We start from the raw sequence: 1,153,433 nt of genomic DNA on the forward strand, positions 1-1,153,433 counted from the left end.
TGAATTTAAGATTATTTGAAAATAAAAAGCAATTTTATTACTTTTCAAGAACACTAACAATGTGAACTAGCTGTTAACCAAGTGTTTTCATGAAGAGGTCCTGCTGGGATTTCTTTTAATTTGGCAATTAGCAGTACCATTTACATACAAATAAAAAAATATGCTGAAGCTCTTAAACAGTCCATCCCCACCCCTAATTAAGGTCAATATCCAAAAGAAATCTTATTGCTTCTATAATTTGTGGAACACATATTTTCTAAATATGTGATATGATAGCCTTATAACATGCTCAAGAAGGATAATCACAGATTTAAAATTAGAAAACTTGGAATCAACACATCTAAATATTGTATCAAAATTGGTAATCTTTCCCATACCCATTGTGATCTCTGATTTTCCAGGTTTCAAACATTTTAGATTCAGCTGTTAGTTTCCATGACCTTATGAAATTAAGTTAAAATGGGGGGTTAAAATAATCTGTTCCAATTCCCTCATTTTCCAGATAAAGAATTAAGGAGATGAGTTGGTGATATGACTTTGGGCAAGGTTACAGCATATGTTAGCAGCTGCACTGGACAGGAACTCTTCTTTCCTGACTCCCGGTTCCGTTTTCTGTCCAATACATTGTATTGAGTTCTATTTCTGGTTACACCACACCACAACCCATTTCCATTCTATCTTCAGCTCCGTGGGTCATAAACTCCTCTAGAGAGCTAATTTACTCCTGTGGTTCAGCTGTGACCAGTCACCATTGGTCTTGCTCACTTTTGGCAGTCCTCATTTAACTAGGTGCTGCATTTATAGCATTTCCCCAACAGAAGCAGAGTGAGACAGTCGGTGCTGCTTAGGTGATAGGATTTGAGTGGCAAATCAAAGTCCCCTTCACTCCTAATTATTAGCTCTGTTAAGCCTTCTACAGCATTACTGTCCCCCCTGTGGCCTATAATTCCCACTATTACAGCCATACCTTCAGGTTAAACCTTGCTATTGCAGATGCCTATAAAACCCAAGGAGGTGAAAACAGGTCAAGATAGTACCTGTCTGTTCTATAGGGAGCGGTTACTACTCAGCTCCAGCTAAGGTCTGCCAGCTTTTGTTGAAAAGAAGTGGTAAGTCCAGGGTGCTATGCGGTCTCCCAATTAGTAAATGCTGGAAGATAATTCCTAATTTTTTAAACACTGCGTAGTCCTAGCAATTTGTCAATATAGCTTATGAGTCTATCAGTTTGTGACTTGTTCTTTACATCTTTAGGTTCATTATTTCATTCACATATATATATATATATATAAATATATATATATATATACATACATATATATATATATATATATATAAAATGTATACACTTTTTGAGAAAGGAAGACACTGTATTAATTGTAATACTCAATACATACCAATAATAAAAGATGAATACAAGTCACATTTGACTTCTGCAATTCCAAGAGGTGCTCAAGTGTCCAGACACTTCTGATTATGGTGAACTACTGCTTGAACATAGATAACATCTCTTAAAATACGTATGCATATCTTGGCACTCCCGCTATATGTTCTTCCTGGTGTCCATCTGGCACTGTGCTACATACTTTTATTCTAGAGCCAATGCAAAGCTGATGATAAACATGCTGACTTCCCCAGTGTAATGAACTTCTTTGCATCCCTCTTCTCCCTGAAGCTGGGAGTTACGGGAAGTCTCCACCGCCCTCCCCTCTTCTAACCTCACAGAAGTTCCGCCCTGCTCCAGACTCCGGAGCACACTTTGTCTTTGGTTGGATTAAAATGAAGCATTCCTGTGACCTTGCATCAACACAGCCACCTCTGGTCCTGCTGACCATGTGCCCGTGCTTACCAATGAATTTCCTAACTTGCTCTTCAGCTCAACCTTTTTTCCTCTTTCTTCTTTACCCTGGCACTCAATCAGAGAGGCATTCCTTGCAGCTCTCTCTTTCAAATCCCTGGAGCCCCTCATCCTGTCTTCATTTCCCTCCCACGTAGTCTAGTGCAGATTGTATTATTCGCCCCCAGAGAACTACACTAGTTCTCTCATCTTCAAAGGTGCCAGCCACCATCTCCCCAATTTATCCTCGCAGTCTACCCATATGATCTCTCTAAGACACACTACCACAGATATTTTTGAAAAAAAATTTGGGAGTGGGATGTGAGTGTTTGAATTTTGTGTTAACTAACTTCGCCTTTTCCTGATACTGAGACTTACTGAAATGTTTCTGAACCCAGACCAAGAAGTAAATATAGCAGGAACAGAATTAATTTGTGTAGAATAACTCTGCTATTAGTGACCCAATGCAGAGATTCTTGGATGATGCAACAATTCTAAGAAATGATACATTTCAGATGCCCTGATCCTGGTATTAATTCATGCATTTGCTGACTTGGAGATTTCAAATTCGATGCAGCCTTCTGTTCCCTGCCCAACATTGCTTCTTTCCTTCTAGGTCTCAGCAGACAGTTTTAGCTGGTGGTACGTACCCCTTGGGTCAGGAGTTGAAATTGAATCTCTAGTTCTATGCTATCTATGATCCTATGAGCTAAAGCAAGTTAATTTCACTAAGGTGCCATTTCCTCATGTAAAATGAGACACCACACCTTCCTCATTACAGGAAAACGTTTTATTAAAAAAAAAAATCTGTGCCAAATATTAAGAACTAGGCTCTAGAGTTCAACAACCTAGGTTTATCCTGGTTTTGCCATTGCAATCTGTGAAAGCCTGGGAAATAAAGATGCATGTGGTTAAATGGAATAGTTGCTAAGTGCTTAACACATGCCTGGCACATAGGACTCTGCATCAGGGGAGATGATGCTGATGATGTTGGCAATATTGGGTTTTTGCTGCTGACTGTATCCTTCATTTGCAGGGAACAGATTATAATGGAAGCTAAGTTGTACTGAGCGCTAACACTTCTCTAGGTGTTGTGCCAAGCATTGTGAAATCATTCAATCCTTACAACAAGCTTATGCTGTAGGTATTTATAGGAGGTATTCACTATCCCCATTTCCCAGATCAGGAAACTGAGTTTGATAGAAGTATCTTGTTCAAAGTCACATACAGCTTGGGAGGGCCAGGATATACAAACAAGGTGTCCTCCTCTCAGTTTACTAATTTGACCACCACATTAGGCTGTCTCTTGGATGGTGCAAAGATGTACAGAAGGTGGTTCAAAAGTGAGTCTGAAATACCGAGCCTTCCAGTCAGAATGGAAAGACTAAATGCTCATTGTTACAGCTGACTGCTTACAGATTTGCTGAGAATCTCCTCCTGAAAGGGAGTGTGGAGGAGGGTGTCTCAGGGTATAAAACCCACAGGGTCTCCATGGTCAACTTGGCACGGGATAATGAAATCCTGGGACCACTGGAGAAGACTAAAATGTATCAGAAAAATAATTGAGTAATTAGAAATAAAAAATTTAACTGACAAAGAGTCTATACTTTTTCTTTGTTCTTGGATTCTTTATATCCTGCCGACTTCCAAAATGATGACTTGTGGCAGGTTACAACAAAAGACACACAAACAATAGAAACGTTCAGACAAGGGTAAAAGGTCAAGAGGCTGGGTACTTGAGCTATTCATTCAGCACAGTATTTTCCCAAATGGGAAATCTACTGCAAAACTGAACTAAGATCAGAAGGGTGCTTCATAAATATATAGGTTAATTCTAGCAATATATTTGAAGTGCTAAGATAGCAAACCTCTCCCTATTTCACTATAATGGCCCAGCTTAATTTGTCATCTTTTTTTTTTTTCCATCCTTTTAAAGCATTGCTGAGACTTTAAGATACTCATTGTGAATTAATTTGGGATTTGGCATAATAACATTAATCATGCTAAAAGAATTCATTTGACAGTAATGCAGTATAATTAGTGATGTACTAAATCCATTGAGATCTACCAATAATTATAGAATCGTTATTTTAAAACCTTATATAGGCATTCCTTTTTTCTTTTTTTTTTTCTTTTTTGAATCTGTAGCCTGTAGAGGCAAAGTCTCAGCTCTGACAATTTGCTTTTTGAAATATTGGGCAAAGGTACCAAAATTAAACCCTAGTAGACTTAGCACTAACCTTGAGGTCTTTTGCTTAGGGCGAGGTGTAAGAATTGATTTAAGGACCATTTAATTCTGAAGAAAGCTAGCCAAATTATGTGGAATTATTAGGATGGCTTCAGTAAATAAATGGGACTGAACAGACTTAGAGTTTAATAGCTAAGAAGCTTAAAGATCAGCAGAGGGTGAGGGAATACCTAGAAATTCCTGTTCCTAGATTGTGGTGAATATTTAATTTTTCTTAAAAGTACTAACAGTCAGTTTGGAATGGAAATAGGTGGGTAGGGTGGTTTCTGTGGTTGTATATTTGCAAAAAATTTAGCAGAATAAGATTTTACAAATCAACAGGTCAAATTGTACATTTTGCATAATAACTGAAGCCCACTGAGGTTGTGTGGCTTGTTCGAGTACAAAATCGGGTGACTCAGCTAAGTCTGTACTCCAACTGTCTGTACTCCAGTAGTTATAGTCTTCTAGTGATAAGCATTCCATTTCTGGAGGGGTTTAGAATCAGCCCTTCTCAAGAGGAGGTACTAGGGGGACATAAGCCCCAATGTCCTAAGGCGCCTCTTGCATCTCAACTGGTGGTAACCAGGTACCATCTTTGAGGAAATTATGAAAACAGTCATTCGCATGAATGTCTGCATTCTTTGACTCAGCTGAGGAACCGTGATTGAGGGAGCCTTAGACTCCAGGACAGGACAATCTACTAGAAATTTCTGGATAATGGAAATGTTTTATATCTGCACTGTCTAATGCACTAGCCACTGGCCATACATGGCTAATGAACACTCGAAATGTGGCCAGTGTGACTAAGGAAGTGCACTTTTTGTTTAAATTAATTTTTATTTGAGATATATGTGACTCGTGGCTACCATATTAGGCAGCACAGCTCTAAATATTTTTGCTCAGTCAATTTATAATGCAGCATAGATGTGTGCTGTGAAGAATATTATGCTATTGCCTTTATTTATTTATTTATTTATTTATTTATTTATTTATTTATTTATTTTTTACTATTGCCTTTAAATATGTCATTTTATAAAACCTGTATTTTGCGAGGAGCATAGCATTGTGCTTTATAGGACATGATCTTCAGGGTCTGGGTTCAAAACCTGGTGTTAGCAGCTGGGTGTGATTTAAGCCAGCATCTTAACTTCTTTCAGAGTAATATTCTTACCCTATAGGAATGAAGTGAAGAATAAAGGAGTTAATAGCTGTCAACTACATAGGATAGTGCCTGGCACATGCAAAATGCTGATGATGGTAAACACTACTTGTGGAAATACCTGATGGCAAACATTACTCCTTAATTTCTGTGACTCAGATACGGCTTTCTAAGCCTTAAAAAAATAAATTGTGGCATTTAATTGAATAGACTAATGATGTACTAAAGTGAGGGGATAGTGGCAACATTTGGCCTCACTGAAATTGTTAAAAATTGCTGAAGCACAGACCTAAGAGAAAGCAGGCATACTTTTATTCAGTATATTTTAAAATCATTTTTAAATGCTCTACAGACAATGAAACCCCTTATCACCAGTTCCTGGATTGAACACTGCCACTGTCCCCCATTCCCCTCTCCCAATATCCTCTTGGCACGAATGAGTACATAGCAACCAAAGTCTAATCTTGTCATTCTCACCTTTCTTTCCCTAGCTCTCCAATATGTATTAATTAGTGAAACAAAAAGTATATCTCTACAACCTTACACTCTACGTGGCATACACAAAGGCTGCAAATATTTACCAAATGTAAGAATATGTCATTCTCACTTAATCATTTCTAATTCATTTTTAATTGTAAAATACTAGTAACCATATAAAAACATAGAAAACATGACAAACTCCACTTGCCCATAACAAGGTTGATAGATTGTTAACATTTTGCCACACTTGTTTTAGATATCTCCTTTTAAAAGAAATTTCATCAGAGGGTAAGGGGGTGGGGGGAGGGAGATGAGGGTAAGGGGGATCAAATATATGGTGATGGAAGGAGAACTGACTCTGGGTGGTGAACACACAGTGGGATTTATAGATGACGTAATACAGAATTGTACACCTGAAATCTATTTAATTTCACTAACAATTGTTACCCTAATAAATTTAAAAAAAAATTCATGATGTTACGTAGTTTTGAAAGCCTCCTTCACTCTTTTGGGAATGCAGCAGATTACCAAGATGTATGTCTTGGCATTTTCATGTACTATGGGATCCCAGTAATGTTGAGTCTTTGAACAAAGAGAATGAAGCAAAAGCAGGACATTCATCTATTAGAAATTAGGCAGAATATGGTGTCAGATGGGTACTAGACTTATTGTGTTAAGCACTTTGTAAGTTATATAAATGGCTAGTTACTATGTTATACACCTGAAACTAGCACATATTGTATGCCAACTGTAAATGAAAAATAAATTTAAAAAATAAATTAGACAGAAAGGGGGATAGTAACATTGAGCCAGATTGCAGTGAAGAGTATATGAAATTGAAGTCTATTTTTGGAGTATAGTTTACCCTAAATGGTGGGAATCAAAGTGTTGTTTCACAACTAATTGATTCTCTGCTACTTGCTAATTCTGTGGTGCTTTGAATACAAATGACAAAGTTCTTGCCCTCAAATACAGGTTTAACTAGAGAGATAATACCGATACACAAATATATGTGAATCGAGAAGTGGAACAATTATGTGTGGATGGTGCTAAATATCACTGGAAATGTGAGCAATTCACCAAGACTTGGTGACTTAAGATACAGCTATTAAACAAGAAAGATGAGTTTGTGATGGCTTCAAAGTATTTGAGCCTGATTGAGAATATGGGGTTGCCAAGGAAAGAGAGGAAGGTTAAGAGCTAATTTTGTGGTCAGATTGAGGAGTTTGATTTTTAAATACATCAGGATGGAGAAGACAACAGGGCAAGCATAAGTAAGTATATAGTGTGCTCTTGAAAAACCAAAGCCCCTGGGTGCTTTTTCAAGGATGCTATAAAAACAAATTATAGTGTTTAAATAGTTGTATCGTTAGATCTGAATAAATTTCCCAAATGAGGCTTAATATGATGCTCCTATCACTATGGTATTCTCAAACCAAATGTACTTAAGAAATTAAGTAAAAAGGCCAGTCTGGATGTGTGTGTGCCATAATTTAGCAGAACTTCCAAACAAGAGTCATCAAAGGTTGATTTCATTCATTTACAGAGTAAACACATAACTCCTTTTAAAGATGAGAAGAATGAATTCTGTTCATGTTCTTATTACTACCTCAGCAGGGCGGATTGATCTAGCAAGGTTGTTACTCTACCCAGTCACCCTCAAGTCACTTTTCTGGCAGAATCATTTTTATCCTCATAGTACCAAATAAATGCGTCATCCAATGTCTATGATATTTAACTAAGACTCTTGGATATGTATAGAAAAAAATAAATGAAACCTGGGAATTTTCTTGAAGGAGCTTGCTTATCATTAAATTTATTTATCATTATATAGGGATTACTTGTTCTGAGTTCCTCAGTTCTTTGTCCCTGAGTAAGTATGTACTCCATTATCCCTGGATAATGGATAATAAACAAGAATAATAAAATATTTAAAAAATGCATACAGCAGACCTGTCTTTATATGAGGCTATCCCGCAGCCCACATGGCTTCTACATGCCAATGGGAGGCAATGATCTTAATCTTTGTCTTTACTGAGGGATGTATTGGGTTGAAAGCTCTATGGAACATCTGCTTTTCTATCAGATCTTAAATACCTGAGTGTCTGCCATAGTTCTGATAATTGCTGAAGATGTATGGCCAGAGCACAGAAACATGAAAAGAAACCCGTGGCTTTGAAAGTATCTGTACTGAAGAACCATTGAATCCGTGAACACATGTTAACAAATACTCTTACCCTTAATTGATTTGTGTATCATGATATAGACTCACCAATATACTTTTTCCGCCTCAGCATTCTAATCTTATTAAAATTTATTTTTTAAAGCTATTTCCCTTACGCTTATTTTAGTATGCATTCAAATGAGTTGGTGTGAGTCAGACCTAGAAATTTTGCATGTTTTTAATACACACCAATGCGAGCCTACAGAGAATAAGATGCAATGTACTGTGCTCTGCAGCAGAAGTGACAGACACATCTGAGGGTTACTTTGTTTGCTGTAGTACAGATGCATTCCTAAACCAGATCCTCACCAATTTTGTACAAAATGATTGCTTTATTGCTGGGTCTAATAGGGAAAGGAGAGGCCTGAGGGGCTATAAATGTTTTTGAACAGAGCACTTTAAGTCAAAGTTCATCTTTATTGAGAATAGAAAAACGATTTTTAAAAGCAAAACTCACCTCATGGTTTTGAGGTTGAAGTGCCTTTATGCTAATTGGACGTCAGTGGATGAAGAAGAGTCATTGTCAATGGTCATTGTCAATATTTCCATTGTGTATATGGTGTCATAAATGAAGGGGTTAACTTACTCCTTACATTATCCCCGGTCTTTGTGGACAGGATTTGAAAGATCAAATGCTTTTTGTACCAAAAGAATGACCCATCCATTACATACCAAAAGTGCAATCCACACTCATACCAACACATGACCCATCTATGAAGTAACTACGCCTTAACAACTTTCAGTGCATCATCAGATATAAAGATGAAAAGACCTGAGGCCCACTGATAGTCCCTAACTCTTGAAATCTTTTTGTCCTTAAAGATTTTTTTTCAATTTTAAAGAATTTTCCTTTTAGCTAAGTGACTGTTTCCTTCTGTAGTCTTAACCATCTTTAATTTAAACTCAGTTTCTGGAAGTTCTTTTTTTGTGGTTCTGGTTTTTCAGAGCCAAGTTTCTTTCTCAGCAAAATGAGTTATCTCACTGTCGGCTTAGGTTTTTCAAGGTCTTTTAGACAGCCAAGTGAGGTCTACCTGTCCCTCCATAGATAGATACTTGGAAGGCTGAGTATGTGAATTAACCACAAGTTCTCACTCAGATTCTGTCCAATTGTAGGAACATTGTATTTTTTTCTTTAGAGATTGTCTTCTTTGGTTTTGTACACTACATGTAGGGATTCTGAATAATCTGGTATCACAAATCATCCTAATTTTGTATTAGTAACTCCTAGAAATTGGGTTGGTTTTAAAAAAACAGCTATGTACTCAGATACAGTGAACATATAACAGAAAAAAAGAATCTTACCACCCAGAAATGATCACTATTAGTATATTGATCATGTTTACTTTATCATATACATTGAAATGCCTGTTTTGTTTAGTAAAAGGGCTTTAGAAAAGACACGATATAAATGCAGTATGAATATTTTCCAACTACTATACTGCCCAATTTACAATATCCTTTGAAAATAAAAACTTAGTTAGCAAACATTTATAAATAGAAAGTATTTTCAACTATTTCAAGGGAAAATAGAGTGAAGACAATAGGTTACTAATGGACTCCTCTAAGAGATGAACCCAGGTATTAGCCTTACTTAATATTTTAATAAATGATTTGGAAGTTAGAGTGCATAGTGAAATCTCTGCGTTTGCACATTACACTAGCTATTCTTATGGATAAATTATAGGAAGATCTCACCATGCTCTGAGAGTAAGCAGAAATGTGACAGATGATCTTCAGTAAAAATGCATTTTAGGGGGAAGAATGTCCTGAGCTGTAGTTTATAATATGATGGTTTGGAACTATCACTTACGAAAGAGCAAAGGAGAGCAGTTTTATTCAGATGTTGAAAATATGACTTTAGACAAAAAAGCAGCAAAATGCTGGTCATTATTCATTGATTAAATAAATAATTGTTAAATCTTGCATAATTATAAATACCATGCTAGATTCTGAAGATGTAGGATTAAAAAAAAAACACCCCAGTAATCATGGCTCATTTCTAACAGCTACATTTCTAAACTCTTATTCCCCTTTCTCCTTTTTATGCCATGTCTAAGGCTTGCTTTTTAGCACTTCTAGAGGAAACCACTTCCAAAGTCTATCTGATGCCAATATCCATGTTGTTAATAAGGCCCACATATAATGCCTGGGCAGTGCTGCTAATGGAGCAATGCTGCTTTTTTGTATTGATTCCTTAAGAAACAGTTTCTTAGTAATGATGAAAGAGGACAATTGTGAAGAAGTAACAGTGAAGAATGCTTTTTAATTATGAAGAACAATATATATCTCATTCAACTTATTTTAATATGGTGCTCTCAAGCCTTTTTTTTTTTTTTCATTTCTCATTGTTAATAATCTGGCCTAGAGTATGATAGCTCAATAAGTTACAAGTTTAGATATGTTTACAAAACAAAACAAAAAAAGAATAATTACAGCATTCTGGAATCTATTTTGATACAGAATATTTTAATTTTTAAGGAAAAGATCAATAAGGAGGTTTGTTTTTATTTTTTATGGGTCATACTGTCAAAGAATATTGTAACGCATTGAAAACAGAAACTAGTCAATTAAAAGAGAATTAGTGACAAGAGGACGTGTAAAGTAAAATTATAACACAGCAGCTGTCTGAATTTAGGTGGAGTGCAGAGAGCTCTCCTGTGGGGCCACGTGCTTAGGGTCTTACTCTTTTCTGATTCTGAATGAAAGAGGGATGGGTAAGAGGTGGGATGCATCTGGGGTGAAAGTTTTACTACCGTTAGCTTTGTGTCTATGAGTACAGCTAGAATTGGAAATTATGGTTGTATTTTCGGTTTTCAAATTCTCAACAAAATTCTCCAAACCAAAGTAATTTTAATTTGCAATCATTAAAGAAAACGAAAAGCCATCCGATAAGCTGTTGAAGATTTCTTTGATGCAAATTCTGTCAGAGCAGGTGGTTCCTTGTCTTTTTTATCCTTACATACTAATGCATGGTACATGGTAGTTTAGTTAATATCGTTTATCTACCAAACATGTACATAGTGCCTATCAGTGCCACACAGTGCCAGACGTTGTCCTAAATGTCTTTCAAATATTAACTACTTAATCCTTATGGCAACCCTAGGAGATACGCATGCCCATAAAGGTGAGAAAACTTAAATACCAAAAAAGCTAAGTAATTTGCTCAAGATCACACAATTTGTGGAGCTGGGATTTGAAACCAGGCAGTCTGGCTCCACAATCCATGCTTTTAACTACTTGGCTATGCCTCACTGAATTGAATATGATTTGAGGGGATTCGTATGAAGAATGCCTCCATTCTCCATGCATATATTTTTAAGCATATACCCAATTATTTCTCTCTCCTGCTGGAAAATTGCCCCACTTCCAACCACATAAGGAAAAGCTTATAGTTCTTGGTGTGTCATTTAAGACTTTTCTTAATTTGACCTTGTTTATTTTCCACCTTATTTTTCTGCTCTTATTCTATGTCTAGAGTACAAGAGGCATAAACTATCCCAATGGGCTTGAGTAGTCTGTTTGGTTTTATACCTCAATGATCTTAACTTCCTTTTGCCAAACACCAGTTCTACAGATATGTCAAGACCAAATTAAATGTCACCGATTCTATGAAGTTTGCAGGGAGTTGTCTAATTTGTATATGACCTAGAGTCTAACATTGTTTCTGGTACAAAGGGATTGATGGGTACAATCTAAAAGTGCACTGAACAGCTTCTGTAGACTTCACACTTGTCATTGTAAGTTTCTTCACACACACCTTGACACCAACCTGTCTATGGCCTTCCCACAGTCTATGATTTGGGCAGTGCAGATTGGCACAGCAGTCAGGGTCAACACTGCTGGTAGAACGTAAGAGCTTAATAAGGTTGTATTAAATGAGTTGGGCACTTATTTGCTATCACAAGGGAGTGTCCAGTCTGGCTCTGTCTTTCTATTATTAATTGTTACTTGGAATTGACCATGCAGTCAGTTTCTAGACATGTTTCTAAACTTATGTTTCTAAACATTTATCTCTTTGCACAAAATTTTATTTAGCGGTAAAATTGAGGTGATCCCAACTAAATGCCAACCTATATCTTTTTTTGGATACCTTTGATTTCCACAATAAACAGAAATTCCTAAATTTTGGAGTCTGCTTGAAAGAAAGGTCTTTTCACCTATTCCAAGCACCATATGCTCTGATGAGAGAGAAGTGATGGGCCTCAGAGTTTGGTCCTCTCATCCAAGATGACTGAAATCACTTCCTTGATTGACATGACAAACAGAGAAAAAGAGAAGGACGGCAGTAACTCTCAGCAGTGTCTCAAAGTCACAGTTCTAACACTGGACTCAGCCTCTTTCCCACTTTTAAACCTCCATCACCAGAATGAGGGGCAAAGAAAGATCTGTCACTGATAGGTCAATAGCTCTTCTTTGTGTAGTGACTAATACCTGCCAGAATCATTAAAGTTTCTAATATATATGTTATCTTTCATCACTTTAATTGACATAAAGTTCATATTCAATAGCAACTCTAAAGAGCTCACTAGGTTATATTTTTAATGTGTTCCAAGTATGTGCATATGCACACATTTATATGTATACACAGATACATTAATATACGGAATAGTTCTGTTGTAATTTTTCTGACCTCAAAGTCTTCCATATATTTGTCATGAGCAAAGTTGATCAGATTTATCTAATTTGATATTTGTAGTAATTAAAAAAATTAGGACAAATTGTATTGTATTCAGCAAGTTGTTGAGAGAGACTACGTTAATAGAGGTTTTGATATGGGGCCAGGAAAATGTTATTTATTAATTGATCAAGAAACATGCAGTAGGATTAAATCATAATTAAATGCTACTTCAGTTGAGAAAACTACCACTGACTGACAGAATTCATGAAGATGCTAATCTCTCTTCTATTCTTATTTCTCTCCCTGTTCAGAGAAAGTAATTAATTGTTATGAGAGAGAGGAAACCTATATAATATTCTTTTACCAATAAAATATTCTTAAATGGAGTAACTTGCAGATTCATTTAAGTATCAGAAAAAATCTATCTTCTTTTAGAAAATATATATATAAAATATGATTCAGATTTGCGACATTTCAATGTGTGGCTATAATGTCATAAATAAGAGAGAAATGATTCCCTAGGAAGAAGGGAGACGAGTAATTGAATTTAAGGTTATTTCCCTGTATATACATCTATTTTTTTAAAAAGCAATGATAAAATATAAAAATACTGTGAAACAATTCTTTCAAATAATTTTCTGTATCTTTTCAGTCTCTTAAAAGAAAATTGTTGATTTTTGAAGAAAAAGACCAATAATAATAGTATTTCATTATATATTTTCTTTATAAATCTTCATGAAAATAATGTTTAAAACATGAAACTCTATTAGGGAAAGAATATTTTACATCTCTTACATTGTTTTTCTAAGCCTATTTTAAAAATCTCCCTAAATGTAGATTTTGAATACTGATAAGGCATTTTTCAAGAAGCCAGTTCAAATGAGATTGAGTTTTCAGACTTGGTAGTTTTGTTAGTTTCTTTAGTGACTCTTGCTTTTCATGGTCTTGACACTGAGGAGGGTTTTATCTGTTCAAAACAAGACCTCTTCCAGCCAGGAGAGGTAGTGTGGTCTGGTGCTTAGTGTGAATTGGGACTCTACACCTGGCACATGCCTCCACAGCTGACCTCATTACTAGCAAAAATGACTAGAGCATTCAGAGAAACAAATGCTCTAAAGGCCAGAAACCTTATTCTTTATAAAATAGCCACTTTAAGCATTTAAAAGCAATTTACGTGAGAAATAAAATGATATAAATAAATACGTTTTTTTGGATCACTTTTCCATAATCCCTTTACTTTTGTGTCATGTGTGATAAGATGTAATGTAGTAAGAAAGCATCAGACAAATACTAAGAAATAAAAAATATTAACATTATAAACTCACGTTTACATTATAAATATATACATATACATATATACATTTATACTACCTTGTATTTTCCAATAAGATAATGAACTGCATACATTCTAATACAACAATAGAAACGTTTCTTAGTATCCTTGGAACCTTTTGAGAATGACGTTTTTGTTTTGTTTTGTTAAGCAGACTTCCCAGCTTCTCAATGAAGTTCCCTTTGAAGAGCATGATGATAAATAATGGAGCGATTTCAATTGTTATTTTGCCAAAAGGTATTGTCTGAGTTTTTGTGTTCATCATGACTTGTGAAATTCAGCTGTGTTCTTGGTCCTTGCTAGCCAGAGGAGGGAAAATGCAAAGCCATTCCATTGTGGCTCTCTCTATAGTGAAAAATCAGATGCCATGCTTTAATGGTTGTTAGTCTGATAACTGCTTGCCTTCCATTCTGGCTGAGGGGTGGAAAAGTTACTGGCATATCTCAGCGTGAATTAATGTAACCCAGAGATAATCTGGCATATCTTTCTCGTAAGAATAGCTCTTTTTAATGTATTGTTTGTATGACTTTGAAGATTTAAATTGCTTTTGTCTTTCTTATGCGTCTGCTGATACTATATGCTATGAATTTCTTACTTTTGTTGAGTTGGATTTGGTCTTGGTTTATAAACTGTATATAAATAAGCCAGAAGTCTCCATTGACAGAAACTTCTGTCCTTTTGTAGTCTAATGCATGAAACTAATAATTTCACACCTCTTCTGTTACAGCTATACTTAGTTTTAGTAAGTGTTTTGGTTGCTTTCATAATCAAAATATGAATAATTTTTCCTGTCAAATAATTATATAAATTTAATGTCAAAGAAGAAAATGCCTGGCTGTATTTCTATATTGTTAGGACCAAATACCGTTTCATTTCCAAGTTTTATATTGATGAATTTGCTGTACTGGAAAAAGTTTTTGAGTGAGCTATCATAAAACATAAAATGAAGTTAGAGCCTATGAATGATGAATAAGATTTATCAAGCAGCAAAAAGCAAATTGGTACATTTAAAAGTTAATGGTATTTTGGAGTACCAAATTACAGTGGGAAGATGACAGAAATATTTTGCAATTCCGAAAAGCACCCTAAAGACTTGAAGTGTTTAACGAACCATATCATGTGGTATTATAATATTGGTTTACATTCCTTTTAGACTATGATTGCATTAGCTTACGTTTTCCAGAGGTGGGTTTTTTGAAAGGCAGCTGTTTATTAATGTTTTGTCATTTTCTTCATAAAGCTCAGTAATGGGCTATAGCTGGCTAATTTAATCCATAAGACACTTTCATAGACTGTTGCAGGTTTTAAACAGAAGTCAAATTACTTTGTTACATTTAGGTATAGAACAAAAGCATTATGTCATTCTATATGTATACATCCCACCAAGCTCCAATAGGTAGAAAAAAAAAAAAAGAAAATAGTTACTTAATTCCTTTCCGTCTCTGGTAAGCAATAGGTATACAACCTCCAAAGCCAACAAACAAAAATTGTCATGCCTTTAAAAAATAAAACAAGCAGAAAGCAAAAGCCATGGCAGTATATGAAAGTCTGGTAACCCATCCTACTCATACTGTTACTTTCTCCCTCGGGCTTTTTTTTTTGTTTAAATCACTTCGGCCCATGCTCATATTGTATGTAGTAGTCTGCTCTGGTTTCACAGAAGTGAAATTAATGTTAAAAATCTGTTGCTAATGTTCTGAAACATTCACACTCCTAATTCTATAGGCAGATATGGGAGAACTAAGTTTGTGCTGATTTTTCACAATCCTCGGGATGTGGAATATGCTGCCATATGTTAGGTTAAGGCAGCTTATGATGGGAAATCGGTGGAGTGTTTTCAAGCAGGCCTGGCAGGATGAGGGAATCTTGTTTAGATTCAAAAATTGGATTGTTTGTTTTTACTTTCTTACATGATTACTCTAATACGGCATAATCATAACTGAATTGCAGCAACATGGCAGTCTGTTGGCTTATTTTTATTACAGGCCCGTTGGCAGAAAGCTCTGTCTGATTGTTCATTGCTTCTACTCATTTTTAATGTTTCTTTGATTTCACTACTGATGAATTGGCACGGAATAGGTGCATTTTGTTTCATAATATTTTAGGAGAATATATAAATTGGAAAATCAATTTGAGGGAACCTGGATGTCTTCTGGAACTTAACTGTTTGGAAACAGTGTAGTTGCTGAAGAGCCAAATCATACCTTTAAAATAAATCGTCTCATGATCTCAAAATTACATTCTAGAGACACCCCTCTAAATTAGTTCTCGTAATGTAAATGGTATCACCCTGTGCATATTTGTATGGAATATGGCATCGATACAAATGTTCGCAGATAGCATCAAAATTTTCAAATGTGTGATAGTGAAAGGGGTATGGACTTTTTCCTGAGATTCCATTTGTTTTACACATTAACATATCGAGAAAAGAAGTTTTCTGAATTTTAGGTATTGGGACCTCAGGTCACACAATAAAATTAAAATATTCCAAGACTATAATTTGCAACATAATTTTATGCCTTCTCAGGATATCCAACTTCAGAATCTCTTAGTTAAAAAGTCACTAAGCAATATAGGGGATTGAAATCCAGAAAGGAGTTTTCACATCAGCTTAACCAAGAGTTTTAACCGAAGCAGCTAACAATCAGTCCAAATGACTAATTTGATTTTCTACTTCTTTTCCTTTCCCTAATCAGAATTCTGATAGAGGGATTAATTAGCAATAAAGCAACATGAGGAAGAAGGAAAGAAAATGAGGGCATAGATAATCCACAAACTCTATTTATAATCATTCCTGTGTAATCAAAAGTTAACTGTCATTAACATGACATTTGCTTTTAAAACCAGGCAGAAAATTATGATTTTTGGCACTAACCTAATCTTTAATTATAGCACAGTACCATTTTTTCCTTGTGTTAGTTCAGATAGCTATAAATTATATTAGTCTAGGGCTTTTGTGTCATTTCCTTTCCTTTTCCATGATTTATATAGTCAGAACACTGACCTATAATTAAGTGCACTTGAGAATGGTCTCCAGTTAATTAAATGCTGTGGAGTGTATAGGGTGTACTTTGCCAAAATTCCAAAGGAAAAGGCCATCCCTGGGTTAAATATCTGTGAGGAGCCTGGATAAGTCTTTAGTGCTAGTCTGCTCTGTCTGTTGAAGCTGTCATGAGAAGTAAAAGTGAATCTTTCTTGACTATTGTCTATAAAAGAATGTAAGATTCATCTTTTTATAATTTAAGGCTATCACTTCAAAAAGTAATTGTCTCATTTTAGGCATGCCTCAGGCTCTTCTTTTGTCATAGAAAATATTTATTGAGTCAGAGAAAAGACAAATTCTTCCTAGTAGTCTAATCCAAAAGAGTTTCATCAGGGTCAAATTTTGATCAACACTATTGTTTTTCTTTTTCAAGATCATAGGCAGCACTTTTTGGTTTCAGATTAACTATTCTGATAATGATTTGTAAAATTTAAATCCCTCTATGAAAACCATCACAGTCGATGAGCCTGTTCCTTGTAAAACGAACACAGTTAATTCCTCTGAGCTTCCATTTTTCTAATACTGGAAGTTAACTTGTTAGCATATTATAACACATACTACACCCATGCCTTTATGTAATCATACGTGAGCACATATGTTTTGAGAATGATACTCAAATACTTGTGCACACACATACTGAGGAATAATTTACACACAAATAATAGCTTAAGTCAATGCTTTTCCTTATAAGCAAACGTCACTCATTTTAAATAAATTTTATGATTCTCATCAAAATAAATTTTATTTAAGCACGCTTTAATTTTATTATGTAAATGAGCTCTGGGGATGGCTGTGTAGCTCTGAAACCCTTCACTGTTGACTTCAGAAGGAAAGAAATATTGTTGGCAGTAATCTCTAAACGTCTCCTTTAAAATGGTGGCGGTGGTCTGTAACCAAAGGTGTGGCACATCTTGTCAGCTTTTCATAGTACAAAAGGAGATTCATTTGATAATTTCATACCAAATAGTCCTTTTTATTCAGCCATGGAAGTGGGTGGGAATTTCTTCATTGGCTCAAAAATCTCAAAACTCAGATACAGGTTTGTGATGTTGACAGTGTGGAGAGGAGATTCAATGTGGAAAAGGAAGAGCTATGTCTTTTGTTTAATAATCTAAATTAATTCCATTTCCTCGTACTTTTTATGCTAGGATAAGGGGATAGGAAGGACTTCATACCATTTTAGTTTTCAAAATAGTTATTCAAGTGAAATACCTGACTAAGCAACAACTCAGATTTCCTCTCTATCTAATTCATTTCCTATGATTTTCCTTGTCTTGCATCTCTATGGCAGTATCCCACAGGGCACTCTCTTTTAGCTGGACCAAATAGAGTTCCTGTCCATGTATGTTCTCAGCATAACCAGCCACTCTAACTTACAACACGGTAGGCGGAATGTGTGGACTATAGGATTTCATTCTGCCACGCGACAGTGATGGGATATAGGAGAAAGCATGGACTCTGGAGTTACAAGGCTATGGTTTTCGGATCTGATTATGTTTCTTACTGTCTTTGTCAACTTGAGTAAGTCAGTTGACTTCTTGGAGTGTTAAATTTCCTCATCCAATTTGTTCTTTATGAGAAATACTGTATAGAAATTTAGGGAGAAAAATGAGTATTGGGATCCAGGGAGAAAAGAAGGTCAATAAGGAATTATCCAAGATGGAATTGACCAAGGTACTTTTCAGAGCAAGTCCACACAACATTAAATTTTAAGTTGTTTAAATCTTATACTGTAGTGGAATCCCCCTTCTACTACTAATAGCTTGTAGGAAAAAAAACCCATATTGCCAATACTTTAGAATGGGGCTGAGTTAAAGGGGATTCCACTTCTGAATTAATAGAGGCTGCAGAGGGAAAAGAACAGTCATGAGTGAAGAGTTTAGAGTGGATGGTGAAAATCATCAGAAACAGAAAGCTAAAGTAGGTGATTATTAGGAAAAATAGAGCCTTCCTGAATATTCTTGGAGATATTGGACTAACTTTGGATTACCAATTTTTCACTATGTCAAAGGATATTTTCAGAAACATATTTCTTTAAAGAAAGGCTATTTTAATGCAAAAATAGGAAATAAACAACCATCGAGTAAAACAGAGTCTTTTAAACTGAAAAAAAATATAGCTTTATGAAATATACGGTATTGTCCTCTTTGCCTCATTTTGCTGTGGACTATTGAACACTTCATTCCTGGACTAGCATTTGAGAATCTTGAATCTAGATTCTAATTCCTTCTTTTAAAGCTAAGAAGATTTATGTTTACATAAGTGGCCTGCCCAATTTACATGGTTGAGAGGCCCAAAAGTAGTGGAGTGTTCCAGGTGTTAGATTTGTGGTTTACTGTCTCATCAGACTTTCCTATGAGAGGAAAGTATGACTAATAAGGATGCCAGGCTTAAGTACAAAGATTTCACAGCATAGGACCATTTGGCCACATTTATGTGTAAGCTTTTTAAGATTTTTTTGGTCTTGGCTCCTCATTTTATGGAAGTTTTCATTTAAGATCAGGAAACTTAAGCGATCTGCTCAAGGTCTCACAGCCATTTTGTGGTAAAAAATGAGATTGAGATTGTGAAACCCAGTTCATCTAGAAATTCATCCATTTTAATACCACCTAGGTGCACTGGATGCTGAGAAATAAAAAAGCAAAAACCAAAAAACAAACAAAATATTTTTTCCTGTAACTATGTTTATAGATGTTGGGATTTGGAAGATAACATCCAGAAAGCAATAGTTATAAACGTATCAAACCTTAAATTTGCAATAGACCTTAGAATTTATTTACTGTAATTCACATTTGAGATAGTAAGTCTAATGTAATACCTTAGGATGAACAGACAGAAGTGAATAATTTTGGTGTTAAGAGCTAACAAGACTTGATGGCTAATTAACCATGAAGACTGAAAGATAGGGAAGTCAAAGATACACAAACAGAGAATTAAAAACTTGGGAGCAGCATAGCATAGTAATTGAAAATGTAGACTTTGGAGTTGTCTGACACTATTACTATGTGAGGGGCCTTAGTCAGATCATGGGACCTCAATTTATTCATCTGTGAAATCAAGATAATCTCAACTTTAAGGGTTTTGTAAGGTCAAGTGCTATTATATTTGTTAAATCTGCATTACATTGTCTGGCACATAGTTAAGTACACAGTATTACTACCAAGAGCATTAGTGGTATTCATTTTTTAAAAATGATAAAAATGAGGTGTGTTGATTTAAGAGACTTCTTTCTCCATTAACTTATGGATTCAGTTTTGGATTTGTGAAGCCTCTAGAACTTGGATCTTGCATGAGCATTTGTATTTCTTGTATCCTCCATCTATATCAAACTTTTTTTTTTTTAATTAAGAAAAGTTTAAACAAGCGAGGCTAGATTTGGGCTACCAAGTTTTGGAAAGGCCAATATATGGAATGATAATTCAATAAAAGATGAGTTAGGAATTATCTAATGCAATCCAGGGAAAGAGTGTTCACTGTAGATTCTACAGTGTTGACTATAAACTTAGTGAATGATGCCAAGAGGGTTTCTTCACTTAGATGCCTAAGGCAGACATGCGAGGGAGAAATCTGTTGGAGTAATCTAAATGGTTAGCACTGGTTTGTAAAATACTTCTGAGTTTACTGGGAGAAATAGTAACCAAAAGCCTCAAGTAAAACAAATTTCTATTTCCTTTTATTGTACTTGGTGAAGGTTATTAAGAATGTAATTCTTTCTGCTTGCTATGTGATTAGCAGCCAAACCTTTTGGGGGTAAATTTCCATTGCTATGCTCTTGTTATCGCAAATGGAATTTGCATGCCTAATTCTCTTCCCTCCATATTGAATCCATACCCTTTTAGGTCTAACGGCATGCTAAAAATGATTCCAAATCTCCAATGTTGATCGTGGGCCATATGTTAGCACTAATTATATAAATGAGACTTGGTGGAAATGTGACATGCTGAGCATTCAGAGCTTAAGGAATTATCTAAATGAATTCTAGTTTGAGTTAGTGCTAGACGAGGCAAGGAAATGAGGGTGCAGGTTTTGAGCAGATGTTAACAGGTCTGCATGGCTCTTCATTGTCTTTATTTGTCTAACTATAAGGACTGCTGATGGAACATTGTGTCAGAATATTTTAAGGTGCCATTTTCCTAAAAATTGCATTTTACACTTACAGATGGATCCATTTTCTGAATAAGCAGAAGGGAATGACAGAATATCAAAGATTAGAATTTGCAGTCTTGCTGTGAGTTTGAAAACTTAGCATTCATGGGGTCAATTGCCATTGTCATTATGGCATGGAGGGTGGAGATTTTAGAAGGATATTTTATTTCAATATCAAACACTCTTAAATTTTAACTTGCAAAATGAAAATGAGAGAAGAAAAAGAAAAATGGTTCTGATTCAAAACAAATGTAAATAACAATATTGTGAATGTCTAACATTTTCTGTGTATAACAATTAAGGAAGATCGTGCCGTGGTATGTACATTAATTGACATGGTCAGGGGAGCTTGGGGACCCTAAATCGTGTCAAGATGGCACTCCAGATCACCTTCTTTAGAAATCATGAAGTCTTAGACATGTCAATTATTGGCTGTTTCACAGCCTGTGGTAAACCTAACTTATATCCTTGTTTGTCTCCTTTAGAGACTTCTTGAGATTGGATTGCACTGTTGCTTAAAAGTAACAAGAAACCGGCTGATCGACAACCAATCCCCAATCAACAACCATATTTTCAGCATCTCGTCTAGCATTTCACTTATATACCACTGTCTTATTTTCTCATATATTTCCCACAGACTTTGATCTACTTGAGGATGCTGAAATCATAAAAATAGCTAATATTTGTAGAGGACTTACTATGCTTTAAATATTTGACTATCGTATATTTGATCCATACTGATATGTTCTTAGATGGGTGCTACTCTTGTTTTGCAAATGAGGAAACTGAGGCTAAGGGAAATTAAACAGCTTGCCTAAAATCACACAAGTGAAAGTGATAGACATAGAATTTGAACCTTGGAATGTCTGACCCTGTTACTAAGTCTGTAGGGTATGGATTCTGTCTTTTCGATACCTCTGTGCTGAGTTAAGTGTCCTCAAATCTGAGTTCCTGGTTATATTTCTGAGGTTTGGTGGGTTTCTTTGGGTGAGGTGTTCTGTACTCTGTTTTTATTGCATTGGTCATCTAAGTAGAATGGATCTGAGCGCAGTTTTGATTATCTGGTTGACTCCATTGTGCTGCTGTTTACTATTATGTTAGTGCCAACTAGTATTACTTTAATTGTAGAACGTGATTCAGGGAGTAAAAGAAGCAGAATAAATATGGAGATAATAATGTGTCTGTGCCAATGAAGGTTCAGTCACATTAAGGGTTTTGGAGTGGTTTAAGTAGAGAACTGAAGTGGAAAAAAATAATTTCCACAGAGCACCATGCAATGGTAATGTGACAACACCATAAGAAATGGGCCATTCCAGTCAGGCCACATTCACATGGGGAGCAGTGACATAGTTTCAATAAACTAATATTATCCATTAGGTTGAAGATATGTAATTTATTTCCTTTTTTTCATAATTGTATGTGTTGGATTTTCTTTAACTTCTTTTGGTTTTATGGCCGTAGAACACCTGAAACGTAAGGACTTAACTATTTCATGTTTTTGCATATTTATGCAATTAACTGAATCTTTCAAGAATTAGGAAGGAGCCAAATTAATGTAATGTTTTGTGTTAACTGTATTTAAAAAAATAATAAAAAAGGATGGGAAGGGAGCCATAATTTTCTTTTTTCCTTTTAAAGGGATCTGTATACTCTTTGAGGTGAGAGTACCTACATCAGTCTTTGGGTATTGTATATTACCCAAGGATTGAACTTAAACTAGATCAGGATAACAGGAGTATGTGTGTACATGCATGCACATATGCATACATGTGTAATTGCTAACATTTCTGAAACACAAGTGGTAACAGTGGAAGTTTGAAGGGAATAGTTGACTAAGATCTCCTGGGGCCCAACTATTTTAGGTCTTGATACAAGGAACAATTCATGAAGCTGCTTGCGTCTTCCATATCGTTCTTTCTCTGGGTGTCTTGTTTATTCAATTCCTATTTTTCTAAATAAAGATGGCTTCTTTTAACCAGTATATTTCCAGAACCTTACTCTTGGTAACCTTCCCTTGCCAAGAAATAAAAAGGGATTCCCTTAGTATACTTGGTCACTGCGATAACTTTATATGCTGGCCTCCAGCCACTAGACAACAAACTTGAACAAAGATGTATTTCTTGTTCTCCTTGACACCCTCTGCAATTCCCTGCAGTATTCTCTCTGAAATCAGTGAGGCGCCCATGGGGCTTAGGGATGGTGAACAATGAGACCAGTACACAGTAGTTAATATTCTGCTTTCAAACTGACACTAATTTATCCTTGGAATTTTATCTGCCACTGTTCTCTTTGGAACTCACAGACTCTAATGTGTCAAGGCATCCTGAGAACCCCATAATATATTACTCAAGCATGGTTGTAATTCAAGTAATTGTATAGTTAGTGGACAATATTTTTTCCAGAGTTGAACATTATTTTTACTAAAACTCAGCCAGTTCAGAGTCATAATTACATAACCAAATTGATTGCCTTTAGAAACTGAGGGGGTGAGGGGATAGTCAGTACATAGTAAAGAGCACTATGCTTTATTTGCAGAATGTTGTTGCAAATAAGGTTACCAGGCTAACTCTTAATGCAGGTGTTTTTGCTATCATACAATATATGCAATCTTGGAAAAACCTGGAGTTCTGAAAAATGACACATTAATAATAGCAAGGTCTCATGGGAAAATAGTGTTAGAACAGACTTTTCAAAAGAGATGCAATTCTATAATCTCAGCATGAATAAGCCTAATTAAAAATGACTAGTGCTTAATTTCTCATAAAGAAGTGTTTGATGTATGCGGAACTTTACCTTTTAAAAAAAAGGTAAAAATAACTTGGAATAGTTGAGACCACTGAGTTCTGGAGCTCAGAGTAAATGGTGAGAGCCATATGATTAGCCTTTCCAAGACATGGGGCCAAATTGAGCCAAAAGGAGGAACATGAGTGAATTGTATATAGTACAACATTCTTCCTCAGCTTTCTATACCAGAACATCTTGTGTTCAACTGCTATTATTGACTAAAACATATTAACCTACAAGGAAAAGTGATATGCGAACCTATATAATTTCTACCTTAAGATGACATAATTTCTCTATTTACCAATACCCTAGTGCTAATTCATGTTACAGATGCACATTTTGTAGCAAAACAGAATGTGAGTTCATTGGGATATTGGAAGTATAATTCATGTGATTGAATCTTGGACGTTTTATGTTTGAAGAAGAGTGTTGCTTTATTTTGAGAAAGAGAACATGGGTAAATCATCAAGTCAGGCTAAAGGGAGCGTCAGGCTATAAGCTGACATCTCCTCTACTACATGGCAACATGTATATCTTTATTTATGGTATGTTTTTTTGACTACAACGAAGGCTCATCTATACAGATAACCTTCAGTGATGGTGGCTTGTGGCAAAGATTCGCCATCTAGTCTAGTAGGATTAGAGTAACATGGTTGGTTTCATTACCCTAATGAATCATGGTCTATAAGCATCGCAACAAAGTTACGTATTATTTTTTCTAAAGGCAACTATGTAAGTAACACATGTAAGACTCCTTAGTGCTACTCTTTGCTCCATGTAGAATGACAAGTACCCAACTGATGATGTCTTTGCCACAGTCTATATAAAACCCATGTGCGTCTTTCAGATCATGACTCAAGGCTCATCTCTTCGGCCAGCTGGACTGAGGTCTTATGCCTGATTACTGAACATAATTGAAAGGTTCCTTGAGAAGGAAATGCTGGCACTCTGCAGGACTTACTCTCTGTGTGCCCACTGTAGTAGCAACAGGTATAGAAGCAGACTTCGCTGCCCACAGTGATGGGAAGACCAGGCAGAGTAGACATAGATATGATCAAAATTCTCCATTCAAATCCTAGCTCCTCTTTCTCTAGCTTGGTGACATTGCTTTCTTCATTTGCAAGATATGGAAAGTCGACCACACTGCTGTCAAATAGAAGCAGAAAAGATGTTTGTTTATGCCCATCCTTTCCTTTATTTCAGGCTAGGAAACCTCTAGGGCTTCTTCTTTTATTTGCTTAATCAAGGCTGAGAGGAAATTTAAGAGGAAAAAATAATCTCATGGTAATTCCATGTTACTTAATGTCCCATCCATGTAACCCCTATAATATAACCTCATCCATAGATCCTTATCTCTCCTACCTGTTCCTGGTGGGAAAACAGTCTTGGTTGTCATGTCTTTGTAGAGCAAGGTCAAAGGATACACACGGATTCTGCTGAACGAGTGGGGCCTTCCCAGCCCTGGTTAACTCGGCCTGTGTCATCAATTGCCTACCAACTTGGGAAACCTCCCATCCTTCTCCTTGTCTCTTAGAACCGTCCTTTTCCAATGTCAAAGCAACAGAGTAATTCCCACTGTAGCAGGGGAATGGAGCTATTCCCTGCTGGTGACCTCAGGCAGCAGAGGATTAGCTCCCTGACAGGGGACAGCCATAATTCTTTCAAAGTTATGTTGCAGATGGTGCCAGTGCATAGAAAAGTGTCACAGAATACATGGTCATGGCTGATGTGGCCAGCCAAGAACCTCCTCTAAGATATGTAAAAAATATAATCCTCCTTTCACCCCAGAACAGATTGTGCAAATAGGTAGACCCCCAATTCAACTCACTAGAAAAGTTTACACCGTGAAATTCAGGATCAAATTAGATGAAAGGCAAATTGTCAAAATAAGTAACATTATGGTAATTTACAGTTTGTAAAGTGATTTTATATATTTTTTTTGCTCTCCATAAGGACACAAGTTACCTTAAAAATTAAAAACAAAATGTCACTATAAGATTTTGAAATGAGAATATATACTTCTTCAATCTTTCGATTTGATCTAAAATATATTTCAAGCTTTGATTGTATAAGTGTTCTTGGGATTTCCCTTGGTATGGGACATTACACTAGAGTCCCTGAGTTAGAATAAAGTACTCTTCAGTTCCAAAAGCTAGTTTATAAATTGGATGTTTTCTGAATGGACACCGGATGAATTTGATTTGTTCCTTTAATTTTTCCTCCAGTATCCAGCAACTAGATTGAAAATACTAGCCTAGGTTGGCACAGATATAAAAAACTGATACAAGCACCAGCCAACAGTATTTTCATACCTTTGGAATGCGCCCAAGATCAGAGGGATGAGTGAAGGGGCAGAATGCTGCAGTTGCAACAGTGTGTAACAAAAATATTGTGCCATTGAAATGCTACGTGGGTGAAACGTGGGTGAGCATCACATTGTAAAATTCACATTGTTGGAAGACAAGCCTAACCACTTGAATCACACAGACTAATTTTTATGGGAGACCTCTTATTTTATTCTTTGGGTATTTCATTTTCATCCTGTGTTTTCTTTGGAATTAATAGAGCCTCTTAAAAATGGCTGTCTATAAATTTTCTCTCCTATGTATGTCTCGAAACAGTTTCATTTCTTCATTTAAAACATTACAGCCATTTCAAAATGCCCTATTTTGTATTTAATTTCACCATTTCATATAAAATACATGTTCTTCACATAATTATGTAAAAATGGGTTTGCGAATGCCCTAGAGATCCATAAGATAGCACATTATAGGAGTCTAAGTAATAATCATCTCATGTTTACATGAGACCTGATTTTCATGCCAGTTTTTATACTTGAATATATCCAGAACACGGCTTTGCTCAAATATGCTCATTTATTTTGGTCCATGAAATGCATTTGAAATATCACAGATTAGTTTGCCCTGTAGAATGTTCAGCTACATCTGATATTTGAGAGGTGAACAGAATGGAGCCAGGCATGGGGCCATTGTCGTCCCATGGGCTATGAGCAGAGCTAAACAAATCCCAGGATGATTACTGGAAGACTTAAGGCATAGGCAGAAGAGGAAGAAGCAGAAAAGGGAAATAAAAAAGAGAGACAGAGAAAAAAGTAAGGGATTAGGCAAAAGGAAGCAAAAGAAAAGGGATTATATCATATACACAAGAGTTGGAGGATCCCATTGACAATACAAAGAGAGCATCAATGTAGAGCAGAGGTTTTCTAGTGTGTTCCCTGGATCATCAGCGGTATCAGTATCACCTGGACACTTGTTAGAAATGCAAGTGACTCAGGGGCCATACCTCCATCCCCATACTGAATTAGAAATAATGGGGATGAGCCCTGGAATCCGTTTTAACAAAGGCCTGCAGAAGATTCTGATGTACACTTGTTTAAAAACTACCAGTCTACCGGAGCGTTCCGACTATGTCAATCCAGTGTGCAGACTGCTTGAGATGCTGTGCATGTGTGTAGGAGGTCCCTGCCAAACCCATTGGCAGCAGGGGGAGAGTCCATGACCTAAAGGACATGTAGATGAAGAACAGGGCCTTGCCAGTGGAGATATATGGGAATAGTCATTCCTCCTGGAGGAGGTGTTTTGAAAGCAGCTCCTTTACAGTGACTTCCAAGGTAACAGATGTCATAACAGAGTTATGACAGTTAAAGGAATCATGTGAAAAGCATGGAGAGAATCTTTTCCAAGGCTGGGGTTACGTGCTCACTCTCACCACTCATTTATGGCCATTCCTGTCTCCTGCTGACTCATTGCCCAGGCTCAAGTTCATAGTGTAGGCCAAACCTTTAGAAGGGGTAACAGAGGATCTAGGCAGAACACGCAACCCATGCAGAGGGGAAAAAACATGGCATTCTGGGGGACTGGGTGGGAGTCAGTACATGTAAAACATAAAAAGGTGAAGGGGCCGTGACTAGAGACCAGGATGCATATGCAAGGCTTAAGACTCATTGGGTACCCCAAGGAAGAGAATAATGTGATTTGGGTCTTGTGAGAATTAAATGAGTGAAATAAAATGATGGGGGAAGTTTTGTAGATGAGTGTTCCTAGAGATGAAATTCTGGGTCCCATGGTCAACAGGAACAATAATTTTGTACAATCCCCTACTAGGTACCTGTCATGGACCTATGGAGCTCATCTCTGGTCCACTCTCTCTGGAACACCCAACTTTGCCCCAGTCCAAAAAGGCTTGTCTATAGATACCTGAGGGAATGAAAATCATCTAGCCAACAACCCCCAAATGAAATAGACGATGCTGGAGGAGAGATGCAGCTCCTTAGGGAATTCCGTCCTCCTTTGCACATTCATGAATATATTCAGTATAGGAAATGTATCAATTAACCTTAAAGGTAAAACAAAGGGGGTTTGACTCATACTTGTTTTCTTGTGGGGAATGCATAATTTCTGCAACTTTGGGAACGAAAAACGTGGTAACACACTTTTGCTGTATACAGTGCTTTGTGATTAACTCTATGTTTAGGAGCTATTACCAAAATATTTTACTATCTGTTTAGCTAGACAGAAACAACTAATTCAGCCTTGTTCTTTTCAAAAGTAACATTTGCTTCTCTCAGTAGTTTAAATTTAAACAATGATTATGAAAACATATAGTAAATAATATTTTTATTATATATCAATGGAATGAGTTTTTCCCCAACTTTACAGAATTGTACAAGCCCACATTTCCTGAGATTTTAAATTTGTCTTTGATCCTCTCCAGAATTCTTTTCTTGGGTTTCCTTTTTTAAAATGCCTGATCACCACTTCACCCTTTAAGTTTAGATGACATCCAGAAGTGCAAGATTGTATAGATTGGGCCAACCTTCAGCCTCCCAGCTTCTAGCATGGTGCGTGGCACTATTGGTGCTCAATGAACATTCATTAAACCAATTAATTCATATGGAAGACTGCTCTGTGTACCTGCTTTTTGAAGTTGTTCTCTCTCCCTTTATCTCTTCTTTCCCTCTTCCCCACCCCTCCCTGATGAACTCATTACAAAGTCATTAAATACAGTACTCAATTTCTCTAAATTGTTTATGCACCTCATTGAATTATGTGAAAAGGTAACAAAGCCCCACAGTGAAACTAATTTTTTTTTGCATCAGAAGCTGTGTAATTTAGGGATATCATGCACATTAATTATGAAAAGATGTATAGTGTATCCCATTGAAGCTATTCATTGTGGCAAAAACAAACAACTGTTTTTTGATTATTTAATGTCAAATGAACTCCGTTTAGTTCTAGCCCCTTCTAGGAAGAGGCTAATAGGAAGCATGAGCTGGAGTTTGGGGGTATATAGATGCATGAACATAAAAGAGTTCATGGGCAGGTTTTCATGAAATTTGAATGTGAAGTGGTATTATGCATCTCTTTCATTTAAATAACCTAAAATGAGTAATTCACTCCCTGGAACATTTGATAAAAATCCTTGGCAGTTTGCCAGTAGGCACGGTGGGGGAAAGAAATGCATATTCAAAAGTAGATGAGGGGGAGAAAAAGAGAAAATTAGGAAGCACAAATCTGAAAAAGCAATCCATACCTGATTTATTTTCCAAAATAAATGGAAACATCTTGGTTACAATTGTTTTAAAGGGCCAGGGCTTCACTTTTCCTGCTAAGGAAAGCAGTCTTCTGAAAACAATACCCTTGAAACACCAGTGTATTTAAGAAAGGACCCAAGAACACTTTCTTTGCATTGTGTTCACCTCAGGCGACAGATCCCATGAACTGGAAGCTTGGTTCCAGAGTGTCAAAACACCTACATTCAATGGGGATCGTTGCCATAGAGATAACTGGATGATAGATAGCTAGATGATAGATAGACGCTGAATAGATAGTAGATAAATGATTTCATGTGTCAGAAGAGGCTTTTGTGCCTAGAAAATTACAGATTTTTTTTTCAAAAACAATTCTTCTGTCAAAATCAAAAATAGAACTCTCTTTGCTTTACTCCCACTCTGTATGCATTCCCGTACTCTTCCAAAGCTTTTTTTCTTATTATCACATTTATGATGTGTTACGCCCATTCTATTCCTACTTGACTTCTTGTCTAGGAGATTAACTTTCTTCAGAGTGTTGAGTGCACTTCCAGTGCTAAAGAGTGACGGGGGAGACAACTAAGCACTAAGGTTTCTTTATTTTGCAAGAAATAAGGGCTTAATTTGTTCTTATTTTGCCTTTTATGTACTCAGACCAGTTTTCCCCCTTTTTCTACTTAATTAGTTTTACTTATTTCTTTCTCCCTTTTTCTTTCTTTATCCTTATTTCCAGTCTCTCTTCCCCCTCTGGTTCCCATTTCAGTGTCCTCCTGACTTGCCTGCCTGGCTGTTTTCTGTCTGTGCCCTTTTATGGGTACCTCTGTGTATTTTTCCAATTCCAGATGTTCTAACACATTGACTCCACTTGGTTCTTAAAATGACAATAGACAATTATAGCAGTTCTACACATTTTATAAAATGGTAGTGAGATATATAGAACCTTAGAAAGCTCATTTAAAAATTTGGCATCTGCCTACTGGTCTGAAACCAAGAAAGGACTTTGTGGAATAAATAGGTAAGAATGTGGGCTCAGTCCTATTATTTTCCATGCAGTGTAACCTCTGACAACCTGAAAAATCAGATCCCATTTTATGGGCTGTTAAACAGCAACTGAGTCCTGAATTGTGCTAGGAGCCATGGGCAATCATGAAGAAATCAGAAGTCAAGGTGTGCTCCTTGGGAAAGAAAATCATATAACAAATCTGACTCCTTCATTTTACAAATGAAAAAAAAAAAATTGGGGTGCAGAGAGCTTGTGATTTGCTCAAAGTTTTATAACCGATAATTCCAAGAATCTATAACCTGGGGACTCTGACATGTGATTAAGTGACTTTTTCAATCCACCTCCATATAGAAAGAGAATAGAGGAGAATGAAACATTACTGCTGACATAGTAGAATTCGGGGCCCTCCTCCAAGTGAAGGAAAGTGGAGAAAGGAAATATTTTTAAGATAGGAGATATGTTCATGTATTCCAAGGAGGATGAGGGAAGAAGGGAGGCAATGAAGATAATAATTAGAAACATCTCTATATCTAAGTTTTCTCATGTGTCAAATGCACGTAACTTTTTCATTGTAAATCTGTTGTCCTGATCAGAGAAAAATTTTAAAGGTTTAATATATAGAAGGCACACAACAAATAGTAACTATTGTTTTGGATTAGTGACTAAACTTTCTTTTTAATTACCCTCCTATGAAGAATAGTTAACATTCATGTCTTAATGGTCTGGAAGCACTGATGCTGGTTTTCATCATGTTGAAGGTTATTAAAGGTCAAATTAATTCTATTTAGCTCTGAAACCATAGTCTGAAACCTGGCCCCAAGGTTTTTACTTCCTGGTATTGTAATCCCAACCATAATCAGTGGCTTGCGACTGTACCCAGGGAAGGTAACATACAAATAAGGCGATTATTTGTCAAAAATGATTAACAGATGCCACATGCATGGAAATGTCCATAACTTGGTCTTAATTCTGATGAAAGGTGATACATTAGATCTTCTTAATATTGTAGTGACTGATTATGATCATAGGTCAGACAAAGGTTTGCAAAGTGGATTTAGTCTTCTTCCCCAGGAAACAACAGACTATCAGGTAGATATTTGCACCCCAAATGATTATTGGAAACTTCCCTTGGCATCTATATTTGTAAGAGAATGAGGAAAATTTGTCAGGTGGGAGGAGGAATTCAATACAGTTGCAACAGCTCGTATGGTTCTCAGCCTTGACGAGTTAATGGGATTCGGATGGTTCTTTCGAATTATCCAGAATTGAGACAAAAGGGCTGTATCTTTGTACTCCATACCAAACAGCTGTTAGATGCTGGCTGCCCCTGTAGAGGAAGAGTGACAATGAATAAGGTGTCTCTCTTCTGCTGAGAGATATTGCCAAGAAGGGCGTCAGCCAAGAGCCAACAGCAGCCAACATTGCAGGCAGCAGGGGTGATGCGTGCTTCCCTTCTGAAGTGTGTGTGATCTGAACAGAACATTGCAGAACCCAATACAGAAGTCCAAGCTCTCTTGGGAGCAGCTTAGAGAGTGTTGACTTGCTGTTCTCAGGGTACTGTGAGTTCTTGGGCAAGGACTCAGGGACCTTGGAACCCAAAGGAAAATGTTATTCTTCCTTAAGTATTTCCCTTAATATTTTCTTTTAAAACCAGACTTCTTTCACATTTTAAAAAGTCATTATTTTGTAAATATCATTGAGGGGACTAATTGGGACCTTTGGCTGAAAGTAGTCCCATCCGAGTTGTCAGTCTGTGGAACTGGAGAGAACACACCAAATGTTTTCCCATTTTGCTTCAGGATTCTATTGGGAGAGTAACAAAATGGCAAAGAGAAAAAAGTCCTGTGTACACAACCAGAATTGTGAAGAAGAAGGAAAAAGACTGGTTCTGAGTAAAACTATGATTACTCATGGCATTGAAGAAAACAAAGTTGTTATCCGCATACTGGGAGACTTAAAACAAATCTCTTCACCTTGATTATTTGGAGGTTTCAAACAAGTTGTTTGTTAATTGTTACAAATTTCCAGACAATTTGTTTAAATTTGGTCTCATTTTATATGTATAAGTTTAAGACCATAGCTCTAGTATTCTAGCTGTAAACTAAGCCACATTCTTCTCACATATTCACCAAGAGTTTACATTCTCCTAAGAGTGCTTTGTGTTAAATTCAGTCTCCACTTTGTTGTGTAGCAATTTCCACATCAGTTTTAAGGAGTTAGCCCAGTTCATTCACCCATTGCATAAACAAAGTGAAACTAACACAAAGCCTTTGGTAAGCATGAATAACTAATGTATTGATCTCCAAAGAATTTGGATAATTCAACCTCAACCCTGCTCTTGAGACCAAATATTTTTACCAGAAATATTATTAATCATCAACATTTTCCCAAGGGTAATTGATTTGCCTAATAGCCACACTTTTAGAAAACTAAACTGAACATGGCTTAAACAGCTCAGTCCCTCCCCTTTTTCTTCCCTGTCTGTTGATCTGCTTCTGCCTGTGCCTAGCAATAAATACGTGCTGAGCTGAAACCATGAATAAATTCCATTTGTCAGAATATAGTACCATCTTTGACTCAGTTGCCAAAAGCAGAAATGTGAGAATCCTATTAAACTTGTTCTTCTCTTGTATCTTGTATATTTAATGGCACCAAATACTGCTCGTTGGTCTTCTAAATACCTCATCTGTGTCTGCCTCATAATTTCCACTTCCTCCGTCTTACTCTGGGTCCAACTGTCTTTTACCTAGTTACAATAATAGAGAAACCCTTATGCCTGGCCTGGCCTCCTCCACCATCATAAGAATCACCTCAAACAAATCTTTTCATTGTTTCCCTTTTAACACTCCTGGATAAATTTTAGATCCCTGTGAATGTCAAAGAAGGCTCTACAAGATCTGACCCTCATCTGCTTCACTAGATTTCCCTACTCTCATGGACTCCTGCTCCATTCAGCCCAAACTGTTTTCCCTATCATCCCATGACATTTTCCACAGTGAGGCATGCCCTTTGTCCCTGGGCCAACAACTGCTCACTGCCCAAACCTCAGCTTACACATCACCTTCTCCATGGCATGTTTCTTTGATGTCACCCAGTCCCTTCCCTGCCAGATTGCTTGCCCATTTGTGCTTTCATATATCAGTCAAGACATTCAAATTGTTTAAGAAATATGGTGGTCTATATATACATCTTTATCTCCAATAGGAAGGGAAATAACTGAAAGGGCAGAATTATCCATTCCTCTGTATTTACAGTGTCTAGAATAGGTTTGAAGTGTTCAGAAAGTGTAATTAGCTTCACCTTTTAGTGAATGAGAATGTTATACATAGCATTTTCCTTAAAGACAGATAAATTTGACTTTTAATTATAAAACAATACTAATCTCTTAGTCAAATGAAACAAGATAAAATTATTTTCTGATCAGATTAATTAACTGCTTGAAGTTCTCAGAGCTATGGCTGCAAGTTGCTTTCTTCTTCCTTTTTTTTTTTTTTTTTCATCTATGCCTTGAAGAAAAAAATAATTCCCTGCTTGGTTCATTCTAGAATTTAATATAATTTTTTAAAAAATACTTCCTGGATGATTTTATTAGATCTGTTTTCCCAAAAATATTTTTCAATCACTGCTTCAATTTGTATCTTGTTGTATGAAAAGGAAAGCCACTCAAGGTATCTCAATAAATGATGTCTAATTGCAGGAGTACATGTGGGGAATTGGGGTAGGCAAAGCCCCCAGAATAAGAGACACTGTACATTGCAAACTCAGGGAGTGTGAAGCCTAGGACAGTTCGGAACTCAAGGCAGCTCTGGTACTCCTCAACCTATGTCATTAGCATGACTCAGGTCAATGGCAAGTAGTGGCTCTTGGGTAAGGTGTCTGTCTGAAGTCCAATCAGCTATCTGGGGGAGGGTCCAGTCACAGATAAACAGAATGTAGCTGCTTAGGCAATTCATGATGTGGGCAGAGTAGATACCCTTAGTGAAGAGTAGATAAGTGGGCAAAAAATAATTCATGTCTCCAGCATAATCACAGGTGTCCTTATTTCATCATACATGTTCACACCATATGGATAAAATAGACAAGACAATAGTGCAACGTAACAAAAAGATTAGCCAATGAATTTTGAGAAATTATTACCTTTGTCTTAATATAATTTGATTATAGGTTTATATAATGTAATTTTTATTGATGCTTGTGTTTAACATGAACAACCTGCTGACCAAAATCTCTGAAAGGTTAACACCTGGCTGTCATGCGCTAGGAGAAGCTGGCTTCAGCACACGACCTGCTAGTCTGGGGAGCTCTAATTCAATAGCTTTTGATGGATTTTTTGAACTCTAATATTCACAGTGAAGGGTATGGAGTGTTGGATGTGTTAAAAACACCGCAGAATGTGAGGAGTATTTGTGCCTTCCCCAGCCAGTTAGATGGTTTCCTCAGCCATCAGGAAGCACTCAGTCAATTTGAGAATTAATAGTTTACTCAAAACTCATTCTCCTTATATGCCCCCTAATAAAGGCAAAGGGAAAACTGCTCTTTCTGTTCTTAATTAGTCATTTGGTTCCCAGATGTCTGCCAAGGCAACCATAAAGGCAATTTAATTAAACAAAAAACAAAGAGCCATTAAAATTCTCTCACTCCCTGATTTTCAGAAATGCATGTTGCTCCCTTTAGGTTTTCTTTTTTTCTTTTTCATGGGTTGGAAGTTTCCTTGTGGTTCCTTCTAGAATGACCACAGACAGGGCTAGTTGCATTACATTATGAAGGGTAAACATCTGTTAGAATCAAAGACACCAAACATGTTAATTTAAGAGAATTTATAGAGTCCTGGAGTTCATAAAATTAAGATTTGTTAATAAGAGGTTTCTTGATGTGTGGTGGCATAAGGTCTTTTGGCCATGAATATTTTGTTCATGAATGACAATATTGTCACTCTCTTGGACTTACACTAGAATTTGCACTTGGAATATTCTGGGAGTCTTTTAAGTCAAAGTGGGGGCTGGAATTAACAAAAAATAATAATAATTTTTAACAGTGAGTTCTTTCATTTATGTTCATCAAAAAAAAAAAAAGAGAGAGAGAAAGGTTAGAGGCAAAGAACAAGGGGAATGAGGCAGAGAGGAGGCTGCACCTTCTATGTTCCCAGCCCTTTAATTGTATTCATCTTATTTCATCCCCATCAGAACCTTATAACATCACCATTAGTATTTTATCTTTTACATTTGAAAAAAAAAAAAAGGTGCTCAGAGAAGGCAGGCATTATAGCCTCCTATTTTGAGGGGGGAAAAAACTCATCTAATATTTGAATTGGAGTTTTTAGTGCATGGATCTTTGGTTAACAGAAGATTGCATTTAAAATGTTACTTAGATGGCATCATATGAAATTGATATATTCTAGGAATATATCAGTAGTACGATCTGCTAAAGTAGATTATACATCACAATGGCTTTTATAAATATTGAGATGTGTTCCTGGGGAAAATAGTTTTACTTCCAGAAGAAAAATTTCTTACAGAAAATGTTTTTTCCCAATCTATGACGAGTTCCATTCTTTTCAAGTGACCAATTATACTGTCAGTTTGAATGCATGTGTGTATGTGAACCCACGTGATTTTTATATGTATACTTGCGCTCAGGGGCAGAGCATGGCAGACAAGGTAGATGGTGTTGGCAAGAGACAATATGGGAAATGGAAAATTGTGACAGCCTTCTGGGTATACTAAATTTGAATATGCAACCTATTGCTCCTGATTAAAACAACTCCAAGTAAAATGCTATGGATGAAATAATATAATTTCTGACAGTATAACTACAACCTTAGCATGTATAAAAAAATAGAAAATTGCAACTTTCAGTAGAGAATTATGCCTTTGGATATTTTTTTTTTTTCACTTAGGCGTGTCGTATAATACTCATTTCTACATATCTGGGGTTAATAGTATAAAATTCTTATTCTATTTTACTTTTTAAAATAAAACTTGGAATAAAATATATAGTTATATGGAGAGCATCTTTTGACATAAATATAAAATGTGTTTGGTGGTATCGGGGAAAATGACTAGGAAGGGCAGAATGGAAAGGAGCAGACTATGAAATCTTGACAGTCACTAGTGGGAGGACCTGAGAGAGGGGCAGAATGGAAGAAGGGTTTCACTTCTTTCAAGTCTATTTCCTTATTTGTCAAATTTAGTTAATACAATCTGTCTTGATAAAACTATTAAATGAGAGGAGAAATGAGAAAGCATTTTTGAAACTGGCAAAGCACTATCTCTGTAAGCTACTTGGCTATTATAAATATTAATGATCAATAGGCACCTACTGTCTGCTATTCAATAAATAAATCTTTATTGAGCATCTACTGTGCTAGGCACCCTGGTAAGGTAGTTATACAATAGCTCTGATTTTCCCCTCTTTTTCCAGACCAAAAAACAAATACTGTGCCATGAATAACTGGAAATGACATATTCTTGCTCTTATTGAAATTTTCTTAACAGAGTAATGGCTTCATCACTCAGCTTTGTGGGTATTAACTGATGATGAAATTGATAAATCACATTACAATTGGCCATTTTCTGTATCTGAGAGAGTTTCTAAAGGTGGAATTAATTTTTTTAGATCCAGCAGTCTGCTACTAATAAAGGTAATAACTCATGATTTCTACGGGATGAATCATCTGAGACTCTACAGGTCATTTGGAGAGATGAATTGAGTGAAGCTCACCACACTGTGAAAACGAAGGCGGGGCAGGAGTTCTGATGATGATCAGGGTGCCTGAGAATGTTGGAAATAAAGGACCAACTCAAAACACGGGATGACTTGGGTGGTCAGGAAACTGGGGCTTTAGAGAGCTATTTGGTCACCAGCAAAGCATCTGACAACATTGGGTTGCATTATCTAGGATTGAGAGCACCATGTATGTAATGGCTACAAAAAGAAAGCATTTTGGTTTCCCAAGTGCATGCTGTGTGTGTGTGTGTGTGTGAGAGAGAGAGAGAGAGAGAGAGAGAGAGAGAGAGAGAGAGAGAGAGAGAGAGAGAGAGAGAGAGAGAGATACCTATAACAGATGGCTCTGGGTTTCATTTAGAGTGTCTTTTAAAGTATGTCCTTAGATCAGGGATTCCTGACTTTGGTACTGTTGACATTTTGGGTCAGATAATTGTTTAATGTCAGGGGCTATCCTGTGCATTTTAGGATATTTGACAACACTCCTGGCTTCTACCCACTAGATGCCAGTAGCAACCCCAGTCATGACAATCAAAAAATGTTTTTAAATATTGCCAAATATTGCTTGGGGACAAAAATCACCCCTGGTTAAAAACCACTGCCTTGGATGGTACATTAAATGATATAAATGATTACTATCACGTGTCAGGCATCTTCTAAACCCTTTATATGTGTTAACTCATTAATTATCATAGCTACTTTATAAAGTCAATTCCATTTATGATTCACATTTACAGATGAGGAACTGATACACAGAAAGGTTAAGTAACTTGCAGCGATCACCCAGTTATAACTTCATCCCTTCCTTCTGGCTATAGAATTCTACTAGCTGAACCATTTATTCTTTTTTGTTCTACACAAGGGATTTGTGCCTACTAATGAACCATACATTTTAATATCCTGTGAATGTCTTTTCTAGATACTATAGATTTTGTTTGTGATGTTCCTATTATTTTAAACAAAGGGAAGTTGTCTTGTTCCACAGGGCATGCTGGATCTCTCTTTGGCCCCTTGGCTGTTTGAAATGGGGTAAGCTCTGGGCAAGTTCCTTTGCAACATCAAGCAACGAACTATGCTAACATAAATGCCAGTGAATTAATTAAAGAGGCTCTTACAGGGGCAAACGCGGGGAACTCATCTATTTTCATCCTTGGTCAGCTGTGCTGTATCTGAAGCATTAGCGCCTAATGGCTTCCCGTCCTTGTTGTCACGCTCCTGGTTTCTTGATCTAGTTTGCTTTCTCGTGCTTGAGTTGGCCTTACTTCAGCCTCCTCTGAGAATGAGATTATTTTCCATTAGATTATGACTATTATTTGCTTAATGAACTGAATTCAGGAAGCAGAATAACTTTTAGAACCCTCGAAATCCTGAAAAACATAGTGGCCTTCGAATTCAAGAAACCTGGCTAAAGTTAACCAGTCACGCAAACAAGAACCATTTCCTAAGCACTAAGAGGAGCGGAACTAGTCAGTGTGGGTAGAGGCTCTCCACCAGAGTACCATTCATGTTCTCAGTCATCCAAATGCCCCCACGAAAAAATAGCTAACAAAATAAGGAAACTAGAATAAATGACTCTCTTCTCCTCAGAAAACAACATATTTTTGTTCCGTCATTATTTAAGCTTTAAGAGAAATTTCAGGGACAAATCTAACTCAGATTTTTTGGGGAGGGAATTTCTACTTCCTCTTTAAAAGTATTTTCCAGAATTTTACTGAAGTGCCTTTTATTCAGTCTTGACCAGTAGAGGGCTTCCATACCTGACAAATGATGCCTGAACAGAACAAAAGGGACTGAGAAAATGTCTTAATATTTTAACGTTGTTTTTCTTTTTCCTTTTTGTTTTTTCTTTTCCTGTTTTATCACCACAGTCCTTTCAGGTTGAGTTTTTACTAAACAACATTGAAACATTTTTTTCCTGCTTATCTTGTGTATGATACAATCAGGCCTCCTTTTGTAAGAAGTCAGGTTAGAATTGTAGGAATGTTTTCTGCTTATTTGGTTAGAAAAAGTCTGCCTAGATGGATTGATTTTATAGGTATTTACAAATCAAATAGTTTCAAGAGAATCTGGTCATTGCTAACGCTCACTAAGGCAAATATCCTGTTTTTTTGTTTGTTTGTTTGTTTGTTTTTTGCATGCAGCACATGAAGCTTTGGAATACTGCTAGTATTTGTCTCTGGTAACTGTTCTTGAATCTTCCTTTTGGTACCTGGCTGCTAAAGAGAACTTATTTTATCAGACCACTGCTCTCGGCTCTCTGTTTTATATTTAATCCTTTTTAACATTCAGAAAACTTCAGATTCTGAAAACACACCCAAGACTGGTAAGGGCTGGTTTATGATTATTCTGAACATGAAAGGGGAGTAGGTTTAGATGGAGCGTGTGTATGTTGATGCTCATGGATGCCCTGTCCACAAGTTGGTGCCCAAAAGCTGGTAAAATTAAAAGTAACCAGTAGCTAATCTGATGAATTCTTCAGTGCAAATGTAGAGACATGTACAGAGAAGATTGCTAGAGGAGCACCCTAGCAATCCTCTCTTTGCCAGGCATCGTGTATACTGTCATTGAAGTCCTCTAAAGGTAATGCCTCCATTGGTGTTCTCTTTCAAGGCAATTCTCTAATAGCAGGTGCTTTGTGTACCTTTAACCTGGTACAGAAGCTATTGGTGGACAGGTTCCTTAGTTAACATCACACGGGCAGGTACTCATTTGTACTGGTCTTACTTAAGAGCTGTTCATAGTGATAGGAAATATAGCTAATTAAAGATAATGTGAAGGTAAGTTACTTTGATTCTGAAGACAGAACTTGAACTAAATTCTGGATTTACAGAAACTATGTTTTATGCAATGAATTGTCCTTTTTTTTTTTTTTTTTTCATGTTGGTTGTTAGACCTTTCAAAGCCATATTTACTGGACTCATCTCCCGTAAGGATATAGGGTCTCATGACATTAACATGTGTGTTCTCTTTTATCCACTTTTTTGTGTTAAATGTTTTTTTTCCTCAGGCATTTTATATCCTTTTGAATGCCCAGGAGAGTATAAAAATAAATGCAGAAATCCTAAATTCTGGACTAGAATGGTCATACTAAAGGATAATAACAACATCAAAAAAATCAAAATATTTGAAACCAAAAATAATTTTATTGGAGTCATTTGAGGGAGGCCAATGACTTACCCTCTTTTAATCAATGGAGACAGTAGTCAGATTTGTCTTTTAGATTTAGGAGTGAAACAATTGCTGCAGAATTAAAACAGCGGATTTAGAATCAGGAAGCCAGAGTTTGTGTCATGGAGAGGCAATAGTTTTTGGCTATGAAGAGCATGGGCTCTGGGCCAGTTGGTTAATTTGAAATTCAGCATCACCCCCAGAGGTCACTGGAAAACCTTGATCAAGTTATTTCTCTGTATGTCAATTTTGTAAAATATAGGAAAGTTTAGTACCTACCTCATTGGGTTGTAGGGATTAATTGAAATAATACATGTAAAGCTCTTAGAAAGGTGCCTGCTAAATAGTAAAACCTCAATAAGTTCTTTTTGTTACTCTGACAATTATCTGGTTCTGTCATTTTATTGGAGTTGTCATAATAGCTGAGTCCCGGTTTCCTTATTTCCCCCTCCCAAGTAATAATAATAATAATAATAACAAATAATAATAATACAACTTTATAATCTTTTTTGTGGAGATTAAGGGAAATTATTGTGAAAGTTACATCTAGTTGCAGAACACCGAAGAAAAGTAATGTGGTATTAATATTGCCTTTTATGTATACGTCTTAGTTTTGTACTAGAATGAATTTGCAGCTTAATACCGAAAGACATTTAGGCCTGGTTAGCTTCATTGCACTAGATGAGTTGGGAAACTTAAATAAAGCTGAAGTGACACCTTTATCTTTGAATACTTTCTTTGTTATTTTAGATTGTTATTAAATTATTTCTCTTTAACAGTGACCTTTGGCATAGTTAATACTTAATTGCAGAGGCAATATAAAGGAGAGAGACATGTATCTATGATTGAATTTGGAGAATTGGGAGGAGAGAGACAGACAGAGACAGAGAGAGACACACTGTTAGGTCAGCCAGGAGTAAGGTTGAAGATGACAGAGGTGGGGAGTTGGGAGAGAGTAGTACCTAATCACTTAGGAGAAACAGTTTTGGAAAATGAAAGGAGAGGGTGGGTGTTGGTTTAAGACTTGGGAATTTCTATTCATATCTGTCGTTATTATCACGTGTGCGGTATCAGCAGGTGGCTTGCATTTCTAACCAACTCGCTCTCTCATTTCCTTAGTGATATTTTATGGTTTCCACACCTCAGCGTGTGTTTTTCTTAGCACACTCCTTGGTCTGATTAAGTACAGGAATGTCAAGGGTCCCTTTACCATTATCTGTGTCTGACCTCGGTTTACACTCATCTCTCCTCTCTCTGAAGTCACTAACAAGAAGCAGAGCAGTGAAGATATTGGGCAGATGTTTAACAGACCAGGGACGTCTAAAGTAATGGCTAACTCACTTTAAAGAGCAACAGCAACAAAATTCAGACTCAGCTTTTACCTTTTTGATTATAAATGCTTAAAATATTCCATAGATAACCTTAATATAGTTCAGATGGTCATTACATACATTAATTAATAGCACTGCACCCTCCAGCTGCACTGACCCACACTCTTCCCTGAATTCCCTATACGTTCTTTCCTCCATGCTTTGCTCTTTCCAGAATTCTTCCTGTCATGGAAGTCACAAACCAGCTGTCTAGATTCAAAAGTAAATCCATTGATATGGTTCTTTTGCTTGTTTTTCTTTTTTTTTAATAGTTGCAGACACTTCAGAAGTACATGATTTCACATATAGTTATAGATTCCCTTATTATCCTGAAAAATCAGAAGGTCTGGAAACTCTGGGCCTCTGATCCTCCATAGCATTGGTCAGGACGACATGGTAGCTGTCATCTTTGACAGGGTACAAGCTCTCTAGTTGGTCTTGGTTGCCACCACTCCCGTTTTCTTTTCTTCCTTTTGGCCAGATTCAGTCCCTGAAAGTATCTGTCTCATTCTTGTAAGGTTCGGACTTATGACCTTGAAGTAGAAGGAAGATCATCCTCCAGTACTTCCTGGGTTTGCTCAAACCTCTATGTTGCCCTTAGCAAGTTGATAGAGTAGCACTTGATTTCTTTCTTTCTTAGATTTATGAAGAGTCGCTTTGTAAATTTGTCTCATCAATTCACATGGCCATCTTTTCAGGGCAGAATCCAGTCTCTTCCCACTTTATCTCTGATAGCACTAAGTTGTAGTGTTTCTCCCACATAAATGTGTATTTCAGCATATTTTCCTAGCTACAGAATGAACTGGTTGAACGATAGTAAGAGCCTAGGAATGAGTTATTGCCCTATCACTGGCCTTTATGAGTTCCTCTGCAGTCATGTAATTAAGAAGGCATTCACAGTTTGCTTTATAGCATCATCAAAGTTTCCAAAATGAATAAAATAGCCTCATCATTAATAATTTGGATTCGTCATCTTTGACCCAAAGGCATCCCACACTAGAGACTGCAAATATTATTTTAAGCAGTTTAATGGATTACCAGGAGAGTAACTAATGGATTAACAGGTCAAATAAATTAATGGGTAAATTGATGTGAACATGTGGTTGAATGACTTTCCAATTGCAATTGTAACTGTAAAAGGCAGACACCCTGAGGAGGGATTAAGCAGTAGCAACATACACTATTATCATTAGAGTTGCCGGAAGCAAGCATAACAGACAGGATGTTTTCTAATGAAACTGTAAAACAATTAAAATAGCCCTTTGGAGATTTGGTCTCTTTTTGTTTGTTTGGTTTGGTTTTTTCCTAGTGTATCCAAAGGAAGAAGCTGTTTTTAGAGTGCCAGCCAGTTAAAGTATCACACTTATTATAAATAACCATCTATTCAAGGGGCAAAAGATGGACAGCAAAGTAGGCAATTAAACATGTGCTCCATAAATATGCATAAATCCAATACCATCTGCCACATTGTCCAACTTAACTAGTTGTCTTTATATACCTACCACATAAATCAGTTTAAAAGAGTTCCCCTAAAGCAATGTGTCCTATAATGACTGGGTAAAAGATCTTCATTCTTTTGCTAAGGCTATATAGTTCTCATGTTTCCCATGACAAAAATAACATACTTTTTTGGGGGGTAGAGAATCAGTTGACTTTGCCATGTAATAAACTGATTTGTAATTCTGGTACAATAATCATTTTGAATGATTTACAAAACATATAAATGATGTCTTTTAAAGTTGTATAAATCTAGGTATGTAAAAAAGAATACCATCAAAGTGCCATTCCCATAGAGCTGTTGTGAAAACTAAATTAAAAGCTTAACCTAGTTCCCAACACATAGTAAGCACTCTCTAAATGTTACCAGTGAGGGGCAATATGTAACAGCAATGATGCCTGACTCTGCTGCTGTTATTATTGTTAAATAATAGTAATAATGTCAGTTGCAGCATCTTTCCAAGTGAGATTGTGATCATACAAAAGCCACACATCTTCTAGACCAGCGATGGTTTTTCTATAATGTGTCTGCCTTTCAGATGGGAGACTCAGTCTTGGCATAATTGTGTGTAAGCTTTCCCTGGCTCTCATTTATTTATGTACCATTTCATTTCACCATTCCAGAGCATAGCTACTCATTATGTCTGTCTGAATACATCAACTTTCCAACTAATTTTGTTTTAAGAAGAGAGAGATAGAAAGTGGGTTAAATTTCAATTACTGTTTCCTCTGTGTAATTCTCAATGACTGTGATGAGGCACGAAGTTCTGCTTCAGAGCTTTGGATAATAGGAGATGTGGAGAAGATGTTTCCTCAGAGAGTGGCATGTCCATTTAGAGCATTACAGTTTCATTGTTAAATATAGTTTTAGTTATGCATTTCCTTCCCAACCAAACCTTACATGTAGCTGAAGAGCTCTATCTACTACACAATGCTCAAAACTTTCAGTAAATCTTTTTATTGGACAGGACGTTATATACCATGACCTCATTTGAGAGGAAAAAATAAAACTATCACCCACAACAGGAGTCAGCAAACTTTTTCTGCAAAAGGCCAGATAGTAAATATTCTAGGCTTTGTAGGCTATCGGGTCTCTGTTGCAACTACTCAAATCTACTTTGGTAGCAAAAGCAACCACAGACAATAGGAAAATGGGGGTAGCTATATTCCAATAAAACTTTATTTATCAAAACAACAGTGAGCCAGATTGGGCCTGTGGCCATGGTTAACCTACACTTGCCTTAGAAGGAATTCTATATATTTTAAGCAAGGAACAAAGAAAAGAGCATCTATTCTCTAAGGGAGTTTCAGATCTAGGTACAATTGTTTGTGGTGGTGAGAACTACCAGCAAAGCCTCTGCTCCTTTGTGAGTGTGGTGTCATCTATAAACATTTAAGATAACTAAATAGGAAAATGACGCTTTTTTCTTTGATTATTGCATTTGGAGAGGTCGTCTCTATGTATCTTTTGCATTTGGAGATGGATATTGATAATGGACTATTTAACTGGGCTTCTGAATTTCCCAGACCAGCAAATTTAAATTAAAAAAAAAAAAAAGTTAAACCAACACAGCTTCTGATTAAAATAAATTGTAGTTAAGTGATTTAAACACACACACACACACCCTCTTTGCCAGCATCTAGTCTAACTCCTATAAAAAAGGCATTTCATTTTACTACTTAGAAGTAGAGGACTTAAAGGATAGTCCTTTGATTTGGAAAAAATGGAGTGTTGTGTATAATGCTGTCCATATTTTCCCCATTGCTTATAAATACTTTCTCATGGAGCAATTCTGGTTCATAAGCTTGCATTTTAGACTATTTGATCACGGCTACTGTTTCACCTACTCTATTTCCAAGTCAGCATAGGAAGACTTTTCAAGAGCTTTTTGACTTTAATGTCCGCTGAATAACTTTCCACCAGATGCCCAAACCATTTTCTCTAATGAGGCACTGCCTTGCTTATAGGCATGCATAAGTATTGTCTTTTCAACTAACTGCTGGTTGCTCTCTTGAGGAGTCTGATTGGATCTTCTTAAAAATCCTGTGAGCTAGGCATTCATTAAACTAATTGATACATGAGGAAACTGAGGCTCAGAGCATCTAAGCGATTTTCCTAGTTTCATGAAACTCATCAGTCTAAGCCAGGGCTTGAATCGACACCTCTGACGCCAAGTGCATTTTTTTGGCCACGGCTGCTTCTGTTCCACAGCTGGGATGTGACCCTCAGTACTGTGATTTAGCTCAGAGCTGGACAGTTTCTGCTGCTCACCAGTTTTTCACCTTGGGCACTATCAGTATCATTGTTCTAATGCTCCTCCATATTCTATTACCTGGTGGTACCCACTGCAGGAGACCTGGATATCACTTCAAAGATGGCAATAATACTCAGGACCTCACAGATGAGATCATATGAATGACATCACATCTATTGAAGGCTTACGATGTGCTAGGTACCAGGCCAGCTGTCTTCATGCATTATGTCATTTAGTTTTCACAACAAATCTCTGAAATGGATACAATTATTATTCTTATTTAACAGGTGAGAAAACTGAAGTTAGAAATTTAGTAGTTTAATCTATTTTTTCCTTTGGGCTTATTGTTTGGACTTCAGCTTACCATTATTAGGAAAAAAAAGTATGAGAAGTCCAATCTTGGACAGAAATAGTGTTTTGGATGGTAATTGTCCTTAGTTTTGAACACATTTATAACTCTAGTAATAGATTTAAAATAAATTCGTGTTTTAAATCAGAAATATAGCAATTCTAGTAATTTCTTATGCATCAAATATTGTGGACTATTTCTCGAAAATGATATTCCTAGGTAATTACAGCTTACTCTTTAGGTGCCAAAATTGAAATTTAAAAAAAAAAATAAAGTGCTGTTTTAGGAAGCTGTCTTACTAATATAGGTAACGCATACCTATTTAAGGAAGTATCAGATCAGGGCAGTGGATTCAACATGTGGGAAAGTAAGCATATTAATCTTCTGATGTTTAATGAACTTTTAAAAATATCATGGTATGGTTTGGCTTGGCTATTTAGTGTACACAGTACATGACCCTATAAACCTTCTATATTCAGAGGATAAAAAAATTAAGTGATTTCATGTCAAGCATCAAAGTATTTTCAATATCATGAATAAATATGAATGGTTTAGAAGTCCTGCCTTTGAAAGGAAGCCCACATGGAGAGTAAGAGTTTAGCACATTAGCTATTCCATTCATTGTTTTCTACTCCTCCTTGGTCCCTATTTTATGGACATTGCAATACATGATAGAATGGCCTGACCTGACTCCATAGGCTTCTGAAGGAGAGAAGAGAATCTCCTGATTTTATTCACAATCACTTCAGTCATCCCTGATAAATAATGGTGTTTCCTTCCGTAAGCTGTCTAGAGTCATTCACCTCCTGATAGAGGCAAGTTAATCAATATACTTATAAAGAGATGTACAGTATCTCTAAGTCTTAATACAGAAAAAAATATGTAAAAGAGTCCAAATGGGTAACGGCAAATATAAAACGTATCAGCAAATATAAAACATAAAGCTTTTTCTCAGCCACTGTTTCACCAAAAGCAACACTCTCCCTCAACCATCAATATTTTGAAGAGGAGGAAAGCTTTGGAGAAGTCTTCAGAGATGGCTAAAAGCTGTGTTTACACTCTAGTCAGCACTAATAGAATTTTTTATAATGATGGAAATGTTCCATAATGTGTGCTTAGTTTCTAGGGCTACACTGCCCCATCTGGGAGCCACAAGTACATGTGGCCGTTGAATGGCCGCTAACATGTGGCTAGTGTGATTGAGGAAGTGACTTTTAAATTTCATTTAATTTTGACTAATTGACTGAAGTGAAAGGAATTTCTGAAATGAATCAAGGAGCAGTTGTACTCCGTTCATAGTGAATAGCACAAGGATTTGGGGTTAGAATCTGATGAATATCAGTTGAACTGTTGAAGTTAAAACATGGCTTTCATGGTGAGAGGTAGCATGGGTTGATAATTCCAATTTCATATCCTTAATGTTAGTTGCTCAATAAATGGTAGTTGCTATTGTTATAATTTTTGGTGCTGCTATTACTAAAATTAATATTATTTATTCAATGAATTTTTTTGAGTACCTACTACACGCCAGGCGCTGTTCTTGGTGTTAGTGATGCAACACACAAGAAATCAGGTAAAATGCCTGGCTTCATGGAATTTATATTCTAGTGAATTAAATTCTAATTAGATGCTTTAGTGAGATGGGAATTTACTCGCGCTACATTGATATGTGCAAAGCAAATGTATGCATTTAATTTTTCTATCATTTGCTTGTATGTCCCCTCATCCTATGGGATATGGGAAAGGAAATATTTAAATGCTTAATTTGTTCTATCCAGCAATTTTGTGGCGTTCAATGCAATAATTTAAAAATTTGAGGGTGTTTTTAAGGGGGCGAGGTAACTTAAGCTGAGCTTCTTTAGGTAAAAAAGTTGGGAGCCTCGTATTTCTGTCCTTTTGCTCCTAAATTCTTTGAGATGGTGTCCAAGTGTCTGGGTGAGTAGTTTGGTCAGTGTGACCTTCAGGCAGTGGGGAGAGGTAGGGAATCTTGGCTGTGCCTTCAGCATCACTGTGCTATTCTCTGGGCCTAGCAGACCTCTGTTGCCGTGGTGTCTCCTGTCTGCCTAGTCACGGCATGCCCTGCTGGCATGTATGGTCAGATGACATCTGCAGCTGGTGGGACGGGTGGCCTGGGCTCTCTCAGCTTTGTCAGGGCCCAGCTGCTCTTTTTGCTGATTTGGCTCCACCCCTGCTTTCCCTGGTTCTATAACCTCTCTGAGATCAGCTGTGACTCTGTCCCAGGTGGGCTACCTTGCTGCTCTCTGCACGAGGCCATTGTATCCTCCCTTTAAACTAAGCCTTATCCAGAATCTTGGCAAATTTCTACAAATGTCCCTCTCAGGGTGTGTGAAAGTTTCAGGATCCCTTCCAAATTACAAAGGAACCACAGAGGGGCTGTTTGAAGAAAAGGGGGTCTCTTTTTGCCTACCCGCTCTAAGCTCTGTTTGAAGAAAAGGGGGTCTCTTTTTGCCTACCTGCTCTAAGCTCCTCAGTTAGCTTTGATGCAGTCATTCTCCAAGTAGGCTTGGGATGGAGCAGTCTGAGAGGCCATCTCCTTTCACAGCCCTGAGTCTACTGGTTTCTTCTATCTTTGGCTTTCCTTTCACTTTATGTAATACTTCTCCTCTGGACAGAAAAGAATATGTCACATCAGAGCACAAATGTCTGAACCCTTTCATTTTTCTTTTCTTCACATAATTTTCTGAAGTTGTTGGGTGTTTTTTTTTTGTGTGTGTGTGTGTGTGTGTGTGTGTGTGTGTGTGTGTGTTTAACTCACCCTTCTGCCCGGCTCCAACTTCTCCATCAGTGGTTCTTAATAGTTACACCACCCCCAGGGGAGATTTTAGAAATGTGTGGGGGTATTTTGTGGTTGGGGTATCATTATGATTGTGGGACTCTATGGGCATTTGAGGGATATCCCTCAAAGCATTAGAGTCCCATCCAGCAACCCATATATCCTGTGTCTGCATGACCTTCAAATGTCCTTCTGGAAATTGGCATAAATCGGAAGCCTGTTTAAAATTATCTGAGGCTATCTTATAACTCCTTCTTACACATAAATACACATGTGTGTATTAATACCATATTGAATTTTCCAAGAATGTAACAACCAAATAAATGGAAAGAGAATCTTTCTTTTGTTTGTAAATTTGCACACATCCCTGATAGCAATGCCACTCCTGGTATTTGAGTTGCTAATAAAACACACATGTGCTAGTCAGCACTTGTAGCTGTCATATTCCTGATGATATTGCGTGTAGGTTTACACATCTGCCAACCTCATTATGTCTTCTACCGGAATTGTACCTGAGCACTTCCATACAAAAGTATGTATTACATCTTTATCATTTACTTTTTGTTTATCATTTATCTGACTGTTAGAGAACTATTATTGATTTTTAAAATTATGTTTGTAGGTAGGTTATATTTTCTATGAATCTCATTTCAGGATATTTTATAATTTTTTTTTTTAAAAGGATACCTTCAGTCTGTCTTGCTTCTCCATGACCTCAGGCACACATACTGTGTGGAAGAAAATGATAAGCTTATGAAATATGGGGTAAGGGGAGAGGTCTTTACCTAAGTCTTAAAATAAGATACTAAAGAACATGAAATATAATTCAAAACAAGGTAAATGCAATTACGACAAAAAGACATATAGAAATAGACAATGCAATAATAAAATAAACCAAATGAAAAGCATAGGCAATTTCCAATTAATTTCTATTTAGTTTTCGTTTTTCATGATTCTCACTAATTCCAATTTAGGTTGTGATGGAACCGTTCTGCCACTACTCTGTTAGTATCATTATACATTAATAAAATCATTTGGCTATAAAATCCAGAGTCATTATCATGTGCATTGCTATTGATTTGGTAATTCTTTCTGAAAATTGAAGCTAAGCCAAGCAAAAGGGAAGAAATAAACGAAACAAATGAAGGTGTTCACTGCAGTGTAAAAGTAACCTAACTAGCAAAGAACTGGTGGAAATGTTAATAAATATGAAGTAATAACAACATGGAAGCAAGCATAAAAGAATATAGAAACTATAGAAATGTGTTTGTGACTATTTACTCATTTGTTCCTTTAGTCATTCAACTAATAGTAGTTATTTAGTACATACTAGTGTTAGGTTCTGGGGTTATTAGAAGGGAAGGATAGGAGAAAGCAAAAAAAATATGTGTGGGAAGGCGATTTTGTTTGTTTGTTTGTTTGTTCTTTTTAATTTATGTAACATCCTTAGCTCAGTAAAATGTAAGTTCAAAAGAAATAAATTATAACCTGTTCCTGATTTGAACTCTACTGTGAACAACCTGAATATTCCTGAGCAAGTCACCTCTCCCTACTAATGCTCAGTTTTCTCATCTGTAAAACGGGGAGTTTGACTTCCAGAATTCAAAGGGATCATCTCACTCACTGATTCTTCAAATGCCTTACATAAATATTTGATTCATTCTTCTCCTTCATATCTTAGTAAACTGTCATATCCAGTTAATCACCAATACCATTCATGTGGAAATGTTCTTTTCAAAATAATAGCAGTTAATACATCTTTCAGTTCATAGACTTTTACTTGTTTACATTCTAACTTAGTAGTTACCGCATATCGCATGTTGTAACAGATCATAAGAATTTCTTCTCCTCACTATGAAATTTAATGGGGCATTGAGATTGCATATGAAAGTCTCGAAACCTTAAAAGCCACAACTGAACTTACGATCTTTTCATCATTGCCATGACATTTTGCTTGTGGTTATCTTTGATGAAAATATTTCCCCACTGAACAATATTGTCTTTGGGTTAAGCTAAGGAGACAGTTTATGTGACTTCTCTGCTAAACCTGAAGCGGATAAACAAACAAACAACAGAAAACCTTTGGTACAATAGCTTAGTTAATGGGTAATTTTACACAAAGCAATTTTACCTTACAAATTTTCCTTATGGAAAAAATTTAAACAAGGATCATGATTCTAAATACTAAATACATGTCAAGTGCCCTTTGCTTTGAAACTCTAGATTAGCAAAATATAAAGAATTAATGTTTGCTTTTTGGAGAAAGGGACGATGTGGGTCTTTTGTTTCCAGAAATTTTGTTCATTTTTTCCGTTTTACGAGCCATGCCTTTTCCAGAGCAGTTCCGCTCTTTTGTATTTCACACAGTAGCTACAACAGCTGTGTTAATTAAATAGATATGTCACAGCGCTGAGGCCGGTGCCTGCTGCCACGTTGGCAGCCAGGAGCCTCCATGCATGGCAGTATCCTGCTGCAGTCACGGTTACAAACTCGCAGAAAGGACAAGCAGACTGCAAAGAGAAAAATAATAAACTAAGAACAGAGACTTCACGCTCATCTGTGTCCATATTAAGTACACCATAAAATATTTATGGGATTAAATATGAGCACACTTTTCTCCCTGGCCTGGGAATATTTGAATATAATTCTAAGAACCGTGGGTAAGATCACCTAGAGTGGTGACAAGCTGGTTTTAAGGGCTAAACTATAAATTGATTCTGAACACTATGCAGTATAGTTCATTGACTCAGGAAATATTTCTTGAATGTCTGTGTGTCCCTGCCCTGTGTTGAGACAGCAAATACAGAGATGAATAAGATAGGACTTTAAAATTACACAGAACGTGTTCAATTCTAATAAATATTTTCAGTGTGGTAAAAATGCTAAATATATTGTGCACATGTGTAATTATTCAATATTACTAACCATATGCCCACTTTTTATCTCTTCGACTTACTTCAAGAGGAAATCTTTATCATGCAGATAAAGATCCAAGATCCAGAATAGGAAATTATTTCAGAAATATATATATATATATGTATGTATATATATATATATATATATATATATATATATATATATATATATCCCCATTCTGCAGTTAATTCTTGCCAGAGTTTTACTTTTCCAAAATTAGTCTTGGCTGTTTGTTGATTACTTTGGGATTAATGTCCAAATGGGTTTTGTGGTTTTAGTTAAAGAAATATTAATAGTAGTTAATGTTGTGTTGCTGAAATTTAATCTGTCTTCTCTGGATTCTGCTTGCATAATGCTATTTTTTGTTCTAATTGATTCATAAAGATCATTAAACAAGAGAATAAAAACAATTTGTAGTTAATTTCTGGGAGATTGCAGCGTGTGTGTTTTATGGTTCAAATAACAGATGTTATTTCGGAGAAGCTAAGCAGTACTGTAACTTCACTGGAAATCAGCCTGGTGATCCCCATGGCAGCCCTCCACTCTTATCTCCTGATAGCTGTGCGGTAACCTCCTGCCCCTTTGCCGAAACAGTGGAAAAGCAAACCTCAACAGTTTTACCTCTCTGTGGGACTTTATACTTTAGCTTGGCTGAAGAATCCAAAAGTAGCCTATCAAAACCTCATGACTTACGAACATGCAGAAGTCAACTTTGGCCATTTTTCCATTTTCAGAAATCTGATACCCTTTTTAGAAACATACAGGTTTGAAAATGCAGTGTCTCTCTCCCAAGAAAAGTTGAATCTAACCACCCAGATTTTAGTGCTGTAACTGTTATTAGTCTTCAGGAAGTTACTTGACTAAATCTTTGGGCAATGAGTAGAACACATATTCACAGCACAACACGTAGAAGAGCATTCTTACCAAGGAAAATAAACCTTTAGTGATTCGATATTTCTGTTTTCTGCAACCTGTATCTCAAAATCAACATCTGTTCTTTTAGTTCCCCCATCTCATTTTTTATTAAAACATTTCAAGTTAGAGATGCATACCAGCTAAGGCATAAGAAGGGTCAACAAGAAGGACGTCTGACTGGAAAATCCTTTAGTGTCTGTGAAAAAGAGACCAGCAAAGAAGAAAGGCCACAAGAAAGAAAAAGGATGCCGTGTGATAAATGATGACTCCAGAGGGGCAGACGGAATTTTTATCTTAAATACACACTGCAAGGGGGTGAGAGAAAGGAGGAGAGGGTTCCTCTGATGCGAAACTGCTATACTATTAACTTGCCTTGGGGCAACATAAGAAATATATTCCATTTTTAAGACAAGAGACTTATATCTCTCCTAAGGGAATGTAGTGCACAGCGAAAGGCCAGGTTTTACAGAAAAATATATGTAGAGATTATTTAGGTTTAAATATTGCTGGAAGATGGAAAAAAAATTCCAAATTTGACTCCACATACTTTTAAATGGGTAAGTTAAAAATAAGGTGATGGATTTGAGGTTTGGCCACATAGCTCTCTTCTGGCCCCCTATTTGAGCCCTCCAGCCCCCAAAATGGATATAGACACAATTGTCTCAGACACACACATGCACACACATATGCAAACAAAACCAAAACAAAATATAACGCCCACAAAAAATAATTTCCTAGCTTCTCTCCTTTTAACGTTAATTGTAAGAACTTTTGCTCCATTTTTTTAGTAAATATTAGAGAACTTGAAAAATTATCTTTACTTTGGAAAGCACATGGTTGAAATGACAGATGTAAATGTTCCATACTAAACCCTTAAGCAAGGTGTTTTAATGTGGTCCTAATCTCTGGATCTCTCGTATCATGGTATCTTCCATGGGTACCATATATTATCTGCAAGTTGCTGTATTTTAACATTATGATTAATACAATTCTATTTGTTTACCATTTGGGATGATTGAATTTAAAGTCAAAGCCATTCTTTGAGCTAAGGAGGTGTGAACGTATAGACCCTGAAATGGATCACTCTCTTTCTATCAAGGTGAAAATGCATGTGTACCATGTTTTTTAAATTATAAAATCTCTCAAATACATGAGAAAACATCAAGAAAATTAACATCATGTTCCTTTCTATCAGAACAAACTAAAAAAAAAATCCCAAATAAATGAAAAGATTTACTATGATACGGATTCAATAGAGAAGAATCCTAAGGAATTTATATCTAGTTCAATATCCCTTACATTTCTACAGTCATCTGGAGAGGACCACTATAGCATTATATTTCTTCTCTATTTCTGTCTTCTAGGGGGTTTTCTTTTATACTTCTTAGAAACACAACCAGTTTACACATGTATGCTTTAACTTGTTTAAAGTGCTAACACTCTTTCAAAACATCCAGATTCCTTCACATATTGTCATAACATTTCTAAAAACTTGATATCCCATATTATTTTTTATATTAGTTTCAGGTGTACAAAACAATGTAACAGTTAGACATTTATACCCCTCACAAAGTGATAATCCCCCTCCCCCAATCTACTACCCCTCTGACATCGCACACAGCTGTTACATTTCCACTGTCTCTCTCTCTCTCTCTCTCTCTCTCTCTCTCTCTATATATATATATATATATATATATATATATATGTATATATATATATATATATATACACATATATATACATTAAATTATAGTTGACATTCATTATTATTCAGCTTCAGCTTCAGGTGTACACTGCAGTGGTTAGGAAATATCCCATATGCTTGAAAAGTAGTATTTATACACACCTACTACATGCTGGATATCCTGCTAGGAACCTCCACATGTTCGAGTCTACTGTATTGTAGAGGTCATCTGTGAAGTATTATCCTTAACCTACAAGTGAGAAAAGTTGGACTCAAAGAGATTAAACAATGTGTTCATCACCCCAGAGCCCTAACTATCCCGGCAGGAACAGAATCTTTGTCAGTCAGACTCAAGTGTGTGATACACTTTGCTGCATGGCATCAAGCTTTTTTAGATCTTCTTTTTTCTGTTATATTGATAAACAGACTACTTTTATTCTGAATGATATATTAGAGCTATAAATCTGATGTATTTGCTAAATGTTCATGTCCATCCTGTGCTGCAAAATTAGCAATGTCTTGCATTAGTAGTGTAGTGTAGCCTGTACTATACAGCCAGCCACATTATAAAAATATACCTCATGTAATATGCATAAATGTCTCCAAAAGCCTTTTCTGCCCTATGCTTTTGTATAAAAGTGATTTATTTATTCCTACGAGGCATCAGATTCTGCTAGTGCCAAATGTGAAGAGAATGCCTCATCTGACCTTTGCAACAGCCATGAAGGCAGCTTCTCATTGCTTATAGCCTATGTCCCATGGACATTGGGCTCTGAGACAGATCCAGTTAAGGAATCAAAGCCTACAGATGTGTACTTCTGTATATGTCTATTTAAAGTTGCTCAAAGACAGTAGTTCATGACATCAAATTGACCAACACAGGCGTAGGAGAAAGAAACATAGGTGTCTCTTGGACTTCAGTGTGCAAATTAAGGACCAAGAAGAAAATGACAAAATGAGGATTCTAGTATCCAGAACTCTTCTCGTTGTATTCATTAGTAATACAATTTAGACTTCCTTAAGCACAAAAGATTCTGTTAGCTCCTGTAGTTGACCTCTCAAAAGGATAAATTGGACTTTAGTCATAGAAATATGCCTCTCTCTCACTCCATCTCTTACCTGTCTTGTGTGAATTTTAGTTTCAGGGACATTCTCCTCACATGTAGCAAAGATGGACCTAGAAACTTCCAGAATCATTTCTTTGTAGCCTTTAATGCAAGAAAGTGACAGAGGGAGAGACAGGGAATCAGACTCACCTTTCCCCCCAATAGCCATGTTAATCTAAGAAAATATTTTGACTAGCTCTGCTTGAATCTTGAACTCACTCCTGAGATCTGTAACTATGGGGAAAGGGTCACACCCCCAGTTCAGTGGCAATGGAGATCATGCTTCAAACACTGGAATGACAGATGGACAATTTACACAAGGGAAAAAAACGGTTTTATATTTCCAGAAAGGCGACAGGATACTGAGAAGTCAAAACAACAGATGTCAACTACAGAATTTCTACTTTCACATCAGCGCAATGATTTAGGGAATCTGGTAGCTGCAGAAATTTAAAGTATTGGTGCTTTACTTATTTCTAGAATATACATTTTAGACTGGCCCCAGCTAATATTAATACAAAATAATAGGAGTATTTCATAGACCTTGCAAATTCCAGAAGTTAAAAAAAAAAAGAAAAAAAAAGGAAAGAGGCAGGTGCAATAATACCCTGGTCACTATCCAGATACCTTTATGTACTTAATTAATTATGGATCACAGTTATTTTGGCTCATTTACTTATTTAAAGAGAGACATCCTCTTTTGGGGGTTTCTTTGAACTGGTTTCTAGGTTTTTCCCTCATGGAAATAGTAAGTACTCCCTTGACCTGCAAGGTTGATTTTTAAAAATAAAATTACCCCTAGCTCAAAAGCAATATTTTTTGGTTTTGTTTTTTAAGTGGTGAATGTCATTATTCTATTAAATTACACCTGGATTTCATTAAAATAAAAATGTCTGCTTTGTGAAAGGCAATGTTAAGAGAATGAGAAAACAAGCCGCAGACTGGGGGAATACATTTGCAAAAGACACATCTGATAAAGAACAATTACTCAAAAATATAAAGAACACTTAAAACGCCACAATAAGAAAACAAACAACTCAATTAAAAAATAGGTTAAAGACCTTAACAGACATCTTGCCAATGAAGATATACAGGTGGCAAATAAGCATATGAAAAAATGCTGCACATTCTTTGACATCAGGAAATGCAAATTAAAACAATAATAAGATATATATAATAAGATATCTAATATATACCTATTAGAATGGCTGAAATCTAGAACACTGATGACACCAAATGCTGGCAAAAGTGTGGAGCAATAGGAACTCTTATTGATTGCTGGTGGCAATGCAAAATAGTACCGTAACTTTGGAAGACAGTTTGGCATTTTTTTACAAAACTAAATATATTCTTACCACACAATCCAGTGATTGTGCTCCTTGTTATTTACCCAACGGAGTTGAAAATATGTCCACACAAGAACCTGTACATAGACATTTATAGCAGCTTTATTCATAATTGCCAAAATTTGGAAGCAACCAAGATGTCTTTTGGTAGGTGAATGGATTAATAGATTGTGGCATATCCAGACAATGGAATATTATTCAGCACTTTAAAAAGTGAGCTATCAAGCATAAGAAGAGAGGGAAAAACCCTAAATGAATATCACTAAGGAGCCAGTCTGGAAGTGCTACAAACATAAAAACTATATGACGTTCTGAAAAAGGCAAAACTGTGGAGACATTAGTGGTTGCTGGGAGTTGGGAGTGGGACAGGGATGAACACTGGGGATTTTTAGGGCAATGAAAATACTCTGATGCAATAATGATGAATAATTTTAATTATAGATCTAAAACCATAGAATGCAAAACACCAAGTATGAACCTGAAGGTAAACTGTAGGCTCTGTGTGATTATGACATCTCAATGTAGGTTCATCAGTTGTAACCAGTGTACCACTCTGGTGGGGAATTCTGATAATGGGGGCTGCTATGCAAGTATAGGGGCAGGAGGTATATGGAAAATCACTGTATGTTTTTCTCAATTTTTATGTGAATCTAAAACTGCTCAGAAAGAAATCTTTCTTAAAAAGGTATGAGACGGAAACAATTATAAAAAGTATTTAGTGTTTGATACCTTCTGGTTTAACCAAGGCCTGTTACAAAAGGCCTTGGTACATTAATCTCAGGCAATGCGGTAAAAAAAAATTATGGGTTTTGAACGTGGATTTTCATTCCTCCCCATGTTCCTCTAGCTGAGACAACTCTGACTCTAGAGGCAGACATTACACCTTGAAGTTCTGTTTTGAGTTTTGCTGTTTGAAATACTTATTTGATTTATAAATTCACCAAACAGTGAGAATGTTTTCCTAACAAAACGAAATGTTTTTATGTCCTAGAACTCCTTATGTGGAAGGGGAAGGTTAGTGATTTAATGTCCTCCAATGTAATATCTAGTAATAATCCATAGCATTTATACTCTTTTTGATTTTCCATGTCTTCTGAATAAGAATGAATATGAATATTGCAAAGAATCCTGAAAGGAACCGTGACTTTCAACCCAGAGTTTGATTTATACTTTAAACTTTTAGCATCTGCTAACCTCAAAAGATGTAACATAAATGCAATGATGTTTAAGAAACCTGGAATAAACTAAAAGGGCATGGGACCTGAATCTTTTGATTACTCCAAATAGAAAGGCAAAGGAAATTGCAGCAGTTGCCCTTTGATCTTACCCAAGTCAATGGAAGTCACTGAGAGGTACCTAATTAATAAAGAATGCTATTCTAACCGTGGGACTCAATGCTCATTACCAAAACCACCCTGGTGTTTCTCTGAACATAGTTCATGTGTTTGTGAAAAAAAACAAACGTAAGGAGGAAAAAAGAAGGAAACTTTAAAAAGTTCCAATAAGTGCTGGTTTAGTAAACCTTAATTGCCCACTGCATAAAAAAATGTGGTTCTCCAAAGTAACGTTTTCTCTTTGGTTTAGTGCTCAAAGATGCTTGATCTTCATTTCTGGTTCTAACACTTTAACAAAAGAGATGCTCTGTAATCTGAGCTGTATCTTTGTGGTAGAGAGTGGTCTGGACTTGGAGCTAGATGATCTTAGTTCACTTCCATGTCCTGCCATACTCCCAGGTGTTACCTAGGGCCTAGTACAGAACCTGAGCAGTTATAGCACGCTGACCATTCTATGCCTAACTCACAAGGTTTCATGGGTTTGTTAAAATAAGAAAATATATGTGAGGTCTTCACACCGTTTTTGGCATATAAGATGCTCTGTATTCTCATTTAAGTTGAATCTTGAAACATCGGTCATAGAAACTTGTATTTGTAGCTTTGGGAATAGGTAATCTATACACAGGTACCTTGGCTCCCAGCCTGAAATATAAGTTCCTAAAAGTCTTTTGTTTGGCTAATATGGGTTTTTAAGCAATGTGAATCTGAATACCTTTGGTCGGTCCATGCACGCATGCCTTAGCGGCTTGCCCCAAACCTCCCTTATAATTTTACTTTTGGGTAGAAGCCCACTGTGGGGACAGAGCCCCAGAAAGCAGTTTCCAGGCTCTCGGCCTCATGTGGAGAGGTGCTGGCTCAGATAGTGGCTGGCCGTCAGCTGTGGCTGGTTGGCCATCAGCTGTAGCCATTAAGCCATTGGTCACTGATATAACTGCCGCGGCTACGGAGGGGAGCCGAGGAGAGTGAAGGAGGAGACCGAAGGAGAGAGAAGGAGAGTCAAGGAGAGTTAGTCGGTTGGCAGCAAAGCGGACAGCAGGTCGCACGTCGTGTAAACCCAGCCTCCAGTGAGACCATAGTGGTATGACTCCCCTACCTATGGCTCCATGGGTGTTCCTTTTTGGCCTCACCATGTCCTGCGTTCTTATGTGGGGAGCTGGAACAGAGACCCCGCAGGCCGCCCCGCCGGACACCCCGCAGGACACATGGCGTAGTCGGCAGGATACGGTGCTGGCCAAAGCTTTCCGAAGGGCAGTGGAGCAGTTTGTGCGTCTGAAAGCTCAGTCTGAGGAAGACCAGGAGGAGCAGCTGCCGGAGAGCTCGATCCCCGTGGAGGGGTGGAAAGACCTGGATGGTTCCCCAACCAGCAGAGGCCGGAGAAAGCGGAGAAAGCGAAGGTTGTTGCCGCCCTGTGGGCTGAGAAGTGCTTGCTGAGGCAGCCCGGATGCGGGACTTGTCCGAGGAGGAAATGCTTGCTGAGTCCTCCGTGGGAGATGAGAATGAGGTCAAGGTCATCCCTCACCCCCAGGATAGCCCTGGTAAATGATTATGGACTATGGAGAATTGCCTTCTATCCCTGATTTAATGGACGCTTGACTTTTTGGGAATATACCACCATGTAGTGGGACTGGCGGACGTTTGCTTTTGTGTCTTGACTGGCCACCATTGATAATATGTAAGCACCTTGATGTGAGCCACTGTTGTTCCAGCACAGTACCCTGAGAGGCCCAGAGAGAGAGTGGCAGTGCCCTGAGAGGCCCTGGCTGTGTCCAGGAAGTCTGGCTGTGCCCAGAGAGAGTGGCAATGCCCTGAGAGACCGTGGCTGTGTCCAGGAAGTCTGGCTGTGCCCAGAGAGAGTGGCAGTGCCCTGAGAGCCCTGGCTGTATCCAGGAAGTCTGGCTGAGCCCAGAGAGAGTGGCAGTGCCCTGAGATACTCTGGCTGTGCCCGGGGAGACTGGTGGTACCCTAAGAAGCCCAGGAAGTCTGGCTGTGCCCAGAAGTACTGGTGGTGCCCTGAGAAACCCTGGCTGTGCTCAGAGAGACTGGCTGTGTCCAGGATATTGCATTCACCTCCAGGGTCCTCGCACAGGGACCCTCGCGGAAGACACTTGTCACATAGATTGTGAGGCGAGACCCTGTAGGGGTGGAGTGTGGGGACAAAGCCCCCAAAAAAACAGTTTCCAGGCTCTCGGCCTCACATAGAAAAGTGCTGGCTCGGGTAGTAAATGGCCATCAACTGTGATCAGATGGTCAGCAGCTGTAACCCATAAGCCATTGGCCAGTAATATAACTGCTGTGGCTACGCTAGCAGAGAGAAGATGGGAACTAGCAAGAGCGGATTGCAGAGAGGCAGATGCCGCCGGTGAGAATATAGTGATATGACTCCCCTACTTATGGCTCTGTGGGTGTTCCTTTTTGGCCTCACCATGTCCTGCGTTCTTATGTAGGGAGCAGGACCAGAGACCCCGCCGGACGCCCTGCACGACAAATGGCGCAGCGAGCAGGGTCCCCTGCACGACACCCACCTTGTGCCTCTCTGACCCGAGTTGTATCACCATAGGTTTGTTTTGTTCCTGCTTTGCTATAGGAGTTTGGACTCTCAAGTCCTAACTGTCTTAGCAGCTCTGACTCCTGCATCAATCTTGTGAATGGTGAAAGCTCTCCTCAGGTGGTGTCTCTGAGTAGCTGCCTTCTTCCCATTTTCAGCTCCTCAAGAGTATTTGAGGGGGGAGAGACTGAAAAAAATGGCGGCGTGAGGTGAGCCTCTGTAACGCTCCCCTGGAATTTACAACGAATCGGACAACAATAACTCCACAAAGGACTCCTTGCACAGCAGACAGGCAAGACGAAGAGGCCGACTACTGAATTCACCTCCAGGTGGGTGAATCGCGCGAGCGGGGGAGGAGGGAGAGGAGAAGTGCGGAGACGGAGCCGCGCGGGCGCAGGACACAGACCTAGCTCAGTGCTCAGAGCCCGATCTTCCGCAGCTGCGGGAGAGGGAAGGACTCGGACTGCTAGGGCTCCGCTTACGGCCCACAGGGCTGAGGGGGCAGCATACAAAACCGCTGAACACAACGCTCGCTCACGGCAGACCTCGGAGCAAAGACTGAGGGAAGAGGGCTGAAATCGGTGGTTTAAGCCCTCACTGCCGAGCGGAGAACGGAAGCCTTAGGCACGGAGACTAGCCGCCCCCTCCCTACCCTCCCAGAGCTCGCCCCGCCCCCACCTGTCCCGTGCTAGAAGCGATAAAGTAGCAGTGTCGGATCAAAGGACAGAATATTTGCTGCTCTGAGAACTGTGGACCGCAGACACAGATTCGCAGCTCAACTAGTTCTGGCAAAGGGGAGGGAGCTGTGGAAGCAGGACTGGCTGTGGTGGTGGTCGCCGCCATTGCTCTGGGCCACCTCTCACAACTCAGCCCGCCCCTGGCCCCACCTATCTGGGCGGATCCCTGCAGGAGTAAACAGAACTGCTGAAACAAACGGGCTCTGAATCTGGTGCAGAAAGAGCTTTGGAACTCCAAAAGCTCTTCGCATACCTATCAACCTGTTGCAGAAGACACTCCTGTAGATGTCTAGGAAGAGAAATAGTAAATCAGTGATTGCCATGAATAACCAAGGCAACAAGATAGCTCAGAAAGAAAGTGAAAAGTCTCCAGAAAAGGAACTTAGAGATATGGACCTTTGTGATTTAAATGACAGAGAATTCAAGATCGCAATTCTGAAAAAACTGAACGAGATGCAAGAAAACACAGAAAGGCAGTTTAATGAACTCAGAAACACAATCAAAGAACACCATGAGCATTTTACAAAAGAGATTGAAATCTTGAAAAAGAACCAAATAGAATTTCTGGAGATTAAGAACTCAATAGAAGAAATTAACAATAAAATATCCAGCTTAGGTAGTAGAGTTGACCAGATGGAGGAAAGAATCAGTGACATCGAAGATAGGAACCTGGAATTTACACAGAGGGAAGAAGAAAGAGACTTGAGACTTAAAAGAAATGAAACAACTCTACAAGAACTTTCTGACTCCATCAGAAAGAGCAATATAAGAATAATGGGCATACCAGAAGGAGAAGAAAGAGGGAAGGGAACAGAGAATATATTCAAACAAATCGTCGATGAGAACTTCCCAAACTTGTGGACAGAACTGGATCCTCGAATCCAAGAAGCAAATAGAACACCTAATTACCTCAATCCCAACAGGCCTTCACCAAGGCACATTGTATTGAAGCTGTCTAAAATCAATGATAAAGAAAGAATCCTCAAGGCAGCCAGGGAAAAGAAGACGGTAACTTACAAAGGAAAGCCCATTAGATTATCATCAGATTTTTCAGCAGAAACTCTACAAGCTAGGAGGGAATGGAACCAAATATTCAAACTATTGAAAGAGAGAAATCATGAGCCAAGAATAATATATCCAGCAAAGATCTCCTTTAGATATGAAGGAGGAATAAAGACCTTTCCAGACATCCAGAAGCTGAGGGAATTTTCTAATACACGACCTGCACTACAAGAAATACTAAAGGAGGCTATTAGACCACCATCAACAGGGACAACTTGTGGCAACCGAAACATAAAAAGGGGGAGCATAAAGGCCTGAACTGGAATATGGGAATAGAGAAAGTAAGCGGACTGAAGAAACTGGAATACTCTAAATATCAAACTTTCTTTTACATAAACTCAAGGGTAACCACTCAAAAAACATCCAAATCTGAAATATATACTGTAATAAAAGAAGAAACAGAGGAAAACATCATAGAATACTACCACACAGAAATAACAGACAACAACAAAAAGGCAAAGAAACAATGGAGACACAGCCTTACCAGAAAACTAAAGACAGAATGACAGGAAATCCTCACATATCAATAATCACCCTAAATGTAAATGGACTGAACTCACCAATAAAGAGACACAGAGTAGCAGATTGGATCAAAAAACTAAACCCAACCATATGCTGCCTACAAGAGACACATCTCAGCTACAAGGACAAGCATAGACTCAAAGTGAAAGGGTGGAAATTGACACTTCAAGCAAATGGTACCCAGAAAAAATCAGGTGTAGCCATAATGATTTCCGATGAAACAGACTTCAGGGTGAAAAAGATAACAAGAGACAAAGATGGACATTTCATAATGGTAAAGGGGACTATACAACAAGAAGACATAACAGTCATCAATATTTATGCCCCCAATCAGGGAGCACCGAAATATACCAAGCAACTACTAACAGAACTAAAGGGAGAAATTGACCAAAACACAATTATACTAGGGGACTTAAATACATCATTGACAGCTATGGATAGATCATCCAAACAGAAGATAAATAACGAAATCGCAGCCCTAAATGACACATTAGATGAATTGGACATAATTGACATATATAGAGCACTTCATCCTAAAACATCAGACTATACATTCTTTTCTAGTGTACATGGAACATTCTCAAGGATAGACCATATATTGGGACACAAAATCAGCCTCAGCAAATTTAAGAAGATTGAAATCATACCAAGCATATTCTCTGATCACAAAGCTTTGAAATTGGATATCAACTGCAAAAAGAAAGCAGGAAAAAACACAAATACATGGAGATTAAACAACATACTTTTAAAGAACGACTGGGTCAAAGAAGAAATTAGAGGAGAGCTCAAAAGATACATAGAAACAAATGACAATGAAAATACATCCTACCAAAATTTTTGGGATGCCGCGAAAGCAGTTTTAAGAGGGAAATTTATATCATTACAGGCCTATCTCAAGAAACAAGAAAAATCCCAAATAAATAACCTCATGTTACACCTTAAAAAACTAGAAAAAGAAGAACAAGCGAAACCCAAGGTCAGCAGAAGAAAGGAAATAACAAAAATCAGAGCAGAACTAAATGAAATAGAGAACAAAAAGACAATAGAAAAAATTAATGTGACAAAAAGCTGGTTCTTTGAAAAGATTAACAAAATCGACAAACCCTTGGCTAGACTCACTAAGATAAAAAGAGAGAAGACACTAATTAACAAAATCAGAAATGAAAAAGGGGAAGTTATCACGGACACCACAGAAATACAAAGGATTATCCAAGAATACTATGAAGGACTATATGCCACCAAATTTAATAACTTAGAAGAAATGGACAAGTTCTTAGAAACATATAGCCTTCCAAGGCTGAACCAAGAAGAAGTGGAAAATCTAAACAGGCCGATCACCAGTAACGAAATTGAATCAGTCATCAAAAACCTTCCCAAAAGCAAAACTCCTGGACCAGATGGCTTCACCAGTGAATTCTACCAAACCTTCAAAGAGGATCTAATACCAATCCTGCTCAAACTCTTCCAAAAAATTGAAGAAGAGTCAGTACTCCCTAACTCATTTTATGAGGCCAACATTACCCTGATACCAAAACCTGGTAAGGACAACACAAAAAAAGAAAACTACAGACCTATATCTCTGATGAATACAGATGCTAAAATCCTAAACAAAATTCTAGCAAATCGAATACAACAATGCATTAAAAAGATTATTCATCACGACCAAGTGGGGTTCATCCCCGGGGCACAAGGATGGTTCAACATTCGCAAATCCATCAATGTGATACATCACATAAACAAAATAAAGGACAAAAACCATATGATTCTATCAATTGATGCAGAAAAAGCATTTGATAAGATACAACATCCATTTATGATTAAAACACTTACTAAAATTGGTATAGAAGGAAAATACCTCAACATAATAAAGGCCATATACGACAAGCCCTCAGCTAACCTCATAATTAATGGTGAAAAGCTGAAGCCCTTTGCTCTACGTTCAGGAACACGACAAGGTTGTCCCCTATCACCTCTGCTTTTCAACATAGTGTTGGAAGTCCTCGCCAGAGCTATCAGGCAAGAGAAAGAAATAAAAGGCATCCAAATTGGGAATGAAGAAGTTAAATTGTCACTCTTTGCAGATGACATGATGCTATACATAGAAAACCCTAAAGACTCCACCAAAAAGCTATTAGAAACAATCAATGAATATAGTAAAGTTGCTGGCTACAAAATCAACGTACAAAAGTCCATTGCTTTCCTATATACCAACAATGAAATCTCAGAAAAAGAGATAGAAAAAACAATTCCTTTTGCAATTGCAGCAAAAAGAATAAAATACCTAGGAATAAACTTAACCAAGGATGTGAAGGATTTATATGCTGAAAACTATAAGACATTTTTGAAAGAAATTGAAGAAGACACAAAGAAATGGAAAGACATTCCGTGCTCATGGATTGGAAGAATCAACATCGTTAAAATGGCCATATTACCCAAAGCCATATACAGATTTAATGCAATCCCCATTAAAATCCCAATGGCATTTTTTAAAGAAATAGAACAAAAAATCATCAGATTTGTTTGGAACCACAAAAGACCCCGAATAGCCAAAGCAATATTAAAAAAAAAGAACAATACTGGAGGTATCACACTCCCTGATTTTTCCTTGTACTACAGGGCTACAATAATCAAAACAGCTTGGTATTGGCGGAAAAACAGACTCATAGACCAATGGAATAGAATTGAGAACCCAGAAATAAAACCACATAAATATGGACAGATAATTTTTGACAAAGAAGCTAAAAACATACAATGGAGAAAAGACAGCCTCTTCAATAAATGGTGCTGGCAGAATTGGATAGCCACGTGCAAAAGAATGAAACTGGACTGCTATCTGTCACCATGTACCAAAATTAATTCAAAATGGATCAAAGACTTAAGCATAAGACCTGACACAATAAACTGCATTGAAGAAAACATAGGTACTAAACTTATGGACCTTGGGTTCAAAGAGCATTTTATGAATTTGACTCCAAAGGCAATGGAAGTAAAAACTAAAATAAACAAATGGGATTATATGAAACTGAAAAGCTTCTGCACAGCAAAAGAAACTATTGACAAAATAATGAGGCAACCAACTGAATGGGAGAAGATTTTCGCAAACAGTTCCTCTGATAAGGGGCTAATATCCAAAATATACAAGGAACTCATGAAACTCAACAACAAAAAAACAAACAACCCAATTGAAAAATGGACAGAGGACCTGAAGAGACATTTCTCCAAAGAGGATATACAAATGGCAAATAGACATATGAAAAAATGCTCAACATCCCTAATCATCAGAGAAATGCAAATGAAAACCACAATGAGATATCACCTCACCCCAGTCAGAATGGCTTTCATCAACAAAACAAATAGTAACAAGTGTTGGAGAGGCTGTGGAGAAAAAGGAACTCTCATACACTGTTGGTGGGAATGCAGACTGGTGCAGCCGCTATGGAAGGCAGTGTGGAGGTTCCTCAAGAAATTACGAATAGAATTACCATATGACCCAGCAATCGCTCTCCTGGGTATCTACCCCAAAAATATAAAAGCATTTCTCTACAGAGACACGTGTACTCCAATGTTCATTGCAGCTTTGTTTACGGTGGCCAAGACATGGAAACAACCAAAATGTCCTTCGATGGATGAATGGATAAAGAAGTTGTGGTACATATACACAATGGAATACTATTCGGCGTTAAGGAAAGATGATATAGGAGCATTTGTGACAACATGGATGGATCTCGAGAGAATAATGCTAAGTGAAATAAGTCAGACAGAAAAAGCAGAGAACCCTATGATTTCACTGATATGTGGTATATAAACCAAAAAGAACAAGACAAACAAATGAGAAACAAAAACTCATAGACACAGACAATAATTTAGTGGTTACCAGAGGGTAAGGGGGTGGGGGGTGGGTGATGAGGGTAAAGGAGATCAAATATATGGTGATGGAAGGAGAACTGACTCTGGGTGGTGAACACACAATGGGATTTATAGACGATGTAATACAGAATTGTACACCTGAAATCTATGTAAATTTACTAACAATTGTCACCCCAATAAAATTAATTAAAAAAAAAAAAAAAAGAGTATTTGAGGGGGAAATTGGTATAGGTTTGCCTCAGTGAGGTTCCTTCTTGGAGGAAGTTCCTTCCTCGAGTCCTGGCCACCTGGGTACTTCTCTAATGTCTTGGAACAAGATCAACATCATCCTCATCCTCCTCATCACTATTTTGAGATCTTGGCAACAAAACTTTGGTCTTCTGTAAGTAAGTCAACCATTTCCAGAAACAGCCCTCTTTATCTCTTCAACCTTGTCTGATTCATACATCTGTCAAAGCCTGCCTCTCCAGGCATTGGATATGGGCACTCGCAATTTAATGTAGCCAGTGGGAAATAGTTTGGTCATGTGAGTCCTGGCCTTCCTCCCTTGTATGCTTTCCAAATTCTTACTTATCAATTCCAGGGTTTCATTACATGGAACTTATGCTCGTAAAAAATAATATTTAGAGTCAAATCCTAATTATAGCAAGTAGTATCTTCTTCATTGGTTTTCAAAAGAACTGATATTTTGGGCAATCTTGAATTTACTTTGGAGTTAAAAGTAATGAAATGAAATCTACCTGCCCAAAGACAGGTAGACCTGTTAATATGTTCCTGATAATAGGGATCAGGAAATCAGATAAAGGCTTTGCCACAATCTGGTATCCTTGAGCAAATAACTTAACTCTGGGTGTATTTGGCTAATTACAAAATAGTATCTCTAAAATTCTATGACTCTAAGAAGGGAAAGACCATGAGTGTGTGGGTGAGGGATAGAATAATTGACAGAAGATAACTTATCTACTTGGGTCCATAATTTTGTGACTGAGCAATTCTCTCTTTTAGACTAATTATATATTTAATTTTTTCACACTGAAAATATTCCAATAACTTACCACATCCACAATTGTACTTAAAATAATCATAACCTTCAGTCTCTCTTTCTCTTACCCTGCAATCATTCTCACAAATAAAAATACGTAATTATTATCAACACAAAAATTCAAATATTGTGTCTCTAGTTAGCAGCTCTAACTTCAGAGAGGTTTTAAGATCTTTAGTTTCAGGTTATCTCATTAGGAATAGCAGTCTTTTGATTGGCAGGAGGGAAGTCCTCATTCACACTTTCTGTGGGTTCACTGCTGGCAACACCCTAGAAGTTTTAGGCATTCCACAGCTTGAATCTCGAAGAGATCCCCACACAACCCTACCACAGCTGACCTTTCTTCACCAGCTCTCTCTTGCCAGCTTCTGGGATTGTGAGTTGGGATAAGCTTTGTTCCAGAAGGCTTAGAAGGGGGATGGGAAATATGCTTGTTTGCTTTCTTCTGTCTGGTAAAGGTCAGAGTGGAATGGCTGTGGTGTCGGGGTTAGGGGAAGCAGTGGAAAAGAGACAAGCAGGAAGGAAGGGATAATTTAACTGAACCCAATTTGAACCTTTAAGCAGTTCAGTTCAGGGACAGCACTGACGTCAGAGCTGTGTCTTAGTTTATAAAAGCCAGGCTGTTTGATTCTAGTAGCCCCTCTTACCTTCTGCCAGTCTAAAGTGCTGGGTCATGACCTTTGGTGAATTGTTGTTTATGACCTTAGTTCAGGTAAAGGTTTTTCCTCACCCCTTTTTCCCTCTTGTAAAATAAGGTTCCAATACTGAGGGCCAAAGGACAGAGGAACTAAAGAAAACCTTAAGAATCACATCTGATAAGTTTTACTTCCATATTCCATCAGATTCTATTGTGTATCTTAAATAACAGCCTCCCCTACAGTGATTCCATGCCTTCCCCAAACTTAAGCATTCTTTTCTCTTCTCTGTTTAAACGAGCACAAATAAGAATTTTTTAAGTTAATTAAATCAGATATTAAAGAATTGCTATGACAGTCAGTTTTATTACTATGCACGCACAAGATTTAAAAAGACTATTTGCATAAGTATAATATACAATTCACCTGATACGTAAGTATGTCAGGCTTGAAATTTATGGTCTTTTTTTGCACATAGACTTTTAACTATATAATGTAATATTTATTGCTACCACTTTAAATCTATGTCCACCATTATATTTGACACTCTTGTTTTCAGAGTAACAAATTACTGTAGAGATTCAGGTTCAACTAACATTGAAGAATCTTCCACTGGTTGCACTGAGGTGGGCATTTTCATTCAACTCTCAGAGTATCTATGTGAGGGAAGTTTATTATGTCCTGTTCTAGAAGAACAAAATTATACTCAGGGAAGTTTTGTGATTTGCAGAGAGTCACAATTCTTCTAGGGCCTACTCCTGTGACCCTTCCCTAGTCCTTCTCTGCTTAGAATTAAATCACCCCTTCCTTTCAATTCATACAATACTGCTTGTGGAGCTGCTTGATATTTATGCAACGCTGCCTTTTATTATTGTCTTTCTAATTATATCTATTTCTCCTCCAGACTTCTCTTTTTCTTAATGTGTGGCTACCAAGATCAAGGCTTTCTATCATTTTTACATTCTTCCCAGTTCTAAGCATGAGTTGCACCCACTTAAAATAGTGGTTTTGTTTCTTTCTTGAATTGAATCAAGTTAACATATCGATTTCGTTCCTTTTTGTTGATTCCCTCAGTCAACAAATATTTAATGAATACTTACAATGTACCTGGCTAGGTGCTAGGAATAAAGAAGTAAATAAACAAGACAAAAATCCCTGCCTTCACAGAACTTACATTCTAGTGAAGGGAAAAGCAGTAAGCAGAATAAACAAGTAAATGATATAATATCAGATGGTGATAGTGCCATGGAGAAAAATAAAGGTGAGGAGAAGGTAGGGGAGAGGTTGCACTTTTAAATGGAGTATTCAGAGAAGATACCAATGAGAGGGTAACATTTGAAAACCTGAGGGAGGTGAGGGAATGAGCTGTGTATATATCATTGACAATTTTTTTATTAGTGTGTATTTAAAACTTTTTTTAACAGTAAAGCCAAACATTATGGGATTTCTCCTTCCAATTTCAGCTATATTTGCTTAATATTAGATTAGAAAGGACCTTAAGAATTCTCTTCTTTTTCCATTTTATAGGTGAGGAAACTGAGGCTCAAAGAGGTCAGGTGCACAATTTTCTTTACTTGGTCTTAGATTGACTAATGAAATGTTAGCAGTTTACAGAAAATCCAACTGAACATTAAAATCCAGGTCACTCTTCCATCCATCTATTCATCTGCATACTTACTAACAATCTCTTATACCTGTTCTGGAAATTAGTGCTTCAAACATGAAAACAATGTCAAAGAAACTGGTGTGTCCTTGGTGGACTGTATAACCTACATAGAAAACCAGCCCCAAACCTAGGAATCAAGTCTATCGAAGGCAAAATATAAGCAACCGTATGACTTCAAGATATGAGTGTAATAAGTAAGGCATGGTGGAGTCGGTCAGAGCATTGACTCATGATCCAGTACCTAGAGAAAAGAGGCAGCATTTTAGGGAGAATGAGTGCCATTCATTCCAAGTAAAGGACACAGGAGGCTCCAATGCTAATTGGACAAGGAAGACTGACATCACCCCAGCTGGATTGGAAATCCTACACTGAGAAGCAGTGACAAATATTTCCAAGATAACACGCAAATTTAATGTCAGTGGAGAAAATAATAATTAAGCTTCATTTAGTTTCCGACTTGGACAGAGTAAATGTCTGCACGTCTCCATGTCTCTGGATTAAATCCTCCAAGCTAAATTCTGAACAGGAAATCAAAGGCACTTCAAAAGTGTCTTAATGCATATGTTTAATATTCCAAGCTTGTATTAATATCCTAAAATATTACCAATATGTAGGAAATCCACTTTGCTTTCAAAGCAGTTTGTTTCTAATTGATAAGAAAGTGGTTCACAAATCTAGCTGACAAGCTGAATCACCTAGGAAGCATTCAAAAAGGCTATTCCTTGGTCCCACACCCAGATGTTTTGATTCAGAAGGTCTAGTGTAGGGCAATAAAGGGAGCTTTTTTAACAAGCTCTGCATGAATTCAGATATTCAGCCAGGTTCTGAAATGCCCTATAACGAAGGGCTCTGCGTTGTACAGGACTGTTAGCTCCTCACATCTACATGTTAGAAACGTGAATGATACACTTATTTCAATTTTAACTGTCTTATTACACATAAAAGTTCTGAAAAGGAAAATGTCCTGTATCATTGCTTCTGCAGGTTGGTATATTTTGACTTTCTAATGAATGAGCTTTTAAATGTAAGAGGTGATTTAGAGTTCTTTCTCTTTAGGTAGGAGGAAAAATGAGACACTTTATCTCATATCCAGGGAAAAAGTAATCTACACCAATAGTGATGTAGAAAGTCTGTGGTCATAACGTGGAATAATTTGATTATTTGGGGACTCTATTGTGCATAAACAAAATGATGGGTACACCTGGAAAGTGAGAATAATGATGAGGTCAATTCCATAGATCAAACAAGAGATTGAATGTAAGGTACCTGGTACAGTTTCTGGTACATAATTAGGATTCATAAATAAAAATAATACCTGCTATTAAGAATCCCCTTGATGTCTTCCTCAGGTTGAGACCTAATTGGACCAGACAAATAAAATAATTGGTGTACGGGGATGTAAGGGGTCTCAGCAAACTGTTTGATATGGCACAGACCATTTACTGTTGCAGATCTGATTGATGAGTTTTGCTCAAGTCCCAGTACACTGGAATCAACATAGACTTACGCAGCACATTGTAAACAGTATTGTCTTGAGGAAATGACCAGGTGGTTACATAAGATCTGGAGTCAAGTCAGAGTGTAAGAAAAACTTTGCCATGAAGACCAGAGTTTAATTTGCTTAAGAGTCTCAGAACTATCTTAGATCCTTAGGTCAACCTGGAAACTACTTTTGTCTCCCTAAAATGGCCAAGATGAAAGATGCATTTGGTCCTATGTGGTTCCTTTAACCTAGCTGGCATGTGCCTAGGCCGTGTCTGTTCCCATCACATGAGTTTCTAGGACCTGTTTTTGGGTTCACTGCGTTGATGCTGAACCCATTGTACTAATGTGCTATGTTCTCCTCATTATTCCTGACCATCTCGTCTTCTGACTTTGTGATTAATTTTCCTGTTTCGATAATTGCTCTGCCATGAAGACCTTCATGCTTGGGTCTGCTTCATGCGCCTAGTCCTCTGACTTGGGCCCTTAATTACAATTTGCCCTCATCTCATCAACAATATCAGAGTCAACCATTTTAGGTAAATAGTCATCCAGTTCTAGGCTAGGATAAGCAAGCACAGTACAACCTATAGCCTGAAGACACTTGCTAAATGGTGCTTCATGGAGAAGGGCTGGAGAAAAGGAAAACCAAATGCTGTCAAACAGTTTTCTCTTATTCAAGGCTCCAGGGTTCAGGTGGGGAGGTGGTACAGGGAACTGAGTTAGTTCCTCTTCTCTGGTGACAGAGCCTGTCTGTGTTATTCAGGATTGTTTTGATTAGAGGTAACAAGAACACAACTAAAACTGGCTTAAACGTAAATTGGAATACTTTGATTCAAAACATTGAAAAGTCCAGGATAGTAGTAGATTCAGGAATGGTATATTCAAGTGCTTAAATAATATTTTCAGGACTTTGTCAAACGTTGCCTCTCAGCCCTGAGTTGACTCCATTCTGAGGCAGATTCTCAACTCGTGACAAGATGGCAGCCAGTAATTCGAGACTTACATTTTGTCTCCTAGCAACTCAAGCAGAAACAGAGCACATATTTCCTGGTTATTGTGTAACTTAGATCTTTATATGGCATATTTTCTCCCAAAGATGGCTTCCTATTCCACATATACTTTGTAATAGAACCTTGTCTCTTTTTCCATCTAGAGATGGAGTCTGTTTCCCCACCCCTGGAAAGAGCACTGGTCTTTTACTTGTTTGGACAAATAGAATGTGCCAGAATTGTGTGATACCAATTCTGGGCCCAGTTCTCATGAGTCTTTCTTGGAAGCTTCTGCTTTCATTCTTTTTCTCCCTTGAACCTTCATGTAAGGAAATTAAGGCTCTCCGTGTGGAAAGAGAGGCCACCTGGACAGAGGCCACCTGGAGGATAAGAGAATGTGAACAGAATGGGAATAGCACTTAGCTCCCCAACTGACAGCCAGTACTAATTCCCCAGGTATGTAAGGGTCTCTTTTCAATCTTTCAATTGAGCCCAGATGCCAAGATTCAGCTAAGTGAGTGGAGATGGTCTAACGCCCCTGAGCCCTGCCCAAATTTCTGACCCACAGACTTGTGAGCAATAAAACAGTTACTATTTTAAGCCACTAAACTGTGGGATAGTTCGTTATTCACTAATTCACTCTTTTTTTTTTCTGTATTTATGGTTTTATCACGATACAATTGACATACAAAATTATATTAGTTTTCGGTGTTTAACATAATGATTCAACATTTATATACACTATGAAATGGTCACCACAGTAAGTCTAGTTGATATCCATCACCATACATAGTTACACTTTTTTTCTTGTGATGAGAACTTTTAAGATTTACGCTTTTAGTAACTTTTAAATATGCAGTGCAGGTATTATTACCTGTAGTGAACATGCTGTATGTAACATCTGCATGACTCATTTATTTTATACCTGGAAGTTTGTACCTTTTAACCCCTTTCGCTCATTTGTCCCATCCTCTCTACCCCTATTTCCTCTAGCAACCACCAATGTCTTCTCTATGTTTATGAGCTTTGCTTTTTTGATTGTTTGGTTTGATTTGTTTTCTTGTTTATTATTCCACATATAAAGGAAATCAAATATTATTTGCCTTTCTCGGTCAGGCTTATTTCACTTAGCTTAATACCCTCAAGGTTCATTCCATGTTCTTACAAATGGCAATATTCCATTCTTTTTTGTGGCTGAGTAATATTCATTGTATATGTATACCACACCTTCTTATATATTCATCCAGCAATGGGAGCTTAGGCTGTATTCATACATTGACTAGTGTAAATAATGCTGTAAAGAAAATTCAGGTGTATATATCTTTCCAAGTTAGTGTTTTTGTTTTCTTTGGATAAATACCCAGAAGTGGAATTGCTGGATCATAAGGTAGTTCTATTTGTAAATTTTTGAGGAAACTCTCTACTGGTTTCCATAGTGGCTGCATCAATTTACAATCCTAGCAGCAGCGTATAAGGCTTCCCTTTTCTCTATATCTTCACTAACACTTGTTATTTATTGTCTTTTTTGATGATAGCCATTCTAACAGGTGTGACATGATATCTCGTGGCTTTGATTGACATTTCCCTGATTAATAGTGATGTTGAGCATTTTTTCATGTGCCTGTTGGCCATCAATCTGTGTATTGTCTTTGGAAAAATGCTTATTCAAGTCCTATCCCATTAAATTTTTTTTCTATTGAGTTGCATGAGTTCTTTATATTTTTGGATATTAATTACTTGTCAGATATATTATTTTCAAAGATTGTCTTTTGTTCAGTAGGTTGCTTTTTTGTCTTTTTGATGATTTTCTTTGTTTTGCAGAAGCTTTTTAAATTTTATGTAGTCTGTCTTCTTTATTATTGCTTTTGCCTTTTCTTTAGCAGTCAGATCCAAAAAATTATGCCAACATTGATGACAAGGAGCTTACCACCTATGTTTTCTGCTAGGAATTTTATGATATCATGTCTTACCTTCAAGTTTTTAATCAATTTTGAGTTAAATTAGATTTTATTAGGTTTGCTTTATTTTTTAATTAGATATTATTATAGGAATAGTTATGCAAACAAAACCGTCACTTCCCCATCTACTTTGGTTATATTTCCCTAACTTTTTCTATACTACTGTTTTCTATTTGACTTTATGGAGTTTCTAAAAGATAAGAGCATCTCTACTTCTTTTTTACATTTCTCTGTGAGTGTGACATATTCAGGGAAAGAGCCTTGTTTATATATAAACAGATTTAAAGTCAGGACCTTTCCACATTTTGTATTCTGTTGTCTTAAAAAATCCAGCTTGAAAGTGTGTGTATAAGAAAATGGCTTCTTCTACAAAGCATGCTGAAGAATTGAATTTCTGAAAGGAAAAGAAAAATGCATATGATGATGTGACTTTGCCTCAAAAATGTCCTTTAATACTGACCACAGTAGCTTACACAAAGAATTTAACATTCATGGGCTTTTGTTTGTTTGTTTGTTTTGTTTTATTTGTTTGTCTTTGGCTCATTCTAAATTTCTTATCATTACAGTGTGATTCATGGAGAGGTGTGATACTTTGCACTTTCCAGAAACAATCCTTCACAGGGAGAGTGTATCTTTATAACTTGTTAAAAAAACTGTGAAATAAATTAAATAAACTAAATCGTTTAGTTTTCAGAGTGGAAGGGCTGGTTGACACCCTCCCTCATTTATTGTGTAAAACATTATTTTCCCCCTGAACCAGGCATAATGGGAAATTCCTTAATAGGATCTGTTGATAATCCCAAATTGGTATGAAGAATTCATCTACTGTAATGTTTAGACATTGCAGATAAAATGAGCCTAGTTTCCATAGCCTCCCTCTTGATGCAATCTAAAATTGCTAAAAGCCATTTATTCCTCTATATGCTGTTAGTTATTCCAAGAAGAGGGAGATATTTTTTTTTTCTGCTCATAGATGAAATAGATTTAGTACTTTTAGACTAAATGCACATGAATATAAACTGCAAGCCATTTCAAGAAGTCAGTGGACCAGCACATAGAGTGAAAACAAACAGCAGCATGAAAATATTATCAATTTTGACCAGCCCAAGGCGCTTTGACTCTCCATAAGTAAATCCAGCTATATCATTTTGACTCCTCCCACCATAGCTTAAGTGACCCCAATGGATTATTCATTCTGATTTTGCTTTCGCTCTGTTTATAGAAAAGCATTTTACATAAATGTGGAATTTTTACTATTACTAATTTGTTTTACTAATTTTTTTTTACTAATTTTTTTTACTAATTTTTACTAAAAATACTAATTTTTTCAATGATCTCACCATACGGTCTTTACATCTTTGGTAGAAAAATAGTTTCATGCTATTTGTTGATTCAGTGAATAAGTAGAGAAGTGTTTTGAGTTGAGCAAGGGAAAATTCAGTCTCGGTATGACAGGAGTCACCTACCTGTAGTTTTTAACAACTTTTGGAAGTGCTAGTATCGTTTGGTAATATGTACTTACAAATTTAAATATGAAAGAAATGAAGCAGAGAAAAAAAGAAATGAAGCAGGAATCTGGGATTAATATATTTTTATTTATAAACATATGTCTTTCTTGCACTAACTCATAGCTTTCCATCCAAGGAAAGCTATTGTGGGTCATTAAAGTTACAACTGTGTTTCTCAGCCTCAGTGGTATTAACATTTTAGAGTGGATAATTCTTTACTATGGATGGCTGCCTGTGGATTGTACGAGGTTTAGCAGCATTTTTGTCTGACCTTTTACACCCTAAATGCCAGTAGCACCCTCTTTCCCCAATTTTGACAACTAATAATGTCTTTGAACATTGACCAATTTCTGTTGGGAAAAGATAGGAGAGGGAAATCATCTCAGGTTTACTATAGTTTTGGAACATTCATGGTACTATATTTGTGGTTTGCAATCACATGTTATGAAATACTCTGTAATTAGAACATCAATAAAAATCATCACTTCTACATCACTTCTAAAAATCATCATCTATCTCACTTCTACTACAAGGCTGGGCTCAGAAGAAAATTAGTGCAGTGGGTACAATCATCTGACCACAGACTTAGGTGTTCCATACACATAATTTTATTTGGGGAAATTTTTACTTAATTTTTATTGTGATACCACTTTCAAGCCCATTCCACTAGGATAGGAGAAATTTAATTATGGTCAATATAGTAATTTTTTTTTTTTCCGGAGTATGCCAAGTCTCAGGGAAATAGTGCCCAGGAATCAGGGGTAGGGTTCCAACATCATTTGCCTATACTGGTAACCTTTGAGATGTCCATCATTCTTTCGACCTCAGTCATTGGTCCATGTTGGTCAGTTCTAAATTATTCCTCTCTCCTGTGCTCTAGTCTCTTCAAGATTCAGTTGCTCTCTTTGCTACTTCTGTGCTGTTCTTTGATACAGGAAAGTCTTTGTGATGCTCCTACCCATTCTGAGAAGTGGGAAATTCCACAAGCTGTCTACACAGTTGGGAAGGATGAAATAAAGTTGAATGTTATCAAGATGGTCACAATTAAGGGCCATTTTCATCTTCCTAGAACCTTTTTGTTAAATGTGGATTATGTGATTTTTTTTTTGATTTTTTATTTTGTGTGTCAATGTTGGGTTATAAGTTGTTTTCACTTTGTAATCAATTTCCACAGCAAGTATCTTCAGTAAGTTACCACCTCTACTTTCTCTTGACTGGTACCTAGTTTAGTTATCCTTAAATGTGGTCTATACGAATTCTTGTGCTCGATTATTTCCTCATCTTCCTACTCCTTTCCTCCCCAACTTCTCCTCTTTCTCTTCCCTCCCCTTCTTCTTCCCTCCCCTCTCTCTTTTCTCACCTCCTTCTTCCCTTTTCCCTCCCTCCTTCCTATTCTCCCTACTCTCTCTCTGCCTCCTTCTAGTCCTCCCTTTCCCTTTCCCCATTCCTCCCTCCTTTTTGACATTTTGTCTGTATCTTAAACTACCTCTCTTAGACCTCTTCTATGCCACCCCCAGTCTTATTGATAGCATTTATAAGTGATAAACATTTATAATGGCTAGCCAGACACTAGTATTTTATTTACATTATCTCATTAGATACTTTAATATCTCTGGGTTCTGAGAAAGAGCATCCATTTCAGAAGACCAAGGCAGAAGTTGCAAGGATTCTCTGATCTAGCCTTAGAAGCCACACAGCATCATTTTAACTGCATTTGATTGGTTACAAGTGAGCCACTAAAGCCAACTCAGACTCAAAAAGAGGAGAGTTAGACTCCAAGTCGTGCTAGGGGTGGCGGGGTCCCCTTACAGAAGAGCACATTGGATGAGAGAGATTGTTGCTGCCGTCTATTCCTTCCCGAAGTTTAAACAAGTCATTCACCATGTTAAAAAAAAAAAAAAGACCAGAAAAGAAAAATTCTGCCAGTTTGATGAATCTACCATCAACATTATTTCAAATATAAAATTTAAAAGGAAACTGAAGGTCAGAGTTCCCTTAGAGCATTGACTTATCTGGAGCATTTTTTGTATAATGTTCTAAGAAAGCAGTGCACCTAATACCTGTCTTGACTTCAGCTATTTTATCATCTTGACTTCAGCTATTTGATTGAGCAAATACCTTTGTGTTTAAAGATGAGTACATATATGACAGGAGATAAGATAGAAACAGGAAGACAGCTTGTTAATACTGTGTCAATTGTAATTCTTTATCTTTTAAGGTAGATAAAAGACACTTTTAATAAGTACTGCTAAACTTACTATCTTTGCATCAGAGCCAATCACTTCCTTTTTAAATGGAATATCACAAAAAATAGTCTCAACCCTTAACATGTAGGTAGATTAGAAGTATTAGAAGACCTGTTTTCCAATGTTTAACTGGATGGATGGCGTAATGACAATAAGCACAGATAATTGCAGTAGAAAAAACATATTGAGCACAGAGCATAACAAATATAGTCAAATCATATTTCCTGCAACTGTAAGCCATTACAGGTAGGTAAGTGCATTGTTATAAAAAGTAGGAAGTATAATTCTTCCCATCTTAGTCTCTCAAAAACTGGAATCACTGTTTTTGAACTGGTTATCATAGGCTAGAATCAAATATGGCAATGAATAGGAAGAAAGGCAAGTCAGTTTAGAAAGACCAGTTTAGGAAATTGTCAAGAATTTTAATATCTTGATAATATGCCTCAAAGTCTTAGTAATTGAAGAATATCTCCTTTATCACAACTGTTTCTCTCTTTGAAGATAATCACTAATAACAGGCAAGCATTAAAAGACATTGATTCCTGTATCTTGAAACCTAGGACATATGAGCAAGTCACTTTCATTTAAAAGTTAAAATGATGCTATTCCATGTAATTAGAAAAATCATTGTATGTGAAGGCAGAAAATGTGAAAAGTCTGGCTTAAATCTGTGACTCTCCCACCTTGGGTAAGCACCTATCCTGCCCAGGTTTAAGTTTGCTAATATGTAAAACTCAATAATTCATCACTTGAGGTTTTATCCCCCCATTAAATTGTCCTAAAACAGCAAGTTTTCTTGGTAATTGATGTTATAAGGGATTTTACCAGCACTAGCACAGGGAACACATATTTTAACTCATTTCAAAACTCATGTCAGTCACTTAATGATTTTCTCCTGACCATCCTAGCTCAAAAGTTGATGCTACAAACCCATTTAACAAACCTAAACACCTCAAATTACACATGTTCACATTTATGGTTGGCATGAAAGTACAGGCCGTGTAAACCAGGAGTAGAAGGAAACACACAACTTGTTCTAATACTAAGCTAGTTTTAAAGTTAAATGGCTTCAGTTGAGAGAGGACTCATGGGAAATCACCTTTTCACGATAGCCATGGAGTTCCCATGTCATACCTCATTTGAACATTTCTCTGTTGTATCCACTGAGCTGTACTGGTCAGAGATAATTTTATGTCTAGTATTGTTGAATGATTGTTATTTTTTAAAATGCCCTAAAATTGTTGAATCAAATTTAGAACTATTAATATATTTTAGTATAATAGAAATTCAAGAAATAAAAATAAGGCCAAAATTAAAGCCAAGCATGATTATTAGAGAAGCCCAAGAGAAAGACAGAAAACAGAGTATGGTGTAGTATAGGAAGGAAAGCATAGAGAGAAATAAGCCATGAAATTATGGATGGGGCTGGATAGGGATTGGCTAGGAAATCTCTTTTGTATATATGAGGTGCCAGTGAGGCCAGATTCCCTTCACTTTTTGTTCTTCATAGGTTTATAATCTTCTAAAAATAAGTCTTTGTAGCTCAGGGTTCAGAAAGCTTAATTTGCATTAATACATAATGTGTGGTGAATGTGAATATCAGAGCTTTTTATCTGCACCTCTGAGAGGAAGCATAGACAATAACCAAACCTTGTAACTAGCTCAAAAGACAGGCAGGTAAGGCATTCATTTCTATTCCCTTTTGCTGCAGGGGGAGTGTGGAGGACTTGAGGCATGATTATCCCCTGTTCCTTAGAAAGATACCCGGCAAGGTACTCAAAGAGAATGACAGGGTATTTGGGAAAGCAGTGTTATCCAGCTCAGGCTGACCCATGTTGAAGTGTTTGCCTTGACTCCAAGTTGTGGTGTCTTCCATGGGGAACCTTGTTTCACAGGCAGCAGGGTAGAACTCAAAATTAGGATAAATTAGAGATTCAAGAGACTCCAGGTCACTGTAGGTTCTCTAAAAAAGCTACCTCCGAGAAGCGATCCACCCATCTTTCAGTCCAACTGTCACACTAAACCCTGGGGAACAGATTGCATTGTTGTTTATCTGTATCATGGTGACCTCTTCCAACCTCCACAGAGCGTGCAAGCTTATATACATGACTGAATATAAATTGGAGATTTTACCCAAAATATGCCCTCAGAATAGGAAGTACAGCTATATTCTCAAGTCTTTAGAAAGCATCTCATGTATGGAACATTCTCACAGTCATTTTATATTGAATAACCAAGAATCCTGTTTGGAGAAAACAGATTAGCTAAATACATCCTCCATTAATGCCGGTTTTGAATACCTGTAGGAGCCATGTGAAAAGAATCACTCTTTCAAAAAGAGACAAATTTAACATGGTGTTGGATTTCACTGTCTAAAAGGCCTTTGAAAAGATCGCTTTCAAAACCAACAGAGCAAGTGCCTGTGTTGTGGAGATTACAAACACTGACAGGATGAATAAATAAGTAATGAATCATAAGGTTTTACAAATGAGTGCTTAAGGCTTGACTTAAGTTTTCCAGTGGCATCATTTTACATGGACTAAAAAAGTCAGCATCTCAAATGGAAATAAAATGATACTCTGGAAAATTCTTAGATAATGAAAGTATGGTTCTCTTGGTGGTGGAAACATTTAAAAAATGCATGTTGAGTTTTAATAATATTATTTGAAATGGAGAAGAGTATTATTTCTGAAAGTAGTATATTGCAAGTGTAATATAATTTTACATCCTAAAAAAATATTCTAAATCTACATTTAATCATTTAATCTTCATTCCTAAAAGATTCTATATTCAAATCGGTTTAGATGTGTAGTTTTTTTATAGTGTTACCTGACTGGGAAAGTAGAAAATAGAAGATAAATTTATTTTCAGTTTTGTCATTTGAAAGCCATAGTTTATTACCTTTTATTTCAATTAAACCAAAAGTGTCCTCAGGTATCTCCTTGTAAATGAGCTAAGAACCTACTGTACAAGCTGTAAACTCAGTGCTAACAACCAGATGCTAAAGAGGTCTGGGCCCAAGAGGTAATAAGCAATAGAAGTGGAGTCTGGCAGGGTTGTGCTCTTAAGACTTTAGGGATGGGCCTTTATGCTTGGGTTATTGAAACCAGAATGGGGGGAGTAAAATGGATGGATTCATTTTGGTGTTTTTATTCACTTGAGGATATTGTACACTGGAAATAGATTTAATCCAACTTAATGTGCATTCAGTTTTTCATTCATTCAATAAAAATAAGCACAAAAAGTTGAGGGCCTGTAATGTTCCAGATATTATACTCAATGCCAGAGAAATAGTGGTCAACCAGAAAAGCACAAGTCATTCATTCCCTCAGCTGAATATGTGCTGGTTTTACAAGGTCCTTGGCTTCCCAGTTTCACATTTTGGATTACCAAAGCATGATTGTATATGCAAATAACCAGAGATTTACACCTAGCTGTGAAAATGTGCATTCCTGCATTTATTTTTAATTTATCAAATATTTGATAAGTAATGAATTAAGTACTAGAGAGTAATTATTATTAAAAACTGAAATTTCTGACCTTATGGAGCTTCAGTCAAGTCTCTACAGGGCAACAGAGACATTGATCAAGCAATGACAGAAATCAAGTAAAAATCTAAGGGACAAGGTGCTATAAAATATAAGTATTTATTATCTCCAGAACCTAAACAGTGTTTTTGAAATTTTTTATCAAAGTATAATATACACATAGAAAAGTGGACAGATCATAAATATACAGCTTGATAAATTTTCATAAGAAAAAACATGAGAAGCATCTCAGAAGACTGACTTGTGCCACATTTGTCAATAGTTACCCCAACCCATATTGTGACTTCTAAAGTCATTGCCTATTTCTATTTTGTGAACTTTATATAAAAGAAATCACATTGCTCATATTTTTTGTATAAATTTTTTTTGCTCAACATGACTTGTGTGAGACCCATCTAGGTCACCATGTATGAGTTGTATAGTATTCCATCCTATGTGTATACTTCAATTTATCCCTTTTGCTATTAATGGACAATGGGGGTACTTTCTAATTTTTGTCTATTATAACTAGTGCTCCTATGAACAGTCTAGTCCACATTTTTAATGAAAGTAAGTCCACATTTTTGGTGAGTGTATGGAATTGGCAGGAATGTAATTACTGGATCAAAGTGTGTGTGAGTTTATCACTAGTAGATATTGCCAAATTATTTTCCAAAGTCGCTGTACCATTTGCATTTTCTAATAGCAATGTACAAGAGTTTCAGAAGTTCCTCCATATCCTTCCTAGCTTTTGGTATTGTCAGCCTTCTTCATTTTAACCATTCCATTGAGTACATACCGTGTTTCCCCCAAAATAAGACCTAACTAGAAAGTAAGCCCTAGCATGATTTTTCAGGATGGCATCCCCCAAACATAAGCCCAAATGCATCTTTTGGAGCAAAAATTAATATAAGACCTGGTCTTATTTTCGGAGAAACACGGTAGTGGTATCACATTGTAATTTTAATTGCATTTCTAAAGAGGGAAGGAAGAAATGGCTCCCTTAAAGAACTGAAAATTGAGTTGAGGCTTGGCATAATAAGCTATAGTTAACTAGGAGAGGAGAGGAACAAAGAACATTCCATGGGTAGGGAATAGCATGGTGCAAAGATCTGGTGGCAAGGGGGCAGCATGGGGAAGAGCTGGGGAAGAGCTGGCGAAGGGAGCAGGCATGGCTGGAGCAGAAGGAGAAGGCAATTGGATGAGATGAGGCCAGATATGTGCAAGGAGTAGCCTAATAAAGCAGAAGCTTGGAGGTTTATCTTTACATTCAGGGCAACAGAAAATCATCATAAGACTCTAAGCAGAGGATATGAGGTGGTCAAATTTGCTCTGATCACTCTAGTTGCTTCATGGAATACAAACTAGAGGGGCAAATGGGTAGAAAGGAAGGGAGATGAATTTGGAGAGGAGGCTGCTATAGTGGCCCAGGAAGATTACTCTAGGTCTTGAGAAAAGAGGCTTCTTTCTGTGGCTGCATGGCTTGCCCAGGTCTAGGAGTCCGTAGTAGGCCTAATTTTACAGCCTCGTATCATCACAACCTTAGGACAAAGGCAGTGTATTCTCAACCAAAACTAAAGTCTGGGTCTGGGTCCAGGCTCTGAGTCAATATTATTAGGGACTTGGGATGAATTTTGCCACTGTGATTAGTCATGAGAGCATGAAAAATATAAATGTGTTACACTGATGTTTATAGACAATACAACAATGGAAGGATAGGGTGGAAGCTCTTTATGCGAGCTTATCTAGTGAAACCTCAGTAGATTAGAATAGCCATTTAAACAGTCATTAACATGACACCTAATGATCTTAAGAAATTAATTTAGACTAAATTAAAAAGTAATATACAGAAATCTGTCTAGATGTGGATGTTTGGGGATAGACAGAGGCTATATGTGAGCGTGACTCTATGTGTGTATGCATGTGTGTGTGTGTGTGTGTGTGTGTGTGTGTGTGTGTGTGTGTGGTTGCCATGGACTGAAGTTTACCATTAACTCTGTGTTGTTGAACTATTCACGGCAACTCTCCAGACATTGGTTTCTACGTCTGTTAAATTAAGGAATTGGCCTTAGAGCTTGATAGTCCTTAAGGATTTTCTCTAATGTCTGAGCCTTCCATTATTAATCAGTGATAATAACATGCTCTCCAATGAGCCTTCCATAACAGCCTAATCCCTTACTCTCGAATTAGAAAATTAAGATAATTAAAATGTGCAGAAATGCATACGATCTTTGTAAATTTTTCTTTGCGTCCCTGAGAAAACCAGGATTGTTCTATTTTTTCTCATTAGTTTTTGAAATGATTAGTTAGTTTTTTAGAAACAGCCAAAAGGCAATGATTTGGTTGATCTTATTTATTGAATGTTAGTCAATGAAACTATCAGAGAATACTTTGGAAATATTTCTGAGTGTGTTTTGCCCTAACTTTGAGATTGTGGAGATACATTATGTTGTACTTTTTAATCCATATAAGCTGACATGATAAAAAGTAATAATATTTGAGAGTAATTACAGAGACTGTCATAAACATTAATTAAGCAACAAATTGTGCCTTTGAGATCAATCTGTATTTATCTTCTTTGCAGATAAGAAAATAGGCCTAAGAGAAGTTTTTCATCAGTAAGGCAACCTGATACCATCCCTAAATATTAGGAGAAATAACCTAACAGGCTAGAAAGCCATTAGACAGTGATTTCAGCTGCAGCAAGATAAGAAATTAAATGAGATCTTCAAATTTAAAAAAAAGAAAAATTTGTTGAGAAGCCCATATCTGCCAATAAAAGTTCTAAGCCGTCATATGAGTAAAGACTTGATGTTTCTCCTTTGATGTTGTCCTTCTGAAATATAGTAATTATGACATTTTTATCTACATAGCACTTCCAAGATGAACTTTAAGTGTCATTTAATTGTATTCAGATGATAGCAAATGCTCATGGGAGTTGCAAGCAAATTATTTCATTAATAACTTTGAGACCAGATGGTTTTGGGTCTCAGAGCCTTTCTCCTTTTGACTTGTCTGCAGATATGAAGTAAAGTTTGTATCATGTCAGACTTAACTTTATAGGATTGTGCTAAATCCTGGATAACCTACCTTTCCTGTCAGTCTTCACGTCCAATAGATTCTCTCTTTATAATGTCAGAGGGAAGTTGTCCTACTTTTCCATTCCTAATGACAGAATTCTGCTTAAGAGCTACATGACCCAGTGGTGTGATGGAACTGGTTTGTAGAGTCTCTTGAGAACCCATTGTTAAATTTTCAGGATTTTTGTTAGGTGATTGTTAAACACAGTCATTAATAAAACTTAAATGATAAAAACTTGCAAAAAAATGATAATAATAACAAAGATAAAAAAGACTGAACTTTCATCTCTTCCTCATTATTTTGCTCCATTTTACTATTATCTCGACCTTAGGTGATTCATTGTTTTATTTTGTATACGTCTGGCTGGTGGATGAGATGCAAGACAGGCAAGATAGTAGAAAGTTAAAGTTAAACTATGTGTTTCAGCCTTAGCAGCACAGATATGCCTAAGGCCAAGCAGGATTTACAAATGAGCAGCATGGCCTGCATACAGGACAGGGACAATCTGCAGAGTGCTCCACATTTAGGGACCAGCTGCCATGAGGAACATGGGCACAATGTTGCCTGATCTCCCATGTTTCAAGGAAACTGGGAATTTCAAAGTCCTTAGAGTATTTACTCAATCTTTAAATGGTGGCAGGCTAATTAAAATGGCAAATAAACATGTTGGAGAACAAATAATATTTGTCTGTGGATCATTTGACTCTCATTCATAATCTTCAGTTTGCTAAAAGCATTTTAAGAATACAAAATATGAAGGAAAACCCAAGCTACATAGTCAAATTGTATTAAATTGAACCATAAGACATTGCCATTTTTATAGCTCAAAAATGGTCAAATGGCAACAATTTCCTATGATTCAACCTAATAGTTTGCAATTTCAAAATATTGAGACTGATCACCTGTGCTGTCAGAACCAGTGTGCATGTTAAGTGAAATAGGAGAATAGCATCAAGTGAGTTTTAACTTCTTATGGGTGACAACCCCCACTCCTCTTTTCTTGATAAATGTGTTTAAAACTTTGCATCTTCCTAGGTACCTGTACTTGTATATAAAATTATGAGATATGAGGAAAAAGGAGTTGTAAAATCTAGAAATCAAAGATTTCAAGTTAAGGACTATGTATGAGCAGGTCCTAATACAGTGGTATATTACGTTGCCAGGTCTGCCATTACAAAATACTACAGACTGGATGGCTTACACAACAGAAATTTATTTTCTCACAATTTTGGAGGCTACAAGTCCAAGATCGAGGTATTGGCAAATTTGGTTTTTTCTGAATCCACTCTCCTTAGCTTGCAGATAGCTGCCTCTTTACTGTCTTCATAACCTTTCTCCTGTGTTTGCATGCCCCTGGTGTCCTATGTGTCCAAATTTCCTCCTCTTACAAGGGTACCAGTCAGATTGGATTAGAACCCACAGATATGACTTCTTTTCACCTTAGTTACCTCTTTAAAGATTCTGTCTCCAATATAGTCACACCCTGAGGTACTGGGAATGAAAATTTCAATATGTGAATTTGGGAAGTGGGGGGGGCGGGGAGGGGAATAGAATTTGGCCCATAAGAAGTGGCGCACTGGTAAATTGTCAACAAACAGCTCTCTAGAGAGAAAAATCTTTACTTCTAGCCTTTTCCAATTACTGTGGAATCCCATCATGGCTGATTCCAGGTTCACGGTATCGCTGAACATGGACTTGGGAGGATGTGTGCAGCAGCAAACATAGCATAGCAATTCCACCATCCACACACAGTAGACATAAATAACCTCAAGACCATAGATAATAGTAAAATGGAGCAAAATAATTAGGAAGAGATGAAATTTCAGTCTTTTTTAATCTTTGTTATTAATATCATTGGTTTCTTTTTTTGCAAGTTTATATCATTTAAGTTTTACCAATGAAACTGTTTGTTTAACGATCAACTAACAAAAATCCTGAAAATTTAACAATGGGTTCTCAAGAGACTCTACAAACCAGTTCCATCACACCACTGGGTCATGTAGCTCTTAAGCAGAATTCTGTCATTAGGAATGGAAAAGTAGGACAACTTCCCTCTGACATTATAAAGAGAGAATCTATTGGACGTGAAGACTGACAGGATATGGGTGAAAATCAACAGTAGGAATCCAAACTGAATGAATGAGAATAGAAAAAGAATTTGGCACAGGGAACTAGTTTAGATAGGGCGGTAGATTAGTGGGGTATGATTGGAAAAGCCAGCCTGGGGGTCTGGTGACCTGAATTCCTATCCTAGTGTTACCCAAGAAGCTGAGTGATTTGGGCAAGAACAGCCTCTCTGAACCTCAGTTTCCCACTCTCTAAAATACATCCTCTGTATGATTTCTCAGCAGCCTCTCATCTCTCAAATTCTGTCATCCTATCACTTACTGTATAATTGCCAAGTTCTTTTCATTTCTGTCTCTACAAGCCAGTTTTCAAAAACAATTCGAAGGTCAAGTGTGTGTGTCTGTCCCTTGCATATTTTATAGTCACCCCAAAAGATACATTAGTGGAAAAAAATACACAAGTCTGTTGTCTCTAATATTGGCAAGATTTTTATCAAAAAGAGATTATTTTTTTCCCCAGAATACGTGTTTCCCCTTAAAACCCTCGGAAGCAATTGCAAGTAACCCATTTAAACGTGCATCTGGCTTAGAAGAACAGGTATGTGAACTATATTAGAAATGCAAGCAACCCCAGAGGACTTCTACTTTCAGTTCAGTAGTTAAAACTCAGTGTATGCTTTATGTTTTGACTGCATCACAGCAGGGAGCCTCATTGCTGCACTCTTGAAAGGTTGTTTTAAAAGAAAAATGAGAGTTTTGTGCACGTAAGACACTCTCTGAAAAACCAGAGGTCTTCATTGGCTTCTGGACTCTTCAGACTCTTTGCAAATAAGCCTTGCTAACCATTTAAAAATTGTGTTGGAAGTAACTACATGTTAACTAAAAATGAAAATAATCAGGTGGCAAAATGTTGATTACCTCACCTACTTTATTTTGTGATATATGATCCTTACCCCAGTGCTTTTCAAAATGTATTCCATGGACCAGCAGAGTCAGTATCACCTGGCAGTTTGTTATAAATGCAAATTGGCCCTTCCTCAGACCTGATCAGTGAAATCTCTGAGAATGGAGCCCAGCATTTGTGTTTTAATAAGCCCTCGGAGTGACTCTGATGCATGTTTATTGATGGCATGCTCTCCTATAGAAAACTGCAGAAAGTCAGGCTTTCTCTCATTTGTTCATCACATTTTTCATCTTTTTAGGCCAATGGTTCTTATAGTGAGGTTCCTGAACTAGCACTGCCAGCATCACTGGAGAACTTACTAGAAATACAAATTCCTGGACCTCACTCAGATTTATTCCATTAAGAATTTGGGAGATAACGGGGTTCAGCAAGAGGGAGAGCTATGGCCAAAATGTAATTTAAAATAATGGACTCGGGTAGGTGCATGCCATTGGGCAGAGAAAAACATGAACCTGCTAAAAAATACATCAGCTTGGAGACTGAGTAGATTTAGAAGAGGAAGGAAGAGCAGTGAGAAAGAATGATTCTGTGGTTTCAAGTATATTAGGATAAAGGGTAGCTGGGAGAGAGGAAAGCTGGTTTAAAAGGAGTGCCATTTATGTGCAAGTAAAGGTTTGACTGTCCCATCTCTTCCTGACCTTACCATCCCCCACTCCACCCTGCTCTTACTCTTTTCCTCTTCCAGTTCTAGCCCATTGCGTGTCACTTGCACAAGAGAGCCACCATAATAGGATCCATGTTATTTCTCATTGTCCAAAGGAAAGCACAGAAAGAACGACACACTCTTGGATGGATCTCCTTGCAAAATCCTAACTGTCATGCAGCGTAGTCTAACTTCAACTTCATTTTAGGATCTTTTTTAATCGGATGAAGCTGGTTTGGACACTGACGGTTTCTATACTTACAAAGAAGGCATTTTATAGAACAGGAAAGTATCTTGGGAAAGACCTGTTCACAATCTGAAAGCTACATCTAAAACGCAACCCTTCTGTCCTCCAGGACTTTTCCCACTAATATCCTTCTGATTCTCATAAAACTATAGGTCAGTGAGGAAGAACCCAAGAGTCCTATGACTGATATGTTTCCTCTTCTTAGAAAGCAAAAGCCCCTAGCAAGGAATAAATAAATTAAATCAACTCCAAAGATAAGAAATAAATTCAATGGTTTGGTCTTGAGTTTGGACCAATTAATTTGCATAACTGCTTCAAAACTAGTGACCTGGGAATGAATTCCAAATGGAAAGTATTTCCAAGTTCTATTTATGGATAAATGGCCCATGGGAGCCTTTGCCTTGGTCTTCACTGATGAGTCTTCTTAGCTTTTTGAAATGTGTGGCCAGTGGGGAGTTTCCTTTTCTCCATGTGATTCTGACCCATTTCTCAACCACTTCACCGACACCCTGAAGCACCATTTAGCACTCCAGGAGACCTTGTGTATTAAAGATAATCCTTTGAGAAATTGGGGTCCATAAACCAGTGAATAAGTCACGTGTGGCACAGCAGTGTTGCTTTTAATCTCAGGAATGGGCAATAAGGGTCATGCTACTATTTCATCCAAATGGGAAAAGGAAATTAACATGGGACACAGTAGAAGGCAGAAATCCTTCAGTTGCATTTAGCTGCCATAGAACACACTAGGGCTAAGAAACCATACCAGAGTGAAAATATCTGCTTGGTGATGTATGAGGCAGGGATACTGAATTTAGGAATTCATGGAATATGTTGTCAAGCGAGACAAATCACATCCTTCAGTTATAGTACAGTTGAAAAGCCCTTTATTCCTCTGAGAGACAGATATCTCATGCCATCAAATTGAGCTTTCAGTGCTAAGAATGGAGTCCTGCAGGGTGATCAAGTAGATTGTATTGCTGGTCAATACCTTTTCTATTATTATGTTACTGGAAAATAATTATTATCTTCTGCTCGAGCCTTATGAGATTGAGAAAGATCAGGGAGAGGAAAAATGCTGCATTGTTCAGCTTGCATTTTATATTCAGCCCCTACACATGTTAAAGCCAGCAATGCTAGATGGAGATTACTTTGTATTATTTTAAAAATCATTGCCCTCGAGTAATTTCTTCTGCCTTTTTCTGTTATTCAGCTAGGTTGGGAATGTGATTCTGAAACATATAATCAAAGAAAGAGTACTTAAAATATCAATATTTAATTCCATATTTTTCCACAGATTTGGCTTTGTTGAAAAACTTGGTATCTATGGGCTTTTAATCACAAACATGTCGAAGATGTTTAACAAAGTTTTGAGCTAGGAAAACAGTCTTGAGGTTTAATTTAGTAAAATTATAATTTGTATTATAGTAGCATATGCCCCTTCGCAACTATCAAAATAACTATCAAAATAACTATCAAAATAAATCAACTGGGGCCTAGCAAAGTTCCACTTTTTTGCACTTGGAGTGCCAAAAAGGAACATTCAATGTTTTGTCACACTGAGGAAGGCCTGCAGCTTTCTGGAAAAGCTGTGGAGAATATCAGATCCCGCAGAAGAGCTGGTTTTCACTTGTGCCATGTTCTGGAGCTCTCTTGAATTTACCACATGTGTCTGTCTGGTTTCTATAACCCTAAATGTAAGTTATTCAACAGTTAGGGACTTGGAGTATTTTTTCTAGTTTTTCTTCAGTACATTTTAGATATTAAAATATATGTTGGTTAACTTTAAAACAAACAAAAAAAATCCTCTTTCCCCCTTCAATAGGGGTATACAGCAGAAAATCAGTCTCTGAATATTCTTATCCCAAGATTTTTATTCTGGAAGCTTCTTCCCAGTCACCTTCTATCATAGGAATATTAAACCTTTGTCTTGATGGGATATGGTAGAATTTTTTGACATTTTTGACATTTTGGCATGATAATTCTGTTGTGAGGGCTGTCCTGTGTATTGTAGGATGTTTAACAGCAATCCTGACCTCTACTACTGAATTTCCCCGAAAATAAGGCCTAGCCAGACAATCAGCTCTAATGCGTCTTTTGGAGCAAAAATTAATATAAGACCCAGTTTTTTATATTATATCATATCATATCATATCATATCAATCATATAATATCATATTATATTATATTAGGACCTGGTCTTATATTATAGTAAAATAAGACTGGGTCTTATATTAATTTTTGCTCCAAAAGACGCATTAGAGCTGATTGTCTGGCTAGGTCTTATTTTTGGGGAAACAGGGTAGGTGTCAGTAGCATCCCCTCCCACCAAGTTGGGACAACCAAAGTGTGCCCAAACATTGCCAAATGTTCCCTGGGGGCCAAAATGCTTCTCCTGCCCCGCCCCCACCATAACTCACATTGAGAACCACTGGATTAGCACAATGCTACTTAACACACACAGGTCAATTCTCACATTATGAAACTGTTAGGAGACAGAGATAGATGGGGCAGGGCTTGAGCTAGTTTTGTCGTCCTCTTCCTAGCCTGTAAGCTTTTCCTATGAATTTCCAAGTAAAGAGAGCCGATTGTTTGAATGAAGAGATATGTCATAAGCACCCCCCACCTTGAGAATAAAGACATCTTGCTGATACCTGAAGTAGGGAATTTGGGGAGGAGAGTAAGGAGGTGCAGGGAGAACATACAACGGCAAAGAGAATGCAGTAGAGACTAAATAGGTTTCCGTCCCCTCTTTAGCTCTAGCTTTCTCTTATCTCATGGACACTGTACTACCTGCCCTCACTATATAGCAAGCACTTGGGGTAGTGCCTTGGAAGGGAACTGTCGCTGTGTATATTTGTTTTTATTAGTCACACCTGAGAATAGTAACCTTTTTGTTTTACTCATGTATGAATTAAGAACAACTAAAAAGGACAGTTGTAAATAATTCCATGTCTTTATATACTTATTCTAAGCTCTTATTCCAGTGTTAGGGGATTAATATCAGGGCTAAAAAACTAAAAATAAACCAAGAAACTGAAGGCTGGCCTGAATAGAATCCACATCAGGAAAAATACAAGGAGAAAAATTAATAAATTTGACTTTGCTTAACATTCTATTGTTATAGTTAATAATTTATTATTCCTGGGAGATTTTGTCCTGATTAAAGCCATTAGAAGGATTCTTTTTCCCCCAAAGATCCACACCCATTTACTAACCCGGTAATCAAGGCAGAGTGTCAATTAAACTAAAATTTGTTTCTTTCCCACCAAAAACTATGACTGCAGCCATAACTCACAAATTTGCTAATTGTTTTTCTCTGCTACTAACACTAGCCAATGTTGGTGACAATAGCCACCATTGAGATTGCGTTGTAAAAGACATGCGATCAGTGAACTGTCCTATTTATCTTTATTAACCCATAGTCTGCATAATGGAGTTAGCCTTTCCACACCTTCCACTTACCAGAAGAATGGGAAAACAAAGACAGTAAAAGCTAATGTCCCTATGGGCTATGATAATTAACAGCAACACTTTCTTTTTTTTTTTTCTCAAAGCCAGTTCCAGTCATTAGTTGAAGTGCTACATAAATGCTAAGTATTCCTTGTTGGTTTATAAAGTTAATGCCATCCCAGGATGAGACTGGTTTATTGATTGATTATGTGGATCTGAAGTGAAGCAGAGGTGAGAGCTCAGGCACTACTGAGTATTCAAAAGCAATGTTCACTTTACACAACATTGATATGCCATTGATCCCCTATCAGATTGGCAGAGGTAGAAAAGTTTGATCATATACAGCAGTGGTCAGGATGTGAGGGAAACAGGTACTTTTATACACTGCTGGTGAAAGTATAAATTGGTAGAGCGTAGGTGGAGGGTGCTTCAGCAGGAGGCAGGGAGATGGGGTATCAAAGACAGGAATTAAAAATGAATCCACCCTTTGTTCTAGCATTCAAATTCTGAGAATTTATCCTACAGATCTTCTCACAAAAGTTCACAAAGATGAAAGTGCTAGATTATGTTGTAATTGCATTGTTACAATCATATGAAAGAAAACAATTTAGTCATAAAATATATTACCTCATGCCATGAATACAATATTTTGCAACCAAAGACACTCAAAGAAACCTGTTAAGTTAAATTGAAAAGTTATTCATCACACATCAGCTTAAGTCGTTCTATCAACTCATGTACTCAGTATTATTGCGGCTAATAAAATTTGTGCTTTTGTTTTTATAATAGAGAGATGGTTTAATGGTACAGATCATAGTGATGTTTCTATTTTTTTTATTTGATCAATAATTATTGAGTAGATACTATTATGAGGCCGTGGAGCCTTAAGAAGGAACAAGGGAGCACTGCATCCACCCCAGCCTACTCCACCCCCCATGAACTGGTAGGCAGTGGGGTAGAGGCAAAGTAGCAATCACTATTATAAAAGAGAACTGTATCAATCAGGGCCCAGTTAGGGAAGCAGAGCCCACTCTCAGTCTTGGGATAAGGAATTCATCACAGGAATTGGATCTTACTCCATTGTGGGAGGAGCTGGGAAGTAAAAGTCTGAAAGGGAGAGATGGTGAATCAGAGAAAATATCAATCAATAAATCTAAGACGCAAACATATGCAGTCCCCAAAATGGGTCTGCAAAGAAAGTGTATAGGAGGGCAAAGGGAAGCTGTGTCTACGCAGCCTGTGGGTCCACTGACAAGCATCAGCAAGGAGCCTGAGGACACTGTTTAACAACCAGGTCAGTAGTCAGGAAGAAGAGCTAGACGTGGAGGAGAGGAAAGGCCAAGCCAGAACCATGTCTAAACACAAAGACTTCATAAAGTAATGGTTGCTGCTTCATTTCTATCTTCCAGAGATCAGGCAAATTATTCTTGACCAATTATGACTTGAACCCATAAGAGAAGGGGTTTCTGGGAGCAAATTTCAGCTTAGCCAAGTTGATCAGTACAAAATTCCACAATAGGTAGTTGTTTGCTTAAGCTTTCTATCTCACATTACTGAAAAACTTATGTTCAGAAAAAGTACATGAAGGCCTCTCGCAGACCTCATCACATGAGAAAGTGAAGAGTAGACAATTTAAACTTTGCTAAATCTATGTCTCTAGATTACTGATTTTTACAATCTTCATATTGTGCTGCAGCTGTTGTGTTGCTCTGAGCGTGTGTTTGAGCCTCTCCTCCCTTGCTCACCATGGCACCCAAGGATGGGTGGCTTGGATATAGCTCAGATCCTTTGGGTGTATGTCCAGGGGACCAAAGCACTGTGGTTTGGAAGGTATTTTGCAACATAACTTAAAAATGCAGTGTCTTTCACAGAGTAGGTGCAAAATAAATGCTTGAATGGGTATGGGTAAATGAAAAGGTGTATGGACAGTGGTTTCTCTAGGCAGAGGAAGATGGATGCAAGTTTTTGTTCAATAGCACAAAAATAGATATGCAAAGAGAAAATCTTCACCAAAATAGTTTATTTTATGACTGTAAAAAGGTATTCTAGGTCACTCCAACACAAATATTTGCCATGTTCCATGCCAGGTACAAAAAGTCCTTCCACTTTCCTCCTTCCATTTTTTTTTTTTTTTTTTTTACCCAGCTAAACATCAATAGTGAAAACAAGAACAAGACTACAAGTATTGTTTTTGGCTCAGAGGGTTATTTTAAACATTTAAAATCAGTTCCCAGCATTTAAAAATAGGAGATTTTGCATAAGTATCCAAATCTCCAGTGTTTCTTGAAATTCCATACTATCTGGCAACAGAGGTCTCACATTTCCACGTGACACCTATGGCTAGGCCTCATTGGTGGTTGCCACCTTTAGACCAAGTACTCTCCTGAATGTCCTGGCCCCCACCACTCTGAACTGTCCCTTGACGTACAGTTGCACACACTTTGCCATTTATAATTCCACATACGATATGTCTTATAAGTAAAGAAATATTGATAGTTGATAATAATAATGCTGCTACAATTTATTTAACCTTTATCATGTACCAGGCACTATGCTAAGTATTTTAACAATTTTTTTTAATCTAATACTCTCAGTCTTACAAGGTAGCTATTATTTCCATTTTATGGATGAAAAACTGAGATTAAGGGAGTTAAGGACCCTTCCTGAGCTGAATCAAAGGAAGCAATGCCGCCAGCGGTTGGTACAGGAAAATAGAATCTAACTCAAGATTTTTTCTGTAAAGGGCCAAATAGTACATAATTTAATTTTTGCTTCGTGCGCCCTACAGTTTCTGTTGCAAAGACTTAGCTCTGCCCTTGTAGTGTGAAGGTAGCCACACACAATATGTAAGGGAATGAGTGTGGCTCCATTCCAATAAAATTTTGTTTACCAAACCAGGCAGTGGCTGCATTTGGCCAATAAGCTGTAGTTTGTGAATCACTGGGCCACCCCCACAGACCCTCAGTGATGCAACACCCAAGGGTGGTTTATACATTCAGTAACTGAATGGTGCACTGCCACAGAGGGCAGCAGAAGTTGTAACATGGTCCTTCACATGATCCTCATAGTGCGTGAAACCATATGAAATTGCTGTTTGCAAATATTGGAAAATTTATAGAGTTCAACCTAAGTGCTACGTCAATCTCTGGATGGAAATTGACTCGTGTTTGCTTTTTAAATTCTTGATTATTTCTGGTTCCAAATTTGAGTTGTTTCTGGCTGCTTTTGTTTTTCAAACACTTACCATGCCAGTCATGGGGGCAAAAAAGAAAGGAATTAACACCAAAGGCTACTGCTATGAAAAAAGAACAGCGTTGTTGTAGCTGTTGCATGAGATAGACATTATTAGTTCCCTGAATTGTGGAGAGAACTGAGGTTCAAAAACATTATGAAACATGTACAAAGTCACACCACTCATCAGTCCACAAAGGTAGAATTTAAGGTGCGTGTCTATAGCCCCAAAGCCCAAGCTGTCTCTATTTTACTGTGTAAATATCTGGAGTTTCTATTCTGATTTCACCTACATCCCCCGAAAAGAAACAACTCAACCCATAGATTTTCTTATCCTTTAAATATACATTCCTTCAACATTATGTATTAGGGGCCTGCTGTGTGCCATGCACTGTGAATGTGATGCCAAATAAGACAGAAACACAAATTAGAAGGTTACATTTTAGTGGAGAGAGACAGCAAACACTAACTGACAAAACCCAACATTCAGCCTCCTGGACCTCAGGCTCTGAGGTGATTGAGTGTGGTGCCAACAGCATGAACGGTCTTTGTGTGCAGACTGCTTTGGACAGCCCTGGGATTGCTAGGAAGTCAAAAAGGCATCACTGTAAGTCACACAGCCAACTGATTCCCAAGTGTTTGTCTCTGTTCAGGGTGAGGCTTGGGGGATCTGGCCAGATTCTTTGGGCTTCTTTGGTATCTTGTCCAAGAGCTGCATTCTTCTGCCTTATAAAAATGAGAATTGTCTTCAAACCTGTGGTACTTTCCAGGTCATGTATGAGAGGTGTCAGGTATTCTCTGTGAAAATGGGGATTTACAAACGTTTATGTGTGTCATGATTTTATTTCCCCCTTTCAAAATGACTGCTGGCTCTAAAAGAGTCAAGAACTCCAATTTGCATGAACTCTTCAACACCTCTCCAAATTCAACAAAACTGACATTTATAGCTTCGTTGAAGCGGAGACATGGCATTTGGCTTCAGATTGTTTGGACTGTAGAGTGTCAGTATAAATAGCTTTGATTGACTTTTGTATCGTGCACATCTGGAAGCAATTTATGGCATTCCAGCTAGATTAAAGCGCATTTTAAAGGAATTTCACCAGCTCTTTTTTTCCCCCCTTCTTTCCTGTTGGCCATGGTGAATAAAGTTTCAAAGAAGGTTTAGCTGCTGTTCTTGATGTAGACGGTGGTGAAGTCAAATTCAGGGCAAATGCAGGGTGGGGGGAGAAGGGAGGAGGGAAGTTTGTTTTGCCAAAAGAGCTAAGCACAGAAGTGAGTTTTCCTCGATTGTTTTGTTCACACTGAAATGAGAGAGAACACAGCAGACACCAGGAAGCAAGCGGCTATCACTACACAGAAACCACGAACGAAGTCATTTTTGAAGAGAGGAGTGAATTGACCTAGGAGAGGTGAAACAAGCTAAATCTGTGTCACTTGGTTCAACAAGCAGAAGGGCTGAGAAGAATCAAAAACACTGACTTTCATTTCCTGAATATGTACGTACCATGGTGGTCATGGAGCAAGTATGTATGGAGCACCTACTCTGGTCTAGGAGAGAGAGACCATATGAGAACAAGCACAAAGAGGCAGGCTGGCTGCCTTCGTGGAGCTTAGACTGTAGTGAAGCAGAAAGGCATTGCATCGTCAATTCCAGCCTCCCATGAATTAATTACCTTTGTGATTAAATTATAGTGGAGAAGTACACAGTGTCCTGAGTGCCTGTGGACCTAACTTAGTTGGAAGATCACGGAACGCGTTCTGAAAAGATATGAAATTTCACATACGACAGGAAAGGGTAATACTTACCTGGGAAAGCCATTTGAGGGAGAAAAAAAGAATAACATTACAGACTGTGGGGAAGAGGGGGCTAGGAATTTTATTTTCAAACCCCAAGAGATAGGAACAACGCCACAAGGTAGATATTTTCCCATTTCGACATGGGAAAAATGAGGTTCAAGTTGGTTACAAACCTCTCCAGTTTTACTCAGCTATTAACTGTCCTCCCCACTTTAAAGTGTAATCTACCTTAATCCTCTAACACTGATGGTCTGTATAGGTGAAGACAAGTCACATGAGATCTCTGGGCCTCAATTTTCCCATTTTTGTGATAAGGACATTTGATAGATGCTCTATGAGTTGAATCCTCTGGAAAATTAAGACATCTATATAAAAGTGAAGTTGTGCATAACATGTAAATCGTAATATACTATAACAAATAAAATGGGAACACTGCCATTCACATTTATACATGAAAATTCTCTGATGGACAAACTGGAAGGTGCAGTAACATCCTTGGGGGAAATGAGAATGTACCCTCAAGTTTCTCTTAGATAAGAAAATAAGATATCCATTATTAAATTAGATTCATACACTTGAAGCGACCAACCCCCACACATTGTTAAGCTATAATTTATAGGTCATTGTGGCCCCTTTTTTTTCTTTTTGTTGCTGAAGTAAAGTGATGAAGTGGTGCCAAGAAAGTGGCAAATTGCCCTAAAAATCACATAAAAGTGCAATTTAGCTCACATAGTTCTGCTGCAGAAAACCACCTTTGTTTCATTATTAGCTTCCCAGGGATTTCTTTCCTTGGTTGGCATTTAAGTGTGGAAACTTGTCCTTTTTTTCTTAACATAATGAGACAGTTCTTATGTTTTAAGAACAATAGAAAAAAGCATGAAGAGTGGTCGATACATTACTGGAGATTTATTAACTACCAACTGGAGCCTTATTGCCAACCTCAGGGTATGATTTGGAAAGACAAGGAGGCATAAACCTCTGTTGTTTTAAGCAGAAATAGAAAGAAATCTAATCTCTGAGACCATAGGATGAAAAATGTTCTATTAGGGATTGTCTTTGCCTTTTCCCCCCTAATTCAGGTTCAGGCTTTGACCTGTAGACAAAAGAGCAGCTACTTTGCTTAAAAGGTTTAGAACTAATAGGAAGGTAAACTGAAGTTATTTGTTGACATAATTTCTGACAGTGTTTTCCCAGCTTCTGTTTCAGTTCTCTTTCTACTTGTCTGTACAGGCTTGACAAAAATACATCAAAATAAAGCTGTGCTAATGTGATCATATATCATATTTCATGCGCTCTCTACTTGATTAGAGGGATACATATGAGACAAAGCAGGGTGAGGCAGGGAAGAAGTCAGAAACCAAGACTGTTGAGTCCTGTGTTAGTAGCAGAAAATGGTTGGGTGGGGGGTCAAATCTCAATGGAAAATGAGCTATGAATTAAAGACAGTGATGGGGCAAATCAGAAAGGCTTTTTATCCTGTTGATGAAAAATATATTGTTCTGTGTAAACTTGGAAAGAGGGAGTTTAGGGTTCAAATGGTGCATTTTCTAATTTGTTAATTATTTTAGTTCAACAAATTCTTATTAAGGGCTTCCAATGTGGCAAGAATTATACCAGGGAATGGGGACACAGTCTTGAGACAGATATGATTTTGCAGCTCACATTCTAGGTGAATGTGGGCATTAACAAAGCATACAGTGGATATTATTGTTATCATTGTTTTATGCATTATTAAAAGCTATGGAAACCTAAGAAACCATTTGAGGGTGAAAGTGGAGACCTGTTTTCTTTGCTTCTTTCATTATGGTTAATTTGCAGGTAGAAGTTTGTGCACTATAGACAATTTTGTCTTCCTGAGTATTCTCCCCATTAGAGAAGTTCCCCAGTCTAAAGAATCGTCACGTATGGATGTACAGATGTCTTAGGGAAAAAAAGTAGGGGAAGTGGAGAATCATTGCAGATTTTTTGCAGAAAATTAGACGTGGCCTCTGGGCAAGTTAATTATACATCATTTTTAGCTGGATGGAAGGCAAAACCATCTTGTAGATTGGAATAGAAAGTGGAGAGGCAATTTCTCACAGAAGGGTTTTACTTGGCTCATAACAGAAATAGATGTTAACTGGAGAAAGTCAACTTAATGATGACATCGTCTGGGTGTCCTGAAGGTAAGCCCTAGAGGCCAGACCAGGGGCATTTATGGTAATGTGAGTTGCATGTACATTTTTATTTTCTGGTCTGAAATGTTGTGGAAGCAGTGGGAAAAAAAAATCTGTCAACAAAGACAAAATGAAGTGGAAAAAATTGGAGCTCTTTGGGGAGCAAATTATTCAGTTTGGATATTTCTGTGGTGATGGAATTGAGACGTGATATTCAGGTCTCTGCCAGTCTTTTTTTCCATAGTCAGCGGAGTTACCATTCTTCCAACAGACTTGCATCAAGTTTGGGTTAAGGTGAAGCCAATGGAAATTTTTGTGGCTCACAGGAGGATGGATTCCATTACTATGGTTTCTTTTACATCACGACTGGCCAAAAGAGCTGAATCTGTCATTGACATGTGAGAATTTGCAACAAAAGTTTGTAGAACCCTTTGATGTTACAAAGCATTTTTCCTGACTGTTGTCTCATAAGATAGTTATAATAGTCCCAGTAAGTAAATGGGCTGTGGGTCTAAAATCCATCAAGTATCCTGTATGCGTGGATTCAGTTCAAAAACAGCTCATCATTGGACTATGAGGGCAGGAATGTTTTGCTGTTTCGTTCATGCTGTATCATCAGCACCCAGAACAGTGCCGGGCATAGAGGAGGAACTCAGTAAATATCTGTTTAATTTATTAAATAATTAAAATTTTACCATGAATTTTGTTTGACCATTAGAAGTTTAAAAACGGTGGGGTGGTGAGCAGTGGGATTATTGGGTTGTCTATAAGGTTATTCGATTTTTTAAAACAAGCAAAAATATCTGGAGATGCTTAAATCTGAGCTTGAGTTCTGGTTATTACTAATTGTCTCTAAAGCCTGAGAAGTATCACTTACTCACTCCTAAATTACCCACCTGTAAAATATGAAGTGTCTCTTTAAGCTATAACATTCTATGCTGGATTAATTTTTCTACTGATGCATTTTCTGCATAAGTTTTTTTAAATTAAATTTAATTTTTTCCTGATTGCCTTTTAGCATTTAAACATTTAAATTTCTCGATACCATCATCAAGTGCTTGCATTTCAAAACTATGTAGAGCCACATCCGTGGGTCTGGCTCTCAGATGTATATTCTATTCTTTGCACCTAGCTTAAATAATTTGCCTCACATCTTTAATGGGTCGGGGGGAAGAGAAGATATGAGCGGGAGGACATGACAAAAGAAAAGATCTCGCCCTTGTCCCTCCTACAAAATGTAAAGATCAAAATTTATGGTCTGACCCACAGCTGTCCAGCTAAGAATATCTTAAGTCTCTGCTACTCTCCTCAACTTTAGGTTTCTCTTTGAGATTGTGGAGTTCTTGAGGACAGAGATTGTGCCTCATTCATCTATTTGCCCACCCCTAACTCCCAATTAGTATAAAATATTAGGTTAATATCTATTGAATAAATAAATGTATAAATAGTTGAGGGTGTGGTTGGACTGCTGCACAAATGTGTGGATTAATGAATAAAGATGTTAAGTAAAGTAGACGTAATAGTACAGCATCAATGGAACAAAGGAAGGCAAAAAACTGAGAAGTCTGAACTGTCGGAACTAGTGATGCAATTAACGCTTGATGTTTACAAAGCAGCTGCCTCCAAATGCAGAGCATGTAAAGTCAGTGAGTAACATGCACCTCCCCCACCCGCTAGGTGTAGTAACATCAGGAGTGAAAGAGAGTACGGGAAAGTGGATGGCACACCCCCATCTTAAAGGGGAGCTGAATGCCACTGTGTACCTGCCAATTGATGCTAATATGGGAATATTGCCAGGCCTTCCCATTTAAAAAAAAAAGAAAAGGCTGTATATGTAGCTGTTTATGTAAAAATCTGATGTTTAAGCTTTGACTGTGATTTATAACACTTTTTAAAGACTTCATGACCAAAGTAACCCTCCCTGGCCCTACTTGTTTACCAACAGATCTACTAATTAAATAGAGATGATACTGCAATATTTAGTGAAGGCAGTGGGATTGTAGATTAAGGACTAAACCTGTGTTCAGACCAAGCTCCAGACTAAGCTCCATAGTCCTTGGCTTTGCAGGATGCCATAGTGTCTGCTCTTGACCAGTTGATCTGAGCCCTTCCTTATCATTTGTGGATGTTACTTCATGCTCAGTCTAGAGAAATGACATTAAATTAATGTCCAGTCTTCTGTTAGATTAGACAGCTTAATATAGAAATGTCACTTTGAGGAACTCTGGTTTGTGTCACTTCATAGATACCAAATAATATTTAAAGCAGTTATAAAAATATAATCTACTATATGATTAGTCATTAAATGCCCATGCCCCACACCCTCAGCATGTGAGCTCCGAGAATATCTATCTTCTTAACTACCATGTTCCCATTACCTGATACCATTTGCTTAATTCTGATGTCAAGTTTTGTTGCTTGTATAGCCACAGTTTCAGATGTCCAACATCCAATACCTGTCTTCACAGATGAAAATATTGAAAATGTACGGGCAGTTTTATGAATTGGATGAGCTTTCACAAGATAACAACGTGATGATAGGGGAGTGGCTATCAGAAGCCACTGGGTAAGAGGTTCTTATGATAAACTTCCACATTTCTCTTCCTAGAGCCTGATCATTTTCTTTTGTCCTTTTTTTATGGCCTTAAGTCACCAAAACCATGTCTTGACAAATACTCATTCTAACATTACTCGAAACCATTTCTTTCTTTAATGTTGAATTCACAAGCTGTACTTGTATGACATAATTATTTAGCAGTCACATAAAATGTGTATCTGGTCATTCTTAACAGGCTCATTTATACATGGGCCACATAAAATTTGCATTCTTACACCAGCGACTCATTTATTAATGGTAATAAATACACCCGGCAACAGGCCAAGCACGCTTCAGAGGCTTGTAACTTGAGAATAGTCACAGTAGATATAAAAGTAATGTGTTTTTTAAATAACATTTAAAAAAGTGCTTTCCACGGGACTTGGAAGTGAATCAGAAATAAGGAGAGAGACAAGAAGGAGAGAGAGAGGGTAGGGGAGAAAAGGGAGAGAGAGAGAGAGAGAGAGAGAACATTTGGAGTCATGTATTAATAAATTCAAAAATGATGTCTTTCTTTACAAAGAAAGAATATTTGTACCATGGAGTTCAGAGAGAAGGAAGGAAAAGTAGCTGTTATAGATCTTTCCTTTCTAAAAGAGACTATTTATAATTACCTCAAGATGATTTTTATCTGAATGGCATATTAGGCTTTATAACTGAAGGCAGCCTTGAATGTTTTTATGACCACTCAGGATGCTCCCTAAGACGCAAAGAGTTTCACCCACGGGTCAGAAAGTATAGGAAACCTCAAGACCATGGTAGGAGGTTAGACATATGCAATAAAAGACAGTCATTTCATGAATATTGGTGAGAATTAATAGCACTTTATTTTGTGGCTCACTGAGGAAATGTGTGGTTGATGCTGTTCAGAAGTACTTCTCAATGGTTTTAATAGAAACCATGTGCGTGTGTAAGGAGTTGGAGCGCAGGCCATCCTGGCTGGGGAGATGATGATCTACAGACCTCCCAGGCTCTCCCATTTCTTTTCTTTTGTTTTTTGTTTTTGTTTGTTTGTTTGTTTGTTTTGTTTTTAGTTAGAATTGCAACCCAATGAAATCCTCTAAAGTAAATGAAAATGAATCAACAGAAGGTAAACAAGTTCAGAGAAGACTTTTTCAATAACAGAACCCTTTCAGTGAATTCTGAATAAACTCTTCATATGTATTTTTGACCCAAAATCTTCTGAGAGGGCCTCACAGCCCTCTCTACCTTATCTTTAAGGACTAATCACAGTTATGATCTCGCTTATATGTGGAATTTATACAGTTGAACTAGTAGAACAGTGTTTGCCAGGAGCTGGGGGTAGGGTTGGGGTGTGGGGAAGCAGGACTGGAGAGATATTGGTGAAAGGGTCCAAATTTTCTCTTATGAGTAAGTTATTGGGATATAACATACAGCATGGTGAGTATAATGAATAATACTGTATTTTATACTATGAAATTTGCTAAGAGAATAGATCTTAAATGTTCTCGCCATGCATACACACATGTAACTATGTGAAGTGATGGAATAACTTGATTGTGATCATCATGTCACAATGTATATGTATATTAGATCATTACATTATTCACTTTTAAAAATCACATTATACAACCTAAATATATGTAATTTTTATTTGTCCATTAAACTGCAATAAAACTGGGGGCAGGGGTTAGATATACCAAGGACAAATGACAGCTGCAATTTTAGATGCTAGCGTGATTCACACATTAGTATCTTCTCTCCCAGTTGGGCAAAACATGAGAAATTGAACTTGTGTCAACTTGTCTAAGTGTCAGACAGGAATCATGCCTGAGTCTCCACAATGTTGTCTCCTCAGTGCCCAGGGCCCCACCAAACATATATAGACCCTTCATTGACGTATATTAGAATGATGGATGGATAGAAGGAAGGAAGGAAGGAAGGAAGGAAGGAAGGAAAGAAGGTAGGAAGGAAGGAAAGAAAGAAGGTTATTTTTACAGGTTCTAAAGCTCTAAATAATCTTTGACTTCTCTCTTATTAGGCCCTTCTATAGTAATCAGAGCCTAGAATTAGTGTGTGAAGGTTCCACATACTACTACCATGTTGTGTGGCCACCTCATGACTGGCTTATAGTGAATACTCGAAATATATTTGTAGAAGTGAGTGAATTGTATATCTCTAGTTCCCCATAAAGAGTGTCTGGGAAATAGTAGCTACTCAACATTTTGTAGACTGAATGAATAGTAAATTAAAGTATCTTTCCAATGTTGCTTAAATATTCTACAACTACCTAAAGCTTCTTCCTAGTAACAATAGGATTGGTAAGAAGCAACAGTCAACTGACTATACAAGGCTAGTCCTGGAATCTTTGAAACTCTCTTTCCCTCATACAGCAGTCCAGTCTCTCTTTATTCATCTCCATTACTCTCAGTGAATTCCCTGTTTGCATCTGACAGTTTCCAGCTTAAAGGGGGAGTCATCAGTCTTATAATCAAAGTCCTTTCAACATTTTTGTTCTAATTGGAGGAATGGACTATAATCAATGACTTCTGAAAGATAAAGTTCAAAAATCTGTAAAGTCTAGTTTATTGGTAGCAAGAGGTCTGAGAAAAGAAGAGAGATGTTAGGTCTGTTTCTAGGAAATCATTGGTCTAAATGTTGGGATAAGCCTGGGTAGGGTGCCTCCTTGCAAAAGCAACTTGCTCAACTGTAAGATGGAGAAAGGAGAGTCTTAAACTCCCAAGCTATGAAGAGAGTGCGATGCTGAACATTTATACATATATCAGTAAGCTTCCTGGCTTCCCTCTCCTTTTCTTCTCTCCCCTAATTATAATAACAGAGTTAAAAAAGATTGGGGGTCTAAGTCTGGGCAGGAGGATGTTGATCAGGAGACCCTTCCAAGAGAGAAAGCAAGGTAACTGTTGGTATCTGAGAGGTTTAAGTTAATGGACAGTCTTTTGGCTCCCTTCCAGCCATTCAAAGACAGAGCTGCCTTCCTCCAGGGGAGTGTACTGTTTCTGTGTGTTCATTGTTTGGGGCCTCTGTTTGTGTTCAACTGTCAAAACGACTCAGTGTTGCTACTTCTACTACTAATGTGTGATTTGGTTTATGCACCAGAAGAGTAAGACTTGACTGAACAGTTTTTCAGATTAATTTTTTATTAAACCTATGAAACTTTCTAAAAATTTGAGCTGTGAACCTCTGGAATATAAAATCATGGACTTGAATCAATAATTACTTCAGTAAATTACAAGTATATTCTTAAGTTCAGCTGTACTTGTGAATCTTCAGAAGTTCTTTAGGTTCAGTATTTTCATTCATCCTAAAATAAAATTTAATGTAGCCTCTTTCTTTAAATGTTTTAATGAATATGAACTACAAAGGACAGTTCTAAATACAGTTGAATTTATGAACATGACTTAGTATTTTATTATACATTGGAAAATGGCTTGATCAGATTTAATATCGATTAGATCTAGCTATTCAATAGCTTGGATAAATATGCGTTTCTTTTTATTAGAAATCCATCATTCCCAGGGCATAGACCAACATGTTGGCTTTGTAAATCATGCAGTCTGCCCAACACTTTAGACTCTAGGCCAGAAAGAGGTTTTCATACACCCACCATTCCTGGGGCTGCTTGGGAAATTAGGAGAAGAGGGAAGTCAGGTAAGACATGGAGAGAAGACTGTTGTGCCTGCTGCTTTCTGAGCATCCCCTAGAATATGTCCTGAGGTAAACTGATGTGTTCACAGGCTTGTATGACTTTCCTGCATATCCTTTTAAAAAAGAAAGAGAAGTCTCAAAATAGGTAGTGTCCTAATCTATTCCCCAAGTGAATAGACACTGAGCAACTACAGGTCAATCATAAACCTATTTTAGAACACGTTGGAGAGTCTGGTATTCTGGAAAGCAATATTCTCCAAAACAGGGTACACTAGACTTCCATTGGAATATGGAAAAATATTATGATTTCTATTAGCATTTGGGTTTATGAATTAAGCTTTGCTAATAGTTAATATATGGGTTAACCTAAGTCGATGCACATAATTTATAAATAAAGAAAGAAAGAAATACATATCTGGGATGCTTGTTTTTTTTTTTTTTAACTAATGAAATGTGCACTCAACCACTTCTGTTCTGGCTCAAGAACACATTTCCTAGGACCCAGCTGGGAGACTCTGCCTCATTAACTTATCTTGTGCTCTGAGTCTATCAATGTTTCTCCAAATTTATTTGTGGTATATCTTTGGACCACCCTTGTCACCAAGACCTCCAGTGTCTCTCATGTGGCGGATGATAATATTATTCTAAGTCCTCCTGTATTTTCAAAGACTTCTGGAGGAATTCCAGCCTTGCGCTTTACAGATTACTTACTGAAAAGAGCCCGGGAGTTATTGCTATCCATTGGGTAATTAGGTAGTTCCAAGGAAAATAATAAAACTATTTTGTGCCTGGGAGATTAGAATGGCACACGGTGACTCATATTAGTCAGCTGAGTAATTATGTAATTACAAAAGAAGGGGAAGAAAACCCTTCAGATTGTTTTTCCTAAGAGGCCCTTTTGGAAGTGTTCCAGCCCATCAAGTACTTATGTAATTAGGTCGGGGGCTCAATCCATAAGGAAAGGCTGGGGGGGGGGGTTCATTTAAAAAAATGTTTATGTAAAAGAACCTGGTGAAAGAAGAAAAAGGAGTTTTTAAAAGATTCACCTAGTCTCCACACGGACTATGGAAGATACAGTAGCAAACATTAAGGAACGTTGCGTTCCGTGATAACTTGGGGCTGTGTATACAAGGATAAAATACAGTGAAGGTGGGGTGGGGGGTGGGTGATGAGGGTAAAGGGGATCAAATATATGGTGATGGAAGGAGAACTGACTCTGGGTGGTGAACACGCAATGGGATTTATAGACGATGTAATACAGAATTGTACACCTGAAATTTATGTAAATTTACTAACAATTGTCACCCCAATAAAATTAATTAAAAAAAAATACAGTGAAGGACTGTGATATGTTTTGGACTAATCACCACTATTTATGAAGCTATGCTAGGTGTTGTCTTTCAAATGCTCAATATAGTGCTTCTTGTGTTTTTCCTATTTCTGAAGATAAATAATCTGAGAGGCTAAAAGAACGTGAAACCCTAAGTCTTTGGGTTCCAACACCCTTGCCTACTAGCATTTATGGACTAACTTATGCAGGTTTTCCTGCTTGTAGAGATTAGCAGGATCACTATTCATTTCATGCCTTCACGTTCTACAAATATTGTCTATACAGTGAAAAACACAAGGCTGAAAAATAGTTCAGTTGGTGATTTGGGCCATTTAAATTATTTGTGTGGATTTCCTGCATAATTGAACTTAATAGCTATATCTTCCAGAATACTTCGTACAAAATAGCTCCAAGTCCCCCTACCCAATGTATAATATCCCACTTAAATGCATTCAACTTTCCCATGTTAATACATCAGTAAAAGCAGAATGTTGATATTTTAAAGGAATGTATTGTTGTGATGTCAAAGGGCTTATCTCATTGAACAAAATTCCCTTATAATATTCACTCAAGTTATTTTTAAATGTTTATAATTGTGTCTACATTTCTGAGACATTCTGTGTGTATTGATTAATCTTTGTGGTGGCAGAAAACTTGTGAATTAACTGGCTAAAGACACTCACTCTCAGATTTCTTTACTCTTTGTGTGATAGTTGTGTTTCATCCAGCCATGCTTATTAATTTCAAGGGTGAAAAAGATACATCTTTAGAGATAGAAATTAAGGCCATTTCTTCTCTCTTTAGTTCAGTAATGATATGACTTCAGGTTTGGGAATACAACCAGGCATAGTTTTCAGCTGACTTGGAGAAGTCTTGTGAGTCAGGCCAGGTTGAAGCAGGTGAGAACAAGCAGTGGGGCTTCTTAGAGGCGACTGTGGAAGAACTGAGATGCTAGGAACTGGGAGAAAAGAAATAGGTTTGGAAGGGCAGGCTAAGGCTCATCAGGAGACATGTCCATCTGCCAATTCTAGACAATTGTGTCTTCTTCTACCACAGACTAGCATTCATGTGATTTCACTCAGAATTGTCAAAGTTCCACCAAATATTGAGTTAGAGTTTCAATAATTTCAACATTGTATTTAGTGGAATATGTATGATTTGGACTGGCAATTCTTCTTTGCTTCTTTCCACCCTCTGACCCTTCTTTTTCCAATTGAAATACTTGTCATTAGAAAGTTGGGAGACTCTGGGACAGGTTGAGACATTCATAAAGGCAAGAGAGCATACTTGTTTTAGTTCTGTAGATGCATTTATCTGTGAAATATGCCTCTTATGTAGTGTTAAGAATTAAAGCATATTATTTTAGCTCAGCATCTTTACATTGGTTGGAAGTTTAGATAATAAGCGGATGGTGGGCTATGGGTGATTTCCTGTAAAATTAAGGCACATATCAGGTATTTGATAGATGCCTAATTTCCTGAATCTATTTATTCATTTGATAAATATTTTTGACACTGTGAATAGAAAGTTGGTAAGATACAGTTCCCTCTCTCAAAGACCTCCAAGTCTAATAAAGGAGAAAGTATGCAGAGAGGTAATTTGTTGTGATTGGTGTCATGAGTATTATAATTAAGCAAATGGGAAGAGGACACCATTTACTATTTGAGGAGAGAAAGCTTTGTAGAAGAAGAAGCACTTACTCCAGATTTTAAAAACTGAGTAAGAGTTTCCCAGGTAAGTGAGGAACAGCATTTCAGAGAGATGGAAAACAGCATTTAAGCAAGTATGGCAAGTTTCTAGACTCACAGAGTTTCTCATTACATTTAGATGGTGTGTTGGGATGACTATGAAAGAACCAAGCCTTGAGAGCTCTGCCCACACCCATTCCCAGACTGTGGCTGTGGAAACGGGTCTAGAAGGAAGCAAGTTCACTATCAGAGGGTGAGCCTTCTTTGAGCACATGAGACACGTTTTATTACCTTGCAACCAAAAGCATCATAAAATGGTCAAAATTTTATACAAGATTTAATCCTGAGGATGAGACCCCCGAATCCATACTTCCTAAATAATTCTTTACTTCTCAAAAGGCTCATGATTTCAGAAATACTAAAAGCATGTTCTGTTATACTTGAGTAAAGTGGTTTCATTTTAGAGGAAGAGTATTACATGTATTCAGTTTGGGAAGTCAAGTGATTCTATGAGACATAACAAAACACAGGAAATCTATACTCTGCCATTTCCAGCAGTTATTCCTGCTCCCATGAAGCAATCATTTTCAACTTTTCAGCAGATTTCTTTTATTCTAGTCTAATGTTTCTAATTTACTTGTTCATACATCTATTTATTTATTTATTCATTTATTCATTTATATATTTTTCTTGTTCAATTGTAGAAATCATTTACTGGTGTCCACTTATAGAAGATAAAAATTTAACTCTTTCATGTTACATTCATGTGCTCAGTTCCCAACACCCGATTTCCAATATAGTTAAACTACAATTTTAGTTTAATTAATGTTCAATATTACACATATGGTGGTGCAAATATTGCTTATAGATGAAGATGCCATATAGTATGATTGCATTTCCTTTTGTCATATCATTTGGCTTGGTTTTTGTTGACCACCTACTCCTCTTTGATGAAACCCACAATTTAATGCTTTAATTCTCTCTGATCTGCTAAGTTTTCCATATGCTTTCCAGCTACTAAAATTTTGTTGAAAAAAAAATTGTTGATATCTTTCATCTGCTGTTGTCTTCTCTCCCATGTTCTTTAATCTTGTGGATTTATGCCTTTTGGGAGGACATAGAGATAGATGTGTATCTTTGATATGCCATGTTTAACAAAAGTAGAATAGGGTTTTGTATGTGGGGCTGCAGAAAAAGAAGGAGTCAACTTTTAAGTGAAAATGTTTCATCATCTCAAAGGGAAAGCAGGTGATGAGACAGAGCAGAGTTGAAGCTACTTGTCAGAGATAGTAAGAAACACAAGTATAAGTCTGGGGGAGGAATAGAAAGGTGTAATTGTCATCGTGAACATTCTTTTTTTCTATTTGTAAATGTAGAAGAGGAGGAGTGTTTGCGGCAATACAACAGGTCTTGGCCTGAGGGTTATAAAGGAAGAAAAAAGGAAGCTTGCAAATACTTTCAAAGAACTATCTAAAGATGCCATGCCTAAAAACCAAAGTTGAGTCCAGCCTCTTTGAATCCTAAGTGCACAGAAATGTGAGAAGCATGAAAGGAGGATAACAGTATTTGCAAAAATCAACTTGTAAATCTTTGCAATAGGATACTAGGGTAGAGCTACCCTTTAAGAAGATGAATCAGGGAAGTATAGGTAAAACATATTTAGAACAGGATGGGAATAGCGGAAGATTGAGAAGGTGAGTAGCTGTGATAGCAAGAGTAGAAACAAAGAGGAAGGAAAAAATCTAAACCAGCTTATTGACAGTGGGTGTGGAAAGATAGGGCAAATGTGAGGACAGGGATAGAGAAACACACTCTACAAATTGCCAGTTATAAAAACAGTCACAAGGATGAAAAATACAGCTTCGAAAATATAGTCAATAATATTGTAATAACTATGTATTGTGTCACATGGGTATGAGATTATCAGGGTGATCACTTCATAAGTTATATAAACTTCTAATCACTATGTTGTACACAGGAAACTAATATAATGTATGTTAACTGTAATTGAAAAGTAAAAACCAAAAACACTCTAGAACATTTGGAAGGGGAAGCAGGAGGACTCAAAGTTCAGCCATTCAAATTTGGATACCTACATTAATGATCATTCCATTCACAGAAATGGAGAAGTTATTAGAAGCAGAAACTAGAGAGGAAATGAGTTGTTTGTGGACACAATAAATCTGAGTTACCAAACCATAGGAAAATATCCAAGAGAATATTGAAAATGTGGGTTTAATTTAAGAAAGAACATCAGGGTTAAAATAGAAATGTTCTGCAATGAAAGTAAGGAGCATCAGTAAATCACTAGGCTCCCTATTTAATTCAACTGACAACCCCCCCCAAAAAAAATAGAAATTAAAACTATATCAATGGAAGAAGTGATGTGTCGATTTATATTGTGGCTGATGCTCCTTTTCTCATCATCAGTTATCCCTTTTAATAGCTCTCATACCATTACCAAACCTTTATAATGCAATTAATTGAGATAAGCCACTTAATTTGCTGTCCCCTCATGGATAAAATGGGCATAGTAATAGCCCATTGTTTTAGTCCTGTATTAGTGTTGTTGAATTAGATGAGTTAATATTTATAAAGTGTTTAGAACTGTGTCTGGCGTGTGCTTACATCCAGAAAAGGTGTTATGGCTCTTACTGTGATTTAGCTTCGCTTTTGTCATTTGATGAGGTGATATATCTTTCTGACTTTGTATTTGTCATAGTACTATCAATGCTGGCATGCAACAAATACTTGTTAAATGCTCACTACAGTAAATCTTAGGTTGACAGAAAATCATCAACACCATTTTCCTACTGATGCTTACACCCATGGAGAAATTTGCCAGACATCACAAAGCGAATAAATAGAAAGTTAAGATTTAAGTGTAGGTCTTGTGATTTCAAATTCAATGCCATTGCCCACAAAAGCTAGGTTATCCTACAAATTTCTCTAATTTAGACTCCCCAAATGTATTTGTCATTCATGCTACCTACTCATTGTAAGATACCGTGCTTGTTGTAGATATTCAGGATCCAAAGTAATGAAAGCTCCACCTCAGTGGATGCCTCTATGATCACTATGAGACAGAAAAGAGGAGGGGCTTCCATACCCATTTCCTCGGCTAATTGGCTACACCTAACTTAAACTGGACAGAGGAAATGGGTTTGTACCTTACATCCTGAGGAGAGGGATGCCAGAATATTTGTAAAAAACCCTAATTATTATCACAATATGGAACAAGCACAGGATGAAAAGTATTTTATATGATTCCAGAAGCTGCCCTCTTGACCATCATACTAAACTTCCTCCTAAATTTGTTGTAAGCTAATTAAAACTCAATTTTGAGATACAAAGAAATACAGATTTAGCAAATAAAAGCAGAACACCAAGGTAAATTTGAATTTCAGATAAATGCTTTTTTTTAGTCTATTCCATGCAATCTTTGGGATATACTTATGCCCAGTTACTTGTTATTTATCTGGAATTCAAATTTAACTGAATGCTCTTTCCTACAGAAGAGCCGTACAGATCTAAAAGAGGATAGGACATATCTTAACTCTTTTGGATGGACAACCGTACAATAATAGAGAGAAGTTGGTTAGATTATGATTGCAAGTATTTTCCTGAAGGTTAGCAGGAAGTTCCTTTAGGGAAACATAATGAAGATGATTGAAACGTAACAATTACATTCTCTCTTACTTATACCCTAAAGCATCCTCCCGTCACATCAAAGGTAGTTTGATGCTCTACATATAGAAAACAATAGAAATCAGTAGCTTCTTGGGCATGACAAGGAAAGAGAAGCTAGGAGTCGTGCAGCAGGGGGTCACAAGTAAGATGTGAAATAGTTTGTTTATTTGTTTGTTTGTTTCTTTGTTTGTTTTTTAAGAAAAGATTGTAGTACTAGGCAATGCTGAGGGAGAAACTGGGCAGAAGCAATGAGATTGCCCTCCCTCTAGGTTGCCTGAGGTCATCTTTTATTCTCTTGTTTATTATTTGTATTTTGGGAGCATTCCTACTTGATTAGACTGTGAGTTCAAAGTAGAACATCAAAATTAATTAAAATTGGGAAGCATCTGTTGTAAGGAAAAGAAAAAAGAACTGAAGTAGACCAAAGAGGGATATTACAGTTTTTAAGCAAATGAAGGTACATATAACCTAGTAGACACCAACAGCCCTGGGCCACATGGGAGTGTTATTTATGACAGGATATGACGGTGATAAACCTATTGGGTAAACATTATGACTCACACACACACACACACACACACACACACACACACACACGTACACATACACAGTTAAAAATATGAGGACCAGGTCAGCGAACATATTTTGGGGCAGGGTTTCTGGACATTCCATTGGTTACAGGGAAAGAGACCAGACACCTATCAAAATTCTTTCCAACTCTTTGAATGTACGATGGATTATTAAATTAAACTCAATCCCTTTGCACTATTAAATAGATCATCATGTTCTTCAGAAAAACTGCTACAACTTCCTTTGTTTCAAGCATAGTTACTTATCTGTCCTTCCCCCAATAAGATTATAAGCTTTCTGACGGTAAGGATGGAGCTTAATTTATATTTACCTTTTTTCCTGATGCAAATTCAGCTTCCTTTGCTTAGCAGGTCCACAGTAAATGCTGTGTGAATTGAGTTGAATCCTTGGCAGTAGTCCCTAAGATCCAGCACCAGAGCATTTTGCTGGCATTCAGCTGGGATCCAGCTTAAGAAAACTCAGGTGTTCTTTCCTATAGCATCCTGTGATCTATACAGGGAAACAATGACAAAACTCTTGAAAATGACATATGAACAGATGAAATCCACTGCCAATAAATACAGCCCATGTGCTCCATCAATGTTGATGGAGTGCTGATAAGTGAGTCTGGAAGTCACTTTGCTTTGGATGTTAGGTCACAACTTTAAAGCTTTTGTAGAGTACCTAAATCAGGTAGGCACTTGTGCAAACTTAGGGGCTGAGGGGAAGGCTAGTATGGCTCTCCCTCACTGCCCTTACAAGGTAGTTCCCTAACACAGTGGTCCATGGAGCATTCTGCCCGTAATCATCTTTTGAAATGTGCACTTTGGAAAGGAAAACTGAAGAAATCACAGGTGTCTTAACCCCTTTCACTCCACAGAAATGGCTTGAACTCCTACTCTGGGCCTGGCACATACCATTTTCCTTGTCCTTGGGGTGTTCTCAGTCTAGTGGGGGCTGGGGAGGGGTCCACATGGACACAGTGCCAGTACCACTTGATCAGGGCTCGAATCTATGGATAAAACAAAGGCTCCCAGGTGAGGTAGTGAAACTTGTGTTGGAGGAACTAAAGTAATTTCATGTGGCTAAAACGTAGACAAGCCTCTCTTAACCCTAATGCTCACTCATGAATGTATCCATTGATTTATTTATTTATGCAGACTTTTTTGGCAAGAAATACAGCTAAGCATTACATGAAATGTGTGGATGAATGGTTTGCTATCTGTAACCTTTAGAAGTTGATTGTCTAGTAGCAGAGACAGCCATGTGAATACTTCTAAATCAGTGGAAGGAGATGAAGGAGCATGGGAGAGGGATCCAGGTGTATTTGGATATGTAGGGAGGCTACTTCAGACAGGGGCCCAGGATGAGCAAAGATAAGGGAGGCTAGAAACCTCAGGTGTGTGAATAACTCACTTGCGCTGAGGAGAGAAGGGGCCAGAGGGACTATGGATTATGAAGAGGCCATGGCAAAGGGCTGGGCGCAGGAAGAGCAAACGGTGTCTACTTAGCCATTTGCCAAAGGCCAGCTCTGCTTAGGAATCTGAAAAGAAAACTGAGATTATTTATGTGCTACCACCAGCAGCATATCGGAGGCCGAGAGGAACTGAGAGTTATTGAGCTAGTTCAAAGCAATCTCGATTATTGAAAATGAATGAAATTGAATTCCACTTCCTACAGAGTCATTTATTGAGAGACAAAAGCAATTAATATGGAAAATAAAATAATCGTGAACTTCTGAACTAAATTACCATGCAAATATAATGTACTGTCTCATCAGTCTTTAAATACTTCATGTATTAGAAAATTGTAACACCACTCTCTGAATCAGGGTGCTCTACATCATTAGCATTTATTCATTCTGCTTTTGCCAGAAGGGGATTCTCAAGAGTAACAAATTAAAAGCCAAAGTTTCAAAAATATTATTCAAAATTTAAAATTAACAACCATGTTGAAGTTTGGGATTTCAGTTTGTAAATTAATCCTGTCATTTGATAAAATTAAAAAAAGAAAAAAGCTGAACTTATATCTCATAATGCATTGATACCGGGAGCAGCAGGGATTTTTGCATATTATTGCAAATTTGACATTGTCATGGAGTACCTGTTGCCAAGTGCCATGCATGCATTTGATGAACAATTCTGCTGTTGACCTCAAGCATCCTTGTGTAAGTGATTTCTGTTCTGAAGGCCCTTAAGAATGGAAGGTACAATATATGTACACAGATGGAACATTAATTGTAACTCACACAAGTCCCAACATGAGTCACTTTGTTTTATGGGAACACTGCGGGGTCTCTGGAAGACTTGGTCATACATTATCCTTATTTCTTTCCACTTTGGGAAATGACCTGTCTTTAAATAGGCTTCCCCCCTGCAGAGCTTATTATAATAAGGATTGGGGTGAAAGTAATTAGGAAGAGTTGCGGAGGGCTTGGTGTCCTCCTTATACCTCCAACATCTAATGATCCAGCCATGAAGAGTCACGGGTGGGGCTATTGGGAGTGAAAGCACATTGGGAGCTGGTATGTGGGAAGATGGGAAAGAGTTCAGGGGATGTGGGCAGTGCCCTGCCACAGCAGCACTCCATACATTCCATAATTATCATTAAATGTTGTGGGAAGAGAGTTTAGTCTTACCAGTCTGTGGCAACACTAAAGAATTCACTATGATCATCCTGGGAAACATACCCAACTCTTGACAGTCTTCTTGATTCATAGCTTGACATGCAGAGAGACGTTTCAAAGGGGCCAAGAGATCAATTTTCTTCTGGTAACAGGCTGGTGGCAAAGGATTGACACATGCTTGGCACTCTATTAAGTTAGGAAAACAGACCAGGAGAGATGAGGTAGATAGCATCATTGTGAGAAAGCTTCCAAATAGCTGGGTAGAAGGCAGCAGGGAAGAGGAGAGCCTGTGAAAAGCCAGAGATACACTCACCTAAAAGCACTGAAATTCAGTCTGAAAGAGTAGTAGCTCAAAAATATACTCGAGTACACAATTTGACCAGTAACTCACCAGTTTGCAACATTGAATGTCCAAAGTAAATGACCTTAATATGTGCATAAATATTGCTTGGACATTGATCAAAAGTGTTCCAGAATATAGAAAGGAGGTATCAAGGCAGAAGATTGTTTAACCCACTAGGTTTTTGCCACTTACTTAAAAGTTGAAATTCTGTCTCACAGTAATGGATGTGCTTAGTAGAAGATTCTATTGAAAGACGTCTTCAGTATAGAACCAATGTCTGTTGATTTGTTTAATACTTGTATGTATCTCAGGGAAGATAAATTAAACCCTAATTTTGGCTGAGAGTTTTGCCGTTAACATTTTGAGAGAATAGACTCCTTTTAACCATTAAACAAAATATAATGTTGTTTGTCTTTAAATATGGAATAAAATACCTCACTAAATACCCCACTAAAGTCCATGTAAATTGACTGAATGTAGCATTAATTACTAAGCCTTGAAGTAAACCTTACTGTTAGCATATGAGCCTTAGTTGTCAGATCTTCATTAAGTTGTATTTTATAGTGTCACTCTCCAGTACTATTTATCCCAGGTCCTTGGACATCTTTGGGGTTTCCACAGTGGTTCACCATTGATGACCAGGCAGGTCGTTGAAATGTTAGCTTCTAACCTTCAAGCTTATGGACTGAGTCTGAATGATTCCACTGCTACATTTAAGTATTATTATAAATGTTTCTGTCAGAAACTTCCATGCTTTTTGCATTCAACATGCAAAGCAGATCCTGTTGGCAGTTATAAACCAGTAGGGAAGAGACATTTTAGGAATATTTTGTAATAAGCACTCTTGTGTACAGATTATGACTTAAGATGTTCCCTTGTCAAGTGACTAATGGTTATCGCCATAATTTTTCAAATTATATTTGAGAATGGGAGTTGGATTTTGATATCCTACTTATTTTTCCTTCCTTAAAGTTTAAAGCAAAAATACTTACCTAGAGACTGAATTTTAAATACTCAATCTCTTAGAAAAATCATAAGCAAAAAATAGATACTAAAATAAAACTTCAATTATTCTAGGTTGGCTTGCCTCACTGACAGAATTTGCCAGATAATTGAGTAACTTTCCACTTCAATTTTTGCTTTGAAGACTTGGCATCGGAAGGGCTTACTCATTCATAGACCCTATGGGATGAGAGCAACTTCAAAGGAAAACAATGAGGACTTCTTTTGTGTCAGTTTCTTGACCTTAGAATTTTATTTGTGTTTGCTTTTGTTTTAAGAACATGATGAACGTTTGTTCATTCAAGCTCATTGGAGGAAGACTATTCCAAATGATGGAGAAAGCTAAACTATCAATTATTTTTAAAGAAATAGAATAGTTTTATTACGAACAATATTTTATTACAGAAGATATTTTTGCTACAGAGCTTGACCAATAAAGTCCTTTTAGAAGAGCTCTTAGAGATATTGAATGCTTACTCAGATAAGAATGATTTATAGGGAGTTGTTTAAAGACATTTTTCTTACATTATTAATTTGCTTTGGAAGCCTATCTTTATAGGTGATAGAAAGATACACTTCTGAACAGTTAGCGTTATATATATATTTCTCTGAATTAAACTATGCCTTTTTTTGACAACTGTCTGAACCAAATGTTTAATTATGCATTTCCACTTCGCTCAGGTTGTAAAAAATGTCTTTACATCATGAACTTCTTGCCCATTAACATTCACCTAAATGGCACTGGGGTGCCATTTGGTTAATTATCTTTGGAGTTCAAAATTTTGATTATGGCTGATTAATCAGATGTAATCTTTTAAAGACATAAAATTAAATAATGGGCAGTACAGGTAAAGAAGATTAACTTTCTCTAAATCATCAAGATTGATTGTCTTGTTTTTCATAAACGTCCTAGAGGTTGACATAGTACAGTTTGCTTTTGTGTTGGTTAAGTTACATAAACTCCAAATGGCTAGATTCAGGGAATGTTTTACCAACTTTGGGTCATTATAGGTTACAAGAATAAACTGACTAATCTACTGACTTTTGGTTTTAAGATGTTATAAAACTTAAGTAGTTTTTTTTTTCTTTTATCTAGTCTGTTGAGCTATATAATGTGCCCTATACTAAATGAAGCAAAAAGATAAAACTTCTTCCCTGATGGAGCTTGCCGTGGAGTGGGTAGGCATATCAAAACCAAGCAAATAAATAAAACTATTACAATTTATTTTTTTTAAATGCTTGGAAATTAAAGACCTATTATCCTAACACGGAATGAGGGGATGTGAAAGGATAGGTGATCTTATTCTCTTATTTTCTTTATTGGTCATTATCACAATTTTAATTTTCTTTAGTACAAATAAGATATCAGCAATTGATTATGGAATAGATCAAAATTATTCACTTAAATTCAATTAAAGTGATCTACTAACTGAATCACTGAAAGTTTTGATTCCATAAGGTCTGATTATACTGGTAGAAATAATGTAGACACTTAAGCTATTTTTAGAAATATAATTTATTGCTCCTAAATAATTCTTATGATAATATTATATGTGATAAATGCAGAAAACGTGAAAATTAGCAAAAGATCCACCTATAATTCTTTTACCAAGAGGTAACCAGTATTAATATTTTGGCAGGTATCCTCCCAATCATTTTCTGACATATGTATAAATGTTTATAAATATGCATGTGACAAGAAATAGAATCCTATTATACACATTATTATACAGCCATTTTCTACCTTTTAGAACGAACATTTCTCCATGACCTTTTACATTGTTTTAAATTATAATATTAATGGCTGCATAGTACTTAATTACATTGTTGCATCTCAATTATGTTAACTAAGCCACTGTTTGTATACATTTCAGTTGTTTCCAATCTTTCACTTTTATCAATAATGGGATGCCTATGCTTGTCCTTATTTTAATTATTTTCTCAGGGCATACTTCTAAAAGTAGAACTGCTTGGTTAATATCCTGAGGTTTTGAATATAGAGTTAATAATATGCCTCCAAAAGACCATACTGTTATATACTTCCACTAGTTGGAAACATGTCCTTTATCTCCAATGTCACTTTTTTAGGTTCTTGTTTTGATTTTTAACTTTTATCATTTCACCAGACACAAAATGAGTACAAAAAGTGTTCTACATTTTTTTTATTTTACAAGGAATTTGGATATATATTTAATAATGTTTTTAGATTTATAATGTTGCATTTAAAATAAAACTAGAAACAAAATCAAATTTAGAGGAAATGGGACCATCTAGCATATGAGCATTCTAAAGACAAAGTTCAAAGTGATGTTCTTTATAAAAGTAAGTCAAGTTACAAATGAGAACATCAGTAATAGATTGGGAACCAAAAAGAAGTCCTGTTTAGAGAAAACAAACAAACTTGAATTCAGAGTAAAGAATCTTTTTCCCCAAGAATGAGAATTTGCGGTTATCTCTAATGAGAAATTGATTTTTATGTTGAGTTATGGAAATATGGCAGTGTGTTGGAATTCTTGTGACTATTATCTTGAAAAGACTATAGTGAAACAATCTTAGAAAAGTGAATTGTCTATGAAGACTACATTCTATTAATAATAGAAATGGTTAATGGAAAAATTAAAATGGTAGGTTTCTCTGCAAACATTTTTCCCAATTATTGGTAGTTATCAAACTTAAATAATACTAAGAAAATTGAGTGGCTAAGTTAAATACAATGACAAAATGTTAGAATGAAAGGAATCTGAAAGATTGTCTAACCCAATTCCTCATTTTACAGGTATACAGAGATGAAGTGATTTGCGCAAGGACCCATACCTGGTGAGTAAAGAAAGAAGAAACTAGAACAATAAACATAATGAATATCCTGAGTACACATAGGAAAAAACTGGGTTTGAATGTCCATTATTAGCTGTGGGGACAAATGCAGAATTTTTGTACTTGCATAGATGATGCATTTGGGCGAGAAAAAATTGACAAAATTTACTGTAGTCTCAACAAGACAAAGATTTATGTAGATCCCCTGAAAAGTCATGTATTCAAACTGTTGGCAAAGATTAGACTTGACTGTATACCAAAATGGTCCTGAAATTCCCTGAGAAAAGATTAACGTGCTTGGCATGGAAGTTTTGCAATAAAGGAAGCACAATAGTTTAATTCATAGTGATTTAAGAAGATGGAAGAGTTTTGAGATGGGAAATCTAATTATAGTGAAAATAAAATTTCATTTACCCATCATTTCCTCCATTATTCATTATTTTTTTTATTGGGAAAATATGTACAAAGAATAGCAATGATGAACATATTAAAGTGTACTGGGGAAAAATAAGGAATTAATGTAATGCTACTTAAATATAATTTCTCGTATTATAATCATATTTTAATTTAATTTTCAAGTGAACCTATTGGGTAAGTTCAATTGGTTATTTTAAAACAGAATTCCTATAGTAGTTCCAAATAACTTTATTGCTTTTTTTCTAATTCATTTGGAATTTAATGGATTTTTTAATGACTTGATAACTTTATTTTCTTCTCTACTTGGTGTAGTTACATAATCAGTTGAATACTTTAAGATTTGAAATCACTTCCTTCTGTTTTGTTTTGTTCCTTTTTCTTAATTGGAAGCTAGTGTCTTTCATCCAAATTTAAATGTAAACTGAAATAATTTATTTTTATAGTTTAACTCCAATATATTGAACCCTTTAATTTTACATTCCAAAGAGCAGAGCATTTTATACTAATTAAATATTATTAATAATGACTATGGCATACAATTTAAATAAAAAAGTTGAATGATTCAAGTTGATTCAATATTCATTTGTGAGAATAAGTATATGCATATAGCCAAGACATTTTTTGAAAATGAAGAACTTGTCCAATATGATATGGTAGTATATATTTTAAGAAAGCTTAAGCAATTAAAACATTTTGGCACTGACCGAGGAAAAGACAGATCAGTGGAACAGAATAGAGGCTAGAAAGAAGCCTAAATACAGGGATTTAATATAGGATAAAAGTGACATTTCAATGTAATAGGAAAATAATGGCAGTCAAGAAATGGTGAAGAGAAAAAAGAACATCATAAACATATTATGGCAAAAGACAAAGTTAAGGCATTTATGTCAACAAATATTGACAAAACACATACATGTAGACACATCCATAAGAATAATAAAAATAATTTAGTGGAAAAATAGACAAATTATATGAATTGGATAGTCTCTAAAGAAATATCAATGGCCAGTAAATAAAATGAAAAAAAGTATTCACACGTACTAATACTTAAATACATATAAAACGTGTATTTTGTGTTTTAGACTGGCAAAATGTATACTGGATAACGTTGAGCAATGATGAGACCATAGGGACATTTGCACCCTCTTTCATTATAGGTGGCAATGCAAAGTAAAATAATTTTTTTAAATGAAATTAGCCAATATTTGTTAAAATTCCAATTATAGGTATCATATGACCTAACCATCTAACTTTTCAGATAATATTCTATGAGATTATTTAAGTTTATAAGATATATGTTCAACATGTTAATTGTGCTTGGTTTGTAATAGAAAAAAATATAGAAGACTGGTTAAATAAATCATGGTACCTCAATATAATAAAATCTAGTTTTTATTAAAATGCAGCAAATCAATGTCAGATGACAGAAATATGTCAACGATAATTGACAAATGTAAGTTATATGTGCAGTATAATTTTGTTTTGTTAAAAATAATACTACAGTTTAAAAATACTTGTCTTTGGGTATGGAATTGGAGGAATGGGTATGTTACCTATTTTGTCCTCTATTATTTTTAACACGTGTTCTGATTATAAGTGCTTTTAACTTTTTTATGTTTTTCAAATGAAACATAATTAGTATATAAACATAGAAGATAACAAAAGAGTGAAAGTAGAACAATAAATATAATTTAAGACACAGGATCTCTTTTATTCTTGTGCAACCTGATTGCAAAATTATGTTTTGATATATCACTTTAAAATGAAGTATTCATAAAAATGTACATTTTCAAGAAATTCCACTCTTTGGTATATACTCAAAATGAAAAATGAAAATATATGACTGCAAAGAACTTGCAGACACATATTCATAGCAGCCTTATTGATAATTGCCAAAATGTAGAAACAACCCAAATTGCTACCAATTGGTAAATGGATAAATAAAATATGGTATATCCATATAAGGAAATATTAGGATAATAAAAAGAAATGAAGTACCAATGAACATTATAACCTGGTTAAACGTTGAAAACACTATGCTAAATGAAAGAAGCCAGTCACAAAAGAACACATGTGATTCCATTTATGTGAAATATTTAAGATATGTAAAATAGAGACAGAAAGTGGGTTACTAATTGTCTAGGACGGGGTCTGGAAAGAGTAAGATAAGGAGTTACTGCTAATGGGTATGGGATTTCTTTTTGGAAGGTGAAAATGTTCAAAAATTATATCATGGTGATGGTTGCACAACTCTGTCAATATACTAGAACCATTGAATTGTACACTTTAAATAGGCGAACTTTATGTATATGAATTATATCTCAATAAAGATTTTTTTAAAATGTATACTTTCAAAACCAGAAATGAGGAGACAGGATATGCAACTCGTAGAGTCCATGGAACTTTCCTTTGGCTTATTTGACAACAACAAGGCAAAAGCTGTATAAATTAGAACAATTTCTGAGACTGCTTCTTAGAGGTAAGGCGTAATAAAGATTATCAGTACTTCAGTAGTCTGGAGTTGAGTCTGAAAATGTAACACACCCTTTTCATAGTCAGAAAAGTTTTCCCAGCAAATGGTATCCATACAAGTGGTGATGCCAGCAGAGATTAAAATCTTATTAAATTCTATAGGGAGAAAATTATTTTATTCCCCTTTCATTTGTCCTCCAAAACTTTGGATTCTCTTGGTAAGAGAAGCTATTTGATGGTATTCCATCTTCTATAGCTGTTTATTTTTAACATAGAGAGACCAGTCCTGAGATTCAGAGCTATCCTTAGGCCACGCCATCTAGTCAGGACTTAATTACCTGGTTTTGTTTCCATCCTTTTTATTTTTATAATTTATCATCTATTTCAGTGAAGCTGATTTATCACTTTTAGAGAGTTGTAACTTGTCCATTTTAAACACATGTATTCAAATAAAACACACAAAAAAGTGTAGACCTAAATAAAAATAATAAGACTGAAACTCTGCCTTGTTAGGCAAAACTCATGCATGCTGGTGGAATCTGAATAACTGAAGTTTAAAGACTATAGCAGTCATAAAGTCTTGGCACTAAAGGATCTGTAGATCATTTGGTTGAAGATATTTGTTTTGCAAATGAGCTAACATATGACCTGGAAGGTTGGGGCCTTGCACAGAGTCACATTTTCAAACTCAGCTTTAAGATCCGAGAAGCATTGGGAATTATTTTTATCCCACATCACTAACAAGAAGTCTCAGAAGGTGTGGGTTAAGCAACAACTAGAATTAACAACTCCTCTGTGATTTAGCGAGACTGAAGTAGGAAAGACTGTGATTACCAAACGCCAAATGACGATCTCCCCATTTTTGGTTGCAGGGAGTGTTCTTGAACTTTCATTGTCAGAGGCAGCCATAGACTAGAGAGGTGGGATTATGAAAAGGCAGAAGAGGGGAGGAAGAGTAGCTCTATCTTGCCTTTTTGTAAAATGCCAGAGCTAATTTCAATGATTGCTTTAGCGATATAACGATAACCAAGATTAAAGCAAGCAGGCATCCACTTTAGGATATGAGAGCTGGAATTTTATATTTCATTATAAGATTGCCATTTCAACAAAATAGTAATATAATGGCAATGGATTTCCATTTTTTCTCCATTTCTGTTGAAATATTCTCATAAATATACCTAGACACAAAAGAGATCTCTCAATTTCGCGAGAGCTTGAGAGCTATTTTATTCTTATGCTGACTTATCTCCAAAATATATTTTTGATGTACAGCTTCAATATTCTTTCCAATGTCCAGACATCAGCAATCAAAAATGGCATTATTTTTAGGGTTTTTTTTTTACATATACTTGCAGGTTATCAAAAAAAGGGGGGGCTCTGCTTACTGCTCCCTGAAACATCCTTACCATGTTATCAAGGGATGTTTATGGCTCCTGTAGTTAATTGTTCCAACAGGGGAAAAAGATGGTATCACAATAGAAGGCAACTTTACCCAGTGCTGTTCTAAAATATATGTAAGGCACGTAGGAAAGAAACTAACACCTGTATATGTTAATATTTCTTATACTAGAAGAAAGTGTTTTCCCAAATTATATTTTGGGAAACTGAGGTTTTGAGACCACATGCCTAGAAAGTGACAGAGTTCTGCATCTCTGTACCCCACTACACTCCCAGGTCCACAAATTGAACGCCAGACCATTTTCATGTGGGTCAGCCTTCTCAGGCCTCAGAAGTGAAATACTTCACCCACTGAGGCAGTTAGCTACAAAAGTAGCGATCCAATGTCATGGTCAATGAGGTTCATTTAGTTGAAGAACATAAGGAAAGCATAAATTGGCCAAGTACATTGGATTTTAAATACAATTCAAAAAAAAATTTTTTTTTTGCTGGAGTTACTCCTACATTACTGTAAAGTCTCTTTTATTATTTTAGTTATTCAAACCCCTTGCAAAGAATCTGAGAGTTACCTAGTTTGCATTCAATTTCTTTCTACATCAAACAGTGCTTTAGTTAACTTTAGTTCTCTGAAATATTGGCATTAAAGGAGTAGTTAGTGCGTTCATAACTATGCTTTTCCTCTAAATACTCTATTTGAAAAGAAAGCTGAATATATTTTGATATTCAGAGAATGATGTTAAACTACTGTAATAAAATAAATGAATCTCTGAAGCACACAAACAACACTAGCTATAAATAGTGTTGATAGTGTTATATTGATTCAGACATCATAGAAGTATTTTCACTAGATGTGCCACATATTCTAATAAAGTTTTCTGTTGCCATCCTCATGATCATTTAACAACCATGACCAAGATATAAACATAAATATGATTGTTCCACCCAAAGCATGACCAGAATTCATGGCTACTTTCCTATCACAGTGGGCAGAGACTAACAATCCCTTAAATAAATGTGTAGCTAGAGATATTTGATACCATATCTGAGAATCTAGGACATAACCCAGCCAAACATATGAAGACTAGTGTCCATGTGCTGCCTCATGGATGAAAGCCATTACGGCCATTGGCTCTGACTCTGGAGGAGGACGAAGCCACTATCACCTGGCACACCTCATTGTTTTAACACTTTGATTGCCTGGAGAGTGCTCTGTAGAATCACTCTCTTTTACCAGTAAAGGAAGAATTTTTCAAGGGGAAAATTTGGTATTGTTTTCCGCTATAGTCCAGCAATTGGTTCAGAAATAGAAATGTGCCCTCTCCTCCACCCCCACCAGAATGCAAGAGAGAGGAAATCGGACAGTGCCTGCACATAGAATAGACAGCTTTTCTTCTGAGCGATCCATGGTTCCCTGATTACTGTGATGTCTAAATAAGCTCCTGCCTTTTCATTTTAATGTGAGAGATGTAATTTTCTTGTTGTTTTCTGAGGCTGTCATATAATAGATAAATTGCCTTTGATAGAACATGCTTTCAATTGCTCCAATGTAATATTCAATTTTCATTTTCATAAGGAGTTGTTTATTTTAATGGCTTGAATTGGTTGACTAGGATGTCAGTGTCTAGTACTCATCAGTAAAGAGTGTAGCCTGAGTTATAATTCAGAAGAGCATATGTTCCTATACATTTATTATCTGCAAATACTTTTCTGTGCTTAATTCTTGACAATCAGGAGTGACAGGTCATTTGAGTAAATAATTTTTCTTTGCCCTGTTCTTCCCTAAAAGTCAGTTGGAAACAAAGGCAATTTGGGCAACTGTTTATTCAAGAATTTGAGCAGTACTCTTTATTGAAGAAAACTGTTCTAACTTCTGGAATTCCAACTCCTAGAATTCCTGCTAGTAGTTCATATTTCTTTTTCGTTTTACTATCCTGACTCTGTGTGTGCATGTGTGTGTGTGTGTGTGTGTGTATTTTCTCTCACCCTATCAATACATAAAACAAACCTCAAAATAATTTTTAAAATCCCCAATTATAACAGTAGTATGTATACAATGTAGAAAATTCTGATAGTACAAAAAAAGTTTTTTTTAAATCATCAATGTTAAATCCCATGTATGCTTCTTTTTTCCTCATCTTATTTAAACCTCTCATAATTAAGAGATTATCATCTATTCAGCACCCCACTATGTGCAATGATGCTGTGCATCCTCCCCCCAAGCCCTGGTCCAATTCCAGTCAACAGCTGAGCAAACGGTGGACTACTACTATATGCCAGATACCATGTTAAATACTAAAGACACATACCTGAATAATGTACAGGTCCTAACTGGCCAGTATAGACAGAAATATACTCATTGAGTAAGTGCTCCAGCAAGGGTGTCGTTAACCCTGAATAGGGCACCTAGGAGAGGCAGCGTTCCACATGAGTTATAGAGGAAGAAGTCTGTCTGGAGGAAAAAAAAAAAAAGAAATGAATGTGCTTGGGATAGTAAAGATAGTTGAAGCCAGACGTTGAATGACATTGCCAAGAAAGTTTGGAGAAGGGAAGTAAACACACGAACAAACCTTTGAGAAATCATAACTTTTAGTGACTGGCAAGAAGAGATGAGCTTGCAAGGGAGATTGGAAAGAAACAACTGGAAAAGTTGTTGGAAAACCAGCATATGTGGTATGTAGCAGGCTGAAAAAGAGAACGTTTCAAGATGGCGGAGTTGTCCGCTGAGTCGAATGCTATTCATTAGTAATACGGTCTGAAAGATACTCATTGGGTTTAACACCATAAATGTTATTAATGACTCTGATTACAGCTGTTTTAGGAAACCAGACAGAAGTGGATGCAGAGGTATTTGGCAAGGTTTCTAAATGCCTTATATCATATTTTAACATGTAAAGTAATTATTGGATGTACAGCTCTGATGTTTCCCTTATTTCAAATGAGGTGCATTGGCTGTCTCACCTCCGACAACCCTCGTCATAGTACCATACCTATTCTATAAAAAGTGTTCAATAAATATTTGAATGATAAATAAGTCTTCCTTTACAAACCTACTTCCATGGCCATTTCCTTCTGGTCTTTGATTTCTTCCTTCCTCTTGGCTTCCTGCATTTGATAAGCTGTCAGGTGATACCAATTCTTCTGCAATATCTCTCTGTGTTAAAATTTTTGGCTAGGAACAAATTAACTCTTTTTTTTTCTCTACAGGAAATTAAATCTATGGTTAAGAATTGCAATTTAACATTCATAAAAGCCTTCCTACTTCCCTCCCCTCTCACTCTGTGTGTGTGTGCCCTCTCTTCTTTTCTACCCACTCCTTCTCTCTTAACTCTACCTCCTTCCTCTCCATCTCTGCCTTTTTCTAAGAATCTTTGTGCTATTTTGACCCAGAAGATACAAGTTGCAGAACTAGAGAAAAATTACTAATCACTACACTTGTCCCATGAAGATATATTTGAAAGATAGCGTGAGGAGGAAAACTAAGAACACATATTAAAGAGGTAAAATCTGAGAAATACTTAAGATTAATTAAATAAAAAGGCTCAGATTAATGAATGATGAAGATTCTATGAGTCTGCCAACTTCTCTTTTGGTTAATGACATCAAGAGAAAATGAACAGAAGTTAGGAAATGGAGTATTCGCCTTTATTGCTCTCTTCATTTTTGTCCATGATGATGTTTTAATCCTTATATGCTCATTAACTAAAAGAACTCCACTAAGTTTATATGTCCTGTAGTGCCATCCCTCAGCACAGAGCACTGCCTGGGCTGCTGAACGATGAATCTGATTGAGGCAAGAAATGCCATCTATAATGGAGGCCTCATCTATAATGGTGGTGTGCCTTTACTTCCTGTAATGCTCAGGGGAGGAGCGGCTTATCTTCAGGATGGCCAATTCTTTATGGTTAGTATCAGAAATGAGCCTATCAATCAGCCACATGAGACTTTTAAAGGGGCATCAGGGCCATAAACTTTATGAAAAAGGCTACAGATTGCATTCAGCCCTCAAGCAGATACACAATTACCCTAAACTCGGTTCAGGGCAGGAAGACTAAATCTTCTTTTTAAAAAAAGTGAAGACTTCCACACTCATCATGGATTTTAGAAGCTAAGAGGTAAGGGATAGCAGTTGTCAGATGCATCTTTCCTCCTATAGCTATGCAAAGAAATGAATAGTAAGAAGGAAAGAAATGGTAGAAAAAGAAAGGAAAACAAGCAATTAGGCTGGAATGGAGAGGGGGAAAAAAGACTGGAGAAAGATTTTCTTGGAGTCTGTAAATACTTGCCTGCTATGAGATAAACTCATTGATATTGAGGGGACTTGAGAAATCCCATTGATTTATTCACTGTAGGCAGAAGTTAGAGAAAATCTCATTTTCATGAGCTTTCCTTCCTATCACTCAGTTCCCTGGTGACACAGAAAGTAAACCTTTTCTAAAGGCTTTCCCAGACAGTTTGACATTTTGTTGAATTAACTGGCATATATGGTACCAAATTTATCTGCTGCATCTTTCTGTCCAAGCAAGGAATGATTTTATATTGAATATAGTTCTTAAGGCAGAGAGAACTCTGGAAACAGCTCAGAGTGATCTGGCTTCTGAAGTCTGCCTGTCTGCCTCAAAACCCCTATCTCACTGCCTACCTGCCTGGTTATAACATGGTTAGGGTATTCTAAATCTAATGAGAATGTTCTGTGACACCCTAGATCTGTCCCCTGAGGCTCCCTGTGTATACACTGTCATGATGTTTTATCTGGCAGATTTCAAGAACATCTAAACTATTTGGAAAAAGGTGTAAGAAGGGAAAGTTAGATGAATGATGAAGCGTCATTTTGCTGAGACAACTGTTTTGATCCTGTAGGGGCAATATTCCATATATAAATGTTGAGTCACAAAATGAGTGGAACGTTTTGTGGTGTGGCTTCCATTTAGGAAGCCCATGCCATGCAACTACTGATATGACTCAGTGAGGCAGAATTATGACCATAAATTCCTAGGGATGCTGGAACAAAGTGGGTGGCTTGAAACAACAGAAATTTATCATCTCACAGTTCTGAAGGCTGGAGTTCTGAAATCAAGTTGTCAGTAGGGCCATGCAGAGACATGTAGAGACAAATGCTTCCTTCCCTCTTCCTAACTTCTGATTGCTGGCAATCTTTGGCCTTCATTGGTTTGCAGCCACATAACCCAATCTCTGCCTTGAACACCACACAGTGTTCTTGTTTGTGTTTCTCTGTTTTCCCATGGCTGTCTTCTTATAAGATACCAGTCATATTATGTTTGGGGCCCACCCTACTTTTCTATGATGTCAACTTAATTAATTGCATCTGCAATAAACTTAGTTCCAAATAAGGTCACATTTGGGAATTAGGACTTCAAGACATATTTTTTGAAGGGTGGGGAAACTATTTAACCCATAATTTCACAGTGACTGCAAGAGATATTGGTCTGAAGTCTTAAATGAATAGTCCAAAAGAAATATTTCTAATTTAACACAATACACACTTAACTAGAAATCATTGGTATCAAAGACTGCACTAGGTGCTGTTTGATTTATATGAGATGATTATATTAAAACCACTACCCAAAATAAAACCCTCCAGTTACCTTCAGATACCTCAATAAAGTAATATCCTATGATTAAAGATTTTTCAGAGATATAATTATATAAAAAATTTAACACAAAATATACAAGAGACAGAGGATACAGTAGTGATTAATGATAAAAGTAGCTAATACTTATATAACACAAAAATATTTGCCAGGCACACTTCTAATTGATTTACATTCATTTAACCATCACAACAGTCCTATATGGTAAGTATAAGGCAGCTCAAGCCCTTTTCTTATAGAACTTACATCCTCGGGGTGTACATTTTAATCTCTATGGGCTTGAGTCATTTCATCTGTAGAATGAGATGAAATGAACTCCATGTTGTTTCCTAAGCTAATATGTCCATATACTAGTACTGTTGTCTCTGTTGCTCTGTTGCTGTAGTTTTGGGAAAATGCAGACATTGGAGAGTTTTAGCATTTAAAACATAGATGGAATGGATTTCACTAAAGATCTTCTTTTGCCCTGGGCTGCTGAGTTGACATTTACCAGACTGAGTCCACCATGTTTGTTAGAAATCTTGAGTGCCACTGACAAAAAGAGTGCAAAATGGAGTCACTGAAATGTAAGTATTATGACCATTCAAAAGTAAGCTCCCACCAGCTAGAATTTGTATCTGCTGATTGCTATTTCTTAGTTAACTAAAAGAGTATCCAGCCCATTAGGAGGTAATAAATATTTGTAGAATGAATGGATTACAGTAATTAGCAGGCAATTCCAATCCAAAGCTTGAATCATGCCAGGGAAAACAGAAGGTGTTACTAGCTTTTTGTAGTTACAGTTCATTTTGGCTATGGAATTAAAAATCTGTACCATGCTACTTTGCATATACTGATTTGAGACTTTGCTGAAGCAAAACCACACTAGAAAGTCAAGGAATGTGCCTTTCCTTCCACATCCTAACCAACACTTACTAATCCACACGCCTTGTCTGGCCTGAGTGGTTGATTTGTGTGTGCAGCATTCCTACTTTCAACTTCTTCATGCCAAAGGAGGAAAACCAAAACAGGAAGCTTCTTTGTAACCTTACTTATTTCACTTCCTTTCAGACCATGAAGTTACATCATTTTTGGTAATAATGTAATCCGTTAGCTTAGAGGGATAATAATAATTATTATGAAATGCTAATGTCTGACATGATTTAAGAAGGTCAAAGTTTCAAATTGGAAAATAATAAGAGAAGAAACTGATCTTATAGTATCAGGAGAGGCATTGCTGAAATTCACTTTTTAGTCAAAAATTATGAAGAAGAAAGTAAATGGTGGGACATTGTGGTAAAAAGCAAAAACAAAAATTTTCTAAAAATGCTGGGGGGCCATCAACACGATGTCTCAAATGCTCTTGGAATCTACTGTTTTTAAGGCAAATCATGCTATGAATAATATACATTATTTGAAGAATACAAGTTGAGCACAAACAGAACAAACCATCTTTCTGTTAACTTTGCCCTGTGGATCCTCTTGAAAAAATCTTGTTTCTGTGTTGACCTTTCCTGGTAGAAGGCTGTATGATGGTTATGTGCCAAATGTCCCTTGTGGTTTTCTGGTCTTTCCCAATGATCCTATTGCCTCAAGAATTTGCAAACTAAAATATGTTTAATTATAAAATTTAGAAAAGTTATTTTTAGTATCTAAGACATATTTTTTTGTCTCACCACTGGGCAGTTTAACATATCACCTCACAAGAATAAGCATATTATTTTTGAAAAAGGGGACATAGGACCCATTCTGGAGAGACAAAGCACTTTTTTATGGAGGCAATCTGATGTGAAGACCCAGTGCTATTTGCTGGTAAATTACCATGTTTCCCCCAAAATAAGACCTAACCGAAAAATAAGTCCTAGCATAATTTTTCAGGATGGCATCCCCTGAACATAAGCAAAAATTAATATAAGACCTGATCTTATTTTCGGGGAAACACGTTATAGAGCTGTGTCTGGAGCCTTGTGGACCATCTGATCAGCCTGATGTTGGACTGTGAGCCTAAAAAGATCTGAAATATGAAATAGGGGCTGATTCTTTAGAAGTAAGGATCCATTTCTGGGGAGCACACTTGAACCACTTCATAGTGATAATGTTTTATAACATCCCCAAATTCCCATATTATTTTAAGAGGTTTATGGATTTGTAAATGCAAAGAATGGGACAAATACCTTTTGGAGGCCAAGATGCTAATATATGCAACTTACTGTTTCTTTGCAGTTTGGCAGGTACAGGCATTACTTCCAGTAGCTAAAAATAGGGTTTTATTCCCCCATTATCTGTGGTTTTGCTTTCCATGGTTTCAGTTTCCCATAGTCAACCATAGTCCTAAAATAGTAAATGGAAAATTCCAGGATTGAACAATTTTTGTTTTAAATTGAGTATCATTTTGAGTAGCATAATGAAATCTCTCGTTGTTTTTGCTTCTTCCTGCCTGGGGATTTGAACCATTCCTTTGTCCAGTATATTCATGCCATGTATACCACCAGCCCATTAGACACTTAGCAGTCCTCTCTGTTATCAGACACTGTTATCACACTGCCTATGTTCAAGTGACTCTTATTTAACAATGGCCCCCAAAGCATAGTCTTGCTAACAATTCAGATATGCCAAAGAGAAGCCATAAGTTTCTTCCTTTAATTGAAAAGGTAACAGTTCTCGACTTAATAAGGAAAAAAAAATTGTGTTCTGAAGTTGTCAAGATCTACAATAAGAATGAATCTTCTATTCTTGAAATTTTGAAGAAGAAAAAAGAAATTCATGCTAGCTTTGATCCTCCTTTTAACATATCGTCAGAAGGTCACTAGTACCCTAACGCTATACCACAATGCCTACATCATTCGCCTCATGTCATCTCATCACGCAGGCATTGCATCATTTCACAAGAAGGGGGAGTACGGAACAATAAGATATTTTGAGAGAAAGAGACCACATTCACATAACTTTCATTATAGTATATTGTTATAATTGTCCTATTTTATTATCAGCTATTATTCTTAATCTCATACTGTGCCTAATATATAAATTAAACTTTATCATGAGTATGTATGTATAGGAAAAATACACATGTGAGGTTCAGTACTATCTGCAGTTTAGGGATCCACTGGGGGTCTGAGAATGTATCCCACATGGATAAGGGGGACTACTGTACAGACCTTCTTTTTTCCTGCCACTTGAATACTGGCATTCCTTTCTCCTAAAAGAATAATAGGGACAACTGAATAATTAAGATGCTCCAGGATAAGAATTCCAAAGTTAGATATCTACAGGAACCAGGCAAATGATATACATACCTGAAATGATCTTGGAGTAGTATGAAGGGAATGCCAGAGCTATAATGAAGCAAAGAAAGTATGTGCATTATAAGGGGGTAACTGGAGTGATGCTAGGTGAGAATGCAAGGCCCAGTGTTGCCAGAATGTGCTGACATTTCTCTCCCCCCTCTCTCTCTCTCAATGTGTGTGATCACTCAAATTTAATTCGGCTCATCAGTTTTTAATCTTTAGCTTAGGATGTTGTTCCAAGGTTGCAGCTCAAAACACTAGTTCTGAAAGACAGTAAAAACCATTCGAAATAGGCAAGGTGGTCATAAAGGTTTGAGAACCAGTGACTTAAACAGATGTAATTGGATTTCTTTACTGCAGAGCTTCTCAGAACCTTAAATGTGTTACTTACAAAGTAAACCTCCAAGAGTAAGCTCAGCGTACGAGGCATTTCCCAAACTCATCTGACCCTTGGACCCCCTTTCTGTGGATACTTTATCAAAGTACTTTGGAAGACCATGCAGTAATTCACTTTACAGTAAATAATGTGAGTGTAATTCCTGTAAGTGAAAATCCAAGGGGAACAGTAGATGTTGAAAACAGTAGCCTGGCTAAAATAAGAACGCCTGTAAGTGACCTTGACAGTTTAGAAGCCATGATTTCTGTGTGTGGAGTAGAAGTGAAAAACAATTGTAATTTGTATTTTTCTGTCAACTACCTTGTAAATTAGATTTCTTATCATTCATGGAGTGTTTGGATTTTCGAGTTTTAAATTGAGTGTGAGACTAGAGATGACACAAGAAGCCTATTCTATAAAATCGTTTATTCCTCAGCACGTGACAGAATCTTGACTTCTGATCTTCACTCAACAAATATTGTTCACTCACCTACTATGTGCTAGGCAATATGGCAGGCACTGAATAGAGTCTGGAGTTAAGTTACTGGTGTAGCTAATGTCAGTTTTAACCTAAACCCAGGGATAAATTAAAATGTGTGTTTTCAGTTTATAATTTATCACCACGGAAAACTGCTAACAACAACAATAAAAATGTAATCGTGTTTTCTTTCCTGTTTTTCTGACATTTTGAAAAAGAATAGCTTAGTCCACAATCACTTACCATAATATGACCTGACTTGGTTTGTTGTTACACAGGTAGTTACAGAAAGAGCATTTGCTTCCTTATCAAATGCTGAAAATCAGAATGATAGGAGTGTGTTCCTTTTAGCCTGGATAATTGCTACTGAGAATTAAGAATACCACTACTATTTCCTGTTAATCCTTAGGAATTCTCCACGTTTCTGTTCATATTTTTCTTTGTTCTTCCTCAGTGTCATTCTGAACGTCCAAATGCTTATAGATGTTGAAGCCCAAATCATATGCCACATCTCCATAAAGTCATCTTTGACCTTTCCAACCAGAAGTAAATGTTTCACCCTTTAAAGCCCACCATTCATATCTGTAACTTCCTTATGGCTACTACTATTTTGTCCTTTATATAAAATAATGAATTCAATAGTTTATTCAGTAAATCTATATTGACAACTGGAGATGAACGAGACACCAAGGTAAATATGATGCTTGCCAGATTAACACTTGTAACCTAGGATATATTTTATGCTTTCCCTCTGCTTAATTTAAGCTATAGGATTGTTGAGTCCAGGATCTCATCTCATATATATGGAGTGCAGTGGCTAAGACGTATTTTCCAAATAGTTTACTAAATATGGGTTTAATTTTCCCCACAGTCCTCAGTCTTAGTTTCAATCCTATAGTCTGATAAGGCTTCAGCAAACAAGGTTCATTTTCCTGAAAATCGTATGGCCGTTTCATTTGAAACACTGTTGACTTACTCCCTTTATTGTTCTAATTTCAATTATATTTACAGGTAAAAACCCCTTCTGTTCTTAACCATCAGGCACAAAAGAATGCACACCACAGTCTAAGATGTGGGGTTCTTCCAAGAATTCATCAAGTTCCTGCACTTAACAACTCCATTAGAATGTGTCTACTCATATTTTGTCCTCAAGTTTGCTGAGCTTCTTTTCTCATGCAGATCCATCTCTCCTCTCCTATACCACATCTTTCTCTGTTAATGAAAATTGTCTTTAATTTCTGTTCATCCTGCAGCCAACAAACTAGTTTCAGTGGCAGCATTATGATTACAGCCCACAGAACCCTTTTCTGTGCAGTAATTTAGCTGTCAGTCTAGAAGTGGCAAAGCAGGAGAAAGATGGATGCTGAGCCTGGGGCATGCCTGAGCATGTACCCTGTGTGTCCCTACTTAGATGTGCACTTATTAAAGTAGGTACCGTAGGAAAAAATGTTTGCCTCAATTTCTCTTGGTCATTACTGCATTACAGGTAGGGAAAAATATTTTTACTGAAACTCTGCTATTTGCTAAGAACCCTCTTATTTATTATTCATCTAGAGGATGGGGATAAAGGGTGAAGACCATTTAGTGATAGAATTGTCCTCAACAACTAGAAAAGCAAATAACTATGACATCTGTTGCAGAATCCCCTGATATGATATTATTTCAACACATTGGTTTGGAATTATTTGGCAGGAGAGAGAAAGTTTGAACTTGGGAACTTCCTATAGAAGAACTGATATGCAAAATAATAATAATTCATGTCCATCCACTGACTGATGACCAGGAGCAGTCAAATTGATAAATTACCTCTCTTGACATTACCTCTGTAGATGAATGAGTTGTTTATTTGATTGGGCCCTTGGATATCTGAAAGAGGATGCTGGAAAACCCACAGTCAGCATCTAGTCATCAAAGCAAATTTTAAAAAAATTAATTCAAATATAGTTGAATATAGTTGATTGCTTTGTATTCTCAACAAACTTTATTAGAATAAATCAATACTGTAGTCAAGAATTTAAGCTCTCAATTAAATTAACAAGCCCATAAATTGAACACAGTAATATCCATAGAAGCTGTTAATTAAATTTTGGAGCATTGTATATGTCTTATACATATAATCCCAATTACTAGAGTTCTGTATCTATTTTAGACCTGAATTTGCCCACATTTAGTCTTCTTCCCTTGAGGTCTCATGTGGACAGCAAACTTTATTCTGTCTTAAAATGTCTGAAGAGTGTTTTTTATGGAACTCCTCATTACTGAGATTTTTAGTGAATAAATGACTCTACACTCACATAGGTTTGAAAAGATTTCTCAATACATTTCCATTTTTGAGGAGTCTTTCAATAAATTAAATATTTTAAAGTTTATTGTTATTGTTATTATTTTATTATTATTATTAAACAAAGTGTTCCCAAAGCCTACTTAGCCACTGAAGTCTTTATTTAAATCAAACCCATTAACATGTAGGAGAACAAGGAACCCTCAATCTACCTTCTGAAACATGGAATTTCCTTATGAACCGCAATGCTTTTCATGAGGCAGAGGCACTGAGGGTGGAATTTTCAAGACAAATCTGGTCCAGTACGTTGGGAGCTATCGCTGGACATCTTGCTAACCAACGGCATCAGATCTCTTCTTTGCTTTTCTCATTCTTTTAGATCTTTGCGTGGAAAAAGAGAAATTTCTGTTAGTCATTTACTGTGTGTCATCTACAGGGAGCCAACTCTACATGCAAGTAGATACAATGTATTTCTTCCTTCTCAATTTGGATCCCAAATTTATTTATTTCCTTGTCTAATTGCTCTGGTTAGGACATCCAGTATTATGTTGGATGAAAATGTTGAAAGTGGGCAGCTTTGTCTTGTTCCTCATCTTAGAGGAAAAGCTTTCAATTTTTCACTGTTGAATATTATGTTAGCTGTGGGTTTGTCACATATGGCCTTTATTATATTAAGGTACATTCCCTTTAAACTCACTTTGTTGAGCGTTTTTATCACAAATGAATGTTGCATTTTGTCAAATTCTTTTTCTGTATATGTTGAGATTATTATATAATTTCATACTAATTTTGTTAATGTGGCATACCACAGTGATTGATTTGTGAATGTCGAACCATCCTTGCATCCTTGGAATAAACCCCATTTTATCAAAATAAATTTTCTTAAAGTCTACTTTGTCTTATATAAGTATAACTATTCAAGCTTTCTTTGGATTTCCATTTGCATGGAATATCTTTTTCCATCCCTTCATTTTCAGTCCTGTGTCTCCTAAAAGCTGAAGTGAGTCTCCTGTAGGCAGTGTCTAGTTCAGTCTTGATTTTTATCCATTCAGCCACTCTTTTTGGAGAAGAATGTGTGCCCTTTTAATGTATTGTTGAATTTGGTTTGCTAATATTTTGTTGAAGATTTTCTACATCTATGTTCACTAGAAACATTGGCCTTTAATTTTCCTGTGATGTTCTTGTCTGGTGTTAGTGTCAGGGTGAAGCTAGCCTTGTAAAATGAGTTTGGAAGAATTTGCTTCTATTTTTTTAGAATAGTTTGAGAATTATTGGTATAAATTCTTCTTTAAATATTTGGTAGAATTCTCCAGTGAAACCATTGAGTCCTGGACTTTCCTTTGTTGGGAAAAATCTTATTACTGATTCAATCTTTAACAGTAATTGATCTACTCAGATTTTCTGTTTCTTCTTGAAGAAATTGGTAGGTTAAATGTTTCTACAAATTTATCCATTTCTTCTAGGTTTTCCAATTTGTTGACATATGATTCTTCCTGGAAGTCTCTTATGATTTTTTATATTTCTTTGCTTATCAGTTATAACATTTCCTCTTTCATTTCTGATTTAATTTTTTTGAGACTTCTCTTTTATTTTCTTGGTGAATCTATCTAAAGATTTGTCTGCTTTGTTTATCTTTTCAGTACAGGAGTTCTTAGTTTCATTGACCTTTTCTAGTATTATCTTAATTTATATTTCATTTATTTCCACTCTGATATTTATTTTCTTTTTTTGTACTAACTTCTCTTTTCTTAATGTAGGTGTTTATTGATATGAACTTCCCTCTTAAACTGCTTTTCTGAGTTCCATAAGTTTTAGTATGTTGTCATTCCATTTTCATTTGTCTCACAATATTTTTTTTTTCTTTTGATTTCTTCAACCCATTGATTGTTCAGTAGCATGTTGTTTAATCTACTGGTTTTTCCAGTTTACTCCTTATAATTGGTTTCTAGTTTCATACCATGTGTCATAAAAGTGCTTAATATGATTTCAATCTTCTTACATTTATTAAGGCTTGTCTTGTGGCCTAACATATAATCTATCCTGGAGAATGTTCCATGTATCCTACAGAAAAATGTGTATTTTGTTGCTTTTGAATGAAATGTTCTGTAAATGTCTGTTAAGTTCTCCTGAACTAACATGCCATTTAAGTACAATGTTTCATTATTGATTTTCTGTCTGAATGATCTATCCATTGTTGAAAGTTGGGTATTGAAGTGAACTACTATTATTGTATAGCTGTCTATTTCTCCCTTTAGATCTGTTAATATTTGCTTTGTATAATTAGGTGTTTCTATATTGGATGTATAAATATTTACAAATGTTATATCCTCTTGTTGTATTGACTCCTTTATTATTATATAGTAACCTTCTTTCTTTCATATTACTGTCTTTTCTTAAAGTCTATTTTGTCTTATATAAGTTTAGCTATCCCAGCTTTCTTTTGGTTTCCATTTTCATGGAATATCTTTTTCTATCCTTTCATTTTCAATCTCTGTGTCCTTAAAATTGAAGTGAGTCTCCTGTAGACAATGTATAGTAAGATCTTGATATTTATCCATTTAGTCACTCTGTCTTTTGGGGAATTTATTCCATTTGCATGTAATTATTATTAGCTATGGACTTACAGCCATTTTGTTTATTTTTGGGTTTTTTTGTTTATTTGTTGTTTTTTTGTTTGTTTTGTTTTGTTTTTGTCTGTTTTGCTCCTTTCTTCTTCTCTTGCTTTCTTCCTTTGCAATTTAATGACTTTCTTTAGTGGTGTGCTTAAATTCCTTTATCTTTTGTGTATCTACTATCAGTTTTTCCTTACGATTACTATGAGGCTTACATGATACATTCTGTTTTTAGCAGTCTGTTTTAAGTAGATAAAAACTTAAGTTCAAACATATTCTAAAGTTCTACATTTTTACTTTACCCACCCATGCTTTGTTTTTGATGTCACAATTTATCTTTTTATATTGTGTATCTGTTAAAATATTATGGTACTTACAGTTTTTATTTTTGCTACTCTTGTCTTTTAACATTCATACTAGATTTATAAGTGATTAACCTGCTGCCATTAGAATATTAGAGTATTCCAAATTGATTTGCATATTTGTCTTTAACAGTAAGGTTTATACTTTCATGTGTTTTCCTGTTACTAATTAACACCCTTTTATTTCAGCTTAAAGTTTCTCTAACATTTCTTGCAAGGCTGGTCTAGTGGTGCTGAATTTCTTGATTTATTTATTAGGAAAAGTCTCTCCTTCAATTCTGAAGGACAACTTTGCTAAGTAGACTGTCCTTGACTGGCAGTTTTTTCTTCTATTGTTTTGAATGTATGGTATCACTCCTTTCTGGCCTGTACAGTTTCTGCTGGAAAAAAAAAAAATCTGCTTATACTTTTAGTGGGGTTTCCTTGTAAAAAACAAGTCATTTTTTTTCCTCCTGCTGCTTTTAATATTCTCTCTGTACCTTTAACTTATGCCAATTTAATTATAATGTGTCTTTGTGTGGGTCTCTTTGGATTCATTTAGTTTGGAATTCTATGGGATTCTTGAATGTGGATGTCTGTTTCTTTTACCAGCGTAGGTAAGTTTCCAACCATTATTTCTTTGTATAAGTTTTCTTCCTCTTTCTCCTTTGGGATTTCTATAATATGCATATTGATCTGCTTGGTGTCATCCCATAATTCTCTTAAGCTATCACCATTGTTTTTTTCTTTTTCTTTTTTTTCTCTTTTTTGGATGAATTCCACTGCCCTGTCTTAAAGTTGGCTGATCCTTTCTTTTGTTTCATCTAATCTGCTATTGAACCCTTCTTATTGCATATTTCAGTTCAATTATTGTATTGTTAAGATCTGTGATTTCTGTTTGGTACTTTCTTATATTTTCTGTCTCTTCATTGAAATTCTGACTTTGTTCATGCATTGTTTTCCGGACCTTGTTGAACACCTTAATGACTATTATGTTCAACTCTTTATCAGGTAAATCACTTATCTCCATTTCACTAAAGTCTTCTTCTGAGGTTTTTATCTTGTTCTTTTGTTTGGAACATATTCCTCTGTTTCTTCATTTTTCTTGACTTTCTGGGTTGGCTTTCATGCAATAAATAAAACAGTCACCTCTCCAAGTCTTGAAGAAGCAGTATTATGTAGGAGATGAAACTTGTAGTTCAACCCTGCCCTAATTCTTGGTTGTGTCTCAAACCTTTGTGATTGTCCAAGTAGCTTTCTTTGTTTTTAGTGGCTCCCAGTGGTTGAGGGTGTGCCAAGACCTGTCAGTATCCCAAAGGAGATGATCTCAGTCAACATCTAGATTCAGCCTGATTAGAAGCTGGACCCTCAGGTAGCAGCTTTCATAGTATGCACGTATACTGGAATACTTGGAGATGGGCATTTCTGTCTGTTTTCTCTGTACTGAGCTCTGGGAAGATAGTCAGTTAAGCAGTCTCTGTGGCATTAATTATAACGCACATCCCTTGGTGCTGAATCTAGAAACCTTTGTTAATCTGAAAGTGTTTTTGTATCACCTTTGTTTTAAAGAATATTTCTGTTGACTATAGAATTCTATCTTAAAGTGCATCTAGTGTTTTTGTTTTGTTTTGTTATACTTTAAAGGTGTTGTTCCTGCATTGTTTGTGATAATCACAGCTGTTTTTCATATCACTATTTCTCTGTATGTAATATATATTTTCCTCTCTGGCTGCTTTTAATACTTTTCTCTTTATCTTCTCTTTTCAGCATTTTTAATATGCTGTGCTTAAGTTTTGGTTTTTGTTATAATTATTCTGTTTTATTCATTTAGCTCCTGGAATCTTAATAGTTAAAAAGTATTTTGGAATAATAATATGGAATGTGGTTGACCATTTTTGTCTAAATATGTTTCTTCTGCACCAATCTGTCTTTTCTCTCTTTTGGTGACTCTAGTTACATGTATGATAAACCACGTTATGTTGTATCATAGAAAGCCAGGGTTCTATTCACTTATTTTTCTTTTAATCTTCTCTATGCTTTGCTTTTAGACAGTTTCTATTTATCTTTCTTCAAATTCACTGTTGTTGTTGTTGCTGTTGTTGTTGTTGTTTTCTTTTGCCATTTTCAATCTGCTATGGATCTCATCCAGTGAGTTTTTCCTTTCAGACACTGTATTTTTAAATTCTGGAATTTCCATTTGGTTCTTTTATAGATTGCATTTCTCTGTTGGGATTTGCACTTGTTTGCTCATTATGTTCATCATTTATTTCAATCATTGAAAATATTTGTAATAACTTAGAGTCCTTATTTGCTAATTCTAACATCTGTGTCATGTCTGTGTTTCCATATTCTGTTGTATCTTTCATGGTCATTTTCTCCTCCTTTTATTACCTATTAATTACTGAATGTATGCTGCTAGACATGGTGAATGCTATGTTATTGGGTGTCTGGGTTGTATTATCATCCTTTAAAGATGGTTGAATTTCGTTCTAGTAGGGTGTTAAGTAGCTGAAGTTTCAGATTGGTTTTAGGCTTTCTTGGGACAGAGTTGCCATACTTCTAAGGCATGACCTTTATAAAGTTTCACCTGGATGATCTGGATACTCAAAAAAGTCTATCTACTTTGAACAAAATTGAAATTTTCTATAGTACCATGTGACCTTTGAAGTCTTTATTCATCTCCCCACTTCCAGTAGATATTCTCTGCCAGCCTTCAGTGAGTTTCAACCTTTGAATTAAAATAGTATTTGGCTAGTGATGAAATGATTAATGTTTCTATATATAACAAACTATTTTCCGATTTTTTTATGACTAGAAAATTATTGGCATTTATGGAGGAGCTTATAAAATACTATCTAAAAGGGGATATGTAGGCTGTTCTTTTAGAATTCATCAGAAAATGAGAAGGCATACACTTGCTATTATTTTTCTGACTTTAATTATATCGTTGTTGTATTTTTCCCCTTTTCATATTTCTTCTGTGTGGAGTTTTGAAAATTTGTTTCCATATCTTTGGATTGTATTTATATTTTTAATATGTCTATTTATTTTATCTAAATTTTAATTATATTTTAAAGTCAATTTATTTTTAGTACTTTTTTAAAAGAGCATTTTCCAACTTGTATAGACCCTACCATAAATCAATTTAATTTCCTAAATACAGTATTTTTGCCACCACTTCCCTGAATGCTACATTTTTATGTAAGAATTATGACAAACAAGAAATAATTTGTGTACTATCCTCTCATTATAAAATTATAAGGTAGAGTTTGCAACCCTTTCTATTGAATAAGCTACAGATTAATAGGTTCCATTATTTTGAAGATGGCATAAAGCCTCATTTAAAATTAGACTACAACAGGCAATGACTATAGTTGTGCCACCCAAAGTTCAAAACTACTGGATTATTTTATCAATTGGGATTTATTCTTTGGCAAGCAACAGTGTCATCTATTTGAAGTATGAAAATAAAGCAGAATTTCTTTAACAAGTGTAGTAAAAGTCATAGAAAACTGATTAGGCATCTTATCAAGAAAGAAGAGGTACTCGTTCTCTGGTTAACTTGTTTTCAAGTTTTCTTTTTTTTTTTTTTTTTTTCAAATAATGAATCTACCGTTATCTGTTATATCATGGGATAGAAAAAAAATTGAATAAATTGTTCTTGAAGGTCTTTACAGATTTTTGTAAGAACTGCACTTGAGGGGATTATTGCTTTAATTTTGCTTAATCACTCTCATATTTTCATCTTCTCTTCTTCCTTCTGTTTTTCTTATAGATTTTCCTTGTTCTAGCCTCTTATCCAGCCAAATTTTTACACCTTTACCCGTTTAATTGATTTCCTTCATTATTTCCAGAACTCAAAGCTGAAGATAACACTGCCAATTAAAAAAACAAAAATCTAATTCCTTAGCCTTGATTACAATCTACTTCCTCCCAAATGATGAAATTAGAAACTCTTGGCTTCATCATCTTCTTTCTATCTTCCCTTGTCCCAGCCCGTATATCATTATTCATATTTGTTCCAATTTCATTCCCATTATCTTCATTCTGACTAATGAAATAATGTAAACGTAAAGTGTAGCTGAAATTCATTTACATTGTTATTGCATCAATCAGAGTAGGCTAAACTGCTATAACAAAATATATAATGCTTAAACCTGATGGAAGTTTATTTCTTGATTGTATAACAACCCATTGATGGGTGTTTATGTTGGACATGGCGCTCCTCTATGTAATGATTCAGGAACTCTGGCTCCTTCCATCTTGTGGCTTTGCCATCCCCTACACCTTTGATGAGTGTAGCAGCATTTTTGAGATGGGTTTACAGCATCCGGGTCCGTTGGTAGAAGAGAAAAAAGAACATAACATGGTCATTCATCTCGTAATGGTTTGTGGCCAGAAATGGTCCACATCATACCCATTCACATTTTACTCTGGCTGTGAGAGTGATGAATTCTAATTAGGACGGAATCATATGCCCACCTCTTCTCCAGTTCCTACCAGAAGAACATGGAATGGTCTATCCACAGGAAAGAGCACCTCTGTTATTAAGACAAAGGAAGCAATAGTGGGCAAGATAACTGCAGAGGTTCCATATGTCTTAAGTGATTTTCCTTTCATATTTTTATACTATATCATTTAATTTGATCCTTATAACTTGCTAAGGTAAGATAAGTAGGGCAACTATTGACATATTTTCTTGGGAAAATTTTTTACCTTATAAAGACTTTGAATCAATTTTGGGTGATTTAAGAAAGATGATTTTATAGATAGATAGATAGATAGATAGATAGATAGATAGATAGATAGATAGATAGATAGATAGATGTAATATATAGAATATGTAGAATATATATTATATTATATATATATATATATATATATATATATATATACACACACACATACATATATAAAATATAATTTTTATCCCAAATGTGAGGTTGAGTGTAGTGGTTAAGATCATACACTCAACAAACAAGTCATACTTCCAGTTCAAAGCCAAGATCCACCATGTCTTACTTGTGTAACTTCTTAACGATGCAAATTCAGGCAAGTTAGCTTCTTTATGCATCAGTTTCTTCTACTATAAAATGGAGATGATAACAGTAAAAATTTCATAGGTTTGTTATGATAAATAATACACATAAAGTGCTTTGAAGAATACCCGGCACATAGTAAATGCGCAATAAAAGTTGTAATAGTAATGACAATCGTTGTTAGAATTATTATTCATTCGCATGCCTAAGTATACACATGTTTTACAGGTGTAAGCAATTTCTGGCTCTAAAAGAGAAAGCTCTTGACAAATCTTGGATCTTCAAGGATAAAAATAACACCTAGAAAACTATAACATTATTTATTTAATTTCATGCCTTCTGTGCTTGCTTTGCCTCCTCGTGATATTTCTATTTGTTTTCACAAAAGTCAATATTTTTCTGTTTCTCCTTTTGAAATAGATTTTTATGTGGGACATGTAAAGAGTATCTGAAACAGGTGAAATTAAATTCTCCCAAGTGTAAGGTCAAAATATAAAGGAAGGTAGGAGCCTGAAACCGTGGTTCCCAAGAAGGTTATAAAAGCCAGCAATTTTGCTAGCAAAGAAACCACACTTAAGTACATAGGAAGGGACAGAGTATGTTTGATAATTAGAGATTTCACAGTAGGGATCTGAAGCAAAGGTCAAATTCATACAGATAAAAACATGATTGGGCTAAACTTTTTGTGATCAAGGCAGAGCTTTATTTGGTTTTATATTAGCTTATTCACACTTCTCCTTGCTATTTTCTGAATCAGTCCTGCAGTGACTTGATACACCATATCTAATTCCTCATAAATCAGCTAAACTTTAGAGTGATATTGACAGTGGCTTTGCCGACGCCATTGTTTTCTGTCAAGAGTTTTATTCGGTTTCAAAACAATTTGCTGTGAACGCCCTTGTTTGCTTGCCACACTGGTCTTTGTTTCGGCTGAAAACTTTGATTTATAACTGTATATAATTGATGGCTGTGGGGTAAGGGAACTATAGCTCATGCTCCTCCTCTTTTAATCTAGCTTTGCCTAGAAATCCATGTAGTGGAGCATTCTCAAGGGAACAGGGCTGGGAAATTTTCCATATACCCAATGGGAGGCCATTAATCATGGTGAGGAGCGTGTTTGTGAAAGTAAAGAAAACAAAAGTCAGACCACCTCAAGATGGCTTATCAAAAGAATAGATGTTAAAGCTAATGTATTCATTGTGGTGCATTTATTAAGAAAAACTAAGCTATTTGGTGAACCCGATATACTTGATACTCCAAAAGCAAAATTTGACGTTAGTACTTCATATTATTAATACTGAAAAGCCATTCCAGAGTTTCTGACAAGTTGCTCAGTTGTTGACTGGGGTGCAGTTGAAAGTTCTTTTTAAATGGCACAAGTCCTCTTTTTCTAATAATGAAAAACAAAGAAAATACAGAAGTCTTTTTTTTTTTTTTGTCAGCTTCATTACAATGTAGCTTACAGTACCTGCCACTCTACTTAGTATTTGCTGAATTTAAAGCCATGTTCTCTCCTCTTCCTGCCCCCTTTAGGTGTCACTAGTTCAGAAAGAGTCTGAAAATTTCTCAGCTGCACATTTCTTTAGGATGCAAAGACTGATACTAAGTTTCTGAAAGTAATTAGAGATTCTTCTCAAGAATGGGAAAGGTTAGTGTGAGCCGATTATTTTTTCTTTAATATTCATTGTGAAGATATCAGACTTTATAATTTATATTTGGTTTATTTTGGTTTTTCTCCATAAAAATTACCATGCCAGCTAAAGATATTTTATGATATTTCAATAGCCTATTCAGAAAAATAATTAAATATGTATATTTGCAAATAAATTATAATGCCAACTTAGAATAATACATCACCAGATAGATTTTAGGTGGTTTATTTACACAAAGTATTTTAGTGATTTGGAATGTTGATCCAGCAGGGATAAATAAAGGAAGTAACAAAGAAAATCAAAGGGAGTTGTAAGCACTGATGGGGACTGGATCATATCCCACAAAAATATCTCAAATTGACAAGAGCTATGTTGAAATACTGCTTAATATCAGTTAACTCTATTTACTATGTAAACAGCTCTTACCATTGAAGTGGCACTTAAAGTGGTCTGAGGCAAGCATGCTGTAGTTCATTTTTTCATGTACATATTGATATAGGCATTATTTAAAGTTATTTGTTTTATTTTGCATTGTTTTATCTCAGCGAGATTCAGCAATAACAAGCCTCTCCTTGGAAGAGAAGCCAAGAACATTTTCAATTCATTTCCTCCTCTTTAAAGACGTTTTAAGTGATAAACAGTTCCCATGTGAATGATGCTAAAGTCAGAATGGAAAGAGTGTTTTTCATAGATTGTATTCCTAGTTAAATCAGAATCTTTTGATATTAAGAAAAAGACAGTTCCCAGATGTTGGTACATTAGCACTCAGAGTCCTACTTAATAACACAAGAATCAATGAACCTTGGAGAACAATCCCTAAGCATTGACCTAATGTGGGATATACTTCAATCTAGGTCTACTGATGTGATTTATCAGAAAAATATTCATTAACCAAATGACAGAAAGCAGTAATTAAAATCCATAGTTAATCTAAATGAGAGCACAAAATAACACAGACATAGGACAACTTTGAAGAATTAAAAATCCATTTCCTTGAAATGGGTGAGAGACAAACTCTCAGCTATTATAGCTTTTCATCAGAAAAAACTTGGCATCTTTTCATGTCATCAGAAAGAACTTCATTCAAAATAAACCTCCTACAGAGATGAGAAGCATACACATTACTGGTTTTTAATTCTTTCTTCAGAAAAATAAGTATTGGAGGAAAGATTCTAATATGTATAAGATATTCTTAAGCTTCTCTAACCTTCTGATATTTATTCTTAGTTCAACAGCTTTGCATTTCAAAATCAATATTTAACTTTTACACAAGTGTTCTAATCTTAAGAACTATTTCACTACCTACATTCAATGTGTAATTTCCCTCCCTTAAAAAAAAATCTTGTCAGTTTACTCACAATCCTCTGTGCTCTTAAGAAGTTAAAGAAAGCTTCAGAACAAAATATCATTCTAGATGTTTTCCATTGAACCACCTTCCTATTGTCTGATAATAGGAAGCTGTCATATAAATGTGGATGTTTTGCCTTGGGGGACAAGATTTTTTATTAGACTTTTGGGATATAACCCTTTAATATAGAGTCAATAAATCTCTCACTTCCTGTATCAACAATTCAGATTAGGCAAAAATAAAATATTCATGGTACTAAGGAGACAAAAATGCACCCCCTTCCCAAGTAAAGTGTAACGTTTTAATCATAAGCAGAGACAAATTTCAGAAACAGCCAATATGTACTTAAATGAATAATTGCCGTGTGGTGTATCATAACAAGCATCTTTTGTTCATGTTCACACTCCATTTTTCATGTGGGGGTGGGGGGAGATGGTTTCCTTCAAGAACTGTTTAAAATAATCCATGATCTCAAAAGTACTACATACATATTATTAAAATAAAATATGAAGCCTATTGGCTATGTTCCAGAAAAGCTGAACTAGGTTAAAGGACATCATGAACCATCGTAGCTTTGCGTGCAATTATTTAATTGGGGAATAGATTTTTCTATCACTGTCTCTGGCAGTAGCAGCCATTTGATCCCGAGGCTTGGATTAAATGTTTCATCGGTAGTGCCTATTTAAGGATCTTACCGGAACAACAAGTCAGTCCCCTGGGAAAGTCCATGTCAACTACAATAAAGAGATTCGCCAAAGTGAAGGAAAGGTATGATTTTTGCAAGATGTACAGAGAATTGAACGTGTGCACTGTGTTATCTGGATTGCTTTCTGAGGTTTGAGGGTCCACTGTCTCCTGATGGCAAAGGTTGGAAGCTGAACTCAGCCTGTCCGTGGGAATTTTGTGGTTTCTTTAAGAAAATAAATGCTCAAGCTAAGCACAGGTGAGTCCTTGGCGAACAGAAAAAGTACACAGAAACTGTCACTTGTCTTTCTTTTCTAGGAAAGGGCTGCTTCCAAACCAAATCTTAAACTGGACAGCTCATTGCTTTATGCGTTTGACAAAAATCTACCATCTGTTTCACATGGGGTAGATGCAAATTTTATAGACTTCGCAATTGTCTTTTACATTGGTTTTAGTTTGGTTAGGGTGTTTTCCCCCACTTACTCTCTGAGTGGTTATGGACATAAATGTATGCAGCTAAGTATGACGGGAATATTTGTGGAGTGGGCACTAAAAGGCATTTGTTACGTTAAAACAGTTGGATACATTTAAAAGCATTCTGGAAATTGAAGTCTGAACATCTGTATAAAATAGCAAAAAACAATATCTGTTATTGCTACTATCAATAGCCATGTAAAAAGGTTTAATTTGGGGTTTACTTTTCCCTCTGTGATGCTGTGATCATATTGTTGTGGTCTGCATAATTTGCAAGTTATCTCAAAATTGATAAAAATGTGTCCTGCAACGTGGTTCAATCAGAAGATGTGTGGAGATTTATTTTCGGGATCCGGGGATGTGTTTGGGCATGCTGTTTCACTCAAATTAAGAAACCAATTGCAGCACAGTGTTCTTTTATAGGCTTCTAGTATTTGAATAATTGAATGGCTATGCTCTGCCTCACTATAGCTTAAGAGGCATCTTTCAGAGATTGGGGAAAAGTAGAAACAAGTGCTTTTACAGCCAGGCTCCAGGAATCTGCTGACAAGGCACTTAGGAGAGAAGAGGCGGTCCTGTCAGTTGCTTAGAAAAGTTCACAAAATCTTTCCCATCTGTTAAGTGACAGGGGGGAAAAGTATCCAACCAAAAAGGCTACAAATTATTGTGCTGTTTGAACTCTTTTGAGAACAAGATGGCAAAGCAAATACTCCTCCAAATGCCTTTTTCTCTTAGTTTTCATTTAGGACTTTTTGTTTGTTCATTAGTTTGCCCAAGATCTTTAAAAAAAAAAAAAAAATGAGGCTCCGTTCCTGAATAAAGTGTCTCTCTATTCTGCTAATTTCAAGGCAGGCAATTCTCCAGAATTTAGAGAAAAATTGAAGTAAAAATGAGTTGTTTCTCACTTTTACATTTGCTGTTGTTTCTAATACCACCTTTCCCAGAGTGATGAGAAGGGATGCTATCTGTGCCTTTCAAATCCAGCCCCGTCCCCATGCCACCGAAAGCAGCCTGATACCTGGAAATTGTAATCTTTCACTCAAATTACATGCTTGCTCCTTTTTTTTTCCAGAAAAGAATGTAAGACAACATTTACAATCATGCAGAAGTTTTATGAGTACCTTATTTAGGATCAAATATGTCTCTGAGAAGTATGTTGTCTTGCTTGCTATCTAATTGCTGTTGGTTACGGGGACATTTTTCCACTGAATGGATTCCCAAACAATAATATCACCTGAACCTAAGTTCAAGGTGTGGGGGTGGATGATTGATGCAAAGGTCATTTTTCCTTGTACTCTTATTCAGTCTGTAATGTTAATTTAGGAGGTAGGAAGAGAGAACTGCGCCTATAGCTCAGAACAGCTATGTGACATTCTTTATAGCATCACAAAGAGGTAGGAGAAGAGGGATTTTAAATTACAATATTCCAATTGCCATGTTCAACTACATGGCATTCCATCCTCGCTTAGAGTACATGTGGTACTCATGATGGTATTTACTCTGCATCCATCTCATGTCACGGTCAGCCCTTGCTCTGAAACAGGTGGTAAATTAGAATCCCCTTACTCGTAGTGGATATGCTATTCTTTATGACATTTTTGCTACTTTCTCCACTGGAAGATTAGGTTTTAGTTGTTTCAGTTTTAGTCCTAATTCATCTCTACTGAAAGCTCTGATTTTTCTCCTTTTATACAGGTATCTTGGCTAGGATAGATTGTTTTGTTTTTACTTTAATTTTTATCAATGAAAGTGACACTTCTCAGGCCCTCTGTGTGCATGGAGGTTGTGAATCATTGCCACAGTGTAATACAAACCAAAATATAGAACTCTTCCTATGACCAGGATGGTGCTGGGATTGAAATATCTTTAAATCATCTTCCTCTTTCTTGCTAATACACAACGAATCATCCATACTCTCCTTCATTTATCAAAATGCCTACTGTGTGTTTCTGGTGGGTGTACAGAGATGTTTAGGACAACTTTTCTCAAGCTCTAATGTGCATTCTTGGTCTTGTTGAAGTGCAGATTCTGGTGCAGGAAGTCTGGCGGGGAGGGGTAGAGGTTCCTCAGTTCTGAAAAGCTCCCAAGCTTTTCAGTCTGTGCTCTTGCTCTATGGGTGGCAAGGGCAGAGGACACCCACTATGAACTTACAGCATATCAGGTTATATGTGAACCTGCACAAATAACAGAGGATAAACTGTGAGGCAGGAGACATTTAGCTAACATTGGTCATGTATTATGTGCAAGTCACATGCTGTGCTAAATAATTATGGGATGGTCCCTGATCTTTATGATACCTTTGAGCTGGGTTGAAAGATGGGCATAGCAACCATTAATTGCATTGGAGAGTGACACAGAAAGCTCTCCACCAAGATGGCAGTGGTACCAAGGGGATGGAGCAACTTTGCATGTGTATATCAAGGAGGCACCACAAAAGTGACCTTGTTCATCTGGGTCTTGAAGGGCAAGAGGTTTCCAACCTGATGAGGTAGGAAAGTGCCTGCTCAAAGGTAAAGAGACTCAATGTAGCATAGGTTGTTTGAGGGAGTTCACAATTCCTGCAATAGGGTCTGCAGATGTGAGAAAATCAGGAATGCAGTTCACATCTATATGACAGGCATTTCAGATTTATTAGTTCTAATCTTACAATAAACTGGAAAGGAGCTAGTATTTTTTCCTATATTATAGATAAATAAACTGAGATTCAAGGAGATTATAGAACTGGTTGGCAGGTACAGAGCTTGTCAGAGGCTGGGCTGGATTTCAAGCCCAAATCATGGTGACTCCCTCTGCCAATATTGGAGAAGTCAGCAGGAGCCAGATCACTAGGAGCCTTATAAACTGCTCTAAGGAGGTGAAACTGGGGCCTATGAGTAGTGTGAAACCCTGGAAGATTTTTAAGGAGAGGGGGCATTTGGATTTTTCAAAAATTATTCTGGAAGTTGTGTGGAGGGTAAATTAAAAGAGGGCATTGTAAGCATAGCTGAGAAATTAATATCTATCAAATACCCAGAATTGTCAGTACATGGGTACACTAGGAAAGCATAAACCTTGTGGAATTAAAAGAGTTTACAGTCTAGTCCAGGAGAAAACATGAAAGAAAATATCAGGTACAAGACCTGAAGCTACCCCTGAGTTCAAACTAATCGCCAGGACATACAGTAACTGAGGAGCAAACCAGCTTATAAATGGGTATTGTCCAGATGCAGGAGGAAAGAGAGTTGAAACTGTAATTTTAAGGACCTTGGTGCCTTCAAACTAAGCCATTGAGTGAATGAAACCAAGCTGAATCTTCAGTGACCCACAGTTGTCTATTGTCTGCTTATGGAAGGTCCAGTTCATGCTATTTTCCACCTTTTCCATTGTGAACTTCACTAACCTCTGAAATATTTCCCAAAGGATTGCCTTCTCCATAAGAAGGGATGATTACATGTGTACCACATACACCCATCAAATATGCCATCAGTCATTTCTTGAGCACCCACTATATCCTGGGGAAACAGTAAAATTGCTCTGGAGGAACTCCATGAGGGAGGTAACATGATTCTCTTTTTACAAAGGAGGAACCATAAAGCAGAGCAGTTAAGTTGCTCAGGTGATGGAGCTAGTCAGAATCAGCGTGTTGATCCAGGTCTTCTGATGTCAAAGCCTTTACATCTTACCCTTGGCATTCCCTAGGCATGCCATACATGTCTGGGCTGCTTCCTAATTTTCAAAACCATTTTAATTATTTGATGTAATTTTCTTGCTACTGACTTTTGAGAGGAAAATAAAACAATAGTCATCTTGTTTGACCGGTGAAAACGAGAGATTCGGGAAATAGAAGGATTGTCCCAAGGTTACGATAAGAGTTGCTCGTCCTCCTTCTTCTCGCCTCTGGTCTAATGCTCTTTCCCTTTGTCTCTATGTCTCATACCAAGGTTCAATGGTTCCCAAACTCAGATGCATCTTGCAATCACCTGGAGATCTTCAGAAAGTACTGATGCCTGGCTTTGAAAAATATGATGCCTATGTAGACATTTTGATTTACTTGGTGTAAAATGCATTGGAATTTTTAAAGATCTCCAGGTGACTCAGAGATGCAGCAGAGTTTGGGAACCACTGCCATAGCTTTTGAGATAGGAGATTTGGGATTTGGTTGAGATCAGTGGTTTTTAAAGTATATCCCAGGACCAGCAACATCAGTACCACTTGTGAATATGATAGACATGCACATTTTGGATTCCATACCAGGCCTATATATCAGAAACTCTGGTGGTGGAGTCCAGAAATCTATTTTAACAAGCTTTCCAAGTGATTCTGATGCAAGCCAACACCCTCGGCCATACTTCCTCCCAACAGGTTTATGGTGGGGAACATGGTGACCAGCTGTCTGCTATTTTTACTGAGGCCAGAGCTCAGAGAACTATATATTTAAACCCAAATGACAGTACAAGGCATTCAGATTTGTATTAAAGATGGATTTCCTGGTAGTGTAGGTTGCCAACTGCAGGAATAAAAATACTGAGGGAGGATTTTGGAATCTTTCTGGGGGTGGCCAGAGTACTGCACCATCAACAAGCAAAAAAGCCAAAGGAAGAAATCGACCTCTGGAAAAAAAATAAAAGCAATAAGTATTGTCATCTGACTTCACTTTAGTCGTTTACGGTCCTTCCTTCCTGTACTTTGAAGTTAACGGTGATGTCTTCTTAAATAACTGCCAACTTTTGTTTTCTCCTGTAAATCTCAATGCTGTTGAAATCTACATCTTCCAAATAGTTCCATGCTTATGGCAGAAAGCAGGAGTTCACTGCCTGAACAGTGAAGGGCTGGGTTATGGATGACAAAGTGACTTCTCCCCTGCCCCTTTCTTATTACTGGGCTACCTGATTGGCATCATTTCCCTGCTACCACAATTATTTTTTTCAACATTATAATTTTAGGTAAATCAGTATATTTGCCAATTTCCCTAATGCCTTTTGTTGCATATTCATTCAACATGGCTGGCTTTTGTCATAATTTTCAAGTATTCCCTACTGAACTTAGGTCATTAGATGCTTAAGTTAGGATTCTTAGTTTTTTTGACCATAGGTTTTGAAAGAGTTAAGAATCAGCACATTGGGGTGAGAGAAGCATTAATGGGATATAATTGTTTAAACTGTGAACTTACATGAATTTCCAGGAGTGGGGAGAGGGAAGTGAGATATTTATACAAGGCTGGATACCATTGGAAAGATCGTGGGAAGACTTGGGAGAAATTGTATCTAAATTTATTGTACAAATTTTAAAAATTCATCTGTTTGACATTAGTCATTAGTCACTAATTTTAATATGCTTTATAATATATGCAAAATATTCCCTTATAATTTAATAAATGATTTATTATTTTCAGTTGTTCCATTTTTCAAGCAATTACTGACTTTGAGTTTTGAGTTTGACAGCATTTGACTTTTTTTGTTTCCATCATGTGGTGAGGAATCTATGTTTAAAAATGTAGTGAAAATGCTGAGGAAAGGTGGCAAGAAAGAGTGGAGAGAAGGGCAGCTTAACTGTTTTTACCTGGGACAGGTGGGTGTTTTACCTCCTAGTATCTCAAGATGATTAATCTGGGGGTGGACCCTGCATATTAATCATCTGTCAGCTGAGGCTCCTGGGAAAACTAATCTATTCATAGACGAAATGTTGTCAAAAGAAATAGGCCCTTTGGTAGGAAAATGGCTTGGTAACTACTTCATCAGCTAAGCACTGCTATGGAATGTGAAATGATGTTTCATTTCAAGATACCTGAAACCTCTTGGGTGAAAGCTTCCCTAGCCCGTGGAATTGAGTAGGGAGGACAGACAAGTTTTTATTACCAGCAGCAGAGAATACAAGAGGTATCTCTCAGCCCATCTTAGTTACTTTTCTTAATGATTTGTTTCTTCTAGTTCTTTGTAGTGGTTTGGCTAAAAGGATGCCAGTGATTTGAAAGGTAGAGAAAGAGAAAACAATTAGTGACAATTCAGTAAAGATTCTGCCTTCAAAGATTCATTAATATGTGACTCCATAGACAATGCATTGAGACTCTTCATGGAGATAAACTAAAGACAATTTGGTGACTGCATCCAACAATTTAAAGCAGAGAGACAGACAGAGAAGCTAAAAATGAAAGAACAAGAAGCATAGGTTAAAATAGAAATCAAGCCAAAGCATATTGCCAGGTACTAAAATAGTGATATGAAAATATTTAGGGTGTTACTTGAATGTTTTTATAAGATAGTAATGTGGCTTCACCAAGGGAGGAGAGGGAAATTGATTTCACAAAAATTGCATATGAAAATACCTGCAATCAATAGTTTGCAATTCTGTAATGAAAAAACAAGTTACTTCACTGGAGGGCAGTGCCACCAATCAAGTGACAGTAGACTCCGAAGCATTCCGCCACCAAAGTCCCAACTCCAGTCATGCTCACCTTCTCACAGCACTCACCTATTTATGCTCAGTTTCCATATCTCAGGTCACAGATGATTCCCCTTGTAGGGAATGATTTTTTTTTACCTCCCTTTATGCTCAATCTTACCTGTGCTCCTGAATTCAACTCATGAATTCAGAACATATACTAGAAGCCAACATTGGCAATGCAGATGAAGGCGAGGTAAAACAACGATCCCTATCTTTGAGTTACTTGCAGTCCTTGGAGATTCAGACATGAGAATAACCACTCCACAGTGCCATGTGATAAGTACTGTCAACTTTTATTTGTTGGTTTTAGTTTTAATGAAATACGTGCAGAAAGGTTAAATATAATGCTGTGAGCTTTCACCATGTGCGATGGGAGTGTTACAGAGGGAGGCTTTAAATGTGCCTGAGGACACTGGGGAGATTTCTCAGAGGAAGTGAAGCTGGAGATTCTCTTAATCACAACTAGTTACCAAACTTATGACACTTAACTTAGAAGTCAGAGACCCTTAACATATGGCATCTCACAGGCTTGTTTTTCTCCATATTTTTTTTTATTCACCAGCTAGAAGAAATTAGGGATGCAGGATGAGTTAGAGCAATTCCTACCTGTGAACCTTGGGTAAATGATTCTGCATAGTATAAGTTTAGTTTCTTCATCGTAAAGGATTGCTGGGAACAGATGAACCTAGCTTAGGATTGGCAAACTATGCATGTGAGCCAAATCTAGTCTGCCAACTATTTTCCTGAATAAAGTTGTATGGGAACACAGCCATGATCATGTATTTCCACATTGTCTATGGCTAATTTTGTGCCACAGTAGATAAATTGAGTAGTTACCGTAGAGACTACTGGTATCTGGCCCACAAAGCCTAAAATAGTTACCATTTTGTCCTTTACAAAAAATGTTTGCTGACCACTGACCCATATGTTTAGCACGTATTTATTATTGTTATTGTTGTTATTCCTGGATAAATCTAATTTTTATGGCCTTTTAAAAAAATCTTTAATTTTAATCCTTTTCTACAACACTAATATCCAATACCTGCATCCAACTGAAATTATAACTACTCTTCATTTTACTGGGCTTATTGTTTAAGGAATTTAAAAAAAAAGTGTTTTCCTTTAGGATATTTAAGATATGACAACCCTGTGGCATGTCTCGTTTGAGTGGCTAGAATGTCAGCCCCCTGAAAGCTGGTCCATTCATTGCTGCAACCTCATTGCTTGGCTTGTTTCTACCACAGAGGATGCAAGCAAGAATGACTCTATGGGGGAGAAGTGATTAAGTAATCATGACTGTACCTGGTGAGCATAAAGATCGTAGAATAGGATGGCACTCCTCAAAGCCCTCAGCTTTAAAGAAAGCAGTTCAGGGACCCCAAGGAAACTTGCCCCTACCCTGCTCACCTTTTTTTGTGCTCTTGACCAAAGTCCAAGGTTTCCTGTTCATCCTTGTTTCAGGGGAGACATGGACCTATTTCAGACAGTAGGTTTTCTTATGTGGCATTGAGTAAAGGGAGGGCTAAATTGCTGGGACAAACTTTCAGAGAGAAAATATTAATGTAACAGAATATGAATGTGCTGAGTGAAGCATTTCATTTATAACATTTTAGGAAAAGAAAAACTTACCGAGGGAAAAAGTTCATCTGAAAAATACCAAGATTAAGATGCGTATGTATCATTGAATCAAATTATCTTCTTCAATATTATTATACTATTAACATTTTCCATTACTGTCAATTTCCCTCTAACTTTCTCATGAGTGTTTTCAGAATTTGAAAATAAAAAAGGTTTTTACTGTGCAGTAGATAATGCCTAAACATTTGTGTAAAGGTTTTATTGATGCAAGCCTGTTCAATGGAAGGCCATTGGAGTCCTCCATTTTGGCCTTTATTGTCTTTTAATTCTCAGTGCTCAGTAATCATGGACAAATCTTAACACAGTGCATCTCAGAAGTACTTCTAGAGAGCTTAATATATCTGTACCTTACACTGAATTTCCTCCATTAATGAGTTCAGTCCCCTAACTCATTTATGCAAGAAAGCTCTGGGAAGACAGTAGAGGCTGTTAGTAATTTTTTTTCCCGATGGACCACCTTGGCTCCTTGGCCTTCAGTCTTCATTCAGTTTAAAATATATTTCCCTGGTTTCATTTGGCCTTTTTTCTACTACACAAAAGCATATCTGCTTTGCTTTTGTCACCATCAAACATTCAGTTACCCTTCTAGGGAATGAGAGATGACAGAAGGTGTTCATTCATTCACTCATTCTACCATCAAATGGTAACAGCTTACCACATGCCAGAGAATATACTGACAATCAAAGCAGACATTTCTGTTTTTACAATATTTACATTCTGAAGAGTGGGGAATAAGCCAACAATATTTGAATAAATAGCAAGTAAAGGAAATAAATGACGATAAGTCATATACAAAGAATTTAAATGTGATAGATATTGATTGGAGGAACAAATCTAGGTGCTATTTAAGCTGTGATCTAGATAACAAAGAGGAGCCAGCCTTGCAAGGGAGAAGAGTATTCTACATACAAGACTTAGCTGAAAGATGGGATGTACTTAGATGAGTTTTTAAATATTTGGAAATGAATGGGATAGGAAAAGCAGAGAAGACTATTTAAACTCAAAACAATAAAGCCTGAAAGGTAATCAGGCATCTGATTCTTAAGAATACATGCATCCTCCAGTAGCTTGACCAACCGAATTATTTTCTTTTGTATGATTCTACTGGACAGAAAGAGTAATATTAAACATAATATGTATGGTCTGGCACTGAAAGGTGACTCTGCCCTTTATTATTGTCTTTCTAATCCAATTTCAATACAGATAAGTTTACAGCAAAGTTTAATTTTTGAAATGTATTTGAAGGGGTCCGTAGAAATTCTCATCCTGTAATTACTTACCCAATTAAACTATGAGATTCTGGCCATCACTCAGGAAGTGTTGGAGAGGACAATGCACAGGTCATTCTATGCCACTCTTACATGCTGGATAAGGCATGGAAGTAAAAAGTGGAATAACGTGGATCATTACACTCAAGTTGAGATTCAATTCAATTCATTGATCACAGACTCCTGTTGGCTGTTAGTACCACACCCAGAGCTAAAGCATAGACCATGCAATTGGATTAGAAAGGCAAAAACATAATTAACATGACTCATGTAAGATACAGTTAAGGAGAAGTTGGACATGATAATTGGATTTATTGGCAGAACATGATCCCTGGAATTCCATGATGTCATTAGGGAGTTTCTTGTTACTGTAGTTCTTGAGTCTATATTCAAGAGTCAGTGGAGGTCAAGTTTAACCAGAAGGTGATAGGGTCTTTGGTGGCTGGATTCTTCCCTTCATGGCACTTCGAGTCTCAGGAAATATGCTTGGTGACATGTATGATATCTGAGCCAGTAAGAATTCCACAAGCTTTCTGGGAACCGATTATAAGAGCAGAACATGTACATGGTAAAGAAAAAAGTTAAATACATGTACAATGAAAGGTGAAATCTTCCTTCCCTTGTCATCGCCAACCATCAATACCTGTCATCCATAAGAATATGTGTAAGAAAAAAATATCTAGAATATAAACATATCCTTAGAAATTATAAAAATCATATATAATATTATGTACTAATGTCTTTTATAAATTATATATGTTCTGCAAATTGCTTGTTTCACTTAGAGATTTATCTTGGAGACCTTTCCCTATCATTACGTAAGTGTCCACCTCATTTTCATTTTTTAGGCGGCATTGTAATATTTTATGTAGTTATACCAAAATTTATTTAACCAGTCTTTTATTGATAAAGTTTTTTTTTTCTATTACATTCAGTATTGCATATCCTGGATGTACTCTTTTGATTCTTCCCAAGGGGTACTTTGCACTAGGATTTCTGGATCAAAGTACATATGTATTTTAAGTTCTCAAAGAAAATAGCCTCTCAAGAAGTTTGCACCAATATATATCCCCACCAATAATGTATGAGAATCTCTCTTTTCCCAGATCCTCTTCCACCCGGGGTACTTTCAAATTTTTATGTTTTGGCAGCTCTGTTAGGTGAAAGCCTGTACCTTTTTGTTTTGACTTTCATCTCTTTAAAATAATTCAGATTAAATGGTAAACACTCATAGGACATTAAGTTTGAGGGCGAGGTCTGTTGTAAGCCTGGTACAGTTCTAGAATTCTTTACCCAAAACTCTGGGGGCCAGAGTTGTTTCAAAATTCAATACTTTACAGATTTTGAAAGATAATGTGAATAGATGCCATGACTTAGTACCACTCCCAACCCAATCTGGGCCAGCCCTCCCTTAGTAAGCACACCCATACTTCTGCAGCAAAAGCTATAAATATCCTCACAAGGTGGGCTAAGTAAAGATGATAAATATACTCACATTAGTTCAGGAAAGGTATGTACCCTAAAATAAGTTTGTATCAGATAAGATCTTGTCTCCAAATGAATGATGAAAAAAAATTTTGGGGATTCAGAGCCATTTAGATTTCAGAATTGCAATTAAGATATTGTGAGCTTGTGTAAAGGAAGGAAGGCTCTTCTAAAATGAGTAGACAGCACAGAGGTAGAATCCTCTATCTGCCTATGAGGGTAGGCTGAGAGTATTACAACCAGCTGAAAGGAACTACCAAGAGAGGCTGATTGTTTCCTCTTGGTTTTGTAGTTTTCTTTGGGCAGGAGTACCTTTGTGCCATCGGCCAATGGTTGACTGCATTAGTCATGAGACGACAGTCTGAAAATGTCTGCTGAAGAGAGGGTGAGTAAATAAGTACTTCACCAAAATATCAGAAGTGATGTGCACCATTCTAAGTGTCAGGGGAAAATATTTTCTCCTTCCTCTAATTCCATCAGTGAGTCCTCCTTCCTCCTTGTTCCTGGTTATAGATGATGATTTAAATGACCCAAAAGTAATTGTTTTGCTTTAGACAAAAAATGGGAAAGACCTTATTCTCTTGGTGACTAATAGTCATTGCCTAAACTCCTGTCATCTTTAGTAGGCTTTCAGGAACCATGCTAATTAAAGAACAAAGATTCACAGAAATCATGAAAGATTTGTCCCCAGGAAACAGAAAACTGTCCTTGAGCAAGGGAAAGGACAACAGAACTGAAAACAATACAAATCTTTTTTCTTCTTTTTAGTTAATCCTTACAATAATGCTTCCTAGAGATGAAATAACTTGTCAGTGTCACTCAGTTCAATGGATTGAACATTACTGCTATAAAGTAAGTCATACTTACTTGATTAAAGTCAGTGTTTTTTCTTCCATGGTGAATGGCAGATCTGAAATTTAAACTCAGAGCAGTCTACCTTAGCCCATTCCACTCTTACTACCTTTCTGCTTTTGATAAATGTCATCTGGTCAATGAGATTCCTCTTGTGAGTTTATTGGTTTGCTTGGAAATGACTACGTAATGAATTGTATTGGGAAGAAATCTGAAGCTGAATCCAGGCCCATTGATCAATTAGCAGTGTATTCCAAAGGCACAGGCAAAGGTGTGGGGTTTCGTGGGAGCAAATGTGCCATACACTTGCTATCCCTGGACTGGGTCATCTTTGAGATCCTTTACTTTCTCAAGATTCTGTAAAACATTTATTAGAAAATATATCAAAAAGTCTCATTGTGTTTAACATTATTAGTCAATAGGGAAATGCAAATTAAAATCATAGTGTGATTATACCATACATGTAACTGAATGGCTAAAGTGAAAAACACAGATAGTACCAAGTTTCAGTGAGGATATGGAGCAACCAGAACTCCCATGCATTGCTGGTGGGAGTATAACTAGTACAACCACTTTGGAAAACTGTCAGTATCTACTGAACATGCTCATATCTTATGACCCGTTGTTTCTCTCACTAGATATAAACCTAAAAAAAAACACTAGCATATGTTTACAAAAACACATGTACAACAAGTTTATGTTAATACTATTCCTAATAGCTCAAAACTGGAAAATACTCAATGGCCTAGCAATATTAGAATGGATAAATAAACTGGGTATATCCCCTACAATGGAATATCATAAAACAATGAGAATGAACAAAGTGCAACTACATACAACAATATGAATGAAGCTCACATATATAATAGTACATGCCATTTGATTCCAGTGTATAGATACACATATGCAAAACTAATCTCCAGTGTTAGAAGTTAACGGAGTATTTCCCTGGAAGAGTGGAGGTAAGGACAGTAAGGGGAGTTTCTATTTGTTGGTCATGTTCTATTTTTTAATCTGAATGGTGGTCAAATGAGTGTTTGGGGAAAATTCATTGAGCTGTACACTTAGAATTTGTGAATTTTTCCATAAGTTTATATAGTTTAATAAAAAGTTAGTGTTTTTAAAATTCTTAATGATGAAGAAAAAGTCATTCCAATTCAAGCCTTTTGTACTCTAAAGGTAAAATTTTGTCATAATTATATTATTTTCGGTGGTAGAGAATTTTTATTTGGCTCTCTGTAGTTTACACCACATACAAAAATCCGGGCCCCACAGAGAATCTACTCAGGGCTGAACGTTATTCCTCTTCTATCTAATGAGCTTTAGGATGTGCATTCAGGCCTCTCTGAGACCTACTGTAAAAGGAGGGGGAAAAAGAAAAAGAAAAAGACAGTAAAACAACTGCTTTGATAGCACTTTTAAAAAATTCATAACAGGCATAAAAACAAGTGACAGCTGTTTAGTGTATACATGTACAAAAACACAACAAAAAATGATTTGTGGTGCCATAAAGGGCATCAGTCATACTACTTCTGATATAATAGTCTTAGTTTTTTTCCTTGCCTTTTTCTTGTGAATAATGGATTTGGCTGTTTATAGGCCTCAGTGCATTTGGAGGGTAGGATTGGGAGAATATGATCACCAAATTTGCACTCTCCTGAAATTTCCCTAGTATCTAGAGGAACACAACTTCTATTATCTGCCTTGCAGTTGGGGTTGTTTCCCATTCCAGGTGATTTTACCTATCAGTCTCTTGTTTCCATAGGCTGGGTGGCCTAAATCATCAATGGACATTTGGTTGTACAGCATTGCTATTATAAAGCAAATCATACCTACTTTATAAAGTCAGTATCATGAACAGAAATTTTCTTTTTCATGCATTATCAATTTTAACATAAGAGAAAATTTAAAGCGTACATTCCCCAAGTATAGAAATCAAATGTAATCTAAATGCAACCCGCAGGCCGATTGCATAATATTTGGTAGTATGGCTATTACTAACCCCAGCAGGCAAGCAGCACAGATCAGTTACACAGTTTACAGTACATACCCCATACTGACAACAGTGGAAAGATAACCAACAAATGCAGAATGCGAGCTTAGGCAGCAACTTTTGAGGATGAGCTCTTGTGATTCACATCAGCAGAAGAGGTTGTTTGTATTCCAGTAAATAGGAATACATTAAAAAATGGAGACTGTTCCTGATATCCTGCATTTTATCAAATCTAACCCCATCTGAGTGTCCTACAGGATTTATTGTTGTGAAGCTTCAAAGGATGATTTCTCAGATAAATAAATGCACAGTAATGTACCAACATTTAGAAATTTGCCATTCCAAATAAGTACATTTTCTAGCTAACAAAAGCACATCCCTTAGGCAGCAGGATTTTGTTTTTAATGTTGACCATGTCAGTTGGAAAATATTCATAGGCATATTGTAGCATTTAACTGCTTTCTTAAACAGAGCTTAGGGAAGATGACTTAACTTTTTGATAACATAGTCATCATTATAAACATCAACTATTGAAAGGAGCAATTATACTACGATTTCCTCAATGGCTTTAAGAGTTGGTATGGCTCTGTATCAAATGGCCCCAGATTGCGTTTTTTCTTATTGGTTTATATGTTCCTTCTGCCTTTCCCTGTGCCATCAAGCTATCAGTTTTTAGTTCTTGTATCTATATCAGTGATCTTATTTACAGATAAATCTTTCTCTTTGTTTTCTAGTTTTCTTGCTCTAGTCTAATTTGAACTGTAAGAACATCAAACTAGGCTCATTTATGCTACGTGCAGCATATAGAAAGGTTCTAAGTTAAGGCCTAGTAACATCATTCGTAAATAAATACATGTGCTATGCTGAGACCACTTCCTAACACTAGGAAGATCTTAATAAATATTAGCTAATTTTAATAGTAGTATTGTTATTAATGTAATTATTGAAAGTCATGTATATGTTAGTTAAGGATAAATTAAGCAGTAGAAACAAATACACTCAAACAAGAAATGGCTCAGTCATAATAGAAGTCTATTTCTCACATATAGAAAAGCCCAGGGTGGAAGTCACCAGGTAGTTACCTTCCACGAGATGAATCTTCTATCCACACATCCTCTGACTAGAGTTTCTTCCATCTCCTAGAATCTTGATGTCATCTGTATCCAACCAAAGAGAGAGGAAAGATGAAGGCATGATGGTGGGAGGTCTTATGGGCCAGATCAGGAAGTATCACACATTACTTACAATCCTATTGACTAGTACTCAGTCATGTGGCCACACCTAACTGCAAGGGAGCCTGAGTAATGTAGTCTAATTCAGTGCCCAGGAAGTGGGGAGGAATGGATTTCGATGGCTAGATATTAGTCTCTGCTACTGTATATACATATATATGTACATATATATGCAGTATATATATATGTATATATATATATATATATATACACAAATATATACACACACACATACACACACACACAGTTAACTGCAAGGGATATATATATATATATATATATATATATATATATATATATATACACACACACACATATATATGAATATATATAGGGATATATATATATTCCCCCATATATATATATATGTCATGTTTCCTCAAAAATAAGACCTAGCCAGACAATCAATTCTAATGTGTCTTTTGGAGCAAAAATGAATATAAGACCCACTATATTATATTATATTATATTATATTATATTATATTATATTAGACCTGGTCTTATATTATAGTAAAATAAGACCGGGTCTTATATTAATTTTTGCTCCAAAAGACGCATTAGAGCTGATTGTCCAGCTAGGTCTTATTTTCGGGAAAACACAGTTTGTATATTTATATGTGTGTGTGTGTGTGTGTGTGTGTGTGTGTGTATACTGTGTGTATATATATGTGTGTGTATATATATATATATATATATATATATATATATAGAGAGAGAGAGAGAGAGAGAGAGAGAGAGAGAAAATGTATATACATTTTAAGAAAGAAAAAAAACTATTAAAATTGTAATATTCAATTACATATTATCTTTTGTATTATCTTTTGATAACAAAAGATAATGATAATTTGAAATGTAAGAACATCAAACTAGGCTCATGGTTCTCATCAGCACATGCTTATCATCAGCATCCAGACTCTTCTAATTATGGTGAACTACTGCTTGAGCAACGTTGACCAAAGTGTTCACTTGTATGCCTTTTTTTTGGCACCCTAGTATATAGTATGTATTGATTTTGTCACATTTATTTCGATAATTCAGGAGCCATTTTTTGTTCTCTGCAGTTTTCACTATGTTCAAATTGTACATGGTTTTAAAATTAAGACTATGTATGAACACTAAAATAATTTTACCAAAAAAAACCCATAAAACTAACGTAACATTCTATAGTTTTTAAAGGGCATTGATATGTATTATATTCTTTAATCCTTGCTTCATGTCTCTGAGGAACTTTACAAATGAGGAAACTCAACTTTTGAGATGTTTGAAATCACTGATTAGTAAGCGGAAGAACCAACAGCTCAAAGTCAGATATTTTAATTCAGTGCTTTTTCCTCCACGCTAACGCTACCTTCTAGAAATGTTTTAAAAATACCAATTGCTTCATTTAGGGCAAATTTTGTTTTAAATATTAAGACTTACAATGAGAAAATGAAATGCCAGTTGACATGGTAAAGAGGAAAGATAATCCAATAAATGGGCTTAGTTTAATAATATAGCTAGAGCTTCAGAAGGCTATAATTATGTCTTATTCTGGAAGAGAGATTATTTTTGGCTTTTCTCATTTTAAAAGATATTACATTTCAAAATCTCAGGAAGAAGGACTATTTGTATATTGTAGTAGTTTAAGCTGATCAAGCATTAGTAGTAAGAATCTGTTCTTAATTACCCATCTCAAATTGAAAAATCTCAACATTGCCCCAGGTATCAAAATATCTCATCCTGTTGCTCAGGGAAACAATGAGCTGCATTATGTGAAAGACACAAAAGCTCCAAATTTAAGTTTACTTTGACATAAATAGAGTGTACTCTTACAAATGTGTATGGATTATGTACTTTTTTATGAGTTTGACAGAAAGAGGAACAGTGGGACTGGGGAGATATTTCCAACATCTTGGCTGTCTTTCCAGCCTCTTGAGTGTTTCTAAAGCTTGGCAAGATTATTTTCATACCAGTTAAACACTTGTATGGCCATGGCAGCAAGGAAGTCTAGATTTCATAACAAATCCATCTTGTTTTTTCAGATGCAAGTCATCAATCCTAATACTATTTTGATTTCATTACTGAGAGATATATTTTTATAAAGCTTTTGGAGAAAAAGTTAGTGGCATAATTTTAGGAAGTGCTTCAATTATATTTGAAAGTCAAAACTGTATTTAATTTTACTTGTTAATTACTCTTAGGTTCTTTACCACTTTTTTAAAAATAAAAATTGTATATATTTAAGGTGTACAACATGATGATTTAATATACATATACATGATAAAATGATTACTAGAGTCAAGCTAATTAACACCATCTCACTTAGTTTTGTGTGTGTGTGTGTATGTTGAGAGCACCTGAAATCGACTTTTATCAAATTTCCAATATTAAATACAGTATTATTAACTGTAACCATCATGTAGTACATTAGATCTTTAGATTGATTCATCCTACTTAATTATAACTTTGCACCCTTTGATCAACATCTCTCCATTTCCCCCATTGATAATCATCCTTCCCATATCACCCTTGATAATCACCATTCCACTCTCTGCCTCTATGTATGTGACATTTTTAGGTACCATATATGGGTGCTATTGTGCAATTTTTTTCTTTCTGTGCCTGGCTTATTTCACTTAGCATAATGTCCTCCACGTTCATCCATGTTGTTGCAAATGGCAGGATCTCCTTTTTTAAGGCTGAATAATATTCCACCACTGTTAGTATGTGTACACACACACACACACACACACACACACACATATTTCTTTTATTCATTCATCCATCAATGGACACTTAAGTTGTTTCTTTATCTTAGCTATTATGAATAATGTCAACGAAGATGGAGTGCAGATACCTGCTTGAGGTACTGATTTCATTTCCTTTGAAAATATACTCAAAAGAAGGATTTCTATAACATATGGTAGTTCTATTTTTAGCTTTTTGGGGCATCCTTTATACTGTTTTCTATAGTGCCTATAACAATTTACATTCCCATCAGCTGCATATAAGGGTTCCCTTTTCTCCACATCCTTGGCAACACTTATCTTTTATATTTTAGATAATAGCCATCCTAACAGGTATGAGGTGATGTCTCGTGGTTTTGATTTGCATTTCCCAGACCACTATTAGTATCTGTTTTAACCACCAAGAATGCTGTTGAACACCTGCGCCCATATTTCTTATTGCGCGTGTGGAAATGCTCTCTTCCCTGCAGCCTAGTAAACTGCTTCTTTTTATCATTTCTCACGTCATGCCCTCCTATAGGAATTATCAAACAACAACAACAACAACAACAAACTGACAGCTCTATAACATAGATACATTACAGTTTAAGTTTCCTAAACTAAATCAACTCAATTTCTATCAAATTTTATCTTCATTTTTCTCTTAATCTGAAAATAAATTAAGCCTGTGATTTAGATGTGATTTGAAGGCATGAATTCACTTTGGAATTGCTATTCTTCTTTGGAATGTTACATGCATGCCAACACCAATGTTTTTGTGTTAATTTATAAACTTCTAGGAGGCAGCAGTCTGTATTTCTATTTATAGCCTAACCTGCCATTCCACAGATATTAGGCAGCTGTTCAGTATTTTGATTATGATAATGATTTTAAATAAAAGAAAGAGCTCTTACTGAAATTAACAGTTATTTGGATATAGGTGATCTGAAACTGAAATACATAATTGAGACAAGACATGGTTCTGAGCTACAAGTTGATCATCCTTTTGGTTCATATATCACTAGTGAAAGACCCCAAAACTAGAGGCCACATCATGGGCCTTGCTACTAAAGTCATGGTCCACAGCACAGCAGCCTTACTATCACCCAGAAGCTTGTTAAAAATGCAGATTTCCAGGCCTTGGTTTAGACCTACTGAATGAGACCCTGCATTTGCATAATTCCCCGGTGATTTGTATATACTGAAAAATTTAAGAAGCATTGATATAGAAGACATATTGGCCTAGAAGTATTTTGATGATATTTATCATTGTCTAATAATAGCAAAAAGTAGCTTTCCTATGTTAAAACATAATCTACATTTTTAAATCCTAAAAAATTAAAAAATATAGCATAATTCACTTGACTATTATACTACAGGACTAACAACATTTCTCAAAATCTTATAATTTAAATATTCATTTAAAATTTTGATATGAAAAATCTTTTCTTGTGTTATATACTAGTTTTCCTAATTATATCAGGAAATATTAAAAATAACATTTTTATAAAGAACAGCAAATGAAGCACAGAGTGAGTGAAAGGAAGGAAATAATAATGATCACAGTGTAAATAAAAGAGTCTAAAAAAAATACAGGTGATCAATGAAACCAAGAGTTGATTCCTTGAAAAGATAAATGAAATTGATAAATCTTTAGCCAGAGTCATCAAGAAAAGGAGAGGACTTGAATAAATAAAATCAGAAATGAAAGAAGAGAAGTGACAACTGACATCACAGCAATACAAAGCATTATGAGAAAATACTATAATCATATGTCAACAAATTTGACAATCTGGAAGAAATGAATAAATTTCTAGAAATAATGTTCTAAGACTGAATCAAGAATAAACAGAAAATCTGAACAGATCGATTACTACTATTGAAATCAAATCAGTAATCAAAAAGCTACCCACAAGCAAAAGTCCTGGACCAGATGGCTTCACATGTGCATTTTACCAAATATTTAAAGAAGAATTAACACCTATCCTCTCAAGCTTTTCAAAAGAAATGCAAGACAATGGAAGACTCACAACCTCGTTTTATGAGGCCACCATTACCCTGATTCCAAAGCCAAAGACTTTACAAAAAAAATAAAATTATAGGCCGATATCCCTGATGAACATTGATGCAAAAATCCTCAACAAAATATTAGCAAATCAAATTCAGCAATACATTAAAAATACCATATACCTTGATCAAGAGGGATTTATTCCTGGGATGCAAGGTTGGCTCAACATCTGCATATCAATTAACATGATAGACCACATAAACAAAATGAAGGATAGAAATTATATGATCATATCAATATATGCAGAAAAAGTGTTTGACAAAATCTGGTATCCACTTATGATAAAAACTTTCAGTAAAGTGGGAAGAAAGGAAATATACCTTAACATAATAAAGGCCATATATGACAAACTCACAGCTAACATCATATTCAATGGTGAAAAGCTAAAAGTGTTTTTCTTAAGCTAAAAGTGTTTTTCTTGAGACAAGGATGTGTACTTTCACCACTTTTATTCAATATGGTATTGCATGTCCTAGCCACAGCAATCCAACAAGAAAAATAAATAAAAGCCATCCAAATTAGAAAGTAAGAAGTAAAGCTGTTATTTGCAGATGACATGATACTATTTATAGACAATCCTAAATAGTCCACCAAAATCTATTAGAACTGATACAGGAATTCAGTAATGTAGCAGGATATAAAACTAATATTCAGAAACTGGTTGCATTTCTATACACCAATAACATATTATCAAAAAGAGAAATTAAAAAAATAATCCCATTTACAATTGTATCAAAAAAATAAAATACCAATAAATGAATTTCACCAAAGTAGAAAAAGTCTTGTACTCAGAAAATTATAAGACATTGAAGAAAGAAATTGAAGAAGAAACAGAAGGAAGCATATACCATGCTCATGAATAGAAAGAATTAACATCGTTAAAATGTCCATACTACACAAAACAATCTAAAGATCCAACATAACTCCTCTCAAAATACCAATGACATTTTCCACAGAACTCAAACAAATAATCCAAAAATTTATATGGAGTCATAAAAGACCCTGAACAGCCACAGCAATCCAGAGAAAGAAGAACAAAGCTGGAGGTATCACAATACCTGATATCAAACTGTACAAGGCTATAGTAATCAAGCCAGCATGATACTGGCATAAAAGCAGACATAGATCAATGGAACAGAATAGAGAGTCCAGAAATACACCCATGTCTGTATGGTCAATTACCTTATAACAAAGGAGGCAAGAATATACAATGGAGTAAAGACAGTCTGTTCAATAAATGGAGTTGGGAAAACTGGCCAGATAAGTAAAAAGAAGTGAAACTAGACCATCTCCTTATACCATATACAAGAATAAACTCAAAATAGATTAAAAACTTAAATATAAGACCAGAAATCATAAAACTCCTAGAAGAAAACATAGGAAGTAACTCTCTGGCATTTCTTTTAGTAATATTTTTTCTGAAATGTCACCTCAGGCAAGAGAAACATAAGAAAAAATAAACAAATGGGACTACATCAAACGAAAACATTTTTGCACAGCAAAGGAAACTATCAACAAAACAGAAAGACAACTTACTAAATGGGAGAAGATATTTGCCAATGATATATCCAATAAAGGGTTAATATACAAAATTTATAAAGAACTCACGCAACTTAACACCAAAAAAACTAACAATTCAATTAAAAAATGGATAGAGGACCTGAATATACATTTCTCCAAAGAGGACATACAGATGGCCAATAGACATATGATAAGATGTTCAAAGTAACTAATCATCAGAGGAGTGCAAATTAAAACCACAATGAGGTTTCACCTCACACCTGTCAGAATGGCTATCATCAATAGCTCAGCAAACAACAAATGTGGTTGAGGATGTGGAAAAAAGGGAACTTTTGTGCACTGTTGGTGGGATTGCAAATTGGTGCAGCCATTCTGGAAAACAGTATGGAGGTTCCTCAAAAAATAAAAAATAAAAATACCCAGCAATTCCACTTCTGGGTATTTATTTGAAGAAATCCAAAACACTAATTGGAAAAGATACATGCACCCCTTTGTTCATTGCAGCATTATTTACAATAGCCAAGATATGGAAGAAACCTAAGTGCCTATCAATAGGAAACTGAATAAACAAGATGCAATACATATATACAATGGACTATTACTCAGCCATAAAAAAGAATGAAATCTTATCATTTGCAACAACATGGATGAAACTGGAAGGTGTTATGCTAAGTAAAATAAGTCAGACAAAGGAAAATACCATATGATCTCACATATATGTATAACATAAAGACCAAAATAAACAAACACAACAGAAACAAACTCATAGATGCAGGAAACAAGCCGATGATTGCCAGATGGGAGGGGTTTGGAGAGCGGGGTGGAAAAGGTGAAAAGCTTAAGAAGCACAAATTGGTAGTTATGAAATAATCATGGGGCTGTAAAGTAAAACATAGGCAATATAGTCAATAATATGTAGAGTGCCTGGTGGGTACTAGACTAGCCAGGGGGAACACTTCTTAAATTATATAAATGTCCTAACCACTATGCTGTACACCTGAAACTAATATAAAATAATATTGGATGTCAACTATAATTGAAAAATATAAGAAGGGGGAAAGGTGAAAGGAAATGAGAGGTTCAGTTTCCAGGTGTAAAACAAATAAGTCATGGGGACGTAATGTACAGCATAGGAAATATAGTCAATAATATTGGGATAGCATTGTACAATGTCAGATGGTTGCTAGACTTATGGTGATCACTTCTCTAGGTTGAATATGAATGTTGAATAACTATGGTGTACCCCTGAAACTAATATATAATATTATATGTTAGACATATTTTAATAAAAATACTTTAAAATGTAAAAAGATAACATTTTTTATAAGAGTTAATGTTTTTTTCTAACTCTGGTATACAGGAAATTGATACTCGATATATTGTTTTTTATGCAGTCATGTCAGCCTGACTGTATAAATTTACAGGGACTTTAAAGTCATCCATGTTTTTTCTCAGATTCTAAATATTAGGGTATTTTTGTTTCTATCTAGTAAATATCTATTTTTTGTGATGTTCTTGATAGATATTTAGCATCATTGAGAACAGTTTTTTTTCATGTGGTTTTGTCCTGATTTGCCATTTATTTTAAAACACATTACATTATAAGGTGATTTGTCATTTCATTTATTTTTGTTCTGACCTTTTTCTTCTTGTTCCCATTTTTCACTGAGAATTTCCTTGCTTTTGCCCTTTTGTATTTTTATTATCTGAACTGTTGTGGTCTGGTACCAATTGTTACAATTAGCAGTGAGCTTCTTTTCTGCATTCCCTTCAGAATTTCTTCTTGGACTTGAGCACATTATGTTCCCAGTTTCTCTTGGAAGAGATCTATAAGGAAATTAAATCACTGCTGGGTACATTTCAGCATCAATATAAATATCCTAAGAGTCTAAATTTTCATATCCCGTTTATTTTGACAACCCTACAACCAAGCCTTCCTTAATTTAGCAATAAATGTACAATGGAAATATTTTGGGATATTTGTTTTCTTATTTGAAGAATCAAGTCATCTTCCAAATATAAGAGCTAATTGATTTATTTAAAAGATACTTTTTTAAAAAAATCAGATAATTTATTTAAAAGATAATTGCTTTATTTAGTAGAAAGAGAATACCTTGCATTATTTTCTTTTCTATACAACTTCCTGCTAGTAATTGAGCTACCACTTAATTCTCCCATGCATTCACTTTGGCAAATCCAGCTAATCTCCACCAAGTGCTACTTTCAAGTCCTTGTAAACTTCTCAGACTGATGCTAACCCAGGGTTTCACAGTCCTGCCACCCAGCTGGAATGTAGATTAAGGAAAGAATCTTGAATTAAAAGGTGATATGTGGAACCCTGGCCAAAAAGTCCCCAACAACAAGCTGTGGCCAGTGAGCCAGGAAGAAAGGACACTGAGTGGAGAACAGGAAAGTTTGGATGTGTTGGCAACACCCTTTCTCCCCAGGAAGCCAGGGGTCAAGACCTGGGGTGTAAGGGAGCTGCTGTGACAGAAATGTCTGTCCTGTTTCCCTAGAATTTATTAGTATTATTCCTAGATTTTGTGTTTGAGGGAGCTTATAAATTAACACAAAATTTGAGAAATTTAAAGGTAGTGTATGAAAAGTATTTTGTCAACTTGTATAATTACTAAACTAGTTTGTTTCTTGGATGTTTCAAATGAATGCAACTTGCATCAACTTCATTATTTGTAAGGAAGTGGGATGAGGTAGGGCAATGATTGTTTAAACCAGTTGAGTTTCATGTCTATTCTATTTTATCCACTCCATCTCTTTGTAGCTGGTAGAAGTGGAAAATATCACACTTCATGAAATGTCTGCCTCCTTTGGATCAGGACAGCTTGTGGTGAAATTCCTTTTACTAAAGAAGAACCAAGGTGGCTGGTTAGCTCAGTTGGTTAGAGCATGATGCTGGTAGCACCAAGGTTGCCAGTTTGATCCCCACATGGGCCACTGTGAGCTGTGCCTTCCTTGAAAAAAAAAGAAGAAGAAGAAGAACCATATGCCCAAAGCAGTCAGTTGGAATAGATGTCATTTTGGGTTGATTATTCTACCACTAAGCTACTCTACTTACAAGCAAGTGAGAGAATTTAACTAGTTTGGGAATGCTGTAAAAGTATCCTTGAGTTAAAATAGTTCTTTTTGAAGAAGAAAAATGATCAAGACCATCTTACAGAAATTTTACTTTGTATTGTGGGGTGAGTCTCTAACAATGCATTTCATTGATTCTAAAATACACTTCCTCCCACCCACACACACATTCTAGTATCTCTAAAATCAGGTACAGATTACAGTTTATGGCATCTCATAATTGTGGTTGGCAGCAGCCGTGACATAACTGCCGTTCTTTGCATGCATGAACATGGTTGTTATTTCTAGTTGCATGACTAGACAACCATAGCTTCTTGACATTTAAGACAGCCATTTAAGGACCATTTGAGGAAAGAAGATTAGGTTATTGTCTGTCCACATTCTGTTGACACCTTCTGGTAAGATCCAGAAAACTCTAGTGTGAAAACTTGCCAAGTGACAGTTGACAGCTTAAAGATAATGGTGGAACACTCTTTTAAGAAATGCTTGTCTTTTAAGAAACGCATAGTTATCAAAGATTGAATTGAAAAGTGATTTGAAAAGGTTGGACTTTGAATATAAAGATTTTTTCCCCAGTACCTTATGTATTTAGCTCAGATCTCTCTTTCTATATACGACAATAATAAGTGCTAAAAATTTGCCTACCTAAACCTAAAAGAGCCATTACAAAAAGTATAAAATTAAAAAAATAATAAGTGGCAAGAAAGCCTCGTATAACCATTTAACTGGCAATTTTGTTTGTTTGTTTCTTAGCAGTACATAAAAAAAGTGTGCTTTACTGATAATAGCATTTTAAGTCTATAAAAGTCAGTAGTTAGAAAGGGTCAGATAATACCTTGGTGAGTGTTTGTGCATGTGTACGTGTGAAAGATGATTACTTAATTGGCCTGAACTTATATGCAGAAGAAGTCAGCATTTCTAATTATGCTTAGTATTCTTCAGTTTTCCATTTTTGAAAATAATTTTCATTTCTGTTTAAGGAGCACCCTGATTCTCTCCCATATAGATGATTTCAAGAACAGATTCTCTTTACTTTCTCTGTGACAGCCTGTATTTCATACCACCCATGTGTCTGATACCTTATTGGCTGAGTTTACTTGCGCTACTAGTTCAGATTCTCTTGGTTGCAAGTAACAGAAGTCACTATAGAAGAGCACAGAGCAACTTCTGTACAGCCTGAGATGCAGGTGACTCTGAGAAACTGAGATCTGTAGCAACCTGGGAGTCTAATCTCCATTTGCAAATAACTAAGAGTTTTAACTAGTTTGGAAATGCTCTATAGGTAAAACTGAGTTAAAATGTTATGTTGGAACAAGTAAGAGTAATCATTTGTCTGAATTTTATGAGACTCAAAACTACATTATTTTCTTATGCATCAAATAAGAAAATCTCATTAGAATTTGTGAATGAGCAAGAATCAAGAACGTAGAAAATGAAGTAAAGCCAAAAGTACCTATTGGTCCATCCTAGGTCTACTTACATACTTTCAGCCCAAGAATAAAAGTCTATGATATTGTCTTGCCTTTTAGTATGTACACAAAAGGTAAAAGCATAACTTACTTTAGTGAAAAGGTAGAAACTATTGATATCATGCCTCACAAGGGGACTCGGGGGCTTCCAGTGATGTTGGCAAGCAAATGGTGTCTCTGAATTACTAGGTAGTTTTCTCTCTTTTCTGTTTACTCTCGTACTGACAGCTAAACCTACCTTTAAGTCTAAATAGCAGAATATCCCTTGATAAGTGGAAAAATCTCTGAAGATTAACTTTGTCTTTTATTATTGCATTACCCTCTGTGATTTATTACAGTTGCATAAGGAATAAACCTATGAATTATATGCTTGTGTGAATTCTCCTACTTTAAGGTGAAAATATTAGAAAACAGACAAGGAATAAGCAAATATAATGACTTTTTTTTAACGTAAAAATAAGAGCAACTTTGCATTTTGTTTCATTAAATTTGTGAGTCCACTAAAGATATACTAGCCAGGAATCTTATACTGGCCTTTCCTCTTTATTGGTGCTTTAATGGGATTTATCTCATTCATTCAATCATTCAACCAATATTTATTAAGTGCTTATAATGCCTATAATATTTATTAAGTGCCTAAAAGTTCCAGGTACTGGGGCTGTACCACTGAACAGAAATGTGTCCCTTTGCTATAGTACAGTAGGGAAGACAGACTAACCAATCAGTAACTGCAATCAAATACAATAATCTGTACTTCCCAAATAACTGCTCCTGGGGGCATGTAACGGGAATGCACAACCAAATCTAAGATGCCAAGAAAGCCTGCCTAAAAAAGGGAACATTTAAACTGATAAGTGAGTAAAAGTGAGCCAGGAGTATGGAATAGGAGTATTCCAGGCACAGGGAACAGCATGTGCAAATATCCAAAAGATGGAAAAGCATTGTACTTTTGAGGAAGTAAGAGCTGTTCCATAGGTTAGATTTTTAAAAGTGATCATTCCAGCTTTTCCAGGGATGTGGCAGTTCTTCTAGGAAGTTTGAACCCTATCCTAAGATCAAAGGGAAGTCAGTATAGGGTTTCCAGAATGGCGGAAGCTCAGAGAATAGGTTGGGTAGGGGAACCAATTAGACAGGAGGGAGTAAGACCAGTTAAGTTATTGCTGTGGCCCAGGGAAGACATGCTGTTGGCTTGGACCAAGGCAGTGGCAGTGGAGTTTTAAGTGGATTAATCTAAAGCAGAATCAACTGTGGAAATAAGGGGTGTCAGTATGACTTTTAGGATTTTAGTGGTTGCCACTGATTCATTAATGGAAACAGTCACTGGACGGAAAAATACTAAAGAAAATAATTGCTTATTCCTATCCTCCTGTGTTCAGAAAATCTTGTTAAAATGTATTACTACAATCTGTTCAGTATAACAAAATAAGTGGTTGAAGAGTCGCGGCTGCGCTGGCTTGCGTGCAGAGGTGCCCCTTGAGGTGTTTCTCCAGCCACGGTGGTTTTTACTACAAGGCCAGGACCAGTCCGGTTCAGGTTCCACCGCAGAGATCTCTCTTATCTCCCTCTGGAAGAAGTGACTGAGTCCGCGGTGGAGAAAACTTTAGAAACTGTTTCTTTGGAGAGGGACAAGAGAGAAAAGGGTTCCATAAACTCTTTATTGGTGGCTTGAGGTTTGAAACCCCAGAAGAAAGTACGAGGAATTACTACAAGCAGTGGGGGAAATTTACACACTGTGTGGTAATGAGAGATCCTGCACGCAAAAGATCAAGAAGATTTAGTTTTGTAACTTTTTCATCATGGCTGAGGTTGGTGGTGTCCTGGCTGCAAGACCTCATCCATTTGATGGGAGAGTGGTTGAGCCAAAATGTGCTGTTGTAAGAGAGGAATCTGGAAAGCCAGGGGCTCAGGTAACTGTGAAGAAGCTGTTTGTTGGTGGGATTAAAGAAGATACTGAGGAACAGCATCTTAGAGATTACTTTGAAGAATATGGAAAAAATGATACCGTTGAGATCATTACTGATAGGCAGTCTGGAAAGAAAAGAGGCTTTGGATTTGTTACTTTTGATGACCACGATCCTGTGGATAAGATTGTGTTGCAGAAACACCATACTATCAATGGCCATAATGCAAAAGGAAGAAAGGCTTTGTCTAGACAAGAAATACAGGAAGTTCAAAGTTCTAGAAGTAGAAGAGGAGGCAACTTTGGTTTTGGAGAGTTTCGCGGCGGTGGTGGAAATTTGGGGCCAGGACCGGGATATAACTTTAGAGGAGGATCAGACGGCTATGGAAGTGGTCGTGGATTTGGGAATGGCTATCATCGGTATGGAGGAGGACCTGAAGGTGGCAATTTTAGAGGTAGCCCTGGTTACAGAAGAGGAAGAGGAGGCTATGGTGGTGGGGGACCCAGCTATGGCAACCAGGGTGGGGGCTATGGAGGTGGTTATGACAACTATGGAGGAGGAAATTATGGAAGTGGAAATAACAATGATTTTGGAAATTAGAACCAGCAACCTTCTAACTATGGTCCAACGAAGAGTGGAAATTTTGGTGGTAGCAGGAACATGGGGGGACCATATGGTGGAGCAAATTATGGTGCTGGAAAAAGTGGAGGAAGTTGGGGTTATGGAAAAGGCAATAATGAGTTTCTTCCTATTTTCCATGGGCTTCACTGTATAAAAAGAGAGGATGAGAGCCCAGACGTAACAGAACAGCTTAGGTTATCGAAATAACAATGTTGAAACTCTTATCTCAATCATGCATAACTATGCAGTGATATGGCGGAAGACACCAGAACAGATGCAGAGAGCCATTTTGTGAATGGATTGAATTATTTAATAACATTACCTTATTGTGGAGGAAGGATTGTAGGGGGAAAAATGCCTTTGAAACAGTTTCTTAGCTTTTTAATTCTTATTTGTTTCTAGTGGTCTTTGTAATAGTGTAGAAGCGTTCCTTCTTTGATAATGTTAAATTTGTAAATTTCAGGTGACATGTGAAACCTGTTTTAAGATTTTTCTCAAAGTTTTGAAAAGCTATTAGCCAGGATCAGGGTGTCATAAGACATAACGTTTTTCTTTTAAAAAACTTAAGTGTGGATGGAGTTAAGAAGCCATTATACATTTATGATTTAATAAAATAATTTTAAAGGAAAGAAAAATAAATAGATGAAGGAAAGAGATGATGATTGAAGGTTGTGATAGTCAGGAACAGGACCAGCACATCACTTAAGTCTGACCTTCTTTGTGGAGAAGGGCCACACATTGGATGCTGAGCATTTCAGCAGCCCAAGAGACGAGGCACACATGATTCATAGTGTTCATAAGTGAAATGAAGCCAGTTACTGGGAGAAGCCCCATCATGCCTGATATTGAAACCAAAGAGAAATTTCTCCAATAAGTCTTTCAGAAAGACACCATATAATGTCACGAATGACATCCTCATCAGAAACAAACACAGTAATAACCTTTATCGGTGCTTTCCTATACAGTTTCTCAATATGGACCAGTGCATCTGCCCTGGCAAAATTAATTGAAAATCAATTCTGTGAAAGAAGGGAGTGTTTCCATCAGATTCGACCTTACATGGTCCAGATTTTCACTTTCTGATGGTCTGCCATCAAGCCCCCGATGGAATGTGGAGTATCCTTTTCTTACCTTGTGTCTGTGAGGTGCCTGAACTTTTTATAAAGAAAAGTGGGTAGATGTACAATCTATGTATTTTTGGGGGGTGATGTAAAAATAGGAAAGAACTTAATTTCTTCACTGTTTCTGAGAAATAGATGTAGCTTTAGGGGAATCCTTCAAAGTATTTTAAAGAGATTTTTAAGTTTTTAAAAGAGATTGATGGATCAATAATGAATTTTAGGCTATATTCTTTGAGAAGTACATGGAGGACAGCTGCCCTGTTTTTCCAGGAAGTGCGAAGTCAGGTGCTTTTTCAGCCAAGCTAGGGGGAGAATTAATACCCTTTTGTAGAAGTTGAGGTGTTTAACTATGAGATATGCCTCAGTAGAAGTAATTTTGTGTAGCAATGAGCCATAGGAGTAGTCCCAGGTAACCCAAGATCCTCCCCAGAAAGTCGTTTTGAGTCCGTTATAACACAGACAGATGGGAAATAGAGGTCCCAGAGTTCCCTGTTTTAAGGTACAACTTTAATCTTTATCTCAGAAAAATTTTAAAGCAGCTGTAACTAAATGCCCACTTTGGTCATAAAAAATAAAAATCTCAGCAAATAGAGTATCCAGAGAACAACAAGCTTTGAGTAGTGTCATTCTGTGTAGGCTGAAAAAAATATAGTGTAATTTTATTAAGTTTCCATTAAAATTTTAGCAATATCTTGGGTTCTTTAAGCCTAAGATAGTAAATATGTATTGAGTTTTTCATTACTAAACAAAAATATGGGTAGTTCTGGAATACAGTATTATTCATTAGATTTCAGTGTGATAGCTGAATTAATAGATTGCTAGCAATACCTTGTATTTGAACATGTTTGGACAAGAGGCTTTGTTCTGCTATATGGTCATCTAATAAGAGTCAGGGAGGAGTCTGTGGGGGTCATCAGTCAGGAGAATATACTTTGATATTATATTTCCTGCGTTGAAATCCATGCTCCTCCATTTGACCTTGGGAAATTACCTAACTTTTTGTGTCACGGATATATCAAACACATAATAGTATATTCTTCATGAGTATCTGTGAGAATTAAATAAAATATAATATTGTATGGAAATGATCTTAAGATAGTCTTGGGCACAGAAATGCTCAATAAACATTGGCTGCTATTACTGATCTTAGTTGAACTATATGCACTGACCCAATCCATCCATATCACAAATGCAGAACAGGTGAATAGGTATAACTCAGGGCAACTCCACTAGTGAGGCAGCCATCACTAGGACATATGCTCTTCTGCCAAGAGTAAGAGAGTTATCTTTATCTCAGGTACAGCAAGTAACTACTATAAACATTCAGATGGACTTCCTACTAGAGCTTAAGCTGCTTAGTAGCTGGTTCCTATAATTTATCAAGAAAAAGTAAATCAGCATTTGCTTTTTTTTTAAAAGAAGAATCTAAGTAGCTAAATTAAGTAAGATAACTTGGGAGACTGAACATTCGGAAGACAGAACCAGGGCTGGAGGAAAGAAAAAGTGATTGTTTCGTTTGTATAGAATAGATAGAGAATTTCAGGCCCTTCCCTTCCAGCTTCAATGTATGCAGTTGTAAACTGATTCACCACAAAAATTAGTATTCCTACCTTAAATGTGCAGGAAAGGAATAAAACATGGGTGGGTACAAGGAAAATGAAGGACTTGTGGTCTGAAATCTCCCAGGAATTGTTAATACCTATATTAGGGGTTGTAAACTCAAAAGAGAAGAGAAACCAGACAAGTAATGCAAAAAAAAAAAAAAAAAAAAAAAAAAAGAAGAAGAAGTTGGGTAGATGTAAGGGAAATGGCAGCCAACACTCACACTCAATGTTGGAGAGTAGTGGTCACTATGGAAAACTGGAGATTACATGCTTGTTTTAAAAGGGAGCTACTATTCAGACCCAACTAACTGTCACCACAAGTGAAGGTAGCCAGAATATGGCTATGTCTTCCAAGTTGTTAGGAAAAATAAGAAATAGTCTTTTTAAATTTTTAAGATTTTTATTTTAAAATATTACCAATCAATTGAAATATAAGACACTGTATGGGTCAACATAATAGATCAAAGAAAACACATCTGTGTGCCCAATTGAGTATGATTTCTTGAACGTATAGTTTACTCACTTCATATTGATGTGAGCTATATTTTTGTTAACTAAAGACCTTTTCAAAATTTTTCAGTAAAAAATGAATCCTATTGTTTAGGAATCCCCACAGAATTTTGGGAAATGGCTAAAAAGGACCCAACATATTTCATGAAGATAATTGATCTGACTAGGAAACTTCATAAGCAATATGGGGCTTCATGTCTTCAAAATTTGGATCAGACATCATCAAACTATTGCCCTTTAGCCAAATCTGGCCTACAGTCTAAGTTTTACTGAAACAAACCACACCCATTTGTATATATATTGTCTCTGGTTGCTTTCCCATGGCAATGGCAGAATTGAGTAGCTGCAAAAGAGACCCTTTGCCCCACAAAGCCTAAAATGTTTATTATCAGACCCTTTACCTAAAAATTGACCAACCCCTGATCCCAATAAATATATCAAACAAAAATGATTGTATAACTTAAAAAGTAGTCTAACAGAAGTGTGTATATATGAATTCATGTGCTTGTGTATAAAGTGCTGGGAGAACCTAAAGGATGGAGGGATCATTAATTCTGGGAAGTGGTGTGAAAAAGACTACACTGAAAAGATCATATATGATTTAAGCTTGAAGGGCAGGGCAGAGTTCCCCAAGTGCAAAGGGACAATTTTCAGGTATAACATGCTGGGATCATAGCTAATAATTTTAGCACGTGGAAGACACAAGGCAAAAGAGGGCTTAAAACTACCAGGAGTAAGTCAGAGAAGCAAGAACTTTGCTCATCTTCCTTTCAGCTCTCAGAATCTCTAGATCCATATTTAAGTTTATTTAAAAAATAGCTCCTTTGATTCAACTTTAATCATTGAAAAATAACAAAACATATTACTGCTAATCAATGTGTGAACTACCCAGTAAAGATGGGCAATGAATATAGTCCATAAGAAAAATGCCTGAGCATGCCAATCTAATATTTTTTCTCAGGGATTGATGTTGAAAACACTAGACATTTGATTTTTGACTTAGCGGGGTTTTAGAATTCAATCTGTCACAGGAATGTGGATTTGTTTTTCCTATGAACAGTTTGCAAAGAATATGTTCCATGTGTTATAGTACTGTGTATTTTATGTTTATTTTAAAATTCAGTAGTAATGTGTACATAGTAAGTACTTAGTAAATATTTATTGAGTTAATAGATGAGCTATTCAAAATAATTTACTCAATTCCTATTCATTCTTCAAGGTTTATCTATTGAACATTCCAGAATTATCATTTGATAAGAGGACCAGGGATGGTAGCACTAGAAGTATTTGGAGACCATTTGGAGGTTCATAGTACTTTTTGAAGGGTTACATTCAAGAGAATGCTTGCACGTTCTTCCATGTTCATTCTCGTACATTATAGTTCAGTCCTAAGCAAGGCAATAGTGTGCCAGATAAACCCATGCCTCATTCTAATTCAGCATGATGTTTTCTTGTGTTTCTTTGAAGGCTAGCCAAGAATTTAGTTAATATATTAGTTAGGATAATGCAAATTGAACATTAGCAACAAAGAAACCCAAAATGCAAATTAGATCAGTTTCAATATTGGATCTCACACTACATTGTTTTCTATGACGTCGTGTCTTGGTGAAGCTTGCTTTTCAGAAAAAGTTGTGATTTTTAAAAGTAAGTATTGTGTAAAACTCAACATTGAATAGGAAATGAGGTTGGTGGTATGTGAGAACTTATACAAAGCTCAACAGATTCATAAATCTCATTAGTAAATAGCCATGGTTATATAAGAATAAGAATATTTCTCTCTCAACTTTTTTCAAGTGCCTGCTAGATAATTAAGACTTGCGTATTTAAGTTCCTTGAACCTAACTACTTGGAAATGAAATCATTAGATACTTCTTTTGGCCTAGGAGCACTGTGAAAAGATTGCTTAGACTTAAGGGTGCTGTGAACTGAGAAAGTTTGGGAACCTCTGCCCTGGGGCATTCTTGCATGTAAAATACATGGTATAAGCTAGCTTGAAGGTGCATCCATGCTCAAGCTTATTGCAAGAGAAAGGAGAGTATGAGAGAGGCAAGTCTACTCTCCTGGAGGTTTCCTGGTACTCTAATATCACTTTCCTCATATTCTATTAGTGAGATCTTAGTTAAATGGTCATAAGTAATGGCTACTGTGGCTGGGAAATGTAACATAACTAGCTGATCATGGTCTAGACAGCTAGGAAGAAAAGAGAATGAATTTGGTGGAGAGTTAAATCTCTGTATAGTCTACCCTCTGGCTAATTAAAGAACACTGTCCACTTCCCCAAGGGAAGAATCCAGTGTCCCCAACCACTTATTTCATCAACCTCAAATCCAGGATCTCTGGTGATGCTCAGTTATTTGCATCACATCCGGCCTAGAGTTAGCTCCTCCTGGAGTGGGCAGCTACATAATAAAAAGCAAGTCATGTACACCATCAGCACCCCGCCATACACACACACACACACACACACACACACACACCCCACACACAAGTACAAACAGAATGGCAACTCAAGGATAAGTGTAACTACATTAAAAACAAACAAACAAAAAAACTGCCATTTAAATAAAAGAAGAATTTTTCCACAGCAATAGTGGAATTCTCCTTCGTGGACATTGGGAATACACTCTGACCTCGAGTGGGGGGATTGGCAGGAGTTTCTTGATTAGCCTGCTTCTGCTTTCTGGCTAAAACTTTCTTGCCCACTATTTTCTGTGGCCTCTGCCTTCATCCACTGACAGGTCCTTATCTTCCATTGTTTTATTGAAGGTAGACATTAGGGCAGCTGTTACACAACCAAGTTTCTGCTGGTGTCACTTTGAGGGACTGAGAGTCCACTTAAAGCTTAAATACTCACAGCCATTGCAGGAAAGCCATTGTGGGTTTTTTTGGCACTATTAAGTTCCTCCAAATCGTAGTAGGCTTCTCATCTACTTATGTCCACTTTCTTGTGCCAATAAACTACACTCAGTGTTCTTTGCTAGACATATTTCCTCTACTTTTTTTAGTTTCCTTGTTCTAACCATGTCTCTCGTTCACAGTAATGGTGACTCTATTGAAGCCACTTGAGACATCAGAATTTGAAGGGAAAGAAATATCTGTATTACCTTTTGCAATCATGTAAGTCTAGCACCCAGCTGCTGGATTGCCTTCTTTCTCTCATGTTTCTGCTTCACACCAGGAACTTCTTATCTGAACCCATTTCTTTCTCATAACATCTTGTAAAGGGCCGCTGACACCCACTAATAGTCTGGCTCTTTATAACCACTGTTCTTACAGCTACAGGTTTAGCGTTTGTAGATCCAGCTATTCATCCATGTCGTCTAGATTTCCTTTTTTCCATCTCTCCCATTTATTATCTGTAGTGTTGATTTAGTTTTAAGGTTGATTCTTCGTATGGCTATGAGAGAGGCTCCCTTCCTGTGACTCTCTCTAACTTTCCAAGAAAAAGCCAATAGCAAACATCTTCTCATATCTTACTGGCCTGAATATTGCAGTCTTGAACCAATGAGTATGAAGGATAACTTTTGAATAATCCCATACACCCCTTTAGTAGAGTAAATTCTTCAAGCTATGTAGGTCAATCAGGAAGGACCATGATTAATGCTAAGCACCTAAGTCCACTGCAAATGAGACTTGACAGAGCTGAAAGAGTCCTAGCACTGTCAATTTTAAGGGCTAACTGTCATTTCAAAGTCTTTCCTAGCCCCAGACCTCCGATTATTCAGCCATGAAGTCTTAGGAAAGCTAGAGAATATAAATAACTGAAATTAAGCTTTCTTTTTTAATCTTAAATGCATTTGGTACGCCCTTTTTTAAAATCAATGCCCTAAGTTCCTTATAGTAATCATGGCAGGCAAGTATGTTAAACTGATGAGTAGAAGACAAATTTTATTTAGTTTTTACCATTATAAGTTAATCAGTGACCTCTGGTGATTTTAGCAATGGTCCTTTGATGTCCTTTATTTCTCTAGTTCCCCAATTTTCTTTAATATTTATCACTGTATAATGAAAATGTACACTTAGAACATTAATAGATATTTAATCCTTTACTGGGAATTTTATGAAATGTACACGGCAGTCTCTCTTCACAACCTTTACAAGCATAATAGATCCAGGAATTCAAATCAACCGTTACAGAATGTTTTCTCCCTTTGAAGCAAAATTGACTATTTCAGACATTTTTCGGAATGTATCTCCTAACTTCTCTGTCTTGTTCCTTATGAACCTGTTAAACATATTCACTGAAGTGCAGCTTTGAAGCTTTGACCTGGAGATAAACGTAGATTGAGGTATTCGCCTTCTCTTTCCCTTTGATTGATGTTCCTTACTTGTGGACCACCGGTTTTTTTACCCTCCTAGTCGTTGTTAGACCAGCTGCAGCTGTCCTGTAGGCCACGTACAAACTGGGATCATTCCATTAGGTCACCTCTAAGTTCCTTATGTATTTTCTAAATGGATTAGTCGTTTCTGATTTTTTTTCTTTGAAGTATACCATTCATGTGGCTAATATAGAAAAGACAGATGATTTTCATGGGAATTTTAGTACTAATTACTTACATGTTGAACTTCATTGTTTAGCTTTTAGTAACTGATGAAAATCTTCGGTGAAGATCATCTAGTTTACTACCGAGTTCCAACAAAGAGATTTAAATGAGGAACATCAGACATTAAATAAAGCCGTTAAAAGTTTCTAATAGTTCATGATTCTTGAATGATGAGGACAGCTGAGATTTAGGGTTAGAGGGCTCTCTTTTAGACAAAGGTGCTTTATCCAGACATATGTAGTGTCCTTAAGTAAATAATAAGAAACTTAAAGAAAGATCAGTTTTAATCAGGGCATCTGAAATGAGTAGGAGGTAATCAATGGAACAGAAAAGAGATTTTGACAGTCGAACACTTTCATGTATTCATTCAACAAATACTTATTGTTTGCTTGAAAGGGTACTCCACTAGGCAGCATGTCTTCATTGAAAAGCAAATCAGACCGGCCCCTGTTCTCATGAGAAGTGGTCTAATGGGAAGACAGAATGAAAGCAAAGAGAGACACACAAAATAAAATTAGAGCATGTATTAATTGCTGTGAAAGGAAAGAACTAGTTTATATGAGACAGAGTAGCAAGAGCAAAATCGATGTTCGGTTGGGTGGGCAGGAATGATCTCTCTGAGAAAGGGACTTTCAACAGTATTGCTAGATTCAGATATTTAAGAACGAAGGAGAAAGAAGACAGTAAATTTAGTACTCTAAAAGTAGGATTAAATCTTTATAGTTGTGAACGTGTTAAGTTTTAAAGAAAGTTCACTCTTTTTGTCTTTGAAATTGTCAATGTGAAAACTTCTCAATCAGCAACTTTCAGTAGCTCTATATGCACATAATTCAAAGAAGCCTGTTCTAGGCGTTCAATAAATATTTGTTGACTTGAATTGAACTTTGATTCTCTCCAAGCTTTGATTAATAACCTTTGCGCAAGCCAATACAGAGGTATCAGCACCATTGCTCTGGAAAACATCTTGATTTTGTTTTTAAACACATGGCTTTTGTGTACAGTTTTTAGTGACTTCTCCAAGGAGGATTTTGAGGGAAGTGCGTTTCTCGGTGAGGTTCCCCTGAACTCAAGTGAGAAATGAGCTATATATAAATGGATCCGTTCTCAGTAGGTTCACTGCCTGTTGAAATTGTAGTTAAGTACATAGATTCTTATTATAATTTTTTGCTGCTCTGGTGTGTGTGATATATTGAAGTGTTAGCTCCTTTGCCTTTTTTTCATTAAAAACATCATAAAACATTTAGGGGTCTGTGCAGAAATTGCTATGACCTCTATTTATAATTGAAGAAAGCAATGTTTCCTTTAAAATATTACCAGAGAGCAGTATTCCTGATTACAAGACTCTGAAGTCTGCTAACCAGATTTGTGCAGATTTCCATTCTCTTGTGTACAATTACTAAAATGATTGGAAAGTAAGACCATCAGAAAGGGAAAGAAATCTGGTAAGTCAGGAGACTTGAAGCAAGCTTGTAGGAGCTAGGTTTAATGTTTTGTTTTGTTGTTGTTCCAGTAAAAGTAACCTCTATTTTGTGAGATTGCTAAATAAGCCTGGTACCTCTGTATTTTTCCTAAACTATGAGGCCTCCAATTAGCTAGAACCTTTCTTTGCCACAGCATCTCTAAGCTTGTGTGTATAGGAATCCCCTGGGATTCCTTTATTCCAAAGCGGATTCTGATTAAGAGGGTCTGGAGTGGGAATGGAGACTGCAATTTCAGCGCTGCTGTCCCCAGACCACAGGTTAAATAGCAAGGCTCTAAGTGATGACTGTCATCTCCTGAAAGGTAAACTGGATCATTCACCATTGGAACACTAGCTTTGTATTTACAGTCTAACTAGTTTTCTCCATTCCCCGAGGCACTGTTTTTTGGATGACTTGCCAGAATTGCTCAGGTAAGTTATTCAGTAGTTGCTTCTTTCATCTGAGAATTAGTCCTCAAGGCAACAAAAATGATCTTTGATCATTTCTTCTCCTTCACACACCACATTCAATGCATCAGCAAGTCCTGTCAGCTGTACCTTCATAATACACCCCACATCCATCCTGTTCTCTACATCTCCACCATACCATTCCAGTCAGATCCATCAACATCTTTCACCTGGGCTCTAAAAGGTCCACTAACTCAAGGCCCTGCTTCTGCTCTTGCCTTATAGCAGCTAGGTGATCTCTGAAGGGTATAAATCAAACTATGTCACTCCCTGCTTAAAATCCCTCAGAAAAAAACCCAAACCCATGACTATGACATAAAAGCTCTACCTTTTCTGACCCTACAAATCTCTCTCACCTTGTCCCAGGCCCCACTGAGCCTCACTCGTGGAACACAACACACCAATTTCCTTCCTACCTCTGAGCTTTGCCCTGGCACTTCTCTCTGCCTAAAAGGCTCTTCCTACAGTGTTGGTGCCTTCTGATCCTTCAGGTCTCTTCCTCCAAGTGGCAGTCCCTCAAGGCCCTTTTAAAAGTCACTGTACCCCATTTCTCTACATTTTGACTGCCTGCTTTATTTCATTTTTAGCCCTTATCACTGACTGAAAGTATCTTTTTGTGTATCTGTTTGTTTTCTGGCTCCCACCATCACACTAGAATGTATATAAGCTCCTTGAGGACCTGTCATTTGGTAGGTGATGGGGGTGATATTGAGGGGGAGGGAGGGAGGGAGGAAAGGAGGGATGGAGGGAGAGAGGAAGGAAGGAAAGAAGGAAAGAAAGGAGGGAGGGAGGGAGGTGAACAGACCAACACCTTGGTTCAAAATATTCCCCATTTTTCAATTTGATATTGAGTACTCTTGTTCTGGGAAAGAGAGACAGAAATTACCATGTATAGTTTAAAGGTTTAAAAAATATTTTATTATAAAGAGTAGTGCATTTCTGTGTTGAGTTTTAATAACATCATTAACTTTTATTTCCAGAAACTCAAATGAGTTGATACAAAAGCGCCATTGGGGAAATTTACAGAAGAATGGCGCTCCTAATAAAGTCTCTCCACGATGGATAATGCATTTGTGCTGACAGAGCTCTAGGCCTGCTGTGTGGGGATATAGAGAAAGCAATTGCTAAATGGTCAACTAAGGCTAGCATGGTCTGTGGTCACGGGCAGAATGGAGTGCTCCAGTTCACTTTTGTGTTAACTTGCTGCCCTTGTCCTCAGCAGCAGGATGTTCTAATTTGCTGACAACCCAACACCCAGAAAGCAAGAATTACCTACCTTGGAATAATTGATTCCATATCAGGTGGTACAAAGAATGTACACTTCGGAGTTTCCCATGTCAGCATTTAAATCTTGGCTCGTTGCTTCTTAGTCACATGACTTTGAGAAGGTCCCTGAACCTCTCTAGACCTCCTTATTCTCACCTATAACATAGTGAGGTTTTAAAGTCATTTATGTAAAGTACCTAGACATATTTCTGGGGACACTGGGGACTATGAAATGCTAGGAGGCAGACTTTATTTTGCAATCCAAGTAAATGGCATCATCATTTATATTTTATTTATGTAAATAGTTTTCAGGAGCACCAATTCAGACATATACTTTTACGTAGAATGTGATATAAATGGTAGTCCTGGAGTTATACAGAGAGGCAGGCCCTGGTGAACTAGACAAGCATCCAGAACAGTCTTTTCATTGAAAGCAACTAAATATGCAGGTGAGTTCTAAGTCAACTATGGAGAAAAGAATAAGGGACTCGAAGAAATGATAAAAAAGAGATATAGAAAACAATATATCAAATGAAAAATTATAATAATTAAAAACATCAACTCAGGGTGCTCAGCAGATTAGAACCTGCTGAAAGGAGAGTTAGTTGAGGAGAAGCTAGAGATAAAGAAATTACATAATTACCTGAGGAAGACAAAATGATGGAATATATAAAACAGAAATTAACACACATAGACGATAGGATGAGAAGGTTCAACATAGGTCTAATGAGGAGTCGTCAATATTTGAAGAAAAAAAAAAGAATAGTGTTAAACCCATCATATAAATCTAGTGAATTAGAATTTGATGTTTTCATAAATATTTTTTTCTCCTTTTAATATTGCACTCCATATGTTTCATGCTGTTTTACTCGATATAGGGGATAAACTATTAAAGCAGCAGATAAGTTTAGTGAGGAAAGGATTATATCAATTATTCCCCACTTTTAATCAATTTTTTCTGTGTTTAACTATTAGAATCATGATTTCTGTTTTTGAGTTTTCATATGAACATGGACTTATGTTTTATCGTCCTCAATATATATTTTAAAGTATCAATAGAGTGTGTCTCTTTGTAAAGAAATGGTTTCAGGTTTCCTGAGCTTCCATTTGTTTAAAACAAAGACTGGAGTATAAATATATTTAGCCAGCACTTTTAGAATTACATTATGTAAGTTCTATTTGCATTAAAATAACTAATCTCAAGACCCAAATGAAGTAGGTTTAATAGTCCTACTCTTTGCATTTAAACTTGCTCACTTTAACCCTTCAATTTGTCTAGATGATAGGCCAGAAAATATTTAATTATAAATAAAAAATCAGAGCAATGAGTAATTCTTGGCATATAGTTAGTATTATAAGTATTTGTTGAATGACTGAAATAATGACTACTATAAATTAACTTCAAGCTTTAGGGAGATTGAGTAAAAGAAAAAAATTATGTCAAAGCATAGTTTTACATTTGGTTGGATTTGCTAACTTCCTATGTGTTTGAGTGATCATTTTTTGGTGTGAATTACCTACTCTTTTGGCACAGAATAATAGAGGAAGAAAGTGGTTAGAAATCGTTTAGCAATATTTCCTGCCTATTTATTAAAAATTGATTTTTACATGATTTCATTTCAGGAGCTCTCCTTAATATGGCCTTTCCTTCACTGAACCCCCATAATTGAATCTTAGAATTTGAAAACTCAGCTTGGAACATCTGCAGTCAGACCTCTATTAACGGCCTTGTTGTGACTTTATCACCCGAGTATGGGAAACTGTAAGCAAAATGTTCTTCCCACCCAGGATGTGGCCATGACAAGGACAAACAGGCACATGATACGAGTATTGTGTATCTGGTCCATTTTGTTCTTTTCCAGGTGTGGAAACAAAGCAACTGGGCCTTTAGTAGCACCAGTCATTGCTGAGTGCTTTTAAGGTCTTGGAATGCCATCCCCACAGGAGAATCTACCAAAACCCTACTAACCTTTGAAAGCTCAGCTAAAATGCCACATTCCCCTCAGATTAGCTTTCCCTTCTTATTCTCAGCTCTAGTATGATTAGAATTGTATGCCATTAGGTGGATGACACCTTCAGCGACTAACTTTGACAATTAGAGGTTAAAGGAATGTTGTAAGGTGCTGTGTTCCTGCCCAACTTTTCCAGCAAGACTGAACATGTTATAGGTTGTTTTCTCCTTTTTTTTTTTTTAAATAAAATTGTGACTAGATTAGTAATACCCCACCTTGTATTTATTCTCCTTCCTTCCAGCCTTGCTGCATTTTTTCTCTCTCATTCTTGCTGTTGGGATTATATTTCCCATTAAATCTTATTATGAATAATAATAATAATAATAATAATAATAATAATAATAATAATAGGGGCATTTGCTTTTCCTGCTACAAATCAACAAGGAACATTGTCACCTATTACAGTTACTGTTAGAAATGTCTTAACTTTCCTGCAGTAATTCTGGGGCCAGAGTCCTGTCTCACTCGTCTTATCTCCTGCTGTCCCATCTTTGCATATAGAAACTGCCTGATCTGGATATTCTGAGTGAACAAATTCTTTATCCCTGTTTCCACTCCGTATAACATATCAATATGTCCAAACATACTTGGAAAGGTTTGAATTCTTCCAAACCTTTCTTTTTCTGTGAAATCAACTTTTGTCTTCATAAAAGCAAGCCTAAAGGAAAAGTCAGTTGAGACCTGTGGACAGGCACAGAAATTAAAACCAAAAGCTATGCAAGGTGAGGTGTGTACAGAATAAGCCAAGTTCTGAGAAAAGTTTATAAGCTGAGATCCAAGGACAAGAAGAGCCAGTTAAGACCCATGTCTTCCCCTGAGCTCCTAATCATTTTGTGTTTAGCTTGAGTTCTTTACTCTTAAACATCAAGCTCTTCAGTGACTTGGCTCCTTCCACAGATATTGCACTAAAAATAATGGACTTTGGAAAATAATCTTGGCACAGCCTTGTTTCTTTTTAAACATTTTTGATCAGATGTAGGGTTTTATAGTCATATTGTTTGTGAAATGACTTTTCTGTACATTTTTATCACGGCGGTGTTTATGTTGCATGTCTAATTAGCTTCAACATACCAGATGAATTATTTAAACCCGTCTGGCATGCTGTAATTTTTCAAAGTTCCTCATCTGCTAAGAAAAATATATTTGTAAAGGTTTTAGATTTCAAGAATCAAAAGTCTATGATAGGAAATATTTCAAGGGGGGTTAGAGGGTAGAACCATTTGCCAGGCTAGCCAGTGGGAGAGAAGACAAGACCCAAAACACCTTTACAATTCTAATTTGAGAATGAGTGCCAAAATCAACACTTGTTCTCCTTCCCACTCCTCACCCTTGCCCCAAATTAAGGGAAACCAAATACTGAACTGAGAAGTTACCATTTTCAGCCTTGGATACATTTGGGACAGAGAAGACCAGAGGAAATTGTAGGCTCAATTGGGATTGAGGGGTACAATGGGAAACGGGATCAGAGGTACAAAAGATGGTGATGTTGAGGAATAGGATGGATTGAAGAAAATAAAGAAAAAGCAAGGTTCTGAAACTTGTGGCTCCATCAATAGTCAAGTATTTGCCTGCTACACTTTCAGTCTTGACGCATTACATTATCTCAACACCTTAAACCTTATTGATACTCAATTTCAAAAAATCTTACAAGTGGAGGGATCTTAGAGATGATCTACTCTCAGTTCCTCCTCTTACACCCCCCAGAAAAGGTTTCAATCTCTTCCTTCTTTCAACCTTTGCTTGAATCCAGGTTGTAAATCCTTTCTGTACCAAGGTGCCCATAATCATGGGAGAGGGGAATCTTTGTTTTTAATAGCACTAATTGCTACTATAATTACAAACGATAGTAGTATATTTGTTATAGCAGTTTACCATTTTGTGCTTGCATAAGTATCATTGTGTTTGAATATCACCATAGCCCTATCAGATGAGACAAGAAATTTTAGACTCAACTTGACAAGAAAACTCAGCAGCCAAGAATTTTGTGACTTGCCCATATTAATGCATATAATAATAGCAGGAGCTAACATTTATAGACTCATTTTGTTCTCGGCATTAAGCTAAGATGCTTATCCTTCATCACTCCATTTAATCCTCTCAAAAATATTGTGATAGGTACTTTTATGTCCTCATATAAAAGATAATAAATTAAAAATCAAGGATGTGAAGTAATTCATCAAAGGACTCAGGTAAGAAGAAGCAGGTCAAGGACTTATCTCAGCTTCCCCTGACTAATATGCTGAGCTACTGTGTTAGGGTATTTTATCAAATCTAAGATGGTATCACTGTAAGACACAACATTATTTTATGTATCAGTAATGAACAGAAATTACTGGCAATTAAACCATGGTGCTATGCTGTAACATTTTTATTTTTAATTTATTTTTATTTTATGGAAAGTGTTCTTTTAGACTTAATTTAGAATTTTTAGAATTTTTTATTTTTAATTTATTGAAAGAGTTCTTTTAGACTTAATTTAGACATAGATTCTTATCTATCACTCATAACTATATATAAAAGGGAAAGTATCAGTGAAATAAATTGGTTAAGAGATGTTCCTAAATTTCTCAATATTTAGAGATTGACTTTTCTCAATTATTTTTCAACTCAGAATCACCAATTGTCTCCTCAAAAGTATCATATTTTGTGTCATCAAGAACATTGGTGATATAGCATGTCTTAAAAGAGTGCTTCACTACTTTTTTCAGAATTTTTGCCAAGACTCTGGTACCTACTATGCAAGTTTTGAGATTCACACATAGCCAATGACAGTTACATCACAACAGCACCCTTGAGGACAGGAATTGTCAGCAGAAATATTAAAAAGGAAACAATTATGTTGTTTACAATCAATCAGGTGGTTTACTGCCGCTTTGATTTAAGGCAGAACTGAGGATAAATTCCTAGTGTCTATTATGTCTCTTAAGTTATCTAGAACATTCACTCTAATCATAAAAGTCAGCCTTTCTTTTATAACTTATACCTTTTTTATTGTTTTCTATAATTGCACGTAAGCCACATAGTTTTTAATTTTTCCTACACAGCAGCCATTTAAGGATTCAAAGAGACACATCATGAAGATATGATAAAGAGAGTTTTTGGCAAAGATGGGTACACACACACACACACACACACACACACACACACACACACTTCCAGATAGAAAAGTTGATTAGCACTGATTAAAAAAAAAAAAGTGTGTATGTGTGAAGTTGGGGAAAGGACAGGGAAAAATCAGTAGAAAGATCATTCCCACTGAAACATTTAAGAAAAATGAGTACAAAATGTCATCAATATGTTGATCCAGGTGTGAAGTTAATTAAATATTACAGTCCAGGTTGAACAAAAACAAAAACTGAGATTTCCTGGGGAGTACTGTTTTTGTTTTTGTTTTTAAGCCATTTTGCCATTATTTAAAAGAGCATTCCTGTCAATCCTGCTTTTCAGTCTTTATATTTCTGTCTACTTGCAGAGATACAGGAGTAAGCCAGTTGCCTAACATTTTGTTAACCAAACTTCTTTGGTCATCAATACTTTACCAATCATTAATTTAGTGATAACTGTTGCTTATAATGAAAATCAGGAGATCTGGTAATATTTGAACTGTTTTCTGAGCCAATGGAGAAATAGTGAATGGTACTTAGTAGAATTTTGGAACTGTATTATGCAATCTTTTAGCTGGTCAAAAATTCAAAAGTTTATCAGTGATACATAGGTTATCATAGATTGAAATGGTGAAGACACAGGTTTTAGAGTTACCCTGCCTGGGTTTTAGTCTAGGTTTTGCTGCTTATTAGCTGTCACCTGGATTACTTCCTTTTTTCTGTGTTTCTGTTCTTCAGGGATATTCCAGGTACCCTCCTAACAGGTTTGCTCTAAGAATTAAATGTGCTAACACATGTAAAAGTGCTGGTACATACTAATCAAAGTTATTAGCTAGTACGATAATGTGATAATATATGTGGATTCCCAGTGTCAACTAAAATATTTTATTTCCCTGAAAACTAGATTCTACATTCTACCCAACAAGAAGATAATGTACTTTAGGGGGGAAAAAAAGAAATCTATGATATCCACATTGAATTAGAATTGAGTGTTTTGTTTTGTTTTTTAAGTAGATTTATGCTTTTTTCCAGTCACGTATCCAACATAGAAGAATCAGAATGTAGCTAGGGATGGATTGAGTCTTAACTCTCACTGCCTCTCACTGAGTCTGAATCATAAAATCAGCAACACATCCGAAGGTTTCTTGCTGTTCCACAGACTTTTTCCCCATAAATGGATTTTTCATTCTGTGAACTTTAAAGTTACTATATAAAGATTAAACTCTATGTTGCTTAAAACTAAGATAGTGAGAATTTAGGATGGTCATAAGAAAAGTCTTTTGGAACCCATCATCCTTTCTTTTTAATGGTCTAAATTTAATACACCTAGAAGCATGTTCTCCCTAATCCTCCAAAGCAGCACTATCGAGCAAAACTTTCTGTGATGGTACACATGTTTTTTGTATGACCTGATATACTAGCCATTAGCCACATGTGGCTATTGAGCACTGGAAATTTAGCTAGAGCCACTGGGGAACTGAATTTTTCATTTTAATTAATTTTAATTGAAATAGATACATGTGGCTAGTGAGTACCATATTGGACATTACAATTCTAAACAGTCTTCTTCATATTGTTTCTATTTTCTTGGGAATCATAGAAGCAATCCTTCTTACCCAGACATCTAATTTTTAGGAAATGTATATATTTATTCATTAGTTGAAAAAAAAAACAGAAGTAAGAAAAATCTAGAATGACAAGTATTAGCCTATACTACAAATGATTCTTGTTGATGTCAAAATGTTGTACTCAACATTTTGAGGGTAGGTTGAGCAGCACCGGGACACTCACCTACACAACTGGGCATAAAATAAGACAGCCAGTAAAGCCAGAAATCCATTGATTTCAGTGAGAAGATGAAGCTAAATGGTAGAAAAAGAGAGAGCAAAGACTTTTTAAAAGCCAGTGCTGTATTAAGCCATTTTTTTTTTTGAGACAGGCAGTGTATGAAGTACAAATAATAAAGGAAATAAAACAGAAAAAGCAGACAATAGAATATAAGGACATACCAATCTGGAGCCATTTACCAAGGGGAAAAACTCCATTTAAGGCAAACTCCAGAGACTATCACAGTATCGTGGATAGCATTCATAATGTTGAAACTAATTCATCAAGAAAAAGCTTAGGTTATCTTTGAAAAATTCCTTTTGTGAAAACAGTAAAGTATAATATTTGTAATGTTTTATTTAAAATGTTTAAGAAAAGTCTTGGCATTTGAAAGGATAAGCAACATTCATATGTGGAAACAGTCCTTTGTGACCCATCCCTCTTGGATTCAGCAATCTTCATTTCTGATTCCTCTTAGCCTATGAGTAATGTGTAGTCTGAAACCCCAGAATATTAAGTATGTTGGACCTACTGACTGCTCAGCATGCCAGAAGAACAGTCTGAACCCTTGACTGGCATATGTCATGACAGGAAACTTTATCCCAAGGGCTTATTGAAGACTCTATTGAAATTGGTAGGTGCTGCTTGAACTGCATGGTTTATACTTAGCAAAGCTAAGGCCAGGACACCTGTGGTTGAGCTGGTTTCTTTATTTATGCTTTTATTGAAAAAGAAAGGAAAAAAGAAAAGAAATTCCCTTAGTGTCAAATTAAGAGATGATTGTATAAAAATTCATATGTGGTCCCCTTTGAATGGGTTTATGGCTTATTGTGAAAACCACATTTTTTCAACCTTAATAAGGGTATCTATTTTGTATTTTAGTAAACATAACCCATAGAATATGTTGGATTGATTTGTTTCAGAAACAGCTAGATTTCTAGATTATTAGATTACTACATGAAAATATAATGCAAGATTAATTAAATGACAATGATTAAAATGGCCAAAGAAGACTGTAATAGAAAAAGCAGCACAAAACTGACTATAGTACTGTGCCTCATATCTCTGGTTAATAGTACATATAATGGGCAGTGTGCTAAAATAAGAAGAGAAGATTGTTTAATATATGCGGTGAGACTGGATTTCAGTACTAAAGGGTGAGGAGAACTTGGGATGAAGAGAAAGGGCCTTGGAAGAACCACATTGGCTTAAAAGTTGGATTCAGGGAATGTTGTGGGAGGGATTGGTGGTGTTCTTATCAGATAGCTCAATGGGGAAGTAGAGTTATATAGTCAAAGAGTTATGTCGGGATGAGATGTTAATGGCATTGACTACCAAGTAGATTTACTGAGAGCACAAAGGAGTGAAAGATTTCATTGCCCCTAAATTGTTGGAAAAGAAAGGGGGGGGTGGTTAAGGAAGGAGCAGCAGACAGATTTTCAAACTGTGTAATTGTTGAGGTGCTCAAACATTGCTTTCAGATGAAGGTGCATTAGTCTCAGGGTTTTTCATGTAGACCAAAGCCCTATTATTTTCTTCCAACACTGAATATTTCTACCATTTTAAAAGACTGTTCATGGTAAGTGAGTAGTATTTAAAAGAATTAGCTTAGATAGCCAAAGAAAATAAGCTTTAAGAACTTAAAATTCAAGTATTTTGAATGTAGTTGGAATGCTTACAATTTCTCATTTCTCACATAGGATATAGCTTGATATTGTAAGATATGTTTTCTGTTTACATAGTGAAATGAATAAAGAATCTGATTTCTGTCTCTTCCTTACCTTTAAAAAGCTTGGTAATGTTGAAATTCAGGAATACTTGGTCATGTATACAGTGGGATTTGGTTTTGTTTGTTTGTGTATTAATATTTTGTAGTGATTTACAGGGAATAAAAGGAAATCAGTTTGGTCAGATATGAGGAAGCAAAAAGTTTTGTTTTCAGTAGACAATTTTATTTTCTATGTGGATGTTGAAGTTTGAAAAGCTTTATAAATTGTAAACACATTTTTGTTGAATTTGTGATTCTGTATTTGCAGCAGAAATTAATACAATAGAGCAAGATCGACCAGAACTGTGAGAGCCTCGAAGCTGCAGATTTCTTTATAGCCATTTAGAAGACTGCATAATAAAAAGCTATATACTTACGTTAAGTTCCCACTGACATTTTTTAAAGAATGTTGGCCAAAGATTTCTTCCTTCTAATGCCCAGTTATCCCTGTCTTCTCAGCCTTCAGGCATGACTGAGAAGTGGAACCATTTTGTAAGACCAAAAGGCAAGTGCTGGTTGAGTTTAAAAGAAGTTTTTGCTTTTGAAAGACTAGTGCTCTCTGAAATAGCCATTGTCTACACAGGAGTAAAGGTACTCAAAACATTCTTTTCACCTAAGATCAAACTTGAGATCTCATTCAGAGGAGGAGGCATGGTCAGGCAACCGAAGAGATAAAAGACTCTAGCAGAACAACTCAAGGAGGCTTTGTTTTGACTTCAGATGATATACCTTAGGGTTATAGGGAATTCCAGTCTTCGGGGAGCTACATGCCTGTCTTTCAAGCTATTTCCCAACATCTGGCGTGGTCAAAAGTCAGGAGGTGATGGGAGACTGTTGGGGAATGCTCAGATTACAGTTGTGCATAGATGAAAGCAGTCATATCCGTGAAGAAATTACTAAAAGTTAGCTGTTTATATCTGGCCCCCACGCTACGATCCTACTTCCTTTAAGAAGCAGCACCATAATTTGAGATATTAAAAAAATAGAGAGTCTTCCAGTTTCTAATTTGAATATTGATTCAAATATGACCTCTTATTCAGTTCCTGCCCTATGTTTGTTATACCGAGTTGTACAGGATAATACAAAAGTTAAATATTTTACTTGCATTACTTCTTAGTGTTTCTATTTAAGCTTTAAGCCCAGTGTTCAAATTTGCAATGAGAGTCCTTCTTCTTGATAGAGGTGAACATGAGGGACTCTTAAAAACAATATTAGTTTCTAAGAAAAGAAAATCAAGGTGACTGTTCAAGATTGTTTTATGTTATTACAGTTATTAATTATATGGAGGAACTGTCAACATAGATACTATTTCTACATAAATCACCACAGTATTTTTAACTGAGGACATATATAAGCCAAAAAAAAAAAATCCAATAGTTTCAAACTTAACTAAATTAGTATTAAAATTACTAATGAATGAGTTCTACATTCAAAAAATTTGTCTATCATATGATCCTTATAAGATACGGGTCTTTAAGAAAAGGTTGAAAAGCGCTGTGGACTGAAACCCATCGTACCAGGCAGAAAACTGATAAATGTTCTCAAACATATTTGCCTTTCCCTGGATAACTATTGACACTGACAAATATACATTCTGCCAGTATCTGAATTTAATATACTAGATGTGTAAAGATGGTACAAATAGAATCGTTCTAGATTCCTTTGGCTTGTTTTTAGCTTAACTTGTATCTCTAGTGGTTTTTAAAGAAGCACCCACCCTATTTGTTCTGACCCAGTTCATGTACTTCCCAAGTGGCCACCGTAGGGAGAATGATCTGCCAATTACAGAGACTCATCCATTGAAATCCTGCTTCCCATCATCTGGGAGTAGCTAAAAGCCTTAGGACTGTGACAGATTTAGGAATTCATATAGAATTCATATAGAGAGTCAAAGGGCTGTCATTTTTATCTTGTGTTAACTTCTTTTCCACCGTATCCCAATTTAGATATTTACCAATTTTAAACATGAGTGGTTACTTATACTTTTATATTCAAAGTAGAACTTTTTAAAAAAGAAATCATTATTTTCCTAGTAAGGGAGCTTTCTACTTCTAGGAACCCTAAAGTCAGTTATTTTTGAAGAGTTTTTAATCAGTTGGATAAATCCAGATTTTTCTAAAATGAAGCTTTTATAATACATGAAGTGTCTCCCTCATCTTCTCAGGCAGCCCTAGTAGTGGGGTATGAAAATCAGGTGAGTGGGGCATCGCTATATAACAAAGTTGTGGGTTGTAAGATTGGGCCTTGTAAATACTAATACTTCTGATGATGTCCGCGTGTAGAATTCTCTTAGCTTTGCCACTCCAAGTGTAGTCTGAGGACAAACAGCATTGGCCTCACCTGGGAGCTTGTTAGAAATGCAGAATCTCCGGCCCCAGAACTCCTGGATCAGAATCTGCATTTTAGCAAGATCTCCATGTGGCTGGAATGCACGGTAAAGTTTAAGAAGTCCTGCCCTACAGCTTTATAAACTATACCCAACACCAGCTCGTTTATCCCTCACAATAATATTACGAGGCAATTGTATGACTATTGTACCCTCCCCTCTCTCACTAGAATCCTCTTCCAATGCAGGAAATCACTGCCAGTATGTTTTTTTTTCAATTGCCCATCCATGGCATGTCTGAGTACATGGCCATTTGCAGTCATCATTAGCTTTAGGGAAAGGTAACTTTGGGTTACCAGGCAGATGGTGTTTCTGCCTTCTGAAGAGGGATTGCTGCCTATGAGACACAGAAACCAAGAGCAGAGCATGACGGTCATTGAAAAGGCTGCAATGTATAGCTGGCTGGTTTGTGCCTTTTCTCATGACCTGTGGTCAAGATGAGGGAGTAGATGGGGCCACCGAGGAATGGTAGCTGCTTAGTGGACAAAATCAGGCTATCTCCGTGTCTAGGCCTTTGCAGCATGTGTGGACCCAACCTCAAAGGTAACAAAATGTACATGAAATATATATGATTTTTTTAAAAATGTCATACCAGTGATATGAATCTTCTGGACTGTTTCTGAAAGAGGAATTCAATGCTGGGGCAAGCAGATAAGTTGTGCTTTTAGCTGAAGGGCATTTATTCTGAGTAGAAGTTAGCCTGGAGTATCCACTGACATGAGGTAAATTGTGAATTCTCTGCTCACGTTGCCATTCTGGAATCTGTACTTACACGTGCTCTCCCAACCCACCTAGCAGTCTGTTAGAGGTTATAATTTAGCTAGCAGCTGCTAACACATTGAGGCAAATTGAAAGAGGCAGCTACTAAGCTGCTCTGACAGTGAGGGATGATGAGGGAAGGGGAGTTGCTGAGGCATTTTTAAAAATTGTGTTTCCTAGGTAAATCCCAACTAGATTTACTATTCGTATGCTCTTTTTTTCTTCAATATTTCAACAACCCCTCTAGTACACAACTTAGCCAACTTGTGTAATTTAGTTTGGCCTAGTAATCTAGTATTTAGATTAAAGTCAAGGCCACCTGACCTGATCCAATCCATAATAATGCAGTCTCCATGAGGAAGCTCCCAAAGGTGTGTGTTGTTAGGTGACCTGGGCAACCTAACCAGGGCACTGTACTTTGGCCTTCCTCCTTGTCCACAGAATGCCTTGTTAGCCTCTGTGTAGGTCTTTCCTTTCCCTCTGTTATAACATTGAACCTGAATGACCTGGAACTGCCCCACCTTCATACCTAGGAGCAGTGTAAGTCAGTGAATGAGTATGCATTCTTTGGAATTGGACCCTCTAGGTTTAGATGCTGACCTGGCCCTTGGAAGTATATCAGTTTTACATCTTCGGGTCCTCAATTTTCTAATCTGTCAGCATGGACTGTTGTGTGGTTTGAGCTAATGCATAAGAGGTGCCTGGCACACAGCCTGGTATTACGGGAGCGGGGGGAACACAGTGCCTAAAGCTCAGCTGTCAATCTAAAAATGTTCATTTTCTTTTCCTCCAGCTCTGAATGAGAGAAATCACACTTGCTTAGCTTCTATAAATGATACTCACAACTTTATAGCAGCCAACAGTTCCAGAACAGAAATTGTTATTGTACTGTGTTTCCCCGAAAATAAGACCGGGTCTTATATTAATTTTTGTTCCAAAAGATGCATTAGGGCTTATGTTCAAGGGATGTCATCCTGAAAAATCATGCTAGGGCTTATTTTCCTGTTAGGTCTTATTTTCTGGGAAACACGGTAGGAACCATAGGTAGAGTCACCGGTGACTGACAACCTTCAGTTCATACACTTCAGCAAAATTTATTGAGCAACTACTTGAATAATGTTTCTAGTCTCAGGGATCAGAATACTTACAGAGGTGATTTAACATGAGTATCTGGAAAGCTATTACAAAGCAAAATCTGGCAGGGGACTTAAAAATGATACAGACCCAATACAGTATGGATTCAGATTCAGCAAAAGAGCCTTCTCAGAGAAAGTGGTATTTGAACTGGGAATTGAATGGTGTATTAGGATTTCACCCAGCAGAAATTGGGAAGGTGTTTCAAATGAAAGAAATGGCAGAGGTAGTTGGCAAGAAGGAAAGGGGAGCTGTTTGGAAAGCATCGAGTGAGTAGCCTAGTTTGATTTCCCCATTTGACTGGGAAAGGAAGTCTGCCAAATATTGTGCAAGATTTAACTGACTCCTTGGAAGAGGGGACATCCTCTACTTTGCTTCTTTGCCTTTCTGGGGCTTTGTGGTACTTGAGAAACTGAAGCCTTGGGAGATCTCTCTCTCTTTCTCTCCAGCCTCCATAGTTATCCAATTCTGGATACTCTACGTTGTAACATCAGCACTAAAGTCTTAGGTCCTTGGTTATTATCTGCACTTGTGACCTCACTTGGAAACCATTCAGATGAGTAATGGCTTCTCTCTTAGAATGTAGAGGAGGGGTTGCCACCCTCTGGGTGAAGAGAGACCAACAGTCCTTTCCTGGAATCCTGAGAGAGAAGCATTGTGGAAGAGGTTCTGGGGTGGGATGGATGGGTAATACAAAGAAAACTGTTTCCAAAGTGTAGAGTGGTTAGACGTAGAGAAGAGAGTCAGCAATACATCAGAGACCAGAGTTCTCTGGTTAAAGTATTCAGATCAAATCTGCATTAAGCATTTAAAGGAAAAAGCAGCAATGTAATGTAGCAAGACCAAAAAAAAAGTTTCATTGACTAAATGAAACATAGTGCCAGATGTTGAATAGGCTGGTCTTAACTGATAGAAACATTAGGTAGACCTAGTTCAGCTTCCTGTTGGGAAGTAACATCATAGGCAACCTTACCAATGGCCTGGCCTTGCATTTTAAGATTCGGTACGCACTAGTAACAAATAAAACTAGAATGTGGTTTCTGGTCAACTTGAGCATGTGAAGGCTACACATGTCAATGAACAATAAATTAAACCAATGGAGGGATTTTTGATGGGGTGGTATGACTCAGGACTCTGCTCACCCTTCGTTTACCTTATCTGATTAGCACTTTGGCATATAGCGTGCCTAATTTTAGGGATATACAATTTTAGAATACAAATCGATTAGAGAAACACGCAGACCTTTTGTGGCTTTTGTCCTTGCACCTACAATAATGCTATTAATGGCAGATGCTCCAGAAGCTATTCCCAAGGCCCTTTTGTGAGCTGGATTATCTCCACGTATAGTTTATATATTTCAATTGCTTTACTGGCTCCCTGTAAAGCAAAATATTGACACTAAAACTGCTATTTTTGTCTTACCAGCCACTGCATGGTCTTTGTTCTTCTATGTTCTCTTCCCACTGCTTTTCTGTTCCCTTGACAAACAGCCACAGCAAACAAGGATTCCAGAATAATGTCTAATCTTTACCAGTAAACTGTCTATCCTGCTGACCCTGTGGAAAACTAGGAGCATATTGAATATATCACGGAGCAAATTAAGGGTGTGAGGCTTAATACAGCCAAGGAAGTTATCGTAATGCCATATGTCTAGGAGGCTTGAGTGATTCTTAGGGCTCTAGCTTACAGAGTTACTCATATTGAACATTGTAAATTTTAAAAAGGAAAAGAAATTGTACAGTTCAGCACTCACCATTTTTTAAGCTTGATAAAAGAAGGAATTGTTTTCAGTCTGACTGCTCCAGTGGGTGCTAAGCACAGGGAAAAAGACAAGTGGTGTCTGTCCTCTAGACGCATCATTGTTCTTCTCACACCCTGTCGCAGGAGTCATGCCTAAGAGACACACTAATTAAATTAAAAAGGGACATACTGAGATCTGGAATCAAACAGCCTGCGTTCAAGTTCTGGCCTTGTCTCTTGCTGCTAGGTCTGTGACCTTAGATGAGTTTCTCAACCTCTCAGATCTTCTATTTCCTTGTTAGTGAAAGGAGGATTAAAGAATTAATAGATGCAGAGCACTTAGAACCATGTCTTCTTTATAACCAGAGCTTGTTGTCATTATTGTAATTTGTTAATTACTTTTGTTCCAGATGTTCAGTGAGTTCAGGGGTTGATAAGCTTTTTCTATAAAGAGCCAGCTAGTAAATGTGTCGGGCTTTGTGGGCCATATATGACATCCGTTGCAGCTGTTCAGCTTTGCTGTAGTAAGGCAGACAGCAGCAATAGAAAATATGTAAAGAAATGGGCATGGCTATACTCTAATAAAACTTTATTTATGAAACAGGCAGAACATAGGATTGGACATAGTTGAACTCCCAAATTTATTCCTTTGGCTGCCTCAACTCTTTCTCTAAGCTGTTGTATTTATGCAGGGCTTCTATGCCAGAGCCCCAGCATTTGTCAGAATTACACATAGAATTGCCAGAGATTTTTTTTTAAAAAATGCTAATGCTAAGCTGTATGCTCTGATATTTTGGTTAAGGGTGCAGCGTCTGTCATTGGTGTCTTCTCCCGTATTAGCTTCTACCAAAGAGGCTAGAAAAGCTACACACTTGCCCAACCTCCCCTGCAGCCTGGCCTGGTTATATGATTAGTTCTGGCCATTGAGACTTAGGCAGAAGTCTGTTGAATCCTTTTGGGAAAGTTTTGGTTGTCCTGGTAAAAGAGATACATGCCTTTTCATGCTCTCTCGCACTTCCTGCATTGACTGTAGAGACCATGTGTTTCCATGGGGCAGAAAGCCAACATGTTAAAGAAGGTAGAAAAAAGATCAGGGAATCTAGGGCGATAGATCATTTCATTGAACTACACTCCTTTTCTGGTTTGCCTTGTCACCAGACCGCTGTTAATGTGACACGCTCAAACACTTTTTTACTGCTTAAACCACTCAGAAAATCTTTTACATGCAGCTAAAAGAATTCCTAACTTGACTATGGAAGCTGCATTTTTCTCTCTTATAGAGGGTGCAATCATTAAGGGACATTCACACCCTGATGTTGATGTAAGCCTTCTGAATGGGCCAGCCAGAAAACCCCTTTGCTGGCAAGTTTCAAAAAGCACAAACTGTTCTAGCCAGTGGCCAGAGGCAGTATTACTTTCATTCATCATGGACAGAAATTTTTAAAACAAAATGTAATTGTCAAATATCATGGCAGCTACTTTACAAATATAGTTGTTAAATGCTCTTGCAAATGGCAGAGAACCTGGATGTTTTACAAAATCGTTGGTTCAGTAGATTTCATGGAATCAGTGAGGTTGGATCCGTGAGAGATGGCTCTTCCAAAGGTTTTTATGGCTCTCTGTACTGGGTTTTCTTTCAGTTTGACTTGTAAAAGCCATTCCTATAATATTTACTAAGATGATCAGTAGAGAACTGTGGCTGTTTTTTTAATGAAAGCAACTGGTGTAATGAAAAACGCAGGTACATACCCTGCTTAAAAACTTTCTATCTTTGTGAACTTGAGCATGTCATCTAATTTCTCTGTGCTTCAGTTTTCTCATGCGTAAAGGATAATAATTCATTGGCTCTATTGGCTCTTAGTATTATTACTGAAAGGTTTGAGCCAAATGATTATATGTAAAAATGCCAATCACAAAGCCTTTTACCTACTAAGCAGTTGCCAAATATTTCCTTTGCCTTTTTAAAGCCACAGCTTAGTATTGTCTCACCTCTACCCTTGCACATCTTAGCCTCTGAAAGTAAAAGGTGATGAGCTGCTTCCTCTGCTTTCTTTTCCATTTTATCTCCATCATCTTAGCTCACTTCAAACATCTCTCTGTGTCTCTGATCTATCTTCACAGCCTCTGAGCAGAAGAAAGACACCAGACAGAAGTAAAGAATTTGTTCCATTTCAAAATGCTATGGAGATGGACTGAAAACCATCTAATGACATGATCATCTTGTTATCTTTCTCTGAACTTTGTCCAGAAGTACACACCCTTGAGCAGGGAAGAAAAACTAATTACCACCCATATTCATTTGGGAGAGAGAAGGGAAATGAGGGGTGGAGAGCACAGAGAGGACGATTTAGTTTGTAGCAAATATATGTAGTGGCATTATGGTGAATCTCCCACAGGCATAGGTTATAAAATCCAAGAAAAATGCCTCTATTGACAATTGAGTATTGTCAAAATTACTCTAAAATCAAATCACTCATAAAGAGGACAATGCATGTGTGTGCTCTGGCATCTAAAATCCTTTGCGGTGATGCATGTGTAAAAATGTATAACCTGTAGAATAATACATAGCATATAATAAAGAGCACATATGCTGTCCACAGTTTGACCAAAAAATGTGATTGTGGACAAGTGACTTCTCTGAGCCACTTCCACTATCTGCTAAGTGGGTTGACGCTCATACACCACACCATGAGGGCTGCCTGGGAAAATAGGCCACCTGAAGACAATTGTATCAACAGTCCCCCATTTCATGCTGGGGCTGAAAAACAAACTCTAAAAGAAGTAAGACCATCACTATCTATTTAAATTAATTATTTCTCTCTCCCACTTACCTTCCACATCCACAGTTTATGTAGTTTAACTGTACATGAATCAATGCATGTACAATTCTCTCTCTCTCTCTCTCTCTCTCTCTCTCTCTCTCTCTCTCTCTCTCTCTCTCTCTCTCCCCCTACCCCCGTGAAGAAAGTTTAAATTTATATGTGTCATTCTTTGCCAATGATTCTATTATATGCCTCAAAACAGTAAGTCAGCACAAGAATGCTGTTTATAAATTTAATGAAATTTTAACAACCTTGACCATATTCATGAGCATCAGAAAATCATGAGCATCAGAATCTTAAACTATAGACCTGAACAATGAAGTACATAGCAACATAAAACAGTAAGTGCCCAACAAAAAGGCTGGTTCACGTGACAGGTGGAAGTGCCGGTCTGGAGCTGGTTTCAGGAAAAACGGGGCTCGCAGGGGAAGAATCACCTGTGTTTCAGCATCTGCTTTCTATTCATAGCACCACCTCCCAGAGTCCCAAGACTGGAGCTGGCACCACTCAGACTGTTCTCGGGATGCTTGAGGTCATCAGAATGGCCACTTTTTTGGTTTCTCATGGTTCAGATGTTTTAGGTAGGGAAGGGATGGTTAGGTAGGAGTCTGAATGCCCAGACTCTTAGACATTCAGAAAGACAGTTTCAAAGAAATCATGTCTATTTGGACATGTGTTAAATTCCAAACAAGTAAGAACTTTCCTCCTTTACCCTCCTAAGAACTCCAGCCCAGTTTTCTTACATATACACAGAGTAAAATCACTTGAGAGAATAGTCGCGGGTTATATATTAGTGTACTGGTTGTGTGGTCAAAATGATCTTTTTAAACACGATGACACAAGACCAGGAAAGAAGTTCTCTTTCAAGGGAGTAGAACAGGACATTGTAAAAATAATAAGAAATGCTTCAAGATTCAAGCCTTCTAGTAGTTTAAGAGTAACATGAGAGGCAGGATCTCAGTGATGGCTTTAGGAAAGATGCCTAGACAGCTGTTTACAGGTGAACAAGTAATGTCCAAATTGAACATCCTCTACCCACGAGGAACTTTCTTATTTTTTTAAAGGCAGGTATATAGTTATGTGTTGGGTGGGGATGGGGATTGATCTACATAATATTTTTCCATTTGCAGACAGTGGGTAATTGGCTCAAGGACTCAATGTATACACTCAGATATCTTCTGACTGGATTGGCCTGGAAAAACCATTTTGTGTTTTCTTTTTTATGGAGATACAGCTGGTCACATCACCCGTTTTGCCCGTGGCTTCCAATTTGGCAGACACAAAATGCAGGTGCTACATCTCTGAATTGAAGTGCTGCATTTAGTTGGAGGGGGGAGGATGGCACCTCCTGAAAATGTTTAGAGTTACAGTTTGAGGGAGTATTTTTGTCCTGCATAATTACTTTTTACTGACTTCCTTTACATATTCCTAAGGCAAATGACAAGAATAACTTTAATACCTAGCCAGCGTTGGAAAAAAAAATTTTTTTTTTAACTTTTCTTTAATCACTCACAATGGAGAAAGCCCCCTTATGCCAGGCAGGAAAAGAAAGACATTAAGTTTCACTTTACCAGAAAGAGATCCTCCAACATCTTGTAACACTTTTCCTTTAAGAGCCTCATTTCTTTTTCTCCAGCTGCTTTCATCTCTTTGATACATAAGAGTACACTAAGTTGAATCTATAAACAGAACCCACTAATTAAGAGTAATTGCTTCGGAGATTGGTCCAGACGATTCAGCATTATATGCGTGTTCTTCTCAGATATCCATTAGCTGCTAATAAGATACTACAGATGTGCCAGTCTGTTTCCTGTTTCCGTCTATTGTACCTTTATTGCCATATATGGACCAATCGGATGGGCGGAACAATAAGTGGATGTCCTTTTGCTCCCTGAACATGTCTCAAAGGAATGTTTGTTATTAGATTGCTTTTTCTGTTTAGTTTCACATCAGTATGTTAATAAAGAAAACAACACGGAGAAAGTTTTTTGTTGCTTTTCTTCACTTTTGCAACGTAACTGGTTTATTGTTTAATTAATCCCTCTGTATGGATTTTTTAAAGTATGTAATGCAAATATGTTTGGGCAAGGTGGGTAGAGGGAAAATGACATTCCTTCTACCTCTCTCTTAAAAAGAAAGTTTCCATCTAAATGTTTTAAGTACTTAGAAATTCAGCATGAATATCATGTTGCTATATTTGACTGATTTACACTTGAGACTTAGTAAAAAGCCTATGAATTATTCATTCCCAAGTGATTCTATCAGCCAGAACACCAGAAATCACATCTCTGGCTGAAGTTTATAAAGTGAAATAGCTTAAATACTCTTTAGACATGTAGATGTCTATAGAGTTGGTTTTCCCTCTGATTTCGAATTGCTGTGTTTTCCACTTACTTCTTTTTATTAAATTGGTACAAAGGTAATTGTGGTTTTCACAATTATTTTTAACCTTTTAAACTGCAATTACTTTTGCACCAACCTAATATTTTAGGATAACTTATCTAAAGTTCTTACCCTTTTCTACAGCAAACCTGGTTCATATATTTTTAAGTTAGTGTAAAGTATTATATTATAAAGTAGATTAGTAATTGGTACTTTTTGTTCCTTTTAGGTCCAAAGGAACTTTATTTGGTTATAAGAGTAAAACAACTAAGGGGGAAATAATCATTGATTTTTTTCTTTTATTTATATGGAACTAAAGTTGAGAATAAGTAAACTACAATGTATTAGGTAAAATTAAACATTACACCTAGGGAGGAAATAAATACATAATTCAATGAAAACTATGTATAGTGTGTGTATACGTAACATATATGCATACATACATATATACATACATACCAGTCTGGTACATTAAAACTGCTTGTAATATTAAAAGGGTCTACATAGTCCCTATATTCTGGAGTCCACAAATGTGAGTCTTGGCAGGTAACTTTTTTTGAGAATACATTCAAATAATTTAAAATGCTACTTAAAGCATTAATGCTTTAACTTGTGTACTCATCAGAATTCATAAACTAAAAATTTATGTGGGGCCACTAGCTGGATGACACTTCCCAAGAATATTCAAAGCGTCTAAAAATATGTGGGCTGCAGTCATCGATAGGAGTTTTCTCTACATATCATTTCGAGTGGAACCATGACAAACATTTGAGGGGAGAGGAGGACTGAAATTCCTCAGGGGAAAAGTATGGAAGAGTTTTGAATCTATTGATGAGTGCCATTAATTACTACTTTCATGGAATTCTTCATTTCTTGCCCAACGTTCGTAATCTAAACCATCCAAGTAATGGACATGAGGTTAGTGTGTGTGTGAGTTTTCAGTAGAGGAGAGATGTCCTGAATTTTCCTTCACCACTAGAAAATGTGTACAGTAATTATACACACACAAAGGCACATAGCAATATTTTGTTTTGTGCATATTCATTCCCAGACTCTTAATGAGATTTTCAAAATCAGGTTAGTCATCAAACTATCACAAATAAAGTATCTGTCTGCCAAAATGTGGCTCAAAATTTTATTCGCTACTAAGAACATTCAGAGATAATTTCTTCTTTTGAGTTATCAGTATGAAGTACCCTGGCTCAAGTCCGTGTGAAATTTTTTCGCTGTCAGGAAAGGACTGATCAGAAGGTGACAGTTCAATGAAGTTAAGGTTGGGAAGTCATGCCTTGAATTTTTATGGGCATCAGGCTGATGTAAAACAGTAATAAGAATATATAGCTATAATTGAACAACATCAATGTGTTCTAAATTGTTCTGATAAATGGTCAGTACTGTAGTTGTTAAGGGTCTTCTATTTTCAACACTCAGGCAAGTGTATGTTAAGGACCACCATGATCTAGGAACAGGCCTCGGCACTGAGGATGCAGCAGAGTGTCTGTTGGGAAGAATTTCTTTCTCCAGGGAGCTTAGCTTCTAGTGGAGGCGTCGGCAGACTCCAGTTTTCTTTGTCTGCTCAAAGTATTTTTGTTGAGTTCCGAGAGGCATAGACCTGTTAGGGGATAGAGGGAAAAAATAGTCTTAATAGAACTCAAAATATATAGTACATATGTTAAATTGGAAATTACCCTTAGAAGAAGTAAAATGTAAAATCTGAGCTAATGAATAATATCATTTTTCTCCTGGTAATTCATTGTAGAGGATTTGCCCAAAAGGAAAGCTCTAATTGTTGTTATTGGGTAAATTGTTTTGAGGAGGCAACTCTGTTCATGAAAAAGATGAAGAATAATTCAGAATAATTTGGCTTTGATGACCCTGGGTTGTTTGTCTGCCTAGTGTGAATTATGGATGATTTTTCCTGAGCCAGGATTGGGATGAAGCAAGTAGGGTGTTCACCTCAGGTACACAATATAAGGGGGTCACCAAAAATTTCAGCAATCAAGCTACTGTATTTTGCCATGTATAATGCATACGTTTTTGCCCAAATTTGTGAGAGAAAAATGAGGATGTGCATTATACATGGGTACTACTCATTCTGTATTTATATAAATGTTTTTAATTCTTTTATTTATGCTTATGAGTTAAAAATGTGACTAGAAATTGATAATGATATCCGTATGCAAAATAATATCCTGGAATACAATCATCAGTTTTGTTGCACTTACGACAACTCGCAACGAAAGTAATTTCTGCCAACGATTCAATAAAATGAAATGAAGAGCAACATATTGTTGTCCACAGATAGTTTCCTCTACACATGTGACTCTAACTTGATAAGAGAGGTGACACCGACTTTATTACCACAGCATGAACAGCACGACATTTCTCTTTGTACACTTTAGGCGGGAGCTAGCAATCTAGCTGGTATTTTTACAAAAAATATTGGAAAATCCCTTGGAAAATTAAAATGGGAGATTTTTTTCTCTGAAAGTTTGGGCCAAAAATGTAGGTGAGCATTATACACGGCAAAATAGGGTAATATTTTAATGTAATTAAAAAAATAATGCAAAAACTCCGTGATGACATAAATACCAAAAATTGAGTAAGGAACAGCTCAGTATTGTCACCCAATTTTCACTTTTACTTTGTCTTGTCCACACCTTGCTCTATACTCCCACAGCACTTTGTTCATTCCACGTCTCCAAGCAGATTTCATTGTGTGTTACCGTCATTTACATTCATGTCCTCTCAACTGCATGGATAACATCTTGCTGTTCGAAACAAGGCCATGTCTGTTTTGATATTCCTCACTGTACCCAGGATTGTACATTGTACATAACAGCTACTCACTAAGTGCTTATTAAATCAAAGTGCTGTGCTAATTAGAGTTCAGACCCTGTTGACATTTACTGAGCCTTCTGAAAACCATTATCTCTAGAGAAATACATAAAAGAATGTAGAGACTCCGCAAGCATTTTGGATTTGAGGCTTTATCTTTATATGCTATTTGCTTTTATTACATTCATTCTAAATTATTTTGTTCTCTGATCATGCTGATTTTTAAGGAGCCAGCTATGTTGGGGTACATAATTAGAGATACCTTGTTTTTCATTCTTCTATAAAATTTTGACTTATTTTAACATCAGTTTGTGCTAATGCATATCTCTGCCAGGGTGCTCCACAGGCACTTCAAATTCACTCATACAAAAATGCATTCATCCTTGAAACCTGTTGCTCATTCTCAGTTCCCTATCTTGATGAAATGCACCATCATTTGCTGAGGTTCTAAAACCATAATTCTGGAGTGAGCCTCAATTCTTTACTCTCCTTTAATGCCCTGTGTCCAATCCATGTCTTATTCTATTTGTGCTACCCCATTAATATCTTTTGACTTCATCACAGCTGTGGACCAGAGTTTCAGGCCCACTCAACAGGACCAGTCTCTGGTCTTGTTTTCCAGCCTCCAGCCGTTGCCACCAATTCATTTTCTGCATAGTTGCCTACTTGGCCTTTGTAAAATGCAAATCTGATAACATCACTCTCTTACTTCAAATCCACTCTTTATAACGATGCATTCTGGGTCCTTTTCCATTTAGTTCCTTCCTTGCCAGTCTCATCTCACATCATTCCCTGGTTTACACCCTACATTTTCTCTATTCTATGTAGAAGGTCCTTCCCCCAGTTCAGTTGTCACCCTTCCCCCACCAGCTCTTGGTTGGTTTAGTTGCCCACCCTCTGTGCTCTCATAATATTGGTCACATAAGTTCATCAGAGCATGGAGCAACCCTAATGGGTTATCTTTACCACACTAGGCTTTAGCTACTTCGGGGAGTGGGGTTGGCATGAGTAATTTTTTTTATTTTTGTATCCCAGAATCTTGTAGAACCTAACACATAGCAATTGTGCATTCATGAAACTTGCCCAATTCATTCAATCACCTGTTCAGTTCATTATATTATTCTCATATCCATTCCCCTCCTATCCATTCTCATTACCATCATCTAGTTTAGATTTATATCACTGCATTCTCTATATATGTTTTATATTCTGTCTCAACTGGACTGTTCTAACTCCCAAAATATTTCTGTAATCCATCATGTCTATCTGGTGAATTCCTTTTTGTAACTTTCAGTATTCATCTTTCATGCCCTCTACTCCAAGTCTTTCCTGCTTTCCTACACATGAAAGTAATCTCTCCCTTTGAACAGTTCTCTCTCCTCTTACCATACCCCCCAAAACACATACACTTTATTTATATTAGATTGCTATAATTCATGAATGGTCACCATTCCTTTATTAAACTGTGGGCACGGATCATTCCTCCCTCTCTCTGTTCTCCCACGGGTCTTGCTCAGTTCTTTGGTCATAGAAGGGGCTCAGAATTGAATTGGAACTGAACTGAATTGAATAAACTATCCATTTATGAAATAATTTGCTTTAGAGTTGCCAGAATTAAATGGCTGCTCCAGTGGCAATATTACTCTAACTCACTAATATCATTTGATCCACTGAGGAGCTAGTTAATTAAGTAGGTGGATTAAAAATATAATCTGCTAGAGGAAGAGTGTTTTGGCAGGCACCCATACTTTTTTTTCTTTTCTGGAAAGCATTATGATCTCTCAGCTATAATTCCTCTTGCTTTCCACCCAAAAGAGCAATAGGACTCTTTGCACATGACTGTTGATGGCTGGTTTAGGAATACAGGCCATACACCTGTGTGCCAGATGTGCTCTGCAAACTGTGTGCTACCCCAGTCCATCTGCAAAGCATACCCCCTGCTGGCTTCTTTCTATAGGACAGGGGGCATTGGTCCCCAGCCTTTTTACAAGATAGGTTCCCTGGTGCTTGCCTGTTTTCCTTAACTTAAAACCCCCTTCATTGAATTTCAATGGCTTGCCTGACCTTTGCCAGCACAGGAGGCCCTAGTCCATTTGCTTATCAGTGAGTCTGCTTTTTCTCTGCCTGTTTGATTTTTGCCTGGTGCTTTTTTGACTTGTATCACCACTTGTGAGAGTGCTGTTTGGTCTTCTATAGCCAAAGCAGCCACATCAGCATCAGTGGTAGTTAATAGCTGATCAGGTCCTCAGGATTTCCAGGTGGTGACTAGAGAATGTCATCTGATATTGAATATAGCTTTAGCTGGAATGAATGGGATTCGATAACGAATGAGGTCTGCATTGATGGGCACTGGAGACAGGATAGCTTTGTGATCTTCTTTGTTTCTGTAAGAATGCCTCTGCAACTGAATCCGACCCATTTCTATGCCAATGTGCTAATAGTTGTGGAATCTCATTCATCTCAACAGAGGCCAGTTAGCCCTGGAATCCCATCTGTTTGAGTGAATGCAGTAAAATGTCATGGAAATGTGGCCATTCATTCACATCACCAGTGAGAGCTTTCTTGCTGTTAATTTCCCTGCATTTTAAGTGACTCTGAGATCGCACAGATTCTTGCACCAATTAAAACAACAACAACAACAAAAAGGGTCATTTGGGGTTTTCACTTAATTTTTTATTTTTAAGTGCTTGTCCACAAGGAAAAAAATTAAACAGTTATAAAAATATGCACAGAATCTAAACGGAGACGCTCTCCTCCTTACAACAGATTTTTTAAAAAATGCTTCAACCGGATTTTTTGAGTCCCTCTTAGCATAAGATGCCCAAGGCTGTGTTTTGGCCCAGAGGAATTTTTAGGCTGATTTTTTTTTTTTTCCTCCTGAAAATACAGTTTAAGCAATAGAGAAACAGGATGTGTCTTAACGAGAACAGGGGTAAAAGAGGTGCTGTCTCCCACAGATTGCTAGAGTGACACAATAGTTCAGAATGCAGTAGGCCTTCCAGCGAAACTCTTGACTAGGTGGCCAGCAGAAAAGCTGGAGTCAGTCTGGCTAGAGAGTATGGCAGGTGCTTGTAAAGTCAGAAGGCAATAATGACCATTTTCATACGTTGGTCATTTTCTTAAGAAATTTCCTAAATTGATTTTTAAGTCAAGAATTTTGACTTTTAAAAAACATATGATGTATTTGTGTGTACTTAACCATCTGATATAAATAGATGGATGGATAAATAACATAGGAGACAATCGGTTATTTGCTGGAAAGAAATATGAGGGAAACGTGTTTTGTTCTGTTTCAAGCTATGAACTAGCTTACTCAATAAATCAACCATGCTTCAAGTTAGCAGGCATTTTCATGGGATCAACAATATTAATAATAATTAGTATTTCCTAGGTGCCAGCTGCAGTTCTAAGTACTTTACGTACATGAACTCATTTGATCCCTATTACAAACTTGTGAGCTAAGTGCTGTTGTTATCCCTGTTTTATAAATCAGGAAACTGAGATTCAGTGAAAAGAAGACTTCACCCTTGCCTCTAACCTTAGCTTTAATAAAATCACTTGATTCCTAGAATAAGAGCCACCTCTTTATTTGCCAAGTGTGAATTCACAAAACAACATGCCTACCAGTTTTAATCAAACATGCCAGAACTTAATGCAGCAGACTAGTGTTTATCCAGACTGTCTATACTTTGATACAGTCTTAATTAATAAGTTTTCCCACATGCGGATATGTTAACTTTGAAAGAATGCAACAGTTGATAAATGGCATTTTATCCCATAATGTGATATTTGCTCAATTGAAGTTAAATGCTTTAAACTTTCTGCCCAAACACATATATAAATAAGACACTTTAGAGCTCATGCATTCCCAGCCAAACTATGTTGATAGTTTGGCTGGTAATTTTCTTATGAAATTTCATCCTCCTATTTTTTCTGGGAACTAGATTACCATAATTTTACCCAGTGATCACATCATCACTTTACACCAAAATTAAAAACAAACCACGCCTTAATTATTAAAATGCTGTGATTATTAAAATGGTAATTATTTAAAAGTATTGTTTATAATAATCACATGGCTTGAATTCTTACTATGTTACAATCTCTTATAAACTTTCTTATGTATTCAAATGAGTGTCAGTGATTTTAAAGATGATCCTTGGAGAAACTATAGACCTATTTCAATGGTGCTATTAATGATCAAATTTTCTTCAGAATTATCTTTCTTTTTAATTGCCTTTGTAGCATTAATTTATTTAGGAACGTGGTCATTCTTCATACTTGGTATAGATTTACTTTAAAAATGAAATTTCAGATGAAAGTCTAGTCAATAGGGACAGGGAAGAGTTGGGAATGAAAAATGGAAGTTCAAATATAAAGTCGTGAATTGATTATTTTTATGTAATCAATGGCTTTGTTAGTCAGTCTAGCTATAACATATATTTACAAATTTCAGTGCCTTAATTCAATACCAATTTATTTCTCACTAATGTCACAATCTAATGCAGGTCAATAGGTCTGCTCCACACAGTCATTTAGGGACCTAGGCTCCTTCTGTATGGTGGCTTTGTTATTGCCTAAGTCATCAGAATTCGGTATTCGACCCTGTGCATCCAGCCAGCAATTGTAAGGGAAGAGAGCATGAAGGATTCCACAAGAGGTCTGAGGAACACAGAGATGGAGCCCAGAGGTGGCATACATGATATCCACCCACATTTCTCTGGCCAGAGCCCAAACGTGTCCCCACCTAATTGCAGGGGAAGTGGGAAATATTGTCTGGCTGTGTCACTGAAAGCAAAAGGAAATGGGATTTGGCGAGTACATAGCAATATCTCTGTTACATTACCTCTAGTGTTGTTCTCTTCCAAAAATGTGTTCTAAAAATATCTTGAGTAATAACAGCATAATCTGCTTAAATTGTCGAGCCATTTACTATCACTGCCTTGAAGGAAAAGTGCCACTTGGTAGGTTTCTTATATTGGTTTTACATTTTATCCATGTTGTTTCCATTCAGATGAGGTGAGCAAAGCAGTTTTGAGATTGGACCTCTTGCTTAGCCAACCATCTTTTAGGGGTCTCACTGACAAACAGATGAAGAGGCAGAAAGAGCGTCCTCTGTTGGGATCGCGGCCACACAAAACTGCCAGTCTTAGGGAAAAAAAGCTTTTGGATAACTTGTAAAGGAAATAACCCATTCCCTAATGTCGGGGACTAAATTTTTGTGTTCAAGTATGGTTAAGTGTTTCGTTTTCCTTCTAGGTACTATCTTTATATTTTCTCCCAAACAGAATAAGATAAGTTATTTCAGGCAGGTCTTTATTTGCAGGAAAGAAGTTGCCACCTTTTCTTTCTTCTACTCCAAAGCCTCTTGAGAACCATAGGTACGATCATTTTAAGACACTTAAGTAAATTTTTCAATAAAAAAGTAAAAAACAAACAAAAACATGAGATTTGCTATTTTTGTTCCAGACTTTCTCTACAAACACATGCAAGCACAAATCCTCTCATTTTTTCCTTTAACTGCCTCCTTCATATTCATTTCAAGTTAAACAGCTCTATCACATGTGTCCAGACTCTGGCAATTTCCACAGAAGCTCTGAGGCTGCAGATAAATAAATGATCTTGTACAGTTTTCCCATGACATAGCAGAAAGGCAAAATTGTCAAATACACATTTTACACACTTATTCAGGAATGGTTGTACATCCCCAAAATATCACACTCTTGCCTCTTCTTCTGACACGACACTGACCCCTGGACTCTTCTAAAACCCACATCTCTAAAACTGACATCACTGGCTTCATCTCTGTTTCAGTTTCGAAGGGAATTTTAATAGACCAGTAGTGAGCATCTTCAAGTTTCTCTCCCTGACCAACACCGCACATTGGGTTTTTCCTCCAGAGGGGATGAAATTCTGTTTTACCCCAACTGGCTGTTGGGGCCAGGATAAGTAATATGCCAGTGTTTGTGGTGCATGTTCTTCACCAGATCCTTTGAGACTCCTAGTGGGCTGGTATATTAGTTTCCTAGTGCTGCTGTAACAAATGACCACAAACTTAGTGGTTTAAAACCACATACGTTTATTCTCTTACAGCTCTGGAGGTCAGAAGTCCAAAATCAGTTGCACTGGACTAAAGTCAAGATGTCAGCAAAATTGGTTCCTTCTGGTTCTGAGGAGAGAATCTGTTTCCTTGCCATTTCAACTTCTAGTGACGGACTCTATTCTTTGTCTCTTGGTCTCTTCCACTACCTCTAAAGCATATTACTCCGAATTCTGCTTCCTTCATCACATCACCTTCTTCGCTTCTATAATCAAATTTCCCTTTGCCTTCCCTTTACAAAGACCCCTGCAATGATATTGGGCTACCTGGAGAATCCAGGATAATCTCCCCATTTCAATATCCTTAACTTTAATCACACATGTAAAGTCCCTTTTGCCATATAAGGTAATATTCTCTGGTTCCAGGAATTAGGATATGGACACTTTGGGGGGTATTTATTCCATTTACCACAGCTGGTTTAGGGCAGCTGTTCCACCGAGATCTAACTTCATGTATGCCATGGTCTGGTTGGCTGTGTGTTCCTTCCACCAAATTTATATGTTGAAATCCTAACCCCCAAGATGATGGTATTAGGAGATGAGGCCTTTACTCGGTGGTTAGGTAGGTTATGAGGGCAAAGCCCTCATTATGGGGATTAGGGCTCTTATAAAAGAGACCCCGGAGAACTAGCTTGTCTGTCTCACTATGTGAGGATACAACAAAAAGGTACCAGCTATGAGCCAAGCAGTGGTACTTCACCAGAATGTGATGCTGCTAGACCTTGATCTTGAATGCTCCTGACTCCAGAATGGTGAGAAATTGATTTCTGCTGTTTGTAAGCTACCCAGTCTGTGGTCTTTTGTTATAGTAGCCTTAATGGACTAAGATAATGTCATATGCACGTTAATGTAGGGCTGTAGGTCCGCAACACTCTGTTCCTCCTGACTTTCTTCATGGTCCCCACTGGCTCAAAAATGTGTAATTCTCATCATTCTTTTTTGTCCTTTCATCTCCCCAGTTTTCTTAGTACCTATTCTTGTACATACCTCTTTGCAGAGCTAGTTTTATGTGTATAAATACCTTGGTCAATTCTTTTTTTGGAAAACGTTGAATATATTTTAAGTAACAGATGAAGTTCATTGACAAAATCCCATTCAGGCAAAATGAAAGTAGATAAGAACATTGAAAATACTGAATTTAAGAATTTAAGAAAATGTATAAGAAGCAAGAAGAAAGTTCCTTGAAGATGAGCAGAGAACAGGAGTCCATGGGACCTGTGAGTAGTGAGGACTCAGACCTGACCCTGACAGAGCTCTCTGGAGGTGTGTCCTTCCAAAGGGAAATGGTTACATGGTACCCTGGGGAAGCTAGAACCTGTACCCAGGGCACAGAGACCAACAAAGCTGGATGAACAGGTCGATCTAGGCTCAGACCTTGGTCATATATCAGTAGAACCTGTGTGGACCGAGGCCTCTATTGGTGGGTAGGTTGATTGATTTTCATACTTATTTCTCTTTTTTAATCATCAAGATATCATTTATATAATGTAAAATTCACCCTTTTAAGATGTATAATTTAGTAGTTCTTGTTATAGTAACAAAGTTATTCCATTACATCACTATCTAATTCCAGAATATTTTTATCATGTTATAAAAAAGAAAGTTCCATCCCCTTTAAGAGTCTCTCCTGACTCCTTCCTATCCTCTATCCCCTCGCAACCACTAATATACTTTCTGACTAGGGCTTTGCTTATTCTGGACATTTCATATAAATGGAATCACATAATATGTAGCCTTTTGTGTCTGGCTTCTTTTACTTAGCATAATGTTTTCAAAGTCCATCCATGTTGGAGCATGTATCATTAACATATACTCATTTCTTTTTATGGTCAAATAATACTCCATTATATGGATAGACCACATTTGTTTATCCATTAGTTGGTAAACACTTAGGTTGTTTACACTTCTTGGCTACTATGAATAATTCTGCTATGAATAGTCATGTTTTTACATGGACATATGTTTTCAATTTTCTTTTGTATATTACCCAGGAGTGGAATTCCTGGGTCATATGGTAGCTCTATGTTTAATATTTTGAGGAACTATCAAACTGTTTTTCAAAGCAGCTGCACCATTTTATATTCTCACCAGCTGTTTTGAAGAGTTCTGATTTCTATGCAACCTCTCGACTGCTTGTTATTGTCTGACATTTTTCTCATAGCCCACCCCCAATGTTTTGGTTGCCTGAGACCCCAGCTCCTTTGCATAACCATGGAAGATGGGGAAAGCCCTAAAAACAACAAACTGAATTCCCCACTATCTGGCAAAATAGGGATTTAGAGTTCAATCAAACTAGTTTAAAGAAATTATGAATTTTTCCACACCTGAAAAATGTGTATTTGTTTATTTGATCTTGCCTTCCCTCTGTAGTGTTATAATTTTAATGTGATACTTTCCAATTTTCCTTCACATTATGCTACACACAGAACAATAATATTTGCCTGGGTCATGATAGTAACCACAGGAGTCTGCTAATGGATAAATGCATTGAATCAAGTGTTCTGTCCCACCTCTTCCACCCTCAGGCCCTGCCCAGCCATTGGAGACTGAGGGATCAAAGATCCAGACGTATTTCTAACCCATTTTTAGAAAGCCACTGAATACTAGTTTGTTTGTTTTTTCTACCTCAGAAGGTAAAAATGACTTGAATGAAAAGAACATGGGACAGATCTGAGCTATAGTAATTTATCTGGCCATAGACCTTGTTCTTAAGGGTATGATACAGAGTATGACATAGAATGATACACAGTGTACAAAATGGGTACAGATCCCTCTCTGAGAGGGCCCAGTATAAATGGAGTATGAGCCAAGCTTGAATATTGAAGACAAAGGTGGTAATCGGAAGAAAATTAGGGCTGTGTGGTGTTAGTTGCAGATTGCTTGCCTCTCCACTTTGACATAAACAAAAAGCTAGCATCTGGAAGCATAGGGATAAGATCCAGCCATTAGGGAGAAAGCAACTGGCAAGATCTAGGTAGAGTAGCTTGACCTTAGCTAGAAGGTGCTGGGGGTTAGAGTTCGTTAAGTGACAGGGATTCTGTCCCACTGAGAAATTGATGTAAATGAGAGTGTCCAAGTACCACATATAGTCCAATGGATATGAGGCAGCAAGATAATTCAAGACCCTGCTTGTCATCAAAGAAGCTCCCTAATGTACCCTTAATCCAGTTCATATAAGTGAGGAGACCAAATGTTAGTGCAAGAACCTGCATAGACCTAGAGTGGACATGGGCAACCTATGTATAAGGTGTCCAGGTGTTCTGTGGCAGCTGTGACAGTCCCAATTCTTTATTAAGGTGAAAACCATGTGACTATTTCATTTATTGACCAACCCAAATACCCCAAATGTGCTTTGAAAATTCTTGTTCTTTTGTTGTATTGATTTTATAAAGGCAAGTGTATAAATTTGTCAAAAGTACATTTATAGCTAGACCTCAATTTCTAGACTAGGTATTTGCCCAAAAGTTATAAGCATGTTATAATATTTAAATATTAATATTAAATACTTATTTTTTAAATTCACTGCTTTGGGGACCCCATTAGTACTTCTATTATATGAATTTGCCTTTTATGAAATGAATAAAGGAGTATGCTGTGAATTTATTTTCAAATAACAATGGATATGCATACATACTGAGTTTGACTATAGCAAGGTATAATAACTCTATTTTTATAATCTCCACGTTTAATGATGAACTGCAAGGATCCCAGGATCTCAAATGTGTTTCTTTCTTTAGCTCTTTCCCAGCACTGTGCCATTTATGAATGGACACTTACAAATCGCACTTGATAATATTATAGAAATCTTAATCTCAACATGGAAATTGACATTTCCCTAGTGATGTTATCTCAGTCAACTGAAAACTGGTCACTTTATCTTTCCAAAAAGGGCAGATTTAATTAAGTACTAGGCTAATCAGGTTCTTCTGGGATCTGAGGCCTAGAGATACATTTTGCAAGTTTGTTGTATGGTAAAGAAAAGTAAGGAAAAAGTAAGGAAAAATACAAAATAGTTAAATAGTTGAAGGCATAGGCCTCCAAAAATTCAGAATGCTGTTTTTGACAATAAAGCCAACCTTAGAAGCACTATTGCATGTATTGTGACTCTTTTCATCTATTTTTATCAATAACTTGGTTCTGTGCTCTTCTCTATGTCATGTCTCGTATTCACTCATGGTTTCTCTAGCCTCATGGCTTCTGCCAATGGCTCTGTGTATCTTCCTATTTGTATGCCAGTCTTCTCTCTGTCTTTCTTAGGGCACTGAGCGTTCTAAAACCAATCAATAGTAAGACGCTGATAGGATAGATGGGTAACCATCCAATATAGAGATTCCCATTGGCAAGAGTACTTTTCTAGGCTATATCATAGACCACTATCCAGACTATAGATGGCTGACTTTCTCTTGAAAAACCAAACTCTAGTCCAGTCATTTTGCTTGGCTTGGTACCATGATACAAAACATGGTAACCATTGTACAAGGCATTACCTGTGGATACTTTTCTCAAAAACATGGAGTGGTACTGGCAGATATTTTGTCCAACACACACTCTATACCTTGTCTCAGAATCTATATGAAAGACCTTAGGTATAAGGTCTTCAGGAATTGTGTGTCATACTAGTATTATAGTAACTTTGGATTGAGTATTGACTCCCTAAAAACCCATATTTACATTACTGCTCTCATAATTTATGAAATTAAAATCTTAGAGTTTTATATATTCTACTGTATGTCTATTTCTGTTTGTTATGTTCCGAAAGTCATATGTTCACTTTGTGTGTCTTTAGCAGATGGAATCTTATAAAAATGGCATAAAAGGAATACAGGAACCTTTTGTATATGCTTTTAAAAATAGCTCTTTAATGTGCCAAATGACCTCCTCCTGATGCAGAGGAGTGATTCAGATTTCACTCTATGCTCATTTGGTGGTCTAAGTGACTCTTTTGACTACATTATTTCCTCTAAATGACTCTCTTCTATCTCTTTCATTCCCAAATTCAATTAAAAGAAGGTAAGAAATATCTCTTTTTGGTCAAGTTTAAGTTACTCATTGTGGTTTCTCTTTGGTTTAAGTTGAACATAATTTTATCAGTAATATTTATGATGAAGATGATGGATATAAGAAAGGCTGCAAAACTACCAGGCATGCAAAACTGACACCTTTAGAGCCATGTTTCTTTTCTATCAAGAATAGCAGTGAAAGCAACTGACAAGATTTGTGCTGAGTTTGGCATTTTTGCTGAAAACAGGTATTTGGCTGAATGCATTTGAAAAATTTTAAGTGGCATTACCTGGAACCAATGCCTTAAATAAATAGGAAGGTCTGAGCTAAAATAAACTGGAAAAATAAGACTATGCATGTAGGGTCTATTGAAGCAAAGATTTCCCCACAACAAATTCTAAGTCAGCTAAAGAAATTCAGGAGAGTTTTCTATGCTCCAATACAAAAAAAAAAAAAAAAAGTTTAAATCTGTCTTTTGTACACTTCTGCCTTTTTTTAATGTTAACCACACAGCCATGGTGTCATTACATTTTAGTAAGAGGAAATGGATACAGTGTTTTCTCCAAAACTTTTGCGTATTTTGTTGCTTTGATTATACTTGAAGCCAGTACAGTGTAAAATTAACACTTCTTGTCATATTAAAGTGTTTTGTTCCTGGGTCTCAAGACAACCTCTAACAAGAGTCCTCTCTCCAACTTAGAGTCTTCAAGAAAGCACATATCAAGTCATCAATGCATTAAATAGCATTTCTAATTATCCAATATGCCTGTTAATGTAGGTCAAATCTCTCTCTCTCTCTCTCTCTCTCTCTCTCTCTCTCTCTCTCTCTCTCTCTTTCTTTTAGTAGAAGGCATTTGAAAACGTCCCATGGCATGTTCATGACGGCAAACAAAATATCACTTTTTTGTTCAATTTCAGATTGGGGCCATTAGTGTCTTTCTCTTGCCATATAGGGTTAACAATTTAAATGTCGATTGAATTAACCTTATCTCTGCTGGGTTCTTGAGTGAACCCTTAGTTCTTAGATTATTTTTTAAGTCCCTTTTCAAAGAAGCAATTTAGAGCTGGAAAAGATAAGGAGTCATCCAATCTAGGTTTCCCAAACTTGTTCGACCACTAGTTACTTTTTAAAAATTTAATGAATTTCTAGTGAAATATAATAGATTAATAACATGCATTTTCCCTCCCAAATGTTTACTAAAATGATAATAAGTATATGTAAAGAGTACAAACCATTAAAGTTAAAAAGATCATGAGTGGTGCTAATTGCAGATGAGAAATGGCAGCAACATTTTTTGAAGATGGAAAGTACATGGTCAGTAATGAATTAAATAGCGAAGTGCAGAAAGCAGAATCTTAAGTGCCTAAAAGAGGAGATGCAAAGGAGAAGCAAGGAGTTGCAAGCTGTAGGATTTTGGACAGTCCAGAGAGGTACCAGATATCCTGAAAGCTGGCGGTGATAATTGATATAGGAAGATTGGTTACATTCTGAAAAAGGAGCAGTTAAAGTCACTCCTCCACCTGTTACATCGTGATGATTGCTGCAACCCAACCCTTGTAGAAAAGGTAAGTCTATTCTTTGAAGATATTGAACTAGAAAGGTTACTGAGTTCTGGACACCAAGTATAAATGTCAAGTGGGGAGGTAGTGTTAAACTGAAAACAGGAGGAAAAAGTAAAAGGCTACATACTTAATAGTAAGCCCACAGTCAGCTCTAGCACTATTCCTCCATTCAACTACCACAAGTCTTTTCAATAAGCTTTTTGCTTTCCTCCCCATTCCAGGCAGAATGTTAGAGGATTTCTCAGTGAAGTTACCAAAAAACCTGTAGGGAAGGAAAAATATTTTCCCCTCTACTATTCTCAGTTCTTGGCCAAAACATCTATAATAAAAGACAGATTAACAAGAGAAAAATAACAAAAGTTTATTAAAATGTATACCTCATGTTTACATGGAAGATGCCAAGAGGAAAAATGAATAACTCCCAAGGTGGCTTAGAATTCAGGATTCTTAATAGGGAAGGTGGTGGAGGTATGGAGCTTCTTAGTGGGAAGTAAATGATTTTTTAAAAAAGATGAATGAGCCCTTAGCCGAATAAGTGGGAGGTATGATAGTTTGCGACAAAGTGTCTTGGTATGATGTTGACTAGGTTCTCCTCTCTGGTGATAAGAGTCAATCTTCACTGGTTGATGACACTCTGATAATTGAGTTCCTTTTGGAGGATCGGTCCTTACGTAGATTATGAGAGTTCAAAGAAAGTCTCTCCCTGCTTTTGCTGTATTTTTAAGTGCTTGCAGTTCAAAACAATCAATATACCAAAGGAACATATTTTGGGGTGGCATTTACTGAACGCCTACTGTCATATTGCAAGGTGGCATATTCTGATGCCTTTCAAACCCCCAAATAAAAAATCTGAAACTAACATTTGGGAAGTCCCACAAAGAGAAGTCCCAGTTAGATCAATTTTTCATGACACTTACCTCATGACAAGATTTGCTCATGAAAACAGAGCTTGCAATAAGTTTTGCATTTTTGATATAAATGGACATTTCTAGAATTGGGCAGACAATACAACTGAGAGATGCATATAATATTAAAGGTAATAAAACAATAGAAAAAAGTGAAAAGAAACAGTCAATGTAGAGAGCAGTTAAAAAAATTATTCTTAATATCCTAGAAGATATTCAGAATAGATGAAGCATCCATGAAAAAAAGTATACATAAAGGAAAAAGAAACTCTTAAATGTTAAAAATATGATAGCATAAATATAAAATTCAATAGACTAATTGGAAGTTAAAGGTGAAGATACATTGCAGAAAGTAAAATAAATGGATGAAGAAGTATAATATGAGAGAAAATATAATAAAATTAGAGAATCAATTCAGGAAGTCCACTACTAATAAGATTTCCAAAAGGCAAGGACAAAATATGTCTTATCAAAAAAAAGCATAAATTTTTTCCTAGCAGAAGAACATGAGTCATGAGATTAAAGACCTCTACCAAGTGTGTGGCACAATGTAGGAGAAAATCCATAAGGGATAAACAGAAGATTATAAAGGCTTCCAGAAAAAGAAAAATGTCACACACAAAGGAGCTGAAGAAAACGATAGTATTAGAAATTCCCAAAGCAACGTAGAAAGCTTTAAAAGTGGTGCAACATACTTTAAAATTTTAATTTAAAAAGTTATTTCCAATCCACAATTTTATACCTAGCCAAATTATCAAACAGATGGGAAGTGTAGCATAAAAAACATTTTAATACATGCGAAGCCACAAAAAATTTACCTCCCATGCACTATTTCTCAGAAAGCTCCTAGGAAAAAAGCCACCAAGATGACAAAGTAAACCAAGAAAAAGGAAGACAAGAAAAAGGAAGACATGAACTCCCTAGGAAAGGGAGTTCAAAAAAAAAAAAGAAAGAAAGAAAGAACCTATAATAGAAAATCCTAATTTGACATCTATGTATGAGACTAGGAAAGCAGCCAGTCAGTCCTAGTACAGGAGGAATGTCCCCAATTGTGGTATTCATATATCATATGACATATGTTGCAAAATTGTCAGAGAGTTGGGAAAGAATTATTAATAGATCCCCAAAAATCAAATTAAACAAAGCAATTATTAACTCAAGGGAAAACCAAAAGTTTTATAAAAAAAGAATTGTAAACATAGTACATCATGTCACTCAGCTATAACAATATGTAGTCATAATAATGTAAACCTAATAATGTAAATGATTAAATAATTTTTATTTTTTAAATTGTGATGAAATATGTTGGGAGTAAGAAAGGAAGGATAGTTTCGTATTTGTAGGCAATAGCCTAAGAGAACTAAATCATATTTACAGTAGTAATCAATAGATATTATTAAAGAAAAGTTTACAAAATTATAAAAAAAAAATAGTTTAAGTATGTTACATAGAAACATAAGTAACAGAAAAAAAGCCCAGCTAAAATTAGATGTAGTTGCTTGTAGGGAGGAGAGCTTAAGGATGGGGAAGGTAGGCTTCTGTTTTTCTTTATTAATCTAAAGAAGGGGTCAGCAAACCATGGTTCATGGGCCAAATTCGGTAGGTTGCAGGTTTTGTAAATAATGTTTTATTGCAATACAGCCATGGCCACTTGTTTATGGATTGTCTGTGGCTGCTTTTATGCCCTAAGAGGTTGCTACAAAAGAGAGTTGAGTGGTTGTGACAGAGACCATATAGCCAGCAATCTAAAATATTTACTTTCTTTGCAGAAGAAATTTTCCAATCTCATATCTAGAGCAGTGGTTCTCAAATTTTAGCTGCATCAGAATTATCTGGAGGGCTTATTAGAAGACGGTTTACTGGGCCCACTGAGAATTTCTGCTTCCGTAGATCTCTGGTGGGGCCTACAGAAACTGCATTTCTAGTAAGTTTCCAGGTGATGCTGATGCTGCTGGTTCAGGGTTTCTGCTTTGAGAACCACTGTTCCAAAGGAACTATTTGGCTTTTTAAAAACTGAAGTGTTAAGTATCATGTTTATAAAATAAATTTTAAGTATGTGTTTAGAAGTATAAGCTTGGAAGCTGGCCGGAAAATTTAAGCTAAAATAAATACAAAACCAACCTCCAGCAATTAAATGTAACAAGAAATAGGGAAAATGTAATTTTTTAAAACTTATATTGGAACAAAAACATTAACAAATTAAACTGGAGAAAATACACTGTTTTATTGATAATGTTATCTCACAGATACAAGAATAGATGTTAATTTCTGTGACCTATGCCACTGCATGGTCATGTTATGAGCTAAGTAGTTAGTGGGTAGGTTACCTCCTGTCATTCCACTATTCATTAAAGGCAGACTACTACATAAAAACATCAACTATGCAAACAGTTATTTGAAAATCTTTTTTATTTTTTCTTCTAAAATGTTATTTTCAGCATTTTTTCATATAGTATCTTTTTCTAAAATACTTGTTTTCTGAACAGCACAGTTGAAGAAACTTATTTAAAACCTACTCCACTTCTCTTGACCCCTTTCACAGATGATGAAACTGATACCTAGGGAACTCTTACGGGTTGTAGATCCAAGACCTCCTGACCCAGTCCCCACTTCCATCCCCTCTTCCACCCCAGCTCCTGTTTGCTTTCCCTCAGGTGGTGAAGGAAAGAACTCTGAATGAGCCCAAACTCAAATCAGGCTTAAAGAAAAAAAAAAAAAGCACTGCTAATACGAGTGACCATCTTTTTTTCCCCTAAAACCCTGAAACAAAGGAAATTCTCTGCTTCCAGGAATAGCCTTAATCAGTCACATATGTGAACACAGACCCAGTGACTGTTCAGTTTTCCACCAACATAACAGGATTTTCCAACACATTGATTTTTTTTTTCTTTTGCCTATTATCAGTATCAGTATTTTTTTTTTTTTTTTTTTTAAAGATCCTAGACATGATCCCAGACCTTTCAACCAGGCAGGCAGGATGCGGAAAATCTGCAGTGTTTGAAAGCAAAGAGAAATAAAGGATATTGAGGGTAGAAAGAATCCCTGGTTGGTAAAAACAAACAAACAGCTTTAAAAATCTAAGAATTGTGCCCTGAGGGGGTGGGTTTGCTGAACTGTCAGCTCTACCAGTTAATGAGGTAGTTTGTCTAATGGAAATAGAAAAGACCATTTATAACAATGCTGGGCTTTGTGTGTGTGATTTAAAAATCAAATTGAGTGGAAATGCAGCAAACACTAAATGACATTGTTTATTTTCTAATTAATTTGGTACAAACTACAAAATACAAGTGTTATATATATTAGATGGTATGTGATTTTTAGAAGAGAAAGCACTGGAAGGATTCACCTCTCATAGTCCATTTACTTTCTTTTCATCAGAGAAACAAATTGTGCTTTGAAAGCTTGAAAAGGACATTGATATTATGGATGGGACATCACTTTTGGAGTTAAGTGTGTTACAAAAGCGACCCAGGAATGTAGTCTCCTTTGTAAGTTTCCGTGGAGTTCTAGGGAGTCTGAGACCATATGGTCTGACTGTTGATGATGTTCATTTTTAATATTAATAAACCAAGTATTCAATGCCCTGGGGAGGGTGTCAGCTAAGTGAGGACAGCCGCTCACATCACAACTGCTCATGGACTTTTTCCTCTGTGGGGTACAAGTAGGACAACAAGGGACTCGGTATAAATATATGCACAACATCGTAGAAGGGAAAGAGCAGGGATGGTAGAACCAGGCAGATATAGGTGCAAATCCTGGCTTAGCCACAGACTGACTGTAATACTGGGGCAAGTCATTTCAACTCACTGAGACTTAGTTTTCCCATCTAGAAAATAAAGATGATAATAACTGCCTTTTGGGACTATTCTAAGAGCTACAGCTTTAAGCTCATAAGTGAAGTGCATGACACGTGGTAAAGACATAAATGGACGTTGCTATTTATTAGAACATTTTAGGGTTTTAATAACCAAACTGGCAACTTCACAAACTGAGAAATCAGTAAGCTTTCATGAGTCTTTGTTCTCAAATTTATCTAGATCCTACTATCTCTTCTTTTCTTCCATGACAAAAGTTTTAGTTCTCATATCCTTTTCCTAGGAATACTGTGATGTGTTCTCCTCCCCGCCCTTACCCCAAAGCCACTTGTCCATTCCAGAAAGCTTTGTGCTCAGAAGCATATCATTTGATGGGCTGATACATGTGTTTACAACAAATAGTGTTTACTGTTTACCTAGCGTTTACTCTGCACCAGGTACTGTTCTTCTTTTAGTATTACCTCGTTTAATCCTTACAACACCCCTCTGAAGTAACACCCCTCTGAAGTATTATTATCCCAATTTTATAATAAAAAGTGATATATTGAAAGGTAAGGTAGTTGTCCAAGGAACAGAGCCAAGATTTGACCTAGGCGGTGTGGTTCTAGAATTAGGCTCTTAACAACTACTTTATGCTTGCCTTGAGATATTGTTCTTGCTTTGTGCCACATGGGTTTATATTTGAGGCTTCCCATTCAGTGAGCTCCAGAATTGGGGACTTTTACTGAATATTGCCAAGGTAAACCTATGAAAGTCACAGCAAGTCCCACCTAAGAATCTATTTCAGTCTTCTTTCATTCCCAATCTCAAAGAATTATAAATGCTGAGCATCCCTAAACTGTCCTTTTTTGGGGACAGGGTAGTTTTACTCTGCTGAACAACATGACCTCAATTAGGAGCTGTTAAAATTAGAAACTCCGTGAGAGCAGGAAAAACATTAGCATTGTTCTACTATATATATCTATGTCTACTGACTACATCAGCACCTACAACATCATAGTAAGTTAGGATTTGATTGACTGATGGATGATTAAATGGATGGACAAATGGATGATGGTTGTATGGATCAATTGATGGATAGATAGATGGATGTGTGGGTGATGTGTATACTGTTGATGATAAGGAACTGATATAAAGTATTTCATTGATCTTTGATGGCTGTATCTCTTACTTATCTTTCATTAGATTACAGTTTTCTTCCACGATTATATTGATCTTGTTGGGTATGTCATTCCAAATGGCTGCATTAAAATTCAAACTTGTTCATATGAATTCTACAAACCTTGGAAGACCATAGGTTAGGACAACATTAAACAATCCATTTCTTTAAAAGAAGCAAGAAAATCATTCATTCATTCATTCATTCATTCATTCATTCATTCATTCATTCAACCATTCAGTGAATATTTATTGAGCATCTGTTGCCTGTCAGGTAATCTTATAGGAGCTTTAAACATAGCTGTTAACAAAACAAATAAAACTGCCCTCCTGGTGAATACATCCTAACGGGGGAGAGAGAGAAAAACAAACACTCTCACGTGTGGTGTGATGGATCATGTTGTTTAAGTGCCATGGAGAAAAGTTAAGCAAGATGAAGATTATAGGAATGACGGTGGGTAAAGATTGCTATTTGCATCAGATAGAGTTATTTTGAACTTGTACATAAAATTTGTTCTATATTAGAATATGAAATTTAAGAATATTAAAGTAGTTGAGTGTAGAAGGAACAAATGAGAATAGGAGACATAGATTAATAATAGAGATTTTTCAAATAATAGCTTGATTAAGAGAAAAATATTTTTGACTTGTGTTATATATATATATATATATATGTATATATATATATACATATAATATACACACACTTTTTTTTTCTTACAGGATTAGCAGCTCCAGACTTTTAAATTCATATCATTTCCCAGCCTTAAACTGAGAAGCTGAACAAAAAAGAGATCCTTCCTGTCATCAGCAAAGCAAAATGAGAGGTGGAAAAACCATGTTGGGAAGAAGCAAGGTCATCTGTTGAACTGTCTTGCCTTTGGTCCAGAACACAACTCAGACTCAACTCTTGCCCTGAATTGACATCTCCAACTTTGGTTCAAGGCCTGAAGTGATGTGTTCCCACCTCAGAGCACCTTCCATTCTGTGAGTCCTGAAACATGACCACCAGTAGCCACACATGTCCCGTCCCGGCAGTGAATGGACACATGACTCACTATCCAGCTGCACCCTACCCATTACTCTTTCCGCCAGTCATCGGAGGACTTTCCCTGCCTCCTCTCCATGGACTTCATGGCCACCCTCCTCCAAGTGGATGCAGTACCCCATCACCTGCAAGTAAGTACCACTGGAGTTTGCTCTCTTTTCTCTTGGTTGATTGGCTTAATGGACCTGAGAAAACAGGACAGTTCATCTCCAGGGTAAGTTTTCATATGTTGGGTGTTGTTTTCTCTTGGTCTAGAATTGTACTTTTACTTCTATTGGCAGAAATATCATTTGAAACCAGATAAATCGTGAATTTTAGAATTTGGTCCATTCAAAAAGACACTGGTATTTTGCTTAATTTCATAAAATGTAAACACAAGTAGTCAGCATATGTGACCAATATACCTGAAGAAATTGGCTACTTGGTATATAATGTGAATAGTGAATTAGAATATGGTACCATAAAAATCACTAATAATAATCCTAGGTTGAACTTCAATTTTGGTAGTGAGGTCTCCTTTGAATCTCTCATTCATTTTTCTGGTACTCATAATATCAGTAATTACTCTCAACTTCCCAATGACTTTTGCTACAAATTCATATCACATAAGCTTTTTGAATGTCCTTGATCACTTTTGACTGTACTGAGCTATTTCTTACTTCTAATCATCTCTAAAATGTTGGGTATAAAGTATTATAAAATAAAAGTAATCAGATTTAGAATTCTTTAAGACTGATATGACTTACTCATAGGAAGCATCTATACCACGTAATTGAAAAAAAAACAAGCATGGTTAAGGACAAACTATGGTAGCCAGTGAGCTCTCCTACCTTTTAGAAACAGGTTGCCTCATTTGGTATCTGGAGGTAAAAAGGCATATTGATCCCATTGTGCTGTATCAGGTACCTATAGCATGTACTCCAGATTCTTCCTGGTCTATAGCTCAACAGGAGCATTTCAGAGCTCTTCCTGGTGATTATTTTGTGTTTTGCTGCTCTTTAAGGAGTTCCTCTAGATATTGGCTTGGTACTTAGAAGTACTTAAGTTTTCTGTATTGTGGTCTTTGTACCTTATCTTCGCCCTTCTACTACATCCTTAGCTCACTCGGAGCAGGGAGTCATCCCACCTAACAAAGATCCCTTAGCTCCTGGTACAGAGCCTTCCGAAATAGTAGGAGATGGGTGTTTAGATATTTGCATGTTTAAATGAATGGATAGGCAGATAAACAGATGGACAAAGAGCCATTTAATGCAGAGATGTTGATTGCAATCACAGTATTATCATGCCTGACGTATGCAGACTTGTCTTCCTTCTTGGAATAACATAATTATAATTCTTCCCTTATGTATTTTAGATTTCTGTCCAGAGTATATGATCTATAAAGTCTTTTAAAATGCTTAATAGCATTCTCCCATGCATCTCAAGTCCAAATTGAAACTAGATGTAACCGAAGTAGTTTCTTAGCTATCAGGAGAGATGGAAAGAGTACCTGTATTCAAAATATTTTTCCCCAAATGCAAATAGTATAATGAAGTTACTTTCAGCTAACACATGAAGGGGCCTGACTAAATGCTTGCTAAAGCTATAAAAATTTCACCAAAGAGCCTCTGTATCTAATTCCATAGCTTAGCCAGCCTGAACGACAGTACCTTCTAAAACATTTCTTTCCTCATATCAGAAGTATTCGTATGCATATATTTTGTTGATGTAATCAAGGAATTAAGACTTGAGTATTATTTCCATCCCTTATCTAATCTTACAGATGACAAACTAAGGCAGCTGCAGCCCCTGGGTGCCCACAAGCAAATCCCAGCAACTTTGGGCTTCTTTGGTTACTGATTTTAAGAAAAATGCAGAGCATTGTGAATGGAAGGGTGGGTGAGATCTTTGGGCTGATTTGCACCCCTGAACACTTGAACAGGTCCTCAATACACAAAACTATCACACATCTATTTGCAGATATTGTTAGCTCAAATAATTCTGCAGAGCAGTGCTTGGCATACTATAGCCTATATGCCAAATCCAGCCCACCATCTGTTTTTGTAAATAAAGTTTTGTTGGAGCACATCCACACTCATTTGTTTAAATATAGTCTGTGGCTGCCTTCATGCTACAATGTTAGACACCGTATAAGCAAAAAAATCTCTTGTTCTTTCCAGAAAAATTTTGCTGACCCCTGTTAAGGAGGTTAAGAGCATTGGGATAGAAGTCAAATCTAGAATCTAGTCAGGCTCTGTCTCTAAGTAATGATATCAGCTCTTCAAATTTCTTCCCCCAATCTGAGTTTCAATGGCTCAGCATGTACCCTGGATGTGCTGGGCTCTATCATATCTAAAGCTCCTTTCACTTCTAAATACAAGGTTATTCTTTTCATTTCACAATGACTAATAAAGCACAAGATGCCACGACTATTAGATTAAACGATATTGCAATTACCGTTTTTCTTGATCAAGATTAGTCAAAATCTTGGCAATTTCATATGTTTCACCCTTTAGAAGGAGAAGGTTTACTGTTCAAAAAAAGTGGGTACAAAATTGATGACAACTTCTGAGGGCCTTGGGGAGAGGGTGCTGAGTAACTGTGTCTTGTAAGGTGGCTGGAGAAGGGAAAGAGGACAAGGTACAGAAAGTTCAGGCTGGAAACTTCAAAGTTGATTTACTTCATAACCCTGGCTAATACCTTGTTTTATTATTTTTTTATTATTTTTTTGAAAGCCACTCACATGAAAATTATTGAAAGATGCCACAGTTAATATACAGTCTATTATTGGCCCTTGAATACGGAGTTTTCTTTGTTACAGATTGTGTTTTAGAAAGACCAGGGAACAAGGGTAAAGTCGTAAAAGTTACACACAGACTTTCCCTTGGCTAAAAATAAACTTCAAGTTTTATTCATGTACTGAGGTTAATTAGGGAGGTAGCCAAATTCTGTAAAGTCTCGATAACTAGCAAAACACATGCTTGAGTGGAAAAGCCAGCTAATCTGGAATGCAAAGGAAACAAATGTGTTGGGGAATGACTCCATAAGGAGGGTCATGTCATTGAACTACAGAGTTTGATGATGCTTCTTTCATTATTTGTCCACATCTAGATTCTTCAGCTCAGAGAGGTAGAATAAATTCTCCTGCCCTGAAGCAAGTTTCTTTTAGCACCATGTAATTATAAAGACTCAAGAACCTTCTCCTTCAAATGTGAGTGAGAGCAATTTCCTTAGCAGCTGTTGATTTACACCCACTCCTTACTCTTCCCACCATTCACTCCTGATTCTCTGGTCAGCTTGTTCTGCTAGATTAGAACCTGAACTCTGTGTATTTAACCTCTCTCTACCTATAGTACACATGTCCCCATTCCCACATATAAAGATGTCCTTGACCTGACATATCAGTTATTCAACCGCTCTGAATTTCTCTCCCATCAATGATAAAATATTTTTATTTAAAGAATAGTCTTTTCTAATAATCATATTCACATCTTTGCAGGGATGAAGTTAGTGTATAAATTAGAAAGAAAAGTTGTACTATAAATGGATAAAACAAAATCATCTCCAAAGCCTTTCAACTCTAGCAGGTGATGAGTCCGTGTTCTATAGCTCAGATTTTCTTCTGGATTCCATGCTGTTTGCAAGCAAATAGCCCATATTTCCTTGGTTGGTGCCAATGGTGGACCCTGATCTCTACAGCATGGGATACTTAGCTATTGGTATGACCGTTTGTGACAATTCAGAGGTAAAAATTTTGCCACTTTTCAGAAACTCTGCTCTCCAGAACCTTCTACCTTAAAGGGAAAAAAAATGATTTGCAGGAGAGAGGTGAACTTAAAGCATCTTCTAAGTGTGCACATTCTTGTCTTTGCATTCTGACTTCATTCTTATATCATGGAGTCTCTATAAGCTTAGAAATCAGGAAACATACAAGAAAAGAGGGAGTTAAAATAGGTAATAAAAGGCTGACTTATATTAAGCACCTCCTGTATAATCCACTGAGCATTTAACATATATCATTCATAGTCTTTTGTAACAGCCTCCTAAATATTGCTAAAGAGCAGCAGTCCCATTTTATGGATGAAGACCATAAGGTTTAGAGAAAGTCAAGGGCTTACACAATTAGTTAATATTGGAGTCAAATTCCAAGCCCAAATCTTGGATCCCCAAAGTAGATGTCTTTCCCTGTGTGTTTGGACAATGAGGCCAACTTAACCCCTCAGATAATCACATAGGTCCAAAATAGGTTGGTATCTCTTTCCCATGATACTTCAGGGAGTCCTTGGAGATGAAAAGTTTAAAAGACCTTACAACCTCATTAGTTTCACCAACTGCTGTGGAAGCAGCTATCGGTTTTCATCAAAATGGAGAGATGAGGGTGGGCTCCTTAGTCAGAGAGTCACTGTGGCTGCCTCTACTCAGTTCTGTCCTTTGGGCTGAGAGCTTGTCACCTTCAGGCACGCTTGACTTCCAATGAGAGAGAAGCCTGGTACGCTATGCCAGGGAACACTCAAAATTTAATGTTACTGAGCTCTCTGTGAAAGTTGGACAACTGTCCGTCTGTCACTCTTTATGTTCCTTTCATGGCTGCTTGTTCTGTTTTATTGCTGCACATGTGCTTTTTTATAGGTTGTTGTAAGCTGGAAAATATTGTTAAGAGTTTTGGCTTTAGAGCCTCTCTCAAAATGATCGGAGTTTAACTCCAGCGTCTTAAAATGAGAGTTCTTTTCCCCTGCTTCTTTAATGATCAGAAAGTGCTCTCCTGTCAAAATCGCAAAATAGGGTATTCTCTTTAAAAAAGCCCAACCTTCTGGAGAGACAGACTGTGAGTCTCGGAATTACCAATGACAGGACATAAAATGAGTCTTATTCCTGTATCTTGTCTTAAACTAAGAGCAGCCTTGATACCCAACTTGTCTAAAGCGAAGCCAGATTGGACTTCCTTAATGCATGTTAATGGCAATTGGCCCAGAGGTGTTGAGCATGTTTTAAATATATGTAGATTGATGGCAACTAAAAGCAGCTCATTAATTCCTATCATCCATCACCTTTTGCTCTGTGGTCTTATCTTCTTTCTACTGCATGTTGTATTTGTCCTTAACCATACACAGTGACCCTACTAGACAGGGACGCATCTAATTTTAAGATGCTTGGGGTTTAGTATGTTGTTGGTATTTAGCAAATACAAAATATGTATGTGTATATACATGCCGTATATATACATCTTTCCCATTTTTAAGCCAAATAAAAATAAGGTAAGATAAAGTAAAACAAACTTGTTAAAATTTTGAGTAAACTCAGTTATAATAATTTTGCCCATTTCATCTGCCTTTGGGCATTGGGTATCTTTGAAGTTCTGAGGCTTAGGGAGGTAAACGCTTTTACCTGAATGTTTTAGAAATAGAGTTTACACTTTTGGAATGATTGAAAAATTCTACTGGCCTTGTATAGGCTTAGAGCCACGTGTGTATTATGTAAGAGTTTATTCTTTAAAGGAGGACAGGTATTGATTATTTGCATACAGTGCCTCTCTTCCCTAAAAATAAAGGAATCTTTGTGTCTTCTTCTTGATATCTGTATAATTTCCCCAGACTCTGGTTGAGTACAATGTGTAATTCTTTGAACAGTCCTAATGAGGAGCTGGGCTCTTTCTGTTTGTTGAACTTCACCCCAAAGGAATCAAGAGTATGTGAACATGAATTAGGAACAAAAAGATTATTGTTCGATTTTATCAAATTAACAGGAATGCCCAAAGGAGAATCTTAACTCTAGAAATGTGTTCTTAAATAGAACTAGACTTTCTGTAGAGACTATCATAAAAAACAGGAATGGATTTACCTCTAAGTTATCCTGTCAATGATTTTTCCTAAGGAAAGCATGTTTGGAAGAATATATACCAAAAAAAAAAAAAAAAAAAAAAAGGAAGAATAGAGAAAAGAGAGTGATGGTGTAGAGCTCATATTAGAATTATAGAATTCCTTTTTATATTTTACTTATTAAATAGTTAAACATACATTTAAAAAAAAACATTTTGACCCTATGAAAATTGAACTTCTGAAAATTGGAATCATTACAACATTTGGCTATAATATACGAGAATTTCCATGTGTTCCAAATTTCTGTCTTGATGAATTCATCAATCTACAGCTCCTATATATTTCAGATGGTATGTTTTGCTCTTAATGAAGAAAATCCCATTCAGATGAACTTGAGTGATGGGAGATTAACCTCTGTACAGGTAGATGGACATAAAGACAAATGGAATTGCCACCAGGTGGCCACACTCTGGGCCATCTTCGGGATGGATCTCAGGCAATCCCACAGAAACTCCAGCATTTTATGCTGTGTCATTAAAGTGATACAGCTCCCTATTCTGTCTTTACTTCTCTGTTTTCCACTTTGGTTCCCTCTGACATTTGAATAATTCTTGGTAATTTAAACTGGAAATAGAGGGAAAGGGCAAGGAGGGTGGGAGAGAAAGAGAAAGAAACAGACAGACAAGAAGAAAGACAGAGAGAGACTAATTAATTCTGTTATTTGAACTCCAGGTCACCTCCAAGAACTTAAGGCCACCAGGCCAACCATGGCCAGGTGGTAGTGTCAGCTGTCTTTTTTTTTTTTACATTGTCATGAGAATAAGTACAAAAAGTAGCTACCGTTTGTTAGTGTGCTACAAATGTTCCCTCTATCTGCCAACTGGAAAAGAGAACTAGAAAAACAAAGACCCAGGTACCATCTTTTGTACGGTTGCTCAGACAAAAATAGTGGGACTATGTAAGAACTCTTCTTGCTCTGACCAGAGCCACTCTTCTTTTTACAACTCTGTGTTAGCTGTGGATATCAAGACCATAAAAATATTTTAAAAACACTTTTTTCTGTCTTCAAGGAACTTGCACTCCTATTGGGAAGTCAAAATCACCTAAAACCATTTGGACCTAAAACCCTGATGCTCTTTGCCCTCAAAGGCCTTGATTTTGTAAAACTTGTAACATCTCCTCTCACCCACACAACTGGTGTGCATACTTTGATTAATCACACATGTCCTATTCTGCTGTCTTTACTTGTTTTTGAAACTTTTCCTTTTCTGCTCCTCTGTTAACCTGATACCTGATACTTATCAGAAACTCATTTAAGGTTTGTGGAATGACTGAATCAGTAGTTCTCACTGGTTGGGAATTTTGAAAATGTCTGATTATGCTTTGGGATGTCACAGTGAGGGAGCAGGCGAAGAGGCTGAATGTCCTGCACTGTGTGCAATAGTTGCAAATAATAAAGAATTACCTCACATCCTTGTGACTTCCCAATGTCCCACCAGACATTTATGTTAAGAGCCTCCCCAAAATAAATATGATTAACTAAACCTAAGCCATAACTCCATTTCACATATAAATGCAAAATATTGTGTGCTTTGATTATACCCTGAATTATTTAGGACTATAATTGCTGTGTAAGTCAAGTGTAGGCTGATCTTTCATTTGGAACATTTCTAAGAGTCATCCACCATTTCAGAAAATCATGACACTCATGACTGCTATTCTTGGTATTTGAGTCACCAATACCACACGTTTTTATGAATCTGCGTTTGTAGCTAAAGCATTCACTGTAGTTCTGCATATAGGGGCAAGCATCTTACCAGTTCTTTAGGCCTGAGAATTTACACATTGAAATGACTATTATTTTATCATAAATTGCTTTCTGTGAATTCATCCTGACTATTACAGTCAGGGAATTATATTACCTTATATGAAATTATATGTGTAGGTGGACTATATTATCTATAACTTTCATTTTGAAATAGTAGAGCAGGTGTTATAAAATGTTACTAAAAGAAATATTACATCCAAAATGTTGATTACTGGGATGAATGGATGGATGGATGGATGGATGGATGGATGGATAAATACATGAATGAATCAGTGAAAAAGAACTAACAGTGTTAAGTAAGCTGCTTAGACAGTAAATGATCTACCTTTTGAAAGGAGAGTAAGCAAGTCTATAAGTGAAATTCCCAGGGAGAGGTTTGCATAACCAAATTCAATGATTTTGCATGGCACTGGCAAAAGCCATATGCACAAGACCCACAGAAAGTAGGAAACTGTTTTAAGTTTCCCATCTTGGATGGCATGTGTTGTTGGCAAAGAACCATTCAGCCCTAGCCTCCATTTCTTGATGTATAACCAATGTTCCCAAGGTATACAAAATGGTATCGAATGTATTGTTATTCACGAATTCACCCTTCCGATATTTATTTAACACATGCATGTTAGATATTGCAGTAGGTACTTCAAAGTCTGTCTGATGGTTTTCTGGGTAAATCCGTCAGGGTGATTGGTTCTCATTTGTGTGTCATGTGAGATTCTATCTCCAATGAGATGCCATTTTAAGATTTACCAGGAAAAACTTATGGGACTTTAATGGATCGAATTGCATCACCCAAAAAGATGTTGAAGCCCAAATCCCCAGTATCTGTGAATGTAACTTTACTTAGAAATAGGTTCTTCTCAAATGATCAAGTTAAGATGAGGTCATCAGAGTGGGCCCTAATCCAACATGACTGTGTCCTTATAAAAATGAAAAATTTGAACATGGAGATAGAGATACAGGGAGAATGCCAAAGTGAAGGTTGGAGTTACACTGCCACAAGACAAAGAATGCAAAGATTACCAGCAAACCACCAGAAGCTTGGGTAAAGGCGTGGAACAGACTGTCCCTCAAAGCTCTCAGAAGGAACTAACCCCTCCAGCTCTGTGATTTTGAACTTTTAACCCCCAGAACTTTTTCTGGTACTTTATTATATAATATAACAGTACATATAATATAATAGTAGCCCTAAGAAACAAATAGAGACTATAACTAAGCACTATATCTTCTTACCACTGAAGAAGAAAAACTATGCTTTTGATCTTTTCCCCCTTTAATGTATCTGATAATTCAGCTTTTTCATGATTTTATCCTCACAGTGACTTTCTTTTCTGTATTATATGGCTTCCTTGGCTGGATGGAACAAATGAATAATGTTTCAGGAATGTTTATTTTCTTTTTCTTCATTGTCAATCTTTCTTGGTTCTGGCAGATGCAAATCCATTGTCATGAAACACAATGTTTACAATTTTTTAAAAATTAATTTCTATTCCTCTGGCTTTCTTTTGGTACTGTCCTTGGATATTAAACTCCCATCCCCTTTCTTGACCTCCACATGTCTTCTTTAATATTGATTTTACTTTTAATTTTAAAGACTTTACCTCAAAACTCTGCAGGGTTTCCCATCAGTGTCATTGGAGCCTGTGGGATTCTCCAGAAGAATCATTCCTATTATAAATTCATATTTCAAGTTCCAGTCACTGAGGGATTATTGGTGGCAGTGATCTTATCATTATAATTATTGGTTATTTATTTTCTTGAACATTACTTTATTGGCTTATCTGGCAATCCCTGCTACCCTTACTTCAATACTATATTCCTTCTCCTTTATACTTAGAACTACTTTTGTTATACAATTAGTTCCATGCTCTGTGTTCTGGTCTTTACATAGACCCCCATTAGTTCTCCACATCTGGGATCTTTTAGTTCCTTATGACAAAAGTCCTTTAAAAAAATTTTTGAGGCCACCTAAAGTTACACCACATGTAAACTCTACCTAAGGATTTTGGGCTTCACTAAACCCTTCCCTCATTAACTTTGCCTTCAATGAAGTGGATATCTGGACCACTGTTTGCTTGTATAATAAGATGAATTAAATTTAATAACATGGAAGTCTGCATATATAGAGTTACTCTTTTTCAATCTGTTACCAGAATCTCAGAAAAAAACATTATACTTATGAAAATGACTACTTTCCAACGAGAATATATATTGTTAATACTGAGCTATTTTGCCAAACGCCCATAAGCTTTGCAAATGTTTACACAAAATAAAACATTTAGGGCATTTTTGAAACAAGGACAGTGGTCATCTGTCACCCTGTGGACACTGATGACAGTAATAAGCTATTTAGTCTTGATTTCCTGGTTAATCATGCAATGAGATGCTGTAAGAGATACTGTTCAGAGACTACCCCTAACCTCAGGAAGCTTACCGTTGAAGACAAAAGTACTAATTAGGAAATGTTCATCTTGTTGAACCAAAAGTGTTGTTAATGCAGATAATTTGGGGGAGATGGCATGGGAGGGTAGGAGTTTGGAAATGGGGCAAGAGATGTTACTATTTCCAGACCCCAATCTGTGTCCTTGAACATGGTGGTTTTTTGTTTTGTTTCGTTTGTTTGGTTTTGTTGGTTTATGCTTCAGCATCCTTGCCTGTAAAATATGGATAATAATGGTACGTACAAAGGGTTGTGATGAGGTTGTCATCTATTTATACATGTGAACTACTTATAACAATAGAACCTCAATAAATAATAGCAGTCATCGTTAGACTTAGATGTTCTATAGTCAGAATCTGTCCACTCATAAGGAAAAACCTTAGTGGTCACAAGATTATCATTCCATTACCTGTTCAGTCTAAAAATTGCTTCCCAAAAGTACAGGTTGTTCTACATGCACATGTACTTTTCCATATTTCTTAAACATCTAGATTAGGCGTGTGTAAGTTCTCACTTCACAGTTTCTACCCTGTCAAGACTTGCCTTTAAATTTCAAAGTTCTCCAGGAGGTGATCCTGAAATTGGGTATTGGAGCGGACTCCTTTTCATGAGTAACCATGACCTGCTGAGTAATTTTGCGTTTATCACAAAGAGTTCACATCCAAGAAATACATGTGCATTTAACTTTTTCAGATGAACGGCCTTCAGAGTCAAGGAACTTAGCCAAGGCGGAACCCTCCTTCCTTTCTAGGGCTTCCAGCCTCTCCAGGTCACTTTGTCTCTATGAACCATTTCAAATAATGCTTGATTTAATTTCAGTGATGTGCATAACAAGGTACATTTCTCAAACATTATGATTTTACTTCTATTAATACCAAGCTACTCTAATGTTAATTGCTTAATTGTTATGAAGTTGGCTAATCCAAAAAAAGACACCTAAAAGAAAAAAAATTAATAATGACATTTCATAGAAGTAAATGGCAATTTAATGATGACCACATGGCTAAAAAGAAAGCAACCCTTCAGCATATTTAGTAAGCCTTTTTTATCAGAATGGTTTGATGGAATATTTGACAAAACTGGAATTTCCATGTGTTCTGATGTAAATTTCTGAGACATGAAGGGCCCTTCATATCCTCGTTAACTCCTGACCTGACTTCCTGTAAGTAATTTCAGGATTTCTTTTTTCTTCCACAAGATATCTTATTCCAGAAACAAAGTCAAAATAACAAATCAAAGGGTGCATGTGCCACTATTGATAATATTGTTTTGTTCAATTCCGAATCCCCTAATAGGTTTAAGTGTGACAATTAAATTCATGAACTTGTTGCAATGATGTTGCTAACCTTTTATGATATCAGGGAGATTATTCATTATGAATGTGTACCAACTGGACAAACAGTTAACCAAGTTTACTATTTGAAGGTGCTGAAAAAGCTGCATGAAAAAATTAGACGACCTGAACTTTTTGCAAACAATGCATGGCTCTTGCATCACAACAATGCACCAGCTCACACGGCACTGTCTGTGAGGGAGTTTTCAGCCAGTAAACAAATAACTGTATTGGAACACCCTCCCTACTCACCTGATCTGGCCCCCAATGACTTCTTTCTTTACCTGAAGATAAAAGAAATATTGAAAGGAAGACATTTGGATAACATTCAGGACATCAAGGATAATATGACAACAGCTCTGATGGCCATTCCAGAAAAAGAGTTCCAAAATTCCTTTGAATTGTGGACTAGGTGCTGGCATCAGTGCAGAGTTTCCCAAGGAGAAGTACTTTGAAGGTGACCATAGTGATATTAAGCAATGAGGTATATAGCAGTTTTTCTAGGATGAGTTCATGAAATTAATTGTCTGACCTCGTCTACAAATTGCTGCAAAAGTTAGCGTCATCTTTAGTACTTGACACAATTTTTGATCCCCACTTTGAGAACAGAAAAGAGATATGTGTCTGGTGCTGCGAAGTGCTGTGGAGTAATGGAAAAAGCCAAGGCTTGACTCTGGGAATTCAGCACTCCCATTGCAAACACAATGAACAAAGACAGAATATATAAAAATATAAAAAGAATATGTAAAGAACTTTTACAACTCAGAGGAAAAAGACAAATAATCCAAACCAAACATAGACAACAGACTTCATTTTACTAAAAAGAATTAAAATTTCCCATATAAACTTTACATTTCAAATCACAATAACCATGCAATGCCATTTTATATCAAAGTTGCAAAACTTAAGACATTGCCAAGTACTGGAAAGTATGTCAATCAACAGATACCCTGGGATTATTGCCCTTGAGAGTGTAAATTACTATAATCACCTGAAAAATGGCTTAGTACTAGCCTTTCAAATTGAACATTCAGATTTCCTGACCAAGCAATTTCTCTTCTAGATACTATCCTAGAGAAACTCTTTAATATGAATACCAGCGTTCATGTTTAAGAGTGTTCACAGTAGCACTGTTCGTAAATTGTAAAAAAAAAAAAAAAAAAATAGACATCATCCAAATATCTATGAACAGATAAATACAAAATTAAATTATGGCATAGTCACTAAATTTAATTGTATTCATCAGTGAAAACAAGTTATAGGCAACAACATGGGTATATGATACAAACATAATATTGAGAAAAAACAAATTCTTTGAGACTACACATAGCATGCTAACATTTTATAAATCTAAAAGAAACATTGTTTAGAAAAATATATATTTGTAATAAAAACTAAACATTAAAAAATCAGGGGAATAGTAAAGACAGAATTCAAGATAATAGATATCTCCTAGGGGTTAAAGGGAATAGGCAAGTAGATAGGATAGTGAAGGGGCACATGGAGTGCTGCAGCAGAAGGGATAGAGTCCTAATTCTTAAATATTTATTTTTACTAATTATACAAGATGTATGTATGTTATATGCTTCACTTATTTTTGTAGCTATGAAGTGTACATAGAAAGATGAGGAAAAGCTATGACTATGACTACATATATCCTTCATGTGTTAGAAATAGACAGGAGAAAGGAAAAGTGGAGAAAAATGACAATAGCCTGGAACAGAAAATTCACATATTAAAAAAAAGGTGGAGCAAGCATCGTTCAAGTCTCGCCTCCGGTGGTTGTCATGTCTAAGTCAGTCTCCCAAAGAGCCTGAACAGCTGTGAAAGCTCTTCATCGGAGCTTTGAATCAACCAACGAGCGTCTGAGGAGCCATTTTGAGCAGTGAGGAATGCTCACAGACTGTGGGGTGATGAGAAACCCAAGCACCAAGTGCTCCAGAGGCTTTTGATTTGTCACCTGTGCCACTATGAGGGAGTAGACACAGCCATGAAGGCAAGGCCACACACGGTAGAGGGAAGAGTTGTGGAATCAAAGAGGTTTGTCTCAAGAGAAAATTCCCAATGACCTGGTGTGCACAAAACTGTGAAAAAGAGTTTTGTTTGTGGAATTACAGAAGATACTAAAGAACATCAGCTAAGAGATGATTTTGAACAGTTTGGGAAAATGAAGTGATTGAAATCATGACTAACTGAGGCAGTGGCAAGAAAATAGGCTCTGCTTTTGTAACTTTTGCTGACCATGACTCTGTAGACAAGATTGTCATTCAGAAATACCATACTGTGAATGGCCACAAATGTGTAGTAGGAAAAGCCCTATCTAAGCAAGAGATGGCTAGTGCTTCATCCAGCCAAAAAGGTCAAAGTGGTTCTGGAAATTTCCATGGTGGTCAAGGAGGTGCTTTTGTTGGGCAGTCACAGCTTTGGTAATGGAGGAAACTTCTGTGGTCGAAGTGGCTTTGGTGGCAGTCGTGGTGGCGGGTATGGTGGCAGTAGGCATGGCTACAATGGATTTGGTAACGATGGAAGCAATTTTGGAGGTGGTAGACGCTACAATTTTGGCCATTACAATAATCAAGCTTCAAATTTTGGACTCATGAAGGGAGAAAATTTTGAAGGCAGAAGCTTTGGCCCCTATGGTGGTGGAAGCCAATACTTTGCCAAATCATGAAACCAAAGTGCTGTGAGGGTTCCAGCAACAGTTGCTATGGCAGTAGCAGAAGGTTTTAATTACTTCTAGGAAACAAAGCTTAGCAGGGAAGGAGAGCCAGAGAAGTGACAGGGAAGCTACAGGTTACAACAGATTTGTGAATTCAGCCAAGCACAGTGGTGGCAGGGTCTAGCTGCTACGAAGAAGACATGTTTTAAACAATACTCATGTGTATGGGCAAAAAACTTGAGGACTGTATTTTTGACTAATTGTATTACAGGTTATTTTAGTTTCTGTTCTGTGGAAAGTATAAAGCATTCCAACAAAGAGTTTTAATGTTTAAAAAAAAAAAAAGGCAAGTGGCCAATAAAAGTAGTTTTCAAATTTTAGTCTTCAAAGTAATTGTGCAAATGGAAATTTAAAAATAAAATGCAAATGAAGAGTTTATTCCTTACTTATGAAATGACAAAGACCTAAAAGAAAGATCCCATTGTTTTTCAGGCGACAGAGAAATAAATACTCATATACAACCTTGATGATGAGAATGAAAATTGATCTATCCTTTCTAGGGAATAATTTTGCAGCAAATTACAAAGGCCTTAAAATATTCATAACAATGGCTTTGCATTTTTGCTCCTATGAATTTATTCCTGAGAAGTAAATGTTTTCGTGTGCTTGGGAGAACACAGATATTAGCACAGACATGTTTATAATTTAAATAAAACAAACAACTGGAGACAACCTTCGAGCTAATAAAAAGTGATTAATTAAAATATAGAGAGAATGAAAATAATAAAAATCCTTTAAAATTTTAATGGAGAAATGAATATATAGGCATGAAAATGTTCACTAGGAAAAGAAAAGTTATAGAATTAATAGAATTACGTTTTAAGTATTAAGAACATGTAATATTATTCTCTTTTAACAGAGATATATTGTATATGTTTGGGGTGTTTATGTGGGTTTAGGACAAAGTCTGGGGAGCCTATTAATATTTATTTCTGGGTAATGGGATTATCCATGATGTTTCTTTATCTTTATTCAGTGGTCATGACTATCTTGCTTATCATGGTACCCTCACTACCTAGTTCTTGGCACATAGTAAGTGTTCACTAAATAATTGTTATATGAATTAATGCATTAGATAATAACCTGTGGAATTAATTAAAATAAAATAGGGGAGACTTTTTATTGAACTAATACAGTTGTATTCCATTGAAACAAATATTCTACAGAAATCAGAATCCTTGTCTTCTAAGAGCTAAGTGTCACATTGAAGGTATTCATGTCTGATTCCACTTACCAGGGATTAACCCTTCAGAGAGACATTTGCATTTTGAAATGGTAACATTTAACTGAAATCCTGACTCTACAGTGGTAGATTTTCCAAGGAGATAACTTTGGAATGAGAAAGTTTGTACCATATGGTAGCCATGTAATCCATCCATGCCCAAATCCACTTCTGTTTCAATAGATTTCATATAGATTATAAATGTTATTAACATTACTGTCTATAAAAATCATAATTACCACCTATATGAAAAACTATATATGTTATCTCATTTTTCCTACAACAAATATATGAGGTGTTTTTTAAATTATGTTTATCTCATTTTATTTGGGGAAAAGATTTTATGACAACTTACAAAAAATTGCATGCACAAATTTTATAAATTGTAAAGAGTCCATTTGGGTGAATAAAAAATAAGTATGAAGAAAATTGGTTGAAAGTAATTTGAGGCTGGTGCATTAAAATACATCCTATGAGGTAGGTAATAAATATTGCTCAGATGACCTAAAAGTCTATCCCAAGAAGATAATTCACATGGTCATATAGTTGATAGGGTTCATAAAATGAAGTCACTCAGCCACCCAGAGAAACATAGAAGACTGTATCATGAAGCAAATCCTAATGACATAGTAAATCCAACTCTGTTTACATGTGTTTGTGTTTTTAATAATATAGGCCAAGTTAATCATTCTAAAGCTCAGTCGGTGAAAGCAGGTCCCTGTGGGATCCCACACAATGTCCCCCGGTATTTAGCTCTCTCACAATCTGAACTTAATCCAAAAATAAATATTAGAGTGTCAAAATAAATAAATGGTTTCATAGCCTTTAGGCATTTCTCCATAAAAACTATTTTTCTCAGCCAAGGATTTTTGCAAACATTGAGAAGCCATGAATTTGAGGTTACACTCCCTTGATGAGGATCTGAGGAGCTGAAGGCCTACCCCACCCCTAGGAACAGGGTTTTCACTCACAGAACAATTTTGAATCAGCTCCAACAGACACCAGGTCATGGCAAAGGTAGAGCAGCATGTTTAAAAGCATAGACTTTGGGGTCGGAAACACCTCCATTGTGTCCCAGATGTGAGACCCTTGGATAAATCACCTTACCTAGCATCTGTCCTCCTGGCATTGTTATGCCTAGGTTTTATCTGCTTGGAAGTAGGGCTAGTGTGAAGACTGAATAAAAGGATCCTTGGGAGGTACTTTGCATAGAGACTCAATTAGGTCCAATTTATCCCTTAGCATGGGTTGGTTTATTTAATAGGGAGGTAAGGAATTGGGGAAGAAGAGCTACATGAAGAACTTGAAGATAAAGTAGAAATGGAAAATAATAATATCTAGAACTAAGACTCTTTCTCATCGAAGAAAAACTACCTCAGCAGAAACCAATGTATTTTCCTCAATCAGATTAATTTTCTTTGGACGCTGGAAGGAATAGTCAATGAATGTATTCTCATGTTGCCTTACCTCTCTCAGTCCCAGGCCCCAGACACACACATTCAACAAAAACACTAATGGGAGATTCTTTTCTGTTTGTTTGTTTGTTTGTTTCCAAATGATAATGTGGTCTTTTGTGTAGTCATTAAGGTACTGCTTTGTACAACAATATGTTGTTGTTTTTATTTGGGGGAAAATATGAAGTATTTCCTAATCTTGTGGATCTTGCATTGCAGAGCACAGCAGGAGATGTTTAACTGGCAAGTACTCTCTGAGGTCACAATGTGCTACATTTTTTCATGGAAAGCTTCAACTGCTCAACTAAAGGATGCGTTTCTTTAATAGGCAAATGAAAAAGAGACTGTCAGGTGATTCCTTGAGGTATGCTTAATTAATTCCAATCTATTAATGATGGCAATTTTCTAGTTTCAAATGATAAATGGCAGTCCTTTCTAAAAGGCATCTCACAGAGAAAGGATCTTCTCCCCACTCCCAGATTTTTTTTTCCTTTGTCTGTCCATTGCTGCTCAGAATGAGCTCACATCAGTAATAGTCATAATGATTTACAAAAGTAACTCCTGTCTAATCAATTGGGACCTGGAGTTTTTACTATATTGCCAGATGTGCCATCAAAAAAAAAAAAATCATCCGGTTCAGAAACTTGTGATAAATATAGTCAGAGTCAATTAATTTCCTGAAGGCAACTGGTTGGTTGGTTTGTATGTATTTGTGTTAGAGGCCTCACCCATCTTCTTCCTGTTCTCTTTATCCGCCTTTTCCACTGTGTAGAAGACAAAAAAAAAAAAAAAAAAAAAAAAAAAAAAAAAAAAGAAAGAAAGAAAGAAAAGAATCTGTAAATACAAAATTACTGGAGGTTGGCATATATTAGAGACTCTAGCACAACTTTTGTTTCTATCATCTATTAAAAAGACATTTTAGTCCAATAAAAAGGGGAGGAGGAGAAAGTTTGAAAAGACCCACACAATCATATTTCTCATATAGACTGTCACTCACAATGCTGATGCCAACATTGCATAAATACTCAGACGTTGCCTGTGGGATAATACTCTCCCCTCTTTGATGACAGTTCCCCTCAGAATTCATGTTTGCTTCCTCTGGACCCTCATCACATGTGTTTTATATCTCTAAGAAATAATTTTGGTGATTTTACCTCATAATGTGGTAAGTGGTTTAAACATGTATTCCTCCTGCAAAACAGTCAACTAGTTAAGGATAAGTCCCATATTATCTCCAAATTCACTTAGGATGGTGCCTTTCACCAGGGAGAGTCTCACTAATTTTGTTGAATGAGGGAAAGAATCCAAAAATGGATGAATATGGGTTTTCATTCCAAACCTTGAGGCGGAATAAATGGAAAGATCCTACTGAGATTTTAAACCACTTTGCTGGGTTGTGTTACAGTAACTAAGCTGGGCAGTAACGGGGTAACTTGTATTGGGCGAAGACTTTAACTTGGTTTATACTTTCTTGCAAGATCTTGAAATGGTACCTCCCAAATTCTATATTCCTAAATTATGGTCTCTCGGTGGAGATTAAAATATCTATAATCCAGTGTAACAAGGCACAATTGTGTGCATTGATGACAAATTAAATCTTTGGGGGAAAAATTTCTCTATATTGTCTCTGATTACATAATCAAGGAATCTTACGAATTTGCTGATGTGCAGATTTTTCTTTAATGTAAGCAAGCAAGGAAGGGTGGCTTGTAAATGTGGAGAAAAAGAAGGGGGTTGGGAATGTGGGGTCTCTTAGGGGAAGAGACTGCATGTGGACTTAATACAGAGTCACAGCAGTTATTCCGGAAGCACTTATTTAAACAGCTTTGCAGAAGTGCAACGATGACTGAGCTTTGAATGTTCAAAATCTAATATTTACACAGTTCTTCTTTGGGTTTTATAGGGCATAAAGATAGGGACTTTGTGAATATCAGAATAGGAATCAAAAAACTTTTTGGTGTGATTCTTTAAGTTCAATTAAATAATGTCTCAGAGTTGAATATAGATCAAACAGAATGAAGCACCGTACCCTCTTGGGGCCCCTCATGCACTAATTTTCCCCCAGATTTCCTGCTACCCTATTAAAAGATTTTGCTTGGTGGAAATCAATGTAATTGTTTAAAAACTATTGGTCAGTCATCTTGTGGAGTTAGCTAGGTTTTCAGGGACAATATAAAAATAAAACTTAGATATTAGCCACTAAAGTTAGATTATTTTCTCATATTTATTATTAGATACAATAGCCTATAGATTATTTTTATACATGCATTTATTGAATAGAAATAGCTCATGAATGTTCTAATATTGAGACATCAGAATGTAACAGGATGTAATTTATCTAAAATATTAAAAATTAAACTGGAAAATTAAACTTTATTTTCCCACTTTTATTTTCATCTTGATCCATATGCATCCAAATTTTATATCATTGTAGTCATAAAGCAAAGACAATTTTTACTTATGGTTTCTGTTTTTTTGTATTCCAAATGCATGCTGCTTGTTGCTCTGTTGGAGGTTGCTGAGGGCATAGCTTGCTATGTATGGTATTCCGCAGTTCTCTTTATGATACATTATAGAGAAGAGATCTTTTCTATTTTCTATAACACAAATAATCATGTTTCTAGTGAGCAAAAAAAAGTTGTCTGGTTTTTTTTTAAGTTGTTTTTTTGTTATGACCATGGAGACCTATTTGATGATCACATCTTCCTTTTTTGCATTGCTACCTAGCAGGCTTAGAACCATCTTTGTAGTCCGCCTGGAATATAGGATTTACGAGAGACATTTTCCAGTCTTAACTCCCTTTGTACATTACACTTTCTTTTCCTCATTCAATTTTACATTTTCAACCAATTTGTTGTTTTCTTTTCGTTCATTTTATGTCATATGAGGCACTTATAACATTCTTTATACAAGATATTATTTCTTTTATTATTATAATGTATGCTTCAGAATTATTGTTTTACTCTGTATGATATTCTATGGAGTAGAGGTAAACCATTATATGCATCTTTAGCACTTAAATGGTTTCTATTTTTTCTACTGATACACAGAATTATAACTTTTATATCCGAGTATCTTCTTTCCCCCATTTAAAACAAATTGGTTACTTTGGATAAATTTTCAAGAATGATATGACTTGTTCAAAAGTTAAATGCTGACAATTAATGTCAATCCAATTGTGTCCTTTTTTGAAAGTAGAGGGAGGATTAATCTATAGTAAATCTGTATTTACAAGTAGACTAAAGGATATAATTATTACCGAAAATTTACTGCTCACAAGAAGTAATTGGAATTTCATGTTCCAGTCTGCTCAATAAATATATCATTTCTGTGCAGAATTAGGTCGAAATGAATCTGGGCTTCAAAAATGTGAACACAGTGGAAATACCCTCCTTGATTCATAAAAGAGAAATTATTGAAATTAAGATACATCTACTCAATAAAATAATAGACACTAAAAGTAAGCTTTTAGTATGTTTATAATAAGAATTAAAACTTTTTTTATAAAGAACCTATTATGCTCTTTAGTAATTTAGCATTTAGTAACTCTCTTCACCCATCTATGTTTTCCATCAGTGGTTCTTAACTGGGGGGTGGAACTGTCCCCCAGAAAGCATTTGGAAATATGTGGGAATTGTTGGGTTTGTCATTTACAACTGAGGGCTGCCACTGGTAACTAATGAATGCCAGCCAAGGATGTTCAACCTCTGTCAATATCTGTATTGCACCAGACAATCCTGTGCCACAAAACAAAACAAAAAACTTGTTGTGCTCAAAATACTAGCAGCCTGCATTGAGAAACACAAGTGTCTATAGATTTGGTCTTACTGAATGTTGAGCGCAGATGATTGACTTGGTGCTTGGTCCTCTGTAGACAAACACTGAGCACCTACTGTGTGCCAGTCACTCTTCTACATACTCAGAATATATGTACATCTGGGAATGAAGCAAAAAGTCAGTCAGTCCCACATGAAAGTCACATTCTAAAAAGAGGCTCTTAATAAATGTTGCTTTAGGCATATAGTTGGAAAAAGCAATATGTAAAATTTCATTCACTATGTGGCTGAATAAATAACCAAAAGGAAACTTTGAGTTACAGGGATAGAGGTCTCAAGTGGTAGCTAACATAGCAAGCAATAGAAAAGCATTACATCACTTGTTCCATTGAACCCCGCTTTTGATCTTGACTGTTTTGGCTTAGTGTGTGTCTCCCTTTTCACTTATCCCAACTTCTCCCAAACTCTTGATTTCACATTCTGCCTAATCCAAAGAAAATTAATTTCTCATGGAATGGAGTCCGACCTCCCTTTGGTATTTATATACCTCAAAGATTGTTCCAATGTAGAAAGAAGTCTTTAAAAAATCAACTTCAAAGCAAAAAAACAAATCTGTCTGCCCTGGTGTAAAAAGATAAGAACATTAAAACATTAAGACCCTAAAAAGTTCAGAAATCACTTCTCTGTTCCATCAAATCACGATCTGGTTGTGCCTTTTATTGTTTTATATGTTTCAATTAACTCAATTGTAATTGCTTGTCAGCATTTCATTCTAAGCAATAAATTTGTCATAAAAAAAGAGTAGAAATAATCAAATTTCATTGTTTGTTATTTTAGTGTTTATTCCCCTTATCTATTCCTGCAACTTTGGAATATATTCTTTTGTTAACAGATGTTGTGATATGTTTTATAGGGAGATAGTTTAACAATTTCCTTTCTAATTTTCTTTCAGTTTTATATGTAGATTATCACTTTTTAGAGTAAGAAAGAAAATGATCAGATGGGAAAAGAAAGGGAAGTGGAGGAAACTATATAAACATGTGGATTGTGAACAATTTATGTTTATATGACTTATTTACATACTGTATACTTACGCTCAGAATTAAAATATATATCAAAATATTTAAAATTATTAATATGGTTAACCAGTTAGTAAAATTATTATTTAGTTATTCAATTTAGGCAAAAATGTTTTTGTATTATGGTAAGACTGTAAGATATTGTTGATATCTGTGAACCCCAGGATCAGATTATGGTAGTTGCTCTGCTCTGGACCTCTTTGAACACTCAGTGGCATTCTCTTCTCTTGACTGTCTTCTGACTTCTTCTCTTTAAGGTATGCTCCAAGGAGAGTGGTGGAAAAGGGTATTAATTTATACTAAAGGGCAAATGACTAATATGACTTACTATCTTACAACTCCCATGGATATTTTATTTTAACAGAAACACAAGATTTAACCAAAAATAATATAATGTGACTCTAAAAATGCATTTTTGCTATCAATCAGTATTTGAAAGACAAGAGATATTGCTTGGTACAAAAGGTCTTTTTGGTACCACTGAAATCATATCACACAAACTATTGTCTGTTCTCCCTATAGGTCTTGATATGAGAATTTCTTTTCCAAACAGTTTCACCGGCAGATATTTACTTCTTGAGAGCTTAGTAATTTCTCATCAATGCAGGCATTATTCTTGAAATCAGGTCACTTAAAAATATGTAATGTCTTATATACTCAATTTCTAGCACTGTAATTGGTAAAAAGCTTTCTTATAGTGATTCATGGCTAAAGAAATAGATTTTTGATGTCATTGGATTTGGTTGGTAGGTTTCAGTGGTAACATGTTAAAGTAGTATTTCTTAATGTGATTTGGACATTCAAAAAAGTACATGTGGCATTAGCTCAACTATTCTTAATATCATATTCAGTTTGTGAATTTATTCCAGATAAATTCGTCAAATTTCATTCCTATTACTCTGCTTTCCGTGTTTACCGAATTCTCAAGCATTTTCTTAGCACCTTATCAAGTTCAGTGAGCTTAAAATGCTTTTTATGGAACAAAGACACATTAAATTTTAACTTGATAGTGAATTTCAGTTCAGTAGATTGTATTGTACCATTGACTTATTGTGAAATTATAGATGCATTCCCAGGACAAAATAAGCAGGGGCGGCATTGAGGCTAAATTAAAATTACATGTATAAATTGTATGAATCTAATCACATATTTAAAGGAAAAACCATAATGTTTTCATAACACATTTGTAATGATATATCCAAATGTAACCAACTTTCATAAAATACCCAACACTATATGTATTTGAAGTATATGCAATCTATTAATTTCCTAGAATCAGTGTTTGTAACTCTGCTTAAATCAATTATTTGGTTGGTGAACTAATACAAACAAGGTTGTTGGGGAGTTTGTGGTTATATTTGCTTTGTTCTCCTGTTTGCTTCCAGTCATTTTAAAATTCTTCATTGTGGTCAGCACCTACCTGTAAAGTAGGTCAATAGAATTTTAAATTTTCAATATCTCTTACATCTGTATATGAAATTTTCTGCATAACACCTGACTTTTAAGCAGGGCATTCTTATGCATTACTATTATTGTATCTCTTAAGGCAAGCTATTACAGGCCAGGAAAAAAAAAAAAAAAAAACATTCCAGATGGCTCTGTCAGTTTCTTAGTTCAGATTCCCTTAGAAACAGACTCTGAGGCAAAGGTATGAGTGCAAGTAGTGATATTAGGAGGTACAGAAAATTAAGGGTGTGGGGAGTTAAGACAGGTAAGAAAAGGAAGACAATAAAGTATGCATTATCATACAAATTACCATGTGGGCACTGGTGCTTAATTCCACTGGCAGATAGTGTAGAACCTGCCTCTTTGAGTTACCCCACCCAATGGGGCAAGCAGCATGGTTATTTATCCTTCAGCCCACTGACTGAGCTTCTCAGGGAAGAATGCTCCTTGCTCAGTATTTCCTGACACTACACTCACAGTGGGAGTGGACTCGGAAGGCCAGAGAAAGGCCTCTCACGAGGAGATGCAGGTGCTGACAGTTGACATGTGCTGAAAGAATGAATTCCCAGGGGATATGGGCCAGTGTCCCCCAGTGATGACATCTGCTACAGTAGTTACTAATATGTGACCTTTTGATCATCAGGGAAATATCAGACTGCCATCTCCCTGGATGATGACCAGCCAACTCACCACAAATACTTTAAAACAGGATAGGTACTACCTATCCTCAGGTACCTTTTCTAGTGTACCTGATTACCCAAATAGCTGTATACTAGAGATGCTAATATAGCTGATTGTTTGCCCAACTCTAAATTACCATCACCGGAAATATTCCATCTTGGATGACCCGCATTGCTGGTTCTGTTTGTCCATGCAAAAAATTTAGATGACTGCTGTCCTTTCTATATTAAGTTGATATTGTAAGGCTTGTCCAAGTGAAATTTCTAATTCTAAAGAGGAAATCTCTATTGCTTACTCAAGATTTTACTCTTAAATCATTCAGGTCACATTTTAACTTGCAGGTAAAAATGTATAAATTGCTGATGCCTTACAGTGCATGTTTTGCTGTTTGGTCAGGGAGTAATAGGGTCATTTGTCTGGGGATGTCGTGCCAGCTCAGGTCTTGTAAATATGTTTTTATTTTGAGCCTTACCTGAAGAATTTCTAGGGATCATCCCGCATGCCTATCTCACGAGCTCCCAGATAACTTTTCTTTCTAGCTTAATGTGTGCTTGAGGAACCATTTAAAAAGAAATACATTACCAAATTAATAGTGTTTGGATACAGCACAATAACATAATGAAACATACAGTAATTATGCTGGGATTCATTCCGCACCCCAGAACTACCTCAATTCTTCCTGGGGAGAAAAAAAACATATTAGGGTGAGTAGCGCCATAGTGCTAGTGTGCTGTGCTCAGTCATATCTGATCATTTCTAGGAGATTCTCCAAACCCTGGCTCTACTTTTCCTCACCCACGTTTACAACTTATCTAGACTGATGGGTACCCTGAGTGTGGGAATCAGTTTGTAGTGACTTTGCATTCATCTATCCCAGGCATGGAATATTTCTTACATTCGTGGCAGCTCAGTCATGTGAAAGTGGGTCACAATGCATTTTATGAAAGGACGGGATTTTACTCCCAATACCTTTCTTTTTGTGGTTGTTTACTTCTCTCTGAATAAAGTAATATTTCAGTCTTAAAATCACAGAATCATGAAGTTACAATGAGAAGGAGCCTTCCAAATAAATTATCAGATTCAATGCCCTTATCTTGACGATAAGGAATGTGAGATTGAGAGAGGTCTCTGCTTTGCTCAAGGAACCACAACAGATCTGGAACGTGTACTCACCTTTCTTCTTTCCTCTTTCCTAGTTCAGTGTTCTTCTTACATATTCTGCGTAATACTAGTCGAAGCACACGTCAAACACATAGAAAAAGCAACTATTCCTTTTTGAACAGTTGTAATAACTCGTAAAATTACAAAACAAAAATAAAAATGCCAACGTTCTTCTTCTCTCTTGCTTTATTATTTTCTATACTACTTAAACCTATCTGTATACCAAATCATTTACTTATTTTGTTCCTCTTTCTCTACTAGAATGAAAACTCCAAAAGACTAAGGATATTTGCCTGTTTTATTCCCCGAGGTACTCCAAGCAATTCAAACAGTTTCAAGATGCTCAGGAAATATTTGTTGAATGAGTGAATTTATGCAATCCAGACTCTTTGTAGGGACAGCATATTTCATTGTTTTGAATTAAACCCTAAGGATCCAGAGACCCTGTTTCTATCAAAGGAAGTTAATTTTAGAAGAGGAGGAAGCTCCTATTCTAATATTCTGAATATTTGAATTCATCTATCAGAATAAATTCTATTTGGAGATCATGATTCATCAAAAGGCTCATCCACATATTGACAGTTAAATACTGATTGCTCAGCTTTATTCCAATGATGCATTTGAATTTCTACTGCTGACTTTTCAAGCAAGTCGTGTGCTATCATTTTACATTTCTTTTTTCATATATAAAAATTACACAGATAAGGCCTCCTTTAGCATGCCCACAACACACACCAAAATTTAGGGTATAGTCTCATCCTCAATATCAGCACCATTCTGTCTTTGTTTAAAAAAATAATAGTCCCCATGCTCTATATTGCATTCCCAGGGCTTATTTGTCTTCAACTAGAAGTTTATACCTTTTGACTACCTTGCCTCATTTCACCTACTCCCCACCTCCTGCCTCTAACAACCACCATTTTTTTCTCTGTTTTCTTTATCCATTGATGGACACTTAAGTTGTTTCAATGTCTTGACCATTGTAAATAATGCTTCAGTGAACATGGGGGTTCAGATATCTTTTTGAGATAGTAATTTTGTTTCCCTTGGATAAATATCCAGAAATGGAATTGCTCGATCATATGATAGTTCTATTTTTATCTTTTTAAGGAAACTCCATACTGCTTTTCATAATGGCTATACCAATTTACATTCCAACCAACAGTGCACAAGGGTTCCTTTTTCTCCATGTTCTCGCCAACACTTGTCTCTTGTCTTTTTCATAATAGTCATTCTAATAGATGTGAGATGATATCTCTATGGTTTTGATTTCCATTTCCCTGATGATTAGTGATGTTGAGCACCTTTTCTTGTACCTGTTGGCCATCTGTATGTCTTCTTTAGAAAAAGAAAAAAATGTCTGTTTACATCCTCTACCCATTTTTTAATCTATTTTTCTGAGCTGTATGAGTTCTTCATATTTTTGGATATTAACTCCTTATCACATATGTGATTTGCAAATATTTTCTCCCATTCCATGTATTACCTTTTCATTTTATTCATCGTTCCTTTGCTGTTTGTACAGCACCATTCTGTCTTAAAATATAACATTATTCCTTACCATTTTTAAAATTTGTTTTACTCTCCTTTTTCCTTAGAAAAGAGACAAAATGTCTCCATCACACAATGCATTTGATCCAGCCCTCTGACCTGACATTTTTATCTTCTTTTCCTCATTTGTTTTTCAGAACTATTTTCTTTCTTAAACAATGCAGTGGGATCACACTGAGCCGATCAGATTTTGCTGCCAATTATCAAGCTGCTGAACTTGTACCTTCTCTTAACCTTCAAGGGATGGTGACCTGGACATAGGTCTAGTCATCCTGCTGTGAAGCTTCCTACTACTTCATTATCCTTGGAGTTCATGAAAAAGGTCTTTCTTCTTATCAAGGGACTCTTCACTTAATAAAGTGGCCTATACTGAATACCTAAACAGTGAAGTACCCTGAATTCAGTCCAGTGTTTGAAAACAAACATGAATCATGCCTCCCTGTGTTGAGACAAGGGCTTTAAGTTAAAAGGGAGACAGAAGGCTGAGGACGTGTCACCTATTCTTACTGTCATTGTGACAAGTGACCACAAATATATGTGAGTCCACAGACCAGTTTAGTCTATACTCATCTTCACATTTCTTTATGTCCCAACCACTTGACCCCTTCATCAGTCAGCTGGAGCTCCATTTGCAGGCGGCAATCAGGTGAGCTATGCAAAGATCACTGGAGACCAGAGAAAGTTATGAACGCATCCCTTTATTGTTTCTAGCTTACTGTTGCTTCATTTAACCTCTCTGTTCAGAAGCATGAGTTCCTTTTTAGGTACGCAGTCATTTGGTGGGTGGGTGCTAAGAACGCTTCCAAGTTTATTCCTAACAGACATGTACATAGATGTGATAAGGACTTATAAACACATGGAATAAGATAAAATCATACTTCATGTCTATGCAGTCATAATTAACCAAAAGTTGCCAAGCACTCAGAAAATGTTAGCTCTTATTTATCAAATCAATTGATTGTATTGATCCTGAGGATATGGCCCTATTACCAAGAACTGAGGCATGTTCAAGGCACCTGATTTTATTATTTTATTTCAGCTTGGGAAGAACATGAAACATGACAGGATCCTAAAAGGTGCCTGACAACAGATTGGGTGCTGAGCAAAGGGGATGACTTTTTATAAGGCTTTTTCTTGGTTTGCATCGATTTGAGGCATGTCTATAAAAACGTGACAGACAAGATTTTCTGAATGTGTATCATCATAATGCCTTGGTGATTAATTACAAAAGCAATGGAGAGTACAGTGCTCTGCATATAGTATATTTTGCAATATATTGCAGGAGCTATTATGGTCTAGTGAAAATTTATTAATAATTATCAATAACATGTAGGAAAATATATACGAATTTTCCCTATAGCATGAGAGCATCAAGGGATAGAACAGCTGCCTGGTTCATTTCCTATGATTCAAAGCTTAAATTTTAAATCTAAATGTATATTTAGTCATTAAGACTAGAGGGTTGGAAAATTTTTCTGTAAAGGGTCATATAGTAAATTTCTTTTGGTTTGGGGTATAATATAGTATCTGTTGCAACTATTCAACTCTGCTGTTTTATCATAAAAGCAGTTATAAACAATATATAAATGAATGAGGATGGCTGTATTTCAATAAAACTTTACTTATAAAAACAGACGGTGAGCCAAATTTGCCCTAGGGGCCGTAGTTTGCAGATCCATAATTTAAACAATTACAAATTTTATGTTCTTTTTTTTCTCTCTTCTCCCTCTGTCACTTTACCATTCGTATGTATACTACCTATTTCCCCCATTAAAATATTATCATCTGCCAGGAACATTAATATATTTGAAGAAAAAGTAGTGCTATCTAAATTTCAATTTGTTTTGTCAAGTTATTTCTGTTTAGTTGTGGGTGAGGATGAGTATTGCCATTTTTTTCTAAGTTAAAATGAGATTGTCAAACACTGATGGACAAAGAACCAATAATGAACTGAAGTTTAAAAGTTTATCTAAACTCCATTTTCTATTCTCACACTTGTAGTATAGCTGTTACAATACCATTGACTATGCTCCCTATGCTGTACTTTACATCCTGTGACATATACCGTGTTTCCCCGAAAGTAAGACGTAGCCAGACAATCAGTTCTAATACATCTTTTGGAGCAAAAATTAATATAAGATCCAGTCTTATTTTACTGAAATAAAAGAGCCAGTCTTATATGATATGATATGATATGGTATGATATACTGGGTCTTATATTAATTTTTGCTCCAAAAGATACATTAGAGCTGATTGTCTAGCTAGGTTTTATTTTGGGGGAAACACAGTGTGTGTGTATGTGTGTGTGTGTGTGTGTAGTTATGTATAATTATAATATATAATCGTGTATAACTATAATATATAATTATAGTTGACATTCAATATAATTCAACATCAGTTTCAGGTGTACAGCACAGTGGTCAGGCATCTACACATTCTATGAAATGATCCCCCCGATAGGTCCAGTACCCATCTAGCACCCTACATAATCCATAGGACATTGTTTATTATATTCCCTATACTGTATTTCACATCCCTGTGACTATTTTGTAACTACCAATTTGTACTTTCTAATCCCTTCACCTTCTCCTCCATCTCCCAAACCCCCTTCGAACTAGCAACTGTCAGTTTTTTCTCTATGTCTCTGTGTCTATTTGTTTTGTTTCCTCATTTATTCTGTTCTTTAGACTCTACATATAATTGAGATCATATGGTATTTATCTTTCTCAGTCTGACTTATTTCACTTAGCATAACGTTCTCTAGGTCCATCCATGTTGTTGCATATGGTAAGATTTCATTTTATGGCAGAGTAATAATCCACTGTATAAATGTACCACAGTTTCTTTATCCAATTGTCTATTGATGGGAATTTTGGTTGTTTCCATATCTTGGCTATTGTGAATAGCACTGCAATAAACATAGGAGTATACATATTTTTTCAAATCAATGTTTTGGATTTCTTTGGATAAATACCCACAAGTGCAATTGCTGGATCATAAGCTAGTTCTATTTTTAATTTTTTGAGGAAACATTTTTTGTAATGTTTTCCATAGTGGCTTCATCAATTTGTAATCCCACCAACAATGCATTTCTCTGATGATCAGTGACATTGAGCATCTTGTCATATGTCTATCGGCCATGTGTAAAAAATTGTCTTTAAAAAAATTGTCTTTAAAAAATTGTCTCTTTGTGTCTTCTGCCCATTTTTTTTCCTGCCCATTTTTAATTGGGTTGTTTGTTTATTTGTTTGTTTTGGTGTTGAGTTGTATGAGTTTTTTATAAATTTTGGATATCAACCCCTTATCAGAAGTATCGTTGACAACTATCTTCTTCCATTCAGTAGGATGTCTTTTTGTTTTGTTGATGGTTTCCTTTGCTGTGAAAAAGCTTCTTAGTTTGATGTAGTCCCATGTGTTTATTTTTTTCTTTTGCTTCCCTTGCCCGAGGGGTATATCAGTAAAAATATTACTAAGGGTAATATCTGCAAATTTACTTCCTATATTTTCTTCTAGGAGTTTTATGGTTTCGGGTTTTATATTTAAATCTTTACTCCATTTTGAGTTTATTCGTGTATATGTAGGAGTGCATAATTTTTAACAACTGGCTTGAGATATCCATGGCATAATTACATCGTATATATTTAAAGTGTAGATGATGTTTGTATATATACATATACATTGTGAAAAGATCATAACCAAGTTAAATTACTTATCCATCACCTAGTTACCTATTTGTGTGTGTGTGTGTGGTAAGGTTTAATTTAAAATCTATTCTCTTAGAAAGCTTAAAGTACAATCCAATGTTGTTAACTGTCATCACCATGCTGTGCTTTAGATCTACAAAATTTATTCATCTCACGTAACTGAACCTTTGTACCCTTGGACCAAAATCTTCCCATTTCCTCCACCTCGCAGCCCCTGATAACCACCATGCCACTCTGTTTTTATGAGTTCAACATTTTTAGATTCCATGTGTAAGTAATATGTGGTATTTGTCTTTCTGTGTCTGGCTTATTTCACTTACCATAATGTCCTCCAGGTTCATGCATGTTTTGTAAATGCCATGATTTTTTTATTTTTTAAGGCTGTAAATATTGCATTTTATATATATATATATATATATATATATATATATATATATATATATATATATATACACACATATATATATGTGTGTGTGTGTGTGTATATGTATATACGCACATATATATGCATGTATATATGTATATGTGTGTGTATATATATATAGAATAGGTGTTTTTTGTACACCCATTCATCCATCTATAGACAGACATTTAGATTGTGTTCATATCTTGGCTATTGTAAGTAACACTGTAATGACTGTGGGAGTGTTGAAATCTCTTTAAGATACTCATTTTATTTCTAAAGGAATAAGTGTCTTGTTAAATGAGACTGTGCTATCCATGATATCATGTTTCTAAATCTTTATATCATCTATACAATTATATTTTAATCTGGTGCTTTTTTCATGATGGTGCCAATTATTTTATTTCCCACATTTTTATGAATATGAAACAAAAAATATCTTAAAAACCTCCGATTATTAGCTTGAAATCCATATCCACATAAAGTGAAAGAATGAAGTGCTTTAACTAAGAAATCTCCTGGTAAAGCTATATGTAGTAAAATCTTAATTACCAGAGATTATTTACTTGGGAGCCTGAACTAGGGCACAGAAAGGAAGTAACTGATGACCCTGAGCTTCATGACAGCTAATGCTTTTGTTCTTGGCTAATCAGTGAACCTCTCAGAGTTCACATAGTATTAATTTAAATAGAATTTTTTTGCTATTTTTTTCCTTGTTCACTACAACTTTGTATTCTAAACAGGAAGCATGATACACATACAGAAAAATAGATATACTGTAAGTAAACAGTTCAATGAATTCACAGTACCCAAGTCAAAAATCAGATTCCCAGCATCCTGGAGCCTCTTTTCTTCCCTCTTCCATCACTGCCTCTCAAGAGTCCCACTGTCCTGACTTCCAGCAGCATATATTTGTGTGTCTTGTTCTGTACTCCACAGACTACAATCACACACTCTGGGCTCTTTTGTGTCTGGCTTCTTTGACTCAATATTGTATTTGTGATATCAACCATATCATTGCATGTAGATGTTGTGTGTTCTTTTTCATTTCTGCAAGGTATTCCATTGTATAAATATGTAACATTTTGCTTATCCATTCTATTATCAATGGGCCTTTGGGAAGTTTCCAATTTTGGACTATTGCAAATATGGCCACAGTGAACTTCTAGTTCATGTCTTTCATTTATCCATGTATGCACATTACCACTGACTATACACCTGCAAGTGTTGCTGCCGAGTCACAGGGTATGAATATGCTCAATTTTAATAGATTCAACCAAACATTTCCTGAGCACACAGCAGTTTTTAAACAACATATTAGATGTCAGTCCTGCTAAAGACAGGCAGGCGGGTGGCAACAGTGATGAGAGCTGGAATAACATTTAAGAGTGCTTAGAAGAGAATCTAGCATGAGGGCGTCGCTGCGCCATGGCAGAGTGGTGGCAATTGATTTTAACTATGTTGACCTTGACTCACCAAAAGTGTCAAACTGTGGTCAATCTTTTCTATTTAAAAAGACGAGGGAGGACACCTTCCATAATGTAAACATTATTTTTAAAGTCTCTACCCTTACATTGATAAGCTTCTCTTTTTGAAAAAAGTAATTTTTGCAACCCCTCATTGCCCACTATGACCCATGCTTTGGTGAATAAGTTAATGAATTCTGTGATATACTTCTAAGCTGTTGATTTATCAGAGCATAGAAATAGTAAAAAATGTGACTGTTGAATAATCCAGAGGAGCCAACTCACCAAAAATATGCATATAGTGCATTTCATATATGTCTTTGAGATTGCAATATTTCTATAATATTTTCATAGTCAGGACAGAGGACCTAGGTATGTGGAAGTTTTGAGGTCAAATGTACCACATGACTTCTCCCAGCATTGCAGAAATTCAAAAGTTTGGAACTCAGGCCTGAAGGCGTGTGCCTTGACCTGTAGGAAGAAGCTCTCTATGGCGGCCTATCCTTGGCTTTGTTGCTTCCTCACTCTTTGTACTAGCAGAACTTGTGTGGACTTCAAAAGGAGAGCCTCTGGCCAGGTAACCTAAGCTCCTGGAGGGAGTAGAGTGAGATGAGAAATGGGCTGTGTGGGAGCGTATCCCACCAGTAAGGACCCTTGCTAATGGAGAGCATCTTGCTCACTCTGAAGAGTACTAGTGCTTATAATATGTGTTTCAACCACACATAGGGAGACTGTATTTGAAGTAATGGTGTTCAGCGCTTCTTTTTCCATTTGAAATTAGATAGATAGATAGATAGATAGATAGATAGATAGATAGATAGATAGATATAGATAGATAGATATGAATTTAAATATATGTATGATATAAATATTTATGTGCATAAGTCTTATGTATTTTTCACATTTAATTTGTGAAACTGCATAAGAAATTTCCCTACAGTAAGTATCCTGAGCAAAACTTTGACACGTGTCATAAAATGTACCTGAAAAGACTTCAGAGCTGACGTGGATCTGGTACCAATGTAATCATGGTTCCCAAGGGAATTATAAGATTCAAAGGTCCCATCTTTTGTGCTCTGACACAGGGCCAGTTTCTTTCTATCGCTTGTTATCTTCACGGTAACCTTAAAATGGTATCATTGTCATTCCCATTTTATATATATGCAAAAGCAGAAGCTAAGAGAGGTTAAACCACATTCGCAATGTGCTTTAGTTAGCAAGGAATACAATTGTGACCATTGATTCCTTTTCCAGTATCACATTCTTGGGGAGGATTTGCAGAGGCTCCTTCTGAGGGTGCATGTAAACCACACACAACTATAATAGGAATGACTCAGGAAAAAGAAAATGGCGGTTGGAACATATGAACAGTGCATGCCAAATGGGAAATCTGCCAAGGGAAACACACACACACACACACACACACACACACACACACACACACACACACACCCCTATCAAATGGGGTTGATTGATTTCACCCAAACTTGTAAAGATCCGAGCCAGTGGTTGTCAATCACAGCTGCACACAGAATCACCTGGGGCCCAGACTCCAGTACCCGAGTTTCTGTTGCTTTTGGTTTAGGATGAAGCCCTGACAGCCATGTATTTATTTGAAACGCTTCCCAAGTGATTCTCTGCAGCCAGGGTTGAGAACCACAGATTGAGATGAAATGCCTTTGTAGACTAAGCAATTAAATCTAAATCATAACTGTAATTTTTTAAAGAAAGCATGAAAATGAAATGAAAGCATATATGTGAAAGAGTTTGACAAACTGCAAACCCGTCTACATATGGCACTTTAATGAAGAGATAAATGGAGAACATAATTTATGAAAGTAATTGGACACCTGGTCCATGAAGAGGCAGGAGAAACGGGACATGTTGAAGGCTACTAAGGAGAGAGTTTTCTTTATGTGATGATTTCAAGCCAGCCTTTCCTGTGACTGGCCCATCACCATCCCTCTGGCCTTCAGGCTCTGGAAAGGAAACTTGGAGTGAAGAGAGGCCAATGGTACATAAAGGTGGAAAAATAAGAGGCCACTGGGTCTCAGAGTCAGCAGAACCAGCACTATTCCCTGGATTGTTCTACAGATGGTGTAGCTCTGTGATTTAAGAAATCACAGAGTGTTATGAGTCTCTAGTATTTGTTGAACCAAACTGGAACTGACAATTTATAAAGAAGACAGAACCTTAGAATTTTCATTTTAAATAAGCCAGGTTTTTAAAGGAATTCTCCCCAGAAGTACATTTTATACTCTAGGACATGACCTAACTCTTTCAGACCTCAGAACCCTAAACTACCACTTGAAAATATGTGCTTGAAGCAAGTCAGAAAGGAGCGATCTTTCTCTCTCCTGCTCTCTCTCTCTCTCTCTCTCTCTCTCTCTCTCTCTCTCTCTCTCTCTCTCTCTCTCTCTCACACACACACACACACACACACATACAGTTGTATATAAAAACCTCTTATTTTTCAAGTAACACAAACACGTAGCTTAGTTATTAAAGGAGAACACGCTTATAACCACCACCCATGGAAGAACCTCGGCTTTGCTAAGTACCCCAGGAACCTGCCAGCCGCCTCCTCTTAAACACAACCTTCCTCCTACCTCCCCTCAAGAAGAACCACTATCCTGACTTTTATGGCAATTAACTTTTTTTTTCTTTGTAGTTTTATCACCCAAGTGTACATCCTCAAACAGTACAGCTAGCATTGCCTCTTCTTATTTTTCATATATATCATTTAGTTCTCTTTTAAGCTATAGTTTTACCTTTAATTTCTTTTTTTACTCCACTGCATTTTATTTGTTAAAGAAACCAGGCCATCTCTTCTGTATAGTTTACCTCAGCCTTAGTTTCCCTGGTTGCATTCCCACAGTGTGGTTTAATGTATCTCTTTGGTTTCTGTGTTTCTTACAAGTTGGTTGAGTCCACAGGCTTAATCACATTCAGATTTGACTGTTTGAGGGGATACGACATTTTAATTGGTGATGTGTTTTTCATCAAGTGATGCCTACTATCTAATTCTCTCTCTTTTTGTCTTGGAAATAGCCACTGATTCTCAGTTGGAGACACTTCTACTCTCAATTTATAAAATAGAAAATTGAGGCTCAGAGCTGCCAGAGCTATAACTCAGCTATTCTTACTCCCCATCCAGTGGTCTTTGTGCTACCCAGGGTTGCCACTTATCTCAGGGCATTGTGAGTTCCTTCCTTCACACATGCCTTGCTCCCTGGTAGGATGGCTCCTGGCTCCTGTACTTGAACTGCCAGCTGATGTAGACACTTGAATCTTATCACTTTCCCTTTCAGTCAACCCTTCAGGTAGGGGTCCATTAATTAACCTTTAAGTATTTATTCAGCACCTACTATGTGTCAAGCACTGTGTCCCAGGTAGTAAGGAAACAAACACCCTCAAGATGCTTGTGGTATGGAGAAAGAATAATTTTATATGTGTATATTATAATTCATATATAATTATGTCTGAAGATCCCTACTAAAATCAATTTTTAATGATCTTCTCTCTTGAAATTGATAAAAGAATTGCTTCTAGGTTAAAAAGTCAATGTGTATCCATACATCATCTAGTAGTAAAGAGTAAGGCAGTCTCAAGCTACCTTCTTCTCATTTTCTGGTGGCTTGGGTAAGAAAAAAGGAGAGAGTGTAACAAGTACAAAGTTGGAGAATAAGCATTTAACAGCTCCGAGTTGTTCTTTGGACTGAGCCATTTTGTCCTTACAGTTTGAAGTGACAGTAATGTGTTGTTTGGAGTCTACAATAAACAATTTGCTTTTTGGAACTTAATGTATCTCCCGGTGCCAAAACGGGCTCTACAGGGGGTCTGTCCCTTTGTTATATCACACTTGCCGATGGGCTGCAGACTGCCCTTTCCCACTCCTATGCCCAAACCCAATTTTATCAGAATCTTCAAAAATGGTATTTCCTGGGCAATTGTGTTGGCTCATGAACCAAAACTTCAAAGTTTCAGGAAGTCCCAGTATGTTTGACAAAGGACTAAACTCCAGAATGGTTTTAGGATGCCAGCTCCTACACAGACACCCTGTCAGCTCCGTAAGGGTTTTTAGGTTCATACAAAGACATTCAAGTGTGATCCTTGAAATGGAAAAAGACAATCTGCGATCAAAAATAGAAGTCAATCTATATAACGTGGCACACATACCTCATTTAAAAGCTATGATTACTATGCTCAGAGTAAGACATTTGAGAAAAATGTGTTGATTGGAATTCATTCGATTCAATAGGCAATTATTGAATGGGGTATAAGATTATCTTAAAGAATGCATCTCTATCATTTTAGATAATAAAAAATCCACTATTTGACATGTTTCATAAAACCCTTATTTGCAACCATTGATTAAATATTGTAATTGAACTGCGTTTGGACTCCTTCACCATAACTCTAGCTCAACCAGTCTCTTTGACAGCTGTATTTTCCTAACTGCATGGTTCAGCAGACACCAACTAATAGACAATTTTCTTCTGTTTAGAAAAACAGAACAGCAATTTTCCTGTATATGAGAATTCATCTCACAATAGCTTAGCTCTTGTATATTTAGCCAATATTTAATGGTTATCAAAAATCTTTTGATGAGTATTGTGATTCTTTTGGAGAAAACACTACATAAGAGAAAGAGAAATAATGGTCTTGAGGTAACAAAACCCAGGTTCAATTTTTTTGGTCAGTTTTCCAGTTAATACGTGTTATCTGGAATCAACAATATTATGATCTTCATCTTAAAAACTCTGTTTCAAGCCATTGATGATCAATAACTTCTTACCTGGACCCAAACAGTATCTTCCTAGTGACTGAAGTTTTGTACAGTGGATGATTCAGACCCAGTTTGAATTCTGAGTCATCCATTGATTAGACCTCAGGCAAGTTATATAAGCTCTCAGACGCTCAGTCTTCTTATCTGTACAATGGGAATAATAATGTTAGCTTCGGGGTGTTGCTGTAAGGATTAAAGGTAGCACATGAAAAGTGTCTAGTGCCTTGTTTGACATAAAGTAGGCAAGTAATAAATGGTAATGTTTCTTTTTAAAACTTTAGTAAGTAATCCTCCTCTTCCTCTTCATTATTTTGTTTTTATTGTTTTCTTAGGTGGATACTGGCACTATCAAAATTCCACACAAGCTTAAGACTCCAGTGGTTTATTTTTAGGTCTAATCCATATGAAAGTTATCTATTATTGTGAAGATACAATTTGTGTAATAAACAGTTTCTGCCAGTCTTAAAGGGAAGTCGCTGTATTTCTTCTCCTCCCTACCCCATCTCTTTGGAACCAAATGAAGCTTCCAGGACAACTTGATTGACACAAGCACTCAAACCTGTATCTTCCGGGCACCTATTTAGGGATTGACAGTAGAAACATGTTTGTTTTTCTAGCCTAGAAAACTAAGGGGATTCCAGGATATCTTGCTTCTCATCTTGAGACATTCTGTATGGATGATTCCAACTTTACAGAGTAGAGCCATAAATTATATGATCACTGCCAAAAAATACTTGGTGCCAAAGAACATCTTGACATTACTATTAGCATATGTTGTATCTTGTAATTAAGCAGGCTTGTAGATGAGTTCTTCTGAAGACTGAGCCCTCCTTTCATAGGCGCGTAATCGGAATGAGCTATTGCTCTCATTAAGTTACTTTGCAATACATCACCAGTGTGACCTGTCATTCTAATGATGCATTAGTGTAATTCATCAACAGGGTGAATCCCACTAATAAGGTGTTATTCCAGAGGCAGGGCTATTCAGTGCAGGAAGCCTCTAGAGGCAGATGCAGGATGACGGCAGCCTCAGGCCCCAAGAGGCTCTATATAATGGATTCCCCCCACCCTTCTTACTGTATGAAGTTTAGCTATATTTATGCTATCCAGATCAATGCCTATCTATCCTCAGACTCTTCTGACTTTTCCTTTCTGACTTATGCTGGGATTCTTTACTTATCCAGTGATATCCAACTTTCATTCTTTTGGGTATAAGATTGAGCCACTTGGTTCTTTCCTGAAGAGTTGCACACCAAGAAAACTCAGTTTCATAGCTGACATTGTTGAAGCATCTCTGGATTTCTATATAATTCATACCCTACATGATTCTAAAGTGGGTAAGATTTATCTTTAAAAGATTCATACAGTGAAGCCACTCAATAAAAAGAAGGTAGGAGATAATGAATCTAAATACCAAGATTTTGCAACTAGTTGACAAATAAATCCTGGAGATCTAATATACAATGAAGGGATTACAGACAATAAAACTGTTTTATAAACATTAAACATGCTAAGAGACTATATCTTAATTGTTCCCACTGCTAGGAGAAATAATGATAATCATGTGACATGAGAAATATCAGCTAACACTGTAGTGGCAATCATATTGCAATATAAGTCTATCAAGTCAAATATGTTGTACACCTTATAATTACACAATGTTATATGTCAATTATATCTCAAAAAAAGTAAGATTCTCTACTAAAAAGAGAAATCAAGGCTAATATAGCTGGTATTATATTTACTCCTGAGCTTCCTGGCAGCAAAATCAAAAAGGGATCATGGGTTGAAAGAATGAAAATTATTTTCTTTGAAAACTTTCTTTCTAATATCCTAAGAATGTTTTATTTGGACTCAGACCTAAGGAATCTTTAAGAACTTCGTGGACTTTGCCTTCAATAGTAATATCACTGAAAATGCAGTAATGTTCTTTATAGTGATTTCTTGCTCTCGTCCTTCAATAAAGTCAAGGATATATTTTAATTAGAACATATCCATTTAAGGCATTTTCTGTTGGAAGCAAAGCTAATATGATTCAGGTATAAAACTTATTTTGGGAATAGAGTTAGAAAATCTATACGAATGAACGGGGCCATTTCTTTCTATTTTTTTTATTATCACTTCTCTGAATTTTTTTTAGGAGGTGGATAAAAATTTATGATTTTTTTTTAGTTGTATTGAGGTATACTTTACAACTAATAAAATTTACCCTTTGTAAGTATACATTTTGATGAATTTTGGTAGCTGTATATAATTATGTAACCATCACCACAGTTAAGATATTGAATAGTTTCATCACACTAAAAAGTTCCCTTATGCTCCTCTTCTGTGGATCCCATTCCCTGCTTCCCAGCTCTAGGCAAACACTGATCTCTTTACTGTCACTATGATGTCTCCTCTTCTAGAATTCCACATAAATGGAGTGCACATATTGCCTTTTATGTTTGACTTCTTTTATTTTGCCTCTATGTTGTTATATATATTCATGTTTTGTTCATTTTTATTGTGGAGTAGTATTTCATTAAGATTTGTTTTTATAGGAAAAAAGCTTAAAAGATAGTAAAAACAGTGACTGGAAAGAATATCCATATGAGTTTAATAACAAGCATAGAAATGGCAATCTGTATTCTTGCTTAAATAAAGAACTAATGCCTTCGATTCCAATATATTTTTTAATATTTTACAATGGTGAGCTTGAAAGCTAAGTGTTGGCAGGTACCATGTTCTCCAGCTTGCCATTATCTCTGCAATATCCAGTCCAGTGCCTGCTGTAACTAGATGCTTAATAAAGCATTCTTAAGTGAGTGAATGGAGACATTAATAGATTTTCATCATCTATGCACAACAGTCATGTGAAGAGAGAAGTCCCTCAAGATAAGGAACAGTAAAACATAAAGAGAAAAGTTACATTTGTTACCACTTATTGAGCACTTATTATCCTAGAAGTGCTTGTAAAGTGACTTGCACTCTGCACATATTTCAGAGTCCTTACAGACCTATTTTTAGCTCTATCACCTGTACATTTTTAAAACCTTTTGGTTCTAGTATAATTTATCCTGAACTGCCACCTTTAAGGTAATCAACTCAGTGCATTTATTATGCCCTCTCCTTTTATTTGCCTTAAAAGTATTTCTAACTATTTTGTAACTTTCTGAATCATGCACTCCCTTCACTTTCAAGAGGTTTTTCTAAACATATAAAAGTATAACCAAGGAATGGTACACTTGGAAACAGAACACCATAGAATGTTAACGCTTAAATGTGATTTAGTTTAATGCCCTCATTTTAACAGAGGAGGAAACTGAACTCTCAAAAATGAGCTGCCTCAATGCACACATTTGGTGGCAAGTTTTGTACAATCAAAGGTAATTGTTTTAATAGCTTCTTAATCCTAGTGAGCGAGCAGTTTACAGAATTGAACTGAAACTAAAAGGTAGTTCCCTTAGTTTGCTGACTTTTTTATCTTCAAACTTTACTCAGGAGAATTGGGAGTGTACAATCTATTAATATTGATTGGTATTTTAGAACAAGTCAAGAGGAAGCTATACGGCTTGAATTGGAATCCATGCCAAGGCAAGAAAAACAGATAGATTTAAAAGAAAGGCGAAATTCCATACTGAAATATATTGAACCTCCACTCAACTGGATGTCTCAGCAGATGGCAAAATCTGTTGATTATATGCCTTAAACTGAACTTTTGTTTGGTGTATTCTCTCTGCTAAATCACTCAATATTCCAAGAATTAGGTTTTTAAATGGAATGAATTTCACCTGAAATCTTAGTAGATTAATTTTGACTCTTGTCTTATACCCTATCTATGTAACTTAGCTAACGTTCATGAGGATTTAAACTCAGCAGATAATACTCCTTCAAATGTAGGCCTCTGCAGTACTCTAGATTTCATAGATGTGGGGACCAATTAAGATACAACCAAATTGTGTTGATATAAAAAATCCACCAAGATGATACCCAAACCAGTCCTTTAGTGTTCCCTTGCCACTGGTTAAAACTCTGGCTTGCTCCATCCATCCCTCCATCCATCCATCCATCCATCCATAAGTCAAAAATTATTTATTAAATGCTTGTTAAGTGCTTAAGTGCTATCACACAAGATGGAAAGTTCTCTGATGGTGCAGAGGGAAGAACAGAGGATTTCAACGTGGGAAGGGAATTAAGGAAGACTTGAAGCAAAGGCCACTTGTAAGCTGGGCCTTGTATGAGGAGGAGAAGCATTTTCATAGGTTAACATCATGAAGGTGATTCCTGAGGACGCAAAAGATCTCTATGAAAAAGACAATAAGCATGGTGTCTTCTCTGCAGATCCGTTTTATAAATGTATAAATGCTTTCAAAGGGAGAAATACATCAGTAGGACAAAATGACTTTGGTCATATTTCAATACCAAATAGACGGAACTCAGCATCACTTAAGACCTATACTTTCTGAAATCCTTAAATTTCCAACAATTAATATATCAAAACAAAAATGTTGAAGTCTCTCAAAATGGGATATTAATGAAACAGAATGTCATGATTTGACTTTAAAAAAGAAAAGCATTACCTGGAACTTTATGATACAATGTTTAAATAAAAATAAGAAAGAATTTTGCATGCAACATTACAATGAGATATAGATAATATAGACATGAATATACACACACGTGATGGAGATAACCAAACCAATATTGATAATACTTACTTCTGATCAATAGGCTATTTTAATTTGCTTCAATAGTATGATAATATCTGTGATTGGACTTTTCGAAAAAGAAAAGTTAGATTTGAACATCCTAGCACCTATTACAGATTTTTGTATTGCTAAGTTCTTTGGTCATCTTCCAAATGAGGATACATTTATTACCCCTAAAACCAGAAAACGGATATATATTAAAAGTTATTGTTAAGTTCCTGGTATTTTAAATGTCTATGGATAATTATAATTGATCAAGACAAAACTGTAGCCTTTTTAGGCAAACTGCCCATATGCACATTCAATTTTATATGATGCACAAGGGGGAGGGAGTTCACTATTCTAAAATATTTGCCGACAGATTTTTTTTTTTAATGTTGTGTTTTCCTTGTTCGTTTATATGGTCTATAGAGTTACAAATATCTTTATTTAAGCTTCGTGTTTACTCTATAAAATTAAGCACTTCTATTATATTATCAAAGTTTATTTTAGTAGGTAGTACAAGAGCCTTTATTAAACAAACAAGGGAAGCAGATTACATTTATTTAAAATAGCAGTGAACTTGCTCTGACTTCAGGATAATTTAGTTTTGTCGCCAAATAGCTCCATTGCGATATTTCTCTTAGGAAAAAGTATTATGGCCTATCTCTTTTGAAAGGGGACTTAAAATCAGCTTCATGATGAATTCCTCAAGCATTTTTTCACACTTTCTATACAAGTTTTTTGTTTTCCCAGAATAAAACCTGCGAACCTGCCAATTATTATGCTTTAATATAATCTATACTACATACGTGACAGGTGTACACGTACAACATCATCTGAGGGTCACGAATTTGATTTTACATTCAGCTTGTCTCCGAGCAGGTTGGCTGCTGTATGAATTGCTAGTGGGTCCTCGATCAAAAATTGTGTCTCCCTTCACTTTTCTGGCAGGTTCTCCCAACCTCCATGTCCCTCCTTATCAGACAACTCTGTAAATCAAACACAAATAGACACAGTAGAAACTGATCAGGATGTGACAGGTTCAGAAAGGCTGAATGTAAGGACTTTGGAAGAACCTACATTTAGCCTTAATGGCACCTCAGGAAGACTTAACTCCATGATTTTCTCATGATTCAAGACATGTCACTGTAAGAGACGATTTTATGATAGCCCACAACATTTAACCTTAGCATAATTATTGTGGATTGATTTGATTAGGTGCTTTACTTTCCTTGATGAGCCAAATTAATATACTTACTGATACAAGCTTTAGTTTTTTGGGTTTTTCTTTTTTCTTTTTTTTTTTTTTTTTTTTTTAGTTCCAGAAGCTGATGGTTGGACACTCTAAGGATATTGCTTAAAGATATTCACAGTGCTGAAAGAGCATGTGTGTAATTTCAAAGGTGGTCATTTGATAGATTCATGAGCACACTGGTCAGCTAAATACTTCAGCTGAAACTGTATTTTAAAAATGAAGAAACATGAGAGAAATTAATATGAGTATTTTGCCTTAAGTTAAAACAAAGGAAATATTCTCAACAGAATAAGTTATGCAATAAAATCACAGAAATCATCTGCTTGATATTTCGACTAAGCATGGAAGATACATTTATCCATTAGAAAGGAGGATTTATTTTGATATTAATTATAAAAACACTGCAGAAATTTCATACAATTGTGTTAATTAAAAAGTTTTTTTTCTTGCCAGTCCTATCCCTTCTCCCCAAAAGTTCACAATTAGAATCATGCTACGTACATACTTCTGCATCTATTTATTTCACTTCTCACAATACAAATACACTTCATGCTGATATGATGCATAGAGATACCTTTAGAAAGTAATGTTTGACATTTTTTTCAAAAATTATTTTTTTCAGTTACAGTTGACAGTCAATATTATTTTCTATTAGTTTCAGGTGTACAGCATAGTGGTTAGACATTTATATAATTTATACAGTGATCCCCCTGATTAGTCTAGAACCCATCTGGCACTATACATAGTTATTACAGCATTACTGATTGTATTCTCTGTGCTGTACTTTACATCCCCGTGACTATTTTGTGGTAATCTTTGACATCTGGCTATGGGAGATTAAAAAAAAGTGGCTCAATTAAATTTTCTCCCATTCCCATTACAACCACATTTTGTTTGTTGTATTATTAGATTTGCATTGTGAGCATTCATAACATGTTCATTTTATTTTGTAATCATAATTCTTGTAGGGATTCACCATTAAGTTTTTTCTGAATTTACAAGGGATCCGTTCTCAGGGACCATCCTTTTGTTTCCCAGTTTCCTCTCCCTGAGTGGTATATCATCTTCATTCATTTCTTGATGGGCTGGATTCCATTATCAACGACATTTTTCCAATTATTCACTGTTTTTAGAATGACTTTCTTTTTCTTTGTCTTGAAACTTGCTCTGGGTATATTAGTTTTGTTTATGTTTTACTAATCAGTAGACATTGTTTCTGAGTGAGTGCTGTTATGGGGAAGTCTGAGGCCAACCTGATTTTAATATCTTATAGCTGATTTAATACTTTTTTTATGAATACCCTCAGATTTTTTTCTCTTTCTTTGTAGTTCAAAAACCTTATCAAAATACATTATATTACTAATTATTATGTAACTGTTTTTTATTTTAAAAAACTGCATCATTTCAATCTGTAGATAGAGAACTTGTTTTTTCATAGGAAAATTTTCTATTATGTCTTTGAGAGTTTTTGGTTTTTGTTTGTTTGGTTGATTGGTTGCTCATTTACCAGTTCTCTATTTTAAGGGTACTCTACTCTTTGTCTGCCATACCTAATATAACTTTTACTGATTTTTGGTATTCCTTTGCATGTATGTTATTTCCTCATGTTTGCCCTCCATGTCATTACCTCTATTTTTAGCAGTATCCATTCTCTTTCTATTAATAGCTGTTTTTAATGTGGTTTCCTTTTTTTAATAATGGTTTTATTGCTTTCTTTAATTTCTTTCCTAAGTGTGTCCATATTGCTTTTCATCCTTTTAATCATCCATTTTTCTTTCATCTCCTATATCAATTATTTGATATTTTCCCCACCTATCAAAGATTCCATGTTTCTTTTTTTTTTTAAGAATATAGAGGAGTATTTGTCTGTAGTCATCTTTATTTTCAACCGACTGAGATATATTGATTGATATTTATGTACCTTTTTAACTTGTTTTGATGGGAGACAGGGGAGTATAACGGTTACCACGTGCAGGGGTCGTGTTGGATCCTTGTTGAGTACCAGTCATCTATATGTGACTTTCTGCTTGATCACCACTAGTATAAGCAAAAGCATGCATGTGGGGAGTAAGCTGAAATTAACAAGGACATTTTCTCACCAATGGACTTTCTGCTCTAGAGGATGTTTCTCTTCTGGGAGAGCAAATTTCTTAGGTAGAGGTTAGGGTGACTCGTAGTAAATTTTCCTCACCAAGTTGCTCTTTGTTTCTCTTCATTTTTTCTTGTTTCTTTTCTATTCATCTCTTCTCTAGTAAGTTATCTCAACAATACAAGGAGCCAGAACTCTACAAGGACTTTTTTGTCCTTGCCGTCCTATCTGTTATCTCAGTCCTCACTCTTCTAAGGGAATGGCCTGGGTTTCTCAGGACTTTCTAACTCATGTCTAGGACAATTTGTAGCCTGCAAGAGATGTTTGCAAGGATTCATTGGTATTTTTTAAATCTCAATTCGGAACAAAGAATCACTGTCTTAAGCAAACTATCTTCATAGTTGTGATGTGCGGTTGTTTTTTAATTTAGCATTGTAAATTCTATTTTCTACCCTATTTTTAAATTCATTTTGTTCCTTTCCATGAATGTCAAGAAAGAGGATATACATACCTTTACTTCATCATCTTCTCTGTATGAGTTTCATGTGACTTCTTGAAAGTATATAAAATATAGATTCTAAAATTGAATTTGATAAATATAAAAAAGTTTTAAAGCCCTTTCTTAAATCACTAGTATGAAAGTATGATTTTCCATAAATTACCATCAGTTGTAATGACCTTTTACAAATTGGTATCTTTTACTGATGTTTGCCTTTTGCTACTATTTCCCTATCAAAGATAAAGTGATAGATATATATGTCAGTAAAATTAACTTGTGTTTTAAAGAGGCACATTTTTTTTTTAAAAAATGCAACTGACTTCCAGCCCCCAACCCCTCATAATCATTGTTAGAAAGCATTCAATTGAGCATTCAAGATTAATTCTCAGGCAGGTCAAGAGGAGAACAGCATGTAGCCAATCCTACCTTAGTGTTCCTTCTTAATGGCTCCAGCACAGTGTGAAAAAGTAAACAGTTGTGACAAGAGAGGTAATGGATGAGCTGGGTTTAACAGGTCACCCCAACTGAAGCTCATCCTCTCTTTAAGTATACTTTGTAATGAAGTGTACTATAGTTTTTCAAATCATCAAAGACTGTATTGTAAACCATATTTCTGGAGTGGTGGAGGATCTCGAGTAAATATATTATGAATTATGGTGCGTAGTGACACCAAAAGAATCAAAACAAATAATGAATAAAGTATGCTTATCCTGAAGTTTTAGCCTAGGAATCCCTGGTATTAACAGAGAAGGAATCCCCCTTCTCTCTTCTGCATTCCTACTGCCACTCCCTCTTACAAACATACTCAATTCCAAATGGTTTAATTTTTTAATAAGTATTTGGAGAAGAGTGATTTTATAATTCTGAAAAACAGTAAACTTATAGCATTTGTTTTTGCCCCCAAATCCAACACATGTCATCCCTTTCCACAAACTTGGAACACAGAGATACATAGAAAATGAAGCGAGATAGTGGTCAAGCTGTCCTTCACCACTTCATTGAATTATAAATAAAAACAGAACATTTTTCCCTTCTCCCAGTAATCCCCACATCTCAGGAAGATACACTGTCAGGAAGAAACAAACTAATGCCCTATTTACTGATACAAATTGTTACTCAAAACTAGAGTAGATTCTTTCAAAGGAAAGTTAAATTCCTCAGTTGAATTATATTTTCTTAGTAGTCAGTTTCTAACAATAATTATCATTATAGTTAATATGTACTTAGTACTTATTTTGTGCCAGGCACACTGATACGTGTATTATACACATCACATGGTTTAATCTGCCAAGATAGAATGCATTCTTGCTTCAGTTTACAGACAGCTGAGGTTAGCCCAATATCATAGCATAGAAGCCACAGTCTTTCAAACTCCAGGGCCCACGGTCTTTGCAGTGCTGTCCAGTACAATAATCACTAGCTGTGTGTAACTATTGAGTACTTTAAATGTGGCTAAAGTGAGGAGAAACTGAATTTTTATTTTATTCTATTTAATTTAAATTGCCATGCAAGGATACCATATCAGAAAACATGAATCTAGTTGACCTTCTCTAAGATTATTTTTTGTTGTTTTTTGGTATGCAGCCATAGATAATTAATGCACTGAAAGAGAATTATGATATATCTAAAAATCGTTGTTTTTAAAATCTTATGAAAATAATAAAATCTTATCAAAATAGAGAAGTTGCCTTTTAAGTTTGTGTATTGGCTCTCATCTTCTGGGAATACTCCTTTCTTAAAACAAGTAAACAAATATTTAATACCCAGTATCCAAGAACAAACTTATCCTTTGCTTTTTCTTATTCCAAAGAAACATTTGAAAATAAGATTCCAGTACTTCTGGAAACTTTAACTAAAAGACTGTTCATCAGAAAATGGAGTAGCAATACGATGCCTGCTCTTCTCAGAAAATAGATGAGTTTGTACTTTTTTTCAAGTTAGCTTATTTGAATTATTACCACACTAGTTTCTGTTAAGGAGCACCAAAAGCGAGGTCCCTTTGATTACTGGATGTTCTCCAGCTCACCTGAAGTAAAACCCAAGAATTCTTGCCATTTGTATCTTCTTTGAAGGATTCTAGCTGGGGCCCTGTAAATTGGATTGACAAAAGACAGATGAACATACAGATATATTTGCTATAAGTTTTACATGACATGGGAGCCTTCATAAGGAAATGAATACCTGAAGAAATGGTTAAACTTGAGTCATTGTATACTAGGTTTGACGAAGATTGGAAAGTCATGGGGAAAATGTGTTGAAACTAAAGGGTGTGAGCTAAGGAAAGTAAACTAGGGGAAACTTAGCAAGGCCTGTTCACTTGAATTCTTCTCTGTACCCCTCCATCATTAGAGATACAGGTGCTCCTATATAAAGAGGGCACCTCTCACAACAGCGTCTTATGAGCTGCTTCGGGGAAGAAGAGACAGGTCAGAGAGTCCTAGCACCTTCTGTTTCTATGACCTGCTTCAAGAACGACAGGGGAGAGCAAAGAGTTCTTCCTATATCTGCCATTCCTCAAATTCTTCCAGCTTAAAATATTCAGTATGACAAGGTGCCATATTTTGGGGTAGTGGGTTCTGAATCCTGTCATTTGCATCTGTTTCATGCATGCATGTCTTAGGACTTGTATTAGTTTATGATGTAGAATTAATACTGGAAATAATCTACTCCAGTTTTAAGTAATAATTTATGTCGATCAATAGAGCATTATTTTGATTTTTTTCTGTCAGTCTATCTTCCGGAGATATGGGGATTCATGGAAAAAGGGGAAAAGGTCCTATTTTGATTTATAACTCTATGAAATGGGGAAGGACAGCTTGACCACTATCTTACTCCGTTTTCTATCTCTGTTTCCCATTCCTCTCCTTCCTGGGATTTTCCCATACTCTGGTTCCAGCAGAACCCCCCTTTCAGGCCAGAGAGATGGGTTTCTCCCCCCTGAACTCTTACACATTTCTGAACAGCTACATCTGCCCCTATGGTGAAACAAAAAGAGAAAAGAATTAGGAAACAAATTGCAGGGATTCCTCCCCACACTCCAGACCTCAGACATTACTTTTTCTGGTCTCTCCAGCTAGAGAGGCAGGTGCTTCTCTTGGAGTTTTATATATCCATGTCACTGTTGCCACTGTTACGGTCCCCACCACCATCAAAATAACTTCATGACTGGAACTATCCTTAGAGGAGTGCTGGATGAATGGAGAGAAAAAGCCTCAGGTATTCTTCCTATAACTTCTAGTTTACAGGAGCTCCTTTTTCTGGTCCTCTGGCCAGAAAGAGGGGTTTCTCTCAATTTTTGCTGCCTATGCCCATACACAGCTCTGTATCTCAGACTGTAAGGCTACCTACCCTCAGTAAATCAGAAATTTCAATGGTACTGATCATTCTTCAAGTTTTTGTTGTTGTTTTTTAAATTTTTTTATTAGTTTCAGGTGTACATGCCTGATCACTGCACTGTACACCTGAAACTGAAGCTGAACAATAATGAATATTAACTATAATTATATATATAGTTACATTCTTCAAGTTTTGACTTTTCTCACTATCTGCCTACAAGTGACTATTCACTTCTTTCCGGAGTCCTCAGAGAGCTGCCCCTTGTGTTCCGTCTGAACGCTTGGGTTGTAATGTGTAGAGAGAGAATCTCTAGAGGATTTACTCCATCTTGACAAGTACTGCACATTCTTGCCATCAAATATTATAAGTAAAATTCTACTCAGAAGACCAGAAAAGATTCTGGAAGTTGGGCTTAGGATAGCAATAGATTCAAAGTTTGAGAGATATTTGAGATGAGATAGGATACTAAGCTATTTTTTAAAAGCATCTTTCTCCTCACCGAAAATGTGTTTTCAGAGTCCCAGCAAAGGTGGAGTGTGTTCACTCTTCATTATGGTCCAACTGCCTTTTTCCTCTATGTCTGTAATAATCATTATAATTTTTACTCATTTAAATCACAGACAAAACATTCCATAGATATAATGAGCATATCTGCTGTTTCATGTGGTTAACCACTTTTCTATTATTTATTACAGCCCCTGAGTGAGGTTACAAGATAATAGGGAAGATTGAAGAAACACACATGCAGATATACACATGGAGAGGACATGTTTTGTTGCAAAAGTCCTTCCTTGACTATTATTCACTGTTTTATTTATTCTTTAAAATAGAAATAGAAATTTCAAGATTTTCCCCACAGTACTTATATCTGTGAATAAACAATGTCAAAAATCATTCCAATACTTACTCAATACTAGAGTCTTCCATCACCTCTGTTTTCTACATTAAAATCAACTCTGGGGTCATATAAATCAAAGATCTCCAGATACTTTATAAGATCATCAACCTCAAGTCTACATAGACTGAGAAAAGAATGCATGCGAATTGTTTCAGGGAATCTTAGTTTTAATTCTAACTTTTTTGGCCTTTCTAGATATCGTTTTTCTGTATTCCACAGGTGTATTCCTATTTCTGATGCATTCCTGATGTGGTTATCTCATTGCATAATGAATGACCTTATAAATATAGCTATATGCCCTGTTAAATTCATTCAGCAAATATCAAAAGTGCCAAGAATAATACTAATTGTTAGAACTAAATAATAAATAAAGCCAACAGATGTGGTGGATAGGCGGGCATCCCACCTAATTTTACTCATCGATAGCCTTGAAGCTCCAGGTAATTTCAAAGACAGTGACATCCTATTTATTCTTACCTCAAAACAACAGATGGAAAATTTCTTGCTTTACATTTCCCTGACCAAACACTCATTCTGCTGACTTTCTAAAAACTAAAAAGGCCTCTTCTAAAAAGTCTTGAATCAGTATATAAATATCCATTATGTTACTAATAAAAGAGAACAGAAGGAAGGAATGGAATGTAGGAACTACTGGAGGAGGGAAGGAAGGAGGAAAGAGAGAGAAGGAGGAAGACAAAAGGAAGAACAGGAGTTTTATTTGATGCCCTAACTATGCACTTTATTAAATATGAAAAAGCTGGATCTTCAAAATATTAATATTAATGCATACATGTGCATAGAGAAAATAAATAGTAAAATTTACAACAATACTCTTCTGGTATTGTTTCAATGATCTAGCATTTCATATTGTATTTGGTTTTTGGTAGCACATATAAGAAAAATAGAGCAAAATTCTTTCTCATACAGTAATTTTTATAAAGAGTGCTAGGACCATTTTTAAATTTAGATGTTGTTATTGTTTATCTGAAAGACCCTGTGTTGATGCTTATGGCTAATATACATTTTTAATATTATAATTTTCATTTATAACCTCACAGATTATAAAAATAGCATTATTCTGATATTTGTCTGCCCTCTTATCCTATTTTTGTACCTAACTCTAAACATAAGTTAATGTTTCCAGTATTGAGCTAATGAGACTGTGAACTTTCCTCATCTGATATTTTTTTGTACTTTTGGTCTTGTTTAAAAGAGAATGTCTTATGCTATTATCATAATTACCAACTTTCCATTTACTAAAATTCTCTTTTTGTCTGGAAAGATGTCCCTTAACAATTAAAAGTATTCTTGCAATAATACCTCCCAACAGAAAGATTCTATATAGAACAACATACAGCATACTTTGGGCAATCCATTTAGAGAATTTGGTTACTAAATAACTAAAATAATCTCATAATAAGTTGGTGCCATTTATTAGACAGTCTCTCAGGATGGCTTCCCAAAACAGCATTATAAAATGATCTTAAAGTAACAAGAATACTATTTTAATAAATACTCTGTTTCTTTTCCCTTTTTCAATAATTTTCTTCTTTCCACTTAAACATTCCAAATACTGTATGGCATTTTACTATGTCTTATGGAAAGGGGGAAATGTACACTCTAAAAAGTTCTTTGTTTTGCATAGGGTGGTAATCTCTGATTAAAAAACATACTCCAAAAGTATAATGATATATAAGCTTTTGGTCAGTCATTCCAGTATATTCTTTTTTTAAATAACAACTTTATTGAGATATAATTTACATGTCATAAAGTTCGCCATTTTAAAGTATACAATGCAGTAGGTTTTAGTGTATTTCCAAAGTTGAATAAGCATCGCTACTATCTAATTCCAGAAAACTATTATCACCCCCAAAATAAACCCATACCCATCAGTAGTCACTCTTTATTCCATTTTCCCTAATGCCCTGGAAACTACTACTGTGCTTTCTGTCCCTATGAATTTACCTGTTCTGGGCTTTTCACATAAATGGGCTCATACAATATGTGGTCTTTTGTGACTGACTTTTTTTTTAACTTACAATAAATGTACTCAAGATCCATCCATGTTGTAGCATGTATTAGTATTTCATTCCTTTTTCATGACCAAATAACATTCCATTGTATAGATACAAAATGTTTTATTTATTCATTCTTCAGTGGATTGATATTTGGGTTGTTTCTACTTGTTCACTCTTATGAATAATATTGCTATAAATATTTATGTACAAGTTTTTGTGTATACATACGGGTATATTTTCAGTTCTCTTGGATGTGTACCTAGGATTAGAATTGTTGGGTGATATGGTAGCCCTGTGTTTAACTGTTTGAGGGACAAACATTTCCAAAGCAGCTGCACAATTTTACATTCCCACTAGCAATGTGTGAGGCTTCCAGTTTCTCCACATTTCCTCCAGCACTTTTTCCTGTGCCTCTTTGTAGTTGTAGCCATCCTAGCAGGTGTGCCATGGCCTCTCATTGTGGTTTTACTTTGCTTTTCCTTCATGACTCATGATTCTGAGTATCTTTTCATGTGCTTTTTTGGCTGTTTGCATATATTCGCTGGAGAAGTGTCTATTAAAATACTTTGCCCATTTTTTGATTGGTTTATGGGTCTTTTTGTTGTTGAGTTGTAAGAAGTCTTGTTATATCCTGAATAAAAATCACTTCTAGGATATGTGTTTTGCCAATACTGCCTCCCATTCTTCAGGTTTCCTTTTTACTTTTTTGATGGTGTCATTGGAAGCACAAAGGTTTTTAGTTTGGGTGAAATCCAATTTTTCTTTTTAGTTTTCTTTTTTGCTTATATTTTGGTGACATATATTAGAAATCATTGCCTAATCTAATGTCACAAAAATGTATGCTTATGCTTCTTTCTAACAGTTTTCTAAGCCTTAGTTCTTACATTTAGGTCTCTGATCCTTTTAGAGTTAATTTTTATATATGGTGTGTGGTAGTGGTCCAAATTCATTCTTTTGAATATGGATACCCAGTTGTCCCATCATCCATTTCATAATGGATGAACTTAACCAATCCAGACCAAACAACCTAAGAGAAGAGTTGCAAACGTATTGCTAAAATAGTGTGGTCTAAGAAAGATATGGTGAAATGATCTAAAATAAAATGTCAACCTGTTCAGTTGGTTGGAATGATAGTGTGAGACATATAATGACTCACAGAAAACAGTGATATAATATTAAAGATTTGTCCGTGTTTCCTGAACATAAATTAAGTAAAGGAGAGAAATGTAAGTAGCTGGTACAGGTCCTCAAAGAAAAGATATGCATTTACTGTAGAATGGAGATAGTTCATCAGGATTTTCTACAGCTTACATGATAGAATTCAGGAATATTTCCTCTCTTCTTGGATTTCTCTGGTCCCCTCTACTGAGAAGTTCTATGGAGAATGAGACTTACATCTCTGAATATACATATTATAGTTTCTCAACTTAACTCAGTAAATGGACTTCTGTGTTAGTAGTCAGTTTCTTGCAAGTTTGGTGATCATTAGTCAATGACCTACAGTCTGATCATCTGTCACATCTCCCACTTGTGCTTTTGCAAAGTTGAGAAACTGATAGAGGATAATGGATATCACACCAAAATAATGTCATTATTCAGGGCTTCCCTTAGCAGTCAACTGTTTTTACGTTCTCTGACAGCTTTCCTTAAATGTATTACCTAAAAGGAGGCCATTGAAAATGTGCTTAAAGCGTGAAATAGCAAGGCAAAGCTGTGGGGAGGGGGTGTGGGAGATGGGGAGGGAGCTGAATAATTTGGGTGGCCAGGGAGCTACATCATAAAAGTACCTGGCACCTAATCTGAGCGAAAGGAGGGAGAATACAAGAGTGAGGTAGAATGAAGCAGAAGACGGTGTGATGGTATTCAGAGAGAGTCCAGGCTCTACCACTGACTTTGTAGCATTAGGCAACTTGCATGTTTCTAGGCTGTTTCCTGATCTTGTCTAAAATTGGGTATATTAATCATTACTTAATTGGTTGACGTGGAACTTTTAAGAACCATCTAGCACCATGTCTGATACCTGGTACATTCTCCACAAATATTAGCATATTTCTAGTTCTATCTCAGTCTAATCCAGGGGATGCCCTCAATATTGGTCAAGAAGTTAACTTTGCTGACTGTTTTAAATTTGGATTTAACTTTGGGATAATACCCATTTCTGTCACCAAAGATGAGAATAATGTGAGACCCTGACAAGTTGTCTTGAGAAACCTTACCCATCCACCCCCACCACCTTCACAGACACACTGGATCAAGACAAATAAGATTTTCTCTGGAAATCAGGATGTGGATGTTTCAGTTGTTGTAACTCAAGGTGGGTCCTTATATCCAGAGTCATCTAGCTGGTGGTGATGATCAGAGATCATTCTTTGTGAAAAAAAAAACGATTTCTTTTCCTCACATGTTGAACATCGTTATGAATTCTTCATGGGACTCTGTTATTATCTACTTTGTGTCACTTTTGTGAATTTCCTCCTCTGCCTTCCCCATCCCTCAGAAAGGGTGCAATTACAAATTCACAAAGCAACTGAACTTCGAGTTGGAAGCAGCATTTCACCATTAGCAACCAGAATTCTTAATCATTATGCACCTTGTAAGTGAAAAAAATAAAAGCTAATGTTTCATCTTGATGAATAAGAATTACTACTTGCCATATAGGCTCTCACAAAGCTGACAATGTGGGTAAAAAAAAAAAAGCAAACAAAACTAATTTTATATTCTGGATGCAGAGAGATTTTACATCATACTAGAGTGGTTCATGCAGTACAATTTTATTTATTTATTTATTCGTTGAGCTGCTAAAGTCCAAAGACAACCAACCAGAACCTCGTCTCTCAAATGTATAACTTTTGAAGAAAATAGGTTAAAAGTGATTACTTTTATACCTTTGGTCTGGGAAAGTAAAGCACACTGTGGAAGTGGATATTTCTGTATGTGTGTGTGTGTGTGTGTGTGTGTGTATTTGTAAATTCATAACATTTATTTCGTACGGATTTACTGACTTTTCAGTGGGATTTCTTTTTTTCTTTTTTAAATTGGGGTATAATTGCCATTTTAGTGTCAGGGGTACAGCAGAGATTTCTTAAAGGTGAATTTTTTCTTTTTAATTTTGATTTATTTGTGACTGTCTCTTGATCTATCATGTAAATGTCTGTATGTTTATAACTATTTCTGTGAATAATGGTGTTACCCTTTTGACCAATCCTTACGACCTTAATTGCTTCAACCAATACGTGAAAGTATGCGTGCATCTAAACATTAAATCACGTTGTTGTTCAATTATTCAAAAATATCCTTTGAGCCCCTATTGTGTACTTGCCACTCCATTATGATAGAAGCAAAGGAACCAATATTCTATAGAATACTTGTGGTCCATTCCTGCCATCAAGGAAAAGCCAATTCACCTAAGAGATATGAACTAAACATACATACAAGAAGAATCCACAGAATACACTGTTATGTTTACTTAGCTGTCTTTTCTCATACCATATTATTCCCTCAGTCTAGACAATCCATTTCCCTGTGTTAAACTGCCCTTGTTGACATAATCTCCTGGAATGCAAAAACAACAATGAGGGAAACTTGTTTAATCATTAAGGAGGAATTAAACGAATTAAGAAGGGATTGAAAATTAAAGAGGTAGATTCCTTCAAGGATGTCCATGTTTTCTTGAAATGTATACAGAAAAACAAACAAAACAACAAAACACCGTACTGGGAAGTGGCTCATAATCAGATATATGGCCATAACTTCAGAATTTTTTAATATTTTAGCAAACATTGGTAGAAATTTATGAACAATGACTCAAAGGATAGTCTTCTCTGAAAGGATAAGAGGGTGTCAGAAATTAAATTCTGACTATGCAATCCATACAGCAGAAATGATAAAGAAAATTCAAAAAAAACTAATTTTGCTGCTTATGGGGTTCTCTGATGAACCCAGATATGAAAACAAAAGATGTTAAATATGGAGGGAAAAAATAAGAATATCCAAGGATAAAGATAAAGAGTGGCATGAACAGCATATTTTGAGAGGCCTTGGATGGCAGCTTGTGGAGTTCTGTCTTAGCCTCGTCTCATTATACAGTATTATCAAAAACTTAGAATAGGACATTGGCTTCATGTTTATCATGCTTGTCCAAGACATCACAAAACTCAAAATACTATTCCAAAAGATCTTGATGGCCTGGAAAATAGACCGAATCTTACCAAGGGAGATGTAAATTGATCAATATAAAGTTACACTCTCACATTCCAAAACCATCTGCCCATAAATGAAATAGGGGGAATGAGCTGACAGTGGTACTCATGGAGATTGACAGAAAATTCAGCATGATTAGTAATATGGTATGTCTGCTTAGTAACTTCATCTGGTGCTCCAGTGCAGATTAAAGGTTGTGCTTGTGAACCACACTTGGAATCATGTGTTCTGTCTGGGTACCACATTTTAAAGAAATGTTGCCCAACTGGAATATGTCCAACACAGAGGACTGTGATAAGAATGAAGAGAAGATTAAAAACATTCTCAGAGATCTACTCTTGGAGATGTATCAACTCTCTTCAGATTCTTGAAGGGTGAACAGTGGAAATATGATTATGCTCAATCTAAGTGTCTAGAAGAGTAGAACCAGGGCAAAAGAATAGGAACTAAGATAAGACACGTTTGGGCTGAATATTGAGAAGAACTTTTGAACATGTAAAATTGTGCAGATATGAAGTTTGTTTCATCAGGAGGTCTGTATCATCAGAGATGTTTAAACTGAGTGCCCTCTAATGTTTTTGCTGACTCCTTTTCTTTTTTTTTCTTTTTTTATTTATTAGTTTCAGGTGTACAAGACAAGGTAATACTTAGACGTTCATCATTTATATCCCTCACACTGTGAACCCCCCTCCCCCCTCCACTATCCCTCCGACCTCACACTGAACCATCACATTATATATATAAAATTATAGTTGGCATTCATTGTTTAGCTTCTGGTGTACAATGCCATGATCAGGTATCCACAGTATCCCTGAGGTGGTCTCCCAAATAGGACGCATGTCCATCGGATACCCAACAAAATCTTTACAACATTATTGAATACCTTCCCCAAACTAATTTTCAAAAAAAACCTGAGGCCATCTTGTGGTTACCAGCTGCTTCCAAATCCCTTCACCTTTCCCCTTATCCCCAACCCCCTCCCCACACACCCATCTAACAACTCTCGGTTTTTTCTTTGTGTCCCCAAAACTGTTTCTGATTAGTTCATTCACATAGTCTTTTCTTTAGATTCCATATATAAGTGAGATCATATGGTACTTGTCTTTCTCTTTCTGACTTATTTTACTTAACATAATGTTCTCTAGATCCATCCATGTTGCTGCAAATGATAAGATTTCTTTCTTCTTTATGGCTGCGTAATACTCCATTGTATAAATGTACCACAGCTTCTTAATCCATGCTGACTCCTTTTCCTCTCAGGCTCTGTCTGACCTGTTTCACAGCAGTCTTCCCTTTTTATTCAACTTCTATTCATCCATCTTATTCCCCTTCTATCTTTCCCATGCTCTTTATTCTTTTCCCTCTAGCCCCACTCCATTCCCCAGACCCTTTTAATAGTCCCCCAAGCCCACATATGATAAAGATTAGCAAATCCATTGGGGAAGAGATATCTTGCTTTCACCAATGATTAGTTTACTTTCTATAATATGGGATTTTTGCTGGAAAATGGTTGCCCAGCCAGAGGCTACATCTCCCACATTCCTTGTATTTAGCTTTGGCCATGTGATGTTTTAGCAAAAGTATCTTATGCATATATCACTTGTTGACCTGTTGAATAAAAATCTCCTGTATAATTTTTCACTCTCTCTCCCCTTTATGCTAGCTGGATGTCAAGGTCCTGGGCAACCTAGAAAGCTACATGTTACAGATGACAGAGCTCTCTTTAGCCTAGATACCTGAATGACTGTCTGGAGCACAGCACTGCACCACCTTCTCCCATCCACTGGTTGGACTTTATGTGAGCCAAAAAAATAAACTTCCATTGTATTAAGTCACTGAGGTTTCAGGTTTATCTGTTACGGCAGCTATCATTATCTTCACTAATCCATACATTTTCAAATAAATGCTTCAGTTAGGATGACTTCTACACATAAAAAATGTAGAAGATAGTAAAGCATTTCTGATTTATTTTTCTTTTAAACAAAACCTATTTTATTTGATACATGAGCCAAAGGCATCTCCTTTCTCAATAAAATCAGAGCTCTTGGTCTCTGTCACTTCTTTCCAAATAAGTCAAGAGATTGGAGCCCCTTTCCTGGGCAAGTATAGGGAAACTTTTCTTTCTCAAGCTTTGTTTCTCACACATTCACTGGGGGTGGGAAGGGAGAGGGGGGCGCAGTCAATGTGGAGCCAGCCTCTCAGCCTGCCTTTTTCTCTCCTCAGTTTGTTTTTGGAACTTTTTTCCCTTTCTCCTTTCCCCATGGTGTGAGTTCGTGTGTGGCTGGTTTTCTTGGGCACATGGCCCAGCTGAGTTTCAGCTTTGTTTGTTGTTTGTACTAACTCTGTTCTGAGATCAGCCTCTGATACCCAGTGCTTAGAGTTCCCTGGAGTAGGGGACCCCAACTGCATTCCTTTAAGTCTGGTTGGATGACAGCAAATGCAAAAACACCAGGGTTTTGCAAGGCTTTGTTCACAGAGAAGAAAGCTGCAGTATTTTGTGTAGAATGAAAAATACACAGATGTGAGTTTTTGGAACCTCTATGTTCTGATTTAAGCCAATAAAGAATTCCTAATCTAAAGGAAAACTGTCCCGGATATTGGCCTATCATTTATATGGGAACCAAATGACCAAAATTTTTACTTAGTTGGGATTTATTCACATTCCTTTATATGAGGGGAAAAAATTAACAAACCTCCAAAGGGCAGAATGGAATCTTCCATAATTCCACAGGAGACAGAGACCCACCAGGCTCTCAGTCAGAAGCTAGAGAGGCCTACCCAAAGGATAAGTACAAACCAGAATTGAACTAAGTCTTACAATCCAGCTCAATCCTTGATTGAATTGGATCAGTTCCTCATTTTATCTGCCAGATTAGAGGAAAGAGGGAACTCATGTTCTAAACAGAGGAAAGGGGAACCTGCGTCTTGTGAATGATATCATCCTCTTTCCAGTTATACTAGTATTGATTAGTTTCAATATACATGCTGATTTATTCAGCCTGATCTCATCCGTCCAGGCCCACCACTGGAGTTAACTGACCTTGGGCAACTTGGTTAACTTTAATAATCTTTGGTTACATTAGCTGTTTAATTAGGATGGTAGGACCTACTCATTGGCTTATGTATGGCAAAAATTAAATGAGATAAGATGTGATCAGCAGAGCTTAGAGTTTAAGAAAGTGGCCTCTAGAAAGTCTTGATTCTTTTGCTTACTAACTGAGTAATTTGGGGCAAGTCACTTAAGCTCTGTCTGTTTCTATGTCTTTATCAATGAAATGGGACTAGTAATCGTATCTATTGCCTAAGATTATTTTAGGAATTAAATGAGTTAAAACATGTAAAGCACTTAGAGTAGTTTCTGATAGAAAGTATGTGGTACATGTGAGTTTGGTTAAATGAATCATAGTATTTGTCTCATAATGAATGCTCAAGAAGTGCTAGTTATTGTTATTATTATTATTATTATTATTATTATTATTATTATTATTATTATATAATGATCATGACCACCACCATCATTATCCCATTATTAATTTCCTGAACACTGTTACATTTGACTCTATGTCTTTTTCCCTCCTTCTTGAAATTATTTCCTTGGTTCCTGAGGCTCCACACTTTCTAGTTCTTGAGGCTGTTTCTTGCTCACTTCTCCTTAATCTTTTTTGTGAGCATCTGTTTTTTGTAGCACCTCTCCCATGCTACTGTCTCCCAGGATGCTACCCGCAGCCTACCGTTCTTCTCATTCTGGAATGATGTCATCCAGTCTTACTGTTCAAATTATGCTTTATATGCAAATGGCATCTCTTCTTTCCAGATGTCAAATCCATCTTATCAGCCCATGCTCCCATAAGTTCCAGATGTCCCTTTTTGGCTGTCATCTGTGTGTCTCCATCTGCTCATCCCAAATCATTCAAAAAGAAACTCATCATCTTCCCCCCAAGTCAACAACTCCTCTTTCTCCTGCTTCACTCTGGATCTCATTTAAGGGCACCTTCGTCTCCCCAGTCACCCAAGCTAAAAATGCAGAGGTCAATCTGGATTCCACCTTCATCCTCATGTCTCACATCCAAACCATCACTAATGCCTGCCAGTTTTGCTGGCCAATATTTCTTAGATTGGTACTTCCTTTCTCTTCTGATTTCCACTGCTTTCATTCAGACTTCACTACCTCGCACTTGGATGTTTTACGTGATCTCCTATCTCTTAGACTGCCTTCTTCAAGTCCATCCTCCACATTACCCTAATAATGTTTTCAAAACACAAAGATGACCATATTATTCTTTGGATGGATTAAAGCCCCTACAAAGCCCCCAGTTTTATAGGTTAAAGACTAGACTCCCTATTATGGCAAGCTCCTAATGACTGGACACCTGATAATTTGTTCAGCCTCATTTTCAAACATTCCCTCTCTTGAACTTTGTTCATTGGATCAATGAAATTATCACAGTTCAGTCTTTATCCAAATTGAAACTGATACCCAATGTGTCTTAACTACGCTTAACTCCTGTTCATCCTCTAATGCTCAGCTGAATCACTACTCCTCCCAGAAACTTCGCTCATTCCCATCACTCCTCTCCTTTCTACTTACAAATTGGACTCTATGTATTAGTTTTCTATGTCTGCTGTAACAAATTACTACAAGTTTAGTATTTTAAAACAAATTTATCATCTTACAATTCTGTTGGTCCAAAGTTTAATATGGGTCTCACTGTACTAAAATCAAAGCTTCTGCAATGCTTGTCCCTTTCTGTAGGCTTTGGGTAGGATCTGTTTCCTTGCCTCCTCAGGTTCTACAAAGCCACCTGCATTCCTTGGCTCATCATTCCCTTCCTCAAACTTCAAATCCAGCAATGACTGGTTGTGTCCTTCTCACATTACATCACTTTGACTTACTCTTCTGCTGCCCTCTCCTACTTTTAAGGACACTTCTCTTTACATTGGACTTACCCAGAAAATCCAGGATAATCTCCCTATTGAAGGTGAGCTGTTCGGCGACCTTAATTCCTCTTTGACATGCATGTAACATATTTATAGTATCTGAGAATTGGAACATGGACATCTTCGGACAGGCTGTTATTCTGCCTACCCCAGTGTCTCTGTCTTCCAATAAAATTCTATGCCTATCTCTATCATTCTACATAATATTGTTATATCGTGCTTTTTAAATTGAGATGTAATTCACAATAACTTCGTACAAGTTTAAATTGTGCCAGGTGTTGGTTTGACACATGTCTATGTGCTTCAGCACTTGTATATCTGTCAGTCTCTCTGACTTAACCTTGACCTTCTTAGGGTCTTATTCATTTTTGAATCCCTATATTAAGAACAAATAGTAAACCCTCAATAAAAGTTTTTGAAACAATGTAGATAATTCAAACATGTAATGGTAACCTAAAATCTTTTTAAGGACTGGCACAGAAGAGGGTTAACCTATGCTCAGTAATTATAGTTATTCATATTAATAATAATAATTCCATCTCTATGAAAATTGATCAATCAATATGTGATATTAATAATATAAGTTAGATTACATTTATTACTATCGCTAACATTTATTGTGTCTTTTATTACATATAAGACACTGTCCTTAGTGCCATTCATATGTTAATTCACTTAGTTTTTACAACAATATTCTGGTATAGGTACAATTACTACTGCCCATTTTATGAATGTGGAAACTGAGGTATGAAACAATAAATAAATTTCCTGGTGTCAGCCAGCATAGTATACAGTAACTCTGAGTTAACTACTTTATTTTGCCAACCCAAACAATCCCTTTTGTGACCATTCCACATAAATGGCAGGTCACTGCAGTTAACTTGAAATTTTGTTTATTTCTCATGAAACTCAATAGCCTTTAGCTTCATGGGTTTAAGGAAAGAACTAAGTGAATTAGCTGGCTCCATTTGAGTTTTTTTCAGCTAGGCAACCTCTAAAACACATAGGCTATGGGCCTCAAATGTAAAAATGAGCTGTGTATTATCTTTCAAAGCCACCTTGGTCTTTGGAAAATCCTTGGGCCTAACCATGAGTCCACACATGATCATTTTGTCAGTTTAATGAGAGTCAGTCCCAGGGGAAGACCAGCATGCCAGAGAGGAAAGACGGAGGGAAGAAGCACATTAAATCTGTGATTGCTTACAGCATCTGCCTTTGATGCTGTCTCTGGGGGACACACTGATCGCCTCCACTCAGTCAACAAATTCTATGTCTTCTCAGCAGTTCTGAAGCGGGAGAGCCCTTTAAGGCATTTTGTACTGACAAGCTTATTTCTCTTAGAGCTCTAGAATGTAATAGAAGCCATCAAAGGCAAGGGATATTAGGAGGTTGTTTTGTGCAATAGCAACAGAATTCATAAGTTTTCAGGTGACTCCCTCACTTTTTCAACAGTTCAATTAGTGGCAGGGTAAACTAATAAGATGCATTTGTTAGTTTCAGTACTATTTTTTTTTTTTAAGGTTGATTCTGTTCTGTTGCAGACAACTTTGTTCAGAAAGCTGACAATATTTTTCACTGAATTCAAAGCTCTTGCTAAACTGTATCTTGGTCAATTTGTAATCTGAGGAAGAGGGGAAGAAAGCGTGGAAGATTTTAAGGGGCTACCATCATCCCAGTATGCCTTGGAGAACCCTGAAGTGAAAAAGGGAACTGTTTTTTCTCCACTCTGTAGATATGGTGGGCGAGAACCATTTTGTTTTCTAATGTGAAAGAGAGCTTAAGATGTGACTTTTTGCAAAAATTTGAACAGTGTCATGTGCATTCAATCTTTCTCTCAGTTTTTTGTTGCTGACATCTTCCAGAAGTCTGAGAGACCTAACTGAATAGCTTAACAACTAACTTACTCTTAATTACTTGGAGCCAAAATTACATGCTGCTTTATTTTATTTTAGTACAATCTGGTGGCTATGCCCTTTATAAAATAGAAAACTAGCAAGTTTATTCATTTTTAAAAAGTTGAAACATTACAAAAACCATATAATTACAGTAGAAACTCGCATTGTCCTGTTTTCTCACCCCAACCTGGAGGGCTGACTTGACTCTGATTCCATATTGATTACGCATCTGCATTTTACTCAGACTATATTTACAGAGTACATAATATTAATTTTGAGCAGCTATACTATATTAGACATTGTAGGGAAATGCCTAATTAGGCATTGTGGAGAAGCGGTGGTAGCACAGCCTTTTCTGGTAGTTCACCAAATAAAGGCCACCCAGAACCACCGTCACCTTTAACAAGTCTTCTCTTCCACTTCACACTGCCACTGCCAATTCTCCATCCAGAGGATTTCACTGTCTTTATTTTTAGTGTCTCTCTCTCTCTCTCTCTCTCTCTCTCTCTCTCTCTCTCTCTCTCTCTCTCTCTCTCTCTCTCTCAAGTTTAAACTGTTTTCATAACTCTTTCACCTACTTCTTTGGTCTGTCTTCATTTTATCACCTCTTGTTCAGGATCCTCTTGTTTTCAAGAATAAAATTCCATGCTCGACAGTGGTGTTTGGAGGCTGTAATTCTATAGAACCCTTCCTTTTCCATAGGTGACTAAGGGTATTTTTATTCTGTAGCTAATGTGACAGGCTGTTTTTGGAAAGAGATATTTTAATGTTTGGATATTATTCTGGAATACAGTGATTTAAGTTGTTCATGTTTGGGAACTCTCTGGGTGGGAGTTCATTTTGCATGAGCTGAAGGGCTATCATTTGTGGTTACTCCAGTATTTGGTTAAATATTTACTAAAAGAAAATCAGACCATTACATAGAATAGTAGCATTGAATTAAGTCCTCCTATTTTCCAGTGTTTATGGATTGAGATATTCTGAATAAACTATAGAAATCCAATATGGAAAATTGGCAAATGTATACTATACATATAATGCTAAAACTAATATAATTTCTTAATTTTGAGGATTTCTCAAAGTTTTTGCCAAATGCTAGAAGAGTTATATTTTTCTTAAATTATCTGTGGTTCCAATGTCAAATTTCTTGGAACATATCATTGAATGGTAAAAATGTTTTAACAAAATTTTACAACAAAAATAACTGTACTTGAACTTACAGATGAACCCTCATGCATGAATCCTCCTCATTTAATCTTTTAACAAATTTCAACCGTTGATTTATTTTTCCCTTATCCATTAGAGAGGATTTGGTGACAATTATTGGTTTTGTGAAAGACCAAATATATCCAACATTGAAGGCTCATCATTTGATGTAGAAGAAATGAATCTTAACTTCTATTTAGGTGTGTGCACATGTAAGTAAACACACACAATACCTTTAATCCAAACTAAGAAGAGCCTTCTCCCCTGGATAATTCTTTTTAATTCATAACATTTCTGATTCATGATCCCCCAGAAAATAGAAAAATAACCCTTGTTCTATGTGCTTAATGAAAGCAAATCTATGTTTTCCATGTGATTTCTCTAACTTTAGATGTGGTATATTTCAGTACTGTCCCACACCTGAATCAGTGACATTTGATAAATTCCACTGTTACCATGGAGAATTCAAGCAATAGCAGAGTCAATAGCTTTCAGCTCCCCTTTCACTCTGTTCCACTCACCCTGGCTTCCTTGTTGTTACACAAACATTCCAGGGAGGCTCTTTTGCTTCAGGACCTTTGTACTAACTGTTCCCTTAGTCTGAGATGTTCTTTATCCATTTTGTTTTGGTCTCTCTCAAACATCATCTCATCATAGAAGCCTTCCCTGACAGCCTTATCAATCCCTTCCTGTACCTTACAACCTCTTGTTCTTCTTACCTGCTTTATTCTTCTTTCTAGTCTCCACCATTAGTTGTTATAGAAATTTTATGCAATCGCATGTTCAGTGCCTGTCATACCCCTTCCTACCACCCATGAGAGCAAGGCTTTTTATCTGTTTGTATATCTGGAACCTGGAATAGCACCTATGACATGATAGACGTTCAATAAAGATTTGTGGAATAAATGGATGCAAATATTCTCTTCCAGTAGTGTATAAGAATGCTCAATACCAAAAGTAATTATGACTTACCTTTTTCCCTCTAGTAAACTGTCAAGCCAAGATAGTATATGTGGTGGAATATAATTTTTCAGGTATGTTCCAAAATATATCTCATCTTTGGGCCATTAAATAATGGCAAATAATAGCCATATTGCTGGATCACTTCAGAAGAATATAGAATAGTCATGGAAATGAGTCCATGAATCTCCTTAAGTATTCTGAAATGAAAGATCATGAGCAATAACCTGTTATTTATTGTTCCTCTAACATGCATGCCCCATAAGGATCGTCAGTGGATCATTGAGCAGCATCCATCAAGGAGAAGTAGTAATGTGTGATAGCAGAGAACAAGAACTTTGGAGTCTGACTGCCTGAGTTCAAATCCCACTTCTTCCACTTAAGAGCTGTGTGGACCTTGGACAAGTTACTTAGCTCCTTTAAGCCTCAGTTTAACTTAACTATAAAATAAGAATACTAACAAAACTTGCTTCAAAGAGCAGGTGTGAAGATCCACTAATACACGTGCATTATTTAGCACAGTGACTGGAACATGGCTAGTATTCCATCATTTTAGATAAAATAGCAATTATAATTATAAATGATTTAAAAACAGTAATAATAGTAACTTATTTTAACAGTTACTTTTAGGACATTATGACTCTGCTGCTAGATCCTTTAAAAAGATTTAACAAAATGTGTATACTCTTATTGACATTAATGATGTCATGTTTAAATGGCCAAGGACTTGAGTACAATTTTTTCCAAAGGATATATGAAAATAGTAACAAGCATATACAAAGATGTTCAACATCACTTATCATTAGGGGACTACAAACCAAAACCAAAATTAGATACCACTTCATACCCATTTAGATGACTATTACAAAAACAAAACAGAAAATAACTGCATGTGTGAGGATCTATTCTAGCAAAATTGGGATCTTTGTGTATTGCTGATGAGACTGTACAATAGTGCAGCCATTGTGGAAAACAGTGTGGCAGTTACTCCAAAAGTTAAAAATAGAATTACCAAATGACCCAGCAATTCCACTTCTGAGTATAAACCCAAAGAATTGAAAACAGGGACTCAAACAGCTATTTGGACATACACGTTCACAGCAACATTATTCACAATTAGCCAAAAGGTGGAAACCACCCAAAATGTCCATTGATGGTTGAATGGATAAACGAAATATGGTATATCTGTACAATTCAATATGTTTAAGCCTTAAAAAGGACTGAAATTCTGAAACATGCTATAACATGGATGAACCTTGAAGACATTAGAGTTGACCCTTTAACAATGCAGTAGGGACACTGAGTCCCCTCACAGTGGAAAATCTGCGTATAACTTTGGATTCCCCCAAAACTTAACTACTAATAGCCTACTGTTGACTGGAAGTCTTACTGATATCATAAACAGTCCATTAACACATATTTTGTACGTTATATGTATTATTAATACATACTATATTCTTACAATAAAGTAAGCTAGGGAAAAGAAAATGTTATTAAGAAAATCATAAGGTAGAAAAATATATTTATGGTATTATACATATTTATTCAAAAAAAGTTACACATCAGTGGACACATGAACAAACCTGTGTTGTTCAAGGGTAAACTGTATTCTAAGTGGAATAAGCCAGACACAAAATGACAAAAGCTATCTGATTCTACCTATAATGAGCTACCTAGAACAGTCAAGTTCATAGAGACAGAAAGTAGAATGGTGGTTGCCAGAGGCTGGGGGGAGGAAAGTAGATAAGAATGGGGAATTATTGTTTAGTGGGTATAGAGTTGCAGTTTGGGAAGATTGAAAAGTTCTGGAGACGGGTGATGGTGATGGTTGTACAACAATGGGAATGTACTTAATGCCATTGCACTATATACTTTAAGAAGTTAAATATGAAATTGTATGTTATGTACATTTTACCACAAAAATATTTTTTTAAAGAATGTCATGTTTCTGAAAAGCTTCTGCACAGCAAAAGAAACTATTGACAAAATAATGAGGCAACCAACTGAATGGGAGAAGATTTTCACAAACAGTTCCTCTGATAAGGGGCTAATATCCAAAATATACAAGGAACTCATGAAACTCCACAACAAAAAAACAAACAACCCAATTGAAAAATGGACAGAGGACCTGAAGAGACATTTCTCCAAAGAGGATATACAAATGGCAAATAGACATATGAAAAAATGCTCAACATCGCTAATCATCAGAGAAATGCAAATGAAAACCACAATGAGATATCACCTCACCCCAGTCAGAATGGCTTTCATCAACAAAACAAATAGTAACAAGTGTTGGAGAGGCTGTGGAGAAAAAGGAACTCTCATACACTGTTGGTGGGAATGCAGACTGGTGCAGCCGCTATGGAAGGCAGTGTGGAGGTTCCTCAAGAAATTACGAATAGAATTACCATATGACCCAGCAATCGCTCTCCTGGGTATCTACCCCAAAAATATAAAAGCATTTCTCTACAGAGACACGTGTACTCCAATGTTCATTGCAGCTTTGTTTACGGTGGCCAAGACATGGAAACAACCAAAATGTCCTTCGATAGATGAATGGATAAAGAAGTTGTGGTACATATACACAATGGAATACTATTCGGCGTTAAGGAAAGATGATATAGGAGCATTTGTGACAACATGGATGGATCTCGAGAGAATAATGCTAAGTGAAATAAGTCAGACAGAAAAAGCAGAGAACCCTATGATTTCACTGATATGTGGTATATAAACCAAAAAGAACAAGACAAACAAATGAGAAACAAAAACTCATAGACACAGACAATAATTTAGTGGTTACCAGAGGGTAAGGGGGTGGGGGGTGGGTGATGAGGGTAAAGGGGATCAAATATATGGTGATGGAAGGAGAACTGACTCTGGGTGGTGAACACACAATGGGATTTATAGACGATGTAATACAGAATTGTACACCTGAAATCTATGTAAATTTACTAACAATTGTCACCCCAATAAAATTAATTAAAAAATAAAAAATAAAAAAAAAAAAAAAAAAAAAAAAAAAAAAAAAAAGAATGTCATGTTTCAGGCAAATGAAATGTGTATATATTAGCTCCAGTCCATCATAAACCTAAAAAAATAAGGGTTATATTCTGGACTTACTAGGAGAGGAATTGGCCGTGTTATCCCATACTGATAATTCACACCTGGATAAAACTTACAGTTTACAAAACACGTAAACATACACCACCTTACGTTCTCATATCCCCTTGAGGTAATAAATGTTTCTATTCCTAGCATGTAGATAAGGGAAATGGATCTCACAAAAACTAAGTGACGTAGTACCCAACGTTACAGTCAGTAAGTTTGATGTCAGGACTTAAACCTTGCATTTAAGCACCCACTCTGTGCTCTCTCTTCTAAGTCATACCATCCTTTGACCAGTTCTTTCACTCCATAAATGAATCACGTGTTCCACTTTCAGTGAAACACAAATAATGCTCATACCCCTACTGGCAAAGCATCAGGGGTCTCTTATAACCTTTGATTTTACAACAGTTAAAGTGAGGTTGGTCAGAATTATTACAACCACCAAGTACAACGGACCATGACAAATTTTTGATCCTTCCATTTTTATTAGTATAAATCAAGAAACACTGTCAAGTATTTAAGAATGAGATAAAATATCAAGATAGAGATGACAGCAGGTTTGCATTTCCATCAACATGATATGGTTTTTCACATGAAAAATAAAGTGCTAACCAAAAATAACTAACTGTTGGAATGTCATATAGAATAAGCATACCAACACCCCAAGAATCTCATCGCAAATGCAGGGCCTAAAAGATGGTCTATTTCTTGGACTGAAAGAAGTGATCAGAAAAGTTTACCCGTGGTCCTTGGCCAAGAGCCTGTGCCTTAGGAGAACTGGGTGCTTTCTGTGCCTCTGGGAGAATAAGTTGATATTGGCATTCACATAACTTGCTTTTGGAAGAGTTTTCATGGAAGGGTTGTCATTAGATGAAACGATAGCTCCATCAGGCCTGCAATATGACTCTCTTAAGCATCTGACAGCCAGGCAGTTGCTATGAGATCCATGCTGTTCCTAAAACTCTTTCTCATCATCTACTGTAATATTCCAAGTCAAGAATTTTCTCACTCAATTCAGTAATCTTATTTACAAAGGAAAACCAAATACACAAAAGCACTTTAAAAATTCATTTTACCTGTGCCTTTATTTGTCACAAACCATTGTCTAAGGGTTCTTTTTTTGTTTTTAGTACTATTTTAATGGTGCAAATTTTCTTTAAATTTAAAACTATTTCCAAATGTTCAAAAAACAAAAACAAACAAATACCAGAGAGACAAAACAGATTATTTACAGGGGAGAATAAGTCAGTGGGGAGCAGAGTTCTCATCAGCAAGAAGCCAGAGGCAATAGAACTGTATTTTCTTTTCTTTTTTTTTAATTGAAGTTTATTGGGGTGACAATTGTTAGTCAAGTTACATAGATTTCAGGTGTACAATTCTGTATTATATCATCTACAAATCACGTTGTGTGTTCACCACCCAGAGTCAGTTCTCCTTCCATCACCATATATTTGATCCCCCTTACCCTCATCTCCCATCCCCTAACCCCCTTACCCTCTGGTAACCACTAAACTATTGTCTGTGTCTATGAGTTTTTGTTTCTCATATGATTTCATTTATATGTAGTATATGAACCAAAAACAACAAAACAACAAGACAAGCAAATGCTAAGGTTTTTTAATGTCCAGTACCGCTGAGCAAACTGATGACATGTATAGAATTAATAGACAACCACACAGTTCAAAATATTTGTCTTTGTCATCTACAAATTCTATATTGCATACCTGCTTGGAACAGTTCTAAGACCTTCATTTCATTGGCTAACACAGTGGTCACTAACCATGTGATTATTTAAATTTAAATATAAAATAATTAAAATGAAATAAGTTGAAATTCATCTTCTTAGTTATACTTGCAGCATGTTGAGTGCTCAGTAGCCATGTGGCTGGTGGTAAATGTATTAGACAGTACAGATATAGAACGTTTCTATCATTGTAGAAAGTTCTGTGAACAGTTCTGTGCTTGCTTTAAAAACTTGTTTAACTTAGGTTATGTACCATCCTGGTCCCATGGGGTTGGAATGGGAGAATCTACTGCTGCACCAACTGAAAACAAAGCTGGCATCATCTGGTCAGGGCAGGTAGATGTGGCATGATCTCCTACTATGCACACCAGTCAGGTGACTTGGCAACTCACCAGTGTCTGTCTAACAAAAGAATCTTGAGGTCAAGATAATTATGCTGGTTTGATCTCCATCTTCTCTGTAGCAGAGGCCTCTAGATAGATGTGGACATGGCAGTCATCTCAGGCCGATGATGTTGTGCCTTTGAAAGTAGGATCTTCTCCTAGATCACTCAGGCACCCCCTTAGGCAATAATTCTCAACTACAAATTAGAACCACTTGAAGAGCTTTTAGAAATGCAGATACCTAGGTTCCACTCCCCAGAGAGTCTGAATTAATTGCTCTGGATTGTGGCCATGATTTTTTTTTTTAATTTCTCCAGATATTCTGGCTTGCAGCCAAGGTTGAAAACCACTGTCCTAAGTAAGGCCTGTTCTTAGCGCCTCAAGTAATTTTTATTCCAAGGCATCTCAGGTCCTGGGTCAGCCATAGGTAGCAAGTTATGTAAGAGCACTGAACAGAGACACGGGAGACGAGGGCTTAGTTTCCAGCTCTCCTACTGAAGTGGTGTGGGCCCTGCATAAGTCACTATCCTACCTGGATCTCAATGTCTCCCCCTGTTCCATGAGAGGGTCGGTCTTCATGCATACCCAAATTCTGTCTATGAAATACCAGTCCCTATTTAATCTGATCAAATAGAACTCTTCATATTAAATTACGGGAAGAAATCGTTTATCTTTTGACATCCCAACTAGTTCATAAGCATTTTATAGCCAGGATGATGATATGCACAGCTCAGACAGCCCTGTGCTTATCCAAACAGCCCCAGCTGTCTCAGTGTACTGGGGGGAATGGGGTGACCAATAATAAGCAGTTCCATCCACTGCATTTAGACTCCAGCTGAATATTTAGTGTCTTCTATGTGGATCCACATGTTGTATTAAGTGTAGAATCGTCATTGATGTTTGCATATCTAACAAAGGGCTCTAATGCCTCAGTTATTGTGCTTGATAAGCTAAGGTTCCTTTTTATTTCCCAAGTCTTTCCAGCTGCTCACTTGTGCAACCATTTCATTTCCTTCTCCAGAAATTTTAACAACTAGCCTTTTAAAATCATCATCTAATGGGCACTGAGATGAAAGTTATATTTACATGACATTCTAATCTGGTTATGACTTGAGTTTCTTTCCTCTTGCCTTTTGCCAAAGCAGGATGGCTTTCTTTAGAAGCTGCCTAATACTTCCTTGAATGGGCCCATATCTCATGGTGCTGTTAGAAGTGACATCTCCCGGCTCAGCCCATCAGAGACAGTGATGGGATAACACCTTTCAAGGTGACAGTGTGTGTGACAGCAGGCAGAGGGGAAAGTGTGCTCACTGGCAAAGATAAGGAATGTGGTATCATTTGGTCTATATGTTTCATCACTGTAACTGCTTATGGTTTCAAATTGCCCATGAATCAACCTGTAAGTGCCTTAGAATAGGAAAGCAGTTGCTAGCCGGCACTTGATTCCACTATTACAAATATTTCACTTTCTCAGTATCTTGCAGTCTCCTCTTCCAGTCCACCATCGAATGTCTGTGCAATGTGTGGGCATCCTGCTTTTAGAAAGATCCTTTTCAAGTACCTCCAGGATGTGCCTACAGCCCTAAGCCTAGTGTTCAGACCTCAGCAGCCTGCCCTCTGTGAAGCCACCTGGGCTAGAATCCCTCACACTGCTCGCCCTGCTGCATGGGATAACTCACCCCTGATGCTAGGATGTTTCTCATTCTGGACTTTGCTCATGTTGTCTCACTGGCCTGGAAAGTTCTGCCCAGAGCTGCCTCTTAGACATATACTCTGAGTCACCTGTATATTTTTAAACTTTCTCATTGTCACATTCAAAATAAATAAATAAATAAATAGGAAGCAGGTGAAATTAATTTCAACAATATATTTCATTTAACTGAGCATTTTCAAAATACTATTTCAACATGCAGCCAGTATTAAAATTAATAAAATGGTTCACATTCCCTTTTTCATACTAAGTCATCGAAATCCAGTGTGTATTTTATACTTATAATATATCTCAGTCTGGACTAGACCCCTTTCCAGTGCTCTCATGTGCCTAGTGACTATAGGCTGCCCTACTAAACAGTGTGGTTCTAGCCCTGCCCCACCCTCTTCACCTGGTTTAGCCCAACTCATCCTGGAAGGCTCAGATCAGGCACTGCATTTAGGAAGCCATCTCTGACTTCAGCTTCCAACACCTTCATTGCTCAGTGTTATCAACCTTTACTGCACAATAGAATCACCCAGGAAAATTTTTAAAAGCCTAAAGACTAGGCCTCTCTACAGATCCGTTTGCTCAGAATCTTACTGGAACCAAAGCTTTAGTTTGTGGGATGGGAGGTAATAAACTCCTCGAGTGATTCTAGTGTGAAACCATGGTTGGGAAACACTCTAGACTGAATCAGTCAATTACTCACTTAACAAAATATTTATTATCTGAGCATGTTCTGGGTGGAGTGGAGGGCTGAGGAGGAGACAGGAAATAAATAAATACATCATATGTGAAATGGTTTTCTATATGATACAGGAAAATAAAGCAGAGGGAGAACAAAGAGTGACTTGGAGAGGGGAGAGGATTGGAGAGGGACTGTCCCTTTATATAGGGTGAACAGGGGGCACCAGGGCTGCTGAGACAGTGATGAAACTAGTACAAATTTCTGGAGTCTGGCTGTCTAAAAATGGGAGCTGAGGCACCTCCTGTGTATATATTCTGTAATAAGGCTGTGAAACAACCTCTAAATCTCAGTGGTTTATAACAACAAACTTTTGTTTTGTTTTGTTTTTTCTGTAAGTCATCCTGGCTCTGCAGGGCCTCGTAGGTCTTGGCGGGAACAAGGGCTGGGCCCAGGCAGCAGGTGGGTTCACCTCCTGCCGTCTCCTTGTTCTGGGACCAGTAGCTGCTGCTTTACATATTCTTCCCACAGTGATGGCAGAAGTACGAGAGTGGGGTGAGAGGAAACACTTCAGGCACCATAAGTCCTAGGCTTAGAACTAGCACTCTGTCACACCCACACACATTCCATTGGCCAAGACAAGTCAATGGGTGGGGTCCACAGGGACCATGGCATGACAAGGAGGAAAGGAAGAAGTGTGAGCCAGTAATCAACCCCTATACCATCTAAGGATAATTAGCTGATCAGCTTAGAAATGTTGTGGTGTTGTTGTTGTTGTTGTTTCGATGTCCTACAGTGGCTCTCGGCCCCATGCTCTCTTGAGTTCCTCCACTGTGCTCTCAGAGGTCCTGCACACTTCTCAGTCATTGTTGTTACTGCATTGTATTCACAGGCTCTCCATGCAGCACCCTGAATAACCCCGAGTCATAACTCATTCAGTTCTGGTTATTTTAGCACCTGGCAGATTGCCTGAAACACCTCAAAGCTGCCTCTTTATACTGTAAGCCATGGAAGACTCTGTGCCCTGCCCCCTTTGATGATACGTACTACCCTCAGAATCAGACATATTCAATATTTGTATGCCCTTTAGCCTAGCAGCACCAGGACAGCAGTAACTAGGCCTACTTTGTTCATGGCTGAAGCTCCAGGGCCAAGCTCCGTGACTGGCATATCAGGGGCTCTTAGTGTTTGTTCAATTGAATGAGATTATCCTAAAATGAGAAACAAGTTGCAGCCATATAGAGGAACTCCTATGAAACCAGGATGTCCCTAGGTCACTCAGTTTCCTCTTCTGTAAAATGAGGTTTGCAACATGAAATTTATAGGGGGATGATGTAAGAATTAAATGAGGTGACTCATGTAAAAGCCTGAAAATACGTGTGTATCATAAAAACTTGATAAATAAATAGGTAATCTGTGGAATGGGAATATAGAAAACCAAATGAAATAAAATAGAATAGAAGGACTTTCATTAGATTCATTCCATACCTCATTTGCCCTCTCTTAATAATTAGAGAACTAGTCTTGGTAATCCCCAGTCTATTAGCTGCTACTTATAAATTTTGAGGAGAAAGAAGGGTCAGAAGATATTGCCTCTCTAATTTTAAAGAGTTATCACAGAAATGTTAAGCTGAACGCTTAGCATGGGAGAGGCCTAGGGAAAAACAAAATCCATTTGCAGATTCCTGGAAGAGAGCAGAGTCCTTGTAGTAGCTTTATCAGATCAATCTCCTGTCCCATAGAGTGGTTGGCAGGTCTGGATATCAAGAGAACTTGACTAATACAATATATCTTGACTACAGTCTTCATGATAAACACTTCATAAACTGGAAACTTATGTCCTAGATCCAGCACCGGTCATCTTTTCATAGTTGGTAAGAGTTTGGACAGGAAAGGAGAAAAGAAAAGAGAGGGGAAAATGAATGAATGGGTAAATGAATGAATATTTGCATGGTTGAAGGAGGGAGTAGATAAAGGGTATCTCTATTCAAGGCCAATAATAAAAACAACAGCAAAGCATATATCCCCATATTACCAGAGAACTTCTAGAACTTAGCTGACTACTCGGCCAAGGAGCACAGCAGAAGCTCAAAACTGCAAGACATAATTTCAGGCAGAGCTAATGAGGAAGAATTCCATCCAGGCAGGTGTCAAAGAATTGGCAGCTTGCATTGTGGAGGCCAGTGCAGGTGGAGGGGGGGGTGGACTAGAGCCAGTTAGGCCACCTATCACAGAATCTGGGGGCATGGGATCCAGGAGCAGAGCCCCCAAAGTCCTGTAATTCTCTCATTCAGAGAGCCCCAGTCGGTCACTACTAAGATAAGCTTCCACTTACAGGAGAAGTAATGGGAAATTACAGGGAAGTAATTCTCCTGTGGACCGGAAACAGTAGAGAGTTTCTGGTTTAATCCAGACCCCCAAAGGCCATGGCTCTCAAATGAGCATGAGAAATGGGGTTGGTTTTCAAAGGGTCTACAGTCTAGATATCTAAGCAAAATGAGACTAACACACAGATTGTGGAATTTTTATAAAGTTACTTTATGAATGTAAAAGATTGCATGAGGTATGACAATTAAGCTCATGAACTTGTTGCAACGATATTGCTAACCTTTTTTGATATCAGAGAGATTATTTATTATGAATTTGTACCAGCTAGACAAACAGTTAACCAAGTTTACTATTTGGAAGTGCTGAAAAGACTGCATGAAAAAGTTAGACAACCTCAATTTTTCATCAACAAATTCATGGCTCTTGCATCACGACAATGCACCAGCTCACCCGGCACTGTCTGTGAGAGAGTTTTTGGCCAGTAAACAAATAACTGTACTGGAACACCCTCCCTACTCACCTGATCTGGCCCCCAATGACTTCTTTCTTTACCTGAAAATAAAAGAAATATTGAAAAGAAAGCATTTAGATGACATCAAGGGTAATACAACAGCTCTGATGACCATTCCAGAAAAAAAGCTCCCAAATTGCTTTAAAGGGTGGACTAGGCCCTGGCGTCAGTGCATAGTTTTCCAAGGTGACTGTAGTGATATTCAGCAATGAGGTATGTAGAATTTTTTCTAGGATAAGTTTGTGAACTTAATTGCCCTACCTCATATGTCTTTTCTACTTTTTAATGCTATTCTGTTCATTCTTAAAATGTGTAAACTGTGATAATAGAGGGTAATTGGTGGCTGGTTTATTTTTTTTAAGTTTCCTCACTTAGCAGAATAAAAGTTGATCATCCTGTATGAGTCCCCTTGCCTTTTAATGTAAATTTTTACTTAAATATAATACATAATTTGATTGATCTTTACGAAGTGAACACACAGATAACCAGAACCTAGATCAAGAAACAGAACAGGTTGTATACTTCTCCAAACATAATTCCTCTCTGACTTCTGAGTTTTGCTGTAGTAATTTATATAAATGGGATCATACAGTATTTTCTCTTCCGTGTCTGCCTTGTTTCACTCACAAGATGTTTGAGAGACTCATCCCTTTGGTGCAGCTAGTTATGACTGGTTTGTTTGCATTGCTGCAAAAATGCAATGCTCTGTTCTTGTGTGTTTCTTCCTCCTAATGGGGAGGAACATTTAGGTTGGGACCACTTTGGGGCCATTGAGGACATTGCAGCTCCTAGCTATCTTGTACATGCCTTTGGGGGAACATTTCTGTGGGGTTACTTCTCTAAAATTCTGTTACTAGATCTGGGAAATGAAATCAATGATATCAATCTCACAGATTTGTTGCAAAGATTAAATGAGATGATGTAGGTGAAACTTTTGTGCCCTTTTCAAATGTGATGCAAATATAGGCGTTGTCCCTTCCAGGAAGACCCTCTAACATTTCACTGTACCCATTGAAAAATCCAACATTTGTCTTGAAATATTCTCTAACTACTTCCAGGCCTTCCAAACCCTTATAATACATAGAGTGGTCCTCAACTGTAGATGAAGATACGTAGGTACACCAATGTCTCTACAGAAGCGTGTTGACCAATATCTGTTGATATATAGACATAATTTCGACCACAACTGAAACTCTGATTATAATACCCTCTATCAAAAAGACACTGAGTACTCATATAAATAGGTGGAAACCAATATATCATTTACTCTAAGTAAAGGAAAAGATAGCAAAATATCAACCCAGATACAAGGGAAATTTGCATATTTACTACATTATATGATACCTTGTGAACATATAAGAGAACATAGTTGGGGTAGCAACATTCTACCCAATCAGAAACGCGACTAAAAAAAAAAAATCACATGCAAGCGCTAAGAATGTTTTTTTTGGATTTGGGGATTTGTTGAGATACTTGGCTATGGTTTCATTATGGCAAATCTTGATTTGTTTAGTGTTTATTTCCTTTAGTCCCTCCAAGCATGACAATAACATTTTTAGTATTTGAAACCAAAAAGACTGTGTACTAGTGGTGAGTTGCCCTTCTAGCCAATTACTGTATTTTCTCACGTGATGATTATAGCAACACTGTACCTTTGTACCGGCTTTATGATTTCCATAACCTTTCATCCTTACAGTCACCCCAGAAATGAGGTGGAGAATGCCGTGTTCATATCCCTATTTGTCTTAAGGTGAAACTCAGAAAGTTTATCTATCTTGTCCATGAGCATAAATTAGCAGATAAGGTAAACCAACACTAAAATTTGATATTCTGCTTTCCAACTTCCTTTCATTCACCACGCAACCTCTTGGGTGTGTATCCACCTTCCCTGCTATACTATAAATGCCCTGAAAGCAGAGGGTCCCCCTTACCTTGTGTTCTCTTTCTCTTCTGCACCTACTCCTACAACTTCAATGTGGTGGGTACTTAATGTACTTGGGATAACATGCTCTTCTTTACAAGCTGGTTGTGGTTTAAGTAGGCTGCTCTAGAAGTTCAGAATCACTTGTAGAGAAAGAAAGGCATCCTTGATTGAAAAAGATCTTAAAGAATCTTTTGACTGTGCAAAGATAGATCCCAGAGCAAATCTAAGGAAGAGGCAGATTATTACTGATCTATGAAAAATAAATAGTGTTTTTTCTTGACAATTTGAGAGGAAGGCTGGGACCAAAAGGGAGGGAATGGGAAAGAAAATTAGAGCGGTTCTGAAAAATACTGTGATGGCCAGAGCCCACATGGAAATATGGTCAATGATAAATGCTCTGTGGTGATGATGGTTGAGTGCTAGTGATATGTAATATTAAAAATTAGGCATTTCCTACTCTGCTCTGTTATAATATCCCTCTGGATGATTTTGCTCCAAACTTCAGTAAAATTATATTACACATCCTGTGCCAGTGGTAGTTTGCAAAATGAAGCAAGAGGGGATAGGTCAGTCTTTAGGCTGAAGAGGAAAGATAAGGAGGTCAGGTATACGAGGAGGCAAGACAGGAAGTGGAGGTTGAGAGATTGGTCAAGAGCAAGGATGCTGAATGGAAATAGCCTGGATGTAAGCCTCCTCAAGAATACTTAGGAACATTGGGAAGGTCACTGGACTTACTGCAGAACATGGGATATTGGAGGCCAAATCATTTCAGTTGGACATTAAAAAAAAAAAAAGCAGTGACCCTAGAAAACTGGAAGATGTGATGCCACAGAGGTTACATCCATATTTATAGAGTTATTCCAATTAGGATCCAAGTACCTCAATCTTTGAAAAGTTTACAAAGTTTCATTTTTTTTTCACATTTCATTTTATTCTGCTGTTGCCCATTGTTCTTAATCTACTGAGAAATGGCTCCCTTTAACATGCTTTGCTTGCTTCCATGACGAACCAAGGACCTATGCAAAGCCAGACTCCTAGTGGTGTGGCATCATTTTGCACTCTACCCCACCCTGAGTCTCAGAATCGGGTATGTGTTTAAGGGCGAGAAAAAGCAGGGTCACAAAGAGAAGGAAGATTACTTACCAGCTTAAGGACAAACTTGTTTACTCTTAAATATATATTTTTTTCAGAGTCAGCAAAAGCTAGAGCCATCATGCCTATGAAACTGCATTTGCATTTATAGTATAAATAAGAAAAATGAATTCTACCTAGAGCATGTCCTTAAAGAGATTATAAATCCACTCTCTTGACTGGAGTGCTGGGCAGTACTTCGATTGGTATATGAGGATATGTGTTGCACTTGAAAGTTAAGGGAAGCGAGAAATTTGGGAAGGGAGCCAGTGGAGACATATTACCATGGGAACAATTTAGTCACAAAGAGCCATCTCTGCTATTGAAAACTGCTTACACCTTGCTAACTTTGTAGACATTTATTTCACAATGAAGTTTGGCTTATGGTGGGTTAATAATTAGATACTCTTTGTGTATAGTTCAAGTGAAGGCCACTAGCTATGACTTCACTTTGGCTGGGGTTTCCCTGTAATCCATTTAGCAAATTAAAGAGATTACTTTGATTGGTGCCATTATCTCCTATTCTCTTGCGGGTGAACCACTTAACCTGTGCTTAATTGAAAGAGATAGAGAGGGTACAGTAACAAATACAATCAAAAGGAAGGGGCAATAGGATCTGTAGGCTAAACAAATGATCGGCACTGGGCTAACAATAGCAGATTAGAGGTGAGATCAATTAATTAGAAGCTATTGTAGGCGTTGGGTGGTTGCCAAGGTTTCTAATAGCCTAAGCCATCATGCCAGCTCTGTTTAGGATTTTAATGACTGGGAGTTGATGTGGTTATTTCAATAATTACTTACTTTTGTAATTACTTCATTAAAATACTAAATGTATTACTTTAGTGAGGAAGATCCGGCCATATTGGAGGCTACATCTTCCCACAGAGAAAGTCTCCTGTTCGGAAGAGGCAGTGATTTGGAAATAGCTGTGCTCGTGTTGTGTTAATAATTCTATACCACGTGTCTACTCTGTAAAGCCCAGGCTAAGTGTTTGGAATACAGAGATACATGAGGCAATGTGTTTGGGGTGGGTGCAAGCCCAAAAGCATAATGTCAATGTAATTTTATAAAGGCTAGGATACAATTGTGCAAAGAATATGTGTCAGTCACAGTTTAATAGAGGAAAAAGAGGTCATTTCAGCTGTTTCAAGCAGAAAGGGATTTAATATAGGGAATTAGGTATCAGATCTGGACTTCTGGTACCTGACTGACCTCGTCTTTTTCTAACCTCTCCCTGTCTGGCCCTGCTCCTACCACACTGGACTCCTTCCTGTTCTTTGAATTCCCCAGTCACACTCCCCCTGAGAGGCTTGTGCACTGACTATTCCCTTTGTTTGGAATGTCCTTCCCTCAGATACCATGCCCAACTCCCTCTTCCTTCAAATCTTTCCTCAACTGTCACCCCAGCAGCCCTATTTAAAACTGCTACTCACTTTCAATATCTCTGAGTCCTCATACACCATTTTCCTTTTTTGTTTGTTTGTTTTTCACAGCACTTAATTTTTAAAATACGAAATATTTATTTAATATGTTTAGTGATTATTCCTACATACAGAGTGGAAAGTAAGGGCTACATACAAGAGTCTGTATCTCATGGTCACTGATGAGCCCCAGGGGTCTAAACCCATGCCTAGAATATTAGATGGTGCTGGATAAACATTTGCTGAGTGAGTTAGTTGCTTATACCATCACCCGAGGAGCTGATGGAGACGAAGGCAGGGTGCTGCCACTAGACAAATGGGTTCAATTTCACCGCACTATAGCTGCAAGCCATAGTTCGGGAAACTATGCTGAGGTATTGCCAGTACACAACTGAGGCAACTTGCCACTGCAGCCACTCCCATCTATGGGAGTTTCCTCATTAGTCTTCAGTGCCACAGAAAGATGGCTTCTGCTTCACTTCCGCCTTCCAAACCTCAAGGAAGACCATCTGACAAATGTATGTTTGAACTACTTATGTTTTGAACTTCTCAAAATAGAAGGAGGTATAATGGAGTCTGGGGAAGTCAATCCAACTATCGGCCATAGGACCTTATGGGCATGTGAAAGAGGGTCACTGTCCCCATTTCAGAGGAGCAAGCTGAGGCTCAGGGTTGCATAATGTGCTCACAAGTAAGGTTTCACAGCAAGTTAGTTTCTGAGTCAGGCTCACAGCCAGTCTTCTCATTCTGAAGCCCATGATTCACTCTGCATCATCTCTCTTGGCTGCTCACAGCATAGTACTAAGAAGGCCACAATCCAGAGGATAAATCCCCCGGAAGGCTTTGCCATCTGCCAGAATTATGGCAGTGACCCCTAATTTTGCCAACGTGGACCAGACCAGAAAGCAGAGCTGGGCTGTGGAAACCACTCAGCACCCTGAGAACAATAATGGAAAGTGTGGATCTTTCCCATGGCAGGTTCTTTGCTGCTGTACTTAGTCTATTTAGGTTGAAGAACATTAAATGACCTCCCTCTCTATTTTGGGCCTGACCTCACGTGGAAATTCTTTGGTTCCTCTGTATGTCAGCACTGGTGTCACGTCAGTCTGACAGGAGGCCACATAATTGCTGAAATTAAAGCGTAATACCTGACATCTTAGAGGTGTCTCGCCAGAGTCTGTGAATATTTATTTAATGGAAATGGAGTAAGTATGACCTTACTGGGTCAAACTGACTATTTCTCTCCCTGACACACCTTGTGAAGAAACAGAGAAATTTTAAGCTGTGGATCAATAAAGTCATCTGCTGCTGGGCTGTTATACTGAGTAGAATTATTCCATTATCAGGAACAACCACAAGCATTTCTAAGGGGCCGATTTGTGAATGGCACTGGGTTAGGTCCTAGTCAAACAGGATAAGGGATGCTGGATGTTAAGTAATTTTACCTTTGGATGTTTGTATGAGTGGGGCAGGCAGCCTTCTAAACTGACTCCCAGTGATTCCCACCTCCTGGCCTTCACTCCCTTGTGTAATCCCCTCCCCTTGTGTGTGTAGAGTGGACCTAGTGACTTTCTAGTAAATAGCATATGGCAGAAGTGATAGGAGGTCAATTCCATGATTAGGTTATGAAAGACTATAGCTTCTATCTTGCTGGCACTCTCTCTCTGTCTCTGGCTCTCTGTCTCTCTCTCTCTCCCCAACCCTTGTCATTAAGCTTGTTTTGATGATGCACGCTGCAATGTTGGACAGGCCTACATGGCAATCGAGGGTGGCCTCCAGCCAATAACCACTGAGGAGCTAAGGTCCTCAATCTAACAGCTCGTGAGGAAATAAATCCTGCAAAGATACACATGAACTTGAAAGTGGATCTTTCCCCAACCAGGACTTAAGGTGACTATAGCATAGTCAACACCTTGATTGCAGCCTGTAAGAGACCCAAATTGGAGAACATAACTAAGCCATGCCCAGATCCCGACCAAAAGAAACTGAGAGATTATAAATGTTGTTGCTTTGAGCCAGCAAGCTTTGAGTAATTTTTTATGCAGCCATAGTTAATATAATGAGAGAGAGACAACATTGTAAAATATGGGTTCTCAGTGCTCTATAAATCACTGTAAGATGAAAGGTAGAAGAGGGTCTTGAGATGCTTAGTAAAACCATTTGGATATGTATTCAGGAAGATTCAGAATTATAAATCAAAACCTTAACTCATGTTTGAATAGTAGTTACATTTACCGAGTGTCCTTAGAGCAGCTCTGTGAGATAAGTGCCCTAATATTCATTCATACTTGTGTTTATTCATGTATTGACTCATTTATTTACCTGTGCACCTTCAGGTACTATGGAGCCCTTATGGAGCTTCCAGTTTAAAAAGTGAGAACAGCATTGCCTCAGTCATCACAACAATGAATATATAATTAAAATCTTCGATGAGTCTTTGAGAGTATATAAATAATTCTAACAAAGGAGATTGACTCATATGGGGTGTGATCAGAGAAAGCTTTGCTGAGGAAGTGATACGGTGAATACAGAAATGAATGCTAATGAACGAGTTAACTAGGTGAATCTGGAAAGGAGAAGCATTTCAGTCAATGGAAATAGTATATACGAAGGCCAAGTGTTGAGAAGACCCACTCTTTGCTTGATGCATTCAAGGAGAGGAGGGAAGAGAGGAGAGATAGGTGGGACATGTTGGTGGGAGTTAGACTGTGTGGGGATTCGTAGGAAACATGACAATAGAAAGCCATTTAAAGAGGGCACTCCATAGTGACGTGATCAGATTTGCACTTTGGAAAGATCACTCTGGCTATAGTGTGGAAAACCAGTTGGAGAGGAACTTGAGTTAACCCAAGGAAACCAATTAGAATGCTTTTGCCGTAGCCCAGGTAAAAGGATGCGTTACCCTCAGGTGGTAGGTAGCTGAGGGCTGGAGAGAGGTGAGCATTTTGAGAGAGACTAATCAGATGAAGCAGACAGGCTGAGTGATGAATGGGAGATGATGCAGAAGAGGTGTATGACTATCTGTATCTCACAGATGAGGCAGTGCACCTTAGACAGGGTGGCAACTTGCTGAAAGTCAATGGCAGAGCCAAAGAAAGAAGCAAGATTATAGATGCTAAAGGTTATTTTAAACAATCGAGCATGAGACTGGGCTTTCTCTTTCCTTTGTCTCCATTCCTATTATAACCACCAATACACACATAAAAGTACATGTACATATGTTCAGTAACATGAGTGTCCACATGCACACACATGCACATACATGCACACACACACACAAACCCCAACTCAAAAATATTTTTAAAACCCACTTTTTTGCTCTCCCTATTTTTGTTTTCTTTAACTTCTCTTTCCCAATCAAGGATCATTCTTTAGCTATCCAACCCCCTTCAATTAATTGCAAATTCCTGATCTTGCTCTTCCAATCTGTCTTGAATATATTCTCTTCTTCCCTCTGTACTGTCATCCCTCTAGCACTATTACAGTGGCCTGTTCATGTTACTCCTCCTCCCCAACCTGTTTCTTCCCAGTGCATCCTGTGCAACATTGCTGGATTGATGTCCTTCAACCACCTGTTTCATCATAACACACCCCATCAAAAACTTCAGGCTCTCCTTACTACGTAAGTTTAAAATCTCACATTTGGACTCTATCCCTCAAGCCTTCTAGAGGCAACTCCCTGATTACTTTTTGCTATGATTCTAAGCCCCCACACCCAGATTGGCTTAATCTTTACCCACACCTAGCTCACCATTTAAATATATTCATAGTACCTAATAATTGACAACGGTCTTTCTCATGTTCATAACAACCCTACAAGGTTGGTGTTTTCACATTTCAACAGGATTATATCGAGGCTCAGAGATTAGTCCACCTCAGTGAATGGCACCTGTCTAATTCTCTTTCAATACTTGTCTTTAAGTAAACCTATGCTTTTACCTACATATATTTATTTTACAAGAAACTTTTTATCTCATGGCCACCAGTAAAAAATATCCCTATCACTTCTGATACTCTGTTTGTTAAGGGAAGATTAGAAAAATGGTAAAGACACATTGCAAAAATGAAGACATTCTCCGGACATAATTAGAAGCAATGAAAGAAGAAATTTATTTCTCGTAGTGTGACTCAGTTTTGTCATTTGTATTTGTGCACCACATAAATTAATTCAAATCCTGCCAGTGATGCAGGTCTCAGATCTTTGGGGAAAATGGACTGATGCAATGCACATCATCTTAAACAAAGTTAACCACCCATGGTGCTCTTCTATAGATTCTGGTGTTCTCCTCTTTGCAGCAGACAATAAATGTATTCTCCTTTCTCCACCTAAAATTCATTTTTGACATGGCTTTGTTTTCCCTATATACTCTTTATTCTAAACCACATATCCCCGCTATGTTTCTACTTATAAGGAAGAGAAAGAAGCTAAATTTTTGGAATAAGCAATTTCTCTACAGAGAGTCCCAAGGCTGCACTCATATCACAGCTAAATAACCTCTCATTCTAAGGGATGTTGGTCCCGCCGACCAGAACTGAGGTCATTAGCAGGGCAGAAGGAGGAAGTGTGGATGGTAAATGCTTCCATCCATCCTGGTCCACACATAGATAGACACCCTCATTCTCCCTTAGTATCGCGGCAGCAGCCTTCCTCAGCATCAGGAATCACCTCACAAATTCCAGGTCCTTTTCTATGAGTTGAAAAATTGTAAAGAAACTTCCCCTTTGTCAACTGATAAAATGCATGGAAAACCTTTTGTAAATTGCAAAATCATCTATGTAAATACAATATCTTGTTCATATTTTTCACTAGTTTCCTTTGAAAACTAAATCCAGGAAGGATGCAAATAGACATCTTGAGAAATAATTGCAGTGTGTGATAGAAACATTTCACTTCCATTTGTTGTTAGCTATATTCACTTAGAGTTTGATAAAAGCAGATGTGCCTGTAGGATTACAAGCTTATATAATTCAAAGGTGTATTAAAGGGGGCGGAGAGGGAAGACATTTTTCACTATTAAATTTTCCACAAAGCTGGTGGAATTTTTTAAAAATAAAGTTTATGTTTAATAAAAATAAAATATTTAGTGAATTCGTGCAGTTAAAAATATTACTTTTAGTATTAAAAGCAAGTGGTGAATATAGGAAACCATTGTCAGAGAAATTCAAGCTGCAAATACTATAAAGCAGTTACAGGAAATTGTCCACTGTGGGTTACAGGCAATACTACATTTAGCAGTCAATTCTGTTTGTGCTATAACCCATGCCTGGGGAGAAAGAAGGAAAATGGTTAAGACGTTCTGGAACATAAAAACAAATAAACATGTAGAAACAAAATATGCGATCTAGAGAGACTTTGGAACTGAGTTCAAAACCAGACCATAAAGCAGTTGATCACTTCTTCCTCTCCTAATCATGTCAGACTGGTGGTGAAATGTTTTGTAAGACTTTTTGAGCTAATTGAGGCAGAGAGGACACTATCAATGTGCTATTTTCTTTGGTCCAAATCTTTGGTGCAGAATATTATCAGATTTTTGCTACCACTTGAAATCAAATCCCAGCTGCATGTTCATTCAAATAACCCATGATCCCAGGACACGACTTGGGCTAATTTGCATGTATGAGAGACTCTATCCGAGGTGGTATCCATTTGGAGAATGATTACCTGGCCACATACTGCCTTTCTCCACTGGAAATGCTTCCATTTCTGACCATCAGTGGATCTCCCTACAATAGAAACAATGAAAGAGGAGAGCCAAGTAAAATGATCTCAGAACTGCCATCTTCAAAGACAATGTGTCATCCTCTGGAGCCATTCTCTTCTCTTCCTCTCCTAATGATTGAAATTTCTGCTTTTATTTTCCCTGCAGAAATTTGAGACACTGATCTTTCCCCATTTGTCCCCTTTTCCAAAACCCTCCTTTTTATGCAAGTTCACATCTATTGGTCATTTTCCAACAGTCCAAAGATCAGAACCCTCCATTGTTCCTCACGCCTCAATCTTCATCTGTATTTGGAGTCCTAAACTTCTTGAATAATAATCCCCTGAGCCAAAGATGATGTTAACTCAGTTATACTGTTCCACCATTGAAACAGTGCTTCTTGGTGTCAAAGTGCATGCAGTTGCCTGGAACAGCAAAGAAGCCTTTTCAGATGTGCTGTGTAGTATGTTAAAGGTTAGACCCTAGGTTTAGAACCAAACAAAGTTGAATTCAACTCTGTCTCCCATGCTCCATAGTACCCTAGTCATGTTCCTTAGTGTGTCTGACCCTATTTCCTCATTTGCCAAAAACAATAAATAAAACTTCTCTCACAGGGATGCTGTGAGGTTGGCATGAGAGACGTGTGTAAAACACAGAGCCTAGTGGATGCTTGGCAAATGTTCAATGAAGATAGCTTTATGAAAGAAGGCTATCAAAAAGACAGAGTATCCATGTTCCTCCTTACTACCAACCATCTCGCAACCACAGTGACCTTTCCAAATGGCCAGGCTTGTCCACAGATGTCTTTATTGTGGATCTGTGTATGATGTCTGACAAAACTGAACTGCAAGGAGGTTTAGATCAACAGAATGGCATGTAATCATTTATTAAACTTTGGCCAAAAAAAAAAAAAAAAGGATTCTGTTCTCCATAGCTCACATCCACTTGAGATAATTTCACTGGACTTCATTAAGCTTGAAGAATTGCACTTTCCCTTCACCCCTTTCTTTCTTATACTTACTTAGCCTTTACAACTCAAAAGATAATTGCTCTATTAACAAATGTTTATAGCATAATAAAAGAGTAGGAAGGAGGTTAAAGATTTCTTTTTCTATTTCTTCTGTCTGGGCCATTCCCTTCAGTTTCTTGGAAGTACTGGAGAGCAATGGAATAAGCCATAAATTACTTTTGAAATTAAACCAAAGGATTCATTTTTTCGGCCACTAGCAAACAGTTCTAAGCCAAAAGACTCCAAGACCTTGTGAGGAATGAGACTACCAGGAATTCCTAGTGGCTGAAAGGACATCATCATAACTCTGAACTGTGAAGAAATTCTGGCTTTACTGGAAATCAGGAAAAGGCTCTGCCAGGTACTGGTAGAGACAGTGAAAATCCCCCTATGGGTCCTGTGGTTGGGAATTTAGGAGAGCCTTCTGGAGAATGTGCTCCTCTTCTTCAGGCTGATGAAGTGTTAGACTGTTCAAATAGAAATCTGTCGCAACTGTGTGTTATGCATTGAATTGTGTCTCCATAAAAATCACCTTTTGAATTCCTATCCCCTAATACCTAAGAATGTGACTGTTTTTGGAGATAGAGCCTTAATTAAGGTTAATTGAAGTCATTAGGAGGGGCCTTAATCCAGTCTAACTGGTGTCCTTATGAGAAGAGATTAGGACATAGGCACACAAGTGGAAAAAACCATGTGAAGATACCCAAAGACGACAGCCATCTACAAATCAAGGAGAGAAGCTTTAGAAGAAACAGCCTAACCAATATCTTTATCTCAGACTGCTAACCACCAGACTGTTGTCTAAGCCACCGAGTCGGTGGTAGTTTTTCATGGCAGCCCTAGCAAACTAATACAGTGTGTTAAAGGACACACGCAACATATCCTCATGACTCAGGAAGAAGATTCCTTCATGGTCTTCCCCAAAACATTCAAAATGCCCTCAAGGAATACCCCTGACACTAGGAAGCTCCACCTGGGTGTGTGGTGACAAGGTTCAGGAATCAGAAGTGACCCTCCTCATGCAGTTCACCTCCTTGAAGAGACTCGACTATGCGTTATCAGTTGATAACTGGTCTCTGGCTGTCTTGACCTTTTTCTAGGACATTGTATAAGGACCTTGACAGTGAAGAGTGCACTTAGCTTTCTGCTCACTCAAAGCTTCTGCTCTTCTCCATCACCCTTCTCCTCATCTCCCCCGGAACATCAACTTTGGTTTGTACTTTACCCAGTGGTAATGTTTTCCTTGAGAATATATGTAAAATTTCCCTACCATCAATGTCCAAGCCCTCTTTTCACCTCTCACCCTGGAATTTTCTATGGCTTGCTCATAAGGTAGGGAAATGATGGCAAGAGTCTTGTTAAAGAGACAGATTCTGCTGTGCCACAGATCACTTGTGTCACCCTGCGCAAATTCCCTCCTTTCTGTAATAACTCAGTTACTCCTGACAAATAGGGGGTCAGGGCAAAATTACCTTTAAGATCTGTCTAACATTAATATACAGTGATTCTAATCCATCTGCTCAACAAAATATAGACACATATACCTCTCCCCTGAGGTCATGAAGGCACAGCCCATTCTTGAAGATCACTTTGAGTGCAAACATTGAATGCTGTGCATTCTGTAAAATTATTTAAGCAATAAGCTGCATATGCAGAGACCAATCATTAACAGTCCCAATTAGAACAATTAACTTTTCTTTGTATGCATGTTTTTAAGTGCTGTAAAAATGCCTGGCCTAAGTCTTGCATATAATAAGTCATAATTTAAAAGAGATGTGTGAAAATGCTTGAGCCAGATATTTGATTTTTTTCAAGACGCACGCACACACACACACACACACACACACACACAGAGCTTATTTGCACACTGCCTTTTTTACGCAGTGCCGCAGTTTGGCCTCTGAGGATAACTAAGAAAAACCTCTGAGATTGTTAGAGGGGAGCTTCACCTGCCAGTCTGGGCTGCAGAATCTCTATAGCAACCAAACATAAATCAAGGAAATGGCCCCTTTTGTAAGTTGGTTAATAGGCACAACATGCTTCTTTAGAAAATCCAACCATTCTTTCAATAGACTTTGATTGAAAGTCAGCCTTTTCTTCAGACACATTCACATTCACATCTAGTAGCAGCTTGTATGGCTGTCCACGGGCTAATTTATTACCCTTTAAAGATCTGGCAAAGAAAAAATGGCTCTCAGAACAATGTTTACATTCAGAGGCATAAGCACAGAGCCACAAAAGAGCATCCTTTTGTTCTGAACTTGGAATATTAATCTTTAACCTAGGACTTTAACTTTCACCCTCTTGTGGGGTTTGACAGAACCTCTTCTCTCATTAAAATTTTACCAATTTAATAGGACTTTGTTTTTAATATGTGGGGGGGGGGAGTAAGCCTTCCTCCCATTGTTTTGCCAAACCCTGATAGAGATGAATTGTTTTTCATACTCCCTGCCTTTTGCTGAGAGAACACTCTGCTTCAGGGATTGCTCTCTTGTCACCAATAGGAGAATTGGGCTAATTAACAAAAAAGACAAGGGATGCCCTTCAGCCCTCTTCATGAAGCAAGGGAAGGGCCATCAATTGGTGAGTGGGCTACTCACACCTACGTCCCACTTAAATGCAGTTTGGAAATGGATCCAAGAAATGCTCGCATGGAGCCAGTCTTCCCCAGTGTCATAGAGTATAAAGTAAAGTGGAGACACAAACTGAGCACTTCCTTTCATGTGGGCAGGGTCACATCACTAAGTAAATGATGTACTTTCTCTCAAGGGTTGGGGGCAGAGGGTAGGGGGGTGGAGCCAAACGTAGGTCCAATCTTCTTTTGAGAGAAGACAGGGAAAAGCCAACAGAAACAAACCTTTGTAGTTTCTTTTCTCTCTCTCTCTCTCTCTCTCTCTCTCTCTGTCTCTCTCTCTCTCTCTCTTCTCTCTCTCTCTCTCTCTCTCTTTTTAAAGTAGATTATGAGATGAAAAAGTACTTCTAAAACAAGAGGAAGCATGCATTGCTCTGTGTAGCTTCATATCACAGATAGAGCTGGGCAAGAAAAAGATTTATATTAATGCCCCCCTCTTTAGCTTTCTTAAATCCTGAGAAACCAACCTCTTCAGAAACCAGAAACAAGACTCTTCAGGAGCTCCCTTCCCTTTGATATGGTCAGCTATCCCCACTGGCAAGAGGGGGAGAAAGGTTTGGCTTCAAAATGTGCATGTTTAAATGGGCATGCCTTTTATTTTAGTCGTAGCTCCGTGTTATGAGAAAAAGCATCATGTTATGAGAAAAAGTCATCTCTTGCTATTCACTTTGAAATAGCTTTTGCCTTCGCATTAGCCTGAAGATAACATTGGGGTCTATGAAGCTGAAGAGCCCTACCAAAATGTAATGTAAAATAAGAACAGTGTGTTAGAGATCCCCTCAAGAGTAGAAAAAGATCCTCGATATTCAGTAAAGGGGGTCAATTTTCTCTCCTGTGCCTTTGGTGGGGGTGGCAGGGCTATATGAAACCAGAAGTTTAGCTTTGCGAGTTATTTACAGCCTGGCTCTGTGGTCACACAACCAGATCAGACACTTTGTGCTTAATTTTTTACCACATGCCTATTTCTATGTTCTGACACACCTTGGAGAGGCCGTATAGTGCAGAAGTCGAAACTGGCGGCAAAGGCACTGAAGAGCCGATATTCAAATCCAAGGTCTGCTGCTTACTGATTCTGTCACTTTAGGAATGTGACTTTACCTCCCTGTGCTCAGTTTCCTCATTTGTAAGATAACGTTATGATAGTACCTACTTCATAGAGCTGTTAAGCAGATTTATAATAAACCACTTAGCCTAGCCCATCATAAGCCCTCAAACGGTAGTTGCTATTAATATTTTTTAATTTTTTTGTTGTAGTTGATGCCGTTGTATAGTTGATATTGTTCAGTGCGGAAGAATGCACATTACATTACCCAGCACAACACCGTCTAAGTTCAGGTAATGTTTTGCAGAACACTGGACAAAAAGAAAATAATTTCCCAAGGCTGGAGCTACTCATTAAGAAAATCCAGAGATATGAATCAGCTGGTTTCTGTGGCAATCACTCATCCCATTTGCCTAAAACCATCACGACCTGGTGTCCTCATCTTTGTCTTCAATCCTGTTTGATAGAAACACCTCAGCCTTGGGGGTTCTGGCCAATGATGCTGTGTGTTTCTGTCTGTATGTCTGTGTCTCCTCTCTGTTTGTTCTCTGTCACCAAAACGAAGACCTGGTTTTCCCCATTTACCTTGCCCGTCTCACAGGGTCACAACCTAGTTGCATTTTTACAATTTAAGCAAAGAATCCTGGGACCCAATTTCACATGTCGTAGCCAGGAGTGGCTTCTCAGGATTCATTAGTCCTCACCCGTTCATTTGTCTGAAGGGCTTTGTTCCTTTCTATAAGCCTCTTCAGCTTTAGCCCAAGTACCAAAAAAACAATAACTTCAGAGAAGGTAAGAAGGAACTCTCACCAAAGGATTCACCAAGGAAAATGCAGCCTGTTTCCCAGGAAAGAGCCCCACATCTGGAAGAATTTCATGAACAAATCAGAACTTGCTAAACGGATCAAAGGAATTTTAAAAATGAAGAGGACTCAGATTTTTAAAATATTTATATTTTGGTGATTTTTGTCATTAGTTAAGAATTAAATTTTTAACATTGGGTACTCACTGAGGAGCAGCATGTTCTAATTGGAAAGGTTTAGGTTTTAGAGAAAGGCGTTTGAACTCCAAGATCTTCAGTACTTATGTGTGGCCTTAGTTAAGTCCTATTCTTAATTCATTCCAGCATTTAGTAAGGAAAAATAAATATCATCCCAGCTATGTTTAACAGAAAGAATTTAATACAGGGAATTGGTTATATAGTTAATGAAAGAACTGGAAGAGGAACTTTGGAGGTTGGGACAATCCAGACGTTAGCTTCAACAAGAAGCTGTTTCTACCCTTGAGGCTGAAGGGACAACAGGAAGAGATAGTGCTACCAGAGCCTAACAGCTGGACATATGGTGGGAGCCTAGAACCCCAGAGGAGATTCAGTCACATAGGGAAGCCACCTAAGGCAGAGGGAGAGAAGGAGTGATGTCCTGGCTTCTCCACTCTTCTGCCCCCATTGGTGGAACTTCCTGGAAGTCAGCTGGCAATGCATTAATTGCCATTTTTTTCCTCTCTTGCATCTGTAAAAGTAGAAGAAAAAAATCACAGGCTTTGCTGATTTGCATTCAGATCAATTCCCTGCCTTTCCCCTGCTCTGCTCTTTATCACAGGGTACCATGGCATATAAGTAGATAATAGTGGCTCAGTTAACCCTTCACTATGTGATCAGTCCTGTACTCTATGGGATACCAGAAAGTATTTCTAGGTGGTTTTCTCTACAGACAGTCTTAATCTGTTCATTTTTCCAAAGGGAGTGTATATAACCCTAAGCGGTAGATTTACATGTTACCATTTACCATGTAACTCTCTTATGATAGAGAAGCAATGTGGTGTAGTGGTTAAGAACAAGATTGCTTAAGTGCTGGGGTTCAAATACTGGTTGTGTCTGCTGTGTGATGTTGGGCAATTTAACTTCTGTTTCTCAGTTTCCTTGTCTGTAAAGTGGGATTAAGAACAGTCCCGACCTCACGGCCTTTTTTTAAAATCTCCCTAACAATGAGGGCTGTGTTCTCCTGAGTATTAACTGAAAATTATTTCAGGCCCCACCTAAAGTTTTGACAGGTCGGTATCCTGCTTTTATTGCTGTGATAGGAAGATAAAATGGGACTTTTGCCGCCTCAGTTTTGTCTAAGGTTAACAAATTGCTAGGTATTAGATACCAACCTAAGTATGAGACAGATCATCAAAAGCAGGAAGGAATGTGTTGAGAATGCATTCCATGACTCTTCAACCCCCATCACCACCTACAGTCACTAGGAGAATTAAGAAGTTTCAGGAGGGAAAACAAGGAAATGTGGAGGATTGGTAAAAGGGGAAGGTTCACCTCACACACGAAGGGTGTGTCTCAAAAGGCTGACTTGTTAACTAACTCAGCAAATATCTATGGATTTCTATATCAGGGACTTAGGGCTCAGTTGAGTTGATTGTCCAAGAAAAATACACTCAAGGATGCACAATCCAACATAATATAATAAATTCTAGGGGCAGTGAGACAGCAAGAGAAGCAAAGCTTGAAATAAGCCTTGAAAGAAGAAACTTAGAACAGGATCAGATGACAAATATGTCATGAACGATTCAAAGGTAAATCCTCTCACCCGCAGTAGAAAATCTGAAGAGCAAAACAATGCAGTATACTCCAAAAAGACTCTTTCTGTCCCAAAGAAGCTGGGAATTAGGGTTTAGCTGGAAGCTACTGCTTAAAGGAAAATTGAAATCGCTGTATCATTGGAAAAAGGAGGGTGGGAAGTAACTGCACCATTTTGTAGCTTGGGGACCTCAGGAAAATTATGTCTTTGTGCCTGTTTCTTCGTTTATAAAATATTGATTTTAATTGTACCTACCTGTTGACGTTGATGTGAGGTTAAAATGAATTTGTATGTGAAAGTGCTTAGCAGGGTACCTGGCAAGTAGTAAACACCCAGAATTCTTAGTGCAATTATTTTAATGATTTGGTGGTAAAGGCCTGGGAAATTCAAGAAAGAGCAGGATGGGAATGATCTACATCCTTTGGGGGAAAATAAAAACCTCATTCTACCTGGGAGGTTCAACTTAGTTCCTGTCCAAGTTGTTTATTTCAATAATTCTCAGGGTTGATCTCCCTGACCCACGAACTAATTGGTCAGTGTCATTATTACTGGTTATAATTTGGAAGTCCTATTATTCTTGTTTTCTTGGCTGAATCCATAATATATTTAAGTGAACCAGACATCTCATGAATATGCCATTCCAACCGATGCTTTACTTCCCAGCCCTTCTGGAGAAGCTATTTTATAGGGGCAAAGCGATATTACTTTCAGTATCATGGGAGATCCCTGAGGTCCGTTGACCATGATGGTTCCGGAGAGCTGAGTTTTCTATAGCATTCTCATTTCCTGCATGTCTATGATCTAGAGAAAGAGTTAAATGACTAAATATCCAGACCCTTCGTCCAACCTCCATGGACTTTTAAAAGTTTGGCATATATATAGACTTTAGGATATCCAGATGCCCCTGCGATGGAATATAAAATGGTATATGTCTATGTATGTGCACATCTTTTTGAGGAGAAGAGTCATTGCTTTCTTCATATTCTCAAATGGTTTTAAAAAATGGCTTAGGAAAACGAAGGGCAATTAAGGTCTAAATTTCCCACCTGCAGAATAATCAGACCCATAACTAAAACATAGAATATTAGAGAAAGAAATGTGCTGATAATCAACTCATTTAACCCTACGACCGCCCCTTCCTGATCCTTGACATTATAGTTGAAAAAACTCCAGAAGCCACGTTTCTTTTTCCCAACTTAGAGTTTACTTTAATTTTATTTTGGATTTAGACTGGTCAGAGTCTTTCCTGCCTTCTCTACAGAGATGTAATATAATATGAACTCATAAGAATCATGGTTTGTTTGTTTTCTTGTAATGTGAAACAGCTTTTATCAAAAACTTAATTCACGAAGTTAATCATTCAGGAAAAAGCAGATTTTGTAGGGTTATTTTTTTCCTTTCCTTTAAGATATCAGGACTATTAAGTATTATTTTTTCCTTTTGTTTTCTCCGCTATTGAAAGTAAGACTCGATCCAACTTTTTTTCCCCTCATCCTTCAGTCTAGTCTCACGCATGGGATTAATTAGACAAGACGAATCACTGAAAGAACATTTATCTTTATCCAGGAGATTGTTTTCAGAATTTTTTTGATGTTGTCCTAGCATTTCCACTTTTTTAGTGGCTTTTTGTAATGACGGATGGGCTCAACTGCTTTTAATGCCTGGTGAGGCAAGCGTTCTCTATGTGCGTATATGTACATATGAGAAACATTAATTTTTAATTTACTCTGTTTACCTTGAGAAACTGCCAGTGGATGATTCAGATATCCCATAGAAAGGGGCTTTTCTTTCGTAATATAGGACAAAGGACAGCTAAGCCTGTGTTCTTTCTTCAAAGCAGAGTTTTGGAGGGAGGGGGCAATAGTATTTATTTGTGCAGCTTACAAAAGGACCATTTTTACTATGTAAACACTCATATAATTTTATTAAGAATTGCTACCCAATCTTTTCATCTAGTGTAGGCTTAAAAACTAGGCTTAGATACAGTGATAAAAACCAGCATGGGCTGTTCCGGTGTTCCTTTCATTCAACAACTCATTGTGTGTGTCTGTCTCAGAATCAAGTCTCAGGACAGTGATTTGCATAGTGGTGAGTTTAGGCTGGTCTCTGATTTCTAGCCCCAAGTGTGATACCAACATTGGGAATGTCAGCAGTTTTCATCACCTGTCTTGGATTTGGGAACTGCAGGAGGTTAGATGCATGGGATCGGCTGATTCCAAGGAAGAGCAAAACTCCCCAGTTTCTCTGGGGAGGGCTTTGGGATGCCAACTAGAAAATTTCAAAGGACTTTCCAATAACTGCTGTATACAACTTGATGCTGGGGGTTGGAGGCGTCTTCAACTCTCCCCAGATTCTTCAAGAACTATTAAGGGTATACTCAGAAAAAAGAGGTCAGTTCCAATTCCAAATGCCAGGAGAAAACTGGAAAATCTGAGCCAGTCATTACTGTTGCAGCCGTGTGGGGCCTCATATCAAGGCTGACATGTTTGACCAAGTTAATGTGCGTTGCATAGGGCAACACCTTTAAGGGGACTCCATTCACGTTGTAGCTAGCACAGACTTGTACAGTTACTAAAACAGTGTTCTGGCAGATGGCATTCAGGTAACTTGTTCTAACAAAAATCAGTGTATTAGCTCAGTTTTAGGTAACATGAAAACAGTTATTATTAGTGCAGCTTTTTTTTTATAATAAATAACTAACATTTAGCAAGCATTTCCTGGAAAATGATGGCTAATTGCTTTTGACCTCTCCATTCAGGGTAGGTTTCTTAACATAAATTCAGAGGATCAGTCACTTTGATAGGAAAAAAAGAATGTATTTTCATTATCTCTCACTACGAAATGAAATTTAGGATTAAGAACAGATGCAGCCAAAGACAGTACGTATTACTAGCAGCGCCTCTGATTTGTCTTTCATATCATGTTTAAATTGTTGCAGGATCTCAAAATATTATTTATGGTCATCACTATTTCAAAGTTATGTTGATAGATAAGACTTACCAGTAATATATTCTTGAATGAGTTCATAAAGAAGAACATCTATTACTATATTGCAAAAATATTTTAAACATTTTGACTTTTTATAAAACTGTTTTCTTCATAATTCTATATATTTTATCTTATGACACAGTAGTTTGAGAAGGAGTTCGCAATCCTCAGCAGCCTGCTAAAGAGTCTGTGGTACAAAATAAATAAATAAAATTCAGAGAGTGTGCTACAGAATGTTAAAGGCTAGGAAATATTCATTTCTTTATCTCTCTTTTTTAAGAAGCATTCCCCCACCACCACCACAGCTAACTGTGGAAAAGTCATCACAATTGTATTAATCCACCTGAACAGTTTGCCTTTAAGTCTAATTGCCACTGAGTATAATTATAACTATGCCTGGCATTAAATATATATCAAATTGATTTTTAGTTCATTTGATTCGATTTCAATACCAAACTGTTCATTTCAGTAGCCTTCATCGTTTCGTAGTTGATGCCTTAGTAAGATATGGTTGAGGAGTAGAAGATACCACATAAAATCACTTGGGAATCACTGCTCTAAATTTAACCTGTGCTTCCATTATCGTTGCTGCAGTGTGTCTGATAAACACTCTCTTACATGACAAAAGATGACACTGTTTTCTACAAAATGTCCTTGCATTATAATTTGTTCAGCACAAACACATGCGCCGCAATGTGGAAAAATGATTATGACCCTGCAAAATGTGTCACAACTTCTAGGTTGTGTTTTGTGGAGGAAAGAGAGTAAACCTGTGCTGACAATACTCTGAGTTTTCACAGCATGCAAGACATTCTCTTGTGCAAAATATGGTCTCTCCACAGCTCCTCAACCCACCTGGGCTCTTGGTCTGGCCATTAGTAGAGACAATATAGTCTCCGAGTCATTCATTACAAATTATAGACAAAAGAATATGATTGCCCTAGTCTGCTGTCCTCCTGGGTCCATTCAGGAGACCTAAGTGACAAGGTCCCACAGTACAAACAATCCTGCAGGGACCCCTGTAAGTGGGAAGTTCTCAGAGAAGAATGACAGGAGCCAATGCTTTCTGTAATAGGGTTAAAAAGGCTTAAAGAAGAGAAACCATAATGGTTACTCAGGAAGCCTGAACTATATGAATCGCTGCCAGTGAGGGTTGATAGTACATCTCCTCAATGGCCCTGTCAGAGACCTGAGCTGGAAGATCAGACTAGCAGTTCTTTCTGTTTTCAGATATATATTCATTGAACATAAGGGGGCCTTTTACACAAGTGACTCTCTGTTAGGCAATTTTTACGTACATTGTCTCATTTCCCCCTCAGATTTTCCAAGGCTACACCTGCCAATATTTCTCTGATGTCAACCTCATTTTCAGAATTTCTTTATAGGATTCTGGTCATCCCCTTTAATACCAAATCTTTCTGGGAATCCCCAGCCTCACACACATAACAATTTCCTGGCATCTCCAGTGAAAGTCTCACATGTGCTTGCCAACATCCTACATGTGGGCCATTTTCCTTCCCTTCTGCTTGGTCCCTTGAATGATGGCAGCAACTGAGGCCTTGGTGTTACTTCACCACCATGATCCCAGTGTTAATGGCAATGGTGCTGGCACCTGTGCCAAAGATACTTTCTCTCTGATCCGATATTGGTGCCACCTCCCACTGTGATTGAAGCTATTGGCAATGGGAACCGCCCCCACAAGAACCTCAGATACTGGTAAAGAGAGCACAGGGATCTTTGTCCTTCTCATCAAGACCAGGATCTTTAAGTTCCACTAATAATCTAGAATCCTGCACATTCTGAAGCTCTCCTGGATTTCTAGTTCAAGATGATAGGTTGAACACATGAAAGAATCAGCTCCTGACACCCTCCCGCATGAATTTCAGAAATAAGAAATACAATTTACAAATAGGTATTCATACTCCACAACAAAACATGAGGAGGCTGTATTTTCTACTAAACAGAAATAGAGGGATAAAACAACACCTCATGGTAATCAGTAGAAGGTAGCCATACTCACACCAGCTATACAGTGTAAGTAATTCAGCACCTTCTAAAAGACTGAGGCCAAAAATGCCACAAGACGACCTCATTACTGGGTCATAACAGAGGATAGGGAGAATCCTCCTGTGGAAGGTGAACATAAAACTGAGAGCTCCACCCCATCCCCCAGTATTCAAGGGAGACCAACCCCTTGGGAAGGAAACTGTATGCTCAGCAAATGGAAGAACTAATAATACCAGATGAGATAAGAACATTGGAATACTTTCAAAAGGTCTTTAAATTTAAAAACAAACAAACACATAGCCTCAGAGAGTCAAAGGAGATAATCCCATTTTATCCCATTGCTAATCAGAATAAGAGGTTATATGAAAAAGAGAACAAAGTTGTTTTTAAAACTCAGCGTTCTTAGAAATGAAAAATATTATTATTAAAGTTAAAAATGCAACAAATGAGCTGAATAGCATACTATACTCAAGTGAAGAATAAATCCCAGAGCTGGAAGATAAATAATGAGGTAGGAAATACATTTTTTAAAATGTTAAGAAACCTGGAGGGCAGATCAGAATTTGCAACATTCATCTAATAAATGGTACAAAAAGAGAAAGTAGCCTTAAAGAGAGTCCATGAATTTTTTAGGATATGAGTCCTTAAGGGCATGAGATGAAGTTTGCACAAATGCCAGGCTGAATAAATAAAAGTGAGTCATAACTACAATGAAATATCACTTCATATGCACTCGGATGGCTAAAACCAACAAGTGGGACAGTAACAAGTGTCAGCAAGGATGGGGAGAAATTGTAATCTTCAAACATTGCAGTCGAAATTTTAAATGGTGCAACAGCTTTGGAAAATTTTCTGGTAGTTCTCACAAGGTTAAACTTAGGGTAAACATATAAACCAGCAATCCCAGAGAATTGATATGTACCCCAGAGAGCTGAAAATACATTCATACAAAAGAATTGAACAGAAAAGTTCATGCAACATTTTTCATAATAGCCAAAAAGTGGAAACAACCCAAATGCCCATCAATTCATGAATAAACAAATTTGTATAAATGGGTAAACATAAAATAGAATGTGCTTTTTTACCACAAAAAAAAATCAGGTACTGATACATGCTACAGCATAGAGGAAACTTGAAAACATTATGCTTACTGAAAGAAGCCAACCACACAGGCCACATATTGTGTGATCCCATTTTGACAAAATGTCCAAAATAGACTGTGATGACAGAAAGTAGATCAGTGATTGCCAGGGGGTGGGACAGGACAAAATGTGGAGTTACTGTTAATGGATAAGAAATTTCTTTTGGGAATGAGGAACAAGTTCTGGAATTAGATAGTGGTATGGTTGCACAACTTTGTGAAACCATTTACAAGCATTGAATTGTACACTTGAAAAGAGTGAATTTTTTATTATGTGAATTATATTTCAATTAAACTATTAGAAGAAAAAAAGTTGGTCCTCACCAAAGCTGGACTGTGTGTCCCATGGAGATCATACTAGGACCTATGAGAATAATTCCTCTTGTCTTGCACTTTTGTGCTTTGGGTGTTAGAGTACTGTTCTCCATGTCACAACATTTTCATGTATGTAAGAGAGAGATTAACTTTTCAGTATTTTTTTTTACATCCTCATTTCCCAGGTGCTAAGGGGGCTGGTTTTGAAGATAATTTGAATGGCAGGCTACATGCTCTCCTTAGAATGACTCCATCCAACCCTCAATGGCCGTCAGAGCCTGAACTTATTCCCTTGAGTTCTTTCCCAGGAGGCTCCTTGGCCCTTTCCACAGACAGCCTCATGGCATCCACAGCAGTTCCAACCCCGAAGGCTAGTTGTTTGAGTAAAGAACTTTGGGAGGTATAATATCATTATCTCCGTTTGCAGATGAGAAAACCCGAGCTCAGAGAGATTGTGACTGGAGAAGCAAAGAAAACTGACACTGATTTTATCCTCACAAGTTTGCCAAGCCCCTTTAATCTGATTCTTCGAGTACTTTTAATGATGAACCCCTGTTGACTAAATTTGTCATAGGGGTTTGTAAATTTGAATAATAAATACAATTAAGCTAGAACATAATATTTGACAACAATAGAAAAGCTGAGCTTCAATTAATTTTTTTTTAGCTTAGCCCAAAGAGTAAGTAAAACAAAAGGTCATGACTGAATGAACGCCAAAAGGAAGACCCCCATCCTGTCTGACTTGAGCTTTTCTCTAATCCCCCATAATCTTTATCTGGACAGACACCAGCCAGCACCCACCGCACAGAGGAAACCTCATCAAGTAAAAATGATTTCTGCACGGTGGTTGGTGTCCATCATCTTTCCTCCCTCGATAAATGGGTTGTTTAGATGCTCAGGTTTCCTTCTTTGTGAAACTCTGATACAATAACAACTTACCGCAGTCACTGACAGAATTTCAATAGAACTAGTTTTGAGCCCATAGAGCCACCACTAGCCTGGCAGAATGTTTGTATTTTATTTTATTTTGTTTGGTTTTGATTTTTTTCTTAATTGCAGTCTGCAGAGTCCAGGGTTCAAGGATGCAGTATGACTGTGGGTGGTCCACTGGTTTAATAAGGCTTGGGAATACTGCCAGGTCATAGCCAGTACAACCCTGAGGCTTAGTGGGACCTAGTGTGAAGAAGAACACAGAACAGTTACGAAGTTCCAGGAAAACTGAAAATATGGTAGTTCATCCTAGATCCATCTCACCTCCACCACAGGCCCAAGGAGATGTGAGAGATGACACAGGTAACCCCACTGAACTCAGAAATATGAGTACATACACACCTTTCCTCTGCTAACCTAAAAAATAAAATAGTCGCAAAATAAGCAAAATAAGCAAGTAGTTCTTAAACTGCTGCATGTTAGATTCACCCCAAGAGATTTTAACAATCTTGATGCCCATGGCCTCATCCCAGATCAATTAAATCAGAACCTCTGGGGGCAGGACCCAGGCATCACTAGTTTTTAAAACTCCCCAGGTGATTCCAATATGCAGCCAAGACTATGAACCAGTTCTTGGAGCAAATTTACATCTTATTCAAGGCTTACATTCTAATATCCAAGCCAAAAATTGAGAACAGAAAAAATAATTCTTGAAAAATCGTTTAAATTGCCCATGAACTAGAGTATAAGTGGCTTTGTAGCTATAGTCCTGAACAATTAATGTAAGTGTAAGTGCTTAATGCACCCAGAAATGCACTGCACATAGTAAATGGTACATATGCAAAATATAATTTTGCTATATTAATTACATAACCAAAAGCACATATTGAGTTGAATTTAGGTTATTGAAATGCACGTAAGATGAGTTCCACTATCCAAATGTGAAGTCAAAGTAGTGTTCATTTAAATAATTAGTCTTTAAATTTTGGATGACCCAATGTCAATTTTAAGATCTGAGCATTTTTTAAATTAGTTTTAGGTGTACAAAACAACATAGTGATTAGACATTTATATACCTCACAAACTAATAACCCCAATAAGACTATTACCCATCTGACACTGTACATAGTTATTAGGATGTTATTAACTATATTCCCTATGCTATACTACATATCCCCGTGACTACTTTTTTTTTGTAATTGACGTTCAGTATTATTTTGTATTAGTTTCAGGTGTACAGCATAGTGGTTAGACACTTGTGTAATTTATGAAGTGATCCCCCTGATAAGTGTAGTACCCATTTGACACTACACATAGCATAGTTTTTACATTATTGACTGTTCCCCATACTGTACTTTATATCCCTATGATTCTTTTGTAACTATCAATTTGTACTTCTTAATCCCTTCACCTTTCTCACCCAGCCTCCCAGCCCACCTCCCATCTAGTAACCATGAATGTGTTCTCTGCATCTATGGGTCTGTTTCTGCTTTGTTTTTTTGTTTATTTTGTTCTTTAGATTCCACATACAAGTGAGATCATACAGTATTTGTCTTTCTGAGTCTGACTTACTTTGTTTAGCATAATACCCTCTAGGTCTATCCATGTTGTTGCAAATGGTAAGATTTCATTCTTTGTTATGACACAGTAATATTCCATTGTATATATGCACCACCTCTTCTTTATCCAATTGTCTATTAATAGGCATTTTGGTTGTTTCCATGTCTTGGCTATTGTAAATAGTGCTGTAGTGAGCATAGGGGTGCATATACCTTTTTGAATTAGTGTTTTGGATTTCACTGGATAAATACCCAGGAGTGGAATTGCTGGGTCATTAGATAGTTCTATTTTGTATTTATTTATTTATTTTTTTGAGGAACCTCCATACTGTTTTCCATAGTGGCTGCACCAATCTGCAATCCCACCAACAGTACACAAGGGTTCCCTTTTCTCTACATCCTCACCAGCATTTGTTTGTTGATTTGTTGATGATGGCTATTCTGACAGGTGTAAGGTGATATCTTCTTGTGGTTTTTATTTGTACTTCTTGATAGTTAGTGACATTGAGCTTTCTTTCATATGTCTTTTGGCCATCTGTATGTCCTCTTTGGAGAAGTGTCTATTCAGGTCCCCTGCCAATTTGATAATTGGATTGTTTGGTTTTGGGTTTTTTTGTTTTTTGTTTTTTGTTTTTTTTTGGTGTTGAGCTGTATGAGTTATTTTATAGGTTTTGGATATTAACCCCTTATCAGATGTATCACTGGCAAATATCTTCTCCCATTCAGTAGGATGTCTTTTTGTTTTGTTGATGCTTTCCTTTGCTGTGCAAAACCATTTTAGTTTGATGTAGTCCCATTTGTTTATTTTTTTCTTTTGTTTTTCTTGTCTGAAGCCAAATACCAAAAAAATACTACTAAAAACAATATCTGAGAATTTACTGCCTAGGTTTTCTTCTAGGAGTTTTATGGTTTCAGGTCTTACATTTAAGTCTTTAATCCATTTTGAGTTAATTCTCGTCTGTGGAGTAAGAAGGTGGTCCACTTTCATTTTTTTGCATGTGTCTGTCCTGTTTTCCCAGCACCCCTTGTTCAATAGACTGTCTTTACCCCAGTGTACTTTCTTGCTTCTTTTGTCATAGAATAAATGACTATATAGGCATGGATTTCTTTCTGGGCTCTCTGTTCTATTCCATTAATCTATGTAGGATCCGAGACTTTTTATAGCATATCTCTGGTAGTATGTTTACAAGTTTCCAGAGGTTCGCAAGATAAAGTGGCCTCTCATGTGATATACAGATCATGGCTGAATGGGGAAGCCAAGTGTCCAGACTCCCAGCCTATTACTGGGCAGGAGTAAGTCTGGTAGAGAGTCAAGGCCATCCAAAACCCAACTGCACCTGACTTCACTAGCCTTATTTTTATTGCTTCTTAGCAAAGCTTTTTGATTCAGTTCTACTAGTATCCTCTTTCCTGGACATAAATGTTCATTCCATTCCTACACTTTTGTTCAAGCTAGTTCTCTTGATTTGAATGTCCTTTAAATCCCCTCCACTTGCTCGTGATACCAAACCAACCCAGTCCTATGCTCCATCCATCAGAACTACAATGCTCTAGTATAACCTCCGTTGACTGCCTAAAATGGTCCATTTCTTCATTATTCATCCTGCCTCTCATCTTCACTCTTTTGGATTTTTTCATTGACCTTTACCAATTCCATTTAGTCAATCCACCCTTGGAATAATTGTTGACTCTTTTCTTCTGTCATTCCCAATATCTAATCCATCTTGAAAGTCATCCAGAATCTAACTACTGCTTACCACCTCCACAAGTCCAAGGTACCATTTGATCCCACCTGGGTTATTGTAATAATCACCTAATAATTCTCCCTACTTCCACTCTTGCCCTTACAGACTGGCTTTCACGTATCAGTCAGAGTGATCCTTTAGATTGTAATTCCAGTCTGTCACTCCCCTGTTCAAAATTCTCCAATGGCTCCCATCACCCTTAGGATAAAATCCCAAACCCACCAAGTTTTGCTAAGACACACTAGCAATTCAAACTTTCTCCACAGAGTTTTACTATTCACAATAATAATAGCTAGCATTTCATGAGTGTTTACAGAAGACAATGTTCTGAGCTTTTTACATGTTAGGAAACTGAGGGACAAAGAGGCTAGGAGACTTTGTCATAAAACACACAGCCAGTAGGTGGTGAGCTGGGATTTGAACCTAGGCCATACGCTCCACGACAGCCCCACGCTGCCTTTAGACAGAGGATACACTGTGATGTGCTGCAGCCCATATTGTCAGACCCTCATTTTAATTTCAAATGTTGCAGTAAGGAGCCCAGCACTCTATTTGTTTTCTTATGTTTGCAAATGTATCAGTGTGTGACTTTAACTGTTAAAGGAAAGGTTTCAAGGAAGAAGGAAAAAAAAGCTGGAGCCTGAATTCATTAGGGAAGCCCAAGTTGCTCGGACAGCAATGTCCCAGAGCCACGCTGGAAGCCAAGAAATTTGTTTTAAAAATATGATCTCTCCCAAGCTGAAGATTACGTCAAATATATGGTGATATACCACCCAAAAGGCAAAACCACAGTTTGCTTGTTTAAGGGCTGTTTTAGGTTGGCTTGGCTGCTGCTCAGAACTGCACCACAAGCAGTGGGCTGCAGTTTCTGGGCAGGGGTTGAAAAGTTGTCTGGAGAAAAGAAACGGTGGTCCTTCCAGCCCAGAGGATTTGCCTTTAGAAGGAACATCCTCGACTCATAAACATAAATAGGCCAGCTAGGCTACTGGCTTTTGTTACTGCCACACCTGGGTGATAGTATCCACCACACTTTCTACCTTGTGAGGAGGGAGAAGTCACATTTGTTGAGTAAAAGAAAGAGATTGGGTTTAAACTACGATTCCCTAAGAAGGAGTATAATGTCACGCAGTGGTATAAAAAACAGTGACAGAGAAGGGTCTTTGGGTACCCTAATAGTAGAGTAACTCAAGAGGGAAGAGAAAAAAATCAAGTAAGTGATTGGTTATTTGAAACATTCAAGTGATTCAACTTGTCCTGTACCCGTCTTGCCCTGAGTGCCCAACCTTGTTGGTTGATTCTACGACTATTTACTCATAAGTGACACTCTGGTGGCCCAACAGGGGCCTTCTAAGTCTTTGGGAGAAAGAGCTTCAAAAGCTTAGTTTGGCCTCTTCTCAACTATATTATAAACAGTTGTTATCGGAAACAATTGAGAACGTGGGAAGAAAAGGCCAATTACACACCAGGAAGTACGGCACCCCATTTTTAGTGAAGGGGAGTGAGAAAGCATTGGGTTTCATTGATTGGATCTCCGTGGCAGGCCAGCTGCCCCCCAGGAAGTCCTGGTATTCCTGTCCTCTCCGTGAACCTGCCTGAAAGGGATACAGGAGTTATTGGGTAATCAGGACTTGTCAGCACCTCGGTTATGCAGGATGGTTCAATCCGATAATGTGAATGGAACCTGTAATAGTGCTGATGAAAAGCACTCCGGTTTCAAAAGGGCCTTGAATGATTTTTTGTTCATTTTCTGTTTACATGTAATGTGTTATTGATGTCATTACCTTATAATACAGAGGCTTGTTTCATAGAAAAACCAGGAATTATTCATTCTTTAAAAAAAAAAAGACTAAAGAAAAAGAAAGAAGGAAAGAAAGAAACCCTGTTACGTGAGGAAAATTGCATTCGAATGCTGCAACTGAAACATATTGATTTTCTGGCACCAGTCTTTTTAGATTAAAAATGCCAATACTAAATCCTTTCATGACCTATAGTTCATATGAAGTTCGCGTGTCATTTACTATTATTCTGAGGGGTAAAAAAGCTGAATCTTTAATGAACACATAGTTGGAAAGAATGTCTACCATTTCTACAATTTGCATACCATTATAATAATGCCTGATTATGAGCTAAACATGCTGATAGTTGAACATTTTTCTTAGTTCAAATCAAAAGCCATTTACCTGTTTTTATTATGTGCTTGTCTTGACTTCCTCCTTGGTGACAGGCAAGGATGTACACACTTTAATTGTCCAGACCTGTTAAGGTTTGTGTGTTAAACAACCCATGCTAAGACACATTCCTTCACATTCTACTAGGGTTGGAGACTCACGTCTGAACTTACTGTAGTCCAGAAACCATTGATGGAACCTATTAGTTGTTTTTCCAATTTAATTAAGAATTATAATATAGCTACACAAATTTCTGGAATACTCCAGCTTTATTGAATAGTTCCAGCTGATCTCAAAAGTCCCTTGGCCAACAAATGAATACCTCAATGGCGTCTCTGGTCACACCTTTTATTTTCTTATGATGTGCCATGAGCTAGGTTTGAAAGTCAAGCAAAAATGTCTTTCCTAAAGACCCATTCCCTTTTACTATATTTTTTCTGTTTTCTGGCCATTATCACAAATATTTGTGCTTTCTTCAGAGTGCTCTACCTCTGGTTAAGACAGGGGTTATTGGATTTCCTTGTCTTTGCACAGAGATGAGTAGATCCTCTAATGGTTTGGCTTCGGTGTCTTTATTACTAGAAGGAGGATGAGGCACTCAGAGTGTAGATTTCTTGGATAAGCAGCTTCTCTAGATAGAATCTTCCTCAGTGTCCACACCAGGGGTTTGCAAACCTTAATTCATGAACCAAATCCAACCTGACACCTGCTTTTGTAAATAAAGTTTTATTGGAACACAACCACATCCATTTGTTTACATATTGTCTATGGCTGCTTTTGCACAATGACAGAGTTGAGTAGTTGCGATAGAGACTGTGTGGCTAGCAAAGCCTAAAATATTTACTATCTGGCCCTTTACAGAAAACGTTTGCCAAACCCTGCTCTGGAGTATTGTATTTCTCCAATATCTTCTGTGGTGGCCAAGAGTAGGTGCAGCTGCTTTTCAGACCTGTGCCACGAACAGTAAGCATAAGAGTAGATTAAATCAGGAATTTAAAACCATGGATTTTTGAATGAGATAGAATCTTCGATATCACCAAGTCCTATTTCTCAACTGACTGACTTTTGATTACCTTCAATAACATTTCCAGTATTGAAAAAAACTGTCAAATCCCCAAACATGCCATTCTGTATTTTGTTAGTTCTGTTAGGAATATTTTATAGTAACAAGTAAAAATCTATCTCCTCATAAGTTCTTTCCATTGGTTATATTCCTTTGCTTTGCAGGCCTACAGACAAGTGTGAACGCTCTTCAACACAATAATCATTCAGGTACTGAAAACTATTGTTTGCTCCCTGAGTGTTTTCTTCTTCAAGTTAGATATTCCAGTTTGGTTTGTTCTTTTTATGGTACAGTATTGAATTCTTAACCAATCCAGCCACATTCCTTTGAATGTATTAATCTATCACCACGTACTGATGAAATATTCCCTGTATGGTTCTACCAGTGAGGAGTTAGACAGAATCATCACCTCCATCATTTTAGAAGTTATAATTCTGTTACTGTAAACCAAAATTTAGTTTGCCTTTGGGGAGACCATATCTCACTGCTGATTCAGACTATGCATGAAATCAATTGTCTTGGCAGCTCAAGCTGCTGTTAACAAAATACCAGAGACTGGGCGATTTGAACAACAGACATTGTTTTTTCCCCCTCATAGTTCTGGAGGCTGGGAAGTCCAAGATTAAGGTGCTGGCAGATTTGGTTCCTGGTGAGAGCCCGCTTCCTGGTTTGTAGACAGCTTTACAAACAGCTCTCTACAGACAGCTCTCTCTGTGTCCTTGCATGGCCTTTCCTTGATATGTACATATGGGGGGTGAGAGAAAGAAAAGTGAGAGAGAAAGAGAGAGAGAGAAAGAGAGAGAGATTTGTCTTCCTCTTTTGATAAGGGCACTGATTCCATCAGGAGGGGCCCACCCTCATGACCTCATCTAAACCTAATTACCTCTCAAAAGCTTCACCTCCAGTTACAATCACACTGGGAGTTGGAGCTTCACCATATGAATTTTGGGGGAACAAAAACATTCAGTACATAATATCAACTGATATATAGAAAAGTATCTTGCTGTTTTTTTCCTACATTTGTCCCTTTTCTACCCACCCCACTCTCCCTCACTCCAGCCCCCAGTCATACCTGCTTGAACAATGTCCTTGTTTTTACAATGGAACCTGATTCTTTAACATCTGAGAATTGCTTCTTAACTGGAAAAGACTAAAACAAATGTCTCTAATTCTCTCTCCCTTCATCTATCCATGTGAAGCGTGGCTTCTTTTAGACTATTCACTCTTCTCCAACCTACTTTACCTACTTCAAATGGAAAGAGAGAAACTAAAAGCAAAGATACTTCATGGGAGTCACAAATGCTGTTCTGCACATATTTCTGACTCTCCTCTCCTCCTTTTGGCAACATGGTAGGATTGTCCTTACTGGCTCCCTATGGTTGGGTAGGCCATATGATGAAATCTGGCCAATGAATTGTGAATGTGGAAGTGATGTGTGTCACTTCCAGGCCAACCATTTAACTGCCAGTTCAACACCCTTCAGACAGACCTCTCTTTCTCTGATGTGGTAATCAGCAGCATTCAAGATAGTGGCTGTTTTATCAGTTTGGTCTCAGAATAAGGTGTTATGGAGCAGGATTCTCTGCTAAGTCAGGATGGACATGGAATCTGAGTGATAAATAATCCTTTGGTTTTATAAGTGACTGAGATTTGTTGTTTTTGCAACCTAGCCTAGCCTATCTGACTAATAATCACACTTTTCAGGCCCTCATTCATTCAATATTAGACAACTCTTTGTTGAATACCTACTGTGTAGGTCCTATCAGAGTAAACAAAACAAAAATCCCTACCCTTGTGAAAGTAGAGGATTTGATTATTTAATGTAAATGAACTCCTGGACTCCTCCAAATATAATGTAGCAGACAGAATGCAACACGTTCAGCCTCAGTGTCTTCAGGTGTGTGATTATCAGGGAATACGTTAGAGAGAAACCTGGCTGGGAGTAGAAGTGCCAGGGTTTAAGTACTAGTTTTGCCACTTACCTTCTGACTACATGACTTTGGCCTGATCACTTTACCTGTCTGGGCGACTATTTCCTTTACCCTGTTCCAGTCATGTTTAAATCCACTCTGTATCATTTGTGCCAATGTGTGCCCAGCCTCTACTTGAATGCTTTCAGAAACAGGATGCTTACTACTTCCCAAGGCAGTGTTACATCCATGAGCACCTGTGTCTGCTTGAATGCTTTTCCTCTTCAGCTCTCAAGGCCTGGAAGCCTGGAGATGTAATCGATTATACTTTGTAGTGAAACCCCCAAAGCCAGAATTTGTGTGTAAATCAATTTTTGACTGAGTTCCTATTTTGTGCCAAGTTCTGCCTTGAAATAGATACTCTGGAGATTAGAGGAGAAGTATATACAATGGCCCTGAATTTAAAGTTCAATTAGACAAATAATGCTGGCAGTTAGGTACCAGGGCACAACATACGGTGCTACATTGTGGGTCAGAGTCAGAGAAAGGGAGGTAGTGGGACTAATTGTGACCAACAAAGGCTTCATGGACGTCATTAGGTGTGTGCTCAGCTGGGAAGGCTTATAGATTATAGATAGGCAAAGGCATATCAGACAGGATCAACCTAAGGGATGGTAAAGAGAGGGTGAATGTGGTGTATTGTGAAAACAGAATGGAGTCCCACCTGGCCAGAACAGAGAATAGGAGTGAGGACTAGATTCTCACCAGCCCTGTGTGGACAATTATTAGAAGGGTCCACAGATAGGAATTTTGAAAGATGAAATATCAGCCATCCATACTTATGTTGGTACATAGTGAAGAATATCTTCATTTCCTTTTTGATCAAAAAGGCCTCTCATAGCTAAAAAAGGAAGAAAAACAAAAAGAGCTTTGCCAATCTGGGCCTTTTTCTCTTATCACAGATTCTGTTTGCAGTTTTTATTTAATTAACAATAGCTACAATATCAAATTATAGATGTAGCTCCCTGGACATCCCGTGCTTTGGTGGCAGTTATTGCCACATCAATATAAATGGGTCAATTGAGAGCTTCCACTGGGAAGCCAGGGGTGAGGCTTAAGCTTGTCTTTGTGCTGCAACAAGACGTTCGGAGAAGGGAAATATGGAAAGGAGTACCATTGCCAAATGGGTTGTGTTCTTCATATAAGTGATGGGTTTATTTTGCTGTTCAATGAGAATGGCTTTCCCCAGGGCACATATGGTACAGAAACAGTTCAGGCTCATGACACAAACTCTCAGAAAATGCGAGGAATGACAGTGGGCAATATGGATACACACACTCAAGCTGCCCTTGCCCTGCCTCTCCATTTACCTCCTTGGTAATTTCATCTCCTTGTTCAAGCGAGTTTGTTTCCAATCTCTAAAGAAAAATTCAAGTGAAAATAAAACTCATTACCATTGTACTTGTTAAAAAAAAAAGAAGTAGAAGAATGAAAGAAAAACAAATGTAGAAGATATGAAAAAAAATAATAAATGCTGTGTTCTAAATGTAAGTTGGGACAGATGAGTTGTTTCCTGCGGTGTTAAGGGGAAGTGTTTAATGAACTTAGTGAATCTAAGGTAATCATTTTTGAAATGCCAAGAAGGATGGGGGTAAAATCAGAGACGGAAGAAAAATTAATGTGTTATTTTCTATAAATGGAAAGGGAGAACTTTGGCTAATTAGCTTTTGGGAAATTAAAGTTATCACTAAAAATACTCATATATATCGACTTTTCTATAGATCTTGATAGTTTTCAAAATACGTTCAAATCTGTTATTTCATTTGATTCCCATCACAACCCTGGGAGATAGGCTGAGTGGATTTTTTTTTTTAATCTTCACTTTACAGATGCAAAACTATTATTATGAGAAGTTAAAGGACTCACTCAAGATTATGCAGCTGAAAAGCAATGAAGTCAAAACTAAACACTCAGTGCTTCTGACTCTTGTCTGGCCAAGTATAGAGAAAAAGCAAAACCTGGGAGTTAACGATGGGTTTATAAAATGCTATCCACTTAAGGGAGGAGGTGTGGCAATGTAATTTTATAGTCAAGGGTTCACTCTGGAATAGAAATTGCAAATAGAAGCCTGAGGTCAAAATCTTGTAGCAGAGAAGCTTGCACAATTATGGCCCAAGCAATATTTACAAAGATTTTTAAATTTTTAACAGCATTTGAAAATCAGGACATTTCATAGTAGAATCTAGATTTGGGGCCTCTTTTTTAAAATCAGCATATCTGGTCTCATTGGCCAATGTTCTCACATGGCCACAACCAGCAGGGCCTTAGGAATGAATAGCTGTCCTGTTAGATAGACGTGGCTTCTCTAGTTTGTCACAGTCCCAACCACTCCGTTATCCCCAGTCCTGGAGATGAAAGATTATTTGAAATTTCTCATTACACCTGTACTGTTTTTTGTTTGTTTGTTTGTTTGTTTGTTTTCTTACTTATCTGCATCACTCTCTGGATTCTGCAGGCACTTGAATTTGTGTCCCCAGGTCTGGGGGCAGCCACCCTGCTCTCTCAGTTTCTAGCTACGTGAATATGGGTAGATTGCTTTCACACTTTAAGCTTTCATTTTTATTTCCATTCTGTAAAATACGAACAGTCATGGTGGCACTATAGTAGATATTTGGGATCCTTTTTTGTCTTTCAACAATATTTCTCTCTTTAGAAGTTTCCATCTTATGGGGATAAGGAAATCCACACGTTTTCCAACCCTTCCTAGAATCTAGGGCACAAATGAGTGACCCTGCTCCTTGGATCAAATGGAGGTGAACCAGACTTAGATTTGACAGCTAGTGACCCATGTGGGTGGTTCCTCTTGCAAGAGCTACATTGTATCTCAGGGGACAGCCATGGCAGATGTCAGTGGTACCATTCAAAAATCCATTATCAAAGTGTTGTCAGTGTGAGCTGGGATATGTGTGCCCAATGTAGGAAGCATCTGGGCTTCCTCCATTCCCTGGTATGTCAGCCATTATCTCTAGTTGCATAATTTCCACGTCTGGTTCTCTAGCCCTCCCAAAGAAACTGTGAGCTCCTTAAGATTCTGTAGTGCTTGGTTTTTGCCTGTTGGCTCTCAGATTTATTCCCGACACTCCCCCTATCTACTCTTTGTCACACAAGGTGACTGCTATAAAATACATTTCTCAAGCTCCTGTGTCAGTAGGTTTGTAGGGCCTGAAGTTTATGCAATTTGGGGATCCACTTATATAAAAATAATTCAGAATTATAAACACAAAATTATATACAAAAGGGAGTATGTATTTTTAATGAGAAAAAAATCACAGCAAATTACAAATATTAAAAATTTACTCAGTGAGAAAAAAAACAGAAAAAATTTAAAAATAAAAAGCTGGAAAATTAAGATCATATTTTTATTAGTTAACTGTTGAGATAGCTCTCATCCTTTTTTTCCTAGAATTTTTGACTTTGACTCTTTCTTCCTATGACTATAATTTTGTATAGAAAAAAAAAGCAGGAATGTATTTCAGTCTTTCCTCATTATGCTGATTGGAATTTACTGTTTTTATTATTGACAACTTAGAAAATCTTTTATTCTCAACTCATTATTAATATGTTTATATAAAATTTTAAGATACTTTTCAATTGTGGGCAAACCAATATCAAGTTGTTTTCATAAAAGAGCTGTAAACTTTTAAGGCAATTTAAGTTTCTGATGTTGCAAACATGGTTTCTCATTGGTGTCCTCATGTTCAGACATCTGAGGTGAAAGCCAGGTGAGATGGCACAGTAGACAGTTGTGTTTCACTGCAGGCCATTCTGACACCATGAAATACCTTCTGCACCTATCTGAATGTCTGATGGGACATTTAAATTCATGTAAAATATGGAAAAATTTTTAGAAGTGTGGGACAGCCTGTTGTCTGCAAAGTGTCTAGCCTCTCCAACCTCCAAGACCTTAGTGGTTCTAGCAACCCTCAATCCTTATGGCAACCACAACCAACCTTAACTCTATAAAGAAATAAATGTGAACGACAGACATATATCCCACCAGACACCAAGAAAATCAGCTACCACTAACCAGCCCCTAAATGTGCCCAAGTCACTAAAATGCTACCTAACTCAAGAAGAAGTATGATGATGTGGATGTCAGAATACAGAGACACAGCAGTCGTAACTATGAGGTAAAATAGCATATTTTTCAAATTGTAAATGTCTGACCGTTGCTACATGTTGCTAGGTCCCTACACAAGTTGCTAGGTCCCTCCCAGTGCCTGATAAGAGGGCTGTACATAGTGAGTAGCTCTTAACCTAGGCCTCACTAACTAAACTCTCAATCTACTTCTTCCAACCTGGTTTGGCCAAAAAGAGGCTCTGGGCAAGGGATAGAAGAGCTCCTGCTCTTTCTTCAAACCATCTCTTTCTTTTATCCCTCCAGCCCTATGGCTGACAGTGGCTTCCTGCCTATATTAACCTCTATCACAATCCCATTCAGTTTTCAGCTCTTATAAAATATTTGTGACTAGTTACTGTATTAAATTCATTCTACTGGATCAACTAGAATGGGGTTGTTTTCCTAACTGGCCCAAATCCATACTCTGCTTAAAAGAGTATGCTCAGAAATGTTTGATTATTTCTGAATTCGGCCTAAAGATTTTGCATAAATAGATGGCTAATGTCTTCAGTAAACATTATATATGTGGCATCTAGGTTAGTTCACAGGTCAATCTGAGGTCCGGTATATCATATGTTCTTTTTATTTATTTATATAATTTCTATTCTATCTATCTATCAATTTATTGAGAAATAGGAATTATCTTTTTTTCTCCATAATTGACAGACACATAAAAGGTGATACACTGTGTTAGAAGAAAGCCTTAATTGTGGGCAACAACAATCCAGAACCTCCTAAAAGCCCCAAATATAATACATGTAATGGGGCCACATTATTAAAAAATGACAAAGTGGTATTCATAAATATTTTAAGCTCAGGAATCTATTGGGATTAGAAATTGGAACAGAAAATAAAATTTTATTTCTTTTGGAAAAGCATGTGTGGGAAAAATAATGTATAATTGAGATACATCAGTAGAAGAGAAAACCTAGGATGGTGCTAATGCTGAAAGAGGATTAAAATAAAAGTAACAGCAAATTTTATGTTAGCACTGTCATCAGATTATAATAATTTTTAAGATCATAAACTATACTGCAAATTGATATGAGAACAGCAACTTTGATGTTAGTAGTAAATGGTAAAAAGAAAAGACAAAATATTACACATTTAATTGCAGAGAACTAACAGATATGATAATGATGAGAATTTGTACTTCTTTATTTTGTCTTGTTTTTGTATTTGAGTCATTTTTATAAAAGAGACCACTAAAATTATTCAATCCTGGAATTTGAGAAAGGACCCCAGAAACTACCTGGTTAACTCCCTTATTGTGCAGAAGAAGGAATGAAGACCAAGGAAAATAAATAATTCACATCAGTTCTGTTAGTCAAATAAGATCTTCTCATTCCCTTCAAAATTTTACTTATGTATGAACTTACAATTCTACAAGTGTTGGCTGAAGGAAAATTCATAACTAACCATAAGTATCTGATGATTGTAAATGGTGTAAAAAACCACATTTGCATAGATTTTTAAAAATAATGTAATCACTGAAGTTACAGCAGGTCCTCAAATAATGCCACAACATTGATGTTATAACATTTGTTATAACATTGATGAGATGTTATAGGAACCTAACTTTTATTTATGTCAGTTAGCCTATGGTAAAATTGTTTTCTTTATATGTCATTTTGCTTAATGTCTCAAGACCTATCTACCATGTTAAGAGAGTACTGATTGTGTCTTGTTACAAAGGTAGCTGCTGTATCTTGTTCTTCATTGTATCCTCAGCGACTACTTGTATCTGGCATAGAGAAGGCATTACCTAGATATTGGATATTCATTAGCTGGATTACTGGTTGATGAGTGTATGATTAGATAGTTGAATGAAAGGAAGAGGGGAGGAAAGAAGGGACAAGTGACAAGGTATATGGAAGGAGAGATGAGTGACCCTCAAGGGGGAAATTTAATCTGGTCTCTAATTTACTGAGGAAAAATTGACCTTGGCAATTCTGATTATACTATCTCAGATTGAACGCAGCAATGAACACACTTTTTAGTAATCCTAAACAGCAAAGGCTTCATATCAGGTAATATAATAAAACCAGTCTCATTTTCATGATCAGTAGACTTGAGATTACCGAGACAGGCGCCCAAGAGTGTCGATAGCATGGATAGTCATCATTTGCCTAAAATTACAAACAATACCTCACTATCTATGACTAAGTAGCGGACTACCAAATTAGTGAATAATCTGAAGTATAAAAAGCAATTTTATTGCTTTTAGATACCTACGGGAAAATGGAGTAAGCCAATAAAATATTATCTAGAAGAGATCATTAGGGAACGCTCTTCTCATCAATTGATAAGAATATGTAGTTATCTCAATTATAAGTAAAAGGATGCCTCCTACAAATTTAAGGATGCTTTTAAACAATTCTCTGTTATAAAAACATTCTCCTATCACTTTACTTACACTATTGATTAGATGTGTAAACCTTTTTCTTCATACCTAGTCTCTGTCTGAATTTTCACAAATTTGGGATTAGTGGAATTAGTCTGAATTGATGAAGTTTCCAGGACAACACTGTTGTTGGGAACAACAGACATCCTGTTGAATGGTTAGCTGGAGATCTTAAACATATATTAACTTAGAAAAGGTTTCATGTGAGCAGTCCTTCCCTCAGTAAAGTTTATCTGTCTCACTGATTGTATAATTATTAATTTTATACATTTTTTAAACTACTGAACAGAAAATTAGAGGAAAAGTCTGCCATTTCTTTCCCTCTCTACGTGTATCTAAGTTCAGTCACCATCAGCACTGAATTCCATTCAGAGTTCACAACCATCACGATAGCTACTGCAATTTTAGGTTAAGCATATTTTATCCATAAATTGCTATATTTGGTTCTCAAGTTATTATTGCAGTTCCTTGGGGTACATTTAAATCCACCTTATTGTAATAGATTATGGAATATAGTGGCTAATGTGTCTAATGTAAAATAAATGACTGTAATGATTTATGATGCGACACTTCAATTTTATTGAACATAAGGATCATTGTACTAAAATGGATGGTGTATTGCTGGTTTAGCATAAAATACTGAATAACGTATTCAAGAAAACGAATGGTTCGGCCAGTTCATAATATTCTGCCCCTTCAGCTGAGAGGTCTTTAATAAGCAAGAGTGTCATTACACTTGAAAATGTATGTATAGGTAATCCATTATCTAGAACAATGACAGGGATCTTCTCAAGTCCTTATTAAAGAAGAGACTCTTTAGGAACAAAGTGCCGAGTTCTTTGGTCTCCCTGAAAGGATGATTTCCATCCAACCACATGGTAACTGTAACAATTCTTAGCAAAATTGTAAGTAGCCCCCACATTTTAAAACAATCATCTTGAGGCTATCTCATGAGCTGCAAGACAGAGGGAATTTCAGGAAGGTTTTGATTTTTTCCCAGCATTGTCCATAGGCAATACCCTTAATGTCCTTTTCTCTCTGTGTCCATTTACCAACCTTTCATTTTAACTCTTGCAGTGCCCAGCATTTATAGTAACTTATGCTATGTCTTTACCCTGAACTCCATGTTTATGTTTGATTACTGAAGAACATGGTAGGTTTAAGAAGACCTGATTTAGCTATTAATTCTTATTAACTACAATATTAAAGATGGTTTTTAATGATATGCTGGGGCAATATATTTGTGTTCTCAGTCCTGGATGATGAAAGAAATTCTTCTATGATAGATGACAGGTTTAAATGAATGGTACAGTTTTATCTTCCAAAAAGTGGGGGGATATAAGGAATAATGAAATTGACATAAATGTTTTCAGACCCTCTCATCCATGTGATTCTATGTTCCTGCCATAATAACCCCATGATCCTCCTGGGATTTAAGTTTGATGACTTCGGCAATGCCCACCTAATAACTAAATCCTCATGGAATTATCTTAATAGCATCCATCTTGTTCATGAAAAGAAATACTAGTTTTCCTCCTGTGAGGTGGGCATTCTTTACTCGGGGAACCTGAGTATTTTGAACCTAACCGCTGCTTGGGTAGGACTCTCATAAACTCATTACCCATACACAATTACCCCCTCAACACATTCTGAGTTTATGCCCATTCTCCATCCCTCAGGCCAGACATGCTCTTCTGACCAACCAAAATTGAGGAGTGATCAAATACAGTACAAGGCTATGATTGGGGGTCTTTTCCTTATAGGCCTAAGAACTCAGTCCAACATGACGCAATGCATACATGGCAGCTTTGATGGGTTTTTTTTTCAACAGCAGATTTTACCACAACCTAAAAAGGCAAGGGTCATGATGAGAAAGTAATCTGAGAATGAAGTAAACACTATGTTTGTGGAGTTAAGGAGTTTTAAATTCCAGAACAGAAAACATATATGTGTATGTATATATATATATATATATATATATATATATATATATATGTATATATATATATGTATATATATATATGTATATATATATGTATATATATGTATATATATATAATGTTTACAGTGGATTCTGCCTTGTGTGGATTTTAGACATTTATTTATTCAGGATAATATACTCTCAGGCCATTTATTTTTATTATTGTTGTTTTGAACAGGTGACATAGCCTGGAACTATGCAGAAAGTAACTAGAGATATCTTGATATCCTAACTTAATTTGGGAGGTCCAAAGCTTGTTGTATGTCAGTCTATTTCTAGAACAGTATGGATATTTTCTCTTAATCAGTAACTTAAAATAAAAGTAATAAGGACTATCTTTTTGCTAATGGGTATTTTGCTTTTAGATTTCTTGATACATCAATCTCAAAAAGACCAAGGCAAGGGGTGCTGGGCTACTTCTGACCCCAAAATTCCCCCAACCTCTAGAATCTGCTCACCTCCAGTTCCTAAACTTTAGGATTCCTTTCCACAAAAAATTTGATGCAGTCAACAAAAATTGTCAGACTATTTTCACATCTTCACTATTTTTCCTCAAAACATTGTAGTAAATTTAAATGGTTCATAAGGTCTTACCACTGTCCCATAAACCTTGTTTTCTCTGCATTATTCTCTCATAACAACTACAGTTTGAATTTCTGTCCGATCATCTTTGAAAACTGATCCACAGTATTATGACTACAGAAAAGTAGCTCACAGGGCCAAAACACACAATGTAAAGATTTGCCATTGAAGGGCCTTCTTGATCTGACTCCATTACCAATTGACCAACCCCCCTACCCAGTGTTTCCAACTTCTTTTCCCTTCGGCCATTGCCTTGTATTGTACTACCCCCTTATCCTTGGGTTTTAAATTGTTCACCATGTCAAATATCTATATTATTCCCTCTAAATTCTTATGTCTTACTTGTAAGGTCAAAGTAAAATTTAGAATCCAGGCTTCCATTTATTTGGGTCCATGGGTAAAATTACTGATGTTAATATGTCTCTCAAAAAAAAGAAAAATGCTAAAGAGTCTTTTTATGAAATGTAGGATTTACAAACATATTTGTACCAGAGAGATTATTTGGCTTCTTTCCCAGTGAATTCATCCAACTATTTCTTCTTTCAGTCTTCAAGCATATAGTAAGATCCCAGGTAAAGCCTCAATGTTCATCACCTAATCCTCTCAAAACTCTTTGATTTACAGAATAGAGGATATACCTGGGAAATTTTGAGGTATCCACCCAACATTGATATATAAAAGTGATTTATTTTTCCTCTATATCCTCCTTCAAATTGTAAGCTGTATAAGCCCATCAAAGGAACACTGGGTTTCTCTCTGCGGGCACTGTTTTTCTAAGTGTTAGAGTGTTTGTGTGGCAATCTGCCTCAATTTAACAGGCAGTCCTTCTAGTACTGTGCACAATAAGTCTGGGACAAGTTTGGAAGCCATCAGGGCTGTCAAATGCAATTATCCCTGAGCTAAACAGGACAGATAATCCATTAGAAGTTATGTGTGAAACATTTAGACTTACGGAATTTGACTAAAATGCCTTTGAAACATATGGAGAAAGCCATGACTATATACTTGGATATATCGGCTTTCTCCAAGCCAGAGGTAACTGAATATTTGTATTGTAAGTTATCTTTTTTTGTTCATTTGTTTGTTTGTTTTTTACTAAAAAGTAAAACTATCTAGAGAGAAACTTAACAGAGACCAAAGGGAAAAAAAAATGTAATTGTGCCATTTTGGTTCTTGAATAAATGCAAAGAGACCTTGCTCTTGGGTAGGAGGGCTCAGTGTTATAAAGGTATAACTTCTCCCCAGACTGATCAATGAGTTCAGTGTGACGCCTTCAAAGGTGAAAAAAAAAAAAAAAGATGTTTGGGGAATTTGTGGAGGCAGGCAGTTGGAAGATGGATATGACATTGATGTCATATTCATCTGGAAAAATTAAAAGATGGTAATAATTAAAGGGAAGAAAAGTTTTGTGAAAAGAGACAGAAAGGACTTCCTTTCCATATAATAAATTACACGGTAAATTATATCAATCAAAACACTGAGTTACTGGTATAGGAGTAGCAAGATGAGTGGGGCAGTACTGAGTCTAGAGGTAGTCACAAATATATATGAAAAGTCAGTATATGAGGTGGCAAAATGAGTGGTGAAAAGATGTATTTAATAAATGTTGGAGGAGAAAATAAAGCATGCTTCCTACTTCATTCCTTCCACCAAAATAAACTTCAGATAAACCATAGAGGGATAAATAATTGTTATGGGGGGGGAGTTGAGATCACAGAGTTCTAAAAGAAATTATGTGTATATTTCATACTAAAGAAGGGAGGACCTTTCTAGGAGTGACATGAAATGAGGAGCTATAAAATAAACTATTGATATATTTGACTGTAAAACAAAATTAGGTTCTCATCAAGTCAGAACACAAACAACAAACTAGTATGTTTGCAGTACGTATTTCAAAGATCTGATTTTCTTACTGAGTGAAGACATTCATTTATACATAAACATGTACATAGAAACAGACACACAGGTATTTAAGTATACATACCATTTTAATTTCTCCACATAGATTCTTGACATTAATATCCTCTGGGAGTATGTTCACCAATTTTTTTTTTTTTTTGCCATGCCTTTGAGACAATCTTTTATTTTATCTCATTTTTACAATAGTCCAAGCATGTATCTTTATAAACAAAAATTAAAGTCTGTGTTTATACTCTGTTTAACTTTGACCCATAAATGAATGGTTCTTAGTCTTTTTGAAGACAAGATTCCTTGAAGAAGAAGACAAAAGTTGTGGACTTTATCCCCTGTATTTATGTGCACATAAATACAGACACCCAAAATGCTGTGTGAGTTATGACTGCCTACTCTGAATGGTTCTTCTAAAGTGAGTTAGTCACAGTTATCCATTGCTACATAACCTCCCCCAAATATAGTGGCTTAAAACCTGAACCTTTTTATTATTCATGATCGTACAGGTCACAAATTCAGGCAGGACTTGGCAGGTATGGCTGGTCTCTGTTTCAGGTGACTTTGTCTACTCATTACTGGGGTCAGAGGATCCACGGGGACCTCACTTATATGTTGGAGCCTTGATCCTATCTGGAGGCTACAGCACCTCAGTCCTCTTCCATGGGGCCTCTCTCCAGCAGGGTACCCTGAGCTTAGCTACTTGGAGGCTTAGGAAAAAAGCAGAAGCCACATGATCTCTGAAGACCTGTCCCTGCCAGTCACACAGCATCATTTTTACCACATTCTGTTGGTCAAAGCAAGTTCAAGGGCCAGCCCAGATTCAAAGTGAGGTGAAATAGACTCATAGTGGGAAGGATGACATAATCATACAGCAAAAGGACACATGGGATGGGGTGGGGATTGCTGTGGCCATTTTTGAAAGCAATCTACTATAGTACGACACTGAAATTGTGCCGTTTTTATCCAACAGAAGAATTTGTCCACTGTGCCCTAGTAGTCATCCCCAACAAGAGTAATCAGGAATGACTATAAACTTTAACAGTAATCTACTTAATTTAATACCCAACTTATTCAACTTATAAAAATCCCCCACAAATAAGAACTATGGCAATATGCATGGAATCGAAAAGTAGATGCCATAACTTTGACTGATATATTGTATTTCATCCATTTTGATACAAAATATTTTGCCCATAGCTTGGAAAATTTTTCTGGAAACTCTTCAGAAAACCCACGCTGTCCTGGATAATGAAGGGAGTCACACATTTTTACACTGGACCTCTCATGCCCACACCAAGAGGAAGAATTGGAATAAACCATAGCCCTAAATGGATTAATGTGGTGATATGATTTAAAAATTAAAGTAAATTTATGATTCCATAGCCTAAGAGACTTTCCAATTAAATGTAATAAATTTAACCACAGGTTTCTCTTCCTTCTAAAACACCACTCAGACTCTAGTACCTCCTCTTAAATGACAAGAGACAATCAAGCATCACAAGCATTTAAGAAAGCTTCTGATGTAAACCAGACAGCAAAAGTAAACAAACAAAAGAGGCACATAAAAGAAACAGAGATAATGAGGGAAATGCAAGAAATAATGAAAATTACAAATTTGTAGTGTCAGGTGATTTTGAAGATATATGTTAACAAATCCAGAAAAGGAAAAGAAGAAAGAACGATTGGAAATAAAAATAAAATTGCTAAAGTGAAACATGATGTTTCACTTTATGCAAAATTATTTGTGATCTCAGTTTTGGTTACATCCAAGATCAACAGAATCCAGATCACTTATTTAATCTACATAAGAGAATGTGAGACAGTCTTGCATCTCTTATCATCACCCACCTTAAGAATATATGAGAGAAGATGAGCAGATTTATGGATGGAGGCTAGTAATGAGAATTTATTTTGAGTAAGTTACGAGTATCTTCTTCATTGCATATAGAAAAACTATAGAAATTAACTTATAGAGCAATTAATTGATAGAGAAACATTCAAAGATGTTGCCATATATCTCCCTAAAATTTGGGGAGACAAAGTGATTGATACTTAACTGCCCCAATATTACAACAAGGATAAAGGGCTACAGTGAGTGTACACTGCTTCCCACTGGTTAAACAAAGCTTTGTGCTTCCCATGAGTTACACGTGCCAACTACATGGAAAGGAACAAAAATTTTGTCATCCTGAAAAGGACCCCTAGACAGGCACGATGTCCCCAATTGTCTACTGAGACAATTGTCTAATCAAGACTATATTTAATACCTGGAAGTGGCCCAAGTTTCTTTCAAAGGCAGGAAGAACATATTCAAAATAATGTGGTTGACAGACTATGGTATTTAAAAAATAAATTAAATAATTTCCTGATTTCAGCCTTACAAGTTCAACTTTTTTTTTTCTATAAACTAGTTAGTTACATTGTGGTTTCATCATTTTTCAGCATCTCCTGTAGTGAATCTGTAACTCCTGTTGTCAGCCCCTGGAGTCTCTCTTGAGACTCAGAGACAAACTGAAAAGCCACAATTAACATCCTTTTATAGAAATTAAAATATTTAATGGTAGGCGAAATGAGAATATCAAGAAACTCTCAAAAAATGTAGGATAAAAATACAAAGGGCTTGTAATGAGAGGGAGAAAAAAAGATTCAGTTCAACCCAGGAGGTTTAACATTTGACTGTTAATAATCCCCGAAAGAGGGAAGAGAGAAAATAGATGAGAGGAATTTTTTTTTTTTTTTTTTAACAAAAGGAAAAATTTCCAAGATCTGAAGGACATGAAGTTCCAGAATGAAAGGTCACAACAAATGCTAAGGTACAGTGATTGAAAAATCAATCAATAAAAAGATACACCTTAAGGAACACTGCTTGGAGGTTCCAAGACAACAGATGCAAGAAGATTCAGAAAGTATTCCAAAGGGAGCATTTTTATAATTCTAAGAGGGAACGATTTTCAATTTAGAATTCTACACCTGACTAAACTTTTAATCCCGTGTGAGCATGGAATAAAACCACGTCTTCAGATATACAAGGTTTCAGAATATTTCTCTCCCATGTATGCTTTCCTAATATGATTCTCGAGGTTTGGCTTTAGCCAAATGAGGCAGTTAACTCTAAAATAGAAAGGATCCATAAAATAGGGTATGTAACACACAAAATCAGAAATGTAAAATAATATCCAAGTGATGGGAAAAGTTAAGGCCCAGATGATAGACTGTACCACGTGTCTAGAGATAAAGGAGTTCAGATTAGATCAAGAGAATGAAGTACTTTGGGAAGGAGTTCTTCAAAAAGAGGGGAAAGAGGAAATCCATATATTATCTGGTCTATTTGACTATTGGAAGAATAATACTAATAATGGGGCATTTGAAAGAAAATTAAGGATAGATATATAAAAAACTAAACAAATTTTTAAAAGAGAAGCAATTATGAACACATTTGTACCAGAAATGAAAAATAATTATAGTATGCTATTTGGCTCTGCAGTAAATAATACAGTTCTTAGAACACTGTTGATTTAACAAAAACTTTACTAGGAATTATAAATATTCTTAATTTATTATTAGAAACATATATTTTAAATGGTGTGAGGAGAATTGTATAGAAGGTAGATCCTCAAGTCTCATAAAGGATATCAATATACAATGTATAAAAACGATATACTAAGAAATATCGATATAAGCTATTTGGCAATCTGGAAACCAAAATAAATTGCCAAAGGAGATCTAAGAGAAAGAGATGGGAGTTCAGGGGCATTGTGGGGGATTGAGCTTAATTGTCATATTTCTTTTGTCACTATTTTATTTTTTTTTAACTATGTATGTGCATTACTTTGACAAAGAAATTAAAAGGAAACAAAAAGAAGGATATCCAACATGGCTTGATTCAATTCAAGACAACGTTAATTGTTGGTCACCTTTTTTTTTTTCAAATCAATGTGAGTTCTGAAGGATGTGATGATAAGACACAACCATGTTCCTTTTGGGGATTTCTTAGGGAGAGAGAAAGATAGGGGATTGGAATAGTGAAAAGCATGGGCTCTGAATTCAAGCCTCCACCCGTGGTAGCTGGCTGACGGTGAGCAAACTCTCTGTGCCTCTGATTTTTTTCATTCATAACATGGGAATTATAATAGAACAAGCATATTGTGTATGTTTATTGATAGGATTTAGTGAGTGAATGTATATCCAGGGAGTGCTTTAGTTCCTAACATGCACTGAATGTTCAATAAGCAGCAATTATCACTCTATTTTAGTTAATAACATACACGCATGATGAAATGGTAAGCACAATGCTAGAAGGCCGTCCACGATGCTTCGGAAGCAAAGTCCATGGATTTTTTTTTTTTTTAAATAATTCCTTGGTAAAGATAGTTGTTACAGGGCGTTGATTACGAACTGAAAAGTTTTGCAAAAGCAATCCACTGTTTGACAGTCTTCCTGAGCCCAGCATGTTGGTGTGTATGTGTTTGGCTTCTATCCCCTGCATTTTGCATGTCAGGCCAGGTTTGTCACTTCATTACCTTCTTTTGGCTCCACTGGTTCCACTGGTTCCATCGGTGCAGTCGCCCCTTAAGGTTTCTGTCCCAGCATAACTGCTAATAGCACTCACCCCATCTTTTGGCTGTCAACTGAAAGGCCACTGAGAGTTTACTTCCTGAGAGGAGCCCTGCTGGAGAACAGATAACCCAGCCAAATAGCCAGATCTCACATGTTTACTTTTTGCAAGGGCAGACAAGCAAATACTGAGCTTCTGCCTCTGAGAACCTTATCTATAAGTTCTCTGCTGTATTATTTTCTCAGTATTTTGTCACCTATGCAACCGGGAAACAGACCAAAGGAAAGGAGACAGTGTGAAGCATCCAAAAACAGAAGTTAGCTGAAGTACATATAAGATAGGCATTTATTTTATTATTATTTAGCCAATAACAGGATTCAAAAACATGTGAAACATGCTATGATCTTAAGAGAAAAATAGGAAATAAAATTATGTATTCCATCAGATCTTATCTATGTAAGAAGAAAAAAAAGTCTACTGGAAGGAAATAAACCAAAATGTTAAGAAAGGTCATTCTGGGTCCAAAGATTATGAATAGTTTTTATTTCCTTCCTTACTTCTTTTCTTTTTGTTTTTAGTAAATTAGAAAGTCTATTATTTTAGCATGAGAAAAATATATGATTATGAATAGTTTTTATTTCCTTCCTTACTTCTTTTCTTTTTTGTTTTTAATAAATTAGAAAGTCTGTTATTTTATCATGAGAAAAATATATATGATTTAAAAATAAGTAGTAATAGCCTCTAGGTAAATAACACAAATTTAATTCCACAAATACTTGAGTACTTTTTATTTTCTAATATCATGTTAGACATTTAGATTCAGTGCACTTTGGTAATGAAATTTATTTTATTCATGTAACATTTAGTTTAATAGCATCTTATTATTATTATTTCCTCAGTAGATTTTAAACCACTTGCAAGCAAGAACCAGGTGTTGACTTCTCTGTAACACAAATGCCTGCCCTCATTTTTTTCTGATGTTAAGTGCTTCTAAATACCTCAGCTTTGAAGAAAGAGGGCATGTGATGTTCCTCTCTGCCCACTAATTTAAGGTACTTAGAAGAAATTCTCAACAATGACAGGAACTATTTGAACAAATATGGCCACCTCTCTCATTACCCAGAACTCTGCTGAACTGTTCCTAAGTTTAGTGCCAATTACCTAAAGGTTAATGTGGCCGAGCAATACCAGGAGGATTGGGGTTTTTCCAAGAAATGGTCTGTAGCACATTATGTTCAGGATGAGAGGGTGTGATTAACACCGCAGAACTGCTTGCTTGGGAAACCCAGAGTGTCCTGTGGTGTTCCTCTCAGAGTAATATCCTACTCTGTGAGGCTTAAGGGAGGAAATGGAAATAATAAGGAAGTAAATGAAGCTGGGCAGAGTGTGTACATGCATTCAAAACCTATTTTCAAATCACAGCAATGTAGTAATGAACAAACCCCTGCCCTCGTGGAAATTACATTCTAATGGAGACACTCCAGATCCCAGTCTGTTGGAATGGAATATCATGGAAAAGTGAGAACAGAGACTTTGGGGGCTATCAACTAAATCAGAAGAGGCAAGAATTAGAAATGCACATCTTGCACTATTTTGTATTTAGTTTTAAACCTAGATATTTCAACTATTATCACCAGCATCCCACCACCTCCCTTCCACCTCAGGAAAAAAATTAGAATGTGTTCACTATAGAATCATATGGGAAATCATTCCATGTACCAACAATAGTAAAGAATATTTTTAGGAACGTGATTCTCTAATTCAGTATCCAAATCCCCGCCATTGGAGTGTAGGAAGCACTTAGTTCTTCAGAGAGAACATACAGCATTTATTTGAAAAGTTTCCTCAACCTGAAGAAAGGCTGAAACTTGAGGGGCTTTAGCAAGAGTAAAATTTAACATCATGTCCTACACTTGCACCCTTCTTCATTCCACTCCAGACAGTGGATTTCTCTTCCTTTCTTTTTGTTTTTTTCTTTCTTCTTTTTTTTTTTCTGTACAATCTGGTATTTTGCTCATAGAAATCCAAAGTCCATCATACTAGAGTGTTTCTGGAATTCCAGGATATTTCTTAGACTGTAGGCTGTAAGGCCTTAGCTCAGACAAACACTGGATTTCCTGAAGCGACTTGAATCTAGCAGGATCATTCCCACCTCAAAGATTTTGCTTTTATTGTCCACTCTGCCTAGAATGATCTTCCACCAAATATTTACAGGTTCCTCCCCCACAAATTTTTCAGTTCCTTGTTCAGAGGTCACCTCCTTACAAAGGCTTTCCTTAACTACCCTAGCTAAGATGTCTTCACCCACTCCTTACCCTGCTTGATATTTCTTTAGAATACTTACTCTAACCTGAAATTGTAAAATAAAATTTATTTATTGATGTATGTTTTTCCCCTAGAATGTAACTTCCATGAGTATAGATTTCTTGTTTTCCCCCTTTCTTTATACTTCCCCAGAGCTTGAGAATAGATGATGCAATGTAGATACCAATAAGAATCATTTGTCGAATGAATGAATTGAATTGAATTGAGTTTACCTACAGAGAATAATTGAAAGCTCAAGAAAATTAGAAATGGATATTCTAAAAGTTACATCTATAAATAATTAACACTATATCTTTCATTGACTCGTAAGCTTTAGAATGAGATTACCATTGTTGAGCACCCCAGCACAAGCACATATGCATACACACACACACACACACACACACACACACACACACACACACAAACACTTAAGGTGCCAAAACATAAAAGTTTTCTTGGGCCTATGTGCTGCATTTTGGTCACATAAGTAACATCACCCATGATTTCCAAACCCACTCAACTTTGAGTTTCAGCCTGTTTTGCAGCAGAAATCCCAATGGGAGAGCAAGAGATAGCATCTAGAGGCTATGTTTACCAAGGGAGTGCTTTAGTCTGAAGGTCCCCTGGCTATTGTCACACCATTTGTTTTTCATCATTGGAATGTGTAGCACTATTTGAGGGTGGGCTAGTGCCTGACTTGAATGGGTGAAGAGAAACAGAGGGACATTCTCTTTGCCACCTTTGTAAAAAGGCAGCTGAGCGATATATGTACTGAATTACCTGCTGTCAATTATTGATAGCTTTGGCTGGAATCATTTATCCTCTCTAGTTACTTTGACATGTGGCCAAAAGGCAGCTGCCATCCTGATTGGTTCTTCACCAACCTCTTACCCATAGGAAAGTCCCTAGAAAAAGACTCGACAAACTAAACTCACCCTTAGAAGCTTCTATGGTTTTCTGAAGGACTCAGGACAACCTAATTATTCAAAAGAGGATAAGTCATTCATCTATTCATTTATTTATTTTAGGAAAGTAAGGCTGATGCTCAACAGTTTATACCAATATAGTTTATACTGGTTATTAAAATACAGAAATACTTGTGTGCCACATGTTAAATAGCCACCACCCTGAACCCCTCACCAGACTTTCCCAAAATCATGACTAAAAGGTTGTTGCCCGGCGCTACAAGGAGCCTTTGGGAACAGGTCTGTGAGAGAAGAGTTGAGGTCTGTTCTGAGTGGCAGGGCCCATTACCTTCCATATGACAAATATTTTAATATCAGCTTGCCTGAGATTGTAATGGCAATGAAACTTTCATTTGAAAGTTAAATGTGCCTTATTTCATAACAAATCCAAGGGTAGCTTAACAGAGGTGAAACTCACATAATCTGAAAATATTAAACTGTTTTGAAACATCCTAAATGAGAAGTCTCCCAGGATCTATTTCTGTGGCCTTGCCCTACGAAAACAAACCTCACACCATGCCAAATTTGAGCACATTTCTAAAGAAAGGATGTTCTGGTTTTAACACCCACATATGCAGTGGGATCTCCTGTTCTCCTCCTGTATTGCCTCTGGGGCTGGGATATATGACTCAACTGTATTACATTCCCAGGCTCCATAGCATTGTACTTCCAGTCTGAGGACTGGGTCCAACTAATAATATATATTGTAATGCTTGGCAATCTGTTCATTTTCTGGAAAAGAACTTTGTCCTCAGCAGTTTCCACGTAACACTGCTTGAGTCTCGCATAACTGTGGCCAGTTTCAGTGCTGTGATTTGGACAACTTCTCAGACATAAATTAATCAGAGCCTCACTGTGGACACAACCAGGAGCTTAAGAAATGCAGGAGATCTTGAATAAGCTTAAAGGACCCTGCATGGACACATGAATAAAAAGACCATCAGCCTACTATCCATTGGTAAGGAATATATAAAGCCAGGGGAAACACGTGGGCAAATACCATTGACATTTAAGTGCAGAGACCTGCTGACATTTTTCTTCCTCTGAGAAAGAGTGAGATGTGTTGGTGCTGATCCCCTCACTCATCATGCTGAGCTGACTCCAAAAGATTCTGAGGGACCAATGGAAGGGAAAGGGGGGCTTTAGTGTACTATCATGTTTACCTCGTTGCACTATTTTAGTGATTCTCTTTTCTCTAGGGAGCTTCTCTGGAGAGTTACTTTCACTTCCATGAGATAAAAGCTCAATCTCCCAATTACTTGAATTCTGGATTTAGCTCTTTCTCCATTCTGAGTCCTGATTTTTTTTAAATTTCAAATTTGTTCTTCAGTACACAAGTGATGAGCCACCACCATCAAGCTCCTTTTTATAGAAAAGGGAAATAGAAATGCATGTTCTTATCAGTCTTTATGCCTCTGGTTTTATTTTATGAACAGCTTGGACAAGAGAATCAACATGTGGTTCTGAGCAAAAGGAAACACTAATTAACAAGCAAAAGAGTCTTGTTTTTAATTTTTCACTTAAAATATCTGGCTCCACAAAGCAGGAAAGAGATTTCAGCTTTCTTGTACTTGGCAGTTGACTTGGCTAGACAGGTGATAAACAAAAGAGCTTTTAGCAGGAAGGTCTGTCTCAGGGAGAAGGGGTAAGAAGGAAGTAGGTCGAAGCCTAGCAAATAATTTTAGGAGAGATCTCACTTTAGGGAAGCTATCCACAGAGGTTTAACCAATGAAAACCAAGACTCAACTGATTCAGCAAATAATTATGAAGACTCAAACCTAGTGGAATTGCCACTTCAGTTGCAGGTCATCTGAGTGTGTTGCACAATCACTGTCATTAATCATTTAATATCAGAATTGTCATCAATCAAATCTTCTGCTGGTATTCTCTTAATAACATCGTACGTGCTGAATCAGGAGCTAAATAGGCATTGCTCTTGCCTCTCAATCTGTTTTCATTTGAAAGGACATTTAGACAGCGTAAAAAGAACTGAACACTAAAGGTTTGCCTCTACAACTCAGTCAGTGTTATGTTACACCTAAATGAAGCAAAAGAAAACATTCATGGAGACCACAGGACTTTCCTTACTCAGAGTTATACTGTAGCATCTAGGATAGTGCCTGGCCCTCGACATCTGTCTGTGGAGTGGTCAAAAAAAAATTTAAAAAAAAAAAAAAAAGTACACAGGTATCCATAAAGTCAGGAAACAGGCAAATAAGCGTAATGTCATCAGGACATTTTCAATCTGTGAAAAGGTGAAATAACATTATCTGTGTTTTCAGACTTCATGGACATCCTTGTAGTTTATGAAATAGTGAGTAGAAAAAGGTTATAGGATTTACTATTTGTTCAAGGTGCCGAAGAACAGGGAATTTAGCACTTGTTTTCCAGTTATTCATCAAACACTTCTAGAAAAAGTAATTTTTAAAGCTCTTTGAATAAAGCAGGAGGGTTTTTAATTTTTAGCAAAAGAAGAGATTTGGGTGAAAGATGAACTCCAATTGTTGACCTCTCCCTCTTCACGTAATTGAGTCTCCTATTCATCTTTCAAGTCTTTGTTTAAATCAGTGGTACTGATTGAACTGGGCACAATTTTGCCCCCAGGGAATATTTGTCAATGTCTAGAGCTATTTTGGGTTGTCACAACTGGCAGGGGAGAGCTATTGGCATCTAGTGGGTAGAGAGGTCAGAGAGGCTGCTAAAAACCCTGCAATGCACAGGACAGCGGATCACGGCAAAGAATTGTCCAACCCAAAATGTCAGTGGTACTGAAGTTTAGACACTGGTTTCAGTGTACTTTACACATTTCCCTGACATGCCTCAGACTATGCTAACTTTCTATAAATTTTCATCTCACGTTCTGCTTCCCTTCATAGTATTTATCATAATTATAATTAAATACATTACATTTGTTTCTTCCATTAAAACCAAGCCTCACAGAAGAAGAAATTGTATTTCATTCACCACTGTATACTAGCACCTATCACAATGCTTGGCACATAGTAGAACCTCAATAAATATTTGTAAAATGAATGAATCAACACATGACTAATTTTCGAAAATAAGCAAACTAAATACGCAAGTTGTTAAGCAGTGCTGTAGTTTCAGCAATTATCTGAAGTGTGTCAGATTGTCTTGTATCTCTCCTCTATTTCAGTTCCAGAAAGTGATGAGTTCATCCATGGCGTGAAGGGAAAGTAGAACTGATACTTGGACTTCTCTATGTATACCTTTTTAATTTATAGACTTACTGTAGGATTTCAGCATTTTAGCTCTCTACCAGTAAAAGAACTTGATATCAACTATGACAAACCTCTTTGGAAGTTGAACCAGGAGGGGTTGATCTTGTGGCAAAGACTTCATCAGCTCCCACACTACTCATTCATGTTCATTTTCTTATTCTCCCTCTCTCACAACCATGAGACATGGCTCTGGTAATGGTATGAAAGCAAGATCTGCTAAGACAGGGATTCTGGAAAAGTCTTTGCTTTCCTTATGAATGGGAGAGGCCAAACAGGCACCAACCCTCTTTTTCCTGATTTGAACAAACATCAGCAAAATGCTTATGCCTGGATTAATGATTTAATGAGAAAAGTAACCCATTTTGTTTAAGCTTCTGTAGTGAGCTTTTCTCTTACCTGCAGTTGAACACAGACCTATCGAAAATATGTTCTTCTGCCTTGATAACTAATCTTTCTCTGTAATCTTTTTAATGATGCAAGGGCAGAAGTGGAGATGGTAGTTAGCAAAGCTTGGCCTGGGCTGAAATCTCATCTAAAGTACAAAGTATATAAAAGAATCCGAGGCCAGAGAGGGAGAGACCACGGCATTGAAATGGGGGAGTTCAGTCTACCTTGTGGTGAGTACAACAAAGAGAAATGCCAGAGCTCATGGTGTAAGTGGCAAAAAATCAAATACTTATGATACAAAGTGTATCTGGCTAACTTCCATTTACATTTTGCAGGCCCCTTTTTTTGGTAGTGAGTGGGTGTTAGAAAACGAGAATTTCAGATGCAGATTTAAAGGTTCTGCATGGAGGGAAGCACCTTAGCATAAAACAGCTGTTCCAGAAATTTTGTGAATCCAGGCTTCAGTATTTGTATCTCCTGCTCCTCTCTCTATTTTTCTCCACTAGACTGTAAGAATCTTGGAGAAGAGAACCATATCTTCTTGCTATCAGTGTCCCTGGTCCCAGCAAGTGCCATGCATTTTTACTGGGTAACAGTATGTTTTTTCCAGGACCCATCAGCACCAAGTCAAGTTGTCCTTCAATCTAGTTGTGGGGGGACACAGCTCAGCTCCAAGTCCAGTTACCATTTTCAATCCAGTTGCAGGGGGCGCAGCCCACCATCCCATGTGGGAATCAAACAGCAACCTTGTTGTTAAGAGCACACCCTCTAACCAACTGAGCCAACCGGTGGCCCTCTCCCTTTTGTTTTTAAAGTGTGCATTTGTGAAGAGACATAAATAAGGTCTGGAGAAGGAGACTGATTTTGTGTTTTTCCCCTCATCTCTGTTTTTTAATCTCAAACAGTAGTTCCTACATTTTCAATAGAACATGGAGCTCTGAATTAGGGAAAATCCTTAAGGAAAAAAAAAACAAAAAAACAAAAACAAAACCTTTACTCAAAAATAGAATATTTTGAAAAAGAAATTTTCCTGAATTATATTCCTTAAAACCCAGTTCCTTAAAATAAATAAATAAATAAATAAATAAATAAATAAATAAATAAATAAATTTGTTTGGGAAATACTGAGTTAGACAGTTCCTGCTTTCGATATGCAAAAGGCCTATGGTTTGCTGCTCTTCAAAATCCTATTTAGCTATGTAACCCAAAAAGTATCCCAGGACAAAAACATCATGAAGTAATGGTTACCCAACCATTTGGTCACTCATGGCAGTTTGGGAACTGCTGTTTTTCATCATAAGACTTGTAATAAAGAAAATAAAGGAGCATACAGGAAGAAGGCACTGAAAGGATAGAAGAGGGCAAGTCATAAAATGGAAAATTCCAGCAAACAGAAAGATACAGAAATTCTGAGAGGAAAGTTTCAGTTTTGTGCCTGCTATGATAGTCTCTAAATGTGTGGCTTAGTGTGGAGACCAAAGAAAATGTTTGGCAGAAGTCTTAAATTAATAATCGGGAGCCAGGCAGGATGTTCCAGAAACTTCCTCTAATGACTTAGTTGCTTCTCTAAAGTAATTGCCTCAGGGGTGATGGGATAATTAAACTCCTTTTGTCCTCTTTCACATACTCGTATTTTAAAAGAGTTAGAAGTTCATGTTGATGGAAAAGTTTTGAGTTAATTCAAGAAGAGTCAAATAACATATGTACAAACATGGTACTTTGTGAAAAGCAGTTACAGTTTATTAATTTTTGTCTGAGATCCTGAGAATCTTGGGCAAGTTTTACATTAACAAATTAAGAACAATTAATTTCTGAGTAATGTTAATGTCAGAGAGACATACTAGTGGTTAGGTCAATTAACAAAGAATTGAAATAACTTATCAAAATGCATCTGCTGCACACTAGTGTGGAATGTGTAATGGTCATTGTGACCAAAGCAGTAAATTGAGTCAGGATTAGGCCTAGAATTTCTTTCAAAAGTATTGTGTTTGATATCTGGTGACAAATTTTAAAGTTCAAATAAACAAACACATGGTTTTTCCTTTTGAGTGAATTTGAAAGCTCTAAGATGGGAACCCTAAAGCCATAAACATTTACACAGCTTGGCAAGCTCCTCATTATGTAAATACTTTGTGAAAACAACTTCAGTCCATAAAGTATTAATGCTATTTGATAAAAATCAGTTTTTGTTTGGTGTGTCTTTTGAAGCTAGTGTAACTCCTAGTCATTCTATATGACTATAAAAGCTTTTTGGAATCAAATCCTAATCCCAACATGTTTTTCTTGTTCATTTAAACCTTTTATATACATGTGGGAGCCAGAGAGTGTAGAAAGCTTTTAGTGCTTAAGTTTAAATTATTTGTCCTTCTCGTGCATACTCTCTAAAAAGTATTCTGTGTGTTTGTGTTTATAAGGTAAAATATACACTTGTGTTCTTAAGCATTTTCTTGCTTTTTCTCTTTACTCTTGTTTGTTTGGCTTACAAATGTAGACCATCTTATTACGGGAGAGAAGACATGCTGAAGTTTAGATTGTTTGCCTTATGACCTTATAAAAAATGTCTAGGTGTTGATTTGCTAGGTTAGCCCCTGACTCAAGCCTCCAACAAGAAAAAGTGTTCTCAACCCAAACGCAATAGTATTAATACCCCCAGGAGCACCAAAAAACCTAAACAAAAAGAACTGAACAAAGCTGGTTGTCCAGTGCCATAGGAGTCAAATTTCACCTATGGAGTATTTTTGGTTTTGTTTGAAAAAGAAGCAACTGAGACTGCTGAACAGAAGGTTGTAGGACTTCGTATTTTCCCCTGTGGATATTATGTTCAATAGGCATATATTATGTCCATAACAGAATAGGGGTACGCTACATGAAATTCATCAAAGGATTACATTTAAATAGACTCAGGAAAAGTTAAAAAGATTATTTCCATGTGGTGAAGCTGCAGATGGAAGCAAATAAGTGTTTGTTTCTCAAGAGGTGATTATGTGAATGAAATATATTAGTTAGCTTTTGCTGTATATGGAACATCTCCAAAACGTGTCACTTAAATCAATTCCTACTTAATAAAGCTCATGATTCTTCATGTCTGCAGTTTGGAGTGAGCTCAGATGAGTGGTTCTGATCTGGGCTGGGGTTAACCAATCTCAGTTGGGTTCCCGCATGCATCTGTGATCAGCTGCTGGGTTAGTTGCAGATTGCCTGGTCTAAGATGGTGAAGGGAAGGACAACAGAGACCTCTCTCCCTGTCATCTCTCAGCCTAGCCCTTATTCAGATAAAACATCCATTTCTTTTCCGTTTATTTTTAAACACTTCACGTCTCTAAATTCCTTTCATAATTCCTTGAATCTGTGTCGTATTAGAGCTTCCCTAAGGGCCACTTCCTCTAGCCTGGTTGCCTGGATTTTCCTGAGACAGGGAGTGGACAGAGAGTCAACATTTCTTCTGACTTATTTTTAATAATTTTTAGGGTTATTATATTTGTGTCTTTTATGGTTATCAGCCCCAAATGCTTTCAGGAAGGAGCCACAGTCCAAACATAACTAATTGATTAATTAATTAGATGGTCAAATGATTAAAAATTGATGACTAAATGAATTAGCATTTTTATTGAATTTAGTGCTTTTTATTTCTCCTTCCCATTTCCTGTATGTCTCAGAGAAGCTCACCATTCCCTAGCAATTTTGCCCTTAGAAATTTTATTCCATGGCTAACGTGGGATACCATTTATAAACTCTTCAACCACTGCAGACTGTGCTCTAGCTGTCCCTCACCAATTAATCAGGAAACTTGAAGTGACTGATTGCAGCCTCCATCAACACAGGATATTTTGACACAGCTGTTTGGACAAGGCTGTCTCCGGCCTCCTACAAGGCTCACTGGCATTTGGGACAGGGACATAGCACAAGAGTCAAGGTTTGAAAGCAGCCACTCCTCCCTCAGCAAGCAGTAAATATTCAGATGCATATTGGAACATCTACTCTGTGCTATGCCCCAAAACAGGAGATTATGGTAGGAAAACTGATGCCGGCTCTGCTCTCATGAGGCTCACATCTAGCTAGTGAGGGCATTATTCATTAGTAATCGTCTAAATAAGTTAATAAGCTGTAATGAGTGCTGTGAAGAGAAGGCATTGGAAAAACAGGTTTGAGGACAGTGAAGAAGGTTTAATATTGTGGTTGTTGAGAATGAAGTAGCAGGGAAACATACCAGATGGTAAAACCAATGCCATGACGCCACCAATGGTTTTCCTCCTCAGGGCTCAGCTGCCCAGTTGCAGAGCCTAAGAAATTGGATATATCCAGGGTCAGGCTCATGCAGGTTGGATCTGACGAAATTACCAGGTTCCAGCATGGGCAAGAGAGTTTTGAAACAATGAAATGTGGAAAGCAAGCTCAATAATGTAAGTGAAAAAGGGATGAGACCTCCCATTCTAACAGCATACTTGCCCAGTGATCTTGAGCCTGTGAGAAGGTACGGAATTAGCCATCCTGATCAATGGAGTATCCCATCCAAAGGCAGGCATTGCCACTCAGCTAGCAATAAGGCTTGATAATGTTATTAAAAATGGTCAATGATAGGTAAAAAAGAATATTGTCTTTAAGCGCACTCAGATTTTTAAATGAAGTTTTATTTTCTCTTTCTTATTTATTATTCCTTTTTCATAAAGTTTACTTTGTTCAAACTTATTTTGCCAACCACAGTAACAAAAGAGTCTAAGTTAGCAGTACAAATCATTGGGAAGACATGGTAGTAACAGAAACTTCAGGCATATTTAGACATTTTGTAAAATCAGCAAAAGGCCTGAAAGCCCATGCTATTTAAATCCAAGCCAATTTCCAGGATTTGCATTTTGGGCAGAATGGAATCTGTGTGATGTTGTGAAAGGTTAATACAGTGAGAGCTCCTGTCATTCACACATGTTCATTTATTGCCTGTAAGGCACATGGCAAGTCCCATAAACCAGCCCTGGTAACATGATGGGAGACTCTTCCTAGGAAAGCTTTACCTTCTCCCGACTTACTGTCAACTTGTCTAGATTCTTTGTAAGTTCACTACTGGCCCCGTAGCCCCAAAATCCATGTGCGCTCTCTGATTAACAGAAGTCCCCAAGCTGGTTCCAATTTTATATGACCCACCTGTATCTTCCATCATGATCTTCATGGGCTTCATGGGCAAAAAGGCCACATTTAGACAGTCAGTCACCTGACAGCAATAGACTAGGGGATCCAACAGATGTTGCAGAGTTTAAATCTCTCCCTTAGACTTTTTTTAAAATTTGAGATAAAATTGACATATAAAATTATATTAGTTTCAGGTGTACAACATAATGATTTGATATTTGTATATACTATGAAATGATCACCATGCTAAGTCTGGTTAACATCCATCATCACACAGAGTTAAAATGTCTTCTCTTGTGATGAGAACTTTTAAGATCTACTCTTCTAGCAACTTTCAAATACATAGTACAGCATTATTAACTATAGTCACCATGCTGTATATTACATCCCCATGACTTATTTATTTTATAGCTGGAAGTTTGTACCTTTTAACCACCTTCACCCACTTAACCTACCCCTCTCATCCCCACTCCCACCTCTGGCAAACACCAAGCTCTTCTCTGTATCTATGAGTTCTTTTTTTTTTTTTTTCAGATTTCACATATAAGTGAAATTATACAGCATTTGTCTTTGTCTGACTTATTTCACTTAGCATAATGCCTTCAAGGTCCATTTCCCTTAGATTTTTTATAAATTTATGTAACCTCTCTGAGCTTCAGTTTTCTCATCTGTCAAATGGGGTTGGTCAAGTACTGATTTGAAATATATGAAAGCTAAATTACATCTTACTCGTACATACAAACTATCTTAAATCCTAAACCTCATTGTTTCTATGTACCAATAGCTGCTAATTTTGTGGCATTGATTCTGTCAACTTTAACCATCTTCCATATCTCATATTTATGTTCCACAAAAAGGTACCCATGTGTCTGTCCTCATTCCCTAATTATTTCTGATTATTCTATTTGATATCTTTCACTTACCTTGGATTTAAAAAATGTAACTTGGCTATACAATCTCGAAAATTTATTGTGCATATCTGTACACATGCTACCGAGAAATTCAATTTAAAAGAGCACAATGGAATATATCAGCGTATCCTATCAATAAAAGGTATTTAAGATTGAGTCTCCAAGATATGTACAGGGCATACATAAATGTATTCCTGAACTAATATATTTGTATATTATTGAACTTTATAAAAATAGATGTATTAAGAGATGATATAAGGTGAAATAAACAATGTCTTAAATACTTTAAATTTCATTATATTAAATAATTTTATTTTAATACTCACAAAAATATTATAGTTAGGACAATGTCATGGCTTATAAAAGTATGAGCAGTTTGTAAAAGTATCAGTTCTGCCCATTTTCTTATTTGCTTCAACTTGGCAGTGTTTTTGCAGAATCCTTTAAACCACTTAACCATTTGAGACAGGTTAATAAAATTAACCTGTTGTGAATTATAAGTACTATAATTCATAAATCCACCGATGGGCATAAGTAAAGAGTAATGTCTTAAAAGAAGCTGAAAGCGAATGAACAAGTAGAAATAATAATCTCAAATCCTTTGGGTTGTGGAAATTTGATATCACATACGACAGAAGACTTCAGAATCAAGTGAAAACAGGAGAGTCCGTTGCATTTAGATATTAGTAAAGCTTAATGTTTGTCCTTTCTAAATTAAAAACAAATACAAGTTGAAGTTCAAATTTTTCATTTTTCCTGAATTTCAATACATTAGTGGTTCCCAAACTTGAGTGTGCATCAAAATCAAGTCTTGTTAGAATACAAGACCATACTTTGAGAACCACTTAGTAGATCATCTTTCAGACCTCTGAGTTGTGTCCTCTTCCAGAACTTTGAATCATTTAACACAAATGTAGTTAAGATCAATGCCATCAAGAAGTGATGTGCCCGTTATATTCCAGTTTACAGTATTCAGTTATGTCCTAAATTTCACTACCACCCACTGCCCTTCCCCCACAACGGAGGCGGAAAGAGTGAGGATCACAGGGGAAGGATGGTGCATCCTCTCTGGGAATGCAGCTGACAGTTTGCACTACCTGGTGAATTCATAACCTCAGCATGTTTCCCCGGGGTGAATTAATTGCTTTGCTTTTCCTTTTCCTTTGCATAAAACCAGGCAGATTTCTCCCCTGTTTGGACAAGACCTTGTTGCCAACACTTTCTGAGGATGGCCAGAAAGTTGCTGCTGTGTGAGGTTGATAGTGTTGTCAGGAATTCCAGGGCGGGGTATTGTCACTTGAGTTGGGAAATGCTAACTGAGGTCAATTCTAGTTCAGCTTCCTACCTACAGAATTATGGCAGGACGTAAGTTTGGCCTGTGAGAGAGGAATAGGTCAGCAGAAACATATTCTTGTCTTCCTAATCGCAGACTACCCTATTTTTAAGCCTTAAGTCAGAACATATTTTTCCCCCGACTTGAGATCCAGCAATCTACGTCCTCAAATGAGGTATTTTTAAATCAAAGACATGGACAGCAAAAACAAGAAAAATCAAAACCAGAAAAAATATTTTTCCAAGTCAAAATTGTGCATAAACAGTTATTCTGTTTAGTAACTGATATGAAAAGTCATTGTTTTGGTTAACTATTGTCGAATAACAAAGCTACCCCCAAATTCAGTGACTTAAAACAACCACAGTTTTGTTTCTTGGCTCCTGATTCTGCACTTCATACAGTGCTCGGTAGAACAATTTGTCTCTGCTCCAAGTGGGATCAGCTAGGATTGCTCAACTGAGGCAAGACAGACGACTTCCAAGCTGACTTCTCTCTTATTGACAAGTCGGTGCTGGGGCTATTGGCTGGGGCCTGGGTTTTCTACTTTGTGGTCTCACCATAGGACTCCGATGGGCTTCTCAGAGCAAGTTGGTTTCTAGGGCTTTTCTCTAAGGCCCAAGGTGCAAAAGCAGAAACTACCAGGCCTTCTTAAGGATGAAAGCTTGACCTGGAACATCTTTGCTTCCATCACATTTGTTTGGTTAAAAGGAGTTCCCGGGCCTGCACAGGGCATGGCCACCAGGAAGCGTGGGTCACTGGGGCCACCAAAGTGGCAGTCTACCACAATCGCAGTGACTGCCTCCTGCTTTTTGCATTCCATACCAGTCAGGCAGTTCAGCATAAACAGGAGCACAGTGTCAACCTCAGGATGGACATCAGTGCCTCCTAAAGAGGAAAAAGTGGCTTTGACTTTATCTGACAGGGAATTTTCAGAATGCAGGAATGGATATCTGTTGAACAGGCATCTCTGTTTAACTTCTCGCTGAAACATTCCTCTCGTAACTCTCTTTCCCTTTATCCTGCTGCCTTTTGTCCTTCATAGCACTCAGCACGGCCTAACACTTTACTAAGTAGTCATTGACTTGGTTATTGTGTGTCTCCCCCGAGTGTAAATGCTGATCAAATGTAAAACTCCCAGGGGAAGCACTCAGTTTCTTTTGCTCTCTGCTGGATGCCCAGCCCCAACAACAGTGCCTGACACATAGAAATCTCTGCAAAACTATTTATTGAATAAGTGAATATAGAAATGTCATATTTAAGAATATGCCTACAAGGCAGATATGATAACTCCAGAGTAAGGCGTTCTGATACGTGGCTATGGCTGGGGTTGGTGGCTGCGTATCCCCTTGTTGCATATGGTGTGTACCCTCTGCCAGTTCCCATGGTGTCATTGTTCAGAGGTGTCTGTGGACATCAATCATGGATTTAGAGGGTTTTCTGTGTAGCCTCCGGCTCTATTATTTGGCCAATTAGGCTTTGTGCTCCTGTTTCCAAATACAGAAGTGGGAGAAACATGAACCTGGCTTTACCTAATGCCTAAGTTTTAAGGAACAGCCTCTGGTGCAACGCTATATTATGTCCAACGAAGCCTTGGATATCCTCATCCTTGCTAAACCTCGTTAGTGAGCATTAGCTATTCATTCCTAAAAAGAGGCTTAACCAGATAGTTTTTCATTATGTTCTGCCCTTCACTGGTAAGAAGGCAGGGATTTGCTTTCTTTCTTCCTTCCTTTCTTTCTCTCTTTTTTGCTTCCTACCAATCCGTATTGTTTTTTCTTCTTTCTTTGCTTCTTTCCTATAGCATCCTTTTAAAATTTGGTGTTATTGGTTAGAATCCTTTTGTGCTCACCCTCCTGTCCATTTGCTCTTTTGATTGTTTATCGATCACAGAAAAACAGATCAGATTTCCTTAATGAATTTTATGTGCTGGCCTCTGATTTGGTCACAGGTCACCTATATCTGTCATTTGTGAGGCCTCTTGTTTGAATGCCCCGTCTAGTTCTTATTTTTTAAGGAGTCTTTATCTGAGACTCATTCATCCTGGCTCTGTGCAAAGTGGTCCCCAATGCTGTGGTTTTCAACCATCGTACCAGCCCAGAAGGCATTTGTGTATTTTCAAACAAGGTTAAATAGTTGCTTTGAAAATGCATTTTAAGTGTTTCTCTAGGATTGTGTCCTGGTTATTTTCTTGCATATCTTTTTTGTTTTCCCATGTTCTAGCCCACCTCACCCCCACATCCGTCTCTGCTTGGATTACTAGAGTATGACCACGCTATCTGTGGAAGTCTCAGCCTAGTCAGGTTGCAGAAGAAAGGCATCTGCCTAAGAGTAATCTTCAAAAGCACTACTGGGACTATTGTTTCTGATGGCGGTAACCCCAACCATGGTCTTTGAATATGCTACAGCTGTGCGTCAAAGTTTTCTGAGGCATTTTGGACCCCAGGTCTGGAGTGGCCAGAGCACAATGTGTATTTTAAGTCTAAATCAGAGACCATTAATGTCCTGTGGAGTTTGCACCCCGTATGCAAACACCACTCCATCCGCTTATCCAGAAACAGCTCTGAGTTTGAGTCTGAAATTCAGCATTGAAATGGTCCAGTTGAGCTCCCGAGAGCAAACCAAGGCAAGACCGTGGGGATGGTAGGACCTCAACAAAGACAAAATGTGAACCACAATCCCCTTTGGAATCACCCCAGATTTCTTTCTCTCCTTCTATCTGAATCCCCATCTTTTCTGATGTGTGCATGTCCCTTGGCTCTTCCAGATCAGAACAAGAAAACAACCCCAGATTCTCTTGGGTTTGGCAACAGCCTTGAAAGTCTCTGATAACGGAAGTCTCCCAGAAGCTGGATTAAAACCACTTGTTATTTATCTTCTCGCCGCACCTTTGGCAAGCAAGTCTGCCTTTTACATTGCTTGTGTCTGATTTTTGCAGAGTTAACCTGTCCCAATTTTTAAGGAACTTATGTTTTCTTTTATTGTCTTTTTCTCTCTCTCCATCTGTCTGGTTCCAGGTCAGTCACTAATCAGCTTATTGCTCATTTTTGTCAGAACTGACCCATTTGACGTCAGCAACACAAAATTACCAGGCAGGGCTGACTAGGAGTAAGTTCAACTTTACAACCCTCATCTTCCCTGATTTACTGCATCCATATCAGGAGTATATAAAAATCACTCATTACCTCCCACCTCCCTGTTGGTCTGTGGGTGCCATGGGACGGACATGGGACTGGGAACAGAAAAGTCTTGAATTCTAGATATGGATCTGCAGTGTGTGATACCTTTGGACTTACCTTCTAGAAGACTGAGGTTTTCTCATCTGTACAAGAGTCATCATGATTACCCTGCCTTCTGCTCTGGAGTCATTGAACTCCAAATGAGGAGGAAGAGCTTTCATCTACTCAGCAAACACTAATTGTGCACTTACATGTACCAAGTAATATGAGGCACTTAGAATACAGAAATAAAGAGTGTCTTTCCTGCCCTGTAGATGTGGTTTCATCATCATCATCATCATCATCATCATCATCATCATCATCATCACATGGCTGCCTTTACTTTACTGTTCAAACCCATGAGAGCATAGAGCCCACAGTTTAGTTTATGGTCTCATTCACGTCTTCTGCTGATCGGTGATGATACAGTCGCCATCAGCAGTCAGGAAACCTAGCCCTGAATTCCCACAGTACTTAACTGTCACCCCTGGACAAGATCTATTGAGTCAATTGTCACCATACCATAGATGCTAACACATAGTAGAGTCTCAATGGAAATTCGCGTAGATTAATTTATAAATAAATCATGAATGAGTGAATGAATGAGGAAATTTTACCCTGGACAATTTAAATTTGCTTCCTGTGCTTGGCAGTATCAATAGGGATTCCTGTGAAGGTCTTATTGTTTTCTAGTTTTATCTGATTCCAGTTAATTTTCACTGGAAACCGATTCTCTCTTAACTTGTTAAACTTAACTGTAAGACTGATATTCTCTGAGGGAAAACTACTGTTGAGATTTTTTTTGTCTTACCCCAAGTACATTCAGTAATGTTTGTGAAAAATAGTAATTGAAACCAAAATTCAGATTATCCCTGCTTCTCTGATAACTTTAACATTGGAGGCAGCCAACCATAGCTGGGTGTTTTCATACTTCGTACCCATAAATTTCCTCCTTTGTCCAGGTGATTCTGGGAAGACCAGAATGTTGCTAGAGTTAGGCACAGTGGTCTCTCCCTCAATTGCAACAATAAATCCAGCCTCCAAGTAATTCTATACTATCATCTTAAACCCTCTATGGAATTCCATTAGGAGCTGAAGATATAACATGCTTTCTAAGGTCAGGGAGGTAAGAGGTTTGTGAACCCCGTGAAGTAAAATGTAGTATATTATGATTATGTGCCCATGCATTTTTATGGGGAGTACTTTCATACTCCCCAGCTTTCCTCAGATTCTCAAAGGGATCCATGACCCTCCCCACTCTCCCCACCAAAAGGAAAAGGTTAATGATCAATTGAGAGATTCTGATCCACTTGGAGAACGTGAGTTCTTACGACTAACATATTTTCCTTTTCCCAGAACTGCGATGTAGCAGTAATAAAAATGTAACCCTCCAAACTGCCTGGAAGTAGATTTCAAATTAGACAAGTCTAATCGTGTGACTCACGGAACTTTCTCATGCTTTTACATTCAATAATCATAAAAATCCCATGTAACTTTTTCATGCTTCTGAAGACAGTAATCAGGAAAAATCCATGAGGAGACTGTGGTTTTAAAGGATGCTAAATAGGTTAGGATTGTATATACCCTGATGGTATGTTTTTCCTCTCTGGAATTTCCTCTTGGAGGTGGTCTGTTCTTCTTATTTCCAAATCTTGTATCAACATCCTCTTAGACCCAGAAGTGTAAGCTACTAATTTATTTTATTTTATGTTATTTTGCACAATGGAGAAAAGGAGCTATCATAAGCCATGGAAAACCTTCCCATGGTATAAGCAAACCAGATCATTATTCCTCATCATATGTTGTAGAACTGGAAGCTGAACTTGCTGGTTTCCCCTCAATGCCTGACTTTCAGCCACTCAACGTAAACTAAACTATGCACCCCAGTTGCCTCTTCCTCATTAAATGCCCCAGTTCTTGTCTTTTGCCTTTATCCGGCTTGATGTACTGGTAACAAAGTTTTATACATTTAGGGACTATGGAGGTGCTAATATTTCAAAAACAACCTGTACTTTGCTGCTACTCAACTGTTGAAGGACGAAGGATGCTCCCTAGGAGTTTCATGAACTCGAAAAAGTAAGAGTTTTGAATCGTGTAAATTCATTTGCAATGTCTTTTTTCCATTTCCTTCCAGCATAGACTGCCACTTACGACTTGTGCAACTTTAGGCAAGTTACAGGACCTCTCTGTGTCTACAGTCCTCATCTAGAGAATAGAGATACTAATTCTGCTTTGCCTGATAGGGTTTACAGGAAAATTAAATATTTGCAAAGCTCTTAGAATACTGCCTGATATGTACAAAGTGCTACATACTGATTTTTAAAGTAAATCGCATTGCAGAGGGTAATATTGGAGTTTGTATGGATACATCCAACCAGGATGAAGCCTGAGAAGCCTGTTACCACCACTGGGCCAGTTGTTGGTGGCGGTTTCTGTGTGTTGTTTTGTTTTGTTTTCTATTTGTTTGGGTTTTTTTTTTCTTTTTGTTTTGTTTTTAATCTTTTTCATTCATCTCTTCTAAGGGCAAGGTTTTCCTTGGCTGCACTTCCCATGCTCCAACGGCTTTTAGATCTGATATAATCTGATGGAATCCCTGTGTTTTAAGCGCTTTCTCACACAATAAGGCACTTCAATCAATGACACTGAGCCTCTTCTTGACAACAGTTTCTTTGGCTGCAGGGGTGTTTTGTTTGGTTTGTTTTGTCCCGCACCTCCCACCTGTGGTTGACTTCTACTCCTAACCACTGAGCCTGATCTGACCTCTTTATTTTAATTATCATTATTCCACAGGCTGTATCCCCAAATCAGTTTTGAGAAGCCATTTGTAAGTCAGCATGATGTTCATGATTAAATAAATATAACCCACTGTTAGCAGACTAGAACAAAAAAGAAAGCAAGACATTGTGAACCCAATACTTTTTAAAACCTCATAATTAGCTAAAATAGTTTTAATGTAAGAATCACCAGATTCAGTTTAGTCATGCGAATTGTGGCCTAGAGTCTCATGAAATATACTTAGGCCAGAACACAGAAAATCATTTGGTTTGCTTTACAATTAGGTCTCTTACCGTTAATTAGAAACAAAAAATGGTAAACAGAAACTCAGAAAAAGACTTTTTTTTAATCCTTCCAAAGGAAATGCTCAGTATCATTCTCGGAAACTTCCTTTTATTTATAAAATATATATAAAAGGAATATGTTTTATTTATAAAATATATAAATATGTGTTATTTATATATTTTATAAATAACATATATTTATATATTATTATTTATATATTTTTATAAATAAAAGGAAGTTTTTATTTCTATATATATTTTATAGAGAAAAATATATATATATTTTTTTCTTTTCTCTATTTGCAAGTTAGAGAAAGGAGCTGTAGTAAAGATTATGGATTGCAAGATCTATTTCTAACTGTTATTTATTCTGGTCACATGTAGTTGTAAGCAGAATAAATGGTGTATCTCTAGCAACATTAGTGATTTAACAGAACCATTCTGAATTTTTCAAAAAGAAGTATTTGTAGAATTTTAGATGCCTCTAGTTAGTTTCTTTGTTTTTTGGATGAGAAATTTGAGATCCACAGAGCTCGCTGGTTGCACCCAGCTAAGTGAGAACAGAGTACAAAAGCTAATTTTCAGGGAAAACTATAAGAGAATAATTTGATTTACGTTTACTATTTGCCCTTTGACATGTTTTTTTTTTTCTGTTTTAGTCACAATAAATATTCAGTGTTTTAAAAATAATCTATTTTAAAGAGAAAATTCGCTTGACAGGGATTAACATTAAAGAGAAAAAAACAGAGCCTAGATTTCATGGCAAATGTTGATGAGTAAGAAGAAAAGAAATCAAAATTGGTACTTTCAATTCATCTACACGTCTTGGCAGTTTAAATATGAAAGTTTAATGGAAAAGTGCTTCAACCAATATTTTTTTAGAGGCTAAACAAGAGATACAAAGTTGGATAGGACACAATTTGAGGACTTTATTGTCCAGTAAGGAGAATGAGAAAAGTATTTAGAAAACTATAGTACAAAGAAAAATGAACAATATTCATTAGGGAAATACAGCAAAATGTTTTAGGGGATCGGAGTGTGTTGGCTTGGCTCTCTTTATTATCCATCTATAATGATGAATCCCTAGCGGAATCTTTCCTTGGGACTTTGAACTCATTCAACTGCCAACTAGAAATCTCCACTTGGATATCTAATTCAGCATACGCAAACCTGAATTTCCAACCTTACCACCCAAAACCCACTCCCCTACAGTCTTCTTCATCTTGATTGACTGCAACCATCCTTCTAATTATTCAGACCATAAACCTTGGCATCATCCTTCTCTCTTCTTTTTCTCTCATGCTCCATCTGGTCTATGAGGAATTCCTATTGACTCTACCTTCAGTATATATCCAAGAATCTGACAAATTCTCTACTCCTATCATCCTGGTCCAAGCCACCATTGTTTCTCACCTAGATTATTAAAGTAGGCCTACTAGATGCTCTGTTTTCCTCTACCCCTTCTATCCCTTACAGCTTGTTCTCAACACGACACAGATCAGATCCCCATCATTCATTTTTCTAAATCCTCCTATGCTCTCCATTTCTCTTGAAATCCTCTGTGATTGGCAATGCCTCTCAGTCTCCTCTCATACTACTCTTTCCTTCCTGACTTTGCTTCAGCAATATTGGCCTCCATGGTGTTCCTGTTACATACCAGACGGACGCTAGTCTCAGGGCCTTTGCACTGGCTTTTTCCAGTGCAATGCTTTTCTCTCAGATGTTTTTGTGGATCACTCCTTAACGATCTTCAGCTCTTTGCTCAAATGTCATCTTCTTAATAGGACCTATGGTGGCCATTCTATTTAAAATTGAATTCCTCTTCCCCCAAAATTCTCATTCTCCTTATAGGCTCTATTTATTCTGTAGATCTTATATTTTAGCTTACTATATAATTTATATATCCTTGTGTTGTTTATTATGTGTTTCATCATCTGCTTCCTTCTGCTAGAATACCAGTTCCAAGAGGGTAGGATCCTTATTTGTTTTGTTTGCTGCTGTATTCCAAGTTTCTTGAACAGTGCCTAGTCCATAACAGGCACTCAATACACATCTGTCAATAAACGAATAGGTTGACTCATGGGGGAATTAGGGTTATTTCTAAAAAAGGAGATAGTGAGTACTTTTTAAATAACCTTGGATCCCAGCCCCCTTTGTAAGTCTGGTGAATCCTATGTACCTCTTTCCCAGAATGATGTACATATGCAAATTTACACAAAAGCTTACTTTCATTTTCAGAAGACCACAAACTTGAAATTAAGGACCTGTGTACTAGGCAGAAAGAACAGCATAGACAAAGGCTCAGAGGTGGGAATGTGTGGCTTATATCAGAGGCTCAGCAGGAGCCATTTGGCTTAAACATGTAATGAAGTAGGAGGAAAATAGAAGGCAAGTTTGGGCTGTATTTTATAGGCGCTGGAGTGCCAGGGTAAGGATTTTTTCTATTGAATGTGGAAGATGATAGGAAGCCATGAGGAGCTATGCCTGGTAATTTTGCCCTATGTTCACCTCTAATTCAATGTGAAACTGCACAATTTACTTCTGCCTTCAATTTCAGAAATTAATGGCATTTCCGAAAGGCATGCTCCCTCTTCTTATAAAATGTATAGGTAAGTACTTTATCGTAATGATAATTAAAATGTACCCATGCCCATGTTAAAACTATTCTAGTGTATCAACTTACTAGCATTATACTTTTGAGAGCATGTTTCAGTTGTAACATTCTCCTAGTATCTGATTATTATTGGTGTCATTTGATTCAATGAGAACTAAGTTTTCAATTTGATATTGTCCATCTTATGCTTTGTTTTGATTGTTATTTGGGGGATATCTGGAAGAATATTTCCATCAGTCAAAGGTCCTAAAAACCCCTCTGAAAGTGGGAATACATAAAATGAGACCATCTGGCCTCCTATCTCCTTTCCCAGAATGTTCTCTGTACCTTAAAGAGGTTAAATAAACCATCTGTGTTTTCTATCCCCCAAATTGAAAATATGTTCTATGTTCCAGTTACAATTGCTGTGTAACAAACCACTTCAAAACTTAGTGGCATAAAACAACCATTTTATTCTGCTCACAAATTCCAAGTTAAGAATTTGGACAGAATACAATAGGGATGGCTTATCTCTGCTCCACAATATCTAGTCTCAGTCGAAAACGTCTGAAGCACAGGAGTGAATGAAGGCTGGAGATTGAAATCACATGGAGGATTACTCACTTACATGTGTGACACTGGGCTAGAGAGTCAAAGGCTGGGATTGTGGACTAACGTGTCTAACCTTCCATGTGATTTGTGCTTGCTCACATCATGGAGGCCTCAGGGTAATCAAATTTATGTGCTGCTTCCAGTGCAACTGTTCCAATGAACAAGGTAGAAACAACCTGGCCTTTTATGACCTAACCTTGGAAATCACGTGGCAACACTTCGCTGTACTGAAGTAGCCACATTGTGCCTCCATTCAGGAAAAGGAATAAAGATTTACTTCGCTATGGAAAACGAGTCAAAGAACAGTGTGGCCTTTTCTTTTTAACACCATACTTTTGCAAATACAAGCATCTTTATGGACAGTGTAGGACATTACTTACTACAGACTTTTCCCCTATAGGTGTGAGACACAGCTAGATTCACTATTCATTCAGTGCCTGCACAAAAATGCAATTAAGTTCTAATTGTGTGAAATAAGTAATCAGATTAACAGGAAACAAAACAAATCAAAACAAAACAAAACAAAAACAACTATGTTTTGAGAGGCTGTAGAATCTATGTGTTAGCACTAAGATTCTTAGTGCTACAGAACCAGACCTTTGAAAATGGTGGGACATGGAGGGTGGCGGGGAGACATGAGTTGGACAAAAATAAATAATTACTTAATTATTTATTTTTACTTAATTACTCAAATTACTTATAGCTCATGGTTGCTAAACACCTGTCATGCACTCTTTTAAAAAATCTACCTTTGTGACCGGAACTTTTTCTTGCTAATCTATATTAAGAGTTTTTATATGTTGTCTATGCATGTTGGGTCTTTGTGAGTGCAAATGAACTCTGTGGGACAGAGCAATTGGATTTTTTAAAGGATCTTGAATGAGAGCATTTCCTACATATTTTCCTCACCTTTGGAATATTCACAGGCCTCACTTTACCTCATGAGGTAAACAGATTACTCCCAGAGTGGTGAACATATAGTTAGCCCAAATTTAGCCATTTTGTCTTTCCTGCGCAGATCCATAGAATTATAGCAATGGACAGTATATCCTAAAGAAATTTGGATTGAGAGAATGGAAGGAGAGGATGACTCTTAAATAGGCAGCCTGTCTCATACCCTCTTGATACCAGACAAGAGTTCACACTCCATCATTTCCTTCTTGTCAGTCTAAACATGGGAAACTAGAGTTCCAAAAAGACTCTCTTAGGTTGGAATAACCATCAGGAAAAGCAAAAGATGGATTTTCACCATTGGTATAGAGCATCATTTTGGCAGAGTCCCAAGCTATGGTAGCATTTGAGCAATCTTCTTTGATACCCAACATAATGGCATCAGTCCCACTTGGTCATAAGAATTTTCTTTCCATGTTCTGTTTTTTGCTAGGAACTCCTCTCCCTGAAATGGCAAAAGGGAGTGCAGGGATGAACACATCTTAACTCACAAGATAGCATTTCTGCTTTTGTAGCCTCACCACAGAGCTGAGCATGTAGCAGTGTCTCTGTAAGTACTGGTGGAATTGCCTCAACCCCCTACCCCAGCCAAACTATGGCTATGTTGCATTTCATAGGAGAATTTCCAAAGAATCAAGGGAGTATTAAAGCAGGCAGGATGAAAAGGGGATTTCTCAACACTAATGCTTATACTGAGACTTGTAGGTGATCACAGTTCCAATGCTCCTCTGAGAAACAAGGAAATCTTTTTGTAATCCTCAATTTTTTATAAACCTAAATTTCTTCAAACTGAGAGACTTCCCCTTTATTCTGAGAATGTCCTTCTAACCTTTTTGGGTAGGGGAGGGCATAAAAATCTTTCCTTTTATGAAATGGGGACAGCAGTACATGATAGTTGTTTTTTCTGTTTGAATGTACTTCTTTGGCAAAATGAAACGTTAGCAATGCTAGGAGGCCTGAAAGTTGTTTGCTTTTTTTAATCAAGTCCATGAAATGTGACAATCTGGGAACTTGTAGACCAGGCAATTGATAATTGTTCCCTTGCATTTTTAGAGAAACTAAAGAATTCTTTAAATAGTACAACTGGCAACAAGGTTCGTAGATAGCTATACCACCTTATTTGAGAAAAAAAAAGTATTTATTATTCATATATGCTATAATTTGGATGTATACAACATTTACACACAAGCTAACAAGTTCAAAGATGTTCATTGTACTACATTATTTAAATATGCACGCATTCTTTTTCATAGAGTAAAGACCAACAATATATCTACACACAAATACAAGAGATGGCAATCAGCTTCTAAGGAATTATGATGTGTTTTCATTGAAAACCTGTGACATCAGAAGGCATTCCTGGTTTTCCTGCCTGAGATGCTGACATACAACCTGGCCTTGATAGATGAGTTCATTATCCCTTTTTAATTGCAAGCAGATTTCCAGGTGTGTTTGTTACATTTGAAATGAAATCTGCCTAATATTTCGCTGTGCTGGCCCAGGAGTCAGCCAGTGGGATTCATTGCTCCTTTTCTATCCCTGGCCTCTATTTCTTACCTGTAAATTTTAACTGAGGATCTGGACCTCTTTGAGTAATCTCTACCATGAAATAAACTGTCCTTGTGCACGGCTGTAGGACTACAGTGAGGAGGATGGGCCACATCATAGTTGTATGTGCTTAAAAAAGCCCTGCTTCTGTATTTTTTAATTATATATTTCAAAGACTTGGCGGTGTTTTATGACTGGGTGTGTGAAATATCTAATTGTTTTCAGTTGGGCAGGGGAGTAGGTCAAGGACACAGTTTTTATTTTTTAGCTACATAGCAGTTTCTTTTGCTTATTCTGATTTTGATAAGAACCTAGCTGGTATCTCAGAGAACTGAAAAACAGTACAGAGTGTTAGTACCAAGAATGCTTTCATTGACAACAATAGACACTTGTGAGCACTTATTTTATATGAGACACTTGTAGGCATTAGGTACAAAAGAAGGAAGGAGCCACTAATTCTACCCAGAAGAAGGTCTCACTCTACTAAAGTAAATTGCCATCCATTCTTCATATAGTTACTGAATGCCTGCTGTGTACCAGGTAATATTTTAAGGATACTAGAATATTCTGATGCTTATATTCTGTGGTTAATTTATTTAAAAACTATAATGTGGGACCTCTCATTCCAGTCCCATGATGAAAGAAGATTTGGAAGTATTTGCTAAAATTTAAAATGTGAGTCATTCCAATGATTCTGCTTCTATATATCTACTGGAAGAAATGCTATCACATTGGCATATAAGCAAGCATCGTTCGAAGATGTTTACTTCCACACTGATTATAATAATAATAAATTGGAAACAGGCTAAATGTTCATTTTTAGTAGGGGAACTGAATGAAAAGGCACGGAGCAGAACAACACACACACACACACACACACACACACACACACACACACATATATAATTTATATTTAAAAACACATAAAATAGTACTATAAATTTTCTAAGACTGACATACACAGATAAAATAAGTATAAAAAAACACAAGCCACATCTCTAAGGGACAACAATAGATTTAGGGGAAGGATGGTTAAATGGCCATCTTTGCTTTTTCTACAGTCCTCTTTTTAAATAAGATTATATTCTGAAATACTTTAAAATTAATTAATAAAACTTAATTTTCAAAATACAATACTATAAAAATTAGCATTAGAGTACAGGTAGGTACTCCAAGCTATGGAGGGGGAGTAACTGGTCACATAAGATTAGTAAGGTGCTTAAGGGAAAGTGAGGAACCAGAAGAATTTAAATTGGTCCTTGAAAAGTGAGTAGGAGTATTCTAGTTTGACTAGAATGGGAAGTGGGTGGAGAGGCAGGGCCAGCAAAAGGACCAGATTAAACGTAAAAGAAGAGTGAGTTTTAGAGAACATAAATAATTCCATCTGGGAAAAGGTGTGACATAGAAAGCAGTGACAGAACCAGGAGATGAGACTGGAACAACAGGTAGAGGCTGAAGCCAGGAGAGACTTGAGTGACCTGCTGAAGAACTAGTCGTGTATGGTGTAGGTACTTGTGTTAGTTTCCTGTGGCTGCCATCACAAATTACCAAAATCTGGGTGACTTAAGACAACAGAAATTTCTTCTCTCACAGTTCTGAAGACCAGAAGTTTGAAATCCAGGAGGGCTATGCTTTCTCTGAGGGCTCTAGGGGAGAATCCTTCCTTGCTTCTTCCAGCTGTGGATAGTGCCAGGTATTTCTTGCCTAGTAGCTCCATAATTCCAATCTCTGCCTCCAGTCTTCATATGGCCTCTCCTCTTCTGTCAGTGTCTCCCCTCTGTGTGTCCCTCATAAGGATGCTTGTTATTGAATTTAGGGTCCACATGTGTAATCCAGGATGACTTCATCTAGAGAGCCTTAACTTGATTACATCTGTAAAGACCCTTTTTCCAAATACGGTCACATTCACAGGTTCTCGGGGATTAGGATGTGGACAAATCCTCCGGTAGGGCAGAGGGCAGAAGGCGGAGCGGACGGAAGACACCATCCAACCCACTATAGTGCAGATGGGACAAAATCATAAGCAGAGAAGTAATATTATTATATTTGATTTATTAGCAAGTCAAGCCAGAGGGTTTCTTAGAGACTGGAGATATTTTTGGTAATCGTTATGAGCAAAGCACCTTCCATGGTTTCTGACATGATAATTATTGAAATAACGAACAAATGAATGAATTTACAAGCAAACAAATAAAGGAGAAATTGTAAACATTTAGAGATGAGACGAGTACTTGACCTGTGGGAGGTGTTCATTCAGTGTTTTTGAATAAATGTTGCTCCTGGAGCAAAAATTATTCTTGCATGTCAGCTGCTCAAAAACACACAAAGCTGGTGAAGCCTTACTATCCAAACATAAATAATTCATTCAACAAATATTTATAGACCATTTACTGTGGCTTTGTACATAAAAGGTGAGCATGTTCCCAGCTCTCATGAACCTACAATCAATGTATAAATAATATGCAAATCAGAAAAAAATAGCAGAGTAATAAATGCAAAAAGAAAACAAAATATGGTGGTTTGAGGTTGGGTGGTCAGGGAAGGCCTTGCGTAGGAGGTGGCATTGGACACTGAACCCTGGGGAAAATCTGGGTGATGGGCATTTCAGGCTCACAACTACTATCTCTAATGAGGAATCAGTCTGGCCTATTAGAGGGACAGTGACCATGGGATAAAGGGTATATGAGATGAGGACCAAGAAGCATGTAGGGACCACACCATTTAATGTTTTGGAGGTCATAGTAAAAAAAGTATGGGTTTTAAATACAAGCTGAAGTTCTTAGAGGATTTTAAAGAAGAGCATGTCATGGTCTGGTTTCCATTTAAATAATTGTTTTTCAACCTCTGTACTATTGATATTTGGAGCCAGACAGTTTTTTGTTTGGGGGGGCTTTTCTGTATGTAGGAAGAGGTTTAGCAGCATCCCTGGCTTCTACCCACTAAGATGCCACTAGAACCCACTCTACCCAGTTATGACACCCAAAAATATCTCCAGACATTTCCAAGTGTCCCCTGGGGGAGAAAATCACCTCCAGATGAGAACCACTGATTTAAATAAATCTGTCTGGCTACTGTGAGGATAAATTTTTGTACAGCAGGTAATAGTGGAAGCCAATTAGGAGGCTGTGTTATGCTTCAGGCAAGTAAAGAGAGTGGTTTCTAATCACAAAGAGAGAAATAAGTAAATTTGAAATATATGTTGGAGGTGGAATCACAGGATTTACTAGTAGATTAGAAGCGTAGGTGTAAGAGAAAGAGAAGAATCAATATAGGTTTGTGGCCTTTGCAATTGAGTGAATAGTGGTATCTTACACTGACATAAAGAATGATAGAGGAGCAAAGTTGGGTGGAGGGCACAGATTGAGAAGGAAAGTCACATGGTCTGATTTAGATGTGTTTATTTGAAGTATCTATTAGATATCCAAGGGAGAAATGAAGTCAAGTTAGATATATAAATCTGGAGTTCAGGAGAGAGATCTCGCTAGAGGTATAATTTGGGAAGTCTTTGACATGTAGATGGTTTTTAAGTCATGATCAAGATGAGATTTCAGGGAGAGACGAAGAAGGGAAGAGGAAGGTGGAAGAAAACAGGGAGAGAGGAAAGAGGAGGGTAGAGAAAAAAGGGGTCCCAGGACTGAGCTTGGGGTCCACCACACTTTAAGTTCTGTTAGAGGGGAAGCCAAAATATGAAATCAAGAAAGAGTGTTCAATGAGTAAGTAAAGTCCAGAAAAATCAATGAAGGACATTCAAAGCCACATGAAAAACCTTATGCTTTTGAGATGTTGCTTTTGTTGAGCTAGAAAGACAAGAAATGGTAAGCAGTTCCCAAAAGTCAGAATAAGCAATCTTGTTAATGTACAGAGATCCTAAATGTTTCTTCTCTTCTAACCATTTTTAGCTATAAAGTCTAGTCTGTAGAACAGGTGCCCTAAGTTCTAAAGCACTTAAAGAACTAATTGCTTCACATTCTTAAGATCTGCATTTGCAGGTATTTTTCTCTTCTGGTAATTGAAAGGGGACTGTAAACTCCCTTCTACTATCATGGCAAACGATGGACCACATAACCTCTCACAGTCCCCTCTAACTTTTTGAGTCAGTGCTAATACCCATTAGTGACTCGAACTATGTCCAGATAGAAAAGCCATTTTTCTTTGTCTTGGTTTGATCATCTACCACAGGTGATGGGAAACTAATATACAGGAAAGGAATAGCCAGAAATCAGAGTATCTCACAGATGAGAAACCAGAAAAATGCCTGACTGGATAGAGTATATGGTGAGAAAAATCACTATATATTAATTTTTTTTTAGTGGAGGCTCATGATTACATTAAGTCCTCAGGTATGTTTTACTATTTCAAACCACCGGGAAACGAAGTCAAGTTCAAATTGCAATACTACCAAGCCTTGAGAGGCCCAAGCAGAGTCATGGACATGGTTAATGGTCAGAGTAGGAAGACTAAGTGAACATAGCTGGATGTGAATGCCAGGGACTGGGGTCAACATCCCAACATCACAGTTAGCCTTGATGATACACTCACTGTGCTCACACCATGCACAAGAAATAGTGGGAAACGGGAAGGGGATCCAAGGATTGCAAACAGATGAGCAAGTATCAGGACCAATTGTCCCTGGACAGGACTTTATATCAGGTAAGTTCCCAGCAGGAGATAGGTTGGCTAGGTGAGGAGAATCTAAAGGTGTGGATAGGGTTAAGAGAGAGCAACAAGAGATGAAGAAAGTTCCTGGTTCTAGCAATGGTAGGTAGGACTTCTTTATTATGCTCAGACTTGAAGGGTGAAGGTAGGAAACAGTGACCAGATTGTAGAGAGGTCAGCAGAGGGCCAGCCCACAGAAGCTGGGGCCTTCATAATAGAGCACAGCCAACCTAATACCCCCATGTGGAGGAGAGGGGCAGTAAGTATCTCAACCTTAGTCTCCTTATACCTGCCAGTCAATCTCCAACCAAAAGCCAGAGTAGATTGTTTGCTTTCTGGGACAAGAAGAAGAGTGGAGAGTAGATCTAGAGGGGCAAACAGAAGACCTCCCCTATAGGCTCTTTCTGGTTTGAATGGGTACAGACTAAGATGCCTCTTCTGCTCTTCAGAGTGGACAAGATCTCTCTTCAGTTGTTAATGATTTTAGCAGAAAATGACGTACACTGAGCAGTTCCAACCTGAACTTTGTCTACAAGACCACATCCAGAAAAACGCCACAGGGAAGACTCTAAGATTATTTTGTTTCTTCTTTTTTCCTGAATATCTGTTTTGAAATCCATACTTTCATTTAAGACAGGAAGCACTGATTATCTTCTAGGATGAGAATAGCTTTTACTGAAAATTTAAAGCAGAGCGAAATAAACCAGGTTGTCAAAAAACAATGAAAAATCATTACTGCAAGGTACTAGGCACCAAAACTTTTACAGGATATCTGCCAGGGAGAAAATAAAGCCTGGAAAATTATCCTACATCAGCATATTTCACCTCTAAAAAATCATCAGCTTGAAACAAGGCAATAAATATAGGACCCTATGCATAGTGGGTAAGCCACCACCCTCTCAGTGATAATGATGTATTTCTACCACCATGTCATTGGAGCTGAATTACCTCATAATGATGATCTATTTTATGTCTAGAGAAGCATGGGTGCTGTAGGCAACATCACAGCCATCAGTCCTCAACTGCTAAGTTTCCTGTACTAAGTGATATTGTTGTTTTAATACCAATGGTTACCACCTTGCTAAGGATCTCTGCAATAATATGGAGATAGTTGAGTCAGGCAAAGTGATTAGCTTCTTTGGAGTCCTTTGGCTATTATAATTAATTGTTAGGATTGAGTAAGTACCATTTTATACTTTTGATGGATAAAGGGACTAAATGGAGTTATGATATATCAGTTAAATAATGTATACATTTGAAACAAATGAGTCATTTTATTATCTATCAGATGGTGACCACCTATTTGGATGAGAGAATCTGTACAATCCCTTCTACCGCTAAATTCTCTGACTATGCATAAACACACAAATGTATTCTGGGACACATGTACCATGATCAAACTTGGGGTTCTATTTGTGATAAGCTACAAACATTTAGCCACATCAGTTTTTGTTTGTTTGTTTTTTGAGTGAGAATGATGAAAAGCTTGGACTCCAAAGCCAGACTCCCAGGATTCAAGTTTCCACCGTCCATTTACTAGCTATGTGTCCTTGAGGGGCATTACTGAACCTCCCTGTGGTTCAATTTCCTCATCTATGAGATGGGGATAAAATTACATCTACCTCTTCAGGATTAATGAGGAGTAAATGAGCTAATCCATGTAAAGCTCTTAAAACCACGGCTGACCCACAGGGAGTACACTGTAAATGTTAGCTCTTGGAGTATTATTTTATTGCAGGTCTAATGTATTGCACTGTTTATTAAGAAAAACTCAACGACAAGCTATTATTATTTACTTGTATAGAATCCGCCACATGCAATGTCTTTTTCTCACTCCCCTTTGGATGTCTTACCATTTCTCTGCTCACCACAATGCTACCTCCCTGTAAGCCTATGATCAACAACCCCAGAAAAGTGCCTGATGTTTAACACACAGTCAGGACTCCATTAATGTGTGTAGGATACAGGTAGTCCAATAGTACACAATTCAAATTAGTCTCAAAATGCTATCTTTTGTTAGGGTAGAGCACACTGAAAGAAAAAGAAAATTTTGTCTGTATGAGTAATTCGTAGTCCTATGGCCCCAGATAGAACTGTGTCTTTATGTCACCTTGTAATCTACTCTTTGCTCTAAAACTGAAGTCCTGCTGGGACATACACATGCTGTTCCTGAGTAGTAGATTTTTTTATTTGGAAACAGGCTTTTGCTGACAGATGTGTAAAAATGCAACTACTTGTACAATTCTCTACCACCTTGACAGCTGTGAATAGCAAGAAGCCGCACTATTTCTTTCATTTGTATTCATGGACACTTGAATTTTTTCTCCCCAAATCTACCTGTTCCTGATGGTATCAGGCTGTCTCAAGGATTGTTTAGCTCAATGAATCCATTTGGGTTTCCCACACCCCTTGTGGAAGCAATTCCAACACAAATATTAAAAACATGCAAATCTGAATTTCAGTTTCCTTCTGGAGGAAATGAGAACTCTACCAGGTTATCCTTAGTTAGGCATTGGGCCCATTTCCAACCTGGCATGGCCTCCATGAGCCTAGCTAGCACACCCAGTGTAAAACGTGGACTGGGTGGGACTGGGTGGCCTCATTTCGCAATGATGAAAAATGTTTTGTTTTTCTTCTGTTTGATCTTCTTTAAATCCATTGTTAGTTCTTTTTTTTTTTTTTTTTTGTTCAGTGTTGCTTGAGAAATACTGAGTAAGTGATTAATAAGCCTTCTTGGTTTTGCTTTTGCTCTCACTGGCTTGTAGAGAAATAAAGTGACCTGCAGATGTTTGGACAAATAGTACATTGTATTAACGACAGATTCCGCTCAGACATGCCCCATGCAATTGAGCTTATCAGCACTAAAAGAACAGGTATTCCTGGACTTTGTCTAATTGTCCTTTCTTTGCTTTTCTTGTTAGGCTAAATACCAACCATATTGAAAAGGGGACTGAACAAAACAGTGTTCAGAACTGTGTATTGCTTTTGTCCTCTACAGGGCAGACAGAGGAAAAACTGTGTGGATAGGCGTATGTAGAGGTCATATAAACAGTCCTAACAGAATAGAAGCATTCTTACAGGCATGGCATTGTGTAGGTCAGGTATTTCTTTAAGTAAAAATAAAAAAGCAAATTATATAAAGTACAGTAATAGAAAATAGAGTTTCATAAGCAGATAAAAATTACCCAGAAGAGTTAATTAAGTCATCTTTTATAGCATGTAGTTTCATTTAAAATAGGTGATTAATGATAACTAAAAATCTCTGGGCTGGTTTATATAAAGGTTTAGTTGGGATTTTTAGAGTAAAGGAAAAGGGAGGAGACATAATTTCCAAACTGAGTCATGTTCCCTAGATAATTGAAACAAGGTTAGAGTTACCCAAGAGAGGCATATGGTTAAAATTTAGAACCCAAATTTCAGAGCTGGCACAGATCTTTGAGGCACTTCATCTATCATGCCCATTTTACAAATGGGGAAAATGAGGCACCAGAGGGTTCGGTGACACTGCCGCGGTTACACCATTCATCCACAGCCTAACAATAGTCAGAACCCACTTTTGTATTTTTCCCCCATTGCAGCCCACCACCTCTTTTTATTCACATTTTTTTAAATTCAAGAATATTTGTTAAGCGCATAGTAGCAGACATAGACATTGAAGTGTGGCAATTTCAATGAGAAAATCGAATATGAGAGTTCATCACATCAGCCATCAAAGTTATGTTTTGTATCTGCAAAAGAGAGACAGCTGCAAAGCATTTGATCTTAACAATGACAATTAAAATGAACGTTATTTGAAGTTGCAAAATCACCACATTGCATTAGCACGAGACTCTGGCATGTGTGCATAAGGGCACTTTGCAGATGTCTTACAGACTTCGTTTATGTAGGCACTTTAGAGAACATATGGAACCTGTGGCATTGTGTGGAAAATGTGGATTTATAACACCACTGTCACAAGCCAGAGTGGCTCCCTTCTACCTGAGGGAGCAGCTGAGGTGATACAATGCCTCTGGCCTGTGAATCAATGGCACAAGAGTCCCCAAAGGAAATTTTGTCCCTAATAGTACCATTGGCTTTATCCTGTACCCCTGCAATGCTTCATTAATGGGCATTTGATGTCAATGAAACATCCATTTTATTTAAACTTTATAAGGGATAACAGGATCACCAAGAAGGCTAGATGGTTAAAAAGGAAACCCATATCAGTTTAAATGTTCTCTGCTTTAATGATAAACCCAATATAGTTGTTATATTTCCTTTAACTTTTCTGTTTAGTATGTGTTCTACATACCCCCTCCTCTGATTGATCTCGCCCCCAAGTGTTTTAAGTGCTTGAGGTTAGACAATAAAAGAAAACTACGTATAAAACTGAGCTTCATGAAGATTCTGCTAATAGGTAACTTTAGGATCTTTAGTCTGTAAAATACTGATAAAAATGTGTGTCTTGGTTCCTGATAAGGTAGCATTTCAGCATCTCATAAAGAAGCTATCAGAGAAGACAAGCGCTTGGAGAAAAAACCCACCCACACACACACATAATATCAAACAAAAGGATCAATGAGATGAATGCCAAAGCTATTACTGTGAAAATAAAATATGCTCTGTATGATTGTGTCTTTGCTAATTATTTAAGATCGCTTGTAGAATTGATTTTATGTAAACACAACAACACTCAGCAACAGCCAGCTCTTTGCAGGCAACATAAGTTGTTGGGGATTTATTGACCTGTCGTTCACATGTGTTACTTTACTACCACTTAATGGTCTGTTTAGATAGTCTTGGTGTGTACAAACTCCCTGCCATCAGCTCCAAGCACCACACATTGACAGGTAGCTGCCGCAGAGATAAAATAAGGGACCCCAGGCCAGAGCATATGGGGCATGAAACCTCCCTTATTTTCTAACCAAATGCAGGGCTTTCTTCAGCAGCTGGAGTGGGAGATGAGGAGTGTATATATCTTCTACTTTCTACTATTTCTTGAGCATGGAAAGTATAGCAAAAGGCTAGACTTAGACTTAGCTTCAGATCCTATTTTCAACTCTCAATGGAGATGGAGATGTGATGGTGGGTACGTCAGATCACATCTCTGAACCTCAGGTGATTCAGCTGTAAGACAGGAAAAAGTTAGTACCTGCGTGGTTCCTGAATGTCTTGGGAAAATTTGGGCAAAATGGGAATAACATGCTATAGAAATGCATGATCGAACACACATAAGTGCTCTCTCTCTCTCTCTCTCTCTCTCTCTCTCTCTCTCTCTCTCTCAATTCAAAGTTGCTAACAAGATAGCTTGGGAAATACAGCTGTTCTCTGCCTTGGGTCTGGCTTAAAAGACAAGAGACCAAGGCACGGTCACTACTCGCAAAAAGCTTCCAGTCTAATAGAGGAGATGCCACATTTCAAGGATTCTAAGACAGTGTTTATTTAACATTGTAAAATATCTGAAATTGAGATGTATCTCATAACCGATCGTATATCATGGTTGAATAAGCAGACTTTTTCTTTCTTGGTGGCACATGAAATAATGATGCCTCTCTTTCTTATATTCAGTTGTGTCTTAGATTCAATGGAATGTAGTAATATGGCAGCACAGATAACTCGCCTCTTGGATTGAGGGAGCTAGGGGAAAAGAGAGATGGATCCCTGAAGGGCAGATGCAAAAAGACTTTGCAGGAAAAGAGACTTTGTAAGCTGCATGCCAGGAAAATTAACATTGACTGGATAGGACTAGTTTTGGGGGAAAGATGATAAATTTTGCAAGCATTCCATTTTAAAATTCAACAATTTCCTATTATATCAAAAGAGAAATGTAAAGAAAAGAATCTGAAAAGCGATGGGAAGGAGATAGAATAGAAGGTTAATGCTGCTCTTTTTACCGACCACCATCCTTTGCCCTACTTAATGGAAGTCAATTTCTAGAGAGGGTCCAGAGTGATCAGACACTCCCATGCAAGACTCAGGGACTCAGGCCCTCAGACGAGAGCTGACATCACCCATGCCCTTCCCCATGCTGTACCCCTTGGGTGAACCCAGCTCTTAATCTAAAACAGAATATTCAGAGTCTCAGGCTCTGTGACTGGCCTCTGAAGCGACCCCGATTCGATCCCAGCGCATAGCAAACAGCCTTACTGAAGGTTTAGTTTTTTTGTATGCTTTGCTTTCAGGAATGCAGTTATGTGGCCATTTTCCTGACCTGGCCCTTGTCATAATGAATCCTTCCTTCCTGTTGAATTATTTCCCCCTTTCCTCTAAAAGATTTATCCTGCATGCCAACCTTTAGTGAAACTTCTTTTGCTCAAGAAAAAATAAACAAGCAACCACGACTTGAGTGGCCAAAATTGGGACAAAATCAAATGGCATTTCCTGTATTTTAAAAGATTGCAAAATATCCTAAGGATGAAGAAGAATGTTGATATAGCTTAAATGCCCAATTATAACAACTGGAGTTTAAAATCCAATTAATGGCACCGTTTGTCTTCCTCCCTTCTGAGTTTCCCCTCCTCCTCATTTCCTGTATTCTCCCCTTTTGACTGGTTTCACTCTGAGATTTTATATTTCTATTTTTTCAGTGACATTGACTCAGAGTTTAACTTTTCTATCATGCATGTTTAGTTTTTTTGGATTTTTTTTTTCTCCTATAGAATCCTTATTTCCCACGTTTTATCTATCTCGACCTTTCCATCTGGTTATTTTTACCCTTCTTCCTATTGCTTTATTATTTTCTCTTTCCTGTTTATTATTTCTCTTCCTTCACTCAGGTTTCCGTTTTTCTATTTGTCAAGTCGTTCCACATCCCTTGTAAAATAATTATTGAATCAAGATACTCCCGAAATGTCAGGGTATGGGCAAATGAGAAGCTGTGCTCTGTTATCACTACTAGATATTAAAAATAAACTTGACCAAGACCACCATCTGACAGTCTTGAGGCTGTTAGCATCGCATTTAGGAGAAGCTTCCAAGGAGTATTCTTTTAAAGGAACATTGTAATTTCCCCAGGATGAGGACAAAGTTGGAAAAGAAAGGGGATTAGGAGGGAGAGGCAGTGGTATATAATGGCTATGGCCTCCAGTGCCAGACGTCCTGTATTCAAACCCCAAATCTACTTCTCACTTTAGCTATGTAACCCTCGGAAATTTGCTTCTCTGACCCACATTTGCCAAATAGATATGATAATATAATACCTCTCTTAAATTCAATGAGTTGATACGTTTAAGCACTTAGAACCATGCCTGTAACACTGTAAATCGAAATGATAATGGTTTTATCTTCATTTGCCTAAGTTACTTGCCTTGGTATCGACCATAAGAAAATATACATTTTGGGAAATACATTTCCTCTTGCATATGTCCACCTGCAATCAAGTTTAAGAAGGCTTAAAAGTACTGATTCTCAAAGTTTACTCCTTGGGCCAGCAGCAGCCACAGCAGCAGCATGTAGGAACCTATTAGAAATGCAAACTCTCAAGCCCTATCCCTGACCTGTGCCCCAGCCAACTGAATCAGAAACTTCAAGAGTAGGTCCAGGCAATTCAAATTTTAATAAGCCCTTCAAGTGATTCAGATGATGCTGAAGTTTGAGAACCATGGCTCTATGGTAGATACCCTCCCTACTCTAAAGGAGTGTCCAGAACACAATACAGCCATACCCGCCTCTTCCTGACCACCACCAGCAACATGGTGAGACTTTGCACGGTCCATGGTCATGTTCTTTGGAGTAGTTTGAGTACTGAGCAAGCTGAGGGTGTGAGGTAACAACATTCTAACTGAGGAATATTAACATCAGCTTTTCCCACAGTAGTGAATTATCTGTGTCGTTAGGTCGAAAGAGTGGGACTCCAAAAGCATATATATAGTAGGTGAAGACAGATCAAAACAAAGAGAGGGCCTCCATTCTCAAAACAGGTAAGCAAGACTCGATAGTCCAGACATACTTAAACATTAGTGCCTTTCACCTCTCAAGATAATCAGGTCACCTGTCAATAAATGTACAATTACCTCTGTTGAATGTTTCTAAGTTGTCCACATTGGGGTATGTTTGGGGACTTTTGAAGTTGATACCATTTAGGGCAAATCACTGTGTTCCCCCGCAGGAGCTCCTTGGTGGTCCCTTTCAGGGACATGGACTAGGTAGCCCCATCCATATAGATATGACCTTTGTGGCCTGACAAGTGCCAGGTGATCCACTAGGAACTTTGAAACTCTCTGCTAAGAATATAGGGGAAGGTCACCTGTCTTGTTAATTGCAGTAAGAAAACTACAACTGACACCTGCGGCTACAGACATCCGCAAAGAGACATTTGCTCAGAGGCCACAACCTTCACCCATAGAGAGACTTCCCAGAAGTCCTCTGAAGAAACAAAGTGAGAGCATCCAGACTAGAGGCTCATTGTCCACACTACAGCCTTAGAGCCACAATTCCTGAAGGTGTGCTACTGATGCGGTCACTATGCGAACACAAATTCCTGAGTTTGGTTAGATGTTACACCTTTATATTTCCTTAACCAGCCACATTGGTTTGGTTATGTCCATTTTAGAGATGCAGAAACTGAAGCTCAGAGAGGTTGTTCAGAGGACGAAAGGCACAAAAACCAGGCATAGAACTGAGATGAGAGCCCATGTTCTCTGAATCCCAATTCAGGGTACTTTCCTCTCCACCACATGGCTCCTCTCTGCCAGCCCACAACATGGGATGGCCTGTAAGTCTTCAGCATGGAAAGAGTATGGCTGCTCAAGAAGGATGGCCCTTTTTGATTCTATGGAATGAAAAGGTGATTTCCTTATTAGATTTCTCAGCAATTGTATTGATAGCTTCTGTTATCCTCCAATAATTTTTCCAAGGTTCAACTTGGTAGAAATAAGGGCTTGGCTATGTTAGACAAGATGGCCACTGTTAGTATATAGTAATGCCATCCAATAGAACTTTTTGTGGTTATGGAAATAAGCTGTATCTGTGCTATTTGATATGATAGCCACTAGATGAGGAGCGACAGTTTTCATTTTATTTAATGTGCATATAAATTTAAGCAGCCACATGTTGATAGTAGCCACCATATTAGACTATATAAGTCTATAAGGTCATTTTTTTCATTGAATATTAGGATGAGTTCTACTTGGAAAAAGAAAAAAAACAAAAGCATAATTTGACCTTTGTCCCCTCAAATCTCTCAAAATAAACATACGAACAAAGTCCACTTTCACCCAAATATCTGACATGTCTATTTAGAATGACCTGGGGTCTGTGTGCCCCCAGCAGAGCCCCCATTACTGCACCTCAGTTGTTCAAGTGTCTAGTTGTTATCTGAATAGCCAATGCATTGCCTTGCGCGCACGCTGTCTCTGAGAGCAAGCTTTATTTATTGTTGTTATTTCCTATTAGCCAACAGGGTGGGGTGAGACTCAGTGCATAGACTAACAAGGAAAGAGTTGTCCTCTGTGCTGGGCAGAAGCCTTGTGTTAAGCATTATAAATTGGACTCTTAACTCCTGCCTTTAAAAGTGAAAAGGCATAGATGGTGATAGTCCTGCATTGTTGTTGGATAACAGAACGTTGGAAATCTGGGCAGGGAGCAGTTCTTCAGCATTTTTTTTTCTTTCCTTAAAGCATCAGAGCCTTCACTTTGTAATCACACCCACATACAGAACTGGCACTCCTTTCTCTGGAATGAGGCTACCATTCCTCTCACCTGAGACTGTTCTTTTTTCTTGGTAGGAGTTTGCTGTGGCAGGAGATGAGCTGATGTGTGATATATTCAGCACCAGTGAATTGTAGTTTATTTCAGCTGTCTATGTACCCTCCAGAAAAAGAGCGATTTCAGACAGTCCAGCCTTCTGTGTGCTTTTAAGGGTAGAAAGACCAGCCAATTCTGTTCATTCAGAAAGCTTAAAAGGGGTTAAGAAATAAATTGTTTTCCTAATTAAGTGCACTTCTTTCCTGCATCAGCATGCCAATAGTGAAAAAAAAATGGTGAGGTGCACTGGTTCCAAATTATTACATACCTCACAGTATCTACAATCTGTTTTGTCTTAATGCATCATCAACTTTTACCTTTGGGGTCCTATATTGAGTAGTACCCATGGCTCTAATAGATACTTATGGGCAGAATAAAACATAAGCCCTTCACTCCACACTGGCCCCCTATTTACCTTCTTAGCCTGATGGTTTGCCATGCATTCCATATACATTATACTCTAGTCACACACATCTATTGGGCATTTCTGAGATGTGTCCTCTCTTCTTACAGAAGACTCAGACTAGCCCGTTTTTCTCAAGTGCCTTTTCCTGACTTCTCTACTTGTCAAAGATTTGAAAAATGATACATTTGAAGAATGCTCCATACATTACTCATTTATTCAAGTCACATTTCTGGAGCACCTGTACTGTCAGTCACTGAACAAGACACAGACAACGAAAAGGTGACAGACTAGTTTCCTGTGTCCAAATCAGGCTCTGTCACCATCTAGCTGCATAACTTTGGGCATTCAACTTAATAAACCTCATGTGGAAAATCATGAGAAGGCTGCCTCCCTCTCAAATGTGCAGCTGGGGAATGAGATGACAGCCCTCAGCTTAGTTGAGTGGCGGGCACACAATACTCAAAGTTGCTTCCTTCCCTTTTAAACCTCTTCTATCCCACCTATTCCAAGGATACTTCCTAGGGTTACCTAGTTGGAATTCACCTCTTTCTCCCCATCATGCCCATAGCATGTTGCCTAGACTAAAGGAGCACATGTTTATTTTTGTTTTGTACCAGTTATTTACGTGAACTTGAGCGTTCTCAACTAGATTTCGAGTTTTTAGAGGAAATGGTCTGTGTGTCTGTCTTCTCTGTAACACCTATATCACTTACGTTAAATTCAGTATATGGTTTTTGACTGCCTTCTGTGTGCCAAGCACTGTATTAACTAGGGCCTATGGAAATAGGTCGACAAACCACATTTCCTGCCTACACAAATCAGGGTATAACTAGGGAGAGTGTAGTGGGCATTATTATTTTTGTCTGCTTCACACCGTTCCTTTGTCTGGAAATTGTGTCACCCTTCTTTTCAAATATTGTTCCTGTAGTTGGAATCATTGGCTCCTGATCTTCACCCTGTCCTGTATCTATGCGCTTTGTTTTGTGACTTTGTAGTCCCTCTCACCGAAGTTACAGTACCTTTCCCCTCCCCGTAAGTTCATGCTCAGCTGTGTAAGTTGCTTTCGCCAATAGAACGGTACAGAATTCACTGTACCATTTCTGAGCCTGGTTCTTAAGATCCGCTGTGGGCTTTCACTTTTCTTGTACCTCTGTCACTACCGTGAAAACTTCCCCGTTAGCCTGTGTGCCAGAATGAGGGACATTAACGGAATAGGCCTGAGTTTAAGCCACCACAAGGAGCCTGACTCAGCCAGACTGCAGCTTCAAGCTGAGCCACCCACTCCACATTGACCAACCTCCAGCCAACCTGCAGTTGCATAAAAAAATAAATGCTTAGTGTACTTTTCCACTGAGATTTTGTGGCTGTTAGTTTGGCAAAAATAGGGATCCATATGCTGGCCCCATCATTGCCCTGCTTCTGTCCTCCTCCTTGCTCTTCCCTCTACCCAAGGGCCTGAAATGAGATCCAAATGGGATTGCCATCTTCTTATATCCTCCCCACACCAGAGCCACAGTTTTTGTCCAGGGCAAGTATGTGACCCAAAATGGAGCAATCAGAATTCTTTCCTAAGATCTTTCCTATGAGAACCAAGAAAAATTTGAGCTTAGGGCTTAGAGACTGAGACAGACAGGCAGGGAGCAGAAACAGACGGAAAGACCAAGACCAGTGTTTAGTGTCCTGATGCAGAATCTGGGAGGAAGCTCAATTTCTGCTTTCCTCACGCTAGGTTTTCCAGCATTTCCTTTGGTTTTGTGAGCTAACCCTGTCCAATAAATTTTATTTTTAGCTTAAGCTGATTCAAGTTAAGTTTCTGTCCCTTGCAACCTTGAAAACTTCAGAGAGAAAAAAAAAAAAAACGAATAAGCAATATACTCTGATAGAGCTATCCCAGTGGCACAAAGGAGGCTATGAGAGCACAGGGGGAGGGCACCTGACCCAGCTCCGGGAGTCAGAGACGTCTTCTGGGGGAAATGAGCAATTAAGCTGACACTTGAAGGATGAATAGGAGTTGACCAGATGAGGGGAAAAAGAGGGAACAGTTTCTGAATGCCTGGAGGCTCATGGTGAGAAATGAATTGGGGAAGGTTAACAAGGGACCAGTTTGGGAGGGCCTTCCTTATAAGTCAACCTAAAGAAGTGGGACTTCTGATGGCAGAAGGTGGGGGGCCATGAAGGACTTTAAGTGGGGAGTAGTAGCCTTTTAAAAGGCTTTTTATATGGCTCACAGTGGAAATTGAAGTCAGGAAACCAGTTGGGAGTCTGTTAAAAGCATCCAGGCATGAGATGAAGGTCTCCAGGAGTCTGGAAGGCCTCAGGCATTCAAATAGGGCTTTCTCTGAGTCAGTGTGTACTGTCTTTTTCAGTTGAATTTAAAATTGGGGCACTTTCTCAAAGTTCCCTTTGAGGGGAGCTGTGTCTCCCACTTAAGATTATGTGGAATCTTCATGCTTTGATAAGGGGACAATTGTTTGGACACTTGTTCCGTATTTCTCCTCCTGGGAGACTCCTAAACATGTACACCCTGGTGTCATCACCCTCGGGCCACCACCTCCTTCTCATTGTTCAAGATGTGCAGTGTTGCATTTACCCAGAATAAAATGATTCTCATTTACTTACCTAGCAGCTGTCAAAGCCTGAAATTTCATTCTGTAGGCATAAGCAATTTTTCCCCCGTAAATGTGGCTTCATCTGAGTTTGTTATCTGCCAACAACAGTGAACAGTGGTGTTACTGTCTCTCTTCCTTTCTCCTACAAGCAACAATTACAGACCAATTCTGCCAGAGTACAAATGCATCTGTTAGTGATTGTCACTCCTGAGTCATGTGCTCAGGAGCTTTAATAGTTTTGCCCGAAGACCTTCGGATGAAGAAATGGCTTGGTGATATGCAACGGAGACCCAAAAGGAGAAAACAATGGCTTAACTCCTTTTGGAACTAGCAGGGAAAAATAATTGTTTTCGGGGCAGATAAGGGTACACGGGCTTTGGGAGAACTCAGGATCAAGTTCTTTATTGAGGAAGATGAATTCCAAAGAAAGGCATAATGGAAAGTGCTTAGATGAGCAAAATTGAATTTCACCCAGGTTGGCCTTATTCTTCTAGCACCTATGGATGCAAAACACATTGTCTGGATTATATCCAGGAAACTCAAGTGAGGAGGAGGGGAAACAAGAAGGAAAAACACAACTGGTTTCTGGATTGTGTAGGCAACCATTCCGGTTTTTATAGAATTCCCCTCTCACTTGTGGCATCTACCGTGTTTCCCCCAAAATTAGACCAGGTCTTATATTAATTTTTGCTCCAAAAGACACATGAGGGCTTATGTTCAGGGGATGTCATCCTGAAAAATCCGGGTTAGGTCTTATTTTCGGGGAAACACGGTGGTAAGCATTTCCCTACAGGCCCTAGTGTAAACAGGAACAAGATATGGCCCAGGGTCCCTCCCAGCCAGTCCATGGATACAGGAAGTCCTTGGCTTTGAAATCCACTCTCAGCAGGCTCCTCGGAGTGTTAAGGGCTCACCCTCAGGTCCTCTTCCCCATTGCTTTGGGCCTTTTGACCACACACATAATAAGGTCCAACTTCAGCGATGCCTTTGTTCAGCTCCAAATGATGTTCCCACCCTCCTGACAAAGCAGCTTTTGTGTCTTATGTCAAAATAATCATTTACCCAAAATGATGGCTAGACTCAGAAATATCTCTGCTTTATCCTTAGGGAATAGAAAAAAAAAAAAGAGTGTTAAATGTTTAACCTGAATTGATGATGTTTGCTGAAACTATCGGATAAAATGAAAAGTTTCTTAGAGGCAAAAATCACTGGGGAGATATTTTTCCCCCCCTTCTCATTGATTTTTGGATTTGGTTAATGATTGCAGCACTGAGAACATAAGGCTAGGTGGAAGTTAAAGAAATGGAAAGGCCACATTAACCTCTAAATTTTACCTATATGTTGATTTTTGACAGTAAAATACTATAATTAACCCACACTCTTTTCCCAAGATTTAATTTTTTGCTGATGTTCAGAAGTATTGCAGAAAAGCTGATTCCTAATTATTACATACAGCATTGCATAAATTTCTTCCTAATTAAAAAGCCTCTAAATTCTAAATAATCAATTTACGAAGACATATGGTTTTGAAAAATTAGGCATTTAATTTCTAAAGATTTATTAGTAATTTGTAGTGTAGCTAATTAATTATGGTTATAATACTATTGCAGTCATAGTAGAAATTGATGTAATGATACAATGGCAAATTTATTTTGATATGTCTTCTTTAATATCAGAGCATTACTATATACTTAGTTTTCCAGCCCCTTCTTAATTATGCTTGAAAGCATTAGTTTAATGAAAGATAAGAGGGCTTGATAAGTGTACCATCAGAATTTATTTGAAAAACTATTTTCAACATGAAACAAACAAATTGATTTTTGCCCTGGCAAAATGAAATTTGCAGTTGGTAATAAATTAGCAGACAGAAATGCCTTAAAATTAAATAGTATTTGATACAGAATGTCCCATTAACCATTGTGACAATTCACAGAGAGCTTAGCATGAGAAAGTAGTTAAACTGTACAAAGGAAGCCTGCTGACAAAAATGAATAGAACTCAACATAAACAATGATAAGGTTGTAAATATTCACAAACGCATGGGATAGGTGGGGAAGGTTTTTTCCTACTTCCTTTGCCATGTGCATTTCTAGGCATTAGAAAAAAAAATGAATCTAGAAATTGTTTTGGATATCAGCAGGGTTGTCTTTGAAGTTGTTAGAGGAGAGAGATTTTTGATTTAGTGTTAGAAAATGCCACTAATCTGTTTCATTGACTAGAAACACATGAACCCTCTGAATAAACTGGGGGACAGCAATGTATTGCCAGTTGCAAGAAGAAAGGAACGGAAAGAGGGTAAAAGTAGATTCCCAGAATGTGTGGAGCCAGCTGTGCTCAGAGTGCAGCATGCCTGTTCAGGTTAGCGAAAGGACACATTTCCACATGGAGGGAATCTGGAAAGGGTTGCTAGGGAAGGCAAGCAGACTCTTCATCTGGACATCTTTCTGATCAAATTCCAGATATTACAGTTGACTGGGCAACCTATCAGTTCTCTGACTACCCTGCCCTCTTTTGTTTTACATGGTAACACACGTGGGTTTTTGTTTGGCAGCTTATTTCATGATATCCTTGGTTTGGATTGTTTTTGTTACTGCTGTGGTTTTTACCTGGCAAGGTCCCTTTATTTCACGTTTCTGATTTTTCCACAGCACAGCCACTCTGCTTAGCTGTGTAACTTTGAGAAAGTCACTAAACAGCTCTTAAGTCTCAGTTTGATCTTCAATAAAAAGGTGACAGTGAGAGAATCAGCTCCATTGCATTGCAGTGAGAATAAAATGTGGTGATGTACGCTAGCCAGTTCTCTGAAGAATGTGGGAAGGTAACAGTACACAGAGAGGACCAGTGCAGAGAACTGGGTGTGAGGTCTTTAGAAGGGCTTGGCATTTTTCATTCATGTATCGTACAAATATTTGTTGTCTGTCCACTCTGTTTTCAGGGGGTTTATTTGCTATGGACACAGAAATAAATAGAAGGTATGAGTATCTGCCCTCAAAGAATTCACAATCCAGTGGAAAAGAAAACGGGATATATAGGAATAATTGAAATAATAGCGGTTAGTTTGGGTTGTATGAGGGTACAGAGAGAAGAGGCTTACAGAACTTGAAGAGGCCAAAAGAGAAAATAAATATTTGACTATTGAACAAAGGGTACATAGGTCGGGAGAGTACTGAAACAGGTAGTAAAGCAAGACTAAAAGTGCCAAGACAGATATGAAGGAGTTATAAGAAATCTGAGTCGGTTGTGACTGAGAGAAAGTGAGAGATGAGTTTGAAGGCTTGGCCAGGCCCAGGGTTATTTACTGGGGAAAAGACAACCTGTGGGATGTAAAACACCAGAGGTACCTGTGTGAATATTAGCAGACACATTCATTTTACCTCTTCAATAAATAGTACATGTTTTCAAATACACAATGGAAATCTACTCCAAATAGAGTAATCAAATACGTATCCTACGTTTATCAAGTTGGGGCTGCACCATAATTAAAGTCATCATCAAAGGAAGAAGTAATATATCTTTAAAAATTTGTTTTCCGGGGGGAGGATTTTATCACATGTACAATAAACTTTTAACACTCTTTCTTTAGTCAACAAATATTTATTCAGTTCTTATGTTCTGGGCACCCTGCTAAACCCCGCATGACGACTATATTAGCTTGACTTTTCCTAGTACTTTTCAGTAAAACATGAATAATTTTGATAACAATTTTATATGAGGTTAGCTTTGTTATTTGCATTTTTAAAAAACCCTAATACTGACTTTATTTTAAAAGTATTTATTGAGTACACATTCTGTCCCAACTATATTTTTTCAGTGGTCAAGTTTCACATTATCATAATGTTTTCTATATCTATGATCAGGGATTAGAACTAACTATATAACTATGTAACTATATGATTAGAACTAACTATATGACTTTGGGTACAGTAGGCCTCATTTGGTACAGTAGGCCTCATCTATAAAATAAGTCCATATCATAGCTCTTTTCCATCTCAAAAACTGGGTGATTTTTGAAAATGGATGGATTCTTTTGATTTAGGGAAAAATACATTTCCTTGGATAAGTCTCAAAGGCTGATACATATAAACTTTAATTGAAACTTATAACTTTTCATATAACCTTTAACTAAAATGTAAGCTAATGCCAAGGTAAAATCTTTTGGGTGAAAGTTCCCCTAATTTTGAATTTTGAATATCATATAATTTTACATGAAATTTATTGTCATTCCATTTCACTTAACTTATATGTCCATGTCCTGGTTTCTGCCAAAATAAGAAGGCAGAAAGAAAAGCTCCAAGTTTCAGGGCTTGCTAAAAGGCATATGGCCAGGCACCTTTCATTCCCCCTGAGAGTTTAAATAATTGAGACAGGTTCCTGAACTCCAGGCCGTGGTTTCAGGGCTGGTCCATCAGCATTAACTACAGGAGCCACATAACCACCCGTATGCTCCCGCATAACTCCCATTATTATCGATAAAAGTTACACTACTGTACCAAGGGGAGAAAAAGGCCACAATAAGGCTTTTAAAAAGCTATTTAATATATCAGCTTTCACAAAGATAGACGACATCACTAAGACAAAACAAGAAAAGATGTGCCAACTGTACAAGGTATTGGCACTGTTAATCATATTTTGAAATATTGCTGGCATATATCTTGGAAAACACAGCACAGTTGCCATATTTCCAATGGGAGAGATGACAGTTTTAATGTTGAGATACACTGATAATTTAAGCCCTTTGTGCCCCTCTCTATGGGATGAACCAAAGTAAAGAAGTAAATTAGGCAACCAGGTGGGTTCTGGAAGCTTAAGTATTAAAATTAAACATTGTAAATTCTGCTATACTCCGTTACAAAGATATCACAAAATTTCATTAAATAAACACCTACATGCATATGTGTCTATGATATAGTGCTATAAATTTATCTACATTAATATATATATTTTATATACAAAAGTTAATTTGTTATAAATTTATATACATAATTTAGATGGACTTACAAAAAGATTATTAAAATAATTTGCTTGGTTGGTTCCATTTATTCTTTTCCATTTCTAATTTTTAAATATGTCATTAGAAATAAATAAAATGCAATGGTCAGTAGATTCCAAAGTTTTCCACTTCATTATTTTCCTAATTTTGTGAAGTGGGTAGGATGCATACATTTATGTCCATCTTACTGATGAGGAATGTGAAGCCAATATCTTGCCCAACGTCCCTCAGATTATATGTGGCAAAAGTAGGATGTGATACCTGTTCTTCGGCTGCTAAATTCAGAGCTCTTCTCTCTATACCATCATAGCTTTATGACATGAGGTCATTTACAGATGAGTACAAACATAGACCTGACGCAGGAAAATTCTACCTCCATGTATCACTGTGATGCTCAATGAGAAATATGGCTTAGTGAGCCTGCTGATCTTTGATGAACTTCTCTCTTCTGACTTCAGTTAAGACTTTAATAACTATGACAGATAACTATGTCCTTTTTTTTCTTATTAAAAGAACCTTGATTTTCTTCAGTGTAGCATGTACCCATTTAAAATATTCCATCTTTTAGACTCCTTTACAGGTAGATAGAGCCACGTCTGACAGTCCTGGCCAACTAGGTGGAAAGAAAGTCCCTGGATGTGGCTTCAAGAAAAGCTATTTAAATGGGAGCAGAATTGTTGCCTTTACTCTTTATCCCCTTTTTCTTCCTACCTGAAATACAGAATGCTGAAGAGGTAGCAGCCAGCTTGCAAACACGACGATGAAACTAACATAGGAGAAAGGTAGAGAGAGCCTAGATCCCCCGGGAGATCATGGCGTCACTATATGAAATTTGACTGCCTACCTCCCGACCTCCTGTTCTATGAAGAACATAGGCCTCTCGTTTAGTAAGCCATTGTAGCTACTGTGACTCAGTCCAGGTTGACAGAGCAAAACAAACCAAAAATAATAAAAATGTTAGATGGAAACAAAACAAAATCCAAAGTTTATCTCTCAGGCAGAAACTAGTGTATATAATCAGCAAGTCTCCCATCAACTTTCCACCCCTGGCTAGAGGCCATCACCAGGAATGCCTTGAATTAACACTAAGGGTTCACTGCCAAGAATGCCTTGAGTTAGCATCTCAGCTGATGTTTCCAGGGAAGCAAGCCTTATGGTTGGGTTTTTGTAATTTGCCACTCTATGCCTCTTTCTCTATTTGCAAAATGGAGATATTAATAAAACCTACCTTTAGAACTGTTCTAAAGATTTAATGAGATTATATGTAATGTGCTTAGAATAATGCCAGGCATCCTGGAAGCATGTAATACATGTTCCCCATTATTACTATAATCTGGAAAAACAAAGGCCAGTCATTATCGATTTTGCATAGACAAGAAGAACTAACTCCTAGAGATCCAGTTCCAGCAATTCTCCCCTTTGCATAGATAGGACACTCATAAAAAGGGTCATTTCCTTCTCCCCATTCTTTCCCACACAAAAGATATTAAAAGTATGGGAGTTTTCCCGGGGAATGGTCATAATGGAAAAAAGGAAAAAAGATGAAAATATAATATATGTTGGGTGATTTGGAAGTTCCAGCATCATTATCAAATGTAGCCCTGCTCTTCAAGAGAACTCATAATCTAGTGGACAAGGGAGTAGGGAACAGTGTATTAAACTACTCAGACATTGTGATATGTTCTGTACTGATAATAAGTAGCACAAATTTTCAGAGAAAGAAAATCTCAATAATTGCCTGAATCTTTCAGCAAAAGTTGATTGAGGAATCTTGAACTAAATCTTAAAAATGAGCAAAAAAAAAAAGAATATCAGAATGGAATGGAATCAAGGGCACCTTAGAAGGGGTCTGACAAGATATGGATGCTCCCAGGATAAGGACATTATCTTATTGATTTTAAAACCATAGAAATAATTTTCCCAGTTGGATTTTTGATAGTTTTCTGCCTCTGCTTTTTTGCTTTTGCAAAAAAAACACAGTTATTCACACTTCTACTTCTGGTTCTGATGAAGTAGCTTGTAGCACACCAAGGTGCCCAGGAAGAACAACTAGAAAAGCCACAGAAAATTAAAATAAAAATCTGTCTGAAGGCATCAGATCTGCCAAGGCATACAAGATGTGAAGGGCCAAGCTCTCTGAGAAGGGAAGACCCCAAACTCTTGCCCCCTCAATAATGTTCTCATTCTTAGGTGTGTAAGACAAGAGCTTTAAAAGCCAAGCAAAAGAAAATCTGCTAAAAAACGGAGTGGGTTTTTCATAATCTCGTGGTGCTAGAAAGACAAAAATTTAAATTCAGGAGGAGAAGCTCTTGTAAACACCCCAGGCTCCACTTGGGACCCCTACAAGGCAACACCCGAGGAGGAGGTGAACCTAAATTAGAGTAAGCCTGAGAAAGGTAAAACATCCTCTCTCTGGTTAGCTGAGTCCTTAATTAGATTTGGGTAAAATTTCCCTGCTCTGATATCAAGATTTACCTTTTACTTGCATAGAGTATAAATCCTCTCTAAAGGAAGATGGCATCATCCAAAATCTCTAAAATTTTTCATTCTTAATGTCCCTCAAACTTTCAAAATTTACCAGACATACCATGAAACAGGACCAAGAAAAATTAGATAACAGAAACAGACCCATAGGTGATCCAGATATTGTACTTATCTTTAAAATAAATGTAATTGGTATATTGAAGAAATACATGATAGGATGGTAAATTTCACTGGAAAACAAGACTTTATTTTAAAAGAATCAAATAGAAATTCTTTTAATAAAAAATGCATTAAATGAAATGAAGATCTTAGGAGATACGAGGTGGGATCAAAAAATACGGTGAATGTTTAAATTAAAACAATATATACTACAGTACAAGACACATTGCCATTAATCCCCCTCACTTTAAACACACTTATCCCATCGCTCTTGCCATTTTCTAAAGCAGTTCTGAAAGTCCTTTTTCGTGAGTGTCTTTAGTTGCATCGTGGCTGCCTCAATGTCCTGAATTGATTCAAAACGTTTACCTTTCATGGTCGTTTGGCTTTGGGGAAGAGCAATAAGTCAGACGGTGCCAGATCCAATGAATAAGGTGAATGAGGACACACTGTAATGTTTTTATTTGACAGCAATTGGTGTACCAGAAGCTATGCGTGACACGGAATCTTTCTGTTATGATCAAAACTATGGTGAATGTTGCTGCCAAGTGCCATCCAGCAGAAAGGCAGGGATCTTCAATATGGAAAGCGGTACGACAAACCTTAGTAACAGTGGGTGACAAGTTTCAACTTGTGTGGTGCAGTCAGTAAGGTGTGACCTACTGATGAGAGAAGGTGTGTTTTAAGGTGTGCCATAAATCATCCTCCATCATGACAACGTTCCATGTCACACATCACTTCTGGTACGGCAATATCTGTCAAATAAAAACAGTGTGTCCTCATCCACCTTATTCACTAGATCTGGCACCGTGCAACTTCTGGCTCTTCCCCAAAGTCAAAATGATTCAGGGCATCGAGGCAGCCACAGCAGCGCAACTAAAGACACTCACGAAAGAGAACCTCCAGAAGTGCTTCAGAAAGTGGCAAGAATGATGGGATAAGTGTGTTCATAGTAAGGGAGAGTATTTTGAGGGGGATTAATTGCAATGTGTCTTTTACTGTAATAAATTATTTTTTTATTTAAACATTCACCGTATTGTTTGATCACACTTCATAATTTTAATAGCAGATTGAACACAGCTAAAAAGAAAAACAAGAGATCTGTAAGATAGGTTGGGGCAAAAAATATTAAGACTGAAGCACAGAATAGAGCTAAACAGATGGAAAATACACAAAAGAGACATATTGAAAAGCATAAGTATGTATATAAGAAGAGAGAGAATGGATAGGAGCAATTTTAAAGAAAAAAGGTCATGAATTTTCCAAAATTGATGGACAATATCACTTCAAGTTAAAGAAGATAATTTCAATCCCAAGTTAGATAAAACCCAATTACTCAAAGCCAGTTTTATCCAACACTGTTGATTTGTTCATGGTTTAGAAGTAAAACCATGTGAAGCTTTATTGAGTTCATGGTTTATGTGATTTCGGCTGGAGAATGACATACTAGTGTTAAATTTGACCTCAACTTTGCCTTTAAACCAGAGTAAACCTAGGAAAATTGGGTTAGGATAAAGTTACCCTGGCTTAACTATAGTATCAGAACAAAAATAAAAATTTAAATTCTGTAATTTTATTTTATTTTTTAATTTGCTCTGATGTAGGAAGAGAGCATGTCCCAAACTATACTGCCATCCTAATAACTTTTTCAACTTTTTTGATCAATTCTGATATTTTCCTGGAAAAATCTTCTCTTCTTTGACATTTGAGTATTGGTATTTAACACTTTTCTTTCCATTTCTTTTTCTTTTATGTAACCAGCCATCATCTTTATTTAAAAAAAAAAAAAAAAAAGCCAAGTTTTACAAACTGTGAATTCCTTTTTCTAAAAAAAAATAAAAATGAAAACTAGATCCCCCCCTCCCTCCAGAAACATATAGTTGAAGGTCATAGCTTCCCTAATAACTTTAGTGAATATTTCAAGATTTCTTGTTTTCCTGAACAGGATCCACCTGGAGCCTTCCAGAGGCTGCTGATAAGGCAAGGAAGACCTAAATCTTGGGTTATGAAAACTCTATTTAGAAATTGCTTGTGCTTTCACTGCTTGATTCTGATTTGAGGAAAGCTGGGAGGAGTGATATTTGTCAACATGTCATTGGATTCTCAGATTGTTTTACACTTTATTCAGCGATCTTTGTTACTTCATTCTTTCCAGAGGTCTCTTCTCACTGATGAGTAGTCTTGGCAAAGTCCTGATGGTTTCCTTCCATATTCATAAGGTGTTGGCTGCACTCCATTTCACATTCCAGCAGGGTTAGCTTAGCTGGCCTGGAGTATTGTGTAGCCAACAGTAACATGCTCCCTGGTAGAAAGTTGACTTGCTAATGCTTATCCCCCTTTAACTCCCTGGAGCCACTGTTTTTTCCAAGAGATATTGCTTTTTAGACCAAAGGAAGACTGGATGGCTGACATACTATCCTCGATTTTTATAAAGGATATGTATAGTTCTAGGGAATGGAGAATTGACCCAGTGTGAAAAAGGTAAGCATACATATTTTCAATCCTTTTCATTCGCTAGCAGACAATTGTAGCACCAATTATTGGCAAGGTCTCAGAGTATGGGATAAAGGTGGGATGGGGGAAGGGAGCCACAATGCATTAGGCGTGGCCTCTGTAGTTAAAGGGTTGCCCACAAAGAGAAAGACATTCATTGATGAAACATTAAAGTTAATTACGGTCACATAAAACAAATGAAATTTTTCCTGGAAGACACCCCTCACTCTTTTTCCACATCCATCCTCCAGTTGTTGATTGCTTCTCAAAAAACATGATTTGCTTACTACCTTTTGTCAAGGATCTTACTAAGTTTCATGCCCAGTCAATATTTATTGTATATTTTTTCAATCCATGGAAAAGAAAATTGTTTCTATAGGACCAGAAAAAATGACAAGAAGTACAATCCTAAATCACCTAAGGCAAAGTGCAAGTCTGACTAAATGACTTTTGCAGATCTGGGAGGTGGGCTTAGATTCATTTCTCTGCCTCCTCCAGGAGCCCTGGGCCCTGAGAGGCCAAGTCTATATTTTAACCACTCCTTGCTCCCCAGAGACTGGAGAAGAGACCTGGCATCTAGTAAAACTTGTGAAATTCATTGAAAATTGTTTCTTTTGTGCCATAAGATTGACAAGTAATCTACTACATCAGTGATCCAAGACAAAATGGCAACCATAATATGCTCGCTCACAAACTTGTTATAAGCATTGCCATACATCAGGCCCTGAGATTGATATTGTGGGAATACAAACTTACTTAAGGGAGAACCCCTTCTCTCGCCTCGCTTACTATATGGCTAGAGAACTGAGACATATGAAGTCTCATCCAAGGCAGTATGGATGAGGGATGGAGTGGCAGAGTAAGAACCCTAGATCTGTGTAGCCCAATATGTTAGCCACTAGCAACATGTGGTTGTTTAAATTTGAATTAAAGACAAGGAGATAAAATTGAATATCCTCTTTCTTAGTCACACTGGCTATTTATTTCAAGTCCTCAATACCCTGGTATGGCTAATGGCTACAGAATTATAGAGCACAGATATATTCCCATCATTGCAGAACGTTCTGTTGGATGGATAGTGCTCTCTGGAAGTTCAGAGAGATGAGAAAGCACTTTTGTTTGGTTAGGCATGGAAGGCTTTGTGGCAGATGTGGCATAGGAGTCAGCCCTCGGTGGAGAGGCAGGGCGTTGATGAGAAGGAAGACCTTCCAGAGGGATGGAATGAACCTAGGGAATTGTTGACATATATTTGTTTGGGTGCTTCTAAGTTATCTTTGCTTCCCTTTCTTTGCCTTTACATGTAGAGTGATTTTTTCAGGTCCTGTAATTTTTTTTTCTAGAGTATACACCATCTTTCCAAACATCTTTTGTTCTATTTCTACCACCCACATTTTTTAACAGTTACCAAACTGGCTGCCTCCACCACAATCTTTTCAGGATATTTTTGCCAGCCACATCATATGCTCTTTAAAATGTCGTCAGTGGTTTCCCAGTACCTATAGTCCAATATTTGAGGTGTTCCTCAACAGAAATTAACTATCTAATATCTGCTACAGGCCTCACTGCAGATAAACAAATGAAATGACCAGGCAGTATGGGGTAGTCAAAAGAACACAGTCTTTAGAATAAAACAGACTTGGATTTCAATTCAAATTACTTATTGTCATTCGAGACATGTTCACTGAAACTCAGTTTCCTTGTCTACAATATGCAAATAATAATACTTACCTTGAATGCTGCTAGAGAGATTACTTCATAACATGTACAAGGTGGTTTCTTGGATATGATGTGTTCTCAGTTAAACATGTAATCGTTATCATCTCTGAGTCCACTTCACACCTGTGAGCACACTATTTCACCTACTGGTTGTGACCTCTCCCCTTTTTATGCTTATCTTAGTTTCATTTTTCAAGGTCCATCTCTTTCCATATCTGTGTGCCTGTGTACACACACACACACACACACACACACACACACTTGCAGAAAACTGTCAGAGACCCCCATTCATTTTCTTTCACCCTGTCCTCTACACACCAAAGGTTGCTTATGTGAATACCTGCAGTTCTCTGCCTGGAGGAATTTTTTTCTGGCCATGAGAGCATTCTTTGCTCTCAAGCAGTCCAAACTGGAAGTGTCAGAAAATTAAACAGCCGTCAGCCAGGACAGATGGGAAATTGGTAGATAAATCCTTGACCCTTCTTGCCCTTTCGGCAGGATAATTCTCAAGTGCATTCTACACCCTCTCCCAAGATCCACCGCAGGACGGAAGCCTGCCCACAGTGACAACTTCTCAGTAATACACGTGTCCCTTCACCATCTCACTTCCTCCCTTCCCTACCACTGCTTCCTGGGATTCCCCATATAAACTATGTGCACTCAAAACATCTCAATATCTGTTTCTGGGGGAACCCAATTAAGATACAAACCTAATGTGTCATCTTTCCTCAACAACATAGAACAGGCTCAGTTTCTCACTTCTTAACTCCTGTTCACACCTAACTTAGTGGGCTACAAACAACTGGCGCTCACTCCAGACAGTTGCCATGAGGAAGTTGGGAGCTATGGTATGGCAGTGTCTCCAGTGCTACCAGAGGTATTTTTCCACAAAGGAATTGTCGAAGGAAGACTTGCCTGGCTCCACATAGCAGGCAAAGCAAGTAGTGACATAGTAAATACCACTATGGCAGATACAACAGAACAGTAAGGAAAACTGTGATGCTATTAAATGAGCAAGAATGAGTGTACCAGTGCAGCGGGGTCTCTGTTCTTCTATCTGATGACCTAGGACTCTCTGGCCATGGTGGCCTAAGCCCACAGCCATGAGCTCTCCATTCCTTGTTACCAGAGGAAATGTATAGCTCATGAATATCTTCTACTGACACAACGAAAATTTCTTTTCACATTTATTTTCTTATTGTTTTCCCAAGAGACCATATAACTGACTTTGCTTTTGTTATTGAGCATCTGCTAGCGAAGGTTCTTCGAACCTTCTTTCCCCTCATCAGATCACACACCATATGCCATTATATGCTGGGGTTGCATATTTTCCTGGTTGACAGTCACCATAAACTTTTGCATGTCTGGAACACATTCATCATAAACTCAAGGCTTTATTCAAAATTGTGTTAACTCTATAGTGCCATGGGGTATAAGAACCTTCTCTAATCAACGTGAATAGTCGGGATTCATAGAGAATGTGAAGTCCCAGAATCTTATCAGCCATTAGAATCTCTAAAGTGGGGCTATGTTTGAAATTTCTGAAAATTTGAAAGCACTAAAGAGGTATGCAGAGTGTAAATTGTACAAAATTTTGCATTCTTTATGACAAAGGACTTTGTGGTGGTGTCCCCTCTAATGATATGCAAAATTTCAAGTAGCCAATACTACATGGGGTTCACATCCAAGCTAGCTGAGCAATCCCCCCACCATGTTTGCTGTCCAGAATTTTTACTGTTCATGTACCCACGGGTACAGAAAATACTTTAAAGTTTTTTATACCAGGGGGTCTTGCTTTCACATCCCAGGAATCCCTCTAACAGGCAGCTGCAAAAAAAAATGGAAATATTTCTATTTTTGGTCCTGGACAAATTCTAAATCAGACATGTATTTACATCAGAGAGTTTCTCATTGCTATCGATCTTGATCACTTTTTCATGTTTGAGCACCGTTTACAACAATCCAGTTCTTGTTTTCGTCAATTCTCTTAGCTGATAATTGGTCAATCATCTCTCTTGGTGAGATTTTGTACTCTGGCCAAAACACACTGTGCTGATCCCTTAGTCCCAAAAACGATCGATAACAAAACATCTGAGTGTGGGTCATCCAGTCCCTCACAATAGGGTCTTCTTACTTTTATATAGCAAACATTTACAAGCTATGATACAACCAAGTGTGCCTAGTCTGTTGCCCAGGAATTCCCATTACCTGGCTAATTACGTGGTGTTTTTCCAGGTGCTATCCTTAAATAGTTTCACATCTCTAAACAGTTTCACAAGTCTGTCTCCAGTGTTTTTTCTCAAAGTGGTAGCAGAATAAATGCTAGGAACATAGTGCCTTGCCCTCTAGTTCTCATCTGAACAAGGCAGTTCTTTTTATCTTATAATTTCAACTAATATGAGCTGACTTTATAAACAATAATTTAATTCATGATTGTCTTCATTCCTTTTGAATCTTGGAGCAGTGAACTATCTGAGCCTCCCGGCATCTGTGTTACCCATATTAGCTTGTGACTTGTTTATTTCATTTATTCATCCTTTGCTTAATTTGTGTCATGGTAGAGAAAAATCTAACTTTTTCTAAAGTCCTGTTAGAAAAAACTGGAGTAGTGTCTCAGCAGAAATTTGTTAACTGATGGGTCTTCAGGTCCCCTTATCTGTTTGAGTTCCTAGGAGATAATATTTTGTATCTCTACCCAACTCTATGTCCTGTGATGTCATGTGAGATGTTCCTTGAAATTGGCCATGGCCAGAGTATTTATACCATGGAAATCAGCAAGCATTGCAAATCAGGACTTCTCCCCCACAGAGAGCCAGTTGTTAAATATTTACCAGCACATCATTGGGCAAAGGTCAACCTATATTTGGTCTAAAAAGTCAAGATCTTATAAAAGCATCTGAAAAAATTTCAGAAGAGTTGGAACTGTTTCTCTAAATCAGTGGATCCTAGACCTTTGATATCCAGTATTTTTTTTATATGCTAAATATTTTATACAAGAGCTTGTATCTTTCTGAAGTGAAATGTATAGATAATGTAATCTACCAACTACAAAACTAATTTTTAAAATCAGCATAATATCCCAATGATATTATAAATGAAAATGAAAGGTAAGTTAGTTATAACAGTAATTTATATTTTAACACATAAGTGTTTGGGCATGACTGTACTATCAAACATGAAAAGGTAGCCAAATGTTCATACCTTTATGTAGAACCAGTGTGAAAGCAGCAGCTACAATGCAGACTGACAAGAGATAAGGTTTGGGTGAATAAACATGATTTTCTGAAATGATGAGCAATTCTTGGTAACATTTTGCTCAATACAAAATACACTCTTCCTTCAATCTATACGGCAATTGCCATCTTGGAAGATCAAGTATATACTAAAACCAGTAGAAAATAGTTTGTGCATGTGTGTAAGAAGGAATTTGTTTCTAGGCTCAGGTTGTTTACCTGAAATGCATTACCTACATTCTAAAGTTGTGTGGGACATGGGTAGCTATTCTTCACTGTACAGAACAACTGACATCTCTAGCATCACCAATTTAATGTCAGTAGAGCCCCCAGTCAAACAGGCAACCAAAAATATCTCCCAAAGACTCGCGAAGCATTCCTAAGACTAGTGTTGCCCTGAGTGAGAACCAGTACTCTAAATCAAGGTCAAAGAATGGTCCTTGAGGGCCTGGCCTTGTCCCTATTTGTCTTGATGGAATGGTATTGAAAAAGAAAATTTATTGGCTGAAGGGACAATGATACCTGGGCATCCAGAGAGGAGGTCCTAAGCTACCCAACCTCTCGGCAAATGCAAAAGATGCAGGAATAACAGAGAGAGACAGTAGGAGGCTCTGAGGAAAAGGGAGAATGCAGGAAAGATTCCTGTCCAGTAGGGCAGTGCAGCCGGAGCCCAGGACTGGGAAACTGGGTGAGGAAGAGGGCAGAAGCAGCTGACATTGGGGAAACGGCAAACTGCATGTGGAATCACCGATTCTGCTTAAAAATTGTCTGTCATCCAGAAAGTTTACGTGGCATGAAGAACAGTCATTGCAAGGCATTACAGAGCCAGGGACTCCCTGGAAATGACTCTATAAATTTTCTAATCACTGTTGGCCTCTTTTAATACATTGTGATCAAGGTAGTTCTTGGTGGAAAAATTGATAGCAGACAGTTATCTAGAGGAAAATGCATATTTTATTTTTCTTTTGCCCTCTGTCACTCATTTCTTTCTTTCTCCTATGTTTAATTTCTTAGGTATTTGTTTAAAAGATTAAAAATGATATATTGATATATTGATATATTGAGGCTTTGGTGTTTCTTCATTAGATGTTGGTGTTAACCAAGGAAGCTGGTTGTATAGGTGCTGACATGAAGTTTCATCAAAATGCTCTTTGTACTTTAGAGTTAAATATTCAAAGCTAATTCTGCAGTGACTTCTAGGCTCGCCATCACCCCTTCCCCTTGGTGTTTGACGTGCTTTTGGTAAGAGCTCCTTACTCTCTCAAGATTGTTGACTGGAGTAGCTGTTCTCAAACTTTTTCAATCCAAGGACCAATTGAGAGGAGTTAAAAAAAAAAGTCTGTGAGTCATCTATCTCATCCACTGTCTATTTTTTAAGTGAATACTTTTATTGAAAGAAGTACACAAATCATAAGTACGTGTTTGGGTTTTTGTTTTTCTTTTTTAGCAAGTGAACATATACATTTAACAGGCACCTAGATCAAGAAACAGAACACCAAAAGCCCCTTTGTGTAATACCTCCTTCTGGTCATTAATCCTGACCCAAAGATAACAGGTATCCAGATTTCTAAACTTATCAATCTATTAGACCTATTTTTTAACTTTATGTAAATAGAATCATACAGTTATACTTTGTATGTTTCTGGTTTCTTTCACTCAGCATTATATTTGTGGCATTTGTCCACACTATTACATATAGTTGAAGTTCATTTTTTCTCCTTGCTGTATAGTATTCTATTGGGGAATACATCGTATTTTATTTATTCATTCTACTATTGATAGATATTTGGGTAGATTTCTCTTTGGGGCCATTATGATCAGTGCTGCTATGACCAGTTTTTTGTACATGTATTTTATATGAACATATGTGTGCATTTTTATTGGATATATACCATGTTTCCCCAAAAATAAGACCTAGGAAAATAAGCCCTAGCATGATTTCAGAATGACATCCCCCGAACATAAGCCCTAATGCATCTTTTGGAGCAAGAATTAATATAAGACCCGGTCTTATTTTCGGGGAAACATGGTACATTGGAATGGAATTATTATGTCCTGGAGTTTGAGGTATGTCAGATTTCAGTGGATATTGACAAAAAGTTTTCCAAAATAGTTGTACAAATTTCAGTTTCAACTGGCACTGTATAAAAAAATGCAGATTTCTCCACATCTTTGCACACCCTTGGTATCACTACTTATTTGTTTTAATTTTAGCCATGCTGGTATGCAGTGTTATTGCATTGTGGTCTTAAGGTTTGTTTCCCAGAAAACCAATAAAGTTGAGCATTTTTGCAACCCAGACTGGTTGGTGTTTAGCTACAACACACTGGCACGGTCAGCATTTATCCTCAATGGTTAATGTCTTCACTATGCTGGTCAAAAATTTTGTTAAATAGTGTTGTCTATGACAGTTTTATTGAAGTAGTATTGACAAATATTAAACTGTACATACTTAAAATATAAAATTTGATATGTTTTGACAGATATATACACTTATGAAACCATCATCACAATTAAAATAATGAACATACATAGCAAAGGAAGCCATCAACAAAATAAAAAGGCGACCTACCAAATGGGATAAAATATTTGCAAATCATATATCTGATATGGGGTTAATATCTAAAATATTTAAAGAACATGTTCAACTCAATAGTGAAAAAAAAACACAAACAATCCAATTAAAAAATGAGCGAGGATCTGAACAGAGTTTTTTTTTTTTTACAAAGAAAACATACAGATAGTCAACAGGTACATGAAAAAATGTTCAACATCACTATCTGAGAAATGCAAATCAAAACCACACACCTGATAGAATAGCTATTATCAGAAATAACAAGTTTTGGCGAGGATGTGGTAAAAAGGGAACACTTGTGCACTGCTGGTGGGAGTATAAATTGGTGCAGCCACTATGGAAAATAGTATGGAGGTTCCTCAAAAAATTAATAATAGAACTACGATATAATCCAGCAATTCGATTTCTAGGTATTTATACAAAGGAAACAAAAACACTAACTTGAAAAGATATCTGTACCCCCATGTTCATTGCAGCATGATTTGTAATAGTCAAGACATGGAAACAACCTAAGTGTCCACTGATGGATGAATGAATAAAAAAATGCAACACACACACACACTGAAATATTATTCAACCATAAAAAGCAAGGAAATCTTGCCATTTGTGACAACATGGATGGATCTTGTGGGCATTATGCTAACTGAAACAAATCAGACAGGAAAAGACAAATACTATATGATGTCATTTATATGTGGAATCTAGAAAGAAAAAAAAAAGAAAAGAAAACACAAACTCACAGATACAGAAAACAGACTGATGGTTATCAGGGGCAGAGGTGGAGGGGTGAGTGAAGTGGGTAAAGATCATCAAAAGGTACAAACTTCCAGTTATAAAATAAATAAGTCCTGGGGATGTAATGTATTACAACATGGTGGCTATAGCTGATAATGCTGTATTGTATTTGAAAGTTGCTAAGAGAGTAAATCTTGAAAGTTCTAATCACAAGAAAAATTGTAACTGTGTGTGGTTATGGTTATTAACTAGACTTATTGTAGTGATCATTTCACAATATATACATAAATCAAATCATTATATTGTACACCTGAAACTAATATAACATTATATGTCAATTATATCTCAATTAAAAATAGTAATAATAAGCATATCTACCACCTTCCTTCAAAATATCTCCATGTGCTTTTGTGTTCTTGTCCTTCTGTCCACCAAACCCTATTCCCCCAAACCCTACTTCAGGCAAACATTGATCAGCTATCTATACCATATACCAGTATGCATTTTCTAGAATTTCCTTATGTAAATGGAACCATACATTAAATATTATTTTGTGTCTGTCTTCTATCACTCAGCATAATTATCATGAGATTCATCTATTCATAGTTCATTCCTTTTTATTGCCAAGAGTTTTCCACTATATAGATATACCACAGTTTGTTTATCAATTCATCTGTTGATGGACAGTTGGATTGTTTCCATTTTTTGGCTATTACAAATAAAGCTGCTATGAACATTCATGTTATATGCTTTCATGTCTCTTAAGTTAATACCTAGGAGTGGAATCATTGTGTAGGTGCACGTTTAACTTTTTAAGAAATTTCCAAACTTTTTTCCAAGGGGTTGTGGGATTTTACACTTCTAGCAATAGTGTATGAGAGTTCCAGTTTCTCCACATCCACAGCAACACTTGGTATGGTGGTCTTTTTATAGTGATTCTAGTAGATATATAGTAGTATCTCATTGTAGTTTTAATTTTCATTTCCTTAATAACTAATGATATGGAGCATCTTTTCATGTGTTTGCCATTGTAATTTTTGTTTTTCGTGACATTTCTATTCAAATCATTTACCCATTGGGGATGAAGGTGCTTTGTTATTATTGAATTTTGAAATTTATTTATTCTGGATACAAATTCATTTTCAGATATATGCTTTTTCGCCTAGTCTGTTGTTTGTCTTCTCATCTTTTAGCATAGTCTTTCAAAGGAAAGACATTTTTAATTGTGATAAAATTGAAATTATCAATTTGTTTTTTATGTGTCACACTTTGGTGTCATATCTAAAAATTCTGTGCTCAACCCAAGGACACAAGATTTTCTCCTATTTTTTTTTCTTCTAAAAGTTGATAGCTTTATGTTTTACATTTAGGTCCATGATCTATGTTGAGTTAATTTTTGTATATGGTGTGAGCTATAGATCATTGTTTTATTTGTTTATTGCAATGATCATCTAATTGTTTCCGTCCTGTTTTTTGAAATGATTGTCCTTTTTCCTGGTCTGCATATAGGTTGAACTTCCTTATCAGTGAATTAAAAATGTAAGGCTTATGCCATAGATTTCATTTTTGTAAATGATGTGTTTAATAACTAGTCCAAATTTTATTTTACTTACAGTGAAGCCAATCTAATTGCCTGGAAATAGTAGATTGTTGTACCTGGCTCCATTAGTCAGTATTTTCCAGGTAGTGCTATTTGTTGATTCATTCATTTATTTATTCAACAAACATTTATTGAAGGATTACTGCGATGTGTCCTTATTATTGAGGCCATCAAAGTGAACTGGATAGAGTTGCTGCCCTCAAGGAGATTATATTATGGGAGACATATGATAAAGAATAAATGCATGCCAAGTAGTGATAATGGCTATAAATTTTACAACGTAGGGCCAAGGAACAGACAGTGATGAGCATGACCTACAGTTCTCTTTTAAATAGGATCGTTAGTGTCTCAATTAAGGCAACATGTTCCTAAAGACCTGCAGAAAGGGATTTAATAAGTCATGTTGATATCGAAGCAAAGAGTATTCCAGACAGAGCAAAAGGAAACACAAAGATGCTGAAGGAATGTATTTGGCATGTTTAAAAAATAGCTGAAGACGATTTTGGGGGTATTTGAATTGAGAATTTTCATCTTGAAAACATCCTTGATATTATCCAGTTCCAGGATTGCTGGTTGGTTTTGTCTTCAAAGCCAACTCAAATCGATTGGTAGTGATTCCTACAGCAGAGCAGGAGTCAGCAATTTTTTTCTGTGAAGGTCCAGATCATAAATATGTTCAGCTTTGTGGAACATATCATTTCTGTTGCAATCATCAACTCATTGTTGGTAGATGGCAGCCATGGACAGTATGTAAAATAAAAGCACATGTGCTCTTCTCCAATAAAACTGTTTTACCACAACAGGTGGTGGGCTGGATTTGGTCTAGGAATCTGCCAACCTCTGGGCTAGCATGGTGTTGGGCAACCTTACCCAGATATTTCAGAGGTACACATTAGTAATTCTGTCATGGGCTCATGGGAGGCACCTCAGCCATATATTTGCCACCATAAGTCACAACAGCCTGCTCATATTACTAATGAGACCAGACAAGTTCTCACAAGCAGTTAGTGGAAAGTTAGATCTCTGGCCTCCCAAACTTGGTATGCTAGCCTGCCCTTCCCCCTCTAGATTTGCCACAAATGATATATGTGACTATACTAGAGCTTTGTAGGATGCCTCTTGCTCCACATGCCACCCATATGGCTAGAACTAGACTAAGCCTGAATGGCAGCCTTTCCTAGGAAGTTACTGGTAAAGTTCAGAGTTAGAAGTGAGGGCTTCTTCAGAGTTTTATCACATTCTGTCTATGCCACACAGAAAAATAAATGAAAAACTCTGTCATTTGTCTTTGACTTTGGAGCATGGGTGGGAGTGGAAATCAGCTGTGCTCCCTGCCACTGACCAGTCTTCTTGCAAGAAAAGAGAGAAGACCCTGGTCCAACTAGGGAAGAAAAGCAGGTCTTTAACATTTTAGATCTCGCAGGGTTTGGGCAATTGCATGAGGAACACCAAGATCATCTTTTTTCTTATTTTAAACACATCAAAAGAGATTTGATTAATTAGAATATAAATTAAACTTGATTTCAAAAGAGACCCCAAACTATGATGGCATAAAAAAGGTAGAAGTTATTTCTCTCAGTGTGATTAACTAGAGATAAATGGTCCAAGCTGCCAGGGTAGCTGTGCTCCACATGTACATTCAGGGACTCAGATCCCTTCTATCTTACTGCTTTGCCTTTCCCTGGGCTGTTATGTTCATCTATGTAGTCTATGCAGAATCCCACATCATTCCACCTGGCAGGGGAAAGATAGCAAGTAGAAGATGGGAAATCACTTTTTAAGAAAGAGATAGGAACTTGCACACATCACTTCTGATCACATTTTGTTGATAAGAACATGGTCTCATAGTCACTACCTAGCTGCAAAGGAGTCTGGGAAATGTGGTCTGGGTGAAACCGGAGGCGAAACGAGTCCGGGACTCATGCTGCCTGCGCTGCTCAGCCAATAGACCGACACAGGAGTTGGGTCATAGAATAAGCATTTATTATCAGAGCACCGGTGATAGTAACACTTCCAAAAATTGCCTTAATATTCTCAGTCTAGCTTGGCGTATTTAAAGGAAAATCTGGGTGTTCCTCTAGAGGCTATGTGATAGTTTCCGGGTCTGTATGGAGCCTTCCCTCTGACCATGTGATTCTATGGTGGAGTCAGGAACCCACGAACAATGATGGAATTAGCCTGGAAAGAATGCTAGACCATAGAGATTGTGATCGATAAGCCTAAGGGTATTAATCATAAGTTTCAGGGTAATTTTCTAAAATAGGGAACTGGGTGGAACAGGGGACATTCAGAGCTCAAGCCACAGGGGGATTATCTGTTATTGTTAAGCTATAGGAAGGTCAAGTAAAGGTGAGGCCAGGGACTTGGAGTGGCTTCTACTATGGGGGTGCCAACCGGGCCGTTTCATGGGTAGCCATGTGCTTAGCTAAAAATCTGTTATTGTGGATTTTTAAAGGGGATTATGAATTAGAAGGGAGGCTGGAGTTTATAAAAAGAGGAGAAAATATTTTTCTCTCTGTTTTTATCTAATGTGTGAATAGTAATGTCTGACATTATATAATACTTTAGAGATTTATAAAAATCTTTCTCATGTTATTTCATTTAATTCTTCAACATTATCTTTCTTTGAAGTGGACCTTATCATTTGAACTAGACATTATCTTCATTTATGAGAAGACTAAGAAGGCTCAGAAGGACTGTGAGATTACCTAAAGCCACACAGCCACTAAGTACAGAGCCAAGGTTTCACTCCAGGCTCCAGAGCTCTGCTGTTTCCACACCTAGCAACTCATCTTTTTTAACAGCTAGTGCTCTAACTCATCTTTTTTAACAGTTAGTGCTCTAACAGCAAGCGCTCTTGTCGTTCACCAAGTGGAATGAAATTGTCACCATCACGGAGGGTCTGACATGTTAGTGTGCAGGATACCTGAGGTCCTTTATTAAAATGCAGATTACTTTACCCCAACCCTAGAAATTTTTCTCATGTAGCTCTGTCTGGGAAGCCCTAGAATTGCAATGATTTGGGAATAATTGCAGCAGTCTTATCATCACGTTTTGCTTAAACAGAGAAGGGGAATATTTCACAGTTTTGTCTATTCTTTCACTTTCTTGCCCTCCCAGGCTTATATGTTTACTTTAAATTTTGGAACGGTTGCCTTCTGAAAAATCTTTGCAAATCTCTTTTGAAGCACCTCTAACAAAACAAAAACAGCAAATAATGTCAAAAACTAATTTTGAAAACCACCATGTTATCCTCTCAAACAGAAGTTATCAAAGCCCTGAGTTGAGGTAGAGGTTGAAAAGGTGACTGTATACCCTGCAGTTAGAAGGCAAGAGAAAATGACGTTTTTCACCCAAAATATTTGTTATATTCATTGAGTGTGTGTGTGTGTGTGTGTGTGTGTGTGTGTGTGTGTGTGAAACTTATGTATATACATATTACTGTTTCCCCGACAGAAATTTCATAGAGATTTCTATCTGGCTTTTTGTTATCCTCACAATTCCCACTCAATCGCACTGGGCTTTTTTATTAGACTTTTTCTCTGTCGGACACCAGGAAGAATTTAAACTCCATCCTCTCTCCGATGGCCTCTCTAATGTATTTGCCACTTTTTACAATCCCTTTGCTTGTAGAATCTGATGGAAATCCCTTTCGGGCCTTTAGCTTTCTCTCAGAGTCAGAAACTTTTGTGTTGCTAATAGAACTTAGCTTCATTAGCATTTCAAATCCTGGGATGCTCTTAGACACAGTGTTAGATCCAAGGGGCGCCCCAGCTGCAACCTGATTATCAAAACTGTTTAACTGAAATCTCCAGTGGCAGGTGACTTTGACCTTATTTCTGCTAGCACATCTCATCAGGACATCCTTTTCAAAGATTCTAGAAAAAGACACATGCATAATCTGAGAAGCTTTACTTTTGTCCTTCTCCCTAGTCTACTTATTGCCTGCCAAAAAGCTTTTCTCTCTTTATCACCATTTGTGGTTAGATCGTGGGTAGATGATGGATTAGATTATGGATAGATGGGTAGATGGTAAGCAAATGGGTAGACGGACAAGTGAGTGAGTGGATAATTTAAAGGGCAGATGTATTGGTAGATGGGTAAATGGATGGGAGGGTGTGTGGGTGGGTATCAGGTAGATGAATGAGTAGGTGGATGGATGGACTGATGGATGGATGGATGGATGGATGGATGGATGGATGGATGGGTACATGGAAAGGTAGGATAGGATAGGATAGGATAGGATAGGATAGGATAGGATAGGGTAGGGTAGGGTAGGGTAGGGTAGGGTAGGGTAGGGTAGGATAGGATAGGATAATAACACATCTTTCATCTTATATAATATCTTTGCCATTTTATTAGCCATAATTGGCCTTATGTTCCTGAAGTTAAATATCACTTCTGCAGAAAACGGCAAGGCATGTGACATATTTCCTGCCTCCCACAGGAGCAGCAGGGGGGTTGTCAAACAATTCATTGCCATTCTGACTCAGTGTCTGCTTTGTAAAATAAAAGAAACCATTTTCCTATATACTACACACACACACACACACACACACAGAGACACTCATACAAACACACGCTTCAATACAGTCATATATAACAAGACATATATAGCAAAGTCTCTTGGGAATCTTGCCCTAATTGCATGTGTCTGGACCCCACAGCCTGAAAATGTGCGTTCTGGTTGAAAATTACTGTCCTGATAGAAGATTCTCTGTACCTGGTGGCTGTAGTAGTTGAGCAGTATTTGAGCGATGTGTTTCTGACTTCATTTTCTCCTTGTAGACATTGCAATAACATTTTTAAAGCATTTACTATATCTCAGGCAATGTTCTAAGTACATTTAACTTGTATTTCCGCATTGAATCTTTTCCACAACCCTTTCACATAGGTACCATCAATCTTTCCATGTTACTGGTGAGAGAATTAAGGCATGTAGGTTTAATTATTTGCTGAAGTTCATATGAATAAGAGGGGAGGCTGGGGTTCAAACAGTCAGTTGATGTTCAGACTCGATGGTCCCACACACCATGTTATTACACTGCCTCCCCAGTCACTAAGTTGAACTTTTAGAGCACCGTCGTCCAATAGGACTTTCTGCTATGATGAAAATGTGCTACATCTGTGCTGTCCTTAAAATGGTAGCCACTAGACACATGTGGTTTTTTTGAGCACTTGAAATACAGTTAGTGTAACGGAGGAACTAAGTTTTTCATTGTATTGAATTTTAATTAATTTAAACAGCAGTTTAAGAGCCAAGTAATAGCTTCTGTTCCTATGTATGATCTTCAAAAAATGAAGTGTTGAACTAGGAACTAAGTTAGGCATCTCAGTTATAGACATTAACCTTTATTAATAATATTAACATGAAATAATTGCAAAGCACTCTTAGAATCCTTTGTGCTTTTTCTGTCCTTGAAAAGAGTCTTGCTGTTTTTCTAAGCACTCTGCCAACTGGGTGGCACATCTAATCTTAGCTCATTGGAAGATGTATTGAGAAGAGACATTAAAAACAATTCAGGCAGAATAATACAGGGGCGTCATGGGCATGTTGTAGCATGGTGGTGCCACTGACGTTTATATTCTCAGGAGTCATTGTTAAATTTCCATCTCCCAAATACTACCATCATATATTAGGGGGAAGAAGGGGAGGTTGATGGAAATAATAGATGTTAAAGCAAGGTTTGGTAGTTGAGAAAAGAAAGTACAAGGGCATCTGGGCTCACTTGAAGGCAGAAATGCAATCCCATGCCTGTTTTTACAGAAGGAAGTGAAGAAAGTGAAGTAGGAAAGTGGGAAATTATGAACCAAGACAGAAGGAGACACGATTCTGGATGAAGTAATATAATAAAAGAACCATTATTATTCATGTGGTACACAAGTTGAAAGTGGGTGAAGCTTTTAAAAGAGAAGGAAAATTAAAGTGTTAACAAAACCTAAATGTATATAGGCACGTTTTATGGAGACAAGGCATTGTAGAATGTGGTGAAATTGTTAAATGTTAGTTTAGAACAGAGGTGGACAAATTATAACCCATGAGTCAACCATAGTCCACTGCTAGTTTCTATGAAGTTTTTCTGAACACACCCCATGCCCATAAATTTATATATGGTCTAGGGCTCCTTTACATTACAACAGCAGAGATGAGTAGTTAGAGCAGAAACTGTATCCCTGCAAAGCCTAAAATATTTCCTATGGCTCTATACAGACAAAGTTTATTGACCCCTGTTTTAGAACAAAGGGGGGATATGTATTAGCACAACAATTTGGGAGTAGTTTTTTGTGGCCATCAAATTTAAAACTGCACATCGTCTTTGACCTGGCAATGCTGCTACTAGAATTTTATCCAGTAGATGTTTTGGTATACATATCTACAGGGCTTCTTAGAACACTGACAAGCCGGAACACAACCTCAATGTCCAGGAGCTGGACCCTAGTTAAATGAATTACAGTGCATTAATGTAAAGAGATACTTACTATTGGTTTTTTTAAGTTAAATCTATATGTACTCATTTCTTAAATGAGAAAGTTCTGTTTATTATGAAGGAATGTTCAGGAAATACTGCTAAATTTAAAAAAGTTGCAAGATAAAATATATTATTTGATTATAGTTGTGTGAAACAACAAACAATCCTCTCCAAAAGATATACAGAAATATGCCTAACACCTATTGCAGTGACTAGCACATAGTAGGTACTTAACATTGATTAAGTACATAGAGGGTGTATATATATATATATATATGTACATATATGTATATGTATATATATACATATACATTATATATATAATGTATTATATATAATATGTATTATATATTATATATATATATTTGCTTTTCATTTTATATCTTTGAAACTAGACTGAGTTTTTATGAATATATATTACTTTTTAAAATCTAAATTAAAAGTGGGGGGGAATAAACAAGAGAAAACAGCCAAAGATAAGTCTCCCTGAAACTGATCATTGAATGATGCCACCCGTAGTGGCAGTGAGCTGAGAAATTGTTGGCAGCTCATTGCTCAGTACTGAGGCATTCAGAAAGGGATGTATTTAAGTTTCAAGTTGGGACCAATAGAAACTGTTGAGCTTTAAGAAATACCATTATGAGTCATGCACAGAAAAAGCAGAGAAATGCTAAAGAAAACAACTGAGAAGTGTGAAAAGAGAGAAGTGCGCCCCTTGTCCTGGGGGAATGATGTTTTTAAGTAACCAGGTAGGAAGGCTTACCGGAGGAAACTAGAAAAAGCAGGAAGCTGGAGAGAAAGGAACCAAATGAAGGAAGATCATAGTGGCCAACACTCAAGGTGGCGAGAAGTGTTTGAGGAAAAAACAAATGTTCCTTGGGGTTGTAAAAAGGACCCAGTCTCTGCACTGATACATAGAGCCAGCATGCAAGTTCATGTCAGGAAAGTGCTCTGGTGTCTTCTGGTATGAGATCCATGGATATCAGTGGTCGTGGTCCATCAGCAGGTGTTTAGATGGAAAGGCCATAAGCAGTTTCTATGTGTTGACGAATGTTAGAACTTCTCCCAGCTACCAACACAAAAGCAGCTCCGGGAATAGCCTCAGCACCAGCCTGGTGCTGGCAACACTTCCCTGCCTTATTTTCCTTGCCGAAACACACACTCACTCAGGGCTAACCATTTGTTTTTCTGGTAGAATTGTGGCAAGAGGAGTTTACGATGTAAAAATAAATTGAACGGTAAAAATAAATAAATATTAAGGAAAAAACGTGAGACAGGTGTGCCTTTTTAGAACAATCAGGGTCCACCTCCCTCTACACTCCCCTCCCATGTGTGCTTGTACTTTGCATGACTTGTGTCTGGGGTGGATATGTCTGCGCCTATAAGAATCATTTTATTTAGACATCACACAAAGCATTTGACCAATTTTGAACACGGCTGGCTGCAATCCTGCTGCAATATTGTTGCACAGAGATGTCTGCTCTTTCTTCACAAAACTCTCCAGTTCAAACATGTTTGCAAAGCATGATTCATGGTGTTTCTTTCTGGATTGTCCAGTGGGTAATTGCTGTACGAAAACCAGAGAAACAGATGTAAGACCCTGAACCCTGGCTATAAATTTTTGTTTTATGATTATGGGTTTCAAATGTGCTGTGTCACACTGACAAGTACACAGTTACTCTGAAACAAAATGGCTTTTGGTCTCAAACTTTTGCTTTTTTTGTTTGTCAATGGTTGGAAATACGTTTATTACAGTTTCTTTTATCATGGGTCAAAAACAAAGAAAATACAGTAGGTCCTCGAAATGTCATTTCATTCAATGTCATTTCATTATAATGTTGATCAGATGCCTTAGGAACTTAGCTCTTGTTTATATCAAGTAATCTATGTTAAAAGTGGTTTTATTACACATTGTTTCACTTAAATTTGCAGAACCTATTGACAACATTAAGTGAGGACTTACTGTAGAGGAGATGAAACATATCAGAATCTTATTTTATGCTGTACCAAGAGAATATTTGGGAAAGGTTTCTTCTAATGTTTGATTAATGTTTAAAATAGGTGTCAGTAATGTAAACCTCATTATTGAGAAATTAAGTAGGCCATTTTGCACCTTCTACCTATAGTACATGGATGTATATTTAAGGAATTGTGGCTTATTTGTATGTCTTTCCTTAATCTTACTTAAGATGAGTTTGGGGTAAGAATAAAGTTTTCAAGAAGTATAAGAATTAGATTTACTAGGTAATGAAATGATAAGAAATGTGTGGCTAATTTGTAGGGCTGCTGTATAAATTAATTCTTGGATTAAATAATAGTTCTAATAATTGCTATCACCATAATTAATTCATGATGGGAAATGATGAATACTGTTGCATTATAGGAAACCCATAATATTCTGTTCGTGAGGACTTAAATACTGATCATTTTATTTCAAGGCTCAAATTTATTTCTCTACAATTAAGAGAACCCTAGGGTGATTATAAATATTAAATTTTCTTGTGCAAAGAAAGAAAACACCAAATCTCCTAACCCCTACCGCACACATACATTTTGTTATTGTTGTTGTGCCATGACATAGTACTGAGGTAAGAAATTTGGGAGCAGTTGTTTCCCTTTCTAAATGCGCCTGATTCTCTAGCTTAAGAAATAATAGTGAACAGAATTTTGGGGACACCATGCATGGCCATCTGTGACCAATACACACTACCCTTTGGAAGGTATTGAGCAAGGAAGTGCTATGGCCTCTCCTGGGAGAGATAGCTGTACACATACACCTGGCAGTGCTGCTGTGCTTCTCATCTCTTAGTTTCTCCTGCTATAGCTACTTCCTCCCCTCTCCGTGAACAACTGTCATCCACTTCCAGTATCGAGTACAAAGTGAGCCCCGTTTCCAAAGAACTCTGAGGATCTTAACTAAGCATTGGGAGCTATAAGTCTCATGGACCACAGAAATTGCCACATAATGTGGTGCTTTGAGTATCTTTACAACTATCTTAATGACCGTGTGTTAAATGTTTTGTAAATTCCTCTGTGCTCCTTGCTTAAAATGTGTGTGTTTTCTTTGTAGTTAAAGGATTTCTTATAACATAGCTCTGTTACAAAATGAGAGCCATATGAAAAAAGAGAGTGGGAGAGAAAATAACAAACACATAGATTCAACAAAATCTTACCCCTTTATTACGCTGGACTTTTCAATGGCAAGAATTGAGATTGCTGGGCTAAAAATTGTTTTAATGTACCTTCATAAAAGGATCTTTGGCTTCGTAAATGTGTGTGGTGCATACTTTTCATGTTGCACCATGAGTACCACTTAGCAACTCCACTAGGCAGAGCAGCATTTCAGTGTGGGGAGGGGTGCCCCCAACAGGCTTTTTAAAAGCCTGGAGGCCAAATGCACATTCTAGCACTATGGACAAAAAGGAGACTGGAGCAATATTCTTCCCTGTAAGGGGGAAGGAGGCTGTTCCTCATGCCCCCCCCCCACTTGCCCACCCTGTTTTGTGGGAGAATTGTAAGTAAATATTGGAGAGGCAGTGGAGAAGGTAGGGTGTTTTAATTCCTCTCTAGACTTTCCTTCCTTTGATATACCATTGCATCCGTTAAGCAAGTTGTACAAAATGGCTTCCGGGTGTATTAGCTCTCCCTGTTAAAACTCTCCATCTGCCTGGGTATACTTGTAAATATTACATCTGTTCTTGTCAGTGTTGTAAGACTGGCTAAAAAGCTTCTTTTTCCTCTAGGTTGGGTCAATGTAGAAGGTACAAAAAAATAATCCTCTTCTCTTAAAACTATTCTAATAAGGAGTTAGATCAGGCTGGTATTGGTGGAAACTGGCCTTTGGAGATATAAAATACTTAACCAGTTTTCAAAATATGTGTTTAATTGGGGCTTTGGGGCTGAATGTGTGATAAGAGAGGCCACCAACATGCTATCGGGGTGCAAGGCCACGAGAACAGCAAAGTAATTTCCACATTGGATTGGGATTCTAGGGAGCTGGGTTCTAGGTATGGTTCTGAGCTGTATGACCTCGGGCAGGTCTCAGCCTCCCTGGGCTTCTGTTTTCCCGGTTGAAAAACAAGAGGATGAATCACAGCTAACATTTGTTCCAGGATCATGTACTGACTGCCATTCAAGCACTATTTCTTTTTGTTCTCACAGCAACCCACTGAAGTGGGTAGTAGTAATATCCCTATTTTACAGATAGAACACTAAAGCCCAAAGAGGTTAAATGTGTGTCCCAGATCACAAGGCTGGCAAATGGCAGAACTAGATTTGGGAATCTAGTTCAGTTTGACTCCCACATCCATGTTCTTCAGCACTATACTGTGTTTTCTCAGATGGGGACCTGAAACCCTGTATATCTGTGATTGTGTGTGTGTGTATATTTGGGACAGGAATAACTAATTCTTGACTACTCCTTATGCTGCCTATGGACTTGAGAGTTTTTTAAAAAGTAACTGAATGCAGAAAGCTGGGTTTTTACTCCCCAGCAAATGCAATGCCTTCAGCCAGAACTTGCAAGAGGGCTAAGGAGAAAAAGACTATGAAATGGAAAGTTTCTCATCCCAAGGCTTCCCCGAGGGGTAGCTGTTCTCTCCTCCACCGTTTAGGGCTTGCCTGTACTTTTTCGGGAGTGGAAAAATACATAAGTTACAAGGAATTTAACAGACAGAGAGGCGCACGGAGGAATTTAAAGGGTGGGCTGGGGGCGAGAGGGTGGGAGGGAGGCGAGCCGGCCAGAGGGAATCAGGCGCTTGCAAGCTAAGCCGCTGTGAATAAAAAGGCGTAAAGGGAGCGAAGTTGGCGCTCAGCGTGAACCAGGAGCAGTGTCCTAGCTCCTCCCCTGCTCGTTTTTAAAAGCACTTCTTGCATTGTTTTTAAGGTGAGAAATGGGAAAGAAAGAGCCCGCTTGCAGGCTCGCTCGCTGCCTGTCTCTCCGGTTGTCTGCGTTTGCAGGGCTGCTGGGAGTTTCTAAGCTCTGTGAGAATCCTGGGAGTTGGTGATGTCAGACTCGTTGGGTCATTTGAAGGTTAGCAGCCCGGGAAGGGTTCACCGAAAGTTCACTCGCATATATTAGGCAATTCAATCTTTCATTCTGTGTGACAGAAGTAGTAGGAAGTGAGCTGTTCAGAGGCAGGAGGGTCTATTCTTTGCCAAAGGGGGGACCAGAATTCCCCCATGCAAGCTGTTTGAGGACTGGGCTGCCGAGGACGCGAGCGAGCCGGGCAGGGCTTGTCTGGGCACCGTCGGGGTAGGATCCGGACTGCATTCGGAAGGCTTTTTGCAGGCATTCGCTTGGAAGGAGAACTTGGGATCTTTCTGGGAACCCCCGCCCCGGCTGGGTTGGCCGAGCAAGCCTGGAAAATGGTAAATGATCATTTGGATCAATTACAGGCTTTTAGCTGGCTTGTCTGTCATAATTCATGATTCGGGGCTGGGAAAAAGACCAACAGCCTACGTGCCAAAAAAGGGGCAGAGTTTGATGGAGTTGGGTGGACTTTTCTATGCCATTTGCCTCCACACCTAGAGGATAAGCACTTTTGCAGACATTCGGTGCAGGGGAGATCATGTTTGACTGTATGGATGTTCTGTCAGTGAGTCCTGGGCAAATCCTGGATTTCTACACTGCGAGTCCGTCTTCCTGCATGCTCCAGGAGAAAGCTCTCAAAGCATGCTTCAGTGGATTGACCCAAACCGAATGGCAGCATCGGCACACTGCTCAATGTAGGTTTATTTTTTTCCCTTCTTCTACCAAGAAAAAAAAAAGATTAATTGTCTCTCTTGCATGCAATAAAGACATCGGAAACAAACTGCACTGGTAGCAAGACAAAGGATTTAATGATTTAATGCTGAAAGGGTGTGATATGCTGGCGTGTGCATATTGAGCCCCTCTGCTGAAAATTTCCTGTTAGATGTTTTCTTCCCAAACAACCCCTCCCGGCCCGGGGTCTTCTCCTTACCAACCTTACAGTCTCTTGAAAACAGTTTTAAAAATATGCATGGAGGGTGAAAAAAGTAGAGGGTGACCACAGGACTTTGAAACATTCTTCAAGTAAGGCAGTTTGGCACATTGTGCAGTTTTTTTCTAGGATGTATGCAGAGGGGAATTTAATTTTGTTGTTCTTCGGATTAGCTACGAGTTGTATTATGTCCCCATCTTGTGTGTTTCAGCAGTCCAAAGTAATTAAAATATGACATCTTCCTTGCGAGGAATTTAGCCTGATTATGGTGGCTGCTGTGCCTGAAGTTCATAAACCACCAGTTAAAGCTGCTGCCTCCAATGTTTTCCTTGCTAAGGAAAAGCAATATTTCTTAGCATTGACCCTGCTGCCACCTTTCCGAGTCACTTTGTTGCTCTAAGAAGTTGCTGTTTTGCTAGAAAACTACTGGCAATGAACACCCCTTGGGCTGAGCCATCCATTATTTCCATATCTTGCAATTCAGCCGGGAACCTGGACATTGGTTAGAGGAAAGGAAATATAAGTGGGGTAGCCCAGATTTTTTTTAAAAAAATATTGACTACTTGGTTATCTGATGCTGACACAGTGCCGAGGCACGCATCTGGTCAACAGTAGCCTGGATGCAGGCTTGAGAAATGACCAGAAGTCCCAGAAAATTCCACCTTCGTTGGTTTAGTAGTGGGAGCCTGCAGGATGCAGCCCAGTCCTGACAGTGATTTAGATAAATGGCTGAGCTATCTATCAAAATGTTTTTAGTACTTTATTTGACAATTCATTGGAGCATTAGCCTGAAAATGACATTTTAAATCTTTGTTTTCAAAGAGGTCAAAGTTTAACTGGAAGAAATTGAGTTTTTCTAATAACATGGTGGCTTATCTAAAGAGAGGGAAGGAAAAGGAGGGTGGGGGGGGGCAAAGACAAGATTTAAATTGCCCTCTCTGAAACTTTTTCTTAAGGCTACAGACTTGCTTCTTGGGCCAGGAAATCAACAGGTTTGTAGCTGAAAAATCAATAACCATTTGATGCCAACAGTCTGGCTGTCTGACTTAATATTTTGTAGAGCCATAACCAGGGCTAAAAGAATATCGTTTTCAGAAGGCGTCTTAATCTTCAGCTGCTCCCCAAATGCCTTTTCTTTCCTACTGCCTATTTTCTTTCCAGAGAACTCAAAGAAACTGAGCGTTACAAAATAATTTTCCAACCCACTAACAGATCTTTTAGACCTGTCCTTTCTAGCAATTAAAACAGTATGAACAATTTGACTTGGAATCTTAGGGAACTGGCGCTCTCTCAAACTTTTTCTTGTAGGAGAAAGTTCTAATGAAATACTTTTTAACGAAGGGAAAAAATGTCCAAGATCTGGCATATAGCTATTAGACCTAATAGAGCTTTTACAAGTAGACAGTCTCCCTTTTGTAATTAACCCTCCAAACATGCCCATTAAGTTGTAGGAGTAGGGGGAAAAGCTTTGTTTGTTCTTGAACAAGTTAAACAAGGGATTTGCCTTATCTAGGAAGAGCGAGTGGTAAATGTGTCATTCGCCTATGGCTTGCCGATAAGCAAGAAGTGTTGATAACAGCAAAGTTCAGCTAATCAAAGAAACTTGCATTAGAAAAAGTAAATAAAGGCATTTGACAAAGGGATTTCAGAAATTCCAGTGTCTTATTTTTGTAAGCAAAGCTATTAGGAATCATTGTGATCAATTTCACAAGGTTTGAATCCCACACCCCAACTATAGTGAGTAAAATGTAAATATTGCTTATACTCCTTTAGAGCTGGTTTCTCCTCCTTAAACCACTTTATGACTGGTTAGTTTAGGTGTTCAAGTGATCAAGTTTTTAAGCATAAATAAAAATTCTAACACTGCCATGTGGTGTTTGGTTCAGGGTGACACAACTAGTTAGAGCTTTTGAAATAAAAGCATATTAGGAGTACGTTTGTATAAGTAAGAACATAAAAGCCACAACCTTTTCCATTTTACTTAATGACTGTTTTGATGAGAAGCAGATCTGTTTGTGCTCTTAACACAGAGGAAACAGTGGGCAAGGAGGGAAAAAAATAGTACTGAACTCCAACCAAAACTATTTTGTTTTGAAATCTTACTGATTTTTTTATGGTGTGAGTGTGTGTGTGTGTCTGTGCATGTTTGTGTGTAGTAATTAGAGTAAACTCTTTGAACGTAAAACACACCAGAAGCTTTCTTTGAAAGGTGTTAGAATAGTCTTATTTTCTTTTTTAATTTTAAAGACAGAAAAATGATATGTCAACCAGCTGCTGGTTGGAGCAAGGCCTGTGAATTGCTGGTTATAAAAATGCGAAGTCAGGATTAGTGGGCTACTAAGGGAATGCGGTATAAATAATACGATTTAAGACTGCCCCTAGAAGGTATGGAGTCACTAGATTTCTGTTCAGATGCCTCCTGGATTATCTTGGTTTTAGGCTGCTCCAGATGTTTCAGTATTAATTGCTCAGTGGGCGTAGGATAAATCCTAATATTTGTGATCTAAATATAGTTGCTTTCAGCAAAATCATGAGTGTGACAACTTCTTGGCCCTTATCCTTGCCTTATCCCTACTCAACACACCAAAAAAAAAAAAAAAGAGAGAGAGAGAGAAGAGAGAAAAAATGTATTTTCTTTTTGAAATAGTATTTTGCTCATTAATGAGGAAATAATCTGTTTGCAACAAATAAACTGTAGCAATGTATGATTAAGGAACGAAAAAGTCCCTTTTCAGAGCCCTGGGACCTGAATTTTAAGTATTAAACAGTATTAAATTCTCTCCTAGTGAGATATAAATTGGGGTCAAAGTGGCAAAATCAAAGATACCCTCTGAAAGAGAGACTAAATAAAGACTGACAGCTACCATATGAATTGAATGGGGTTTTGAATAAATATTTCGTTGAAAAGGCTCAATTGTTTTTCTAAAGTAGGACATAATTTTCTGCTTCTTGGCCACATGACGGTGGTAACTAATACCATCAGAAAGAAGAAAAGAAAAGGGACATTTGCTTAAATCTCAAAGAGTGGAGGGCAGGGTCGATTGAAAACAAGTGGAAGATTCACAAAGTTTTTCTCAAAAAATATATACTAAAATAAATACTGTCAATATCCAGATGACTTGGTATTTTGGGTAGGGAAGTACTGACAGGCAACTAAGAAGAAAAGAAAAATGAATGAATTTAAATTTTATCGCCAGAAAAGAGTGGATTCCAAAAATAAAACAGCAAATGAGGTAGACATGTGTCCGCTTAAACTTTGGCTATGGAATTGATTTGGAAGTTCTAGTTTAGAATTTGATTCTCCAGCCCAAATGCAAAGCCGTCGCACTGGACCAGGCATTTTTTTCTTAGTAGATAAATGACCAGAATGGCAATTTCCGAGAGGTTAGCTGACCTGAATCAGTTTTCTTCTCATTTCTGGAAACCTGGCTTTGACTACATATAACCAGTCAGTATCATCATGAACTTTTCTTTACAGCATAAAAGTAAAAGAAAGTTCTTTTGGATATCAGATGTTTATAATTTACGTTCAACATGTTAAGCCCCTGAGTTGGCTGAAAGGGAAAGAAAAGCTTACCATTTTCTCCTTTATATATTCCACAAGCATCAATAAACTATTTCAGAAGAGAACAACATGATAAATGATCAAGATTATAAATTCTGTTCTCAAGGAATTTAAAATCTTTAAAATCATTTTTTTAAAAGCTGGGAATTTTTAGTTAGAAAGTAACTTTCTGGGAGGCAGATGGAGATATAAAATCAAGATGCAAAATATAAAACTTTTCAAGTCGCACAGGACTTATTAAACAATAAATACGGTGTTCACTTTCGAACATATTAAAAAGACTCTTCTATTGAGTTTGAGGTACATGTAAGTGCCAATAAATTTTTCCCTAAATGACATTTTTATACTTTAAATGTTCTAATATAAATTCAGTTAACTATCAATTAAATAGATTATTTCGGAAATGGGAGTTTTGATTAAGGTTAATCAGAAAAATCTTGGCTAAAAACCTTTCCAAAAGATATTAATGTGGAATCTTGCCTTTCAAATTACAGGGTAGTTGTGGCAATCATACATCTCTGATTTTCTAGAATAACCCACTTTCAAATATACTGCCACAATTCCCACATAAATCACTGAAATATGCCAGATATTTGAATATTACGACATCTCCCAGGCTGCCCCTTGAACCCAGGAGTGGCATAGAAAGTCTTTGTTTGTATTCTATGGTCAGTATAACCAGAGCGCTCACAGCTTAATTTTTCTATCATTACTGAAGATCGCCTCGTGCTTCTGGGTCATTCTTCTGAACATGAATTCCTTTTGTGGCAAACTATAGGTCTGTAAATAAAAGACTTCACTTGCAAAATGGATTTTAGTATTATGATTGGGTTTCTGACTCTAAGTGTGCGCGCGTGTGTGTGTGTGTGCGCGCGCGTGTGTGGAGTGGAGAAGGTGGTGGAATTATTACATTGAATTACTATGCACAAATCTGTATCAGTTTTTTGCGAGCTTCTTAAAAAGTTGCGAATAGGGTGATGGAGAGACGAGAGCAGAGTTAATTCTGGTTTCAGATTTATCAGTATTCTGTCTGTAAGTGGCTTGGCCTAAGTACCTCTTGTTAACTAGGAGATGAGATAACCTGCCCCATCTATAAGATCTAATAACACAACCTCATCAGTCAATATGTTGCCCTGAATTCTCTTCTTCCTTCCCAGCCTCCTTACTTCATCATGAAGAAACATGACTCCAGTCCCATCCCACCCCTTAAACCCCTTTATATGAATTTAAAAAAAAAAGTTGCAAAAGTTCTCTCTACCTAGGAAACAGTAGAGGGTGAGTCTGCAGGTATTGTTATTTATCTTGAGCTTTCAGAGCTTCTTCGATGGGAATTCAAACAGGCAGTGGAACTGCTGACTTGATATTTCTCTGGCCTTGCAGGGTGGGGAGCTGAAAGGGGGCCCATTTAGTAAGATAAGACTCATGGTCCCTTGCATGATAAGGCGAGGATAACAGGAACTGATGTTAGCAAGGCGACTCAGCCTGGCCAAGCATTTCCTCTAGTCAAGGCACAAGTATTCCAGGAGCCCCCAGGCCTCCCACAGTAGCTGCTGAAGTGAACCAGCTCAGATGGGGAGAAGCTCATTTTAACACGAGTGATAGTGGGTGACAGTGTCCCTCATTCCAAAGAGGAGATTTTTCTAAACAAAGCAAAGAATAACTTGGGAGAGGGGAGGGAGTGATTTTAATAAAAACGGATTGAGATTATAATAGCAATTTGTCATATAATAGGTATTTGTTTCTTGGCTGTCAACAGTTTCCCTCTGATGTCTCATAAGACAGTCTATCCAGCCGTCACCAAATATTATCACTCACGAACCATGCCAACTCCCCATATAGAACAAAATGGGAGGGAATTCACATTGTCAGAGTTAATCCCTGGGACTCCTGTTCATTTTTCTAAGTACCATGTTCCCACCCCCATTTGCATCATATGACAGGACTGTAAAAGCCATTTCGTTTGCCACAGCCCTGAAACCTCTGAGCAGTTTTTCCTCCCCCCTTTCCATCTTTCCATCTTAAATGCAAATAGTGTTTTTTTTCTTTTTTCTTTCACAAGTATCTCCGATTTGAGGTTTGGAGAAGGAAAGATTCGAATGAAAGTGTCCTATTTTATTTTTTGGAATTCATAGTTTCTCCTTAGTCTATTCTTAAATATTCCTTCTTTTTTTTTTTTTTAAGTTTTAGTTTTGAATAAGGAGTTACTCTCCTAATTTGATTCAGATTTAGTGAATTGTCTGTTTTTGTTGTTATTGATCAATTACTGTTCACCACAGATTGACTAAATCAGAAAAAAAGAAAATAGTGAATTCAAAAGACTGTGATAGGAATGATGCAGATAAGACCAGTGCATCAATTAACTGGGAAGAGAAGATTTGGATCGCGTTTATCACAACTTTTCTTGAATTTGCAGAGCAAATGAAGACCTCATATAATAAATCCCTATTCTCAAAAATATTAAAGCTTTCAGGGGCTACAGTATCTTTGTCTTGTCATCAAAGTCCATAATTATAAAAAGGCTGATGATCTGAAGGCCATTTCAGCTTCAAAAGATATTTTAGGGTCTGGTCTATTGGAAAGCTTGGGGGTATAATTAACTAAAATGGAAATGGAGGAAAGCGAAATTTAGTTCCTGATGTTTTAATTTAGCTCAGTACTGCCATGTGTTATTGAAGAGAATTCTTAAAGGCAAACATAATTATTTCATTATGGTCCTCAGAATGCTTTCATTGGCTTTAATGACAAGAAGCTGTATAAAAAGGCATACATTTTAATTAGTCCTCCTTATATTTACATCAGATAAATAACAAATAATTGATGAAAAACAAGTCTTTGGAATGGATGATTTCACATAGTGCGCTGGTTACAGCTTAATGATGAAACATTTCTCTGTTGCTTTGCATTTTAATTATCCAGACATTACAGTGGTGGGGCCGCAGAGCTAAAATACCGTTGTTGCCATTTTATTATTTTAAAAAAAAAATCACGATTAATACTTATGAGTAGGAAGCTGGAAAAAGGTGCCTAGAAACGCATCTCAATGAAAGTAAATTACCAGTCCCATTAATTTTCCTACGTTTGTTAGCTCTCATTTTGATCACTTTTATCTTTTATTCTTCATCTTTTTGCGTTAGGAGTGTCAGGGGTTTCACAGTTTTTATGGCCACATCTTCTCAATACCCTTCTTTCTCTCTTGCTGCCCATTTTGAAGACTTGCCTGAAAGTACCTTGCCAAATGTGTCCTGGAAATTCAGAAGCCTTTCTCCATGTTATAGGCCCGCTTTACCTTTGATTTTATATGAAAACCCATTTCACATGATTCATCCGTTTTGGTGTACAGAACACTAATTGTTATTATTGATTTTAAATTCCGTGACCATTACAAGTAACCCAGATGACTGGCAGATAAAGGGTAATAATCCATGGAGTTCTGGAACTGTTTCATGTTTGTCTGGAGTACTTTATGTGATCAATATTAACTGCCCCATTGAAACTAACTGCTGTATCAAATAACACTCAATCAAATGAATGTGCTTAGAGATTATTTATTGAAAGCTTTAATTGTTCACTGGGGCCCTGCTTATCAGAGGAAACAATAGGATCTAGAGAGAAGATGAACAGATTTGGCTTTGCGGAGAAAGTTGGAAGATGCTGATTGAACAGGGCATTTGTCTGCTAATTGGATAAGAGTTTTCTGAAACCCACATTGGGCTTCTAGTGGGCAGAAGGTGCAAATACTCTTACAAAGGTTATCCTATCATCTGTACGCCCTGAGCTCTCAAGAGAAGAAGGTGTCTTGATTTTCTTGCCCTCAGCCCAGAGGCTGTGAAAAGTTGTCCCTCTCTGAGAGTTTTACTGGTTGTTCTTCACAATCGCACTCACACATTGTCCTCCCATGTATCTCTCCACCTGTATCCCTGTCACTGCCCGATGGGCTGAGGTCATAGAAGTGGCCTGACTTGACACAGGATCAAGTTCTACAGCTATGAAATGGGAATAATAATGTCTGCACTGCAGGATTTGTAGAATAATTAAAGGTAATGTAAATGAGGATTCTGTTCTCACCCTGAAAACATACAGACGCCACTGAGTAGAACTTCTGCTCAGATTTCAGCATGACACCTGTGGTTTATGTGCCTTGGCTAATAGTAAACAGTCATTTCTTTTTTTTAGCTGGAATGTCTTTTCCTCAGTGAAATGGTTCCTCTGTCTGTGGCTCATAACTTAGGTGACAGTCCTTCCCGTTTGTCACAGTTTGGATAGCACGGTGGTCCTGATTCACTGGCATCCATTTACCAAACCTTCAGATTTAGTACAAATGGATTGACTTTTATAAGTGAGCACTGTTACCTTCAAAGTTGTCACAATACACTTTGCCCAAGGATGCTGTCAGGGGCACAGTACGTTTTTATTACTCCCTGATGGATTAGATCTTGGCAGTGTTCCATTCAACAAAAGACTCTTGGGTGTCTGCCATGTTCCAGGCTCCCTGAAATGTTCTGTGGGGGACACCAAGATGAATCTGATGTTATCTCTTCTCTCTCTGGATTCACAGTGTATGGGAGATACTTGTGTACACAAGTCCTTGTGACACAGCCCCCTTGTAACACAAACACAAGAATCTCCGTGGGACTTTGAACCTGAGTTTCATTTTGGAAAAAAATTAAAAACCGCTGAGAACTAGAGCTGATGAAAAAAAGTGAGGGATCAAGTGGGTTACACATTTTTGTCACACCAAGCAGGCTTGAAGTTTTTCTGTAGGTAATTTTCTGTAGGTAGTGCCTCAGAGTTAATTTGTAAATGAATTTACAAAGCAGAGTTTTAAACTCATGTTGAGGAAGGAAATAGGTGCACACCTTTCAAATGTGCTTCTTGAAAACTCTCACACGGATGTTCCTGAGACGTTTATTAAATAAGGTGCCGTTGGAGTTGGGTCTGATTAGATTAAGTTTTAAAATATCACTTATTTCTTTATAATTGTTTCTGTGACTTATTGCTGTGTAACAAGCTGCTTCAAACTTAGTAGCCTAATGATTTATTGTCTCATTCTGTGGATGGGCTGGGCTCAGCTGGGTAGATCTGCTCCACGTGACGTCAGCTGAGGCCGCATCGTCCAGGGCTACACTGGCCTGGAAACCCAGGACCGCTCACTCCCATGACTGGCAGTTGGCTATTAGCAGAGAGCTCAGCTGGGCCTGTCAACTGGAGTAGTGGCATGTGGCTTGTGATTCTCATAGCGTGGCACTGATATTCTGAGACGGCATTCCCAGAGGGAGGACGCAGAAGCTCCCAGTCCTCTTAAAGACTATGTCCAGAGCTGGCATAGAGTCACTTTCCCCATATTCTGTTGGTTAAGCAGTCACAAGGCCAGCGCAGATTCAATAAGTCTACCTTTCAATGGTAAAGTGACAAAGAATGTGCAGCCATCTTTACTCCACCATAACAATCATCATGTACTCTATGCCCTATGATAAGAAAGAAATTATTGTCTTCTGACAATAGAGACTAACTGGAAGAGTTATTCTGGGGTTTTAGTTTGGGTTTTCCTGGCTGGTTAAATCCCCAAATTCTACTCTCATGACTATACATACTTTATTATCAGTTAATCCTCACAAACAATTCTCTGAGGAAAGTATGATTATACTAATTTTACAGAAGAGGAAATTGAGGCTCAGAGAAGGTGAGTAACATGACTGACATCACACAGTGGCAGACTAGGTTTTAAATCCCACAAAGTTCTTCCCTCCTTCCTCCATGCGCAGTTACTCATGTAAGGGTCATCAGCTTCCTCAGTTTAACTCTGTCATCTCTCACTTGAGTGAAGAATTCCTGAAAAAAATTTTATACCTTGATAATATATTGAGAAAGGGCCATGGCATGTTTTGGCTTTGGGGAAATGTGGGAAAGAGAGAGGTAAAGAACTGTGAGTCACATCATTTCCTTTGATTACATTATTTCTCGAATAGAAGCCACAGCCTTTTACACTGGTAGGAACTATGGGGCTGTTTTATTCTTTTGTCCTTTGTTTTCCATCCTGTTTGTCATTGAAGTCTGCGCTGGCCTAGCCCTGTATAGCTCACAGGAGTTGGGGTCAGGATTGGTCTTGTGTTTACTGAGGAATCGCAGAAAGTTGAGAGATGAGAAAGAAGGTTTTTCATGTTATTGTGGTTCACTCATAGCCCTCATCTAGAGATGGGTACTATTGGTTCCTACGATGTAGGTGGCTTCTCTTAGTTAAGCAGCACAACTGTGTCTTCCATTACTTAAAAAAAGGGGTGGGGCTTCCTAAGAGATGATGAAGTTGAATCAATATTTTAGTATTTGCCACCTATTACAAGTATCTATTTTATTTAGCCGGTCCTAAACCTAAGAAAACTATCACTGTTTAATGCAGTTTCCATTAATAATAATTATTATTGTCCTTTCATATAATGCTCTTATTTTGGTGATTTCAAATATATTTTGAGTGCAATATATTGTTCTTTATGTTGGATTTTTATATGCCATATTCTCCCTGTTTCTTTTGTTTGACATCTAATTCTTGAATGATATATTTTGAGGAAATAGAGACAAAGGGACAAACTGACTTGCTAAAGGTCATGTAGTGGGTTCTAGATGGAAGTGGATCAAAATTTATCAGATGCTGCCGTGTGTTACAGCGTGTACAGTGAGGTAGCATGCCGTGCGATACAGTGGAACTGGGCACGCTTCACGTACACCTGTGCTGTGGGAGCTAGAGCTGCAAGCTATCTCAGTTTTTTTTAACCTGTCAAATGGATCCATAAAGTTTACCTTGCAAGTTTATCATAGACTTAAATAAGAGAGTGTGTGTAAAGTATCTGTTATCTGAGACTCGGTAAATAGATTTCTTTCCTCAATACTTTATTACGAACAAAATATATAAATGCAGAAGACTTTAAAGAATTCGACAGAGAACACATGAATACTCCCACCCTAACTGCCATTAAAGTTACCAGGGGTGTTTTCTGTGTTTCTACCCATTTCTCCTTTTTTCTGTGTATTTATATTTGTTTTGTTTTATTGGTTGGGTTCCCTTACTGACCTGAAAGGTCTTTGAAGTCAGATATTGTGTCCTTCACTTCTGTTTTTGCAGGGCTAATATAGTGCTTGGTACGTCTGGTCAGTACTCAGTCAACGGTGTTTGAGTCAATGGATATGTTCAAACTCACCACCCCTTAATACCAGGTGGGACAATTAAGTTCCTGAACTTGTTGCAACATGTTGCTAAACTTTTTTGATATCAGAGGGAATATTCATTATGACTTTGTACCAAGTGGACAGTTTACCAAGTTTACAATTTGGAAATTTTGTAAAGGCTGTGTGAAAAAAGTTAGACGATCTGAACTTTTCACCAACAAGTCACGGCTCTTGCATCACGACAATGCACCAGCTCACACGGCACTGTCTGTAAGGGAGTTTTTAGCCAGTAAACAAATAACTGTATTGGAACACCTTCCCTACTCACCTGATCTGGCCCCCTGATGACTTCTTTCTTTACCTGAAGATAAAGGAAATATTGAAAGGAAGACATTTTGATGACATTCAGGATATCAAGGGTAATCTGATGACAGCTCTGATAGCCATTCCAGAAAAAGAGTTCCAAAATGGCTTTGAAGGGTGGACTAGGCGCTGGCGTTGGTGCATAACTTCCCAAGGGGCGTACTTCAGAGGTGACCGTAGTGATATTCAGCAATGAGATGTGTACCGTGTTTCCCCGAAAATATGACCTAGCCGGACAATCAACTCTAATGCATCTTATGGAGCAAAAATTAATATAAGACCCAGTCTTATTTTATTATGATAAGACTGGGTCTTATATAACATCACATCACGTCACAACACAACACATAACAATATAATAAATATAACATAATTTTGGGTCTTAACATATTAACTTTTGCTCCAAAAGACACCTTAGAGCTGATTGTTCGCCTAGTTCCTATTTTCAGGGAAACAGGGTAGCACTTTTTCTAGGATGAGTTCGTGAACTTAGTTGTCTGACCTCGGATACGAGATATCAGCACTGTCCAAAAGAATTTTCTACAATGATGGAAATTATCTATAATTCTCTGTTGTCCAATATAGTAGTTGCTAGCCATGTGTGTTTATTGAACACAAGAAATGTGGTTAATATGTCTGAGGAACTGAATTTTTAATTTTATTTAATTTTATTTCGCTTTCAAAAGCCACATGTGGCCAGTGGCTACTTTACTGAACAACAGAGCTCCATTGTGTTTCCCCAAAAATAAGACCTAGCCGACCATCAGCTCTAATGGGCCTTTTGGAGCAAAAATTAATATAAGACTTGGTCTTATATTACATTATGTTATGTATGACTCGGTCTTATAGTAAAATAAGACCAGGTCTTATATTAATTTTTGCTCCAAAAGACGCATTAGAGCTGATGATCCCGCTAGGTCTTATTTTCGGGGAAACAGGTTATATACTTCAGCTTTTAATATGTTTTCAATATTTGTTCATTCTTTTCATTTCCCTTTTCCTTTAGCCTTTATTCTTCTTTCCTATTGCTATTAAGGACCTCTAATTATCTCTTTATGTAGATGGTAAATAGACTGTAGGAGAATGTAAACAGAATACTTCAGGGCGGTGATTTCAGTCATTGTTTAACTTGTTTTCCTTCTGGGTGGAACTGTTTTTCCTGGGGCCTGGCAAATTCTTAGCATTTATTTTGCTAACACTTATTTTGCCCAGCTAAACCAAGATTTTCACAGAATCCAGTGGGCTGTACTTAATTATATTCTTTGTAGCAATCATATCAATGTGGCATACAATTTCCAGTAGTGTGCTCCATTCCTGCTTGGTTTTTAAATGGACACAGAGTGTCTTCTAACATTTTCCAGCTGCTTTCACTCTGCTTAAATATCTTAAACTTCAGGGAGGCAGAAAAGAACAAGCCATACTTTATGGAAGCCTCAGCGTTTATTCTAGAAAATGCCATGATCTGCCACCCAAGAGCGCCTTCTGCTCATTTACATATGGTCTCCTTTGTAACCCACTGCCTGGCACACAGTAGGTATTCAGGAAACATGCTGAAAATCCTTCAATAAAAATGAACTTGAAATTCAGAACATCTCAAGTAGTTTCTGCTTTTATTTATTTGTATATTTGTGAGTTCAAAACACCTTAAGTATACTTGAGGGAACGTTCAAAACTTGGGAGGTTCAAGTTGGCTGTCTGGCAAGCTCTTATAAATGTGTTAACTGGGAAGCTGGCCTGAGAATATGAGAATGGGATATTTCCTTGGGTTTCTGGGACTCACTTTGATATCCTCTGAGTAGATTTTCTAATAGTACTTTCTGTTCACCAGGACATTGCTGCTGCTCCTTCTCTCCATCCCCACCTCAAACCCCCACCCCCATTTTTGTCCATCTCTAGAAATGAGAAGTACATAGAAATAAGACCAAATCAGTGATCAAGAGAAACTTTTGAACCAAGGTTTGTGTCCTCCAGACCGAATGGTTGCAAGCTGTGATTGATTTTTCAAAAAATGGAATAACCACCATCATCATAATTAATATCCATTAAGTGCATATTACCTGCCAAGTGCGCAAAATGACTTATATCATCTAAACTTCATAGCAGCCTGAAGAGGAAGCACTGTTATTGTTCCCTTTAATAGATGAGAGTCCCCAGGCATAGAGAGGTTCATGTACCCACTTCACATTTCTTGAGTACAAGATAGTGAGTTGAAATTTCCCAGCTCAGCTTTGCATAATGTGCATTTCCTTCCCTCTGCCAACTACCGTGTTTCCCGGAAAGTAAGACCTACCTGGACAATCAGCTTTAGTGCATCTTTTGGAGCAAAAATTAATATAAGACCCGGTCTTATTTTAATATAATATAATAATATATAATATAATATAATATAATATAATATAATATAATGTAATGTAATATAATATAATACTGGTTCTTATATTAATTTTTGCTCCAAAAGACGCATTAAAGCTGATGGCCCAGCTAGGTCTTATTTTCGGGAACACACGGTATGCAAAGTACACTCTTATTTTCTTTGTGGGGTCGGGGAAGAGGAAGGTTAGAAGCCTCAGAACCCAGAAAATAATACAAGGGTTTCCAAGTGAAAGCTGGAAACAATGCATTTTTAACAAAATGGGCTGTTACTCTAATTGCTTTGCCCCTACTGTTCAATTCCTTTTTATGTCCTAATTCATTAAATTATGTGCACACACAGGCTTATTATTTACAGATGTATGCACTTTTAACTGGCTCATAAGAAACAGATGTTTTGCGATAGGTAACAGAGAGCAAGTGATCTAAACCCTCCTTAGTGGGTATCAAGTGAGTATTATGGCCCATTACCTGCAGGTCTTTTGCTATTATTTTGAATTGCAATGTCCAGTGTGAGGAGGCTAATTCAATCTGTCCCTTGGAGGAACAAATAAAACTACAACAATCCTATAAGGAGACAGCTGCATCTCAAAATAAAAGAGGGTGTGCGCAGGTGACAAACAGGTGGTGTTCACATGTGGGCTCAGGTGGATGTGAGTGAATTTTATAAGCAATTGGAGGGAAAAAACAAAAAGACCCATTGCATTACAGTTGATCTTTTTATTTTTTAAAGAGCCTTATACTATGATGTTTTAATCATTACAGTCTTTAAATTCATAGCCAAGCAATTATCATAGTCTTTTTCATCCAGAATTTAATTCGTTATTTCTGGATGGAATTATTCCATTGCTCTTGTAACTGGAAGGAATGCATGCAAAGCTTGGTTGGATAAGTACATGATGATGTCACATTACTGTCTACCAGATTCTGGAAGAGTTGAGATGGGCCCTCACCACAGGTTCTTCATGGTCCCACAATAAATAATCTTCAGTTGATGATAACTTTTCCATTGATCAAAAGGAAATCACAGTAGCAGCTCAGATTCAAGGGTAAAGGCCCATACAATGGTGGCTCCCTAGAGGTATGGTTCTTGAGGAGGCCATATTCGGAGACCAGCTACCATGCTATCTTATCTAGCTGTAGAAATAAACACACCCCTCTTTTTCACCACAAGATAACATGGCCTAATAAAAATAAACATGACCACCTCACATTGCCAACTGGGTAGCATAATGTCAGTGGACAATTACTTCAATACTTCTTTAGAATATTGGGAAGCAATAATAATTACCCCTCAAGTCACAGTGAGATTTATTATTTATGAATTCTCAGGAGTACTCTAAAGAACAAAAACAGATTGGAGCAAAAATATGGCTGAAATTGTGTCATTTTGCACATTTTGCTGGAAACCGTCACAACTGAAATGCAAAATGGGACATGAAATATTAAGTGGCATATCAGGTTTATTGCATATATGACCATGAGAGTACATTTTATTTAGTCTCATGGAGCGCTAAAAAAAATCCATGTAATGGATTAAATTTATTAAAACTCCCATATTCTGACTGGCTCTAGGCCAGGGAACAAGGCATGATTAATAATCCCAATAGACAGAATATGTAGGAAGGAATTTTAAACTGTATTTATGATAGACATATTGACCTCCTTAACTAATAAAAATGTATACATGAGGTTAGTTTTGAAGGAAAGGTGCAGACCTTACACATTTAGAATATATATAAATAATATATTCACTGTGGTGTTACCATCCTTAAAATATTTCTCACATTTCTGTGACATATAGCTATCATAATCTTTTCTTTACCCTGGAAGCAAAGGAAAGCCTGGATTTTATAGTAACATGTGCAGTTACTATATTAAGAAATAGTTTTAACATCCTTTGTCTTAAAGCAGGGGTCAGAAAACTGAGCCAAATCTGGCCTACAGGCTGTTTTTGTAAATAAAGTTTTATTGGAATATGCCACATCTGTTCATTTACATCTTGTCTGCGCTTGCTTCCCCTCCTCCACCCCCCCCCCCCCACAACGGCAGACCTGAGTGGCTATGACAGAGATCCAACCATATGGCTCACAAACCTTCAAGTACTTACTATGTGGCCCCTAATGGAAAAAGTTTGCTGACCTTGTCTTAAAACATTAAAAAATTAATAGGACGGCTTGGGATAGAAATGAGTGCTTTGTTTCTTATTTATAATAATCTTGTGTGTGGATTCAGGAGGCCAGCGCTGGATCAAACCATTTCCTAACTGTGACCTTCGACAAGTCATTTAACTTCTCTAAACTTCAGTTTCCTCCTGCGATACTAGAGATTGAAAAACTGATAATGATAATAATTCCTGCTCTTCTTCACACTTTTATCATGAGGGAGCAAGTGGGTGACAACACACCTCAACTCATCCACCACCAAATAATATGCGCTGTGAGGAGAGTCTGCTGAATCGGCTACAACTATCATTATTTCTTTGCTATCGGCTATATAGATTTCTAGGCAGATTTCATTCTTTTTTGTCGTTTTTCAACTAACTCGTATTGAGCTCATGCTATGTACTGAGCACTCTTTTAAGCACTGAGTAGGTAAAGGCAAGGCAGCCGAAGCCTTTGTGTGTGTGACTGATATGCCCCGTCACGGCACTCATCAGGTCCTTCCTCCAGCTTGGGGCTGTTTTTGCAATCTGGTGTTTTTAGTTGTCCGTTTATATGGGCCAAGAATGGTGTCTTCTAACTTCTTCATAACTCAGCATTTAGCAGAGTGTCTGGTCCTACCAGGTGCTCAGTGTAATTTGTTCAGCAGCTGGATGTTGTTGGCTGGAAGTCACTCCTCTGTACTGCCCAGCTTCCCCATTCAGTCTATCCAAAGGTTTGCCACTTTGGGTTTTCAACAACTGTTGAAGGCCTTCCCATGAACGATCACTACGGCAAGGAGGTATTTAAAGAAGCTGTGGGTTGGGGATGGGCTGGGAAAACCCATGAGAAGATGGTCATTGTAATTTTTTGGATTAATTTCGGAGAGGGAAGGAAGGGATAGTTGATAGAGAGTAGGGAGGCAAAGGTGACATAACTTGCTTTATTCTTATTGGCTTGTAGATAATCTCTTAGAGACAACTATTTTAGTAGGGAAATCGAAGTGAAGGTCATGAGACTGATATGTAGGAGAAAGATAGGAAGGTGAATAACATTGAGATTCATCAATTGTGGGGCAGAGCCAGGAGTGCAGTTTCCAGGCTCTCAACTCACGTGGAAAGGTGCTGGCTCAAGTAGTAAATGGCCATCAACTGTGATTGGATGGCCATCAGCTGTGGCTAGTTGGCTGTCAGCTGTAACCAGTGAGCCATTGGCCACTAATATAACTGCTGTGGCTATGCTAGTAGCAAATGGGGGCTAGCAAGAAGATGGTGGTTGAGCTAGCAAGAGCGGATTGCAGTTAGGATGGCGGGTTGCAGACAGTGTGGCTCCTGCTTCCTGTGTCTCCAACCCAGCCGCCAGTGAGAATATAGTGGTATGACTCCCCTATATATGGGTGTTCCTTTTTGGCCTCACCATGTCCTGTGTTCTTATGTGGGGAGCGGGACTAGAGACCCCGCATGCCACCATGCGTGACATCAACACAAGAATGATACTTGAAATAACTGCTTATGTAACTATGTGACAGGCATTGTCCCAAGTGCTTTACAGTGACTTATCATTTAATGCTCACAATGATCCAAAGAGGGATATACTATCATTTTATACAAAGAGAAATTGAGGCTCAGAAAGATTAAATAACTTGCCCAAAGTCACACAGCTAGTGACTAGGAGAACTAGGATTTGAACTCAGGAAGACTGGCTCCAGAGGTCACACTTCCAACCTCAGCCTCAACTTGTCTGCAAAGATGGAAAGTTTCCTGAAGGAAGGAATATCCAGAAACACTTGAGACTTGGGGCCTGCTTACAGTTGAGAGATGGGTGAAAATTTCTTAGAATTACTTTTTTTTTAGTTTTCCTTAGCCATTTCTTTTTAAAGAACTAAAACTTAAAGCACTTGGAAATTCTCATCTTTCTCACATCAAGAAATACTGAGAAATCACTGTCATGGAAGTAAAAAAAAAAAAATCAATGTTATAGCATTTCTGTAATCTGAGCAATTCCATATAGAAACTTAAGAATCTTTTTTAAATAAAATATTCCCATTAAAAAAAAATATTCCCAAGTGTATTCTTTTGAACTGGTGTGTTACACACATCTCCAGAACCAACAAAATCTTCATATTACTCACCTAGAAGGTTTGTTAAGGATGTTTACTACCTTTCTGCTTCTACTCGCTCTTCCCACACACCCTGGTCCTCAGGGAAGGACCTCAGCTCCTCATTTGGGGCATTCCAAAACTGTAGATAGTGACAGAAGACAACATTAGAATTCAACATTAGAAATCTGGATGTTGGCTTCATTCTGTGCCAAATAAACTTTGGTTAAGGGAGTGCATATGGCCCACTTGCATGAGATGGAGAACCAGCTGAGGGATGGGGGGGGGGGTCTAGTGTCCTCCCACCAACCCCCACTCCAGCAGAGCCCTGAAGCTGGTGGTATAGCCACATTTGGCCTGAGTTACTGCTCCTCTTCGTGTGTAGTCATACGCCCTTGGAGCACTGCCAATGCCTTTGGAACCTTGGTCTTAGCTGCTGCCATTCTGCCTGCTTGGGGGTTGGTTTCTCAGCAGGGAAGATGCTGGAAGGGGTGTGTGTGTGTGTGTGTGTGTGTGTGTTCTAATTCCTGTGTTTGCTTCTGGGGGACTTTCCTACTTTATTGCTCTGACTGGGGGAAAAAAAAGGCTTTATTTCTGTCCCCTTCGCTTCTTTCTTTTTCAGTTGTTATCCAGTTTGACTTTCGGTCCTTATGCTGGGGTAACTGTGTCTTTGTTTGACTTAGACGTAGTCTATATTCTCAAACTTGCTGCCAGGGACTTTGCCAGACTCTTGCAAAGAAGTTCTGGGAAGTCATAGCGAGGATGTCATTGTCTTCTCCCAACACCTGGGTCACACCCATTCTCTTGAACCCAAGACCATGTGCCTTCAAACCAAGACCATTTACCTTCAAATCTCTGCTCAAAGGTTCGGTCTGTATGGCCTTGAGCAAATTATCTAACCACCCTGGGTACCCAGTTTCTTTTCTTTAAAAAAGAAATACTAAGACTAGCTATTTCATAAGATCATTGAGAATCAAGTGAATTAATATACGTACGTAAAATGGTCAGAACAGAATAGGGGTGGTGGCTAGCCCAGAGGCCATGCTCCATAACTTTTAATTATTAATATTCTTGTAAGTTGTCCTTAGACTAGGCTCTAAAGATGTTTCTATCATCTTCTAAGGTAACAGTATTAGTCACATTAAGATGCGGCTTAACTACATTTCCCCAAATACTCTAATAATGAAATGTTAGCTATGATTTTTGTGTTTTTATAGTTCTGTAGTTTAGAAAATGTAACCCTTCAATGTACTAAGCACGCTTGTCATCTCTGATTTTTCAGATTAGGAAACTGAGGCTCAGGAATGTGAGGTGATTGTCTAGAGGGAGAGTTAGGAACTGAGCTTATGCCTTCTTGTCTTTAGGACTATGCAGCAATTATTTTATTTGCTGTCCCACTCCTTTGTCCTAAAGTCTCCCCACAAGTAGCATGCTTACCCTAGATCAGGGTTTTTGAACCTCAGCATTATTTATAACTTGGACCTGATAATTCATTTTTGGGGCAGGGGAATGTCCTGTGCATTATGGGATGTTTAATAACATCCCTGGCCTCTACCCACCAAATGTGAATAGTGGCTCCCAATTATGATAGCCAAACTGTCTCCAGATACTGAAGAATGTCTCTCAGGGAAGTGGGGGGTCAAAATCGGGGTTGGTAAAGATTAAGGAAAGTAGAAGGGAAATGTAGGGGGGTGAGTGGAAGTCTGGGTTGGCTATCACTTGTTAAGCACTTACTGTATGCCAGGCAAGTTGCAAACATCATCTCCCTTTCACCACTCACTAACAGGAATTTTAGGATTGTCTGCATTTTTATAAAGGAGACACTGGCGCTCAGAGAAGTAGAAAAAAACTATATGACTTTTAAATTAGTAAGTAGCAGAAGAGGGATTCAAATCCAGGTCCGTCCGACAGCAAAGCCTGTGACCTTCCCATCATTCCCTACACATAATTTTCTGTATGCTCATGGTGTTTTAGTCCTTTTTAGGAACCAGGAACACCCACATAGTGAGGATTACATTGGTTTCAAAGTTATTTTGAGACCGCTAATATGAGTGTATACCTGTAAAAAACAAAACAAAACTTCTTAGCAGCAAACATAACCAAGTCAGCAGAGCATTATTTTGTTAAAAGGCATTTGGCTCAATTCTAATGTAATCGTACTTGAACTTTCTCAGACCTCAAAAGAATGGCAAGGATCGCCATGTGAGAAAGCATAATTTCATTGTTATCTTCCCGAAATATTCCAAAAAGTATCTCCCCATTATTTTTCTGTAAGGCTGGCACCAATGTAGTTTGCAAATATGTTTAAGTGCATAAACCAAGAATTGTGTATCTGAGACGACATACATTTGAATGCTTGTGTTTTAATCTGTGTGTGCAAAAAATTTGAACCAAGAGAATGTCATTTATTACTGCAGTAATTGCTTTTTAGAAATGATGGGAATACTGATGAGAAGTGAAATATGTAACTAAATTGTTGGGTGTTGAGATAAACTCTGGGGTAGGGGTGGGGGTGAGGGGATGGACCTTCACATTGCAATGCCCTTAGTTTCATCCACATACAGCTCCTGAGACCTGTTTCAGCATTTGTTCCTTTAATCCAGTTCCATTTCTGATACCTCTCAGTTCAGATCATTAATAAGTAGTTAGATGGGTTGGCTTGCTAAGTGATTTTAAGGGAAAATTTATTTGAACCGTGTCATAAGCTATTTTAGTTTTGTGCCAGAAAATAGTGATATAAAGCATCGTCCGTTAAAAATGTCACCCAAAACAACCTATGAGATAATTTTCGACTATGTTCCTTGAAGCAAGAAAGCACATTATAAAAATGAAATGTAGGTGTTGATCGTATCACGGTCCCTTATGAAACTATGACAGCACTTCCCATGGTAAAAGTCAGTCTCGGGAATAATTTGTGCCACTGGCTGGGAGCCCAGGCAGGTGTAGCTACAATACAGAGTGATTAGTGGATATTGAACCTACTCTCTCTCTCTTTAAGGCCCAAACTATCTTGTCAAATTTAACCATGTCTGGAATCAAATCATGTATGGAAAATTGTAACTGTGAATTAAAAGAAAGGGAGGGACACAATTCTGCTGTTCTCAAAGAGTAAATAGGCCTGACTAGACCACAGCCAGTGACTTTCTAGCTAAGGAAATAAATGAGGGAGATGGAAAATAAATGAGGAAGAAGTTAAAAAGCTGTGGGTTTTCGTAAAATCATAAGAATATATATGAAGCCATTTAAATCTCTTCTGTCCAGGCGGAGTGAGGTGCTGTGTGTCTTTAAATATCTTAATTCTAAGGTGCAGAGTTCCTGGTTCCTTCCCTCCCGGTGGTTTGGGGAGGAGTAAATGAGTTAATGCATATACAGCACTTAACACAACCCCAGGCACACAGTAAGGGCTCAGTGAATAGTAGATACTCTTAGTTCAAACTCTTCCGGTGCAACTTTGAACCCTCAGCCAACTAAAATCCACTGCCAAAATTCCGTGGGAGAGAACGAAGGCTTCTGGTGAGCCTATGCACACACTCAGCTTGAAGATCTTAACATATTAAGTACTTAACAAGGTGGAGTTGTAGGGAGGACCTGTGCAAAGGGGAAGCTCACAGAGTTCCCACGCCAAATTGACTCAGCGAAACGTTTGGGATTCTGGGGAGGTGAGGACAGTAACCAGACATTTTTAAGTCAGGGTGTCTCAAATGTTCGTGTGCACAAGAATTATCTGGGGATTTTCTTAAGATGCCTGTTTTGACTGGCAGGCATTTCTGGGTGGAGCTGAGCGTTCTCAGGTGATGAACATGCTGCTGGCCTGGGAACACATTTTTGCCAAGTACGCTTTTCTTGAAGGAGTCAAAAATCAAAGTCGTTCTCCCCCACCCGCCCCTGCTTTTGTCCCCTGCCAGTGTTCAGCACCTGTTGCATGTGTCGTCAGAATAGCAGGGATTCTCATAACCCAACTGCAGCCCGCGGCCAGGATCCTGGGTGACCCGGGCAAACACACACTCCTCCAGGGTCACGGGCAGGTTACTGAGTCAAGACTGCCAAAGCCCCGCGAAGAAGTGTTCCTTCTCCTCCCACTCCTTCCCTGGCCTGCCCCAAACCCGGGACTAATCTTGGAGCTGCTTAATAAAAACAGAGCTAGCAGCAGTGTGCGGCAAGACCATTTCAAAGCAGCATTTTTTCCTGTTTGGCAATTACCTAATTTCAGAACGCGATTCACAGATTTGCAAAATCCATGTGTGTGGAAACAAACCGCTTCTCTTGAAAGATGATTAAAAGCAGACCCTCTCTCGAAGAGGCGACGGGAAAATTAAACGAGCGACAGTATGGAGTTCTTTTGCCCCTACTGTAACGTTTGGAGGCATGTAAATTATATTTTAATAAAATGTCTACACGCGTGCGCACACGCACGCAACGGAGAATCTGGTTCTAATTACTTGTACTTTAGTTGAACTTTGGCGTTTCCTTTGACATTCTCCCTAATGTATGTGAGCTGTGGGCCTTGCGATCCTGCAGTGAATACACAGAAAAAGGGGGGAAAAAATCCAGACCGGCTCTCTTTGGTGCCAACAAAAATGAAGCCCAAAATGTTTTGACCAAATGCAACACTTTGCTGTTCTCCCTTAATTAGCTGAAATTACTCCCTCCCAATGGGTCCGGAGCTCTGGGCTCAAAATTCCCCTGGGGCCATGCAGGAAATGCCTTTTGCTTTACAACTCTTTTTTTCTTTTAAAGCTCAGCTGCCCAGAGAGTGCATTAAAATACTGTCTTAATCATGGAAGGTTCTAGTAAAAAGGCAGGGCTTTCATAATGCAAGATGCCTGCCTGCCTCTAATCAGGCCCAACATAAAATCCTGAAATCTGTCAACATGGTTTAGCCAGCAGTAAATTAGTTCTCACAAAGAAAAATATTGTATACCGAGCTCTCTCTTAAAAAACGGTATCTGCTACTTAATCTAACCTTTAGAAAAATGCCAAGCATGTTAGGAATTGTGAAGGGAGCTATTGTTGAAGACTTTCTGTGTGTTTAAACGACACTCAGGTGTGTTGTAACAACAAGGACATTTATACTGTGTTTTCTCAGGTGAGTTAAGTTTGTAAGTGCCAAGTCCTCTTAACAGGCAACAGCATTAATTTTTTTTTCTTTTCTTTTTTTTTCTCTTTGCTTTTAGTTTGGAAATGCATTAACCCCCAGAGTTGTGGCCCTGTTTAAGAAGGCTGTGTCACTGGGAGCATTGGCATGCTACTTTCGCACCATCTCCGTTGGAGGAGATTTCGTTTAGTTTGTTTTCATTTTGCCAACAACCTCTGAAGTCCTTGAGAATAGTGCTTCTCAAAATGCCATCTGTGGACCGGTGTCCATTCCTAAATGGCTTACGGCCAGCCCACAATGAGATAAGTGTAGAGATTGAGAGAAAGTGTTTAGAAACTTTTACAACAATTGGACAGAGTCATTTTATGTCTGTTAATATTTTTTTCTTATTGTAACTTGTGTTTTGGAATCTTTTTCTTAATTTCTTCTTTCTAGAGATCCATTTTATTTATATAGTTTGTGTAGAGATTTGCTTTCATTGAATTTTATCAATCCAGGAGGGATTAGGGGTAGGGGGTAAAAAATGGTCCTTCACCACAGATAGTCTGAACATCACTAAAGGAAATGCCTGCCGCCCTACCCCCAGGAATTCAGTTGCTGGTTGCTGGTCTGGACCACACTTCGAGGAGTACTGACTTTGAGGCTAACAAGACCAGTTATGAATTTTTATACAAGGAAAGTGATTCTAGCATTGTTTTCCTCGGTGACAGTCATCTCTATGTTGCAGGGATGGGGAGGTTTAAAATGTAGGCTGGAAGCTTCTGTCCATGCAGGTTTGGTTCAGCATGCTGTCTTCTTTTGCATGTGTGCAGCCCAGAGAAGACCCCCTCAGCACCTCTGGTGCTGACTCTGCTCTGGGCAGGAACCCACGGAGCCTAGCATACACCTCACATAAGTAGCAGAAGTTTCTCTGTTTTGGACATTCCCTGACGAAGCAAGGCAGCCCATCTGGTTAGCAGTTTAGATGCCACATTGGAGGTTGCTGCTTGTCAGGAATGCAATCACCAAAGAGAACTGAATAAGTTAATAAGTAAGCAAGAAAATAAATAAAAGCAGGAGTCAAAAAGCAGATCCAAATTATTCCTCAAAGGCTCCTTCCCCAAACTGAAATCACATCAGGATGGTTGGAGTGTACTTGTTTTATTGAATGACACAAGCCTCTTTCCCCCCTGGGAAGTCTAAAAACTGCTTTTTTGGCCTGCCTGAGATCGCTGAATGAGCTAATACAGGACACATTGTCTGCTGAGCCTGCAGAGTTTTTGAGCAAAAATTTTATCATTCCGTGGACTGATTCTGCTTGTCTGGAATACGGAACAAAATGTTTGAGGCCTCTCAAGGGCATTTGATGAATCTAACTCTAATTTAAAGGGACTAATAGATTATTGATTTAAGCAGGATGACAGTGAACAGATCAATGGCCAAGCACTGTGTAGCTACCTTAAATACCAAAATGACTATTCAAAGGGGAGCCATCAAGCTGTCTACCTCCCTTGTTTACCATTGTCTTGGTGGTGGTGGTGGTGGTGGTGGTAGGGTGGAGAGACAGAAGTGGAAGAGGAGCGCTAATAAACTTTGTCAAAGTGTATTTTGCTACATTACCAAAAAGGCCAGAGGTTGCATTAAAGTACAAGTTCTGCTTTTATATTGGTTACAGCCATATTCTGGCTGTAATTCTACAACTTGTTTTGGCATGTTTGCTTGAGGCTAGCTTTGGCAATCTGAGTACACCACTGAAATTTTTTCTTTTTTTGCTTTGCATTATTCTGTGTTATAGGCCATAGAGAGGAAATAAAGGCCATACATTACCAATTTGGACGGTGATATTTGAATATATACAATCAAATATTCTTTACTACCAGCAGGGACATTTTTCTGATGATGATTATTTCTTGTCATATCTAAGACTTTTCTGTTTATGTTTGTGTAGGATGCATTTCTGGCATTTGTAGGATTCAAATTCGAACCACATAGAAAGAATCAATTCATTCTTTAAAACACAGCCTGGTCTCCTCCTTTGAGAAGCCTCCCTTGATTTCTTCTGAGTCTGTCTGAAGCTTTGTCTTTATATCATATCAGTGGCTCCTAAACTGCTGCAATTTGGATTCACCCGGAATTTTGCTTTTTTTTTTTTTTTAAACACTGATGCCTAGCTCCAATACATTATAGCATAATGGGTCTGGGATACAACCAGCATATCAGGATGTTTGAAAGCTCCCCAAGTAGTCCTGATGTACAGCCAAGTTTGGGAACTACTGTGTTATATTTTAATTGTTGGTTTACTCTCTTTTAGCCAAACTTGTCAAGGCTAAGGGATTATACCGTGCACCGTCCGTAGTATATTACACGATGCCTGGTATGTTATAGTGGCTCAGCAAAAATAAATGATTGAACACATGAACATCCATTGTACAGATATAGAAAAGTTCATAGTATTTCTGGTGAAATCACCACAGCCTTAATAAAGGTCCAGCACTCTCACTGTTGATCGCTTACAATAGAACATTGTCATTCATGGTAGCTGTTTAGAAAAAGCCTTCTGGAGTCATTCATTTGTTCATAAATGACTCTCATCCATAGAAAAAGGCTTTTTCTAACCTTTCTAAAATATAGTTTTGGATTTTGGAGGCCTCCCCCTTTTTGTGTACTCTGCCCCAAGTTTCTTGGGTATTAAATTGCCTAGAGTTCTGTTTCTTCTTTTTAGGAGGGTGAAATGCTGGACTCCCTTAAGTACATGTATTTGAAGTGGCATATTTATGGAAATTACCACCCACTTTTGAAATTCAGGGCATAGCTCTGACAGCTGAATCCAGCCCTAACAATTCTATTTACAACTTCCCTAGTCAAGCCAGATTAGCTGTTCTACAAGAGCGAATGGGACATTAGAACACACACCCTCCACACTGCTTCTGTGGAGAACACAATGCAGGGTTGATCATAGTGGTGACGACAGGATTTTGTCAGAGTGTTGAAAATACTTGGGTGGAAGTTGGGGCACACAAGTAGAACCGATCCAAAAGATTTGAGAGGCACCTAGGGAAGGGCTCATTTATTGATTTTAGGAATGTAAATTGACACAGCTTTCTAGAAGTTAGTTTACCAGCATGGATTTTAAAAACAAACAAAATATTTTTAAATAACCATGCCTTTTGAACTAATAATTCCACTTCTAAGAATTTATCCTAAGGAAATAATTAGGTATGTACTGAGATTAGCTACAAAGATGTTCATCCTAGTGGAATGTTTTGTGGGAAAAATATTTATTGACAAGGAAATAAACTAAACTCATGACAGAAAAAATTAAAGTACCAAGTAGAATCTATGGTATACTTCTACTTTAGTAAACAAACAAACCAAAAACATTTATGTGCATAGAAAAATGATCTTGAAGATACATGCCAAGATGATAACGGTGATTTTCTTGGAGTGAAAACATTGTGTGGGATTGTGTGTTTGTTTTCTTGGATTTTTACAAAGAGCAATGTATTATTTTGTACTTTTAACAAGTACTTTTTTTTCCTTGATGTCAGTACTATTCACTTGTTTTCAGAGAAGTTGATTAGAGTAAGGAATACTTTTACATTAACAGCCTGATAGCTGATCTGATAAGCTTTAGTGACATCTGAGACGCCAAACCATCTATAGAACACTTGACATAATTGTGCCAAGCTATCCTGAATTAGGGCTTTCTTCATTCCAAATCGATTCTAACCAGTAAAGACTCCAATAGATTTATCTGCTAGACCTGCGCTACTCTAATGAATTTATTCCAACATAATTAATTACATTTTTAAGGAAGCGAATGAGTATATGAAAGCTATTTGGTTTCTAATTTTATCATTTAACAACTTTTAGGGACATTTAGTGTTTGGAATGAAGAAGAAAAAGAAAAAAGTTTATTAATTCAACAAATATTTATTGATTACCTACCTACTATGTGCCAGGACCTCTCCTAGGCCTGGAACACAGTTGTGAAAAATGTAGCTAAGTTCCTTGGCTTCATGAAACCCATATTTGAGGTTGTGGCAGAGGTATAATATAAAACTGTACACAAACAAATGTTCTAAATGTAGGCATTAGTTAGAGTTTTACAGAAAATAAAATAAAATGATGAGATATAGTGACCAGGAGTGAGGAGCGAGAAAGAGCATTTTACTTAGAGAAGTAAGTCATGTCTGAGAAAAGTAACATTTGCTTTACGATCTAAGAGGTGAAAAGAACCAGATTTGTGAAAGTCTGAGAATTTCCAGGTAGGGGAAATGGTTAGTGTGCAATTGCCTTAAGTTGGTGTGAGAGCTTGGCCTATTCAAGAGATAGAATAGAAGCCAAGTGTTTAGAAATCAATAATTTGCGAGAATCATAGGATTTGGTGATGTTGGTAATGGTCCATGTCATGAAGAGCCTCATAACATATAGTAGAAAGTTGATTTTGATCTAACTGGTGACTAATGGAGAGCTTTAGGCAGGTAAGTGAGAGGGATTGATTTTAACTTTTTGAGCAATTACCCTGCTGCTTTTTTGAAGTCTGGGCCCTAGGGTGTAAGAGTAGATACAGTGAAGAGGCTCTTGCAGTAATTGAGGTGGATTACCAGCCTAGTGTGGCAGCAGGATGGGAGACCAGGATGGATTAACAGTATATTTACATGGTAGAGTTGACCCGCCAAAAGTTTGATGATAGAACAACTGAGTCAGCAGAATATCTAATCTGGGAGACTATGAGCAGTGGAACAACTGGCAATGTTCTCCTCTGGAAAATCTGTGCATTGTGAAGTGATTTGGAAAGTGGAGGATTCTGGAACATTATTTGATCTCTTCAATCACTCCCTTCCCCATTTCGATTATACTTTATGAGCATTTTTGCTTGTGATAGAAATAGGGCCAGGTCTTGCTTTGAATTTGAACATAAATCTGGAGAGGTGGGATGGGAGAATACTTGGGTCTTGAATTCTGTGAATTCCTATTTCCCATGGAATTTGGGTGGTTAAATAGTGAGGTGGGGGAAATCATGTATTTTTAAATCTAGAGTAAAGAGCAACTTGACTGTGCCATCATTAGTGTAAACCAGTGCTTCTCAAACATTCGTTGTACATTCAGTCACCTGGGGGTTTTATTCAAATGCAGATTCTGATTCCATGGGCTTGAGCTGGGCCTGATACTATGTTTTCTAATAAGTTCTTAAGTGAGCAGTCCTCGAGTATAAAAGATCTTGCCAATATTATTATTAATGAATATCAGTTATGACCGTGTGCCAGAGGTCCTCCGCATATACTTGCTGAGTGGCTACTTTGGGCATTTTCTTTATTCATCCTCAGGAAATTTGCTTTTGGTTAAATGAGCAACAGGGTCAAACCAGTTATTTCTGAAACTCTGAAGTGCATCAGAAGCTAGGAGAAACACGAGTGTAAAGAGTTTGGGGTTTGCATTAAAAAGATCTGACTTTGTGTCTTGGCTCTCCCACTGCCCTGTTGATCTTGGACAAGTCACTGCACTCCTCTGAGTTTCCATTTCTCACGAGGGTAAAATGGTGATGAAATCATCTCCCTCACAGAGGTGTGCTGCAAATGAGAGAGACTTGGAATTGCTTTGTAAACTGTCGAGCACCCACCGTTGGTTTCCTCACTGCTGTACTTAAAATGACAACTGGTTTTGTGGACTTGTCTTTGCTCATGTTATTGCTGAATTGGGGGCAGAGGTCTATGAATTCACTGGTGAGAAAGAAATGAACTGAAATCCATTTTCTTTTTTTCTTCTCCCGCCCTGTCTCCACTGTAGCGATTGAAACACAGAGCACCAGCTCTGAGGAACTTGTCCCGAGCCCTCCGTCTCCACTTCCTCCACCTCGCGTGTACAAACCCTGCTTCGTCTGCCAGGACAAATCGTCAGGGTACCACTATGGGGTCAGCGCCTGTGAGGGCTGTAAGGTGAGTACCCACAGCTCTGCCTGATGCACTGTCCTTCTGCCCGTGCTCCATGAAGGTGACCCCCCAGCTCCAGAAGTCGGCTGCTCTGACATTGGTAATGTCACTTCCAATCAGTGTGGTGAGCTGGGTTGCATGTGATGGTTTCATTTCTTCCTTATATCTCATTAGTTAAAAATTCAGAAACTTCTGCAAATGACTGATTGGGGCCAAATGTTCTAGGACCCTTAAAATAACACATGACAGTTCTTTTCAGGTAACAAGAGCCTTTTGAAGGAGTTCTGAAAATCATCATCCCGTTTCTCTTTAAAACATGCTGTCTCGTGTCTTTGTAGTTTTATTTTATTTTTAAATATGACTGACAATCCACTGAATCAACTTGCAGAGAATCCAAGGTTGAAGTTGGGATTTATCTTCTGGCTGTTTCCTCAGCCCTGTGGCCTTTGAATTACAGTTTGATTTTCAGCCTGTAGGGACTTGCTACTGTATGTGTGTCATAAATTCAGGGAACTGGATTTAAAATTCCAGCCTACAGAGTAGTGGAGGCTGAACATGTGTCAGAGAGGATATGGCTGCTTTGAATCAAGCTAGACAATTGTTATCGAGTCCAACAGGCTTAATTGAGTGAAATAGCTTATTTTTTTAAAAGAGAGAAAAGAAACAAAGAATGACTTCACAGGCAAATCCAACTCATCCACGGATAATTTTTCAAAGGAACTACGGCTGTCTGGAGCCAGCCCTTCCCTAGATATACCGTTTCTTTTTGTTCGCCCCAGTGGATGTTCAGGTCTGTTGTTTATATATCTAAATTGCATGATTCATTGGTAATCATAAACACGTTGGAATAGTATTACAGGTACTGCTATCAGGTGCTTCATGGCATTCGTATTTGTTTTATCGAAGTTAGCACTTTTTGTTACTCTGTTTATTGGTTAGGTACTATTGTGTAACAAATCATCCTAAAACCAAATGGCTTAAAACAATAACTATTTATTTAGCCTACAATTCTATGTATCAATACTTTAGGCCAGGCTCCTCCAGGAGCTTCATCTGGCCTTAGCTGTGCTTCCATTGTGTATCTCTGGTCAGCTGCAGGTTAGCAAGTTGACTCTGCTTCTAGGGCTACTGAAGCAAAGGAACCCTCAGCTCCCCTCCCGGTGGTCTCTCATTTCCATTGGCTTGGCCCTAGCTTATTTGCACAGGCAGAGTTCCAAAGGAGAAAAGAGGAGCCCACAAGGTCTCCGAAGGCTTATGCTCAGAATGGTACACTGTTGCTGCTGACAGTCTGTTGGCCAAAGCAAGTCATAAGGCCAGTCCATATTCAAGAGATAGGAACATAAACTTAGTGTCTTAATTCAAGGAGCTGCAAAGTCTCATTATAAGAGGCAGAAGTACAGGGGGAGGAAAATTGGGGTCATTTGTACGTTCAGTCTATCATACTGCATGTTTAATTTCCTATGAACACAAAGGGGATAAGACTCTAGCTCTATTGCCCAGCATTCCACACACAATCTGGCATATAGTGAATGCTTAAAAATGTAGGTTGAACGAACACATAAATGTCACTCAGCCCCTCAAAGAAATTATGTGAGTTTTTCCTTCTTTCAAATCATTTGAATAAACATATATTATTTTACAGGGTAAGGCCAGTTTAGAGAAATTCCTTAAAGACTCAGACACATCTCTGGAACTCTGGGATTGTGTTGGTTGTTGTAAAGGAATTCCCTTTCCTTTGGTAGCTTCAGATATAGTGGTCAGGAAAGTTAACACGGCAACCAGTTGGCAGCTGGATAAAAAGTGAAACATTCATGCCTCTAATTATTGGTTTATTATTAGTAACCCCTAGTTTAATCCATTTAAATTTATCCTGAGGTTTGGGAAGTCTTCAGCAGAATACCAGTTCACTTTGTCCAATATATAAATAAATTATTTGTTGTACAGCATAGAAATAATTTCCTAATGCTCATTCAAGAATTAAATGAAAAGACACTCCTTTATTTAAAAACTTTTTAGGTCATTTCATGTTCAGAAACCTCAGTGAGGTATGTTATAACTCAGTTTACCTACTCCTATTATGTCCTGGGAAACAAAATTATCCAGTGTGTCTCTTCTCTTGCCAGATTCCAGGCCCTGTGTATTAAGCCGTTTCACAATCTGCGTGGTACAAACTGTTTCAATCAGCCCTTAGTCAGCTAATTCCCTGAATCTCTTGTTTTAATTTGGGATTCTGACTCTTTTTAGGAAAAACCCCAACAAAAACAAAACCCATACCAGCACAAGCAACTTTGATAAACTTGGTTAAGCTGTTCCAAGTCATGTTATAATATATCTTTTGAACTGAGTTATAAGCCCAGTAAGTTTAGATGCGCTCACCAGCCAGTTGTCAAATTTGAGGATTTTTGTCTTGTTGGTGGGTCTCTGAAAACGTGGACTGCCTTGAGAAAGACTGGGCTGCATTTTGGCTTGCTGGGAAAAAGCAGTGACAAAATTCACAGAACTGAAAAAAATGAGAATGCAAAAGTATAACATAATAGCCAAAAAATAGAAAAATAACTTTTATTATCATTTTCTAAAATTACCAATACAATGCAGAATGTACTGTGTAAAAAAAAAGTACAAAATTAAAACAACCATTGTTCTACCCTGGGAGAAAAAGCCCTACTAAATCTGTTTTTCTATGCATTTGTGGATATTGCTGTTTTTATTATTAACAAAAAATAGAATTTTTGTCTTGCATACTGGTTGTAACCTGTTTTTTCTTTTTTTTAATTTAATAGTCTTCCATGACCAACATTTTAACAATGTATAGTTTTTATGGTTGTACCATTGATGTAGTGGTTTATACTTATATCAAAATTTACTTAACTAATCCCCTACTATTGTACAATTAGGGTGTTTCCATGTTTCTTTATTATAACTAATGTTTTAATGTATAACCTTTAGGTATGTATCTGATCATTTCCTTGGGATAAATTAGTAGAAGTAGCATTTCTAGGTCAGTGACTTTGTACATTTTTAATGCTTGTGATACAAACTGCCAAAATGCCCTCTAGAAAAGGTGTATCAGTTTAAGCTCTGTTAGTGTGTCAAGGTTAATTTATTAGAAACTGTCTATTAGGAATCTCTTCCTTTAGATAATAAGGTAATGAATCAAGAAACAACTTCTGTTCTGGAATTCTGCATACAAATATATTTAACTTGGCTGTTTATAATGGGTCCCATGCATGATACCATTTTGGGCTACCAGCAGGTACACTTGGGCCCCTGGTTGACCTATAAGAACTGGCCCATTCTTTGGCTAGAGATCAGAGATCACTGCTCTGGGATTGGAGTCTCTGCTCTAAATTAGGACTCCCATATCTTTCAACTCCCAGTTGATATCTTTCAGAAATAATGCCCTTCTTAAAGAAGTGGCTTCTGCCTCTCATTACCAGGAGAACCTTATTGATTATTGTTTGGGGAACAGAACCTTCGGTCTTCCTTAGAACCCGGTGGCAGTCTCAGCCTCAGAATGTAATGAAAAGGTTGTGGTCCACCTACGAATGGCCAGTAGCTGCTATGTTGCCACAACCTGGCAACATCACCACTAGAGGCACAATAGAGATGTCCCATTTAGGGGATTTCCAGCTGAGCAATGGCAATGTTTTACAAAGGATAAAGAGTACATACGATGAACATGTGGTATGGTTAGCCAACAAGGTTTAACAATATAAAGTAATAAGGCTGATTTTCATGTGTCTTTAAGAAAGTCTCATTGCTCATCACGAGAATTTATGCACAATTTAGCCTTCATCATATTTTACCTTTCCATTTTTGTAGCTTTCGGAGTATGAAGTCTAGAGGGAGAATACCAGGATCTGAATCCTAGCTAGGCTACTTGCTAGCTTTGTGACTTTGGGAAAGCATTTTTAATTCTCATTGTCTCTCTTCTCATTTGGAAAATATGGTGATAATAATGTTGCTTACTTCATTATATTGCTGTGAGGATAAAGTGAATTACTATAAAACATGTAGAATAATACTTTATAGTAATGATACATAGTAAATGGTATATATGCTTAGTTATTGTTTGTATTATTAATTTACAATGACTTTAGCACACGGTGATTTAACATCAGTTAAAATCTTAGTATTCTTTCTTGTAATGGTCTTTCAGCAATTATCCATTCCTTATACCGAAATAAACACTGCTTCTTTCCTTCAAGACTCAGGTTGAGACCCAATCACTCCATGGAACCTCCCCTGATTACCTTAGTAAAGGGGTTGGCAAATTGTTTCTATAAATAACCAGATAGTAAATATTTTAGGCTTTGAAAGCCATATGGTCTCTGTTGTAACTCTACCATTGTAACATGAAAGGAGCCATAGACAATATGTAAAAGAATATGCATGACTATGTTCCAATAGAACTTTACAAAAACAAGCAGTGGGCCACATTTGGCCCTTGGTCCTAGTTTCCTGATCTCTGCTAAAGTATACGGTGGTATGTCCTTTCTTACAATTTGTAAAACTCAGAACTGATAGCCCAAAGCAGTCATGCCAAAGGTGGCAGGACAGCTGGTTCTGGTGGACTGTCAGCTTGAGATTACTATTTCCGTCCCCACTTGCTTAAGAAGAGTTGCCAAATGATAGTTGATGTCCACTTGTCCAGCACTCCATGGTGGGACCTTCACGACCACTTTCCCTGCCTGGTATTTCCCCATCTCCTTGTTACCACTCAGCTCCCACTTTCTTATAATGCAAAGTCAGAGAAAGCAGTCATTTTCTTACAAGTGAGCTACTTCCGGAAACACCTAGCATCTTATTTTGGAGTAGTTTTTGGAATGTATTCTATGAGCTGCTGTATCAGTTAGCTTTTCATGCTTCACACATAACCCAATTGCTTTTTTTGGCTTAAAACAACAGACATTTATTATTTATTACAATTCTGTGCAGGTCTTTTTGTCTGGGATGGCTTGACTTGGGCCAGGTGGTGTAGGATGGCCTCACTCACATGACTGGGGCTTTCGCGGGATGACTGGATTTGTTGTTTCTCATCCCTTAGCCTAGCCATCCCTTAGCCTAGCCTGGTGGTGGTTGGGTTCTCATCAGTGAGAATGTGCAAACCCCTGGTTGTATCACATTTGCTAATGTCCCCTCGGCCAAACCAGTTACATGGTCAAGTCTAGATTTAGCAGGTGGAGAAAGAGCCTCTCTACCCCTTAAGGGGAAAAGTGACAAAGGCACCTTGCAAAAGGATGAGTATACCAGAGCTGGCATTTGATTATATACTATCTTCTATTATTCCCTACTTTCATGGGTAAGTGTCTTCTGACAACTATAGTCACTATCCTGTCATCCTTTAGCATATATTGTATTGAATACTTACTAAGTTTCAGGGTCTGTGTCAGGTGCTGGAGATACAACATGAACATGGCAGACAAGTTTCTCTGGAAGCTCACTGTCTTGCACAAGGGGGCAGAATGAGACACAATTCAAAGTTGGAAGGAAATGAGCAGAATGCTTGGGTAAAGAATAATTGAGGGGTACCTGATTTGATAGGGGGTCAGGTGAGATCTCATGGCTGAGAAGGAACCAGCTGTGTGAGTAAGGGAAGAAAGCATTTTAGGGTGGAAACTGAACACTGGATTGCAGGACCATTTCTTCCTCTCTTCTCTGTGTTCATTAACTTCTCTAGGCCTCAGCACATTTGCAAAGTGACAGCAAATCTACAAGTTTGTATTTGTGTTATGCCAAATATAAACACTAAAGCAGTGAAACCAACAATTAAACTGATTTATGGTTAGGGATGGCTCATCTGGCATGGGACTCCTTGGTGTTTGCAAGTCCATGGGCAAGTAGAGAGAAGGCTAAAACTACTCTTGTTGGACACTTTCTCTACCCCAGGAATATGGGCATTTTATATCCATATATCATTTAATTCTCATAGCAGCCCTGCAGGGGCTGGGCTTTATGATCCCCACTTTACAGATGAAGAAACTGAGGTTCAGAGAAGTTAAGAAACTTGGCCAAGATCACACAGCTAGCCTTCGCTAGGGTGAGGATTGAAATCCTATACCTGCTGGGAAATACCCCATTGCTTCAGCCACTTTGAAACAGAAGGTAGGAAGGAGTGGTGTTTTATGGTCTAGATTGGGGGTTTCATGGGGCAACAAATTCAAAACAAAAACAGGAGGGAGCATACTTAAAATAAAAACAACCCTATTGTTTTGATCATTTCATAAAAGAAATGACATTTTTGCAACAAAACGTAGAAGGAAGAGCTTACAAGGCAGTCTTTTCCTAAGAAGGCTCAGTGAGCAGATAAGACCCACCCACGGGCATGCTCCCAACTGGTGCTTTGTCCTTGTTCTCTCTGCTTTTCCATTGATGGGTGGAAACTTCCCATCCATAAGCCAGCATTTGGGAGCCACTGTCCAGACCAATGTAGAGCCCCTGGGGTGCGGCCGGGTGCAGCCATGATGGCGTGCCTTCTCCACAAGGGCGCAGAGGAAACGCCTGCTCAAGGTCACGTTGGTAGATTTCTATTTAAAGCAGCCTTTAAGAGTTTAAACTCCACTAACCCCCTCGGTCCCTCAGGGCTAATTTTGTCCATTTTCTCATCTGCCTTTGTTTTCCTTGCCCCTGAAGAAGGGAGGCCCTCATCTCCATGACAGTGTTCGGCTGCTGGGCTGTTTTGTTTTGTTTTTTTTTCCTGGCAGACAGCAAGTAGTGTAGTGTGTTCAGTCACAAAAAGTTTTGCAACCAGGAAGATAAATGTCTGTACTTAATTTTAGAACTTCTATTAAATACTATAAATGTGCTTACTGATTTTATTTCGCCAAGGTCATTTACAATGACATTGTTTTCTTGTTTTTAATTGGCATGGATAAACATGAACATTATGCTCTGTTTGGAGAATATTTTTGATTCTGCCCACCCTGATAGTTGCTTCTGTTTAGGGGTCTGCTGCAGTATTGAGCCCCAAGAACAACATTACACATAAAGACAATAACACAAACAGAACAACGTCTGCATGCTGTAGTAACTACAAGCGAGTTATGAAGCCTACCATCAAGTTCATTATTATAGCCCTTGAACCACACGGAGCAGGAGGTCCCCTCATAGACCCAGAGAGCTATTTTCCTTATTAAAATCGACCAACGATGGAGAATTTATTCTCTCATTCACAGACATTTATTAAACACCTCCTATAAGGCAGGCTCTAGGTATAGAAATGAAAGGTTTTCATGTATTTTGTTCCCAGTGTTGTGTCCCAATGTTTAGAAAGTACATAGAACAGTGCCTGTTAAATAATAGGTATGTAGTTGTCGTGCGGGGCGTCCGGAGGGGTCTCTGCTCCCGCTCCCCACATAAGAATGCAGGACATGGTGAGGCCAAAAAGGAACACCCATGGAGCCATAGGTAGGGAAGTCATACCACTATGGTTCACTGGAGGCTGGGTTTACACGACATGCGACCTGCTGTCTGCTTTGCTGCCAACCGACCAACTCTCCTCAACTCTCCTTACTCTCCTTCAGTCTCCTCCTTCACTCTCCTCGGCTCCCCTCCGTAGTTGCGGCAGTTATATCAGTGGCCAGTGGCTTAATGGCTACAGCTGATGGCCAACCAGCCACAGCTGACGGCCATCCACTATCTGAGCCAGCACCTCTCCACATGAGGCCGAGAGCCTGGAGACTGCTTTCTGGGGCTCTGTCCCCATAGTAGTAAATATTTATTGAATATGTGGATGAATGAATGGGCAAGGAAATCAACAGTGCACGTACCATGTGCTATGACACTTGTGGTTCGCCGGCTTGATGGGCTCAGAGAAGGAGCCTCACATCCCTCGGACACATTTAGGGAAGCCTTGATAAGAAGACACAATTTTATAGATGTGTGAGTATTTTCCACATGGGGAAGGGGAGAGCAGTGTTCCATGTAAAATTTGAAAATGAATCTGAAAGCAAGGGAACTTGAATTAGCCTATGAAGAATTAGGTGGAAAATTGGAAACTCACACATTCTGTCAATGTCATTTTGCATAGCCTTGTGCAAGCAACCGGGGATCCGCCAGGCATTAAAGATGCTCAAAGGGACTTGTTACATCATTTCTCCAGAAAAGCCTCCTCTGGAACCCCCAGATCAGGTCTCCCTCTTTTACATTTCCTATTGTTCTCCTTTGTAGCACTTAATACAACTGTAACTAACTTATTATGTGTGGAATCATTGGTTTGATATCAGCCTCTTCTGTCACACTCTGTACTCCAAGAGGGCTGGAGCTTGTCCTTTGTCACAGTTTTATTACCCATGCCTACCATAATGCTCCACACATAGTATGGCCTCAATTTTTTTTAATCAAAAATTAAATCTAAATATATAGTAATGAATGGCATGCAATAAAGCATATATAACTGTGATAAAACATATAGTATAAGTTTATATATTCTAGTTATATAATGAATTGCACCTCATTATATAAGGTTTGTGATGACACATTCATGTAAACTTATGAAATTCTCTAAACAGGGCAAGGCCTTTGATGGCCAAAGTCCAACTCATTTGCTTATTAATTTCTGCCTTCCACCTCTGAGTTTTAACCCTTCACTCCAAAGATCTGTTCTCTTTGAGGTTGTCTTTTAAGCAAACTATTAAGGACTAGCAACTGGAATGATATACTCAAAAATGCTGTGGGCTCTTATTGCTGCAAAGAAAATAAAAATCTCAACATCTAGAATTTACCTCCATATCTTGAAACGTCGAAACAGCTCAAACGGCAGTCTGGCTTAGCCTAGTAATAGTTCCTACACAAGGAAAAACCCGTTTCTTCTTCTGGACAAATATTGTTCTAAATTGAGAAATCATTTTGGGTTGAAAAGACAGGAAAATCTGCCTTCTTTTTTTCCCTTCTGGTGCATAAATAAACAGGAAGTGGAGAAGTGAATTCTGAATTAGCAAGCAACCCTATATTTTTAATTTTATTTTTTTAATGTTGGCTGGGTGATAATAGTTTGTTTAATTTGGTGGTTTTAAGTGGTTTATAAATCTTTTAATAGTTAGAAGTTCATAAATGCTTATTTAGATTCTTACTTTGTGTTTTAAAGTATCAAGAACATGTTCATTTGCTGTTTTTGTTAAATCAAACAAACTAAAGGTCTGTAATTTTTGGTAAAGGTTTTACCTCTGACATACAGAAGAGAAAGAATTCCCAATATTCATAGTAAACCTGTTGATTTGAAAATGGCTCACCTCCCAATGAGGTCTCAAGTCTGTTTCATGGTTTGGTCATTAAAAAAAGAAAAAAAATCACCAAAAGTCAACACCCTGTTTTCTGATTTAAAGCAAATGGAGGGTAGGGAGCAAAATAAGTTGCTTTTACAAAGTCCTAGGGACCAACCATCATCTAAAAATGAATTGTGACAATGTATTACCATTACACCAAAGAAAAACAAAAATGTGTTTTTGTCAGAGAAGTAGAAGTATACTTTTGGGGTTTCCCAAGAGCAATATAAATTATGACCGAGAATCATTTCTGGTTAAGTAAAAGTTACACCATCATAGATAATGATTTAGTTACTTTTGGGAGATGAGTGTTGCAGCCTTCTCTCTTTCTAAACCTTTTAGTAGAGAGGTTAAATAGAGAGCTTTCAGTTCTGTATTTCCTTCTCCTGGGTGAACTCTTGGAGAGCAGTAATAAGTGAAATAATCTGGGAAGAGCGTCCTGTTTTATCAGCCCCGGTATTTCTCTTCATGAGGGCACAGCCGTGAGCCCCTTGTCTTCCCACTCTGGACAGTTGCCTCTCTCCTCACCTGTGTAACTGTATAAAACCATAGAAACAATAAAAATAGCTTACATTTAGATTGCCTCTTAGTGTTTTAAAAGCACTTTCAAATATGAAATTAAATGAGGCTGCGCTTAGCAACAGTACAACAAAGAAAACCGCAAAAGGTGTAATATTTCGTACAGAATTTCTTTCTTTCTCACACAACAATTCGAGGCATGTATTCCTGGTTGGTACCTTCTCCCTTCCACACAGTGATTCGGAAGTCAGGCTCCTTCCTATGTTACAGTTTGGCGTCTATTAGGGACTTAGTATCATCTGGAATGGGACAGAGAGCGTAGAGGCGGCAGCATACCTGCTTCTTAAAACCAAGAGCCTGGAGTGGCAGACATCACTGACTAAAACTGTTCACATGACCAAAACCAACTGCAAGAGATGTCATGTAGCCATATACCCAGGTACAGACCTATCATTATGGAAAGAAATGATGAATTTGGTGGAGAGCTAACAGTTCCTGCCTTCGGTTTTGTGTTTGATCCTCATAACAATTAGAGAAGTGGGTGAAACAGGTTTTGTTCCCCCTGCATTTCACAGGTGAGGAAACTAAAATAGAGTTTATGGGATTAAAATCTACCATCCGTGCCCTAGATTTTATAATCTGGTTCTGTTACTGAAATGGTTATTATGGAAACCAACTTGGATGCATTTCTGAATTTTTCCTGAACCTTATCAAACTATCTTTTTAAAGTCTGTGATTCTAAACATTTCCATATTTCTCATATGTTCTGTTTTGACATTTTGAGAGACTGGGAAAGCCTTACTCAGTAGAGTTAGACCTTTATCAGGAGTTAGATTCAAGTGTCAGCCCACAAGGCAAACATCACATGGAGCCAGAATCATCCCAGAAAATCGCCTCGGCAAGCAAACTGTTGGAGACTGACATATGTCTCTTATTAAGACCTACAAAGCCAGTTCTTCCTCCAGCTTTGGAAACAGATTGCTGTCTCTTCTGTGGAACACCAGATGAAATAGTTTTCTATTTTCATGTTGCACCAAAAATATGTGTCCTTAAGCACAAGAATCATAGTATCCCAACACAACGCTCATGTCATGAAAATCACACATCTTTCTAGATATGTCCTTGTTATTGAGTTTCTCTTACCATACTAGTTTCTTTGGGGTTGGAATTTCTCTTGTTCCTTTTATGCACTGTGCCTTTTTTGTTGTTGTTCAGTATTTTTCCACTTCAGGAAACATGGCTGGATGTCTCATATGGACAAGCAATGCCAAAATAGGGGAAATTTTGTGCTGCGGAGTCTAGAACTCATCCCTGAAAAAATTCTAGAGGAGGGGATTTGTGCATTCCCGCCTGTACAATACTAGCTAGCATTGTCTGGGGTGAAGGGGAGAAGCTGGGGTTCTGGCAGGCCTGCCCAATTAGAGCCATAATAAGCAGTAGAAAACTGAGGTAGGTCGGTGAGTGGGAGAACACTTTGGTTTTATGAAAGATTTTCATGGTTAAACGAATTTGGAGAAACTAGAATGATCAAGCAACATTAGTTCTTCTCTGTGCTTTCAAATCTGAAAATAGCAGCATTCTAAATATACAACACCACCATTCATGCGGGCCTGGAAAGTCCCCCCAATCATGAAAATGATCCTTATTAGTCAAACCCAGTGGCGATCATCTGACTGCTCCTCAGGGAAATGAGAATTTCAGTTTGGATCTACTTCTGTGTATCATTCTCAAATTGTGCATGAGCTGTGCTGTATCTGGCGACTTTGGGAACGTGGCCATACTTTTAACCAAGAAGTACTTTTGAAAGCTGATGACCTAATTTATGTTACTCCTCATCAATATAAAGGGTTAGTTTCAGAATAATAGAATTTGATGGTGGCGGGGGAGGGCGTTTTTTTTATATTTATCACTTTTCCAGAGTCATGTCCTTCTGCGTTAGATGCTCCTTTCTTTAGCTGGTTGGTATCTTAAGTTAGGAAATTAATAGACCCAGTACTCCCTAATATCCTTTGATAGCATCTTTTTCATGTGAATGCATAATATACCACATTTATGATTTCATCAAAAACATTGTGCTAAAATGCTTGAATAGCTTTCACTGTATTTGTTGTGTTGAATTGTGATAGAAAAAGTCTAAAAGGTACCAGTCTAAGGCCAGAAATTATGCAAAAGGTGTTAGAGATTGAGTCCACTAATTCTGGTTATTTCTCCCAAATTGAATCAAATGTAAGATTCCTCATCCAACTGTATTTTGGTCTTAACTGATTATTTCCTGCTTTAAGAGTTAGGTGGAAAGTAATGTTCTGTTTAAATGATTGGTGCTAATTCTTGCCTGTTCACCAAAAAGTTGAGTCTCATATACAAATTATATACACAGATTTTGAATTTATTGTGTAAATATATGTGTCAGGTAGGATCTGTGTAAAATTATGAATTATATAACAAAGCCTAAATAAGTCTAATTGTCACCATCCATATTTGGTTTTAAACCCAAACTCGTAATGAAATCATTTATTTTTGTCATACCTACATGTGGGATGATTGCTGAGAGAGTCCACAGGATTGATATCAGGGATCTTGTGATTTAAAAAACCTAAAAGAGTATTTTGAATCAGCGAGTCTAGATCAGATGTTCCTTTATCAAACTCTTTTGGTTTATGTAAAACTTGGGTAAAAACACTCTTATTTGTGCCTTCTATTTGTTAAACCATTTTTCTCTGCCAACTTTTTTTTTTTTTTACACAAGTTCCTTACGTATAGCTCACAGGATAGATTCAGGAAAAAAAAAAAAAATATGTCCCAACCCAAGTTTCCTCTTTCTGAATTGAATTTGATCATAACATATCTCTCATTTTATTTTTCAGTAATCTTCCCTACCTCTGTAGGGAATCTGCCCCACGCCCAACCCAAGAAGTTAAAGGACAGTTGCTAGCCCTGTTTTTCTGTGAGAGACCCAGTCCTAGGCCTACAGCTGTCTTTTTCTGTATAAGCATCATTTCTCCAATGTGGCATGTTGAGTCTTCATTGAAATAGAAGTGCTGGCAGCCATCTTGACGTGGCAGGGTTCCTGTAGTGAAGCTTCCTTTGTAGTACTTAACTACTATTGGAAATTATTTTATTAATTGTTTACATATTCACTGGTTTCTTCTCCCTCCCACTAGTATATAAGTACCATGAGAATAGGGACTTTGTAAGTCTTGTTCTCTTCTGTATTTCCAGCAGCTACAACAAAACTTGGCATGATGTGGGCACCCAAAGGTTGAATGAATCTGTAATCAATAATATGTGGGAGAGATGGGGAAGAATTGAGCAGAATTTGTGCCCGATGATTGTGTTAGGTCCAAGTTATCAAAGGGCAGAGGCTAGGGGGGCAGATGGAAAAGGACATGGTTTGGGGAATATTAGCTGAAAATGTCCTAAACAGGAAAGGAAAAATGACAGTTTTAGTAGGCATCATTATTCATTCCACCTTTATTTTTAGGAAGCAAGTTCTCCTGTGAGCACTCAGAAGTATGCAGGGATGTCCACCCCATCTGTCTTGCTGTCTCTTCCCTGTCACACTGCTCTTGAGCATGGAAGAGGTGATGTAAGAGCAACATTTGGGATCAGTTTGCCAGCTGATAAGATGGCTTGTTGGTGTCTGCCAAGGGTGACTATTTTCTTATCAATTATTAAAGTCACTCCTTAGCCTCCAGTTGAACTGGTTTTGAATTTCAAATATTGGTCTTTCCCCATTTGTCATATACAGCAGTGAAATAACAGATGCCTTCTTTTCATTATGAAATGATAAATCCTATAGTTACTAACAAGTCCAGGGCATACTGCAGTTTACTGAGAGTTCATGAATACAATATCTTCTAGCTTTTTATGATAACTTTATTATGTAGGTAAGACACAGAGAGGGGAATCCCTTCTTTTTTAGGGTTTAAATTCTAACTTAAGTGTATGAGATTAAAATGACCCTCAATTATCCAAACAGTGTGTTCCATTTACCACTACTGGATGACAAACCATTGGAAATCTTAGAGGCATAAAACAACTTGTTGTTGTTGTTACTGTTCACAGAGTCTTTGGGTCGGAAATATATGCAGGGCACAGTGGGGATGGCTTATCTGTCCTCCATGCTGTCTGCGGCCTCAGCTGAAAAGATTCAACATATGGCAGGGTCCCAGTGTCTGGGAGGTGGAATCATTTGCTGGTGTCTTCAGTTTGGTATCTGGTAGTTGATGCTGCCTACTGATCAGAGCACCATCGTGTAGCTTCTCAGTATGGCATGGGCTTCCTCACCAAATGGCCGTCTCACAGTCAGCAGACTTATTATTACATGGTGGCTCAGAGATCTGAAAGCTAGGGTTGTAGAAGAAAAGGTGGAAGCCACGTGGCCTTTTATTTCCTAGCCTTGGCAGTCCTATTATGTTCCTTCTGTCAAATTCTATTGGTTAAAGCAGTCACAAATCCACCTTGGTCAAAGGGGAAGGGACATAGACCCTTTTCTCATTGGGAAAGAACTAGGGTCACTTTAGACGAACCCTAAAAGTAGGAGATGTCATGGTGGTCATCTTTGGAAACTCCAGTCTGCTGCACACTGGGTGTTTTACACCCACAGACTCTTTCTTCAGTTAGATGCCAAATAAAGTATAGACCCTTTTTTCATTGGGAAAGAACTAGGGTCACTTTAGACGAACCCTAAAAGAAGGAGATGTCATGGTGGTCATCTTTGGAAACTCCAGTCTGCTGCACACTGGGTGTTTTACACCCACAGGCTCTTTCTTCAGTTAGATGCCAAATAAAGTATGGGGCTTGTTCTTAGGGGCGCACTGGAGGAAAAAATATGCATCTTTATGCAGTAGGAGGACTCATGGCTCACTTTGAAAAGCAGGTGGAAACCGAGAGGGACGGAGGGAATCATGGTTTCCCACCACCAGGCTTGCCTTGCTTGGAGGTATACATTCATTGAGTTCAATGGTGAGGGAGCCTTTGGCTACCACTCACCTGTAAGCTGCTGTGAGTGGGTTTTTGCTTCATAGGTAACTAAAAAAAAAGAGAAATACACTTAGGGTATACACAACGTCTCTGACAACAAAGAAGGAAAAAGTAAACCAGAAGGCCCAAGTGAGACCCAGCTCTGCCAGCTTTATTGAATCAGATTCTTGCTGATCTCCCAGGGAGCAACCTCAAGTTCAGACCCCCTGACTTCCCCTGGGTTGTGTCAGGTGGTATAATTATTATCTTATTGATGCAAGGCCACTGAGTGGATTTTTAGTTTTACAAAATGTGGGTTCTAATGTGCGATGCTCTTTTCCCTGTACATCCCTGTGATCCCTGCCAAGACAGTTATTTATTCCTTTTTGGGCAAGCTATTCCTGTGCATGGTCAGGGTGCTGAACTCCCATTGACTTTGACCGAAATTCTCTTTGGCCTCAGTTTGGAAGTTGTCTATGGACCTTTAATTACACCCTCTGGCAAAAGAGAAGGAGTACTTGAGACATGCATAAATTCTGTACATACTTCCAAGGCTGGGCTGTTTAAAAAATGCTGTCTGTCTTTCTTCTTTCCCCCCCCCCCTTTGAACTTGGACATGAATTTTTGTAAAGTACAGCATGTCAAGGGAAGGGCAGTGAGAAAATATGCAGGGGTATTTACTTAAAAATTACTTAGTGAATCCATCATGGTGTGTTCATTGGTTTTACTATTGTATACTGTATTAAAAAATGAGAGATGTTTTACTGTATTTTAGATGGCTGATTTAAAAATCTCAACCTTGCTGTACATAGTGTTAGGAAAACCATACCCTTCTCTGCCTATAAACTTTATTTTCCTTTTATACATATTTCAAATTAGATTAAAACTCCAAAAGCTATTTATTAATTTGTTCCTACTTAAAAGTTAAACACAGTGAAATGTGCTGAATTTTGTTTATGTCTTTATAAATAAGTACTTGCAGCAATGACTTTTTAAACTATTGAATTTTGTGGATTTTAAGCAGCTCTATAGAATGACGGAAGTGTTTTTCGTGGTTTTTGTTACTTGGTTAGGCAGAGTTGTGAGAGTTTTGAAGTCTTCAGATCTCTTGTCTCAAACATTTCATTGGGTTACCAACTACCTAGCCTCCACTATCTGTTATAAAAGAGGCTGGATCATCACTGATCACAGAATCCACAGATCATATGAATCCCGCGGTGTGTTTCAACCTTTGCCCTACTGGATGTTTTGAATAACAATCACATAGAGTGAAATAGACAGATTTGACTTCATCTCCCTTCCCTTGTTCATACATTATCAGTAGTGCAGTGACCAGGAAGCTGGGAAAGAACTTGAATGACCATTATCCCAGAATCACAAAAGACTAGTTGTATTTCTTTAGAAAAGAGAGATGTGTATACTTCATAGTGGGCTCAGTCTTGGCGAGATGGAATATTGCAGTGGTGTGCTTCCTGTTTTTCCTATGATTGGTTTATATTCCCTCAGACTGAGCTAATGATTTCCATTAGACTGGGAATCGGTGGCCTGGGTTCAAATCCTGTCTCCCCTACTTTCTTGGACAAGCCACTGAAACCTAGCTTCATCTTTTGTAGAATGAAGATAATAACTCAACTGAGCATTAGAATTATTTTGAGAAATAAACACTGCAGTGTACACAGTGTTTCTTTAGTGAGGAAGGCACTGATCTGGCACTTATGATGTGCCAGACACATATTTTAATTCAATAAATCCTCACAACAGATGTATGAAGAAGGTGCTGGTGGTACTGTCACAATTACCAGGAGAGGTGTAGGACCTGGGCCAACTCAGAGGGCCCCAGCTTAGTTCACTTTCTCTTTTTAGTTATGAACTTGATTCTCTATCTGTGATGCTAACCAGGTTAGTTTTAAATAATAACAACAGTTACTTCCTTTTTCACCTTTAACACATTCTCTGTTTATCACATTTTCTGATTCATTATTCCTTGAGGTATGGCAAGGATGCATTTTGGTCACGATTCATATAATTCTAAAGTTAAAAGTCACTACATATTTCATTCCATTTAATTGAGTTCAGGGTAAAAGGATACCTGATCAGTTTTTGCAAAAATTAGCCCCATTGAGAAGTTGTATTTACTTTTTCTTATTGGAGTTAGTTTTACTACTGGAGTTGAGAATTTAGGTGGAGGAGGGCCAGAAGGTAAGTGAATGATGCAGGTTGATTTGGCACAACAGAGCGTTGCGGGGGCTGTGTTATAAAGACAAGCAGCTGTCTGGGGTGGAGCCTAAGAACTTGCATTTCTAACAAGCTCCCAGGTAATACTGTGTACTGGTCTGCGGACCACCTTTTGAGAGCCACTGCCCAATGGGAAAGCGGACTAGCATTGCCAGGTTTTTCAATAAGTAATTATCTCTATGACTTGAGAACTATGGTTTTTTTTCACTGTCTTTTCTGGTTTTCCAGACATTACACTACTGGAAAACACTCATACCGTATAATATTAATCAAGAAAATATTAGACAGAAACATTAAGTCAATCTCTTTTGCAATTGAAATCTCCTACTTTTTAAGTGTTGGCAACAAATTTAAAAGTTTTTAAAAGACTGTCGGCCGGCCACCACGGTCTGCGCCAAAATAAACATGTCTTTTGGCTCCACTCTGCAATTTCTGCTTTAGATGCTAAGAAGATATCATGGATGAGAATGAAAAATTAAGTTTTTTAATTTCTTCCCTGTGATTAAAAATACTGTGAAAGATTTTAGCAGAATAAAAGAAAAGCTAGTCCAGAAACCCATACCATGTACTTTTCTTTTATAACCTGAAATGGAAATGTATAAACTATTAAAATTAAAAGATAGTTCCCTCGGTTAAGGCATGTGCAGCCTGTGAGTTGTGGTCACTGATTAGGCCTATCAGCTAGTGATAGGCATGGCTCATGTGCAAGATTCTAGCGGAACATTTCTTTTCATCCTCACCTCACCTGTACCTGTGGTACCTCCCAGACTTTTTGCCTCTTCTCTCCACCTAATTACAGCTTGTTTGCTTTCCTGCTCTCACCTTACTTTTAGTTTCAGCTTCACTCGCACCCTTTTGTCATTTCCATTGGCTTTATGAAAGCTACTGTCTACCTTCAACCGTAGACAAGTAATAATAATAATAGCTAATAGTTTTTGAGTACTTATGTTTTTAGGTTCTTAACATGGGTTAGCTCATTAACGCTTCATAACAGTCCCACGAGATAGAAAACATTACTCTCCCCATATTAAAGATGAGGAAACAAGGCACAGAAAGATTAAGTGACTAATCCAAGATCATAGTTAGTAACAGACAGAGGTGGGATTTGAATAGAAGCCATCCAGCATCAGGACCCAAGCCCACAGCCATTGGACTGCTTCTACAATAAGGTTTCTGACCCGTGAAAGTAGGACCTAGATGGGTGGGGAGACTGAGCACACTGCAGCCCATAAAATCATTTCTACTTTTCCTCTATCTCCAAGTAAACATCTGGTTCATCGAACCTTTATCACAATAAAAATATGATTATGCACAGTATGCAGGCTGAGACTAGGCTTACTGCTCTTTGAAATATGTGGAGTTGCCTGATGGGACTCATGCAGGATTTATTTGATCAAAAGGTTTACGTGATTTGGCCATTTAATAATAATCATTTTGGTCAATAGCACAGCATGTACTCAACAGAAAATTTCAGGCATCATTTAGGACCCATTAGACCAGCACTGTCCAATAAAAATATAATGCTAGCCACAAATGTGATTTACATATGAACTTAAAATTTTCTAATAGCTACATTTAAAAAAAAAAGAAACAAGTGAAGTTAATTTCAGTAATGTATTTACCTAACTCAATATCCAAAATTCTATCATTTCAGCAATTAATTGATACAACACTTTTGAGAGATTTACGTTATCTTTCATACTTAGTCTTCAGAATCTGAAATTACTCTTACACTTACACATCTCAGTTTGGACCAGCCACATTTCAAGTGCTCAATAGATACATATGACTAGTGGCTACTGTCTTAAACGGAGCAGCACTGGATCAAAAAGATGCAAGAATTACACACAGAGCCAAGCAACCCAGTGAGAAAACCCTGAAATGTCAAGTACAAATGGGGTAGGAGCACAAGGGAGAGAAGAATCAAAAAAGCATCTGGATACAATTCTTATAAAGAAGTCGCTTTGGAGGATGATAATGGGAAATGGGGAAATTTTGGTAACTGGTGGAAAGTCTAATTAAAAAAAAATATATATATATATATATATATATCAGGGGTATCAAAAAAATGTATACAAGTGGACACTTTGACCAGTGTTGCTCAAGCAGTAGTTCGCCATAATCAGAAGTGTCTGGACACTGATGGTAACCACTTTAAGCATCTCTTGTAATTGCAGAACTCAAACGTGACTTGTATTCATCTATTGTTATTGGTATTTATTGAGTATTACATTTTAATAGTTTTTTTTCCTGTCTTAAAATGTGTATATATTGGGGCCGGCCCAGTGGCTCAGGCGGTTAGAGCTCCATGCTCCTGACTCCAAAAGCTGCCCGTTCGATTCCCACATGGGCCAGTGGGCTCTCAACCACAAGGTTGCCGGTTCAACTCCTCGAGTCCCGCAAGGGATAGTGGGCTCTGCCCCCTGCAACTAAGATTGAACACGGCACCTTGAGCTGAGCTGCCACTGAGCTCCCGCATGGCTCAGTTGGTTGAAGTGCGTCCTCTGAACCACAAGGTTGCCGGTTCGACTCCCTCAAGGGATGGTGGGCTGTGCCCCCTGCGACTAGCAACGGCAACTGGACCGGGAGCTGAGCTGCGCCCGCCCGCCACAACTAAGACTGAAAAGACAACAACTTGAAGCTGAACAGCACCCTCCACAACTAAGATTGAAAGAACAACTTGACTTGGAAAAAAGTGCTGGAAGTACACACTGCTCCCCAATAAAGTCCTATTCCCCTTCCTCAATAAAATCTTATAAATCTTATAAATCTTATATATATGTAAATAAAATACATATATATATATATATATATATATATATATACAGTCAAGTTAATTTTTATTTGGAGCTAGGGAACAATTGCACATACCACAGTCGAGGATGTCAGATCATAATGAGAGAGAAATTTGGAAGGAATTATTTGAGGACCAGAGTTATTCCATTTGAGTGACTTAAGATACTTGACCTCTAGACCCCTTTCAGTTTTCTGGATCAGAGGAACCTAATGAGTTTTTAAATCATATTTCTTATTTTTTTCTGCTGGTGAAAGAATGTATGCCTTTAGTTTTTTAGGTTTGCTGGTGCAAACACAGTATTGGCTTCCTGGGCTTTTATTTTGGTAGCAGGGGAACACACGCACACACACACACACACACACACACACACACACACACACACGAGCTAGGGAGACTGGAGGATGTGATTAGGAGCAAAACTTCTCTGGATGTGTAATGTCAGCAGCACAAACTGCTTTCATTCTCCATGTTAGTTAATGGCTAATCTAGAGATTGTACTGCCGTTTGCTGATAGAGCACAGTTTAAAATATTTTATCATTAATGTGACAGGGAGTAGGATAAAGAAAATGAAGCGTGATTATAGAATGCTAATTATCGTCCTCAAGTGCATATTGGGCATTCACGAATATTTGCAGCGTAATTTGCTTTATTTATTATTTCAGTTTGGTTATAAATGTTAATTCAATTGCAGATAGTATGTTGGCAATTTACAGAGCTATAAAGTTATTTGGAAATCCTAATATTTTCTACCAAAATGTTCCGTTTAAGTGATGGATGAACTAAATTAAAAAGCCCCTGCTCTTTAAAGTTAAATACATTAATTGGCAAGTAGGCTGCAGGGATTTCCAGACCCATGCTGGCTACGTTAACTCCTTAAAAGAGGAGAGGGACATGATTTCTAATTTAGAGTGGGAATTTTCTTCATGAGAAAGGGCAGGAGGCAGGAGGTCTCTTTTTCCTACCACCCTTGTAATGTTTCTTCAAGGCTGAGATTTCTTCATGTTCTGGTTCATAGCACTAAAGAGATACACTTGAAGCCACTTTTTTTTTTTTTTTGTACTATCTCAACAGTGTCAGAAACCATGATGTTGATAATTACGGTGTATTTGTGTGTAACAGTGTATGTGTGTGTATGTGAGAAAGAGAAAGAGAGAAACAGAGATTGTGTTTTCTCAAATGTCACTGATTACTTAAAAATACACATATGTTTTAGACCAGAGCTTGCCAAACTACAGCCCACTAGCTAAATCTGGTCTACCACCTGCTCTTGTACAGCCTAGAGCTAAGAATATTGTTTTGCAATTTAAGAGCTTGGAAAAAAAATAACACACCTCAAAAAAGTAGACTATTTTATGACTTGAAAATGATGTGAAATCAACTTCAGTATTTGTGAAGGAAGTTTTCTCGGCACACAGCAATGCCTATTCATTTATGAATTGTCTGTGGCCGTTTTCACCCTATCATGGCAGAGGTGAGTATTTGTAGCAGAGACTGTATGATCCACAGCCTAAAAAATTTGCATCTGGCCCTTTTCACAAGGAGTCGGCCAACCCTGAATTAGACTACCTAAGGCGTAGTTTACAAAATGGAAGCTTTAGCCTTTTCTCCTTTTTAAACTTAATTACAAAATTTATGGAACCATAAAAACTTTGGGGGAACAAATAGGTTCAAAACACAACTCTAAGTTTTTCAAAGCTGGGAAGGAGATTATAAATATGAGTCCTTAACTCCCATCTTTTGTGGTGATGACAAAAGAAGTGATACTATATTACTAACGTAAATAATTTTGTGCTTCACATACATACAGTGTGCTCAAAATGTTCTCTTTGCGCCCAAAATAAGAATAAAAGTGAATATTGTTTTCTTTTATTGTCAAATTAAAAACATAAACTAAGCCATGTTCCTGGATCATTCCTTTGGTGTTAAGGATTGTACATGGAAGCACAGTGGTATTAGGAAATATGGCTACCTTATATAACTCGTTTGGGAAAATGTCATTCTTTACTAAGAAATACTGTGCTTAATTAATTCTTGCTCCTAGGAGGTCAACCTGGGGCACTCATTATGGCCTTAATTGGTGGTATAAATCCTGAGACCCGAGAGGAAAACACATTGTGTGGTTAGTGGTCTCTGGCCTTTGGGTGAGCATGCACTGGCGCCAACCCCATTTTGGAGAGTGACAGCTTCTGGTTTTGATGGCTTCAGGTCTGGCCATACTGATACTGGGCTTAAAGGCCAGTGTGCAATAAGAAAAGAAATGCAATGACTTGTTCTGGTGTTTTGCATTAAACAGTGTGAGACAACCCACTCACTACCTTCTGACTTGGAAAAATGTGTTTCTTTGAACTCCGGTTTTTCGTATTAAATTATATTCATTATACAGCCCATCTGGAATCTCCTGCCAGGCCAAAAATCATCTTACAGACATTAGCAAAAGGAAGTTAAATGTAATTTTTTTAATTGTATACTTTTCATTTCCATTTATTTTTTTCCCTTTTATTGAAGAAACCAGATGGAAAGGAAGGCAGGAGCCTCTTCCTTATTCTGGTTCCCTTCGGGAACACAGGCAGAACATTCCTGGCTGCTGCTCCTCTCACATACTGACTGGAGGTGATGATGGGGCTGTCTAGATTCCGGGGATAATTGCTGGAAAGGTCAGGAGTTCAGTTTGAAGCTCACACTGGATTGGGGGTGCTTAGGTTTGGAGAGTAAAAAGAGCATGGTGGCTAACTTCGGGCTTTCACCGAAGTGGGTTGCCACAGATTATATTTGACAGTGTGGAAATGAAACTCACAAATGTCACGTGTGATACAGTTGATTTTTGTGTCCTGGTATTGACTTGGTTATTTTGCTAGGAGTTGTCTGCTGGATTTTGACTCCGTGCGAAAAGTTCCATATTTGGGGGACTTTTGGCTCTCTTCATCTCTTTGCATTTACTGAACCAGACATGTCCCACAAAAGGTACACACCTCAGGCTCATACTGGGGACATGTGGATGTGTGTTTCCTTGTTCAGACGCATGGAAATCTCAAACGTCAACACTAGAAGGCATGTAGAGATAAGTTTAAAGGTGTGAAATGGAACTGCAAGAGCCGTTCAACGGTTTGCCTAGGGTCCCAGAGCCAGTTAAAGGCAGAGTAGAAAACCAACCCACAGCCCTTTGGACCTCCACTTGGGAGCCTTTTCTCTTTGGCCATCCCACCACCCTGGCGGAGGATGTTTGACAAACTGAATCATTCCCCCATGCAGCCCTCCATCCATCCATATGAGCAAATATTTACTGAAAGTCAGGTAAGGTACTGGATTGGCTGCTGAGGATACAAAAGCTACAGAATTATGACAAGTCTTCAACTTAATAAATTAGATCAGGACAAATCTGCAGTCACTATCTGTATATACTCTACTACTCATGTGTCGATTCATCCAAATGAATCCCTGAGTTGTTTTGTTTGGAAGGGATATTTTAAATTCAGATAACGGTGAGATACTTCTGGCAACATACTGACATATCCTATACCTGTGGGCATTTCTTGATGATGGTCTTGGGGGTCGAAAGGGAGGAAAGCAATTGGAACTCATAGTGAATTTCTAGTAGTGAATCCTTGTATCCTACGTACAATTTTATTTTAATCAGAGATGAATAATTTTGTTATCTGAATATAGCTTCATTGCTCTGAATATTTTCTTTACCTTAGGACGAGGTCTTCAAGCACATCTAGAGAGGATCTCAGCAGATTTATGTTTTTATGCTTTACAACACGTCTGAGATTTGCAGGGCAGAGGGAGGAGTATGATCCTCCCTTATACTCACACACAATGGCTGTCTTTGTGCCTGGATAGTGATAGGAAGTATCTTCTGTCACCGATTCCCTCAACTAAGAGCTTCTTTAAGGAACCTGGCTCTGTCGTACCCTCATTCACGTTTGACATAGTAATAGACACATTACGAACGTAAATGGAACTCCAGGTTTCCCTTCCTTAGCAGTGTGTTAACAGTATGTCCACTAAATGGGTTTCTTTGGCTTTAAATAATAGACCCCATAGCTTCTCTTTTCCTCAGCGTGAGAGGTGGTTTCACATACCACTCTCCACTTTCAACAAAGCAGATAAGGTATCAACACAATTAAAAGTGAAAAATAATCTGTCTGCTTTGCCGGTAGTGAATGCTTACAGAACACACACTGATACAATAGATTTTAAATAATTTATGTCTGGCACTTTATTTTTTTTCAATCTGTAAATGAGGACACCTAATGCGGAATGGCCAGCGTGATACTCTATACTTCCCCCATTAAGATAACAAGATGAGGGGCAATGATTCAGATCGGTATATTTTTGGAGCACAGCATGGACAAAAATTAAAAATTAAAGGAGATGATACTCTGAAATACTTCGGGTAAGCAAGCTCATAAAAGCCATTTGGAAACCTGAAATTACAAATTAATTTAGAATCCCTTTCTGAGGGGCTCCTAAAAGCCCTTTCCATTTTCTTGGCAGGATTAAAGAAAGCATTACTTTTGTGTCACTGCCTGATGTTTCCACAAGGTTTGTTCTAATGCTCGCTAAGGTGTAGAGCTCTGTCCTAATGTGTCTCTTGCAGCCATCTTTGATCTGAACCAAGTAAACTTCAGGTGATGTCAAAAACAAATAGGAATTAATATGTGATGCATTATGTCTTCCGTCTATAGACACGTTAAATCTCAAATTACGAGGATCATGTGATTCACAACAGATTTTCCAGTTCTGAGTGGTGGTTGATCCAATCCTGAAGGATTTATCCAGCTGCTATAATTCCAGTTGGCAGTAAAGAGAATTGCCCTCACAAATCCCCAATGTCTAGGGACAGTGCTGTCCCACAGAAACAAAACTGCTAAGCTGTTTACAAAAAATCTTTCAGTCTTTTGGTGGTTAAATGTAGCTTGATCATGATTTATGGGGGCCCAGCTCTTTTCCCTACACCTGCCTGTGGACATCTTTTAATTATTCATTTGAGAAAACTCTGAATAAAAATAATCAATTCTGAAAATGTGTGTGTTCTAAGGAAGAAGGCCAACCGCATCCAAGGAAATTTCCAGTCCTGTTTGATCTAAGGAAAATTATTCCCCAGTTCCATACACAGGCGGGTACTTAAGAGAGACTGAAGTGCTTTTAGATGAGTTCAAAATAAACACACCCTCCCGAGTTATCTTCTTTGTCCTTCTGGAGGAAATTAGAAAGGGTAAATGAAGTTCCATGGAATGATCATCTGAAAAGAGCAAAAATAGGGTAAAACACCCTTCAAGCTCCCAGGTGAGGCTTCCTGGCCTGGGGGCCAGATTTGACGCCCCTACTTCTGGAGCAGAGTATAACATCAGGCTCGGCTGTCCATTAACAAGCCCGTTCTGGGCAGCAGAAAGCTTTGAGAAGTAGCCACTGAGGAGAAAAAATGTAATTTTGATATAGGAAATAGAAGAAGAACACACAGCTTTTCACTCAAGATATATGTTTCTTCTGTCTAAAGCCAGCAATTTTGGAAAATGAAGCTAAGAGTTTAAAAATAAGGGCTCTGTCAGGGAAAATAAAACAGGTCCCCCTACATCCATTAGACTGCTTTTAATTGAAAACTGGAGTACAATCTAACTAATTGGCAGGTACCTCTTTGATTGCTGGGACCATTTCCCCCTTCTCTCCAGGGTAACCTGGAGGCTGCTACTCTTTTTAGCAACTAAAGCCAGGTATGAAATGGAAAATCAGAGAAGTAACATTTAAAAAATTAGTTGTGTATATTCTGCCAGGTTTTGTCTTGTAAATTAGGTACAGAAAGTACAAAAGTTAAGTTCCTCAAAACAGCAATAGCTGCAGGAGTGTATTTTTATATAGCATGGTGCTTAGGTGGAGCTATAATGTGCTAATTGCAGGCAAGTTCACGTTGTTTAAAAGATCTTTACCTATTGCTTTGGGGACCAATTTAATTTCAAATCTTGGCACTGTGCTGACATAATATAGCAACTTTAATTTTAAAGATCAAGAAAGTGAAGTTATGGGTGAAATTTGAGCCTATTTCTTGTTAATTTGGAATAAGAAAGAAGGGAGGTTGGGATAAATCATCAAGTTAGTGTTTCTGTCTGAATTTATGATATTGGAATTTCACTGTTGAAAATATAACTTCCTTTTTCCTTTTTCTTATATTTTGGGAACTTTGCTGGTGGCTATATTTATTGAATTTAGGTTTCTATGTTGACATGTCATTTCCTCCCTTTACTTCTATATGGAATCTCCATATGATATTTAAAAGGCAAAATAATTTCCTACATATTATTTTTTAATTAAAAAGTTGCACGTGTTCCATCACAAAGATAATTAAGATACATCCCTGACTGCAAAGGACTTCTGTTTTGAGGAAGATTGAGACCCACAGATCAATCATTGCAGTGTTGTAGAATGAACATTACAATGTTAAGATGTATGTATGTTAAGATGATAGGTTGCGATTCACAGGTCCCTGATCCCTCATGGAGGTTATATCTTGGAGCATGAGCAGGTGTGAACCAAAGGACAAAGCAGGAAAGGACTTTTGAGTTGTAGGGAGCATGTGTAAAGACACATTGGAAAGAGAGAACACTCTAGGTTTGGGGTGCCTGGATAGGTCTGATTGGACAAAGGACATGTGCAACTTTGAGGGGTAGGCAGGCTCTCAACCATTATATTGGTGATCTCAGTGTTCAGAGGTTGTGGATTTGGAATAATTTACTGTATCAGGTCTTAGCCTGGAGTCACATCGGCTTTTCCATGCAAGGACAGAATCCATTTTAAAAGTGGGGACTTAAGCAATATTTTCTCAATAAACTGTTAGCGAGATTTGTGTGCTGTCAGAACAGAGAAGCAGAGGCTACATCCAATAAATGCCCATTATTTTAGTTGTCTGAAGGCTTAAATGTAAATGCCTGACTGTCTTCCCTTCTTCTGCCAGCTCTTTTCCCTGCACCTGCCTGTGGACATCTTTTAATTACTCATTTGAGAAAACTCTGGATAAAAATATCAATCCTTAAAATGTGTGTGTTCCAGGGAAGAAGGCCAATTACATCCAAGGAAATTTCCAATTCTTTTCACTTCAGATTTGTTCCTTTTCACTTTAGATTCAGGATGTAACCACATTTCAAACGAGTGAGAAAAATTCCAGTGAGAAGATTCCAGAATGACCCTGATAATTAAATCAACTTGGAAAAAGTACAACAAATTGTGGACAAGCATATTTTTCTTTTCTAATTTTGGCCCTCCTTAACATCATAAAACAATACAAGTGCATCATAATTACTGGTGTCTGTGAAAGGCCTTTGAATTATTTGATATGCAGAGTTGCTATGGTGATGTGCATTGTCATCAACTAGCAGTTATGACAGAGCTGAGTCCTGGCTTTGTTGATGGGGAAATGTGCATGCCAAACTTAGTTCTAAAAGAGATTTTACAAAGTAATACTCTTCTGAAGAATTTAAGTATATTTGAGCATGTTTTGGCTCTGTCTCCTTCTGCTTACCTCTTTTTCCCCCTCTTCAGTATAGATGAGGATCTTTAATTCAGGTCCAGATGAGATTTAGTAATTAATGTGCAAAACAGCTGGAGTCTGCTAACTCCTGGACTGTAGCTTAGGAGCTATTTTGGTGTATTTTCTCAGTAAAATAATTGAGAATTAAAAAACTTAAAATTCATTGGCTTCTTGCCCTGTTTTATTTAGAGTAATCCTGATAATAAAGCAGTAACTATGGGTTTCACCATGGAAGGGCACAAAATAACTGACCCAAGTAATCTGAAGAACAGATGTCTTTGGTTGGTTTAAAGTAAATTCTCAAGACCAGATTTAAAGAAAGCTAGGTGGAGTCCAGTGAAATTGTCCATTTTAGCTTTTTCCTGTCTTAAATTTTTCTCCCTGCCTTATCTCAAATCACATTCTTGAGAAAAGGGGAAGTGGTCCCCCAAGATACTGTATTTATGATATTTAACCTGCTCTACAGAAATTCTGTGGATAACAGATTAACTTTTCAGTGTCCTATTCTTCTCCTTTCTAATTCACTCTTTATATAGATGGCTCCCAATGGGGGTGAGAGACAGCCAAGAGGCCTAGGAATGAGCTTCTGGGCATCCTCCTGAAGTTGCACCTAAATACATATGCTCTTCGGAAGGAAATTTTATCCATTTCTGAAAAAGGTCTTTGTATTCCCTTTGTTCATCTCAGTCAGTCCCCTCCAAACTCCCTTAAGTGTGGGGGAAATAAAGTCCAGTAGTAGAACATAAAATACCTCCTGAATGGTTTTCCTTTCTGGCTCTTGCTAGGGTCATGGAATTGCTCAGAAGCTTCCAGGGGGGTCCTGAGGGGAATAGTATGATTGTGTTGGACTTGCTTAATTCTGTCTGATCTACAATCGTAAAACTAGCTTTAAGGTCAACCAGAGGCGAAGAGAGACTATCAAAGACTTCCACATCCTCACAAAGGAAAAAGGTTGGAAACCACTGCTATAGGTGGTATTCTAGAGCCAGGACTGGCTTTTTAATTTGTGGGAACCAAAGCAAAATGAAAATGCTTGCCTCTTGTTCCAAAGTTTCAGAATTTCAAGACGGTGACAGCAGAACACTAACCCAGGTGTGAGGACCTTCTAAGTTTGGGACCCTGTGGGACTGCACAGGTTGCCTGTCCCTGAAGCAGCCCCACATCTAACAGATCTCTTGACTTTTTGAAAACAGCCAGTTTAATTGATATTGTTTACTTGCCTTATGAAACTCTCTACCCCAAAATTTTGCTTTGAGATAACTGGCCACAAAACCTGATGGATTAGCTGCCTACCAATTACAATGGGGTTATAAAAAGCAGACCTGGATGATAGCTGGTCACTTTAAAATATTACTATTTTAAAGAAGGTCATGTTCGGGAAATATAAAAAAGACATTTTTTACCTAAATGAAAAGACATTTTATCCAGCCGATTAATTTCTCCTTACTGTTGGTTTTCCGTTTATAGTACCTAGTACTATTTCCTCCCTGGCTCATGTTCCTTTAAAATAAAGAACATTGTGACCTGAATGCATTGGCTTACTGCCCTTCCTGGGACATCCAGACTGTAGAAGTTTAGACCTTGATCTCTGATGTTGTGAGTTCAGGTTCTCAGTTAAGAACACAGGCCGCCTTTTCGTTGGTATTCCCAGGGAGTTTTAATTAATTGGAGATTAAGCGGATTGAGAGCATTGGCCTCTGGGTCTAACAGGGGTTGAACTCTCAGGGGTTCACCTGACAAAGTCCAGGAAGATTCCATAATCACACTCTTCCGGAAAGATTAGTTCCCATGGAGACAATGTTTTTGCTAAATCTGTAGTGATTGCCTTCTTTAGAGCCATCTTTCTAGGCAGCTCCCAAAATAAAGGCTTGCCTTTCTAACCTAGGCAAGAGTGAATGTGCCAAAGAAGCTTCTGGTCCAAGGAAATTGAAAGGAGACAGGCCTGAAATATATGGTCAGGTTCAAAGTGAAAAGACAGTTAGCAGGCCAGAGGCGATATAGAATAATGGACATTATAGAAGCCATGTCTATTAACATAGAGTGCTCAATCTTTACTTTTGTCATCCATTCATCTTTACTAAATTCTTAACAGTGGGACCTTGTCCTGGTGGAGATTTTTTTTTTTTTTTTTAACAAAAAATAACTCTAAGCCTCTACCCCTTGAGATAATTCAACTCTCTTGTTTGGAATATAAATCTTATGCTGTTTTCCTTTTTGTGGCTCAGATTGTGGCCCCCTCCCTAACTTGACTTGTTCAGTGTTCTTTGGGTTACGTCCATGCCCACCCTCCCTGCTTAGGTGCTTCGGAGGAAACTTTCAGCTTGTCATCAAAATAGTAGGCTGTTTTTCTACTTTCTCCCTCCCTCTTACCCATTGTCTTTCAGTGAGGTGAAAAGGTCCTTACTTTTCTCTCTTTCGCCTTCCCCTCCAAATCTTGCTATTAATAACTTTTTCAGACGTTGTCACGCATAGACTTCCACTTACTCTGGAGGGTGTTTTTTGTTTGTTTAAGGCAACGTGTTTCCTGGTCTGAAAACTGTTTCCCAAAGTAGCTGTGATGGGATTATTCCATATTCACCTCCTACTGGCAGCATCTTTGCTTCTGGTTGGAAATGGGAATTGCAGCTCTGCGCAGGCCTGAGGTTGCACTTCACAGTTCTCCACCCTCGAGATCCCCGGTGAAGGACGACTAGGGGCACCTGGTGACATTTCGATTGAGATGGGGTTGAAATACTTTCTTCTTCTTTTTTTAATTAAAGTTTATTGGGGTGACAATTGTAAAATACTTTCTTTGTAATGACCAAGGAGAAATGACTAAGTGACTCCTCACTTTCTTTTTCTTCTTTTGCTCTGGAACGAGAAATTAGCCTTTTGAACTTTGCATGGGATAGAAATTAACTCTGCAAAAACCCAGTGCAAACAGATGTGTTTCCCACGCTACTTTTTGGGTGAATTTCTCCTGATCCAATGCTTTTTATGACTAATATAAGACCAAGTTGCCTTTAAAAAAAAAGGAAAGAGAGAAAATAGTTTTTGCTTAGTGCCTTTTTAAAAAACTGATCATGATGCATTCCACACATGTGAAACCTGATGTAAATGATTCTAATGCTAAAAGGCAACTTCCATTCAAAACACCTCAGTATGAATTCTCACAAGCAACCTTATGATGAAATAGGTGTCAGCAGATTGCAATGCTATTTCAGAAATCAAGAATTCTTGGGCTACATTCCTGCTTAGACCTGAAAGTAGGATCAAGGTTTTAGGTTTTTGTGTTAATACTCAGAACTCACTATCTACTTTAGTATGTATAAAATAATAGCATGATGAAATCGGTGATTCACAGCTTCCTGAACAGTCTTGGCAGAATATAATTCTGACCCTAACCATCTCTTTTACAGAAGAGTAAATGCCTAACGTGGCCTTCAAGATCTTCCCCAGTCTGAATATCAATCCAATATTCTAGCTGTGACACACACACACACACACACACACACACACACACACACACACACACACCATTTACATCTCTGCCAATCTGGACCACTGGCCCTTTCTTGTACTTTCTCACCTCTGCTGCTCATCCATAAGGGTAAAAGCCTGCCATTCAAAATTTACCTCTTCTTTGCTGGTTGGATCAAATGCCAGTTCTGCTCTAACTGCTTTGAATTCCTATGGTCTTTACTCAGTAAATATTTTATTTGTGCCTACTATGCACCAGGCATTATCCTGTGTACTTTCCACTTTCAGCTTCCATTACACTGCTTGGTGGCATCGGCTACACAGTATTATGTTGACTTACCGTTCCTGATAGGTTGAGAAAGGGAAGGGACCATGCCTTATAAAGTTGGGGATGGGGGTAAGGGGTGTTGATCCCCCACACAGTCAAAAATTCATGTGTAACTTTCAACTCCCCCCAAATTTAATTAATGGCCTACTGTTGACCAAAAGCCTTACCAATAACATAAAGTTGATTAACACATATTTTGTATGTTATTTGTGTGATATACTATGTTCTTACAATAAAGTAAGCTAGAGACAAGAAAATGTTATTAAGAAAACCATAAGGAAGAGAAAATACATTTATAGTACTTTATGTATTTATTGAAAAACATCTACATATAAATGGATCTGTGCAGTTGAAACCCATGTTCTTTAAGAGTCTTAGTATGCCCAAGAGAGCCTACATGCATCTTAGTATGTCCAAGAGAGCCTACCACATCCACTCCAGTTAATTGGCATTGAATGAATGAGTCAGTATGTGAATGAGTAAATACAGAGATGGCCTTTGGAATCATAAGGGTGTCTACCCACAATAGCCTACATTGTTCAGAGATTTAGAACAGGGTTCCATCCTATTTGGGAATCTTTATTTAAATACAAAATGTATATTGGAAATTGTTCAGAAGAAAGCTTTGAAAAAAAGAGGTTTCTTCAGTGACCATGGATACCATTCATTGGGCACTTGTTATGTATTGGGGACATCGTGCTGACACTTTACATGTATTCCCTGATTGCGTACACTCAGTAATCCCGTGAGGTAGGTATTTTTATTATCTCCATTTTACAGATGAAAAAAACTTAGGCCTTATTGTATGTAACTTAATATCACACAGATAGTAAGTGACAGAGTCAGAGTTCAAATCCACATATGCCTGAACTAAAGCCTAATTCTTAATCACTAGGCCAGTATCTAAACTTACAAAAATCACCCTCTGAAGAAGAGGGGCAGAGAACATTATGTGTGATAACATCTGAAAACCAGAAGGTGAAACAGCCTTCATGAATGGAAAAAAACAAAAAAGCAAGAATTAGAGCAATGTTTTGAGAGTATTGGAGGAGGGAAAGTGACTCAACTTCATCTCACATCAAAATAAGAAGGAAATGAGATGAGCCACTTTTCTTTTCTCCATGTCCTCTATAGATTTGGAATTTGAGCCTAGTGCATCGAGGGACTGATGAATTTTGGAGTTTTAGGTATAGGAGAATATTGAGGTTTGAAAGAGATAGTTACCTGTCCTTTTGATTTAGGATTGTCTTTGTACTCTAGATAATAGAGGATTAGTTAGAACAATGGTACCTCATGCCCCGAAAGGGAAGAATAATGAGTAAGATAGGCATTCCATGAATATTTCTAAGACATGAATCATGAACCAGATGGCTGTACTGTATATGTGGCCTTCTCTACCATGTGAATTTTTTTTTGTCCCTTTTGGTTAGACCCCAGTTTTCTGAATAGCAAACATAGAAGAGCGTGAGGTAAGAAAGGGAGAAAAGTTCATGATTAGAAAGCTGTTGACTTAGTTTGTGATGAAGGGCTATGATCTTGTTCTAAATTAATAGAATTAGTTGTGCTACTGGCTTTGACTATCACAAACAACAGAAGTCATGGTTAATCCATACAAACCATAATTAGGCAACAGAAGTCATAGTTAATCAACAGAAGTCATGATTAATTAACAAGAGTCATGATTAACCAATAGAAGTTATGATTAACATTAACCAAAACAAACCATGGTTAACCAACAGAAGTCTTTATTGACTAACCTGATTACAACTCAAATCAGTGGATATTCTGCTAACTTCATAGAAATCTGATTGCTTACTTTCTTAAGTACAGGTAATACCATCCTCAAGGAATACATTATTATTGAATAATTTTTTTTTATGGAATTAAGGTATACTACATCCAGAACCATCCCTCTGGTTCTGGTTGTAGCTGAGGACTTTATCGTTCATTCACTTATTCATTCATTCGATATTTATTTATTGAATAGACTGTATGTCAGGAAATGTCGCCCTAGCCCTCGGGATATGTACCGATATAATTTTATTAGGTGTTGAAATATTGAACTACTTTCCTACCAGTTTTTTAATAGCCAATACATTGAGTCTTTCCTTCTTCTTACCCAAGTCCACTGTCTTGATGCCAGGGAAATCATAATCAGCCCAAAAATCATAATCACCTCAAAAACATCTTGAAGCACACCAACCTGCGTGCTTTAGTTTCAAGAAACTGGCGCCCATGCTCATTATTCTCCTCTGTCAGGAAGGCCTGCATCCCAGCAAGGAAGATGTCACATGTGATGGTGGTACTGTGATACTTAAATGTGGAAATCCATAATGCCCATTCAGCTCCCTTAGGCAAAGGCTGGCTTTCCCCTACATCACCCATGTAGCCTCTGAAGTAGACAATACTATTTATTGTAGTGTATCATATTTAAATACGAGTAGGTGTAATAGAGAAGGAAAAGCAAAATACCAAGGTTGCCTAGAAGAGGAACTAACTATTCATGTGTATTTGGATCTGTCAGAGAGGGCTTCCTGGATGAGGTGATTTGCATCTTGAAGGCCTAATAAAAATTTTCTGGGTTTACTCGGAAAAGGATGTTCTACGAATGTAGAAGAGTAAAATGATGGTATCAGCAACCCTAGACTTCATGCCTGAAAACCAGACCTAAAGACTTTCTGAAAACTTACAGTCATGAGCTTATGGGTGTTATGTAAGCACTCCAGTTTAACTCCAGCGACAGATAATCTGCCTGAGGCCCCTTACAGGGGTGTTGTGATTATTCAGTTCCAACATAGATGTAAAAGCCATCTGAGAGTCCTCTTGTTGGTGTCTTGTAAGCTCTAGATTAGTCCCAAGAAATGGCCCTTTTTGCCCACACAGCTGGAGGTTCTCTCCTTCCTTAGTCTTCAAACACCACCTCTTCCTTGGCCATTTTCTTTGCCCACAGACTCTCGCTCATTCTCAACTCTGAAGCAATCCCAATTTGTCCCTCTCTGGGGATTGTGTATTGGAATCCCAGAAATTTATAGCTGGACAGCATCTTAGAAATAAGCCCCCCAGCCCTTCACTTAGGAGATGAGAGCTTAGCCCCCAGGGCTGTGCCTTGTCCAAAGCCACAAAATGGTAATGAATGAAGAGGCTACAATGCAGACCCTTAACTCCCCCGCCCCCCAGGGCTCTTCCCCTTCTGCCTCCCAACTCCTCTCTCCCCTTGGACCGAATCCTTCCTCTTTACATGCTTAGCTTTCAGTCATTCCTCCTCCAGATGTGTCTCTGTGCATCTATTGGCTTTAAGAACTATTATACTTGCACAAAGCACTTTAAAACTCGTTTTTACATAGGAAAAGTTTTGGGTTATAGTTTTGGTTCCAAAGTATGAGTTTCCCAGTTTTAATTGGGATGAATTCATGACTTTAAACCGCATTGATTTGCATAGTGAGAAACTTGTTTATTTTCTCTGAATTCCTCAAAGAGAAAGTCTCAAATCAGAGCTGATCCGTCTCTAACACTTGCTTTGCTCTCTTTTCAGCAAGGAGTTAGGAGGTCTGGAGCCTTTAGCAGATCCAGGTGTCTAAAGGCACTGAAATAACATCTGATTATTGTTTTGTTTGACTTTCATTTTGTTTACTTTATGAGTGCCTTCTAATATTGAAAGTTGGTGCTGGTATTCCAATGAAACCAGAGTTTAAAAGTGTTGATAGTGTTAAACATAAAAAGAAGAGTCAACCTAAATACAAATATTAAGTAAATAAAATGTAGGTGGCATGTAGCACTGGCGCCACACACACGCACATGCATACACACATACAATCACTAGGTTCTCAAAACAGTGGTCTAAGAGAAAGCTGGTTTCAGGTAACAATTCCCGTATCTACTAGGGCGAAAGAGGATTTGTACAATGTAAACCTTTTTGGTCTCAGAGGGCATTTCTGTTTACCCGAGCCACGTATAAAAATACCTCACAGCATATATTTTAGTCAGCAAGTATTCTACCTTGATGGAAATGATTTACTGAAACTCAGACCTCCTGTTTGTAATCCAGCCAGATATCTGATTGGGAAAACCAAGAAGTCTTATTTCGTTTCTGCCGTCATTGTTACTGAACCACACTGACTGGGTAATTAGTGACATATAAAGTTCTTTAATTCTGTTTTCTTCTGTCATCTGAGCATCATGAGGTTGTTTTTCTGTCCTCTGCGGTCACTCACTAAGAATTTGCTGAACTGAATATTCAGTTCTTAATAAATGGTGGCGTCACCTTTGTCCATACCTTAATTACTTCCCACATGTGAAAAAGACTGGATCTTCCATAGTGTCAGTGTTTTTTTGGCACGAAAGCAATGAAGTTTTTGTAAAGTGAGCTTGTACATCTGGCAACCAAAAGTGTCCTGTAGGGGTTTTTTTTGTTTGTTTTGTGTGTGTTTTTTTTTCAGGAAAAGATGTGCTTTGAGGTGACCACTCTGCACAGATTCTCTTAGGGTTTCAAAGTATTTGTAACCCGTTATTTTAGATTCTGAGCATATTTGTAGCTGCAGAGGTACAAAAATAAACTGTTTTCTTGGAAAATGTGTGTGTCTGGGATGTGACAGGAGTTGCAGCCTTAACAAGATTTCCAGGCACTTACAATTGAATCATGCCAGTAAAAATATGTTTATTTAGACATTAAAAATCCTAGGGTGCCCACATAAATATCCTAAACAATGTGTGTTACATTGAACTTTCTTCACTAATGTGCTTTAGCTTTGAATGTTTTTAGCTCTGGCTCCTGGGGTGTTAGTGTATTACAGGGAAAGCTGAACTCAGAGGGTGAGTCTTATTTGCGGTTCAACTCATTTGGTGGTATTCCTTACCTTCAAGAGAATTGTTTCTGATGTAGATAAAAGTCACATCTCAATTAACAATGTAAAACTCCTTGCTTTTAACACTAATAGCAACAGAGAGGTATTTGTTGGGCAAATACCAAAGAGTGGAAAGTCAGCTGGTATACCCTCCACTCCCTGTTCATTCATCTGTGTATTTAACAAGCATCACTGGATTGTCTGTTGCCTGCAAAGCTGTATGATAGAAATGGGGAGGACAAAGACAAGGCCAGAACCCTGTGCTTATGGAGCTGAAAGCCTGCTTTATTTCATTGGTATTTCACAAAAATCAGCATAGATTGCCTCTTTCATCAAAATATAATTTTCAAAGAGTTAAAAAAAAACACGAATTCATTCAAATATTCAGAAAGCACACATTGAAGACTTATTTAACTCATTACTGAGGGAACCAGTAGGATGACAAAGCTGGTTCAAAGGAGGATGTGAGAAAAATATCTAGGTAGGTAGATAAGTTGGATGGATGGATGGATGGATGGATGGATGGATGGATATGTAGATATAGATAATTAGATATAGATAATTAGATAGATGCTAGATAGATAGGTAGGTAGATAGATAGATAGATAGATAGATAGATAGATAGAGTGAAAGGAAAAAAGAATGGTGGAATAAGATTGCAAATTTAGATACAAAACTGGTATCTAAACTGTTATACTGTCCTATGAGGCAGTAAAATTAATTTCAACCAAGCAGAAATCCTTTTGCATCTATATTAAACAAATATTATTTGTAATTTTCCAGTCTTCTACAGTCCATATAGAGTCTGGGTCCAATCAGTAGTAAATAGGTACAAACAGTTGTATTTCTCAAGAGCGTTAGATGAGTCTTAGGTAAGCTTGTCAGTCAGTGCTGTAGTACAGCACTGCCTGATAGAACTTTCTGCAGTGATGAAAATGTTCTGTATACGTGCTGTGCAGTGTGGTAGCCACTGGCCACATGTGGCTATTGAGCATTAGAAATGTAGCTAGAGCAAATGAGGAACTGAAATTTTAATTTTATTTAATTATTATTAATTTTGATTTAAATAGTCACCTATAATTAGTGGTTATTATATTGGACAACACAGATCTAACATGACATTACTGGGCAATAACTTTTCTGCCTTGTTTCCTAGGTAATGTTTTTCTAAACATTTTGTAAATTAAATCATATTAATATTTTAAATAATGTAATAGGAGCTGAATATGTAAAAGAACTCAGAGATGACTTTTTTAAAAAGACCTAATTCTTTCATTAATCAAATAATTTCTTTTGCAAATGTGGTGCCTTTTATATTGGGTTTCTTAATGGTGGACTCAACCTGAAATCATTCTGGCCAGTAAGGTAGCTGCTTATGAAACTAAGCCTGTTTGGAGGAAACCCAACTCTGCATTATGTTCTCCAAGTATATCAGCTTGGTATTAATTTTCTTTAAGCAAGATAATAACGGTCATGTCTAGTTTTGATTAAAAGGGGCTTTCTGATTTGCAAAAAAGGGAGAACTGACTATTAATATTCCACAAGGATTTTAAGGCTTAAGTAAGTTAACTTTTCTGCTGCCATCACTTCATTACTTAGAACGAGCAATCAATGCATTGATAAGATTGGCTTTGATTTCTCATGAAGCTCAGTAGTTTTACTTAGTTTTCTCATCTTCTTGTTTGCTTGCAGGGGTTTTTCCGCAGAAGTATTCAGAAGAACATGATTTACACTTGTCACCGAGATAAGAACTGTGTTATTAATAAAGTCACCAGGAATCGATGCCAGTACTGTCGACTCCAGAAGTGCTTTGAAGTGGGAATGTCCAAAGAATGTAAGTGGAGTCTCAACATTTTTTTTCCTATTTGCCTTATCTACAAAATAAGATTTGCTCAACTTCTAAAATCAAGTCATGGGGGATGTCAGCATGTGGAATTCTGACATGACACTAATGATATATTGCCAAGGGTAGGTGTAAACAGAGATGACATGAAAACAGAATAACTGTGGGGATTTTCAGATAAAACTTGAATGGCAGTTGGTGCAAAGACAGCAGTTGGGTGTCATGGATGGCAGGTTTGTATTCCAGAGCAGTTACTAACTCGCTGTGTATTTCAGAGCCACCAGTAATTCAAGCAGATCATCTAGCCACTTGGAGACTCCATTTCCCCACCGTGACAGTGGGAATAGAGAGTTCTGCCTGTATTGGTGAGACTAAGAGAGACAAGAGACAACGATATTGACGTTAGTGATACTTTGCCCATAAAACTTCTGTGGTGGGAGAAACGTGTAGAAATTTGTCACATTGGCATTTTCCCAAACTTGACTTAGCTTTTTTCCTTCCAGCCACCCCCTCCTCCAAACAGTTACGTACTTTATTCATACAAAAAGAACATTTTAGTAAATTAAAAATTAGTGATCCCTAAACATCTGATAATGGAGATTTGAAATAGACATGCTTTAACACCGGCAGAGTATATGCACCACAAAAGTTTCATTCTTACATTCTCTCTTTGTGAATAAGAAAGTGACAGACAAATGGCTTGATTCAGGCAGCCCTAGAAAGAGGGAGGGATATGTGCCAGGTGAAACACTTACTGGGATTGCTGCTTCTTCATTCATCCCACCACTTGGGTATCTGGCGAAGGCAAACTGTGAATGGGACACTGGGCTAGGTGCTGTGAGGGGACCCCTGAGATGTTTGAGATCTGAGCACTGCCTTCTAACAGTGTGAGATGAAAAGCCAAGTACCTCAGTTATGATCCTACAGTTGCATTTGAAGACTTGGTACAGGTTAACAGCTCTTGGGTTTTGGAAGTGGGAAATGTGGCCTTCGGAGGAAGACTGACTCAGCATTGCTCTGAGGGTGGCCAGCAGTCATATTGGTTCTTTCTGCTAGGAGCTACTACTTGGGATGTTTCTTGGTGGCCTGTCCAGCATCCTAACTGTACCTAAAGTTTAATTCACTTTTCTACCTCTTGGCTTTCTACACTTCAGAGAAAACTTCAGGGTTGGGATCAACTCAATGGACTCAAGCCAATTAGCATATTCTATGTCCCAGCCACAGTCATTTGTTCATAGTGTGAACCTGTAACCCAGGCTGGTCCAATGAGAATGAAATCAAAATTCAAGCTTATAAACAATTAAAAATAAAGGTAAATTAGACTTCATCAAAATTAAAAACATCTGTTCTCCAAGACACTAAAATTAATGAAAAGACAAGCCACAGACTAGGAGAAAATATTTACAAATCACACATTTGATAAAGGTGCTCTAGAATATATAAAAACCTGAAAACTCAATAATAAGAAAGCAAATAACCCAATTAAAAAAATAGCCAGTCTTCTTAAAAAATGCCAAGATTATGCAAGACAAAGATAGACTGAGCAAACTGTTCGAGATTCAAAGAGCCATAACAACTAAATATAATATATAATCTAGATTGGATCTAAAATCAGAGGGAAAAGAGCTATAAAGGACATTATTGTGACATTTTAGTGAAATTTGAATATGGACTGTAGATTAGAATATACCATTGTATCAACTTTAAATTTCCTGAGTTTAATCATTGGGCTATTGTTATGTAAAAGATTATTCTTATTCTTGATGTCTGCAACTAACTGACCATGATTCACAAAAATGTGTGTGTGTATAGAAAGAGAGAGAAAGAAAATGTAGCAAAATATTAAGAATTGTGAATCTGGAAGGAGGGTATACAAGAATTCTTTGTACTATTCTTGCAACTTTTTAGCGAATTTGAAATTTTATCAAAATAAAATTGCCAAAACCAAGCAAGACTCATGCTTGGAATATTAGGACAGAAGTGCCCTCCCTTCCAACGTACATGAATATGGAAGCAAGTAGCCACCAGTATCCCTGGTCGCTGTCTTCCATCCCTAAAGGAAGTTAGCTGTAGAACAAAGCAGGCACTGTGGATGGAAGATAGAAAGAGAAATGTCACCCTTGCAATGATGCAATGACTGGCATCATTGAATTACTAAACCGACTGACCTGGAAACCTCTGATCATTTTGTTGTATTTGTTGAGAAGTACCCATTAAGGCTGTTGGGGTTGGGATTTTATTCATATTTAGGGTCCTGATGAAAAAGAATGGACTGGGTCATCAGATAAGAAAGCATCCCGCGTGTGCCATCCCTTCTGGGAGGGTCTTTTTCCTTTGGATGTTTCTATCTGTAAATGATATGTCAATTGACAATATTTCAGCCAGGTCTCTTTGATCCCTCCAAACTTTAGAGGTATTGAATTACTTAAAAATCAGTGAATGTGAAGATATGAAGCTAATAGTCACTTAGCTCAGACCCCAGATTCTACCATTGAAACAAAGCACGATATTGACCTGAAATTGCCAGATTATTTATATGTGTAAGTGGGACTCACAGGATGATCACCTGATGCTCCATTTTTGGTCTGACACTCTGTAGACATGGGTGTCACACTGTAGTTCTGTGGGAGAATTTCAGTTCAGGCTGAAATTATAAATGAGTAAGCCAGATGTGGACTCAGGGAAAATCAGTACTTTTGCATTTATTTTGTGTGGGCTGGAGACCCATTTCCTGCTTACATTACTTAAAACCCATATCCTGCTGCTCTGTAAAAACTGGCAGCTTGGTTGGCAATTAAAAAAATAATGTTTACACCCACAGAAAAACTCTAGTTTCAACCCTAAAGGAACTTATCACCTTAATTAGATTTAAAAATATAGAAATGGGAAGAAAATGGGATCATTATGCCCAAGTACACAAAAATAAATACATTTCCTTAGAAGGAAAATGAAGGGGAAGAAATAAACAGTTGAAGTATAGGGACGGAGGGTTTAACAGAATATTTTAAAGTTGAAACAGAAGGAAACAGGACCATATGAGAATCAGTAACCATTTTATACCACAGTGTACGCAACTCAAAGGAACCCAAGAATAATAGAGATTCATAGAATGTTAGAACTGAAAAAGGATCTCAGAGGTTGATTTTCACTCACCTCTCTCATTTGACATACAAGTACACTAGGACCCAGAAAGATGAAACGGGTTTTTCCAGCAATCTCTGACTGGCTAAAGACAGACCCAGGTTACAATTCAGGCCTGCCACCGCTCCTTGCCATGCTTTCTCTGCAACACCAAGATTAGCAAGATTTGCATTCAGTTCTAGCCACAAGTTCAGGTCGATTCATTGGTATGTGTCAGAACTCTTTAGATGTTAGTGACAGAAAACCCAGCTCAAACTGGCATTAGCTAAAGTGTGCAACTGCATGTAACTGCACAGTCCAGAGTAACACAGCTGGATCCAAGAGCCCACGTTCATTTTCAAGGCGTTGTTCCTCTGTCTCTCACAGCTGTTTTTGCTATGTTGGTTTTGTTTCTGGGAAGATTTTCCCCATGGCTAATAAAGATGGCTACAGCAGCTCCAGTCCAATAGTCTACCCAGCAATAAGAGAGAGGCTTAGACCTGACCGTTCTATCAGTGCCTAGGGACCAATTCTCAGTGGCCTAACTTTGGTCATGTGCCCCTCTATGAACACATAGCTTTGGGGGATGGGGAGTGGGGGTAGGAATCCTGTGACTGACAAGGTCTGAATCGTGTGCAAGTCCCTGGGGCCAAGATTGAGGTTGATCTGAGCCAGGAGTGTGGGATGAAGTGTTCCTCAGAAAGACAGGAGGCAAAAACTACCTTATGTCCACCATGATGGTCACACAGTGCTGTTACCAGCACATTCTTCTTATTATTTATGCTGGAGAAGGTGAGAGAGAGAAAGAAGAAAAGAGGAAGGAAAGAAAGAAGGAAATGAGAGAAGCCTAAGAAGTATATTATAGTAATTGCTAACATAGGGTGTTTCCTATGTGCCAGGCACTGGGTTAATCTCTTTAATTACTTTCTCCAGTTTGATCCTCCAAACAACCCTATATTCCTTCTATTCCCCCTTTTTGGGGGTAGATGTGGAACCTGAGGCACTGAGAGGTTAATTAGCTTACTCAAGGTAACACAGTAAGGGGCAGTCCTGGGATTTAGACCCAGGTAGTAAGACACACTGAATGCTATAAAAAGCAGCTTTTCAAACTCTGTGTTCCTTTTTCGACTCTGCTTTATTGGCAGTGGTTAATAAAATAATAATCACACCCCTGGCTCTATATTAGAGATATACCCCCTGGAAAATCATGTGCAAATTTAATTTTTATAGATCAAATTTGATTTTAAATGTATAAGAAGATTTACTAGTAAAAGAAATCCTTTAGTGTAGCCCATCAGAAAAGCATGAATATTTCTTCATTTTTCTGTTCTGTAATGCTGGTTGGTGTACCTTATATTTTCCAAGGGCTTTGCCCAGCTAGGGGAGCCTTTTTACAGAGGAATCGCTATTTGTCAGAGCACGGAATTTGAAAGCGGTAACTGCCAAGTAAAAAAAAAAAAAATCGATTTTCAGCAGCATTCTAAAAGTGGTACAAAAATTTATGAAGAACTTGGGAAGAAGGCAAAGGAAGCAAAATGACTCAAAGTTGAGGGATGAACTTGTGCTGGTGGGGTGGAAGGCTTGTAACGATGTCAGCAAAGGCGCGTGTGTGGCTAAGCCCTAAATAAAAACAAGAAATAAAAAAAGAGAAACAATAAATAAAAGCATAAAATTTGGGAGAGTGAAAGAGATGTCTGGACAAGCTTATGACGCAGATGAACAGCTAATTGTCCATGCTGCGGAAGGAGAAGTTTTAAGACGATGCTGCTCAGAGACTAGGATTATAGCTAGCATGACCAAAGGCATTTCAGTTACAGAAATTCAAATGAATAGTTCAAACCTTTAAAGCCAGGGACCAGCAATTTTTTAAAAAAGAGCCTGGTAGAAAAAAATGTTTTTGCCTTTGTGGGCCACATGATCTCTTTCAATCACTCAACTGTGCTGTAGCACAAAAAAAATTTTTTTTTAAAAATGCAGCCATAGAAAATATATAAAAATCAAGTGTAGTTGTGATCCAATAAAACTTTATTTACAAATATAGGTGAAGGGCTAGATTTGACCCAAAAGCCATTGTTTGATTACTTCTGTTTTAAGTGGCTCATTCAACGTCCAAGTATGCCACTTATGGCTGCTCTGTGATCACATCTCTAGCTTCCACTTCTCATCCACTCATCTCCTACTAATAGATACCCCAGCTTCCAGCCATACTAGAACATGCTGACCCACCGCCTCATACCTCCATATTTCTGCAGAGGCTGTTCCATGAAATTTGGCTTCCAACTCCTGGTTAAGCTGAGCCCAGGAGCCTGCTAAAATGTCGCTTCCTCTTTGAAGCCTCCATTGGACCGCACCACACTCTAGGCAGTTATTCGTTCTTCCCCTGGTGTCCCTATAGTGCTTTGTTTGAACTCAGCTCTATGAACCACGAACTTTATTACAGTGTGACTCTTCACACACCAGTGAGGCTCCCTGGCTTGCTTATGCACTCCTAAAAGGCAAGCATTGTGTCTTCCTCACTCTGTAGTCCCAGTTAGTCTGATGCTTTGCTCAGTGAAATTAGATTGGCTATGTGGTTAAATTGTTGATGTTTTAAAAGACAGCCAAATCCAGCATCTCCCCAGCTTTACTTTCTGACACAAAACACAAGCTGTCTGACACAAAACAATTCTGGGTGTGCATCAATTCAACTCTCATTCATTTGCTTTTCTGATCTGGGCCAGAACAAGTTATTCAACTTCTCTGGGTCTGTGTTTTCTACCAGGATACAAGGACTAATAGCCCAGGCATGATGTGAGAATTGATGCTTTTAATCTTGTTTGGACAACAGTGTTTCTACAATCTGCATCCTCTTGCCAGTTCCCTCCCCTAGAAGACATTAGATCCTCTGGTGTGTTCGCTATCGAAAATGGTTGAACTGAGCAGGCATCTTGTATAACTGTGTGTGGCAAAAGCCCAGTTAAGGAGGAGTGGCTAAAATGGACAAGTGGTAGGGTTTGGGACTCACTTTTGGCTATCAAACCTTGGCTGTCAAGTTGCTCACTGACAAAAGGAGGGGAACCAGGGATAGGATAGACAGTGGGGTCTGGAGGCCAAAGGAAAATGGAATATTAAGAATTAGGCCAGAATCAAGACTTGTGTGCTATGCTGAAGAGGAAGTAGTGAGCCCTGGATGCTTTCTAACATTTGAATAGGTTACTGTAGTTCTCTGCCCTTCGAGGCGGGGTCCATCCCATGGAACAAAGATACTATGGAACATCTTGTGGCTGCCACTCCTATTCCGTTCCTTTTCTTTCTGAAAACCACTGGACATTAATTCACAAAGGAACCTCTTCAGATTGCTCTTTGAGCTTAAGTTTATGTGGCCCATGCCTTTGAGTGGTGGGCAAAACATGTCTTTGATTTTGTTTGAGAATGCTGATCAGCGTTTATTTTACAGCATTTTTTCCTTATGGCAGTTTCATGAGTGTATTTGTAGAATAGAGCAATTGAATAATCTCTGAATTAAGAGTCCCTAAGCACTCGTTGACACCTTCTCATTTGGGGTGTGTTGAGCTTAAAAACAGCTTTTTATAAAGTCTCTAAATTCCGATTTATACTTTAGACATGAACATCCCCATGGATCGATTGGATGGAATGAATGTGCTTTGTACGGATGCTTCGAGACTTCCACGAGAGATTTCTGTTGTTCTGAGTTTCTTTCCTTTCCCCTTTAATGTGAAACTTACATTAAAATAAACCTTTTGGATTAAAGGCACTTAACCTCAGTTAAAATCACTTTTGTTGGTGCACAAATTATATTGATGTGCTCATTGGTTCTACGGCTGAATTTTACTGGCTTAATAATGAGGAAATTCATATTGTAGGTTGCCGTGTGTACTTGGGAAATTACATAAAAATCATCATCAGGGCACTTAATGTCTTTCTAATTTTAGTTTATTTCTTCATTTATTCCCGAGTTACATCCTTGCCTGTTACTGTGTTTCCAAGGTTTACTGTGATCGTTTTTGTTCTGCTCACCAGAGATGTGCATTCACCCCCCACTTTCTCCTTTGGCCCCTCCACACACAATCCTTAAAGAGCCCCCAAAATTAAATGGAAGGCTAGGAACTTCGTATTTTTAATATCTAAAAATGTCATCAGAGCTGGAAACTGAAAATCTGCTGTCCCTTTCCATTTGCCAAATGTTAATGTTTTTCTGCATCCACCTGGGAAATTAAAAAAAAAAAATTCCTTTTGGGCATCGGCAGCCCAGTGAAGTCAGTGACACTGTGGGACTTGAAGCCCATTAACACTTGGGCTGCAAAGGAAGTATTAAAATTCTTTCAGCTTTACTAACACATTTCTCCTTGCAGCCTGTCTCCTAGAAAGGGGACACTCAGCACATTCTCACCTTAGAAAAAGGAGAAATTTCCATTACACAATGGGACAGACCAGAAGAAGGAACAAAAGGCTTTGGAGGTAGCCTGAGCTGAGTTCAAATCTGGCCCTACTGGACTTGTCTCATCTTGGGCAAGATGTGCAATGTTGCTTTTAAGTGGGACAAGCTAACCTGCAGCAGGGACATTATCACAGCAACCTTGCTGGATTGTTTTGTACATTGGACCTTATGAGGACAATGCGTTGAGCACTGTGTTTGGCACACAGTAGGTGCTAAATAAATGATAGCTGTTCTCTCAAATTCTTCCTCTAGTGGTGACACAAGATCTGTTATGTGCTCTTGTTGCTGCTACCACAGCTGTTTTTTATTTTCATAAAAAGCCTTCGTCCCCGTTCAGGAGAAGTGTCAGACAGAAGCTCTATTTGTTTTGCATTGTTTATAAGGCCACAGTGTAGGTGTACAGCCCCAGTATTAAGTCACAGCATTAAAAGTAAAGCTTGAAGGCATAGTTTCCAAAATAAATATCCACCTTTCACAGCTACTATAAACTGGAAGGCAGATCTGCCCGGAGATGCTGAAACATGTGTAATCAGAGAATGGGACAGGATCCTGGTATCGTGGAACCCAACGCCATGGGGAAAACCAAACTGGGGTGTTAGAAAGGACGCCTGGCCCCTTTCCTGCATCAGTTAGCTCAGGGTGTGGCCACCGGGGTCCCCCAGGTGCCAAACCCACACCGAATCACTGAGGAGGAAAAGTCTCCCTCCCTCCCACCCTCCTTCCTTCCCATCATTCCCTTCTTTCGTCGCCCATTTGGGAGGAAGGCCAGGTAGGACATCAGTGATAATAGGATAGTTGATGGTCACAAATTCTTTGCCAACAGCGAGCCTCCCAAGACTTCGGGTCATCACACGTGGCAGGTAAGATAGGAATAGTTTTATTATCTTCAGTGTCCTGAGATTCAGAGAGACTAAAAACCTACCTAAAGTTACACTGCTGGCTTAAACCTATGGGTCCTACCTAATTCCAATTTCCAGTATATACACAATGGAGTTCTTCTGTGATTTTAGTGCTACACAGTTTTCAGTACCGTGTTTCCCTGAAAGTAAGACCTATCCTGAAAATCAGCCCTAGTTAAGATCTTGGCCAGATGGACACATTTAATACGTTATGACAATGTTCCAGAAGAAGATGACATGACTGTATTTGAATAAATGTAGATTGTTGTACATGAAAAAAATAAGACATCTCCTGAAAATAAGCCCTAATGGAGCAAAAATTAATATAAGACCCGGTCTTATTTTTGGGGAAACACATGGTATCTTCACCTATCTTTGCTCCCAAATCATATTTGCATACATAATTTGATTTGATATATATATACTAGTTTAATACATTATTTCCCCAAGTGTAAATTCTGCACACAGTGGTATGAAACATAATTTTAGGAAGTATTGAATTTAGTATGGAATAATATTAAATCATGCAGTGATAAAGTTATTCCCTTTTCAATATTCATTTAGTCTTTTTATTACCAATGAGAAAATCTCAGTTTGATGCCAGAACAACCTTAATTAATACCTCTTGAACCTTTGCTAATCTCCTTTTTTTTACAGACAGAGGACAGGCAACCATAGTAGTCATGACTAAATTGTATTTGTTTCAGAGATATGCAAACTGTTTCTTAAATGTCCAGATACTACATATTTTAGGTTTTGCAGGCCATTTGGTATTTGTTGCAAATACTTGACTCTACCATTGCAACGTAAAAGCTTCATGAACGCGTATGGCTTTGTTGCAATAAAACTTTGTTTTCAAAAACAGGCAATCGACCTGAAAACCATGATTATTTTTCACTCTTACCTCCTCTTTATGGAAAACAAAACTACTTTTCTATAAAATTCTCTAAATTTTATTTAAGCAAAAAAATCAATTTAGACAGAAATCATCATATGAGCAGAGTGACCTGTGAGTATGTGAAAAACCGCAACGGTAGTACTGGAAGGAAACTTTGAGAAAATCTGTTTTTCTGTGTTAGCTGGTAAAGTATAATAGCTCAGAGTCTGGGGAAGCCTCAGCCCCCTCAGAACCCTTGTAATGGCTCAGTTGTTGGTCAGTAGACCACTGACCTGCCTCTGGCTTGCTCGTGTCTCTTATCCCTTCTCCCATCCTGAGGTATGCACAACTCAAGGATGGGCAGCTGGGTCTTGCTTTTCTTGGATCCTCAGGGTACAATGAAGGGTCGATGAATGAGTGGATCTGTCAGTATGGGATTCAAGCATCCAGGCAAAGGAGTGGAGGGAATATGAGGAACGAGGGAGACCTCAAGCTGCACTGTTTCCTCCCCGTTCTGAAGACTGGCTGGTAGTGGCTGACAGCACAGACTTGAGGGGCAGTCTGCATTCAAAGCAGACCTCTCTTTACTTAGTTCTGTGTCATATTGGGTAGGTTACTTAACATCTCTGTGCCTCCAGTTCCTTCTCTAAGAATAGTACCTAACTCATAGGGCTATTAGGAGGAATAAATGAATGAACTTATGGTAAGAACTAAAGACATTTCTTAGCTAAGTGTTAGCTCTCATTACTCTTCCTCCTGCTCTGATAATGACGCATTGTGGCCTCCAGAGAATGGCCTATTTCATCATCGATATGGGCCTTAGCGACTGTACAGAACAGCTAATGCTCCTCCCAGCCCAGTGGTTCATTTACTCAAAACAAGAGGTACTGTTAAATTTGACATTTGTCCTTGGGGGGCTCAGATGTAACAGCCACAAAGCAAAGTGTCAGCTCTGAGCCAGATGATCCCGTGCTGGGATGCATGGCCCTTCAGAATCAGCTCCACATGTATCAGCACGGCAGAGCCCTGCACAGCGGGCTCAGCCTGCTGCAGCCTGCCCAGGACATTGTCGTGTTCTGCTAAGTGCTGCCTCCCCCCACACATACACACACACCAGCATTGAGTACACAGCATGCGTGGTCGGTCATGTGATATGGCCTCGGGTGTGCAGGATGTTCTGTGTGCCTGTGATGCCCATCCCCTACTCTCCCACCCTGCTCATCCTTCAGGTCATACCTCTCCTAAACACACACACACACACTTCTCGAGCCACAGAGCTGGTGTGACTCACTCTCACTTCTCTACAGTGTGACACATTCGTGGCACATCTGTTGGGTGACTTTGAAAGTCAAACTTGTGTTTAACTCCAGGAGATGGGTAGGGTATTTGTGTGTGTGGGTGTGGGTGTGTGTGGGTGTGTGTGGGTGTGTGTGGGTATGTGAGAGAGAGAGAGAGAGAGAGAGAGAGAGAGAGAGAGAGAGAGAGAACACAGATGTGTCTTAAACAGGCACAGCATCTCATTCTTATCTGGGTTCTCAATGATAAGCCCAATGCCTTATACTTCATTGAAATTTATTAAATGGACCAGAGGAAAAGAGTACTTGAGGATTAAAAATTCTGAATCAGGAACTTAGGCCCGATCTTTCCAAGAGTTAGAGATTCTGACATAATGTGCATGTTTTTGCCTTTTCCATTTTGCCGTCTTCTCTAATTTGCACCATATGAATGGATACTAGCATAGTTCCCCTTTTAATGACATGAAGTCTTGACCTTGTTTGTTCCATGGGAGACGTAACCAGATAGAGTTTATAATAGGTCGTAACAGAGAAGATTTGTTTTCTCTCAAAACTGTACACATCTACACACTCTATTTCTTCAAATCTATAATTTGTTAAGGCACACTATTATGTACCACTAAAAAGAAAACAGCAGCCATTAGACTAAGACACACTGAAGATTGTAAGACAGGTGTCAATTTCAGAGAGGGAGAACAGGAGAAGCCAAATATCAGCCCTGTAAGAAAAGGAAGCATCTCACATTCTAGACTGGAGATATTCTATGTTTTCATCTTGAGCTATTTTTCGTTCTGCTTTAAATAGACATTGATAAAACCTCAGTGCCCAAAGACAATCCCCAGCACAGAGCACTGGCTGAATAAATATGCAAGTACTTCTAAAATAGCTGGCAGAGAGCCCTTTGTTTGGAAACAAATGTCTCCTTGAAAATAGCAACCCGAAATTCTCTTGCAGTCCCTGTGTTCCGGGGCGATGAACATGGCCCTTTAAGTACCTTCTCCCAGTGACAGCAATTCTCTGGAGGGTGGCTACCTAAATTGCTCAATAAATCCATGCATAGAGTACGGTCTGGAATTTGCTCTTCTTGGAGTGGTAGTGAGCACTTAAACTGTCTCTCCTCTCCCTCTGCCCTCAGAAAATATTAACTATCACAGTTAGGTTATTTTTCTCATCCTTCTCCCTTTAAAGCTGGAAAAGAAAGCATTGATCAATTATCCGATGAACTAGATTAATGGAAACAGGCATCATTTTAGTACTGGTAGAAAGAACACCCTCTTTGCTCAAGAGAAGGAGAGTGTGTGTCCCAAACACACACTTAATTGTTCTAACATTTTATTTTACCAACATAAAATATCCCCATGATTTTTTTAAAAAAATCTCAGGTTGTTTTGTTTTCAAAGTGATTTTAGGACAGAAATATTTTGATGTTGGAGAAGGCAACCCTCCTCTCCCCCCCTCCCATTTTTCTTTGCTTGAGGGAGCATTTTTTTAATAAAAAAGATCACTTAGTCAGACCTATAAACATTATTTTGATTCAGTAACATTGTTTAAATATTAAAATAGAACTAAGGGATTCCTTTGGTGTTTCAAAATGGACCCACTTAGAAACCAGACATGATAATAAGGCCCTTTCAAAGGGAAAGATGAAAGTTGCTTCTAGTAAACTCTGTTGACTCAGGGGTTTAATGAGGACAGGAAGAGAATCAAGTGCAAAATGTAATGAGTGAAGGATTCCCACTTTGTGTCCTGAAAGTGTCGGGACAAAGCACTTGAGCAATTTCAAACTGAATGGAAACTTGGCTGTGGTGCTCGTGGACTTTGAGATCTCAGAAATGTGGAAATATGCAGACTCAGAATATACTCCCCGCTCCCCCACCAATGGATGCAGCCCAGTGAGTTATTTCAGGAAGAGAGACATCAGGACTTCCTCCCACAGGCTTTTAGGGCCAAGTAAACACTGGGAGATGACTTTCCCCACATTCCTCAGGATGATGATGGTATCCAGCTCTACACAATCCAAAGCCCCATTTTGTTTTCACAAATAGTGCCTTTTGCATGGCTCTGTATTGCTGGATAATAATTATTTCCATCAAATTGAAATGTGGTGCTTTACTCCACCAGAAAGGCTAACATTAAAAGGCCCGACAATACCAAGTGTTGTTGGCAAGATATGAAGCAAGTGGAACTCTTATACATTGCTGGTGGAAGTATAAATCAAGCCAAAGTTTGGAAAACTGGCAATACCTCCTGAAGCTAAACGTACCAGTGTGACCCAGAAATTGTACTCATCTGAACAGCCTCAAGAGAAGTATGTGCACAGGCCTACAAAAAGACATATACAGGGAATGTTCACACCAGCTTTATTCATAATCGCCAAAAGCTGGAAACACCCATATGTCATCAGCAGTAGAATATGTAAATAAATTGTGACAAATTCAAATAGCAGAATATGCACAGCAATTAAAAAGGAACTAACTACTGGTAAATGTGACAGCATGGATGAATCTCATGCACATAATGTTGAATAAAAGAACTCAGAATAAAGCAGAACATTTTATATATTTCCATTTGTGTCAAGACTAAAAATGAGCAAAGCTAATCTATGTGAAGGAGGGAGCATGGCGGTTACTTGCAGGACTCGAACAGGGCACATGGGAGCCTTGTGGCGTGCTGGACGTTCTAAAGTTTAATCGAGTATGTATATAACTAGGTAGGGATGTTTAACCTCAATCAAAAAGAGAAAAAGATTGAAATGTGGAAGTAGTGTTAGAAAGGGTCATGAATTTGTGTTACCACAGCTGAGAAGTGTGTTATCTTCTCTTTAGAAGAATCCTCCTCTCTTTGAACACCTGAAAATGTCTTCAAGAGGTGTTTTGACCTTTCTGCCTTTTGCTTTTACCTGTGATTTGAGACCTTTGTCACTTGCCACTTTGAATGAGACAAGCGCATCAGAGATGGGATTTTATCCCTGATTCACTCTGAGTTCTTTGAGGATGGTTATGTAATACCTGTAATTGCATCAATCTACCTAAGGAGCTTTTCCCTTTGGTGGCATGCCCTGCAAATTAATAGCCCATGGATCCATTTACAGCATGTTGTGTTTTGGAAAACTATTTCAGCCATCAACTAATAAACAGCTTTTTTAAAAGATAGTATATGAATTATTATTTTAAAATGTTAAATTATCAGTAGTCTCAGTAAATTCCTCTCAGCTATGTAGTCAAATATGATCCAATGTAGAATCTAGTTTAATAATTAGTTGACTATCCCTTTTTTATAATTAAAAAAAAATAAAAATTAGATGTCTCTTCATTTTGATTTGTTCATTAAAGCCAAATGGCACTTTAAAGTAGTAAGTGATCAAATGGAGACTGGTTTAGAGAAGTTAACGAGAAGGTGTGTCTGGTAGAGCAGACAACCTTTTTTTTTTTTTACAGCCATCAGAGGAATTTCCTTGTGAGACTGTTCACATTTAAAGAAAAAGTTCTGATTTACAGAAAGCCCATCTTAATTTTTAAAAACAACCAAAGGCTTGAAAAAAATGTTAGGCTAATTGATTCAAGGGAATATAGGAAAATAAACCTTGGAGTCAGATTAGTGCACTGAGGTGTATACCTACTGGACAAGGACCCCCATTTGGTTCTGGTGTTCCTGGTAGAGCAAAAACAGGAGGTCATCTGTGGCAAGATTCTTAGTGTCCACAAGATGAAAACAGCCTCCTTGTTCAGGAGAACCACAGGTTTTTCCAGATACTGATGTTGGCGACGAATATCTCCCAGGGGTCCTTATAAAGAGAGAACTGGGAGATGTTATTTAGGATATCCTTGACATTTTTCATTACTCTCCCTTAGGACATCACTCCATGTAGTTAAATCTTATCTGTTTTCCAAATTAGAATTAAAAGGGCTTAGAAAAACAGGGCAATCATTATGATCCTAGACCCCAAAAGAAAAACTGTGGACATGACACTGAAGAGAACACAATAAAGATTGTCACCTCAAGACAAGAGTTGTTGTTGGCTCACCTCCTCATTCCATTTCAAAGTTTATCATCTAACATCTCTCCTTCAAATACTGTCATTCTGGGTATCTTCTCAGTTCTATTTGATTTTCCATTTTATGGCAAAAATCAACTATATTTTAGAACATTTTTCTCTTTATTAAGGTATAATTTACCTATCTTAATGATGCAGATCTTAAATGTACTCTTTAATAAGTTTTGATAAATGTCTGTATCCTTCTAACCACCTTTCAAATCAAGATATTAGAAAGATCCTTTCTAAAGGAAACTTCAGGGGTTGTAATATTCCATATATCTTGATTTGGGTGGTAGTTGCAGTTAAGGAAAACAGTTCTGTTGTCTATCACCAGAGATTAGTTTTGCCTGTTGAACTTCATATGCCTGGAATCTTACAGTATGCACTCTTTTGTATCTGGTGTCTTTTATCTTGATGTTACGATGTTTATAGATTTTTCCATATGGGTGCATGTGGCAGTTGTTTGCTCGGTAGTACTCCACTGACAGATACACAATTCTCACCTGAATGGATGTTTGGGTTGTTTCCAGTTTGGGGCTATGATGAATAAAACTGCCATGAACACCCTTGTGCATACTTTGTGGAAAATGTAGACACTTCTCTTAGATAAATACTCAAGAGTAGAATAACTGAGTCATAAGGACACATGTGTTTAATTTTATAAAAAATGGCCAGCTTTCCACAGTGGTTTACCTACCATTTCATTTCACACTCCATCAGCGGTGTTTGAGAATTTCAGTTACTCCACATCCTTGCCAAACCTTGATATTTCAGTATTTTTAATTTTAGACCTTCTACTGGGTATACTGTAGATAGCTCGTTGTGGTTTTGGTTTGCATTTTCCTAATGACTGATGACATTGCATTTCTTTTTACTTTAACAAAAAACGGGATCTATTATTAAATTAGAAAATAAAAAAAAACACAAAACTATGAGCAGTTTGATCTCATAGTTATAAAAACACAAAGTTGGAAGATACAGCTCAAAGTGTTAAAGGCTCTTATATTTTTTTTGAGGTTATTTGTATTTCTGTTTTATTAAGTTCAGTGCACATTTGTTAGTTGTGTGATAAAGAAAAGAAGAAAAGCTATATTTTTAAAAATGAGGTTAACTCTTAGATTGATGGAGATAGAACTTCTGTTTTCCTAATTGTCTAACACTTTAGGCTAAGTGACATTGGTTATTGACAATGCTTTAGATAGAAATGGTTGAGAAAATAGATGCCAGCACTGTTTTGCATTTGTCTGTGTCTCCAGACTGGAACAAATCCATTCCTATACATTTAGACATCTTGATGATAACATCAGTATTTACCTCAGTTTAATAGACCATAAACCAGGGGTCAGCAAACTTAAGACAGTGAGCCAAATCTGGCCTGCTGCCTGTTTTTATCAATAAAATTTTATTGGAACACAGCCATGTACATTCATTTGCATATCATCTATGACTGCTTGCCTTCTTTAACAGCAGAGTTGAGGAGTTGTGTTAAAGACCATACAGCCCGCAGAGCCTTAAATATTTACTGTCTGGCCTTTTACAGAAGAAGTTTGCCAACCCCTGCCATAAGCCATTCACTCTCTTTAAATTTTCTGTGTTAATTCAAACACTGGTTATGAGAGTTAAGTTCCGTGCCAAACATATGTGCAATTTGTAACTGCACCTTCATTTCTGTCCAATTCATATGAGCTACTTAGTGGTTATGTACATTACAATCATGTCATGATAATTCAATAGGGACTACATCTAATTTCAACTTTGGACTGAAAATTCATAAACAAATCCTCTCCCTGCACCACCCCTCAAATCTTTTCAAGTTAGGTGCAGGAAAAATAAGAGAATTTTGTTCTGGATAGAAATGCAGCTAATTATAAAGCCATGTACTTTTTTAAACACACACAGATGAAAACTTAAACATCCAAATGATAACTCTTTTTTTTAATAAAATAGCTAATGACTGTGAATAAATGAGCTTGCTTTTCTTGTCTAGAAATTGACTCTGAAAGCAATTCTAGAAGGAGAGAGAGAAAATGCTGTGATCAGTGGCACCAGAATGGGAATGGGTGGCATTTCAGGATAACTTCTCTTTGTCTAAATGGTCACGTTATATTAAACGCAATACATTATATATAGTGAAATGCTTTAACATTTACATCAGCTTATGACAAACTTATTACCTTTCACTGATGCCTTTTATAAACTATCAAATTAAAACAAATATACTTCAATGAACTAGCATGGTGTCCTAGCCCATTTTAAAGATGGACTCCAAGGCAGAAGTTTTGTAATGTGTAATATGAATATACATTCCTACCCTTCCCACATCTAAGGGAGTTTGTGAAAACAAAGGGAGCATGAAAAAAACTGTGAAAGTGCTTTGACCAATCACAGTGCTTGAGAAACAGAAGATAGAATTGTGGTTAATTTTATTGGCCCAAGGCTGCAGAGGAACCATGGTCTGGGACTTTCCCATCAGATGGAGTGCAGGGCACTTCTTTTCTTCTGAAATTCACATCACCCAAGACTTCCCATCTGTACAATGAAGAGCCTATCTCCAGTGGCGAAATGTGCCTCTGCATATTCTTGTCCCAGCAGAACTTCCCCAACCTACTTAGCTTTCAAACTTTGCTCATCCAAAAGATGCAACCATCTTTCCTAGAGTTTCCTCCTAGAATATAATTATATGGAACCGGGGGGTGGTGGTGGTGGGGTGCACCAAACACCACCTCACATCTGAACTCATCACGGAGTTCACTCATCACAGCACTCATCACAGAGTGCTTCAGGGATGAATCAATATGTGTATTTTGCTGCTGCAGGAGCTGACAGAGTCTTCTGAGTTATTCCTGGTGCCTCTGAAAGTTACTAGGATGTCTGAAAAAAACAAAAATGAGATCCACTGGGGCTTTGGTTCTGCTGGACTGTAATTCATTAACAAATGGAGAAGAGATCCGTGCAATAGGCATCAATATACCCTCCATCATCTAATGTGGTAGCAGTCTGTTAAAAAGCACTACACTAAGAATCCCGAAGGCGAGAACTCGAGTCTAACCATGCCCCTAGCTATCTGGGGGACTGTGTGCAAGTCACTTAACCTCTCTGGGTACTTGTTGTACACATCTGTAAAACAAGAGCACTGAGGCAATCAATGATTGGTAGGATCCTTTCCAGGCATTGCACAATCTGAGACAATAGACTGTAACATCCCTTTAATTACAGTCGATAAGACCTCTTCTTTGAAAACCATATTTGCTTCCAGGACACAATTGGCAGTGAAACTTAATTCATACTGTGTGCTCTGTTCCTAATAAAGTAGGCAGAGAGTGGTTAAGTGGTTTTGGAACATAATGATGTGCCAGGATTGACTTTTCTCACTGCTTTTTCTTCATATGTCACTTTTTTTTTTTTTAATGTGGGGAATCTCTGAACATTCTTGTCATGGTCTGCTATAAAAGAGCATCACCATTTTAGAGATGAAATACCTGAAGCACAAAGAGGTGAATTACCTAGCCCAAGAAAAGATATAAAATACTTTAAGCAGAAGTAGTTGGGAGGAGGAGCTGAATGCTTGGTATGGGCAATAAGAGAAGTAAAGTTGTAATGTTCTATTATACAATTTCTAGGGATCTAGCATGGGTATGTAGATTTAAAAATCCACGAAAAGATTTGTACTTGCTCTGTCCCTAGACTGCCCCTGAACCATAATTGGAAAGAGAAAAAGTAAAAGAATGGGTTTAAACAACCTCTCAGTAGGGACTGGGCATATCTATGAGTAGGTGACAATATACACCCATCTCCACACCCCAAGACCCAGGCAAAGCCCACTCATCACTGGCTTCCCATCTTTAACTTAAAAGATTCTGTACTTAGCAGTAAGGTTTTCTTTATACTCCCATGAAAATAGAAGTTCTCCAGGGAAAGGTGGCAGGTGAAATCACTTTTTGATAGTTTAGAGGAAATAAGTGTTGGCTCCTATTTTGTCAGCACATTTGGAGGAGGAAGGAAAGGAAAAAGAATATTTGAGGACGCTTTGGAGTAGGAGCAAAGATGGAGAACACTGGGAAGGTCTGTCCTGGGATCAAGTCCAGCCTGGAGGCACTGTACTGGAGAAGTGAGAGGTCTGTGGGTTCTCTCAGAGGTCCCCCGGCATCTCCATTCCTGAGTTGCCCTGTCCTGCGCTCCTCGTCCACATCTACAATAGACTCTGTGCTGTGTTTGGGCATTATGGCTGATGGCCCTAGATTCTTGGCTCAGGATTCTGTACATAAAGTAGGAGACCCACGCTGGTTGGTCTCCAGTGTCCCATCCAGGGCATGGCACTGGAAGAGGAACAAGTAAACGCATGATCAGGATCCAGTTTGTGTTCTACATTTTTATGGTGTTGTCTAGAAAGTTCTCTAGGTCAGCTGAGCTCATATTTAACACATAGAAATGTTTCAGTTGGTGACAACTTTGCTCAAAATCCCAATGTTCAACACACAGTGGTATCATAATAAACATGTGTCTGAATATGTTCAGAATATCTGGTTTCCAATAAGTTCTGCCAACATAATCAAAAGCATTATCTCTTTACATAAGAGAAGGTGAGAGATGTAGGCCCACTGGGATGGTTCTCTGCCCTTGTTCCTTTTGTTGTTGTTGTTAATTTTTATTGGGGAATATTGGGGAATAGTTGTTTTTCCAGAGCCCATCAGCTCCATGTCAAGTTGTTTTTCAATCTAGTTGTGGAGAGCACAGCTCACTGGCCCATGTGGGAATCGAACTGGCGACCTTGGTGTTATGAGCTCTGCGCTCTAACTACTGAGCAAACCGGCCACCCACCAGGGGCTCAGCTCCAAGCTCAAGCCGCTGTTTCTCACTGATCCATGTGGGAATCGAACCGGCAACCTTGGTGTTATGAGCACTCTGCTCTAACTACTGAGCCAACTGGCAGCCCACCCTTGTTCCTGTTTGATTTCTGGCATCTTGCAGGATAAATCAAGTCCTTATAAATAGGAAAATTCTTTTCAGATACAGGGTGGGGGTGGGCAATCATTGTTTAAAGGAGGTGCGGAGTTAAGATTTTTATAAAGTGAATGATTCTTTTATAACATGAGCAATCACTTTCAGGTAGTTGGATGTTGGCAAATATCATGTGAAGCAAGCAAGGGAGATACTATTTAAAATCCTATTTAAAGATTTAGGCATATACGATAGATAGAACTAAAATGACTTGGTTAATGTCAGTGGCTAACAGTGGTTGTGCCAGAAATAGAACCTGGGTGTCCTGATTCTGAAGGGAGTTTCCTTATTACCACAGCATCCTGCTCTTGGGAGCACATTTTCACCAGCTGAGCCAAATAAACTACAAATTAGAAGCATCTAGAAGTCAGGGACCATGTCTGCCCCATGTACTTTATGCAGTTCCCTCAAAAATGCTTAAAAATGCTTTTTGAAAATGATGAGAAAATAGCTTACCTATTACTTTCCTATTTGAATAAAGAATAACCCTCACACTTTCAGAATTGAAAGGGGGAAAGAATAACCATAAAACTTCTGCAGTGATTTTCACAAACTCTTTTTCTCTTGCCCAGGACCTATTAGTAACATGGCATAATTTTTTAAATGGGCCATTTTTAGTAATAGAAGCAAGGAGAAAAAACTCTCATTCCCATTCCCCTGTAAAGTGCAGTTTGAAAACTGTCTCTTAAAAAGCTGTAGCATTACATCCTATGGGCAATGCCTAAGGCTGATGCACACTTCATTTTCTGTGGGGTGTCGCTGCTCTGCCCTCAATACAGAATAGGTGGCTCATTGCAGCTAGGAGGGAATTTGTTTAAAAAATGAAGGGATTTCTTAAGGTTACCTGAGAAGCATTTTGAAGTCAGAGCTAAATGGAACGCTGCCTTTCCCTCTGCACAATGTGTGGCTGCTGCAAACACTTTCCAAGGAGTCTGAGCTTGGCTACTCACCTGACAGTTCTAATGGAATCAGAAAGATGTGCTCCCAATTCAGGATGACCTACTTTTGTTACCACGGCACCCAACGTAAAAGTTCATTTTAAACTAACTCCTTGAAAAATCAGATTGAACAACAACAACAACAAAAAGGTAAAGTGCATTAGTACTTTTAGGCCTCTTTAGTCAAGGTGTTGGTCAGGAAAAGAAGATCAAAGGATAATTTAATCAGAACCTTTTCCCAGTAGGAATTAGGGTTAGATTTGAAAAGCATCAGAAGCCCCACTCTTACCACCATCTTCTCCATTTTGATTGGAATAAAAATGAGGCTCCTAAGTAATTTAGTATGTCTTTTTCATCTCATAAAGGTAAGAATTAAAACCACAGATGAACAAACACCTTCAAAAGAAGTTCACTCACCCTCTCCCCCTCCCTCTCTCTCCATTTTGAAAAGGTTTGCTTTTATGGCTCTGGGAGTACAGTCAGAAATTATACTTTATGTGGAACTTTTTCAATTTTCAAACTTATAAAGTGTTCTGACAAAGCTCTTCAAAAAGTCCACATACTTGTGGTGTTAAATGAATGGAATGAAAACACTCGGAAATCTTTCTATCATGAAAATAAAATTCCAAGGTTGTTGGGTTACCCTGTCTATCTTGGGGTAAAACACCCAACATTCACTCGAAGGCAGAAACAAGATAAGCAAAATTAAAGCTTGGTGTCATTTTGAGGTGAGAGTGAGAAGACAGAGTGGGTAGAGAGAGCGGTTGCAGAAGAAGTGGAGAGGGGACAGGAGGGCTAAAGTAGATATTTATGTGACATCAAATCACCCCGTCTCCTGTCCTCAATAGCAAGTTCCTTGAAGCCAGAAATTTCATCTCCATTGCCTTTACAGACCCCTGTTTCTGGCTCACGCCTTCGTGAGTTCACTCAATTTTTCACATATTTCCTGAGTATTTACTGTTTGGCCTTTCAACAAAAAATATTTATGTGTGTCTACTATATATATGCTAGATGCTGTTTTAGATGCTGAGAGTCAACATTGAAAAAGTCCTTGATGTCATGAAGTTTCTGTTTGGGGTGTGGGAGAGGGCAGACAGATACAAGTAATAAGTAATTTGATGTAATATACCAAGTGGTCATCACTACTTAGAACTCTGTTGTACAATATGGTAGCCAATATATATGGCTACCGAGCACTTGAAATATATGGAGAAACATAAAGCAGAGCATTATGGGACAGATAGGGCCTATGTGATAAAGGCTGGTCAGGGAACCTCTGGCATGGTAACATTTGGGCAGGGACATAAAGGAAGTGAGGGAGCGGGCCAGGTAAACATCGGGGAAAGAGAGTTCCGGGCAGAGGGACAGCAAGTGCAAAGCTCTGTGCTCTCTGTATGCTGAGGGTCGTGTGGTAAAGGAAACTTTCATTTTACAGGTCAGGTAGACATTCAATTAGGAAGCAAAAAAATACGTATATAGTGAAACAAATAAGTAGGAGAAAGGACTTAGGGTGAGCTGATGAGAGAAGACCTCAGTGAGGAAGTAGAAAGTCTGAAAAGGAGCTGACTATGCAGTATAGGGAAGAAGCCATTACAGGAAGTCAGGACAGCCTGAAAGAAGGTCTCGAGGAGGGAATAAGTCTTATGGGAACCCAAGTGAAAGACCAGTGGGCATCGTGAGTGAGGGGAGGAAGTGGTCCAAGCCATTGGAGAGGCAGCCAGAGGCCAGGTTGTCAGGCTCTTGTAGCCGCCTTAAAGGAGTTCGACTTTATTCTCAGTGTAATGTGGCACCATTGATAAGTGATAAACACTGAGCAACATGATCACCTTTGCAGTTTTAAAATATTGACTGGGTGGGGGATGGCTGGAGAAGGAGCTGGAAATGATAGTGGGGGAACCAGTTAAGAAATCCACGTAAGAGATGATGATGGCTTGGACTGAGATTGTGGCAGTGGAAATAAAAGTGAAAAATAATATTTGAAAATACAGAGAAGTGGATAGATGTTGATAAATAAATTGGAGATAGAAACAACATGACATAGCACATAAAAGGCCCATGGATGGGTGGTTCTGAGTTCTCTGGTCTTCAATACAATTCTGGAAGGCCAATTTCAACATTTAAAGAGAACAGGATGATATCTAAGCTGATGCCTAGAGGTGTTCCCCTTCCTCAAGTGGGTCCCTAGATTCCCATGGTCCATCGGTAACAATTTTAGTGATGGAGTCCTGCTAGTGAAGGTGTTACATTGTTCATCAATGACCTTGATAGAAACCCTTATTTGTGGTTAAGCTTTCACTGGGTGGATGGTTTGTGTGTGTTCGTGTGTGTGTGTGTGTGTGTGTGTGTGTGTGTGTGTACACACAGTTACCTGCGAGCAGGGTGTGTGGAGATCCAGCTTTTGTGGAGACTTGTATTGGGCCAGGCACAGTGCCAGCTGTCTTTGATAGGCTGCTTCAGTTAATTCTTAGGACTGTCCAATAAGGTTGACACCATCCAGCCCCTTGTGTAGATCAGGAAACTAAAGCTCAGGGAAGGCAAGGCACTTGCTTAAGGTTACAGTAGGGCTGTGGCAGGAATGATTCCCTCCCTGACCTAAATGTGCAGTTGGAATCTTCAGTGTCTATTCGAACAAGCCAGACTTCCAAATTCTAGTTTTCTGTGGTAATTGAGTGACCAAAATTTTGCATCTTAGCCCTAAACATTCACTGGTCTAGCATCATACCTCAGTGAGGCAAAGGCTCTGGAGATTCCCTGTGATCTTCCTGCTCATGTCAGTGGTGGGCCTTTTGTGACTCGATTTCTTCTGCAGTGGGACCTGGCTTAGAGAACTTCAATTGAGAAGCTCTGAAAACCGTAGTGAAAAGTCATTGTGTGTTTCAAGTAAACCAATTCCCTTTAGCATTTTAGAGGTCAAGAAGGCTGGGTTTTGGAGTTGGTTAGCTGTTGGTTCAATTCCAACCCCAAACTATCTGGGAACTGGAGTTCTCTTAAGTACACAATGGGTATAAGTAATATGCTGTGAGAGGATTTGCTGGTATATGATGCATTTCATCCAGAACCTTCTAAGAAAAGGCTAAGTGGAACAAAGGACAATTACTATACCTTGATGTCGCAAGGCAAGGAGGGGTTCTGGAGGGTAACTAGATGTTCTTAGCATTCCTCTAACAAACCTAAATGTGATGATTTCTCCTTGAGTGAATGAAAATTAACTAGGTAATTATCTTTGCCTCCACAGAACTTAAGAGAAAAAGCAAAAGATTTGCTCTGTAAACCTCAGAAGAAAAGCCTTTTTCTCACCCAAATTTCTTGCTGTTTGTTTCCTTACTTCAGTTTCTCTTATTCAAAGCATAATGAGCATTGCTTTTGCTCCAGCAACAAGGTCCCTCACAAAGCTGGGCGGGAGGCCTGCAGATGAGGTGCTCCAGAAGCTCAGCCAGAAGCCTTAAGAAAATGCTTGCCAAATGCTGATGTTTGACTAATTGGTAGTGTCTGGGGAGTTGGCATCAGGAGAAAAGAGGCTGGTGAATGTTGAGGAAGGAAGAAAGGCAGACTTGAAACCAAGCGTCGAGGTCCTGGAGAAAGCCTGGCCAACATGGAGTCCAAGGAAGTTTGTCAAACAGTTATTAAATGGTCCATTAAACCCCTGAAAGACAGACAGCATGCCCAGGTTTCCAGCATTAGCTCTGGTGGAGTTGGACTGCAGGCGGGGTGATTCTGGTTCTGAGTGGTCTCACGTGCGCCCTCTTGAGGCCAGACAACTCCATGCAACATTGGCCCGAGACCCTCTTACTGCGTTTCAGTGGCTGGGAACTCAGATGGTAGGTTAGAAAGAATTCCAGCACCAGCTACAAGCTGTGCCTTGAAGTAGCCCTCCTCTGGTATTGGGCTGAGGTAACTCACCCACCCAGATATTTCTCTCTTTCAAGCTTAGTTTTGTCTGGGGAAGGAATAGGGGAGGGATTGCTTTCTGTTATGTGAGTGAATACTGGCCACCTCAGTCCGTTAGATAAGATCTAGTAAAGTGGAACCTCAGAGTGGTCTCTTTCCCTTTCCTCCTCCTGTGAGCTTTAGGTGAAAGTGCCCAGATCATTTCTTGGGGCTTTCATATTTCATCTAGGGAAACTGGAAATGTGTGGCCTTACAGACGAGAAAGGTTTCTTCTCCTGTAGGTGAACGTCTCCAGTAGGGCACTCTTCATAGGACAATCTAATGTGTCTAACTTCGAGAAGTGGGCCGGCAACTTTTAAAAGGCAGCCTTTCTTCTTAAAATAGAAACATAAAGACCCACTTCACTAGGAACCCTTCTATGAATCTAATCTAATCTTATCAAGTTCGAATTTTCTGCTCTTTACATTCTTCAGCCATGTCATTTCTGTCATATTTTTTCTTGGCCATAGTGGTCTTTCTGAAGCAAAAAAATCCAATCATGATTCGCCTGCTGAAAATTGTTCACTAGGACAATGAGATGAGGAGGTGTTGGAATATTATTCACAGCTGATTGATGGGTGAATGGCTGCAACAGATTTGAAAAACAATTTAGCATTATTTTATCAAGTGGAAGATGTGTATATTTGGTAGCTTGAAAAACATGTATAAGAATGCTCTTAGCAACACTATTCAAAATGGCAAAATGTAGGAAACAATTCAAATTTCAAAAGCAGTAGAATTCATAAATAAATTAAATTCAACCAATGAAATATTATACAGTGAAATTGTCTAGTAGAGAACATGGATGAATCTTAGGTTTCATCCTAACATAGGGTTAAGTCAGAAAAATATGAATGTTTTCATTTATATAAATTTCAAAAGATGTCAAATAAAACAATCGTTTCTTTATGGATGGAAATGTGGTAAAATTAAAAAGGAAACCAAGGAAATCATAAACACAAAATTTAGAATAGGACACCCAGGGCACCCAGAAGACCTCAAAGGAAAACAAGGTATATATACTTTGTCTTAAAAGCCTGTGATGGAATTTTGGTAGGTGATAGAACTACTCTATATCTTGATCTTGATGGTATTTACATGACTGTATGCATTTGTCCAAACTCATAGAACTGCACACCATAAAGAGTGAATTTTGTTGTGTGTAAATGATAGCTCAACTGATAAAACTGTTAGAAGAAAGAGTAGGGTAGGCACACAGGTGTGTTCATTGTATTGTGATTTTTTATTATGCCTCATATGTAATTTGAATTATTTTATAGCTATTCAATCAACTCAAAAAAACAATTTTTAAAACCCATCAGTGGTTCACCATTTTCCTCAGGTGAGTGTCAGACTATTAACGTGGCCAATAGCCTCTTCTTTTTCTCGACCCCTGCTTACCTTTCAGCCCTCCCACCCATGGACCCCGGATGCCTCTCCTTTTCCTGTCACGGTGCTGACCTTGCTGAATTATAGTCATCTGTGGACTGCCCTGTCTCCTACTAGATGAAAGTTGCTTAAGTGTTATCTACCCCATTAACTGCCAGTTCTAGCACGTCATCTGGTACTTAATAGGAGTTCAGCAAAGATTTGTGCAATTTGTTGAGATACAGGCATCCCCTTTCATTCTGTAGGAGGAAAAGTAATGGGAAGAAATGGGTTGGGGATGAAAAGTATACAGGGTGATACTTGCTTCAAATTTTCCAGTTCTACAGTTTATATGGTATACTCATTTTCTATTGCTGTGATACAGATTCCCACAAATGTAGTGACTTAAAACACTTTTAAGTGTAACTTATTCTCTTATAGTTCCAGACATCTGAAGTCGGAGATGGGTCTCACTGAGCTAAAAGCCAGGTGTCAGCAGGGCTGTGTTCCTTTCTAGGGGATTCTAGGGGAGAATCTGTTTCCTTGTCTTTTCCAGCCCGTAGAGGCTGCTGGATTCCTTGATTTGTGGCCCTTTTCTATCTTCAAAGCCAGCAATTGCTGATTGTATCTTTCTCACATTGTATCACTCTGATTCTAACCCTTTTGCTCCCTCTTCCACATTTAAAGGACTATAGTGATTATGTGAGTCTATCTGGATTATGCAGGGTAATCTCCTTAGTTGAAGGGCAGCTGATTAGCAGCACTAATTCCCTCTTGTCACATAATTTAATATATTCACACATTTTGGGAATTAGAAAGTAGACATGCTTGGGCTGGGGTGGGGTGGGGTACATTATTCTGCCTGCCACATAAAGAACTAAATCATCTACTGAAATTTATGAGAGTGACAGCATGTAGCAAATGCCTCCTTCTTGTTTCAGAATCTCATCAGACTTATGTCTTAGTAAGACACAGAAGCAGACCCTGAGATAATATTTAAGTGCGTATAGATTTTTTTGTCTGTTTGTTTTTCGTTTTTGATAGTCCCTTGAAACACTGGTGGGATGTGGAGGGAGATAGGGAAGAACAAATAGCAATAAAGAGGGTATTTTCAAGGTAGTCACTCTGTGTGCAAGTGAAACTTAATCTGGGGAACCAAGAGAGGCCGTGAGAAATATGAACCTCAGCATTATCCCTAAAAAAGCATTAGTTTTAGGTTTAGGGCTGCTCTTGGGGGAGCTTAATTCCCAGGACCTGTGGACTACTTGCACTCCAGGGCCAAAGAAAGCCCTCAAGCAAAGAGATGCAAGTGTTGGCAGTTGGAAGTGAGGTTAGAATACGCTGAAAAAGTCAAGGCCAAGTGATACATACATATGTGGGGTGCCAACAATGTCTGTTACACTTACATTTGAATTGGGAAATCGGAATGTATTAGAATGATGGTGCTGAGTAACTAAATGAGGTCCTTTAATGATAGTTCAGGAGCTTTCCAACTTGTTTTCTGAAGGATTCTACAGAGAGGTCCCCAGGTTCCTTGCAGGAAATCCCCAGCTCATCACGCCTTTAACCAGAGGCACTCAGTTTTCTCCTTTCTATGTTGGTAGATTTTATTTGAGAAAAATAAAACAGACACTTAAAGGAAGAGAGGGGGAGAGAGAGAGAGAGAGAGAGAGAGAGAGAGAGAGAGAGAGAGAGAGAGAGAGAGAGGGAGAGAGACACTTCTTGACCTACAAATTATAAAAATTGTGTGTCAGGAATCTTTTCTGCCAGGTAGGAATTTGAGGGAGGCAAAGAAGAGCTCAATTTAATTTCCCTCAGGGTCTTTGCTGAAGGGACAAGAACAGAAATCTGGATTTAGTTTTCTTGGTAAAAATAATCTTTACACCCCCCAAATGTAAAAAGCTACATTTGTCAGACTCTTTAGACTTAAGTCATTTTACACGGGCTGGGAGGTAAGAGGGGGGCAAGGAGGTTTTTGAGCTGTTTAGTATTAATGAAATGTTTAAGGCTGAAATAATGGTTCTATATTGCTTTTGACATAATTTATTCTATTTTGTGTCAATTTGCCTGAAGAGTGTAATATTGTGGGGTGTTAGAGCTGCAAAGGGCTCTCAGCGAGTCATGGATTGTAATTTACATGTAGAAAAGTCTACACATTCCGTAATTATGGTGTGCTGTGAATTAGTAGAGTAATATTGAAATCTCCAAACCCCTTATTATGGCTTCTCACTTGAAATATGTTTTCAATATACATTTATTCAGCAGTGCTTAAACATGGCAAGTCATAAACACATGCTTTTTAAGTCATGTGACTGCGTTTTTTCATGCTTAAATGTAAGATCAGATGTTATTAACAGCAAAGGTGGGGAGGGACATGAGAGAGGAGCTGTTAAAAAACAAATAGTATTTTTTTATTTTAGAAGAAATCTCTCCTATTTACAATACTGTTTCCCCAAAGTGAAAGAGGAAACAATATTAGAGGCTTTTGGTAGTTTCTCTGGAGACAATTTATTTTATTTTTGAAGCACTTTGCCTCCCAAGAGCAATATTATGTTTGAAACCTACCATATATTATGTGAATATGCTTGACCAACTGATTTGGTTAGCAAATGCTCTCTGGAAAACATCCAGGAAGAAAAACTAAAGAGCCAGCTCTCAGATAATTAAGAACATGGTCCAAATGGCTGGAGCACTGAAAAGGCTTCCTATAACTGTCTCCAAAGTGAGAAGTTAACTTCATTCTTTGTGGATAGTGGCCCAGGCATTGAGCCACACGATCAGGGGATTCCTCCCAGGGAATGCAGTTAAGACTTTTGGAAAGGGAGGCATTGGTCTCCAGGACGTTTAAAGTTCATTTTAGAGGCTAGCCTCTCCATGTCTAGCACTCCGGAACCTACTCATTTGAGTCCTATGCTTGCAATTTCAGCATGCTGACACCAGGTGGCAGACAGATATCCCTTCATGGAGCTAATGACTTGAAAGGTATTGAGGGATCAAAAGAGAATTCTTTATGAAAGAATAACACTTGCTAAAAATACTACAGAGACCGTCACCACTTTTAAATCTAATGAATTCTTTGTAGAGGCCTTGTCAGTATATATTAACAAAATGCTCTATCCAGTCTTACAAATATATTGAAAATAATTATAATGTGGTTTTATAGGGAGGACATTAATGTGTTTATGTAAACATAATGTGCTCTATATCACAATTCAACAAAATGTAATAAGTTCTGGATATATGGTGATGTTTTACTAATCTCAGATAAGAAATCCCACGGATACAATAAATGCATTAGTATCGGGAAATAATAGAATATAGAAAGAGTATAATAGTACTAAAATAAGTAAATCTAAAACATTACTGAAATCAATCTAAAACATTAAGATAATGGGCCAAACTTAATGTCTAATGAGTTGCCTGGCTTGTGGTTTGTTATTTTACAAGGGGATAGAATTGTTTATAATTTTACATCTTGGGCTTTTAGTTTCCATGGGTAGTACAAGATCATGGAATGCAGGATGTTTGGATATGTTTTATTGGTGAGAATGGAGAAGGAGAGTTTGCATTTTATATGCCAGCAAATAAAGTAAGTACTTACTTTGCAAATGATATATCTAAGTTCCTACTTTGTTGCTTTGATCTGCTCAATTACTGGCAGAAATCTTAAAATGATCGGATAGAGGAAGCAAGAAGTAACTCATAGGAGTCTGTAGACTGTGCTAAAGGAACGAAGAGAACCAGTTATAAAGTTTAAGGTAAAGTAGGGACTGTCTGTATTAAAAAGTCAAGTTATATAATTGAAAGCAAGATGTAAAGAAACATGAACTCCTGAGCAAAATCAACTGCCTTACTTCCTAAAACTAACAAACACTAATGAATTAATCTTAAATTAAACCCTGGTTTTCTCTCTTGTGGTAGTGACACTGAATCCTGCTCAATATTCCAGTTCTCTTCTGGGGCTTCTCAGAGTTCCGTCATAGAAGCCAAGTTAATTTCTTCCTCCTGTCTTCTATGTATCCCAATTTAAGAAATGTTTTTACCATGTGCCACTTAAAGAAATCCCCAGATTATGTTTTACTCAACTCAGCTTTAACTTCTTTTAGTATTAAGGGTTCGATTTATTCTTTCATAACCGATCATTGGAAAGCCTTAGGAGTATAAACTTTGGAATCAATCCATTGAGTTGGAAACCCATCCTCACCATTTCCTGGCCATGAAACCTTGAGCAAATAACCAAAAACATTTGCAAAGTTAAAGAAATAATGGTACCTACCTCCAAGATAGAGAAGGTTGGATGGGAACCTACGTACAGTGCTTAGGTTCTGTATATCTGGTACATAGTAAGTACTCAATAAATGTTAGTTGTTGTTATTATTATTGTTGTTATTATTATTATTATTATTATTATTAGTCGATTTTCAATTACCTTTCCTGAATCTGAGGAATACTCAGGGTTTTTAAACTTGTTTTTATACCATCAGTAAAAGCAGAGAAAGGTCCTGGCTTCATGTATCCTATGGAAATATCACTTGTGCTTTTCCCACTTTCCCATTCCATTAAGTGTCTGGGTGCAAGCACACAACTAGTGACCTTAGCAGTGGCTTTCCTGGCCCCTCTGGCACAGGGTTTGCTGAATATACCTGGTTGGATGCAGATCTTTTCTTGTCCAAGGCCATATTTCTTTTCAGAGAAAAGGTTATAAATACAGTCATGTATCGATTAATGATGGGAATACATTCTGAGAAACGCGTCATTAGGCTATTGCGTTGTTGTGCGAACATCACTGAGTGCTCTTACACAATCCTAGACGGTGTAGCCTGCTACACACCCAGGCTGTATGCCATAGCCATTGTTCCTAGGCTGCAAGCCTGTACAGCATGTTACTGTACAAAACAACACGAGATTAAATCAAGCACAAGAGACAATGATGCAATTAAGAGATGAGGTAAACCTGAGATGTCTGAGTAGCACGGCATCCTGTTTTACAGCAAACTTTTGTGTTTGTATTAGAAAGAGTACACTCTAACATAACAATGAAAAGTATAGTATAGTAAATACATAAGCCTGTAACATAGTCGTTTATTATCGTTCTTATTTACTGTACACAGTTGTATGTGCTATGTGTTTATATGACTGGCAGTGCAGTAGGTTTGTTTATAGCAACGTCACTATAGACACGTGAGTAATGGGTTGTGTTGGGACGGCTCTGATGTCACTAGGCAATAGGAATTTTTCAGCTCCATTATAATCTTATGGGACCACTATTATATACGTGGTCTGTCATTGAAGAAAACGTCCTTATGTACTGCTTGACTATAAACATATCTGACCATGTTTCAAGTTTGCGTTTTGATTTATGTAAAGAGTCCTTTGGGATTAGCACCTAAGAGTTGATCATCTTTAACTAAAAGAAAAGAAAAATGCAACACTGACTGCTAGTGCGCTGAAAACTTGAAGAATTCCTGCGTCTGCTGCTGGGAAGGGGCCCAGTGAGTCCCTCCAAAGATCCCTCCTTCAGGAGGGCCCAGCTGTGTTACTCTGAAGCCTAAACTGTACTCTGTTTGCCAATAACGTGAATGAAAGGGTGAAAATATCGATGTGGCTGTGAGAGAAACAAAATAAGAACGGGTTGGATTTATTGTACTAAGGATAGGGAGTAGGGGAAAGTGGAAGCAGTAATCAGGTTTGAGTTTCCCAGAGGAAGAGAAAAAGCAGGGACACCGGCTTGGTTTTAATTCAGCCATGGGTTCTCTGTTGGTTACTTAATTTCCCAGGGCTTTGAGCCAAAAGCTAGAGAACCTGTTTCTCTTTTTTGTTTCTTTATCAATGAGTGTTGATGAGTTCTGAATTGGAAATCTTTTGGCAAGGGTCAGTGGTCATGTGCTTGGGGTAATGTCAGGACAATATTATCTGGTATGTTCGAGCTTTAGCTCCTTGCTCCACTACCTACTGGCCATGGACCTTGGGTAAATTATCCTTCCATGCCTCAGTATCCTTCTCTGTAAAACCGGAGAGGACAAGAATCCCTACCTCATTCAGGTGTGGAACATTAGAATTCAACATCTGTATACACTACATGTATACCACTACATACATGGTGCTCACCACCAAAAGGCTGCTTTCTATCCATTGCCATATATTTGACCCCCTTCACCCATTTAGCCCTCTCTACACACCCCTTCCCCTCTGGTAACCACCAATATGTTGCCTGTATGTATAAGTTTGGGGGTTTTGTTTGTTTCTATTTTATATTCCCCATATGAGGGAATAAGGAATTATAAAGTGTAAATGCCCAAGAAGACTTAGCAGGTTCGGTTCTTTAAGGCTTAAATGGAAGTTAGATTATGCCGATTCATTTCAACCACAAACCAGCTTATAGTAAAGCCTGTGGGGCGGGTGGACATGATGGCATTGATACATTTAGAGGATGGAAACATGTTCCAAGTCAAACCATTTCTCAAAAAAATGGAGTGCAAAACTAGATAGCATTTGTGGTGTCAACACACAAATGTGTGTGTGTGTGTGCATGTGTGTGTGTATGTGTATAATAGCTGGGTTCTGGTGAATATGGGAAATTTAGTTTCATACATCTAAAAAAGTTAAACTGCAGTGAAAAATAAAGGCAGGTGTTGGTGTTCAAAGCAAATACAGCTAGGTATTTCTGGAAGAAATAGTGACTCAGAAATTCATTGGTGGATGGAAGCATGAAGGGTGAGGTTTATGAGGTACATGGTGGGGAATTCCCCATGGAAGTTTTATAAGCTCGTGGGAGGGGAGGATCATTGCCATGAAAGAATAATTTTAGAAGCCCTAGATGAAGAAAATGGCCGGGGGAGGGGGCCGGTTAGCTCAGTTGGATAGAGCATGGTTCTGGTAACACCAAGGTTGCTGGTTTGATCCCCGCATGGGCCACTGTGAGCCGCGCCCTCCTTAAAAAAACAAAACAAAACAAAACAAACACAAAAAAAAAACAGTTGGGGAGTTTTCCAGTGAAATTTTGGATTGAGAAAGAAAAGAAACCCATGTTTTGCTAAACAAGATGGCAGATTCAGTTCAGAGAAATTGAGTAACAGACGTGATTCCCAGAATCACAAGAAAAACTAGTCCAAGTCTTCCCTAGGGAGCCCCCAGATCAAAACGCTGGCTCGGGGCACCTCTCTGCAGGTTGTTGAGGATGGCTGTGTTGCAGCTGGAGGCTGGAAGGGGTGGCTTGGAATTGAGTCAAGAAAAGACCCCAAACCCACAGGGACAGAAGGAGTCGAGAGTATGGTTTGGCCTAGTGGGAAAGACGGGAGGTTGGTCAAGAGAGGCCTGCTAACAGAAAAGTGGCTGCAAACAAGAAGCATCTGGAAAGGGTCCTTTAATGCTTTAAACTCATGCCAAGCTAATTGAGTAATGTGAGCGTGTGTTCTTGTAAATTATTTCAACTGTGCATCGTTCTTTTCCTGAGGGTCCCTTACCCTGCAGTGCAAGAGTTGTTGTGTTTGAATAAGCTCTGCGTGGGCTGTAACTGTGTGTGTGTGTGTGTGTGTGTGTGTGTGTGTGTGTGTGTGTGCGTGCATGTGCACACGCATGGTTTATTGATTATAGTCTATATTCCCAGGACTGTACACTGACTGATTTAATTTTCACAATTCATTATTTAACATGGGAGATATTATAATTCCCATATTGCTGATGTCAACACTGAAACTCTTTCAGGGCTGTTTGGCTATGGCACTTAATTCCTAACCCCCTGTTGCCATATCATGGAAATGCTTCTGGAATGAGATGAATACATGTACGAGTGTGCATTTTCTGAGCTGTTTTATCAGGAGGATCTCTTCTATTGGTCCAGCCTTGAATGGTATATCACTTGACTTTTGAACCCCTTGGAAGCCTGGGACAGACCCCTGTAGTTCACAAAGCTGAGGGTGAGAGTTTTAACTATAATCAAAATGAATCTGCACCCAGGACCTTGCCCCGTCCCTGATCACCTACCTTTGCTCTCCTCACGGACAACTCCCAAGATCTCAGCCTGCCTCTTTTGGTTCTGCATGGAAATCAGAAAATCTAGGTCAGTGTATCCAAGTAGAAAGTGTTATTTTATTGAGTTAACTCTGTGCAAACTGTTGCCTCAATGCTTTACAGAAACAAAGTCCCCTGTGTCCAGGGCATTTTCTCTGGAAGTTTTCAGAGGCCTCCAAGTAATCACTTAGATTTAAAATCAACAATGAAAACCCTTCTTTTTTTAGAAATACTGTTTCCTGGTAACAAGTGTCTGTCTTTTTTACTGTTTTGTCAGACAGTAAATCAATTCAGCCTTTTCGATTGTGAAAGAACTTTAAGTGAAATTGCCAGTGCCAATACGTCAGTGTCCAGAAAAATCAGAATGTATCTGACAGAGTGGGACGCTTAGACCCATTTCATAATTATGGAATTTTCTTCTTATTCCTGTAATTTGACCCAGTAAATATCATTAAACCCAAACTGGTTGTCAAAAGAGAAAGGGGTTCTTGTGGTTGCTAAACATCATTTTGAGTTCTGTTATCTTCTCATCAGAGTTTTAGATGTCTTATCATTGTGATTTTTTTTAATGTCTTCACATTACAGCAGTGCTGTTTTATAATAACACTTTTTAATGTTTTAGAGTCGAGCGACTCAAGGTACAGTCTGTGGACCAGAACCAGTCGTAAACTGTTACCAGACCCGATAACATAGGTACAGAAGTTGAGAGTACATATTTTAAAACTTTCAGCAATTTGGTATTGCTCCAGCATCTACGCATACTTTCATTTTTCTAGCAATTCATCTTTATTGTATTTTATAAAAATATTTATCTATTGTGGATTAGAAATGGGTAGAGAAAAAAAAAATCCTGGTGCTTCCCCACAGAGGGGAAAACAGAGAAAAAACTGTTACAGCATCCCTCATTTCATTTGATGCTACTTACAGTTTCATGAGGGAGATAGGGGTTGCGTTTTATACCCCATTTTACAGATAAATAAACCTGGGCGTGGAGAGGTAAAATCAGCTAGCCTGTCACATATGTGGTGTCATGAGCTAGTTCTCCTTACCTGAAGCCAGCAGTTTTCTAAGATACCACTCTGCTAATCACAGACCAGTTAAAGCAGGGGGTCCAAACTTTTTTCAACGTTTTTCACCAAGGGCCATATGTGGTAAAATACACAAACAGCCGGGCCACTCACTCTAGGTGAAGTACGTATTGCTTCACCTGGTTTATTTAAATAAACTAAATATATTTTTGGAATTTGCTGCGGGCCAATTAACAATGGATCATGGGCTGCAGTTGGCCCATGGGCCGCAGTTTGGACACCACTGAGTTTAAAGCAAGCTCATCTGTAAATATTTTTACCCAAGTTTTTTTTAAAGGAGGTACACTTTACTTTGTATGATCTATAAACAGATAGCATTTGAATTGTCCTAATTCATAAAACTATTTAGATCCCAACAAACTGGCCAGTCCCTGTATTTCCCAAAGCAGTTGAAAGATCGTAACTGCATAGAAGCTCAAGGTTTGGAAGAGTCACGAGGGACCCATGCAGCCCCTTGGCGTTGATCTGTACAATGGACAGCCTGTGTGCCATGGAAGGAATGTACCATGGTAAACAGCATTCTGTATTATGGGGGCAGCAGGGACAGTTAAAATCCTTCCTTGTGTCATGCCCACGCCTCCCTAACTCTTTCCTGTTGGCTCTATATATACCTCCTCAAGATACTGAGATTAAGTTCTAACATTTCGTCATAGGCATGTGCTCCTCCTAATTTTATTTCCTCCACCCCAAGCCAAATATCTCCATATTTTTTCCAGTGGTTCCTTGTATGGGAGGGCTGCAATACCTCATGCCCAGTCTCACCATCCTAGCCATACTCCGTATATTCTCTTTAGTCAGTGTCCACCTTAAAACCGGTGATATTCCCCAAAATGAACCTGGCATTCCAAAGGTGGTCTGTCCAGAATATAGGAAAACAATCATCTCCCCCAACCCATGCACTGTATTTCTTATAATGCAACCCTAGAATGCAATACCTATTTTGCAGCCACCTCCCATTGCTGTCTTGTAATAAGATAAAAATGCTAAGTCTCCTTCGTATGATCATCTTCATTTGGCAAAATACTCTATTTATTGACCCACTAGTTTATTAATTGATTGATTCCTTCCTCCACCCACCATGCTGCCAAGCATCCATCCAACCAACCAGTGGAATTCGGTAATATCTGCATCAGGATTTTAATCCTATAATTTATTTTGAGAAGAAATCGTGGCCAGTAGAAGGAAAGCTGTTTAGGCCTTTTAATTTTCCCAGTTAATTTGATGTGGAGCCTCCGGGTCTGGGGAGTCACCAGCTCTTTGGGCCACACCTCAGAGTATGGTGAGCCAATTAAGGAAATTTCAACAAGCTGCTGAGCTCCCTGGAGTCTCAATTTATCAGCAAGCTCCCAAGGTGGACACTTCATTGATTTTAGCTGCCTCCCCCATTCTCCTTTCCTTTAAGAATTCGTTGATCAAGGAGGTCTCTTTGCTGTGACCTTTGTGACATCTGTTTCTGTAACATGCAGATTCGCGCATCTGATTATACCCAGCATCATAGCCTCTGATGGCATGGTCACTTTATTCTAGGACCACAGACAGTTTATGTGGCTTGCCGCAGGGGACCAAGAATGGAAGACGAGTGGGAGGGAGATCATTAACATCACTGTTTTACATGTTATAATGTGCATGTATGATTTCTATAAGTAAGAAAAGTGATGTGAGAAAAGATTAAAGCAAGAAGAAAGAAATCGCCCCTCCTCCCTGGTTGGCTGGAGGTCAGTTCATAATGGAACCCTCCTCCTCAGTGGCTGCCCGACTTGCTCACGACCCACGCATTTCCTAACACCTTGCATTCTGGCCTCCACCCTAACCACACTCGAGGGGAAAAAATGCTTTTTCCAAGTCTACTAATGACCTAACTTAGAGGTCAACAAACCACAGCCCATGGGCCAAATCCAGTGGGTCACCTGTTTTTGTAAATGAAGTTTTATTGGAATCCAGCCATTCCCAGTTATTTATCCTGATTGTCTATGGCTGATTTCCCAAAACAATCACAGAATTGAGTAGTTGTGACAGAGACTGGATGGCTCACAAAGTCTGAAATATTTACTCTCTGGTTCTTTGCAGAAATCCACTTGCTGACCCCAGTCCTGTTCCTAAGTCTATTGATCTAGCCACTCCAATGGTCCTGTCTTGCTTTTCACTCTCCTCAGCCCCTCAGCTCCCTTGGGCGCTCGTGACCACCATTCTTGACTATGTCTTCCCTTCCCCCATGACAGTGAATCCCCATTGTCTTCTCCTTGTCCCTATGACCACTCTTTTTCTGGCTTCCATTCTGACCCTTACTTCAACTGTAAACATACACAAGGGCCAGATTTTTGTCCTTGTTGTTCATTTCTGTCTCCCCAGTGCCTAGAACAGTGCCTGGCATATATGCGTGGTGAGTAGATGAATGGATCTAGCTTTGTTTGGAGGAAAGTTTGATCAGAGCTCTTCTTTTCACATCACCTTGCAGAAAAGTCCTATTTGGACTTCCCAGGTGAGCAGGTGGAGCCCAGTGGTGGTCCACAGATGAGAGTTTAGCTTGGAGTCGTGAACCTCTCTCCTTAAACAGCCAAGACCCCGAGACTTCAGGAAACTGCTTTCCATTTCATTGGCCCGCCCACACTTGAGCCTTTGTTCTAATTTATTGTGGCTACATTCATGACGCACGAAGGTGTGTGTAGTAGTGCTTCCGTAAGTCTCCTTCTGTTCAACTTTCAATTTGGTCCAGGCTCCTGGGCCACACAAAAGAGAGGAGTTGAAGTAAGGGTTCTGAGAAGATAAAGTGAACAAAGTCTTCATAAAATTGTTCTCTGGCCCCTTTCTCCACAAATTCCTGGGCCCCTCTGTGCCACCTCCATGGTACGAGATGAGGATTCTGACGTTCATTTTGAGGAAGGTAGCTATTTTTTTCCCCTCCAGTATCCATATAGCTGACTTAGATCATGTTTGTTAAATAAATTATGATCTGAAGAAGAAAGGAAGGGATGGAGGGAGGGAGGGAGGGAAGAAAGAAAGCTTGGTATAACTTAAGCCTTTTATTATTAAGGTCAGAGTTGGCAAAGAGGTTTCATTTTCTATATTAGTGCTGATCGATTAGTAGTGGTTCCTAGGATCTGCTTGGATCACTGTGTTGAGAAGGATTCTGAGGCTGTATTCCGGTTCAGTTCAGTGAGAAAAAGAGCTATAATCGGTGATATCTACCATGGGTGTGAAAGAAGGGGAATTGTGGCCTAATGGCCATGTTTTTCCATCTCACTTTTAGGTTATTAAAACAATGTCTAGAAAACCTTTTTAAAAATTATTATGTGATTGGGGTATTAGTGGCCTGCCTTTGCTGAGACCAACTTCCCTTCTGCTACATTTTGAAGCCTCCTGCCTTCTCTTTTAAACTACCAGAATTTAATCTTTTGTGCATGTGAAAAGCATTTTTTTCCACAGGAACTGAGGATATTTATAATAGTCAAAGATATATATGGTCTTTGACTATTTACAGATAATCTTTAATAATTAAGCTACATCCATTGAGTACATAAGCATAAAACCCCGGAACACGGGGTGTCGTGTTGGGGTCAGAGGACTAAAAGACAGTTCTCTGGAGAGCCTTAGCTGGTACAGAGTGAAGCCTTAGTGCTTCCACACTAGATGCTCACTTTGGACCCGGGCTGAACACAAATATGCACCTGCGAAGTCGAAAAAGGACTGTTATGATGGTACCTTTTGCCTCTCTGTAAGGTGACACAAAAGGAAAGCTTTCATCCAGACTCAGACAGACTCATTCACTCATTCCTTCATTCGTTTATTCCATAAGCATTTGTTGCATGCCTACTACGTGTCACACAGTGTTCAAGGCACTGGGCATGCAGACTGAAACCCCTGCCCTCACAGAGATGGCATTCTGCTGGGAGGAGACGGACAATACGTAGATAAAGTGTATGCTGAGTGAATTAAGGCCAATGAGCAAAATAAAAGAGGCAAGGGAAGGAGTGAGCACTGTGCAGGCACTGGAGGGGGAGTGTTTTAGATAAAGGAGCTAGGAATGGTCTCTCTGGGAAGGTGATATTTGAGTAGAGACCTGGAGATGAGGAAGTAAGCCACGTAGCTATGTAAGGGAAGAGCTTTCCAGGCATGAGAGATTGCGAGTACAAAAGCCCTGGTGAATTCAGGGAATAGCAAGGGGGTCAGTGTAGCTGGAGCAGAGTGAGTCAAAGGGAGGGTGGGATGAGGCAAAATAAGAGAGGACAGAGTGAACAGAGATGTAGTTGAAGTCATTATGTTTCTGTTGCTGATCCTAGAAAAGTATATAATCTTGGAAATTTTGGCCATCTGTCCTCTGATTGGAGGCTTATTCTTTAGAGAAACAACAAACATCATCAACTGAGAGAATAATTCCTATCAGAATTATACCCAGTGGGGTAGAGGTAATTTCCCCAAAGGAAATTAGGGTAAATGTAGGAAGAGAAAATGATACCAAGGACTGTCCCTCCAAAACTGCCTACTGTCCACTCCAAGGTACAATCAAGCGGCTCCCATTTCTACTGTAGAGTTAAGAAACACTATTTAGTTCAGTTGGGTCTTCATTCTTCTAAGAATGGCTCAAGAGAGGTCAAATTTGGCCAAATCATGAAATTTGCTGTAATGAAGCTTTGCAACTATGTGCGTGGACACCTCTGAAAAAGTCATCATCCCTTTGTCTTACCTGTGCCCGAGTATGACAGGCATTTCCCTGAGTGTGTCTGCAAATAAGACGCATGGTAACAAGCTGCACCTGCCATTTCTGCAGTGCTTCCTAAGGGCCCCACCAAGGACTCTCCATCCGTTTTCCTGCATAACCCTCACACCTCTGTGAGTCACGTGTTATCATCCCTGTTGGTAGATGAGGACCAGAGGCAAGGAAAGATCAATGATTTGTTTGCACAGTCAGTGCTGTGATAAGTCAGATAACCTAAGCCGGGCTCTTACTCACTTGTTAATTCAAGATGGTAACATTTGGTAACATTGGTGGTAACATACACCAATGGATTCCAACCATGGGCAATTATGTTCCCCCTCAAAACATTGGAAATACCGGGAGACAATTTTGGTTATTCCAACCAGGGGAGGTACTACTGACCTCTGGTGGGTCAGACCAGGAATGCTGCTAAACCTCCTACCATGCATAGGTGCATGGACAGGCCCCACAACACATAACTATCTGGCCCAAAATGTCAGTTATGCTGAGGTTGAGAAACTCGGATGGATACACACATGGATACATGACTTGTGACCACATAAAGTTCCCATAGTGTTTTGAGGGTCTGAATATGCAGGTGAATTAGCTCGTAGAAGATGAAGCTCACCGTGAGCAGGAATTACTGCTAATATTTTCTTAATGAACTGTGAGTTGCCAGAAAGAAACCTTGCCCTAAGTCCCCCCAGCTTCTACTCTCCCCTGACACCCATCTTTCACAAAGGACAGAGGTCAGTGGGTCTGCTCAGGCAGTGAAACTGATTAAAACCCTCTGCTTCAGGAGGGGCCCGCTACGAGTGTCTCAATAGCTCTGTATGGAGAGGCAGCCTGGCAAATCTACTCCCTCTGGGCAGTGGCTGTTTGCAAAGCAAGGCTGAGGTTGGCCAAAGGGGTCACAATTGTCCTGTAATCAGATTATGTTGCTATATACGGCCATTGGCCATCTGTGGCCCAATGGGGAACTATTAAGCCAGCAGCACTGACCTAAGTGAGATGGACGATAGCAATGTTCCTTGGAACGATGGATTGACCAGGAATACTGTGTAATAGCCCTGCCAACGGGGCTTAGCAGATGGACCATCCTGATGGGAGTGGAACTTGTCTGCCCCCCACAAAGGTGAACGAAATAGGAAATACAAAAGTAACCTCCGTTCATAGAATGTAGCCCCTGAACTGCAAAGAAAAGCAAGAAACAGGCCTGTGGCAGACAGACCCAAGCTTGACACTAGAAACTGCCTGGGATTTGGCCACGTATTTCAAAAGACAATCCCCTTCCGAATAGCTATTTTAATGAAATAATAAAAACGTATGCAATGATAATGTGCAAAGATGTTCACTGCAGTTTTATATATATTATGAGAGACTGGTAATGACACGAAGGACTAATAAGAAAAGAATGGCTATATAAATTAATTCATCCCCATAGAAAGGAATGTGATGCTGCCAGTGAAAGCCTATTTTTCACAACGTGGGGACATATCCACAATGTTAAGTTTAAATGAAAAACCAGATCAGAAAATGTGGCTGTTCTGTGAGCTATAATGAAAAAATGTATATAAATATATAAAAAGGAACAAAAAATATTAACAGGGCTTACTGCTGGGACATGGATTAATTATGATTTATATTCTCTTCTTTGCAAATTTTATTATTTTTCAAATTGTCTGCAGTGAGTCTATGTTGCTATTTTTCAAAAGGTACTTGTTGACTTCTTTCAAAAGAAAGTAGTTTTTCCTCTGGCACTAGTAAAGTTCTTATATTGTATGGAGAGGCTAGGCCACTAGTTGCCCAAAACATAGTTTAGCAGCTGTCATCCCCGAAAACCACTTGTTATCTAGAAGATTTAAGTTACTTCATCGTGTGCCTTATGTCCTTGTGGCACTCACGCCGGTGTTTAGTTGAACACCAAAGAACCCTCCTCTTCCTGCTCCTCCTCCTTCTATTGGTTCACTGCAGAACCACCTTCTGGAATTTGGAAAGCAGAGGAAGTTACTTACCTGACTTGTTTAGCATGATCATCCCCAAAGTGCTGCTCTAGTAAACTTATATTTCAGACAGTATCTCCAAGGGATTGCTACCTCCCCAGACCATTGACATCTGCCTTTCTTTATGGCCTAACTCTCTCTGGAATATTTAGATTTTTGTCCAAGCAGAAGTCGATGGCAGAATCTATGGTTGCCGTAGTTGTTTTAAATTCACCTGAGCTACTGGTTTCAAGAAATAGGATATAAGAGCTTTGGGAATTTTGTTCTCTCCAATTCTCTCTCCAATTCTCAGCTGACATACCTTTGATTCTCCTCTTCAGAAAGATGCTAGTGATAGGTTCTCCTTAAAAGCGAGGACACTTTCTTTTGTCTGCTTTGTAACCCATCACTTAGTAAAGGCCCCCTGAGTGGCTCAGGCGTCTGCCTGGGTCAGGCCTCTCAGCCTCCTCTGGTTTGCTTTTGTGTCCTCCTCGCTCAAAGCAGAAGCCACAGGAGAACCTGGGTTAAGCATGTTTAACGTGGTGTGACTTGGACTGGAGCATTCTCACAGTGATCCGGTGTTCACGTGCCCGTCACTCTCGTTCCCTCTGTACACACCCTGTGCACACAGTTGGTGTTGTTCTGTGTAGCTGGGAAGCCTCGGGGTCAGGCCTTTCAAGACCAGGTAGGATGTCTCTCGGCCCCTGCCCCTCAGTTGCAGCTCCTACAAGGCCAAAGACGCAGAGCTATGCCTCTCACTCCTGCCCATCCCTCAGCCTCCCATTCCAGAGCCTTCATCAACAACAAAGGTTTGTCAAGGGCCCGTACTGCATAGGGCACTGTTCTGAGTGCTGGTGATAGCATGTGAAGAATTCCTGCCCTCTAGGAGCTTACATTCTAGTGGGGAGAAAGATAATGAAATAGACAAAGCCAGAAAGGGGAATCGGATTATTAGAGGTAGGGGTTGCAATTTCTGATGAAATAGTCAAAGGGAGTCCTGATGAGAAGATGCCATCTGAGGCATGAAGGAGGTGAGGGAGAGAGCCATGGGAATATCTGGGAGGAGAGTGTTCCAGGCGGAGGGAACAGTCAGTGCAAAGGCCCTGAGGTGGGAGCGTTCATTCCCCAGTGTGGACCGTCACAGAAGCCAGTGTGTCAAGGGGAGAATAAACAAATAGGCATAAGACAGGAGATGGAATCAGAGAGGCCACAGGGGACTTAGTAAAGACTTCAGCTCTTACTCCAAGTTTGATGAGAAGCTGTCAAGTGTTTGGGGCAGAAGGATGACATATTTGGGTTTTAATAGAATTGAGCTGACTGTTATGTTGAAACTATTCCATAGGAGAGTTATGAGTAGCAGCAGAGTGAGCTGTTGGGAGGCTACAGAAGTGAGAGATGGTTGCACTGACCAGATGTGAGAGGTGCCGTGGTAGTGGTGGTGCTGGTGGTGGTGATGGTGGAGGTTTCCAGTAATCACTGGCCTCTTTCCCTCATAAATTCAGACCCAGCTGATAAGTTGCTGTATGAATCAGAAAGAGATCAAAATGCCGGCACTAGGTTCCAAAAGTCACTTTATAGTCTGAGAACCTTACCAGTGCTCGAAAAAAGCTACTTCTTTTGAAAGAAAAAAGAAACACACCCTACATTTTTTAAAATAATTGAAGCAACAGAGGCTTGCTGCAGACAATTTGAAAAGTACTGAAATTTATAAAGAAAATATAAATCACAATTAATCTTATGTCTTAGATATAAGACCTGGTAATATTTTGATTTATTTTATTCTGCTCTTTTTTCTGTGCTTATATAGTGGTGTGTGTGTTCAATTAATTCTGACCTCCTTTTTCAGTTAAATTTAACATTGTGATTATTTTCGTATGTCATTAAATAGTCTTTGAAAAGATTATTTCTAATGGCAGCATAAGCTTCCTTCCTTCAGGTATGAATTAATTTACATAGCAGTTTGTTTACTGGAAGATTTAATTATATGTATGACCCTAGTAATAGGCTTCCTAAACTACTGCCCCGAATCAGATAAGCTTACCTACCCTGTCACAGACAGTGCTAATACCTGAAAACCTTCTCCTAGAGTAGAGCCTGGTAGCTTCCACATGATGGAGAGCAGGCCATGTGCCCTTTCCTGCAGGCAGACAGATGGAAAGCAGAACTTGAATGCAGAACACTCAGTGCCTTCTTCAGACTCACCAAGTCAAGTCTATCCTCCTCCCTGGGGAAATGAGCAAACAAAGTGAGGAGAAAGTTTAAGAGTGTCACTCTACTGAAACACCTGCATGTAGAAACCCAAGGCCAAGGACACAAAGTTGCCCTCCTACCATTGAGGATTTAATAAGTAATGATATCAAGTTCTTGGTGATGGCAGATGTTCAATAAATGTCATCTTGCCCCTTCCTCTACCACTGCGAGGAAGATAGAAAAATTCCATAAAGTAACTAATCACAGGTGCCAACTTAAGGGGCCACACTGAATTAGTGGACAGTCATTCCTATTTGTGTCAATCTAGTGAGCCCTCTACATGCAGGATAAGTTTAATAAGTTCTCTTTGGATATAATTTCATTAGCTATTCTTCTGACCTTGTACACATTTGAATATACTCAAGAAAAACAAGAGGCCCAAGATAGCTAGTCTCTTGACCTCAATTGGAGTTCAATAATTGTTTATTTATTGATGAGGATGGATGGATGGGTGGATGGATGGATGGATGGATGGATGGATGGATGGATGGATGGATGGATGGATGGATGGATGGAAGGCAGGGAAGAGGAGTGGGAGGGAAGAAAGAAAAGGTTAGAGTGTGGATGGATAGAAGGAAGTGTAAGTTGTCATTTAACTATTTCTTTTTTTCCTTTCTCTGAAAAGATGTGAAAGGAATAATGTTCTAACACCAGCCGATGTCTTTTCCTATTTTTTCTCAGTTGAAATAAAAACCCAATATGAAAATGCCTCATTTCTTGTTGGAAGAAAGTAAGGAGTCATATTATGATCTAAGTAGCATATTTTATCTGTTTGAGCTGGGGGGGGGGGTAGAAAATGAGTGATTTTCTATTTTCAGTGACGTAAATCTGTAAACCCCCACATAGAATATATTGGTATTGCTGTGACTGATTTCATTTGGCTTTTTTTTTTTTTGAAGTGGACTATGGTTGTGTGCAATGGATGAAGTAATTGGAGTGAGTGCTTCTCCCTAGAGACAAAATCAATCACGGTTGTAGAAGATGGTGACATTTTAGAAAGAAACTCTGAGGAAAATGTCATGCTTAAAAAATTAGATTTAAACACACTGGCTCCAGATTGATTTTTATTACACTCAAATGGATACCCTGATTGATTATCAGTCTTACAAATGTTTAGCACATTTCTCACTTCTCTAATAATCAGAATAATCTAATTTTCAATGTCATTTAATGTACTCTATTCAAGGTTATAATAGATCATATTTCTAATAAAACACAGCAATTATATAATGAATAACACAGGAGGACTGGCATTCAGATTCCCCTGATTTTAAGGCCGCGCCAAGGGAAAGTCTCAGATAAGCCCATTCCTTTCAATGTGAAATACATTCTAATTCTTTGAATACATCATATAGGATGTTTTTTCCTGCTGGTGATCTGACTGGAACTTTGCCAGACTTGACCAAAAAAAAAGGAAAAAAAAATTGGGAGGAAACAGCAAGGTTTGGATCCTTTAATATATGTTATTGGTGCACCTGGAGAAAAGTGACAGGTTACCAGGTTATTTATTGAGTTTCTCTAGTAATTGCTGCTTTCTCCCCATTTTTGATATACATCCCCTGGAGAAATACCATATTTTAGTTCTAAATATTTTTCCAATATCCATTGTAGAAGCAGCTGACATTACGGATGTTTCAGGGTAAGGCACAGGATATCTAATTTTGAGGACATTTAACTCTATATTTAGAGCCTAATACCTGATTATGATTACTGTATTGTTGGGTTTTTTTTTAAGAGGCCTGACTCACCTTGAGAAGTAGGCAGGGCTTTTTATATTTGTGACTTCTAACCAACTCCAGGCATGTCGAGGTCTAAGTTAGTAATTATGAATTCCTCAGTTATGGCTTGCAGCTCAGTGGGATGATCTGGCATGTATGAGTTGATATAAACACCTGGTCACCCAACAAGCACACCCCTTCTATGCTGTGCTGTTTGGTGGGGACACCCAGGGGCCAGAGGCAGAACAAAGGAGACCTCAGGACATTTACAGACGTCAGGGTTCCCCTAAAATGTGTCCTAGCTATGAACCTGGCAGTATAACAACTTAAGAAGATCTGAAGTTTCCAGAGGTCACAACAAAAGCAAATTATGGGCCAGTGAAAACAAGATGCTATTTAACAGAGATGGGATTTGTGTCCTGATTCAGAGTCAGCCAAGTCAGTGGTGGAAGGACAGACTGGGGAAAGACCAGAGCGGAGGATATGGTAACTGCAGGTTGGCTATGAACCAGCTTGGAGTTACATGTCTTTCCTCTTAAGATCCTTGGTTAATCAGATCATGAAAGACCCCTGTAACTCTATGTATTTGTGGCTGGTCAGAGCACGTTTTGGAACATTATTGTGGTTTTTCTTTGTTTGTTTTTCATTTTAAAGGGACGTTATCTAGAACCAAACATTATCCAAAGGAGGTGGACCAGGATAGCATGAAATCAGCAAGCTGTCTTCTGTGAGATATAATGGAACACACTAGAAATGCATAGGATGGAGAAAATCAGATGTAGGGAGAACTTGATTGCTTTAAACTGTTTGAAGGGCCATGAGCAAAAGAGGAAAGTTTGCTGCCATTCACCGGGGGCTGGATCTTTTTAACACCTCCATTAGATCATTACCGTTCCTTAATAGTCATGGCAACAAACGCTCAGAATGACCAGGTAAATTGCCCAGATTTACTCAAGTACTGAGCCATAGAGTCAAGCTTTAAACCCAACTTTCTCATCCAGCTCTTGTGATCTATATTCTCACCGAGACTCTTCAGAGACTGATTCTAGATGATCACTAAGGTCCTTTCCAACCGTAGGGAATTCAGTACGTTTCCATTCAGGAAACATGTTCAGTCATTTCTTGATATTGGAAATATTCCAAGTATACAAAGGGGTCCTCTCTCATAGAACCCATATAAGATGAGATCAGACTGGGGACACTTGCTGTTCAAATAAATGGAGGTCGGGAGAGAGAGAGGACCCCTTTGCAGTTAAGGTACTTGGCAGGAAAAGCTGCCTACACTGTTGAAAATGGCACTTCTTGAGGATGGCTTACCTTCCTGCAATTTCCTGGAGCCTTAAGGAAAGGGAGTGAGTGTGTATGTGTGTGTGTGTGTGTGTGTGTGTGTGTGTGTGCGCGCGCGCACGTGCGCGCGAGCGAGCACACACACATGTGCCTGTCTTAAGAAGTTAAGAAGGAGATAGCCTCCGATATTAATGAGAAAAATCATCACTGAGGACTTGAGGCCCAGGGTCTTTGCAGGGAAAGGGACTTAGAATGGGACGGAGAGGGTTTTAAATGATGTCCTTGTGGTAAGGACCTAAGGTTATCTGAGCAGGCCACAGGATATATTTTGGTGCCCAGCAAGAGAGAATGAGTAAGGACACATCTGTGGAACAAGACAGCCTATTTTAACTCTAATAGTACTACTTTTCTTTTTATCGTGTTCTATTGTATTTTCCTACCTTTTGCAGGTAAGCTGGTGTCTGCGAAGCATCATTCAAAGAGAGAATGGATTTGAGCAATAGTAGGTAGACTACGTGGACGGTGATAGATACATGACAAGGGAGAGAGAAAGATGGGTCTGCCTCTTTCCCTAGGACAGGGGCCCTTAAATGGGTTGTGGTTTCAGGGTCTGAGATGGCAGCACAAAAGGAGAAGGAGTCGTGTACGGCCAGCTGGAGCATCGTTTTCAGGAGAGGGTCGGTGTGAGGGGCTGAGAGATGTCTAGGGGCCAGGAGGATACACACATCGGGTGCTTAGGAGGAAGGTCTGAGCTAGCGATGGGGATCTGAGCCTTCTGGATGTATGTGCTTGGTAGTGGAGGACTTAGATATGGATCTCATGACACGTGAAGAGAAGAGGGCTAGGGATACTCCCAGAGGTAAGGAATCCTTTCCATGGGCCACCGGATAGGCCTTATGGGAATCCCAAGATGCATGTGTTTCAATATGGGTGTTTCTTAGCTTTCTCAACCAAGCTCTCAATCTTCCATTTATAGATCTAGGAGTCAGTCATCATTTTCCGAGAGGGGGAACCCACCCCATGTCTACAAGGATCCCTCCTTTTGAAGTTAGTTATCTCAAAGCACTTTTTAATAATCATGTGTCATAATTTTTGCTCTTTTTAAAAATCCATATGCATCCTAAGAAAATCCCATAACCCCTGATCTTTCCCTGTTTTTAAATAAATGTGGATACCTGGGAGAGCGCTGGGATGAGAAGGTAAATCTAATAAATCATAGTTGACTATGGGCCCCTCTGCAGTTAAGGTGCATGTTAGCAAAATTAGTCTATGTTATTGAAAATGGCAGTTCCTGGAGCTGACCAACCATTGTGCAATTTCCTGAATTTAGTCAAAAGATTATGGGGTAAGTGGGGAAACAGGCTGGGCAGGGAATCCGGTTGAATTAATGAGAAAAATATTATTTTAGAGTCCAGCATCCCTTTCCAGCTTAAGGTCTGGCCAACTTTAAATGCGTGCAAAGTTAGGCCATATGTTTCTCAAGATAATGAGAATGGCTAGGGTAGGGGTAGGGGGATGGCTAGGGCTGAGGGTCGGGAGGGGCTGCCAGCCCTTGTGGAAAGTAACTTGGTTGTTAAGTGGAAGGGCCTTGGGAAAGAGGGGGAGTATCCTCATCTCAATGGCAGGTTAGGGCAACTTGACCTTTCTGCTTAGGTTTGGGTGCTCCCAGGACAGCTGTCTCTGCTTTGAGTGTGTCGAGGTCAAGTGGGCACCTCCACCATCTCTTTCAGTCCAATTTTCCTTTCAGTCTGGTTTTCCTTTCAGTCGGTTTTTAGAAATCAGTTCTCACCCTTGTGATCTCTCCCTACTAAAACCTATCGGAAGGACAAGGTACCTCACTCTGAAATGAAGCAAGGGTGGGATGAAAAGTTATGTAAGAAGTTTGAAATATTTATGGATGAAAGAATTCAGGTTTACTTCAAAATAATCTGGGGGGAGGGATGGAAGTGGAGAGGAAACAAGATTGGCCATAATTTGATAACTGAAGTTGGGTGTTGAGTGAATGGGAGCTCATTCTACCATTTTTCTACTTCTGAGATGTCTGAAAATTTTCATAGTAGATATGTATAAATATAAATATGTATTCTCATTGTCAGAACAGGAAAAAATAATAACATACCCTTTCAGGTATTATTTTGTGCTTTGCAGCTTTAAAATAAAAAAGAAAACCTACAAAGGAAGATGAGTAAAGTATAATTTACTTGGTAAATTTGATGAAATATGTGAAAAAATAAGAGGGCTTAGATATTTGAAATTTTTAGTTCTAAGAAGATAATACTTTTCTGCAATTTTTTGTATTATTTTTGTTTTTTCAGGGACGTCTTAGGTAAATAAAGCAGAATTCTTAATTGCTGTCTGTAGACTTTCCTGGCTATCTAGACCCTTGTTGATCTTTTATCGGATGGGATCAACATCCGATAAAGATGTTGTAAGAGGGTGGTCTTTCTCCATGTTGCCCTGGTGCCCTCTTTAGTGGCATAGACAGGACAGTGGCTACGTTTTTTTGGTGTGTGTGTGTGTGTGTTTTGCAGTTGACATACAATATTATATTAGTTTTGGGTGTACAACACAATAATTAGTCATTTATATAACTTACAAAGTGATCATCCCAATAAATCTAGTACCCACCTGACACCATAAATAGTTATTATAATACTATTATTGACTATATTTCCTATACTGTACTTTACATCCCCATAACTGTTTTGTAACTACCAATTTGTATTTCTTAATCCTTTCCCCACTTTACCCATCTCTTTAACCCAAGTAACTTTTCTTTAGAGAATCTCCAGAATTTTCACATCTTTCCTCTTCTGCTCTGTGTGTGTTAAACTTACCTATTTAAGTTTCCCTTTTTGACTAGGTTACATTCCAAGACAGCAGCAAAAAATGCCGTGACTTTGGAGAAACTTTGAATACTTATTAAGGAAGAACAAGAATTTTGGAAAGAGAACTCAGCACTCCCCACCCCCAAAAATCACCTGAGGTGTTGCTCCATAAGATTTTGGAGCAATGAATACACTACGTTTATAATATGTTATGTTTCCAAGCTCATTCACATTTGACAATATCTGCCCACATTTGTTGAATGCACTTCTAAACTATCGTGATTGGATGTCGCTACAGCCTGTCAGGTTTGGAGGCCAAGCTTTATTACAGGGCCTTGTGAGAATTAAAACATCCTGCAATCTCTATAACACCTCTCAAATACCAGAATCTCAGATCCCTGAGTCTCTTTATGTTCTCAAGTTCTTTTCTCAGGCTTTCTCCTCAGCCTAGAATGTTCTACACTTAGTTAACTGCTACTCAGCTCAGCAGTCCCTTCCCTGGGAAGATTTTCTCCAACTGCCTTTCCTTCTCCTGCATCCATTGGTCCCATGTTGCATGTCCCTGCCCACTGCCCCTCCCCCCCATTCTCAAGGTCTAAGAATCCATTATTCTGTGTACAGATAGGTGAGTAGAGTCTGCATCTAGCTCTGGAGCAGGGGTCTGGAAATACTGCCAGTCATTGTCATGGGAAGGGAGGGGATTTCTCCGAAGAAAGTGTCTGGGGGAGTAGTATGAGGCTTTGTTGCTGGGCAGAAATAAAACAGTTGACATCTACTAGGTTGCCTGATAATTGAAATAAAATGGAAAAAAAAGGAAGGGTGGTTGTGGGAGAGAGTATGTGTGAAGCATTTTCTTTTTTGTTAAATTCACTTTCTTTCCTAGTTTGGATTTATTGTACAAAAAACTTCTTCACAGTTAAGGACATATTTTAGAGTCAGCAAACTATATAGCCCATGGGCCAAATCTGGCCCACAGCTTGTGTTGGTAAAGAAAGTTCTATTGGAACACAGCCATGCCCTTCATTTACATCTACCTGTCTCCTTTGGCCTCGCGATGGCACAGAAGTTGTGAAAGAGACTATAAGTGCCCGCAAAGCCCACAGTACTTACTATCTGGCTTTTTAGGAAAAAGTTGACCAGCCCTAGTCTAGCCTGGGACTGCATGAGGAACCCCATCTGCTTCCTTTACCCTTAACATCTTCAGCAGCTCTCACAGGGCCAGGCACACAGCATAGCATAGGCTCCCTATAAATACCCGAGTATAATTACTGAATGAATGGACGGGTACATTAACAAGCAGCTACTCTAGCTTATATCTTTAAGTGATGAGAAGCTCTTTTGACCCAATCTATGTGACACTTTCTGCTCCCTGATTTCCATGGTAGTTGCTCCTTCATCTCTTTCAGCTCTCTTCTCAAATGTCTCCCCGTCACAGAGGCCTTTCCTGCCCACACTGCATAACACACCCTCCCCCTCTTGATTTCTCTTTACCCCTGCATGATTTGTCTTTGTTAACACTTACCATTATCTGACATTGTGCTGTATGTGTATTTGTTTACTGTCTGCCTTCCCCAAGAAGAAATTAAACTTTTAGAAGCCGAGACCATTGCTTCATTCACTGTTACATCCCCAATGCCGCCACAGTGCCTGGAACATAATGGACACTCAGTAAATATTTTTAAATGAATGATCACATTTAGAAGTGATTGCATGTGGCTCAGGACTTCTTGTACGTCCTCTCATTATTCCTTGGATGCGAGCCGTCTTTCCACTAAATCTCAAACGCTATCTGATCTTACTCCGCCAAGGTAGGGTTGATCATACAGGGGTACCTAAGGGAGGCTGAAATTCTCCAGCACTTTCTGTTCTAGGCACTGCATTTCCTCTCTGCCCAGAGTCCTAAAGGCTGTCTCTCCCTGAGAAGGTACTAGCAGATGTCTTTTTGATTAAAAGGAGCGAAAAGCACGTTCTGGGTGTGGGTGTTAGAGGAAGGGAAAAGGAAGGGCAGAGGGAAGTGAATTGTGCAGATCTGGCAGGAACGTTGTGTGTTATCTCTTGAACTTCTTATGTGTGTGTTTTTGTGTGTTGTTTTTTTTTTTACTCCTTAGCTGAAGCATTCCCGGGAATAGAAACTCGGTTCTCCGTTCATGTCAGACATCCAAGTATGTGGCCATGAGCTATGCAGAGAATGGTGAAGAGGGCCTTCTTTCTCTCCCAAATGACTCTCCGGAGAAATAAATACCTGAGAATTAAAGTTCTGTAGGCCAGAAAGAGTATTTTTTGTGAACTAAATAGGATTTTAGCAATCCTTCACAGACGAGGGCAATTCGGGATGATCTATTTATATTGAGAAACTGGTAAGTTCACTCGGGGGAAGGCTAAGTTGGCTACAATTCTGGTGAACACTTCACATGCTGAGACTGACTCGGAGGCTGTGGCTTATTTCTACTGTTTCATTTTTAACATTTTCTTTTAGTCACACAAGTGGCCTGAGAGTGACCTTTTCCGTGGCATTCAGGGCAGCCAAAGCCATGTAGAAAAATTCCTTAATTACAGTCCTCATTACATTCTTGTTATAAACACTAATCTTTTTAAAAAAGCAAACTGTTGTTAAGAATTATTTTATGAACAGTATATCATTTGGAATTAGATAGAACTGGGTTCGAATTCAGACCATTTCGATGATTGGCTATGTGATAGTATTTAAGGTCCCTGAGCCTCAGTTTCCTCATGTGCAAATTGGGGAGTAATAGTACCACCTTCCACTTAGGGTTGCCATGAGGACTAAATGAGACAATATATGTTAAACACTTAGCACAGCACTGAGACGAAGCCCTCCCTCCCCTAAAGAGATGGGGTTGGCCATGGTGGTGCTGTTTCCTATCAACACCAAACTATGCTTATGGCTGAGGGAGATGTAAGAGAAGTCCGGGTCACGCACTGAACTCTGATTTGAGAAGCAGGTCTGTAGCAATGTGAGATTTTGAGGCTATGTTTTCTTCTGGGAGTTGTATGGTTTCAGGTCTTTCACATTCAAGTCTTTAATCCATTTTGAATTAATTTTGTGTAAGATGTACAATGAGGTCTAATTTCATTTTTTTTGCATTTATCCGTCCAGAGTTTTCAACCCTATTTATGGAAGAGAGTGTCTTTTCCCCATTGTATATTCTTGGCTACTTTGTCGTAAATTAATTGACCATATTTACGTGAGTTTATCTCTAGCCTCTCTATTCTGTTCCATTGATCTGTGTGTCTGTTTTTATGCCAATACCTTACTGCTTTGATTGCTATAATTTGTATATAGTTTGAAATCAGAATGTGCGATGCCTCTAGCTTTTTTCTTCTTTCTCAAGATTGCTCTGGCTATTCGGGGTCTTTTGTGGTTCCACACACATTTTAGGATTGTTTTTCTATTTCTGTGAAAAATTCCATTGGGATTTTGATAGGGATTGCATTGAATCTGTAATCACGTTAGGTAGCGTGGACATTTTAACAATAGTATTTCTTCTGATCCATGATCATGGAATATTAAGTTTGGATTTCCAGAGTTGGCTGAAATTTCTCCCATCTTTGCATTTCAAAGCCAAGCGCAAAGAGTAGTTCAATATTTTCTCATAAATAATTTCTGGTATCCACGTAGGCCAATAATGCTTTGGATCCATCCAGTGAATTTGCAGAAGGCACTTTCTTACAATGGCAGCATGCTGTTTGGGGGGGTGTCTTTAGAGTATACTTGAAAGACATTTTCCTCCTGTATGCTTTGCTTTTGTGTGGTACTGTGCACTCGCACGCTTACACACACACACACACACACACACACACACACCTTACTCTATCTCCATGAAAGCAGGAATTTTCTATTTGGTTTCCTGCTGCATCCCTATGCCTAGATAAGTGCCTGACACACAGAGCTGATAGTTACAGCTCAATAACTATCAGTAGAATGAATAAGTAAATGTCAAGTTCCAAATTGCTGAGTTTATTTCATATTAAGTCAATTTCTAAATGTCAACAGCTGGAAGAAACAAGACCCAGAGGGACTAAGGAGTTTATCATCACTTTCCATGGCTACCATTCCATGGAACGGTAAAACATAAGTAGGTTCTTCCCCAAGATTCTGTCTCCGGCCAATCACTTCTCCTGAGCCTGAGACCCAGATCGCCAACTGCATACCACACACACTATACAAGGCCACTTGGATGGCACATGGGCACCTGGACTTCTGTACGTCCTGCTCCCCTTCTATGTTGGCCCTCACCATTGTTCAAGCCGGAAAACAGCTTGGCACCCTTCCTTGACCCTTCCCACTGGCTGGCATACCACATCACTTCCTCTGTCCCTTCGCTACAGCCGCTCCCGAGTTCAGACATCCCACTTTTCTCACTTGGAACTCCCAGCAGCCCCCTCAGTGATCTCTCCACCCCCAGTCATTTCTTCACCATGAACAGAGTGACCCTTCTATAAGAAAACTCTGATAATATCACTGCCACTGTCTCCCCAATTGAACTAAAACCCAAGTTGGCTTGGCAAGGTTCACAAGATCACATGAGCTGTGCTCCAGCCTCAACTGTGAACTGTGAAGCCTAGTCCTATTCCTTGCAGGGCTTTAAAGCGGCCCTGTTGCTTCTGTTAAGGCCGTCCGACTTGTTCTGTCTTCCGCCTGAAAAGCCCTCCCTCCTTCTTGCCTTCAGCTGGCCAAAGCCTCCTCTTGTGTAGACAGTTCCTAAGTGACTGTGTCGTCCAAAATCACACTGCTCCATGCTGACCTTCCAGTAAGCCTCTGCAAATGAACCATTTCAGATTCCCTGGGAAATTCATACAGCCTTTTTGTGTTTGTAAACATGGGTGGTGGTTTCACTGACCTCTCTTACAGGTTTGATTACAGAAAAACAAGTTTTCAAGTGCCTGGATTCAAGTTTATTTCGTAGGTTGATTTTTGAAGGGCTTTCTCTGGCTTCCTCTTAACCCTCCCCACCTCCCCAGTCTGGCTTCTATTCTCAGTGCTCGGCTATAAATGTTCTCTTGAAAGTCACCACTTTCTCCATTGCCAAAACCAATGACCTTTGCTCCCTGTCCATTTTTTTTTCTGACTGTCAGCTACATTGGACACTTGGCCAAGCAGCTGCTGCTTTTTCAAATGCTTTTTTTTCATTGATTTTCATGATTTTGTTGATTATCCCAGCTTTCCGGCCCACCATTCATCTGCTTCCATCACTATTCCTCTTCCCTTTTCCACTCACTTCTGGCAGCTCGCAAGGATCAGTTCCTGATCCTCTTTTCCTTTCCTTTCCTCTCTCTCACTGTAGATTGTTCATTCCCTTTGATGACTTCAACAGTCACCTCTAACGTTTTGACTCTAAAATAACCGAAATTCAGACCTGTTTTCTCACCAAATCCACAGTGCCATCTCTCTCTCAACCTCTGAAATTGCTGCCTGGATATTTGACTCTCCTCCGCTCAAACCAAGCTCATTTTCCTGCCCCAAACTGGATTCCCTCTTTCCTACCAGCTCCCCCATTTTTCTTCTCTGTTGAGATACCATCAGACCCAATACCAGGGTTAAAATCTTATTGTTACCTCTGAGTCTTCTTTTTCATTCCCCAAATCCATTACCAAGTCCGGCAGAGTTTTCACTGCAGTGCCTCCCTACATCTCTCTGCTTTTTTCTCTCCTCATCTTCTTTTTTCTCCCCATCAATTCCTAGTCTGCACTTTATTTTCCTTGTCACCCCAGCCACCTTGCTGTCCTACAAGCATGATACAGCCATTTCTGAAAGCATTTCCTCGTCCCCCTCACATCAAGAATGTTCTTTCCACCCCTTTCTCCCTTCCCAATGAGAGGTCCTCTAAAGGCCATTGCAAAGCTAACCTTCCTTAGGCATTTGCACATATTGTTCTCTTCAGCCAAGAAGTCTTCCAGCCCTCCAAGCCCCATTCAGTTAAGAAATAGTTGTTGAGCATCCCTTATAGAAAATATACTGTTCATGTACTGAGGATACCTGAAGGAATAAGACCTAGCACACTTCTATAGAGCATTCAGCTCAAGATTCCACTGTCCTGTGTTTTTTTATGAATCCCACAGCTTGAACTATCAGTTCCCTCATCTGTGGGTCTAAGTGATATCTCATAATCTACTCCCTAGACTCTGTGTTCCTATTGCTTAAATCAGTGAATGAGTATCTCCCTTCCGGCATCTCGTTCACTGCATGAAAGTTATTTCTTTATGTGACTGTATCTTTTACTAGAATGTCAGGCTTTTGAATAATACCCTCTCATTCTTGTTTCTTTAACATTTATCACAGTGTCAGGTACAGTTTAAGTACTCCATAACTATTTGAACAGATGGATAAATAAATGGATAGATGGGTGGATGGATGGACGGATGGACAGCTGAATGGATAGACAAATGGATAGATGAAAGGATGGACAGATGGAGGGATGAATGAATAGCTGGACAGATAAATGGGATAAATAAACAAATAAGTGAATGGTTAGATGGATGAATAAATGAATGAATGGACAGATGGACAGATGAACAAAAAACCTGCAGTTAAGAGAGACTTTAGTGGTTATCGTCCCACCCATTTTAACAGTTTCTTTTAAAATAACCTTGAGTCAGCCTTCAGAAACACTAACAGTAAATTTAAATTTATCTATAGGTATTAGGGAAGGAGGTTATAGTTGTAGCCGTATCCAATAGCAGGCCAGTATATATCTCACACATGGGTTGCCAACTCTCTAAAAAAAATAGAATTAATAAAATGCCTTTAGAACACAAGCTAGACTGAACAATATACTTACTTGGTGATGAGGAAAACCCTTAGAAACCTTAGTGTTTCAAGGACCCCGGTGGGAATCCCTGAGGGGTAAACAGGCTAACAAAAACCATTTAAACACCTTAAAGTGAGAGTTTTTAATTTAAATTAAATATGTGACCTAAACACCCACACATTCACACATAGACTATTTCTCTAATGATTTTGATTTCTAAAATTTGTTTGACAAAGTACACGAGCTTCTCTATATTACTATCCTAAATAGAGTATTTGGCAAACATTGGGTAAACTTGCAGGGCATTTGTCTGTCTCTCTTAGACACCTCATTGACACATGGATGGCTTAAGTAGAGATTCATCACGTATGTCAAGAAATACCTGAAAGAGTTGGATCCCACGGTGAACACGGTCACATGTGTTTCCTAAGTAAGGTTCACATGAAAGTCCTGCCATAAGAGATAAATCTATTGCAAGTTTAAAACCTGTTCAGTTTTAATCTTAATCTCTCGTTGTGTGGCCCCAGGCCGTAGCACTGGTCTTGCCTTGGAAAAATATTCTTTCTTCCCACCCTCATTTTCTCCCTCATTTCTTTAGTTACTATCTCCTTTCATTTCCTTCCTTTCTCCTTTCTCTTCATTCCTTCGTTTGCTTTCTTCCTTCTTTACTTTGTTTCTTTCCACTTTCTTTCCTCTACTACTGCCTTAGCATTTCACATTTCAAACCATTCCATGTAAATTAAACCTTCATCGTCTATGTTATGTGTCATATATGTTTCATTTATGGAGGGAGAAACCATGCTTTATTTGACTCAATGTTTTCCCTAGCTATAAAATTCAACAAATGTTTGGTGATTAAACAAATTGGTGTAGGACTTCCACTATTTTAGTACATATTACACTGTGTTGGGATTATTTACATATCTAAATATATATACAAGAATCCTGTGGGTGATGAAAAAAAATAATGTCCCCATTTTTCCGATGAGGAAACTGAGGCTCAGAGACATTAAGGGCCAATCCTGAGTTTCCAGAGTAGTAAATGATGGGCTAAAATGCAGGCCCTTGGGATTTTATCCCAGTGCCCTTTCCTCTTCTCCGCTGTACCCTTTCATGTTATTTAAGACCTATAGGGGAAAAGTCCATAATTTTGTATGTTATAAATGTAGGCAGGATATTGAACCTTGAATTGAAAGAATGACAAATTGTTTTTTTGTCTTGCCTTAGCCACTGAATGAAGGCAACCACTGACTCAGATAAACCATGGGATAAGAGAGCAGGTGGACATGGGCTACTGTTGTGTAAAGCCACTCTTTACACAGACGGTATCAGTTAGCTATTGCTTATGACAAATCACCCCCAAAGCTCAGTGGCTTGAAACAATAATCATTTTTTATTGTTCACAAAACCTTGGATTACCTGGGTCGTTCTTCTGGGTTTACTGGGCTCTCATGAGCTTGTGGTCAGTTGCAGATTTTGTAGGCAACTCTGCTGATCTTGCCTGAATGCTCTCCCAGGTTCGGGGGCAGGTTGGCTCTAGGTTGATCTAGAATGGGCTAGGTCTCTCATTTTCCAGCAGGCTGTGCCAGGCTTGTTTATACACAGTGGTAAGGTTTCAGGGTGGAGGTGGAACAGAAGCGCACAAGATCTCTTGAGGTCTCAGTGTGGAAACGGCACATTGCTACCACTGCATTTTGTAAAGTGAGTCATAGGGTGTCCAGATACAAGGGGTGTGGAATAGTATCCACCTCCTGATGGGAGGAGCCGCAGAGTCACAATGCAAAGAGCTGCATATAGGAAGATGGATCAATTAAGGCCATCTTTGCAATCAAGCCACCACAGTCCCCATTTCCTGGCACTCCCCTCCTGTAGCTCTAGTTCTACAAAGTTTGCCAAGGGGCTGTACTCCCCAAGGGGAATCACTGAGGCTGCTTCTCAGAACTTTTTCCAAGCTAAGAAAAGTACTTCATTTCTATTTTAAAACACATTTTAAGAGGAAAAATGTAAGAATGTCAAGGAGAACTGTGGTGCATTTTCTGAAAATTAATTGGGTTTAGAGGAAAGTAGGCATGGAAAAATTTGACCATTAGAATTCATCATGATAGAGATTGTTGTTTAATATTTGAAAGCCCATAACTTGCTATGAAGGATATGTATTGCACAGAACAGGGTACAGGTTTATCTGGAAGAGTCTGCTGCTGGGAAATTTATTTTTGTCATCCTCCCCACCTGCCACCCCCAATCAGATACTGGTTTTGAAAGGCTGCCCATGTCTACTCCATGAAAGAAATATAAAGGGGTGTACCTGTATGTCTGCTTAATCATTTTGCCCTGTATCTATGGGTCCTTATTTTAAGAGTATTGATTCCTGAATCTGAGACTTCTTGCATTTCTACAAAAACGTTAAAAAGACCCACAAACCAGTCTTTCAGATACACGAAGGTGGGTGGAGCTTCAGCAGAGAGAACTTCAGCTTAATATACAAAAGGATTTCCTGCCCATGAAAAGGGCGTATCGGAAGTAGATGCTGAACTCTCCTCTTCTAAACTGGAGGCTTTTAAGAACAAGGCACGTTGATCATGTACTAGGTGTGTAAGTTTACTCCTGATTAAAAAGCAGAGGGCCAGCCTCGATGTCTTAAATTTCCAGTTTTAGCATTCCATTTTATGCCGTCAGTAAAGCCCTTCGTCACAGTCCTCATCCTGTTGAATAGCCCTGCCACAAACACAAAGCCAAGGACACACCTCCCCACTGTGAACAGGATTTAGGGAAAGCCATCACTGATGGGACCCACTGCTTCCAGAGTGGATGTGCAAAGAAATCTGGCCGATTATGAAGGAAGGCATATCAGAGGCAGTAGGCAGGCCCTCAGCTACTCATTGCCAAGCTCCTGCTTTTATACATCAAGGAGGAATGTTTTGTTTTCCCTCATCTCTGGAGCTGAACTTGGGATGTTTCCTATAGTTCATTGAAGACTCTCCTCTAAAGAAAAGGATTGGTCACTTCTAACAGAGCTTCTAAATTCCAAATCTCTTGCCCTACAAGGATGGCCCCCACACTGGGCCCACCCCCAAACAGGCACAGCCATGGCAGGGCTGCCCACGCCAGCCTGGACAGAGGAGGAAACAAAGTATTTATAGGACAAAGGGAACACTGTCCACTCCAGAAGAGGTAAAATCTCCATTTCCGAAAGCAACCAGTGAGAGGAAAGCATGTGGAAAATAGTTCTGAAAGTTTTATTAGTATACATTACAACTTTAACTAGAAAGAAGTATTTGGCATTTGTATGTTCTGATATTTCAGGGGTTTTCTGTAAGAGCTTTGAATAACTGAGAATCTGAGCGAGGCTGGTAGATGCTTGTTGAATTCTCAGAATGTCACGTTGAGACTATGCCCCCCCCAGACTTGCATATTTAATATGCTGTAAAAATTCTAACTATGCCCCCTGCTTGGTCACTGGCACTGGGACATTCCTTACACGTGGCACTTTTGTGGGCGTCACGTCGCATTTTGAAGTCCCTGCACTTAAACGCTGTCACACTACAGGTTTGGGTCCTCTGAAGATGCTATTTTGACCTCCATTTTGCAAACGGTGAAATGAAGGCCCTGTCACTGTATTCATTTAACAGACACTCGTGGTCCCAAGAGCATGTGTCTCATTGGCAGAGAAAATTTACCTGCAACTTTGTTCACTAACTTTCTTTCTCTGTGCATCTGTTCAAATTTCTACTAGTGCTTACACGGCAATTGCTGTAGTCGGAGAAAGACACAGTCTCTACCTTCAAGAAGATTCTGATCTTGAGGAAGTATTCACTCACCCCAACTCTGCCCAACTTTACAGGGGGACCTGCTGTTCAAATGCTTGAGCACCAATCCCCAAATCCTGAGACGATGGGAACAGTATGTCTCTATTTGTCATAGACCCACCTGCCTTCAAATCCACGAGTTGTTCATTTGCATAATTAGTTCAGAAAATGATTTTTAAACTCAGATGAAAATATTTCTGTGTTTTTTGTTTCTTTAAGGGCATGTTAGCCACAGACTCTCTTCCACACACGGCAGCCAGATAGCTCTAATCACCAGCTGTGGCCCATGATTCTTTACAGTTAGCAAGGAGAAGAGTCAAGATGAACAAACTCCAGACTTTAATATTCAATCAAAAATAAGTGGACCATTATGCTTCCTTTGCTAAACTGAATATGGAGAATTTTATGGACAAAAACATTGTCAATTGTATTTTTCTTTTGACATGAAGGAATTTTTAGTGAAGCGTTTTCATCTCTTCCCGAATCCAAGTGAAATCTGCATCTTTTGCATGTTTCCTGCATTGCATTTTTATTGTGTGCGTGGAAATCAATATTCCAGATACATGCACAAGTGCACACATTAAAATGAACATGACTTCATTTATTTCCATGATTAGACATTCAAATAAAAGTGCTGGGGTGTCTGTTTTTATATTCATAGGTCGAGATCCGTACATCAGAGGTATTTGTATAAGTGACACTTTTATTACATTCATTTCATTTGCAATATGATAGTGGATCATAAATATGTTACTTTTATGCCACCAAATCTGATTTGTAGCACTTAGCCCTCACGAGGAGAATACTTGATATTTTATGGAGCACCTTTCGTCCAAGAAGCGCTGTGCTGACATTGGATGGGTACTCCCAGGTGTGTAAATCACACTCGCGACCCTTTGGATGCCCCACCGGCTTTATGAACCTCCTGGCTCCTACTGTAGGGTGGAGAGTGGGTAGTGGGCCCCTCTCCTGCAGGTCCTGAGGTGATGATAAAACCTTTAATTTCTGGAAGAAGCAGGCTCAGGTGAGCTCCGTGTTGCCAAACCAAGGCTCTGACAGCTGACAGAACTCCACATTCAGTCACCTGCTCATTTTGTCCTTTACAAAACTGTTTTTGAGCCCGCACTGTGGGTCGGACACTGTGGTAAGCCCTGGGGATACAGAGACAAGTCAAATACGGCCCTTGCCTTCCAAATATTCACAAACAAGGAGGGAAGGGCCATGTGGAACAGTAAGTGCTCCCCCACCTCAAGATGGTGACAGTACGTGCCCCTCCCCATCTCCCAGGGACGCACTCTGCCTGAAAGCAGTTTGTCAGGCCCTTCTGTCTGTCACAGGAATATTGGTGCACATGCCAGCCAGTTGCAATTGGAGTGAAAGAAGAGACCAACCACCCAACATCACAGGCAGCCTTTGGGGATGAGCATCAGTTACACACCCCAGACTTGCAGAGAAGAGCAACACACGCTCCCTGCTCACCATCCCAACCCTCCCCTTAACTCACCTCCTCTTTCCCCAGCATCAGCTTCCTGAAACTGGACCATCTCGCCACTTCCTACACACACACACACACACACACACACACACACACCCTCCCCTGTAATACACCGAACTCCTGTAGCATCCTTCATATCACTTATCATGCCGTGGAATCATGTATGTGTGCAACAGACCCAGGAGAACACAGTGGTTAAGAGTGAGGGTCCTGGAGCCAGGTTTTCGAGTTCAGATCCCTGCTATATCACTTACAGCATGCATGGCCTCGGGCAGGTTACCTACCTTTCTGTGCCTCAACTTTCTCATCTGCACAATGGGCATACTAATGATACTTCCCTGTCAGGTTTGTGAGCATTGAATGACCTAATATGAATACAGGGCTTCAACAAGTGCCCTATAGCTGCTTTGGTAGCTATAATTAACATTTTCAGTATTATAATACATAATACTCTAGTATGAGTCACAGTACATATAATAATAGTGATTTCAACATTATTCTTATTCTTATTACCATCACTGTTATTCTATGATTAATGTCTGTCTCCAACCATAAGTGAGCTTCATGGCAGGAGGAACCGTTTGTGTGACTCACCATTTCATTACCACAGCAGGTGGCACATAGTAGATACTCAAAAAATATTTGTTGACTGAATGAATGGACAAAGCAGTGGAAGAACAAATGAGCCCTCTTGCTCATTTGGTATTGCTACCAGATGGCTTCTTGAAAAGCATCAGTGCTACTTATAGCCATGGACCCCACGGCAATGCCCACAAGTACCCGGTATTCGGGTCCACCCATTGCCACATGGAAAGGCCTTACCTTCTTCCTGTGTGACTTTGCAGTAGACTCACTCTTTCCCACCCAGCTTACCATCCACACAGCTCCAGGAGGGTGCTGCTGCCCCCTGAGGAGACAGGCTCTGAGAGGAGCGGACTCCTCTGTGATGGTAAGCAGTTGAGTTGCTCCTTGTACCAGCCCCCCTGACCCCCCAGCATCACCTGTGTCACCCTCTGCCCCACATTGGTGTCCTACAAAGAAGGTAAGCTCCAGTCCCACCCTGGCAACTGCTGACCACAAGTCCCCGGAAACTGGAGCCACTGCCCCCCATGTCCACGTGGTGTTCCGTGCACTGCATTGTCTTCTTGATTTTGGTAGTTCTTGGCAGCTATACCCATATCTGGCCCAGATACCTTGTCTGCATTGCACAGCACTTTAAAACCATTGAGCAAGGCAGCTGCTAAAGCCATGTGTTTAGAAAATGTGTCCATTAACTTATGAACATTTACATAATTGGGGCGTTATTACCAGAGGTGTTAAGGCATTTGCGGTTGCAGAGGAGTTTCTGATAGTCCCAGGGATCCTTTAGTCACAGAGGCAGTGGGTGGGGGGAAAGGCACTGTGTTTTGGGAGAGCAGGAGGGGTCTGGAAGGGAGCATGCGGTTACATACTGGTCCCTGGTCCACTGGCCACCTGCTAAGAGTGCTGCGAGTTAGGGCTCCAAAGCTCAGAAGATGAAGCTCTGGCTTTGCAGCTGTTATTTTGCAAATGGTGGGTGCTGTCACTGCACAACCCCACCGAGTGCCCCATTTGATGCCCTGCTGCAGCTCACCAAGGCCCACTTCCCACCTGAGCTCATCTCTCACTTTCTCATTTGGTGTACGTGCTCACGGAGTGCCCTTTCCCCACTCCCTCCCAGGTCAATCTCTCATGCTGTGTTTGCTTACCTGAGATTTCCAGGTGATTTTCCAGGGGGGCGTGGGTGGGTGGGGAGCAGTGAAGCAGAGGACTAGAGACGCAAGCCCACCGCCCTGCCTGAGGATGAGATTGTGGATTAGTTTGTATGCACGGTTCCTCTCTCTGCTTTTCGGTATATTCCACTGCAATTCTGACTTCGTTACTTCCAAACAAGGTAATTTTGCACCTTGAGTTCCTAGAGTATAGAAATAGAATTGTAACGTCCACCTCGCCTGGTTCATGGTGGAATTCAGTGAGCTAGAATTCTTCCATTGCTCAAGGCAATGGCTGGCCATTGCTAGGAGTCAGTAAGTGGCATTCATGTTACTGCTGTGTTAAGGGGTCCTCGTTGCCATCTTGGCATCTGATTCTAGTCAGAGCAGTTCCCACTGCTCAGTGTTATGCCCCCCCCGGGGGGGGGCTCTCGATTTTGTTGTTGTTCTTGCTGTTTTCAAATATAATTCATGGAGCATAACATTGGTCATTTGAAAGTGTACAGTTCAGTTATTTGTAGTATATTCACAAGGTTATATACAACCATCACCACTAATTCCAGAACATTTTCATCTCCCCAGAAAGGAACCCCAATACCCATTAGTAGTAACTTCCTATCTGCCCCCCACCCCAGCCCTTGGCAATCACTGATCTGTTTTCTGTGTATGAATTTGCTTCTTCTGAACATCTCATAGAAGAGGACTCATACAATAAGTGGCCTTTTGTGACGGCTCCTGTCACTGAGCGTAATGTTTTTAAGATTCGTCCATGTTGTAGCCTGTATCAGGACTTCATTCCTTTCATGGGTAGTGAGATTTCATTGTAAGGATAGACCACATTTTGTTTATCCATTCATCAGTTGATGGACATGTGGGTTGTTCCCACTTCGGGGCTATTGTGGATATACTGCTATAGACATTTGTGTACAGTTTTTCCATGGACATCTATTTTCTGTTTCCTTGGGTGTATACCTTTGATGTGACTTTTGGGTTAGCTAAAGAAGACAGTCATTGGCCCAGAGAGGAAGGGGTCTGATAACTTGCACTGAGAGCCCCTGTGTTCACACACAAGCCTTCAGGCCACAGCGCGCCCTCATAAACCCAGACTTGTAGAGCCCAGGGGCGTCTCTGCCACCATGTACCACTCTCTTTCCTACCTCATTGTCTCTCCTTTGCTGACTGTATTCTTTGCATTCTCCCTGCTGTGAACCACACTACCTTCACCCTGTGTTCCACGCCTGCTGGGGATGGTCTGGGCGCGTGGGCTGGTCTGCCTGGAAAAGACTGCATCTGAGGCTGGGGAGGCTTGCACTGTCGCTACCCACTCATCTTAGACCGGGAAATGTCCTGGGCCAAAGAACACTGCCATTTCTTCCTGGGGGCAAAGAGGGATCCGGAGAGGTTTTGTTTTTTCCAAACCTCTACTTCCTTAGAAATATGTGAGTCCCCATGAGGAAAGAACTTGTCAGCTGTGTCAAGTTGGGCACATTCCTTAGCCTCTCTGAGGCTCAGTTTCTTAATCTGTAAACTGGGTTTAAAATTGCCTACCTGATAAAGGGGTTAAGTGAGAGACTGCAGACACACTTCCCATGCTCAAGATTCTGCAGAAATGTGAATTTTCTCCCCGACTGCCCTGCTTCCTGAGCAGCTTATACAGACACTTGGATTTTTCAGTTCCATTCCTTCCCTCCCCCTTTTTGTTTCCTTCCTCCCTCCCTCCCCATTCCATCTCTTTCTTTTCCCCTTTTCTCCCCTCCCCATGCCTGCCTTTTACTACCTTTAGCTCCAGCTCCAAGCAGGGCCTCGGATTCTCCCGGTATAGACCCAGAGAACTGCCAGTTCTCAGATTGCCCAGGTTCTCTTGGGGGAGGCGGGGGTACGACCCAGGCCAAGTCCTCTCAGGGCAGATCAGATTATGCCCTGGGTCGTTTTGCAGCACAGATTCCCAGGTTACGGTGGTGGCACACACAGCCAAGCGGTGTCCAGCCTGGCAACCCCTGGGTCCCCAGGGAACATGGACTCCCCGGACGGGAGCACATGGAATAGTTTTATCTGTCGGCCTCCCTGGGTTTCAGTTTCCTTCCCCAGGAGATCCTAGCCAGAGGCCAGAGCTTTGAGTTACACTCAGATTTGAAGTCATCTGAGAGGCCTGTGCTGCGAAAGGAAGCACAGGCTTCCAGCCCAGGTCCTGGGCCCCCGATCTGCCCAGTGCTGAGCTCGTGGGGTATGCCAAGGCCAAGACACACACCGGCTGGGGGGCCAGGGGGCCAGACAGGATGTGGAGTCCAGCGGCTGTGGATGAATACAGGAATGAATGAATGATTGGTTTTGCAGGCCAAGGCTTCATAATGCATAGATGATTATTTTTAAAAACCTGTGTAAGTAACAAAGGACATATGATTACTACAGAAAGTTGAGGAAGCAAAAAACACGAAGGGACAAAAACCACAAGCCCATCACCTTTAAGATGAATTTCTTCAAGAGTGCCAGTCAGTGAATTCAGAAAACTAGGAAGCTAAATGTCAAACAAAAGGCTTAGTTAAGAATCACTAATTGTGACGCCACAGGGCTTTGTTCGGGGGCGTGTCTCCCAGGCAAAAGTGGCTCCCTGGTGATGCCTCTCAGGCCATCCCCTCTGCACTTGAGGGGAACTTGCTTGGGAAAATCTTCGTTCGAGGAGCAGTCCTCATAGAAAGTTCTCTCTGAACAAACCCAGGCTCTCAGCCTCTTGGGTGAGCCTTAGCCTTCCTTAACAATTGGTTGGCACGTACACACACAGAAAGACAAACCTCGCTCTCTGCCCTGCCCTCCTGGCCGCGCAACCTCTTTTCTTGGGAGATGTGTTTATAGCACCTTTTCCTGCTTTTCCTGTTCCAAGTGTCAGGTGACTCCACGGCAGTATCGGGAGACGGAACCTCCCAGCTCAGGCAGCGCAGGCCCAGCCATGAGTGACCCCTGATTTGCCTTCTCTCTCATTTCCAGCTGTCAGGAATGACAGGAACAAGAAAAAGAAGGAGCCTTTGAAGCAGGAATGCACGGAAAGCTATGAAATGACAGCCGAGCTGGATGATCTCACAGACAAGATCCGAAAAGCTCACCAGGAAACCTTCCCCTCGCTCTGCCAGCTGGGTAAATATACCACGGTAAGAGATGCTTCCACCCCCAGGCTGCTGGGGGGACGAGCACCGGCCCTCGTGCACACATGCGCTTGCACGCCCTCCTGTGCACGCGCGCTCACACACACATACACACTCTTGGCCCTGGGCCTACAGGGGACACCACTCAAACTCAGCCCAGGAACTGCACGTTGGCTGAGTGCAGTTAGGCGGTAGCCACCTCCCTCCCTCCGTGTGGCAGCCTTTGGACCGTCTCTGAGTAGGATGGAGTTTCCTCCAAGGCAGTCATGCCCACACGCCCCTCTGGAGAAACACAAACGCTGTGTTCCCTGCAGTGCTATGTACAATAGCCAAGAAACGGAAGTGAGCCGAGTGCTCATCAACAGGTGCCTGGAGAAACGTGGTACATATGCACAGTGGAATAGTATTCAGCCAGAAAAATGAGTGACATCTTACCATTTGTGACAACATGGATGGACCAGCAGTATTACGCTAAGAGAAATAAGGCAGACTGAGAAAGACAAATACCGTATGATCCCACTTATATGTGGACTCTAAAGAACAATATAATCAAACAAAGAGAAACAGACTCCTAGATACCGAGAACAAACTGATGGTTCCAAGAGGGGAAGGGGTTGGGGACAGAGGGAAAAAGGTGAAGGGATTAAGAAGTATGAATTGGTAGTTACAAAATAGTCACAGGGATGTAAAGTACAGCGTAGAGAATACCGTCAATAATGTTGCAATAAATTGCAATGACGTTGCAATATGTACAGTGCTAGGTGGGTACGAGACTAATCAGGGGAGCACTGCATCCATTCTATGAATGTCTAACCACTATGCTGTACACCCGATACTAATGTAAAATAATATTGAATGCCAACTGTAACTAAAAAAAGAAATCAATAATTTTTATTAAAAAAAAACGAAAGGAAGAAACATGAACTGAGCACTTGTTATATGCCCGGCCACGTGCAAGGCACTGGCGACGTGAACGATGAAGATAAAATCGCTTCTCTCAGGGACCTGGGTCTGGTGAAGGAGGCGACTAACCAGTGAGGTGTTACCTGGCCATGGTAGACACCTATACAAAGCCGCCCTGTGAGACCCAGAGCGGGCAAGGGGGCAATCTTTTCTTTAAAAAAAACTGGTCAGCTGTAAGATCCAACCAAGACGGTTGGGGCTCTCCTCTGGGCTTCAGAAAGGGTGTGTGTGTAACCCCGAAGTCAGGGCCTGGGAAAGCACAGGGTCGGTGTGACCCTTCCCAGGTTGGTCAGGGGTCACCCTCTCCTCCCAGTGTTCTGCTGGGAATGGCTGTCACTGAGGTTAGAAATAAAGAGAAGGGGGAATGAGAGAAAGTCGGATCAAAGGTAGGAGGCATGTGTTAGTTGGTCTGGGCTGAGCCTGTAGAGACGTCATGAGCTCCTTTCATTTTTTAAAGTGGTTTTTGCATGTGTCATGTTCCTTGATGTATATTCCCAATGTGTGGACTTCCCAGAGGGAGGCACATGGGCCCTCAATAAATATTTGTTGAGTGAACGACTAGATGAATAAATATAACTAGAATGTTTTTCTGGCCTCTTTAAGTGGCTTATGTTGCTTGCCTAGCATGCTAGAAAACGTGCGTTTTTAAAAAATGCAAATATTGCAGCATTTGCTGGTTCGGTGACTGGTGTGCTAGAGAAAGAATAGTATGAAAGGTCATAAAGATAAAAAGATGAAATGGTAATGCCAGATAGAAAAAAGACCGGTGAGTGAAACAACTCTTGGGGTAGACAGTCATGCATTTGGATATTCATGCCTCAGTTTTATATGCAAAATAGGAATGGTGGCCAGTAGCAGACCCAGAGGGTTTGCTGTGGAAATTGTTGCCAGAACATGCCAGGGTGATTTCTCAGGTGAGCATGAGGCTGCACTGTTGGGTGGCACCAGCTTCTGAAGGGCTGGCACCAGACTTAGACAGGTAGGTCCCTTGTCCAAACCAGAAACTTTGGCTCAGGAAGCAGAGCAAGAACCTAGAGCATTGCTTCTTCCCAAACCTCAATGTGCTTACGAAGCACCTGGGATTCTTACTAAAATGCAGGCTCTGATTCAGCAGATCTGGGATGGGGCATTTCTAACAAGCTCCCAGGCAGTGCTGATGATGCAGGTATACAAAATACACTCTGAAGGCCATGAACCTACTTTGAACAGCAAGACCCAGGATGACTTTCTGGGGCCCACCCAGACCCTTGGTGTCAGGGGAGGGGAGACGCTGGAGTGCCCATTTTACCTGTGAAGATGTTGGCCTACCTGCCAGGCTAAGGGAGGTGCTAGATTCAGTAGACAAGTCCCCACTGAGCTTGGGGAGCATTGTCCTAGCCCAGAGCAGATGCAGAGCAAGACAAGGCCGAACACCACAAGGGAACTTTCATTTTAACCCAGGAGATAAAGCAGGCCCATGAACCAAGAGGCAATGGAGGGAGATGCCACGTATGCAGAGCAAGGGCACAAAAACCAGACCAATGTAGTCTAAACCTCTCAGTCACTCACTGTTCAGTCATGTGACTGAGTGCAAGTTATTTAACTTCCCTTAGCCTCATTTTTCCCATCTTTAAAATGGGGATACTAGAAAATGATTAGGATGATAAAAATGAGATAATTCATGCAAAGCTTCCATGATGGGACCTGGAAATATCTCTACAGCAGTGATGTGATCCATTTACTGGGTATGAACTGATCCTCTAGGCACCTGGTCCCATGCCAGGTGCGTCTGGCACTATAGAGAAGTAAAATGATTAATAAGCAGTGCCAAGGAGTATATCATTTATTCCTTTTAGAAATATTTACCAATTGCCAACTATGTTCCAGGCACTGTATTGGGCTAAGTATCAAGGTAAATGCATCCTGACCTAAGAACTAGGGAAATCGACCAAGCACGGGCCATGGGAAAGGACAGAAGGAAATACAAGAGAATTGGTGCTCTGGAATGGTGGGATTGTGTTAAGTTGCGAGCGAGTGGAAGGTGAGAATGAAAAAACCTTGCGGAGTCTGGAATGCCAACTGAAGAGTTTGTATTTTAGTCCATAAATAATGGAGAGAAATCAACAGTTGGTGGTCAGGAGTCTTTATTATTATTATCATTATTGTCATGATTCTTACAACTAGAATTTATTGAGCATTTACTATGTGCCAGGGACTATGGTAAATAGTCTAAATATATTAATTCTCTTACTCCTTGAGGACTCTATGAAGTAGGTACTGTTGCTCCATATGACAAATGAGTAAACTGAGGCTGAATACTATTGTCCCCAGGTTGCAGATGAGTAAACTGAGGGGTAAAAGAGCTAAATAACTGTCTCCATGTCTCATAGCCAACACATGGAACTTGAATGTAAACAGTCTGACTGCAGGGGCCGCCCTTTTAACTCCTACACCATTCACAGAATACATACATCAAGAGGGTGGTTGATAGGGTAGAGTGGAAGCAGGAGTCACTGGGCATCTAGTTAGGAGGAGGTGGCTGTTATCCAGGAAGAAAACCAAACCTTGAGCTTGAGAAAAGACAGAGTCAGAGACGACAATCAGAGTAGGGAGGGTTTCCTGGATGTGGGAACACTTGAGCCAGCTCACAAAGCGAGACATTATAGGACAAGCCCTGGGATCATTTGCTGCTGCATGAGGGTCCCCCCCTCTTACTTAGTGTGGCCCCAGGTGGTGGTATCTTACTTAGTGTGGGGGTATCTTACTTAGTGTGGCCTAGTCATTCCCTAGAACCTGACTCACCAGGTAAGCAGGTGACATGGTGCCCGCTCTAGTCTGAAGAAGGGCAGGGCAAACACAAAGTACAGCTTGTCCCCTTCCTAGAACACACGCCCTGGTGCGGCCTGGCTTCTCTCAGGGCCTAGGAACAACATACTCCTTCAGGACAGTCTCCCCTCTGGCAGTCAGCGCAGCTTCTTCCCACCCCTGAAGCCAGGCAGGTGTTCTAGCCAGCCTCACCGGGGCTTCTACGCTCTTCCCTCCCCTAGGGCTCCCTCTGAAATCAGTAGCTTCACCGCTTGGGTTCTCTTCAGGCCATAGGTGTGATTCCATCTGCTTCCAGGCCAATGAGCCTGCCTGCCCAGCCCTCTCGAGGGGTGCAGTAGGGGCTGTCAGGGCCCTGCCCATGTCCGTCAGCTCCCTGACCCTGACTGCAGTCCCACTGACCCTGCCTGAAGGTTTCCTCTGTTTGCCAGAGCTGCTTGGCTCTCACGTGCAGCATTGACACTCTTGGGAGAGCCCCCACCCAATGACCAGGAGAAGCTACTGGGTAAATGGCCCAGCTTCCTTGCCCCTGCGCTAGGAGACCTCTGCAGCATTCTCTAAACCACCTCCCAGAGTTCCCCAGCAAGGTGGGGCCCAGGTGCCCTCAGGGATGATCTTCACTGGCTGCCTTCCCTTGCTGGGCCCCCTCTTCCATGCTTCCTGGGATCTGTTCCCAAGTAAGCTGCTGGCGTTGAAATCTTAGTCTCGGGGTCTGCTTCTGCCCAAGGCAGCTGGTTTACTTCAGGGACCCTGCCGACTCACACCTCTTTGGGATGTGACACCATCAATCCCCAATTGGTGCCCATTGTCCGAAGCACTTTGCAGGGACTTTCTGCACCTCTTTTGATCCAGCAGGGAAAATGGAAATACAAGTTCCATCTCCAGAAGCCAATCCCTCAGTACCGGGCAGCCCAACCTCCTTCCAGGTGCACAGGGCCCCTTTTCAGGAGCAAGGCTGCTCCAATACAGTTTCCTATCCAGATTTCTCTTTATTTTTACTCTCCGTACACAGACCTAGTTCTGTTTTTATTGTAAGCAACTTCAAATCCTTTCTGGAAGTAGGTGGGGGTATAAATGAATAACAGCAGCCATAACACATTCTCTGCAAGATCTTAGTTCCGAGTGGAACATTTTTTATACAGAGCTTTTTTTAGATAAGCAGTTACTTCTACTGCCAGGCAACTTCCTGCCATCTTCACCAGACTGGCATCTTTGTCAGATGCTTTGGGAATAAGTGGGCAGAGAGGAATTAAAAAGGCAGCGAGCTGCCCACCTATAGATCTGTGAAAGAGTTGTTCCTTTTGCTTCCCTAATTAGGGTAGATTTAGGACAAATGGTCAGGATCCAGGAAGCAGCAGGAATGGGTGGGTGAGGCAGAAATATATGCCCCACCACCCTCCACGCCCAGGCCTGGGCAGGGCGCTCATCTATGAGCTTTAGAGTGAGTCTCCTTGGGAAGGCTGCTAAGCAGTGACTCCTCCAAAAACAAGGGGGAAAGTAAAGGGATTCCATGATGGAAGGTGGGAAGCAGGGGAGTGGTTATTTATAGATGAGCGTTCCAAAACAGAATAAGGGCGTGAACCAGAGGAAACAGCCTGGCTTTGAGGATATTTGCTTTGCTTCCTTGAGCAACTATGTCATTTGGGCTTTGGGGCCTCATAGCCTCAGGTTCAAATCTCGCCTGTGCTACTCAGGAGTGGCGTGACCTTGGAATCATCATTTGAGCCTCAACTCCCTCATCTGTATAATGGGGTTTAAAATCGTCCTGGGGTTTCTGGGATGGTTAAGTGAGAAAAATATATCTGAGCGCCCTGTACAGTTTCTGGCACAGAGATGTGCAAAATCGGCAGGGCTCCTCCTGGTGTTCTTGCTATGAACCCCTTCTCATTTTTCCGAGCCGCGTGCCCAGGTTCTGGAGAAGTAAAGTGGTGAGTGGGAAAGCGAGGCAGTTCTTGGCAGCACAACGCCAGCCCTGGCCGTACGCGCAGGGCTGCATCTGCTCCCTCCCTCATCCCGCTGCTCTGCCGTGTGCCGGCTGTTCATCACCTTGCAGAGCTTGATGGGACATAAGCTGTCCTCTGAGGGGCTCGTGAAGTTGAGCTATGGAGATTTAAGGAGCCCTTAATCTACTCAGAAAAATGACCACCAACAGAATCATTAAACCAGCAAAAGACTTTCCAGGAGACGAGTGCTTTTACACAAGGAAGGATATTGTGAGCAGTTCCAGCTATGGGTGGACTTGGCTTTCGTTTTAGAAACTAACAACTTAATTAGCCAGGGAATCAGAACCTGAAACTCAGGAGGTTGGCCTCCCAGGAGAGACGTTTCTGATGGGGTGGAAGATCAAGGGAGTCATGAGGCCTGAGTCCTGATCCTTTCTCCCCCACCTCATAGTTTTCTGACCTTGAACCAGTCCTTAACTTTTGTGAGCCTGTTTTTTGCCAGTAAACACACCCACCCTTTCCATATCACCTAGACTATTATTTCAGTTTCCAACACACCTTTACTATATACTTACTGTATTGGGTTTCCTAGGGCTGCCATGAAAAAAAAATACCACAAACTAGGTGGCTGAAGAGAACAGAAGTGTATCGTCTCACAGCCTAGAATCTAGGTGTCCAAAATCAAGGTATCAGCAGAGCACGCTCTCTTTGATGGCTCTAAGGGAGAATCCTTCCTTGCCTCATAGCTTCTTACATCGAAGGCCCTTTGGGGCCCTCCTTGGCTTGTAGATGTAAACTCCAATCTCCTGTCTTCATATGGCCAGCATCTCCCTGTGCGTCTTCATACAGTCTTCTTCTGTGCATGTCTGTCCCTGTCCAAATTTTCCCTTTTTATTGGGATACCATCATATTGGAGTAGGGCACACCCTCATGATATCATTTTAAGTTGATCACCTCTGTAAAAACGCTATTTCCAAATAAAGTCACCTTCTGAAATCTTGGGGGTCAGGAGTTCAAAGTTTCCTTTTTTGGGAACATAGTTCAACCCATCACACCTACTGAGTGCAGTATTGGGGTACGTGGATGTTTGCAGCTCTTTTGTGTAGTCTGGCTGAAAACCAAATTTTGCCTCATGTTTTGTGTGCTTTTAGAAACCTCTGACAGCATACATCATAAGTCCTCATCTCTAGGAAGTGGGCTAAGTCCCCAGGATCCCACTGGATGGTGGAAAAAGGAAAAGACATTCCCAGCCAAGGGAGTAGCGTGAGTATGGCCAGGAGTTTTGCAGAGAGGGGTCTGGAAAGGAGGCAGGTGCAAAGTCTGAGGAGATAGGTTAAAGCTAGCTGGCAGGGCCGTGGTGTGCTGGAAGAAGGTATGAGAATGTTAGCCGCAGAGACCCAACGGAGATTGCCAGTCCGGAGAAGCAGTTCCAAGAGGGTTGGCCCTGGCGGCTTTGTGCCTGGCCAGAAGGCATGGCAGGTAGGCATGGCAGAGCTTTTGTTCTTTCTTAGATGTGCCCCAGGAGATCCAGAAACCACCAATGTCTCGTCACAGCAACTGACACCACCCCAAAATGTAGCATCTCTTGGCCATCCGACACCCTCCATCCTACCGCTGTCCCATTCCAAAAGCCCTGCACTCCACCAAGGTCCCTGAATCTCTGAGATAGCAGGAATGAAGGGGCTGCTGCTGTCCAGAGGGACCCCTCCAGGCTCATGTCCCAGCCTAGGAATCTTAGATACTGGTGGTCCAGGAGCATGTCTAAAACATTACCTTCAGGGAAGTCCTGCAGCATCACGCTTGCTTTCAGCCAGACTTCCAAGAAACATTTGGAGGTCCTTAGAGACCCTCGCCATCTGTCCCCTTCCTGTTGCCCATTGCTTAGAGCCCTCTCCACCCATGGGCTGCACCATGCCTTTAAGACAGTACCTGTCTTTCCACCTATATTTGCCATGTGGCTGCCAAACTGCCTTTCTCCCCACCTGTTGGAAGCATCCGGTTCTGAGGAGAATGCTGCACATGCCCACTGATGGACACACCTCCTCCGGGACATTCCAGAGGCCATGTGGTCGTTGTGCCTAGCTATGCATTTATTGACCACAACGACACCCTGGCCCGGCACATAACATTCTCTTCCTTGCAGTGCTAGGGATTTTTTTGCCACCTCCTGGAAGCAGCCAGAGTTTCGAACCCAGAGGGAGATCACAAACGCAACAACAGGCTGTAAGAGACAGAAAGTTCAGCCCAAGAAGTAGATAGAATACATGATGACCCAAGCATAAGAGGGGTGATGGGGTGTAGTGGTTGGGAGCCCAGATGCTGCAGCCCGACAGCCTGGTGTGCACCCTGGACCCTCCACCCAACTGCTGGGCCGTCTTGTCCCAGTTGTTGAACTTCTCTGGGCCTGAGCGTTCACATCAACCGAGGGAGGCAGGCGATAATAGTACCTACCTCATGAGGGTGTGGTCAAAATTAAAGGGAGTTCATTGTGAAGCAGTTAGAACAGTGCCTGGCTTGAAATAAACCTGAGGAAGGATTTTTCTATGAGCAACATACAAAATGAAGAAGTGTAATGAGGGTGACAGGAACATTCTTTCCTAAGCCCTCTGGAACTTGAGAGGGCATCCGCCTCTCAGGATGGTCGAAGAGCAAAGACTGCAGGCTTAGGGAAGAAGGAGGCCACCTTAATGAATGTGCCAACATTCCTAGGGAAGCTTAACTCTTCCTTCCTTTTAAGAAATTTAAGTTGCTCTTTAGCTAAAAAAAGAACAAGAAACAGCCCTGATTAAACCACTGTTGTACCCAGGAGGTGCCCCAAATGGGATTTTGAAAACATTGGTGATACCACCTCCATATATGGGTCTTGTTCAGAAAGGAAGGCCAGTCAGTAAAGCAGTGGGTGGCAGCAAAGAACTAAGCCTACAGAAGAAAGGGATCCATTTGTGTGGCAAAAAAAAAGGCCATTTAATTGGATTTCATAGTGGGGTTGGGCTCTGCTGCTGCTAAAGGTGGCCCTAAGGGACCTTCAGGCGGGCCTTTCACTTGGGCCCCTGCTGCACAGCATTCTGGGAAGGCAGGCTGGGGCACCTGCCTGGAGAGGGGCTTCCACCCAGAGAGGAGGAGCTAAGCAAAGAGTGCAAATTTGGGAGGCCTACCTCTCCCCCTTCTGCTTTGGCTCTGCTTCTCATTAGCTGCCAATGGGGGCCTCTCCTCACTACCCCACTTTCTCACTCCTTCTTATCTTCCCTCTACCCTGGTTTCAGAAACGCTGTGGAAAACCCACACTTCCTCGGTGCTCCCTCTAACCGCCTTCATTACCAACCAAACCAGGCTGTGCTCTCCATTTGCCACAGCTGGAAGATAATATATAAGCCATTTTAAACCTCATGCCTATGAATCCAGCTCCACGTATAATAAAACACTAGGTTATTTTGTGTTTTATTAACTGCCTCTTCCCTTCAGTTTGCATAATAGTGAGTGAGATTTACATGCCGTTAAGAAGGCTGTGCATTATTTTTAATAGAAGGTGCGACAGGCTTCTCTCTCTCAGCCCGGTGTGTGATAAAGTAACCTCATATGAGGCTGATGAAGATTTCGTTCACACTTGCTGGGTCGGGGCAATGTCTTTTTTTCCAGATGGATACTCGATTGTAAAATGATTTCCCGCTGTAAGCTCGCCTCTCTGTCCCTCTCTATCGTGTCTTCCTCCAAACCGGTTAAACTGCCTATTAAATTTAATTACAGCCCGAATGGCGTACATCTTGATCTGATGTTCCCCCGAGTGTACTGTATTCCACCAAGGTCCTTGAGGAAGGAATACAATAAATCTGGAGGATGCGTGCCTACTTTCCGCAAAGAATATTATGGAAAGCACCGTTGGCCACCAGCTTTCGGAGGGCATCTATGTCATCCCTTATGCAAACATTTCTTTCTGACTTTCCTCACCAATCTTAAAAACAAAAGCTTTTATTGACTCTCTGGACGGATCTCCACTGAGGTGAGGAACGGAGGACATCAATTTGGGATGACTGTTACCCTTTCCTAAACTACTTACATTTGTCAGAGGTCCAAACCCCAGGCATAGGGAGTTTTGCCTTTCATTGGGTTGTTCAGTTCTGCCTCCAGAGGCAGCAGAAACCCCATGAGTACAGCCAAGGCGGGCCTCATTCTCAAAATGTTAGTTGTCCTGAGACATTTTAAACAAGCAAAGACTTGTGGGAACTTCATTCACTCATTGATTCATTCAACAGATATTTATTGAGCCCCTACTATGTATCAGGCACTGTTCTAGACTGATGATACAGCAATAAAAAATGATACAAGAAACCTCTGTATAGAAATGAAACGATAGAGTGGTTAGATCAGTGCTGTAAACATTGAGCAGGTTTGGGGGGGGCATGTCTGGAGTGTGGAGGGTTCTGTAACTGTCAATAGAGGCCTCAAGGGAAAGTGACATTGATCAAAGATTTGAAAGAATGAGGGAGTGCATCATACAAATGTCTGGGGAAGAGCAGGGGGAGGGAACAGCCAGAGCAAAGACCCAGAGGCAGGAGCATGCTTCGCTTGCTCGGAGAGAGCTGGGAGACCTTGTCACTGGAGTAGATGAGCTGGGGGAAAGTGGGAGAAGACAAGGTCAGAGAACAGGAGCCAGATCTGGGAGAGCCTTGCAGGCCATTGAAAAGACTTTGACTTTTAGCTTGAGTGAGATGAGAAATTATTGGCGATTTTGAGCAGCTCAGTGACTTGGTCTGATTTGTGTTTTAAAAGGGTTCCTTTAGTCCTTTGGTAAGAATTGGCTGTAAGGTGGCCAGGGTGAAAAGCAGGAGACCAGTGAGGAAACTGTTGCAATAGTCCAGGCAGGAGATGATGGTGGCTCAGACGAGGGTGGTGGCAGTGGGGACCTCTTCTCTAAGTCTCGACAGTCTTGGGAATGGCGTGGGGGCAGAATGTGAAACAGACCTAAACTTTCTTAAGCTATAACTGCACATTAGTTAGAATTCTTTGCGTTGCAGGCAATGGAAACCAAACTTAAATCAACTTAGATTAAAAAAAAAAAAATCCTGTGTGAATCAGGCATGGCTGGATCCAGCAACTCTCTCTTTAGATGTTTCATCTCACCTTTCTTCTGAATTGGCTTCATTGTTAGGAAGGCCTTCCCCACCTGGTGGCCCTGGAAAGCTCCTGGTAACCTTCACTCTTTCGACAGAGAGCTTCACTTCCCTCATTGTTCCAACCAGAGTCTCAAAATTAAGCCTCCTGGGCCAGTTCTGGGCCACTTGCTCTTTTCTGAACCAATCACCGGCCAGGAAGAGGGCCCACTCTGATTAGCCAAACTAGAGTCAAGTGCCCTCCCTTCACTGGAGGGAGTTTGACAGCCCCATTCAAACTCCAAACACTGAGAGGGAGGGAGGAACTGTCCCCCAAATGCCTTGAGAGGCAGAAGAGAAGGATGTCAGGAAGGCAGAGATACAAGATGACTGTTCAGCTCCAGTCACACCAGTGATCCTGCTCTGGAGATTGCAGAAAGAAAAGAAAACAAAACAACAAGAGTTGCCTGGGTATGTTGGAGTGTGGTTCTAGTCAAAAGCTGAGACCTTCAGTAATTTCTGGCAAGCTCATGGTGGGGTTCTAGTTCCTGTCTGTGCTGTGCGCATCCTTTTTACTGATTAAATGAGGAAAAATAGGTTGAGGCTTATAATGGGAGTGGGCGCCAGTATGGGCGGGGCCTTTTCTGGCCACGGTACCTGTGCATGTGAGGCGAAGACACTCGTTGCTGTGCTCTGAACCCTCTGGTAGAGCTGGGGACTGGTGAGGGTGATGAAGAAAAGGGTCTAATATTGATTAAACCCCAGAACACACCAGGCACTATTTGCTTCCTTCCCTTTAGGACCCTCCTTACTCTTGGGGGCAGCCTTTGAGGGCAGGTGGTGTGTATCCCTTTACAGATTGGAACAATGAGGCATGAGGCAAGGACATCACTTGCAGGAGGTCACACCTATCAGCCATGTAGCGGAAAGGCCAGGTTTGGGGTCCAGGTAGACCTGGGACCCACTTCTAGCCTCTCCTTGGCACATTACCTCACCGCCCTGAGATGAACTTGCCACATGTTACAGTGAAGCTCGTAATTCCTCCTTCTTCAATGGGTAGCTGTGGGGGTTTGGCATAGTGAGGAGTGGCCGGGGTGGGGCCTGCCATGGGACAGCTGAGAAAGCAGCAGGCACTTAGCTAGGCTGTAAGCTTGCTAAGGGTTGTGGCTGTGTCTGAGGTGTTCGGCTGTTATACCCTGGCCCCTGACTGCGTGAAGATGGGTCAGCAAATATGCATGGAACAAAGGAAGAAAGGGAGGAAGAGAGGAAGAGGAATAAGTGAATGAAAGGTGGAGTATTTGAATGGATGGAGGAACCCAGCCAGTAGGTGGCAGAGGTTTGGTCTGAAATCTACTAACCTTCTCATAAGGGTAAGGGGACGGGTTTCCCTCTGTTTATTCTGTAGGTGTCAAAGATAAGGCATCCTGCAGGAACCTGGGCCTCTGACCTGAATGGAAGCTGCTGAAGGACTAGAAGGCTGGTCCTTCCCGGAAAAACAGGGAGGAGCAGCTGTGTAATCCTTGGAGCGGCCCCTCTGCTTGTCCCCTCGGTGGGCTGCCTCATTGTGCTGACTGCACACGCCCGCAGAGCCGGGCCCTGCCACTCCGGCTAAGTCCTGGGCCTGGCAGCTCTGTGTGAGGCATACATGTGGTCACCACAACACAGAGGACCTCTAGAAAGTCTAATCTTTGTTGTCATTGTAGCATTTTGTTTTTTTCTTTTATCGTCATTTTTTAAATTTTATTTTTATTATGAAAAATTGCGAACGTTATAACATGAAAGTGGAGAGAACAGAATAATGGAAGCTCGTGATCACTCCACAGCCAATCTTGTTTCGTCATCTGTCCATCCTCCTACACACTGCCCATTACATATTATTTAGAGGTAAATTACGAACGTCTTAGCTTGTCTGTAAATATTAGTGTTCTAAATGTAGACGCTTCTGCAAACAAAAACATAGCAGCAACGCTGTCATTACTCCTCCTAAAATAAAATTAACACCTCAAACACCTTAATATCGCAAGTTTCCAGTTTTCTCATATGTCACAATTTCTTTGTTTATTTGAAATAGAATTCAGATCAGGTCGGCAGCTTGTAATTGGTTCATACGGTAAATCTCCTAAAAATTGTTTGTTCCTAAGTCAAGGCTATTGGGGTATAATTTACATGATGGAACATTTATTTCCTTAAAGGTATAATTTTCTGAGTTTGACAAAAGTATGCAATCATATAACCACCACCCAAGCCCCTTGGACACCTTTGTGTTCAACCATCCCCCACCCGAGCCCTTGGAAACCACTGATCTGTTCTCTGTCCCTGTCATTTGGCCATTTCCAGAATGCCATCTGAATGGAATCATTCTGTGTGTAGGCTTTTGTGTCTGCCTTCTTTCACTGAGCGTGATGCTTTCGTGGTTCATCCGTGTTGCGCATGTATTAATATCAGAACTTCCCTTGTGGTCACCGCTGACTAGCTCTCCATTGCCCGGTGGTCACGGTTTATCCATTCATCGGTAAATGAGCACCTGGGTGGAGATGCTTGTAATCTGTGGGTTTCTCTCTCCATTTCTCTTTGCTCCCCTTGCAATGTGTTTGTGGAAGAAACCCAGTTGTTGGTTGTATGGAATCTCCCACAACCTGGACGTCGACAGTCGCAGCCCCCACAGTGTCATTTTTAGCACGTCCCTCTGTCTCCTGGGTTTTCTGTAGTTAGGCTCCTTCTGATTCTGGTTTGACTATTTCACAGGTGGAGGACACCCAAATAACACATGGCCTCTTTTTAAGACATGAGCAACCACTGATGGGCAATGCCGAGAGCCATGGATTCATCAGGGCTATACATGGTGACTCCTCAGTCCATTATTCCTTCATAACTTATTAGCTGGAATAATTACACAAAGAGAAATGCCCTTCATCCACTGCTTGATTGTCCCGTGGTACAGGGATAATGTTTCAAGCATTTTTAAAGGATAAATCCAAGCTCAAAACTCAGCCACCCCACCAGGAAGCTCTCTGGTCAATCCTGAAGTGCCAGCCCAGGAACAGGAGACATGTTGAGTCCCTGCCTTCCACTGGGCTTCCCAGAAACTACCCCTGATGACATTTTCTCTCTCTCTTAGAATTCCAGTGCCGACCATCGAGTCCGATTGGACCTGGGCCTCTGGGACAAATTTAGTGAACTCGCCACCAAGTGCATTATTAAGATCGTGGAGTTTGCTAAACGTCTGCCAGGCTTCACCAGCTTGACCATTGCAGACCAAATCACCCTGCTAAAGGCCGCCTGCCTGGATATCCTGGTATGTATGCTTCTGAATTCCCATCTGCGGTGTTGAGATGTGGGAAGCGGGGACTGAGATGCTTTGAAGACCTCCAGAGGCTTCGGTTTCCCCCACCTCTCTTCCTGTCATCTTCTTTGCACGCCGAGTACCATCCTCCCTGCCGGCATCTCAGTTCAATTGTCAAAGGTTCAGAGACCCCCTGGAATTGGACAGAACCTTCCTACCCTCTACCTGCTGGTGTGAGAACCCCCTCTACATGACCTCGGGAAAACATCCAGCCAGTCTTGGACATCGCACCTCTGTGACAGGTTGCTCAGCCATAGCTCCTTCCACAAGACAGCCCTGTAGGTCTTTGAAAGGCCTTCAGGCTAAACCTATTAGAGATGTCACAGAGCACCCTTCTTCTACCCCCTGATGTGGCACCACCTCCGTTGGTAGCCTTGGGACAATCCCTTTCTTCCATGGGACTCAGTTTCCTTACCTGTGCAAAAGGGATCCCTGATGCCCCTCCACCTCCTGCTGTTCTCACACCATGGCTTCTAGGGCCCTAGAATGGGTAAGGACAGTGTCACACCTTGTCCTCTGCAGGTCTCTGCTGGCTGGATGCCCACCTTCTCCCTCCCTGGTGAGGGTCTCAGGGCTAGCATGGTCAGTTCTTTCTGGGGCGATTTCCTTGGGTGGGGAAGCAGCTGCCATTAGTGGTGGCAGGGATGTGTCCTGCCTGAGGGAGTGTATGTTGACAGGTCTCTGGAAGAATTGGAGGGAAGGCTGGACCCCAGAGAGGCATCAAAAAATAGGGAAAGAAAAATTAGCTGTTGAGGTTCTTTAAAAGCATAGATTTTCTTTTTATGACATCTTTCATAGCTTTGGGTATAAACAATTTTGCCAAGCAAATACACTCACTGTAATTAAACACACACACACACACACACACACACACACACACACACACACACTCCTGCTCAGGAGGAGAGAGGACACTGGATGGGACAGTTTGTAGGAAGCTTAAATATTTATGTGTCTCTCTTTTGCAAGTTGGATCTTAGAAGGAGTGGTAATGGTTACTGAGGCTAAGTATGGTATTTTTTTTTCTCATGAAATCAGAAGGTCTGGGATGAACCTAAGAACCTTCAGGGAAAAGAAAGAAACATCAGACCAGCATGCATCTGTCCCATACCCACACCCTGTCGAGTTTGCAAACCTCAGCTCATTTGCACCTCCCACAACTCAGTGACCTGGGGATGGAGACTCAGGCCAATTTATGCAGCTAAGGGGCTGGAGGCTAGGTGAGTCACCCAAGTCACGTGAGTGCTGGAGCCAAAACTCAGGACCAAAATCTTTGCACTCCAACGTCATGAGAGGAAGTGCAGACATTAGGGGATCGGACGCATAAACAGGACATGGTATGAGAGGTGTAGGCCACGGGGAGAGAACCAGCCAGACCACCAGAGAAGAGAGTGATAGAGGCAGCTTGGGTAAATCAGCAAGGATGCTAATAATGAGCTAGTACAATAATTAACTTTTTTAATGCTTTGCTCACAAGTGCTTCAAGTGCAGTGCTCCGTAGAATTTCCCCTAAGCCTCAGAAGCCAAGAAGCCTCCCCTAAGCCAAGATGGGAGTGGAGCCTGGAGTTATTGCCACATGATTAGCGGTGCCCCGTAGGCCGGGAGTGGCTGAGTAATCAGTGAGGTGATACACAGCGAGTCTGCGGCTGCACCGGGAAGGCTGTGGAATTCTGACTCCCCAGCATCCCATGGCCACCCAGCGGGGCCTGGAGCCTTCCCAAAGCTCAAGCTCTGACTGTGAACCTCTGCTTGTTTCTTAATCCTTCTTTGTGTGTGTTTTTTTGTTTTTTTGTTTTTTTTGTCTAACTGCCAGGCAGTGACAATTTCTGATTACCTCAACTCTAACCCTTTGGGAAAGATGGAATGAGAGGGATGCTTTGAGGTCCTCCAGAGAAGTGTCTTATTTCTACAGCGCCACCTGCTTAATGGTCAATGTGCTGATATCCCGTCTTAAAATCTCCATCCAACCTCCAGCATCCATCTTCCCACATCTCACATTTATACTGGACTCTACCGCACTCCCCAGGTTTGCTCGTGGATCTAAGAATCAGCCCTTAGTCCCTCGGTGGAGGCAGGGAGAACAGGAACTAATTTCCATGACCTTGGTCAACTTATTAAACCTCTCCAGACCTCAGTTTACCCATCTGTAAAATGGGACTACAAATCATTGAGACATTAACAAAAGTCATTCATTACATGGGCTTAAATACAGTCATGGATTTAAGCACGGAGCATGCAATAGGTGCCCAGTCAGTGATCAAAGCAGGAACAGAGCCGACATAACCCCAGGGGGCAATTTCAGCCTCTGTAGCAGGAGTCGGGAAATTCAACCACTCCTTCCTACCTCAGGGGGATGAGGAGTTGGGGTTAGGGTGTGATAGGCAGAGGAGGAAAAAGCCATCTCAGGGGAAGGGCAGAGGCCTACAGTCATGAGATGAAGCAGAAGGAATACTTACTTGGCCTCAGACAAGAGGTCATTTTCCAAGAATTTTTAGCAAAGGCCATTCATGATAAGATCCTGAAAACACACAACTTCGAAGATCATATTTTGGATGAAAATATCAACTGGCTGAGCTGTTTAGAAGACTCCTCTCACCTAAGCCATTGATGTATAGATAGAGTGAGACAGAAGAAAACAGGAAGGACAGACGCGGGCTGAGGTTATTCTCAGCCTCTAGCAAGGAAAGTCAAGGTTGTGCCATGGGTCACCGACCTTGATCTGCAGCTACCCATTCACAGCCACCAGTAGTGCGTTGTGTTATGTGTGGTTTGTCCCTGATGCTTGTCAGCTTGCAGGGCTGGCACTGTGTTGAGAAGACGCTGTCAGGGCAGGACATGCTAGCGAAGCCCTGTGGGGAGAGTTGAATTATAGTCCAGAGGTGGGAGCCCCTCAGGAAACGGGTCCAAGGGGAAAGATGGCTTCCAGCCTGTCCTGCCCACATTCCCTGCCATACCACTCACCGGAGGGATTTCCGTCCCAGACTCTGCTTGGTGGGGACCCTCTGCTGTGGAGCCCATAGCCACTTCCCTCTCGACGCTGAGGGAAGGGGGTGCTGAGGCCCAGCTGTGAGTTTCATGATTTGGCCAAGTAGCCAAAGGTCTCAGGTAAGATGGACCAACTCTTCAAAACTGTTACAGGTGGCATTTTACATTCTTTTCCTCACCCCCGAGCTGGGCATCCCAGGTTTGTGCTCAGGACAAGAAAGGGGGCCCCCGAGAGTGGTCCATCCACTGGAGCTCTGGCCTCATGTTTTCCTTCTGGTCTATTCCTTTCTCGTCTCTGTCCCTGCCTCTCAGCTGCCTCTCCTCTGCAGGCAGTTAGGATCAAGTCCCTCTCATCTTGAAAGGCATAGCAAATAACACGTGAGGCTCTGACCCTCTAGCTTCTCTCCTCTCCCTCCCATGCTCCTTCCCTCACTTCCTTCTACAAATATTCACTGAGAACCTGCTGTGTGCCAGACTCCGTTCTGGGCTCTGGGAACTTACCACTGAACAAAAGAGACAAAAATCCCTGCCCTCGTGGAGCTGACCTTCTACGAGAGGGGAGACAGATGATAAGCAAGCAAGTAAATAGTCAATATCTTAAGTGCTGCCAAGAAAAACGGAAGCAGGGTCTGTGGCTAGAGCATGACTGAGATGGGCAGGAGTGAGACTCTCTAGTGTGGTTAGGGAAGCAGGTGATCTTTGGAGGAACCTGAATGAAGGGACAGAAAGAGCTGGAACCAGAAGAAGACACTGGTCTGAGAGCTGTGCATGTAGAAGGAGGAAGAGGAAGGAGTTCAAAGGCCCTCGGGCAGGGGAGGCCCTGGGCAGTGGAGCAACTGTGCGCGTTCCTGGAGGAGAAGGAGGGAGGAGGAGGGCCTGGACCTTAGAGGAACTGGGGCCTGAGATCCCGCGTGGATTTTCATTTTTGGCGTCACAGGAGTTCCTGTGTTTTGACCAGAGGTGAGCCATGGTCTTGGCTTTTGTTTAAAATGCTCATGCTGTCTTATCATACAGCATGAATAATTATAGGTTGAAGGAAGAAATCCCACACATACTTAATGAGCACTTACTATGTGCTAGACACTGAGATATGATGGCAGAGACGAGAGATGAGTCCTTGCCCTCCTGAAATTCGCTATCCTAGAGCTTCAACCAGCTCTAGGCCTGCTGCCACTTTTACCTTCGAACTTGTCTCCCGCACCCGTTCCTGCCCCAACATGGCTCCACATCGATCCAGCTTCCTTCTGGCTTGCCCCAGCTGTTGATAGTACTTAATCACTGTGGGCACTGGCCGCCAGCCTGGGTTCCAAATCTGGCTCTGCTGCTTACTAGCTGTGTGATCTTGGAAAAACTATTCCACCTCTCTGAGCTTCAGTTTCCTCATACTGAAAATGAAGGTAATAATAGAAGCTTCCTTTCAGGGTCTGGAGGGAAGGAAATGAGTAGTGTGTAGAGGGCTTGCATAGTGTTTGGAACATTGTAAGCCTCAGTTACCTTACATATTATTGTTAAGCCTCACTATGCCGTCCAGGGGAGTCTGTTATCATCCCCCGATGTGTGACGTCTTTCCCTATGGGACACACGGGGCTTCCCTGGGTCCTGCCACCCGCTGCCCGCACTTGCTCCAAGGAAAACATTCCCATGCCAATCACAGCAGCACCTTGCTACTAGTGACGCAGAAGTGACTGCCCTGTGTGACTTCCAAACGTGATTTGTGGCTCCTGGGGTCCTGGGGTCCTATACAGCCCCGGAAGGCCATTCCCACACGAACCCGTCCCTCCTCGCCTTCCCAGGGACTCAGTCAGACAGGACCCTAGCCTGGACAGAGCGAGCTCCGGACTGGGAGCCTCACGGCTGAGTTCAGGCTTCTGCATTACCTCTGGCCACCTGTGCGGTCATGAGGAGGTCCTGTGTGTCTCCACGTCTCAGCCCTCTCACCTGTGGGGCGGAGCAATCCCCCCAGCAGTCACAGGACGTTACTGGGAGGCAGTCAGCGTGCTGGTGAGGAAGGTGGGATCTGGAGCCAGACTCCCTGTGATCAAATCCCACCTCTACCACTTAGAGGCTCTGTGGTTTAGGGAAGCTGTGTGACCTCTCTAAGCCTCAGTTATGTCTTCAGTGAAGCAGGTATAAAGTAGCTCCTCCCTAAAAAGGCCGTTGGGAGAACTGATTGGGTTAATGTATGTCAAGTATTAACCGAGCGTCATACCTGGCACATAGTAGGTGTGCCTTTAAATGAGCTATCAATAGCTAATTTTATCAATGTTGAGTACGTCCACATTGTCCTTGTGAACTGTTAGTACTGAGCTGCTGTGGGCGCGCGCGCACACACACACACACACACACACACACAATCTGGAGCTGTGCTGTCGGTCCACTGTGGGAGCTACAAGCCACCTGCCACGTGTGGCTGTTGACCGTCTGACATGTCGCTGGTCTGAAGTGCTGTAATTGTACAATACACGTTTGATTTCAAAGACTGACTCTTTGACATTGTAAAATATCTCCTTAATGATTTGTTTAGATTGATTATATGTGAAAACAAAAATATTTTGGATCTGTTCGTTTCGATAAAAATGCTATTGCGTTTCAGTCCCCATGTTCCTCTTCATATTTTAAAATAAAGGCTCCTAGAGTGCTGGTCTAGGAGCAGTGAGAGTAAGACGAGGCCCCTGCTCCTAGCACTTGCGTGTCCTTCTCAGGGAAGGCAGGCTGGTGGCCCGTGCCACTGGGGAAAACGTTTTGTTCCCATGAGCTCCTACAGTGGGTACTACATGGGTTGCCAGGGAAGACGCCATGCACAGCTCTGTATGTTTCCTGTGGTTGTTATCACCACGACATTCCCACAAGCTCTGGAGAATAAATAGTCAAATCACATCAGGATATGTCCACAAGTTGCCAAACACAATTAATGCAAAGACTCAGATTGGTGAGCAATTTGAGCTTTGCCTAAAATTTTAGAAACCCCTCGATGCCCCCCTCAGGGGGTTATGAGGTGGGAGAGATTCTGATGAGAGCAGCCAGTTCATTTATTCAGCAAATATTCATTGGCCACTTGCTGTGTGATGACGTTGCCCTACATGCTAAAGAAACAGTAGGGAGCAAGACAAATAGAGAACAGTCTCCTTCTAGGAGTTCATCTTCTAGAGCGTGATGGGTCAGTAAGCTCAGAAAGAGACCGAACAGTGCTGTGGAGAAAATAAAGCAAGGTGAGCGATGGCTCGTGCTGTGGAATACTACACAGCAATGAAAAAGAACCACTGCTACATGCTCTAACCTGGGGAATCTCACAGATGTGATATGGAGTGGATGAAAGCAGACACGAGAGACTATACTGTGTGGTTCCACGTATCTATAAAGTCGGGCAAAACTAATCTATAGGAACAGAGGTCAAAGGAACGGTTACTTTGGGGGAGGAGGTTTGATCGGGAGGAGCCAGGGGAGCCTATAGGTGCTAGAACCATACATAGCTTGATCTGGGTGGTGGTTACACAGGTGTACACTTAGGGAAAATGCATTCCGCTAGAGCTGTGTGCACAGCTCAAGGCAAGTATGTTGTAGTAGTTCCCTGTCGCTGTGTAACAAGTTACCACAAAACTTAGCAGCTTAAAGCAATAATCGTTACTACCTCACACAGTCCCTGCAGGTCAGGACCTGACATCCCTGGGTGGCTCCAGCTCAGCGTCTCTCATGAGATTGCAGTCAAGATATGGGCTGAGGCTGTATCCGCTGACGGCTTGACAGGGGCTGGAGGGGCAGCTTCCAAGGAAGCTTACTATGTGTGCCCAGCAAGGGAGTGCTGGGAGTTAGTGATGGAGGGCTCATGTGGACCTCTCCATGGGGCCTGATTAAGTGTCCTCACGACATGTCAGCCGGCTTCCCCCAGGACTAGAGATTTAAGAGAGCAAGCAAGGAGGAGGCCACGACGCCTTTTCTGACCTTGTCTCCAAAGTCACACCATTGCTCCCACCATAGTCTTTCATTACAGTCCGGTCACTGGCTCCAGCCCACGCTCAAGGGGAGGAGAATGAAGCTTCATCCTTAAAAGAACCAGTAGCAACCAATGTGGGGGCATATTTGAAAACCACCATGCATGCTATGCCTCAATTTTAAAACAATTTGATGTCCTATTTCCAAATAATCATAATAAGATAATAGGATAGGAGGTAATGGGGTTCAGCCAGTGTGTTCACTGTGCTTTCTGAGGAGGTGACATTTGAACTGAACTCTGAGTAGGGAAAGTCAGCCACATGATCGGGGAGAAGCCTCCGAGGCAGAGGGAACAGCAAGTGCCAAAGCTCTGCAGCAACAATGAGTTGTTGGAGAGTCAGAAAGAGGATCGATATGACCAGCAGTTAATGATTAAGTAGAAAGGAGCGACCATGGTGAAGTAGGGCAGGCTATGGAGGCCACGGGGAGAAGTTTGGATTGTAGGCTCGAAAGAGACTAGAAGCCCTCAGAGGGATTTTAACAGGGGAGGAAAGGTCTTCTCTGGTGAACATTTTGAGCACCGTGCTCTGGCTACAAGTTCAGGAGTGGAAATCACAGGATGGTTAAGAGGTCCTCTCGGAAGAGAAGCACTGGTGGCTTGGATTAGGGTGGTCAGATGGACAAGGAGAGAGGTGGTCGAGTCCCTGGCTCTGCCTCTGGGATGTCGGGGGCCCAGATCCCCCCAGGCCTCCAGCCCCAGGCAGTCTGCTCCCAGGAAGCACCCGGAGAGCAGTGGAATGACGCTCAGTTGTCTTTGCTGAAGGCAGGAAGAGACGGTCCCTCTCACCCAGAAGAGGACCAGGTTTGTCCACCCACAGCGCTCAGTGTCATCCAACAGGGCCCTTCTTTGGTGAGTCGGCCTTCCCTGGGCTATTTTTCACCCATCTCGTGGGCCTGCATGCTCCTCTTTTCAGATGAAATACCCTCCTTTCAAACAAAGAGTGTTTTAGTTCTGGAGAAGCACTCGGTTCTTGCCACTGGCATTTGACGTTAGTGTGACAAAACGGAACTCCTCGGTTCCCCTCCAGAGGCAGGCCTGGCCAGAGCGGCAAGGAAGATGCTGCCCGTTGGTCCCCATGGGGGCAGAGCTGGAGCGGAGACTCCGATGAAAGAAGACATTGAGTATTCTTCCCTCTCAGACCACACTCCTGCCTCTTTGGACAGCCCATTTAGACTTGGTTTGGGTTTGGGGTTTTCTAGGGAAAGAAGCAACAGGACATAGTTTAAATGCTTCGTCAGAGTCCAAATATTTTTCAACTTTTAAGGAGGAAAACCATTCTGAAGAGAATAGTATAAGGAGACCTTTGTGCCCTGCAGTTTGAACTTGCATCTCTAAATGAGCTGTTGATGCTTGCAAATGTCTAAATCCTGGCCTCCTGCGATTTCTTTCTGACAAATGCCCGGTTTGTCTCATTTGTTGCAAGGACAGACCTGGTGCATTCACATAGTGGCGGTGCACTGAAGCTGCAAAGACTTACTTAGAACCTACTTGATTCCAAACTGGAAATGTCTCTGGGGATTTTGAGCCCATAAATGCTGAGCTTACTACTTTGCCCATCACGTGACACCTCCCTGCGTAGGCAGTACTTCCGGCATTTCTCCGGGTGGTTGAAGGAGCACTGGACTGGGCATAAGGAGTCCTGCGTTCTGTCCTGGCACCATTACTTGTGTGATCTTGGGCGCACTTCACCTCCCAGCGCTTTCTGTGGGATGTAAAGCTTATAACCAATGACCCCTGGTTTCCTCTGCTGTTGACATTGGGAATGGCTTTAGACTATCAGCTATCAAGATAAAGTGCAATATGTCAGCCAGTCAGGAACTCAGAGGAGATGGCTGGCCTGGCTCAGAGAGATCCCTGGGCTACTAGCTGAGAGGTGAAAATGACCACCCAGCTGAAGAAGAGGAATCTTTGTGATGCTTTGATAGCCACTTGCATTCATGATAGGGGGCTTTCTGGATCATACAAATAGGGACATTAAGGAGTTTGGGGACATGTCCTGATTTACGTATGAAGTAAAGTTTGTAGAAGTTGCTATTTCCAGGCCACAGGCCCTATCCTCCTCGTTACCAGGTAAGTCACAGTGGACAGCTGTGCAGGCTGTGCACTGCACAAAGGCACCCAGCCCAGGAGAAGTGAGGCTGATATCTAATGAGCCATCGCACATTAGAAAGGCATCTAAGTTTGGGTGAAGAGGAATTAGGCCACTTTGGGGCAGAGGTTAAGAACACAAGCAGTGGAGATTGATGACAGATCATGCCACCTACTATTTATGACATAGGACAAGCTATTTGGGTTTGTTTCCCCTTCTATAAAATGGGATAATGGTAAGACCTAACTTGTGGGTTGATGAAATAAGTAATACATAGAAACATGTAGCATGGTAGCTGACATGTAGTCGGCGATCAGTAAAACATTAGCTATCTTTCTGTGTTGGAGGTGACACATGATAATTGTTCACCCTTCTCCTCTCAGGAGGTCTTCTTCTCACCAAGAAAACATTGGAGTCAGACATTTTTGTTAACTGGGCACCAGCATCTGGGGAAAAACTCTGAGCTCCTTAAACTGCTGGGCTTTTCACATCTGTCTGGGCAGGATTCATTTCTCTCTGTGCTTCAAGCAGCTCTGAGCCTTTTTCAGAGGGAAAAGTCGAGTGTGGAAACCTGGTTGGCGAAGAGGCCCTTCACGGTTGTTGGTGCAGAAATGTGCTTCTGGTTGGAGAAGTGCTCTGAAAATGCATGGAGCTCCACACAGGCACAGCGTTAGGCTTGATTGGGCAATGGGAACACCTGCTGGGGTTGCCTGCATGCAGAAGGAAGGCAGTTGTTGTTTACCATGCTCTGAGCAAGGCACTGTGCAGGGAGCAGGCAACTCCTTGGCAGCAGGTGACCTTGGGTGGCATCAAGAGCATGTCAGGTGAGATTGGGAGACTATCACAGCATGGCCCAGGCTTCTCTTCTATAGAAGTTCCACACATACATCTGGGCTTTGTTGAAACGCTGCCTCTTGCCCATGAATCTGCTCTTGAGTCCTCCTGCCTGTATCTGAGCTTTCCTTCTGAAAGCCCCAGCTCCTCGTGGGTTCTACTCTTGCTCCTTGTTTATAGTTGTCTTGGAACTTTGTGGTCAGAGGCATCATGGAAGAGGGAGCCTAACTCGGGTTTGAATCAGATGTTAACTGTGTGACATGGGACACATAGCTTAACCTTTCTGAGCCTTCAGTCCCTCATCTGTAAAATAAGAAAAATTTACTTTACCAAGTCATTTGAAAGACTGATGTAGGGTATATGTAACATTTGACATACACCAGGCATTAAATAAATGGTAGGTATTGTCCTTTGTTGTTGTTATTATTATTATCATTATGATGATGATGATGATGATGATGATGATGATGATGTAGGCTGTTAGCTCAGGAAAAAAAGGGAGGATAGAATCTTATTTGTTTATCCCCAGCACCTGGCACAGTGCCTGGGACATAAGTAGGTACTCAGTAAATGTTTGGCTCGGATAGATTACTTTTAGCACAAACGTATTTCTCAAAATTTATTGTGTCCTATTTATTATTCCCTAAAATAACTTTAACCTGTGTTTTGACTGCTTACTCTTTTAATGAAGGAGCTGGAGAAGACAGTCAACTTCTCGGAGGTGGGCAGAGTGCCTCCTGTGATGCAAGAGCTCCTCAGAAACCCCCGGTATCTCCTGCCTGGATCTGATTGATGCCGTCAGGACAGCCTGGCTTTGATGACCGATCAAACCTGTTTTTATTTTTTGTTTCTTTCTTCCAGATTCTTAGAATTTGCACCAGGTATACCCCAGAACAAGACACCATGACTTTTTCAGATGGCCTGACCCTAAATCGAACTCAGATGCACAATGCTGGATTTGGTCCTCTGACTGACCTTGTGTTCACCTTTGCCAACCAGCTCCTGCCTTTGGAAATGGATGACACAGAAACAGGCCTTCTCAGTGCCATCTGCTTAATCTGTGGAGGTACCAACTACCTAGAAAACCTTCGTGAGATTCCATGAAGAACAACTTATACTTGTAATTTATGGGAAATTCCTCATCTCCATTTTGGAGTTATTTTGCATGGGAAAAGACATGTGAATAAAGCCAGACATGCATGGTTGGAGTTTGTTGCATTGTTCCATAGTTTTAAGTTAAAAGTATTTGGGATTCTTCTGATCTGAAATACCAAAATGCTATTTTTCCAATTGCTACAGGTATTTTTTTTTTTCAAGGGAGGATCAGACTATAGTAAAATAAATCACCTAGGGACATTTTAATAATGATCCAAGGGATTTGCATGTGCTGTTTGCTAATTTAGTGGCTGGGAATACAAGTCACTGGGCTGGCCACCCCTTGGAGAACTGAGATAAAATACAGCTCTTTTCTTTGTAGTGACCCCTACTGGCTCACAGGAAGCCGAATCATAAGTGGTTAAAAAGTAATGGCTTTAATTAGGGGGCCCATTTACCTTGCTTTTATAACCATCCTGCTCAAGGTTTTAATTCAGCTCAGTAGCGACACCTCCTGGTCATGAGAAGTAATTCTTTCCCTGGGACCAAAGCAACCGGCCATCAAAATGTGCTTTTGGCCAACAAGGGGGACAATCATTTTCAACTATCACTGCTTAAAGCAGTTGCATTTATCTTCAAATTTGTATATATGATCAAGTCATCAAATTAATAAAGTCATAGTAGAGTAGGAACAAGGAAGATGGGAAATGGAAAGAAACCGTCTAGCCTGGAAAGTGTATAATTCTTTCTGTCGTGATACCAATTGTTTAATATTTTGTTTCTGGTATCTAGACCGCCAGGACCTTGAGGAACCAACAAAAGTAGACAAGCTACAAGAACCATTGTTGGAAGCACTAAAAATTTATATCAGAAAGAGACGACCAAGCAAGCCTCACATGTTTCCAAAGATCTTAATGAAAATCACAGATCTCCGCAGCATCAGTGCAAAAGGTACGTCTTTAGAGCCTGTGTATATTCACAAAGTGGACTTGCAGTCCTGACCAGGTCGCATTGCTTTTTTAAACCCGATATTTTAATTCAGGTTGTGTGATACCTTTTTGTGGTTTATGTTTACGAATTCATTTCTCATTGAAATCAAAAGGAATTAAATAGTACCCACCACTTAAAAAAAAGAAAAAACCTCAAATTTAACCTTACTCAATGACTTTAGATGATGAGCTTTAAAATCCAGATGACTAAGGACTCAAAAAACTTTTCAAGAGAACGTACTGTATGGCAGGCTTTTAAATTTTCTAGTTTTATACATTTGATTCCAGCTCTCCACACATGCTCTGGTTTATGTAAACTTGACTCCAGTTTTTCCTGAACATGCAAACATCAAGAAAAATGAATAGTACTTAGGGCAGTTGGTATTGCTTAAGTTTCTCTCTCCATCAATGTAGCCATTGGTCTCTTGTGTATAGGCAGATTGGCTTCTGCACACTTCTAAGCGAAGGAATTCTTGCCTTCCTGAGAGGTATGTTCTTTGTGTAGTAATTTTCCGTTTAGGTGGCAATCTGAGCAATTACAGAAGTGCCTAGAGCCGTATCACAGTTGAGCGTTAGAGCTGGGTTTTCCTGTGTAGAGAAAAACTTAGCAGCCATCCCTGGTACCAAATGTTGTCATTTCCCCTCCCCATAGCCTGCTCTGTAACTAAGAACTTGGTGAGCCAAGGAACAAACTCCACATTTCAGAAAGTGCTTAGAAACACAGTGAACTTGTTTGACAGTCTCAATCCTTGATCTCTTTCCTTTTAAGAGGTTTCTTCAGTGAGACCTGAGTTCATCCCTAGTATGAGATTAAGAGTAGAGGCAAACTTAGATACCAGTGCGAGACTAATGTAACTATGTCTGATTTTGAAACAATGAGGCTGTTTAACTTAACACAGTCATTCCCTATCTTTAACTAGACCAGTACTAATAGAATTTACTGATTATGGAAATATTCTATAATCTGCATCGTGCAATACGGCAGCCACTAACCACATGTGGCTCTACAGCACCTGAAATGTGGCTAATGCAACTGAGGCACTGTTCTAATTATATTTAATTTTAAAAAATTAACTTTAAATCGCCACGCATGGCTACTGTGTTGGTCAAGTAGCCATCAAGTTAATAATCTCCGTACGTTTATTACTCAAATCACTTCCTCCATTTGTTGATTCCTGGTATCCTTTCAACTGTTTCATTTCTAAGATAGTCTTTTTGGTCTTTTATCAGGAATTTGTCTGTAAATTAGATTAAGTAAATATACATTGATATTGTTTCCTGAAACTGATGGAATTGTCAAATTTAAACATGTCACATTGCTGCAGCTTTTTTATAGATCAAGTAAAAATAGTTTAACGTGGTAAAAATCAGGAAAGGCTCTGGGAAGCACTGGTAACAGTTTTCACCCTTGTTAAAGTGCATGAAAGTTGACTCTTATTCAGCTTAACTCCATATCTCTACCAGATTCTATTATCTCTTTTTAAAAGGTGCAGAACGTGTAATTACCTTGAAAATGGAAATTCCTGGATCAATGCCACCTCTCATTCAGGAAATGCTAGAGAATTCTGAAGGACATGAACCCTTGACCCCAAGTTCAAGTGGGAACACAGCAGAGCACAGTCCCAGCATCTCACCCAGCTCAGTGGAAAACAGCGGTGTCAGTCAGTCACCACTGGTGCAATAAGACACTTTCCAGCTACTTCAAACATTCCCCAGTACCTTCAGTTCCGGGATTTAAAATGCAAGAAAAAAAGAAACAAAACATTTTTACTGCTGCTTAGTTTTTGGACTGAAAATATATTAAAACTCAAGAAGGACCAAGAAGTTTTCGTATGTATCAATATATACTCCTCATTGTCTAACTTACCTAGAAGTACAAACTTTTTAAATTCTAAAAAAATCAGCCATTTCATGCAACCAGAAACTAGTTAAAAGCTTCTATTTTCCTCTTTGAACACCCAAGATTGCATGGCAAAGACCCAGTCCAAATGATTTTACCCCTGGTTAAGTTTCTAAAGACTTTGTACATACAGAAATATGGCTCTGTTCTTTCTATACTGTATGTTTGGTGCTTTCCTTTTGTCTTGCATACTCAAAATAGCCAAGACACCAAGGTTATGAAACAGACTACTGTACGTGTCCAGCTAAGAAAGAGTCAAAAAGATAACTGTCTTGCTTTCACAGAATAATCAAGACATCAAGGTAAGGAAATGGGACTACTGTACAGTATGACAAGATAAGGCTAAAGATATTCTAATTTAGTTAGTATGGAAGCTTGTCCTTGCTCTTTTGATGCTCTCAAACTGCATCTTTTATTTCATGTTGCCCAGTAAAAGTATACAAATTCACTGTACTAGCAGAAGAGAATTCTGTATCAGTGTAACTGCCAGTTCAGTTAATCAAATGTCATTGTTCAATCGTTAATGTCACTTTAAATTAAAAGTGGTTTATTACTTGTTTAATGACATAACTACACAATTTTTTTAAAAAGATACATTTTTACAGTAATGATAGCCTCCAAGGCAGAAACACTTTTCAGTGTTAATAAGTTTTTGTTTACCTATTCACAAGCCATTAGGGAAATTTCTTGGGATAATTAGCAGGCTGGTCTACCACCTGTACCATGTAACTCTAGTGTCCTTCCTGACTCATGCCTGATACTGGGTTTTTCCCAGTCTTCTTGATGCCCAGGGGCTAACCGTAACTCCCAAAGGCATGGGCAGATAATCTGCACCCTTTGACCTTGTTCAATCACTATGAAGCAGAGTGAAAGCTGTGGTAGAGTGGTTAACAGATACAAGTGTCAGTTTCTTAGTTCTCATTTAAGCACTAGTGGATTTTTTTTTTTTATATTAGCAAGTCTGTGATGTACTTTCACTGGCTCTGTTTGTACATTGAGATTGTTTAACAATGCTTTCTATGTTCATATACTGTTTACCTTTTTCCATGGAGTCTCCTGGCAAAGAATAAAATATATTTATTTTAAAGGTGTGTGGGAGCTTTCACTCAACTTTCATTTTCAGTAAAGAGACAAGAGAAAACAGTTCATTTTTAATGTTTAAATTTCATTTCAAAAAGCAGGTCTTTAGTCTGCAATCATGACAATTAAAATCTGTGCTAATGCACGGCAGTCTATAACAATACTACAAGCCAATCAGACAGTACATGACATTTCAATGAGTAAAAAAGAGCATAAAACTGTATGTGTAAGAACAAAATGTTAAAAGGCCTACCACAATAAAAAACCATCAATTACATTATCACATTAAAATAAGCCAGATGTACAAAAGTCTGAGACAGGAAAGACAAAAGGACAACACAAGTTATCTGTTGAAAAATGTTTCTGTGCTCTGTGGGCACTTAATTAAACATTGCAAAATCAACATCTTCTTCTTCATCAGACTCTGCAAAATATTTTACTTCTTTCCTAGCCCGACCAGTCCGGGGCAGAGAAGGTGGTTCAGAAGCGAAGTCTGATGGGAAGATGTCCATATCGGAATCCTGATCAAAGGATGTTTTCTTCGGTTTCTAGACATTTTTTAAAAAACAATGTATTTAAAACCCCAAAATTAAGAAAATAAAGACTCATGCTAAAAAGAATTCTCATTCCTTCCACTTCACTTGCATTTGGGAATTATAAATTATGGTGCTTTTAAAATCAGAATTGTAATGCTATTAATAACAAGTATAAGACCAGTTATCTAATCATTTTTATGAAGAAAAAAAGGATTAGGTATAATAATTTGCAACCTTGGTGATCTTGTATTACACTATTTTTATTTCTTTCAGAATGCATATATTACCCAGAAACTATGCACAATGCCCAGATTGGTAAAAATTCAAATTGTCTAATTTGTAAGTATCTATCAATTCATGAGAGGAAAACAAGACTCATGCACAGTATGTAGAGCACACAGTGTTTATAAACATGTAGGAAGAGTCACCAGAGGTGTAGAAGACTGGATAGAAGAGGTCAGTATGAAAAGCACCATAAAGCTAAAATCATCTGTTTGTATTTTAAGTTTTAATGGGAGAGAGGAAAAAAAGGGGGATATTTGATGTTATTAATCTATCTAAAAGAGATAGTGTACTTCTGGAGAAGGATCAGATTAATTGGGAAAATGATCCACAGTCAAATGAATTCAAGGTAAAAAAATAAAATTAGCCCTGGTCAAATACAGAAATAGCCTTTATTTGGTCTGAAAAAATAATATTTCAGACAGATAGCATGTAATTTCCACTGCTCATTGGATGAAATACTCTTAATTAATTAAGGATTTTTTATCCTTTCATCCAAGAAATAGTCCCGATTATATAGACTTAGACTTGGGTCATTTTTTAACCATATACAAGCCCCCTAAGGATAAAGAATGCTAGGTTTAAAGCTGTTACAAGACATTATAGTAATAAGAGAACTAAGCTAGTTATAGATCATCTTAAATAAAACGCTGCGTTACAAAGATGCTTATGATTACCTTGCTTGTTGTTTTGGATGTTTTCCTGCCAGGGTTATAATCACCTTCATTTTCAGAGCCAGATGCTTTCCTTTTCTTTGCCCCCCGGCCTTTACCTTAAAATGATACAAAGCATTTTTTTCTCCCAAGGTTAAGTGCAATACAAAAAGGTAAAAACATTGTACTTCTTTGGCATCCCTAATCAATACTGTAATTCTGATCTCTTAATATGAATGATGTAGAAACAGTCTGACAGCATCATTTCAGTTCTGGAGTTGACATGAGTAAAGTATTTCACAAATACATTTAAACTAATTGGAAGGTCCTCATGACCAATTTTAATGACCAAACCCCTGATACACAATAGAAAATATTTGCATTTTGTATGTATCATCCTTGGGCCTGAAAGGAAATATCTCTTAGAAGAGTGTTTTTAAATTGAATGTGATGGGAAAAAAATTAGTTTCTAGCATGTCACAGACCAATACTTCTAAAAATATAATTAAAATATGAACTACTAGAAAAGTAATACATACTTTCTTATTAACACAAATTATAAAGATTTGAATCCTTACTCTAAATTTTACTTATTACACATTAGTAACAACCAATTGCGGATCCCATTTTTAAGTAGTATAGTCTTAGAATAAACCCTCTAGTATTACTCAAGAAATAATCTGTCAAATTCATATTCCTTCTTAGACCCAGAATTATCATATATAGCATTTTTTTAAAATTTTTATCTACCTAACGTCTTATTCTCATCATTGGAGGAAGAGAAAAAGGTAGTATTTAAATGTTCTCCATCCTACAGTGATGCCAGTGAGTGAAAGAAAACTGAACTAAATTGCAATTCTAAATTTTTAAGAATTCCTTAAGAACTATGACCAACTAGATTGTACTGGTAAGAAAGGATAGCCTAAATGCTCTTGGGATGTCATATTTGATTAAATAAAGCAATGAAATGGCACTTTTGTATTTAAAACGTTTCAAACTATGTACACCATAAGTACCGACCGCCCCAATCACTGTTTCTTTTACACTCCCTTGTTTCTCTGTAGGTCTGTATCTCTTATCCTAACTGCTACTTTAATAAATACATTGATAATATCTGTCAGTTGGATAAAAGGTTGAACAGCTACCCTTAGAGAAAATCATGTCTTACATATTTGTTTTTAAAGCATCTGTAAGGACTTTCTAGATTCTGAAGGCAAAGAGAGGGTCCCAGAGAGTAGAACAGCTGCTGATGCTCTTGCAAGGCCCTGAGCACAGCAACTTTACTTCCCAGATAAGCAAAAAGCTCTGGTCTAAGAGTCCTAGCTCCAGTCTACTCCAGTCATTGTCACAAGTCAGCTAGTGAAGAGCCCACATCTACCTTTTTAATAACTAGTTATTAAACAACTAGCTCCCAAGCCCCGCACATGGAGGTCTCTGAACCATTCCTAGATATGCAAATTGTTTACTTAACCCCTTTGAGTCTCGATTTCTTGACCTGTAAAACAAAGCGACTGGACTAAATTGCTATACTTCCTTTGGACTGATTCTTAGATACATTGCTTATTGAGGAATAAAGCAATTTAAAATATGTACCCTGTCTCTTTAAATTCAATGAGTAGAAGACACTAAATATTTTCCACATGGCATATGCTAGAGAGTTATACAAAGATAATCCTCACCTTTTGGTGTTGTAGTCTTCTTTGGAATGCCAAATTCTGAATCTGAGTCAGAGTTTATAGTCTCTATTTTCTTCTGTTTGGGGGTTCTCTTGGGCTTAGGGGTTGTATCTGAAGATGGTTTTCCTATTAAGCAAATTTCCATTTCTTAAAACAATGTAATATACTTACCAAGAAACCAAGCTGAAGTGAGTCCCATAACAATGGAAGTTCTTACAGATGACATGAAATTGAGTACCTTAAGTAATAAAATGGCTTCTCTCCACTTGGTGTCAATGTAAAGACAAACAGTTTCTCATAGATGATGAAATGCTTTTTATTTAATTATGCATAATTTGCCCTTTGATAATTCAAGTGAGATATTTTAAATAAGGGCCATTAAAATGAATTAAGCAGTAACTTTTAAAAAGCAGTAGTAAAAATGTAATATAGTCAAGACAAAAAACACATCTGACATATTAATTATAACCCAAGTATAACCACATATTAAGTTCTAACTTATAAAATATTTTAGAGGAAAAAAAACCTTTTTATGGGACCCTCGAATACCATGAACAGAAACAATTCACTTCCATGCAAAAGGTAAAATACAGACAGGCACTTTTATGTGGAAAGAAATATGAAAAGTCTAGAAAAGCAGAAAATAGACCCAAAGGCATTTGTTTTGATGAATTTTGTTTTAAAAATAGACCTTGTTTTTCAGCTCCAGTTACAGTCTATGTGAAAACTGATTATCACTAATCACTTGTGTGATTAGTAAAACCTAATTTGAAAAAAAAAAATATTTATTGAATTAACCACAGACTTTTCTATTAAAAAAATGTTAATTCTATGGAAAATGTATTCCCAGTCTCAATTTGAGATGCTAGAGCTAAAGCCCCTCATTAGAAGTATAGGAGCAGCCCACGCTCTTGTGGCAGCGGCAATCACAGATCTGGGGGCTTTTCCCGCTCTTGGGTCCTCATTTTTAAGCACAAGAGCTCCTAGCAGGAGTATGGGCTTGACTTATCAGGGTGTTCTAGGGACTACTTTTTTTTCTTCAGAAGAGTTTCCAGGCTTGCAGTGTTAGGTGGCACTTTCAACTCTAGTGGGCCAATGTTGGTCAGCTGAGTACTATGAGTTTTCAGGATGGTTATAAGATGCTCATATGAAGATGATTAAAAAAAAAAAAAAAAAAAAAAAAAGATGCTTAAAGGGTAATTATAGGGCCTGTCTTGGTTTGAGTTCCCCAGAAGCAGAACCTGCTTGATCCTAAGACAAAGACTTAAGTACAAGTATTTATTTGGGAGGTAAAGGAAAGGGAATAAAAAAAATCAGACAATGAAGAGAGGGCGCCAGTAATGAGTAGGTTATAGCAAGCCTGTCACCCTCTGGGAGCCAGTGTAAAACATATCCCAGAGGGGCAAGAACACTAAGATATTTGCAGACCACCTTTCCTCAATCACCTGGTGGCTGGGCATGGGGAAATGTTATTATTCCAGCATAGCAACAATGAGAAAGTCCTGAGGCAAAGAAATGTAGACACTGGACCATGTGCACTGAAGTGGTAAAGGCAAAGGGATATAGGTGGGACACTCAATGTGTTGGCTAGACAGGCTCCTATAGCCAATCAATTTGTCCCCACCATTCTAGTACATTCAGAATAAGTAGGGACTTTTATAGTTGTTCTGCTACATCACATACATGTGTGTTTATAATGGTATTGTCTGTTGTGCATTTTTAACATCCTGAAGAGACACTTTGTACTGTTTGTTTACTTGCTGTGTAAGTAGCAATTATCTTTTAAACACAAAGCACTAATACTGACCTCCTTCAAAGGTCAGTACCTTAGTACAAAGTATGTACCTTGGTATTAGTAACAGATTCATGAATCAATACAGTGTTTCATGGGCAATCTAAGGTTATGGAAAAGAAAGAAGCTATATGACTCACAAAGAAAAAGAAGACCTCAACTGAACTGACCAATCATTCCACATGAGGAGTTAAGGCATGACCTATGTAGATAACACAATCAGGCTGCTAGCAAGACAAAATTTTATACTACTTTACAATCAAACAACTACAAAAGAGCTTTACTAGAAAAGCTATCGTTAGTATCAATGCATGGAATTACTTTACAATTATAACAGCTTTAAAATAAGGTCTTAAAATCATTTTAATAATTACCTTACATGGTTACAAAATAGGAGGGATTCTCCTTATAAACATTTATACTTTAAAACTATATTCTAAAGAAATCCTACTTCAAATAGTTTAAAATTATATTAAATCTTCTTTACCATCAACTACCTCTACATGGTTTATGCAATACTTAACAAAATCAAATACAAGTACATACCCTTTTTAGCAGCTACTGTTTTACTTGGAACTTTATCTGTTTGTTTCAGACCAAATGATGGTGAAAAAACAGAAGCAGAATCTTCTTCATTACTGTCAAATTTAGCTGAATCTAAAAATCACAAAGCTTTTTTTCAGTGAAGAGATTCTATAAGAACCACTTTATAGTTAAACTTTTATTCTTTTTACTGATGATTTCTCTTTAGCTAGATAATTGACCTTACAAGTTTCTATTTTCTGATCATATAATCCACAACATACAAATAGCTGAAAATAAAAAATATAACAATGTTATACTTCAAAAATGTTAACTGTGTTGTACAACAATATAGAAACGAATAGAGTAATGAAGTTTCTTAATAGTCCCAAATGTTAATCATTTAAAACTTTACTGATCAATTCAAAAATACATACTGATGATTTATTTTAATCTGATACATGAAAAAGCTCTCACTGTGGTTATTTTAATATCTACACATCTGATGCTATTAACCATTTCAGGAATATAAGTGATAATAGAGTCAAATCTACAAGAGCACTTAACTGATCTTTTTAGATCAATTTTAAATCACTGAAGATGAATTTAAAAGGCATGTAGGCTCACCTTCAGTTTACTTTCACACTGAAATTAATTAATCAAATCCTCCCTCCCTCTCTCCTTCAAAACCAAAACAGCAACTCAAAATGGCTACTTAAGTGTAAGTGATAGTTTTATGTAACTGTTCTGACCTGCTGTCAAAATGCATATTTATCTATATGTATAGAACATGTACCAGATCTATGTATGTCTATCTACATGTAGGTATTAAAAAATGCAAGACAGTGAATCAATTTAGTCTAACTAGATCGTTTTGACCTTAAAAATTCCACACTCAAAAACATAGGGAATAAAAAATATGCACCCTGTGTAAAATTGCTTCTATGAAAGTTTTAGTCTTTTAGCTATTTGCTTTAGTCTTTTAGTTTTAGTCTTTTAGCTATTTGCTTTACTAGGGTTTAGTAAAGCAAATCTGCATATTGCTATCCTTGTAGCTGTAAAACAAACAAAAAAACTGTCATATACATTCATGTTGTTATGAAAATCAAATCACAATCTTCCAAAATGTCTTTCTATGTTGTTTTTCATTAAAACACTACAATCACATTACACTCCCTACACAGATAGAGGTTACATCTGTCTATCTACTTAAGTGCTTCCATAATGCCTATTTTGATCAAGTAGTTGGGAACCAACTCAGGAGAAATAAACTTTATTACATTGAGAAAAATTCGAAAAGAAGTTACCTACTCACATACAAAAAAAAAATCCTGAAATTAAATCATGACCTAATGATTTATCTACTGTTTTGAATTCTCCACTAAAACATAGCAATGATACAATAAGTAACCAATGAAAAAACTAAATGAGCATACCATCTTCTGACTTCTGAGAGTATGAAGGAAATGAGAAAAGATTCCCAAAATCCTGACCTTTTTTGTCATGCGAAGATTTTCTATTAGAAAGAAAAATTAAACACCACAATTTAAATACCTGGTTTCAACCTTGATAAATTATATGTGATATGTACTGCAGGATTATAATCACAGAACAAAATTTTGTTCTCTCATTTGTTTCTCTCTGTTAAAGACAGACAAACTCTTTTTTTCTCTCTCATATGCAAAAGTGTACACACACACACACACACACACACACACACACACAAGCCAATGATTTAATGTAAGAGAATGGCCAGAGACAGTTATTCAAAATATCACTAAATTAAATGTTATGGTTGACAGAACCAGAATTTAACATCAGTAATTTATTAGTAAAAGTCCAAGGAGAATGTCAGAATCTCCATCAAAGTAGGCATAATCCTGTTTCAGATCCCAGACTACATGTGATAAAGTACTTTTTTATAATAGATGGCAAAATACTTCCCTGAAAAATCTGAAATAGTTCACATTTAGTATCTTACATGATAGTGTTCACACTCATAAGAGGCAAATCAACCAAGGCTAAAGCTAGGGAAAAAAGCTAAATTTCCAAGCAAAGATTTAGTAACTTTTCTCTGAACCACGGTCTGTGACACTATGTCCCCTAGGCCTGTTGCCTATTGTTTGTAAATAAAGTTTTATTAGAACACAGCTACACTAGTTCTTTTATGTATTGTTTATGGCTGCTTTCCTGCTGCAATGGCAGCATTGAGTAGTTGTGGCAAAGACCATATGGCCTGCAAATCCTAGTATATTTATTATAGAGCCTTTTATGGAAAAAATTTTGCCAACCCATGCTCTAAACTACAGCAACAATTATGTAAAGAGCTGCAATATTAACCAAATTTATTGCTTCACGAGGACTTTACCTAGAATAATAATTTCTTCAAGCTTACTGTTAAGATCTTTGACAGATGCCTAATCAACTACTGCACCATATAACTGAAGAGCAGTTGTTTCATTACTTACTCTGGAGTAGCTTTTGATTTGCCTGGTGAAAATGTATATTCATCTTTATCTAAGCCATCTGAAGGAACAAATTCATCTTCCCCATCATTTGTTAAGGGAGACGCTTTAACTTTCAGTTCCTCTAAATCATTATTGTCATCATCATCATCAGCATCATCATCTTCTTCTTCTGAGAAATCAAATGTGTACTTAGGCCTTTCAGCTAGGAGAAAAATGAAAGTGAATATGAAAATCAAATCCGGCTTTATTCACATAAAATACGATGAATAATGCATTTGAAAAATATTCCAGCTATCACTAAAAATACACAAGGGAAAAAAAAGAGACAAGCATTTAGAGACTAAAAGCCAACAATTTTGGCCTCAGTTATTCTGCCTGTTAACATCCATCCTGTACTTCCCAGGAGGCTACGGGGTAATGCTCATATGTTAGGAGAGCATATACTGATGAGATTATTAGAATGTTGCTTATCATACTTAAATATTTCTCAGAAACAGGGAAGCAGTCATGGACACTGTAAAAGTAATTAGTAATATAATTTCTGCAATTACAAAAGGCAAATTTTTCAGGCCTTTGGAAAGTGCTAATCTTTCTTTTATCCTCTTGCATAAAAACTTCTATCTTCTATTCATGGTAGTTTTTCTATGACGTAACAGAGAGAGTAATTTTTCAGATGAATGAGAAAAAAACAGGTAAGACCTCAGTATATTAGCAAAACAATAATTTAATATAATGTACAAAAATGTACCAACTACGGGGAAAGATACATCAGCATAATACAAGTAAGTCTTATTATAATTTCTAGCCTATGCTATGAAATAAAATTTAAAACTCATTTCAATGCTATGTAATTTTTTACTTCATTTTAGATATGTGGAAAAAGCCTAAATACACTTTTGAAGCATTTAATAAATTAATTTTCATGTAAGTTAAATTACACATGTTAAAAATTCACATATATTATACTACCTAGGCACATTAGAAAAAGAAATGCAATCATTTTGTCATTACAAAACCAAAGACTTTTAAAAATATCTCCCAGAATTAACCATAATGCTTTATCATTCATTTTAAGTAAATTAGGAATTAAAATTTGAAAACAATCTATAAAATAGGACACTCATCAGTTTTTAATTATTTCAAGACTTCAAATTAATGAATATTCAGAAAGGATCAAATCACATGCTTAACCACAATATATAATAGCAAAATGGGATTCTGCAGCCTAGCTCTATCACTGCAATTATCTAAATCATGCTATGTACATGGAATCAGACTCCTAACGTAGGGGAACATTTTAGATGATACAAGGGGTAGAAAACTAAACAAAAACAAAACTATAAAGTGCTTCTATTGATCCATCACTCTTGGTAAACTACCGAAGTACATTTTTTATCAAAAATCTTCAAACTATGGAGGGAACATAACCCAAACTTCATAATAAACTTCAATGATTCATTTTAGAGAAATGTGTTTTATGTCCAACTTTGCTAGAAAAGCTCATTCTGTAAAGCAATTTTTTTTTTTGTCTTCTAGAACTGTAACTTCTGAAATACTAATGGTTTAGTATAGTACTTTAGTAACATTGGTAATAGTAATATGAGTACTATTAACTTGGTCAAACTACAATACACAACAAAATAAATATAAAATGTATCATAATACCAGCCGCTCTCCTAAGCAAAGAATCTCTTGGAATAACCACAGGTTCTGTTTCTTCCAAGTCACTTTCTGACTTGGACTCATCATCTGACCAGGGATTCCGTTTCTTCACTTTCTTTGCACTAGATTTACCAGATGATGTGGGTGTTTTTCTCACCCTGGTACCTAAAAACAAAAGAACAATACATGTACTAATACTTATACAATGTCATTAGTAAAAATAAAACTGTTACAATGAAAAGTTCATTATACAATAACAAATGTTCATAAACACTGGAAACATTACTTAAACTATTAGAAAAAAAGCACAATCAAAAGACACTAGTAATACCCTGAATGTATAGATTTTCACACATACACAACTTTATAACAAATCCTTACCAGGCTCCTTTTTTTCCCTTTTGGGTTTGGGACCTTTATTTATAGGCACTGACTGTATCAATGCCTCTTCTCCTGTACCTTCTACTGGTGTTCCACTGAGTTCTTCATCAAATTCCACTTTTACTGCTGTGGTATCAAGATCACCCTACGCATTAAAAAGAAAACCAAACCATGAGTAAAAACAAAAGTTAAATTAACACCATATATTTTAGAAACACATTTCCAGCCAATAAATTGCTTCTTCATATCAGATGAGTAAAAAAAATAATAGTGTAATTCTATGAGGTCTTAACAGATGACCTTCATAGACTATGTTTTACTTTATTTATCTGTAGGAAATAATATTGCTTACCATTCTAATCTCGTATACAGTATGAGATGACGGCTACTTAAAAGCAACCATAAAAAATAAGAAGGCAGCTTCTGATTAGCGACTTTCAGACCAATAGCTAAGTATACCAAAAAGTACCTGAAAAAATAAGTTGCTATAGTTCAGGTCTCTATATACTAGGAAAAAAACCTTCAGATTATTGAAGGAAAATAAGCAACACATGTTATGCACGGTTAGGCATTATAAGACAAAGTCCTCCAACTCTAAGATTATTGAGTGGGGGAGAGGGATAGAGAGAGAAAGGTAAGTTATAGAAGACATGTCATTACAATACAAATATACAAATAACAAATATAGAGTATGGTATAACAGTGACCTATGGGGAAAAGTGAGCAACTCTACTTAGGGCTCCACGAAGGAAACTTCCTGATTGGGTTTTGAAGTTATCATTTAAGTCTGCAAGGTGAAGAGAAGAAAAGAAGAAAGAGCATCACAGGCAAAAGACAGAAGTATGAATCACCACATCGTGTTTAGAGAATTGCAAACAGTCTGCTAGAATTCAAAGCAATGTGAGAGGAAAGAGTAGTCATACAGAACCAAAGGGAGGCATATCAGTGCTAAATCACTGGATACAGGAATATGTGTGTCGTCAGTGGGGAGTCACTGAAAGCTTTTAAGCATTTCTATAATAATCAGACCTACCTTTTGGAAAAATCACTCTAGGAGTAAAAGACAAGACTGAGAGGAATAAAGTGGAGAAAGGTAGAAGACAGGTCCTCCTAGTAGAGGGCCACTTTAAATTATCTTAGAGAAAACAGAATTCTAAGACAGTGCCAATAGGAACCAAGATGAGATCCATTTTGGAATTGCTTCCTAGGCAACCAATAGGATTTAGTTACTAATTAAATGGAAAATTTCCCAGGTTTCTGGCTTAGGTTAGTGATGGCTGATGGAGCCATTGAGGTAAGGCATACAGGTGGAAGAAGAGGTTTTGAAATCAAGATCAGGGGTCCAGTTTCAGAAATTCTGAGTTTGAGGGGCTTTGGACATTCATATGGCTATATTAGCCTGGCACTCCTGAAAAGTTTAGGGACATAAATTTAAGAGTCATTGTGTGAGTAGAAAAAGCTCTGGGCATAGATGACGTTACTTAAAGGGTCTATGTAAGGTGAGGAAAAGAGTGCTGAGAACTGAACCTGACAAACACCAACTGAAAAGGAGAGAAGCCATTTTCCTAAGTACAAAGCATGTGCACATGTGTCGTGAAACTGTGTGGTGGGGAACCGGTTAAGAGGGAAGCAGTAGACCTCAGTTTATTAGAACACTAGAAGGCAGTGATCCCTCTGATATCACAATGCTTCTATGCTTCAAATATTAGCTCTGTACTGAGAACTCTCCAATCTCATACGCTAGCTCTTACGTTCATTTCCTAATCTCTAATTAGACTGCTGGTCATATCTATCTATATTTCCCCTGGGTTCTAACAATCAACCTACCCAGAAAAATCAGCCTCTCTCTTTCAAAACATCATGCCTCCTGTTTCCTCAGCTCTGAACAGTCTTCTCAATGCTTCCTTCTTCTGGCTAACTCTTCCCCATCTACTGGAGGGTAAGTCTCATACTTTTAAATCCTTAATAGCACCAATCAACGCAAATTACATCGGATATGCTTGATGATTTTTTAACTAGTGGTAAAAACAAATAAATAGTTAAAGATGGCAGCTTACTTTGAAAGCCAAACAGACCCTTTTCCTCTGTAAGACTTCCTTAATTGGTCATGATACAGTACTGAAGTTTATATTTTAAAGTTGATATACTTTCTCTGTTGTTGTCCCATGATGTTAATTTACAATGCTGCCAAGTTGAGTATTTCTATCTTTCATTTTAAAAATGGAATCAAGTAAGTGGCTCTTTATGTATGTGGGTCCTTGACTAATGTTTTCCTCCTATGGATAAACTGCTCTCATAGAACAAGGGATTTCCTATCATAAGTGAATGTATTAGAAACAAAATAAAGCATTATTTAAGCACACAATAAAATTAAAATACACATATATACACACACATTATAATAGAGGTAAATAAGCTAAAACAAGATATGTCGTACCTTTTTCTTCTTCAACAACTTTTTACTGGCATCTGCCTTCATAGCAGTAATTTCAGGTACTATTCTCCTCCCATAAGGTGAGGGCATTGTCTCCTCCAATTGAAGTTTCTTCACCTTAGGTTTGCCAACTTTACCTTTTATTGCTTTTCCAGCCATTCCAGATAGAATATCTTCTCGTTCTTGCGCTTCCACTTTCTGAAATATAAAGGAGGTGGAGGCAAGGGCAAGTGCATCAACTCATTAGAAAAGGTACTCACTACTTCATAAGAAATTAAAACTAATTTTATTCACTCAGTGAACAATAAAGCTTTCCTTTCAAGTGATCTAAAATAAAGTAACAGAAAAAATAATTCTAAGTAGAAGACGTGGTTTGTAGTTCCAATTCATACTAACTAGCTTCTCATTTGTAAGGGGTAGTAACTAAATGACCTATATGGTCCCTTCTAATTCTAGGATCCTATAATATATTATGGAATCAAGACTTCTGATGACCTGGTATTATAGAATCCTGGCAAATCATACATAAAGGCATTTCTGTTAAAAAATATGAAGCTATCTTTTACTCTTTAGTTGTAATAAAAAATATGAAAAAGAATTATTCATAAACTTAGTCAGAAAGAATGAAAATTACTGCATTTTGCTGTGTGTGATGCACTTTTTTGCCCAAATTTGTGAGGGAAAAATTAGGGTACATGGATAATACTAATTTTGTATCTATATAAATGTATTTAATTCTTTTAGTTATGCTTATGAGTTAAATGTGCAACTCTAGAAATCAATAATGATATCCGTATGCAAAATAATACCCTGGAACACGATAATTGATTTTGCTGAACTTACGACGAACTTACAAAAACGAAGAGTTCTTGGCCTTCTATGATGCATAAATATTGTAAATTTGTTACCGGTACATAAAATTTCTTGTACCTTGTATCTGTTATTGTGTTTTGTAATTATTTGTTACATAAAATTTATTGTACCATATATTAAAAAATAAATGCTAAAATTCCTTTATAATACAAAAAACAAGTACCATGTTTCTCCAAAAATAAGATCTAGCCGGACCATCAGCTCTAATGCGTCTTTTGAAGCAAAAATTAACATAAGACCCGGTATTATTTTACTATAAGACCGGGTCTTATATAAGACACTGTCTTATGGTCTTATATAAGAACCGATCTATATGGTGATGGAAGGAGAACTGACTCTGGGTGGTGAACACACAATGGGATTTATAGACGATGTAATACAGAATTGTACACCTGAAATCTATGTAAATTTACTAACAATTGTCACCCCAATAAAATTAATTAAAAAAAAAAAAAAAAAAAAAAAAAAGAACCGATCTTATACTAATTTTTGCTCCAAAAGACGCATTAGAGCTAATGGTACGGCTAGGTCTTATTTTCGGGGAAACACAGTACCTAAATGTAAACAAATAAAAATTTGAATTAAAATGAAAGATATTTTTCCTGAAAGTCTGGTCCAAAATGTGGGTGCGCATTATACACAGGAACTCATTATACATAGCAAAGTATGGCAAAAAGACCAATATAGTTAGATTGAACTTAGGAGGTTCTATGTAAGAAATGAGGATATAATCATTATTAGTGTTAAAAAATTCTTCATTTTACAAAATTAGTCCTTCAAATAATGAGCAAGCTTTGAAAGGTACAAGGGAAAATGCCATCTTAATCTCTTGAATATTACTTAAGAAATCCTTGTAGCATGATAGCTTAAAAAAATAACATGAGCTTTGAAATCAGACAGATCTGGATTTCCATCTTAGTACTCCCACTTATTAGTTATAAATCCTTGGAAGATAACAGTTACAATTTATAAAGCACCTACTATGTGCTAAGTATTAAAAATCACGTGATCCCTATTTTATGGATAAGTAATTGCTCTTAACCATGATGATATATTAATAATTCCTCTCTAAGCAAGTTACTCTTAATAATCTCTTATTTGGGGTGGTGGTGGGGATCACTATGGGGATGATAAAAAATGCAGTGCTGACATAAAATAGACATTCACTTAACTCTACCATTAGACTTTAAACGTCACAGATCAATCTGAAATTTAAGTCTAAATTGTTTTAGATGAAACAAAAAGATCCAGAAGTTTTTTTGAAATTACTTCACTAATTGTCAAATAATTAGGTGAAGAATTAAAAGTGAAAGAGTGGTATTATCACTAGATTGTTTTAGTCTAAAGAGACTATCACCCTACTTTTTGAAAATCAAAGTACCTATATTCAATCATACACACACATACACACACACACACACACACACACACACACACATGCACACACACCTCTTACCCCTATGCTATAAAACATTACACTGAATCATCATTAAGCTAATTTGATGTCATTTAACTAATGGAAAGTACTAGTATTTAATTTATTCTAAATTTCAATTCCATAGCTTTATACATTCATCTATAATTTTTCTTTATAACTTCAAAGAAGCTTAATCCTAATGCAGTTTATACACACATTAACCTTCACAGAGTTAAACAGATAATTTAATTAAAAATAATTTTCTTTCTTGTTTCATGAACATTACTTTTCCAGATATGTCTTAATGGAGACTTAACCTACATCCAGTTCTTCAACAAATGCTGCTAAATCTTCTTTCCAAAGATCTGAAGGAGATTTTCTTTTAAGATCATTGACCTCTCGACCCTATGATAAAAAAGTGGTATGATTTAAATATCCAATAATTTTAAAATGTATAAATGGTAAATCAAAATACTTATTTTTTTAAAAAGGAAAACAAAGATATGGGTAACACTGAAATAGTTTCAAATTATTTAACCCCCAAAATTTCATACTTTTGAATCTCTCTGTTTAATCAGTTCTTCAACTTTTTCTTTAGTAAGAGACCACAGAGACATATTTAAAAGATAATTAAAATCAGGGCCTGACGGAGTTCCTGAATCAGAGGAACTATCATCATGCTGGTTTTGTGTTTCTTCCTCTTCTGCTGCCTGTAAAAAATAATAAACTTTATATTAAAGTCCTGTATAGCATCAAATCACTACTGAATTTTATTGAATATTGTGTTAAAAATTCCACTCATGCTATACTTTTAATGCTACATCTTTAGTCGGTGGGATTATTTTAGATTATCTGCAAAATTACCTATGAAAATATGTTTCCTATACAAAGTTTAAATTTTCTAAAAACACAATGAAGTCTTCAAAAGGAGTGGTATATTCAATCCCTATTTATACAGGAATGTGATGAAAAATTAACTGCTTTGCCCAAGCAGTATAAGTCCAAAATGAAAAGACACTACATCTGAAAATAGAGTGGAACTAATTAATGTTTTATCATTGCATCTTGGCAGATTTTTATATTAGTGAGTGAATGAACAATTTGAAACCCAAAATAAATATCACTTATGAAAATGTTTTACAGTTGTAATAAATATGTTAAGGTACAGTCACTCTCTAAGGATGAATTCTTAATAAAAATTCTCTAAAGCAAGAATACCCGTGTAAGGGTGAAGAGAAAGTTGACTTAAGAATTTAAGAGCTGGTAGTTAGAGTATAAATTATGAGGGCTATTCTAAAATTGTATTAATAAGGTCTTTTTCATACAAAGGATTGAAATTTTAAAAATCTTGTATTAACATTAAATTTCAAAAATCCAACAAATTTAACAGAAATTATTATAGGTGACATCATCTTTAGTTTTTTTAAACTCACAACATCGATTACATAAAATTGCATCTAAATTGTGTAAGGCACTCAGATAATTAAAAATGACTGAGTTAACCATGACACTCCATAAAACAAAAAGTTCACTTTTGGTAACCAAAATAGAAAAAAAAAAAAGGGTGGGGCAGTGAAGGTTTACAATTCAATTTAAATTTTTCAGTAAAATATATACAAAGTCAAGTTTAAGTAGGTAGACTTTAGAAGCAAAGGGATAAAAATAAAAATTGCAAAGTAAGATGTCTCATTACATAAACAAAACTATAAATTGAATTAAGCAACATTAGCCAAATAAGGAATGCTGTTGTTGAACTGATAGATGATTAATAAGTACCTACATAACTCATGATAAATAAAATCTGTTTTTAAAAAAATTCATAAAATAGTGTTGCTATGGAATATTAAGGTTATTACACTACTATTAAAATATTATTAGAGTGTCATAAAATCTTGTTTAGACCCACATTTTTTAGAAGTCTAGTTGCTCTAGGTTTTGATGACACCCAAAGTATTGTTAATAAGCACTCCAAGAATATGTGTATCTATAATTGTTAACATGAAGATGACTAAGGATACTTTTAGAAAAAAAAAAAAAAAACTTTTCAAGTTCCAATGACCAAATTCCATTATGTTTTTGAAAAAACTTTCATCTTCTAATTATCTGCTTGTTAATTTTCTCTTTTCCAACTCTATACAATTGGACACTCTTGTAAAGGCAGCTCCTTTTGTTAGTGAACACCCAAAATGAACCCATGGCCAAGATGCTGAGGAAATTTTGATGGTGACAATGAAATTACTGAAACCAAGCAGTAGTTTTTAGCCATGAAGTATATTTCCACCAAAAGGGCAGTCTCAACCTCTAAACACATATTTTTTAAAACTATAATCATTAAATTCATTACTGGGGTTTAAGAATGCAATAAAACAAATTGAAAGGAAAGCAAAGTACTTGGATCACCTTACTTCTGAACACTTCCCATCTTGTTCAACCCCATTGTCCTCAAATGATGAATAAGATATTATCTTAATACGTAATTATAAAATATATAATTTATACTAATTTTATCACTAATATATGGCAGTCTATTGACTGTCCAAAATTGAAAAAAACACTTTAATAGTGTAAACAAAACAGCATTTCAACGTAATTTGATGAAAAATCTGGAAAACTTTATGGTTGAGAACTCAGAAATGTAGAAGTTTAAAGTTTCAGTTCAAGTTATGTCACATAATCAATTTTAGTATATGTGCTGCCGAAGCAAGCACAAGTTATGTCACATAATCATAACTGCATTTTAAAGATGATAACAGTATCATATATACATTATATTATAATTTATGTATCAAAAAACTTTAATCGTTTCCAATTTTCTTCCTTTTGTACATTTGTGTTCTCAATCACAATGTTGTACTGCCTTTTTATTTTTTTCTTTTAATTACACACGACAGCAAGAAACTAATTCTTGAGGGGAATCTCAAAGTTTCAATATTCCATTAACTAAATTAATATTAGTACTTTATGATGTGAAATGGACAATTAATAAAACATCAGACTTTTAATCTGAAGTTCCAAGGTTTAAATCTCCAGCCAAAGATCTAAGCATAGGACAGAGCACATACGTGGTATTTGATAAATACTATAATATTGAACATTTTGTCTTTAGTCTTCCCAGCATAAACTGAAATCAGATCAAGTGAAGGGTGACTGAATTCCATAGTGACCACAGACTGACCAGTGTGAAATGATTTATTTTTGTGCTACCAGTGTAGTTCCCAGGTAGTACATGCACCTCACCAAAACCACCACCACACTGACACCCTTTTATGGCAGGCTCAGAAAAAAGGCCAGGAAGACTGAGCTACCTTCTCACACCTGGAGTCATTTCTCCAGGCCCTGGTTGAGTCACACTGGCAAAGTGCTTTGTGCTGGGTGTGCACAGCAAATTCCTGTACTGTATCTGTTCTGTGGATAAACAGAAGACTTCAGTCTCCAAACAGACAACTCAGCACCTTTAGCAGTACTAAATTTAAATTTTAGGGGTGGGTCTTTTGTTTGTTTTGGAAGTTGTTTTTAAAAGCTTCTCTGAATGTCTTGGTCTGCAAAGATTACCTTTTCTTGTGCTTCTTTCCAGGCTTTCACTGGGTCAGATTCATAACCTCTCTGGACTAACATTTGAATCAAATCTTTCTTTGACCTATTCTCTATGTGAGGGAAAAATAAAGTTAGGATCAAGAAAAGAGATTCAATTTGTATTTGTTTATATTCTACTGATAAAAATGTCTTCTATTAATAAAGATTTTTTTCCATTTTAACTAATGTGCAAATTTTTAAAAGTTGCATCTTACCTATAGTAAGTTTCCCTTGTATCTTCTCTAAAATGAAACGAGCTTGATTGTTAAGCTTTGTAGATTCTGCTCCCAACATCCCAACAAGCCACTCCTTACGTAAACCATAATAACTTAATCTTAAATCAAAGAATTCTTTCAAAATGTCTTGTACAGTTTCATACTTCTTCAGACATCCCATGTGATCAAAGAGTACCTAAGCAAAACACAAAGTTTTTGAAGGTTACATAAATCTGTATTGGTGTTTTTAACTTGTATGACACGTACAGTATTTAAAACCATAGTATACTTATAAAAACACACATCACCCCTAAAAGCCATTAAACAGAATGAAAATTATTAACACATTTCTGTAAATATTCCCTTGGTGACTCCAAGAAACTGATGAATTCAATTCTCAAAACTGTGAAAATATTTAAAATAGAAATATAAAGATAAAAATGAAAGATAAGGGGTGGTGCAGGCGGTTAGAGCTCCATGCTCCTAACTCCGAAGGCTGAGGGTTCGATTCCCACATGGGCCAGTGGGCTCTCAACAAAAAACAAAAAAATAAATAAAAAATTTAAAAAAAGCCAATAGTTTCTTTAAAAAAAAAAAGGAATCTTTAAAAAAAAAAAAATGAAAGATAAAAATGGGTCCTTAAAAAAAGGTTCTTATTTAACGTGGCTATAAAACCACCTAAGGAAAAAAATTTTCAAACTAAAACATTCTATTGCTAAGTTTAAAAATGTTAAATTTAAAGTTCTATCTCTCCCATATCCTCAATGGATGTGCATTTGCATTGTTTTTATAATTGTGCTACAATTCACTCAAACTTCCTCAATTTTTTTTGGAAAATTGACTTCTTTTTTTAATCCCTTTTTCCATCAGCTTTTGTTGGCATATCATGGCCCTTTTCTCAGCCACTATACTACTGCTGGATTTTTTCTTTTATTCCTCTTTAAATCTAAAAGGTAATTTGGACTAGAACAAGGGCAATCATACTTATTCATTTTCTACCTTCTTCCCCAATTATATATAAACACAAACATGCAAATTAATACAGTAGATTAGAGTTATGAGGAGATACACACTGCATAATTAAAATGCTAAGAGAGACAGGAATAAGGCATATGAAAAGCCTGCAACAATCACTGTCATAACTTTTAGTTAGGTGTGTGTATACTGTGTGTTTAAACCCAAATGCACAAATGCAGAGTTGGAATTAAGGGTAGTGGATAATAGTACAGGAAAAGGAACATACCTCTAGATTCTTCAGCAAATATATGGGGGAAAAAGGGAAAAATGCATTCAGACTTACTATAGCCACTCCCATCGTAAAGCCAATTACAGATATCCAACTTATGTCATGGAAGAAAGGTTAAATTAATAGTAAATCTAAACAATTACCATGGAATTACAAGTAAGAGTAGTTTGAAGTTTAAAAACTTTGTGCAATCCAGCAGCTTCTGCTTGTGCTAGTTTCTCTTCAGTCATTTTCACCACAAATTTCACCGTTGTATCAGTATGGTATTCTTTATAATCAGAAATTAGTGCTGGTGTTTTATCTGTTCCATTTAGCATAGGTTCTAAAACCTGTTCTTTGTATACCTATAAAAGATTTAAAAGTAAGTAATTCTTTTCACGACATACACTCATATTCTCATGCTACATCATGCAATTATTTAAAAGTTCTCAATTCCAGTGGAAAAAAGAAGGGGAACCCTCCATCATTATCATTTCCTGCCCAAGTCACTATAGAAGATAATATTTGGAGATCTCAATGGTGAAAGAAGATATACAAGGTAATGGTTCTGATCTACTCATACTTCAAACGGCAAGGGGAAGGCTGAGAGTATAAAGACGATAATATTAACTAGAACTGACAAGAAATGACATGCATACCCTTAGATTTGTAACAGCTGATACTGACATGAATTTATTGATCACATTTATAAGGGTTCAAAACAGTATTTTTTACATACTGCTCTACTCATTTCAAGATAGTCAGAATAAAAATAATAGTCTCTTTAAAAGCTAGCTTAAGTTATTCAACATTTAGATAAGCTAAAAAAACTTTTTAATTACTATTTGAATATTCAAAGCACAAATACAATTGAATGCGTCAAAAATGTTATACAGGAATTTTTGAACATTGTACAGACTTAAGGCAAACAATGACAGAATCGTATTCTTACCAGAAAGAACTGCTTAATGCAATCCCTCCTCACAGGTAGCTCACATACTTATACTAACCTGTGTCCAAGTTCTAACTGGAAGCTCTGTAATCTCTACGGTGTTTCTATCCACCACAAATATTTCACCACTAACTGCATATTGGTTTTGACCAAGTTCTTGGATCGTTCCTTTGAAGTTTTTGTAGTTTGGAAGCTGCACAGAAAAATAAAAATAACTTAAGGCCCTGATTTCTCTCTTGAGCGTCAATATGATATTTAAGTGCCCCTGAGTCTATGGTCTACTGCTACTAACAGACTGACATGACAAACTGAATTCCTCATCCTCAATAGTCCCTCTCCAAATAATCACTCAATTTTGAATTCATCAAGATTTTGGGGGGTTTTGTTAATGTACTCTGAACACGCCCCAATCCCAAAACCTTAACATTATCTCTCCTAGTCTTCCTAGAATATGACTTTTTCTTTCCAGCTTATTGCCTCCATACCTCCTTCTCCCCTAGGTTAATAATCCTTTCAATTCAAACTCCTTGGACGTCACTTTGAAAGCTTTCCAGTCTTTAGCCAACCTAACTTGCTACGTTTTCTCCAATGACTTGCCTTCCAAACCACTACTGTTCTTCCACATTTTCTGCTTGAATATTTTGAATATTCTCATTTTCACTCACTCTATTCACTAGCACTGATACATATTCAGCTCCCCATACCCCATTCTTCTATATAAATCTTATTCATCCTTCTCAGCCTAATTACAAGTGATCTCTCCCTCTTCTAAAATTCGTATTTATTATATCATTAAGAAGTTAGGCATAAAGCACAGGGCATTTCTTCTGGCACACTGAGAAACTATTAATATTATCTTTTGTCACTGTAAATGTCATGCTCCAATGTCTTGTCTTGAGAACAGATTAACTTTTTGAAGACAGGTACCATAGTTTTTTATGAGACATCACTTAGTAGTGTCTCATAGCTAGCTAGCTGGATGGATGAATGGATGATAGATAATAGATCTAGAGATTTAAAGATATATATGTATACGTGTGTGTGTGTGTGTGTGTGTGTGTATGTATAAATATATATATAGAGAGAGACAGATATCAGGTACACAAGAAGCATGTACTGATCAAATAGATTGACTTAATACTCTAAAATGTATCTGAAAGAATTAAAATGCTATAATCATAAAAAATAATTTGATGCTTGTGTTAGAAACATTTTAAAGTATTTTAGAGTATTTACAAGGAAACACAATTTTTAAATCATACTCATAATCTAATTTTTCGTTTTATTTTAAAATATAAAAAATGAAATAAAACTTAGAAAAACATTAATATATTAAGTTTGTTTCTACATGGTGGTTTATTAAGTATACTTTCCTCTTTGATTATATTTTCTACAATGAGCATTATTACATTTGTGATACAAATATACTTTTGTTTAAGTGTATCATGATAAAGGGACATTTCCAGATGATTTTAAATCATGTGGAAGAGAGGGGGACACTTTTTTGAGAAATTTTTCTTGGAGGGTATTTGAAAGAAAAATTGAACACAGTGAATGCTATAAGAGCAAAAATAAAAATATGGGATACATTAAAATATATACAGTGTGTTTTTGAGCATCCTTACAACTCTAATATGACAGTAGTTTCAGTACAAAAACGTTACATAAAAGCATTGTTTTCTATGTAATTTAGATATTTGAAAGCCTGAAATATGGGGTATTTTAAAATTTCAATAAATAGTGTCTCCCCATAAACCTCCTCTCTAGGCTTTATTCAAAGGTTGTATCTTTTATTATAAGCACACATCAAGTTACACACTAATATGATGTTTATCATTTATAATATGTTCTAAAATGGAAATGGTTCCATTACTTCTCTAAAATGACTGAACTTTGCAGTTTATACATTATCATTTGTTAAATAAACAATATAAGCAATAAGTCCTAAATAATTACCATGGGATGCGGATCCAAGCCATCTAGCATTCGTCTGACATTGTTCACAATTTCCCTAGCATCATAGTTGGGTAGTTTACAGGCCCATCCAGTACCAATGCCCTCAGCACCATTTATTAAAACCATGGGAATTATAGGAATATACCACTCAGGCTCTACACGTTGATTATCATCATATAGGAATTTAAGCAGGTTGTCATCCATAGTAGGAAACAGCCGTCTTGCTAAAGAGCTAATGAAAGGAAAATGAAAAATATGGAAAAATGTCATGGTTTTTTAGGAAATAAAATTTTATAATGAAGACTATACATTTCAAAAAATCTTTTAAAAAGAATGCATTTTAAAAAATTTGATTACATGTATTTCACAGTAAATTTTACCTAGCCTTATTTCCATATACATTTCTCTCAGGGACAAAACCAGAATAAAATAACCTTATTTTACTGCTGTACTTGCCTACATAAATTCTTAGTATTGATAAATAACTTCTTAAGGATTTCCTTTTATTCTGACTAAATCACAAAACCCATCTTCAGTCTAAAAAGTAAAGCTGAGTCAGGAAAAACCCTTATCTTCATTAGGACTGATTTCACCTTTAATTTATAAAAATTGAGATCAACAAATTTCATTTAATTTGCTATCAAATAATTAGAAATATTCACCCTCAAGAGAATCCTCAAACATATCTCTCCACAGTTATAACTCTATTAAACATTTAGTTAGTTCCAGTAAACATCAAATAAAACTTTATACCATTATATCAGCAAATTGTTACCTTAACATTGTGAAAATATAACGAGGGCTTGCAGCATCTTTGCCACCATGAAGCCGAGTTCCAAACTGACCGATAGGCTGAAGCAAGTTAATGTTGTTACTTCCCACAAAGTTCTGAGCCAAATTCACAATAGTCATCATCAATGCTTGCTATAAAACAGAAACAGATAGAATATAACATTAATATTCTAAATTTTCTATACATATTCCCTAATTTTTATTAAAATCCAAACTCTCACTTCTTTTACATTTCAAAGTCTTTATGCAAAGAAAAATACTTTATTATGCTTAATTATCATTCTTCAAGCCAATAAGTATAGCTCTTAATTGATCCCAAACTTAATGCTTACTTCTCCATGATGATAAGCAGACATCTCAGCAACAGATCCAGCCAACTGGGCAACTTTTACTTCACGTTTATCATTCCTCTTGAAACAGGTAAATAAAACTTTTCGTTGGCCTGGTTTAAAGCCTAGTTTTAAAAAGAACAATCTTTTAGAAATATTACTCAAAATATAATTGTAATCTTTCTTTTAGTGCTCCATATATTCAAAAATGTTCCATATATTCAAGAAAGAAAAAGATATAGTTCGTTTTGAAAAATAACTGACTAAAAATAATTACTTAAGATTCTGTAACAAAGTGAGTACATTCCAACACCTTTTTATACCATTTCACTCTATTCCAAAAGTGAAGTACCAATTGAAAGACCACCTTCTGGTTTTACAGAACTGCTCAGCGGCACCAAACTTCTCTCATAGGAGATTCCAAATACTCCTATGCCCAAAATTTAAGTTGTAACCAAAGTAGCAACAAACTACCAATGCGTCTGTAACTATAATTAAAATAAGGATAACCTTTATAAATAAGGTTATTTATAAATAAGGTATTGTGGTAGTTAAGAATGCAGGCTTTAGAATCTCACCAATATGGATACTCTTCTCAACTTGGCCATTTAACATGACTGCACAAATTACTCAACCAGTAAGTCTCTGTCCTTATCAGTGTAACAGAAATAATTACCTTCCTAATAAGGTGATCATAAGGATTACATGAGATAATGTAAGCAAAGCACTCTACTTTCTTATCATTCTTCTTGCTCTAGACCAGCGGTGTCCAAACTTTTTTCAACGGTTTTTACCAAGGGCCATATGAGGTAAAATACACAAACAGCCTGGCCACTCACTTGAGGTGAAGTACGTATTGCCTCACCTGGTTTATTTAAGTAAACTAAATATATTTTTGGAATTTTCTGCAGGCCAATAAAAAATGGATTGTGGGCCGCAGTTGGCCCGCGGGCTGCAGTTTAGACACCCCTGCTCTAGACCAATGAGCATAGTAAGAAACTTTTCAGTATATGCTAGCTATCGTCATCACCATCGTGAGCCCAGAGCATTGTCGAAACAAGATGATAAATATGGCCCTTTTCCTTGAGAATTTTATAACCTAATTGAGGAGGCAAAATTAACACAAGTGAAATAATAGGCACACATTATTGGCATAGACGTTAAGGCAACTGAGACCAATTTAGACTGAAACTGTTAAAGAAGATTTCATAGAAGGGATGTACCTTAAAGCTAGAACTTGATGGCCAGGTAGAACCATCTACTTAGTAGCTGAAAAACCGAGGAACACAATCAACTAACTTGCTAAAAGTGACAAAATGAAAATTTTAAAGTTCTAGATAGAAGAACAAAATCTACTCCAGTTACCAGGTAGCAGTTTCTAAATTTTTTTTTGTCAAGTTAAATAAGTTAAAGTATTGAGGTATAAAGATGTTTTTAAAATTTAGTCTCTGATAAATATTTTAGACCTTATTAAAATCCCATTTTATTTATTTTAGGAAGTCTTCAATGAACTTTGGGCAAATAAAATCTGCCTTTAATTTTCCTGAAAAATTCAAAAAGAGCTTTAAAAGATTCAAATGAAGTAATAAAAAAGATTTCAGTCCTACTTAAATCTCTCTAAAGCAATTTCAGAATTTTAAAATTTATTATAAGGATACCTTAAAGTACATGAAATTAAAATACGAATGAAAAACATTTTTAAATGAAAGTTACTTACCATCAACAAGAGATGGTATAGATCTTTCATTGTCTGAGTTTGAGAAGAGAATCAATTCCTTGTTGATGAAATCATTGTACGTCAAATGCTTTGTTGCTGTACCATACAAAAATTGCTAAGAGAAAAGTTATAAAACAATATTGTCGTTATTACTACATCAATTGTAGTCTCTTTCTTTCTTCCCCCAGATCACCACTCTGTTTGACTAACCTCTGGTAAGCCATGTAACCTACGCTGTCTCCGATCTTCCATAAAATTTGTTAACCATTCTTTTCTGTCATCAATCTTCTTTTTACTGAATGCCTGAAAGATTTCAGTCAATGATTTCACACATTAAAAAAGCAAATAAGTTTCATTATAAAATTTATGAAGGCAAATAACTATTAGTTTCTGGAAATTAAGGGTTTTTTTCCCCAATATTCTTTTATCAAAAATACACTTGAACAGAGGTCTTTCAATTAAAGAATTATGAAAGCAAGGCATAATCAAAGTATTGGAGGTTGGGCAGAAACATTAAAATCAACTAGTTTGGGCATTAGAATTCAAAAGAGACTTATAGAAAACCAAGACTAGGAAGAAAGTTACAGGAGGTAGGGGGATAGACACTGGACAATTTTTTTTAAATTGGTTTATTACCAAGGTAATGGCAGCATCATCTTCAGGACCAGCGTATCTAAACAAGATGCGGTGCCTTTCCATATCAGCAAAATATTCCCTTGCTTCTTTAGATGTACTGGTACCCAACCCTGCACAATTTTAAAAATAAAAGTGAAAATAAGCCAGCCAGGGAAAGACAAATACTGTATGATCTCACTTATATGTGGAATCTAAAAAAGTTGCACTCATAGAAAGAAGGACTAGAATAATGGTTGCCAGGGGCTGGGGGAAGGTGGAAATGGGGAGATGTTTGTCAAAGGGCACAAACTTTCAGTTAAAAGATGATTAAGTTCTGGGGATCTAATGAACACCATGGTGCCTACTGTTAAAAGTATTATATTGTATACTTGAAAATTGCTAAGAGTAGATGTTAAATGTTCTCACCAAATAAAAAAAAAGTAACTATGTGAGATGATGGATGTCTTAACTAACTTGATTATGGTAATCACTGTACAATGTATATGTGTATCAGCTTATGCTGTACATCTTAAATATATACGATTTTACTTGCTAATTATACCTCAATAAATCTGAAAAAATATTTTAAGTGAATCATGAATATCAATGGCTGTTTAAAACCATTAGATGAAAAACTGATGGATCAAGTTGGCAACACCTGTACCAACTAATCAATTTTAGTAGAAAAAGAAAGACAAAATATATTACATGTCTCCTGACATAAGTATACAACACTGCCTAGTAAATGCTTTTGTCACATACATCTAATCCAAATCTGATCAAGCCTCCAATATAACTATCAGTTAACAGAAAATAAGGGGCAGAGGAACATGCTACATATTTAATGAAACTACAGGGATAATCAGCAAAGTCCAGAATGTGAGAAATTATACAAAACAATCCAACTTTTTGAACAAATAAATTGTAATTAAAAAGTATAAAAGGAGAAACGTTAAGATTTCAGACACATATATAAATGCAATGTGTGTGGACCTTGTTTGGATCCTGATTCAACAACAACAATAAAAACACCAAAAATATTTTTAATAAAATCAGGAGAATTTTAACACTGCATGAATATTTGAGGTTATTAAAGAAAGATATCACATAGTTATGGACATTTAAAAAATCATTTTACAGATACATATTAAAGTATTATAGAAATAATAAAATGTCTGGAAGTTATTTCAAACTAATGGCGTGGCAATGAGAAGAGTTTAGATGAAGCAAGATTGGCCACGAAAGAGTGATTTCTGAAGTGCATGGAAAGCCTACTATACTACTCTCTATACTACTCTGTATAAAATTTTCCATACGTAATTCTTTAAAAATCAGCAATAGCTATTTTTGAAATCTAAAAGAGATAGACATTTACAATATTTTATAACGCTGTCATAAAAAATATATTTATGTCAGTGTTAATATCACAAAATTTAAATATTTTAAAAAACAAACCTTTGTAGTATTTTATTTTCCAGGCTTTCTGGTTTTCTATATGTTTTTTCCACTCATCAAATTCAGGAATACTGTAGAATGAAAGTTCCTGCTTATTTTTGCTTGCCTTAAATTAATTAAAAAAATAATTAGTTTTTCTGCTATCCTTTAAGACAACAGTTGTACAACAGGCAACTTTTATACAACTTTATAATAAGTATAAAAATATATTAATGTAAATGGTACCTTTACAATTGGAGTAATGAACTCTTCAAGAAAACCATGCTTCAAAAGTGATGGCCAATTGTGATGGATGAAATTAATAAGTAAGCCTTTTATGTGAGAACCATCTTGATCCTAAATAAATGTTAGTAAAGAGTGCTATAATAATTTTATGAAATATATAACCAAATTTTAAAATGTATGAATGCAGCAAAGAGGCAAAATTCCATTCAAATTTCAGAACTACATTTTAAAAAACAGTAGATAATATTCTTTAGAAAAATCACAGTAAGAAATTTTCTTAAAATTCAAACAGAGAACATAGGTAATGATAGATTGAATCTTCCTATCATTACAAAATACATTGTTATATCTGTTTTATAGTTTACCCAGATTTCACTAAAAGAACGATTTAAGGATGGAAATACATCAAACATGTTTATAATGCCACTTCAGGAGGCAATGAAAGGCAAAATCCACGGAGAACAGGTATTTACAAGTCTTCCCCTGACATAAAATCAGCTAAATTTCTGCTTAAAACTATATAGCAGCTTATTCAGTTGAAGATTTTCTCTACAAATGCTTTTAATTAGAGTACAGAAGAGAAAAGCAGTTGGATGCATTTTCAATTTTCTAGTTCTTTACTAATTAATTCCCTTTAACTATTCAAGTCGTCCTAGTTTTTGTGCATCCCAAATTATGCCATCATATACAAATATTAACCATTATCCTAGTGGTCAATCTTTCTCACTTGTAATTTTCATCCTTTCCTTCTTACTTATACAACCCATGGTACTATAGTGTGTTCCACTCTTCTCATATTTATTACATTTTAAAACATTTTTTAAATAACTAACCAAAAAGATGACTATCCAATAAATTAGATAATGTAAAAGCGCTTCACACAAACAGTGCCGTTAAACAATGTTTCCTTCCCAGTTGATATATGATCACTTTCACTTGTACAATTTTGAAGCAAAACTCATGAAACAAAATATTAAAAGGATAATCTGAAAAACATTTGAGTTTTAAGTATGTGGCGACTATTACACCAACCTGATCAGTCATAATCATAATCTTTCCATAGCGTAAAGTTTTCAGAGATTCTGCATCATCATAACTTTTTTTGTATTGTAGACCAACTATTTTAATAATATTGTTTATTTCTGCATTTTCCATGATCTATAGATGAAGGAAAAAAATTGAAAGCATTTTAAAGTGTTGAAATATACAAAAAGTGAGTCACAATTTACATTTAAAAATTCAACTGTTGTTAGTTGGGCGGGGGGGAGGGGGTTGGGGATGGGGGGAAGGGTGAAGGGATTGGGGGGCGGCTGGTGACCACAGGATGGCCTCAGGGTTTTTTGAGAATTACTTTGGGGAACTTATTCAATAGTGTTTGGGGATTTTGTTGGGTGTCCGATGGACATGTGTCCTGTTTGGGAGACCACCTCAGGGATGCTGTGGATGCCTGGCCATGGCATTGTACACCAGAGACTGGACATTAATGAATGCCAACTATAATTTTATGTGTATAATGTGATGGCTCGGTGTGAGGTTGGGGTGGTGGTGGATGGGGGGAGGGGGGTTCACGGTGTGAGGGATGTAAAAATAAAATAAAATAAAACTATAAAAAAAAAATTCAACTGTTTTAGTAAATTATGAAAACGTCATATATATATATATGTGCGCATGTATACATGTATATAACAAACATATACCTGTTTATGAGAAGCTTCCCGTACGTTAAGAATTTTTCCCCTGAGTGGAAAGACTCCATATCTGTCTCGACCAATCACACCTAATCCAGACACAGCCAGCGATTTGGCAGAGTCTCCCTCTGTAAGTATCAGTGTACACTCCAGGGAATGTTTGCCACCTGAGAGAAATTTAAAAAGACATATACTCCACAACCTTAATTTTACCAATGAGAAAAATGAAGCCAGAAAAATTAATAATCACAATGGTGATAGCAAAAGACTGTAAGAGTCATCTTACATTATGCTCAGGGTAGTTTAAATACTAAGTATGTTTTAATTCCTATCCCCTGAAAATTAGTAACATGTGGCAATTTTACGAAGTAGAATTACACTCTGAACATAAAATCCTGTAGTCTAACTACATGTGGAAAATAAAAATTTTCTATAACTGGATAAAACTTAAATCTTAAAAAAAATCTAAATCTTACCAGCATCATTGGCATCATCCAGTTTGGGAATACCTTTGATTTTACTGTACTTTACTGATGAACACTTCTTGTTCAACTGAGTCTGCGCCTTAAATTTCACCCAATTCAGTATACTTTCTACAATGCCACAGTTAGAGGCCTAAAAATCAAAGAATAATGATATACAAACAAACAAGCCAAACAAGCCAGAAGTTCATACAGTTAGCTTAAAATTAATGTAATACTTGGAATCTGTGCAGTTATAAGGCAAAACAAAAATGGAAATGATAATAATAATGATACATGTTGAATTTTATTCTAGCTACAGTAAACCTAACTCAAGAAGCTATTTTACTAAAATATAAACACATGAAAAAAGGGCAACTTTACTACAAATGAAAAAATTCTATTATAATAAATTCCAGAGAAATATACATAGCTTTTATTACAAGTTAATTTTACTAAAATTAACACAGCAAAAGCTGATCCACCCATGAATTTACTAGCTAGTAAATTCTAGACACTGACATTTCTGATATTTCTCAATACAAAAATGTGAATTTTGACTTCGCTACGAAAAAAAGATTAACACGAAGAGAACATGAGGATAGACTCAAGAACTTAAGAACAGTACTTATCCTTTAAAATGTTGATGAGTATTTCAACATTATATATTGTGTGCCACTCTGCAGTTAACGTGACAAGATGTTAACCCAAAAAGGAAAAAAAATTAAGCACCTCCAAATTGGAGTTATTTTTCATCATCCTGGGTAGTCTGATTTTAGCTGTACGAAATAGTTTTCTGGATGTTTGAGATATAAAAAGAGGTAAAGTATATTGCCAAACCTAAACTTAATCTGAAAAAAAAACACGAAAAACTATAAAATCTAAAATCAAATCACTTCATAATGAGAACTTTTATGAGGGCAGACATTTGGGAAAGCATTAACATAGGATCATTTGTATTTAGAATTATGATCAGATCCAAAACTATATAAACTTTAAGCTAGAATCTCAAAAATAAGTTGTTTTTGTTTGTGAGAACCTACCTTTGAAATTCCAATAATAGATTTTGGTAAATATGTTGTCACTGTCGTAATTACACTCCTCCACCAAACTATAAACTTCCAAAGTGGAGGGCTGTAATTTATTCATCTTTACATTCTCAGTGCAAACACATTTGAAGGCATTCTGTATATGCTTATCTAACATGTTTATTGATGCTACTGCTAAACAAGGGAACTGAGGCAAATGTTGCTTATATACAACAGATTATAAGAAGCTATTAGCAGTAGCAAGGCTCAGTTATAAATCTAAGATTACTTACACTCTCAACTTGTTTCAGAAATGTTAAGGTGGCCTAAATATGTGCAAAGTAAAATTCTAAAATATGTAGAATATGGTAAATTTTATTACACACATTACCATAATTTAAAAAAAACAAACTATACAGGTAAAAATCAGTAGATCAAGTTGAAATGAGTAGAAAAGATGAAATCAGTAGTCCTATAAAGACCTGAACATTTGTTAGAGGGACATCTGGCTTTATACTATACTGGTCAATGCAAAGCTAAAAACACAATTAGCTGCATGATTCCCTGCTTTAATTCTTGGCAAAATAATCAATTGTTTGATGAAACAAAGTCCACCCTTTGAAGTTTGCAGAATTAAGTATGTTAGTTTGTAGTATAAGTATGCCTATACTACAGTTAATATAAGAGAAACTAATCACAAATAAGGAAAACTAAAACAACTCTCAATAACAACACTTAAAAAATAATACAAATTTTACTCACTGCTTTGAAAAATTTTTCTGACAGTTGGCATTTAGACCCAAAACTTTTGGGCTGCAGAGTCATGTTTTCTTTAGTCTGAGAATCAAAAGTTGGATTTTCGATAAGGCAATTAATAAAAACCCACATATGGTTTTTTACCTGTTGAAAACATACCAAAAAAAGTCAACATCAGAACAGATATTATTTAACAATTCAACAGAATATATAAAGCTTCACTTACTTGAAATGGTTTCACTGATACACCAGCTTTGTTCTTTTTCTTGACTACTTCAATCAGTTTACTGACAACTTGATCTACTACATAATCCACGTGCCGTCCACCCTAAAGAGGAAGAAAAAAAGAGAGAATACAAAATTTTCTATACTTAGGGTAGCAAAATACTTACGTATTTATTTTTTTCTAGAATGAGTATTTAAGTCTTCACAATACTGACTTTGTGAAGTCAGTATTATTAACCCCATTTCCCAGAAGAATAATATGAGTGTCAGAATAGTACAGTTGGGATTTAAACAATAAATGCCTTTTTGGCCATACAGCCAATTAGCCAACTTCATACAAAGTAAAAACAATTGCTTATGTTATATGTCCAATGGAGTTCATCAAGGTAATGAGAAAGTAAAAATAGCTTAAACTAAAAAAATCTGCCCTACTATTCATCAGATTAGAATAAAATACATAGATAAAGCCAGCTGCAAAGTTAACAGGAAACATTATTTCCCCTTAGGACACACTGCAGCTGTAAAATGTCACAACAACCTCTTTCCTTAGGTGACTATTGCTTTCCTTTCTTTATTTTTTTAAATTAAAATGTATTGGGGTGTTAATGGTTAGTAAAATTACATAGGTTTCAAGTGTTCAATTCTGTAATACATCATCTATATATCACATTGTGTGGTTTGTGATATTAAGAAAAAAAAAGCAACAATAAAAATACATATTTGCTTGTATATGCTAATAAACATGCCTATAAGTAAGAATGAATACCAAACATTACTTAATACTAAGAGGTGAGAACCATTTGGTCAGGAGACAGGAGTGGGAAAGATAATTCATAGTATACATTTTATCTATATTTTGTAAACAATGTGGTAATGTATTATGTGTTCTAAAACCTTAAATAAATATATTTATTTAAAATTGAAAAAAACACACAATTGAATAAAAAAGAGACAGTGAAGTAAGAATGAGTACTGTCATGGTGGTGGTAATGATACGCACAAGATTTAAACTTAGGGACTGTGGCAACCATTGTTAGTTGTCCATCCAACATCCATTCTCCTCTTTTACTTATTGACAAACCCAAATTTGTTTACTTCTAACTGGCAACATGCCCGATTAAAAAGATTCACCAATCTGGACTCCCTTGAAACTAGAGGTAGCCACTTGACTGAGTTCTACTCAGAGATGTTAGCGGAGGTGTACTGGATGGTGCTTCTGGGCAAACTATTGTATCCTTAATAAAAAGGGAGTGATTTAGTTGGCGTATGCAATTGTCCAACCCCAGTCTCTCTCCCTAAAATTTAGAAATGAGGTTCAGACATACAGCAGACATCCTAAAAGGCATGACAATGAAAGCCAGATGCTAAAGATGGCAGAAAAGAAAGCGAGGAAGAGCATGGGATCCTGATGACACTAGAGTTAGAGTACTAAGACTGCCTACCCCCAGTCCCTCGTTATAAGAGGAAAAATAAAACTATTACATGTTTATGCCACTGTACATTAGGTTCCTATTACATATAATAAAATTATAATGGATGCCAAGATTTCTGTTGACAAGAGAAAATGATGCTAGATTATAAAATACTGAACATTAAAAAACTTAAAACTTGAACAAGAGTGACAAAGTGATAAATCACAGTTTTATTTTGTTTTAGGGATACACGCTTATGTTACCTAATACTTTATTATGGTCAATGGATAAAAGCTTCTCAGTGAGAAAAATTTCATCTGATTTTAAAATCCAAAAACCTATAGAAGAGGCTTCAAAATCCTTAAAATGGCAGATAACACATTCTACAATCTGACTCCCAGATTCATCTCCTATTTGTCTTTCTTCTACATTCTAAATTCAGAATGCAGAATAAGGAATTTATCACTCCAAATTTCATAAAATATAAATTATTCAACTATAAACACCATATACTTATTTCTCAACGGATGTTAAATTATCACACAGCTATTTCACAGAAAACAAGCTTTCATTTTCATAAGTCAATTTTTGATTTCACAAAAGCAGATTTGAGGGGTTTTTTGCTGTTGTTATTGTTGGTTATTCTGCTGTTTTTAATGAAGCATTGTTCTACAAATGACACAGAAACAAAACAGAATTAGCAGACTTACTTTTGTTGTTGCAATACTATTTACAAAGCTGATTTGCTGGAATCCTTTTTCACTCAACGTGAGACAAACATCCCATCTTTCATTTGCAAGTTCATGAATAACTTTCAGGGCCACTCCAGTTTCATCCAATTTGTCTTTCACATAAAGATCTACATAACTTCGAAATCCATTTACCTATTAATTTGAAAAACAAACACCATAAACAATCTTATATTGGTGGCTCAATTAGGTGAACACTGTCACTTTTTATTTCCCCTCATTCACAACAGCTCTTAACTCTGCAGATCCAAACCTTCATGACTTTCCCCTATTCTACACCTTGATTTCTACACCCTTTAAAAAGCAATTCATTTTATATGTACTTGATAAAGAAAGGTTATGAATGGATAGCTGGACAGGTAAATTATTATAAAATCTTTCAAAAGTTTATGTCTTAAAAATGACAAAGTAGACTTCCAGTTTGAGTTCAGACATGGAGATGGCTGAAGAAAGGGGAAAAAAGAAAAAAAAGTTTCTCCCCTTACAAGAAAAAAGCTGGTCAGACAACAAATTAATTTTTCATGAACCCTCAAAAAAATTGAGATTACAGCACATCTGGCCACCTTGAGTCTGAAGAGAGGCAGATGTCTGTAGGAGACTCAAAACCTAAGCATTTGCTTAACTGGGGCAGAAGATGCCTAATGTCATATAAGCCAGTAGGAACATTAAACCAGAAATTTTCACAAATTGCTATAGGATAACTGTGGACTAATATGAGCGTATGAAGCACCTGAGGGTGTAGTCGTAAGGAGTTACTACTCTTTTTCAGGCTTTTCCTCCAGGAGTCCCAGCAGGTTCTCACAGGGAAGAGGGAATCTAGAAAATGTTCCCCCCATGGTATTGGCGGGAGAACAGCAGCCACTGGGAAGTCCATTCAGAACCCATCTTCCCTACCAATAAAACTCTTAATTTGCCTGGGGAAGGATCGTACTGGAGAGCATCGGTGACACAGCACTGTAGGTGGAAGAAAGTAATTCTACCCAGTCCTACACCATTCTGCCTCTGTATCATTTAAGTTATAAAAAATAAAGATATTCTGCAGAGCAGGGAGCTTCGAGGATACTGAAAGAAAACACTATTGGATAACTGCTGCAGCCAGGGGAAGAAAATAGAGGGCAGAGGAAAAATCTCTACCTCTAGAGGAGGGATAGAAAAATCTGTAAAGGCCAAACCCTAAGACACAGTCCCACTGTGCACTCCAAAGTCTGAGATGTAATCAGACATGAGAGTTTCCCACAACCCACCATCATGCTAACAGGCCTCAAATAATAACAGTGGGTTTCAGCTGGGAGAGATCAAAGAGACAGACCCTACTTGAGAGACAGCTCAAAGGGAAGGCCCAAAGCAAAGATGAAAGATAAAAACAAGGAAGAATTTGAAGTCTCTGGTGCCCACAGCAACAAACCAGAACACTAGTAACTACAGCAACAACCAACTGCAAAATATGGCTCATTTCCTATATAGATGAACATAAATCCTTATACTAAAACTTATTTACTCATTATCTACTACCCTATACAACATAGCTGATTTTCGAAAAAAAACTCAGAAGGCATGCCAAAAGGTAAAAAGTTTAAAAAGACAAAGCAATCATCAGAACCAACCTCAGATACGTCACAGGTATTTTAACTATCAGAGCATTTAAAATAACTATGATTCATGTTAAAGGCTCTAATTGAAAAGGTAGACAACATGCAACATAAGCAGAGAGATGGATGCTATAAGAATCAAATGGAAATGCTAGGAATCAAAAACAGAAGATATGAAGAATGCCTTCAGCAGGCTCATCAATAGCCTTGACACAATAAAAGGAAAAAAATCTGTGAAATTAAAAATAGGGCAATAGAAATTAACCAAACTGAAACACAAAGAGAAAACAGAGTAACTAAGGCAGAGGAAAACATCCAAGAGCTTAGGACAATACCAAACCATATAACATATGCATAAATAGAATACCAGAAAAAAAAGAAAGAATAGTGCAGAGAAATATTTGAAGAAATAATGGCCAAATTTTTTCCACAATTAGTGAAAGACACCAAACATGAGATCAAAGAAGCTCAGAAAACACCAAACAAAATAATGCGAAAACACACATACACACAAAAACACATACACACTGAAGCATACCATACCGAAAACAACAAAAACAAAGAAAAAAATCTTCAAGGCAGCCAGAGGAAAATGAAACACCTTACCAACAGAGGAAGAGGAAGAAGGATATGAACTACAGCTGACTTCTCATCAGAAACCATGCAAGCAAGAAGACAACGGAGTGACATCTTTAAAGTATTGAAAGAAAAAATAACTGTCAACCCATAATTCTGTATCCAGTGAAATTCTACAGCCTTTGAAAGTGAAGGAAAACAAAGACTCTCTCAGACAAAAATAAACTGAGGGAATTTATTGCCAGCAGGTCTATCCTACAAAAAACGTTAAAGAAAGAACTCCAGGCAGAAGGACTATGATTGAGATCAGAAACTTAAATCAACATCAAGAAATTAAGAGCACTGGAAATGGAATAAAGGTAAAAAATAATCCTTTATTGTACTTTTAACTGCTCTAAAGTATAAATGACTGCTTAACGCATTAACAGCAATATCTCTAACGGGAAAAATTTCTGCCATCATTTTTTTCAAATGTTTCTTCTGCCTCATTCTCTTTCTTCTTCTTCTCCTGGTGTTTACAGCATATGCAAAAGTGAGAGATATGATGACAATGACACAAGAAATGGGAGGGAGATCCTGAAGATACACTGTTATAAAGTCCTTTTGCTCCATATGAAGTGATACTGATAAATTATTTGAGAGTGGACTAAAATTATTTACAAATGAACTTATAAACCGTAGATAACCACTGAAAAAGTTTTTTAAAAAGATGTAAGTAAACAGAGATGGTAAAATGGAATCATCAAAAAAAATTGCTTACTTAAAACCAGAGAAGGAAGAATAAAAGGAAATAAGAAACAAAGGACAAATACGGTGAATAGAAAACAGCTAGCAAGATGGAAATTTTCATCCAAATATATCAATAATCACTTTAAATGGAATCATCTAAACGAACTGGTTAAAAGAAAGAGATTAGGTTTAAAAAGATCTAAGTATAAACTATAAGCCATCTACAAAAGCATAAGCTATTTAGCTAACCAAGCATTAGCTATTTCAGATGACACTTACAGGCAATTTCTTTCCATTAAACATGACCTTGACCCCTTTGCATGAACCAGCCAGATCATAAGCTCTTCTAGTCATGAGGGCCACAATATCCTTGTCAAGTTTTTCCATCTTAAATTTGGACAGATCTGGTTGGAATGTTATGCATGTGTAATCTTCACCATCAAAATGTTTAATTTTGGCTTCAGAAGTCTTCATCATATTATTCATCCATGTCTTTAAAAGGAAAGATATTCAAATATTTCTTTAATGCTTTTGTATTTTATAATACATAAAGACTCAGTTCATGGAACACATTTACCACACAACTACATCCATTTTCAGCTTCACAACAAAACAAATTATTTAAAATTATACTATTAAAGATGAAAAAATTTTAAATACTACTATTATGACAACCTAATGTTGAAAATAAACAAAATAAACTGCACAACTTTATACACTGTTAATAAATTTCAAATTCTTTAACATGACCATATAGAATTTTACAAAAATAAATAGGCATGATGTTTTCCTGAAAAAATTATTTTAGTTTATTTAAAATTTTAAGCTATTTTCAAAGGCTTACAACAAGGGTAAAATAAAATTTTGAAATATGAATTCCATGAATCAAGGAATTTTTTCAAACATTCTAAGTAGATGCATTTCAGCTGGTCTTTGAGGTTCAGGACACTGTCATTAATACTTAACTAAATTAAAAGAAAAATCTTAAAGTATTTTGTTTTAGGAATGGGAGAAAGATAGGCTTATATAAAACCTCACAGGCATTCTGAAGTTTTTTTTGCTCTGTGATTTGTTTAAAACTTTAAAATAAATAAATACACACACACACACACACACACACACACACACACACACACACATCACTGTAATTTCCCTAAGGTTCTATTATCTTAGCAAAGCAACAAAACATGAGTATTAAAAGAAAAAATAAAGAAATTAAACTCATTTCTATCATACCTGCTTAAAACTATGTTTGTATTCTTTGCAAGCAGTTTCTACTGTAAACTTTGTACTGAAAATATTACAAAGTTTTGCACCATAACCATTGCGACCACCTGTAAGAACAATTAAATGTGAAGGTTTAATAAAAATAACTTTAAAGGGACTTAGTTAACTAACCTAGTATAGGGCAGGTCTGTACAAAACAGTTTCACTTACTGCATTATCTTACCAATCATCGATTGAATATTTCAGAGTATAAATTGTTTTCTTTTAAAGAAAAATACAATATGATTTAGCACATATAGTAGTATAATTAAAATACGTATTCTGTAGATTAATTATCTTTGTCACAATTTTTTAAAAAATTAAGCTTGGTATCTCCTATAATCCAGTAAGTCTATGTGAATATGAAATCTGAGCTTTCTAACAAAATCACTTCTCTACTACAAAATTTTAATCTATTATCACTTCCTAGAGCCTTGATTTTGAAAAACAACAAAACAAAACAAAAAACTATCAACCTACTTGGGAAAACATTTGGTCTGCTCAAAGCATTTACAACTCTATAAATAGAGTTAGATTTTCAATCTTGATCCTCTTTAAAAAAAGAGTTTAAAGATAATTTAACTGATACCAAAAGACATGGTGCTTATTGAGTAAAAAAAACTCATGTATACAGGAATCACACATCTTACTTTCATCAGCTAACTCAAAACTCAAAGTGTCAGCCAGGTTAGAGTTCCAGGACTTTTAGCATATATAAACGCACTATCAGAGTTAAGCTTTTAAACTGTCTCTGTTAGACTATACTCAAAACAATACTTATATACATGATAGTTTTTTACAGATATTAATTCTGAAAATAATTTTTTCTCACAACTATACAGTGTTCCTCTTTTGTCATATTTTATATAGGAGCAATAAGAGATTTTAATAAAAATTTTGATGAGCCATTTGGACTTTACCTGTTACTTTTTTCTCATCATCGTCATAGTTACTGGATGTTAAAAGCTGTCCAAAAATTAATGCAGGAACATAAACTTTCTCTACTTTGTGTTCTACTACTGGAATGCCTTTTCCATTATTCCAAATGCTTATAATGTTAGATTCACTGTAAATAAGCAGAATTTAGAGCTTAGTTTAAATATATATTAATTAATTTCCATTAAAAAGTAAAGTAATCCAGAATAAATCTGAATGATTATAATCAAAATACCAGTCATTACCAATTAGAAGACACTCATCTTTCAAGAAACTACTTGCTGAGGACACACATTTCTATCTCTGAGTTATAATTCAAATTAGGATCACTAAGATCTGCAAGTAATACTGCAAAATTTCTCAGGAAAAGAAACTCTTCTCAATCTCCCAGAAAACCGTAACAGCAGTGAGGCTTTTACAAGAAGTCAGCCAGAGATTCCATTTTATTTTCACGTACATTAGCCATGATCTTCCTGCTTCATTCTACCACTATACCACCTGTGAACCACAAGCTCTGCAGAGCCAGCAGCCATTGCCATTTTTATTTCCTACCTAACTGCTGCAGCAGTGTAGACGAAAAAAGGACAGCCAGCCTGAACTGTTTTCTATTCTCAGCCTAAACATCAGAGGGTTGCTTGTATTGTGGCAATCATTGTCATAAATTTTTTTTAATGGTTTTAAAATATGTATATTTTACCCATTTTAGGTCTTTTAGGTTTTCCTACCACAAAGCCATCCATTTTAGTCCTGAATTATGGTATGGAGTAGATGCTTCTGCAGCTAATAGGAACTTGACATTGGCAAGTCCTGATGGAAAATATTACATACCCTATTGAGTAGTATATACTATAATAACTTTACCAATTTAACAGCCAAATTTGCAAAGAAACATAGCTTCATAACCAACACTGAGAACTGGCTTGAAAAGCTATCCTTTACCAATCTGATTCGCAATTGTTCTTAGAGACACTGTTTCACTCACACATATATACCTTAATCTCTTAATAAATTAAAAGTATTTATTACAACTGAAAAATATTGTTATAAAAGCCAAAATGAATAGCAAAGATTCAAGGGGAAATTAATTACATCAAAAAAGTTTTAATAAAACTAAAAAACAACTTTTAATGCACTATCTTCTTTCCTCAAATCAGTAATCAACTTTTCTTTCCCTCACTCTCCAATATGAGTTCAACTCTCTGAATCTCTTAAGCTCAAATTTCAATATCATTTTTTTATTCATATCTCTTGATCATTCTCTAGTCATTAGTCATCAAGACTTATTAGTCTGTCCTATTAGATTCATTTCATATCAGTATCAGTTCTTTCATTCCAAATACCAGTATATAAGTCTAGACAGACTAATATTAACTTAAATATTGATTACTGCAGTAGTCTTTGGCTAGCCACTCCCTTTAAACATATTCTGCCTACCAGTGATGGACTTACTACACCTTTTTTTTTATAACCCTTTTTTGCTCCAGAACATAGAAGCACTTCTACCTTTTCTATAAAATCAAGCTTAAAAGTCCTCTACTACATGTTCAAGGCCCAGTATCTATATCCCCACTTATTGTCATAAACGATAAGTATTCTGCAACATGCATCCTATTTTTTCCCTCAGATCTTTCATTACTCATCCATGTTAATTCTAAATTCTTCCATTTCTTTGTTTATTGGCATTTCCCTTGACTATAAATGTCTTTTCCCTCTCTAGCCAAATTTTACCCTACCTTCGAGGGTCGGTTTATGACTTCAGTTCTCCATTAAGCCTTTTACTCAGCCTATAACAATGTTTCACAACCCTCCGTACATTGAGATTAGCAAAATTCTAAATTATTTAATGGGGACCTCAGGAGATAATTAGGTTATCTCATCTGTGGGTAAGCACTGTCTACAGGATACACAGCTAAATATTTAAGTATTTAACAGTTTCAAATTGCCTATGGTACTTTCACTGTGTGCCCTATCTCCAGAGATAAAAATGGTGGGCCTTAGGAATAAGGAATAAGATCTTAGATCTCAGGAATAAAACTATTAAACTATAGTTTTAGACTTCCAAATAGTTCCTAGGTTGGGCTTAAAACCTGCAATTTATTAAGTATTTATTTTCATGTTAGAGAAAAATCTTAAAATCATGCTGATTTACTAATGAAATTACAAAGGATAAAGTAATGTAATATTTTACAAAAAGCATGCTAATGAAAACAGGATAAATGTAACAACTATATTTCTAATTTACAACTTTATTTTCACTCTGCCTCAGTCCTGAAGATAACCACCATCGTAAGATCTAGTTAGCTGAGCACGTGCTATAATATCTTATAATATTAGCAATTCCTAATTTACAAATGATATTATAATAATGGAAAAGCTCAAATGCCAGTCATGAAAAATAAATTTAACCCATAATGTACGTGGAGTAGTACTGGAAATAGCCCATAGCTTTGAGTCTCAAAGCACAGTTAATAAAAAAAAATCAAGTGATTACTCTAGCAGCTGAAACAGCATCCATGGCATCAAAGAGGAAAAAAAATGGTTTCCAAGAGCTCACATAAGAAACTACTTTGGGGGAAAAGATCATGAATGAGAGAGCAAACTGTAAAACTATAGTATTCTGGCTATAAGAGGCAAAAATAACAAGGGCTCAAACAACAGGGAAGCAAAGCAGTACTAACTGTATACATTATTCATCTGAGGAGAATTCCTAAGTTAGGGACTATCTGAATAAAACAACTTAGTATAAAAAATTAAACGAAATATACTTACGGATCAATAGAAACTTTAATACAGGTCATGTTCTTATCCCTCTGTTTATTGTCAGCTGCATTAACTACAAAATTAAGTATTTCAATGAGTTATCAAATATGTAGTTACATAAATAGATGGACACAACTACATTGCATCACTACTTAATATAAATATTTGCATATGGTAATACTTAATGAAAATAGTTACTGCTAACTTCTAATACAAAATCTTATTTTCCAAATAATATTCTTAATTTTTATATCACACCAAATTACCGTCATGTCTTCTACCACAAAACAAGGTGAGGGGGGACCTTGTGATATATAAAAACAAATTAAATAAGAACAAACATCCGCAGTTTACAACTCCCTACTTCAGGTCTAAAAGAAAAAAATTGGATTTAATTACATTTTATCTTGGTAACAAACAACTACTTTCTCTTGATTTCCTTCAATAAATTAGTGATTTTATATAGACAGATTGAGCTGAAACCAATCAGTTATTTTTGAATTACAAAGGCAGTCTTTAGCATCCTTAGAAATCTTTAAATCCTATGCACTATAACTGTAAATATATTTGTATACATTAACCACTGCTTCAGTAAAATTTAAACATAAACTAGTTTTAAAATTAAACTGAATCATAGAAGGAATATGTTCCTGACAAACACTATGTAACCTAAAAGTAAAACTGGGTGGATAGTTGGGAGGCAAGAGTGAAAGGTGCAAAATATAAGTAAGTGGTTTTACTCTCCTATCCTTTTTTCCAAAGATCAACACAACTTTGCTGTCTAAGAAACCTCAAGTGGCATTGATGAGGTGGCAGTGCAATCTCAGGTTCTTAGCTAAAAACATTTCTAAATGCAAGCATTCCCTAGGAGTCAATTTGGCATTGGAATTTCATCGTGATTTAATTAATCATGTGATTTGTAGAGAGATCATTTAGAACAGTGGTTGTCAAACCTGACTGCTCAACAGAAATGCCTGATTTGTTGGTGAAAAACACAATTTTACATGTCTCACCTCAAACTCACTGAATCTGCAAGGCTCAGGCCCTGTAACATGCTCCCCCAGGTGACTGGGATACAAGCAACTCTCAGATGATTGCATATACAGGACTACTGGCCAACTTTGGGATTACTAATCAAATCAACACATTCATTTCACAGATGAACAATTAAAACACAAAGATATGAGGCACAGATATGAAAATACTACAAGTTATATAATTTTCTGGAGAACATTATAGTCAACATAAAAGCCAGAGATATGCCTTTAAAATTTACACTGTAAATCTGCTCATATGTATATATATATATACACATATATATATATATATATACACATTATACTGACATCAACAGAAACAGATGCATTAACTGCATTAATTCTTAAGCAAGTACTCACCCAAGATTTCATCAAAGATCTTGTATAAACCTGGCACAAAAGTAACCTCTCTGCAATTCATTCCTACATCTTCATCATACACCCACATTAGCTGCATTGAGAGAAAAATTCAAAAGGACTCATGTGGTAAAAAAATGTTTACCATCAGTTTTACACAGTATAAACCCACATCTGTCATTTAAATACTTAGACCTTCAAGTAAAAGAACATATACTTCAGTCACAATCAATCTTACTGTATTCATATTCAATTTAAATAAGTTCAATATTGAGAAATTGTGCATTTTGTATCGTCCATGTTCTTATTCATACATAAAGTCAGCTTTAATATAATGCAACAATTCTTGAATTGTTAGAAACAGTATTCAAATAAAATAGGAAAAAAACAAAAAGTATCTTATATTTACTTTACATCTTTACTTCAAGTGTATATTTTTCTACTGTATAGGAACACAGAGTAAAATAATATGAACACAGCATGACTTTGGAGTCAGAAACCAGCTTTGAATCTCATCTCTTACTAGCTGAGAGATCTGAGCAAGTTAAATTTATTTAAAGTTCAGTTTCCCGATCTATAAAATGGAGGTAACAGTACCTACTTCCCAAAACTATTAGAATCAAACAAGAAATATGTGTAAGCCAAGTCCATAGTATTAAATAATAATTAGTGTGTATGTATAAATTCTAGAATTTAAAGTAAACCACAGCATTCATGAACATAAGCACTGTGTTAAAAGTGCATATCCTCTATACTTTTTACCTCTGATAATTTTTTATCTCCTAGTTTTGTTTTGGTTTTTTAATCTCTAACAAGAAATAAAGACATTTCTCTCTCTCTTCGGTTCCTCTCCCTATTTTGCTTATGCCCACAGAGAGAAAAAAATTATGTACTTACAAAGCATATAATCACAAAATTTTTATTAAAAAATAGATATAAAATACACATTTAATTTCAATAAAATTTAAAAATAATTACCTGTGTCAATGGCTCCACTGACCCAATGTATGTATCAGGACGAAGGAGAATATGTTCAAGTTGTGTCTTTTTCTGATACACTCTCTCAACAGACATCTTCTTTGAAGAATCATTTCTGCTGGCAGCTTCTGACTCTTCCTTTTTTACAGCATTGTTCTGATCAAAAAGAGTCTAAAATTAACCAAAAAATCAAATTTAAATAACCTACCAAGGGGTAAACTATAATGTATATGGACACACGATATAGGTTTTCTTTTTAATGACAAAATTATCTTTCAGGCTCACTAATTTTTAAGTCCTAAGAAAACAGTCTATTTACTGACAGTCTAGTTATTTTTATAACACTGTGTGAAACTGCAGTTTTGACTGAGCCCAAAACATAGGTATACTAGCTAGAACAGCCTTCATCTATTCAATCCAGAAATATACACATTTCCCAATTCTGTAAGATACTAAGTTAATTTTTGTCGTCCGCAAAAGTACACAGTGAATGTGAGTTCTATTATGGGTTCACAATGACTGAACGTGGCTGGTTGCAGAGGTCCCCAAAACTTCCAGATGTAAGTTCCCTACCATTAAGGTACTGAAGACTATAGTAAAGAGTGGGCCAAAGTAACCTACATAAAATAGTAACCTATGTAGTTAGTATACACTGATATGGCTGACGACACTAAGCACGGTTTATGAAATCTCAGATTTTACACTTTTGTAGGTCATGTCATTAACTACTTTACATTTTGGCGATAGGTGCCCCATTACTGTGGCACTCTATGATTCCAGTTTCTCTGCCAGTCCTAATTCTAGCCATTCCTACAGCAAGCAGATAAGGATCCGAAGTTCAAATTCCCATGGTCTGCAGATTTCTTAAGAGCAGCAGAGAACACGCATCTCTCCCTGGAAACCTTACACACGGGTATGGAAAACGGGTAAAAACGCTACCTCACTCCTTTTTCAAACATTTACAACTTTTTCCACATCTCCTTAATACCAATCGCCACCTCCTCCTCCCAAATGGAGGCAAGAATAAGGAATGTTTGGCTTGCACCTATCAGATTCCTATCAAGTACAAAAAGTTGTCTTCTTGCTTGGATAATGTCTCAAAAATCAGAATACATTTGAAATGTAGTTAGCTTTATCAGATTACTATCTATAATTTTCTCTGGAAATAACATAAATAATTAGAAAATAAAATGTTTAAAACATATTGCCACACTTGTTGACAAATTAAACAATGCATTATTGGGGATTTTCAAATTATAAGAAAATCACCAAATACATAAAATCTATTTTAAAATATTAATCTATTTTATGTACTTCTGCAGTACTGCTAACCCCTAGGAAAAGAATATAGATTTCATACTTATCCAAGCCTCGACCTTTATGAATACTTGTCAACCACCAGATGAAAAAAATAAACACAAAAAACTTCTCAACCACCAAAAAAGAAAAACATTCCAGTAAAACAAACTCCTTATTTTAGAATAAGTATGTACCAAGATCATTTTGTAAAAACAAAGATTCTTCTTGCAGAGTTGTCACCTAAGATATAGCAATTTGGGGCAACCATCCATAGTTCCTGTTTTTCTGTGGGAGAATGAATTGCTGCCAAAGAGGAGAAAGGAGATGACTGCCAGTTGGTGCTAAAAAAGAACTGAGCCACTCGTTCACATAATCAGCACAGAAAACCTCACCATCACCAGGCAAACAAGAATGAAACTAGCAAAAGCTTTAGGAACAAGTCTCTTCTCCTGTCTCCTACAGGATCCCCTGACTTCACATTACCCTTTTGTAACATCTCCTCCCCTTTTTTCCCCTCAAGGCTGCCATGCTTAATGTCTGTTTTAGCCATATTTCACCCATATAACAACGGAGAAGGCCATGCTATCTACCCACCATTAATGAAAAAAAAAAACCACAATTTGTTTTCCATCTATGCTCCTCCAGAAATGTCCTCCCAAAGAGAAGGACAAGGGGAGGTAGGGAAGATGAGGGATACTTAAGATCATAGGAAATGCTAAAATGTCAACTGTGAAAATTAAAAAAAAAAACAAAAACTCTTTCTCTAGAAGTCATCAAAATCTGAAAGAAGCAAAACTGTCACTATTTGCAGATGGCATGATATACAGAAAGCCCTAAAGACCTCACCAAATACTATTAGAATAAACAGATTCAGTGAAGTTGCAGAATACAAACAATATACAAAAATCTGTTGAGTTTCTATACACTAATAACAAACTATCAGAAAAAAATTAAGAAAACAATTCAATTTACACCTGCATCAAAAAGAATAAAATAGCTATTAATAAATTTAACCAAGGAGGACAAGACCTGTATGCTGAAAATTACAAGACAATGGTGAAAGAAACTGAAGACATAAATAAATGGAAAGATTTCCCATGCTCATGGATTGGAAGAATTAATATTGTTAAAATTTCCATACTATCCAAAGCAATCTACAGATTGCAATCCCTATCAAAATCTCAATGGCATTTTTCGACAGAAATCAAACAAAGATCAACTCCAAATGGATTAAAAGACTTGAATGTAAGACCTAAAACAATAAAACTCATAAAACATAGGTGGTAAGCTTCTCGACATGGGTCATGGTGATGATTTTTAGGATATCACACCAAAAGCAAAGGCAACTAAAGCAAAAATAAACAAGTGGGACTAAATCAAACAAAAAGGCTTCTGCACAGCATCAGAAACCATCAACAAAATGAAAGGGCGACCTATCAAAGGAGAAAATATTTGCAAATCATGTATCTGACAAGAGGTTAATATCCAAAATACATAAAGACTAATACAACTTAATAGCAAAAAAAACAAACAATCCAATTTAAAAAATGGATAGAGAATCTGAATAGATATTTTTCAAAGACATACAAACGGCCAACAGGTACATGAAAAGGTGCTCAACATCACTAATCATCAGGGAAATGCAAATCAAAACCACAATGAAATATCACCTTCAGAAGGCTACTCTCAAAAAGACAAGAAATAAGTGTTGGTGAGGATGTTGCGAAAAGAGAATCCTTGCGTGCTGTTGGTGGGAATGTAAATTGGTACAGCCGTTATGAATAATGGTACGAGGATTATTCAAAAAATTAAAAATAGAACTACCATGTGATCCAGAAATTTCACTTCTGGGTATTAATCTGAAGAAAATAAAAACACTGACTCAAAAAATATGTAATCCCATGCTTACTGCAGGATTATTTACAATAGTCAAGAGATGGAAGCAACCTCAAGTGTCCATCAATAGATAAATGGATAAAGAAAATGAGAAACACACGCACGCACACGCGCGCACACACACACACACACACAAAGGAATATTATTCAGCCATTAAAAATAATGAAGTCTTGCCCTTTGTGACAATATAAATTGTCATAATGGCCTTGAGGTCGTTATGCTAAGTGAAATAAGTCTGAGAAAGGCAGATAATATATGATCTCACTTATGAGGAATCTAAAACAAAACAAAAAACTAACCCATCGATACAGAGAACAGACTGGTAGGTGCCAGAGGTGGGGGAGGGGAAAAGGGGTAAAGGTGGTCAAAAGGTATGAACTTCCAGTTATAAAATGAGTAAGTCCTGGAGGTATAATGTACAGCATGGTGACTACACTTCACAATACTGTATTGTATATTTGAAAGTTGTTAAGAGAGTAGATCTTAAAAGTTCACATTACAAGAAAAAATGTAACTGTGTAGTATGGATGTTATATATTAGGTAGGTGCAAAAGTGACTGCGGTTTTTGCAATTATTTTTAACCTTTTAAACCACATTACTTTTGCACCAATCTAACAACAGACTTACTGTGGTGATTATTGCTCAGTATAAAAAAGTACTACTTCTGAAACAAATAAAAATACTTACCACTGGATTTTAAAAAGGAACGTGTGTGTGTGTGTGTGTGTGTGTGTGTGTGTGTGTATACAGCCATCGGAGAGCTTACCAAGCATACCAATCACCCTGTTTCCCAGAAAACAAGATCTAGCCAATCAGCTTTAATGCATCTTTTGGAGCAAAACTTAATATAAGACCCGGTCTTATATTAAGTTTTGCTCCAAAAGACGCATTAGAGCTGATTGCCAGGCTCAGTCTTATTTTGGGGGAAACACGGCATTATAGGAATTATTTGAATAATCTCAATTAATCCTCATAAGAGCTCCATGAAGTAGACACTATTATTATAATTCACTTTTTACAGATAAGGAAACTGAGGTTGGAGAAGTTAAGTGTTTTCCAAAAGCTAACAAAGCTGGTGCTTGAAGAAGCTGAATTCTGAAACCAGATAATCTAACTGCATAGCCTATATTCTTAAAGAGCATTAAGCTATACAAAATTGATACACTTTGAAAAGAAAATGTACTCCCTAGATCTTTGTATAAATGCGAAAGGTTAGTAGAAAGTGATACAGGTATATCCCAGAAGGCTTTCTTTATCCTGTCATATCAGGGCCTAAAAAATGAGTTGTTTTGGTTTTTAATGTTTCCAAACAGTGGGACAGTATAAATGATGGTTAAGAACATAAACCTGGTTGAAATCCAGCCTTTGCCTTAGCCATGTCCCAACATTTTATCTAATTTCTTGACCTGTTTCCTACTTGCCAAATAGCAACGATTACACTGACCTCACCTTTTCTTTAAAATGAGGTTCTATTTGTATTAAGATTTAAAAAAAGGAGGCCTGTTTTTAAAAAACATACTTTGTAAAATGCAACTGTTGCCACCACCTAAGTATTGAATAGATCTGAAACATACTTCTATTCACAAAAGTTAGCAGAGTTTATATAGATTGTTTCTAAATACTGATTGCTTCTAAATATTTGAGAATGCATCTAAAGAACATTGCTACCTGACCACTTACTTGTCCTTATGATTACAGAAGAATGCTCAAGAAGTTAGTATGTTGATTATACAACTTGTTAACAATAACTGAAGTTGGATTAGATATCCCCCCTCTTTGCTAAACATTATAAAGGATACGAACAAGAAAAATACATGGTCTCTGACTACAGGAGTTTATAACCTAATTGTTAAGACAAAATTATCACCCATGAAAGTCACATTAAAAAGAAACATTTGTTTTATGATCCATAAGAATAACAGAAAAAGATGAGTATAAACTTGGAGGATAAAAGGTTGGTGAGACACTGAACTACCCTTGAAGAGTAACTAAGATTTAGACTGGTAAATAGGAAAAAGAGGAATTCCTGATGGATGAAAAGCATGCGAAGTCAAAGTGACAAAAATGAACATGACATGCAAAAGACCGTGAAGAGATAAAGCTAACTACAAGGATTATACGAAATATATATCAATTGGGAAGGCACATAATTTATGAAAGAATTGGCTTGAAAATCTGACTGAGTAGTTTAGTGTAGACTTGCAATAATGAGCCACTAAAGCAAGGTTCTTAATATAAATCTTTAAACAATATTTAAATGTATAGTTATGTATCCTGAATTAGAAATATTTGCAGTAAAACAGTTTTATATTTCATTAAATTTTACTTTTAAAATACAATGTTAATTGTGGTTTTATATTTAAAAAATAGATGTTTTAGAAATAGATACTGAATCTACCCCAAAAATATAAAAGCATTTCTTTATAGAGACACGTGTACTCCACTGTTCATTGCAGCTTTGTTTACAGTGGCCAAGACATGGAAACAACCAAAATGTCCTTCGATAGATGAATGGATAAAGAAGTTGTGGTACATATACACAATGGAATACTATTCGGCGTTAAGGAAAGATGATATAGGAGCATTTGTGACAACATGGATGGATCTTGAGAGTATAATGCTAAGTGAAATAAGTCAGACAGAAAAAGCAGAGAACCCTATGATTTCACTGATATGTGGTATATAAACCAAAAAGAACAAGACAAACAAATGAGAAACAAAAACTCATAGACACAGACAATAATTTAGTGGTTACCAGAGGGTAAGGGGGTGGGGGGTGGGTGATGAGGGTAAAGGGGATCAAATATATGGTGATGGAAGGAGAACTGACTCTGGGTGGTGAACACACAATGGGATTTATAGACGATGTAATACAGAATTGTACACCTGAAATCTATGTAAATTTACTAACAATTGTCACCCCAATAAATTTAATAAAAAAAAATAAAAAAATAAAAAAATAAAAAAATAAAATAATAAAAGAAATAGATACTGAAATATTTACAGATGAAGTGATATAATTCTAGGATTTGCTTTGCTTCAAAATAACAAAAAGGGGAAGGGTGGGTGCCCTTTGTTGATAATTGTTGAAACTTGATAAAGAGAGGGAGAGTGTTTATAGTTTTCTGGCCACCACTTTTTTACATACTTAATATTTTCTATTACAATATTTTTTAATCCACCAAATGAGAGTACTACTGGGGAAAAAAGATCAATATTCAGATAGTGGTTAACTGTACTCTCATATTTTCACAAATTTATTTTTTACAACCACTTAAAGATGACAAAAGACTGCAGTGAAATAGAATCAAAGCTTTACAAACTAAAAGTTAATGCAAGAAACTGCTTCAGAGAAGGCTTCATAACTGCTGTCAATTTTAACTGAATAGTTTTACTATATTTATATTTTCCATTTTTTTTTTTAATTTTAGATACTGCAAATCCAACACAAATTATATAACACTACTAAAATAAATTAATCCCAATCTTAAACCACTTCGCTTTGTGGTTTCAGATATGAAATATAAACTTTCGTGAAGTATCAATGTTAACAATACATGCTGTCATGCATCCCAACAAAAGTTAATACAAGCAACACATGGCATTACCCACCCAACCCCATAAGAGTAATGATATAGGGGATTAATTCCATTTTTAATTCTTCCTGTTACCCACAAGCAGGTGGCAACATAACACCAGTTTCAATAAAGCAAAGTTACCCCTCTTCATAAATGGATGACCACTGCAACAAATCCCTGAACTCTTCTTCCAAGTGAATAATTTGCCTTCACCCTGGCTTAAAGATATTTTATGTAAGGCAACTTTCTTATTCTGAGTGTGCATTTCTTGAATTCCACCAGTAAAAACAATTTATTAAGCCCAGCACTATGCTATGTATGTTATCTCACTTAATTTTCAATGCAACCTTATTTTACAGATAAGAAAACAGGCTTAGAAAGATTAGGTCTCATTTGTGCAAAGTCCCACTGACTATAAGTGTTGGAGACAGGATCTGAATCTATTAATACGTCAATCACACATCAAAGTCCATGCTCATAATCACCTCACTCTATTGTCTCCCATAAAATTGAACTATTGTATGATCAACGGTGTATATTATGGACATAAAGATGCTCAGATAATCTGACTTAAATTTAAATAAGCATCATAGAGTGGACTTACAGGGCAACAATCTTTTTAATAAACTTCTAATTCAACAAGAAAATATAATCAATAACTAAAAGACTAAGTGACCTTTTCTTCTCCCTATTTTACTGTGTTTCCCATATTAGTTTTATAACAAAAAATCTAATCAGTCAATTTTAGTCTCAAATGAATTTTTCTGATATTGAATGACATCCTCTAAATTTCACAAGATTTCTTCTAAAAATGAAAGTTTTCTGTTGCGCTTGAAAGAAACAGTGTCCCTTTAATTCCCTACAAAGTTAAATGAGAGTAAATTAAAATATTGCTATCAAATGTGGAAGCCAACTATTTCAATCTTGGAGCAACATGTTTACCATTATAGAATCAAAGGTCCTCAGAGAAAACACCGATCAGGCCTCAACACTTCCAAATAGTGAATGAGAACCATCTGGCAAACTAACTCCACTTTCAGAAGTTTGATTTGAAACGGCTAAAATATTTTCCTGCTAGCAGCAACATTCTTTTTACAGGGGTTCCTTGTCAATACGACAGAAGAGTCAACTCAGTTCCCCTAAACCTCGCCTGCTCAAGCCAAAGAAAATGGAAAAATAAATAAATAAATTAAATTATATACACGTCAATATTCAAGTTTCCTTGGGTGTTTTGAAAAAGACAGGGTCTATGAAAAGTCCCTAAAAAAATTTTTTTTTTTTTTTTTTAATTTTTCTTCTGGATGCCCATGCCGTTGTCTGAGCGGGGCTTTTTTTAGTGTAGGAAATGCCCCTGGTCTGAACTCGGTGCTGAGCAAGTGAAACGCCAATGAATTATCGATCTGCCGTGGGAATCAGACCTCTCTCCGGGTCTTCCCTCCACGACGTCCCGACAGGAACTGCGCGCCGAAACCCTTCACCTCCAGGACAAATCGCTTCAGTCACCGCGCCACGCTCGCCGTTCAGTCCCCTCCCCGGTTCGCCGGCGACGCGGACGCGGGTGAGCGCTCCTTTCGACAACCCCGCCCCGACGGACGCACGCCCCCCGGTCTGTTAATCACTGCTGTGCCGCAGCCCTGCGGGCCAAGGCGACGCTCCGGGCTCAGGTGCTACGCTGCGGTCGGCACATTCCCCACCCCCTCCCGCGTCCTCCTCGGAGAGGAGAGAAGCACAAACGGGTGCGTTTTCCACACGCCACCTTTTTCCCGGGATTTCCCGAAGTCGCGTTCAGAGAGAGTGCTGACCCGCACGGACACCACGCCTGGCGGCCGTGCCCGTCCTCCCACTCCCGACCGCCCCGGGAGAGTCTGGGGAACAGGGAAGGAAGACGCAGCGGGGGCTCCGCGTCATGTTCACGGTCGGTCCCCCGAAGTTTCAAGTGCACGCTGCGCGCCCGCCCCGAGGTGCGGGGAAGAAAGAAAAGGGGCGGGAGCGGGGGGAGCCGCGGCGAGCAGCCCCGCGGGGCGCGCGTGCGGGGCCGGATTTCCCCCGGCCCCCACCCCCACCCCCACCCCGCGGAATTCCTGCCCCGCGGGCGGCGGGAACAATGCCGCGTCCGGGACGCCCCCCCAGCCGCCCGCCACTCACCACCCAGGTCAGCGCCCCGTTGCCGCCGGCTCCCGCGCCGCCGCCGCTCGCCTTGGCCATGGCGGTGCCTCCGATCGCAGGCCCCGAGGCCCCCGCCGCCGCTCCCGCCGCCCTGCGGGCCACCCGGCCCCGCTGCGCCGCCCCGACCGCTCCGCTCGCCGTGCTCCTAGCGGCGCTGCCCCCAGCGCCCCATCGCCGAGACCCGGGACGGACGTCCGGCCGAGCCCACCGAGGAGGCCGCGCCGCCCGCCGCCCTCAAACTCGAGGCGCGGCGGCCGCGTCGCCCGGGCCTAGCGCGACCGCCGAGGCAGAGGTGGAGGAGGAAGCGGGAGGACGCCGGCGGCGGCGGAGTGGCGGCGGGGCCTCCTTGCCCGCCTGCGGGCGCCGCAGCCAGCGGGGCAGAGGTCCCGAGGTACGAGCGGCAGCCCGGCCCCGGAGCCCGGGGCGTCCGGACGTGGCGGGGACGCAGAGGCGCCTTGTCCTTCCTCACGCTCCGCGACGGCCGGCTGCTCCGGGTGCCGGAGACGCCGCCCGCCGCCGCCGCTGCTGCAGCTGCCTCAAAGGCTTTCTTCGTCGCGCTGCAGCCCCGACTTCTTCACATCTACACACCGAAAGGGACAATAAACAGAGCCTCGGCCGCCGCGGTCGCCTCTCTCTTGTCCGGCATAACACCGCACACACACATTCGCACACCAGGGAGGGAGGGCGCGGCGGCCGCCCCCGCTGTCAGTCAGTGCCTCGTCGCCCAATCGGGGCCTTGTCGCCAAAGCCTGTCGGCCAATCCCAAAATTCCAGGCCCCTTGAGGGGCGGGACCCGAGGGGGAAACGTCATTGCGGGTAGCAACCGAAGGGAAGACTTGGGTTTTTTTGTTTGTGTGTGTGTCTGTGGGTTTTCCATTTGAAGGGAGATCAGGGGCTTCTGTCAAGGGTCATTTGAGGGCGGCCGAGGGAAAGGGTCGAATTCGCCTCGGGTCGATTGTAATCCTCCGTGCGTGCTGTTGACTCTAAAACCTACCAGCAAAACCTAGGCATTTCTCTGCCTGGGGCCGGGGGGTGGGGGGTGGAGGGGTGCGGGTGACAGGAAGAAGCTGGGGGCCGTCCCAAAGGGAAAGTATTTTTAAAGAGCGGTTGTAAACCGCCGGCAAGACGTTGTAGATCAGTGGTGCAAGGAGCTCGCTGGGACTCGGCCTCCCCAAGGCCTCAGGTGGACTCCGGTGCCGAAAGAACCCTTTGCTCAGACCTTCCCCTCCTCCATCTCCCGCCTCACTCTCCTCCCCTCGTCCCCACGAGGGATCCGGGCAGTTTCAAGGAAAAGGCGCTTAAAGAACTTAAGTCAGAGCCACATTAACGTTCCAGGGGACGTTAGCAGGTTGGGTGGAGGGTTCTGTTTCTAACTCTTTGTTGACCTTTCTCTCGTCCCCGAACAATGCGGAAATGTCACTGTCACTTTTCTTTCTCATCTGCCCTGAACCGTACCCGCTACCTCTAAAAGGGGGGGGGGTTAATGTTTTAAATTGCTTTCAACAGAATTTTAAATGCACACTAAGGAATGACTGCATTCCCCTTCAAGCTTTCGAAGAACGAAAACCAGCCGTGCAGACACACCGAAATCCTTGGCAGATGGAAGGTGGCTTGACTTCATCTTGCCTTTCAGCGTAATTCCATGCAACAAGTATTTATGGGGCGCACAGTCTGCCACCCTGTGCCAGGCTCTGCCGTGGGTTCAAAATGAACACAGGGCCCCTGATTTCAAGTCACTTGTAATCCGGTCTGTGAGGCAGACTACCAGGGAGTTCACGGTCACCCAAATGAGTGCTTGAGGGCATGAAGGGCCACCCAACAGTTACAAGGGAGCTTTCTTAAAGGATGAGAACCGTAGTGCTGCCCTGTGGAAAGGTGTTTTCGTGAACTTCTCTTCCAACTGCGCATTTCCCCTCAAGGGAAAACAAACACCGTCCCGGGTCACATCTTTCAACTGCCTTCCGAGTCCAGAGAAGTGGGGAACTCGGAAACGTGGAAATAATTTAAACCTAGTTTTTCTTAATTAGCTCTCTAGGGGCCATGTAATTTTGGCATATTTGGAACTTTGGCTCCGAACAGGGAAGTCTTTCTTTGCCTTGCACTTGAGGTGCAAGCTGGTGTATCAAGACAGACCAGGGTCTCATCTGGGCTTTGAACCTGACCAATTAAGGATCTGTACCTGCTATTTAACTTCCCCGTTTGTGCCGCGTGAAAAGGAGAATTTCTGCTCTTGTGCTTACTGTGACGTTACATCTTCAAAGTACACATATTTTATAAGTTTGAAAAGGGGTAAATAATTTTAAAGGTTGTGAGTTTTCTTTTTTATAAAGCTATACGCATTAGGTAGAAGCCAAGCTATAAAATCTATAGCTGTCTCCTTTGTTAAAGTTCATTTTTCAAAGCTCTTCAGCTTCGGATTTTGAAATGAATAAAATAGATCCAAAGTCAAATAGGTTAATTAATGAATATCATGTTCACTTGCTTCATAGGTGAGCCATTGAGTCTTTCAGTAACTGGTTTATTCTAATGAAAATACTGACTTACCTGAAAGAATCACAAGCAATAGAGTTGTTGAATACACGTATATGCAAATCATCAGTTTAAAACAGAATCATGATGAATGGGAGAAAACTCTCCATCAAAAGTATCTCTTAAGGTGGAATTTGTCACGTTTCTCTGCCAAAGCTACCATTATTTTTCTTTTAAACTAATAAATATTATATCCCCACTAGAAAAAAAAAAAAAAGAAAGGAGTATCTCAGCTCCTGAAGAACTGTTAGTGTTTTTATCTGTTTTTATAAACACAACTGAACATGTGTTTATGATAAGATTGGTTGTACCTAACTTGAACACAGCTTTCCCTTCTGGGGTTTTGTCAAATAATTTTCATTTACAGAGTAATTATAGCAATAATTGCCACATTGAAAAGCTTCTATATCAGGTTTGTCTTGTTTGGAATACTTTACTTGTATGTGTAAATTATATTTAAAGACTTAATTTCCACCCCATAGCAAACACCAGCCAAAATGGAAAATTGTGGAAATCAAAGTCAATTCTATAAACTGTAAAAATAAAGGCCTTTATTTATTTTTATTTTTTTATTTATTTTTATTTTATTTTATTTTATTTTATTTTATTTTATTTTTACATCCCTCACACAGTGAACCCCCCTCCCCCCATCCACCCCCACCCCGACCTCACACCGAGCCATCACATTAAAATCACACATAAAATTATAGTTGGCATTCATTAATGTCCAACCTCTGGTGTACAATGCCATGACCAGGCATCCACAGCATCCCTGAGGTGGTCTCCCAAACAGGACACATGTCCATCGGACACCCAACAAAATCCCCAAACACTATTGAATAAGTTCCCCAAAGTAATTCTCAAAAAACCCTGAGGCCATCCTGTGGTCACCAGCCGCCCCCCAATCCTTTCACTCTTCCCCCCATCCCCAACCCCCTCCCCCCCGCCCATCTAACAACTCTCGGTTTTTTGTGTCCCCAAAACTGTTTCTGATTAGTTCATACACATATTCTTTTCTTTAGATTCCGCATATAAGTGAGATCATATGGTACTTGTCTTTCTCTTTCTGACTTATTTCACTTAACATAATGTTCTCTAGATCCATTCATGTTGTTGCAAATGATAAGATTTCTTTTTTCTTTATGGCTGTGTAATACTCCATTGTATAAATGTACCACAGCTTCTTAATCCAGTCATCGACCGATGGGCATTTCGGTTGTTTCCATATCTTGGCTATTGTGTAAAGTGCTGCAATAAACATAGGAGTGCATACAGATTTTTGAATTGGAGTTTTGGATTTCTCCAGGTAGATGTAAAGGCCTTTATTTAACCAGCCTTTCAAAGTAGCTTCCACGGGAGCTGATTCTAACCACTTTAGAATTTTTAGTTTTAGATCTTATGTTTTCCTATATAGCAATCAAAAAAATGTATACATTATGTCTACTATGTGTTAGGTATCCAGGACCTAGAAATTCAAAAGTCATGAAACATCGTTTCTGCTTTAAGTTTACACCTTGTCTTACACAGTTTTGAGCTAATCTTTTAAGCCAAAAAGCAATTTTGTATTTATTTGCTATTTAATAAATAGTTTACCTGATGAGTCACACTTATTGTATTTTATACACAGTAGGTAATTTAATCAATAAAAATAAATTGTCTAAGAAGATAGTAACTCAAAACTATACTTCTAGCTACCTGGCAAAGTTTCAATGGAGTTTCCACTTAAATCATGTGTTGTCCTAACATTGAGATTCATTTGGGGGGTGAGGCAGGGCTGGAGGACTAATGTTTAGTAAACATTTAAATAAGATAATATTTGTATTCAAAATTCAATGTCTGCAATTTTACCTCTTCTCTCACTATATTAGTTTTTATGGATCCTTAATATATACAAAGTTGCTAGTCTAAGCACAAGAAGAAAAACTGGCCTAAATAAATGGTTGTCCAGGTAATGACTATTAAACGTCTTCAGTGTAATTTAGTTTGTTATATTTCTTTAGAATAGAGCTTAAGGTAGTGAAGGAAATTACCATCAATACAGCTTTTAGGATTTCAGCATTTCTATAGCAAATATTATAATAGTTTATTAACTCTGATTTTTGAGACTATTTCATTGTTCTAAGTATTTCATATTTTTACTTTTAAAAAGGTACTTAAGCACCAAAGGTAACAAGTGTTAATGGATGGCTGAAGACATCAATGATCACCATGTTCCCGAGTATTATCACCATTGGGAAAATATAAAGGCTAACCATCTTCAATTTGTACCTGTAATAAGTATGGGATGTTTCGTTTGACTTTTTATTTTTGGTTTGGAGAAGTTTATTTTAATTGGTTTTGGCCAAGCTATGCTGATCCTCTGGTAATGTCTCTAATTACTTGTATAGACAGAAGGAACATTTTCACTTATTTTAGATGATATAGATCAACAATAACTCACGGTTCTTAACTGTACTGAAGTACATAACATGGAGGATATAATTAGCATATGCCTAAGTGAAAAAGGCTGTTCTTGGTCTTTGAAAAGGCCTAATACTCTATTTGGACTTCCGAAGAAGTATTTTATTGTAAGAAAACTCAGCTTTGGGGGATATTAGATGCCGTTATTCACCTAATCTTCACCAACAGAATATTATGCGATCTTAGCATGTGGGTTGCTAAATTGTATTTGAAATTTGTGGTTGCCCAGAGTCATTTGATTCAGTTACTCAGTAGGTTTATAAGGCTCAGAACTAAAGAAATAAGATAGCAGTGACTTTCCTAACTAAACCGTTTCCATTTCAGAAGAGCTCGGGAACTCTAAAGCTTGAGTTGCTAACTTTATTTCATTCTGTAGTATATTAAACAATTTAATGGGGGGAGGGAAAAGGAAGTGTGAGAAATCATTACCAAAAAAAAAAAAAGAATCTAAAACGTAAAGCCTTCAGGTTAGAGGGATTTCTAGAACAGAACCAAAAAACTACATTAAGTTGTCTAAGGTGAAAATTAAAAATGAGAACTTTGAAAAAGTACCATCTTTTAGTGTGCCAATTAACAATGACAAAAAAAGTAATTGTTCTTATTTTTGGAAAGTTAAGCACAGATTAGCCCAGATATCTTATATAACTATCTTTGTCTATAAGCTTTCTTTGAGAGTGCTGTCTGAATGTGAGAAGAGCCATAAGAAGTCCCAAGAATGCTGACTCTTCAAGGAATATATCTCTGATTTAAATGGTGTTTGAGAAAAGTAAAAGAACAAGGCCAGCCTGTTCAGTAAATGGTACACTACATAGGATTTGCCGATCCTAGAAAGCTCTCAGCACATAGGAGTTCAATAAATAATTGTTCAAAGAATGAATTTAAGGCATATCAAGTTCCTCGCAGTGAATCAATTCATTCACCACCAGTGATGGTGCTGAAACTTGGCCAGGATCCTTAAGTCTTTTTGTTTTTTCAAGTGTTTTTGGTTGAATACCAGAGAGCATAAAGTACCTTAAACTTTAACAGTTAACAGATTATCAAGAATTGGTTAAAGCATTGTTCCACTTTAGGAATGAAAAACAGGATGGATATGAGGAGGGAAAGAAGAAGCAAGATTATGGTGCCAGGAGAAAAAATTAGTGGAGCGGGGTGGGGCTGGGGGCACCCACAGACCAAGATAAGAAAAGCATCGAATATTGTGAAACTGAGTGGACAAAGCAAGCACATTCTGGCAATGAAAACGGATCATGTAGCCTTGTCAATGCTTACTTACTTTTCATTTTATGAAGTAGGAACCCCTATTTACTGAGAACCCTACTGAGCAGGCGCTTTCTCTTTCACTCCTATTAGCTTAATTAACTTTCAACAACCCTAAGAGAGGAGTTATCATTCTTATTTCACAGTCAAAGAAATGAAAGCTCACAGAAAGTCACAGAACTAAGTACTTGGTGGAAATGAAATTCAAAACCAAGCTTGTCTTACTCCAAACCACACCCATTTGTCACACTGACAAGTTGGCTAACATACTTGGCAATATAGTATATTTGGCAATGTGTTAGGAACTTGGCAATACTGGTGAATAATTCTGGCCCTCAGTAAAACCCTTTGGTGGTTCAATTTTATTGTTGCACTATGATGACATGTATCTACAATTTGTATGACTGACTAGAAGTTCTCTTTGAAACCAGCCTGAATCTGTTTTCTCTTACCTCATTACAAAATAAGTTGCATTTTGGAGAAAAAGAATCATTAAAAAACAAACAAACAAAAAAAAAACACCTGTGGGTCCTGTGACATCTATCCATCTAGTATATGATTGTAAACCTTATAATCTAAATCCAGTGTTCTATAATTATAGAAGACTCTCAAAGAGCTAACTTTCAAATGTAGGAGGAAAAACAAAGAAGTACCATCAGATTGGACTCTGGGATTCACATTTTGGATAACTTCAAATTCACAGAAGATACTTAAAAGCAGCATAAAAAATTCTCAAAGTGTTCAGTCACAGGGAAGACTTGTTTGTGGACACTTCATCTATTATAAGGATTTGCCTTTTTGTAATACACAGAAGGTACCAAAAAAGTATACACATTTTAAGAAAGGAAAAAAACTATTAAAATTGTAATAATATATACCAACAACAAAAGATGAATACAAGTCTTGTGTATACATGGTTTTGGCACCCCCGGTATTTCTATGTATTACAATTTTGCAGCTCCCGTTCCAGCATTTTGCAAATAATGTTTCTTAGTGTACTAATTCCTTGAGGTATAAATGGGTATTTTGGAAAGCATAAGGCTCAAAAACCATGCACACTATGGTATAGTAGTGTATAAGTCTCAAAAAAAGTATAAGTCTCAAAAACCATGCACACTATTGTATAGTAGAACCCCCATGCAGAAGGGGTATATAAAAACACGTTAACATTCTTAAGTCTATCAGCAACCCTACACTAAACAAGTAACTTATTTAGCCTTGAAACTATGATATTTTCAGGAATAACTATTGACATTCTTGGAACGTATGTTTTAATGTAAAGCCTTTGAGAAATACTGACAATTTTTTTAAATTATTTCTGTTAGAATGTTTATTTTACAAGTTTAGAAAGTATGGATAAATAAGAAGTAAAGAACAAAATGTCCCAAAATTCTAGCACTCAGATAATTACTATTAACAATTGGTGAATATCTATTTCTCTACTGCTCTTGTAAGTAAATAAGCAAAAACATATACTTTTAAAAAAGGAAACAATGAGCTCTAGTAAGTTATTTAAAATTAGAAATGAGTTCTATCCCATCAAAATGGCTAAAATTAAAATACCAACTGTTGGTGAGGATATGGAACAACAGATACTCTCATACACTACTCATAGGATTTAGCTCAGTAATACCACTTTGGAAAATGGTTTAGTAGTATCTACTAAAGCTAAACATTTACATACGAAGTCTGACAATTAAGTTCCTGAACTTGTTGCAACGATGTTGCTAACCTTTTTTGATATCAGAGGGATTATTCATTAGGAATTTGTAATAAGTGGACAAACAGTTAGCCAAGTTTACTATTTGGAAGTGCGAAAAAGGCTCCATGAAAAAATTAGATAATCTGAACTTTCTGCCAACAATTCATGGTCCTTGCATCATGCCAATGTACCAGCTCACACGGCACTGTCTGTGAGGGAGTCTTTAGCCAGTAAACAAATAACTGTATTGGAACACCCTACCCACTCACCTGATCTGGCCCCCAGTGACTTCTTTCTTTACCCAAAGATAAAGAAAATATTGAAAGGAAGACATTCAGGACATCAAGGATAATATAACAGCTGTGATGGCCATTCCAGAAAGTTCCAAAATTGCTTTGAAGGGTGGAGTAGTCGCTGGCATCGGTGCACAGCTTCCCAAGGGGTGTACTTTGAAGGTGACCATAATGATTTTCAGCAATGAGCATTTTTTCTAGGATGAGTTCGCGAACTTAACTGTCCCACTTTGTACAACACAAATCAAAAATTTACCTCCTACATATATATAAATAGAAATACATACTTATATCTACCAAAAGACATGCACAAGAATGTGCATAGCAACACCATTGTCATAGCCTCAAGCTAGAAACCAAATGCCCATCAACTATAAAATGAATATATTACACATACAGCATGGAATACTGTTCAGCAATGAAAATGAATGATCTACTAAACTTAACATATGAATTTCACAAATATAATGTTAAGCTAATGCAGTCAAACAGAAAAGAATATATACTGTATGATTCCCTTTATATAAAATTTAGAAACAGGCAAAACTAATCTATGATGTTAGAAGTCAGGATGTGGTTACCTGAAAGAGGAAGATTCTGAGTGCTGATAATGTCGGTTTTTTTAACCAGGTGGTGAATACATGGTTCTGTCAATTTTGAAAATTCATCCAGCTGTATTCTTTTGAATTTTACATTTTTCTATATGAATATTATGCTTTAAAAGTTTACTTTTAAAAATGCTGTATCAAAAAAAAATGCTGTATCACCAACACTTGACAGAAATAAGGATGAGAGTGTGTGGAAAGACGGGATCATTGATTCCTCTGAGGTGATGGGTGATTTGGAAGAGTTATGCTCTGAATGTGAAGTGGTAGGAATACCATTACCAATTTAGTTCATGTATGTTTTCCTTTTTATGTGTGGACAAAATGATATAAGATTGAAGAGTTCTTCCAATAAGCACAAAATAAAACTTAAGTGACAAAAACAAGAATGAAGCCTCACCTGAAGCTCTGAGAAATCATTAATGAAATCTCTTAATTATGATATTTACCTATATACCTTCACTTCCTGAACTAACTTCCTCAATTTTCAAGAAAAATACAGAATTTTCCTAATAACAGACAATAATTATTGCTATAATTTATTAGTACTTACTATATATTGTCATTGTGCTAACATTTTACTTGCATTATCTACTTTTAATCCCCATGAGGAATGTATGAGTTAAGAATTTATTTTCAAAAGTTTTCCAAATTATAAATGGAATATCTTCTGGTTATTAAAAAAACAATAAAAAAAATGTATCTAGTAAAAAAAATGCAAACAATCCTGAACACGTCTTTTCCCTATAAATGTTGCTAATCAACAAGTTAGTATGTGTCCTTCCAGACTTTTTATATTATGTATGTATAAAAAGAACACACACATGCACACTGAAGAGAGGTCAGCAACTAATGGGATCATATTATAAATACGTCTCTATGAGTTGCTTTACTTTAACTATATCTCCTGGAAATATATCTATGTCTGTCCAAAGATCTATCTCATTCTTTTAATGAATGCAGTGATTATTTAACCATTTCACTATAAACATTCACTCGACCAGGAACACTATTGACTTTTTGCACTGGATATTCTTTAAAGACCTGTCCTATGCACTGTGGGACATTTACCAGCATTTCTGGCCTCCAACCACTAGAAGCCAGTGGTATACCACCTTCCCCCAATCTACCCACCCACCCACCCCAATAGTGACAAAGAAAAAAATGTATCCAGACCCTCCAATCACCGCCAAGAGCCACTGGTATAGAAGAATAACATATTATTCTGTGTTATTTTCAACAATGCAAAAGGGATTCACTAAACAGCTTGGTATTATTTTTTATAAACTGTGTTGTACAGATGAGAAAACTGAGGGTAGAAAGTTTGATCTGCCCAAGTTCCCATTGCTATCGGTAGTAAAAGTAAGACATGAGCCCAGTTCTGTCTCCTCCAGAGTTTGTTATTTTAATCTCCTTTCCAAATCTACTATAATTTTACTATCCAGCAGGTTGTTTTAGAGACCACTGTAAGGGAGATATTCGGAACAGTGAATATCACTACTTGTTGAGAGTAAAATAAGTAAATATTAAAGATACCTTAGCTCTGACAAGCATTGTTCAGCTTCTTCTGACAGACCCAGGAGTTAAAACTTTTAAGCTTTCTAAATGTGCCTATCGCAGAACAAGTCATTTGCAATAAAACTTAAACTAAACAGAAAACTTTATGAATATTTTAAACGGATAGCTAATGTTGTATCACCACCGTTGATGTGATTCCCTATGAGGAAGTGCCCTGAGAGCTAACCTAGTTTATATTGGTGGTAGGTCTAAGTTCAGAGTTCTAGGTCATCATAGGCCAGACAGCTTTGCTATCACCATTAAAGAGTACAGATGTGTATCAAGCTCCTACTGCACACAGTAGCATACTACCAGTCCCCCATACTCCAGATTTCATCCCCAATGCTGAGCAGACGTCTTGTAGCCCCCAACAGTTGATATTAAGGCAAATGAAGCAGCAAAAGTGAGGGAAACAAATGCAAAAATAATATAGTTGTCAATATTGATTGAGTACTTACTATGTACTGGGTATTTAAATCAGCATTTATCTCATTTCATTCCACAAATATTTAAGCACCTATTATGTGCCAGATGATAACCAGGTGATACAGATGCAGGAGTACACTAGAGGCATAGAGCATACCCTCTATAAAAAGTATGTGAAAGACATTAAATAACTAGTTGTTTAAAGAACTGTGATTACTGGGGGGAGGGTAAACATAATGAGGTAGAGGGATGGGGGAAGGCTGTCCTAAAGAACATATGCATACATGTATGTTGAGCTCTGAAGATGGAGTATGAATTAACATTCAAGACTAGCAACAGCATGTGTGAAACTCAGGCAGGATGGATCATGGTATAGCTGAAGAAGTGAGAGAAAATTGTGGCCAACGTCAGGCCAAGCACGACATATTGGGTCATCTTAGGGACTTCTATCATTGGTCCTAAAATGTCCATGGAAAACCAAGGAAGGATTTTTAAGCAGTGGCATGCCACGATTACATTTGGAGTTTCCTTTTCTATTTGCTCTAATATTATTATTGTTTCGTTCTCACAGAACAGGAAATCAGAAACTAAGTCTCAGAAATCAAACTAATTGGCCCATTATAATACACTGTTTCACTACGAGAGAAATGAGATAAAGTAGGTCAGGATTATTCTTGTCTCCCTCTTCCTAACAAGTAATGGCTCCTTTACAGTATTGGCCTTAAATTTATTGGGGATTATGGGACCTCTGATTAAACAATGAACCAAGGCCTTGAAAGCTTAACAGAGGATATGTTACTATTGATTCTCTTCTTCTGTTTTGTTTTTTAATTCTCATATCTGTAAAATGAGAAGATTCCTTCTGGGGAATATTCTGATGTAGAATAATAAAATGAATAAAGAGTGATTGTTAGTGGAGTTCTAAGATCAAAAACTCCAACTGGTTCTAATGTTACGTCTAGGCAACCACCATTTATAGCCTGTCATTTTAAAATCTGTCTCCCTGAACACATCATCCATAAATTCACTGCTTTCTACTATAATTGATGGTGAAGCAACCTCCATAACAGCTGAGCTGACCCACCCCAGAGGGTCTCTGACAACCATATAGTGATTGTTTCACCTGAATATGGACATCTAATAAATACAGAATAGTAAAAGCCTGAAGTGTTTTGCCATTACTTTGGTAATGAATTTCTCTCAGGAATTTATCATACTGAACAATTCTTGCTTTTTAATTAAGCTATCTCCCATATTTTTCACATTATATTTCTTATGTGTTCAATCGTCTCTGGGAACTAACCACAAATTATGTTTTTCACAGCTGTTTTTTAACTCCCTGGCCTCAATTTTATAGGTTTTATTTGTTAAATCATTTGTTTCAATGTATAATCTCTCTGGGTCTCTAGTTTCTTCATCTTAAAATGTAAGGAATTTGGATTCGATACTCCCTTCTAGCTAAATATTTCTGATTTCTATTATTCTTCTCATTATTCAAATATAATAGTAATTTGAGAAACATTACCAATGAATTGCATTCTCCCCTTTACAGCTTTAGAGAACCTTCTTTTCTGTAACTTGATAGCAAACATTTCATATTTTGCCCACACTGTTGGCTTTTAAAAGAATGAACACAGCCAGGGTTCTTTCAACAGCACTGAATGAGAGCACCCATTGTTTACCAGTAGAGCTCAAAAATCAAATATTCTAGTTTTAAATTAGGAGAGAGAGACATGTGACTAGATCTGTTGTGTTTGGTTTGGTAATGTCAAAAATGGCTTTCATTGTTAAAAGAATGTATTTTAATATCTTGCCCTTTTTATTAGAGTGTCCTCGTCAAAGGTCATGGGGGGAAAAAGTCATGCTTCTGGGAAACTATAGTTTCACAAATTTCATCATCCAACTTCTCTTTCCACTGGAGAAAGCTGAGCCTTGAGTCCCGACAAAAGAAATACCTTAGTGTTTAGGGCTGTCCAGGCCCTGAACGAGCTAACCATTCATTTCACTTCTCCTGAGGAAGATTCATCTAGATTTTCCCTATTCCTTAAAGGCCTCCACATGGGTTGGGAGAATTTTTATTGATTTGTTTTCATTTCTGAAACTCCCTCTTTTACCCCATGACTGATTTGTATGTTAAGTTTTAATCATCAACTTAAAACAAGTCACAGAATTGTTTGCTGATAAACTTAAATTGTAAAAAAGTCTAGAATAAAAATTTTAAAAATCAATGCCATAGCCTCCAGTAACTTGCTATAATTCTATTTTCATGTCAACAGATATGTTTGGAGAGTTGTTATCTCCAGTACAAAAAACCTTTTGGAGATTATAATAACAAAGACTAGCAGCTACATTGTTATGCTTGATTGTTAGTACTGAATTCTATTGATATTTTCCATCTGTCTACTCAGTCTCCTTGTAGCTAGCTATTCTCTTTCCTCCTTCTACCCCAGCTTCCTAGCACCAGACCTAAAGCCAAAAAACAAAAACAAAAACATAAAAAATCCAGGGTTTATGCTTTCCTCCCCCAAAAGTTGGTGATTGAGAACTAAGTAGAAGAGGTGTAATGGAATTATTGGTCATCAAACATAATAAAACCAGAAGCATTAGGAAAGGATCATCTCTTGAAAATAGAATTCCATACCTTCTCACTACCCTCCATGACAAACTTCCAAAATTTATTTAACTAAAAATACTACCTGGCAGTCCCTGTTCAGAGAGGATAGAAAAATTGCAATATCACTGCTAGGTAATTTGACTCAATTTTACTTTACATTATGCTATGGTTTAAATATTGGTATCCTCTCAAAATTCATATTGAAATCCTAATGTGATGATGGTATTTGGGGGTGGGGCCTTTGGAAGGTATTTAAATCCTGAGGGCAGAGCAATTATGAAAGAGATTAATGTCCTTCTAAAAGAGGCTTGACAAAAACTGGATATGATATTGACTTGCCCTTGAGGAAGTCACAAACTAGGGAGAACAATCTACAAAACTAATGATAATCTTAATATGATATGTTTAATAATAACAAGGCTATACAAATTACCTTGTACCGTCCATTGGTACAGTATGTACATCAGGCATTTGAAACTGTAGAAGACAAGAATAACTAACTAGAAGGACAATGAGACTGAGTGGTTATTGGCAAGGTGCACTGATGCTCCTCAGAAATAAGGGGAATTTATGTCTGCTGCTACGGGAAATTAACAAGGGGGGACGGGGAAAAGAGGCTTGACAGCTACCTAGCCCCTTTACTCATGTGAGGACACAACATGAAGTTGGCATTCTGAAACCCAGAAGATGGCCTTTGCTAGACACTGAATTTTCTGGTACCGTCATCCTGAATTTATCAGCCTCCAGAATGGTAAGAAATAAATGTTTGTTGTTTATAAGTGACTCAGCCTCTGGCATATTGTTATAGCAGCTCAAACAGACTAAGACACATTACTTTTTCAGATATTTGGTTTTGTTAGGACAGACTGATATTTTCTAGAGAAGGAGGGAATTAGTTACAGGGAAAGAACAGTTGGTGGAACACTGGAGATAAATTGCCTGTTTACGAATGTTGCCTGGGGCCAGCTTTGAATGTAGTTCAAGTGGATGGAACACTTGAATCCACTTTCTTTAACCCAGCACCTAAACTGATCACAGAATTCAATCTCCAGTATTCCTTCAAACCAGATACTAATCTGAAGAAAACAGGTAAAGCATATGAAAAATGGAATAATAAATACTATCCCTAGTTAAATAAATATCCCTAGTTAAAGGAACAAAACCATTTTACATTTGAGTTATGCATGTACTATGCCGTGTATTTTATAAAGTGATATAGCTATTAAGACTATTTTAAGGTGATGAAACTGAGATTCGGGGAGGCCATTACTCATTACTCATATGTCCACTCTTACTCAAGTAATACACACGGAGCTAGGAGTCACACATGAGTATGTCCAGCTCCTCACACCATGTTGTTTTTTTTTATACCGTACCTTCCTAAACTTGAAATTACTGTATACTTACTTATTCATCTAACAGTTCCCCAAGGCCCCATTTCTCCAGTCTTAAATATCCTACCCTTATCATTATAGAGTATTAATATAAACATTTAGTTAGGAAACCTCTATTTAGAATGCTTAACCCAAGAAAAAAATGCAACAAAAGGTAGTATTTTACTGGCTGAATTAAAATGTCACTTTCAAAAAGGACTATTTTCACAGGCACTAAGAATGCATTTTACAACAAATATCATGAGCAACATAATGTCTACTGTAGGCAAAATTATGAAACAGCTTAACTTTGTCTTTTAAGATCTCAGCCACATCAATTATGTACGAGGTGTGATCAAACAATATGGTGAATGCTTAAATAAAAAAATTATTACAGTAAAAGACATATTGCCATTAATCCCCCTCAAACCACCACCCCTCACTTCGAATACACTTATCCCATCATTCTTTCCACTTTCTGAAGCAATTCTGAAAGTCCTCTTTCAAGAGTGTCTTTAGTTCACTGTCATGGCTGCCTTGATGTCCTGAATCGATTCAAAATGTTTACCTTTCACGGTCATTTTGACTTCGGGGGAGAGCCAGCAGTCACATGGTGTCAGATCTGGTGAATAAGGTGGATGAGGACACACCGTAATTGACAGAAATTGCCATAGCAGAAGTGATGTGTGATGCAGAGCGTTGCGATGATGGAGGATAAAACCTTTTGCCCATCTCACGTTAAAGGCATTGTTCATGATCCATGACTTACAGCACACATTAAAACACATCCTCTCAACCTTAGCTCACACCCAACTGACTGCACCAAAAAGTTGAAACTTGCCACATACAGTTACTAAGGTTCGATGCTCCGCTTCCCTTATTGAAGATCCTGCCTTTCCATGGGATGGCACTCGACAGCAGCATTCACTATATTTTGTGATCACAACGGAAAGGCTCCATGTCACACATTGCTTCTGGTATGGCAATTTCTGTCAAATAAAAACATTATGTTGTGTTCTCTTCCACCTTATTCACCAGATCTGGCACCGTGTGACTTCTAGCTCTCCCCCAAAGTAAAAAAGACCGTGAAGGGTAAACGTTTTGAATTTATTCAGGACATTGAGGCAGCCACAACAGCTCAACTAAAGACACTCACGAAAGAGGACTTCCAGAACTGCTTCAGAAAGTGGAAAGAATGATGGGATAAGTGTGTTTGAAGTAAGGGGGATTAATGACAATGTGTCTTTTATTGTAATAAAGTTTTTTTATTTAAACATTCACCGTATTGTTTGATCACACTTCGTATCTTATCACATCTTAAGAAGGATATGAAAATCATTCGCATTCAGGATTAAGTACTTCAAAGTAGACAAAGGACTGCTTTTTATAGGATTTAAAGCTTCAAGGGGCTGCCTGAGTTCTTAGACCTTTCTATATATTTACAAGTATTATAAAGCTTTAAGAAGGGAAGCATCTTTCAAAATTATTTGACACAGGCCACTTTTTTCTCCACATAGAATCTCAAGGAATGTGCTTTGGGAAATACTGACTCACAGGCTACCAGCTAAATTTTCCTTATGATTACAACAGTTGAATTTTCCTCTAGGTGTCCTTACTGAGTAAAAATCATGAATGAATGGCCCAAAAATGAAATTAAGAAAACAATTCTATTTACAATAGCATATAAAAAAATAAAATACTTTAGAATAAATTTAACGCAAGAAATGCAAACTGATGCTCTAAAAACTACAAAACACTGTTGAAAGAAATTAAACAATATCTAAATAAATGTAAAGACATCTCATGTTCATGAATTGGAAGATTTAATATTGTTAAGATGGCAATAATCCCCAAATTGATTTATAAATTTAATGCAATTCTTAGCAGAATACTAGCTGGCTTCTTGTAGAAAATGACAAGCTGATACTAAAATTTATGTGAAGCTCAACAACTAAAACAATCTTGAAACAAACAAGCAAACAAATGAAAAACAAAGTTGGAAGACCCACAAATCCCAGTTTTGAAACCTATGCAAAGTAATAGTAATCAAGACAATGTGGAACTGGCATAGGGATAAACATACTGGTCAATGAAATAGAGTTCAGACTCCAAAAATAAATCCTTGTAATACAGTCAATTGATTTTCAGCAAGGGTATCAACATTATTAAATAGGGAAAGAATAGTCTTGTCAACAAATGGTGCTGAAACAACTGGATAGCCACATGCAAAAGATTGAAGTTGGCCCTTGCTTGACACTATATACAAAAATTAACCAAAAAAAAAAAAAAAATCAAAGACCAAAACGGAGTGTCAAAGTTATAAAACTCTTAGAGAAACAGATAGGAGTAAATCTTCATGACCTTGGATTTTGAATGAATTCTTAAATATAACACCAAAAGCATGAGCATCAACAAAAATGTAGACAAATTAGACTTTATTAAAATTAATCACTTTGTGCTACAAAAGATACAGTGAAGACAAGCCACAGAATAGGAGAAAATATTTGCAAATCATATCTAATAAGGGACTTGTCTCCCTATATATAAAATTTTTTCATAATTCCTAATAATAAAAATACAAACAATCCAATTTTTAAAAGGGCAAAAGATCTGCATTGACATTTCTCCAAAGAAGATAAATAAATAGCCAATAAACATATGAAAAAAATGTTCAACATCATTATCAGTGAAATGCAAATCAAAATCACAATGAGATACCACTTGCACTCAGTACAATGGCTACAATCAAAAAGTCAGATACGTGTTTACAGAATGAGGAGAAATCGGAATCTTCCTACTCTGCTGATAGTAACGTAAAATAGTACGGCCACTTTGGAAAACAGTCTGACAGTTCCTCAACATATAAACATAGAATTGCCATTTGACTCAGTAATTCCACTCCTAGGTATATACCCAAGAGAACTGAAAACATAAGTCCACACAAAAGCATGTACATGAATGTTCATAGCAGCATTATTCTTAATAACCAAAAGGTTGACATTACCTGTATGTTCATCAACTGATGAATGAATAAAATATATTCATACAATGGAATATTATTTGGCCGTAAAAGAAATGAAGTAATAATAATACACGGTACAACATGGATAACTTTAAAAACATCATGCTAAGTGAAAGACATCAGTCATAAAGATCACATATTACATGATTCTACTGATATGAAATATCTAGAACAGGAAAATATACAGTGACAGAAAGTAGATTAGAGGAAGAAGGGATGGGAGGACTGGTGGGTGATAGCTAGCATACTGAGTTTATTTCTGAGGCAATAAAAATGTTCTAAAATTGATCACTGTGAAGGTTGCACAACTGTGAATATACTTTTTGGGTAGTTAAATGAATTTTATGGTATATGAGTTATGTCTCAATAAAGCTTTTCCAAAAAAAAAAAAATCTTTAGCAGATTCTCAAAATGTGGTTAGTGGGATAAAGCCTGCCATGAACTGTTTTGTTCTTTGTCCATGAAGTGTTAAGGAGCTTGAACCAGAATACACTATTGTAGCAAGACTTTCTCAAAAAGGAAGTAGTACGTTGTTTATCTAAGCACAAGCTTCTTATCCTATAAACAGGCTCTTTTGAGAAGTACTGACTTACAGCGTCCTACACTTCAAACAGAATGATTTCCATTGTCTGTGGTGACTATGGCTCCTGAGACGGAAGTGAGGAGGGGAAGTGATTCTGTAAGTGGTGCTACTCCCAAGTTTCTATACTGTCAGATGGATTGTGGGGGCCATGAAGGAGACGAAAAAGCTTTTAGGGAAGTGCCAGAGTTGGGAGCAGGAATAGGGTAGGGAAGGGATCATTGGAAGAGAAAGAATAGGAACAGAATTATAAAGATAATGTGAGAGGGGAAGTTGAACAAGAGAACCAGAGCTAAGACAACAGCAGTCACAATTTCACACTTCTTGAAGAAGCATCTGGAGAGCTGAAAGATGTGGATACCAAGCTGCCATCCCCACTCCCCTGGTTGGGATACAGAAGGACCTGAGGTGAGGGTCAGGAATGTATACAAGAAGCACCCCAGACAATACCAATGCAAGTGTTCCTTAAATTCCACATTGAAGCAGTGAACTGGAGGAAGAAGCCAAAAATAAATGCACATGGCAATATAGGAATAATTTCTGGGATATTGTGGAATGTCTGGTAGTCACAGGACTCAGAATTTAAGGTGTCAGTTTTTTTCAATAAAAGTCTATGCTTAACCATTTTGCAATAGCATCTTTTGACTTATTCTTACTCTAATCAGAAATCAGGCTTTAAAAAAGTCTCTATTTTTAACTCACACATTAAAAATAATATGAGTAGTAAAGAATGTTCAGATATACAGGCATACCTTGGAGATATCGTAGGTTCATTTCCAGACTACTGCAATAAAGCGAGTTGTAATCCTTTTGTTTGTAGAGGCTCATGCCTTTAATTTGTAAAAAACGCGACATCTGTGAAACACAATAAAAGGAGACATGGCTGTAATGAAATTAAGTAAGAGCTATAATAGTTTAAATGATTTTCAACTTTTCTCAATTTAGAGTTGTAGAAGTGTTCTTCAATAATGCATCGCAATTAAAATAATTTCAATTAGGCTAACTATTGGGTTAGAGTAAAAAGAGCTACAGGTTAGGATTAAAGTTTAAAAACAGCTACAAACATAGGGAGGTTAGGCCTTATATAATCAACCAACTGTGGGGACAAAGCCCCAGAGAGCAGTTTCCAGGCTCTCGGCCTCACATGGAAAGGTGCTGGCTCGGGTAGTAGATGGCCATCGGCTGTAACCAGTGAGCCAATTAGCCACTGATATAACTGGCGCAGCAGCACTGGGGGATGAGAGTCGGTTGGTTGGCAGAAAAGAAGACAGCAGGTCGAACATCGTGTTTATCCAGCCTCCAGTGAGACTATAGTGGTATGACTCCCCTACCTATGGCTCCGTGGGTGTTCCTTTTTGGCCTAGCCACATCCTGCGTTCTTACATGGGGAGCAGCATCAGAGACCCTGCAGGCTGCCCCGCACGACACCAGGTATTTATTGAACACCAACCTCATAGTCATCATTATGTAGGCACCATAGAGAGGAAGACAAATTTAAAACATTGTCCTTGGCTCCAAGGATACTATAAATATGGAGAGACAAAGCATTTAATAATAAATATGAATCATTTATTCATTCAACAAACATTTACTGAGTACCTACTGGGCTGAAGACTGATGAGTATGAAAGAATAGTTATTTTGTATTTGTTTTATTATACCTTGTGCCTTTTTATATGTCTGAATAGTTTATGATAAATGATTTTAAATCAGTAATTAAATTGTTCAGTTTTAGTGGTGTGTGGGTTACTAACAACTGCTAATATTATTCATTTTAGGTTTTGAAAAAAACTATATCACTCAAGGCCGAATTAAAATTAAAGCTAATTGGAAATTATACCTTCAAACTGGGCCTAAAGCCAAAAAATCTAGTAACTACTTTTTGCTTTTAATTACCTTTATTTACCTTTCCTTTCAAGGTACCTTTAGTACAAACTCAATTTCATTCATTCCAGTCCTTAATGAGCATACTGCCTGGTGTTGTTTGTACAACTTTTACACACATGTATTGTGGGGACAGAGCCAGGAGTGCAGTTTCCAGGCTCTCGGCCTCACTTGGAAAGGTGCTGGCTCAGGTAGTAAATGGCCATCAACTGTGATTGGATGGCAATCAGCTGTGGCTAGTTGGCTGTCAGCTCTAACCAGTGAGCCATTGGCCACTAATATAACGGCTGTGGCTACGCTAGCAGAAAAAAATGGGGGCTAGCAAGAAGATGGTGACTGGGCGAGTAGGAGTGGATTGTAGTTAGCACAGCGAAGTGTGGCGGAGTGTGGATTGCGGATTCTGTGGCTCCTGCTTCCTGTGTCTCCAACCCAGCCGCCAGCGAGACTACAGTGGTATGACTCCCCTATCTATGGCTCCGTGGGTGTTCCTTTTTGGCCTCACCATGTCCTGCGTTCTTATTTGGAGAGCAGGAGCAGAGACCCCACAGGCCGCCCAGCACAACACATGGGGCAGCGAGCAGGGTCTCCCGCATGACATGTATCTTGGTCTCTGAGTTGAACCAAGAGGAGGGTCCCTACCATGTTTTCCTGAAAATAAGACCTAGCTGGACAATTAGCTCTAATGCATCTTTTGGAGCAAAAACTAATATAAGACCCGGTATTATATTATTTTATTTTATTTTATTTTATTTTATTTTATTTTATTTTATTTTATTTTATAAGACCTGGTATTATGTTATATGTATTACATTATATTATTACATTATACCTGGTCTTATAGTAAAATAAGATCAGGTCTTATATTAATTTTTGCTCCAAAAGAGGCATTAGAGCTGATTGTCCAGCTAAGGTCTTATTTTCGGGGAAACAGGGTACCTTATGCTTCTTCGTATTCCCATAATGCAGTTTAGGGCATAATCCCATGTCTTAATGATTGGTAAAAATGATTTGTTCAAATATAAAAGATCCTGATTACAAAAACACTATAATTGGACAGTGTAGAACTTAAGACTATTGGCTTGCCACGTTATTTCTTTTACTGAACAGAGTTGTGTTTCTAAAAATGTGGTGATGCCCTATTCAAAAGAAAAATGAACTGGGATATAATGGAATTACGCTGTTTTACTGAGAAAGATGATGATAACAGGTTTTCCTGATAAAGAATGATTAGATTCATGGATCATTTAAGTCCACATACTTGCCCAGAAGAAATGTATTTGAATATCTTGGTCAGCCCAGCTCCCTATGCAATGATGGGCTGTGTAAATGCTAATCCCAAAGCAAAACCTCTGCCCAGTGGAAATTTAAAATTCAGAGCAAACGGGGGGGGGGGGGGGGAGGGAAGCAAGATGCCATTTAATTAAAAAGAACGAAGATAACAATTGTAATGCACTTAGTTTAACTTTTGTGTTTAGGAAGTACTATAAACTGTGGGTAGTATTTTTCTTTCAAAGTTTAACGTATAAGTAGCTGCATTTATATCTCAGCCTCTAGAAACTGCATTGATTGTTGATCTGTCATGCCAAGTATGTCTGATAACTCATGCCTACCTTCTTTACTTTTACCCCATCAGATGCCTGCTTCCATCTTCAAGTCCTTCTCTGTCCTCATCAGACCAATGTCTCCTCCTTCAACATCCCCTTGTAACCTCCTCAACTTCCCTTTCCCCTCTTTTGGCCTTCTATTGAAACCACCTCACAACACTCCAGCCCTGACTCCCACTTTCAGTCAGCTTCACTCTGAACGCAAGGCTGCTGAGCACTGCTGGAGAGAATCACGAAAACCACTTTCTATTGGAAGGAACAGCATCAGCATCACCTGGGAACTTTTGTAGGAGCTGCAGAACCTCAGCCCTGTCCCAGGTCTGCTGAATCAGAACCTGCATTTTAACAAGATTCCGCAGAGATTCCTATGCACATTAAAATTGCCCGGCATTAACACAAAACCCTGGTGTGCTACGGGAATCCTGGTCTCCAGTCACAACTGGCTTCTGCCATCTCTGGACACCCTAGGCAGGTTTCCCTAGGCAGCACGTCATCCCACTCCCCAGAGCTCTGGTTTCGAACCTGATACAGTAATCCCCCGTTACCCGTGGGGGATATGTTCCAAGACCCCCAGTGGATGCCTGAAACCACAAATAGTACCAAACCCTATATACATTGTTTTTTCCTATACATACATGTGATAACGTTTAAGTTATAAATATGGCACAGTAAGAGATTAACCACTAATAATAAAATGGAATAATTATAACAATATACTGTAATATATGGTCTCTTGTAAATGTGGTCTCTTCCTTCTCTCTCAGAATATCTTATTGCAGTGTACTCACCTTTTCACGTAAAGGAAGCACTTTGTTCTTTTTGGCGTATCTGAATTGCCCGCATCACTATTCTTGCACTTTGGCGTCATTATTAGCTGAATTAAAGATTACTTGAACACAAGCACTGTGATACCTCAACAGTCGATTGGATATGGAGTTGCCTCCTAAGAGATTAAGGGGCAGTTTGTAAACAGCAAACAGCGGGGAGATGCTGATCAGAAGGATGATTCACTTCTCCTGAGAGACAGCATGTCATGCGGGGAGGCCTGCGGGGTCTCTGCTCCCGCTCCCCACATAAGAACACAGGATGTGGCTAGGCCAAACAGGAACACCCATATATAGGGGAGTCATACCACTATAGTCTCACTGGCAGCTGGGTTGGAGACACAGGAGGCAGGAGCCACAGAATCCACAATCCACACTCTGCCACACTTCGCCGTGCTAACTGCAATCCGCTCCTGATCGCTCAGCCACCATTTTCTTGCTAGCCCCCATTTTCTGCTAGCATAGCCACAGCAGTTATATTAGTGGTCAATGGCTCACTGGTTACAGCTGACGGCCAACTAGCCACAGCTGATGGCCATCCAATCACAGTTGATGACCATTTACTACCTGAGCCAGCACCTTTCCACATGAAACTGCACTCCTGGCTCTGTCCCCACACTCCACCCCTACAGGGTCTCATCTCACAATCTACATGACAAGCGTCTTCTGCGAGGGGCCCTGTGCGAGGAGCCTGGAGTTGAATGCAATATCCTGGACACAACCAGGCTCTCTGGGTGCAGCCAGGGTTTCTCAGGGCACCACCAGTACTTCTGGACACAGCCAGACTTCCCGGGCTTCTTAGGATATCACCAGTCTCCCCGGGTATAGCCAGGGCTCTCAGGGCACTGCCACTCTCTCTGGACTCAGCCAGACTTCCTGGACTCAGCCAGGGCTCTCAGGGCACCACCAGTCTTTCTGGGCACAGCCAGACTTCCTGGGCTCAGCCAGGGCTCTCAGGGTACCACCAGTCTTTCTGGGCACAGCGAGTCTTCCTGGGCACAGCCAGTCTTTCTCACATATTCTCCATGGCGGCCGGTCAAGACACAAAAGCAAACATCAACCAGTTCCACTACATGGTGGCATGTTCCCAAGCAAACAGTCAAGTGGTCCATTAAATCAGGGATGGAGCCCATTCCCCATAGTCCACAGTCATTTGCCAGGGCTGTGTATTAGCCTCACAATGTGTGCCCTCTCTGTAGGGTGAGGGCTCCAAGTCCTCCCCAACCTGAGGGTGAGGGCCTCAGCAAGCACTTCTCAGCCCACAGGGCCACAACGACCTTCGCTTTCTCCGGCCTATGCTGGTTGGAGAACCATCCACGTCTTCTCCCCCTCCCCCACGGGGTTCCAGCTCTCCGGCAGCTGCTCCTCCTGAGACTGAGTGTTCATATGTACAAACTGCTCCACCGCCCTTTGGAGAGCTTCGGCTGGCACTGTACCCTGCTCGCTGTGCCATGTGTCATAAGGGACATCAGGCAGGGTCGCTGGTGCCGCTCCGTGCACAAGAACGCAGGATATGGCTAGGACAAAAAGGAACACCCACGGAGCCATAGGTAGGGGAGTCATACCACTATAGTCTCATGGAAGCTGGATCTACATGATCCGCAACCTGCTGTCTGCTTCTCTTCCTGCCAACCAACCAACCCCACTTGCTAACTGCAATCCGCGCTTGCCAGCTCAGCCACCATCTTCTTGCTAGCCCCCATTTTCTGCTAGCATAGCCACGGCGGTTATATTAGTGGCCAATGGCTCCCTGGTTACAGCTGACGGCCAACTAGCCACAGCTGATGGCCATCCAATCACAGTTGATGGCCATTTACTACCCGAGCCAGCACCTTTCCACGTGAGGCCGAGAGCCTGGAAACTGCACTCCTGGCTCTGTCCCCACATGCACTTAACTTATGAATTGTTTATTTCTGGGATTTTCCATTTAATATTTCCGGACCCCAGCTGACTGCAGGTAACTGAAACTCTAATTCATCATGAAACCATAGAAAGTGACACCACGGATAAGGAGGGACTATTGCATTCTCTTTGGAAACCCACACATTACTTTTCCCCTCTTGTAAGCAAATAGTTTTCTCTTTTTTTATTGGGGAGGTGGAGGCCTCAGGCAAGAAGTTCTCCATTGCTGTCCCACAACCTAAATCCCAACACAGTTTTTCTTACCTCTGTACGTACTCTTTCCTCTTCTCAACAATAGCCTGTGGTCAGATCTTCATCTGTATCCTCAAATTCATCTTTTCCTGTGACCTCCTGATGGGTTTCACTGCATCAACAGACAAATTTAATCTATCCTCATTTAAACATTCTTCTGCGACTGCCTCAACTAAATCCATTCTTTTATCACCAGCTCTACCTTCACATCTCATCTCTGATTCAATTCCCAGCGCACTGCAGTCTGGCTTCTCCCTTCAGCATTCCAGGGACTCTGCTCTAAGGACCCAATCTCACTTTGCAGCATTTGCCTCTGTTTGTCCTTCTCACATTGGGACCCACTCTGTAGTTCACCTCCAGATACCTCCCTGGTTGTGTGTTTCAGTCTCCCACTACTTCTTCTGAGTATCCTTCATAGATCTACTTTCCTTTACCTGTACCTCAAGATTGGTGTTCCCCAGGATGTATCCTTGACTTTTCCCTTTTCTCATTCCTCACTGCTGGATCTCATCTACTCTCATGCTGTACATATGCCGATGATTCCTGATCTGTAGCCCAGACTTCTCTAATTAACTGGTATTATTCAGTCGCTTGTGTGACTCCACTTACACGTAACGGGGACAACTCTAATTCAGCATGTCCCAAACAGATTTCATTTGTTCAATAACTGCTTATTGAGCATCTACCACGACCCAATTCTAGTTGCTGGGGATATAGCATTAATTAAGCATACCTTCTTCCCTGCATCTGGTTTATATGAGGGGGGGGCATATACTTGTAGACCATAAACAAACAGACATTGGACGGTCGTAAGACTATGAGAAAAAGAAAGGCAAGTAAGGAAGAGAAAGGATGGTGCAGTTAAGAGAATGGGAGGTATGTTTTTTTATTTGTGGGGGTCAGGAAAGACCCCTCTGATAAGCTAGCATTTGAGTAGAAACCTGAAGAAAGTAAGGCCATGAGCCCCAAGGGGCAGGGAGGGGAGAGATCTATAATGAGGGAACAAATGCAAAAAGCCTAGAGGCGGAAGTGTGTTGGTGTGTCCCAGAAAGAGCCAGGTTCCAGCAACAGAACTGAAGGGAAGGAGATGGGAGGAGAGTCTGCAGTGGCCAGGTGGTACAGGGTCCGGTAAGCTGTGGCAAGGCCTTCGCTTTTATACTTAAAGAAGTGGAGCCACTTGAATTTTGAGTGGTAGAGTGGTGTGTTCTAACTTGATTTATATCCACTCAGACTCTACCCTCCCCAGCCTGCTCTTCCCAGTGTTCTCCATCTCAGTGAAAGGCCCTTCCATCATCTGGACTCCTACAGTTCCTGTTCTCTTTCTTAAGGTTCACAGACATCTCCCCCCACCAATAAAATACTCAAGTTTAAAATATACCATTAGTCTGGATAAGGGGTCTTGGTGGCTAACAGCTCGTGCACTATAATGGCATAACCATAGTTGTAAAATTAATTTTCCAAATCCAACACGTAATAAAAGTATTCAAATTTAACAATTGCTTTTATATATATATATATATATATATATATATATATATATATATATATATATATATATACACATATGAATTATCTTACGATCAAAATCACGGAGGTCTTAAAGCAAGATAGTTGGTCTTTCTGTATTGTGAAAACATATTTGTCACAAAGCAGTGAATTTCCTGAGTGTTTTGTTACAGATCCAACAGAACTTTGACACGAAGTACAAAAACCATCTTTTAACAGAAGAGGAAACCGAAGCCAGAATGGAGTGACCTGGTTCAGATCACACAGCTCATAGGAACGCAAACTATCTCCTGGCTCCTTGTTTTTTCCACTTGAACGTATCCCTGCAAAAAAAGGGTGTACTTTTATTTTTTGACAATGTTTGTTGAAGAAGTAAAAACCCAATCATCGTGATGTTCTTTTTTAGTGACAATGACAAGACATGTTAACTGAAGAGGCGAGGTCGAGGCGTGCTCCAAGATCCTTGGAGCCATGTCAGAGAAGTTCGTAAGACTGTGCAATCATGGCAGGCAAGTCAGAACACGGAACCTACCCCACAACTCGAAACCTTCTCTTACAGCTCAGACCTTCAGGCAAGTTTTAATCACACCTGATCTTACAGTTCTCCCCTGGCTGAAGCATATGATGTTTCCCGTTCAATATGACATTAATTTTATATCAATCCCAAAGGAAATCAGTGGTTTTCTTTTTGGCCCCTTGTCAAAAGGTATACATTCAGGATAATGCTTTACATTCAAATGACATGTAGGAGGAGGGGTACGCGGTATACAGACATTTAGGAGTGTACATATTCCAGGGAGACCAGTTATTCAAGAAATGTTTAAAATATCCCAGTGCATATAAAGAAAACAGTACACCCAGGCCTTATTTATCTAAGTAACTCTCCTTATCCCCGGCCCATAGCTGGCATCATTAATGATGCCTAATAAATGAATGAACATGTCCCATCCTGAAACCTTGAACTTCCACACACAATGAGTTAGATCATAATATTACTGATTAAAGCATGACACAATATCCACCTAACTTTCAGTGCATTAGGCTCTAATAAGCTTTAGATGAGAGGAAGAGGGGAAGGACTCCAGGTTCTTGGCTTTTTCCCCCTCCAAGTATCCTATGGTCTTGAAGATGGAGGGAGATGTGGATTTGAGAGAGTAGATGAATTCTGTCTGGGGCTTTTAAATGAATATCTTCTCTAAATATGAGGAGATGGGTCTGGAACTCAGGACAGAGGCTTGAGCTACAGATAAAAGGTTTGCAACATGCCAGCACATGTTTACTGGGTAAAGCCACGCAGGTAGATACACTGACTCAGGAAAAGCATGCAAAGTGGGAAGAGGCTGTAAGGCAATGAGTTTCTTCAGCAGCCTGACGAATCTGAGGTATGCAGGGGAAAGCAGACAGGATGAGTGATGGGGGTTGGTGGAGTGAGTGAGGCAGAAGCTGAAATGATTCAACCCAATCTAGGCTAAGAGGGGAAGGAAGTAAAACCATGGGCAGGTTGAGAGGTTTGTTGAAAAAGAAGAGGTCAAATTATCTGTAGCTATAAAACATACTAGCTGTGTAACCTTGAACCTGTCATTTAACATCCCTGTCAAAATTTGTCCATTCCATGCTCAACTGTGCCAAGGTTCTAGCAACTGCTATTTCAGATGGCAAATAAGCTATGTGATTCCCACGGTAAGAGGACTCCTTAAAACATAGTGCCTTACTCCAAACAAGCAATTCTCTCTAAGGGTAAAAACTCCGGTTTTTTTAAAAGAATGGGAGAAGGGAAGAGGGGAGAAAATATTCCAGAATATGGGTAATCTTTCTATCTCCCTGTTGACAAAGTAAATTACACACAAGTAAATCCAATCTTGATGGGTTCACTTACACCCATCAAGTTGCATGCTTCCTTTTTATAACATGTCTTGCACAAAACCTAGGAATTGTGAGATACACATTTCTGGCAGCAGCAACAAGCGTAGAGGCCCCCTACTCCCATAAACTCGACATTCTTCTTCCAGCTGCATGCCAGACCAACAATAACCAAACTATACTACTCCCTCAGGACAAGAAGGAATGTGAAAATAGAGCAGAACTGAAATCTATTAAGATTCATATCCACCGGAGTTTTTATGAGGCTAACAAAGAACGTTAGAAGAAACTAAGACCAAATGTAGCACCATCCCCCATCTTTAAATTGCTTAGCGGTTGAATCAAAGTGCTTGAGTTAATTAGAATTTCCTTTCTGGGGAAGAGAACACAGTTCAACAAAGCTATTAGCTGTTTGGATATTGGGAGAGAAACCCAGGAATATACGCGTATTATGCTTTAGAGAAAAACCCACTCATGATCTGCATCCTGAAAACCTCAAAACCCCAATTTATTTAGTCATGGATTCTGTTCTTAAAATGCTGTGAACACTGCAAAAGGAAGAAAAAAGTAAACCCATATTTCCTGCTCTTAAAAACTAAAGCATCTACCCTAGATGTTTGTCTGTATGCTGTTTCAACCTGTACTAGGACTCTCCAGAACTAGAATGCAAAGCTTTTCCATGATTTTTTTTCAACTTTTAAAACACTTAAGAAGCCTATTTAAAAGAGCATGATAATCATAGAATTTTAGAAAATAAGATGCTTTAACCTGTGGTGCTTCAACCGGCAGTTTGTCAGTGGTCAGCATTATGTAGTTAATAACCAAAATACCCAAATCTGAGTGATGCAGACTTTCTGGAATTTCCAGCACCACTCTGTGTTGGTATAACAGGAAACCTCTCTGGATCTGAGAACTTCCAGGCTATGTGTGCCCTGGTAAGGGGGTGCTGTGGTCTGAATGTCTGCATCCCCCCAAATTCGTATGTTGAAATCCTAATGTCCATGTGTCGTGCGGGATGGCCTGCGGGGTCTCTGGTCCTGCTCCCCACATAAGAATGCAGGATATGGTGAGGCCAAAAAGGAACAGCCACCGAGCCACAGGTAGGGAAGCCATACTACTTACTATATTTTCACTGGCGGCTGGGTTGGAGGAACAGAAAGCAGGAACCACACTATCTGCAACCTGCTGTCCACTTCTCTGCAATCTGTGACCCGCACTTCGCTATGCTAGCTGCAATCCGCTTGTGTTAGCTCAGCCACCAACTTCTTGCTAGCCCCCATTCTCCTACTAGCGTAGCCACGGCTGCTATATTAGTGGCCAATGGCTCCCTGGTTACAGCTGATGTCCAACTAGCCACAGCTGATGGCCATCCCATCACAGTTGATGGCCATTTACTACCTGAGCCAGCACCTTTCTATGTAAGGCCGAGAGCCTGGAAACTGCTTTCTGGGGTTCTGTCCCCACACCATGTGATGGTTTTAGGAGGTGAGGCTTTTGGGAGGTTCCAGCCTCATGATGGGAATTAGTGCTGATATAAAAGAGGCTCCAGATGGATCTCTAGTCTTTCCATCTTGTGAAGATACAACGGAGAAGTCTGCAACCCGGAAAACGGCCTTCACCTGGCCATGCTGGCATGGAATTCCAGACTCCAGAACTGTGAGCAATAAATAGCTGTTGTTTATAAGCTACTGAGTCTGTGGTATTTTGTTACAGGGGCCCAAACGAACAAGGCAGGGAGGGGGACTCACTTGGCCGAACAGACAGGGAAGTTCAAATTCTGGAGAGGAAGGCCTAGATTGTATGTAGTGTTGGTAGGAGGAGGTGGTTATATTTATTTCTATATCCCCAATATTAGCACAGACTTGGCAAATGTTCCATAAATTAAATGAATTAATTCTAGATCCCATTTTGTTGTTAACTTATTGTGTAACTTCAGGCAAGTGAGTCTGCTTGAGCCCCAGTGTTTCCATCTGCAAAGTGGGATGACCCCTAAGATAATGCCTAGGAACAAATTTATAAACTCTAATTGTGTATGCACATGAAAGGTTTTCTCTTTTGTTTCTTTTAAAATACCAGCAGATTAAACTTTCAGTGTAAAAACACTGCCATTAAGCTCAGTGATTGTCTTCTAGTCAAAAAGCTTCTCAAGCTTGTAAAACTACATAATCTTCCCCGTAGGCGTATCCTAATTCCGTGTTTCCACAAAAATAAGACCTAGCCATACAATCGGCTCTAATATGTCTTCTGGAGCAAAAATTAACATAAGATCCGGTCTTATTTTACTATAAGACCTGGCATAACATAACATAACATAACATAACATAACATAACATAACATAACAACAAATATAATACCGGGTCTTATTAATTTTTGCTCCAAAACACGCATTAGAGCTGATTGTCTGGCTACGTCTTATTTTCGGGGAAACAGGATTTCATTATAAAATTTTAAAAATTGGTCTGAAATGTCTTGTTTTTTTGGAATTGAACCTTGTTATTATTTTTTAAATCATGTTTGTCTTGGTTTTAAATAAGATGGGATTTTCAGGCTGCTCCACAAAAACTCATATTCATGCATAGTGTAGCAACCGCTATTTCCACTGTTGATTCTGAGTTTTGACAACTGTAGCTACATCTGCTACTGATAATCTATTACTGTTATTAATTGAATACTTACTCGGGCCCAAGCCCTGTGCTTTGTAATATATTACATATTCCCTTTAAGCTATCTAACAACTCAGTAGGGAAAATATCATTCCTTTTCCACACATGTAAAAAGAGGCTCTGAAAGGTTAAGAGACTTCATGCAGTTAAGAAACAATAGAAAACACCCCCAATAAACTTTAATTAAAAAAAAAAAAGAAAGAAAGAAATGATAGAACCAAGATATGGCCAGGTCTGGCTTATTTAAAAGTCTTGGTCTTTCTACCAGGTCAACTAGCAGACTTCAAAATAGACTTATGGAACACAACCCATCAGTAAACTAGAACCTGTATTTACAAATAGCAGAACCACTGATTCATTAAAAAAAAAAAAAAAAAGAAGGAAGAAAAGCTAAAAAACCCTTGTAATACATAACTTTTCCAAAAATCTCTGCAAAACATGCCTCAAATTACTACCTTAATAACTAACTCTTCATTGTTTGATACAAGCAGAACAAAATGAATAATATTCACTTTTGACATTTTCTCATTCAAATAGCAAAACAACCTTGATAATACTAAAATAAACTAGAAAAAGCCTCTGAAAAAGGCAATGTTCCCAGTGTAAAAATAACCCTTAAAAGATTTAAAAAATAATACCCAGTATGAGGCACACAGAGGGAGTTCCTGCATCTTTCATGCATTACATCATATATTCCTGCTGATTTCCACGTCAGCAGGGAATAGCTTGTTTAGAGGTCACTGTTGAGTCTTTTTAGATTCTGCTCTGGGTGTTGTCTTGTACTTAAGAATGACTAACTTCTTTTAGTACTATCACACTGGCTGGAGGCAAGATTGTCAAGAAACATGTAGTAGAACTTGGCCTGAAGCCCTTTGAACACATAATTACTCTCTAAAGTTCCAAACTACACAGTAGCAATTTACAGTAGCAACATCATTCCAGCACATTGAGAGAAATGTTAAACTTAATTTATTGGCAAGAATAGCCTACCACAGCTTAAAAGAGATTCAATACACATTTTAAATAACTTTGAAACATAAGCTAACTTCCCACATTTCTTCCCAATCTGCTCGGAACACGGGCAACTTGACACTCAGGCTACATTTAGAAAGTTTAGAGCATGCAATCAAGAGCTAAAAGAGCTACTGACCAGGAACCAAAGAAAGATGCGTATTACAGTCAATTATTCAGGAGTTAATTACACAGCATCATCCAATATTAGCCAGAATAGATCTGGCTAATCTACTTCATTTCCCTTATTTGCAGTCACAGATCAGCAAATAATGTACTCCTGTACATTTTCAGGAGTACTTATAAAAATTAAGCAGAGAGAAAAAGAAAACTCTTCTATAAGCTAATAGGTTCTAAAACCCAGCTCTGGTAAAGAATAGCAATGATTATCAGCTGGGATAATTGAGGGACGATAATACTCCCGAATCACCCATAAGAACTATTTCAACCGATTCATGTTTTGTTCAATTTGTGTACTTTGATCACATTTTGAGTTGGGCTACACACTTAATATAAACTTCTTATTAAACCTTGGTTAAAGTTATATTACCACAACTCTCCTTAGTTTATTAAATGGGGAAATGGGGAAAAATAGAAAGCACTTCCGTGCCAAATACAAACATTTAACATTTCATGTAAAACTTCTCTTCAGTATACAATGATTAAATGCCACAAGCTCAATGTATTCAACTGATTTACAAACATTTAGGCAGTAGACCAAAATCCTAACATTACAATCCTGTTTAGTGATGGTCTTGCTCATGAGTAGCTCACACACAGATGATTGACAGGTTGGCTGGCTCTAAAAATAAAAGAATGGGAAGAGGGGTTGAGCATAAAGAGGGATGTGGAAAATAATGAGACTGATTTGCAAGTGAGGATTATGAAAATCAGTTTCTTCACCTTAAAGACACACATTGTGAATGACTTAAATTTTAATGAAACAAAAATTAGATTGTGACTCCAAATTATTTCACAAGATAGAAGTGTATTTAAAGCTTTCATCTCCTTAGTTTATTTCACTGTTAATTATTTTCCAATGCCACAGTACATTTAATAGGTGTAAATGAAAACAGCCTTCGAAAGACGTATAGTTCCAGTTACAAGTTCAAGCTTAGTGGATTACATATTTAGGCTAAAACAAAACTGAAACCTCGCATTTTGGAAATGAATCAGTTAGTTAGTTCATAAGGCATTCAACATTTTAAAACCTACTATGTGCCAGGAATTAAACTCATAGGGAATCAAGGGCAAGTTAGAACCAGGGATTTATCTGATGAGATATATATGTTAGAAAGATCACATAACATGTTAGGTGTGATATATGAAATATCTTGGAAAAGAGAGCTACTAGAGTCACAGAAACCAGTTAGGAAGGGAGAAGGTTTGGATCATGTAGTAGGATTAGAAAGGAATGGATGGAAGATAGAAATATTTTAAAGGAATAATCAACAAGAAGGACTTGATAAAGTTTCATGACATGAAGGGGGCATTATTGATGGAAACAGAAAAGATAGAAAAGGGAACCACTGGAGATGAGTTAGAGTTTGGGTTGGTGTGGAATATCTACAATTTATGATGATGGTGTCTCATCATCTAAAGGGTCACTGTATCAATTAATTAACTATCAGAATCCAGAGTACGTGTAATTTCTTCCTAATGATGCCTGCCATAATTTATGCAGTGATTAGTTTTGAAAGAAGCAATCTACTATAATTATATATTTTACACATTTACCTTCTATTAATTTATAATAGTCAGGTGTGGGGACAGAGCCAGGAGTGCAGTTTCCAGACTCTCAGCCTTATGTGGAAAGGTGCTGGCTTGGGTAGTAGATGGCTATCAGCTGTAGCCGGTTAGCCAATTGGCCACTAGTATAACTGCCGTGGCTACACTAGTGAAAAAATGGGGGCTAGCAAGCAGATGGTGGCTGAGCTAGCAAGAGCGGGTTGGCAGAAAAGCGGACAGCAGGTCGCATGTCGTGTGAATCCAGCCTCCAGTGAGACTATAGTGGTGTGACTCCCCTACCTATGGCTCCATGGGTGTTCCTTTTTGGCCTCACCATATCCTGCGTTCTTATGAGGGGAGCTGGACTAGAGACTCCGCAGGCCGCCCAGCGTGACATCAGGTATAACATTTATTTCAGAAAACTGAGATTTCACTGTTTCTTCGAAACCTTACTTTCTTCTATGAACATTGCCGACATCTTATCGGTCAACAGTTTCAAACTTTGCTGTCGTGCAGGGTGGCCTGCGGGGTCTCTGGTCCCGCTCCCCACATAAGAACACAGGACATGGTGAGGCCAAAAAGGAACACCCACGGAGCCATAAGTAGGGTAGTCATATCACTATATTCTCACTGGAGGCATCTGCCTGTCTGCAATCCGCTCTTGCTAGCCCCCATTTTCTCTGCTAGCATAGCCACAGCAGTTATATTAGTGGCCAATGGCTTATGGGTTACAGCTGACGGCCAGCTAGCCACAGCTGATGGTCATCTGATTTGATGGCCATTTACTACCCGAGCCAGCACCTTTCTATGTGAGGCCGAGAGCCTGGAAACTGCTTTCTGGGGCTCTGTCCCCACATTTGCCCATGTTGGCAACTTGTTAGGAAATTGGGGGCTGCACCTGTCTTACATAATGCTGAGTTAATCCCAGCCTGCCATTCTCTTGAAAACAGTTCACAGAGGCCAGTGTATTCAGTTTACTGTCGATCTCTGAATTCTGAAAATTGAAACCTCCACATCTATGCTTTCTTGTAAAAAGACTGAAGCTCCAGGACCACAGGCCTATGCTTAGCCATTAGGCTCTATTTTAATCTTACTTCCTCTGCAAAATTATTGTCATCCTGCAATACCAAATATATTTGCTGCAGATCATGAAAGTCCTTTCCAATTCATATGATATTTACTTAATCTTTATGTTACATGGGGATTAAGCAATAAAATCATCTTGTTTTTTAAGCACATGATAAGTAGGAATCAAGGCTAGAAAATGATATGTTTGATGTTCAACATGTTTAGACAAGTTAATAAATTCAAGATTCAAATTTAAAGATCTCTGTACCAATTATATGTGTACCACAAAGTCTGGCTGATTTAATTAGACTAAACCAAAAATGTCTTTTTAAAATCTTTGCTTAAATCTTTACTCCCCCAAAAGTATTAGTGCTATGCTGAGGAGTCAAATAGCTCCTTGAAGGCTGGACTGGTATCCCCAGTTCCCCTTATGGTACTTGGCATATGGGAGGTATCCAGCAATAACGGAAGGGGCACGGGAGGAGTTAAATGCCTTGCTAATGGACACAATGAATTGGTCACATCACTAAGATGTTACTAACAAAGTCTGGGAAACTAGACTGAATCTGTATTATTTCAGGACATGTTGTGGGTATTTTGATTTACAAACAAAATAATTTGCTAAGAGCTGCCTTTTCTTGTCATTTACCTCTTTCTCTTAAAATAACTTGGCAAAACCCCAAACAAAAAAACAACAACAAACTAATCAAACCACTAAAAATCCAACAAGAGATTGGTTTGCTTCAATTTACAATGTATCTGTGTAGTTGATTACTATCAATCATAAAAATAATGCAAAGCACATTATGATTCACACATATATTTAAATTACAAAACATGTATAGTGAAATTCTACTTTTGAAAAAAATAGATTATATAAACTTTAAATTAATTGCTTTAAATATGTATCTTTATTTATATAAAGATAATATCTTTTTTTTTATGCTGTAACATTTTTATTATTTTTTTTATTTTTATTTTTTTTATCATGGTAAAATGCCCCAATTTTTTTTTTAATTAATTTTATTGGGGTGACAATTGTTAGTAAATTTACATAGATTTCAGGTGTACAATTCTGTATTACATCGTCTATAAATCCCATTGTGTGTTCACCACCCAGAGTCAGTTCTCCTTCCATCACCATATATTTGATCCCCTTTACCCTCATCACCCACCCCCCACCCCCTTACCCTCTGGTAACCACTAAATTATTGTCTGTGTCTATGAGTTTTTGTTTCTCATTTGTTTGTCTTGTTCTTTTTGGTTTATATACCACATATCAGTGAAATCATAGGGTTCTCTGCTTTTTCTGTCTGACTTATTTCACTTAGCATTATTCTCTCGAGATCCATCCATGTTGTCACAAATGCTCCTATATCATCTTTCCTTAACGCCGAATAGTATTCCATTGTGTATATGTACCACAACTTCTTTATCCATTCATCTATCGAAGGACATTTTGGTTGTTTCCATGTCTTGGCCACCGTAAACAAAGCTGCAATGAACATTGGCGTACACGTGTCTCTATAGAGAAATGCTTTTATATTTTTGGGGTAGATACCCAGGAGAGCGATTGCTGGGTCATATGGTAATTCTATTCGTAATTTCTTGAGGAACCTCCACACTGCCTTCCATAGCGGCTGCACCAGTCTGCATTCCCACCAACAGTGTATGAGAGTTCCTTTTTCTCCACAGCCTCTCCAACACTCGTTACCATTTGTTTTGTTGATGAAAGCCATTCTGACTGGGGTGAGGTGATATCATTGTGGTTTTCATTTGCATTTCTCTGATGATTAGCGATGTTGAGCATTTTTTCATATGTCTATTTGCCATTTGTATATCCTCTTTGGAGAAATGTCTCTTCAGGTCCTCTGTCCATTTTTCAATTGGGTTGTTTGTTTTTTTGTTGTTGAGTTTCATGAGTTCCTTGTATATTTTGGATATTAGCCCCTTATCAGAGGAACTGTTTGCGAAAATCTTCTCCCATTCAGTTGGTTGCCTCATTATTTTGTCAATAGTTTCTTTTGCTGTGCAGAAGCTTTTCAGTTTCATATAATCCCATTTGTTTATTTTAGTTTTTACTTCCATTGCCTTTGGAGTCAAATTCATAAAATGCTCTTTGAACCCAAGGTCCATAAGTTTAGTACCTATGTTTTCTTCAATGCAGTTTATTGTGTCAGGTCTTATGCTTAAGTCTTTGATCCATTTTGAATTAATTTTGGTACATGGTGACAGATAGCAGTCCAGTTTCATTCTTTTGCACGTAGCTATCCAATTCTGCCAGCACCATTTATTGAAGAGGCTGTCTTTCCTCCATTGTATGTTTTTAGCTTCTTTGTCAAAAATTATCTGTCCATATTTATGTGGTTTTATTTCTGGGTTCTCAATTCTATTCCATTGGTCTATGTGTCTGTTTTTCCGCCAATACCAAGCTGTTTTGATTATTGTAGCCCTGTAGTACAAGGAAAAATCAGGAAGTGTGATACCTCCAGTATTGTTCTTTTTTTTTTAATATTGCTTTGGCTATTCGGGGTCTTTTGTGGTTCCAAACAAATCTGATGATTTTTTGTTCTATTTCTTTAAAAAATGCCATTGGGATTTTAATGGGGATTGCATTAAATCTGTATATGGCTTTGGGTAATATGGCCATTTTAACTATGTTGATTCTTCCAATCCATGAGCACGGAATGTCTTTCCATTTCTTTGTGTCTTCTTCAATTTCTTTCAAAAATGTCTTATAGTTTTCAGCATATAAATCCTTCACATCCTTGGTTAAGTTTATTCCTAGGTATTTTATTCTTTTTGCTGCAATTGCAAAAGGAATTGTTTTTTCTATCTCTTTTTCTGAGATTTCATTGTTGGTATATAGGAAAGCAATGGACTTTTGTACGTTGATTTTGTAGCCAGCAACTTGACTGTATTCATTGATTGTTTCTAATAGCTTTTTGGTGGAGTCTTTAGGGTTTTCTATATATAGCATCATGTCATCTGCAAAGAGTGACAATTTAACTTCTTCATTCCCAATTTGGATGCCTTTTATTTCTTTCTCTTGCCTGATAGCTCTGGCGAGGACTTCCAACACTATGTTGAAAAGCAGAGGTGATAGGGGACAACCTTGTCGTGTTCCTGAACGTAGAGCAAAGGGCTTCAGCTTTTCACCATTAATTATGAGATTAGCTGAGGGCTTGTCGTATATGGCCTTTATTATGTTGAGGTATTTTCCTTCTATACCAATTTTAGTAAGTGTTTTAATCATAAATGGATGTTGTATCTTATCAAATGCTTTTTCTGCATCAATTGATAGAATCATATGATTTTTGTCCTTTATTTTGTTTATGTGATGTATCACATTGATGGATTTGCGAATGTTGAACCATCCTTGTGCCCCGGGGATGAACCCCACTTGGTCGTGATGAATAATCTTTTTAATGCATTGTTGTATTCTATTTGCTAGAATTTTGTTTAGGATTTTAGCATCTGTATTCATCAGAGATATAGGTCTGTAGTTTTCTTTTTTTGTGTTGTCCTTACCAGGTTTTGGTATCAGGGTAATGTTGGCCTCGTAAAATGAGTTAGGGAGTACTGACTCTTCTTCAATTTTTTGGAAGAGTTTGAGCAGGATTGGTATTAGATCCTCTTTGAAGGTTTGGTAGAATTCACTGGTGAAGCCATCTGGTCCAGGACTTTTGATTTTGGGAAGGTTTTTGATGACTGATTCAATTTCCTTACTGGTGATCGGCCTGTTAAGATTTTCCAGTTCTTCATGATTCAGCCTTGGAAGGCTATATGTTTCTAAGAACTTGTCCATTTCTTCTAAGTTATTAAATTTGGTGGCATATAGTCCTTCATAGTATTCTTGGATAATCCTTTGTATTTCTGTGGTGTCCGTGATAACTTCCCCTTTTTCATTTCTGATTTTGTTAATTAGTGTCTTCTCTCTTTTTATCTTAGTGAGTCTAGCCAAGGGTTTGTCGATTTTGTTAATCTTTTCAAAGAACCAGCTTTTTGTCACATTAATTTTTTCTATTGTCTTTTTGTTCTCTATTTCATTTAGTTCTGCTCTGATTTTTGTTGTTTCCTTTCTTCTGCTGACCTTGGGTTTCGCTTGTTCTTCTTTTTCTAGTTTTTTAAGGTGTAACATGAGATTATTTATTTGGGATTTTTCTTGTTTCTTGAGATAGGCCTGTAATGATATAAATTTCCCTCTTAAAACTGCTTTCGCGGCATCCCAAAAATTTTGGTAGGATGTATTTTCATTATCATTTGTTTCTATGTATCTTTTGAGCTCTCCTCTAATTTCTTCTTTGACCCAGTCGTTCTTTAAAAGTATGTTGTTTAATCTCCATGTATTTGTGTTTTTTCCTGGTTTCTTTTTGCAGTTGATATCCAATTTCAAAGCTTTGTGATCAGAGAATACGCTTGGTATGATTTCAATCTTCTTAAATTTGCTGAGGCTGATTTTGTGTCCCAATATATGGTCTATCCTTGAGAATGTTCCATGTACACTAGAAAAGAATGTATAGTCTGATGTTTTAGGATGAAGTGCTCTATATATGTCAATTATGTCCAATTCATCTAATGTGTCATTTAGGGCTGCGATTTCGTTATTTATCTTCTGTTTGGATGATCTATCCATAGCTGTCAATGATGTATTTAAGTCCCCTAGTATAATTGTGTTTTGGTCAATTTCTCCCTTTAGTTCTGTTAGTAGTTGCTTGGTATATTTCGGTGCTCCCTGATTGGGGGCATAAATATTGATGACTGTTATGTCTTCTTGTTGTATAGTCCCCTTTACCATTATGAAATGTCCATCTTTGTCTCTTGTTATCTTTTTCACCCTGAAGTCTCTTTCATCGGAAATCATTATGGCTACACCTGATTTTCTCTGGGTACCATTTGCTTGGAGTGTCAATTTCCACCCTTTCACTCTGAGTCTATGCTTGTCCTTGTAGCTGAGATGTGTCTCTTGTAGGCAGCATATGGTTGGGTTTAGTTTTTTGATCCAATCTGCTACTCTGTGTCTCTTTATTGGTGAGTTCAGTCCATTTACATTTAGGGTGATTATTGATATGTGAGGATTTCCTGTCATTCTGTCTTTAGTTTTCTGGTAAGGCTGTGTCTCCATTGTTTCTTTGCCTTTTTGTTGTTGTCTGTTATTTCTGTGTGGTGGTATTCTATGATGTTTCCCTCTGTTTCTTCTTTTATTACAGTATATATTTCAGATTTGGATGTTTTTTGAGTGGTTACCCTTGAGTTTATGTAAAAGAAAGTTTGATATTTAGAGTATTCCAGTTTCTTCAGTCCGCTTACTTTCTCTATTCCCATATTCCAGTTCAGGCCTTTACGCTCCCCCTTTTTATGTTTCGGTTGCCACAAGTTGTCCCTGTTGATGGTGGTCTAATAGCCTCCTTTAGTATTTCTTGTAGTGCAGGTCGTGTATTAGAAAATTCCCTCAGCTTCTGGATGTCTCGAAAGGTCTTTATTCCTCCTTCATATCTAAAGGAGATCTTTGCTGGATATATTATTCTTGGCTCATGATTTCTCTCTTTCAATAGTTTGAATATTTGGTTCCATTCCCTCCTAGCTTGTAGAGTTTCTGCTGAAAAATCCGATGATAATCTAATGGGCTTTCCTTTGTAAGTTACCGTCTTCTTTTCCCTGGCTGCCTTGAGGATTCTTTCTTTGTCATTGATTTTAGACAGCTTCAATACAATGTGCCTTAGTGAAGGCCTGTTGGGATTGAGGTAATTAGGTGTTCTATTTGCTTCTTGGATTCGAGGATCCAGTTCTGTCCACAAGTTTGGGAAGTTCTCATCGACGATTTGTTTGAATATATTCTCTGTTCCCTTCCCTCTTTCTTCTCCTTCTGGTATGCCCATTATTCTTATATTGCTCTTTCTGATGGAGTCAGAAAGTTCTTGTAGAGTTCTTTCATTTCTTTTAAGTCTCAAGTCTCTTTCTTCTTCCCTCTGTGTAAATTCCAGGTTCCTATCTTCGATGTCACTGATTCTTTCCTCCATCTGGTCAACTCTACTACCTAAGCTGGATATTTTATTGTTAATTTCTTCTATTGAGTTCTTAATCTCCAGAAATTCTATTTGGTTCTTTTTCAAGATTTCAATCTCTTTTGTAAAATGCTCATGGTGTTCTTTGATTGTGTTTCTGAGTTCATTAAACTGCCTTTCTGTGTTTTCTTGCATCTCGTTCAGTTTTTTCAGAATTGCGATCTTGAATTCTCTGTCATTTAAATCACAAAGGTCCATATCTCTAAGTTCCTTTTCTGGAGACTTTTCACTTTCTTTCTGAGCTATCTTGTTGCCTTGGTTATTCATGGCAATCACTGATTTACTATTTCTCTTCCTAGACATCTACAGGAGTGTCTTCTGCAATAGGTTGATAGGTATGCGAAGAGCTTTTGGAGTTCCAAAGCTCTTTCTGCACCAGATTCAGAGCCCGTTTGTTTCAGCAGTTCTGTTTACTCCTGCAGGGATCCGCCCAGATAGGTGGGGCCAGGGGCGGGGTGAGTTGTGAGAGGTGGCCCAGAGCAATGGCGGCGACCACCACCACAGCCAGTCCTGCTTCCACAGCTCCCTCCCCTTTGCCGGAACTAGTTGAGCTGCGAATCTGTGTCTGCGGTCCACAGTTCTCAGAGCAGCAAATATTCTGTCCTTTGATCCGACACTGCTACTTTATCGCTTCTAGCACCGGGCAGGTGGGGGCGGGGCGAGCTCTGGGAGGGTAGGGAGGGGGCGGCTAGTCTCCGTGCCTAAGGCTCCCGTTCTCCGCTCGGCAGTGAGGGCTTAAACCACCGATTTCAGCCCTCTTCCCTCAGTCTTTGCTCCGAGGTCTGCCGTGAGCGAGCGTTGGGTTCAGCGGTTTTGTATGCTGCCCCCTCAGCTGTGGGCCGTAAGCGGAGCCCTAGCAGTCCGAGTCCTTCCCTCTCCCGCAGCGGCCGTAGTTCCGGGAGCAGCGGGCTCCCAGCACTGAGCTAGGTCTGTGTCCTGCGCCCGCGCGGCTCCGTCTCCGCACTTCTCCTCTCCCTCCTCCCCAGCTCGCGCGATTCACCCACCTGGAGGTGAATTCAGTAGTCGGCCTCTTCGTCTTGCCTGTCTGCTGTGCAAGGAGTCCTTTGTGGAGTTATTGTTGTCCGATTCGTTGTAAATTCCAGGGGAGCGTTACAGAGGCTCACCTCACGCCGCCATTTTTCTAATATCAGATAATATCTTTATATAAATCTTTTTATCTTTTATTTATATAAAGATAAATATCAGAATCTAAACAGTGGTTATCTCTGAGCAATGGGATTATAGGTGATGTGTAATTTTTGCTAATCTGTATTTTAATATTTTCTGTTGTGAATTTATAACAGTAAAAAGTTATAAGAAAAAAATCAAAATTTTAATTGCTTTCAAGTTAATAAAATATTATTGCATGCTATTAAATATCTTCTACATCTCTGATTTTCTTGCTACATTTTTGAAAATAACTGTGAATTTATTAAAAGATGTTAAAGGTAAACACAATCATGAATGATTAGAAAGGTATATAAGCTAAAGTGGGCAACGCCAAAATTCTAGAATAAGGGATGATTTGGCCTGTCTGGCCCTCTGGGGAGAGAGAAGATCAATCATAATGACCACTACCATGCACTGAGTCTTATTATATATTCAAGCATCATACTAATGCCTTATATGAACTATCTCTAATTCTCACTACATTCTTGAAAAGTTGGAATTATCATCCCCATGTATTGTACAATAACACAGACTCAGAAGGAGCTTACCTGAAGCTATACAACTATTTAATAAAGGCAATGCACTACAGCTGACAAGATATTAGTTAAACCAAAGCAAGGAAGCAAATTTGGTCCAGGTTGAGATGGAGACATACATCTAAAAAGTATCAAAGCACTGAGTTTCACAGCAGTATTCCTCTTAATCAATGTTGGTTCAACACCACTAGGCCAATGGCTGGTTCTTCAACAGGTGGGACCACAGGAACATCATGAACACAACAGGTGGGAGAGTGAAGCATTTTGTATGGACAAAAGTTGCATTGGATTTATCCTGAGGACACGTAAATGTATGTCCAACCAGTGAGACAGAAAGGAATTGTGCAGAATCCACAGCCTCTCTAAGTTATTCAATGCTTACAGCAAGAGATGGCAATGGGTGGTAGCGTGTCCTCTTTGTAACCATCATCTATCAGGTAGAGACAATAAAGCCACATCAAATTGCCAGTCATTTCACTCAGAGGCGGGGCAGTCAGCTAGGTTCATTAGCTAAGGAAGCCACTACTGGTTCATCAGCCTAATTTTGTGTCTTGGCAAAATAATCAAGTATCTTTTTCTTTGGAATTTATCACTATCTAAATATATGTGTGTCTATCTTGCTTAAAATCCATTTTTCCTCTCTACAATATAAATTCCTTGAGACCAAGGAGTTTTGTCTATTTTATTTGTTGCTGTATTCCCCATATCTAAAATAATTCCTAACACAGAGTAGGCTGTCAATAATATTTTTTGAATGACTGAATCAATTATTTCATGAACATCAAGATGGCCCATACACAGTTTTTAACAGAAAGGTTGCCATCATGGAGACTGGGCTGTGTCTGAGAATGGCAATGGGACATCTGCATGGAAACTGACCTTGTGTGGCTGGAGACATAGAACTCAAGCATCTCTGAGATGTCAGGATAAGGTCCAACTGTGGGAGTCATCTATATCTGGATTGATGTGAAACTATGAGTTATGTTCAGTTCTATAAGAGAAATGGTGAAATTAATGGAGCTTTTTAAAGTATCTCTTTGGCAAAGGAGAACTGAAAGATGAATAAGAATCGACTATGACAGGAAAAAAGCTTTTAGAAACATGTGGTATGTGCCACTAGCTGTCAAAGTGTCCCAGTGATTAATTCAACCATAGATTCTAATTTAAATAATATTAATGTCATTTTTAAGGATGACCACTTATTTAACTGATTAGGGTAAAAGAAAGCCAATTTGGATTATGCTGATAGATCCAATCTGAAAAGGAACCAGAATGTGAGTTGAGAGAGCAAGTCCCAGTGACTAAAGGAGAATGAAAAGATAGCCATTTATATGAGACCACCACCTAAAGAGAAATATCAAGAAGAGTTGACAAGCAGGTCTTCAATGACATTTCACAAGTTTATACAAGAATCCATAGCACAGTGGTTGCAAAACTTTCAGAATGTGTCCAGGACAAAAACTGCTAAATATCCCCCCAAAGAGTAGCAGTTCCCTGGAGAGGCAGCAAACACACTTTGGGCTCCTTTTATTTTGTAGTTTATCTGCATATCCTTTATGCAGGATTGCCTCTTACTATATCCCTTCTGGGTTTTGTGTTAGATACAGGAGAGGCAACCAAAAAGAACGGGACATAGCTCCTTGCATTAAGGGACTTGCCATCTTGTGTTTTCAGCAGAGAAGAGAGGTAAAAGACAATCTGCAATGGGTTCAAAGTGAAATAGGATGCAAAAAAATGGGCTCAGTTAATCTAAAACACCATTTTCTGTTCTTTCCCTCTCCTTTCTTACCCTCTCCCTCTGGAGGTAACCTTAGTCTTCTTTAAGAGTTGAGAGAAGAGAACCAGAAAAATATCACATTTTTTCCATTAAATTAAAGAAATAGCAGCTAGCACATAATAATGCAAGGGAAACAACAAAATAAAACAACCCCACATTAGTCAAATCTTGGTAAAAATGAGAATGAGACAGTTTAGCAATAGAAGAATACTCCAACTATTAGGCACAGGGCAAGGAATTGCTAAGTTGTGGTGTGACCTTGGGTCAATATTTTAACCTCTCTGAACTTCAATTTCCTCATCATAAAAATGAGAGCATTAGGTTAGGACAATAGTTCTCAAATGTTTCTCCATTTAAGAATCACGGACTTGCTAATAAACCAAATCCCCTAGCCTCAACCTAAGAATTTGGATTTAAAATCGCCTGCATGGAGCCCAGGAATCTGCATTTTAAGAGAACCCCTCAGATGGTATAATACAGCCTTCACTCTGGGGAACACTGACTGAAAAATTCTATGCTCTGAGGCATTACCATTACAAAAGGGAAATAGCAAAAATATTAAATACACAGCTTGTATATTTCTTTTCTCTCTGTTTCTATTTATGTTTCCCCATTATAATACATTCACAAATAGTTTAAAGTAGAAATTATTTCATAAATTAAAGTATAATTTAATCTGTATGCAATTCCTCCTGCACTGAGTGAAATCAAAATTACCCTTTTATCAGAAAATGAGGCTTACACACAACACTGTGTTCAAACTAAGAAAAATAATTAACTTGTACTCACAGAGCCAAATGAAAAGTTTCCAAAAAATATCGTGATTTATGATGTGGAGAGTAGAGTCTGAGAAATCAAGTGTAGAGTATTTTCATTCTCCCACTGAACGTTTTCGGAGTAGTAACTATTTAATATGCATTCATGTTTGTTAGCAGGCATTCGTGCAGCTTCTGCCTGCATCCGGGGACTGGCATGAAGTATTCTACAGGGAGTGGAAGGAGAGCAGGAGGTGAAGCACCCCAGCCCTTGGCTGGTGGTTCAGGCAGAACAGGAACCTTGTGACACCTCAGTGTAGACACATTTCCATACATCTGGATCAGAAGAAAAATAGTATTTAGGTTTGAACTATATCTTGTGGGGTAACTCCACTGCCACCCGGCATTTTCAGGATAATAGTATTTTATTAATGAAAGTACCATGTTTTTCCTCAGTGGCAAAGATGTGTGACTTGATTGCATGACTATTCAGGGCTAACACTCCTTATCTTGTGAGACGATTTGAATCCAATTGTAGTTACAGAACTCATTTTTTCAACCATGAATTTTTTGGAAATTCAACTACCTCGTAATTCATTTTACAAAGTTCTCCTGCCATCATTCTCCGTTAGCATTTAATCTGTTTCAAATTTAAGTTTACAAGCAGTACCAGAGCTTTGATGGTTCCATATTTATTAAGTGAAGATCAAAGGCTCTCTTTGCTTTTTTTAGTCTTTTACATCTGCAAGGGATGACATAACATTTCAGATGACAGTCTTTCTTTCCACCAAAGAATTCAGCATGAGAATGCCTTCATTTTTAAGCAGTTATTTTTCTCTAAGCTGAAATTTCTCCAAACTATAAGCATGCTGCCATCACACATGGAATTTTATTCGGTGTTCTATTTCAAGAGCACCAGGAATTTAACACACCATTCTTTATTGCCACCAGATACTGCTTTGCTCCTTTTCTTCCCACAAAGCCCTTTTCCTAGTAAGATTGGCTTTAGGGCTTATAAGTCAACAGTTATATTCCTAAATAGATCTTGTAGAGGAGATGGCTTTCTGTTGTGTTGACAAAGGCTTACCGACATATTTAAAAGATAAATCACATATGGAGAGAAATATTTAACAGGCAAATAATTGCTGTCCTAAATACAATGACCTAAAAATCAGTAAGAAAAGGACAAAGAACCCAAAGGAAAAGGGAGGCAAAATATCCAAATAGGCAATCACAGAATAGGGAACCCAAATGATTAGTAATTGTGAAAGAATACTCAAACTCATCAGTAATCAGGAAAATACAAAGTAAAACAACAAAATACTATTTCACTCAGATAAAAATAGCAAAAATTCTAAAGTTTAGTGATACTTTGTGCAGGCCAGGATGTAGAGAAACAGGCATTTGAATAAACTGTCAAATAATGCTGTAAGTTGGCACTAAACTTCTTGGTGAACAATGGGAAAAAATACACAGCTTATAACTCAGCATATTTCTAGGAATATATCCTAGAGAAATTGCATTTATCTGCAGGAGATACAGATAGCATTGGTTGTGATAGTAATAATTACCTGCTTGTAACAAACACTGAGAATAAGCACATATCCATCAGGTTGGTAAGGGAGAATTATGGTTACTGTTAAATGATGCAATCTATGCAGCAGTTAGGATATTTAAAATCTGTTATCAATATGGATATAGAAAATGACTAAAAAACCTAATTGTAGAACATCATGTACTATTTATAGTACTATTTATGTATATTTAAAACTATAATCAATATTATTGTATATATTTAGTATATAAATGTATATAAGTATATATATATTGCACTTTTGAGTGGAGAGTATACTGACTTTTGTCATATCGTTCTTTGTACTTCCCATACTATTCTTTGTATTGATTTTTAATTTTTCAAGTATTAATAAGCAATAGGGGAAATCTGGAAAAAGCTTACAGATAATAGTGACAATCCTTTTAAATTGTGAGAGCGCTCTATCCACGGCAGAGCTAGTGTCACAAAATGCAATGGTGATGTTTACAAAGCATTCTAAGAAGCATTCATTACGAGGACCCAAAGATGACTATAAGAATTGAGTATATTTGCCTCAAAGAAAATTGAAAGAAGTTGGGGAAAGATACAAATTATAGAACTAAAGATTTAAAAATTAAATCTCTTACATTTTGTATTTGATGATGCAAATCATTCCTACAATCTTAAGTTACTGATGGATTCTAAGTTCCTGAAAATTCAGACAACTTCCTCCCACAAAGCTATTCAACATGTCAAATTATCTTGCTTTAAGCAACTTGTAATATAAAGCAATTACTTTAAACTTGACTGAACTATGCACAAATAGTACATTTCTTTAGGGCCATCATAAACTCCAACAGGTACAGCAGGATAACTTTTATGAGTACAGTGACTGTAGGTAAAAATAAATGAATAAATAAAACCATACAACACATTTAGTCTATCTTTGATTTTACAATCTTGGTAGACATGAGAACAGAGGAGTAGTTCTCTAAGAAGAACAGCAATGCAAGTATTACTGCCCAAAATGTGAACTATTCTGCTCTCAAAGGAATACTATGCACCTGCAAAAAAGATAAGGAACCTTTTAAAATACTGATATAAACTTAGCTCCATGATACATTAAGCAAAAAAAAGCAAAGTGAAAAACAGCGTCTGTAGGATAGTATAGTTTCTATCATGATGGAAAGGGGGAGAAAAGTTTGCTCATATTTTGAAAAAAAAAATTTTAAACTAGTGAATGTGGTTACCCATGAAGGTCGGGTAAGTGAAAGAATAGGGAACAGAGAACACAGCTAGAAGTAAGACTTCGGTGCTTCCACCTTATGATAGTTTTGACTGGAATTTTGTAAATGTTTTATCTGAAAAAAATAAAATTAGATCATAAAGAAAAAAAGAAAATCCCTGACAAATGACTCTAAATCCGTACTAAACAGGGAGGGATGGGGGGTGAGAGTTGCCAGCTCATATGCCTGCTTGATGCCCACGGACCCTATGGTGAAGCGAACTGTTTTTCTTCCATGCCCACCACTTACACTGCTCTGCAGTCAGTCCTGCCAACCAAGAGATGGAGCTGGTGAAAAAATACCCTACACAATGAGTCAGAAAAACCCAGGCCAGCTATCTGTTATAATCAGCTTAGTCCTTAGTCATAAGTATAGTTGATCAGCCATTGAAAGGAAACCAATAATATGAAAAGGAAACCAAGATGAACAATGTGATACAATCCAAAAGAGAGAGAATTCTTTAACAAAAGAGACTTCTGGAAAAGTTCTAATTAGTAATGTCTCTTCTTGTAAGGGCATGAGAATTCCGTTCATGAGGGCTCCACATTCATGACCCAATTATCTCCCAAAGGCCCCCCCTCCTAATACCATCACATTGGGGGGTAGAATTTTAATATATGAAATTTGGAGGGATGCAAAAACCCAGCCCACAACACTAATCTAATGCTGCATAAACAATACCACTCCAAAAGTGTCTTAACAATTGTTATCTCATGATTTCTGTGCATTAGGAATTCAGCAGTGGTTTGGCTGTGCAGTTCCAACTGTCATCTCACAAAGCTACAGTCATTCAGAGCTTGACTGGGACTGTAGGATCCATTTCTATGGCTGGCAAATTGGTAATGGGGAAGTTGGAGGAAGCTCTCAGTTCTCCACACACCTGCTTGAGGCTTTATGTCATGGGAAATCACTTTCTCCAGGGCAAGCAGTCAAAGACAGCAAAGCTTTTTATGACCAAGCCTCAGGAATCCACGGTCACTTTCACCATATTCTGTTGGACACACAGGCCAGCTCCAATTTAAGGTAGAAGGAACACCACGAAGATATGAAAGCCAGGAGGTAAGGATCATTGGAGGCTGGCTACCACAACTGCAATGTTTAGTTTTGGCAAGAAGGGGAGGAAATGAGTGCCCTGATGCACCACTGCTGGTGTGTAAATTGGTGTACCTCAGTTAGGTGATTTGAGAAGATAGAATTAAAATGCACCTATCTTTGCATATGTTCTATGTGAAATGAATATGGGTAAGGGTGTTCACTACAGTAGTGTTTGCAATAACAAAAAAAGGGGGGAAACCCTAAACATCTGTAAATGAAGGAATGGGTTAATAAAGGAATACTATGGAACAGTTAAAAACAATGCGGCGGATCTGACTGACCATAGAAAGTGGTCTAAGAAAGACACATTGTTAAGAAAGTAAGAAGAAAGAAAATACACTTCTATTTACATAAAAAATGTATTAAAACTGATTTTGTGTATGTATGCATGAATATAAAAAAATTACAGTAAGGCTCTGGGAAACACATGTAAAAATTTTGGCAGTTACTTCTGAAAATGGTAGGGTGTGCAGAGTGGAGGCAATACTTTTACTTCATAATGTTGTTTCGTTTGAATTTTTAACAAAAATGGCTTTAGTAATTTAAACATTTAAAATTGGTAAATAACAGACAACCCAAATACCTTCTTACAGTAAAGAATATGGATTTGACTGGTTAGACTTTATATTTATTGTAGCTCTTCAGAGGCCCTTTCCTGCTTACTTATGGAATTTCAGTTGCTGCTACAATTTTGCTGATCTCAGAGCAAATCTTTAGAAAATTAAAAAAGACAGCAAGGTCTCAACTTCTGAATTTGTTTTCACTTTGGTGGTGTAATTCACTTGAATGGCTGTTAAACATACAGGCAGTAAAATACTCTCACTTTGCCTGTTTCATCACCTAGAAAATGGGGATCAGACATACTATCTACTACACAATGCCGTTATGATCAAGTGAGATACTGAAATCATTGGCATTTACTAAGACACTCAAAAGGTGGCCATTATTAGTTTAGGTCCATTCTAAATCTCTTATCAGAAATAAAGCACTGTTTTGGTCAATATAAAGATGTGACTGAATACATGCTAAGTGAAATAAAACCAGTCATGACTTATGTTGGTTTACTCTTTTTCTTCCTCCAAGAGTATTTAAGGAAGGAATACCACCAGAATCAGAGCTATTAGTTTATAAGAGTGTATTTGCGGGGCAGCTGGTTAGTTCAGTTGGTTAGAGCGAGGTGCTCTTAACAACAAGGTTGTTCCCCACGTGGGCCACTGTGAGCTGCGCCCTCCACAACTGGATTGACACAACTGCTTGACTTGGAGCTGATGGGTCCTGGAAAAACACAGTTAAAATAAATGAAAGTTTTCATAGAAAAAAAAAAGAAAAAAACCCTATTTGCTCTGAATATAAAAATCAAAACAATTTGTGTAGAATTTAAAAAAACCTTTAAAAATTATTACACAAATACCAACACATCCATATGTAATCTATCATCAAATTACAATATATTTATTCTCCAGAAAAGCTTAACTATAGTTAAATTATTGGTTCTAAAATCAAATTTAATACCTCCTCAAATAGAACATTACTATCAAATTTTCTGTACTTATGAAACACCTACTAAACCAGCAAACCAGCAAGGTGGTGGAAGTGAAGGACTGAAATGTGGAAGTGAATCTTGCCTATGTCACCAATCCACTGAATTGTTGAGACAGGTCATTTAACATCTCTGGGTTTGAGTCTCCTCCATGAAAAGTGAAGAGTCTGGGTTAAATTCTCTCTAACAACCCTAACTATCCCAAAAGTCCATGGTAAAGTGTCCTCTAGCCCTCCCTAATCCAAGGCACTTCTTTTCCTTGTAAATCAATCAAAGCATCAGATGTAGTCTCTTGTTCATCTTGAGAATGCGATTTTCAGCAAAGGACTTACTTTAGAAAACTACACTGCAACAAAAAACAGATTGTCTGTAAAATTCATCATGATGGGATCTGAAATGAAGGTATCAAGCCTAGTAAAACAATGAGCAATGACAATAGAAGGCTAATCAATTACACCATATTTCAAGAACGTGGTGCAGTTTTCTTCAGTGCTTTATATTCACTCTTTAATCACAACAGACTATGTGCTTTTAAATGAGGATCCTAAATGATTGCTATAAAAAGTGGACCCTGATATTAGTGCCAGTTTATTGAGTAGGTCGGTACGAACAGCCCTTTCTTCCTGCATTACTTTTGCCTTACTAGTATACTGTCACTTGGCTTTAAAAACATTACTGAGAATTTTGTCCAATACCTTCTGTGCTAACTTCCAAACTTTGCTGTATAATAGACTATCTATTAACATGTACTGGGGTTGAAATTCTCATGGACTGTATTTACAAACGTGTGCAAGTACTTTTTCTTTGCAACAATTCAATGCTATTAAAAACAAAGGCATCTGAACTCTAATAATTTTTCTGCTTACAGCCACAGCAAGAATTAGAATGCATCCTTTTCACAGAGAAAATACATTCAGTGGAGTTCCCACATTTTTATTACCATCTTTGTAAAACTGCTTGCTGATCTTCCAGGTTTTCTAATGAAGGTTAAGAGAGTTTGTTAACTTGATCATCTAAACATTCTAAACATTCATGTGTCCATATCAGACACCTCAAGACAGTCAAAAGTCAAGTTTCTCCACTTTTACATATTTGGCCACTATCCAGTGCTATGACTAACTGAAGAGTCTGAGAATTCTAGGAAATTTTCTAGTATTAAAACATGTTAATAACTTTAGATGCACAAACTACTTTTCTTGACAGGTAACTTTTTAGAAAGAAAATGATCCTTAATTGAGTTTGACTACAATCAAAAAGCAAATATAAAAACCTATGTTTCACGATCTTAGTACGTATTTTATAATTCATATAAATGTTTTACTGAGTTGCCCAGAGTGAGAATCTCTGAGAATGTACTTTTCTTGTGTGAAGAGTTCAGAATGCACTTTGCAGAGGCATTTAGAGGACAGCAGCCGTATCTCCTTTACCACTGCTTCTTCACAGTGCTATCAGCATGCTTTTGCATACAAACACTTAATAAATATTCAGTAAATTTAATTGGAGAGGTTATATAGAACACATACAAAAACACTTAATATAGCATATAAATATTGTGTAATTTAGTTACATGGTTTCAAAGTCAAGATAGATATTTTATTCAATGAGGTAGATAAAAATACTCAAAAGTAAACTCAAAAGTAAAGCATTTTTCTGAAGTGTCTACATATTATGGATTTGTAATGTATCTTTGAATTTATACAAGGTTAAATGTTTTCATAACTTGTCTATTCAAGCAGTTTTCAAGTTTAGCATACTTATTAAAGTAATCATTAAAAAGATATAAAGCAAAATAATTCATTTTATTTCTTAAATGCCTACGTATTTACAATAAAATTTTTCATGCATTATGAGATTCAACAGTTTCACATTTATTAAAAATTAAAAATCTTAGGAAATCTAGTTCAATTACTTATGAAGAAATTAACGACTGATCAGAAAATATTAAATTACTATTATTAGCTTAAGATTTTACCATAATCATGAACACCTTCATCAGGAATACCTTCATTTTACTTTTAAAATTGCATTTACACTTTTTAGATTAAAACCTCAGATTGGGGCAATAAGACTTTATTCCAAATTATAGTCACATATGGAAAGAAGCTTTTAATGAAAGGTTTCATTATGGTCCATAGTATAAAGACACATTTTCATGAGGGTTACATGATGGATAGCCAGCAAAAGAAATATGCTAGCAGAGGGGTAGTAAATTGCCAACTAAGCATGCGCTGAACCAACAGATTAATTTAGAACATGGTAAGTCCTTGATTATTGCCAGCTTTTCTATAATGTTCAGGTTCTCAAAGGTCACTGAATTTTATAATTATCTCCAAACAATTTTCTTCATGGTCATTTAAGCTTTGTCTAAACAGCTGGGTATGTTGCCAAGCAACAACGCCATCTCCTCTGCTTAATTCTGCTTCCAAAATAACTTCAGTGGCACCAGAAAAATCATGATAGGAGCGAAGCGTCTTATCTGTTGGAGGAAAAAAAAAAAATATCGCTGCTTTTGGTAACTTAAAGAACATAAACAGATAATTTTGCAATGCATTTTATATACCCTACTTATAGGCTAAAACCAACCCTTAAACAATAAATACAAATTACTTCTTATTGTCCTTTGAAACGAAGAAATGATTTTTCTCCTTCCATTTGTGTTTCACAATAAGAAAATAAGCTCTTCTATTAGAATGAGGTTATACAGATTTTAATTAAACAATTTTTTTTTTTTACTGCAATAGTATGAATAACTCTTGGGTATGAAAAACGCAAAACTACATCTCCAATAAGTACAATTACTTTTCAGAGTGTTAAATACACACTTCATGATTAATTCTCCAGTCAAATGCTTACCGCCTGACAGTTCTACTTGCGCTGTATCAGATTGCAATTTCCACTGTATTGTTCCAGTCTGAAAGGTTTGACTACTTGTTTTAATGGAAATGCTGTCTATTTTTAGGCCAACTGACCCACATTCAAACTTCCAGGAAATATAAGCATAAGATGATCCTTCCTTTCGGGCTAAATACACCTACAAAGCAGGAGAAAAAAGGAATTGTCAGAAATAATGAAATAGTGTAGAAAACACATACAGTCAGTCTTATTGTCACAGGGTACTATGTACAAATCGTTATTAAAAATCTAATTTTCCCCCACTGAAAACATTTTTACTGCTAACATTTTTTCATTTCATTAGCAGTTTCACGTATAGCATCTTTTGCTCTGGAAGAAAGATATTATTTGAATATAGGTAGCCCAATAAGTACAGGCCTAAAGGGCTGCATGCTGACCAAATTTTGGTAAATCATATTCTTTTTTTAAATTATTAAGTCCAGCTATTTAAAACGAACTTTATGAAAATTCTGCTGAAAATGAAGAATTGTTTCAAATGTAATTTTATCTTTTCAAAGTCTGGCTTTTCAGATACGCTTTCTAGAGCAAGATGGGCCATATACACTAAATCAAAAAACAGTTCAGTCACTGCTATGGCATGAATGGTTTAAAAGGTAATATACACACTTGCCTCTCAAAATAGTATACACCCCATTCATTCACCATCAGTGTCCCTTACAACTTTAAATGTATACTATTTAAGGCATCCAAGTTTACTGGCTATTTCTAGCTCATCTCCTCTCAAAGCATAATCTACACTCTTGAAGATGATGACATGAAAACTGACATCCACAGCCTTGGTCTTTTACAGGTAACTCCATTAACCCAGGCTCAAACCCCTAAGGATCTGACTCTTAATCATTAATTCCTTGATGTCCAAACTCCCCACAATAATCTATGCATTTCTTTGAAATAAGTTTTGAAAAAACATCCCTTTCTTCATTTATACTGCACTTACCACTATAGTCACGACTTTATGCTCACCTTTCTGCAACTACCAAATTAATAATGTTTTTAAAACCTCACCTCCTTCATATCATTTGCCTGTTCTAGAATGCACAGAAAGCACCTGGTTCTTGCATCACATCCAAGCTCTTAGCTTTCATGGTCCTCCAGAATTTCATCCTACCTTGAACTGACAACACTCCCTTATTGGAATGTAACTATTTTATTTCAGGTGTACTTGTACGAGCTAACTTAACCAAATTATAAGCTCTTTGGAGCTACAGGTTCTGGATTCATAAGATTTAATAAATAATATTTAAGTATTATAAACTTGTATATACACATATTCTTTCAGAAACAACCAATCTACTTCTCAAGGTCAAATAGTTAGAAGTACCATATAAAACACATCTACATGAAAATGTCCCGCTCCATGTCTTTAGTCATCAAAAATATCAATCACTGCTAGTATTCTATTGATATTTTATTTCCAGGTTAAATATATCAGTTAATTTGCAAGTTTTAAAAATCATTGAGCTAGAGATTATAAACCTACTAAACAATCACTCTCCAAGGAAAATGATTTGAACTCCTGAGACTAGCTATGTATTATCAACAACTGTTTTGGATGATAAACCTAGATGTATGGAACTGTCATCTCCTCCACTCAAGTTCAGGGCACCCTCACTATAACATCCGCTGATACTCCCGTGTTCTTACTGCATGCTTCTTACAGCTGTTAGGAGAACCGGGGGCTCAGGGTTACACCAGTGCTCTCTGGGAGTCGTTAGTTTCACCTATTCTAAACTACTGAGTATCCATAGATGAATTACTTCTTCAAAGAAGTGGCTAATAAAGGCGATTATCTGGAAAAGATGAGCCAAACAGAGGGTTTACAGAAAGAAAGTGGGTTTGAAAGAACTAAAAGCCTGGGGAAAGTAATCTTAAGACAGAAATAAATACATTCAAATTCATATCTCAGTATATATTCCTAAGTCTTACGGATTTTCAGAGCTCAGTAGTTTCAAATGTGCCCCCCAAAAGTGTGAGCATAACATATAAGCTGGAGCCAGGTTAATTTCAAATTTCTAGCTTCCTCTGAGATTTGTTTTCCTTATACCATGTGGCTCTGGGCTGCATGCCAAAGAAGGGTTATAACTGCTGTTGAATACGTCTGAGAGAATTGCTTGTTCTAGGAGTTAAGATTTTCAGTCCTAAAGGCATCAGCTTTTAAGACTCTAAATAGTTAAAGGATAAAAGGGATCATCCTTGAATTTTTAAATGGTTAAACAAACATTCAAACATTGTGAACAAATAAAAGGTCTCAGGCTTAAAGAAATGGTATGTGGAGATAAAAGATTCTGTTTATATTGAAAATTCGTATCTTTTTCACATGAAATACTCTGTCTGGAGCATTTTAGCTAACTTATTTTAACTCAGCATTTTTAGAGGTGGTAGGAAGTTACCAAGAATATACATACTGTTTGGTAATTTGAAATGCACTAGAACTACAGGATTTATGTAAACTCCAAATGTGGTCTTGTTTATGTGTAATACCAACAGAACCAGGGATTATAATTTATTCAGGAGGAAAATATACTATATGCTCTCGAAAATCAATTGTTTGGTTGAGAAGGGTAAAAAAAAAGCATTTTTATAACTAACTGTTGGGTGTCCCTAACTTCCTGAAGCTGTTAGAAAACGTTTTGCCTGTTGGCTTTTTAAATTCCTAGATGTCATTATTGGTCCAGTTTTACATGTTCGTTTTTTGCAATTTATGGGACTACTAAGAGGTGAGTGTTGCTACCCCTACGTTAGCAGCAGTGATGTAAATCAGAAGTCCTGGATATTTTCTGCTACAGGTTAAAAGCTGTATAGAACATCCCCCAGTGACTCACACTTACCCTCGTCGACATTTCTAAGGACATACAGGGATATCACAAGCTGTGTATGGGAACAAGACCGGCGTGTCTCCGGCTTGAGGTCTAAGTTATAACACTCACCATGTCATTGAAACTTGTCATTTGTCATTTGGGTTGTGGCTGTAACCACTATTTTCAGGACCGAGAACAATTTGCATGTCAGCTTTTTTATGTATTTCACATTCTATAGAAGAGCTTCACTTGGAGATTTTCTGACGACTACATGCCAAATTGGTTTGCCTGCTGTGTGGTTTCCTGGAGGTTCACTTTGTACTACACTATTTGAAGTTGTTATTTAGTATGCTCTTAAAATTATTCTTCTGCTTATACTGCTAGGATTTATTCTACTTAAGATAACCGTACAGCACACACCATGAAGTCAGTCATTCCTATAGAAGAGCAGTTGTATTTCAAGAGATTTTTATTTAATGCTGGTAAACCTGTATTGCTCATGAATGCTATTTTGGTTATTCCATTTTATCACTGAAATTAAACACGAGTCACTGTCACTACCCACTGTAATCTTCCTATGTTATGTTTCTGATGTTTTCCATTTGCAGTCTCTGGAATTACCTCTGGAATGCTATGTGGTCATGTCCTTCCCTTGTTTGAACTCTTTCATGGTTTCCTGTTACATAATTGTAAGGTATTCAAAGTCCCTGGGACCTGACAACTCTTTACCTCTCCAGACTCGCTTCCCACTATTTTCCTTCATGTTCTCTACTACTCATTCTTCCCTGGATATACCAGTTGTTTCTCACCTCAGTGCTTTTGCACACACTATTTCTCATGTTCCAGGACTTAAGATTTTCAGTCCTAAAGGCATCAGCTTTAGGACTTTAGATTTCCATGTCCTGTCTCCACACTGAGACTCTCCCTCTGCCTCCTCCTCCAGAAGCCCACTCAGGAATTACTTCCTCTGCAAGGCCTTCTCTCATGGGACAGCAGCTCTTCCTTCTGTTTTCTCTCCCTTAGTATCATGTATTGTCCCATGTGCTTCTTCTAGTACTTACCTTACTCATCTAAATAGTTGGTCCACGTGTCTTTCTCCTACACTAGCCTATGCTCACCCTGAGGCTTGCCAATTAATTCAATATTACATCCTAAGTGCCATATACAATGTTTGACAATGCGCATGTTTGCTGAATGACGAAATGAATCAATTCTTGACATGATGCCTTCTACCAAAAAGCGCTAAAATGACTCTAGTGACAAATAGAATGATAAAACTGCTAAAAAATGCAAAGTATCTAAGAACATCCAAAGGACACAGTCTGAATGAAGACAGGGTTTCCTATGGTGCTTTACATAGCCCTAGGGTGATGCAGAATTTATGACAAATACACTGAATCATTCTTTCTTACATTCGCCAAACTTTACTAACCATTTATTATATATCAGACACTATAATAGACACATGAATACTAAGACTACAAAATCGCGTAGAAAAAGACAAGGTCTCTGCCCAGGGAATGTTTACAATCAAGCAGGTGAGAGCAAAAATAATCTCTTCTCACACCTATCTGCTGACTAAATGTCATGAAGGAAAGGGACATAGTGCAGTGAATCAGTAAAGGGGGAAATGGATGCAGCTAGCTGGGACCAGAGGGAGTAGGTTTCAATCAAACTCTAAGGATAAGGATAAGTTAATCTGACAAAAAGGAAAGCAAAGGAAGTTCTGTGCAGAGGGCAGGAGGGGATGCAGCACGGGGCAAGGCGAGGCCAGAGATGAAGCAAGCGACAGATGTGGAAGAAGCTTGAGCTACGCCTTGCTCTGAGAACATCCAGTAATGACTGGGGCTTTGAAAACGTTTTTCTGGCTACAGCACGGAGAATGTTTCTGAAAGGACCAGAGCAGGTGCAGGGAGACAAGTTAGGAAGCTGTTAACATCACTTTTATCAAGGTGTTATCAACTGCCTCCTAAAAAGTATACCTGTCTTTTTGATTTAGCTTTTTATGTTCCCTTCAGATCCACACATCACTGAACAACGTATTCGCTAAGTAGTAAAATTTAGTAAGTCCCTGTGTCCTGGGGGGTTACCTCTTTGAGAGAATAAGAATGTGTTCTAGTTAGCTGGGAGCAGGATGTATGTGATCTGTCAGGAGTCCTGGCTGGAGATTCCGGAATAAAGGTGTGCGGAGAAATAGGCTTCTTCTATTTAGTGGAGCTAGAGAATCCCTGATTGGAGACATGCTAATACAGAACTAAAAATACTGATGGAGATGGAAAATTCAAGTTTTAATGGCAATATATGACTTCTGAGTTATTAGTCTCTAGAAGTGTAATTAAGATTCTAGTATTTTTCTTCACCTGGCACTGAATATTGTAACTGAAAATTGATTCACTCAATTTCTGAAAAACAACTCTTTGTGTAAACATATTAAGGCATAAACTTTTACTAGAGTAGGGGCCTGACTTGAATGGTCTTTGCATCTCATTTACATTATTTAAATCTTCCTCATACAATACACCGTCTCTGGCCACGATGCTCTATTTAGCGGTCTCAAAACACTCCATGTACTCCATGCTTTTCCCCTGCTGTTCCCTTAGCTTAGGAACACCTACTCATCCTTCAGTGTCCAACCTCAAATGTCACCTGCTCTGAGGAACTTTGCCCAACTCCCACAGCCAGAGATAATTACTCCCTCCTTGGTGTTTCCATAGCAATGTGTTGATATCCTTATAGCACTCTTCATCATGGGTAAGATGGCTGTTTATGCTTTGGTTTCCCTTGTTAGATTGTGACAGCAAAAACTGTACCTTCATTTTTTTAGCCACGGAGCTGAGAACAATGCCTAGCACAACAGGGACTCAGTAAATGTTTGCTGATAAAGCAACGGGTGAGTAACACAAAGAAGAAATATGCCATACAACAGACCCGTTTCTCAGCACATAACATCTGCAAGATAGCATTATTTTCTCCATCATTGCTTTCTCCATCAACACTGCTGGTTAGGAAGAAAGGCATGCTTTTTCTTCAGTTCAGCAAGAATAGACTCGTCCTTAGATAAATAACGTATCTATCCTGTCCTGCTTTCTGTTCAGAGGAATTTTTAGGCTAAGGATAGCCTTCCAGAAGTTCAGCGCCTCTCATCAACTTCGTAATCAATTACAGATACAGGTACAAATACAGATTCAAACCTTGAAATTTTATAGTTTTTTTTTTTTTTATGCCCTTGTTTGACTAAAGATGAAAATTCCTAAATCTACAATTTTAATAATGCTGTAAGGTATTCTTGGTTTAATACAAAAAGATCACCAAGATAAACTTGAGAACAAAAACTTATGACTTGATAAGAACAAAGCAGGGACCTCGTCTCTGTGTGTCTTCTGTCCTCTGACTAAGGCCTAGGACAGTGATGAGAATATAGTACATGCTCATAAACATGAGCAGCTGTTATCTGTGACTCACTCTTTAATCTATCCAATATGTCTTACAAGTGAACAACTCCCTTCCCACCCAAACATCTTGGCAGTTAACATTAAAAGCTCCCTATAAGTTCATTAACTCTATGAAAATTTATCAATGATATGGTTAGATATATTGAGGTTATTTGAGTAGCTCTGAGTTTATTTTCGGTGTGTGTGTAAGGGGTAGGGCAGATTAAAAGCAAAGCTTCTTAGTTGTTACAGGTAAAATGTGACAACAATGTGCAAGTTGGAATAGGGGAACTACTATAGTCCTAGCATTCATTTCTTTACTCTTTACGACACAGAGTAGATATCGCTATCGCTGCTCAATCACGCACATGCTTATGAAATGAAAGTGTTAAATGGTTAGCTCTTGGGACTTAGAAGTAAATCTTATACTTCCTTACAGCCTGCATTTAGTAGGCAATCAATACATATCTGTGAAGGAATTAAATAACAATATACTTTATATATTCATGCAAAAATCAGTCACATGGATTGGTCGCTTGATTAGTTTTCCCCACAAAAGCATTAAATTCAGCCTCTTTGATGATAATGGATACTGCCTTGATATAAATGCACAGATTTCTTATGGTCTCTTGATTAAATGTTGGGAACAAAACTTTCTTTTATAGGTTTAAGGAGCACTAAAGTAATTCTGATATATCAGTTTTCTCATTATGCACAGTTGAAAAATGAAGCCAATCTTTATCTGTTTAAACAATGACAAAGGTTTTAAACAGTTTCATGCATTAACTTACCATGTTCCAGTCTGTTTCAACTTTTCTGAACATAGATTCCATTTTCCACACACCATTTTCCCATCCAGAAATGGTTTGATTATTATTTGAAACTCGAATATAACAATCTTTCACAATATTATAACAAAGGTGCAGCTGTTTAGAAATCTTCTCATTTTCAGAGGGGATGAACATGGTTTCTTTTCTCTTAAAAAGAAAGAATTAGTTTTTCAACATGATGGAAGATATATGCCGCGGGTGCCAAAAAAACGTACACAGGTGGACACTTTGGTCAATGTTACTCAAGCAGTAGTTCATCATAATCAGAAGAGTCTGTACGCTGACGGTAACCACTTTGAGCACCTCTTGTAATTGCAGAAGTCAAACATGACTTATATTCATCTTTTATTACCGGTATATATTGAGTATTGCAATTTTAATGTAGTTTTCCCTTTTTAAAATGTACGTGCATTTTTTGGCACCCTCTGTACATACATATATTTGGGGAGGGAGGAAGAGGGAAAAGAGAGAGAAAGAGAGAGAGAGAAAGAGAGAGAGAGAGAGAGAGAGAGAGAGAGAGAGAGAGAGAGAGAGAGAGAGAGAGAAAGAGGGAGAGGCTGCTATGTATGGTGTGGTAAGAGAGTCCTTCAACTTAAAGATGAAAAATTCAGAAAATATTTTATAAGTTAAATATGATCAGTATATACTGTTGATATAGCATCAACCACTACTAGAGAGAAAACAAGTACAAAATACATCTCTAATATTTTTGTGATTTTGTGTTCTACCTGAATTCATTCATTTTTCATTTCTCCCATCACCATTATCTCCTAATTATTGGACTACTACAGTTCATCTTCTAAAATTGACTCCCAGTTTTCAAAGTTTACCTCTCCTATCCACACTCCATATAGTAATGAAAATGGTTATTTAAAACCGTGAATTGGGATATGTTATTTTCTTGCTTAATTCACTCCACTGACTTCCCACTGTACTTTAACTCTAAACCTTTACCAAGGCTAACAGGACCCTATATGATCTGTCTCCTGCCTACTTCTCCAACCAGGTCTCATGTTACTTTTCCCTTTGTCTCTGTGGGAACCATGTTACCTTTCCTTCAGTTCCTCAGAAAGGCCCAGCTCATTTCTGCCTCAGGGTCTTGACACAGGTCATTCCCGCTGCCTATTCAGTTCTTTCTACTTTCCATATATTTGAATCTTTCTTATCCTTCAGGCCTCAACCTAAAGTATTTCATCAGTGTTCTTTCCTGATACCCTAAAATAGGACAGTGCCTGGAATCTTATGTAATGACTATAAAAGTTCATATTTTACCTTAAAATTCCAGATAAATTTTGTATTCTAGCCCCAAATAAATCTGTTTGTTTTCATGTTAAATAGATCTCAGAAATCCTAAAATCACTGAGTGAACCAAAAGTTTGAGAGAGATGATATATTTATCCTGTATCTTTATGTGCCACTGACACAATAGTCCCTCTCCCTTAGACACGAGACATGGACATACCGTGGTTCCCCGAAAATAAGAACTAGCCGGACAATTAGCTCTAACGCGTCTTTTGGAGCAAAAATTAATATAAGACCCAGTATTACATTATATTATATTCTTATGTATTTCATTATATTAATTATATTATATTATATTATATATTATATTAATTACACCCGGTCTCATAGTAAAATAAGACTGAGTCTTATATTAATGTTTGCTCCAAAAGACGCATTAGAGCTGATTGTCCCGCAAGGTCTTATTTTTGGGGAAACACGGTAGTAGCATTTTAGGTCAGATGATTCTTTATTGTGGGGGCTTCCTGTGTACTGCAGGTTGGTTAGCAGCATCTCAGGCCTCTGCCCACTTGATGCCAGTGGCATCCCTTCTAGTTGCAACAAGCAAAATATCTCCAGACAATGTCCCTTGGAAGGCAAAATCATGCACCTTTAAAGAACCAAGGCTCTAGTCTGTGCTAACATCTTGCTACAGTATTCACTAATCAATCAGGATGGCAGTCTATGCTTCTTTGTTGTTGTTAAACATTAGATACTAGGTATTAAACAATATAAAACAAACATACAAGAATCAATTAAGAATATAAAATATCTTAGAGACACAGAAAAATATTTATGTATGTGTGTGTGTATATATACATATATCATTCTCAGAATTACAAAATAGTTAACATTAAATATATGAACAAGAATATATTTCCTAGTTGAACCTCTGACTATTATTTCCATAAAGGTAAAATAAAAAGATTATTATTTTTAGAAACTGGTATTATAATTATAAGTTAGTATACTCCACTTCATAGCAAGAATGTAACAACAAAGATATTTCAGAGCCTGGACATAAACCAAATGGAAATAAAATTTACAAGTAGCATTATTTTACAAAGGACAACTAATTACAAAATGGAAAAAAAAGGTATATCATGTATGCCACTGAACAAAAAATCTGCAGTAAGAATAACGTTAATATTTCATAAAATCTATTAAATCTAAGATTGAAACTATTCTTTCTGGAAATGATATCGCCAATGTATTCTTCCTTTCCCAACTCATTTCAAGGTATAGTTCCATAATTTTTTAGGACTGACATTTTTCAATTTACTTTAAAAATAAACATCTATTTCTAAAGAGGAAAATGACTTTTTAAATCCATAGCCTTAATATGGTCTTTGGTAATTGAGATATTAAAAAAAAAAATTTCAAAAGGAAAACAATCTGGGCATATGACCCAATTCATATTTTTAAAGTTTAATCAACTTACATGCCATACAAGAGGAAGCACACCCATCCATAAAAAGAAAAAGAAATGAAGACCTAAATAATATCAATGTTTTAAATTGAACACAGCTGTGAATTAAATTAGCTCTTTTAAATTGGCTTCATTTAGATTTATACTTGTAACTTGTACTGCATCAGCAGTGATTTGCATTATTTGTTGAATTTAGATCTTGTAATTCTATGGCTGAACCAACACTTCCAACTGCCTGCTAAAGATGCTAGGATAAATTAAAAAGCAAACAAAGTTTACTGGGGATAATTCACCCCATTTGGACATATGCATATTCCTTTACTGGAGGAGTGAGTTGCAACAATGGCAAATTTAGAAAAAGTAGATATAAAACTTTAATTTGTTTGGAACTGTTGATATTAATACTGTGATGGGTTATTTTCCTTTTAAGCATTTTTCATTACACATCATCATAGACCTTTATATAAAATACTTTCTAGTGAGTCAACTTTAAATTCTCTAAGGGCAAGGGACAGTCTATTGTACTTTCTTACTGTCTATTACAGAGCTATTTACCTAGCCACTAATTATAGACATTATATTTCCATTGTTCATTATTTAATTTGGAGAGGTTAATCAAGAGATACTTTAAAATAAGTTTGACAATAGTAATCACACCAGCAGCAATAATTTCTACCCAGATATAAGAAATAAACACTTTGAACAGCTGCATTATTCAGAATTCCATTATTTTCCCACTGATCTTTAAAAATGTTTCACATGGAAAAATAAGGTAAAACAGGGCTCTTTTAAATGCATTAAAATCTTATTCCGAAAGACCTGAACAAGCACTTCTGAAGAGGATATCCCCAAATTTAAAGAACAGGCATTCATTTTCATTAGCCTTTACCAAAATGCAAATTAAAATCCCAACATACTAATACTATAAACCATCAGAACTGATAAAATAAAAAAGATAGACAATACCAACTATATGTAAAGATGTGGAAAAATTTCATACACTGCTGGTGAGTGTGTAAACTGGTACAACTACTTTGGAAAACTGTTTGCCAGTATCTACTAAAGCTGAACATACACTCTATTACCTAGCAGTTCCATTCCTAGGTATATATCCAACTGAAATGTGTAAATATGTTCACTGAAAACATGTATATGAATGTTCACAGCAGCACAACTTTTAATAGCCCAAACCTAAAAACAACCCACATACCCATCAATAGTGGCATGGATAAGTTATATATATTCATACAATGGAAGGTACAGCAATGAGAATAAACATACCATAAACATGCAGCAACAAGTATGAATCTCACTAATGTTGAGAGCAAGAAACCATTCACAAAAGGTATATAAATACTATTTCATTTATATAAAGCACAATAATAGGCAAAACTAATAAAAAACCAGGACAATGGTTACTCTTGGGGTAGAAGGCAATAACTAAAAGGGAACTTGGTTGTTTCTGAGGTTCTGATGGTCTGTTTCTTATTTTGAATGGTGGTTACATGGACACTCAAATTGTGAAAATCTGTTAAGCTGTACACTTACCACATAATCTGTATTTTTCTGTATGTACTTCAGTAAAACTTATACTGTATAAAAATTTACCTAAGGTAAATAGAAAAGTCCTATTTTAAAATGTTTTGTAAATTCTTGCCTGTGATTAGACTATGTCAATCAATTATTGGTTCTCTTCAAATGTTTACATTTTATAGTGATTGCTCTGAAAAGTTAACTGAAAGGTCATGGCCAATGCACTTTTCAATAAATAAAGAGCACAGTATAGAAAGCAGGAAAGTGAGAAGATTATCATGCTATAATGAATTAAGTACCTCTAGACCCATTTCACCTCGGGCTACTCTCCAAGCCACTGACCCAGATATTCTTCCACCAAGTTCTCCAGGTTTAGGGGTTTTGGGAGATATAAATTCAACAAGCTCCACGATTATCCTCTGAAGAAGTTCTTTTCTTCTGTTTTCTGACACAGATATTTGCCTCTGCAATTCACATTTTTTAAAAGAGTCATGAAGATTATGGGAATGTAGCGTTCCCTCTCTAAGTAAGAATATACTTAAAACATTTGTATTTTACGGGAATCTTGAAAGAAGTAACCAAGTTTACTTTCATACATATAATCATTTGGAAAATAAAAAGGACACTGGAAAATTCAAAATAATTTTATAAACTTTATGTCAATAGATCAAACTCTCCATGAACTTCACTGTTCTAGATTTTAAATGAAGGTAGCAACTTTTGTTTTAGGCCATGATAAACTAGCTTGTTTCAGACCAACTTTCCTGCTGAGAAAAGCTAGAAAAGCTGGGGAAAATACACACATAACCACACACATACAAACACCTGTTTGAATGCAACAGAAAGCTACCAGCATAGCTGGAACTGAAGAAGCTAAGATCCCAAAGGAAGAAAGAAATTGATGTGAAGCAAACATACAGCACCCTTTTTCTCTTTCAGGCATTTGCCAATTATTAACTGACACGAAGAGGAAAAGCTGAGAAGCCAACCACAAAATGGAGGCTCAAGTGCTGAAACACAAAGCAGAATTTTTAGCAGAAATACAATGCTGGCGAGTACATAAATTGGAGTTTAGAGTCTTCCAAGGTGAGGGGTTCTAGCAACTACTACAGTTTTTTCAGATTAGGATCTCTGAAGGCCTACACATGAGAAGGAAGGTGAAATTCCAAATAGACTGAAACCTCACCTTGAATCTCAATCACTGACTGGATTAAGGTGATCTGTTCCTATTCTAACTGCCTCCCAGAAGCAAAATTATTATTTTTTTAAATTATGAAAAAAATCCAAACAAATATAGAGTAAAAAATTTCAGTACTACCAAAGGGGCATAAAATAAAACCTGAATCTTCTCTCTTGGACCCCCATGTCTTCCTCTCAGAAGTAGTGATTGTTAACAATTTCCTGTGCCTTGTTTCAGAAATTTACACACTCGTAACTGTGTGTGTGTGTGTGTGTGTGTGTGTGTGTTATTATATTCAAGACACAATTACTTTGATAAATAAGACAACATATTTTTTATGTCAAATAATACAGATATTGAAATTCTGTTTCACTGAACTTTAAGAGACGTGATAATTTAATGTAAAAAAGCACAATATTTAAAATGAGTCATCAAAATTTTCAATGAACAAAAAGACATTTAACATATTAAAATATTTTTGCTTGCAAAATAATGCTATTTTAAAAATTTAAGGGTTAAAAATTGGCTCTTGATTTTATGAAAAATTTCAATGTCCTCTCAAATGACAAATGTCCATCAGATACCTGCTTATTAAGTCCATTAATAGTTTCTCGAAGTACTTCTTCTTTAATCTCAGTTCTCCTGGAGAGTACCTCTTCATGTTTACAAGAATATCGCCAAGTGACATCAACCACCTCAAATTACAGAATACAAATATTTAGTAAGATTACAACCATCAACGTTAATTTGCTAAATATCTAGAATGTAATTCAATTCTCAAACATACTTTTTAAAATGCTATTCTTTGCTTAAAGTTTAAAAACCTGTAGAAAAAAAATCAAAGAAAATATGTTTTTTAAATTCATTTTCTAACAGGTACAGTTCCAAGAAAGACTGTGATAAGGTGAAATTTTTAGAACATTTAGGCTTTTATAAGTTTATTTACAAAGCTCATTTCATAAAATTCAACAAAACTTTTTCCAATTTTATTGTATAAAATTTATATCATACAACTGATTTTTGACAAAAGTGCAAAAAACACTTCAATGGAGAATAGATAATCTTTTTAACAAACTGTGCTAGAACAATTCGTTATCCATATGAAAATAATGAATTTCAATCTACACTTTGGAGTATATACAAAATTAACTCATAATGAAGCACAGACACAAGTGTAAAACTAAAAGTATAAAACTTCTAAACGAAAACAAAGGAGAAAATCATTGTGGCTTGGGCTAGGCACAAATTTCTTAGCCACAACATCAAAGAGCATGATGCATAAAAGAACTAACTGTAAAGTAGATTTCTTCTCTTCAAAAGTCATTGATAAAATGAAAACATAAGCTATAGACCAGGAGAAAATTTTTGCAAAGCATACATCTAATAAAGGACTTGCATTCAGAATATATAGAGGGTGCCAAAAAATGTATGCACATTTTAAGGAAGGAAAACTGTATTAAAATGGTAATACTCAATATATACCGATAACAAAAGATGAATGCAAGTCATGCATATACATCTTTTTGGCATGCCCTGTATAGAGAAACTCTCAAAACTCAACAACAAAAAAACTCTATTAAAAAAAAAAACAGGCAAAGAGGACATGTGGATGGCAAATAAGCACATAAAAAGATGCTACTATTATTTTTCATTAGAGAAATGCAAATTAAAACCACAGTGAGATACAACTACACATCTATTAAAAGGGCTAAAACTAAAAAGTGAGACTATACTAAGTGTTAGCAAGGACATGGAGAAACTGGGAACTTTCACATACTGCTGGTAAGAATGCAAAATGGCACAATCACTTTGGAGAACAGTTCAGCAGTTTCTTAAAAAGTTACACACACACCTACCATATGATCCAGCCATTCTACTTCTAGGAATTTAGCAAAGGAAAAAGAAAGCATGTGCCCATATAAAGAGTTGTTGCCTGAATGCTTCTAATAGCTTTATTTGAAATAATTTTAAAAAAGGGAAATACCCAAATGTCCATTAACAGGTGAATGGATTAACAAACTATGGTACATCCATACAATGGAATACTACTCAGCAATCAAAAAGAATAAACTGTTGATACATGAAAACACATGGATGGAACTCAAAATAATTATACTGAATAAAAGAAACCAGAACCCCCCCACCCACGCCCCACCTACAAGAGGATATAGATGCTCCTTAACATGTGATGGGGTTACATCCCAATAAATCCATCAAGTTGAAAATATCGCAAGTTGACAATGCACTTAATATTAGTACACTATAGAGTATTGGTTACTTATCCTTGTGATCAAATGGTTTACTGAGAGCTGAAGCTCGTTGCCACTACCCAGGATCATGAGAGAGTACAGTATTGCATATCACTAGCCTAGGAAAAGATCAAAATCCAAAATTCAAAGCACAGTGTCTACTGAATGTGTATTGCTTTTGTACCTTGTGAAATTGAAAAATCATTAAGTCGAACCATCATTTAGTTAATAGTCATAAGCAGGACCATCTGTATATTATGTGATTCCATTTATATACAAGTCTAGAAATGCAGATTAATCTATCATGACAGAAAGCAGATCCATTGCTTCTGTTACCTGAACAGAAGCAAGAAGTAGGGGTAACAAGAAGACATAAGAAAATTTCCAGGAATCGTGGATATGTTCACTACCTGGATTTTGTAAAGGTAATTTCATGGCTGTATATAAAGGACAACATTTATGAAATTGCACACTTTAAATATATGCCACTTCTATATGTTAATTACGCCTGCAAAAGCTGTCAAACAATTGTATTTTATTCTTAGAGAAAAACTTCCCTTGTGCCCTACCTCGTCTTTAGAAAACGCCATGACATAGCAGAGCTTCTTGCCCCAGCCTATCTCGTAAAGGAGTGGCTTGTCACACACGTCTTCACACGCATCACAGTGCAGCCACCGCTGCTGAGAAGGGGAATACACTTCCGTCCAGACATGGTCTACGTAAGTGAGAGAAAGCAAAAGGAAGAAAGGGAGAAAAGAGTTTATAAAACGAGAATGGCTTCCGATAACTACATACAAACTCCTAAGATAAAAATGACATAATAAAGTTATCTGCAATATTGTAAATTTTAGTTCATAAGACTGAGCATTTTGTGGCACACAAGACTCCAGAACACATGTTTTCTGTCTCTTTGAAATCCTTCAAGCCTGTCAGAGCTGTGGCGGGTTTGGGTCCCAGGGCAACTTCCTCTCCCTGGACTGAGGTGCAAGGCCTGCTGTCCACATGTCTTCCCTGGGCTTGGAGCCACCACAAAGCCTAACACGCTTGATCTGGGCCTGGGCACGTGGAGCCCTAGCACCCAGGAGGAGAGCCACAAGGCTCAGGCACCCTCTAAGGGTGTTGGCAAGCAGCTGCCGGAGTACAAGCAGTGGTGGTGGACACAAGTGGTGTGGGCAAGAGTGCACTGACCATCCAGCTAAACCATAAGTGCTTCGTGGAAGACCATGACCCCACGATCCAGGATTCCTACTGGAAGCAGGTTACCCTGGGCAAGGGGGGCTGGTTCTGAATGTGCTGGACACAGCAGGGCAGGCTGCTCCTAAGGCCCTGTGTGACCAGCGCTTGGCTGTTGGGGATGGTATGCTGTGGGCCTTTGCCCTCGACAATCCCTCCTCTCTGACCCAGCTGCAGCAAATGCGGGCTACCTGGGGTTCTCACTACACCAGGCCCCTCGTCCTTGTGGGCAACAAGTGCGACCTTGTGGCCGGTGTTGGAGATATTCACGTGGCTGCAATAGACCTCGCGAAGAGCTGGGGGGCCCCCTTTGTGGAGACCTCAGCGAAGACACAGCAAGGTGTAGAAGAGGCCTTTACCCTGCTCATCCATGAAATCCAAAGGGCCCGGGAGGCCATGGCAAAGGAGGCCGAGGCAAAATCAAGTGGGCAAAAGGGCTGGCATGGTAAGACCACGTGCCATGGTGGCTGTGCCACTGATATGACACTGAAAGTCTTTGTCAAGAAAAGTGGACCCTCCCTCAGGCCTTGGTGGTGGTTCCTTGGAATGAGACCCCTGAGCAACTAGCTCTGTAGGGCACGGGGTGTACTCGAGATAGATGGACCCCTCTTCTGGGGGATTTTGTTTGGTGATGGGCTTTTTTATAATGTGGGGCATACTATACTACTGTTGGTTATATTCTGTCAAGTTGACAGATTCTGTGCAAAATTGAATAAATGGTGTTCTCAGGTTTCAAAACAAAGAAAAAAGAAATCCTTCAAAATGTTTTTGGACTATCTCCTTTAATACAGTTAGTTTTAGGCTTAATTGAAAATAATGTGAGCTATAACTTTTAAAAAGCTGAACACACTGAACAATAACATCAAAAACACAGGGATCAGTATGCTAATGTGAAGAAGTTAATGCCACTTGAAAATACAGTCTCTCTTGACCTTTAAAACTCACAACCAGCAGGGGGTCTAACAGAGGATGTTTGGTTATTGATGTTCTCTATTTGATTGTAAGAGAGCGGTAACTATAAACGGAGGTTTCACTGTTTTATAAAAAAACAACAGAAACACAGGTAACACTCTAAGAGCAAGGAAAACAACTTTTGAACATGTTGATAACACATGAATCATTTCTAAATAAGGACAATATAAATTTCACATGGCTTTTATTACCTTTTTTGTGTATTAAGATCTAAATCTGTTATGCTAATCCCTACAAAAATCAAGATTTCTATGGCCATTATTACACATGTCCTTATCCATACAGAAACAGCATCACTAAAAAAAATGTCATGGTAAATTAATAGAAGAATGTTTACAGTACAAAGTACTAGGTAAAATGCTAGGTGTACTACAAAAATCTTGTGGTTTCCACAAAAAAAACATGTGAAGTTGGTATTATGGTTCTTTTACAAAAGGCCAATGCAAGCTCAGTCTAATAAGGCCAGAAAATCATAGAAAATAACGAGCCCAGACTAAACCCAAAGCTGTACATCTGCAAAGCCCCACGACTCTGCTCATACCACGTTCTGTACCTGTGTAATCCCAAACATAGCGAGCCTCAAACCCAAGGGCTCGGCAGCACAGGGTGAAACAGTTGGCCCACTCGCCACACCGTCCGCGTCTTGTTTCCAACAGCTTCTCGGGGTTATTATACCTGGTTTAAAACAACAACAGCAAAAGCTTTGATTCATTATCAGAAAAAAAAAAAAGGCATTTTAAAGAATTTATATTACCTTTGTGCTAAATAGTAATATTTCTTAATTTCATATTCTTAATGATTAAAGAGCCTTGAATATATGAGGCATTGTGCTAAAATGTTTGGTTAAAAAAAAAATACATAGTGGTATAGCCTTCAAGGAATTTACACAGAGAGAAGGGATTTGCAGAGATAACTTTAATACATGGCAGAATGTGATACCAACTATAAAATAGGTCAGATTCAGTGTTAGGGGAGAATGATTGGGGAGGAGAGCTTGTATTTGAACTGGGCCTTGAAGGACAGACAGGATTTGCACAGGCAGACATTCTCCAGGAAACCTGCTTGGAGCATTAGTATTACTCTAACAAGTGGTATAATTAGCTCATTGTATTTAAAAGGTAAACAACTCTATCAGACTACTCAATAAAGCTCTTAAAGCTTAGCTGGACTCAGTTTTACTTAAGATACTATCTTTTTCTCTAACGATCATTTTGATTGAAATTTTATTCTTCTGAACTACTTAAAGGTGCTTGCTAATTTGGAAGTTGTTTTTTAAAAGATGTTTGCAATGTCTCCGGTGATGAGATTATCACAAAACTAGAGAAACCACATTTTGCATATTGTGTTGAGAAAGACTGAGCAGATAAAGCTGAACAGGAAAAGTGCCCCAGCTGAACAGAGATGTCAGTCATGAGCCTGGGAGGGAAGGAAACAGTGTATGAACTAGCTTTGCAATAAGTTTGTCTTAAGCAGATGCTCTTTCTTCCTTTTTTTCAATTTATTCTTTCCTTTAGTTTTCTTTTCCTTTCAATGAAACATATACTACAAATTATGGATACATACACATATGAGAGAGAGAGAGGTATAAATGAACACGTAACACTTCATCAAGTTAAAAAAAATGGCACTTTAGAAATACCTCGAGACCTGAGCGTCTCCCAATTTCAGTCCCCTCTCCACTCCACACCTCAAACCTGCATAACCATTACCTTGAATTTGGGATTTATCAAGGCTTTATTAGTTTACTGGATTTGTATGGAGTCTACTTTTCCAAGTTTTTAAAATGTTTTTTAACTTGGCAAAGAAATCATATAGAATGCATTTTGAGATTATGTTTCACGATGTTTGTGAAATTCATCCACGTTCGTACATGTAGCTGAAGTTAATTTTAATTACTCTGCTGCAGAGTATTTAATTTTATTATTATGCCATATTGCAAATAATGCTCTGCAAACATTCTTTTATGTATCTCCTGTAAGAACAGGCATAGGAGCAGAATTTCTGTGTCTTTAATGATAAATTTCTTCAATGTTAAAAGAAAATGTCAAATTGTTTTCCAAAATGGCTGTGCCAATTTATAGTCTACCAGCAGGGCAGAAGAATTTTCTTGTTCTCTCTCTCTCTCTCATATCCACATAAATACCTCATATCATCAGATATAAAACTTTTTGGCCACATTAGAAATATAAAGTATCTTACTGTAGTCTTAATATGATTGCCAGTAAAGTTGAATATATTTTCATGTTTTTCAAAAATTGTGATGCAATTCTGTCAAACGTCTGTTCTTTTCTTTTGTGCATTTTTCTATGTAGTTGTTTTATTTTCTTCCAGATTTTCGCAATTCTTTATATGTATTAGATATAATACATTGTGACACAATTCTGTCATAAATCTCTTAATGTCCTTTCTGAATTTTCTACATTTCCTTATCATCTTATTGATTTATAACAATCCTTTATATATTTTAGATATAAACCTTATGTCAGTTATATGTGTTGAAATATCTTCTAGATTGTGCATTTTTCCTACGCCCTTTATGAAGTCTTTAAATTATAATTTAAATTTTGCCAATAATGGGTTATTGCATTTTGTTTTTCTAAAATTATTTTTATTTTTCAATTACAGTTAACATTCAATATAATTTTATATTAGTTTCAGGTGTACAGCATAGTTGTTAGACATTTATATAATTTACGAAGTTAAGTTAAATGAATTTATAATTTAGGTAATTAATGGAAAAAAGTTATAAATTTACATTAAGAAGTAGAACAGAATTAGAGCATTCTATGCCTTCCTCTTCTGTATATTACGTGTGCCAAGTTGAATGACTAGTGTCTCCTCTAATTAACAGTGTTCATCATCCCAACCCTATACAGAGAATAACGAAGAGTAAAAGAAGCAAATGTTTAGAAGGGAAAAGAGTAACACTTTGTATAAATATCTTTGTTAGCCTGCGTCCTTCCACACTGCATTATCAGTTTATATTTAACTGCCTAGAAAGAATTTATGAGTGGGATTTAATTATGTACACCTTTTATCTTCAAATCTTTGCCTGTGCAAACGTATGCTGAAAGAAAAAATAACTTGTACAAATTTCAGATAATTATTTAATATTGGATTCTGTTTATCCTATATTCTGTATATCATAGGGATGGTTCTTAGTCAGGACTGAGTTTCTAAGCCCTCCAAATCAGGTATTCCAAAAACTTGATATCTTGTCTTGCCTGATGTTACAACTAAACTTTACAAATACTGCCATTTAAGTAAATCTGAAGAGGCTTATAAATTAAAGCATGGAAACAATTAATTGAAAAATTCAAATTTGCTTAGTTTAAAACTTAGAGATATGGTAGGTAAGGTTGGACAGGGGAGGCATCTAATTAAAACAAAATTCTGAAATTTAAAAATATATATGTATATATGATGACACTAGACTTTTACCTTCCATATTACCATTTGATGATTAAGTGTATCATTACCTTTACTGTCATAATTATCATTATTATTAATGTTGTTAGTATTATTTTTATGTACTCTCAAGTATTATTAAAGTTATCAGAAAGTAAAATTTTATATATTAAAACAAGAAAAATACAAGATTTACAGCATTAAATGTGGTAGGACTACACTCAATTTATATTAGAGAGTAGGAGTCAACAAACTTTTCGTATGAAAAGACAGACAGTAAATATTTTAGACTTTGCAGATAATATGGATCTCTGCTGCCAGTACTCAACTCGGTCACTGTAATGTAGAAACACTTACAGACTATTCATAAATCAATCAGCATGGGTGTATCACAATAAAACTTTATTTACAAAAATAGGATGTGGGCTGGATTTAGCCTGCCAGCCGTAGCTTGCCGATACCTGTTCTAAAGGAATATATTCCTAATAATTAAAATGAAGACAGAAAGTTCATTTAATAAAAATTCTCTTCTAACCATTTTATTAAGAGATTACTCTGACTGTATTATCCAGTGGATACCCACCTTGGGAATCGATTGCTGAACTGGCATGCATCACAATAATGATCTTCTACTCTGTTTGCACCCCACTTCAGCTCATCATCATTGGGAAACAATGCTTCACCTCTAGACTTAGTATGACCACCACATTTGCTGCACAAAATGTCATTCACCCATTGAAAAAATTCTTCCTTAAACCAGTGTAAAAGCTCCAGCAAAAGAAAATCCTCATCACTTATATTAGTACCTGAGAAGTTAAAACAGAACCAAGTAAGAGCTAAAGCTGACAAAAACTAAAAATATCCACATATTTTATTCTCAAATATTAACGGAAATACATGAAAATACAGGATGATCTAGAAAGTTTGCACAAATATTGATGCAAGAACTGTCAGTATGTTGTGACCGAGGCTAAAACACAGTAACATAATACACTGCACATTTAGAACAACAGGATGTTGACCACTCTAACTGACATTACCCATTAACACGTAAGCTGAACATAGCATCTCTCAGAGAACTATGGTCAGTTTGGAATTAATCCGAAAAACACATGGGTGGTGAGAAAAAAAAATCTAATTTTGAAAAACACTATCAAATGGCTGTTATCAGGTTGATGTGCAAGTAAATATGAGACAATCACAAAATTCCAAGCAGAAATCACAAAATTCCAGACACTTTAAAAAAATCATTCTATTAGCGCTTTAACTATACATAATCCACCCATGGATACTCACCACAAAACACATAAAAACACAGCCATGTCTACACTGTATATAACAACTCTAGCAAGTAAGCATGACATATAATATTATATCCACTTTATCAATAAAGATTTTTCTTGAACATATTCAAGAGTGTGGTATCTTTGGAATGAAGGAAGGGGCGGGATATCTAGGAGACCTATATAGGGGCTCTCATCTCCACATTTGTTTTATTATTTAAAAATGATATATGAAGGAAATATATGGCATAATGTTAAGATCTAATAAAATTTGATGATCATAGGTGTTTGATATATTATACTCTATTGTCGTTTGATACATTTCAAAATAAAAACTATAGGAAAAAAACTACAGAGACTATAAAAAGGCCAAACATATATTATTTTCCTGGATGAGAAAACTAAAAATTCCAAAGCTGTTACTTCTCCACACTAATCTGTAATTTAATGCAATCTTAATTAAAATTATAAAATAACTTTTCATAAAATTTTACACGCTAACTGCAAAATTCCTGTGAAAGAAAAAAATGCACAAAATAGTCAACATAACTCTGAATAAGAATCATGAGATAAATTTGTCTACTACATATCAAAACACATAACAAAATTCTAATAATTAGAATACTGTGATATTGGTGTAGACAGATCAATGAAAAAAAAAGAAAGAGTCCTGAAAGATTTCTAAGTGACACACAGTATTTAATAAAATTAGCCTTTCAAAGTAGTTATAAAAGAATGGACTGTTCAATGAATGATATTGGGACAAGTAGCTATCAAAATATCAGATTCCTACTGTACTTCATTCATATATAAACTTATATAGAGAGAGGAAATACAATTAAAGTAACAGAAGTTACAAAAGAATATGTTTCTGACTTTGGAGTAGAGAAGGTCTTAAGTGAGACAGAAACTGTAAAATAATGAAAAAATTAAATTTCCGTATATTAAAATTTATAACTTTGCATTCCAAAATATATACTAAGTGAAATTAAACAAAGAACCCTGGGAGAACAAAACTTAACATGTCTAACAAAGAAAGGATAAGTATCCAGAATATATAAATAACTTCTAGAAATCAGTAAGAATATTAACAAACCCACTGGAAAAATTCAAAAAGTCCGTAAAAGAAATTCAGTAATTTCATTAAGTGGAAAGCAATACTCTCCGACACTTCTGGTATAAAGTGGAAGACAATTTGTTTGGCAGGATCGATTACAGTATAAAGGTATCACATATCCGTGGCACTTTTATATCTGTTTTAGGAAAACATTTGTGCATGGACACCAGGAAGCATGCTTTACAAGAATCTTCACTGCAGCAGCATTCAGAATAGAGAAAAATGGTAAAACAACAAACAAACAAAAAAAACAACAAAAAACCAACAACTCAATGCCGTTCAATAGGGAACTGTACAAATAATAGCAAATGCATACTATAAAACACTATGGAGAGTTAAGAAGATATATAAGACATACGAGTAAATGAAAAAACACCAAGGAGCTAAAGATACATGGGATAAATTTTATGTAAATCCACACAATTTAAACTTTTTTTTTATACAGATAACTGTAAATGAGTGTACACAGAAAAAGAGATGAAAAAGAATACATCACATGATAACAGCTGCTACCTATGAAAGAGGAGTAGGAATGATTGGCAGGGAGAGTTTAGCTTTTCCTGTACAATATGAAAGTTTGCCAATAAGAAGATATTCATGAATGTTAGATTAAAAACGAACTTTTAGAAATGCAGCACTGCCATCCTCTTTCTCTTTAGGAGTCCCTACAGCAGCCAGTGATCTTTGTAAAAATGGTAGATTATGTCATTCAAACCCTGCAATGGGTTTCCATCTCATTCAGAGTACAATTCAAAGCCTCTACTGTTGGTCTTTCAGCTGACCCACTATGGTCCACTTTGGGGGAAGAATAGCCCCCCAAAAGATACCTACATGCTAACTCCTAGAGCCTGTGAATGTTACCATAGATGGCAAAAAACAAAAAAAAAAAGGTCTGCAGATATTTTGAAGTTAAGAATTTTGAGATGTGCAGATTCTCCTGAATTATCTGGGTGAGCCCTAAATGCAATCAATCACGTCTCCTTATAAGAGGGAAGCGGAGTGAAATTTTACACGCATGGAGGAGAAGGCGATATGAAGGCAGAGTAGAAAGAGATCTGAAGATGCTAGTCTTGAAGACTGAAGTGATGCAGTCATCAGCCAAAGATTGCAGGCAGCCACCAAAAGCTGAAAGCGGCAAGGAAAAGATTCTCTCCCAGAGCCTCCGGAGGGAGTGTGGCCCTGCTGACACCTTGACCAACTGCTCTAGACTGAGTATGGACTAGTTTGAGAGTAAGAAATGCAGCTTTGGGAGGGGATCCCTAACTCTTTTGTGGATTTTTCCAAGAATCCACCAGGTTCTCATGGTGAAGAACCAAAAAAAAGACCCCCTTATAGATGTGGTAAGGAGAGGGGAAGAGTTGAAAAAAACAGCCAGAGCATCCACAATTAACATCTATTCTCCAGGGAAAGAGATTTTAGCAGAGCCTTATCTGAAGTGGGGAAAGGGCACTTCCCTGACTTCACCCCCATCTAGCCTTCCTATTTCACATCTGGGAGAAAAAAGTTAAGAAAGACTTGTGAAGTTCACAGGCCTGCTAAACACTGAGATTTAATCAGAAGATCACAGAATACTTCTCTTCCCCTTTCCTTACCACCACACCAACAGGCCTCCAGTATAAAAACAGTGGATTACACCTAAAAGATCTGCAGGATGCAGATTTTAAGGGGGAGTTTCTAAGGAAGCCCAAAGACAACAAGGGAGACAACATAAATCTTACACAGAAGGCCTGTTTACCACAGTTCCTATTAAGCATTACATCATGTCTACCTTTAAGCAAAAAATTACAAGGCGTGCTGAAAAGCAAGAAAAAATAGTCTGAAGAGATAAAGCAAGCATCAGAACCATTAAGATACGGCACAGATTTTGGAATTAACAGGAAATTTAAAATAACTATGATTAATATGTTACGGGCTGTAATGAAAAAAGACAACATACAAGAACAGATGGATAACGTAAGCAGAGGGATGGAAACTAAAAAATATCTAAAGGAAATGCTAGAAATCAAAAACACTGTAACAGAAATGAAGAATGCTGTTCATGGGCTCATCAGTAGACTGGACACAGCCAAAGAAAGAATCAATGAGTTTGAAGATAGAGCAATAGAAACTTCCCAAACTGAAAATCAAAGAGAAAAAAAAAAAAAAAAGAATGAGGGGAAAAAGAACAGAACATCCAGAACATCTAACACCTGTGGGAAATTGAGTCATAGAGATAAATGAAAGTAAAATGGAATACTTTCACTTTGGAATACCAGAAGGAAAAGAGAAAAAGGGGCAGAAGAAATATTTGATGTAATAATGGCCAAGAATTTTCCAAAATTAGTAAGACACCAAACCACAGATCCAGGAAGCTCAGAAAACACTAAGAAAAATACCAAAAAGCCACACCTAGGCATATTACATTCAAAGTGCAGAGAACCAGATACAAAGAGAAAATCTTGAATGAAGCTGGAGATGGGGCGTGAGTGTGGGGGAAACCTTACATACAGAGAAATAGGGATAGAAATTACATCAGACTTGTGGTCATAGACAATGCAGGCAAGAAGAGAGTGGAGTAAAATAGTTAAACTGTCTTTGAAAGAAAAAAAAACCCACCAACCTAGAATTCTCTATTCCACCTCTGTTATCCTTCAAATGTGAAAGAAAACAAATACTTTCTCAGGCAAAGAAAAACCATGGGAATTCAACTCTAGCAGACCTACCCTGAAAATAAATTTTAAAAGAAGTTCTTCAGGAAGAAAGAAATTACATAGGTCAGAAACTCGAATCTGTATAAAGGAAGAATGTTGTAGGAGGAGTAAGTGGAAGTAAATAAAATCTTTTAGTTTTCTTATTCTTACTTGATGTAAAAAGTTAACTGTTTAAATAATAACAATAGCAATATACAGACGCTCCTTGACTAACTGACAGGGTTACATTCTGAAAAACGCATTATAAGCTGAAAACATGCTAAGTTGAAAATGCATTTAATATACTTAACCTACTGAACATCATAGCTTAGCCTAGCCTACTTTAAACATGCTCAGACACTTACATTAGCCTATCTCAGGCTAACGAGAGGCAAAGCTATCTCACTGCTGCTATCCAGCATCACGGGGTGTCATACTACATTTTACTAGACTGGAAAAAGATCAAAATCCAAAATTTTAAGTAAGGTTTCTACTGAATTGTGCACTGCTTCCGCACCATCATAAAGTAAAAAACTTGTAAGTCAAACCATTGTTAAGTTGCGGACCATCTATATTGGGTGATTATAGCATATGGATAAGTGAAATAAATGATAGCAATGTTGTAAGGGATAGGAAAGAAGAATTGGGACAATTCTATCAAAAGGTATCTGCACTATACATGAAGCAGTATAGTTTTTTTTATTTTTTTTATTTTTTAGGCTAGGAAGATTTTATTTATTTGTTTCAGGTGTACAAAACAACATAATGATTAGACAGTCAGACGCCTTACAAAGTGATAACCCCAACAAGTCTACGACCCTTCTGACATTATATATAGATATTATAATACTGTATTCCCTATGCTGTATTTCACATCCTATGACCACACACACACACACACACACACACACACTTATCGTTGACATTCAATATTATATTAGTTTCAGGCATACAGCATAGTGGTTAGGCATTTATACAATCTATGAAATGATTCCCCCCAAAAGTCCAGCACCCATCTGACACCCTATATAGTCTTTACAACATTATCCACTGTATTTCACATCCCTGTGACTATGTTGTAACTACCAAGTTGTACTTCCTAATCCCTTTACCTTTCTCATCCATCCCCCAACCCTCCTTCCATCTACCGTATTTCCCTGAAAATAAGACAGGGTCTCATATTAATTTTTGCTCCAAAAGACACATTAGGGCGTATTTTCAGGGGATGTCTTATTTTTTCATGTACATCAATCTACATTTATTCAAATACAGTCATGACTTCTTCTAGAACATCGTCATAACATACTAAATGCGTCCGTCTGGCTGACAACCTTAATTGGGGCTTACTGTTGGGGTAGGTCTTCGTTTTCGAGGAAACATAGTAGCAACTATCAGATTGCTCTCTGCACCTATGAGTCTATCTCTGTTTTGTTTGCTCCTTTATTCTGCTCTTTAGATTCCACATATAAGTGAGATCATATGGTATTTGCCTTTCTCAGTCTGACTTATTTCACTTAGCATAACATCCTCTAAATCTATCCATGTTGTTGCAAATGGTAAGATTCCATTCTTTTTCATTCATTGTATAATATATATGGACCACAACTTCTTTATCCAATCGTCTACTGATGGGCATTTCAGTTGTTTCCATATCTTGGCTATTGTAAATAATGATGCAATAAACATAGGGGTGCATATATTTTCTCAAAATAGTGTTTTGGATTTCTTTGGATAAATAACCAGGAGTGGAATTGCTGGGTCATGAGGTAGTTCTATTTCTAATTTTTCTGAGGAACCTCCATACTGCTTTCCACAGTGGTTGCACCAATTTGCAATCCCACCAACAGTGCATGAGGGTTCCCTTTTCTCCATATCCTCGCCAACACTTGTTTGTTGATTTGTTGATGATTGCCATTATGACAGGAATGAGATGGTATCTAGCAGTATAGTGTTTTTGAAGCTGGACTTAGATCAGTTAAAATGGTTTGTTGCAAACTAGGGCAACCACCAAAACAAAAAATTGAAAAAAAATGAAACAATCCCCTAGAAAATACAGTATTAAGAAATGACTTGGGACAGCTTGTTAGCTCAGTTGGTTAGAGCACGGTGCTCATAGCACCAGGTTGCTGGTTCGATCCTCGCATGGGCCGCTGTGAGCTGCACCCTCTACAACTAGATTGAAACAACTACTTGACTTGGAGCTGATGGGTCCTAGAAAAACACACTTAAAAATAAATAAATGTTTTTTAAAAAAAGAAAGAAATGACTTAACAGATGAAAAACAATTATGTAAAAATGCTAAAGCTGGAAAAATTTGACAACTGAAATCCTAAGACCATTAGTGACAACAACATATAATTATTAGTAGATGAATGTGGCATTGTTCTGGGCCATTTATATGTACCATCGCCTTTCTTTCTTAAAATTATCATTCCTATTTTCAAATGAAGAAACTGAGGCATAGAGATTAAATTACTTGCTCAGTGATGCACAGTAAGTAGCAGAGCTCAATTTATACCCAAGCAGTTGGCTTCAAAATTGACGTACTTAATTAGGAAATATGGTCTCTCTATTAACCAAAGTGAGTCAATGGTCCAATCATATAAATTAATTTTGAATATGGCTTCTGTCAGATTCACATTAAAATTCACCAATAATGCCATCATATATTCCATGGACTCAAGTTCTACTACTTCTAAAAACCATCACATACCAATGATTATTATTAAACTGCAAATACATATTTGAATATAAAAAGTTTAATAAAAAAATTAACAGATATATCCATTTAGGTATATACAATAAAATTATTGTACTCCTTGAAAATCCAAATAGAAATATGATAAATATTTATAACATATACAGCAAAAGGCACCATTTACTGTGTCTGTTCATTTAGTAATGATGCATATTTAGCAACGAATGGTTATATAAAGCCACTACCTTTATCCAATTTTCTAGCTCTAGATAACTTTTCTTGTGATCGCCTTTTTAGCTCTTGAACTGGGATACAAGCCAATGCTTTCTCCTGGAGTGCAACGTTCTCATAGACCAGCACATGCTGCATGTTGGATCGAAGAACTTGGAGAATGACTGAATCAGCAATAACCTAATAGAAAAAAATATTAAAATTAGTTTTTCTCCCTACATATGCTACAAAAATAACATATAATAAAAAAGTAACATATAATTAAAAAAACACTGGTTTTGTGATTTCATAAAGAGGAATGTATGAATTTACTGAAAGAATTATGCTCAAAACCTTTACAAAATTAATATTAGGAGATAGCCATATCTGTGTCACAGTCTAAGATATATCTATTTTTTTCCTCTGACTACATTACTATATAACTGAGAATACTCTTATATTTAAACAGCGATTTGCTGAATTCTTGACCACAAGTGTGGATCAAGACCGTGATATGTATGATCAATGCATCTGGCAGTCCTTTCCACTTCAAATCCCAGTAAATAACATAATTAAAAAAACAACAACAAAAAAACCTCCAAATAGCATTAGCAAAAGAGAAGTACTCTTAAAGAGGAAAGGAAGATACAAAAGGAAGAAACCACAGCAGTATGCCCTCCAGATAGAGTGGTTATAAAAACTAAACAAAGAGTCTCAAAATAATTCCAAAGGCAGAGGAGCCACAGGGTCCACAGAGCAGAAAGGGGCCTTGGAACAAGCCAAGCATTAGGGAGACTGGATGGGTGGGCTGTGCAGAAGAAACAGCTAGACATTTTGCCCCCCACTCTCCACCCCATCATTCCTTGTGAACAAAGAATGTGCCTCTTATTGTGAGGAATGATGCTTAGACTCCTAAAAAGAAAGACGAATTTTCAAGCTCAGAATAGTTGTTTCTGGCAAAGGTCCACCTAAACAAAACAAAAATAGAAAAACGAAAAGAAACAAAACAAGAAAGCAAAGACATAGTCAATATAAAATAAAATGTTAGAAGTTCAAACATGTTAGCAATTACAATAAATATGAATGGGTTAAATGTGTGTATTAAAGGGTACAGATTAATTAAAAAAGATAGAAACCATGACCAAATAGTTACTTTAATGTCAGACACTGTGTTAAGTACTGGGGATGGGTGCACAAGACAGATATGATCACTTTATTGTCTGCGAGGGAAAGGCATTAAGAAAAGAATGACAGAACCACCATTTAAGTCTAATACTTGACTGTGTCTAAATGTGTGTGTATGTGTTACACACTGGAAAAATAGTTGGTACCAAAAGAGACAATGACATTATCCTCACAGAGTAAGTAGTCTATGGATACAGAAACAAATAGTGATATAATGGTGGTCATTTACTCAAATATTTAATGAGCCTTTATTATTTGCTAGGTACTGGGGACAAAATGGTACGTTAGACAATTTATTCATAGGAATGATAAGAGTTATAAAGCAAATACAAAGGATAGTGAGATTGTATAACAGGGTTCTGAACCTAGAATTCCCTGAATAAATGATGTTTGTGTTAAAATATGAACGATGAGAGGCAGCTAGTAGAAAAGGAAGGAAAGGTCATTCCTGTTAGCAGGAACCGCATGTAGGTAGCTGGGGAATGTGTACGCGTATATAGGAGATATGCTTAGGACATTAATACTGTGAAGGTGCAAAGAGAAGATCTGGGTGTCTAGAGCATAGAGAATTAAGGGGAAAAAGGGGGAGGGATAAGGCTGAGAACGAAGTTGGGTTGGTAAGCAGCTAGATCTTTCTTATCTCCTTCCACCTTAATGGGAAGCTGCTAAAGAGATTTAAGGAGGAGAGTAAACCTATCAGACTTGTGTTTTCAGAATATCAGTCTAGTTGTAGTGTGAAGAAAGCAGGTCTGAGAAGACCAAATGAGGATAGCTGCAGAACTCTGAGAGAGCTGGTGGCTTGAACTACGGTGGTTATATTGTGGTAGAAAAGTGAATGGATATAAAAAGAATTTAGGAAGTAGCATCAACAAGTCTTGGTGACTGAACTGTAGGATCAGGGGGCAGTTAGAAACGTTAAAAAACTCACAGGAATGATCCACAGATTTTTTTTGATATGAGCAACTGGGTCGAATCACTTACAGTAGGAGAAAAACCAGAAAATGATCAACTGATCTAAAAGCTATGTGTGGTCAAATAACAATGAACTGAAAAAAAGCCCATTAAATTCAGCAGCATTGTTGATGATCTCAATAGAAGTTTTGTAACAGTGTTAATAAGGAAAACTGGTAGTAAAAGACTTAGATGTGAAGATGGTGCCCCAAAGTGGGCTAAAGGCACCAAAGGAGGTGTTCAAAATGGTCCACTGGCATGTGGACAGAAAATATTATTTTTGTTCAAAAAGAAAAACAACTAAGTTATAATAACATTTAATATTCGGATTAACAGGGACTTCCTCTCAGGCTACAGAAGCTTTCCTGAGGGAAGAAAGTACCGCAAAGTAGAGGGGTTAAATCTGACATGCTCACTCCTACTTTACTCTCATAATGTTACAAAGTTTTACAGTTTAAATGTGGCTGGTTAAGTGGATTTACAGATGATGTTATGAAGTTTTAGCTAAATTAACTCTCCCACCTGGCCTGAAAAAGATTACAAAGACCTCTAGGCACGGAGGCTAATACTAACAATGCAAGCACTTGTAAACAAGAAAACAGCAGGGCTAACACATCTTTCACTGTTTTAGTATGAGCCCTTCAGCAGCTAGATTTTAACGTAAAAAGAAAAATCACAATCTACTGAGATCTGACCAAGTTAGTCCCCTAAATTCAACATTATCATGACTATTTAGAATATAGATTCATATCCACAGTCATTAAATGATACATTGTTAACACATTTATTACATGAAATATTCACTTTTAGCTCTTTACATTGTTTTTCCATGTACACAGTATATTGCCATAATAGTACAAGTATATAATTTATAAACAAAAATAGATTAAGAGAATATGCTCAAAAACATTTTACTCATAGGGCACATAATTAAAGTATGGGGATCCACTAGACAGGTATATGAGAAGATGCAGTGATGAGTACTGGGGACTCCTTAAAACTTGCTATAAAGAGGAAGTGACAGATACAGGACATACAGGATTCAGGGATATTTGTGTGCTTGCTTGCTTATAAGATAAGAGAGCTTACAGAAAAAGTTCTTAAACATTAATCTGCTTGTGAAAAACACAGATTCCCAAGTTCCCCCTTTCCCTTTCTGGTTCAGTTGGTCTAGGGTATGTCCTGGAATCTGCACGTCCAAATTATTCTGATGCCAATGGTCCAACCTTCTGGAAACTGGGCTTAAAGCAAGTTTTAAATGCCAGTGAGAATTCCCAAGAAACGAGGAGGTGCAAGACTGGGCACAGTCCGTGTGAGATTCCTGGTGAATAGAGGAAAAGAGACACAGGCACAGAGGAGGGCCTGGCCTTTATTAAGAGCAGACACGTTTTCTGCAGGAACAGAAGGGATGAGTGCCACAGATGACTCAAGAAACCCGATGAAGATTTGGTGATAAGAAACCCAGGTATCACCACAGGGAGGAATAGGCTCCTTTACCAGAACTGATATAGAAACATAAAAAAAATTAAATGTCTCCATTTTTATTTGAAAGAATTGTTATAAAAATGAGGCATTTACAGCGCAATCTTTTTTCTTAAATGCATTATTTTCATTTACTGAGAAGGTATGACCTCATCCAGAGAATTTTGATTTTCAATTTAATACTTTTCAATCTGGAAATTACCTCATGCATTGTGGCTTTAATGGCACTCAAATGACCTTGAACAATAAAGTTTATGTTTCTGCCTATTTCTTTACATATTCATTGGCACAACTCCAAGAAAACTAAGTCATAAAAATAGAAGTTTGCTGATTGCATGGCGATTATAGCAGCTGAGTAACCATGTACATAAACAAGGCAGTAGTTAATTGCTTGAGAGCTAAAGTTATTTGGAGTACAAATGGAAGTTTAAAATATGAAATCTGTATGTTTCAGATAAAAAAAAATTTTTTTTCTTCGCTAATCATACTTGAATTCTAACTATTTTGGTTTCTAATGTAAGATATATTTAAAACTTTATAAGAAAAAAAGTACAAGGTGAATATTTTATCAAATCATGTGATACAATCAATGGAAGATGGATTAGCAATCACTCCTTTAGTAAAGGACCAATGCTTGCCAAGTCCACTAGTCCTCCCTTTACCTTTATGCAACCCTTTACTTTGTGGCTTTTAAATTTGGAACCTGTTTTTAAACACAAAAGTTCTGTTTAATAAATTTTTAATGATAGTTTTAATCAACTTGTGACTTCATTAAATTTGTATCTTACAAAGAAACCCCTTTTTTTCTATTTATAAAAGTAATAAATGTTGCAAAAAATATTTCAGGAGGGTAGATCGGATTGGTCAGTTGGTAAGCTCTGAAAAACAGCGTTGCCGGTTCGATTCTCACATAGGCCAGTAGGCTGCGCCCTCCACAACTAGATTGAAGGACAAGGACTTGGAGCTGATGGGCCCTGGAGAAACACACGGTTCCCCAATATTCCCCAATAAAATTAAAAATTTTTTTTTCAGGAAATACTGAACTATATAAAAAACATGAAATCACCTATAATTTCACCACTCATAGTACATTATGACTAAGATGTCTGTGTACGGCTTTCTAGACCTTTTTTAAACAAACGTGCATGTTTATAAGAAAAATTGAAATATTATACACATACACACGACGTATGGTTTAACTTCAGAATTCTCAGAAAATAGTAGGTTCATAAACAAGAAACTGGACATTTAAATCTTCTGTACAAACAGATTTCTTCTCTTACAAAGATCACATATAAATCCAGACTAACAGGATGTCTTCTAAGGTTAGTTTAAAAATTAACTCATTTTTTATCATGATCTAATACAATATTATTTTTATAATTGCAATGAAATAATCTCAAATGATAATTATTTTAAATAAATACACAGTCCCATACACAATGGGCAATAATTTCTACAGTGATAAAAGTATTGATGAACAGTACTTAACAATTTCATACACATCCTCAAAATATTCACGTATTACATAAAAGCATTCATTTAGCATAGCTGTGTAAAAACTGATGAATGCTTATTTTAAGCAAATCATACTTCAGAATCACGTTTTCAACCTAGAAAAGTTGTAAGATTGGAAACATAATGCTTCTAACATTCTGAAGTCCTATGACTTTGAAAAACTGTCCTTGCTGTTTGGATTCCGCTTTTGGAATGCAAAGGGTATAAAAATATAGAAAGGATTAACAGGAAGTTATTTCTATAGGAACATTCAGCATGTATATAACCAGCAGGTTTAAAAATCAGTTGAGTTACTAGGGAAATGCAAATTAAATACACAATGAGATACAACTTAACATCCACTAAAATGGCTATAATAAAAAAGACAACAAGTGTGGGTGAAAATATCAAAAAATTGGAACCTTCACACACTGCTGGTGAGAACATAAAACAGTGAGGTAACTTTGGAAAAACAGCTTGGCAATTTCTTAAAACATTAAACATAAACTTACCATACAACTCAGTAGTTCCACTCCTAGGAATGTACTCAAGAGAAATGAAAACATATGTCCACAAAGAGCCTTATATGTAAATGCTTGTAGCAGAATTATCAATAATAGGCAAACAACCCAAATATCTATCATGGAATACTACTCAGTAATAAAAAGGAACAAAATACTGATATATCCTACAATATCGATAAACTTCAAAAACATACAAAGTAAAAAGCCAAAAGACTACATATTATATAATTCTATTTGCATAAAATATCCAGAAAAGGCAGCAAAATAAGTTTCTAACAATCACCACTATTTACTGAGTGCCAATATATTCCAGTACTTTATATCTTAAAGCAAAAAATGTATTAGCAAACTTCCACACCAGTGATGAGCACCTTGTTCTGTATTTCAAAATTTTACTTGGTACAGTTTCAACCAAAGAAATATTATAATAGTGAAAAAGCTCATCAGTTCTCAAGATCTGTCTAGTTTATATGCAGGTTAAATGCTTTTTAAATCTCTCTCCTGCTGGTTAACTTTGATCCATTTTAATTCTCAATTAGTATCCACATTCAAAATGGGCAAGACAGGAGAACATAATTGTCAAATAATGTACTACAGTAACTAGTGGTGATAAAAGCTTAAATACTTTTTAAAAATGTGTATTCCAATAATTCACGGATAACCAAGAGTTGGCTATAGAAAATAAGAGTTGTGCTAATTCCTCCCAACTCCCTTTAGGAAAACAGAAAAAATGTTTTGCCCCAAGGACTAGAGAAATAAGAGTTGATCTACACTAACCTACTAAGAACCTATGTCTTTGAGAAAGACAGCTTGTTTTCTTCTAAACTCTGTATCTGTTTTAGCAATAGAATTCTATTTTGTTTTTATTATACCATCTAGAGGCTTTCTGGTGATTAACTGAGTTTTAAAGATCTCAAACTATTATCTGAATTGCCAGGTTAGAAATGAAAAAAAGCAAAGAGGTTAAAGAAGATTCAGAAAATGTGAACGGACTTCCTAAACCAGAACACTTAACAAAATACTATTTTTTACTGTGTTTCCCCAAAATAAGACCTAGCCAGACAATCAGTCTCATGCATCTTTTGGAGCAAAAATTAATATAAGACCAGGTCTTATTTGACTATAAGACCGATCTATGTAGTGTAGTGTAGTGTAGTGTAGTGTGTAGTGTAGTGTAGTGTAGTGTACTGTGTAGTGCAATGTAATATAATATAATATGACATAATACTTGGTTTTATATTAATTTTTGCTCCAAAAGACGCATTAGAGCTGATTGTCCAGCTAGGTCTTATTTTCGGGGAAATACGGTATTTCAGCAAAGGGCTACTTAGTAAAATAAACTATTTTCATGCATTATATGCTTTTCTGTAAGACTCATTAGTACTGTGCATTTTAAACTGTAATACTGAGATTCAACAAAAGATAGAGAATCTTAAAAGATAGAATATCCTAACACTTTAATTAGAAAATACATAAGGTGCTAAAAATCAAGAAAGAGGTTAAATATGCTTCTGTGTCAATATCAACCTTAACTATACAACGATGAAGATCTCCAGTGTTCCAAGGTGGAAGAGACATGCTCAGGAGAGGGGCACAAATGAGCTCCCCACTGGGGAGCACTGTAAATTTACTTTTTATTTCACCCTTTAATTTTTTACATGATTGTTGTATAAGGTACACGATATATTAGTATAGAAGTATATAATTTATAAATAAATAGAAATTTATGGGGTTACGTACTCAACATTTTATTATTAGATGTATAATCAAAATATGTATAATCTTTTGTGGAAACCACTGTTTTAAGGAATGGACTGACAAGCGTTGCTATTCTTTCTTATTAGAGTTCAGTAGTTCCACTTTTTTTGTTTTTACTCTGTGATACCTTTGTACTGAATGAAGTAGCTCAGACACTTTACAGAAAGAATTACCAAGGGCAAACTTTTGAAGTCCTTTACAGTTTACAAAGCTATTTTTCACATGTGCTATTATATCTTATCTGATGTCCACAGCCACTTAGCATCATTACTAGTTGATCCAATAGTATCCGGTAACAGTTTCTCAGAAGCAGTCATAAATACTAGTTGCATTTATTATTATAAATAAACATTAGCTGTGAACCTCATGAGAGGAGAAAATATTTTAAAGACTTGTAGGTTAACCTAAGTCAATTTAGGCACAAAGGAACATGTCTTGCAAGAGCTAATCCTCCATAAAAGTTTGGACACCACTCAACAAGAATTACAGAAAAAAACAACAACTTTCTGTCTCTTCCCCTACCAGTCCCTACCACCTTTACTCTTTATTTTTTAAAGATAGATTTAGGGCCTTCCCAGCCTACACACGGGAATGACTGCTAATCATTTGCCTAAATTAAAGGCTCTGGAGTTATTCAGCAGGAGAAAATTAGAGGAGATTTAATAACTGGTTCTATATCAAGTTCTGTACATGGAGGACAGTGAAAGGTGTTTTTACCAAAATAAAATAAGAAAATGTAAGTTTAAGCTGAATACTGATAAAATCACAACACAACCCAGTGGTTCCATGAAAAATCATGAAAATTTTCTGACAGTTAAAATTTACGAGAGGAATACTTTAGGACCTTTATCAAAAGAGATTTTTGTAAACTCGATAATTTCCTATTAAATGAGATCATTTAGGTGTACCAAGAATGCCTGTAGTAGTTTGATCTCAGTTCTTCAGATGTATGTGTATGTATGTGCTAATAACTGAACTTCACTAATTTGTTAGCACCACAATCAGTAAATTAATGCATTATTTACCTTAAACCTAAAGAAGCTGATTTTTTTTATTGAATTGAGGCAATGATAATGGTTAGGTTGCTGGAGTTAATAATCCCTGTGGTGAATGGCAACAGGTAACATTTAGATCAACTCAGTAGAGGAAATCTTATTTGACAGCCACATGACTATCTAGCAAGTCCATTTCTTTGTTTTAGGTTATAGACATATATTAATTTGTGTAACTGATTTAATTTGTGTAACTAAGGCAACATTTGATTTGTATAACAAAGGTACATTTATAAATAATAAAACTTTGGCAGCCTCAAAAGCAATAAACTACATGTTAAGATTGAAAAGTATAAATCAAAGAACCATTTCCTCCACTTTTGTTACCAAGTTGACAATTTTGTAAAGAGTTGAGGAAATTTGGAAGTATTAGAAGAACCAAGAATAACAGGCATAAATTAAGGAATAAATCATAACATATTTCAAAGCTTTTGCTATTTCAACACTTTGAAAGGAACAGTTAAGGAAGGTTTAATTCTAACATTACCATTGGAGCAGATGATGGATTTGATGGCTGCCCTTGACTGTTCTTTGCATGCTGGGTTAACCCATTAGGATTTGAAGACTGTGTTGTAGGAAGCTGGGTAGTGGTTGCAGATTGCTGAGATATTTCTTCTTTGTGGCTCTTATTTGATCCATCCAATCTGCTACTTCTTTCTATGGCGATGAGGTCACGAATTTTTTGCAGCTGCTCAACTGAAGCTTTTTTAGGAAAGATAAGATGTGTTTCTCCCTGGAATTTATAAAATTGGGAAAAATTTTAACCTTTGTTTTACACTGACAGTCATTTTTATACACACACATACATACAAAGCCAATGATGTAGAATATATCATATTTTAACAATCATTCTGTTTTTTTAACCATATAACACTTTATATATATACATATATATATATGCAGTGAAAGCTAATGCCTAACATAAACCAGAAAATTAAGAAAATTTATCTTCTTGTTAGCATACAATGCTGAATAAGCCTATGCTAAATGCTAAATAAGTGGAAAGAAAAATATTTTATTTTTTAGAAATAATAAGTCAGAAAACCTCATAAGGGTTCCAAATATGCACACTTCTATCTTCTCTACAGTAATATATGAGATTATTCTCTATGAAATACTTTATAAAATAATAATTCTCTATGAAACACTCTGTAAAATAATAATGACGCTAGAGATACAGACATGCAAAATGAAAAATGGTCACATAAAACCAACAAGAAGTTATATAACAACCTTTCAATCTTCTAAACCTGTCTTTATAGAATAGTTACATGATTAGAAGTCTGTATATAAGCTTCACTAATTCCATAAGATAGCAAAAAGTACAACCTGATGGTCAATTCAAAACTACGGACTGTGAATAGTAACACTTTGTCCCAAGAACAAGAGAAATAAGAGTTGATATATACTAGTGTACTAAAAGCATATGTTTTTGGTCCAAACAAAACATCAAACAATAAAAAATCTAATTCTTCATTCAATGATTCATTTAATGAATATCCATAATATAATCACAGTGCCTTGAGATACAATAAACATTAAAACAAAGCTCACAATGTAAAATAGTCAGCAAATTATAAAACAAGAAAAAAGGTGAAATGAAAATATATTCAAATTTCAAGGTGCTGAGGAGCAACAGTATTACAACAGTAATTCCAACAACTGAAAATGAGATAAAACAGCTGTTACAAAATGCAGTAGACAGATTTGTAGGTTGAAAGCATTTAAATTAAATCCTGCAATTGAGAATGACCCTATTTTCCTGGTGATGGCAGACCTACTGTAATTAACTGAAGAAGACATTACTCAATAATGACATAAACATCAATTACACATGAATCCTTTTTGAAAAGCTGTAAGATGCCAGCAAGCTCCACACATTACCCATAATAGCTGTAAAAAAGACTATTACCGGGGCCGGCCCGGTGGCTCAGGTGGTTGGAGCTCCGTGACTCCGAAGGCTGCCAGTTCGATTCCAACATGGGCCAGTGGGCTCTCAACCACAATGTTGCCAGTTCAATTCCTCGACTCCCGCAAGGGATGGTGGGCTGCGCCGCCTACAACTAGTAATGGCAGCAGGACCTGGAGCTGAGCTGCGTCCTCCACAACTAAGACTGAAAGGACAACAACTTGAAGCTGAATGGCGCCCTCCACAACTAAGATTGAAAGGACAACAACTTGACTGGAAAAAAGTCCTGGAAGTACACACTGTTCTCCAATAAAGTCCTATTTCAAAAAAAAAGACTACTACCATGTATTGTGTTTATGTGTTCCAGGTACTGTTCTAAATATTTACATAACTATCTCAAGTAATTCTCACAACCACCCTGAAAATTGGGCTTTAGGTTTATCCCCACTTTTTATATGAAAATACAAGGCTCAGAGAATTTAACCTGTCTGATGCTCCTACAGAATTGTCAGAGCAAGGATTCAAACTGCAAGATCTTAATTGTTAGGCTATAATTGTCTCCATCTTAGACTGAACAGAGACCAAAAACCACAAGCTTGTACAAACGGTTGGAAGGCTTAAGCAGAGAGAATATTCCCACAGTTGTCATAATTACTACATACATGATGACTGGCACAAATTGGAACACAATGATTTTTCCAACATTAGGAGAAACCACCACACATCTAGGATGAGGTCTGGGAAAAGAAATCACATATCTGGTTTTAAGCCAAATATGAAGGGTTCTTATCTTATACCATTAGTGAAGGAGAACGGAAAAAGGTACATGACACTATGGACAGTGATGGAAAAACAGCATAACAAGTATCTGGGACTAGGCCACACCTCAAAGAGGTCCCTGACAAGACGCAGATGCTGCTCATGCCTTGGCTCTCTTTCCTTCCACTTTTCAGGACCAGTCCTAAAAGAACATATGATTATGGCCAATATGTCTGTACCAAAAATATTTAACCAACAGCACTATATTTTCATAAAAGGAAAAAATTACAGGCTTAATGAACTAGATCCAATAACATTTTAAGAAATCAATGAGAATTCTAGTATTTAACAAATCTATATTTCTCCACACATTTTTGCTGAAACAATTCTCACTGACGGATGTTAAGCAAATCTAGCCCCTGACCACTAAATGCTGGTAATTAATATATTCCAGTCACCAAGACAACCAAAAACTGCCCTCTTCCAATGCCCTGGATGGTGGCATTGATGGAGGGTGGGTATAACGCCTGGTGAGAATCACTCCACAAAGCTAGCCTGATGGATCACAGATCCATTTGTATCCCAGTCTTTCTCAATCTCCTTTCTTCTTAGATTTTCATAAAAAAGAATGCAGCCTCAGAGATGAGGGGGCCCCAAAATGCCCAAGATTTTAATATACAGCTGAAAATTTTGGGATAGGTCTTAGATTCCTACTTCATCTCAAAGCCCACCAAGTGTTTTTTTAGGTGGTAGAGTTCAATTTCAGCTCCACTGGTTCCTCCTGCAATTTACCCACACTGATAAAACATTTACTTCAGACACGTTCTGAGGTTTTAAGTCCAAAGCCAGACAGAAACTTTAAGTATATGTTAGTCTACACATGTTCATCTTTTCTGAAATAGTGACTCTATTTGGGTCAAATACTACTGCAAGTTTCATCTGGCTTGTTACCTGGCACTGGCGTGACCAACCTTCCTGTTTGCCTGAGACTGAGGGGTTTTCTGGGATGTGGGACTTAAAGTGCTAAAACCAGGACAGTTCCAGGCAAACTGGGACGGTTGGGCACCCAACCTGGCACTCAAATATTTGCTGAATGAAAGACAAATCTGGTTTCACTGAATCTGTGACACTTCAGTTGTCATTTACTCAATTCTGTCACTTGACTCTAAAATCAGCATTTCCTTGAACAAAATCAGCAATGTTCTCAATTTTCTCTCTCTATGGTTTTATATCCTCTATGTTCAGATGTCTGTAACTATAAGCAGATGACACCATAATTCATACCTTCAGCCTGACCTCTCCTTTTCAGTTATAGACTCATATTGCCTACCTGACATCTCTACTTGAATATTTAACAGTATTTTAGTCATTAATTATCCAAAAGATAGGTGGTGCTTTATCCCCTGACATTACTCTCTAAGATCTCTCATGCTCAATTACTGATACTTCTATCCACTTAGTTGCTCAAACCAAAACCTAGAAGTCATCCTGATTCCTTCCTTGCCCTTACACCTCACATCCAATTCATCAACAAGTCCTGTAGATTCTACTTCAAAAAGAAATCCTGGACCACTCCACTTCTCCCCCACCTCCACTGCTACCAGGCTTTCATTCAACAAGTGTTTACTGAGTGCCTAAATGCACCAGCACTATTCCTGGAGCAAGCAACACAGGAAACAAAACAGGGAGAACACTGCCCTCACGGAACTTACACAAACCACTACCATTCCTCATTTAAACCAAGAGAATAAGTTTACTAATTTGTCTCCCTGCTTTATTCCTTGCCTCCATCCCAGAACATCCAGAATATTCTTTCTACAACAGCTAGAGTAATCTTTAAAAACATTTTTCTCTGTTTAAAAACTTCCAATGGCTTCTGATCTCACTTAGAATAAAGTTCAATTTTCTGTCCCAGTCCTCACACCCCATGACCTGGCCTCTGCCTGCCTCTGTATAGCTACTTTCTGTGCCAAAGGTACTCCTGCTGGAAACCCTCTGCACATGTGAATCCCTCTGCCTGAAATACTCTTACCAGAGAGCTTCAGGCACCTGAACTACTTTTTGTCACTCAGATCCCAGCTCAAATGCTGTCTCCTCAGAGGCCTTCCCTGACCACTCATCCTAGTAGCTGCCGCCACTACAGTTGCTTTTTACTGTGTCACCATGTCTTATTTTCTTCTCTGCACTCCTCTTCCTCATCACGTCTATTGTCTAACCCACTAGGATGCAAGTTCCATGTGAGATAAGACCTGTATCTACCTAGTGCACCGCTATAGCCTGAAACAGAACCTGGGGAGGGAAGCAGAGCGCAGGACGGAAAGCGTATCCTATAGCAACTCAGCATGTCTCTTTAACAATTCTGACTGCTACTGACTACTGAGTCTTTATAACTTGGTTCAACTTCTTTCAATATTCCATAAACTAGAAATAGTTAAGCTATACACCGGAGGAAAAGTCACAATCTAGATAACTACTTTCATTGTGTCATAAAATTAAACTATACCACAAGATTCCAAAAGATTGATCTTTTCTTTGGACCTAAAAACAACAACAAATAAAACACACTGAGAATCTTCTCTCCTGTCACAGAAGAAAAGCCTTATGTGTGGCAACTAAACTCAGCTTCTGTGTTTACTCTTTTCATTTCGTAGTGGAAACAGATGGTTGCACCCTAGTAGTACTCATGTGTGCTTACAAATCAGGAGCACAAATCATTCTTTTGCCAAAAGTCTAAAGTGAGCTGTACTTTGGTACTTGGGTTGCATGTCTGACCTCCCAATTCTGAAAAACTGAGACTTGTAAGCCTTTTCCCTGTGGGAGAGTTATGTTTTACTGTGATTTTAAAGTATATTTATTGTGACTTAAATATCTTTAATAGGTGAAGAAATAACTAGTTACATAGATTTCCAAAATAATCAGTTAATAAAAAATATTATTTTTTTAGGTAATTATCCATCAAGACAATAACGAATGCTTTGTACATGAATTGAGGAGAAGAAACACTGAAACAGACTTACCTCTTCAAAGCCCATTTCAAATAAACATTCAACAGCTCCTCTGACAGGCAAGAGTCTAGTAGAAAAAGCCGTGTTTCCAATCCGGATAGATCTGTATTTTTCATCATTTGGGTTTCTGATTAAAAAAAAGTTGGATTATATATAACAATTTATATTTTTCACAACACTTTTGCATTCCTTTCACATTTTATACTGGCTATATTCCTACAAGGTAGGTTAGATCCCAACTTTAAAAAAAAGAGGAAGCACAGTCTGGAAAAGTGAATCACAGCCTGATTTTGTGATTCTGTCCTAGTATGTGTTTACTACAACCTCACTGTTTAATTTCACAGCTGAAAATAGTAATGCTGTCATAAGGAAATCCATGTGACGTTTGTATTCTGTGCTATTAAAGCTAGAAGCTTTATGAGTTTTTTGGTTGCTTAGAAAAAAATTCATGTCAGCTCTAGATGGGGGGGGCAAAAAAGTTTTGCCTGTTTGTTCTGATGGATCTCAATGATCAAGAGCATTGCCTGATGCATAGATGGTGGCTAATAAATATCTGTGAAATGAATGAATAAAAGAAACTACAAAGCTATATATAATAAAAATGGATCACAGTTCCTCCTCAAAGACTTTACTTCTGACAAACATGATCTAGGTATATACCTTTATAGTCATTCGATATTTTCTTCCCTAGACCAATGATTGTATTTACTGTAACTTCTGCTTCAGCTCGAGATATATTATTATCACAATAAACATTAGGTAATAAAATGAAGATGTGAATTTCTTTTACGATGATTAAGATTTCAAATAGTATACATGGGATGAAACCAGCACATGAAAAGCTTTAAGATTTTTAATAACCTTGATAAATCAGAAAGCCTGTGTTAAAAAAAAAAAGAAAAGAAAAACAACATAAAATACAAGGTCAAGATAATCACAGCATTATACTTAAAAGATACGTAATTTAAGTAGGTTTCATATCTGATACCAACTTCCTTAACATGGTGGTGGCTTCCATCAGTACTATATTAAGAAGGATTCTGAGGCTGTGTCAGATGTCCACAGGAAGGAGAGCTGAGGCCATCTGCCTGGGATATGGAACTGCGGGGGTACAGGGGGTGGGGGTGGAATGCTAGCAATTGATTAACCATCTTTGCCCTCACTATACATGCTCTCTAGATAATATGATATAAAAACAACCCTCCCCCCAAGATTTTTAATTGTGGAAGTTTCAACAAATTTCACATTTCTTTTCCATCAAGCAATTCTCTATTGCCAAACTGTCAAAAAAAAAAAACCACCCCACTACTTATCTTTTTAAGACTTCTTTTCCTTAATTTCAAAAATTATAACAAGTTTATTACAGAATATTCAGAGACAAAAACTCAGAAATACTCAAAATATCCACAGAGTGGTACAAATCTACAAACTCTTTGCTATCCATTCATGAGAAGTAAAGAAATTGAGAGTATTGAGTAATTTTTATAACAATTTGATACTGCCATGAAATTTTCATTGTATTTTACAAAAGTTACAGGTCTACAAGGATTGGAAATTAAAAACAAAAACACAGTTATTCACTATAGGTCATTTGAGAATTACACATAGTTGAGAAACACAAAAAGATATACTCTCTCTTTTACTCTGTATTAGAGCAGGATTTCTCAACTTTGGCGTTACTGACATTTGGGCCTGTGTTGTGGCGGGGTAGGGGGGCTGCCTCGGGCACAGCAAAAGGTTTAGCATTCCTGCTTCTGCTTCTAGTATGCCACACTAATAAGTGTCGTAAGTGTGCCTCCCTTTCTTACCACTTAAGCAAAACATTATAAAATAATCCTACATTTTATCAAAGCTTGTTCCAGATAAATGAGGCATCTTTTCATGATATCCAACACATTCTACACGGTAATAAACACATCAGTACCACTAAGATGATATATCTACTGGTGAAAAACTGCTTGAGCTAGTTTAATCTGTTTTTTCCCCAACAGCTTCCAGATTTCTATATGATCAAAGGTTTTCACTGGGCTTAATTTTCTAATTTTTCTTCCCTCTTTCATCACTGTTCTGATGTAGCTTATTATATTGATACATACTTCAAAGTTCCTGTTGATATAAAGCTTCTCTGCTATAGACTGTATAATTTAGATCTTCCTCTTTAGTTTCTAGTGAGCAATTTTCTATCGTTTTACACCCATAGACCTCACATATCGTTTCTGTTTTTTTCTCACTAAAAGCATACTGCAAGCAAACAAAAATTATAATAATGTCCAGTTACCCAAATCCTATGTTCCTCTGTAGAACAGCCATGGTTTTGAGCATAGATGGATGCCAAAAGTTCACCTCTGAAGCCTTCAAAGACTTAGGGAGAATTTGGCTACAGGGCCACCAGACAGACCTCAAATCCATCAGATCCCCATTTCCTCCCTTGGAAAAGAGTCATATAAACACTTTCTGAATCTCTAGCTTTCCATTATCACCCCAGGGTATCCACTATACCCTACCTCATTATTACTCTCCTTATCCTGCAGTGACTAAGGAATCCTTAAGAATCACCTTTATTTTTACTTGATCTTCTTCCATTAACTTAAAATTCTCTGTAGACTTTTCTCTGATATATTTTGATAAAACTCTGAGTGTTTTTTTGTTTGTTTGTTTGTTTGTTTTTTCTATCTCTGTTGACCATTAACAATTTCTGCAACTTTATCTTGCTTTTTAGCATTATTTTGCACCTTCACATGAGATTTTTCTTTGTTTGTTGGATGATGATGTTGAATGGATGAGGTCCTGAAAGGGCAGTATAATTTCCTGTTCCTCACTCAACCAGCATTTTGAACATATTTTGGTGTCTTCCGAGTTGTCTTACCCTCAGTTATTTACCAAAGTGTTTAACCTATGAAAAATTAGTGTTTACAATTGAATGGTAGAAAAAAGTCACACCTTTCACCTTTAAAGTCATAATCTATTATATTTCATGTCTAAGATTTTAAGACATGTTAACAATATGTCTCCCAAGGTCATAGCATCTCAGGAAAAACTGTAAATATTTCTATTTCAGAATTTCAGAAACACTGAGCATTAAAGATACCTGATCGTTTACTAGCCCTCTTCCTCTTTAGAATGCATAATCCCAGAAAGGGTTCACACATATGAAAACTTAGCACACGAGTACATCCTATAATTTTATATTTTTATTACTAATCACAAAAGTTGCTTCGTAGGTCATTTAAAAAATTATTTCTAGTCCCTCTGAAAATCTGTTATTCTGACATACATGTAATTTTTTAAAAAAAAAAATCTATCTGCCTTTAAAAAAATAAAATAAAAAAAACAACCATCTGGGAACCATCTGTGGCTCTAATCTAACTCTAACATTATCTGTAGGTGACAACAAGGGAAACATACACATAATCTAGCTTGTTTAAACATGAAAAACTGAATGATAACAACAGGTAACATATGTGCCAGGTCCTTTATTTATTCCTATCTTTTGCACTAATCCTATAAAGTAGGTATTTTTCTTTCCTTTTAAAAATAAGGAAACTGAAGCCCAGAGAGTTTACATGAATTGCCTATAATCACACTTTTAGGAAACAGTTGACAGGGATTTAAACCCAGTGATCTGATTTCAAAGCTTACATACTCTCCACCATACAAGATGGCAATAAACTCATTGATCCTCAGTTAACTACCCTCGCTCAATTTCTCTAGGTATCAATAGTAACCTACATTAAAAATCTGAAGTTACTTTGGTTGTCTCTTCCCATTACTAGTCCAATCCCTGCCTATAATACTTCTCTCTCCATTCTATCCGCATTTATGCTTATGATTACCTGAAGAGCTTTACAAATGAAACCCATTCCTGGAGTCATCTTACATCATTATTCTACATGAAGCTCTTTCATATGCCTCTTTTTCAGTCTAGAAACTAAAATCACTTTCTCTTGCCTACCAAGTCAAATATAAGTTCTCTGCTACTCCATCAACCAGACCCATCTTATCAAACCTCTACTCTCAAAACTGTTCCACATTAGGTCCCCCTGCTATCTCACATAAACTTGCAAGTGATTAAACATTGTCTTGGAATTGTTCTACAGAGATTTTATACTGTGGCTGTTTTCCATATTTGTGTCTTTCTCCCAAGCATATTTATTTTCTTTGAACGCAAAAACCACTTTCATTCTTGGCCCTTCCCAATCATATCCAGTGCCATTTGTAACCAATAACTGAATGCAGTTTGTAAAGCAAATTAGTAGAAAATCAAATTTTTAAAAAAAGAATGAATAGAACAAATTATTTAAGGAACCCATGTAGAATGCCAGTGAAACTATTACAGATTCTTGAGAAAGTAGCTATTACTGAAGACAGTTCATCTTTATCTAGAAGTCCGTGAACTGAAAAAAGTTAAAAGGTTCAACACCATGGCATATTATACATGCAAATTAGCATATATTTTATTCTGTAATTTTGTTAGCTTTATGACTCTTAGTTGGGGAATAGAATAAACATCATCCAAAGCAGAAATTTAAAACAAAACCAATAGTATTATTTTCCTTTGTATGTAGTGACAAGTATCACTGTTAAAAACAAACAAACCAATTTGTACTTCTTAATTAATCCTTTCACCCTTTTCACCCTGTACCCCAAACCCCCTCCCATTTATCACCCCAATAAATCTTGTACACATCTAACACCATACATAGTTATTACAATATTATTGACTATATTCCTTATGCTATACCCTACATCCCCAAGACTACTTTGTAACAACCAATTTGAACTTCTTAATCCCTTTCCTGTTTTCATCCATCCTTCCCTAAACCCCCTCCAATCTGGCAACGATCAAAATGTTCTCTGTAGAGTTAACAATATTGTGCTAGGGTGTCAGTGGTTGCGGAACTTATCACGGCGATCGCTTCTTTAGGTATATAAATGTTGAATAACTATGGTATACACCTGAAATGACTATAATAGTGTATGTTAGCTATATTTTAATAAAAATCTTTTAAAAACTGCTAATGAAATTCTCCTTTTAGCTCTCATTCTATAAAATACTGTATCAGACCCTGAGGTAGGAGCAAGGGATATCAAGACATCCCTTACACAGTCCCTTATCTCTAATGCTAGCAGATTTCCCAAAACAGCAAAAGGAATAGAAAACTTTGGTGTTCACTACTCTTGAATAAGTTAGATTAGCAGATCTGTAATGCAGTGTGGCTAGAAATAAAGAAGCGATATGGAGCTTTTCTGTTAAGAGGTTAGCAAGTCTGGATTTAGAAGGGGATGGAGAGGTGGTACCCCCGCCCCTTCTCCCCACCCCCTCGACTCCTGAAGGAGTTTAAATTCTAACAACATGAGGGCATGGACTACTACTATTATTTAAGACAGACTAAAAAGCGTAGTTTTTTCATACCAATTATATGAGTTCCAAACTCCTAATTACCCTCCCAGATAAACACTTTTCCAAGGACTGAAACACACGCCATGGTAAAGACCAGCATGAAGTGACAGCATGACAAGTTTCTTCTATGAGTGTGGTACACATTCATAATGATTACGACGTCAAATCATTTGCATGCAAAGGATTTCCTTCCTCAAAGCACCTTTATCTTAGTAGCATTTTTGGTTTCCTTGGATTGAAAGCAGAAGTGAATCCCTATTACAAGGCCTCCTCCCTTTTTGAATAGTGGGGTTTAAATAGTTTGGTGGCTTTCCCGGTGAAAGGTCCCAGCCGATGGGCTCTTGAGAACTCAGCCTGTGAATTTATTCACGCAGAGCCCACTGGTATCCTTGGGCTCTGAAGAGCTGTGAGACCGATTGGGGTGAAGTGGAGAAGGTGTCACAGAGGAGGAAGGCAGTCCCCACGTAAGTCACAGTTGTGTAGCTGTGTACAGTGCACATGCGGCATCTCTTGTGACAGCTGGGGCATCATAAAGGCTCACTATACTTTTCCTTCAATGTACTTTTATATCATTAATGTCACCTACCTGAATACTATTACAACTGCCATGAGTTAAAACACTGCACTGGTAACTAACGTCTTGAAAACGGGGTCATATGAAATCTATAACCTGAAAGTGAGAGAAACTTCCTTTTAGCCTTCATACACATAGTCACCACTTAGAAGAGCAAATGCCAGGGCCTGAGGGGGCACAGACAACCTAGATAATCGTGCAACCGGATAAATGAGGTAACACCCTGCAGCACCTGGCACCTGCAGCTCCTGTAACCTCGGTTCCGGTTCTCTCCCCGCGGCATGTTTCCACCTAAGAATTGAAGTGGTGATGCTGCAAAAGGAATAATCACACTTGACTCCCGATTCCCCAAATCTGCAAGGTCCCTCAGAGACTTAGAAATGTGCTTATGCTGGAAAGAAATGAATCAATTAACTCTTATCCAAGGTAACTGTCATCACTGATTCCTACTTTATATGATCCTTTTGAAAGTAGAATCCAGATATTAATGTGAAAACGTTCACTTTTAAAGCAATGGTTAATGATGTTTCAATCAACAAAACGCGAAGAAAAAGACCATAAAAAGGTAAACAGCCCAGCACTTCAGTAGGTATCAGGATATTCTCAAAATGTCGGGAATGTTGTCGGGGACTCACTTCTGATGAGCAGATGCAAACTTCAGGCACCCTGTTTCCTACAATCCGTGCGGCGATGATGAAAGGTAGTGACAGTTTACGTCCCGTCGCGTCAGACAGTTATTTAACCAGATCGGCGGCGAGCGTTTGGGGACACGCCTTCCCACGTCCCTCGCCTCCCCTGTCCCCGGGGGTTCATCCCCGAGCTCCCCGGCTCCAGGTGCCAAGTCACAAGTGCCAACTTCCTCTTGTCGGGCGCGGGTGGGGCCTGACTGGGTCTCGGGGGCCCGGGCCCTCGGGCCCCGACACGGAGCGGGAGCCGGGCCCAGGCCCCCAGACCTCCTGACCTCGCCACCCTCCGGCGCCCCACCGGGCGCCCCCAACCCGGGCCGAACAGGCGCCGCGCCCTGCCCGCCCCCCACCGACTGCGCAGCCCCGCACCTGAGGATGTTGTCCGCGTAGGTGAGCAACAGCTTGGAGGCTTCCAGAAAGGTCTCTAGGGTGTTCTGGCAGAGCTCGGCCACCGCAGGGGACGTGGAGTCCGAAGAGCTGCCCAGCGCCGCGGCCGCCATGCTTGAGCGCCCGCGCCCGTCACCGCCCCTCGCGCGCCGCGTCCCGCACTGAGCAGGCGCCTCAGCGCGCGGCGGCCACTGCGGCGGGCCCGGCGGGGCCCGGGCTCGGCCGGGAGTGCGGATGGGCCGGGAGGGCAACGGGACGCAGGGGCCTTGGCTGGGCCGGTTGGGGGCTGTCCGGAGGGTCAGGGGTTTTGACTGGGCGCGACAGTGACCAGGCTGTCAGGGCCCCGCGGGCTTCCACCACCAGGGGCGGGGTGCTTGCTCAAGGGCTGGGAAGCCTTGGAGGACCGGCGGGGTACCTCGTAGCCAGGGCTGCGGGGGGCGTTCGCGGCAGGAGGGGCGAGGGCTGGCCCTGGGGGCGGGGCTTCGCCAAGAGGGGCGGGGCCTGCGGGGGCGGGGCCTGCGGGGCGGGCCTGTGCTGGCCGGCGGGCCGCGGAAACCTGCTTCCTCCCCGCGTCGATGGATCCAGCCACGGAGGTGGGGAAGACCCCTGTACCTTCCAACACCCCTTTCCTCCAAATGAAACAATCTCATAGCTTCCTCCTCGAAGATTGTCAGGCCTTCCTGGATAGATGTGATGAAAGACCCCAGAAGGAAGGAACAACAAACGTTAAAAAAAAAAAAAGGCAAAAACCGCGTGGCTGTAAACTCCGCTGGGTTTCTGGTACATGGATTCTTTTTAGAATTAGATGAATGATTTAAAATCTCTTATGCTCTGGTTTCTCTTCAGATCACATCTGTCACCTTAAAATCTCGCATAAATTCCAGCTTAAATAGTATAATGCCCTCGTAAAAAAGTGTTTTTCAATCGCAGGTTACAATGTAGTGTTTTATGAACTCAGTTTACCTTGTGACCAGCATAAAACACATACCCAGTAGACGGAATAGAATAGGGAGCGGGGAGGAGGAAAGGCAATAAAAATATCCCAATAGTAGTAAGGGTATTATTTTTTTTGTTTTTCTGGTAGATCATGTGATCAGTGACCTTTATTCTTTTTAGAAGATGAATCCTGACCTCTATAATCCATCCTGTCCTTACCATGCCCTTGAAAATGTACCAGTAGCTTCCTTCTTTGTAGAAATTGCTTTTCAAGCCTCAACAAATATTTTTCTTGACCTTTAAAAGATATTTGCCTAACTTTTTAAACTGTTCTCGATGCTTTATCTTGTTTGCTTTTAAAATTTGCAATTTTCTTCCAGTATCTATGAGCAAGACCCGGAGCTATGCCATCTACTTCACTTACCATTCATCTGCCAGATATTTGTGAAGCTTTTAATAAATATGTAGGTTTTTGGAACAGCTTCCAAGAATAGTGTGTTTAACCCATAGTATGCTGCTAACTGCTGTAACTAAAATTTTCAGTGACTTAACACAAGAGAAATGTCTGTCTTGCTCACTTAATGGCTTAATAATGTAGGAGTCATTAGTCATTGGGCAGCTTTTCTCCATGTAATGATCCAGGGACTGAGGCTCTTTCCATCCTAGAGAATAGAGGTCAACAAACATTTTCTTTAAAGGACTAGGTAGTAAATGTTTAAGGTTTTGAAGCCATAAGGTCTCTGTTTCAACTATTTATTAATAATTCTGCTTCTGCAGTTATATAGTTCCATAGACACTATTTAAAACTGTATGGGCTTGGCCATATTCCAATGAAACTTTATTTACAAAAACAGGTAGCCTGCTGGATTTGGCCTGTAGTTTCCTAACTTCTGCAATAGAGCTTCAGAGACTTCTGAATTTAATTAATGGTTGGGGAAAAGGCATACCTGCATCATAACTGCATGGGCCCAGAAATGACATACAGCATTTTCTCTACCATGTCATTGGCAAAAAGGGAGCCCCATCTAGATAAAAGGAGGGGAGGCTGGGAAATGTAGTCAGTCCCTGGCTGGACAGGCACCACCCACCCCTCTATAAATGATGGAAGGTAGGACTGGGGTTATAACTAGCCATTTCTATCACAAATTACATTCCCCTTGAGTTTCTTTTTTCCATTAGCACATTTATTTGTCCTTATAATAACTGTATAAAGTTATTATATACTATATAGTATTTATGATTTTTTTAAAGCAACAGAAGACTTTTTTTTGCAAATAAAATCTTAGGAGGAAACCCAGTATATGCAAAACACCAAAGCGGTGGTGCTCTAGAAGTGAAGTAGGTAAGTGTGTGTGTGTGTAGGAGGAACAGAATGCTATTAGCTGAGACTTCCACTTGACAGAGATAATGGCCTTCCAGTATCTTTGTGGTGAACATGTTAACAGTATGAAAACCAATGCCAGAGAGTTCATACTGTGATAATAATGTGCAGTCCATAAAATCATAGATATGATTATTTCAAGGGTAATTCAGTATGTTATTTTAAATCACCTGGAATTTAAATCCTTCCAAATTACTGTTTACCAATATTTCCATTAAAGTTCTTGAGCAACTACAATCTCTCTTGGATACCACCATTTATAAAGCTATTAAGGGAACTTATTACTATAAGGGACTTTGACTTACTCTTTTCCCCGTCTGCTTCTTCCATTTAAGTCAAGTTGAAAATATTGATTTTTCAGTTTCCTTTACAACTAAAATTAAAAATATTAAGCTACCCTTAATCTCTTTATCCCACTATTGCTTCAAACTAAAGAATGTTCTAGTATTAAATCAGCTTTGCACTTCCATTCTTTTACTTGATTTTTTTGTCCAAAATGATTTTCTTTTCCAGGATTCAAGCTTTATTAATCACATCATCTTTAGAATTGACACATGATGGCACAATTCTTAAATACAGCAGAAAAAAAGAATTAAACCATTACAATTTCCCCAGGATGTTTTGTCAAAAAAGAAAATGCTGACCTCAATAAAGACCATCAGCAAGGAGATAGGTAGAAGCCTTTCAGTAATTAGTGTAGTGATTCGTTATACTGTGATTGCCTTACATAATCAACTGACAACTATTGAGCACCTGTTGTGTGCAAAGCAGAGATAATTGACATAAGACTTTTAATTTAGTAGGAAAGCTACAACTAATGATAATACCTTACATACAGATAGCTGTTTAATGAAACAAAAAAGTAAGTTACTTAGTAAGAAATGCACAAAGTGATGCATGTCTAGGAGCCAATGTGAGGGTATGTATTTATTCATTCATTTCATCATTCATTCATTCACCAGTATTTATGAAGTGACTACTAAATGCCAAGCACTGTGGTAGGCACTAGGAAGCAGTGAAGGAGTGGAGCACAGCCCCGGCTTCATGGAAGTCATCAGTTTATACAGTGTTTAGAGCCGCAGCAGCAGCACCACCACGGAACCTGTCAGGAAGACAGCTTCTCAAGCCCCATCTAAAGGTGAGGCCCAGTAATCTATGTAGCAGCAAGCCTTTCAGGTAATTTGATGCACAGTAAAGCTTGAGAACTGGTTTAGAGGAAGGAAAATTTCACTGTGAGCTGCCATTTCATGTAAGAGGAAGAATTTGAATAGTATCTTTAAATTTGGAGATTAAGGAAGTGAGGACTTCCTAGATTGAGAAACCCCCTCCTCCCCATTTAATAGGGACAACATCCTAGCAATGTTGCCTCAACATCGCTATCTCTTCCTTGCCATTACCTTAGTTGGCCTCATCATCTTTTGTTCAGCTGTAACTCTCTTCCCATATCCATTTCCATATCTCTTGAATTCACCTTGCACACTACTGTAACAGTGATCTTTTTAAAGCACACATCTGGTCATGTTATTCTTCTGGTTAAAAAGTTTCCTATGGCTACCTCTCACCCACATTCGAAAGTCAAATGGTGTCAGGAACCAAGCAAGTAACTTACAGGTATGAAGTGGCTTTCTTCTTGACAAAAGGAATAGCAGAGACTCTGGTGAAGGGGATGAGTTTACCATATCTTTCCCAGAGGAATTTAGATTCAATATAAGAATGTTGCCATCCAAATTAGAGCAGGACTGCCAGGCTATCATCTCTGATCTGCAGCACCCAATCCAAAATCTTTGGCATGACACCTAAGGCTTTTTGTGATTGGTCCGTTTACTCTCATGCTTCATACCACACCTCAAATCTAACACTGGCCATACTGAACTACTAGCAGTTTGTAGAAGATACCATGTCTCCAGGCCTTTGTTCTACTCCACCTGTCAGGATGCCCTCCCACCCAATTACTAGATGAACATTTACTCATTTTCAAGATGCAGCTCAAGAATCACTTTTTTGAAGACTTTCCTGACTTTGGAAGGTAGCGATGACCTACTTGTTTCCTTTGTATAATAATAATTATTTTCTTCTATGATACCATCTGTTACTGTCAGTATTTGCACATTTCCATGGCTGGGTCTCTCTACTAGACTGTGAACTTCTTGAAAGCAAGAACTATGTCCTATTCATTTTTGTATGCCAGCTTTTAGCACAAAATAGGAGGAAAATGAATGTTGAAGAAAACAAAGCACAAGCAAAGATACAGAGATGAAAAAAAAGCAAAAGTCAAACTAGGGATAGTGAGAAGATCAATTTTGCTGGGTGAAAATCTATTTAATAAAGAAAGGGAGCTCTATCTGGAAAGATGATTTGTAATCAGAATACAAAAAATTTAAAAACCTACAAAATCTGAAAAGAAAGCTATGGTAAGTGGAGTGCTTTTGAAGATTTTGATTAAAGAAAATACCATGGTGTTGTAGTGAGGAATATGGTATTAAATCATATAAAGCTATTGAAACATCATAAAATTTCCCACCCCTTTCCAAACGAAAGGAGATCAGAGGTAGAAATAAAAATAAAATGACTTTTTGTGGTATTACTTTTTGACAAGATTTTAATTGATTTGTCACTTCTTATCCAAGATAATTTTGTGATGTTACAAAAGAAAAATAAAACAGTACATTAGAACTTACGTTTCATATGAATTTGGCTTCAAAGAAAATACTGTAGGTCTTTCCAACCTATGATTTAAAAATGTTATTTAACAATGAAAAGAGAGCAAGTTTGGGTTACTTCTCATCATCTAGTTTTACTTATTTTATAACCACGTGTTTAATTCCTCTTAAACTCCAGTCATTAAATGTAGGTCACACTAAGAAGTGACTGAATAGGCCTTGAATCAAGGATGATTCAAGGTCATACTGGGCTTCACTGAACTATTTTAGACAAAGTATATTTACAAACTCATTTAAATCTAGTACTAACCCGGAAAAGCTAAGCTTGGCCCAAATGCTTCCCTAGAGCTGGAAAAGAACACAGAGCACTCTATGCAGAAACAGTCACTTCAAGAGACACTGCCCAGAAAGAAAATGGCTAAGAGGTTCAGATGCAGATTATATAGAAGAATCTGAAGAAGAAAAAAGGATACAAAGCTCACACCTGGGACGGCATGTGAGCCACATAGATGGTCATCTAAATACCACCTTGCCGATTTCTTGATTTTCTTTTTTAATTTCCATGCTGTATTTTCCCTTCATAGATTCTCAGCCACCTCTGAGCAAATATAATTACTGAATTTTTCACTTAGAAATAAATGTCTACATCTTTTCCTGTTGTCTCCTTTCTTGTCAGACACTGGGTGTTGTATCTTGAGCACTGCTCCAGATCTAGCAACAGTTTCTAAAAAGTAACTGTATTATTACAAAAACATTATTTATTGTAGAAAATAGTCAATAAGGCTAAGCAAATATAAAGGGGGTAATCACATCCCAATTTTTAAGGTCTTGCAGACCTTAAAAAAAAAATGTAAAAAAATGGATATAGTTTTTTTGTATCCTGTTATCTCCAAATAATAGTTTCAACATCTTCCCACATTAATCAATACTCATTTATGAAGTTATTTTAAATGGATGCACATTTACAAATACCTACAAAGTACACAACAAATTTCTTGGTATTGGGCATTTTGCTGAGTTCCATTAAATATTACAAATAACTGTGGGAGGAACCGTAGTAACTCAGACGCTACAGTAACTGCATGAATTCTTTTCTAGGATTCCAGTAGAATACGATGGTGTTCCTTCCTCCACAGCAGCGGTACACGTGAGCCTTGTCATTATACAAAACACTTCCCGTTCTGATGGACAAAAATGCTGTCTCATCGCGTTATTTATTCCTGATTATCTGAGACTCACTGAGCTTACGAGAGACACCCTGGAAGCACTCCCCGGATCCCGGCCGCCTCCCACTGCCTGACCTCCGCCAAGGTGACGCGAAAGAAAGACTACGGGGGGAAGCCGGCTCCGACGTAATGCGTGTATCTGCGTGCGCATGTACGGGCGTGCGTGCTCGCGTGCGCGTGCGCAAGCTAGCGTGGTCGCCGAGGACGACCGCCGTGTGAGTGGCCGGCCAGAGGTCTGCTGCAGGTATCGGCTGCTGGCGGCTCGTGTTCTTCCAACCCTCCACCGCCAATTCGGGTCGGGGTCAGCCAGGGAGAGGGAAGTCTGATGACCAGGGCTTGGTTTCTTTTCCTCTCGCCATACTTTCTTCCTGTGTGTGTGTGTGTGTGGTGGTGATTGACAGGCGGTGCGGGGATTGGCCACACCCCTTACTCCCCGCCCCTGGCCTTCGTGATCCCTGAAACCCCCATTATCTCCGCGTGTTGAGTATCAATAAAGTCCAGTTTCTCGTCCTTCAAAGAATAGGCCCGGGAACGTATTTTGTGCCACTGCCACCAGAAATACTATTTAGAATAAAGCCTTGGTAATTCTGAAAAAGGATGCTTCCTGCAGCCCATATAAGGCTCACAGTGCCTTTATTTTCTTCATTGTATTGTGTTCTGGTGAATTGAAGGAATCGTCATTTCACCTCTCTGTCTTGGAACGTCCGAGGGTACTTACAAAAGGGAGATAAGTCCCAACAGGTGGTCTGATAAGTACAACTTAAAACGATGTAACATTGTTTTCCCTGTGCTCATTAACAGCTCACACCAAGCACCTGAAAGAACATCTCGGGCTATTGTTTCTTAGGCCTTTAAGGTATTTAAACAACAGTGAGTACCTCCAGCGCCTGTTGTGGTCTGTTACGGGAGTGTGTTTCTGCTCATCACAATCTCAGCCATGTTTTCAAACTGCTTGCAAAATACCGTAAAAATCACAAACCCTCATCTATGTTCAAGATTATACCAGCAATTAATAAGTAAAAGACTTTTTGGAACGGTGTCAACATCCAGATTGCGTAGGCGGGTTGTCATCACAGGCATTGGCTTAGTGACTCCTCTGGGTGTTGGAACACAACTGGTCTGGGATCGTCTGATCCGAGGAGACAGTGGGATTGTTTCAGTGGTTGGTGACGAGTACAAGAGTATCCCTTGCAGTGTTGCTGCTTACGTGCCAAGAGGTTGTGAAGAAGGTCAGTTCAATGAGCTAAACTTTGTGTCCAAATCAGATATCAAGTCCATGTCTTCTCCCACCATTATGGCTATCGGGGCTGCAGAGTTAGCCATGAAAGATTCTGGCTGGCATCCTCAGTCGAAAGCTGATCAAGCGGCTACTGGTGTTGCAATTGGCATGGGAATGGTTCCTCTTGAAGTTGTTTCTGAAACTGCTCTGATGTTTCAGACAAAAGGTTACAATAAAGTCAGCCCTTTCTTTGTCCCTAAGATTCTGATCAATATGGCAGCAGGCCAGGTGAGCATTCGATATAAACTCCGAGGCCCCAATCACGCCGTATCTACAGCTTGTACCACGGGAGCACATGCTGTGGGAGACTCATTTAGATTTATAGCCCACGGTGATGCTGATGTAATGGTGGCTGGAGGTACAGATTCTTGTATTAGCCCTTTATCTCTTGCTGGATTTTCCAGAGCCCGTGCTCTGAGCACAAACTCTGATCCTAAGTTGGCATGTCGACCATTTCATCCCAAAAGAGATGGTTTTGTAATGGGAGAAGGTGCAGCTGTGCTGGTGCTGGAAGAACACGAACATGCTGTTCAAAGAGGGGCCCGGATCTATGCAGAAGTTTTGGGCTATGGACTCTCAGGTGATGCTGGCCATATAACTGCCCCCGATCCTGAAGGAGAAGGTGCCTTAAGGTAAAAGCTGTGTTTCGTTCAAAATATTTCTTCAAATAAGAGATTTTACTGGAATTTCAAATTAGGGGAGATTGTAGTATCTGGCCATGGTGTATGGTATCTATTGTTTTTCCACTTTAGACTAAACAGTGCTTTTGAATTCTTTGCTTTAACGTGTTTGAAATATCTGGAAGCATTTGAACATCCTTACAAAGACAATTTTAGTTAAGTCCAAGGAAGTTGTGAAGAAGGCCACGTGTTTCTTTGCCAACCTTTTATACCTGCAATTGTGCTTAACAACTGTCAGAGTGCTCTCTCCCACCATCCTCCTCGTTGCCCTTCAGCTCCCTTGGAAAGTAAAGTCAATCCTTTCTTCTAGATGTGTCTGGTCTCTGCTTGATTTCAACAGGGTTCTGTTATTAAATCAGTACTTCCCAACCTGTGATCACCCCTAGAGAGCTTATTAAAATGCAAAGTCTGACTCTAGGTGTAGGGTAGTTCTTGAGATTATGCATTTCTGACAAACTCCCAAGTGATACTAATGCTGCCGATCTGAGGACCGCACTTTGAAAAGCAAGTTGCTATTGTAGAAGAGATAGTTAAGTTAAAAAAAAAAAAACACACACACACAACAACACAAAAATTCCCTGTCATTCTGTGAACTAATAGGTTAGCCTGCTTAGATCATGTTATGTTGTAACCAGTTAAATTAGCCAGGGGTTGGCAAACACTTTCTGTAAAGGGACAAATAGTAAATATTTTTGGCTTTGTGGGCCATAGGGTCTCTGCCACAACTACTCCACTCTGCCTTGTAGAAACAGCCACAGACAATACATAAATGAATGGGCATGTTTCAGTGAAACTATTTACAAAAATAGGCATCTGGCCAGGGCCATAGTTTGCCAACCCCTGAATTATACTCTTGAGTTTTAATAAGCAGAGATTTCTAGTAGAGCTAGAAATGTGAAGTGGCCAGCTAGATGAAGAACTAGTTATGTTTAGATGAAACCTTTCAGCACATTACAAATTATATTCTGAGCTGCCTCTTAAGGAAATATATACAGCTCAAAGATTAGGAACTAAAAAAGGTGTTGACATCCATGAGCTTTTCCAAAGTTGTTCTGGAAAAATGTTTTATTTTTGGATTTGTTTGTTTCTTAGCTGGCTTTGTATTTTGTTTAGAATTCTTACAGCCTAAATAAAGAGGATTTTAAAAGGTTATTTGAAGCATCAAAGTAATGATACAGACATTTTTAGATTATTGGGAAATATGCCAAGTTTTACATTTAAATGAGAGAAAAAATTAAAACATGGTTATAAATTTTTTCTCCACATTTTAAATCTACACACACGCGCGCACATGCACACAGGTAAATTCCTAGAAGAAAAATCATTTTAGGCTTGAATCAGTGTATTTTTTTCCCCCAAGAGAAAAAGTCATTTCAGATAAATAGAAATATATTTTGTTAGAAATTATAAAATCCATAGGCTTGTATGTTTATCTGTTGGTGATGAATCAGTCCAAGGTGCTAGGGGTGACAGTGTTTTCATATAGATGGCATTCTAACTCACATAGTACTCCAAGATGGGGTTCTGTTCTTAGAGCAAAGGATTCTTTTCATCCAGTGTACTTGGATATTTCTTTCACCTGAGCCATACGGGTAATGAATCTGATGTTAAAATTAAACTTAGTTGTGATACACTTCTTTTGTTATTTCATTAGATGTATGGCTGCTGCTGTCAAAGATGCAAATATACAGCCCGAAGAGATATCCTATGTCAACGCACATGCTACTTCCACACCGTTGGGAGATGCTGCTGAAAACAAAGCTATCAAATACCTTTTCAAAGACCACGCACATGCCCTTGCCATTTCCTCAACTAAGGGAGCCACGGGACATCTGCTGGGAGCTGCTGGGGCAGTTGAAGCAGCGTTTACTGCTCTGGCTTGTTATGATCGAAAACTACCACCTACTTTAAACCTGGATTGTACAGAACCAGAGTTTGATCTCAATTATGTTCCACTAAAGGCACAGGAATGGAAAACTGAGAAAAGATGTATTGGACTCACCAATTCCTTTGGTTTTGGCGGTACTAATGCAACACTTTGTATTGCTGGCATGTAGGACAAATAATTTGTAATTAAACATTGATTTTTTTAATGTTATAAAAAACAGTTAAGTGAAGAAAGCCTGTGTTTCTATAAATGCATTTATTTATATGTCAATACCCAGCTTTCCTTTATCTATGGATTATCAGGGTTTCTCAACCTTGGCACTACTAATATTTTGGGCAGGATAAGTATTTGTTGGGGAAAGGGGAGCTGTCCTTTACATTGTAGGATTCTTCACAGCATCTTCCTTGCTATCCACTAGATTCCAGTAGCACCCCCTCCCCAGCTGTAACAACCAAAATTGTTTCTAGACAGTGCCAAATGTTTCCTGGGGGGCAAAGTAGCCCCCATGTGAGAATCACTGATCTATGTTATTCTAATACTCTTATCTCAAACAACTCTTTGTGACACTTCACCTGCTCTTGTCTCTTTCACAAACATTTAGTGAGTAGCTGCTCTGCTAAGTAGGGTTGCTGTATTGTACAACTCCAGGCACACCATTCCCGTACAATATGTAGGAAAAGAATACAAACATAACTGGAAGTTTGCATCATAGATCAAGGTTCTTTGAGTAAAGCAATCAGCCAACAATGATCTATTTATCCCTATGCATCTAGCTCTCTTCTATTCATATTACCTCTACTGAGATTCAGTAAAATAAACTCCCAAGCCATCAGTTCTCTGAAAGAAGGAAGTGCAATAGTGCAATAGGTTTGGCATTTTTTATTCTTGTATTAATGGCGGTACCTAGTGATTAATGGCGGTGAGGGTCCTTGGGAAGTAGAAAAGAACTTGGTGGTTCAAGCCACATCATCTCAGCCCACCTGTAACTTTATTGTTGCTATAGTAGGTAGTTTTTGTGTTTGCTTCCAACGTTCTGCCACAAGTGCTGGTGGTGTCTCTACTTTAAAGCCAATGAGATTCATCTCCATTGGCTGGAAGAGTTGGGAGTAGGAGTAGGATAAGTTCCCCAGTGGCAACACTCAACCTCTGAGGGATGAGAATTAGGAGATAAGTGCCACAGTCTCCTTTCTGAGGGATATCCAAGGTTCTGTGCAGTTCTTAGAGGCCCTGTTTTCAGTCAGATAAAACTTCAGTGCTCACAGCGTTAACCAGCTCAATAACACATTACTTGCTTTATTTCCTTCCCCGTCTTTCTGCCCTGATTTTAATCCTGCTTCCAGGAATGAGCTCCAAAAATCACCCTGTCTTAAGGTCTGATTTCTGGGGGACTCAAACTAAGGAGTTTTATGTTGCAGTGGGGGGTTATATATCAAAGTGATAGAGTGAATAAGTGGTTAAAGTGGGATGAGTGTATATCTGCAAAGTTCCCTGCATTTTAATAGGCTGAATATATTGCCTACCCACTGACCTTTATCCTTTATATACCTAAGACGCCAGCCATGTTCATTCATCTGTCAGTTTTAATTCTTATTGGCACACATTGATTTCTTCAACTGAAATTGGTTGGATGATAACCCTGGACCTGGTTTTGTACTGGCCACCAACCATCAAGTGATGTGTCGGGGAGGTTTTCTGAAAGAAGCTGAGGCCATAATGGTGAATAGGTCTCAGCCAGGTTGAGGGGGAAGAAAGGGAAGGAAGAAAGAGTATTCCAGCCAGGAGGAATGCAGTGTGGAAAGGTTAGAGAAGTTAGAACATTTATACTAAACAGAGACAAATAGCCTGAGATTGGGGAAGTACGAGATACAATCAGAAAATCTGGTGGAAGTCGGGTCACATAGAATCTTAGAAGTATTGTTTAAGGCCCTATGAGTAATTAATGGGAAGTCATTGAAGGTGAGGGATGTTATATGATGGTTTTGTAATGGGTCAACTTGGCGAGGCTGAACTGCATTTCCCAGAGTTATCTTTTCTGTATATTTTGGTTAGGGTTGGCTGTTAGAGATTCTTGTGGGCGATTTGGAGGGTGGAAGTGAAGCAGTAGCCATTTTGTAGCTCATACATGTGGCTTCAGGGGTCACCTTGATGTGAGGTGGTGGTTGAGCTTGCAACTGTTTCATCTTCCCCTGATCTTCCTTCAGCTTCCCTGACTCCTGGGCCAGGTATGTGTTGGGCTCCATGATGATAAAGGGCCCCAGCTTCTGCCCCATACCTCTAAGATCAGAGGCAGCAAAAATGGACAGGTACCAGTTTATATATGTGATTGTGTGTTCCAGCTTGCTGGTGGAACTTTATAGCCATCTTTCCAACTGCCTGCCTTGAGGACTTCAAACTCCATCGGAAGATAATAGGTTGATATAACAGCTTTACAGGGCGCATGTAACCGGTTCTTGTGATTGAGTAAGGTCACGTGCCTATACTAAGTGTATATCTGTATATATCTATATTTAAATCTATACCTATCTGCGTGGTTCTGTTTCTCTAATTGAACCCTGACTGATATACGTGAAGAGGAATAGGAGTTATTGGGAGTAACATAATCACATTTTCTTTTAGAAACATTGCTCTGGCTGCAGAGTGAAGAACAGGTTCGAGAGAAGCTTGATTCCTATAAGGGAATCCAGTCAGAAGGGTATTGCAAACATCCAGGTAAGAACAGATGGAGGCCTGGATAATGCAGGATATTTTGACCCAAGGTTCTTCCAAAGTTGAAAATCATGTTTGATTTCTTGTTTTTTTTTTTTAAATAAACTTTACCACAGCATAATTTACATACAATAAAATACACCCATTTTAAATATACAGTTAAATGAGTTTTGATAAAAGTGTACCTTGGGCCTCTTTGCAGTCAGTCTCCCCAGCTCCAGGCAATCATTGAAGAGCTTTCTGTCACTACAGATAAGATTTGCCTTTTCTAAAATTTTATATAAATGGAGTCATACAGAATATACTGTTTGGTGCCTTGCTTCTTTCACTCAATGTTTTTGAGTTTATCCGTATCATCGAGTATGTCAGTAATTCATTCCTCTTATTGCTGACTTAAGAAATTCTTTAATCAATATCATGTATATATACACACACACACGTTATTGAGAATACTAAAAAAACTGCTAGAAATAGGAAAATGATTTTCTAGTACCAAGAGTATGTGACTATTTTTGGACCCAATTATCCCCTGGGGGGATTCACATTTAAGGAAAAAAAGTAGAGAACTTTAGGTAATAAAAGTAACAGCAGTTAGCTTTTATGTTAATTCAGGTCCTCTGAGAAGCAGACAGCAAGACAGCATTTTCTGTGCAAGAAATGTACTGGGTGAAAGGCCTGTGAAGGATAATGGAAGAAGGAGTGGGAGAAGGCAGTGCCTTTAGACTGTGATAAAAAATCTGACACCTGTAAGGAGAGGGAACAGAAATGAAACAGGATTGGATAGAAGGGTCTCAGACTGAAGTGCCATCCTAAGAAAGTTGTCCAGGCATTGATGAGTTCTTGATCTGAAATCTCTCATTCAAGGAGTTCCGCAGCTCTCAGGACTGGGCCTGCATTAGTGCCTGGACTGTGGTTGGTCATTGGCTGGGAGCTGCCTGCACACAGCAGGGGATCTGAGTTGTGCACTTTTCATGGTCACTATAGTTCACCCCTTGCACCACAGAGATCTGTTTCAACGAGCAAGTTCAGGGACAGCTCCTCCATGGTTCCTGTGGGCCCCTCTGAGGGAAAACTTACATGAGGACAGTTAGTTAGACAAACAGTAGCCCCCGGTGCTGCGGTTGTTTTCAGGTTCATACTGGTTGGTACTCTTCCTCGCCCACTTTTCATTCTGAATTCTCCTCACCCTCAGCTATTGTCTTGGTAGGCCTTGGTGGCTTCCTGGTGGTGTGACTAAACTGTCATTTCTGAGAGTCAGCCCTAGGTAACCAGACCATGCCCTTTTCAGAAAACAGCTGCTGCTGTGTCATAGAGCACTGGAATCAGGAAGCAAAGGAATGCTGGATTTAAGAAAACCTTTTTGTCTTTTCTCTTAATCAACAATTTGCTAATATATTCCTTTGTGAACAAAGAGGAGACACTTATCTTTTTCTCCCTACCTGATCTCTCCAGGATTCAGAAACTCTTAGTATTTTTATTTTCATGGTGGTATCGTTATTTGCATAAGTTCAATAAAAATCTGTTCTTGTAACAGGGATGAACTGCAGCAGCCATTGGGCTGAACTCAGAACAATTTGGCTGGTGATCACTGGGTGCCTGGGTGGGGTGAGTATTGCCAAGGATAGCAGATTGCCCTTGAAATATAGTGACTTATGGTTAATGCAGTAACAGCATGTCTGTGTGGTATAAACAACACCCAAGGCAACTGCCAGTGGAGTCTGGGGCCATCCACTGGAGTGCCCAACTCGTGAGTAATTGGTACATTGATAATATTGGCCCTCTCCGTCTGAGGGTTCCAAGTGTGACTTTGTGCAGATGCTGCATCTGTCCTAACTCAACCAGGCTGCCACTATTAGGGGACATCCTTGTCAAATAGACAGTGATTGGGGGTCACATTTTAAAGGATGTAATGTGAAAGACTGGACAACAGAACGTGACATTGAATGGAGGTTTCATCTTCTCTATAACTCACAAGCAGCAAATTAAATTACTAACAGGTTAAAACCACCGTGGCTGGGTGGACTTAAATACTATTCCAAGTTTTAATACATTTGGTCAACCAGTAAGGCCTGTTGACCCATATGCCAGACTAGAGCTAACACCGTAAAAATATGAAAGTCCCAGGAGACAGCCATTGCCCCAAATCTTACCACAGATCAATGTGCTATGCTACTGAGAACAAGCTCCATCACGCCTGGGAAAGGCTGTGTCGGAATTTGCAATGGGATGTCCTACCAGGATGGGTGAGTAACTTTGTACCCCTGGGTGAGGGGAAACCACTCAGTCTCCTCTGGGATTCATTGTCCTGCTGCAAACTGGACCTGTTGAAATGTACTTTACCTGGAATGGAACATGTGCCACTGAAAGAGGGGAGAAAGTGGGGGTCCTGGTTTGACATATCCTGTGTCCAGTCCATCTCCTCACAGTGCTCATGCCAACATGTATGGTATGTACAACCAGGTCAAGTTCCTAAAGCTGCCAACTTCCCTGTCCTCAAGACCAGATGGGTACGTGCTGTTTTCTATTGGTACAATCATTTGGCCACTGTCTTTCTTCCCTCCATTGGTCTGGAGGACATAGCATCCATAGAAGCCCTTACTATATTCACCCAGTAGCCTTTAAAGAATAGCCAACAAAGCCTGTCCTTACTGAACATTGAAATGTGTCTAATGGGAAAAGTCCTCCAAAATGGCCTTGGACATTCTTAGTGTCTTGCAACGAGGCACCTGTGCATTATCCAAACAATGCATGTTCATACCCGATGAGTCTGATAATGTGTCATCTTTATTAAATCACATGAGGACACGAATGCCCTAAGTGATCTGATTCACAACACAGGGTACTTAATAAATCAGCGATTTGGATCATGGGGTTCTTGGTGGAAAAAATTGTTACTTGTTAACAATTCTTAATCTGTGTTTGCAAGTGCCTGTATTATTGCTGTGGTATCTGCCTCGAGTGCACCCAGATAGCTGCCAAACAAGCCACATTCATGTTAATGAAACCCCTCGCTGGCTGCTCAGCACACTGCAAAGGGCCCAACAGGAGGGATGGAGTGTTGGAGGATGTTATTGAGAGAACGTGTCCACCAATTGACCCCAGAGCTCCATCCAGGCAATGGGAATCACCCCTTCCCCTGTCCTTGGAATGTACACTCTGCCTACTATTCCCACAGTGGGAGCCTTTCTTCAAGGATGCAGCCTTGAGAGAGTGAGGTGCAGTGGAGACCATCTGGACAGTATATGGTACTGAACCCCATTAAGGCTTCTATATAAACTTCTAAGATTCTGGCGGGCAGTGCGGAGATCTACTCTTCCAGCAGCCATTGGAGACAAGCCTCCTAAGTAAGTTCCCTTACCTGTTAAACCTGCTACCTACCAATCTGGAGTGGTCTGCCTCTTTCTTGGATCTCTCCTTGCCCTCCGTGTATGGGAGCCAGGTTCATATTTCTCCCAGGAGGCTCCTGAGTTTGCGAGCCAACACCAAGATGTGGTGTTTTAAGGGATTCTGTGCCTGTAGATTAGGTATTCTATAAGCCTGCAGAGAGTGGTGCTGGCTGAGGCTCTGTGGGCAGGAAAGGCAAACTCACACCTGACATAGACATCTATACCTATGATGATGTACCACAGATACTTTTTGAGCTAAGTTGGATGTTCAGAGGCAGCAATAACTAGATGGGAGGCAGCAGTAGCTAGCTCCATCTTAGTAAGTGGGAGTCATGTTGTTGGGCCCATAGGCAGCTTCCATTTCTGCCATTGTGTGCCTTTCATGCAAGATCTGGGAAGGCCAATGACAAAGACTGGCTAATATCAGTTAGACTCATTTGTCTACTTGTGGTTCCATCCCTCTACAGTGGTGGAGGTTTTTGGTAGGTATAAGTGTTTGACATGAAAGTCTTTACCCTTCATGCAGTGTCTGTATTTCCATCTGTATGCCTTTACTCCAGATATTCTCATCTCTGATCTTCCAGTCTTTCTTTTCAGATTCCTGGCTGAAGGCCAGCCCTTTGACCACTGTCAGGAATCTATATGTTCTCACTTCTTGGGCTACCTCTTCGGTACAAAGTGGATGACCAGGTGTATTGTTTGTAGCTCTGCCCATTGGAAAGATTCCCCCCCCCAATGTCTTTGAAGTCTACTCCTTGTAAAAGGTAAGTTGAGACATACTAAGAGTTTTAAGAGTTTATTTGAGCATTTGTTGTTTTGAATCAGCCAGCCCCAATCCAGAAGTGGTTAGGAGCTCCCCACTGACAGGAGCTTGGGGAAAGACTTTTATAGAGAAAAGATGGAAGCAAAGCAAGAAAATGATTGATTGGCTATAGCTTAAAGCCTACTTGGCTGTTTGTGATTGGTTGTAATTAGGTTTCAATTTAATCTTGAAGCATTTACAGGCTTTTGCCTTGCTTACATAGGCTCCATGGCATTAGTGGCACCTCAGTCTAACGGCCTCCTTGTTGAATTAATTTAACACCCTGAATGTGGCTATTGCATCTGCCAGTTATTTCAACTTGAACTATTGCAAGAAATACTTAGGAGACAGAATCAGCAGGGTGTGGTCAATGATTGCCTCCATCTTTCTCCCCAAATTCTTTCTTCTCCCTTAATCTTCTATATTCTCTATCCCCTCCTAGAATATAAATTCCACAAGAGTAGGGATTTTTGATGCTTATTTCATTGCTATAGTACCTTGTGCCTCAAACGGTACCTGACAAAAAGTAGGCCCTCAATAAACATTGTTGAATGAACAAATGGGTGACTCTCAGAAAGTTGGTCCACCGACTAACTGGTCTCTTGGACCACAGGACAAGTGAGAGTCATCCTTAATTTCTCCCTTCTCTTTCCCACATCCAATCCTTTAGCAATTCCAGCTGATTATAGCTCCAGAATATACCCTGAATGCTTGCTGATTTTCACCTCCATTGCTATTGTCATCTCTCCCCTGAACTACCACAAGAGCTAACTTTTTGTCTTCCTGCTTCCAGTCTTCAATATTTCCCAAACACTGTTCGTTCTTGTCCTAGCTGCTAAATTGATTTTTTTGCTGACAGATCATGTCATTTCCCTGCTGAAAAGCCTCCAATGGCTTTTCATTTGACATAGTATGAAATTCAAATTCCTTATCAAGGCTCGTGAGTCCCTGCGTGATCTGACCCTGATGCCCCTCTCCAATCTCACCTGAGACTGCTGGCATTTAAGTCACACTAGGGTTCTTTCTCTTCCTTATATACACCAAGCTCATTTCTGCCTTCTGCCAAGCTCATCTTTGCACTTGTCTTGTCCTATTTTTTTCATGTATGTGTCAATTGGCTTCTTATTATTATTCAGGTTTCAGCACCAATGTGTCCCCTTGGGAGAGGCCTTTCCTAGCCACTCAATCTAAAGTAGCCCCCTCTCTTCCTCCTAATCTCTCTCCAGCACAGAGCGCTGTTTTGCTTCTTCATATCTTGTATTACTACCAGATATTATCTCCCTTTAAAAATATTTTTTCCTGGGCTTTCTTTTTGCTTTATCTCTGTGTTAGAATATAAGTCATGGGAAAAGAAATCTTACCATTCTTGAGAACAAAAATTGTACTTGGAGAACCCAGTAAAGTGTGTGGCACACACAGGTGTATACACACACAAACACATACGTCAAACAAAAACAGAAAAATTTTAATCCCAACAGTGGCTGAAAATATCTCTCAGGAAGACGACAAGGGAGAGCAGTCCATCCATGGTCCTAGAAAACTACGAAAGTTGTTACTACCATCAAGAGTAAGTAAAGGGGATGGAACTCATAGCATAGTTAGTGGGGGCTGTAATGCTTTTTCTCTGTCTTGTTACTTGAGACTCAGCTTTGATCTTCGGGACTAAGGACAAAAAGTCATGATTATCTTGGTAGTTTGTTTAGAATTGCTTGTAAGTAATGTGTCTTGAATTAAAAGAGAAAAAATACATTGTCTTGAACAATAATGCTTTTGACTCAGGATTCAGTCATTTTTTTTCTTAGTTCATAAGGGCTGGATAGTAAATATTTTTGGCTTTGTGGGCCAGAAGGTCTCAGCTGAAACTTTTTAACTCTGCCCTTGTAGTGGAAAGGCAGCCATAGGCGGTATGTAGGCCAATGGGTGTGGCAGGATTTGGCCACAGGAAGGGAGGGGCAGATCTGGCCAATGGGCTGCAGTTTGGCAACTGCTCTAACTCTTCAAGGAAGCACATCCTCTGAAATGTTTACCCGGCTAATTTTCTGTGTCAGTGGAATATGCAGAAATTTTGCAGTATGAGATTGGAAAAACTGAATTAGTACTGGAATAATAACAATAATCATAATAACAATGGTTAATGTGTATATAGTACTTATATGCCAGGCATTGTTTCCAGTACCTTTCTTAATTTCTTATCATTCAGTCCTTGCAACAACTATAATTTAAATAATACTATTGCCTCATTTTATGGATAAGGAATTTGAAGTTTAGTGAAGTTAAAAAGCTGTCCAAAGGTACACAAACAGTAACAGAACTGGGAGCTGAAGTGTGTCTCCTGACTCTTAACCTCATGAATATACCACTTGCCAAAAGAACAAGGATTGAGGCTTCCTGCCGTGGGAGATCCTATAGGGAGGATCTTTTCTAATTTGCTAAATCTGAGTTGTGCTAAATCTTTTCTGAGTTGCGAGAAGGAATGAGGCAAAGTTTATTGAACATCTTTTTTTGTTTGAAAAAGAACAAAGGTGTGACTTGTTTTGCTTATGCAAGTATATAAGTATGTACTTATATACTTATATAAGTATACTTGCTTATGCAAGTATATAAGTAAAAAATATAACACATTATGTTAGGATGTATAAAGTCTGATAACCAACCCCCACCTTGAAAATCAAAATGATCTTTCTCTAAGTATCCTACTCTTTCCAGGTTTAATGTATGTACATTTTAATGTATAATTAAAACAATTCATCATAGTATTTTAAAGAAAGGGCCTATGTATAGGTACAAACACTGATGGTGTATTTTTCATATACCATCAGACGGTATGTGATACATGCTCTTTTTAAACAATTAAAGCAGTGCAGAAGAATATAAGTCAGCTTATTCTCCACACTCTTCACTACTGGCTAATAACATTTTATAATCTCAAAGTAACTGAAATGTGTGTTGCCACTTTTGTCTGGCCTAACTTTAGTAAACAGCACATGAGAATTTCCTTTATCCTTTCACTGCTTAATTTTACCCTAGCCAAGCTCTATTAAAGATGGACTGGTGGTGAATAACCCACCTGAAGAGCTTGCTTTCCAGAGTGATATGGGGTGAGTGGGAGACGTGGACTCAAAAGACCTAGATTTAAGTCACTGTCACTGATATTAGTTTTCTCATCTATAAATGCAGTCAGTAACACCACTTGTGCAACAATGGTTTTGAGCCTCAAATAAGGTTGACCAGTACACTAAGCGTAATCTTCTGTACAGAGTGGCTAATATGTGAAGAGATGAGTGTGGTCTTTTTCATATTAATGACTTCTCCAGGAGCTTGGTTGCTAAATCCAAAGAACTTGATTGGCTTAGGATTTTATTATTTTTTTGATATCTCTATATAGATGATGATGATGATGATGATGATTCTTGTATCATCCATGTAACTGATTATTAAATGGAGAAAAGCTCTTTCAGGGTAAAAAAAGCATCATACCCTGACAAAAAAGCATCATAACCAAACTTTAGAAATTTACCCTAAAATAAATGGTGCGAAGCATAGAAACATTAACAAAGACGCTTATGAAATTCCTTCTGAAGAGATGAAAGTTAGAAAGCTGCCGCTCTTGGCTGGCTCCTGTCCAACACTTCCTAGCAGCGGAGGGGGTGGAGGAGGATTACATGACCTCTCAAGGTTCCTTGTAGCCTGTGGTTTCGTTTTTTGATGTCTATTTAAAGATTATGTTAATACTGTTGATGTGAAATCCTTTGTACACAGTGACGGTTGAAAATACTGGCTCCTGACCTGAATCTATGCCAGCCTGGTTAAAATTGTATACTTGAGATTAACAGGACTCAAATGCTCATGTTTTATACAAGACATTGGGTCTTTTTTTCTCAAGAGTATTTTTATTTTGTTTGTTTGTTTTAATTGTATTTTGGACTAAAGCGAGAGGAAGAAGGTTGATAAAAAATGCACTCAGATACAGAAGGATTTAGATTATTTTAATAACTAAGATTAGTTATCATACTGCAGTTCATAAAGATGAATGAGTAATAATGTAGAATGCAAAGATCCAGGAGGTAATTCCCCAGATAAGACGTTACTGGAGCAGCATATTAACTAGAAAAGAGTCATTGTTAGCAGAGAACAGATGGAGAGTTCTCCAAATCTATAAGCATCTTTTATCTAATAAGTAATTTGTATAGTGTTTTAGGAGAATAGGCTCTGGAGCCCACCTGCCTGGGTTCAGATACTGGTTCTGACCACCTATGAGCTCTGTGATCTTGGCAATTTATTTAACTTCTTCATATCTCATGTTTCTCATCTGTAAAATGGGGAAAATAATAGTACCTACTTCTTAGGGTTGCTGTGAAGAGTAAATGAGTTAATACCCGCAAAGTGGTTAGCATAGTGCCTGCGATGTAATGCATTCAATAATAGGGATTTATTCAAAATTTTATGTAGTATTGTGTTTTACTTTTGTTTGCTTTTTATTTTTGTTTCTTTGCTTTTTATGATGGAAAATTACAGATTCACAAATAGAGAAGTATAATAAATCCACATGTACTCATCAGCAGTTACCTATTCATGGACAATCTTGTGTTACCTAAATGCCCACTCATCTCTACTTCTACTTGATTATTTTGAAACATGTATTATTTAAAATAGTCCACTATATATCTCTAAAATAGAGGTATCAAGTTATGGCCCAATGTCTGTCTTACAAATAAAGTTTTATTGGAACACAGTGAAAGGGTCCACTGTGGCATAAAAATTATTTTGAGTTGAAGGCATTTGCGAATAGGCTTTTTTTTCTGAACTCCATTATCTGCCCAAGTGCAGAGCCTCCCAAAAGTACTCAATTGTCATAGAGTTCCTCCCCAGGAATTTCACAACCAGGGAAGATTGACTCATTGCAGATGAGAAGTTGGCACCACATCTAAGCAGACATTGTCACAAAACTGTCATATCTATCATCTATTCTCCTAAGGGCCCATTTATCTTTCCTAGAAGTCATTTGTCTTCCCTTTAATATCCCTTCTTCCTCTGCTCTCCCCCTTTTAAGATGGTATGTAAGTCCCAAACTCTAAACATCTCCTTGAGTCATGTTTTTCTGTGAACTTTCATGTATGTACAAGAATAAAACTCTACATTTTCTCTCCCTAATTTTTTTTTAAATCAGTTTACTTCACAGGCCCCCAATACCTGAATATAACAGGATAGAGGAAAAGTTTTTCTTCCTTAACAACAGCTATGCCCATTCATTTACTTATTATGTATGGCTGCTTTTACACTACTATGGTAGAGTTGAGTAGTTATCACAGACTGTATGGTTCACAAGCTTAAAATATTTACTGTCTGACCCTTTATAAAAAATGTTTGACAACTCCTGCTCCAAAAGACAAATCTCTTTCTCATTTAAAAACATAACCACAATCCATTTTCACATGTGACATCATGAACAGTAATGTGTTGATATCTTTAAATATCTAATTGGTGTTCACATTTTATCAAATGTCTCATAAATTTAAAAAAATATATTTATTTAAAAAGAGGATCCAAATGATGTCAATACATTTGGAAGATGTAGCTTTAAAGTCATTTTTAATTTAAATGAGTCAGTCCTCTTTTCTCACTTTTCCCTTTGCAATTTACTTGGTAAAGAAACAGGTCATTTGTCCTAGAGAATTTCCCACATCTATATTTTTCTGGCTGCAAATCTATGGTATCATTTAACATATTCCTCTATCTTTTATGTTGCCTAGAAATGGGTGGTTAAAACTGGAGACTTGACTTGATCCAAGTTCCCGAGAACACACACTGGTCGGGGGTAGTAAGTACCTCCCTGAGGAAGCACATAACAGCGATCCTTCTATGATATTAGCAGATAGGCTGAGTTTTACAAATGTCTAATTCTGAATAAAAATCAGCAGAAGGGGCAACACCTCTTTGAACAGGGAAAGTCTACTCAGTACAAGATTGTGGGATTATTCAAATGTATCATTTTTGATTGGGCATCATGGCAGTTGTAAATAGGTAGAGATTAGCAGACTGTCTACTGGGGGCAAACTTTGGGCTTCTCCCCATTTTAATCACCTTAAAATTCGAGCATACATCTGGGATCTGTCCACTTACCTTCTCCCAGGCTCCTGCTACCTTGGTCCCTGCCGTCTCCCGTCTGTATCACTGCCGTAGCCTCTTACAGGTCTCTCTGCTTCCATGCAACCTGTTCTTAACCCAGTAACCAGAATAACCCTGTTAAAACCCTAGCCATGTCACATGACTCCTCTGTGCAAAACCTTCCTATTGTCTGTGTACTATTCAGAATAAGTGTTGAAGTTCTTACAATGGCTCACAGGGCTCTGAATAAACCGACTCACTTTACCCCCACCCTGGTCATCTTGCAGACCCTTCAATGTACCTGTCATATCCCTTCAGAGGGCCTTGGCTCTGGTTGTTCCCTTTGCCTTCAGTGCTCTTCCCCCAGATTTCTGCATGACCAGTTCCCTCACCTTCAAGTTTTGCTCATATGTCACTTTCAAAAGAATCCCTAGCCTGATTATTCTCTTTGAAGACTGTACTTTGCCCCTCACCTCCACACTACCCATCACTCTCACCCTGCTCTACTTTTTAATTTTCCAAGCTTTAGTCATCTTCTAACATGCTTTATAATTTACTTATTTGTTATGTCTATTGCTTATTTTCTATTTGTTCCAGGCAGAAGGTAAGTTTCCTGAAGGTAGGGTGCTTTGCTTTGTTCTTTGAAGCACCTATCCCGTGTATCTGTATCAATGTCTGCCACATAGGAGGTGCCTAAACCATACTTAATTGAATGAATGACTGAATTGCTGTCACTTACACCTAGACAGAGAACACAAATGCATTCCAAAACTCAAAAGGCTTCTGACTTATACGACCATTTCTTCCTAGTCCTTTTTGCCTTTATTCCTCCTAGGCAATCAATCTTTGTGCCAGGTACTATATTAAGTGTCTTCCATGTATTATTTCATTTAATCCTTCAAACAACCTTAGGAAAATAGGTGCTATTATTATTTTTGCCCAAGCTCACATAGTTAGAGCCAGGACTGGAACTCAAATCCATAGACCCCTAAATCACTGCCTTAAACCACTAGATTGATTGCTTTCCCAATGGGTTGAATTGCTCTAAGTTTGGTCATTTATGGCAATTTCTTTATTCGTTAATTCAATAAATATTTATTGAACACTGAGTGTGCCAGGGTCCTTAGGATATATCAACGAACCAAATAAAAATCCTTGCTTTCACTGAGATTCCGTTACTTCTGGCTCTTTTAAGGGCTACGATTCAGGACTAAGTAGAAGGGGGATCAGGCCGTCTCCCAGGATGTATGATCTTAGGATCATAGGGAAAGCTCCCCTCATACAAAAACACTCTCCGTTACCCCAACTTGTCATGGCATTTTATCTGAAGTACCTGAATTAGTAATACCTTCTGTGAGATTTCAAAGGCCTGCATTAATATAAAGTGAGATATGTTTTCTGCTTTAATTCATCCTCACTTTATGCATAGATGAGGCAACCAAGGCTTACGATGATTTTGAGACATTCTCAAAGTCAGTTAGGAAACGGCAACACTTGCATTTCTGGCTTTCAATTTTCAGCTCATGATACTACAGCAAACACTAGAGAGGAGCATGGTGAGCTAAGGAGATGAGGGAATGTTCAGGGCAGCCAGGCAGACAAGGGGGAACTTGCACAGGAAAATAAGGGACCCTGGAAGCCCTGATTTACCCATTTGTTTTCCTGGAGCTGGGTAACAGAGACATCTTGGTAGAACAGGAGGGATAAGGGCAGGTCAGTCCTTTTGCAGGGCATAGACTGATAAGAAATTGGAAAGTGTGAGACTGGGAGCCCTACTAGGTGGACGCTCTGTGGAAGCACCAAGATACTTGATTTCAAACTGATTTCCAGAGGGCATAGCCTCAGGGGAATCAGAGAGGGGCGTACATGGTCCACAGTTCACCACATTAGCTTGCATAGGATGGCTGGACCCAGCTGAACTCAGGTTGCAGCAGGTAACTTCATTACCCTGTTTTAGGCTAGATATGTCTAAAGAGCAAGGATTCCTTTAATTTACATTCTGTTCTTTGTATCTACACTGGAGAGGGAATAAAATGTACAAAAATGACTGTAGGCTTTGGATTCAGAAAATGTTTCTTTAAATTAGGCTTTGTTATTTACTACTCAAGTCATTTAAGTTCTGAGTCCCATTTTTCTTATCTGTAAGAAGGAGTTAATAATACTTACCTTATAAGTATTCATTCATTCATTAAGCATTTTTTGGCATCTGTTGTGTATGAAGAACTGTACCTAATAGGTATTGGAGATAAGAAAAAAAAAGTTACACACAGACACACACACACACACACACACACACACACACACACACGGTGCCCCAAAAAAGTATACACCTTTTAAGAAAAGAAAAACTGTGTTAAAATTACTGATGATAACCATTTTGAGTACCTCTTGTAATTGTAGAAGTCAAATATGACTTGTATTCATTTTTTATCGGTATACTTTAATACTTTTAATACTTTTTCCCTTTCTTAAAATGCGTAGATTCTCTCTCTCTCTCTCTCTCTCTCTCTCTCTCTCCCTCTCTCCATATATATATCCTAGCGCATAGTAGTTATTCAATAAGTTGTAGTTATTATTATTGTTATTATAATTACTAGTGTGAATAAGCAATAAGTCTTTGGGAATGGTAGTAGTACAAATATATCAATTAGCCTTCCTACTAACTAACTAGAGGCCCAGCCTAGTATCTTTGTGAAGCTTTATCTGCCAGGGGCAAAGATTGTTTTTTTTTCTCTAAATGGAAGTACCATGTTTTTCTGTAACAGCTAGGTATGTGACTTCTGACAAGCCTGGTTAACCGTGTCCCAGAAGGACTTAAGCTGGTTGCCCTGAATATCATTCTGTTTCACAGTGGTTGACATAGGTTTGCTAATAATTTTGATCTGGTAAAGAGCCAGTCAGTAGAAAATTAGAAATTTTAATGAAGATTCTCATTAACTCTTCCTCTCAAATAATGGGGCTATAATTTAACTCCAGATTCTTGTCAAAGCAATTCTTATGTGAATTCTCACAAGTAATTATTATTTAGTGTTTACATTACTTTGTGTTTCTTAAATGTCTTCAATGATTTCCCCCCCCCAATATTCTTTAAAAACAAACAAACAGAAAACAAAACCCTTTGAGGCATCTCAGTATGTTAATCTCCATTTCACAGCTGGGGACTATGGGGCAATTCTTAAGCAAACACTGATGTAATCTGTTAGTTATACTTGCAAAAACAATGCAAAGTTCTCTTCTAAAAATTGGCCACAACTGGCACCTACTGTTAGACAAATGTACACACACACACACATACACACACACACACACACACACACGGTAGACAAGATGCTCTTGAGTCAGTGCTTGTAATGCTCAGTGAAGAAAACAGACTCTGTGTGAGTTCTCTCTAGAAAATTTATTTCTTGAATAGACGTAGATTAAAGATGGTGATTACATCACCTCTTTGCTGGTTTCCTGCCTTCAGAATTCCCATTCCCCTCCTTGCCTTCTTCTTCTACTCTTTTAATTCAGCTTATCAACCATTCAGTCAATGTTTGCTGTGTAACAACCACACAACTTCAGTTGCATACAACCATAAGCATTTGTTTTTAGCGCATGCACCTGTGGGTTTTCTGGGCTGGATTGCGCCTTTCTGAGGATGCAGTGTCTACCCAGGGGATGTTTTTCTCGTGGCAAAGACCTAAGTACAAGGTCATAAGTTCAGTATATGAACACATTTTAAATCCTTGCTGGTGGCATGTCTCATGGGCCAAAATAAGGCATTATGGCCTTCTCAAAGTCGAGGAGTAAGGAAGATTACTCCTCCCACGAAGAGGCCATAGCAAAGGGTTAGGATGTGTTATTGGTGGGAGTTGAGAGACAATAAAGTGTTGTAGACACAGGCAGAATCTTCCTCCTTTCTTCTTGCCCCACCTCTTCTCTGACTTGCCTTTTGGAGTGTAACATAATCTGCAAGGCAGGGCCACAGTAAGATATAGTCTTAATAAGAACCTGAACCCCAAGGCTGTGTAAGGTAGAAATGTAATACCCATGGAGGCTATCCAGGAACTTCCCATGGATCTTATATTTATGGCTAAAACATTATACTTTAGTAATATTCTATCCTTGAATTTAAGCCCTTTGCCTTGTGACTCTGAAGACCTTCTCATCAAGAGGTAGTCCATTTCCCTGCTCCTTGAATCTGGGCTGACTTGTGACTTGCATGGCTAATAGCATGCAGTGGACCTCATGGATGCTAATTCCAAACTTAGTCATCAAGCGGCTTTCTCTCCTTGCTACTGCCATGAGAATAAGCCCAGGGTAGCTTGCTGAAAGGTGAGAAGACCATTTAGAGGAGAGCTGAGACCTGCAAGTTGTCCCAGCTGAATCCACTGGTGATTAGCCAGTGCACAACCAACCTGCTAGCTGACTAAAGACACAGAAGAGGGCTCAGATCAGCAACCTGCCTGGTTGACTCATAGGTGAATGAGAAATAATACATGGCTGCTGTTTTGAGCCATTAAGTTTTGGGTGGCTTTTTAGGCAGAAGTACTCATTTAAACACCCTGGAACTTCCCATCTCGACTGCCTTGTACCATAGTATCACTTTCCCAGATCCTACATATTCTTGGGACAGGCTAGAGGTGGTAAACTATCCCCTGATGCCTTCGGTTATTCCCCAAACCTGCATCCCCGCAGTTCATGAGATTTTTGTAACTGAGGAATATGCAATCCCCGTGACTTTTCCACCGTAAGCATTTATAGTGGGTAGCTATTTCTTTAGGAAGATTATAGGGCACGATTTGATTTTGGAGAATGTGATAACCGAGACGATATAAAGGAAAGCCAAGCACATGGTGTTTTCTGTTCAAGCTGTCAGATGCATTCCAATTTCTGTAACAATAGTAATTAATTTTATCTGGGTAGAAAATCCATTTTCTTTGAGGAATCAGTGAAGTATAGAGAAATTTGTCAGTAACCATTGTCTGGAATTTTAGTCTCCATGTAGGAGGCACAATAATTTTGCAATGACAGCTAATATACAGGAAAACCAACTTAAGATAGAGAAAGCTATTAAGCACTATTGTATATTTCTGTGATAATGGGATTCAAATCAAATAAAAAGGTAAGAGACCTGATATCAAAGCTCTACTTTTTCCTCCTCTATTTTGTTTTATTCGCACTAAAATGTAATATAAAAAAGAGAAATGTAAAGAGATAAGTGTGGTGACTTATAGTTCAAATTTTTACTATTATCAAACATATTTAAGGCCATGTTTGGAGTTTGAGGAAAATATCACTTTATGAAAGTGTTAGGGGAATGCTCTTGTTTTGCAGTTAATCTATAATTCCGCTGTAAGTTTTCTGTAGTTTAGTGTTTTGCTGTCAATATTTTTCTGCTCATAACTGAATTTTAATAGACTTTCACATTTGTGGGCATGTGTCACTGGTTTATTTTTTATGGTTACTATTGTAGTTGAACTCTGGTGTTGGGTTTTAATTAGTCTATCAAAGCAATGGGAAATTTATCACAAGTGAAATCTGTATAAAATAAGAGCTATAACAGAATGTTTCATACTGTTTTTATATGTACTGATAAACCTATTAATCTGGAAAAAGTTTCTTAGACGTGGTGGTGGATTTACACGGTTCCATTCACACTTCACCTCATGTCCCTGATGGAAGGCAGAGATGTTATTCTTCTTTGTGCTATCAGGGTCTAGCATATACAAGCGCTGATGCAGTAAATGCATCAGTCATTTGGGGGTTACCAGGGGTCAACTTTCAGCAAGTCACTTTGTAGGGGGAATGGGAATGGGAATGATCTCGGCTATCTTAGCCCATTGATCTTTGCTTGTGAGTCTTGCCTTTGCCTTAAAACATTTCATGTTACTTTTTGTAATTCTTCCTGAGCCTCAGAGCTTGACGGGGAGTTGATCACAAAAGGACTTGACTTGCACAGCAATCTCTTTTTAAATGATTCATTAAGGGGAGAAAATAAATATTTCTATTAAGAATGTGAGTGCAGCAATTTTTTGTGTTTTGTTCATTGCTCTATTTCCAGTATCTAAAACAATACCTGATACATAGAAGGAAAGCAATAAATATCGGTTCAATGAGTGAAAAGAAATTTGAAGAGGATAGAGACCAAGAGATCTAGGTGAATTCACACACCAGTGCAGAAACAGTCAGCACTTCCTTAGATTTTCTGGCAGGAGAATACTGCCTTGGAGAAAAGATCCTGTATCAATGATGAAGATAAATGTGCTTTATGCCTCCCTTTACTTACCATTTATCCGAATCCTGGTCCCCACCTTTGTAAGCTCAAGTCAAGTTCAACCCCAACTCCCTACTCCAACATGAATTTTTTATGATTATTCTTTTCTCACGATTCCCCATCCTCATCTGAACAAGTGGGGTCACATATGCTTTGGGGATCATACTAAATTTGATATGCCTGTTCTGCAAACAAGTGGAGATGTCTGGTGGGCCATTTTATATTTGTGAATGGAGCTCAGGAGAGAGAACTGGGCCAGAAGTGCACATTTGAGAGTCATTGATATATAGGTAATAATGAAAGCCATGAGTGGTTGAGATCACTCAGTGAAAATGTGCAGAATGAGAAGAGGCAAGGAAAAGCTGTACTTCTCAAACTTGAATGTGCACATCAATCACCTGGGAATCTTGTTAAAATTCAGATTCTGATTTAGAAGTTTTGGGGTGAGGCCCAAGATTATGAATATCCCTCTAGCTCCCAGATGCGACTGGTCCATGCACCACACCTGGAAAAACAAGGAGGTAGATGATTGAAACTTAAGGAACAACAACGTTTAAATAATAGGCAAAGGGAAAAAAAAAAGAGCCCCAAAGAGGATTGTTAAAAGTAGCCAGAAATGGAAGAAATCAGAGTTATTGGAGTCATGGAGTGAACTGTTGAAAAATTTTCAAGACAGATGGCATATTCAACTCTTAAGTGTTGCTGAAAAACAACATAAAGATAGAATGGGCTCAGTTGTATTTTCCAGGAAGAGGTGCCTGAGGATCTTAGGGCAGTTTTAATGGCGTAAGGAGGGTAGGTTACTTAAAAAGGATACAGAGAAAGCAAGCAGTAGCAATAATTGAATGCATGTGACTTTCAATACAATAGAAATTTGAGTATGTTTGTATACTGAAGAGAAACAGGAAGCAGAGAGGTTGAATATGCCAAGTGTGGTATAATTGATGGAGCAAATCCTGAAAAAGGTGAGAGAGAACTGGAACTAGACGGAGAAAAGAGGCAAAAAAGGATGGATAAAGGTTGAAGTCCGAGCGAGGAAACAGGTTTAGGGAGATGAGGTTCTTAAGTGAGACTTCTATTTCTCTATGAAGAAAGATTAGAGTTGTTCGTGAAAACATGACAGAAGAAGGTGGAATGCACACGTAGCAGACTTAAAAGGAAAATGGTGAAAATGTGAAATAGCTCTTGAGGACAACGGCAAAGGGAATTAATCAGGATTTTTGGGTAGTATGAGTTTCCAGTTGAGGTGTGAAGTCTTGAATTTGTAATGTTACCAATGTTCAGAGTTATGTGATTTTTCTCTGAGAGACTTCAACAACCTGGGTGTAAGTGCAGAATAGATGAGATGATTCATGGTTGTGTTTTCACTGGGGAGGTGTGATGGTCCACAGATAGTCTTTCAGATTCTTGGCACACCCACATGTAATCTTGGAATTGGCCGTTTAAAATACCCAGGATGGAATTTTTATTTTTGTAATAGTAAATGAGGCTTTGGATTTAGGGGAATTACTCTGATTCCTAGGTCAAAGAGATATTAGGGGGCTGCCAGCAAAAATTAAAAACCAGGACATTTTATTATCTAGACCTTCACTACCCAATATGGTGGCCACTAACCACAGGTGGCTATTGAGCACTTGAAATATGCTCAACATACAACTAGCAACGGCAACTGGACCTGGAACTGAACTACACCCTCCACAACTAAGACTGAAAGGACAACAACTTGACTCGGAAAAAAGTCCTGGAAGTACACACTGTTCCCCAATAAAGTCCTGTTCCCCTTCCCCAATAAAATTAAAAAAAAAAAAAAGTAGCCACTTTAAAAAAAAATGAACAAAACAAATAAGCAGAACCCCCCTTGGTAGTTTCTAGACCTCATTCCTATCTTGAAAGGCCTTTGTGTTTATGTTGGTTATTTATTTTTCATATGTATGAAAATCTTTGCAGTGGTCAAAGGAAGATGAGTAATTGTTCAATTATGGAAAGAAAATGGAAAAGTTAAATTGCTAAGAACAAGGAAAACTGACCAAAATGATAAAATTTATTTTAAAAGTTGGCTTAAAAGATTGATTTTCTTCTATTTTTATCAGTCTTATCAACCCTTAAAATGTTGTGTGATTTAGTTTCTGACCACAGTGAGCATTGTTCTAAATACATTTAGGGCCACATGACTCTGGCTTCATTTTTCTAGCCCTGCACTGATGGGCTCATATTAATATTTATATTGAACTAATAGAAGTTTTTGTCTGTTCTCATTATAGACTTTGAAATAAGATAATTAGTTCGCATAAGTTAAGCAGGATTGAATTTCATTGCATATTCAGTCCAATTATCCTTGAAACCTACAGATAATCCTCAAACCTGATTTGCGTGATTAGTGTCCGTGTATTATATATACCACGCCTTCCACTCAGAATAGTAATAACGGAGTAAGATGGGCATTTTAAAGTTTTACCTCCTTGTCCCTTCCCAAGCCCATCACCTTTTGACCGTCTTGATTCTTTCAGAGCATCAGTTCTGCCTCCTGGCTTCTTTGCCTTTCCTGTCCATCTGAGTCCCATGATCCATCTCTTCAACCACACTCCTCACATCACCAAGTTCTTTCATCTGTTTATCCTTTCACTATACGTAGCATACTACTCTCAACCCAGGACAACCCAAGGTTCCACAGGAAGGCCTCATTGAGGGGCACATATACCATGTCCCTTGGGCCCTGGCTCCACTCCCATGCCCAGCATTTTGGGCAGATGACCAGTTTAAAGAGAAAACGACTATCATGTGAGTGGATATTCCTCAACTTCTTTTGTTCCTAATCTTCATGGCTTCAAACATTCTTCCTTCGGTCTACCCTCTACATGGCCCCTGGTTATGATTCCAAAGTATGATCACGTTTCTCCCCTGAACAAAACATCCGATGAGTGTCTTCTGCCTATAAATTCTGGCCATGGCATCCCAGGCTTTTCACAATCTGTTGGGCACCTGTTTTCCAGGTTTATTTTCTTCCTCTAGCTGTGGGGAAACATAGGAGGCCAGGAGGAGTGGAAGGTAACCAAACTGGGAACTCATTGGAGCTGAAGGGGCAGGCAGGGTACAACTGGCTGTCCATCAAGGCCAGGTGAGTGGGACAATTTGTGAGATTCCAGGCAGGCACCATGTTCTGGGGGGCTCTACTCTGGAGGAATAAGGACACAGTTTGAATATATGCCTTTCCTCTAAAGCAGTGCTTGAGATAGAAGTTTATATGAAGTCAGTTTATTTGGAAATATCCCAGGGTGAAACGGTGCAAGATGGAAGAATGAAACAGGAAAGGAGGGAAAGCCAATACAAGGGTGCATTATTGTGTTGTCCCAGTGCTGCCGGTATCTCATGTTGGATCCAGTGAAACTTTGCTAGGAACCTGACAAAATGCATTTAAGAACAGTTTTCTTGTGGGGGATGCAAGGAGGGAGCGTTTTCTCATTTACTTCTGTGGTCAAGGGTGGTCTCACTGATTCTGACTCCCCTATACATCTCGAGTAAGAATGCATGAATTCCCCCCAGTCAGAATGGCTTTCATCAACAAAACAAATAGTAACAAGTGTTGGAGAGGCTGTGGAGAAAAAGGAACTCTCATACACTGTTGGTGGGAATGCAGACTGGTGCAGCCGCTATGGAAGGCAGTGTGGAGGTTCCTCAAGAAATTACGAATAGAATTACCATATGACCCAGCAATCGCTCTCCTGGGTATCTACCCCAAAAATATAAAAGCATTTCTCTACAGAGACACGTGTACGCCAATGTTCATTGCAGCTTTGTTTACGGTGGCCAAGACATGGAAACAACCAAAATGTCCTTCGATAGATGAATGGATAAAGAAGTTGTGGTACATATACACAATGGAATACTATTCGGCGTTAAGGAAAGATGATATAGGAGCATTTGTGACAACATGGATGGATCTCGAGAGAATAATGCTAAGTGAAATAAGTCAGACAGAAAAAGCAGAGAACCCTATGATTTCACTGATATGTGGTATATAAACCAAAAAGAACAAGACAAACAAATGAGAAACAAAAACTCATAGACACAGACAATAATTTAGTGGTTACCAGAGGGTAAGGGGGTGGGGGGTGGGTGATGAGGGTAAAGGGGATCAAATATATGGTGATGGAAGGAGAACTGACTCTGGGTGGTGAACACACAATGGGATTTATAGACGATGTAATACAGAATTGTACACCTGAAATCTATGTAAATTTACTAACAATTGTCACCCCAATAAAATTAATTAAAAAAAAAAAAATAAAAATCACTCAGGCATAATTACTGTTAAAAAAAAAAAAAAAAAAAAAAAAAAAAAAAAAAAAAAAGAATGCATGAATTCCAAGTGACTTGGAAGACAGGTTAGCCTCAAAGGATTCCCTGGGCAGGAAGCAAGAGGTATGCAGTGCAGCTTAAGGCGCTCTAGTTGCGGCTCACAAAGGAGGTTAAAGCCTACATAGAATTACCAGCTGCATCAATGGCTAAAGTAAGAGATGGGCGTAAGAAGATTCTGAAGCATCTGATGCAGGAGGTAGCATGCTGAACCAGAGTCACTGAGGGAAACCCACCTGAGACAATGAGAAGTCAAGTGGGACAAGGTCAAGGCCTCTGCTCAGAACTTTGCCATGGCTCCCATTTAAACTCATTAGAGGAACCAAAGTCCTTACGGTTGCCTAAAAGGACCCGGTGGGTCTATTCTCCCCTTTACTCTCTGATTTCATTTCCATCTTCACTCCTGATGCTTATTCTTTTCCCACTACCCTGGTCTCACCGCGGAGGTCCTGACGTGCTCCTGCCTTGGGACATTTGCCTAGGCTCTGCCTGCAGCACTCTTCCATGAGTGTGAGATTCCTAGCCGTCTAACTCTTTCTTCCTTAACACCTTAGTTCACATGCCTCTCTTGCAAAGAGGCTTAGCCTGATCACGTTTGAAAAAGGTCACCCTCTTACACTCCTACAGCTCCTTACCTTTCCCGTTGCCCATAACACTTCAGCACCTTCTAACATACTATAAAATTTGCTTCCTTCATAAGTTTATGATTTATTTTTCTCTCTCCCTCTACAAAAGGTAAGTTCCATGAGGGCTGGCATGACATCTTTGACTGATTCATTGGTGAGCGTATCCCAAGTACCTGAAGTAGTGACTGGCATGTAGTTGGTGTTCAAAAGATGTTTGATTTTTCTTTTTTTAACTGAAACAGCAACACTCTCAAGTGAGAACGCTGATGTGAACTCTGCCTTTAGGGAAGGGACTCCCAGTTACTCCCTTTGGTGGTTTTGGGGGCCCACAGAGTTTGTAATCCAGTCAGTAGGAACATCAGCTGCCTGGTCTTAATTGGAACCGGGAGAGAGATGGGCTAGAATTTTAACCATGACCTTCCTTGTATTGAAATTCAAGCAGAGCAATAGTGAAAACCAAGCAATTTGTTGCCCTAACAGATTTATAAATGACGAACCACAGCTGAGAGGCTTTGAAAGGAAGGCAAATCTGTCCCAGAAAGGAAAATAATCATGATTATGATATTTGATCATGATGTTTTTATATGATGCTGTGCATTCGTGTTTATCATGTAAACATTGTAACACTCATTGGTAGTAGATAGAGCTTCAGATCCCTACCTTAGAAAGAAATGTTCATTGATATAGAGGTTTTTTTAAAAAAAGGTAAAAATTACATAATATAAACTTAACCATTTAGGTTTATGCCAGTTACAATTCACTGGCATTTATAGTATAATTACAAATGTTGTGCAATCATGGGCTCTATCTAGTTCCAAACATTTTGGATCATCCCATACGGAAATCCCATAGTCATTACGTGGTCAATCTCCGTTACTATTTCACCACGGTCCCTGGCAGTTACTAGTCTGTTTTCTGTCTCAGTGGGTTTACTTTTTCTTGATATTTCATATAAATGGTGTCATAAAATATGTGAACTTTTGTGTCTGCCTTCTTTTACTTAACATGATGTTTTCAAGGTTGATTAGGTTGTAGTATTTCATTCCTAGTAATAACTGACTACTATTCCAGTGTATGATATACTACATTTTGTTTATCCATTCATCATTTGCTGGACATTTGGGTTGTTTTGGTTCTGGTGACTAGAGCTGCTGTGAACATTTGTGTACAAGTTTTTGTTTGAACACCTGGTCTCAAGGCTTTTGGGTATATATTTAAGAGTGGAATGTACATTCATTTTTAACCACTTCATTCTGGGAGTATATTTCCTGTAAGACAAACGTTTATTGAGGTGGCATTAAGTATATTAGCTAACTTGGATATTAGATAACATTAAGAAACTTCGAATGTCAAGATGAGAACACAAAAATTTCAAATGAAAATATGTGCACCACAGGTTTCACGTGGTTACTACAATTAAATTGAGAATTTGACTCCTAGGCACCTGGCAGGTGTCAAAGGCTTTTCTAAGTTAGAAATGAAACCTGAAAGTAAAACATTCACACAAGCCATGAAACTGAAGATAAATTTGATTACACAAAAATGAAGAACTTCTGTACAACAAGAATTAAATATAACTAGGAAACTGAAAAGAGCTATTGGCAACATGAGTCATGAAAGGTCAATGTCTTGAATATGTAAACATCACTGACAAATCATTAAAAAAATACAACCCAATATATTAAAGGGTAAGAGGCATTTCATAAAAAGAAAGGTATTTTTGGAGGAGAGACTAGTAGATTGAAAATTTTTTTAAAAAAACATAACATTCGGTGTTAATGAGGAGGTAGAAGAAAGGTCAATGTAGAATAGTATTGGTGAGAGTATATACAGGTAAAACTTTCTTGCATGGCAAACTGATAAGCATGGTATTGGTGAGAGAATAGACACATAGATTGATATGGATTAATGTAACAGAACAGGGAACTCAGCAGTGGACCCTCACAGATCTTTGACAGTGGCGCAAAGGCAATTAATAAGGGATAATCTTTTCAACAAATGGTGCTGGAACAATCAGAAGTGCCTGTGCAAAAAGAAATGAACTCAGGCACAGACCTTACCCATTGTAGTGAAGCCCGAAAACAGTAGGGATAAAAAGAAAATCCTAAAGACTACCAGTGATAAAACAAAACAAAACAAAACAAAAAAACAGAAAAACAAACAAACAAAAAACACCCAACAACAACAACAAAAAAACCCAAATTACCTACAAAGGAAAGAAAATCAGAATAATATCAGATTTTTCATCAGCAATACTTGATCCCTACAAGAAATGCACAGTATATTCAATATCAATAGGAGAGTTCTGTGGACAGAAAGAAATGGACACTGATAGAACTTTTATATGCACCAGAAGATGTGCTGTGAAAACAGGTATTGCATCCTGCAGTTTGTAAATCTAGACCTAAACTTAGAAAACTATAGTCAGCTTAAGCCTGGGTATGGGAGTACAATTAACTTGTAAGAAAGAGAAGTGAAAGTAGAGCATGTCAAGGGGAAAAAGATTAAGTGCATTCAGTCTTGGCTAAGCAAATTAAGTAATATAAATCTGGATAGTTATAATTTTCCTCAACTGTGTATTTGTTCTCTTTATACCAATTGTGGCAGAGCAATTTTCAAAGAGACTCATTTAACCCACGCCATACTGTACTTTCTGTAGAGCCTCTAGCAGCTGACAGGGTTTACTTTAATTAATTAATTAATTGGATGAGACCTTTAAAACTTATTTATTAATTTCATTTACAGTTTCAAGTGTACAGCATAGTGGTTAAACATTTATATAATTTATGTAGTGACCCCCTCAATAAGTCTAGTACCTACCTGACAGGGTTTATTTTAAAGAAAACCTTCTGGTCAGTGTGATCGCTCAGAGCATGACAGCTCCTTCTGCCGTGAGACATGATTTCAATAGAAAAGGTTTTGCTCAGAAACAAAGGAGTTTAGCCCAGTAAAGTTAATCAGAGTATAATGCTAGGAGATGTAATTTTATCATGTGGAAAACTTCTGATGCATTATCTCATCTACTCGCCACATGCAGTCTTGCAATGAAAATCACCCCATAAGCACCAGATGGAGTTTTATGCAAGTACACATAGAAGTGTGCTAAGTTAGTGAGAGAAGTTTCCAAGCCCTGCTGCCAGCTCTGCCTAACATAGGAATGGAGGAACCAAGTTTCTAAGTGAGTGTTTGCCAGACACTGGACCTCTCAGTTTAGCCAATTATGTAAATCAAGCATGAAGACTAACTTGTAGCAGGCACAGTTCCTGGAGAAAGTCCTGCTGTTGCAAGGCCCTATTCTGGGTCTAGACTGTTCTAAACGTTCTTTGCTTCCTTTCCAGTTTTGATTTGATTTGATTATCCTGGCTTGTGGAGAAGCTTTCTCTCCTCAAGCAACTGTAGGCATACAGAGTACGACCCTTGTTAAATTGATAACATTCATAAATCACATAAAATCAACAGAAACAATGGAATGTTAACCACTGTGGTGTATTTGTAAGGTCAACAGGTAAGAATTCTCAAGAATTGGTTAAATAACTTCTAAAGCAAAGAACCACCATGCACAAAATTTTTGTTTGTTTTGTCTTTTGGTTCCTTGAAGCCAAATCCAATTCCAGAAGAAGATGATCATGGAACATCCTACTGGACTGTGAGCAAATGCCCTAAATTTGTGTCTGAAAGTTATCTTGGGGACCCTATGCATTGAAAAATATTATTTTTTATGGTAGAAAAGACATTCTAGAGATGGTAGGGGACTAAGGAAGAAAATAATTTTGAGTGCAATCCTCAGGAATGAAAGGGGAGAGAGAACAGGGAGCTGTAAGGGATTTCAGACTGTGTGCAGTGCATTCTGGGAAAGTCTCTCAAAGGTTCCCAGGGAGTATTCTCTTCTACCCAGGATGCTGCAGCACCCCTATCCCCAGCAACTGCCATGCAGCATCAGTCAACCTGATCATGCAGGTTTGGATATTGTGCTCCTGCCCAAGGTTGCATTTGGAAAAAGAGCTACTGACCTAAAAAAATATGTGGATACCACTTCCTTGCCCGAGAATGATTTTAGGAACCTTAATTCAAGGACAACATCGTTACTTGCCTGATTTTGTAAAATTATTTTATTTCCAAATATGTTTAATTTATGTTCCCTATTCTTTTCCCAGGCATTTAGCAGTAAAAGTCTCTGCAATCGTGTTTAACAGCTCCTCATGGGCTGTAGAGAAGGAAACATAAGAAATAGATAGGTAGGTACAGTTATCAAGCTACTAAAAGCTATAATTATAAATCAATAAACAATAATCAGCATTTCTTACATAAAAACATTAAATTTTGTATAAGCTATTAGAAATTTATACAGAAAAGAGTGTATTCTGTTCATGTTTGCATCAAAACCCATAAAATATCCAGAAGTAAATGTAACAAAAAAGATAAAGGACCTTTAGAAGAAAACTATAAAACTCCTTTGTGGAGCCATAAATGAAATGTTGAATAAATAAATAATCTGTTTTGAGAGAAGACTCTCAATATTTATCATGTTTTTGTCATTTAAATACAAATCATGGAAGTTTTTCTAAGACACTAGTTGAGTTACAATAGTTCTTCTATCAGTTGGGTGGAACCTTACTGAATGCATACACTACCCAAATCAGTTCTTAATGGTAAATATTGTTTCCAGTTTTTCTGTATTGGAAATGATGTTACAAGAACTTGCTCTATATATCCACTTAATACATTTCTAAAAGTAGAATTCCTGGCTTAAAAGCCTACATATTTAAAATTTTGGCAAATACTGTCAAATTGGCCTCCAGGAAAGGTTTACCAATATACACTCCCACCAATGCTGTTTTATAGGGCCTCTTTCTCCACATCTCCAATATATATATATATATATATATATATATATACACATATATATATGTATATATATGCATATATATACATATACATACACATATATATGTGTGTGTATATATATATGTATATACATATATATATATATACATATATATATATATATATATGTTTTCAAAATGCCTGCTTACACTTCAGTACATTGGGTTGTCTTAAAAATGATTTGTAGGTGCTGTTTATATAGTATTACGGACATTGACCTTTTGTTAGCCTATGCTGCAAATAATTCCCTCCAATTTCCTAGTTATCTTGTAACTTTTTTTCCCTTTTTTTGCACAGAAGTTCTTCATTTATATGTAGTCAGGGCTGTCTTTTAGGTTTTATGGCTTGTATGAAGGTTTTACTTCCGGGTTTCATTTCTTACTTGGAAAAGCCTTTGATACCTGCTGGGTGCTTGGGACTCAAATTCTTATAAGTGTATCAACCATGTGGAACTTGTGGCTACCAGTGTATGACTCCAGGTGCTTCTGTCCCAGGTAGTCAGATCTTGGCTCTCACTCTGCAGATGCCTGCCTCTCCAGATTTCAGGGTGCTGTTTGCCCTGCTACCTCAGTTCTCTGATAGGTCCAAGAAAAGTCATTGGTTTTTAATTTTTTTCAGGTTTTTCTCATTATTAGATGGGAGTGACACTTCCAATCTTTTTACATATTGGAGCTGAAGCTGGAAGCCTTTTTCTGTAAATTAGTTTTATTGAAGTGCTTCATTGGGTTATACAGATGTAATTTAGTAAGAAAAGGAATCCTGGGTAAGGGGCACATTTTGGGAGTGTCATATCAGGAATCCATTTTGGATATGTAATGTCTGAAAGACCTTTTAGACAACCAAGGGAAGAATGGTTGCATGTACAGTTTTGGGTCAGGCAAAGCGTTGGGGCTGGAGGTAAAACTTTCTGCCTCAGCATCCATGTGGTATTTTCCTGTCTCCTTCAGCTGAAGTCCTCACTGTATGCTGTAAGAGTGATCTGGCTCTTGTTATTTTCCTGACCTCCCCTTCTGCCCTTTTTCACTGAGCCTCAGCCACACTGACCTGTCTGTTATTTCTTAAATAAACACGGGCTGCTCCTGTCTCTCAGCCGTTACCCTTGCTGCTTCCTCCGCCTATAATGATTTTCCTCCGGGTATCTTCCCTTACTTTTTCTGGGACTCAAAAATCACCTCCTCAATGATGCCTTGCCCCAAATCGCTCTCCTAATATTCAACCAACCTGTCTTGGCATGTCATATCCCCCTTTTCCTTAGAATGTGTCACTATCGTTTTGATGTCTGTTATCTCCCATTTTCTCCATGAGATTGTACGCTGCCTAGAGAAAGGAACTTTTTTCTGTTTGCTTCACTATATCCCCAGGTCTTCGGTTTATGTTATAAAAGAAAAAAAACAAAACAGGTGAAAATAATTTTCATAATTTACTGTGTCTAACCCATTATGTCCAAAGTATTATCACTTCAACATGTAATGACTACAAACATTATGAATAATTTATTTTATTTATAATGTTTTATGTTTTCAAAGTCTGAGGTGTATTTTACACTACCAGCACATTTAATTTGCACAAGCCACATTCAAGTCCTCAATAATCATATGTGACTAGAGGCTACTATTCCGGAAAGTGCTATGTGGCTTCTTAGGATTGGGACTTTTTTTTGGAAGTGGGATGTCACTGAAGCATTTTAGGTAGGGTTTAGGGGTGACATGATCAGTTTTGTATTAACACAAATTACTGTGACAGCAGAGTGGAGAACGAATGGGGGGTGGATTAAGAGTGTATGCCGGGACATTGGTTTAGGGGGTCATGATATAGATCAGCTGAGAATCAGTCCAGACATAAGTGCCTGGACTCGTGTCAGGGCAGTGGGGGAAGAGAGAAAATTCAGGACACAGTTAACCAGGAAATTCCACAGGGCTTGGTAATAATTGGCTTCAAATGAGCAGGCTAACTTTATACGTCAGATAATTTGATTATAATACATTTTTTGTCCCCTATCAGACAGAGAAGAGGTTTGATTAAAACACTATTTTGAAGACTTTCCCCTTTATTTCCAGATATTGATTATTTATGTGGAGTTGAGGGAATACATTGGGTAAGCAAGAACTTACTTTAGTTTTTATGGATAAATCTAAATGGCCACATGATGGTGCCAAAACCTTGGTAGTTAAGATGGCTTTTCAGACCAGCTTGCAAATTCCTTCTTCTATGGAGTGTTGCCACCTTGGCGTATTTGATTTTAAAAAATAAATTTATTGAACATAAATGAATTATTTTTTATTTTTCATAGTAATGTTTTATTTCTAATCATATTCTTAAGTCAACAGGTAGACCTCACTTAGTTCTCATTATTTTATTCTTGTAAAATTGGAGTTTTCTAAACCTAGTGTAGAACCTTCTTAGAGTGGTGCAGAAGAGAGATACAATCCTCTATTTATTTATTTAAGAAAGAGATTAGTAGGATCTGTGTATACCAGCATTCCCATTCCTTTGGGAATGCAGACATTTCTCTATAGTACTTTGAAAGATATATGAGTCTTCAGTAAGATGTATTTATAAAACTGGTGAACCCGGATACCTCGATACAATATTTGAAATGATTAGTTAGAAGTCCTGTGCCCTATACATAGTAGATTCTTAATTAATATTTGCTGACACGGTGACTGCAAATATGAATTAATGAAAATCCAAATGATCTGTTGGCCCAAGCCTGTCACTTTTTCCAAATCAAGTAACCAGTTTTTGCTGAATACAAAGCATGGAGTATAGAAATTTGTAAATATGAGAGATACAGTTTTTAGCACACCTTGGAAACCCAAGAAGAGGTCATTTATTTATTCAACAAATGTTCTCTGAATATTTACTACGGGCATGGGGCTGTAATTTTAGGATTAGCAAATGACACTTAATGCCATTAAACGGCAACCTTCTAGAAAGTAAATGCCACCAGCATTCACAGCCACAAGGATCACCGAGTGTAAAGTACTATCAAAGTCTAGAATCATAAGTGCCACTGAGTCCTGAGAAGCCTTCACCATGTGCTGGTTCTACAGAGTGCCAGAAAACACCAAAACCTAGAATCACATGCCATTAACGTGTTATCAAGTGCCAAGATACTACTGGTGTCACTGACATCTAGAAGTGTAAGTTCTGTCAGCTTCTAGACCAGACATCAGCAAATGATGGTCTGTTGATCTACCATTTGCTTTGGGAAATGAAGTTTCATTGGAATACAACTATGCCGATTCATTTACACATTATCTATGGCTGCTTTGGGGCTACAATGGTAGAGTAGAGTAGTTTCCACAGAGACCTTTTGCCTGCAAAGCCTAAAATCTTTACCGTCTGAGTGTTTAAGAAAAACGTTTGCTGACACCTGCTCTAGATGCACAAATGCTCCCAGTCTATCTATAACCACAAGTGTCATTAATTCTTAGAACCAGATTTGCCTCAAATGCTGTAAATCATAGCTGCTACAAGTGCAACCAACACCTACAAGAAACACAACTGTGTCAAAGAGTAAACATATAAAAAAAAAACATGTTGGGAAGAGTAATTAAGCACTGACAAAAGCTGCCAAGAAAGCGTGTAGACTCTATTTTTGCATTTCATTCAGAGTAAGATTATAGAAGACAGACAAAGATGATAAGTTTCCTCAAAATTCTCATGATTGTTATTGACTCTAATTTTGACCTTTCTTAGGGATATTGATTTTGTAAAAGAAGAAATAAAGAGGAGGAAGTAATAAATTTTTTCATATATGAATTCTTCTCAGATATTAATTCTCAGTTTCAGGAATACTGATTTCATTAACCTTGAAATATCAGAGTGTGGATAAAAGATTATGAATATAAATGAACTCAGAGTTAGAGCTTGTTGACATCTACTTCAAACAGCAATCTAAATACTGTCGGAAGGGAAAGGACTGTTGTGGCGAGTTTGGTGACTAGGCTGATGCGAGGGCTTGAAGGCACAAATATTATGTCATATAATGTTCATTGGTTACTGTTTAATTTAAAAAGTAAAAAGGAAAGAGAAGTGTGACCTCTGGATTTGTGTAGCAGGTTAGAGATGAAACAATATGATCCTCAGATCTAGGAGGAACAGGCTGGCTGATATCTGGGACTTAGAAGTCAGACTTCAAATGAAATGCCCCTGACAGTGAGCAAGGAATCAAAACTACTAATGTATTCAAAGCCTTAGGAGATGCTTGGGTGCCATCAAAAAGAAACAGCCAAGGCATGAATTAGCATGTCGAGCTCTATTTCCCAGTTGTGTGGCACTGGGCAAAATACTTACATCTGCACCTCTGTAAATAAACTGTAGCTCATCATCATATCATCACCTTCATCATCACTATCACCATCATCATCATCGTTATTATCATGACATCTTCACGAGTATTTGGAAATTGCTTATTATGGTTCACCTTTACATAGATTATCTCTTTTAATTTTCAGAGAAAGCATAGATTATTTTCCTTTTTTGATAGATAGAGAAATTGAAAAAGTAGCAGTGACTTCCCCAAGTTCACACAGGAGTCAATGGCAGAGCTGGGCTGCACCAGGGCAGCCCAGGTCTTTCAAACCTGTGTGAATGAAAACTCGGCTTTGGTATATCCTTGTTGGCTTTGATGTAACTTTTTTGAAGGCATATTAATTGTCGCGTCCCACGTGACGAGAGTTGTGGGGAGCGAGGAGGGTGGCGCAGGGTTAAGAAAAGACAGTATCCATAAATAAAATTTAAGCAGACCAAGGGACCTCCAGTCTCAAGGACTGGACATCCGGAATTGGGCCTAGCATCAGCTTTTATTAGTTAGGTGGGGGAGTAAAGGAGATAAAGCTTGTCAGTCTCAAGATCTGTGATTCCTATACATCACAACAAGAAACTGATTCAAGCCAATCAGCCTTGCCTGCAGGCAGCTGGACCTCAGGTCTCAACTTCCCCAAGGGACAAAACCTATATGCATATGAATAGATGGAGAGCACATCACTGAATCACTTCCCTTGCAGGTTTTGGGAAGGAATGCAGCCACAGAGGCTCTCCTTAGTCTGGGGAAGGTGGGGGGGCTGTGCCCACCTCTATGAACCCTGTGGGTTCTTTTGTTGGTCCCCACTTAGCTTCTCCTGTCTTAGGTTGCTTTCCACGTCGAAAGTCATACTTGTCATTGGCTGACCAACCATCTTTCTGGGGCCAAACAGGGAGACATAAGGTGCAAACACAAAGGGGAAGCAAAGTCCCTGAAAGGATCCGTCTCACAGACTCTTTTTTCTTTGGGGGCAGGCACAAGGAGACAAACCGGTAGGCTGCTGCATGGCGACAATTAATAATCAAAGAGTGGTATTATTATTATTATTATTATTATTAGTGGTACTCTCATTTCTGGGAACATCATAAAGAAATACTCCTATAAAAGTAAAGTGAAGGGTATTCTTTGCAGAATTATTTATCATGGTAAAAGAATGGAAACTTCCTAAATGTCTAACAAGTGAGAAAAGATTAAGTAAATAATCTTTACTTAATAAATGATATAAATGATATATTACACAGAACCTTAAATATTAACCATGAGGCCTATTTACAATATAGTGTAATGCAGAGATCCATTATTTAAAAAAACTAATATACCATTTTATCCACATTATGTACCAATTCAATAAAATTTTATGTACATATGAAAAAAACAGTAGAATATAAAGCAAATGTCAAATATTTTTTCCTGAGGTAGATATTTTGGGTGAATTTTTTTCTGTAATTGTCATTATAATCTGTACAAAATATGTATATTACATTTCAAATTTGTTCATTTTCTTGTACAGATTTAAAAAAAAAAATACCCCATAGGATCATTGTGAAGGTAAAACAAGAGAATATGGGTAAATTGCAGAAACTTTACAAACTTTCAGAAAATTCAAATACTTTAAAAAAGTCAGGTGGGTCCCACTAGAAGAAGAGCTCTTGTATTCAAACTGAATGAAACCCTGGGACACGGGGAGAAGCAAGTTTGGCTGCTCTTATTATCCACCCTCATGATCTAGGCCAGAATTAGGCACATTATGGCTGGGCCAAATCCTGTTGGCCTACCTGCTTTTCTATGGCCAGTGAGCTAAGAATGCTTTTCACATTTTTAAGTGGTTCCAAAAAAAAAAAAAAAAAAAATTCAAAGACAATATTATTTCATGACACATTAAAATTATATGAAATTCAACTTTCAGTGTCCATGAATAAAGTTTTATTAGAACACAGTGACAAATACTTATTTATATGTTGTCTCGGGCTGCTTCCCTCCTACAACAGCGGAGTTGAGTTGTTGCCATAGAGACCATATGGCCCACAAAACTTAAAATATTTACTACCTGGCCTTTTACCAAAATAATTTCTCATCCTTAATCTAGGCCAACTTCAGTTCTCCAGATCCTGTCCTGGTCTCATGAGAATTGTATTACATAGATTTTTCTTAATTGCCCTTAAATAGTTAGAAATGCTACCTTATCTTAATATTTAGTTTTTAAAAAATGTTTTCCAAACATTAAAAATGAGTGGCCATGACAATGACCAGCTTGCAAATACACGTTCTGGAAGCCACTCAGTGGGAGTTTTAAGACCCATATGGGGCATCAGGAGATCCACTCTGTGATCTTTTCAAAGTTTGATTCACCCAGGCCTCCGTTCCCTCATTTGTAATAATGAAACTGGCTAGATGATTTCTGAGGCCCCTTCCAGCTCTCTCTTTCTACACTGACGTGCTATTTTAATATTTGGTGGTTCTTCATGGCCATTTTGAGCATTTCTGCTTCTTTTATGATCTTCCTGACTCGGGGACAAATAACCAATCAAGTGTAAGGCCAGGAATCAAAACTTAAATGCCCACATGGCCCAGAAAGGTCAACTAAATGAGATAACCCACCTGAGGTAATAAAAAGGTCATGTTCACATGGTGGCAAGCGGCAGAGTGCTTGCCACATCTGAAGGGAGCAGATGTAACTAGGCTCCAGCTGACTATTTATTATGTGTCACCAGATCATTCATATTTTTAAGAGATAATAGAAAATATGGATTTTGATATGAAATCTAATGTTTGAATCAGGTAACCAATTAAAAAAATTAAAAATGTGGTATATATCTCTCCCACCCCTCAATCTCTGAACACAGAGTGGACTCTTGGTTGCCATTTTAAGAACTCTTGACTCTGTGTGTAGGAAATTCTCACAAAGCTTCCACTGAAGATGGATGACCAAGTTTTTCCAGGAAGACTTATCTATCCGAAAAACCTAAGAGTGTGACACCTTTCTAAGGTGGCTGAACATGGGTCTCCAAATGGAATTGGACCTTTCAGTCGCTTAGCACTTGTAGGATTTAAAAAGGTTTTTAATATTGTGGTTTCAATTCTTGAGAATTTTTTTTCCAAAGCTTTTCAAAATAGTAACACCTGCCCCTCTTTGTACTCACTTTGAAGCTGGTCTTTTCTTTGGTTTCATGTTGTTAGCTGGAACAAACAATTTAGCTCAGTTAGAATGGGAGAGAAGAGCCTGGGCCTGCCATGTAAACAACTTCTGAACACACTGTCCTTTTATTACTTTTTTTCTGAGTTGTGGGGACATAGGATGGATTTATTTATTCAACAAATGTCTCTTGAGTGCTGATATGTGCAAGAATTGCTGCAGGTCCTGGGGATACAGCAGTGAACTAAATAAAATCTTGCTCTCCTAGGACTTGTTTTCTAGAGGGGAAGATACACAGTGAATAAACGTATATGATGTTAGATAGTGACAAGTGCTAGGGAGAAAAATGAAACCACGTAAGGGAATAGAGAGTATTATTTTGATGGTATGGTCATGATCATGGAGGGCCTCCTCTCCAAGGAGGTGACATTTGAGCAGAGACCCAAATCAAGTGAGTAAGTCATTAGAATATTTCTAAGCAGAGAGAACAGCAAGTACAAAGGCCCTGAGGTAGATTTCTTGGTGTTTGAGGAATGTGAAGGGTGCAAGTGTAGAAGGAGAGCAGTCAGGCAGGGGAAGACTAAGAAGATATGAGATCCAGTAGGTAGCAGATACCAAATCACAAACCTGGTGAAGGCTTTTATTTTAGAAATGCAGGAAAGCCCCCGGAGGGGTGATTTACTTTTTAAGAGAGTCACTCTGGCTGCTGTAGGGGCAAGAGTTTTTAGCAGGGAGACCCGTTAGGAGGCTGTTGCCAATATCCAGGTAGATGGATAATGGAGCTGGTAGAGGTAGATTTGCTGAGAACAATTGAATTTGATGTATTTACAGTGGGTAGAGGTAACTTCTGTTCATTTTTTAAGGTGACTCGGAAACTATTTTCTCTGAGAAATATTTCTTGAACTCTTCGTCCATGCTAAGGGGGTTTCCCCTCTTCGGTGAGTCCCCCAAGTAGCCCATGTTCACCTCTATTAGACACATGATATTTTATTGACATGCTTTATTATGTGTCTATATCTATCTGTCTGTGAATTCTTTTTTTGAGATCCAGGACCATGTCTATTTCTTTCTAGTGCCTGGCACTGTGCTTGCATGTAATTCTATTTAATGAATGTCTGTGGAATAAACATATAAATCAGTGAATTCATAGGAAATATTGAAAAAAAGAAAATGGATAGGAAGATAAGCTGAATCAAATATCATAATATTGGTAGTTTGTAATTTTGGTGGAAAGTTTTGTGAACCTCAAAGAGCCTCGATTTGCTTCTGGTCAGTATTTTCTTGGTGGTCTTCTTATATGCCAATCAAATAGATGAACTTCCCTTCATATAAATAGAATCTCAAGACACCTTCTGTGTCTAGGACTTCATGATACAGCCAATTACTGAATGTGCAACTTTTGAAATTTAATAAAAGATATTTTCAAATTTTCTCACTTTAAAATACTTTAAAGTAATAAAAATACTTTAAATACTTTAAAAATACTTTAAAAAATACTAAAATTTTGAGAGCAGATAGTAATGACGCTTATTGATGGTGGAGGGATAATTACAGATATGCCATTTATCTCTCAGCTCCTCTGAAACCGAAGTATTTAAATACTATGTTACATACTTATACAGCTTCTCATTCCATGTGTCAAAGTTTTCTCTCCTTTGGATATTAAATATAGAAGAAAAAAGTATCAAAATGATCTTACTGGAGAAATACTTTTCTTGTTGTTCATTTTCATGTGGTGTTCCCATAAAAGGAATAAAGTGAACATGCTTGTAAAATGAAAAGGAGGAATAGGTGAGCAGATTTGAGCCAAGAAGTGGGCAACTAGGGACTTTGCTCATATAGAAGCCACATCAGTAATGAAGGGTTCTCCTTGGACAGAAGTCTATACTTGGGTAGAGTGACTCATACCAGCGAATTCTACTTAAAACTGAATTGGGTAGGGGAGCATGGTTTACAAAGAGAATTTCTAATGCAGGCTCCCCACTGTTTCACCTCATCACCCCTTGGAACTCCTAAAGAGAGCCCCACCTTGTGGTTAGAAGAGGAAGCACTCAGGGAGTGTGTGGTTTGCTTCCGATTCCTTAACAGGATGGGATAAAGTGGATGCTTCCTTGCTTTTAAAGTACACGTACATCATTTTTTCCCCTCTTGGAATTTGATGATTATACCCATCATCTGTATACGGATACCTAACAGTTCTTGCTTTTTAATCCTTTCATGTCTCCTTTTGCTTCCCATATGCCTTCCCATGTGTCCTTGGCTCACAGTCCCCTCAGCTGGCATGTTTTTTTCTGGTCGCTTTCTCAGATAAGGGCAACTAATCAAAGACTGAGTGGAATTTGGCTCAGGGAGTGTTTGCATTTAAATAATGAAAGTCTCTTGATAAGATGAATGCCTTCAGGACCCCAGGGAATGACTGGGTAGTAGTGTATTTTGGCCACTTTGATAGGCAGTGGGAGAAATCTTGGGATAGGAGAGAAGAGCAGGAAGAGAGGGCCAGACTTGCTTACACCTAACTCATACCATGGCTGAAGGAAATTAAAACAAAACAAAACACATTTTTATTAATTATAAGCACATAGTTTGTTTTGTTTCTTTTGATTATTGTAAATAATGCATTTTCTCTCTCACCGATCACACTTTAAGCAGACAACTATGGGAGCTCTTTCCGAGCTATGCAAACGTGATCATGGAAGTGCTATTAAAAAAGGAAAATAAAGTCGTTTCGGTATTGACATTCCCAAATCAAAGCTGTTATTAGGGAAAATAAATGCCTTTAATGAGGGCCTTGACATTTTCAACTGTAATCACTTGTGTTTCATGAGATGACCTTTTTTTAATTTTGTATTTTACCCTTTTTATGGTGTGTGTTATGCTTATTGTTTGTATTTTTGCTTTTAGAGATTCTGAATAATGTCACAGTTACTTTGGCAGAAATCATCATCAAAAGACAATTGCTCTTATTAGAAATGCACTGTTGTGTTTTGCTTTGGGCAGGCATATTTTAAAAGGCTTTGCAAATTTGGTAAGAGTACAGTTTATTTCCAGCCACCTAAGGTGTGCTACCACCTGTGTGACCTCCTCAGGCAGGATTAAAACCTGTTTGACTCCATCCTCACACAGGCAAGATGGACAAAAACAATGTCTTCCTCTTTGAAGAATTTGCAATTTAATTTTAATGTAAGTAATTTTTTTCTCGTTATAAAATAATGCAACTTAATTTATTCTGGGAATGGTGAAAAATAGAGACATACATATATGGAGACATACATAGAGACAAAAATAGAGACATACATACATATATAAAGTAAAAATCTCTTATAACCCTACTACCCAGGAAAAGTCACTGTTAATACTTTGGTGTGTATCTATCTATTTGATTTTATAAATTATGTATATTTATAACATAGACAATAATATATTACATAGTGTATGTTACATAATATATAATGTTTGTGTATGTAAAATAGTATAGATAAGTATAGAAACTTACAGTTCTCCCTTTCACTTAATTATTCAGAACATTACTATTCTGTTATAGCAAATAATTTTAACGTGTGGATGCATCAACTGTTTTTCAACAATTGCTATTTTTGGACATTAGGTTTTCAGTTTTTATTGATACTTTTTTTTTATATACACATTATTGTTTATAGTCTTTGAGGTCTAATTTCTGTCTTAAAATACATTCTTAGAAGTGCAAGTGCAAGTGTTCGATCAAAGGGTAGATAGATGTTAGAATTTTTTGATACTACTAATTATGTTACAGAAAATGTGTAACATTCTATACATTCACAATATTTAAGAAAGCAAATTTCATAATATCTTTCCCAAATCTGGATATAGTCATTAAAAACAGAAGAGAGAGAAACTTGTAGTTGGATAGACAAATAGTAAGGTTAATAAAGATGGACATTTTTTCATAAGTTTATTTGCCAAATGTACCTATCTTGTCCTTTGCCCTTTTTTTCAGTCAGACATTTAATCTTTTCTTACTGTATGAGTTCTATAGCAATTCAGAATAGTAAGTGTCATATACATTACACGTATGATTTGTAGTTTAACTTAATTTGTCCATAAGTTGCTTTTAATTTTTCTGTAGTGTGATGTATCATTCTTAATTGTTTCTTCTTTGTATTTAGGTTTAATTTTTTTTTTTCGTTTTACTGGAGTCCAAAGTTTTCCTATTGGAAATTTTGAACCCCAGGCAGTAAATGGGCAGCATTTTGGGGATACAAATGTAGGGGGGAAGAGAAACTTATGTTCACCTTTTTTTTAGTGTCATCCTCTGGCTCCAAATAGGTTATTATTTCATCTTTAGACTTTCATGTAGTATTTAAAAAAATTCAGTACTCCTTGAGTTTTCAATAAGCTATTTTAATGCTCTTCAATATCTTTTCTAAGGATTTCATTGTGAAATCTCAAAAATTTGGGGAGAGAGCATATACTTTGGGTATAGATAGACACACCTGAACTGGAATCCTAATTTTTGTACTTACTAATTAGTGATCTTAGGTAATTTACATAGCCTTCGGTTACAGTTTCTGTATCTGAAAAAGAAAATACAAGATTGATAATAGTTGCCTCATGAAGTACTCATGACATATTAGGTTGTATTTTTTTCTTTCTCTGTTCCTTTGTTCTTTGTTTTCTTTCCTTCTCTTCTCCCCTCCCTTGCCTCTCATCTTTTCTATATTTCTGTTGCATTAGTAAATGAGGGAATAATATCTGAGACTTCAAAGTTATTCATTAAGTAAAAGTTCCCCTTGATCTTTTAGGTCATGGGACTATTTACCTATTGGAAATTTTCCTCAGTGCATCCAAGCTTATGTTGTTTCAATTTCCTAGAACGAATGGATTTAGGTAATTTGGATGCACTTTGCTCTGAATTTATTACCATTCCCTTACACTCACTGAAGTCCATTTATTGGCATTTTATCCCTATCACCTCAGCTCTTTTATACTCCAAAAATCTTCGAGCATTTACTCTTCCCATGATTTATAAAAATATTAAATATAGAAACCATTATGTGGTCTGGACAGATGCTGCATAGACATTGTCTTTTATCCAGGTCTACTATTGTTTTTCTGTACATAAATAAATGGGATGGTATCAGAGCAACTTTCTAGGGCATCTTCTCAACTCCTTGTCAACTCCTTAAATGGCTCCTTAACTGTCTCCTGGAATCACAAAGATGGGCTCAGCACCATGTTTGTGCTGTATGGTTCCTGACCTCGGGGCCATTGCCAGTTGCACCAGAGTGGGTCAATCAGATGGTCTCCTAGAGCTAAAGAACTGAAAGTAAACAGTTTTAGCTTTCTCTAATCTGGCCTTTCAGAGGGAAAGAAAGCAAACTCAGGGTTATGAAGTAGCTGCCATGTACAACTATGTGGCCTAAAAAACAGCAAAATGGAAATAGGGAATGAGAGAGAGAGAGAGAGAGAGAGAGAGAGAGAGAGAGAGAGAGAGAGAGAGAGAGAGGAGAGAGAGGAGAGAGAAGAGAGAGAGAGAGAGGAGATAACAACGAGAAGCTATGAGGACACAACAACGAGAAGCTGTGAGGGTTTTTGAGGCCTTGGACACAGTCCCTTCTGGAGGCCAGATTGGAATTCTGCACTTAAAATGCGTGAGTTATCCCTTCATCATTATGACACTTTCTCATTTGTCTTAATCTAGCTTTAATTAGCTTCCTTCACATGCTGCTAAAGCGACCTTTATCTTTTTCTTTTTTAAGCTCAGATATGTTCTATGTGCTTAGCTTTTATCTAAGTCTTCTATTAGCTTTCCATTTTGATTCCAGAAACTACTCCCAAATGGAATTTCTCTTTCTCCCATTCCCTACAAACTGCTTTCTCGATTTAAGAATGATTCTCTAAAACCAAACCTTTGTACATTAAGAAAGAAACATGTTCACCTTGGGCTTGGCTCCCATGAATGTTAATTTTAATGACCCCCTACTTGTATAACGTAGAACTGAACTATTTCTATAGTTATTTTACAGAGATATAGGAAGGAAGGAACAATCTTGGAGCTTGATTATATTTGTTTCTCTTTGTGCAGGTCCTTGTTCATGTTTCCTAGTCCCTTGTTTTTCACACTTGTGCTTTTAATAATCATTGAACTTATCTTTAGATACATTGTCTGATGCCTGCCAAGTCCAATTTCTGAGAATCGTCAGGCTCATCTTGATGCATCTATGACTTTCTTCTCTTATCATAGCTTTTTAGAGCAATGGACTCTAGCTCAAGCTGGTGCATTTGAATTTTCTTTCCCAGAGATTAGAAATGGTAACCCAGGGAGATAAGTTAATAATTGGAGTTGGGTGTTAAAGTTGAATGGTCATATGAAACAGAGCTCTGCAGCTGGGACAGCTGTGATCTACTAGCATCTCGAAGCCAGGAATTCCTGCGTGTAGAGAGAGAATATTTAAAAAGACTGCACAGGGAGAAGCTGAGATGAGATATGTTGTGTAATAAAGAGTTTGTTTGGTGTTTATTCTAGGTTCCTGGCACAGAGCTTTAAAAACTCTTATAATTTCCCAGGTGTTAGAAATGTCTTTGTTATTCATGAGCCCTGTGGATCACACCTGAATTTGTGCTATGGAGATAAATCAAGTGCTGCCTCTAAATAGCTTTCTGGGGGCTGGCCACCAGAAAGACCAACTACATGACTAAGAACCAGTCTGATCTCTAGGAAGAAGAGAAAGACTGGAGACTGAGTTAAATCCCATGACCAGTGATTTAATCAACCATGCCTACATAATGAAACACCAGTACACACTTGGGGCGCCAAAACTCAGAGGAGCTTCCTGATAGATGATTACGTTGATGTGCCAGGAGGATGCCGTGACCTGATTTCATGGGAAGAAGGCATGGAAACTCTCCGAGGACCCTCCCAGACCTTGGCCTTTGTGTCTCTTCATTGACTAGTCCTGATTTGCATCCTTTATAAGATTGTAATCGTAAGTAGAGCACTTTCCTGAGTTCTGTGAGTCAGTCCAACAAATTATCAAGCCTTAGGGGTGTGTGGGAAACCCTGAATTAATAGCCTGCCAGTCAGAAGTGCAGGTGGCCTGGGGACCCCTGCCTGATGTCTGACTGGCATTGAAGTCAGGGTCCTCTTGTAAAGGACTGAGACCCTAACTGGTGGGGTCTGTGCTAATTGCAGATAGTTAGTGCCAGAATTAAATTGCGGCATACCAGTTGGTGCCAGAATAAGCTCTACTACAGCCCCAGAGCTTTGTAACCTCAAGTTCTGATGTTCCAGTTCCAGGACCTTTTGAGGCTTGGCTGTACATCCTGCCCGTGGGTTTCATGGGATCTGCTGGCATTTTGCTAATAGATTCCACGTTTTGCTTGAGATGGTTGACCCAGGCTACTGTTGCAATAATCTCTTACAAAAAGTTAACAGAACTTTGAAGGAATAGGGCGTGATGTCAGAAGCTGTTATGTGTTTAATACTTCTTAAACTTCATATAAATGTTGTAATTTGCTATTTTTCCTTTTGTTTGCATCTGTGAGAAATAGCTTCCTACAACAAAACTCCAAAAGTGGAGATTTTGTGGAAAGCATTATTTCACTATTCTCTGAAATCGCACAACTTCAATCTACCATTGCAGTTAGATTTTGGAGGCCTCTAATTTTTTCCTATTTAGTATTTTGACTTTGAAGTTTTTTTGTTTTTTTTTTAATTATTACTTTCAGGTGTACAGAACAACATAGTGATCAGACATTTACATAATTCACAAAGTGACAACCCAACAAGTCTACTACCCACTGGACGCTGGTACATAGTTAATAGAACATTGTTGGCTACATTTCCCATGCTGCACTAGACATCCCTGTGACTATTTTTTAAAAAATTATAGTTGACATTCAATATTATTTTATATTAGTTTTAGGTATACAGTGTAGTAGTTGACATTTATATAATAGGAACTGATCCCTCCAATAAGTCTACCGATCTGACACTATACATGTTTTACAATACTATTGATTATATTCCCCATACTATACTTTACATCCCCATGACTCTCCTTAATTACCAATTTGTACTTCTTAATCCCTTCACCTTTCTCACCCAGCTAGTAACTCCTCTCCCATCTATTAACCATCAATTTGTTCTCTGTATCTATGGGTCTGCCTCTGTTTTGTTTGTTCGTCTGTTCTGTTCTTTAGATTCCACACATAAGTAAGATCATATGTATTTGTCTTTCTCAGTCGAACTTATTTCACTAAGCATAATACCCTCTAGGTCCATCCATGTTGTCAAAAAACGTAATACGTCATTTTTTATGGCAGACTAATATTGTACTAGTATTGTACATATGTATGACAATTTCTTTATCCAATCGTTTATTAATGGGCATTTCAATTATTTCCATATCTTGGCTATGGTAAAGAGTGCTGCAGTGAACATAGGGGTCCATATACCTTTTTGAATTAGTGTTCGGGATATATATATATTTTTTTAATTAATTTTATTGGGGTGACAATTGTTAGTAAATTTACATAGATTTCAGGTGTACAATTCTGTATTACATCGTCTATAAATCCCATTGTGTGTTCACCACCCAGAGTCAGTTCTCCTTCCATCACCATATATTTGATCCCCTTTACCCTCATCACCCACCCCCCACCCCCTTACCCTCTGGTAACCACTAAATTATTGTCTGTATCTATGAGTTTTTGTTTCTCATTTGTTTGTCTTGTTCTTTTTGGTTTATATACCACATATCAGTGAAATCATAGGGTTCTCTGCTTTTTCTGTCTGACTTGTTTCACTTAGCATTATTCTCTCGAGATCCATCCATGTTGTCACAAATGTTCCTATATCATCTTTCCTTAACGCCGAATAGTATTCCATTGTGTATATGTACCACAACTTCTTTATCCATTCATCTATCGAAGGACATTTTGGTTGTTTCCATGTCTTGGCCACCGTAAACAAAGCTGCAATGAACATTGGCGTACACGTGTCTCTATAGAGAAATGCTTTTATATTTTTGGGGTAGATACCCAGGAGAGCGATTGCTGGGTCATATGGTAATTCTATTCGTAATTTCTTGAGGAACCTCCACACTGCCTTCCATAGCGGCTGCACCAGTCTGCATTCCCACCAACAGTGTATGAGAGTTCCTTTTTCTCCACAGCCTCTCCAACACTTGTTACTATTTGTTTTGTTGATGAAAGCCATTCTGACTGGGGTGAGGTGATATCTCATTGTGGTTTTCATTTGCATTTCTCTGATGATTAGCGATGTTGAGCATTTTTTCATATGTCTATTTGCCATTTGTATATCCTCTTTGGAGAAATGTCTCTTCAGGTCCTCTGTCCATTTTTCAATTGGGTTGTTTGTTTTTTTGTTGTTGAGTTTCATGAGTTCCTTGTATATTTTGGATATTAGCCCCTTATCAGAGGAACTGTTTGCGAAAATCTTCTCCCATTCAGTTGGTTGCCTCATTATTTTGTCTATAGTTTCTTTTGCTGTGCAGAAGCTTTTCAGTTTCATATAATCCCATTTGTTTATTTTAGTTTTTACTTCCATTGCCTTTGGAGTCAAATTCATAAAATGCTCTTTGAACCCAAGGTCCATAAGTTTAGTACCTATGTTTTCTTCAATGCAGTTTATTGTGTCAGGTCTTATGCTTAAGTCTTTGATCCATTTTGAATTAATTTTGGTACATGGTGACAGATAGCAGTCCAGTTTCATTCTTTTGCATGTAGCTATCCAATTCTGCCAGCACCATTTATTGAAGAGGCTGTCTTTCGTCCATTGTATGTTTTTAGCTTCTTTGTCAAAAATTATCTGTCCATATTTATATGGTTTTATTTCTGGGTTCTCAATTCTATTCCATTGGTCTATGTGTCTGTTTTTCCGCCAATACCAAGCTGTTTTGATTATTGTAGCCCTGTAGTACAAGGAAAAATCAGGGAGTGTGATACCTCCAGTATTGTTCTTTTTTTTTAATATTGCTTTGGCTATTCGGGGTCTTTTGTGGTTCCAAACAAATCTGATGATTTTTTGTTCTATTTCTTTAAAAAATGCCATTGGGATTTTAATGGGGATTGCATTAAATCTGTATATGGCTTTGGGTAATATGGCCATTTTAACTATGTTGATTCTTCCAATCCATGAGCATGGAATGTCTTTCCATTTCTTTGTGTCTTCTTCAATTTCTTTCAAAAATGTCTTATAGTTTTCAGCATATAAATCCTTCACATCCTTGGTTAAGTTTATTCCTAGGTATTTTATTCTTTTTGCTGCAATTGCAAAAGGAATTGTTTTTTCTATCTCTTTTTCTGAGATTTCATTGTTGGTATATAGGAAAGCAATGGACTTTTGTACGTTGATTTTGTAGCCAGCAACTTTACTATATTCATTGATTGTTTCTAATAGCTTTTTGGTGGAGTCTTTAGGGTTTTCTATGTATAGCATCATGTCATCTGCAAAGAGTGACAATTTAACTTCTTCATTCCCAATTTGGATGCCTTTTATTTCTTTCTCTTGCCTGATAGCTCTGGCGAGGACTTCCAACACTATGTTGAAAAGCAGAGGTGATAGGGGACAACCTTGTCGTGTTCCTGAACGTAGAGCAAAGGGCTTCAGCTTTTCACCATTAATTATGAGGTTAGCTGAGGGCTTGTCGTATATGGCCTTTATTATGTTGAGGTATTTTCCTTCTATACCAATTTTAGTAAGTGTTTTAATCATAAATGGATGTTGTATCTTATCAAATGCTTTTTCTGCATCAATTGATAGAATCATATGATTTTTGTCCTTTATTTTGTTTATGTGATGTATCACATTGATGGATTTGCGAATGTTGAACCATCCTTGTGCCCCGGGGATGAACCCCACTTGGTCGTGATGAATAATCTTTTTAATGCATTGTTGTATTCGATTTGCTAGAATTTTGTTTAGGATTTTAGCATCTGTATTCATCAGAGATATAGGTCTGTAGTTTTCTTTTTTTGTGTTGTCCTTACCAGGTTTTGGTATCAGGGTAATGTTGGCCTCATAAAATGAGTTAGGGAGTACTGACTCTTCTTCAATTTTTTGGAAGAGTTTGAGCAGGATTGGTATTAGATCCTCTTTGAAGGTTTGGTAGAATTCACTGGTGAAGCCATCTGGTCCAGGACTTTTGATTTTGGGAAGGTTTTTGATGACTGATTCAATTTCCTTACTGGTGATCGGCCTGTTAAGATTTTCCAGTTCTTCATGATTCAGCCTTGGAAGGCTATATGTTTCTAAGAACTTGTCCATTTCTTCTAAGTTATTAAATTTGGTGGCATATAGTCCTTCATAGTATTCTTGGATAATCCTTTGTATTTCTGTGGTGTCCGTGATAACTTCCCCTTTTTCATTTCTGATTTTGTTAATTAGTGTCTTCTCTCTTTTTATCTTAGTGAGTCTAGCCAAGGGTTTGTCGATTTTGTTAATCTTTTCAAAGAACCAGCTTTTTGTCACATTAATTTTTTCTATTGTCTTTTTGTTCTCTATTTCATTTAGTTCTGCTCTGATTTTTGTTATTTCCTTTCTTCTGCTGACCTTGGATTTCGCTTGTTCTTCTTTTTCTAGTTTTTTAAGGTGTAACATGAGATTATTTATTTGGGATTTTTCTTGTTTCTTGAGATAGGCCTGTAATGATATAAATTTCCCTCTTAAAACTGCTTTCGCGGCATCCCAAAAATTTTGGTAGGATGTATTTTCATTGTCATTTGTTTCTATGTATCTTTTGAGCTCTCCTCTAATTTCTTCTTTGACCCAGTCGTTCTTTAAAAGTATGTTGTTTAATCTCCATGTATTTGTGTTTTTTCCTGCTTTCTTTTTGCAGTTGATATCCAATTTCAAAGCTTTGTGATCAGAGAATATGCTTGGTATGATTTCAATCTTCTTAAATTTGCTGAGGCTGATTTTGTGTCCCAATATATGGTCTATCCTTGAGAATGTTCCATGTACACTAGAAAAGAATGTATAGTCTGATGTTTTAGGATGAAGTGCTCTATATATGTCAATTATGTCCAATTCATCTAATGTGTCATTTAGGGCTGCGATTTCGTTATTTATCTTCTGTTTGGATGATCTATCCATAGCTGTCAATGATGTATTTAAGTCCCCTAGTATAATTGTGTTTTGGTCAATTTCTCCCTTTAGTTCTGTTAGTAGTTGCTTGGTATATTTCGGTGCTCCCTGATTGGGGGCATAAATATTGATGACTGTTATGTCTTCTTGTTGTATAGTCCCCTTTACCATTATGAAATGTCCATCTTTGTCTCTTGTTATCTTTTTCACCCTGAAGTCTGTTTCATCGGAAATCATTATGGCTACACCTGATTTTTTCTGCGTACCATTTGCTTGAAGTGTCAATTTCCACCCTTTCACTTTGAGTCTATGCTTGTCCTTGTAGCTGAGATGTGTCTCTTGTAGGCAGCATATGGTTGGGTTTAGTTTTTTGATCCAATCTGCTACTCTGTGTCTCTTTATTGGTGAGTTCAGTCCATTTACATTTAGAGTGATTATTGATATGTGAGGATTTCCTGTCATTCTGTCTTTAGTTTTCTGGTAAGGCTGTGTCTCCATTGTTTCTTTGCCTTTTTGTTGTTGTCTGTTATTTCTGTGTGGTAGTATTCTATGATGTTTCCCTCTGTTTCTTCTTTTATTACAGTATATATTTCAGATTTGGATGGTTTTTGAGTGGTTACCCTTGAGTTTATGTAAAAGAAAGTTTGATATTTAGAGCATTCCAGTTTCTTCAGTCCGCTTACTTTCTCTATTCCCATATTCCAGTTCAGGCCTTTACGCTCCCCCTTTTTATGTTTTGGTTGCCACAAGTTGTCCCTGTTGATGGTGGTCTAATAGCCTCCTTTAGTATTTCTTGTAGTGCAGGTCGTGTATTAGAAAATTCCCTCAGCTTCTGGATGTCTGGAAAGGTCTTTATTCCTCCTTCATATCTAAAGGAGATCTTTGCTGGATATATTATTCTTGGCTCATGATTTCTCTCTTTCAATAGTTTGAATATTTGGTTCCATTCCCTCCTAGCTTGTAGAGTTTCTGCTGAAAAATCCGATGATAATCTAATGGGCTTTCCTTTGTAAGTTACCGTCTTCTTTTCCCTGGCTGCCTTGAGGATTCTTTCTTTATCATTGCTTTTAGACAGCTTCAATACAATGTGCCTTGGTGAAGGCCTGTTGGGATTGAGGTAATTAGGTGTTCTATTTGCTTCTTGGATTCGAGGATCCAGTTCTGTCCACAAGTTTGGGAAGTTCTCATCGACGATTTGTTTGAATATATTCTCTGTTCCCTTCCCTCTTTCTTCTCCTTCTGGTATGCCCATTATTCTTATATTGCTCTTTCTGATGGAGTCAGAAAGTTCTTGTAGAGTTCTTTCATTTCTTTTAAGTCTCAAGTCTCTTTCTTCTTCCCTCTGTGTAAATTCCAGGTTCCTATCTTCGATGTCACTGATTCTTTCCTCCATCTGGTCAACTCTACTACCTAAGCTGGATATTTTATTGTTAATTTCTTCTATTGAGTTCTTAATCTCCAGAAATTCTATTTGGTTCTTTTTCAAGATTTCAATCTCTTTTGTAAAATGCTCATGGTGTTCTTTGATTGTGTTTCTGAGTTCATTAAACTGCCTTTCTGTGTTTTCTTGCATCTCGTTCAGTTTTTTCAGAATTGCGATCTTGAATTCTCTGTCATTTAAATCACAAAGGTCCATATCTCCAAGTTCCTTTTCTGGAGACTTTTCACTTTCTTTCTGAGCTATCTTGTTGCCTTGGTTATTCATGGCAATCACTGATTTACTATTTCTCTTCCTAGACATCTACAGGAGTGTCTTCTGCAACAGGTTGATAGGTATGCGAAGAGCTTTTGGAGTTCCAAAGCTCTTTCTGCACCAGATTCAGAGCCCGTTTGTTTCAGCAGTTCTGTTTACTCCTGCAGGGATCCGCCCAGATAGGTGGGGCCAGGGGCGGGGTGAGTTGTGAGAGGTGGCCCAGAGCAATGGCGGCGACCACCACCACAGCCAGTCCTGCTTCCACAGCTCCTTCCCCTTTGCCGGAACTAGTTGAGCTGCGAATCTGTGTCTGCGGTCCACAGTTCTCAGAGCAGCAAATATTGTGTCCTTTGATCCGACACTGCTACTTTATCGCTTCTAGCACGGGGCAGGTGGGGGCGGGGCGAGCTCTGGGAGGGTAGGGAGGGGGCGGCTAGTCTCCGTGCCTAGGGCTTCCGTTCTCCGCTCGGCAGTGAGGGCTTAAACCACCGATTTCAGCCCTCTTCCCTCAGTCTTTGCTCCGAGGTCTGCCGTGAGCGAGCGTTGGGTTCAGCGGTTTTGTATGCTGCCTCCTCAGCCCTGTGGGCCGTAAGCGGAGCCCTAGCAGTCCGAGTCCTTCCCTCTCCCGCACGTGCGGAAGATCCGGGCGCAGCGGGCTCCGAGCACTGAGCTAGGTCTGTGTCCTGTGCCCGCGCGGCTCCGTCTCTGCACTTCTCCTCTCCCTCCTCCCCCGCTCGCGCGATTCACCCACCTGGAGGTGAATTCAGTAGTCGGCCTCTTCGTCTTGCCTGTCTGCTGTGCAAGGAGTCCTTTGTGGAGTTATTGTTGTCCGATTCGTTGTAAATTCCAGGGGAGCGTTACAGAGCCTCACCTCACGCCGCCATTTTTTTTTCCCCTCTCCGGGATATTTTTTTGATAAATACCCATGAGTGGAATTGCTGGGTCATAAGATAGCTCTATTTTTATTTTTTTTAAGGAACCTCCACACTGTTTCATTGTGGCTGTCCAATTTGCAATCTCACCAACAGTGCAGGAGGGTTCCCTTTTCTCCACATCCTTGCCAACACTTGTCGTTTGTTGATTTATTGATGATGGCCATGTTTGACAGGTGTGAGGTGGTATCTCTTTGTGGTTTTACTTATAATTTGCATTTCTCTGATGATGAGGGATGTTGAGCATTTTTTCATATGACTATTGGCCATCTGTATGTCTTCTGGAGCAATGACTATTCAGGTTCTGCTCATTTTTAAATTGGATTGTTTGGGGTTCTTTTGGTGTTGAGCTGTATGAGTTTTTTATAAATTTGGATATTAACCCCTTATCAGATATATCATTGGTGAATATCTTCTCCCATTCAGTAGGATGTCTTTCTGTTTTGTTGATGGTTTCCATTGCTGTGCAAAAACTTTTTAGTTTGATTTAGTCTCATTTGTTTATTTTTTCCTTTTGTTTGCCTTGTTCTGGATCTTAAGGGGAATGCTTTTAGCTTTTCCCTGTTGAGTACGATGTTAGCTGTGGCTTTGTCATATATAGCCTTTATTATGTTGAAATATGTTCTCTCTATTCCCACTTTGCTGAAAGTTTTTGTCATAAATGGATCCTTTTTCTGCATCAATTGATATGATCATATGATTTTTATTTTTCATTTTATGTGGTGTATCACATTAACTGATTTGAGATATTGAACCAAACTTGCATACCAGGAATAAATCCCACTTGATCGTGGTGTATGATATTTTTACTGTATTGCTGAATTCAGTTTGCTAATATTTTGTTGAAGGTTTTTACATCTATGTTTATCAGGATATCAGCCTATAATTTTTATTTTTTTGAATGTCTTTGGTTTTGGGAGTAGGGTAATGGTGGCCTTGTAGGATGAGCTTAGGAGCCTCCCCTTTTCTTGAATTTTTTGGAATAGTTTGAGAAGAATAGGTGTTCATTCTTCTTTGAATGTTTGGTAAAATTCACCTGTGAAGCTATCTGGTCCAGGACTTTTGTTTCTTGGGAGCTTAATTACCGATTTGATTTCAGTAGTATAATCTATTGGTTCAGATTTTCTGTTTCTTCTTGATTCAGCCTTGGAAGATTGCATGCTTCTAGGAATTTATCCATTTCTTCCAGATTGTCCAACTTGTTGGCATATAATTGCTTATAGTATTTTCTTAAAATCTTTTGTATTTTTGTGTCAGTTGTCATTTCTCCTCTTTCATTTCTGATTTTATGTATTTGGGTCCTCTCTCTTATTTTCTTGATGAGGCTGGTTTATCAGGTTTGTTTATCTTTTCAAAGAACCAGCTGTTGGTTCCATCACTCTTTTGTATTGTTTTTTAGCCTTTATTTCATTTATTTCTACTCTGATTTTCATTATTTCCTTCCTTTTACTCACTTTGGTCTTTGTTTGCTGTTCTTTTTCCAGTTCCATTAGGTGTAAAGTTAGATTGTTTATTTGACATTTTTCTTGTTTCTTGAGGTAGGCCTGCATTGCTATAAATTTCCCTCTTAGGACTGCTTTCTCTGTGTCCCATAGATTTTGGGTCTTGACATTGAAATTTTAGTGGCTCTTTGTCTAAGTCCAAATTCTGAGAGTGTGAATACAGGAATGGACTGGAGGGATCATCTGATTCTTTCCTTTTACTCTCACAGACTAGGTATCTGAGGAGCAAAGAAGTGAGATGTCTGGCTTAAGATCAGATTATTTATTACTAGCAAAGTCTGAATTTGAATGATTTCCTATTTTCTGTTCAACAAATTTATTCCCACTTTTCAGTGATAAACCTAAAGATGCAGTTATTTTTTTCCAGTGCTATAAATGAATGTGAATGTTTCTGTTATAAATTTTTCAAAAGTGGATGTGGCTGTGAATTGACACTGAAGCTTCTTCTCTTGAGATGCTGCCTCACTCATGTGTGCTTTTGGGGCCTGGTGTTCCGATAAGTCTTAACTGACTTAAATAAATGAATACTTAATAGGATTTCAATGCACTTCTTTTCCATGACTTTGGTTGTTTAGGTGAGTATATTTCTTGGTGCATCTTTGTAAAAAATCCTTTTCTCTGACTGAAAATGCCTATTTTGTTCTGTTTTCTATCTGTGGATACTCTGAAAGAGAGGAGATTAAATTTGTTTTTTAATGTCCAGCACCTGGTGTATTTTGCATACAGTAAATAAAATTCACCCTTTTAGGTACAGTTGACCAGTTTTGACAAAACATAATTTTGTAACTACACAACAATCAAGTTATAGAATATTTACATTACTTCCAAAAGTTCCCTAATGCCCTTTATAGTCAATATTCTCTTCCTACTCCCATTTGCAGATTAAACAAAAGCAGAGTTTACTACCAACGTTGCCAAAGCAATGTCTGAAGACATAGTTCGGAAATCAAGAAATAGCTGAAATATTCATTACTGTTTCTGTTTTTAATTTCCTTAGTAATTAAATACAGTTTATAAACTCATATCTTTAGGTTGTAAAAGTTTCCATTTTTTCATTCGCTTTCTCTGCCTCTTGTTTGTTCATTTTTTTAATGTGATGTACAACATTTTATTGTAAGCTTATCTTTAACTCTTGTTTCTATTGTGTTGCCAGTATCTGAGTCGCAGTGTGTCGCAAGCATCCCTTCAAAGGATTTTGTTTGCTTCTGTCAGTGCTTCAGATGTTTCTTCAATCCCAGACCAGTTTTCTTATGCGAATTTCTTTGCTTGAAATTCCTGCCCTGTGAAGGAAGTGTAAAATCATTCCTGGTACTGGATATCTATTGCTGCCTAACAAGATACCCCAACACATATGGCTTCAAACAACAATTTATTATTGTGTCTTACATGTCGATATCTCTTGACTCTACCCTTGCATGTAGGGCAAGCGTGGGTTTTTAAATTTCTTTCAGGAGACTTTCCTTATTTCCCACCCAGAAGATAAGTTTCCTTGATACTTAACCTTACATAGGGAGAGTCTTTCTAGTTTTTATTTCACAGACTAGTTAGTTGCTTGGGACTAGTTTCTGGTTCTCTGCAGGTGTCCTAGTTCTAGCATCACTTTCCCCATCCTGAGCCCCAGTTAGAACAGTCATCCCCTATGGCATATATTTGGCTCTGGTACCATGCTGGGATGGTGGAGTGTCAGTTAGAGCTAACTATTTTCTCTCATGTCTGGAAAGTTTACAGTTTATAATGGGAAGGTAGCCCGTATCAGCTCAATCTACCATGTATCTAGCTAGACATGTTCTTCATCATTTTCTTCAATGGATATTATTTTTAATGGTTTTTCCCAATTTCTCCAAACACCTGAATTTTTCTTTCGTATTTATTTGATTGTCACTATCAAATAATCTGTGTCTTCACGTGGTTTTTTTTATTTGTCTCTATGGGTTGACATGCAGTTCAGGTGGTTAGTTGTCAGTGAAAGATAATTTTAATATCTTCACACTTTCATTTAGATTACAAAATATTAGGTCTAATATTCTATTCTTTTACATTATCTTACATCTTAGAAATGATGTATCTTTGCTACAGATGCTCTTTTGATCTTTGATTTTACTGGTTTCTTTCCCTCCTGCCTGCCTATGCTGCGATTGTTATTCCCCCAGTAAAATATATTCCTCAAGGATGACTACTAAAGTTAATTCGTGCATTGTCATTACTTAATCTTCAGTGTCGTCTGTGAGCTCTCTGATTTATAACACTGCCTTCTATTGCTGCATCTTATATGATGCCTGCAAATGCTTTTATGACTTCATTATACGAGAGATTGTAGACAAATTTTTTATTTACGTCTTAGTGTTCCCATAAGATTGTCATACTGTAGAATGAAACTCAATTCTTTATTTAATTCCAGATGCCAGTCAGCAACCAGACAAACCACACACTACTGAAAGAGAATTAGAATCATCTGTCTGGAGTTAAGGCCCCTAAATCAATGAATAACTCATCACTACAACTTTTTTTAATAGGTAAAAATTACACGTTGCATCGCAGACAATTTATATTTCCATCCTGTATTGTATGTAAAATATAAAGCAAAATTGGCAGGGATCTGTGTGTCTACCTTAAAGGCCCATTTTTTTGCAAAAGACTATACTGATGGCATGCATGCTTTAATCAATGCCACCAGATGGTCCCAAATAGTCAGTGCTGTTATTCTATGACTAGTTTACCCCTTTATACAGAGGAAATGAAACTCTGTTTTCCAAATGAAACTCACGATATTCTGACTGTAATTTTGAGAACAAGAGAAAAACGTTGTCAAAAAATTCCAGGTCATGTGGTTCACTGTACCTTTTGAAGTGATTTGTGTGTTCTTTCCACTCCCCATTCTGTTTTAGTGCATGACGCTGCTACTACCGTGTTTCCCCGAAAATAAGACCCGGTCTTATATTAATTTTTGCTCCAAAAGATGCATTAGGGCTTATGTTCACCGTATGTCATCCTGAAAAATAATGCTAGGGCTTATTTTCTGGTTTCGTCCTATTTTCGGGGAAACACGGTATTAGACTTAAGTGGTTGCCTGTTTAACCTCTAAGGCTAGGTGTTTAGCAGATGGGTGACGTTGTCAGTTAAAGAAAGTAGAAGTGAGGTCATTTAGGACAAAAGTAACTTTTCTGAAAGCTACATCATAGAGACAGTGCCCTAAGAAAACAGAGATGAACTCTACATTAGAAAACAAATTCTAATGGAAATATATCGAATGGAAAACAGAGCATTAATTCTAACCTGTTCGATTCTAGAATTTATATTTCTAATTCTAATATTCAGCGGCAAAATAGGGAAAGGAGCGAACTTATGTTGACCTCTGAGACTCAATTTATTTTTCTATGAAATAAAGATAATACATCATAGCGTATCTGCAGGGATTAAATTCGATAATGTTTGTAAAGCAGTGTATACACAGATGACGATCTATAAATGTTTCCTTTTTCTTTGCTCCATCTAGCACAAACCTTCATGGCAGGTGATTCATTATTTAGATTTCAAAGATCTTAGTTATGATGTTAGCAAAATTATAATTAAACAGATTGAATTTCCAGATGTGCCCAAATGTCAATGAAGCAAATACGGAAGCAGAGCTCTGTGGGATTGAACCGTAGTTCCTTAAGCCTTGGATAATTGAGAATTGACTGTAAACTGAGAGTCACTTTATTTTCTGTACTATGTCCCTGCATTAACACAGACTGAACAATTGAAGGATTGAAGGTAAGTGAAATAGCTTGGCACCTGTAATATTTCAGGAGGAAATGCAGCAGCATAACAAGCAGCACAGTCGCTGGCGTTAATTGTTTGAGAAAGCTCTGATTTATCTTTCTGGAAAATTTCCCCCTGCAAATGCCAATTATCACCAGAGTGTGGATTCTCTAAAGTGCTTAGTAATCACTCAATTATCTCCAGTGCTTGCTCTCCATCCTCGCTTTTAGGATAGACTGTCTCACATTTTCAGTTTTCCAGATTCTGGGCACATCTCAGTTACATGCAGCAATAGGCATTATGGAGACACTGCAAATCAAATTCTCTAGATCATCCCAAATCTCATTTTAACTTTCAAATTTTTGATCTAGCAAACTTTTCATTAGAACATCAAAAGAGGTGGGGTGGGGGGAACCGAGTGAATTAGTGGCTCTGCTAGAGGTGATGATTGGAAATGACTTGGTCCCAGTATTACCAGCTATAGATAGAAGTCATTTTTAAAATCATCTGTATAACTCCAGGTACCGATTATGTATTACTACATAACACGCTACTTCAAAACGTATGGCTTAAAACAATTTATTATCCTGCACAGTTTTGTGGATTGACTAGTGTCAGCTTGAGGTCTCTCATGCAGTTGAAGTCAAATAGAGGCTGAGGCTATTTAGCTGAAGGTTCCATTGAATTGTAATGTCACATGGCTGGCAGTTGATGCTGATTTCTGAGCAGTCAGCTAGGGCTGCCCCCCAGAGCACCTACCCATGGCCTTTCCATGTGGCTTACAACTCTCACAGAGTAGCAGCACTTCCCAGAGCGAGAAACCCAAGAGGTCCAGGTGGAAGCTGCACGGCCTCTTATGATCCTGTCTCAGAAGTCCCAGAGTGTCACTTCTGCCACATTCTATAGGTCAAGCAAACCACTCTGGTCAAGCCCAGGTAGGATAATGAGACTTCACTTCTTGATTTGGAAATGGCAAGGTCACTGTGCACAACAGCACATTCAATGGGATGTATTTGGAAAATACAATCTGCCAAACCCAGTTCATCTACTCCTGTTTCAGCTGCTGACAGAACTCACCTGTATCTGTAATGGTCTTGGACTCCGGCTAGTTTAATTACTTTATTTATTGACCTGTGAACTCAGAACAATTCACAATTAATAAAATGCATTGGAGGAAGTCAGAGAGTATCAGTTTCAGATACAAATCATGTTTATTTCACAAATCAGACTCTTGCATTCTTATTCTCGCAGCCAGTGCCTTGATCAATGTGGCATTCAGGATTCTATATTTATATCTGCATTGGCCATTGAAATCCTGTTGTCTTCCTGACCTTTGCTTGACATTTTTGTGTGTCAAATGCTTGATTTGCCTCTGATTCCTAATACCCAAGACTCTTATCACGTGTCTTCAAAGTTTGGCTTCCAGGCCTTTGGATTATCTCTGACAACTGCTGGTTTAGGTTCTGTAGCGTCTGCCTTTACCTCTTGGCTTGCAGACCGTTGCATCTGATGTGGTGGAAACCTTAATATTCGGCTTTTTTATCTTAGTCCCGCTCCTACCCAGTCCTCTTCAGGTTTTAATTTTACTAACCTGGTCCCATGGGTTTCTACCTCCACCAGGATGCAGGTACCTTATACCTACAATCTGAATTTTTCCCTTAAGTGAAAAAGATTCCTTGCCATACAATCTGTAAGGATCAGTGCCTGAAGACTTCCCAACATTTTCAGTCTTCAAGAACTCCTATGTTATTAGGCTATTATTCTCCCTAGATGTTGATAGGAATATCAAACATCTCCTGAATGACCCAGGAGATGTATTTGCTCCAGTCTTAGTTATTTACTGTTTTCAGCAAGGATTCGGCAAAAGCTTCTGTTACTCATTTATGCGTAACATAGTAAAGGGAATGTTTTTAGAAAGGGAGGCAGGGCAAACCCCAAGGGTTTGAATAAGTGTTTTAATGGATTGAAAATAACTCCTGCAAATGAAACATAATTGGATAAATGGTCAGTATCTGTAACCGGCACTGACTCATGGGTCTTCACTGTTGATAGATAAAATCCATTGGTAATAGCAGACTAGATATTTCCCCCCATGAATTTTCTCTTTGGTGCTTTCTTATTAATTTTCCTTGTACTTATATCATCTAAAGTCTCTATTTTCTATAGCCAGAAATTATTGCATCCAATGTAGAATGTATTATATAGCATATGTCTTCTCCAGCTTGGGAAAACTAGAAACATTCTAATTTATTAGGTAACCATTCTCTTGATCTTTATACTCCTAAACTAAATTTGAACATTTTTTATTGATCTTCTAGCATGTCTTAGGCCACTGTAATTATCTGTGAATATGTGGGTGAGGGACATCTTTAAGAGAAATAATCTTTGTCCTCAATGCTTTTCAGTTTGACAGAAGAGATAACGTGCTCACCCAAACAGCCAGGATACGTGCACTGTGCGGTATTTGTTATTGAGAAGTATAAATTTTGTTAGGTACCATTTAATATATGTCTTGAGAAATGGGCTTTGATTTGCCACTGGTAAATGGGAAATAACAAGGGCATTCTAAGAGGAAAGAACAGTTTGAAAAAAGGTATAAAGGCAGGTCCATGCACGTTCTTTTACAGAAATGGTGACTAGATGAATTTTGACAGGATAAGTTATATTTAGGAAAATAATGGTCTGTAAAACCAGAGAGGTAGCTTTGAGCCATTTGGTAAAGGCTTTGAATGCCTTCATTAAGAGTGTTGCTATTATTCTGTAGGCAGTAATGGCTCCTGAAACTTTTTGTGCCGTTTTGGGCCTACTGTCTAATGAACTCAAACTGGGAAGTGTGCTCACAGTACACTAGTGATAGGGAGCTTCAGGAATTCCAGTTAGAGATAAAGAATTAGGGCAGCACTGGCTTGCTGGAATCTTGCAGTTTTATAAAATGTATTATGGTTTGGCCTTGAAGGATGATGGGAGTTTGGGCCAGTAGGAAAGGGTGGAAAGTAGGAAAAGGAGAAAGCCTAGGTCTAGGCGAACTAGTGTAGAAATAGAGTTGGTCTCAAGAAAAGGAGCCCACAGTCTGAATTTCAGTGGCCAAAAGAGAGGGACAATGCGTGTCTTGGTTTGTATGTCATGGTCCTAGAAAGCCATAGTTCTAGAAAACTTCAGGCAGCAGGAAAACCAGGTCATTTGGGAGGCACTACTTTGTTTCGTGAAGGTACCACCTTGTCTCTAGAAGATTTATCCAGTTTGAAATAGTACCCCAACCAGAGGGTGAAGATAGCAGATCAGTCTCCAGCTAGGGGTGGAGGATTCTAGCAAGGATTAGTTCATTTGAAGGGTTCTAACCAAAAGGATAGGGTTCAGGGACATACAGCATGGTGGTTCAGTGACTGGATTTTGTAGTCAGGTGACTCAGGTTCCAATCCTAATTGGACAATTCTTTAGCTGTGTAACTTTGGGCATACTCCTTCACCTTTCTGAGTTTTGTTTCTCCTTCAATGGAATAAGTGCCCATGTCAGGATTTATTGTGAGGATTGGATGATAGAATTTAGCACAGTGCCTGGTACATTTACAAGCATTCAGTAAATGGTTCGTGTGCTGCCTTGCCTGTTGTCACATCTACATTTATACTACCCCTTGTAAGTTCTCTGCATGTCAGAGGAGAAACTGAGGACTGCACTTCCCAGACTGCACTTCTCTGTCTGGATTAGGGTGTTTTGAAGAGAAATCACTTGGGTGAGATTCAGAAGCTAAGAGAAGAAGGCCCTGTTTTTGGAGGCAGTTACAACTGATAACATGGACAGAGAGATTCCCAGAACTTCCAATTGAGCCCTAAAGAATCAGCCATGTCAGTGCTTCAGGACAAGATGGCCTGTGATGGCTCTTCCAACCTTCTTTCCCCTGGCTCTTCCAACAGGTGTGTAAGTCTCTAAATCCCTGAATGAAAATACTTCTACCTGGAATACACAGAGTAGTTTCTGTTTTCCTGACTCAATCATGACAGAAATAAGTAGCTATTATTATGATTATTAATTTTGCAAAGCAGGGCTTTTTTAAAATTTATTGGGGTGACAATTGTTAGTGAAATTACATAGATTTCAGGTGTACAATTCTGTATTACATCTTCTATAAATCCCATTGTGTGTTCACCACCCAGAGTCAGTTCTCCTTCTATCACCATATATTTGATCCCCTTCCACCCCCCAACCCCCTTACCCTCTGGTAACTACTAAACTATTGTCTGTGTCTATGAGTTTTTGTTTCTCATTTGTTGTCTTGTTTTTTTGTTGTTTTTGGTTTATATACCACATATCAGTGAAACCATAGGGTTCTCTGCTTTTTCTGTCTGACTTATTTCGCTTAGCATTATAATCTCAAGATTCATCCATGTTGTCACAAATGTTTCTATATCATCTTTTCTTACTGCTGAATAGTATTCCATTGTGTATATATACCACAACTTCTTTATCCATTCATCTATCGAAGGACATTTTGATTGTTTCCATGTCTTGGCCACCGTAAACAAAGCTGCAATGAACATTGGAGCACACGTGTCTTTATGTGTAAAAGTTTTCAGATTTTTTTGGGTAGATACCCAGGAGAGGGATTGCTGGGTCATATGGTATGGTAATTATATTCATAATTTTTTGAGGAACCTCCACACTGCCTTCCATAACGGCTGCACCAGTCTGCATTCCCACCAACAGTGTATGAGGGTTCCTTTTTCTCCACAGCTTCTCCAACACTTGTTACTATTTGTCTTGTTGATGACCCTGACTGGGGTGAGGTGATATCTCATTGTGGTTTTTATTTGCATTTATCTGATGATTAGTGATGTTGAGCATTTTTTCATATGTCTATTTGCCATTTGTATGTCCTCTTTGGAGAAATGTCTCTTCAAGTCCTCTGCCCATTTTCAATTTGGTTGTTTGTTTTTTTTGTTGTTGAGTTGCATGAGTTCCTTGTATATTTTGGATATTAGCCCCTTATCGGAGGCACTGTTTGCAAAAATCTCCCATTCAGCTGGGTGCCGCTTTACTTTGTCGATGGTTTCTTTTGCTGTGCAGAAGCTTTTAAGGTTCGTATAGTCCCATTCGTTTATTTTAGCTTTCACTTCCATTGCCTTTGGAGTCAAATTCATAAAATTTATGAATTGAACCCTCTTTGAACCCAAGGTTCATAAGTTTAGTACCTATGTTTTCTTCTATGTCTTTATTGTGTCAGGTCTTATGCTTAAGTCTTTGATCCATTTTGAATTAATTTTGGTACATGGTGACAGATATCAATCCAGTTTCATTCTTTTTTTTTAAATGTTTATTGTATTTATTTTTAGATAAAAGTAAAAATATGGGTACAAAATTACATATGCAATATGATTACAACCATGTTTAAAAAAAAGTAGGAAAAACATTAGAAGGTAATATACCAAAATGTTACTAGTGATTATCTTGGATGACAAAATTATGAGTAATTATTCCAGTTTCATTCTTTTGCACGTGGCTATCCAATTCTCTCAGCACCATTTATTGAAGAGGCTGTCTTTCTTCCGTTGTATGTTTTTAGATTCTTTGTCAAAAATTATCTGTCCATATTTATGTGGTTTTATTTCTGAGTTCTCAATTCTATTCCATTGGTCTATATGTCTGTTTTTCTGCCAATACCATGCTGTTTTGATTATTGTAGCCCTGTAGTACAAGCTAAAGTCAAGGAGTGTGATACCTCCAGCATTGTTCTTGTTTCTTAAGATTGCTTTGGCTGTTCTGGGTCTTTTGTGGTGCCAAACAAATCTGATGATTTTTTGTTCCATTTCTTTAAAAAATGCCATTGGGATATTGATGGGGATTGCATTAAATCTGTATATTGCTTTGGGTAATATGGCCATTTTAACTATGTTGATTTTTCCCATCCATGAGCACAAAATGTCTTTCCATTTCTTTGTGTCTTCTTCAATTTCTTTCAAAAATGTCATAGTTTTCAGCATATAGATCTTTCACATCCTTGGTTAAGTTCATTCCTAGGTATTTTATTCTTTTTGCTGCAATTGCAAAAGGAATTTTTTTTTTAAATTTGTTGTTCTGAGATTTCATTGTTAGTGTATAGGAATGCAATGGTCTTTTGTACGTTGATTTTGTATCTAGCAACTTTACCGTATTCGTTGATTGTTTCTAATAGGTGTTTGGTGGAGTCTTTAGAGTTTCCTATGTATAGCATCATGTCATATGCAAAGAGTGACAATTTAACTTCTTCATTCGTAATTTGGATGTCTTTTATTTATTTCTGTTGCCTGATTGCTCTGGTGAGGACTTCTAACACTATGTTGAAAAGCAGAAGTGATAGGGGACTGCCCTGTCGTGTTCCTGAACGTAGAGCAAAGGGCTTCAGTTTTTCACCATTAATTATGAGATCAGCTGAGGGCTTGTCATATATGCCCTTTATTATGTTAAGGTATTTTCCTTCTATACCTATTTTATTAAGTGTTTTAATCATAAATGGATGTTGTATCTTGTCAAATGCTTTTTCTCCTTCAATTGATATAATCGTATGATTTTTGTCCTTTATTTTGTTTATGTGTTGTATCACATTGATGAATTTGTGAATATTGAACCATCCTTGTGCCCGTGGGAAGAACCCCACTTGATCGTGATGAATAATCTTTTTAATACATTGTTGCAATCTATTTGCTAGAATTTTGTTTAGGATTTTTGCATCTGTATTCATCAGAGATATTGGTCTGCAGTTTTCTTATTTTGTGTTGTCCTTACCAGGTTTTGGTATCAGGGTAATGTTGGCCTCATAAAATGAGTTAGGGAGTACTGTCTCTTCTTGAATTTTTTGGAAGAGTTTGAGCAGGATTAGTGTTAGATCCTCTTTGAAGGTTTGGTGGAATTCACTAGTGAAGCCATCTGGTCCCGGACTTTTGATTTTGGAAAGGTTTTGGATGACTGATTCAATTTCTTTACTGGTGATCGGTCTGTTTAGATTTTCTAATTCTTCGTGGTTCAGCCTTGGAAGGCTATATGTTTCTAAGAACTTGTCCATTTCTTCTAGGTTATTGAATTTGGTGGCATATAGATAGTCCTTCATAGTATTCTTGGATAATCCTTGTTATTCTGTGGCATCCGTGATAGCTTCCCCTTTTTCATTTCTGATTTTGTTTATTTGTGTCTTCTCTTTTTTTATCTTAGTGAGCCTAGCCAAGGTTTTGTCAATTTTGTTAATATTTTCAAAGAACCAGTTCTTTGTCACTTTAATTTTTTCTATTGTCTTTTTGTTCTCTATTTCATTTAGTTCTGCTCTGATTTTTATTATTTCCTTTCTTCTGTTGACCTTGGGTTTCTTTTTTTCTTCTTTTTCTAGTTCTTTAAGGTATAATATGAGGTTATTTATTTGGGATTTTTCTTGTTTCTTGAGATAAGCCTGTCATGATGTAAATTTCCCTCTTAAAACTGCTTTCGCGGCATCCCAAAAATTTTGGTGAGATGTATTTTAATTGTAATTTGTTTCTATATATCTTTTGATCTCTCCTCTAATTTCTTCTTTGGCCCGGTTGTTCTTTAAAGGTATGTTGTTTAATCTCCATGTATTTGTGGTTTCTCCTGCTTTCCTTTTCACAGGCCCTTCTGATGTCTTGTTCACTACTGAATGTTTCTGCTGGCTCCCTGCAGTTGCTATCTCAATTTTGAATGTTTCATATTTTAAATTTCTTCTATTTTATTTTATTATTTTATATTTTTGAAACACAAAGTCCTCAAAGCATAAACATAAAGAGAGCAAATTAATTTTAAACACTAAAATCCTTCTAAAAGTAGTTTAAGGTTAACTCATACTTATGTTAAAGAACAAATTTTCAGTCTTTCTTCCTTGTCTTTCTGTGATAATGGGTTGACTAGTCTTATAGCTATTTATTTATTCTTATCTTTGTGTTTGAACTTCACTTGCCCACATAATGTAAAGTTATTGAATGTTTCATATATATAATTTAGCTCAAGAATCATTTATACATTATTGTTCTAGTTCCAAGGAAATTATTGTTGGCTTTTTCAAGGAAAAAAAAAGTGAAAAGATTTCTTTTGTAAATTTAAGGCGGTTCTCAGTTCACTCTTAGAACCACTGCTGTTTGCATTATGTTTCTATTTTAGATTGTATAATGGGATATTTGAATATTCAGCTTAAAGCCCATAAAACAACTTATTACTGAGGATTAAATGAGGAAGTATATGTTAAAACACTTTGTAAATTTTAAAGCCCTTTGCAAGTGTGAGTTAATTATTATCAGCTTCATGCAAATTATTCTGTTTTGATTTATGCTTAAAAACTGTTTTAATAGATTTTGTTCTGTAGTCAATTCATGCTTCAAGGTTGTTTTAATAGATTTTGTTATGTAGAACAGAATTTCTATTTCCAAATCATGGAAAAGTATGTGAATTTTCCTGGTCTGCATTTTAATACTATCATTAAAGCTTAATTGCCAATTGTTAATGTCTTATTAACCAGTGAGGTAGGCAATCATCATAAACTCACGACTGTGGGTATTGATAGTGCTCATATTATTAGTCTTTAGTTTGGAAGAGACGGATGTTTCAGCACTTTTTTAAATAATAGTATTAAAATATGCTAGAATGGTGGGGGAACTTGGAGGGTGAGCATTGATCAACTAAATCAGTTTTGCTTTGCTTGGGCCAATCCAATCATTGGTTATTCCCATCAAAATTTAAGCTGCTGAACTAAATGGTGACCAAAGAAACCCAAAGAAATTGTGACCTTGGCCTTAGCACTGTGGCTTTTTTAAACCCAGTAGAACTCAAAGCTTTTCAGAGCCTTATTAGAACACTGCCGCTCTTGGAGTCAGTATAAGGGCACCACCTTGAGTGTTGAAGTTGTCATGTAATGAGCTTCTTCTGGGACTACTTTCGCTAAAACTCATTGGAAGGGGTCCGTGGTAGACTACCTTAATGAAAGCATCTGTTCCTTAGAGCTCCCATTGCAGGACACTTGTGGTGCATAAGCAAGGTTTAGCTTTTTTCCTAATGGACCAGAAGATGGACATGGTTTCTGTAAAATGCTGTTGCAAAGTGTTGTGTGATCTTAGCCTATATTAGAGGTTTGTGCTTAGATGTAAAGCAGCTGTTAAATTCTTATGTGTTCTCTTGGGGTTAAATTTGTACTTTCTTTGAATGTTTAAGTAATGTCCTTTCGTACTTCTCAGGCTTGTGGAATTTTGGATGTCTTTCACCATGAATAATACTGTTTTTCATGACTTGTTATTTAAATCCTATGCTATGACACCCTATAATGCCTATGACAACATAATGTAATGACTTCGTGGTGACAATTTTGTGTACTATTTCACAACTCTGAAAGTCTGTTTATGTGTCCATTATCTCTCAATATTGGCACTAATAATTGGGAGTGGGTGGGAAGCAGTGGTCTAGAAAATCCAAACATCAATTAGTTTTTTCTTTTTTTATTGTGGTAAAATACATAACACAAACTTTACTATTTTAACTATTCTTATTGTAATCAATTCAGTGACGTTAAATACATTTATAATGTAGTGCAACCATCACCACTATCTATTACTAGAATGTTTTTTTATTATCCCCAACAGCAACTGCGTATCCACTAAACAACTCCCTATTCTCCTCTTACCCCACCCAATCCCTGGTAACCTCTATTCTACTTTATGTCTTGACGAATTTGAATATTCTAAGTACCACATTGCTATGGACTGAATGTTTGTATCCTGTCAAAGTTGAAAAGTTGAAGCCCTACTCCCCAAATTGTTTGTATTTTGAGGTGGAGCCCTTGAGAGGTAATTAGGTCATGAGGGTGGAACCTTTATGAATGCCATTAGTGCACTTATAAGAAGAGACATGAGGGCCGGCTTGGTGGCTCAGGTGGTTGGAGCATCGTGCTCCTAATGCCAAGGCCACCAGTTCGATTCCCACATGGGCCAATGAGCTGTGCCCTCTACAGCTAAGGTTGTGAACAACATCTCTCCCTGGAGCTGTGCTACCTTGAGCAGCTGGAGGTTGGCATGAACTGCCGTGAACTGTCGACTGACTGCCTCAGCTGAGGGGGAGCACAAGGCTCGTAATACCAGCATGGGTCAGGGAGCTGTGTCCTATACAACTAGACTGAGAAACAACGGCTTGAACTGGAGGGAGAGGGGGATGAGGGTGGGGGTGCAGGTAGGGGTGGGGGTGGGGGAGGTGAAGAAGAGGGGGGAAAAAAGAAGAGACATGAGCCAAGTGATCCCTCACTCTACCATGTGAGACATGTGAGAACATGGTGGAAGCAAGAATCAAAGTCAACAGTCAGTAAACCAGGAAGAGCATTCTTACCAGAACCCAAACATTCTGGGACTTCTCAACTTGCAGAACAGTAAGAAATTGAGATAAGCCACTCAGTCTATGGTATTTTGTGAAAGCAGCCCTGCTGACTAACACATAAATGGAAACACACAATATGTATTCTTTTGTGTCTGGTTTACTTAGCATGTTTTCAAAGTCCATCCATATTGTAGCACGTATCAGAATTTCATTCCTTTTTAAGGCTGAGTAATATTCTATTGTATGTATTATCATATTTTGTTTATTCATTCGTCTGTTGAAGGACACTGTTTCCACCTTTACGCTATTGTGAATAATACTGCAAGGAACATTGTTGTGTATGTCTGTTTGGTCTGCTTTTAGTTTTTTTGGGTGTATACCTGGCATACTGGATCATATGGTAATTCCATACTTAATTTTTTGAAGCACTTCCAAACTGTTTTCCACAGCAGCTGCCTGTTTTACATTCCCACTAGCAATACGCAAGGGTTCCATTTCTCCACATCCTTGCCAACACTTGTTATATTCCTAAGGGATGTAAAGTGGTATCTCACTGTGGTTTTGATTTTGTTTCCCTAATGGCCAGTGATGTTGAGCATCTCTTCCTGTGCTTATTGTCTGTTTGTGTATCTTTGGAGAAATATCTATTCAAGTCCTTTCCCCATTTTTGAAATGGGCAATAGTTTTTTTTGTTTTGTTTTTATAAATTGTTGACTTGATTTGGACTGTATGTTGGCATTCCTTCATCTGTAGAAGTATCTTGTTGACCTAATGATGCAATACATGCAGAAATAAAGGTATTGAATTAAATAAGTTTAATTTCTTACCTAAAATTTGAAAAAAAAATTGTTATGTTTCTTCGTTGTGGTAGAAGGCTTGGTTATCAAATATGATTCTGTCTTATTGATAATAGTTTTGAGACAATCAACTTAAATCAGACAGCATCAGTACTTGGTACAATTGTATCCACAAATACTTGCATATTACGATTTCTTACTATAATCATATTTTAAATATGGTGGAGAAGGTTGCTATTAAAATAATTCTCTATGTAGTCAAAATCACCTGCTAATTTATCTGTTGTAAGTCTGAAATTTTATACATTAATTTTACTCTCAATGGAACATGCCTATATTCTATTGAAATCTATGATAAGATTTCCATCTCTGATACAATAACAACAAGAACAAAAATCAAAAATCTTTAAAAATGGAATCACTCTTCCATGCTCAAATGAGAGCTTCAGAAAAGTACAAGATTTGGTGTCTAGTCTCACGGAGTTTAAAATACTGGTTTGTGGTAGATCCTGTGATCAGAAACCATGAAGTAACTTCAGAAAAGGGTAACAATGACGGAGATTCGGAGCCTGTGTCTTGATCCATATTGATCCCCCATGGGGTCTCTTTGGTACTGAGGAATGCGCCTCACAGAGGTAATTGGTGAACTTAGAGCCTGTTCTGATAATAAGAAAGATTGTTTAGATCTAAAGCAGACAGAACACAGTTTGGTTTGCTGGCAGGATATAGTCTGTTAATATCTTGGCCTATATATACTGTTTAAAAGAAAATTTGAGCCACCTCCAGTCAACAATATTGCATTACACACTTAAAAATTTGTTAAGAGGGTAGATTGCATCTTAAATTTTATTTCTATAAAACAAATAAAACACAAAGGGACACAAGAAAACTTTCGAAGGTGGTCGATTTGTTTATTACCTTGATTGTGGTGATGGGTGGGTTCTAGCCCCGCATCTTGGGACAGGCTCGTTTCCTGTGAAGTAGCAAGATGTTTTCCATTTACCTCTCCAGATTCATTTGTTCCCCTTCTCTACTCTGGGATGCTGACTGGTCTGGGTTGCATCATTGGGCTCCCTTGCCCTCTTGTTTCTGATTGGGCTTGCCAATGGGACACACCAGCAGAATACTGAAGGGTAAAACGAGGTATCTTCCTCCCCACAGCTCCCTCCCTGTGGGGGTGTTACAGGTGGGCTGGATCCTTCAACCACAGAGCACAATTCTTGTCAAGCACTTGCTCACAGAGTCTTGTCTCTGGTTTCCTATATCCTCTCCCTTCCCCCGCCCTTAGGCCGAGGGACGATAAGAGCTCTCTACTGTAAATAGCTTTACAGTACTGTGCTATCCTTTAGATTTCTCTGCATCATGCCCACCCTTTTGAAAATAGTCACTTTTCAACAGTGTCTGTTTAAAAATATCTGTTGGGCCTTTGAAAAATAGGGTGAATAAATTTAAAGGTACCAAACTAGAAGCATAGGCCAATTTTGGCAAGGAGTAAGCAAGAGTGATTGCAGCACTGATTAAAGTAGGGGTGGGAGGGCACTGAGGAAAGAAACCATCTTCTCTAGCATCTAGAAGATCCACTGAGACCTGGAAGGGATCTCCACCTATGACAGTTGCAGTGACTAGAACACAAGGTGGAGGCTTTCTTTGGATGCCCCAGGTGCCATATTCAACAACATGTTTTACAGTAGATGTTTCTAAAGCAACTTGCTTCTGATAGCAGGTGTCCTGTCCTCCATTATTAAGATGGCACACCTGAAGTTCCAGCACCTCCAAAATGGGGGTGCAACATCTGAATTAACTCTTTAGCTATGAGTAAGCGTTCTAGAGAGGTCTGAGGATCATGATAGGTGATGTGTCCTTGGAGAAGAGAAGAGGTCATTTTCTTATAAATAGGTGAGATGAGGCCTTGAGCTATTTTACTGATATTATATTGTGTATAATTAACTTTACAATACTTCAGTATAGGTTGTTAAATATATGTACATGTAGATTAACTTTAATTATACCCTAAAGGAGGTTAATTAATATTTGAAGATACCCTAATTGGAAATCCAAACTTTAGAGTAGGTGATGGCTTTTTGAGACTGGACGACAGGGTTCCTTATTTAGCATAAGGAATGTTAGAAATAATTTTTCATTGATTAAATGAATGGTTTTTAAGATATGTGGTTGGCAAAAATGATTGTATAGGGACCTTATCATTATATGAATGGGTCAAAGTATGGTGAGCCTAGGCAGCTAAGTTTAGAATGGTTCCCTAGATATAACATTTAGCTCATCCTCACTACTGACCCTCGCTCACATTGAATATGGAGGATTCAATCTTTTATAAATTTGGAAGATTAATTGATCTTACTGTAATAATATCATTGCACATATTTCAGAGAGAAACATTTAAATATTTGTGGGAATGAAAAAAAGGCTAAACCAGTGGGGACTTTACTGAGCTTATAATGACAACTGTGTTATCATTCAGGACAGCTAGGTTATATTGCAGTAACAAATAGCCCCTAGAGTCTCTGTAGCTTAAAACAACAAAGATTTATTTTTTACTTATTCTATAGTGTCCATCGAGGGTCTGGTCTGCATTGCTATCAGTTTGAGACCCTGTCTGACAGAGCAGCCACTAACTGGATCGTCGTTCATTGTCTTGGAAGAAGAAAAAGGGGAGCTCCTGTGGAGGATCTCATATTGGCAAATACAGTGCTACCTTGTGACCAGAGGCAGATAGCTGGAAATGTTTGGGTAAATGCACCATGACTACCACAAGTTGAATGACTTCATTTGTTGTTGTTCTTACTTGTTAACAAATGTTTGTATAAATGGCAGAATTTAGTCTGAGACTTATTTTCATTGTAACTCACCACCTGGCAGAGAGGATGGAGAAAAGGAAACAAAAAAATATTCACCTAGTTTAAATAAATGGAATCTATTGGTATTTATCCATGAAACATTGAGCAACTATTGAACAGATAAATTAGCTTAGGTCAGTTTGAATCAAGTGGAATACTAACTAATAGAAGACATGACTTCCACGTGAGAAAGAGGGTCATACTGGCTACGGTATTTCAGCTCATGTCATCTATAGCTTAAGTGCTTGTCAATGATGATGGGGCACTGGAGCACAAAGGTAACTCTCTGAGCACCATTCTAGAATACTCAGAATATTCTAGATTTTCTTTTCCTTCCTTCCTTTCCTTCCTTTCTTCTTCCCCCCCCCCTCCCTTCCTTCTTTCCAGTATATTGCTTGTACTTAGTAAATATTTCAACCACTTGATTATTTTATGAAACCCCATGGGCACCAAAGAAAAGTAGTGGAATTCTGACTTTCACTTGCCTATGTAAGCAGGTGGACTCTTTCAAATAATCCCCTTGACTGTTACGGATTCTGAAGGCCTATTTGGAAGTTCTTCTCTTTTGTCCCCAAAGTCATGGAGTATTCAGAGAAACATCCAAATGAGAGTTTTATTTCCAGCAAACAATATCCCTGCATTCACTGCCAATTAACTCTAGCCTAGAGCTAAGCAATATGGTTTGGGAATGAAACTTTTTTTGCAACTCAATATACCAAAAGCAATTATAGTTTTTTTTTCCTTATATCCAGTTAAAAGGTAGAAGAAATAGAACTGTTAGTAATTATCACACTCTGCCCTACTTCTTCCATAATTTACTAGGCATAGGATTCTTTTAAACCTCAAATCATTCAACAGTTTAGCTAATTTGCAACCTAGATAAATCACCTTACATTTTGCTAGGTAAAGCAACTATTTAAAGTGGTGAAGTTAAAATATGCCACAATTAGAGGAAGGTTTTCTCAGAAATGTTTTAATTCCATATCGAGTTTATAAAATATCATTTTCAGAAAATGAAAGAGCCAGTATTACCTGTATCATGACTGAGAATAAGGTCTTGTTGAATTATAGCGATCATTGGCAAAAAGGACTAGAGACCTATATGTTTAGCTTGGTCCAAATTTAAAAAGAAAACTGGGAAGTGGAAACGATATAATTTCTACAGTTTGTATGTTAACAACAATCCATTAAAATTTTTTCCTTCTTGAATCTCAAAAGTAAAAGTTTGCACATTTAAAAATTGAGTGGCATCCGAAATACTGCAGATACAAATGCAATATTTTCCATTGTATTTTCACAAACTAAAGGAACAACTTCCTAACCATACCCTAACACCAAGTTAAATAAATTTGTATTTATGATTAAGTTGACTCCATTAAGAATACATACATTTTTCTTTATTGTTTTCTTCCTGATTTTAAAATAAATAGAAATCTGAATGAGAGATGAGAATGCAAACAAAGTGGTGATGAGTATGTAGGGAGAGTAGTGATTATTGGTTGAATAGAATCAGATCAACCTTGGGTCCCTTTAGCTTTACCAGTTAGCAAACTATCCAGTCAAGTTTCCCAAAGCTAGGGAATCTTGAACATTTTTGGTCAAGTTTGTTTTTAGCTTCCCTGTAGCACTTCCTTTGGTTTTCTTAGGAGCATCATGCTCCTGATATTTTTATATGCTTTGTCATTCCTCCCTTTAATAAAACACATCTATGCCTTATTTCATTCTATATCCCACAAGATGGAAATAATTTGAAGAGATTTTGTGTAAACTGTTAGAAAACTGATGTGTTACCCTTTGTGATGACCTAATGCTTCAAAAGAATAAAAATACTGTAGGCCCTCCAAAGGCCTCAACAAGTCAGATCCACTGATACTCACTTTTATGGAACCGTAAGTGTGAAACTCTTTAGAATTATGCCTGGCATATCGGGGTCGTTCAACACTGTTAATTAAAAAGCTATTTAAAAGTGAGTACACCTGGTAAAGAGGATCCTTCTATTCCTGTGTATACAACATAGAGGTGGATATCTAGACATAGAAAAAAGTCATTTGGCTTCCACCTGTAGAGATAATATGTTTCTAGATAGTATTCATAACTAGGGCATTAGAAGAATATTGGGAAACATCTTGTTTACCAAAGGTTCTTATTAAGAATGCAGATTCTGGGCCTCTTTCAAACCCATTGGCTAAGACTCTCAGGCTAGAATGGCCCAGGAACCTGCATTATATCATGATTCTTATGTATTGTAAAGTTTAAGACTGCTCAGTGATGTGAGGTCTTTGCACCAATGGTTAAACTTGGTTTGGTTAACTAGTTTACCTTTAACAGTGAATATAATCAAATGAAAAAAATGTGGAGAATATGAAAAATTACAGATTATAGTATGACTTTACTAGTCTTTAAAAAATTAATCCCATTTTTTCAGAATTAAACTCTTATAATTACAGTTTATATTCCTTTTAAAATACCTTCTATTTTCAGAGAATTCTATAAAGAAGAAGGTAACAGTTATAAAGAACCGGTCAAGGACAGTGAGAATTTGCACACTTCTGTCTTTCTTCCATTTCCTTGTCTCTTAAACACATCATTAAATACAAAAAAAAAGTAAATAAATTAAGATGCATGCATGTAAATATGAGGGTGTTTTAAAAACCATTTTAGTTTAGGTCTTAGCCATGTTATTAACTGAATGTATAGACTTGGGCAGACAGGTCGTCATTCAAAACGGGGACTACTCTTGACCTATATTTTCAAACTATGATCCCTTGAGTGGATGTGCTCAGTGGCTGCCAAACACATGATGGAGAAATGTTACCCCCAAATATGGCACTTTGGAATATGGAGCATTTTAATTAAGCTGAAGGAGTTTGAGAAAAAGGCAGAAGCAGGAAGGCTTTCTCTGACCTTCTCTCCCAACCCCCTCCCGTTCTCTGAAACAGGTTATAAAACCCACATGTGACAGGTGCCTTCCCTATACCGTGAGGAAAGGAACTTCCTTATTTTGGAAGACAAGTTGATGCTGAGAAGAATCTTAACAAACAGGCTGGTTCCCCTGGTTTACTACACTTACCTCAGAGACCATGACCTTTCATATTTCTCCATGACTGTCCACTTCATCACACCCAACATAAAAATACTCCCGTTTAACTGTTCCCACCGCCCGCCTACCTCCCCCCCACCCCGGGTCTTCATTTCCTTACGTAGGCTCCTATGTCAAGTAAAACTTATATTAAATACATTTGTATGCCTTTCTCTTGTTGATCTGTCTTTGTCAGTTTAAATTTCAGACAGCCAGGGATCCTAAGAAGGTCCAGGAACCTCCCGACCCCCACCTCTAAGTTGAAAACCAAGTACACAGGGCTACAAACTCCCTTCCACTCTTGCTTTAACCAAAGCAAGCTCACTTTTATGTTTGCAATGTAGGGGGTCCAAAAAAACGTACATTTGGAACAACAACAAAAACCCACTGTACTACGGTATATGAACTCCAGGTATCAGATTCCAGTCTGGATTCAAATTTGGAGAAATACATTTAGGTGTTTTTAAGACTCCTTAAAAGAATTAAGAAGTCTGTCCCAAGCGAACCTCAGGGAGACTTCTTTTCATTTCTTTGGTTTCAGGGTTGTGTAATCCCCATTAGAGTGGATGGTGGATTTTCACTCTATGTAACAAAGTTAGTAGGGAAAGAGGATTCTTACGAGTTACTCTGATGGGGGCATTTATCCACTGAGAAAACAATTGAAGTTACTTACTCTATGTATATGTTCTTGGTCAAGTCAGTTAGTTATTCATCCTCTGCCTCAGGTTGCTAATTTTTTAAAAATCACACCGCCACAAGAATATTAATATTTTGAAATATCATTTGCACAGTGGGTTTTGTAATAGTAACAGATTGTAATAACCTGACCATCACTTCATGCCTAAGAGATAAGCACAGTAGCATAAAGGGGATGATTATGATTAGTAAGGGGATGATTATGATTAGATTTGGTAATAATGAAGTACCAAACATGCTATCTTTCAAAAATAAATTTAGAACATTCAGCAACATTTTCGTGTAACCAAGTTAGATGTCAGTCTCCAAAGGCAACTTGGTCTAGACCCACGTCCAGTTCATGGGATTCACTTGATCTCCTCACCTGCTGTGATCCTGTCCTGCTCCTCATCTCAGCTCCCTAGTTTCCTGGGCATACCTTACAGGTCAAATCAACTGTAACAGCAACCTTTTATAATCTCAATTTTAAGCATCCCATACTCATACCAGTTCTTCAAACTTGTCAGGGTTTATTGCCTGACTTCCACCATTAGAAAGGAAATTTCAGTAGATGGGAATCTTATGTGTTTTCACCTCTGTATTCCCAGCATCTAGAACTGGCATATGATGGATATTCAGTAAATATGTATTAAACAGATGACTTCTTTGGGAGACCAATCTGTGTATCCAGGTTTCCGTTGGCTACCTCCTGAATTCCTTGTGGGATAAGCTGCATACTAGTTAGTTGTAAGTGGCCATCAATTAGTTCTTTAGGGCGGCTGTCCACACCTGTGGGTGGCCTTTCTGACCTCACCACAGTCAAGATTCAGGGTAGCAATAAAGCAACAGAAGTGAAAGACAGACACTCTGGTTCACAGCCACCCAATTGGAATCTGTTTGGGATCTCCCTGCTCTGAGAAGTTTTTCAGGATAGAAAAGAGGATGAATACAATTGAGAATAGTCTGTTTAAGCAGACCTGATGTTTCTGGCTTCATATCTATTTTTTTCTCCTTTGGCAGCAACACTCTGAACCTTCTTCTCATTTTGTGGAAAACCACCATGCTATCAGTCTGGTTGATTGCAGTGTTCTATCTCGCGTCATGGAAGCCTAAAAGGTCCGCTATTCTTTCTACCTGTGGTGGAGGCTCAAGGGTGGGCATGCGACTAATGCTTGGGCAATTTAATATTTCTCTATGATTTTAAACTTCTGTTGAAGGGCACGAAGATGATGGCATTAATATTCACAAATTCAATATTTACTGTCAGTGATGGCAGTGCCCAGTGGTGGGGGACAACGACATCTAGTGGTAGACAGTTGTGCTGTCTTAAAGTGGCAGTGGTCTGGTTGTCTAACCTCTGTAGCGGCCATGCTTCCTTTTCATTTCGTGGGCCTGGCCTTCAAAGTTTTGGTGGATTCTGTCATCTCTTCAATAAATTATCTTTTGATTAAGACAACCAGAATCAGTTTCTGTTGCTTGCATTTAAGAACTCTGATATAGAAGGCTAATAACAAACAAAACAAAACTTTGTATGGAAACATATGTTTTCTATAAGCTTTCTATTATGAAAATTACTGTGCAAGATATGAATAGGATTATTTTGGAGACTGACATCTAACTTGGTTACACGAAAATGTTGCTGAGTTTTCTAAATTTATTTTTGAAAGATAGCATGTTTGGTACTTCATTATTACCAAATCTAATCATAATCATCCCCTTTATGCTACTGTGCTTATCTCTTAGGCATGAAGTGATGGTCAGGTTATTACAATCTGTTACTATTACAAAACCCACTGTGGGCAAAGATTCTTTTGGCAGATTGAAGTCCTAATGCAATAGAGCACACCCATATCCTTCCTAATACCACTTCCCAGGGTGTCTAAAGAAGGTCCATTTAGTGTCTTCTCAGGGAATGTCAATTTATTTGTAGCTACCAGTGATATCTCCTACACCAGCCATTTCAAAGCAGCAAGGTGGGAACAACCGTCAGAGATGACAACGTCACAAGCAAAGGATGTCCCTCTGGGGACACTGTTGCCTGATAGTAAGAGGTTCACAGTGGTTTCATATTGGAAAAGATCTAGCCAGTCCAAGCAATTCCTATAGAGTCGTTAAATTTTCCTGGCTAGTATTAAAAATAGACCAGGGAGGAGACAAAAAAGAAATAGAATTTAAGGCAGGAATAAAGGGGTAGGTTACTTCCCTGCTTCAAACCTGTCTGATGCTATAGAAATCAGAAGTTTAGCAGAGGAAAAATGAAAAGAAAGACAAGAGGGGAGTGACAGTCAACAAGAGTAGTGGTACCTGGTAGAGGAGATAAGAGAAGGGGGTCGTTTCGGATGCATGAGACCGCTTTTAGGGATCATGAGTGTGTGAGCACTGGCTGCTGCTCTGGGATTCTGTATCATGCAGGTGGGAGCAGCAAGCCAATGCAATCTGGCTTGTTTCTGTTATAATCCAGTTATGTAGATTTGCTGTGAGGATCAAACAAATGCTATAATGTATGTAATGGTGCCAACGAACCATAGAAAATGATGCAAATGCAGTTTAATAAGAGGCGTGTGGGTGTGCGGGAGAAAAACATTGAAAGCGAAGTTGGCACATCATGTCTCCATTCCACCAGGATACTTCTCTGCCCCGTCTCCCCTGATTTCAAGTACTAAACAGTAAAACCAAGGACAAAGAAAGACCGAATAGCAAGCTTTCCCAGTTCTCACCTACACTATTGCAACAGTCCCTCTCTTCCAATAGTTCTTAGGGGAATCCTTCTAAAGCAAATCTGCTTGTATACTTTCCATCCATGGAGTTATGCCCCTAGATGCTCCTTCGTGGAAGAACTTGATTCACTGCCACCTGGAGTGTGGTCAGGGGAAAGCCTCAGCTCTCAGCCCCTCAGGATCCATCTCAGCTGCAGAGCTGCAGCTCCCCAAGCCTCCATCTACTCACCCAGGTCACAGCCTTCGCCTGGGGGCCTACCCTCAGTGCTGAGTGAAGTAGAGAGATAAAGGCCTGGCAATTTCTGTTTGAATCATGGCCGCTCTGAAGGACTGTTCTTGCTCAAGAGCTCCACACTGAGTTGGCCAAAGCTTTGTTGGGCCTGAATATTAGCTTAACTTCTTTCTCAATCCATTTGTGCGTCCTCAGTCTCCGTTCCTTTCACAGGTATTAATCTTTCATAAATATCTTATATCCCAAACTCTATCTCAGTACCTGCTTTCAGGAAATGCAACCTGCAGCACGATCTTTCATCTTCTAAATGGTTGCTCATCTCCTCCATAGAGCTTCTCAATAGGAGTACACGGTGGTGTGCCAGTCCGAATAGAGCCTGGCACGGAGTACAGGCTCAATAAATACTTGGTGCTATTGGTATGCAAAACCCCAGATCAAATAGAAAACCATTATTTCCCCATTCCCTCTCCCCTACCAATTCCTGGAGCATTAATTTCTCAATGGAAATGAAAACATTACAACATGGTAAAACAAACATGAATATCCTATAGAGTATAAATTAGCATGAATATTAAAGTTAAAACCTATTTTTTAAAAATTCTGACCCAACCAGGAAGTTGCTTTCATTTCTAGCCTTAAATCCTGGGGAACATATGTTGATTATTTTGTACTATTAGGACATTCATTAATAATCTGAACTGTTCTGATAATCGATAATCTGACCTACATAGTGTAGCATAAAACTCTCTTCACCATCTGCTGTGACCATCTTTGCCACCAGATCTCCAGCCTTCCTGGGCCTCTGTGGTTCACTCTAGCCATGTAGAACCATTGCAATCCCACTCATCTTTGGAGTGGCCATGTGTTTGGTTATGCCCTAGATTGACCTGCTCACTTTTATTCTGGTTATTGTATCTTGAATATTTTTGTTCAGGGTCCACACCTTCTCCACTTTCTGTCCATTTGGTTTGAGTGAAGATACCTCTACTTTTGGCTTCAGGAGTGGACTTGTAACCTACATCTGGCCAATCAGAGTGTCACATCTCGTTTACCACAGTAACAGAAGGTTTATGCTTCCATTAGACAAGAGTCCCAATTTCAGGGATTTTGTAGAACTGCTAGGAAGGAAGACACATTTCTTTCTACTAGGTTATTGAGAAGCTAAGATGTAAGTCTAGGACTTCTATTAGTCATCTTGCATTATGAAGGGGGAGCTTGCCCAAGCACTGAGTCTACGGAGAGGAAAGCGGAGCTGAGAGATGAGCAGAGCCTAATTTGTAATATTTGTCCAGTGCCTAGATGTAGTATGTTTGGAGGCTGTATCCCCTGGATACTTTACTGTGTGTGATGATGCATTACTATAGGTTTGTTGTTTGTGTTTTTCTTTTTGCCAGTTGAGTTGGGCTTAGTCTATGAGTTTTTATATGTATATATGCTTTAAATGATACCTACCTCATCCCACCTCATCACGCTGGCCCCACTGAATATTTAAGAATGAGAACAAAAATTCCTTTTTGTGTGAACCTGAGTCCCTTAGGCAGAGGCTGAATTACCGCCTCCTTTGGTCTCTCATAGCATCCAGTCTCTATAGCTTTATTAGAACATGTTTTACTTGCTACGGTCTTCATATGTTTACATCTTCCATTGTTAAACAGTGATCACACCTCTACCCTCACCCTCAGTTCAGAGACTATGTGTTCTTCATTTCATTATCCCCAGCGTATCATAGAGTACTTAGTACAGAGTAGGTACTCATTACATTTGCGTAAGTAAAGATAGGTGTGATCTATATTTGAAGTATAGTTAAGTCAGAAATGCTAGGTAGGGATATTTTTTGACTCTACGAATGGAGCTCTATATGATTTTTTTCTTGCCAGAAATTTTATTTCTTGGAAAGTATTAGAAATATGGTTGTATAAAGTATAATTTCCAATTGAAATAGGTAGCTTCAGGAAGAATGTCTTACGGTCACATTAAGAGTATAGGATGGTGAACCTGTTGCTGTACTTTCCGGAGGGCAATTGGGCAATTTCAGATCCTTGTTTTTGCAATGATTGGGAAATAACTTTTGTTTTATACTTTTGTTGTGAAAACAATTGATTCTTAGCGAAAGTATTGGAAGCTTATTTATCCCAGAAAGATTTGAAGTAGACAAGAAGATCCAAATCTGCCCTTTTCAAGTGATGCTTGAAGTTTTCATGCATGTTGTGGGGAAATAACTGTTTCTCATTAGCTTAGTCTAAAATAAAAACCAGTTACTCTTTTGAACATTTTAATGAGTTATTTTCTTAGTTGCTTGAGTGGAACATTTCTCTGCAGTTGAGCAAGTATGTTAGAAACACGTATAAATCTGTCAAACTTGGTGTGTTGACTTTACTCAGAACTTGGTTATGAATAATTTCTTAAATAATGGTCCTTTAGGCTTCCTGGTCTTGTAGACTGAACCTTTCCAATATCAAAGGATGAAGAGAGATACACAGTAAACTCTTCTGTAAACACTGAGAGGAAGTTGGTAGGAGGCCTTCTGGCCCTGATGTGGTTTGCAAAATACATCAAAGGGGGAGCAATAGGAAGTAACAATTATAGGCAAGAAATTGAAAATTGTGTCATGGACATATTTTTCTTTTGGTGGGAATCTTACACCACTATACCATTTGCCAGGAATAGTAGGGGATAGTAATACATTTTATGAACAAGAAGAATCAGGAATAATTTTATCTTTTAATTTTATAACAAGTAGGCAGACCTATAGACGGTATCTGTCTTCCCACTTTTATTTTTTTTTTAGCAATTTTATTAAAATTTTACTGTTCTTTGCAATAAACTCACATTCTATAGGTGAATTAACTCATCTGCTCTATTGCAAAGACTATATGTATTGTAATATCATATAGTGACACTGACAATGTATGTCTATCTGCCAGCAGGCAAAGCAAATGAAACTGTGGTTGTTTCTATTACCAAAATACAAAATTTGCCGAGTAGGATTTGGCTACAGAGAGTTATAAGGGATAAAAATAATTATCATTTGAAATCTTTTTTAATACACAGTGACATTTCATAAAAAATATAGTTGGCTGTCTACTTTTTGAAAAAGCAAAGATCAGAAGAGTGAAATGTGGGAGTGATTCTATTAACATTTCAGGTAGCGTTTCCTCTATTCTCAATATCTCAAGATTTTTTTCAGATACATACACTAATAATTATATAAAGAGGGCAGAGAAAACAGCAATTTATTATGATGACTGGATTAAGTACTCTGGCATGGAACAGAGGAAAACAAGCATCTCTACAGATAGTAATGTGGCCACATAATGTTTTCAGCAACAGATTTCTATGGAGGATTTTTGGCATGAGAGATAAACATTCATATTGCCGGAATTGCCATATGAGTTATATTGGGGCTATTTTAAGATAAACTGGATTTTCTTAATTATTTCTTGGACTCTACAGTTCTGGTTTATGTGTTAGAAGATAAGAAAAAATATAAGTTGTTGACGACTGTTGTGGTCCTGAAATAATTTGAAAATTAAAAATCCTGTTTAGCATTTTTCAAGTCGAAAGGTGTAGGGTGTATTGATTATTCAAATGAAGGTATTCTGATTAAGTCAGTTCTAACTGGAAGTAGCAGCAAGAACTCTCAGTAAGATAGAATAGTCTTAACATTGTCAACTTTTCTCATTTTCATGAGGAAAATGTTATAATAACAACAACACAATGGCATAGCATGTCTACAAAGTACCAAATGCTATCTATAATTATTTCTGTTTGCAATGCATCCGTTAGCCCACCTGAGTTAGTGCAGCTGAGGTGCACAGTTCCATGCGAGTTACCGCCATCTCTCATCAAATGGAGGAAATGGCATCTCTCTACTTTGCTGCCTTACAAGACATATTCTGAAGCCACAGAAGGCTGATAAGCCACATACAGACATGCCATAGAAATGTGGGGAAGTTAATACCCTATGGGAGCTGTCTTGCCCCCAAGGCTGATGGGAGTCTGTGCATGTATACCCTAGGCTTCTTGTCCTCTGGTGAGTGAGATCTGAGGTATGCTTGACATGGTTCTGCATAGGCTCTCTACAGGAGTAGCTCTAGTTGACCACAGAGGTAACCAGCATATTAGCTTGCAATGTTATTGTCTTTTCTCACTCTGCTGTTTTGCTTTCCTACTCCCTCATTCCTGCTTTCTGAGACCACCTCCCATAAAACCATCTACACCCCAACGCTTGTCTCAAGCTTTGCTTTCTGGAGATATTACCCTAGCCTAACTTCCTCTAAGAATTTTAGCTAAGTGCTAAAGAAAAACAGACATCAAACTACTCTACTGCAAAAGGAGATATTTCAGAAGCACCCTATCGAGAATATTCTTGGCAGTGAGTTTTACTACCATACTGGCGGGATTAAAAGACTGCTGTGATGATAGTCAATGTACTCAGGACTTCTAAAGCTTCAGAGCAGATGTTTTCAGTGTTTTTTAATCCTTTAATTAGAGAAGAAAGTCCCAAATGTGGGGGGCAGGAGCTCAGTCAATTCTCTTTTTGAGTCATTGAATAATACTGGGCAAAGTACGGCAGTTATAAAGCTCTGTGAGTGGGGTGATTAAAGGAAGGAAGAACAGAACATTAAAGGAATCAGAGATGAGGAAAAAGTAAGAATATGGATAATCAAATCCCCAACTTTCCTTGGCCATATGTTTCAGGCTTCCTCCAATCCAGCATTTATCTTGTGACTGTTTGGTTGTTAAATTCCATGAGGTCTGGGAACCCCATGGTTCCATTTTTCATGCTGTGTGTCGCCCTATCCCCATCCCCCAGCCCCAGAAAAATCCTGGAACATAACAGCTGCTCAATAAGCAATATCGGAATGAATGAAAGTTAACTGATTGAATTTCCCCCTTAGGAGTATGATGTGAGGGAGAGCCCCAAACCAAACAGTGGTGGCACTGGTTCAAGCTTAGGATATGTCATTAACCCTAAGACATGGGTTTATCTTGCCAACTCAACCAATCATGCTGATATAGGGTAACCAACACTTACACAAAGACCTTTAATTGGTCTCAGTGTTCTAAGAAACTGTGATAAGGGACAGGCCTTTCAAATCAGGCAGAAGTGGGTGTGAATCCAGCACGACTAAGATGTGAGACCTTGTGAAAGTTAGTTTCCTGTTCTAATCCTAAAGTTTTTAATTTGTCAAAGGGATATAATACCTTCCTCTCTGGGTTGTTAGGATGCTAACATTTAATATTCATGAAGTTTCTGTTACATAGACGTCAATAATTCTTATTATCTCCTATCTTCTGCTATTAGTGCATTTTTGTAAGTCTCCATTTACTTGACAGAACACCCTAGACTGAAAGAGGAAAAAATGAGAGGACTGGATAATCCACAGCTTGGGAATAAACCTGGTAAAGGTCAAGGAGCTATTTATAATTGTTGCTGTACATCCAAATCTTGTAGACATACCATCAGGGAAATTGGCATACATGCTAGTGATTCATTTTCAAGAAAGACTAGTGTTTTTGAACTTTGTTGAAACTCAAGGCATTTTATTTTTGGTCTTCCAGATTTCTGTTGCTTCTTTTTTTTCCCTCTCCCCTCCCCATTTTCTTTGTCTTTGTTTTCTACCTGCATTCTGTTTCCTTCTATCAAGAGCCTTCCCTCTCCTCCTCCTTTGGCCCTGAGGGATTTGAGCCTCCCTGGGAGTTGGTAGTACCTTGGTGAGCACTCTGTGCTATGGGTGGGGTTTTGGTGAACATTTGCTCTTGTACTGACATTTTCTGCCAGTTCCTCTGCTCTCCAGCCCCTTCCATTAGAAGGGACCAAGCATTCATTTGTCCATCAAAGGTTTTATTTCTGTAGCTCCCGAATCTTCCAGTTCAGTGGATGCATTCCAAGCCAGAGGCTGCCTAAATTACTTTTCAACAAGCACTGTCCTCTAAACGCTCCCTCCTGTGCATGAACTGAATGATTGTTTGGTGGGAGTGGGAGTGTCTGGCAACAGAACTCAGAGGGAGAAGCTAGTGGTTTGGGTGATCTGGACGCTTAGCTTTATGTAGCTAATATGCTTAGATTTGTGAAGACTCTTCGGTGTTAGAAATAATTCTTCTCCTCATTCCAAATTAAACACCATACAGAGAAACATTTTTGCTTAGAAGGATTACTTATGTACGTGGCAGACTGCAAAATTGCCATTCTTCACTTCTCCCTATATTCTTTCCCTTTGCAATGGGAGGCTTGGCAGCTTTTGCTATAAAGAGGCAAAGTCCCTTTTTTCAGATTGAACCTGGGATGGGTTTGTGACTTCCCTTAGCAAACAGAATGCAGCAAAGTGACTGTGTGTGAATTAAGAGCCTAGCCTCAACAGACCTTATGTGCTTTCACTCTTTCTCTTGGAACACTGCCAGCTACCATGGGAACAAGCCTGACAGCCAGATGGAGGACGAGATCCTCTGTGGACCAGAGTGGAATCATCTCAGTTTCTTAGGCAAAGCCTCAGATATGGGAAAGAGCTTAGCCAAGACCAGTCAAGCCTGGCTCAGATCAGTAGAACCATCTAGATGACCGTAGACTCGTGAGTCATAATAAAGTGTTTTATACCACTAAATTTTGTGATGGTTTGTTATGCAGCAAAATCTAACGGATTTTAGGTTTTATAAATCTGCCAATTCAGATTATATTGAAATGATTGTTTAAGTCTAGGGAAACAGTGACAAGCATGCATAATAATGATTAGCAGAGTACAGATGAGAGTAGAGGACAAAATTCCAGTATGCAAGGATGTTTTTTTCAATGTTGTCTTTACTCAATCCCATTGGCCGGCAAATCTTTGAAGATTCACATTCCTTTCTGGCTTTCATGGTAAAAAACTCATGGAATGTCATCAATTATTATTCCAGCTGAGGAGATCTCAAACTCTAGGCTTTCCTGGGACTTTGCACAAGGTCTGGAAGCAAGAGATCTTCCATGAGGAGTTGTTATCTGTCTTTGGATACAAATACAGCCTCCAAAAGGTAAACCTTACATTACTTTTCATTCTGTTCCGTTCCACTCTCCTTTCCTTGGACTTCTGTGTCCTGGGGTATTGTGAAAGACGAGTATGCAGGACAAACCAGATGAGAAGGGAAGTTGTCTTGGGGCATTCCTGTTGGATGGCCAAGGACTGTGAGAAATTTATTGAAAACATTCCGTTATATCTTATATATCACATTAAATTGTATGGCTTTTGTAAATTATTTTTTAAAAAATTTCCCCAAGAACTGAAAGGCATAAGTAAAAGATAAAAATGCATAGTTTAGCTCTTGGTCACTTAACATTTAATCTTGGGCTCATTGGCCCATACATGGCACTCATAACTTTTCACTGAGTATAAAAACAACTTAAACAAATTTGATGTGGTAGCTTTTTTTCCTGAAATTTCTTTTTATTCTTAGCAAAATCCACAGAAAGTGAATGGTATGACTAAGGCTCCCTCCTATTTTGAAGGAAGCTATTTCCTTCATTGAGTGATAACAACCAGATTTTATTGTCTTTATCTGAAAGAATTAATTTCTATCACTAGCCGAACTCAAAATACTCAGCATAAAATTGGTGAACTCTAGCAGAAATGGTGCCCAAATACTTAAAGACATTTTGCATTTATGTTTTTCCTCCAGGAAATTTTAGGACTAATGTAAATTAATATATTTTTCTATCTAAGGTGACCAATTTTCCCATTTTTTTTTAAACAGGACTGCAGAAAAGTCCTTACTTTAAAAAGATATTTGAGATTCAAGAGTGATAAAAGCTAGATAAAGAAAAACACTGTTGTGAACCATATGCTTTCAAAAAGGAAAATGTTCATATTATCACTGAATTGCATACTGTTTACTATTTGGCTGGTCAGTTGTGCCAAGATGAGTTTGGAACTTTGCCCATCAGATTCTTTGGCTTCATTGAGCATTGTCTTGCTTGTACCAATGCTAGAATAAAATTTTTGCTATTTATTTAAGACACATAGAAGCATACATAGAAGTGTACATCAACATAGAAGTGTACATTTTAGGCTTAGAGAACCTGAGAGAAAACTAGTCATGACAAATTGGTAACACTAAAACTTTACTTAGAAGTCCATGTTAACAACTCCTTCCAGATAGAAGCATCTAGAGACATTGCCTAGTGATTATTATATGTTAAGAGTCTTGTGCGCAGATTGGGTAAAACCAAGAGCCCCCCTCCCTTCTTTGCTGAATCCCATCCCACGTTGGCTTGTTTCTGCCCAGTTTTACTACGTATTATACTTACAATCTAGGTAGAGAGGGTCAAGTAATGTAAGGTTTACCTTTTGGAGGCTGTATTTGTATCCAAAGATGTAACAGCTCCTCATGGAAGATCTGTAACTTCCAGGCCTTGAGCAAGTGGCACCTGCATGGAGTTTATCTCAAATGGCCACAGGGCCATCTCTTTAGAGAGGATGGTTATCCGCCTCTCTCAAGCTGGTCTTTTCTGATTCTGCTGTCAGCCCCCAGTCACAGTTTTCCAGGTCTGACTTTAATAAATCTCCTTCTGAAATTAGTGTTGAAGTCATTTTGCTTCTTAATTTGGGCATCTACAGGGGTCTGTAAAACTCATGGAAGTATACTCAAAACTCAGTTTGATGAGTGAAAAAAAATTGAATGCAAGTGCATTTTTTTCTGAGAATAAATTCCCAAGCTCTTATTGGATTCTCACAGGGATACAACCTCCAAGTTAGAGCACCATCACTTGAAGTGGGGGGTGGGGGGTAGGCATCATAATTAAAGATTCTCCACTCACTGTAACTCATGGCTCCATCCCAGAGGTATTGACATAAAGGAACTCACTGTCTAACAGCTTATAATTACCACCCATAACACAATTAGCAGAAAAGTTGTAAGCAGATTGTGCTGACCATAAGTATAATGGAAGGTTGGACATAAACAGAGAGTTATGTGATCTGTGGAAGAACTTTATGGAAGATGTAAGACTTTGAATCTTTAACATTCCCAGTTAAAAGCTAGGAAATTCTTGATTATTGTTAAGAGAATGGAGTATAAACAAATTCTACACAGTGTTTAAATTTTTAAAAATACCAGTGAGAGTATTTTTTGGCTATGTTATCAACTACGTGCTTAATGGTGGCTTAAATAATAAACACACTTTATTATCTCATATAACATAAAGAGTGGTGGTAGATGTTTCCAGAATATTGTCAGTGGTTTAGCAATGTCAGAACTCATTATGAACTAAATGTCTGTGTTTCCCCAAAATTCATATGATAAAGCCCTAACCCCCAATATGATGGTATTTGGAGGTTGGACCTTTGGCGGGTAATTAAGGTTAGATGAGGTCATAAGAGTGGGGCCCTCAAGATGGGATTAGTGCCCTTATAGGAAGAGACACCAGAGAGCTTGTTCTCTCTCTCATCTTGTCATGCGTACAAAGAGGTATTATGAGCACACAGCAAGAAGTGGTTGCCTTCAAGCCAAGAGAAGGGGCCTCAAAATGAAACCTACCTTACTGGCACCTTGCTCTTGGACTTCCTAGCCTCCAGAACTATGAGAAAAAAATATCTGTTAAGTTACCCAGTCTGTGGTATTGTGTTATGGCAGCCTGAGCAGACTAATACAGAGCTCTAGGTTGGCATCTCCATAATTCTCTTGTCCTTTCCCTCAAAGGACATAATTCTCTTGTCCTTTCCCAGTTAAATGGCTGCCATACCTTAAGGCATTGAATCACAGTGACTATAACTAAGGGCAAAAAGCTGGGTGACAGCCAAAACAGTGAATGTGATTTCTCATCACATTCTTCTTTTATCAGTGAAGGGGAAAAAAATCTTCCCAGAAAACTTTTCTTTACCATCTCCCCAGAAAACTTTTCTTTATTTCTAAGACCAGAACTGGGTCACATCATCATTCCTAGGAGCAGGGAGTCTGGGAAAGTGAGTACCTAGCTTTTTCAGCCTTTGCAGAGGGAAATGGGAGATGGTTAAGTGTGTCAGGAATGGCTATTGGGCAATAATAATAGGTTCTCTGATGTGGTTGCCAAAATAAAAATAAAAAAACCAACAAGAGATTTTTTATAAAACTCTGAATTGTATCATCTTTTGAAAACTAAGAAAATCTGGAAATGCTGGATATGCTTGCATACATAGAAACAATAAGCCAGCTCTCAGCAGCAGCTGTTACATTAGGATGGAGCATGAGAATTGTTTTTGCTGCAGAACTCATTAATCCCCAGTTTTTCCTCATCACTGGGACCCTGATGCCATTTCTCATTGTGTTTGCATTACTGCTTTTACGATATGAGGAAGTTTTCATTTGTTCATGGCACCTGCTTTACTTCTGGAGGCATATCAGTTGAATTGTCTTGAATGGTAGGACTAAGAAAAAGAAAAATCGTCCTGGAGGGATTTGCTTTTCTTGGGCTCCAGGCTATAAGAAAAGTTTTGCTTGTAAAGAAGAAAAATCTAATTTTGAACAGATTTTAGAGTCTTAAGTGCTGTAGATCATGTGAAAGTAGTGGAAATGTCAGCTGGAGATGTTCAGAGATGTCAACTTATCATGTCCAGCAGGAAGAGTTAAAGAGGACAGAAAAATCAATTTGTGTCTACCGAGAAGATGATCAGATTTGGAGGAAAAAAATCACACAGTTTTTGAAACAAAAAACCCAATGAAATTTCCTTTAAAAAAAGAGTTAGCAAGCTTGCTCATATAACAGTAGGGGGGAAATATGACATACAGTGGTGTCAGGAAGACAGTAATGGATTCCCCCATGAAAATCTCATTAAAGAATTGAGAAAACAGCCTCATAAAGTTGGGGAGATTTTACTTGCATCATTCTTAGGACTTCCTTCAACTGATTTTCATTTACATATTGACTTCAGGAACCTAGAGCATCAAAACCGTACCATTCATACACAATGACATTTCAGCACCAATGCTTCCTAACTCTTGAAAGTGAGGAACGGGCATACGTTAAAAATTCACAAGTATGTATGGATCTGACCATTGTAGGCACAAGGGTCTCTGCTTCTATCAAATAGTTTCTCTCCTCGAAAGGCTCCAATAGTGCCCTAACTGATATGCATTAAATCATGTTTTGTACTATTACATCAGTTTTTATTTCATTCGTTTTGATTTTCAAATGCCCTTTCACACATGATTATGCAAGGAGCACCTGCACAATATATTTCAAAAATTACAATATGGACTGGAAAATAAACCAGCATCCAATGAATTATAAAATTATAAATCACAAGGTGCCACTAATTGAAAGAAAGCCATTTGAAAATTTCAGGCTTTGGATGGATAATTTTACGTTTATAGGAGATTCATAAATGGGATCTCCAAGAGGCCTTTTAGGATATTAGGATTCAGATACTCCTTAATATTTCCAGAGGAAAGGTAAAAATATTTCCCAAAGTTGTTTAAAATGTCCACTAATGTATACAAATAATCTGCTTTTATTAGGGAAAGAAGAATGGTGTTGAACTATGTGTCTCCCATAAACTGAAAAACTGTGATTTCTGATGCTCTGCTGTCTGAGGAAGTGCTGCATTCACTTAATATCAATGTTTTACATCAAAGTTTCTCTCTATTTAAATTACAGATGTCTCCCCTGAGGTATGTTGTTGCATGGAATATTTCATTAAAAAATGTGTGTGCATTAAATCTTATCTCATCTGCCCAGCTCACAAAGCATGACTCTAGCTATTACTCCATTATTGCCTGTTGATGCCTTTCACTCCCGAAAGATGAATTTATTTATTGTTTCAGGCATACACTGGCTATATGGTATCCTGTTCTATTTTACGTTATTTCTTTACTTGGTCTGGGAAGCCAGTTTTTTCACACACAACTCTCATCCAAATCGCAACACATTTTCAAGTCCAGTGGAAGACTTCACCTCCCCCAGGAAGTTTACTTCATTTTTGGCTTCATTAATATCCCTTTTCATTGAGTTGCAACACTCTTTACAGCCTTGCAGAGAACATTATTGCTCTATGGATGGGGATGATATGTTCATCAAGGAGAAGGAGAGAACATTTTATTACTTTCATAGCCTTCACACTGCTCATCATAGCACCAAGTATGGATGGAGAACTCATTAAGTGCTGGTGAATAATACTTCCCTGACATCGTCACACAGAGTGCAGTGCTCCCTTTTTTCTTGTCCTATGAAGATTTGTTCAGAGCTCTCTTAGAGGACTTGGCTATCAATACATGTTTATAACCTGTCTCCCACAGTAGACAGTAAATCTTGGTGAATTGCAAACATATTCTCTTTCATCCTCAAATCTCTAGTATCTTTCATGTAGTAGACTCTTGATAAATATTTGTTGACTAAATATGTGCACTGCATGTTTTCAGGTTAGAATAACTGGGATCATGGAAGACAATTCAGTTAATAAAAGGACATCTGCCGTGCTACATGCTTGGGAAGTAGAAATACATATGAGATTGGCAGTTCTGATCAGGAGAGAGAGAAAAGAATGTAGTAAAAGAATGATAGATTTTGGGACTCCACAGAAACTTCTGGAGGGCTTTGGACTTCCATGGATCATGGTATAGGAACTGAATGACATATTACCTAAATCATAAGGGACCAGCTGGTCTCAGCTGATAAGTGCATTGAATTTGTATCCCGTCAGTACTATGCATCTTCTCATTCATATCCCTAGCAACTAGTCCAGAATGGAGCACATCGTAGGAACACTGTTTATCTGTTGAGCAATTGTTTTTATCTTTTACATTCTAGTTATGTTGTTAGTACTCTTAAACTATGTTACAGAGAATTGGAGTTGCTTCAAACTGTCTCTTGAAGGCCATTCACTCCCAAATCCATAGCTTCATCCTGGATCCAACTGCCTACTGAATATATCACCCATAATTCCTCAAATTCACCCCCTAGAGAAACTCTGGGTTCGTGTGGCCACTTTATAAATAGCAAAGAAGAAGAGAGATTCTCTTGTTCTCGGAAGCTGTAACAACCTTGAAAGAGAATACAGTCCTAAACTGTCCTTGGATCAATTCTGTGTCTAGAGAGGTAGAATAATCTAATTGGCTCACTTGGCTCTGTGAACTTCCCTGGGGGAAGGCAAGGCAAACACCCTTGATTGACAGTTCCATTAGAGGCTGACATGGATTAGGGGAGATGCAGTTCCCCAAGGGAACTAAAGTGGGGCAGATAAAATGACAGAAGAAAGCTATGGTAGGAACACAACGAATGCTTCTTAAATTGAGTTGTGGAAGACTCTTCACAACCAAAACTTGTTCTGTACTATACAAAGATAATTTTTGACCTAGCTTTCAATATGAACTTATTTTTTGTTGAGCTAGCTTGCTCATCCTTGAGAAAATTCTTGGTCTAGAAGCTGTCATGCCAAATTTTAGCTCAGGCTATCTTAGGCAGATTTATAACCTCCTGAGATACTAGAATTATAATGAATATGCTGACAGCCCCGAAGTTTTGCTGATGAAAATGGCACAGTGGTGATAAAACTAGAAGACGAATGGAAATACGGTGCCTCGTCCTTGTGGAATTGTCGTGAGTTTAGGTCAAAGAGGAACAAATCCTCAATTAGTCTAGGGCTGGCAGAATGGCCCTTCAGCATGTGAGTTCCAAGTTGGTTTGAATTAAATTGTCTGGATATTTTTCCAGATCATTTTAAAACAAGCCTGAAAAAGTTGAGGGATTATCATTTATTATCATATAAAATGTATAATATATAATTATCATATATTTTGTCATCATTATTTTATAAAAATCATTTTACTTTTTGCTTTATCATTTAAATCAGGGATCACCAAACCAGAACTTGAGGGCCAAGTGTGGGCCCCCACAAGTTTTTGTAAATAAACTTTTATCAAAACATAGCTACGTCCATTTCTTTACACGTCTATGGCTACTTTTGCACTATGGCAAAGTTAAGTAGTTGCAGCAGATAACATGGCCTGCAAAGCCTAAAAATATTTGCTGTCTGGTCCTTTACATAAAAGTTTGCTGACTCCAAATTGAAATAAATGATTTCTAAGGCTTTTCACTGTTTATTTCGTTTCATGATATCATCCCTTGCCTTGTACATACATCTTTGTAATTATGCTTAGAATATGTAGCTATGTATTAAAAAATAAAGTGCAGTAGACGTATTTAGAAAATTCCATTACAGTCCTTGAGATAATTCGAGACATCTGGGATCCCCAACATTGCTATAACAACTTAAGTTTTCTAGTAAGAGTGTTGGATAAATTTCAGCAAGGCAGAAGAGCAAAAAACAAACAAACAAACAAACTAAAAAAAACAACTAAAAAAGTTTTTCAGATTTATTGTTTTCTGGATAACATAAGACCAGGAACAAATGTTGAAAGAATTGGAGTCAGTCTCTTTCTCACAGTTTTATTTTTCTTTGTTCATTCCACATGGGAGTAAAATGACACATAGGAATTTTACCAAAGTTTATGGAACTTTTATTGTATTGTATATTGGACACTGTGGTTGGCATTTTCACTTAATTTGTGTGCTATTTAAATCTAGCTCCTGTAGTTGTTAGAAATAAAAGCGCATAGTTGAAGGAACAGAGACTCCGAAAGATGAAATAATTGTCCCAAGGCGACTTCTCTGGCAAGTGGTGGCATTAGAATCCAAATCCAGGTTTTCTGATTGTCTTGCATTCCTAAAAATCTGGGCATAATTTTACACTGTGATATCTAAATTGATAAATAGCACACGGAATCTTTCTGATCAGCACATGTTGACTTTATTCTCAGTAAGAGAGAGGTAGCCTAGTATAGTACAGAGGTTCTCAAAGTGCGGATCCTCTCCTAGAGTATGTGAGATCAAAATGGTTTTTATAACATGCTGGGACATTATATGATGTTTTCATTGTAATTCTCTCACATGTAAACAGTGGAGTTTTCTGGAGGCTACGTGATGTGTAATAACATCATGGCTTTGAGAACTCATGGAATGTGTGGTTGTGTGTGCTTACCAAGAGAAATCACCTCCTCTTTTTGACCTCTTGACTGTAAATATTTTTTTTTATAATTCACAATTATGGAATTAATTGATTTGTCCTAAACTTCAGTTTCCTTTTTAAAAATATTATTGCAGAGTAATATGTGTAGCATAAAGTATGTTAACCATTAGTATCCAGCTTATTTATTACAAATGAATCCATTAACACAACTACCCCTGTGTCAAGAATTTGAGCATTGCCACACCTCAGAAATCCCCTTTACATCTCCAACCTACTACACAAGGACAAGCACAGCCCTGACTTCGGACATGGTAGAGTACTTTTGCCTGTTTTTGAACTTCATAGAACTGAAATCACACAGCATGTGTGATTTTTGTATCTGGCTTCTTTCACTCATTTTTTCTGTCTGTAAGATTCACCTATGTTGTCATGTGTAGTTTCTTTATTATTATGGTAGTATTCAATTGTATGAACATACATAAACATGCTACTAGTCTGTCCTACTTTTGATGAATTTTTGGGTCATTTCTAGATTTTTGCTATTATGAATGTTCTACTATGAACACCTTTGTTTGTGTCTGGACATAAATTTTTGTTGGAGAAATTCTTAGGCATGGAATAATTGGGTTATAGGGATTACTTATTGCTGTGTTACAGTGGGGCCTGTTACTGGATCTTAGAGGTTTGTACAAGTTTGTTGTTTTCCAACAGTTTTCCAAAGTGGTTGTATCAGTTTGCACCCCCACAAGCACTGTATGAGAGTTCATTTGCCAACACGTGATATTGTCTGTACATTTAATTTTAATCATTCTTGTTGATGTATATCAGTACCTCATTGTATTTTGAATTTTCATTTCTCTGCTGGCTAGTGAATTTGAGTATCTCATCATGTTATTTGGATAACCACTTCTGTGAACAATGTGTTCAAATCACTTGCACATTTTTCCTGTTGGTTTGTCTCTTTTTTCTGATTGATTTGAAGAAGTTATTTGTATATTCTACATGTATGTTCTTTGATAGTTTTAGGACCTTTTAACGGTACTTTAGAGAGCTCTTCTAGCATTCTGCACCTTAAAATAGCAAAAGAGATTTATTAGTACAGCATATAATCTCACATACATCATCATAAGCTTTGCTATTATTGTAGACATGCAAGTATAAATGTGGAGAAGAGGAAAAAAAAAGAATTTTGCTTCTTTAAATTTGCATTTACATTTCAGCTGCTCTGTTCACACACCATTGAATGTTCTCTCCGGCATGTAGTTGAACAAGAGATAATAAAACTGTACTTAGAACTTGTCCAGAAGCCATGCTTCATGGCACTTTACAAATGACCAGCAATCAGCTATGAGCTGGTGGACTCAGAGAATAAGCAGAGACTACCTTGATTTATAGATATAAATTCACCATCCCAATGACGGAGGGATGGCTTTGGAGAAATGTTCCAACTAACTTCTTACTATAATCTTTATTGTGGAATGCAGTGGGACAGTTCATTTCCACTGGTCAGGGACTTATGCATATAGAATAATAATCAAAGAGTCCTTGACTGTTTGGATTTGAAAAGTCTTTCCCAAACTTCTTATCACTAGTTCTAAACCATGGCTTCACATTAAAATCTCCTGAGGAATTTCTAAGTATTACTGGTGTAGAATTGGAATCCTAGGAATCAGGTGTTTTACTGTTTGTTTCAAAAACTAACTCCCTGGATAGTTCTAATTGCATCCAGGTTTGAGAATTATCGCTTCAAAGTAATCAGTGTGGTAGATAGTGTGTTCTGGGAAGGAATTCAGAAAAAGAGTCTATAACCTATTTACTCCACTCCCTCGCTCCTCTAACGGGTGGATGTGGGGTCTGAGTTTCCTACTTTTAGGGTACCCTGCTACCCCCCTCTTCAAAGTCAAATAAGAATCTTGTCGTTTAGGTTCTTGTCCTCCTTAGGATCTTCTCCCTTTCTCCCAGCCCTGCATCTTATATAATCACTTTGCTTCCTTTTCCTCTTCCCCACTTCTGTGTCTCCTGTCTCAGGAACCCGCCTTTTCTTGTATCTAGCTTCTTGTGAAAGTTTTGATCATTATCTAGATCCATTTCTGTTGCTGGCAGTGTCACAGGGCTTTAGATACCAGGGGTGGGTTGGAGGTGTGTAGGGAAGACCAGGCCTTCAGCATAGCCTACTCTTACGAGGGAGCATGAAAAAGGCCTTACACAGGCCAAAATTAGCTTATTGCCAATGTATCTTCCACATATTATGAAGAAGGAGGTTCTGGCCTTTCTTCCTACTAGGATTCAATCATCAAAATTGTCTCTATTATCAAATCATGCAAGTTTTGGTATGTTCCTGGTCCCAGAAAAGGGTTGAGTATGCAGAGTGGGGGGAGACCCATTCCTTGACAAAAAAGAAATCTAAGCAAAGTAAACTAAAGCAATAATGAGACACTACTCCTTTTCCTGTATTAAAAGAACAAAACAGTGTTTTTTCCCCCTGTGAGAACACCCAATGTTGATTGCTATGATACACTTTGAGGAAAGTATTTGACAGTTTAGATCTATAGCCATGAAAGGCTCATGTAATTATTCTTTTAATAACTTGTCAAGGGGAGGGATCTAAAAATGACTTCATTTTTAAAGGTGTTCAGTGCGGCTTTACATACTCATACTGAAACATTGATGATAGCCTGAGAGTACAACATTAGGAGAATGATAAAGCAATCATAGAACATCTATCCAAAGGGATATTACGTTGTTTTAAAATATGATGTTTACAAACCTGTGGTTTAAAACGGCATCTGGCTAGCAGCTCTTAATATATCCTTTCTCACTAAAACCTCTCTAATGACCACTCCTGAAAACCCAAACCAACAAAAGATAAGTTGACAATTGAAATTTTTAATCTATTCCAACCAGAGAAAATCTATTCCAGTTTGCCTTCATGACATAGAGCCTACCTGGGAAAATAAAAGGCGCTCTCCACCACTACTGTCTGCTTTGACTCAGAGGGGTATTTATCCATCAGGGAAAAGGGCACACCTCTACTGCAGTGGATCTCGGTGTGTGGTCATCAGACCCTCAGCATCAGCATTACTTAGGAACTTGTTAGAAATGCAAAGTCTCAAGTCTCATCTCCGATTTGCTGAATCAGACACTCAGGGTCAGGGCCCAGAATCATCTGGAGGTGATTCTGATGCAGCTAAAATTTCAGAGGCTTTGCTCAACTGTCTGGGTGCTGAGTTTTGAGGTAGTCAAATAACTCTTTTCCCTACCCCTTCCCTCATCAACTTTATTTAAAAGTCAAAGAGAGAAAGGCACTCTTAGAAATAATGAAAAGAAGTTCAGGATATCTGATAGTGGCCAGTGGCATCCTGGGAAATATGGTTTCCGGTAAGGAAGTACTAAAGATAGCAGCAGAAAGGTGAAAGGACTGGCAGTGCATCCTGTAAATGGTCAGTTGTCTTCGTTAATTTAGAGAACCAGAGAACCAGGAAGATGTGAAAGGGAACTTTACCTCAGTGCAACAGAGAACACTCCTCCAGATGAGTGGCAGCAACAAACTTGCAATTAGACTGGAATTTGACAAACTACTTCTGCCATCAGAGAGCTGGGTCAAGGTTCCAGCAATATTTCCTCACTAAGGATATAGAAAGAATGAGAATCAAATCCACAATTAACATGGAGCTAATGGAGAAATGACATAGAATAAGAGAAGAGAACAGACTAATGAAGTCATTAAGGAAAATCACATCATTAAAAATGATTTACGTGTATTGTGAGATTTAGAATGAACTATGAAGAAATGGGTATTTTTCAATAGGATGAAAAGTGGCATGGCTTCTGTAGAATAGCAGCCGAAAATTACAAAGGAGAAAAAGTCCCTAATGAAAAGACAGGACGATGAAATGAAAAGGGAGAGAGCCAAAAATAAAAAGGATTGCAAGTACATTAAAACTTAAAAAGCAGAATTAAAGTCTCCATTGGAGGCAAAAAGTGATGATTTAGCATTATAGAAAATCAAATCAATGAAGACACATTTTTCCAGAATGTAGAAATAAAAGATACATTTGATAAAATTGATGAGAAAGAGGATAATGTAAATGGAAGCCTGCAAATAAAGATTCAACAAATGGATAATGTGCATTCATGACAGGAATATTGAAGCAAAAGAAAATGTAAACATTAGAGGTGAACTAGAAAGGCTAGTTTAGGCATGTTGAAAATTCAGTTATGATCCTGGGAAAAATAATTGAAAAGAGATTCGTACTTAAACTTATCCAGACAAAAAATACTGAACTAAATGACAAGGGAAAACAATTATATAAGCATCCGACCGAAGAAGAAAGTAATCTACAAAGGTATAAAAATTAGGTGGCCCTAGACCTGGAGTTGTAATATGATTGCTCAAAAGATGAAGCTTAGAGCTCGAGATGAGGATGTTATGTAAAAGATGATGTTGTGTAGCTGGAACTAGCTTAATAAGACACGTATAAATAGTTACTGTAAATCTCCTGCACAAGTGAATACTTGTGTTAAATTCGTGCTTTAAAGAGATGTGTAGTGTGAAAACAACTTCTTTTAATACACTTAATGTTTTATATATTTATTATTAATAAGTAATACATTTAATAACAAATTAATAAACAACAGTGATAACTATAGATCAGAGTTTATTATTAGATTATAGTAATAAAGATTGAGAAGTGGATGCTGAGCGGGGAGGGGGTTGACAGGAGGTAAGAATATCCCACACCCTAAACAGAGGAAATTTAAAAAGATACTCTTTTGCTTTTAATTCTGACAAGTTGAAGAATGTAGGTCCAAGCATGATTTGGAGGGAAAAAAAATAAGGTAACTATCAACAAAATTTTAAAAAGGAATATAACTTTTACACACTAAAATATAGAAAAGCAAAGAAAACATAAAACAAGAAAGAAAGGGAACAAGACAGCTTTAAAAAGTAAGCAAAAACACAGTAAGTTAAATGTATCAGTTGAACTAACAAATAAAATGTATTAAAATCTCTGTGAAATGGTTTAAAAAATCTAGGTGTTGAGTCATCAGCATGGGACTGTGTCCTGTGTCTGTCACTTGCTGGCTTCAGTTTCTTAGCATCATTGTTTAACTCTGTTCAGTTTTGTTTTTCTAACCTACTGCATGAGGATAATAAGACCTACTGCTCAGGGTTGTTCAGAGGATTAAGTGAGACTTTATATAAACAAATTAATAAATATTATCCACTGTCTGGCGTACTGAGGAAAGAGTACAGTCTCCAGGTTCAGAGACTGGATTCTGATGTCTGAGAGGTTTTATTGATTTATTTTTTTCTCATGCAATTTCTTTTTTTTCCCTTGTTCTTAGTTTCAGGTGTATAAAGCAACATAATAGTTAGGCATTTACACCCCTCACAAAGTGATAGACCCCCTCCCCCAAGCTACTACCCCTCTGACATCGTATATAACTTACAATATCATTGACTATCTTTCTTATGCTATACCCCACCTCCCATGTCCTCTTGTAAGAAATTCATACCCAAACCCTTCCACTAGGAGTACATATTTGTTTTATTATAGTCCAGAAACATCTATGTTTTGGGAAGTTGCTGTTGATGATGGGAATATTGTTTTTAATAGGATTTATCCCTTATTTTTCCTTATTAATTTTTCTTTTTGGGAAGAATTTGTATGGGAATTATCATGTGCTTCTTTGTTATCTAAATATAACACAAAGGTACACTTTATTAACAACTCCCTTCTTTGCTATTGGGAGTGCATTGTCTTTTTAATGAATCCAGGATTTGTTTAACACGTGTTTATAAACTTCTGCTCTATGTAGGACACTAGAGTAGAAAGAGTTGAACTCAATGGCTTCTAATGTCAACCAATGACAAGACAATAAGGATAGCTATTGTCTTCAAAAAATCGTAGTTAAAAGTGAAGGAGGTTTTTTAACTTTATTAAGACACAAGCCCCACATAGTTTGTAATATTAGCCAACAGACTGACTGTTAGTTGACATAGAACAAAAAGTTTCCAGGTGGGGGAAGAGCCAACTCCTAACACTCACTGCACGTATGTGTGGTAGCTAAGGTCATGGGGTCAGAGAGTGCTGACCAATGGGAGACAGGTGTCTTTGGGAGAATGTCTGAGGGCGGTCTTGGAAAATTGTGGTTGAGGAATCAATCAATTTATTAAGCACTTACTATGTGTGCAGAATTCTGCCTCATCTTCAATATGTAGGATGAGTGAAACAAGCTCCATCTCGTGGACTGGATGGTGTTTAGAGGCAGAAAGAGATGTGTAAACAAATAGTTAAAGAACTCTGAAGAACGTCTATATAAGCTGTCTCTACTCATACCAAAATCTTATCTAAGAGCTAGATGCCATGTTCTAGGATCATTTGGTTGAAAAAAAATCTTTCCTAACATCTTTTTATTTTTTAGAACTTAAACATGATACTTGGGGGATTATTTTTGTTTTTATTGTTTAGTTCTTTTTTTTCTTTTTTACAAGCCTGATAAATCATGTATTTTCCACTGACATGAGCCTGAAACTATGTCCCTAAGTATAGTATGAAGCTTAGCAGTTCCTGAGGTCCAATGGCATGCTCTGATGGAGCCACTGGATGAAACCCAGAATGCCAGCAGGTATCATATAAAATGTCATTCTCTGCCAGGTGGCCTAGTGCTTGCACACTGTAGGTGTCACCTATTCCAGATGCCCACATTCAAGGAGCAGGACTGTATTCTTTGGTTCAAAGTGGGTAGGCAATTTGTTCGCTCCCAGGGGCCTTTGGACTTTGAGATGTAGGTTGAGAAAGCCAGTTATTGGAAATGAAGGTGGCTGGCACAGACAGGCTAAGGGCCCAGCAGGGAAGGGAGGGAAGGAGCAGAAAGCCTTCCAAGAAGAAGCTGAAAATTGACCTAGTTATTTTGATGGCATGCTCTGTTGCCTTTTCTCTTCAGGCTAAGTTCAGACTCCCTGACGTGAAACTGAAGCACTCACTGCTATGGACTTAAAGTTTGGGGATTGTGCAAGTGTTTTCTCCCTCCCTCCCTCCCTCCCTCCCTCCCTCCTTCCCTCCCTCCTAGAAAATTAAGGAATATCTGTCCTCAAGCTGAAAATAGCAATGCTGATTAGAATTGCTTGTGTTGAGTCAGAGTCCAAGAGGAGTGGACAAAGCAGAGGGTGAAAGGCCAGGCCATCTGGTTCCTCTGCATCACTCCCTCAGGACCTGGAGAGCCTATGGAGACATATGGGAAAGAGCGTGGGTAGAGTGTGGGAGCTGAAGAAATGGAGGCAGGTGCAGATCTGCCCTTTTGTTCCCTTGGGTCCTCTGCCAATAGCACACTCCCCATCCACTTCTGTGATAAGAACTGTTGTTTTTTTCTAACTGTCTCCATATTTCTTTTGGGCCATTTCTTGGGCTGGTAGGCCAAATGATCGTGTATGATGATCAACAGTGGAACTACTGACGTTTGGGTCAGACAGGTGTCTACTAGGGCGTGGTGGGTGGCGTCGTCCTGTGAATTTGATGATGCTTCACAGCATCCATGGCCTGAAGCCGCTCTAAGTAGCTCCTGCTCCCCTCCCCCAATTTGTTACAACCAAAAATGTCTCTCGACATTAATAAATGTTTCAGATGGGGAAACACCACCCTCTTTTGAAAACGACTGCTAAAGAAGCAGTCCTTCCTTCTTAAATATTCTGAACGTGGACCTTTAACTTGCTTAATCTGGAGCGGAAAACCCTCCCCATTCTTTCTTCAGACCCTGTATGTTATCTATATGCAGAGATGCTCAGAATACAAAAATGCTCTAAAAACGCTTTCTTATCTAGTATTTGTCACTAAGGTCACAATAAGAAATACAGTGGACCCTAGAGCACTGTGGGGGTTAGGGGCACCAATCCCTATGCAATCAAAACTCCATGTATATCTTTTGATTCCCCCAAAACTTAACTACAGTTATCCTTTGATATCCATGAGGGATTGGTTCCAGGCCTCCCATGAATATCAAAATCTACGCATGTTCAAGTTCTTTATATAAAATGGCATAAATCAATGCACACAGTGGGCCCTCCTCATCGTTAGATTCCCAACCATGGGTAGAAAATATGTACTTTTGTAGTTCGGCGGTTAATTGAATCCACAGATGCAAAACTTGAGGAGGGACGACGGTGTATACACACTTAACCGGAAGGTGACATTCTTAGTAGCCTGTTAATTCTGAAGAATTTGCCAGGTTGCTTTCTTTGATTCATCTATAAAATGTATGAAAAGAAATAAATGGAAATAGGTTGATGCTGGACTATGAAGGATCTGAGCCATCAGGCTCAGAGTTAGGACTGTATTTTGTAGACGATGGGAGACATACCAATGAATTCCTTAAATTCTTCTTTTGCTACCATGACTCTGCACAAATTTTTACTCTGGCAAAATGGATCCCCTCAAAGATATTTGACTAAGCTGTGTTTAGGTCTACTTTGTAGAGGGTTAATCATCTATTTGGTGCACTGTCCAAACCTCTTGGCCCTTTTGCTACAATTGTTGTTTCAAAGTCCTCTTCAGCTATAACACAGACGTTTAGTTGAAAAGAATGGCCCTTCTAAAGGGTGAAGCCAAGATCCACAGAGAAAAATGGACAGGTGAGCTACTCAGAGGTTACAGTATCATAGCCAAATGAAGGAATATTCCCATCCCCAGCGATGTGGCCCCTCACATCTTCTCATTTGGATTTCAGGATTGCAAAGGACTGGTGAATGTTGTGTGTTCCCTTTCTTTCTCTTTCTAAATGAAGGAGTTTATTTCTGAATGAAATGTTTATTATAGTTGTCTTGTTCTTGTTCAACTGCTGTATGTTGGTTGTGGAGGAGGGCAAATAACTTGCCTTTTTGGTACCTGGGTCTCTGGATCAAGAGGTGCCACATCTGGGTATCAGTCCAGGCTCCATGCATCAGCTAAAGATTCTGTAACTGGTGCTTGATACCTTTCATTCCTCCCTCCTTCCTTTCTTCCTTCTCTTCCTCCTTTCCTCTTTCTCTCCCCTTCTACTTCTCTCCCTCTTCCTACCATTTCCCTCCCCTTCACCCTTTTCCCTTTTCCTCCCCCCTCATCTTTTCCATTTCTTCATTCCTTCTTTTTCTTTTACTGTTTCTGTGTCTAGTCTGTTAATATGATTGTCATGGTGATGTGTGTAGCTCCAATTTAGGGTGTGCAAACCTGACCAGAATTTTTCTTTACTAAGATATAACACTAATGAATTCTTCTTGACTTTTTTTTTAAAGCACAAATCTGCTTATTTTTCCTGAACTAGATTTTCAGAGTTTGGTATTGTATCTCAATTATGTTTTTATTGCTTAAGATTTTGGGGTTTGGGAAATGGGAAGAACCATGTATAAGAAAACTAGGTTCTGGTCTCCTGATTATTTTGTTAAACATACACACCACCCCTTGAGGATGCGTATTTAGATTATTCTTCAAATTCAGCATGTAGCTATTACCACTTTAGAATTTTGTGCTGTTAAATGGTGACTCTTTTTTTTTATTTCTGCTGGTAATTTTTTTTGGGGGGCGGGAGGCTGTGTTCTGTTGTTTGTTGTTCAATTTGTTGGTATTAAAGATGGGAGCCTCTGTGATTTAGCTTCATTTCATCATCTTTACTGACAAGCCATATTATATGAGTTCCTTGTCGGATATGTGATTTCCAAACATTTTCTCTCCATAGATTGCCTTTCATTTTGCTGAGGTTTCCCTAGCTGTGCAGAAGCTTTTTAGTTTGATACAGTCCCACTTGTTTACTTTTGCTTTTGTTGCCTTTGTTTTGATATCAAATCCCCCCAAATCATTGCCAAAGCCAATGTCAGAGGGCTTTTTTCCTGTGTTTTCTCTAGGAGTTTTACAGTTTCAAGTCTTATGTTCAAGTTTTTAATCTGTTTTGAGTTGGAGTTGATTATTGTGTATGGTGAAAGATAGAGTGTTCACTTTCATTCTTCTGCATTGGATATCCAGTTTTCCCAATAACTGGTTCTGGCCTCCCGCTCCCTTCCATCCCCCAGAGGTTCTGGTTTAGCTGGACAGTGTCCTGGGTATTTAGATTTTGAATTATTTCTAGGTAAGTCTCATTTAGAGACTTTTAAGTCTCTAAAGTTTAAGAACCTCTAGTGTATGAAATACCATTACAGATGGTCCCTGTCTTATGATGGTTCAACCTACAAATTTTTGACTTTACCATGGTGCAAAAGCGATATGTATTCAGTAGAAACTGTACTTCAAATTTTGAATTCTGATCATTTTCCAGGCTGCTTATATGCAGCACAATACTTTCATGAGGCTGGACAGTGGCAGTGAGCTTAGCTCCTAGTCAGCCAGGCGATCACGAGTCAGCCATACTCCACAGTGTACTGTGTTGCCAGAATTTATTTATTTACTTTTTGATACTGTGTTTTGTGTTTTTGCATCCATCTACAAAACATTCATCTGTGTCTCCTGCTTCTGGTGAGAAGAAGAGGTAGGCAATTACTGGAGTTGAAACTCAAGATACTAGCCCAACAGTAGGCTAAGTGTTCTGAGCATGTTTAAGGCAGGCTAGGCTAAACTGTGATGTTGGTAGGTTAGGTGTATTAAATGCATTTTTGACTTATGATATTTTCAACTTATGATGGTATTATTGGGGCATAAACCCATCATTAAGTTTAGGAGCATCTGTCCTGCCTTTGGGGGCTTCTAGTCTACCTGAGGAGCCAGGATTTCATGTAAAAATATAAGTAAAATTTCAGGTAACACCCAGTGAGTTACATGAACATCCTAATTGAACCAGATATTGAAGGTCAAGCAGTGGTTCCTAAGAAATTGACATGAGCAAAACAGCATTATCTTAGAATGGAAGAAACACAACATATCTTGTTTTTTACTTCTTGCCATTGTTCATGTGATGTATTGCTCTCATCTTCTGTATTAGAATATAAGATTTTGCTACTTTTATATCCGTCTCCCCAACACACTTGGCACAATGCTAACACAGTACAGGCTCGATAAATAGTTGCATGTAACTGGGTGCCCTTTTCTCTTCTTATTCAACATTTAGAGGATCATGAGGCTGGGAAAGATCTCTAAATCACTTGCAAAATTCCAGAGAGGAAGAATTCTAGAGATGTCCACATTATAGCTTTAAATCCATTTGGGTGTTTAATGTCTTAGAATTTGTGCACACTTAAACTAAAACCATTTAGACTTTCAACACAAGATAGTTTGTGTGTTTTAATGTTTTTCAGGGGGTAGGGAGCAGAAAGCATCTAGATTAGCCTTTTCCATATAGCTACCATACATATTCTTTATTTTTCTGCTTCTAATTTTTTAAAATTAAATTTATTGGGGTGACAATGGTTAGTAAAATTGTATAGGTTTCAAGTGTACAATTCTTAACAGACTGTCTATATATTGCATTGTGTGTTCACCACCCAGAGTCAGTTCTCCTTCCATCACCATATATTTGACCCCCTTTACCCACCATCTTTCTACCATGCCCTTCCCCCCTTCCTTATGGTAACCACTAAACTGTTGTCTGTGTCTATGAGTTTTCATTTCTTTCTTTGTGTTGTTCCTTTGTTGCTTTCAGTTTTATATCCCACAGATGAGTGAAATCTACCATATATATTCTTGAAGCATATAAATGTTGCCATTGCATAGCATGTTGTTGGCCTGACAAATTAGGGTTTTTATAAATTCTCTTTATCGAGCATGCTTTATAGCTAAATCAAGTTCTGCTCTTTCCCTAAACATGTTTTTGAAGACTACTACCAGCACAGAATTACAGTAATACACTTAATCAACCAAGCTCTCAGTATTCAACATTAATCAATGACTGGTACATGATGACGACAAATCCTCCTCCATCCTGTGCCACCAAATTGCTGCATTCTAATTATATTTCTTTTACTTAGGATGGCTGAAAAAAAGGGAAGTTCTCCCACTAAGTCGTTCTTTACTCTGTGACCTGCTTTGTTCATGTTCATGCTGTCCTTGGCCCCACATCCTTGGATTCTATGGGGCATTTCTAACTCGACTGCTGATTTAGGCTTATGGGAGCCAGGCCTGTGGTACAGAACTAGCAGGTCACATGCCAGGCTCTCTTGTGACATAATGGGACTGGAGTGGGAGCCTTCTTTTCTCTTAGTGTTGCCACATTCTTTTCTTTCTCTCTATTTTATTCACTGACCACACGTCATTTCTAGTTGCATTCCCATCTCTCCCTCTTTTCCCAGCCATCCTCTGCAGTCCAATTGCATAAATACAGGACTTGTAATTCATTCTGTTCTCCATCAGTGGCTTATGACCCACGGTGCATGATAGGATTACTTACAGATCTTAAAAGTACTGGTACTTATGATCTACTCCAGGAGACTCTAAATTTAAAAAATCTGGTATTTGACTCAGGCATCTGTGATTTTAAAGAAATGTCATGTGTACTTCTTGTATACAAGCCCCTTTGAAGGCTACCTGTCTGAGACACCCTGCAAATGCATTCTTGGATTAAGCTTTATGTGCATTGTACTTGGTAAGCGTTTGACTTAAAAGCCAATGTTGTTCATTCCTTTGCTATATAATAAAAATTTTAAATGGTAGCCCTTCTCCAAGTTTTTGCTTTCTAGCACATTGTTTTTCTTTAGGGTTTTCCTCTAACTTCTTAAGTTATCTTGCTTTTCTTTCTGAGCCAAGAACTGTTCATTTTTTAGTGGGAGTTTAATCAGATCTGTGTACAATGAGCGATTAATACCTGTAAATACAAAGATCCTAGGATAAAACAGTGCCTTCCTTCTTAAATAACAGACCACATGGAAAAGGCCCTGTCCTGGTATCCTTGTTATCACCCATTTCCCACATCATCATGTTCGCATTTATACCCTTTTCTCTGCATGTGCTTGGGAACTCTATTCTTCTCTACCGATTCACAGTGTATTCTTTAAGGGCATTTGAAATGCCATCCCTCACACAGTCTTCACTAACTGTATCACTGTCTGCTCTGCCTGTATCCCCCTGGCATTTACTTTTCCAGTTACTGTGGATGGCATCCTACTGCCAGCATTGGCAACCCTCTGCCTGAGGGCTGCTTGTCACCCTGGTGTGAGGTAAACTGGAAGTGCCAGGTAATTAACACCTCCCCACTTCCTCAGCCAAAGGCAGGTGGGTGTTGAGTGAGACAATTTCATGTGTGTTTTTAATGTCTCCTGGAGTTCCCAAGCAGGAAGGAGCAAGCCAGTTGTCCACAATGGTAAGCTTTGATAGTACCTTCTCATTCCTCATGCTTCCTTATTCACCCAGGTGCTTCCCAGTATTACTGCCCACATAAACTATTTGCACTCAAAATTTTGTCTCCCTTTATACTCTTTAAGAAACCATTTATTGCAGATTGGTGCAGCTGCTATGGAAGGCAGTGTGGAGGTTCCTCAAAAAATTACAAATCGAATTACCATATGACCCAGCAATCCCTCTCCTGGTATCTACCCAAAGAATTTGAAATCATTTATACATAAAGACACGTGTGCTCCAATGTTCATTGCAGCTTTGTTTACGGTAGCCAAGACATGGAAACAACCAAAATGTCCTTCGATAGATGAATGGATAAAGAAGTTGTGGTATATATACACAATGGAATACTATTCGGCATTAAGGAAAGATGATATAGGAACATTTGTGACAACATGGATGGATCTTGAGAGTATAATGCTAAGCGAAATAAGTCAGACAGAAAAAGCAGAGAACCCTATGATTTCACTGATGTGTGGTATATAAACCAAAACAACAAAAGAATAAGACAAACAAATGAGAAACAAAAACTCATAGGCACAGACAATAGTTTAGTGGTTACCAGAGTGTAAGGGGGGAGAGGGGTGGTAGATGAGGGTAAGGGGGATCAAATATATGGTGATGGAAGGAACTGACTCTGGGTGGTGAACACACAATGGGATTTATAGATGATGTAATACAGAATTGTACACCTGAAATTATGTAATTTCATTAACAATTGTCACCCCCAATAAATTAAGAAAAAAACATTTAAGACACTGCCCATTTTTCCTCCGTTGAATAACACAGTTGAATAACTTGATTCTCTATGGTTTCTCATAGGTGCATCTTATCTTCTCCGTCACATCATGATGACTTCTAGAACCGGAGCTGACACTTATGATTCCTTGGAGTCAATCTGCAGAGCCTTGCACATTGCTGAGTCCATAGACTCACCTCTAAGTGTACAGTATGTGTCATGGGAAGACTTACACATCATTATGAAGCTCTTGATAAATGGATCCTGAAATGAAAATTAGAACAGGAAATAAATTTCTTTGGGAGTTGCTTTTAAAAAGTGTATTGAAGACTTTGAGGAGAAAGAATAGTCCTGGCAGGCATCACCTCATTCCATAGGAGTAAGGTATGGTATGAAGGGGGGTGGTAAGAGGAAGGCATAGGGACAGAGGAGAAAAGCATTCTTTATCATACATTTCAAACCAACCTGTAGTATGTTTCATGCAGAAAGAGCTCATCTGAGTTCATTAAAAAGGAGATGTTACAATTCTGAAGCAGGATTATGTGAGAAATTGCTCTGGGGTTTCAAGGGAAAGGTAATTATATTTATACCAGTAGGCAGGGAAAACCCCCAAATTACTGGGTTATTTTCAGCAAGTTACTGTATAAGGTATATTAAGGAGATATCAACTAATATGACCTTTTATGCTGATCGAATTCAGGAAAGCATGAAGCTATTTTAATTTACCTTGTTCTACTAGTAAGAAGAAAAATAGGCAATGTTTAGAATAGACTGATAGTTATTATACCTGGTTACTCCAAGGACGTTATAAAGGGTTAGGCAACCTAGCTTACATGCCAATGTCAGTTATTGAACCAAGTTCTATCAGCATGCTAGCTAATTGCAATCGCGAATCATTTCTCCATTATGTTGAAGATATGCTCCTGACCATTTAAATTAATTTTGTAGTTGGGGGTGTAAGCAAATTCCACATACCCTACTATCCACTTGCAAGGAGATTGAAGTCTTGTCGCTTGTCACATGATTCCGCTCTCCTCCATTTCTTGCAGTTTTGATGAGGCATATTTATATACAATAAAATTCACCCATTATATGTATTCAATTGAATGAGTTTTAGTAAATTTACAGTTACACAGCCATCATCATGGTACAGATTTGGAACATTTCTGTCACTCCAGAAAATTCTGTTGAGCTCATTTGTAGTCAATCTTTGTGACCGTGCTCAGCTCCAGGCAACCACTAATCTGTTTCCTGTCTCTATAAATTTGTATTTTCTAAACATTTCATAAAAATGGAATTATATACAATATGTAGTCTTTTGCACCTGGCTTCTTTCCCTTAACTTACTGCTTTTTTATTTTTCCTTCTGCTTTTTAGTTTATTAAATCTTGGTTTTATCTTTTTTTTTCTTTTTTCAGCTTTACTGAGGTATGATTGACAAGGAAAGTTATATATATTCAAGGTGTACAATGTGTTTTGACGTATGTACACACGGTGAAATGATTATCACAATCAAACTAATTAACATATCCATCACCTAATATAGGTATCGTTTTTTTGTGTGTGTGTGTGTTGGGAACACTTGAGATCAACTCTTAGCAAATTTCAAGTTACAATACATTGTTATTAATTATAGTCACCATATTTTTTTATCTATTCATCTGTCGATGGGCATTTGGGTTGTTTCCATATCTTAGCTAATGTGAATAATGCTTTAATGAACATGAGAGTGCAGATATCTCTTCGAGATAATGATTTTATTTTCTTTGGATGTACACCCACAAGTAGGATTGCTGGGTCATAAATAGTTCTATTTTTAATTTTTAAAGGAACTTCTATACTGGTTTTCATAATGACTGTATCAATTTACATGTTCACCAACAGTGCACAAGAGTTCTTTTCCCACATCTTTGCCAACACTCGTTATCTTTTGTCTTTTTGATAATAGCCACTCTAACAGATGTGAGGCGATATCTTGTGGTTTTGATTTGCATTTTCCTGATGGTTAGTGAGTTGAGCATCTTTCCATACACCTGTTGAACGTTTGTATGTCTTGTTTGGAGCATATTGTTTTTAAGGGTTATCTATGTTGTAGCATGAATCAATATTTCAGTCATTTTTATTTTTGAATAGTATTCCTTTGCATGGATATATTACATTTCATTTATCCTTTCATTAGTTGATGGACATTTGGATGGTTTCCATGTTTTTGGCTGTAATGAATAATATTAAATATTCACTAAAATCTTTGTATGGATGTGGTTTTCGCTTATCTTGGATGGGTTTCTAGTAATAGGATTGCTAGGGTATATGGTAAATTTATGTTTAACTTCATAAGAAACTGCCAAACTGTTTTCCACAGAGGCTGCCTTCCCACCAGCAATAGTAAGGGTTCCCACAAGAAATGAATAAGAACTCCAGTTTCTCCATATTCTTGCCAACATTTTGGATTGTCTGTCTTTTCGATTACATCCATCCTACTTGGTATGTAGTGATATCTCATTGTGGTTTTAATTTGCATTTCCCTAATGATGTTGACCACCTTTTAATGTGCTCATTTGCATACATGTTTTATGAACTGACTCAAGTCTTTTGCCTATTTTTAAATTAGGTGGTTTGTCTTACAGTTCTCAAGTTGTAAGTGTTCTTTATGTATTCTGGATACACGTCCCTTTCCAGATGTATGATTTGCAAATATTTTCTTGTTTGCCTTATGTTCTAGATGGTGCCCTCTGAAGCAAAATACTTTTAAATTTTGATGAAATCTAATATATCTATTTTGGCTTACAAATACTTGTGCCCATCTCCTTGACTTGTCCCCAATCTTAGAGGGAAAACAGTCTTTCACCATTAAATATTATGTTATTTGTAAGCTTTTTATAGATGCTCTTCACGAAGTTGAAGAAGTGCGCTTCTAGTCCCTGTGCGTTAAAATTTGTGAAAATCAGGAATGTGTGTTGACTTTTATAAAAGGAAGACCATGTAGTTTTTGTTCTTTACTTTATTAACATGGTGGGTTACATTAACTGATATTTCAATATTAAATCAACCTTGCATTCCTAAGATGAATCCCATTTGATTATGTATATAATTAGTTTTATATGTTACTGAATTTAGCTTGCTAATACTTTATTAAGGATTTTTGCGTTTATGTTCATGAGAGAAACTGATCCATAGTTTTCTTATCGTATCTTCTATGATGTTGGCCTCATAAAATGAGCTAGGAGGTGTTTTCTACTCTTCTATTTTTCAAAGAAGTTTATGAAATATTGGTATTATTTCTTCCTTACATATTTGATAGAAATCACCCTTAAAGCCTTCTAGCCTTGAGCTTTTCTTAGTGAAAATATTTTAAGTTATGAATTCAATTTATTTACCTATAAATCTATTAAGATTTTCTGTTTATTCTTAAATCGATTTTGGTTATTTGTGGCTTTTTAGGAATATGTCCATTTCATCAAAGTTGTCTTATTTGTTAGCATAACATTGTTCATAACATTCACTTATAACCTTATTCATTTCTCTAGGGTGAGAAGTCATTCCTGACTTTTGTAGGCTGTGTTTTCTCTCTCATTTTCTTGGTTAATTTAGGGAAAGTTTTGCTGATGTTTTCAGTCTTTTCAAAGAACAAATTTTTGATTTCATTCATTTTCTCTATTTTTTTGAGGGGGGGGTTCTAGTTCATTTATTTCCACTATAATCACTACCATTTCCTTTCTTTATTTGCTTTAGTTTAGCCTGCTCTTCTATTTCTAGTTTATTAAGGTAAACTATTAAGTTATTAATTTAAGATTTTTTGATAAGCACTTTAAAGTATAACTTTCTCTCAAAGCACTGCATTAGCTATATCCTATACTTTTTGTTGTTGTTGTTGTTTTCATTCAGTGAAGGTACGAGTATTTAAATTTTTTCCTTTGACTCATGAATTATTTGAAAATATTTTATTTAATTTCCACACATTTTGGGCTTTCCCAGATAGCTTTCCATTGTGAACATTTAAATTACTTCTCTTTTGCTGAAAGAACATCATATGATTTCAATCCTTTGAAATTTAAATCATTTGAAATTTATGATTTCAGTCTTTTGAAATTTATTGAGATGTGTTTTATGGCATAGCACATAGTATTTTCTGGAGAATATTCCATGTGTGCTTTGTCAAGTATTTTGCTTTTTCATTATTGGGTTGTATACCAGTTTTAGTCCTGACAAGAAAAAAGTGCATTTTCTAAATGGGTAATTGAGTAGATAAAGGGGATATTTACACAGATATGGCAAGGTAAAGAGAAGCCAAAGATGGTGTAACATCCTAGAATAGCTGTAGTTAAGATGTTAAGAATCATATACTTGAAGAGGTGAGGAGTGGGAGCAATTATTGGAAGCTGGCATCAGAACTATAATGTAGACAAGTGCTACTTACAGGAGCTATGGCTTTTGATAGAAAAATGCCCCTAAATTGCAGCAACCCAGAAGGTGGAAGAATAAATTCCTTGACTTCACTCTTCTCCTTTCTGTCTGATTGTCTGTCAGTATCTCCTATTGGCCAAACTTAATGGAAATCAGGGGGCAAGGGATCCCCTTAATGCTGTAATGACAGTTGTCTCTAACCCAGCACAGGACTGAGTGGAGAAGAGTAAAGAGTAGATTTGAAAGGGCTCATAGAAAATATCTAGCTTTTACCCCTAAGCATCAATCACTATTCTTTGAGTAAAAAAAATATGTGTTCCTTACACAGGGGCACATAAAGTCCAATTAGATACGTATTATCATAGGATAATATCAATTCAGGTGCATTTCCACCTAAAATCTAAACTATTAACCATGACCAATGCTTCATATAGGTGGCAAGGAAATAACATATACATAGCTGCCGCCCTCCTGGATCTGGCCTTAAGGTCTATTTTGAAATCACAGTTTCCATCTTCTGTAACCCGTCCCTTGTTTTCCTAATCCTCTGCCAGTACCTTGGCTAGCATCTATTCTTTTCAAGGTGGTGATTCAAACTTTCATTCCTGAAGAATTTGAGTCTTGATGGTTCTATTTTTATTTGGTTGCTGAATTTTTCTACTGAGAAGTAGCATTGATCAGGGGAATACTAAGGCAGCCCAAAGAGTCACCTGGTTATAAACATAGTCCTCTTTGCCCAATTCTTTAGTGGCACCCCAATTTCACCTTCGTAATTGGAGTCAATCACTTCAGCCAATAGAGTGGCCCCTTCTCTACAGGTTGGGTCAGGGCTCTACAGCTTTTCAGTACCTAGAATATTAATACAATGACCCCTTTAAATATGGATAGAAGTGGTAGTGTACCACTGATGGCTTTATGGGCAGTTTCGATTAATAAAAGTTTTCAGAGAAGAAGGATGTAAAAAACGGAGTCATAAGCCTTTGTGAGATGTCTCCTGGAGTCCACCAGACACTCTTAGAGGGAGTTTTGCAGGTGCATGTAATACTGCATTGTACAGATGGGAGAAAGACCCAGTGCAATTAATTTTATTATTGCTGTGACTACATTTGCACCAACAGTATGGTGAGATCTTGGCAATCTCAGGGTTGAATAACTTCAGGATACTGGTAATCATTCTCTCACATCTTCTAGCTTACAAATTAAGGAGAATTAGATAGGGGTGGCAATGAGTTTATAAATACGATGTTGGAAATAAATTAATAATGGTATTAATGCTATACAAAGTCAGGCATTCAATTAGAGTGCTTGCCCACTTATGATGAAGACCCACCTAGGACAGGTATTGAAAAGGAAGCTTTGATCGATTCCTTTGCCTTCAGATTTGATGCTCCTTGATCCAACTCATTATATCATGCAACTGTAGGTATCAACTCAAAGGTATGCCATGCCATCACAGTGTTACCTAAGAACATGACTTTTGAACATGCACTAACTTTTGCTACTGCTTGGAAGACATTGGAGTGAATCAGCATTAGTAGTTCTCAGCTCCTTCTATTTTATCATTGGTGGAAGGGATTGTTGGCTACTTCTTATGAGAGTGACAGCATGTATGAAATTAGCTATAGACCTATCTCTTTATTTTTATTTTTAAAGAGAGATGCATGTTCTGGGCTTGGTTGCTACATATCCTGAGCCTGATGGGATAAAATTTGAGCAGTAATATAACCTTTCAATTAGTGATTGCCCAGACTTCTTCATGCAGCATGAATGCTGCTAATGGCACCGAAATTCTTTGAATTTCTCCAGCTTTGTTTTTGATTCAGCGGGTAGATTTTTCTATGGCTGAATATTCACTGTCTGCTATTTAGTAGGTGGATTAGACTATGATCACCATCCATTCAAATGATAGCTACTTGAATGTAGCTGAGGAAGCCTTGAATAATTTTAACAAAGACATATGTCTACCTAACATAGTTATGTGTTTTTTAGAATGAAACAGATTCCTTGTTTTCTCTTTGATCTCTGTATTATTGGTCATGCTACTGCTACCAGACCATCATCTTGCCTTCATTTTGAAGACTTTTAGCACCTGAATGAGGTCGAAGTAATTGTAGATGCATGTTAATGAAATAATGTGTAATTTCTTTCTTATAAATTATTCATGTCAGTACCTATTTCTGTAGGTGCTGTATAAACTATTACACAGTATATATGTAAATGTCTTTATCATATTTTATTTCTATGTACTATTTAGAAGTTATTTGACAAATATAAAAATCCCATCCTAAAACAAAAACCTTTTTACTTTCATCTGTAGATTTTTTCACTCTCAAAAATATTAATTATTTGAACAGTAGCACATCTATTTTTCATGCTTTTCTCATACTTTTACCATTTTTAGTCATTATGAAATGTGTTAAAACCAAATTTATTTTCTTCTCGCCTACATTTTCCTCGATGAATTATTGAAAGATTATTACTGCTGTTTCCAGTGGAGACACTGCATTTATTATTAAAGTCCTCATGAATACTGTGTTAGATATAAAGGGTAGAGCGGTCTGATTTCCCTGTATTACCTTTAGCACTCTTGGAGTATAAAGGAAATAACAGGACTCTTGAAACCAAAAGATGTGGGTTTGAATCTAGGATCTGCCCTTTACGAGCTTTGTATCCTGAGGTCCCAGTAGTCCCTTGTACTCTTAAGCTAACACCAAATGTTAGTATTGACTGCTCCCGGAGGACAAGAAGTCATAATGGCCAATAGCAGAGGAAATGAAATCAGAGAAGCAGCTGGCAAGACAGTTCATCGACTTTCAATGCCTCGTGCTGTTTCCTAGGGCACAGGATCCATAAACTCATAGTCCCAGACACTGGTGTCACCAACTCTGAGGGAGCCCTGGTTTTCTGGCTGCTTCAGCTTATAGGGGTGTGAGACCAAGAAGAGGGAGAAGAAAGAGGAGAGATCATGATCCCACATAGCATCCCTATTTGAAAACATCACCATCAGTGCATTAGAATCCAATCAATTAAGGCCGATACTCTTCTTTGGTGCGACAGGATGTCTTGACTTGATTCTAACCCTTGTGATAGAAGCAGGTGGGATGTGGCAGTGGAGTGACAGTGAGAAGCTTTGAACTTCTGGAAGCCAGTTGTGACATCTGGTTAATATCAATTTCATTATTATGACACTAAAATTTCTATTGTTGTTACCCAAAGGCAGAATTTCTTTCTTTGAAATGGAACAATTAATTTCAATAACTTCATCATGTTCTTGCTGGAAGAGAAATTAAGAATTATTCAATCTATGTGCATCTCCTCCTTTTTTATATACTAGGTAATTAAGTCCCAGAACGTTCAAGGGGCTTTGCTCCAAGTCACATACCAGTAGCTACACAGTGATTCTGACATTTGTATGTTAAATAACTGTTGTAACTTTTTTTTAAATATGACACCATTTAGCAAACTTATTATCCAAATATCAAATATCTAGAATAACGTGATTATGTTTGGTCATAGCACACATGTTAAATAAAAAACTACATAAGGGGAAATATTTCTGCTTAAACATTTTAATTGGTTTGGGAGCTGTGGAAATCTTTTGTAACTCTGTTCTTCTCCCACAGACAAGCAATGGTATTTCTTCAGTCCAGTGCATGGTTAGCAGGGCTAGCCCAGAGAAATTGTGTGCCGCACATAAGAGCCTATGCTTCTAGAATTACTGCATTGCCTTTGGAGTGCAGAAATAAATTGAAATTACAGCGTTGGTAAAAATGAATGCATAGAAAAAGGGAGTGAATATGGTATGTGTTTTCTAGGCAGTGTGAGTAAAGGCAATAACGAAGCATTAAAATAGCTTGAAAGTGAATTTCCTGATAACCTGTTAAATTTTGTTTTATTAAGTTTTTATTTTTTTCAAAGTTACGCATGTACATAAATTAAAGAGTCGGTTGATTACACAATGTTTGTTAAGACAAACAGTTTTTCTTATGCTCACTCCCCCCCACTTCATTTTCCCAGAAGCAACCATTTTCATCTCTTTTTACTGAGATGTGTAAAATGGTGTATGTGTGGGTGTGTGTGTGATTTACTTTCATTGCAATGCATACTTTGCTTTTATGACTGCTATTTTATTTTATTAATCTGGGCAATTCCCATAGACATTTTTCAGAAGATGAGAATTTAGTTCTTTTTCCTTCTTCAATCCCACCACACACTCGAACTTTTATTTTAAATTAATTTGATCATTCACAAAAGTGGTTAAAAATAAGCACATTAATTCCTCAGAGTCCAAATCTTAAATTGTAGTAAGGAAAAATATTAACATTAAGGAACACATTAACATTCAACATAGGATTTAATCCTCCTCATTGGGAGACCTACACCTTCTTTGGGAGCAATCATGTGATTTCCAGGTAAGTGAGAAATTCTTATTGGAAGGGGAATATGCCATTTAAAATTTCGAGTCAGAGGCAGGAATTGGTGAACTCCTAGAAGTGCTAGGGAAGAACTAGTATTTGTCAAGCACCTATTATGTGCCAAACACTGTGCTGCAAGGTTTTAATAGTACATGCTTTAATAGTACGTCCTGGAGTGAGATTCCTTCAGTATGAGATTGAACTCAACCAGCTTAAGTAAAAGGGAATTTTCTGAGACCCAGTGACCTTCAGCCATAACCACATTAAGGGATTCAAAGAATAGTGACTGTGCTCTGGTTCTCTCCTTTGTAGCACTGCCTGTATCCGCTTGACTTCTTTGAAGTTAGATTTCTCTCTTTGTATCTGCTAAAATGGCTTGCGCATACCTTCATCCTGTCATTTTAACAAAGTAGCAGATGAGGGATTCCCTCTCCTGGAGTTAGTGTTTTAACCTCAGGAAAATGTCTGCTGGCCCTGCTTGGGTCACTTGCCTACCCCTGCTGGGGAATGACCAATCATCATGGTAGACAGCTCCTCCATGGACATATAGAGGGAAGGAGTTGTCAAAGAAAGAAATACTTTAAAGACAAAGAATGTGCACCTGTTGTCAACTTTGTGAGGCAAATATTATCAGTTATTTTTCCATGCAATAAAAGAGGGGAGAGAGGTTAAACCACTTGTCCTAGATCACATACTCAATGCAACTGGATTTAAAACGTGAACTCACATTATTTCCTCTATGTAAGACTGTTTGTGCACTGAAAAATTGTACAGAAATTCACTTGGCTATCTTTACCATAACCTTGGTAAAATTTTACTAATGCAATATAATGTCTGGAATACTGCGTACTTGACTATGCAAACATGTTTTCAAAAGAGCTTTGATATCTGGAGTTGTCTGATTTAAAGGAATGGGAAATGGTATTAAATTTATACTTTGTGACATGATAATTTTATAAAACTACAGCCATCTTTATGTGAACCCATTTGCTTTTTGAAGTAAGAGACGCATCAGACGTGTGAGATGCTGCTGATGCCCTGCCCGCATCCTCTGAGCTCTCAGCGTTGGTGTGACTGCGGGTCCTGCAAACACCTGCTACTCTGCCTGAGGACTTTTTCTGGCTGCCAGAGAGTGTCAGGTATTAACAGTCCTCGGAAGTAGCTCTCCACCAATGATAGACAGGAGTTGGTAGATAAATATCCCAGCTCCCTTATGCCCTAGAGATGCATGTTCCACATTGCTTCCCGGAATTCTCCAGTGGGATGGAGCCACTGTGGCCCAAGGCAGTCACGTACTCAAAAATGTACTGTGTCAGCTTCTTTCCCTTTCCAGTCTCGTACATACTTTCCTTCCAGTGCTTCTTGGGTTCACTTTCCAAACAAGCTACTTGCTCTTACATTTTTTGTCTCAGTATCTGCTTTTGGGGGAACCTATCCTAAGATAAAAGGCACTCAACCATCAAACGTGTGAATAAGTCTGGTCACTTCAGTCAGCTCATCTCCCAAATACATTTCTTTTAATATGTTCGTTAGCCATACTGGTGAAATACAACAAACAAACTGCTGTTATCATTTTCAAATAAAAACTAAATTTAGTGAAAATGAATAAAAGCCGTCACATTGTTATGGTAACTACTTTGCCTTACCATGGACACGGGAGACAGATTGCCTGGGCTGAATCCTGTTTAGCTATGGTCCTTGGGTAATCTTTTTAGCCTCACGGTGCCTCAGTTTCCTATCTGAGGTAGATGATACATACCTTAATGTATGCTAACAGCATTAAATAAGTTAAAATTTGCAATGTGCTCAGAAGGGTGTCTGGAATATAATAAATGCCATGTAAATGTTAGTTGAACAATTGAATAGAAAGAAATAGGTTGATCATGGTTAAAGTTAAGACTGTACTTTCCCAAGTAGGCCACAGAATAACCGTTGCATTAAGAAATTATTTTATTTTAATAAAACATTCTCTTCCATATTAATTATACATTTAAAACCAGAGCACAATTATGTTTTAGCCTCCTGAGCTGTTCATCTTTAATGAGTACTGTACTGAGTTAATTAGCAAGACCTGTCTTTTTGCGCACCGCATCTGTTCTGCAACATTCAGTTCAGTATTCATTATTTTAAGACAGCAATTCTCTTTTTCAAAAATATTTAGAGAAGCAATGAATAATCACTCTGCTGCACTACATCACTAAGTTTCAAAATACAAAAAAGTGGGAAAATATACATATGGGGCATAGATATGCCCAAGAAGTGACTCCATATTTTATTATGCATAAGAAATACTTTCCTGCTTACTGAGTTGGTGCAGTTCGTTATTTTTTTTCCTAAGAACTACTTTTAGCCTATTTTCAGAATGCTCATTGGTACCTTCCTTTTGTCTCCTGAGTGTCAATCCAGCTCTACTCTTGTGAAGCTGTAAATCATCAGGTTTTTGTATTTTTTCATTCTCAGAGGTGCCAATCTTTAGTATATGAATTAGGTCACCATTGTTTTAAAGAATTATAACTTCTCCAACAATGATCCCTCCTCTTCTTTTCAGTTCTATATTTCAGCTGTCAATAGCAGTGATTCCAAATAGTGGTCCATGGACTGGCTGTATCAGAGCGTAGGTAGAAACCCATACACACACACACACACACACACACACACACACACACACACACACACGCACACCATACATCCGTGTACATATGTACAAAATACACACGTACCAAATATGCACCACTCCTAGGGATTCTGTGGCCTGGGACTTAGAAATAAGTGGCTTAATAGCTGTGGCCTAGGACATAGAAGTCAGTATTTTTTGGAAGTTCCTCAGGCAGTCCTGTTTTACGAAAAGCCAGGTTCAGGAGACCTGGACAAAGGAATGGACAATGACTCATTCATTGGTCCATCTTCATTTCAAACTGATGCTATAACTTTGCCAAAGTTTTTTCCTCGTTTCTGTTCATACAATTATAATTTTTCTGGAATGTTAGGCTTAAAGTTTTAGAATTATATTTGGTTCCACCTACTGCTTCATTTCTACTAGCAGTCATTATGCCACCCAGTAGCCTCTTTCTTCTCACCTTCTCTTCCATTCCAACACCTCATGTTATACATTATATTAGAGTTATTTAAGCATATGTTTTATTTGCTATATTTTATTATGAACACCTGGAGACAAGAACCTGCCTTGTTCATGTTTAAAAGTGCCTCAGCCTTGGCACCCAGCACAGTATCTTGCATGGAGTAGGCATTTAATAACTGTTTGATGAATATCATTTCACAGTGAGTCTCCCTGTATCCAAGATTATCTTTCATGGCTTCCAACATGGCGCTGTTTTCCAAACAGGCCTATCACAGCCTGAACCTTCTGTCTTCGTCTTTTCTCTCATTTAACTGTTCACCCCATCTGGAACAGATTGCCTTTTTCCTTCCTTGGGAAATATTTTATACTTTCTTCAAGAACTAGTTTTCGGAGCTTGTCATGGAGTAACGTATTAAACATGAAGCTCTGAAGAAGTATGATGGTAGGACTCTCTACTGGCTGATATTTTACAAGTGTTTAAGGCAACCATAGAGTACATGGGGTATTTAACAGTGACCCCTCATGCTATACTATCCTAGACATATGGGGCTCCTGTTTTAGTTATATGATAAATTTAGATCATGAAATGATAGCTTATTTCAATGCTTGTTCAACTGTTCATTTGACCAATATATAATTTGTGATTATTTTTTACCACATATTCTTCCAAGCATTAAGAATATAGCAATAAACAAAAACAGAGATCCTTACTCTCATAGAATTTAAGGGGTGATAGAAAATAAATATGTGAACGTAGATTATGTCAGGTGGTGGTACTGTGTTTCCCTGAAAATAAGACCTAGTCGGACAATCAGCTCTAATGCGTCTTTTGGAGCAAAAATTAATATAAGATCAGGTATTATATTATATTATATTATATTATATTATATTATATTATATTATATTATATTATAAAGACCCGGTCTTATTTTACTTGTAGTAAAATTTTTTACTTACATTTTTGCTCCAAAAGACACATTACAGCTGATTGTTTGGCTAGGTCTTATTTTCGGGAAAACACAGTGAGTACTATATGAGAAAGTATAGCTGAGTAAGGAGAATGGGGAACATGCTCTATTATATTTAGGATGCCAGGAGAATTCTAAATTGAGCAGGGGAGCCAGTTAGGAGGCTATAAAATAGTAATCAGGCTTAGATGAAGGCAGTGATACATGATGGTGAGAAGTGGTAAGATTTTAGATATATTTTGAAGGTGCAGCTAAAAAGATTTGCTGATGCATAGGGTATAGGACGTGAAAAAGGAGAGGAGTCAAAGATGACTCTGATGCCTGAACACCTGGAAGGATGGATTTTCCATTTACTGAAATGGGGAACTTAAGCAGAATAGGTTGAGAGGTGGGTAGGGAAGATTCAGTGGTTTGATTTTGGACATCTAGGCTTCTAAATTTGAGAAGCCTAGTATATCTCAAAGTTGATGAGACAAGTATATTGGGCATCCTGTAGTTTTCAGGAGAGGTTGGGCTGGAGAAAAAGTGGAATTTAAATACATGATGTGGGATGCAGTCCTTAAATAGACAAATGCAGAGGTCTCTAAATTATCTTAGTGCATTCCAACATTAGATGGGGGCAACCAGCAAAATCTCCTGTAAAGGAGAGGCCAGTGAGGTAGCAACTAACCACGAGAAAAGGTTGCCATAGTACCAAGGGAAGAAAGTAGTTTAAAAAGGAGGGTGTGATCATGTGTGTCAAATGCTGCTGATGGGTTATGTAAGGGCATTGAACTTACCGATGCGCAGGTTTTGGTTAAGTGTTAGAGAAGGAAGTTTGATTGGAATGGCACCTGGAGAGAATATTAGGAAATGTTAGGAAAGGCATAGGGGACAATAGACATTGGAGGGGTTTTTCTTTTAAAGTGGAACAGAGAAATGGGACAGCTGCTGGTGTGAGATGTGAGGAAATGGGAAATTTTGTTTTATTTTATTGAAGCTCCTTTGGAATGTTTTCAAGCTGACAAGTATAATCCAGGAAAGAGAGAGAGAGAGAGAGAGAGAGAGAGAGAGAGAGAGAGAGAGAGAGAGAGAGAGAGAGAGAATGATAAAGCAGGAAAAAAAAGATGAAGCAGGAGTGAAAGTTATTCATTGCTAGAGGGATAACCTTTAATAGGTGAGAGGGTTTGGGGACAAGTACAGAGATGCACCTTAGAAAAGAGCCAGACTATTCACCCTTGTAACTGGAGGGCCAGCAGAGAGTAAAGGCACAGATGGGGGTAGATGGGAATAAGTCAGAAGGGCTCTGACAGGAAACTGATAGCTTATGTGAATGGGGTAATTGAGGAGAGGTTATTAAAGTAATTACTTACAAAGGAGTGTATGGAATTAGTGCTGATGGTCTGCAAGGCAGATAGGGGTGGTGAGGCTGTGAGTGTTGGGGTGATGGTACTGAGGGTAGGATAGAGACCTTGCCTAGAATACAAGCTTGGCATCCCCCTCCTCACTCAGGCTGACGGAGGGTAGAGGCTCGGAAGAGGCACTATTACTTGAAGCATAAAGAGATTTGGGGCCTCCTCTTCACCTAGCCTACTACCATTACCTAATTTTTTTTTAAATAATTGTGGACATTTAGAAAGTTTCTGGAAATGAACGATATTAAAATTATTCCATTTTCCATTCTGTGATTCCTTTGAAGTATGAATCTGCTCATCAATTTATTGAAGGGATCCTAGTATCACCTTTGTAAGATGGCAGCCCATACGAATCTTCTTACATCTGCTTACACTTTATAGTTTATAAACACTCACATCCATGATTATACTTCTCTACTCTACCAAGTACCATTGTTCAGCCCCATTTCTGGCATGTTTTTGGCACTAAAATTTTACTTGTTTAGAGGATAAACAAAATGAAATAATTGAGTTTGGTGTAAGGGCAGGGAGTGAAAATGTGAGATCTGGAAATACTCATACTTAATTTTTATTAATCATATTTTTCTTGAGTTTTTATAAAAGAAAATATTCTTTCATTCTTGAGGAGTTAGAACAGAGAGAAATGAGCATGAAACTTTTGCTGGCAACTTTTCAATTGGCATTTATTACACTAATCTGTATTTTAAGTGGAATGGCTTAGACACAGCTTTGCACTTGGGAAAACATACTGTAATAATAGAAAGCATTTTTAAGTGTCTGATCTGGTCATATTCCATTTTTACTCTTATTGATGAATCAGCGAAAAGATCATTTTATACATCAAAGATATTTATTAAACTTTGAACTCTTTGTGCAATTGGTTTTTGCTGTGAATAGAAACCATCAGGAAGTTAGAGATGACTTTCAGAATGGTTTCTTTTGTTGTTAAATAGAACAGCAGGACAAGAAGAAACCAGTTAGAGAAAGAGGTAGAACTTTCTCTTGTATAAATAACACTGTCGTTTCTTACCTACTCATGATGGTATCTTCAAAGTGGGAGAAATTCTACTGATGTAGCACTTCTGAGCCCTCTCTGCTTTTGTTGTTGTTCACAAGTGATTTGCATTTTGCTTGTTTGGTAAAATTGGAAATAATTACTGGGCATGCCTAGCTCAGCTTCGCCCTTTTTGCTTGGTCTGGTCCAGCACCACCTGGTCTGGGTGCATAAATATGTTTAATTCAGGTCTCTGGCTTTCTTGCTAACTTATGTTCTCTAATTAAGCCGTATCAGTAAAAAGATGATATTTCAGCTGCCTCGCCACTTTATTGCTTTATACCTTAAATTGTAAAAAAGTTGCAGTATTATGGTGCTGTTGATTGGGTTCATGCATGAACCCAATGCATGAGCAGCCCAATATATGATGCAAGAAAAGTCTTCTCAGGCCTTGTACAATGGGTTAGATATCTCTTCTAAGTGCTTGTAGGGTTTCTTGTACTTCCTCCTTCATAGCTCTTAACACATTTACTATTGGTTTAATGTCTGCTTCTTTGCTAGAAAATGAACTCCATGGTGTTGACCAAGTCTGTCTTGTTTATCTTAGTATTTCTAGGGTCTACCACAGTGCCTGATAAATAGCTGTACCCAGTTTGTTGAATAAATGAATGAATGGATGAATGATTGAGTCAATGAGCCACTGCTTGAGAAAAGATTAAGTTCCTAATTAATACAATGAATGAAAAAAATGGACTAAGAATTTGAAACACTCCACTAAAAATAAAAATAGATTGCAGACACTGTTGTTCTTCCAATACTTCAGTTTTGAATACGTTTGATTAAAGCTATTAAAAGTGTGTATCTTCTTCATTGAGTCATGGCCGAATTGAGCTGGGAAACTGGTAAACGTGGAAAACTCATTTTTTTTTTTTTTATAAGGATGAGTGTTTCCCTGATGTCCAACCCTCATCCCAGTGTGTTGTCAACTCAGCCTTCTGGACAATGCTCATTTTCATTCCCTCGAATTTTGCATATGAAAATTCAGGAAGTTCCTAAGTTAGAGAGTGCTTGATGTGACCCATTACTTATGAAGAATAACATTTAAGCATAGTTTAAACAATACTTCTAAGGACTAATACGTAGATATAACTTCTCTGGGAAGATTTAGCTTTTTTTCATGCAGAACATTGGGGGATAGTGAAAGTGCAGATTATTGTGATCATTATTTTAAAAGAAGTAATAAAATTGATTTCCAACCACAAAACATTGGATTGAAAATCTGAAATAAAGCTGGTAGAACTGGAACATCCACTCTAGGTCCATTTTTATATAAAATATAAAAGAAGAATAGAAAGAAAGCCTATATTAGTTTACAGATAACTACTACCAAGAAATGAAATATATGCTGTTTCGGTTACCTATAGTGTAATAATAAGTTATTAAGGATCTGGAGGTTGAAAGGTTCTGATGGGTGGTTCTTGCTTAGGGTCCTTCATGTGGTCCTTCATATATCAAATGATGTCTGAGGACGGACTCATTTGAAGGTTTCTTATGCACCTATCTGGTGCCTGGGCTGGGATGGCTGGAATAGCGGCAGGTTGGTTGTGTGTGTGTGTGTGTGTGTGTGTGTGTGTGTGTGTGTGTGTGTGTGTCCTTGTGGATGACCCGTGTGACTATCTTAAGCTTCTTCACTTCATGGTGGTCTCAGGGCTGCTGGACCTCTTTCATGGAGCTTGGTTTCTGTTGGAGGAGCTCATCTTGAGAACTGACCTCTGGTTGACCCCAGAGCTCCATCCAGGCGATCAGAGGCTCCTCCCCCTCCCCTTCCTTATAAACGTAGCTTCCGCCCACCGTTCCCGTAATGAGAGCAATTTTCAAGGATGCAGCCTTGGGAGTGTAGGGTGCAGTTGAGACCATCAGTACAGAGTATGTGGCTGATCCCAGTTAAGGCCTCTGCATACCCGTAAACTTTTAACATTCTGGGGAGCACGTGCAGAGCTCTACCTGTATTGCGGCCTCGGGAGACAAGCCTTGTACGTAAGTTCCCCCACTTGTTAAAACTGCTCTCTATCTGGAGTTTTCTGCCTCTGTCTTTGGTCCATTCTTGCTCTTCGTATTCTGGGTTAGTTTCACATTTCACCTGGGGAAGCTCCCAAGTTTTCGAACCAACAGCTTCTGCTCTGCCAGAGACTGTTCCAGGAGAAAGCTGATAGAAGCTGCCGGTCTTTTATAGGCCTGGGCTCAGTCATTGAAAGAGTGTCTCTTCTGCCATGTTCTGTGTGTGTGAAATCTGTCATAGAGCCCACCTGTTTTCAAAGGGAGGGCCATAGGCTCCACTTCTTAATGGGAAGAGTGTCAAAGCATGTGTGGCTTTCCTTTACCTGCAATGTATGTTCATGCCTCCTCAGTTGAAAGTTGTTCTCAGTAACACCATTTGGTTGTAATAGAATAAGTGGAAGGTGTTAGCATAAAATTAATTCTTAAATATTATGTACTCATGAAATCAATATTAAGTTTGAAGTACTTGCCTATGCATACTGCGATTGATTCTGTAACCCATTTAAAATTGTAACCTCAAAAGGTAAGAAAAAGAAAATCAAAGGTAGAATAAATGAAATCTAATTTTCTTTCTATCAGTTTAGGAAATTAACATGTATCTTAAGGCCATCATGGCTGGTGAAGTGATTGCATGTAATGCCTTTGAAGATTTATTTCCCGCATTTAGGTCTTTATATTATGCACAAGCAAACATTTTGGAGCCTTCATTTTTTTTTTGTTTTTTGTCTCTAGAGGAAATAAATTTACATATATGATTCGTCTCTCAATTACAGATGTTTAGACAATTAAAGGAGGGATTTGCAAAGCCCAAAGCAAAATTAAATTTGACGTTGGGAAAAAATGTTGAAATGAACTTGTGCTTTTTTTTATCTTCCCATTTAAAGCCCAAGAAACTAATATTTGGTGTGTGTTTTCCCCTATAGACATAACCTGGATTCTGTAGCTGTACTAAATCTCAGCTTTTCTGGATGATATGATTCATTGTCAATGCCATGGTTCCATTGTGTATATCTTGTTAAAATAATAATTTAATAGTAGCTAATATTTGTTGAGCACAAACTAGGTCCCAGGTCCTGTGCTAAATGCTTGTCTTGCTTTATCTCAATTAATCCTCTTAATAGCTCTGTGAGGTAAGTACTAGTATTACCCTCACTTTCCAGTTGAGCAAATGGAGATGCTGATAGATTACATCACTTGCCCAAGTTCACATAACTAGTAGTTGGTGGTCTGGGAATGCATACGTATACATATGTGTGTCTGATTCTGGAGAATGAGTTCTTAATTACCTGAAAGTACGTGCTCCACACACATTCAATGACCTCCAAGATCACTGGCTCTCACACAGTTTTGATTGTGGCTTATGGAGACTGGGGAGAGACTATAGGGACCCAATCACTAGACTCACATTTCTGTTGAAATAGGCTGTATAATAAAAATTGAAGAGAAACAAACATTGAAAAAGAGTGATTTACTTGCTATTACAGTAAACCATTTAGTTTGAGAGGAACTTAAGCCTATGCATATAATTTTTTTATTATATATTAGTACCCTGTAAACTGAAATATAACCTAGTAGTTTTACCACATTTAACTTGAAATGTACTATTTAAATAACCTAAATCCATAGGCAGCATTTCATTCATAGAGTATCTCTCACCTCAAAAGCAAAACTGTGGGGACTTTGTATATATCTACTTCAGCCACAAAGTGGGCTAATTCATATTTGTACCTCAATGCAAAGCCCTTCTAGTGTATTTATTGGGCGATTTTAGATTGTGGGTAAAAAATGCTGTTGCTAAACATATTTTTTTGCAGGATATACATGGTTAATCAAATAAAAACAATTCAAAGCATAATGATATAGCTACACTAAATGCAATTGATAAATGAAAAGCAAGAAGAGAAATAATTGACCAAATAAAACGTCATGGCTGATTCAAGGCAACACATATATTTTAATAAAGAAGACTTTCTGAACATTGGAGGATTAATTAAGTAAAAAATATTTATGGACTACTATATGCCAATTTTTTCTAGAAAAAAAATCTTGGAATATATCTACGAATAAAAAAGAGAAAGACTTTTGCCTTTTCAGTGCTTACATTCTAGTGGGAAATTCAGATAATAAAGAATAAATCAAATAAGTGAATTATATTACATGCTGATAGGTGATAATTCCTGTGTAAGAAGAAAAATGGAGCGCCCAATAAAGAGGATTGGGAGTACTGGGTGTAGAATATTAGTTACAATTTTAAACATAGGGAGATAAGAAGAACAAGCCTCGTTGAGAAAGAGACATTTAAGAATAGACTTTAAGTGCAGGAGTTTGCAAAGTGGATTTCTAATAGAAGAGACGTAGGAAGAGGGAACAGCCAGGTACAGGCCTTAAGGCTGGAGAGTGCCTGGTGGAGGAAAACGAAGCTGGAGTGGGATGAGCAAAGGGAGAAGATGAACTCAGATATGTGGGGACGCTGAGAGACATTCTTTACTTCTGACTGAGAAGGCAAGTTGTTGAAGGGTTTTGCACAGTGTTATAATTTACTAGGCGCCTACGTTGAGAATAGATTGTAGGAAGGCAAGACGGTAAGTAAGGATTCCAGTAGGTGTCCATGGCAGTAATCCCGGTAAGAGATTGTGGTGGTTCACGCTGGTGAAAATGTTGAGCAGTGGCCATATTGTGGATATATTTTGAAGTGCTATAGCCTAGGATTTCCTCATGGACCTTATATAGCATGTGAAAGTAAAAGGAAAGTCAAGGGTGACTCCGAGGTTTTGGCCTGAACCATAGAAGGATGAAATTGCCATGATTTGAAGATGAAGAAGGCTGTGTGAAAAACAGGTTTTGAGGGAAAGATTAAGAGTTCTGTTTGGGTCATATTAAGTTTTAAGTGTCTATTGGATATCTAAGTGGAAACATTAAAGTAGACAGTTGGTATGAGAGTCGAGTTCAGGAGAGAGAAGACGGGGCTTGTTATAAATTTGAGAGTTATTGGCGTGTAAATTGATGGCATTTAAAGTTGTAAGAATGAATTGTCTAACCAAGATAGTATGTGTGACTACAGGTAAGAAAGGAGGCAGGACTGTGTCCTGGTGCCTCCTAGGATTATTATGTCTATAAAAGGAAGAACCAGGCAAGGAAACCAAGAAGCAATGGCTTACAATGTTCCTTTCAAGAGACACTGGTATTCTGAAGAGGGAACCTGTGTCAAATGCTGCTGATAGATTACGTACAGTGAGGACTGAAAATTGACCATTAAATTGGGCAATTGGATAACTATAACACGGCTTATGTTTAAGCTAAGTCGGAGACGTGCGATGTTGCAGGGTAGACAGCCACCCTGCTAGAATACTGAATGAGAGTTCTTAGTAAACTTTAGTAAAGTGTTAACTTGAGCTTATAAATGAAAAATTTCAATACTGCTCCATAACTCATTTAGAGGCAGGGTTCCAACTCTAATGTCTGGGTTCAGACTGGTTCTGCTGGTTTTTGACCAGGTGATCTTGGACAATGTATTATATCTCTGTGTGCCTCTATTTTCCTGCCTGTAAATGGGGAGCACAGAGTACCTATCCCCTAGGTTTGGTGTGAAGAGTAAATGAGTTAATACACTTAAAATAGTATTTTTTAGAGCATCTAACACATAAAACACCCCTCAAATGCTAGCTATTATTATTTCTATTATTAACATATTACTAGAATAGTATAAAAATAAGTCTGTGGAGTACATATTGACCTATGAGAACCACAGAACTCGCAGTTTTCATCATTTGGTGGCCTCACAGGAGAACCTTTGTAGCCACTGATTGCATAGAGACCACACTGTGAATCTTTTTCATTCAAGTGAATAAATTGGGGATATTGTTAGAGTTCAGTTTTGTTTAGGCTTTGGGGCATGAAAGGGGAAGAAAATTGCTGATACCATGTTCTTAAAAATTAACTTATTTTCATGCTCTCTCCTTTCACACTAGTTACCACTGCTATACTCTGGACTTTTGGGAAAGAATGGGAGAAGTAAAAAGTGGGGAGGAAATGCAGAAAGAATATTTAGGAGACATTCATTTCTATTTATTTGTGAGCGAGAAGGATAAAAAGAAATTAGATGTTTGGTTTGACTCCTTTATTGCTAAGTAGTAAAAAAGAAATAGAATTGCAGTGGTATGAATTGAAGATAAATGTTTTTATTTTTATAAACTTACACGTAGGCATGCCCAGACATTTGAGGTCAGACAATTTGCCTTTGAGTAGAAATGACTCAAATGGGAACTTCTGTGACCTCTAACTTCTGGGTTAGTTTTTTTTTTTTTTTTTTTTTCAAGTCAGAGACAGTGTCCTCACATAAGGCCTGAAGTCATAATCCATATAGCTGCCAGTATTCACAAAATCAGCCATATGTCTTTAAAGGCAATGTAATGGGGAAGCTATTAGAGAGCAGAAAATTAATCTTTTCCACCTTTTGTGCTCCTAGCTGGCATAATGGCTTATATACTCAATAAATGTTCAATAGATGAATTAATGTGGAAAAATAAATTACAGACATATTAGATATGAGGTGATTGGGCAGTCATCCATTGACTGCCAAGATTTGATTAAGTGGATCTAGCTTAAGTTTTTTTTGTATGTATAAGCTGGATAGGGAGTATCCCAGAACCCAAAACCAGGTGTGCAGAAAGTGTAGCTTTCTAAATGTTTCTATAACTCAAGCTAATCTCTTTTTTGAACCTCTGTTCTATCAGTGGTAGGAAAATAATAATCTTAATAAATTCTTAAAAACCTAATGTATAAGATGCTCTTATGCCCCAAATCACATCTTTTGTCACTTGTGATTTAAGCCTTGGCTGGGTACCCAATTCCATATGGGCTTTGACTTACTTCCAACTGTCGGCCGTTAGTCTGAGGTCTATGTGCTGAATCTGCCTTTTTGCCCAGGGGTTCCTCCAAACTCAGAAGCATTGGCAGGCACTCATTTGGCATGTAGTACATAGGCAGCTTGGAAGTGCAGAAGAATGAACAATTCTGAGGGTGTGTTGGTTAATTTTATGTGTCAACTTGACTGGGCCACAGGGTGCTCAGAAAGCGAGCATTATTCTGGGTGCTTCTGTGAGGCTTTTCTTTTCCTTCATTTTTTTCTTTTTTCTTTTTCTTTTTTTTTTTTTTTTCTTAGGTGAGATTACTATTTAAGGTAGAACGGACTCAGCAAATTGCCCTCCATAGTGTGGATGGGCCCCATCTAATCAGTTGAAGGCCGGAATAGAATAAAAAAGCTGAATTTCCCCCAGTTAGAAGTCTTTCTGCCTGATGGCCTGTGAACTTTCTATATTGTCATTTGTCACTTCCTTACGTTGGCTTTGCCTCCTTCCCTGTTTTGCTCTTCCAATCCCTCACTCCTGCTCTCTGGAATCACCTCACAAATAAGCATCTACCCTCAAACACTTGTTTCAGGTTCTCCTATCTCACATAGTCATTCCAGATTTAACCTTGGTCAATCTGGACATTTTTCCTCCCTGCTATCTCCCTGAAGAAGCAACTAAGATTTCAGGTAATTTACAGTGTCGTGGCTTTAGAGGGAGGAGTGTTGAGCTTTTTAAGCTTCTGGTATTTTGCTAGCATCTGCTGCGATGGTCTTAGCTGCATTCTTCTCAGCCATCACTACTCTTCCACTATGACTTGTTCTGTTCCATTGACTTGTCTATCAGTTTTGAACTCTGTTTGTTTCTCATTATGACTTTGAAGCTTTTCTTATCCATGTGTCTAGGCTTCTTGCATTTTTATGTTACCTGAGATCACCCTCTCTGACATCATTTCACTCTACTTATATTCCAAGCTGGCAAAACGTGGGGGGACTCAAAGACCTTGCTTGCTTTCAGAGGATATGCCAGGAACCTGAATACATGTCTTTTATGACCTTAGACCCCAAAAATTACATGAGGGTTCAATAATTTTCCCCACACTGGACTTGACCAGTGGAGGGTGAGGGGCAGAAGGGGCCCTTTCCAGAGAGTCACATAGTGACTCATCTCACGACCTTACTTCCTCTCTGCCTCTGCCCCTTTCTGCCTTCTCATAAAGCCTCACACATATTATAGCAGGCACTGTTGATGCCCTGCCCGGTATTGTCACCCACCTGAAATGCAGCTGTAGACACTTCCCAGCACTCTGCCAGTTTCCCACCTAAAGTGCCTGCATCTGTCTCTTTGTTTCTCTGCTTGAAGAAAAGACTGCTATCTGGGAGCTTGCTTGGCTCTGCAGGGACACGCAGAATTACACAGTATTTTCATTCCTGTGGGCAGCTGTTGGCCAGCAGGTGATGGGATCTGGTGGATAAATGCCCCGGACACCTTGTCCTTCAGTGGTAAGTTTCTGAAGGGGGGATTCACACTATTTTCTTATTGAGGGTCCCCAATAAGCTGTAGCACCAGTTGCCCACAATGGTAACCAGCTTGTTATCAATGCCATTTACTGGCTTTCCCCATTTTTCTGTCGCACTTCCCAGTGTTTTTCTGGAATCACCTCATAAATAAACTTCCTGCAAAAGTCACTGCCTCAGAACAATAACAGTCTCTTTGATGGGTGGGAAAAATTCTCTTTCCGTGTATCTTTGGAAGCCTTCCTATGATCAATGGACTATGGCTTTTGAACTTAAAAGCCAAGGATTTTCCATTTTTCTTCTCTGTTCATTCTTACAAACTCAGATGGATCCAAATGGTCAAGGGCTCCAGGTTAAAAGGAAGTAAGGAAAAGCAGAAACAAACATTCCCTTTACTACATATATCTGTCAACTAGGACAGTCTTTTCAGATCAAGAAAAGCTGTTCTTGGTTAAAAGTGTTTATGGAGTCATCCCCCACCTGGAACTGTCATGCCTGGCATGGCAGCCATACACTCCGAGGTCTTTAGCCTGTCTGTCATCCCTTGCCGTGAGAAACGATTCCCTGGTTCTATCTGCCTATGCAAATAGGCCCCGCCACAAGTACTCTGAGGTATATGGACACCAGCTTCCTGGACAGCTGCTGCTGAATGCAGATGTAGGTGCTCCAGCAGCCAGTGAGCTGTTGTAGGCTGTGCCAGACATAACCATTCAGAGAAGATTGATTTTATTGTCTGCTGGGTTTATGACTGAGGAATGCGCTTTATGGACCTGCTTTTGATTAAGTCAAAGAGCAGTGCTAAGGATGTTTTCTTGTTGACTGGGTGAGTCTTTCTGATAATAAACATCGTGCTGGAGGAATCAGCACTTTCTCTGAACAGTCTGTACCTTACAGGCATTAGCATGTGCCAAGGTCATTCATGACTACTTCAAATAACTGGTTCAGTGGGAAAAAAGAATAAATTGAAATGAAAGGGAGGCAATTTAGCCGAGATATATAGGTCATTCCTTAGGGAAAAAAAATTGTGTATTTTTATCATGTAAAAAAAAATTGTGTATTTTTATCATGTAGAGGAAATGAGTGACAGACCTTTTGGGGGATGTTTTTGGTTGAATTATTCCCAAAGCAGTCCTGAGATAAGTATTTAAATGTATATAGTTTATTTAGGAAGCACAGTTCGGGAATAGGAGAGTGAGATGGGGGAAAGGAAGGAATCCAATAAATGGTGTTGTGTCAAGCAGATTATCACTGGGGGCAACCAGAACTCCATTAAACTGGGCAACTCTGGGAGACGGTGCAGAACATGCTTTAGAGTTGTCTCCCCAACAGTCCCAACCCCAAACGATAGGAAGCTGGAATATTGATTTTCCAACTCTGATCAGTCATTGACTGAGGACTGCTTGCTGGGGCATTGTAGAGGCCATCACGAGGTGCCACCCAGATTCTCCTTTAAGGAAGCACTTGTTGCCCAGCTCCTAGGGCTGCTTTCCCTAGGAAATCTTTCCACTATCAACCCATCTTTCCACTATCAACCCATTCAGTAATTGCCTCAGCTGCTGAGAGCTGCCTTGCAAATGTCACACCTTCCATGGCAGCCCACGTCCAATGACTGAAGTGAAGCAATAAAGGCCTGGCTGTTTAAGCTCAACTTAGGACATCTCTCATTTGGTTCTAGAGCTCCTCATAGGGTTGGTGGAGGCTGTCATGGGACCTGCATCACAGCTTGGCTACTCCCTCTACCCACTCCTATTTCCATCCCTTCTCTTCATGGACGTCAATCCCAAGGAAATTCCTTAACAAACATCGGACCCACTAAATTCCATCTCAGAATCTGCTTGCTGGAGAACCCAGATTGGTGTGGACAGTAATTTCCTGGTATTTTTAGACTGCCACTCAGGCAGAGTCGCAGGTGATTTCAGTAGGAGGCTAAGGCTATCTCCTTATGTCGATCACTCTAATTTAAGCTTATTTTCTCTGTGCTGAGATGGTGAGTGCTGAGGGCAGGGCACACAGTGTCTGCTGGGGAATGGTAGGATGATATTATCTCTTTATTTGCATTGATCAGGGGAGGTGAAATCACACAAGAACAGTGGGAAGCAAGGGGTGTAGCAAATGTCAGGAGAACTAGGAAGTGGAACCACTAAGGTGCAATTTAATGTCCAACATGATGTTGGTGGATTCAGACTCCAGGATATGAATGGGAGGGCAGGTGGTCTAACAGATAGAAGGGGATGAAGAGGGGACGTGGGAGAGGAAACAAAGATGGTCCAGCATGAGGAAAAGCTAGACAATAGAAATACTAGACCCTCTATGTATTAACTGTAACTATTGTTATTACTACTGTTATGGGCTGAATTGTGTGCCCCAAAATTAGTATGTTGAAGCCCTAGTCCCCCAAACCTCAGAATATGACCGTATGTGGAGATAAGGCCTTTAAGAGGTGGTTAAGGTCAAATGAGGCTGTTAGGGTGAGTCCTAATCCAATCTGACTGGTGTCTTCCTTAGAAAGAAGGAAATTAGGGCATATGGAGACATTAGGGGTGCATGTTCACAGAGAAAAGGCTATCCGCAAGCCAAAGAGGGAGGCCTCAGAAGAAACCAAACCTGCCAACACCTTTATCGTGGACTTCTAACCTCCAGAACTATGAAAAAACAAATTTCTGTTGTTTAAGCCACACAGTGTATGGTATTTTGTTATACAGCCCTAGCAAACTAACACCACTACTACGACAATTATTTGTATTTCTCTTTCACGATTAAATCACTTAGTAAATTCCGCTATTGCTGTCTTCTAAGTGTCTTGAAACCTGTCTAATTCTCTTTCTCCTTATGGCTATCACTCTAATTGAAACTGTTTTCATTTTTCTTTCAGCGAGATCCCCTGAGTAGATGGGTTTTTTTCTGGGCTTACCCTTCCCTCCTCTTCTATCAGCAAATCAGACAAAATAACTATCTTGCTTAAGTGTATATTTGATCATGATAGTTCTGATTGCTCATGAAGCCTTCAGTGGCTGCCCATTGTTCCTGAAATGAGGTCCTAACATTGCAAGATGGCTCCCAAGGCTCTGCTCAGCCTGGTCCTATCCTGCCGTTCTGCATCGTTGCCCTCATCTTCAGCCACAGTGTGTCAGCTTCAGTTTCATCCTTTCTCCAACCTCTACACCTTTGCATAAAATACATCCTTCAAAATACTTTTTGTGCTTGTCTTTTGTGGTTCATATCCCTGTCTGCAGCCCCCATCAGGGTGCTGCTGGCTCATATGAGTATATACCTGGAATAACCACTTTTCTTTCTCTCTCTCTTCCTTCCTTCCTTCCTTCCTTCCTTCCTTCCTTCCTTCCTTCCTTCCTTCCTTCCTTCCTCCCTTCCTTCCTGTCTTCCTTGAGATATAATTGACATATAATATTTTATTAGTTTCAGGTGTGCAACATGATTCTATATTTATATGGATTGCAAAATCACATCTTTCTTCAACATTATTTCAGTGAGGTTACAGTCACTGGGGCTCCCTGTTGTTTCTTATATCAAGTCTAGAATATAACTGGCTTCCAGGACCAGCATAGGCTTCTTTTGTCATCAACTTACATTTTGCAACAGGCATCTACTGTGTTTCCCTGAAAATAAGACCGGTTTTATATTGATTTTTGCTCCAAAAGACACATTAGGGCTTATGTTCAGGTGATGTCATCCTGAAAAATCATACTAAGGTTTATATTCCAGTTAGGTCTTATTTTCAGGGAAACACAGTGTAGAAGACAGACAAGTCATTTCTACATCTGTATTTTATTTCATTGAAGCTAAGATGCTATCAATTATAAACTGGACTGTTGTTTTAATTTATTACCTTCTATGTAGCCACCTCTTTTTCAAACAACGATGCCAGTTAAGCTAAAATGCACCATTGATTAACAGTGCATTACAATTTCAGAGCTGTTAAAGTATGAAACTATGTACATTTGGGAATCAATGCAATATCATATATTTAAAAACTATGCTTGTCTCAAATTCCACCTTCTACATGGAGCTTTCCTTGACTAATCTTGGCTAGATTTCCTCAATTCCTACAGAACTTATCATCAGCTCTTTACCCATTTCCTTATTTTTTTTTTCTTTTCCTTCTTTCATTTCATAGATGATGATTGAGTGTGCCTGGCACTGGACATATAATGATAAAGAGCTTCTATTTCCTTCATGGTCTTTTCAAAGGAAGTACATAAGTAATTACAAACCACAGAATGATATGGAGGAAATGAGGCTGAAGATAGAGAATAAAGACAGGGTTGGGGAGAAAAATCGATTTAGGTAGAATTTCTTCCACCTGAACCTCACCCTCCTTCCACATGTCCACCTCTTTTTAAAAACCTAGTTGAAAAAGTTCATTTACCCCCAAATTTTTAAGTTATTTTCTCCCATATGCCATTCTACTTTATAGCCTCAAGAAATCACTCCCTTCTCTAGCATTGCATCTGGGCTTTTTCCTTTGAGAGAGACAGCATGGCACGCTGTTGGTGGCATGGAGTCTTAGAGCCAGTCTCCCTGGATTCAAATCCCAGCATTGTCATTTGTTGGCGATATGACTTTTGGTACATCTCTCTGTGCCTCAGTTTCCCCATCTCTGAAATGGAGATAATACTAGTACCTACATTGCTGTAACGGGGAATAAATGAATTAAAATGGGAAGTGTTTAAAACAATGTTGGGCAGGCGGAAAGCATTATGGGGATCATTGTGTCTGCCCTGATTATTCTTGCTTTTATCCATGTTTTATCTCCCGTTTTAGACTCCAAGCGAGGCATGGTTAAAAGCCAGGAATTTGGGTCAGAATAGAAAGAAATCAAATCCTAGTGTAACAGCTTTTACAGATGCATGAGCTTGGATACATCACCTGACCTTTCTGAACCTCATTTTCTCTATCAATGGAGACTGCTATCATTCTTACCTCAATTCAGGAAGGGCAGAGTCAGTCTTATTAATCTTTGTGTCCTCATATCCCTCAGCAGAAGTCACTGTCCACGATGTTAATGATGTCAGTTAAATGATAACTCATTTTGTGAAAGAGCGAGTGAGTGAGCAGACAGCAGAATTTCTCTTGGGGATTAATAGAATTCATACCCCACTTCTGCCGCTTTATTTTCTGGGGACAAATGATGAAGCGTGTGAGGTTTCTCTGGAGACGGAATCTTGCCTTTTTCTCCACCTCCTTCCAGGTCCCAAGAACAACACATCCTCCCATGTGCTGTTTATGCTTCTCCATGCACAGATTCCCCAGGTCATGCTGTCACCTTTACCATCCTGTTCTTTAAACTAATGGGGCTTTGATTAAGGGCACGGGAAACTGGCATTATTTTCTTATAGAATGAAATTTGAAATTTCCAGTGGAGAATGAAATTATCAAGACCAGGCAAAATGTTTGCTTCCGCTTTGGTTTTCAGACTGGAACTTAGGCATTTGAAGGCTCTGAACCCCATGGAATACCACATTCCACGATCATAAGCCTTGGAGATTGTTACTCTCAAAATAACAGGTGTCTACAGTCCTGACAATGAACAAGATTTGTATCAGCAAATACAACGTTTGATTCACAGGCCTCTTCAGCTCTTCTGTGTCATGTTGTCATGATACTTTGTGACTTCCCATTATACTTGGCATCTGGCTTTCTGAGTTTTATTAAGTACTCATTTGTTTTGGACAATTTTCAGGGCTAATCAACCAAAAGCCATATCCATATGGCTCTGGGAAAACATTTTTCCTCTCACTCTGCCCACGGTATAATGTTTAGAATAAAATGCTTCATTAAACTACATCTCAAGGATAGACATGTGTCACAAGTTATTCCATCTTGCAACAGGCCCAAGAGATCAGTGTAAAATCAAATAGAAACTAAAATAAAAATGGGTCAGTTTTGGCAATAAGTAAAATTAAAATGTATGTCATACTGTTCCTGATATAATGTTATTTTCTCCCTCTAGCCACTCTCTTTGATAACAAAAATACCTGATGATTTATAGCTCTGCTGAAAAGCAGAAAGAGGAAACAGTACACTGAATAGTTGACTGCTCACTGCCCTCTCTTTTGATTCTCCTCTCCCTATGACTTAATCAATCCCCAAGTCATCTTCACTGTCTCCTAAATGTCTGAAGTTGGTCTGTTTCTCTCTATCCTCACAGGCTGCACTTCGATTGGGGCGGCCATTTTCTCCCTGGGGTCACTGAAATAGGAGTCTCACTGGTATTTTCACTTTACTCTGGCTCATTCCCTTTTCCTGCCTCCTAGCCTGACACTGATTTTTTTTGTTTGTTTTGTATGTCAGATCGACTGCTTTCATGGCTCCAATTCTTCATCCTCCTTGTATACACATAGTTGCCATGTGACTGCAATTTCCCTTACTTAAATCTGGCCTGGCCTCATGACTTGCTTTGGGCAATAGAATATGGCAGCAGTAGGAGAATGTCACTTTCTAGCTCAAGCCTCACCAGGCCTGTGGTTTACCTTGCCATCTTGCATCTCTGCCATCATCATGAGAGCAAGGCCAGGCAAGCATGGTAGAGGATGAGAGATGCTTGGAGCAGAGCTGGGTCACCACAGGCAGCCCTCTACAGCCAGCTTAGATCAACCAGTAGCTAGCCCAACTCTAGGCATGAGAGCCCACCAAGATTAGCAGAGCCACCCAGCCAAAGCTTAGCTGATGCTAAATACATGGACAGTAAAGACTCATTGTATACACTAGAGGGATTCTCTGGACAACGCTAACTGCCTTCCAAATAGCCATTCTGCCCCACCCTACCCCCTTTTTTTTTCTTCTTTAACTGAACCTAATTCTTTTAGGAGCAAGTTTTGTTAGTGTCAAACTCCCTTATCACTAATGTTGAAATGGTTATTACTAGTGAAATGAAATGGTTCTAGTCTATATATATATATATATATATATATATATATATATATATATATATATGCAGAAATCACTTGAGAGGAATTTCCTCCTTATATAAAAAGATAAAAACTTCACTGAAAGATTCAGGAAAGAAAAGAAGTGATGCATTATACTTTATCAAAATTTTAAAATTTTGCATTGCAAGGGATATCATTATAAAAGAAAAAAAGACAAGCCACAGGCTGAGGGGAAATATTTTTCAATCACATATCTAATAAAGAATTTATATATATAATACATTAAAAAAAAACTTTTAAGACTATATAAAAAGACAAATAGCACAATTTAAAAATGGACAAAAGTCTGAATAGACACTTTACCAAAGAAGATATACAGATAGCCAATAACCATGTGAAAAGATGCTCTATATTATTAGTCATTAGGAAAGGGCAAATTAAAACCACAATGAGATACCATTTTATACCTACTATATGGATATCATAAAAAGACAGATAATAAAAAATGTTGGCAAGGAAGTGGAGATACTGGAACCCTCAGACATGGAATGTAAGAGGGTGCAGCCACTTGGAAAAGTTGGCAATTCTTTTTTAAAGACTTATTTTTTTCTGTCTTTATTTAGATACAATTGACATATAACATTGTATAAGTTTAAGGTGTACACATGATGATTTGATACATGTATCTATTGCAAAATGTTTACCAAAGTAGGATTAGTTAGCACCTACATCACCTCACATAATTACCTTTGTGCGTGTGTGGTGAGAACATCTGAGATCTATCTTAATTTTCAAGTACATAATACTTGTATGTAAGTACATGAGTATTGTTAACTAGAGTCACCATGCTGTACATTGGATCCTCAAAACTTACTTATCTTATAAATAAAGTTTGTACCTTTTGACAACATCTCCCTATTTCCCCCACTCCCATCCCCTGGCAACCACCATTCTATTCTGTTTCTATGAATTCAGCTTTTTTAAAGTCCACATATAAGTGAGATCATACAGTATTTGTCTTTCTCTGTCTGACTTATTTCACTTAGTATTATGCCCTCAGCGTATCAATTCATGTTGCTGCGAATGACAGGATTACCTTCTTTCTTATGGCTGAATAATATCCCATTGTATACATACCACATTTTCTTTATCCATATTCATCCGTAGATGGATACTGAGGTTGTTTTCTATATCTTGCTATTATGAATAATGTTGCAATGAACATAGGAATACAGATATCTTTTTAAGATAATGATTTTGTTTCTTTTGGATATATACCCAGAAGAAGAATTGTTAGATCATATGGTAGTTCTATTTTTAATTTATTAGGGAAACTCCATACTGTTCTCCATAGAGGCTGTTTTAGAGGCTGTTTTAGAGGCTGTTCCAATTTATATTTTCACCAGTAGTGCACAGGCTCTACTTTTCTCAACATCCTTGCCAACACTTACCTCTTGTCTTTTTGATGATAGCCATTCTAACAGATATGAGGTGGTATGTCAGTGTGGTTTTGATTTCTATTTCCCTGATGATTAGTTATATTGTGCACCTTCTCATGTACCTATTGGCCGTTTGTATGTCATCTTTGGAAAAATTGTCTGTCTATTCAGGTCCTCTGCCAATTTTTAATCTTTTTTTTTTTTTTTTTTTTTTGCTATTGATTTATATGAGTTCCTTACGTATTTTGGGCATTGACACCTTATCAGATAGATGGTTTGCAAATATTTTCTCTAATTCTGGAGGTTGCCTTTCCGTTTTGTTAACGATTTCACTTGTTGTGCAAAAGCTTTTTAGTTTGATGTAGTTCTACTTACTGATTTTTGTTTTATTGCTTGCAATTTTAGTGTCATATCCAAAAAATCATTGCTAAGACTAAAGACAATGAGCTTTTCCCGCTGTGTTTTCTTCTAGGGATTTTAAGGTTTCAGGTCATATATTTGTCTTTAATCCATTTAGATTTAATTTTTTTGAGTAGTGTAAGATAGGGATCCTTATCAGAATTTCATTCTTCTGCATGATTATCCGATTTCTCCAGCAACATTTATTGAAGAGACGATCTTTTCCACATTGAGTATTCTTGGCTCCCTTGTCAAATATTAGTTGAATGTATATGTTAGGGTTTATTTGTGGGCTCTTGATTCTGTTCCATTGGTCTGCATATTTTTATTAGTATACATTCTTTTGGTACTGCATTCTTTTGATTACTATAGCTTTGTAGTATATTTTGAAATCAGGAAGTGTGATACATCCAAACTTACTCTTCTTTCTGAGGATTGTTTTAACTATTTGAGGTCTTTTGTGGTTTTATATTAATTTTAAGATTTTTCTCTATTTCTTTGAAACATGCCATTGGAATTTTTACAGGGATTGCATTCAATGTATAGATAACTTTGAGTAGTATGGACATTTAAAAAATATTAATTCTTCTGATTCTTGAATGTGGGATAAGTTTGCATTTATTTGTGTGTTCTTCAATTTTTTTCATGAAAATTTTATAGTTTTCAGTGTACAGATCTTTCTCACTTGTTTGGTTACATTTATTCCTAAGTGTTTTATTGTTTTTGATGCTATTGCAAATGGGATTGTTTTCTTTCTTTTTTAATTTTTTCAGATATTTCATTGTTAGTGTATAAAAATGCAATCGATTTCTGTATGTTGATTTTGTATTCTGTAACTTCACTGAATTCATTGAGTAGTTCTAAACTGCATTTTGGTGGATCTTTGGAGTTTTCTATATTTAATATAATGTCATCTGTAAACAGACAATTTTACTTCTTTGTTTACAATTTGGATGACATTTATTTATTTATTTCTAATTGCTCTGGTTAGGATTTCTAGTATTATGTTGAATAGGAGTGGTGCAAGTAGGGTCTTTGTCTTGTTTCTGATCTTAATGGAATAGCTTTTAACCTTTCACAGTTGAGATATGATGTTAGCTGTGGACTTGTCATGTTTGGCCTTTTTTATGCTAAGGTACATTCCTTCTATATCCAATTTTTAGAGAGTATTTTCTCATAATGGAAGCATGTTGTATTTTGTCAAATTCTTTTCATGCTATTGAGATTATCATATGGTCTTTATCTTTCTGTTAATGTAGTATATCATATTTATTAATTTGCATAAGTTGAATATTCTTCCATTTTGGATAAATCCCACTTGATCATGGTATATGGTCCTTTTAATATGCTGTTGAATTCCGTTTGCTAATATTTTGAGTATTTTTGCATTATGTATATTCATCAGGGATGTTGGTCTGTAATTTTCTTTTCTTGTAGTATCCCTATCTGGCTTTGGTATAAAGGTAATTAATGATGGCCTCATAAAATGAGTTTGGGAATGTTCCTTATTCAGTTTCTTTGGAAGAGTTTGAGAAGGATTAGTATTAATTCTTTTTTAAGTGTTTGTTAAAATTCACCAGTAAAGCCATCTAGTCCTGGGCTTTTCATTACTGGAAGGTTTTTGATTACTAATTCAGTCTGCTTACTCTTTATTGGTCTGTTCGTATTTTCTATTTATTCATAGTTCAGTCTTAGTAGGCTGTATTTTTCTAGGAATTGATCCATATCTTCTAGATTATGCAGTTTGTTGGAATACAATCATTCATACTAGTCTTTTATGATCCTTTGTATTTCTGTGGTATCACTTGTAATGTCTCCATTTTCTTTATTTCAGTCTTCTCTTTTTTCTTAGTCTAGCTATTGGTTTGTCAATTATTATTATTATTTTTTAAATATTGCTCTTAGTGTCATTGATCTTGTCTCTATATTTTTTTCGGGGCTCTATTTCATTTATTTCTGCTTTTTGTTCTTTCCTTCTGCTAACTTTGAGCTTTGTTCTTTTATTTCTAATTCCTTGAAGTATAAAGTTAGGTAATTTATTTGAGATCTTTCTTTTAATGGAAATGTTTATCACTATAACCTCTCTTAGAACTGCTTTTGCTGCATTCCATAAATTTTGGTACGTTGTGTCTTTATTTTTGTTTGTTTCAAGATTTTTAAAAATTTTCCTTTTGTTTTCTTTTTTGATCCATTGGTTGTTCAGGAGTATGTTGTTTAATCTCCATATATTTGTGAATTTTCCAGTTTTCCTCCTGATAATGATTTCTAGTTTTATACCATTGTGGTCAGAAAAGATACTTGTCATGGTTTCAGTCTTTTTAAATTTATTAAGACATATTTTGTGAACTAACACACAAACTATCCTGGGGAAAATTCCATGTGCTTCTGTAAAGAATGTGTATTCTGCTGCTGTTGGATGGAATATTCTGTATGTGTTTGTCAGGTTTATTTGGCCTAAAATATAGTCCTATATTCTCTTATTGATTTTCTGCCTGGGTGATCTATCCATTGTTGAAAGTGGGCTAGTTTTATCTATTTATCCCTTCACTTCTGTTCATTATTGCTTAATATATTGGATACTCTGATGTTGGGTGCTTATAAATTTATAATTGTTATATCATCTTGATGAACTAATTCCTTTATCATCCTATAATGACTTTCTTTATCACTTATTACAGTTTTTGACTGAAAGTCTGTTTTGTCTGGCAAAAAGTATAGCTACTCCTGCTCCCTTTTGGTTTCCACTTGCATGGACTATCTTTTTCCATCCCTTTACTTTGAATCTATGTGTGCCCAGAAAGCTGAAGTCACTCTCTTGTAGGCAAGGCATACTTGGGTCTTGCTTTTTTGTTTTTTTCCCTTATCCAGCCTTTCTTTGCCTTTTCATTGAAGTTACTCCATTTACATTTAGAATGATTAGTAATAGGTAAAGACTTACAAATGCCATCTCAGTAATTGTTTTTTGGCTATTTTATAGTCTGCATGTTTCTTTCTTCCCCTCTTTTTTTCTTTTCTGTCTTCTTTTGTGAATTGATGGTTTTCCATAGTGGTGTGCTTTGATTCCCGTTTCTTTGTCTTTCGTATATCTGCTGTAGGTTTTTCTATGTAGTTGAACTGTAATATGATGAATGACGTTAGCATTCATTTGATTAACGCCATCTTTTGAGTGAACGTCATACTACACGTTGCTACTGTAATTCAATTCAACTTCAAAAAGTAATACATAGATAACATCTCTTAAAATGTGTATACATTTTTTTGGCCATCCTGTTTTACATATATATATATGCACACACACACACACACACACACATACATATATATGTGTGTATATATATATATATATATACATATATATATATGTGTATATATATATATATATATGCCAAAAATATATACACATTTTAAGAAAGGAAAAAAAACTGTTAAAATTGTAATACTCAATATATACCAATACCAAAGATGAAAACAAATCACGTTTGACTTCTGCAATTACAAGAGGATCTCAAAGTGGTACCAGCAGTGTTCAGACACTTCTGATTACTGCTTGAGCAATGTTGACCAAAGTGTCCTCGTTCATACGTTTTTTTGGCACATCTCCCCCACCCCCGGTATATATATATATGTACATGTACATATATATGTACATACATATATATATATGTACATATGTATATATGGATATATATATATATATATATATACTATGTAACTGTCTCTTGCATGCTGATAACAACTGAACTTTGATTACATACAAAAACTACTTTTTTCTCTCCCTTTATTGTTTCAATGTATAATTTACCTTTTAATATTGTGTATTAACAAATTATTGTAGCTATACTTTTTTAATACTTTTATAATTTAACTCTTGTTTAGGCAATTTCTTTAAAAAATACTCAGTTTATCTTAAATGCATCATGTGGCCTAGCTATTCCACTCCTAGGGATTTATTTAAAATAAATAAAGATATGTCTACACAAAGACTTGTACATGAATGTTCAAAGCAGTATTATTCATGATATCCCAATACTGAAAAACCCGAATGTCCACCAACTGATGAATGAATAAATAAAATGTGACATTTCTAAAGAACTGAGTATCATTCACCAATTAAAAAAAATAAAGATTGGGCTAGTGATACATGCCACAACATGGATAAAACTCAAAAACACTGCGTGAAGTGAAAGAAGCTGGACGCAAAATATCACGTTATAAAATTTCATTTATATGAAATGTCCAGAAAAGTCAAATCAGTAGAGGCAGAAAGTGTGTTGGGGCTGTATGTGGGAATTGAGAGTGACTGCAGATGAGCATGAGGAATCTTGCTGGGTGAGAGAAATGCTCTAAAATTGGATTGTAGTGGCAGTTGCATAATTCTGTGATTTTTTTCTAAAACACATTGAATTGTACACCAAAAAGTATGAATTGAATGGTATATAACTTATACCTCAGTAAAACTATCAAAAATAATAAAAGAAAAATGAAATAGTTAAAACATCTCTCCAGTTTTTTTAGTAGACGAATATAAGAACATATATGATGATTGTAACAACAGTATGTAAAAATAAAACAAAATGAAACATGTTATGGAGAAAACTCTTTTGTCCTCCTACGCTTTGGCCTTCTAACTTTTTCCAGCCTGTAATGCAGGCTTGATGCCTGGAGGTGTTGTAACTTACCTTCATTCCTGAGGTTGAAAGCCACAGGCTAAGGACAGTGTAGCAGGACGATAGAAAAAGCCTGGGTGTTTGATGATATCTCCGAGTTATTACACCAGCCCAGAATTGTCTTCCTCGGAACTTCTGGATATTGAGGATGAGAAAATTGTTTGTGTCAATATTGGTTGGATTTCTGTTAGTTGTAAAAAAACAAAAACAAAAACAAAATAGAAATAAAACTTACACCTTCAAAGGCTTATTCACTGCTCATAAGTAAAGTTAAAACTTATTAACCAGACCGTAATGATCTGGCCTTTGCCAGTATCTCCATGAGGTTTAAAAAAGGGCACTGAACCGTTGGTGGAAATAGATGTTTCTTTCCCTTGGTCTCAATCTCTCTCAGTCTTCTGTTGGCCTCCTGCCCCGTTAACGCACCCAGTCTGGTCCATGGGCTTGACCCTCTTCCTTAAGGTACTCACCAAGAGATAAAATTCAGACCATAGAGGTTTTAAGTATTCAGTCTTCCATGGCCTCTAGCCATCAGGTAATTACAGGTTGCTAGGCTTCCTTCTTATTCCTAGTCCCAGGCTAGTTTTTCTGGCTTGGGCGGGGCGCGGTGGGGAGGGGAAGGTGGGTGAGACAGTGTTGTTCTAGCCCTTGTTTAGCTCTTATTTGCTATTTTCAAGGGTGTAAGGGAATTCCAGTTGTTTTCCTCTGTGGGCACCCATGGAAAAGTCGGGGTTGTCACCTGTCACGCCACACACACCACTCCTCGCCATCTTGCTGTGTTGATTTTATGCTATTGTTTTATGAGGGTTATCAGCAAGGCAGCCAACTTACCACAGTTCAGGAAGGAGGTGAGGTACAGGTCTCTTGTTGGTCTGCTATCCCTCAAACCTATCTAGAAAACTCCATCACCTCTTTCTTCTACCACCTCTAGGTCTTGGAGAGAACAGCTGTGGCACAGAGATGGACCCACATGTGAACTTTTTCCTCTCTTTTTATAGTCCACAGGTCAGATTGGTGGGGGCAAGGATCTGTTTTGTCTGATTACATAGCTATGACATTCATTTTGGTCTTGCACTGGCTTTTAAATATTTAAAGACAAAACATTGGTATATTGCTTTCTGGCCTAATTTGAGGACTTTTTATTTCTTGGGGGCTGAGAAGAAGGTGATAAGGTCACTGCTAGAGGGAATAAAGAATACAAGACACATGAGTTAATTCTTTATAGTTTTATCCTGTAACACTTGGAGTGTGGCCCTTGCTTTTCTGTGTCTTGTTTTAATGGAGCTCTTGGAAAAATCCAACCTGGCAACTGACATTGACAAGATCTCTACTCTTCACTCCCAAATGACATATTCTATTCCTAGTTATTCCCAGTGATAAATCTAGTTTCATTTTGCCATGTCCCTGTTCAAATTTAGACTTTTTTGGATCATCTCCGTCTTGAAAAGCTGCGTTTTTGTGTATTCCAGAAACCCAATGAGCCCCTCAGTTTGTTCCTTCTCTTAGTCCCAGCATGCCAAGCAGATGTTGCAGCTGGGAAATCTGTACCACCCCCCTGCTGAGCGATAATTACAGCAATTAAAGCCTAGACTAGTATTTCAAGGGAGCAGTATGTCTACATTATTGTTAAAACTGGTTCAATTTGACATGTAGTTTAAGTGGTAAACACTTTTCCATATTGGGAATTTGAAAACATTTCAGTGTTACAGAAATATGAAAAACTTATAGGTTATGATAATGTATTTAGCCAAAGTACAAACTACCAGAGAGGCTCTGGTTTACTGTTCAGCTGTTTTAGGAAGGAGATTTGGCAATATGAGCAGGAAAATAATCAATGCTCTTTCATCAGAAGGTCACTTAAAAAAGCATATAACCATAATAGATAAAAATTGAAAAGAAAAATAGTAACATGCAGACGGTAGTAATTTCTTTCAAATAACTTAAAGGCAATCAAGCTTGAATAGGAATCTTTGGTTCCCATATAATTCAGTCCACCAAAGGTTGATTTTTCTTAGACTATGTGTAAAATATTCATGGACCAAATTTCCCTTCAGCTGATCCTTTTCTCCTATCTATGTTCATAAATTTAATGGAAAAAAAACACAACTTAGCCAACAGAATGAGAGTCACTCTATACTTTCATGGCCCCCAACTAATAACGATCACAAAGAGCTAATGAGTCCTCAAAAGCGTCAAATTTATGAACCATGGTAATGGGAAAGAGAGAACTAAGTGTTTCTTCTATCGTGTTTCCCTGAAAACAAGACCTAGCCAGACCATCAGCTCTAATGCGTCTTTTGGAGCAGAAATTAACATATAAGACCCAGTCTTATTTTACTGTACTTATTTACTTATTTTACTATAAGACCGGTTCTTATATAATATAATATGATATAATATAATATGAGGTTTTATGTTAATTTTTGCTCCAAAAGACACATTATAGCTGATGGTCTGGCTAGGTCTTATTTTTGGGAAACGGTAATGATTTGCAACTAAACGGACTAACAGAAACCCTAGTAAAGGTAATTTTATCTAAGAGAAGATTTTCTTTTAAATACCTTCATTTATTTATATAACTCATTTAAGGTAAGTGAAACACTGGAATCTGCTTTCTCTTTCATAACTTGTTGAGGGTGTAAACAAAGCCACTAAAAAACAAATCTAGAAATTTCAGTGTTTAGAAAATTTGGTCAAGTCACTTCATATTGCCTGAAAATTTAGCTATATTCTTTTTTTTTTTTTTTATCTATTTGAGCTAATGTTTAGACTCAGGGCTTACTTAAATCAGACCAGTTCTTCAGCAGGAAGTTTCCCATCCCCCTATTCTGAGCACAGCATGTATCAGTCAACTATGGGCACCATAGTGTAACAACAATAACAAAAAAATCACAACAATCTGAGCTGCACACATAACTAAGCATCTATTTGGCTCATGATTTGGTGGGTAGTCTGGGAGTCAGCTGTTTGAGACTGTGGGGACTTGACTGTGAGACTCAGCCCACCCTCTTCCCCTGCCCTCTTCTTTCTCTTGGGATGAGCAGAGTAGTTTGAGCACATTCTTTTCATGGCCGTGGCAGAATTGCAAGAAAATTTGTGTGAAACCATTCAAGGCCTCTTAAACTTAGCTTGTGACTGACACTGTTACTTCTACCTTATTCTATTAGCCAAAATAAGTTATGTAGTTAAACCCACTGTCAAGAGACAGGAAAACATTATTTCACTTCTTTAATGTGAAAAATAGCAGCCACAGATGAAAAAGGGTGAATAGAAGAAAAGGTGAAAAATTGGGGCTAACTGTGCTGTGAATACATACACAGCACTTTCAAATATAAAAGAGGAAGAAAGGAGATTTGCTAAGTATCACAAATGGAGAAAAAATATATTTATTGATTCATCTATTCATTTGCTGTACTACTTATCTATGGCTGCATAACAAATTACCTCAAAACTTAGAAGCTAAAAAATATACACATTTATTATCTCATAGTTTTCGTAGGTCAGGAGTTGTACTTGGCTGTGCCTCCTGGTTCTGAGTCTCTTACAAGGCTGAAGTTATGTCAAGGCTTGACTGGGAAGTATCTACTTCCAAGCTCTCTCACCTGGTTGTTAGGAGGATTTAATTCTTGTGGTCTGTTAAACCGAGGCTTGGTTTCCTCATGAGTTGTTGGCTGGAGTTCTCTCTCAGTTCCTTGCCATGTGGGTCTCTCCATAATACATGTTACAACATGGTAGGTAGCAAGCAAGCAAGAGGGCAAGAGTGATTTCCAGCAAGAAAGAGAGGAAAGTAAGATGCTACTATGGAATAGTAATCCAGGCACGGAGTTATTAGGGAGTTATTATAAGGGAGTAATCCAGGCGTGGAGTTATTATAAGATGGAAGTCATAGTCTTCTGTAACCTAATCCCAGAAGTGAAGTCCTGTGCTGTATTCTGTTTGTTAGAAGCAAGTCACTAAAAAAGAAAGAAAGAAAGAAATACTAGGTGAAGAAAAGAAGGAAAAAAATAAAAAGAAGCAAGTCACTGCGTTCAGGTCATGCTCAAGGGGAGGGAATTGCACAGAGGGCTTAAAGACCAAGAGGGCAGGGCTCATTGGGAACCATTTCAGAAGTCACCTAATACTCTCAATCACTCTTCAATGCCCTAAATGTACAGAGCATCTTCTATGTACTAAACTTTGGGCTGTTAAGGTAGGTATACAGAGATGAAGAAAGTGCAAACCCTGATTTTGAACAGTCTAGCAAATTCAGTGGCAGAACTTTAAAAAATATATCCATTCAGGCCCTAATAACTCCATGTGTGGATTACTATCCCATAGTAGCATCTTCATTTTTTTATTCTATTTAGAATTTTTCAATGTCCTTATTCACGACAAGATTCAAGTTCTTGAGGTCTTTTTTGATCCAACACTTTTTTATGTATCTAGTCTCAGATTTTCTCCATCTCTATTCCCTAGATTACCAATTTTATGAGCTGATAATAGGATTTCATATTGAGTTTGGTAAATGCTAGTCAAAAAAGGTCAAACTGCTTTGAATACCGTAGAGTTTCTTAGAAGTTTCAATATGCTAAAATGTGAATATGATCACCCTTATTTCCCAGACGTTTTAACCATTGAATCCTTTTGTCATGAAGCATTTCAGGGGACTCATAATTCTGATGTATACTCTTTGGGAAAGACTATTCTCAGCTCGACTTTGTGACTAGCCTCTGACCAGCTTGTCTCTGAAATCATTATGATATTACTATATTCCAAGTTTACTCACATTCTGATTTCTCTCCCTGGAATGTTCTTTTACCTTTTATCATGTGTTCGATTTGAACTAGATCCTTAAAATTCAGCTCAAAAATCTTACCATGATTTCTCCTTCTCTGTCATTAACAGTCGCCTCTGTACTGTGCTTATTACATGATGCTATTGTTTGATTTGTTTCTCACCTCTCCCCATTCCCCTGACTTGTAATCTCCTTGAGGAAAAGCTTGTGTATAGCTCAAGTTCATAGCCCTGTTGCCTACAGTATCAGACCTATACCAGTTACTAAAGAAAATAATGCTTTTTGAATGTTAGAATGAATGAATAATACCTGGTTTTGTTTTCACCTGTAGTAGAGACAGTTGGCGCTTCCCCTGCATTCCCCAGCTTCCCTAGCAGTTAGGTTGAGGACGAATGACTTGTTTTGCCAAAAGTGTTATGGCGGTCATAAATTTAGATTATGGAACCATATATGTAAGTATCCTGGGTTCCTATGTCAGTGCATGGAAAATGGCTGCCTTACATCAAACATTAGATGAATGAAGTATAAATGAAATGAACTTTTGTTGTGTTAAGTCACTAAAATTTCAGAGTTTTGTCTATCTTGACTAAGGTATTCACCAAGGCTAGTAGAAGATTGATACAGTAGGAGTGTGTAGCAGAAAGACTTAGAGAGAGAGAGAGAGAGAGAGAGAGAGAGAGAGAGAGAGAGAGAGACCCACCCAGACAGGTACTAAGAGGTTGCATTGGAATTGCCTGAATTCTTTCTAATTTTGGTCACTAAGAAGCTGCTGGATATACATCTCCTTCGTAAAGACACCGGGGAAAAACTTACAGATATACTAGCAAGTACTGCTCGATTCTAAATAGAGATGCCTAATTTGACTTATTTTATGCAGGAAAAATGAAGTATGTTGAAAGAATATCAGAATACCCAAAGCATATCTAATAGTTTTAAGAAAAAGAAGCATCTGATAAAGTCAATGAGAGCTTTGCTGTCTGCACTAGGCAAATTCAGTGGAAAGTTGTTCAATTTAGCTCTTGTTTTGCCTAGGCAGCCTAAACGCGAATCTCTAAGTTCCTCCTGGATTAATGTAACTATAGCTTGGGTATGAGGCCTATAATTCTAAGAGCAGGAAACTTAACTTCCTTCTTCATTTATGGAAAAGTTGGAAATTTTTCCCTCAGCTGTATTGAGATACAATTGAAACACAACATTTTGTAAGTTTAAAGTGTACAATGTAATGATTTGATGTATGTATACATTGCAAAATGATTACCATATTAGTTAACACATGTATCACTGTACACAGTTTTATATATATTTTATATATATACATATATATATATATATATATATATATATATATATATATTTACATATATATTTTTTTTTGGGGGGATGAGGACTTTTTGAGTCTATTCTCTTAGCAACTTTAAATATACAATACAGTATTGTTAACTATATTCACCTGCTATACATTATGTCCCCCAAACTTAGTCATCTGATAGCTTGAAGTTTGTGCCTTTTGATCACTTTCACCCATTTCTTCCATTTCACACCCCCATCCCCTGGCAGTTACCAGTGTGTTCTGTTTTTATGTATTTGTTTGCTGCTGCTGTTGTTGGTTTTTGTGTTTTTTTGTGTGTTTTTTCAGGTTCCACATATAAATAAGATCATACACTATTTGTCCTTCTCTGACTTACTTCACTTAGCACAATGCCCTCAGGGCTCATCCATGTTATCACAAATGTCAAGGTTTTGTGAAGTTGGAAACTTAGGGCTTTATCTCACGTGAGGAGCGTGACTGAGCAGAAATTCTAAGGACTTTGTTTTTCAATTTTAGTTGCAAGTAGAAGACACTGACTCTGAGCTGAAGGGGATTTTAATGGAAGGAAATTGTGTGGCCCACAGAATCTGGGAAGTCTGGAGACCTGGGCTCCAAAATGATTGGGAGACTGCAGGAGAGATTTGTAAGGAGGCCTTGTTACTGCATGCTGCTGCAAATCCAATTCCAGAAATAGTGATTACTCCAGTGGGAGAAAATCTATACCCTTACCCAGATGGAAGGGATCTAATGCCACCAACCAGTACAAGATAGCTAGCTGGTTGCCTTGTCTTCACCCTTCACCTTTATACATAAGAAGTTTGAGTTGGCTGCTACCACTGGCCATTGGGGTACTCATCTGTGGTAGTGACCAGTTGACTTTCATGTGGAAATTCCTCTTTGTCTGTTGTTATAGCAACTTAGTTCATGAGTTTACTGGCTGACTGACATCCACTAGATGGCTCATGTGATTATTAAGAGTTTCCTTCACAGTGGGACTCTCTGGTGAAGATTCACGTGGGGCACAACTATCATCACAACCTGGGGCTACTCTGAGAGGTCTATCTGTATATATATACTTCTTCCTCAGACCTTTTTGTACCAGTTCTTCATTCTTGATCCAGCTAAACTATCAGCCACTCCCTATCAATTGGTCCTAGGACCCAAATTAGAACCGAGGTTTCAGGAGGCCTGGCAGGGGTACGTATTTGAATGGGAAAGACTATGAGTGGCTTTATAAAGTAGGACTTAAGAAGCTAGAAATTACTCATTGTCTTGACAATTAAAGCTGCTTATTTCTCTCAATGGCATCACTTTTAATCCATGTCAATATTTTCAGGGGTCCTTCTTTCTTTCTCTGGGTTTGGTTACTGTAATTCTTCATTATGTGCACACTCTTTGGGAACCAATCACCTTAGGTAAACTCTTTAAATTAAACCAGATGCTTTTTGTTTAGAATTTGGCCGATAAAATTTTACTTCAATTATGGGAGTATAAAATATTTATTTCCCTTTTGGCTAGCTAATATTGAGTATAGAAAAGTCATTGTGATTTCCGGAAGTCATGCTGGTGGAATTATACCAGTGTTGCCCACACAAACATTTTGAGAAAACGTGGTTAAATATGGAGTTGGCATTTATCCTAAAGGGACATATTGAATATTTTTCTCTTCTTTTGCCAGCAATCGCATACAAAATCACTGGAAAATAGCAATGTTTTAACATTTCATATATTAGTGGGGACAGGCTGGTAATTCAAATAATTTAATTTCAATAAATATTTACTTAGAACTTACTGTGGGGCTTATGGTTCAAATAAGTCTATTGGAATCTTGATAAAAGACAAAACTGACAAAACTGACTTTTTGAAAAGCACAAGAAAGTTATGGTCCTATAAGTAGCAAACTGAAATATATCAAGGCTTAAGCAATTAGTGAGAGGGGAGGGAGGGTGGAGTATATACTGTATTCTGTTGCAATCTTAGGAAAGGGGATTTTACCACAGTTTACTATCTAGCTATGCTATGAACATTAGACTAACAGTAATAATGGAAATAATTGTCTGTTGGTTTTCAACATTTAGAATTAACTAAATTTTAACTAAGTGTCACAAAATATAAATGTTTCAGAACAGAGTGTAAACCTTGACAATGAAAAGGTTTAACATTCCTAACTGAAGTTGAGAAAAAGAAAAAGGAAATGTGAAGGGACGATATGGTTGCTAAGATCCGTATCTTACAAATGTGGAAAGTAAGGAGATTCCATCTCCAGTTGGTGAGAAAAGAACTATATTGTATTAATGATCTAAACTTACTCATATAAAAGAATCAATAGAAAAACTGAAAAAAAAATGACATGTGGATCAACATTTTTGAGATATGGGGACAAATAAATCTTCATCAGTCATTGCAGTAAGGAAATAATGACATCTAGATTTGATCAATGAAGAATTGTTATAAGCATGCTATTTAAAATGTGGAGATAATCCTTTGAAGAACTCAAACATAAATTGTTGAAAGCAATTCACTGTGAGGAGTGGGGCAGTGGAGTGTTGCTTTTTTTAAAATGGCATTAACCTTTGTGGTGTATTTAATTTGTGAATGCTTTTATTTGATTAAAAAATAGAATTAAAAAAACAACAATGAACTGAGTAGTGAGGAGAGAGAAATGGATAAACCAGGTTTCCTGGTCTTCAAAAAAGTCGCTTGCTATGTATGTGTCTACTTACTGTGTGACTTTGATAGTGAAGCATGACAAACTGTCATGGTCTCCACAGAATGGAAAGTAGTAATCAGGTGGGTTCCTTTATTGATCTGTGTGGAGCCTTTTGTCATTTTCAATTTGATTCTGATAGACTTAGTTGTCATAGGACAAGAAAGGGTGTGTAATAAGGTACACATAAAGGCAGATAATAAACCCACTGTGAAAGCATTTAAAAATTATGGGAGGAAGTGACGTTATCAGGAATGGTGGGGTAAAGATCTTCCGAAATTCTTCCTGCCATAAAAGCAATGAAAACAGTGCAAAAATAGTAAAAAAATCAATTTTTCCAAAACTCTGGAGATTAACTAAATGATTGTAGCAATTCAGAGGGTGTTTAATCCATGAAAATTTGAATCTTGGAAGAAACAGCAAGCTTTATGGTGTGTTAACTTGTCTTAGTCCTATACCGCTCTCGTCAGCTCAGTGAAAGCCTTGAAGACCACTAGCCTAAAACGCTTACGGTAAACACCACCAGCCTAGCAGCTTCTGAAGGGGCAGAGTGAAAAGGGAGCTCCTCTAAGCCCAGTTCCCGTATAACCGTCATTGTTTCACCTGTCTGGCAGTCCTTTGGAAAATCCCGTTCACAAGGCTTGTCTTTATTTTGCCTGACTCATAGCTGGCCCATTGCAAACTGTCTTTTCCTCAGGGTCATTTGTCTAAAACAATCAATCACAGTTATTAAAAACTGCAGTTGCCTGAGGTGGTGATAACAATTGGAGCAAACAATAAGCTGAACAAAAAACTTAAAAGGGAAAGCTGGGGAATGAGATACATATTGAAGGCTTTGAAAGGCTTCGACATATTTCTACCAATATAGTAGAAATTCACACACATATGTGTCTATCAATGGGCACCTAGGTTGCTTTCCTATCTTGTTTATTGTAAATAATGCTATAGTGAACGTAGGAGTCCATATATCTTTTCGAATGATCATTTTGTTTTCTTCAGATAAGTTGCAGTAAAGTTGCAGGATACAAAATCAACATACAGAAATCTGTTGCATTTCTATACACTACTAACAAGAACTGGAATACCTAGAACTGGAATTAGTGGGTCATATGAGGCTCTATTTTTAAATTTTTTGGGGACTCTCCATACTGTTTTCCATAGTGACTGTAACAATTTACAATCCCACGAACTGTGTACAAGGGTCCCTTTTCCTCTACATCCTCGCCAGCATTTATTAGTTGTTGATTTTTTTGATGATAGCTATTCTGACAGGTATGAGGTAGTATCTCATTGTAGCTTCTTTAATTTGCATTTCTGTGATGATTAGAGATGTTGAACATATTTTTTTCATACCATGTTTCCCCAAAAATAAGACCTAGATGGATCATAAGCTCTAATGCATCTTTTGAAGGAAAAATTAATATAAGACCCGGTAGTATAATATAATATAATATAATGTAATGTAATGTAATGTAATATAATATAATATAATATAATATAATATAATATAATATAATATAATATAATATAATATAAATACTGGGTTTTGTATTAATTTTTGTTCCAAAAGACACATTAAAGGTGATTGTCCGGCTAGGTCTTATTTTCAGGGAAACACGGTATGCTTGCTGGCCATCTTTACATCCTCTTTAGAGAATTGCCTATTTAGGTCCTCTGCTTATTTTCAAATTGGATTGTTTTTTGTTTTGGTGTTAAGCTACATGAGTTCTTTATATATTTTCGGTATTTATCCCTTATCAAATGTATCATTTGCCAATATCTTCTTCCATTCAGTAGGTTGACTTTTTATTTTGTTGATGGTTTCTTTTGCTGTGCAGAAACTTTAGTTTGATGTAGTTCCATTTCTTTATTTTTGCTTTTGTTGCCCTTACTAGAGGAGACATATCCAAAAAGATATTGCTAAGACTGATGTCAAAGAGTTTACTTCCTATGTTTTCTTTTAGAAGTTTTATGGTTTCAGCTTATGAATTTAAATCTTTAAACAACTTTGAATTTATTTTTTGTATATAGTGTAAAAAAGTGGCCCATATGGGAATCGAACCGACGATCTCCGCCTTAGGAGCCATAGCACTCCAACCACCTGAGACACCAGGCCGGCCCAGAATTGTTTTCTTAATTTTTTCTTCTAATCATTTGTTAGTAGTGTGTAGAAATGCAACAGATTTCTGTATGTTGATTTTGTATCCTGCAACTTTACTGAATTTATTTATGAGTTCTAATAGTTTTTTGGTGGAGTCTTTGGGGTTTTCAAGTCCTCTGCAAATAGTAACCATTTCACTTAGATGAAAGCTTTAAATCAGCTATTCAAAGAACATACCAGGGGTGCCAAAAAAATGTATATAAATGGGCTTTGGTCAGTGTTGCTCAGGCAGTAGAGTAGTTCACTGTAATTATAAGTGTCTGGACGCTGATGGTAACCACTTTGAGCACCTCTTGTAATTGCAGAAGTCAAACGTGACTTGTATTCATCTTTTGTTATTGGTATAGATCATTACAATTTTAATACTGTTTTCCTTTCTTAAAATATGTATACATTTTTTGGCACCCTCTGTATTTAGAAAGAAAATTGTAATCTCCAGAGCTACCACTAAGAAAATAACTTTAAAAATGTATTGTAAAAGAAACAACAAAGGAATTCAAATGGTTCAATAGAAAACATGTGCTTAACATTAAAGGAGGCAGTGATGGAGGACTAGAGGAACAAAAAACACATAAGACATGTAGAAAACAAATGTCAACATGGCAGATGCAAATTGTACCTTATTAGTAATTATGTTAACTGTAAATGGATTAAACACTCCAATCAGAAGGCAGAGTTTAAAAGAATAGATTTAAAAAATGATCCAACTATTTTGTGCTCACAAGAGACACACTTTAGATTCAGAGATACAAATAAGTTGAAAGTAAAAGGATGGATAAAGCTATACCATGAGAACAGTAACCAAAAGAGAGAGAGGGTGGCTATACCATTATTGGAAAAAATAGACTTTAAGACCAAATTGATACTGGAGGCAATGAAGTGTATTTTATAAAGATAAAAGGTCAGCCCATCAACAATATATAATAGTTATAAACATATATTCACTTAACAAAGCCCCAAAATACATTGGAAGAAATAGACAATTTAGTAATAGTTGGAGACTTCAAAATTCCGTTTTCAATATGGATGGAACAATTAGATGTAAGATCAACAAAGAAATAGAACACTTGAACAATACAATAAACCAGTTAGTCCTAATAACACTTATAGGATATTTCACTCAACAAAAGCAATATAAACATTTTTTTCAACTGCACATGGAACATTCTCTAGGATAGACCATATGTTGGATTATATGCAATTACTCAATAAATCTAAAAAGATGGAAATCATGCAAAGTATGTTCTTTGACCACAATGGAATGAAATTAGATATCAATAGCAGAAGAAAATGTGGGAAATTCACAAATATGTGGAAGTCAAACACACACTGCTGAGCAACCAATGGATCAAAAAGAAATCACAAAGAAAATTAGAAAATATTTTGAGATGAATGAAAATTAAAAGAAATGTACATACCAAATCTTTTGGAATGGAGCTCAGCAATAGTGCTTAGACAGAAATTTATAGCTATAAATGCTTATATTTTATAAAGAATAAAAATCTCAACTCAATAATCTAATCTTTAATCTTAAAGAACTAGAAAAAGAAAAACAAACTAAATCTAAAACAAGAAGAGGGGAAATAATACAGATTAGGGCATAAATGACACAGGTAATAGAGAAACAATAGAGAAGATAAACCAAACCAAAAGTTGATTCTTTGAAAGTGTCAACACAATTGTCAAACATTTAGATAGACTAATAAAGGAGGGGGTGGGGAGAGAGAGAGAACTCAAATTAGTAGTCAGGAGTAAAAGAGGCAAAATCACTATTAACCTTACAGAAATTTAAAAAAGACCTAGAAGTGAATACTATGAGCAATTGTGTGCCAACAAATTAGATAACCTAGATAAAACAGATAAATTCATAGAAAGTCAAACGTATCAAAACTAACTCAAGAAGACAGAAAATCTATATAGACCTATAATAAGTAAAGAAACTGAATTAGTAATCAAAAAAAACTTCCCACAAAGAAAAGGCCTGTACTTGATGGTAAATTCACTAGTGAATTCTACCAAATTTTTAAAGAATTAACACCTATCTTTCATGAATTCTTACAAAAATAGAGGAGAAGGGAACATTTTCCAACTCATTTCTATGAGGTCAGCATAATTCATACCAAAACCAGACAAAGGCATCATAAAAAAAAGAAAACCTAAAACGATAACAAAAACAACAGACCAATATCTCTTATGAATGTAGAAGCAAAAGTCTCCAACATGGTACCAACAAACTGAATCTAGCAAGATACAAAAAGGATCATGCACCATAACCAAATAGGTTTATTCCAGGAATGCAAGGTTGTTTCAAGATACGGAAACCAATAAATGTAACTCTATATTAATAGAACAAAGAATCAAACACACTTGATCCTCTCAATCGATATAGAAAAAATATGTAACAAAATCCAACACACTTTCATAATAAAAGCACTCAACCCAATAATAATAGAAGAGAATATCCTCAATCTAATAAAGGGCATCAGTGAAAAATCCACAGCTGACATACTTAATGGTGAAAGATTGAAAACTTTTCTCCTAAGATTTGGAACAAGGCAAGGATGTCTGCTCCTACCACTTCTAATCATTATTGTGCTGGAGGTTCAAGCCAGGGCAGTTGGGCAAGAAAAATAGATAAAAGACATCGGGATCAGGAAGGAAAAATTAAAACTATCTCTATTCACAGATGACATAATCTTGTATATAGAAAATCCTTATGAATCCACATACACACACACACACACAATATTATAGCTAATTAACAGTACAACAAAGTTGCAGGATACAGGACCAATATATACAAGTCAGTTATATTTCTATAAAATCACAATAAACAACCCCAAAATACAATTATGAAAATAATTCTGTGCAAAATAGCATCAGAAAGAATACTTACAAATAAATTTAACAAAATTAGTGTAAGAGTCATGTATCAAAAACTACAAAACATCTTTTAAAGAAATTTAAAAATATTTAAATCAATAGAAATACATCCTGTTTTCATGGTTTGGAAGACTTAATATTATTAAGGTGGAAATACTCCCCAAACTAGTCTCTGAATTCAATGCAATACCTTTCAAATCTCAGCTGCTTTTGTTGTTGTTGTTGTTGTTGCAGAAATTGGCAAGCTGACCTTGAAATTCATATGGAAATGCATGGGAGGGAGAATAGACAAAACAGCCTTAAAAAAGAACAAAGTTGGAGGACTCACATGTTCCACTTTCAAAACTCACTACAAAGCTACCATATCAAGACTGAGTAGTAGTGGCATAAAGATAGACTTACATCATTTTAATAAAATTGAGAGTCCATTAACAAAACCCTTACATGTATGGTCAATTGATTTTTTTTTTTTTTACAATGATGCCAAGATTAATTCAGTGGGGGGAAAGAATAGTCTTCTTGATAAATATTGCAGTGCCAGCTGATATCCATGCAAAATAGTGAAGTTGGACCCTTCCTAACACTATATACAAAAATTAGCTCAAAACAGATCAAAGACCTAAATGTAAAAGGCAAAACTATAAAAAACTGTGGAAGAAAATACAGGCATAAATCTTTGCATCCTTGGAATAGGCAATGCTTTCTTAGATACATCCAAAGCACGTGCAACTAGAGAAAAACTATGTCAGTGAGATTTCATCATAATTAAAACCTTTTGTGCTTTAAAGGACATAATCAAGGAAATGGAAAGACAACCCACAGAATGAGAGAAAATACCTGTAAATTATATATCTGTAAGGGACTAGCGTTTAGAATATATAAATAACTCTTACCACTCAGCAATAGAGAGGCAAAAAAGTCCCAGTTAAAATCCAGGCAAAGGATTTAAATAAACATTTATGTAAAAAGATAGACAAGTAGCCATCAAGAACGTGAAGAGATCGACAGCACTTAGCATTAGAGAAATACACATAAAAACCAAAATGAGATACTGTTTCACATTCACTCGGATGGCTATAATAAAACAGATGGACAATAGCAAGTGTTGGTGAGGATGTGGAGCCATCAGATATGTCAGAGGTAGTTAGTTGATTGGAATTTCTGTTTTTTACCCTGTTCAAGGCATTGTAAGGGAGACACATCTGGTTTGGGTGCTAAGACAAGTCCCAAGAAGGGAATCTAAGTATATTTTCTGGTAGTAAGGCAGTGGAGGGTCTGACTGATTATTTGAAGAAACAAAGGATGTTGCCCAAATAGTACTTCAAGCCGATGAGTCAGATCAAAGTGATTGCAGGGAGGAGAGTTGGAAGATTGAGAGATGGTGGTGGAGTATTAATAAATCCTCTGCTCAAAAAACTTTAGCCTACTCACCAGTACATGGCATGCAAGCAAATGGCACAATACCATGATTTTCATGTAACTCAGATTTTTTTTTTTTGTCCTGGTGTTATATTCAAACCAGTTAAGGTGACGATATAGGATTGGGTGCAGAATCTAATGAGGGAGCCATTTCTGGTCCTCACTTCCATGTTCCCTGGCTGTCATTCTGTTATCAGATGATTCCTATCATTTCTCATGTTGTCAAAGAGTGCAAGTGTGGCATGCATAGAAACCGCTTTGGCTAAGGCATGATGAATCAGATGGGATTAATATTTTGGAAGAGTATTCTTTTCTTTTTCTACACATGTCCATGCTTTTGAGAAACCGGAGACATTTTAAAATCAGAAGATTGTCACATATCAAGCAGCCTCAGTCCCTTTCCTCTTCTGGCTGACAAACACTGGAGCTCTGGGGACACTTGCTTTTGTGGTGCCGATTGCAATTACAACAAACTCATCAAGTGCAGAAGGAACTGCTTGACCTTGAGCAAAGACCTCTGATTGTGTGGTGAAAAACAATGCTGCAATTTTATCTTTTCTGAAGGCCAAAGATAGGTCTTTTGTTCTTTTGTTGTTTCTAGAGGTTTTCTGGGAGGGAAATTTATGGCACATGCTATCCTGGGATTAGAGGACGTTTTAAGGATATAAGTGATTTCACATAGGCCTGTAAGTGGAAGTCTTGCACAGATCTTTTCAACTACTTATAACTATTTTTTAAAGTCCATTTTCGATGCTAACTTTGGCGCTTGTCCAATTCTAGAAGAGAATCAGAAGCAGTATGGATCTATGGCAAAGTTTTGACATGAACATTGGGGGAGCTTGAAATAGATTGATTAAAGTGGATTGATCAGCATGATTTTCTAACCATTATTCAACAAAGTTTAGTATCCGTAATCTTTACAGAAACACTGTGTTGTGTGTTTTCCTTTGTGGGAAGCCACGATTGCTGAACTCTTCCAGGTCATATATTATGGTAGGAAATTATACCAGGACTGTGCCCCCTGTATTAGGATTGGTGGCCCCAGTCTATCATGAAATATGTCAGTTTAAAATAGCTCTACCTATGGGCTGTACAAATAACAAATATAAAAAGGACAAACACCCTGGGAGACTGAACTGCTAAACTCAAAGGAATAGTAAGAGCTGTTTTGCTTCTCCCTCTCTTCTGTTAGTCTGTCAATCTTCACAACTGTGTTTATTTTTAGAATCTCATTCTCTAAATTGATGGCTTGCTGCTGTCACCTTTATCCCCCATCCATGTCATTTGTTAAAAAGCCAAGCAGATTTTTGAGCAAAGGGGTAGCCATCCTGTTTATTATGGATGTCTTTGTAGTTCGTCCTTCAGATGGCTCCAAATCAAAAATTCACACTGGCAAATTATATACATGTTATTTGTATATGTATCAAAACATATGCCTTCAAGCTGAGGCATCTCAAATGGTTCCTTGGCTTCTATGCAGTAGGATGTGTGTGCATGTAGTTGTCAGATATCACCTGGGGGCTTCCTCCTCCTTCAGATATAGGAAAGGTTGGTTCATACCTTAAATATCTTATCCTGTGGCTGTCTACAGGATTCTTGCAAATTTCAAGAGGGTCTCTAGCCCTGTAGAAATCCTGCTTTGAAAGATGTCGATCCTCTCTTTATGGACCAGTGTGCAGTCCCACAAGTGCCCTCAGTTCTCTACCATGTTCACAGACACAAATCTCCTCTTTTTCCTTGGTTTCCATAAAAGCTTCTTTCCTCAAGGTAATTTCTATGCCCCAAGATTTGGAAGTGGGAATGGCGTTGGTCATTCAGAATTGCAGTTTACATTTCAGCAACAGAACTTCAAACTGAACAATACACATTAACTTTTCTCCCTCTCACCCCACCCTCCTGTTCCTTTATTTTTTGTCCCATTCATGCAGGAGCAAACCCAATTTCTTCTTGTCCTATGCACATTCAGTCATTCTATACCATGTAAACATTCACGCTACCAACTTCTCCAAGTGGCACATTGCAAATAAAGACACTTTTTTCCTTAAAAGAAGTTCTTCTCTCCACTCTAAAGATAATACGTTATTTTCTACTTCTGTTTTCCAGATATCATTCAAACAACCAGATTTCCTTACAGGTTTATTATGAGGGTAAATCACTCTGAGCAGGGACTGTGTAAGTTTGGTGAATATCAGAATTCCTTGAGGAGGTTGTCAGTCATGCAGAAGCCCAACCTCTCATGTAACTGGGTATAACCAGCATCATTGTTGCATGTGATGTGCAGTGTAATTTTATTTAAGGCCAAGTGCCCATGAGCCCATTATGATATTCTCCTGCTCACTTTTATTTCTTCCCCCGAATAGGAAATTATCTGAAAATGAATCTTTCGGTTGATCAGTTTACTGGATTTTTTTTTTCCTGTGGAACATACTCTAAAATAGTGACCTCACATAGGTATTTGCATTTTCAGTCTTTTAAATCAATGGATTAAAGTTCCACTTGCCCCCACAACCAGGTAAAGGGGTTTTTAGGCATTTGGAAGAAGATGGGGAAATAGAAATTAATTTATTAATCAGTAGTTTCAAATCATATTAGACCTACTCACTTGGCCTTGAAGATAAACCATATATATATATATATATATATATATATATATATATATATATATATATATATATAAATCTCAGTTGCTTTTTTATTATATCTTGGTCAAATCGATGTCTATTGAGATAGTACCAGTTCTGTAAACTAACTCTGGAAAATCCTGAGGGCTTAGTCCCAGAAGATTTAAAGGAGGACCTGGTATATATTGGGAACCAGGTTTGTTCAGGACACAGAGCTCATCTTGCTCTAGGACAGGTCTAGCTGTATCTACAGCCTCAAGACCTTCTCCAAACTCTGCTCATCCTTTGTCCTAAGATTCCTAAAGTATATTGACTGTCATAGATATCAGCCTATAAATTAATGTAATGGTGTTTTATATGGCAATCCACCCACAACCCCTCATATCCTAGAATATATTTGGTATCTATAATAAAAAGTTTATAAAAGTTCATAAAAAAAGTTTATGAAATTGACCTAACCCTTTTTTTGGTCATCCTTACATTTGTTGATGCTTTGTTTTGCAGGGACTGTGCAAACTTTTTTATAGTATAGATTCACAGCAAAATTGAGCAGAGTTCAAAGAGGCCCGTCTACCCAGTCTCACACAGACACAGCCTCACCGGACTATCAGCATTTGGCGCTAGAGTCCTATATTTTTTAGACTTGAAGAACTAATATTGGCACATCATTATCAATCAAAGTCCATAGTTTATATTAGAGTTTACTTTGTACATTTTGTGGGTTTTGACAAATGTATCATGACATGTTTCCATCATTACAGTGTCATACAGAATAGTTTCCTTGTTCTAAAAATTCCTTGTGCTCTACTATTCAGCTCGTCCTCCTTCCAAGCCCCACAATCAGCGGTCTTTTTACTGTCTCCATAGCTTTGCCTTTTCCAGAACGTCATATAGTTGGAATCATACAGTGTGTAGCATTATAGATTTACTTATTTCACTTAGTCATATGCAGTTAAGGTTCCTCCATGTCTTTTTGTGGCTTGATAACTCATTTCTGTTCAGCGATGAATAATATTTTATTGTGTGGATGTACCACTGTTTATTTCTCCATTCACCCACTCGATGAGAATGTGATTCACCTACTGATGGACATCTTGGTTGCTTGCAAGTTATGACAATTATGAATAAGCTGCTATAAATGTCTGTATGAAGGTTTTTGTGTGAACAAGTTTTTAATTTCTTTGGGTACATACCAAGGCGCTTTGATCATTATTGCTTTCTGCTTCCCGTCGAAGAAAACTTAACCTATTTTTAGGTAAATATTTTCTCATGTATCCTAGGATTTTTATAGTTTTAACTTTTACACTTAGGATTGTGAGCTATTTTGAGTTCATTTGAGCATAGTGCGAGGTTGAGGGTACGGTTCATTTTTTTCCATATGGATGTCCAGTTGTTCAGCACCGTTTGTTGAAAGATTTTTCATCTTCATTAGATTGATTAAATGTCTTGGTCAAATATCAAATGACATATATTTATGAGGCTTTGTCTTGGCTCTCAGTTCTGTCCTATTGATCTATTTGTCTATGTTTATGCCAGTTCCATACAGTTTGATTACTGTAGTTTTATAATAAACCTTGAAGTTCGGTAGTATAAGTGTTTTCCCTTTTAAAATTTTTCAGATGTTTTAGATATTCTAGGTCATTTTCAATTCTATATAAATTTTAGAGTCAACCTGTCAATTTCTACAAAAGTCCTGCTGCCATTATGGTTGGGATCGTATTGAAGGCATAGATTTATTGGGGATGGGGCACTGATATCTTAATAATATTGACTTTCATTCCATCAACGTGTATGTGACTCACTATACGTAGGTTTCCTTTAACTTTTCTCAGCAATATTTTGTAGTTTCAGTGAGGAGGTCTTACATGTCCTTTGCTAAATTTATTCCTAAGTATATTATGTTTTTTAATGGCATTGCAGAAAGAATCAAAAAATTTTATTTTCCAGTTTTTGATGCTAGCATTGTAAGAGTAGGTTAGCATAAGAAAGGAAGCCATTTTCTGGATGACCTTAACAGGGTGTGGACCAGATGTTCTGTTTGAAAAGAGCTTATCTTGTTAACTGCCGACTGGGTGGGGTACAAGCCAGCTTATCTTGTCAAATCCCCAGAATGTGGAACAAGCCCATGATATGTATACTCTTTGAAGCTATGGAAAATTACTGGATGCTTTAAAGATGCTATATAAACCCTTGGCTTTGAGTGCTCGGGGTCCTTGTTGAAACCCTCTGCGTCGGGCAGATACTCGGACCCCAGCTAGCTGGAAATAAACCTCGCTGTGTGACTTGCATTATCGTGTGTGTCCTCTGTCCAATTGAGGGGTGGTCGATTCTAGACCTTAACGGCATCTATATTTTGAATATTAACATCGTGTGCTGTGACATTGATCAATTCGTGTATTAGTTCTATTCGTTATTTTATAGATACTTTAGGACTTACGACATACAAATTTATGTTATCTGCAAATACAGCTGATTTCACCTCTCTCTTTCTGATCTTTATACCTTCTATTTATTGTTCTTGACTGTTTGCACTGCAGACCTCATTTTAAAACACAGACTTGAAAGCATCACATTTTTGACTGCTCCACCATTGTCCCCAATTTATAAAGGCCTGGGCCCAGCTGTATCTCTTGCTCTCACTGCCCCTGCACACTATGCTTCCTGGGTCATAGTCGGCTTGACTTGATTACATGACACCCTTTATATTTTTAGTTTGCCTACTCATACTATGATGCATTTCAAAAGTAATTAGGACATTTCATACATTCCTCCCGGCTCCTATTGTGTCAATAGTGCATCTAATGCTAAAGCCTAGAAGAAAGGTAATAGTGTTCCTGGTGGATGGCAAGTCCATTCACGTACCTGTGAGGTTTTTCTCAAGCCATTTCTTCAACCTGGAATGTCTTTTTCACATCTATGCGTGCTGAAATTCTGCTCATTGTTCAAGGACCAGTTAAGATGCTACACTTTTTTTCTGAAGTCAGTCTTTCTTTTGGTCAGTTGGAATTAGACTCCTATTTTCCTATAGTTTGATAATTGACTTTTTACCTTGTTGTAATACTTATCAGTTTTGATTTGCAAGTATTGTTACATGTCTTATTTATCTCTATATTCTTCCTGGTACCTGGCACAGTACATAAAAATGCTAGGTGATAGTTTACTAAATGCCCCTGTCTACAGTTCTCTTATCGCAATGTCTGATGGGTAAATAGTCTCAACGTTAACATATTGATTTATTGTGTTAATGAATTGGGTGCATGAGGCCATTTAACCAAGTGATAATTTGAATTACTAATTATCTCCAGGCCCAGAGGATCCAATTGACTGTGACAGGAGCTTGGGGGTGGGGGGACCATCCTTAATTCCTCCTTTTCCCTCAGCTCTTTATCCAATCAGTCTTTAGTTCTGATTTCTCATTGTCTCTCAACTCTGTGCATTTCTCTCCATTTTATAGTTCCTTGTTCAGGCTTCCCTGAACATAATATCACTCTTGATTATTGTCTGCTTCCAGGCAGGTTCTGTCACCAATCCCTGTTTGTCAGGTTTCCAGGTGGATCTTTCTATAACCCAGATCTGGCCATGCCACTCTCATGCTTAAAGCCATTCAGGGTGCCTGATTCCCAAAGGTCATTTTGACAAATGCTTTCCAGCTATGGAGACTCCATAAAAGACCCACTATTTCCAGATTTCTTGCTTCATTTTGGGGACAGGGTGGAGTGGTTTTTCTGTTTGTTTGCTTGCTTATTTGTTTTGGTGACAGAGAGATTGAATGATGGATATAGTTAGATGAAGACAGACAAGGGGAAAGGGAGAGAAGGAGAAGGAGAATGTCATTAACACTGTTTGTGTCTGTCCTTCAGAATAGTTTTTGGCCAGGCAATTAGCATGCAGATCAGCAGCACTGGGTCCTGCATGCATTAACAATTGAACTTCTCTGCTTTCCAAGCCTTTCTCCGCTTCTTCACAAATTCACATACCTTCTGGCTGCTCTGACACAGCACCAGCTCAGAATCCATTAACTGGAGATTTAGTCCATGAACAATAATGATTGTGCATGCTCATGATTAATGAGAAAGCTATTTCAAAATCACAAGGCACCATGCTGACTAATATTAATTATTTTTTTTTTATCATGATTACACCGAGAAACTTTTATCATACCAGAAACATTTGTTCAAATTGGCTTTCTTGGATAGAAAGTACATTGTGCATCATTTTGAAAAGCAAATATTTTCTGATGTCTTTGATTTATGAGGATAATCACAATAATTATAGCCAACTGTGTGTGCTTATAGTAAATACCTCATTATGAAGTGTAGACATTCCTACTATCTCTATTCTATAGATGAGAAAACTGAGGCTCAGTGGTTAGGTCATGCATAAGTGGTAAATGGTGGAGCCTGGATTAAAACAGGTGATCTCATACCAGAGCCCACACTTGAACTCTTACCCCATCCTGTGTTAGGAAAGGAGACTACTTGTTAAGATAGCTTCTAATTGTCATATTCAGGAACACTCTGGACCAAACTGTATGCTGAATGCTTCTATTGGGGCACATGGGTTGGCTGATGCTATGTTGTGCAGAGTTGCAAAAAATGAACCAGAAGGGCAATATATCTGATCCTCACCCCCATCAAAGATGAAATCGGCATCTAAATTAATAATCAAGGAAGGATAGTGAAATTTAGTTGAATCTGGAACATTCCAAGGGTCTAATTTGAGGGAGGGAGAATGGGAGCATAGTTGTGGGTAATTAGATTAGCATCAAACAAAGGTTCTTCAACTGGAGGCCAGCGTGAAAGGAAGGGTGCCAGAAGCAGCGTCTGAAAGTCAAGAGAACTTGACTTCGGCAGATAACATGGTGGTTCAGGGTACTGGGTTTGGAAGATACACTGAACAGAAACTTCAGACTTAAGTCCTGGCTCTGCTCTTAATGCTGTGAAGTTGAGCAAGTTCCTTTACTACTTCAAACTTGAGTTTCCTCATCTGCAACAGGTGGTTAAATCTCCCTACCTGAAAGGGTTATTGAGTGGATTAAATGAGATAAAGTTTATAAAGTATCCAGCATTGCGTACAAGAAGTAGGCACTTTTTTGGTAGGTTGCCTTTTAACAACAATGACAACAATGATAATGAAGATGATAAAATGCTGGGTCCCCAGTTGATGGTTTGGGTTTCAAGCCTGCATCTTAATCCCAAAGGGTAAAAAGTGTAGACACTGTGAATAAGAGGTATGGCAAAAGGCCAGGCAGGGAAACCTGTCACACGTAGAGGACGTGGGTTTGGGAGCAGCTTCCTGACCTCCCACAGGCACCCTAGTGCCCCAGACTTTATCCCCCTCATGAGGGGCAAGATGGGATGCTCTTTGCAGGTACCGGTTACCACTGGAGAGACATTACCAAGCACTTGTTGGTTCTTGTGCTGGATCATGTTTTCAACTCTGCATAGTGACCACTCCTTTCTATGACTATGACGTGTCTGTGGTTCCCAGAACTCTTCCTGGGTTAGAGTTATCACTGGGAGGAACTTGATGAGATTGGGAATGCAAAAGTAAAGGTAAAGCTGTTGTTCTCAGGAGACACCAACTGTCAGACATGGTGGCTTTGCAGACCTTTCCACCAGCTCCCTCTTTGAGGTTATGTAGCCAGACTTAGTGGTTCCTCAGCGATCCCCAGGCTCTGCTGTCTCCACCCACTCTAGTGCCTCAAGCTGAAGTAAAGAGTGGCTGTTTCCTTAATCCTCTGGCTGTACCCTCCAGGTCTTTGCTCCTCTAGCTCCTTCCACATTCTTGTAAGCCTTGATTCCTGTATCACACCCTCTTTTATCATAATTTATGGCTGCTCTGTTTTGCTGATCTAACTCAGAATGATACATTGTATTACTTGTGTACTGCCTGGGTGATGCTTGGTTATCTAAAGTAGGATTTGGGCATCTCTTAAATGAACGTAGTAAATATGGCCATCTCTTAAATGAATGTAGTTTAAATATTTTAGCCTTCGCGGGTCATTTGGTCTCTGTTGCAACACTCAGCTCTGCTGTTATAGCATGAAAGTAGTTATTAACAATATGTAATGAATGAGTTTGGCTATGGTCCAATAAGACTTTATTTATGGACACTGAAATTTGAAGTTCATATAATTTTATGTGTCATGAAAGACTACTCTCTTTTTTTGTTTGTTTTTAATCAATCATTTAAAAATATAAAATCCATTTTTAGCTCATGGGCTGTATGAAAACAAGTGACAAGTTGCTTTGGGCTATAGTTGGCCAACTTCTGATCTAAAGGAGAGCTGATGGAATCAGCCAGATCTGCACATAAACCTTTGCTTGTCCCTTATTATGTGATGGTGGGAGATAGATTTAACCTCCCTGAGCGTCCATTCTAAAATGGGGATGTTTACATTGACATTATAGAGTAGGTTGTTGTGAGGATTGAATAAGATAACACATGTAAAATCTTTAGTTGGCTGCTGGGCACGTATTTCACGCTCATCATTCGTCACCATGACTGTGATACGTGGAATCGCTGTGTGGTGCTTGCAGCTCACTCATGCAGTTAAAAGGGAACTGAGGGGGTTTTGCAGCTGTCAAGACTTGTACTGATATTTCCACAGGCAAGGAAAATGATGTCTAGGCAAACGAACAATGAGAGAATTCCTAAGGCTTAGCAAATTATCTACCATACTTGAATAAATATTTGAATGTTGGTATAGAGTGCTGGTCAGGAATTCAGTCATCGATCACATTGTTACGTTACTAGTGATTCTTTCTGGTGCAGCAGTGGGGATTAGCAACAGGGACATAGAGATTGGAAGGAGGGAAGAAGCAGGAAAATGGAGAAGTTGATCTTGATTATATGACTGTGTTTAAGTGGTGGGATTATGGGTGATATTTAATTTGTTGGTTGTATTTATTTTTCTTCTAATAAAATATTCAAATTATGCTGTGAGAGGTTATTAAAAAATAGAAATCCTTTCATAACAGATTGAATAAACATCGTGTTATAAAACATATAAGCTCATTAAAAAATAAAAATACAAAAACGTTCTAAAATGTTCAAAGTACTTTGGCTACTACTTATCTTTCAGTTTTCATCTCAGATGTTACCTCTTGTAAAAAGATTTTCTTGATCGAAAATAGCCACCCACGTCTATCCCTAAATTACTGCGTCTCATTGCTCTATTTTCTTTACTTCATAGCACTGACTCCTGTCGGACACAATTTGTTTACCTGCTTTCTCCCACTAGAATTCGAGTTCCCAGAGCGGCACCCTCTCTGTCCCCTTGTGACTCAGAAAAGCGTGCTTCTGACTGACAGGCTTCCCCCTCTTTTACTGGACAAGGGAGAAAGTAAAGCATCGATGTTCTAGAAGGTCGGACTGCTGCTTTAGCTGCTGCTGGGACAGCTGTCTTCTTGGTGACAGGTTATATTCATTTCTTTCTCCCCCATGCTAACTTTTAAGGAGGAGGAAACATCTGGAATATTGTCCAGGCTACAGAAAATAAAAAACCACTTACACTTGAGGCAGATGGTACCGTTAAGTAACAACATCTGGAGCTGAAAACCCAGCTGACAATAGAGGTAATTGTCAAAATATTTAGAGACTACCCGAGTCGATCATTTCACAGTATATCTTCATCCCTGCCAAATTTCTGATTCAATCAGCAGACCTTGAGTGACTTTCCCCTGTGTGCATATAGAGCCATGGACTCCTTTCATCCACTGAAGATGAGAATTGGCCTCAGTGCCAGGCCCTTTCTGTAGGTCCCCAACGGAGTGTTTGCCTGAAAAGTCTTTTTAAGATCACCACACATTAGGAAGGAAAATGCTTTTAAGATATTAGGTTTCAGTGAATATCTTTAGCAATGGACTTGCTGGAAGCCCTAATCTGCTTTTCTTCCAAAGGGATGCATCTTATTATCTTTAAAATCATCTTGGTGTCCTGTTAGTATCCTGGAAATGAGGCAGAATGGTGAGGAGCACAAAACATTTCACCTTAGAAGGCTTTTCCTTGCTGACTAATGCATTTGGTTGCTGAAGCAGGGGAAAGAAAGCTGTTTCCAAATTAAGCTCTTAATAGGTTAGCTCATTGGTATTAGATGTGTCATACTTGGTTTTCAACAGAAGACATACTGTTTATTACATTTTGGCCTTCACACATTCCTGGGCCATTGATGTTTTCTTTTGTGTCTATAAGCTGATTAGTGTTTTTGCTCAGATCAAATGGTCCTATATTGCATCTGCTGTTTTCTTCCAAATAATAATTATTTCCTGAAATCTCAAAGCTATTCTTACCTTATTAGGGAGCTCGTTTTATATCAAGAGGAAAGTGTTTGGGAAGTTGATCTTTTAAAGCTGACTAATGAGAACTAGTTGAGACCACTTTTTACTGTATGGCCAGAGTGAGGGAGGTAATAAGGAAGCTGGCCAATGCCTGGACAGTGGGAAAGTAGAAGATGAAACCTTTACCACTTATGATTGTGGGGTCCTAATTTTCCTTCTCTTTGTGGTGTGAGAACTTCTAGCTGAATAATTGACTTATAAAATAATCGGACGTTGGACAGTGGTAGAGACAAACAGAAAACTGACATAAGAAAAGTCCTCAGCCCAGGTCATGTGGGAACCCCTTGGAAAACAGCGTTTACTTTCGTGCTTGGAAGTTAAAGGTTATGAGATGAGCAAATCAGACAAATTACAAAATCACATCTCAGTAACTATAAATTATAGAATAATAAAGAAGACACTCCAAAGAAAAAAATGAATATTAAGAAAAAAGAAAATTTGGGAAAGAACAAATACAAAATTTTACAAATGGAAAATAAACCCTTTGAAATAACTTTCATGGATAGTTTATACAGAAGACTGTATAGAACTGAAAATGAAATTAGAAGATATATCTTGGAAATCATTCAGGGAGAAGAGGAATGGAGGGTATGAAGGAGAAGCTTTGAGGTACTGAAGATCACATGAGACACTCTGGTATGATAATTACAAGGATAGAATAGAAAATGTTAGGCAATATTTAACGCCAAATGGTAGAAGACGTCTCAGAATTGAGGAAAAAAGTCTATTAGACTTGATATAAAAGTAGTATAACAATTTTTGAATAGGAAGGCCAAACAGTTTCACACTCAGATATATTGTAATGAAAATGTAAAACTTCAAAGACAGAACGAACTTGAAAACTCTCACAAAGACAGATCACTTATGAAATCTCACCAATCAGATGGAAAACAAACTGCTCATCATCAAAAATGTATTCCGTAAGACCCTAAAATAACTTCTGAGTTATGAAGGGGAATAATATGTACCATGTTTCCCCGAAAATAAGATGAAGCTGGACAATCATCTCTAATGCGTCTTTTGGAGCAAAAATTAATGTAAGACCTGGTATTATATTACATTACATTACATTACATTACATTATATTATATTATATTTATTATATTATAATATTATATTAATTAAAGACCTGGTCTTATAGTAAAATAAGACCGGGTCTTATATAATTTTTGCTCCAAAAGACACATTAGAGCTGATTGTCTGGCTAGGTCTCATTTTCGGGGAAACACGATATCTAGAACTCTCTATCAAGCTAGACTATCAGTCAACAGTGAGGTTAACATGGCATTTTCACACTATAAAGGTTGACAAGATTATTACTTATATGTCCTTCCTGAAAATCAAAGCACAATTAAACAAACAAAATTACAAAAACTAGTAATGGATGTATTTTATTAAGATGGAAATTAAACCTGGAAGAAGATGTATAATGCAAAACCAAGGGTGAACAAAACATTGGTAAACATGTTGGTAATAGTAAATAAATATTAGCTATAAAAATAGTAAAATTAATTTGGGAGAAACATTTGAAATCAAGGAAGACTCAAACTCCTTTCTAATTTTCTTGTTTTGTTTAGGAAGAGAATGAAAGCATTGATTAATTAAAAACGTATGTAGATACGCATATTGACATATTAAGGGTAGTCACTGAAAGAATAGAAACAGAATATATAAACTCCTAACTATTAGAAGAATTAAAAGGGAAGTAAGACGGTAGGACAGAAACAACATAATTCAGAGTGGGACAAGCAGACACATGCCTGTAGAAGTGAAGTGGTATGAAGTACACAGAAATATACTTATATGAAGTACTGAAGTAATGTTCATTTATGAAGTAATTTGCCCCAAAATGTTGATCCTTAGTACAGTTATGCCTTAGAAATAATTTCCAATTTGTTAGAAATAAAGGGATAGAGAAACTAGTTAAGTGACACAAAAGGGAAGCAAACAATATAGGGCATTCTATGGGAAAAACCACCTTAGATCTTGGGGAGAGATAGGCACGAAAAAAGCGGGGAAGGGAAATTAGATGAAAAAGGAACAACAAAATGCAATATATGAACCTTGTTTAGATCCTCATTTGAACAAACCAATTGTAAAAAGGCATTTTAAAGTTAATTGAGAAATCTGAAAGTAAACTGGAATCAAATAGTGCCAAGGAATTAGTGTTAATTTTATTAGAAGTGCAAATATAATAGTAGATATATAAGAAGATATTTGTATTTTTGGTAATGCCTTGAAAGTAAGCAAGGATAAAATGACACGAGATAAAGGAATTGTTATAAAATACTTTAGCAAAAAGGCGAAAGGAAATGATGAAGCAAGTATGGGCAAAATCTTGCTAATCGTTTCATTTGGGTGATACATAATAGCACTAATTATCTCAGGCGCTATATTTATGTATAAGTATGGACAATTTCATCATAAATATTTAAAGTAATGTTTTAAGAAATTTTGAAAATAAAGGGATGGAAAATTATGTACGAGGCTAATGGTTATTCAAAACCCATTTTATATCATATAAACTAGAATTTAACACAGAAATGCTAATAATGGTAGAGCTATAACCTAATGATAACAAACAATTGAAGCTATAGCCATCATGAATTTGTATGCACTCAGCATCATAGGCTCCAAATATGTAAAGCAACAATTGGCAGGATTACAAAGAGAAATTTAAAAATCTATTACCTTGAGGAAAGTTGTAACACAGCATTTCTAAAATTTACAAATCACAGAGGCAAACGATTATGATGAATATTTGATTTTAGTAACATTTAACAAACTGATAAAGAAATATGTGATTTCTATCCCAACATATACTAGTATGTGCTTTTTAAACACACAGGGTACATTCATAAAATTTGGCTACAAAGGAAGTCTCAATGAACTTTAAGAATCTGTATCATATACACTGTGTTCTCTGAACACAAAATAAAAAGATTAGAAATGAATAATAGAAATACAATAGAAATCCATGGTTTTGAGAACTTGCAAATAATCATGTGTTTAGAAAATTACAGTGGAAAATTTGAAATATTTAGAATAAAACAAAAATAAAGAATTGCATTTTAAAACTTGTAAGATGTAGCTAAAGAAATTATTGAGATAATTAATAAAACTCAAAACAGAATATACTTATGCAATTGATAGAATGAGACAAAGTATAAATATACAATTTTATAAATAAAAATAAGCATAACTACAGATAAAGTATTTATATTAAAAAAACTATGTACAAATTAATCATTTTGTGCCAAAATTTCTGATAAACTTGAGGCAATCGATACATTTTTTAGAAAAACAGGTCGTCAAGTTTGACTCAAAGAGAAATAAAGACAGATCAATCAAGTGACCATTAAAGAGACTGAATTGAAGTCTAAATCCTTCCTTCTTCCACCTTTGTCTAAAGGTGCTAACCACAGAGGGTTTATTTCGTTAAACTTTCAAGAATAATCCTCTTTTATTATCAATTGTGCCCAAGGGAAAATGTTCAAACTAATTTAAATCTCATATAAACTTGTTACTAAAATTGAACAGATGGTGTGCAAAAAATAGAAACTGATTTACTCAGAGATGAAAAAATTCCATATAAGATAGCAATAAATAAAATCTAGCAGTATGTAAGACATATCCTGACCAAACACAGTTTATCCCAAAAATTCAGGGTAGCTTAACTATAGAAAACCTATAAATGTTACATACCTCAATAACACACTGAAGAGGGAAACATATATATACACACTCATCTTCAAAGACCCTTCAAAGACAAAACTCACAAATATTCATGATTAAAAATTCTCAGCAGATAGACAGTACTTCCCTTTACTTAAAAAAAGATTGCCTATCAAAAAATTCAAACATATGAGAATATCATAATTAATGCAGACAATTTGGAAAAGTTTCCATTAAAATTAGGAATAAAATAAAGATGCCTCCATCATTACTACTATTCATCAATGTGCTGATGTTCCTACCCATCGCACTAGAATAAGAAAAAAATTGAAAAAAAAAAGTGTAAAGTTTGGAAAGGAAGAGAGAAGATGCCTCTGTGCAGCTGATAAAATTGTTTGGTTAGAAAATCTAGCAGGATGTATTGACAGTGTATTAATATTGAAACTATTAAGAAACTTCAGCAAATTTTCTGAATTCAGATCTCTATTTTAAAATGATCAGTTTTGCAACATTTCCAGGAACAACCATGAAGTTTAGAAACATGATGAAGTTTAAAATGACCCTAGTCATAATAGCAAGAAGGTAGGAATATTTTTAGCAACACTGGGCAGAATATTTATAGAAGAAACTATAAAATTTATTGAATGGTATAAACAAGTCCTGAAAATATATGGAAAAATATATGTATAGATGGGAAGAATCAATGTTTACCTGTAAGTTCAGAGAAATTACAATAAAAATTACAGTAGCTTGTGTGTGTGTGTGTGTGTGTGTTTGCGTATAAAATTTGAAAAGTAGTTCTTGTATTCATATGGATGAGTAAAAGGCCAAGAATGAGCTATATAATTTTAAAGAAACAAAAGGGATCTCTTGATATACCAAATATCAAGATTTTTAAAGAGATTTTGCGGTTAAAACAACGTGATATTAATTAAATGTTACTGAAATAGCTCAAAGGAACACACTGGTGATGCCAGAAAAACATATTTACATGGAAACTTTGTAGTGACAGAGAAGCCACTGCATGTCATTGGCAAAAAAAATGCAATGTATTATAAGTTGTATGAAGGAAAATATTCCTAAATATGAAAAATAAAAATTTGGGGATAAAATGAAGAACATTGTTATGAATGCAATATTGGGAATTATATTTTAACCAGAACTTAAAATACAGAAATCAGAAAAAAATATTGATATATTAAGACTTTCAAAATATGATTAATAAGAGATACAATATGTAATTTAAAAACAAACATTAGACTCAGAGACAAGACTATATATGTGAACAATAAACACTTCTACAATGTATAAAGGACTCCAACAATAATAAAAAAACAAACATTGGTGAAGGATATGAATCTTATAGATGAATTTCAAAAACTTGATTTTGAAGGAAAAGAGCAAAGTATAGAATAATACCTTAAAAATATCAGTTATATAAAAATAATCCCCCCAAAACTATATCTTGTTCATATGATTCACATATAAATCAAAATCATAAACACATGGATTTAGCAGCTACTCATCTACTTCAAAAGAGCGATGTTTTGGAGGAAAGCAGAGGGACATAAATCTAGGTAGAGTCACAGGCATACTTTAACTGAATTCATTAATGTTAATTGTGAAAAGATAAAAGATTTGAAGCAAAGAAATATCAAAACTGAAAATTGGCACTGCTGACTTAATAAAATGTAACTATGTGGCCATGTTTGAGAAGTAACAATCCAAAACGCAGCTTTCAAATCTTTGATTTTGAAATTAGATCTCAAGCCACATCTCAAAACTAACCAGGCTGCCTGTAAACTTTAGGCCATGGGTTGCATTTTTCTCATTGGCTCAGATCTCTCCCTGTGTGAACTCAGTGTGAACTTCTCTCTGTTAGGGCTAGCCCAGCCTGTATAGTGGTCATGCACGGGACTAGGGCAAAAGGTGGGAGTGCCCCTATTGGTAGTCATGAGTGTGTGAAGCCAGAGAATCTGTATCAATAGTATTAAAAGATGGGAATGTGAATGGCAGTATAGCATTGGATAGTGCACCGCCTGTGCAACTGTGAAATATAGCATGTCTGTGAGAGTGCTGTAAGTCAAAGTTAGAAGAGACTGTCCAAAACTATTACACGCCAAACAAGAAAAGTCTGGAATGGGTATAGAGAGCCATGGAAGTTCTCCAGGGCCAAGAAGCAGCAGGTGCAGGTGAGAGTTTGGGAAGGACACCTCATTGGTTCTGGATTTCAGCACTGCCTGTGCCGAGTGGCACGGTGCAAGGGACTGGATCCACAGACAGGTCTGGAGGAGAATGCATCCTTCTTTTCCTCCTCCTGGCCCTCTAGCCTGTGAGGCGGAAGCAGGGCTGACATTTTCCCATTTGCTTAGTTACAGGAGTTACCATGTTTCCCCAAAAATAAGACTTAGCCGGACCATCAGCTCTAATGCGTCTTTTGGAGCAAAAATTAATATAAGATGCGGTATTATAATATATTATAATATTTATATTATATTATATTATTTATTATATATTATATTATATTATGTTACATTATATTTATTATATATTATGTTATATTATGTTATATTATATTATATTATATTATATTATATTATATTATATTATTACATTATAGTAAAATAGAACCCGGTTTTATTTTACTATAAAACCAGATATAATATCATATAATACTGGGTCGTATATTAATTTTTGCTCCAAAAGATGCATTAGAGCTGATGGTCCGGCTAGGTCTGATTTTTGGGGAAACATGGTAAAGAATTTAACCATTTAAGCATATTCTGGAGGCAGAAGGCAGATTTCCTCTGAGGTCCTTCCAGCTGACATTTATCTGGAACTACTCATGATGTTTGTAAGATTCCAGTATTTCTTTCATGCCTTTCTCACTGGTATCATCTGACAGGCAGGGCCAAATGCTGCTGTGAGCAGTAGAAGCTTTTGTTGAGTAGGGCCAGTGCAGCAGGGAATGGTGAAAAATGAAAGTGCAAACAGTGGTGTGGTGATTTGAGTTGAAAAGCTATGGGTTTGTCAACATTAGGTACCTGAAACAGAGATAGCCCATACTGTGGTGTGAAGGTTCCACTTCAATATAACCTGTATTGCCCTGGTTGCCAGATCCCTTGTACTATTCCTTAGAGTACCTGCAGGGCAGTACTCTAGCCACTGCCAATATTTGGGTGTGGTCCTCTTTGGGGATGTACAACCAGATGTACTTTCCTAGTTAGAAATGATTTTATTTTGCTTGGTTGAGGTAGAAAAGACTGAAACAGGGTAGTCGTTGGGTTGTGATAAGGAAGGTGTGCCTCAAGGACACTCTTGAGCTCTCATTCCCAGGCACAGTCTTAGGTGGAATTAGTCTCTGAGGAAGTGCTTGCAGAATTATTGACTACCCCTTCTGGTCGCCGCTCTGAGTGGGCCAAGACCTCTAGGGTGATAGAAATTAGTGATCCCAGCCCTGGCTATAGGTAGTGAGTGAATGAGCACCTGCCTTTTATAGACCCTGCTCTTGATTTTGAGGATTTCTTTCTAAGCATTGAGCCTGGAACATAGTGATACATTGTGAGTATATATCAGTATGTAATGTATTGCTTGACTCTGGCACCAAGCAGAGTCAGCAGAAGCAAGAGGTTTGCAACACCTAGAAGCCCTTCTCAGCCTCAGGTGCAAGGAAACCTTTTTATACTCAAATGAGGATCTTTCCCCATTTTGACATCATTCTTTTTTTCTTGTAGCATGGACCCCTCTCAGACTCTCCTCCAAAGGGAAGCTATGTGGCCTTGCACCTAAAAACTCTATTTGTATATTTGTATGTTTTCCCATTATAATGCCATTTTCATAAAGTGAGTATCCTGTTATGACAACTAGAGTGGAATTGCCTAGAGCCCTTTATCTTATCTTGTGGTTAAAGTGATGTCCTTTTTGTTCCTTTTTTTTTTTTTTTTTTTTTTTTTTTTTTGGTTTCTCTTCTACCACCAGATCTGGCTCACTCAAATAATTTCTCCTAAATTTAATAATTTAACCCTTATTTATTTTAACTAGATTTATGCCCATTTCCAGATTCTCTTTCTGATCAATATTTCAACCTTACAACATCTACCCACATTTCACAAGTGCTCTCTTAAATTTATTTTTATCTTATAAAGAGGATCCCATTTGTGATGTCCCCATGTTTTGCTTGTTTCATTTTTTTCTTTGTATCAAATGTCTATTACATAATGGTCCCAGGAATAGACATATATCCTCTGTTATTAAAACTTCCTACACTAAACTATATAAACTTGCAACCTCTTAACCTTTCTTCCAGAGCAAGCTCCTCTTAACCAGGCCTGGGTGCTGAATTCAGAAATAACATTGTCCCACTGCCAGGTAGAGCTGTGACCTATTTATTTCTTCATCCTATTGTTCCGAGGGTTGCCACGTTACCGTGGTCCCCTGTGATTCATTGGCTCCTCTAATTATAACTCTGTGCTATTTTTGTAGTAGGCCCCAAGGCTCAGGGTAGTTCACTGTATGCCACATCCTGAATATTTCTTCCGTTAGGGACCACTTCTCGTCCGTGGGAACATAGATGCGGGGAAGCACCCATTCCAAGGAAGCCTGTTCTACACATCCCTGGCTAGACCAAAAGAATTCCATGTGCAGTTTTCAGATATTTCCTTCCAGCAGTAAACTAAGACCTATTATTCAAAATCATTACTCTAATTTCCAGTCAAAGGACTTCCTTCTTTTCCTCTCCAATGTAAGCCACGTTACAACACATTCCTGATCGTTGATATCATAACCAGATTGTATTTTATTTATCCCACTGGATCTCTTGCCACTTGTCTGTATTTCTGGGTTTGATCCCAGACAAGTCAGCATATCCACATGTCATCTATATCCACATGATCGCACAGCCCTGGAGACATCGGTCCCTAATGGTTCTCCCACAATTTAGCTGATCATGAAGCAAAAGTAGAAGTTACCTCAACAGTTAGGAGCAGCCTGGACTACCATGGCTCACTTACAGAAAACACAGCAAGAACCAAGCACATTATCCGGCTCTGGGATTCTCTTGACACTGGATGTCACCACTGTGGGCTGAGGCATCAGATTTTAAATGTAAGAGCTCAGCAGAATCAAAAGTGCACCCAAATCAGAAAATTGAATAGATTTTTAAAAGCAATAATTTCACCTTGATTCTTGAATATATTTTTCCTATGTAGAAGGTGAAATTCCCCCTTGACCTCTATCCCCAGTTCTAGTACCCCATGAACTCCCCAGTTTTAACTGTGGTCATCAGTTTGTGTGTGTGTGTGTGTGTGCATATTTCTGTTTCTTTGTCTACACATTTTCATACATTAGCACATTACCTATTTCCATGTTAGTACATATAGGTTCTCTAAGTTATAGTTAGATTCAGGTAGTAAGAGCCACCAAATAACTGTGGCTTAATATAAACCACTATTTCTCACACCCATTTACAAAGTAGAGAGTCAACCCAGGTCTGGTTTACTGTTCCATGGTGTCAGAGATCCAACCGTCTTCCAGCTGGTTGCTCCACAGTGTGTCACATTCCTTCTCAAATTCAGCCAAGATCCAGGGTGGTTCCTGGAATGCCAGCCATTTTGCTTGAATTCACAGTCAGCTGGAAGGACGAACCTTAAGAACAGTTCCCTGAAGTTATGGACATCATTTGTACTCATACACCATTGGCTCTAACCTAGTCACATTGCAAACCTAACTGAATTGAGAGGGAAATACTGTGTTTCCCCCAAAATAAGACCTAACCGGAAAATAAGACCTAGCATGATTTTTAAGGATGACATCCCCTGAACATAAGCCCTCATGCATCTTTTGGAGCAAAAATTAATGTAAGACCTGGTCTTATTTTCGGGGAAACAGGTAGAATTTTTTGGTGTGAGGACCATATTCCCAGCTAAAATCTAAGCATTCTACGAGGTCTTATAGTTAAGCTCACGAACTTGTTGCAATAATGTTGCTAACCTTTTTTGATATCAGAGGGATTATTCATTATGAATTTGTACCAACTGGACAAACAGTTAACCAAGTTTACTATTTGGAAGTGCTGGAAAGGCTGTGTGAAAAAGTTAGACAACCTGAACTTTTTGCCAACAATCTATGGCTCTTGCATCACGACAATGCACCAGCTCACACGGCACTGTCTGTGAGGGAGTTTTTAGCCAGTACACAAATAACTGTATTGCAACACCCTCCTACTCACCTGATCTGGCCCCCAACGTTTTCTTCCTTTACCTGAAGATAAAGGAAATGTTGAAAGAAAGACATTTTGATGACATTCAGGACATCAAAGGTAGTACAATGACAGCTCTGATGGCCATTCCAGAAAAAGAGTTCCAACATTGCTTTGAAGGGTGGACTAGGCACTGGTGTCAGTGCAGAGCTTCCCAAGGGGAGGACTTCGAACATGACCATAGTGATATTCAGCAGTGAGGTATGTAGCACTTTTTCTAGGATTAGTTTGCAAACTTAGTTGTCAGTACTCGTACACGGGTAAAGAAGATAAGAACAGTTATTAAGGGAAAACTAGCAATGAAGTATATCTATTTTTTTTTTTTTTTTTTTTTTACTGTTAAGTGGTTTAGGGTATTTTGATCCCTTCTTAAGTAGAACGTAGTTGGACAATAGAAGGGGGGGATGAATTTCAAATATTTGTTGTGAATTCCAAAAATTGCTGGCCATTCTTGATTGTATTTTGTGTCAAACATCTCCCGTTTGCCCTTCCAAATTCACTCTCTGTTCTTCTCTCTCCTTACTGTCTGCCTGGGGAGGAAGCCTGCATGGATTGTTCTCATGAGTTCCTTTGCATTCTGGCTTCCAGTTGGGTTGTTCTAAAAGGAAGCCCTGACAAAATCAGAGTGTAGAGAATAAAGTCAGGGATTTTTAACCCTTGGATCCCTCCTTGTGAGGTGGCTTTATGCTGGCTGTGTCCCATGAATAAAAATCACTGCACTTTTCGAGGCTGCCTTTTCTGCTTGGCTTCTTCCCCTGTCCCTTTGTCTCTTTCAGCCTACGAGTAGTATAGGCTTTTCCACTCTGAATTATTACACTCCCTGCTGTGGTTTCCTTACATTTCACTGATAACTGTGTAAATAGATTTTTTAAAAATTTATACAATTTGTGTAGCCCAACCGATTCCTGTCAAGACCCTAATGGAAGTACTGAGGTTTGAGGTGATGGTTCTCTAGTATTCCAATAAGTATTCCAATAGCAACCTTAGTTTGGGCTGTGTGAGATTTCCTCCTGGTTCTTATCATCTATTTGAGCAACTTGTTTCACCTCTGTGGGGTTCAGTTTGTTCATCTCCAAAATAGGATACTGTCTAACCACAGTCTAGAAATGGTCTAGGTGAGTGTGCACCAAAATCACATGGAGGGCTTGTTAAAACACTGATGGCTGGACCCTACCCCCAGTTTCTGATTCAGTAGTTCTGAGGTAGGGCCAAGAATTTATGCTTCTAACAAGTTCCCAGGTGACGCTGATGCTGCTAGTGCAAGAATCTCACTTTGTGGGACACTGGTCTAGAAGATGACCTCTAGGACTCCATCCGCTTTAGTAGTCAGTGACCTTATATCAACATACCGATGTGGCATAGCTTCATGTTATGGTTCTCATGAAATGGTTCTCCTGGTTGTCTTTTGGAAGAATCCTTCCAGTAAGTTACCGAGATACTGTGCCACAGCCATCTAATGAGATGGCCATCATGTTGAATTATTCAGCAAATATAGAAACTGGGTCAAAGGGCCTACACTTGAAATAAAGTCATTCAATACCAGGTCTGGTTTTAGAGGGCATATTCAAGTATTTCCCATGAGTGTAGTACCTCACTAGATTTCAATATCTAAATGTTTTCATTTGTGTCTCATTTTTACATTTGACTTATCTCTGAATTCTGTTTAGTCAGAAGAACCAGGAAGGAAAAGAACATGCTTCTAAAACACTTATTTTGTTAACCTTTGTTAAACATGCCTGAGCTTATACAGGACACCATGTCTTTGTTGGTGGAAAGGAGAGGGTTTTAGGGATACGGTTCAGAAAAGAGAAGAAATAATGAAGTATAATAGTACTGTTTCTCTACTCTTTTTGTTTAGTGATTCAGTGGAACAAAATAGGAAGAAATATTTTGGGTATATGAATATATAAGAAGGAGATTAATAAATGCAGAGCAGAACTATAATAAACAAAATACACTGGTTTTCCCTCCATAGTACTAATCAGTTACACAGGAAGTTCAACAACATAAACTATATGTTTAACATGTGTTTATAAGTCTACAGATCAGCACATGTATGAGTATAATGGATACCCACCTATGCATACACATGTCACATAACTGGCAATTTACCATTATTTTAGAACTCCTTATCAAGAACAACAACAAAAAAGTTTAGTTCAAGTGATTAATACTGTTGCAGTGTACAGTCCTCGTTCATTCTACCTTGTGTTAAGATTATGTAGGAGCCAGTAATTTTTGTGGCTAGGATGTGCCATGCAAATGGTCTGGGGGTGGTATGTCCCTGAGAGCAGCCTGCGCAGGGTGGGTTCTGTTAGTAGCCAGTGGCTACATTATGGGCCAGTAAATGTTGTTTATGGAAGTCATGAGGAGATGCCTGGACTTAAGCGAGAGAGAGAGAGAGAGAGAGAGAGAGAGAGAGAGAGAGAGAGAGAGAGAGAGAGAGAGAAGTCAAAGCCACAGATAGACCAAGGATCAGAAGTCACATGAAAGGGAATTGAAGAGTAGCTGTTCTCTCAACAGTTGATGAAACTTTTACTCTGGCATTTTTCTCACCTGACATACCTCCTCATGGCTGGACTCCATGTGGATTCACTTTTGTCCTGGGACAGTTGGAACCGACAATTGAGGAACATGTTCAGTCATCTGCTAGCATCTCAGTCTGCAGACTGACACTTGTGCCTGAGTTTTCTTCTCTGCCCAACACCAACTATTATGGTTCCCAGCATCTATTAGGCAGTCGATAAATGTTAAAGGATAAAACATATATAATGCCATTCAAAGAACCTTCTACAGCCATTAGGATAACTGTTACAGTTCTAACATACAGTTCTTTTATTTTGTTTTAATTTACTGACACCACCACCTGTCATGCACATTGAGTTATATTGTGCAATTTTTCAATAATTATGTGATTCTTAGTACGCTGTGTGTTTCAGATCTGCTGCGGTGCTGGAAGCTATTTAATCCCTGGACATTACATCACACCAGTGCCAACCTGAACTCAATAATATAAATTTCCCATTAACAATGAGCTTAATGAGCCTCTTAACAATGAGCCTCTTTGACTTCTGCCAGTCTTTAACTACCTGACCACTTATTTATTTCTTATATGTTGGTACATAAAAGGAAATAAAAGAAGATATGCAAATACAAAGGATGGAAGCAGACATAGGACAGATTTCCAATTTCTAAAGTCTGTAGTCTAAAAACCAAGCAGAGAAATTTGTGCGTTGTGAAACCAGATTGAATCCAGATTAAATCAATGAGAGGTTTGAATAACCCAAACTTAAAATATCTGTGGGTTTGTGGTGAAAGAGATGGGCAATACTCTGATAAGATCTGGTCTAGAATGGTGTCTGGAGCCACTATCCTTGTGGCCCAGGAAAATATCCCGTTTTATTTCCTTTCTCCTTGCCTCCCTTCTTTTCTTTCCTTCAGAGGTGGGATTGTGAAAAAGGTCACTTTACCAACAATAATTCTAGATATGGTTGCAAGGAAAGAATAATATTTGAACTTGCTTAGGAAAGAGGGCTATATTAGAGGATATCATTCATTCATCATTTATTCATGAAAATCTAGGGAGGATCTACTATGTGTCAGGCACTGATCTAGATGCTGGGATTACTAGTCAATAAAAACATACAGACATCACTGCTCTCATAGAACTAATGCTATCCATGTTACCAGAAGGCAGGGTTAAGGCTGAGCCTCTGGAACCAGGGACTCAAATTTCACCATGTCTTTCTTTGTTTTTTCGTCTCTGTTCTTGTCTCTGTGCCCCTTTATTTTCTCAAACTAAATACTGTCACATGTTGGAAAATTTGGCTACAAATTGTAGCTTAGCCTTCCATCACATACCTTTGCTATTAGAGAAGTTCCACCTACTTCCCTCCATTCTTAATGGGGAAACTTCTCTCATTGGCCTGGCTTGGGTCACATGGTTAAGTTACATGCATATTTCCTGATCTACCCGCTGTGGCCAGCCATGGTGGGGGGTTCTATAGTTGGCTATTCTCACATCAGTGTTGAGATTGGAGGAGGAGCAGTTCTTCCAAAGCAGGGGGATACTATTACCTGAAGAAGGGAGTAGTGCTGGGCAGATAAAATAATAGCAGTCTATGATAACATCTCTTATGATACTTACTGCATTCATTTTTAAAAGAATTTTCTGGACATGATTTATATTCCCAGGTATATTCCTAAAATCATTGAGGATAAAGATTGCTTTACACCTTTGTGTTTTCCTTAACTCGGGTAGCGTAAAACTTGCTCATACAAAATGCTTAGTAAATGAATGACAAACTAATAATTTACCTAGGGCTGTTGAAACGTCTTCACCATCTTGGGACACGTCAAGAATTCTAGTGGAAGCTAATATTTATTGAGCACTTCCCCTGTGTCAGGTGGTGTACTCTTTACCACTATTCTATCATTTAATCTGTACAACTCTATGCTGTAGATATATTTTAATATTATTATTTTAACATTTTGGTGGAGAAATTAAGGCTTGGAAAAATTAACTTTTTTTAAGCTATGATTTTCCATGTTAGTATATCTAGACCTGCTTCATTTTTTTTTTCTGCCAGCTACATACTATTCCTCAGGTATGTTAGTATGAATTCTGCTGTTCTCTTGGATGGACACTTGGATTGTTTTAAATTTGGAGCTAGGAGTAGGATTCAAACCCAGGAATCTCTGACTTAGAAGAATCAACTCCAAACCAATATGCTGTAGCTTCTGGTTCTTTTGGGAAATTCTAATTTTATTTCTTGTATTCTGACAGGCTCATAATAAAGATATTACTCACTATTTTAGCACAGGACTTAAAAAGCTTAAGACATTTCTCTTGTCTGTACTCTGGAAAAACACATTGAGGAGCATCTAAGGAGGCATGTGAAAAGCTGCTTTTTGAAGAGTTTTCATAAAAGCAAATAATTAAAGCTCACTTTCACCAGGGAGCTGCTCCAGATGGACCACGTTTACAGCCACATTATGAAGAAGGCAGACCGGGTCCTCATCGAGAAGTCCTGCAGGTGCCTGGACAACGACTTGTGCACTGAAAAGCAGGGTGTGAGGAGATCGCCATAATTCTCAGCAAGAAGCTCTGCAACAAAACAGCGGGCTATATCACACATCTGATGAAGTGGATTCAGAGAGGCCGCATAAGAGGGCTCTCCACCCAGCTGCAGGAAGAGGAGAGAGAATGTTGTTCCTGAGGTCTCAGCCCTGGATCAGGAGATGATCCGGACTACGGAAAGGCTGAAGCTCTAGGACTTTGGCAGTCTGTCCAACCTGCAGGTCACTCAGCCTACTGTTGGGAGGAATTCCGAAACACACTGTGGAGCTGTTGAAATATGCTATTTCCAATAAACCATGAACCACCAAACAAACAAACAAGCAAACAATTAGAAACTTAAGTATCTATCAATGAAATGGCAAAATACATAGTAAAATTCTTAAAGAATACTGTGCTGCTGATCAAAAAGATTGAGGCAGGTCTGTTTGTGCCAACACGGAAAGTTCTGAATCAGTGAACAACTACCGTACAAGAAAAAATTCAGAAAGTTATGTGCCATATGATTCCATTTATGAAACACAAAAAACATCACACAATATATGGGTTTTAATGTGTATATTCTAGAACTGGCAGACTGAGAAGCCCGTGGCAAACTAGTAGGAGGTGGGAAGAGTAAGGTTTAGGGTTAAATGTCAAAGAGAACGTCAGGCATTCATACAATGTTTTAATTTTTTTTTAGCAAAGATAATTTATTCTTGTTACTGTTATTTATATAAAATAATGTAGGAGAATTTACAAGCTTTGTCAGTTTTGTAATGAGCCCATTTGTTAGTGGGATTAGAAGGGAGGCATTAGGATCTATATTAGCAAGACTTATTTAAGACAGATATTGGTTGAGCCAGAGTTCCCTTTCTGAATCAGGCTCATAATTGCAAAGCTATACCAATTTTACATTCGTAAGCTGAAAGAGCCAGTCAAAGAAAGTAAAAGAAAAGGCAGTTTTTCTCTCTAAACAATATATATTTGTCATCCATGAGTATATGTTTCTCTTCTTTGAGACTTTGTAACCCAATGGGACAGACGAGTGTCATTAGGAATCTCAGAATGTTCATTAGTGACATTCTCTCAACCAGTGTCCTAGTTTGAGCCATTTGAACAGACTCATGCTAGAGTTTTTATTTTTTATTTTTTTAATTAAAAAGGAAATGGGTATTTTAAGAATATTTTTTCTTACTTTAATTTATTGTTTATCCACTGCCTTTTCTCTTTGGCTGGGATCTGTAGTTATCTCTAGTACTTCTGGGAATTTTTATTTAATTTTTTTATCTGCTCCAATTTGCATTTCCCAAAGTTTATTTCTCTAATTGATTTTCAGTGTAATTTTTGCATCTCTGTGACTTTTGCGTTAGGTTTTCCTAATGTGCCTGTTAGGAATATTGGCAAAGATGCCTCACAAAGAATTGAATAAAAAACAAATAAACACGTTTGTTGACTTAGTACAGCCTTTTTCACTTTCAACCCAATTGCCAATCAGTCCTACTTGGCGTGTTACAGCAACATGATGATTCAAGCCTGGCCCCTTTGAAGTAAGCTGGAATCATTAAGATGAATATAAAAATCTCTTGGTATTTCCCACAACAGTTTTCTTAGCTGTATTCTACAGTTCCCATCCATAGTTAAGATCCTACCTCTAGATGCCTTTTTTTTTTTTTTTTTTTTAGACAAAACCACACTTTGCCTTTATTTGAAAAGAAGGAGTTTGGAAGACCCTTTCCTCACAGCCTAGGTAGTGCCATCTCCAGCTGTGAATTTTTACAAGTGTTTCTTTCACATTTCCTGTTTACAGCACAATCCTTCATTTCATGTTGGCTCCACTGTGTGAAAATCAAAGCAGGCAAACACCCCAGGATTTTAATAAGTTTCTCAGTTTTGCCAATGGTGTGACTTTTCTTACTGTGGAACACGATAGCAAAATGAAACTAAACAACAAATACATTTCCACCAAGAAAATCTGTAAAACTATGCAATGTAAACTCCAGCTCCAGAGCCTTAATTTAGCCCATTTGAGAAATTCATCTTCTTTTTTATTTTGAAGAAGACAAGTTTATGTCTCTTTGTTACTGAGTCTCTCTTACTCTCCAATAAGGCTATTGTGTTTCAGGTAGAGAGGACATTTTCATAGTATATGATGAAGAGACTTATATAACACTGACTTTATCTGTGTGCATGTTGTGAGAACATGGGCTCTTACCACAGAGAAATGATGGGACTCCTATCATATAGATCATAATCTGAGCAACTGAATGTAAACGTCATTCACAAAAGGACTTTGACCCCCTTTTTCTTTTTAGGATTTACATGGTTTATAGGGGATAGGCAGAAGAATGATCAACACGAACACAGAATAAAACATATTTCATAAAGATATATATTTTTGGAAAGTCATCCTCCCAAAGAAAAGACTCATGCAACTATTACTTTATAAAAGAGGTAGATTCAATAATCACTAAATTAATTGAAGTTCAAAAAAATGCTGTTACATTTAATAAATGAAAAGAGATGAAAAAATTTCTTAACGGAGCCAGATGTAGTGTGAATTTCATGCAAAAAAAAAAGAGTGTATAAAATATCTAAAAAAATATATATATAGGTAAGAATATCACCATTTTGAAGAACAATGAACTCTCTCACACTAAGCAATCTCAGCCAGGTTTTAGGTGAAAATGAGAGAAATTTATTTAAGTGATAGAAGTGATTAAAACGGATAAGCTAAATGCCACCTTTTAGGGGAGGTTTTCTCCACTTGTCTACCGTCACGCATCTTCTAGATTCCTTCGGTATTTTGCATGTATTTCCTGAATACCTGTATCAGTCTACTCAAGCTGCTATAACAAAATACCGTAGACTGGATGGTTTAAACAACACACATTAAGTTCTCACACTTCTGGGGTCTGTTAAAGGTCAAAGTGCTAACTGATTCAGTTTCTGGTGCGGACTCTCTTCTTGGCTCTAAGAAGGCTGCTATCTTTCTGTGTCCTCACATGGCAAAGAGAAAGCAAGGTCTTTGTATGATGGTACCATCTCCAAATATCACCACATTGAGGGTTAGAGGTACATCGCATGAATTTTTTTTGGGGGGGGCACAATTCAGTTGGTAGCAGTACCATTTAGGTTAATTATACTTTTTCTGGATGATACGTTTGTTTCCTTATCTGCTTCTTGTACTAGATAGTGAAATACTCCAAGGCCAAGATTCTACCTTATCCTCTTTTGCTGAGCTTGGTACCTGGCAGAGTTGAGTGCTCAGAATGTTTGGTGATTGGATAAATAGTGGCGTGGCTTATTGACAAGTGCTGAATTCTGGTGTTCAGGACACTTTCATTAATCATGGAAGAAATCATTTCACATGGCCTTATTTTCCTTTATTGGTGAAATGAAAAGTGTTGATGGCCTGTTTAATCCTTTCTTCAAATATGTCAAATAGATAAAAGAACTATTTGAACTGGCATTTGAATTGGGACAAACTGGCTTAGCTTGGTGGAAGCCCAAGAACTTCAAGCAGGACAATTTGAAAACCTTGGACTTCTAAGGGCTCTGTAGAGCCAATCAATGGTTCTAAGCTTATGTGTAAATCACTGCTATAAAAACACAGCTTTTCTCTTAATGCTGCTGATAAACAAAATCTTATTCTGGCATTTCAACTGAATGCTAAAGGGAGTTCAATATGAATAAAAAGGAATAGGTGTTATTCTACAACTCTTTATAAATAATAATGGATAGAGGCTTTTTGTTCCCCCCCCCCCTTAGAAATGAGTGAATCATCATACGATTATATAACTATTGTTTGCCCAGCAGAAAGAGAAGTAGAAAGCTGAAAATCATTTTGTGATAAAAGGTCAACGACCAATATGTCTAACTTCAGACTTCAAGATTTCCTTTTTCTCCTGAAATCTGGTATGGCTCTCTACACAGTGGATTGACTGTTACATAGTTCTTCTATATTGACTCATAGGGAAGAGTCTTAATTATAATGGATGTAGTGCTCTTTGAATTATTTTCTGTTAGGAAGTTTAACAGATTCACAAGTAATAAAAACATGCCTATTGTCTTGGAGTTGAATTCAGCTGAGACCAGTAGCAAATGAGTCACTTTTGCTACTTTAGGGGGGTATTTTTCTTTCTCTTTTTGTCCCATTGCATTTATATAAATTTGATCCCTCCTAACTTCATCAGTCTTGACCCACATTACTGCTCCATTCTGCATTCTGCATTCATTCTGCTCCAGATTCACTGGTCTCCTTATTATTCCTTGAATACTCCAAACTTAAATTGGCCCCAGGACCTTTGCGCTTACTGTTCCCTCTGTCTGTGTGCTCTTTACTTGAGCATTGCTTCCTCCCCCACTTTTTTCAAGTTTCCATTCAAATGTCACCTCTTCAGCCCTCCCAGATCCCTCTGTGTCTTCATTTTCTCATTATTCTCTAGCTCCTTTTCCTAATTTATATTTCTCTATGGCACCGATCACCAGATGATAATTATTACTTATTTATATACATATTGTCTATTTTCCCCATTACAATCTCAGTTACATGAGGGCTGGGTCTTTGTGCTATTTGCCACATTATTCTCAGAATCTAGAATAGTATCTGGCACTATTTTATGAAAGGAGAGAGAGAAAGAGAGAGAGAGAGAAACAAATTTCCAATCTACTTAGAAAGACAGGTGATCTAATCTGATAAACAGCATGTGGTTGAAATTATAGTAATTTTGGTGATGAAGGAAAAAAGATGTAGTCTATGTTAAGAGGCTTTTTCTTGGATTTTGTAAAAGACTCAGAAAATATCTTTTCCTCAAATGGCATTCCTTGCTGCATGGAAATGAGCATGAGTTTTATTGGCAAGGTATTATGGAGGTAATTGCATATTTCCTTTAAATAATGAAAGGAAACTCTTTGCATCTTTTGTTTTCTCTATTGCTTGTGTCTTGCCAGATATCTCTGCATAACCCCCTTTGTTTAGTGGTGGTTACCAGGAAGGCTCAGTGGCATGACACAGGGCTAATGCTATGGAGGATATGAAGACATCAAAGGGGAGTTAAAAAGGCCTTAAAAAGTTTGATCTGGCTGGGGAGATTAGACTTCTACTTGCAGTACCTAAGATAGTGCAAGTGGAATTAAGAATTAAGATGAATACTGCAGTCTAAAAGTACTGTAGAAATTCAGAGGAAGAAAGTGATGCGTGTGGGCCAGAAAGGTAAGACAGCTTTGTAAAGCAGATAGGATTTGCACCATGCTACGAAGAAAAGATAAAACTTTGCTGATATAGGAAATGATTCAAGTGCAAGACTGGGAATGCCTGATGTGTTTGAGGAACCAGGAGGGCAAACTGCTCTGGCCTTGTCTGCTGCGTTAGAGTAGAAGCATTTGCCTCTCCATCCACTTTAGAAATAGGACATCTCACAGTGGACCTGGCCATTTGATTTCCTTTTCAACTTTTGTGGTTACATTGGAGCTTTTCTAGTCTGAGACATCATTTGCCCTTGAGCAGAGGCACTCACTATATACCACAGGACCTTTCCTTTTCTAGGTGTGGACTGAGCACTTTCTTGTCTCATGTGTGTGACCTTGGCCTCCGTCATCCATATTTACTTTGAAATTTTACTGCCATTGGTGGGAAAATGGAAGATGACAGCTTTCTTAACCCCTGTCTCTAGAGGGGTGATGTGGGGAACTACCTCAGCCAGTGAGATCACCTAGTGTGGGATGGGGTGATAGAGCCTCTCAAAATCAATGAGAATTTATAGGGAACACTGATACTAAGGATATCTAAGGAGCTCCTGCCATTCAGTGGTGCAGGGCCTCGTAAAGCCAGCTCACTCTGAAGCCAGCGGGATCAAGGTCTGTTGTCACATGCCTCTTCTGCCATGGAGAGTTAAAGCATTTCTTAGCCAGATACTACATTTTCCCTGATGAGGTGCCTGGTGACAGATGTTCTCTGAATTAAAAAAAAAACCAAAAACAGTATGCCATGCCTATTCAATGTTTCATCTTTTTAAGGAAGCAGGGGAAAAATTATTTATTTTTAAAGCAAAATCACTAACCTTGCACATTGTCATCTGGGATACAAGTCGGGTGATTTAGGTGTCATTTTGGCTCCAGAGATGATGTTGGAACTGTAAAATGAATTCAATTCTAGATTTACAGCTTTGAGAAGGAGGTTCAGGATACTCTGTCTCCTTTCATGATTTCCCTCTATGTCTGCACCCTGGGAAGCTTTTCTGCTTACTGTGGCATCTTCGCACTCTCACCACTTGCTTCCCAGCTTCCCAGAAAGAGATGAGTGATGCCCATGGAAACCTGGTTCCCCCCGGCATTTCCAGATGCCACCAAAAAAGGCAGCAGATGGGATTCTGAGAGATCTTATAGAAGACACCGTGTCACCTGCATCTGCTTATGTCAGGAGCAATGTGGTGCTTGAAAAGAGCCCTCTGCCTATTAACTGTGATGCAGTTGTGGGAACTTGCCCCGGGGCAAAGGGGAAGGCAGTAGCAAGGATCTAGGAACAGATGGGATTCCTTTTACTTCACATTGCAGACAGCCATCACAGAAGTTATCACGTTTGGGAGAAAGGTATTTTAAACAAATGAGACTTTGAGCAGGGGACAGTATTTTATACTGAACATTTCATATTGAGGATTATTTCCCCTTTCTTGAATGTTTTTCCTCCTATATTTTTCATGACAGCGTATTCTGTCAGTTTACTGCCAACTTCTCCATCCACTTCTCAGCCTCCTATTTCCTGTCCCATCCCCCAGGGAACAGATGTGCCTTAGGAACCAACCATGGGCATGCTTCTGTTCTCCTTCTGTCCTCTCCCCTGGGTGCTCATCTTCTCCCTTAGCTTAAACTATCTTCACCACATGGATGAGTCCTTGAAAGTCATGATTCTCAATCTCGAGATTTCTATCGTTTATCTGTTAACTCCTAATTCAAAATGTATGCCTTTCTCCCTCTTCTGAGCTTCATATGTGTGTTTACTCTGGACTGGTAGACAGTTTTATTAGGATGACCTATCATCATGCCGTTTCCTTTCTGTTGACTACTTTTAAGGCTGGTGGCAGGCAGCTGGCTGATTCTGTTGTATTAGAAATTGAGCTTGAATATGCATTCCCCAGTTCATCAGTCTCCACCAATCCTTGATATTGTATACCTGCCACTTCGCATACTTCTGTTATATGTCTCTACCTGGAGACCTCTGAGCTTGGGACTCTAGTCACAGAGGTGTTTTTCTTTCTCTCTGTCTACTTCATGGATGCCCTTCCCCATCACTCTACTTAAGCATGAATCGATATCATTTCCTCAGTGTTCACCAAGTCCATGCCATTCTTTCCAGGCCTGCTGCCATTTCGTTATCTGAACTTCTGCTATAGAATTGTAGCTTTGTGCTAGTGACCTGTGATTAATCGTTCTGAAAGCCTACCTCAGATAGTGGCAATTCCCCGATCTAAAATTCTCAATTGACTTCACATTTTGACCAAATTAAGTCAGTTTGCTTCATCCTGGCATTAGAGGGAGTCCATGGAATGCCCCCCTCCTTGTTGCAGCCACCATTTGTCTGTTTTAAAACGTATCTCATTGTTGAGCCCAAGAAGATTGCTCACCATTCCCTGAACGTAACCTGCACTGTTTTGCCTCTGTATCTTTGCTCTGGGCTTCCCTCCCCAGCTCTGTGTGTTGATGTGCTATCTCAATGCATATCAGACTCAAATGCATATTGGAGCAGGGCAGACAAAAGAAAGCAATGAAGCGGCCAGGTGTTGGGTGTGACAGGGAGTGGAGGGGACTGTAGCCGACTGGAGAGTGTGTGTCTGGTGTAAAGGGACAGCCAACCACTCAGGTAATTATTGCCAGGCTGAAACGCGGACCCAGAATCCTCAGATCTGATTTTGCAAGAGAAGACAGAATTCCAGATATTTATAAATATCTGGAATAAAAAAAAAGTTTCAATGTTGGCAACAAATTTACAGAACATATTTTGAAAAATATCCCGTGAGCTGAACAAAACTCATACATGGGCCCATTTCACCAGCAGGTTTCCTTTGGCAGCTCAGAATGCAGCCATATGTGAAGTTGTCTCTGATTCTCCCTTATCATATATCCTTTCTTCTTCCTTTGACACCGCAAAGCCCTTTGTCTGTCTTGCTCTGTGGTACTTACCTGCTCTGTGTGTGGATGACTGCTGTACTGATTTTCACCTTACCATGCAACCTGCTAAAATCGGAGACCGGATCTTGCTTGGCTCTGTAAATCTCAAAGTTGGCCAGAAGTTGGAAGATTGCTTTCCATACATAAGACCTGTATATTTTTAAATGGACCACATAGTGGTAACTGTGCATTATATGTTCTTAATAATTAGGACACAATAATGGGGCAGACAGGACATAATGGGGCAGACCGGCCCTTCCATCAACATTTTGTCCTCGTTTTTGAGGTATCCTTAGCGCAGGAATGCCCCCTCCCTCTAGGCAGGAATTCTAATACTTAGGGAAATACTTCACACTCATTTTTTCCCTAGTCTATGCATTTTTTTCTCATTAACTCTAGATTTTAAATCTCTATATTGAGACAAGTCAGTTTGAAATTTACATTTTTCAGCTTTACCATTAACGAGAGGGCTTGCTCCTCCTTTCATAGCATGGGGGCTAAAAAAAAAATGTAATACTTTTCCTCCCACTTTCTAAATTCTTCAAGTTGTGCTAATAACCAAATTAACAGACACAGAATAACAAAAGAAAACCAAGTGTTTAATACACGTGCATGGGGGAATTCACCTAAGTCTGAAAATCCCGAGGACAGTGAGGCAACATTGGGTATACAGGACATTCTGGACCAAGGAGAAAAGAGGCGGCAGGAGTTATTAGATGTCAGAAGTGAGATGGGTGATTTACAGGGACTTGAGGAAGAGGGGAACATATGTGGCAGGAAAAATCTTGCTGAGCAACTCAGTAACAATGAGACCCAGTGGGTATCCAGCTAACAGGCAGGCACCTGCCTGACACCCTCTTATTTATCATAATAATTCAAATTAGACTAAGGGAGAATTCTAAGATTTCTTTCCTGAAGCAGGTTTCTCTAGCTGAATGTCTTGCGCAGGAAATGAGGGGAGGGCCAAGGATTCTTTCTGAGGCTTGTTTCATAATAAACAGCTTGAAATCAATATCCCCAAAAGCAGTTTCAGAGTGACAACATTTTTATGCCCTTCAATGGTATACTTTCTGGTGGGGAAGAAAAGGGCTTAAGGACAATGTCTTATAAAATAGTCTTACAAACGTGTTGCTTATGGATTTAGGTTTGAGAGCCCCCCTCCCATGTTAGCTATGTATATGTAATGCATTTTAGGATCCTGAAACCCAGAATTGAAAGTATTTTGAGGTGAACCTAGTAAGAATGTGTTTTCTGCTTCTTTCACTCTGTTTTTCATGAAATGAAAAATGAGAATAATAAGGTCACACTTGAGTGCTTTGTGTTAACATTAAAATTCAGTAAAATCTCATGCCATATAAACAGAAAAGTAAAAGGGAAGATCTCTGTGGCAAAGGAAAAATAAATCAGCAGATGAAGGATGCTTTTCCTGCGGGATGAATGACTGAATGCAGTCAGTGAACCTCGTTTTTTCCACAGCCTGCCAAGATTGAGAAATGGGGATGCCACATAAGCCAACGTATTTGCTTGGGCTGTGAAATTCCACGCTGTTACCCCAATGCCAAGGATAACAGCTGAGAGAAACCTGAAAATAATGAAATGTGATTGATTGCACTTGGGAAACATAACAAGGCTTGTTGAAACTAGTGTAAAAATAACATAACATATAACAGCCCCAGAAATAATCACAGTGTTGATCTCAGGTCACATTGTGTGAGATAACTCAGGTATTTCTGATTAATTTGGTCTCTTGGCTGCATTTGGTAGAAGTCTTGCTGTGTGTGTGTGCGTGCGTGTGTGTGTGTTGTCTGTGTGTGTTGTGTGTGTGTGTGCACAGTGTACCTATGTGCACACTGTGCATACTGATTAGAGATCCAGTTACTTTGGTTGGCAAGCAGAAAACTAAAGCTTGTATCTGATTTATAGAGTATTTCATTTTCTTAATTGACCAGCCATGGTACAAATACCATTTTGTGACTGTCAAGGCTTTGGTATAAACATCAAACACAATGGATCTTTTGGTTAAGGTCAGATTTTGTTCCTTTTACATTCCATAGTCCCACCCCGTCTCCCATGGTGCTTTACAAAGGTTGAATTTTTTAACATCCAGTTTTGTTTTGTTTTTTCTTTTTCTTCCCAGAGCATCCTCCTTCTGAATCAGACTATTTTGCTTACAGAGGATTAGATGCAGATTTCTTTGAACAGACGGTCTTGCTCCAAACATCCTTAGTCGTCTTTCTTTCTTCGTATAAGCGCTTTGGTTGCCAGCAATAGGCACTAATACTGGTTACCTTGAACAAAAAAGGAATTTATTGAAAGAGTGCTTTATATAATGAAAAGAAAGGCGGAATAACCAGTTATCAGAAAGAAACCAGAGGTTTTCTGGGAATCTAGGTCATGAAAACATTTTTTTAGGGTACTACTAATTGGGTAGATGAACTCCAGCAGTCCTCTGCTGTTAGGTTGCACCACCCGAGGTAAACGCATAGTGATGGTAGACGTACAAGGTGAGTGAACACGTGGGCTTCTTAAAACCTAAGCTCAGACTAAGATACTGCCACTTTTACCCACATTCATTTGGGAGAGCAAGTCGTATGGCCAACTCCAACAGCTGTGAGGCTGAGAATTATATCTTGCCTCTAGCAGAGGAATAGCAAAGTCACATGACAAAGGGCATGTATATAGGGAGGGGTAGGTAGTTGTGGCCAATCATTCAATCTACCACAAGGCATTCGCTAAAGAGAATATGGAGTCATGCTATGAAGAGAGGGGATGGTTGCAAGGCAAGTAAACAAAGGTCTTCAATGGGATAATGGTATTATGTATAATGTGTCTTGCATACTGGGAGTGCTTGCAAAGGTATCTTGATTCATAAGATTGTGGGTATGAAAATAAGTTCTGGGTGACTTTTGGAGAGCTGAGTTTCCAGTGCATGCCTGGATCTGTGGAGAGCTGCTTCTCAGGTTGGATAGTGGGAAGTGGTCCTGGAGTTGCCTTTCTCATCTTTGGGACGGGGAAGAAAGGTTGTTCTGACGATCTCATCTCGTGTTGTAGAAGGACGAGGCTCTGAATTAAGCATGCAACCATTAGAAATGTGCTCATGACATCTGGATGCCTATTTGATGCAGCTTTCACCCTTCAAGGTTGTTCTTGATATTCTTTAAACTCGTATTTCATAAAAGGTGTTGGAATAATAAGGGGATTACACCACGGGCACCCACATCCTCTATGAATGTTCTGGTTATCTATTACCGTGTAACAAATTACCCCAAACCTTAGTGGCATAGAGCTTCTATGTATTATACTCATGAATTTTGTGGGTGAAGAATTTAGACAGGGAATAGCAGGGATGGTTTGCCACTACTCCACGATGTCGGAGGCTTCAGATGGAAGACTCAGGAACTGGGGGTGATTGATAACTGGGAGCTAGAATCACCTGAAGTTTCTGTCACCCCCATGCTTGGTGGTTGATGTCGCCCTTGGCTCAGACCTTACACCTGAGGCCAATGGCTGGGACATTTACACACCCCCTTCCTATGTAGTCTTCCCATCCACACAGTGCTGATGCCAAGGGTGAGCAGCCCAAATAGAGAACCAGGTGGAAGCTGTATTGACTTTACAAACCTATCCTCTGAAGTTGATTATTCAATGTTATGCCACAGCATTCTATTCATTGAGCCAGTTACAAAGGCCCACTGAGTTTCAAGGGGAGGGAAATAATTTTTACCTCTTGATGGCAAGGTAATAGAAAAACATTTGGAATCCAAAACATGGATGCAGCTATTTTTGCAAAACACTGTTTATCAGTCTGCCATCTGGCCACACCAATACACATCCCTTGCACATACTCACCTTTTCCTCAAAACCCCTAAAGTGTCATCTGGTGAAGTTTCATCTCTGGCCTCAGACCCTACTTGAGGCCCAGGACCCACTCAATCTAACTCAGGCCCAGGGTTGGGAAAGGCATGATTCAGCAGCAGCAGTCCTGAGCCCTGCTTACTTTTGTATCCACATTCAGGGGCCACCTCCTAGTCCCTACCGCACTAAGGATTATGCAATCATCAGTCAGCAGTTGGGGTGATACACTCAGACTGGTCCAAACCAAGTGTGGCAGTCCATCAGAATTCAACATGGAATCCAGGTGAGCCCCATCGAGTCTCCTTCAGCAGAGAACTGGAATGAAAACATTCATTCAGGGTAGAAAGTCAGCTGGGGGCAGGCCATGTGTATTAAGGGACAGTTAGGAATGCTTTAGTTCTATGCTTTCATGGTTGCCACAGGGACATGGAGAACTGCTGAGCCTATTAGATTCAGGAGTGATAGACATATATCTGTGCAGCTGGGCCAGAGCTGGACTGGGGAAGCTCAAGGCCAACCACTTATGGGAAAGAGGGAAAGACATGAGCAAAGGGGCTGCTGCCTTGCTTAGATTACCATCTATGGTAACTTTATTCAGCTTTGGGTTTTAAATGCGCCTGCTGGGTGAGCGTTACTCCAGCTTTCCAATAGAATTTACTAGATGAAAGAGCTATATGGAGATACCTTAAAAGGTGTTTAAATATTTCCCGACTCAGGCACAACAGTCAAGATGTATGTTACTTCTCCTTCAAATAGAGCATTCTGCTGACAACATTTTTCTTGAGCCTAGCAATCTTTCTAACTTATTGGTAATCAAACATTCCCAGAATCACTTAACTAGCATCAAAGAATCTCAGTGTTGGCAGCGACCTTAATGATCACTGAATTCAAACGCTAGGTTGATCAGTACAATTGTAGAGTTCCCCCAAGAAAAGCAAGTCTGTACCCATGTAAGAGATTTAAAATGATTTCAAAAATATGTACCAAATTATTATATTTTGTATTACATTTCTGGAGGAAGGCTGACTGCCTTCTTCATCCTGTTCAGTATGGTCCGTCTGAACTGGGAATTGCTGGGTGTCAAGTGAGGGACAGAACTTCAGCCTTGGTGAAGTCTTTCAGCAAAATCACAATATGGCTGTTGTCTTTGTGCATTAAGATGTCCAGTTCTATTCTTTGTTATGTTCTGTCTTACCTGGTTCAGAGATCTCAAATACCAAGGTTCTTTTATTTCATCAAGATTCAACCCTCTTGTCACAGAGAAAAGAGAATGTTGTTATTCTTGACTGTCTTCAGTAGTATTTCACGTGAAAAGAAGTAATGTCCTTTGGGGGGGAATACTTAAGAATCCGGTGTATTTGGTAATGCAATTTTAGGCAAAAATAGAATGATTTTTAGTGTCTTTCTGTTCTTTCTCAAATCACAATCTATAGGCAACTGCTACTAGGTCAGCTTTGATTGTAATGTTTGCTTTTCTGTCCTCCCCCCCCTTCTCTGTCTCTCTCCCCTCTTATTTTAACCAAGTATATTGGGAAGAAAAAAAAGAGAAGATATTAAAGCTTTCTGGTATTACCTTTCTACTCGTCAACTCTTATGAGTCTTTAGAAATATTTGCACTCAAAGGATTATAGGTGTAACAATATGACATTCAAGTAGGCATAAAACACATTTCTTCCCTTCCTTTCAGTCAGCACAGTTTGGATGGTGAGTACCACCTTCCATGCCCCAGTCCTTCCTGAGACTCCTCCTCCCCACTGGGTCATGCTGAGGCTCTGAGGTCTTCAGTGGTTCCAAGCCACTGGGGAGGATTCTCCTCCCATGAGTTTTGTCCTTGTGCTCACGGTCCCCTATGTTCCAATGGCTCTGCTACCATTTCATTTTGGGGGCAAAAAAATTTTTGGCAATGATGTGAACATCAGGGTTTAGCATATATTCTTCCTAGGAACACCACAGAGATCTATCTCTGAGGCTTTGCCATCAGCTTGGGACTTTTCAGGAAGCAGAGCACCAGTCTCCAATGCTCGGAACACCCTCCCCTGTGCCCATCTCCCTCTTTGTGACTTCCTTTCTCCTTTCTTGTTATACCACCTCAACCAGCTTAGACTTTTGAAACCAAAAGTCAAGGTAAGAAGTGTGTTGCACAGTCTCTACTTTCCAACTGGCTGCATTTCTCTGCTTGCTTGACTTTGGAAAGAAAGAGGGGGCAATACAAGGGAAGGCACAAATATTCATATTTCAAAAGATCAATTATTCTGAAGAAGAATCTGAGAATTGCTCTGTCGGGGGGAGTCCTCCCTACCATCAAACCATAGACCTTGACAAAGTTGTTGTCCTCTATGATACCAGGAACATTTGATCTCTTATCTACTATAGCCATGTCCTGTTGAGGCCAATGGAAACATTTGTAGGTATAGATTCATATCTACAAAGAATTTCATACTTGCTTCTATCATAGAGGAGAAGTGGAATGGAGGTGGGTTGGCATTTTCAATTGCTGGGACATACTGGGAGCAATTGCTGGGTCATACTGGGAGTTGCTAAATAAAGCTGGGTGATTGCCTGTGGGGACAGTTTGGCATTATTTTATTTAAGTTTTCACAGCTAGTCAGATTCGAATTCTTCTCCTTTTAGTTCAGGTCCCTTTTGTCCAGTCTGATAGAGGAATGAAAATTATAATCATTTTTGCTTTCATGGCAATAAGATGTGTAGCATTATCTTTATAACTCCCCTGTCTCCTTCTCTGTGTGTGTTTTTCTATGATATAATTTATATAATTATAAATAAATACATAATTATTTATATACTCCTATATAATGAATAATTAAAATTATGTGTATACATTTTGTTAAGCCTGAATCACACTTCTTGGATAAGAATTTCTTAAAGTGGCTTCTCAAGATCTGGATTCTCTGTATATATTCCATTTTCTCTTACAAGAGAAGCCATATAGTAGTATTCTGAGCCAGTCTTCCCAGGTTCTAATCCTCATCCTGCCACTTGCAATCTCTATGATTTTGAACAATTTCCTTTGACTCTGTGCTTCAGATTCCTTTTCTATAAAATGAGAACAGTGGTAACAGTACCAACCTCATTTGGAAGTGGTGAGAGGAGTCAGGTAATGCATACATCACGTTTAGAACCGTTCCTGGCACAGAACATGTACATTTAGGAGGTGGTAACTGTGATCCTTGGAACGTCTGTGATCCTTGTTTGATTTATATTAAAAAAATATGTATAAATATAATGAAATGTTGGGGAAAACATATGAGCGATGGCCTCACCCTTCTGCTACAAAGAAACAAGTAAACAAAACAAACAAACCTTTAGAGTGTCTCCTTTTACCCAGCTACTAAAGTCCGAGGTCGTGATTAGGACATTCAGAGCTGTCCCCAGCCTGGCCTGAGTCCCCCAGCTCATCTGCGTTCACCTTCCAGCTCATCTGCACCTGCACACCTCCACATTGTCACCTCCACACCTCCATATTGTCTAGGCTTCATTCACACTAGATTCCTGTTCACACTTGTCCTTCCCCAGCACACAGATGTTAATGTCTTTCTGTGTTTCATGATGCTGCCCTCTGAGGGAGAGCATTTCTCACTCTTCTCCGCCTGTTAAAATCTTCTCATATTTTAAGGGTTTATATAACACTTCCTTTGTGAAGTCTTCCGTTTCCCCCACCCTGTAATTACTATCCTCTTTAGCTCTGATAATATTTAAATAAACAAGCAAAAAAAAAGAGTTAAATTTTGACACTTATTTCTTCTAATTTATAATTAGTTGTATATTTATACTTTTCACTCTATTGGAAACTACAATATCATTTTTGTATTGTAATTTTTCTAATTTTTAAAAATATGTGTATTTTCAATACTGCAGAGAAATTGAAGGAATAGAATAAGAAATGCAACCCGCAAACCCACCACCTTTATTCAACATTTGTTATTATGTTGTCACATTTACTTTATGTGATATGTATTTTATTTCCACTGAGTCATTTAAATGTGTCAGATATCATGATACTTTATCACTATTTCAGCACACAGCTCTCAAAAATAAAGACAAGCTATCTCATAACCATTGTGCAATGGTAACACCTAAGAAAATCAATAGTGATTTCCCAGTGTCACCTAATATATAGTCCGTAGTCAGTTTCCCAAATTGAGAGAAGATCATGTCTTCATTCCTATTTACAGCATGGTGGAGATTATCACTTTCTGTTGAATTAACCAATCTCAGTGAGGCTGATGCCCTTAGGAGCCATTTTCTTTCAGAATTTAGCCTTTTCCATTGGGCTTTGAGACTTGTTTCTCTAGATTTTCTTAGCCTTAGCTTGGATCCTCTCTCTTTTCCTTCCGGCCCCTACCCCTTTTCCTCTCTTTCTTTCCCCCCAACACTGATGCTGGTGGAATGAAACTAAATGGTTTCATTTAGAAATGGGAATTTTAGGAAAATTGAGTTGCATTTTCTTTCTACTGACAGAGCAATCCTGTTTACTTTTTGGGAGTTCTAGTGTTTTTTTGTCAAGTAATAATACTGAAGTCTATACAATATAATCAACTCTAATCTTGGGACTTGTTATGCAGCCAGTGGATTTGCAGACATTTTGCTTCTCTCATTTTCTTTTGTCTGCCTCCAGGCCATTTCAGTGACTGAAGTATTTTCGTGACAGTGAAAATCAAAGGAAAGGAAACTGAGTATGCATTCCCTTATTTTGTTGGTAGCTCTGGTCCAAGTTGGTAGTGATTGAGTCTCAGGCAAAAATTTAGATTTGTGGATTGCAACTGAATGTTTCTTGCCCTGAATGTTCCCATAAATGAGAATAATGAAGAGATTATTTTAACTAAAGAAAGTGCATTGAGGAATTTAAGGAGTGTGTATCAGTACAAGAAATAGTTTTTATAAGAACTGTCAATCAGAAACTGATACTACCACTAATGGGAAAGAAATGGAATCTGTCACATTTCATGTGCTAAAGCTAATCCAGTTCTTTAGTTAGGATTATAATTCATTTCTAGCCACTAGTTTGTTTTTTCATTTTCATGACTCTGTGACTTTGAATGAAGTGCTTTAAGCACTATATCCAAAATTTATTAGAACTATTAAAACCATATATTTATATTTTCCTGGGTAGCCTGGTGAAAATGGATGCTTTCTGTTGTGTTGTGTTATTTATAAAAGCAAAGCTTGCAATCAGGCTTCTGGACCATTGATTCACTGACTCTAAAGTTGTCTTAGTTTACTAAGACATAAGTTCTGCAATAAAAAGTACTAAAATACTTTGTAATTAATTTAGACTCATGCAGTCCATCCCAAGAGAAATACAATCATGTTGATGTTTATCCAGGTCAGAAAAGCAAAATGAATGGCTATAACGACAAGAAAGGGAAGTGAAAGGAGAAAAACACATGAAAAATTAAAACCAAGATTTATTTTATCAAAGTATATATGCTAAGTAAATGTGTATTGAAGAATATATGCTCTATCACATTAACCTTTAATGCTCTTTTCAAGACTTGAAAGCTAACATTAATTGGTAACTAGTCCATTATTTGTTTTCCCTCTTGAGTGTAAGCCCATGAAAGCAGAGTCTGACTGTCTTGTATCCTCTGTGACTGGTATAATAGGGCCTGGCACCAAGAGTCTTTTGAATAACTGGATGACTGAATCTTGTGAAGCTAGACTTTTTTTGTTTTTATCTTAACAAGCTCAATGATTAAATGAATCACTGTTAGATTAGTTAAGATTAGTTAGATTAGTTAAGATTGTCCTTAAATGTGTGTCCGGTTTGCTTGTTTGTTTTGCTGTTGTTGAAAACTTACTTTATTTTCCCTGTTTCAAAGAGAATTTAGTAAGACGTTATTGTTTTCCAAGCTCCCAAAGTTAGTTATAAAACAATCACCACGCATATAAGAACCCAGCTCAAGATTTGCTTCAGATGAAGACTAGTCATTGACATTCCTGTCCTTCCAAACTTCCTTAGAAACAATTCTTAGTAAGCTCAAGAGAGAGGGCATTTCTGCCAAAATGTGTGCTTTGAATTACTTTGAGTTGTGACATTACGTGTTTCCACCATGTAGTGAGGGGTGAGAAGTTGAGCATCTCACAAACCGTGGGACACTGAGAAACTCTCGTTTTCCCTAATTGGACTTTCATAATGAAGATTGATTATTATGTCTGTAACAGTACGTCAGGCATACCCCTTGTGCTGTGATCTCGGTTTAAAGTATATTACTGAAAACATTGTAATGATCTTTGAATTATCCTCCCTACCTATAGTTCTCATTATTAAAAAACAAACAACCAAACAAAAAAGAACTATAGAACTTGTGATGTCTCTGAAGTAGAAGGAAAGTCTAGTTCGAGGTTATAAAGCACCATTGCCTTTTCTCTCTTCTCTGAGTAGTCATAGGATACTTTTTAATTCACAAGAAAGCAGAAGCCTAGATTGTTTCTCCCAAGTCCTGTGCTAGGGACACAAAACAAGCATATTCAGCACTGAGTGACAGTCATAAAATTAAACTGTTTGATGAGTTTTGTTTTGAGTTTCTTACAAGAGTATACAACCACATTCTTAAAAAGTTTTATTCTCACCTAGAGAAACATTCAGCTTCTCTGATGGGTGACTAATTTGTGAGGTCTCTCTCATCTTTGTTCATCTTAGCAGCTTCCATATTCTTTCAGCAACGAACTATTTTGAGCCATCACTGTTGGAGCTGACCTTGCAAATGACAGAAATGAACTTAGTGGTTTTCAAAGCTTCTTAATTTCACAGCTGATGTCTTATTTTGAACCTAAATGAACATGCAATTGCTCCAACTCCAATAACGTATGACCCTGGGAATGTCACTGGTCGCAGGATCGATGGGGGTCCACAGACAAGGTATGGCTCCTCCAGTGTTTACATTTTTACATCAAACACAAGTAGTGCTTTAAAAAGTCCCCTCTTAGATCTCCGCAGCCAAGGTAGCTCCAACGGAGAAATCTGATATGAGAATGGCATTCTCCTTCTGACCCCCAATTATATGATCCTTCTTTCTTCTGTGTTTCACCAAAACAGCATACCCCTTTGTACTGCTTCTCTCATAGGCTCTGAGATTCCGAATGAGGAAGAAAGCATAAGACACCAGGTTCATAGCACTTTCTATCAGAATCATCCAGGTTGCTTTTGAAAGCAGGGTGCTGGTATGTAGGCACTGTGGTTTACCTTCTCCATCTCCACAAAGGAAGATTGTGTGTCTGCCTAGACCCACATAGAGCAGATAGTCTGCTTGCCGTTCAGTTCTCTGGGAGTCATGCTGATGATGCCTGTTTCATAAAGAAAAGAAGAGCTCAGGTTTTTCATTTCACTCAGACCCTCAAGCAATGAATGGTTCAGACAGATAAGTTTTAAGGATGACATACAGGTGCTTGCTCCCCCAAGGGTGGGAGACAGGGAGAGTGAGAGTCAGAAGGTCCCCTTTGTTTTCTTTCTTATGCATCTTTCTGATTTATTCATGCAGCACAAACTTCAAGTTCTGCCTCTGTGTCTAGCACTGAGCTTTGTCCCTTGTCGGTTTAGTTGAGCCCCTAGGAATTCTTATCAGCTCTCTCAACTCACCACCCACCCCTCCACAAACATCAAGGAAAGTGATCTGGCTTTGCTGTCAGAAGATCTGGGTTCAAATCCCATTTCTGCCATTTTGGAATATCAAGGATATAGATTGCATTTTTTTTGGTCCACCCTCCCTCCTAACAGCACATGATTTCCCTTGAGGTAGGTGGGTGGGGGGAAACATCTTTCCCACTTTTTGGCCTCTCTTGATGGGAATATAAATCTACTGCTATTTCCTAGACAAACTAGGACCATGACTCTCCTAGGATTTGAGTATTGAGTAAAGAGTAAGTCTGACAAATATGATGGAACCCATTTATCCCAATAGAAACATCGGAAACACTGTTTGAGTAATTCCTGATGTGGGAAGTTGTCTTGTTTTTGTCTTGTTCCCTGCTTCTCCATGAATGTAAGGAGCTACCAATATCCTGTCGACAGAGTCCCTTTTGTGTTCTTTTCGTTTTTTTTTTTTTTTTTTTCTTTTTCTTTTTCCCCCCAGATACATTTCTGTAATCTGGAATCAAACAGATCCTGGCCAATACACCTTTGGGTCAGTTCCTTAAGTCTCTCCTACTCTTAGTTTCTGCATTTCGAAAATAGAAGAAATAATGCCTCCCTGACAGAGTGTGGTGTGGATGAAATGAGATGGTGTAGTAATGAGCTTGGCACAGTGCCCCGCACATGGGAGACACAATAAATGGTAGTTATGGTCATGATGAATGCTTTTCACTGTCTCTGCTTACAAGCCTTGCCTCGGCTGATTCCGTTCCAAGCTCCTCTGAGTTCACATGCCTCCTTCAGAGGTGACCTGGCAGCCTGGATTAAGAAAAGACAGATTCAGAAATAGAAAAAGTAGAAATGAGTTGGAACCTCCTAAGCAGTGAGAAAACCTGCAGAAAACGGAGCTGGGAGGAAGCTGGAGGTGTCATCTGAGAAAGAAGGGTGAGCAAAGAGTAGGTGGAGGTTAAGAGGCAGCTTAGATAAATCCCTATGTCTGTTTTCACTATCATAATTGGAATTTTGAGCCTTCTGTTACTTCAGATACATTCTCTGTGATGATGCTTGTGGAAAGCTGGCTGCATTTTACTTCTGCCTGAATTATGTTTGTGGACATGGATATTTTCACTTATCTAAGAAGCGCTTATCTTTTTCTTGTTTTTTATTTTTAATCAATGGAAATGACATCTTTCTAATCTTACTTAATAAGACGGGCACATCATTCTTATCTCAGTTGTTGTAATTTCAAATGTCTCTCTAGGCATAATAGGTGTTAAAACTGCTTTTTGCCTAGAGGCAACTGCTAAAGGGGCAGAGCATGGGGGTTCATTGCACTTTTGACTTAGTTCACATGAATTCAAATCACAGCTTTTCCACCAACTAGCAGCGCACCATTAGGAACGTAACATGACCTATCTGTGCCTCAGTTTTCCCTTCTGTACAATATAAGATGATAATAAGAGTATTAAGTTGTGGAGATTAGGAAATAAAAGCACGTGGCCCACTGTGAGACTTATAATAAGTGTTCAGTGAATAAATTTAAGATTACATTTGTTGCCATCAACAGAAATGAACATTGTTTAACTTAAGAGAGAAAGGAGGAATGGATTGGAAAGATGCTGGGGCATTCACAGAATTTAAGACGTAAATGGTAACTCTGGGTTAAGAAGGAGGGAACACAGGGCAGGGCTTGACCAGATGATTCAGGGCTGAATCATCTCAGCAATCAGAGTTGCTGGATGATTCCTCTGGGTCTTTGCATCAAGATAGTGCTGCTACCAGCTTGCTAGGCTCACTGCCTGTCCCCTCCTTTCAAAGGTACAGCATCCTACATATCAAGCAATAGGAAGAATCAATGTGACCCCAGATCATAGGCTATGGGGAGAGCATGTCAGGCTTGGGTGCTTATTTAGCCTTTTGCAAAAGCATGAACTTTGCATTCCCTTTCCTGCTGATCCAAAACGAAATAGGTGTCAGTAAAGGGCAAAGCCCAGGGTAAGCCTGGTGAGCCAGGAGCCCTGCAAAGCCCTGGCACCTTTTAAATCCAAGCTCAAGGCAGAATCCCCACAGAGAAAAGTGCATTCATTAGCCCCGACATTGTCGTAGGAATGAACACTTGGAAAGCTGCAGATCGTCTCTGATCCCGAAAGCCTTGACCAAACAAAAATTTTTCATATTTTCTCCACGATACCGCTAAGCAGTAGTGTCAAGCTATTGTTGAAATAGCTTTGTTTTGCTTTGTGTTGTTTGAAATACAGTCTGTATTTTGGTGGTTGGAAATTTTGATGGAGGGGACAGATTTATTAAAAAAATATTCTGAATTGCTTTGAAGTTTATAAATAATCGAGTAGATTCTTTCAGTGGATAACCCACAACTATAATTTAGAACCTTTTGGGGGGAAACTTTTTAAACAAATATGTGCTGAAGCAATGTTTTATTAAATATCACGGTAGTAGTCTATTGAGTTAAACAGTTTCCGGAAGTGTAAAAGTTTCAATCTAGAGAGTATGCTGCTGATGATGGTAACTAACATTCTGTGCCATACTGAGTGCATTACACATACTAATTCTTTGACTTACAGCAACACTGTGGAGTAGATACTGTTGTTATCTCCATTTCACAGGTCAGGGAACTGAGGCACAGAGAGGTGAATTAACTCATTCAAAATCCCACAGTAAGCAAGTGGTAGAGAGGGATATAAACTCAGGTCATCTAAGGCCCGAGCCCAGGCTCTCGGCCAGCACATTTCATAATAATCTGTAGGCTTAGAACACTAGGTTCCAGATTGAGGAAGGAAAGGGACTCAGAAATCAAAGAAACATTTGTAGTACGCTTCATGTACCAATATATACCATATATACATTGCCTTATTTGTTCCTCCCAGCAGACCTTTGAAGAAGGTAGTACTACACTTGTATCTATTCCATACAGGGTGTTAAAAGATAAACTGAGGCATATTAAAAATTGTAAGAGTTCATTTGAGCAAAACTCGATTCGACTTGGGCAGCAGCCAGTCTAGCAGACAGAAAGACCCTCGAAGCAGCTGTACAAAATAAAATACTTTTTCAGTCAGAGGGGAGCAGGGACAAGAAAGCTATTCTAGGCAAGAACGCTGGTTGGTTATTGTAAGGTTGCGTTCCTATAGTGGATGGTAGGGTTTGTCTGGCATATTACTTAACTAATGCGGATCAGGTGATTCCAGATTGACTGGTTTCAGTAAGATTCCATTTCTTGGAGAGATGAAACTGGAATGAAGTGAAGTCTCAGTTTTGTGACGTGGGGCTTAGCACAAGTGATTTCATTTTGGGCCATCTTATTTTTAACAAGGGGTAAAGAAAAGCTGCTTAATTGATACAGGAAGTGGTACGGGATAGTATTCAAACCCAGGCATCCTAGACTCTACAGTCCATGCTTTAGGAAAAAGCAAAGCAAAGCAAAACAAAACATATCACACAATCTTCTAAATAAAACTGATTAAAATGTTTCTCTCTCTTCAACTTCTTTAAGTGTATTCCGTTGTATATTTTGATTTGTTTGTTATTCACAATCTATCAGTGTGATAAAAAAGAAGACTTGAGAAGTGGAGTCTTAGAGGTCGGATCTGGACACCAAGTCATGAACTGAAGATCTGAAATACTAGCTTCTCAGAAACCTGAATTTCTGAGAACCCTTAGTCATAGATTGTGTATAGCATTACGTCTACGTCCAAGGATTTTTAGTCCCAACCTCTGAACACATGAGCAAAGGCACTTGCCAATTCAGTGATAAAAGGAATGAAATTGTATCCTGACAAAATTGGTACTCTAAAAAATGAGTATTATAAAAGTTTCAATTTTCGTAAAAGCAAAACAAAATAAACAGTGACACTTTTGAGATTGGAAAGTTAACCTATACACATATGTAAAGATGATTCAGGAACCTGGGATATGAGGCCTGCAGACTCATAGAGGATTTGACTTTCAGACGCTTCCTAAATTCTCCCATCTGAAAAATGGAATCATAGTGCCAGCTTATTTTATATGGCAAAGATGAATGAATGGGATGCAATATTTATCTATTACATGAATTAAATGTAAGTTATTTTGGAATAGATTATCTACTTCAAGAAATAGTCAAAGGAAACTTGAAAAATGACCAATGCTAGCTACACAAACAGACTTTCTTGGGACCAGAGTTCGTCATTTTTATGACCAAGAGCATGATAAAACACAGGGACAGCTCAGTGCAAGAGGTGTGTATCAGTTGTTATGAAGAGGCTGCTGCTAATGCTCAAAGTTCCTTTCTAGACATGAAATAGCATTATCAGCAGCTGCTATTAGGGTTGGTCTACTTTTGGGATTTTTTTGAGAGTATGTCCATCACTGAGCAAGGTTTAGAAATGCCTCCTTGTACCATTAGTGCCTGCAAACATCCTCTTTGATTTCATTTGATAATTTGTGTGTGTGTCTGTCTGTGTGTGTGTGTGCGTGTGTATGTGTGAAAGAGAGAGAGAGAGAGAAAACTAAGATACAAGTTCAAATAAAGGGGTAAAGGAGTGTTAAATGTACAAGAGAGATATTTATCCTCCAAGTATCCCTCCTCCAGGTTAACTCAACAGACATTGGGGGAAATTTTTGAAAAAGAAAGACCCAGGCAAAGCAGCATAGCTGAGAGGGAAATCAAATAGATTTTATTTCATTCATTCATTCATTCATTCATTCATTCATTCATTCATTCTTTTATCTAATCATTCTGTTCATTTTTCAACATACCTTATTGAATGTCTCTCTAATCACATGCTAAAGACATCACTTACACTACCTCATTGACTCTCCATTAATTTATAAGGCAAGGAAAGCTAATAGCCCCACCTCACAGATGAGGAAATAAAGGCTCAGTGAGCGGAAGAAACTCTGCCAAGGTCACACAGCTTGTATGGGATGGAACTGGATTTGAATGCTGGACACTTTGTGTTCAAAGTCCATGCCTGTTCTGCCAGGCCAGGCTCAAATTTTCCAGTGTTAGAATTCTCTGTGGGTGGAAGGTGGGGAGTGTGGAAGCTTCTTAAGTGCAGAATCCAGGGCTCCAGCTCAAGATAGCTTGATTCTGTTGGTCTGGAGAAGGGGCTCGGGATCTCCATGATTCTGATGCCTTTCACCAGAGAATTGTACTTTGAGAAATAATACCCTATATCATGTCACTCAGCAGGCAGTATTTTCTTTCGGACTAACTCCGAGATCATCCTCATGATCAGCTTCAGGATCTTCACCGAAAAACTGAAATCATACAATCTCCCTTCATCCCTGTTGGGAAGATGAAAGAACATGCTGTGTGGAAAGCAGTGTGTCTGATATGCACAGACTGCTTTGTACATGATACCTTCTTTCCCCAATACAGCAGAAAGGATCAGAATATTCAACATTAAGAATTTTACAGAGTGGCCAATTTATGAGGTGAATCACGTGCCTGACTTAAATCAGGGCTAAGGGACAGAGATGAGACATAGGAATGGAATTTGCCTAAGCAAGGTGGGAATGGAAGTATAATTAATAGAAACAAAATTAATTGAGAAGTAAGGTTATCTCTATTGCTAAAGTAGTCCGGAGAAATCTCACGAATACCAGTTTTACTGCTGGTCATTATGTGGCTACGGTCAAGTTACTTCTTTCAAAACATCACTTCTTTCAGCTATAAACCTGAGATGATAAAAACTTCTTTACAGAGAGGTTGTGAAGATTAAATGAAATAAGAGTGTACAGAGGCATCAGCATGAAACTAGGAAGTTATCTGGCACACAGTAGACATGAAAATAGTAGCGCTGGAGACTGTGACCACATTATGATTAGGAGAATAATTATGACCATAACTTGAACCTGAAGAAGAAATAGTACAAGCTCAAAATCCTTGGTAGGAGACCCTTGAGATCAGAAATTTGGGATTTTGTAAGGTAATATGGTACACGTACCACATGACACACCAGAGACTGGGCAGCACCCTGTAATCACACACGCCGATTTTATCTGCAGGGAAATGGATGAATATTCACACTAAAGTGGTACATTAGCCTCATGTCAGTTCGGGTCAGGTTTTACCGTTTCTTTACAAAAACTGTTTAGTTTTTATTGATTTTTGGGTCTTAGAATTGCAGATAAGTGATTGTGGACCTAACATTTCCATTAACATTATTCTCCCAGATGCTACTTCCCAAATTCATAAAGTGGGAACGACATTAGTAGCAAGTGTAATGTTATGTTTAAATTAATTCAATATATTTTTATAAAATTGGAGTTTTATAGATTATTAACTAATGGGATGAATTGGAGGATTCGATTTCACTATTTCTTTTTTTCTTTTTCTGCAAATTTTAGTGAAATGAGAAATGAAATAAAATCAGAGTTTAGAAATCAGAGGGAAAAATTATCCCATTGTGCAAGCATCCTAAAACACAACTACTGTCATTTTTTGCACATTCATTTATAATTTTTATATAAATTTTTGTCTAAATATATTGACCATATAATTTTGTATCTGGATTTTTTTTAAGGTTTTCATCTTTCTACAGTACCTTCACAGGGGTCACTTTAAAGTTTGCATACTATTTATTACACATTACCATATTTACATAACAATTCCCTATTGGTGGAAGTTTTCTGTTACTAAAATGCTCTGATGAACCACATTTGCTTTTAGACAAGTTGATTTCCTAAGATTTTTCTTAGCATGATGATGCGAATTGTCCTACAAAATATGTAAGGATCTTGGACCAAAAGGTAAGGGGGTAGGAAGTAGGGACAGATAGAGTCAAGAGTCACAGACCACATGAAATGCTGAGGTATTAAAGTTCATAAAAGGGAGGATTGTCCCAATGGTAGGTGAGAGAAATTTATTCAGAGCTGAAGGTGTGAGGAGAACTGAGCTTAGAGAGATAAAGTGCTGGGGAGAGCAGTCCCTGTAATTGTGTGGGACATATGTCCGCAGTGGCCTCTGGTTCTGTGAATGGGCTAGAACTTGGTTTACAGGCTTAGAGGTGAATTGACATGTCCAGAATGTTCTCTCTTGTAGTATAGGCTTTATTTCTGTTAAGTGATTGCTCAAGTTGACCTTGTTGTTACCTGACTTAGTCCAAGTTACCATCTACTCTCACCTGGACTCCTGCAAAACCATCCTCACCCGTCTCCAACATTTACCCTGGAGCTTTTCTAATCCTTTCCCACACAGCAGCCAGTGGATCTTTTTGAAATGCAAATGTATTCATTCATCCCCCTTTTCCGGGTGTTCCTAGGATAAAGACAAAAATACTTAACATGGATCAGTTCAGACTTCTGACTATAAGTAATAAGCAACCTAATTCAAGTTGACTTAAATAAATAAGGAACTGTTCTTGAATAATTCTATTCAATAATCAAGGCTCAGGACTTTAAAAGATTTAATAAAATCTGTTTCTTCTTTCCATCATTTTTGCTTTCTCTATGTTGACTCTTCTCAGATGAGATCTCTCCCTGTGGCCATAACACAACTACCGGCATCTCTAATGTATGTGTTGTGGGGATAAACCCCGACCTCAGCAGTCTCAGCCCAAACCCTGGGGTTCACTCTGATTGGACTGGCTTGGGTCATGTGTTCATTCCTGAACCAATTGCTGAGGCCATGGGAATAGGATATATTGATTGTCCAAGTGCTGGATCACATGCTTTACCTAGATTCTGCCTTACAGAAACCATATGGACTGGGGGTGGGGAACACAGATACCTGTAGGAAAACTGGAATTCTTGTTTTAAGAAGAGTGAAAATGTATCGGGGGAGGAAGAGATATAAATGTTCACTATTATGTTTGTATATCAGGCTTCACATTGTATATTTCCTACCTATTTCTCCTTCTTCATCTAGCGCAGCATTCCCCTTCCCTTTTTGTAATCCAGCGACAATAGTCGTCCTATCAGATAGCTACTGCTGCATAAAACACCACCGCCAAACTTTGTGTCTTAAAATAGTAAGTATTTAGCATTTCTCATTAGTCCACGAAGCAGCTTGGTGATTCTGCTGATCTGAGTCGGGCTGGCTGATCCTTCCCTGGCTTACTCTGCCTCTGTGGTCAGGCCAGCAGAGGGCCAGCTGGTCTAGAATAACATTGGCTGGGATGATAGCTCTGCTTCATGTGGCCTCTGATATCAGGTTAGCACAGCTTTGTTTGTATGATGGTTTTACAGTTCATAAGAGCAAGCAGTACTGTTCAAAGTGTCCTGAGACCTGTGCTTGGAACAGGCATTTCCACCGTAAGCAAGTCATATAGCCAAGCTCAGAATCAGTGTGGGAGGGTACTACTACAGGGTGTAGAAACAGGAAGATGTGAAAATTGGGGCTACTATTGCAACTACCAGTCCTCTTTCAGCTTTTCTAATGAATACACTTTATTGCTTCCTGCAACACTATTTTTGCACCACTTTTCCTTTGGCCTAGAACACCCTTCCTCTCCTTTCCCCACACTTTGATATCCCAGTTCATTCCTACCTATCCTTCAGCCCTCTCTAACTTGATAAAACTACTCTGTGATATACAGTAACATTAGCATGCAGCGATCTCTTAAAACACTTATCGAAGTTGGATTTTATATTTATGTGTGATTATTTGATTAAAGTCTGTATGCTCACAGTCAATTATAAACTCCATGAGGACAATGACTGGTTTTTCTTCTTTTTCCTTTAGCTTTTCCTCCCTTTTCTCATTTAACTTAAAATTTTCTTACCATTTTAGACTTGGCACCTAGTACAATGCTTGACAACCATTAGAATGTCAAAAATATGTATTAATTGAATATATAATTGGATGAGTATTATGAGAAACACTATACTATGTGTTAACATAGTATACTATGTGTTAACACTAAGCTATGGCTGCCTTTCTTGCCATGCTGGTCTTTTAGCTATAGCTCTGGTCTGTGTTGTGTGTTCCTTGCCATACTGTGATAGTAGAAAAGATAGGGATGTAATTTCCTGATGGGGAACAGAACTAAAGACTTAATCTTCTATTGAGCTATCTAGGAGATGAAATAACAAGCTCACTTTAATATCATTAAGCCATACATTTCTTCTGGTTGCTTCAGCTGGGGTGGAACTAATTTTGTTTACAGATTTCATGACCGATACCACCTTTCCTCTGTACACATCATTGGTTGAAAATTAATGGATGTTCAGGCATATACTCATTTATTCATTTATTTATTCAACAAAGGTTTATTGAAGACCAACTACATTACAGAATTTATGAATGTAATCATGAATCTACATGCAAAGGAGTGAAATCTAGAAAATCAATGTTTGCTGAGAAATAAATTAAGCACCCGAATACACTTGTTGGAATACTATTAATGCCAGATTTTTTTTTTTGTAAAGAGACTGTTACAGAAATTTCTAAAATATGCTTTCTTTAAATATAAGTTATTGAAGAGGAGGTTGAATCACCGTGTGAAAATGAAAAATTAAATCTGCTAAAATATGAAGAAGAATATTGGAATGGGTGGGGGGAGACAAAGAAATACGTTTTGATGTAAATGATTCATATGCTGCAGGAAATAAATATATTTGTCTGTTCTACAAGTACTTCCATGTTTCTAAAATGATGACCCTTTCATTTTGAATAGGCTCAAGCCTTATGTGAAAGTCAGCCACAGAATTACAAAAAGTTTCTAAATGTATTGAGGGACTGCAGGAAGATCACCTATTGGGTGAAGAGGAGAGGCAACAACATTCAGTGTTCAGTGACCCTGTGGAGCTGGTGCTGCCCGCAAGAGGGAAACTACTCACCATAAGGTAGCAAAGTAAATTGCAATGAGAGCTCCGATTCTTCACCCTTCCCTCTCTCCATGCCCTTTGTCATGTTATTTCGGGGTTTCCTCCCAATGTGGGCAGCATGACCAGCCCTGCTTCTTGATAGTGTAGTGAGCTGTGGAACTTGCTTTGGCCAATGTGATATTAGCAGCCAATGCATGCATAAGAGGCTTGACTTGGGCACGCAGATTGGGGCTAACGTTCTCTCTTGAACCTCTACCATCACCATGAAAACAAGTCCAAGGCAGCTTGCTGGTCTCAGGAAAGATGAAGGATATGTGGAATAGTGGTGGACTGAATCAGTTGAGTGTAGCTTAGATCACTCAATAGCCAGCCAAACCCAGAAATATGAGTGACCCTATCCATAGACAGTAGAACCGCATAGAGAACTCCCAGTTGACCCCAGATGGATCCAATAAACACCTATTGAATGCCACCGAGGTTATGGTTGCTATGTAACCACAGCTAACTCAGATCAGATATGTATACCTTCTCCACCTTCATTTGCTGCTTGATTGAATCTGGAAATATAGTATAGGGTTTGGTGGAATACTCAGGAACTTAAACTTCCTTAAGTACTAAGACCAGTGTTTTCACTGAATTTAAGAGTTAAGTGGTATAATTTAAAGAAAAGTGGTCTGGGATCCAGAAAACCTAAATTCAAGGTCTGAGTTTCCAATATACTACCTGTTTGTTGCACTTAGCCTCTTAACTTCTAAGTGTGTTGCACTTAGGTCCCTTAACTTCTCTAACTTCAACCTCTCCATTTCTAACATGGGGATAATAACACTTACTTCAGGCATTTTATGATAATTAACAGGCATCACACAGGTAAAATGTATGTCTAAAGTAAAACACATGTGCCGTGGGTCAAATTGTATTCCCCAGAAAGATAATGAAGTCTTAAAACTAGGTACCTTTGAATGTGACCGTTTTTGTAAATAGGGTTATTGTAGATATAATCAAGTTAAGATTAGGTAGGCCCTGATTCAATGACTGGTTTTTTCATAAATATAGGGAGATTTGGAGACATACACAAGGGACACGGTCATGTGGTAAAGGCAGAGATTGGAGTGATACAGTTATAGACCGATGGACGCTAAGGATTGCTAGCAAGTATCAGAAGGTAGGAAGAGCCAAGGAAAGTTTCTTCCACTTCCAGGACTATGCGAAAATACATTTCTGTTGTTTTAAGCCACTTAGTTTGTTATACTTTGTTATAGCAGCCCTAGGGAACTCATATAATATAGATGTCAGGGATTGTGCCAAATTATGAATTTTACAAAGAAGGAGTCAACTTGTTTATAAGTATATGTGAGTCATCTTTGGGGACTGCAAAAATATTGAGGTGTAGGATCTTTTTTTGGGTTCTGAGTTCCCACAGGTGAAGTAACTACGCTTGGGGAATTTGAGTATTAATATTAATGTAAATTCAGTTGTATTCACAAAAGTGTAAAGCTCAAGGGATTTCTCATTATTTAGTGGAGCAATAATATATGATAATATTTAATAATCACTAATGTTTATCAAGTTCCAAGTACCGTTCTCAGCATTTTTATTTCTTAACTCATTTAAATCTCCTAATAACACTGTGTGGTGCAGGGTCACTCGGGTTAACCAGGTCGGACCAGGAAAACCCTGTCTTTAATGCTTAAAATTGAGAAATAAAAGGGGAAAAAAACATGCCTATGGTCATTCAGCTGGAGCCAAGATTTGAACCCAGGCAGTATGTGTCTTGACCATTGCCCACAATAGTGCTATACTAGGTTCAAGAGAAGAGTGGAGGCAGGGAGCGCAGTGTGGATATTATTATGATCATCCACGGATTAGGAATTAGGGGCCTGTATTAGATTGGTGTCGTGTGGGGTCTCCTGCAGGGTCTCAGCTCCCGCTCCCCACATACGAACACAGGACATGGGGAGGCCAAACAGGAACACCCATGGAGCCATAGATAGGGGAGTCATACCACTATAGTCTTGCTGGCGGCTGGGTTGGAGACACAGGAAGCAGGAGCCACATGATCTGCAACCTGCAGTCTGCTTTTCTACCAGCCAACTAACCCCACTTGCTAACTGCAATCGACGCTTGCCAGCTCAGCCACCATCTTCTTGCTAGCCCCCATTTTTTTCTGCTAGCGTAGCCACAGCAGTTATATTAGTGGCCAATGGCTCACTGGTTACAGCTGACGGCCAACTAGCCACAGCTGATGGCCAGCCAATCACAGTTGATGGCCATTTACTACCTGAACCAGCACCTTTCTATGTGAGGCCAAGAGTCTGGAAACTGCTCTCTGGGGCTCTGTCCCCACAATTGGTATCTGTGAAATTGAATAAAATAGATTTCTTTGAGAACTATTATGAACGAAAGAATTGTTTGTTCAGGAAAATGAGAAACTAAACAGCTTTTTGTTCATGTAGAAATATTTGAAAAGAGAAAGACAATTTGTTTTAACTGCAGCTGTATTCAATTTCAAGTCAGAAAATAAGTGAGGCACATGATGAGATAAAAAAAAAAAAAAAAAACTCTCAGCCGCTATGGAAGGCAGTGTGGAGGTTCCTCAAGAAATTACGAATAGAATTACCATATGACCCAGCAATTGCTCTCCTGGGTATCTACCCCAAAAATATAAAAGCATTTCTCTATAGAGACACGTGTACGCCAATGTTCATTGCAGCTTTGTTTACGGTGGCCAAGACATGGAAACAACAAAAATGTCCTTCGATAGATGAATGGATAAAGAAGTTGTGGTACATATACACAATGGAATACTATTCGGCGTTAAGGAAAGATGATATAGGAACATTTGTGACAACATGGATGGATCTCGAAAGAATAATGCTAAGTGAAACAAGTCAGACAGAAAAAGCAGAGAACCCTATGATTTCACCGATATGTGGTATATAAACCAAAAAGAACAAGACAAACAAATGAGAAACAAAAACTCATAGACACAGACAATAATTTAGTGGTTACCAGAGGGTAAGGGGGTGGGGGGTGGGTGATGAGGGTAAAGGGGATCAAATATATGGTGATGGAAGGAGAACTGACTCTGGGTGGTGAACACACAATGGGATTTATAGACGATGTAATACAGAATTGTACACCTGAAATCTATGTAAATTTACTATCAATTGTCACCCCAATAAAATTAATTAAAAAAAAAAAAAAAGAAAACTCTCATATTCACTATAACAAATTTTACCTTCACAAAATAATTTGAGATATCCCTGAAAGTCTGCAGTTCCTTTTTTCTGAAACTTCCAAAGTTGTTTCTCTTTTGTGGTTTCTTTCATCATCTGCCTCTAAATACAAGCTGGTTATGCTTCACAATAAATAACAGTATTCAAAAATTTTTTTTTTCTCTGCAACTTGGAACCATAAACCTAAGATGACAGTAGTGAAATTAGAAGTGTTGTTTTTATGCACAGTTTATTTTTTTAGTCTGGGGGTATATAATAAAATAAGGAATAGTTAATTAATTGGACTAGGAAAAACTGATGCATTTTTCTTTTTTAAATGATCCGTTAGCTAAGTTTAATTAAGAAAATCAACAAGTCTGCTAGAAACTGATAATTACTTGAAAAATGGGTGATACAAATCCTTTCTAAAACTGTAAGTTGCAAAAAGGAAAAAAAAAGAACAGCTGAAGGCAGCATAAATGTTCTTTCTAATGGACAAGGCATCTGGGAGAGAGACTAATTAGATCAGTTGTTTCAGTTTAACCAAAACAAATGTCAATCTGGATGATTTAGGTAACCCTGAATTCCCTTTAATGTCAATGATTGGATTTTCCCATTTACCTGAATTATCCAGATGATTGCTTTAACAGTCTCCTTTACTCTGCTTGTGCAGATAAACATAGAGTGTTATGGTTTCCATTTTATGCAGGTGAACTAAAGCAGAACTATCCAGTAAATGCCACTTGAGTAGATATGAGCTTTCCTTCAGCATCAGAGATTATTTAATGATTACCTTCCCTGTGTCAGTAGTGGAATATGAAAAGGATATGGGTCTTTGCTTTCAGGCAATAGAAAATATATTTGGTACAGGGTGTCTGCATGGTTTGAATCATGAACCATTATAAACATCACTGTCAGTTTAATTTATTCAAAACTAGTTTGGACAAATATTGAGCAGGGCCATTCCAAACAAAGTCTTTAAATTAAAGATCCTGTTGGATTTATTACCTGAGGTTCCTTTCAACTCTATGATTATATGACTATATGAAATCTCAAAACTTTGTCTTTATAAGCATGATTGAATCTTATGGGATTGAAAACAGTTACTTGATGGCCTTACTTTCTGTGGGAGTGATCAATAAAGTGATCCTGAAGGAAACTAAGCATGTGCCTATTTGGATCCACCCGATTTCAGTTCCTGTTATGTATATTTTGATGAAGATTCTGGTTAAGGAGATGTTTCTCTGACATAAACTGTAGAGTTTACCTAAGAGTACAGAGTTTAGACTACAAAGGCAAATGGACTTTAGTGGGACCAGTGGTTCGAAACCTGGAACATCCGCAAAGGCTCATGAACATAATAATGGGGGCCACTGAATTATGTTCAACATTTTGAAAAAAGCTGAATTAAATTTAAACATGAAAAGAAATTTAAAATCAAAATATCCAGTTGAAAGTTATATATGTCTGTGCTTAATAGATATTGGGAAATCCAAACTTAAATCAGTCTTGTTGGTGGAAAAATTTTTGGATTAATGTGGAGTTCATGAGAGAGAAATGAGAAAAATGTGTCTTTAGTGTTTGTAGGGGTTGGGAATCACTACTATTTTCCAACCCTTTGTTTTTCTCAGAGGAGACAACTGAAGTCAGAGTTGTAGAACAGCTCATCTAAGGTTGCAGACATCGATAGTGGCCTTGCTCATATTAGACATGAAATCTAGAGATTTCTAGTGAAAAAAGGTCAGAACCTCCATTTTAAGAACTTTCTGAGAGAAAAATATCAAATATAAGAAGTTCTGTTACCCTCAATGACATGAATTTACCCAGGACAATTTATATGCATGAACATATTTTGTCATAAACATTTTCAAAATGATCTCTTCCACTACTATCAACACTTATCGTCAACAAAATTTACAAAATACAGATGTACCTTGGTGAACCTGTGAATGTATTTCCTAGTATATGGTTACCTTTCACAGATAAAGCTTTGAGTGCATTAGGGTGTCAGAAGCTATAAAAACAATATGAAATCAGTTAATCTGTTATTATGAAACTGTAAAGACTAGAAGGAGTATACGGAAAATGAACTCCAAAACTCCAAATAAAAGAAGTGAATAATGGAGGCAAATCATCCATAAAATGGTTTATATAAACCCTATAAGTAGAGATAAACAGAATATTTAGATGTACTTAAATGTTTTCAAGGTACTTTATTTCCCCTAATCTAAGACACTATATTAGTCAGGGTCCATATGGGGAAAGATGAGACATATCAGGTATTTCTAATAGAGGCAATGTAATACAGGAACTGGATATGCAGGTGTAGGAGGCTAAAAGTGCAAAAAATGGATGCTGAAATGACCTAGATATTGAAATTGCAGTAAGTGGCTACCACAGCAGGGAATAAAAGGAGATAGTTTCACCAAGCCAAGAGCATGGCCCTGTACAGCTGGTGCTTGAACATCTGAGGGGATATAGTGTGAACCTTTGTAGTGTGGCTGATGTGGGCATGGCTGGTTATTGCTCTAGGGGCCTGCTCTGAGGCTGGTTCTGGAACTGCCAAAAGAATCTGGAGGCTGAAGCTATAACTGTCCTCTGTTACTGGCAATGCCACAGGAACTGGAAACAGAAAATAAGTCCTTTCTCCTCTCTTCTCACTTCCTAATCTCTCTGTCAGGTCTCCCCTTGGCAGAGCCTATCAGGAAGTCATGGATCAGGAGAATGTGGGATCTGTGGTTCACACAGCCAACCTCAAGCATCACAGAGCACATAAGCATGGGTTCTGCGCATATCTCATTTTACCTATCCCTAAGAAAGAAAAACTGACAAACTACAGCATAAAGCTTTAACATCTTGGAATTTTTCCAGAAATTATTGCCCTCTGTGCTGTCAAAGTGTTGTAAAGCAGCATTTCTTAGAGTGCTTTGCTATCATCTCTCAGATTTTTCCCTTCAGTCACAGACACCCATTCTGCAAAGTTTGATGCTGGCACTTTCATGGTCTTACCAGAAGATGTTCCTTGAAAGTTTGTAGACACTGACCAGTGTTAAGGACTAAATTGTGTGTCCCCCTACCCCCAACTCATATGTTGAAGATCTAACACCCAGTACCTTAGAAATGTGACTATATTTGAAGATAAGTTCTCTCAAGAGGTGATTAATGTACAGTGAGGTCACTAGGCTGGGCCATAATCTAATATGACTGGTGTCTTTGTAAGAAAAGGAAGTTTGAACACTGAAATACTGTGATGCGTGCACAGAGAAAAAGTGGCCATTTGCAAGTCAGTAAGAGAGGTCTCAGAAGAAACCAACCCTGCTGGCACTTTGAAGTTGGACTTTTAGCCTCCAGAACTGTGAGAAAATGCATTTCTGTTGTTTAAACCACTCAGTCTATAGTATTTTTTTTTATGGCAGCCCTAATAAACTAACACAACCAGGAAGACGTTTCAAATGGCATTTAACTCAGCATATGAAGGACTGACTATTCACATAACCTGCTGAAGTACAACGATGTGAACATCTATAATGTGGTTTACACCCTGCAGACAATCAGAACTACATCATAACAGTAGCCTGGCCAATTTTAATATGCAGCTCAATTTCTCAGATCTATAATGAGAACAAAATGTACATCCTTGATTTGATTAATGAAATGCAGTAATTCCTTCATTTTTTTGATCTTTCGTGTACCACAATTCTTTGTAAGGTCTGTTCTCTCTAAAATTTCATCTTTTTTCATACATACTAAACTCCAGTGAGTTCTGAACACACAGGGTTGTGTGAATTTAAGAGCTATATTCTTTATGTGGTCATTGACTCAGGAATCCAAATAAGAGGATAGATAATTTAGTATTGAATTGCAAATTAAAAGCAACCTGAGTAGGTGTAATATTAATACAAATTTTAGAAGTCCTTTTACCACAGAATAAGTTAATCTGTACAAGCAAGTAGAATCCTAATGGTGCTAAATGAGGGAGAGATATGGCTGAAGGAGGAAAAAAGTACAAAGATTGACCCAACTTCTATCTGGGTGGAAAAAATGAGGCTGAAGTAAGGATCTTTGCTCAGTAGCATAAAGCAGCAATTTGCATTGTATTATTTTATCCAGAAGTTCAACCTTTAACATTTAAAATGACTCACAATTATGAGGTGTGATCAAACAGTATGGTGAATGTTTAAATTAAAAAAAAATTAGTACAGTAAAAGACACGTTGCTACTAATCCTTCTCAAAATACTACTCCTTGCTTTGAACACACTTACCCATCATTCTTTCCACTTTCTAAAGCAGTTCTGGAAGTCCTCTTTCTTGAGTGATTTTAGTTGCACTGTTGTGGCTGCTGCGATGTCCTGAATCTATTAAAAACGTTTGCCTTTCATGGTCATCTTGACTTTGGGGAAAAGCCAGGAGTAACACAGTGAGAGATCTGGAGAATAAGATGAATGAGGACGCACTGTAATTTTTTATGTGATAGAAATTGCTGTACCAAATGCGATGTGTGACATGGAGACTTTCCATTGTGATCACAAAATACTGTGAATGCAGCTACCAAGTGCCATCCAATGGAAATGCAGGAATCTTCAATATGGGAAGTGGCGGGTTTAACCTTAGTAACAGTGTGTGACAAGTTTCCAGTTGTTTGGTGCAGTCAGTCAGGTGTGAGCTCCAGTTGAGAGAAGGTGTGTTTTAAAGTGTGCTGTAAATCATGGATCATTAACAACACATTAACATGTAATGGGTAAATGGTTTCATCCTCTGTCATGACAACACTCCATGTCACACATCGCTTCTGGTATACGGCAATGTCTGTCTTATTCACAAGATATGGCACCGTTTGACTCCTGGCTCTTCCACAAAGTCAAAATGAAATGTAAGCGTTTTGAATAGATTCAGGACATCGTGGCAGCCATGACAGTGCAACTAAAGACATTCAAGAAAGAGGACTTCCAGAACTGCTTCAGAAAGTGGCAAGAATGATGGAATAAGCGTGTTCAAAGCGGAGGGGGGGAGAGGGGTGTTTTCAGGGGGATTAATGGCAATGTCACTTTTACTGTAATTTTTTTAAAATTTAAACATTCAGCATAGTTTTTGATTATGCCTCGTATAAGATTCTGCCACAAACAGAATGTGTATGAAAATACATACTTTAAGTTCTTTTGTGTTGCCCTTATTTATTTCCTCTAAGGCTCCTAGAAAAACATGCCTTTTTAGAAAAATGTATAAGCACGTTAATGGAATATTATGGAGCTATCACAGACAGCAATAATCCTTAGACAAGGAATTTCAGTTTTTATCAGTTTGAGAACAATAAAGAATTTTCTTCTTTACAATCCCATTGGGGTGAAATGCTCCATTTTACAAGTGCTGTCCCCAACCTGTAATTAAGTAATTATCTCTAGTTTCCAGCACTGAATTTTTCATTGTCTTCTGGACTCTGTTTAAGTGGGATTATTTTAAGATGCATTCAATCCTCTGTCCCGGTGCCCAAAACTTCATCATCCTTTGGCTTCTTCACGCATTCAGTCCATTCAGGTACTGTGCCAGAAGCTTTAGTTGCAACTAAAGGAAAATGGGAGTCAAACTGGCTTCAACAATAGAAGGGATTTATTGTCTCATGTTACCAAAAAGTTCAGAGGTAAGACAAGTCTCAGGCATGGTTTATTCAGGTTTCTACTTTCTTTCTGTGATTCTCTGCACTTTACTTTCCTAGGTTAACTTTCTGATTCTTCATGTTCATGAGATGGCAGCCAGGAGAGTGTAGTTTTCCATAATTACTGAGCAAAATTTCTGAGTACTGGAGGCTGACTAGGCTGTCCCAAAGCAAATCCTTTGTCTAAGATAAATAATTAGTAGGCAATAACTAAGATATGGAAACAACCTGAGTGCCCATCAATGGATAAATGGTTAAAGAAGATGTGGTGTATATAAATAATGGAATACTATTATTCAGGCATGGGAAAGAAGGAAATGCTGACATTTGCAATAAAATGAATGAAATTTGAGGATATTAGGTTAAGTGAAACGAGGCAAAGAAAGACAAATACTGCATGGTATCATTTATATATATGGGATCTAAAAAAAAGAAACACAAAAAAACAAACCAAACAAGCTCATAGAAACAGAGTAGACAAGTAGTACCCAGGGCATGGGGTGTGGGGGAAATAAGATAGGACAAGGTTGGCACAGGGTATACAAACTTGCAGCTATAAGACAAATAAGGTCTGAAGACCTAATGATGATTACAGTTGATAATACTGTATTGTATAATTGAAATTTGAGAGTAGAACATAAATGTTCTCACACACACAAAAAAACCCCAAAAAACAAAAAACAAAAAAGATAAAATATGTGAGGTGACATGTATAATTAACAATGTATACATATGTTGAATCACCACTCTAAATACCTTATAATTTTATTTGTCAATTATAGCTCACTAAAGCTGAAATCAATATATAGTTATATATTATATATAATTAATATATGTAATTATACATATAATATATGTATACATACACATATATATATGTATATATATAATTTGATTTACCTGAACAATTACCTTTGACAAAGGAGTTGGTATTTCTGATTGGTTTGCCCCATTAGATCCTGCTCCAGAGCTGGTGATGGGGGAGTAGAACAGATACTGGGGAGCTAACCACAATGCACATTCTAGGATCATAATGTCTTCATTGCATATTTTTTCTCATACTCTGCAATATTATTTTCTGATTTGTTTTCATGTAACTAATACCTTAAACTTGCCTCCAATTTTCATTCATCAAATTGCCTGCCACTTGGGTCTTGGAATAAAAAGGAGGGTCCTGGCTAGGATTCTTTCATCCCAATGAGACTGCCAGTCCTGAACCCTGCCATTTTGATCTCATTGTCAGCTTAATAACTGTTTTAACTGGAAGTAGGTTCCTTTTCTTCTACCAAGTGAGCACACACATGGAATGCAGAAAGCAAAAGCCAGTTTTGATTGCTTTCTCATTCAAGTTCTTTCTCAGTCTCCCAAGACACAGTGCAGAGCAGAAGGACATGTGATGAGCATATTTCAGCAGCCTGCAGATCCTCTACCTGCTCTGGCTCATCTGGTCAGGAAAGCTTCAGCAATTGTGCCAACAAGCTGCAAGTGGCATATATAGAATATTTTCTATCTTTTACTAGGGTGCCTGGAAGAGAGAGTTGGTGTTTGCCCATTTTATAGGATGTTTAAGTAAAGTCAAAGTTTTAAGAATGGCCAAAAACTTAAGGGCTACTCTGGGAAAACAAATATAAAACAACAATCTTATCAAAGTACATTACTAATGCCATTTTATTCTTGATATTTGAATATAGCATTTATCCTTATATAAAATACTATAGCATTATAATTATGTGGCACCCTTCTTCTTGTATCTTAATTTTGGCAGGCTTTGATAATTGGGGACCAGTCTCGTGACCATGCTTTTATAAGTATCACCTAAGCCAGGGGTGTCCAAACTTTTTTCAACGTTTTTCACCAAGGGCCATATTTGGTAAAATACACAAACAGCCGGGCCACTCACTCAAAGTGAACTACGTATTGCCTCACCTGGTTTATTTAAGTAAACTAAATATATTTTTGGAATTTGCTGCGGGCCAATTAACAATGGATCATGGGTCACAGTTGGCCCGCGGGCCGCAGTTTGGACACCCCTGACCTAAGCCATCCAGTGGAGCCAAATGGTTTTTTATAAAATGTTAATACATGTCATTTATGCATTGTTATATTTTATAGTAAATACTACCAGCCATGTTATATTGTTCAATTCTCTGTGAGTCCAAAGATTAACCTCCTTTAAAAAAATAATGTAAAAAAATTTTCACTTAATATCAGAAGGAGAAATTAGGAAAATGATCCCATTTACAATTTCTTCAAAGACTATAAAATACCTGGGAATAAATTTAACCAAAGAAGTAAAAGACCTGTATTCAGAAAATTATAAGACACTGAAGAGAGAAATTTAAAAAGATACAAATAGATGGAAACACATACATGTTCATGGATAGGAAGAATTAATATAGTTAAAATGCCCATATTGCCTAAGGCAATATACATATTCGAATCAATTCCCATCAAACTACCAAGGATGTTTTTCACAGAAATAGAACATATAATCCTAAAATTTATATAGAACCATAAAAGACCCTGGATAGCCTCAACAATCTTGAGAAATAAGAATAAAGTGGGAGGTATAACGATACCTGACATCAAATTATACTACAAGTCTACAGTAATCAAAACCGCATGGCACTGGCATAAAAACAGACACATAGATCAATGAAACATAATAGAGAGTTCAGAAATAAATCCATTCCTATATGGGCATTTAATCTGTGACAATGGAAGCAAGAATTTATGGTGGGGTTAAAGATAGTCTATTCAATAAATGGTGCTGGGAAACGTGGACAGACACATGCAAAAAAATGAAGTCAGACCACCTCCTTACAACATATACAAGAATAAATTCAAAATGGCTTAAAGAATTAAATGTAAGATCTGAAACCATAAAATGGAAGAAGCTTGGGTGGGCCCACAAGTTGGATGGGGCAGGGTCTCAGGGAATCACTAGAGCAGGGCCAATGCTGTTATCCAGGTTGATGGAGGTTCAGCTATGGTGCCTGCGTGTGTGCACAGTGGTCAGGGGAGTGCTCAACAAAGAACTGCCAGCACTTCTGTCTGGAAAAAAGCTGCCCCTCCAGCCCTCACCCTGCAGCCAGACAATTCAGTTCCTCCCTGTAGGTCCTTGACACCTTTCAAGCTGCTGTCCCAGCACTAAAACTCAGAGTGAGTGTGGCCATCAGTGAGTAAGTCTGTGTCTGGTCCTTTCAGAGGAATGCCTGGGACTGCAGCTGCCCTTTGTCTCACAATCTCTGCTGGTTTTCATATCCAGAAGTTGTGGGGACTTCTCAGCACTGGAAACTTGGTCTGGGGAGCCTGGTGTGGGGCTTGGACCCCTGGCTCCTCAGCTGGTCCTCCACAGCCAAGATATTCATCCCAATTTTTAACTGCCACATATGGGTGTGGAACCAGCCCTGTTCTACATCTCTGCCCCTCCTACCAGTCTCTAGGTGGCTCCTCCTCTATGTCTTTAGTTGTAGGACTTCTGTTTAGTTAGACTTTAGGCAACTCTTAATGATGGTTGTTTTATACTTTATAGTTTCGATGTGGTTGTGAGAGGAGATAAGCACAGCATTTACTCCTCCTCCATCTTGACTGGGAATCTAGATTAACCCTTTTTTAATTTAGTATTTGCTTATCAGAATAATATAGGTATATAATTTTGAAGTAAAATTATATTGTAAATTTAATAATGAAAGAGATACCCTCAAATCCTCCCATTCTCACCTTTAAACCAAGCCACTATCAACTCTTCGATTTACTTTAGATATTTATCTTCATGTCTAATGTAACCATACCACTAACTTTTGATTTTTTACTAAGAGAATTTACTTTTTTTTAACTCACTTTCCCTAACTCAGACTATGGCACATACATGTTCTCTCTTTGTTCTTCTCACACTGTCTCCCTCCTCGACTCTCCTAGTATACTATAGGCATATCATAACATTGTGTTAAATCAATATTGTGTTTACATTATTATATTTTATACAAATATTACTCCCAGCTGAGCCAAATTGTACAATATGATTATGTTTTCTTCTAGCCTCAGTTATTTTTCTCTGGAGTTTTAATAATTTCTCCATCTTTTCTGTTGCTTAGTTTAATTTTTACCATCATTAATTCTGTGCTTCCCCACCCCACTCCCACCCCAGTCTCTGACATTGATGCAAAGCTCTTCCCCACACAGCCCAGCACATCAGAAACCTATCAACTCCATTTTCTCCAGGGAAGTCTGTGCTGAGCCAGGTGTTCTCTTGCTCTACCCAGGACTTGTTTTTGAGGTTGCTGCAAAGCTGTCATCCAGAGACCTTCTTTCTCCAATGCTAGAATTCCTGAGAGAGCAAAATATTAACATTATCTTGGAAGGTACAAATGGATTCTATCCTGTCACTGTCCCTGTCACTATTGATGGTCACTAGAAAGGCTCAAGACGTAGAAGGTGGCTATAAAAGGCATGTTTTATTAGAGAGAATGAGACATATGCAGAGCTCATAGCTGAAACATGCAAAAAACCCAAAATCCAACATGTTATGTTTTCCACATTACTATAGGTTGTTGGCCATCAATCTTTACTATTTCTCTTGGGTTTATCCAAGTGTATTTATCTTTTATTCTCCCTTCCATTTTTTCTTCTGTTTCTTCAATTCTGTGTATTCATCTTCCCAGCCACAGACTTTTATATTATTTCTGTGATTAAATTGATCTCTGCACTAAGACCTTAAGATTATCATACATTTTTTACATGCCTTCAAACTTGTAAACTTTTAATAAAATTAGCAAAGCTGAAAATAAATGAAAAGCTCGATTAAGCAAATATTCATATATTGTTTTATTCATATATGTACACAATTAATATAATATTCATGTATGTACACAATTAATATAGTTTATGTACTATATTGAGTTCAAAATAGCCTGTTTAATGAAGCATATTATCAACATTTCAGGTTTAATTTAAAACACTTAGAAAGATACATGCTCAGAAATGCTCAGAATAAATTTATTCCTGTCACTTATCAATGTCTACACTTACCAATTAACAGACTTGATTCTCACAATACCACTGGATGTTTATGTGCCCATTGCCTGAAGCCTGAAGTGGTAGCTTAACCCACCTAAATATACCTGAAGCATACCTAAGCATATAGATGTATAAATATGAACAGAGAGATAGCTCGATAGCCATTTACATATATGGACCATTTCCTATGTGCTAGGTACTACTCCAGTTGACATATTTGCATTAACATAAAGAGTTATTATTATAATCTTATGAAATAGGTATAGCTATGGCCTGCATTTTAAAGACAGGAAAACATATGCTTACATGATTTGTCCAAAACATTAGCTAATTACATGGTAGAGCCCAGATTCTAATCCCTATCTGCCTGACTCTGGAGCTCTCAGTACACTACACTACAGAGAATATGTTACAGTGTAAGAGCTACCTGGAAGCTACTGATTGGGTCTCATATGTGGAGTGTTGATTTTCAATCACCACATTAAAACCCATATATATAGGAGCACGCTTTTACATATCTTTCGGTAAACATACGCACACAGTTCTGTTGGGTATACCTGACAGTGATTAGGTCATATAGGAAAGGTACACTCAAACTTTAGTTGCTCAGAATTTTCCTATAGTACCAATTTATACTCCTTCCAGCAGCAGGATTTAAAATTCCAGAGAGTCTCCATCTTTGTCAACAACTGACATTATTTGTCTTTCTCATTTTAGCTATTTTGGTGGATTGTCAGAGTTATCTCACTGAAATTTTAATTTTCATTACCCTGCTGTCTAATGAAGTTGAGCACATTCACATTTTCATGTCTATTGGCCACTTGAATACCTGCTTTTGTGAAGCGTCTGTTCTAATCTTTTGCCTACTTTTCTATTAGGTTATCTGGAAGATAATATTTAATTGCCTAGATTATAATTTAGGGGCCATATTTTTAAAAGCATGGAACAATCGCAGTACTGTAGGGCTAAACATTTTGCCTATATGTAATTGTTGCAGCTTATTGAGTGTAACTGAGTAGTTCTACCAGTTACCTAGGGGGAGAGATGCCTCTCCACCTTCCTCCAGAGATTAAAAGCTGTCATAAACACTATATATTTTTGGTAACTGGTATTTAACAGCTGACATGTTAGTGGGTATTCTCTTTTATCCCAAGGGCCATATGTTCCCAGGTAGCAACTCTGAGAGTGCTTACCTCTTAGACAAATGCTGATCTGTCACCACTTGACAATGGTGAGCAATAGGTAGGCCCTTGCTTCCCTATAGGACATCTGCTTCCTACTGCTTTCCTGGGGAGAGGTCAGGACGCGTTTGGGCGTATGCCTATCCAAGCCTTCCAGCAATGACACTTTCCTTTCCAAGGGGACAAGAAACAGCCCATGTCTGTGGTTTTACCAGAATTTCTTTAGGTGGCGCAAATTGGGAAATGATGTTATAAAAGCAGAGGTTTTATTTATTAATTTATTAATGTTTATTGGGGTGACAATTGTTAGTATAGTTACATAAATTTCAGGTATACAATTCTGTATTACATCATCTATAAATCACGTTGTGTGTTCACCACCCAGAGTCAGTTCTCCTTCCATCACCAAATATTTGATCCCCCTTAACCTCATCTACCACCCCCCACCACCCTTACCCTTTGGTAACCACTAAACTATTGTCTGTGTCTATGAGTTTTTGTGTCTCATTTGCTTGTTTTGTTTTTTTGTTGTTTTTGGTTTATATACCACATGTCAGTGAAATCATATGGTTCTCTGCTTTTTATGTCTGACTTATTTGCTTAGCATTATAATCTCAAGATCCATCCCTGTTGTCACAAATGGTCCTATTTCATCTTTTCTTACCGCCAAATAGTATTCCATTGTGTATATATACCACAACTTCCTTATCCATTCATCTGTCGAAGAACATTTTGGTGTTTCCATGTCTTGGCCACTGTAAATAAAGTTTCAATGAACATTGGAGCACACTTGTCTTTATGGATAAATGTTTTCATATTTTTTGGGTAGATACCCAGGAGAGGGATTGCTGGGTCATATGGTAATTCTATTCGTAATTTTTTGAGGAACCTCCACACTGCCTTCCATAGTGGCTGCACCAGTCTGCATTCCCACCAACAGTGTATGAGGGTTCCTTTTTCTCCACAGTCTCTCCAACGCTTGTTACTATTTGTCTTGTTGATGACAGCTGTTCTGACTGGGGTGAGGTGATATCTCATTGTGGTTTTTATTTGCATTTCTCTGATGATTAGTGATGTTGAGCATTTTTTTCACATGTCTATTTGTCATTTGTATGTCCTCTTTGGAGAAATGTCTCTTCAAGTCCTCTACCATTTTTCAATTGTGTTGTTTGTTTTTTTGTTGTTGAGTTGTAGGAGTTTCTTGTATATTTTGGATATCAGCCCCTTATCAGAGACACTGTTTGCAAAAATTTTTTCCCATTCAGTTAGTTGCCTCTTTATTTTGTCGATGGTTTCTTTTGCTGTGCAGAAACTTTTAAGTTTCATATAGTCCCATGTTTGGTTTAGCTTTTACTTCCATTGCCTTTGGAGTCAAATTCATAAAATGCTCTTTGAACCCAAGGTCCAGAAGTTTAGTACCTATGTTTTCTTCTATGCTGTTTATTGTTTCAGGTCTTATGCTTAGGTCTTTGATCCATTTGGAATTAATTTTGGTACATGGTGACAGATAGCCGTCGAGTTTCATTCTTTTGCACATGGCTTTCCAATTCTGCCATCATCACTTATTGAAGAGGCTGTCTTTTCTCCATTTATGTTTTTTGCTACTTTGTCAAAAATTGTCTGTCCATGTTTATGTGGTTTTATTTCTGGGTTCTCAATTCTATTTCATTGGTCTATGTGTCTGTTTTTCTACCAATACCATGCTGTTTTGATTATTGCTGATTATAGTACAAGCTAAAGTCAGGGAGTGTGATACCTCCAGCATTGTTCTTTTTTCTTAGGATTGCTTTGGCTATTTGGGGTCTTTTATGGTTCCAAACAAATCTGATGATTTTTTGTTTTATTTCTTTAAAAAATGCCATTGGGATTTTGATGGGGATTACATTAAATCTGTATATTCCTTTGGGTAATACGGCCATTTTAACTATGTTGATTCTTCCAATCTATGAGCATGGAATGTCTTTCCATTCATTTGTGTCTTCTTCAATTTCTTTTAAAAATGTCTTACAGTTTTCAGCATATAGGTTTTTCATATCCTTGGTGAAGTTTATTCTTAGGTATTTTATTCTTTTTGTTGCAATTACAAAGGGAATTGTTTGTTTTTTATTTCTTGTTCTGAGATTTCATTGTTAGTATATAGGAATGCAATGGACTTTTGTACATATTTTTGTAGCCCGCAACTTTACTGAATTCGTTGATTGGTTCTAATAGCTTTTTGATGGAGTCTTTAAGGTTTTCTATATATATAGCATCATGTCATCTGCAAAAAGTGACAATTTAACTTCTTCATTTCCAATTTGGATGCTTTTTATTTCTTTGCCTTGCCTCATTGTTCTGGCAAGGACTTCCAGCACTATGTTGAAAAGCAGAGGTGATAGGGGATAGGCCTGTCGTGTTCCTCAACATAGAGCGAAGGCCTTCAGTTTTTCACCGTTAATTATGAGATTAGCTGAGGGTTTGTCATATATGGCCTTTATTATGTTAAGGTATTTTCCTTCTATACCTATTTTATTAAGTGTTTTAATCATAAATGCATGTCGTATATTGTGAAATGCTTTTTCTGTATCAATTCAGATAATCATATGATTTTCGTCCTTTATTTGTTTATGTGATGTATCACATTGATGGATTTGCAGATGTTGAACCATCCTTGTGCCCCTGGCATGAACCCCACTTGGTCATGATGAATAATCTTTTTAATGTATTGTTCCATTTGATTTGCTAGAATTTTGTTTAGGAATTGGTTTGAGTATTGTTTTGTCAGTAAAGATAGGAAAAGAAATAACAGGGGCATTGGTGGAAAATATGTATGGATTGTTCAACCTCTGTGAAACTCAGTTTCCTTATCTGTAAAATGGTGATTGTACAGGGCGCCGTTTTCTTTTTTTTCAGGACTCATTTTTCAAGGTTGTTGTGAAGTCAGAGAAAACATGTATAACATGCCTAATCTGGGGAAACCTTTAAACAAAGGGCATAAAAGGCCTATTTCAGTTATCTATGGTGCATTATAAACCACACCAAAATTTAGTGGACTTACTAGGCCCCAGAAGGCCAAAGTCAAGGTGTTATCTAGCTCGCACTTATCTGGAGGCTTAAATGAAGAATGGAATTCCAAGCTCATTCAGGTTGTTGGCAGAATCTGTTTCTGGGCTGGAGGAAGGAAAGTCAGGAGCCACTCTCCCCTCTATCTTCAAACCAGCAAGAGTGCACTGAGTCCTTCTCTTGCTGCCAATCTCTCTGTCATCTTTTCCTGCCACCAGCCTAGAGAGTTCGATTTTCTCTTGTAGGCAATGAGGGAATAGAATCCTGCCGTTGTCTCTTAGACCATTTCAGTATGCTCAGTGGACCTCCACCTGCCAGTATCTGTATCTCTATGCCTGAGGACTTTTCTGGAACTTTGAAATGTTCCTCTGCCTGTTCATGAAAGTTAAGAAGTACTGTGGACTTAACTTGCATCGGTCATTGCTTAAGCAGCCCTCAAACAATGACTAATAGTAGTTTATAAATACCTTAGATCCCTCACTTAGTGTATTAGTTTTCTAGGACTTCAATTGCAAAATACTATGAACCAGGGGCCTTAAAACAGCAGAATTTGGTTCTTTTACAGTTTTAAAGACTAGAAGTCCCAAATCAAGTCATTAGCAGGGTGATGCTCCCTCTGAGACCCTGAGTAGCATACTTCCTTTCCTTTTCTAGCTTCTGCGGGTTGCCATCAATCCTTGGTATTCCTTGGCTCCAGCTGTATAACTCCAATCTCTGTCTCCATCTTCATATGGCATTCTTTCTTCATATCTTCACATGTTGTCTCATAATGACACCAGTCATATTGAATAAAGGGCCCGTCCTACTACCATATAAGCTCATCTTTAATTAATTAATTATATCTGCAATGACCCTGTTTCCAAATAAGGTCACAATCTGAGGTTCCAGGGTTTAGGACTTCAATGTATCTTTTTGAGAGACATGATTCAACCCATAACACTTATAGTGGGAAAATTCATTGGTGTGAATTTCATGCCATTTACCAGAGATTTTCCACAGGATTATGCTCTGATTGCCCATTGTAGTAGCTGCCTCTATAATGCTTTTATTGGCTTCCTTCCTTTCCCTCTATCTCTTCCCTACTCCCCTGCTGGTGTTCCTTCATGTCCTAAATAAACTTTCTGAACTCAAGTCCTTGCCTTAAAGGACCCAAACAAAGAATAATTTGTTTCTGGGAGAACACAAACAAAATGAAGGAGTTACTGAAGATTTTTGATGGTAGATTGACACCTTTTAGACTCTCGTTGACAGTGTGACAGCATTTGAGGTTGAGGGGTGGCACATAATGTGTGCTGGAGTTGAACAGAAGCAGATAGAATAGAGTGAATAGTTGGTGAATAGAGTGATGTTACATTTATTTTCATTATGGACTGGATGTAAAAGAGACAGACCCTGTTGGTAAACAGGATGGTGCCTTGCTTTCTATAAATCCTGTTGGTACTTGCTTTTCAAGTTCTGATTAGAACCAGAAGCTCTCTTGCCTCCAAGAAGCATACTGACAAACAGCTTTGAGTCTTTAATTATATTACCAGAGATTTATACTCCTTAATAAAAACAGTCCTGGTAGAGGTTCGATTGTGGTCAATTGAAGGATCATGCCTTTATGTGGATTAGCCTCATGGTTTCTTATACTCTTAGTTACCTTACCTAAGGATTCCTAAACATGTAATTTCCAAAGAATGTTTCTTGTCTTAATTGCTCTATCAATTTAATGTAGCACTTATTAAATACACAGCAAAGAGTTATTTCAAAGCATGAAAACAGAAAAATCCATATTTCTTAAGAAATAAAGCAACAGCTACAATAACACGTATAACCATAACTATATCAAAGACCACCGTGGTGTGAAATCAAAGAGCAGAAAGGGAATGGTTGGTAAAGGGCAAAGTAAGGTTATTTTCACAACTCAGTCTCTTTCTTTGTGCCTGTCATAGAATCACCCAGTAACGATCATGAATGCAATAGTTATAAATCCCTTTCACATATGAAGAATCATTTGTGACAACCTTGAAACTGAGATCTAGATGAGCAAAGAAATACGTAATCAACCTTTTGACCCTTTCTGATGTTCTTTTCTGATTTGTTTAGTAGCTGAATCCCTGAGAATGTGCACCTCTGTTTTATTAGCCAGCTCTCTGGCCACAAGTGGAGTCCTGTTCTTGTAAGGTCATGTCTGTCTACAGCATGGCATCTAAGATCACACCTCCCCCACCCCGGCATTTATCTAGCTGTGGCCACATTAGCATCAGAGCAGAGAAGAGGGGCACACAAAATTTAGTTTCTGATTAGATGAGCTATTTTTAAGCTTCCATGGCTTATACTCATGCATTTATTATATCACCCATTGTATTCTATGTTGTGTTTTAGCAATGGTCCATTTGTACTTAGTATAGAGTCTTACAGATAGGAAGTATTCAAAATATATTTGTCAAGTCAATGAGTTGTTTAGACATCTCCTAAGGTGAGATGCAGGACAGAGGATAAAACCCCGAGCGGTGAGCTTAGAGCTAAATATACACATGAAAGATGAGGTTGACCACCAGGAAAACAAGCTACGCATCAGATGCTAAGAATTTCGAGTATGCATAAAGAAAATATGAAACTAGCCTCTAAGTAATCATAACTTTGTCTAGTTCCCTTTTACTAGAGATGTGTTTGTGAGCTGATTCTATTTCCTTTGGGTGGGCAAATGATGGAATTCCCTTTAAAAAGTAATCTGGGAAGTAATGAAGAGGGAAGAAAAAGGAAATGGGATGAAGAGGTCTTGGGACGTATATTTTAGTCAGTAGTGAGGGACGCTCTGTAGCAAACAGAGCTCAATTCCTAGAGGAGGCTGCCGTTACTTAACAAAGCATCTGTTCGGCTCCTGAGATGTATGTGTGTACCTGATTGTACACGTCACATTAAAAAGTTACATAGTCTGCACCAGGTCAGGCAGACGATGATGAAACCATCATGGCTCTAGCCTGCTCTTCTTGGGGGCCGCTTATTGGTGTTACCCAAGGAGCAACAGTATGTTGCCCAAAGTTAGGAGCCATCCTAGGCATGCGCTAGTGCACTGCAGGAAGTGGCTGCATACCCGTCATTCCTGGGTTAACAGATCAAGCAGGTGGAGAGCCAAAGCCTCTGTAAAGAGCACGGAAAGAACATGTCATATGGTGGCAGAGGTAGAAGCAACGGATTGTTTTCAAATAGTAAACTAAGACCCTGACACAGTACAGTAGCCACTGGAGGTGGAGCTCCGAGTCTGGGGCAAACCTGACACGGACCTCATAGGTAAAGCTCAGTGCAATGCTGTCAGATAGATGTGCCCACATTTCAGAGCTGAGAAAAGTGATGTGAAATAAGCTCCAGGTCACAAACTCGGAGGAGGCAGAACAAAGAATCAAAACGAGGTTTGTATGATTCCACAGATCTAAAATCGTTGCACTGACTTGCCATGTCTCAGTGAAGAATAGAGCAGGACAAGGCTTTATTTGATAGGCCAAAGAGGCTCAGCAGGCTGGCCAATTGCAAGAGGAACACAAACCAAAAGAATTGTTTCAACAGAAGATCAGAGTTCTTTTCAGGTCCCCAATGAAGGAGCAGCCTGGACTGGTATTTGAATACACTGAATATTCTTAGGCTTGTAAATTAATAACTGTTTTTATCATTTAAGAATGCATACACTTAAACAATCTCTTTTGGGTCTTATCACAGATATTGATCTTACTGGACACTGGGGATCTAGGATTCTAGTCTCTGGAGCAGACACAAAAACCCTTTGATCAGACTCTGATCCAGACTTCAGTCACATCAAAACTTGTCTTTCTACAGACAGCAGTTGCCTTAAACAGACAAGTTTCTGTCCTCCAGGAACTGCGACTCTGTGAAGAACAGCCTTAAACTTATGAGAACAGACCAGACACAATGAGACTGAGAGGCTGCAGGTTTATAAGAGGCATGTGGCTGGTCTTCTCATATCCCATATAATGTCATTTGAGACTGATGTGACAAGATAGAGTCTGTAGAGAAAAGCTCTGTATACAGGATTTGTAAAAGGAATTAGCATTTAAATAAGTAAAAATAGCACTTAAGGGAGTATCAGGGAGACTGCAGTTTATAAACATCATTGGGAGGGGGTCATCATTCTGTTTCTGGACAGAAATTACTCAGTAGCTAAATCAGGAAGAAATCTCCTCCTCTCACGACCAGTCCAGGATATTACAAATCTCCCTTCCTTTTCCTCAACCTGGACTTGGCAAATCCCACTCTGTGATCCATATGTCAGTGTCTAAGAGCAGCAGAAAACAGAAAGTGTCTGTAATCAAGCCGGGAGGAGCTGTTCCAAGTTTGAATTTACCCCAGGGGATCTTCAGAAAGAGCAGAATGAAAGCAAAGGAATGCAAATAGAGCCAGGCAGGGGGAAAGATGAAATGTTGTTATTTGAATGCATAAACCTCTTCATGTTTAATAAGTACTCACAGATCTGGGAAAGAAAGTTTCAAAGAAAATAGTTAACAGTAGTATTCCATCTGAGGCCAGCCCCAGGTCTCTGTATTTATGCTGAAACAGTAGCCCTTGCCTTGGCTTCTGGGTCACTATCTTAGTTTTTCCAGGAGGGGACTGCCAACTTATACTGGTTTATCTGCTCTGTGCTTACTACTGCTCTTTTCTGATATGATCATGTCAAGTTTCTTTAGTGAACCATTCTGCTTCCGTGTTAATTCAAACATTTTCGGTGGAACTGGCCTATCCATTGCTCCCAGGTCCAGGACTGGGCACGTGACTCAGACCTCACCACTTGGTGTGCTCCACAACTGATTAGTTCCCTAACTCTGATTGGTCAGAGACAGACACATGACCCAAGTTGGAAGAGACTCAACTGTGGTAATGTTTTTTGTTTTGTTTTGTTTTCCTAGAACTGTCGAGGAGGAAATGCTCTCTTCCTGTCAGGGTTGATATCTGAGCAGGTAGGATATAGACCTGGAGTTGTGGGCACTTTGCCACCATGCAGGAAATCAGAGTCCAGCAATGGAGTGAAACTGAGTCCTGACAGCATTGTTTGAGCTTCCAGATCCTACCGTGCCTGAAGCTAGCATAGCTCTGGACTTTTTAAGTACTATTCTCACAGATTGTCTTTCATCACTCAAGTCACTTTGGAATGATTTATTTGCAACTAAGAGGATCCTGGTGGATATACTTCTCAAGTCTTTTCTAGAGACTAGAATTTGTCCCTAAATGTCAGCCACCCAACCTGGAATCTTACTGTCAGAGTCTCTTTGATTCTGAGGATCTCCCTAAATTTCCTAGTTTGTTTTTTCAGATCAGTGGTTCTCACCTGAAGATGATTTAACCCCCAAAGGGACACACGGATGCAATATTTGGAGATATTTTTGGTTGTCACAAATGGGCGTAGGTGGTACAGGCATGGAATGCTACTAAATATCCCACAATGCACAGGATAATCCCCTACAAGAAAGAATTATCCATCTAAAATGTCAATAGTACCTGTGATACTGTGATTTATAATAATAAATACATATTTGTTAAGTTCCTGGCATAGAGCTCTTGGAATTTCCAAAATCAAAGTGTGTTTTTTATGTTAATGAAGTGACTTTTGGAAAGCCCCGAGGTAACCTAAGGATGGGGCCTGGTTACCAGTGGAACCTACCAAGTGATGAGAAGGTTAAAACTTTTTTTAAAATTTTTTTATTGGGAAATAGTGTGTTTTTCCAGGACCCATCAGTTCCAAGTCAAGTTGTTGTTCTTCAATCTAGTTGTGGAGGGTGTAGCCCAGCTCCAAGTCCAGTCACCGTTTTCAATCTTTAGTTGCAGGGAGCACAGTCCACCATCCCATGCGGGAATCGAGCCGGCAACCTTATTGTTGAGAGCTCATGCTCTAACCAACTGAGACGTCTGGATGCCCCTAAGGTTAAAACTTTCAGCTTCACCTCTGACCTTTGGGGTGGGGAGAGGGGCTGGAGATTGAGTTCAATCACCAAGGACCAATGAGTTACTCAATTGTGCATATGTAATGAAGCCTCCATAAACACCCAAAAAGACAGGGTTCACGGAACTTCCTTTGCTGGACATTTGGAGGTGCTGGAAAAGTGTCACCCCAGGGAACATGGAAGCTCCACAACCCTTCCCACATCCCTGGCCCTATCCATCTTTTTCATCTGATTGTTCCTAGTTATTTCCTTTTATAATAAACAGGTAATTTAGCAAGTAAATTGTTTTCCTGAATTCTGTGAGCTGTTCTAGCAAAATAATCGAATCTGAGGAGGGGGATGAGGGAGCCTCTGATTTATAGAGGGCTGGTCAGAAGCACAGGTGACAACCTGGACTTGAGATTGACATTTACACTGGGGAAGGGGCTAGTCTTGGAGGACTGAGACCTCAACCGGTGGGATCGATGCTATCTCCACGTAGATAGTGTCAGAATTGAGTTTATTTGTGGGACATCCAGCTGGTGTCACAGAATTGTTTGATGTGTAGCAAAAAAAACACACATCAGGTGTCAGAATGTTGTAGCATTCAAAAAATATCGGGTCTAAGGTAAATGAAACAATAGTGTGCTGTTTCTTTATTGTGCCCTGTTGAGAAACTCTGCTGTAGATATTATAATCCACTCATCTTCCAGGCACTGGTACTTGCCACCATTTATTAATTCTTCGTGCAACAACTGTACATTAGGGGCCCTGAGCTACGCTTTGTACCAATGTCAGGGATGTAGCATGTTCAGGGCTTTGCTGTCGGGAACTTCCAGAAGTATTCGACCCCACCAGCCTAGTCGTCTAATTGCTAGCCTCAGTTAACCTCCCTGAACCTCCCTGAATGGAACCTTGGAACTCTTCTAGTCTCAGAGTGTTGGACATCCTTGAATATGGTCCATTCCGTTGCCTCTTGAATCAGATCATGAGTAGGAACATTCATCATCCCAAATAGATATTTTTAGCACAACAATGTGTCACTTGTAATGGCAATGGAGAATTTTCTCAGATTTTATTCTGTGGGCTAAAAGAATGTGAGCTTTTTCAGTGTTTTTTTTGTTGTTGTTGTTGTTGTTTATGTTTTTCTTTTCTTTTTTCCATGAGAATCTTTCTCTGTGCAAGTGGCAGTCTATAATTATGTCTTTTTTGCTCCATGGTGTGGTGAGTAATCAATGTTGGTTGAAAGGAGACCATTTACAAATGTAGGAGAACTGAATGCAAATTTGGTGTTCTGTCTAGAGTATTTGTAAGATATAATTTTGGAAAACTGCTTGCTAATGTCTGGTAGGTAACTTCTCAAGGTGTCCCTTTACCATTATGCTAATAGTGTATTTCACAGCTCAGACATTTGATTCTAGACATTTGATTTTTGTGTGTGAACAAGAGGCATGAGAAGAATTACAATAGTACATGCTTTGTTCCTAGGAGAGTTAGATGGACAAAACAGGTTGCTGTGGAATGCTTTGTGACTGCTATTTTGAAAACATGGTCATGTATTTTTAGCCTGAAAAACCTCTGCTCTGACATACTTACTCTTGGGGACACGCTGCAGCTGCTGGGAGAGGGGAAGGCCCAGCACTGCTTTCTCATCATGTCACAGCAGGCCACACACGCAGGTGAGGGAAGCCCTTTTGAATTCTAGCCGAGAGAATCCTGGGGTTTACATGGCCACAGACTTCAGTTTGGAGTTATTTTCTAACATGAAACAAAAGTGCCCTGGGGTCAGGCTGGCTGCTAAGAAGGCGCAGGCAGTGGAGGCTGAGGTGATAAAGAAGTGAAAACTGAGGTCTAATAAAAGCAAACCAGATCATTGCTCCCTCAGAGCAAGTGTTTATAATTTACAGTTGGACGGGCCAGAGGAGTGGCACCATTCATTTTCTTAATTTGTCATCATTAAATAGCCCTGCACCTAATGAAACCAGAGACATCATTCAGCCTTCCACATTTTCTGCGGAACTGGGGAAACGTAGGAAAAGGGGTCTTTACAGATCTTTTAGCTGGACCATTTGTTATGAGTAGAATTGAGATGTGTCGTATTGTTTTGATCATTTATGAGTTCCAAATGCTGCCAGATTAAAAATCTCTCCCCTTTTCTATTTTGTACTAATGTATAGAAGATGATTAAAATGGAGTCCAATTTTCTCTTCTCGAACTGGGAACACTGAGGATGATACGTTAGGTACATAAGCTGCAAATGATGACTAAAATATATTTTACACTTGCTGTGTCCCAAGCATTGTGTTGTGTGTGCTACACTTATTGTCTAATTTGATCTCAGTGAAGGAGATGTAATTATTATTTTAATTTTACGATTCAAAGGCCGTAAGAGTTGTGTCTTTTGGTTTTATTCACCATTGCATCTATCCTAGAATGGTGCCTGCAATGTAGAGGGTGTCTAATTAACGTTTGTTGAATAATTTATAAAGCAAATGATGAGATAACTCTGGGTCAGAAGGTGAAGCAAATTTCTCCCCACTTCTTGTGATGGCAGAATACATTGTTGCAGACAAATGCCTTTAGACTGGATAAAATATTGACACAATAATCTGTTGGAAGTCAAAAAACCGATAGCAGCCAAGTCAGCTCTTTCTCAGAGAAGTCATAAAGAGACAATCTGGAACGGAACGGAGGCTTACAGACATATGTCTTCAAATCGATACCTTCCTTTCCCCTGGAGACAGGTAGCACCTGAAGCAGTGGAGAAGAGCCTAAGAAGCTAGGAGCTTCCAGCAGTTTTACAGGGCTCAGGTCCTGCACCCTCAGTATGCACAGGTTCTGCAGACCAGATTCCAAGGTTCCAACCCCACTTCTACCACTTTCTAGCTAGGCACGTTGGTCCACACTTTTTTCTTTTTTTCTTTGTCATTGTTAAAGTTTTGCTGAAGCTTCATCAGTGTACACCTTGATGAATTAGCACAAAGTGAACACAACCCATTTAACTACTGCTCGGGTCAAGAATTAACACTCAAGTAAGGTTCCTCACACCCCCTTTTCTCAAACAACCATTATCCTGACCTCTACTCCCATAAACTAATTTTGCCTGTTTTTGTTAACTAAATGTAAGTGTCTGGTTTATTTCATCAGTGAGTGCTACGTCTGAGGGATTCATCTATATTGCTGCATGCGACCATTGTCATTCATTTTCTATTGCTGTATCTAATACTGTTTTCTAGCCCAACACAAGATTTCCCACCTTCACAGCACAGTGTAGACCTGCCCTCTCGAGAGGCATTTCCTAGCACCGGACGATCACTGCAGGTTAAAAGTACTTCAAGTAGTACCTTTGTAGAATCGTGGTAACCCTAATTTCGCAGGGCCATTCTCCTTGCTTGAGGTAGGAAGGGGGCCTTTTCTGGATCCAGGGATGACCCAAGAGACCTTGGAAGAGCATCTGAATGGAAAGGACATTTTGGCATAAAGAGTGGCGTTTCTAAGTGGGGGACTCTTCTCATCCCTGATCACACTCTTTCCCAACAAAAGTTGAGGTAGTTTGAGAAGCCTGCTTCATGCTCCAAATGTGGCTGTTGATTGCTGTTCAGTACGTGTATGACCATACGTTTCTTGTCTCTTCTTTGTCAGCACCTGGTCAGCTTGGGGGCTATGCAGATGCTCCTCTGTTACTGGGAACAGAACATTTCTGAATAGAGATCAGAGGCCAGCTAGTCATCTGTGAGCTGCCTCTCGTCTCACCTACAGTAGGACTGGGCTCCAGACCTTTTCTGGCTTTGAAGTGAGACTCATTTGGGAGTACTGGGCCATTGTCTATCTAGCAACTCACACACATTTCGGTTCACACCCAGGAATACTTTAGTTCTCTGCCCTTCCCCTTGAATCCAATTTTCCCATTGTCCTTTAAGGGTTGTCTCTTGTTCACATTTTAATTTATTTTAAACCCTCCAAATAGGGACTTTTCTGAAATGCTCTGTTAAAAAAACTGTTAAAAAAACACAACTGAATGTAGTGGACTTTTTTTTGTTTTTAGATGATTTAAAATGATCATCATTTCACTGATGTTTGCACTTGCTCTGGTAGTACAATGAATGCTCTTGCTGCTTTTGGTGTTATACAAAGTACCTCCTGTCTATTACATTTTAATATGGGGAACTCTGTTTCTTAGCTTTGCAGTTACGTCCTAATAATGGTAGTGAATCTCTGCCTTCTGGATTGACATCCTGTTGAACCTAATAGAGCCATATTTCTATCCCCTTCAGAGTCATTCATGGGCTTTGTGACAGCTGTGGCCAAGTCACTTTTCTAGATGATTGCACTGGCTGAAAGGTTGAAACCTACCTTAGTAAAATTGATGACAAATAGTCATAGGAAGCACCGGGTGACCTTTCAAATTGAAGGATACGTTTCTAGAGGTGGTCTTTGCCTGGGCTTGCAGTGAATTCTCTCACCTTGGTTATCATCCCTCCATAAGTTCTCTTCCAGAGTTTCAAGATTGTTTCTAACTTCTGCTTTGGTCTTGTAATATTTGATTTCAGAGTCTCAAAATTGTAGGTCTCCTAGTATAAGCTGTGTATTGAGAACTTTAAAAATCCATAGGTGAACTTTACCTGCCCTCCTTGCTCTGTCTAACCCCGAATGCAGTGAGAGAAGTAATCCATTTGCAGTGACTGAAACAACTATTTCTTTAGTGGAGGAAGAAGTTTACTCTCCAGTGTAACTTGGTTGATCCAAAGAACCCACAGTCTAATTTCCCTTTTGGCATGAAGATGCTCTATGATCCCAAGAAAAGAAAAGGACCTGGGGATCGCAAAGATGAAATGGTGAGCAGTGCCACTATGCCAGGGTGCCAAGGCCCAAGAAGCCAAAAGGTGTCCCTCCACCTCTTTTTGTAGACGGGTAGCTCTCACTCAATGGTTGAGCAATGCAAGAATGTCATAGAGAGTTCTGTTGTCCCAACTTAGAACAACTCTGAAGGACCATCCTAGTTACAGAGTTCAGCATGGGGTTGGCTGAGCCAAGCCCTTCAATGGGACAGCATCATAGCCTAACTTCTCCTCCTGTCCAGTTCTGCTTCCTTCCATTTCCTTTCACAGGTGTGGATCCCAAAAGCATCACATAATAAACATGCTACAATCTGTGTTTCACAGGCTTCTTTCCAGGGAACCCGGCCAAAGGCCATCACTTAGAACCAACCCCCTTTCGTGTTTGAAGCTTGCCTTTATGAGACGTTTGAGGTGAGGTATGAGGATGATCAGACCTGTTTAGAGATTAAAGAGCAAAGCAGAAACTTAAGGGGTAAAGCTCTTTCATGCCCTTATATGGCCTACAATGCTGAACAAGTACAAAAGGATCGTCTACATGGGAAAACTCAAGTGTGTGTGACTTTAGGGACATACAGAGAAAAGCCCTAACATTTCCTAGGTTAGATCACACCTAACCTCCCAAGACATGAGAACTGGAGCTCAGGCAGATAGCCAGTGGATCTTCAAGCTAAGATGACAAAAATTGGTTCAGAGAGTGAACTGAGGTCTATAACGAGAAATCCATTAGAAGGAGGAAGGCACAGACAGGTGAATGAGTGGTGTATGGTTGACCTCTGGATACTGGAGTCCACTGGGGCAAGAACTGATATTTAAAGGAGTCAAAGCAGGAAAAATTCCACATGTTCCCTGAAACCTGGGAATGGATGAAAGATACTAATAAAAAAAGAGTGAGGTCATTAGCACCTAGGATTTCTATAGAATGATGAGTTTTATTTGCAGCTTATTGCTGAAGATCAAACAGACACAGCTGGCATCCTGACAACCCCCAGAAGAGCCTTGTCAGGTGATGACAGAAGCGACATCCTCACTCACTGCCCCTCCCCTGCATGTCTACAGAGCTGGGCTCTCCAACCTCAAAGGCATATAGGAGGAACCTGTCAGGTTATTTGGGCCTGTAACTCTTGACAGCATTTATAATAGCGCTTTACGAAATGGACTACAGTGGGATGAACACAGTATACTTCTTTCCTTGGTTCTTTGAGAGCAGAAGAAAGAGCTCTGCACATTGAACTTGAGAGAGTACACTTATAAATTACTCCTGTGTATTATGTGGTCAGGTCCTGCTCTTACAGCTGTAACCCATTTTTTTCTCCTTTATATTCAGATTATTTCCATGGATACTTACAGATATATTCATGATTAACTTCGGATATGCCAAATGTCTAAAAGTGTTAGTGTTGAGGGTAGGATGATGGTTTTAAGAATGGGCTCAATCTTTTTGGTACACGACAGGTACCAAATATTAGGATGTTTGGCAAGCACAAAATTCAAAATGGTGATGAATAGATACGACAGGAATTACTATACCAACCTTATCTACAGTACAGCAGCATCTTGCACCATCTATAAAAACATGCACACTGTTTGTTTTGTCCTCATTTGGCATCAGACTGTTGTTAAATAGAACTATTTGTTATCCTGATCTCAGACCCTTATACGTGGGAGTCAGAGTCCTCATGTATCAGGGGACAATCTTCCAGCTTGACAGTCCCCATGTCTCTGCCTCTTGCCCCAATATCATGACAATCGTGCGTATGCCCAGAAGAAATAAAAATGAGATTTTATTCGTTGATCAAAAGAATGGTGTGCTGGTGAAAAACTGACTGAAGTATTATATGCAGTACTTTTGCTGACCATATTTAACTTAACTTCTGTGGGAAAACCTACAATTGAGTATGAATTCTTATTCTTAGCTGCTCTACCTTTCATCCTCCCACTGTCCCGGTTGGTTTTATCTTGTTCATTTTCACAGATGAAAGAAAGAGGAGGTGGGAAGAGAATCAGTTCCTGAGCTGTTTTGTATAAACTCATAACCATTTTGTACTTAATAGTGTACTACTTAGTAATGCATATATAATATTTAAAAATCACCCACAAAAGGTAGTGTGCACATGATCAGCCCCTTGTTTTTCTTTCTTGTTTTTTTTTCCCACTGAATATTATATCCAGGAGCGAGCTCCATTTTGATACATGTAGTGCTACCTTATTTTTAAAAATAATTTTATACTATTACATTTTACAGAGCTATCAAGATTCATTTAAATCAGACCAAAAATGGTAAACATCTAGGTTGTTTCCACACTTTGGCCACTGCAAACAATGCTGCAAGGAATGTTTGTATATTAATTTACAGTCTACTAGCTACCTATAGATGTAATATCTGAATTCCCCCGGTTTCCTGTAAAATTCTCCTGGCGCTATAACACAACTTTATAGGTAAGTGAGGAGAAACTAGGATGGTCGACCCACTGGGGAGTTAGCCACCCAACTCCTATTGCTGCCATTGCAAACTCCACCCCTCATGTTTATTTTTCATTAATGTATCACTACTTGGTATTTCCCTCAACATTCCAGGCGGGTTTACAGCTCCCTGCTTGCTGCCAGGAATGCTTTTCCGCATTGAACACCTAACAGATTTCTTCTCATCTCTTAAAACCTATTCACACATCACTACTCCTATGGGAGCACCTCCCTCTCCTTCCAGAATTAATCACCTACTCATTGGCTGTGCCCTTCATCGTGTGCACACTTGTATTACAACCCAAATAGCACTTTATTATAATTATGTGTGTATATGTTTGTCTTCCTGGTTGGACTCCGAGTTCCTGGAAGGTTGGGGCTGGGACTTATTTGTTTTCCCATTTTTAATGCTAGGCAGACTGTCTCTGACACATACACCCTTGACTAATGTTTGCTAAATGGCATAGAGAAAAATTCTAAGTAAACTTCGTTGTTAAAAGAGAAAAGCACTGGGGGCTGGGAGTCAGTGGTTTGTCCTAGATCTTTAGGAGACAATGGGGGCTTCTGTAGTAGAAGAGGCCATTTTGAGTGCTGGTGATATCAGCTTTTCTTCCTGCCGATTCTGTGAGTTTGGTGCATTTTATTTTCTCTGACATTCTTCAGCTTGTTGGTACTGCAACTTTGCATGTTTTGTTTAGTTATTCAGAAATTTTCAAGTTTCGAGGAATCATGATAAAGTTGAAAGAAGGGACAGCACTGATAACAAAGAAAAAAATCTTTGGCAAGAAAGAAAGGGCAACCAAAACAACTTCAGAGACCTAAACATACTTATGTATAATGAGGTTTGAAATGGAACATGTGTCTATGTGAGATTATCCAGGGAGAAATTCCTGCTTCAAGTGTGCTGAATTACCATGAATTCTATTAGAAGAGGAATAAGTGATTTCTGATCTCAAGGTTTGTGTCAAAGACTCATTTTTAGTTTTTAGTGTAATTATTCTCTAAACTTTCTGCATTCTTAAATAATATTCTGAATTGACTGAGTATTTTTAAAACTATGGATAATAGGAAAATAAACCCTGAACTTAAAAAAACATTACTTTAAAATGCCATGCTTGATTTTAAAAAGTAGTGTCTACTCTGCAAAGAGTCAACTTCAAATTAAATAGCTTTTCTGATAATTAAATAGAAATTTCTCTCAAATGAAAGTATTTTTGAAGTCAAATTTATAATTATTACTATAGCGACAAGCAAGAATTTATACTAAACCAATATATTAATGAATGTCTTAATGTTTTAGATTTATAATCAGAATTATATTCTATTTAGTATGGGCCCAGTACTCTCTTTCACTCGGTATCTCTTTTAAGCTTATTTAAAAGTACCTTTTAAAGATAATTTACCATAGTGTTATTTTTTTGAAATTTTGTACATAATACAACATTTAAAAAGTACAAAACAATGGACAATTAAAATAAAGTTTCATCATTTTTCTGTTTTTTAAGGAAATCATCTCTATTTCCTGAAGGCAAGTATAGAACATATCTGTAATGCTTTTTCTAGATATTACCATATTGACTCATACTTCACAAATAGTAGCATACTACATACACAGTCTTGTTTTTGCTTTTTAGCAGTAGTTTGTAGATCTTTTCCCGATACTTCAAATAGAATTGTATATTTTTACAAATGCATTAAAGTGTACTCATTGGTTATATCGTAATTTATCGTAGTCTTCTGTTGATGGACTTTTGGACCGTTTGCAATCTTTTGCAAGTAGTGAATATAATATACATTCATCACTTGACATCAGTGGGAGTAGGTATGTAATTACTGAGTCAAGGAAGATGCAATTTTAAATTTTGATAAGTAAAGCAAAATTGCTCCCCATAGAGGATGTTCCAAACCAATGTTCCTCCCAACCATAAATAAGGATGCCTATTGTCCACATCTTTATCAACTGCGTGTGTTACAAACTTTTTAACCTTAGTAAATCTGAGTTGTAAAACCTATGTCTCATTACACTTTTAATTTGCACTCGCTCTTTGTAAAGAAATCAGGTACTTTCATCCAAACAGAGCCATTAATTTTTCATATTATTTGTCATTAAAAAACCCACAATTTTATTGAGGTATAATTTATATACCATAAAATTCTTCCCATTGTAAGTGTGCAATTCAAGTCATTTTTTTTTTGTTAAGTAAGTTTACAGTTGTGAAAACATCACTACAATCCAGTTTTAGAACATTCCCAGCAGAATGTTTTCTGCTCATTTGCAGATAATCTTCTATCCCACAGCTGCCCTAGGAAAATGATCTGTTGTGGTATTATTTTCATTTGATGCAAAACATTTCCTAATTTACCTTGTGATTTCTTCTATGACTTGAATTTGGTAGCTTGTGTTCTCTCTCTCTCTCTCTCTCTCTCTCTCTCAATTGGTTAGTCTAGTTAAGATTTGTTAGTTCTGTTGATCTTTTCAAAGAACTAACTTTTAGTTTCATTGTGTTTTTTTTTAATTTACAAATATGTTGTTTGATTCCCAAATATTTGAGGATTTCCCAGGTTTTGTTCTGTTATTGATTTTCAAATTAATTCCGTTGTGGTTGAAAACATACTTTATATGATTACAATCTTTTTTACATTTATTGAGATTTTTTTTTTTTATGGCATACCATATAATCTCATCCTGGAAAATATTCCATGTGCACTTGAAAAGTTGAGTGGAACATTCTACAGAAGTTAGTTTATTTGAATTGGTCGATGGTGTTGTTCAACTCTTCTATATGTTTGCTGATTTGTTTTTTAAAGCAGTCCTTGCAATTATTGAATCTTGGTTATTGAAATCTCCAACTATCACTGTTGGATGCCTATTTATTTTTCTGTTCTTTTACTGCCTTCTTGTTGTTATTGTTGTTGTTAAGAAAATATTTTTAGTATATTATTTTAAACCTTCTGTTGGTTTTTAAACTATTTTTAAAATTATTCTCTAGATGGTTTCTTTAGGAATTATAAAATGCCTCTTAATTTATCATATTCGCCTATAGATTATAACTAACTTAATTTAGGTAAAATATGGAAAATTTGCTCCAATATAGCTCTGTTCTCATCTTCTTTGTACTTTTATTGTAACATGTATTACATCTATTGTTATCAATCTAACAATACTGTGCCATAATTATTGCTTCATGCAATCTTATGTCTTTTAAAGATCCTAAGGGAAGAAATGGGAAAAAATTTGCTTTCAGATTGTAATTATATTTACCTACATATTTTCCATTTCTAGTTCTTCATTTCTTTTTTGAATTGAGTTACCTTCTTGTGTCATTACATTTCAGGCTGAAGGATTTCTTATTAACCTTTTAAAGCCTCTTTCCCTTTCTTCCCAAGAACTCCAAACAATTGAGTAAGGTCCTCAAGAAGTTCTCCCCAAGAATAAGGAGACTTAGCCAAGAAGACAGGGCAGCTCTTAGCTTGGAAATTAAGGTCTTTCCCTGTGTTTAGGGGGAGCTTGTTTATGACCAGATGGGAGAAAGTTTAATTCAAGTACAAAGTAGAAATCTGACCATCGACCTATATCCAAGGTTTAGAAATACTAAATTCAATGTGGATCTTGTCACACACAAAATGGGGATATTCTTGCTTACATAACTCGTTTTCAGTAAACACAGGATTTTCTGTGATTAATGATGATTCTGCCCCATTAGGTAACTATGAGCAGACAGCCAAGGTTTACTGGCTGAATTTGTACAATAGTTCAGAATCCCCAACCCGTGATTAAATTCCCCAACAGTGTTGTCAAAATATTTGATGCAGACATCCAAGGAACCAAAACTGTGTATTTTGAAAAGCAGCCTTTGAAAATGATGTCTATATGAAGGTTTGAATTATATTAGGTATTAACCAAGAGGGGAAAACACATTCAACAAAGAAAAATAAAACAAAATTTAATAGTGTGCTATTTCATTTTTGCATTGTTTACAATAAGTGAAACTAAAAATAAGAGAGGAGGACAGTTGTCTTGATAAGACATGAAATTGATTACCCTATAAAGCTTTACTCTTTAAAAGAAGCATTCTACCCGAAGATTAAATTACGTCTCCACTAATATGAGAAACCAGTCATGAATGCCTTGCTTGGTACTCACATTCATTGAGCATTGACTCTATTATTAATCATTCTGAATATCATCATTACTGTTACCAAGGCATACAAAGGGTTTGTTTTTTAAGTTTCAGGAGTTCTATTTTAAATCTTTTGCTCTACGTTTTTCTTGGTGATACTTTCTTATTTCTTTGAAATTTATTGTCTTCTGTTTTCTGAGAAATGTCATGAAGTATTTTATTTCTGCCAAATTTTCCATGATGTTGGAAAGCTGCAAAGATTTGTGAAGCTGAAATGAATTCCTTCTTAATCATTTTAGACATTTCTATAATAACATGCATATGTAATTTCTGAGCTCTGTTGATTGATTGTACTTTAGAAATCTTCCTTTAAGGTTAGTGGATGTTAGTCTTATTTTGTGGTAGGAGAAAAGAGTACAGAGGAGTTTACAGCTAGCTGTGTGTGTGTGTGTGTGTGTGTGTGTGTGTGTGTGTGTGTGTGTGTGTAAAGGTGAGCTTAATGAAGGGTTTTCATGCATTCTGCCATTGCTTAAGGAGGCAGGTCTATCAGAAATGGTGGACTGTGATTTGACAACTTTTACTACTTGTGGCAGAGGCTTCAGGAACCACGGGAATTAACAGATAGTTGTTCAGAGAAGAATATCTTCTCTTTTTCTAGGGATTCTGTTGTATTATGCACTAAGAATTCCCCAGAGTCAATATAATGCCCAGAGAATCAACAAGTATATACCCTGATTCTTCTCTCCCCATCTCAGTGTAACATTTTTGTTTTATGGTAGACATTACTACAGATGTTATCTACAGCACAGCTAATTTTTTTAGTGTGCTGCTTGAAATGGGCTACTTAGAATCCTGACCCAATGGCCCAACCAAATTCACATCATTGCTTTCTGTTTTCTGTTTAGCAGGGGAGACAAACCTGGGTGCACATGATATATTACTTCACAGGACTTAATAGATATTAATCTGTAGCTTGTCGGTTTTTACTAAAGCTGGTCTAGCTAGAATGGCATTGGTTGGCTTCCTATCTGGGAAAATGCCAGACTATTGATGATTTTTCCAAAAAAAATGAAAGACATTTATTCATTCAACAATGATTTATTGAGCTTCTATTATGTGTGTCAAATGCCACTTTAGATATTGTGTCTACAATAATAAGCTAAACAGACAAGATCCATTTTCTCACAAAGCTTTCAGACTTATGTGGGAGGTAGATAATAAAATAATTACAGAATTAAATATTTGTATAATGTAGCTATATACAGTTGTGTAAAGGTATAAAACCAGGACAACTGGTCTGGAGGCTAAGGGGAGACATCACCAACACCAATGAGGAGTTTGTGGTGGAAGCAAGTGGTTCAGGAAGTGGGAGGAGCGTGTACACAAGCCTCACACCAGAAGCAAGCATCACTTGTTTCAGGAACCACCCCTGAAAAAAAAAAATAAAGCTTAGATGGCAAAGCAGGAAATACAAGGGGCAGAATGTAAGATGAGACTAGAAAGGTAAACAGAGGCCAGATCATGAAGAATACTAAAAGGTATAAAGGAGGTTGGTCTTTAGAAGAACTCCTAACCTGACAATTCAGGAAAATAGACTAATTTTGAATCATTAGGTCGACAAATTCATAGCTTAAGAATTTTTCAATAATTCATTGAGACTCTCTCGAAGAAATAATAAAATTAGTGAATTGTGTATTGTTGTATTTAACTAAAGAAATAACCCTAATATCCGTAGCAGGAAAAAAAAAGAGCAATTTTGCCTTTCATTGTGGTGCTGTATTATCCATTTCTGGATGCAAAGCTAATTACGTATTTCTCAAATTAAAGTACATTATTATCAGTGATATTATTACCACTTGGAAATAATTAATCATCTGGATATACAGAGCTGTGGTGTAACACTGGATAATACAATTTTTCACATTTAAAAGGCTTGTAATAAAAGTTGTTTGGTAGGCTTGAACTTTAGCTTTAGAAATAGAAATATAAATGCAGCAAATAAAGAATGCGTCTTCTGTTCTTTCCTGCTGTGGCTATTAGCGAGCATTAATGTTAGAAACATCTCAACATGTATATTATAGTAGGCAGGCTTGATGATGTTGTCTTTGTCTGCAGAAGAGGAGAAAAAGTATATAAATGAGTCACTTGTTTATAAATGGGGCAAAAGCTAAGACAACTTCTGTGGAAGTCTTTGTATCCTTCAGTTGCCTAGACAAGGAAGTTAAGTTAAAGGTTATTTTTATTTTCTTCTATTTTTTTTTAATGATTTAGTTGAAGTAGCAGAGAAACTTAAATGTGTCTCATAATATTGCATCATTCTATGGCAATTTGAATTTGCCATGATAGTCTTTGATAAGTTTGTTTTATCTTTAATGTTAAGGCAAAATTTATCCTTCCTTTCTCCTATTAGGGAAGTCCAGGAGAAACTGCCTCTCCTCCACCCCCACCCGCAATGCCACACTTGAAATAATGACTTCATGGGTGGGAATATGTGAAATGTGTAATCCTGTGCCCTTTTCAGCAAAGCATTGCTGGTTACAAGACCCTCTTTTTAATCTGGATGGGAGAACAAACCCAAGTGTTGCATGAATATCCCTCTTTGAAAGTCTGTGACTGGGCAGGAATTATCTTGTGGTGGACTGTGTCCCAGTGAATTTGGTTCTGACCTTTTGAAGACTTTTGTGAATTTTTGTGGTAGTGTTTTCTCCAGGGGATACTTGGGGCAGTGGTTGAAAGGCGATGTCGGAGGCCCATGATGTATCTGGTTGAGCTCATTTGAGGTCAGGCCTCATTTTTACATTTACCCTCCTCACCCCCACCTGTTCTTCCAATCCCAACACCTAACGTTTCTTAGTATTTAGTGATTGAGGAGCCTCATTTTCTGTTTTCAAATTCTGTGTTCTATGCTCATGTATTTGTTACATCCCACAAAATGCATTGTGAATACACTTCATATATATATATATATATATATATATATATATATATATATATATATATATATAGTACCTGTCATGTGCCATGCACTCTGACAAGAGTTTTACAACATTCTCATTCAATGCTCTAAATAACCCCACAAGACAATATTATTATCTCTTTTTTACAGATAAGAAACTGAGACAAAAGAGATGAAATAACTTACCAGTTACTAGGAAGTAGGAAAACCTAGATTTGAAACTAGGCAGGCCAAATTTAGAGCCAAAACCCTTAACCACCTTACAACACTGCCATATTGAGCAAACTCTATTATATTAGCAATTAATAATTATTGAGCCATCTTAACTTCTGCATAATGAAAAAATAGAACTTACGTAGCATAAAATCTCTAAGGAAACCACCTCTGGACCGCTTCCAGTAGGCCCGAGAAGAAGGAAGGCTGAGGGGGTGAAGAAGAGGCCCTCTATCTAGTTTATTTTATGAAATAAGAAAAGTGCAAAATAGGAGAGAAGTGTTATAAAAATGCTACTGAAATTGTGAGATGCAACATCAAATCTTGGCTTATTTTTATTTCCTCCAATGCTGAGATATGGTACTTAAGCAAACTGGAAAGAGAAAAGATGGTTCTGGGTTTCAGAGTAAAATAGATTGAATGTGGAATCATTATGATGGAGAATCCACGTGGAATGAGAGGCAAGAAGAGGACTTGGATTTGGTCTCCATTCTGCTACTCACCAGTAAGCCTTGAGCAATTCAAGACTTGCAACTGTTGTTATGCTGTTAGGTTAGGATAAGGAAAACAACTAAGCTGCAAGGAGCTCATGTTTGTACCAGCCTAGCTTTTCAGGCCCTTTGAAGCCTGTGAGTTTATGAAATTTAAAAGCAGAAAAGGACAGTCATTTGAATGTCCACTCAAATTCCTTGACCACTTCTAGGTCAAGGAATGACTAAAGACCAAGCCTGGTGTTCAAAAGGTAAAGGGAACAAAAGTGTCTCCGTTGTCCAATACTTCATAATTCCTTTTCCATAGGCATGCACAATTAAAATGAACTTAGTTAAAAAAAAATAGCATGAGTCATTTTGGAAGAATTTGGGCACAGGAACTTTGTTTGATAGTGAGGGTTACTGGGGGCTCATTGCAGCTCTGGAGGAAAGCACTATGATTGTCACTGGTGATATGCGTTCTTGCCTGCTCTGAATATTCCTCCTGTTATCTCCCTAAAGCACTCATCTGTGATTTCAAATATCATTAAGATTTCCATGGTAAATTAACTTCCAATTATTCTTGGTCTGTCTGAGGCCACAGCATGCCTGCTCAAACAGGCCTGCCAACGCTCTTTGAAGGGACAAGAGGCAAACAAACCACTCAAAGAAGAGTGGATATCATTGCCTTTCTTAGAAGAAAAACACAAAGATGGCCGAGACTGTATGTGTTTACATGACTGTTCATGGCGTGTGCTGCAGAGGGCACTGCTAAGTCATGTTCTTGATTGCATTGACCATTTTGGGGCTCGAGACCCCCAGTGGTGAGGTCATTTTTTGATCCGATTACTATTTAGAGCCCATGCTGTTTTGTGAAGAAAAGCTATCGAGGGCCACTGCCCTAGTCAGTTTTCTCTGGTTTCCTCAAAGTAAATGAATGCAGCTTTGTGCCTCCAGTAAAGAGTCATCAATGAAGTTAAGCTGGTTTCACGGGTAGTAGCAAGAAAACATCAAAACATTTTCCTAGGACAGCTGTATTGATCTATCTCATTTCACTCAGGTTTCTCACCATGTTACAGAACATTTACAGAGCCAAGTTAAAGGAGACCTACTTCCATCACTGCTCCTTGCATTATTTATTCAAATAAAAGAAAAACTAGTCTGGGGTTGCTTCACGCTGGCCTGGCCCAGATTTTGTTTTTTATCACAAGTTTGTGTGTTTCAGAGAAGGAGTGAATATAAATACATCACTGACTGAGGCATCTTATCACAATCGAGAAGAGTGAAAGAAAGAAAACAAGGATGGAAGGAAGGGAAGGAAGAAAGGAAGAAAGAAAGGATAAAGTAAATACTTAGTCAATATACAATAGAAATAAATAAGCATGGGGCTATTATTATAAAAGATTTATAAACCTAACAAGTTTACGGTCAATGCTTTTTAAGGCCTGGATTTGAAATTTTACACAAAAACATATACTATAATTTGATAATTACATTCAATATTGAAAGTAATATTTATTCTTTTACCACATACTAGAAAACAGCCACCATTATGTATACTTTTGGAATATACACCTCTAAAGTTAGAATCTGTGATGAGTTAGACAGAGACTGGTGGGAAATTTTGCTCTCTGTCAGGTGATAAACAGATTCCTCATTCTGTGTATAAGCTCCTGAATATGACTTTTTCCATTGACCCAAGAGTACTGACAATGTTCTGTGGAAATGGATGTGTTTGTGTGGGCTGATTTGCAGTGAATGATCCATCTATCAGCAACGATTTGCAGTGATCCATCTATCAGCATCGTAGGTGATGAAAATGTGGAGAAAACAAGGTGAGATTAAAAAAGAAGGCAGTAGAAATGAGTCAGCTATTAGGAAGCAGTGGACATAAGGAAGCTATGGAGACTTTTGCCATGTAAGGATCATTTAGGACCGTGTCTTATAGTATTGTGGGTTCTAGAGAGGGGAGAGAGAAACCCACACTTGAGCACTTACGTACTACAGTAAGGCTACTTTGTGTATATCTTATCAATCTATTTTATCATTTGTCTTTGAGAGGTGGCATTTTTTAAATACTATTTCATAGAATAGGAAATAAGCTCTGTGAGATTATGTAACTTTCCAAAAGTTGCAAAATTAGAAAGGGAAAGAAGTGGGATTTGAACTCACGTCTATTTGACTTCCACTTTTGACTCTTGTGGAAGAGGGTATTTTTCAAAGATGACCACAGCATTATCTCCCATCCCACAAGCTCTTCTACAATGTAAACTTACCATTCCCTCACCAAAAGGAGATACCAAATTCCCCTCCCCTAGAATCTGGGCTGGATATGACACACTTGTAACCAATAGAATATGGTGGAAGTGACACTGCATTACTTCCAAGGCTTGATCAGAAAAGACCCACAGCCCATGCAGCATCTGCCTAATTCTCTTGAGACACATGCTTTGGGGGAAGCCGGCTGCCATGGTACAAGTGTGACTACTTTGAGACTGCCATGTTGGAAAGACCATATTAGAAGCTCCTGTCAACAGTCCTAGCTGAGCCCAGCCTTCTAGCTATCCCAACCAAGGCACATAATCATGTATGTGAAACCATCTTGGTTTCTTCAAACTAGCATAGCCACCCCCTGAGTATCACTGAGTGACCCCAGCAACACCATTTGGAGTAGGATAGCCTAGCCAAGCCCTGCCCACATCCCTGACCCACAGAATCATAAGATATAATAAATTTGGGGTAGTTTGTTACCTAGCAGTAGTAACTGGAACATCATTTAACCATATTTTTGCCTTTTGCCCTAAGGCAAGACAAACAGAGAAACAGCAAAGATTCACACCTTAGTGACTGGGAGAACTTTGACATTCTTATCTGAGGCTAATTAGAAATGGGTTGAAATTGATAAAAAGACAGAGTGTTCAGGAGGCTAGGTAGAGAAGGAGTTGGACTGAGTACGAGCTAGTCGGAAAATCTAAACTAAAAAGCAACTGTAAATAAGATGTTACAGCTTTGCAATAGCTCTAGGTCCTGTCTTCATTCCCTTTTCCCCTCTGAAAATCATTCCCAGTTCTAACCTTAATTATCTAAAATCAGCTCGATCAATTCTTCCTTTACCTTAAAATAATCAGCTCACTCACCCATGTCTACAGAATGAAGTTTAAATTTCTCACCTTGTCAGATCAGAGTATTCAATCCAGGAGAAAGACTAAAAGTCAGGGATTTAGAGTCAGGAAGGGGTGAGTAAATTTCTGAGCAGAAACCCTTATTATCTGTCAGCATTTTTGTGTGGTCTATTTCAGGATATGTTGAATTTAATATGACCAAGGTTATGGTTTCTGTACTAATATGGTTTTTCTATGAAAGACATCTTTATGTCTACAAGACAGGTAACTCATGTGGATACTTCATAAATTTTCTTGAACTTCTCAGTAAATTTTAATATTTGTCACCCTTTCCCAAATAATTTAAATCCTATCTGAGATTCCAAGCAGTTATTTTACAGCATTTGCTCAATCAAGAAAAAAAGTATGAGGGAAGTGTTTATACATTCAAATTGCTAGACGAAGTGCCCTAGATGATTCAGGCTTATGTATCCTCCAAGTTCATGGAGAAAAGCATGATACAAAGCACCAGAAAAAGTCCTTAGGCCTGACATATTTAAGGTTGAGGAATTTCTTCCCCCCAAATTATTACCATAGATTTATGATTGGTAGATATTTTAAGAGCAGTTGTAGTTTGTCAGGGGAACCCCTCATCTTTCTCCACAACAGAAAAGTCCATTTGTACCCCACTATCGTTGGTTGAGTGACACTGTTGGGGGAGAAATGGTGGCTACTTCACTGCTAATAGTACTTTGTGACTAAGCTCAGTAGCAGTAGTAACATAAGGTGAAACATTAGTGGTTAAGAAATTATGGATTTATCAGATTATTTGAAATCTGATAAATCCCTGAGGTGGGAATGCTTAGCCTTGGAGATTATTTGAAACATGTACTCAGGGTCAACACCATAGAGCTTCTGAAGGGATCCTATTAGAGAATGTGAATCCAAAGAAATGTGTCTACACTTTTGGCTTGCTACTTACCTCACTCCTTCCCTAAACCCCATCATCTATGATTATTGATTAGCTTTTAGTATCTGATTTATTATTCTCAACCACAGTTGAACTTGGCATCTTCTTTTAACTGACTTATAAACGATTTGGCCCATGATCTACTTTTCTCTCACCATATGCCAGGTTCTGAGAGGCCAGCATATCACAGCATTTGAGAGCTTTATCTTTGGATTAGAATTTGTGTTTGTTCTCAGCCTTGGCTTTTGTTTTGGGGCAAATTATTTACCTACTCTGTGCATCATTTTATATTACTTGAAAAGTGGTTTTAATAAGTGTGCTTGCTCCAGAGGTTGTTATGGTAGTTTAAAAAGATAGATACTATGTGTAAAGTGCTAAAACAGCCTTAATGCTGTTGTCGTTATGTTCTTTGAAGCAAATAATACTGGCCCATCTTCTATTTTCAACTTGGCTTTTTTAATTCTGGCTTACCAACTTCAAGGGCTCCTACCGTGTTTCCCTGCTCATTGTCCAAGGTGGGATAGGTTTAATAATAATACATGAGTGCAAGTGTACTATTCAATATTTGCTAGACTCTTATAAGGATCTGTGGAACAACTCTCTCATAGAAAATAAAAATAAAAATAAAGTGGTAGAAAATAAAAGTCCTAAGAAAACTAAAGTAGTTTAAAAATATTTGAACTGGTTTTATCACCTATTGAAGACGAATTGCATGCATTGCTATTCTGTATGTTTCCTGAGAACAAAGAGCGCGTCTTTCTTGTTCACTGCTGTACGTACCTGAGCGTCTCATACAGTGTGCTGAACATAGGATGCCCTCAGCGAATATTTACTGAGAGAAGGAAAAAACTGCACATATGGTGGAAGGATTATCCCAATATCAGCAGTATTGTCTAAGGACATAGCTCTGGAAGATTCAATTCATTTTCCCCTTCTTTCCACCCTCCCTCCATCTCTTTCTCTTGCTTCTTTCTGAGATAACTGAAAGCAGTGTGGGCTGTTTAAATCTTTCCTTCAGTTCACTCCCTGTTGCTCCCACACTCAGGATATCATCAAAACACAGTATCAGTGTTGGGATTGTGTTTTTAAAAAGACCATGAACCACTGGAATATTTCAGGGGTAACAGAAATTTCAAACAGAACAGATGAGTCTTTGGGTATGTGACGTAACATCATTTTTCAAACAGCAGTGGAGATGCTTCGTCAAAGTTCAGGTTTGCAAACATATTTCCTTCAGCGTAAAGAATAATGTGGTGATAGACTGGAGAGGCTAGAAACAGGTGGGAAACAATAAATATAGTCCTTTAGAATTACGACAACAGATAAAGGACCGTGAAGGAAAACAATGCAGAGAACATTTTTGTTGACTATTTTTATACTGAAATGAAAGACTCCTTCTGTCGTGCACAGGAGGTATTCTTATGAACTCTGTTGCAAATATCCTACTACCTGGGGCATCTTGCCCTGGATATTTTGAGTAGGATATTTCTTCACTATCACATGACTACTCCATGGAGTATCTTATGAGGGAAATGCTATGACTCCTCAATTATGATTTTAAAAAAATAATTATACTGTCTCTCAAGGTGACCTAGCTTGTTGTATAACTTTAGCCTGCATTCAAGAATCAGCATGTAGACCATGGATTTGGCCTTTCAGTCTGAGAACAACTATAAATATGGTGGGACGTGCATTTTCCATGCCTGTTGACCAGCGTTATCTACTTTCGTGTTATAGTATTTATCAATCTATCATAGATCATACTGTTGACCTAAGTATCAATGATGGCTCCTTCTTTAGTAGCACAGAGTAGGTGACGCAATCATCCTGCTAAAGTCTTCTCTTGGGCCAGTATAGCTGTCAGTGCCATTAAAGGACTCTGCCAGCACCCAAACATGTTGCGATCCCAAAGTATATTATCCAGTAAATCCCAGACTTGGTATGTTGAGTGGGCTAATATAGCTTATGTAATATATGTCTGATTAGTTCTGGTGAGAAGTACACATTCAGAGATACGAAAAATTTATCAAATTATCTCAGTTTAAACTGAAGTGAGTCTGAACATTTTTCCTTTGTTATTTCCCAATTTGTTTGGATTGGTTGGTGCAATGGGTCTAGAAACCTGAATAGGTATATTTTGCCAGAGAGCTAGGAGATGCTGGGTGTCATACGCACGGGGGAATCAGAAAACCTGTGGGAAAGTTGAAGTCCAAAGGCTGAAAGGGAAATTAGAAAGTCTTAGCGTATGGTTGAAGTTCAAAAGCAGGCCTGGCCCCCCAGTGGAGGTCTGGATCTGGCTTGCTTGGGTGTGAATCCTGCCTCTGTCCTTCATTGTGTGATTTTGGTCCTATTATTGTCTCTTTGCCACAGTTTCCACATTCATGGAGAAAATAACGGAGTAAGTGATACAATACGAGTATGTACAGAATATGCATGCTAACTGTTAGTGTTATTTTTACTATTATTATCAATATTACAGCATCTAGGGGTAAAAGCAAGGATTTGACATTAAGTTCTAGCTCCTTTACTATTCACGTGTAGTCTATCACTGCCAGCCTCATCTGGGAGCTTATTAGAAATGCAGACTCTCAGGCCTCACCCCATTCTTCTGATTCAGAACCTGTGTTTTTAACAAGGCCCTTCGGGTGATTCATGTATACACTAAAGTTTGGAAAGCCCTGGATTAGATCAAAGGACAGGTAGAGGATAGGGAATGGGAATGTGGTAAAGGTTAAAGGATTTAACTTAGTATCCTGAACATGATCTAACACTGGTTTAATTTTATGTGCTGACAGGAGCCTGCAAAAGGGATGGTTAGCCCTGGTGTTCCTTCAGGGAGAAGAACACTAGAGATGATGAGGCATCTTAGAGCAAATACTGGGGGCTTACAGTTTGCCTTTCTGTTTAAACCTCTCATTTATGATTGCTTAAGAATAAAATGAAGGGCTCTCCTAATTGGATTCCTAAAAGTGGGAACAGACCTCAAATCCGTCATTCCTCCCACAGCATTTTGAGACAAGTTGATCGGGTACCAGGATGAAGGTCACAGTTCATTGTTTATCGGTCATTCCCGGAAAAAAAGTTTTACTTTGTCTTAAATTCTCTACCTCTTTCCTCTGAGCTTCACTAGAGGATTTATGACTAGAAAATATATGACGCTATGTAGAAAGATGAGCTTTACTGCTGCAAGATATAGCCCTGCCAAAACCAAAAAATACTGCAGCACTTGAAGAACATAGAAAGTCACTAAAATATTAACATTGAACCATGGCCTCCCCTCTCACTTTGTGCATAAAGGTTCTCATCAGAGGAGAAATGACATCAGGGACAGGCAATCTTAATCTTTCTTTTCCCTCAGTCCTCTAAAGAAAAACATGGTTCAGCAAATTAAACAAGTAAACAAGATTTTAAGGAGAATGTTTAAACTGCTTAATAGAACAAATTTGTTTTTAACACCCTTAAGCAGTTGTTGAAATCATTGATTTACATGCCAATAAGGAATATGCTAATTGCACATCTTTTTCTCCCAGGTCTCCTTTGGGACTTCTGAATGGCTTGTTGTTGTTTTTCTTATAGTTGCTACACGTACTTGGGTGCACCCATTTAAATATCTTTACAATATATATGCTTTTGTAATTGAGGTAGGTTTTCTGAACTCATGTAGTTGACTTTATGAGATTCTACCACCTATAAACGTATACAAACTTGGAAAATCAATTTTAAAATCCATTGTCATGCAAAGTGTATGATCAGTGTATGGTTTAACCAGTGTATGATTTTTTCACTAGGCTTTCTAGTTTAACTAGTTTATCCTTGTTATGGTGTAGCTTTTGGAAATGAATATTAAGAGGCCAGGGAATTATAGTATTGCTTTGGGTCGTTATTTCAATTATTACTCATATTCCTATACTCTCAGAGTATAATTTATTTTAGGTGTAACCAATTTTTTTTCCATCTTGAACCTGTGGGATTTATTAATTCTCGTGGCTAATTTGCATTAACATGAATGGGGATGCTGATTATTTCTGAATTATTCATCATTTGTGGATGACTATGTGGATACAATTGCTTCATTGAAAACATCAAACATAGTATTTATTTTATTGATTTTGTACATGAGGCTGTTTATACACTTAAATATGACAATTAAAAGTAAACCCAAGAAAACTCAAGGAAACCGAGGAGTAAGTGTTTAGAATCGAGAATAGGCATGTGTGGTAAGATTGTTATCTCACTTAGGCACTGAGTTTGAATGTATTCAAAGTGGCTAAAGAAATGCAAAATCTTCAACTGCACGGTCATATCATCATCTATTTTTGATTCGTGATTTAGATCTTTGGGTAAAAACCCAAGTGCTATTAATTTATATTTTAAGAAATTTAACGTGGTCTGATTATTAAAATTTAATTAAGAATGCTACCAAGTGACCATGGTGACAGGATTCTGATCTCTGACTGATGCTTGATGCACACTTGAATAATTTAGATGAACTCAATATTTGGAAATAATTGAAAGCAATGGTTACCGTGTTACCTGATGATCCAGTTAGGTCTTATTTTCAGGGAAACACGGTAAGACATTGTAGTCATGCACAAAATCTAATCATGTATCTCTAATTCCAAAATGCGTCTTTATATAATGATTAATAAATGATAGATTGATTTAAAGTATGAGTGAATGAAAAACATAAAAGGACTAAAACTGTTTTTTACTTCATTTAGATTAACACTTTTCTCCAAATTTGATTCATTCACTCAAGACCCTAGTAAATCTGTTCGTGAGCTTCCTGCCCACCCCTTTTGATCAGGATTGGAGAAGTTTGCCTTGAGTTTCATTTTATCCCTCAAACCAATTAAGTACCTCTTATAGAGAGTGGGCTAAACATACTTTCTTGGATCTCCAAAGAAAGTATTAGTCTGGAGATTGTATTTTTTGCAAACAACATTTTTTTGTGACTTTCTTTACAGCTCTCTAAATTCTCTTGTTTTTTCACCTACCATTACTCCTTACTTAGAAAATAAACTAGCTTTCAGAGTTGTTTTAAGTTTCAAGCAATTAGAGATATTTTAGTAACAAGCCGTGTTCTGCTAATTCGTCCTTGAAAGCCCCCATTCTCCCTTTCCTTTCCTTTTCTTTTTCTTTTTTTTTTATCAAATGTAGTTTTATTAGATATTGTGAAGCTTCTTTCCAGAGTGTTGTGCCCTTTTACATTTCCACCAGCAGAGTGTTGAAGAGCTGGTGCAATCTACTTCCCAGCAAAATATGCTGTCAAATTATCAATTTCTGCCAATTTGATGGGTGAGAAATGGTTATCACTGTAGCTTTAATTTGCATTTCTCTTATTATGAATAAAATGAACATGTCTTATCTGTTTAAGAATCATTTTCTATCTCCCCCACCCCAGTAAATCATCTGTGCTTTGCCCATTATTCTATTTTCTATCAGGGTATTCGATCTTTCTCTCTCAATTTTAAGAATTCCTGTCCTTTTCTTGTCTTTCTTTCTTTTGTGGACCTATTTACATATGTGTTTCACAATCACATGGATGTGTATTGAAATTGAATATGAACAACGAACATGTCATAACCTGAACAAGTGTTGCATAGTATTCATCTGTAAATAAGCCTTGAAGCTAAGCATAAAGATGGATTTATCATATAGATACAGGATATTCAGTGACACAGTGAATAATATCTTGACTTATAAATTTGTAAGAGATGTGTAAATATAATTTAAACAAGTGCTTATTCTAGTGTCATTACAAGAACATCGGTTATATCACTAAATGTTACCTCAGTAAAAATATTGTAGGTATGGCTGATGGTCAGATTTAACAAAGGGATGATACCTGAAAAATGCATGGGAACCTAGAATATCAAGTACATATCTTAAGCAAGCAGTCAGCAAGTTGAGTGAAAGGATAATTACGTTTTCTAATAAGTGTCTAAAGAGCCATAATCAAAGCCTTTAATTGGTTTTAGGAACTCTTCTGAAATGATTAACAGGAAAGAATGAGATGTTACTACTAACATAGTGTCAGGGTATTCACCTTTATGTATACATACATGTATATGCAGTGTGAACATAAATGTACGCAAAACCCCATGTGATATTTAAATGTATACTCCTGTCAGGATTAATATGGCAAACAATGTCTTTTCTTGCAACTAAAAATGAGGACAAAAGGAAGAGAGGAAAAATAAAATTCATCCTGACAAGCTGAGATTAATAATGGGCCTTAAGAAAAACAGGAAGACATTTTCAAGAAAGCAGCATGAAGTCTAGCCAACCTATGCCTTGACTGCTGATGACATATCCTTCTGTCCTCCATCTCTACGTGCAAAATAGATTCTTATACCTACTTCCGTCTCAGTGTTGTTCAAGTCAGCCAGAAAACTCTATGACTCCTTTTGACACAATAGATTTTTTCCCCTGTTCCTTTTCTACAGGGGTCACTGATATGGCAAACAATTGTGAATCTTAAGAGGAAAGCAGAATATCCATGCAGAGCTGAGCATTTTTTACCCCAGGGGATTATTGATTTGTGCAGTGACTTTTGTCCTTGGTAAATCTCAGTTTTCAGTGGTGTGCAATTTTGCAAGTATAAGCCAAACTCCCAGGGCCTTTCTTCAATTAATACCTACTTTATTGGGAAGTTGCTTTCTCCACAGGACTTCACTCTGGACAAAATGAGTTTGAAAAAATAAATATACTAAATGATGGGTTAATGTTAAGGTCAAACTAGCTTTGGATTAGCCTCACAATTAGTTCTTATGAAAATTGGAAACCAAATTTTTGTTATGAATGGTCACCTAATACTCAAACAGGTTTTTAATCTTGTTACTATTGATATTTTAAGTTGGGTAATTTGTTTCCTCCTAGGGAGCTATCCTGAGCATCATAGGATGTTTAGAAGCATTACCTGGACTATACCCACTAGGTGCCACCAGATGTGACAACCAAAAGTATCTCCAGGGATTGCCAAATATCCCCCGGGGGGCAAAATCACCCCATGACTGAGAAACACTGCTCTAAATTATTTTGTGACCACTCCTGCAATTTTTGGAAGAAATTTTTGGATTATTACAGCTGGAAAGCCTCTTCTTCTGATCCAGGATCCCTCATTTTGTTTTTTAAACAAAGTCTCAGTTTCCTCATTTGTAAAACACCTACATAAGCCCAGTTCCTCTGGTTCAATATGACTGCACTGTCTCTTCTGATGCTAAAGTCCAGTAGGATGACGTGACAGTTTCTTTATGACAACTGCTGTATGTCTTTCATCAGCAGGGCTACACACATTTCCCGTCCTCATTACCTCCTGGCATCCTCGACCTCCAGCAGCTCCCATCTGGCTCTCTGTCCTTCTACCTCTGTTTCTAAATCTGCTCTTCTCCCAGTCAGTTGACATGGATCACCGATAGCTCAATATATTGGTTAAGGTGATGCTAGCTGTTCTAATAGTTAAAACTCCAGATTTCAGTGGCTTATTAAAATAGAAGTTTATTGTTCATCCACATCATTGTCCATTCACGTGTATATTTCTGATTGGGCACCTTCCATGTGAATAGTGGGATCCAGATTCCTTTCATTTTGTGGTCCCGTTCTTCTCTAGGTCCTTGGAGTGCTTGCTTTCAAAATGGTGAGTGGGCAGAGACCATGTGGGAGGTACACTCACATCTTAACCATCTCAGATCAAAAGTGGCATATCAAACCATTCTTATCCCATTTTCTGGAACTCAGTCACTGACCACACCTAGCTATAAGTCAGTTTGGACAATGGAATCTAGCTGTGTAGCCATTTGAAAAAGAAAACTGGCTTTGATAATAGTCTCTGCCAGACTCAACCCTTTCAATTCATCTGGTCATCTAGCTTTCCTCTGGCTCTGCCTGGCTCTTGGCTATGCCTGGAAACCAAGGTGGGATCTGTCAGAGCTCTTCTCTTTGACAGCACAGTTCCCTTGCTCCAGGGAGTATCTGCTGAAATTGGTCATCAGTGTTTGTAGGTGTAAGCTTGAGTCACCTCCAGGGTCTCCTTTCTTCTCACTGTCCCCCAGCTGCAGACTAAAGTAATGGCTGATAAAAGCAGTGTCTCTTGAATCATCATTTTCTGCTCTTCAGTGTTAGCCAGGATCCTATTGCTGCCTCATAATCTTGTATCCATTGTGGTTTGTGGAAACCCTTCTGTTTCTGACATCATTTTTACAGTGATTATTTTTTATGGTCTTTGTTCTCCTTAAGTGAGAATCTGCTTTGCCTCATGATTCTTGACAGAGGATCTCTTATCCTACTTTAGTTTTAAGCCATTATGGAAAGGAAAATTTTCACCCACTCTTTACCTCAAAGCCTTGTTGTGACTCTCTTGGCTTCCCTTTTTCTGTCTTTGTGGAGGAAGAGGTACTGCTCTTTTATGAAACCATCTCTTATAAAATTGACACCATCTCTGAATATTTGCTAGGACTATTTCTTTCATATGTGCCCACGCTCTGAGGGCTTCTAATGGTTCTTCCACTTGTGTCTGTGGACTGAATGAACAGATATGTGACTGGCAAACTTCTAGATTAAAAATTCTACTCTGTTTCTTTTGTCTGTTTTTTTTTTTTTAAATACCACCAACCTTTGTTAAAATTCCTGAAATTGTGGTTTTCGTCCCACTTTATAAAAATTACACACTTTAAGATCCCTGGACCTTATAAAAGACTGGTGACTTTTTAAATCTAAAGACTTTTCCTCAGTTCAGATAGCTCTCTCTATGATATTGGCTCTATTGTTCACCTTTTGTTTATTGAAATTCCTGTATCTCTCAGGACCTATCCCACCATCCTATTCTCAAGATGAAAATGCGTTTTCCTCATGCATTCAGCTTCCTGTTCTTTTCTCTAACTTTGGACATGTTACAGAGTTTCAGTCTTTACTTCTTCATTTCTTTTCTTTTTTCCTTTTTGTTTTTTAAAATCTTTCTCTTGAAATTTTATAACATAATAGCATCTATGGAAATGTAACTTATATCTGTACTTGAGCTTGCCACCAAGGGCCAGCACCATTTTTCTCCCCTGCTGATTACCACCTATTTCTATAGAAAATAAGCAAATATATATTAAAATATGGGGCACCTGATGTCTATTCTGACTTCTACTCACCCTAGTCCCCAACTTTAGAATTTTATACTTTGATTATTATTTTGTAAAAATAACTTTAGTTTTAATTATAATTTGTTACTATAGAAATATCAGAAAATAAACATTAGAAGAAAAAAATAATATCAACCTTTAATCCTATCAGCAAAAAGAGTCAACATTTGATGCACAGAATGGATATTATATATATTTATTTTGGGATCAGGTTCTGCATATTGTTTATAAACTTGCTTTTTACTTCATATACCATGAACATTTTTCCTTTTCAAAGATACATTTATGTCATTTTTAGCAGCTGCGTAATTTTATACAATTAAATTAACCATTGATTAAAGAATACTGCAGTTCGTGGACTAGTAGATAAATGCTTACTCACATCTTTATTTTTTCTACAGGATGCATGCCTAGAAGTGAAAGCACTGATTCAAAGATTCTATAGATGTTTAATGAGTCTGGCTGATCAGCATTGCTCAGAAGGCATATCCATGGCTTTTGGCATCAATTGAGTAAGTATCCAGGAGGTTCTTGTTATGTTCTAAACCCTGTGCTACTGTTTCTCCAGCTTCTTCCCTCTCCAATCCATTTTTCATTCTACTAGGTTCATCTTGCTTAACACTTGTTCACATCTGTCATTTTGCTCCTTGGAAACCTCCCAAATACACTCAGGCCTTATGGCTGAAGTCAAACTCTCTAAACTGCTAGTCAAGCCCTACCCTGTTCCACACAAGTGTGTGCGCATACTCTCTCTCTCTCTCTCTCTCTCTCTCTCTCTCTCTCTCTCTCTCTCTCTCACACACACACACACACACACACACACACACACACACACACACCAGTGTGACTCTGTTACATCTCTCGATGCTGATGTCCTGTCCTCCTGGCACTACATACTCATTCCTGATTTTGCATTTTTGCATTTTCACCTACCATTCTTTCAAAGAGAAAGGCATTGAAAGTGTCCTCCTCCTCCAAAATCACACTCTATTCCAGTAGTATCTTCTATTCCCAAGCCCTGATTAGTCTTCTCTTTGCCACTGATTTCCCACTATATTAATCACCATGTAGTTTTATCTTGGGGTTCAACTATACGAGGCTCCCTCCTAAACAGAATGTCATGCACTCTATTTTATAGCCGTAAATGTGCAACATTTCTTGAGCATATACTATGTGCTAATCACTTGTCTTCTGTTCGGGGAACATAATGGCAACTAAGTTAGCTATAGTCTCTGTCTCCATCACAGAGACAACCTAAGAGTTTGCTAAGGTTTTTGTTTCCAAACCTACTCATTTAAACATACCCTAAAAATTCATATTTTCCCCATCATCTCAGTTATGGGTGGCAGCCACTATACCCCTTTCTCAAAGCTACTTTCGGATAAACTTATTTCACAAACAACTGAGAACCTGGAAATTTAATGAATAAGCACAGCTCAGTCCAAAATGTATGAAATTTAATTCTGCTCTATCTAGCCTATCCAGTGTAATAAATCAAAGTATTCACAGAATCGCAGGGGTGGTGGAGCCCAGTTTCATGGAGAGCATCTCAAAGTTAGTTCTGTGGCTATACATGGCAAAGATTATTGTATTTTAAAGAAATATACATGCAATATTTTCTTATATTCTAATATGCTAATGTTAAATGAGATTTACTAAATTAAAGTAAACATAGTTTATGAAAAATCAAATGAAAGTAAATGTAGCTAGACTACAGCTGTGAAGGATTTGTACACTGAACAGCAAAAGCAATGCGAATGCAAATGTGATAGCCTTTATTTTTAGTCCCCAAAATATTGGAATGGATTCATTTGGATGGTGTTTCAACTCTGAAAAGTCCTTTGGTTACTAAAACTGGAAATCCCCAGCTTTTGATTCTATAAAACATAGATTCTATTCTGCACTGTGAAATATGCAATTCTAACATGATCTCAAATTTAAACTGTAAGAAAATATTTTTTTTTTTAAATTAAATTTATTGGGGTGACAATTGTTAGTAAATTTACATAGATTTCAGGTGTACAATTCTGTATTACATCATCTATAAGTCCCATTGTGTGTTCACCACCCAGAGTCAGTTCTCCTTCCATCACCATATATTTGATCCCCCTTACCCTCATCACCCATCCCCACCCCCTTACCCTCTGGTAACCACTAAATTATTGTCTGTGTCTATGAGTTTTTCTTTCTCATCTGTTTGTCTTCTTCTTTTGTTGTTTTTGGTTTATATACCACATATCAGTGAAATCATAGGGTTCTCTGCTTTTTCTGTCTGACTTATTTCTCTTAGCATTATACTCTCAAGATCCATCCATGTTATCACAAATGCTCCTATATCATCTTTCCCTAACGCCGAATAGTATTCCATTGTGTATATATACCACAGCTTCTTTATGCATTCATCTATAGAAGGACATTGTGGTTGTTTCCATGTCTTGGCCTCCGTAAAAAAAGCTGCAATGAACATTGGAGCACACGTGTCTCTATAGAGAAATGCTTTCAGATTTTTTGGGTAGATACCCAAGAGAGCGATTGCTGGGTCATATGGTAATTCTATTTGTAATTTCTTGAGGAACCTCCACACTGCCTTCCATAGCGGCTGCACCAGTCTGCATTCCCACCAACAGTGTATGAGAGTTCCTTTTTTTCCACAGCCTCTCCAACACTTGTTACTATTTGTCTTGTTGATGAAAGCCATTCTGACTGGGGTGAGATGATACCTCATTGTGGTTTTCATTTGCATTTCTCTGATGATTAGCGATGTTGAGCATTTTTTCATATGTCTATTTGCCATTTGTATATCTTCTTTGGAGAAATGTCTCTTCAGGTGCTCTGTCCATTTTTCAATTGGGTTGTTTGTTATTTTGTTGTTGAGTTTCATAAGTTCCTTGTAAATTTTGGATATTAGCCCCTGATCAGAGACACTGTTTGCAAAAATCTTCTCCCATTCAGTTGGTTGCCTCGTTATTTTGTCAATAGTTTCTTTTGCTGTGCAGAAGCTTTTCAGTTTCATATAATCCCATTCATTTATTTTAGTTTTTACTTCCATTGCCTTTGGAGTCAAATTCATAAAATTCTCTTTGAACCCAAGGTCCAGAAGTTTAGTACCTATGTTTTCTTCAATGCAGTTTATTGTGTCAGGTCTTATGCTTAAGTCTTTGATCCATTTTGAATTAATTTTGGTACATGGTGACAGATAGCAGTCCAGTTTCATTCTTTTGCACGTAGCTATCCAATTCTGCCAGCACCATTTATTGAAGAGGCTGTCTTTCCTCCATTGTATGTTTTTAGCTTCTTTGTCAAAAATTATCTGTCCATATTTATGTGATTTTATTTCTGGGTGTCTGTTTTTCCGCCAATACCAAGCTGTTTTGATTATTGTAGCCCTGTAGTACAAGCAAAAATCAGGGAGTGTGATACCTCCAGTATTGTTCTTTTTTTTAAATATTGCTTTGGCTATTCGGGGTCTTTTGTGGTTCCAAACAAATCTGATGATTTTTTGTTCTATTTCTTTAAAAAATACCATTGGGATTTTGATGGGGATTGCATTAAATCTGTATATGGCTTTGGGTAATATGGCCATTTTTACTATGTTGATTCTTCCAATCCATGAGCACGGAATGTCTTTCCATTTCTTTGTGTCTTCTTCAATTTCTTTCAAAAATGTCTTATAGTTTTCAGCATATAAATCCTTCACATCCTTGGTTAAGTTTATTCCTAGGTATTTTATTGTTTTTGCTGCAATTGCAAAAGGAATTGTTTTTTGTATTTCTTTTTCTGAGATTTCATTGTTGGTATATAGGAAAGCAATGTACGTTGATTTTGTAGCCAGCAACTTTACTGTATTCATTGATTGTTTCTAATAGCTTTTTGGTGGAGTCTTTAGGGTGTTCTATATATAGCATCATGTCATCTGCAAAGAGTGACAATTTAACTTCTTCATTCCCAATTTGGATGCCTTTTATTTCTTTCTCTTGCCTGATTGCTCTGGCAAGGACTTCCAACACTATGTTGAAAAGCAGAGGTGATAGGGGACAACCTTGTCGTGTTCTTGAACGTAGAGCAAAGGGCTTCAGCTTTTCACCATTAATTATGAGATTAGCTGAGGGCTTGTTGTATATGGCCTTTATTATGTTGAGGTATTTTCCTTACATATCAATTTTATTAAGTGTTTTAATCATAAATGGATGTTGTATCTTATCAAATGCTTTTTCTGCATCAATTGATAGAATCATATGATTTTTGTCCTTTATTTTGTTTATGTGATGTATCACATTGATGGATTTGCGGATGTTGAACAATCCTTGTGCCCTGGGGATGAAGCCTACTTGGTAGTGATGAATAATCTTTTTAATGCATTGTTGTATTTGATTTGCTAGAATTTTGTTTAGGATTTTTGCATCTGTATTCAGCAGAGATATTGGTCTGTAGTTTTCTTTTTTTGTGTTGTCCTTACCAGGACAACAGAGTAATGTTGGCCTCAAAACTGAGTTAGAGAGTACTGTCTTTTCTTCAATTTTTTGGTAGAGTTTGAGCAGGATTGGTATTAGATCCTCTTTGAAGGTTTGGTAGAATTCACTAGTGAAGCCATCTGGTCCCGGATTTTTGCTTTTGGGAAGGTTTTGGATGACTGATTCAGTTTCGTTACTGGTGATCGGTCTGTTTAGGTTTTCCAGTTCTTCATGATTCAGCCTAGGAAGGCTATGTGTTTCTAAGAACTTGTCCATTTCTTCTAGGTTATTGAATTTGGTGGCATATAGTCCTTCATAGTATTCTTGGATGATCCTTTGTATTTCTGTGGTGTCCGTGATAACATCCCCTTTTTCATTTCTGATTTTGTTAATTAGTGTCTTCTCTCTTTTTATCTTAGTGAGTCTAGCCAAGGGTTTGTCAATTTTGTTAATCTTTTCAAAGAACCAGCTCTTTGTCACATTAATTTTTTCTATTGTCTTTTTATTTTCTATTTCATTTAGTTCTGCTCTGATTTTTGTTATCTCCTTTCTTCTGCTGACCTTGGGTTTCGCTTGTTCTTCTTTTTCTAGTTCTTTAAGTTGTAACATGAGGTTATTTATTTGGGATTTTTCTTGTTTCTTGAGATAGGCCTGTAATGATATAAATTTCCCTCTTAAAACTGCTTTCACGGCATCCCAAAAATTTCAGTAGGATGTATTTTCATTGTCATTTGTTTCTATGTATCTTTTGATCTCTCCTCTAATTTCTTCTTTGACCTAGTCGTTCTTTAAGAAAATATCTTAATATTTAAGAAAATATATTAATGAAGGTGTAGCACTGAGGTTCCTAGGTCATAATTACCCTAGTTATTAAATTCTTTGAAAACATGAGCAGAAAGTATTGGGGGTAATTAGGGAGGTTTTATACTTTCATTTGTAACAAATAAATCACAGGGAAAGAAAGAGGAAATCTCACAAGTAAAGGGATTAGGCAAAAATTCAACTAGGGATATAAATGAACAATATTTTCCTTTGGCTAATATAACGGTAAACTCAGGTCCAGGAAATCAAGAAATATGAAACACCTATGATGTTAATAAAAGAAAAAAGAAAAGAAACAACAATGATGATTTATTTACAAGTACCCAGGGACTTAATGAAAATTTTCTTGTGCATAATGACATGATTTTTATTATGTTTATTCCTCATACTTTCTATTCAAGATAATCTAAGGAAAAAATATGAGAATCCATACAATTAGTGAATATTTTTCAGTTTCAACATTTTATATCTAAAATTTTGAATGGTAATTCATACTAGGAAAGACAGATTTTTAATTGTAGGATTGTTATTTCTTCTTGATTTAATTCACTGGAAAGTTAGAAAAGATGTTATTTTAGAGAATAGTTTCTGAAAGCACAGAGGCAACATTTAATAATATATAATAAATATACATATACGGATGTGCCAAAAAATGTATACACATTTCAAGAAAAGAAAAATCTGTATCAAAATTGTAATACAATAAATGATGCTAGCATTCATTTGATTAATGCCATCTTTTTTGAGCAAACGTCATACTACACATTGCTATTGTAATTCCATTCAACTTCGAAAAGTAATACATAGATAACATCTCTTAAAATGTGTACATTTTTTGGGACCCCTGGTATATATATACGTATATATGTATATATATATATCCCAAAAAATGTGTACAAGTGGACACTTTGGTCAACCTTGCTGAAGCAGTAGTTCACCATAATCAGAAGTGTTTGGACACTGATGGTAACCACTTTGAGCACCTCTTGTAATTGCGGAACTCAAACGTGACTCGTATTCATTTTTGTTATCGGTATATTTTGAGTATTAAAATTTTAATAGTTTTTTCCTTTCTTAAAATGTGATACATTTTTTGGTACCACTGTATATGTGTGTGTGTGTGTGTGTGTATTTACAAAAAGTAAATGGATCTACCTTAGGCATAAACAAAATGTTTTGGTTGATATAATTTGTTGCATTTCTATGTTTGTTCTCTCTTTGTCTCAGAAAGCCTAGAATATTCCATGGTGTTCTGAAGTTTCCAGAATTTTTTGTATACCTTTTATTGTTTTTATACCCCTTGAGCATCAGTTTCACTTTATCTTCGCAGGTCTTGTGTTTCCAAGACACAAGATAGCCATGTCTCCCTGATATAAACCACATGTGCTTCATTACTGAATGGATATCAGCAAACTGTGAGTCCAAAAATGGTTTTGCACATCTATTTACAGTCAGTTTCTTTTTTAAGCTGAGGTACACCGTTTTGCTAAAGAATACATTTTGTTTTCAAAGATAGTGTTCTCTTGGCAACAAGGCTTTTAGAAATATTACTTCAGACCTCAAAACTCTTACCAATTAGCTGAAGTACAAAGAATTGGAATATGGAGGAACTTTCTAAAACTGTCCCAGGTTACAATTCTGACTCTTGTGGATCGCCGCAGTTGAAGATGTGTCATCATGTGGAAAGTGTTTAGTGAAAGGATGTTTTACTGTGAGGACGCTGGAACTAGATTAGTAGTTTATTTTATCTTTATTATTTTTCTTTGGCTCTCAGGTTTAGAGTTTACATTCCTTAGTTTACAGCATATGCTTATTAGCATCCACTCAAGAGTCCTCTTTTTCCTAATTTTATTTTCATTTGGTCTTTCATTTCTTCCCCAATCCTCACTTTATTTTCTATCCCCATTTTATCCTCATAAATCAGCACTCACGCAAGTATGTTTAATTTATCCTTAAATATGCATGTATTCTTATAAAATGCATAGAGTTTATGAGTATATGTGTTTTAAATGTGCAAAAATGGTGTCATTTATTCATCGCATTAGTTTCCTGCTTTAGACATTTGATACTATCTATTTATGACTGATCATATGATATCTAGTTCATAATTAGTGGTTTTCAAACTTTTGTTTTTTTCTGTGGAATCCTTTGTTAGAATGAGATTGTACAGAACATCGGTCATGACAGACGAAAGGAGGGCTGCTTTGGTAAGGGAGGGCGTGTGGGGATCTGAAGCCCCACTCAAAGCTTCTTTCTCTTCTCTTATTCCCTAAAGTGGTTCCCGAAGCACCTCTTCTGAATTGAGGGTACTTTGGAACACAATATGGAAACTCTTTAACTAGAAGCTTTCCAAATCTCACCTTCCCAATCCTTTTCCAAGATTTAGCCTTCTATAAAATGCAGTACAGTCATGCTCACACACTTTTTGGTTAACCCTGAACTGCGTATACACCAGTAGTGCTATGAGATTATAATGGAGTTGAAAGTCCCTATCGCCTAGGGACTTCATCGCTGTCCTAATGTTGTAGTGTAATGTCTCTCATGTGTTTGTGGCGATGTAGTATAAATAAACCTAGGTGCTGCTAGTCATACAAAAATGCAGTCCACAGACTTATGTGTAGTACGTAATATTGATAATGATAACAGACGGCTATTGCTAGTTTATGTATTTACTATTCTATACCTTTTGTCATTTGAGAGTATATTCTTTCTACTGATAAAAAGCGTTTGTTGTAAAACAGTACGCTGTGTTACACTGACAGCAGCCTCATACATCTACTGTTTACTGGGTCTCTTCATGTCATCGTTTTCTCTTGTGCTTGATTTACTCTTGTGTTGTTTTATAAATGTAGTACATCGTGAGTGGACAGTGTTTATAAAGTCTACAGTAGTGTATAGTAATGTCCTTGGCCTTCACACTCAATCACCTCTCACTCATAGACGCACCCGGAGCAGCTGCCAGGCCTGCAGGCTCCATTCAGGGTAAGTGCCCTATACAGGTGGACCATGTTTTATCTTTCATACTGCATTTCTACTGTACCTTTTCTATGGTAGGTATGTTTAGATACACAATTGTTTACCATTGTGTTACAGTTGCCTGTAGTATTCAGTACAGTAACATGTCATATAGGCTTTCAGCCTAGGAGCAGTAGGCTACACCATATAGCCTAAGTGCGAAGTAAACTATACTATCTAGGTTTGTGTAAATATACTCGATGATGTTCGCATAATGATGAAATCGCCTAGTGGCACATTTCTCAGACTGTATCCCCATGGTTAAGTGGCATATGACCGTATATACTTCAGTTTATCTGAGTGTTTTTGTTGTACCAATAACTTTTGTGAGCAAGGTCTGGTTTTGGAGTCTTCAGTGGGTCCACTCAACCTTCCAAACACATTTTAAGAGAGTGAGTGGGCAAGACCCTTATTTCAGTTGACAAAGAGAGATTATGCGGTATGTGGGCAAACAATTTATACAACAGGTTAATAGAATGCTTTGGAAAAGAGAAGACAGCACTAGGTTACTTCCCTCTATATGAAAATTTTCTTCATTCTTTCTTCAAGTAAATGAGATATGGAAAGTTAGCATTCCATGATATCACTTGGAGTAGAAGCTTAATAAAATTCTCTGAAAACTTAAGAACAAAGTATACCGTGTTTCCCCCAAAATAAGACCTAGCCAGACCATTAGCTCTAATGCATCTTTTGGAGCAAAAATTAATATATGACCCGGTCTTATTTTAATATAATATAAGACTGGGTCTATAATGTAATATAATATAATTAATATAATATAATATAATATAATATAATATAATACCAGGTCTTATATTAATTTTTGCTCCAAAAGATGCATTTGAGGTGGTCTGGCTAGGTCTTATTTTCGGGGAAACAAAGTGAAAGTCTGTTGAAAATGTGTTCCACAGTTTTCTGTCTTTATACACAGAGTATAGTGAAGAGAAATATGAACACACTTTTCTCAATGCTATGAGACCTCTGAGGCTTTTCACTCCTGCAATAAATGGTCCCAAGATGCCAGGGTTAAGGATTGGTGTATCTTCCTTCATGGTTTCTGTCTCTTTCTTGCTAATGTCCATTTGTCCATCATTAGCAGCCAGTCTTTTCTACCTCCCTTTAGTTGTCTTTTCTAATTTGTTATGAATTGAGAAACTAGACAAGAAAGCTTTTAAAAATTGGCTGCAAACTGCACAACTCTGCATAAAGGCCTTGATCTCCCCAGAATGAATTGCACAATATTTAATGGTTTGATTTTGTGGCAGCGCTTTCAGATGCTCAGAGTTTTTTTCACTTACTTTCTTGTTCTTGTCTATCTTTTTGGAGTTTGCTAGATGAGTGCCTGAGAGACTGAGCCTGCTTTCACCATGCTTGTCTTTCTGGGAAATGCATATTCAGGGACGTTGCAAGTCCCCTTATCCTTCTGCTTCCCTCTGGTTGGAATTTATTTGTTTTCAAGACCCAGATATTTTTTCAGTCACTCAATTATTTTTGGTTTACTACAGTAGTCAAACAGATTCCTGATTAGATCTCAAATTTTCTGACAGGAAGCTTAGATAATTGAGGGTTATCATTTATTGTTTCTCTCATGATAGCTAAAAATTTACAAAGATTCTCAGTCCAAATCTGTGGAGATATTTCACTGTTTTGTTGTTAAAGCCAGCTGTTCTAAATAAATATCTTTCAGAGGGTAAAGACATTTTTTGATGATTTAGTAATGCCAGGAGGTGGATTTACCTGTTATTAGTATTTTAAATAATGGTGAAATCAATGAAGCCTAAATGATGTCTTACTGGGAGGTTTTCTAATAGCAATGATTTGCCTGTATTTGGTTCCATGTTAGAGAAAATAATTCAATGCACAATATAACTCAATGCAAGGGAATTTATAATAATTATTGTGCTTTAATGGGGTTCCACCATATTCATTTAAATAACAACACTGCCATGGTCTTAAAGAAAAGTTGTCCACATCAGTGTTCTCATGCTCTAGCTAAAATATGCTGATGCTAACACGAAATTGTCACTGATTACTGTCATTTATTCTTTGTTCTCCCTGATCTGAGTCAAGAACTGCAGGTTTTACAGAGTCTATGCTCCTCATTGTTTTACCATTGTTTCTCTTTTTTTCATTTCCAAGCTCTTTGTTGCTCTACTTTGCTTTGCAACCCTTACTGGTCCCAATCTGGGGTGATACATTGGAATGAAAAGTGAGAGCCCACTTTTTTCCAGTGATTCTTCACAATTCCCATCAGAAAGGAATGAAATAGTGGAGCCCGATGTAGTTGTTTAGAAGGACAAACCAAGTGGAAACATTTGTACCTGTGGCAAGAGTCCAGGATACAGGATTTAATGGAAAATGATGGTTGAAATATAGTATTATGATCCCGTATTTGTGCAACAATAATGCATAGAAATAACAATGCAACAATGCATAGGTATATGTTTGGAAGAAAAATCACCCTACTACTAAACACAAATGTTGTAATTGGGGTAGGGGGAACCAAAAAGAAAGTATTTGAAGAATACATAATTCTTCATTGTATGGCTTTATTAACCAAACATGCATTGCATTTGTAATAAAATGATGCCATTTTTAGTGCTATTTTATAGAAAAGACTGCAGAAGCTGAGTCATGGATTTATCTGGGTGCATAAAACAGGATAGCAGAGGAAGGGTAGGTTTTCCTGGCCAGGATCACTTTAGATGCCCACTCTGCCCATGCTGGGAACACTATATTCTAATGGGCTTAGCATTGAGACTATCTAGCTGATGGTAGTGAAATGATAGGATTGAAAGATAGACTTTCTGTCACCCTCCAAATCACTGAAAATAATTGGGCTGACCTTCTGATTGGCCCCAAAGAAATTCTCAGAGAGGTACATTGACCCAGTTATCTGAAGTCATTTTCTGACAGTGGTTGGGTTGCTTCTGTTTAATTGGATTGGAGAGATGAAAAGAGTGGAGTTATATATTTAGAACCATATCTACCTTAAGATGAGCTCCCTCCAGGCATGTGTGGACCTGGGGTCAGCCTCAGACTGACCACTGGGAAATTATCTAGAGTTGTTTTTTAAACATTGCTTTTCAATATCATTGTCTGCAAACTTGGGGTCCCAGGTAACCAGACTTACAATTACTATGAGCTGTTTTTACGGTTCTGAATATAAAAAAAAGCTCTCTAATTCATTTATTTGGAAAGTAAGGAGAGTTTATCTGACTCTGTCTTTCTGTGTGTTGAGCAGAAGAGAATAGCAAAACCTCATTACAAACGTCAATGATAAAAGTTTGTGTGTTTTTTCTGCTTTAGAATTAATGTAGAAAAAATTTCCTTTAAGTTTTCTTATTAAAAATATGAAGAATTTTCATACACTAGTGGCAAGAGAGTGGTGAATGTTATAGCCATCTTGGAAGTCAATTGGGAAACACTGATTCAGTATGAAAATTTGCATAGTTTATTGTTTTAGATATCTATTGCCACAATAAAAAACTCAAAATTTAGTCATTAAGTTTTACTATTATTTCTTATGGCTCTAAGGATTGGCTGGGCTCAGCTGGATGGTTATCATTGGGTCTTGCATGTAGCTTCAGTCCGATGGCAGCTAGGACTGTAGATCCAAAAACTCAACTGGGCTGAGCCTCCAAGTTGGCTTTTTTACTCAAACATGTATGGTGACTCTCAGCTTAAATATCTGGAATAGATGTGAGTTGGCTGGTCTGTCTGTCTGTCTGTCTGTCTGTCTGTCTGTCTGTCTCTCTCTCTCTCTCTCTCTCTCTCTCTCTCTCTCTCCCCACATGACATTTCTGAATGGTAGCCTGGGCTTCTTTACAGCATGGAAGTCTCAGGGTAGTCATACTTCTGACATAGTGACAGGCTTTCCCCAGGTGGAAACTGCAAGCCTTTGTATGACCTGACGTCAGAAGTTCAAGAACATAGTTTCCACTGCATTCTATTGGCTAAGGAACTAAATAAGACCACTTATTTTCAAGGAGATGGATATTATACTCCACCTACTGATGTGAGGAGCAGCATAAATTTAGAAGGAGGTAAGGATTTGATGGTACCCATCTTCCGAGACTACCATTCCTATGAATGGGCAGGTCCCTGTCTTTCTAATTGCCTTATAAAAATGAGTGCACTTGTACTCAAGAGGACATGTAGCCAAATATTTATTGTAGTATTGTTTATGTTCCCTCCCCCAAATTAACTTAAATACCCATCCATAGGTGGATGTATAAATAAACTGTGGTAAATTCATGTTAATGCTAAAAGGAATATATTAAATATGTATAAGGTATCTCTCAAATACACCTTACTGAGGGGAAAAAAGTCTCATAATTATATGTACAATTCAGTACTAATAATGTAATACTACACAATACACATGAAATCTCTCTTTATAAATATATAGTTGTATATTCGAAAGCATGGACACATGGTCTGGGAGAAAAGATAACACAAACTGGGAAGTTTAGTGATAGGAGAGTATTGGAATTGTTCATGGGGCTGGGAGCTTTTAGCCTTATATGTCATGTCTCAATTTTGGGGGATGGATAAAATAAGTTTTTACTTGACTGAGTAAAAATTAATTAAGAATATACAATGTGCACTTCTTTGGTAAGGAGTTTTGTTTTAAATTTAGACAGGAGGTAAATATGCAGAGGTAGAAATGAATAATGTCCTATGCACACATGTACAAGTGGATTTTCTGTAAAGTGATGTGCATTGCTTTATGAACAGCCAGGTCAATATCCAGCTGAGAATAAATTAAGACAGTGTTTTAAAATGTTTCCATAGCTTAGATTTAGGTACATCATTTTCAAGTAGTTAAAAAAAGAAAAAAGAAAAAAAAAACAGCAGCGCAACTGCCACAGAGGGAGGGAGAGAAGTTGGCTTCTCATTCCCTCTACCTTTTCTACCTGCAATTGTGTCTTTCTCAGCATCTCTCTCCCAAATCCAAATTTCTGTAAGTGTTTAGAGGCCTAATAATTGGCTGGAAATATGGAGACCTGATATTGAGGCTAATGTAGGTAAAAGGTAAAAAGGGTTTTGATTCTGCTTTCCCTTTATCCCACACTTCCTATTAGACCTTGCCAGGATTTTCACAATGAAACATACTTTCCAGAAAGTTAACCAGCTATGACTCAGTACCTTTCTTACAATAACCCTGCTTTGGACATGGGACATGCCTCTCCAGATCTATTATTTATTCTGTATCCTTGGTCTGTCCTACATGCTTGTATGTATGCATTTCATCACAGGGTTCCCACATCCTCTGGATTCTGATTGGATTTGATCAATGAGGAATTTCAGCCCAAAGACAGAGAAAAGGAAGGGAGTGAGGCCCAAGTATTAAATCCTTTCATGAAAATTTGCTTTGGGCTGGCTGTGTCTATGAACTGAAAGTCACTCTACGGGCAGCTTTTTCTACAGTATTTGACTCTTCCCTGTTTCCTTCTTTCTGTCCTAGGGGTGGTAATGACTTGGATGCTATGCTCCCAGTCGCCATAGTATCCTTTGGTGTTACCCTGCCCTTCCAGTTTTGTCATAGCCTCTTATAAACCCTCCACAAACTATTTCATGTCCAGTTTTGAGTGTTCCATTTGTTTTCCATTGGGATCTGACTGATCTCTGGGGTATGTATGTGCAGGGATACCATTCCCTTCTCACTCCAAAACTTCCATTTTTGTTGTCCAACAAAGACATCCGATATGTACAACAATTATATATACTGGGGGTGACAAAAAATGTATACACGTGTATGTGTATATGTGTGGTATGTGTATACATTTTTTTGGAACCGTGTGTGTGTGTGTATAAATTGTGTGTGTGTGTGTATAGTTTAATATTATAAAATCTTTGATGTGATATGGTAGATGTTTCAGGAAAGTTGAGTAAACTTAGCATAACATATTAGGTATCTGAAAGTCTATGGGTGGCTAGAGACGTCTGAAACTCTGGCAGTCTATTTGGAGTATTATAGAAACAGGAGTTGCCAATCAATCTGAGAAGAATATGAAAATTTGAAGATATTTTCCCAAAAGTCAGACATTAACCCACCCCCACTGCCTTTATTGCTAATCTACAATTTATTATGAAATGTATGTTGTTGAAATATAGGGTAGGTGGAAGGGGCAAAGCTCAGTTGAGAACAGCATGAAGAGGAGTTTGTTGGCTGACTTCATTCAAAGTCCACTTCTCTGAGTTGGGCTTGACACAGGGCATACTGTGCTTCCGTTTTCTACCATATGCCATCAAATTAATTATATGAGTATATTGAAAGATTTTACAAGCCAGACTGATCTTTGTTTGCACTATGTTTCCATAGGTTTTAAAAAATAGTAAGGGAGTGAGTAGGGGCAGTAGGCACCTGGTACCATTTTTACCTATTTTCTAAATAGGCAAGAAAGTCTTGGTTTATGGAATTCCTGTTTTGTAAATAACACCAGAAAAAGTATGGGATAATTTCCAGCAAGAGCCTTCTTCTTCCTTGTGGTAACAGAGATCGGTCAGTTAGCATTAGTACTGGCTGAAGTAATTAGTAATAATAATAAACACCTGGCATTTGTTAAGCCTTCTATTATTTAGGGTTTTTTTTGTGGCTTTTTTTTTTTTTTTTTTTTTTTTTTTGCATTTCGAGTAAAAGAAGTATCAGTTAACGTAGCTTAACAATAAGGTTATTTAATTTTCTTGTATACTAAAATGTCTACAGGGAGGTAGTTTCATGGTTTGTCAATCCAGCAATTCAAAGATGTCAGGTTCTTTGAATTGGTCTTCTCTGTAACTCTCTTCGCTGCCCCCTCTTGGTAGCAAAATGGAGGTCACAGCTCATAAAACAATGTGCATGGAAGACAAAAGGGGACATCTGAGTCTCTCTTTTATCAAAGAGGAAAATCTAAAGAGCCCCCAATGAAATTCCCTCAAGTTTCTTTAAGTAGGACTGAGTCTTAAGCCTACCCCTAAACCTGTCATTGTCAAAAGAGTTCCCCAGCTATGTGAAGGACAGGTTTGCCCTCTCTAAACACATTGCTGCCATATACTAGAAGTAACATAGAGCATTTATTAGCAGGAAGAATGGTTTGGGGGTAGGTAATCAGTATCTTCTGCCACAGAATCCTTCTATTGACCAGGTTTGCTGATAAGCATTTTGCAGTCTCTTTTAATTCGATCCACAATCCAATCCATGTATGAGGAAACTGAGGAATAGGGAGACTACATAATTCACCCAGGATCACATAGCTAGTAAGTAATGGAATAGAGAATGTTTCATTCATCAGACGTTTATTAAACACCTGCTGTGTACAATAAGAATGTGAAGAGAAATAAAGGCCAGTCCCTGTTCTCACAGTGTACATAGTGTAGTGGAAGAGTGTGATGAGCAAAGTGATAATGGCATTGCAGGTCATAAAGGCAGCTCATTCAGGTGTGTATCAAATCCACCACAGGCCCAAAGAGAGAGTAATTCACTCTGTATGAGTGGAACTGGAGAGGTTTCCCAGGAAGCCTGAGCCTAACAGGGTAGGTCAACTAAAGTGCACACAGAAAGATGGACCAGGGTAAAAAGGGCACTTCAGGCCAAGGGACAGTATTGAAAAGGTTTTACTCACCAGGAGAAAGAATGTTCCTTTTCTATTTGTCAAGCTTTTCAATGTTAATTGGAAATTGTGTCTCTCTGGGAATTAGAGCAGATATAAGACACAATGATCCTAAACCAATTTAGAAATGTGTTCCTGTACCTTTGTTGAAATAACTGCTTCCAAATGGCATTAAAGGTAACCTTTCTCCTGTTCACATCTAAAAAGAAACTCAAAGAAAGGGAAAATCCCTTTCCTAGATAGATTCTTTAGACAGCTCCAATCTGTTTTCAGAACAAAATAATTAGTTATAAACTCCAAATGTCACAAAGTTTTATCATTTCTCCTTTGGAGTACATTTCCTCAAAGAAGAAATTTCTGATTTCTTTTTTTCCAGTCAATACAAGAGGGATTGTGTAGAACTGTGGTTAGGGAGTAGGAGGAAAGGTAAGGTAGAGGTGAGAATTAATTCAACAAAAAATTAGGAGACATTTTCAACTAAGATAACTTCAACATCATTAAATAAATCTTCTTCAGCAGGACTTAAACGGCCATTGTATTTTTTTCATGTGAAGTAATACTCTTAGTAATACATTTAGTATATAAAAATCATTTACTAAAACACCACAAATTAGTTCAAGAAACAATAGCATTTCCCCTCTTACTTTTATTTTCTGCAGAATGTTCTGTGTGATAACCTTTGCCTTTCCTATATTAGAGTTAATGACTTCTAAATGACTGCCATATCACTCTGTCCCCCTTGCCAGCCCTTCCTACCATTTTTTTTTTTTGTCCCAACCCATCCTGTGGATGGTTCAAAAGCATCTAGTATATATTGGTTGGCGACCTTCACTTGGAGAGTTTGATCTTTAAGTAAAAACAACTGGAAGAGTCCAACTTGCACATTTCAGTGAAAGGAGCTAGTGGTGATTGGGTGAAGGGATCAGGGAGTAGAACTCTGGCAGGCATTTTATATTATAATAAACAAAATGTAACCTAGCTGTTAATTCATTCATACATAAGCTTTTTATTTTGCATTGTTGTTTTTTGTTTTTTTGGCAGGATAAAAAATTTAGAGCTGGCTAATGAGAATAAACTCTCTCCATCTTTCTTGAGCACTCTGTCCTTAATAAGATGCCCACCAGCTAAGGAGGCCAGAGCTATCAGCAGTGAGTACACAACTGATTTCCTATGGCAAATCATCCCTGACACTCTCATAGATCTGGGTGAAACTGACATGCTTTCAGTCCATCTGGAAGTTAGCCAGTCATGAAGGAGAACTTAGAACTAACACAAGGAACAGGGAAGAACCCATAAGCTGTAGTTTCAGCACATCACCACCTCCTAATTTGGAGATACAAATTATTTAAGAGAACATTAATAATTTAATAGCAATATAGTTGGGGATCCCAAGAAAACAAATTCTATTTCCTTCATTGGAAATGATAATGACATATATTCAGGTTTTTAAATTTTGTTTTAAGTTGGATGCAGTCTGCATTTGGTACTGTATTATGTACTATTTAGGTCTCTAAATGTGTTTTACCTTAAGTCTTCTTCGTATGATGGGATCAGACCTCCCTGAGGTGGTGAACATGTTCTTTAACATCTGGTCTCCTGTCGTGACCTAATGCAAGTGAAGATGCTGTCTCAGAAACCGCCGAAGGTGTATAGATTGTAGCGAAGAAGAACAGAAGGGACTAGCACAGGAATTACAGGACAGTCTTACCCATCACCGAAGCCTTCAATGGAAATGTGGTAACTATGAGATGTGGGCTGGTTTGTACTAGTTTATCCTATGTATTATATGGATTAAATAAGGTTGATAGATCCAACTGCTAAAATTAAGTTAATAATCATGCCCTTCAATGGTGAGTGTTATAATCTTTCCTCAATAAATGTGGGAAAGACTGTGGCTGATGGCTTTAGAATAAACAGTCCCATGTCAGGGGTTCCCTGGCATAATTGGCCTTGGCCAGATATATTCAAAGAGCTAGCAATGGAGATGGTTGTGGCACCCATTGCTTATACCACACTCTTCTGCAGAATTTAATTCACCCTGAATTAGCTAGAGGTTGGAGTTAATGATATGGTGATGTTGGGTATTTACTGGCAAGACTGTCCCGGTCCCTTCTGTTCCCCTTCGCTACAATCTATATGCATTCGGTAGTTTCTAAAACAGCATTCTCACTTGCATTAGGTCACGACAGGAGACCAGATGTTAAGGAACATGTTCACCGTCTCATGGAGCTTTGATCCCATCATACGAACAAGACTTAAGGCAACCCTTTTAGAGACCTAAACAGTACATAACAAAGTACCAAATGCAGACTGCATACAACTTTCAGAATTCAGAGAAAGGAGAAATTCAAGGCGGAAGCAGCTTCTTCAGAGATGGGTAGTGAATTACACTTTTAACAGTGGTGAGGTATTGGACTAGAAAGAAAGTGAAAACTTAATAAGGGAGAAGGGTGGCAATGATAAGAAATGGGGCATGAAAAGTCAGGTCTTGCTGGAGACTGAGCTAAGCCTCTGATTCCCTGAACTAAAGTCTTGGAGCTCTCACAACAATACCCTAGAGTACCCTATTTTATAGGTTGGGTCGCTCTAGGCTACCCCTGCTGATAGTCCACCTCCGCAGAATTGTGGCCCTTTTTTTTCCTCTCACATTTTTAAAGAGTCACTTCTTCAGTTATACTCTCCTGTCCTCTTCATAATCAGTGTTTCCTGCTCTATTAAATTCTTCCTATGGATATACAAACATGCTTTCCTACCTCAAAATAATAGCAACAACAAACTTGTAGATTCTGGTTATTCTCTACCTACCACTCCATTTTTTGTGCTCTCTTTCACACACACACACACACACACACACACACACACACACACACAAACTTACTGAGTTAACATTACCATTGTTTTCTTTTCCTCCCACCCCAGCCTCCTTTACTGACTTCAACTGACCTTCTTTTCCTACCAGTCCTCTGACGCTGCCTTTATGAAGGTCATGGGTGATCTCTGTATTGCCAAATCTAGGGGTAATTTTTGGTCCTGATCTTTCTCAACCTATAGCGGATTTGGACACATTTGTCTCCACATGCCTTTCTGACACACTTTGTTCTCTTGGTTTATGTGACACTATACACTTGATTATTTTTCTACTCTTCTGGCCTCCATATTGAGTTTTCTGTCTCCAATGCCTTTTATTCTCTTCTTTTGGACTGTCACACAGCAGTTATAGGTTCATTATTTTTCTTTGTCTCTATTCTTAGATACCCTCGTCAAGTCTCATGATTTTAAATGTATAGGCATCTGGCCTAACCTCTCTCTTGAGTTCTAAATTCATGTGTCAACTGCCTACTGCATATCTTCATTTGTTAATAAGCCCTTAAAATTTAACAGGACTACGTCAGAACTTGTGATGGAATTTCTCTTCTCTTCTTATCCCTCTGGTCGTGACTCAGTGTAGAGTGCACCCATCTACCTACATTCTACAACCCAAACCCAGGCTTCATTCCTTATTACTCAGTTTTTCTCACATAACTAATCCTAAACAGTTTATTTTCCCTATACCTCTGAAACATATCTGAAATCCATCCGCTTCTATTTCTACAACTACCACCCTATCAGAAGCTACCACTGTCTCTCGTCTGAATTATTGCAAGAGCCTCCTGACTGGTTTCCCTAGGACTGTTCTTGTCTTTCCACAATCAGTTTTCTATGTAACAGTGATCTTTAAAATGTAAAATAGATCACCTCACCTTTGCACTTAAAATACTCCAGATGAGTTGCCAATTGCTCTCAGAGCTGAGCTTCTGACCTTTTTCTTTGTTTTTCACCTGATGAAGCTTAGGGTGGAGGCATCACCAAGCAAACAAATTGCTCAAGTATGATGCTGAAATCACTTTCTGATATGCCCGAAACACACGGGTCATAGATGCAAAATTGCTAAGAACATTTCTAGCAAATAAGCAGGAATTGTATATTCAAAGGCAAGGTGAAGAAAAACTTGGATACAAGGTTCTCCTTTTTTCCAGTGTGATTTTGAGTCTTCTCTATTTTCTCCCCCAATAAATAAAGACAGAATAAGACATATTTTTTCCTCCATCTATGATAGCTAGGAATTTGGGAATATAATGCCAGCCTCTCAATACTATCTTCTTAATTACATTTTTAGGATCTTTTTAATTCTCCCACTTGAATTTTTCAATTGTACTGAGTCATGAGAACCTATAGGTTTGTTTTTACAACAAAGCTTGGAAGATAATCTCCACGATCATGAGTGTGAAGAGTCTGAGATCTAAAGTTCTGCATTATTTTTCTTCTTCTTCTTCTTCTTCTTCTTCTTCTTCTTCTTCTTCTTCTTCTTCTTCTTCTTCTTCTTCTTCTTCTTCTTCTTCTTTTTTTTAGCTCTCTGACCTTTTGATTAATAAATATTTAAATTTAAGAGTCCACGGCAGAGGAAATACATTTCTAAAATGTTATGGAAGAGACTTAGTTTATCAGCTACTTTCCATGAATGTAACAAGCTTTTTGTAACACAGTGAATCCAAGGACTCAGCTAATAGGTTTTATATTGTGGTGGTTGTGGTTTCAAAAATCAATCATCATGACACAATTTTATTTTTTTCTTCCATTTGAGATACAAAAAATCAACTTTGCTATTAAACCAGTTAATGTCAGGAGCAATCCCTTAAGACTGATGATTTGATTACTGCTAGAACCTCGACCAAGAGCCAGCTGCTATCTGTCTTCTAAAAACAATAAAAAGCAGTCCTTGCCTTAAAGATAATCACACCAGACACCTTAGCAGAGATGAATGCTGCAGCTGCATTCTTCAGAAGAGAGGAGAGAACGTACAGGGGCCAAACAAAGCTTAGTTTCACTGTTATTGGTCTTGAATAAAACCAAAATTTATCTCAACATTTGGAGGAAGATTTTGTTAAACATTTTCTCAGACATTGAGAAAAACAAGGTTGTATGGTAAAAGAAATAAGGCCACCAAAATATTATTAGAAAGTAGATAACATTCAGATGTTTTCAAATACAGAATTATTCATTACAGGATTGAATGAAAAAGGTGAACGACTAGCAAAAATGTAAAATTTTCATCAATAAGTAACTGGTTAAGTAAATTATGGAACATCCACTCAGAATGTTCAATAATTATTAATTTCTGTCTACAAGAATATAGGAACATGGGAAAAGTACTGTGAAGCATAAAAAGGAAAACTAGATATTGTATGAGCATACCTTATATAATATCCTCAATTACAACACTCACAAAAGTATAAGAAGCATGCATAGAAAATACAAACTGAGAGAAAAATATATTCATTTATTCAACAAATGCTTATATAGTTCTTATGTATTAGGGAAGAGTAGACAGGAATAAGAAATAACCCCCAAACTGAATAGTAGCTTTACACATCGCAGCTCAGTGCAGATACTTCTGATTGGAGGAAGGCATTGCTCTGTATAGTGATTCAGGTTAACCTGGTATATGTCACTTTTTATAGTCATGGTTAGAACTGGTCAGGTAGTTCTGTACAGGTGCAAGGGAGTCTGGGAAATGTAGTTCTTGGATGGACAGACACTCCACTTATACTAAGAAAAAGTATAGGTTTTTGCTGGGAAGTCAGCAATTTCTGTTAAACTTAGTATAACTAAATCAAAATCCAGGTCCCACTGACTCTCAAATCTAGGCTTTTAACTACCATGCTGTTTTGAGGTTAAAAACCTAGGCATTTCTTTATAGTTTACAAATAGTTGATGGGTTTCAGCAAAGCACTTCTAAGTCATTAGATTTAATCCTTTAGGAGATTGTGTTATCCGTTAGAAAATCAGGGTTGGTGCCAGTTGCCTTCTGAGTGACCCACTTCCTCTAGCAACTGAGCAGTTTCCGTGCCAGGGAAAGCTCAGAAGTCCCACCAGAACCCTTCAGTGGATAGAACGATGGAGGAAGTTACCGCTCTATAAGGAACATTGTCACAGCTGTGATGGTCCCAGATTGCATGTCAAGGAATAAGGAGCTACTCTTGAGAGTTGGAATTCATTTTCATGACTGAATCTGAGCTACAAGACAGTGTCTAATCTCATTAATACCACTTCAACCTTTCTTTGAGGACCAACATATAGAAGTTCCTTCTCTTAGGTAGGGAGATTCCCAGAGGGCATTTGATACCCGATTCCCAAGCACAAGGGGATTTTTTCCTTCTTACACCCAGTATTGGGATGATGGCTCTTAGAGGATTTCTGACTGTTTTTTTGTGGGTTTTTTTTGTTTTTTTGTTTGTTTGTTTGTTTGTTTTGTTCCCCCCAGACCATTCTTCCGGTTGCTGCTATTGATGTCATGCATTTTAAAACTGCAATCTTATAACTAGGGAAGAGGTTGTTCCAGCAGATGTCTCCTGTCTCTTCTGGAAATACTGAGAATCATGCTGCTGCTAGTGTTGATGGTCCACTGCTACTTTGTCTTGATTTATAATGGTAATATTTTCTGTGCACATTATTTTATTTGATCTTTGGAACAATTCTATAAAGCAAATATTTCAATCATTATAATTATTATACTTATACAAACTTAAAACTTGAAATTTGAAGAGAGGAAGTAATTTGTTCAAGGTCACATACCTAATAAGTGGAATCTAACTTCAAACCCATGCTCATCTGCTAGATTGTTTGTCATTATAATTTGCCCATAATCCTTCCCCATTTCTCTTAATATTCCAGTCCTTTGAGGGTCTGCCTATCTTATGTCTTGGAGTAAGGCTGCTCATTTCCCAGTATGGAAATGAAAGAAGCCAATCTTTTGATTTCTTCCTGCTTTTTGCATACCCCAATAGTAGAATGTGATCTAAGTGTGGAGAACAAGATATCAAATCTTGCATAAAGGACACAAGAATGACGACAGAGTCATTTAATTGGGACTATAATGCTGATGACATTCTCATGGTTTTCTTAATCACTGCTCTCTATAACTTCCTAGATTCCTGTTAGTTTCCAAGCCTGATCTCTCAGACTCTAATCAGTCTTGTGATCCTTCAGGAACCTAGTAAATCTCCTTTTGGTTAAGTAATCCAGAATTGGATTCTTTTGCTTTTAATTAATATTATGGCAAATATATAACTATATTATGTATTTTTATGCTATTCCTTTAAGTAACAGGAATCCCATACTAGAACTGGCTTAGACAAAAGGATGAATTATTATCTCCCATAAAGGAAGGCAAAAGAAGACTTCAAGCGTTTCTCCAAGCTTGGTAGACTGCCCCAACCCATGATTGCCCAAATACTAATTATAAAATTTTTCTCCTTGGCTTTGTTAGTTTTTTGTCTTAAAACTCATAGGAATGATAGGTCATAGTTGTAGTCAATGTTGATCATTAAAAGTCGTAATGTAGAGCACATATCATTTTAGTGAGTTGACTTATATTGTCTTTTCTAGTGACAGTAGTCTCTGTAAAACCTGAATTACACATCTTTACAGTCCTTCTTCACAGGGGGAAATGACATTAGGGTTTAGAGTTGGAGATGTTTAAAACAAGTTTTATATATTGCATTTTATACAGCATTGAATTATGAAAATTCAGTCCAAGAGCATATATTAAAATGCAGAAAAAGAAAAGAAATAGTCCCATAAATTCAGTAAAATGCAGCTCTAACTTTTTAATTAACAAAATATGTGTAAGTAGCCCTTATTTACCAGAGTCTCCCAGCAAGGGGTGCATAATAACTGCCAGACCTTTCTCTCCTTCAAGACACTAAATGTAGCTGATTGCATTCTCTCCTTTAGAGCCCTTGGGGGTGGATAGGGGCGGAGATAAGCCTCTTTTTTTTTCTTTTTCTTTTGTATTAAGGTCCTCTGGGAAAGAAATACTTTAAAATTATATAAGTGAAAGTAACTACCTCCTCTCTCTCTCTCTCTCTCTCTCTCTCTCTCTCTCTCTCTCTCTCTCTCTCTCTCTCTCAGAAATACAAACCAGTCCTCACTTTCCAAATCAAGATCTAGAAACATATATACACAGTAGGAAATGCAATGTTCCCATTTGAAATTTAATCAGTTACAGAAAGAAGTTGTAGAGGAGTAGGGGAGGGAAAGTAACACCAAGAGGAAATGACAGCAGAGGATCTCTTCCACTGATCTCTCTTTTTTTCTTTTTCATGAAAGAAATACACCAAATATGCTGAAGAAGGCAGGCTACAGAGTAGACTTACACACACAGAGAGAAACAATCATGGTGACCTGGATGGATAGACAGAAAACATTCTTCAGAGTAACATTATCATCTTGATCATTTTTACATTGTTGCTAATATTTTCTTGGGAAATTGGATTGTGATTTTGCAACCCTGCATATACATGGGAACAGAGATGGTGAACTTCATGCTATCCCTTTTGCAGACATTTATGTGAAATTGGGAGGAACTCATTCCAAAAATAATGCCCCTTCTTCATAAGCTTCTTATATCAGAATTTATCAATGAGAAAAAGCAAATGATGTCTCATGTTTATGACTGACTAGTCAACAGGGGTATTTATGAAACAAAATTAAAGTTTTGTTCTTTTGAAGACCAGGAGTTTTGATTGAAACCATGAAAGAATAAATGATAGCTACTTGATAGTGATTCAAGCCTATGGGGAAGATCAATAGAATAACATTTAATATTGGGAATAAATAATCACTTATATTTCATGTGCAAGATAGAGCAGTTTTACCTTCTTCAGTGTGTTTTGCTTAAGATGTGAGTAAAATCCGTTAGACATGTGACATGGTCCTGAAAGGTATTCAGTGTCCCAGAAAATGAATACTGCTTTAAAATAATTACTGCCAAAGAAAGAAAAGTGGATAACTTACCCAACAAAAATTGAAAACTATAGACTTTTCCCGTGTTGGTCTTTCCTTTTTTTATTTCTCTTGTTTCTGCCAACTGAGATAATTTTCGCATATGTAACAGAGGTTGAATGCCTTTTTTTGTAAAGGAAGCAAAAACTGAGCTGTTTCTTAAGCAACAGAATTCTTATTATATAATAAATACTCAGCTCTCTTAGCAGCAGAATACGTCCATCTGCTACCTTGGGGTTTGCCTTGCACAAAGCTGGCTTTGAAAAAACAGCATTATATCATTAATTTAGACAGGCCATGAATGTAAATGCTGATAAGCAATTGATTCTCCTCTAATCAACACAACAGGAAAATATCTTAATTAATGGAAAAGGCTCAAAGGAGTGACCCAGGCACTTTAGGCCTAGGCCACAACAATGACTTGACAAATCGTAATGGGAGATGTTCTAATGGCAACTTTTAGTAGGCACTGACATTTTCTCCAATAACCAGCAGTCACTCTTTCCCCTATGCAGCTGTGCTTTCACTTTGATTCCACATTGACCTCTCCTATCTCCTTAACCCAATCAAAGTAAAATAAGTTAGAAATTCTAACTTGACAGTGACATCCCGAAAATGAACAAAATCGGTTTTAGAATTTGACAATACATTGTCTAGAAGTCACATGTAATTATTATTCCTTATCAACTAAATGAATAAGGTTGAACATGATTTGTAGTGTCAGTGTTTCCCGGAGGGCATTAGAGGGTCTTAGGAGGAGAGGCTTAAGGAATTCCATTTATGTAGAAAGGAAAATGCTAAGGAAATGGCTTGATAAGCTCTCATCAATATGGTATACTGGGAGAGAAGACAAGCCTTGCAAGTGGGTCTATCTGTTGTTATTTCACAAAACGTTTGCAACAGGTAATTCCTCCAGATAGCTCCCTATCGACCAGGAATTTCTTCAGCTGTTTACCCGCTTCGGTTTTGAAGCTTTTTTTCATTTTTTTCAGATGTGTCTTAGCATAGCAGACATTCTTTATCAGATCATCTTTCTACTAATAATATTTTATATGCATAATATTTATTTTTAAAATTAATTTCTCCTAACTTATTTTATTTCTACCACAATTCTACAATTTGAGATTATTACTACCGTTTTACAATTGAGAAGACCGAGACTCAGAGTGGCTGGGAGTTGCTTCCAGTCCAAAGCCTAATACAAGCACCCAGGTCTTCTGGCTCCTGTTCCAGGCATCTTTTCCCTCTACAGTTCATGGTCAAAGCCCGCATGAAGGAGACCTGGGATAGGCACATGGGATTAGTGAGCACAAGAAGTGAAAAGAGAAGGGAAAGAAAATAGAGGTGGAAAGCAGATCAACTTTCCTTCCCACATAAATAAAATAAGTTCTGTTTATTTGAACTTGCTGTGGCTATTGTCCATTCAGGAAAAAAAAAAACAACTCTGTTTCTTTTGTCCTTAGTTTATAGTTCCTTATAATCATTTGTTGAAATTTTAGCTCTTCATTCCCCAGTACGTGACTTTCTGCAAGTCACATAATTTCTTTGACCTGTTTCCTAACCAATAAATGAAGATAATGCTAAAAAATCTAGGTCCCAGAGTCAATTCAATAATATAAGATACAGAAGGCAATTCAATAGCAGTAGTGGCTAGTACTGGTGACAGATCAATAAGTGTTAACTAGCATTAAAATGTAGTAAATACTTGTTAGTTTTTAACTGACTAATGTCTGAATCGCCATATGTTTGGGAACTTATCAATATACTATGCATTAGCTCTTCCCATCAAGTCTCTCTGCTTATGTTTCTGAGCACATAGTAGGATTGTATTTCCCTGCACCACCACCCCCACCATTTAATTTTGGCTGTGGCCATGTAGCTTGCTTTGGCCACTAAAGTATAAGCAATAATGACATGTGTCACTTTCAGTTAGCAGCTTTAAGTGCTGGTCTGTCTTTCACCACACTCTCTTTTTACCAAGATGACCTGTAGCTTTACACATAGGGGCTATACTGCCATCCTATTTCCTTGAGTGAGAATGAGAGAATGACACAGAGCAGAGCTCCCCGCTAAATTGTTACAGATACCTAATATGCCTGAGGGGGGGGGGAGAAAGAAAAAAGGAACAAAAACATTTTGTGTTAAGCAACTTGGATCTTAGGGGTTGTTTGTTATTGTAGCATAACTTAGCCCATCCTGACTATTACCCTCACCCTATGAGTTTTGGTGGGAGGCACAGTCTTTTTGACATAATAGAAGTACAAAAGGCGGTGCAGTTACTTTTGTTACTGCTCTTATAGGTACGTGATCTAAAGTTGACCAGTTAGTAAATCCACCTAAATCCATAAATGGGAGCTAGAAGTGCAAAGAAGTAGGAACAGTGGATGATTCATTGCCATTTATTCTGGTGGCAGCAGCCATCAAGGAAATACACATTTCTGGGAAAATCAGGGCAGCAGGTACAGTAGTAACATCTGGAATCCGGGGCCATTGGTGGAATTTCTTGTAAACATTTGGTTCTGGTTTTCAGAGGCATCAGTAGCAGAGTCCCCATTGAATAAGTCTTGTGGGATAACTCCAGCCCTGGTTCGGGTGTAGTCTAATATCCCTTGTTCCTGACCAATTTCCAACCTTCCTAGCAACTCAACTCTGCAAGCAGCTGATATAATTTCAATTCATTCATTTTCTGATTAAATCAGCCAGAGTGTAATGCTTGCAAATAAGATTCCTGAGTAACACAATATATAAATTAATTTTGGAATTTTCTTTGTTAATGTGCAGAGTTATTTTAGTATACTTCTGGCAGTTTGAATTAGATCCTCTGAAGGCCACTGTTTTTTCATGCCTGCGGTACACTTACTTTAGAAATGCCCACACTTAACTTCAGCAATTGCTTTTCAAGATAATAAGTTCATGGTTCATTAAAATTAACTCTTTTTAACATGAGTTAAAAGTACAAACTCTTAATGAGTTAAAAGTACAAATTTCACTTAGGGTTCAAATTATATTAAAACTCTGATAGTCAAAACCATTTCTGTTACTCTTTCTCTGTGAAAAATATAAGTGAATGATTTTGCTGTATCCGTCTACTAAAATAAGCATTTTATTACAAAAGAGACTAATTAATCTTTTCTCTGTTTTAAGTAAGGATCACATTGTTCTCTTTATTTTGAGCTTGGTTCATTCTTGACATGAAGGTGACCTAGAACACTTCTGAAGTTTCTTTCTAGCTCCGTGATTCCTAAGACCATTTTTTAGCTACAAGAGTCAAAAATCCCACTGAGGGAGATTCATTTAGTTAGTTCGGTAAGACCATTACTCTTCTAAAGGGTGATTAATCTTGACATGACTTGACAATTACATTGAACTGGAACCTATGTATTGGGGGATTGGGCAGAGATGGATTTATTACAAGTACTCAGCAGAGATGTGATTTTACATATTCTGGGTTTACATTTTGAACCAGTCAGGAAAAATCAGGAAGGGCAAATTTATTCCTAGTGGGTACACTAACACTATAATTGCCTTGCTGAAGTTTAAACCCAAGAGTTATTCTGATGTGCTTTTTTGCTACTCCTTTCAATCTGTACTTCACCAAGTCTAAACAAAACAAACAAATAAAAAACTAAAACAACAACAGATATTGAAAATGCAAAGAGCTAGAGAGGGCTGGTTGACATGATCAACATAGAGAAGAGATTAATAATTTCTTCTATTGGGAACTCTTTGGTTCCGGAAAGGTGGAGAAGAAAACAGAGAGGGTAGAAAAGGAGGTTTTCCCAGGAGTTGTTGGTTCCCTTGCATCAAAGGCTTAAGCAAGAAAAACAAAAAAATTGTAAACTTGTGAGACTTGGAGCAGTAATATAAACAAGCTAAAGGTGCCAGCTCTACATTGAAACAAAGTCTTTTGATTTCTAGAATTGTCAATCAAATAGGTATTACAATATTCCGTCTTGTGGGAGACGAAGCAAAAGGAACAAAAAAACAAAAACAAAAACGAACTAACAAATATCCAGCATGTAAATGTAGAAAACTTACGGTTCAGAGAAGCCTTAAATATAGGAGAATGCAGTTCTTAGGTACCAACTTCTAAGACCTAATTACTGGTCTAACTTTACCATGGAGTTTTTTGTGCAGATATAAAGTGGCTGGCTTACAAATCAATGGATCTCCTTGAAGACTTGAATGATGTGAGAAGCATCAGATTTTGTTCCTTAGGGAAAGAAGTTTCCCTTGATTTACAGATAGACTAAGGCCTACGTATTGTCAGGTGACTTCCCCAAGGTCATACACCTTGTTCAGAATAGAATCTGGACTAACACTCAGACTGAGATGATGAATACTGAGACCCTGAAGTCATGGGCCTTAGTGTCATTCTCCTTTGTCCCGTGTTGGGTACAAGGACCCTCTTCAAATAACTGTCTGTCAGATTCAATGTCAGTATCCAGTCCTCTGCCTGAAGAAATATGCAACAGCCTGTACGAATCACGTTAAAGAACAGGTAAACCCATTAACCGGCTCCTTAAAACTCATTTTTATTCCTAACTAATGTTTTAGAAAGGAAATACTGGAGAACTTAAGCACCTGGCTCTGGACTCAGCTATTTCTGGATTTAGGTTCCAATTCTGCCGCTTACTCAGCATCATTTTGGAAATGTTAGTGAATGTCCCTAGACTTCCGTTTCCTGACTGTAAAATGGAGATAATAATGGGACCTACCTTATATGGTTGTTTTGAAGATTTATTCATGTAGATAAAAAATGGTGCAAAGTATGAAATAAGAGTTTAAGAAGTAGTATGAGAAAAGAGAACCAGGTGTAAAAAAAAACACACAAAAAATAGAGTATAATACATAGTAAAGACAGGGGAGAGAGTATTTCTCTTAATATTTATTAAATTCCATTTTGTCTTAATGTTTATTAAACTATATTTCTTCTCCTTCCTCCATTGCTTAAATGCATTTTTCTCAAATATACTTACCCTGGTTATTTTCTTTATGGGCACCAACTGCACACCCAGTTCAAAAGTAGAGACTTGAAAAATACTTTTTCTAATTCATAGAAGTTCGCCCTTGGAAAAGTCAACAGGAAAAATGTGCCCAGAAATTAGGAAGTGGTGATTAAACCCACAGGGTCTTAATACAGCTGAGAAAGGAAAGGTGCAGAGTGTGGTGAGAGATTTACAGAGTTTTATAGCTGGCATTGGCCTTGGAGGTCATCGAATTGACTCATTTGTTTCAAAGAAGAAGTGAAAGAAATCCAGAGAGGTCACTCTTGTACCTGAGGGCTCATGGCACTTCTACTTGGAAAAACTCAGTCTTCACTCTTAACTCCATTTGTCTGTTTTTCTTGTTTCAGTTTATTTTATATCCTTTTGAATTTTTCCCATGCTAGAGAAATAGTGGCATATTGAAACTTCTACATAAATTGGTTCCTCCAATTTGGCGCTGCTATGATTTTTTAATCTTTTTTTTTAAATTAAAGTTTATTGGGATGACAATGATTAGTAAAGTTATATAGGTTTCAAGTGTACAATTCTATGATACATCATCTATATATCATATTGTGTGTTCACTACCCAGAGTCAGTTCTTCCATCACTATATATTTGGATGGAGGGAATCCTTAAACAATGTGTATCTATATCAAATCACCACAAGATGCACTTCAAATATCTTATAGTTTTGTCAATTATACTTCAATAAAGCTGAAATTAAAATAAGAAAACAAAAGAATACTATGGTCATAAATTACCAGTATTTAAATCTCTGTGTTTGTCTCTGATATTTCTTTAGGATAAAAATCTTAGAACTGGATAATTGAGACAAAAAGCTTTTGGTACACATGCATGGTTTTATATCAGAGAGTTGCCCTTTTCTCAGCTGTGAGTAATGTCTGTGCCAACAGTAGGTAATACCAGTTCAGAATCTCCATTTAATAGGCAAGACAGCCATGTTACATTTTCTTAATTTAAAATAGTAGTAAAGAATATTTATTTGGCGCTTGCTACTTGCTGGATCTGCTATGAATTTGCAGGAGCCCGCCAGGGTGATTGTAGTCCAGGTCTTCCAGGTGAGTGGACTTCTTGCTGGCATCTGCTGCCTCACTTCTGTCTCTGAGGTTGAAAGAGATTCTCCATTAGCGTGTACCCATGACTACACACGTCCCCCTCGTCCACCTTCTGTTACCTTGATCCTGTCTGCTGACAACGTCTGAGAGGCAAGTTAACCAACAAGGATGGGAACGAGAACTAGGTGAAGAGGCCTTTTTCCAAATAGGAAACATTGTATCTTTGGGAGACTTTTCTAGATGCTGTAGCAAAGTGTTTATACGCAGAGCAAACCCCAGCCAATTGCTCACAGATGAGGACAAAAACTGGACCACCACATCCCTGATCCATGCATAAGGCAGTGATGTGTCTGCAGGTGGGAGCTTTAACTTTCTCTTTAAGGCCTTTAAGCTACAGTGAAAAACAAACAAACAAACAAACAAAAACAACAACAAACCTGTAGATCAAGCTTTACCAGATCTGTAATGGCTTTGTAAAGTCTAAGCCATTACACACGAAGCACGCATTATTTAGGGAATGGCTACAGGTACTCACTTGGTCGTGGTAGGGTTTCTGTGAGAGATACTCGTATACCTTAGACCAGTGGCTCACAACCTTCAGCATCTCAGAAGCATGTAGAGAGCTTGATAAAACACACATTGCTGGGCCCACACCCTAAGAGGATTTGCATGTTTAACAAGCGCCCAGTGCTGCTCCTGCTGCTGCTGCTGGTCCAGTGACCACACTTTAGAAACCACTGCTTTATGGAGAAGCAGGTCTGCCTTTCCTGACCTTTCCACCTAACTTTCTGCCTCAGCCACACTTTCTTTTTATCTTCAGCGACTCAGACCTTCTTTCCAGTGCAAATCTGCTTGCAGATTCTCCTTTCACACTCATACACAAATGATCATGGCAGCTTAAAATTTTTCTTCTCTCCTGACGCTTGTTCTGGAATGGGGCACTTGGTTGAGGCAGTGTGTACCTTAAATGTTGCAGGTACAGACGACACCTCCAGGACCCTCCCTGTACCTCCTCCTGGTGGATAGTGAGGTGCATGAGGACTTTGGATTTGTATAACTGAAGAAGGTGGAAGGGGGTGACATTTATTATAGGTAGGCTTCTCAAAAGGAAGGGCATGTGCCATGAAGACCAGCATTTTCTCTCTTCTCCAGCTGGCTCTGTGAGCCCACAGGTTGAGAATTAGACTGAAAGAACCGTTTAACGAACATCTTTGTGGAACTCTAGGCACAAACAGACTTGTTTGGGCAAAGGAGGTGGGTCTTTTATCAGTCATTGCTCAAGGGCTCCACAAGGGGGCACATGAATTTTCAGATGCTTCAGGCTCCCACTTCCAGTAGTCTGAGAGAGTCCTGAACAAAACTTGCTGGCTATTGGAATGAATGTAAAGCACACCAAAGGGAGAAGAGGCATACACAAACAGAGTCAAAAGATATCCCAGGGCCTCTGAGGGGAGCCCTGACATGACCTAATACATAAGGAGACTTTAAGCAAGTGGACAGAGCCCAGTGGCAAGGGGGTGCAAGGACTCCTGGAAGCCATGTATTACGTTTGACTTTGATGACAGCTCATCTAACTTGCCCTTAGAAACTGTTCATGAATCTCTGAAGAGGAGAGGGCTGTCTGGTCCAGAATTGTCCTCCTAAGAAACTCTTTTGCTATGGCTCATTAGTGGCATGAGATGCCTGACTTGTTTGCTAAGCCTGAGAATCTCAGTGAGGACTGGCAGCACAAGGCCCCTTCAGGCTAAGGTTAGCAACTAAGCATTGAGATCGTCTTGCTATGTTGCCTGACTCCGGCAGGGTGCCCAAGGGTGGTGTGTTTTCTGGGACAGCCTGCCAGCTGCTTTTCATGCTTACTTTCCTGTACCCAGGGTAGCCAGGTGCCAGGGTAGCCAGGTGCCGCCCTACAGCAGCAGTCTGGGGATTCAGAAGCATTGACAGACAAGAATTTTGCAGCATCATTTGCATGTTTAACCTTCCTTTGCTTCTCTTATTCTCAGACAGATGCATGCAAAGCCATTTCTGTATAAATTTGCATGGTGCTGAACAAGGCTTGGATTTTGATGAAAGAAATAATTGTTAGGACTTTTTGAGCCTTCCTTCCCCCCCTCCCGCCCCCCGCTACCCAATGTCTCTTTTAAGAAGGGCATTTTGAGCAATGGTTACAGAGACATTTCATCAGTGAAAATATTTTGGATTTTTGTTTCACCCCATGATTCAAGGACTGTATTATGGTTTACTTTCCACATTCACACAGAAGCACTAAAGTTGTGCTTTTCTATTCATGAAAACAATACTAATTGAGAAATCAGAAGGCCTGGCCTTCAGTTGTGGCTTCCCACTTGCAAACTAGATAATGTCCCGTGTGATGTTCTAAGACTTCTTTTGCTTACTCCGTATGGTCACTGTGAGTGTCAAAAAGAGATAAACCTATTTTGGGAGTGATGCGAAATGCATAATTTGTAGGATAGAAAAATCTCATAAAATTATCGATTACACTGGGCCATTGCAATCAACATTAGCACATCTGTCTAAAAGGGATCACCCTCTGCTCCCTAGGTGACTTTTATATCTAGACATCCCTGGGCTTAAATCCAGGCTATTCCCCTTATAGGCTGGTAATCTAAAGAAAGGTATTGCTGCTCTCTGAGTCTTCGTTTTCATATATTTGCTTCTTAGGATGTGGTGAGGATGAGAGCTAACATATACTCATGCCTGGAAGAGTTCCTTCAACCCAATCAATGGTATTTTATTATCATTTTAGTTTTTGACTTTTGCCAACTTTAGGGGTTGTACTCCATGGAACAGACTCTTGTCTGGCAATGAGTGTTATTACCAAGACATAAGATTCAATTATGGAAGCTTTGTCGTTGGCTCAAGCACAATGACTTGAATAAGAAGGTACTGAGTTTCCCTCAGTTAAAAAATATCTCAGAGGCAAACCATCACTGATTCCCCAATGCTGACATCTCTGTCTTTTTGTCAGTAGGCTCCAACTTTACGTCACCTGTGTTTTGCCCACCTAGGCTTGCTTGATTCTGAGCTCCCCACAGAACTGCCAGCTCCTACCCTAGTACCACGAATGGCACAACTTTTGCAGCAATGGCTGCAATGGCCAGGACACATTGCCGTCTCTTCTGTGAACCTTTCCTTTGGCAACAACGTGCATCAGGCGCTTTCCTTCATAACTCACTTGGCAATTATTGTCTGTAACTCAAGTAGCCCCTTTTCCCTAATTGTCTAAAACACAGTATAGGACTGTAAGTACATACACATCCATCTTGAGTTTTCTTTCTTTTGTGTACTGGTCTCTCCAGGTACTTCCTGAGTGCTTTGTGGACGTGGGTCATGCCTTTTCTACCCCACAGTACTAATGCAGAGCTGACAGCCCAGTGCCGGGAGGGGAAAACTGTAGGCATTTGATGTGAATTTATTATCTGATGGAAAGGCAGTAATGGTTTCTATGGTGAGTGTCTGCCAATTTCATGCTATTGGTCACTGCTAAAACGGAGAGTTTTCTCAGAAGGTAGATCAATTGCTTTGCTCTACTGAATATTTTTTTAGGGTCCTTACAGATATTTGTTTAATGCCAGTATCTCAGGAGAACAGAGGGCACCACATGGGCATTCATGTATTAAAAGTGCTTGTTTTGAAAGATACCAGACACAGAAGAGCACATACAACATTATTTCATTTAATAAGGGCCCCAAAGAGGCAAAACCGTGCCCTTGCCCCTACCCTGGGAGGTGCAGTGACTGGAAGAGGATAAGAGGAGGTTTCTGGATGCTGTGATGCTTGTGTCTAAATCTGGAAGATAGTGAGAGAGCCGTGTTCAACTTTGTGAAACTTCCTCCAGCTGAGCACATATAACCTCTGCACTTTTATTTCTGAGTATTATTTATCAATAAATGAAAATATGCCTTATTTTTGCCCTCTTATTAATTTTTCTAGTACAGGACTAAAAGCAGTGTCAGCTTGGGTTGAAATAGAGATGACATGGAGACCTCCCCTAGAAGCCTTCTGCCCCACATACCTTGGAAAAGAGGAATTCTGCTTGTGTGGAGTTTGTCTCTAGGACTCTTAGAAACATGGTTTATAGAGAAAGGAAAGTCAGGCAGTAGACAGCCTTGAACTTGTCTTGCCTAGACAATACAGACACCGAAACAGAAGTGGCAGGTGACTCTTCTTTGTCATCTACTCTGAAAATAGTCATCAGTGCATCAGACACCTCAGCACCTGGCCTAGGTCTGCAATGGCCTTGCCGTCTCACTGGGCTCACAGATGGAGAACATTTGTGGGGAATGTTTGCAGTGTTTGCACATATATTCAGATAGTTATATCTCATGGTTATTAGGAGAGACATTTGTGGCCCATTTTTTTGACCAAAGAAATTTTCATATATACAGAAACTAAAACTTAATAATCTAACAGCATATTCTTGTTAAACACATATTTTTGCTTAGCAACAAGTCATTTTATGTGTATCTTCTCTTTTTGGAAGGGTTTGCATACAAGCTTTGGTAGCACTATTTTAAACATTGCTTATCTGCTGATTCTGTCCTTGGGGAGAAAAGTACTGAAGGTCATGATAAAAGAAATTCTGTGCCCATGGTGACCAGGCCCCAGTATCAGTGTTTTCTCAATTTCACCCTGAGACACCTGCAAAGGTGTTTCTCAACCATACATCAGAATCACCTGTGTTGCTTATTAAAAAAATAAAAGTGAATTCCTGAGCCCCTGCCTACACATAAGAAATCTCTGGTAGGCAGGTCTCAGGATGCTACTTTTGGAATAAGCTTTCTGGTGATTCTCAAGCACACTAAAGTTTGAAAACCACTGGACCAGAGGTTTCTGGCAGGCATTGACACGCTCTGGGGAGGGGCGGGAGGTAGGTGTGGGTGACAGAGGTGACCCAGGAAGCTTCCCAAGAATCTCTGGAAAAGAATTTGTTTTCGGAACTTTTGTAAAGTTGAGGTCACAGGTACCACAAAGAGGAAGGAAGATCCTCTGAATTTAGTGGGAAAGATGTGCAAAATGCCCATTGCATGTCCTTCTGGGCAGGGCAGGGAGAGATAAGGAGCTCTTTGAGGGTACACAGAGGACCGCCATCTTTACCCTCCTGGTATTTGCACCTTTGTCTTTCTGTATTGACAGCAATTCTCTCTTTGAATCACAACATTGTCCTTTTCCATGCATTTCTTTTTGTCACAGCAGGCTATTTCTAAAAGAACAGTGTTGTCTTTTCTTTTTGTGGATTGTTTTCTTTCTTCCCAAAAGACATTTGAAAGAATTGTCCACCTTTGGGTCTTGCTCAGTTGACTTTATTACAAGGACATACCACTAAATGTACATCTAGTGATGTGCTAAAGGAAAAAATCAAATCAAAACAAACAAACAAACAAACAAACAAAAACTTTGTTGGAAAAGTAGCTAGAAATAAACAATAAGGGGAAAAAGATTACCTCTGGTATAAATCAGCATTTCTTGGAAAGTGCTTGCAAGGAACAGACCAAGGCAAACTGGTTGTTTTCTTTCATTCCCAGAATCAGTGTGGGTGTTAGAATTAGAAGCATTGAGAATTTCAGAGTGTTGTCTTATGATTTTACTGTTTTCATCTTAACCTTACTATCTTAGAAGCTCTGGGGACAGAGGATGTTCAACTTTTTCTTTGGTGGATTAAAAAAAATGGCAGTCTTGCAAATAAAATAGTGGAGATTAGAGAGATAATTTCTAAGAACTATAGACTTGGGAGTCTGGGTCCCCCCAAGAAAAGTCCCTGGTATGACCAGCAAAGCATTCAGTAATGTCAGACTTGTAGCTGGTTGTGTGAATTTTTGTCCATCCAGCTGGAGGTCTCTAGTGAAGTTCCACAAATTTCCGCCCTTGGTTCTCATTTTTCTCAAACCAATGGTTGAATGAGATGATGCAAAGCAAGGAAGGATAATGCATATGTTGATTACAATAAAATTTCTATTTAATTCCAAAGTCTCCAAAGGGATATTTTAGAGTGAATATATGCTTCTTAATATGCCTCAAAAATTTAAACACTAAATACTAAATAAAAATAAGGAAGACTTGGTTTGGTAGCAGTTTCTGGAGTACCTGTGGTTGTAATGGACCACAACCTGAACAATATTAGATAGTTGTCAAATGATAAAAATTAACTAATAAAACATTAGACTGCTTAGTAGGAGATTATGAAAATGGTTGTGCTAATTAGGCTACACACAGAATTCTATGGTGTTCTAGCATGACCTTTTTTTTTTTAGCATGACCTTTTAAGGAGGGATATTATAATTGACCTAGTGTCAAGATGAGGAAGGAGATGATGGTGAGTTTGTTTAGCAGCCATGTCCTAGGAGAAATATTTGAAGGAACTTGAGAATTAAAAAAAAGAATGTATAGTAGGCTTGGTGAATAGCCTCCTTAAGATTTTGGAAAAGCTATTACACAAGTAGGGTTGTTCCATACTAAGAAATAAGATGCAAGCATAGAAATTATAAGATTTTTGGACTTCATAGGAAAACACTGTCTAACAACTGAGATGACACAGCAGAAGATCCTGTCTACTTGAGAGCATGGAAATGCCCTGAAGAGTTTGGATCAAGGATGTTGAAGAAGGGATTTCTTTCTTTGATGGAGGGTAGAGTAAATCAGAAGGTCCCCATACCTGGTCGCTACCAGAATTACCTGGAAGCTATTTTTTAAACATACTAATGTTAGGAATCCATCTCAGAGATTCTAAGTGAATAGATGTGTGGAAGGGCTCAAAAATCTCAATTTTAAGATAGAAATTTTCTTAGATGATTCAAATATGCAATCACAGTTGACAACCTCAAAGACCTCTAAGCTTCCTCTTTGGTTTCATGACCAAAGATAAAGTCCATGAAGACAAGGTCCACATGGGGAAGGTCTTGACAGCACCTCAGTGAACTTGCACTTGCTCTCTGTTTCCTTACATTTTGGATGAGTCTATCAAAGTCAGGCACCTTGGGAGCAGTTTACATAGATTATTACCTCACTTAATCCTTTCAACAAGCACATGAGGAAGGGCTTATCTCTAGAATCATGTTATGCTTTGGAAACTGAGGTTAAGAGAAGTTAGACAACTACTAAGTAGCAGAATTGGGATTTACGTCTGGATTATCTGATGGCAAAGTTGGTTATATTCACTGACTGGCTCTTTTGCCTTCCATTATGCTATTCTGAAAACAGAATTGCTTTAAGGCCTAACATAAAGAAATGAATCCTGGAAAAAATAAGAAGATGACAAATATGAGAGATCCTTCTTGCCTTCCATTCCTATTACCCTCTGCCCCTCACCCCTTAGACCTGTGTCTACGGGTTCTTCATTCTTCCTCTGACACATCAGTGAAACATGTTTCTTTCTTTCTTAACATAGGATTTCTTTATTACTTAAACTGTCAAAACCTTCCTGGATTATTTTTACCAAATCGATGCTAACAAAATTTTTGTAGTCTACTGAGAGATTTATCTGTTTGTACAGAACTTACTGGGATGGATTGGAAGGAAAGACTCTGTTTCAAGAAATAGTCCCAATAGGCATGACTACCATGTCCTCCCCAGCATTGTGTTATAGGTGATAATACATAATAGGGTGCATGTAACATGAATGCAGCGAGAAATATATAGAAAGGAACCCTCTGCCCAGCCAACCACCACCATAATGTGAACACTCTGTGAAAATTCCCCTACAAATTAAGCACAGTGTGCCTTTTCCTGAGATTTAGAATAATACATGATTTGCAACATTGAGCCATTGCTCAGAGAAGCATGTTTTTCAGCTATAACAATATTATCTATCATCTATCTATTTATCTATCATCTATCTAGCTATCAATCATCTATCTATCTATCTATCTATCTGTCACGCAGGAGACCCTGCTCGCTGCGCCATTTGTCGTGCAGGGTCTCAGCTCCCACTCCCCGCCCAAGAACACAGGACACGGTAAGGCCAAAAGGAACACCCATGGAGCCATAGATAGGGGAATCAAACCAATATATTCTTGCTGGCGGCTGGGCTGAAGACACAGGAAGCAGGATCTACATAATCTGCCTAACAGCAGTCCGCGCTTGCCAGCCACCATCTTCTTGCTAGCCCCCATTCTCCTTTCTGCTAGCGTAGCCACAGCAGTTATATTAGTGGCCAATAGCCTACGGGTTACAGCTGATGGCCAACTAGCCACAGCTGCTGGCATCTGATCACAGTTGATGGCCATTTACTACCCGAGCCAGCACCTTTCTATGTGAGGCCGAGAGCCTGGAAACTGTTTTTTGGGGTTTTGTCCCCACACTCCACCCCTACAGGGTCTCGCCTCACAATCTACGCGACAAGCGTCTTCTGCGAGGGGCCCTGTGCAAGGAGCCTGGAGGTGAATGCACTATCCTGAACACAGCCAGGCTCTCTGGGCACAGCCAGGGTTTCTCAGGGCACCACCACAGTACTTCTGGGCACAGCCAGACATCCTGGGCTTCTTAGGGTACCACCTGTCTCCCCGGGCACAGCCAGGTTTTCTCAGGGGACCACCACAGTACTTCTGGTCACAGCCAGACTTCCTGGGCTTCTTAGGGTACCACCTGTCTCCCCGGGCACAGCCAGAGTTTCTCAGGGCACTGCCACTCTCTCTGGACACAGCCAGACTTCCTGGACTCAGCCAGGGCCTCAGGGCACTGCCACTCTCTCTGGGCACAGCCAGACTTCCTGGACACAGCCAGGGCCTCTCAGGGCACTGCCACTCTCTGGACACAGCCAGACTTCCTGGACACAGCCAGGGCCTCAGGGCACTGCCACTCTCTCTGGACACAGCCAGACTTCCTGGACACAGCCAGGGCTCTCAGGGCACTGCCACTCTCTCTCTGTGCCTCTCGGGGTACCGTGCTGGAACAACAGCGGCTCACATCAAGGTGCTTACATATTATCAATGGCGGCCAGTCAAGACACAAAAGCAAACATCAACCAGTCCCACTACATGATGGTATGTTCCCAAACAGTCAAGCGTCCAATAAATTAGTGATAGAAGGCAATTCCCCATAGTCCATAGTCATTCGCCAGGGCTGTCCTGGGGGTGAGGGATGACCTTGATCTCACCCTCATCTCCCACGGAGGACTCAGCATGCATTTCCTCCTGGGACAAGTCCCGCATCCAAGTTGCCTCAGCAAGCAGTTCCCAGCCCACAGGGCAACAACAACCTTCGCTTTCTCCGCTTTCTCCGGCCTCTGCTGGTTGGGGAACCATCCACGTCTTTCCACCCCTCCACGGGAATCGAGCTCTCCGGCAGCTGCTCCTCCTGGTCTTCCTCAGACTGAGCTTTCGTACGCACACACTGCTCCACTGCCCTCTGGAAAGCTTTGGCCAGCACCGTATCCTGCCGACTACGCCATGTGTCGTGCGGGAGACCCTGCTCGCTGCGCCATTTGTCGTGCAGGGTCTCAGCTCCCACTCCCCGCCCAAGAACACAGGACACGGTAAGGCCAAAAGGAACACCCATGGAGCCATAGATAGGGGAATCAAACCAATATATTCTTGCTGGCGGCTGGGCTGAAGACACAGGAAGCAGGATCTACATAATCTGCCTAACAGCAGTCCGCGCTTGCCAGCCACCATCTTCTTGCTAGCCCCCATTCTCCTTTCTGCTAGCGTAGCCACAGCAGTTATATTAGTGGCCAATAGCCTACGGGTTACAGCTGACGGCCAACTAGCCACAGCTGCTGGCATCTGATCACAGTTGATGGCCATTTACTACCCGAGCCAGCACCTTTCTATGTGAGGCCGAGAGCCTGGAAACTGTTTTTTGGGGTTTTGTCCCCACACTATCTATCTATCTATCTATCATCTATCTACCTATCAATCATCTATCTATCAATCATCTATCTATCAATCATCTATCTATCTATCTATCTATTTATCATCTATCAATCATCTATCTATCTATCTATCTATCTATCTATCCAACTATCTATCTATCTATCTATCTATCATCTATCAATTATCTATCATCTATGTATCTGCCTATCTATCTGTCTACCTAATTTATATGAACTTGAATTGATTAATTAAAACATTGGGATTCTAATTTCCCCAGGCACAACTGCTAGAGGAGCAGATATTCTGAAAGTATATATAATCAATATGCTTTTGAATAAGGCTTCATGAACACAGTGGGAAAACTGCTCCAGTATTTGTCAGCTCTCAACCCCTCTCATCCCAGTCCCTGCTGACCTATGAGATACAAATCAAATGGCCCCATTCATTCCAAGAACAGGTTGAATGCTTTTATTTTTTTTTTAAGCCTCTTTTAAAATACAGTAAATTTAAATGAAATCTCCAGGCAGGCTCTTCAGTCGTGTCTGACCTTTTTGTAAATATGATAAATTGACTTTCAATGTAAACACTGCATCGCTGGTAAAAAGTTCCACCATGTGGAATGGTGGGTCTCTAGGCAGAGGCAGATTGGTTTTACCGAGCTGTTTCTACTAAAGGAAGCCGAAGGTGCGACCAACTATCCATCTGCTGCGACCTTGCCAGGGCTTTTAAATAAACCATTATTAGGCTGCAGAATTCTTTTCAGGCTTTCAACTTTGCTCACATTTAACTGATTACACACCCTCTTCACAGTTACTTCTCACATAACATCGTCAAGCACTTGGTGGAGACATAGTAAGGTTTGCATCTCATCCAAGCATTGGCTTTCTATTAAGTTAAACAAGGAGCAAAAGGCAGAAGGGGAAAGGTACATTTTACGGAGATTGGGCATGCTGTCTGATTTCATGTTCTCTGAGAAATCCTGCTTTTTTCCAGTCACTTAACAAACATCTGTGGAGCTGTGACTTGGGGAAGAGAAATGGCACAACCTAGAGACTTGGTGGTAGTGGGGTATTCCTAATGCTGCTGGGAAATTGGGGGATAAGGAGGGCAAGTTTTTCTTCTCTAGACATTAGTTTCCTTATCTTTATAAGCAGGATGCTCAACAGGAATTTATTCTGGCTACTTTGGGCTCAGTGATTCTACTGCAGGGGTTGGTAGATTTTCTCTATAAAGGGTGAGAGGTAGTAAATATTTTTGGCTTTATAGGCAAAGAGGCAAAATTGATGATCTTGTGTAGGTATTTATATAAAAAGAGAGAAAAGAAATGTCCATAAATGTTTGAGATAATTTAAAATATATTAGTAATAATTGGATAGAAATTTTTGTAACGCAGATCTGAGGAGAATGGAACTTTGTTGTTGTTGTTGCTATTGTTTTGTTGTGGGGATAACGTACGGCTTTATTGTGATTCCAAGTTGGTGTTCCGTATCATCAGATTGATTTAAATGTTCATTTATAAAAATCATTCTTAGCTCATGAATGTACAAAATGTGGGAGTGGGCCAAATGGGCACATGGGATGTACTGTGCCAATCTCTGTCTAGTGGTGGAGAAAGACCCTTGAAGGAAGTAACACAGGAGCAGACAACCAGCAAAGGAAAGGTGCTCCAGGCAGATGGGAAAGCATGAACAAAAGTATGGCGGTGGTCCATGGCAGCACAGGTCACGGTGTGATGAGAACTCAGGAAGGTAAGGGGATCCATTCTAGGTGAACTAATGCGCAAGCAAATGTCACACAGGAAACAAAATACATTCCTCCAGTTAAAAATCATTTTTTTTTTTTTTTTTGCCTATTTTGGTTCACCTTTTCCACCCTTGTCACATCCTCTCCGACTATGGTCATGTTTATCATTATTTTCGGTCAATTTACTTTTCGAGTTGATGTCTGTAGCTTCTAGAATTCTCCATAGCATGCTATCAAAATTTAGTCACTGAGATTTGATGGATGATATAAACAAGTAGCTCTGGGGGCTCGAGGTGCTTCTGAACCCTGAAAGGATGATATAACATGCACTGTGATTTGTTTAAATGCCAGTCAGCCAGTGATATATATTCAGAAAGATTTGGATGTTGCCTTTGCCGTGAAGTCATGTTATATGCTTTATAGATTTCATTTATTAGAGTGCAGTTTTACATTTTGCAAGTAAATATTTATGTCCAATTGAATGAATTATGCTGTTTATATGTCCCCCAAACAAAATCAAATCTTCCCCCCAAAATGGTCTGAAAATATGTACCTATTTTTCTTTTATAGTTTCTGCAAGCTTCACTGGTAGCACTGAAGCAATAATGTCCCACATTTCATTTTAGGCAGAACAAGTGATCGGTAGTCCAGAGAGGCATGTGTCCCATGACCCTCTGTGAGGACCTGAGTTCTAGAGAGAAGAGCCTGAAGCAGGGGCTGAAATGCCGAGGCTTAATTTGAGATGTAGTCTAGTGCAGAAGAGTAACAGAAAGAGGAATGTAAAGTAATGTTAAGTACCGCATTACAACGAGCAGTAAAGAGACGCTCCAGAATGCTCAGCTAGTACACCTGATGAGCCTAAAGGGCATTGCCAGACTGTTTGGAGAAACTCTGGCTCAGGGAAGTCAGTAAGAGGGATGAAACGGGAAAATTATCTTCCCAGATCCTACCCATCTCCTGTTTCTCATTGGTCCATATTTATGTCATGGGAAGTTAATTTCCCCCACACTCCTGGTTTGCGTCACGTGGCCCTTTTGGTGTCTTCTTAGAATGCCAGATCTCCTCACCTGCAGTGTGGTGTTTCATTTAAATCCAGAAGAAGAGGGAGAGTCGGAAACTCTAGGTGTGTGGCTTCTTGGGCCAAATGCATGGCAGTTACCCAGGAATAGGGTTGACATTCCTGGGGCAAGACTGGTCAGCTCCTGGTCGTAGCAGCACGTTCGAGAGGTGGGCAACCAATAGGGTTTGTGTCTTTTACAAGGTTCTTAGTCGGATGCCAAGTAAATCTTACAGGACAGTTGCCTTCAGAAAGAGAGAGGCTAATAGGTTAGAAGTGAGATAGAGCTGAACCTAAAATGCTGGGTGAAATTCATATTTCTAGAGAAGTAGCAAATGGCCATTCCTCATAAAGCTTCTAGTAACAACAGGCTACAGAGATGAAAACATGGGAGGCAAATGCTTGGGCAAAAACAGTGGGCTGCTTTGGCTGGAGTGATCTTGGACTTGCTTCCTTTGTTGTGTGTTTAGCCCTGTGGGTTGCCTACTCACCTTTCCTCTTGGCATCATCTCTACCACTTGTGAAACACGCACAATTTAGCAAGGGTCATGCCTTCTCCACATGCCCACATACTTCAGGGAACACAGCCCCGCCCCCAGTCCTGTGAATGTTGATTAGTCTCAGTCAATCGGAGGGACCCCCATGTCTCTTGATGGTGACTGGTTGAAAGATGAACATGTAACTCCATCGTGCTCCATGAGAAGTATGCTGAGGGCTTCTGAGAGAGTTCCCTTGTTCCTTAGAAAGAGATATGAGTATTTATGTTGTCAGGTCTGGGTGTGATGCCTGGATCAGCTGTAAGCATCCTAGGTCTCTGAGGGAAGCCAGACTGGATGGCAACTGGAAGAGAAGGGAAGAACTTTGATCTTAGATGAGATTTGGTCCATTATGTTAATGAGACCAGGGCCTTTCCTCTGGATTTCATGTTATATAAGATAATACTTATATTTCTTATTGTTTAAGGAAGTTTAGATCAGGTCCTGGTTACTTGCAACCAGAAACTTTCTGAAGAAGAAATTAAATACGCAGCCGACGGTAAATCATCTTAAGGAGCAACTGAACTGTTCTTTACTTAAAAGGCTCTGATGGGATAAATATAGGTATGTCTTTATTTCTCACAGGTTAGAAAGTATGGAGGGACTCCTGTATGCCAGCTGGATGCAGCAGAAGCAGAGTCAAATAACACAACACTTTTTTTTTTTTTATCCCTATTCTTATTGCCAATTCTCTTCCTGCTACAGGCAGAGATAATGGAACATACCACAGAGGTCTGTTGTAAAGATGCAATGAGATGCTGTACATAAAAACTCTAGAACTGTGCAACCAACAAATGTCTCCTTTTTCCTACAGCATGCTTGTTGAAATTCCTCACATCAACAAAAGTGTCCTTTTCCTACCATGGCAGAGGTTTTGACTTTTTCTAACTGACCTCAAGGAGGACATTATAGAAAAAATGCTCACTTTACCTGGCTTTGACCATACTTATTAAGCAGTAAAGCAATTTCCAATCATGAAATCCTATGATTTTGTGATCATTTAAATGTAGCTATAATAAGGGCATGTGTTCAAGTGTCAGATATTTTCATATTTATATTATAGAAATTTTGTTGTAGATGAAGATTGATATCCAGAACACGAATAGTACCTTTATATGATCTGGCTAATTTCTAAAAGCAGAGAGCTTTTGGGAATGCTAAAATCCTAGAGTTAACAATTAGTTATCTTCTTCCATCAAAATTTAAAGATTTGCACCAGGCTATGTCGACATGGCATAAATGATTTACGTGAAACACACTTGGTACTTAGTAGTTTGAGCCGTTTAAAGGTTTGGGATGCCCTTGGTTCAATCAGTCTGGCTGGACTTACTCGATAGTGGAAAGGACTTCGTGGTAAGGCTCCATAAACTGATTCCTCACTACACTCCGTCCAGCTCTTCTCTTTTGTTATAGTTCCTGAGAATCCCCCATTATCATTCTCTCTTACATTCTCCATTGTAACAGATTAGCCCCATTTGGCTAGCTTACTCACTCATATACCCACATTGTCCGCCTCTCTGTAGCCCAGAATGGTGCGGCCAGTCAGATGGAGAGTATGACACACTTCAGAAAATGGTGGTTGTGGGTGACAATAAGTCACTATAATCTATATTTGAAAATAATTTTTATTACAAAAGTAGTATGTTGTCACTATAGGATGGTTAGAAGAAGCAAGAGAAAAAGAACACCCCACCTAGAGACAACCATTTTAAACATTTGGTTGTGTAACTGTTAAAACCTATTTTCTCCCCACCGCCTATTTCTGCCCCTCTTTTTCTTTTTGCATATACACAAAAATGCATATGCAGTTTTTTTTATAAGAATAAGGAATTTGGATCAAACTATTTATATCTTGTATTATTTCCCCCCTTTTTATATATGGATTTATTTCCCCATATGCTTATTTTAAAAGCTTGGCATGTGCTCTAGCATGAGAATGCATCATAACTTACTTAATCTATCTTATTTCCCTATTGATGGAGATTCATATTATTTTCTCCTTTTCTCTATTATAAACAATATTGAAATGAAAATACTGGTATACATATTACACATTGTTCTATGATTATCTCCTTGGAAAGTCTAAGAGAATAAATTGAAAAAGTATTAGGAGAAAGAAAAGTGCTGAACAAGGTGGTCAGCTTCAAAATGAATACATCAAAATCAATAGATTTCCTAACATACCAGCAGGAATCAGTTACAAATTTTAATGAAAAAGGACATCCCATTCACAATGGTAACAAAAGCATAAATTACCTAGGGATGAATAATATAAGGTGTCTATGTGAACAGAATCGTAACAGTTTATAAAGATAATACATGAAAATAAATGCTTATTCATGTATTGCAAAGATCAGTATTGTAAGGATATAAATTCTCCTTAATTTAATCTGTTCTGCCCACCTAATCCCCATGGGAGTCGCAACTGTATTTTTATGGAAGAAGATTCAGGAAGGGAGAACACAGTGTTTCCACAATGCACCTGTAGAGATTGGATCATGAGAGTGAGCTGAGCATGCACGCCTGCCTCCCATTCCCACTCCAAATTCCTGGAAATGACACAAAGTTTAGCACTTAAAAACACATCTATAGCAATGCTAGAAAACCAGAAGGGATCCTCTAGATGGACATATAAGACATCGCTGAAATAGTTCAGATTGGTTTGAAATGAGAAACCTGCAGCCTCCCACATGAGCAGAGTAGTTTTTCTTCACAAAATAGGAACAGTGCCAGGACAGGTTCAAAGTCAGGAGATACAGAGAAAGGAAGAGGAAGGGGCCCTGGAATAACCCTCAGCATGACTGTGGTGCCACAGAAAGAGAAGCCAGGAGGCTCAGTAATATTCCTTCCCCCAAACTGTGCCAAGCAGTATAGAGCAGAAATATTGAAATATCTGCCTGCCTCACTCCTGGCAGAAACAATAGGTGGGGTTACTTGGGCCTGAGAGAAAGGGCAGTGCCCCAGGAAGCTGCTAATATCACATCGGGGAGAGGGAACAGGGGTCCCAAAGCCAGTAAGACAAGCTACAGGCCTGCCTTGCAAGGCAGCACATCTTCCTCTCTCCACAATGAATGATGACAAATAAAATACTCACAGGCAGGCTAATAGAGAACCTCCAAGTCAAAATGCTCACACTACCAAGAATCACTAAACAGTTTGGAAAAACTGGTATTATGAAAGAAGATCACCAAAATCAGTAAGAAGAATGAATATAATCAGAATTAATGGAGCAAACAGCAAAATAAAGCAAGTATGTTTTAGAATCTTCTCATGAGTCAATTTAATCATACCTTATTCCTTTTAACATGTGTGTCGTATTCTATGAGGTGCCACACCTTCTCTAACCATTGCCTTGTTGAAGGACATTTAAGTTCTTCCAATTTTCTATTACTGTATGTGCTGTGAAAAGTTGACCTAGGTACAAGCGTCTTTGAACAGGTGTGTGAATATAATGAATATCTTCAGAGAAATGTAATAAGAAAGTGCAACCAGTAAAAAATCAACTAGTTAAATATATTTGTTAAAAAGGAGACATAGCAACTCTTCTATGATAGGTATTTTGGGATGACATTCCTTAAATTTTGATTATTTATTACATCCTAATCCCATACAACAGTAATCTGATGAAATAACCCTAAGAAGTATTTGCAAATATTTTTTTTCTCTTGGAGGAATTACTGTTATTTTAAATTAGGCATTCTTATTCTGTTTTCAAAGCTTACTTTGATAAAGACAAGTGTCTTGTTATACATTCCTCAATATTTTTAAAGCTATGAGTATTTCCGCCATATTCCATAGCATAATTCAACATGGAGCAGAATTTGGGGCCTTATTCACTTAGTTACCTGTAACATAGAATTGATTCAAAACTACTTTCTGAGGAAAAGCTTGAGTGGCCCTGCCTATGTGCTAATGGGAAAAATGAAACACTTTAGGTTACACAATTCTTTCTGAGCAGTTGATTTGTTTCCTTTCCACGAACATTGTGAATTGTGTAGCTGACCTGGTTTTCCTTTTTCCATTGGCTGACAGCCACAGGGTGGATCACAGTTCACACTGTGAGGTGCATTTTGAACTTCATTCCTGTTCTTTGTTTAGATTTCTGATGTGGTTGCTTTTTTTTTTTAATCTTTCACTCCATTTTAATTTTTGTTATTTCTTCTATTTTAATGTCTCCTTATAAACCCTTTTAAAGTCTTGCCAAAACAAAGTATGATAGAATATGATAAGTAATAGGAGCAGTGGGTAAATAAAAAATAATAAACAAATATATACAAGCCACAAGTGATACTTTCTCATGAGTATCAACGCCTTCAAGACATTTATCTTGAGAGACTATAAACTTGTTGCAGTTGATCTTGTCACCGAAGAAAACATCTTTGAAACTTCTTTTTTAAGATTTTCCTCCTAAGCTTTTGGTGGCATATGTAAACATTGGCCATGGTTGTAAGACTTTGTAGGTCATATTGATTTTTGGAAAAAATCCCAAAGCATTGCATGGTCGAAGCCTGCTAAACCTAGATGGGTCATTAAGCTGGGGTAATTAAGGTTTTTTATTTTTTTTCTAATATAAGGTGCTATATAAAGTGATAAGGCTATATTTTCAACATAGTTAATAAACTGGCCTTGAAAGTACATTCCAAAGAATAGCTTCAGAGGAGCTTGCACTGTTAGAAGGGCATGCTCTTTGAAGAAGTGTATTCATTTGCATGTATTTGTTCTGATTTGTTTCTTCCAAAGCATCTCACTCCCCCAGCACCCGTAATATGGAAGAAAAGAGAACGTTCAGTAAAGTGCTAGTCACAGTGATGAAGGCATCATAAGGAAAGTACCTGTGGGCACCCTCTCATTTAGGGGTAATGGAGAAAACTAGAATCCTTGGCATTTCCCCATCATTCTCTAATTCACCTAGATGACACAGAAGAGATGGGAGTTTTGTCGTACAAAACTGGGGGTATGGGGCTCCATGTCTGTCTTTTAATTGCTGATTGCAATATCACAGAGTTACTTATGAGTGGAAAATCTGAAACCATTTTACCCCTAAATAAGGGCTATTTTTGAAGTTCTGCTCATGTTAGAACATAACTGCTGCTCATGTACAGGAAGTCGCTTCTGCTGTGTGTTATTTTTAATATCATTACTGTAATGTCCATGACATTATAGAATGTTGGAAGTAAAAGGGGCTTTAGAGGTTATCCAGCCTTTTGGGCTACGGGTAGTCCAATACTGCTGGGCACACTGAGGCGTATCATTGGAAGGTCTTTTGCTTTGCCTTGAATTGTTTGCTTGTGTTGAAGTAGCTTCAAGAACTGTGAAACAAACTCAAAATAAATAATATTGGGAAAGATTAAGAGAAGGGGATCCCGATTTTATCATAGAAAAGCTTAGGGGGCCAGTGGAAGAGAAGACAGGGACTGACTAGACCAGGAACCATGACAAAAGTGGCAAGATGGTGATATGTGCAAATTGGCCCAAGACAATTTCCATGTCTAGTTTGAAGGATAAGCCCCAGCTGATTAAGCATAGAGGATTAGAAGATGGAGTAAAACATCAAAGCAGGGAATGGTGAGCTTTGCAGTGGTGCCCCACTGGCATACAACCTCTGGCATGCAGATCGAGTTCTCCGTTGTGTGTAGAGTTTCTCCCTGACCAGGCTGAATTGCAGTTGCCAAGGGAAGTGCTCAATATGTATGTGGGTTAGACTCAGCAGGATTGAGATGGCCTTTAGCACCAACACCACAATCTCAACCCTGGCCTGTAGGATATACCAGGGAGAAGTGGTCAGTGGGCAACATCACTTGAAAAGCAATTTTAGATTTGAAGAAACGGAGACCAAATAAATGAATTAAAATGAATCAAATCGTTGGGGCAGAGCCGGAACATTAGCTAGTCTCCCTCTACTCCAGTTTCTTCTGATAGCTTCCTGTCCAAAGCAGGACAATCCTTTGGTAACTAGTCCTGAGGTTCCAAACTTCCTATCTATAGGCTCATTGATGATGAGTTCCTATGCTCTGCACTGTTGAAATTTTTTTGTGACACACTGAAACACTTAGGACCTGCAACTACTTTTTCTCATTTCTGTACAAGAATTCTGCCTGTCATAATGCTGATTCCCCAGACATTATATGTCAGAGCAATTATCTAGTCCATGTTTTGCCCTCTTGCTTCATAAACATTAACTAAAATGGGGGGTAATTGAATAGGAATGAATGCTGATTAACCCTCGCCTACCCTTTGCAGTGTTTAGGTTTTGAGGTAATAGATTGTTTCTACTAATTAGCAATTTACTTTTGAAAAATGTCTCAATGACTTTTTCTTTATTCCTAAAACAAGGATGTGGGAGGGGTTGAGGAGTGGGGTGTAGGGAGATGTCAACTGGAGAAAAGGGAAAGGCAGAACCACATTTACTTCTACGGTTTCTTTCCTAGCTCTTCAGTGTTGAATTCTGCAAAACCATTTTTAGCATTTATTTGTGGATAAGAGCATTGACTTTAATGTAGAACAGACACATTTTGAAATCCCAGCAAGGTAACCTCAGGCAAGATGACTCACTTAACTTCTCTAAGACTTTTTCCTTCTTCTATGAGATAGGGTTAACAATAATGCTTATTTCATAGGGTCATTTTGAGGATTAAATGAGATGAATAAAAAATGCTTACATCAGTGCCTGGTATTTAGTAGATGCTCAATAAGTTTTAGCTATCATCATTATTATTGTTATTATTACTGTTATTATCTTGTGCCCTGAACAGTGGAGCTTGCTGCATTTTACAAATATGCTTGGAATATGAAAGTTGGGGACAGAGAAAGAGAGAGCACATATAAATATTCCATTAGAGCAATTGGAAAATACAGAATCATATTGAATGCTTTGGAAGATGTGTCATTTAGCTACAAAAAATTCTTCAGGTTTCATTTGAATCAAGTAAAGAAGCTCATATGTTTTGCTTTCCTTCTATAACCTGCATGGAATTAACACAAAGTGGAGGTGCAGCTCAGTCTCAACGACTCCTACTGATCATGTCTGTGCTGTGTCCTTTTCCCTTTAATGAATTTTCATCCCCCTCAAACACTGGTCGTGTGGTCTAAATTGGCCATATTTTTAAATGCCCCCCTTTTTCTGGCCACTGGGATTGGCAAGTGTAGATGTTTGGATCAAACCAGTCTAGTCATAGTTCCCCCCAAAGTAATGGTTCTCAACAGGAGGAGATTTTGCTGCCTCAGAGAGGACATTCGGCAGTGTCTGCAGACGTTTGTGATTGTGATGATTGGGGAATATTTTTCGTGGCTTGTGGGTAGAGGTCAATGATAATTCTAAACATCCCACAATGCCCAGCACAGACCCTCACAACAAAGAAACAGCCAATCCAAAACGTCAATAATATTGCTATTGAGAAACCCTCCCCTAAAGAATTCTTCACCAGCAGCTGGTAGACGGGAATCTCATATTCCAAGAATGTAATATTAGACAGTATGTTCCTGGGACCGTGCCCTTCACCATCTGGAGAAGTCAGTACAGAGAAGAGAAAGAGCCTTGACTCTGTTCAAGTCCTTGATTCCAGTCACCATTGAAGCTCGTCCCAACTCTTTCCTCTTGGGCTTTGTTTATGGGGGTACATAAATTCTCCCATTTTGTTTAAACTAGTTCAAATGGTGCTTCAGTCACTCATAGCTCTAACACTTTTTATATGTGTACTGAGTACAACTCTGCATTCATTTAAGTGAGGGTACTGCAATCAGATTGGAGTGACTTCTGGTGAAGGAGGTTATTTCAGCACTGCCATCTATGAGTGCTCACACTCTTCCATCTCTCCAAGCTTCTGTTTCCGTATTGAAAGTGGGTACAGTTACACCATGTATGACACATATTGAGATCTTTTCTCTAAAGTTCTAAGCATGATGCGTGGAATATAGGAGTTGCCCATTAAATGTAAGTTCTCCTCCTTTGCATTATTTACATGCTAAGGAAGAATTCATTTTAAAGGAAATACTTTGGAGCATAGGAGTTATATGCTGTGGCGTCGATCTGATGATCTAACCAAGTTTACTGTATAATACGTGAGGCTATAAATCTATGGAATTTCCGTAAATGATTCTCTTGTGATGGGTTTAAATGTTTGATACACCCGCATTTGCTGGGTATGTTTATTATATTTTAAGCTGTGAAGCAACATGTTTTAAAATTTTAGGTTTCCAGTGTGGTACAAAAATGTGGTGTGCATTTTGATGTGGAGATAAATTCTATCCAAACCGTTCATGCCTGGTAGGTATTCTTTCCTGGAGATCCATTCACTTTGAAAAATCTTAAAATTATAGCTCAGGGACCTAAAATCTGACTTTGTAGCAACAGGTAGCTTGATATAGTATAGTAAAATGAGTTTTTGTGTTTTTGTGTTTTTGTTTTTTGTTGTTTTTTTTTTTTAACTAAACTGCAATCAACAAATCATAATTAATTCTTTCCCTCTGGGTTGTTACTGGTTTTACACTTGAAACATGAATCCAGATTTAAACCAATGATCCAAGTTTATCATAATATTATGAAAATGCATTACCTCAGTTATAATGCTACTACCTAATGAAGTTAAATAAGCATACAGGCAGTAAACACAATTCATTGCTATGGGTAACTTTATTTTAGCCATCTCTCCAAGTTTTGGTCTGAGTAAGTAGGTTTCCTATTTGGTTAGGGGTGTTTTCTGGATTTGTGTCAGAGTCAGATCCACCCATAATGTCCCAGTCCATCCAATGATGAGGTAGCTTGTTACAGTGCAGTTATTTCTGGAATTTTTTTTTTCAGAAGTTTTTGGAGCTTCATTTTTCAGCACGAGAGCATGCATGTTACCATACTGAGTTTATGTAATTCCAAGTAAAACAAAGGAGATTGATTTTTAACTTTGTCTCCCATAGCCTTAATGATGAGCAAATTCCCATTAGAGCTCTAGAAATACTGAAATGAGCTTATAAGCATGCACTTTTCCTCATTCACTAACCTGGAACCCCAGGCTGAAAATTACTGATTTTGCAGAAAACAAAACAAAACAAAACAAAACAAAACAGAAACCAGTTGAAAACCATGGTTATCATCCCAGCACAGTTATTAATGAACCAGGTGTCTGTGACGCCACTTCCTGTCTCTGAAACTTTAGTTCTATGAGGATATAGAACAGGATAACATCACTGGGTCACCATGAAAACGTTTGTTTCCCTTCCTGTGAGGTTGCTTGCTAGGGCTGTAAATCCATCCTGAAAGCTCTTATTTGTTATCATTTTCCAAGAAGAATCTTTTGTAGGTATTTTGCTGACTCAGGATGATCCTCATTTATTTCACTGTTAGGGAAAATTACACTGAAAAATGACATGGCCCAAATTCCTTAAAGAACTGGATATATAGGAGGGGAAATTTCCTGTCTTACAAATAGCATATCCTGAACTAGTCCATTTTCATTTACAATGCTGTTCTTAATCTCTTTAAAAATGGCAATCCATGGAGCTCAGTTAGTATCTGTTGAAGTAGTTAAAATAGTTTTCTGCTTTTAAGATGTAGGAAAGCATAGTTTATATTTTCCATTTTTTCTCAAAATGTAGACTGTCTACTTCAGAGAAGTTAAAAAAAATGCAGCTTCCCCCAAGTAATCGAATCAGATGTTTGAGAATCTTTATTTTCAATGATCTGTATATTAAGAGACTACCGCATAAGGAGTGCAATCATTTTTGTGTAGTGAAACTGTTTTTGATGCACTCTAATAAAATCATTATTTGCTATTCAAAGGGTTGGTACAGGCTACTGGAATGTCATGCAGAATGGAAGATGAAAAATAATTCACTGATTTGTCAACTAATATTTTTTATCTGTCCCTATATCGTAAAAACTTACAAGATGATAGCTCATAAAATGTCTTTAGCTACTATTTATGAGCCTTTGCCATTTGCTAAGCCTATGTCAATTACACAACATACATTGTCTCCATTTAGTTGTCTCAGTAATATTAAGGAATAGGTATCATTAATTTCTCCGTTTTACAGATGAGGAGACCAAGACTAATGTAGGTTAATCAAAGTGATTTGCAAAAATCCTCACAGCTAGTGAAGGGCTAGGACTTATTCCTATAGTAGCATTCAGACTTGAACCCAGATTCTATTTTACTATGTAATTTGTAATCTATTCTATTTGTCCATGGTGGGAAGACTAATACATGATCATTGTTTCTTTCTATATTGTTTACAGTGGGGCTGTTTCAGAATCTCTGCTGTAGTGATCAGCTCAGGGTCTCCACTCTACTGCTGCTAAGCTGTCTGGTGTGGCTTTTATATTTCATATGAACTTAACATATATCCCAGCTTTCTTTAACACCACTCTGTTCCCCCTACCAAAGTTGAGGGCTGGTCATTTGTTCTTTGAATAGTCCTGTCACAAACCCTTTGCTTCCTGAGCTCTGATACTACTGAGAGTATCAGTGGCATTTTGAAAAAGTGGGCAAAACAAGAACAATTTTATTTCTGGGCCAAAGTAAATTCAGTGGTGCTGAAAAAAAAATCTGGAAGTGCACTTAGAATATGACTTTCAAGATTGGAGAAAGGATGTTGTGTTTTTCCTTAGTAAAACCTTCTATTTATATATAACAAGTTTGTACTCAAGTCTACACCTTTCAAATTAGAGCCTGGGTTATTTCATTGGCATAAGTAATACCTAGGCTAATTTGTCTGGATGAGAGAGCTGTGATTTAATATTTAATAGAAATTTATAGCATTGATCCTCATCTCATGCTAAATAAATGAACTTGATTCAGATGAGGCATTTACCTTGTGCTCATTACCCAGAGCTTTGCAACACACCCTGGTGCTTTTCCCTTCGTGACTAACCTCATTTGTATTTTGTTTATTTTACTTTAGGAAGTACATTTTTTACTTACTGCTGCTCAGTCTGTTTACATTTTTAGTAGATTGAATTTTTAGCCCCGATTTTGTGTCCTTTGCCAGTAACTTTACAATTCCTTTTCCTTGACTTTGGATTCAACCATGTGACTTGTCTTAGCCAATGGGAGGTTAGCACATGTAACACAAGGAAGAGCTTTAAATATGCTTGTGCCCTTGGGTGATCTTTTTTTGTACCCCTGCCATCTCCATGAGAATATTCCCTGGTGAGCCTATGATCTAAGGAAGATGAGGGACAAGTGGAGCAACCACACAGATCCGCAGCCTGAAGCAGAGGCATCGCAGCTAACCCAAAATTTATGGGAATAAATCATTATTTTACGACACTAATTTTGGGGTGGTTTGTCCCACAACTATTGCTGACTGATGTAATATTTTTTCTAATCTACTTTCTTGGTGTACTCAGGAGAGCACTGCATAAAGGAACTCAAGTTTTGACTTTTATCATTGTTCTGCCATGACAGTGGTTTTATGGAACTTTTTCACCTTTTTGAATTTCAGTGTCTCCTCATCAGTGAAACAGTTGCACTGAGGCAGGAGCAGAAAACATTGCTATTTTAAGTTCAGAATACCTCTGATTAGGGGAATATCACCAAAGTGGTATTGGAGTGAAATTTTTAAAATGATGACCTTGCATACATAAATCATCGGGACATAGCCTTTTGATAATAAGAAGTTTGTATTTCCTTTCAGCAGGAAAACAGAAGTGTTTGATATAAAGGGAGGGATTTGATGTGTAGCTACCATTTTATCTCTCATCACTTTGGCAAGTCAGAATTACTGAATGATGTGATGAAGGAAGTCACCAGAAACGTGGATGATATTTCTCTGATATGCCTGTTCTTTTGATTGTTTATGATTTAGACATTACTAGACAAATCTAAACAAAAAAGGAGGTTCAGTTTCGCGGTCCCGGATAGAAGAGCCCTCATCACTGCCATCTATTACTTCAGTTCAGCCAATTGCATACTTCTGTTGTCAAAATCTGAATGCTAAAATGCTTTCAGTTCAAACTAATTAACAAATTAGATTCTGGTTCATTGACTTAAAATTCCAGAGGTGGAGCAGTCTTTGGCATCGCCAATCTGAAGTCCTGTATCTGTTTCTCTGCGGTTCTCTTTGCTTTACCCTCCCTGTGTGTTGGAGTCAACCCCAGGCTGGTTTTCTTGTGGCTACAAGAAGCCACAAGCAAGAAGTCAGAATAAGTACCTCTATGTTTATATGAGGGATGGGAAGAGCATAACTTCCCACAACTATTTGAACAAAAGTCTTCATCTTCTCCCTTCACCTCTCCTGACTCAATCACTCTGGCAAGAGGTATGGGATTTTCTTAAATGCCTTAGACCAATTGTGATATATTCTGCAGCCTGGGGTGGGTCCGTCCTATCCAAAATCACGTTGCTGCTCTCCAGTGGGGCCAGGGTAGGATGAATGTTGGGGAGGCAACCATGTTGTCCTCTACAAAGCAAAACATGTATGTTTAATTTATTTCCATGTGTGAAATACCTAAACATGTGTTGTAAACATTCATTGAAAGGGTTAACTGCACTAAGCCTCCAAATGAGAACATTTTGAAACCCAAGGTCTGCAAGAGTCCAAATATGCTGGATTTCCTAGGATTTTATAAGATTGTCATTGATATGACACACTAGATTTGAAAATGCAGGCAGTCATGAAAAACACTGCTAACTTGTTCAGCGAGGCTCGGGATAGAGGCTGTCCTAATTTTCCTTTGGCAGATTGTTCTCAGGGCAAATAAATCATTGAATTTTGAAGAGCTGAATAACAATTTGTTGGAAAGACAGTCCTAATTTCCAAAGAGATTTATTTATTTAGCAAACACTTACATAGCATTTCCTATTTGCCAGCTAGACTTCTAAGCACTTTACAAACATTAACCCATAGATTTCTGTTTCTGTAACTGCTTCATGGTGAGTCTGAATTATTAAGCCTCTAAACTGAAGAGGACCTGAGCTAAAGTATGCTGTGGCCACAGTGTCAATATGTGCCCCTGGAATTGTGGAAAGGAGGATTTCGAATCTCGAAATTCACATAATTGTTTTTCCTAAGTGGGCAATTTTTTCAGCAGTGTTTGAGCCTACCTGACTCTGGAAGTAAATTCTCTGTTATAGCATCACTGAGATGGGTAAAAAGAGTCAATATCAGGGATGTCACCATTGAATTAGACCAGAGATGTACTCAGGGAATAAATTTCAAGTTTTTTGACAATAGTGTAGTTTGCTAAATACTAATTTTCTCTATGAATATATACCTTTACATATATGCCTTATATATAATATATTATTTAAAATATGTTGAACTGATCTTATAGTTTTTAATTCTGATTTTAATATTTTGGATATAAAGCCTTGGATGAATTAAAATACTAAATTGATGTCCCACTATCAACATTGAAACACACACAGCACTATTTATCTAATACTATAACAACTATCTGCAAGACTGATACTGTATCCCCCAGTTATTCATTAACAACTTAAATCTACCTATGTTTTCTTTTTCCATAATATCTTCCTGCTTTCCTCCTGGAGGTAATCACTATTTTGTTTCTGTGTTTATCATTTTACATTTGAAACTGGGGGTGCCAAAAAAAATGTATGTAAGTGGACACTTTGGTCAGCGTTGCTCAAGCAGTAGTTTGCTGTAATCAGAAGTGTCTGGACGCTGATGGTAACCACTTTGAGCACCTCTTGTAATTGCAGACGTCAAACGTGACTTGTATTCATTTTTGTTATTGGTATATATTGAGTGTTACAATTTTAATAGTTTTTTCCTTTCTTAAAATGTGTACACAATTTTGATGATATATGTCTATATAGACATATGTCTATATGTCTATATAGACATATATAATGTGTATATATGTGTATATATATGTATGCATATATATATATACACATATATGTGACAAACATGTATTTTTCCCTATAGTTTTAAATATTGTTTTTAAACTCGGAAACAAAAAAAAATATCATACTGTATGTAGTATTCTAGGACTATGAGTAAATATTATGCCCCTAGGATTAAAAATATTTAAACTCTGCTACTATGGGTAAACTTGAATTACATAAAAAAGCTTGAGTACATGTCTTGTGTAAAAGGTAACCCAAAAGGAAGACGTGTTGCCAAAGTGGAAGTTTGCCTAATGCCCAGGCTGTCCTGGGCTGCTGGCCCCGTTTGGATTTTATGATAACAATCATCGTCACCATTATTATCATCTTCATAGAAGCTTATTTTTATGGGCACCGACTAAATCCCGAGCTCTGTGTTAAGATGACTTACTTGCATTTGTATTTGATTCTTCCATTTTATCAGGAAAGGATTATATTTATTCCTGTTTTATAGATAGTAAAAGTATGTCTTGGTGACAGTAAGTAACTTTCCCAAAGACATACAATTAGCAAATGGAGGATCTGGAATTCAAACTTAGGGTAGCTGTTGGAACGAGTTGATATAATGTCTGTGACAGTATGTTATAAAGTAGAGAGTATGCTACATACATTAGATGGAGAGGGGCTTGGGATGTAAATTATTTATATTGGGAGAATTGAGTTCTTTAAGATAAAGGAAAGCGTTTTGTGACTTTTCCCATCCATTTTCTTTTCCATTCATTCTAGTTTTCTTTCTCTTGCCTTATAATTTCTTGCCTTTTATTCCTACCAACCCATAATTAAGGGATTTTTTTTTTTTTGAGGGAGGGGAGAGTTCTGAGAATACTAACAAAGGGAAGAATGCAGGCCTTCAGTGAGAGAATTGATTTAGATGAGAATGTAGGCTGAAAGCGTGTGTAAAGTGATTCCCCAGTCAGCATCTTCAGTGATTTTAGCAAAAAGTAGACACCTGAAATTCACAGTGCATTTTTAGATCCTCAAATGCCTATGGAGGTTTCCCGCTGTCATCAAATCATGTCATGTGGTGGCTAGAATTTCAAGTGCTTTTCCAGAACCCCCTACTTTGAAAACTCTGGGCAGCCTCCTCTTGGCACCACATCAGTGTAATTTGTATATGTTGATCTCCCAGTGCCTGGGGAGTGAATGATGAAATATTCACGCTGGTGACCGTTCATTTTCTTTCCACTAAAAGCCTCTGCTATCATCTTCTTGAAAAGGAGTTATGGAATTTCCCTGCTAAATATGCCAGTGCATTTGTGAAAAAAAAAACACACAAAACAAAACAAATAGTGTTCACGAAATCAGGTTTCCAGTTCGAATCAGATGCTTGGAGTGGATACTGGATAACATGATGAGAGCCTTTCCTGTGACCTTCTTCTGTTGTTTTCAACCTCCCAGCTGACAACATGGTTGGCTTTCTGTTCCTGGACCGTCACTGTCATTGGAGATGTGTTTTTGTCTCACAGGGTAATAAATTTGCCAACTCAAGTGCAATGCAGCTATTTTATATCTAACTTTCTTACATCATAAGTTATACCATAGCATCATAAGTTTGACACCATTTTGGATGTCATTGAGGGATAACGGTTTAGAACTTCTGCTTTATCCTGGAGGAGACTCTCATAAAAAAATTACAAGACCAAAGTCACAAAAATCAACAGTCAGTTTAAGTAAGTAGATTTGTCACTCAAATGGAGGACAGCCTGTTTTGTCTTCAGTGCTGTAAATGTCTTTGTCGTCTTGAGGGAAACCGGTTGATCCATGTGCTGCTATCTGCAAATCCATTCTGGCTGAAGGCCATAGTTCTTGACGTGTCACCTGCCACCTCAGACAAGCAGTCAAAGAAAGCATAGCTAGAATTGTGCTGCGTGTTGCCTGTGAGGGCCACACATCAGTTTGGGTTTCTGAGGAAAAGATCCAGATGCAGGTGGTTTATCTGAGAGATGATTCCAGGAAATTCGGTTAAAGTAGAGGTAGAGTGCAAGAGGGGAGAAGGATAAGCCAATAGCAGCAACAATAATAAATACGGGGTGTGTTACTAACATGGTTATCACTGTAGCAATTAGATTGAATCCTACAGCAGATCCTCTGAGGAACCCACCTCTAAAGGACAAGATGCTGGCTGGGTCAAGCATCCACTGAGCTTTCTTCCCCATTGTTTAATGGTGGCCCCCCAAAGTGTAAATTGCCCTACGCTTCTGGCTGCTCCTGCATGTGGAATGATGCAGTTTCCGAACTTTGGAGGAAGTCCTGAGACATAAAAGTACAGAGAAGCTATAGAACATAGTTGATGTGGGTCTAGGTCATGTGCATGGAACCCTCTAGTACAGCTGCCCAGAAATAAGAGGTGGGGTGAGTGGATATGATGGTGGCCCCAAAAACATCTGCCACAGTCCCAAAGGCTCTTCAGATAAGGGCTATTCATACTGCACAGAGAGGAAAGAGCAGTGAGGGTAGAGGGAGGAATAGGTAGTAGAAGAACAAGTAGATATTCTCCAGAAAGGTGGAGGAAGGAGGACCAGTAGCAGTGGCGTCTGCTGGAGAAGGAAGGCTCAAACCCAGTCACGTGTAAGGTCATACATACTCAGCTGTGTTGTTACATACATACTCCCCCACCTTGCACGTCTCCCCTCCCTCCTCTGTGCCTCTGCCATGCTGTTCTCTTAGCTTGGATCTCCTAGTGCCTGGAGAGTGAATGATGAAATATTCATGCTGGTGACCATTCATTTTCTTTCCTCCCCTCCTGCCAACCATTTCTCTTTACAAATCCTATTTGACCTTTAAAACACAAGTCCTAGGTCGTCCCCTGGTGCCTCTTCAAATGGCACATTATGTAAGCAGAATAAATCCCCCACATCCATGTTCTCACACACTGTATCCATTCTATATTTTAATTCATTTATGTATTCATCCATTCAACAGCTATTTATCGACCACCCATTATACTCCAGACTTTACACATAAACTGTCCTGTAACTTACACTAAAGCTTTTTGAACCAACGGCTGTTTTAACCGTTTATAGCGGTGATTTTCAAAAACTGTGGTTCCCAGACTAGCAGTATTAGCACTTCCTGGAAACTTGTTAAAAATGCCTTCTCTGGGTTTCATTACAGATTAACCGAGTCAGAAACTCTGGGGTTGAAGCCCAACATTCTGTGTTTTAACAAACCTTCCAGGTGATTCTGAGCCACCCAATACTTTGAGAATCAAAATACCCCTAGTATCTGACCATAGTAAGTAAATCAATACATTTTTGTTGAATTGGATTAGATTTAATACCTTGGCAATGGAGTCCTGGTCTAAACATTTTGGCTCTTGAGGGCAATAAATTCTTTTAAAGAGCAAAAGCTCAAAGGAGAAAGGACCCTGCCCTGTAGCAAGAGAATGGCACGTTCACTCATGAGACAGTTGGCAGCTTGAGCTCTTCTCAGTTAATATGCTACAGAAGACTAGAAACAGAGCACAGCACTGCTGGTTAGAGTAAGATAAAGCTGCTTCTCTACCTGTCTCGCCATCGATAGGTCCCTAGGACCACATGCAGATCTCACGGAAACGGCAAGTTCTGTGTGGGTCAGTGCTTCCACTGAACTCTTTGAGCCCTGCCAATCATTGGGAGGGAATATCTGTTTCCTACAGGGAAAAGAGTGTGCCCTCTGGAGGGGGAGAAGCCCGGGGTGGGTGGCATTTAAATCTCAAGCCTAGGTCTTTCTTTGGTTGGCGTTCAAGCTCTTTGGGCAACTGCATCAAAACTGGTAGGTGGTAATACCAAAGCCTGTCAAAGGGTGCAGTGAGCCTAAGTTTGTACACAGGCTCCTTCAAAATAAGTTCTGGCCCTGTAGGGTTGCTTTCATTTGTGCCTTCTCTTACCCCTCTGGCTTCACCATTCCCTTGTACCAGGGACTGAGAAATCACACATCCTTTCACACCCTCACAAAATATGTTTCATAGATGCTTTAAAAATTTTGCAAAGTATTTCATAGATTCTGCTTCATTTTCTCCAGATACTTCTTAAAAATAAGAAGTGACGGGAGAAATTTCGAGTAAGCTTGGTAGCTGGATAGGGCAAAGGTCAGGGAAAAAAGGGAACTTTCTCCTGAGTCACAGCCAAAGAGGTACTTTTGCTGCAGTAGAATTTGTCTGGGGTTCCACATTTGCGGCTACACTAGAGGCATAATGATGCATTTTGGGAAATATACAGGAGCACAGTGTGGGGAATGCCCTGTGGCTAAGAATGTTGCTTTCGGTCATGATTCTTGCCATCTGCCCTCAGAATGGAACCATAGCAATCTGTAATCATTTACAGAGGCCATGCCATCCTCTGCCTCCTAAGGGGGTTTTCCATCGAGTGGCAAAAGCAGTTTACCAATAGATGCAGATGGTTAAATCTCCCCTTCTCTGAGAAATGGTGGTGGGGGTCGGGGAGTGAATAGATAAAATCATTAAGAGGCAAAGCTTGTTTTGCCCTGCCATTCTACACAAAAACACTTAAACATCATTGTTAAAAACAAACCTCTGGACTCGGTTGCCCTGCCAATTTAAGGATTTGTGTTCTGTGTATTCAGACTTGTGGTTTTCATAAGAAAATAAATTAATCTTTACTGGTAGATATACCCAAATGCTGAACTCTTTCAAGTCAATTTGAAAAGAATTAATTGAGTCCCGCTAAGGCAACGGTTTTCAAAGTACAGTGTGCAAAAGAAAGATTAACTTCAGTGTGCAGAAGAAAATTTAGCATATGACATCTTATTGAAACTGCAAGTGATCAGGCTCTATTTCAACCTACTGAAACTGAATTTTGTTAAGAAATGGTGGTGGAACTGGGGTTCCAGAGAAGCTGAAAGGCCTGGCATCCTCAACTTTAATCCATGAGGTCCCAATGCAGTCTTTGTACCAAAGTGTGGGAACCATTGCCTTAAGTGATGCTCATTTCAATAGTGGTCTTCTGTATCCAGGAGGAACACTTGACTTAGCAAATTCAAACATTGTGTCAGAGAGCAGGAGCGTATAATGAGGTTGTCCAATTGTGATTTTGTTTATATCTGAAAATATTTAGTTTCAGAGACAAGATACATACTCCTTAGGAAAATGGCCTGGTCATCAGTCTGCTCTGGCATTTATTAGTTGTGTGTCTTCGGACAAGTTGCTCAATCTTTTTGAGACTCAATTTCTGTGTCTGTAAAAGGGGGATGAGATAATTCAGGTAAAGTGATTGGCACAGTCTTTGCTTGAGAGCTATTATTATTGAGTAACTGAAGACGAGGGCTGAGTGACAGAGTGTTTAGAGCCATACTGGTGTGTGGTCAGGAAAGCATCACCTCTTATGTCCCACCATATGTAAAAGTCTTAGGGTTAACACAAGGCAACTGGAACATTGACGTGAGCTTCAAAGCTTCAAATAAGGACTGAGTCTTTGCAGTGGAATCCTAACAGAGATGAAGTAGGAATTTATTCATTCATGTCTTTGACCCATTGAAACCTGGCAGGGTTAGGCTAAGGACTTTGTTTACATTATTCTTTGAATTTTAAACTCAACCATATGCTGAGGGGCAAAAGAGAAAAGGAAATGACGGGACGGGATGGGACGGGACGGGAAGGGAAGGGAAGGGAAGGGAAGGGAAGGGAAGGGAAGGGAAGGGAAGGGAAGGGAAGCAAAGGGAAGGGAAGGGAAGGGAAGGACCATCCAGCTTGGACATCACGGTTAATCATGTAAACAATTTCCTTCCCACAACTTTAAAAACCCTTGTTCTCTGTCTTTATGTAGCATCAGTCTGGCAAAACCTCACCTTAAGAAGAATCTTCCAATGCAGTGTCTTTGAGCCTGCTCCTGGGCAAGCATGTGCTGCCGGGGGAAGCCACCAGACAGGGCAGATTGGTGTCTTTGGCAAGTCATGTTTCTTAACATCAGACGTGCTCTCAGCGCCACCTAGCATTTTTCCAACCAACTCAGACCACGTGTTTCAAAACTTGCAACCTATCCTCAAATCTTCATTTCTCCCATCTCTACTCACAAGTCTCAATGTGCGAATTAACTTTCTATAGTCATAGAAAGTCAAGGTCATTTATGGGCATGCTTTTATCTTCTGGCGGTCACACCTGCAAACCTGCCTACATCGCTGCCTATATGCTCATTCTGTTCCATTAAGGAAGGGGGCCCTAAGCCTATCTAAATCCAATCTCTTCACCTGTGCCTTGCATCTCTTCCTCTTCCCCTTCTTAGGAACCACATACCATTGACAATTCTTTCTCTCTTTTGTATGTTCACTCCTCAAATCTGATCATCTTTCAGGATTCTTTAGTTATGTAGGGAATGGCCTGAATATGTCAGGAAACTTGTCGATATCTTTCTCTGCCTCTCTCATCTCCCTTACCCAGCACAACCGGTCTTCGCCCGTGCACTGCAGATTTTCATATCCAGAGCATCTCTTGTATGTCAGTAGCTCCCTATGTCCTTGGCCACTATCCTAGAGAAAGCTACCATCATCTCTCGCTTAAGTTACAGTAATAGCTTACAATCGAGGCTTCTTGCATGAACTCTGGGCTTTCTCCTTCAAAGCTTTCCCGTTCTTGAAAGCATTCCTATTTTCACCCTTATTCTGAAAATAAGGACCAAGATCTTTAACATGACCTATGAAACCTTGCAAGCTTTCTACCCCACAACCTTTGTACAATCAGTCACTTCTCTCCATCTTATATACCCTCTTGCCTGGATGATTCCTACACATCCTATGAATCTCAGCACAGTTACTTTTTCAGGAAAGTGCTTCCTAATTCTCTTCTGATCTTGACCAGACTCTTTTATTATATGCTCTGATGGAACTGTATTCCATTTCTTTTCTGGCATTGTCTTACTTTATATATCCTTTAATGTGATTGCTTGAATAATATCAATCTTTCCTACCAGTTATCTCCATGAAAACAGAGACCACATCCATGTTTTGTTCACCATTATTTCTCCAATGCAAGCACATAATAGGTCCACAATAAACATTTACTGAATGAATGTATGAAGGTTTGCCTGTAAGCCAACTTGTGCATTAGGGCAGTGACTCTGTCCAATTTTCATTCTGGTCTCCTTATCGCTGATAATTCTATGGTTAGTCTGTGGCTAAGAATACAGTGGGCAGACATAATCTTCTGACTCACTGTCATTTCTTTGTGGCATGGGAATTTAGGGGTATTTATTAAGAAAATTGCTTGACAAATTGAATAGCACTATTTGGAGAGGAAGAAAGGAAGAAAGATAAAAATAGTCACTCTTTAAAAATTCAGAATGTCCAATCCCTGTCACTTGGGAGGAGTTTTCAGAGAAAAGCCTGCTCTAATATAATAAGTATTGACCAAAATTAGATGTGAGGTTTTATATTCTACAAGAGATGAAATGGACAATAAACTGTGTTTTTAATTTTGTTTTGCTTTTGTTTTGGGGGAAACCAGCGTTCTAACTACAGAAGATTTTTACACTGCTTTGACCCATAGCAGGGAAAATAAAATTAGTTCATATTTCCTGAGCACCTGCTATTTTTAAGACATTGTGCTACCTATGTTCTTTTGATGAAAAATGACCCTCGATTATGCTTTAGAGAGCTATTTTGGCAAGCCTTAAGGTCACACACACACACACACACACACACACACACACACACACACACACACTTTATATTAGTGAGAGAACTGAGGTTCAGAGGGCTTAAAAAACTTCCCCAAGATAGTCTAGTTAATAAAGCAGGTCTGGGTTAAAGTCCAGGTTTATGCTTTTCTTCCTCTAAAAGATTTGGAGCATTTTAAATGTTGAAATTCCATGAAGCTTCTTAGAAAGAGGATAGAAAACCAATATGTAATAAAGGCCTAATATGTAATAAAGGCCTAATATATGCAAGCACTGAAATGCACACACATTCACACACACATACACACACATTTCTTCAGTCTTTTTGAGGTGGATTATTACACTCTATACATAGAAAGCCCATGTAACTATGTGAACCACATTTATAATAAATAGTTCATTTGAAGTATGTCAGTTTCTAGAGCCCATCCTCTCTGCCCATTGTACCAATTTAGTTATCTTCCTCTCTCTTTTCTTAGACTGCAAGCTCTTTGCAAATTGTGTAGCCTGATTCAAATTTAAAATATTTATTATCATGATTGCTCTCCAGACTGCCACCATTTTGTCTTGGTTTCATTACTTACGATGCTACAATAGGTCTTGCATAGAATCAGTACTAAAATATAAATTATTTGAGCTTAAAGGAGTTTTTAAGTGTTATCATAGAAAACCAGGGCTGGAAGGGACGATAGCAATTATAGAGTTCAGAGGCTTAATGTTGTAGAAGCAGAAATTGAAACCCAGCAAAATGAAGTGTCTTTCCAGAATTTATTCCCTGATATAAATTGTCTTTGATTTTTAGTTCAGAGGGGATTTCATTGTTAGGCTCGTCAGAGTTATATTCCATCTAACTAACAAAAATCAGACAGAACACAATAGATGTGTCTCTATCCTTGGATATTATCTTTTGGAATTGGAAATTCCTCTATAAAATACATTTGGATCTAGCTTAATTGTCTTTGTTTTCAGCTTTACATTGTCTCTAGAGACTCAAGACTTGGTATAGCATCCCATGAAGCTGAACTCAGACAGGTTGAATAATTTGCTTTCTACAAAATGATTGGTTTCTAGTTTCCAGGAGAAATAGGTTTATTCTTTTATTCAAGAGCATTTAGAAGCCATGCACTTGTATTATGTGATATTTTACCTTTGTATAAAAATAAGGTGTGAATGCTCAAAATGATGAATGCCCAAAATGATGAAAATAGGCCCTTGGTTTAAAGGTAGCTTATTCAGTAACCATGTGTCTGCACTTCTAGCTGAAGCTGAGCTAGAGATGGAAGAACGTTGTTTTGAGCCCTAATTACTTAGTTTTACTTCAGCTCATCTTTCCTATCATTTATGAGCATCAAGGTGACATCAGCTTTTCCTATAACATTGAATTGTGTCAATGGAAGTACCTCTTTCCCTAGATTAATTAGGAAAACTCTTTAGGGAAACAAAAAATAGTTCTGTACAAATTAGTTCAAAATATTCAAGCTGAAAATGAAATGACTAGTATAATACTAGTGCCCTTGAGTACTAATGAGCATTTTCCTCAGACTTTGGTAATGTCTTTAAGTGACTTTTTCCAGTCACACAAAGAATACAACAGAGATCGAAGTGAGAAAAAGAAATTTCTTGAAAGTTTATGACTTAGTGTGAGAGCCTTTAGAAAACCTATCATAGAGGCAAGATTTGAGAGGCGAAATAATAGCTCTGTGAAAAGTTTTGAGACTTTTTTTTTTTTAGAAAAAAAATGAAAGAATTGAAAGAATTACCACTAGATATATTTTGGCCTCTTAAGTTTCTCAAAACCACTCTTCCTTATGCTTCTAGGATAGACTTTTATATATAAAATCTAACAGAGAACTAATGTGACTATGTAGGAATTTCAGGAAAAAAAATTCCTTTCTCCCAAAAACTCCAACAAAATAAACAAAAATTAAAACCCACCAAAAATGTAATCCATGGCTATTTTATTGATTTTTATTGCTACTTTCCTCCTGTTGTCATGGGATAAAAATAGCTTTCTCATTTAGAGAATCTTAGGGAACGTTATTAACTTCCTAATTTTCAACGATACCATGTCAATAAAAGGTGCAAAGTCTCACCCACATTGTCATATATTTCCCCAACTTTTCAAGATTCCACAACCCCATTACCATTCACTCCACAATCCTTAATAACAAAAGCAATGGAGAAGGCTTTGATTTGTGTTTCTTTGTTTGGGGTAAATATAGTTTGTAACTTTAATATCCTGAGGTCATAATTTCTCAGCATTCCAGACTCCCAAGTATTCTCAAGCACAATACTTTAAAGATCCCAAATCAACTAAATTTAATACAACAAATAATGGAACCACACATTCCAATGAGATAATTATAAGGAAGAGTGTGAGATGAATGATGAGACAAAATATTCCAAAACAATTTACCATGGGCAGCAAAGATCCACCATATAAATTCCAGACCATTTAGCAAGGCAGATTTCTGCTTAGAATTGAAAGAATGAAGTAGAGGGAATAAATTTGAAAACAGTTGCTTTTTAGTCCCATTTTCTGTTTCTATGTAGTTAACATTAAATCAAAGATATTAATACATAATTATTATGAGAGATGTTGACTATATTACTTTAGACAATATTTTATTCTGGACTAACATATCCTCGGGTTTCTCTTTCTACCTCTCTCGCTTTTGTAAGAAATCAGAAAGATTGGGGGATGATATTATTTTTGTCTTTCTCATTCTAAGAATTATTTGCTTTTGTAAATGGCTCCATGTTTAAAGGTACATAAAGACAAGTGACTTATTGTATGATCAGACTCGAAGTACACTTCTTGTTTAAATCACCCAAATTGCTTGAATTTCTATTGCTTTGTCTCAGAGGCTTGTCCACAGGAGGCCTTGACTAACGGGTATGAGATCAAAAACGAAGGTTAAGAGTTCAGTTAGAGCATTTCTATAAATGATTCTCAGTCTATTCTGCACCTAGTACTTACTCTATATATGACAAAATGCAAATCAACGTGATTAAGAAATGCTTAGCTGACTTGCTGGTCACTAAAGTGCACAAAAATGAATCAAGGGCCATTTAGTCAAAAACACTAATTCCAAAGTACAGGAAAGATGAGAAAAGTCAGGGGAGCCACATCTGTTCTATGAGCAGAGTAATTATTTTATCATCCTGTAACAGCGTTTCTTCTGGAGATCATCAAATAAGGCCTCAATGAGAGAATGGAAAATTCTGCTTGGAGCACATGTAAATGTGGCTTCCAGCAAACACAACCACATATAAAACCAGATTCTCATTCTGATCATGTGGTCCTAAAAGTGAGTGATTTATCGACTTTAGTTTTTAATGCACAGATTAATTTGGATCCCTTTATTCCTCTATCCATGGAATCAATATTTCTTGGAGCCAATTCTTAATCCAACATGAAGCTAGGCATGTGGAAGAATAAAACCAATGAGTTGAAACCTCACCTTCAAAGAGTTTTTGTTTTTGTTTTTTTTTGGTAAAGATAATGCTAGAAAAATAATTACAACTGTAATTTATTGACCACTTCTTCATTTCCAGGCACTATGCTTATGGCTTTGCACACAGAACCTTATTTAATTCTTATTGCAGCTCTATGATGTACCTATTATTATCCCCACTTATACGTAAGAAACAGAGACTCAGCAGGTTAAACAACCTGTCCCAAGCTAGTTTTTGTGCTCCAGATCTTTCTGGCTCCAAATCTTGTGCCTTTTTTCACTATTTTAAGCTTCTTTCCTTAATTTATTCTCTCGTGGGAGAGATGAGATAAAACATAAGACCTCATGTAAGCAGGCTGTGCAAGACAATGATTACAGATGTGGTTCCATTAACATTAATATCTATATCACTATGGTTCTGAGCCCTGTGTGTTTGGCTACAGGTCTTTCACCTCTTTAGGAATCACCAGAGACACGACTTTCGTTTGTTGACAAACCAACCCTCTTCGTTAGGACTAGTAGGGAGGAGTCTAGTGCTCCATGACCCTACAGTTCCACAGCTCAGTGGAGGGAATCCTCTCCCAAACATGTTAGCCATTAATTCCCTTTAGGTGCTGGGGAACTGGGAGTCTGTTGCACCCCACAGAGGTAAAATTGCAGTCCTGGACCTCTGACTAATGATATATGTATGCAGGTATTGGGGGAAGGTACTGATGTCTGCAACTTACTCTGAAATACATCAAAAAGTAAGATGTGTTAATGGATGGATAGATGGATCAATGTGAATAAAAGCAAATATAGTAAAATATTAAATTGCATACTTTGGGCTGAGAGTATATGGGTATTTAATATAAAATTCCTTTAACTTTATATTTGTAAAACAAAATACGGGGGAAATTGCAGTACATTCACTGTGCTTCAGAGTTAGAGACACTTGATAGTCAAGTTGCATGATAAAGAGGACGACATTACTTACTTTTCAATTTGTGGCATTTTCATTTTAAGATGGAGAGATGCCTCACAGTAAAGTTGCTTTCCCTGCACATTATTGTAATAATAGATCAGTTACTTTATTTCCCAGATGCAGCCCTCACACTTGCCACTATGGTTGGGGTGAGTTCAAATATCAGGTGCCTCTCTACCATGAGTCCACTCTTCTCTCGGATTCTTAATCTCTGTTCATGAGTCCTCATTGTATCAGATATTTTAGAGCAATTCTTGTCAGAGTCTCAATGTCCCTTTCTGTAATTTGCCTTCCATTGTGGCCACCTCAGTATATCAGCTGTTTGAATATCTCTGCGTCCTGTTATTGGGCTGAGTTCAAGACTTCTTGGAGATGGCTCAGACACCTTGCAAATCAGTGGAGTTAGACAGAATGGATGTTGCTAATGAGCACTTTTTGGAGAATCTAAGTCCCAGGTCTTTCTCGGGAAAATAACCTGTTACAACAATGGAAAAATGGGCAAATGACTCAAACGGGCAATTAACAAAAGATGGTATTCAAATGGCCAATAAACATACAAAAGGTGCTCAATGTCAGTAGGTGCTAGAGACAATGAAAATTAAGACCAGTGTCAAGCCACTATACACCCATGATAACATTTAAAAATAAAATAATAATACAAAAATCTTGGCAAGGATGTGGAACAAGTGAAACTCTCATAAACTGGCGGTGGGAGTTTAAATTGACACAGCTAATTTGGAAAAGTGGGATATTGGATATACAAAACCTGGTTTGGGCGAGTTATTTAGCCTGCTGAGTCTCTCTCTGCTTCTTAGTTAGAAATGGTGATAATGATGGTTCCATTATAGAGGTGCAGTGAGAATTAAACAAAGTTAGGTGTGCAAAAACAAGAGAGAAGGTAAATCATGTGGACCCAGGTATAGGTAGACGGTAGATGCAGTGATGGCAGACGTGAGTAGAAACATAGTTAACAAGATACTGTTGTATGATAACTTATGCCAATGTTACATTGTCTGGGAAATGTTAACATTTCTGAGAAAAGTCGGCCTTCTATGTATTACAAAGTGTTTTAATCCTATTTTTTGAAGGAAACGACCAGTGACTAATTGTAAGGCACTCAGCAAATGCCAAGGGTTTTATAGTGAAACATTTTTCAAAATTTTTCATTTTTATGTTTAAAGATGTTAAAACATCTTTCCAGTTAGAAGACCCAGACAACATCCCATAAAATGATAATAATTCTGCAAACTGTATTCTTCACATGGAGTATAAAGTTCAGTTTCTGGGAAAAAAATATTATTTTCTACAGAACTTTCAGTGAAAAATACAAAGTAACACGTTAAGTTTATAAAATATTTCTCCTTCAAGTTATTTAACTTATTATTTTTACTAACAAAAATCAAATAATACATACACACACAATTAAAATTGTTCTATACCATAACCTGCTGGTCCAGCTTCCTCTCCAGAGATAACAACTGTAAAAGGTTTTGTGTAGATTCTTCTGGTCATTTGCCTGTGTGCTTGCCCAATAAAGTGTACAGTGCGCATTATCGTACCTATAGAAATAGTTTTTTTGTATATGTGCTTTCCTAAAGTAGGAGAAATGGTATCATACATTATGTATTATCCTTCACTTTAATTTGTTAACTTGATGATGTGTCTTGGAACTCTCCTTATGTGAATCTGTATAGAACTATTCAATCTTTTTAATACCGTGTTTCCTCGAAAATAAGACCTAACCGGAAAATAAGCCCTAGCATGATTTTTCAGGATAATATCCCTTGAACATAAGCCCTACTGCATCTTTTGGAGCAAAAATTCATATAAGACCCGGTCTTATTTTGTGGAAACAAGGCAGGTTTTCAGTATTCCTGAGTACAGAAATCCTTATTTCATTTTAATCATACTCCTTTTGGGCATCACTTAGGTGGCTCCATATTTTCTAGTTGTTAACAATGCTGCAGTAGCCTCATGCAACAAACCTTATGTAACCCTTTTTGAACACTTGTGCACATGTGTCTCTGGCTAGATTTGAGGCATGCGATGGTTTGGTCATAGGGGGTGCACACTGTTAATCTAACAGCTAATGCCAAAGGCTCTTCAAAATGAATGAACGAACGAATGCTCTTTGTTCTCTCCAGCAATACAAATGAAAGTTCCAGTTTTTTTCATAGTGTTACCAACATTTAGTATCAGTTATTCTTTTAAATTTGTTCAGTTCAATGGTGAGAAGTAACATCTTACTGTTGCTCACATATGCAACTCTGTAAATACTATGGAGGCTGAGCATTTTGGCATACAGTGTTCTGATTTCTTGTCTACCCTAGCCCATATTAGTACTTTTGACTCTTTGGTCCCTTTGAGTGGGCTTTTGATGGTTGCCTAAGCCGAGGAGAGCTCCTGAGTCACCAATTCCAAACCTAGAAACCAGTCTCCCCACCAGGAGAATAAGTTTTACTTTCTTCTGGTCCTGGGTTTCCTTTAATGAATCAATGGAACAGGCTGTTTGGTCTGAAACATTGGTGTGCACCAAGATATCTTGTTAAATGCAGATCCTGATTCAGCAGTTCTTGGGTGGAGCCTGAGAGGCTAAATTTCTAGCCAGCTTACTGGTGGTTCCAAAGCTGCTGTTCCATGTAACAAGGAATTACATGATTTGTGCATACAGACCATTTCATTTATTTACGTTGAATGGCCAAGTAATATAGAGATATTTCAGTTCAGGTGGTACCTAGGACATTTTCCAAAATGAAGGCTCAGTTTACTTTCTTTTATCTACAAACTCAAGACCATCACTCTGATGTATCATTCTTTGCATTAGACCTTTAGTTACTGTTTATTTATCTCACTATGATATCATGCTAATGAGGAGTAGGAAATGAATAATTTAATCTTTGTGAATATCTTTGCCTCTTGTGATCCAGGTATAGCATTGACTATTTTTTTTCCAGTTAAAGTACTGAAAACATTCTGTATACCCTTCTTCCTTATCGTTCTGAACAAAGAATTTTCATGAAGTATGTAAACTCCTACAGAATTTCTGTACATAGGATTGCCTCCTTATTCTTAACAAATTCTCTTGGCAAAATTAGCTGTAATCTATCTCCATTCTATCTATCTATCTATCTATCTATCTATCTATCTATCTATCTATCTATCTATCTATCATCATCATCTTGTATCATGTATGTGTCACTATTTTTTATTACATTCTTTATTCTAATACATCATTATAATACATTGAAGAGATGTTTTTTTCTTTTTCATCAGATGCTTTTAATTTCATTTAATCTTTACATTTCATACCATTTACTATTCCAAGGTAGGTGGTGATTAATTGTACAGGTGATGGATGTGGGATCACTTTCCTACCAGCTAATGGCAAAGACAGTAAATAGAAGAGGATGTATTTGGGTCCAGTGTCTGGATTCTATTCATCACATCATATTAGTCTCTCTCTCTGTCTCTCTCTCTCCTCAATGTTGAAAAATATCAGAAAATAAGTTTTCTAATAAAAAGCTGAAATTAAGGCCAGTGGGAAAAAGAGTTTAAGCATCATTGCTACAGTGACACATACTCATGGTTCTCTTCCATCAGAGCACCATTAGCATTGAACACTGTTTTTACTTTAGTATGCATTTTGGCTTGAATTTGCCAAATAATTGCCTCAATGATCTTCACTTCGGCAATGTTATCTTGGGCCCAACATTTATTCTTGTTTCCTGCTGGATCACCGTTTAGTGATCTCACAGTGAAAACCTCATCTAATGTCAAAGTGTTGGTAAGACTCACATAATAAACTTCAATCAGTATTGTGTCTAAGACATCATTCTTCTGGCAGTCTATACTGAGCAATCTTATTGAAAACAAGTGGTGTAACCCTATGGTTGGGTAGAAGGGGTTCTCCTTTAGGGCAGTTATAATTACATGTTGTCATAGGGACAATGGATGGACAGAGGAGTGTTTTTCAGGTGCTTTTTGCTTTCCAGGAAAATTTCCATCAGATCGGATCATTGTCAATGCCGGACCTCTTCCCCAAGCCAAAGGAAAACCTGTCACATATCAGTTAACATGTTCTGATTGGAGGAGACCTCAGTACCTTTTATTTGCAGTAGTAATCTCAGAAACATATCAGAAAATTTGAGTACAAAATTAAAACTAAATCATCCACTTGGAAGATGACGTTTTGCCTCTTATCTCTCTCATATCTGGGAGAGATGGAAATTTTAGGGCCTCTAAATACCCTATTTGATTTTCAGATTTGAAAAGTAGGTGTGAAAAATCTACTTTCACATATATTTTATTTCATTTCAACTCAACCCTGTGAACTACTCACACATGCAACAACATGCATGAATTTCAGAATCATTATGTTGAGTAAAGGGAGTCAGAGTAAAAGGGCACAAATGGAATATTTCCATTTATATGAAGTTTGACAACAGGCCACAATAATTTATGGTGATGAAAGTCACATGTGTATACCCTTCCAGTTACTTCTCAACCTACAGGAAAGAGAACCATGTAAGACTCACTATCTTAGGGCCAATTTTCAGCTCTGCCATTCACTAGCTGTGAGATCTTAGGTAAATTTCAGCTCTTTCATCCTTAAAATGAAATCCCCCCTCCAGCTCTAATCTCCTGAATTTTATCTACAAAACTCCATCTGTTCATTCCAAGGGGTAAGATTGACTGAAGAGAGGTCAAGGGAACTTTGTGATTGATGGACATGCTCTATATTTTAATTGGTGTAGTGGTTACAGAGGTGTACATATTAAAACTCACCATGCCGAGCATTTAAAATCTGTGTACATTTTACTGACTGTAAATGTGCAAAAAATGTAAAAAGAAAAGCTTTATGTGTTACTCTGATGATCCATATTTTACTCATGAGACAATTGGGACTCAGGAAGTGCAGTGATGATTTGCCTAAGTTCATTATGGGAGTTAGGAAACCTATATTATCCAGTGAGAACTGCCATTTTATCTTTTGAAAAGTGGGACGATTTTCACAAGAACATTAATTATGAGCCTAATGCCTTTGTACTTACATTAGAAGAAAGCAAAACAGAAATGAAACAAAAAATGTTTCTCTCATTCTGCTCTGTTTATGTGCACATTTTCATTTTACAGAGGTAACTGGCAATGAGTTACTACTTTTTCCTTGGGAAAAACAAAGAGAGAGGCTGTCCAGCAGGAGAGGTCATAACGATGTCACTCAATCAATGGTGTTCTGAGACATGTGCTGGTAGAGAACCCTGATACGTGTTTTTCTTTAGAGAAGTGAAAAAACTGACATGACAGCTTACACAGTCTGTGCTGTAGTTCCTAGATAAATACTCCCTACACAACTCACTTAGCATTTTATTAAAAATACAGATTCTGATTCAGTGGGTCTGAGGTCAGAACTGTCAATGTGCAATTTTAACAAATTCCCAGGTGATGATGATATTGCTGGTCCTTGGACCACACTTTGAGTGGCAAGGATGAAGTTATTAAAACTGCAATGGAAGCTACAGTTTACCTAAGACCTCAAACTCAAATGGCAAGCTGAAACCGGAACCCATGAGTATGAATCTCTACAGTTTCCACCCCTACCATATAAGAAACTACATAAATATAAACATGTTGGACCAGGGGAAAATATTGTTGTAGCAGTTTATTCAAATTGGTTGTTTAGGATTATCTGAATGTGTGCAATGGATTCTATTTTTATTATTTCTGTGTACAATGCTTTAGGTTAATGTTTTCCTCAATTCTAATCTCAAAATTACTCTTCTAACCAAGGATACATTTGTAATTTTGGAAATTGTAGAGTAAGTTCGTGACCTGCAGAAGTGTTTGATGACCACAAGATGCACACACAACAAAGTTAGTTGTTGTTGTATCCGTCCTCCAAGATGGCCCTCAATAATCTTTGCCGCCTGATTTTCCCGCTATTGTGTAATTCTCTTCCACATTAAGTGGGACTGACCTGTGAAACCAATGGGATGATGGTGTGTGTCTTCCAAAGATAGACTATAAAAGGCATTCTGGCTTTTGCCTTGTTTGCTCTTAGATTGTTCCCTCTGGCAGAAGCCAGTTACCAAATTGGGAGAATCCTCAAGCAGTCCATGTAGATAGAGGTGCATTGGGAATAACTGAGGACCACTGTCAACAGCCGCATGAGGGAGTGGATTATCATGGAATTGGGCCCTCCAGCTCCCAGATTTTGAAAAACTAGATAATGAATGCAATGTTTGCAAAGAGGGGAGAACTCTGTTTGGCAGATATTAGGCTTTGGATTTAGAAAGGTAGATTCTGTAGTAAGTCCACACAATGTTATCTAAATATAATTACATCCTATTTGAACTAACCCTAAGAGTTTTTCTGATTTCAAAATTACCAGGTCCCAATCCCAAAGAAATAGATTTTTATTTTATTTTATTTTTTAGTGGAGAAAACAAGACAAAAATATAAAATCATAAACTGAAGCATTTACATTACATTAATGAATAAAACCAGTCAGTTATGTGATCTATTATTAGGTTATGTTCTGTGCTCAGGCATGCCTTGATGAAGCCTTAGGCTGAGATACTGACGTAGGAAATAGAGAGGGAAGAATAAAGATGAATTATTTTAAATAATTGATAGGACTTTATAATAAATTGATTTGGTACATAAAGGAGAAAGAAGGGTGGAAGACACCTTTACGAATCTGTACCTATTAAATTGAAGAAAAATGACACACACCATTGAATGAAATATATTAGTTGGAAAGATAAGCCAGGATTTTAGAGATGGGGAGGAGGACAGAGAGTTCTATTTTGAGATGTATTGAGTTTTGCTTATAAGCTATCCTGTCAGAAGATGCTTTCTTCTTGATTTTTTACTGTCCCTTTGTACTACATAATAGTGACATTTTTTTCTCATTTTCAACCCCCATTCCTGAAAAATAGTTAGAGATAGTCAGTGCATTTATTTTACTTACTTGTTAAAAAAAAATATTAGCAAGCAAGGGTTTTAATAATAGGTCTAATACCATAGAGTTAGGGATTGTCTAAAATCCAGCTTTCCCCAATCCAAGCTATACTGTGTTTCCCCAAAAATAAGACCTAACAGAAAAATAAGCCCTAGCATGATTTTTCAGGATGACATCCCGTGAACATAAGCCCTACTGCGTCTTTTGGAGCAAAAATTAATATAAGATCCGGTCTTACTTTCAGGGAAATACGGTAGTTCTTTGCAGCTGGAGAATACTGGAATCACTGAATAGCTTTCTTCATCTTGGCTGTTGGCCTGGTCCCCAGATGTCTGAAATTAGTCATTGTTATGAAATGGGAGTGTTTGGCTACATGTTTCTGATAGGGTTTTAACAGAGTGTCTGTCCCTTGATTGGTACCTGGTAGGGTTTAGCTTTTAGCTTTGAATGATTAGAAATCTAATGCTATAAATTCACCAAGGGCTTGTAAGGCTTTGGGAAATCTGTCAATACAGCCAAAGTCACAGGAGACTGATTTGTGAAACTGAATGCCAAAGTGTTAGTTGACAAATGGGTATATATAATTCTAATAACTGGAACATTCAAGTATCCTTTACTGTGTCCCACCTCTGGAAGTGAGTTTAACAATTAGGAGGTTACTTGATGAGTGTAAGTTGGAAGAGACTCTAGCTCTACAGAAGAAATCATATAGATTGTAGTGGAGTTTGCAGGATATCTCTGCTCTACTACAGAATGCCATTTTTTAGCAACAGGTATATTTATGCCTTTACTATCCATTGCATTCCCTTGCACAGGGCTACTCCAAACACTGGATTATACAGCAAATATTTATTAAGGACCTGCTATGCACCAGACACTGTTCTAGGGGTTGAAGATGCAGTAGTTAGTAAGAGTCATGATTTAATCTCAAGGAACTTATATTTTAGTGGACAACTGAAGTCTTGTTAGTTTCCAGATCTCCTTTTTTAGTTACCAACATCTTCTGTCTTCACGTCACTTCCCTTAGTGATTTTCAAAATCATACTCTGTCTGTCGCTAACTGCATTTTTAGAGCATCTTCCTGATGAAATTTTAGGAACATAAATTATTGTAATAGACAACATGTTTACAAATAATACTTTTGAGTCAAGTTACTTTGGTGAATTTTTTGGCTTTTATTCCTCTATTTTGTAATTATAGCTTTTTATCTTTCTTTTTAGTGTGTAGACTCTTGTTCAGTTTTAACAAGACAGGGACATAAATGGGAAAAAAATATGGCTAAACAAATAGCTAAATTACAATTACTGTATAGCATTGGGTGTAAACAAACTTATAGTGAATGTTTAACAAATCAGAGGAATTTTAATTTGATAATAAACCTCAAATAATTTACTTCAAAAAAACATTTGAGGCTAATAACATATTGCCTGAGGGAGAAAATATTCTCTTCAGCTGACTTATTGATTTGTTGCCTTTTAACAGAAAATTCTGCTGATTTAATTACAAAGAAGGGTTAAAAAGCTAATAACTTCAAACCTGAGGTTGTCCATAATGGAACAGAATAATAATGATCAAACAGAAGCAATCACCCCTGAACCGTTAGCCAGAGAAGTGAAATACAATGTGGATAATGTGGGAGCTTTAAATATTCTGACCACTTTTTTTTCCATATGAATATGATGTTAAAGTTGCCAAATGGTACAGTAATTGGACCCATGGTGTAGGAACCATTTATGATCGAGTCTCTAAATGCTGTTTGCTTATAGTCTTCTGGATTATTAATTTAAAAAAATTCTGTTATGCTAATATATTGATCAGTGAAGTACTATGCCACAACCTTCTTTAAAAACAAATTTCTTGAGCTGGTCCAGTGGCTCAGGCGGTTGGAGCTCCGTGCTCCTAACTCTGAAGGCTGCTGGTTCGATTCCCACATGGGCCATGGGCTCTCAACCACAAGGTTGCGGGTTCAACTCCCGCAAAGGACGGTGGGCTGCACCCCTGCAACTAGCAATGGCAACTGAACCTGGAGCTGAGCTGCGCCCTCCACAACTAAAACTGAAATGACACCAATTTGAAGCTGAACAGCACCCTCCACAACGAAGATTGAAAGAACAACAACTTGACTTGGAAAAAAAAAATCTTGGAAGTACACACTGTTCCCCAATAAAGTCCTGTTCCCCTTCCCCCCCAAAAAAATAAATATAAACAAAAAATGAGTAAAACACACACACACACACACACACACACACCAAATTTCTTTGTCATTTTGAGGGTCACAAAAGGGAACATAATCAGTCGATCAACATCAGAAATCCTGGACAGTTAAGGTAGATCACCAGATATCCATAGAAATCTCTCTCTCCAACCCTGTCAATGCAGGAATTACAAAAAGAATGTGGCTCATAATTGGGACAATATAAGTTGGTATTAAGACTTTCACATAAAAGTCTTGAGATGGGGAAGGCTATGTAGCATGGGTACCATTTTGAGACACAATACCAGAGCAAGTGGGTGAAGGTTATTAGTTATACCATTCTTTATAGTATTTTCAGGTCTAGTTCCAACCCCAAATGGCCACCACACTCAGAATCAGACTTCTTTGCCCTGGGAAGAAAGAGCCGTGATTGTATAATAGGTTGAGCTGGGAGAGCTCTTGGGTGGAGTTGGATGGAGCCCCGGGTTAGAGCCTTATCAGTAGCATTAACGGTATGGAGGCTGGGGTGACATCATCAGCTTTTAGTGACTATGGTGTTGCTGAGAGGAGAGGGCCAAAAGTTGAGAAATCTGCAGAGAGCTGCTTGATTAACCCCTGGGAACTGAGAGTGGGACAAAGTAAAGTTTGAAACATAGACATCGTGTTTTGAGGAAGACAGTGCTGTTTCTATTATCTTGCTTCTATTAAAAAGAAAATAAAAATCACCTTCCATCACCTCTTAAATTTTTAAAATTAAAGCTATATCATGAACTTCTTTCCAGATCATTACTTATTCTTCCATAATATATTTTTTAGTGGCTACTTAACATTTAGTTGTAAGATTTCACTGTCATTGGTAATTAAGGTCATCACAATTTTATGTAACGGAGATCCTTATTTTGTTTTATTTTCTTGTGGATGAAAATTGTGCCCCAGATGCCTTTGACTCCTGGGTTCAGTTGCCTTTACTACTTTCTTGCTTCCCTGTCTGTTGCATAAGCCAGGGGTGACCTTGGATTCTTTTCTCTTCTTTCTTTCTTTTTTTTTTTTAAAGTTTTTATTGGGGAACAGTGTGTTTCTCCAGGATCCATCAGCTCCAAGTCGTCCTTCAATCTAGTTGTGGAGGGCGCAGCTCACTGGCCCATGTGGGAATCTAACCAGCAACCCCGTTGTTCTAACCAACTGAGCCATCCGGCTGCCCCTGGATTCTTTTTTTATTCCTAACTTCTTCCAGGCCTGTTCTCTACTTAGTTTAGAGAATTGGTCTCAGTGCTTTGACCAGGGACTAATACTAGAAGCAATTTCTGTATTTATGGGAACTGGAGATCGGTGGGGGTAAAGGGATAAAAGTGGCCTGTTTATCTTTAGTTTCTTGTTCTTCTGAGAGTGATTCATGGAGCAGTGACATTGGCATTCGCTGAACACTTGTTAGAAATGCAGAATCTCAGGCCCACCCCAGACCTGCTGGATCAGAATCTGCCTGTAGGGTGAATCTCTAGTCATTCATATACAGGTGAAATTCTGGGAAGTACTATTTTAGTTTATTGCCATTAATTACCCTTTGATTACTCCTAAACCAGTGGGTCCCAAACTTGTCCTCACATTGTAATCACTAGTGGGCTTCCAAAAATGCTAATGTTGCATGCCAGCCTAGAGTTTGCGATTTAATTGGTCTGGGGTGTGGCTTGGGCACTGGAAGCTTTAAAAGATGCTCAGATTTGAAATGTGCAGCCAAGTTTAGGAACCACTGCCCAATACCTCCTATACTGGTTCTTTCCTGTTTGAAAAGTTTTCTTAGGGTCCCGTCTTATCTTATTTGGGGTTGTAGTTTCCACTACCTGTCAATTCTATCCCATGTACTTCCTATTTTGCAGAAATAACTATAAAATTCTGTTCCATTAATGATTTGTGCTCCCTTTATTCTCTAATACTGTTACATATTTAAGTTGTATGTTTTAATTCTTTACAAAGGAAAATATAATAGAGGTAGGATAGTTGTGTGTTGGTTATAGATTGACGTATCTTTTAGTTTATTTTTCTTTTTCGCTGTCATTTCTTCTTACTTTATTGCTAGAATCCTCAAAATCCAACATAGCTACACCATTTTTCACACCTTGTTTTCAGCTCTTTGTCTATCTTTTTGATTCCTCATCATATCTATTGACATCCCTGAGGACTAACACGATAGCAGCGTTTCTCAACAATGGCACTACTTGACATTTTGAGCCAGAGAATTCTTTTATGTGGGTGACTGTCAGATGTTTAGCAGCATCCCCGGCTTTTACACTCGTAGCACTCTGCACCCCACTCCATCCCCTAGTTCGTGACAAAAAAATGGTTTAGGGATTGCCAAATGTTCCATAGGGACCAAAATTCCCTCTGGGTTATGGACCACTGAGCTATAATGTTGTCAAATATCCTTAATGGTTAATAAATACTGTAGCAAGTACATTTAAAAATATTATTACACAAGTGAGACAGTCTTTACTATCTTCTTGACAGGTCCATATATTTTTTTTTTTTTATTGATTTTGTTCTAGGATTATCCTGAGTTCATGAAATTTTATTCTTTACTGTTAAATGGTTCAGTTCATACAGAATGAAATGTAATTTAATTGTTATGAGTTTGTAAAACTTTTCATATGAAGAAATTCACAGATAAAGAATGGGGGGGGGAGATCATAGCCCAGGGGTCTCATTATTAGAATAAGAAAAATGATTATTCCACTAATGGTCACTGTTTGGATTGAACTGTGGTTAAAATTCCCTTATCTTGGGAAACAAAACACATTGATCTAGCATGCTGATTCCTCACTTCTATTCCCAAAGTTAAGTATGTGAGGATTCTGTATTTATTATAGTCCTTTTGAGATGAAAGGAATATACATTAGAATATGCCTGCATGAGTAAACTGTATTTCTTTTATTTCATCCCAGGGAACCTAGCTTAGTCAATATTTTCTTAAATACTGACAGTTCTAATGAACCAAAGGTCCGACATCAACACATTATGAAAACAGATAATGGAAGTATAAATGGAAGCACACATTTCGTGCTTCCTGTTGTCTTTCTTACTGATGGAATTAGCTGGAGATAAGATAGTGCCTAAGTCTACCAGCCACAAGGCATATGCAGTAGTATTAATGGGAGTGAAAACTCATGTTTCCAAAGGGAAACTTCATCTTAGGCACACAACTGTATTTCCATTATGGTACATTTTGCATGATTGACTCACTGTTGACCTAAGACTACAAAGTTCAAGCCGATAATCTCCCATTCAGTTGAAGGAGGTTGCAGATGGCCCAGCTCACTTCCCCAGGACTCGCCCTTCAATGTCTTGCATCTAGTCTCTCTGGGTGATGCTGGCCCAAGGAGGGGTGCTGTTGAGAACATTATTAGAGTGGCAGCCAGTGATTTGTCCTCAATGTGAAGATGGAGACACTAAAAACTTTCTTTGGCTAAATATAAACAGAGCAAATTAAAAAGGGAAAGTTTGTGTCAGACCTTATTTTATCTTAGGGAACATTTTGTTGTTGTTGCTTTGGAATTTGAAAGGCCGTACGTCCTTTATGTTTATGTCAAGGCTTAATGTCACATTTTATAAATTTCCAATCAACAGTGTATGAGCAGCATGGTTACTTGGAACCACAATGGATGAGTCCAAGGGTGCCCAGAGGAGTTTAGAATGGATAGGAAAAAGTTGTTAACTGGGTTGTTTATTTAAAAAGGAAACAAAAAATTGCTTCAGTTATAAAGTTGGAGGCAGCATAATTAAACAGGAATCCCAAGGTGCATTCTTTGAAAAGACTTTCTAGGCTGAAAGATTTTTGTCTTCATCTACCCACACCACCATTACTACTCTGACTGATCTGCCTTGAGGGAAATCAATACAGTTGCTCAACATCTCAACATTTACAGATGTCACTGGCCTCAAGGCCTTAGCTTTTGTTTTGCTCCTACTGAGGGAGCTGCAGTGAATCAATGAGATTGTACAGTTGTTGTTAATGCTGTTTTTAATGTAACGAAAACTCTACTTGGCAAACTCCTACAGTTCCCTTGCACAGGCTTCCACATGGTCTGATGGGGATTTTGCACCTTGTCATGTTTGCTTGTTCATTCTAAAAACGCAGCTCAGGCACCACACTTCACCCCACTAGTCAGTGGTTCTCCATTGTGGCTGTACATTGGTACCACCCAGGGGACTTTAAAGAGTACTGATGCCTAGTCCCTATTGCGGATCAATTAAACCAGAAGTCTATTGTGCAACCCTTGGTCTAGATGACTATTATATTAAACTGATTAAATTCCTATTGGGATATGATTACAGGTCAGGTTGGCAAGGTGGAGAGGAAGTACCAGGCTAATTCAGCAAGACCTAAAAGATCTCCTTCCATGAAACCATGGACCTCCTTTCTCTCGAAGGCATTTTATTTCAGAAAATGTATAACCAAACAAGCTTAGCAGAGCCCAAAAGGTAACTGGAAAATTGAGTGACTGCTGATAATAGGCAAAGGGAAAAAGTTAATTTGTGAGAACACACTGTACTACCTCATGAATTATAATCATTTCATTCTATAAAAATGTGTTCATTCTCCTTTTTTTATCATTTCAGGATAGTTGCTTAGGGACATCAAGTTTCTCTACTAAGCATCATGTGTTGATGGTTACTCCCATTCTGAAAAAAAAAATCTCTCCTTTTATGACTTTCTCTAAACTTTTTGCGCCCTGTCTGTTCACTTTCATTAAAAAATGGACTGTACTTTTATTCAGATTTATTATCAACTCAGGTCTTTTATTTCTCCCTGCTTCCTTTTCACATTCAAGTTTGGTGAATCAAATTGGTGACGTAAGTTTTTTTCTTTAGTTCAAAAAACAAACAAGAGAGAGAGAGAGAGAGAGAGAGACTGTCCAACTCCACATCCCTCTTAGGGAAGTCCTGGTATTACATACTTATATTTCTGGGAAAGTACCATGTTTCCCCAAAAATAAGACCTAGCCAGACCATCACCTCTAATGCATCTTTTGGAGCAAAAATAAATATAAGACCCAGTCTTATTTTAATATGACCAGGTAATATAATATAATATAATATAATATAATATAATATAATATAATATAATACAATATAATATAATATAATGTAAGAGCAGGTTTTATTTAATATAAGACCCAGTCTTATATAATATAATATAATATAATATAATATAATATAGTATAAGACCGGGTCTTATATTAATTTTTGCTCCAAAAGACACATTAGAGCTGATAGTCCAGCTAGGTCTTATTTTCAGGGAAACACAGTACTTATATGAGAGGCAACAATTATGCCTGAGAAAAAAAGGTTGTGTGCAAACGCATTTCTTTGGCTGAATCTGGCTGCTCCCTGAAGAGAGCTATGTTTATGTTACAATAATTAGCTCTTATTTTCTCTTTTTATTGTTAAGGGTGTACCTGGCCATAAAAGTCACTCCATGTAAAATAAATGCAATTCTAATGACTATAGATTGAGAAATCCCAGCCAGCTCCTTCTGGCAAGTTAGAAATAATCAATAGCAAAGTGGGAGGCAGTTGCAACAACAGAGTGTGTCTCCCAAGAATTGAGGTGTTGGTGAGGGTGCTCCAAGGAGGAAGAGAGACATTTGAACTGACCTGAACAATGTCCTTACCTGGAGTAAGGTACAGCTGACCTGAAACCTGGTGCAAAACGACCCAGTAGAGTCCAGCTTGGATCAGCCAAACCACTCTCACCTATAGAACCATGAGCAAGAAATAAATGCTTGATAGAGGCTACGGAGTTTCGGGGTAGTTTATCACTCCAAATCATTTTGGAAAAATCTGATATACTCTCCATTTTAAGCCAGAACACCATAAGCAATTGCCAAATTCCTTGCTGAAACTGCAAAATACAACCTCTACAGCAGTCTCTGGAACAAAACTAAGGCTCAGTGAATTAAAGTAACATGCTCAAGTTCCCACAATTCATGGTTCATATTGCTGAGAGTTCAACTCAAGATGTCTGATCCTATAAAGTATGGGTGTAACCATTATAGATTATTGCCTGCCTGTTCATACCGACCTGCCATTTCAAATACTAGCATTTTCCCCAGTAGCCTGTTCTTCTGTGTGACAAAGGACTGCCCATGGACACTTTGCTACTATGGCACATTTCTAAAATTATTTTGAGATGCTGCTACGTGTACCTTGGATTGATCTTCTCTCTGAGACTGCTTTAGAAATGTCTGGAAATCAAAATGTGTTCCAAAAGCTTCCATAAATCAGGATTCCTTCCCCAAGTCCAAGTGACCGCCCTCACCACCATCCTCAATTCTTGGGAGACACACTCTCTGTTGTTTCAACTGCCTCCCACTTTGCTATTGATTATTTCTAACTTGCCAGAGGGAGCTGGCAGTTAATGAACGGCTGGGATTTCCCAATCGATAGTCATTAGAATTACATTTATTTTACATGGAGTGACTTTCTGGGCCATGGGCCCTTAACAATAAAAAGAGAAAATAAGAGCTAATTTTGGTAACATAAACAACATAGCTCTCTTCAGGGAGCAGCCAGATTCAGCCAAAGAAATGTGTTTTCACACATCCTTTTTTTCTCAGGCATTGTCCTTGCCTCACATGTAAGTACTTTTCAGGAAATACAAATATATAAATATATAAATACCAGGACTTCTCTAAAAGGGATGTGGAGTTGGACAGTCTCTCTCTCTCTCTTTCTCTCTCTCTCTCTCCCTCTCTCTCTCAAGTGATGGAAAAGGATAGAGAAAGCCAGAAAGGAAATTTTTTCAAACTGGGAGTAAGAATTACAACATGGTGCTTAGTAGAGTAATTTATTGTGAAAAGTAAGATGTCCGTAAACAAATATAGTCCTGCTAAGTATATTGAAATTATAAGAAAAGGAGAATGGAACACATTTTTATAGAATGAAATGATTATGATTCCTGAGGTAGTGTGGTGTGTTCTCACATATTTACTTTTCCCCTTTTCCTATTATCAGCAGTCACTCAATTTTCCAGAGTTACCTTTTGGGCTCTAGGAGGGAACAGGCCATGCTAAGTTTGTTTGGTTAATACATTTTCTGAAATAAAATAGATAAAATGCCCTTGAGAGAAAGGAGGCCCATGGTTTTCTGGAAGGTGATCCTTTAGGTCTTGCTGAATTAGCCTAGTACTTTCTGTGCCCCTTGCCACTTGTTTGCTTCCCATCCTGGGTTTTTTAAACCATTTTATATTGAGTCTAATTTACCTTTCACCCTTTTACGCTCAGAGGTCTTTGGGAAGTGTGACCTTGGAGAAGGCGTTCAGTCTCTCCTCATTTTCAACATGTCCAGAATGAGTCACACCAACCTTGTCTGAGATATGCTCAGGAAACCCAGCCATTTGTCCCTATTATTGTCCTGCAGGCATTGCTATCATGGAGCATGGACCACACCTCCAAAATAGCATTGACTTTTAGGTAAATCAGATCAATTCTAGAAGTAGGAGAAGGAACAAACACAGATTTTGGGAGTGAGGGTGCTGCAAGTTAGTACCCTCAGCCTGCTAGTTGTAAACTGTGATTTTTCTGTTCTTTTAACCTGTGAAGCATCATCTACAGATGGAGAAAAATTCTGCCTATACATAACCACCAATTAGAGTGGGGTAAAATATGCCAATATGACTAAAATGATTTACGCTCTTTGGGAGGCAAATATTTATAGCTGAGGTACCTTCATTATTATTTATTTTTGTATAAAACTATTTCTTTATATAACATTTATACACTCATAATGCCACGGTATTTTTTTTAATGTCACTTATAAATAGATAAAAAGGTGATAGGTAACTAGATACATAAATAAATAGACAAACGGGTAAAGCCAGATTCTTTAAGCAGTAGTTTTTAAATATAAATCAGGATAAGTTGATGATCTTAATTCAGAATAGGGGAAATTCAGCTTTAGAAAAATGGGTATAGTAAGATGGAAATGGAAGAGCATGTCAGAGTGGACCAAAATGAGGAAATTGTGATGTAAGAAGTTATACATTAAAATTAGGAATTGGCGGTTGATAGATGTTCCTAACATTTAACGCCAAAAACAAAACAAAAACAAACAAACCCTCTTTTTAATGAAAGCACTACGGAGAGAGCACCAGGGGAAATAGTGCAATCATAAATCTGGTAATAAACCTAAACAAGTAGATAGTTGCTTCTTGAGACAGAGTCTATATCTCATAGTTCCTTGTCTTTCTGAATTTCTTGGCCCACAATGGTTGCTTGATAAATGTTCGTTGTTTAAATAAAATACATAGAGGGCAAATATTGTATATACTAATATAAAAAAGGTCTTACTGTTAGTGATAGTCAAAGATAATAGGAAAACAGGACACAGTAAGAGACTAAAAATGGTTGAAAATAAGTCATTCCGTCATATGTGGGAGAAATTTTCAGTAGGGTCTGGGTGAAAACAAGTAACAGGATTATAGGTGACCAAGTGTTCCAAAAAAATGTGTGTTGTCATTAGAGGCGACCACTGTCTTGAAAGAGAATCTCGCATTGGCCGATGGGTGGGAAAGCCTCTTTCAGCATAGGTGCAGGGAAAATGAGTGCATTTATAAGTACATATGTCACAATGAAAACTTGTATGAGTGAAATACAGAAATATGGTTGCTTCAAAAAGTAACTGGAGGCTAAGGAGAATATTCTGAAAATTAATTAGGCCTAACCTGAATGTGAAAGTGGCTGCTTTAGTAAAATGGAGGATTCAGGCCATTATGGATGATGGTTATTGAGGAAAGGCAGGCGCCATGAGGATGGGGGTATTTAGCCTATGATTTCCCTCTTGATCCTGAGATTCTATGACTCACTGCCCAATATTGTGGATCTCACACTCAATAGATGCTTCTGGGTTCCCACCAGTCATTTTCAGCAGCAGTGTCCTGGCTCCTTCCTTGAGTGTAGCAAGTGTAGCAGACACTACAACTGCTTTAACAACAGGCTATCTAGGTGGGGGAAAAGCACCTTGATTTGAAGCATTTGCTGATCTCTGTCGTCTAAATACTGCCACCATGGCTGATATCATGATCTCAGTGTGACATCACTGAATGTGGAGTTGGGAAGACATGCTCACAATTGACTCATGAACCTGTACAAACTGGCTCCATCACTTCTCTCAGTATCTTGTTCCAGGATCAATCATATTATTCAGGAAAGTATGGTGAATTTCAATAGTGGCTTCCAGGTAGCTCAGGAAGGCTGATTAGGAGAGAGGAGAGGGCTCCATCCACTGGTATTGATAAGCATTAAGTTCATATGCTCCCTGACCTCTCACCACCATCAGGACTGTCAGAAAAAAATGAATGGTGTTACCTCTTCTCATCACCACACGTCATCTTTGGACTTACACATATCTGTGGTGATTTTCCTTTGATACGCATTTAAATGAGTATGTGTATGATACACTTGGTGTAGTTTCTCTCTCCTCCTCTAATGTAACTTGTTATTTGTCATTGCCCCTCCTTTATCCTCTTCATGTCTTCCACATGGTTTCTTCTGCTGCTTCCTCTCTCTCCTACACAGCTATGGGACTTAATGCTTACTGTTCACTTATCATGAGCCAAGCACTCCCCTGAGCACTTTACTTCTATTAACTCTTCAAATTCTTCCACAAAATGGATGGAGTGGATTACTAGTAACATTCCCAGTTTGCAGATGAGGAAACTGAGACAGAAAGGATAAGTACCTTGCTGTGGGGTCACACAGCCAATAAGTGTCAGAGCTGGGACTTGAAACCAGAGGGTGGGGACTCTTCTCAACAATGTAGAAATCTAACTAGTTGTAAGAAAGATATTGCCCTGGTAGATAAAGCAGAGATAGGGAGCTGCTAGAAGTGTGGATCACGTTGAGAGAGAACTTTGGCTCCGCGATGAGGAAGATCGGGGTTAAACATCTCAGATGGTTAGAACCCCATGGAATCAGAATGATTTATCCCTACTCACTCCATTTTACCATGTAAACTCTCACCTGGATATGAGATAAAGGCTGCCTGATTTTTTTTTTATTATTAAATAGGAAAATAGACTGGTAATGAGGCTTAAGATTTTAATGGTTAGGTATCTTTCCAAATTTAAATACATATGCAACTGACCAATTTATCCTATCAATAAGACAGATTTCATTAGGAATCCTTTAATTGTTGTGGCAATAGAAAATATCTATGTTTGAAAACTCAACCAATATCAGTGTTTTTATGGGGAGCAATTGCTAAGTTCACTGGACAGTTCAAGCCATATTACAGACTCAAGAATTACCCATTACTGATGGCCTCTAACTAAAAAAGAAATCTGCTTATACTGTAATATAAAGAAGAATAAACCTCACTTATATGAAACTCATTTCCCTAGCAGTGCTTTTTATCTGAAGCTTTGCTGAGAATAATGAGATGAAACCAGTGTATTAGTTAGAATTAGGATCAACCGCATATAAAAAGAATACAACATAGTGAACGGTTTAAACACATGTAGTTTCATTTTAATTTCATGTAAAATAAATCTGAAGGGAAGCAGTTTCAGGATGGTAGTGGCGGTCCATGATCATCAGCATCTCAGGTTTTATCTAACTTTCTCGAAACTCCACAATCTTTAGTATATGGTCATTTCAAGATCCAGCAAGGCTGTTTTTTGGTTCGAAAGCCATGATATCCAAATATTAGGAAAACTAAGTAGCTGGAGAAGAGCAAAAGGGTCCATAGGAGCCAACGGTATGCTTTCTGAGAACCAGTCCAGAAAGACTCATCCTACACTTCTACTTCTGTTTTGTTGGCCAGAATAGAGTCACATGTCCTTACCTAACTGCAAGGCAGGCAGAGGAATGTGGTATTTTAGCCAGGCACAGGGTTGCCTTAAGTAAGACCTGGATGTTTCTTTGGAAGAAGAGAATGGACCATAGGTAGTCACTGGGCAATTCTTTGTTGCAGCAGAAGTGACTGAGCTGAGTGTGCATGGTCGGTACACTCTACCGACTTAAGAACTCCAAAGCTAAGGTGAAGGAATGATTTGCTTCTTGTTTTATTGAATTTAAACCACCTTGGCAAGTACATATGATTAAGGTACTGATATTCCAGTCACTAAGATGAAACTAATGCAGGTTCTTTCTCTTTTAAATGTGAGGAAACAGACTCACAAGAGGCAAGAAAAAAACAAAAGCAAACTTTGATACTCTTTCCCAACTCTGCCAAGGCCCAGAGAAGAGGAAAGTTCGGGGGAGTTAACTTAGTCCAAAGGAGCACATGGAGCCTGATGGATTAGGTTATAGAGACGGGAGTGGGTCTCATTGCCCCGGCCTGCAGGTTTCCCAGAAAGCTGGGTCTCATCTCAGTTTGTCAAGGGGAAGAGCAATGCCACCTGTGAGTAGCAGTGGGGACAATGACAAGCCAGGGACAAGCTAGATGACCTTGTACTCAGGCTGTCCTGGAGGAAACAGGACTAGCTGATATGATCCTGGATGTTATCCAACACTACCTAACAAGAAGCCTGCCAAGGTTCTTAAAAGCTATTGCTGAAAAACTGACACACTTTTACACTTCAAACAAATATTTAAGTCTAAATACAAATGGCACCACTATATTAAGTTGCACCAATGTTTTATATTTAAGGCCTGTGAGCTTTAATCAGCTTGGGACGTGCTCTGGTCACCAAAAGAGAACATTCCATAAAAAAATAGGCATTTGTTTGGAATGGACAGAGGCACCCAAAGGGGTTGTCCCAGACACCTGTACCATTACACATATATGTCTTATTGTAAAATCGTGTTGTGGTAGATTAGAGTGGGAAGTATAGAGAAGGGTTGCTAGACTGAAGCACATCACCAAAAAGCAAATGTAAACTCTGATAACTTGATACCAAAGGATGAGTGACAAGACTTAGAAAAATGGCCAATATTTATGTTTGAAAAATTTCATAATAAGCTATTAGAAAAACTGGGCAAATTAAATGAAAATTAATTTAAGTTTGGGGTCATTTACTTTGGGATAAATTGTCAGTAGACTTTGAATCACCATAAAAAAGACTAAAATTGATGTTCAGAGAAAGCACTTCTATTGATCAAGGATAGATTAAATTATATTCAATACATGCTATTAAAAAAGGCAGAGAAGTATTTTAAATATTAGAAAATTGCATCCAAAGTTGTTAAAATATAGTTTAAATTGTTGTTTAAAGGAATGATAAATTCAATCATGGCTCATTCACTAAGAACTGATAAAATTCTACTACAACGTTACAGTTATTTTTGAGGATCTTAAAGAAATTTACAAAGATGTTAAGTCACATTACACACTTTGCAAACTTTTGATGGATTATCCTATTAGATAGCAATTTACTTATTTGGTTGATGGGAACATTTGACCTCGTTTTTACACCATTTCATTAAAAATCATAAACCACCATAACAGTTGAACCAGAAACAACGTCCTTTGAATGACACCTGGGTATGTCTTGAATACCTGACCAACTTGCTTCTGAATAGGTATATCTATCTGTGAAACTTTAGAGACAGGAACTTGAATGTCTGAAACCAAAGTCATTGTTTCTCCCCTATAACTTTTTATTTTCTGTCCAAGGTAGGAACCTGAGATTTACCCAGAATTCATTTCTCCCCTTACACCCACTTGGCCAGTCACCTGGTATCATAAGTATGCCACCCGAACAGCTTCTGAACCCTCTGCCTAGTGCCTTTCTTCAGTCCCTTATAGTTTCTTCCCTGCCTGTGGCTCTGACCCTTAACTCCTCTTCAGGCCTTCCTCTCCTCCCATGCCATTTCATTATTCATTTTGCTTCTAACTCTATTTTCTCAAGAATCAAACATAATCACTTTAATTCCTCAGTTAAAAACCTCCAGGGCTTATTATTATCTAGTCTAAGCCTCTTGATATGATCTAGGAAGCCTTTCACCACGTCACGCTGAGTATGTCTGAGTTTGTCTCCTGCCATATTTCCACATGCACACCTATACTCCATACTCTTTAACTCCTTCCTGATTTTGTACTTGCTGTTCGGGTCTGCCTGAGATGCCTATCCCATGTCTCCCTTTTCTACTTGATGTATTTCCATTAATCTTTTACCCTGCTGAACTTAACCCTGCTCAAATGTATATTTATTTGTATAGATTTTCTTGAACATTCCAGGCAAAATTAAGTATTATGGACTTCTTACTTTTCTAGCATCATCTATCTATCTATCTATCTATCTATCTATCTATCTATCTATCTATCTATCTATCATCTATCTGTCATCTATCCATTTATCTAACTATAGCATATACTACCTTTAAGATTCTATTTATAAATCTTTCTTCCTCCTAGACTTAGATTTTAATTTATCTCAGTATCTTCAGCACACTAGCAAAGGAACTTTTACTTGGTAGATTTTTAGTAAAATGACTTTTGAATAATTTATTATTTTTCAGTGCTATTGAATAGTGAAAGAAAATGCTTTCTTCTTCTGAATGCTTATTCCTGTCTTATAGAGGGCTTCATTTAATTTTAAATACTATGTTACAATTAAGAATAAAAAGAATCCATGTTTCTGCATTTTTAACTCTCTACCGTGTTTCCCCGAAAATAAAACTGAGTCTTATAGTAAGTTTTGCTCCAAAAAATGCATTACGGCTTATGGTCAGGGGATGTCATCCTGAAAAATCATGTTAGGGCTTATTTTTGGGTTAGGTCTTATTTTGGGGGAAACACGGTATTACCATCAAGCCGATGGAATTGAGTTGATACTGCTACTTTGTTACTAGCTATGTTCCATGATTGGTCAGAAATTTCATATTTTATTAATACAAGTTGCTGCACCTTTCCTAAGAAGCATGAATTATTAAGTTCAGCATTCATGGCCCATATGACCAGGAAAATTATATTTGGCATGCCTAGAAAAGTCAGACTATGATCTTTAAGTAGGTTAGGATAAAGTTAGGATGAGTGAGAGGTATTAAAACATATGAGAGTTCATTTCCTAAAAGGAATTATGAGACCCAAAATCTCATCAATTTGTTCTAAATATAGTGCCTAAATTATGTTACCTCTAGGTTTTTAAGCTGCAGGGGAAAATTAAGAACTGCAAATTTTGGACAGTAACAGACTTTCTTTTCAGGTACTCATCCTGAACAAGCTAATTAGATTTACTCCAGGAAATTTCTGGCCTGGTTAATGGCATATGAAAGAGAACAAAGAGAAATAGGGCACGTTTACTAGATCTAGAAGATAGCAAATACAAGTTTGTTAGATTAAGGAACTTCCATGTTATTGCTTTTTAAAAATTTCTATGGATTTTTAAATATCCAGGGAATATGGTCCTATAGTTTAAATGCAAAAACTTTGGATGTCTTGTTTTGTAATCTTATCTTAAATTCTCAATCAAGTACATTTTTATATAACTTTTGCCCATATCTTGTTACATTTATTCCTAGGATGATTGGATGGTTCGTTCGATGGACAGATGAATGGATATCTTAGATCTTTGATGATACTCAAAATAGAATCTTTCTCTTTTTGTCTTTTCAAATTTCTTGTTAAAGTGTAGCATATTCACAAATTTTCTCACAGTAAATTCGCATGGACATAATGTAGATTTGGAAAAATTATTCATGCAACTAATCTGATTTTGCTTAAAAGCCAAGACTTGTTTATGTGCCATGGAAATCAATAACAATATTTTAAATGTAAAAATTTGGTCTATCCTGCTATTTAAATGATCTTTTTAAATGATGTTCTTAGTTTTCAGGTCTTTCTATCACGGCTTCTTCCTAAAGTAACTTCTGGGTGTATTGTCACAGGGGAAGAGAAGGTAATATGACCCATGAAGAGAATAGTCAGGATCCTCAAATGTTCTCCTAGGGCTTCTTGGTTCTTGAAGGTGAAGTCTCTATTATATCTGCTTGGTGTTCATCCTGATGGCATTCTCTACTGAAGTTGGCCACTGAAACTTATGATTTGTCTCTCTCAGCTTAGTGAAGAAAATTGATAACTCTCCCCTTGTGACTGGGCCAGCCTTAGGCTTGCACTGGCTCCTAAGCCTGTTCCATACTCACCCCCAGAGTTTTAGGTCATCTCATCCCTCACCATGGAGTCCCAAAGCAGGGATGATGGTTTTCAACTTGGCTGCTTTCTGTTCTTCCTCAAGGGACTGAAAGAAGTTCTGGATCCTATTGATGCAACCTAGGAATCAGAAAAGCTAAATACCAGAGTTTTTGCCTGCCAAATTTAGTTTGATGGATATAAAGATTGGAGATACTATTATTGGAACAGGTTTCCTGCTTGCAATGGGGATACTATGATTCTGAGGACAAAGACAGAGGCAAATTGCCTGCAAAATACCTAGAAGAGAATGATTCCATAATAGTAGCAAAACTGGACTAATTAGAGTGGATTGACCCTCAAAGGATTTTGAAAGTGAATAGTAAATCATGGAGTCCCTAAGACCAAGATAGGAAGTCAGTTCTTTAGTCTTTCTTGCTCTGAATAACTGGGGGGAAAGCTGTGAACACCAGACATGATTTGCATCACCATACTCAAACCTCCTTAATAAAATGGCAACCAGATCCCCTTAAAGAAGGTCCAAGTTATAACATCTCAGGTGTGTAATGTAACTCTCCAGACATCCCCAAGGACACCTGAGACCATTTATTAATATGATTCTGACTTGGGGCAAGGAATATATTTAGACTTTGGGAGCAATACTGAATATTCATTTTGAATTAATGCCAGTTCTTTGGGATTTTCAATACTTCTGTGGTCCGCTGGTCATTGTGAGGCTCATGAGAATTAATAAATGAAGTTTTCCCCCAAGTGTATCTTGTCATAAGCTCAGCAGGTCAATGAACCAACCCTGTAGATATTTTCCAAGTTTCTGAATAGTTGGCAGAATCCCCACATTTGGCTCTCTGTATAATGTATAATGTAAGGGTTTTTGTGGCAGGAAGGATTAAGTGGAAGCCTTGAGAGTATTCCTTCCTCCAAAAAATTACAATCTGAAGTGATACTGCATGGGAAAGTCATAAGAATTAATGCAATTTTTAAAGATTTGGATGACGAAAAGGCACGGGGAATATTCTCCATCATAGTCTCATTTAAAATCTATTCTTGGCCTCAGAGGAAAGCAGATGGACTTTCAAGAATGACAGACTATTGAAAACTTAGTAGCAGTTGTTCCAGATTTTTTTTTCAATCCTGAAGGAAATGAACACATACCCTGGCACCTGTGCTTTAGTCTGGGTGTTCTACTGATTTGTATTCCAGTTAAGTAATCCTTTCTTTGCTGTGTCAAGCCTGCTGTAAAATAAATAACATAAAAAATACATTGAGTTCGTAATTTTTGTTGCTATATTTTTAATTTCTAGAATTCTGATTTATTCTTTTTAAATAAATTGGAGTTGGCTCATAAAATCCTCTGGAATGTATTAATCACAATTACTTTAAAGTATAGGTCTAATTACTGATAACTGCGTCACCTGTGGTATATTCTATTATTTTGGGGTGTTTTGTTTTCCATCTTGGTCTTGTTTCTCGATATCCCTCTAATTTTTGTATTCAAGTCTATACTTTGTGTATAAAAAATTGCGGATGCTCTGAGTAATGTTTGGGCAGATCTGCTTAATTCGGTCCAGAACTGAGTTGACTTAAGCTAAGTCTTAGTCAGGCTCAGTCTATTTCTGATTCCTCTTTAGTTTGGGGATATAGCCCTCCAGGGTTTTTAACTGAGAGCCTGGACAAGTCCTGAATTCCAATTTTATTTGACCATGACCATGAGACCGACAGAAACTCCTCTCTGAAGTTCTTGGGCGCTTTCTGCATGAATTTTTAGCCTCCTATCCCGAACAACTTGAGAATTCAGTCAATTTTCTTGGGGAAAACTAATAAGTGTCACTTTCTTTCTCTGGGATTTTGGCTCTGCTAGTCTTGACTGCTTTGCGAGCCCTGAATTAGAATTCTTCCTCCAGCCATGTGAAATTGACAAAGCTTTGCTGATTTTTCTGCCTCTGTGGTATTTATTTGCTCGTGTTCCAGACCTTTTGCTCCTTTTCCATGAATCAGCATGTGCACCAAAGGGAAAAGCAACATGCAGAATATCAGCTCACCTTTCAGCGTTTCTTCCTCCAAGCTTATTTTTAAGGCTGGGCTGCTTGCGGAGCTCCAAAATAACTTTATAAAGATGTGCTTGTATTGTAGTCCGATTTCTCTAATCCTTGATGGGAGCATTCTGTTTCCACAGGCTACTTTATCACAGGCAGAAGTTCTGATTTAATTTAGAGCAGGATCATCACCTTTTAAAAACATCTGAGGTGATTTTCAAGTGAAGTCCAAGTTGAAATACACTTTTTTTGTTGTTTTACTATAGTACCTAGGGTCAATTTTAATGAATATTAAAATAATTAGTTTTCCTAGACTTTTTAATTAATATACACAGAGTTGAATACAGTTATCCCTTGCAATTCTTTTGCTTTTTATCTACAGGTATTTTCCTGTTTTTAGTATGTATCTTTGTACCTTCTTTAACAGGTTAATAGTCATACAGATATTTATTTTCCAAATGTCAGCTCTTTGATTCATTTATCAGCTCTATTTTTCCAATTTGCTATTTCTATTTTTTAGCTTTGTTATATTGCTTCCCCAGCCTTCATTTTATCTACTTGTTTTCCATAATTATTTTAATTGAATATTAGTTATCTTTATTAGTTTTTATTACTATGAGTACTCAAGGCTATGGATTTTTCTCTGAACATGGATATAGCCATATCCCATAGATGCTGATATGTAGTAGTTTCAGTTATCATTACTTTTTCTAAAATTTGCCATTGTGGTTATTTGGATCTTAGTCATCTGTAGGTTTACATTAAGGATTAATCAAATGCTTTATGAATTATATCTTGTTTCAATGGAGCTTTTGACAGGATACAGTTTCCTTAATTTTGTGAAACAGAAATTAGTCCCATTTTTGAGTAGAAAAGGGATCCAGAATGAAATTGTCTAAGAAGATTCTGGGTTTTTATTTTAGGTGTCCTTAGAAAACTTGGTGCAAGCCACCATTTAAAAACAGTGCATCGTATAATTTTGGTTTTATTTTCTCTTCTATAACAGAGTACTGGGCACTAGCCATGGCTATTCTGGCATCAGTCCCACTGAAGTGGACTTCAGTGTCCTCTGGAAAACTCAGTAGCTTTTGCATTTGAAGAACTAGTGAAAAATATGGATTTGAGTTGAAAGTCACATTTATTTCTCACTATTGATTTGTCCTTGTCCCTCGTGACTTATAGATCCCCGAAGAATATTAATTAAAATATTTTTGCATAAAAGAAACAAAGATTTCTTTGAAAGGAAGGAGCAAAAGTCACAGAGGAACATTTGTGTTCCTGAAATTTTGCTTTATTTCCCATTGTATGATTTGCCACCATATTTTCTTACTTTCTTTCTTCCTATAAAAGCTTTCCATGTGTTTTTAATTTTTAGTATTACCAAAGGTGATTCTTGTTGATAACATGCTAAATAATATTATTTGTATTATATTGGCTGCTAGGGAGGGCATGGTATTAGGAGAGAGAAAGGAAAAATTACCTGAAAATAAAACAAAGGAAAAATAGCTTTTCAAATGGCTTCTTCTTATCCTGAGGGAAAACAAGAGTATTTGCTGCTGTCATGTGATCTAAGGCATATTCATAATTGACACTGAAGTGAAGGTCAGTATTGGTGGAATTCAGATAATTTCATTTTCGGACACTTTTCAGTTGGGGCTGTAATCCATCACTCACTTTCTGAAGTTTCTGAATGTTGGCTCAGAGCTGTGAACTATCATAAGGAGTGAGCCAGAGAACAGAGTCCTTGGAAAAACAAAATCTCTCTCTTTTTAAGCTATTTGCACATTTAGATAGCCTATCTGTCATTACACTAATTCCTAAAGAAATCAAATAAGACAGCCACTCAATTTACTCTTTAATTTACTCATTAAGACTCTCAGGAAGAGGCTGAAGGGGATTGCTCGGTCTGGAGGGAACAGGAAGTCACAGTGTAAAAGAAGTAAAGTGATTCTACTCATCAGGAAGGCTTCATTTGCTGTTTCAAGATTATGTAATAAAAATAAGTCCTGTTGTGAGTTTTGGATAGATGTAAGATCTTGTTGACACAGAAGTAATTTCTGGAGGCCCTCAGCCACCAGTTGGACTGATTTCCTTTCTTTCAATTTCTTGGTAGGCCAATTCACATGGAATTATATACCATGTATTAAGAAGTTAAGAAGCATACATAATTATGATAAAAATACAGATGGTTCAGACAACTTACTGGTGAACAGTGGAGATTGCCTTTCTACTTCTATAAAATATTAAGAAATAAAAAGGGACTTGAGGCAAAGACTCTTCATTTAAACCTCGATCTTTCCACTTTCTTTTCTGCTCTTGCCACTATGGAATTTGATAGGTTCCAGTGAAAGAGTTGTAAGGACAAAGGTGAAGTGTTTTAAGGTTAAATTACATAGCTAAAAAGTCCTAATCCAGACTCTTGGAAGGACAATCTTCAGTTTGCAAGCAATACAGTTTGCCCCCCTCCCCTTTCCTCCCCTCTTCTCCCCTCCTCTTGCTTCCCCTCCCTTTCTCTCTTCCTCATCTTCCTCTTCCTCCTCCTCCTTCTAATTCTCCTCCTCTTTCTCCCCTCTCTCTCTCTCTCTCTCTCTCTCTCTCTCTCTCTCTCTCATTGACATACCTGAGAAGAAAAAGCCTTTCTAGTTGTGGGAGAGCTAGTTAGGTTCCAAACGTGGCACTATTTTCGAGTCAGGCCCAATGAATCCCTCCCCAGTTCTTCTGGGTTATCCTCCAAAATTATTGAGACATGCTATCTCCTAGCAAAGGATGTCTTTCCAAAATAGATTTGATATTGAAAAACAATCAAACATCATTGAAAGCCAAATATAGAGAGTAATTTAGGTAACCACACTGAGTAATCCCATCACTTAATTGGTTTGCTGTATGTGTAAAAGGCATTTATTCAATAAATTATTTTTGAGTTCCAGTCTAGGTATAGAGTACTAATAAACAAATAAAACATGACATCTGTATTTATGGTGTTTATAATTAAGAGACTATACACATGCTTAAAAGATAACTTTACCTACAGTGGCTTCTGCTTTCCGTATGATGAAAATCGTGTTTTCCAAGGCTTTTCTGCAGTTATTTACCAAACCAGTAGTTCAGACACCTTCCAGTTCACTTCAATTTGTTCAGTTGTACTAGTTTTGAAAGATAATCAAATAAAACAGGACTTTAATTAGAACTATTGCTTTGGGATTTGCTATAACTTTGCAAGGTAATTCTTACGCTGTTTTGCCTTTTGTTGTTGTTGTTGTTATATGACTAACTGATGGGAAGGCAAAAAGAGGTACAGGGATAATTAAATCTGTTGGACTTTTACAAATTGGAGTGATTTACCTGGGCACAGAATTTCTCTTTCACTCACTTATATTTTTGGGGAATAAATGAGGGATGGGGGGTTAAGAAAGAATATTAAAGAAAATGGGAATGATATTGAATGTTTGGTTATTTCAATACTCTGCTACTTGGCAGAATATTATTTAACTGTTTCCCTGAAGTATTTTCAGACTGGTGTCAGTTTGGAGTCCCTCAGAAGCAGACACTGAGTTATGAGCACAAGTGGTTTATTGGGGGTGGGGCTGGTAACACTTTGTAAAATAAAGGGAAGGGAACAGAATGGTGCAGGGAGAAACTCAGGCCATGATGCAGAGCTGAGAGAGGTTCAGTCAGGTGACAACCCAATGGGGAGCTCCACAGCAAAGATTGTCCTGAAGAGGAGTCCTATTTGGGTAGAAATAGCCGAGCCCTGGACAAACGCCATGATCCGTCATTGGCTGGAAAGTCTGTAAGAAGAGCAAGGCCTCAGCTCAGGACCCTGTAGGTACTATAGCTGGAATCTGCCACCTAACCTCATTCCTGGCAGCTGAATGGTTTGGTCCTTCTTAAAGGAGATCTGAGCACTGCACCTCTATGGCTGCTGTGGACCCCAAGGCGGTCCTTCAGGCTGTGAAACTTCCTCCCTGGGGCAACAAAACTTTGCAGCATCCCTTGCCTCGGGTAGAGGGAAAGAAATAGTCAACTCTTGGCTTTTGAGTTCCAAAATGAACGTTTGATATGCATGGCTATGACAACTGTTTGGAAGAAAAGTCATTGTATTTATCAAGAGGCTGAGTCAGACCCAATGAAAGATGGAATAGGACAATTCTGGGACCAGAGGAAGTTGTTGCCCCCTTCGAGATGGGGAGGGAGTGGAGTGAAAATGACAGAAGACATGGAGGAAGCTAAGGTACCTGGGCTGCATCCTGGTGGGGAGGGGGTCAGAAGGAGATAACCTAGACAGAGGCGGGATCTGCGTGCCTGACCGACGGGCAGCGCTGCCCAATAGCTGTTCAAGTTATGCCCCCTTCTCAGGTCTCTGGCTGAGGCGCTGAGAGTGGGGTGGAAATCCAGCATGCACACTGCTCTAAAGCCATCACACCATGGAAAAAGCAGTCTTCTTCTGCTTGATCTGCCCAGAAAAGATGCCTTTTGGCGATTTGTGCACAAAAAAGGGGTACTTTTTTCCTAATTCTCATAATGTTCCTTGTACACCAGCAGGAGCTCTGCCAGTGCATTGCTTTTTTGATGGAGTCTGAGGAAAACCACAAGGTCTTAGAAGTCTCTCCAGAGGAGGAGAGAATGAATATCAGGTGGGGTATTTATGATCATAAGCCTGAGTGTCCTTCCCAGGTCCTGTAGCGTTGTTCTGTGAAGACTTGAATTTCTCCCCTCCATGCCCAGAGAAATACTGAAGGGGTATCAAAGCAAGGAGATCTGGAGAGGCTGTAAGTAGAATAAGGAGACTTTCTAAAGAAAGAAGGAATTGAGAGTCAAAGAGCACATGAGAATCAGTGAGTGGAAAATTGATAAGTAATGTCGATCGATCATTGTCCCCTCTGAGTATTATATAAACCCTGGGCACTCAGTGACAGCTCTGGGGAGAAATGGGAAATGTTGTCTTGACAGACTCTGAGAGAGATTACCTAAATTCACTGAAGTTACATTTCTGCCATCCAGAGGAATAGGGACCCAAAGTGGTAGAAAAATTAAGATACATACACTTGTTTTCAGTTTGTGACCAGAAAAATTAGAACCTCCTATACATTAATAAATAATCAAGGTTCCAAGTTGAAGCACATTGCCCTAAATTTCAGAAATAGGAAAGTGGAAAAGCAGACTCAGAGTCAGGCTTTCTGACACCAACCCCCAGTTCTTTAACTTACAGAATCCCATTTCCTCTCAGCAACCTGTTAGGAAACTCAGCCAGTGTTTGGCACACAGCAGGTGCTAGATAAATGCATATGAGTGAATGTTAATCGACTCATTTGCTGCATCCCTGAAGGTCCACTTAGCTGTACACACAAGGCTGAAAGGCTTTAGGTCTGTGCTTTAATTAGCAAACCATGATGAGCCTAAATGCTTTAGAGAGAGGGAGAGAGGCAGTTGAAAGGAGGATTTTAAATGATCAGAACCGCTGATCTGTTTACACACATGAGGCCAGAATCTCGCTGGTGAGTATTATAGGAGCATTTTAATAGCCAAAGTGCTGTGCACAGAGCTCGCCCCCTGCAGTGCCATAGCTGAATGTATGTCTCTTTCTTTTGAGGAGCCTACCGACCATTTATCCCAGACAGCACTCCTCTAGGTTCTGAGGCTCTTTTGGCATCGTGTGTCTGCACTACCGTCTACCTCACAGAGCCAAAGTCTGGGAGCTGGACCAACTTGTTTTACATTACCAATGCAAAACGGTTAATATACTTGCATTGATTCACAAAGTAAATTTACTTTAATTCACACACACACACACACACACACACACACACACACACACTACGCACTTGCTAACAGATTTCTTAATTTATGGACCTATTGTAAGGACTGAAAATTTAGTGCTGAAAATGAAGCTGTACAAAAACACAATGCAAATGTTTATCAACAGGGAAAAGGATAAAGAAATAGTGTTGCGTTTATACATGGAATGCTACGTGATAATATAAAAGAACAAACTAGTTATACATACAATAGCAGGGATGAATCTCCAACCATTATGCTCAGTTAAAGAGACCAAGTGCAAAAATGAAAAAGCAGTACATTTATATAAAATTCTAGAACAGACAAAACAAACATTTGGGGACACATAACAGAAAAATGGTTGCTTCTAGGGTGAAGGTTGCCTGGAAAAGGGCACGAGAACTTTCTGGAATGATAGGATTGTACATTTAGGATCTGTGAATTTTATTGGATCTAAATTATTCCTTAACAAAAATAAATCAATTGAATTTTAAGAAAGAGAAGCTCTGATAATGGATGGGAGAAATGGTTGAAGTGTCGATGTCAAGAGTTGGGTGTAATGGTGGCTGCCATTGTTGGCATTTTTTCCAAGATCATCACCTTTACGTTCTTTGGCAACACTGGACTCCATTGAAAGAAGTGCTGGGTAATTTCCTATGGGCAGATACAAGGTAATATGACTCTTTGGATAACTTATCAGCAGCTATATGAAGGATATTTAAAGTCCTTTTTAATATGGAAAGCTTATTGTATACTTTACACAAACAAGAATATCAGATTACAACAGGTGTATGTCATAAAAATCAATTAAATATTTTTTTAAAAAATCACTCACCCCCTCTTTTTCTAAAGAAACTTGAAGCTAAAGATTTCAGCTGAAGTTATAATATGTTAGTCTTGAGTTGACTCCTGGCTTATTATTTAACTTTATGATCTTACATGTAACAATACCTAGTCTGTGGTTGTTATAAGGATTAACTGAAGTTTCATACATAACAGTGCCTTGTAAATCATAAAGCATGACATGAATGTATGTTATTATGGCTATTATTACTATTTTATTTATTGTGGAAACCTCCTTCAGAATTTTTACTAAGTTAGAAGGTTAGATGGATACCATAGTAAATAATATGTTAAACGGGCATCCTATGCCCCTATGGTGACTTTGATTGATTTTGTTAAACACTGTGATTTGTTTATGTATGGCCATATATGCTTCCCCACCCTAACCCCGCACTCCAGCACATTCTCCATTCACTCCAATCTCGAGAAGAACACCATTACATCTTCCTTTTAACCACATTTTGACAATCATCAGGTAATTTGTGTGGGGTGAATGTGGGGTGCAGAATGAAGGGAAAGAACCGTGTTGGTCCCTTTAAATCAATGCCTTGGCTTGTTTCAATGTAAAATCCTGAGAATTTTCATTTTTGCCGAGTCAGTTCATTTTCTTTTTTCTCTTTTCCCCTCTAGTCATATTCTGATGGCTGCATTTGCTGAACAACTTTTACTTTAGCTTCATAAAAAGAGAAGTATCAGATAAATAGAATTTGGCACCAAATTCTGCTTGGAACTTAGTCATAATATATTGGTGCCTTTTTCTGGATGGTAAAAACTTGGAAATACTAAGTGTGCGTTGAAAGCAATATTGCAGTAATTTAATGCACGGGTGTCTAAGGCACTGCTGGCAAGATGGACAAGGGAATTAAAAGGCTGTATGTAACCGCCTTAGGCTTTAGGAAATTAAAGAGCTCCAGCGAGAGAAGAAGTTCCTCCAGGTTTCTGGCTTTTCATTTGTAATTCATATGAAATATCTCAGAGTACATTTAGTCCACATTATTTGTCAAATACTTTTAGGAATTGTGGAATTAATCGAAGAGAACCGATTTTTATAATGTCTGTATAAGCTTAGCAGCTCTTTTTATAAGAGAAAATAGCATCCAAATTCAAATGTTACAGAAAGATATGACTGATAACTTGGTATTAAGATGATAGGAAGTTTGGCACAAGTGTTTTCAAATGTGGACTTGAATTTAACAGAATTCTCTTCAGATCTTTATTATTTCCTTGATATATGATCTGCAATTAATTAAACTCTCAAGCTTCAGTTTTTGTCTCTATAAAATGGGTATATTTGTAGTAACTATTTCAGTTATTGGTTGCTGTGAAACAAATATCCCCAAAGCTCCATAGCTTAAAGCAATTGTTTGTTACATGATACTGTGGGATAACTAGGTGTTTGTTTTGCTTCACATGGCATCACCTTAGGTACTAGGAAAGCTAGAGTCATCTGGAAGTGGAAACTAGAGTGAGAACTCAAGAGTTGTTGTGTTGTTGACTGCTCGTCTTGGTTCTTCTCTGCATTGCATGGCATCTGAGTTCTAAGAAGGAACATTCCAAGAGTAAGCATTCCAAGAAGAAGAAAGTTGGAAGCTTTCAGTCCAGTTAAAGCCTGGGCTGAGAATCAGCACCACGTCATTTTCACCATGTTCTATTAATTGATTGCAAAGATTAAATAAAATAAAATTTGAGCATTCTACACAGACGTTAGTTTATACCAAGCCTTTATTCAGTTGTTACTAATGTTGATAGTATGCCCAGGTACTATGATAATTTCGATAAGTTATAGGAGAGATGGCATTAGGGCATCTAAAATTAAGGCTTGGGAGACTGAAACATATATAGACACTGTACAAGTAGGTCTTTAAAGGTAAATCTACCTAATTTTATAATTAGGAAAACTGCAAGATACAAAGCAGAGCCTGACTTATTGCGCTAGAGGTGAGCTTGAAACTAATCTCCTTCCAAATCCATTGTTTTTACAGTGGACAAATTTCTTCCTTTCTCCAGGGACTCAGTTCCTCCATTTGTAAACTGGGGATAATGATAATACTTTCCTTAAAGTGTTGTTGTAAGGATTCAGTGAATTAATTATAGTGCTATTTACAATGTCTGACATAGTACATTCTCAACAACTGCTTGTTATTACTTCCACAACAACTCTCTACATTATTATTATTATTATTATTATTATGATTTTCATCATTATGATTACTCCATGCTGTCTTTGGAGGGGCTCGTGCACATATTATTTAGCTTGATGTTTCTCCGGATATGGGGTCCAAGTTGCACCTTCTGCAACGTCTCTCCTAAAGTAAGAGTTTGGCATTAATTGAGATTGAAATCAATTTTGCTATATTCAGCACCCTTCCAAGGTCTGTATCCTTTCCTTCCTACCTGTGAAGAGATTATAAGTTATCTAGTGCACTCAAGGTCTGACAATTCATATTGAGGCTGGTTGTTTTCTGTATCCCTGAGTTAAGGTATTCCTATGCCTCTAAACACCATCTATATACCAACAACCCCTATGTTATAGATCCTGTGTTATAGATTTATGTTATAAATTGAATATCCAATGTCTATTCAACATTATTCTTTTGATGTCTAAGAGTCATCTCAAACCTAGAATGGTCAAAATTGAACTACAGATCTTTCCATTAAAACCACTCAAACCTTCTCCATTTCAATTGATGACAACTCCATCTTTCTGTTGCTTAGGCTATAAGGTGAGAGACCAGACACCTTCGTGTTATCTTGCTCCTCTTTTTTCTCTTAAAGACTATGCTCATTTTTCAAAGAGAAGACCTGTTGGCCCTGTCTCCAGAATATATTCAGAATCTCAATAATTCTCACCACCTCCAGGGCTATCACTCTGGATGGACATCATCATCATCTCTCTCCAGGACTTCTGCCACACTTGCCGACTGACCTCTTATTTTCTACTCATTGCTTTCACAAAACATATTCTCAACACGGTAGCCAAAAGGATCCTTTTAAAAACATAAATTAGGTCTTTTGACATCTCTACTCAAAACTCTGAAATTGTTCTCCTGAGTAAAAGCTAAAGTTCTTGCAGTGCCCCAAGGTCCTATCTGATCTTCCTCACCCCCGCCCTTTGCAACTTCTCCTATAACCCTCCCCCTCATTGCTCTCCCCTTTCTAGCCCTACCAGCCTCCTTGCTGTTCAGCAAACACACCAGGGATACTCCAACCTTGGTGAATTTTCCTACCTGATCTTGCCGCTTGGCACATTTTTTCACCAAATATCCACTTAGATAACTCTCTCATTTTCTTTCTTCAAGTCTTTGCTTTAAATCTCATTTTCCCAATGCTAAGCATCTTGACCATCTCACTTAATAATGCAGCCTATTCCTACCCCCCTCTGCCCCACATGCCTCATCGTCTATTTCTGTTCCTCCTTTCAAATTTTAGCACCTATTTACCTGTTAATCGGAATAATTTACCGATTTATGATGTTTATTTTTCTCGACCTCTCCCAACTTGAATTTAAACTCAGTGAAGTCAAGATTATTTAACCAATATATCCAAGTGCCTAGAAGAGTGACTAGAAGGTAGTAATTGCTTAATACGTGTTTGTTTTGAATAAACTATTTCTAGTACTAAACTAAAAGAAGCAGCCATCAAACCAAGAAAGCTTCCTCGAAGGCTTTAGTATGTCTGAATGATCTCATCCACTTCCATGGCTTTAATACAAGTTCTATATAGTGACTCCCAAAACTGTTTTTTTCCTAGCTCTTCTCTCTCTGACACACCTAACTTCGATATACAGTCCCCTAACAGAGAGTTACATGTGGATGTCTTAAAGACACATGAAATTCAACATGTTAAAATTGTAATTCTTCATCCACCTATTTCCTCTTCCTTCTCATGTGTGCATTATTTCAGAGGATGGCACCATTCATCCAATTCAGGAAAAACTGAGGTATAATCAGACGACGGTCTCATAGTAATTATATTTAGAATGAACACAGAAGCAATGTGGCATTCTTTTTCAGTTTCTGTTTTGATAAAAAAAAAAAGTGCAGAGATTTGAATTTAATCATGGCTGTGGAGAGATACAAATGAGCTAATGCTGTATGCAAAGGTTTAATTTTAGTGATAGACCACTGAATCTTACTTAGGTAAGGAAGAAATTGAGGACATTGGAGGAGGGATATTGGACAGTAAAAAGGGGTGGAATAATTAGACTCGAAAATGGCAGAATTGAATAATTATTAGAACCAAGTTATCAGAAAGAATAAGCTGTGAATATATTGATGTAAAATTTAGAATTTTGATTTGGGAAGTAGTCCAGCTATTTGGTAATAAGATGTAGGTTACAAGCATAGGAATGAGTGTAAGAAATACCAAGGAATACATGAAAATTTGAGCTAAAGAAGGAATAAATAGAGAGGCCAATATACTATGTGTGGGGTTATTGATACCATCAGAGAGGATGACAGGCATATTAGTGCAGAATAAAATCATAGGCTGGATACCATTTTTCAGTGGCTATGAGAGAATAACTGGGATTTGGTGGGTAACTTTAGACTTCCGTAAACCAAAAAAATAACCCTGAACTCCTTAAATATAGTCACTTTCCAAGATCTATTGATTTACATTCAATATAGCTCTTGAATCCATTCACCTCTCTCCATTTCCCACACTACTGCCTTAATTGATAGTCATAGAATTTCAAACCCAAGTTATTGCAACAGCCTCTTAATTAGCCTTCTAAGCAGCTAGGAGTCCTAAGTATAATTTTAAAATGTGAACCAATTCAATACAATAATAAGTGAGTAAATAATATTTGTCTCAGGATCAGATGGTGATATTATAGTGAACACTATGAGATGTCTATCTAGAATCCATTGCCAACTTCCTTCTTCTTAATAGGAAAATGCTTTTTTATTTTGTTCAGATGTCCACCTTTCCTCCCTGCTGTCAAATGCCTAAGGGAAAGCTAAAAGTCTTTGGTCCAAAGAATACCTGATCAGCTTACAGACAGTGTTTCTCAGAAATGGTTCTTTGACATTCTTCCTTGCACAGAGCTGCCCATACATTGCCTGACATTTAGCAGTCTAGATATTTTCTGCTAAATACTAAGAATTGTCCAGTCATTTCAACAACCGAAAATGCCCCATAGTATTATTGTCTAATTAGTGCACCACTTAGTTTCAGGGTTCAAAGTGGGCAATTCTGACTTTAAGAAATAAAGAAAATTCGATTGAGGAACATCTAGCAAAAGTTTCTTCACAGTGTCTAGATGACCACAAGAAAACATGCCCTTTTCTGCTAAACGATGTCAGGTCTACACTGATTACCTTGAAACGGCTACCTTGTTACCATCCTGAAAATGAAACCAACTCCAAGTGTGGTAGACTAGATCAGCAAAGCCCTGGGTCCTTGACTTTCTAAATCAGACAACTGTGAGGCCCATACTATCTTGGGATTTCTTTTTTTGTTAGAGAACAAGTTTCAGTACTTAAACTAGTTTGAGACAGAGTTCCTATTACTTGCTGCTGAAAACATCCTAAATAAACTGTATATTTGGTCCTTAAACCTACCTGGAAGAAAAGGAAATTTTCAACCATCTAATTCTTTGTTTCTGAGCGGTAAATCCAAATCTGTATTACAGGGCATGCATTTCTCTTTCTTTTCTTAATTTATTCAGAGATTGATTTAAAAATAGAGAAAAATCATTTAGAAAAAATTACATGCAGCTTTGTTGGCTCAACCAAGTATATATTGATTTCTTTGTTAGAGAGAAAGAGAAATAAGCTTCTATTTCCTACAGCTTACTGGTAGTATCAGTCCTTTGCTATTTCTAGATTGATCCATTATCTTCATTATTCCTTCCTCCTTATTTTTTCTTTTAATGGGCGGCAACTGCTTTTTGTACAGCTGGACTGAGGATCAACCACAATTTTTTCGCGGACATACTCAATGGAGCAAGTCAAAAGGACTTTTTGGTTATCATAGGAAGGGAAATTTCTATACAGAGAAAGAGCTCTTTATATCAATAATTAGAAGAAAGGAAGCACTAGCTACTCTTTATGATCAATTTCAGTTTGGGTTTGTCTTTGAATTACTAGCCACAGGGAGGAACAATTTGTACAGCAGAAATCAGAGAGAGAAGTAAGGAGGGAAATGTAGCTGATTGTAAAGGACTTTTGCAAGGTTGTAACTTACTTGAAAGTACTGATTATAAAGCGGGCACGTTGTTTCAGAACTTACGCAGAAATAGGAAATGCATCCTTTGATGTATTCATTTTGGACAAGCTTTCATCTAGTAGATCACAGTGGACAAGCTTTCAGTTCTCCAGGTCTTAATTCTGTTCCTTAAAGAGGATAGGAAATTGGGCTGTAAACTTCTTCCTGGAATATGCAGACGAGAGAAAAATCTGCATACATTTGAAGACTGGTTAGATATTTATCATGCATGCCTTATATGTAGTCATTATGTTTTAACAGTGCTTAGATCATTGAAATTGCCTTGCAGTAAAAGGAGGAGGTGGAGGGACAGGAAGAAATTGTCTTGAATAGCAGGAATGAGGGCGTCAGGAGATACTAAAGGATCTGAAATTGTCCTCCAAGAGTCTTGACTGCCATCACTCCTTCTTCATCCTCGCACACACAGTTTTCTAGTGAGTCCATTCTACATTTAAATAGTGACATCTCTGCCAGTCTCTAGCAAGCTCTATAGGTATGAGGAGAAAACCACACAGTATTCTACAATGATATTGTAGCCCACTTAGCTTTTCTCAGCTAGCTTCTGTATTTATCTGAGTAGGAATTTGAAGTTGTGTGTGTTGCTTTTTGTAAAAAGGATTTATTATTTCCTATTATTCTTCAAAAGATTAATATTGTCTATTGTCTCTAGTAAAAACCTAGTGGACATTTGTCTTTCCTTTCTTTCCTTCATTACTTCTTTCATTCTTTCTATCTTTTCTCATGTCTCTCTCCTTCTCTCTCTCTCCCCCTCCCCCTCCCTCCCTCTCTCACTGCCTTGTGTCTGATCTATGATTGGAATATTACAGAACCCACTTCTCACTATAGAAACATAAAATTGAGACTCTGGTCATACTCTTTTAGGAAGGGCTCAGACATGTAACATAAGCTTGATAATCAGACACTCTTGCACCAGATTTAGAAACCAGAAATAATTACAAAAGAGACTGGGTGGTAGAGGAGAATCCTTTCTGTTAGTCCATCTGTATCTCATCCCACATGTGATGGGATGCCGTGTCCTGTTTCAGCAGGGGGAGGTGCTCTGTCAGTTGGGGTACCCAGTATTTGACTATAGTTATTTTCATGTTCATAGGACTGGTTCTACAGCATGTTTAGGTCTATGACAACTTCAGGAAATAGGAGGGAATTGCAACTTCTTGCCTCTGTGTTTCAAAGTCAGCGGACTATTCCTCCAGATGGAATATACTCATTGAACCCATAGCCTCCTATTGTTTTATCCAAAGAACTGATTCAAATGGAGATGGTTTTAGGCCAGAGGAAGAAGGGTAAGCGGGTTGTATTATGGTCGGGTTGTATTATGGATGGCTTATTGGGAAGTCTCTTAGTTGGGCTCCAAGTGAGCTATCAGTACAGTTACGTTCACCTGATTCTTCTTTCTACCTTCTCCACTTTTCAGTTTCAATCTGCAACTCAAGTTCTTCTGATTTGCCTTTTACATATGTAACTCCCAAATCTATCTATCTATCTATCTATCTATCTATCTATCTATCTATCTATCTATCTATCTACCTACCTACCTACCTACCTACCTACCTACCTACCTATAATCTATTCATTCTTAAAATCCTTCCATGTTGCTTCACAGGTTTTCAGAGTGATATGAAGAATAAAGTTAAATTTCTTATCAGGCCTTCCTTAACTGATCCCGATTGTCTCTCCAACCTTATTTATAGCAAATCCCTACCTCAGATTTTTCTCTCTAGAAACATTGAGCTTTTTATATTATGCCTTCCATAGATGCAAAACACACACACACACACACACACACACACACACACACACCATGCTGCTGCACAATTAGTGCTTTGCTCACACTATTCCTTCCCACTTGAATACTTTTCCTTCTCTTTTGTGCTCAGCTCTTCCCTGCTTGTACCTATGATACATTCTCTATAGCCATCCCCACCATAGACTTAACTAAGCACTCTACTTTAGTGCTTCTGGTACTGAAATTGATGATTTGTTCTATGGTAGAAATAAATTATTTTAGAATCTGTCTTCTTTTCTAGACTGTGATACCACTGAAGTCAGGGACCATGTTTTATTCAACCTTAAATTCCCCAGTGAACGGTGAAAACCTCAGAGTTTGCTGAGTGGAACTGAACAAACAGTGCAGTGAAAACTAGGGTCATGTTGCATGTCTGTTCTGCAATAGGTTCTTTGACCTAATTTCAGAATGGCAAATAATATCTTCCATCAGTGCAGTGCAGAAGAAAGCTAATGTCATGATTGATTAGTGATGTCTGCCTTGGGCAGAATTGCAAGTGGCAAATTTTTCAATGCACTTGCTGAATCTCAAGTTCTTTGACCCTCGCTTCTTTGAAAGATTTGCACACTTTGATCCAAATAAAATTTCCAAAAGCTCTTTCTGTTCTTTCATAACTGATTTCGTGGAGATCACGTTGGTGACCGAAATATAGCAGTGACTTTAATGGATGATTTCTTTGTGCATTCAATCATCATATTTTGTTTTCTCTGGCCTAAAAATCTGTTAAGAATCATGCAGCAGATGTACAAAGCTCATTGTCAGAAGCTTATAGGTAAAACTTCAGAAAGTTAGCCTGAATTTCCACATCAGCCCAGAGGAGGAAAACTGTCCCTCGACTATGGATTTGTGCCTACTGTTTTTGTCCTTACCCTGCCTAATCTAAAAGGGGCTAGCCTCTAGCTCTGTTTTCTTCCCACTATTTAGAGCTGCTTGAGTAGGCTAACTTATTAGATATCAGACAGATAACTAGAGTACCCAACTTTTCCCTACCTAACATGACAAGGGATATTTTTGCATAAATTTCCATGAAGATCAATATAAACTAGTATGTTGTATTCCAAAGTCCTAACTCCAAGGACAGAAATAAAGAAACATAATTACTCAGGCTATCAGTGCTGTGTTCATATATATTATGGGAAGGGATGGGACTTCAACCTAAAAGGACCATATACTGGCCAATGAACCTGTTTTTCACATTTTAGGGAACATGACATTCAGAAATAAAAGACTCTTGAGCAAATAAAAAACAATAATAATTCACCATCAGTTGTGTGCAGGAGCTCTGCTAGGTGGGGGGGTATAAGGAGGAATGAAGCTATCTCTGAACTCAAAGCACTTATATTTTAATGAGGGAATCAGTACATGTTTATAATTGATTGTGAAGTAGAGTGTCTTGTACTAGCAGTGCAAGTAAAATGTGCAGTGAATGGATTGTGGAAGCCTTCGGAAGGAGGCATTGTCAATACTGTCTCAGTGGTACTTAGAGAAGGGATGAGAAAACTGGAATCCTGGGTGGAATAAATATCAGAGCAGGGTATGTAGGATTTTAGATCAGTTCTCAGATCTAAAATCTGGTATATGAAAGTGAGCTATAGTGAACTCATTAAAAAAAATTACCAGTTTGTGTTTTAACAAGTTTAAGGTGTACAGAAATTGCTGAAGGTGCATTGTAATTGTGTGTACAATGTACATATATCTTGTACACTGATATATGGTTTTGGGAAAGACACATCAGATGCCCTTTCCCTCCTCACCCTGCCCTAAACCACTGCTACCACACAGGTGACAATACAGGTGGCAGAAGTGGTTTCTGTGATTTATATAAACTGGGTGCAAGGGTGTTCCTTTAAGATGAGCTTGAAATATTACATTGATCTTTCTCCCAGCTTCACAGGGGTAACATTTCTCTCTTGATATTATACAGTGGCATTTGAACAGTGATGACGAGAGGTCCCTGAACTGGGAAGATTGTGAATGCTACGATTCTTAGGATCCTATCACCCTTCACCACTCTGGGGAAAGGGAGAGAAATTCTCTACTCCATTTAACTACTTTTCACAGTAAGTGGAGCTGCTGATGGGATTGGTAAGCTCCGGCCAGGTCAGGCCTCAGAAGTGGAGTTGGCTTTAAGCACATAGATTTAGAAAGGGAGAGCCTCATTTAGCTTTACAAGCCTAAATTTAACAGGCCACAGGCAAGGCGCTGTTTACTGTTAAAAATCTAGTATTATTCTTCTAGTATTTATCAATCCATTGGTAGAAGCAGAGAAGGAAGGAGGTATGACAGGAAAGAGTAATAAACTAAGATCCTGATAGCAAAGTGGAAAAGGATTTGTTTCATTTCAACTATTATGAATCCTTATTCCCTTGAAGTGTAATGGCTGTCAACCCTTGTTATGCCAAGCAGGCATTCTGAGTTCTATAAAGATTCTTATGATTCACGAAGCCAGACAGATTTCTGTCTTCACAGTGTCACCCCGTAACTACTGGGTCGGTTCTATTTTTGGTAACACAGACACTGAAAGATATAAACATGAATAGAATAAGGCTCATGTTCTAGATACATTTACAATCTCTTTGGGGAAAGAAGACAAAAACATAAAATAAGTAGACTATAAGACAGGATTCATTAGTTGTCAGATGAGTAGTAGAGAAAAAAGTGTTGCAACAATTCAAAGGGATGGGTGGGAGGAAAGGACTGAGTCACAGAGGAGGGGCAATAATTGATAGAATTCAACTAGGCAGCTCACATACACTGTTGACAGGAGTGTAAACTGGTACAGTCACTCATGGGAATAATTTGGAAAAATCTATTAAAATTATATGTGGGCATAATTTTCCGTTGATCAATAACCCTTCCTAGGGGCTACCCTGGGGAATATTCACACACTTACACAAGGAGGCACGTTAACTACAGAAGTGGTTGTAATGGTGCAAACTGAGAATAATGTAAGGGAATAATCTAACACGTAGTCTCTCTACAGAATCCTATGTGGATATGAAAATAATCATACGTTAGAAACACTGAAAAGCATCCAAGACACAATGTTAAGTAAACACAGTCCCATGCGATATGATACCAGTTGTATTTAAAAAACACATAAAACAATATGCAGTGAAGTTGAATATGTAGTTGAAGATACATAGGAAAAATAGGAGACATACCCAATTGTTGGAAGCATATCCTTTTAGGGAGACACCTAGGCTTGGGCATATGTTTAAGGAAGACATAAGCCTTAGGTGTGTATGTACTTATATTACTCATATAATGAAAACTTATAAACATTTTTTTTTAATGAAGAATTCAAATAGGAAAAAGGGGAAGCTAGAAAGAGCTTCCCAGGTACAGGGAGTAGCAAGATATCTGGGAGAACATGTGAATGTGTACCCAATCCCTTACCCGATCCTTAGATCCTTATTGCCCACCTTCCAGTCTGGCTTCTCTCAGGTTTTGTTGTCTAAAATGCAGATGTGATTGGGTTACCCCACTGCTTAACAGGATTTTGTTCCAGCCCCTTAACTTGCCATCCAAGGGCCTCCAGAATCTGACTTCTCCAGTTCATTTCTCTCCGATTCCTTTTCTGGATCTTCATCTTCTACTGAGCCAAATCACTTCCAGTTTTGTGCGTACACCACTGTCTGTGCCTCCATCACTTTGCCCATGCCTCTGGAAAGATCTCTGTGCTTTGGCCACCTACTAATCCTCAAGGCTGTCAAGTCCTGTGGGATGCTCCTGAGTGTATCACCTCTCTCGCTGTAAACGTCCATCTCTTTCCATTTCACCTCAGTTGTAGGCTGTGCATATTTCAGTCACCTATATCACTCACTTGGACTTGTTTTGCGATACTTCAACTTTAATAAACTTGGATAGTTTAAATTCTTTATGGGTGGAGGCTACATTTGGCAGAAATTCATTCATTCATTCACTCACTCGTTCATTCAACCAACAATTGAGTGCCTGCTATTTTCCAGACAGTGTGCTGGGTGCTGGAGATTACAAAATTGAGTAAAATACATCTCCCATCCCCAAGAATCTTGTAATTTAGAGGCGAAGGAAAAAATGGATGGTGAAGTAAGAGAAAAATCAAGATGAGGTTATACCATGGGGGTGGGGTATTCCACTAACTAGGACATGGCGGATGTTTGATGTTGCTTTGGCTCCCTGTGATCATTCTTCCCATTTCCTAACAGTGGCTGATTGCCATACGGGGAACTACCTCACTAGATTGTTTGGCTATTCCCAGCTCAGCAGACGGCACATATTCTAAGCAAGGCCAAATACTCTCTTCACTCCTGTCATTATCTAATCTTCAGTACATGTGTGTGAGGACGTTTTGGTTGCTTCCAAAGCAGCAGCAGTTCCAGACTGAGGCATGCCAGTAGTTCCTGCATGTGTTTTATTTCTGGTCTTGCTTCCAGGCTCAATCTCCTGCTTTCTGTCCACTCTGTGAGGTATCACGTGTCCAATTGTATTTCCTTTTTTCCCCCTGGGATTTCCCAGGGAATTTGTTTCTGTCATCTGCATCCATAGCTGTGATCCCCTGGGGGAGCAGTAGACGATACCAGAGAATGGTCAAATGTTCAAATGGTCAAATGCTGAATAAAAACATTTGGATTCCTTATAGATGGTCTTCATGCACTTCAGATTTTTGGTTGTGTTGCAGGTTGATTACAGGGATGCAGGCAGCCAGGTGGGTTATATGAGAGGGAGCTGCCCATCCCACCATGCCTCACTGTTTCTTCTCTTGTGGTTAGTTGCATCTTGAAGATTTTGATAAGTAAGGTAAACATTTCCAAGGAACTAATTTCTTCATAGGCTAAATGAATTGTGGGGACAGAGCCAGGAGTGCAGTTTCCAGGCTCTTGACCTCACATGGAAAGGTGCTGACTCAGGTAGTAAATGGCCATCAACTGTGATTGGATGGCCTTCAGCTGTGGCTAGTTGGCCGTCAGCTGTAACCAGTGAGCCATTGGCCACTAATATAACTGCTGTGGCTATGCTAGCAGCAAATGCGGGCTAGCAAGAAGATGGTGGCTGAGCTGGCAAGCGCGGATTACAGTTAGCACGGTGGATTTCAGCTAACTAGTGAGGTTGGTTGGCAGAGAGAACTGGACGGCAGGCTGCGGATAGTGTGGTTCCTGCTTCTTGTGTCTCCAACCCAGCCGCCAGCGAGAATATAGTGGCATGACTCCCCTACCTATGGCTCCATAGATGTTCCTTTTTGGTCTTAACATGTCTTGCGTTCTTAGGTGGGGAGCTGGAGCAGAGACCCCGCAGGTTGCCTCGCATGACAAATGGCGCAGCGAGCAGGGTCTCCCGCACGACACCCTGCATGACAGAACCTATTGGTAACTGTCATAGGCCTCTAATATATGTGTCTTTTTTTATAGACAGGAACAACCTAGAATCAGCAAGCTCAATTTGTAAACCCTTCTTAGGTGCTGAATGTCTTCAAAATTTTGTAATTTTACTTAAAAAACAGCAAGTACTTTTTTTTTTAAATTGGCTAGTTTATCCACTTGGTCTTGTTTTGGAAACCATTCAATTATTAATGTTATTTAAATGCCTCGGGATTTCGACAAGATGGGAGAATTCTTGGTCCCTGATTGACATCATGGAACAAGTCTCTCCCCACTGCCCACCTGTGACATAGACAGAAGGGCTTAAATCAGCCATCCAGTCTTGTTTTCTTTGCACTTGTATCTGAGGGCAGGACAGTGGCTACAGCTGTATATGAAGATGTTCCAGTTTAATACTAAAAAGCCCATATAAAATAATCATTGAGTTCCTTATGAAGTGTTGATAACCAGGGAGAATGGGAACACTTGGTTCTGCTAAGTGAGCTGCCTCCGAACTGCCTGTGTTCGAGGTGATCCATCATGGCTTGTCGCAAAGCACTTCTCCAGGAAACGTTTTCTAATGCTGTGATTTTTCCTCCTCTTTTTCCCACTCCCACTCTCTCCACTGAATTTTCAAAGCACTTTTACAGTGTTGAGGTTAAGAGCTTTGACTTTGGAGGCAGGGGGACCTGTGTTTAAATCTCTGATTCTGCTGCTGCAGTGCTGTGTGATCTTGGGAAAGCTGTTCACCTCTCTGAAACTCATTTTTATCCTCTGAAAATTTGGTGTAATAACTAGCTCAGAGTATTTATTTTGAAAACTAAATAAGAAAATATATGTTAAAGGCACAGAGTTGGACATGTAGCAATTTAGTTACCAATGGTTGTTTTTGATAATTACTGTGTGTTGTAGCAGGGACTCAGCTCCAGCTCCCCGCACAAGAACGCAGGATATGGTGAGGCCAACAACAGAGCCATAGATAGGGGAGTCATACCACTATATTGTTTATGGCAGTTGGTCGAGACACAAAAGCAAACATCCGCCACTACCCCAACGAGGGGTCTTCCTGCACCCCAGTCTCGCTGGCAGCTGGGCGAGGCACAGGAAGTAGAATCAACACAATCCGCAATACACAATCCACTTGCTAACTGTACTTGCTAGCTGCAATCTGCACTTGCTAGGGTAGCCATGGCAGTTATATTAGTGGCTAATGGCTAATTGGTTACAGCTGATGGCCAACTAGTTACAGCTGATGGCCATCTACTATCTGAGGCAGCACTTTTCCACGTGAGTCGAGAGCCTGGAAACTGCTCTCTGGGACTCCGTCCCTACACTATTCATTTTAATAATATTTATTGGTGCTCTATTTTATAGCACTTACCAACATCTGTAATAGTCTTGTTTGTTTTCCCCCCAGGAGAACATAAAAAATTTCATTCTTGTGTTTTGTTCATTATTGTATCACGAGTGTCCAACACAGAGTAGGGCTAATATTTGTAGAATAAGGTTTTACTGCTGTCATTATCTTTTTATTCTGCCTTTTGTTATTGCTGCTCTAGACAATGAGGCAGCATTATTCATATATGCATGCTAAGAACCTAGCACAGTGTTTGGAAGAGTGTAGAAACTCAACATCTATTATTAAATAAAGAAACTAAAGCTGCATTTCTCCCAATTATCATTCTAGCTAGAAACTTGATGATAGAGAGGGCGGCTTATCTTGGTATCCATGGAGCCTAATAGGTATCCAGTAAATACTTGCTGAATTTATTTTGTTAAAATTGAGAGGAGGGACTTGTGACTTAATTACAGAACTGAGATGAGCTGAGTTCATGTCTGCTGGTCCTTCTGTTTTCTGTCTGACTTGGTTTATTTCTAGTTTCTGTTGCAGAACCTGGGAGGAGAATCTTATCTACAGGAATACAAGAGGGATTCATTTAAGTACTGAATTATTGTTCCCAGTAAGACCCAACAACAGCCCTTCCTAATCCCTACTCAGTCCCCACATGGCAGGTGGGAGAAGGAAATAATACTGTGTTCCTGCTTTCTCACCGGTCATGAATTTGTTTATGCCAGTGAAAATAAGTATCGAGGACAGAGCAGAAGAAGGAAATAACTCACATAAGAGTAATAGGCAGCCCCGCAGGGTGTCTGGAAGGAGGGATTAGCTTTAATTGGAAACGGTGCTATAGTGGGCTGATTATATAAACACATCAGTCTTGGGCCCTTTTAAACACCAGCTAGTTTAGCTGCTCTCTTGTCTTGAAAAGAATGCTTTCTGATTTGCAGTGCAGGGTAGAAAGCGAGAAGTCTCACACTGAAGGGAGCTTGCTGCTCTTTTCAGCATCCAGAATTATTCCTCTGATTGCTTTACCCAGGAAATAGTTTCACCTTCTCCATCAATGATTAGGACCTGGCTAATCCTCTCCTGCCAAGATATCACTCAGGAGTAACCAACTATGTCCACCAGAGTGAGGAGCATTCACTACAAAACGAGCTGCCTGAATCCCCCAGTTAGTATTTAACTTGCCATAACTGTTAAATACCTCATTCTCCTCAACCAGGCTCCTTAGGGCAGAGCGACCTGAACAACACAAACACTTGATTTGTAACTTCAATTCTACTAGGCTCTAAGATCACTCAAGATCTCTTACTGGCTGTGTGACTTTGAAAAAGTCACTAAATCTCTCTGGTCTTAATTGTAAACATAATGGCATATTTGCCTGAAGATGCTGGGATTGGCTTGGTCTTTGACGTCTCTTGTGACTCTCAGATTATTTTATCATGAGACTGCTCCAAATGTCCCAGTGGAAAATAGTTGTAGGAAATTAAATTGCGACATATTGGTATTCTCACAGATGGCCCAACTCTCCTTTCAGATCCCCTCTCCCCCAAACCTTGCTTATGTATAGATGTAAACGAACATCATATCAGAGCCACATGCAGGCTCAATAAAAACTAGAAAATACAGAAGGGCTTCTGAATAAGTCATTTTACCAGTGCCCTCTCAGATAGATAGATAGCACAGAACCTTAAAGGTACTTGGATGACAAATACAGGAACATTTGTAGAAGTGTAATGTTAACTGTCTGCAACTAGTAAGAACCCCAAGTCCACCATGTTAAAAATAGACAGAGAAATCATGGTATATTAATACAACATTGTAATTAATGAAAGGAGCAAGTTACTGACACATGCAACAACGTGTACAACCTCACAGACATTATTAGGCTGGGTGAGAGAAACCAGGCACAATAGAGTATTTCTGATACCATTTATCTGAATTTAAAGAACAAGCAAAACTAATTGGTAATGATTGAATAGTGGTTACCTGGACGGGGGAGGGGGGAGAGGAGTTGTGAATATTGACTTGGGTAAAGGGTTATGGAAATGTTCTGTATCCTGATCTGGTGGTGGTAACTTGAGTGTTTATATGTGTAACAATATCACCAAGCTATATACTTAAGATTAGTGCACTAAATGTATGTTGTATCTTGATAAACGTATGCATATGTATTTATACATGCTCAAAATTATTCAGTGATTTGGAATGTATATGTATAATTTTAGATGTGTGTGTGTGTATGTGTGTGTGTGTATTTATTTTCCCCATGAAGGAATAGAGAGAGAGGGATACAAAGGTCCCTTCAGTGAGCAAATCACATAGTAGTGTTTCCACCGATAAGAAATGGCATTTGGATTTAGATTCCTAGAGGCTAGAATATATTTATGGTTATTAGGAAATTATTTCTGAGAAAGGCCAACACCTACTAAATTACTAATCAGTCTCTGATTGGTGACCCTGAAGGTAGAATATGAGTCAAATGAAATGTATTTGGACAGGATCCAATTGTATTGACATCTCAATAACAGTCCCTGGGCCTCATTAATTAGCACAGGGAAGATGATAGGAAATGATCAATCACTGAAATTTACTCAGAACCATCTTTTAAAATGTGGAGTTCTTGTGCTAAAAACACAGTGAAGTCCATTAATTAGGGGGAAGTGGATGTCTCTCTGTTTTTTTAATCTTATGATTTTATTTTTCGGCTCATAATTCAAGGCCAAAGATAAATCAAATTATTATCAGTGATTTTTTTTTTCAAACCTTCTAAATGAAGGTAGGTCTAGGACTTCCCCATCCTCCTCCACCTTCTAAAGAAGCACAGAGGGAAAGAGAGTGAGAATGCTTTTTCTCAGGAGGAATACTTTGTGGAAATGCTAAGGGAACAACAACACAATTTTCCAAATAAAGAGCCTTTTTGCCATTCCTCAGCTTAGTGTTAAACTCATTGCATAGAAATAAAACTCATTCCTTGCAATGAGTTTAACACTCAGGGAATGAGTATTAAACTCATTGCAAGGAAATAAAATGATTTTCAAGATAATTTGTCACTGTTCTTTGATAGGAAATCAAAAACAAAAACAAAACTTAGGCATTAAACCCCACCCTTGTTTTGCAAATGAAGAAGCTATAGCCAGATAGGTAGTTAGTTACCTGCCCAAGGTCATCCTGTTTGATTCTCAAAGTATCCTTCAGGGATAAGCAGTGTCAGCATCAAGTGGGAACTGGTTGGAAATGCAAACTTCCCATCCCCACAGGAGACTTACTAAATCAGAAGTTCTGGTGATAGGGCTGAGCAATCTGTGTTTTCACAAGCTTTGCAGATGGTTCTGGTACAGCTAAAATTTGAGAACCACTACCAGTAGAGTGGGAAATAAAACTTTAACAGCTAGAACCAACTTCTCCTTACTGGAAGTCATATTACCCACAATTCCTAGTAACAAAGCCAGGAACAGAACTGAGAAGGAAACTGAAATTTATTCCTGACCATCATTTAGACAATCTCAGAAAACTCCCGTTACTTCCATTACATTAAAGAGGCCTTCGGGGGGAAGCTGGACTTCTGTAATAACAATAGGACTGTAGGAAAAAAGCAAAATGAGCGCATTTAGCAAAATCTTTTTAGATTTGGGAAATGAACTTTTATGTTAGTGTTTTTTAACTGGGGCACTCAATATTTATGAATATTTCTTGTGCAATATATGTAGGCTCTGCTGGAGCTCTAAAATACTTATTCCCAGCACAAGGCATGCTCCACTGGTTCTGCTTTATAGGTGTGATCTTTGAAAGCTTAGAGGCCAAACCCTTTGTCTTCCTTGAGTCTCTCTCAGAGCTCACAGATGGGGATCAGGCAACTGCCCAAAATGTGTGGAAGACAAGTAGCAAAGTTGTTGACAACCACAGGCCCCTCTAAAGGGAGCAGCTCCTTCTCACCTCTGACCAGTTGTGGCTGCACCAGAATATAGACCCAGCAGAAGCTAAATCTTCCAGTTTTCCATAGAAACCATAAATATGAATTTTTTTTTGGGGGGGGGGAATCCTCATTTTGAAATGTTAGCAGTAAATTCGTATTTTTAAATACATGGCAAGTCAAATACAATGCTTATGTGGGCCATCGGTTTTTTTGACCTCTGTTATATAATACATATTCTGAGTGATTGGTGACCAGATTTGCCCAGGGAGCACTATCTATCTGGGATTAAGTCAGGTAGTTGTTAATTTTGAGAGTGTAGCCTCAAGTTGCTAAAACTTTCCACCAGCAATGCCGTAGCCCTGGAGACCATAGAGACGTTACGGTATGACTGTGCTTGTTTCAGGACAGGTCAGACGTTATCTTCCTCTGTGACCCTTACTCTACCTAGCAACACTGCTTTGTCTGAGTTTCTTTTTTTCCGAACTTTTCATATCAGTCTTCGGCCAGTCTGATATTACTCTATATGATACCATTTAATGTCATCATCACAAATACTTAAGGATGTTGGAATGCATAGGCATGTTAAAGGTGCTCTGGGCCTGGTGCCTCACTTCAGGTTAAGACACATGTAAGAGGAGATCCAATGAATTGACTGGGTCAACAACTAGTTATGGAGCAGCAGTCGGTGTAGAAACTGGGTCCCCTGAGTCTAATTCCTGGTTCTTTACAGCTGATGATGCAGCACCATCTGTATTGGAGGGATTGTTGAACCGTCAGAGATGCAGGAAGGCTATCTGAACACCTCCAGAGCAGTTAGTGTCAATTTCTGATGCACAAAGTAAAACTAATCATCATCATCATCATCATCATCATCATCATCATCATCATCATCTAATAACCCTCTCCCCACTGGGGTGAGGCAATAATTAAGAACATAATGTTAGCTCTCCAAAAAAGAAATGCTTTATTTAAATTACTATCAATTTCCACTTTATTTCTTTTCCCCAATGCCATAGTTTTGTTTACTAAAACATGATAAAATGTCATATCGTTGTAGATGCTGACATGTAGTTTCACCACCTTGCAATCCTCACTGTGCGGAAATATTTTGATTTGTGTTCATTTCCTGATGGGCTCATCTATGGAGTAAGAGTAGTTTGTCTCATATACTATATTTTCTAATAGTTACTTTATTATTGTTATTTAAAAATTGCCTTTGAATTATGAAATCTAATTTCTCAAAGGTATGTGAGTTATCATCTACTTCAATGTTTTCTAAACTTTTTGCTGGGCACCCTATCCTTCAAGTGAAATGTCATAAGCCTGCCCAATATATGAACGGAGCTGAAGCAACAGCAAGCGTTCCGGAGCCACTGCAGCGATGTCTACCCCTAATGCTCTTTCTTAGACAATTTTGGCATATAAACCCCACAATCTTAGTAGCTTACATTGACAAGCATTTGTTCTCATGATATTCTGCTGAGTTAGGCTGCGCTTATCTGAGCATCTCTCCTCCAGTCTGTCATCTGGGCTCCATCTTGTAGATTGGACTCTGGTCTGCTCTTCCACATGTCTCATATGGATCCCAAGTTAAAGGGGCAGGAGATACGAGGGGGCAACTATTCTTATGTCATGAGGGGGCAACTATTCTTATGTCAGATTACATAGTTTAAGAGGGCAAGCTCTACCTGCAGACACATTTCTTGCCTCTGAACACATCATGTCTGCTAATAGCGCATTAGCCGAAACAATTCACATGGGCCAAGCCCAGAATCAACGTGCAGGGAAGAAGAGCTTACCTATCTGAGACCACTGCAAAGGTGTGTATATATAATTCTGTTCCAGGATAATGAAGAGTTTAGACCATAAATTCAGTCAACCACATAATCCTACTCCATGGTAATCTCTGAGCCAACTCTGTGTAACTCATACAACATCAAGCAGTTCAAAAACCATTCATTGGATCCAACCATGTCATTTTACCAATGGGCAATACTGAGGCATAGAGAGACTATTGACTTTCTCAAGGCTTCACAGCTAAAAATGGGTCTAGAACCCTGGTGAACTGACTCAAAGTTCAGGACTTTCTCACCACACTGTAATAAGTCCACCTTTAAGAAATGGCCCAAGCGACTTGAATTAAGTAACAACACTGGAAATATAATTTTGAATATACTGAGCTGTCTTTATTTTGCTGGTGGGTTTAGAAGTCTATTTAATACCGAGACAGGAAGATGGGCTGAGCACAGTGCAGGAAACGGGGCCATGTTCCTCCAAGATCTGGCATTTAGTGACAATTTGTCAAATAGGACAACAATGGTGCTCTCAGAGGGTCTTGGTGAGAACTAACAAGCTGATATTCAATAATTAATTGTGAGGTTTTTTCCCCTATTGGTTTATCGTTCAGTAGCCAAGAGCTATGCCTTCTTTTTCTTGTATATTGTTAGAACACTAGGGAAAAAATCCTGTTTTTCAGGAGCACTTCCTCCTTACTGAACACTTAAATATTATAGAAAGAAGGCTAACCAATTCTCCAAGGAGCAAAGGGTGAAAAGGTCAGTCTTCTTTGCCCAATCACCCAGAGTTTTTTTTAATATAGAGTTTGCTAAGATACCAGCAAAATTAAAGGACTGCTTTGAAGTCAAATTCCAAGATCCATGTTTAATAATTACTGTAATAGCAAAATTCAGAGGGCTTAAATAATTTATTCTGTAGTGAAATGCTTAAAGGCCATTTGGTCAGCAGGGTGCCTATTTGACATGGAGCTAGTGTGCTTTCTCCATTTTTTTTCTTTCTTAATGGTCAGATTGTGTATAATCAGAACCTCTGTGGCTTGTTTATCTTACTTGAATGTTTTATCATCTTGCGTTGCTCTTTTATGTTAAAACTAGTATTTGTCTTGCCATGAAAATGTAACCTATTCATTGTCTGTCAAAATGTCTGTAAACATTAGGTTACTTTTGAGAAACAAATGGCCAATTTGTGGAAAGAAAATATATTTTTAAAATTTTTCCCATAATTTCTTTCTGTAAAAAAATTTGATAAATGTAATTGTGTCCTTAGTGTATATTAACACCAACTAGGCATACTGACTTAATTTATCTAGTGATTGATTGAAATATTTTGTGAAAATCACTCTATTGACTGAAATAGAAGTCAAGATAGAGATTACTATAAGTACATTTCCTCAAAACACAAATATGTCTCAATGTTTTGCAAACAGTCACTCATTCTTGCTGTTTTTATCATCTGCTACTGTGAATTACATAGTTCAAATATAGTTCCTTTTCCACCTGGGAATTTCCAGAGATCCTTTTCTTTTTCTTCTGTTCAATAATAAAACTTTACAGAACGTTGGGTAGAAGTCTATCCAGAGAGTTGCTGAACTGAATATAGATAAAATTTATAACCACACGACACTCTTCTCCATATTTCATTATATAGAAAGTATAAGTCTATTAAGAAATCCAAGGAAAAGGGAATGTTTGAATCTGTTTTCAATATTGGCACTTTCTACCCACCATATTCACATGCACTCTACTTCTCCATTCACTTATTTGCTACCTTGCGTTGGCCCCATTGGACCCATCTACCAGAATATTCCTCTTGATGTTCTACTATTATGAATAACAAAGGGGTTTCTGCCTTCCAAATTGATTTTTTAAATTAAAATTTCATTGAGGTATAACATATAGAATTTTATACAATTAGTAGATGCTATAGTTTAACAGATTCTCACCAAGTGAACAAAAGCAAGCAACTATCAAACAGATCAGAAAACAGAAAACCAACAACACTCCAAAAGCCATCTTCATGCTCCTTCTGATTACTAACTTCTAAAATGCAACCGCTGTCCTGACCTCTAATTCCATAGATCAATTTTTCTCCTAAACTTTTTATAAATAGAATCATATGATATGTCTTCTTTTGTCTGGTTCAGTTTGTTCAAAATTTCATTTGTGAAATTTGTTCATTACCCATAACAGTTACTGACTGGTTCCCATTGCCATATAGTATATATTTGACTAAAGTACAACTTAATTATTGATTCTATTCTTATTAGACGTTTGTATTGTTTCCAGTTTCTTGTTTGCTTGTATGTTTTTGTGGGTGTTACAAGTAGTTCTGCTAGGGATATTTTAGTGCATGTTTTTATTGAATATGTGAATTAATTTCTGTTGATTGTATATGTAGGAGTGGAAATGTCATGTCACAAGTTACAAATATGTTCAACTTTAGTAGATAGTGCTATACAGTTTTCTAAAGTGGTTGTACCGATTTACACTCACCCTGCAGTAAAAGAAAATTCTGGTTGCTCCACACACTTGCTAACACTTGGTATTTTGAGTCTCTTCATTTCAGGGACTCTGGTGGGTATGTTTCTTGATTACTAATGATGTTGAGCATTTCTTGATATTCATACACACATAGGCTGCTTCTATGTCCTCTTTGGATAGTGACTGTTTAAGTATTTTACCTATCTTTCTATTTAATTGTCTGATTTTTCCCTACTAATTAATAGGAACTCTTAATATAGTTTGCCTAGAAATCCTTTGATAGATATTTGCATTGTTAGTATCTTCTCCCACTCTGAAGGTTGGTTTTTCACTCTCTTAATGTTGCCTTTCATGAAGATACGTTCTTTGTTTTAATATTTTATTTATAATTCTTTTCTTGTGGTTATAGATTTTTCTATCATGCTTAAAAAATCATTGATTTCCCTATCATCATAATAACTTTTTCTCTAGATGTTTTATGATTTTACTTTTAACATTTAGTTCACCAATCAGTCTGGAACTGATTTTTGCATGGAATGTGAAGTAGGGTTCAAGTTTTATATTTTACATCTGGATATCCAGTTGACCCAACCATTATTACATTTCTCTATTTGTAATTCCTATACCTTATACTTTAATTTCTTGATTAATGTAATTTAAAATAAGCCTTGATAACAAGTTATGTGAGTCCACCAGCTTTGATTTCCTTCTTTAATATGGTCTTAGCCACTTGTGCTTCTTTGCATTTCCATGTATCAATTTAGAATCTAATTTTGAAGAACTACAACAAAAACAACAAAAAGCTTGCTAGGATTTGGATTGGGATTACCCTAAATTTATAAATCAACATGGAGACACATGATGTCTTTAAAATACCAAGTCTTTCAAATCATTTGCCAAGTTGTAATTTTCCATTTATTTAAGATTTCTTAAAATTTCTCCATGGTATTTTGTAATTTTTGTTACAAAATCATATTTTATAATTTTGATTGCTTGCACATCTTTTGTTAGACTGATTTCTGGATGTTTGCTCATGTTGAGTTATTTTAAAGGTTGGCATTAAAATTGTTTTAAATAATAGTTTTTAACATTTTCATTTTCAATATTTTTAGAAGTATAAATATAATTAATTTTTGCATATTGACATGCTATCTAGTCACATTGCTAAATTCGCTTGCTAATTCAAATAGTTTGCAATTTCTTTTTGATTTTTTAATTTGATAATTTGATTTTTATCATAATAATTTTAATGTGTCCTTTCTGGTTCTTTTCCTAGCCTTATTTTCCTAGCCTTATTATACTGTCTAGGACCTCTTGTTGAATAAAAAAATAATAATAATATAGGTCTTTATCTCTCTTTTTTTTAGTTGGTGGAGAGTAGAAATGTTTTGCAGAATTATAAAGGATTTATTTAAGATGGTAATAGGAAATTGTTAGAGGCTTCACTGAGTCAGACAGGTGTAAATGAAAGGCTAAATGGTAAAAAGTGTTTTCTTACTGACAGCCAAGAGACTTGGATTGCAATCCCAGCTCTGCCATGGCCAGGATATAGGATTTTAGACAAGCTATTTATCCTCCACTGATCTCATTTTAATGCATGCATTAGGTGTTAAGGCATATATAGACTGGTGATCACTAAAACTTTTGTAAGGAAACATTATATAATAAGGTGAATCTGTGACATCTTTGTTAATCTGTGGTATCTCCTTTTTAACTTCAGGCACTTTTAATGTTTTATTATGAAGTATGATATTTGCTGTAGGATTTTTGTACTCATTACAATGAAGTACATCTCTCTCTTATTGATAACTATATATTTAGACCCATACAGTTATTTTTTGTAAAACTTTTTAAATTTTCTTATATATTGACTTTTTCTAATTTTTTTTTCTTGCATTTCCATGTTTTCAGATGAGATTATTTTGCTTGGATCTAGTGAATGTCTGCTGACAACACATTCTCTCAGCTTTTGTTCATCTGGATATTTTTGTATTTTATTTTTACCTTAAAGAACAATATCACTTATAAAATTCAAGTCTGGCAGCTACTTCCCACCAACTTTTTAAAGATATTATCCCATTGTCTTTTAGCTGCTGTCATTTCAGGTGAAAAATCAGGTAAACTTTCTATTACTGCTTTGTTGAAACTAATGCATCTTTTATCTATGAATGTTCTTACTAGAACTTCATTTTGTTTTTTGGTAGTGTTACAATGATATTCTTAGGTATAGTTTTCTTTGTATTTATTCAACTTGAAGTTTAAAACACTTTTAACATTTGTAGCATACTATCTTTCACCAATTTTGGAAAATATTTGGACACTCTCTTCAAATATTGTCACTATCACATTATGTCTCTCTTTCCCCTGCAAGTCTCCAGTTACATATACGCTAGACCTTTCTACTGCTTATCATATACCTGCTATACTCTTTGCCATGTTTCCAATTACTTTCGCTCTCCATAATTCAGCTCTGTGCCTAGAATCAGCAAATGCTTAAAGGAAAATAGCATGTCAGAGCTATGGCTCAACTCTGCATTTCGTTCCCTTTGAAATTTAGACCTCTGAAGTCCTGGTTGCCTTACTAGCTCTCTGAATGCTTTAAAATATTTTTTTTCCTATTTTTGAATTTTGTCTTTTCTTATTGCTCTCCGTGAGAGTGTTGAACTGTTGCAGGATACCTCACCATAGGCAGTATTGCAAGTCCCATATTCCTTTTAACTTAAAATTCAATTCAGCATACATATATTGACCTATAAAATTCTACAATTCAATTATTCTAAGTACAAGAAGTTTCTCTCACTGGCATTATTCTTTTTCTGGTTGCATAATAACTACATAAATCTCTTAGAAACTTGACAAAAGTAGTGGTAATGGTAACTCTCTTCTCTGAACTAGGCCTTACTTTGATGTTTTTAAGTACAAAATTTGGAAAATATGAGAAAACCAAGAAATAGACGCTAGTAAAATAATCTTTATTTTTAGTCTTTTTCTACCCAATTTAATATATGTCACAAGCAAATTGGGGGTGGGTGGATGGTGATTAGATATGAGTTGAAAGTGAGGAGATGTTCAGATCATTTTTATCTCTGTCATGGCAGAAATGACAGGTGACATTCAATTATAACTCTTTTACCTCATTGGAAGCACCAAGGCCAGTTCCCTTTAATTTTTTCTGAGAAATGCTGAACAACCAGTAAGTTGAATTTTTGGTAAGACTTTGTTTATTTAGCTAATTTTTAAAAACACTACCTGTGTTCTTCTCTTTGGTGTTATGTATGATTAATTTTTAGTATGTGACACACAAAACCTGATATAACTGCTTAGGACTTGAACAGTTTATTAATTCTTTTTTCCCTAGAGAAGTGGGAAAAATAAGTGATAAATTGTCAGCACCAGCAGCTTTTGTGGCTCATGATGGGGAATTTTGACTGGTCTAGCAGCACATCAATCAGTAACAAAACTCAAAGCAAATTTACAGAAAGGGT

The 1,153,433-nt window shown here is 37.8% G+C and overlaps 5 protein-coding genes and 1 pseudogene across 14 annotated transcripts; 4 read left to right on the forward strand and 2 right to left on the reverse strand.

The window, feature by feature from the left end:
• Window positions 1–60,565: 60,565 nt before the first annotated feature.
• Window positions 60,566–592,079, forward strand: RARB (retinoic acid receptor beta). 4 transcript variants are annotated; one of them, XM_081071630.1, is made up of 10 exons: window positions 60,566–60,736; window positions 119,535–119,575; window positions 229,292–229,747; window positions 458,365–458,513; window positions 496,127–496,268; window positions 562,813–562,973; window positions 576,881–577,057; window positions 587,866–588,070; window positions 588,892–589,050; window positions 590,576–592,079. In XM_081071630.1, the coding sequence occupies exons 3-10, from the start codon at window positions 229,570–229,572 to the stop codon at window positions 590,770–590,772; spliced, it is 1,368 nt and encodes a 455-aa protein (XP_080927756.1). In that variant the 5' UTR covers window positions 60,566–60,736; window positions 119,535–119,575; window positions 229,292–229,569; the 3' UTR covers window positions 590,773–592,079. The 4 variants fall into 4 exon arrangements, with proteins under 4 accessions (XP_080927756.1, XP_080927757.1, XP_080927759.1 ...); XM_081071631.1 differs by lacking the exons at window positions 60,566–60,736; window positions 119,535–119,575; window positions 229,292–229,747 and adding an exon at window positions 428,726–429,569; XM_081071633.1 differs by lacking the exons at window positions 60,566–60,736; window positions 119,535–119,575; window positions 229,292–229,747 and adding an exon at window positions 428,733–428,874.
• LOC308507628 (heterogeneous nuclear ribonucleoproteins A2/B1-like) lies at window positions 174,847–176,490 on the forward strand (annotated as a pseudogene). The gene is made up of 2 exons: window positions 174,847–174,868; window positions 175,252–176,490. The product of its transcript is annotated as a heterogeneous nuclear ribonucleoproteins A2/B1-like (transcript).
• A 53-nt stretch (window positions 592,080–592,132) lies between the features above and the next one.
• TOP2B (DNA topoisomerase II beta) lies at window positions 592,133–645,979 on the reverse strand. Of its 3 annotated transcripts, none has more exons than XM_081071629.1 (36): window positions 645,895–645,979; window positions 636,366–636,521; window positions 635,391–635,481; window positions 634,003–634,066; window positions 631,218–631,363; window positions 630,268–630,365; window positions 629,311–629,523; window positions 626,099–626,272; window positions 623,978–624,079; window positions 623,758–623,895; window positions 621,983–622,121; window positions 621,516–621,673; window positions 620,851–620,976; window positions 619,819–619,929; window positions 619,594–619,699; window positions 618,160–618,269; window positions 617,734–617,826; window positions 617,524–617,638; window positions 615,810–615,931; window positions 615,461–615,609; window positions 614,686–614,917; window positions 612,788–612,922; window positions 611,942–612,142; window positions 610,553–610,748; window positions 610,317–610,408; window positions 607,319–607,474; window positions 607,086–607,169; window positions 604,478–604,672; window positions 602,041–602,185; window positions 601,663–601,824; window positions 599,998–600,199; window positions 598,966–599,045; window positions 597,554–597,664; window positions 595,219–595,341; window positions 593,564–593,658; window positions 592,133–592,616 (listed from the first exon to the last, which is right to left on the reverse strand). In XM_081071629.1, the coding sequence occupies exons 2-36, from the start codon at window positions 636,459–636,461 to the stop codon at window positions 592,449–592,451; spliced, it is 4,728 nt and encodes a 1,575-aa protein (XP_080927755.1). In that variant the 5' UTR covers window positions 636,462–636,521; window positions 645,895–645,979; the 3' UTR covers window positions 592,133–592,448. The 3 variants fall into 3 exon arrangements, with proteins under 3 accessions (XP_080927755.1, XP_080927754.1, XP_080927753.1); XM_081071628.1 differs by having other exon boundaries at window positions 645,286–645,979; XM_081071627.1 differs by lacking the exon at window positions 645,895–645,979 and adding an exon at window positions 645,286–645,481 and having other exon boundaries at window positions 636,366–636,536.
• Window positions 645,980–695,671: 49,692 nt separating this feature from the next.
• NGLY1 (N-glycanase 1) lies at window positions 695,672–748,664 on the reverse strand. 4 transcript variants are annotated; one of them, XM_081072964.1, is made up of 13 exons: window positions 748,171–748,351; window positions 741,153–741,267; window positions 738,262–738,337; window positions 735,955–736,200; window positions 727,054–727,219; window positions 719,625–719,847; window positions 716,187–716,308; window positions 713,998–714,143; window positions 711,764–711,874; window positions 710,299–710,463; window positions 705,718–705,903; window positions 698,638–698,815; window positions 695,673–698,260 (listed from the first exon to the last, which is right to left on the reverse strand). In XM_081072964.1, exons 2-13 carry the CDS (start codon window positions 741,257–741,259, stop codon window positions 698,085–698,087), a joined length of 1,902 nt encoding a protein of 633 aa, XP_080929090.1. In that variant the 5' UTR covers window positions 741,260–741,267; window positions 748,171–748,351; the 3' UTR covers window positions 695,673–698,084. The 4 variants fall into 4 exon arrangements, with proteins under 4 accessions (XP_080929089.1, XP_080929090.1, XP_080929091.1 ...); XM_081072963.1 differs by lacking the exon at window positions 738,262–738,337 and having other exon boundaries at window positions 695,672–698,260; window positions 748,171–748,664; XM_081072965.1 differs by lacking the exons at window positions 710,299–710,463; window positions 738,262–738,337 and having other exon boundaries at window positions 695,677–698,260; window positions 748,171–748,620.
• Window positions 714,324–715,228, forward strand: ERAS (ES cell expressed Ras; the record flags this gene model as incomplete). Its single annotated transcript, XM_081072191.1, is given in 4 exon segments — window positions 714,324–714,372; window positions 714,452–714,571; window positions 714,574–714,705; window positions 714,708–715,228. Coding segments are annotated over 4 exon segments (822 nt in total).
• Window positions 747,955–758,506, forward strand: OXSM (3-oxoacyl-ACP synthase, mitochondrial). The gene is made up of 4 exons (XM_081072967.1): window positions 747,955–748,191; window positions 754,264–754,635; window positions 755,193–756,302; window positions 758,005–758,506. Exons 3-4 carry the CDS (start codon window positions 755,329–755,331, stop codon window positions 758,405–758,407), a joined length of 1,377 nt encoding a protein of 458 aa, XP_080929093.1. The 5' UTR covers window positions 747,955–748,191; window positions 754,264–754,635; window positions 755,193–755,328; the 3' UTR covers window positions 758,408–758,506.
• The last annotated feature ends 394,927 nt before the right edge of the window (window positions 758,507–1,153,433 follow it).

This window comes from Rhinolophus hipposideros, assembly GCF_964194185.1.
Source record: "Rhinolophus hipposideros genome assembly, chromosome: 14".
Classification (NCBI taxonomy): domain Eukaryota; kingdom Metazoa; phylum Chordata; class Mammalia; order Chiroptera; family Rhinolophidae; genus Rhinolophus; species Rhinolophus hipposideros.

Bases quoted from the DNA above. Each gene is read 5' to 3' on its own strand.
- TOP2B (XM_081071627.1), bottom strand. From the start codon at position 645,345: ATGGCCAAGGCGAGCGGCGGCGGCGCGGGAGCCGGCGGCAACGGGGCG. The intron at 626,273-629,310 runs GTAAGTGTCATC...TCAAATTAATAG, and splicing joins TTAATGGAAAGAAATTGCCT to GTAAATGGATTTCGAAGTTA. The intron at 612,143-612,787 runs GTTAGTATAAGT...AATCTTTTATAG, and splicing joins CAGTTAGAACTTGGACACAG to GTATACAAAGAACAGGTTTT.
- OXSM (XM_081072967.1), top strand. From the start codon at position 755,329: ATGTTTTCAAACTGCTTGCAAAATACCGTAAAAATCACAAACCCTCAT. The intron at 756,303-758,004 runs GTAAAAGCTGTG...TTATTTCATTAG, and splicing joins GAAGGAGAAGGTGCCTTAAG to ATGTATGGCTGCTGCTGTCA.
- NGLY1 (XM_081072963.1), bottom strand. From the start codon at position 748,301: ATGGCGGCCGCGGCGCTGGGCAGCTCTTCGGACTCCACGTCCCCTGCG. The intron at 716,309-719,624 runs GTGGGTATCCAC...GTTTTAAACCAG, and splicing joins TTCAGCAATCGATTCCCAAG to GTATAATAACCCCGAGAAGC. The intron at 698,816-705,717 runs GTAAGTTAATGC...CCTGCTTTGTAG, and splicing joins TTGAAACAGACTGGAACATG to GTGTATTTAGCCCGAAAGGA.
- RARB (XM_081071630.1), top strand. From the start codon at position 229,570: ATGACCACCAGTAGCCACACATGTCCCGTCCCGGCAGTGAATGGACAC. The intron at 229,748-458,364 runs GTAAGTACCACT...TCTCCACTGTAG, and splicing joins CAGTACCCCATCACCTGCAA to CGATTGAAACACAGAGCACC. The intron at 496,269-562,812 runs GTAAGTGGAGTC...TCTCATTTCCAG, and splicing joins AGTGGGAATGTCCAAAGAAT to CTGTCAGGAATGACAGGAAC.